Source organism: Symphalangus syndactylus, chromosome 13 (assembly GCF_028878055.3).
Source record: "Symphalangus syndactylus isolate Jambi chromosome 13, NHGRI_mSymSyn1-v2.1_pri, whole genome shotgun sequence".
NCBI lineage: Eukaryota > Metazoa > Chordata > Mammalia > Primates > Hylobatidae > Symphalangus > Symphalangus syndactylus.
The window spans coordinates 13,681,500-14,834,932 of record NC_072435.2 but is presented as its reverse complement, the minus strand read 5'-3'; positions in this window follow the sequence as shown (position 1 = coordinate 14,834,932).

The following is a 1,153,433-nucleotide window of genomic DNA, read 5'->3' as shown; positions in this document are numbered from 1 at the left end:
TGTCTGTAGAAAATGCAACTGGACATTCGTAGCGCTAAGTGGGTAATAGTGGAAAAAATAATATGTTCAAATATAAACTACACAGAAGCATTGTATGAAACTTCTTTCTGTTCTGTGCATTCAACTAACAGAGTTGAACCTTACGTTTGATTGAGCCTTTCTGAAACACTCTTTCTGTAGAAACTGCAATTGGACATTCTGAGCGCTAAGAGGCCTCTATTGGGAAAAATAATATCTTCAAATAAAAACTACACAGAAGCATTGTGTGAAACTTATTTCTGATATGTTCATTAAGCTAACAGAGTTAAACCATACTTTTGATTGCGCAGTTCTGAACACTCTTTCTGTAGAAAATGCAAGTGGACATTTGGAGCGCTAAGAGGGTAATAGTGAAAAAGGAATATATTCAAATATAAACTACACAGTAGCATTCTGTGAAAATTCTTTCTGTTCTGTGCATTCAACTAACAGATTTGAACCTTACTTTTGATTGAGCCGTTCTGAAACTTTCTTTCTGTAGAAACTGCAATTGGACATGCTAAGCGCTAAGAGGCCTACATTGGGTACAAGAATATCTTCAAATAAAAACTACACAGATGCATTCTGTGGAACTTATTTCTGATCTGTAAATTCATTTAACAGAGATAAAACATATTTTTGATTGAGCATTTATGAAACACTCTTTTTGTAGAAAATGCAAGTGGAGATTCGGAGCGCTAAGAGGGTAATAGTGGAAAAAGGAATGTCTTCAAATATAAACTACACAGAATCATTCGGTGAAACTTTTTCTGATCTGTGCATTCAGCTAACAGAGTTAAACCATACTTTTTATTGAGCAGATCTGAACACTCTTTCTTTTGAAAATGCAACTGGACAATTGGAGCGCTAAGAGCGTACTAGTGGAAAAAGGAATATATTCAAATATAAACTACACAGAAGCATTCTGTGAAACTTCTTTCTGATCTGAGCATTCAGCTAACAGAGTTAAACCATACTTTTGATTGAGCAGTTTTGAAACACTCTGTCTGTAGAAAATGCAATTGGACATTCGTAGCGCTAAGTGGGTAATAGTGGAAAAAAGAATATGTTCAAATATAAACTACACAGAAGCATTGTATGAAACTTCTTTCTGTTCTGTGCATTCAACTAACAGAATTGAACCTTACTTTTGATTGAGCCGTTCTGAAACACACTTTCTGTAGAAACTGCAATTGGACATTCTGAGCGCTAAGAGGCCTATTTTGGGAAAAAGAATGTCTACAAATAAAAACTACACAGAAGAATTGTGTGAAACTACTTTCTGTTCTGTTTGTTCAACTAAAAGTGTTGAACCTTAGTTTTGATTGAGCCGTTCTGTAACAGTCTTTCTGTAGAAAATGCAAGTGGAGATTCGGAGCGCTAGGGGGGTAATAGTGGAAAAAGGAATGTCTCCAAATATAAACTACACAGAATCATTCTGTGAAACTTCTTTCTGTTCTGTGCATTCAGCTAACAGAGTTAAACCGTACTTTTGATTGAGCAGATCTGAACACTCTTTCTGTAGAAAATGCAACTGGACATTTGGAGCGCTAAATGCGTAGTAGAGGAAAAAGGAATATATTCAAATATAAACTACACAGAAGCATTCTGTGAAACTTCTTTCTGATCTGAGCATTCAGCTAACAGAGTTAAACCATACTTTTGATTGAGCAGTTTTGAAACACTCTGTCTGTAGAAAATGCAACTGGACATTCGTAGCGCTAAGTGGGTAATAGTGGAAAAAAGAATATGTTCAAATATAAACTACACAGAAGCATTGTATGAAACTTCTTTCTCTTCTGTGCATTCAACTAACAGAGTTGAACCTTACTTTTGATTGAGCCGTTCTGAAACACTCTTTCTGTAGAAACTGCAATTGGACATTCTGAGCGCTAAGAGGCCTATATTGGGAAAAAGAATGTCTACAAATAAAAACTGCACAGAAGAATTGTGTGAAACTTCTTTCTGTTCTGTTTGTTCAACTAAAAGAGTTGAACCTTAGTTTTGATTGAGCTGTTCTGAAACACTCTTTCTGTAGAAAATGCAAGTGGAGATTCGGAGCGCTAAGGGAGTAATAGTGGAAAAAGGAATGTCTCCAAATATGAACTACACAGAATCATTCTGTGAAACTTCTTTCTGATCTGTGCATTCAGCTAACAGAGTTAAACCATACTTTTGATTGAGCAGATCTGAACACTCTCTCTGTAGAAAATGCAACTGGACATTTGGAGCGCTAAGAGAGTAGTAGTGGAAAAAGGAATATATTCAAATATAAACTACACAGAAGCATTCTGTGAAACTTATTTCTGATCTGAGCATTCAGCTAACAGAGTTAGACCATACTTTTGATTGAGCAGTTTTGAAACACTCTGTCTGTAGAAAATGCAACTGGACATTCGTAGCGCTAAGTGGGTAATAGTGGAAAAAAGAATATGTTCAAATATAAACTACACAGAAGCATTGTATGAAACTTCTTTCTGTTCTGTGCATTCAACTAACAGGGTTGACCTTACTTTTGATTGAGCCGTTCTGAAACACTCTTTCTGTAGAAACTGCAATTGGACATTCTGAGCGCTAAGAGGCCTATATTGGGAAAAAGAATGTCTACAAATAAAAACTACACAGAAGAATTGTGTGAAACTTCTTTCTGTTCTGTTTGTTCAACTAAAAGAGTTGAACCTTAGTTTTGATTGAGCCGTTCTGAAACATTCTTTCTGTAGAAATGCAATGGAGATTCGGAGCGCTATGAGGGTAATAGTGGAAAAAGGAATATATTCAAATATAAACTACACAGTAGCATTCTGTGAAAATTCTTTCTGTTCTGTGCATTCAACTAACAGAGTTGAACCTTACTTTTGATTGAGCCTTTCTGAAACACTCTTTCTGTAGAAAATGCAATTGGACATTCTGAGCGCTAAGAGGCCTATATTGGGAAAAATAATATCTTCAAATAAAAACTACACAGAAGCATTGTGTGAAACTTATTTCTGATATGTTCATTAAGCTAACAGAGTTAAACCATACTTTTGATTGCGCAGTTCTGAACACTCTTTCTGTAGAAAATGCAAGTGGACATTCGGAGCGCTAAGAGGGTAATAGTGGAAAAAGGAATGTCTCCAAATATAAACTACACAGAATCATTCGGTGAAACTTCTTTCTGATCTGTGCATTCAGCTAACAGAGTTAAACCATACTTTTGATTGAGCAGATCTGAACTCTCTTTCTGTAGAAAATGCAACTGGACATTTGGAGCGCTAAGAGAGTAGTAGTGGAAAAAGTATATATTCAAATATAAACTACACAGAAGCATTCTGTGAAACTTCTTTCTGATCTGAGCATTCAGCTAACAGAGTTAAACCATACTTTTGATTGAGCAGTTTTGAAACACTCTGTCTGTAGAAAATGCAACTGGACATTCGTAGCGCTAAGTGGGTAATAGTGGAAAAAAGAATATGTTCAAATATAAACTACACAGAAGCATTGTATGAAACTTCTTTCTGTTCTGTGCATTCAACTAACAGAGTTGAACCTTACTTTTGATTGAGCCTTTCTGAAACACTCTTTCTGTAGAAACTGCAATTGGACATTCTGAGCGCTAAGAGGCCTATATTGGGAAAAATAATATCTTCAAATAAAAGCTACACAGAAGCATTGTGTGAAACTTATTTCTGATATGTTCATTAAGCTAACAGAGTTAAACCATACTTTTGATTGCGCAGTTCTGAACACCCTTTCTGTAGAAAATGCAAGTGGACATTCGGAGCGCTAAGAGGGTAATAGTGGAAAAAGGAATATATTCAAATATAAACTACACAGTAGCATTCTGTGAAAATTCTTTCTGTTCTGTGCATTCAACTAACAGAGTTGAACCTTACTTTTGATTGAGCCGTTCTGAAACACTCTTTCTGTAGAAACTGCAATTGGACATGCTAAGCGCTTAGAGGCCTACATTTTGAAAAAGAATATCTTCAAATAAAAACTACACAGATGCATTCTGTGAAACTTATTTCTGATCTGTAAATTCAGTTAACAGAGATAAAACATATTTTTGATAGAGCAGTTATGAAACACTCTTTTTGTAGAAAATGCAAGTGGAGATTCGGAGCGCTAAGAGGGTAAGAGGGGAAAAAGGAATGTCTTCAAATATAAACTACACAGAATAATTCGGTGAAACTTCTTTCTGATCTGTGCATTCAGCTAACAGAGTTAAACCATACTTTTGATTGAGCAGATCTGAACACTCTTTCTGTAGAAAATGCAACTGGACATTTCGAGCGCTAAGAGCGTAGTAGTGGAAAAAGGAATATATTCAAATATAAACTACACAGAAGCATTCTGTGAAACTTCTTTCTGATCTGAGCATTCAGCTAACAGAGTTAAACCATACTTTTGATTGAGCAGTTTTGAAACACTCTGTCTGTAGAAAATGCAACTGGACATTCGTAGCGCTAACTGGGTAATAGTGGAAAAAAGCATATGTTCAAATATAAACTACACAGAAGCATTGTATGAAACTTCTTTCTGTTCTGTGCATTCAACTAACAGAGTTGAACCTTACTTTTGATTGAGCCGTTCTGAAACACTCTTTCTGTAGAAACTGCAATTGGACATTCTGAGCGCTAAGAGGTCTATATTGGGAAAAAGAATGTCTACAAATAAAAACTACACAGAAGAATTGTGTGAAACTTCTTTCTGTTCTGTTTGTTCAACTAAAAGAGTTGAACCTTAGTTTTGATTGAGCCGTTCTGAAACACTCTTTCTGTAGAAAATGCAAGTGGAGATTCGGAGCGCTAAGAGGGTAATAGTGGAAAAAGGAATGTCTCCAAATATAAACTACACAGAATCATTCGGTGAAACTTCTTTCTGATCTGTGCATTCAGCTAACAGAGTTAAACCATACTTTTGATTGAGCAGATCTGAACTCTCTTTCTGTAGAAAATGCAACTGGACATTTGGAGCGCTAAGAGAGTAGTAGTGGAAAAAGGAATATATTCAAATATAAACTACACAGAAGCATTCTGTGAAACTTCTTTCTGATCTGAGCATTCAGCTAACAGAGTTAAACCATACTTTTGATTGAACAGTTTTGAAACACTCTGTCTCTAGAAAATGCAACTGGATATTCGTAGCGCTAAGTGGGTAATAGTGGAAAAAAGAATATGTTCAAATATAAACTACACAGAAGCATTGTATGAAACTTCTTTCTGTTCTGTGCATTCAACTAACAGAGTTGAACCTTACTTTTGATTGAGCCTTTCTGAAACACTCTTTCTGTAGAAACTGCAATTGGACATTCTGAGCGCTAAGAGGCCTATAATGGGAAAAATAATATCTTCAAATAAAAACTACACAGAAGCATTGTGTGAAACTTATTTCTGATATGTTCATTAAGCTAACAGAGTTAAACCATACTTTTGATTGCGCAGTTCTGAACACTCTTTCTGTAGAAAATGCAAGTTTACATTCGGAGCGCTAAGAAGGTAATAGTGGAAAAAGGAATATATTCAAATATAAACTACACAGTAGCATTCTGTGAAAATTCTTTCTGTTCTGTGCATTCAACTAACAGATTTGAACCTTACTTTTGATTGAGCCGTTCTGCAGCACTCTTTCTGTAGAAACTGCAATTGGACATCCTAAGCGCTTAGAGGCCTACATTGGGAAAAAGAATATCTTCAAATTAAAACTACACAGATGCATTCTGTGAAACTTATTTCTGATCTGTAAATTCAGTTAACAGAGATAAAACATATTTTTGATTGAGCAGTTATGAAACACTCTTTTTGTAGAAAATGCAAGTGGAGATTCGGAGCGCTAAGTGGGTAATAGTGGAAAAAGGAATGTCTTCAAATATAAACTACACAGAATCATTCGGTGAAACATCTTTCTGATCTGTGCATTCAGCTAACAGAGTTAAACCATACTTTTGATTGAGCAGATCTGAACACTCTTTCTGTAGAAAAAGCAACTGGACATTTGGAGCGCTAAGAGCGTAGTAGTGGAAAAAGGAATATATTCAAATATAAACTACACAGAAGCATTCTGTGAAACTTCTTTCTGATCTGAGCATTCAGCTAACAGAGTTAAACCATACTTTTGATTGAGCAGTTTTGAAACACTCTGTCTGTAGAAAATGCAACTGGGCATTCGTAGCGCTAAGTGGGTAATAGTGGAAAAAAAAATATGTTCAAATATAAACTACACAGAAGCATTGTATGAAACTTCTTTCTGTTCTGTGCATTCAACTAACAGAGTTGAACCTTACTTTTGATTGAGCCGTTCTGAAACACTCTTTCTGTAGAAACTGCAACTGGACATTCTGAGCGCTAAGAGGCCTATATTGGGAAAAAGAATGTCTACAAATAAAAACTACACAGAAGAATTGTGTGAAACTTCTTTCTGTTCTGTTTGTTCAACTAAAAGAGTTGAACCTTAGTTTTGATTGAGCCGTTCTGAAACATTCTTTCTGTAGAAATGCAATGGAGATTCGGAGCGCTATGAGGGTAATAGTGGAAAAAGGAATATATTCAAATATAAACTACACAGTAGCATTCTGTGAAAATTCTTTCTGTTCTGTGCATTCAACTAACAGAGTTGAACCTTACTTTTGATTGAGCCTTTCTGAAACACTCTTTCTGTAGAAAATGCAATTGGACATTCTGAGCGCTAAGAGGCCTATATTGGGAAAAATAATATCTTCAAATAAAAACTACACAGAAGCATTGTGTGAAACTTATTTCTGATATGTTCATTAAGCTAACAGAGTTAAACCATACTTTTGATTGCGCAGTTCTGAACACTCTTTCTGTAGAAAATGCAAGTGGACATTCGGAGCGCTAAGAGGGTAATAGTGGAAAAAGGAATGTCTCCAAATATAAACTACACAGAATCATTCGGTGAAACTTCTTTCTGATCTGTGCATTCAGCTAACAGAGTTAAACCATACTTTTGATTGAGCAGATCTGAACTCTCTTTCTGTAGAAAATGCAACTGGACATTTGGAGCGCTAAGAGAGTAGTAGTGGAAAAAGTATATATTCAAATATAAACTACACAGAAGCATTCTGTGAAACTTCTTTCTGATCTGAGCATTCAGCTAACAGAGTTAAACCATACTTTTGATTGAGCAGTTTTGAAACACTCTGTCTGTAGAAAATGCAACTGGACATTCGTAGCGCTAAGTGGGTAATAGTGGAAAAAAGAATATGTTCAAATATAAACTACACAGAAGCATTGTATGAAACTTCTTTCTGTTCTGTGCATTCAACTAACAGAGTTGAACCTTACTTTTGATTGAGCCTTTCTGAAACACTCTTTCTGTAGAAACTGCAATTGGACATTCTGAGCGCTAAGAGGCCTATATTGGGAAAAATAATATCTTCAAATAAAAGCTACACAGAAGCATTGTGTGAAACTTATTTCTGATATGTTCATTAAGCAAACAGAGTTAAACCATACTTTTGATTGCGCAGTTCTGAACACCCTTTCTGTAGAAAATGCAAGTGGACATTCGGAGCGCTAAGAGGGTAATAGTGGAAAAAGAAATATATTCAAATATAAACTACACAGTAGCATTCTGTGAAAATTCTTTCTGTTCTGTGCATTCAACTAACAGAGTTGAACCTTACTTTTGATTGAGCCGTTCTGAAACACTCTTTCTGTAGAAACTGCAATTGGACATGCTAAGCGCTTAGAGGCCTACATTTTGAAAAAGAATATCTTCAAATAAAAACTACACAGATGCATTCTGTGAAACTTATTTCTGATCTGTAAATTCAGTTAACAGAGATAAAACATATTTTTGATAGAGCAGTTATGAAACACTCTTTTTGTAGAAAATGCAAGTGGAGATTCGGAGCGCTAAGAGGGTAAGAGGGGAAAAAGGAATGTCTTCAAATATAAACTACACAGAATAATTCGGTGAAACTTCTTTCTGATCTGTGCATTCAGCTAACAGAGTTAAACCATACTTTTGATTGAGCAGATCTGAACACTCTTTCTGTAGAAAATGCAACTGGACATTTCGAGCGCTAAGAGCGTAGTAGTGGAAAAAGGAATATATTCAAATATAAACTACACAGAAGCATTCTGTGAAACTTCTTTCTGATCTGAGCATTCAGCTAACAGAGTTAAACCATACTTTTGATTGAGCAGTTTTGAAACACTCTGTCTGTAGAAAATGCAACTGGACATTCGTAGCGCTAACTGGGTAATAGTGGAAAAAAGCATATGTTCAAATATAAACTACACAGAAGCATTGTATGAAACTTCTTTCTGTTCTGTGCATTCAACTAACAGAGTTGAACCTTACTTTTGATTGAGCCGTTCTGAAACACTCTTTCTGTAGAAACTGCAATTGGACATTCTGAGCGCTAAGAGGTCTATATTGGGAAAAAGAATGTCTACAAATAAAAACTACACAGAAGAATTGTGTGAAACTTCTTTCTGTTCTGTTTGTTCAACTAAAAGAGTTGAACCTTAGTTTTGATTGAGCCGTTCTGAAACACTCTTTCTGTAGAAAATGCAAGTGGAGATTCGGAGCGCTAAGAGGGTAATAGTGGAAAAAGGAATGTCTCCAAATATAAACTACACAGAATCATTCGGTGAAACTTCTTTCTGATCTGTGCATTCAGCTAACAGAGTTAAACCATACTTTTGATTGAGCAGATCTGAACTCTCTTTCTGTAGAAAATGCAACTGGACATTTGGAGCGCTAAGAGAGTAGTAGTGGAAAAAGGAATATATTCAAATATAAACTACACAGAAGCATTCTGTGAAACTTCTTTCTGATCTGAGCATTCAGCTAACAGAGTTAAACCATACTTTTGATTGAACAGTTTTGAAACACTCTGTCTCTAGAAAATGCAACTGGATATTCGTAGCGCTAAGTGGGTAATAGTGGAAAAAAGAATATGTTCAAATATAAACTACACAGAATCATTGTATGAAACTTCTTTCTGTTCTGTGCATTCAACTAACAGAGTTGAACCTTACTTTTGATTGAGCCTTTCTGAAACACTCTTTCTGTAGAAACTGCAATTGGACATTCTGAGCGCTAAGAGGCCTATAATGGGAAAAATAATATCTTCAAATAAAAACTACACAGAAGCATTGTGTGAAACTTATTTCTGATATGTTCATTAAGCTAACAGAGTTAAACCATACTTTTGATTGCGCAGTTCTGAACACTCTTTCTGTAGAAAATGCAAGTTTACATTCGGAGCGCTAAGAAGGTAATAGTGGAAAAAGGAATATATTCAAATATAAACTACACAGTAGCATTCTGTGAAAATTCTTTCTGTTCTGTGCATTCAACTAACAGATTTGAACCTTACTTTTGATTGAGCCGTTCTGCAGCACTCTTTCTGTAGAAACTGCAATTGGACATCCTAAGCGCTTAGAGGCCTACATTGGGAAAAAGAATATCTTCAAATTAAAACTACACAGATGCATTCTGTGAAACTTATTTCTGATCTGTAAATTCAGTTAACAGAGATAAAACATATTTTTGATTGAGCAGTTATGAAACACTCTTTTTGTAGAAAATGCAAGTGGAGATTCGGAGCGCTAAGTGGGTAATAGTGGAAAAAGGAATGTCTTCAAATATAAACTACACAGAATCATTCGGTGAAACATCTTTCTGATCTGTGCATTCAGCTAACAGAGTTAAACCATACTTTTGATTGAGCAGATCTGAACACTCTTTCTGTAGAAAAAGCAACTGGACATTTGGAGCGCTAAGAGCGTAGTAGTGGAAAAAGGAATATATTCAAATATAAACTACACAGAAGCATTCTGTGAAACTTCTTTCTGATCTGAGCATTCAGCTAACAGAGTTAAACCATACTTTTGATTGAGCAGTTTTGAAACACTCTGTCTGTAGAAAATGCAACTGGGCATTCGTAGCGCTAAGTGGGTAATAGTGGAAAAAAAAATATGTTCAAATATAAACTACACAGAAGCATTGTATGAAACTTCTTTCTGTTCTGTGCATTCAACTAACAGAGTTGAACCTTACTTTTGATTGAGCCGTTCTGAAACACTCTTTCTGTAGAAACTGCAACTGGACATTCTGAGCGCTAAGAGGCCTATATTGGGAAAAAGAATGTCTACAAATAAAAACTACACAGAAGAATTGTGTGAAACTTCTTTCTGTTCTGTTTGTTCAACTAAAAGAGTTGAACCTTAGTTTTGATTGAGCCGTTCTGAAACATTCTTTCTGTAGAAATGCAATGGAGATTCGGAGCGCTATGAGGGTAATAGTGGAAAAAGGAATATATTCAAATATAAACTACACAGTAGCATTCTGTGAAAATTCTTTCTGTTCTGTGCATTCAACTAACAGAGTTGAACCTTACTTTTGATTGAGCCTTTCTGAAGCACTCTTTCTGTAGAAAATGCAATTGGACATTCTGAGCGCTAAGAGGCCTATATTGGGAAAAATAATATCTTCAAATAAAAACTACACAGAAGCATTGTGTGAAACTTATTTCTGATATGTTCATTAAGCTAACAGAGTTAAACCATACTTTTGATTGCGCAGTTCTGAACACTCTTTCTGTAGAAAATGCAAGTGGACATTCGGAGCGCTAAGAGGGTAATAGTGGAAAAAGGAATGTCTCCAAATATAAACTACACAGAATCATTCGGTGAAACTTCTTTCTGATCTGTGCATTCAGCTAACAGAGTTAAACCATACTTTTGATTGAGCAGATCTGAACTCTCTTTCTGTAGAAAATGCAACTGGACATTTGGAGCGCTAAGAGAGTAGTAGTGGAAAAAGTATATATTCAAATATAAACTACACAGAAGCATTCTGTGAAACTTCTTTCTGATCTGAGCATTCAGCTAACAGAGTTAAACCATACTTTTGATTGAGCAGTTTTGAAACACTCTGTCTGTAGAAAATGCAACTGGACATTCGTAGCGCTAAGTGGGTAATAGTGGAAAAAAGAATATGTTCAAATATAAACTACACAGAAGCATTGTATGAAACTTCTTTCTGTTCTGTGCATTCAACTAACAGAGTTGAACCTTACTTTTGATTGAGCCTTTCTGAAACACTCTTTCTGTAGAAACTGCAATTGGACATTCTGAGCGCTAAGAGGCCTATATTGGGAAAAATAATATCTTCAAATAAAAGCTACACAGAAGCATTGTGTGAAACTTATTTCTGATATGTTCATTAAGCAAACAGAGTTAAACCATACTTTTGATTGCGCAGTTCTGAACACCCTTTCTGTAGAAAATGCAAGTGGACATTCGGAGCGCTAAGAGGGTAATAGTGGAAAAAGGAATATATTCAAATATAAACTACACAGTAGCATTCTGTGAAAATTCTTTCTGTTCTGTGCATTCAACTAACAGATTTGAACCTTACTTTTGATTGAGCCGTTCTGAAACACTCTTTCTGTAGAAACTGCAATTGGACATGCTAAGCGCTTAGAGGCCTACATTTTGAAAAAGAATATCTTCAAATAAAAACTACACAGATGCATTCTGTGAAACTTATTTCTGATCTGTAAATTCAGTTAACAGAGATAAAACATATTTTTGATAGAGCAGTTATGAAACACTCTTTTTGTAGAAAATGCAAGTGGAGATTCGGAGCGCTAAGAGGGTAAGAGGGGAAAAAGGAATGTCTTCAAATATAAACTACACAGAATAATTCGGTGAAACTTCTTTCTGATCTGTGCATTCAGCTAACAGAGTTAAACCATACTTTTGATTGAGCAGATCTGAACACTCTTTCTGTAGAAAATGCAACTGGACATTTCGAGCGCTAAGAGCGTATTAGTGGAAAAAGGAATATATTCAAATATAAACTACACAGAAGCATTCTGTGAAACTTCTTTCTGATCTGAGCATTCAGCTAACAGAGTTAAACCATACTTTTGATTGAGCAGTTTTGAAACACTCTGTCTGTAGAAAATGCAACTGGACATTCGTAGCCCTAACTGGGTAATAGTGGAAAAAAGCATATGTTCAAATATAAACTACACAGAAGCATTGTATGAAACTTCTTTCTGTTCTGTGCATTCAACTAACAGAGTTGAACCTTACTTTTGATTGAGCCGTTCTGAAACACTCTTTCTGTAGAAACTGCAATTGGACATTCTGAGCGCTAAGAGGTCTATATTGGGAAAAAGAATGTCTACAAATAAAAACTACACAGAAGAATTGTGTGAAACTTCTTTCTGTTCTGTTTGTTCAACTAAAAGAGTTGAACCTTAGTTTTGATTGAGCCGTTCTGAAACACTCTTTCTGTAGAAAATGCAAGTGGAGATTCGGAGCGCTAAGAGGGTAATAGTGGAAAAAGGAATGTCTCCAAATATAAACTACACAGAATCATTCGGTGAAACTTCTTTCTGATCTGTGCATTCAGCTAACAGAGTTAAACCATACTTTTGATTGAGCAGATCTGAACTCTCTTTCTGTAGAAAATGCAACTGGACATTTGGAGCGCTAAGAGAGTAGTAGTGGAAAAAGGAATATATTCAAATATAAACTACACAGAAGCATTCTGTGAAACTTCTTTCTGATCTGAGCATTCAGCTAACAGAGTTAAACCATACTTTTGATTGAGCAGTTTTGAAACACTCTGTCTGTAGAAAATGCAACTGGACATTCGTAGCGCTAAGTGGGTAATAGTGGAAAAAAGAATATGTTCAAACATAAACTACACAGAAGCATTGTATGAAACTTCTTTCTGTTCTGTGCATTCAACTAACAGAGTTGAACCTTACTTTTGATTGAGCCGTTCTGAAACACTCTTTCTGTAGAAACTGCAATTGGACATTCTGAGCGCTAAGAGGCCTATATTGGGAAAAAGTATGTCTACAAATAAAAACTACACAGAAGAATTGTGTGAAACTTCTTTCTGTTCTGTTTGTTCAACTAAAAGTGTTGAACCTTAGTTTTGATTGAGCCGTTCTGAAACACTCTTTCTGTAGAAAATGCAAGTGGAGATTCGGAGCGCTAAGAGGGTAATAGTGGAAAAAGGAATGTCTCCAAATATAAACTACACAGAATCATTCTGTGAAACTTCTTTCTGATCTGTGCATTCAGCTAACAGAGTTAAACCATACTTTTGATTGAGCAGATCTGAACTCTCTTTCTGTAGAAAATGCAACTGGACATTTGGAGCGCTAAGAGAGTAGTAGTGGAAAAAGGAATATATTCAAATATAAACTACACAGCAGCATTCTGTGAAACTTCTTTCTGATCTGAGCATTCAGCTAACAGAGTTAAACCATACTTTTGATTGAGCAGTTTTGAAACACTCTGTCTGTAGAAAATGCAACTGGACATTCGTAGCGCTAAGTGGGTAATAGTGGAAAAAAGAATATGTTCAAATATAAACTACACAGAAGCATTGTATGAAACTTCTTTCTGTTCTGTGCATTCAACTAACAGAGTTGAACGTTACTTTTGATTGAGCATTTCTGAAACACTCTTTCTGTAGAAACTGCAATTGGACATTCTGAGCGCTAAGAGGCCTATATTGGGAAAAATAATATCTTCAAATAAAAACTACACAGAAGCATTGTGTGAAACTTATTTCTGATATGTTCATTAAGCTAACAGAGTTAAACCATACTTTTGATTGCGCAGTTCTGAACACTCTTTCTGTAGAAAATGCAAGTGGACATTCTGAGCGCTAAGAGGATAATAGTGGAAAAAGGAATATATTCAAATATAAACTACACAGTAGCATTCTGTGAAAATTCTTTCTGTTCTGTGCATTCAACTAACAGAGTTGAACCTTACTTTTGATTGAGCCGTTCTGAAACACTCTTTCTGTAGAAACTGCAATTGGACATGCTAAGCGCTAAGAGGCCTACATTGGGAAAAAGAATATCTTCAAATAAAAACTACACAGATGCATTCTGTGAAACTTATTTCTGATCTGTAAATTCAGTTAACAGAGATAAAACATATTTTTGATTGAGCAGTTATGAAACACTCTTTTTGTAGAAAATGCAAGTGGAGATTCGGAGCGCTAAGAGGGTAAGAGGGGAAAAAGGAATGTCTTCAAATATAAACTACACAGAATCATTCGGTGAAACTTCTTTCTGATCTGTGCATTCAGGTAACAGAGTTAAACCATACTTTTGATTGAGCAGATCTGAACACTCTTTCTGTAGAAAATGCAACTGGACATTTTGAGCGCTAAGAGCGTAGTAGTGGAAAAAGGAATATATTCAAATATAAACTACACAGAAGCATTCTGTGAAACTTCTTTCTGATCTGAGCATTCAGCTAACAGAGTTAAACCATACTTTTGATTGAGCAGTTTTGAAACACTCTGTCTGTAGAAAATGCAACTGGACATTCGTAGCGCTAACTGGGTAATAGTGGAAAAAAGAATATGTTCAAATATAAACTACACAGAAGCATTGTATGAAACTTCTTTCTGTTCTGTGCATTCAACTAACAGAGTTGAACCTTACTTTTGATTGAGCCGTTCTGAAACACTCTTTCTGTAGAAACTGCAATTGGACATTCTGAGCGCTAAGAGGTCTATATTGGGAAAAAGAACGTCTACAAATAAAAACTACACAGAAGAATTGTGTGAAACTTCTTTCTGTTCTGTTTGTTCAACTAAAAGAGTTGAACCTTAGTTTTGATTGAGCCGTTCTGAAACACTCTTTCTGTAGAAAATGCAAGTGGAGATTCGGAGCGCTAAGAGGGTAATAGTGGAAAAAGGAATGTCTCCAAATATAAACTACACAGAATCATTCGGTGAAACTTCTTTCTGATCTGTGCATTCAGCTAACAGAGTTAAACCATACTTTTGATTGAGCAGATCTGAACTCTCTTTCTGTAGAAAATGCAACTGGACATTTGGAGCGCTAAGAGAGTAGTAGTGGAAAAAGGAATATATTCAAATATAAACTACACAGAAGCATTCTGTGAAACTTCTTTCTGATCTGAGCATTCAGCTAACAGAGTTAAACCATACTTTTGATTGAGCAGTTTTGAAACACTCTGTCTGTAGAAATATGCAACTGGACATTCGTAGCACTAAGTGGGTAATAGTGGAAAAAAGAATATGTTCAAATATAAACTACACAGAAGCATTGTATGAAACTTCTTTCTGTTCTGTGCATTCAACTAACAGAGTTGAACCTTACTTTTGATTGAGCCTTTCTGAAACACTCTTTCTGTAGAAACTGCAATTGGACATTCTGAGCGCTAAGAGGCCTATATTGGGAAAAATAATATCTTCAAATAAAAGCTACACAGAAGCATTGTGTGAAACTTATTTCTGATATGTTCATTAAGCTAACAGAGTTAAACCATACTTTTGATTGCGCAGTTCTGAACACTCTTTCTGTAGAAAATGCAAGTGGACATTCGGAGCGCTAAGAGGGTAATAGTGGAAAAAGGAATATATTCAAATATAAATTACACAGTAGCATTCTGTGAAAATTCTTTCTGTTCTGTGCATTCAACTAACAGAGTTGAACCTTACTTTTGATTGAGCCGTTCTGAAACACTCTTTCTGTAGAAACTGCAATTGGACATGCTAAGCGCTAAGAGGCCTACATTGAGAAAAAGAATATCTTCAAATAAAAACTACACAGATGCATTCTGTGAAACTTATTTCTGATCTGTAAATTCAGTTAACAGAGATAAAACATATTTTTGATTGATCAGTTATGATACACTCCTTTGTAGAAAATGCAAGTGGAGTTTCGGAGCGCTAAGAGGGTAATAGTGGAAAAAGGAATGTCTTCAAATATAAACTACACAGAATCATTCGGTGAAACTTCTTTCTGATCTGTGCATTCAGCTAACAGAGTTAAACCATACTTTTGATTGAGCAGATCTGAACACTATTTCTGTAGAAAATGCAACTGGATATTTGGAGCGCTAAGAGCGTAGTAGTGGAAAAAGGAATATATTCAAATATAAACTACACAGAAGCATTCTGTGAAACTTATTTCTGATCTGAGCATTCAGCTAACAGAGTTAAACCATACTTTTGATTGAGCAGTTTTGAAACACTCTGTCTGTAGAAAATGCAACTGGACATTCGTAGCGCTAAGTGGGTAATAGTGGAAAAAAGAATATGTTCAAATATAAACTACACAGAAGCATTGTATGAAACTTCTTTCTGTTCTGTGCATTCAACTAACAGAGTTGAACCTTACTTTTGATTGAGCCGTTCTGAAACACTCTTTCTGTAGAAACTGCAATTGGACATTCTGAGCGCTAAGAGGCCTATATTGGGAAAAAGAATGTCTACAAATAAAAACTACACAGAAGAATTGTGTGAAACTTCTTTCTGTTCTGTTTGTTCAACTAAAAGAGTTGAACCTTAGTTTTGATTGAGCCGTTCTGAAACACTCTTTCTGTAGAAAATGCAAGTGGAGATTCGGAGCGCTAAGAGGGTAATAGTGGAAAAAGGAATGTCTCCAAATATAAACTACACAGAATCATTCGGTGAAACTTCTTTCTGATCTGTGCATTCAGCTAACAGAGTTAAACCATACTTTTGATTGAGCAGATCTGAACTCTCTTTCTGTAGAAAATGCAACTGGACATTTGGAGCGCTAAGAGAGTAGTAGTGGAAAAAGGAATATATTCAAATATAAACTACACAGAAGCATTCTGTGAAACTTCTTTCTGATCTGAGCATTCAGCTAACAGAGTTAAACCATACTGTTCATTGAGCAGTTTTGAAACACTCTGTCTGTAGAAAATGCAACTGGACATTCGTAGCGCTAAGTGGGTAATAGTGGAAAAAAGAATATGTTCAAATATAAACTACACAGAAGCATTGTATGAAACTTCTTTCTGTTCTGTGCATTCAACTAACAGAGTTGAACCTTACTTTTGATTGAGCCTTTCTGAAACACTCTTTCTGTAGAAACTGCAATTGGACATTCTGAGCGCTAAGAGGCCTATATTGGGAAAAATAATATCTTCAAATAAAAACTACACAGAAGCATTGGGTGAAACTTATTTCTGATATGTTCATTAAGCTAACAGAGTTAAACCATACTTTTGATTGCACAGTTCTGAACACTCTTTCTGTAGAAAATGCAAGTGGACATTCGGAGCGCTAAGAGGGTAATAGTGGAAAAAGTAATATATTCAAATATAAACTACACAGTAGCATTCTGTGAAAATCCTTTCTGTTCTGTGCATTCAACTAACAGAGTTGAACCTTACTTTTGATTGAGCCGTTCTGAAACACTCTTTCTGTTGAAACTGCAATTGGACATGCTAAGCGCTAAGAGGCCTACATTTTGAAAAAGAATATCTTCAAATAAAAACTACACAGATGCATTCTGTGAAACTTATTTCTGATCTGTAAATTCAGTTAACAGAGATAAAACATATTTTTGATTGAGCAGTTATGAAACACTCTTTTTGTAGAAAATGCAAGTGGAGATTCGGAGCGCTAAGAGGGTAAGAGGGGAAAAAGGAATGTCTTCAAATATAAACTACACAGAATCATTCGGTGAAACTTCTTTCTGATCTGTGCATTCAGGTAACAGAGTTAAACCATACTTTTGATTGAGCAGATCTGAACACTCTTTCTGTAGAAAATGCAACTGGACATTTTGAGCGCTAAGAGCGTAGTAGTGGAAAAAGGAATATATTCAAATATAAACTACACAGAAGCATTCTGTGAAACTTCTTTCTGATCTGAGCATTCAGCTAACAGAGTTAAACCATACTTTTGATTGAGCAGTTTTGAAACACTCTGTCTGTAGAAAATGCAACTGGACATTCGTAGCGCTAACTGGGTAATAGTGGAAAAAAGAATATGTTCAAATATAAACTACACAGAAGCATTGTATGAAACTTCTTTCTGTTCTGTGCATTCAACTAACAGAGTTGAACCTTACTTTTGATTGAGCCGTTCTGAAACACTCTTTCTGTAGAAACTGCAATTGGACATTCTGAGCGCTAAGAGGTCTATATTGGGAAAAAGAACGTCTACAAATAAAAACTACACAGAAGAATTGTGTGAAACTTCTTTCTGTTCTGTTTGTTCAACTAAAAGAGTTGAACCTTAGTTTTGATTGAGCCGTTCTGAAACACTCTTTCTGTAGAAAATGCAAGTGGAGATTCGGAGCGCTAAGAGGGTAATAGTGGAAAAAGGAATGTCTCCAAATATAAACTACACAGAATCATTCGGTGAAACTTCTTTCTGATCTGTGCATTCAGCTAACAGAGTTAAACCATACTTTTGATTGAGCAGATCTGAACTCTCTTTCTGTAGAAAATGCAACTGGACATTTGGAGCGCTAAGAGAGTAGTAGTGGAAAAAGGAATATATTCAAATATAAACTACACAGAAGCATTCTGTGAAACTTCTTTCTGATCTGAGCATTCAGCTAACAGAGTTAAACCATACTTTTGATTGAGCAGTTTTGAAACACTCTGTCTGTAGAAATATGCAACTGGACATTCGTAGCACTAAGTGGGTAATAGTGGAAAAAAGAATATGTTCAAATATAAACTACACAGAAGCATTGTATGAAACTTCTTTCTGTTCTGTGCATTCAACTAACAGAGTTGAACCTTACTTTTGATTGAGCCTTTCTGAAACACTCTTTCTGTAGAAACTGCAATTGGACATTCTGAGCGCTAAGAGGCCTATATTGGGAAAAATAATATCTTCAAATAAAAGCTACACAGAAGCATTGTGTGAAACTTATTTCTGATATGTTCATTAAGCTAACAGAGTTAAACCATACTTTTGATTGCGCAGTTCTGAACACTCTTTCTGTAGAAAATGCAAGTGGACATTCGGAGCGCTAAGAGGGTAATAGTGGAAAAAGGAATATATTCAAATATAAATTACACAGTAGCATTCTGTGAAAATTCTTTCTGTTCTGTGCATTCAACTAACAGAGTTGAACCTTACTTTTGATTGAGCCGTTCTGAAACACTCTTTCTGTAGAAACTGCAATTGGACATGCTAAGCGCTAAGAGGCCTACATTGAGAAAAAGAATATCTTCAAATAAAAACTACACAGATGCATTCTGTGAAACTTATTTCTGATCTGTAAATTCAGTTAACAGAGATAAAACATATTTTTGATTGATCAGTTATGATACACTCCTTTGTAGAAAATGCAAGTGGAGTTTCGGAGCGCTAAGAGGGTAATAGTGGAAAAAGGAATGTCTTCAAATATAAACTACACAGAATCATTCGGTGAAACTTCTTTCTGATCTGTGCATTCAGCTAACAGAGTTAAACCATACTTTTGATTGAGCAGATCTGAACACTATTTCTGTAGAAAATGCAACTGGATATTTGGAGCGCTAAGAGCGTAGTAGTGGAAAAAGGAATATATTCAAATATAAACTACACAGAAGCATTCTGTGAAACTTATTTCTGATCTGAGCATTCAGCTAACAGAGTTAAACCATACTTTTGATTGAGCAGTTTTGAAACACTCTGTCTGTAGAAAATGCAACTGGACATTCGTAGCGCTAAGTGGGTAATAGTGGAAAAAAGAATATGTTCAAATATAAACTACACAGAAGCATTGTATGAAACTTCTTTCTGTTCTGTGCATTCAACTAACAGAGTTGAACCTTACTTTTGATTGAGCCGTTCTGAAACACTCTTTCTGTAGAAACTGCAATTGGACATTCTGAGCGCTAAGAGGCCTATATTGGGAAAAAGAATGTCTACAAATAAAAACTACACAGAAGAATTGTGTGAAACTTCTTTCTGTTCTGTTTGTTCAACTAAAAGAGTTGAACCTTAGTTTTGATTGAGCCGTTCTGAAACACTCTTTCTGTAGAAAATGCAAGTGGAGATTCGGAGCGCTAAGAGGGTAATAGTGGAAAAAGGAATGTCTCCAAATATAAACTACACAGAATCATTCGGTGAAACTTCTTTCTGATCTGTGCATTCAGCTAACAGAGTTAAACCATACTTTTGATTGAGCAGATCTGAACTCTCTTTCTGTAGAAAATGCAACTGGACATTTGGAGCGCTAAGAGAGTAGTAGTGGAAAAAGGAATATATTCAAATATAAACTACACAGAAGCATTCTGTGAAACTTCTTTCTGATCTGAGCATTCAGCTAACAGAGTTAAACCATACTGTTCATTGAGCAGTTTTGAAACACTCTGTCTGTAGAAAATGCAACTGGACATTCGTAGCGCTAAGTGGGTAATAGTGGAAAAAAGAATATGTTCAAATATAAACTACACAGAAGCATTGTATGAAACTTCTTTCTGTTCTGTGCATTCAACTAACAGAGTTGAACCTTACTTTTGATTGAGCCTTTCTGAAACACTCTTTCTGTAGAAACTGCAATTGGACATTCTGAGCGCTAAGAGGCCTATATTGGGAAAAATAATATCTTCAAATAAAAACTACACAGAAGCATTGGGTGAAACTTATTTCTGATATGTTCATTAAGCTAACAGAGTTAATCCATACTTTTGATTGCACAGTTCTGAACACTCTTTCTGTAGAAAATGCAAGTGGACATTCGGAGCGCTAAGAGGGTAATAGTGGAAAAAGGAATATATTCAAATATAAACTACACAGTAGCATTCTGTGAAAATCCTTTCTGTTCTGTGCATTCAACTAACAGAGTTGAACCTTACTTTTGATTGAGCCGTTCTGAAACACTCTTTCTGTTGAAACTGCAATTGGACATGCTAAGCGCTAAGAGGCCTACATTTTGAAAAAGAATATCTTCAAATAAAAACTACACAGATGCATTCTGTGAAACTTATTTCTGATCTGTAAATTCAGTTAACAGAGATAAAACATATTTTTGATTGAGCAGTTATGAAACACTCTTTTTGTAGAAAATGCAAGTGGAGATTCGGAGCGCTAAGAGGGTAATAGTGGAAAAAGGAATGTCTTCAAATATAAACTACACAGAATCATTCGGTGAAACTTCTTTCTGATCTGTGCATTCAGCTAACAGAGTTAAACCATACTTTTTATTGAGCAGATCTGAACACTCTTTCTGTAGAAAATGCAACTGGACATTTGGAGCGCTAAGAGCGTACTAGTGGAAAAAGGAATATATTCAAATATAAACTACACAGAAGCATTTTGTGAAACTTCTTTCTGATCTGAGCATTCAGCTAACAGAGTTAAACCATACTTTTGATTGAGCAGTTTTGAAACACTCTGTCTGTAGAAAATGCAACTGGACATTCGTAGCGCTAAGTGGGTAATAGTGGAAAAAAGAATATGTTCAAATATAAACTACACAGAAGCATTGTATGAAACTTCTTTCTGTTCTGTGCATTCAACTAACAGAGTTGAACCTTACTTTTGATTGAGCCGTTCTGAAACACTCTTTCTGTAGAAACTGCAATTGGACATTCTGAGCGCTAAGAGGCCTATATTGGGAAAAAGAATGTCTACAAATAAAAACTACACAGAAGAATTGTGTGAAACTTCTTTCTGTTATGTTTGTTCAACTAAAAGAGTTGAACCTTAGTTTTGATTGAGCCGTTCTGAAAAACTCTTTCTGTAGAAAATGCAAGTGGAGATTCGGAGCGCTAAGAGGGTAATAGTGGAAAAAGGAATGTCTCCAAATATAAACTACACAGAATCATTCTGTGAAACTTCTTTCTGATCTGTGCATTCAGCTAACAGAGTTAAACCATACTTTTGATTGAGCAGATCTGAACTCTCTTTCTGTAGAAAATGCAACTGGACATTTGGAGCACTAAGAGAGTAGTAGTGGAAAAAGGAATATATTCAAATATAAACTACACAGAAGCATTCTGTGAAACTTCTTTCTGATCTGAGCATTCAGCTAACAGAGTTAAACCATACTTTTGATTGAGCAGTTTTGAAACACTCTGTCTGTAGAAAATGCAACTGGACATTCGTAGCGCTAAGTGGGTAATAGTGGAAAAAAGAATATGTTCAAATATAAACTACACAGAAGCATTGTATGAAACTTCTTTCTGTTCTGTGCATTCAACTAACAGAGTTGAACGTTACTTTTGATTGAGCCTTTCTGAAACACTCTTTCTGTAGAAACTGCAATTGGACATTCTGAGCGCTAAGAGGCCTATATTGGGAAAAATAATATCTTCAAATAAAAACTACACAGAAGCATTGTGTGAAACTTATTTCTGATATGTTCATTAAGCTAACAGAGTTAAACCATACTTTTGATTGCGCAGTTCTGAACACTCTTTCTGTAGAAAATGCAAGTGGACATTCGGAGCGCTAAGAGTGTAATAGTGGAAAAAGGAATATATTCAAATATAAACTACACAGTAGCATTCTGTGAAAATTCTTTCTGTTCTGTGCATTCAACTAACAGAGTTGAACCTTACTTTTGATTGAGGCGTTCTGAAACACTCTTTCTGTAGAAACTGCAATTGGACATGCTAAGCGCTAAGAGGCCTACATTGGGAAAAAGAATATCTTCAAATAAAAACTACACAGATGCATTCTGTGAAACTTATTTCTGATCTGTAAATTCAGTTAACAGAGATAAAACATATTTTTGATTGAGCAGTTATGAAACACTCCTTTGTAGAAAATGCAAGTGGAGATTCGGAGCGCTAAGAGGGTAATAGTGGAAAAAGGAATGTCTTCAAATATAAACTACACAGAATCATTCTGTGAAACTTCTTTCTGATCTGTGCATTCAGCTAACAGAGTTAAACCATACTTTTGATTGAGCAGATCTGAACACTCTTTCTGTAGAAAATGCAACTGGACATTTGGAGCGCTAAGAGCGTAGTAGTGGAAAAAGGAATATATTCAAATATAAACTACACAGAAGCATTCTGTGAAACTTCTTTCTGATCTGAGCATTCAGCTAACAGAGTTAAACCATACTTTTGATTGAGCAGTTTTGAAACACTCTGTCTGTAGAAAATGCAACTGGACATTCGTAGCGCTAAGTGGGTAATAGTGGAAAAAAGAATGTGTTCAAATATAAACTACACAGAAGCATTGTATGAAACTTCTTTCTGTTCTGTGCATTCAACTAACAGAGTTGAACCTTACTTTTGATTGAGCCGTTCTGAAACACTCTTTCTGTAGAAACTGCAATTGGACATTCTGAGCGCTAAGAGGCCTATATTGGGAAAAAGAATGTCTACAAATAAAAACTACACAGAAGAATTGTGTGAAACTTCTTTCTGTTCTGTTTGTTCAACTAAAAGATTTGAACCTTAGTTTTGATTGAGCCGTTCTGAAACACTCTTTCTGTAGAAAATGCAAGTGGAGATTCGGAGCGCTAAGAGGGTAATAGTGGAAAAAGGAATGTCTCCAAATATAAACTACACAGAATCATTCGGTGAAACTTCTTTCTGATCTGTGCATTCAGCTAACAGAGATAAACCATACTTTTGATTGAGCAGATCTGAACTCTCTTTCTGTAGAAAATGCAACTGGACATTTGGAGCGCTAAGAGAGTAGTAGTGGAAAAAGGAATATATTCAAATATAAACTACACAGAAGCATTCTGTGAAACTTCTTTCTGATCTGAGCATTCAGCTAACAGAGTTAAACCATACTTTTGATTGAGCAGTTTTGAAACACTCTGTCTGTAGAAAATGCAACTGGACATTCGTAGCGCTAACTGGGTAATAGTGGAAAAAAGAATATGTTCAAATATAAACTACACAGAAGCATTGTATGAAACTTCTTTCTGTTCTGTGCATTCAACTAACAGAGTTGAACCTTACTTTTGATTGAGCCGTTCTGAAACACTCTTTCTGTAGAAACTGCAATTGGACATTCTGAGCGCTAAGAGGTCTATATTGGGAAAAAGAATGTCTACAAATAAAAACTACACAGAAGAATTGTGTGAAACTTCTTTCTGTTCTGTTTGTTCAACTAAAAGAGTTGAACCTTAGTTTTGATTGAGCCGTTCTGAAACACTCTTTCTGTAGAAAATGCAAGTGGAGATTCGGAGCGCTAAGAGGGTAATAGTGGAAAAAGGAATGTCTCCAAATATAAACTACACAGAATCATTCGGTGAAACTTCTTTCTGATCTGTGCATTCAGCTAACAGAGATAAACCATACTTTTGATTGAGCAGATCTGAACTCTCTTTCTGTAGAAAATGCAACTGGACATTTGGAGCGCTAAGAGAGTAGTAGTGGAAAAAGGAATATATTCAAATATAAACTACACAGAAGCATTCTGTGAAACTTCTTTCTGATCTGAGCATTCAGCTAACAGAGTTAAACCATACTTTTGATTGAGCAGTTTTGAAACACTCTGTCTGTAGAAAATGCAACTGGACATTCGTAGCGCTAACTGGGTAATAGTGGAAAAAAGAATATGTTCAAATATAAACTACACAGAAGCATTGTATGAAACTTCTTTCTGTTCTGTGCATTCAACTAACAGAGTTGAACCTTACTTTTGATTGAGCCGTTCTGAAACACTCTTTCTGTAGAAACTGCAATTGGACATTCTGAGCGCTAAGAGGTCTATATTGGGAAAAAGAATGTCTACAAATAAAAACTACACAGAAGAATTGTGTGAAACTTCTTTCTGTTCTGTTTGTTCAACTAAAAGAGTTGAACCTTAGTTTTGATTGAGCCGTTCTGAAACACTCTTTCTGTAGAAAATGCAAGTGGAGATTCGGAGCGCTAAGAGGGTAATAGTGGAAAAAGGAATGTCTCCAAATATAAACTACACAGAATCATTCGGTGAAACTTCTTTCTGATTTGTGCATTCAGCTAACAGAGTTAAACCATACTTTTGATTGAGCAGATCTGAACTCTCTTTCTGTAGAAAATGCAACTGGACATTTGGAGCGCAAAGAGAGTAGTAGTGGAAAAAGGAATATATTCAAATATAAACTACACAGAAGCATTCTGTGAAACTTCTTTCTGATCTGAGCATTCAGCTAACAGAGTTAAACCATACTTTTGATTGAGCAGTTTGAAACACTCTGTCTGTAGAAAATGCAACTGGACATTCGTAGCACTAAGTGGGTAATAGTGGAAAAAAGAATATGTTCAAATATAAACTACACAGAAGCATTGTATGAAACTTCTTTCTGTTCTGTGCATTCAACTAACAGAGTTGAACGTTACTTTTGATTGAGCCTTTCTGAAACACTCTTTCTGTAGAAACTGCAATTGGACATTCTGAGCGCTAAGAGGCCTATATTGGGAAAAATAATATCTTCAAATAAAAACTACACAGAAGAATTGTGTGAAACTTATTTCTGATATGTTCATTAAGCTAACAGAGTTAAACCATACTTTTGATTGCGCAGTTCTGAATACTCTTTCTGTAGAAAATGCAAGTGGACATTCGGAGCGCTAAGAGGGTAATAGTGGAAAAAGGAATATATTCAAATATAAACTACACAGTAGCATTCTGTGAAAATTCTTTCTGTTCTGTGCATTCAACTAACAGAGTTGAACCTTACTTTTGATTGAGCCGTTCTGAAACACTCTTTCTGTAGAAACTGCAATTGGACATGCTAAGCGCTAAGAGGCCTACATCGGGAAAAAGAATATCTTCAAATAAAAACTACACAGATGCATTCTGTGAAACTTATTTCTGATCTGTAAATTCAGTTAACAGAGATAAAACATATTTTTGATTGAGCAGTTATGAAACACTCCTTTGTAGAAAATGCAAGTGGAGATTCGGAGCGCTAAGAGGGTAATAGTGGAAAAAGGAATGTCTTCAAATATAAACTACACAGAATCATTCGGTGAAACTTCTTTCTGATCTGTGCATTCAGCTAACAGAGTTAAACCATACTTTTGATTGAGCAGATCTGAACACTATTTCTGTAGAAAATGCAACTGGATATTTGGAGCGCTAAGAGCGTAGTAGTGGAAAAAGGAATATATTCAAATATAAACTACACAGAAGCATTCTGTGAAACTTATTTCTGATCTGAGCATTCAGCTAACAGAGTTAAACCATACTTTTGATTGAGCAGTTTTGAAACACTCTGTCTGTAGAAAATGCAACTGGACATTCGTAGCGCTAAGTGGGTAATAGTGGAAAAAAGAATATGTTCAAATATAAACTACACAGAAGCATTGTATGAAACTTCTTTCTGTTCTGTGCATTCAACTAACAGAGTTGAACCTTACTTTTGATTGAGCCGTTCTGAAACACTCTTTCTGTAGAAACTGCAATTGGACATTCTGAGCGCTAAGAGGCCTATATTGGGAAAAAGAATGTCTACAAATAAAAACTACACAGAAGAATTGTGTGAAACTTCTTTCTGTTATGTTTGTTCAACTAAAAGAGTTGAACCTTAGTTTTGATTGAGCCGTTCTGAAAAACTCTTTCTGTAGAAAATGCAAGTGGAGATTCGGAGCGCTAAGAGGGTAATAGTGGAAAAAGGAATGTCTCCAAATATAAACTACACAGAATCATTCTGTGAAACTTCTTTCTGATCTGTGCATTCAGCTAACAGAGTTAAACCATACTTTTGATTGAGCAGATCTGAACTCTCTTTCTGTAGAAAATGCAACTGGACATTTGGAGCACTAAGAGAGTAGTAGTGGAAAAAGGAATATATTCAAATATAAACTACACAGAAGCATTCTGTGAAACTTCTTTCTGATCTGAGCATTCAGCTAACAGAGTTAAACCATACTTTTGATTGAGCAGTTTTGAAACACTCTGTCTGTAGAAAATGCAACTGGACATTCGTAGCGCTAAGTGGGTAATAGTGGAAAAAAGAATATGTTCAAATATAAACTACACAGAAGCATTGTATGAAACTTCTTTCTGTTCTGTGCATTCAACTAACAGAGTTGAACGTTACTTTTGATTGAGCCTTTCTGAAACACTCTTTCTGTAGAAACTGCAATTGGACATTCTGAGCGCTAAGAGGCCTATATTGGGAAAAATAATATCTTCAAATAAAAACTACACAGAAGCATTGTGTGAAACTTATTTCTGATATGTTCATTAAGCTAACAGAGTTAAACCATACTTTTGATTGCGCAGTTCTGAACACTCTTTCTGTAGAAAATGCAAGTGGACATTCGGAGCGCTAAGAGGGTAATAGTGGAAAAAGGAATATATTCAAATATAAACTACACAGTAGCATTCTGTGAAAATTCTTTCTGTTCTGTGCATTCAACTAACAGAGTTGAACCTTACTTTTGATTGAGGCGTTCTGAAACACTCTTTCTGTAGAAACTGCAATTGGACATGCTAAGCGCTAAGAGGCCTACATTGGGAAAAAGAATATCTTCAAATAAAAACTACACAGATGCATTCTGTGAAACTTATTTCTGATCTGTAAATTCAGTTAACAGAGATAAAACATATTTTTGATTGAGCAGTTATGAAACACTCCTTTGTAGAAAATGCAAGTGGAGATTCGGAGCGCTAAGAGGGTAATAGTGGAAAAAGGAATGTCTTCAAATATAAACTACACAGAATCATTCTGTGAAACTTCTTTCTGATCTGTGCATTCAGCTAACAGAGTTAAACCATACTTTTGATTGAGCAGATCTGAACACTCTTTCTGTAGAAAATGCAACTGGACATTTGGAGCGCTAAGAGCGTAGTAGTGGAAAAAGGAATATATTCAAATATAAACTACACAGAAGCATTCTGTGAAACTTCTTTCTGATCTGAGCATTCAGCTAACAGAGTTAAACCATACTTTTGATTGAGCAGTTTTGAAACACTCTGTCTGTAGAAAATGCAACTGGACATTCGTAGCGCTAAGTGGGTAATAGTGGAAAAAAGAATATGTTCAAATATAAACTACACAGAAGCATTGTATGAAACTTCTTTCTGTTCTGTGCATTCAACTAACAGAGTTGAACCTTACTTTTGATTGAGCCGTTCTGAAACACTCTTTCTGTAGAAACTGCAATTGGACATTCTGAGCGCTAAGAGGCCTATATTGGGAAAAAGAATGTCTACAAATAAAAACTACACAGAAGAATTGTGTGAAACTTCTTTCTGTTCTGTTTGTTCAACTAAAAGATTTGAACCTTAGTTTTGATTGAGCCGTTCTGAAACACTCTTTCTGTAGAAAATGCAAGTGGAGATTCGGAGCGCTAAGAGGGTAATAGTGGAAAAAGGAATGTCTCCAAATATAAACTACACAGAATCATTCGGTGAAACTTCTTTCTGATCTGTGCATTCAGCTAACAGAGATAAACCATACTTTTGATTGAGCAGATCTGAACTCTCTTTCTGTAGAAAATGCAACTGGACATTTGGAGCGCTAAGAGAGTAGTAGTGGAAAAAGGAATATATTCAAATATAAACTACACAGAAGCATTCTGTGAAACTTCTTTCTGATCTGAGCATTCAGCTAACAGAGTTAAACCATACTTTTGATTGAGCAGTTTTGAAACACTCTGTCTGTAGAAAATGCAACTGGACATTCGTAGCGCTAACTGGGTAATAGTGGAAAAAAGAATATGTTCAAATATAAACTACACAGAAGCATTGTATGAAACTTCTTTCTGTTCTGTGCATTCAACTAACAGAGTTGAACCTTACTTTTGATTGAGCCGTTCTGAAACACTCTTTCTGTAGAAACTGCAATTGGACATTCTGAGCGCTAAGAGGTCTATATTGGGAAAAAGAATGTCTACAAATAAAAACTACACAGAAGAATTGTGTGAAACTTCTTTCTGTTCTGTTTGTTCAACTAAAAGAGTTGAACCTTAGTTTTGATTGAGCCGTTCTGAAACACTCTTTCTGTAGAAAATGCAAGTGGAGATTCGGAGCGCTAAGAGGGTAATAGTGGAAAAAGGAATGTCTCCAAATATAAACTACACAGAATCATTCGGTGAAACTTCTTTCTGATTTGTGCATTCAGCTAACAGAGTTAAACCATACTTTTGATTGAGCAGATCTGAACTCTCTTTCTGTAGAAAATGCAACTGGACATTTGGAGCGCAAAGAGAGTAGTAGTGGAAAAAGGAATATATTCAAATATAAACTACACAGAAGCATTCTGTGAAACTTCTTTCTGATCTGAGCATTCAGCTAACAGAGTTAAACCATACTTTTGATTGAGCAGTTTGAAACACTCTGTCTGTAGAAAATGCAACTGGACATTCGTAGCACTAAGTGGGTAATAGTGGAAAAAAGAATATGTTCAAATATAAACTACACAGAAGCATTGTATGAAACTTCTTTCTGTTCTGTGCATTCAACTAACAGAGTTGAACCTTACTTTTGATTGAGCCTTTCTGAAACACTCTTTCTGTAGAAACTGCAATTGGACACTCTGAGCGCTAAGAGGCCTATATTGGGAAAAATAATATCTTCAAATAAAAACTACACAGAAGCATTGGGTGAAACTTATTTCTGATATGTTCATTAAGCTAACAGAGTTAAACCATACTTTTGATTGCACAGTTCTGAACACTCTTTCTGTAGAAAATGCAAGTGGACATTCGGAGCGCTAAGAGGGTAATAGTGGAAAAAGGAATATATTCAAATATAAACTACACAGTAGCATTCTGTGAAAATCCTTTCTGTTCTGTGCATTCAACTAACAGAGTTGAACCTTACTTTTGATTGAGCCGTTCTGAAACACTCTTTCTGTAGAAACTGCAATTGGACATGCTAAGCGCTAAGAGGCCTACATTGAGAAAAAGAATATCTTCAAATAAAAACTACACAGATGCATTCTGTGAAACTTATTTCTGATCTGTAAATTCAGTTAAAAGAGATAAAACATATTTTGATTGATCAGTTATGATACACTCCTTTGTAGAAAATGCAAGTGGAGTTTCGGAGCGCTAAGAGGGTAATAGTGGAAAAAGGAATGTCTTCAAATATAAACTACACAGAATCATTCGGTGAAACTTCTTTCTGATCTGTGCATTCAGCTAACAGAGTTAAACCATACTTTTGATTGAGCAGATCTGAACACTATTTCTGTAGAAAATGCAACTGGATATTTGGAGCGCTAAGAGCGTAGTAGTGGAAAAAGGAATATATTCAAATATAAACTACACAGAAGCATTCTGTGAAACTTATTTCTGATCTGAGCATTCAGCTAACAGAGTTAAACCATACTTTTGATTGAGCAGTTTTGAAACACTCTGTCTGTAGAAAATGCAACTGGACATTCGTAGCGCTAAGTGGGTAATAGTGGAAAAAAGAATATGTTCAAATATAAACTACACAGAAGCATTGTATGAAACTTCTTTCTGTTCTGTGCATTCAACTAACAGAGTTGAACCTTACTTTTGATTGAGCCGTTCTGAAACACTCTTTCTGTAGAAACTGCAATTGGATATTCTGAGCGCTAAGAGGCCTATATTGGGAAAAAGAATGTCTACAAATAAAAACTACACAGAAAATTGTGTCAAACTTCTTTCTGTTCTGTTTGTTCAACTAAAAGAGTTGAACCTTAGTTTTGATTGAGCCGTTCTGAAACACTCTTTCTGTAGAAAATGCAAGTGGAGATTCGGAGCGCTAAGAGGGTAATAGTGGAAAAAGGAATGTCTCCAAATATAAACTACACAGAATCATTCGGTGAAACTTCTTTCTGATCTGTGCATTCAGCTAACAGAGTTAAACCATACTTTTGATTGAGCAGATCTGAACTCTCTTTCTGTAGAAAATGCAACTGGACATTTGGAGCGCTAAGAGGGTAGTAGTGGAAAAAGGAATATATTCAAATATAAACTACACAGAAGCATTCTGTGAAACTTCTTTCTGATCTGAGCATTCAGCTAACAGAGTTAAACCATACTGTTCATTGAGCAGTTTTGAAACACTCTGTCTGTAGAAAATGCAACTGGACATTCGTAGCGCTAAGTGGGTAATAGTGGAAAAAAGAATATGTTCAAATATAAACTACACAGAAGCATTGTATGAAACTTCTTTCTGTTCTGTGCATTCAACTAACAGAGTTGAACCTTACTTTTGATTGAGCCTTTCTGAAACACTCTTTCTGTAGAAACTGCAATTGGACATTCTGAGCGCTAAGAGGCCTATATTGGGAAAAATAATATCTTCAAATAAAAACTACACAGAAGCATTGGGTGAAACTTATTTCTGATATGTTCATTAAGCTAACAGAGTTAAACCATACTTTTGATTGCACAGTTCTGAACACTCTTTCTGTAGAAAATGCAAGTGGACATTCGGAGCGCTAAGAGGGTAATAGTGGAAAAAGGAATATATTCAAATATAAACTACACAGTAGCATTCTGTGAAAATCCTTTCTGTTCTGTGCATTCAACTAAGAGAGTTGAACCTTACTTTTGATTGAGCCGTTCTGAAACACTCTTTCTGTAGAAACTGCAATTGGACATGCTAAGCGCTAAGAGGCCTACATTTTGAAAAAGAATATCTTCAAATAAAAACTACACAGATGCATTCTGTGAAACTTATTTCTGATCTGTAAATTCAGTTAACAGAGATAAAACATATTTTTGATTGAGCAGTTATGAAACACTCTTTTTGTAGAAAATGCAAGTGGAGATTCGGAGCGCTAAGAGGGTAATAGTGGAAAAAGGAATGTCTTCAAATATAAACTACACAGAATCATTCGGTGAAACTTCTTTCTGATCTGTGCATTCAGCTAACAGAGTTAAACCATACTTTTGATTGAGCAGATCTGAACACTCTTTCTGTAGAAAATGCAACTGGAGATTTGGAGCGCTAAGAGCGTACTAGTGGAAAAAGGAATATATTCAAATATAAACTACACAGAAGCATTCTGTGAAACTTCTTTCTGATCTGAGCATTCAGCTAACAGAGTTAAACCATACTTTTGATTGAGCAGTTTTGAAACACTCTGTCTGTAGAAAATGCAACTGGACATTCGTAGCGCTAAGTGGGTAATAGTGGAAAAAAGAATATGTTCAAATATAAACTACACAGAAGCATTGTATGAAACTTCTTTCTGTTCTGTGCATTCAACTAACAGAGTTGAACCTTACTTTTGATTGAGCCGTTCTGAAACACTCTTTCTGTAGAAACTGCAATTGGACATTCTGAGCGCTAAGAGGCCTATATTGGGAAAAAGAATGTCTACAAATAAAAACTACACAGAAGAATTGTGTGAAACTTCTTTCTGTTCTGTTTGTTCAACTAAAAGAGTTGAACCTTAGTTTTGATTGAGCCGTTCTGAAACACTCTTTCTGTAGAAAATGCAAGTGGAGATTCGGAGCGCTAAGAGGGTAATAGTGGAAAAAGGAATGTCTCCAAATATAAACTACACAGAATCATTCTGTGAAACTTCTTTCTGATCTGTGCATTCAGCTAACAGAGTTAAAACATACTTTTGATTGAGCAGATCTGAACTCTCTTTCTGTAGAAAATGCAACTGGACATTTGGAGCACTAAGAGAGTAGTAGTGGAAAAAGGAATATATTCAAATATAAACTACACAGAAGCATTCTGTGATACTTCTTTCTGATCTGAGCATTCAGCTAACAGACTTAAACCATACTTTTGATTGAGCAGTTTTGAAACACTCTGTCTGTAGAAAATGCAACTGACATTCGTAGCGCTAAGTGGGTAATAGTGGAAAAAAGAATATGTTCAAATATAAACTACACAGAAGCATTGTATGAAACTTCTTTCTGTTCTGTGCATTCAACTAACAGAGTTGAACGTTACTTTTGATTGAGCCTTTCTGAAACACTCTTTCTGTAGAAACTGCAATTGGACATTCTGAGCGCTAAGAGGCCTATATTGGGAAAAATAATATCTTCAAATAAAAACTACACAGAAGCATTGTGTGAAACTTATTTCTGATATGTTCATTAAGCTAACAGAGTTAAACCATACTTTTGATTGCGCAGTTCTGAACACTCTTTCTGTAGAAAATGCAAGTGGACATTCGGAGCGCTAAGAGGGTAATAGTGGAAAAAGGAATATATTCAAATATAAACTACACAGTAGCATTCTGTGAAAATTCTTTCTGTTCTGTGCATTCAACTAACAGAGTTGAACCTTACTTTTGATTGAGCCGTTCTGAAACACTCTTTCTGTAGAAACTGCAATTGGACATGCTAAGCGCTAAGAGGCCTACATTGGGAAAAAGAATATCTTCAAATAAAAACTACACAGATGCATTCTGTGAAACTTATTTCTGATCTGTAAATTCAGTTAACAGAGATAAAACATATTTTTGATTGAGCAGTTATGAAACACTCCTTTGTAGAAAATGCAAGTGGAGATTCGGAGCGCTAAGAGGGTAATAGTGGAAAAAGGAATGTCTTCAAATATAAACTACACAGAATCATTCGGTGAAACTTCTTTCTGATCTGTGCATTCAGCTAACAGAGTTAAACCATACTTTTGATTGAGCAGATCTGAACACTCTTTCTGTAGAAAATGCAACTGGACATTTGGAGCGCTAAGAGCGTAGTAGTGGAAAAAGGAATATATTCAAATATAAACTACACAGAAGCATTCTGTGAAACTTCTTTCTGATCTGAGCATTCAGCTAACAGAGTTAAACCATACTTTTGATTGAGCAGTTTTGAAACACTCTGTCTGTAGAAAATGCAACTGGACATTCGTAGCGCTAAGTGGGTAATAGTGGAAAAAAGAATATGTTCAAATATAAACTACACAGAAGCATTGTATGAAACTTCTTTCTGTTCTGTGCATTCAACTAACAGAGTTGAACCTTACTTTTCATTGAGCCGTTCTGAAACACTCTTTCTGTAGAAACTGCAATTGGACATTCTGAGCGCTAAGAGGCCTATATTGGGAAAAAGAATGTCTACAAATAAAAACTACACAGAAGAATTGTGTGAAACTTCTTTCTGTTCTGTTTGTTCAACTAAAAGATTTGAACCTTAGTTTTGATTGAGCCGTTCTGAAACACTCTTTCTGTAGAAAATGCAAGTGGAGATTCGGAGCGCTAAGAGGGTAATAGTGGAAAAAGGAATGTCTCCAAATATAAACTACACAGAATCATTCGGTGAAACTTCTTTCTGATCTGTGCATTCAGCTAACAGAGATAAACCATACTTTTGATTGAGCAGATCTGAACTCTCTTTCTGTAGAAAATGCAACTGGACATTTGGAGCGCTAAGAGAGTAGTAGTGGAAAAAGGAATATATTCAAATATAAACTACACAGAAGCATTCTGTGAAACTTCTTTCTGATCTGAGCATTCAGCTAACAGAGTTAAACCATACTTTTGATTGAGCAGTTTTGAAACACTCTGTCTGTAGAAAATGCAACTGGACATTCGTAGCGCTAAGTGGGTAATAGTGGAAAAAAGAATATGTTCAAATATAAACTACACAGAAGCATTGTATGAAACTTCTTTCTGTTCTGTGCATTCAACTAACAGAGTTGAACCTTACTTTTGATTGAGCCTTTCTGAAACACTCTTTCTGTAGAAACTGCAATTGGACATTCTGAGCGCTAAGAGGCCTATATTGGGAAAAATAATATCTTCAAATAAAAACTACACAGAAGCATTGTGTGAAACTTATTTCTGATATGTTCATTAAGCTAACAGAGTTAAACCATACTTTTGATTGCGCAGTTCTGAACACTCTTTCTGTAGAAAATGCAAGTGGACATTCGGAGCGCTAAGAGGGTAATAGTGGAAAAAGGAATATATTCAAATATAAACTACACAGTAGCATTCTGTGAAAATTCTTTCTGTTCTGTGCATTCAACTAACAGAGTTGAACCTTACTTTTGATTGAGCCGTTCTGAAACACTCTTTCTGTAGAAATTGCAATTGGACATGCTAAGCGCTAAGAGGCCTACATTGGGAAAAAGAATATCTTCAAATAAAAACTACACAGATGCATTCTGTGAAACTTATTTCTGATATGTAAATTCAGTTAACAGAGATAAAACATATTTTTGATTGAGCAGTTATGAAACACTCCTTTGTAGAAAATGCAAGTGGACATTCGGAGCGCTAAGAGCGTATTAGTGGAAAAAGGAATATTTTCAAATATAAACTACACAGAAGCATTCTGTGAAACTTCTTTCTGATCTGAGCATTCAACTAACAGAGTTAAACCATACTTTTGATTGAGCAGTTTTGAAACACTCTGTCTGTAGAAAATGCAACTGGACATTCGTAGCACTAAGTGGGTAATAGTGGAAAAAAGAATATGTTCAAATATAAACTACACAGAAGCATTGTATGAAACTTCTTTCTGTTCTGTGCATTCAACTAACAGAGTTGAACCTTACTTTTGATTGAGCCTTTCTGAAACACTCTTTCTGTAGAAACTGCAATTGGACATTCTGAGCGCTAAGAGGCCTATATTGGGAAAAATAATATCTTCAAATAAAAGCTACACAGAAGCATTGTGTGAAACTTATTTCTGATATGTTCATTAAGCTAACAGAGTTAAACCATACTTTTGATTGCGCAGTTCTGAACACTCTTTCTGTAGAAAATGCAAGTGGACATTCGGAGCGCTAAGAGGGTAATAGTGGAAAAAGGAGTATATTCAAATATAAATTACACAGTAGCATTCTGTGAAAATTCTTTCTGTTCTGTGCATTCAACTAACAGAGTTGAACCTTACTTTTGATTGAGCCGTTCTGAAACACTCTTTCTGTAGAAACTGCAATTGGACATGCTAAGCGCTAAGAGGCCTACATTGAGAAAAAGAATATCTTCAAATAAAAACTACACAGATGCATTCTGTGAAACTTATTTCTGATCTGTAAATTCAGTTAACAGAGATAAAACATATTTTTGATTGAGCAGTTATGAAACACTCCTTTGTAGAAAATGCAAGTGGAGATTCGGAGCGCTAAGAGGGTAATAGTGGAAAAAGGAATGTCTTCAAATATAAACTACACAGAATCATTCGGTGAAACTTCTTTCTGATCTGTGCATTCAGCTAACAGAGTTAAACCATACTTTTGATTGAGCAGATCTGAACACTATTTCTGTAGAAAATGCAACTGGATATTTGGAGCGCTAAGAGCGTAGTAGTGGAAAAAGGAATATATTCAAATATAAACTACACAGAAGCATTCTGTGAAACTTATTTCTGATCTGAGCATTCAGCTAACAGAGTTAAACCATACTTTTGATTGAGCAGTTTTGAAACACTCTGTCTGTAGAAAATGCAACTGGACATTCGTAGCGCTAAGTGGGTAATAGTGGAAAAAAGAATATGTTCAAATATAAACTACACAGAAGCATTGTATGAAACTTCTTTCTGTTCTGTGCATTCAACTAACAGAGTTGAACCTTACTTTTGATTGAGCCGTTCTGAAACACTCTTTCTGTAGAAACTGCAATTGGACATTCTGAGCGCTAAGAGGCCTATATTGGGAAAAAGAATGTCTACAAATAAAAACTACACAGAAGGATTGTGTGAAACTTCTTTCTGTTCTGTTTGTTCAACTAAAAGAGTTGAACCTTAGTTTTGATTGAGCCGTTCTGAAACACTCTTTCTGTAGAAAATGCAAGTGGAGATTCGGAGCGCTAAGAGGGTAATAGTGGAAAAAGGAATGTCTCCAAATATAAACTACACAGAATCATTCGGTGAAACTTCTTTCTGATCTGTGCATTCAGCTAACAGAGTTAAACCATACTTTTGATTGAGCAGATCTGAACTCTCTTTCTGTAGAAAATGCAACTGGACATTTGGAGCGCTAAGAGAGTAGTAGTGGAAAAAGGAATATATTCAAATATAAACTACACAGAAGCATTCTGTGAAACTTCTTTCTGATCTGAGCATTCAGCTAACAGAGTTAAATCATACTGTTCATTGAGCAGTTTTGAAACACTCTGTCTGTAGAAAATGCAACTGGACATTCGTAGCGCTAAGTGGGTAATAGTGGAAAAAAGAATATGTTCAAATATAAACTACACAGAAGCATTGTATGAAACTTCTTTCTGTTCTGTGCATTCAACTAACAGAGTTGAACCTTACTTTTGATTGAGCCTTTCTGAAACACTCTTTCTGTAGAAACTGCAATTGGACATTCTGAGCGCTAAGAGGCCTATATTGGGAAAAATAATATCTTCAAATAAAAACTACACAGAAGCATTGGGTGAAACTTATTTCTGATATGTTCATTAAGCTAACAGAGTTAAACCATACTTTTGATTGCACAGTTCTTAACACTCTTTCTGTAGAAAATGCAAGTGGACATTCGGAGCGCTAAGAGGGTAATAGTGGAAAAAGGAATATATTCAAATATAAACTACACAGTAGCATTCTGTGAAAATCCTTTCTGTTCTGTGCATTCAACTAACAGAGTTGAACCTTACTTTTGATTGAGCCGTTCTGAAACACTCTTTCTGTAGAAACTGCAATTGGACATGCTAAGCGCTAAGAGGCCTACATTGAGAAAAAGAATATCTTCAAATAAAAACTACACAGATGCATTCTGTGAAACTTATTTCTGATCTGTAAATTCAGTTAAAAGAGATAAAACATATTTTGATTGATCAGTTATGATACACTCCTTTGTAGAAAATGCAAGTGGAGTTTCGGAGCGCTAAGAGGGTAATAGTGGAAAAAGGAATGTCTTCAAATATAAACTACACAGAATCATTCGGTGAAACTTCTTTCTGATCTGTGCATTCAGCTAACAGAGTTAAACCATACTTTTGATTGAGCAGATCTGAACACTATTTCTGTAGAAAATGCAACTGGATATTTGGAGCGCTAAGAGCGTAGTAGTGGAAAAAGGAATATATTCAAATATAAACTACACAGAAGCATTCTGTGGAACTTATTTCTGATCTGAGCATTCAGCTAACAGAGTTAAACCATACTTTTGATTGAGCAGTTTTGAAACACTCTGTCTGTAGATAATGCAACTGGACATTCGTAGCGCTAAGTGGGTAATAGTGGAAAAAAGAATATGTTCAAATATAAACTACACAGAAGCATTGTATGAAACTTCTTTCTGTTCTGTGCATTCAACTAACAGAGTTGAACCTTACTTTTGATTGAGCCGTTCTGAAACACTCTTTCTGTAGAAACTGCAATTGGACATTCTGAGCGCTAAGAGGCCTATATTGGGAAAAAGAATGTCTACAAATAAAAACTACACAGAAGAATTGTGTGAAACTTCTTTCTGTTCTGTTTGTTCAACTAAAAGAGTTGAACCTTATTTTTGATTGAGCCGTTCTGAAACACTCTTTCTGTAGAAAATGCAAGTGGAGATTCGGAGCGCTAAGAGGGTAATAGTGGAAAAAGGAATGTCTCCAAATATAAACTACACAGAATCATTCTGTGAAACTTCTTTCTGATCTGTGCATTCAGCTAACAGAGTTAAAACATACTTTTGATTGAGCAGATCTGAACTCTCTTTCTGTAGAAAATGCAACTGGACATTTGGAGCACTAAGAGAGTAGTAGTGGAAAAAGGAATATATTCAAATATAAACTACACAGAAGCATTCTGTGATACTTCTTTCTGATCTGAGCATTCAGCTAACAGACTTAAACCATACTTTTGATTGAGCAGTTTTGAAACACTCTGTCTGTAGAAAATGCAACTGGACATTCGTAGCGCTAAGTGGGTAATAGTGGAAAAAAGAATATGTTCAAATATAAACTACACAGAAGCATTGTATGAAACTTCTTTCTGTTCTGTGCATTCAACTAACAGAGTTGAACGTTACTTTTGATTGAGCCTTTCAGAAACACTCTTTCTGTAGAAACTGCAATTGGACATTCTGAGCGCTAAGAGGCCTATATTGGGAAAAATAATATCTTCAAATAAAAACTACACAGAAGCATTGTGTGAAACTTATTTCTGATATGTTCATTAAGCTAACAGAGTTAAACCATACTTTTGATTGCGCAGTTCTGAACACTCTTTCTGTAGAAAATGCAAGTGGACATTCGGAGCGCTAAGAGGGTAATAGTGGAAAAAGGAATATATTTAAATATAAACTACACAGTAGCATTCTGTGAAAATTCTTTCTGTTCTGTGCATTCAACTAACAGAGTTGAACCTTACTTTTGATTGAGCCGTTCTGAAACACTCTTTCTGTAGAAACTGCAATTGGACATGCTAAGCGCTAAGAGGCCTACATTGGGAAAAAGAATATCTTCAAATAAAAACTACACAGATGCATTCTGTGAAACTTATTTCTGATCTGTAAATTCAGTTAACAGAGATAAAACATATTTTTGATTGAGCAGTTATGAAACACTCCTTTGTAGAAAATGCAAGTGGAGATTCGGAGCGCTAAGTGGGTAATAGTGGAAAAAGGAATGTCTTCAAATATAAACTACACAGAATCATTCGGTGAAACTTCTTTCTGATCTGTGCATTCAGCTAACAGAGTTAAACCATACTTTTGATTGAGCAGATCTGAACACTCTTTCTGTAGAAAATGCAACTGGACATTTGGAGCGCTAAGAGCGTAGTAGTGGAAAAAGGAATATATTCAAATATAAACTACACAGAAGCATTCTGTGAAACTTCTTTCTGATCTGAGCATTCAGCTAACAGAGTTAAACCATACTTTTGATTGAGCAGTTTTGAAACACTCTGTCTGTAGAAAATGCAACTGGACATTCGTAGCGCTAAGTGGGTAATAGTGGAAAAAAGAATATGTTCAAATATAAACTACACAGAAGCATTTTATGAAACTTCTTTCTGTTCTGTGCATTCAACTAACAGAGTTGAACCTTACTTTTGATTGAGCCGTTCTGAAACACTCTTTCTGTAGAAACTGCAATTGGACATTCTGAGCGCTAAGAGGCCTATATTGGGAAAAAGAATGTCTACAAATAAAAACTACACAGAAGAATTGTGTGAAACTTCTTTCTGTTCTGTTTGTTCAACTAAAAGATTTGAACCTTAGTTTTGATTGAGCCGTTCTGAAACACTCTTTCTGTAGAAAATGCAAGTGGAGATTCGGAGCGCTAAGAGGGTAATAGTTGAAAAAGGAATGTCTCCAAATATAAACTACACAGAATCATTCGGTGAAACTTCTTTCTGATCTGTGCATTCAGCTAACAGAGATAAACCATACTTTTGATTGAGCAGATCTGAACTCTCTTTCTGTAGAAAATGCAACTGGACATTTGGAGCGCTAAGAGAGTAGTAGTGGAAAAAGGAATATATTCAAATATAAACTACACAGAAGCATTCTGTGAAACTTCTTTCTGATCTGAGCATTCAGCTAACAGAGTTAAACCATACTTTTGATTGAGCAGTTTTGAAACACTCTGTCTGTAGAAAATGCAACTGGACATTCGTAGCGCTAAGTGGGTAATAGTGGAAAAAAGAATATGTTCAAATATAAACTACACAGAAGCATTGTATGAAACTTCTTTCTGTTCTGTGCATTCAACTAACAGAGTTGAACCTTACTTTTGATTGAGCCTTTCTGAAACACTCTTTCTGTAGAAACTGCAATTGGACATTCTGAGCGCTAAGAGGCCTATATTGGGAAAAATAATATCTTCAAATAAAAACTACACAGAAGCATTGTGTGAAACTTATTTCTGATATGTTCATTAAGCTAACAGAGTTAAACCATACTTTTGATTGCGCAGTTCTGAACACTCTTTCTGTAGAAAATGCAAGTGGACATTCGGAGCGCTAAGAGGGTAATAGTGGAAAAAGGAATATATTCAAATATAAACTACACAGTAGCATTCTGTGAAAATTCTTTCTGTTCTGTGCATTCAACTAACAGAGTTGAACCTTACTTTTGATTGAGCCGTTCTGAAACACTCTTTCTGTAGAAACTGCAATTGGACATGCTAAGCGCTAAGAGGCCTACATTGGGAAAAAGAATATCTTCAAATAAAAACTACACAGATGCATTCTGTGAAACTTATTTCTGATATGTAAATTCAGTTAACAGAGATAAAACATATTTTTGATTGAGCAGTTATGAAACACTCCTTTGTAGAAAATGCAAGTGGACATTCGGAGCGCTAAGAGCGTAGTAGTGGAAAAAGGAATATTTTCAAATATAAACTACACAGAAGCATTCTGTGAAACTTCTTTCTGATCTGAGCATTCAGCTAACAGAGTTAAACCATACTTTTGATTGAGCAGTTTTGAAACACTCTGTCTGTAGAAAATGCAACTGGACATTCGTAGCACTAAGTGGGTAATAGTGGAAAAAAGAATATGTTCAAATATAAACTACACAGAAGCATTGTATGAAACTTCTTTCTGTTCTGTGCATTCAACTAACAGAGTTGAACCTTACTTTTGATTGAGCCTTTCTGAAACACTCTTTCTGTAGAAACTGCAATTGGACATTCTGAGCGCTAAGAAGCCTATATTGGGAAAAATAATATCTTCAAATAAAAGCTACACAGAAGCATTGTGTGAAACTTATTTCTGATATGTTCATTAAGCTAACAGAGTTAAACCATACTTTTGATTGCGCAGTTCTGAACACTCTTTCTGTAGAAAATGCAAGTGGACATTCGGAGCGCTAAGAGGGTAATAGTGGAAAAAGTAGTATATTCAAATATAAATTACACAGTAGCATTCTGTGAAAATTCTTTCTGTTCTGTGCATTCAACTAACAGAGTTGAACCTTACTTTTGATTGAGCCGTTCTGAAACACTCTTTCTGTAGAAACTGCAATTGGACATGCTAAGCGCTAAGAGGCCTACATGGAGAAAAAGAATATCTTCAAATAAAAACTACACAGATGCATTCTGTGAAACTTATTTCTGATCTGTAAATTCAGTTAACAGAGATAAAACATATTTTTGATTGATCAGTTATGATACACTCCTTTGTAGAAACTGCAAGTGGAGTTTCGGAGCGCTAAGAGTGTAATAGTGGAAAAAGGAATGTCTTCAAATATAAACTACACAGAATCATTCGGTGAAACTTCTTTCTGATCTGTGCATTCAGCTAACAGAGTTAAACCATACTTTTGATTGAGCAGATCTGAACACTATTTCTGTAGAAAATGCAACTGGATATTTGGAGCGCTAAGAGCGTAGTAGTGGAAAAAGGAATATATTCAAATATAAACTACACAGAAGCATTCTGTGAAACTTATTTCTGATCTGAGCATTCAGCTAACAGAGTTAAACCATACTTTTGATTGAACAGTTTTGAAACACTCTGTCTGTAGAAAATGCAACTGGACATTCGTAGCGCTAAGTGGGTAATAGTGGAAAAAAGAATATGTTCAAATATAAACTACACAGAAGCATTGTATGAAACTTCTTTCTGTTCTGTGCATTCAACTAACAGAGTTGAACCTTACTTTTGATTGAGCCGTTCTGAAACACTCTTTCTGTAGAAACTGCAATTGGACATTCTGAGCGCTAAGAGGCCTATATTGGGAAAAAGAATGTCTACATATAAAAACTACACAGAAGAATTGTGTGAAACTTCTTTCTGTTCTGTTTGTTCAACTAAAAGAGTTGAACCTTAGTTTTGATTGAGCCGTTCTGAAACACTCTTTCTGTAGAAAATGCAAGTGGAGATTCGGAGCGCTAAGAGGGTAATAGTGGAAAAAGGAATGTCTCCAAATATAAACTACACAGAATCATTCGGTGAAACTTCTTTCTGATCTGTGCATTCAGCTAACAGAGTTAAACCATACTTTTGATTGAGCAGATCTGAACTCTCTTTCTGTAGAAAATGCAACTGGACATTTGGAGCGCTAAGAGAGTAGTAGTGGAAAAAGGAATATATTCAAATATAAACTACACAGAAGCATTCTGTGAAACTTCTTTCTGATCTGAGCATTCAGCTAACAGAGTTAAACCATACTGTTCATTGAGCAGTTTTGAAACACTCTGTCTGTAGAAAATGCAACTGGACATTCGTAGCGCTAAGTGGGTAATAGTGGAAAAAAGAATATGTTCAAATATAAACTACACAGAAGCATTGTATGAAACTTCTTTCTGTTCTGTGCATTCAACTAACAGAGTTGAACCTTACTTTTGATTGAGCCTTTCTGAAACACTCTTTCTGTAGAAACTGCAATTGGACATTCTGAGCGCTAAGAGGCCTATATTGGGAAAAATAATATCTTCAAATAAAAACTACACAGAAGCATTGGGTGAAACTTATTTCTGATATGTTCATTAAGCTAACAGAGTTAAACCATACTTTTGATTGCACAGTTCTGAACACTCTTTCTGTAGAAAATGCAAGTGGACATTCGGAGCGCTAAGAGGGTAATAGTGGAAAAAGGAATATATTCAAATATAAACTACACAGTAGCATTCTGTGAAAATCCTTTCTGTTCTGTGCATTCAACTAACAGAGTTGAACCTTACTTTTGATTGAGCCGTTCTGAAACACTCTTTCTGTAGAAACTGCAATTGGACATGCTAAGCGCTAAGAGGCCTACATTTTGAAAAAGAGTATCTTCAAATAAAAACTACACAGATGCATTCTGTGAAACTTATTTCTGATCTGTAAATTCAGTTAACAGAGATAAAACATATTTTTGATTGAGCAGTTATGAAACACTCTTTTTGTAGAAAATGCAAGTGGAGATTCGGAGCGCTAAGAGGGTAATAGTGGAAAAAGGAATGTCTTCAAATATAAACTACACAGAATCATTCGGTGAAACTTCTTTCTGATCTGTGCATTCAGCTAACAGAGTTAAACCATACTTTTGATTGAGCAGATCTGAACACTCTTTCTGTAGAAAATGCAACTGGACATTTGGAGCGCTAAGAGCGTACTAGTGGAAAAAGGAATATATTCAAATATAAACTACACAGAAGCATTCTGTGAAACTTCTTTCTGATCTGAGCATTCAGCTAACAGAGTTAAACCATACTTTTGATTGAGCAGTTTTGAAACACTCTGTCTGTAGAAAATGCAACTGGACATTCGTAGCGCTAAGTGGGTAATAGTGGAAAAAAGAATATGTTCAAATATAAACTACACAGAAGCATTGTATGAAACTTCTTTCTGTTCTGTGCATTCAACTAACAGAGTTGAACCTTACTTTTGATTGAGCCGTTCTGAAACACTCTTTCTGTAGAAACTGCAATTGGACATTCTGAGCGCTAAGAGGCCTATATTGGGAAAAAGAATGTCTACAAATAAAAACTACACAGAAGAATTGTGTGAAACTTCTTTCTGTTCTGTTTGTTCAACTAAAAGAGTTGAACCTTAGTTTTGATTGAGCCGTTCTGAAACACTCTTTCTGTAGAAAATGCAAGTGGAGATTCGGAGCGCTAAGAGGGTAATAGTGGAAAAAGGAATGTCTCCAAATATAAACTACACAGAATCATTCTGTGAAACTTCTTTCTGATCTGTGCATTCAGGTAACAGGGTTAAACCATACTTTTGATTGAGCAGATCTGAACTCTCTTTCTGTAGAAAATGCAACTGGACATTTGGAGCACTAAGAGAGTAGTAGTGGAAAAAGGAATATATTCAAATATAAACTACACAGTAGCATTCTGTGAAAATTCTTTCTGTTCTGTGCATTCAACTAACAGAGTTGAACGTTACTTTTGATTGAGCCTTTCTGAAACACTCTTTCTGTAGAAACTGCAATTGGACATTCTGAGCGCTAAGAGGCCTATATTGGGAAAAATAATATCTTCAAATAAAAACTACACAGAAGCATTGTGTGAAACTTATTTCTGATATGTTCATTAAGCTAACAGAGTTAAACCATACTTTTGATTGCGCAGTTCTGAACACTCTTTCTGTAGAAAATGCAAGTGGACATTCGGAGCGCTAAGAGGTTAATAGTGGAAAAAGGAATATATTCAAATATAAACTACACAGTAGCATTCTGTGAAAATTCTTTCTGTTCTGTGCATTCAACTAACAGAGTTGAACCTTACTTTTGATTGAGCCGTTCTGAAACACTCTTTCTGTAGAAACTGCAATTGGACATGCTAAGCGCTAAGAGGCCTACATCGGGAAAAAGAATATCTTCAAATAAAAACTACACAGATGCATTCTGTGAAACTTATTTCTGATCTGTAAATTCAGTTAACAGAGATAAAACATATTTTTGATTGAGCAGTTATGAAACACTCTTTTTGTAGAAAATGCAAGTGTAGATTCGGAGCGCTAAGAGGGTAATAGTGGAAAAAGGAATGTCTTCAAATATAAACTACACAGAATCATTCGGTGAAACTTCTTTCTGATCTGTGCATTCAGCTAACAGAGTTAAACCATACTTTTGATTGAGCAGATCTGAACACTCTTTCTGTAGAAAATGCAACTGGAGATTTGGAGCGCTAAGAGCGTACTAGTGGAAAAAGGAATATATTCAAATATAAACTACACAGAAGCATTCTGTGAAACTTCTTTCTGATCTGAGCATTCAGCTAACAGAGTTAAACCATACTTTTGATTGAGCAGTTTTGAAACACTCTGTCTGTAGAAAATGCAACTGGACATTCGTAGCGCTAAGTGGGTAATAGTGGAAAAAAGAATATGTTCAAATATAAACTACACAGAAGCATTGTATGAAACTTCTTTCTGTTCTGTGCATTCAACTAACAGAGTTGAACCTTACTTTTGATTGAGCCGTTCTGAAACACTCTTTCTGTAGAAACTGCAATTGGACATTCTGAGCGCTAAGAGGCCTATATTGGGAAAAAGAATGTCTACAAATAAAAACTACACAGAAGAATTGTGTGAAACTTTTTTCTGTTCTGTTTGTTCAACTAAAAGAGTTGAACCTTAGTTTTGATTGAGCCGTTCTGAAACACTCTTTCTGTAGAAAATGCAAGTGGAGATTCGGAGCGCTAAGAGGGTAATAGTGGAAAAAGGAATGTCTCCAAATATAAACTACACAGAATCATTCTGTGAAACTTCTTTCTGATCTGTGCATTCAGCTAACAGAGTTAAAACATACTTTTGATTGAGCAGATCTGAACTCTCTTTCTGTAGAAAATGCAACTGGACATTTGGAGCACTAAGAGAGTAGTAGTGGAAAAAGGAATATATTCAAATATAAACTACACAGAAGCATTCTGTGATACTTCTTTCTGATCTGAGCATTCAGCTAACAGACTTAAACCATACTTTTGATTGAGCAGTTTTGAAACACTCTGTCTGTAGAAAATGCAACTGGACATTCGTAGCGCTAAGTGGGTAATAGTGGAAAAAAGAATATGTTCAAATATAAACTACACAGAAGCATTGTATGAAACTTCTTTCTGTTCTGTGCATTCAACTAACAGAGTTGAACGTTACTTTTGATTGAGCCTTTCTGAAACACTCTTTCTGTAGAAACTGCAATTGGACATTCTGAGCGCTAAGAGGCCTATATTGGGAAAAATAATATCTTCAAATAAAAACTACACAGAAGCATTGTGTGAAACTTATTTCTGATATGTTCATTAAGCTAACAGAGTTAAACCATACTTTTGATTGCGCAGTTCTGAACACTCTTTCTGTAGAAAATGCAAGTGGACATTCGGAGCGCTAAGAGGGTAATAGTGGAAAAAGGAATATATTCAAATATAAACTACACAGTAGCATTCTGTGAAAATTCTTTCTGTTCTGTGCATTCAACTAACAGAGTTGAACCTTACTTTTGATTGAGCCGTTCTGAAACACTCTTTCTGTAGAAACTGCAATTGGACATTCTGAGCGCTAAGAGGCCTATATTGGGAAAAAGAATGTCTACAAATAAAAACTACACAGAAGAATTGTGTGAAACTTTTTTCTGTTCTGTTTGTTCAACTAAAAGAGTTGAACCTTAGTTTTGATTGAGCCGTTCTGAAACACTCTTTCTGTAGAAAATGCAAGTGGAGATTCGGAGCGCTAAGAGGGTAATAGTGGAAAAAGGAATGTCTCCAAATATAAACTACACAGAATCATTCGGTGAAACTTCTTTCTGATCTGTGCATTCAGCTAACAGAGTTAAAACATACTTTTGATTGAGCAGATCTGAACTCTCTTTCTGTAGAAAATGCAACTGGACATTTGGAGCACTAAGAGAGTAGTAGTGGAAAAAGGAATATATTCAAATATAAACTACACAGAAGCATTCTGTGATACTTCTTTCTGATCTGAGCATTCAGCTAACAGACTTAAACCATACTTTTGATTGAGCAGTTTTGAAACACTCTGTCTGTAGAAAATGCAACTGGACATTCGTAGCGCTAAGTGGGTAATAGTGGAAAAAAGAATATGTTCAAATATAAACTACACAGAAGCATTGTATGAAACTTCTTTCTGTTCTGTGCATTCAACTAACAGAGTTGAACGTTACTTTTGATTGAGCCTTTCTGAAACACTCTTTCTGTAGAAACTGCAATTGGACATTCTGAGCGCTAAGAGGCCTATATTGGGAAAAATAATATCTTCAAATAAAAACTACACAGAAGCATTGTGTGAAACTTATTTCTGATATGTTCATTAAGCTAACAGAGTTAAACCATACTTTTGATTGCGCAGTTCTGAACACTCTTTCTGTAGAAAATGCAAGTGGACATTCGGAGCGCTAAGAGGGTAATAGTGGAAAAAGGAATATATTCAAATATAAACTACACAGTAGCATTCTGTGAAAATTCTTTCTGTTCTGTGCATTCAACTAACAGAGTTGAACCTTACTTTTGATTGAGCCGTTCTGAAACACTCTTTCTGTAGAAACTGCAATTGGACATGCTAAGCGCTAAGAGGCCTACATTGGGAAAAAGAATATCTTCAAATAAAAACTACACAGATGCATTCTGTGAAACTTATTTCTGATCTGTAAATTCAGTTAACAGAGATAAAACATATTTTTGATTGAGCAGTTATGAAACACTCCTTTGTAGAAAATGCAAGTGGAGATTCGGAGCGCTAAGAGGGTAATAGTGGAAAAAGGAATGTCTTCAAATATAAACTACACAGAATCATTCGGTGAAACTTCTTTCTGATCTGTGCATTCAGCTAACAGAGTTAAACCATACTTTTGATTGAGCAGATCTGAACACTCTTTCTGTAGAAAATGCAACTGGACATTTGGAGCGCTAAGAGCGTAGTAGTGGAAAAAGGAATATATTCAAATATAAACTACACAGAAGCATTCTGTGAAACTTCGTTCTGATCTGAGCATTCAGCTAACAGAGTTAAACCATACTTTTGATTGAGCAGTTTTGAAACACTCTGTCTGTAGAAAATGCAACTGGACATTCGTAGCGCTAAGTGGGTAATAGTGGAAAAAAGAATATGTTCAAATATAAACTACACAGAAGCATTGTATGAAACTTCTTTCTGTTTTGTGCATTCAACTAACAGAGTTGAACCTTACTTTTGATTGAGCCGTTCTGAAACACTCTTTCTGTAGAAACTGCAATTGGACATTCTGAGCGCTAAGAGGCCTATATTGGGAAAAAGAATGTCTACAAATAAAAACTACACAGAAGAATTGTGTGAAACTTCTTTCTGTTCTGTTTGTTCAACTAAAAGAGTTGAACCTTAGTTTTGAATGAGCCGTTCTGAAACACTCTTTCTGTAGAAAATGCAAGTGGAGATTCGGAGCGCTAAGAGGGTAATAGTGGAAAAAGGAATGTCTCCAAATATAAACTACACAGAATCATTCGGTGAAACTTCTTTCTGATCTGTGCATTCAGCTAACAGAGTTAAACCATACTTTTGATTGAGCAGATCTGAACTCTCTTTCTGTAGAAAATGCAACTGGACATTTGGAGCGCTAAGAGGGTAGTAGTGGAAAAAGGAATATATTCAAATATAAACTACACAGAAGCATTCTGTGAAACTTCTTTCTGATCTGAGCATTCAGCTAACAGAGTTAAACCATACTGTTCATTGAGCAGTTTTGAAACACTCTGTCTGTAGAAAATGCAACTGGACATTCGTAGCGCTAAGTGGGTAATAGTGGAAAAAAGAATATGTTCAAATATAAACTACACAGAAGCATTGTATGAAACTTCTTTCTGTTCTGTGCATTCAACTAACAGAGTTGAACCTTACTTTTGATTGAGCCTTTCTGAAACACTCTTTCTGTAGAAACTGCAATTGGACATTCTGAGCGCTAAGAGGCCTATATTGGGAAAAATAATATCTTCAAATAAAAACTACACAGAAGCATTGGGTGAAACTTATTTCTGATATGTTCATTAAGCTAACAGAGTTAAACCATACTTTTGATTGCACAGTTCTGAACACTCTTTCTGTAGAAAATGCAAGTGGACATTCGGAGCGCTAAGAGGGTAATAGTGGAAAAAGGAATATATTCAAATATAAACTACACAGTAGCATTCTGTGAAAATCCTTTCTGTTCTGTGCATTCAACTAAGAGAGTTGAACCTTACTTTTGATTGAGCCGTTCTGAAACACTCTTTCTGTAGAAACTGCAATTGGACATGCTAAGCGCTAAGAGGCCTACATTTTGAAAAAGAATATCTTCAAATAAAAACTACACAGATGCATTCTGTGAAACTTCTTTCTGATCTGAGCATTCAGCTAACAGAGTTAAACCATACTTTTGATTGAGCAGTTTTGAAACACTCTGTCTGTAGAAAATGCAACTGGACATTCGTAGCACTAAGTGGGTAATAGTGGAAAAAAGAATATGTTCAAATATAAACTACACAGAAGCATTGTATGAAACTTCTTTCTGTTCTGTGCATTCAACTAACAGAGTTGAACCTTACTTTTGATTGAGCCTTTCTGAAACACTCTTTCTGTAGAAACTGCAATTGGACATTCTGAGCGCTAAGAGGCCTATATTGGGAAAAATAATATCTTCAAATAAAAGCTACACAGAAGCATTGTGTGAAACTTATTTCTGATATGTTCATTAAGCTAACAGAGTTAAACCATACTTTTGATTGCGCAGTTCTGAACACTCTTTCTGTAGAAAATGCAAGTGGACATTCGGAGCGCTAAGAGGGTAATAGTGGAAAAAGGAGTATATTCAAATATAAATTACACAGTAGCATTCTGTGAAAATTCTTTCTGTTCTGTGCATTCAACTAACAGAGTTGAACCTTACTTTTGATTGAGCCGTTCTGAAACACTCTTTCTGTAGAAACTGCAATTGGACATGCTAAGCGCTAAGAGGCCTACATTGAGAAAAAGAATATCTTCAAATAAAAACTACACAGATGCATTCTGTGAAACTTATTTCTGATCTGTAAATTCAGTTAACAGAGATAAAACATATTTTTGATTGATCAGTTATGATACACTTCTTTGTAGAAAATGCAAGTGGAGTTTCGGAGCGCTAAGAGGGTAATAGTGGAAAAAGGAATGTCTTCAAATATAAACTACACAGAATCATTCGGTGAAACTTCTTTCTGATCTGTGCATTCAGCTAACAGAGTTAAACCATACTTTTGATTGAGCAGATCTGAACACTATTTCTGTAGAAAATGCAACTGGATATTTGGAGCGCTAAGAGCGTAGTAGTGGAAAAAGGAATATATTCAAATATAAACTACACAGAAGCATTCTGTGAAACTTATTTCTGATCTGAGCATTCAGCTAACAGAGTTAAACCATACTTTTGATTGAGCAGTTTTGAAACACTCTGTCTGTAGAAAATGCAACTGGACATTCGTAGCGCTAAGTGGGTAATAGTGGAAAAAAGAATATGTTCAAATATAAACTACACAGAAGCATTGTATGAAACTTCTTTCTGTTCTGTGCATTCAACTAACAGAGTTGAACCTTACTTTTGATTGAGCCGTTCTGAAACACTCTTTCTGTAGAAACTGCAATTGGACATTCTGAGCGCTAAGAGGCCTATATTGGGAAAAAGAATGTCTACAAATAAAAACTACACAGAAGAATTGTGTGAAACTTCTTTCTGTTCTGTTGGTTCAACTAAAAGAGTTGAACCTTAGTTTTGATTGAGCCGTTCTGAAACACTCTTTCTGTAGAAAATGCAAGTGGAGATTCGGAGCGCTAAGAGGGTAATAGTGGAAAAAGGAATGTCTCCAAATATAAACTACACAGAATCATTCGGTGAAACTTCTTTCTGATCTGTGCATTCAGCTAACAGAGTTAAACCATACTTTTGATTGAGCAGATCTGAACTCTCTTTCTGTAGAAAATGCAACTGGACATTTGGAGCGCTAAGAGAGTAGTAGTGGAAAAAGGAATATATTCAAATATAAACTACACAGAAGCATTCTGTGAAACTTCTTTCTGATCTGAGCATTCAGCTAACAGAGTTAAACCATACTGTTCATTGAGCAGTTTTGAAACACTCTGTCTGTAGAAAATGCAACTGGACATTCGTAGCGCTAAGTGGGTAATAGTGGAAAAAAGAATATGTTCAAATATAAACTACACAGAAGCATTGTATGAAATTTCTTTCTGTTCTGTGCATTCAACTAACAGAGTTGAACCTTACTTTTGATTGAGCCTTTCTGAAACACTCTTTCTGTAGAAACTGCAATTGGACATTCTGAGCGCTAAGAGGCCTATATTGGGAAAAATAATATCTTCAAATAAAAACTACACAGAAGCATTGGGTGAAACTTATTTCTGATATGTTCATTAAGCTAACAGAGTTAAACCATACTTTTGATTGCACAGTTCTGAACACTCTTTCTGTAGAAAATGCAAGTGGACATTCGGAGCGCTAAGAGGGTAATAGTGGAAAAAGGAATATATTCAAATATAAACTACACAGTAGCATTCTGTGAAAATCCTTTCTGTTCTGTGCATTCAACTAACAGAGTTGAACCTTACTTTTGATTGAGCCGTTCTGAAACACTCTTTCTGTAGAAACTGCAATTGGACATGCTAAGCGCTAAGAGGCCTACATTTTGAAAAAGAGTATCTTCAAATAAAAACTACACAGATGCATTCTGTGAAACTTATTTCTGATCTGTAAATTCAGTTAACAGAGATAAAACATATTTTTGATTGAGCAGTTATGAAACACTCTTTTTGTAGAAAATGCAAGTGGAGATTCGGAGCGCTAAGAGGGTAATAGTGGAAAAAGGAATGTCTTCAAATATAAACTACACAGAATCATTCGGTGAAACTTCTTTCTGATCTGTGCATTCAGCTAACAGAGTTAAACCATACTTTTGATTGAGCAGATCTGAACACTCTTTCTGTAGAAAATGCAACTGGACATTTGGAGCGCTAAGAGCGTACTAGTGGAAAAAGGAATATATTCAAATATAAACTACACAGAAGCATTCTGTGAAACTTCTTTCTGATCTGAGCATTCAGCTAACAGAGTTAAACCATACTTTTGATTGAGCAGTTTTGAAACACTCTGTCTGTAGAAAATGCAACTGGACATTCGTAGCGCTAAGTGGGTAATAGTGGAAAAAAGAATATGTTCAAATATAAACTACACAGAAGCATTGTATGAAACTTCTTTCTGTTCTGTGCATTCAACTAACAGAGTTGAACCTTACTTTTGATTGAGCCGTTCTGAAACACTCTTTCTGTAGAAACTGCAATTGGACATTCTGAGCGCTAAGAGGCCTATATTGGGAAAAAGAATGTCTACAAATAAAAACTACACAGAAGAATTGTGTGAAACTTCTTTCTGTTCTGTTTGTTCAACTAAAAGAGTTGAACCTTAGTTTTGATTGAGCCGTTCTGAAACACTCTTTCTGTAGAAAATGCAAGTGGAGATTCGGAGCGCTAAGAGGGTAATAGTGGAAAAAGGAATGTCTCCAAATATAAACTACACAGAATCATTCTGTGAAACTTCTTTCTGATCTGTGCATTCAGGTAACAGAGTTAAACCATACTTTTGATTGAGCAGATCTGAACTCTCTTTCTGTAGAAAATGCAACTGGACATTTGGAGCACTAAGAGAGTAGTAGTGGAAAAAGGAATATATTCAAATATAAACTACACAGAAGCATTCTGTGAAACTTCTTTCTGATCTGAGCATTCAGCTAACAGAGTTAAACCATACTTTTGATTGAGCAGTTTTGAAACACTCTGTCTGTAGAAAATGCAACTGGACATTCGTAGCGCTAAGTGGGTAATAGTGGAAAAAAGAATATGTTCAAATATAAACTACACAGAAGCATTGTATGAAACTTCTTTCTGTTCTGTGCATTCAACTAACAGAGTTGAACGTTACTTTTGATTGAGCCTTTCTGAAACACTCTTTCTGTAGAAACTGCAATTGGACATTCTGAGCGCTAAGAGGCCTATATTGGGAAAAATAATATCTTCAAATAAAAACTACACAGAAGCATTGTGTGAAACTTATTTCTGATATGTTCATTAAGCTAACAGAGTTAAACCATACTTTTGATTGCGCAGTTCTGAACACTCTTTCTGTAGAAAATGCAAGTGGACATTCGGAGCGCTAAGAGGGTAATAGTGGAAAAAGGAATATATTCAAATATAAACTACACAGTAGCATTCTGTGAAAATTCTTTCTGTTCTGTGCATTCAACTAACAGAGTTGAACCTTACTTTTGATTGAGCCCTTCTGAAACACTCTTTCTGTAGAAACTGCAATTGGACATGCTAAGCGCTAAGAGGCCTACATCGGGAAAAAGAATATCTTCAAATAAAAACTACACAGATGCATTCTGTGAAACTTATTTCTGATCTGTAAATTCAGTTAACAGAGATAAAACATATTTTTGATTGAGCAGTTATGAAACACTCCTTTGTAGAAAATGCAAGTGGAGATTCCGAGCGCTAAGAGGGTAATAGTGGAAAAAGGAATGTCTTCAAATATAAACTACACAGAATCATTCGGTGAAACTTCTTTCTGATCTGTGCATTCAGCTAACAGAGTTAAACCATACTTTTGATTGAGCAGATCTGAACACTATTTCTGTAGAAAATGCAACTGGATATTTGGAGCGCTAAGAGCGTAGTAGTGGAAAAAGGAATATATTCAAATATAAACTACACAGAAGCATTCTGTGAAACTTATTTCTGATCTGAGCATTCAGCTAACAGAGTTAAACCATACTTTTGATTGAGCAGTTTTGAAACACTCTGTCTGTAGAAAATGCAACTGGACATTCGTAGCGCTAAGTGGGTAATAGTGGAAAAAAGAATATGTTCAAATATAAACTACACAGAAGCATTGTATGAAACTTCTTTCTGTTCTGTGCATTCAACTAACAGAGTTGAACCTTACTTTTGATTGAGCCGTTCTGAAACACTCTTTCTGTAGAAACTGCAATTGGACATTCTGAGCGCTAAGAGGCCTATATTGGGAAAAAGAATGTCTACAAATAAAAACTACACAGAAGAATTGTGTGAAACTTCTTTCTGTTCTGTTTGTTCAACTAAAAGAGTTGAACCTTAGTTTTGATTGAGCCGTTCTGAAACACTCTTTCTGTAGAAAATGCAAGTGGTGATTCGGAGCGCTAAGAGGGTAATAGTGGAAAAAGGAATGTCTCCAAATATAAACTACACAGAATCATTCGGTGAAACTTCTTTCTGATCTGTGCATTCAGCTAACAGAGTTAAACCATACTTTTGATTGAGCAGATCTGAACTCTCTTTCTGTAGAAAATGCAACTGGACATTTGGAGCGCTAAGAGAGTAGTAGTGGAAAAAGGAATATATTCAAATATAAACTACACAGAAGCATTCTGTGAAACTTCTTTCTGATCTGAGCATTCAGCTAACAGAGTTAAATCATACTGTTCATTGAGCAGTTTTGAAACACTCTGTCTGTAGAAAATGCAACTGGACATTCGTAGCGCTAAGTGGGTAATAGTGGAAAAAAGAATATGTTCAAATATAAACTACACAGAAGCATTGTATGAAACTTCTTTCTGTTCTGTGCATTCAACTAACAGAGTTGAACCTTACTTTTGATTGAGCCTTTCTGAAACACTCTTTCTGTAGAAACTGCAATTGGACATTCTGAGCGCTAAGAGGCCTATATTGGGAAAAATAATATCTTCAAATAAAAACTACACAGAAGCATTGGGTGAAACTTATTTCTGATATGTTCATTAAGCTAACAGAGTTAAACCATACTTTTGATTGCACAGTTCTGAACACTCTTTCTGTAGAAAATGCAAGTGGACATTCGGAGTGCTAAGAGGGTAATAGTGGAAAAAGGAATATATTCAAATATAAACTACACAGTAGCATTCTGTGAAAATCCTTTCTGTTCTGTGCATTCAACTAACAGAGTTGAACCTTACTTTTGATTGAGCCGTTCTGAAACACTCTTTCTGTAGAAACTGCAATTGGACATGCTAAGCGCTAAGAGGCCTACATTTTGAAAAAGAATATCTTCAAATAAAAACTACACAGATGCATTCTGTGAAACTTATTTCTGATCTGTAAATTCAGTTAACAGAGATAAAACATATTTTTGATTGAGCAGTTATGAAAAACTCTTTCTGTAGAAAATGCAAGTGGAGATTCGGAGCGCTAAGAGGGTAATAGTGGAAAATGGAATGTCTCCAAATATAAACTACACAGAATCATTCGGTGAAACTTCTTTCTGATCTGTGCATTCAGCTAACAGAGTTAAACCATACTTTTGATTGAGCAGATCTGAACTCTCTTTCTGTAGAAAATGCAACTGGACATTTGGAGCGCTAAGAGAGTAGTAGTGGAAAAAGGAATATATTCAAATATAAACTTCACAGAAGCATTCTGTGAAACTTCTTTCTGATCTGAGCATTCAGCTAACAGATTTAAACCATACTTTTGATTGAGCAGTTTTGAAACACTCTGTCTGTAGAAAATGCAACTGGACATTCGTAGCGCTAAGTGGGTAATAGTGGAAAAAAGAATACGTTCAAATATAAACTACACAGAAGCATTGTATGAAACTTCTTTCTGTTCTGTGCATTCAACTAACAGAGTTGAACCTTACTTTTGATTGAGCCTTTCTGAAACACTCTTTCTTTAGAAACTGCAATTGGATATTCTGAGCGCTAAGAGGCCTATATTGGGAAAAATAATATCTTCAAATAAAAACTACACAGAAGCATTGTGTGAAACTTATTTCTGATATGTTCATTAAGCTAACAGAGTTAAACCATACTTTTGATTGCGCAGTTCTGAACACTCTTTCTGTAGTAAATGCAAGTGGACATTCGGAGCGCTAAGAGGGTAATAGTGGAAAAAGGAATATATACAAATATAAACTACACAGTAGCATTCTGTGAAAATTCTTTCTGTTCTGTGCATTCAACTAACAGAGTTGAACCTTACTTTTGATTGAGCCGTTCTGAAACACTCTTTCTGTAGAAACTGCAATTGGACATGCTAAGCGCTAAGAGGCCTACATTTTGAAAAATAATATCTTCAAATAAAAACTACACAGATGCATTCTGTGAAACTTATTTCTGATCTGTAAATTCAGTTAACAGAGATAAAACATATTTTTGATTGAGCAGTTATGAAACACTCTTTTTGTAGAAAATGCAAGTGGAGATTCGGAGCGCTAAGAGGGTAATAGTGGAAAAAGGAATGTCTTCAAATATAAACTACACAGAATCATTCGGTGAAACTTCTTTCTGATCTGTGCATTCAGCTAACAGAGTTAAACCATACTTTTGATTGAGCAGATCTGAACACTCTTTCTGTAGAAAATGCAACTGGACATTTGGAGCGCTAAGAGCGTACTAGTGGAAAAAGGAATATATTCAAATATAAACTACACAGAAGCATTCTGTGAAACTTCTTTCTGATCTGAGCATTCAGCTAACAGAGTTAAACCATACTTTTGATTGAGCAGTTTTGAAACACTCTGTCTGTAGAAAATGCAACTGGACATTCGTAGCGCTAAGTGGGTAATAGTGGAAAAAAGAATATGTTCAAATATAAACTACACAGAAGCATTGTATGAAACTTCTTTCTGTTCTGTGCATTCAACTAACAGAGTTGAACCTTACTTTTGATTGAGCCGTTCTGAAACACTCTTTCTGTAGAAACTGCAATTGGACATTCTGAGCGCTAAGAGGCCTATATTGGGAAAAAGAATGTCTACAAATAAAAACTACACAGAAGAATTGTGTGAAACTTCTTTCTGTTCTGTTTGTTCAACTAAAAGAGTTGAACCTTAGTTTTGATTGAGCCGTTCTGAAACACTCTTTCTGTAGAAAATGCAAGTGGAGATTCGGAGCGCTAAGAGGGTAATAGTGGAAAAAGGAATGTCTCCAAATATAAACTACACAGAATCATTCTGTGAAACTTCTTTCTGATCTGTGCATTCAGCTAACAGAGTTAAACCATACTTTTGATTGAGCAGATCTGAACTCTCTTTCTGTAGAAAATGCAACTGGACATTTGGAGCGCTAAGAGAGTAGTAGTGGAAAAAGGAATATATTCAAATATAAACTACACAGAAGCATTCTGTGAAACTTCTTTCTGATCTGAGCATTCAGCTAACAGAGTTAAACCATACTTTTGATTGAGCAGTTTTGAAACACTCTGTCTGTAGAAAATGCAACTGGACATTCGTAGCGCTAAGTGGGTAATAGTGGAAAAAAGAATATGTTCAAATATAAACTACACAGAAGCATTGTATGAAACTTCTTTCTGTTCTGTGCATTCAACTAACAGAGTTGAACGTTACTTTTGATTGAGCCTTTCTGAAACACTCTTTCTGTAGAAACTGCAATTGGACATTCTGAGCGCTAAGAGGCCTATATTGGGAAAAATAATATGTTCAAATAAAAACTACACAGAAGCATTGTGTGAAACTTATTTCTGATATGTTCATTAAGCTAACAGAGTTAAACCATACTTTTGATTGCGCAGTTCTGAACACTCTTTCTGTAGAAAATGCAAGTGGACATTCGGAGCGCTAAGAGGGAAATAGTGGAAAAAGGAATATATTCAAATATAAACTACACAGTAGCATTCTGTGAAAATTCTTTCTGTTCTGTGCATTCAACTAACAGAGTTGAACCTTACTTTTGATTGAGCCGTTCTGAAACACTCTTTCTGTAGAAACTGCAATTGGACATGCTAAGCGCTAAGAGGCCTACATTGGGAAAAAGAATATCTTCAAATAAAAACTACACAGATGCATTCTGTGAAACTTATTTCTGATCTGTAAATTCAGTTAACAGAGATAAAACATATTTTTGATTGAGCAGTTATGAAACACTCCTTTGTAGAAAATGCAAGTGGAGATTCGGAGCGCTAAGAGGGTAATAGTGGAAAAAGGAATGTCTTCAAATATAAACTACACAGAATCATTCGGTGAAACTTCTTTCTGATCTGTGCATTCAGCTAACAGAGTTAAACCGTACTTTTGATTGAGCAGACCTGAACACTCTTTCTGTAGAAAATGCAACTGGACATTTGGAGCGCTAAGAGCGTAGTAGTGGAAAAAGGAATATATTCAAATATAAACTACACAGAAGCATTCTGTGAAACTTCTTTCTGATCTGAGCATTCAGCTAACAGAGTTAAACCATACTTTTGATTGAGCAGTTTTGAAACACTCTGTCTGTAGAAAATGCAACTGGACATTCGTAGCGCTAAGAGGGTAATAGTGGAAAAAAGAATATGTTCAAATATAAACTACACAGAAGCATTGTATGAAACTTCTTTCTGTTCTGTGCATTCAACTAACAGAGTTGAACCTTACTTTTGATTGAGCCGTTCTGAAACACTCTTTCTGTAGAAACTGCAATTGGACATTCTGAGCGCTAAGAGGCCTATATTGGGAAAAAGAATGTCTACAAATAAAAACTACACAGAAGAATTGTGTGAAACTTCTTTCTGTTCTGTTTGTTCAACTAAAAGATTTGAACCTTAGTTTTGATTGAGCCGTTCTGAAACACTCTTTCTGTAGAAAATGCAAGTGGAGATTCGGAGCGCTAAGAGGGTAATAGTGGAAAAAGGAATGTCTCCAAATATAAACTACACAGAATCATTCGGTGAAACTTCTTTCTGATCTGTGCATTCAGCTAACAGAGATAAAACATACTTTTGATTGAGCAGATCTGAACTCTCTTTCTGTAGAAAATGCAACTGGACATTTGGAGCGCTAAGAGAGTAGTAGTGGAAAAAGGAATATATTCAAATATAAACTACACAGAAGCATTCTGTGAAACTTCTTTCTGATCTGAGCATTCAGCTAACAGAGTTAAACCATACTTTTGATTGAGCAGTTTTGAAACACTCTGTCTGTAGAAAATGCAACTGGACATTCGTAGCGCTAAGTGGGTAATAGTGGAAAAAACAATATGTTCAAATATAAACTACACAGAAGCATTGTATGAAACTTCTTTCTGTTCTGTGCATTCAACTAACAGAGTTGAACCTTACTTTTGATTGAGCCTTTCTGAAACACTCTTTCTGTAGAAACTGCAATTGGACATTCTGAGCGCTAAGAGGCCTATATTGGGAAAAATAATATCTTCAAATAAAAACTACACAGAAGCATTGTGTGAAACTTATTTCTGATATGTTCATTAAGCTAACAGAGTTAAACCATACTTTTGATTGCGCGGTTCTGAACACTCTTTCTGTAGAAAATGCAAGTGGACATTCGGAGCGCTAAGAGGGTAATAGTGGAAAAAGGAATATATTCAAATATAAACTACACAGTAGCATTCTGTGAAAATTCTTTCTGTTCTGTGCATTCAACTAACAGAGTTGAACCTTACTTTTGATTGAGCCGTTCTGAAACACTCTTTCTGTAGAAACTGCAATTGGACATGCTAAGCGCTAAGAGGCCTACATTGGGAAAAAGAATATCTTCAAATAAAAACTACACAGATGCATTCTGTGAAACTTATTTCTGATATGTAAATTCAGTTAAGAGAGATAAAACATATTTTTGATTGAGCAGTTATGAAACACTCCTTTGTAGAAAATGCAAGTGGACATTCGGAGCGCTAAGAGCGTAGTAGTGGAAAAAGGAATATTTTCAAATATAAACTACACAGAAGCATTCTGTGAAACTTCTTTCTGATCTGAGCATTCAGCTAACAGAGTTAAACCATACTTTTGATTGAGCAGTTTTGAAACACTCTGTCTGTAGAAAATGCAACTGGACATTCGTAGCGCTAAGTGGGTAATAGTGGAAAAAAAATATGTTCAAATATAAACTACACAGAAGCATTGTATGAAACTTCTTTCTGTTCTGTGCATTCAACTAACAGAGTTGAACCTTACTTTTGATTGAGCCGTTCTGAAACACTCTTTCTGTAGAAACTGCAATTGGACATTCTGAGCGCTAAGAGGCCTATATTTGGAAAAAGAATGTCTACAAATAAAAACTACACAGAAGAATTGTGTGAAACTTCTTTCTGTTCTGTTTTTTCAACTAAAAGAGTTGAACCTTAGTTTTGATTGAGCCGTTCTGAAACACTCTTTCTGTAGAAAATGCAAGTGGAGATTCGGAGCGCTAAGAGGGTAATAGTGGAAAAAGGAATGTCTCCAAATATAAACTTCACAGAATCATTCGGTGAAACTTCTTTCTGATCTGTGCATTCAGTTAACAGAGTTAAACCATACTTTTGATTGAGCAGATCTGAACACTCTTTCTGTAGAAAATGCAACTGGACATTTGGAGCGCTAAGAGAGTAGTAGTGGAAAAAGGAATATATTCAAATATAAACTACACAGAAGCATTCTGTGAAACTTCTTTCTGATCTGAGCATTCAGCTAACAGAGTTTAACCATACTTTTGATTGAGCAGTTTTGAAACACTCTGTCTGTAGAAAATGCAACTGGACATTCGTAGCGCTAAGTGGGTAATAGTGGAAAAAAATATGTTCAAATATAAACTACACAGAAGCATTGTATGAAACTTCTTTCTGTTCTGTGCATTCAACTAACAGAGTTGAACCTTACTTTTGATTGAGCCTTTCTGAAACACTCTTTTTGTAGAAACTGCAATTGGACATTCTGAGCGATAAGAGGCCTCTATTAGGAAAAATAATATCTTCAAATAAAAACTACACCGAAGCATTGTGTGAAACTTATTTCTGATATGTTCATTAAGCTAACAGAGTTAAACCATACTTTTGATTGCGCAGTTCTGAACACCCTTCTGTAGAAAATGCAAGTGGACATTCGCAGCGCTAAGAGGGTAATAGTGGAAAAAGGAATATATTCAAATATAAACTACACAGTAGCATTCTGTGAAAATTCTTTCTGTTCTGTGCATTCAACTAACAGAGTTGAACCTTACTTTTGATTGAGCCATTCTGAAACACTCTTTCTGTAGAAACTGCAATTGGACATGCTAAGCGCTAAGAGGCCTACATTATGAAAAAGAATATCTTCAAATAAAAACTACACAGATGCATTCTGTGAAACTTATTTCTGATCTGTAAATTCAGTTAACAGAGATAAAACATATTTTTGATTGAGCAGTTATGAAACACTCTTTTTGTAGAAAATGCAAGTGTAGATTCGGAGCGCTAAGAGGGTAATAGTGGAAAAAGGAATGTCTTCAAATATAAACTACACAGAATCATTCGGTGAAACTTCTTTCTGATCTGTGCATTCAGCTAACAGAGTTAAACCATACTTTTGATTGAGCAGATCTGAACACTCTTTCTGTAGAAAATGCAACTGGACATTTGGAGCACTAAGAGCGTAGTAGTGGAAAAAGGAATATATTCAAATATAAACTACACAGAAGCATTCTGTGAAACTTCTTTCTGATCTGAGCATTCAGCTAACAGAGTTAAACCATACTTTTGATTGAGCAGTTTTGAAACACTCTGTCTGTAGAAAATGCAACTGGACATTCGTAGCGCTAACTGGGTAATAGTGGAAAAAAGAATATGTTCAAATATAAACTACACAGAATCATTGTATGAAACTTCTTTCTGTTCTGTGCATTCAACTAACAGAGTTGAACCTTACTTTTGATTGAGCCGTTCGGAAACACTCTTTCTGTAGAAACTGCAATTGGACATTCTGAGCGCTAAGAGGCCTATATTGGGAAAAAGAATGTCTACAAATAAAAACTACACAGAAGAATTGTGTGAAACTTCTTTCTGTTCTCTTTGTTCAACTAAAAGAGTTGAACCTTAGTTTTGATTGAGCCGTTCTGAAACACACTTTCTGTAGAAAATGCAAGTGGAGATTCGGAGCGCTAAGAGGGTAATAGTGGAAAAAGGAATGTCTCCAAATATAAACTACACAGAATCATTCTGTGAAACTTCTTTCTGATCTGTGCATTCAGCTAACAGAGTTAAACCATACTTTTGATTGAGCAGATCTGAACACTCTTTCTGTAGAAAATGCAACTGGACATTTGGAGCGCTAAGAGAGTAGTAGTGGAAAAAGGAATATATTCAAATATAAACTACACAGAAGCATTCTGTGAAACTTCTTTCTGATCTGAGCATTCAGCTAACAGAGTTAAACCATACTTTTGATTGAGCAGTTTTGAAACACTCTGTCTGTAGAAAATGCAACTGGACATTCGTAGCGCTAAGTGGGTAATAGTGGAAAAAAGAATATGTTCAAATATAAACTACACAGAAGCATTGTATGAAACTTCTTTCTGTTCTGTGCATTCAACTAACAGAGTTGAACCTTACTTTTGATTGAGCCTTTCTGAAACACTCTTTCTGTAGAAAATGCAATTGGACATTCTGAGCGCTAAGAGGCCTATATTGGGAAAAAGAATATCTTCAAATAAAAACTACACAGAAGCATTGTGTGAAACTTATTTCTGATATGTTCATTAAGCTAACAGAGTTAAACCATACTTTTGATTGCGCAGTTCTGAACACTCTTTCTGTAGAAAATGCAAGTGGACATTCGGAGCGCTAAGAGGGTAATAGTGGAAAAAGGAATATATTCAAATATAAACTACACAGTAGCATTCTGTGAAAATTCTTTCTGTTCTGTGCATTCAACTAACAGAGTTGAACCTTACTTTTGATTGAGCCGTTCTGAAACACTCTTTCTGTAGAAACTGCAATTGGACATGCTAAGCGCTAAGAGGCCTTCATTGAGAAAAAGAATATCTTCAAATAAAAACTACACAGATGCATTCTGTGAAACTTATTTCTGATCTGTAAATTCAGTTAACAGAGATAAAACATATTTTTGATTGAGCAGTTATGAAACACTCTTTTTGTAGAAAATGCAAGTGGAGATTCGGAGCGCTAAGAGGGTAATAGTGGAAAAAGGAATGTCTTCAAATATAAACCACACAGAATCATTCGGTGAAACTTCTTTCTGATCTGTGCATTCAGCTAACAGAGTTAAACCATACTTTTGATTGAGCAGATCTGAACACTCTTTCTGTAGAAAATGCAACTGGACATTTGGAGCGCTAAGAGCGTAGTAGTGGAAAAAGGAATATATTCAAATATAAACTACACAGAAGCATTCTGTGAAACTTCTTTCTGATCTGAGCATTCAGCTAACAGAGTTAAACCATACTTTTGATTGAGCAGTTTTGAAACACTCTGTCTGTAGAAAATGCAACTGGACATTCGTAGCGCTAAGTGGGTAATAGTGGAAAAAAGAATATGTTCAAATATAAACTACACAGAAGAATTGTATGAAACTTCTTTCTGTTCTGTGCATTCAACTAACAGAGTTGTACCTTACTTTTGATTGAGCCTTTCTGAAACACTCTTTCTGTAGAAACTGCAATTGGACATTCTGAGCGCTAAGAGGCCTATATTGGGAAAAATAATATCTTCAAATAAAAACTACACAGAAGCATTGTGTGAAACTTATTTCTGATATGTTCATTAAGCTAACAGAGTTAAACCATACTTTTGATTGCGCAGTTCTGAACACTCTTTCGGTAGAAAATGCAAGTGGACATTCAGAGCGCTAAGAGGGTAATAGTGGAAAAAGGAATATATTCAAATATAAACTACACAGTAGCATTCTGTGAAAATTCTTTCTGTTCTGTGCATTCAACTAACAGAGTTGAACCTTACTTTTGATTGAGCCGTTCTGAAACACTCTTTCTGTAGAAACTGCAATTGGACATGCTAAGCGCTAAAAGGCCTACATTGGGAAAAAGAATATCTTCAAATAAAAACTACACAGATGCATTCTGTGAAACTTATTTCTGATCTGTAAATTCAGTTAACAGAGATAAAACATATTTTTGATTGAGCAGTTATGAAACACTCTTTTTGTAGAAAATGCAAGTGGAGATTCGGAGCGCTAAGAGGGTAATAGTGGAAAAAGGAATGTCTTCAAATATAAACTACACAGAATCATTCGGTGAAACTTCTTTCTGATCTGTGCATTCAGCTAACAGAGTTAAACCATACTTTTGATTGAGCAGATCTGAACACTCTTTCTGTAGAAAATGCAACTGGAGATTTGGAGCGCTAAGAGCGTACTAGTGGAAAAAGGAATATATTCAAATATAAACTACACAGAAGCATTCTGTGAAACTTCTTTCTGATCTGAGCATTCAGCTAACAGAGTTAAACCATACTTTTGATTGAGCAGTTTTGAAACACTCTGTCTGTAGAAAATGCAACTGGACATTCGTAGCGCTAAGTGGGTAATAGTGGAAAAAAGAATATGTTCAAATATAAACTACACAGAAGCATTGTATGAAACTTCTTTCTGTTCTGTGCATTCAACTAACAGAGTTGAACCTTACTTTTGATTGAGCCGTTCTGAAACACTCTTTCTGTAGAAACTGCAATTGGACATTCTGAGCGCTAAGAGGCCTATATTGGGAAAAAGAATGTCTACAAATAAAAACTACACAGAAGAATTGTGTGAAACTTCTTTCTGTTCTGTTTGTTCAACTAAAAGAGTTGAACCTTAGTTTTGATTGAGCCGTTCTGAAACACTCTTTCTGTAGAAAATGCAAGTGGAGATTCGGAGCGCTAAGAGGGTAATAGTGGAAAAAGGAATGTCTCCAAATATAAACTACACAGAATCATTCTGTGAAACTTCTTTCTGATCTGTGCATTCAGCTAACAGAGTTAAAACATACTTTTGATTGAGCAGATCTGAACTCTCTTTCTGTAGAAAATGCAACTGGACATTTGGAGCACTAAGAGAGTAGTAGTGGAAAAAGGAATATATTCAAATATAAACTACACAGAAGCATTCTGTGATACTTCTTTCTGATCTGAGCATTCAGCTAACAGACTTAAACCATACTTTTGATTGAGCAGTTTTGAAACACTCTGTCTGTAGAAAATGCAACTGGACATTCGTAGCGCTAAGTGGGTAATAGTGGAAAAAAGAATATGTTCAAATATAAACTACACAGAAGCATTGTATGAAACTTCTTTCTGTTCTGTGCATTCAACTAACAGAGTTGAACGTTACTTTTGATTGAGCCTTTCTGAAACACTCTTTCTGTAGAAACTGCAATTGGACATTCTGAGCGCTAAGAGGCCTATATTGGGAAAAATAATATCTTCAAATAAAAACTACACAGAAGCATTGTGTGAAACTTATTTCTGATATGTTCATTAAGCTAACAGAGTTAAACCATACTTTTGATTGCGCAGTTCTGAACACTCTTTCTGTAGAAAATGCAAGTGGACATTCGGAGCGCTAAGAGGGTAATAGTGGAAAAAGGAATATATTCAAATATAAACTACACAGTAGCATTCTGTGAAAATTCTTTCTGTTCTGTGCATTCAACTAACAGAGTTGAACCTTACTTTTGATTGAGCCGTTCTGAAACACTCTTTCTGTAGAAACTGCAATTGGACATGCTAAGCGCTAAGAGGCCTACATTGGGAAAAAGAATATCTTCAAATAAAAACTACACAGATGCATTCTGTGAAACTTATTTCTGATCTGTAAATTCAGTTAACAGAGATAAAACATATTTTTGATTGAGCAGTTATGAAACACTCCTTTGTAGAAAATGCAAGTGGAGATTCGGAGCGCTAAGAGGGTAATAGTGGAAAAAGGAATGTCTTCAAATATAAACTACACAGAATCATTCGGTGAAACTTCTTTCTGATCTGTGCATTCAGCTAACAGAGTTAAACCATACTTTTGATTGAGCAGATCTGAACACTCTTTCTGTAGAAAATGCAACTGGACATTTGGAGCGCTAAGAGCGTAGTAGTGGAAAAAGGAATATATTCAAATATAAACTACACAGAAGCATTCTGTGAAACTTCTTTCTGATCTGAGCATTCAGCTAACAGAGTTAAACCATACTTTTGATTGAGCAGTTTTGAAACACTCTGTCTGTAGAAAATGCAACTGGACATTCGTAGCGCTAAGTGGGTAATAGTGGAAAAAAGAATATGTTCAAATATAAACTACACAGAAGCATTGTATGAAACTTCTTTCTGTTCTGTGCATTCAACTAACAGAGTTGAACCTTACTTTTCATTGAGCCGTTCTGAAACACTCTTTCTGTAGAAACTGCAATTGGACATTCTGAGCGCTAAGAGGCCTATATTGGGAAAAAGAATGTCTACAAATAAAAACTACACAGAAGAATGGTGTGAAACTTCTTTCTGTTCTGTTTGTTCAACTAAAAGATTTGAACCTTAGTTTTGATTGAGCCGTTCTGAAACACTCTTTCTGTAGAAAATGCAAGTGGAGATTCGGAGCGCTAAGAGGGTAATAGTGGAAAAAGGAATGTCTCCAAATATAAACTACACAGAATCATTCGGTGAAACTTCTTTCTGATCTGTGCATTCAGCTAACAGAGATAAACCATACTTTTGATTGAGCAGATCTGAACTCTCTTTCTGTAGAAAATGCAACTGGACATTTGGAGCGCTAAGAGAGTAGTAGTGGAAAAAGGAATATATTCAAATATAAACTACACAGAAGCATTCTGTGAAACTTCTTTCTGATCTGAGCATTCAGCTAACAGAGTTAAACCATACTTTTGATTGAGCAGTTTTGAAACACTCTGTCTGTAGAAAATGCAACTGGACATTCGTAGCGCTAAGTGGGTAATAGTGGAAAAAAGAATATGTTCAAATATAAACTACACAGAAGCATTGTATGAAACTTCTTTCTGTTCTGTGCATTCAACTAACAGAGTTGAACCTTACTTTTGATTGAGCCTTTCTGAAACACTCTTTCTGTAGAAACTGCAATTGGACATTCTGAGCGCTAAGAGGCCTATATTGGGAAAAATAATATCTTCAAATAAAAACTACACAGAAGCATTGTGTGAAACTTATTTCTGATATGTTCATTAAGCTAACAGAGTTAAACCATACTTTTGATTGCGCAGTTCTGAACACTCTTTCTGTAGAAAATGCAAGTGGACATTCGGAGCGCTAAGAGGGTAATAGTGGAAAAAGGAATATATTCAAATATAAACTACACAGTAGCATTCTGTGAAAATTCTTTCTGTTCTGTGCATTCAACTAACAGAGTTGAACCTTACTTTTGATTGAGCCGTTCTGAAACACTCTTTCTGTAGAAATTGCAATTGGACATGCTAAGCGCTAAGAGGCCTACATTGGGAAAAAGAATATCTTCAAATAAAAACTACACAGATGCATTCTGTGAAACTTATTTCTGATATGTAAATTCAGTTAACAGAGATAAAACATATTTTTGATTGAGCAGTTATGAAACACTCCTTTGTAGAAAATGCAAGTGGACATTCGGAGCGCTAAGAGCGTAGTAGTGGAAAAAGGAATATTTGCAAATATAAACTACACAGAAGCATTCTGTGAAACTTCTTTCTGATCTGAGCATTCAGCTAACAGAGTTAAACCATACTTTTGATTGAGCAGTTTTGAAACACTCTGTCTGTAGAAAATGCAACTGGACATTCGTAGCACTAAGTGGGTAATAGTGGAAAAAAGAATATGTTCAAATATAAACTACACAGAAGCATTGTATGAAACTTCTTTCTGTTCTGTGCATTCAACTAACAGAGTTGAACCTTACTTTTGATTGAGCCTTTCTGAAACACTCTTTCTGTAGAAACTGCAATTGGACATTCTGAGCGCTAAGAGGCCTATATTGGGAAAAATAATATCTTCAAATAAAAGCTACACAGAAGCATTGTGTGAAACTTATTTCTGATATGTTCATTAAGCTAACAGAGTTAAACCATACTTTTGATTGCGCAGTTCTGAACACTCTTTCTGTAGAAAATGCAAGTGGACATTCGGAGCGCTAAGAGGGTAATAGTGGAAAAAGGAGTATATTCAAATATAAATTACACAGTAGCATTCTGTGAAAATTCTTTCTGTTCTGTGCATTCAACTAACAGAGTTGAACCTTACTTTTGATTGAGCCGTTCTGAAACACTCTTTCTGTAGAAACTGCAATTGGACATGCTAAGCGCTAAGAGGCCTACATTGAGAAAAAGAATATCTTCAAATAAAAACTACACAGATGCATTCTGTGAAACTTATTTCTGATCTGTAAATTCAGTTAACAGAGATAAAACATATTTTTGATTGAGCAGTTATGAAACACTCCTTTGTAGAAAATGCAAGTGGAGATTCGGAGCGCTAAGAGGGTAATAGTGGAAAAAGGAATGTCTTCAAATATAAACTACACAGAATCATTCGGTGAAACTTCTTTCTGATCTGTGCATTCAGCTAACAGAGTTAAACCATACTTTTGATTGAGCAGATCTGAACACTATTTCTGTAGAAAATGCAACTGGATATTTGGAGCGCTAAGAGCGTAGTAGTGGAAAAAGGAATATATTCAAATATAAACTACACAGAAGCATTCTGTGAAACTTATTTCTGATCTGAGCATTCAGCTAACAGAGTTAAACCATACTTTTGATTGAGCAGTTTTGAAACACTCTGTCTGTAGAAAATGCAACTGGACATTCGTAGCGCTAAGTGGGTAATAGTGGAAAAAAGAATATGTTCAAATATAAACTACACAGAAGCATTGTATGAAACTTCTTTCTGTTCTGTGCATTCAACTAACAGAGTTGAACCTTACTTTTGATTGAGCCGTTCTGAAACACTCTTTCTGTAGAAACTGCAATTGGACATTCTGAGCGCTAAGAGGCCTATATTGGGAAAAAGAATGTCTACAAATAAAAACTACACAGAAGAATTGTGTGAAACTTCTTTCTGTTCTGTTTGTTCAACTAAAAGAGTTGAACCTTAGTTTTGATTGAGCCGTTCTGAAACACTCTTTCTGTAGAAAATGCAAGTGGAGATTCGGAGCGCTAAGAGGGTAATAGTGGAAAAAGGAATGTCTCCAAATATAAACTACACAGAATCATTCGGTGAAACTTCTTTCTGATCTGTGCATTCAGCTAACAGAGTTAAACCATACTTTTGATTGAGCAGATCTGAACTCTCTTTCTGTAGAAAATGCAACTGGACATTTGGAGCGCTAAGAGAGTAGTAGTGGAAAAAGGAATATATTCAAATATAAACTACACAGAAGCATTCTGTGAAACTTCTTTCTGATCTGAGCATTCAGCTAACAGAGTTAAATCATACTGTTCATTGAGCAGTTTTGAAACACTCTGTCTGTAGAAAATGCAACTGGACATTCGTAGCGCTAAGTGGGTAATAGTGGAAAAAAGAATATGTTCAAATATAAACTACACAGAAGCATTGTATGAAACTTCTTTCTGTTCTGTGCATTCAACTAACAGAGTTGAACCTTACTTTTGATTGAGCCTTTCTGAAACACTCTTTCTGTAGAAACTGCAATTGGACATTCTGAGCGCTAAGAGGCCTATATTGGGAAAAATAATATCTTCAAATAAAAACTACACAGAAGCATTGGGTGAAACTTATTTCTGATATGTTCATTAAGCTAACAGAGTTAAACCATACTTTTGATTGCACAGTTCTTAACACTCTTTCTGTAGAAAATGCAAGTGGACATTCGGAGCGCTAAGAGGGTAATAGTGGAAAAAGGAATATATTCAAATATAAACTACACAGTAGCATTCTGTGAAAATCCTTTCTGTTCTGTGCATTCAACTAACAGAGTTGAACCTTACTTTTGATTGAGCCGTTCTGAAACACTCTTTCTGTAGAAACTGCAATTGGACATGCTAAGCGCTAAGAGGCCTACATTGAGAAAAAGAATATCTTCAAATAAAAACTACACAGATGCATTCTGTGAAACTTATTTCTGATCTGTAAATTCAGTTAAAAGAGATAAAACATATTTTGATTGATCAGTTATGATACACTCCTTTGTAGAAAATGCAAGTGGAGTTTCGGAGCGCTAAGAGGGTAATAGTGGAAAAAGGAATGTCTTCAAATATAAACTACACAGAATCATTCGGTGAAACTTCTTTCTGATCTGTGCATTCAGCTAACAGAGTTAAACCATACTTTTGATTGAGCAGATCTGAACACTATTTCTGTAGAAAATGCAACTGGATATTTGGAGCGCTAAGAGCGTAGTAGTGGAAAAAGGAATATATTCAAATATAAACTACACAGAAGCATTCTGTGAAACTTATTTCTGATCTGAGCATTCAGCTAACAGAGTTAAACCATACTTTTGATTGAGCAGTTTTGAAACACTCTGTCTGTAGAAAATGCAACTGGACATTCGTAGCGCTAAGTGGGTAATAGTGGAAAAAAGAATATGTTCAAATATAAACTACACAGAAGCATTGTATGAAACTTCTTTCTGTTCTGTGCATTCAACTAACAGAGTTGAACCTTACTTTTGATTGAGCCGTTCTGAAACACTCTTTCTGTAGAAACTGCAATTGGACATTCTGAGCGCTAAGAGGCCTATATTGGGAAAAAGAATGTCTACAAATAAAAACTACACAGAAGAATTGTGTGAAACTTCTTTCTGTTCTGTTTGTTCAACTAAAAGAGTTGAACCTTATTTTTGATTGAGCCGTTCTGAAACACTCTTTCTGTAGAAAATGCAAGTGGAGATTCGGAGCGCTAAGAGGGTAATAGTGGAAAAAGGAATGTCTCCAAATATAAACTACACAGAATCATTCTGTGAAACTTCTTTCTGATCTGTGCATTCAGCTAACAGAGTTAAAACATACTTTTGATTGAGCAGATCTGAACTCTCTTTCTGTAGAAAATGCAACTGGACATTTGGAGCACTAAGAGAGTAGTAGTGGAAAAAGGAATATATTCAAATATAAACTACACAGAAGCATTCTGTGATACTTCTTTCTGATCTGAGCATTCAGCTAACAGACTTAAACCATACTTTTGATTGAGCAGTTTTGAAACACTCTGTCTGTAGAAAATGCAACTGGACATTCGTAGCGCTAAGTGGGTAATAGTGGAAAAAAGAATATGTTCAAATATAAACTACACAGAAGCATTGTATGAAACTTCTTTCTGTTCTGTGCATTCAACTAACAGAGTTGAACGTTACTTTTGATTGAGCCTTTCAGAAACACTCTTTCTGTAGAAACTGCAATTGGACATTCTGAGCGCTAAGAGGCCTATATTGGGAAAAATAATATCTTCAAATAAAAACTACACAGAAGCATTGTGTGAAACTTATTTCTGATATGTTCATTAAGCTAACAGAGTTAAACCATACTTTTGATTGCGCAGTTCTGAACACTCTTTCTGTAGAAAATGCAAGTGGACATTCGGAGCGCTAAGAGGGTAATAGTGGAAAAAGGAATATATTTAAATATAAACTACACAGTAGCATTCTGTGAAAATTCTTTCTGTTCTGTGCATTCAACTAACAGAGTTGAACCTTACTTTTGATTGAGCCGTTCTGAAACACTCTTTCTGTAGAAACTGCAATTGGACATGCTAAGCGCTAAGAGGCCTACATTGGGAAAAAGAATATCTTCAAATAAAAACTACACAGATGCATTCTGTGAAACTTATTTCTGATCTGTAAATTCAGTTAACAGAGATAAAACATATTTTTGATTGAGCAGTTATGAAACACTCCTTTGTAGAAAATGCAAGTGGAGATTCGGAGCGCTAAGTGGGTAATAGTGGAAAAAGGAATGTCTTCAAATATAAACTACACAGAATCATTCGGTGAAACTTCTTTCTGATCTGTGCATTCAGCTAACAGAGTTAAACCATACTTTTGATTGAGCAGATCTGAACACTCTTTCTGTAGAAAATGCAACTGGACATTTGGAGCGCTAAGAGCGTAGTAGTGGAAAAAGGAATATATTCAAATATAAACTACACAGAAGCATTCTGTGAAACTTCTTTCTGATCTGAGCATTCAGCTAACAGAGTTAAACCATACTTTTGATTGAGCAGTTTTGAAACACTCTGTCTGTAGAAAATGCAACTGGACATTCGTAGCGCTAAGTGGGTAATAGTGGAAAAAAGAATATGTTCAAATATAAACTACACAGAAGCATTTTATGAAACTTCTTTCTGTTCTGTGCATTCAACTAACAGAGTTGAACCTTACTTTTGATTGAGCCGTTCTGAAACACTCTTTCTGTAGAAACTGCAATTGGACATTCTGAGCGCTAAGAGGCCTATATTGGGAAAAATAATGTCTACAAATAAAAACTACACAGAAGAATTGTGTGAAACTTCTTTCTGTTCTGTTTGTTCAACTAAAAGATTTGAACCTTAGTTTTGATTGAGCCGTTCTGAAACACTCTTTCTGTAGAAAATGCAAGTGGAGATTCGGAGCGCTAAGAGGGTAATAGTGGAAAAAGGAATGTCTCCAAATATAAACTACACAGAATCATTCGGTGAAACTTCTTTCTGATCTGTGCATTCAGCTAACAGAGATAAACCATACTTTTGATTGAGCAGATCTGAACTCTCTTTCTGTAGAAAATGCAACTGGACATTTGGAGCGCTAAGAGAGTAGTAGTGGAAAAAGGAATATATTCAAATATAAACTACACAGAAGCATTCTGTGAAACTTCTTTCTGATCTGAGCATTCAGCTAACAGAGTTAAACCATACTTTTGATTGAGCAGTTTTGAAACACTCTGTCTGTAGAAAATGCAACTGGACATTCGTAGCGCTAAGTGGGTAATAGTGGAAAAAAGAATATGTTCAAATATAAACTACACAGAAGCATTGTATGAAACTTCTTTCTGTTCTGTGCATTCAACTAACAGAGTTGAACCTTACTTTTGATTGAGCCTTTCTGAAACACTCTTTCTGTAGAAACTGCAATTGGACATTCTGAGCGCTAAGAGGCCTATATTGGGAAAAATAATATCTTCAAATAAAAACTACACAGAAGCATTGTGTGAAACTTATTTCTGATATGTTCATTAAGCTAACAGAGTTAAACCATACTTTTGATTGCGCAGTTCTGAACACTCTTTCTGTAGAAAATGCAAGTGGACATTCGGAGCGCTAAGAGGGTAATAGTGGAAAAAGGAATATATTCAAATATAAACTACACAGTAGCATTCTGTGAAAATTCTTTCTGTTCTGTGCATTCAACTAACAGAGTTGAACCTTACTTTTGATTGAGCCGTTCTGAAACACTCTTTCTGTAGAAACTGCAATTGGACATGCTAAGCGCTAAGAGGCCTACATTGGGAAAAAGAATATCTTCAAATAAAAACTACACAGATGCATTCTGTGAAACTTATTTCTGATATGTAAATTCAGTTAACAGAGATAAAACATATTTTTGATTGAGCAGTTATGAAACACTCCTTTGTAGAAAATGCAAGTGGACATTCGGAGCGCTAAGAGCGTAGTAGTGGAAAAAGGAATATTTTCAAATATAAACTACACAGAAGCATTCTGTGAAACTTCTTTCTGATCTGAGCATTCAGCTAACAGAGTTAAACCATACTTTTGATTGAGCAGTTTTGAAACACTCTGTCTGTAGAAAATGCAACTGGACATTCGTAGCACTAAGTGGGTAATAGTGGAAAAAAGAATATGTTCAAATATAAACTACACAGAAGCATTGTATGAAACTTCTTTCTGTTCTGTGCATTCAACTAACAGAGTTGAACCTTACTTTTGATTGAGCCTTTCTGAAACACTCTTTCTGTAGAAACTGCAATTGGACATTCTGAGCGCTAAGAAGCCTATATTGGGAAAAATAATATCTTCAAATAAAAGCTACACAGAAGCATTGTGTGAAACTTATTTCTGATATGTTCATTAAGCTAACAGAGTTAAACCATACTTTTGATTGCGCAGTTCTGAACACTCTTTCTGTAGAAAACGCAAGTGGACATTCGGAGCGCTAAGAGGGTAATAGTGGAAAAAGTAGTATATTCAAATATAAATTACACAGTAGCATTCTGTGAAAATTCTTTCTGTTCTGTGCATTCAACTAACAGAGTTGAACCTTACTTTTGATTGAGCCGTTCTGAAACACTCTTTCTGTAGAAACTGCAATTGGACATGCTAAGCGCTAAGAGGCCTACATGGAGAAAAAGAATATCTTCAAATAAAAACTACACAGATGCATTCTGTGAAACTTATTTCTGATCTGTAAATTCAGTTAACAGAGATAAAACATATTTTTGATTGATCAGTTATGATACACTCCTTTGTAGAAAATGCAAGTGGAGTTTCGGAGCGCTAAGAGGGTAATAGTGGAAAAAGGAATGTCTTCAAATATAAACTACACAGAATCATTCGGTGAAACTTCTTTCTGATCTGTGCATTCAGCTAACAGAGTTAAACCATACTTTTGATTGAGCAGATCTGAACACTATTTCTGTAGAAAATGCAACTGGATATTTGGAGCGCTAAGAGCGTAGTAGTGGAAAAAGGAATATATTCAAATATAAACTACACAGAAGCATTCTGTGAAACTTATTTCTGATCTGAGCATTCAGCTAACAGAGTTAAACCATACTTTTGATTGAGCAGTTTTGAAACACTCTGTCTGTAGAAAATGCAACTGGACATTCGTAGCGCTAAGTGGGTAATAGTGGAAAAAAGAATATGTTCAAATATAAACTACACAGAAGCATTGTATGAAACTTCTTTCTGTTCTGTGCATTCAACTAACAGAGTTGAACCTTACTTTTGATTGAGCCGTTCTGAAACACTCTTTCTGTAGAAACTGCAATTGGACATTCTGAGCGCTAAGAGGCCTATATTGGGAAAAAGAATGTCTACATATAAAAACTACACAGAAGAATTGTGTGAAACTTCTTTCTGTTCTGTTTGTTCAACTAAAAGAGTTGAACCTTAGTTTTGATTGAGCCGTTCTGAAACACTCTTTCTGTAGAAAATGCAAGTGGAGATTCGGAGCGCTAAGAGGGTAATAGTGGAAAAAGGAATGTCTCCAAATATAAACTACACAGAATCATTCGGTGAAACTTCTTTCTGATCTGTGCATTCAGCTAACAGAGTTAAACCATACTTTTGATTGAGCAGATCTGAACTCTCTTTCTGTAGAAAATGCAACTGGACATTTGGAGCGCTAAGAGAGTAGTAGTGGAAAAAGTAATATATTCAAATATAAACTACACAGAAGCATTCTGTGAAACTTCTTTCTGATCTGAGCATTCAGCTAACAGAGTTAAACCATACTGTTCATTGAGCAGTTTTGAAACACTCTGTCTGTAGAAAATGCAACTGGACATTCGTAGCGCTAAGTGGGTAATAGTGGAAAAAAGAATATGTTCAAATATAAACTACACAGAAGCATTGTATGAAACTTCTTTCTGTTCTGTGCATTCAACTAACAGAGTTGAACCTTACTTTTGATTGAGCCTTTCTGAAACACTCTTTCTGTAGAAACTGCAATTGGACATTCTGAGCGCTAAGAGGCCTATATTGGGAAAAATAATATCTTCAAATAAAAACTACACAGAAGCATTGGGTGAAACTTATTTCTGATATGTTCATTAAGCTAACAGAGTTAAACCATACTTTTGATTGCACAGTTCTGAACACTCTTTCTGTAGAAAATGCAAGTGGACATTCGGAGCGCTAAGAGGGTAATAGTGGAAAAAGGAATATATTCAAATATAAACTACACAGTAGCATTCTGTGAAAATCCTTTCTGTTCTGTGCATTCAACTAACAGAGTTGAACCTTACTTTTGATTGAGCCGTTCTGAAACACTCTTTCTGTAGAAACTGCAATTGGACATGCTAAGCGCTAAGAGGCCTACATTTTGAAAAAGAGTATCTTCAAATAAAAACTACACAGATGCATTCTGTGAAACTTATTTCTGATCTGTAAATTCAGTTAACAGAGATAAAACATATTTTTGATTGAGCAGTTATGAAACACTCTTTTTGTAGAAAATGCAAGTGGAGATTCGGAGCGCTAAGAGGGTAATAGTGGAAAAAGGAATGTCTTCAAATATAAACTACACAGAATCATTCGGTGAAACTTCTTTCTGATCTGTGCATTCAGCTAACAGAGTTAAACCATACTTTTGATTGAGCAGATCTGAACACTCTTTCTGTAGAAAATGCAACTGGACATTTGGAGCGCTAAGAGCGTACTAGTGGAAAAAGGAATATATTCAAATATAAACTACACAGAAGCATTCTGTGAAACTTCTTTCTGATCTGAGCATTCAGCTAACAGAGTTAAACCATACTTTTGATTGAGCAGTTTTGAAACACTCTGTCTGTAGAAAATGCAACTGGACATTCGTAGCGCTAAGTGGGTAATAGTGGAAAAAAGAATATGTTCAAATATAAACTACACAGAAGCATTGTATGAAACTTCTTTCTGTTCTGTGCATTCAACTAACAGAGTTGAACCTTACTTTTGATTGAGCCGTTCTGAAACACTCTTTCTGTAGAAACTGCAATTGGACATTCTGAGCGCTAAGAGGCCTATATTGGGAAAAAGAATGTCTACAAATAAAAACTACACAGAAGAATTGTGTGAAACTTCTTTCTGTTCTGTTTGTTCAACTAAAAGAGTTGAACCTTAGTTTTGATTGAGCCGTTCTGAAACACTCTTTCTGTAGAAAATGCAAGTGGAGATTCGGAGCGCTAAGAGGGTAATAGTGGAAAAAGGAATGTCTCCAAATATAAACTACACAGAATCATTCTGTGAAACTTCTTTCTGATCTGTGCATTCAGGTAACAGGGTTAAACCATACTTTTGATTGAGCAGATCTGAACTCTCTTTCTGTAGAAAATGCAACTGGACATTTGGAGCACTAAGAGAGTAGTAGTGGAAAAAGGAATATATTCAAATATAAACTACACAGTAGCATTCTGTGAAAATTCTTTCTGTTCTGTGCATTCAACTAACAGAGTTGAACGTTACTTTTGATTGAGCCTTTCTGAAACACTCTTTCTGTAGAAACTTCAATTGGACATTCTGAGCGCTAAGAGGCCTATATTGGGAAAAATAATATCTTCAAATAAAAACTACACAGAAGCATTGTGTGAAACTTATTTCTGATATGTTCATTAAGCTAACAGAGTTAAACCATACTTTTGATTGCGCAGTTCTGAACACTCTTTCTGTAGAAAATGCAAGTGGACATTCGGAGCGCTAAGAGGTTAATAGTGGAAAAAGGAATATATTCAAATATAAACTACACAGTAGCATTCTGTGAAAATTCTTTCTGTTCTGTGCATTCAACTAACAGAGTTGAACCTTACTTTTGATTGAGCCGTTCTGAAACACTCTTTCTGTAGAAACTGCAATTGGACATGCTAAGCGCTAAGAGGCCTACATCGGGAAAAAGAATATCTTCAAATAAAAACTACACAGATGCATTCTGTGAAACTTATTTCTGATCTGTAAATTCAGTTAACAGAGATAAAACATATTTTTGATTGAGCAGTTATGAAACACTCCTTTGTAGAAAATGCAAGTGGAGATTCGGAGCGCTAAGAGGGTAATAGTGGAAAAAGGAATGTCTTCAAATATAAACTACACAGAATCATTCGGTGAAACTTCTTTCTGATCTGTGCATTCAGCTAACAGAGTTAAACCATACTTTTGATTGAGCAGATCTGAACACTATTTCTGTAGAAAATGCAACTGGATATTTGGAGCGCTAAGAGCGTAGTAGTGGAAAAAGGAATATATTCAAATATAAACTACACAGAAGCATTCTGTGAAACTTATTTCTGATCTGAGCATTCAGCTAACAGAGTTAAACCATACTTTTGATTGAGCAGTTTTGAAACACTCTGTCTGTAGAAAATGCAACTGGACATTCGTAGCGCTAAGTGGGTAATAGTGGAAAAAAGAATATGTTCAAATATAAACTACACAGAAGCATTGTATGAAACTTCTTTCTGTTCTGTGCATTCAACTAACAGAGTTGAACCTTACTTTTGATTGAGCCGTTCTGAAACACTCTTTCTGTAGAAACTGCAATTGGACATTCTGAGCGCTAAGAGGCCTATATTGGGAAAAAGAATGTCTACAAATAAAAACTACACAGAAGAATTGTGTGAAACTTCTTTCTGTTCTGTTTGTTCAACTAAAAGAGTTGAACCTTAGTTTTGATTGAGCCGTTCTGAAACACTCTTTCTGTAGAAAATGCAAGTGGAGATTCGGAGCGCTAAGAGGGTAATAGTGGAAAAAGGAATGTCTCCAAATATAAACTACACAGAATCATTCGGTGAAACTTCTTTCTGATCTGTGCATTCAGCTAACAGAGTTAAACCATACTTTTGATTGAGCAGATCTGAACTCTCTTTCTGTAGAAAATGCAACTGGACATTTGGAGCGCTAAGAGAGTAGTAGTGGAAAAAGGAATATATTCAAATATAAACTACACAGAAGCATTCTGTGAAACTTCTTTCTGATCTGAGCATTCAGCTAACAGAGTTAAATCATACTGTTCATTGAGCAGTTTTGAAACACTCTGTCTGTAGAAAATGCAACTGGACATTCGTAGCGCTAAGTGGGTAATAGTGGAAAAAAGAATATGTTCAAATATAAACTACACAGAAGCATTGTATGAAACTTCTTTCTGTTCTGTGCATTCAACTAACAGAGTTGAACCTTACTTTTGATTGAGCCTTTCTGAAACACTCTTTCTGTAGAAACTGCAATTGGACATTCTGAGCGCTAAGAGGCCTATATTGGGAAAAATAATATCTTCAAATAAAAACTACACAGAAGCATTGGGTGAAACTTATTTCTGATATGTTCATTAAGCTAACAGAGTTAAACCATACTTTTGATTGCACAGTTCTGAACACTCTTTCTGTAGAAAATGCAAGTGGACATTCGGAGCGCTAAGAGGGTAATAGTGGAAAAAGGAATATATTCAAATATAAACTACACAGTAGCATTCTGTGAAAATCCTTTCTGTTCTGTGCATTCAACTAACAGAGTTGAACCTTACTTTTGATTGAGCCGTTCTGAAACACTCTTTCTGTAGAAACTGCAATTGGACATGCTAAGCGCTAAGAGGCCTACATTGAGAAAAAGAATATCTTCAAATAAAAACTACACAGATGCATTCTGTGAAACTTATTTCTGATCTGTAAATTCAGTTAAAAGAGATAAAACATATTTTGATTGATCAGTTATGATACACTCCTTTGTAGAAAATGCAAGTGGAGTTTCGGAGCGCTAAGAGGGTAATAGTGGAAAAAGGAATGTCTTCAAATATAAACTACACAGAATCATTCGGTGAAACTTCTTTCTGATCTGTGCATTCAGCTAACAGAGTTAAACCATACTTTTGATTGAGCAGATCTGAACACTATTTCTGTAGAAAATGCAACTGGATATTTGGAGCGCTAAGAGCGTAGTAGTGGAAAAAGGAATATATTCAAATATAAACTACACAGAAGCATTCTGTGAAACTTATTTCTGATCTGAGCATTCAGCTAACAGAGTTAAACCATACTTTTGATTGAGCAGTTTTGAAACACTCTGTCTGTAGAAAATGCAACTGGACATTCGTAGCGCTAAGTGGGTAATAGTGGAAAAAAGAATATGTTCAAATATAAACTACACAGAAGCATTGTATGAAACTTCTTTCTGTTCTGTGCATTCAACTAACAGAGTTGAACCTTACTTTTGATTGAGCCGTTCTGAAACACTCTTTCTGTAGAAACTGCAATTGGACATTCTGAGCGCTAAGAGGCCTATATTGGGAAAAAGAATGTCTACAAATAAAAACTACACAGAAGAATTGTGTGAAACTTCTTTCTGTTCTGTTTGTTCAACTAAAAGAGTTGAACCTTAGTTTTGATTGAGCCGTTCTGAAACACTCTTTCTGTAGAAAATGCAAGTGGAGATTCGGAGCGCTAAGAGGGTAATAGTGGAAAAAGGAATGTCTCCAAATATAAACTACACAGAATCATTCGGTGAAACTTCTTTCTGATCTGTGCATTCAGCTAACAGAGTTAAACCATACTTTTGATTGAGCAGATCTGAACTCTCTTTCTGTAGAAAATGCAACTGGACATTTGGAGCGCTAAGAGGGTAGTAGTGGAAAAAGGAATATATTCAAATATAAACTACACAGAAGCATTCTGTGAAACTTCTTTCTGATCTGAGCATTCAGCTAACAGAGTTAAACCATACTGTTCATTGAGCAGTTTTGAAACACTCTGTCTGTAGAAAATGCAACTGGACATTCGTAGCGCTAAGTGGGTAATAGTGGAAAAAAGAATATGTTCAAATATAAACTACACAGAAGCATTGTATGAAACTTCTTTCTGTTCTGTGCATTCAACTAACAGAGTTGAACCTTACTTTTGATTGAGCCTTTCTGAAACACTCTTTCTGTAGAAACTGCAATTGGACATTCTGAGCGCTAAGAGGCCTATATTGGGAAAAATAATATCTTCAAATAAAAACTACACAGAAGCATTGGGTGAAACTTATTTCTGATATGTTCATTAAGCTAACAGAGTTAAACCATACTTTTGATTGCACAGTTCTGAACACTCTTTCTGTAGAAAATGCAAGTGGACATTCGGAGCGCTAAGAGGGTAATAGTGGAAAAAGGAATATATTCAAATATAAACTACACAGTAGCATTCTGTGAAAATCCTTTCTGTTCTGTGCATTCAACTAAGAGAGTTGAAACTTACTTTTGATTGAGCCGTTCTGAAACACTCTTTCTGTAGAAACTGAAATTGGACATGCTAAGCGCTAAGAGGCCTACATTTTGAAAAAGAATATCTTCAAATAAAAACTACACAGATGCATTCTGTGAAACTTATTTCTGATCTGTAAATTCAGTTAACAGAGATAAAACATATTTTTGATTGAGCAGTTATGAAACACTCTTTTTGTAGAAAATGCAAGTGTAGATTCGGAGCGCTAAGAGGGTAATAGTGGAAAAAGGAATGTCTTCAAATATAAACTACACAGAATCATTCGGTGAAACTTCTTTCTGATCTGTGCATTCAGCTAACAGAGTTAAACCATACTTTTGATTGAGCAGATCTGAACACTCTTTCTGTAGAAAATGCAACTGGAGATTTGGAGCGCTAAGAGCGTACTAGTGGAAAAAGGAATATATTCAAATATAAACTACACAGAAGCATTCTGTGAAACTTCTTTCTGATCTGAGCATTCAGCTAACAGAGTTAAACCATACTTTTGATTGAGCAGTTTTGAAACACTCTGTCTGTAGAAAATGCAACTGGACATTCGTAGCGCTAAGTGGGTAATAGTGGAAAAAAGAATATGTTCAAATATAAACTACACAGAAGCATTGTATGAAACTTCTTTCTGTTCTGTGCATTCAACTAACAGAGTTGAACCTTACTTTTGATTGAGCCGTTCTGAAACACTCTTTCTGTAGAAACTGCAATTGGACATTCTGAGCGCTAAGAGGCCTATATTGGGAAAAAGAATGTCTACAAATAAAAACTACACAGAAGAATTGTGTGAAACTTCTTTCTGTTCTGTTTGTTCAACTAAAAGAGTTGAACCTTAGTTTTGATTGAGCCGTTCTGAAACACTCTTTCTGTAGAAAATGCAAGTGGAGATTCGGAGCGCTAAGAGGGTAATAGTGGAAAAAGGAATGTCTCCAAATATAAACTACACAGAATCATTCTGTGAAACTTCTTTCTGATCTGTGCATTCAGCTAACAGAGTTAAAACATACTTTTGATTGAGCAGATCTGAACTCTCTTTCTGTAGAAAATGCAACTGGACATTTGGAGCACTAAGAGAGTAGTAGTGGAAAAAGGAATATATTCAAATATAAACTACACAGAAGCATTCTGTGATACTTCTTTCTGATCTGAGCATTCAGCTAACAGACTTAAACCATACTTTTGATTGAGCAGTTTTGAAACACTCTGTCTGTAGAAAATGCAACTGGACATTCGTAGCGCTAAGTGGGTAATAGTGGAAAAAAGAATATGTTCAAATATAAACTACACAGAAGCATTGTATGAAACTTCTTTCTGTTCTGTGCATTCAACTAACAGAGTTGAACGTTACTTTTGATTGAGCCTTTCTGAAACACTCTTTCTGTAGAAACTGCAATTGGACATTCTGAGCGCTAAGAGGCCTATATTGGGAAAAATAATATCTTCAAATAAAAACTACACAGAAGCATTGGGTGAAACTTATTTCTGATATGTTCATTAAGCTAACAGAGTTAAACCATACTTTTGATTGCACAGTTCTGAACACTCTTTCTGTAGAAAATGCAAGTGGACATTCGGAGCGCTAAGAGGGTAATAGTGGAAAAAGGAATATATTCAAATATAAACTACACAGTAGCATTCTGTGAAAATCCTTTCTGTTCTGTGCATTCAACTAAGAGAGTTGAACCTTACTTTTGATTGAGCCGTTCTGAAACACTCTTTCTGTAGAAACTGAAATTGGACATGCTAAGCGCTAAGAGGCCTACATTTTGAAAAAGAATATCTTCAAATAAAAACTACACAGATGCATTCTGTGAAACTTATTTCTGATCTGTAAATTCAGTTAACAGAGATAAAACATATTTTTGATTGAGCAGTTATGAAACACTCTTTTTGTAGAAAATGCAAGTGTAGATTCGGAGCGCTAAGAGGGTAATAGTGGAAAAAGGAATGTCTTCAAATATAAACTACACAGAATCATTCGGTGAAACTTCTTTCTGATCTGTGCATTCAGCTAACAGAGTTAAACCATACTTTTGATTGAGCAGATCTGAACACTCTTTCTGTAGAAAATGCAACTGGAGATTTGGAGCGCTAAGAGCGTACTAGTGGAAAAAGGAATATATTCAAATATAAACTACACAGAAGCATTCTGTGAAACTTCTTTCTGATCTGAGCATTCAGCTAACAGAGTTAAACCATACTTTTGATTGAGCAGTTTTGAAACACTCTGTCTGTAGAAAATGCAACTGGACATTCGTAGCGCTAAGTGGGTAATAGTGGAAAAAAGAATATGTTCAAATATAAACTACACAGAAGCATTGTATGAAACTTCTTTCTGTTCTGTGCATTCAACTAACAGAGTTGAACCTTACTTTTGATTGAGCCGTTCTGAAACACTCTTTCTGTAGAAACTGCAATTGGACATTCTGAGCGCTAAGAGGCCTATATTGGGAAAAAGAATGTCTACAAATAAAAACTACACAGAAGAATTGTGTGAAACTTCTTTCTGTTCTGTTTGTTCAACTAAAAGAGTTGAACCTTAGTTTTGATTGAGCCGTTCTGAAACACTCTTTCTGTAGAAAATGCAAGTGGAGATTCGGAGCGCTAAGAGGGTAATAGTGGAAAAAGGAATGTCTCCAAATATAAACTACACAGAATCATTCTGTGAAACTTCTTTCTGATCTGTGCATTCAGCTAACAGAGTTAAAACATACTTTTGATTGAGCAGATCTGAACTCTCTTTCTGTAGAAAATGCAACTGGACATTTGGAGCACTAAGAGAGTAGTAGTGGAAAAAGGAATATATTCAAATATAAACTACACAGAAGCATTCTGTGATACTTCTTTCTGATCTGAGCATTCAGCTAACAGACTTAAACCATACTTTTGATTGAGCAGTTTTGAAACACTCTGTCTGTAGAAAATGCAACTGGACATTCGTAGCGCTAAGTGGGTAATAGTGGAAAAAAGAATATGTTCAAATATAAACTACACAGAAGCATTGTATGAAACTCCTTTCTGTTCTGTGCATTCAACTAACAGAGTTGAACGTTACTTTTGATTGAGCCTTTCTGAAACACTCTTTCTGTAGAAACTGCAATTGGACATTCTGAGCGCTAAGAGGCCTATATTGGGAAAAATAATATCTTCAAATAAAAACTACACAGAAGCATTGTGTGAAACTTATTTCTGATATGTTCATTAAGCTAACAGAGTTAAACCATACTTTTGATTGCGCAGTTCTGAACACTCTTTCTGTAGAAAATGCAAGTGGACATTCGGAGCGCTAAGAGGGTAATAGTGGAAAAAGGAATATATTCAAATATAAACTACACAGTAGCATTCTGTGAAAATTCTTTCTGTTCTGTGCATTCAACTAACAGAGTTGAACCTTACTTTTGATTGAGCCGTTCTGAAACACTCTTTCTGTAGAAACTGCAATTGGACATGCTAAGCGCTAAGAGGCCTACATTGGGAAAAAGAATATCTTCAAATAAAAACTACACAGATGCATTCTGTGAAACTTATTTCTGATCTGTAAATTCAGTTAACAGAGATAAAACATATTTTTGATTGAGCAGTTATGAAACACTCCTTTGTAGAAAATGCAAGTGGAGATTCGGAGCGCTAAGAGGGTAATAGTGGAAAAAGGAATGTCTTCAAATATAAACTACACAGAATCATTCGGTGAAACTTCTTTCTGATCTGTGCATTCAGCTAACAGAGTTAAACCATACTTTTGATTGAGCAGATCTGAACACTCTTTCTGTAGAAAATGCAACTGGACATTTGGAGCGCTAAGAGCGTAGTAGTGGAAAAAGGAATATATTCAAATATAAACTACACAGAAGCATTCTGTGAAACTTCTTTCTGATCTGAGCATTCAGCTAACAGAGTTAAACCATACTTTTGATTGAGCAGTTTTGAAACACTCTGTCTGTAGAAAATGCAACTGGACATTCGTAGCGCTAAGTGGGTAATAGTGGAAAAAAGAATATGTTCAAATATAAACTACACAGAAGCATTGTATGAAACTTCTTTCTGTTCTGTGCATTCAACTAACAGAGTTGAACCTTACTTTTCATTGAGCCGTTCTGAAACACTCTTTCTGTAGAAACTGCAATTGGACATTCTGAGCGCTAAGAGGCCTATATTGGGAAAAAGAATGTCTACAAATAAAAACTACACAGAAGAATTGTGTGAAACTTCTTTCTGTTCTGTTTGTTCAACTAAAAGAGTTGAACCTTAGTTTTGATTGAGCCGTTCTGAAACACTCTTTCTGTAGAAAATGCAAGTGGAGATTCGGAGCGCTAAGAGGGTAATAGTGGAAAAAGGAATGTCTCCAAATATAAACTACACAGAATCATTCGGTGAAACTTCTTTCTGATCTGTGCATTCAGCTAACAGAGTTAAACCATACTTTTGATTGAGCAGATCTGAACTCTCTTTCTGTAGAAAATGCAACTGGACATTTGGAGCGCTAAGAGGGTAGTAGTGGAAAAAGGAATATATTCAAATATAAACTACACAGAAGCATTCTGTGAAACTTCTTTCTGATCTGAGCATTCAGCTAACAGAGTTAAACCATACTGTTCATTGAGCAGTTTTGAAACACTCTGTCTGTAGAAAATGCAACTGGACATTCGTAGCGCTAAGTGGGTAATAGTGGAAAAAAGAATATGTTCAAATATAAACTACACAGAAGCATTGTATGAAACTTCTTTCTGTTCTGTGCATTCAACTAACAGAGTTGAACCTTACTTTTGATTGAGCCTTTCTGAAACACTCTTTCTGTAGAAACTGCAATTGGACATTCTGAGCGCTAAGAGGCCTATATTGGGAAAAATAATATCTTCAAATAAAAACTACACAGAAGCATTGGGTGAAACTTATTTCTGATATGTTCATTAAGCTAACAGAGTTAAACCATACTTTTGATTGCACAGTTCTGAACACTCTTTCTGTAGAAAATGCAAGTGGACATTCGGAGCGCTAAGAGGGTAATAGTGGAAAAAGGAATATATTCAAATATAAACTACACAGTAGCATTCTGTGAAAATCCTTTCTGTTCTGTGCATTCAACTAAGAGAGTTGAACCTTACTTTTGATTGAGCCGTTCTGAAACACTCTTTCTGTAGAAACTGAAATTGGACATGCTAAGCGCTAAGAGGCCTACATTTTGAAAAAGAATATCTTCAAATAAAAACTACACAGATGCATTCTGTGAAACTTATTTCTGATCTGTAAATTCAGTTAACAGAGATAAAACATATTTTTGATTGAGCAGTTATGAAACACTCTTTTTGTAGAAAATGCAAGTGGAGATTCGGAGCGCTAAGAGGGTAATAGTGGAAAAAGGAATGTCTTCAAATATAAACTACACAGAATCATTCGGTGAAACTTCTTTCTGATCTGTGCATTCAGCTAACAGAGTTAAACCATACTTTTGATTGAGCAGATCTGAACACTCTTTCTGTAGAAAATGCAACTGGAGATTTGGAGCGCTAAGAGCGTACTAGTGGAAAAAGGAATATATTCAAATATAAACTACACAGAAGCATTCTGTGAAACTTCTTTCTGATCTGAGCATTCAGCTAACAGAGTTAAACCATACTTTTGATTGAGCAGTTTTGAAACACTCTGTCTGTAGAAAATGCAACTGGACATTCGTAGCGCTAAGTGGGTAATAGTGGAAAAAAGAATATGTTCAAATATAAACTACACAGAAGCATTGTATGAAACTTCTTTCTGTTCTGTGCATTCAACTAACAGAGTTGAACCTTACTTTTGATTGAGCCGTTCTGAAACACTCTTTCTGTAGAAACTGCAATTGGACATTCTGAGCGCTAAGAGGCCTATATTGGGAAAAAGAATGTCTACAAATAAAAACTACACAGAAGAATTGTGTGAAACTTTTTTCTGTTCTGTTTGTTCAACTAAAAGAGTTGAACCTTAGTTTTGATTGAGCCGTTCTGAAACACTCTTTCTGTAGAAAATGCAAGTGGAGATTCGGAGCGCTAAGAGGGTAATAGTGGAAAAAGGAATGTCTCCAAATATAAACTACACAGAATCATTCTGTGAAACTTCTTTCTGATCTGTGCATTCAGCTAACAGAGTTAAAACATACTTTTGATTGAGCAGATCTGAACTCTCTTTCTGTAGAAAATGCAACTGGACATTTGGAGCACTAAGAGAGTAGTAGTGGAAAAAGGAATATATTCAAATATAAACTACACAGAAGCATTCTGTGATACTTCTTTCTGATCTGAGCATTCAGCTAACAGACTTAAACCATACTTTTGATTGAGCAGTTTTGAAACACTCTGTCTGTAGAAAATGCAACTGGACATTCGTAGCGCTAAGTGGGTAATAGTGGAAAAAAGAATATGTTCAAATATAAACTACACAGAAGCATTGTATGAAACTTCTTTCTGTTCTGTGCATTCAACTAACAGAGTTGAACGTTACTTTTGATTGAGCCTTTCTGAAACACTCTTTCTGTAGAAACTGCAATTGGACATTCTGAGCGCTAAGAGGCCTATATTGGGAAAAATAATATCTTCAAATAAAAACTACACAGAAGCATTGTGTGAAACTTATTTCTGATATGTTCATTAAGCTAACAGAGTTAAACCATACTTTTGATTGCGCAGTTCTGAACACTCTTTCTGTAGAAAATGCAAGTGGAGATTCGGAGCGCTAAGAGGGTAATAGTGGAAAAAGGAATATATTCAAATATAAACTACACAGTAGCATTCTGTGAAAATTCTTTCTGTTCTGTGCATTCAACTAACAGAGTTGAACCTTACTTTTGATTGAGCCGTTCTGAAACACTCTTTCTGTAGAAACTGCAATTGGACATGCTAAGCGCTAAGAGGCCTACATTGGGAAAAAGAATATCTTCAAATAAAAACTACACAGATGCATTCTGTGAAACTTATTTCTGATCTGTAAATTCAGTTAACAGAGATAAAACATATTTTTGATTGAGCAGTTATGAAACACTCCTTTGTAGAAAATGCAAGTGGAGATTCGGAGCGCTAAGAGGGTAATAGTGGAAAAAGGAATGTCTTCAAATATAAACTACACAGAATCATTCGGTGAAACTTCTTTCTGATCTGTGCATTCAGCTAACAGAGTTAAACCATACTTTTGATTGAGCAGATCTGAACACTCTTTCTGTAGAAAATGCAACTGGACATTTGGAGCGCTAAGAGCGTAGTAGTGGAAAAAGGAATATATTCAAATATAAACTACACAGAAGCATTCTGTGAAACTTCGTTCTGATCTGAGCATTCAGCTAACAGAGTTAAACCATACTTTTGATTGAGCAGTTTTGAAACACTCTGTCTGTAGAAAATGCAACTGGACATTCGTAGCGCTAAGTGGGTAATAGTGGAAAAAAGAATATGTTCAAATATAAACTACACAGAAGCATTGTATGAAACTTCTTTCTGTTCTGTGCATTCAACTAACAGAGTTGAACCTTACTTTTGATTGAGCCGTTCTGAAACACTCTTTCTGTAGAAACTGCAATTGGACATTCTGAGCGCTAAGAGGCCTATATTGGGAAAAAGAATGTCTACAAATAAAAACTACACAGAAGAATTGTGTGAAACTTTTTTCTGTTCTGTTTGTTCAACTAAAAGAGTTGAACCTTAGTTTTGATTGAGCCGTTCTGAAACACTCTTTCTGTAGAAAATGCAAGTGGAGATTCGGAGCGCTAAGAGGGTAATAGTGGAAAAAGGAATGTCTCCAAATATAAACTACACAGAATCATTCTGTGAAACTTCTTTCTGATCTGTGCATTCAGCTAACAGAGTTAAAACATACTTTTGATTGAGCAGATCTGAACTCTCTTTCTGTAGAAAATGCAACTGGACATTTGGAGCACTAAGAGAGTAGTAGTGGAAAAAGGAATATATTCAAATATAAACTACACAGAAGCATTCTGTGATACTTCTTTCTGATCTGAGCATTCAGCTAACAGACTTAAACCATACTTTTGATTGAGCAGTTTTGAAACACTCTGTCTGTAGAAAATGCAACTGGACATTCGTAGCGCTAAGTGGGTAATAGTGGAAAAAAGAATATGTTCAAATATAAACTACACAGAAGCATTGTATGAAACTTCTTTCTGTTCTGTGCATTCAACTAACAGAATTGAACGTTACTTTTGATTGAGCCTTTCTGAAACACTCTTTCTGTAGAAACTGCAATTGGACATTCTGAGCGCTAAGAGGCCTATATTGGGAAAAATAATATCTTCAAATAAAAACTACACAGAAGCATTGTGTGAAACTTATTTCTGATATGTTCATTAAGCTAACAGAGTTAAACCATACTTTTGATTGCGCAGTTCTGAACACTCTTTCTGTAGAAAATGCAAGTGGAGATTCGGAGCGCTAAGAGGGTAATAGTGGAAAAAGGAATATATTCAAATATAAACTACACAGTAGCATTCTGTGAAAATTCTTTCTGTTCTGTGCATTCAACTAACAGAGTTGAACCTTACTTTTGATTGAGCCGTTCTGAAACACTCTTTCTGTAGAAACTGCAATTGGACATGCTAAGCGCTAAGAGGCCTACATTGGGAAAAAGAATATCTTCAAATAAAAACTACACAGATGCATTCTGTGAAACTTATTTCTGATCTGTAAATTCAGTTAACAGAGATAAAACATATTTTTGATTGAGCAGTTATGAAACACTCCTTTGTAGAAAATGCAAGTGGAGATTCGGAGCGCTAAGAGGGTAATAGTGGAAAAAGGAATGTCTTCAAATATAAACTACACAGAATCATTCGGTGAAACTTCTTTCTGATCTGTGCATTCAGCTAACAGAGTTAAACCATACTTTTGATTGAGCAGATCTGAACACTCTTTCTGTAGAAAATGCAACTGGACATTTGGAGCGCTAAGAGCGTAGTAGTGGAAAAAGGAATATATTCAAATATAAACTACACAGAAGCATTCTGTGAAACTTCGTTCTGATCTGAGCATTCAGCTAACAGAGTTAAACCATACTTTTGATTGAGCAGTTTTGAAACACTCTGTCTGTAGAAAATGCAACTGGACATTCGTAGCGCTAAGTGGGTAATAGTGGAAAAAAGAATATGTTCAAATATAAACTACACAGAAGCATTGTATGAAACTTCTTTCTGTTCTGTGCATTCAACTAACAGAGTTGAACCTTACTTTTGATTGAGCCGTTCTGAAACACTCTTTCTGTAGAAACTGCAATTGGACATTCTGAGCGCTAAGAGGCCTATATTGGGAAAAAGAATGTCTACAAATAAAAACTACACAGAAGAATTGTGTGAAACTTCTTTCTGTTCTGTTTGTTCAACTAAAAGAGTTGAACCTTAGTTTTGATTGAGCCGTTCTGAAACACTCTTTCTGTAGAAAATGCAAGTGGAGATTCGGAGCGCTAAGAGGGTAATAGTGGAAAAAGGAATGTCTCCAAATATAAACTACACAGAATCATTCTGTGAAACTTCTTTCTGATCTGTGCATTCAGCTAACAGAGTTAAACCATACTTTTGATTGAGCAGATCTGAACTCTCTTTCTGTAGAAAATGCAACTGGACATTTGGAGCGCTAAGAGGGTAGTAGTGGAAAAAGGAATATATTCAAATATAAACTACACAGAAGCATTCTGTGAAACTTCTTTCTGATCTGAGCATTCAGCTAACAGAGTTAAACCATACTGTTCATTGAGCAGTTTTGAAACACTCTGTCTGTAGAAAATGCAACTGGACATTCGTAGCGCTAAGTGGGTAATAGTGGAAAAAAGAATATGTTCAAATATAAACTACACAGAAGCATTGTATGAAACTTCTTTCTGTTCTGTGCATTCAACTAACAGAGTTGAACCTTACTTTTGATTGAGCCTTTCTGAAACACTCTTTCTGTAGAAACTGCAATTGGACATTCTGAGCGCTAAGAGGCCTATATTGGGAAAAATAATATCTTCAAATAAAAACTACACAGAAGCATTGGGTGAAACTTATTTCTGATATGTTCATTAAGCTAACAGAGTTAAACCATACTTTTGATTGCACAGTTCTGAACACTCTTTCTGTAGAAAATGCAAGTGGACATTCGGAGCGCTAAGAGGGTAATAGTGGAAAAAGGAATATATTCAAATATAAACTACACAGTAGCATTCTGTGAAAATCCTTTCTGTTCTGTGCATTCAACTAAGAGAGTTGAACCTTACTTTTGATTGAGCCGTTCTGAAACACTCTTTCTGTAGAAACTGAAATTGGACATGCTAAGCGCTAAGAGGCCTACATTTTGAAAAAGAATATCTTCAAATAAAAACTACACAGATGCATTCTGTGAAACTTCTTTCTGATCTGAGCATTCAGCTAACAGAGTTAAACCATACTTTTGATTGAGCAGTTTTGAAACACTCTGTCTGTAGAAAATGCAACTGGACATTCGTAGCACTAAGTGGGTAATAGTGGAAAAAAGAATATGTTCAAATATAAACTACACAGAAGCATTGTATGAAACTTCTTTCTGTTCTGTGCATTCAACTAACAGAGTTGAACCTTACTTTTGATTGAGCCTTTCTGAAACACTCTTTCTGTAGAAACTGCAATTGGACATTCTGAGCGCTAAGAGGCCTATATTGGGAAAAATAATATCTTCAAATAAAAGCTACACAGAAGCATTGTGTGAAACTTATTTCTGATATGTTCATTAAGCTAACAGAGTTAAACCATACTTTTGATTGCGCAGTTCTGAACACTCTTTCTGTAGAAAATGCAAGTGGACATTCGGAGCGCTAAGAGGGTAATAGTGGAAAAAGGAGTATATTCAAATATAAATTACACAGTAGCATTCTGTGAAAATTCTTTCTGTTCTGTGCATTCAACTAACAGAGTTGAACCTTACTTTTGATTGAGCCGTTCTGAAACACTCTTTCTGTAGAAACTGCAATTGGACATGCTAAGCGCTAAGAGGCCTACATTGAGAAAAAGAATATCTTCAAATAAAAACTACACAGATGCATTCTGTGAAACTTATTTCTGATCTGTAAATTCAGTTAACAGAGATAAAACATATTTTTGATTGATCAGTTATGATACACTCCTTTGTAGAAAATGCAAGTGGAGTTTCCGAGCGCTAAGAGGGTAATAGTGGAAAAAGGAATGTCTTCAAATATAAACTACACAGAATCATTCGGTGAAACTTCTTTCTGATCTGTGCATTCAGCTAACAGAGTTAAACCATACTTTTGATTGAGCAGATCTGAACACTATTTCTGTAGAAAATGCAACTGGATATTTGGAGCGCTAAGAGCGTATTAGTGGAAAAAGGAATATATTCAAATATAAACTACACAGAAGCATTCTGTGAAACTTATTTCTGATCTGAGCATTCAGCTAACAGAGTTAAACCATACTTTTGATTGAGCAGTTTTGAAACACTCTGTCTGTAGAAAATGCAACTGGACATTCGTAGCGCTAAGTGGGTAATAGTGGAAAAAAGAATATGTTCAAATATAAACTACACAGAAGCATTGTATGAAACTTCTTTCTGTTCTGTGCATTCAACTAACAGAGTTGAACCTTACTTTTGATTGAGCCGTTCTGAAACACTCTTTCTGTAGAAACTGCAATTGGACATTCTGAGCGCTAAGAGGCCTATATTGGGAAAAAGAATGTCTACAAATAAAAACTACACAGAAGAATTGTGTGAAACTTCTTTCTGTTCTGTTGGTTCAACTAAAAGAGTTGAACCTTAGTTTTGATTGAGCCGTTCTGAAACACTCTTTCTGTAGAAAATGCAAGTGGAGATTCGGAGCGCTAAGAGGGTAATAGTGGAAAAAGGAATGTCTCCAAATATAAACTACACAGAATCATTCGGTGAAACTTCTTTCTGATCTGTGCATTCAGCTAACAGAGTTAAACCATACTTTTGATTGAGCAGATCTGAACTCTCTTTCTGTAGAAAATGCAACTGGACATTTGGAGCGCTAAGAGAGTAGTAGTGGAAAAAGGAATATATTCAAATATAAACTACACAGAAGCATTCTGTGAAACTTCTTTCTGATCTGAGCATTCAGCTAACAGAGTTAAACCATACTGTTCATTGAGCAGTTTTGAAACACTCTGTCTGTAGAAAATGCAACTGGACATTCGTAGCGCTAAGTGGGTAATAGTGGAAAAAAGAATATGTTCAAATATAAACTACACAGAAGCATTGTATGAAACTTCTTTCTGTTCTGTGCATTCAACTAACAGAGTTGAACCTTACTTTTGATTGAGCCTTTCTGAAACACTCTTTCTGTAGAAACTGCAATTGGACATTCTGAGCGCTAAGAGGCCTATATTGGGAAAAATAATATCTTCAAATAAAAACTACACAGAAGCATTGGGTGAAACTTATTTCTGATATGTTCATTAAGCTAACAGAGTTAAACCATACTTTTGATTGCACAGTTCTGAACACTCTTTCTGTAGAAAATGCAAGTGGACATTCGGAGCGCTAAGAGGGTAATAGTGGAAAAAGGAATATATTCAAATATAAACTACACAGTAGCATTCTGTGAAAATCCTTTCTGTTCTGTGCATTCAACTAACAGAGTTGAACCTTACTTTTGATTGAGCCGTTCTGAAACACTCTTTCTGTAGAAACTGCAATTGGACATGCTAAGCGCTAAGAGGCCTACATCGGGAAAAAGAATATCTTCAAATAAAAACTACACAGATGCATTCTGTGAAACTTATTTCTGATCTGTAAATTCAGTTAACAGAGATAAAACATATTTTTGATTGAGCAGTTATGAAACACTCCTTTGTAGAAAATGCAAGTGGACATTCCGAGCGCTAAGAGGGTAATAGTGGAAAAAGGAATGTCTTCAAATATAAACTACACAGAATCATTCGGTGAAACTTCTTTCTGATCTGTGCATTCAGCTAACAGAGTTAAACCATACTTTTGATTGAGCAGATCTGAACACTATTTCTGTAGAAAATGCAACTGGATATTTGGAGCGCTAAGAGCGTAGTAGTGGAAAAAGGAATATATTCAAATATAAACTACACAGAAGCATTCTGTGAAACTTATTTCTGATCTGAGCATTCAGCTAACAGAGTTAAACCATACTTTTGATTGAGCAGTTTTGAAACACTCTGTCTGTAGAAAATGCAACTGGACATTCGTAGCGCTAAGTGGGTAATAGTGGAAAAAAGAATATGTTCAAATATAAACTACACAGAAGCATTGTATGAAACTTCTTTCTGTTCTGTGCATTCAACTAACAGAGTTGAACCTTACTTTTGATTGAGCCGTTCTGAAACACTCTTTCTGTAGAAACTGCAATTGGACATTCTGAGCGCTAAGAGGCCTATATTGGGAAAAAGAATGTCTACAAATAAAAACTACACAGAAGAATTGTGTGAAACTTCTTTCTGTTCTGTTTGTTCAACTAAAAGAGTTGAACCTTAGTTTTGATTGAGCCGTTCTGAAACACTCTTTCTGTAGAAAATGCAAGTGGTGATTCGGAGCGCTAAGAGGGTAATAGTGGAAAAAGGAATGTCTCCAAATATAAACTACACAGAATAATTCGGTGAAACTTCTTTCTGATCTGTGCATTCAGCTAACAGAGTTAAACCATACTTTTGATTGAGCAGATCTGAACTCTCTTTCTGTAGAAAATGCAACTGGACATTTGGAGCGCTAAGAGAGTAGTAGTGGAAAAAGGAATATATTCAAATATAAACTACACAGAAGCATTCTGTGAAACTTCTTTCTGATCTGAGCATTCAGCTAACAGAGTTAAATCATACTGTTCATTGAGCAGTTTTGAAACACTCTGTCTGTAGAAAATGCAACTGGACATTCGTAGCGCTAAGTGGGTAATAGTGGAAAAAAGAATATGTTCAAATATAAACTACACAGAAGCATTGTATGAAACTTCTTTCTGTTCTGTGCATTCAACTAACAGAGTTGAACCTTACTTTTGATTGAGCCTTTCTGAAACACTCTTTCTGTAGAAACTGCAATTGGACATTCTGAGCGCTAAGAGGCCTATATTGGGAAAAATAATATCTTCAAATAAAAACTACACAGAAGCATTGGGTGAAACTTATTTCTGATATGTTCATTAAGCTAACAGAGTTAAACCATACTTTTGATTGCACAGTTCTGAACACTCTTTCTGTAGAAAATGCAAGTGGACATTCGGAGTGCTAAGAGGGTAATAGTGGAAAAAGGAATATATTCAAATATAAACTACACAGTAGCATTCTGTGAAAATCCTTTCTGTTCTGTGCATTCAACTAACAGAGTTGAACCTTACTTTTGATTGAGCCGTTCTGAAACACTCTTTCTGTAGAAACTGCAATTGGACATGCTAAGCGCTAAGAGGCCTACATTTTGAAAAAGAATATCTTCAAATAAAAACTACACAGATGCATTCTGTGAAACTTATTTCTGATCTGTAAATTCAGTTAACAGAGATAAAACATATTTTTGATTGAGCAGTTATGAAACACTCTTTCTGTAGAAAATGCAAGTGGAGATTCGGAGCGCTAAGAGGGTAATAGTGGAAAAAGGAATGTCTCCAAATATAAACTACACAGAATCATTCGGTGAAACTTCTTTCTGATCTGTGCATTCAGCTAACAGAGTTAAACCATACTTTTGATTGAGCAGATCTGAACTCTCTTTCTGTAGAAAATGCAACTGGACATTTGGAGCGCTAAGAGAGTAGTAGTGGAAAAAGGAATATATTCAAATATAAACTTCACAGAAGCATTCTGTGAAACTTCTTTCTGATCTGAGCATTCAGCTAACAGATTTAAACCATACTTTTGATTGAGCAGTTTTGAAACACTCTGTCTGTAGAAAATGCAACTGGACATTCGTAGCGCTAAGTGGGTAATAGTGGAAAAAAGAATACGTTCAAATATAAACTACACAGAAGCATTGTATGAAACTTCTTTCTGTTCTGTGCATTCAACTAACAGAGTTGAACCTTACTTTTGATTGAGCCTTTCTGAAACACTCTTTCTTTAGAAACTGCAATTGGATATTCTGAGCGCTAAGAGGCCTATATTGGGAAAAATAATATCTTCAAATAAAAACTACACAGAAGCATTGTGTGAAACTTATTTCTGATATGTTCATTAAGCTAACAGAGTTAAACCATACTTTTGATTGCGCAGTTCTGAACACTCTTTCTGTAGTAAATGCAAGTGGACATTCGGAGCGCTAAGAGGGTAATAGTGGAAAAAGGAATATATACAAATATAAACTACACAGTAGCATTCTGTGAAAATCCTTTCTGTTCTGTGCATTCAACTAACAGAGTTGAACCTTACTTTTGATTGTGCCGTTCTGAAACACTCTTTCTGTAGAAACTGCAATTGGACATGCTAAGCGCTAAGAGGCCTACATTTTGAAAAAGAATATCTTCAAATAAAAACTACACAGATGCATTCTGTGAAACTTATTTCTGATCTGTAAATTCAGTTAACAGAGATAAAACATATTTTTGATTGAGCAGTTATGAAACACTCTTTTTGTAGAAAATGCAAGTGGAGATTCGGAGCGCTAAGAGGGTAATAGTGGAAAAAGGAATGTCTTCAAATATAAACTACACAGAATCATTCGGTGAAACTTCTTTCTGATCTGTGCATTCAGCTAACAGAGTTAAACCATACTTTTGATTGAGCAGATCTGAACACTCTTTCTGTAGAAAATGCAACTGGACATTTGGAGCGCTAAGAGCGTACTAGTGGAAAAAGGAATATATTCAAATATAAACTACACAGAAGCATTCTGTGAAACTTCTTTCTGATCTGAGCATTCAGCTAACAGAGTTAAACCATACTTTTGATTGAGCAGTTTTGAAACACTCTGTCTGTAGAAAATGCAACTGGACATTCGTAGCGCTAAGTGGGTAATAGTGGAAAAAAGAATATGTTCAAATATAAACTACACAGAAGCATTGTATGAAACTTCTTTCTGTTCTGTGCATTCAACTAACAGAGTTGAACCTTACTTTTGATTGAGCCGTTCTGAAACACTCTTTCTGTAGAAACTGCAATTGGACATTCTGAGCGCTAAGAGGCCTATATTGGGAAAAAGAATGTCTACAAATAAAAACTACACAGAAGAATTGTGTGAAACTTCTTTCTGTTCTGTTTGTTCAACTAAAAGAGTTGAACCTTAGTTTTGATTGAGCCGTTCTGAAACACTCTTTCTGTAGAAAATGCAAGTGGAGATTCGGAGCGCTAAGAGGGTAATAGTGGAAAAAGGAATGTCTCCAAATATAAACTACACAGAATCATTCTGTGAAACTTCTTTCTGATCTGTGCATTCAGCTAACAGAGTTAAACCATACTTTTGATTGAGCAGATCTGAACTCTCTTTCTGTAGAAAATGCAACTGGACATTTGGAGCGCTAAGAGAGTAGTAGTGGAAAAAGGAATATATTCAAATATAAACTACACAGAAGCATTCTGTGAAACTTCTTTCTGATCTGAGCATTCAGCTAACAGAGTTAAACCATACTTTTGATTGAGCAGTTTTGAAACACTCTGTCTGTAGAAAATGCAACTGGACATTCGTAGCGCTAAGTGGGTAATAGTGGAAAAAAGAATATGTTCAAATATAAACTACACAGAAGCATTGTATGAAACTTCTTTCTGTTCTGTGCATTCAACTAACAGAGTTGAACGTTACTTTTGATTGAGCCTTTCTGAAACACTCTTTCTGTAGAAACTGCAATTGGACATTCTGAGCGCTAAGAGGCCTATATTGGGAAAAATAATATCTTCAAATAAAAACTACACAGAAGCATTGTGTGAAACTTATTTCTGATATGTTCATTAAGCTAACAGAGTTAAACCATACTTTTGATTGCGCAGTTCTGAACACTCTTTCTGTAGAAAATGCAAGTGGACATTCGGAGCGCTAAGAGGGAAATAGTGGAAAAAGGAATATATTCAAATATAAACTACACAGTAGCATTCTGTGAAAATTCTTTCTGTTCTGTGCATTCAACTAACAGAGTTGAACCTTACTTTTGATTGAGCCGTTCTGAAACACTCTTTCTGTAGAAACTGCAATTGGACATGCTAAGCGCTAAGAGGCCTACATTGGGAAAAAGAATATCTTCAAATAAAAACTACACAGATGCATTCTGTGAAACTTATTTCTGATCTGTAAATTCAGTTAACAGAGATAAAACATATTTTTGATTGAGCAGTTATGAAACACTCCTTTGTAGAAAATGCAAGTGGAGATTCAGAGCGCTAAGAGGGTAATAGTGGAAAAAGGAATGTCTTCAAATATAAACTACACAGAATCATTCGGTGAAACTTCTTTCTGATCTGTGCATTCAGCTAACAGAGTTAAACCGTACTTTTGATTGAGCAGACCTGAACACTCTTTCTGTAGAAAATGCAACTGGACATTTGGAGCGCTAAGAGCGTAGTAGTGGAAAAAGGAATATATTCAAATATAAACTACACAGAAGCATTCTGTGAAACTTCTTTCTGATCTGAGCATTCAGCTAACAGAGTTAAACCATACTTTTGATTGAGCAGTTTTGAAACACTCTGTCTGTAGAAAATGCAACTGGACATTCGTAGCGCTAAGAGGGTAATAGTGGAAAAAAGAATATGTTCAAATATAAACTACACAGAAGCATTGTATGAAACTTCTTTCTGTTCTGTGCATTCAACTAACAGAGTTGAACCTTACTTTTGATTGAGCCGTTCTGAAACACTCTTTCTGTAGAAACTGCAATTGGACATTCTGAGCGCTAAGAGGCCTATATTGGGAAAAAGAATGTCTACAAATAAAAACTACACAGAAGAATTGTGTGAAACTTCTTTCTGTTCTGTTTGTTCAACTAAAAGATTTGAACCTTAGTTTTGATTGAGCCGTTCTGAAACACTCTTTCTGTAGAAAATGCAAGTGGAGATTCGGAGCGCTAAGAGGGTAATAGTGGAAAAAGGAATGTCTCCAAATATAAACTACACAGAATCATTCGGTGAAACTTCTTTCTGATCTGTGCATTCAGCTAACAGAGATAAACCATACTTTTGATTGAGCAGATCTGAACTCTCTTTCTGTAGAAAATGCAACTGGACATTTGGAGCGCTAAGAGAGTAGTAGTGGAAAAAGGAATATATTCAAATATAAACTACACAGAAGCATTCTGTGAAACTTCTTTCTGATCTGAGCATTCAGCTAACAGAGTTAAACCATACTTTTGATTGAGCAGTTTTGAAACACTCTGTCTGTAGAAAATGCAACTGGACATTCGTAGCGCTAAGTGGGTAATAGTGGAAAAAACAATATGTTCAAATATAAACTACACAGAAGCATTGTATGAAACTTCTTTCTGTTCTGTGCATTCAACTAACAGAGTTGAACCTTACTTTTGATTGAGCCTTTCTGAAACACTCTTTCTGTAGAAACTGCAATTGGACATTCTGAGCGCTAAGAGGCCTATATTGGGAAAAATAATATCTTCAAATAAAAACTACACAGAAGCATTGTGTGAAACTTATTTCTGATATGTTCATTAAGCTAACAGAGTTAAACCATACTTTTGATTGCGCGGTTCTGAACACTCTTTCTGTAGAAAATGCAAGTGGACATTCGGAGCGCTAAGAGGGTAATAGTGGAAAAAGGAATATATTCAAATATAAACTACACAGTAGCATTCTGTGAAAATTCTTTCTGTTCTGTGCATTCAACTAACAGAGTTGAACCTTACTTTTGATTGAGCCGTTCTGAAACACTCTTTCTGTAGAAACTGCAATTGGACATGCTAAGCGCTAAGAGGCCTACATTGGGAAAAAGAATATCTTCAAATAAAAACTACACAGATGCATTCTGTGAAACTTATTTCTGATATGTAAATTCAGTTAAGAGAGATAAAACATATTTTTGATTGAGCAGTTATGAAACACTCCTTTGTAGAAAATGCAAGTGGACATTCGGAGCGCTAAGAGCGTAGTAGTGGAAAAAGGAATATTTTCAAATATAAACTACACAGAAGCATTCTGTGAAACTTCTTTCTGATCTGAGCATTCAGCTAACAGAGTTAAACCATACTTTTGATTGAGCAGTTTTGAAACACTCTGTCTGTAGAAAATGCAACTGGACATTCGTAGCGCTAAGTGGGTAATAGTGGAAAAAAGAATATGATCAAATATAAGCTACACAGAAGCATTGTATGAAACTTCTTTCTGTTCTGTGCATTCAACTAACAGAGTTGAACCTTACTTTTGATTGAGCCATTCTGAAACACTCTTTCTGTAGAAACTGCAATTGGACATTCTGAGCGCTAAGAGGCCTATATTGGGAAAAAGAATGTCTACAAATAAAAACTACACAGAAGAATTGTGTGAAACTTCTTTCTGTTCTCTTTGTTCAACTAAAAGAGTTGAACCTTAGTTTTGATTGAGCCGTTCTGAAACACACTTTCTGTAGAAAATGCAAGTGGAGATTCGGAGCGCTAAGAGGGTAATAGTGGAAAAAGGAATGTCTCCAAATATAAACTACACAGAATCATTCTGTGAAACTTCTTTCTGATCTGTGCATTCAGCTAACAGAGTTAAACCATACTTTTGATTGAGCAGATCTGAACACTCTTTCTGTAGAAAATGCAACTGGACATTTGGAGCGCTAAGAGAGTAGTAGTGGAAAAAGGAATATATTCAAATATAAACTACACAGAAGCATTCTGTGAAACTTCTTTCTGATCTGAGCATTCAGCTAACAGAGTTAAACCATACTTTTGATTGAGCAGTTTTGAAACACTCTGTCTGTAGAAAATGCAACTGGACATTCGTAGCGCTAAGTGGGTAATAGTGGAAAAAAGAATATGTTCAAATATAAACTACACAGAAGCATTGTATGAAACTTCTTTCTGTTCTGTGCATTCAACTAACAGAGTTGAACCTTACTTTTGATTGAGCCTTTCTGAAACACTCTTTCTGTAGAAAATGCAATTGGACATTCTGAGCGCTAAGAGGCCTATATTGGGAAAAAGAATATCTTCAAATAAAAACTACACAGAAGCATTGTGTGAAACTTATTTCTGATATGTTCATTAAGCTAACAGAGTTAAACCATACTTTTGATTGCGCAGTTCTGAACACTCTTTCTGTAGAAAATGCAAGTGGACATTCGGAGCGCTAAGAGGGTAATAGTGGAAAAAGGAATATATTCAAATATAAACTACACAGTAGCATTCTGTGAAAATTCTTTCTGTTCTGTGCATTCAACTAACAGAGTTGAACCTTACTTTTGATTGAGCCGTTCTGAAACACTCTTTCTGTAGAAACTGCAATTGGACATGCTAAGCGCTAAGAGGCCTTCATTGAGAAAAAGAATATCTTCAAATAAAAACTACACAGATGCATTCTGTGAAACTTATTTCTGATCTGTAAATTCAGTTAACAGAGATAAAACATATTTTTGATTGAGCAGTTATGAAACACTCTTTTTGTAGAAAATGCAAGTGTAGATTCGGAGCGCTAAGAGGGTAATAGTGGAAAAAGGAATGTCTTCAAATATAAACTACAAAGAATCATTCGGTGAAACTTCTTTCTGATCTGTGCATTCAGCTAACAGAGTTAAACCATACTTTTGATTGAGCAGATCTGAACACTCTTTCTGTAGAAAATGCAACTGGACATTTGGAGCACTAAGAGCGTAGTAGTGGAAAAAGGAATATATTCAAATATAAACTACACAGAAGCATTCTGTGAAACTTCTTTCTGATCTGAGCATTCAGCTAACAGAGTTAAACCATACTTTTGATTGAGCAGTTTTGAAACACTCTGTCTGTAGAAAATGCAACTGGACATTCGTAGCGCTAACTGGGTAATAGTGGAAAAAAGAATATGTTCAAATATAAACTACACAGAATCATTGTATGAAACTTCTTTCTGTTCTGTGCATTCAACTAACAGAGTTGAACCTTACTTTTGATTGAGCCGTTCGGAAACACTCTTTCTGTAGAAACTGCAATTGGACATTCTGAGCGCTAAGAGGCCTATATTGGGAAAAAGAATGTCTACAAATAAAAACTACACAGAAGAATTGTGTGAAACTTCTTTCTGTTCTCTTTGTTCAACTAAAAGAGTTGAACCTTAGTTTTGATTGAGCCGTTCTGAAACACACTTTCTGTAGAAAATGCAAGTGGAGATTCGGAGCGCTAAGAGGGTAATAGTGGAAAAAGGAATGTCTCCAAATATAAACTACACAGAATCATTCTGTGAAACTTCTTTCTGATCTGTGCATTCAGCTAACAGAGTTAAACCATACTTTTGATTGAGCAGATCTGAACACTCTTTCTGTAGAAAATGCAACTGGACATTTGGAGCGCTAAGAGAGTAGTAGTGGAAAAAGGAATATATTCAAATATAAACTACACAGAAGCATTCTGTGAAACTTCTTTCTGATCTGAGCATTCAGCTAACAGAGTTAAACCATACTTTTGATTGAGCAGTTTTGAAACACTCTGTCTGTAGAAAATGCAACTGGACATTCGTAGCGCTAAGTGGGTAATAGTGGAAAAAAGAATATGTTCAAATATAAACTACACAGAAGCATTGTATGAAACTTCTTTCTGTTCTGTGCATTCAACTAACAGAGTTGAACCTTACTTTTGATTGAGCCTTTCTGAAACACTCTTTCTGTAGAAAATGCAATTGGACATTCTGAGCGCTAAGAGGCCTATATTGGGAAAAAGAATATCTTCAAATAAAAACTACACAGAAGCATTGTGTGAAACTTATTTCTGATATGTTCATTAAGCTAACAGAGTTAAACCATACTTTTGATTGCGCAGTTCTGAACACTCTTTCTGTAGAAAATGCAAGTGGACATTCGGAGCGCTAAGAGGGTAATAGTGGAAAAAGGAATATATTCAAATATAAACTACACAGTAGCATTCTGTGAAAATTCTTTCTGTTCTGTGCATTCAACTAACAGAGTTGAACCTTACTTTTGATTGAGCCGTTCTGAAACACTCTTTCTGTAGAAACTGCAATTGGACATGCTAAGCGCTAAGAGGCCTTCATTGAGAAAAAGAATATCTTCAAATAAAAACTACACAGATGCATTCTGTGAAACTTATTTCTGATCTGTAAATTCAGTTAACAGAGATAAAACATATTTTTGATTGAGCAGTTATGAAACACTCTTTTTGTAGAAAATGCAAGTGGAGATTCGGAGCGCTAAGAGGGTAATAGTGGAAAAAGGAATGTCTTCAAATATAAACCACACAGAATCATTCGGTGAAACTTCTTTCTGATCTGTGCATTCAGCTAACAGAGTTAAACCATACTTTTGATTGAGCAGATCTGAACACTCTTTCTGTAGAAAATGCAACTGGACATTTGGAGCGCTAAGAGCGTAGTAGTGGAAAAAGGAATATATTCAAATATAAACTACACAGAAGCATTCTGTGAAACTTCTTTCTGATCTGAGCATTCAGCTAACAGAGTTAAACCATACTTTTGATTGAGCAGTTTTGAAACACTCTGTCTGTAGAAAATGCAACTGGACATTCGTAGCGCTAAGTGGGTAATAGTGGAAAAAAGAATATGTTCAAATATAAACTACACAGAAGAATTGTATGAAACTTCTTTCTGTTCTGTGCATTCAACTAACAGAGTTGTACCTTACTTTTGATTGAGCCTTTCTGAAACACTCTTTCTGTAGAAACTGCAATTGGACATTCTGAGCGCTAAGAGGCCTATATTGGGAAAAATAATATCTTCAAATAAAAACTACACAGAAGCATTGTGTGAAACTTATTTCTGATATGTTCATTAAGCTAACAGAGTTAAACCATACTTTTGATTGCGCGGTTCTGAACACTCTTTCTGTAGAAAATGCAAGTGGACATTCGGAGCGCTAAGAGGGTAATAGTGGAAAAAGGAATATATTCAAATATAAACTACACAGTAGCATTCTGTGAAAATTCTTTCTGTTCTGTGCATTCAACTAACAGAGTTGAACCTTACTTTTGATTGAGCCGTTCTGAAACACTCTTTCTGTAGAAACTGCAATTGGACATGCTAAGCGCTAAGAGGCCTACATTGGGAAAAAGAATATCTTCAAATAAAAACTACACAGATGCATTCTGTGAAACTTATTTCTGATATGTAAATTCAGTTAAGAGAGATAAAACATATTTTTGATTGAGCAGTTATGAAACACTCCTTTGTAGAAAATGCAAGTGGACATTCGGAGCGCTAAGAGCGTAGTAGTGGAAAAAGGAATATTTTCAAATATAAACTACACAGAAGCATTCTGTGAAACTTCTTTCTGATCTGAGCATTCAGCTAACAGAGTTAAACCATACTTTTGATTGAGCAGTTTTGAAACACTCTGTCTGTAGAAAATGCAACTGGACATTCGTAGCGCTAAGTGGGTAATAGTGGAAAAAAGAATATGATCAAATATAAGCTACACAGAAGCATTGTATGAAACTTCTTTCTGTTCTGTGCATTCAACTAACAGAGTTGAACCTTACTTTTGATTGAGCCATTCTGAAACACTCTTTCTGTAGAAACTGCAATTGGACATTCTGAGCGCTAAGAGGCCTATATTGGGAAAAAGAATGTCTACAAATAAAAACTACACAGAAGAATTGTGTGAAACTTCTTTCTGTTCTCTTTGTTCAACTAAAAGAGTTGAACCTTAGTTTTGATTGAGCCGTTCTGAAACACACTTTCTGTAGAAAATGCAAGTGGAGATTCGGAGCGCTAAGAGGGTAATAGTGGAAAAAGGAATGTCTCCAAATATAAACTACACAGAATCATTCTGTGAAACTTCTTTCTGATCTGTGCATTCAGCTAACAGAGTTAAACCATACTTTTGATTGAGCAGATCTGAACACTCTTTCTGTAGAAAATGCAACTGGACATTTGGAGCGCTAAGAGAGTAGTAGTGGAAAAAGGAATATATTCAAATATAAACTACACAGAAGCATTCTGTGAAACTTCTTTCTGATCTGAGCATTCAGCTAACAGAGTTAAACCATACTTTTGATTGAGCAGTTTTGAAACACTCTGTCTGTAGAAAATGCAACTGGACATTCGTAGCGCTAAGTGGGTAATAGTGGAAAAAAGAATATGTTCAAATATAAACTACACAGAAGCATTGTATGAAACTTCTTTCTGTTCTGTGCATTCAACTAACAGAGTTGAACCTTACTTTTGATTGAGCCTTTCTGAAACACTCTTTCTGTAGAAAATGCAATTGGACATTCTGAGCGCTAAGAGGCCTATATTGGGAAAAAGAATATCTTCAAATAAAAACTACACAGAAGCATTGTGTGAAACTTATTTCTGATATGTTCATTAAGCTAACAGAGTTAAACCATACTTTTGATTGCGCAGTTCTGAACACTCTTTCTGTAGAAAATGCAAGTGGACATTCGGAGCGCTAAGAGGGTAATAGTGGAAAAAGGAATATATTCAAATATAAACTACACAGTAGCATTCTGTGAAAATTCTTTCTGTTCTGTGCATTCAACTAACAGAGTTGAACCTTACTTTTGATTGAGCCGTTCTGAAACACTCTTTCTGTAGAAACTGCAATTGGACATGCTAAGCGCTAAGAGGCCTTCATTGAGAAAAAGAATATCTTCAAATAAAAACTACACAGATGCATTCTGTGAAACTTATTTCTGATCTGTAAATTCAGTTAACAGAGATAAAACATATTTTTGATTGAGCAGTTATGAAACACTCTTTTTGTAGAAAATGCAAGTGTAGATTCGGAGCGCTAAGAGGGTAATAGTGGAAAAAGGAATGTCTTCAAATATAAACTACAAAGAATCATTCGGTGAAACTTCTTTCTGATCTGTGCATTCAGCTAACAGAGTTAAACCATACTTTTGATTGAGCAGATCTGAACACTCTTTCTGTAGAAAATGCAACTGGACATTTGGAGCACTAAGAGCGTAGTAGTGGAAAAAGGAATATATTCAAATATAAACTACACAGAAGCATTCTGTGAAACTTCTTTCTGATCTGAGCATTCAGCTAACAGAGTTAAACCATACTTTTGATTGAGCAGTTTTGAAACACTCTGTCTGTAGAAAATGCAACTGGACATTCGTAGCGCTAACTGGGTAATAGTGGAAAAAAGAATATGTTCAAATATAAACTACACAGAATCATTGTATGAAACTTCTTTCTGTTCTGTGCATTCAACTAACAGAGTTGAACCTTACTTTTGATTGAGCCGTTCGGAAACACTCTTTCTGTAGAAACTGCAATTGGACATTCTGAGCGCTAAGAGGCCTATATTGGGAAAAAGAATGTCTACAAATAAAAACTACACAGAAGAATTGTGTGAAACTTCTTTCTGTTCTCTTTGTTCAACTAAAAGAGTTGAACCTTAGTTTTGATTGAGCCGTTCTGAAACACACTTTCTGTAGAAAATGCAAGTGGAGATTCGGAGCGCTAAGAGGGTAATAGTGGAAAAAGGAATGTCTCCAAATATAAACTACACAGAATCATTCTGTGAAACTTCTTTCTGATCTGTGCATTCAGCTAACAGAGTTAAACCATACTTTTGATTGAGCAGATCTGAACACTCTTTCTGTAGAAAATGCAACTGGACATTTGGAGCGCTAAGAGAGTAGTAGTGGAAAAAGGAATATATTCAAATATAAACTACACAGAAGCATTCTGTGAAACTTCTTTCTGATCTGAGCATTCAGCTAACAGAGTTAAACCATACTTTTGATTGAGCAGTTTTGAAACACTCTGTCTGTAGAAAATGCAACTGGACATTCGTAGCGCTAAGTGGGTAATAGTGGAAAAAAGAATATGTTCAAATATAAACTACACAGAAGCATTGTATGAAACTTCTTTCTGTTCTGTGCATTCAACTAACAGAGTTGAACCTTACTTTTGATTGAGCCTTTCTGAAACACTCTTTCTGTAGAAAATGCAATTGGACATTCTGAGCGCTAAGAGGCCTATATTGGGAAAAAGAATATCTTCAAATAAAAACTACACAGAAGCATTGTGTGAAACTTATTTCTGATATGTTCATTAAGCTAACAGAGTTAAACCATACTTTTGATTGCGCAGTTCTGAACACTCTTTCTGTAGAAAATGCAAGTGGACATTCGGAGCGCTAAGAGGGTAATAGTGGAAAAAGGAATATATTCAAATATAAACTACACAGTAGCATTCTGTGAAAATTCTTTCTGTTCTGTGCATTCAACTAACAGAGTTGAACCTTACTTTTGATTGAGCCGTTCTGAAACACTCTTTCTGTAGAAACTGCAATTGGACATGCTAAGCGCTAAGAGGCCTTCATTGAGAAAAAGAATATCTTCAAATAAAAACTACACAGATGCATTCTGTGAAACTTATTTCTGATCTGTAAATTCAGTTAACAGAGATAAAACATATTTTTGATTGAGCAGTTATGAAACACTCTTTTTGTAGAAAATGCAAGTGGAGATTCGGAGCGCTAAGAGGGTAATAGTGGAAAAAGGAATGTCTTCAAATATAAACCACACAGAATCATTCGGTGAAACTTCTTTCTGATCTGTGCATTCAGCTAACAGAGTTAAACCATACTTTTGATTGAGCAGATCTGAACACTCTTTCTGTAGAAAATGCAACTGGACATTTGGAGCGCTAAGAGCGTAGTAGTGGAAAAAGGAATATATTCAAATATAAACTACACAGAAGCATTCTGTGAAACTTCTTTCTGATCTGAGCATTCAGCTAACAGAGTTAAACCATACTTTTGATTGAGCAGTTTTGAAACACTCTGTCTGTAGAAAATGCAACTGGACATTCGTAGCGCTAAGTGGGTAATAGTGGAAAAAAGAATATGTTCAAATATAAACTACACAGAAGAATTGTATGAAACTTCTTTCTGTTCTGTGCATTCAACTAACAGAGTTGTACCTTACTTTTGATTGAGCCTTTCTGAAACACTCTTTCTGTAGAAACTGCAATTGGACATTCTGAGCGCTAAGAGGCCTATATTGGGAAAAATAATATCTTCAAATAAAAACTACACAGAAGCATTGTGTGAAACTTATTTCTGATATGTTCATTAAGCTAACAGAGTTAAACCATACTTTTGATTGCGCAGTTCTGAACACTCTTTCGGTAGAAAATGCAAGTGGACATTCAGAGCGCTAAGAGGGTAATAGTGGAAAAAGGAATATATTCAAATATAAACTACACAGTAGCATTCTGTGAAAATTCTTTCTGTTCTGTGCATTCAACTAACAGAGTTGAACCTTACTTTTGATTGAGCCGTTCTGAAACACTCTTTCTGTAGAAACTGCAATTGGACATGCTAAGCGCTAAGAGGCCTACATTGGGAAAAAGAATATCTTCAAATAAAAACTACACAGATGCATTCTGTGAAACTTATTTCTGATCTGTAAATTCAGTTAACAGAGATAAAACATATTTTTGATTGAGCAGTTATGAAACACTCTTTTTGTAGAAAATGCAAGTGGAGATTCGGAGCGCTAAGAGGGTAATAGTGGAAAAAGGAATGTCTTCAAATATAAACTACACAGAATCATTCGGTGAAACTTCTTTCTGATCTGTGCATTCAGCTAACAGAGTTAAACCATACTTTTGATTGAGCAGATCTGAACACTCTTTCTGTAGAAAATGCAACTGGACATTTGGAGCGCTAAGAGCGTAGTAGTGGAAAAAGGAATATATTCAAATATAAACTACACAGAAGCATTCTGTGAAACTTCTTTCTGATCTGAGCATTCAGCTAACAGAGTTAAACCATACTTTTGATTGAGCAGTTTTGAAACACTCTGTCTGTAGGAAATGCAACTGGACATTCGTAGCGCTAAGTGGGTAATAGTGGAAAAAAGAATATGTTCAAATATAAACTACACAGAAGCATTGTATGAAACTTCTTTCTGTTCTGTGCATTCAACTAACAGAGTTGAACCTTACTTTTGATTGAGCCGTTCTGAAACACTCTTTCTGTAGAAACTGCAATTGGACATTCTGAGCGCTAAGAGGCCTACATTGGGAAAAAGAATGTCTACAAATAAAAACTACACAGAAGAATTGTGTGAAACTTCTTTCTGTTCTGTTTGTTCAACTAAAAGAGTTGAACCTTTGTTTTGATTGAGCCGTTCTGAAACACTCTTTCTGTAGAAAATGCAAGTGGAGATTCGGAGCGCTAAGAGGGTAATAGTGGAAAAAGGAATGTCTCCAAATATAAACTACACAGAATCATTCTGTGAAACTTCTTTCTGATCTGTGCATTCAGCTAACAGAGTTAAACCATACTTTTGATTGAGCAGATCTGAACTCTCTTTCTGTAGAAAATGCAACTGGACATTTGGATCGCTAAGAGAGTAGTAGTGGAAAAAGGAATATATTCAAATATAAACTACACCGAAGCATTCTGTGAAACTACTTTCTGATCTGAGCATTCAGCTAACAGAGTTAAACCATACTTTTGATTGAGCAGTTTTGAAACACTCTGTCTGTAGAAAATGCAACTGGACATTCGTAGCGCTAAGTGGGTAATAGTGGAAAAAAGAATATGTTCAAATATAAACTACACAGAAGCATTGTGTGAAAATTCTTTCTGTTCTGTGCATTCAACTAACAGAGTTGAACCTTACTTTTGATTGAGCCGTACTGAAACACTCTTTCTGTAGAAACTGCAATTGGACATTCTGAGCGCTAAGAGGCCTATATTGGGAAAAAGAATGTCTACAAATAAAAACTACACAGAAGAATTGTGTGAAACTTCTTTCTGTTCTGTTTGTTCAACTAAAAGAGTTGAACCTTAGTTTTGATTGAGCCGTTCTGAAACACACTTTCTGTAGAAAATGCAAGTGGAGATTTGGAGCGCTAAGAGGGTAATAGTGGAAAAAGGAATGTCTCCAAATATAAACTACACAGAATCATTCGGTGAAACTTCTTTCTGTTCTGTGCATTCAGCTAACAGAGTTAAACCATACTTTTGATTGAGCAGATCTGAACTCTCTTTCTGTAGAAAATGCAACTGGACATTTGGAGCGCTAAGACAGTAGTAGTGGAAAAAGGAATATATTCAAATATAAACTACACAGAAGCATTCTGTGAAACTTCTTTCTGATCTGAGCATTCAGCTAACAGAGTTAAACCATACTTTTGATTGAGCAGTTTTGAAACACTCTGTCTGTAGAAAATGCAACTGGACATTCGTAGCGCTAAGTGGGTAATAGTGGAAAAAATAATATGTTCAAATATAAACTACACAGAAGCATTGTATGAAACTTCTTTCTGTTCTGTGCATTCAACTAACAGAGTTGAACCTTACTTTTGATTGAGCCTTTCTGTAACACTCTTTCTGTAGAAACTGCATTTGGACATTCTAAGCGCTAAGAGGCCTATATTGGGAAAAATAATATCTTCAAATAAAAACTACACAGAAGCATTGTGTGAAACTTATTTCTGATATGTTCATTAAGCTAACAGAGTTAAACCATACTTTTGATTGCGCAGTTCTGAACACTCTTTCTGTAGAAAATGTAAGTGGACATTCGGAGCGCTAAGAGGGTAATAGTGGAAAAAGGAATATATTCAAATATAAACTACACAGTAGCATTCTGTGAAAATTCTTTCTGTTCTGTGCATTCAACTAACAGAGTTGAACCTTACTTTTGATTGAGCCGTTCTGAAACACTCTTTCTGTAGAAACTGCAATTGGACATGCTAAGCGCTAAGAGGCCTACATTGGGAAAAAGAATATCTTCAAATAAAAACTACACAGATGCATTCTGTGAAACTTATTTCTGATCTGTAAATTCAGTTAACAGAGATAAAACATATTTTTGATTGAGCAGTTATGAAACACTCTTTTTGTAGAAAATGCAAGTGGAGATTCGGAGCGCTAAGAGGGTAATAGTGGAAAAAGGAATGTCTTCAAATATAAACTACACAGAATCATTCGGTGAAACTTCTTTCTGATCTGTGCATTCAGCTAACAGAGTTAAACCATACTTTTGATTGAGCAGATCTGAACACTCTTTCTGTAGAAAATGCAACTGGACATTTGGAGCGCTAAGAGCGTAGTAGTGGAAAAAGGAATATATTCAAATATAAACTACACAGAAGCATTCTGTGAAACTTCTTTCTGATCTGAGCATTCAGCTAACAGAGTTAAACCATACTTTTGATTGAGCAGTTTTGAAACACTCTGTCTGTAGGAAATGCAACTGGACATTCGTAGCGCTAAGTGGGTAATAGTGGAAAAAAGAATATGTTCAAATATAAACTACACAGAAGCATTGTATGAAACTTCTTTCTGTTCTGTGCATTCAACTAACAGAGTTGAACCTTACTTTTGATTGAGCCGTTCTGAAACACTCTTTCTGTAGAAACTGCAATTGGACATTCTGAGCGCTAAGAGGCCTATATTGGGAAAAAGAATGTCTACAAATAAAAACTACACAGAAGAATTGTGTGAAACTTCTTTCTGTTCTGTTTGTTCAACTAAAAGAGTTGAACCTTTGTTTTGATTGAGCCGTTCTGAAACACTCTTTCTGTAGAAAATGCAAGTGGAGATTCGGAGCGCTAAGAGGGTAATAGTGGAAAAAGGAATGTCTCCAAATATAAACTACACAGAATCATTCTGTGAAACTTCTTTCTGATCTGTGCATTCAGCTAACAGAGTTAAACCATACTTTTGATTGAGCAGATCTGAACTCTCTTTCTGTAGAAAATGCAACTGGACATTTGGAGCGCTAAGAGAGTAGTAGTGGAAAAAGGAATATATTCAAATATAAACTACACCGAAGCATTCTGTGAAACTTCTTTCTGATCTGAGCATTCAGCTAACAGAGTTAAACCATACTTTTGATTGAGCAGTTTTGAAACACTCTGTCTGTAGAAAATGCAACTGGACATTCGTAGCGCTAATTGGGTAATAGTGGAAAAAAGAATATATTCAAATATAAACTACACAGAAGCATTGTATGAAACTTCTTTCTGTTCTGTGCATTCAACTAACAGAGTTGAACCTTACTTTTGATTGAGCCTTTCTGAAACACTCTTTCTGTAGAAACTGCAATTGGACATTCTGAGCGCTAAGAGGCCTATATTGGGAAAAATAATATCTTCAAATAAAAACTACACAGAAGCATTGTGTGAAACTTATTTCTGATATGTTTATTAAGCTAACAGAGTTAAACCATACTTTTGATTGCGCAGTTCTGAACACTCTTTCTGTAGAAAATGCAAGTGGACATTCGGAGCGCTAAGAGGGTAATAGTGGAAAAAGGAATATATTCAAATATAAACTACACAGTAGCATTCTGTGAAAATTATTTCTGTTCTGTGCATTCAACTAACAGAGTTGAACCTTACTTTTGATTGAGCCGTTCTGAAACACTCTTTCTGTAGAAACTGCAATTGGACATGCTAAGCGCTAAGAGGCCTACATTGGGAAAAAGAATATCTTCAAATAAAAAGTACACAGATGCATTCTGTGAAACTTATTTCTGATCTGTAAATTCAGTTAACAGAGATAAAACATATTTTTGATTGAGCAGTTATGAAACACTCTTTTTGTAGAAAATGCAAGTGGAGATTCGGAGCGCTAAGAGGGTAATAGTGGAAAAAGGAATGTCTTCAAATATAAACTACACAGAATCATTCGGTGAAACTTCTTTCTGATCTGTGCATTCAGCTAACAGAGTTAAACCATACTTTTGATTGAGCAGATCTGAACACTCTTTCTGTAGAAAATGCAACTGGACATTTGGAGCGCTAAGAGCGTAGTAGTGGAAAAAGGAATATATTCAAATATAAACTACACAGAAGCATTCTGTGAAACTTCTTTCTGATCTGAGCATTCAGCTAACAGAGTTAAACCATACTTTTGATTGAGCAGTTTTGAAACACTCTGTCTGTAGGAAATGCAACTGGACATTCGTAGCGCTAAGTGGGTAATAGTGGAAAAAAGAATATGTTCAAATATAAACTACACAGAAGCATTGTATGAAACTTCTTTCTGTTCTGTGCATTCAACTAACAGAGTTGAACCTTACTTTTGATTGAGCCGTTCTGAAACACTCTTTCTGTAGAAACTGCAATTGGACATTCTGAGCGCTAAGAGGCCTATATTGGGAAAAAGAATGTCTACAAATAAAAACTACACAGAAGAATTGTGTGAAACTTCTTTCTGTTGTGTTTGTTCAACTAAAAGAGTTGAACCTTAGTTTTGATTGAGCCGTTCTGAAACACTCTTTCTGTAGAAAATGCAAGTGGAGATTCGGAGCGCTAAGAGGGTAATAGTGGAAAAAGGAATGTCTCCAAATATAAACTACACAGAATCATTCTGTGAAACTTCTTTCTGATCTGTGCATTCAGCTAACAGAGTTAAACCATACTTTTGATTGAGCAGATCTGAACTCTCTTTCTGTAGAAAATGCAACTGGACATTTGGAGCGCTAAGAGAGTACTAGTGGAAAAAGGAATATATTCAAATATAAACTACACCGAAGCATTCTGTGAAACTTCTTTCTGATCTGAGCATTCAGCTAACAGAGTTAAACCATACTTTTGATTGAGCAGTTTTGAAACACTCTGTCTGTAGAAAATGCAACTGGATATTCGTAGCGCTAATTGGGTAATAGTGGAAAAAAGAATATATTCAAATATAAACTACACAGAAGCATTGTATGAAACTTCTTTCTGTTCTGTGCATTCAACTAACAGAGTTGAACCTTACTTTTGATTGAGCCTTTCTGAAACACTCTTTCTGTAGAAACTGCAATTGGACATTCTGAGCGCTAAGAGGCCTATATTGGGAAAAATAATATCTTCAAATAAAAACTACACAGAAGCATTGTGTGAAACTTATTTCTGATATGTTCATTAAGCTAACAGAGTTAAACCATACTTTTGATTGCGCAGTTCTGAGCACTCTTTCTGTAGAAAATGCAAGTGGACATTCGGAGCGCTAAGAGGGTAATAGTGGAAAAAGGAATATATTCAAATATAAACTACACAGTAGCATTCTGTGAAAATTCTTTCTGTTCTGTGCATTCAACTAACAGAGTTGAACCTTACTTTTGATTGAGCCGTTCTGAAACACTCTTTCTGTAGAAACAGCAATTGGACATGCTAAGCGCTAAGAGGCCTACATTGGGAGAAAGAATATCTTCAAATAAAAACTACACAGATGCATTCTGTGAAACTTATTTCTGATCTGTAAATTCAGTTAACAGAGATAAAACATATTTTTGATTGAGCAGTTATGAAACACTCTTTTTGTAGAAAATGCAAGTGGAGATTCGGAGCGCTAAGAGGGTAATAGTGGAAAAAGGAATGTCTTCAAATATAAACTACACAGAATCATTCGGTGAAACTTCTTTCTGATCTGTGCATTCAGCTAACAGAGTTAAACCATACTTTTGATTGAGCAGATCTGAACACTCTTTCTGTAGAAAATGCAACTGGACATTTGGAGCGCTAAGAGCGTAGTAGTGGAAAAAGGAATATATTCAAATATAAACTACACAGAAGCATTCTGTGAAACTTCTTTCTGATCTGAGCATTCAGCTAACAGAGTTAAACCATACTTTTGATTGAGCAGTTTTGAAACACTCTGTCTGTAGGAAATGCAACTGGACATTCGTAGCGCTAAGTGGGTAATAGTGGAAAAAAGAATATGTTCAAATATAAACTACACAGAAGCATTGTATGAAACTTCTTTCTGTTCTGTGCATTCAACTAAAAGAGTTGAACCTTACTTTTGATTGAGCCGTTCTGAAACACTCTTTTGTAGAAACTGCAATTGGACATTCTGAGCGCTAAGAGGCCTATATTGGGAAAAAGAATGTCTACAAATAAAAACTACACAGAAGAATTGTGTGAAACTACTTTTTGTTCTGTTTGTTCAACTAAAAGAGTTGAACCTTAGTTTTGATTGAGCCGTTCTGAAACACTCTTTCTGTAGAAAATGCAAGTGGAGATTCGGAGCGCTAAGAGGGTAATAGTGGAAAAAGGAATGTCTCCAAATATAAACTACACAGAATCATTCTGTGAAACTTCTTTCTGATCTGTGCATTCAGCTAACAGAGTTAAACCATACTTTTGATTGAGCAGATCTGAAAACTCTTTCTGTAGAAAATGCAACTGGACATTTGGAGCGCTAAGAGAGTAGTAGTGGAAAAAGGAATATATTCAAATATAAACTACACAGAAGCATTCTGTGAAACTTCTTTCTGATCTGAGCATTCAGCTAACAGAGTTAAACCATACTTTTGATTGAGCAGTTTTGAAACACTCTGTCTGTAGAAAATGCAACTGGACATTCGTAGCGCTAAGTGGGTAATAGTGGAAAAAAGAATATGTTCAAATATAAACTACACAGAAGCATTGTATGAACCTTCTTTCTGTTCTGTGCATTCAACTAACAGAGTTGAACCTTACTTTTGATTGAGCCTTTCAGAAACACTCTTTCTGTAGAAACTGCAATTGGACATTCTGAGCGCTAAGAGGCCTCTATTGGGAAAAATAACATCTTCAAATAAAAACTACACAGAAGCATTGTGTGAAACTTATTTCTGATATGTTCATTAAGCTAACAGAGTTAAACCATACTTTTGATTGCGCAGTTCTGAACACTCTTTCTGTAGAAAATGCAAGTGGACATTCGGAGCGCTAAGAGGGTAATAGTGGAAAAAGGAATATATTCAAATATAAACTACACAGTAGCATTCTGTGAAAATTCTTTCTGTTCTGTGCATTCAACTAACAGAGTTGAACCTTACTTTTGATTGAGCCGTTCTGAAACACTCTTTCTGTAGAAACTGCAATTGGACATGCTAAGCGCTAAGAGGCCTACATTGGGAAAAAGAATATCTTCAAATAAAAACTACACAGATGCATTCTGTGAAACTTATTTCTGATCTGTAAATTCAGTTAACAGAGATAAAACATATTTTTGATTGAGCAGTTATGAAACACTCTTTTTGTAGAAAATGCAAGTGGAGATTCGGAGCGCTAAGAGGGTAATAGTGGAAAAAGGAATGTCTCCAAATATAAACTACACAGAATCATTCTGTGAAACTTCTTTCTGATCTGAGCATTCAGCTAACAGAGTTAAACCATACTTTTGATTGAGCAGTTTTGAAACACTCTGTGTGTAGAAAATGCAACTGGACATTCGTAGCGCTAAGTGGGTAATAGTGGAAAAAAGAATATGTTCAAATATAAACTACACAGAAGCATTGTATGAAACTTCTTTCTGTTCTGTGCATTCAACTAACAGAGTTGAACCTTACTTTTGATTGAGCCGTTCTGAAACACTCTTTTTGTAGAAACTGCAATTGGACATTCTGAGCGCTAAGAGGCCTATATTGGGAAAAAGAATGTCTACAAATAAAAACTACACAGAAGAATTGTGTGAAACTTCTTTCTGTTCTGTTTGTTCAACTAAAAGAGTTGAACCTTAGTTTTGATTGAGCCGTTCTGAAACACTCTTTCTGTAGAAAATGCAAGTGGAGATTCGGAGCGCTAAGAGGGTAATAGTGGAAAAAGGAATGTCTCCAAATATAAACTACACAGAATAATTCGGTGAAACTTCTTTCTGATCTGTGCATTCAGCTAACAGAGTTAAACCATACTTTTGATTGAGCAGATCTGAACTCTCTTTCTGTAGAAAATGCAACTGGACATTTGGAGCGCTAAGAGAGTAGTAGTGGAAAAAGGAATATATTCAAATATAAACTACACAGAAGCATTCTGTGAAACTTCTTTCTGATCTGAGCATTCAGCTAACAGAGTTAAACCATACTTTTGATTGAGCAGTTTTGAAACACTCTGTCTGTAGAAAATGCAACTGGACATTCGTAGCGCTAAGTGGGTAATAGTGGAAAAAAGAATATGTTCAAATATAAACTACACAGAAGCATTCTGTGAAACTTTTTTCTGATCTGAGCATTCAGCTAACAGAGTTAAACCATACTTTTGATTGAGCAGTTTTGAAACACTCTGTCTGTAGGAAATGCAACTGGACATTCGTAGCGCTAAGTGGGTAATAGTGGAAAAAAGAATATGTTCAAATATAAACTACACAGAAGCATTGTATGAAACTTCTTTCTGTTCTGTGCATTCAACTAACAGAGTTGAACCTTACTTTTGATTGAGCCGTTCTGAAACACTCTTTCTGTAGAAACTGCAATTGGACATTCTGAGCGCTAAGAGGCCTATATTGGGAAAAAGAATGTCTACAAATAAAAACTACACAGAAGAATTGTGTGAAACTTCTTTCTGTTCTGTTTGTTCAACTAAAAGAGTTGAACCTTAGTTTTGATTGAGCCGTTCTGAAACACTCTTTCTGTAGAAAATGCAAGTGGAGATTCGGAGCGCTAAGAGGGTAATAGTGGAAAAAGGAATGTCTCCAAATATAAACTACACAGAATCATTCTGTGAAACTTCTTTCTGATCTGTGCATTCAGCTAACAGAGTTAAATCATACTTTTGATTGAGCAGATCTGAACTCTCTTTCTGTAGAAAATGCAACTGGACATTTGGAGCGCTAAGAGAGTAGTAGTGGAAAAAGGAATATATTCAAATATAAACTACACCGAAGCATTCTGTGAAACTTCTTTCTGATCTGAGCATTCAGCTAACAGAGTTAAACCATACTTTTGATTGAGCAGTTTTGAAACACTCTGTCTGTAGAAAATGCAACTGGACATTCGTAGCGCTAATTGGGTAATAGTGGAAAAAAGAATATATTCAAATATAAACTACACAGAAGCATTGTATGAAACTTCTTTCTGTTCTGTGCATTCAACTAACAGAGTTGAACCTTACTTTTGATTGAGCCTTTCTGAAACACTCTTTCTGTAGAAACTGCAATTGGACATTCTGAGCGCTAAGAGGCCTATATTGGGAAAAATAATATCTTCAAATAAAAACTACACAGAAGCATTGTGTGAAACTTATTTCTGATATGTTCATTAAGCTAACAGAGTTAAACCATACTTTTGATTGCGCAGTTCTGAACACTCTTTCTGTAGAAAATGCAAGTGGACATTCGGAGCGCTAAGAGGTTAATAGTGGAAAAAGGAATATATTCAAATATAAACTACACAGTAGCATTCTGTGAAAATTCTTTCTGTTCTGTGCATTCAACTAACAGAGTTGAACCTTACTTTTGATTGAGCCATTCTGAAACACTCTTTCTGTAGAAACTGCAATTGGACATGCTAAGCGCTAAGAGGCCTACATTGGGAGAAAGAATATCTTCAAATAAAAACTACACAGATGCATTCTGTGAAACTTATTTCTGATCTGTAAATTCAGTTAACAGAGATAAAACATATTTTTGATTGAGCAGTTATGAAACACTCTTTTTGTAGAAAATGCAAGTGGAGATTCGGAGCGCTAAGAGGGTAATAGTGGAAAAAGGAATGTCTTCAAATATAAACTACACAGAATCATTCGGTGAAACTTCTTTCTGATCTGTGCATTCAGCTAACAGAGTTAAACCATACTTTTGATTGAGCAGATCTGAACACTCTTTCTGTAGAAAATGCAACTGGACATTTGGAGCGCTAAGAGCGTAGTAGTGGAAAAAGGAATATATTCAAATATAAACTACACAGAAGCATTCTGTGAAACTTCTTTCTGATCTGAGCATTCAGCTAACAGAGTTAAACCATACTTTTGATTGAGCAGTTTTGAAACACTCTGTCTGTAGGAAATGCAACTGGACATTCGTAGCGCTAAGTGGGTAATAGTGGAAAAAAGAATATGTTCAAATATAAACTACACAGAAGCATTGTATGAAACTTCTTTCTGTTCTGTGCATTCAACTAACAGAGTTGAACCTTACTTTTGATTGAGCCGTTCTGAAACACTCTTTCTGTAGAAACTGCAATTGGACATTCTGAGCGCTAAGAGGCCTATATTGGGAAAAAGAATGTCTACAAATAAAAACTACACAGAAGAATTGTGTGAAACTTCTTTCTGTTCTGTTTGTTCAACTAAAAGAGTTGAACCTTTGTTTTGATTGAGCCGTTCTGAAACACTCTTTCTGTAGAAAATGCAAGTGGAGATTCGGAGCGCTAAGAGGGTAATAGTGGAAAAAGGAATGTCTCCAAATATAAACTACACAGAATCATTCTGTGAAACTTCTTTCTGATCTGTGCATTCAGCTAACAGAGTTAAACCATACTTTTGATTGAGCAGATCTGAACTCTCTTTCTGTAGAAAATGCAACTGGACATTTGGAGCGCTAAGAGAGTAGTAGTGGAAAAAGGAATATATTCAAATATAAACTACACCGAAGCATTCTGTGAAACTTCTTTCTGATCTGAGCATTCAGCTAACAGAGTTAAACCATACTTTTGATTGAGCAGTTTTGAAACACTCTGTCTGTAGAAAATGCAACTGGACATTCGTAGCGCTAATTGGGTAATAGTGGAAAAAAGAATATATTCAAATATAAACTACACAGAAGCATTGTATGAAACTTCTTTCTGTTCTGTGCATTCAACTAACAGAGTTGAACCTTACTTTTGATTGAGCCTTTCTGAAACACTCTTTCTGTAGAAACTGCAATTGGACATTCTGAGCGCTAAGAGGCCTATATTGGGAAAAATAATATCTTCAAATAAAAACTACACAGAAGCATTGTGTGAAACTTATTTCTGATATGTTCATTAAGCTAACAGAGTTAAACCATACTTTTGATTGCGCAGTTCTGAACACTCTTTCTGTAGAAAATGCAAGTGGACATTCGGAGCGCTAAGAGGGTAATAGTGGAAAAAGGAATATATTCAAATATAAACTACACAGTAGCATTCTGTGAAAATTCTTTCTGTTCTGTGCATTCAACTAACAGAGTTGAACCTTACTTTTGATTGAGCCGTTCTGAAACACTCTTTCTGTAGAAACTGCAATTGGACATGCTAAGCGCTAAGAGGCCTACATTGGGAGAAAGAATATCTTCAAATAAAAACTACACAGATGCATTCTGTGAAACTTATTTCTGATCTGTAAATTCAGTTAACAGAGATAAAACATATTTTTGATTGAGCAGTTATGAAACACTCTTTTTGTAGAAAATGCAAGTGGAGATTCGGAGCGCTAAGAGGGTAATAGTGGAAAAAGGAATGTCTTCAAATATAAACTACACAGAATCATTCGGTGAAACTTCTTTCTGATCTGTGTATTCAGCTAACAGAGTTAAACCATACTTTTGATTGAGCAGATCTGAAAACTCTTTCTGTAGAAAATGCAACTGGACATTTGGAGCGCTAAGAGAGTAGTAGTGGAAAAAGGAATATATTCAAATATAAACTACACAGAAGCATTCTGTGAAACTTCTTTCTGATCTGAGCATTCAGCTAACAGAGTTAAACCATACTTTTGATTGAGCAGTTTTGAAACACTCTGTCTGTAGGAAATGCAACTGGACATTCGTTTCGCTAAGTGGGTAATAGTGGAAAAAAGAATATGTTCAAATATAAACTACACAGAAGCATTGTATGAACCTTCTTTCTGTTCTGTGCATTCAACTAACAGAGTTGAACCTTACTTTTGATTGAGCCTTTCAGAAACACTCTTTCTGTAGAAACTGCATTTGGACATTCTGAGCGCTAAGAGGCCTCTATTGGGAAAAATAACATCTTCAAATAAAAACTACACAGAAGCATTGTGTGAAACTTATTTCTGATATGTTCATTAAGCTAACAGAGTTAAACCACACTTTTGATTGCGCAGTTCTGAACACTCTTTCTGTAGAAAATGCAAGTGGACATTCGGAGCGCTAAGAGGGTAATAGTGGAAAAAGGAATATATTCAAATATAAACTACACAGTAGCATTCTGTGAAAATTCTTTCTGTTCTGTGCATTCAACTAACAGAGTTGAACCTTACTTTTGATTGAGCCGTTCTGAAACACTCTTTCTGTAGAAACTGCAATTGGACATGCTAAGCGCTAAGAGGCCTACATTGGGAAAAAGAATATCTTCAAATAAAAACTACACAGATGCATTCTGTGAAACTTATTTCTGATCTGTAAATTCAGTTAACAGAGATAAAACATATTTTTGATTGAGCAGTTATGAAACACTCTTTTTGTAGAAAATGCAAGTGGAGATTCGGAGCGCTAAGAGGGTAATAGTGGAAAAAGGAATGTCTCCAAATATAAACTACACAGAATCATTCTGTGAAACTTCTTTCTGATCTGAGCATTCAGCTAACAGAGTTAAACCATACTTTTGATTGAGCAGTTTTGAAACACTCTGTCTGTAGAAAATGCAACTGGACATTCGTAGCGCTAAGTGGGTAATAGTGGAAAAAAGAATATGTTCAAATATAAACTACACAGAAGCATTGTATGAAACTTCTTTCTGTTCTGTGCATTCAACTAACAGAGTTGAACCTTACTTTTGATTGAGCCGTTCTGAAACACTCTTTTTGTAGAAACTGCAATTGGACATTCTGAGCGCTAAGAGGCCTATATTGGGAAAAAGAATGTCTACAAATAAAAACTACACAGAAGAATTGTGTGAAACTTCTTTCTGTTCTGTTTGTTCAACTAAAAGAGTTGAACCTTAGTTTTGATTGAGCCGTTCTGAAACACTCTTTCTGTAGAAAATGCAAGTGGAGATTCGGAGCGCTAAGAGGGTAATAGTGGAAAAAGGAATGTCTCCAAATATAAACTACACAGAATCATTCGGTGAAACTTCTTTCTGATCTGTGCATTCTGCTAACAGAGTTAAACCATACTTTTGATTGAGCAGATCTGAACTCTCTTTCTGTAGAAAATGCAACTGGACATTTGGAGCGCTAAGAGAGTAGTAGTGGAAAAAGGAATATATTCAAATATAAACTACACAGAAGCATTCTGTGAAACTTCTTTCTGATCTGAGCATTCAGCTAACAGAGTTAAACCATACTTTTGATTGAGCAGTTTTGAAACACTCTGTCTGTAGAAAATGCAACTGGACATTCGTAGCGCTAAGTGGGTAATAGTGGAAAAAAGTATATGTTCAAATATAAACTACACCGAAGCATTCTGTGAAACTTCTTTCTGATCTGAGCATTCAGCTAACAGAGTTAAACCATACTTTTGATTGAGCAGTTTTGAAACACTCTGTCTGTAGGAAATGCAACTGGACATTCGTAGCGCTAAGTGGGTAATAGTGGAAAAAAGAATATGTTCAAATATAAACTACACAGAAGCATTGTATGAAACTTCTTTCTGTTCTGTGCATTCAACTAACAGAGTTGAACCTTACTTTTGATTGAGCCGTTCTGAAACACTCTTTCTGTAGAAACTGCAATTGGACATTCTGAGCGCTAAGAGGCCTATATTGGGAAAAAGAATGTCTACAAATAAAAACTACACAGAAGAATTGTGTGAAACTTCTTTCTGTTCTGTTTGTTCAACTAAAAGAGTTGAACCTTTGTTTTGATTGAGCCGTTCTCAAACACTCTTTCTGTAGAAAATGCAAGTGGAGATTCGGAGCGCTAAGAGGGTAATAGTGGAAAAAGGAATGTCTCCAAATATAAACTACACAGAATCATTCTGTGAAACTTCTTTCTGATCTGTGCATTCAGCTAACAGAGTTAAACCATACTTTTGATTGAGCAGATCTGAACTCTCTTTCTGTAGAAAATGCAACTGGACATTTGGAGCGCTAAGAGAGTAGTAGTGGAAAAAGGAATATATTCAAATATAAACTACACCGAAGCATTCTGTGAAACTTCTTTCTGATCTGAGCATTCAGCTAACAGAATTAAACCATACTTTTGATTGAGCAGTTTTGAAACACTCTGTCTGTAGAAAATGCAACTGGACATTCGTAGCGCTAATTGGGTAATAGTGGAAAAAAGAATATATTCAAATATAAACTACACAGAAGCATTGTATGAAACTTCTTTCTGTTCTGTGCATTCAACTAACAGAGTTGAACCTTACTTTTGATTGAGCCTTTCTGAAACACTCTTTCTGTAGAAACTGCAATTGGACATTCTGAGCGCTAAGAGGCCTATATTGGGAAAAATAATATCTTCAAATAAAAACTACACAGAAGCATTGTGTGAAACTTATTTCTGATATGTTTATTAAGCTAACAGAGTTAAACCATACTTTTGATTGCGCAGTTCTGAACACTCTTTCTGTAGAAAATGCAAGTGGACATTCGGAGCGCTAAGAGGGTAATAGTGGAAAAAGGAATATATTCAAATATAAACTACACAGTAGCATTCTGTGAAAATTCTTTCTGTTCTGTGCATTCAACTAACAGAGTTGAACCTTACTTTTGATTGAGCCGTTCTGAAACACTCTTTCTGTAGAAACTGCAATTGGACATGCTAAGCGCTAAGAGGCCTACATTGGGAAAAAGAATATCTTCAAATAAAAAGTACACAGATGCATTCTGTGAAACTTATTTCTGATCTGTAAATTCAGTTAACAGAGATAAAACATATTTTTGATTGAGCAGTTATGAAACACTCTTTTTGTAGAAAATGCAAGTGGAGATTCGGAGCGCTAAGAGGGTAATAGTGGAAAAAGGAATGTCTTCAAATATAAACTACACAGAATCATTCGGTGAAACTTCTTTCTGATCTGTGCATTCAGCTAACAGAGTTAAACCATACTTTTGATTGAGCAGATCTGAACACTCTTTCTGTAGAAAATGCAACTGGACATTTGGAGCGCTAAGAGCGTAGTAGTGGAAAAAGGAATATATTCAAATATAAACTACACAGAAGCATTCTGTGAAACTTCTTTCTGATCTGAGCATTCAGCTAACAGAGTTAAACCATACTTTTGATTGAGCAGTTTTGAAACACTCTGTCTGTAGGAAATGCAACTGGACATTCGTAGCGCTAAGTGGGTAATAGTGGAAAAAAGAATATGTTCAAATATAAACTACACAGAAGCATTGTATGAAACTTCTTTCTGTTCTGTGCATTCAACTAACAGAGTTGAACCTTACTTTTGATTGAGCCGTTCTGAAACACTCTTTCTGTAGAAACTGCAATTGGGCATTCTGAGCGCTAAGAGGCCTATATTGGGAAAAAGAATGTCTACAAATAAAAACTACACAGAAGAATTGTGTGAAACTTCTTTCTGTTCTGTTTGTTCAACTAAAAGAGTTGAACCTTAGTTTTGATTGAGCCGTTCTGAAACACTCTTTCTGTAGAAAATGCAAGTGGAGATTCGGAGCGCTAAGAGGGTAATAGTGGAAAAAGGAATGTCTCCAAATATAAACTACACAGAATCATTCTGTGAAACTTCTTTCTGATCTGTGCATTCAGCTAACAGAGTTAAACCATACTTTTGATTGAGCAGATCTGAACTCTCTTTCTGTAGAAAATGCAACTGGACATTTGGAGCGCTAAGAGGGTACTAGTGGAAAAAGGAATATATTCAAATATAAACTACACCGAAGCATTCTGTGAAACTTCTTTCTGATCTGAGCATTCAGCTAACAGAGTTAAACCATACTTTTGATTGAGCAGTTTTGAAACACTCTGTCTGTAGAAAATGCAACTGGACATTCGTAGCGCTAATTGGGTAATAGTGGAAAAAAGAATATATTCAAATATAAACTACACAGAAGCATTGTATGAAACTTCTTTCTGTTCTGTGCATTCAACTAACAGAGTTGAACCTTACTTTTGATTGAGCCTTTCTGAAACACTCTTTCTGTAGAAACTGCAATTGGACATTCTGAGCGCTAAGAGGCCTATATTGGGAAAAATAATATCTTAAAATAAAAACTACACAGAAGCATTGTGTGAAACTTATTTCTGATATGTTCATTAAGCTAACAGAGTTAAACCATACTTTTGATTGCGCAGTTCTGAACACTCTTTCTGTAGAAAATGCAAGTGGACATTCGGAGCGCTAAGAGGGTAATAGTGGAAAAAGGAATATATTCAAATATAAACTACACAGTAGCATTCTGTGAAAATTCTTTCTGTTCTGTGCATTCAACTAACAGAGTTGAACCTTACTTTTGATTGAGCCGTTCTGAAACACTCTTTCTGTAGAAACTGCAATTGGACATGCTAAGCGCTAAGAGGCCTACATTGGGAGAAAGAATATCTTCAAATAAAAACTACACAGATGCATTCTGTGAAACTTATTTCTGATCTGTAAATTCAGTTAACAGAGATAAAATATATTTTTGATTGAGCAGTTATGAAACACTCTTTTTGTAGAAAATGCAAGTGGAGATTCGGAGCGCTAAGAGGGTAATAGTGGAAAAAGGAATGTCTTCAAATATAAACTACACAGAATCATTCGGTGAAACTTCTTTCTGATCTGTGCATTCAGCTAACAGAGTTAAACCATACTTTTGATTGAGCAGATCTGAACACTCTTTCTGTAGAAAATGCAACTGGACATTTGGAGCGCTAAGAGCGTAGTAGTGGAAAAAGGAATATATTCAAATATAAACTACACAGAAGCATTCTGTGAAACTTCTTTCTGATCTGAGCATTCAGCTAACAGAGTTAAACCATACTTTTGATTGAGCAGTTTTGAAACACTCTGTCTGTAGGAAATGCAACTGGACATTCGTAGCGCTAAGTGGGTAATAGTGGAAAAAAGAATATGTTCAAATATAAACTACACAGAAGCATTGTATGAAACTTCTTTCTGTTCTGTGCATTCAACTAACAGAGTTGAACCTTACTTTTGATTGAGCCGTTCTGAAACACTCTTTTGTAGAAACTGCAATTGGACATTCTGAGCGCTAAGAGGCCTATATTGGGAAAAAGAATGACTACAAATAAAAACTACACAGAAGAATTGTGTGAAACTACTCTTTGTTCTGTTTGTTCAACTAAAAGAGTTGAACCTTAATTTTGATTGATCCGTTCTGAAACACTCTTTCTGTAGAATATGCAAGTGGAGATTCGGAGCGCTAAGAGGGTAATAGTGGAAAAAGGAATGTCTCCAAATATAAACTACACAGAATCATTCTGTGAAACTTCTTTCTGATCTGTGCATTCAGCTAACAGAGTTAAACCATACTTTTGATTGAGCAGATCTGAAAACTCTTTCTGTAGAAAATGCAACTGGACATTTGGAGCGCTAAGAGAGTAGTAGTGGAAAAAGGAATATATTCAAATATAAACTACACAGAAGCATTCTGTGAAACTTCTTTCTGATCTGAGCATTCAGCTAACAGAGTTAAACCATACTTTTGATTGAGCAGTTTTGAAACACTCTGTCTGTAGAAACTGCAACTGGACATTCGTAGCGCTAAGTGGGTAATAGTGGAAAAAAGAATATGTTCAAATATAAACTACACAGAAGCATTGTATGAAACTTCTTTCTGTTCTGTGTATTCAACTAACAGAGTTGAACTTACTTTTGATTGAGCCTTTCTGAAACACTCTTTCTGTAGAAACTGCAATTGGACATTCTGAGCGCTAAGAGGCCTCTATTGGGAAAAATAACATCTTCAAATAAAAACTACACAGAAGCATTGTGTGAAACTTATTTCTGATATGTTCATTAAGCTAACAGAGTTAAACCATACTTTTGATTGCGCAGTTCTGAAAACTCTTTCTGTAGAAAATGCAAGTGGACATTCGGAGCTCCAAGAGGTAATAGTGGAAAAAGGAATATATTCAAATATAAACTACACAGTAGCATTCTGTGAAAATTCTTTCTGTTCTGTGCATTCAACTAACAGAGTTGAACCTTACTTTTGATTGAGCCGTTCTGAAACACTCTTTCTGTAGAAACTGCAATTGGACATGCTAAGCGCTAAGAGGCCTACATTGGGAAAAAGAATATCTTCAAATAAAAACTACACAGATGCATTCTGTGAAACTTATTTCTGATCTGTAAATTCAGTTAACAGAGATAAAACATATTTTTGATTGAGCAGTTATGAAACACTCTTTTTGTAGAAAATGCAAGTGGAGATTCGGAGCGCTAAGAGGGTAATAGTGGAAAAAGGAATGTCTCCAAATATAAACTACACAGAATCATTCTGTGAAACTTCTTTCTGATCTGTGCATTCAGCTAACAGAGTTAAACCATACTTTTGATTGAGCAGATCTGAACACTCTTTCTGTAGAAAATGCAACTGGACATTTGGAGCGCTAAGAGAGTAGTAGTGGAAAAAGGAATATATTCAAATATAAACTACACAGAAGCATTCTGTGAAACTTCTTTCTGATCTGAGCATTCAGCTAACAGAGTTAAACCATACTTTTGATTGAGCAGTTTTGAAACACTCTGTCTGTAGAAAATGCAACTGGACATTCGTAGCGCTAAGTGGGTAATAGTGGAAAAAAGAATATGTTCAAATATAAACTACACAGAAGCATTGTATGAAACTTCTTTCTGTTCTCTGCATTCAACTAACAGAGTTGAACCTTACTTTTGATTGAGCCTTTCTGAAACACTCTTTCTGTAGAAACTGCAATTGGACATTCTGAGTGCTAAGAGGCCTCTATTGGGAAAAATAATATCTTCAAATAAAAACTACACAGAAGCATTGTGTGAAACTTATTTCTGATATGTTCATTAAGCTAACAGAGTTAAACCATACTTTTGATTGCGCAGTTCTGAACACTCTTTCTGTAGAAAATGCAAGTGGACATTCGGAGCGCTAAGAGGGTAATAGTGGAAAAAGGAATATATTCAAATATAAACTACACAGTAGCATTCTGTGAAAATTCTTTCTGTTCTGTGCATTCAACTAACAGAGTTGAACCTTACTTTTGATTGAGCCGTTCTGAAACACTCTTTCTGTAGAAACTGCAATTGGACATGCTAAGCGCTAAGAGGCCTACATTGGGAAAAAGAATATCTTCAAATAAAAACTACACAGATGCATTCTGTGAAACTTATTTCTGATCTGTAAATTCAGTTAACAGAGATAAAACATATTTTTGATTGAGCAGTTATGAAACACTCTTTTTGTAGAAAATGCAAGTGGAGATTCGGAGCGCTAAGAGGGTAATAGTGGAAAAAGGAATGTCTTCAAATATAAACTACACAGAATCATTCGGTGAAACTTCTTTCTGATCTGTGCATTCAGCTAACAGAGTTAAACCATACTTTTGATTGAGCAGATCTGAACACTCTTTCTGTAGAAAATGCAACTGGACATTTGGAGCGCTAAGAGCGTAGTAGTGGAAAAAGGAATATATTCAAATATAAACTACACAGAAGCATTCTGTGAAACTTCTTTCTGATCTGAGCATTCAGCTAACAGAGTTAAACCATACTTTTGATTGAGCAGTTTTGAAACACTCTGTCTGTAGAAAATGCAACTGGACATTCGTAGCGCTAAGTGGGTAATAGTGGAAAAAAGAATATATTCAAATATAAACTACACAGAAGCATTGTATGAAACTTCTTTCTGTTCTGTGCATTCAACTAACAGAGTTGAACCTTACTTTTGATTGAGCCGTTCTGAAACACTCTTTCTGTAGAAACTGCAATTGGACATTCTGAGCGCTAAGAGGCCTATATTGGGAAAAAGTATGTCTACAAATAAAAACTACACAGAAGAATTGTGTGAAACTTCTTTCTGTTATGTTTGTTCAACTAAAAGAGTTGAACCTTAGTTTTGATTGAGCCGTTCTGAAACACACTTTCTGTAGAAAATGAAAGTGGAGATTTGGAGGGCTAAGAGGGTAATAGTGGAAAAAGAATGTCTCCAAATATAAACTACACAGAATCATTCTGTGAAACTTCTTTCTGATCTGTGCATTTAGCTAACAGAGTTAAACCATACTTTTGATTGAGCAGATCTGAACACTCTTTCTGTAGAAAATGCAACTGGACATTTGGAGCGCTAAGAGAGTAGTAGTGGAAAAAGGAATATATTCAAATATAAACTACACAGAAGCATTCTGTGAAACTTCTTTCTGATCTGAGCATTCAGCTAACAGAGTTAAACCATACTTTTGATTGAGCAGTTATGAAACACTCTGTCTGTAGAAAATGCAACTGGACATTCGTAGCGCTAAGTGGGTAATAGTGGAAAAAAGAATATGTTCAAATATAAACTACACAGAAGCATTGTATGTAACTTCTTTCTGTTCTGTGCATTCAACTAACAGAGTTGAACCTTACTTTTGATTGAGCCTTTCTGAAACACTCTTTCTGTAGAAACTGCAATTGGACATTCTGAGCGCTAAGAGGCCTCTATTGGGAAAAATAATATCTTCAAATAAAAACTACACAGAAGCATTGTGTGAAACTTATTTCTGATATGTTCATTAAGCTAACAGAGTTAAACCATACTTTTGATTGCGCAGTTCTGAACACTCTTTCTGTAGAAAATGCAAGTGGACATTCGGAGCGCTAAGAGGGTAATAGTGGAAAAAGGAATATATTCAAATATAAACTACACAGTAGCATTCTGTGAAAATTCTTTCTGTTCTGTGCATTCAACTAACAGAGTTGAACCTTACTTTTGATTGAGCCGTTCTGAAACACTCTTTCTGTAGAAACTGCAATTGGACATGCTAAGCGCTAAGAGGCCTAAATTGGGAAAAAGAATATCTTCAAATAAAAACTACACAGATGCATTCTGTGAAACTTCTTTCTGATCTGTAAATTCAGTTAACAGAGATAAAACATATTTTTGATAGAGCAGTTATGAAACACTCTTTTTGTAGAAAATGCAAGTGGAGATTCGGAGCACTAAGAGGGTAATAGTGGAAAAAGGAATGTCTTCAAATATAAAGTACACAGAATCATTCGGTGAAACTTCTTTCTGATCTGTGCATTCAGCTAACAGAGTTAAACCATACTTTTGATTGCGCAGATCTGAACACTCTTTCTGTAGAAAATGCAAGTGGACATTCGGAGCGCTAAGAGGGTAATAGTGGAAAAAGGAATAAATTCAAATATAAACTACACAGTAGCATTCTGTGAAAATTCTTTCTGTTCTGTGCATTCAACTAACAGAGTTGAACCTTACTTTTGATTGAGCCGTTCTGAAACACTCTTTCTGTAGAAACTGCAATTGGACATGCTAAGCGCTAAGAGGCCTACATTGGGAAAAAGAATATCTTCAAATAAAAACTACACAGATGCATTCTGTGAAACTTATTTCTGATCTGTAAATTCAGTTAACAGAGATAAAACATATTTTTGATTGAGCAGTTATGAAACACTCTTTTTGTAGAAAATGCAAGTGGAGATTCGGAGCGCTAAGAGGGTAATAGTGGAAAAAGGAATGTCTTCAAATATAAACTACACAGAATCATTCGGTGAAACTTCTTTCTGATCTGTGCATTCAGCTAACAGAATTAAATCATACTTTTGATTGAGCAGATCTGAACACTCTTTCTGTAGAAAATGCAACTGGACATTTGGAGCGCTAAGAGCGTAGTAGTGGAAAAAGGAATATATTCAAATATAAACTACACAGAAGCATTCTGTGAAACTTCTTTCTGATCTGAGCATTCAGCTAACAGAGTTAAACCATACTTTTGATTGAGCAGTTTTGAAACACTCTGTCTGTAGAAAATGCAACTGGACATTCGTAGCGCTAAGTGGGTAATAGTGGAAAAAAGAATATGTTCAAATATAAACTACACAGAAGAATTGTATGAAACTTCTTTCTGTTCTGTGCATTCAACTAACGGAGTTGAACCTTACTTTTGATTGAGCCGTTCTGAAACACTCTTTCTGTAGAAACTGCAATTGGACATTCTGAGCGCTAAGAGGCCTATATTGGGAAAAAGAATGTCTACAAATAAAAACTACACAGAAGAATTGTGTGAAACTTCTTTCTGTTCTGTTTGTTCAACTAAAAGAGTTGAACCTTAGTTTTGATTGAGTCGTTGTGAAACACACTTTCTGTAGAAAATGCAAGTGGAGATTCGGAGCGCTAGGAGGGTAATAGTGGAAAAAGGAATGTCTCCAAATATAAACTACACAGAATCATTCTGTGAAAATTCTTTCTGATCTGTGCATTCAGCTAACAGAGTTAAACCATACTTTTGATTGAGCAGATCTGAACACTCTTTCTGTAGAAAATGCAACTGGACATTTGGAGCGCTAAGAGAGTACTAGTGGAAAAAGGAATATATTCAAATATAAACTACACAGAAGCATTCTGTGAAACTTCTTTCTGATCTGAGCATTCAGCTAACAGAGTTAAACCATACTTTTGATTGAGCAGTTATGAAACACTCTGTCTGTAGAAAATGCAACTGGACATTCGTAGCGCTAAGTGGGTAATAGTGGAAAAAAGAATATGTTCAAATATAAACTACACAGAAGCATTGTATGTAACTACTTTCTGTTCTGTGCATTCAACTAACAGAGTTGAACCTTACTTTTGATTGAGCCTTTCTGAAACACTCTTTCTGTAGAAACTGCAATTGGACATTCTGAGCGCTAAGAGGCCTCTATTGGGAAAAATAATATCTTCAAATAAAAACTACACAGAAGCATTGTGTGAAACTTATTTCTGATATGTTCATTAAGCTAACAGAGTTAAACCATACTTTTGATTGCACAGTTCTGAACACTCTTTCTGTAGAAAATGCAAGTGGAGATTCGGAGCGCTAAGAGGGTAATAGTGGAAAAAGGAATATATTCAAATATAAACTACACAGTAGCATTCTGTTAAAATTCTTTCTGTTCTGTGCATTCAACTAACAGAGTTGAACCTTACTTTTGATTGAGCCGTTCTGAAACCCTCTTTCTGTAGAATCTGCAATTGGACATGCTAAGCGCTAAGAGGCCTACATTGGGAAAAAGAATATCTTCAAATAAAAACTACACAGATGCATTCTGTGAAACTTATTTCTGATCTGTAAATTCAGTTAACAGAGATAAATCATATTTTTGATTGAGCAGTTATGAAACACTCTTTTTGTAGAAAATGCAAGTGGAGATTCGGAGCGCTAAGGGGGTAATAGTGGAAAAAGGAATGTCTTCAAATATAAACTACACAGAATCATTCGGTGAAACTTCTTTCTGATCTGTGCATTCAGCTAACAGAGTTAAACCATACTTTTGATTGAGCAGATCTGAACACTCTTTCTGTAGAAAATGCAACTGGACATTTGGAGCGCTAAGAGCGTAGTAGTGGAAAAAGGAATATATTCAAATATAAACTACACAGAAGCATTCTGTGAAACTTCTTTCTGATCTGAGCATTCAGCTAACAGAGTTAAACCATACTTTTGATTGAGCAGTTTTGAAACACTCTGTCTGTAGAAAATGCAACTGGACATTCGTAGCGCTAAGTGGGTAATAGTGGAAAAAAGAATATGTTCAAATATAAACTACACAGAAGCATTGTATGAAACTTCTTTCTGTTCTGTGCATTCAACTAACAGAGTTGAACCTTACTTTTGATTGAGCCGTTCTGAAACACTCTTTCTGTAGAAACTGCAATTGGACATTCTGAGCGCTAAGAGGCCTATATTGGGAAAAAGAATGTCTACAAATAAAAACTACACAGAAGAATTGTGTGAAACTTCTTTCTGTTCTGTTTGTTCAACTAAAAGAGTTGAACCTTAGTTTTGATTGAGCCGTTGTGAAACACACTTTCTGTAGAAAATGCAAGTGGAGATTCGGAGCGCTAGGAGGGTAATAGTGGAAAAAGGAATGTCTCCAAATATAAACTACACAGAATCATTCTGTGAAAATTCTTTCTGATCTGTGCATTCAGCTAACAGAGTTAAACCATACTTTTGATTGAGCAGATCTGAACACTCTTTCTGTAGAAAATGCAACTGGACATTTGTAGCGCTAAGAGAGTAGTAGTGGAAAAAGGAATATATTCAAATATAAACTACACAGAAGCATTCTGTGAAACTTCTTTCTGATCTGAGCATTCAGCTAACAGAGTTAAACCATACTTTTGATTGAGCAGTTATGAAACACTCTGTCTGTAGAAAATGCAACTGGACATTCGTAGCGCTAAGTGGGTAATAGTGGAAAAAAGAATATGTTCAAATATAAACTACACAGAAGCATTGTATGTAACTTCTTTCTGTTCTGTGCATTCAACTAACAGAGTTGAACCTTACTTTTGATTGAGCCTTTCTGAAACACTCTTTCTGTAGAAACTGCAATTGGACATTCTGAGCGCTAAGAGGCCTCTATTGGGAAAAATAATATCTTCAAATAAAAACTACACAGAAGCATTGTGTGAAACTTATTTCTGATATGTTCATTAAGCTAACAGAGTTAAACCATACTTTTGATTGCGCAGTTCTGAACACTCTTTCTGTAGAAAATGCAAGTGGACATTCGGAGCGCTAAGAGGGTAATAGTGGAAAAAGGAATATATTCAAATATAAACTACACAGTAGCATTCTGTGAAAATTCTTTCTGTTCTGTGCATTCAACTAACAGAGTTGAACCTTACTTTGATTGAGCCGTTCTGAAACACTCTTTCTGTAGAAACTGCAATTGGACATGCTAAGCGCTAAGAGGCCTACATTGGGAAAAAGAATATCTTCAAATAAAAACTACACAGATGCATTCTGTGAAACTTATTTCTGATCTGTAAATTCAGTTAACAGAGATAAAACATATTTTTGATTGAGCAGTTATGAAACACTCTTTTTGTAGAAAATGCAAGTGGAGATTCGGAGCGCTAAGAGGGTAATAGTGGAAAAAGTAATGTCTTCAAATATAAACTACACAGAATCATTCGGTGAAACTTCTTTCTGATCTGTGCATTCAGCTAACAGAGTTAAACCATACTTTTGACTGAGCAGATCTGAACACTCTTTCTGTAGAAAATGCAACTGGACATTTGGAGCGCTAAGAGCGTAGTAGTGGAAAAAGGAATATATTCAAATATAAACTACACAGAAGCATTCTGTGAAACTTCTTTCTGATCTGAGCATTCAGCTAACAGAGTTAAACCATACTTTTGATTGAGCAGTTTTGAAACACTCTGTCTGTAGAAAATGCAACTGGACATTCGTAGCGCTAAGTGGGTAATAGTGGAAAAAAGAATATGTTCAAATATAAACTACACAGAAGCATTGTATGAAACTTCTTTCTGTTCTGTGCATTCAACTAACAGAGTTGAACCTTACTTTTGATTGAGCCGTTCTGAAACACTCTTTCTGTAGAAACTGCAATTGGACATTCTGAGCGCTAAGAGGCCTATATTGGGAAAAAGAATGTCTACAAATAAAAACTACACAGAAGAATTGTGTGAAACTTCTTTCTGTTCTGTTTGTTCAACTAAAAGAGTTGAATCTTAGTTTTGATTGAGCCGTTGTGAAACACACTTTCTGTAGAAAATGCAAGTGGAGATTCGGAGCGCTAAGAGGGTAATAGTGGAAAAAGGAATGTCTCCAAATATAAACTACACAGAATCATTCTGTGAAACTTCTTTCTGATCTGTGCATTCAGATAACAGAGTTAAACCATACTTTTGATTGAGCAGATCTGAACACTCTTTCTGTAGAAAATGCAACTGGACATTTGGAGCGCTAAGAGAGTAGTAGTGGAAAAAGGAATATATTCAAATATAAACTACACAGAAGCATTCTGTGAAACTTCTTTCTGATCTGAGCATTCAGCTAACAGAGTTAAACCATACTTTTGATTGAGCAGTTATGAAACACTCTGTCTGTAGAAAATGCAACTGGACATTCGTAGCGCTAAGTGGGTAATAGTGGAAAAAAGAATATGTTCAAATATAAACTACACAGAAGCATTGTATGAAACTTCTTTCTCTTCTGTGCATTCAACTAACAGAGTTGAAACTTACTTTTGATTGAGCCTTTCTGAAACACTCTTTCTGTAGAAACTGCAATTGGACATTCTGAGCGCTAAGAGGCCTCTATTGGGAAAAATAATATCTTCAAATAAAAACTACACAGAAGCATTGTGTGAAACTTATTTCTGATATGTTCATTAAGCTAACAGAGTTAAACCATACTTTTGATTGCGCAGTTCTGAACACTCTTTCTGTAGAAAATGCAAGTGGACATTCGGAGCGCTAAGAGGGTAATAGTGGAAAAAGGAATATATTCAAATATAAACTACACAGTAGCATTCTGTGAAAATTCTTTCTGTTCTGTGCATTCAACTAACAGAGTTGAACCTTACTTTTGATTGAGCCGTTCTGAAACACTCTTTCTGTAGAAACTGCAATTGGACATGCTAAGCGCTAAGAGGCCTACATTGGGAAAAAGAATATCTTCAAATAAAAACTACACAGATGCATTCTGTGAAACTTATTTCTGATCTGTAAATTCAGTTAACAGAGATAAAACATATTTTTGATTGAGCAGTTATGAAACACTCTTTTTGTAGAAAATGCAAGTGGAGATTCGGAGCGCTAAGGGGGTAATAGTGGAAAAAGGAATGTCTCCAAATATAAACTACACAGAATCATTCGGTGAAACTTCTTTCTGATCTGTGCATTCAGCTAACAGAGTTAAACCATACTTTTGATTGAGCAGATCTGAACACTCTTTCTGTAGAAAATGCAACTGGACATTTGGAGCGCTAAGAGCGTACTAGTGGAAAAAGGCATATATTCAAATATAAACTACACAGAAGCATTCTGTGAAACTTCTTTCTGATCTGAGCATTCAGCTAACAGAGTTAAACCATACTTTTGATTGAGCAGTTTTGAAACACTCTGTCTGTAGAAAATGCAACTGGACATTCGTAGCGCTAAGTGGGTAATAGTTGAAAAAAGAATATGTTCAAATATAAACTACACAGAAGCATTGTATGAAACTTCTTTCTGTTCTGTGCATTCAACTAACAGAGTTGAACCTTACTTTTGATTGATCCGTTCTGAAACACTCTTTCTGTAGAAACTGCAATTGGACATTCTGAGCGCTAAGAGGCCTATATTGGGAAAAATAATATCTTCAAATAAAAACTACACAGAAGCATTGTGTGAAACTTATTTCTGATATGTTCATTAAGCTAACAGAGTTAAACCATACTTTTGATTGCGCAGTTCTGAACACTCTTTCTGTAGAAAATGCAAGTGGACATTCGGAGCGCTAAGAGGGTAATAGTGGAAAAAGGAATATATTCAAATATAAACTACACAGTAGCATTCTGTGAAAATTCTTTCTGTTCTGTGCATTCAACTAACAGAGTTGAACCTTACTTTTGATTGAGCCGTTCTGAAACACTCTTTCTGTAGAAACTGCAATTGGACATGCTAAGCGCTAAGAGGCCTACATTGGGAAAAAGAATATCTTCAAATAAAAACTACACAGATGCATTCTGTGAAACTTATTTCTGATCTGTAAATTCAGTTAACAGAGATAAAACATATTTTTGATTGAGCAGTTATGAAACACTCTTTTTGTAGAAAATGCAAGTGGAGATTCGGAGCGCTAAGAGGGTAATAGTGGAAAAAGGAATGTCTTCAAATATAAACTACACAGAATCATTCGGTGAAACTTCTTTCTGATCTGTGCATTCAGCTAACAGAGTTAAACCATACTTTTGACTGAGCAGATCTGAACACTCTTTCTGTAGAAAATGCAACTGGACATTTGGAGCGCTAAGAGCGTAGTAGTGGAAAAAGGAATATATTCAAATATAAACTACACAGAAGCATTCTGTGAAACTTCTTTCTGATCTGAGCATTCAGCTAACAGAGTTAAACCATACTTTTGATTGAGCAGTTTTGAAACACTCTGTCTGTAGAAAATGCAACTGGACATTCGTAGCGCTAAGTGGGTAATAGTGGAAAAAAGAATATGTTCAAATATAAACTACACAGAAGCATTGTATGAAACTTCTTTCTGTTCTGTGCATTCAACTAACAGAGTTGAACCTTACTTTTGATTGAGCCGTTCTGAAACACTCTTTCTGTAGAAACTGCAATTGGACATTCTGAGCGCTAAGAGGCCTATATTGGGAAAAAGAATGTCTACAAATAAAAACTACACAGAATAATTGTGTGAAACTTCTTTCTGTTCTGTTTGTTCAACTAAAAGAGTTGAACCTTAGTTTTGATTGAGCCGTTGTGAAACACACTTTCTGTAGAAAATGCAAGTGGAGATTCGGAGCGCTAAGAGGGTAATAGTGGAAAAAGGAATGTCTCCAAATATAAACTACACAGAATCATTCTGTGAAACTTCTTTCTGATCTGTGCATTCAGATAACAGAGTTAAACCATACTTTTGATTGAGCAGATCTGAACACTCTTTCTGTAGAAAATGCAACTGGACATTTGGAGCGCTAAGAGAGTAGTAGTGGAAAAAGGAATATATTCAAATATAAACTACACAGAAGCATTCTGTGAAACTTCTTTCTGATCTGAGCATTCAGCTAACAGAGTTAAACCATACTTTTGATTGAGCAGTTATGAAACACTCTGTCTGTAGAAAATGCAACTGGACATTCGTAGCGCTAAGTGGGTAATAGTGGAAAAAAGAATATGTTCAAATATAAACTACACAGAAGCATTGTATGAAACTTCTTTCTCTTCTGTGCATTCAACTAACAGAGTTGAACCTTACTTTTGATTGAGCCTTTCTGAAACACTCTTTCTGTAGAAACTGCAATTGGACATTCTGAGCGCTAAGAGGCCTCTATTGGGAAAAATAATATATTCAAATAAAAACTACACAGAAGCATTGTGTGAAACTTATTTCTGATATGTTCATTAAGCTAACAGAGTTAAACCATACTTTTGATTGCGCAGTTCTGAACACTCTTTCTGTAGAAAATGCAAGTGGACATTCGGAGCGCTAAGAGGGTAATAGTGGAAAAAGGAATATATTCAAATATAAACTACACAGTAGCATTCTGTGAAAATTCTTTCTGTTCTGTGCATTCAACTAACAGAGTTGAACCTTACTTTTGATTGAGCCGTTCTGAAACACTCTTTCTGTAGAAACTGCAATTGGACATGCTAAGCGCTAAGAGGCCTACATTGGGAAAAAGAATATCTTCAAATAAAAACTACACAGATGCATTCTGTGAAACTTATTTCTGATCTGTAAATTCAGTTAACAGAGATAAAACATATTTTTGATTGAGCAGTTATGAAACACTCTTTTTGTAGAAAATGCAAGTGGAGATTCGGAGCGCTAAGAGGGTAATAGTGGAAAAAGGAATGTCTTCAAATATAAACTACACAGAATCATTCGGTGAAACTTCTTTCTGATCTGTGCATTCAGCTAACAGAGTTAAACCATACTTTTGACTGAGCAGATCTGAACACTCTTTCTGTAGAAAATGCAACTGGACATTTGGAGCGCTAAGAGCGTACTAGTGGAAAAAGGAATATATTCAAATATAAACTACACAGAAGCATTCTGTGAAACTTCTTTCTGATCTGAGCATTCAGCTAACAGAGTTAAACCATACTTTTGATTGAGCAGTTTTGAAACACTCTGTCTGTAGAAAATGCAACTGGACATTCGTAGCGCTAAGTGGGTAATAGTGGAAAAAAGAATATGTTCAAATATAAACTACACAGAAGCATTGTATGAAACTTCTTTCTGTTCTGTGCATTCAACTAACAGAGTTGAACCTTACTTTTGATTGAGCCGTTCTGAAACACTCTTTCTGTAGAAACTGCAATTGGACATTCTGAGCGCTAAGAGGCCTATATTGGGAAAAAGAATGTCTACAAATAAAAACTACACAGAATAATTGTGTGAAACTTCTTTCTGTTCTGTTTGTTCAACTAAAAGAGTTGAACCTTAGTTTTGATTGAGCCGTTGTGAAACACACTTTCTGTAGAAAATGCAAGTGGAGATTCGGAGCGCTAAGAGGGTAATAGTGGAAAGAGGAATGTCTCCAAATATAAACTACACAGAATCATTCTGTGAAACTTCTTTCTGATCTGTGCATTCAGATAACAGAGTTAAACCATACTTTTGATTGAGCAGATCTGAACACTCTTTCTGTAGAAAATGCAACTGGACATTTGGAGCGCTAAGAGAGTAGTAGTGGAAAAAGGAATATATTCAAATATAAACTACACAGAAGCATTCTGTGAAACTTCTTTCTGATCTGAGCATTCAGCTAACAGAGTTAAACCATACTTTTGATTGAGCAGTTATGAAACACTCTGTCTGTAGAAAATGCAACTGGACATTCGTAGCGCTAAGTGGGTAATAGTGGAAAAAAGAATATGTTCAAATATAAACTACACAGAAGCATTGTATGAAACTTCTTTCTGTTCTGTGCATTCAACTAACAGAGTTGAACCTTACTTTTGATTGAGCCTTTCTGAAACACTCTTTCTGTAGAAACTGCAATTGGACATTCTGAGCGCTAAGAGGCCTATATTGGGAAAAATAATATCTTCAAATAAAAACTACACAGAAGCATTGTGTGAAACTTATTTCTGATATGTTCATTAAGCTAACAGAGTTAAACCATACTTTTGATTGCGCAGTTCTGAACACTCTTTCTGTAGAAAATGCAAGTGGACATTCGGAGCGCTAAGAGGGTAATAGTGGAAAAAGGAATATATTCAAATATAAACTACACAGTAGCATTCTGTGAAAATTCTTTCTGTTCTGTGCATTCAACTAACAGAGTTGAACCTTACTTTTGATTGAGCCGTTCTGAAACACTCTTTCTGTAGAAACTGCAATTGGACATGCTAAGCGCTAAGAGGCCTACATTGGGAAAAAGAATATCTTCAAATAAAAACTACACAGATGCATTCTGTGAAACTTATTTCTGATCTGTAAATTCAGTTAACAGAGATAAAACATATTTTTGATTGAGCAGTTATGAAACACTCTTTTTGTAGAAAATGCAAGTGGAGATTCGGAGCGCTAAGAGGTTAATAGTGGAAAAAGGAATGTCTTCAAATATAAACTACACAGAATCATTCGGTGAAACTTCTTTCTGATCTGTGCATTCAGCTAACAGAGTTAAACCATACTTTTGACTGAGCAGATCTGAACACTCTTTCTGTAGAAAATGCAACTGGACATTTGGAGCGCTAAGAGCGTAGTAGTGGAAAAAGGAATATATTCAAATATAAACTACACAGAAGCATTCTGTGAAACTTCTTTCTGATCTGAGCATTCAGCTAACAGAGTTAAACCATACTTTTGATTGAGCAGTTTTGAAACACTCTGTCTGTAGAAAATGCAACTGGACATTCGTAGCGCTAAGTGGGTAATAGTGGAAAAAAGAATATTTTCAAATATAAACTACACAGAAGCATTGTATGAAACTTCTTTCTGTTCTGTGCATTCAACTAACAGAGTTGAACCTTACTTTTGATTGAGCCGTTCTGAAACACACTTTCTGTAGAAACTGCAATTGGACATTCTGAGCGCTAAGAGGCCTATATTGGGAAAAAGAAAGTCTACAAATAAAAACTACACAGAAGAATTGTGTGAAACTTCTTTCTGTTCTGTTTGTTCAACTAAAAGAGTTGAACCTTAGTTTTGATTGAGCCGTTCTGAAACACTCTTTCTGTAGAAAATGCAAGTGGAGATTCGGAGCGCTAGGAGGGTAATAGTGGAAAAAGGAATGTCTCCAAATATAAACTACACAGAATCATTCTGTGAAACTTCTTTCTGATCTGTGCATTCAGCTAACAGAGTTAAACCATACTTTTGATTGAGCAGATCTGAACTCTCTTTCTGTAGAAAATGCAACTGGACATTTGGAGCGCTAAGAGAGTAGTAGTGGAAAAAGGAATATATTCAAATATAAACTACACAGAAGCATTCTGTGAAACTTCTTTCTGATCTGAGCATTCAGCTAACAGAGTTAAACCATACTTTTGATTGAGCAGTTTTGAAACACTCTGTCTGTAGAAAATGCAACTGGACATTCGTAGCGCTAAGTGGGTAATAGTGGAAAAAAGAATATGTTCAAATATAAACTACACAGAAGCATTGTATGAAACTTCTTTCTGTTCTGTGCATTCAACTAACAGAGTTGAACCTTACTTTTGATTGAGCCTTTCTGAAACACTCTTTCTGTAGAAACTGCAATTGGACATTCTGAGCGCTAAGAGGCCTCTATTAGGAAAAATAATATCTTCAAATAAAAACTACACAGAAGCATTGTGTGAAACTTATTTCTGATATGTTCATTAAGCTAACAGAGTTAAACCATACTTTTGATTGCGCAGTTCTGAACACTCTTTCGGTAGAAAATGCAAGTGGACATTCGGAGCGCTAAGAGGGTAATAGTGGAAAAAGGAATATATTGAAATATAAACTACACAGTAGCATTCTGTGAAAATTCTTTCTGTTCTGTGCATTCAACTAACAGATTTGAACCTTACTTTTGATTGAGCCGTTCTGAAACACTCTTTCTGTAGGAACTGCAATTGGACATGCTAAGCGCTAAGAGGCCTACATTTTGAAAAAGAATATCTTCAAATAAAAACTACACAGATGCATTCTGTGAAACTTATTTCTGATCTGTAAATTCAGTTAACAGAGATAAAACATATTTTTGATTGAGCAGTTATGAAACACTCTTTTTGTAGAAAATGCAAGTGGAGATTCGGAGCGCTAAGAGGGTAATAGTGGAAAAAGGAATGTCTTCAAATATAAACTACACAGAAGCATTGTATGAAACTTCTTTCTGTTCTGTGCATTCAACTAACAGAGTTGAACCTTACTTTTGATTGAGCCGTTCTGAAACACTCTTTCTGTAGAAACTGCAATTGGACATGCTAAGCGCTAAGAGGCCTACATTGGGAAAAAGAATATCTTCAAATAAAAACTACACAGATGCATTCTGTGAAACTTATTTCTGATCTGTAAATTCAGTTAACAGAGATAAAACATATTTTTGATTGAGCAGTTATGAAAAACTCTTTTTGTAGAAAATGCAAGTGGAGATTCGGAGCGCTAAGGGGGTAATAGTGGAAAAAGGAATGTCTTCAAATATAAACTACACAGAATCATTCGGTGAAACTTCTTTCTGATCTGTGCATTCAGCTAACAGAGTTAAACCATACTTTTGATTGAGCAGATCTGAACACTCTTTCTGTAGAAAATGCAACTGGACATTTGGAGCGCTAAGAGAGTAGTAGTGGAAAAAGGAATATATTCAAATATAAACTACACAGAAGCATTCTGTGAAACTTCTTTCTGATCTGAGCATTCAGCTAACAGAGTTAAACGATACTTTTGATTGAGCAGTTATGAAACACTCTGTCTGTAGAAAATGCAACTGGACATTCGTAGCGCTAAGTGGGTAATACTGGAAAAAAGAATATTTTCAAATATAAACTACACAGAAGCATTGTATGAAACTTCTTTCTGTTCTGTGCATTCAACTAACAGAGTTGAACCTTACTTTTGATTGAGCCTTTCTGAAACACTCTTTCTGTAGAAACTGCAATTGGACATTCTGAGCGCTAAGAGGCCTCTATTGGGAAAAATAATATCTTCAAATAAAAACTACACAGAAGCATTGTGTGAAACTTATTTCTGATATGTTCATTAAGCTAACAGAGTTAAACCATACTTTTGATTGCGCAGTTCTGAACACTCTTTCTGTAGAAAATGCAAGTGGACATTCGGAGCGCTAAGAGGGTAATAGTGGAAAAAGCAATATATTCAAATATAAACTACACAGTAGCATTCTGTGAAAATTCTTTCTGTTCTGTGCATTCAACTAACAGAGTTGAACCTTACTTTTGATTGAGCCGTTCTGAAACACTCTTTCTGTAGAAACTGCAATTGGACATGCTAAGCGCTAAGAGGCCTATATTGGGAAAAAGAATGTCTACAAATAAAAACTACACAGAAGAATTGTGTGAAACTTCTTTCTGTTCTGTTTGTTCAACTAAAAGAGTTGAACCTTAGTTTTGATTGAGCCATTCTGAAACACTCTTTCTGTAGAAAATGCAAGTGGAGACTCGGAGCGCTAGGAGGGTAATAGTGGAAAAAGGAATGTCTCCAAATATAAACTACACAGAATCATTCTGTGAAACTTCTTTCTGATCTGTGCATTCAGCTAACAGAGTTAAACCATACTTTTGATTGAGCAGATCTGAACTCTCTTTCTGTAGAAAATGCAACTGGACATTTGGAGCGCTAAGAGAGTAGTAGTGGAAAAAGGAATATATTCAAATATAAACTACACAGAAGCATTCTGTGAAACTTCTTTCTGATCTGTGCATTCAGCTAACAGAGTTAAACCATACTTTTGATTGAGCAGTTTTGAAACACTCTGTCTGTAGAAAATGCAACTGGACATTCGTAGCGCTAAGTGGGTATTAGTGGAAAAAAGAATATGTTCAAATATAAACTACACAGAAGCATTGTATGAAACTTCTTTCTGTTCCGTGCATTCAACTAACAGAGTTGAACCTTACTTTTGATTGAGCCTTTCTGAAACACCCTTTCTGTAGAAACTGCAATTGGACATTCTGAGCGCTAAGAGGCCTCTATTGGGAAAAATAATATCTTCAAATAAAAACTACACAGAAGCATTGTGTGAAACTTATTTCTGATATGTTCATTAAGCTAACAGAGTTAAACCATACTTTTGATTGCGCAGTTCTGAACACTCTTTCTGTAGAAAATGCAAGTGGACATTCGGAGCGCTAAGAGGGTAATAGTGGAAAAAGCAATATATTCAAATATAAACTACACAGTAGCATTCTGTGAAAATTCTTTCTGTTCTGTGCATTCAACTAACAGAGTTGAACCTTACTTTTGATTGAGCCGTTCTGAAACACTCTTTCTGTAGAAACTGCAATTGGACATGCTAAGCGCGAAGAGGCCTACATTGGGAAAAAGTATATCTTCAAATAAAAACTACACAGATGCATTCTGTGAAACTTATTTCTGATCTGTAAATTCAGTTAACAGAGATAAAACATATTTTTGATTGAGCAGTTATGAAACACTCTTTTTGTAGAAAATGCAAGTGGAGATTCGGAGCGCTAAGGGGGTAATAGTGGAAAAAGGAATGTCTTCAAATATAAACTACACAGAATCATTCGGTGAAACTTCTTTCTGATCTGTGCATTCAGCTAACAGAGTTAAACCATACTTTTGATTGAGCAGATCTGAACACTCTTTCTGTGGAAAATGCAACTGGACATTTGGAGCGCTAAGAGCGTACTAGTGGAAAAAGGAATATATTCAAATATAAACTACACAGAAGCATTCTGTGAAACTTCTCTCTGATCTGAGCATTCAGCTAACAGAGTTAAACCATACTTTTGATTGAGCAGTTTTGAAACACTCTGTCTGTAGAAAATGCAACTGGACATTCGTAGCGCTAAGTGGGTAATAGTGGAAAAAAGAATATGTTCAAATATAAACTACACAGAAGCATTGTATGAAACTTCTTTCTGTTCTGTGCATTCAACTAACAGAGTTGAACCTTACTTTTGATTGAGCCGTTCTGAAACACTCTTTCTGTAGAAACTGCAATTGGACATTCTGAGCGCTAAGAGGCCTATATTGGGAAAAAGAATGTCTACAAATAAAAACTACACAGAAGAATTGTGTGAAACTTCTTTCTGTTCTGTTTGTTCAACTAAAAGAGTTGAACCTTAGTTTTGATTGAGCCGTTCTGAAACACTCTTTCTGTAGAAAATGCAAGTGGAGACTCGGAGCGCTAGGAGGGTAATAGTGGAAAAAGGAATGTCTCCAAATATAAACTACACAGAATCATTCTGTGAAACTTCTTTCTGATCTGTGCATTCAGCTAACAGAGTTAAACCATACTTTTGATTGAGCAGATCTGAACTCTCTTTCTGTAGAAAATGCAACTGGACATTTGGAGCGCTAAGAGAGTAGTAGTGGAAAAAGGAATATATTCAAATATAAACTACACAGAATCATTCTGTGAAACTTCTTTCTGATCTGAGCATTCAGCTAACAGAGTTAAACCATACATTTGATTGAGCAGTTTTGAAACACTCTGTCTGTAGAAAATGCAACTGGACATTCGTAGCGCTAAGTGGGTAATAGTGGAAAAAAGAATATGTTCAAATATAAACTACACAGAAGCATTGTATGAAACTTCTTTCTGTTCTGTGCATTCAACTAACAGAGTTGAACCTTACTTTTGATTGAGCGTTTCTGAAACACTCTTTCTGTAGAAACTGCAATTGGACATTCTGAGCGCTAAGAGGCCTCTATTGGGAAAAATAATATCTTCAAATAAAAACTACACAGAAGCATTGTGTGAAACTTATTTCTGATATGTTCATTAAGCTAACAGAGTTAAACCATACTTTTGATTGCGCAGTTCTGAACACTCTTTCTGTAGAAAATGCAAGTGGACATTCGGAGCGCTAAGAGGGTAATAGTGGAAAAAGGAATATATTCAAATATAAACTACACAGTAGCATTCTGTGAAAATTCTTTCTGTTCTGTGCATTCAACTAACAGAGTTGAACCTTACTTTTGATTGAGCCGTTCTGAAACACTCTTTCTGTAGAAACTGCAATTGGACATGCTAAGCGCTAAGAGGCCTACATTGGGAAAAAGAATATCTTCAAATAAAAACTACACAGATGCATTCTGTGAAACTTATTTCTGATCTGTAAATTCAGTTAAGAGAGATAAAACATATTTTTGATTGAGCAGTTATGAAACACTCTTTTTGTAGAAAATGCAAGAGGAGATTCGGAGCGCTAAGGGGGTAATAGTGGAAAAAGGAATGTCTTCAAATATAAACTACACAGAATCATTCGGTGAAACTTCTTTCTGATCTGTGCATTCAGCTAACAGAGTTAATCCATACTTTTGATTGGGCAGATCTGAACTCTCTTTCTGTAGAAAATGCAACTGGACATTTCGAGCGCTAAGAGCGTAGTAGTGGAAAAAGGAATATATTCAAATATAAACTACACAGAAGCATTCTGTGAAACTTCTTTCTAATCTGAGCATTCAGCTAACAGAGTTAAACCATACTTTTGATTGAGCAGTTTTGAAACACTCTGTCTGTAGAAAATGCAACTGGACATTCGTAGCGCTAAGAGGGTAATAGTGGAAAAAAGAATATGTTCAAATATAAACTACACAGAAGCATTGTATGAAACTTCTTTCTGTTCTGTGCATTCAACTAACAGAGTTGAACCTTACTTTTGATTGAGCCTTTCTGAAACACTCTTTCTGTAGAAACTGCAATTGGACATTCTGAGCGCTAAGAGGCCTCTATTGGGAAAAATAAAATCTTCAAATAAAAACTACACAGAAGCATTGTGTGAAACTTATTTCTGATATGTTCATTAAGCTAACAGAGTTAAACCATACTTTGGATTGCGCAGTTCTGAACACTCTTTCTGTAGAAAACGCAAGTGGACATTCGGAGCGCTAAGAGGGTAATAGTGGAAAAAGGAATATATTCAAATATAAACTACACAGTAGCATTCTGTGAAAATACTTTGTGTTCTGTGCATTCAACTAACAGAGTTGAACCTTACTTTTGATTGAGCCGTTCTGAAACACTCTTTCTGTAAAAGTGCAATTGGACATGCTAAGCGCTAAGAGGCCTACATTTTGAAAAAGAATATCTTCAAATAAAAACTACACAGATGCATTCTCTGAAACTTATTTCTGATCTGTAAATTCAGTTAACAGAGATAAAACATATTTTTGATTGAGCAGTTATGAAACACTCTTTTTTTAGAAAATGCAAGTGGAGATTCGGAGCGCTAAGAGGGTAATAGTGGAAAAAGGAATGTCTTCAAATATAAACTACACAGAATCATTCGGTGAAACTACTTTCTGATCTGTGCATTCAGCTAACAGCGTTAAACCATACTTTTGATTGAGCAGATCTGAACACTCTTTCTGTAGAAAATGCAACTGGACATTTGGAGCGCTAAGAGCGTAGTAGTGGAAAAAGGAATATATTCAAATATAAACTACACAGAAGCATTCTGTGAAACTTTTTCTGATCTGAGCATTCAGCTAACAGAGTTAAACCATACTTTTGATTGAGCAGTTTTGAAACACTCTGTCTGTAGAAAATGCAACTGGAGATTCGTAGCGCTAAGTGGGTAATAGTGGAAAAAAGAATATGTTCAAATATAAACTACACAGAAGCATTGTATGAAACTTCTTACTGTTCTGTGCATTCAACTAACAGAGTTGAACCTTACTTTTGATTGAGCCGATCTGAAACACTCTTTCTGTAGAAACTGCAATTGGACATTCTGAGCGCTAAGAGGCCTATATTGGGAAAAAGAATGTCTACAAATAAAAACTACACAGAAGAATTGTGTGAAACTTCTTTCTGTTCTGTTTGTTCAACTAAAAGAGTTGAACCTTAGTTTTGATTGAGCCGTTCTGAAACACGCTTTCTGTAGAAAATGCAAGTGGAGATTCGGAGCGCTAAGAGGGTAATAGTGGAAAAAGGAATGTCTCCAAATATAAACTACACAGAATCATTCTGTGAAACTTCTTTCTGATCTGTGCATTCAGCTAACAGAGTTAAACCATACTTTTGATTGAGCAGATCTGAACACTCTTTCTGTAGAAGATGCAACTGGACATTTGGAGCGCTAAGAGAGTAGTAGTGGAAAAAGGAATATATTCAAATATAAACTACACAGAAGCATTCTGTGAAACTTCTTTCTGATCTGAGCATTCAGCTAACAGAGTTAAACCATACTTTTGATTGAGCAGTTTTGAAACACTCTGTCTGTAGAAAATGCAACTGGACATTCGTAGCGCTAAGTGGGTAAGAGTGGAAAAAAGAATATGTTCAAATATAAACTACACAGAAGCATTGTATGAAACTTCTTTCTCTTCTGTGCATTCAACTAACAGAGTTGAACCTTACTTTTGATTGAGCCTTTCTGAAACACTCTTTCTGTAGAAACTGCAATTGGACATTCTGAGCGCTAAGAGGCCTCTATTGGGAAAAATAATATCTTCAAATAAAAACTACACAGAAGCATTGTGTGAAACTTATTTCTGATATGCTCATTAAGCTAACAGAGTTAAACCATACTTTTGATTGCGCAGTTCTGAACACTCTTTCTGTAGAAAATGCAAGTGGACATTCGGAGCGCTAAGAGGGTAATAGTGGAAAAAGGAATATATTCAAATATAAACTACACAGTAGCATTCTGTGAAAATTCTTTCTGTTCTGTGCATTCAACTAACAGAGTTGAACCTTACTTTTGATTGAGCCGTTCTGAAACACTCTTTCTGTAGAAACTGCAATTGGACATGCTAAGCGCTAAGAGGCCTACATTGGGAAAAAGAATATCTTCAAATAAAAACTACACAGATGCATTCTGTGAAACTTATTTCTGATCTGTAAATTCAGTTAACAGAGATAAAACATATTTTTGATTGAGCAGTTATGAAACACTCTTTTTGTAGAAAATGCAAGTGGAGATTCGGAGCGCTAAGAGGGTAATAGTGGAAAAAGGAATGTCTTCAAATATAAACTACACAGAATCATTCGGTGAAACTTCTTTCTGATCTGTGCATTCAGCTAACAGAGTTAAACCATACTTTTGACTGAGCAGATCTGAACACTCTTTCTGTAGAAAATGCAACTGGACATTTGGAGCGCTAAGAGCGTACTAGTGGAAAAAGGAATATATTCAAATATAAACTACACAGAAGCATTCTGTGAAACTTCTTTCTGATCTGAGCATTCAGCTAACAGAGTTAAACCATACTTTTGATTGAGCAGTTTTGAAACACTCTGTCTGTAGAAAATGCAACTGGACATTCGTAGCGCTAAGTGGGTAATAGTGGAAAAAAGAATATGTTCAAATATAAACTACACAGAAGCATTGTATGAAACTTCTTTCTGTTCTGTGCATTCAACTAACAGAGTTGAACCTTACTTTTGATTGAGCCGTTCTGAAACACTCTTTCTGTAGAAACTGCAATTGGACATTCTGAGCGCTAAGAGGCCTATATTGGGAAAAAGAATGTCTACAAATAAAAACTACACAGAATAATTGTGTGAAACTTCTTTCTGTTCTGTTTGTTCAACTAAAAGAGTTGAACCTTAGTTTTGATTGAGCCGTTGTGAAACACACTTTCTGTAGAAAATGCAAGTGGAGATTCGGAGCGCTAAGAGGGTAATAGTGGAAAGAGGAATGTCTCCAAATATAAACTACACAGAATCATTCTGTGAAACTTCTTTCTGATCTGTGCATTCAGATAACAGAGTTAAACCATACTTTTGATTGAGCAGATCTGAACACTCTTTCTGTAGAAAATGCAACTGGACATTTGGAGCGCTAAGAGAGTAGTAGTGGAAAAAGGAATATATTCAAATATAAACTACACAGAAGCATTCTGTGAAACTTCTTTCTGATCTGAGCATTCAGCTAACAGAGTTAAACCATACTTTTGATTGAGCAGTTATGAAACACTCTGTCTGTAGAAAATGCAACTGGACATTCGTAGCGCTAAGTGGGTAATAGTGGAAAAAAGAATATGTTCAAATATAAACTACACAGAAGCATTGTATGAAACTTCTTTCTGTTCTGTGCATTCAACTAACAGAGTTGAACCTTACTTTTGATTGAGCCTTTCTGAAACACTCTTTCTGTAGAAACTGCAATTGGACATTCTGAGCGCTAAGAGGCCTATATTGGGAAAAATAATATCTTCAAATAAAAACTACACAGAAGCATTGTGTGAAACTTATTTCTGATATGTTCATTAAGCTAACAGAGTTAAACCATACTTTTGATTGCGCAGTTCTGAACACTCTTTCGGTAGAAAATGCAAGTGGACATTCGGAGCGCTAAGAGGGTAATAGTGGAAAAAGGAATATATTGAAATATAAACTACACAGTAGCATTCTGTGAAAATTCTTTCTGTTCTGTGCATTCAACTAACAGATTTGAACCTTCCTTTTGATTGAGCCGTTCTGAAACACTCTTTCTGTAGAAACTGCAATTGGACATGCTAAGCGCTAAGAGGCCTACATTTTGAAAAAGAATATCTTCAAATAAAAACTACACAGATGCATTCTGTGAAACTTATTTCTGATCTGTAAATTCAGTTAACAGAGATAAAACATATTTTTGATTGAGCAGTTATGAAACAATCTTTTTGTAGAAAATGCAAGTGGAGATTCGGAGCGCTAAGAGGGTAATAGTGGAAAAAGGAATGTCTTCAAATATAAACTACACAGAAGCATTGTATGAAACTTCTTTCTGTTCTGTGCATTCAACTAACAGAGTTGAACCTTACTTTTGATTGAGCCGTTCTGAAACACTCTTTCTGTAGAAACTGCAATTGGACATGCTAAGCGCTAAGAGGCCTACATTGGGAAAAAGAATATCTTCAAATAAAAACTACACAGATGCATTCTGTGAAACTTATTTCTGATCTGTAAATTCAGTTAACAGAGATAAAACATATTTTTGATTGAGCAGTTATGAAAAACTCTTTTTGTAGAAAATGCAAGTGGAGATTCGGAGCGCTAAGGGGGTAATAGTGGAAAAAGGAATGTCTTCAAATATAAACTACACAGAATCATTCGGTGAAACTTCTTTCTGATCTGTGCATTCAGCTAACAGAGTTAAACCATACTTTTGATTGAGCAGATCTGAACACTCTTTCTGTAGAAAATGCAACTGGACATTTGGAGCGCTAAGAGAGTAGTAGTGAAAAAAGGAATATATTCAAATATAAACTACACAGAAGCATTCTGTGAAACTTCTTTCTGATCTGAGCATTCAGCTAACAGAGTTAAACGATACTTTTGATTGAGCAGTTATGAAACACTCTGTCTGTAGAAAATGCAACTGGACATTCGTAGCGCTAAGTGGGTAATACTGGAAAAAAGAATATTTTCAAATATAAACTACACAGAAGCATTGTATGAAACTTCTTTCTGTTCTGTGCATTCAACTAACAGAGTTGAACCTTACTTTTGATTGAGCCTTTCTGAAACACTCTTTCTGTAGAAACTGCAATTGGACATTCTGAGCGCTAAGAGGCCTCTATTGGGAAAAATAATATCTTCAAATAAAAACTACACAGAAGCATTGTGTGAAACTTATTTCTGATATGTTCATTAAGCTAACAGAGTTAAACCATACTTTTGATTGCGCAGTTCTGAACACTCTTTCTGTAGAAAATGCAAGTGGACATTCGGAGCGCTAAGAGGGTAATAGTGGAAAAAGCAATATATTCAAATATAAACTACACAGTAGCATTCTGTGAAAATTCTTTCTGTTCTGTGCATTCAACTAACAGAGTTGAACCTTACTTTTGATTGAGCCGTTCTGAAACACTCTTTCTGTAGAAACTGCAATTGGACATGCTAAGCGCTAAGAGGCCTATATTGGGAAAAAGAATGTCTACAAATAAAAACTACACAGAAGAATTGTGTGAAACTTCTTTCTGTTCTGTTTGTTCAACTAAAAGAGTTGAACCTTAGTTTTGATTGAGCCATTCTGAAACACTCTTTCTGTAGAAAATGCAAGTGGAGACTCGGAGCGCTAGGAGGGTAATAGTGGAAAAAGGAATGTCTCCAAATATAAACTACACAGAATCATTCTGTGAAACTTCTTTCTGATCTGTGCATTCAGCTAACAGAGTTAAACCATACTTTTGATTGAGCAGATCTGAACTCTCTTTCTGTAGAAAATGCAACTGGACATTTGGAGCGCTAAGAGAGTAGTAGTGGAAAAAGGAATATATTCAAATATAAACTACACAGAAGCATTCTGTGAAACTTCTTTCTGATCTGTGCATTCAGCTAACAGAGTTAAACCATACTTTTGATTGAGCAGTTTTGAAACACTCTGTCTGTAGAAAATGCAACTGGACATTCGTAGCGCTAAGTGGGTATTAGTGGAAAAAAGAATATGTTCAAATATAAACTACACAGAAGCATTGTATGAAACTTCTTTCTGTTCCGTGCATTCAACTAACAGAGTTGAACCTTACTTTTGATTGAGCCTTTCTGAAACACCCTTTCTGTAGAAACTGCAATTGGACATTCTGAGCGCTAAGAGGCCTCTATTGGGAAAAATAATATCTTCAAATAAAAACTACACAGAAGCATTGTGTGAAACTTATTTCTGATATGTTCATTAAGCTAACAGAGTTAAACCATACTTTTGATTGCGCAGTTCTGAACACTCTTTCTGTAGAAAATGCAAGTGGACATTCGGAGCGCTAAGAGGGTAATAGTGGAAAAAGCAATATATTCAAATATAAACTACACAGTAGCATTCTGTGAAAATTCTTTCTGTTCTGTGCATTCAACTAACAGAGTTGAACCTTACTTTTGATTGAGCCGTTCTGAAACACTCTTTCTGTAGAAACTGCAATTGGACATGCTAAGCGCGAAGAGGCCTACATTGGGAAAAAGTATATCTTCAAATAAAAACTACACAGATGCATTCTGTGAAACTTATTTCTGATCTGTAAATTCAGTTAACAGAGATAAAACATATTTTTGATTGAGCAGTTATGAAACACTCTTTTTGTAGAAAATGCAAGTGGAGATTCGGAGCGCTAAGGGGGTAATAGTGGAAAAAGGAATGTCTTCAAATATAAACTACACAGAATCATTCGGTGAAACTTCTTTCTGATCTGTGCATTCAGCTAACAGAGTTAAACCATACTTTTGATTGAGCAGATCTGAACACTCTTTCTGTGGAAAATGCAACTGGACATTTGGAGCGCTAAGAGCGTACTAGTGGAAAAAGGAATATATTCAAATATAAACTACACAGAAGCATTCTGTGAAACTTCTCTCTGATCTGAGCATTCAGCTAACAGAGTTAAACCATACTTTTGATTGAGCAGTTTTGAAACACTCTGTCTGTAGAAAATGCAACTGGACATTCGTAGCGCTAAGTGGGTAATAGTGGAAAAAAGAATATGTTCAAATATAAACTACACAGAAGCATTGTATGAAACTTCTTTCTGTTCTGTGCATTCAACTAACAGAGTTGAACCTTACTTTTGATTGAGCCGTTCTGAAACACTCTTTCTGTAGAAACTGCAATTGGACATTCTGAGCGCTAAGAGGCCTATATTGGGAAAAAGAATGTCTACAAATAAAAACTACACAGAAGAATTGTGTGAAACTTCTTTCTGTTCTGTTTGTTCAACTAAAAGAGTTGAACCTTAGTTTTGATTGAGCCGTTCTGAAACACTCTTTCTGTAGAAAATGCAAGTGGAGACTCGGAGCGCTAGGAGGGTAATAGTGGAAAAAGGAATGTCTCCAAATATAAACTACACAGAATCATTCTGTGAAACTTCTTTCTGATCTGTGCATTCAGCTAACAGAGTTAAACCATACTTTTGATTGAGCAGATCTGAACTCTCTTTCTGTAGAAAATGCAACTGGACATTTGGAGCGCTAAGAGAGTAGTAGTGGAAAAAGGAATATATTCAAATATAAACTACACAGAATCATTCTGTGAAACTTCTTTCTGATCTGAGCATTCAGCTAACAGAGTTAAACCATACATTTGATTGAGCAGTTTTGAAACACTCTGTCTGTAGAAAATGCAACTGGACATTCGTAGCGCTAAGTGGGTAATAGTGGAAAAAAGAATATGTTCAAATATAAACTACACAGAAGCATTGTATGAAACTTCTTTCTGTTCTGTGCATTCAACTAACAGAGTTGAACCTTACTTTTGATTGAGCGTTTCTGAAACACTCTTTCTGTAGAAACTGCAATTGGACATTCTGAGCGCTAAGAGGCCTCTATTGGGAAAAATAATATCTTCAAATAAAAACTACACAGAAGCATTGTGTGAAACTTATTTCTGATATGTTCATTAAGCTAACAGAGTTAAACCATACTTTTGATTGCGCAGTTCTGAACACTCTTTCTGTAGAAAATGCAAGTGGACATTCGGAGCGCTAAGAGGGTAATAGTGGAAAAAGGAATATATTCAAATATAAACTACACAGTAGCATTCTGTGAAAATTCTTTCTGTTCTGTGCATTCAACTAACAGAGTTGAACCTTACTTTTGATTGAGCCGTTCTGAAACACTCTTTCTGTAGAAACTGCAATTGGACATGCTAAGCGCTAAGAGGCCTACATTGGGAAAAAGAATATCTTCAAATAAAAACTACACAGATGCATTCTGTGAAACTTATTTCTGATCTGTAAATTCAGTTAAGAGAGATAAAACATATTTTTGATTGAGCAGTTATGAAACACTCTTTTTGTAGAAAATGCAAGAGGAGATTCGGAGCGCTAAGGGGGTAATAGTGGAAAAAGGAATGTCTTCAAATATAAACTACACAGAATCATTCGGTGAAACTTCTTTCTGATCTGTGCATTCAGCTAACAGAGTTAATCCATACTTTTGATTGGGCAGATCTGAACTCTCTTTCTGTAGAAAATGCAACTGGACATTTCGAGCGCTAAGAGCGTAGTAGTGGAAAAAGGAATATATTCAAATATAAACTACACAGAAGCATTCTGTGAAACTTCTTTCTAATCTGAGCATTCAGCTAACAGAGTTAAACCATACTTTTGATTGAGCAGTTTTGAAACACTCTGTCTGTAGAAAATGCAACTGGACATTCGTAGCGCTAAGAGGGTAATAGTGGAAAAAAGAATATGTTCAAATATAAACTACACAGAAGCATTGTATGAAACTTCTTTCTGTTCTGTGCATTCAACTAACAGAGTTGAACCTTACTTTTGATTGAGCCTTTCTGAAACACTCTTTCTGTAGAAACTGCAATTGGACATTCTGAGCGCTAAGAGGCCTCTATTGGGAAAAATAAAATCTTCAAATAAAAACTACACAGAAGCATTGTGTGAAACTTATTTCTGATATGTTCATTAAGCTAACAGAGTTAAACCATACTTTGGATTGCGCAGTTCTGAACACTCTTTCTGTAGAAAACGCAAGTGGACATTCGGAGCGCTAAGAGGGTAATAGTGGAAAAAGGAATATATTCAAATATAAACTACACAGTAGCATTCTGTGAAAATACTTTGTGTTCTGTGCATTCAACTAACAGAGTTGAACCTTACTTTTGATTGAGCCGTTCTGAAACACTCTTTCTGTAAAAGTGCAATTGGACATGCTAAGCGCTAAGAGGCCTACATTTTGAAAAAGGATATCTTCAAATAAAAACTACACAGATGCATTCTCTGAAACTTATTTCTGATCTGTAAATTCAGTTAACAGAGATAAAACATATTTTTGATTGAGCAGTTATGAAACACTCTTTTTTTAGAAAATGCAAGTGGAGATTCGGAGCGCTAAGAGGGTAATAGTGGAAAAAGGAATGTCTTCAAATATAAACTACACAGAATCATTCGGTGAAACTACTTTCTGATCTGTGCATTCAGCTAACAGCGTTAAACCATACTTTTGATTGAGCAGATCTGAACACTCTTTCTGTAGAAAATGCAACTGGACATTTGGAGCGCTAAGAGCGTAGTAGTGGAAAAAGGAATATATTCAAATATAAACTACACAGAAGCATTCTGTGAAACTTTTTCTGATCTGAGCATTCAGCTAACAGAGTTAAACCATACTTTTGATTGAGCAGTTTTGAAACACTCTGTCTGTAGAAAATGCAACTGGAGATTCGTAGCGCTAAGTGGGTAATAGTGGAAAAAAGAATATGTTCAAATATAAACTACACAGAAGCATTGTATGAAACTTCTTACTGTTCTGTGCATTCAACTAACAGAGTTGAACCTTACTTTTGATTGAGCCGATCTGAAACACTCTTTCTGTAGAAACTGCAATTGGACATTCTGAGCGCTAAGAGGCCTATATTGGGAAAAAGAATGTCTACAAATAAAAACTACACAGAAGAATTGTGTGAAACTTCTTTCTGTTCTGTTTGTTCAACTAAAAGAGTTGAACCTTAGTTTTGATTGAGCCGTTCTGAAACACGCTTTCTGTAGAAAATGCAAGTGGAGATTCGGAGCGCTAAGAGGGTAATAGTGGAAAAAGGAATGTCTCCAAATATAAACTACACAGAATCATTCTGTGAAACTTCTTTCTGATCTGTGCATTCAGCTAACAGAGTTAAACCATACTTTTGATTGAGCAGATCTGAACACTCTTTCTGTAGAAGATGCAACTGGACATTTGGAGCGCTAAGAGAGTAGTAGTGGAAAAAGGAATATATTCAAATATAAACTACACAGAAGCATTCTGTGAAACTTCTTTCTGATCTGAGCATTCAGCTAACAGAGTTAAACCATACTTTTGATTGAGCAGTTTTGAAACACTCTGTCTGTAGAAAATGCAACTGGACATTCGTAGCGCTAAGTGGGTAAGAGTGGAAAAAAGAATATGTTCAAATATAAACTACACAGAAGCATTGTATGAAACTTCTTTCTCTTCTGTGCATTCAACTAACAGAGTTGAACCTTACTTTTGATTGAGCCTTTCTGAAACACTCTTTCTGTAGAAACTGCAATTGGACATTCTGAGCGCTAAGAGGCCTCTATTGGGAAAAATAATATATTCAAATAAAAACTACACAGAAGCATTGTGTGAAACTTATTTCTGATATGTTCATTAAGCTAACAGAGTTAAACCATACTTTTGATTGCGCAGTTCTGAACACTCTTTCTGTAGAAAATGCAAGTGGACATTCGGAGCGCTAAGAGGGTAATAGTGGAAAAAGGAATATATTCAAATATAAACTACACAGTAGCATTCTGTGAAAATTCTTTCTGTTCTGTGCATTCAACTAACAGAGTTGAACCTTACTTTTGATTGAGCCGTTCTGAAACACTCTTTCTGTAGAAACTGCAATTGGACATGCTAAGCGCTAAGAGTCCTACATTGGGAAAAAGAATATCTTCAAATAAAAACTACACAGATGCATTCTGTGAAACTTATTTCTGATCTGTAAATTCAGTTAACAGAGATAAAACATATTTTTGATTGAGCAGTTATGAAACACTCTTTTTGTAGAAAATGCAAGTGGAGATTCGGAGCGCTAAGAGGGTAATAGTGGAAAAAGGAATGTCTTCAAATATAAACTACACAGAATCATTCGGTGAAACTTCTTTCTGATCTGTGCATTCAGCTAACAGAGTTAAACCATACTTTTGACTGAGCAGATCTGAACACTCTTTCTGTAGAAAATGCAACTGGACATTTGGAGCGCTAAGAGCGTACTAGTGGAAAAAGGAATATATTCAAATATAAACTACACAGAAGCATTCTGTGAAACTTCTTTCTGATCTGAGCATTCAGCTAACAGAGTTAAACCATACTTTTGATTGAGCAGTTTTGAAACACTCTGTCTGTAGAAAATGCAACTGGACATTCGTAGCGCTAAGTGGGTAATAGTGGAAAAAAGAATATGTTCAAATATAAACTACACAGAAGCATTGTATGAAACTTCTTTCTGTTCTGTGCATTCAACTAACAGAGTTGAACCTTACTTTTGATTGAGCCGTTCTGAAACACTCTTTCTGTAGAAACTGCAATTGGACATTCTGAGCGCTAAGAGGCCTATATTGGGAAAAAGAATGTCTACAAATAAAAACTACACAGAATAATTGTGTGAAACTTCTTTCTGTTCTGTTTGTTCAACTAAAAGAGTTGAACCTTAGTTTTGATTGAGCCGTTGTGAAACACACTTTCTGTAGAAAATGCAAGTGGAGATTCGGAGCGCTAAGAGGGTAATAGTGGAAAGAGGAATGTCTCCAAATATAAACTACACAGAATCATTCTGTGAAACTTCTTTCTGATCTGTGCATTCAGATAACAGAGTTAAACCATACTTTTGATTGAGCAGATCTGAACACTCTTTCTGTAGAAAATGCAACTGGACATTTGGAGCGCTAAGAGAGTAGTAGTGGAAAAAGGAATATATTCAAATATAAACTACACAGAAGCATTCTGTGAAACTTCTTTCTGATCTGAGCATTCAGCTAACAGAGTTAAACCATACTTTTGATTGAGCAGTTATGAAACACTCTGTCTGTAGAAAATGCAACTGGACATTCGTAGCGCTAAGTGGGTAATAGTGGAAAAAAGAATATGTTCAAATATAAACTACACAGAAGCATTGTATGAAACTTCTTTCTGTTCTGTGCATTCAACTAACAGAGTTGAACCTTACTTTTGATTGAGCCTTTCTGAAACACTCTTTCTGTAGAAACTGCAATTGGACATTCTGAGCGCTAAGAGGCCTATATTGGGAAAAATAATATCTTCAAATAAAAACTACACAGAAGCATTGTGTGAAACTTATTTCTGATATGTTCATTAAGCTAACAGAGTTAAACCATACTTTTGATTGCGCAGTTCTGAACACTCTTTCTGTAGAAAATGCAAGTGGACATTCGGAGCGCTAAGAGGGTAATAGTGGAAAAAGGAATATATTCAAATATAAACTACACAGTAGCATTCTGTGAAAATTCTTTCTGTTCTGTGCATTCAACTAACAGAGTTGAACCTTACTTTTGATTGAGCCGTTCTGAAACACTCTTTCTGTAGAAACTGCAATTGGACATGCTAAGCGCTAAGAGGCCTACATTGGGAAAAAGAATATCTTCAAATAAAAACTACACAGATGCATTCTGTGAAACTTATTTCTGATCTGTAAATTCAGTTAACAGAGATAAAACATATTTTTGATTGAGCAGTTATGAAACACTCTTTTTGTAGAAAATGCAAGTGGAGATTCGGAGCGCTAAGAGGTTAATAGTGGAAAAAGGAATGTCTTCAAATATAAACTACACAGAATCATTCGGTGAAACTTCTTTCTGATCTGTGCATTCAGCTAACAGAGTTAAACCATACTTTTGACTGAGCAGATCTGAACACTCTTTCTGTAGAAAATGCAACTGGACATTTGGAGCGCTAAGAGCGTAGTAGTGGAAAAAGGAATATATTCAAATATAAACTACACAGAAGCATTCTGTGAAACTTCTTTCTGATCTGAGCATTCAGCTAACAGAGTTAAACCATACTTTTGATTGAGCAGTTTTGAAACACTCTGTCTGTAGAAAATGCAACTGGACATTCGTAGCGCTAAGTGGGTAATAGTGGAAAAAAGAATATTTTCAAATATAAACTACACAGAAGCATTGTATGAAACTTCTTTCTGTTCTGTGCATTCAACTAACAGAGTTGAACCTTACTTTTGATTGAGCCGTTCTGAAACACTCTTTCTGTAGAAACTGCAATTGGACATTCTGAGCGCTAAGAGGCCTATATTGGGAAAAAGAATGTCTACAAATAAAAACTACACAGAAGAATTGTGTGAAACTTCTTTCTGTTCTGTTTGTTCAACTAAAAGAGTTGAACCTTAGTTTTGATTGAGCCGTTCTGAAACACTCTTTCTGTAGAAAATGCAAGTGGAGATTCGGAGCGCTAGGAGGGTAATAGTGGAAAAAGGAATGTCTCCAAATATAAACTACACAGAATCATTCTGTGAAACTTCTTTCTGATCTGTGCATTCAGCTAACAGAGTTAAACCATACTTTTGATTGAGCAGATCTGAACTCTCTTTCTGTAGAAAATGCAACTGGACATTTGGAGCGCTAAGAGAGTAGTAGTGGAAAAAGGAATATATTCAAATATAAACTACACAGAAGCATTCTGTGAAACTTCTTTCTGATCTGAGCATTCAGCTAACAGAGTTAAACCATACTTTTGATTGAGCAGTTTTGAAACACTCTGTCTGTAGAAAATGCAACTGGACATTCGTAGCGCTAAGTGGGTAATAGTGGAAAAAAGAATATGTTCAAATATAAACTACACAGAAGCATTGTATGAAACTTCTTTCTGTTCTGTGCATTCAACTAACAGAGTTGAACCTTACTTTTGATTGAGCCTTTCTGAAACACTCTTTCTGTAGAAACTGCAATTGGACATTCTGAGCGCTAAGAGGCCTCTATTAGGAAAAATAATATCTTCAAATAAAAACTACACAGAAGCATTGTGTGAAACTTATTTCTGATATGTTCATTAAGCTAACAGAGTTAAACCATACTTTTGATTGCGCAGTTCTGAACACTCTTTCGGTAGAAAATGCAAGTGGACATTCGGAGCGCTAAGAGGGTAATAGTGGAAAAAGGAATATATTGAAATATAAACTACACAGTAGCATTCTGTGAAAATTCTTTCTGTTCTGTGCATTCAACTAACAGATTTGAACCTTACTTTTGATTGAGCCGTTCTGAAACACTCTTTCTGTAGAAACTGCAATTGGACATGCTAAGCGCTAAGAGGCCTACATTTTGAAAAAGAATATCTTCAAATAAAAACTACACAGATGCATTCTGTGAAACTTATTTCTGATCTGTAAATTCAGTTAACAGAGATAAAACATATTTTTGATTGAGCAGTTATGAAACACTCTTTTTGTAGAAAATGCAAGTGGAGATTCGGAGCGCTAAGGGGGTAATAGTGGAAAAAGGAATGTCTTCAAATATAAACTACACAGAAGCATTGTATGAAACTTCTTTCTGTTCTGTGCATTCAACTAACAGGGTTGAACCTTACTTTTGATTGAGCCGTTCTGAAACACTCTTTCTGTAGAAACTGCAATTGGACATGCTAAGCGCTAAGAGGCCTACATTGGGAAAAAGAATATCTTCAAATAAAAACTACACAGATGCATTCTGTGAAACTTATTTCTGATCTGTAAATTCAGTTAACAGAGATAAAACATATTTTTGATTGAGCAGTTATGAAAAACTCTTTTTGTAGAAAATGCAAGTGGAGATTCGGAGCGCTAAGGGGGTAATAGTGGAAAAAGGAATGTCTTCAAATATAAACTACACAGAATCATTCGGTGAAACTTCTTTCTGATCTGTGCATTCAGCTAACAGAGTTAAACCATACTTTTGATTGAGCAGATCTGAACACTCTTTCTGTAGAAAATGCAACTGGACATTTGGAGCGCTAAGAGAGTAGTAGTGGAAAAAGGAATATATTCAAATATAAACTACACAGAAGCATTCTGTGAAACTTCTTTCTGATCTGAGCATTCAGCTAACAGAGTTAAACGATACTTTTGATTGAGCAGTTATGAAACACTCTGTCTGTAGAAAATGCAACTGGACATTCGTAGCGCTAAGTGGGTAATACTGGAAAAAAGAATATTTTCAAATATAAACTACACAGAAGCATTGTATGAAACTTCTTTCTGTTCTGTGCATTCAACTAACAGAGTTGAACCTTACTTTTGATTGAGCCTTTCTGAAACACTCTTTCTGTAGAAACTGCAATTGGACATTCTGAGCGCTAAGAGGCCTCTATTGGGAAAAATAATATCTTCAAATAAAAACTACACAGAAGCATTGTGTGAAACTTATTTCTGATATGTTCATTAAGCTAACAGAGTTAAACCATACTTTTGATTGCGAAGTTCTGAACACTCTTTCTGTAGAAAATGCAAGTGGACATTCGGAGCGCTAAGAGGGTAATAGTGGAAAAAGCAATATATTCAAATATAAACTACACAGTAGCATTCTGTGAAAATTCTTTCTGTTCTGTGCATTCAACTAACAGAGTTGAACCTTACTTTTGATTGAGCCGTTCTGAAACACTCTTTCTGTAGAAACTGCAATTGGACATGCTAAGCGCTAAGAGGCCTATATTGGGAAAAAGAATGTCTACAAATAAAAACTACACAGAAGAATTGTGTGAAACTTCTTTCTGTTCTGTTTGTTCAACTAAAAGAGTTGAACCTTAGTTTTGATTGAGCCATTCTGAAACACTCTTTCTGTAGAAAATGCAAGTGGAGACTCGGAGCGCTAGGAGGGTAATAGTGGAAAAAGGAATGTCTCCAAATATAAACTACACAGAATCATTCTGTGAAACTTCTTTCTGATCTGTGCATTCAGCTAACAGAGTTAAACCATACTTTTGATTGAGCAGATCTGAACTCTCTTTCTGTAGAAAATGCAACTGGACATTTGGAGCGCTAAGAGAGTAGTAGTGGAAAAAGGAATATATTCAAATATAAACTACACAGAAGCATTCTGTGAAACTTCTTTCTGATCTGTGCATTCAGCTAACAGAGTTAAACCATACTTTTGATTGAGCAGTTTTGAAACACTCTGTCTGTAGAAAATGCAACTGGACATTCGTAGCGCTAAGTGGGTATTAGTGGAAAAAAGAATATGTTCAAATATAAACTACACAGAAGCATTGTATGAAACTTCTTTCTGTTCCGTGCATTCAACTAACAGAGTTGAACCTTACTTTTGATTGAGCCTTTCTGAAACACCCTTTCTGTAGAAACTGCAATTGGACATTCTGAGCGCTAAGAGGCCTCTATTGGGAAAAATAATATCTTCAAATAAAAACTACACAGAAGCATTGTGTGAAACTTATTTCTGATATGTTCATTAAGCTAACAGAGTTAAACCATACTTTTGATTGCGCAGTTCTGAACACTCTTTCTGTAGAAAATGCAAGTGGACATTCGGAGCGCTAAGAGGGTAATAGTGGAAAAAGCAATATATTCAAATATAAACTACACAGTAGCATTCTGTGAAAATTCTTTCTGTTCTGTGCATTCAACTAACAGAGTTGAACCTTACTTTTGATTGAGCCGTTCTGAAACACTCTTTCTGTAGAAACTGCAATTGGACATGCTAAGCGCGAAGAGGCCTACATTGGGAAAAAGTATATCTTCAAATAAAAACTACACAGATGCATTCTGTGAAACTTATTTCTGATCTGTAAATTCAGTTAACAGAGATAAAACATATTTTTGATTGAGCAGTTATGAAACACTCTTTTTGTAGAAAATGCAAGTGGAGATTCGGAGCGCTAAGGGGGTAATAGTGGAAAAAGGAATGTCTTCAAATATAAACTACACAGAATCATTCGGTGAAACTTCTTTCTGATCTGTGCATTCAGCTAACAGAGTTAAACCATACTTTTGATTGAGCAGATCTGAACACTCTTTCTGTGGAAAATGCAACTGGACATTTGGAGCGCTAAGAGCGTACTAGTGGAAAAAGGAATATATTCAAATATAAACTACACAGAAGCATTCTGTGAAACTTCTCTCTGATCTGAGCATTCAGCTAACAGAGTTAAACCATACTTTTGATTGAGCAGTTTTGAAACACTCTGTCTGTAGAAAATGCAACTGGACATTCGTAGCGCTAAGTGGGTAATAGTGGAAAAAAGAATATGTTCAAATATAAACTACACAGAAGCATTGTATGAAACTTCTTTCTGTTCTGTGCATTCAACTAACAGAGTTGAACCTTACTTTTGATTGAGCCGTTCTGAAACACTCTTTCTGTAGAAACTGCAATTGGACATTCTGAGCGCTAAGAGGCCTATATTGGGAAAAAGAATGTCTACAAATAAAAACTACACAGAAGAATTGTGTGAAACTTCTTTCTGTTCTGTTTGTTCAACTAAAAGAGTTGAACCTTAGTTTTGATTGAGCCGTTCTGAAACACTCTTTCTGTAGAAAATGCAAGTGGAGACTCGGAGCGCTAGGAGGGTAATAGTGGAAAAAGGAATGTCTCCAAATATAAACTACACAGAATCATTCTGTGAAACTTCTTTCTGATCTGTGCATTCAGCTAACAGAGTTAAACCATACTTTTGATTGAGCAGATCTGAACTCTCTTTCTGTAGAAAATGCAACTGGACATTTGGAGCGCTAAGAGAGTAGTAGTGGAAAAAGGAATATATTCAAATATAAACTACACAGAATCATTCTGTGAAACTTCTTTCTGATCTGAGCATTCAGCTAACAGAGTTAAACCATACATTTGATTGAGCAGTTTTGAAACACTCTGTCTGTAGAAAATGCAACTGGACATTCGTAGCGCTAAGTGGGTAATAGTGGAAAAAAGAATATGTTCAAATATAAACTACACAGAAGCATTGTATGAAACTTCTTTCTGTTCTGTGCATTCAACTAACAGAGTTGAACCTTACTTTTGATTGAGCGTTTCTGAAACACTCTTTCTGTAGAAACTGCAATTGGACATTCTGAGCGCTAAGAGGCCTCTATTGGGAAAAATAATATCTTCAAATAAAAACTACACAGAAGCATTGTGTGAAACTTATTTCTGATATGTTCATTAAGCTAACAGAGTTAAACCATACTTTTGATTGCGCAGTTCTGAACACTCTTTCTGTAGAAAATGCAAGTGGACATTCGGAGCGCTAAGAGGGTAATAGTGGAAAAAGGAATATATTCAAATATAAACTACACAGTAGCATTCTGTGAAAATTCTTTCTGTTCTGTGCATTCAACTAACAGAGTTGAACCTTACTTTTGATTGAGCCGTTCTGAAACACTCTTTCTGTAGAAACTGCAATTGGACATGCTAAGCGCTAAGAGGCCTACATTGGGAAAAAGAATATCTTCAAATAAAAACTACACAGATGCATTCTGTGAAACTTATTTCTGATCTGTAAATTCAGTTAAGAGAGATAAAACATATTTTTGATTGAGCAGTTATGAAACACTCTTTTTGTAGAAAATGCAAGAGGAGATTCGGAGCGCTAAGGGGGTAATAGTGGAAAAAGGAATGTCTTCAAATATAAACTACACAGAATCATTCGGTGAAACTTCTTTCTGATCTGTGCATTCAGCTAACAGAGTTAATCCATACTTTTGATTGGGCAGATCTGAACTCTCTTTCTGTAGAAAATGCAACTGGACATTTCGAGCGCTAAGAGCGTAGTAGTGGAAAAAGGAATATATTCAAATATAAACTACACAGAAGCATTCTGTGAAACTTCTTTCTAATCTGAGCATTCAGCTAACAGAGTTAAACCATACTTTTGATTGAGCAGTTTTGAAACACTCTGTCTGTAGAAAATGCAACTGGACATTCGTAGCGCTAAGAGGGTAATAGTGGAAAAAAGAATATGTTCAAATATAAACTACACAGAAGCATTGTATGAAACTTCTTTCTGTTCTGTGCATTCAACTAACAGAGTTGAACCTTACTTTTGATTGAGCCTTTCTGAAACACTCTTTCTGTAGAAACTGCAATTGGACATTCTGAGCGCTAAGAGGCCTCTATTGGGAAAAATAAAATCTTCAAATAAAAACTACACAGAAGCATTGTGTGAAACTTATTTCTGATATGTTCATTAAGCTAACAGAGTTAAACCATACTTTGGATTGCGCAGTTCTGAACACTCTTTCTGTAGAAAACGCAAGTGGACATTCGGAGCGCTAAGAGGGTAATAGTGGAAAAAGGAATATATTCAAATATAAACTACACAGTAGCATTCTGTGAAAATACTTTGTGTTCTGTGCATTCAACTAACAGAGTTGAACCTTACTTTTGATTGAGCCGTTCTGAAACACTCTTTCTGTAAAAGTGCAATTGGACATGCTAAGCGCTAAGAGGCCTACATTTTGAAAAAGAATATCTTCAAATAAAAACTACACAGATGCATTCTCTGAAACTTATTTCTGATCTGTAAATTCAGTTAACAGAGATAAAACATATTTTTGATTGAGCAGTTATGAAACACTCTTTTTTTAGAAAATGCAAGTGGAGATTCGGAGCGCTAAGAGGGTAATAGTGGAAAAAGGAATGTCTTCAAATATAAACTACACAGAATCATTCGGTGAAACTACTTTCTGATCTGTGCATTCAGCTAACAGCGTTAAACCATACTTTTGATTGAGCAGATCTGAACACTCTTTCTGTAGAAAATGCAACTGGACATTTGGAGCGCTAAGAGCGTAGTAGTGGAAAAAGGAATATATTCAAATATAAACTACACAGAAGCATTCTGTGAAACTTTTTCTGATCTGAGCATTCAGCTAACAGAGTTAAACCATACTTTTGATTGAGCAGTTTTGAAACACTCTGTCTGTAGAAAATGCAACTGGAGATTCGTAGCGCTAAGTGGGTAATAGTGGAAAAAAGAATATGTTCAAATATAAACTACACAGAAGCATTGTATGAAACTTCTTACTGTTCTGTGCATTCAACTAACAGAGTTGAACCTTACTTTTGATTGAGCCGATCTGAAACACTCTTTCTGTAGAAACTGCAATTGGACATTCTGAGCGCTAAGAGGCCTATATTGGGAAAAAGAATGTCTACAAATAAAAACTACACAGAAGAATTGTGTGAAACTTCTTTCTGTTCTGTTTGTTCAACTAAAAGAGTTGAACCTTAGTTTTGATTGAGCCGTTCTGAAACACGCTTTCTGTAGAAAATGCAAGTGGAGATTCGGAGCGCTAAGAGGGTAATAGTGGAAAAAGGAATGTCTCCAAATATAAACTACACAGAATCATTCTGTGAAACTTCTTTCTGATCTGTGCATTCAGCTAACAGAGTTAAACCATACTTTTGATTGAGCAGATCTGAACACTCTTTCTGTAGAAGATGCAACTGGACATTTGGAGCGCTAAGAGAGTAGTAGTGGAAAAAGGAATATATTCAAATATAAACTACACAGAAGCATTCTGTGAAACTTCTTTCTGATCTGAGCATTCAGCTAACAGAGTTAAACCATACTTTTGATTGAGCAGTTTTGAAACACTCTGTCTGTAGAAAATGCAACTGGACATTCGTAGCGCTAAGTGGGTAAGAGTGGAAAAAAGAATATGTTCAAATATAAACTACACAGAAGCATTGTATGAAACTTCTTTCTGTTCTGTGCATTCAACTAACAGAGTTGAACCTTACTTTTGATTGAGCCTTTCTGAAACACTCTTTCTGTAGAAACTGCAATTGGACATTCTGAGCGCTAAGAGGCCTCTATTGGGAAAAATAATATCTTCAAATAAAAACTACACAGAAGCATTGTGTGAAACTTATTTCTGATATGTTCATTAAGCTAACAGAGTTAAACCATACTTTGGATTGCGCAGTTCTGAACACTCTTTCTGTAGAAAATGCAAGTGGACATTCGGAGCGCTAAGAGGGTAATAGTGGAAAAAGGAATATATTCAAATATAAACTACACAGTAGCATTCTGTGAAAACTCTTTCTGTTCTGTGCATTCAACTAACAGAGTTGAACCTTACTTTTGATTGAGCCGTTCTGAAACACTCTTTCTGTAGAAACTGCAATTGGACATGCTAAGCGCTAAGAGGCCTACATTGGGAAAAAGAAAATCTTCAAATAAAAACTACACAGATGCATTCTGTGAAACTTATTTCTGATCTGTAAATTCAGTTAACAGAGATAAAACATATTTTTGATTGAGCAGTTATGAAACACTCTTTTTGTAGAAAATGCAAGTGGAGATTCGGAGCGCTAAGAGGGTAATAGTGGAAAAAGGAATGTCTTCAAATATAAACTACACAGAATAATTCGGTGAAACTTCTTTCTGATCTGTGCATTCAGCTAACAGAGTTAAACCATACTTTTGATTGAGCAGATCTGAACACTCTTTCTGTAGAAAATGCAACTGGACATTTGGAGCGCTAAGAGCGTAGTAGTGGAAAAAGGAATATATTCAAATATAAACTACACAGAAGCATTCTGTGAAACTTCTTTCTGATCTGAGCATTCAGCTAACAGAGTTAAACCATACTTTTGATTGAGCAGTTTTGAAACACTCTGTCTGTAGAAAATGCAACTGGACATTCGTAGCGCTAAGTGGGTAATAGTGGAAAAAAGAATATGTTCAAATATAAACTACACAGAAGCATTGTATGAAACTTCTTTCTGTTCTGTGCATTCAACTAACAGAGTTGAACCTTACTTTTGATTGAGCCGTTCTGAAACACTGTTTCTGTAGAAACTGCAATTGGACATTCTGAGCGCTAAGAAGCCTATATTGGGAAAAAGAATGTCTACAAATAAAAACTACACAGAAGAATTGTGTGAAACTCCTTTCTGTTCTGTTTGTTCAACTAAAAGAGTTGAACCTTAGTTTTGATTGAGCCGTTCTGAAACACTCTTTCTGTAGAAAATGCAAGTGGAGATTCGGAGCGCTAAGAGGGTAATAGTGGAAAAAGGAATGTATCCAAATATAAACTACACAGAATCATTCTGTGAAACTTCTTTCTGATCTGTGCATTCAGCTAACAGAGTTAAACCATACTTTTGATTGAGCAGATCTGAACACTCTTTCTGTAGAAAATGCAACTGGACATTTGGAGCGCTAAGAGAGTAGTAGTGGAAAAAGGAATATATTCAAATATAAACTACACAGAAGCATTCTGTGAAACTTCTTTCTGATCTGAGCATTCAGCTAACAGAGTTAAACCATACTTTTGATTGAGCAGTTTTGAAACACTCTGTCTGTAGAAAATGCAACTGGACATTCGTAGCGCTAAGTGGGTAATAGTGGAAAAAAGAATATGTTCAAATATAAACTACACAGAAGCATTGTATGAAACTTCTTTCTGTTCTGTGCATTCAACTAACAGAGTTGAACCTTACTTTTGATTGAGCCTTTCTGAAACACTCTTTCTGTAGAAACTGCAATTGGACATTCTGAGCGCTAAGAGGCCTCTATTGGGAAAAATAATATCTTCAAATAAAAACTACACAGAAGCATTGTGTGAAACTTATTTCTGATATGTTCATTAAGCTAACAGAGTTAAACCATACTTTGGATTGCGCAGTTCTGAACACTCTTTCTGTAGAAAATGCAAGTGGACATTCGGAGCGCTAAGAGGGTAATAGTGGAAAAAGGAATATATTCAAATATAAACTACACAGTAGCATTCTGTGAAAATTCTTTCTGTTCTGTGCATTCAACTAACAGAGTTGAACCTTACTTTTGATTGAGCCGTTCTGAAACGCTCTTTCTGTAGAAACTGCAATTGGACATGCTAAGCGCTAAGAGGCCTACATTGGGAAAAAGAATATCTTCAAATAAAAACTACACAGATGCATTCTGTGAAACATATTTCTGATCTGTAAATTCAGTTAACAGAGATAAAACATATTTTTGATTGAGCAGTTATGAAACACTCTTTTTGTAGAAAATGCAAGTGGAGATTCGGAGCGCTAAGAGGGTAATAGTGGAAAAAGGAATGTCTTCAAATATAAACTACACAGAATCATTCGGTGAAACTTCTTTCTGATCTGTGCATTCAGCTAACAGAGCTAAACCATACTTTTGATTGAGCAGATCTGAACACTCTTTCCGTAGAAAATGCAACTGGACATTTGGAGCGCTAAGAGCGTAGTAGTGGATAAAGGAATATATTCAAATATAAACTACACAGAAGCATTCTGTGAAACTTCTTTCTTATCTGAGCATTCAGCTAACAGAGTTAAACCATACTTTTGATTGAGCAGTTTTGAAACACTCTGTCTGTAGAAAATGCAACTGGACATTCGTAGCGCTAAGTGGGTAATAGTGGAAAAAAGAATATGTTCAAATATAAACTACACAGAAGCATTGTATGAAACTTCTTTCTGTTCTGTGCATTCAACTAACAGAGTTGAACCTTACTTTTGATTGAGCCTTTCTGAAACACTCTTTCTGTAGAAACTGCAATTGGACATTCTGAGCGCTAAGAGGCCTCTATTGGGAAAAAGAATATCTTCAAATAAAAACTACACAGATGCATTCTGTGAAACTTATTTCTGATCTGTAAATTCAGTTAACAGAGATAAAACATATTTTTGATTGAGCAGTTATGAAACACTCTTTTTGTAGAAAATGCAAGTGGAGATTCGGAGCGCTAAGAGGGTAATAGTGGAAAAAGGAATGTCTTCAAATATAAACCACACAGAATCATTCGGTGAAACTTCTTTCTGATCTGTGCATTCAGCTAACAGAGTTAAACCATACTTTTGATTGAGCAGATCTGAACACTCTTTCTGTAGAAAATGCAACTGGACATTTGGAGCGCTAAGAGAGTAGTAGTGGAAAAAGGAATATATTCAAATATAAACTACACAGAAGCATTCTGTGAAACTTCTTTCTGATCTGAGCATTCAGCTAACAGAGTTAAACCATACTTTTGATTGAGCAGTTTTGAAACACTCTGTCTGTAGAAAATGCAACTGGACATTCGTAGCGCTAAGTGGGTAATAGTGGAAAAAAGAATATGTTCAAATATAAACTACACAGAAGCATTGTATGAAACTTCTTTCTGTTCTGTGCATTCAACTAACAGAGTTGAACCTTACTTTTGATTGAGCCGATCTGAAACACTCTTTCTGTAGAAACTGCAATTGGACATTCTGAGCGCTAAGAGGCCTATATTGGGAAAAAGAATGTCTACAAATAAAAACTACACAGAAGAATTGTGTGAAACTTCTTTCTGTTATGTTTGTTCAACTAAAAGAGTTGAACCTTAGTTTTGATTGAGCCGTTCTGAAACACTCTTTCTGTAGAAAATGCAAGTGGAGATTCGGAGCGCTAAGATTGTAATAGTGGAAAAAGGAATGTCTCCAAATATAAACTACACAGAATCATTCTGTGAAACTTCTTTCTGATCTGTGCATTCAGCTAACAGAGTTAAACCATACTTTTTATTGAGCAGATCTGAACTCTCTTTCTGTAGAAAATGCAACTGGACATTTGGAGCGCTAAGAGAGTAGTAGTGGAAAAAGGAATATATTCAAATATAAACTACACAGAAGCATTCTGTGAAACTTCTTTCTGATCTGAGCATTCAGCTAACAGAGTTAAACCATACTTTTGATTGAGCAGTTTTGAAACACTCTGTCTGTAGAAAATGCAACTGGACATTGGTAGCGCTAAGTGGGTAATAGTGGAAAAAAGAATATGTTCAAATATAAACTACACAGAAGCATTGTATGAAACTTCTTTCTGTTCTGTGCATTCAACTAACAGAGTTGAACCTTACTTTTGATTGAGCCTTTCTGAAACACTCTTTCTGTAGAAACTGCAATTGGACATTCTGAGCGCTAAGAGGCCTATATTGGGAAAAATAATATCTTCAAATAAAAACTACACAGAAGCATTGTGTGAAACTTATATCTGATATGTTCATTAAGCTAACAGAGTTAAACCATACTTTTGATTGCGCAGTCCTGAACACTCTTTCTGTAGAAAATGCAAGTGGACATTCGGAGCGCTAAGAGGGTAATAGTGGAAAAAGGAATATATTCAAATATAAACTACACAGTAGCATTCTGTGAAAATTTTTCTGTTCTGTGCATTCAACTAACAGAGTTGAACCTTACTTTTGATTGAGCCGTTCTGAAACACTCTTTCTGTAGAAACTGCAATTGGACATGCTAAGCGCTAAGAGGCCTACATTGGGAAAAAGAATATCTTCAAATAAAAACTACACAGATGCATTCTGTGAAACTTATTTCTGATCTGTAAATTCAGTTAACAGAGATAAAACATATTTTTGATTGAGCAGTTATGAAACACTCTTTTTGTAGAAAATGCAAGTGGAGATTCGGAGCGCTAAGGGGGTAATAGTGGAAAAAGGAATGTCTTCAAATATAAACTACACAGAATCATTCGGTGAAACTTCTTTCTGATCTGTGCATTCAGCTAACAGAGTTAAACCATACTTTTGATTGGGCAGATCTGAACTCTCTTTCTGTAGAAAATGCAACTGGACATTTCGAGCGCTAAGAGCGTAGTAGTGGAAAAAGGAATATATTCAAATATAAACTACACAGAAGCATTCTGTGAAACTTCTTTCTGATCTGAGCATTCAGCTAACAGAGTTAAACCATACTTTTGATTGAGCAGTTTTGAAACACTCTGTCTGTAGAAAATGCAACTGGACATTCGTAGCGCTAAGAGGGTAATAGTGGAAAAAAGAATATGTTCAAATATAAACTACACAGAAGCATTGTATGAAACTTCTTTCTGTTCTGTGCATTCAACTAACAGAGTTGAACCTTATTTTGATTGAGCCTTTCTGAAACACTCTTTCTGTAGAAACTGCAATTGGACATTCTGAGCGCTAAGAGGCCTCTATTGGGAAAAATAAAATCTTCAAATAAAAACTACACAGAAGCATTGTGTGAAACTTATTTCTGATATGTTCATTAAGCTAACAGAGTTAAACCATACTTTTGATTGCGCAGTTCTGAACACTCTTTCTGTAGAAAATGCAAGTGAACATTCGGAGCGCTAAGAGGGTAATAGTGGAAAAAGGAATATATTCAAATATAAACTACACAGTAGCATTCTGTGAAAATTCTTTCTGTTCTGTGCATTCAACTAACAGAGTTGAACCTTACTTTTGATTGAGCCGTTCTGAAACACTCTTTCTGTAGAAACTGCAATTGGACATGCTAAGCGCTAAGAGGCCTACATTGGGAAAAAGAATATCTTCAAATAAAAACTACACAGATGCATTCTGTGAAACATATTTCTGATCTGTAAATTCAGTTAACAGAGATAAAACATATTTTTGATTGAGCAGTTATGAAACACTCTTTTTGTAGAAAATGCAAGTGGAGATTCGGAGCGCTAAGAGGGTAATAGTGGAAAAAGGAATGTCTTCAAATATAAACTACACAGAATCATTCGGTGAAACTTCTTTCTGATCTGTGCATTCAGCTAACAGAGCTAAACCATACTTTTGATTGAGCAGATCTGAACACTCTTTCCGTAGAAAATGCAACTGGACATTTGGAGCGCTAAGAGCGTAGTAGTGGATAAAGGAATATATTCAAATATAAACTACACAGAAGCATTCTGTGAAACTTCTTTCTGATCTCAGCATTCAGCTAACAGAGTTAAACCATACTTTTGATTGAGCAGTTTTGAAACACTCTGTCTGTAGAAAATGCAACTGGACATTCGTAGCGCTAAGTGGGTAATAGTGGAAAAAAGAATATGTTCAAATATAAACTACACAGAAGCATTGTATGAAACTTCTTTCTGTTCTGTGCATTCAACTAACAGAGTTGAACCTTACTTTTGATTGAGCCGTTCTGAAACACTCTTTCTGTAGAAACTGCAATTGGACATTCTGAGCGCTAAGAGGCCTATATTGGGAAAAAGAATGTCTACAAATAAAAACTACACAGAAGAATTGTGTGAAACTTCTTTCTGTTCTGTTTGTTCAACTAAAAGAGTTGAACCTTAGTTTTGATTGAGCCGTTCTGAAACACACTTTCTGTAGAAAATGCAAGTGGAGATTCGGAGCGCTAAGAGGGTAATAGTGGAAAAAGGAATGTCTCCAAATATAAACTACACAGAATCATTCTGTGAAACTTCTTTCTGATCTGTGCATTCAGCTAACAGAGTTAAACCATACTTTTGATTGAGCAGATCTGAACACTCTTTCTGTAGAAAATGCAACTGGACATTTGGAGCGCTAAGAGAGTAGTAGTGGAAAAAGGAATATATTCAAATATAAACTACACAGAAGCATTCTGTGAAACTTCTTTCTGATCTGAGCATTCAGCTAACAGAGTTAAACCATACTTTTGATTGAGCAGTTTTGAAACACTCTGTCTGTAGAAAATGCAACTGGACATTCGTAGCGCTAAGTGGGTAATAGTGGAAAAAAGAATATGTTCAAATATAAACTACACAGAAGCATTGTATGAAACTTCTTTCTGTTCTGTGCATTCAACTAACAGAGTTGAACCTTACTTTTGATTGAGCCGTTCTGAAACACTGTTTCTGTAGAAACTGCAATTGGACATTCTGAGCGCTAAGAAGCCTATATTGGGAAAAAGAATGTCTACAAATAAAAACTACACAGAAGAATTGTGTGAAACTCCTTTCTGTTCTGTTTGTTCAACTAAAAGAGTTGAACCTTAGTTTTGATTGAGCCGTTCTGAAACACTCTTTCTGTAGAAAATGCAAGTGGAGATTCGGAGCGCTAAGAGGGTAATAGTGGAAAAAGGAATGTCTCCAAATATAAACTACACAGAATCATTCTGTGAAACTTCTTTCTGATCTGTGCATTCAGCTAACAGAGTTAAACCATACTTTTGATTGAGCAGATCTGAACACTCTTTCTGTAGAAAATGCAACTGGACATTTGGAGCGCTAAGAGAGTAGTAGTGGAAAAAGGAATATATTCAAATATAAACTACACAGAAGCATTCTGTGAAACTTCTTTCTGATCTGAGCATTCAGCTAACAGAGTTAAACCATACTTTTGATTGAGCAGTTTTGAAACACTCTGTCTGTAGAAAATGCAACTGGACATTCGTAGCGCTAAGTGGGTAATAGTGGCAAAAAGAATATGTTCAAATATAAACTACACAGAAGCATTGTATGAAACTTCTTTCTGTTCTGTGCATTCAACTAACAGAGTTGAACCTTACTTTTGATTGAGCCTTTCTGAAACACTCTTTCTGTAGAAACTGCAATTGGACATTCTGAGCGCTAAGAGGCCTCTATTGGGAAAAATAATATCTTCAAATAAAAACTACACAGAAGCATTGTGTGAAACTTATTTCTGATATGTTCATTAAGCTAACAGAGTTAAACCATACTTTGGATTGCGCAGTTCTGAACACTCTTTCTGTAGAAAATGCAAGTGGACATTCGGAGCGCTAAGAGGGTAATAGTGGAAAAAGGAATATATTCAAATATAAACTACACAGTAGCATTCTGTGAAAATTCTTTCTGTTCTGTGCATTCAACTAACAGATTTGAACCTTATTTTGATTGAGCCGTTCTGAAACACTCTTTCTGTAGAAACTGCAATTGGACATGCTAAGGGCTAAGAGGCCTACATTTTGAAAAAGAATATCTTCAAATAAAAACTACACAGATGCATTCTCTGAAACTTATTTCTGATCTGTAAATTCAGTTAACAGAGATAAAACATATTTTTGATTGAGCAGTTATGAAACACTCTTTTTGTAGAAAATGCAAGTGGAGATTCGGAGCGCTAAGAGGGTAATAGTGGAAAAAGGAATGTCTTCAAATATAAACTACACAGAATCATTCGGTGAAACTTCTTTCTGATCTGTGCATTCAGCTAACAGCGTTAAACCATACTTTTGATTGAGCAGATCTGAACACTCTTTCTGTAGAAAATGCAACTGGACATTTCGAGCGCTAAGAGCGTAGTAGTGGAAAAAGGAATATATTCAAATATAAACTACACAGAAGCATTCTGTGAAACTTCTTTCTGATCTGAGCATTCAGCTAACAGAGTTAAACCATACTTTTGATTGAGCAGTTTTGAAACACTCTGTCTGTAGAAAATGCAACTGGACATTCGTAGCGCTAAGTGGGTAATAGTGGAAAAAAGAATATGTTCAAATATAAACTACACAGAAGCATTGTATGAAACTTCTTTCTGTTCTGTGCATTCAACTAACAGAGTTGAACCTTACTTTTGATTGAGCCGATCTGAAACACTCTTTCTGTAGAAACTGCAATTGGACATTCTGAGCGCTAAGAGGCATATATTGGGAAAAAGAATGTCTACAAATAAAAACTACACAGAAGAATTGTGTGAAACTTCTTTCTGTTATGTTTGTTCAACTAAAAGAGTTGAACCTTAGTTTTGATTGAGCCGTTCTGAAACATTCTTTCTGTAGAAAATGCAAGTGGAGATTCGGAGCGCTAAGAGGGTAATAGTGGAAAAAGGAATGTCTCCAAATATAAACTACACAGAATCATTCTGTGAAACTTCTTTCTGATCTGTGCATTCAGCTAACAGAGTTAAACCATACTTTTTATTGAGCAGATCTGAACTCTCTTTCTGTAGAAAATGCAACTGGACATTTGGAGCGCTAAGAGAGTAGTAGTGGAAAAAGGAATATATTCAAATATAAACTACACAGAAGCATTCTGTGAAACTTCTTTCTGATCTGAGCATTCAGCTAACAGAGTTAAACCATACTTTTGATTGAGCAGTTTTGAAACACTCTGTCTGTAGAAAATGCAACTGGACATTCGTAGCGCTAAGTGGGTAATAGTGGAAAAAAAATATGTTCAAATATAAACTACACAGAAGCATTGTATGAAACTTCTTTCTGTTCTGTGCATTCAACTAACAGAGTTGAACCTTACTTTTGATTGAGCCTTTCTGAAACACTCTTTCTGTAGAAACTGCAATTGGACATTCTGAGCGCTAAGAGGCCTATATTGGGAAAAATAATATCTTCAAATAAAAACTACACAGAAGCATTGTGTGAAACTTATATCTGATATGTTCATTAAGCTAACAGAGTTAAACCATACTTTGGATTGCGCAGTTCTGAACACTCTTTCTGTAGAAAATGCAAGTGGACATTCGGAGCGCTAAGAGGGTAATAGTGGAAAAAGGAATATATTCAAATATAAACTACACAGTAGCATTCTGTGAAAATTCTTTCTGTTCTGTGCATTCAACTAACAGAGTTGAACCTTACTTTTGATTGAGCCGTTCTGAAACACTCTTTCTGTAGAAACTGCAATTGGACATGCTAAGCGCTAAGAGGCCTACATTGGGAAAAAGAATATCTTCAAATAAAAACTACACAGATGCATTCTGTGAAACATATTTCTGATCTGTAAATTCAGTTAACAGAGATAAAACATATTTTTGATTGAGCAGTTATGAAACACTCTTTTTGTAGAAAATGCAAGTGGAGATTCGGAGCGCTAAGAGGGTAATAGTGGAAAAAGGAATGTCTTCAAATATAAACTACACAGAATCATTCGGTGAAACTTCTTTCTGATCTGTGCATTCAGCTAACAAAGCTAAACCATACTTTTGATTGAGCAGATCTGAACACTCTTTCTGTAGAAAATGCAACTGGACATTTGGAGCGCTAAGAGCGTAGTAGTGGATAAAGGAATATATTCAAATATAAACTACACAGAAGCATTCTGTGAAACTTCTTTCTGATCTGAGCATTCAGCTAGCAGAGTTAAACCATACTTTTGATTGAGCAGTTTTGAAACACTCTGTCTGTAGAAAATGCAACTGGACATTCGTAGCGCTAAGTGGGTAATAGTGGAACAAAGAATATGTTCAAATATAAACTACACAGAAGCATTGTATGAAACTTCTTTCTGTTCTGTGCATTCAACTAACAGAGTTGAACCTTACTTTTGATTGAGCCGTTCTGAAACACTCTTTCTGTAGAAACTGCAATTGGACATTCTGAGCGCTAAGAGGCCTATATTGGGAAAAAGAATGTCTACAAATAAAAACTACACAGAAGAATTGTGTGAAACTTCTTTCTGTTCTGTTTGTTCAACTAAAAGAGTTGAACCTTAGTTTTTATTGAGCCGTTCTGAAACACACTTTCTGTAGAAAATGCAAGTGGAGATTCGGAGCGCTAAGAGGGTAATAGTGGAAAAAGGAATGTCTCCAAATATAAACTACACAGAATCATTCTGTGAAACTTCTTTCTGATCTGTGCATTCAGCTAACAGAGTTAAACCATACTTTTGATTGAGCAGATCTGAACACTCTTTCTGTAGAAAATGCAACTGGACATTTGGAGCGCTAAGAGAGTAGTAGTGGAAAAAGGAATATATTCAAATATAAACTACACAGAAGCATTCTGTGAAACTTCTTTCTGATCTGAGCATTCAGCTAACAGAGTTAAACCATAATTTGATTGAGCAGTTTTGAAACACTCTGTCTGTAGAAAATGCAACTGGACATTCGTAGCGCTAAGTGGGTAATAGTGGAAAAAAGAATATGTTCAAATATAAACTACACAGAAGCATTGTATGAAACTTCTTTCTGTTCGGTGCATTCAAATAACAGAGTTGAACCTTACTTTTGATTGAGCCGATCTGAAACACTCTTTCTGTAGAAACTGCAATTGGACATTCTGAGCGCTAAGAGGCCTATATTGGGAAAATGAATGTCTACAAATAAAAACTACACAGAAGAATTGTGTGAAACTTCTTTCTGTTCTGTTTGTTCAACTAAAAGAGTTGAACCTTAGTTTTGATTGAGCCGTTCTGAAACACTCTTTCTGTAGAAAATGCAAGTGGAGATTCGGAGCGCTAAGAGGGTAATAGTGGAAAAAGGAATGTCTCCAAATATAAACTACACAGAATGATTCTGTGAAACTTCTTTCTGATCTGTGCATTCAGCTAACAGAGTTAAACCATACTTTTGAATGAGCAGATCTGAACTCTCTTTCTGTGGAAAATGCAACTGGACATTTGGAGCGCTAAGAGAGTAGTAGTGGAAAAAGGAATATATTCAAATATAAACTACACAGAAGCATTCTGTGAAACTTCTTTCTGATCTGAGCATTCAGCTAACAGAGTTAAACCATACTTTTGATTGAGCAGTTTTGAAACACTCTGTCTGTAGAAAATGCAACTGGACATTCGTAGCGCTAAGTGGGTAAGAGTGGAAAAAAGAATATGTTCAAATATAAACTACACAGAAGCATTGTATGAAACTTCTTTCTGTTCTGTGCATTCAACTAACAGAGTTGAACCTTAATTTTGATTGAGCCTTTCTGAAACACTCTTTCTGTAGAAACTGCAATTGGACATTCTGAGCGCTAAGAGGCCTCTATTGGGAAAAATAATATCTTCAAATAAAAACTACACAGAAGCATTGTGTGAAACTTATTTCTGATATGTTCATTAAGCTAACAGAGTTAAACCATACTTTGGATTGCGCAGTTCTGAACACTCTTTCTGTAGAAAATGCAAGTGGACATTCGGAGCGCTAAGAGGGTAATAGTGGAAAAAGGAATATATTCAAATATAAACTACACAGTAGCATTCTGTGAAAATTCTTTCTGTTCTGTGCATTCAACTAACAGAGTTGAACCTTACTTTTGATTGAGCCGTTCTGAAACACTCTTTCTGTAGAAACTGCAATTGGACATGCTAAGCGCTAAGAGGCCTACATTGGGAAAAAGAATATCTTCAAATAAAAACTACACAGATGCATTCTGTGAAACTTATTTCTGATCTGTAAATTCAGTTAACAGAGATAAAACATATTTTTGATTGAGCAGTTATGAAACACTCTTTTTGTAGAAAATGCAAGTGGAGATTCGGAGCGCTAAGGGGGTAATAGTGGAAAAAGGAATGTCTTCAAATATAAACTACACAGAATCATTCGGTGAAACTACTTTCTGATCTGTGCATTCAGCTAACAGCGTTAAACCATACTTTTGATTGAGCAGATCTGAACACTCTTTCTGTAGAAAATGCAACTGGACATTTGGAGCGCTAAGAGCGTAGTAGTGGAAAAAGGAATATATTCAAATATAAACTACACAGAAGCATTCTGTGATACTTTTTCTGATCTGAGCATTCAGCTAACAGAGTTAAACCATACTTTTGATTGAGCAGTTTTGAAACACTCTGTCTGTAGAAAATGCAACTGGACATTCTTAGCGCTAAGTGGGTAATAGTGGAAAAAAGAATATGTTCAAATATAAACTACACAGAAGCATTGTATGAAACTTCTTTCTGTTCTGTGCATTCAACTAACAGGGTTGAACCTTACTTTGATTGAGCCGATCTGAAACACTCTTTCTGTAGAAACTGCAATTGGACATTCTGAGCGCTAAGAGGCCTATATTGGGAAAAAGAATGTCTACAAATAAAAACTACACAGAAGAATTGTGTGAAACTTCTTTCTGTTCTGTTTGTTCAACTAAAAGAGTTGAACCTTAGTTTTGATTGAGCCGTTCTGAAACACGCTTTCTGTAGAAAATGCAAGTGGAGATTCGGAGCGCTAAGAGGGTAATAGTGGAAAAAGGAATGTCTCCAAATATAAACTACACAGAATCATTCTGTGAAACTTCTTTCTGATCTGTGCATTCACCTAACAGAGTTAAACCATACTTTTTATTGAGCAGATCTGAACTCTCTTTCTGTAGAAAATGCAACTGGACATTTGGAGCGCTAAGAGAGTAGTAGTGGAAAAAGGAATATATTCAAATATAAACTACACAGAAGCATTCTGTGAAACTTCTTTCTGATCTGAGCATTCAGCTAACAGAGTTAAACCATACTTTTGATTGAGCAGTTTTGAAACACTCTGTCTGTAGAAAATGCAACTGGACATTCGTAGCGCTAAGTGGGTAAGAGTGGAAAAAAGAATATGTTCAAATATAAACTACACAGAAGCATTGTATGAAACTTCTTTCTGTTCTGTGCATTCAACTAACAGAGTTGAACCTTACTTTTGATTGAGCCTTTCTGAAACACTCTTTCTGTAGAAACTGCAATTGGACATTCTGAGCGCTAAGAGGCCTATATTGGGAAAAATAATATCTTCAAATAAAAACTACACAGAAGCATTGTGTGAAACTTATTTCTGATATGTTCATTAAGCTAACAGAGTTAAACCATACTTTGGATTGCGCAGTTCTGAACACTCTTTCTGTAGAAAATGCAAGTGGACATTCGGAGCGCTAAGAGGGTAATAGTGGAAAAAGGAATATATTCAAATATAAACTACACAGTAGCATTCTGTGAAAACTCTTTCTGTTCTGTGCATTCAACTAACAGAGTTGAACCTTACTTTTGATTGAGCCGTTCTGAAACACTCTTTCTGTAGAAACTGCAATTGGACATGCTAAGCGCTAAGAGGCCTACATTGGGAAAAAGAATATCTTCAAATAAAAACTACACAGATGCATTCTGTGAAACTTATTTCTGATCTGTAAATTCAGTTAACAGAGATAAAACATATTTTTGATTGAGCAGTTATGAAACACTCTTTTTGTAGAAAATGCAAGTGGAGATTCGGAGCGCTAAGAGGGTAATAGTGGAAAAAGGAATGTCTTCAAATATAAACTACACAGAATCATTCGGTGAAACTTCTTTCTGATCTGTGCATTCAGCTAACAGAGTTAAACCATACTTTTGATTGAGCAGATCTGAACACTCTTTCTGTAGAAAATGCAACTGGACATTTGGAGCGCTAAGAGCGTAGTAGTGGAAAAAGGAATATATTCAAATATAAACTACACAGAAGCATTCTGTGAAACTTCTTTCTGATCTGAGCATTCAGCTAACAGAGTTAAACCATACTTTTGATTGAGCAGTTTTGAAACACTCTGTCTGTAGAAAATGCAACTGGACATTCGTAGCGCTAAGTGGGTAATAGTGGAAAAAAGAATATGTTCAAATATAAACTACACAGAAGCATTGTATGAAACTTCTTTCTGTTCTGTGCATTCAACTAACAGAGTTGAACCTTACTTTTGATTGAGCCGTTCTGAAACACTGTTTCTCTAGAAACTGCAATTGGACATTCTGAGCGCTAAGAAGCCTATATTGGGAAAAAGAATGTCTACAAATAAAAACTACACAGAAGAATTGTGTGAAACTCCTTTCTGTTCTGTTTGTTCAACTAAAAGAGTTGAACCTTAGTTTTGATTGAGCCGTTCTGAAACACTCTTTCTGTAGAAAATGCAAGTGGAGATTCGGAGCGCTAAGAGGGTAATAGTGGAAAAAGGAATGTCTCCAAATATAAACTACACAGAATCATTCTGTGAAACTTCTTTCTGATCTGTGCATTCAGCTAACAGAGTTAAACCATACTTTTGATTGAGAAGATCTGAACACTCTTTCTGTAGAAAATGCAACTGGACATTTGGAGCGCTAAGAGAGTAGTAGTGGAAAAAGGAATATATTCAAATATAAACTACACAGAAGCATTCTGTGAAACTTCTTTCTGATCTGAGCATTCAGCTAACAGAGTTAAACCATACTTTTGATTGAGCAGTTTTGAAACACTCTGTCTGTAGAAAATGCAACTGGACATTCGTAGCGCTAAGTGGGTAATAGTGGAAAAAAGAATATGTTCAAATATAAACTACACAGAAGCATTGTATGAAACTTCTTTCTGTTCGGTGCATTCAAATAACAGAGTTGAACCTTTCTTTTGATTGAGCCGATCTGAAACACTCTTTCTGTAGAAACTGCAATTGGACATTCTGAGCGCTAAGAGGCCTATATTGGGAAAATGAATGTCTACAAATAAAAACTACACAGAAGAATTGTGTGAAACTTCTTTCTGTTCTGTTTGTTCAACTAAAAGAGTTGAACCTTAGTTTTGATTGAGCCGTTCTGAAACACTCTTTCTGTAGAAAATGCAAGTGGAGATTCGGAGCGCTAAGAGGGTAATAGTGGAAAAAGGAATGTCTCCAAATATAAACTACACAGAATGATTCTGTGAAACTTCTTTCTGATCTGTGCATTCAGCTAACAGAGTTAAACCATACTTTTGAATGAGCAGATCTGAACTCTCTTTCTGTGGAAAATGCAACTGGACATTTGGAGCGCTAAGAGAGTAGTAGTGGAAAAAGGAATATATTCAAATGTAAACTACACAGAAGCATTCTGTGAAACTTCTTTCTGATCTGAGCATTCAGCTAACAGAGTTAAACCATACTTTTGAGTGAGCAGTTTTGAAACACTCTGTCTGTAGAAAATGCAACTGGACATTCGTAGCGCTAAGTGGGTAAGAGTGGAAAAAAGAATATGTTCAAATATAAACTACACAGAAGCATTGTATGAAACTTCTTTCTGTTCTGTGCATTCAACTAACAGAGTTGAACCTTACTTTTGATTGAGCCTTTCTGAAACACTCTTTCTGTAGAAACTGCAATTGGACATTCTGAGCGCTAAGAGGCCTCTATTGGGAAAAATAATATCTTCAAATAAAAACTACACAGAAGCATTGTGTGAAACTTATTTCTGATATGTTCATTAAGCTAACAGAGTTAAACCATACTTTGGATTGCGCAGTTCTGAACACTCTTTCTGTAGAAAATGCAAGTGGACATTCGGAGCGCTAAGAGGGTAATAGTGGAAAAAGGAATATATTCAAATATAAACTACACAGTAGCATTCTGTGAAAATTCTTTCTGTTCTGTGCATTCAACTAACAGAGTTGAACCTTACTTTTGATTGAGCCGTTCTGAAACACTCTTTCTGTAGAAACTGCAATTGGACATGCTAAGCGCTAAGAGGCCTACATTGGGAAAAAGAATATCTTCAAATAAAAACTACACAGATGCATTCTGTGAAACTTATTTCTGATCTGTAAATTCAGTTAACAGAGATAAAACATATTTTTGATTGAGCAGTTATGAAACACTCTTTTTGTAGAAAATGCAAGTGGAGATTCGGAGCGCTAAGAGGGTAATAGTGGAAAATGGAATGTCTTCAAATATAAACTACACAGAATCATTCGGTGAAACTTCTTTCTGATCTGTGCATTCAGCTAACAGAGTTAAACCATACTTTTGATTGAGCAGATCTGAACACTCTTTCTGTAGAAAATGCAACTGGACATTTGGAGCGCTAAGAGCGTAGTAGTGGAAAAAGGAATATATTCAAATATAAACTACACAGAAGCATTCTGTGAAACTTCTTTCTGATCTGAGCATTCAGCTAACAGAGTTAAACCATACTTTTGATTGAGCAGTTTTGAAACACTCTGTCTGTAGAAAATGCAACTGGACATTCGTAGCGCTAAGTGGGTAATAGTGGAAAAAAGAATATGTTCAAATATAAACTACACAGAAGCATTGTATGAAACTTCTTTCTGTTCTGTGCATTCAACTAACAGAGTTGAACCTTACTTTTGATTGAGCCGTTCTGAAACACTGTTTCTGTAGAAACTGCAATTGGACATTCTGAGCGCTAAGAAGCCTATATTGGGAAAAAGAATGTCTACAAATAAAAACTACACAGAAGAATTGTGTGAAACTCCTTTCTGTTCTGTTTGTTCAACTAAAAGATATGAACCTTAGTTTTGATTGAGCCGTTCTGAAACACTCTTTCTGTAGAAAATGCAAGTGGAGATTCGGAGCGCTAAGAGGGTAATAGTGGAAAAAGGAATGTCTCCAAATATAAACTACACAGAATCATTCTGTGAAACTTCTTTCTGATCTGTGCATTCAGCTAACAGAGTTAAACCATACTTTTGATTGAGCAGATCTGAACACTCTTTCTGTAGAAAATGCAACTGGACATTTGGAGCGCTAACAGAGTAGTAGTGGAAAAAGGAATATATTCAAATATAAACTACACAGAAGCATTCTGTGAAACTTCTTTCTGATCTGAGCATTCAGCTAACAGAGTTAAACCATACTTTTGATTGAGCAGTTTTGAAACACTCTGTCTGTAGAAAATGCAACTGGACATTCGTAGCGCTAAGTGGGTAATAGTGGAAAAAAGAATATGTTCAAATATAAACTACACAGAAGCATTGTATGAAACTTCTTTCTGTTCTGTGCATTCAACTAACAGAGTTGAACCTTACTTTTGATTGAGCCTTTCTGAAACACTCTTTCTGTAGAAACTGCAATTGGACATTATGAGCGCTAAGAGGCCTCTATTGGGAAAAATAATATCTTCAAATAAAAACTACACAGAAGCATTGTGTGAAACTTATTTCTGATATGTTCATTAAGCTAACAGAGTTAAACCACACTTTGGATTGCGCAGTTCTGAACACTCTTTCTGTAGAAAATGCAAGTGGACATTCGGAGCGCTAAGAGGGTAATAGTGGAAAAATGAATATATTCAAATATAAACTACACAGTAGCATTCTGTGAAAATACTTTCTGTTCTGTGCATTCAACTAACAGAGTTGAACCTTACTTTTGATTGAGCCGTTCTGAAACACTCTTTCTGTAGAAACTGCAATTGGACATGCTAAGCGCTAAGAGGCCTACATTTTGAAAAAGAATATCTTCAAATAAAAACTACACAGATGCATTCTCTGAAACTTATTTCTGATCTGTAAATTCAGTTAACAGAGATAAAACATATTTTTGATTGAGCAGTTATGAAACACTCTTTTTGTAGAAAATGCAAGTGGAGATTCGGAGCGCGAAGAGGGTAATAGTGGAAAAAGGAATGTCTTCAAATATAAACTACACAGAATCATTCGGTGAAACTACTTTCTGATCTGTGCATTCAGCTAACAGCGTTAAACCATACTTTTGATTGAGCAGATCTGAACACTCTTTCTGTAGAAAATGCAACTGGACATTTGGAGCGCTAAGAGCGTAGTAGTGGAAAAAGGAATATATTCAAATATAAACTACACAGAAGCATTCTGTGAAACTTTTTCTGATCTGAGCATTCAGCTAACAGAGTTAAACCATACTTTTGATTGAGCAGTTTTGAAACACTCTGTCTGTAGAAAATGCAACTGGACATTCGTAGCGCTAAGTGGGTAATAGTGGAAAAAAGAATATGTTCAAATATAAACTACACAGAAGCATTGTATGAAACTTCTTTCTGTTCTGTGCATTCAACTAACAGAGTTGAACCTTACTTTTGATTGAGCCGATCTGAAACACTCTTTCTGTAGAAACTGCAATTGGACATTCTGAGCGCTAAGAGGCCTATATTGGGAAAAAGAATGTCTACAAATAAAAACTACACAGAAGAATTGTGTGAAACTTCTTTCTGTTCTGTTTGTTCAACTAAAAGAGTTGAACCTTAGTTTTGATTGAGCCGTTCTGAAACACGCTTTCTGTAGAAAATGCAAGTGGAGATTCGGAGCGCTAAGAGGGTAATAGTGGAAAAAGGAATGTCTCCAAATATAAACTACACAGAATCATTCTGTGAAACTTCTTTCTGATCTGTGCATTCACCTAACAGAGTTAAACCATACTTTTTATTGAGCAGATCTGAACTCTCTTTCTGTAGAAAATGCAACTGGACATTTGGAGCGCTAAGAGAGTAGTAGTGGAAAAAGGAATATATTCAAATATAAACTACACAGAAGCATTCTGTGAAACTTCTTTCTGATCTGAGCATTCAGCTAACAGAGTTAAACCATACTTTTGATTGAGCAGTTTTGAAACACTCTGTCTGTAGAAAATGCAACTGGACATTCGTAGCGCTAAGTGGGTAACAGTGGAAAAAAGAATATGTTCAAATATAAACTACACAGAAGCATTGTATGAAACTTCTTTCTGTTCTGTGCATTCAACTAACAGAGTTGAACCTTACTTTTGATTGAGCCTTTCTGAAACACTCTTTCTGTAGAAACTGCAATTGGACATTCTGAGCGCTAAGAGGCCTCTATTGGGAAAAATAATATCTTCAAATAAAAACTACACAGAAGCATTGTGTGAAACTTATTTCTGATATGTTCATTAAGCTAACAGAATTAAACCATACTTTGGATTGCGCAGTTCTGAACACTCTTTCTGTAGAAAATGCAAGTGGACATTCGGAGCGCTAAGAGGGTAATAGTGGAAAAAGGAATATATTCAAATATAAACTACACAGTAGCATTCTGTGAAAACTCTTTCTGTTCTGTGCATTCAACTAACAGAGTTGAACCTTACTTTTGATTGAGCCGTTCTGAAACACTCTTTCTGTAGAAACTGCAATTGGACATGCTAAGCGCTAAGAGGCCTACATTGGGAAAAAGAATATCTTCAAATAAAAACTACACAGATGCATTCTGTGAAACTTATTTCTGATCTGTAAATTCAGTTAACAGAGATAAAACATATTTTTGATTGAGCAGTTAGGAAACACACTTTTTGTAGAAAATGCAAGTGGAGATTCGGAGCGCTAAGAGGGTAATAGTGGAAAAAGGAATGTCTTCAAATATTAACTACACAGAATCATTCGGTGAAACTTCTTTCTGATCTGTGCATTCAGCTAACAGCGTTAAACCATACTTTTGATTGAGCAGATCTGAACACTCTTTCTGTAGAAAATGCAACTGGACATTTGGAGCGCTAAGAGCGTAGTAGTGGAAAAAGGAATATATTCAAATATAAACTACACAGAAGCATTCTGTGAAACTTCTTTCTGATCTGAGCATTCAGCTAACAGAGTTAAACCATACTTTTGATTGAGCAGTTTTGAAACACTCTGTCTGTAGAAAATGCAACTGGACATTCGTAGCGCTAAGTGGGTAATAGTGGAAAAAAGAATATGTTCAAATATAAACTACACAGAAGCATTGTATGAAACTTCTTTCTGTTCTGTGCATTCAACTAACAGAGTTGAACCTTACTTTTGATTGAGCCGTTCTGAAACACTGTTTCTCTAGAAACTGCAATTGGACATTCTGAGCGCTAAGAAGCCTTTATTGGGAAAAAGAATGTCTACAAATAAAAACTACACAGAAGAATTGTGTGAAACTCCTTTCTGTTCTGTTTGTTCAACTAAAAGAGTTGAACCTTAGTTTTGATTGAGCCGTTCTGAAACACTCTTTCTGTAGAAAATGCAAGTGGAGATTCGGAGCGCTAAGAGGGTAATAGTGGAAAAAGGAATGTCTCCAAATATAAACTACACAGAATCATTCTGTGAAACTTCTTTCTGATCTGTGCATTCAGCTAACAGAGTTAAACCATACTTTTGATTGAGAAGATCTGAACACTCTTTCTGTAGAAAATGCAACTGGACATTTGGAGCGCTAAGAGAGTAGTAGTGGAAAAAGGAATATATTCAAATATAAACTACACAGAAGCATTCTGTGAAACTTCTTTCTGATCTGAGCATTCAGCTAACAGAGTTAAACCATACTTTTGATTGAGCAGTTTTGTAACACTCTGTCTGTAGAAAATGCAACTGGACATTCGTAGCGCTAAGTGGGTAATAGTGGAAAAAAGAATATGTTCAAATATAAACTACACAGAAGCATTGTATGAAACTTCTTTCTGTTCTGTGCATTCAACTAACAGAGTTGAACCTTCCTTTTGATTGAGCCTTTCTGAAACACTCTTTCTGTAGAAACTGCAATTGGACATTCTGAGCGTTAAGAGGCCTCTATTGGGAAAAATAATATCTTCAAATAAAAACTACACAGAAGCATTGTGTGAAACTTATTTCTGATATGTTCATTAAGCTAACAGAGTTAAACCATACTTTGGATTGCGCAGTTCTGAACACTCTTTCTGTAGAAAATGCAAGTGGACATTCGGAGCGCTAAGAGGGTAATAGTGGAAAAAGGAATATATTCAAATATAAACTACACAGTAGCATTCTGTGAAAATTCTTTCTGTTCTGTGCATTCAACTAACAGAGTTGAACCTTACTTTTGATTGAGCCGTTCTGAAACACTCTTTCTGTAGAAACTGCAATTGGACATGCTAAGCGCTAAGAGGCCTACATTTTGAAAAAGAATATCTTCAAATAAAAACTACACAGATGCATTCTCTGAAACTTATTTCTGATCTGTAAATTCAGTTAACAGAGATAAAACATATTTTTGATTGAGCAGTTATGAAACACTCTTTTTGTAGAAAATGCAAGTGGAGATTCGGAGCGCTAAGAGGGTAATAGTGGAAAAAGGAATGTCTTCAAATATAAACTACACAGAATCATTCGGTGAAACTTCTTTCTGATCTGTGCATTCAGCTAACAGCGTTAAACCATACTTTTGATTGAGCAGATCTGAACACTCTTTCTGTAGAAAATGCAACTGGACATTTGGAGCGCTAAGAGCGTAGTAGTGGAAAAAGGAATATATTCAAATATAAACTACACAGAAGCATTCTGTGAAACTTCTTTCTGATCTGAGCATTCAGCTAACAGAGTTAAACCATACTTTTGATTGAGCAGTTTTGAAACACTCTGTCTGTAGAAAATGCAACTGGACATTCGTAGCGCTAAGTGGGTAATAGTGGAAAAAAGAATATGTTCAAATATAAACTACACAGAAGCATTGTATGAAACTTCTTTCTGTTCTGTGCATTCAACTAACAGAGTTGAACCTTACTTTTGATTGAGCCGATCTGAAACACTCTTTCTGTAGAAACTGCAATTGGACATTCTGAGCGCTAAGAGGCCTATATTGGGAAAAAGAATGTCTACAAATAAAAACTACACAGAAGAATTGTGTGAAACTTCTTTCTGTTCTGTTTGTTCAACTAAAAGAGTTGAACCTTAGTTTTGATTGAGCCGTTCTGAAACACTCTTTCTGTAGAAAATGCAAGTGGAGATTCGGAGCGCTAAGAGGGTAATAGTGGAAAAAGGAATGTCTCCAAATATAAACTACACAGAATCATTCTGTGAAACTTCTTTCTGATCTGTGCATTCAGCTAACAGAGTTAAACCATACTTTTGATTGAGCAGATCTGAACACTCTTTCTGTAGAAAATGCAACTGGACATTTGGAGCGCTAAGAGAGTAGTAGTGGAAAAAGGAATATATTCAAATATAAACTACACAGAAGCATTCTGTGAAACTTCTTTCTGATCTGAGCATTCAGCTAACAGAGTTAAACCATACTTTTGATTGAGCAGTTTTGAAACACTCTGTCTGTAGAAAATGCAACTGGACATTCGTAGCGCTAAGTGGGTAATAGTGGAAAAAAGAATATGTTCAAATATAAACTACACAGAAGCATTGTATGAAACTTCTTTCTGTTCTGTGCATTCAACTAACAGAGTTGAACCTTACTTTTGATTGAGCCTTTCTGAAACACTCTTTCTGTAGAAACTGCAATTGGACATTCTGAGCGCTAAGAGGCCTCTATTGGGAAAAATAATATCTTCAAATAAAAACTACACAGAAGCATTGTGTGAAACTTATTTCTGATAAGTTCATTAAGCTAACAGAGTTAAACCATACTTTGGATTGCGCAGTTCTGAACACTCTTTCTGTAGAAAATGCAAGTGGACATTCGGAGCGCTAAGAGGGTAATAGTGGAAAAAGGAATATATTCAAATATAAACTACACAGAAGCATTCTGTGAAAATACTTTCTGTTCTGTGCATTCAACTAACAGAGTTGAACCTTACTTTTGATTGAGCCGATCTGAAACACTCTTTCTGTAGAAACTGCAATTGGACATTCTGAGCGCTAAGAGGCCTATATTGGGAAAAAGAATGTCTACAAATAAAAACTACACAGAAGAATTGTGTGAAACTTCTTTCTGTTCCGTTTGTTCAACTAAAAGAGTTGAACCTTAGTTTTGATTGAGCCGTTCTGAAACACGCTTTCTGTAGAAAATGCAAGTGGAGATTCGGAGCGCTAAGAGGGTAATAGTGGAAAAAGGAATGTCTCCAAATATAAAACACACAGAATCATTCTGTGAAACTTCTTTCTGATCTGTGCATTCAGCTAACAGAGATAAACCATACTTTTTATTGAGCAGATCTGAACTCTCTTTCTGTAGAAAATGCAACTGGACATTTGGAGCGCTAAGAGAGTAGTAGTGGAAAAAGGAATATATTCAAATATAAACTACACAGAAGCATTCTGTGAAACTTCTTTCTGATCTGAGCATTCAGCTAACAGAGTTAAACCATACTTTTGATTGAGCAGTTTTGAAACACTCTGTCTGTAGAAAATGCAACTGGACATTCGTAGCGCTAAGTGGGTAAGAGTGGAAAAAAGAATATGTTCAAATATGAACTACACAGAAGCATTGTATGAAACTTCTTTCTGTTCTGTGCATTCAACTAACAGAGTTGAACCTTACTTTTGATTGAGCCTTTCTGAAACACTCTTTCTGTAGAAACTGCAATTGGACATTCTGAGCGCTAAGAGGCCTCTATTGGGAAAAATAATATCTTCAAATAAAAACTACACAGAAGCATTGTGTGAAACTTATTTCTGATATGTTCATTAAGCTAACAGAGTTAAACCATACTTTGGATTGCGCAGTTCTGAACACTCTTTCTGTAGAAAATGCAAGTGGACATTCGGAGCGCTAAGAGGGTAATAGTGGAAAAAGGAATATATTCAAATATAAACTACACAGTAGCATTCTGTGAAAATCCTTTCTGTTCTGTGCATTCAACTAACAGAGTTGAACCTTACTTTTGATTGAGCCGTTCTGAAACACTCTTTCTGTAGAAACTGCAATTGGACATGCTAAGCGCTAAGAGGCCTACATTGGGAAAAAGAATATCTTCAAATAAAAACTACACAGATGCATTCTGTGAAACTTATTTCTGATCTGTAAATTCAGTTAACAGAGATAAAACATATTTTTGATTGAGCAGTTATGAAACACTCTTTTTGTAGAAAATGCAAGTGGAGATTCGGAGCGCTAAGAGGGTAATAGTGGAAAAAGGAATGTCTTCAAATATAAACTACACAGAATCATTCGGTGAAACTTCTTTCTGATCTGTGCATTCAGCTAACAGAGTTAAACCATACTTTTGATTCAGCAGATCTGAACACTCTTTCTGTAGAAAATGCAACTGGACATTTGGAGCGCTAAGAGCGTAGTAGTGGAAAAAGGAATATATTCAAATATAAACTACACAGAAGCATTCTGTGAAACTTCTTTCTGATCTGAGCATTCAGCTAACAGAGTTAAACCATACTTTTGATTGAGCAGTTTTGAAACACTCTGTCTGTAGAAAATGCAACTGGACATTCGTAGCGCTAAGTGGGTAATAGTGGAAAAAAGAATATGTTCAAATATAAACTACACAGAAGCATTGTATGAAACTTCTTTCTGTTCTGTGCATTCAACTAACAGAGTTGAACCTTACTTTTGATTGATCCGATCTGAAACACTCTTTCTGTAGAAACTGCAATTGGACATTCTGAGCGCTAAGAGGCCTATATTGGGAAAAAGAATGTCTACAAATAAAAACTACACAGAAGAATTGTGTGAAACTTCTTTCTGTTCTGTTTGTTCAACTAAAAGAGTTGAACCTTAGTTTTGATTGAGCCGTTCTGAAACACTCTTTCTGTAGAAAATGCAAGTGGAGATTCGGAGCGCTAAGAGGGTAATAGTGGAAAAAGGAATGTCTCCAAATATAAACTACACAGAATCATTCTGTGAAACTTCTTTCTGATCTGTGCATTCAGCTAACAGAGTTAAACCATACTTTTTATTGAGCAGATCTGAACTCTCTTTCTGTAGAAAATGCAACTGGACATTTGGAGCGCTAAGAGAGTAGTAGTGGAAAAAGGAATATATTCAAATATAAACTACACAGAAGCATTCTGTGAAACTTCTTTCTGATCTGAGCATTCAGCTAACAGAGTTAAACCATACTTTTGATTGAGCAGTTTTGAAACACTCTGTCTGTAGAAAATGCAACTGGACATTCGTAGCGCTAAGTGGGTAATAGGGGAAAAAAGAATATGTTCAAATATAAACTACACAGAAGCATTGTATGAAACTACTTTCTCTTCTGTGCATTCAACTAACAGAGTTGAACCTTACTTTTGATTGAGCCTTTCTGAAACACTCTTTCTGTAGAAACTGCAATTGGACATTCTGAGCGCTAAGAGGCCTATATTGGGAAAAATAATATCTTCAAATAAAAACTACACAGAAGCATTGTGTGAAACTTATATCTGATATGTTCATTAAGCTAACAGAGTTAAACCATACTTTTGATTGCGCAGTTCTGAACACTCTTTCTGTAGAAAATGCAAGTGGACATTCGGAGCGCTAAGAGGGTAATAGTGGAAAAAGGAATATATTCAAATATAAACTACACAGTAGCATTCTGTGAAAATTCTTTCTGTTCTGTGCATTCAACTAACAGAGTTGAACCTTACTTTTGATTGAGCCGTTCTGAAACACTCTTTCTGTAGAAACTGCAATTGGACATGCTAAGCGCTAAGAGGCCTACATTGGGAAAAAGAATATCTTCAAATAAAAACTACACAGATGCATTCTGTGAAACTTATTTCTGATCTGTAAATTCAGTTAACAGAGATAAAACATATTTTTGATTGAGCAGTTATGAAACACTCTTTTTGTAGAAAATGCAAGTGGAGATTCGGAGCGCTAAGAGGGTAATAGTGGAAAAAGGAATGTCTTCAAATATAAACTACACAGAATCATTCGGTGAAACTTCTTTCTGATCTGTGCATTCAGCTAACAGAGTTAAACCATACTTTTGATTGGGCAGATCTGAACACTCTTTCTGTAGAAAATGCAACTGGACATTTCGAGCGCTAAGAGCGTAGTAGTGGAAAAAGGAATATATTCAAATATAAACTACACAGAAGCATTCTGTGAAACTTCTTTCTGATCTGAGCATTCAGCTAACAGAGTTAAACCATACTTTTGATTGAGCAGTTTTGAAACACTCTGTCTGTAGAAAATGCAACTGGACATTCGTAGCGCTAAGTGGGTAATAGTGGAAAAAAGGATATGTTCAAATATAAACTACACAGAAGCATTGTATGAAACTTCTTTCTGTTCTGTGCATTCAACTAACAGAGTTGAACCTTACTTTTGATTGAGCCGTTCTGAAACACTGTTTCTGTAGAAACTGCAATTGGATATTCTGAGTGATAAGAAGCCTATATTGGGAAAAAGAATGTCTACAAATAAAAACTACACAGAAGAATTGTGTGAAACTCCTTTCTGTTCTGTTTGTTCAACTAAAAGAGTTGAACCTTAGTTTTGATTGAGCCGTTCTGAAACACTCTTTCTGTAGAAAATGCAAGTGGAGATTCGGAGCGCTAAGAGGGTAATAGTGGAAAAAGGAATGTCTCCAAATATAAACTACACAGAATCATTCTGTGAAACTTCTTTCTGATCTGTGCATTCAGCTAACAGAGTTAAACCATACTTTTGATTGAGCAGATCTGAACACTCTTTCTGTAGAAAATGCAACTGGACATTTGGAGCGCTAAGAGAGTAGTAGTGGAAAAAGGAATATATTCAAATATAAACTACACAGAAGCATTCTGTGAAACTTCTTTCTGATCTGAGCATTCAGCTAACTGAGTTAAACCATACTTTTGATTGAGCAGTTTTGAAACACTCTGTCTGTAGAAAATGCAACTGGACATTCGTAGCGCTAAGTGGGTAATAGTGGAAAAAAGAATATGTTCAAATATAAACTACACAGAAGCATTGTATGAAACTTCTTTCTGTTCTGTGCATTCAACTAACAGAGTTGAACCTTACTTTTGATTGAGCCTTTCTGAAACACTCTTTCTGTAGAAACTGCAATTGGACATTCTGAGCGCTAAGAGGCCTCTATTGGGAAAAATAATATCTTCAAATAAAAACTACACAGAAGCATTGTGTGAAACTTATTTCTGATATGTTCATTAAGCTAACAGAGTTAAACCATACTTTGGATTGCGAAGTTCTGAACACTCTTTCTGTAGAAAATGCAAGTGGACATTCGGAGCGCTAAGAGGGTAATAGTGGAAAAAGGAATATATTCAAATATAAACTACACAGTAGCATTCTGTGAAAATTCTTTCTGTTCTGTGCATTCAACTAACAGAGTTGAACCTTACTTTTGATTGAGCCGTTCTGAAACACTCTTTCTGTAGAAACTGCAATTGGACATGCTAAGCGCTAAGAGGCCTACATTGGGAAAAAGAATATCTTCAAATAAAAACTACACAGATGCATTCTGTGAAACTTATTTCTGATCTGTAAATTCAGTTAACAGAGATGAAACATATTTTTGATTGAGCAGTTATGAAACACTCTTTTTGTAGAAAATGCAAGTGGAGATTCGGAGCGCTAAGAGGGTAATAGTGGAAAAAGGAATGTCTTCAAATATAAACTACACAGAATCATTCGGTGAAACTTCTTTCTGATCTGTGCATTCAGCTAACAGAGTTAAACCATACTTTTGATTGAGCAGATCTGAACACTCTTTCTGTAGAAAATGCAACTGGACATTTGGAGCGCTAAGAGCGTAGTAGTGGAAAAAGGAATATATTCAAATATAAACTACACAGAAGCATTCTGTGAAACTTCTTTCTGATCTGAGCATTCAGCTAACAGAGTTAAACCATACTTTTGATTGAGCAGTTTTGAAACACTCTGTCTGTAGAAAATGCAACTGGACATTCGTAGCGCTAAGTGGGTAATAGTGGAAAAAAGAATATGTTCAAATATAAACTACACAGAAGCATTGTATGAAACTTCTTTCTGTTCTGTGCATTCAACTAACAGAGTTGAACCTTTCTTTTGATTGAGCCGTTCTGAAACACTGTTTCTGTAGAAACTGCAATTGGACATTCTGAGCGCTAAGAAGCCTATATTGGGAAAACGAATGTCTACAAATAAAAACTACACAGAAGAATTGTGTGAAACTCCTTTCTGTTCTGTTTGTTCAACTAAAAGAGTTGAACCTTAGTTTTGATTGAGCCGTTCTGAAACACTCTTTCTGTAGAAAATGCAAGTGGAGATTCGGAGCGCTAAGAGGGTAATAGTGGAAAAAGGAGTGTCTCCAAATATAAACTACACAGAATCATTCTGTGAAACTTTTTTCTGATCTGTGCATTCAGCTAACAGAGTTAAACCATACTTTTGATTGAGCAGATCTGAACACTCTTTCTGTAGAAAATGCAACTGGACATTTGGAGCGCTAAGAGAGTAGTAGTGGAAAAAGGAATATATTCAAATATAAACTACACAGAAGCATTCTGTGAAACTTCTTTCTGATCTGAGCAGTCAGCTAACAGAGTTAAACCATACTTTTGATTGAGCAGTTTTGAAACACTCTGTCTGTAGAAAATGCAACTGGACATTCGTAGCGCTAAGTGGGTAATAGTGGAAAAAAGAATATGTTCAAATATAAACTACACAGAAGCATTGTATGAAACTTCTTTCTGTTCTGTGCATTCAACTAACAGAGTTGAACCTTACTTTTGATTGAGCCTTTCTGAAACACTCTTTCTGTAGAAACTGCAATTGGACATTCTGAGCGCTAAGAGGCCTCTATTGGGAAAAATAATATCTTCAAATAAAAACTACACAGAAGCATTGTGTGAAACTTATTTCTGATATGTTCATTAAGCTAACAGAGTTAAACCATACTTTGGATTGCGCAGTTCTGAACACTCTTTCTGTAGAAAATGCAAGTGGACATTCGGAGCGCTAAGAGGGTAATAGTGGAAAAAGGAATATATTCAAATATAAACTACACAGAAGCATTCTGTGAAAATTCTTTCTGTTCTGTGCATTCAACTAACAGAGTTGAACCTTACTTTTGATTGAGCCGTTCTGAAACACTCTTTCTGTAGAAACTGCAATTGGACATGCTAAGCGCTAAGAGGCCTACATTTTGAAAAAGAATATCTTCAAATAAAAACTACACAGATGCATTCTGTGAAACTTATTTCTGATATGTAAATTCAGTTAACAGAGATAAAACATATTTTTGATTGAGCAGTTATGAAACACTCTTTTTGTAGAAAATGCAAGTGGAGATTCGGAGCGCTAAGAGGGTAATAGTGGAAAAAGGAATATCTTCAAATATAAACTACACAGAATCATTCGGTGAAACTTCTTTCTGATCTGTGCATTCAGCTAACAGCGTTAAAACATACTTTTGATTGAGCAGATCTGAACACTCTTTCTGTAGAAAATGCAACTGGACATTTGGAGCGCTAAGAGCGTAGTAGTGGAAAAAGGAATATATTCAAATATAAACTACACAGAAGCATTCTGTGAAACTTCTTTCTGATCTGAGCATTCAGCTAACGGAGTTAAACCATACTTTTGATTGAGCAGTTTTGAAACACTCTGTCTGTAGAAAATGCAACTGGACATTCGTAGCGCTAAGTGGGTAATAGTGGAAAAAAGAATATGTTCAAATATAAACTACACAGAAGCATTGTATGAAACTTCTTTCTGTTCTGTGCATTCAACTAACAGAGTTGAACCTTACTTTTGATTGAGCCGATCTGAATCACTCTTTCTGTAGAAACTGCAATTGGACATTCTGAGCGCTAAGAGGCCTATATTGGGAAAAAGAATGTCTACAAATAAAAACTACACAGAAGAATTGTGTGAAACTTCTTTCTGTTCTGTTTGTTCAATTAAAAGAGTTGAACCTTAGTTTTGATTGAGCCGTTCTGAAACACTCTTTCTGTAGAAAATGCAAGTGGAGATTCGGAGCGCTAAGAGGGTAATAGTGGAAAAAGGAATGTCTCCAAATATAAACTACACAGAATCATTCTGTGAAACTTCTTTCTGATCTGTGCATTCAGCTAACAGAGTTAAACCATACTTTTGATTGGGCAGATCTGAACTCTCTTTCTGTAGAAATTGCAACTGGACATTTCGAGCGCTAAGAGCGTAGTAGTGGAAAAAGGAATATATTCAAATATAAACTACACAGAAGCATTCTGTGAAACTTCTTTCTGATCTGAGCATTCAGCTAACAGAGTTAAACCATACTTTTGATTGAGCAGTTTTGAAACACTCTGTCTGTAGAAAATGCAACTGGACATTCGTAGCGCTAAGAGGGTAATAGTGGAAAAAAGAATATGTTCAAATATAAACTACACAGAAGCATTGTATGAAACTTCTTTCTGTTCTGTGCATTCAACTAACAGAGTTGAACCTTACTTTTGATTGAGCCTTTCTGAAACACTCTTTCTGTAGAAACTGCAATTGGACATTCTGAGCGCTAAGAGGCCTCTATTGGGAAAAATAAAATCTTCAAATAAAAACTACACAGAAGCATTGTGTGAAACTTATTTCTGATATGTTCATTAAGCTAACAGAGTTAAACCATACTTTTGATTGCGCAGTTCTGAACACTTTTTCTGTAGAAAATGCAAGTGGACATTCGGAGCGCTAAGAGGGTAATAGTGGAAAAAGGAATATATTCAAATATAAACTACACAGTAGCATTCTGTGAAAATTCTTTCTGTTCTGTGCATTCAACTAACAGAGTTGAACCTTACTTTTGATTGAGCCGTTCTGAAACACTCTTTCTGTAGAAACTGCAATTGGACATGCTAAGCGCAAAGAGGCCTACATTGGGAAAAAGAATATCTTCAAATAAAAACTACACAGATGCATTCTGTGAAACTTATTTCTGATCTGTAAATTCAGTTAACAGAGATAAAACATATTTTTGATTGAGCAGTTATGAAACACTCTTTTTGTAGAAAATGCAAGTGGAGATTCGGAGCGCTAAGAGGGTAATAGTGGAAAAAGGAATGTCTTCAAATATAAACTACACAGAATCATTCGGTGAAACTTCTTTCTGATCTGTGCATTCAGCTAACAGAGTTAAACCACACTTTTGATTGAGCAGATCTGAACACTCTTTCTGTAGAAAATGCAACTGGACATTTCGAGCGCTAAGAGCGTAGTAGTGGAAAAAGTAATATATTCAAATATAAACTACACAGAAGCATTCTGTGAAACTTCTTTCTGATCTGAGCATTCAGCTAACAGAGTTAAACCATACTTTTGATTGAGCAGTTTTGAAACACTCTGTCTGTAGAAAATGCAACTGGACATTCGTAGCGCTAAGTGGGTAATAGTGGAAAAAAGAATATGTTCAAATATGAACTACACAGAAGCATTGTATGAAACTTCTTTGTGTTCTGTGCATTCAACCAACAGAGTTGAACCTTACTTTTGATTGAGCCATTCTGAAACACTCTTTCTGTAGAAACTGCAATTGGACATTCTTAGCGCAAAGAGGCCTATATTGGGAAAAAAAATGTCTACAAATAAAAACTACACAGAAGAATTGTGTGAAACTTCTTTCTGTTCTGTTTGTTCAACTAAAAGAGTTGAACCTTAGTTTTGATTGAGCCGTTTTGAAACACTCTTTCTGTAGAAAATGCAAGTGGAGATTCGGAGCGCTAAGAGGGTAATAGTGGAAAAAGGAATGTCTCCAAATATAAACTACACAGAATCATTCTGTGAAAGTTCTTTCTGATCTGTGAATTCAGCTAACAGAGTTAAACCATACTTTTGATTGAGCAGATCTGAACTCTCTTTCTGTAGAAAATGCAACTGGACATTTGGAGCGCTAAGAGAGTAGTAGTGGAAAAAGGAATATATTCAAATATAAACTACACAGAAGCATTCTGTGAAACTTCTTTCTGATCTGAGCATTCAGCTAACAGAGTTAAACCATACATTTGATTGAGCAGTTTTGAAACACACTGTCTGTAGAAAATGCAACTGGACATTCGTAGCGCTAAGTGGGTTATAGTGGAAAAAAGAATATGTTCAAATATAAACTACACAGAAGCATTGTATGAAACTTCTTTCTGTTCTGTGCATTCAACTAACAGAGTTGAACCTTACTTTTGATTGAGCCTTTCTGAAACACTCTTTCTGTAGAAACTGCAATTGGACATTCTGAGCGCTAAGAGGCCTCTATTGGGAAAAATAAAATCTTCAAATAAAAACTACACAGAAGCATTGTGTGAAACTTATTTCTGATATGTTCATTAAGCTAACAGAGTTAAACCATACTTTTGATTGCGCAGTTCTGAACACTCTTTCTGTAGAAAATGCAAGTGGACATTCGGAGCGCTAAGAGGGTAATAGTGGAAAAAGGAATATATTCAAATATAAACTACACAGTAGCATTCTGTGAAAATTCTTTCTGTTCTGTGCATTCAACTAACAGAGTTGAACCTTACTTTTGATTGAGCCGTTCTGAAACACTCTTTCTGTAGAAACTGCAATTGGACATGCTAAGCGCAAAGAGGCCTACATTGGGAAAAAGAATATCTTCAAATAAAAACTACACAGATGCATTCTGTGAAACTTATTTCTGATCTGTAAATTCAGTTAACAGAGATAAAACATATTTTTGATTGAGCAGTTATGAAACACTCTTTTTGTAGAAAATGCAAGTGGAGATTCGGAGCGCTAAGAGGATAATAGTGGAAAAAGGAATGTCTTCAAATATAAACTACACAGAATCATTCGGTGAAACTTCTTTCTGATCTGTGCATTCAGCTAACAGAGTTAAACCACACTTTTGATTGAGCAGATCTGAACACTCTTTCTGTAGAAAATGCAACTGGACATTTCGAGCGCTAAGAGCGTAGTAGTGGAAAAAGGAATATATTCAAATATAAACTACACAGAAGCATTCTGTGAAACTTCTTTCTGATCTGAGCATTCAGCTAACAGAGTTAAACCATACTTTTGATTGAGCAGTTTTGAAACACTCTGTCTGTACAAAATGCAACTGGACATTCGTAGCGCTAAGTGGGTAATAGTGGAAAAAAGAATATGTTCAAATATGAACTACACAGAAGCATTGTATGAAACTTCTTTGTGTTCTGTGCATTCAACTAACAGAGTTGAACCTTACTTTTGATTGAGCCGTTCTGAAACACTCTTTCTGTAGAAACTGCAATTGGACATTCTGAGCGCAAAGAGGCCTATATTGGGAAAAAAAATGTCTACAAATAAAAACTACACAGAAGAATTGTGTGAAACTTCTTTCTGTTCTGTTTGTTCAACTAAAAGAGTTGAACCTTAGTTTTGATTGAGCCGTTTTTAAACACTCTTTCTGTAGAAAATGCAAGTGGAGATTCGGAGCGCTAAGAGGGTAATAGTGGAAAAAGGAATGTCTCCAAATATAAACTACACAGAATCATTCTGTGAAAGTTCTTTCTGATCTGTGAATTCAGCTAACAGAGTTAAACCATACTTTTGATTGAGCAGATCTGAACTCTCTTTCTGTAGAAAATGCAACTGGACATTTGGAGCGCTAAGAGAGTAGTAGTGGAAAAAGGAATATATTCAAATATAAACTACACAGAAGCATTCTGTGAAACTTCTTTCTGATCTGAGCATTCAGCTAACAGAGTTAAACCATACATTTGATTGAGCAGTTTTGAAACACACTGTCTGTAGAAAATGCAACTGGACATTCGTAGCGCTAAGTGGGTTATAGTGGAAAAAAGAATATGTTCAAATATAAACTACACAGAAGCATTGTATGAAACTTCTTTCTGTTCTGTGCATTCAACTAACAGAGTTGAACCTTACTTTTGATTGTGCCTTTCTGAAACACTCTTTCTGTAGAAACTGCAATTGGACATTCTGAGCGCTAAGAGGCCTCTATTGGGAAAAATAATATCTTCAAATAAAAACTACACAGAAGCATTGTGTGAAACTTATTTCTGATATGTTCATTAAGCTAACAGAGTTAAACCATACTTTTGATTGCGCAGTTCTGAACACTCTTTCTGTAGAAAATGCAAGTGGACATTCGGAGCGCTAGGAGGGTAATAGTGGAAAAAGGAATATATTCAAATATAAACTACACAGTAGCATTCTGTGAAAATTCTTTCTGTTCTGTGCATTCAACTAACAGAGTTGAACCTTACTTTTGATTGAGCCGTTCTGAAACACTCTTTCTGTAGAAACTGCAATTGGACATTCTGAGCGCTAAGAGGCCTATATTGGGAAAAAGAATGTCTACAAATAAAAACTACACAGAAGAATTGTGTGAAACTTCTTTCTGTTCTGTTTGTTCAACTAAAAGAGTTGAACCTTAGTTTTGATTGAGCCGTTCTGAAACACTCTTTCTGTAGAAAATGCAAGTGGAGATTCGGAGCGCTAAGAGGGTAATAGTGGAAAAAGGAATGTCTCCAAATATAAACTACACAGAATCATTCGGTGAAACTTCTTTCTGATCTGTGCATTCAGCTAACAGAGTTAAACCATACTTTTGAATGAGCAGATCTGAACTCTCTTTCTGTGGAAAATGCAACTGGACATTTGGAGCGCTAAGAGAGTAGTAGTGGAAAAAGGATTATATTCAAATATAAACTACACAGAAGCATTCTGTGAAACTTCTTTCTGATCTGAGCATTCAGCTAACAGAGTTAAACCATACTTTTGATTGAGCAGTTTTGAAACACTCTGTCTGTAGAAAATGCAACTGGACATTCGTAGCGCTAAGTGGGTAATAGTGGAAAAAAGAATATGTTCAAATATGAACTACACAGAAGCATTGTATGAAACTTCTTTGTGTTCTGTGCATTCAACTAACAGAGTTGAACCTTACTTTTGATTGAGCCGTTCTGAAACACTCTTTCTGTAGAAACTGCAATTGGACATTCTGAGCGCAAAGAGGCCTATATTGGGAAAAAAAATGTCTACAAATAAAAACTACACAGAAGAATTGTGTGAAACTTCTTTCTGTTCTGTTTGTTCAACTAAAAGAGTTGAACCTTAGTTTTGATTGAGCCGTTTTGAAACACTCTTTCTGTAGAAAATGCAAGTGGAGATTCGGAGCGCTAAGAGGGTAATAGTGGAAAAAGGAATGTCTCCAAATATAAACTACACAGAATCATTCTGTGAAAGTTCTTTCTGATCTGTGAATTCAGCTAACAGAGTTAAACCATACTTTTGATTGAGCAGATCTGAACTCTCTTTCTGTAGAAAATGCAACTGGACATTTGGAGCGCTAAGAGAGTAGTAGTGGAAAAAGGAATATATTCAAATATAAACTACACAGAAGCATTCTGTGAAACTTCTTTCTGATCTGAGCATTCAGCTAACAGAGTTAAACCATACATTTGATTGAGCAGTTTTGAAACACTCTGTCTGTAGAAAATGCAACTGGACATTCGTAGCGCTAAGTGGGTTATAGTGGAAAAAAGAATATGTTCAAATATAAACTACACAGAAGCATTGTATGAAACTTCTTTCTGTTCTGTGCATTCAACTAACAGAGTTGAACCTTACTTTTGATTGAGCCTTTCTGAAACACTCTTTCTGTAGAAACTGCAATTGGACATTCTGAGCGCTAAGAGGACTCTATTGGGAAAAATAATATCTTCAAATAAAAACTACACAGAAGCATTGTGTGAAACTTATTTCTGATATGTTCATTAAGCTAACAGAGTTAAACCATACTTTTGATTGCGCAGTTCTGAACACTCTTTCTGTAGAAAATGCAAGTGGACATTCGGAGCGCTAAGAGGGTAATAGTGGATAAAGGAATATATTCAAATATAAACTACACAGTAGCATTCTGTGAAAATTCTTTCTGTTCTGTGCATTCAACTAACAGAGTTGAACCTTACTTTTGATTGAGCCGTTCTGAAACACTCTTTCTGTGGAAACTGCAATTGGACATGCTAAGCGCTAAGAGGCCTACATTGGGAAAAAGAATATCTTCAAATAAAAACTACACAGATGCATTCTGTGAAACTTATTTCTGATCTGTAAATTCAGTTAACAGAGATAAAACATATTTTTGATTGAGCAGTTATGAAACACTCTTTTTGTAGAAAATGCAAGTGGAGATTCGGAGCGCTAAGAGGGTAATAGTGGAAAAAGGAATGTCTTCAAATATAAACTACACAAAATCATTCGGTGAAACTTCTTTCTGATCTGTGCATTCAGCTAACAGAGTTAAACCATTCTTTTGATTGAGCAGATCTGAACACTCTTTCTGTAGAAAATGCAACTGGACATTTGGAGCGCTAAGAGCGTAGTAGTGGAAAAATTAATATATTCAAATATAAACTACACAGAAGCATTCTGTGAAACTTCTTTCTGATCTGAGCATTCACCTAACAGAGTTAAACCATACTTTTGATTGAGCAGTTTTGAAACACTCTGTCTGTAGAAAATGCACCTGGACATTCGTAGGGCTAAGTGGGTAATAGTGGAAAAAAGAATATGTTCAAATATAAACTACACAGAAGCATTGTATGAAACTTCTTTCTGTTCTGTGCATTCAACTAACAGAGTTGAACCTTACTTTTGATTGAGCCTTTCTGAAACACTCTTTCTGTAGAAACTGCAATTGGACATTCTGAGCGCTAAGAGGCCTATATTGGGAAAAAGAATGTCTACAAATAAAAACTACACAGAAGAATTGTGTGAAACTTCTTTCTGTTCTGTTTGTTCAACTAAAAGAGTTGAACCTTAGTTTTGATTGAGCCGTTCTGAAACACTCTTTCTGTAGAAAATGCAAGTGGAGATTCGGAGCGCTAAGAGGGTAATAGTGGAAAAAGGAATGTCTCCAAATATAAACTACACAGAATCATTCTGTGAAACTTCTTTCTGATCTGTGCATTCAGCTAACAGAGTTAAACCACACTTTTGATTGAGCAGATCTGAACTCTCTTTCTGTAGAAAATGCAACTGGACATTTGGAGCGCTAAGAGCGTAGTAGTGGAAAAAGGAATATATTCAAATAAAAACTACACAGAAGCATTGTGTGAAACTTATTTCTGATATGTTCATTAAGCTAACAGAGTTAAACCATACTTTTGATTGCGCAGTTCTGAACACTCTTTCTGTAGAAAATGCAAGTGGACATTCGGAGCGCTAAGAGGGTAATAGTGGAAAAAGGAATATATTCAAATATAAACTACACAGTAGCATTCTGTGAAAATTCTTTCTGTTCTGTGCATTCAACTAACAGAGTTGAACCTTACTTTTGATTGAGCCGTTCTGAAACACTCTTTCTGTAGAAACTGCAATTGGACATGCTAAGCGCTAAGAGGCCTACATTGGGAAAAAGAATATCTTCAAATAAAAACTACACAGATGCATTCTGTGAAACTTATTTCTGATCTGTAAATTCTGTTAACAGAGATAAAACATATTTTTGATTGAGCAGTTATGAAACACTCCTTTGTAGAAATTGCAAGTGGAGATTCGGAGCGCTAAGAGGGTAATAGTGGAAAAAGGAATGTCTTCAAATATAAACTACACAGAATCATTCGGTGAAACTTCTTTCTGATCTGTGCATTCAGCTAACAGCGTTAAACCATACTTTTGATTGAGCAGATCTGAACACTCTTTCTGTAGAAAATGCAACTGGACATTTGGAGCGCTAAGAGCGTAGTAGTGGAAAAAGGAATATATTCAAATATAAACTACACAGAAGCATTCTGTGAAGCTTCTTTCTGATCTGAGCATTCAGCTAACAGAGTTAAACCATACTTTTGATTGAGCAGTTTTGAAACACTCTGTCTGTAGAAAATGCAACTGGACATTCGTAGCGCTAAGTGGGTAATAGTGGAAAAAAGAATATGTTCAAATATAAACTACACAGAAGCATTGTATGAAACTTCTTTCTGTTCTGTGCATTCAACTAACAGAGTTGAACCTTACTTTTGATTGAGCCGATCTGAAACACTCTTTCTGTAGAAACTGCAATTGGACATTCTGAGCGCTAAGAGGCCTATATTGGGAAAAAGAATGTCTACAAATAAAAACTACACAGAAGAATTGTGTGAAACTTCTTTCTGTTCTGTTTGTTCAATTAAAAGAGTTGAACCTTAGTTTTGATTGAGCCGTTCTGAAACACTCTTTCTGTAGAAAATGCAAGTGGAGATTCGGAGCGCTAAGAGGGTAATAGTGGAAAAAGGAATGTCTCCAAATATAAACTACACAGAATCATTCTGTGAAACTTCTTTCTGATCTGTGCATTCAGCTAACAGAGTTAAACCATACTTTTGATTGGGCAGATCTGAACTCTCTTTCTGTAGAAAATGCAACTGGACATTTCGAGCGCTAAGAGCGTAGTAGTGGAAAAAGGAATATATTCAAATATAAACTACACAGAAGCATTCTGTGAAACTTCTTTCTGATCTGAGCATTCAGCTAACAGAGTTAAACCATACTTTTGATTGAGCAGTTTTGAAACACTCTGTCTGTAGAAAATGCAACTGGACATTCGTAGCGCTAAGAGGGTAATAGTGGAAAAAAGAATATGTTCAAATATAAACTACACAGAAGCATTGTATGAAACTTCTTTCTGTTCTGTGCATTCAACTAACAGAGTTGAACCTTACTTTTGATTGAGCCTTTCTGAAACACTCTTTCTGTAGAAACTGCAATTGGACATTCTGAGCGCTAAGAGGCCTCTATTGGGAAAAATAAAATCTTCAAATAAAAACTACACAGAAGCATTGTGTGAAACTTATTTCTGATATGTTCATTAAGCTAACAGAGTTAAACCATACTTTTGATTGCGCAGTTCTGAACACTCTTTCTGTAGAAAATGCAAGTGGACATTCGGAGCGCTAAGAGGGTAATAGTGGAAAAAGGAATATATTCAAATATAAACTACACAGTAGCATTCTGTGAAAATTCTTTCTGTTCTGTGCATTCAACTAACAGAGTTGAACCTTAATTTTGATTGAGCCGTTCTGAAACACTCTTTCTGTAGAAACTGCAATTGGACATGCTAAGCGCAAAGAGGCCTACATTGGGAAAAAGAATATCTTCAAATAAAAACTACACAGATGCATTCTGTGAAACTTATTTCTGATCTGTAAATTCAGTTAACAGAGATAAAACATATTTTTGATTGAGCAGTTATGAAACACTCTTTTTGTAGAAAATGCAAGTGGAGATTCGGAGCGCTAAGAGGATAATAGTGGAAAAAGGAATGTCTTCAAATATAAACTACACAGAATCATTCGGTGAAACTTCTTTCTGATCTGTGCATTCAGCTAACAGAGTTAAACCACACTTTTGATTGAGCAGATCTGAACACTCTTTCTGTAGAAAATGCAACTGGACATTTCGAGCGCTAAGAGCGTAGTAGTGGAAAAAGGAATATATTCAAATATAAACTACACAGAAGCATTCTGTGAAACTTCTTTCTGATCTGAGCATTCAGCTAACAGAGTTAAACCATACTTTTGATTGAGCAGTTTTGAAACACTCTGTCTGTAGAAAATGCAACTGGACATTCGTAGCGCTAAGTGGGTAATAGTGGAAAAAAGAATATGTTCAAATATAAACTACACAGAAGCATTGTATGAAACTTCTTTCTGTTCTGTGCATTCAACTAACAGAGTTGAACCTTACTTTTGATTGTGCCTTTCTGAAACACTCTTTCTGTAGAAACTGCAATTGGACATTCTGAGCGCTAAGAGGCCTCTATTGGGAAAAATAATATCTTCAAATAAAAACTACACAGAAGCATTGTGTGAAACTTATTTCTGATATGTTCATTAAGCTAACAGAGTTAAACCATACTTTTGATTGCGCAGTTCTGAACACTCTTTCTGTAGAAAATGCAAGTGGACATTCGGAGCGCTAGGAGGGTAATAGTGGAAAAAGGAATATATTCAAATATAAACTACACAGTAGCATTCTGTGAAAATTCTTTCTGTTCTGTGCATTCAACTAACAGAGTTGAACCTTACTTTTGATTGAGCCGTTCTGAAACACTCTTTCTGTAGAAACTGCAATTGGACATTCTGAGCGCTAAGAGGCCTATATTGGGAAAAAGAATGTCTACAAATAAAAACTACACAGAAGAATTGTGTGAAACTTCTTTCTGTTCTGTTTGTTCAACTAAAAGAGTTGAACCTTAGTTTTGATTGAGCCGTTCTGAAACACTCTTTCTGTAGAAAATGCAAGTGGAGATTCGGAGCGCTAAGAGGGTAATAGTGGAAAAAGGAATGTCTCCAAATATAAACTGCACAGAATCATTCGGTGAAACTTCTTTCTGATCTGTGCATTCAGCTAACAGAGTTAAACCATACTTTTGAATGAGCAGATCTGAACTCCCTTTCTGTGGAAAATGCAACTGGACATTTGGAGCGCTAAGAGAGTAGTAGTGGAAAAAGGATTATATTCAAATATAAACTACACAGAAGCATTCTGTGAAACTTCTTTCTGATCTGAGCATTCAGCTAACAGAGTTAAACCATACTTTTGATTGAGCAGTTTTGAAACACTCTGTCTGTAGAAAATGCAACTGGACATTCGTAGCGCTAAGTGGGTAATAGTGGAAAAAAGAATATGTTCAAATATGAACTACACAGAAGCATTGTATGAAACTTCTTTGTGTTCTGTGCATTCAACTAACAGAGTTGAACCTTACTTTTGATTGAGCCGTTCTGAAACACTCTTTCTGTAGAAACTGCAATTGGACATTCTGAGCGCAAAGAGGCCTATATTGGGAAAAAAAATGTCTACAAATAAAAACTACACAGAAGAATTGTGTGAAACTTCTTTCTGTTCTGTTTGTTCAACTAAAAGAGTTGAACCTTAGTTTTGATTGAGCCGTTTTGAAACACTCTTTCTGTAGAAAATGCAAGTGGAGATTCGGAGCGCTAAGAGGGTAATAGTGGAAAAAGGAATGTCTCCAAATATAAACTACACAGAATCATTCTGTGAAAGTTCTTTCTGATCTGTGAATTCAGCTAACAGAGTTAAACCATACTTTTGATTGAGCAGATCTGAACTCTCTTTCTGTAGAAAATGCAACTGGACATTTGGAGCGCTAAGAGAGTAGTAGTGGAAAAAGGAATATATTCAAATATAAACTACACAGTAGCATTCTGTGAAAATTCTTTCTGTTCTGTGCATTCAACTAACAGAGTTGAACCTTACTTTTGATTGAGCCGTTCTGAAACACTCTTTCTGTGGAAACTGCAATTGGACATGCTAAGCGCTAAGAGGCCTACATTGGGAAAAAGAATATCTTCAAATAAAAACTACACAGATGCATTCTGTGAAACTTATTTCTGATCTGTAAATTCAGTTAACAGAGATAAAACATATTTTTGATTGAGCAGTTATGAAACACTCTTTTTGTAGAAAATGCAAGTGGAGATTCGGAGCGCTAAGAGGGTAATAGTGGAAAATGGAATGTCTTCAAATATAAACTACACAAAATCATTCGGTGAAACTTCTTTCTGATCTGTGCATTCAGCTAACAGAGTTAAACCATTCTTTTGATTGAGCAGATCTGAACACTCTTTCTGTAGAAAATGCAACTGGACATTTGGAGCGCTAAGAGCGTAGTAGTGGAAAAATTAATATATTCAAATATAAACTACACAGAAGCATTCTGTGAAACTTCTTTCTGATCTGAGCATTCACCTAACAGAGTTAAACCATACTTTTGATTGAGCAGTTTTGAAACACTCTGTCTGTAGAAAATGCAACTGGACATTCGTAGGGCTAAGTGGGTAATAGTGGAAAAAAGAATATGTTCAAATATAAACTACACAGAAGCATTGTATGAAACTTCTTTCTGCTCTGTGCATTCAACTAACAGAGTTGAACCTTACTTTTGATTGAGCCTTTCTGAAACACTCTTTCTGTAGAAACTGCAATTGGACATTCTGAGCGCTAAGAGGCCTATATTGGGAAAAAGAATGTCTACAAATAAAAACTACACAGAAGAATTGTGTGAAACTTCTTTCTGTTCTGTTTGTTCAACTAAAAGAGTTGAACCTTAGTTTTGATTGAGCCGTTCTGAAACACTCTTTCTGTAGAAAATGCAAGTGGAGATTCGGAGCGCTAAGAGGGTAATAGTGGAAAAAGGAATGTCTCCAAATATAAACTACACAGAATCATTCTGTGAAACTTCTTTCTGATCTGTGCATTCAGCTAACAGAGTTAAACCACACTTTTGATTGAGCAGATCTGAACTCTCTTTCTGTAGAAAATGCAACTGGACATTTGGAGCGCTAAGAGAGTAGTAGTGGAAAAAGGAATATATTCAAATAAAAACTACACAGAAGCATTGTGTGAAACTTATTTCTGATATGTTCATTAAGCTAACAGAGTTAAACCATACTTTTGATTGCGCAGTTCTGAACACTCTTTCTGTAGAAAATGCAAGTGGACATTCGGAGCGCTAAGAGGGTAATAGTGGAAAAAGGAATATATTCAAATATAAACTACACAGTAGCATTCTGTGAAAATTCTTTCTGTTCTGTGCATTCAACTAACAGAGTTGAACCTTACTTTTGATTGAGCCGTTCTGAAACACTCTTTCTGTAGAAACTGCAATTGGACATGCTAAGCGCTAAGAGGCCTACATTGGGAAAAAGAATATCTTCAAATAAAAACTACACAGATGCATTCTGTGAAACTTATTTCTGATCTGTAAATTCAGTTAACAGAGATAAAACATATTTTTGATTGAGCAGTTATGAAACACTCTTTTTGTAGAAAATGCAAGTGGAGATTCGGAGCGCTAAGAGGGTAATAGTGGAAAAAGGAATGTCTTCAAATATAAACTACACAAAATCATTCGGTGAAACTTCTTTCTGATCTGTGCATTCAGCTAACAGAGTTAAACCATTCTTTTGATTGAGCAGATCTGAACACTCTTTCTGTAGAAAATGCAACTGGACATTTGGAGCGCTAAGAGCGTAGTAGTGGAAAAATTAATATATTCAAATATAAACTACACAGAAGCATTCTGTGAAACTTCTTTCTGATCTGAGCATTCACCTAACAGAGTTAAACCATACTTTTGATTGAGCAGTTTTGAAACACTCTGTCTGTAGAAAATGCAACTGGACATTCGTAGGGCTAAGGGGGTAATAGTGGAAAAAAGAATATGTTCAAATATAAACTACACAGAAGCATTGTATGAAACTTCTTTCTGTTCTGTGCATTCAACTAACAGAGTTGAACCTTACTTTTGATTGAGCCTTTCTGAAACACTCTTTCTGTAGAAACTGCAATTGGACATTCTGAGCGCTAAGAGGCCTATATTGGGAAAAAGAATGTCTACAAATAAAAACTACACAGAAGAATTGTGTGAAACTTCTTTCTGTTCTGTTTGTTCAACTAAAAGAGTTGAACCTTAGTTTTGATTGAGCCGTTCTGAAACACTCTTTCTGTAGAAAATGCAAGTGGAGATTCGGAGCGCTAAGAGGGTAATAGTGGAAAAAGGAATGTCTCCAAATATAAACTACACAGAATCATTCTGTGAAACTTCTTTCTGATCTGTGCATTCAGCTAACAGAGTTAAACCACACTTTTGATTGAGCAGATCTGAACTCTCTTTCTGTAGAAAATGCAACTGGACATTTGGAGCGCTAAGAGAGTAGTAGTGGAAAAAAGAATATATTCAAATAAAAACTACACAGAAGCATTGTGTGAAACTTATTTCTGATATGTTCATTAAGCTAACAGAGTTAAACCATACTTTTGATTGCGCAGTTCTGAACACTCTTTCTGTAGAAAATGCAAGTGGACATTCGGAGCGCTAAGAGGGTAATAGTGGAAAAAGGAATATATTCAAATATAAACTACACAGTAGCATTCTGTGAAAATTCTTTCTGTTCTGTGCATTCAACTAACAGAGTTGAACCTTACTTTTGATTGAGCCGGTCTGAAACACTCTTTCTGTAGAAACTGCAATTGGACATGCTAAGCGCTAAGAGGCCTACATTGGGAAAAAGAATATCTTCAAATAAAAACTACACAGATGCATTCTGTGAAACTTATTTCTGATCTGTAAATTCAGTTAACAGAGATAAAACATATTTTTGATTGAGCAGTTATGAAACACTCTTTTTGTAGAAAATGCAAGTGGAGATTCGGAGCGCTAAGAGGGTAATAGTGGAAAAAGGAATGTCTTCAAATATAAACTACACAGAATCATTCGGTGAAACTTCTTTCTGATCTGTGCATTCAGCTAACAGAGTTAAACCATACTTTTGATTGGGCAGGTCTGAACTCTCTTTCTGTAGAAAATGCAACTGGACATTTCGAGCGCTAAGAGCGTAGTAGTGGAAAAAGGAATATATTCAAATATAAACTACACAGAAGCATTCTGTGAAACTTCTTTCTGATCTGAGCATTCAGCTAACAGAGTTAAACCATACTTTTGATTGAGCAGTTTTGAAACACTCTGTCTGTAGAAAATGCAACTGGACATTCGTAGCGCTAAGAGGGTAATAGTGGAAAACAGAATATGTTCAAATATAAACTACACAGAAGCATTGTATGAAACTTCTTTCTGTTCTGTGCATTCAACTAACAGAGTTGAACCTTACTTTTGATTGAGCCTTTCTGAAACACTCTTTCTGTAGAAACTGCAATTGGACATTCTGAGCGCTAAGAGGCCTCTATTGGGAAAAATAAAATCTTCAAATAAAAACTACACAGAAGCATTGTGTGAAACTTATTTCTGATATGTTCATTAAGCTAACAGAGTTAAACCATACTTTTGATTGCGCAGTTCTGAACACTCTTTCTGTAGAAAATGCAAGTGGACATTCGGAGCGCTAAGAGGGTAATAGTGGAAAAAGGAATATATTCAAATATAAACTACACAGTAGCATTCTGTGAAAATTCTTTCTGTTCTGTGCATTCAACTAACAGAGTTGAACCTTACTTTTGATTGAGCCGTTCTGAAACACTCTTTCTGTAGAAACTGCAATTGGACATGCTAAGCGCTAAGAGGCCTACATTGGGAAAAAGAATATCTTCAAATAAAAACTACACAGATGCATTCTGTGAAACTTATTTCTGATCTGTAAATTCAGTTAACAGAGATAAAACATATTTTTGATTGAGCAGTTATGAAACACTCTTTTTGTAGAAAATGCAAGTGGAGATTCGGAGCGCTAAGAGGGTAATAGTGGAAAAAGGAATGTCTTCAAATATAAACTACACAGAATCATTCGGTGAAACTTCTTTCTGATCTGTGCATTCAGCTAACAGAGTTAAACCACACTTTTGATTGAGCAGATCTGAACACTCTTTCTGTAGAAAATGCAACTGGACATTTCGAGCGCTGAGAGCGTAGTAGTGGAAAAAGGAATATATTCAAGTATAAACTACACAGAAGCATTCTGTGAAACTTCTTTCTGATCTGAGCATTCAGCTAACAGAGTTTAACCATACTTTTGATTGAGCAGTTTTGAAACATTCTGTCTGTAGAAAATGCAACTGGACATTCGTAGCGCTAAGTGGGTAATAGTGGAAAAAAGAATATGTTCAAATATGAACTACACAGAAGCATTGTATGAAACTTCTTTGTGTTCTGTGCATTCAACTAACAGAGTTGAACCTTACTTTTGATTGAGCCGTTCTGAAACACTCTTTCTGTAGAAACTGCAATTGGACATTCTGAGCGCAAAGAGGCCTATATTGGGAAAAAAAATGTCTACAAATAAAAACTACACAGAAGAATTGTGTGAAACTTCTTTCTGTTCTGTTTGTTCAACTAAAAGAGTTGAACCTTAGTTTTGATTGAGCCGTTTTGAAACACTCTTTCTGTAGAAAATGCAAGTGGAGATTCGGAGCGCTAAGAGGGTAATAGTGGAAAAAGGAATGTCTCCAAATATAAACTACACAGAATCATTCTGTGAAAGTTCTTTCTGATCTGTGAATTCAGCTAACAGAGTTAAACCATACTTTTGATTGAGCAGATCTGAACTCTCTTTCTGTAGAAAATGCAACTGGACATTTGGAGCGCTAAGAGAGTAGTAGTGGAAAAAGGAATATATTCAAATATAAACTACACAGAAGCATTCTGTGAAACTTCTTTCTGATCTGAGCATTCAGCTAACAGGGTTAAACCATACATTTGATTGAGCAGTTTTGAAACACTCTGTCTGTAGAAAATGCCACTGGACATTCGTAGCGCTAAGTGGGTTATAGTGGAAAAAAGAATATGTTCAAATATAAACTACACAGAAGCATTGTATGAAACTTCTTTCTGTTCTGTGCATTCAACTAACAGAGTTGAACCTTACTTTTGATTGAGCCTTTCTGAAACACTCTTTCTGTAGAAACTGCAATTGGACATTCTGAGCGCTAAGAGGCCTCTATTGGGAAAAATAATATCTTCAAATAAAAACTACACAGAAGCATTGTGTGAAACTTATTTCTGATATGTTCATTAAGCTAACAGAGTTAAACCATACTTTTGATTGCGCAGTTCTGAACACTCTTTCTGTAGAAAATGCAAGTGGACATTCGGAGCGCTAAGAGGGTAATAGTGGAAAAAGGAATATATTCAAATATAAACTACACAGTAGCATTCTGTGAAAATTCTTTCTGTTCTGTGCATTCAACTAACAGAGTTGAACCTTACTTTTGATTGAGCCGTTCTGAAACACTCTTTCTGTAGAAACTGCAATTGGACATGCTAAGCGCTAAGAGGCCTACATTGGGAAAAAGAATATCTTCAAATAAAAACTACACAGATGCATTCTGTGAAACTTATTTCTGATCTGTAAATTCAGTTAACAGAGATAAAACATATTTTTGATTGAGCAGTTATGAAACACTCTTTTTGTAGAAAATGCAAGTGGAGATTCGGAGCGCTAAGAGGGTAATAGTGGAAAAAGGAATGTCTTCAAATATAAACTGCACAAAATCATTCGGTGAAACTTCTTTCTGATCTGTGCATTCAGCTAACAGAGTTAAACCATTCTTTTGATTGAGCAGATCTGAACACTCTTTCTGTAGAAAATGCAACTGGACATTTGGAGCGCTAAGAGCGTAGTAGTGGAAAAATTAATATATTCAAATATAAACTACACAGAAGCATTCTGTGAAACTTCTTTCTGATCTGAGCATTCACCTAACAGAGTTAAACCATACTTTTGATTGAGCAGTTTTGAAACACTCTGTCTGTAGAAAATGCAACTGGACATTCGTAGGGCTAAGTGGGTAATAGTGGAAAAAAGAATATGTTCAAATATAAACTACACAGAAGCATTGTATGAAACTTCTTTCTGTTCTGTGCATTCAACTAACAGAGTTGAACCTTACTTTTGATTGAGCCTTTCTGAAACACTCTTTCTGTAGAAACTGCAATTGGACATTCTGAGCGCTAAGAGGCCTATATTGGGAAAAAGAATGTCTACAAATAAAAACTACACAGAAGAATTGTGTGAAACTTCTTTCTGTTCTGTTTGTTCAACTAAAAGAGTTGAACCTTAGTTTTGATTGAGCCGTTCTGAAACACTCTTTCTGTAGAAAATGCAAGTGGAGATTCGGAGCGCTAAGAGGGTAATAGTGGAAAAAGGAATGTCTCCAAATATAAACTACACAGAATCATTCTGTGAAACTTCTTTCTGATCTGTGCATTCAGCTAACAGAGTTAAACCACACTTTTGATTGAGCAGATCTGAACTCTCTTTCTGTAGAAAATGCAACTGGACATTTGGAGCGCTAAGAGAGTAGTAGTGGAAAAAGGAATATATTCAAATATAAACTACACAGAAGCATTCTGTGAAACTTCTTTCTGATCTGAGCATTCAGCTAACAGAGTTAAACCATAATTTTGATTGAGCAGTTTTGAAAAACTCTGTCTGTAGAAAATGCAACTGGACATTCGTAGCGCTAAGTGGGTAATAGTGGAAAAAAGAATATGTTCAAATATAAACTACACAGAAGCATTGTATGAAACTTCTTTCTGTTCTGTGCATTCAACTAACAGAGTTGAACCTTACTTTTGATTGAGCCTTTCTGAAACACTCTTTCTGTAGAAACTGCAATTGGACATTCTGAGCGCTAAGAGGCCTATATTGGGAAAAATAATATCTTCAAATAAAAACTACACAGAAGCATTGTGTGAAACTTATTTCTGATATGTTCATTAAGCTAACAGAGTTAAACCATACTTTTGATTGCGCAGTTCTGAACACTCTTTCTGTAGAAAATGCAAGTGGACATTCGGAGCAGTAAGAGGGTAATAGTGGAAAAAGGAATATATTCAAATATAAACTACACAGTAGCATTCTGTGAAAATTCTTTCTGTTCTGTGCATTCAACTAACAGAGTTGAACCTTACTTTTGATGGAGCCGTTCTGAAATACTCTTTCTGTAGAAACTGCAATTGGACATGCTAAGCGCTAAGAGGCCTACATTGGGAAAAAGAATATCTTCAAATAAAAACTACACAGATGCATTCTGTGAAACTTTTTTCTGATCTGTAAATTCAGTTAACAGGGATAAAACATATTTTTGATTGAGCAGTTATGAAACACTCTTTTTGTAGAAAATGCAAGTGGAGATTCGGAGCGCTAAGAGGGTAATAGTGGAAAAAGGAATGTCTTCAAATATAAACTACACAGAATCATTCGGTGAAACTTCTTTCTGATCTGTGCATTCAGCTAACAGAGTTAAACCATACTTTTGATTGAGCAGATCTGAACACTCTTTCTGTAGAAAATGCAACTGGACATTTCGAGCGCTAAGAGCGTAGTAGTGGAAAAAGGAATATATTCAAATATAAACTACACAGAAGCATTCTGTGAAACTTCTTTCTGATCTGAGCATTCAGCTAACAGAGTTAAACCATACTTTTGATTGAGCAGTTTTGAAACACTCTGTCTGTAGAAAATGCAACTGGACATTCGTAGCGCTAAGTGGGTAATAGTGGAAAAAAGAATATATTCAAATATAAACTACACAGAAGCATTGTATGAAACTTTTTTGTGTTCTGTGCATTCAACTAACAGAGTTGAACCTTACTTTTGATTGAGCCGTTCTGAAACACTCTTTCTGTAGAAACTGCAATTGGACATTCTGAGCGCTAAGAGGCCTATATTGGGAAAAAGAATGTCTACAAATAAAAACTACACAGAAGAATTGTGTGAAACTTCTTTCTGTTCTGTTTGTTCAACTAAAAGAGTTGAACCTTAGTTTTGGTTGAGCCGTTCTGAAACACACTTTCTGTAGAAAATGCAAGTGGAGTTTCGGAGCGCTAAGAGTGTAATAGTGGAAAAAGGAATGTCTCCAAATATAAACTACACAGAATCATTCTGTGAAACTTCTTTTTGATCTGTGCATTCAGCTAACAGAGTTAAACCATACTTTTGATTGAGCAGATCTGAACTCTCTTTCTGTAGAAAATGCAACTGGACATTTGGAGCGCTAAGAGAGTAGTAGTGGAAAAAGGAATATATTCAAATATAAACTATACAGAAGCATTCTGTGAAACTTCTTTCTGATCTGAGCATTCAGCTAACAGATTTAAACCATACATTTGATTGAGCAGTTTTGAAACACTCTGTCTGTAGAAAATGCAACTGGACATTCGTAGCGCTAAGTGGGTAATAGTGGAAAAAAGAATATGTTCAAATATAAACTACACAGAAGCATTGTATGAAACTTCTTTCTGTTCTGTGCATTCAACCAACAGAGTTGAACCTTACTTTTGATTGAGCCTTTCTGAAACACTCTTTCTGTGGAAACTGCAATTGGACATTCTGAGCGCTAAGAGGCCTATATTGGGAAAAATAATATCTTCAAATAAAAACTACACAGAAGCATTGTGTGAAACTTATTTCTGATATGTTCATTAAGCTAACAGAGTTAAACCATACTTTTGATTGCGCAGTTCTGAACACTCTTTCTGTAGAAAATGCAAGTGGACATTCGGAGCGCTAAGAGGGTAATAGTGGAAAAAGGAATATATTCAAATATAAACTACACAGTAGCATTCTGTGAAAACTCTTTCTGTTCTGTGCATTCAGCTAACAGAGTTGAACCTTACTTTTGATTGAGCCGTTCTGAAACACTCTTTCTGTAGAAACTGCAATTGGACATGCTAAGCGCTAAGAGGCCTACATTGGGAAAAAGAATATCTTCAAATAAAAACTACACAGATGTATTCTGTGAAACTTATTTCTGATCTGTAAATTCAGTTAACAGAGATAAAACATATTTTTGATTGAGCAGTTATGAAACACTCTTTTTGTAGAAAATGCAAGTGGAGATTCGGAGCGCTAAGCGGGTAATAGTGGAAAAAGGAATGTCTTCAAATATAAACTACACAGAATCATTCGGTGAAACTTCTTTCTGATCTGTGCATTCAGCTAACAGAGTTAAACCATAATTTTGATTGAGCAGATCTGAACACTCTTTCTGTAGAAAACGCAACTGGACATTTGGAGCGCTAAGAATGTAGTAGTGGAAAAAGTAATATATTCAAATATAAAATAAACAGAAGCATTCTGTGAAACTTCTTTCTGATCTGAGCATTCAGCTAACAGAGTTAAACCATACTTTTGATTGAGCAGTTTTGAAACACTCTGTCTGTAGAAAATGCAACTGGACATTCGTAGCGCTAAGTGGGTAATAGTGGAAAAAAGAATATGTTCAAATATAAACTACACAGAAGCATTGTATGAAACTTCTTTCTGTTCTGTGCATTCAACTAACAGAGTTGAACCTTACTTTTGATTGAGCCGATCTGAAACACTGTTTTGTAGAAACTGCAATTTGACATTCTGAGCGCTAAGAGGCCTATATTGGGAAAAAGAATGTCTACAAATAAAAACTACACAGAAGAATTGTGTGAAACTTCTTTCTGTTCTGTTTGTTCAACTAAAAGAGTTGAACCTTAGTTTTGATTGAGCCGTTCTGAAACACTCTTTCTGTAGAAAATGCAAGTGGAGATTCGGAGCGCTAAGAGGGTAATAGTGGAAAAAGGAATGTCTCCAAATATAAACTACACAGAATCATTCTGTGAAACTTCTTTCTGATCTGTGCATTCAGCTAACAGAGTTAAACCATACCTTTGATTGAGCAGATCTGAACACTCTTTCTGTAGAAAATGCAACTGGACATTTGGAGCGCTAAGAGAGTAGTAGTGGAAAAAGGAATATATTCAAATATAAACTACACAGAAGCATTCTGTGAAACTTCTTTCTGATCTGAGCATTCAGCTAACAGAGTTAAACCATACTTTTGATTGAGCAGTTTTGAAACACTCTGTCTGTAGAAAATGCAACTGGACATTCGTAGCGCTAAGTGGGTAATAGTGGAAAAAAGAATATGTTCAAATATAAACTACACAGAAGCATTGTATGAAACTTCTTTCTGTTCTGTGCATTCAACTAACAGAGTTGAACCTTACTTTTGATTGAGCCTTTCTGAAACACTCTTTCTGTAGAAACTGCAATTGGACATTCTGAGCGCTAAGAGGCCTCTATTGGGAAAAATAAAATCTTCAAATAAAAACTACACAGAAGCATTGTGTGAAACTTATTTCTGATATGTTCATTAAGCTAACAGAGTTAAACCATACTTTGGATTGCGCAGTTCTGAACACTTTTTCTGTAGAAAATGCAAGTGGACATTCGGAGCGCTAAGAGGGTAATAGTGGAAAAAGGAATATATTCAAATATAAACTACACAGTAGCATTCTGTGAAAATTCTTTCTGTTCTGTGCATTCAACTAACAGAGTTGAACCTTACTTTTGATTGAGCCGTTCTGAAACACTCTTTCTGTAGAAACTGCAATTGGACATGCTAAGCGCTAAGAGGCCTACATTGGGAAAAAGAATATCTTCAAATAAAAACTACACAGATGCATTCTGTGAAACTTATTTCTGATCTGTAAATTCAGTTAACAGAGATAAAACATATTTTTGATTGAGCAGTTATGAAACACTCTTTTTGTAGAAAATGCAAGTGGAGATTCGGAGCGCTAAGAGGGTAATAGTGGAAAAAGGAATGTCTTCAGATATAAACTACACAGAATCATTCGGTGAAACTTCTTTCTGATCTGTGCATTCAGCTAACAGAGTTAAACCATACTTTTGATTGAGCACATCTGAACATTCTTTCTGTTGAAAATGCAACTGGACATTTGGAGCGCTAAGAGCGTAGTAGTGGAAAAAGGAATATATTCAAATATAAACTACACAGAAGCATTCTGTGAAACTTCTTTCTGATCTGAGCATTCAGCTAACAGAGTTAAACCATACTTTTGATTGAGCAGTTTTGAAACACTCTGTCTGTAGAAAATGCAACTGGACATTCGTAGCGCTAAGTGGGTAATAGTGGAAAAAAGAATATGTTCAAATATAAACTACACAGAAGCATTGTATGAAACTTCTTTCTGTTCTGTGCATTCAACTAACAGAGTTGAACCTTACTTTTGATTGAGCCGTTCTGAAACACTCTTTCTGTAGAAACTGCAATTGGACATTCTGAGAGCTAAGAGGCCTATATTGGGAAAAAGAATGTCTACAAATAAAAACTACACAGAACAATTGTGTGAAACTTCTTTCTGTTCTGTTTGTTCAACTAAATGAGTTGAACCGTAGTTTTGATTGAGCCGTTCTGAAACACTCTTTATGTAGAAAATGCAAGTGGAGATTCGGAGCGCTAAGAGGGTAATAGTGGAAAAAGGAACGTCTCCAAATATAAACTACACAGAATCATTCTGTGAAACTACTTTCTGATCTGTGCATTCAGCTAACAGAATTAAACCATACTTTGGATTGAGCAGATCTGAAAACTCTTTCTGTAGAAAATGCAACTGGACCATTGGAGCGCTAAGAGAGTAGTAGTGGAAAAAGGAATATATTCAAATATAAACTACACAGAAGCATTCTGTGAAACTTCTTTCTGATCTGAGCATTCAGCTAACAGAGTTAAACCATACTTTTGATTGAGCAGTTTTGAAACACTCTGTCTGTAGAAAATGCAACTGGACATTCGTAGCGCCAAGTGGGTAATAGTGGAAAAAAGAATATGTTCAAATATAAACTACACAGAAGCATTGCATGAAACTTCTTTCTGTTCTGTGCATTCAACTAACAGAGTTGAACCTTAATTTTGATTGAGCCTTTCTGAAACACTCTTTCTGTAGAAACTGCAATTGGACATTCTGAGCGCTAAGAGGCCTCTATTGGGAAAAATAATATCTTCAAATAAAAACTACACAGAAGCATTGTGTGAAACTTATTTCTGATATGTTCATTAAGCTAACAGAGTTAAACCATACTTTTGATTGCGCAGTTCTGAACACTCTTTCTGTAGAAAATGCAAGTGGACATTCGGAGCGCTAAGAGGGTAATAGTGGAAAAAGGAATATATTCAAATATAAACTACACAGTAGCATTCTGTGAAAATTCTTTCTGTTCTGTGCATTCAACTAACAGAGATGAACGTTACTTTTAATTGAGCCGTTCTGAAACTCTCTTTTTGTAGAAACTGCAATTGGACATGCTAAGCGCTAAGAGGCCTACATTGGGAAAAAGAATATCTTCAAATAAAAACTACACAGATGCATTCTGTGAAACTTATTTCTGATCTGTAAATTCAGTTAACAGAGATAAAACATATTTTTGATTGAGCAGTTATGAAACACTCTTTTTGTAGAAAATGCAAGTGGAGATTCGGAGCGCTAAGCGGGTAATAGTGGAAAAAGGAATGTCTTCAAATATAAACTACACAGAATCATTCGGTGAAACTTCTTTCTGATCTGTGCATTCAGCTAACAGAGTTAAACCATAATTTTGATTGAGCAGATCTGAACACTCTTTCTGTAGAAAACGCAACTGGACATTTGGAGCGCTAAGAATGTAGTAGTGGAAAAAGTAATATATTCAAATATAAACTAAACAGAAGCATTCTGTGAAACTTCTTTCTGATCTGAGCATTCAGCTAACAGAGTTAAACCATACTTTTGATTGAGCAGTTTTGAAACACTCTGTCTGTAGAAAATGCAACTGGACATTCGTAGCGCTAAGTGGGTAATAGTGGAAAAAAGAATATGTTCAAATATAAACTACACAGAAGCATTGTATGAAACTTCTTTCTGTTCTGTGCATTCAACTAACAGAGTTGAACCTTACTTTTGATTGAGCCGATCTGAAACACTGTTTTGTAGAAACTGCAATTTGACATTCTGAGCGCTAAGAGGCCTATATTGGGAAAAAGAATGTCTACAAATAAAAACTACACAGAAGAATTGTGTGAAACTTCTTTCTGTTCTGTTTGTTCAACTAAAAGAGTTGAACCTTAGTTTTGATTGAGCCGTTCTGAAACACTCTTTCTGTAGAAAATGCAAGTGGAGATTCGGAGCGCTAAGAGGGTAATATTGGAAAAAGGAATGTCTCCAAATATAAACTACACAGAATCATTCTGTGAAACTTCTTTCTGATCTGTGCATTCAGCTAACAGAGTTAAACCATACCTTTGATTGAGCAGATCTGAACACTCTTTCTGTAGAAAATGCAACTGGACATTTGGAGCGCTAAGAGAGTAGTAGTGGAAAAAGGAATATATTCAAATATAAACTACACAGAAGCATTCTGTGAAACTTCTTTCTGATCTGAGCATTCAGCTAACAGAGTTAAACCATACTTTTGATTGAGCAGTTTTGAAACACTCTGTCTGTAGAAAATGCAACTGGACATTCGTAGCGCTAAGTGGGTAATAGTGGAAAAAAGAATATGTTCAAATATAAACTACACAGAAGCATTGTATGAAACTTCTTTCTGTTCTGTGCATTCAACTAACAGAGTTGAACCTTACTTTTGATTGAGCCTTTCTGAAACACTCTTTCTGTAGAAACTGCAATTGGACATTCTGAGCGCTAAGAGGCCTCTATTGGGAAAAATAAAATCTTCAAATAAAAACTACACAGAAGCATTGTGTGAAACTTATTTCTGATATGTTCATTAAGCTAACAGAGTTAAACCATACTTTTGATTGCGCAGTTCTGAACACTTTTTCTGTAGAAAATGCAAGTGGACATTCGGAGCGCTAAGAGGGTAATAGTGGAAAAAGGAATATATTCAAATATAAACTACACAGTAGCATTCTGTGAAAATTCTTTCTGTTCTGTGCATTCAACTAACAGAGTTGAACCTTACTTTTGATTGAGCCGTTCTGAAACACTCTTTCTGTAGAAACTGCAATTGGACATTCTGAGCGCTAAGAGGCCTCTATTGGGAAAAATAATATCTTCAAATAAAAACTACACAGAAGCATTGTGTGAAACTTATTTCTGATATGTTCATTAAGCTAACAGAGTTAAACCATACTTTTGATTGCGCAGTTCTGAACACTCTTTCTGTAGAAAATGCAAGTGGACATTCGGAGCGCTAAGAGGGTAATAGTGGAAAAAGGAATATATTCAAATATAAACTACACAGTAGCATTCTGTGAAAATTCTTTCTGTTCTGGGCATTCAACTAACAGAGTTGAACCTTACTTTTGATTGAGCCGTTCTGAAACACTCTCTCTGTAGAAACTGCAATTGGACATGCTAAGCGCTAAGAGGCCTACATTGGGAAAAAGAATATCTTCAAATAAAAACTACACAGATGCATTCTGTGAAACTTATTTCTGATCTGTAAATTCAGTTAACAGAGATAAAACATATTTTTGATTGAGCAGTTATGAAACACTCTTTTTGTAGAAAATGCAAGTGGAGATTCGGAGCGCTAAGAGGGTAATAGTGGAAAAAGGAATGTCTTCAAATATAAACTACACAGAATCATTCGGTGAAACTTCTTTCTGATCTGTGCATTCAGCTAACAGAGTTAAACCATACTTTTGATTGAGCACATCTGAACATTCTTTCTGTTGAAAATGCAACTGGACATTTGGAGCGCTAAGAGCGTAGTAGTGGAAAAAGGAATATATTCAAATATAAACTACACAGAAGCATTCTGTGAAACTTCTTTCTGATCTGAGCATTCAGCTAACAGAGTTAAACCATACTTTTGATTGAGCAGTTTTGAAACACTCTGTCTGTAGAAAATGCAACTGGACATTCGTAGCGCTAAGTGGGTAATAGTGGAAAAAAGAATATGTTCAAATATAAACTACACAGAAGCATTGTATGAAACTTCTTTCTGTTCTGTGCATTCAACTAACAGAGTTGAACCTTACTTTTGATTGAGCCGTTCTGAAACACTCTTTCTGTAGAAACTGCAATTGGACATTCTGAGCGCTAAGAGGCCTATATTGGGAAAAAGAATGTCTACAAATAAAAACTACACAGAACAATTGTGTGAAACTTCTTTCTGTTCTGTTTGTTCAACTAAAAGAGTTGAACCGTAGTTTTGATTGAGCCGTTCTGAAACACACTTTATGTAGAAAATGCAAGTGGAGATTCGGAGCGCTAAGAGGGTAATAGTGGAAAAAGGAACGTCTCCAAATATAAACTACACAGAATCATTCTGTGAAACTTCTTTCTGATCTGTGCATTCAGCTAACAGAGTTAAACCATACTTTTGATTGAGCAGATCTGAACACTCTTTCTGTAGAAAATGCAACTGGACATTTGGAGCGCTAAGAGAGTAGTAGTGGAAAAAGGCATATATTCAAATATAAACTACACAGAAGCATTCTGTGAAACTTCTTTCTGATCTGAGCATTCAGCTAACAGAGTTAAACCATACTTTTGATTGAGCAGTTTTGAAACACTCTGTCTGTAGAAAATGCAACTGGACATTCGTAGCGCTAAGTGGGTAATAGTGGAAAAAAGAATATGTTCAAATATAAATTACACAGAAGCATTGTATGAAACTTCTTTCTGTTCTGTGCATTCAACTAACAGAGTTGAACCTTACTTTTGATTGAGCCTTTCTGAAACACTCTTTCTGTAGAAACTGCAATTGGACATTCTGAGCGCTAAGAGGCCTCTATTGGGAAAAATAATATCTTCAAATAAAAACTACACAGAAGCATTGTGTGAAACTTATTTCTGATATGTTCATTAAGCTAACAGATTTAAACCATACTTTTGATTGCGCAGTTCTGAACACTCTTTCTGTAGAAAATGCAAGTGGACATGCTAAGCGCTAAGAGGCCTACATTGGGAAAAAGAATATCTTCAAATAAAAACTACACAGATGCATTCTGTGAAACTTATTTCTGATCTGTAAATTCAGTTAACAGAGATAAAACATATTTTTGATTGAGCAGTTATGAAACACTCTTTTTGTAGAAAATGCAAGTGGAGATTCGGAGCGCTAAGAGGGTAATAGTGGAAAAAGGAATGTCTTCAGATATAAACTACACAGAATCATTCGGTGAAACTTCTTTCTGATTTGTGCATTCAGCTAACAGAGTTAAACCATACTTTTGATTGAGCACCTCTGAACATTCTTTCTGTTGAAAATGCAACTGGACATTTGGAGCGCTAAGAGCGTAGTAGTGGAAAAAGGAATATATTCAAATATAAACTACACAGAAGCATTCTGTGAAACTTCTTTCTGATCTGAGCATTCAGCTAACAGAGTTAAACCATACTTTTGATTGAGCAGTTTTGAAACACTCTGTCTGTAGAAAATGCAACTGGACATTCGTAGCGCTAAGTGGGTAATAGTGGAAAAAAGAATATGTTCAAATATAAACTACACAGAAGCATTGTATGAAACTTCTTTCTGTTCTGTGCATTCAACTAACAGAGTTGAACCTTACTTTTGATTGAGCCGTTCTGAAACACTCTTTCTGTAGAAACTGCAATTGGACATTCTGAGAGCTAAGAGGCCTATATTGGGAAAAAGAATGTCTACAAATAAAAACTACACAGAACAATTGTGTGAAACTTCTTTCTGTTCTGTTTGTTCAACTAAATGAGTTGAACCGTAGTTTTGATTGAGCCGTTCTGAAACACTCTTTATGTAGAAAATGCAAGTGGAGATTCGGAGCGCTAAGAGGGTAATAGTGGAAAAAGGAACGTCTCCAAATATAAACTACACAGAATCATTCTGTGAAACTTCTTTCTGATCTGTGCATTCAGCTAACAGAATTAAACCATACTTTTGATTGAGCAGATCTGAAAACTCTTTCTGTAGAAAATGCAACTGGACCATTGGAGCGCTAAGAGAGTAGTAGTGGAAAAAGGAATATATTCAAATATAAACTACACAGAAGCATTCTGTGAAACTTCTTTCTGATCTGAGCATTCAGCTAACAGAGTTAAACCATACTTTTGATTGAGCAGTTTTGAAACACTCTGTCTGTAGAAAATGCAACTGGACATTCGTAGCGCCAAGTGGGTAATAGTGGAAAAAAGAATATGTTCAAATATAAACTACACAGAAGCATTGCATGAAACTTCTTTCTGTTCTGTGCATTCAACTAACAGAGTTGAACCTTAATTTTGATTGAGCCTTTCTGAAACACTCTTTCTGTAGAAACTGCAATTGGACATTCTGAGCGCTAAGAGGCCTCTATTGGGAAAAATAATATCTTCAAATAAAAACTACACAGAAGCATTGTGTGAAACTTATTTCTGATATGTTCATTAAGCTAACAGAGTTAAACCATACTTTTGATTGCGCAGTTCTGAACACTCTTTCTGTAGAAAATGCAAGTGGACATTCGGAGCGCTAAGAGGGTAATAGTGGAAAAAGGAATATATTCAAATATAAACTACACAGTAGCATTCTGTGAAAATTCTTTCTGTTCTGTGCATTCAACTAACAGAGTTGAACCTTACTTTTAATTGAGCCGTTCTGAAACTCTCTTTTTGTAGAAACTGCAATTGGACATGCTAAGCGCTAAGAGGCCTACATTGGGAAAAAGAATATCTTCAAATAAAAACTACACAGATGCATTCTGTGAAACTTCTTTCTGTTCTGTTTGTTCAACTAAAAGAGTTGAACCTTATTTTGCTTGAGCCGTTCTGAAACACTCTTTCTGTAGAAAATGCAAGTGGAGATTCGGAGCGCTAAGAGGGTAATAGTGGAAAAAGGAATGTCTCCAAATATAAACTACACAGAATCATTCGGTGAAACTTCTTTCTGATCTGTGCATTCAGCTAACAGAGTTAAACCATACTTTTGATTGAGCAGATCTGAACACTCTTTCTGTAGAAAATGCAACTGGACATTTGGAGCGCTAAGAGCGTAGTAGTGGAAAAAGGAATATATTCAAATATAAACTACACAGAAGCATTCTGTGAAACTTCTTTCTGATCTGAGCATTCAGCTAACAGAGTTAAACCATACTTTTGATTGAGCAGTTTTGAAACACTCTGTCTGTAGAAAATGCAACTGGACATTCGTAGCGCTAAGTGGGTAATAGTGGAAAAAAGAATATGTTCAAATATAAACTACACAGAAGCATTGTATGAAACTTCTTTCCGTTCTGTGCATTCAACTAACAGAGTTGAACCTTACTTTTGATTGAGCCGTTCTGAAACACTCTTTCTGTTGAAACTGCAATTGGACATTCTGAGAGCTAAGAGGCCTATATTGGGAAAAAGAATGTCTACAAATAAAAACTACACAGAAGAATTGTGTGAAACTTCTTTCTGTTCTGTTTGTTCAACTAAAAGAGTTGAACCTTAGTTTTGATTGAGCCGTTCTGAAACACTCTTTATGTAGAAAATGCAAGTGGAGATTCCCAGCGCTAAGAGGGTAATAGTGGAAAAAGGAATGTCTCCAAATAAAAACTACACAGAATCATTCTGTGAAACTTCTTTCTGATCTGTGCATTCAGCTAACAGAGTTAAACCATACTTTTGATTGAGCAGATCTGAACACTCTTTCTGTAGAAAATGCAACTGGACATTTGGAGCGCTAACAGAGTAGTAGTGGAAAAAGGAATATATTCAAATATAAACTACACAGAAGCATTCTGTGAAACTTCTTTCTGATCTGAGCATTCAGCTAACAGAGTTAAACCATACTTTTGATTGAGCAGTTTTGAAACACTCTGTCTGTAGAAAATGCAACTGGACATTCGTAGCGCTAAGTGGGTAATAGTGGAAAAAAGAATATGTTCAAATATAAATTACACAGAAGCATTGTATGAAACTTCTTTCTGTTCTGTGCATTCAACTAACAGAGTTGAACCTTACTTTTGATTGAGCCTTTCGGAAACACTCTTTCTGTAGAAACTGCAATTGGACATTCTGAGCGCTAAGAGGCCTCTATTGGGAAAAATAATATCTTCAAATAAAAACTACACAGAAGCATTGTGTGAAACTTATTTCTGATATGTTCATTAAGCTAACAGAGTTAAACCATACTTTTGATTGCGCAGTTCTGAACACTCTTTCTGTAGAAAATGCAAGTGGACATTCGGAGCGCTAAGAGGGTAATAGTGGAAAAAGGAATATATTCAAATATAAACTACACAGTAGCATTCTGTGAAAATTCTTTCTGTTCTGTGCATTCAACTAACAGAGTTGAACCTTACTTTTGATTGAGCCGTTCTGAAACACTCTTTTTGTAGAAACTGCAATTGGACATGCTAAGCGCTAAGAGGCCTACATTGGGAAAAAGAATATCTTCAAATAAAAACTACACAGATGCATTCTGTGAAACTTATTTCTGATCTGTAAATTCAGTTAACAGAGATAAAACATATTTTTGATTGAGCAGTTATGAAACACTCTTTTTGTAGAAAATGCAAGTGGAGATTCGGAGCGCTAAGAGGGTAATAGTGGAAAAAGGAATGTCTTCAAATATAAACTACACAGAATCATTCGGTGAAACTTCTTTCTGATCTGTGCATTCAGCTAACAGAGTTAAACCATACTTTTGATTGAGCACATCTGAACATTCTTTCTGTTGAAAATGCAACTGGACATTTGGAGCGCTAAGAGCGTAGTAGTGGAAAAAGGAATATATTCAAATATAAACTACACAGAAGCATTCTGTGAAACTTCTTTCTGATCTGAGCATTCAGCTAACAGAGTTAAACCATACTTTTGATTGAGCAGTTTTGAAACACTCTGTCTGTAGAAAATGCAACTGGACATTCGTAGCGCTAAGTGGGTAATAGTGGAAAAAAGAATATGTTCAAATATAAACTACACAGAAGCATTGTATGAAACTTCTTTCTGTTCTGTGCATTCAACTAACAGAGTTGAACCTTACTTTTGATTGAGCCGTTCTGAAACACTCTTTCTGTAGAAACTGCAATTGGACATTCTGAGAGCTAAGAGGCCTATATTGGGAAAAAGAATGTCTACAAATAAAAACTACACAGAACAATTGTGTGAAACTTCTTTCTGTTCTGTTTGTTCAACTAAATGAGTTGAACCGTAGTTTTGATTGAGCCGTTCTGAAACACTCTTTATGTAGAAAATGCAAGTGGAGATTCGGAGCGCTAAGAGGGTAATAGTGGAAAAAGGAACGTCTCCAAATATAAACTACACAGAATCATTCTGTGAAACTACTTTCTGATCTGTGCATTCAGCTAACAGAATTAAACCATACTTTGGATTGAGCAGATCTGAAAACTCTTTCTGTAGAAAATGCAACTGGACCATTGGAGCGCTAAGAGAGTAGTAGTGGAAAAAGGAATATATTCAAATATAAACTACACAGAAGCATTCTGTGAAACTTCTTTCTGATCTGAGCATTCAGCTAACAGAGTTAAACCATACTTTTGATTGAGCAGTTTTGAAACACTCTGTCTGTAGAAAATGCAACTGGACATTCGTAGCGCCAAGTGGGTAATAGTGGAAAAAAGAATATGTTCAAATATAAACTACACAGAAGCATTGCATGAAACTTCTTTCTGTTCTGTGCATTCAACTAACAGAGTTGAACCTTAATTTTGATTGAGCCTTTCTGAAACACTCTTTCTGTAGAAACTGCAATTGGACATTCTGAGCGCTAAGAGGCCTCTATTGGGAAAAATAATATCTTCAAATAAAAACTACACAGAAGCATTGTGTGAAACTTATTTCTGATATGTTCATTAAGCTAACAGAGTTAAACCATACTTTTGATTGCGCAGTTCTGAACACTCTTTCTGTAGAAAATGCAAGTGGACATTCGGAGCGCTAAGAGGGTAATAGTGGAAAAAGGAATATATTCAAATATAAACTACACAGTAGCATTCTGTGAAAATTCTTTCTGTTCTGTGCATTCAACTAACAGAGATGAACGTTACTTTTAATTGAGCCGTTCTGAAACTCTCTTTTTGTAGAAACTGCAATTGGACATGCTAAGCGCTAAGAGGCCTACATTGGGAAAAAGAATATCTTCAAATAAAAACTACACAGATGCATTCTGTGAAACTTATTTCTGATCTGTAAATTCAGTTAACAGAGATAAAACATATTTTTGATTGAGCAGTTATGAAACACTCTTTTTGTAGAAAATGCAAGTGGAGATTCGGAGCGCTAAGCGGGTAATAGTGGAAAAAGGAATGTCTTCAAATATAAACTACACAGAATCATTCGGTGAAACTTCTTTCTGATCTGTGCATTCAGCTAACAGAGTTAAACCATAATTTTGATTGAGCAGATCTGAACACTCTTTCTGTAGAAAACGCAACTGGACATTTGGAGCGCTAAGAATGTAGTAGTGGAAAAAGTAATATATTCAAATATAAACTAAACAGAAGCATTCTGTGAAACTTCTTTCTGATCTGAGCATTCAGCTAACAGAGTTAAACCATACTTTTGATTGAGCAGTTTTGAAACACTCTGTCTGTAGAAAATGCAACTGGACATTCGTAGCGCTAAGTGGGTAATAGTGGAAAAAAGAATATGTTCAAATATAAACTACACAGAAGCATTGTATGAAACTTCTTTCTGTTCTGTGCATTCAACTAACAGAGTTGAACCTTACTTTTGATTGAGCCGATCTGAAACACTGTTTTGTAGAAACTGCAATTTGACATTCTGAGCGCTAAGAGGCCTATATTGGGAAAAAGAATGTCTACAAATAAAAACTACACAGAAGAATTGTGTGAAACTTCTTTCTGTTCTGTTTGTTCAACTAAAAGAGTTGAACCTTAGTTTTGATTGAGCCGTTCTGAAACACTCTTTCTGTAGAAAATGCAAGTGGAGATTCGGAGCGCTAAGAGGGTAATATTGGAAAAAGGAATGTCTCCAAATATAAACTACACAGAATCATTCTGTGAAACTTCTTTCTGATCTGTGCATTCAGCTAACAGAGTTAAACCATACCTTTGATTGAGCAGATCTGAACACTCTTTCTGTAGAAAATGCAACTGGACATTTGGAGCGCTAAGAGAGTAGTAGTGGAAAAAGGAATATATTCAAATATAAACTACACAGAAGCATTCTGTGAAACTTCTTTCTGATCTGAGCATTCAGCTAACAGAGTTAAACCATACTTTTGATTGAGCAGTTTTGAAACACTCTGTCTGTAGAAAATGCAACTGGACATTCGTAGCGCTAAGTGGGTAATAGTGGAAAAAAGAATATGTTCAAATATAAACTACACAGAAGCATTGTATGAAACTTCTTTCTGTTCTGTGCATTCAACTAACAGAGTTGAACCTTACTTTTGATTGAGCCTTTCTGAAACACTCTTTCTGTAGAAACTGCAATTGGACATTCTGAGCGCTAAGAGGCCTCTATTGGGAAAAATAAAATCTTCAAATAAAAACTACACAGAAGCATTGTGTGAAACTTATTTCTGATATGTTCATTAAGCTAACAGAGTTAAACCATACTTTTGATTGCGCAGTTCTGAACACTTTTTCTGTAGAAAATGCAAGTGGACATTCGGAGAGCTAAGAGGGTAATAGTGGAAAAAGGAATATATTCAAATATAAACTACACAGTAGCATTCTGTGAAAATTCTTTCTGTTCTGTGCATTCAACTAACAGAGTTGAACCTTACTTTTGATTGAGCCGTTCTGAAACACTCTTTCTGTAGAAACTGCAATTGGACATTCTGAGCGCTAAGAGGCCTCTATTGGGAAAAATAATATCTTCAAATAAAAACTACACAGAAGCATTGTGTGAAACTTATTTCTGATATGTTCATTAAGCTAACAGAGTTAAACCATACTTTTGATTGCGCAGTTCTGAACACTCTTTCTGTAGAAAATGCAAGTGGACATTCGGAGCGCTAAGAGGGTAATAGTGGAAAAAGGAATATATTCAAATATAAACTACACAGTAGCATTCTGTGAAAATTCTTTCTGTTCTGGGCATTCAACTAACAGAGTTGAACCTTACTTTTGATTGAGCCGTTCTGAAACACTCTCTCTGTAGAAACTGCAATTGGACATGCTAAGCGCTAAGAGGCCTACATTGGGAAAAAGAATATCTTCAAATAAAAACTACACAGATGCATTCTGTGAAACTTATTTCTGATCTGTAAATTCAGTTAACAGAGATAAAACATATTTTTGATTGAGCAGTTATGAAACACTCTTTTTGTAGAAAATGCAAGTGGAGATTCGGAGCGCTAAGAGGGTAATAGTGGAAAAAGGAATGTCTTCAAATATAAACTACACAGAATCATTCGGTGAAACTTCTTTCTGATCTGTGCATTCAGCTAACAGAGTTAAACCATACTTTTGATTGAGCACATCTGAACATTCTTTCTGTTGAAAATGCAACTGGACATTTGGAGCGCTAAGAGCGTAGTAGTGGAAAAAGGAATATATTCAAATATAAACTACACAGAAGCATTCTGTGAAACTTCTTTCTGATCTGAGCATTCAGCTAACAGAGTTAAACCATACTTTTGATTGAGCAGTTTTGAAACACTCTGTCTGTAGAAAATGCAACTGGACATTCGTAGCGCTAAGTGGGTAATAGTGGAAAAAAGAATATGTTCAAATATAAACTACACAGAAGCATTGTATGAAACTTCTTTCTGTTCTGTGCATTCAACTAACAGAGTTGAACCTTACTTTTGATTGAGCCGTTCTGAAACACTCTTTCTGTAGAAACTGCAATTGGACATTCTGAGCGCTAAGAGGCCTATATTGGGAAAAAGAATGTCTACAAATAAAAACTACACAGAACAATTGTGTGAAACTTCTTTCTGTTCTGTTTGTTCAACTAAAAGAGTTGAACCGTAGTTTTGATTGAGCCGTTCTGAAACACACTTTATGTAGAAAATGCAAGTGGAGATTCGGAGCGCTAAGAGGGTAATAGTGGAAAAAGGAACGTCTCCAAATATAAACTACACAGAATCATTCTGTGAAACTTCTTTCTGATCTGTGCATTCAGCTAACAGAGTTAAACCATACTTTTGATTGAGCAGATCTGAACACTCTTTCTGTAGAAAATGCAACTGGACATTTGGAGCGCTAAGAGAGTAGTAGTGGAAAAAGGCATATATTCAAATATAAACTACACAGAAGCATTCTGTGAAACTTCTTTCTGATCTGAGCATTCAGCTAACAGAGTTAAACCATACTTTTGATTGAGCAGTTTTGAAACACTCTGTCTGTAGAAAATGCAACTGGACATTCGTAGCGCTAAGTGGGTAATAGTGGAAAAAAGAATATGTTCAAATATAAATTACACAGAAGCATTGTATGAAACTTCTTTCTGTTCTGTGCATTCAACTAACAGAGTTGAACCTTACTTTTGATTGAGCCTTTCTGAAACACTCTTTCTGTAGAAACTGCAATTGGACATTCTGAGCGCTAAGAGGCCTCTATTGGGAAAAATAATATCTTCAAATAAAAACTACACAGAAGCATTGTGTGAAACTTATTTCTGATATGTTCATTAAGCTAACAGATTTAAACCATACTTTTGATTGCGCAGTTCTGAACACTCTTTCTGTAGAAAATGCAAGTGGACATGCTAAGCGCTAAGAGGCCTACATTGGGAAAAAGAATATCTTCAAATAAAAACTACACAGATGCATTCTGTGAAACTTATTTCTGATCTGTAAATTCAGTTAACAGAGATAAAACATATTTTTGATTGAGCAGTTATGAAACACTCTTTTTGTAGAAAATGCAAGTGGAGATTCGGAGCGCTAAGAGGGTAATAGTGGAAAAAGGAATGTCTTCAGATATAAACTACACAGAATCATTCGGTGAAACTTCTTTCTGATTTGTGCATTCAGCTAACAGAGTTAAACCATACTTTTGATTGAGCACCTCTGAACATTCTTTCTGTTGAAAATGCAACTGGACATTTGGAGCGCTAAGAGCGTAGTAGTGGAAAAAGGAATATATTCAAATATAAACTACACAGAAGCATTCTGTGAAACTTCTTTCTGATCTGAGCATTCAGCTAACAGAGTTAAACCATACTTTTGATTGAGCAGTTTTGAAACACTCTGTCTGTAGAAAATGCAACTGGACATTCGTAGCGCTAAGTGGGTAATAGTGGAAAAAAGAATATGTTCAAATATAAACTACACAGAAGCATTGTATGAAACTTCTTTCTGTTCTGTGCATTCAACTAACAGAGTTGAACCTTACTTTTGATTGAGCCGTTCTGAAACACTCTTTCTGTAGAAACTGCAATTGGACATTCTGAGAGCTAAGAGGCCTATATTGGGAAAAAGAATGTCTACAAATAAAAACTACACAGAACAATTGTGTGAAACTTCTTTCTGTTCTGTTTGTTCAACTAAATGAGTTGAACCGTAGTTTTGATTGAGCCGTTCTGAAACACTCTTTATGTAGAAAATGCAAGTGGAGATTCGGAGCGCTAAGAGGGTAATAGTGGAAAAAGGAACGTCTCCAAATATAAACTACACAGAATCATTCTGTGAAACTTCTTTCTGATCTGTGCATTCAGCTAACAGAATTAAACCATACTTTTGATTGAGCAGATCTGAAAACTCTTTCTGTAGAAAATGCAACTGGACCATTGGAGCGCTAAGAGAGTAGTAGTGGAAAAAGGAATATATTCAAATATAAACTACACAGAAGCATTCTGTGAAACTTCTTTCTGATCTGAGCATTCAGCTAACAGAGTTAAACCATACTTTTGATTGAGCAGTTTTGAAACACTCTGTCTGTAGAAAATGCAACTGGACATTCGTAGCGCCAAGTGGGTAATAGTGGAAAAAAGAATATGTTCAAATATAAACTACACAGAAGCATTGCATGAAACTTCTTTCTGTTCTGTGCATTCAACTAACAGAGTTGAACCTTAATTTTGATTGAGCCTTTCTGAAACACTCTTTCTGTAGAAACTGCAATTGGACATTCTGAGCGCTAAGAGGCCTCTATTGGGAAAAATAATATCTTCAAATAAAAACTACACAGAAGCATTGTGTGAAACTTATTTCTGATATGTTCATTAAGCTAACAGAGTTAAACCATACTTTTGATTGCGCAGTTCTGAACACTCTTTCTGTAGAAAATGCAAGTGGACATTCGGAGCGCTAAGAGGGTAATAGTGGAAAAAGGAATATATTCAAATATAAACTACACAGTAGCATTCTGTGAAAATTCTTTCTGTTCTGTGCATTCAACTAACAGAGTTGAACCTTACTTTTAATTGAGCCGTTCTGAAACTCTCTTTTTGTAGAAACTGCAATTGGACATGCTAAGCGCTAAGAGGCCTACATTGGGAAAAAGAATATCTTCAAATAAAAACTACACAGATGCATTCTGTGAAACTTCTTTCTGTTCTGTTTGTTCAACTAAAAGAGTTGAACCTTATTTTGCTTGAGCCGTTCTGAAACACTCTTTCTGTAGAAAATGCAAGTGGAGATTCGGAGCGCTAAGAGGGTAATAGTGGAAAAAGGAATGTCTCCAAATATAAACTACACAGAATCATTCGGTGAAACTTCTTTCTGATCTGTGCATTCAGCTAACAGAGTTAAACCATACTTTTGATTGAGCAGATCTGAACACTCTTTCTGTAGAAAATGCAACTGGACATTTGGAGCGCTAAGAGCGTAGTAGTGGAAAAAGGAATATATTCAAATATAAACTACACAGAAGCATTCTGTGAAACTTCTTTCTGATCTGAGCATTCAGCTAACAGAGTTAAACCATACTTTTGATTGAGCAGTTTTGAAACACTCTGTCTGTAGAAAATGCAACTGGACATTCGTAGCGCTAAGTGGGTAATAGTGGAAAAAAGAATATGTTCAAATATAAACTACACAGAAGCATTGTATGAAACTTCTTTCCGTTCTGTGCATTCAACTAACAGAGTTGAACCTTACTTTTGATTGAGCCGTTCTGAAACACTCTTTCTGTTGAAACTGCAATTGGACATTCTGAGAGCTAAGAGGCCTATATTGGGAAAAAGAATGTCTACAAATAAAAACTACACAGAAGAATTGTGTGAAACTTCTTTCTGTTCTGTTTGTTCAACTAAAAGAGTTGAACCTTAGTTTTGATTGAGCCGTTCTGAAACACTCTTTATGTAGAAAATGCAAGTGGAGATTCCCAGCGCTAAGAGGGTAATAGTGGAAAAAGGAATGTCTCCAAATAAAAACTACACAGAATCATTCTGTGAAACTTCTTTCTGATCTGTGCATTCAGCTAACAGAGTTAAACCATACTTTTGATTGAGCAGATCTGAACACTCTTTCTGTAGAAAATGCAACTGGACATTTGGAGCGCTAACAGAGTAGTAGTGGAAAAAGGAATATATTCAAATATAAACTACACAGAAGCATTCTGTGAAACTTCTTTCTGATCTGAGCATTCAGCTAACAGAGTTAAACCATACTTTTGATTGAGCAGTTTTGAAACACTCTGTCTGTAGAAAATGCAACTGGACATTCGTAGCGCTAAGTGGGTAATAGTGGAAAAAAGAATATGTTCAAATATAAATTACACAGAAGCATTGTATGAAACTTCTTTCTGTTCTGTGCATTCAACTAACAGAGTTGAACCTTACTTTTGATTGAGCCTTTCGGAAACACTCTTTCTGTAGAAACTGCAATTGGACATTCTGAGCGCTAAGAGGCCTCTATTGGGAAAAATAATATCTTCAAATAAAAACTACACAGAAGCATTGTGTGAAACTTATTTCTGATATGTTCATTAAGCTAACAGAGTTAAACCATACTTTTGATTGCGCAGTTCTGAACACTCTTTCTGTAGAAAATGCAAGTGGACATTCGGAGCGCTAAGAGGGTAATAGTGGAAAAAGGAATATATTCAAATATAAACTACACAGTAGCATTCTGTGAAAATTCTTTCTGTTCTGTGCATTCAACTAACAGAGTTGAACCTTACTTTTGATTGAGCCGTTCTGAAACACTCTTTTTGTAGAAACTGCAATTGGACATGCTAAGCGCTAAGAGGCCTACATTGGGAAAAAGAATATCTTCAAATAAAAACTACACAGATGCATTCTGTGAAACTTATTTCTGATCTGTAAATTCAGTTAACAGAGATAAAACATATTTTTGATTGAGCAGTTATGAAACACTCTTTTTGTAGAAAATGCAAGTGGAGATTCGGAGCGCTAAGAGGGTAATAGTGGAAAAAGGAATGTCTTCAAATATAAACTACACAGAATCATTCGGTGAAACTTCTTTCTGATCTGTGCATTCAGCTAACAGAGTTAAACCATACTTTTGATTGAGCACATCTGAACATTCTTTCTGTTGAAAATGCAACTGGACATTTGGAGCGCTAAGAGCGTAGTAGTGGAAAAAGGAATATATTCAAATATGAACTACACAGAAGCATTCTGTGAAACTTCTTTCTGATCTGAGCATTCAGCTAACAGAGTTAAACCATACTTTTGATTGAGCAGTTTTGAAACACTCTGTCTGTAGAAAATGCAACTGGACATTCGTAGCGCTAAGTGGGTAATAGTGGAAAAAAGAATATGTTCAAATATAAACTACACAGAAGCATTGTATGAAACTTCTTTCTGTTCTGTGCATTCAACTAACAGAGTTGAACCTTACTTTTGATTGAGCCGTTCTGAAACACTCTTTCTGTTGAAACTGCAATTGGACATTCTGAGAGCTAAGAGGCCTATATTGGGAAAAAGAATGTCTACAAATAAAAACTACACAGAACAATTGTGTGAAACTTCTTTCTGTTCTGTTTGTTCAACTAAAAGAGTTGAACCTTAGTTTTGATTGAGCCGTTCTGAAACACTCTTTCTGTAGAAAATGCAAGTGGAGATTCCCAGCGCTAAGAGGGTAATAGTGGAAAAAGGAATGTCTCCAAATAAAAACTACACAGAATCATTCTGTGAAACTTCTTTCTGATCTGTGCATTCAGCTAACAGAGTTAAACCATACTTTTGATTGAGCAGATCTGAACACTCTTTCTGTAGAAAATGCAACTGGACATTTGGAGCGCTAACAGAGTAGTAGTGGAAAAAGGAATATATTCAAATATAAACTACACAGAAGCATTCTGTGAAACTTCTTTCTGATCTGAGCATTCAGCTAACAGAGTTAAACCATACTTTTGATTGAGCAGTTTTGAAACACTCTGTCTGTAGAAAATGCAACTGGACATTCGTAGCGCTAAGTGGGTAATAGTGGAAAAAAGAATATGTTCAAATATAAATTACACAGAAGCATTGTATGAAACTTCTTTCTGTTCTGTGCATTCAACTAACAGAGTTGAACCTTACTTTTGATTGAGCCTTTCGGAAACACTCTTTCTGTAGAAACTGCAATTGGACATTCTGAGCGCTAAGAGGCCTCTATTGGGAAAAATAATATCTTCAAATAAAAACTACACAGAAGCATTGTGTGAAACTTATTTCTGATATGTTCATTAAGCTAACAGAGTTAAACCATACTTTTGATTGCGCAGTTCTGAACACTCTTTCTGTAGAAAATGCAAGTGGACATTCGGAGCGCTAAGAGGGTAATAGTGGAAAAAGGAATATATTCAAATATAAACTACACAGTAGCATTCTGTGAAAATTCTTTCTGTTCTGTGCATTCAACTAACAGAGTTGAACCTTACTTTTGATTGAGCCGTTCTGAAACACTCTTTTTGTAGAAACTGCAATTGGACATGCTAAGCGCTAAGAGGCCTACATTGGGAAAAAGAATATCTTCAAATAAAAACTACACAGATGCATTCTGTGAAACTTATTTCTGATCTGTAAATTCAGTTAACAGAGATAAAACATATTTTTGATTGAGCAGTTATGAAACACTCTTTTTGTAGAAAATGCAAGTGGAGATTCGGAGCGCTAAGAGGGTAATAGTGGAAAAAGGAATGTCTTCAAATATAAACTACACAGAATCATTCGGTGAAACTTCTTTCTGATCTGTGCATTCAGCTAACAGAGTTAAACCATACTTTTGATTGAGCACATCTGAACATTCTTTCTGTTGAAAATGCAACTGGACATTTGGAGCGCTAAGAGCGTAGTAGTGGAAAAAGGAATATATTCAAATATAAACTACACAGAAGCATTCTGTGAAACTTCTTTCTGATCTGAGCATTCAGCTAACAGAGTTAAACCATACTTTTGATTGAGCAGTTTTGAAACACTCTGTCTGTAGAAAATGCAACTGGACATTCGTAGCGCTAAGTGGGTAATAGTGGAAAAAAGAATATGTTCAAATATAAACTACACAGAAGCATTGTATGAAACTTCTTTCTGTTCTGTGCATTCAACTAACAGAGTTGAACCTTACTTTTGATTGAGCCGTTCTGAAACACTCTTTCTGTAGAAACTGCAATTGGACATTCTGAGAGCTAAGAGGCCTATATTGGGAAAAAGAATGTCTACAAATAAAAACTACACAGAACAATTGTGTGAAACTTCTTTCTGTTCTGTTTGTTCAACTAAAAGAGTTGAACCGTAGTTTTGATTGAGCCGTTCTGAAACACACTTTATGTAGAAAATGCAAGTGGAGATTCGGAGCGCTAAGAGGGTAATAGTGGAAAAAGGAACGTCTCCAAATATAAACTACACAGAATCATTCTGTGAAACTTCTTTCTGATCTGTGCATTCAGCTAACAGAGTTAAACCATACTTTTGATTGAGCAGATCTGAACACTCTTTCTGTAGAAAATGCAACTGGACATTTGGAGCGCTAAGAGAGTAGTAGTGGAAAAAGGCATATATTCAAATATAAACTACACAGAAGCATTCTGTGAAACTTCTTTCTGATCTGAGCATTCAGCTAACAGAGTTAAACCATACTTTTGATTGAGCAGTTTTGAAACACTCTGTCTGTAGAAAATGCAACTGGACATTCGTAGCGCTAAGTGGGTAATAGTGGAAAAAAGAATATGTTCAAATATAAATTACACAGAAGCATTGTATGAAACTTCTTTCTGTTCTGTGCATTCAACTAACAGAGTTGAACCTTACTTTTGATTGAGCCTTTCTGAAACACTCTTTCTGTAGAAACTGCAATTGGACATTCTGAGCGCTAAGAGGCCTCTATTGGGAAAAATAATATCTTCAAATAAAAACTACACAGAAGCATTGTGTGAAACTTATTTCTGATATGTTCACTAAGCTAACAGATTTAAACCATACTTTTGATTGCGCAGTTCTGAACACTCTTTCTGTAGAAAATGCAAGTGGACATGCTAAGCGCTAAGAGGCCTACATTGGGAAAAAGAATATCTTCAAATAAAAACTACACAGATGCATTCTGTGAAACTTATTTCTGATCTGTAAATTCAGTTAACAGAGATAAAACATATTTTTGATTGAGCAGTTATGAAACACTCTTTTTGTAGAAAATGCAAGTGGAGATTCGGAGCGCTAAGAGGGTAATAGTGGAAAAAGGAATGTCTTCAGATATAAACTACACAGAATCATTCGGTGAAACTTCTTTCTGATCTGTGCATTCAGCTAACAGAGTTAAACCATACTTTTGATTGAGCACATCTGAACATTCTTTCTGTTGAAAATGCAACTGGACATTTGGAGCGCTAAGAGCGTAGTAGTGGAAAAAGGAATATATTCAAATATAAACTACACAGAAGCATTCTGTGAAACTTCTTTCTGATCTGAGCATTCAGCTAACAGAGTTAAACCATACTTTTGATTGAGCAGTTTTGAAACACTCTGTCTGTAGAAAATGCAACTGGACATTCGTAGCGCTAAGTGGGTAATAGTGGAAAAAAGAATATGTTCAAATATAAACTACACAGAAGCATTGTATGAAACTTCTTTCTGTTCTGTGCATTCAACTAACAGAGTTGAACCTTACTTTTGATTGAGCCGTTCTGAAACACTCTTTCTGTAGAAACTGCAATTGGACATTCTGAGAGCTAAGAGGCCTATATTGGGAAAAAGAATGTCTACAAATAAAAACTACACAGAACAATTTTGTGAAACTTCTTTCTGTTCTGTTTGTTCAACTAAAAGAGTTGAACCGTAGTTTTGATTGAGCCGTTCTGAAACACACTTTATGTAGAAAATGCAAGTGGAGATTCGGAGCGCTAAGAGGGTAATAGTGGAAAAAGGAACGTCTCCAAATATAAACTACACAGAATCATTCTGTGAAACTTCTTTCTGATCTGTGCATTCAGCTAACAGAGTTAAACCATACTTTTGATTGAGCAGATCTGAACACTCTTTCTGTAGAAAATGCAACTGGACATTTGGAGCGCTAAGAGAGTAGTAGTGGAAAAAGGCATATATTCAAATATAAACTACACAGAAGCATTCTGTGAAACTTCTTTCTGATCTGAGCATTCAGCTAACAGAGTTAAACCATACTTTTGATTGAGCAGTTTTGAAACACTCTGTCTGTAGAAAATGCAACTGGACATTCGTAGCGCTAAGTGGGTAATAGTGGAAAAAAGAATATGTTCAAATATAAATTACACAGAAGCATTGTATGAAACTTCTTTCTGTTCTGTGCATTCAACTAACAGAGTTGAACCTTACTTTTGATTGAGCCTTTCTGAAACACTCTTTCTGTAGAAAATGCAATTGGACATTCTGAGCGCTAAGAGGCCTCTATTGGGAAAAATAATATCTTCAAATAAAAACTACACAGAAGCATTGTGTGAAACTTATTTCTGATATGTTCATTAAGCTAACAGATTTAAACCATACTTTTGATTGCGCAGTTCTGAACACTCTTTCTGTAGAAAATGCAAGTGGACATGCTAAGCGCTAAGAGGCCTACATTGGGAAAAAGAATATCTTCAAATAAAAACTACACAGATGCATTCTGTGAAACTTATTTCTGATCTGTAAATTCAGTTAACAGAGATAAAACATATTTTTGATTGAGCAGTTATGAAACACTCTTTTTGTAGAAAATGCAAGTGGAGATTCGGAGCGCTAAGAGGGTAATAGTGGAAAAAGGAATGTCTTCAGATATAAACTACACAGAATCATTCGGTGAAACTTCTTTCTGATCTGTGCATTCAGCTAACAGAGTTAAACCATACTTTTGATTGAGCACATCTGAACATTCTTTCTGTTGAAAATGCAACTGGACATTTGGAGCGCTAAGAGCGTAGTAGTGGAAAAAGGAATATATTCAAATATAAACTACACAGAAGCATTCTGTGAAACTTCTTTCTGATCTGAGCATTCAGCTAACAGAGTTAAACCATACTTTTGATTGAGCAGTTTTGAAACACTCTGTCTGTAGAAAATGCAACTGGACATTCGTAGCGCTAAGTGGGTAATAGTGGAAAAAAGAATATGTTCAAATATAAACTACACAGAAGCATTGTATGAAACTTCTTTCTGTTCTGTGCATTCAACTAACAGAGTTGAACCTTACTTTTGATTGAGCCGTTCTGAAACACTCTTTCTGTAGAAACTGCAATTGGACATTCTGAGAGCTAAGAGGCCTATATTGGGAAAAAGAATGTCTACAAATAAAAACTACACAGAACAATTGTGTGAAACTTCTTTCTGTTCTGTTTGTTCAACTAAATGAGTTGAACCGTAGTTTTGATTGAGCCGTTCTGAAACACTCTTTATGTAGAAAATGCAAGTGGAGATTCGGAGCGCTAAGAGGGTAATAGTGGAAAAAGGAACGTCTCCAAATATAAACTACACAGAATCATTCTGTGAAACTTCTTTCTGATCTGTGCATTGAGCTAACAGAATTAAACCATACTTTTGATTGAGCAGATCTGAAAACTCTTTCTGTAGAAAATGCAACTGGACCATTGGAGCGCTAAGAGAGTAGTAGTGGAAAAAGGAATATATTCAAATATAAACTACACAGAAGCATTCTGTGAAACTTCTTTCTGATCTGAGCATTCAGCTAACAGAGTTAAACCATACTTTTGATTGAGCAGTTTTGAAACACTCTGTCTGTAGAAAATGCAACTGGACATTCGTAGCGCCAAGTGGGTAATAGTGGAAAAAAGAATATGTTCAAATATAAACTACACAGAAGCATTGCATGAAACTTCTTTCTGTTCTGTGCATTCAACTAACAGAGTTGAACCTTAATTTTGATTGAGCCTTTCTGAAACACTCTTTCTGTAGAAACTGCAATTGGACATTCTGAGCGCTAAGAGGCCTCTATTGGGAAAAATAATATCTTCAAATAAAAACTACACAGAAGAATTGTGTGAAACTTATTTCTGATATGTTCATTAAGCTAACAGAGTTAAACCATACTTTTGATTGCGCAGTTCTGAACACTCTTTCTGTAGAAAATGCAAGTGGACATTCGGAGCGCTAAGAGGGTAATAGTGGAAAAAGGAATATATTCAAATATAAACTACACAGTAGCATTCTGTGAAAATTCTTTCTGTTCTGTGCATTCAACTAACAGAGTTGAACCTTACTTTTAATTGAGCCGTTCTGAAACTCTCTTTTTGTAGAAACTGCAATTGGACATGCTAAGCGCTAAGAGGCCTACATTGGGAAAAAGAATATCTTCAAATAAAAACTACACAAATGCATTCTGTGAAACTTCTTTCTGATCTGTAAATTCAGTTAACAGAGATAAAACATATTTTTGATTGAGCAGTTATGAAACACTCTTTTTGTAGAAAATGCAAGTGGAGATTCGGAGCGCTAAGAGGGTTATAGTGGAAAAAGGAATGTCTTCAAATATAAACTACACAGAATCATTCGGTGAAACTTCTTTCTGATCTGTGCATTCAGCTAACAGAGTTAAACCATACTTTTGATTGAGCACATCTGAACATTCTTTCTGTTGAAAATGCAACTGGACATTTGGAGCGCTAAGAGCGTAGTAGTGGAAAAAGGAATATATTCAAATATAAACTACACAGAAGCATTCTGTGAAACTTCTTTCTGATCTGAGCATTCAGCTAACAGAGTTAAACCATACTTTTGATTGAGCAGTTTTGAAACACTCTGTCTGTAGAAAATGCAACTGGACATTCGTAGCGCTAAGTGGGTAATAGTGGAAAAAAGAATATGTTCAAATATAAACTACACAGAAGCATTGTATGAAACTTCTTTCTGTTCTGTGCATTCAACTAACAGAGTTGAACCTTACTTTTGATTGAGCCGTTCTGAAACACTCTTTCTGTAGAAACTGCAATTGGACATTCTGAGAGCTAAGAGGCCTATATTGGGAAAAAGAATGTCTACAAATAAAAACTACACAGAACAATTGTGTGAAACTTCTTTCTGTTCTGTTTGTTCAACTAAAAGGGTTGAACCGTAGTTTTGATTGAGCCGTTCTGAAACACACTTTATGTAGAAAATGCAAGTGGAGATTCGGAGCGCTAAGAGGGTAATAGTGGAAAAAGGAACGTCTCCAAATATAAACTACACAGAATCATTCTGTGAAACTTCTTTCTGATCTGTGCATTCAGCTAACAGAGTTAAAACATACTTTTGATTGAGCAGATCTGAACACTCTTTCTGTAGAAAATGCAACTGGACATTTGGAGCGCTAAGAGAGTAGTAGTGGAAAAAGGCATATATTCAAATATAAACTACACAGAAGCATTCTGTGAAACTTCTTTCTGATCTGAGCATTCAGCTAACAGAGTTAAACCATACTTTTGATTGAGCAGTTTTGAAACACTCTGTCTGTAGAAAATGCAACTGGACTTTCGTAGCGCTAAGTGGGTAATAGTGGAAAAAAGAATATGTTCAAATATAAACTACACAGAAGCATTGTATGAAACTTCTTTCTGTTCTGTGCATTCAACTAACAGAGTTGAACCTTACTTTTGATTGAGCCTTTCGGAAACAGTCTTTCTGTAGAAACTGCAATTGGACATTCTGAGCGCTAAGAGGCCTCTATTGGGAAAAATAATATCTTCAAATAAAAACTACACAGAAGCATTGTGTGAAACTTATTTCTGATATGTTCATTAAGCTAACAGAGTTAAACCATACTTTTGATTGCGCAGTTCTGAACACTCTTTCTGTAGAAAATGCAAGTGGACATTCGGAGCGCTAAGAGGGTAATAGTGGAAAAAGGAATATATTCAAATATAAACTACACAGTAGCATTCTGTGAAAATTCTTTCTGTTCTGTGCATTCAACTAACAGAGTTGAACCTTACTTTTAATTGAGCCGTTCTGAAACACTCTTTTTGTAGAAACTGCAATTGGACATGCTAAGCGCTAAGAGGCCTACATTGGGAAAAAGAATATCTTCAAATAAAATCTACACAGATGCATTCTGTGAAACTTATTTCTGATCTGTAAATTCAGTTAACAGAGATAAAACATATTTTTGATTGAGCAGTTATGAAACACTCTTTTTGTAGAAAATGCAAGTGGAGATTCGGAGCGCTAAGAGGGTAATAGTGGAAAAAGGAATGTCTTCAAATATAAACTACACAGAATCATTCGGTGAAACTTCTTTCTGATCTGTGCATTCAGCTAACAGAGTTAAACCATACTTTTGATTGAGCACATCTGAACATTCTTTCTGTTGAAAATGCAACTGGACATTTGGAGCGCTAAGAGCGTAGTAGTGGAAAAAGGAATATATTCAAATATAAACTACACAGAAGCATTCTGTGAAACTTCTTTCTGATCTGAGCATTCAGCTAACAGAGTTAAACCATACTTTTGATTGAGCAGTTTTGAAACACTCTGTCTGTAGAAAATGCAACTGGACATTCGTAGCGCTAAGTGGGTAATAGTGGAAAAAAGAATATGTTCAAATATAAACTACACAGAAGCATTGTATGAAACTTCTTTCTGTTCTGTGCATTCAACTAACAGAGTTGAACCTTACTTTTGATTGAGCCGTTCTGAAACACTCTTTCTGTAGAAACTGCAATTGGACATTCTGAGCGCTAAGAGGCCTATATTGGGAAAAAGAATGTCTACAAATAAAAACTACACAGAAGAATTGTGTGAAACTTCTTTCTGTTCTGTTTGTTCAACTAAAAGAGTTGAACCTTAGTTTTGATTGAGCCGTTCTGAAACACTCTTTCTGTAGAAAATGCAAGTGGAGATGCCCAGCACTAAGAGGGTAATAGTGGAAAAAGGAATGTCTCCAAATAAAAACTACACAGAATCATTCTGTGAAACTTCTTTCTGATCTGTGCATTCAGCTAACAGAGTTAAACCATACTTTTGATTGAGCAGATCTGAACACTCTTTCTGTATAAAATGCAACTGGACATTTGGAGCGCTAACAGAGTAGTAGTGGAAAAAGGAATATATTCAAATATAAACTACACAGAAGCATTCTGTGAAACTTCTTTCTGATCTGAGCATTCAGCTAACAGAGTTAAACCATACTTTTGATTGAGCAGTTTTGAAACACTCTGTCTGTAGAAAATGCAACTGGACATTCGTAGCGCTAAGTGGGTAATAGTGGAAAAAAGAATATGTTCAAATATAAATTACACAGAAGCATTGTATGAAACTTCTTTCTGTTCTGTGCATTCAACTAACAGAGTTGAACCTTACTTTTGATTGAGCCTTTCGGAAACAGTCTTTCTGTAGAAACTGCAATTGGACATTCTGAGCGCTAAGAGGCCTCTATTGGGAAAAATAATATCTTCAAATAAAAACTACACAGAAGCATTGTGTGAAACTTATTTCTGATATGTTCATTAAGCTAACAGAGTTAAACCATACTTTTGATTGCGCAGTTCTGAACACTCTTTCTGTAGAAAATGCAAGTGGACATTCGGAGCGCTAAGAGGGTAATAGTGGAAAAAGGAATATATTCAAATATAAACTACACAGTAGCATTCTGTGAAAATTCTTTCTGTTCTGTGCATTCAACTAACAGAGTTGAACCTTACTTTTAATTGAGCCGTTCTGAAACACTCTTTTTGTAGAAACTGCAATTGGACATGCTAAGCGCTAAGAGGCCTACATTGGGAAAAAGAATATCTTCAAATAAAAACTACACAGATGCATTCTGTGAAACTTATTTCTGATCTGTAAATTCAGTTAACAGAGATAAAACATATTTTTGATTGAGCAGTTATGAAACACTCTTTTTGTAGAAAATGCAAGTGGAGATTCGGAGCGCTAAGAGGGTAATAGTGGAAAAAGGAATGTCTTCAAATATAAACTACACAGAATCATTCGGTGAAACTTCTTTCTGATCTGTGCATTCAGCTAACAGTGTTAAACCATACTTTTGATTGAGCACATCTGAACATTCTTTCTGTTGAAAATGCAACTGGACATTTGGAGCGCTAAGAGCGTAGTAGTGGAAAAAGGAATATATTCAAATATAAACTACACAGAAGCATTCTGTGAAACTTCTTTCTGATCTGAGCATTCAGCTAACAGAGTTAAACCATACTTTTGATTGAGCAGTTTTGAAACACTCTGTCTGTAGAAAATGCAACTGGACATTCGTAGCGCTAAGTGGGTAATAGTGGAAAAAAGAATATGTTCAAATATAAACTACACAGAAGCATTGTATGAAACTTCTTTCTGTTCTGTGCATTCAACTAACAGAGTTGAACCTTACTTTTGATTGAGCCGTTCTGAAACACTCTTTCTGTAGAAACTGCAATTGGACATTCTGAGAGCTAAGAGGCCTATATTGGGAAAAAGAATGTCTACAAATAAAAACTATACAGAACAATTGTGTGAAACTTCTTTCTGTTCTGTTTGTTCAACTAAATGAGTTGAACCGTAGTTTTGATTGAGCCGTTCTGAAACACTCTTTATGTAGAAAATGCAAGTGGAGATTCGGAGCGCTAAGAGGGTAATAGAGGAAAAAGGAACGTCTCCAAATATAAACTACACAGAATCATTCTGTGAAACTTTTTTCTGATCTGTGCATTCAGCTAACAGAGTTAAACCATACTTTTGATTGAGCAGATCTGAAAACTCTTTCTGTAGAAAATGCAACTGGACCATTGGAGCGCTAAGAGCGTAGTAGTGGAAAAAGGAATATATTCAAATATAAACTACACAGAAGCATTCTGTGAAACTTCTTTCTGATCTGAGCATTCAGCTAACAGAGTTAAACCATACTTTTGATTGAGCAGTTTTGAAACACTCTGTCTGTAGAAAATGCAACTGGACATTCGTAGCGCCAAGTGGGTAATAGTGGAAAAAAGAATATGTTCAAATATAAACTACACAGAATCATTGCATGAAACTTCTTTCTGTTCTGTGCATTCAAATAACAGAGTTGAACCTTAATTTTGATTGAGCCTTTCTGAAACACTCTTTCTGTAGAAACTGCAATTGGACATTCTGAGCGCTAAGAGGCCTCTATTGGGAAAAATAATATCTTCAAATAAAAACTACACAGAAGCATTGTGTGAAACTTATTTCTGATATGTTCATTAAGCTAACAGAGTTAAACCATACTTTTGATTGCGCAGTTCTGAACACTCTTTCTGTAGAAAATGCAAGTGGACATTCGGAGCGCTAAGAGGGTAATAGTGGAAAAAGGAATATATTCAAATATAAACTACACAGTAGCATTCTGTGAAAATTCTTTCTGTTCTGTGCATTCAACTAACAGAGTTGAACCTTACTTTTAATTGAGCCGTTCTGAAACTCTCTTTTTGTAGAAACTGCAATTGGACATGCTAAGCGCTAAGAGGCCTACATTGGGAAAAAGAATATATTCAAATAAAAACTACACAGATGCATTCTGTGAAACTTCTTTCTGTTCTGTTTGTTCAACTAAAAGAGTTGAACCTTATTTTGCTTGAGCCGTTCTGAAACACTCTTTCTGTAGAAAATGCAAGTGGAGATTCGGAGCGCTAAGAGGGTAATAGTGGAAAAAGGAATGTCTCCAAATATAAACTACACAGAATCATTCTGTGAAACTTCTTTCTGATCTGTGCATTCAGCTAACAGAGTTAAACCATACTTTTGATTGAGCAGATCTGAACACTCTTTCTGTAGAAAATGCAACTGGACATTTGGAGCGCTAAGAGCGTAGTAGTGGAAAAAGGAATATATTCAAATATAAACTACACAGAAGCATTCTGTGAAACTTCTTTCTGATCTGAGCATTCAGCTAACAGAGTTAAACCATACTTTTGATTGAGCAGTTTTGAAACACTCTGTCTGTAGAAAATGCAACTGGACATTCGTAGCGCTAAGTGGGTAATAGTGGAAAAAAGAATATGTTCAAATATAAACTACACAGAAGCATTGTATGAAACTTCTTTCTGTTCTGTGCATTCAACTAACAGAGTTGAACCTTACTTTTGATTGAGCCGTTCTGAAACACTCTTTCTGTAGAAACTGCAATTGGACATTCTGAGAGCTAAGAGGCCTATATTGGGAAAAAGAATGTCTACAAATAAAAACTACACAGAACAATTGTGTGAAACTTCTTTCTGTTCTGTTTGTTCAACTAAAAGAGTTGAACCGTAGTTTTGATTGAGCCGTTCTGAAACACTCTTTATGTAGAAAATGCAAGTGGAGATTCGGAGCGCTAAGAGGGTAATAGTGGAAAAAGGAACGTCTCCAAATACAAACTACACAGAATCATTCTGTGAAACTTCTTTCTGATCTGTGCATTCAGCTAACAGAGTTAAACCATACTTTTGATTGAGCAGATCTGAACACTCTTTCTGTAGAAAATGCAACTGGACATTTGGAGCGCTAAGAGAGTAGTAGTGGAAAAAGGCATATATTCAAATATAAACTACACAGAAGCATTCTGTGAAACTTCTTTCTGATCTGAGCATTCAGCTAACAGAGTTAAACCATACTTTTGATTGAGCAGTTTTGAAACACTCTGTCTGTAGAAAATGCAACTGGACTTTCGTAGCGCTAAGTGGGTAATAGTGGAAAAAAGAATATGTTCAAATATAAACTACACAGAAGCATTGTATGAAACTTCTTTCTGTTCTGTGCATTCAACTAACAGAGTTGAACCTTACTTTTGATTGAGCCGTTCTGAAACACTCTTTCTGTAGAAACTGCAATTGGACATTCTGAGCGCTAAGAGGCCTATATTGGGAAAAAGAATGTCTACAAATAAAAACTACACAGAAGAATTGTGTGAAACTTCTTTCTGTTCTGTTTGTTCAACTAAAAGAGTTGAACCTTAGTTTTGATTGAGCCGTTCTGAAACACTCTTTCTGTAGAAAATGCAAGTGGAGATTCCCAGCGCTAAGAGGGTAATAGTGGAAAAAGGAATGTCTCCAAATAAAAACTACACAGAATCATTCTGTGAAACTTCTTTCTGATCTGTGCATTCAGCTAACAGAGTTAAACCATACTTTTGATTGAGCAGATCTGAACACTCTTTCTGTATAAAATGCAACTGGACATTTGGAGCGCTAACAGAGTAGTAGTGGAAAAAGGAATATATTCAAATATAAACTACACAGAAGCATTCTGTGAAACTTCTTTCTGATCTGAGCATTCAGCTAACAGAGTTAAACCATACTTTTGATTGAGCAGTTTTGAAACACTCTGTCTGTAGAAAATGCAACTGGACATTCGTAGCGCTAAGTGGGTAATAGTGGAAAAAAGAATATGTTCAAATATAAATTACACAGAAGCATTGTATGAAACTTCTTTCTGTTCTGTGCATTCAACTAACAGAGTTGAACCTTACTTTTGATTGAGCCTTTCGGAAACAGTCTTTCTGTAGAAACTGCAATTGGACATTCTGAGCGCTAAGAGGCCTCTATTGGGAAAAATAATATCTTCAAATAAAAACTACACAGAAGCATTGTGTGAAACTTATTTCTGATATGTTCATTAAGCTAACAGAGTTAAACCATACTTTTGATTGCGCAGTTCTGAACACTCTTTCTGTAGAAAATGCAAGTGGACATTCGGAGCGCTAAGAGGGTAATAGTGGAAAAAGGAATATATTCAAATATAAACTACACAGTAGCATTCTGTGAAAATTCTTTCTGTTCTGTGCATTCAACTAACAGAGTTGAACCTTACTTTTAATTGAGCCGTTCTGAAACACTCTTTTTGTAGAAACTGCAATTGGACATGCTAAGTGCTAAGAGGCCTACATTGGGAAAAATAATATCTTCAAATAAAAACTACACAGATGCATTCTGTGAAACTTATTTCTGATCTGTAAATTCAGTTAACAGAGATAAAACATATTTTTGATTGAGCAGTTATGAAACACTCTTTTTGTAGAAAATGCAAGTGGAGATTCGGAGCGCTAAGAGGGTAATAGTGGAAAAAGGAATGTCTTCAAATATAAACTACACAGAATCACTCGGTGAAACTTCTTTCTGATCTGTGCATTCAGCTAACAGAGTTAAACCATACTTTTGATTGAGCAGATCTGAACACTCTTTCTGTAGAAAATGCAACTGGACATTTGGAACGCTAAGAGAGTAGTAGTGGAAAAAGGAATATATTCAAATATAAACTACACAGAAGCATTCTGTGAAACTTCTTTCTGATCTGAGCATTCAGCTAACAGAGTTAAACCATACTTTTGATTGAGCAGTTTTGAAACACTCTGTCTGTAGAAAATGCAACTGGACATTCGTAGCGCTAAGTGGGTAATAGTGGAAAAAAGAATATGTTCAAATATAAACTACACAGAAGCATTGTATGAAACTTCTTTCTGTTCTGTGCATTCAACTAACAGAGTTGAACCTTACTATTGATTGAGCCGTTCTGAAACACTCTTTCTGTAGAAACTGCAATTGGACATTCTGAGCGCTAAGAGGCCTATATTGGGAAAAAGAATGTCTACAAATAAAAACTACACAGAAGAATTGTGTGAAACTTCTTTCTGTTCTGTTTGTTCAACTAAAAGAGTTGAACCTTAGTTTTGATTGAGCCGTTCTGAAACACTATTTCTGTAGAAAATGCAAGTGGAGATTCCCAGCGCTAAGAGGGTAATAGTGGAAAAAGGAATGTCTCCAAATAAAAACTACACAGAATCATTCTGTGAAACTTCTTTCTGATCTGTGCATTCAGCTAACAGAGTTAAACCATACTTTTGATTGAGCAGATCTGAACACTCTTTCTGTAGAAAATGCAACTGGACATTTGGAGCGCTAACAGAGTAGTAGTGGAAAAAGGAATATATTCAAATATAAACTACACAGAAGCATTCTGTGAAACTTCTTTCTGATCTGAGCATTCAGCTAACAGAGTTAAACCATACTTTTGATTGAGCAGTTTTGAAACACTCTGTCTGTAGAAAATGCAACTGGACATTCGTAGCGCTAAGTGGGTAATAGTGGAAAAAAGAATATGTTCAAATATAAATTACACAGAAGCATTGTATGAAACTTCTTTCTGTTCTGTGCATTCAACTAACAGAGTTGAACCTTACTTTTGATTGAGCCTTTCTGAAACACTCTTTCTGTAGAAACTGCAATTGGACATTCTGAGCGCTAAGAGGCCTCTATTGGGAAAAATAATATCTTCAAATAAAAACTACACAGAAGCATTGTGTGAAACTTATTTCTGATATGTTCATTAAGCTAACAGAGTTAAACCATACTTTTGATTGCGCAGTTCTGAACACTCTTTCTGTAGAAAATGCAAGTGGACATTCGGAGCGCTAAGAGGGTAATAGTGGAAAAAGGAATATATTCAAATATAAACTACACAGTAGCATTCTGTGAAAATTCTTTCTGTTCTGTGCATTCAACTAACAGAGTTGAACCTTACTTTTGATTGAGCCGTTCTGAAACACTCTCTCTGTAGAAACTGCAATTGGACATGCTAAGCGCTAAGAGGCCTACATTGGGAAAAAGAATATCTTCAAATAAAAACTACACAGATGCATTCTGTGAAACTTATTTCTGATCTGTAAATTCAGTTAACAGAGATAAAACATATTTTTGATTGAGCAGTTATGAAACACTCTTTTTGTAGAAAATGCAAGTGGAGATTCGGAGCGTTAAGAGGGTAATAGTGGAAAAAGGAATGTCTTCAAATATAAACTACACAGAATCATTCGGTGAAACTTCTTTCTGATCTGTGCATTCAGCTAACAGAGTTAAACCATACTTTTGATTGAGCACATCTGAACATTCTTTCTGTTGAAAATGCAACTGGACATTTGGAGCGCTAAGAGCGTAGTAGTGGAAAAAGGAATATATTCAAATATAAACTACACAGAAGCATTCTGTGAAACTTCTTTCTGATCTGAGCATTCAGCTAACAGAGTTAAACCATACTTTTGATTGAGCAGTTTTGAAACACTCTGTCTGTAGAAAATGCAACTGGACATTCGTAGCGCTAAGTGGGTAATAGTGGAAAAAAGAATATGTTCAAATATAAACTACACAGAAGCATTGTATGAAACTACTTTCTGTTCTGTGCATTCAACTAACAGAGTTGAACCTTACTTTTGATTGAGCCGTTCTGAAACACTCTTTCTGTAGAAACTGCAATTGGACATTCTGAGAGCTAAGAGGCCTATATTGGGAAAAAGAATGTCTACAAATAAAAACTACACAGAACAATTGTGTGAAACTTCTTTCTGTTCTGTTTGTTCAACTAAAAGAGTTGAACCGTAGTTTTGATTGAGCCGTTCTGAAACACTCTTTATGTAGAAAATGCAAGTGGAGATTCGGAGCGCTAAGAGGGTAATAGTGGAAAAAGGAACGTCTCCAAATATAAACTACACAGAATCATTCTGTGAAACTTCTTTCTGATCTGTGCATTCAGCTAACAGAGTTAAACCATACTTTTGATTGAGCAGATCTGAAAACTCTTTCTGTAGAAAATGCAACTGGACCATTGGAGCGCTAAGAGAGTAGTAGTGGAAAAAGGAATATATTCAAATATAAACTACACAGAAGCATTCTGTGAAACTTCTTTCTGATCTGAGCATTCAGCTAACAGAGTTAAACCATACTTTTGATTGAGCAGTTTTGAAACACTCTGTCTGTAGAAAATGCAACTGGACATTCGTAGCGCCAAGTGGGTAATAGTGGAAAAAAGAATACGTTCAAATATAAACTACACAGAAGCATTGCATGAAACTTCTTTCTGTTCTGTGCATTCAACTAACAGAGTTGAACCTTAATTTTGATTGAGCCTTTCTGAAACACTCTTTCTGTAGAAACTGCTATTGGACATTCTGAGCGCTAAGAGGCCTCTATTGGGAAAAATAATATCTTCAAATAAAAACTACACAGAAGCATTGTGTGAAACTTATTTCTGATATGTTCATTAAGCTAACAGAGTTAAACCATACTTTTGATTGCGCAGTTCTGAACACTCTTTCTGTAGAAAACGCAAGTGGACATTCGGAGCGCTAAGAGGGTAATAGTGGAAAAAGGAATATATTCAAATATAAACTACACAGTAGCATTCTGTGAAAATTCTTTCTGTTCTGTGCATTCAACTAACAGAGTTGAACCTTACTTTTAATTGAGCCGTTCTGAAACACTCTTTTTGTAGAAACTGCAATTGGACATGCTAAGCGCTAAGAGGCCTACATTGGGAAAAAGAATATCTTCAAATAAAAACTACACAGATGCATTCTGTGAAACTTCTTTCTGTTCTGTTTGTTCAACTAAAAGAGTTGAACCTTATTTTGCTTGAGCCGTTCTGAAACACTCTTTCTGTAGAAAATGCAAGTGGAGATTCGGAGCGCTAAGAGGGTAATAGTGGAAAAAGGAATGTCTCCAAATATAAACTACACAGAATCATTCTGTGAAACTTCTTTCTGATCTGTGCATTCAGCTAACAGAGTTAAACCATACTTTTGATTGAGCAGATCTGAACACTCTTTCTGTAGAAAATGCAACTGGACATTTGGAGCGCTAAGAGCGTAGTAGTGGAAAAAGGAATATATTCAAATATAAACTACACAGAAGCATTCTGTGAAACTTCTTTCTGATCTGAGCATTCAGCTAACAGAGTTAAACCATACTTTTGATTGAGCAGTTTTGAAACACTCTGTCTGTAGAAAATGCAACTGGACATTCGTAGCGCTAAGTGGGTAAGAGTGGAAAAAAGAATATGTTCAAATATAAACTACACAGAAGCATTGTATGAAACTTCTTTCTGTTCTGTGCATTCAACTAACAGAGTTGAACCTTACTTTTGATTGAGCCGTTCTGAAACACTCTTTCTGTAGAAACTGCAATTGGACATTCTGAGAGCTAAGAGGCCTATATTGGGAAAAAGAATGTCTACAAATAAAAACTACACAGAAGAATTGTGTGAAACTTCTTTCTGTTCTGTTTGTTCAACTAAAAGAGTTGAACCGTAGTTTTGATTGAGCCGTTCTGAAACACTCTTTATGTAGAAAATGCAAGTGGAGATTCGGAGCGCTAAGAGGGTAATAGTGGAAAAAGGAACGTCTCCAAATATAAACTACACAGAATCATTCTGTGAAACTTATTTCTGATCTGTGCATTCAGCTAACAGAGTTAAACCATACTTTTGATTGAGCAGATCTGAACACTCTTTCTGTAGAAAATGCAACTGGACATTTGGAGCGCTAACAGAGTAGTAGTGGAAAAAGGAATATATTCAAATATAAACTACACAGAAGCATTCTGTGAAACTTCTTTCTGATCTGAGCATTCAGCTAACAGAGTTAAACCATACTTTTGATTGAGCAGTTTTGAAACACTCTGTCTGTAGAAAATGCAACTGGACATTCGTAGCGCTAAGTGGGTAATAGTGGAAAAAAGAATATGTTCAAATATAAATTACACAGAAGCATTGTATGAAACATCTTTCTGTTCTGTGCATTCAACTAACAGAGTTGAAACTTACTTTTGATTGAGCCTTTCTGAAACACTCTTTCTGTAGAAACTGCAATTGGACATTCTGAGCGCTAAGAGGCCTCTATTGGGAAAAATAATATCTTCAAATAAAAACTACACAGAAGCATTGTGTGAAACTTATTTCTGATATGTTCATTAAGCTAACAGAGTTAAACCATACTTTTGATTGCGCAGTTCTGAACACTCTTTCTGTAGAAAATGCAAGTGGACATTCGGAGCGCTAAGAGGGTAATAGTGGAAAAAGGAATATATTCAAATATAAACTACACAGTAGCATTCTGTGAAAATTCTTTCTGTTCTGTGCATTCAACTAACAGAGTTGAACCTTACTTTTGATTGAGCCGTTCTGAAACACTCTCTCTGTAGAAACTGCAATTGGACATGCTAAGCGCTAAGAGGCCTACATTGGGAAAAAGAATATCTTCAAATAAAAACTACACAGATGCATTCTGTGAAACTTATTTCTGATCTGTAAATTCAGTTAACAGAGATAAAACATATTTTTGATTGAGCAGTTATGAAACACTCTTTTTGTAGAAAATGCAAGTGGAGATTCGGAGCGCTAAGAGGGTAATAGTGGAAAAAGGAATGTCTTCAAATATAAACTACACAGAATCATTCGGTGAAACTTCTTTCTGATCTGTGCATTCAGCTAACAGAGTTAAACCATACTTTTGATTGAGCACATCTGAACATTCTTTCCGTTGAAAATGCAACTGGACATTTGGAGCGCTAAGAGCGTAGTAGTGGAAAAAGGAATATATTCAAATATAAACTACACAGAAGCATTCTGTGAAACTCCTTTCTGATCTGAGCATTCAGCTAACAGAGTTAAACCATACTTTTGATTGAGCAGTTTTGAAACACTCTGTCTGTAGAAAATGCAACTGGACATTCGTAGCGCTAAGTGGGTAATAGTGGAAAAAAGAATATGTTCAAATATAAACTACACAGAAGCATTGTATGAAACTTCTTTCTGTTCTGTGCATTCAACTAACAGAGTTGAACCTTACTTTTGATTGAGCCGTTCTGAAACACTCTTTCTGTAGAAACTGCAATTGGACATTCTGAGCGCTAAGAGGCCTATATTGGGAAAAAGAATGTCTACCAATAAAAACTACACAGAAGAATTGTGTGAAACTTCTTTCTGTTCTGTTTGTTCAACTAAAAGAGTTGAACCTTAGTTTTGATTGAGCCGTTCTGAAACACTCTTTCTGTAGAAAATGCAAGTGGAGATTCCCAGCGCTAAGAGGGTAATAGTGGAAAAAGGAATGTCTCCAAATATAAACTACACAGAATCATTCTGTGAAACTTCTTTCTGATCTGTGCATTCAGATAACAGAGTTAAACCATAATTTTGATTGAGCAGATCTGAACACTCTTTCTGTAGAAAATGCAACTGGACATTTTTAGCGCTAACAGAGTAGTAGTGGAAAAAGGAATATATTCAAATATAAACTACACAGAAGCATTCTGTGAAACTTCTTTCTGATCTGAGCATTCAGCTAACAGAGTTAAACCATACTTTTGATTGAGCAGTTTTGAAACACTCTGTCTGTAGAAAATGCAACTGGACATTCGTAGCGCTAAGTGGGTAATAGTGGAAAAAAGAATATGTTCAAATATAAACTACACAGAAGCATTGTATGAAACTTCTTTCTGTTCTGTGCATTCAACTAACAGAGTTGAACCTTACTTTTGATTGAGCCGTTCTGAAACACTCTTTCTGTAGAAACTGCAATTGGACATTCTGAGCGCTAAGAGGCCTATATTGGGAAAAAGAATGTCTACAAATAAAAACTACACAGAAGAATTGTGTGAAACTTCTTTCTGTTCTGTTTGTTCAACTAAAAGAGTTGAACCTTAGTTTTGATTGAGCCGTTCTGAAACAATCTTTCTGTAGAAAATGCAAGTGGAGATTCCCAGCGCTAAGAGGGTAATAGTGGAAAAAGGAATGTCTCCAAATAAAAACTACACAGAATCATTCTGTGAAACTTCTTTCTGATCTGTGCATTCAGCTAACAGAGTTAAACCATACTTTTGATTGAGCATATCTGAACACTCTATCTGTAGAAAATGCAACTGGACATTTGGAGCGCTAACAGAGTAGTAGTGGAAAAAGGAATATATTCAAATATAAACTACACAGAAGCATTCTGTGAAACTTCTTTCTGATCTGAGCATTCAGCTAACAGAGTTAAACCATACTTTTGATTGAGCAGTTTTGAAACACTCTGTCTGTAGAAAATGCAACTGGACATTCGTAGCGCTAAGTGGGTAATAGTGGAAAAAAGAATATGTTCAAATATAAATTACACAGAAGCATTGTATGAAACTTCTTTCTGTTCTGTGCATTCAACTAACAGAGTTGAACCTTACTTTTGATTGAGCCTTTCTGAAACACTCTTTCTGTAGAAACTGCAATTGGACATTCTGAGCGCTAAGAGGCCTCTATTGGGAAAAATAATATCTTCAAATAAAAATTACACAGAAGCATTGTGTGAAACTTATTTCTGATATGTTCATTAAGCTAACAGAGTTAAACCATACTTTTGATTGCGCAGTTCTGAACACTCTTTCTGTAGAAAATGCAAGTGGACATTCGGAGCGCTAAAAGGGTAATAGTGGAAAAAGGAATATATTCAAATATAAACTATACAGTAGCATTCTGTGAAAATTCTTTCTGTTCTGTGCATTCAACTAACAGAGTTGAACCTTACTTTTGATTGAGCCGTTCTGAAACACTCTTTCTGTAGAAACTGCAATTGGACATTCTGAGAGCTAAGAGGCCTATATTGGGAAAAAGAATGTCTACAAATAAAAACTACACAGAACAATTGTGTGAAACTTCTTTCTGTTCTGTTTGTTCAACTAAAAGAGTTGAACCGTAGTTTTGATTGAGCCGTTCTGAAACACTCTTTATGTAGAAAATGCAAGAGGAGATTCGGAGCGCTAAGAGGGTAATAGTGGAAAAAGGAACGTCTCCAAATATAAACTACACAGAATCATTCTGTGAAACTTCTTTCTGATCTGTGCATTCAGCTAACAGAGTTAAACCATACTTTTGATTGAGCAGATCTGAAAACTCTTTCTGTAGAAAATGCAACTGGACCATTGGAGCGCTAAGAGAGTAGTAGTGGAAAAAGGAATATATTCAAATATAAACTACACAGAAGCATTCTGTGAAACTTCTTTCTGATCTGAGCATTCAGCTAACAGAGTTAAACCATACTTTTGATTGAGCAGTTTTGAAACACTCTGTCTGTAGAAAATGCAACTGGACATTCTTAGCGCCAAGTGGGTAATAGTGGAAAAAAGAATATGTTCAAATATAAACTACACAGAAGCATTGCATGAAACTTCTTTCTGTTCTGTGCATTCAACTAACAGAGTTGAACCTTAATTTTGATTGAGCCTTTCTGAAACACTCTTTCTGTAGAAACTGCAATTGGACATTCTGAGCGCTAAGAGGCCTCTATTGGGAAAAATAATATCTTCAAATAAAAACTACACAGAAGCATTGTGTGAAACTTATTTCTGATATGTTCATTAAGCTAACAGATTTAAACCATACTTTTGATTGCGCAGTTCTGAACACTCTTTCTGTAGAAAATTCAAGTGGACATTCGGAGCGCTAAGAGGGTAATAGTGGAAAAAGGAATATATTCAAATATAAACTACACAGTAGCATTCTGTGAAAATTCTTTCTGTTCTGTGCATTCAACTAACAGAGTTGAACCTTACTTTTAATTGAGCCGTTCTGAAACACTCTTTTTGTAGAAACTGCAATTGGACATGCTAAGCGCTAAGAGGCCTACATTGGGAAAAAGAATATCTTCAAATAAAAACTACACAGATGCATTCTGTGAAACTTCTTTCTGTTCTGTTTGTTCAACTAAAAGAGTTGAACCTTATTTTGCTTGAGCCGTTCTGAAACACTCTTTCTGTAGAAAATGCAAGTGGAGATTCGGAGCGCTAAGAGGGTAATAGTGGAAAAAGGAATGTCTCCAAATATAAACTACACAGAATCATTCTGTGAAACTTCTTTCTGATCTGTGCATTCAGCTAACAGAGTTAAACCATACTTTTGATTGAGCAGATCTGAACACTCTTTCTGTAGAAAATTCAACTGGACATTTGGAGCGCTAAGAGCGTAGTAGTGGAAAAAGGAATATATTCAAATATAAACTACACAGAAGCATTCTGTGAAACTTCTTTCTGATCTGAGCATTCAGCTAACAGAGTTAAACCATACTTTTGATTGAGCAGTTTTGAAACACTCTGTCTGTAGAAAATGCAACTGGACATTCGTAGCGCTAAGTGGGTAATAGTGGAAAAAAGAATATGTTCAAATATAAACTACACAGAAGCATTGTATGAAACTTCTTTCTGTTCTGTGCATTCAACTAACAGAGTTGAACCTTACTTTTGATTGAGCCGTTCTGAAACACTCTTTCTGTAGAAACTGCAATTGGACATTCTGAGAGCTAAGAGGCCTATATTGGGAAAAAGAATGTCTACAAATAAAAACTACACAGAACAATTGTGTGAAACTTCTTTCTGTTCTGTTTGTTCAACTAAAAGAGTTGAAACGTAGTTTTGATTGAGCCGTTCTGAAACACTCTTTATGTAGAAAATGCAAGTGGAGATTCGGAGCGCTAAGAGGGTAATAGTGGAAAAAGGAACGTCTCCAAATATAAACTACACAGAATCATTATGTCAAACTTCTTTCTGATCTGTGCATTCAGCTAACAGAGTTAAACCATACTTTTGATTGAGCAGATCTGAACACTCTTTCTGTAGAAAATGCAACTGGACATTTGGAGCGCTAAGAGAGTAGTAGTGGAAAAAGGCATATATTCAAATATAAACTACACAGAAGCATTCTGTGAAACTTCTTTCTGATCTGAGCATTCAGCTAACAGAGTTAAACCATACTTTTGATTGAGCAGTTTTGAAACACTCTGTCTGTAGTAAATGCAACTGGACTTTCGTAGCGCTAAGTGGGTAATAGTGGAAAAAAGAATATGTTCAAATATAAACTACACAGAAGCATTGTATGAAACTTCTTTCTGTTCTGTGCATTCAACTAACAGAGTTGAACCTTACTTTTGATTGAGCCGTTCTGAAACACTCTTTAAGTAGAAACTGCAATTGGACATTCTGAGCGCTAAGAGGCCTATATTGGGAAAAAGAATGTCTACAAATAAAAACTACACAGAAGAATTGTGTGAAACTTCTTTCTGTTCTGTTTGTTCAACTAAAAGAGTTGAACCTTAGTTTTGATTGAGCCGTTCTGAAACACTCTTTCTGTAGAAAATGCAAGTGGAGATTCCCAGCGCTAAGAGGGTAATAGTGGAAAAAGGAATGTCTCCAAATAAAAACTACACAGAATCATTCTGTGAAACTTCTTTCTGATCTGTGCATTCAGCTAACAGAGTTAAACCATACTTTTGATTGAGCAGATCTGAACACTCTTTCTGTAGAAAATGCAACTGGACATTTGGAGCGCTAACAGAGTAGTAGTGGAAAAAGGAATATATTCAAATATAAACTACACAGAAGCATTCTGTGAAACTTCTTTCTGATCTGAGCATTCAGCTAACAGAGTTAAACCATACATTTGATTGAGCAGTTTTGAAACACTCTGTCTGTAGAAAATGAAACTGGACATTCGTAGCGCTAAGTGGGTAATAGTGGAAAAAAGGATATGTTCAAATATAAACTACACAGAAGCATTGTATGAAACATCTTTCTGTTCTGTGCATTCAACTAACAGAGTTGAACCTTACTTTTGATTGAGCCGTTCTGAAACACTCTTTCTGTAGAAACTGCAATTGGACATTCTGAGCGCTAAGAGGCCTCTATTGGGAAAAATAATATCTTCAAATAAAAACTACACAGAAGCATTGTGTGAAACTTATTTCTGATATGTTCATTAAGCTAACAGATTTAAACCATACTTTTGATTGCGCAGTTCTGAACACTCTTTCTGTAGAAAATGCAAGTGGACATTCGGAGCGCTAAGAGGGTAATAGTGGAAAAAGGAATATATTCAAATATAAACTACACAGTAGCATTCTGTGAAAATTCTTTCTGTTCTGTGCATTCAACTAACAGAGTTGAACCTTACTTTTAATTGAGCCGTTCTGAAACACTCTTTTTGTAGAAACTGCAATTGGACATGCTAAGCGCTAAGAGGCCTACATTGGGAAAAAGAATATCTTCAAATAAAAACTACACAGATGCATTCTGTGAAACTTCTTTCTGTTCTGTTTGTTCAACTAAAAGAGTTGAACCTTATTTTGCTTGAGCCGTTCTGAAACACTCTTTCTGTAGAAAATGCAAGTGGAGATTCGGAGCGCTAAGAGGGTAATAGTGGAAAAAGGAATGTCTCCAAATATAAACTACAGAGAATCATTCTGTGAAACTTCTTTCTGATCTGTGCATTCAGCTAACAGAGTTAAACCATACTTTTGATTGAGCAGATCTGAACACTCTTTCTGTAGAAAATGCAACTGGACATTTGGAGCGCTAACAGAGTAGTAGTTGAAAAAGGAATATATTCAAATATAAACTACACAGAAGCATTCTGTGAAACTTCTTTCTGATCTGAGCATTCAGCTAACAGAGTTAAACCATACTTTTGATTGAGCAGTTTTGAAACACTCTGTCTGTAGAAAATGCAACTGGACTTTCGTAGCGCTAAGTGGGTAATAGTGGAAAAAAGAATATGTTCAAATATAAACTACACAGAAGCATTGTATGAAACTTCTTTCTGTTCTGTGCATTCAACTAACAGAGTTGAACCTTACTTTGATTGAGCCGTTCTGAAACACTCTTTCTGTAGAAACTGCAATTGGACATTCTGAGCGCTAAGAGGCCTATATTGGGAAAAAGAATGTCTACAAATAAAAACTACACAGAAGAATTGTGTGAAACTTCTTTCTGTTCTGTTTGTTCAACTAAAAGAGTTGAACCTTAGTTTTGATTGAGCCGTTCTCAAACACTCTTTCTGTAGAAAATGCAAGTGGAGATTCCCAGCGCTAAGAGGGTAATAGTGGAAAAAGGAATGTCTCCAAATAAAAACTACACAGAATCATTCTGTGAAAATTCTTTCTGATCTGTGCATTCAGCTAACAGAGTTAAACCATACTTTTGATTGAGCAGATCTGAACACTCTTTCTGTAGAAAATGCAACTGGACATTTGGAGCGCTAACAGAGTAGTAGTGGAAAAAGGAATATATTCAAATATAAACTACACAGAAGCATTCTGTGAAACTTCTTTCTGATCTGAGCATTCAGCTAACAGAGTTAAACCATACATTTGATTGAGCAGTTTTGAAACACTCTGTCTGTAGAAAATGCAACTGGACATTCGTAGCGCTAAGTGGGTAATAGTGGAAAAAAGAATATGTTCAAATATAAACTACACAGAAGCATTGTATGAAACTTCTTTCTGTTCTGTGCATTCAACTAACAGAGTTGAACCTTACTTTTGATTGAGCCGTTCTGAAACACTCTTTCTGTAGAAACTGCAATTGGACATTCTGAGCGCTAAGAGGCCTCTATTGGGAAAAATAATATCTTCAAATAAAAACTACACAGAAGCATTGTGTGAAACTTATTTCTGATATGTTCATTAAGCTACCAGAGTTAAACCATACTTTTGATTGCGCAGTTCTGAACACTCTTTCTGTAGAAAATGCAAGTGGACATTCGGAGCGCTAAGAGGGTAATAGTGGAAAAAGGAATATATTCAAATATAAACTACACAGTAGCATTCTGTGAAAATTCTTTCTGTTCTGTGCATTCAACTAACAGATTTGAACCTTACTTTTAATTGAGCCGTTCTGAAACACTCTTTTTGTAGAAACTGCAATTGGACATGCTAAGCGCTAAGAGGCCTACATTGGGAAAAAGAATATCTTCAAATAAAAACTACACAGATGCATTCTGTGAAACTTCTTTCTGTTCTGTTTGTTCAACTAAAAGAGTTGAACCTTATTTTGCTTGAGCCGTTCTGAAACACTCTTTCTGTAGAAAATGCAAGTGGAGATTCGGAGCGCTAAGAGGGTAATAGTGGAAAAAGGAATGTCTCCAAATATAAACTACACAGAATCATTCTGTGAAACTTCTTTCTGATCTGTGCATTCAGCTAACAGAGTTAAACCATACTTTTGATTGAGCAGATCTGAACACTCTTTCTGTAGAAAATGCAACTGGACATTTGGAGCGCTAAGAGCGTAGTACTGGAAAAAGGAATATATTCAAATATAAACTACACAGAAGCATTCTGTGAAACTTCTTTCTGATCTGAGCATTCAGCTAACAGAGTTAAACCATACTTTTGATTGAGCAGTTTTGAAACACTCTGTCTGTAGAAAATGCAACTGGACATTCGTAGCGCTAAGTGGGTAATAGTGGAAAAAAGAATATGTTCAATTATAAACTACACAGAAGCATTGTATGAAACTTCTTTCTGTTCTGTGCATTCAACTAACAGAGTTGAACCTTACTTTTGATTGAGCCGTTCTGAAACACTCTTTCTGTAGAAACTGCAATTGGACATTCTGAGAGCTAAGAGGCCTATATTGGGAAAAAGAATGTCTACAAATAAAAACTACACAGAACAATTGTGTGAAACTTCTTTCTGTTCTGTTTGTTCAACTAAAAGAGTTGAACCGTAGTTTTGATTGAGCCGTTCTGAAACACTCTTTATGTAGAAAATGCAAGTGGAGATTCGGAGCGCTAAGAGGGTAATAGTGGAAAAAGGAACGTCTCCAAATATAAACTACACAGAATCATTCTGTGAAACTTCTTTCTGATCTGTGCATTCAGCTAACAGAGTTAAACCATACTTTTGATTGAGCAGATCTGAACACTCTTTCTGTAGAAAATGCAACTGGACATTTGGAGCGCTAAGAGAGTAGTAGTGGAAAAAGGCATATATTCAAATATAAACTACACAGAAGCATTCTGTGAAACTTCTTTCTGATCTGAGCATTCAGCTAACAGAGTTAAACCATACTTTTGATTGAGCAGTTTTGAAACACTCTGTCTGTAGAAAATGCAACTGGACTTTCGTAGCGCTAAGTGGGTAATAGTGGAAAAAAGAATATGTTCAAAAATAAACTACACAGAAGCATTGTATGAAACTTCTTTCTGTTCTGTGCATTCAACTAACAGAGTTGAACCTTACTTTTGATTGAGCCGTTCTGAAACACTCTTTCTGTAGAAACTGCAATTGGACATTCTGAGCGCTAAGAGGCCTATATTGGGAAAAAGAATGTCTACAAATAAAAACTACACAGAAGAATTGTGTGAAACTTCTTTCTGTTCTGTTTGTTCAACTAAAAGAGTTGAACCTTAGTTTTGATTGAGCCGTTCTGAAACACTCTTTCTGTAGAAAATGCAAGTGGAGATTCCCAGCGCTAAGAGGGTAATAGTGGAAAAAGGAATGTCTCCAAATAAAAACTACACAGAATCATTCTGTGAAACTTCTTTCTGATCTGTGCATTCAGCTAACAGAGTTAAACCATACTTTTGATTGAGCAGATCTGAACACTCTTTCTGTAGAAAATGCAACTGGACATTTGGAGCGCTAACAGAGTAGTAGTGGAAAAAGGAATATATTCAAATATAAACTACACAGAAGCATTGTATGAAACTTCTTTCTGTTCTGTGCATTCAACTAACAGAGTTGAACCTTACTTTTGATTGAGCCTTTCTGAAACACTCTTTTTGTAGAAACTGCAATTGGACATTCTGAGCGCTAAGAGGCCTCTATTGGGAAAAATAATATCTTCAAATAAAAACTACACAGAAGCATTGTGTGAAACTTATTTCTGATATGTTCATTAAGCTAACAGAGTTAAACCATACTTTTGATTGCGCAGTTCTGAACACTCTTTCTGTAGAAAATGCAAGTGGACATTCGGAGCGCTAAGAGGGTAATAGTGGAAAAAGGAATATATTCAAATATAAACTACACAGTAGCATTCTGTGAAAATTCTTTCTGTTCTGTGCATTCAACTAACAGAGTTGAACCTTACTTTTGATTGAGCCGTTCTGAAACACTCTCTCTGTAGAAACTGCAATTGGACATGCTAAGCGCTAAGAGGCCTACATTGGGAAAAAGAATATCTTCAAATAAAAACTACACAGATGCATTCTGTGAAACTTATTTCTGATCTGTAAATTCAGTTAACAGAGATAAAACATATTTTTGATTGAGCAGTTATGAAACACTCTTTTTGTAGAAAATGCAAGTGGAGATTCGGAGCGCTAAGAGGGTAATAGTGGAAAAAGGAATGTCTTCAAATATAAACTACACAGAATCATTCGGTGAAACTTCTTTCTGATCTGTGCATTCAGCTAACAGAGTTAAACCATACTTTTGATTGAGCACATCTGAACATTCTTTCTGTTGAAAATGCAACTGGACATTTGGAGCGCTAAGAGCGTAGTAGTGGAAAAAGGAATATATTCAAATATAAACTACACAGAAGCATTCTGTGAAACTACTTTCTGATCTGAGCATTCAGCTAACAGAGTTAAACCATACTTTTGATTGAGCAGTTTTGAAACACTCTGTCTGTAGAAAATGCAACTGGACATTCGTAGCGCTAAGTGGGTAATAGTGGAAAAAAGAATATGTTCAAATATAAACTACACAGAAGCATTGTATGAAACTTCTTTCTGTTCTGTGCATTCAACTAACAGAGTTGAACCTTACTTTTGATTGAGCCGTTCTGAAACACTCTTTCTGTAGAAACTGCAATTGGACATTCTGAGAGCTAAGAGGCCTATATTGGGAAAAAGAATGTCTACAAATAAAAACTACACAGAACAATTGTGTGAAACTTCTTTCTGTTCTGTTTGTTCAACTAAAAGAGTTGAACCGTAGTTTTGATTGAGCCGTTCTGAAACACTCTTTATGTAGAAAATGCAAGTGGAGATTCGGAGCGCTAAGAGGGTAATAGTGGAAAAAGGAACGTCTCCAAATATAAACTACACAGAATCATTCTGTGAAACTTCTTTCTGATCTGTGCATTCAGCTAACAGAGTTAAACCATACTTTTGATTGAGCAGATCTGAAAACTCTTTCTGTAGAAAATGCAACTGGACCATTGGAGCGCTAAGAGAGTAGTAGTGGAAAAAGGAATATATTCAAATATAAACTACACAGAAGCATTCTGTGAAACTTCTTTCTGATCTGAGCATTCAGCTAACAGAGTTAAACCATACTTTTGATTGAGCAGTTTTGAAACACTCTGTCTGTAGAAAATGCAACTGGACATTCGTAGCGCCAAGTGGGTAATAGTGGAAAAAAGAATATGTTCAAATATAAACTACACAGAAGCATTGCATGAAACTTCTTTCTGTTCTGTGCATTCAACTAACAGTGTTGAACCTTAATTTTGATTGAGCCTTTCTGAAACACTCTTTCTGTAGAAACTGCAATTGGACATTCTGAGCGCTAAGAGGCCTCTATTGGGAAAAATAATATCTTCAAATAAAAACTACACAGAAGCATTGTGTGAAACTTATTTCTGATATGTTCATTAAGCTAACAGAGTTAAACCATACTTTTGATTGCGCAGTTCTGAACACTCTTTCTGTAGAAAATGCAAGTGGACATTCGGAGCGCTAAGAGGGTAATAGTGGAAAAAGGAATATATTCAAATATAAACTACACAGTAGCATTCTGTGAAAATTCTTTCTGTTCTGTGCATTCAACTAACAGAGTTGAACCTTACTTTTAATTGAGCCGTTCTGAAACACTCTTTTTGTAGAAACTGCAATTGGACATGCTAAGCGCTAAGAGGCCTACATTGGGAAAAAGAATATCTTCAAATAAAAACTACACAGATGCATTCTGTGAAACTTCTTTCTGTTCTGTTTGTTCAACTAAAAGAGTTGAACCTTATTTTGCTTGAGCCGTTCTGAAACACTCTTTCTGTAGAAAATGCAAGTGGAGATTCGGAGCGCTAAGAGGGTAATAGTGGAAAAAGGAATGTCTCCAAATATAAACTACACAGAATCATTCTGTGAAACTTCTTTCTGTTCTGTGCATTCAGCTAACAGAGTTAAACCATACTTTTGATTGAGCAGATCTGAACACTCTTTCTGTAGAAAATGCAACTGGACATTTGGAGCGCTAAGAGCGTAGTAGTGGAAAAAGGAATATATTCAAATATAAACTACACAGAAGCATTCTGTGAAACTTCTTTCTGATCTGAGCATTCAGCTAACAGAGTTAAACCATACTTTTGATTGAGCAGTTTTGAAACACTCTGTCTGTAGAAAATGCAACTGGACATTCGTAGCGCTAAGTGGGTAAGAGTGGAAAAAAGAATATGTTCAAATATAAACTACACAGAAGCATTGTATGAAACTTCTTTCTGTTCTGTGCATTCAACTAACAGAGTTGAACCTTACTTTTGATTGAGGCGTTCTGAAACACTCTTTCTGTAGAAACTGCAATTGGACATTCTGAGAGCTAAGAGGCCTATATTGGGAAAAAGAATGTCTACAAATAAAAACTACACAGAACAATTGTGTGAAACTTCTTTCTGTTCTGTTTGTTCAACTAAAAGAGTTGAACCGTAGTTTTGATTGAGCCGTTCTGAAACACTCTTTATGTAGAAAATGCAAGTGGAGATTCCCAGCGCTAAGAGGGTAATAGTGGAAAAAGGAATGTCTCCAAATAAAAACTACACAGAATCATTCTGTGAAACTTCTTTCTGATCTGTGCATTCAGCTAACAGAGTTAAACCATACTTTTGATTGAGCAGATCTGAACACTCTTTCTGTAGAAAATGCAACTGGACATTTGGAGCGCTAAGAGAGTAGTAGTGGAAAAAGGAATATATTCAAATATAAACTACACAGAAGCATTCTGTGAAACTTCTTTCTGATCTGAGCATTCAGCTAACAGAGTTAAACCATACTTTTGATTGAGCAGTTTTGAAACACTCTGTCTGTAGAAAATGCAACTGGACATTCGTAGCGCTAAGTGGGTAATAGTGGAAAAAAGAATATGTTCAAATATAAATTACACAGAAGCATTGTATGAAACTTCTTTCTGTTCTGTGCATTCAACTAACAGAGTTGAACCTTACTTTTGATTGAGCCTTTCTGAAACACTCTTTCTGTAGAAACTGCAATTGGACATTCTGAGCGCTAAGGGGCCTCTATTGGGAAAAATAATATCTTCAAATATAAACTACACAGAAGCATTGTGTGAAACTTATTTCTGATATGTTCATTAAGCTAACAGAGTTAAACCATACTTTTGATTGCGCAGTTCTGAACACTCTTTCTGTAGAAAATGCAAGTGGACATTCTGAGCGCTAAGAGGGTAATAGTGGAAAAGGAATATATTCAAATATAAACTACACAGTAGCATTCTGTGAAAATTCTTTCTATTCTGTGCATTCAACTAACAGAGTTGAACCTTACTTTTGATTGAGCCGTTCTGAAACACTCTCTCTGTAGAAACTGCAATTGGACATGCTAAGCGCTAAGAGGCCTACATTGGGAAAAAGAATATCTTCAAATAAAAACTACACAGATGCATTCTGTGAAACTTATTTCTGATCTGTAAATTCAGTTAACAGAGATAAAACATATTTTTGATTGAGCAGTTATGAAACACTCTTTTTGTAGAAAATGCAAGTGGAGATTCGGAGCGCTAAGAGGGTAATAGTGGAAAAAGGAATGTCTTCAAATATAAACTACACAGAATCATTCGGTGAAACTTCTTTCTGATCTGTGCATTCAGCTAACAGAGTTAAACCATACTTTTGATTGAGCACATCTGAACATTCTTTCTGTTGAAAATGCAACTGGACATTTGGAGCGCTAAGAGCGTAGTAGTGGAAAAAGGAATATATTCAAATATAAACTACACAGAAGCATTCTGTGAAACTTCTTTCTGATCTGAGCATTCAGCTAACAGAGTTAAACCATACTTTTGATTGAGCAGTTTTGAAACACTCTGTCTGTAGAAAATGCAACTGGACATTCGTAGCGCTAAGTGGGTAATAGTGGAAAAAAGAATATGTTCAAATATAAACTACACAGAAGCATTGTATGAAACTTCTTTCTGTTCTGTGCATTCAACTAACAGAGTTGAACCTTACTTTTGATTGAGCCGTTCTGAAACACTCTTTCTGTAGAAACTGCAATTGGACATTCTGAGAGCTAAGAGGCCTATATTGGGAAAAAGAATGTCTACAAATAAAAACTACACAGAACAATTGTGTGAAACTTCTTTCTGTTCTGTTTGTTCCACTAAAAGAGTTGAACCGTAGTTTTGATTGAGCCGTTCTGAAACACTCTTTATGTAGAAAATGCAAGTGGAGATTCCCAGCGCTAAGAGGGTAATAGTGGAAAAAGGAATGTCTCCAAATAAAAACTACACAGAATCATTCTGTGAAACTTCTTTCTGATCTGTGCATTCAGCTAACAGAGTTAAACCATACTTTTGATTGAGCAGATCTGAACACTCTTTCTGTAGAAAATGCAACTGGACATTTGGAGCGCTAACAGAGTAGTAGTGGAAAAAGGAATATATTCAAATATAAACTACACAGAAGCATTCTGTGAAACTTCTTTCTGATCTGAGCATTCAGCTAACAGAGTTAAACCATACTTTTGATTGAGCAGTTTTGAAACACTCTGTCTGTAGAAAATGCAACTGGACATTCGTAGCGCTAAGTGGGTTATAGTGGAAAAAAGAATATGTTCAAATATAAACTACACAGAAGCATTGTATGAAACTTCTTTCTGTTCTGTGCATTCAACTAACAGAGTTGAACCTTACTTTTGATTGAGCCGTTCTGAAACACTCTTTCTGTAGAAACTGCAATTGGACATTCTGAGAGCTAAGAGGCCTATATTGGGAAAAAGAATGTCTACAAATAAAAACTACACAGAACAATTGTGTGAAACTTCTTTCTGTTCTGTTTGTTCAACTAAAAGAGTTGAACCGTAGTTTTGATTGAGCCGTTCTGAAACACTCTTTATGTAGAAAATGCAAGTGGAGATTCGGAGCGCTAAGAGGGTAATAGTGGAAAAAGGAACGTCCCCAAATATAAACTACACAGAATCATTCTGTGAAACTTCTTTCTGATCTGTGCATTCAGCTAACAGAGTTAAACCATACTTTTGATTGAGCAGATCTGAAAACTCTTTCTGTAGAAAATGCAACTGGACCATTGGAGCGCTAAGAGAGTAGTAGTGGAAAAAGGAATATATTCAAATATAAACTACACAGAAGCATTCTGTGAAACTTCTTTCTGATCTGAGCATTCAGCTAACAGAGTTAAACCATACTTTTGATTGAGCAGTTTTGAAACACTCTGTCTGTAGAAAATGCAACTGGACATTCGTAGCGCCAAGTGGGTAATAGTGGAAAAAAGAATATGTTCAAATATAAACTACACAGAAGCATTGCATGAAACTTCTTTCTGTTCTGTGCATTCAACTAACAGAGTTGAACCTTAATTTTGATTGAGCCTTTCTGAAACACTCTTTCTGTAGAAACTGCAATTGGACATTCTGAGCGCTAAGAGGCCTCTATTGGGAAAAATAATATCTTCAAATAAAAACTACACAGAAGCATTGTGTGAAACTTATTTCTGATATGTTCACTAAGCTAACAGAGTTAAACCATACTTTTGATTGCGCAGTTCTGAACACTCTTTCTGTAGAAAATGCAAGTGGACATTCGGAGCGCTAAGAGGGTAATAGTGGAAAAAGTAATATATTCAAATATAAACTACACAGTAGCATTCTGTGAAAATTCTTTCTGTTCTGTGCATTCAACTAACAGAGTTGAACCTTACTTTTAATTGAGCCGTTCTGAAACACTCTTTTTGTAGAAACTGCAATTGGACATGCTAAGCGCTAAGAGGCCTACATTGGGAAAAAGAATATCTTCAAATAAAAACTACACAGATGCATTCTGTGAAACTTCTTTCTGTTCTGTTTGTTCAACTAAAAGAGTTGAACCTTATTTTGCTTGAGCCGTTCTGAAACACTCTTTCTGTAGAAAATGCAAGTGGAGATTCGGAGCGCTAAGAGGGTAATAGTGGAAAAAGGAATGTCTCCAAATATAAACTACACAGAATCATTCTGTGAAACTTCTTTCTGATCTGTGCATTCAGCTAACAGAGTTAAACCATACTTTTGATTGAGCAGATCTGAACACTCTTTCTGTAGAAAATGCAACTGGACATTTGGAGCGCTAAGAGCGTAGTAGTGGAAAAAGGAATATATTCAAATATAAACTACACAGAAGCATTCTGTGAAACTTCTTTCTGATCTGAGCATTCAGCTAACAGAGTTAAACCATACTTTTGATTGAGCAGTTTTGAAACACTCTGTCTGTAGAAAATGCAACTGGACATTCGTAGCGCTAAGTGGGTAATAGTGGAAAAAAGAATATGTTCAAATATAAACTACACAGAAGCATTGTATGAAACTTCTTTCTGTTCTGTGCATTCAACTAACAGAGTTGAACCTTACTTTTGATTGAGCCGTTCTGAAACACTCTTTCTGTAGAAACTGCAATTGGACATTCTGAGAGCTAAGAGGCCTATATTGGGAAAAAGAATGTCTACAAATAAAAACTACACAGAACAATTGTGTGAAACTTCTTTCTGTTCTGTTTGTTCCACTAAAAGAGTTGAACCGTAGTTTTGATTGAGCCGTTCTGAAACACTCTTTATGTAGAAAATGCAAGTGGAGATTCCCAGCGCTAAGAGGGTAATAGTGGAAAAAGGAATGTCTCCAAATAAAAACTACACAGAATCATTCTGTGAAACTTCTTTCTGATCTGTACATTCAGCTAACAGAGTTAAACCATACTTTTGATTGAGCAGATCTGAACACTCTTTCTGTAGAAAATGCAACTGGACATTTGGAGCGCTAAGAGAGTAGTAGTGGAAAAAGGAATATATTCAAATATAAACTACACAGAAACATTCTGTGAAACTTCTTTCTGATCTGAGCATTCAGCTAACAGAGTTAAACCATACTTTTGATTGAGCAGTTTTGAAACACTCTGTCTGTAGAAAATGCAACTGGACATTCGTAGCGCTAAGTGGGTAATAGTGGAAAAAAGAATATGTTCAAATATAAATTACACAGAAGCATTGTATGAAACTTCTTTCTGTTCTGTGCATTCAACTAACAGAGTTGAACCTTACTTTTGATTGAGCCTTTCTGAAACACTCTTTCTGTAGAAACTGCAATTGGACATTCTGAGCGCTAAGAGGCCTCTATTGGGAAAAATAATATCTTCAAATAAAAACTACACAGAAGCATTGTGTGAAACTTATTTCTGATATGTTCATTAAGCTAACAGAGTTAAACCATACTTTTGATTGCGCAGTTCTGAACACTCTTTCTGTAGAAAATGCAAGTGGACATTCGGAGCGCTAAGAGGGTAATAGTGGAAAAAGGAATATATTCAAATATAAACTACACAGTAGCATTCTGTGAAAATTCTTTCTGTTCTGTGCATTCAACTAACAGAGTTGAACCTTACTTTTGATTGAGCCGTTCTGAAACACTCTCTCTGTAGAAACTGCAATTGGACATGCTAAGCGCTAAGAGGCCTACATTGGGAAAAAGAATATCTTCAAATAAAAACTACACAGATGCATTCTGTGAAACTTATTTCTGATCTGTAAATTCAGTTAACAGAGATAAAACATATTTTTGATTGAGCAGTTATGAAACACTCTTTTTGTAGAAAATGCAAGTGGAGATTCGGAGCGCTAAGAGGATAATAGTGGAAAAAGGAATGTCTTCAAATATAAACTACACAGAATCATTCGGTGAAACTTCTTTCTGATCTGTGCATTCAGCTAACAGAGTTAAACCATACTTTTGATTGAACACATCTGAACATTCTTTCTGTTGAAAATGCAACTGGACATTTGGAGCGCTAAGAGCGTAGTAGTGGAAAAAGGAATATATTCAAATATAAACTACACAGAAGCATTCTGTGAAACTTCTTTCTGATCTGAGCATTCAGCTAACAGAGTTAAACCATACTTTTGATTGAGCAGTTTTGAAACACTCTGTCTGTAGAAAATGCAACTGGACATTCGTAGCGCTAAGTGGGTTATAGTGGAAAAAAGAATATGTTCAAATATAAACTACACAGAAGCATTGTATGAAACTTCTTTCTGTTCTGTGCATTCAACTAACAGAGTTGAACCTTACTTTTGATTGAGCCGTTCTGAAACACTCTTTCTGTAGAAACTGCAATTGGACATTCTGAGAGCTAAGAGGCCTATATTGGGAAAAAGAATGTCTAGAAATAAAAACTACACAGAACAATTGTGTGAAACTTCTTTCTGTTCTGTTTGTTCAACTAAAAGAGTTGAACCGTAGTTTTGATTGAGCCGTTCTGAAACACTCTTTATGTAGAAAATGCAAGTGGAGATTCGGAGCGCTAAGAGGGTAATAGTGGAAAAAGGAACGTCTCCAAATATAAACTACACAGAATCATTCTGTGAAACTTCTTTCTGATCTGTGCATTCAGCTAACAGAGTTAAACCATACTTTTGATTGAGCAGATCTGAAAACTCTTTCTGTAGAAAATGCAACTGGACCATTGGAGCGCTAAGAGAGTAGTAGTGGAAAAAGGAATATATTCAAATATAAACTACACAGAAGCATTCTGTGAAACTTCTTTCTGATCTGAGCATTCAGCTAACAGAGTTAAACCATACTTTTGATTGAGCAGTTTTGAAACACTCTGTCTGTAGAAAATGCAACTGGACATTCGTAGCGCCAAGTGGGTAATAGTGGAAAAAAGAATATGTTCAAATATAAACTACACAGAAGCATTGCATGAAACTTCTTTCTGTTCTGTGCATTCAACTAACAGAGTTGAACCTTAATTTTGATTGAGCCTTTCTGAAACACTCTTTCTGTAGAAACTGCAATTGGACATTCTGAGCGCTAAGAGGCCTCTATTGGGAAAAATAATATCTTCAAATAAAAACTACACAGAAGCATTGTGTGAAACTTATTTCTGATATGTTCACTAAGCTAACAGAGTTAAACCATACATTTGATTGCGCAGTTCTGAACACTCTTTCTGTAGAAAATGCAAGTGGACATTCGGAGCGCTAAGAGGGTAATAGTGGAAAAAGTAATATATTCAAATATAAACTACACAGTAGCATTCTGTGAATATTCTTTCTGTTCTGTGCATTCAACTAACAGAGTTGAACCTTACTTTTAATTGAGCCGTTCTGAAACACTCTTTTTGTAGAAACTGCAATTGGACATGCTAAGCGCTAAGAGGCCTACATTGGGAAAAAGAATATCTTCAAATAAAAACTACACAGATGCATTCTGTGAAACATCTTTCTGTTTTGTTTGTTCAACTAAAAGAGTTGAACCTTATTTTGCTTGAGCCGTTCTGAAACACTCTTTCTGTAGAAAATGCAAGTGGAGATTCGGAGCGCTAAGAGGGTAATAGTGGAAAAAGGAATGTCTCCAAATATAAACTACACAGAATCATTCTGTGAAACTTCTTTCTGATCTGTGCATTCAGCTAACAGAGTTAAACCATACTTTTGATTGAGCAGATCTGAACACTCTTTCTGTAGAAAATGCAACTGGACATTTGGAGCGCTAAGAGCGTAGTAGTGGAAAAAGGAATATATTCAAATATAAACTACACAGAAGCATTCTGTGAAACTTCTTTCTGATCTGAGCATTCAGCTAACAGAGTTAAACCATACTTTTGATTGAGCAGTTTTGAAACACTCTGTCTGTAGAAAATGCAACTGGACATTCGTAGCGCTAAGTGGGTAATAGTGGAAAAAAGAATATGTTCAAATATAAACTACACAGAAGCATTGTATGAAACTTCTTTCTGTTCTGTGCATTCAACTAACAGAGTTGAACCTTACTTTTGATTGAGCCGTTCTGAAACACTCTTTCTGTAGAAACTGCAATTGGACATTCTGAGAGCTAAGAGGCCTCTATTGGGAAAAATAATATCTTCAAATATAAACTACACAGAAGCATTGTGTGAAACTTATTTCTGATATGTTCATTAAGCTAACAGAGTTAAACCATACTTTTGATTGCGCAGTTCTGAACACTCTTTCTGTAGAAAATGCAAGTGGACATTCGGAGCGCTAAGAGGGTAATAGTGGAAAAAGGAATATATTCAAATATAAACTACACAGTAGCATTCTGTGAAAATTCTTTCTGTTCTGTGCATTCAACTAACAGAGTTGAACCTTACTTTTGATTGAGCCGTTCTGAAACACTCTCTCTGTAGAAACTGCAATTGGACATGCTAAGCGCTAAGAGGCCTACATTGGGAAAAAGAATATCTTCAAATAAAAACTACACAGATGCATTCTGTGAAACTTATTTCTGATCTGTAAATTCAGTTAACAGAGATAAAACATATTTTTGATTGAGCAGTTATGAAACACTCTTTTTGTAGAAAATGCAAGTGGAGATTCGGAGCGCTAAGAGGATAATAGTGGAAAAAGGAATGTCTTCAAATATAAACTACACAGAATCATTCGGTGAAACTTCTTTCTGATCTGTGCATTCAGCTAACAGAGTTAAACCATACTTTTGATTGAACACATCTGAACATTCTTTCTGTTGAAAATGCAACTGGACATTTGGAGCGCTAAGAGCGTAGTAGTGGAAAAAGGAATATATTCAAATATAAACTACACAGAAGCATTCTGTGAAACTTCTTTCTGATCTGAGCATTCAGCTAACAGAGTTAAACCATACTTTTGATTGAGCAGTTTTGAAACACTCTGTCTGTAGAAAATGCAACTGGACATTCGTAGCGCTAAGTGGGTTATAGTGGAAAAAAGAATATGTTCAAATATAAACTACACAGAAGCATTGTATGAAACTTCTTTCTGTTCTGTGCATTCAACTAACAGAGTTGAACCTTACTTTTGATTGAGCCGTTCTGAAACACTCTTTCTGTAGAAACTGCAATTGGACATTCTGAGAGCTAAGAGGCCTATATTGGGAAAAAGAATGTCTAGAAATAAAAACTACACAGAACAATTGTGTGAAACTTCTTTCTGTTCTGTTTGTTCAACTAAAAGAGTTGAACCGTAGTTTTGATTGAGCCGTTCTGAAACACTCTTTATGTAGAAAATGCAAGTGGAGATTCGGAGCGCTAAGAGGGTAATAGTGGAAAAAGGAACGTCTCCAAATATAAACTACACAGAATCATTCTGTGAAACTTCTTTCTGATCTGTGCATTCAGCTAACAGAGTTAAACCATACTTTTGATTGAGCAGATCTGAAAACTCTTTCTGTAGAAAATGCAACTGGACCATTGGAGCGCTAAGAGAGTAGTAGTGGAAAAAGGAATATATTCAAATATAAACTACACAGAAGCATTCTGTGAAACTTCTTTCTGATCTGAGCATTCAGCTAACAGAGTTAAACCATACTTTTGATTGAGCAGTTTTGAAACACTCTGTCTGTAGAAAATGCAACTGGACATTCGTAGCGCCAAGTGGGTAATAGTGGAAAAAAGAATATGTTCAAATATAAACTACACAGAAGCATTGCATGAAACTTCTTTCTGTTCTGTGCATTCAACTAACAGAGTTGAACCTTAATTTTGATTGAGCCTTTCTGAAACACTCTTTCTGTAGAAACTGCAATTGGACATTCTGAGCGCTAAGAGGCCTCTATTGGGAAAAATAATATCTTCAAATAAAAACTACACAGAAGCATTGTGTGAAACTTATTTCTGATATGTTCACTAAGCTAACAGAGTTAAACCATACATTTGATTGCGCAGTTCTGAACACTCTTTCTGTAGAAAATGCAAGTGGACATTCGGAGCGCTAAGAGGGTAATAGTGGAAAAAGTAATATATTCAAATATAAACTACACAGTAGCATTCTGTGAATATTCTTTCTGTTCTGTGCATTCAACTAACAGAGTTGAACCTTACTTTTAATTGAGCCGTTCTGAAACACTCTTTTTGTAGAAACTGCAATTGGACATGCTAAGCGCTAAGAGGCCTACATTGGGAAAAAGAATATCTTCAAATAAAAACTACACAGATGCATTCTGTGAAACATCTTTCTGTTTTGTTTGTTCAACTAAAAGAGTTGAACCTTATTTTGCTTGAGCCGTTCTGAAACACTCTTTCTGTAGAAAATGCAAGTGGAGATTCGGAGCGCTAAGAGGGTAATAGTGGAAAAAGGAATGTCTCCAAATATAAACTACACAGAATCATTCTGTGAAACTTCTTTCTGATCTGTGCATTCAGCTAACAGAGTTAAACCATACTTTTGATTGAGCAGATCTGAACACTCTTTCTGTAGAAAATGCAACTGGACATTTGGAGCGCTAAGAGCGTAGTAGTGGAAAAAGGAATATATTCAAATATAAACTACACAGAAGCATTCTGTGAAACTTCTTTCTGATCTGAGCATTCAGCTAACAGAGTTAAACCATACTTTTGATTGAGCAGTTTTGAAACACTCTGTCTGTAGAAAATGCAACTGGACATTCGTAGCGCTAAGTGGGTAATAGTGGAAAAAAGAATATGTTCAAATATAAACTACACAGAAGCATTGTATGAAACTTCTTTCTGTTCTGTGCATTCAACTAACAGAGTTGAACCTTACTTTTGATTGAGCCGTTCTGAAACACTCTTTCTGTAGAAACTGCAATTGGACATTCTGAGAGCTAAGAGGCCTCTATTGGGAAAAATAATATCTTCAAATATAAACTACACAGAAGCATTGTGTGAAACTTATTTCTGATATGTTCATTAAGCTAACAGAGTTAAACCATACTTTTGATTGCGCAGTTCTGAACACTCTTTCTGTAGAAAATGCAAGTGGACATTCTGAGCGCTAAGAGGGTAATAGTGGAAAAGGAATATATTCAAATATAAACTACACAGTAGCATTCTGTGAAAATTCTTTCTGTTCTGTGCATTCAACTAACAGAGTTGAACCTTACTTTTGATTGAGCCGTTCTGAAACACTCTCTCTGTAGAAACTGCAATTGGACATGCTAAGCGCTAAGAGGCCTACATTGGGAAAAAGAATATCTTCAAATAAAAACTACACAGATGCATTCTGTGAAACTTATTTCTGATCTGTAAATTCAGTTAACAGAGATAAAACATATTTTTGATTGAGCAGTTATGAAACACTCTTTTTGTAGAAAATGCAAGTGGAGATTCGGAGCGGTAAGAGGGTAATAGTGGAAAAAGGAATGTCTTCAAATATAAACTACACAGAATCATTCGGTGAAACTTCTTTCTGATCTGTGCATTCAGCTAACAGAGTTAAACCATACTTTTGATTGAGCACATCTGAACATTCTTTCTGTTGAAAATGCAACTGGACATTTGGAGCGCTAAGAGCGTAGTAGTGGAAAAAGGAATATATTCAAATATAAACTACACAGAAGCATTCTGTGAAACTTCTTTCTGATCTGAGCATTCAGCTAACAGAGTTAAACCATACTTTTGATTGAGCAGTTTTGAAACACTCTGTCTGTAGAAAATGCAACTGGACATTCGTAGCGCTAAGTGGGTAATAGTGGAAAAAAGAATATGTTCAAATATAAACTACACAGAAGCATTGTATGAAACTTCTTTCTGTTCTGTGCATTCAACTAACAGAGTTGAACCTTACTTTTGATTGAGCCGTTCTGAAACACTCTTTCTGTAGAAACTGCAATTGGACATTCTGAGAGCTAAGAGGCCTATATTGGGAAAAAGAATGTCTACAAATAAAAACTACACAGAACAATTGTGTGAAACTTCTTTCTGTTCTGTTTGTTCCACTAAAAGAGTTGAACCGTAGTTTTGATTGAGCCGTTCTGAAACACTCTTTATGTAGAAAATGCAAGTGGAGATTCGGAGCGCTAAGAGGGTAATAGTGGAAAAAGGAACGTCTCCAAATATAAACTACACAGAATCATTCTGTGAAACTTCTTTCTGATCTGTGCATTCAGCTAACAGAGTTAAACCATACTTTTGATTGAGCAGATCTGAACACTCTTTCTGTAGAAAATGCAACTGGACATTTGGAGCGCTAAGAGAGTAGTAGTGGAAAAAGGCATATATTCAAATATAAACTACACAGAAGCATTCTGTGAAACTTCTTTCTGATCTGAGCATTCAGCTAACAGAGTTAAACCATACTTTTGATTGAGCAGTTTTGAAACACTCTGTCTGTAGAAAATGCAACTGGACTTTCGTAGCGCTAAGTGGGTAATAGTGGAAAAAAGAATATGTTCAAATATAAACTACACAGAAGCATTGTATGAAACTTCTTTCTGTTCTGTGCATTCAACTAACAGAGTTGAACCTTACTTTTGATTGAGCCGTTCTGAAACACTCTTTCTGTAGAAACTGCAATTGGACATTCTGAGAGCTAAGAGGCCTATATTGGGAAAAAGAATGTCTACAAATAAAAACTACACAGAACAATTGTGTGAAACTTCTTTCTGTTCTGTTTGTTCAACTAAAAGAGTTGAACCGTAGTTTTGATTGAGCCGTTCTGAAACACTCTTTATGTAGAAAATGCAAGTGGAGATTCGGAGCGCTAAGAGGGTAATAGTGGAAAAAGGAACGTCTCCAAATATAAACTACACAGAATCATTCTGTGAAACTTCTTTCTGATCTGTGCATTCAGCTAACAGAGTTAAACCATACTTTTGATTGAGCAGATCTGAACACTCTTTCTGTAGAAAATGCAACTGGACATTTGGAGCGCTAAGAGAGTAGTAGTGGAAAAAGGCATATATTCAAATATAAACTACACAGAAGCATTCTGTGAAACTTCTTTCTGATCTGAGCATTCAGCTAACAGAGTTAAACCATACTTTTGATTGAGCAGTTTTGAAACACTCTGTCTGTAGAAAATGCAACTGGACTTTCGTAGCGCTAAGTGGGTAATAGTGGAAAAAAGAATATGTTCAAATATAAACTACACAGAAGCATTGTATGAAACTTCTTTCTGTTCTGTGCATTCAACTAACAGAGTTGAACCTTACTTTTGATTGAGCCGTTCTGAAACACTCTTTCTGTAGAAACTGCAATTGGACATTCTGAGCGCTAAGAGGCCTATATTGGGAAAAAGAATGTCTACAAATAAAAACTACACAGAAGAATTGTGTGAAACTTCTTTCTGTTCTGTTTGTTCAACTAAAAGAGTTGAACCTTAGTTTTGATTGAGCCGTTCTGAAACACTCTTTCTGTAGAAAATGCAAGTGGAGATTCCCAGCGCTAAGAGGGTAATAGTGGAAAAAGGAATGTCTCCAAATAAAAACTACACAGAAGCATTGTGTGAAACTTATTTCTGATATGTTCATTAAGCTAACAGAGTTAAACCATACTTTTGATTGCGCAGTTCTGAACACTCTTTCTGTAGAAAATGCAAGTGGACATTCGGAGCGCTAAGAGGGTAATAGTGGAAAAAGGAATATATTCAAATATAAACTACACAGTAGCATTCTGTGAAAATTCTTTCTGTTCTGTGCATTCAACTAACAGAGTTGAACCTTACTTTTGATTGAGCCGTTCTGAAACACTCTCTCTGTAGAAACTGCAATTGGACATGCTAAGCGCTAAGAGGCCTACATTGGGAAAAAGAATATCTTCAAATAAAAACTACACAGATGCATTCTGTGAAACTTATTTCTGATCTGTAAATTCAGTTAACAGAGATAAAACATATTTTTGATTGAGCAGTTATGAAACACTCTTTTTGTAGAAAATGCAAGTGGAGATTCGGAGCGCTAAGAGGGTAATAGTGGAAAAAGGAATGTCTTCAAATATAAACTACACAGAATCATTCGGTGAAACTTCTTTCTGATCTGTGCATTCAGCTAACAGAGTTAAACCATACTTTTGATTGAGCACATCTGAACATTCTTTCTGTTGAAAATGCAACTGGACATTTGGAGCGCTAAGAGCGTAGTAGTGGAAAAAGAAATATATTCAAATATAAACTACACAGAAGCATTCTGTGAAACTTCTTTCTGATCTGAGCATTCAGCTAACAGAGTTAAACCATACTTTTGATTGAGCAGTTTTGAAACACTCTGTCTGTAGAAAATGCAACTGGACATTCGTAGCGCTAAGTGGGTAATAGTGGAAAAAAGAATATGTTCAAATATAAACTACACAGAAGCATTGTATGAAACTTCTTTCTGTTCTGTGCATTCAACTAACAGAGTTGAACCTTACTTTTGATTGAGCCGTTCTGAAACACTCTTTCTGTAGAAACTGCAATTGGACATTCTGAGAGCTAAGAGGCCTATATTGGGAAAAAGAATGTCTACAAATAAAAACTACACAGAACAATTGTGTGAAACTTCTTTCTGTTCTGTTTGTTCAACTAAAAGAGTTGAACCGTAGTTTTGATTGAGCCGTTCTGAAACACTCTTTATGTAGAAAATGCAAGTGGAGATTCGGAGCGCTAAGAGGGTAATAGTGGAAAAAGGAACGTCTCCAAATATAAACTACACAGAATCATTCTGTGAAACTTCTTTCTGATCTGTGCATTCAGCTAACAGAGTTAAACCATACTTTTGATTGAGCAGATCTGAACACTCTTTCTGTAGAAAATGCAACTGGACATTTGGAGCGCTAAGAGAGTAGTAGTGGAAAAAGGCATATATTCAAATATAAACTACACAGAAGCATTCTGTGAAACTTCTTTCTGATCTGAGCATTCAGCTAACAGAGTTAAACCATACTTTTGATTGAGCAGTTTTGAAACACTCTGTCTGTAGAAAATGCAACTGGACTTTCGTAGCGCTAAGTGGGTAATAGTGGAAAAAAGAATATGTTCAAATATAAACTACACAGAAGCATTGTATGAAACTTCTTTCTGTTCTGTGCATTCAACTAACAGAGTTGAACCTTACTTTTGATTGAGCCGTTCTGAAACACTCTTTCTGTAGAAACTGCAATTGGACATTCTGAGCGCTAAGAGGCCTATATTGGGAAAAAGAATGTCTACAAATAAAAACTACACAGAAGAATTGTGTGAAACTTCTTTCTGTTCTGTTTGTTCAACTAAAAGAGTTGAACCTTAGTTTTGATTGAGCCGTTCTGAAACACTCTTTCTGTAGAAAATGCAAGTGGAGATTCCCAGCGCTAAGAGGGTAATAGGGGAAAAAGGAATGTCTCCAAATAAAAACTACACAGAATCATTCTGTGTAACTTCTTTCTGATCTGTGCATTCAGCTAACAGAGTTAAACCATACTTTTGATTGAGCAGATCTGAACACTCTTTCTGTAGAAAATGCAACTGGACATTTGGAGCGCTAACAGAGTAGTAGTGGAAAAAGGAATATATTCAAATATAAACTACACAGAAGCATTCTGTGAAACTTCTTTCTGATCTGAGCATTCAGCTAACAGAGTTAAACCATACTTTTGATTGAGCAGTTTTGAAACACTCTGTCTGTAGAAAATGCAACTGGACATTCGTAGCGCTAAGTGGGTAATAGTGGAAAAAAGAATATGTTCAAATATAAATTACACAGAAGCATTGTATGAAACTTCTTTCTGTTCTGTGCATTCAACTAACAGAGTTGAACCTTACTTTTGATTGAGCCTTTCTGAAACACTCTTTCTGTAGAAACTGCAATTGGACATTCTGAGCGCTAAGAGGCCTCTATTGGGAAAAATAATATCTTCAAATAAAAACTACACAGAAGCATTGTGTGAAACTTATTTCTGATATGTTCATTAAGCTAACAGAGTTAAACCATACTTTTGATTGCGCAGTTCTGAACACTCTTTCTGTAGAAAATGCAAGTGGACATTCGGAGCGCTAAGAGGGTAATAGTGGAAAAAGGAATATATTCAAATATAAACTACACAGTAGCATTCTGTGAAAATTCTTTCTGTTCTGTGCATTCAACTAACAGAGTTGAACCTTACTTTTGATTTAGCCGTTCTGAAACACTCTCTCTGTAGAAACTGCAATTGGACATGCTAAGCGCTAAGAGGCCTACATTGGGAAAAAGAATATCTTCAAATAAAAACTACACAGATGCATTCTGTGAAACTTATTTCTGATCTGTAAATTCAGTTAACAGAGATAAAACATATTTTTGATTGAGCAGTTATGAAACACTCTTTTTGTAGAAAATGCAAGTGGAGATTCGGAGCGCTAAGAGGGTAATAGTGGAAAAAGGAATGTCTTCAAATATAAACTACACAGAATCATTCGGTGAAACTTCTTTCTGATCTGTGCATTCAGCTAACAGAGTTAAACCATACTTTTGATTGAGCACATCTGAACATTCTTTCTGTTGAAAATGCAACTGGACATTTGGAGCGCTAAGAGCGTACTAGTGGAAAAAGGAATATATTCAAATATAAACTACACAGAAGCATTCTGTGAAACTTCTTTCTGATCTGAGCATTCAGCTAACAGAGTTAAACCATACTTTTGATTGAGCAGTTTTGAAACACTCTGTCTGTAGAAAATGCAACTGGACATTCGTAGCGCTAAGTGGGTAATAGTGGAAAAAAGAATATGTTCAAATATAAACTACACAGAAGCATTGTATGAAACTTCTTTCTGTTCTGTGCATTCAACTAACAGAGTTGAACCTTACTTTTGATTGAGCCGTTCTGAAACACTCTTTCTGTAGAAACTGCAATTGGACATTCTGAGAGCTAAGAGGCCTATATTGGGAAAAAGAATGTCTACAAATAAAAACTACACAGAACAATTGTGTGAAACTTCTTTCTGTTCTGTTTGTTCAACTAAAAGAGTTGAACCGTAGTTTTGATTGAGCCGTTCTGAAACACTCTTTATGTAGAAAATGCAAGTGGAGATTCGGAGCGCTAAGAGGGTAATAGTGGAAAAAGGAACGTCTCCAAATATAAACTACACAGAATCATTCTGTGAAACTTCTTTCTGATCTGTGCATTCAGCTAACAGAGTTAAACCATACTTTTGATTGAGCAGATCTGAACACTCTTTCTGTAGAAAATGCAACTGGACATTTGGAGCGCTAAGAGAGTAGTAGTGGAAAAAGGCATATATTCAAATATAAACTACACAGAAGCATTCTGTGAAACTTCTTTCTGATCTGAGCATTCAGCTAACAGAGTTAAACCATACTTTTGATTGAGCAGTTTTGAAACACTCTGTCTGTAGAAAATGCAACTGGACTTTCGTAGCGCTAAGTGGGTAATAGTGGAAAAAAGAATATGTTCAAATATAAACTACACAGAAGCATTGTATGAAACTTCTTTCTGTTCTGTGCATTCAACTAACAGAGTTGAACCTTACTTTTGATTGAGCCGTTCTGAAACACTCTTTCTGTAGAACCTGCAATTGGACATTCTGAGCGCTAAGAGGCCTATATTGGGAAAAAGAATGTCTACAAATAAAAACTACACAGAAGAATTGTGTGAAACTTCTTTCTGTTCTGTTTGTTCAACTAAAAGAGTTGAACCTTAGTTTTGATTGAGCCGTTCTGAAACACTCTTTCTGTAGGAAATGCAAGTGGAGATTCCCAGTGCTAAGAGGGTAATAGTGGAAAAAGGAATGTCTCCAAATAAAAACTACACAGAATCATTCTGTGAAACTTCTTTCTGATCTGTGCATTCAGCTAACAGAGTTAAACCATACTTTTGATTGAGCAGATCTGAACACTCTTTCTGTAGAAAATGCAACTGGACCTTTGGAGCGCTAACAGAGTAGTAGTGGAAAAAGGAATATATTCAAATATAAACTACACAGAAGCATTCTGTGAAACTTCTTTCTGATCTGAGCATTCAGCTAACAGAGTTAAACCATACTTTTGATTGAGCAGTTTTGAAACACTCTGTCTGTAGAAAATGCAACTGGACATTCGTAGCGCTAAGTGGGTAATAGTGGAAAAAAGAATATGTTCAAATATAAACTACACAGAAGCATTGTATGAAACTTCTTTCTGTTCTGTGCATTCAACTAACAGAGTTGAACCTTACTTTTGATTGAGCCGTTCTGAAACACTCTTTCTGTAGAAACTGCAATTGGACATTCTGAGCGCTAAGAGGCCTCTATTGGGAAAAATAATATCTTCAAATAAAAACTACACAGAAGCATTGTGTGAAACTTATTTCTGATATGTTCATTAAGCTAACAGAGTTAAACCATACTTTTGATTGCGCAGTTCTGAACACTCTTTCTGTAGAAAATGCAAGTGGACATTCGGAGCGCTAAGAGGGTAATAGTGGAAAAAGGAATATATTCAAATATAAACTACACAGTAGCATTCTGTGAAAATTCTTTCTGTTCTGTGCATTCAACTAACAGAGTTGAACCTTACTTTTGATTGAGCCGTTCTGAAACACTCTCTCTGTAGAAACTGCAATTGGACATGCTAAGCGCTAAGAGGCCTACATTGGGAAAAAGAATATCTTCAAATAAAAACTACACAGATGCATTCTGTGAAACTTATTTCTGATCTGTAAATTCAGTTAACAGAGATAAAACATATTTTTGATTGAGCAGTTATGAAACACTCTTTTTGTAGAAAATGCAAGTGGAGATTCGGAGCGCTAAGAGGGTAATAGTGGAAAAAGGAATGTCTTCAAATATAAACTACACAGAATCATTCGGTGAAACTTCTTTCTGATCTGTGCATTCAGCTAACAGAGTTAAACCATACTTTTGATTGAGCACATCTGAACATTCTTTCTGTTGAAAATGCAACTGGACATTTGGAGCGCTAAGAGCGTAGTAGTGGAAAAAGGAATATATTCAAATATAAACTACACAGAAGCATTCTGTGAAACTTCTTTCTGATCTGAGCATTCAGCTAACAGAGTTAAACCATACTTTTGATTGAGCAGTTTTGAAACACTCTGTCTGTAGAAAATGCAACTGGACATTCGTAGCGCTAAGTGGGTAATAGTGGAAAAAAGAATATGTTCAAATATAAACTACACAGAAGCATTGTATGAAACTTCTTTCTGTTCTGTGCATTCAACTAACAGAGTTGAACCTTACTTTTGATTGAGCCGTTCTGAAACACTCTTTCTGTAGAAACTGCAATTGGACATTCTGAGAGCTAAGAGGCCTATATTGGGAAAAAGAATGTCTACAAATAAAAACTACACAGAACAATTGTGTGAAACTTCTTTCTGTTCTGTTTGTTCAACTAAAAGAGTTGAACCGTAGTTTTGATTGAGCCGTTCTGAAACACTCTTTATGTAGAAAATGCAAGTGGAGATTCGGAGCGCTAAGAGGGTAATAGTGGAAAAAGGAACGTCTCCAAATATAAACTACACAGAATCATTCTGTGAAACTTCTTTCTGATCTGTGCATTCAGCTAACAGAGTTAAACCATGCTTTTGATTGAGCAGATCTGAAAACTCTTTCTGTAGAAAATGCAACTGTACCATTGGAGCGCTAAGAGAGTAGTAGTGGAAAAAGGAATATATTCAAATATAAACTACACAGAAGCATTCTGTGAAACTTCTTTCTGATCTGAGCATTCAGCTAACAGAGTTAAACCATACTTTTGATTGAGCAGTTTTGAAACACTCTGTCTGTAGAAAATGCTACTGGACATTCGTAGCGCCAAGTGGGTAATAGTGGAAAAAAGAATATGTTCAAATATAAACTACACAGAAGCATTGCATGAAACTTCTTTCTGTTCTGTGCATTCAACTAACAGAGTTGAACCTTAATTTTGATTGAGCCTTTCTGAAACACTCTTTCTGTAGAAACTGCAATTGGACATTCTGAGCGCTAAGAGGCCTCTATTGGGAAAAATAATATCTTCAAATAAAAACTACACAGAAGCATTGTGTGAAACTTATTTCTGATATGTTCATTAAGCTAACAGAGTTAAACCATACTTTTGATTGCGCAGTTCTGAACACTCTTTCTGTAGAAAATGCAAGTGGACATTCGGAGCGCTAAGAGGGTAATAGTGGAAAAAGGAATATATTCAAATATAAACTACACAGTAGCATTCTGTGAAAATTCTTTCTGTTCTGTGCATTCAACTAAAAGAGTTGAACCTTACTTTTAATTGAGCCGTTCTGAAACACTCTTTTTGTAGAAACTGCAATTGGACATTCTGAGAGCTAAGAGGCCTATATTGGGAAAAAGAATGTCTACAAATAAAAACTACACAGAACAATTGTGTGAAACTTCTTTCTGTTCTGTTTGTTCAACTAAAAGAGTTGAACCGTAGTTTTGATTGAGCCGTTCTGAAACACTCTTTATGTAGAAAATGCAAGTGGAGATTCGGAGCGCTAAGAGGGTAATAGTGGAAAAAGGAACGTCTCCAAATATAAACTACACAGAATCATTCTGTGAAACTTCTTTCTGATCTGTGCATTCAGCTAACAGAGTTAAACCATACTTTTGATTGAGCAGATCTGAACACTCTTTCTGTAGAAAATGCAACTGGACATTTGGAGCGCTAAGAGAGTAGTAGTGGAAAAAGGCATATATTCAAATATAAACTACACAGAAGCATTCTGTGAAACTTCTTTCTGATCTGAGCATTCAGCTAACAGAGTTAAACCATACTTTTGATTGAGCAGTTTTGAAACACTCTGTCTGTAGAAAATGCAACTGGACTTTCGTAGCGCTAAGTGGGTAATAGTGGAAAAAAGAATATGTTCAAATATAAACTACACAGAAGCATTGTATGAAACTTCTTTCTGTTCTGTGCATTCAACTAACAGAGTTGAACCTTACTTTTGATTGAGCCGTTCTGAAACACTCTTTCTGTAGAACCTGCAATTGGACATTCTGAGCGCTAAGAGGCCTATATTGGGAAAAAGAATGTCTACAAATAAAAACTACACAGAAGAATTGTGTGAAACTTCTTTCTGTTCTGTTTGTTCAACTAAAAGAGTTGAACCTTAGTTTTGATTGAGCCGTTCTGAAACACTCTTTCTGTAGGAAATGCAAGTGGAGATTCCCAGCGCTAAGAGGGTAATAGTGGAAAAAGGAATGTCTCCAAATAAAAACTACACAGAATCATTCTGTGAAACTTCTTTCTGATCTGTGCATTCAGCTAACAGAGTTAAACCATACTTTTGATTGAGCAGATCTGAACACTCTTTCTGTAGAAAATGCAACTGGACATTTGGAGCGCTAACAGAGTAGTAGTGGAAAAAGGAATATATTCAAATATAAACTACACAGAAGCATTCTGTGAAACTTCTTTCTGATCTGAGCATTCAGCTAACAGAGTTAAACCATACTTTTGATTGAGCAGTTTTGAAACACTCTGTCTGTAGAAAATGCAACTGGACATTCGTAGCGCTAAGTGGGTAATAGTGGAAAAAAGAATATGTTCAAATATAAACTACACAGAAGCATTGTATGAAACTTCTTTCTGTTCTGTGCATTCAACTAACAGAGTTGAACCTTACTTTTGATTGAGCCGTTCTGAAACACTCTTTCTGTAGAAACTGCAATTGGACATTCTGAGCGCTAAGAGGCCTCTATTGGGAAAAATAATATCTTCAAATAAAAACTACACAGAAGCATTGTGTGAAACTTATTTCTGATATGTTCATTAAGCTAACAGAGTTAAACCATACTTTTGATTGCGCAGTTCTGAACACTCTTTCTGTAGAAAATGCAAGTGGACATTCGGAGCGCTAAGAGGGTAATAGTGGAAAAAGGAATATATTCAAATATAAACTACACAGTAGCATTCTGTGAAAATTCTTTCTGTTCTGTGCATTCAACTAACAGAGTTGAACCTTACTTTTGATTGAGCCGTTCTGAAACACTCTCTCTGTAGAAACTGCAATTGGACATGCTAAGCGCTAAGAGGCCTACATTGGGAAAAAGAATATCTTCAAATAAAAACTACACAGATGCATTCTGTGAAACTTATTTCTGATCTGTAAATTCAGTTAACAGAGATAAAACATATTTTTGATTGAGCAGTTATGAAACACTCTTTTTGTAGAAAATGCAAGTGGAGATTCGGAGCGCTAAGAGGGTAATAGTGGAAAAAGGAATGTCTTCAAATATAAACTACACAGAATCATTCGGTGAAACTTCTTTCTGATCTGTGCATTCAGCTAACAGAGTTAAACCATACTTTTGATTGAGCACATCTGAACATTCTTTCTGTTGAAAATGCAACTGGACATTTGGAGCGCTAAGAGCGTAGTAGTGGAAAAAGGAATATATTCAAATATAAACTACACAGAAGCATTCTGTGAAACTTCTTTCTGATCTGAGCATTCAGCTAACAGAGTTAAACCATACTTTTGATTGAGCAGTTTTGAAACACTCTGTCTGTAGAAAATGCAACTGGACTTTCGTAGCGCTAAGTGGGTAATAGTGGAAAAAAGAATATGTTCAAATATAAACTACACAGAAGCATTGTATGAAACTTCTTTCTGTTCTGTGCATTCAACTAACAGAGTTGAACCTTACTTTTGATTGAGCCGTTCTGAAACACTCTTTCTGTAGAAACTGCAATTGGACATTCTGAGCGCTAAGAGGCCTATATTGGGAAAAAGAATGTCTACAAATAAAAACTACACAGAAGAATTGTGTGAAACTTCTTTCTGTTCTGTTTGTTCAACTAAAAGAGTTGAACCTTAGTTTTGATTGAGCCGTTCTGAAACACTCTTTCTGTAGAAAATGCAAGTGGAGATTCCCAGCGCTAAGAGGGTAATAGTGGAAAAAGGAATGTCTCCAAATAAAAACTACACAGAATCATTCTGTGAAACTTCTTTCTGATCTGTGCATTCAGCTAACAGAGTTAAACCATACTTTTGATTGCGCAGTTCTGAACACTCTTTCTGTAGAAAATGCAAGTGGACATTCGGAGCGCTAAGAGGGTAATAGTGGAAAAAGGAATATATTCAAATATAAACTACACAGTAGCATTCTGTGAAAATTCTTTCTGTTCTGTGCATTCAACTAACAGAGTTGAACCTTACTTTTAATTGAGCCGTTCTGAAACACTCTTTTTGTAGAAACTGCAATTGGACATGCTAAGCGCTAAGAGGCCTACATTGGGAAAAAGAATATCTTCAAATAAAAACTACACAGATGCATTCTGTGAAACTTCTTTCTGTTCTGTTTGTTCAACTAAAAGAGTTGAACCTTATTTTGCTTGAGCCGTTCTGAAACACTCTTTCTGTAGAAAATGCAAGTGGAGATTCGGAGCGCTAAGAGGGTAATAGTGGAAAAAGGAATGTCTCCAAATATAAACTACACAGAATCATTCTGTGAAACTTCTTTCTGATCTGTGCATTCAGCTAACAGAGTTAAACCATACTTTTGATTGAGCAGATCTGAACACTCTTTCTGTAGAAAATGCAACTGGACATTTGGAGCGCTAAGAGCGTAGTAGTGGAAAAAGGAATATATTCAAATATAAACTACACAGAAGCATTCTGTGAAACTTCTTTCTGATCTGAGCATTCAGCTAACAGAGTTAAACCATACTTTTGATTGAGCAGTTTTGAAACACTCTGTCTGTAGAAAATGCAACTGGACATTCGTAGCGCTAAGTGGGTAATAGTGGAAAAAAGAATATGTTCAAATATAAACTACACAGAAGCATTGTATGAAACTTCTTTCTGTTCTGTGCATTCAACTAACAGAGTTGAACCTTACTTTTGATTGAGCCGTTCTGAAACACTCTTTCTGTAGAAACTGCAATTGGACATTCTGAGAGCTAAGAGGCCTATATTGGGAAAAAGAATGTCTACAAATAAAAACTACACAGAACAATTGTGTGAAACTTCTTTCTGTTCTGTTTGTTCAACTAAAAGAGTTGAACCGTAGTTTTGATTGAGCCGTTCTGAAACACTCTTTATGTAGAAAATGCAAGTGGAGATTCGGAGCGCTAAGAGGGTAATAGTGGAAAAAGGAACGTCTCCAAATATAAACTACACAGAATCATTCGGTGAAACTTCTTTCTTATCTGTGCATTCAGCTAACAGAGTTAAACCATACTTTTGATTGAGCAGATCTGAACACTCTTTCTGTAGAAAATGCAACTGGACATTTGGAGCGCTAAGAGAGTAGTAGTGGAAAAAGGCATATATTCAAATATAAACTACACAGAAGCATTCTGTGAAACTTCTTTCTGATCTGAGCATTCAGCTAACAGAGTTAAACCATACTTTTGATTGAGCAGTTTTGAAACACTCTGTCTGTAGAAAATGCAACTGGACTTTCGTAGCGCTAAGTGGGTAATAGTGGAAAAAAGAATATGTTCAAATATAAACTACACAGAAGCATTGTATGAAACTTCTTTCTGTTCTGTGCATTCAACTAACAGAGTTGAACCTTACTTTTGATTGAGCCGTTCTGAAACACTCTTTCTGTAGAAACTGCAATTGGACATTCTGAGCGCTAAGAGGCCTATATTGGGAAAAAGAATGTCTACAAATAAAAACTACACAGAAGAATTGTGTGAAACTTCTTTCTGTTCTGTTTGTTCAACTAAAAGAGTTGAACCTTAGTTTTGATTGAGCCGTTCTGAAACACTCTTTCTGTAGAAAATGCAAGTGGAGATTCCCAGCGCTAAGAGGGTAATAGTGGAAAAAGGAATGTCTCCAAATAAAAACTACACAGAATCATTCTGTGAAACTTCTTTCTGATCTGTGCATTCAGCTAACAGAGTTAAACCATACTTTTGATTGCGCAGTTCTGAACACTCTTTCTGTAGAAAATGCAAGTGGACATTCGGAGCGCTAAGAGGGTAATAGTGGAAAAAGGAATATATTCAAATATAAACTACACAGTAGCATTCTGTGAAAATTCTTTCTGTTCTGTGCATTCAACTAACAGAGTTGAACCTTACTTTTAATTGAGCCGTTCTGAAACACTCTTTTTGTAGAAACTGCAATTGGACATGCTAAGCGCTAAGAGGCCTACATTGGGAAAAAGAATATCTTCAAATAAAAACTACACAGATGCATTCTGTGAAACTTCTTTCTGTTCTGTTTGTTCAACTAAAAGAGTTGAACCTTATTTTGCTTGAGCCGTTCTGAAACACTCTTTCTGTAGAAAATGCAAGTGGAGATTCGGAGCGCTAAGAGGGTAATAGTGGAAAAAGGAATGTCTCCAAATATAAACTACACAGAATCATTCTGTGAAACTTCTTTCTGATCTGTGCATTCAGCTAACAGAGTTAAACCATACTTTTGATTGAGCAGATCTGAACACTCTTTCTGTAGAAAATGCAACTGGACATTTGGAGCGCTAAGAGCGTAGTAGTGGAAAAAGGAATATATTCAAATATAAACTACACAGAAGCATTCTGTGAAACTTCTTTCTGATCTGAGCATTCAGCTAACAGAGTTAAACCATACTTTTGATTGAGCAGTTTTGAAACACTCTGTCTGTAGAAAATGCAACTGGACATTCGTAGCGCTAAGTGGGTAATAGTGGAAAAAAGAATATGTTCAAATATAAACTACACAGAAGCATTGTATGAAACTTCTTTCTGTTCTGTGCATTCAACTAACAGAGTTGAACCTTACTTTTGATTGAGCCGTTCTGAAACACTCTTTCTGTAGAAACTGCAATTGGACATTCTGAGAGCTAAGAGGCCTATATTGGGAAAAAGAATGTCTACAAATAAAAACTACACAGAACAATTGTGTGAAACTAATTTCTGTTCTGTTTGTTCAACTGAAAGAGTTGAACCGTAGTTTTGATTGAGCCGTTCTGAAACACTCTTTATGTAGAAAATGCAAGTGGAGATTCGGAGCGCTAAGAGGGTAATAGTGGAAAAAGGAACGTCTCCAAATATAAACTACACAGAATCATTCTGTGAAACTTCTTTCTTATCTGTGCATTCAGCTAACAGAGTTAAACCATACTTTTGATTGAGCAGATCTGAACACTCTTTCTGTAGAAAATGCAACTGGACATTTGGAGCGCTAAGAGAGTAGTAGTGGAAAAAGGCATATATTCAAATATAAACTACACAGAAGCATTCTGTGAAACTTCTTTCTGATCTGAGCATTCAGCTAACAGAGTTAAACCATACTTTTGATTGAGCAGTTTTGAAACACTCTGTCTGTAGAAAATGCAACTGGACTTTCGTAGCGCTAAGTGGGTAATAGTGGAAAAAAGAATATGTTCAAATATAAACTACACAGAAGCATTGTATGAAACTTCTTTCTGTTCTGTGCATTCAACTAACAGAGTTGAACCTTACTTTTGATTGAGCCGTTCTGAAACACTCTTTCTGTAGAAACTGCAATTGGACATTCTGAGCGCTAAGAGGCCTATATTGGGAAAAAGAATGTCTACAAATAAAAACTACACAGAAGAATTGTGTGAAACTTCTTTCTGTTCTGTTTGTTCAACTAAAAGAGTTGAACCTTAGTTTTGATTGAGCCGTTCTGAAACACTCTTTCTGTAGAAAATGCAAGTGGAGATTCCCAGCGCTAAGAGGGTAATAGTGGAAAAAGGAATGTCTCCAAATAAAAACTACACAGAATCATTCTGTGAAACTTCTTTCTGATCTGTGCATTCAGCTAACAGAGTTAAACCATACTTTTGATTGCGCAGTTCTGAACACTCTTTCTGTAGAAAATGCAAGTGGACATTCGGAGCGCTAAGAGGGTAATAGTGGAAAAAGGAATATATTCAAATATAAACTACACAGTAGCATTCTGTGAAAATTCTTTCTGTTCTGTGCATTCAACTAACAGAGTTGAACCTTACTTTTAATTGAGCCGTTCTGAAACACTCTTTTTGTAGAAACTGCAATTGGACATGCTAAGCGCTAAGAGGCCTACATTGGGAAAAAGAATATCTTCAAATAAAAACAACACAGATGCATTCTGTGAAACTTCTTTCTGTTCTGTTTGTTCAACTAAAAGAGTTGAACCTTATTTTGCTTGAGCCGTTCTGAAACACTCTGTCTGTAGAAAATGCAAGTGGAGATTCGGAGCGCTAAGAGGGTAATAGTGGAAAAAGGAATGTCTCCAAATATAAACTACACAGAATCATTCTGTGAAACTTCTTTCTGATCTGTGCATTCAGCTAACAGAGTTAAACCATACTTTTGATTGAGCAGATCTGAACACTCTTTCTGTAGAAAATGCAACTGGACATTTGGAGCGCTAAGAGCGTAGTAGTGGAAAAAGGAATATATTCAAATATAAACTACACAGAAGCATTCTGTGAAACTTCTTTCTGATCTGAGCATTCAGCTAACAGAGTTAAACCATACTTTTGATTGAGCAGTTTTGAAACACTCTGTCTGTAGAAAATGCAACTGGACATTCGTAGCGCTAAGTGGGTAATAGTGGAAAAAAGAATATGTTCAAATATAAACTACACAGAAGCATTGTATGAAACTTCTTTCTGTTCTGTGCATTCAACTAACAGAGTTGAACCTTACTTTTGATTGAGCCGTTCTGAAACACTCTTTCTGTAGAAACTGCAATTGGACATTCTGAGAGCTAAGAGGCCTATATTGGGAAAAAGAATGTCTACAAATAAAAACTACACAGAACAATTGTGTGAAACTTCTTTCTGTTCTGTTTGTTCAACTGAAAGAGTTGAACCGTAGTTTTGATTGAGCCGTTCTGAAACACTCTTTATGTAGAAAATGCAAGTGGAGATTCGGAGCGCTAAGAGGGTAATAGTGGAAAAAGGAACGTCTCCAAATATAAACTACACAGAATCATTCTGTGAAACTTCTTTCTTATCTGTGCATTCAGCTAACAGAGTTAAACCATACTTTTGATTGAGCAGATCTGAACACTCTTTCTGTAGAAAATGCAACTGGACATTTGGAGCGCTAAGAGAGTAGTAGTGGAAAAAGGCATATATTCAAATATAAACTACACAGAAGCATTCTGTGAAACTTCTTTCTGATCTGAGCATTCAGCTAACAGAGTTAAACCATACTTTTGATTGAGCAGTTTTGAAACACTCTGTCTGTAGAAAATGCAACTGGACTTTCGTAGCGCTAAGTGGGTAATAGTGGAAAAAAGAATATGTTCAAATATAAACTACACAGAAGCATTGTATGAAACTTCTTTCTGTTCTGTGCATTCAACTAACAGAGTTGAACCTTACTTTTGATTGAGCCGTTCTGAAACACTCTTTCTGTAGAAACTGCAATTGGACATTCTGAGCGCTAAGAGGCCTATATTGGGAAAAAGAATGTCTACAAATAAAAACTACACAGAAGAATTGTGTGAAACTTCTTTCTGTTCTGTTTGTTCAACTAAAAGAGTTGAACCTTAGTTTTGATTGAGCCGTTCTGAAACACTCTTTCTGTAGAAAATGCAAGTGGAGATTCCCAGCGCTAAGAGGGTAATAGTGGAAAAAGGAATGTCTCCAAATAAAAACTACACAGAATCATTCTGTGAAACTTCTTTCTGATCTGTGCATTCAGCTAACAGAGTTAAACCATACTTTTGATTGCGCAGTTCTGAACACTCTTTCTGTAGAAAATGCAAGTGGACATTCGGAGCGCTAAGAGGGTAATAGTGGAAAAAGGAATATATTCAAATATAAACTACACAGTAGCATTCTGTGAAAATTCTTTCTGTTCTGTGCATTCAACTAACAGAGTTGAACCTTACTTTTAATTGAGCCGTTCTGAAACACTCTTTTTGTAGAAACTGCAATTGGACATGCTAAGCGCTAAGAGGCCTACATTGGGAAAAAGAATATCTTCAAATAAAAACTACACAGATGCATTCTGTGAAACTTCTTTCTGTTCTGTTTGTTCAACTAAAAGAGTTGAACCTTATTTTGCTTGAGCCGTTCTGAAACACTCTTTCTGTAGAAAATGCAAGTGGAGATTCGGAGCGCTAAGAGGGTAATAGTGGAAAAAGGAATGTCTCCAAATATAAACTACACAGAATCATTCTGTGAAACTTCTTTCTGATCTGTGCATTCAGCTAACAGAGTTAAACCATACTTTTGATTGAGCAGATCTGAACACTCTTTCTGTAGAAAATGCAACTGGACATTTGGAGCGCTAAGAGCGTAGTAGTGGAAAAAGGAATATATTCAAATATAAACTACACAGAAGCATTCTGTGAAACTTCTTTCTGATCTGAGCATTCAGCTAACAGAGTTAAACCATACTTTTGATTGAGCAGTTTTGAAACACTCTGTCTGTAGAAAATGCAACTGGACATTCGTAGCGCTAAGTGGGTAATAGTGGAAAAAAGAATATGTTCAAATATAAACTACACGGAAGCATTGTATGAAACTTCTTTCTGTTCTGTGCATTCAACTAACAGAGTTGAACCTTACTTTTGATTGAGCCGTTCTGAAACACTCTTTCTGTAGAAACTGCAATTGGACATTCTGAGAGCTAAGAGGCCTATATTGGGAAAAAGAATGTCTACAAATAAAAACTACACAGAACAATTGTGTGAAACTTCTTTCTGTTCTGTTTGTTCAACTGAAAGAGTTGAACCGTAGTTTTGATTGAGCCGTTCTGAAACACTCTTTATGTAGAAAATGCAAGTGGAGATTCGGAGCGCTAAGAGGGTAATAGTGGAAAAAGGAACGTCTCCAAATATAAACTACACAGAATCATTCTGTGAAACTTCTTTCTTATCTGTGCATTCAGCTAACAGAGTTAAACCATACTTTTGATTGAGCAGATCTGAACACTCTTTCTGTAGAAAATGCAACTGGACATTTGGAGCGCTAAGAGAGTAGTAGTGGAAAAAGGCATATATTCAAATATAAACTACACAGAAGCATTCTGTGAAACTTCTTTCTGATCTGAGCATTCAGCTAACAGAGTTAAACCATACTTTTGATTGAGCAGTTTTGAAACACTCTGTCTGTAGAAAATGCAACTGGACTTTCGTAGCGCTAAGTGGGTAATAGTGGAAAAAAGAATATGTTCAAATATAAACTACACAGAAGCATTGTATGAAACTTCTTTCTGTTCTGTGCATTCAACTAACAGAGTTGAACCTTACTTTTGATTGAGCCGTTCTGAAACACTCTTTCTGTAGAAACTGCAATTGGACATTCTGAGCGCTAAGAGGCCTATATTGGGAAAAAGAATGTCTACAAATAAAAACTACACAGAAGAATTGTGTGAAACTTCTTTCTGTTCTGTTTGTTCAACTAAAAGAGTTGAACCTTAGTTTTGATTGAGCCGTTCTGAAACACTCTTTCTGTAGAAAATGCAAGTGGAGATTCCCAGCGCTAAGAGGGTAATAGTGGAAAAAGGAATGTCTCCAAATAAAAACTACACAGAATCATTCTGTGAAACTTCTTTCTGATCTGTGCATTCAGCTAACAGAGTTAAACCATACTTTTGATTGCGCAGTTCTGAACACTCTTTCTGTAGAAAATGCAAGTGGACATTCGGAGCGCTAAGAGGGTAATAGTGGAAAAAGGAATATATTCAAATATAAACTACACAGTAGCATTCTGTGAAAATTCTTTCTGTTCTGTGCATTCAACTAACAGAGTTGAACCTTACTTTTAATTGAGCCGTTCTGAAACACTCTTTTTGTAGAAACTGCAATTGGACATGCTAAGCGCTAAGAGGCCTACATTGGGAAAAAGAATATCTTCAAATAAAAACTACACAGATGCATTCTGTGAAACTTCTTTCTGTTCTGTTTGTTCAACTAAAAGAGTTGAACCTTATTTTGCTTGAGCCGTTCTGAAACACTCTTTCTGTAGAAAATGCAAGTGGAGATTCGGAGCGCTAAGAGGGTAATAGTGGAAAAAGGAATGTCTCCAAATATAAACTACACAGAATCATTCTGTGAAACTTCTTTCTGATCTGTGCATTCAGCTAACAGAGTTAAACCATACTTTTGATTGAGCAGATCTGAACACTCTTTCTGTAGAAAATGCAACTGGACATTTGGAGCGCTAAGAGCGTAGTAGTGGAAAAAGGAATATATTCAAATATAAACTACACAGAAGCATTCTGTGAAACTTCTTTCTGATCTGAGCATTCAGCTAACAGAGTTAAACCATACTTTTGATTGAGCAGTTTTGAAACACTCTGTCTGTAGAAAATGCAACTGGACATTCGTAGCGCTAAGTGGGTAATAGTGGAAAAAAGAATATGTTCAAATATAAACTACACAGAAGCATTGTATGAAACTTCTTTCTGTTCTGTGCATTCAACTAACAGAGTTGAACCTTACTTTTGATTGAGCCGTTCTGAAACACTCTTTCTGTAGAAACTGCAATTGGACATTCTGAGAGCTAAGAGGCCTATATTGGGAAAAAGAATGTCTACAAATAAAAACTACACAGAACAATTGTGTGAAACTTCTTTCTGTTCTGTTTGTTCAACTGAAAGAGTTGAACCGTAGTTTTGATTGAGCCGTTCTGAAACACTCTTTATGTAGAAAATGCAAGTGGAGATTCGGAGCGCTAAGAGGGTAATAGTGGAAAAAGGAACGTCTCCAAATATAAACTACACAGAATCATTCTGTGAAACTTCTTTCTTATCTGTGCATTCAGCTAACAGAGTTAAACCATACTTTTGATTGAGCAGATCTGAACACTCTTTCTGTAGAAAATGCAACTGGACATTTGGAGCGCTAAGAGAGTAGTAGTGGAAAAAGGCATATATTCAAATATAAACTACACAGAAGCATTCTGTGAAACTTCTTTCTGATCTGAGCATTCAGCTAACAGAGTTAAACCATACTTTTGATTGAGCAGTTTTGAAACACTCTGTCTGTAGAAAATGCAACTGGACTTTCGTAGCGCTAAGTGGGTAATAGTGGAAAAAAGAATATGTTCAAATATAAACTACACAGAAGCATTGTATGAAACTTCTTTCTGTTCTGTGCATTCAACTAACAGAGTTGAACCTTACTTTTGATTGAGCCGTTCTGAAACACTCTTTCTGTAGAAACTGCAATTGGACATTCTGAGCGCTAAGAGGCCTATATTGGGAAAAAGAATGTCTACAAATAAAAACTACACAGAAGAATTGTGTGAAACTTCTTTCTGTTCTGTTTGTTCAACTAAAAGAGTTGAACCTTAGTTTTGATTGAGCCGTTCTGAAACACTCTTTCTGTAGAAAATGCAAGTGGAGATTCCCAGCGCTAAGAGGGTAATAGTGGAAAAAGGAATGTCTCCAAATAAAAACTACACAGAATCATTCTGTGAAACTTCTTTCTGATCTGTGCATTCAGCTAACAGAGTTAAACCATACTTTTGATTGCGCAGTTCTGAACACTCTTTCTGTAGAAAATGCAAGTGGACATTCGGAGCGCTAAGAGGGTAATAGTGGAAAAAGGAATATATTCAAATATAAACTACACAGTAGCATTCTGTGAAAATTCTTTCTGTTCTGTGCATTCAACTAACAGAGTTGAACCTTACTTTTAATTGAGCCGTTCTGAAACACTCTTTTTGTAGAAACTGCAATTGGACATGCTAAGCGCTAAGAGGCCTACATTGGGAAAAAGAATATCTTCAAATAAAAACTACACAGATGCATTCTGTGAAACTTCTTTCTGTTCTGTTTGTTCAACTAAAAGAGTTGAACCTTATTTTGCTTGAGCCGTTCTGAAACACTCTTTCTGTAGAAAATGCAAGTGGAGATTCGGAGCGCTAAGAGGGTAATAGTGGAAAAAGGAATGTCTCCAAATATAAACTACACAGAATCATTCTGTGAAACTTCTTTCTGATCTGTGCATTCAGCTAACAGAGTTAAACCATACTTTTGATTGAGCAGATCTGAACACTCTTTCTGTAGAAAATGCAACTGGACATTTGGAGCGCTAAGAGCGTAGTAGTGGAAAAAGGAATATATTCAAATATAAACTACACAGAAGCATTCTGTGAAACTTCTTTCTGATCTGAGCATTCAGCTAACAGAGTTAAACCATACTTTTGATTGAGCAGTTTTGAAACACTCTGTCTGTAGAAAATGCAACTGGACATTCGTAGCGCTAAGTGGGTAATAGTGGAAAAAAGAATATGTTCAAATATAAACTACACAGAAGCATTGTATGAAACTTCTTTCTGTTCTGTGCATTCAACTAACAGAGTTGAACCTTACTTTTGATTGAGCCGTTCTGAAACACTCTTTCTGTAGAAACTGCAATTGGACATTCTGAGAGCTAAGAGGCCTATATTGGGAAAAAGAATGTCTACAAATAAAAACTACACAGAACAATTGTGTGAAACTTCTTTCTGTTCTGTTTGTTCAACTAAAAGAGTTGAACCGTAGTTTTGATTGAGCCGTTCTGAAACACTCTTTATGTAGAAAATGCAAGTGGAGATTCGGAGCGCTAAGAGGGTAATAGTGGAAAAAGGAACGTCTCCAAATATAAACTACACAGAATCATTCTGTGAAACTTCTTTCTTATCTGTGCATTCAGCTAACAGAGTTAAACCATACTTTTGATTGAGCAGATCTGAACACTCTTTCTGTAGAAAATGCAACTGGACATTTGGAGCGCTAAGAGAGTAGTAGTGGAAAAAGGCATATATTCAAATATAAACTACACAGAAGCATTCTGTGAAACTTCTTTCTGATCTGAGCATTCAGCTAACAGAGTTAAACCATACTTTTGATTGAGCAGTTTTGAAACACTCTGTCTGTAGAAAATGCAACTGGACTTTCGTAGCGCTAAGTGGGTAATAGTGGAAAAAAGAATATGTTCAAATATAAACTACACAGAAGCATTGTATGAAACTTCTTTCTGTTCTGTGCATTCAACTAACAGAGTTGAACCTTACTTTTGATTGAGCCGTTCTGAAACACTCTTTCTGTAGAAACTGCAATTGGACATTCTGAGCGCTAAGAGGCCTATATTGGGAAAAAGAATGTCTACAAATAAAAACTACACAGAAGAATTGTGTGAAACTTCTTTCTGTTCTGTTTGTTCAACTAAAAGAGTTGAACCTTAGTTTTGATTGAGCCGTTCTGAAACACTCTTTCTGTAGAAAATGCAAGTGGAGATTCCCAGCGCTAAGAGGGTAATAGTGGAAAAAGGAATGTCTCCAAATAAAAACTACACAGAATCATTCTGTGAAACTTCTTTCTGATCTGTGCATTCAGCTAACAGAGTTAAACCATACTTTTGATTGCGCAGTTCTGAACACTCTTTCTGTAGAAAATGCAAGTGGACATTCGGAGCGCTAAGAGGGTAATAGTGGAAAAAGGAATATATTCAAATATAAACTACACAGTAGCATTCTGTGAAAATTCTTTCTGTTCTGTGCATTCAACTAACAGAGTTGAACCTTACTTTTAATTGAGCCGTTCTGAAACACTCTTTTTGTAGAAACTGCAATTGGACATGCTAAGCGCTAAGAGGCCTACATTGGGAAAAAGAATATCTTCAAATAAAAACTACACAGATGCATTCTGTGAAACTTCTTTCTGTTCTGTTTGTTCAACTAAAAGAGTTGAACCTTATTTTGCTTGAGCCGTTCTGAAACACTCTTTCTGTAGAAAATGCAAGTGGAGATTCGGAGCGCTAAGAGGGTAATAGTGGAAAAAGGAATGTCTCCAAATATAAACTACACAGAATCATTCTGTGAAACTTCTTTCTGATCTGTGCATTCAGCTAACAGAGTTAAACCATACTTTTGATTGAGCAGATCTGAACACTCTTTCTGTAGAAAATGCAACTGGACATTTGGAGCGCTAAGAGCGTAGTAGTGGAAAAAGGAATATATTCAAATATAAACTACACAGAAGCATTCTGTGAAACTTCTTTCTGATCTGAGCATTCAGCTAACAGAGTTAAACCATACTTTTGATTGAGCAGTTTTGAAACACTCTGTCTGTAGAAAATGCAACTGGACATTCGTAGCGCTAAGTGGGTAATAGTGGAAAAAAGAATATGTTCAAATATAAACTACACAGAAGCATTGTATGAAACTTCTTTCTGTTCTGTGCATTCAACTAACAGAGTTGAACCTTACTTTTGATTGAGCCGTTCTGAAACACTCTTTCTGTAGAAACTGCAATTGGACATTCTGAGAGCTAAGAGGCCTATATTGGGAAAAAGAATGTCTACAAATAAAAACTACACAGAACAATTGTGTGAAACTTCTTTCTGTTCTGTTTGTTCAACTAAAAGAGTTGAACCGTAGTTTTGATTGAGCCGTTCTGAAACACTCTTTATGTAGAAAATGCAAGTGGAGATTCGGAGCGCTAAGAGGGTAATAGTGGAAAAAGGAACGTCTCCAAATATAAACTACACAGAATCATTCTGTGAAACTTCTTTCTTATCTGTGCATTCAGCTAACAGAGTTAAACCATACTTTTGATTGAGCAGATCTGAACACTCTTTCTGTAGAAAATGCAACTGGACATTTGGAGCGCTAAGAGAGTAGTAGTGGAAAAAGGCATATATTCAAATATAAACTACACAGAAGCATTCTGTGAAACTTCTTTCTGATCTGAGCATTCAGCTAACAGAGTTAAACCATACTTTTGATTGAGCAGTTTTGAAACACTCTGTCTGTAGAAAATGCAACTGGACTTTCGTAGCGCTAAGTGGGTAATAGTGGAAAAAAGAATATGTTCAAATATAAACTACACAGAAGCATTGTATGAAACTTCTTTCTGTTCTGTGCATTCAACTAACAGAGTTGAACCTTACTTTTGATTGAGCCGTTCTGAAACACTCTTTCTGTAGAAACTGCAATTGGACATTCTGAGCGCTAAGAGGCCTATATTGGGAAAAAGAATGTCTACAAATAAAAACTACACAGAAGAATTGTGTGAAACTTCTTTCTGTTCTGTTTGTTCAACTAAAAGAGTTGAACCTTAGTTTTGATTGAGCCGTTCTGAAACACTCTTTCTGTAGAAAATGCAAGTGGAGATTCCCAGCGCTAAGAGGGTAATAGTGGAAAAAGGAATGTCTCCAAATAAAAACTACACAGAATCATTCTGTGAAACTTCTTTCTGATCTGTGCATTCAGCTAACAGAGTTAAACCATACTTTTGATTGCGCAGTTCTGAACACTCTTTCTGTAGAAAATGCAAGTGGACATTCGGAGCGCTAAGAGGGTAATAGTGGAAAAAGGAATATATTCAAATATAAACTACACAGTAGCATTCTGTGAAAATTCTTTCTGTTCTGTGCATTCAACTAACAGAGTTGAACCTTACTTTTAATTGAGCCGTTCTGAAACACTCTTTTTGTAGAAACTGCAATTGGACATGCTAAGCGCTAAGAGGCCTACATTGGGAAAAAGAATATCTTCAAATAAAAACTACACAGATGCATTCTGTGAAACTTCTTTCTGTTCTGTTTGTTCAACTAAAAGAGTTGAACCTTATTTTGCTTGAGCCGTTCTGAAACACTCTTTCTGTAGAAAATGCAAGTGGAGATTCGGAGCGCTAAGAGGGTAATAGTGGAAAAAGGAATGTCTCCAAATATAAACTACACAGAATCATTCTGTGAAACTTCTTTCTGATCTGTGCATTCAGCTAACAGAGTTAAACCATACTTTTGATTGAGCAGATCTGAACACTCTTTCTGTAGAAAATGCAACTGGACATTTGGAGCGCTAAGAGCGTAGTAGTGGAAAAAGGAATATATTCAAATATAAACTACACAGAAGCATTCTGTGAAACTTCTTTCTGATCTGAGCATTCAGCTAACAGAGTTAAACCATACTTTTGATTGAGCAGTTTTGAAACACTCTGTCTGTAGAAAATGCAACTGGACATTCGTAGCGCTAAGTGGGTAATAGTGGAAAAAAGAATATGTTCAAATATAAACTACACAGAAGCATTGTATGAAACTTCTTTCTGTTCTGTGCATTCAACTAACAGAGTTGAACCTTACTTTTGATTGAGCCGTTCTGAAACACTCTTTCTGTAGAAACTGCAATTGGACATTCTGAGAGCTAAGAGGCCTATATTGGGAAAAAGAATGTCTACAAATAAAAACTACACAGAACAATTGTGTGAAACTTCTTTCTGTTCTGTTTGTTCAACTAAAAGAGTTGAACCGTAGTTTTGATTGAGCCGTTCTGAAACACTCTTTATGTAGAAAATGCAAGTGGAGATTCGGAGCGCTAAGAGGGTAATAGTGGAAAAAGGAACGTCTCCAAATATAAACTACACAGAATCATTCTGTGAAACTTCTTTCTTATCTGTGCATTCAGCTAACAGAGTTAAACCATACTTTTGATTGAGCAGATCTGAACACTCTTTCTGTAGAAAATGCAACTGGACATTTGGAGCGCTAAGAGAGTAGTAGTGGAAAAAGGCATATATTCAAATATAAACTACACAGAAGCATTCTGTGAAACTTCTTTCTGATCTGAGCATTCAGCTAACAGAGTTAAACCATACTTTTGATTGAGCAGTTTTGAAACACTCTGTCTGTAGAAAATGCAACTGGACTTTCGTAGCGCTAAGTGGGTAATAGTGGAAAAAAGAATATGTTCAAATATAAACTACACAGAAGCATTGTATGAAACTTCTTTCTGTTCTGTGCATTCAACTAACAGAGTTGAACCTTACTTTTGATTGAGCCGTTCTGAAACACTCTTTCTGTAGAAACTGCAATTGGACATTCTGAGCGCTAAGAGGCCTATATTGGGAAAAAGAATGTCTACAAATAAAAACTACACAGAAGAATTGTGTGAAACTTCTTTCTGTTCTGTTTGTTCAACTAAAAGAGTTGAACCTTAGTTTTGATTGAGCCGTTCTGAAACACTCTTTCTGTAGAAAATGCAAGTGGAGATTCCCAGCGCTAAGAGGGTAATAGTGGAAAAAGGAATGTCTCCAAATAAAAACTACACAGAATCATTCTGTGAAACTTCTTTCTGATCTGTGCATTCAGCTAACAGAGTTAAACCATACTTTTGATTGCGCAGTTCTGAACACTCTTTCTGTAGAAAATGCAAGTGGACATTCGGAGCGCTAAGAGGGTAATAGTGGAAAAAGGAATATATTCAAATATAAACTACACAGTAGCATTCTGTGAAAATTCTTTCTGTTCTGTGCATTCAACTAACAGAGTTGAACCTTACTTTTAATTGAGCCGTTCTGAAACACTCTTTTTGTAGAAACTGCAATTGGACATGCTAAGCGCTAAGAGGCCTACATTGGGAAAAAGAATATCTTCAAATAAAAACTACACAGATGCATTCTGTGAAACTTCTTTCTGTTCTGTTTGTTCAACTAAAAGAGTTGAACCTTATTTTGCTTGAGCCGTTCTGAAACACTCTTTCTGTAGAAAATGCAAGTGGAGATTCGGAGCGCTAAGAGGGTAATAGTGGAAAAAGGAATGTCTCCAAATATAAACTACACAGAATCATTCTGTGAAACTTCTTTCTGATCTGTGCATTCAGCTAACAGAGTTAAACCATACTTTTGATTGAGCAGATCTGAACACTCTTTCTGTAGAAAATGCAACTGGACATTTGGAGCGCTAAGAGCGTAGTAGTGGAAAAAGGAATATATTCAAATATAAACTACACAGAAGCATTCTGTGAAACTTCTTTCTGATCTGAGCATTCAGCTAACAGAGTTAAACCATACTTTTGATTGAGCAGTTTTGAAACACTCTGTCTGTAGAAAATGCAACTGGACATTCGTAGCGCTAAGTGGGTAATAGTGGAAAAAAGAATATGTTCAAATATAAACTACACAGAAGCATTGTATGAAACTTCTTTCTGTTCTGTGCATTCAACTAACAGAGTTGAACCTTACTTTTGATTGAGCCGTTCTGAAACACTCTTTCTGTAGAAACTGCAATTGGACATTCTGAGAGCTAAGAGGCCTATATTGGGAAAAAGAATGTCTACAAATAAAAACTACACAGAACAATTGTGTGAAACTTCTTTCTGTTCTGTTTGTTCAACTAAAAGAGTTGAACCGTAGTTTTGATTGAGCCGTTCTGAAACACTCTTTATGTAGAAAATGCAAGTGGAGATTCGGAGCGCTAAGAGGGTAATAGTGGAAAAAGGAACGTCTCCAAATATAAACTACACAGAATCATTCTGTGAAACTTCTTTCTTATCTGTGCATTCAGCTAACAGAGTTAAACCATACTTTTGATTGAGCAGATCTGAACACTCTTTCTGTAGAAAATGCAACTGGACATTTGGAGCGCTAAGAGAGTAGTAGTGGAAAAAGGCATATATTCAAATATAAACTACACAGAAGCATTCTGTGAAACTTCTTTCTGATCTGAGCATTCAGCTAACAGAGTTAAACCATACTTTTGATTGAGCAGTTTTGAAACACTCTGTCTGTAGAAAATGCAACTGGACTTTCGTAGCGCTAAGTGGGTAATAGTGGAAAAAAGAATATGTTCAAATATAAACTACACAGAAGCATTGTATGAAACTTCTTTCTGTTCTGTGCATTCAACTAACAGAGTTGAACCTTACTTTTGATTGAGCCGTTCTGAAACACTCTTTCTGTAGAAACTGCAATTGGACATTCTGAGCGCTAAGAGGCCTATATTGGGAAAAAGAATGTCTACAAATAAAAACTACACAGAAGAATTGTGTGAAACTTCTTTCTGTTCTGTTTGTTCAACTAAAAGAGTTGAACCTTAGTTTTGATTGAGCCGTTCTGAAACACTCTTTCTGTAGAAAATGCAAGTGGAGATTCCCAGCGCTAAGAGGGTAATAGTGGAAAAAGGAATGTCTCCAAATAAAAACTACACAGAATCATTCTGTGAAACTTCTTTCTGATCTGTGCATTCAGCTAACAGAGTTAAACCATACTTTTGATTGCGCAGTTCTGAACACTCTTTCTGTAGAAAATGCAAGTGGACATTCGGAGCGCTAAGAGGGTAATAGTGGAAAAAGGAATATATTCAAATATAAACTACACAGTAGCATTCTGTGAAAATTCTTTCTGTTCTGTGCATTCAACTAACAGAGTTGAACCTTACTTTTAATTGAGCCGTTCTGAAACACTCTTTTTGTAGAAACTGCAATTGGACATGCTAAGCGCTAAGAGGCCTACATTGGGAAAAAGAATATCTTCAAATAAAAACTACACAGATGCATTCTGTGAAACTTCTTTCTGTTCTGTTTGTTCAACTAAAAGAGTTGAACCTTATTTTGCTTGAGCCGTTCTGAAACACTCTTTCTGTAGAAAATGCAAGTGGAGATTCGGAGCGCTAAGAGGGTAATAGTGGAAAAAGGAATGTCTCCAAATATAAACTACACAGAATCATTCTGTGAAACTTCTTTCTGATCTGTGCATTCAGCTAACAGAGTTAAACCATACTTTTGATTGAGCAGATCTGAACACTCTTTCTGTAGAAAATGCAACTGGACATTTGGAGCGCTAAGAGCGTAGTAGTGGAAAAAGGAATATATTCAAATATAAACTACACAGAAGCATTCTGTGAAACTTCTTTCTGATCTGAGAATTCAGCTAACAGAGTTAAACCATACTTTTGATTGAGCAGTTTTGAAACACTCTGTCTGTAGAAAATGCAACTGGACATTCGTAGCGCTAAGTGGGTAATAGTGGAAAAAAGAATATGTTCAAATATAAACTACACAGAAGCATTGTATGAAACTTCTTTCTGTTCTGTGCATTCAACTAACAGAGTTGAACCTTACTTTTGATTGAGCCGTTCTGAAACACTCTTTCTGTAGAAACTGCAATTGGACATTCTGAGAGCTAAGAGGCCTATATTGGGAAAAAGAATGTCTACAAATAAAAACTACACAGAACAATTGTGTGAAACTTCTTTCTGTTCTGTTTGTTCAACTAAAAGAGTTGAACCGTAGTTTTGATTGAGCCGTTCTGAAACACTCTTTATGTAGAAAATGCAAGTGGAGATTCGGAGCGCTAAGAGGGTAATAGTGGAAAAAGGAACGTCTCCAAATATAAACTACACAGAATCATTCTGTGAAACTTCTTTCTTATCTGTGCATTCAGCTAACAGAGTTAAACCATACTTTTGATTGAGCAGATCTGAACACTCTTTCTGTAGAAAATGCAACTGGACATTTGGAGCGCTAAGAGAGTAGTAGTGGAAAAAGGCATATATTCAAATATAAACTACACAGAAGCATTCTGTGAAACTTCTTTCTGATCTGAGCATTCAGCTAACAGAGTTAAACCATACTTTTGATTGAGCAGTTTTGAAACACTCTGTCTGTAGAAAATGCAACTGGACTTTCGTAGCGCTAAGTGGGTAATAGTGGAAAAAAGAATATGTTCAAATATAAACTACACAGAAGCATTGTATGAAACTTCTTTCTGTTCTGTGCATTCAACTAACAGAGTTGAACCTTACTTTTGATTGAGCCGTTCTGAAACACTCTTTCTGTAGAAACTGCAATTGGACATTCTGAGCGCTAAGAGGCCTATATTGGGAAAAAGAATGTCTACAAATAAAAACTACACAGAAGAATTGTGTGAAACTTCTTTCTGTTCTGTTTGTTCAACTAAAAGAGTTGAACCTTAGTTTTGATTGAGCCGTTCTGAAACACTCTTTCTGTAGAAAATGCAAGTGGAGATTCCCAGCGCTAAGAGGGTAATAGTGGAGAAAGGAATGTCTCCAAATAAAAACTACACAGAATCATTCTGTGAAACTTCTTTCTGATCTGTGCATTCAGCTAACAGAGTTAAACCATACTTTTGATTGCGCAGTTCTGAACACTCTTTCTGTAGAAAATGCAAGTGGACATTCGGAGCGCTAAGAGGGTAATAGTGGAAAAAGGAATATATTCAAATATAAACTACACAGTAGCATTCTGTGAAAATTCTTTCTGTTCTGTGCATTCAACTAACAGAGTTGAACCTTACTTTTAATTGAGCCGTTCTGAAACACTCTTTTTGTAGAAACTGCAATTGGACATGCTAAGCGCTAAGAGGCCTACATTGGGAAAAAGAATATCTTCAAATAAAAACTACACAGATGCATTCTGTGAAACTTCTTTCTGTTCTGTTTGTTCAACTAAAAGAGTTGAACCTTATTTTGCTTGAGCCGTTCTGAAACACTCTTTCTGTAGAAAATGCAAGTGGAGATTCGGAGCGCTAAGAGGGTAATAGTGGAAAAAGGAATGTCTCCAAATATAAACTACACAGAATCATTCTGTGAAACTTCTTTCTGATCTGTGCATTCAGCTAACAGAGTTAAACCATACTTTTGATTGAGCAGATCTGAACACTCTTTCTGTAGAAAATGCAACTGGACATTTGGAGCGCTAAGAGCGTAGTAGTGGAAAAAGGAATATATTCAAATATAAACTACACAGAAGCATTCTGTGAAACTTCTTTCTGATCTGAGCATTCAGCTAACAGAGTTAAACCATACTTTTGATTGAGCAGTTTTGAAACACTCTGTCTGTAGAAAATGCAACTGGACATTCGTAGCGCTAAGTGGGTAATAGTGGAAAAAAGAATATGTTCAAATATAAACTACACAGAAGCATTGTATGAAACTTCTTTCTGTTCTGTGCATTCAACTAACAGAGTTGAACCTTACTTTTGATTGAGCCGTTCTGAAACACTCTTTCTGTAGAAACTGCAATTGGACATTCTGAGAGCTAAGAGGCCTATATTGGGAAAAAGAATGTCTACAAATAAAAACTACACAGAACAATTGTGTGAAACTTCTTTCTGTTCTGTTTGTTCAACTAAAAGAGTTGAACCGTAGTTTTGATTGAGCCGTTCTGAAACACTCTTTATGTAGAAAATGCAAGTGGAGATTCGGAGCGCTAAGAGGGTAATAGTGGAAAAAGGAACGTCTCCAAATATAAACTACACAGAATCATTCTGTGAAACTTCTTTCTTATCTGTGCATTCAGCTAACAGAGTTAAACCATACTTTTGATTGAGCAGATCTGAACACTCTTTCTGTAGAAAATGCAACTGGACATTTGGAGCGCTAAGAGAGTAGTAGTGGAAAAAGGCATATATTCAAATATAAACTACACAGAAGCATTCTGTGAAACTTCTTTCTGATCTGAGCATTCAGCTAACAGAGTTAAACCATACTTTTGATTGAGCAGTTTTGAAACACTCTGTCTGTAGAAAATGCAACTGGACTTTCGTAGCGCTAAGTGGGTAATAGTGGAAAAAAGAATATGTTCAAATATAAACTACACAGAAGCATTGTATGAAACTTCTTTCTGTTCTGTGCATTCAACTAACAGAGTTGAACCTTACTTTTGATTGAGCCGTTCTGAAACACTCTTTCTGTAGAAACTGCAATTGGACATTCTGAGCGCTAAGAGGCCTATATTGGGAAAAAGAATGTCTACAATAAAAACTACACAGAAGAATTGTGTGAAACTTCTTTCTGTTCTGTTTGTTCAACTAAAAGAGTTGAACCTTAGTTTTGATTGAGCCGTTCTGAAACACTCTTTCTGTAGAAAATGCAAGTGGAGATTCACAGCGCTAAGAGGGTAATAGTGGAAAAAGGAATGTCTCCAAATAAAAACTACACAGAATCATTCTGTGAAACTTCTTTCTGATCTGTGCATTCAGCTAACAGAGTTAAACCATACTTTTGATTGCGCAGTTCTGAACACTCTTTCTGTAGAAAATGCAAGTGGACATTCGGAGCGCTAAGAGGGTAATAGTGGAAAAAGGAATATATTCAAATATAAACTACACAGTAGCATTCTGTGAAAATTCTTTCTGTTCTGTGCATTCAACTAACAGAGTTGAACCTTACTTTTAATTGAGCCGTTCTGAAACACTCTTTTTGTAGAAACTGCAATTGGACATGCTAAGCGCTAAGAGGCCTACATTGGGAAAAAGAATATCTTCAAATAAAAACTACACAGATGCATTCTGTGAAACTTCTTTCTGTTCTGTTTGTTCAACTAAAAGAGTTGAACCTTATTTTGCTTGAGCCGTTCTGAAACACTCTTTCTGTAGAAAATGCAAGTGGAGATTCGGAGCGCTAAGAGGGTAATAGTGGAAAAAGGAATGTCTCCAAATATAAACTACACAGAATCATTCTGTGAAACTTCTTTCTGATCTGTGCATTCAGCTAACAGAGTTAAACCATACTTTTGATTGAGCAGATCTGAACACTCTTTCTGTAGAAAATGCAACTGGACATTTGGAGCGCTAAGAGCGTAGTAGTGGAAAAAGGAATATATTCAAATATAAACTACACAGAAGCATTCTGTGAAACTTCTTTCTGATCTGAGCATTCAGCTAACAGAGTTAAACCATACTTTTGATTGAGCAGTTTTGAAACACTCTGTCTGTAGAAAATGCAACTGGACATTCGTAGCGCTAAGTGGGTAATAGTGGAAAAAAGAATATGTTCAAATATAAACTACACAGAAGCATTGTATGAAACTTCTTTCTGTTCTGTGCATTCAACTAACAGAGTTGAACCTTACTTTTGATTGAGCCGTTCTGAAACACTCTTTCTGTAGAAACTGCAATTGGACATTCTGAGAGCTAAGAGGCCTATATTGGGAAAAAGAATGTCTACAAATAAAAACTACACAGAACAATTGTGTGAAACTTCTTTCTGTTCTGTTTGTTCAACTAAAAGAGTTGAACCGTAGTTTTGATTGAGCCGTTCTGAAACACTCTTTATGTAGAAAATGCAAGTGGAGATTCGGAGCGCTAAGAGGGTAATAGTGGAAAAAGGAACGTCTCCAAATATAAACTACACAGAATCATTCTGTGAAACTTCTTTCTTATCTGTGCATTCAGCTAACAGAGTTAAACCATACTTTTGATTGAGCAGATCTGAACACTCTTTCTGTAGAAAATGCAACTGGACATTTGGAGCGCTAAGAGAGTAGTAGTGGAAAAAGGCATATATTCAAATATAAACTACACAGAAGCATTCTGTGAAACTTCTTTCTGATCTGAGCATTCAGCTAACAGAGTTAAACCATACTTTTGATTGAGCAGTTTTGAAACACTCTGTCTGTAGAAAATGCAACTGGACTTTCGTAGCGCTAAGTGGGTAATAGTGGAAAAAAGAATATGTTCAAATATAAACTACACAGAAGCATTGTATGAAACTTCTTTCTGTTCTGTGCATTCAACTAACAGAGTTGAACCTTACTTTTGATTGAGCCGTTCTGAAACACTCTTTCTGTAGAAACTGCAATTGGACATTCTGAGCGCTAAGAGGCCTATATTGGGAAAAAGAATGTCTACAAATAAAAACTACACAGAAGAATTGTGTGAAACTTCTTTCTGTTCTGTTTGTTCAACTAAAAGAGTTGAACCTTAGTTTTGATTGAGCCGTTCTGAAACATTCTTTCTGTAGAAAATGCAAGTGGAGATTCCCAGCGCTAAGAGGGTAATAGTGGAAAAAGGAATGTCTCCAAATAAAAACTACACAGAATCATTCTGTGAAACTTCTTTCTGATCTGTGCATTCAGCTAACAGAGTTAAACCATACTTTTGATTGCGCAGTTCTGAACACTCTTTCTGTAGAAAATGCAAGTGGACATTCGGAGCGCTAAGAGGGTAATAGTGGAAAAAGGAATATATTCAAATATAAACTACACAGTAGCATTCTGTGAAAATTCTTTCTGTTCTGTGCATTCAACTAACAGAGTTGAACCTTACTTTTAATTGAGCCGTTCTGAAACACTCTTTTTGTAGAAACTGCAATTGGACATGCTAAGCGCTAAGAGGCCTACATTGGGAAAAAGAATATCTTCAAATAAAAACTACACAGATGCATTCTGTGAAACTTCTTTCTGTTCTGTTTGTTCAACTAAAAGAGTTGAACCTTATTTTGCTTGAGCCGTTCTGAAACACTCTTTCTGTAGAAAATGCAAGTGGAGATTCGGAGCGCTAAGAGGGTAATAGTGGAAAAAGGAATGTCTCCAAATATAAACTACACAGAATCATTCTGTGAAACTTCTTTCTGATCTGTGCATTCAGCTAACAGAGTTAAACCATACTTTTGATTGAGCAGATCTGAACACTCTTTCTGTAGAAAATGCAACTGGACATTTGGAGCGCTAAGAGCGTAGTAGTGGAAAAAGGAATATATTCAAATATAAACTACACAGAAGCATTCTGTGAAACTTCTTTCTGATCTGAGCATTCAGCTAACAGAGTTAAACCATACTTTTGATTGAGCAGTTTTGAAACACTCTGTCTGTAGAAAATGCAACTGGACATTCGTAGCGCTAAGTGGGTAATAGTGGAAAAAAGAATATGTTCAAATATAAACTACACAGAAGCATTGTATGAAACTTCTTTCTGTTCTGTGCATTCAACTAACAGAGTTGAACCTTACTTTTGATTGAGCCGTTCTGAAACACTCTTTCTGTAGAAACTGCAATTGGACATTCTGAGAGCTAAGAGGCCTATATTGGGAAAAAGAATGTCTACAAATAAAAACTACACAGAACAATTGTGTGAAACTTCTTTCTGTTCTGTTTGTTCAACTAAAAGAGTTGAACCGTAGTTTTGATTGAGCCGTTCTGAAACACTCTTTATGTAGAAAATGCAAGTGGAGATTCGGAGCGCTAAGAGGGTAATAGTGGAAAAAGGAACGTCTCCAAATATAAACTACACAGAATCATTCTGTGAAACTTCTTTCTTATCTGTGCATTCAGCTAACAGAGTTAAACCATACTTTTGATTGAGCAGATCTGAACACTCTTTCTGTAGAAAATGCAACTGGACATTTGGAGCGCTAAGAGAGTAGTAGTGGAAAAAGGCATATATTCAAATATAAACTACACAGAAGCATTCTGTGAAACTTCTTTCTGATCTGAGCATTCAGCTAACAGAGTTAAACCATACTTTTGATTGAGCAGTTTTGAAACACTCTGTCTGTAGAAAATGCAACTGGACTTTCGTAGCGCTAAGTGGGTAATAGTGGAAAAAAGAATATGTTCAAATATAAACTACACAGAAGCATTGTATGAAACTTCTTTCTGTTCTGTGCATTCAACTAACAGAGTTGAACCTTACTTTTGATTGAGCCGTTCTGAAACACTCTTTCTGTAGAAACTGCAATTGGACATTCTGAGCGCTAAGAGGCCTATATTGGGAAAAAGAATGTCTACAAATAAAAACTACACAGAAGAATTGTGTGAAACTTCTTTCTGTTCTGTTTGTTCAACTAAAAGAGTTGAACCTTAGTTTTGATTGAGCCGTTCTGAAACACTCTTTCTGTAGAAAATGCAAGTGGAGATTCCCAGCGCTAAGAGGGTAATAGTGGAAAAAGGAATGTCTCCAAATAAAAACTACACAGAATCATTCTGTGAAACTTCTTTCTGATCTGTGCATTCAGCTAACAGAGTTAAACCATACTTTTGATTGCGCAGTTCTGAACACTCTTTCTGTAGAAAATGCAAGTGGACATTCGGAGCGCTAAGAGGGTAATAGTGGAAAAAGGAATATATTCAAATATAAACTACACAGTAGCATTCTGTGAAAATTCTTTCTGTTCTGTGCATTCAACTAACAGAGTTGAACCTTACTTTTAATTGAGCCGTTCTGAAACACTCTTTTTGTAGAAACTGCAATTGGACATGCTAAGCGCTAAGAGGCCTACATTGGGAAAAAGAATATATTCAAATAAAAACTACACAGATGCATTCTGTGAAACTTCTTTCTGTTCTGTTTGTTCAACTAAAAGAGTTGAACCTTATTTTGCTTGAGCCGTTCTGAAACACTCTTTCTGTAGAAAATGCAAGTGGAGATTCGGAGCGCTAAGAGGGTAATAGTGGAAAAAGGAATGTCTCCAAATATAAACTACACAGAATCATTCTGTGAAACTTCTTTCTGATCTGTGCATTCAGCTAACAGAGTTAAACCATACTTTTGATTGAGCAGATCTGAACACTCTTTCTGTAGAAAATGCAACTGGACATTTGGAGCGCTAAGAGCGTAGTAGTGGAAAAAGGAATATATTCAAATATAAACTACACAGAAGCATTCTGTGAAACTTCTTTCTGATCTGAGCATTCAGCTAACAGAGTTAAACCATACTTTTGATTGAGCAGTTTTGAAACACTCTGTCTGTAGAAAATGCAACTGGACATTCGTAGCGCTAAGTGGGTAATAGTGGAAAAAAGAATATGTTCAAATATAAACTACACAGAAGCATTGTATGAAACTTCTTTCTGTTCTGTGCATTCAACTAACAGAGTTGAACCTTACTTTTGATTGAGCCGTTCTGAAACACTCTTTCTGTAGAAACTGCAATTGGACATTCTGAGAGCTAAGAGGCCTATATTGGGAAAAAGAATGTCTACAAATAAAAACTACACAGAACAATTGTGTGAAACTTCTTTCTGTTCTGTTTGTTCAACTAAAAGAGTTGAACCGTAGTTTTGATTGAGCCGTTCTGAAACACTCTTTATGTAGAAAATGCAAGTGGAGATTCGGAGCGCTAAGAGGGTAATAGTGGAAAAAGGAACGTCTCCAAATATAAACTACACAGAATCATTCTGTGAAACTTCTTTCTTATCTGTGCATTCAGCTAACAGAGTTAAACCATACTTTTGATTGAGCAGATCTGAACACTCTTTCTGTAGAAAATGCAACTGGACATTTGGAGCGCTAAGAGAGTAGTAGTGGAAAAAGGCATATATTCAAATATAAACTACACAGAAGCATTCTGTGAAACTTCTTTCTGATCTGAGCATTCAGCTAACAGAGTTAAACCATACTTTTGATTGAGCAGTTTTGAAACACTCTGTCTGTAGAAAATGCAACTGGACTTTCGTAGCGCTAAGTGGGTAATAGTGGAAAAAAGAATATGTTCAAATATAAACTACACAGAAGCATTGTATGAAACTTCTTTCTGTTCTGTGCATTCAACTAACAGAGTTGAACCTTACTTTTGATTGAGCCGTTCTGAAACACTCTTTCTGTAGAAACTGCAATTGGACATTCTGAGCGCTAAGAGGCCTATATTGGGAAAAAGAATGTCTACAAATAAAAACTACACAGAAGAATTGTGTGAAACTTCTTTCTGTTCTGTTTGTTCAACTAAAAGAGTTGAACCTTAGTTTTGATTGAGCCGTTCTGAAACACTCTTTCTGTAGAAAATGCAAGTGGAGATTCCCAGCGCTAAGAGGGTAATAGTGGAAAAAGGAATGTCTCCAAATAAAAACTACACAGAATCATTCTGTGAAACTTCTTTCTGATCTGTGCATTCAGCTAACAGAGTTAAACCATACTTTTGATTGCGCAGTTCTGAACACTCTTTCTGTAGAAAATGCAAGTGGACATTCGGAGCGCTAAGAGGGTAATAGTGGAAAAAGGAATATATTCAAATATAAACTACACAGTAGCATTCTGTGAAAATTCTTTCTGTTCTGTGCATTCAACTAACAGAGTTGAACCTTACTTTTAATTGAGCCGTTCTGAAACACTCTTTTTGTAGAAACTGCAATTGGACATGCTAAGCGCTAAGAGGCCTACATTGGGAAAAAGAATATCTTCAAATAAAAACTACACAGATGCATTCTGTGAAACTTCTTTGTGTTCTGTTTGTTCAACTAAAAGAGTTGAACCTTATTTTGCTTGAGCCGTTCTGAAACACTCTTTCTGTAGAAAATGCAGGTGGAGATTCGGAGCGCTAAGAGGGTAATAGTGGAAAAAGGAATGTCTCCAAATATAAACTACACAGAATCATTCTGTGAAACTTCTTTCTGATCTGTGCATTCAGCTAACAGAGTTAAACCATACTTTTGATTGAGCAGATCTGAACACTCTTTCTGTAGAAAATGCAACTGGACATTTGGAGCGCTAAGAGCGTAGTAGTGGAAAAAGGAATATATTCAAATATAAACTACACAGAAGCATTCTGTGAAACTTCTTTCTGATCTGAGCATTCAGCTAACAGAGTTAAACCATACTTTTGATTGAGCAGTTTTGAAACACTCTGTCTGTAGAAAATGCAACTGGACATTCGTAGCGCTAAGTGGGTAATAGTGGAAAAAAGAATATGTTCAAATATAAACTACACAGAAGCATTGTATGAAACTTCTTTCTGTTCTGTGCATTCAACTAACAGAGTTGAACCTTACTTTTGATTGAGCCGTTCTGAAACACTCTTTCTGTAGAAACTGCAATTGGACATTCTGAGAGCTAAGAGGCCTATATTGGGAAAAAGAATGTCTACAAATAAAAACTACACAGAACAATTGTGTGAAACTTCTTTCTGTTCTGTTTGTTCAACTAAAAGAGTTGAACCGTAGTTTTGATTGAGCCGTTCTGAAACACTCTTTATGTAGAAAATGCAAGTGGAGATTCGGAGCGCTAAGAGGGTAATAGTGGAAAAAGGAACGTCTCCAAATATAAACTACACAGAATCATTCTGTGAAACTTCTTTCTTATCTGTGCATTCAGCTAACAGAGTTAAACCATACTTTTGATTGAGCAGATCTGAACACTCTTTCTGTAGAAAATGCAACTGGACATTTGGAGCGCTAAGAGAGTAGTAGTGGAAAAAGGCATATATTCAAATATAAACTACACAGAAGCATTCTGTGAAACTTCTTTCTGATCTGAGCATTCAGCTAACAGAGTTAAACCATACTTTTGATTGAGCAGTTTTGAAACACTCTGTCTGTAGAAAATGCAACTGGACTTTCGTAGCGCTAAGTGGGTAATAGTGGAAAAAAGAATATGTTCAAATATAAACTACACAGAAGCATTGTATGAAACTTCTTTCTGTTCTGTGCATTCAACTAACAGAGTTGAACCTTACTTTTGATTGAGCCGTTCTGAAACACTCTTTCTGTAGAAACTGCAATTGGACATTCTGAGCGCTAAGAGGCCTATATTGGGAAAAAGAATGTCTACAAATAAAAACTACACAGAAGAATTGTGTGAAACTTCTTTCTGTTCTGTTTGTTCAACTAAAAGAGTTGAACCTTAGTTTTGATTGAGCCGTTCTGAAACACTCTTTCTGTAGAAAATGCAAGTGGAGATTCCCAGCGCTAAGAGGGTAATAGTGGAAAAAGGAATGTCTCCAAATAAAAACTACACAGAATCATTCTGTGAAACTTCTTTCTGATCTGTGCATTCAGCTAACAGAGTTAAACCATACTTTTGATTGCGCAGTTCTGAACACTCTTTCTGTAGAAAATGCAAGTGGACATTCGGAGCGCTAAGAGGGTAATAGTGGAAAAAGGAATATATTCAAATATAAACTACACAGTAGCATTCTGTGAAAATTCTTTCTGTTCTGTGCATTCAACTAACAGAGTTGAACCTTACTTTTAATTGAGCCGTTCTGAAACACTCTTTTTGTAGAAACTGCAATTGGACATGCTAAGCGCTAAGAGGCCTACATTGGGAAAAAGAATATATTCAAATAAAAACTACACAGATGCATTCTGTGAAACTTCTTTCTGTTCTGTTTGTTCAACTAAAAGAGTTGAACCTTATTTTGCTTGAGCCGTTCTGAAACACTCTTTCTGTAGAAAATGCAAGTGGAGATTCGGAGCGCTAAGAGGGTAATAGTGGAAAAAGGAATGTCTCCAAATATAAACTACACAGAATCATTCTGTGAAACTTCTTTCTGATCTGTGCATTCAGCTAACAGAGTTAAACCATACTTTTGATTGAGCAGATCTGAACACTCTTTCTGTAGAAAATGCAACTGGACATTTGGAGCGCTAAGAGCGTAGTAGTGGAAAAAGGAATATATTCAAATATAAACTACACAGAAGCATTCTGTGAAACTTCTTTCTGATCTGAGCATTCAGCTAACAGAGTTAAACCATACTTTTGATTGAGCAGTTTTGAAACACTCTGTCTGTAGAAAATGCAACTGGACATTCGTAGCGCTAAGTGGGTAATAGTGGAAAAAAGAATATGTTCAAATATAAACTACACAGAAGCATTGTATGAAACTTCTTTCTGTTCTGTGCATTCAACTAACAGAGTTGAACCTTACTTTTGATTGAGCCGTTCTGAAACACTCTTTCTGTAGAAACTGCAATTGGACATTCTGAGAGCTAAGAGGCCTATATTGGGAAAAAGAATGTCTACAAATAAAAACTACACAGAACAATTGTGTGAAACTTCTTTCTGTTCTGTTTGTTCAACTAAAAGAGTTGAACCGTAGTTTTGATTGAGCCGTTCTGAAACACTCTTTATGTAGAAAATGCAAGTGGAGATTCGGAGCGCTAAGAGGGTAATAGTGGAAAAAGGAACGTCTCCAAATATAAACTACACAGAATCATTCTGTGAAACTTCTTTCTTATCTGTGCATTCAGCTAACAGAGTTAAACCATACTTTTGATTGAGCAGATCTGAACACTCTTTCTGTAGAAAATGCAACTGGACATTTGGAGCGCTAAGAGAGTAGTAGTGGAAAAAGGCATATATTCAAATATAAACTACACAGAAGCATTCTGTGAAACTTCTTTCTGATCTGAGCATTCAGCTAACAGAGTTAAACCATACTTTTGATTGAGCAGTTTTGAAACACTCTGTCTGTAGAAAATGCAACTGGACATTCGTAGCGCTAAGTGGGTAATAGTGGAAAAAAGAATATGTTCAAATATAAACTACACAGAAGCATTGTATGAAACTTCTTTCTGTTCTGTGCATTCAACTAACAGAGTTGAACCTTACTTTTGATTGAGCCGTTCTGAAACACTCTTTCTGTAGAAACTGCAATTGGACATTCTGAGAGCTAAGAGGCCTATATTGGGAAAAAGAATGTCTACAAATAAAAACTACACAGAACAATTGTGTGAAACTTCTTTCTGTTCTGTTTGTTCAACTAAAAGAGTTGAACCGTAGTTTTGATTGAGCCGTTCTGAAACACTCTTTATGTAGAAAATGCAAGTGGAGATTCGGAGCGCTAAGAGGGTAATAGTGGAAAAAGGAACGTCTCCAAATATAAACTACACAGAATCATTCTGTGAAACTTCTTTCTTATCTGTGCATTCAGCTAACAGAGTTAAACCATACTTTTGATTGAGCAGATCTGAACACTCTTTCTGTAGAAAATGCAACTGGACATTTGGAGCGCTAAGAGAGTAGTAGTGGAAAAAGGCATATATTCAAATATAAACTACACAGAAGCATTCTGTGAAACTTCTTTCTGATCTGAGCATTCAGCTAACAGAGTTAAACCATACTTTTGATTGAGCAGTTTTGAAACACTCTGTCTGTAGAAAATGCAACTGGACTTTCGTAGCGCTAAGTGGGTAATAGTGGAAAAAAGAATATGTTCAAATATAAACTACACAGAAGCATTGTATGAAACTTCTTTCTGTTCTGTGCATTCAACTAACAGAGTTGAACCTTACTTTTGATTGAGCCGTTCTGAAACACTCTTTCTGTAGAAACTGCAATTGGACATTCTGAGCGCTAAGAGGCCTATATTGGGAAAAAGAATGTCTACAAATAAAAACTACACAGAAGAATTGTGTGAAACTTCTTTCTGTTCTGTTTGTTCAACTAAAAGAGTTGAACCTTAGTTTTGATTGAGCCGTTCTGAAACACTCTTTCTGTAGAAAATGCAAGTGGAGATTCCCAGCGCTAAGAGGGTAATAGTGGAAAAAGGAATGTCTCCAAATAAAAACTACACAGAATCATTCTGTGAAACTTCTTTCTGATCTGTGCATTCAGCTAACAGAGTTAAACCATACTTTTGATTGCGCAGTTCTGAACACTCTTTCTGTAGAAAATGCAAGTGGACATTCGGAGCGCTAAGAGGGTAATAGTGGAAAAAGGAATATATTCAAATATAAACTACACAGTAGCATTCTGTGAAAATTCTTTCTGTTCTGTGCATTCAACTAACAGAGTTGAACCTTACTTTTAATTGAGCCGTTCTGAAACACTCTTTTTGTAGAAACTGCAATTGGACATGCTAAGCGCTAAGAGGCCTACATTGGGAAAAAGAATATCTTCAAATAAAAACTACACAGATGCATTCTGTGAAACTTCTTTGTGTTCTGTTTGTTCAACTAAAAGAGTTGAACCTTATTTTGCTTGAGCCGTTCTGAAACACTCTTTCTGTAGAAAATGCAGGTGGAGATTCGGAGCGCTAAGAGGGTAATAGTGGAAAAAGGAATGTCTCCAAATATAAACTACACAGAATCATTCTGTGAAACTTCTTTCTGATCTGTGCATTCAGCTAACAGAGTTAAACCATACTTTTGATTGAGCAGATCTGAACACTCTTTCTGTAGAAAATGCAACTGGACATTTGGAGCGCTAAGAGCGTAGTAGTGGAAAAAGTAATATATTCAAATATAAACTACACAGAAGCATTCTGTGAAACTTCTTTCTGATCTGAGCATTCAGCTAACAGAGTTAAACCATACTTTTGATTGAGCAGTTTTGAAACACTCTGTCTGTAGAAAATGCAACTGGACATTCGTAGCGCTAAGTGGGTAATAGTGGAAAAAAGAATATGTTCAAATATAAACTACACAGAAGCATTGTATGAAACTTCTTTCTGTTCTGTGCATTCAACTAACAGAGTTGAACCTTACTTTTGATTGAGCCGTTCTGAAACACTCTTTCTGTAGAAACTGCAATTGGACATTCTGAGAGCTAAGAGGCCTATATTGGGAAAAAGAATGTCTACAAATAAAAACTACACAGAACAATTGTGTGAAACTTCTTTCTGTTCTGTTTGTTCAACTAAAAGAGTTGAACCGTAGTTTTGATTGAGCCGTTCTGAAACACTCTTTATGTAGAAAATGCAAGTGGAGATTCGGAGCGCTAAGAGGGTAATAGTGGAAAAAGGAACGTCTCCAAATATAAACTACACAGAATCATTCTGTGAAACTTCTTTCTTATCTGTGCATTCAGCTAACAGAGTTAAACCATACTTTTGATTGAGCAGATCTGAACACTCTTTCTGTAGAAAATGCAACTGGACATTTGGAGCGCTAAGAGAGTAGTAGTGGAAAAAGGCATATATTCAAATATAAACTACACAGAAGCATTCTGTGAAACTTCTTTCTGATCTGAGCATTCAGCTAACAGAGTTAAACCATACTTTTGATTGAGCAGTTTTGAAACACTCTGTCTGTAGAAAATGCAACTGGACTTTCGTAGCGCTAAGTGGGTAATAGTGGAAAAAAGAATATGTTCAAATATAAACTACACAGAAGCATTGTATGAAACTTCTTTCTGTTCTGTGCATTCAACTAACAGAGTTGAACCTTACTTTTGATTGAGCCGTTCTGAAACACTCTTTCTGTAGAAACTGCAATTGGACATTCTGAGCGCTAAGAGGCCTATATTGGGAAAAAGAATGTCTACAAATAAAAACTACACAGAAGAATTGTGTGAAACTTCTTTCTGTTCTGTTTGTTCAACTAAAAGAGTTGAACCTTAGTTTTGATTGAGCCGTTCTGAAACACTCTTTCTGTAGAAAATGCAAGTGGAGATTCCCAGCGCTAAGAGGGTAATAGTGGAAAAAGGAATGTCTCCAAATAAAAAGTACACAGAATCATTCTGTGAAACTTCTTTCTGATCTGTGCATTCAGCTAACAGAGTTAAACCATACTTTTGATTGCGCAGTTCTGAACACTCTTTCTGTAGAAAATGCAAGTGGACATTCGGAGCGCTAAGAGGGTAATAGTGGAAAAAGGAATATATTCAAATATAAACTACACAGTAGCATTCTGTGAAAATTCTTTCTGTTCTGTGCATTCAACTAACAGAGTTGAACCTTACTTTTAATTGAGCCGTTCTGAAACACTCTTTTTGTAGAAACTGCAATTGGACATGCTAAGCGCTAAGAGGCCTACATTGGGAAAAAGAATATCTTCAAATAAAAACTACACAGATGCATTCTGTGAAACTTATTTCTGATCTGTAAATTCAGTTAACAGAGATAAAACATATTTTTGATTGAGCAGTTATGAAACACTCTTTTTGTAGAAAATGCAAGTGGAGATTCGGAGCGCTAAGAGGGTAATAGTGGAAAAAGGAATGTCTTCAAATATAAACTACACAGAATCATTCGGTGAAACTTCTTTCTGATCTGTGCATTCAGCTAACAGAGTTAAACCATACTTTTGATTGAGCACATCTGAACATTCTTTCTGTTGAAAATGCAACTGGACATTTGGAGCGCTAAGAGCGTAGTAGTGGAAAAAGAAATATATTCAAATATGAACTACACAGAAGCATTCTGTGAAACTTCTTTCTGATCTGAGCATTCAGCTAACAGAGTTAAACCATACTTTTGATTGAGCAGTTTTGAAACACTCTGTCTGTAGAAAATGCAACTGGACATTCGTAGCGCTAAGTGGGTAATAGTGGAAAAAAGAATATGTTCAAATATAAACTACACAGAAGCATTGTATTAAACTTCTTTCTGTTCCGTGCATTCAAATAACAGAGTTGAACCTTACTTTTGATTGAGCCGTTCTGAAACACTCTTTCTGTAGAAACTGCAATTGGACATTCTGAGAGCTAAGAGGCCTATATTGGGAAAAAGAATGTCTAAAAATAAAAACTACACAGAACAATTGTGTGAAACTTCTTTCTGTTCTGTTTGTTCAACTAAAAGAGTTGAACCGTAGTTTTGATTGAGCCGTTCTGAAACACTCTTTATGTAGAAAATGCAAGTGGAGATTCGGAGCGCTAAGAGTGTAATAGTGGAAAAAGGAACGTCTCCAAATATAAACTACACAGAATCATTCTGTGAAACTTCTTTCTGATCTGTGCATTCAGCTAACAGAGTTAAACCATACTTTTGATTGAGCAGATCTGAACACTCTTTCTGTAGAAAATGCAACTGGACATTTGGAGCGCTAAGAGCGTAGTAGTGGAAAAAGGCATATATTCAAATATAAACTACACAGAAGCATTCTGTGAAACTTCTTTCTGATCTGAGCATTCAGCTAACAGAGTTAAACCATACTTTGATTGAGCAGTTTTGAAACACTCTGTCTGTAGAAAATGCAACTGGACTTTCGTAGCGCTAAGTGGGTAATAGTGGAAAAAAGAATATGTTCAAATATAAACTACACAGAAGCATTGTATGAAACTTCTTTCTGTTCTGTGCATTCAACTAACAGAGTTGAACCTTACTTTTGATTGAGCCGTTCTGAAACACTCTTTCTGTAGAAACTGCAATTGGACATTCTGAGCGCTAAGAGGCCTATATTGGGAAAAAGAATGTCTACAAATAAAAACTACACAGAAGATTTGTGTGAAACTTCTTTCTGTTCTGTTTGTTCAACTAAAAGAGTTGAACCTTAGTTTTGATTGAGCCGTTCTGAAACACTCTTTCTGTAGAAAATGCAAGTGGAGATTCCCAGCGCTAAGAGGGTAATAGTGGAAAAAGGAATGTCTCCAAATAAAAACTACACAGAATCATTCTGTGAAACTTCTTTCTGATCTGTGCATTCAGCTAACAGAGTTAAACCATACTTTTGATTGAGCAGATCTGAACACTCTTTCTGTAGAAAATGCAACTGGACATTTGGAGCGCTAACAGAGTAGTAGTGGAAAAAGGAATATATTCAAATATAAACTACACAGAAGCATTCTGTGAAACTTCTTTCTGATCTGAGCATTCAGCTAACAGAGTTAAACCATACTTTTGATTGAGCAGTTTTGAAACACTCTGTCTGTAGAAAATGCAACTGGACTTTCGTAGCGCTAAGTGGGTAATAGTGGAAAAAAGAATATGTTCAAATATAAACTACACAGAAGCATTGTATGAAACTTCTTTCTGTTCTGTGCATTCAACTAACAGAGTTAAACCTTACTTTTGATTGAGCCGTTCTGAAACACTCTTTCTGTAGAAACTGCAATTGGACATTCTGAGAGCTAAGAGGCCTATATTGGGAAAAAGAATGTCTACAAATAAAAACTACACAGAACAATTGTGTGAAACTTCTTTCTGTTCTGTTTGTTCAACTAAAAGAGTTGAACCGTAGTTTTGATTGAGCCGTTCTGAAACACTCTTTATGTAGAAAATGCAAGTGGAGATTCGGAGCGCTAAGAGGGTAATAGTGGAAAAAGGAACGTCTCCAAATATAAACTACACAGAATCATTCTGTGAAACTTCTTTCTGATCTGTGCATTCAGCTAACAGAGTTAAACCATACTTTTGATTGAGCAGATCTGAAAACTCTTTCTGTAGAAAATGCAACTGGACCATTGGAGCGCTAAGAGAGTAGTAGTGGAAAAAGGAATATATTCAAATATAAACTACACAGAAGCATTCTGTGAAACTTCTTTCTGATCTGAGCATTCAGCTAACAGAGTTAAACCATACTTTTGATTGAGCAGTTTTGAAACACTCTGTCTGTAGAAAATGCAACTGGACATTCGTAGCGCCAAGTGGGTAATAGTGGAAAAAAGAATATGTTCAAATATAAACTACACAGAAGCATTGCATGAAACTTCTTTCTGTTCTGTGCATTCAACTAACAGAGTTGAACCTTAATTTTGATTGAGCCTTTCTGAAACACTCTTTCTGTAGAAACTGCAATTGGACATTCTGAGCGCTAAGAGGCCTCTATTGGGAAAAATAATATCTTCAAATAAAAACTACACAGAAGCATTGTGTGAAACTTATTTCTGATATGTTCATTAAGCTAACAGAGTTAAACCATACTTTTGATTGCGCAGTTCTGAACACTCTTTCTGTAGAAAATGCAAGTGGACATTCGGAGCGCTAAGAGGGTAATAGTGGAAAAAGGAATATATTCAAATATAAACTACACAGTAGCATTCTGTGAAAATTCTTTCTGTTCTGTGCATTCAACTAACAGAGTTGAACCTTACTTTTAATTGAGCCGTTCTGAAACACTCTTTTTGTAGAAACTGCAATTGGACATGCTAAGCGCTAAGAGGCCTACATTGGGAAAAAGAATATCTTCAAATAAAAACTACACAGATGCATTCTGTGAAACTTCTTTCTGTTCTGTTTGTTCAACTAAAAGAGTTGAACCTTATTTTGCTTGAGCCGTTCTGAAACACACTTTCTGTAGAAAATGCAAGTGGAGATTCGGAGCGCTAAGAGGGTAATAGTGGAAAAAGGAATGTCTCCAAATATAAACTACACAGAATCATTCTGTGAAACTTCTTTCTGATCTGTGCATTCAGCTAACAGAGTTAAACCATACTTTTGATTGAGCAGATCTGAACACTCTTTCTGTAGAAAATGCAACTGGACATTTGGAGCGCTAAGAGCGTAGTAGTGGAAAAAGGAATATATTCAAATATAAACTACACAGAAGCATTCTGTGAAACTTCTTTCTGATCTGAGCATTCAGCTAACAGAGTTAAACCATACTTTTGATTGAGCAGTTTTGAAACACTCTGTCTGTAGAAAATGCAACTGGACATTCGTAGCGCTAAGTGGGTAATAGTGGAAAAAAGAATATGTTCAAATATAAACTACACAGAAGCATTGTATGAAACTTCTTTCTGTTCTGTGCATTCAACTAACAGAGTTGAACCTTACTTTTGTTTGAGCCGTTCTGAAACACTCTTTCTGTAGAAACTGCAATTGGACATTCTGAGAGCTAAGAGGCCTATATTGGGAAAAAGAATGTCTACAAATAAAAACTACACAGAACAATTGTGTGAAACTTCTTTCTGTTCTGTTTGTTCAACTAAAAGAGTTGAACCTTAGTTTTGATTGAGCCGTTCTGAAACACTCTTTCTGTAGAAAATGCAAGTGGAGATTCCCAGCGCTAAGAGGGTAATAGTGGAAAAAGGAATGTCTCCAAATAAAAACTACACAGAATCATTCTGTGAAACTTCTTTCTGATCTGTGCATTCAGCTAACAGAGTTAAACCATACTTTTGATTGAGCAGATCTGAACACTCTTTCTGTAGAAAATGCAACTGGACATTTGGAGCGCTAACAGAGTAGTAGTGGAAAAAGGAATATATTCAAATATAAACTACACAGAAGCATTCTGTGAAACTTCTTTCTGATCTGAGCATTCAGCTAACAGAGTTAAACCATACTTTTGATTGAGCAGTTTTGAAACACTCTGTCTGTAGAAAATGCAACTGGACTTTCGTAGCGCTAAGTGGGTAATAGTGGAAAAAAGAATATGTTCAAATATAAACTACAGAGAAGCATTGTATGAAACTTCTTTCTGTTCTGTGCATTCAACTAACAGAGTTAAACCTTACTTTTGATTGAGCCGTTCTGAAACACTCTTTCTGTAGAAACTGCAATTGGACATTCTGAGAGCTAAGAGGCCTATATTGGGAAAAAGAATGTCTACAAATAAAAACTACACAGAACAATTGTGTGAAACTTCTTTCTGTTCTGTTTGTTCAACTAAAAGAGTTGAACCGTAGTTTTGATTGAGCCGTTCTGAAACACTCTTTATGTAGAAAATGCAAGTGGAGATTCGGAGCGCTAAGAGGGTAATAGTGGAAAAAGGAACGTCTCCAAATATAAACTACACAGAATCATTCTGTGAAACTTCTTTCTGATCTGTGCATTCAGCTAACAGAGTTAAACCATACTTTTGATTGAGCAGATCTGAAAACTCTTTCTGTAGAAAATGCAACTGGACCATTGGAGCGCTAAGAGAGTAGTAGTGGAAAAAGGAATATATTCAAATATAAACTACACAGAAGCATTCTGTGAAACTTCTTTCTGATCTGAGCATTCAGCTAACAGAGTTAAACCATACTTTTGATTGAGCAGTTTTGAAACACTCTGTCTGTAGAAAATGCAACTCGACATTCGTAGCGCCAAGTGGGTAATAGTGGAAAAAAGAATATGTTCAAATATAAACTACACAGAAGCATTGCATGAAACTTCTTTCTGTTCTGTGCATTCAACTAACAGAGTTGAACCTTAATTTTGATTGAGCCTTTCTGAAACACTCTTTCTGTAGAAACTGCAATTGGACATTCTGAGCGCTAAGAGGCCTCTATTGGGAAAAATAATATCTTCAAATAAAAACTACACAGAAGCATTGTGTGAAACTTATTTCTGATATGTTCATTAAGCTAACAGAGTTAAACCATACTTTTGATTGCGCAGTTCTGAACACTCTTTCTGTAGAAAATGCAAGTGGACATTCGGAGCGCTAAGAGGGTAATAGTGGAAAAAGGAATATATTCAAATATAAACTACACAGTAGCATTCTGTGAAAATTCTTTCTGTTCTGTGCATTCAACTAACAGAGTTGAACCTTACTTTTAATTGAGCCGTTCTGAAACACTCTTTTTGTAGAAACTGCAATTGGACATGCTAAGCGCTAAGAGGCCTACATTGGGAAAAACAATATCTTCAAATAAAAACTACACAGATGCATTCTGTGAAACTTCTTTCTGTTCTGTTTGTTCAACTAAAAGAGTTGAACCTTATTTTGCTTGAGCCGTTCTGAAACACACTTTCTGTAGAAAATGCAAGTGGAGATTCGGAGCGCTAAGAGGGTAATAGTGGAAAAAGGAATGTCTCCAAATATAAACTACACAGAATCATTCTGTGAAACTTCTTTCTGATCTGTGCATTCAGCTAACAGAGTTAAACCATACTTTTGATTGAGCAGATCTGAACAATCTTTCTGTAGAAAATGCAACTGGACATTTGGAGCGCTAAGAGCGTAGTAGTGGAAAAAGGAATATATTCAAATATAAACTACACAGAAGCATTCTGTGAAACTTCTTTCTGATCTGAGCATTCAGCTAACAGAGTTAAACCATACTTTTGATTGAGCAGTTTTGAAACACTCTGTCTGTAGAAAATGCAACTGGACATTCGTAGCGCTAAGTGGGTAATAGTGGAAAAAAGAATATGTTCAAATATAAACTACACAGAAGCATTGTATGAAACTTCTTTCTGTTCTGTGCATTCAACTAACAGAGTTGAACCTTACTTTTGTTTGAGCCGTTCTGAAACACTCTTTCTGTAGAAACTGCAATTGGACATTCTGAGAGCTAAGAGGCCTATATTGGGAAAAAGAATGTCTACAAATAAAAACTACACAGAACAATTGTGTGAAACTTCTTTCTGTTCTGTTTGTTCAACTAAAAGAGTTGAACCTTAGTTTTGATTGAGCCGTTCTGAAACACTCTTTCTGTAGAAAATGCAAGTGGAGATTCCCAGCGCTAAGAGGGTAATAGTGGAAAAAGGAATGTCTCCAAATAAAAACTACACAGAATCATTCTGTGAAACTTCTTTCTGATCTGTGCATTCAGCTAACAGAGTTAAACCATACTTTTGATTGAGCAGATCTGAACACTCTTTCTGTAGAAAATGCAACTGGACATTTGGAGCGCTAACAGAGTAGTAGTGGAAAAAGGAATATATTCAAATATAAACTACACAGAAGCATTCTGTGAAACTTCTTTCTGATCTGAGCATTCAGCTAACAGAGTTAAACCATACTTTTGATTGAGCAGTTTTGAAACACTCTGTCTGTAGAAAATGCAACTGGACTTTCGTAGCGCTAAGTGGGTAATAGTGGAAAAAAGAATATGTTCAAATATAAACTACACAGAAGCATTGTATGAAACTTCTTTCTGTTCTGTGCATTCAACTAACAGAGTTAAACCTTACTTTTGATTGAGCCGTTCTGAAACACTCTTTCTGTAGAAACTGCAATTGGACATTCTGAGAGCAAAGAGGCCTATATTGGGAAAAAGAATGTCTACAAATAAAAACTACACAGAACAATTGTGTGAAACTTCTTTCTGTTCTGTTTGTTCAACTAAAAGAGTTGAACCGTAGTTTTGATTGAGCCGTTCTGAAACACTCTTTATGTAGAAAATGCAAGTGGAGATTCGGAGCGCTAAGAGGGTAATAGTGGAAAAAGGAACGTCTCCAAATATAAACTACACAGAATCATTCTGTGAAACTTCTTTCTGATCTGTGCATTCAGCTAACAGAGTTAAACCATACTTTTGATTGAGCAGATCTGAAAACTCTTTCTGTAGAAAATGCAACTGGACCATTGGAGCGCTAAGAGAGTAGTAGTGGAAAAAGGAATATATTCAAATATAAACTACACAGAAGCATTCTGTGAAACTTCTTTCTGATCTGAGCATTCAGCTAACAGAGTTAAACCATACTTTTGATTGAGCAGTTTTGAAACACTCTGTCTGTAGAAAATGCAACTCGACATTCGTAGCGCCAAGTGGGTAATAGTGGAAAAAAGAATATGTTCAAATATAAACTACACAGAAGCATTGCATGAAACTTCTTTCTGTTCTGTGCATTCAACTAACAGAGTTGAACCTTAATTTTGATTGAGCCTTTCTGAAACACTCTTTCTGTAGAAACTGCAATTGGACATTCTGAGCGCTAAGAGGCCTCTATTGGGAAAAATAATATCTTCAAATAAAAACTACACAGAAGCATTGTGTGAAACTTATTTCTGATATGTTCATTAAGCTAACAGAGTTAAACCATACTTTTGATTGCGCAGTTCTGAACACTCTTTCTGTAGAAAATGCAAGTGGACATTCGGAGCGCTAAGAGGGTAATAGTGGAAAAAGGAATATATTCAAATATAAACTACACAGTAGCATTCTGTGAAAATTCTTTCTGTTCTGTGCATTCAACTAACAGAGTTGAACCTTACTTTTAATTGAGCCGTTCTGAAACACTCTTTTTGTAGAAACTGCAATTGGACATGCTAAGCGCTAAGAGGCCTACATTGGGAAAAAGAATATCTTCAAATAAAAACTACACAGATGCATTCTGTGAAACTTCTTTCTGTTCTGTTTGTTCAACTAAAAGAGTTGAACCTTATTTTGCTTGAGCCGTTCTGAAACACACTTTCTGCAGAAAATGCAAGTGGAGATTCGGAGCGCTAAGAGGGTAATAGTGGAAAAAGGAATGTCTCCAAATATAAACTACACAGAATCATTCTGTGAAACTTCTTTCTGATCTGTGCATTCAGCTAACAGAGTTAAACCATACTTTTGATTGAGCAGATCTGAACACTCTTTCTGTAGAAAATGCAACTGGACATTTGGAGCGCTAAGAGCGTAGTAGTGGAAAAAGGAATATATTCAAATATAAACTACACAGAAGCATTCTGTGAAACTTCTTTCTGATCTGAGCATTCAGCTAACAGAGTTAAACCATACTTTTGATTGAGCAGTTTTGAAACACTCTGTCTGTAGAAAATGCAACTGGACATTCGTAGCGCTAAGTGGGTAATAGTGGAAAAAAGAATATGTTCAAATATAAACTACACAGAAGCATTGTATGAAACTTCTTTCTGTTCTGTGCATTCAACTAACAGAGTTGAACCTTACTTTTGATTGAGCCGTTCTGAAACACTCTTTCTGTAGAAACTGCAATTGGACATTCTGAGAGCTAAGAGGCCTATATTGGGAAAAAGAATGTCTACAAATAAAAACTACACAGAACAATTGTGTGAAACTTCTTTCTGTTCTGTTTGTTCAACTAAAAGATTTGAACCGTAGTTTTGATTGAGCCGTTCTGAAACACTCTTTATGTAGAAAATGCAAGTGGAGATTCGGAGCGCTAAGAGGGTAATAGTGGAAAAAGGAACGTCTCCAAATATAAACTACACAGAATCATTCTGTGAAACTTCTTTCTGATCTATGCATTCAGCTAACAGAGTTAAACCATACTTTTGATTGAGCAGATCTGAACACTCTTTCTGTAGAAAATGCAACTGGACATTTGGAGCGCTAAGATAGTAGTAGTGGAAAAAGGCATATATTCAAATATAAACTACACAGAAGCCTTCTGTGAAACTTCTTTCTAATCTGAGCATTCAGCTAACAGAGTTAAACCATACTTTTGATTGAGCAGTTTTGAAACACTCTGTCTGTAGAAAATGCAACTGGACTTTCGTAGCGCTAAGTGGGTAATAGTGGAAAAAAGAATATGTTCAAATATAAACTACACAGAAGCATTGTATGAAACTTCTTTCTGTTCTGTGCATTCAACTAACAGAGTTGAACCTTACTTTTGATTGAGCCGTTCTGAAACACTCTTTCTGTAGAAACTGCAATTGGACATTCTGAGCGCTAAGAGGCCTATATTGGGAAAAAGAATGTCTACAAATAAAAACTACACAGAAGAATTGTGTGAAACTTCTTTCTGTTCTGTTTGTTCAACTAAAAGAGTTGAAGCTTAGTTTTGATTGAGCCGTTCTGAAACACTCTTTCTGTAGAAAATGCAAGTGGAGATTCCCAGCGCTAAGAGGGTAATAGTGGAAAAAGGAATGTCTCCAAATAAAAACTACACAGAATCATTCTGTGAAACTTATTTCTGATCTGTGCATTCAGCTAACAGAGTTAAACCATACTTTTGATTGAGCAGATCTGAACACTCTTTCTGTAGAAAATGCAACTGGACATTCGTAGCGCTAAGTGGGTAATAGTGGAAAAAAGAATATGTTCAAATATAAATTAAACAGAAGCATTGTATGAAACTTCTTTCTGTTCTGTGCATTCAACTAACAGAGTTGAACCTTACTTTTGATTGAGCCTTTCTGAAACACTCTTTCTGTAGAAACTGCAATTGGACATTCTGAGCGCTAAGAGGCATCTATTGGGAAAAATAATATCTTCAAATAAAAACTACACAGAAGCATTGTGTGAAACTTATTTCTGATATGTTCATTAAGCTAACAGAGTTAAACCATACTTTTGATTGCGCAGTTCTGAACACTCTTTCTGTAGAAAATGCAAGTGGACATTCGGAGCGCTAAGAGGGTAATAGTGGAAAACGGAATATATTCAAATATAAACTACACAGTAGCATTCTGTGAAAATTCTTTCTGTTCTGTGCATTCAACTAACAGAGTTGAACCTTACATTTGATTGAGCCGTTCTGAAACACTCTCTGTAGAAACTGCAATTGGACATGCTAAGCGCTAAGAGGCCTACATTGGGAAAAAGAATATCTTCAAATAAAAACTACACAGATGCATTCTGTGAAACTTATTTCTGATCTCTAAATTCAGTTAACAGAGATAAAACATATTTTTGATTGAGCAGTTATGAAACACTCTTTTTGTAGAAAATGCAAGTGGAGATTCGGAGCGCTAAGAGGGTAATAGTGGAAAAAGGAATGTCTTCAAATATAAACTACACAGAATCATTCGGTGAAACTTCTTTCTGATCTGTGCATTCAGCTAACAGAGTTAAACCATACTTTTGATTGAGCACATCTGAACATTCTTTCTGTTGAAAATGCAACTGGACATTTGGAGCGCTAAGAGCGTAGTAGTGGAAAAAGAAATATATTCAAATATAAACTACACAGAAGCATTCTGTGAAACTTCTTTCTGATCTGAACATTCAGCTAACAGAGTTAAACCATACTTTTGATTGAGCAGTTTTGAAACACTCTGTCTGTAGAAAATGCAACTGGACATTCGTAGCGCTAAGTGGGTAATAGTGGAAAAAAGAATATGTTCAAATATAAACTACACAGAAGCATTGTATGAAACTTCTTTCTGTTCTGTGCATTCAACTAACAGAGTTGAACCTTACTTTTGATTGAGCCGTTCTGAAACACTCTTTCTGTAGAAACTGCAATTGGACATTCTGAGAGCTAAGAGGCCTATATTGGGAAAAAGAATGTCTACAAATAAAAACTACACAGAACAATTGTGTGAAACTTCTTTCTGTTCTGTTTGTTCAACTAAAAGAGTTGAACCGTAGTTTTGATTGAGCCGTTCTGAAACACTCTTTATGTAGAAAATGCAAGTGGAGATTCGGAGCGCTAAGAGGGTAATAGTGGAAAAAGGAACGTCTCCAAATATAAACTACACAGAATCATTCTGTGAAACTTCTTTCTGATCTGTGCATTCAGCTAACAGAGTTAAACCATACTTTTGATTGAGCAGATCTGAACACTCTTTCTGTAGAAAATGCAACTGGACATTTGGAGCGCTAAGAGAGTAGTAGTGGAAAAAGGCATATATTCAAATATAAACTACACAGAAGCATTCTGTGAAACTTCTTTCTGATCTGAGCATTCAGCTAACAGAGTTAAACCATACTTTTGATTGAGCAGTTTTGAAACACTCTGTCTGTAGAAAATGCAACTGGACTTTCGTAGCGCTAAGTGGGTAATAGTGGAAAAAAGAATATGTTCAAATATAAACTACACAGAAGCATTGTATGAAACTTCTTTCTGTTCTGTGCATTCAACTAACGGAGTTGAACCTTACTTTTGATTGAGCCGTTCTGAAACACTCTTTCTGTAGAAACTGCAATTGGACATTCTGAGCGCTAAGAGGCCTATATTGGGAAAAAGAATGTCTACAAATAAAAACTACACAGAAGAATTGTGTGAAACTTCTTTCTGTTCTGTTTGTTCAACTAAAAGAGTTGAACCTTAGTTTTGATTGAGCCGTTCTGAAACATTCTTTCTGTAGAAAATGCAAGTGGAGATTCCCAGCGCTAAGAGGGTAATAGTGGAAAAAGGAATGTCTCCAAATAAAAACTACACAGAATCATTCTGTGTAACTTCTTTCTGATCTGTGCATTCAGCTAACAGAGTTAAACCATACTTTTGATTGAGCAGATCTGAACACTCTTTCTGTAGAAAATGCAACTGGACATTTGGAGCGCTAACAGAGTAGTAGTGGAAAAAGGAATATATTCAAATATAAACTACACAGAAGCATTCTGTGAAACTTCTTTCTGATCTGAGCATTCAGCTAACAGAGTTAAACCATACTTTTGATTGAGCAGTTTTGAAACACTCTGTCTGTAGAAAATGCAACTGGACATTCGTAGCGCTAAGTGGGTAATAGTGGAAAAAAGAATATGTTCAAATATAAATTACACAGAAGCATTGTATGAAACTTCTTTCTGTTCTGTGCATTCAACTAACAGAGTTGAACCTTACTTTTGATTGAGCCTTTCTGAAACACTCTTTCTGTAGAAACTGCAATTGGACATTCTGAGCGCTAAGAGGCCTCTATTGGGAAAAATAATATCTTCAAATAAAAACTACACAGAAGCATTGTGTGAAACTTATTTCTGATATGTTCATTAAGCTAACAGAGTTAAACCATACTTTTGATTGCGCAGTTCTGAACACTCTTTATGTAGAAAATGCAAGTGGACATTCGGAGCGCTAAGAGGGTAATAGTGGAAAAAGGAATATATTCAAATATAAACTACACAGTAGCATTCTGTGAAAATTCTTTCTGTTCTGTGCATTCAACTAACAGAGTTGAACCTTACTTTTGATTGAGCCGTTCTGAAACACTCTCTCTGTAGAAACTGCAATTGGACATGCTAAGCGCTAAGAGGCCTACATTGGGAAAAAGAATATCTTCAAATAAAAACTACACAGATGCATTCTGTGAAACTTATTTCTGATCTGTAAATTCAGTTAACAGAGATAAAACATATTTTTGATTGAGCAGTTATGAAACACTCTTTTTGTAGAAAATGCAAGTGGAGATTCGGAGCGCTAAGAGGGTAATAGTGGAAAAAGGAATGTCTTCAAATATAAACTACACAGAATCATTCGGTGAAACTTCTTTCTGATCTGTGCATTCAGCTAACAGAGTTAAACCATACTTTTGATTGAGCACATCTGAACATTCTTTCTGTTGAAAATGCAACTGGACATTTGGAGCGCTAAGAGCGTAGTAGTGGAAAAAGAAATATATTCAAATATAAACTACACAGAAGCATTCTGTGAAACTTCTTTCTGATCGGAGCATTCAGCTAACAGAGTTAAACCATACTTTTGATTGAGCAGTTTTGAAACACTCTGTCTGTAGAAAATGCAACTGGACATTCGTAGCGCTAAGTGGGTAATAGTGGAAAAAAGAATATGTTCAAATATAAACTACACAGAAGCATTGTATGAAACTTCTTTCTGTTCTGTGCATTCAACTAACAGAGTTGAACCTTACTTTTGATTGAGCCGTTCTGAAACACTCTTTCTGTAGAAACTGCAATTGGACATTCTGGGAGCTAAGAGGCCTATATTGGGAAAAAGAATGTCTACAAATAAAAACTACACAGAACAATTGTGTGAAACTTCTTTCTGTTCTGTTTGTTCAACTAAAAGAGTTGAACCGTAGTTTTGATTGAGCCGTTCTGAAACACACTTTATGTAGAAAATGCAAGTGGAGATTCAGAGCGCTAAGAGGGTAATAGTGGAAAAAGGAACGTCTCCAAATATAAACTACACAGAATCATTCTGTGAAACTTCTTTCTGATCTGTGCATTCAGCTAACAGAGTTAAACCATACTTTTGATTGAGCAGATCTGAACACTCTTTCTGTAGAAAATGCAACTGGACATTTGGAGCGCTAAGAGAGTAGTAGTGGAAAAAGGCATATATTCAAATATAAACTACACAGAAGCATTCTGTGAAACTTCTTTCTGATCTGAGCATTCAGCTAACAGAGTTAAACCATACTTTTGATTGAGCAGTTTTGAAACACTCTGTCTGTAGAAAATGCAACTGGACTTTCGTAGCGCTAAGTGGGTAATAGTGGAAAAAAGAATATGTTCAAATATAAACTACACAGAAGCATTGTATGAAACTTCTTTCTGTTCTGTGCATTCAACTAACAGAGTTGAACCTTACTTTTGATTGAGCCGTTCTGAAACACTCTTTCTGTAGAAACTGCAATTGGACATTCTGAGCGCTAAGAGGCCTATATTGGGAAAAAGAATGTCTACAAATAAAAACTACACAGAAGAATTGTGTGAAACTTCTTTCTGTTCTGTTTGTTCAACTAAAAGAGTTGAACCTTAGTTTTGATTGAGCCGTTCTGAAACACTCTTTCTGTAGAAAATGCAAGTGGAGATTCCCAGCGCTAAGAGGGTAATAGTGGAAAAAGGAATGTCTCCAAATAAAAACTACACAGAATCATTCTGTGTAACTTCTTTCTGATCTGTGCATTCAGCTAACAGAGTTAAACCATACTTTTGATTGAGCAGATCTGAACACTCTTTCTGTAGAAAATGCAACTGGACATTTGGAGCGCTAACAGAGTAGTAGTGGAAAAAGGAATATATTCAAATATAAACTACACAGAAGCATTCTGTGAAACTTCTTTCTGATCTGAGCATTCAGCTAACAGATTTAAACCATACTTTTGATTGAGCAGTTTTGAAACACTCTGTCTGTAGAAAATGCAACTGGACATTCGTAGCGCTAAGTGGGTAATAGTGGAAAAAAGAATATGTTCAAATATAAACTACACAGAAGCATTCTGTGAAACTTCTTTCTGTTCTGTGCATTCAACTAACAGAGTTGAACCTTACTTTTGATTGAGCCGTTCTGAAACACTCTTTCTGTAGAAACTGCAATTGGACATTCTGAGCGCTAAGAGGCCTCTATTGGGAAAAATAATATCTTCAAATAAAAACTACACAGAAGCATTGTGTGAAACTTATTTCTGATATGTTCATTAAGCTAACAGAGTTAAACCATACTTTTGATTGCGCAGTTCTGAACACTCTTTCTGTAGAAAATGCAAGTGGACATTCGGAGCGCTAAGAGGGTAATAGTGGAAAAAGGAATATATTCAAATATAAACTACACAGTAGCATTCTGTGAAAATTCTTTCTGTTCTGTGCATTCAACTAACAGAGTTGAACCTTACTTTTGATTGAGCCGTTCTGAAACACTCTCTCTGTAGAAACTGCAATTGGACATGCTAAGCGCTAAGAGGCCTACATTGGGAAAAAGAATATCTTCAAATAAAAACTACACAGATGCATTCTGTGAAACTTATTTCTGATCTGTAAATTCAGTTAACAGAGATAAAACATATTTTTGATTGAGCAGTTATGAAACACTCTTTTTGTAGAAAATGCAAGTGGAGATTCGGAGCGCTAAGAGGGTAATAGTGGAAAAAGGAGTGTCTTCAAATATAAACTACACAGAATCATTCGGTGAAACTTCTTTCTGATCTGTGCATTCAGCTAACAGAGTTAAACCATACTTTTGATTGAGCACATCTGAACATTCTTTCTGTTGAAAATGCAACTGGACATTTGGAGCGCTAAGAGCGTAGTAGTGGAAAAAGAAATATATTCAAATATAAACTACACAGAAGCATTCTGTGAAACTTCTTTCTGATCTGAGCATTCAGCTAACAGAGTTAAACCATACTTTTGATTGAGCAGTTTTGAAACACTCTGTCTGTAGAAAATGCAACTGGACATTCGTAGCGCTAAGTGGGTAATAGTGGAAAAAAGAATATGTTCAAATATAAACTACACAGAAGCATTGTATGAAACTTCTTTCTGTTCTGTGCATTCAACTAACAGAGTTGAACCTTACTTTTGATTGAGCCGTTCTGAAACACTCTTTCTGTAGAAACTGCAATTGGACATTCTGAGAGCTAAGAGGCCTATATTGGGAAAAAGAATGTCTACAAATAAAAACTACACAGAACAATTGTGTGAAACTTCTTTCTGTTCTGTTTGTTCAACTAAAAGAGTTGAACCGTAGTTTTGATTGAGCCGTTCTGAAACACTCTTTATGTAGAAAATGCAAGTGGAGATTCGGAGCGCTAAGAGGGTAATAGTGGAAAAAGGAACGTCTCCAAATATAAACTACACAGAATCATTCTGTGAAACTTCTTTCTGATCTGTGCATTCAGCTAACAGAGTTAAACCATACTTTTGATTGAGCAGATCTGAACACTCTTTCTGTAGAAAATGCAACTGGACATTTGGAGCGCTAAGAGAGTAGTAGTGGAAAAAGGCATATATTCAAATATAAACTACACAGAAGCATTCTGTGAAACTTCTTTCTGATCTGAGCATTCAGCTAACAGAGTTAAACCATACTTTTGATTGAGCAGTTTTGAAACACTCTGTCTGTAGAAAATGCAACTGGACTTTCGTAGCGCTAAGTGGGTAATAGTGGAAAAAAGAATATGTTCAAATATAAACTACACAGAAGCATTGTATGAAACTTCTTTCTGTTCTGTGCATTCAACTAACAGAGTTGAACCTTACTTTTGATTGAGCCGTTCTGAAACACTCTTTCTGTAGAAACTGCAATTGGACATTCTGAGCGCTAAGAGGCCTATATTGGGAAAAAGAATGTCTACAAATAAAAACTACACAGAAGAATTGTGTGAAACTTCTTTCTGTTCTGTTTGTTCAACTAAAAGAGTTGAACCTTAGTTTTGATTGAGCCGTTCTGAAACACTCTTTCTGTAGAAAATGCAAGTGGAGATTCCCAGCGCTAAGAGGGTAATAGTGGAAAAAGGAATGTCTCCAAATAAAAACTACACAGAATCATTCTGTGTAACTTCTTTCTGATCTGTGCATTCAGCTAACAGAGTTAAACCATACTTTTGATTGAGCAGATCTGAACACTCTTTCTGTAGAAAATGCAACTGGACATTTGGAGCGCTAACAGAGTAGTAGTGGAAAAAGGAATATATTCAAATATAAACTACACAGAAGCATTCTGTGAAACTTCTTTCTGATCTGAGCATTCAGCTAACAGAGTTAAACCATACTTTTGATTGAGCAGTTTTGAAACACTCCGTCTGTAGAAAATGCAACTGGACATTCGTAGCGCTAAGTGGGTAATAGTGGAAAAAAGAATATGTTCAAATATAAATTACACAGAAGCATTGTATGAAACTTCTTTCTGTTCTGTGCATTCAACTAACAGAGTTGAACCTTACTTTTGATTGAGCCTTTCTGAAACACTCTTTCTGTAGAAACTGCAATTGGACATTCTGAGCGCTAAGAGGCCTCTATTGGGAAAAATAATATCTTCAAATAAAAACTACACAGAAGCATTGTGTGAAACTTATTTCTGATATGTTCATTAAGCTAACAGAGTTAAACCATACTTTTGATTGCGCAGTTCTGAACACTCTTTCTGTAGAAAATGCAAGTGGACATTCGGAGCACTAAGAGGGTAATAGTGGAAAAAGGAATATATTCAAATATAAACTACACAGTAGCATTCTGTGAAAATTCTTTCTGTTCTGTGCATTCAACTAACAGAGTTGAACCTTACTTTTGATTGAGCCGTTCTGAAACACTCTCTCTGTAGAAACTGCAATTGGACATGCTAAGCGCTAAGAGGCCTACATTGGGAAAAAGAATATCTTCAAATAAAAACTACACAGATGCATTCTGTGAAACTTATTTCTGATCTGTAAATTCAGTTAACAGAGATAAAACATATTTTTGATTGAGCAGTTATGAAACACTCTTTTTGTAGAAAATGCAAGTGGAGATTCGGAGCGCTAAGAGGGTAATAGTGGAAAAAGGAATGTCTTCAAATATAAACTACACAGAATCATTCGGTGAAACTTCTTTCTGATCTGTGCATTCAGCTAACAGAGTTAAACCATACTTTTGATTGAGCACATCTGAACATTCTTTCTGTTGAAAATGCAACTGGACATTTGGAGCGCTAAGAGCGTAGTAGTGGAAAAAGGAATATATTCAAATATAAACTACACAGAAGCATTCTGTGAAACTTCTTTCTGATCTGAGCATTCAGCTAACAGAGTTAAACCATACTTTTGATTGAGCAGTTTTGAAACACTCTGTCTGTAGAAAATGCAACTGGACATTCGTAGCGCTATGTGGGTAATAGTGGAAAAAAGAATATGTTCAAATATAAACTACACAGAAGCATTGTATGAAACTTCTTTCTGTTCTGTGCATTCAACTAACAGAGTTGAACCTTACTTTTGATTGAGCCGTTCTGAAACACTCTTTCTGTAGAAACTGCAATTGGACATTCTGAGAGCTAAGAGGCCTATATTGGGAAAAAGAATGTCTACAAATAAAAACTACACAGAACAATTGTGTGAAACTTCTTTCTGTTCTGTTTGTTCAACTAAAAGAGTTGAACCGTAGTTTTGATTGAGCCGTTCTGAAACACTCTTTCTGTAGAAAATGCAAGTGGAGATTCCCAGCGCTAAGAGGGTAATAGTGGAAAAAGGAACGTCTCCAAATATAAACTACACAGAATCATTCTGTGAAACTTCTTTCTGATCTGTGCATTCAGCTAACAGAGTTAAACCATACTTTTGATTGAGCAGATCTGAACACTCTTTCTGTAGAAAATGCAACTGGACATTTGGAGCGCTAACAGAGTAGTAGTGGAAAAAGGAATATATTCAAATATAAACTACACAGAAGCATTCTGTGAAACTTCTTTCTGATCTGAGCATTCAGCTAACAGAGTTAAACCATACTTTTGATTGAGCAGTTTTGAAACACTCTGTCTGTAGAAAATGCAACTGGACATTCGTAGCGCTAAGTGGGTAATAGTGGAAAAAAGAATATGTTCAAATATAAATTACACAGAAGCATTGTATGAAACTTCTTTCTGTTCTGTGCATTCAACTAACAGAGTTGAACCTTACTTTTGATTGAGCCTTTCTGAAACACTCTTTCTGTAGAAACTGCAATTGGACATTCTGAGCGCTAAGAGGCCTCTATTGGGAAAAATAATATCTTCAAATAAAAACTACACAGAAGCATTGTGTGAAACTTATTTCTGATATGTTCATTAAGCTAACAGAGTTAAACCATACTTTTGATTGCGCAGTTCTGAACACTCTTTCTGTAGAAAATGCAAGTGGACATTCGGAGCGCTAAGAGGGTAATAGTGGAAAAAGGAATATATTCAAATATAAACTACACAGTAGCATTCTGTGAAAATTCTTTCTGTTCTGTGCATTCAACTAACAGAGTTGAACCTTACTTTTGATTGAGCCGTTCTGAAACACTCTCTCTGTAGAAACTGCAATTGGACATGCTAAGCGCTAAGAGGCCTACATTGGGAAAAAGAATATCTTCAAATAAAAACTACACAGATGCATTCTGTGAAACTTATTTCTGATCTGTAAATTCAGTTAACAGAGATAAAACATATTTTTGATTGAGCAGTTATGAAACACTCTTTTTGTAGAAAATGCAAGTGGAGATTCGGAGCGCTAAGAGGGTAATAGTGGAAAAAGGAATGTCTTCAAATATAAACTACACAGAATCATTCGGTGAAACTTCTTTCTGATCTGTGCATTCAGCTAACAGAGTTAAACCATACTTTTGATTGAGCACATCTGAACATTCTTTCTGTTGAAAATGCAACTGGACATTTGGAGCGCTAAGAGCGTAGTAGTGGAAAAAGGAATATATTCAAATATAAACTACACAGAAGCATTCTGTGAAACTTCTTTCTGATCTGAGCATTCAGCTAACAGAGTTAAACCATACTTTTGATTGAGCAGTTTTGAAACACTCTGTCTGTAGAAAATGCAACTGGACATTCGTAGCGCTAAGTGGGTAATAGTGGAAAAAAGAATATGTTCAAATATAAACTACACAGAAGCATTGTATGAAACTTCTTTCTGTTCTGTGCATTCAAATAACAGAGTTGAACCTTACTTTTGATTGAGCCGTTCTGAAACACTCTTTCTGTAGAAACTGCAATTGGACATTCTGAGAGCTAAGAGGCCTATATTGGGAAAAAGAATGTCTACAAATAAAAACTACACAGAACAATTGTGTGAAACTTCTTTCTGTTCTGTTTGTTCAACTAAAAGAGTTGAACCGTAGTTTTGATTGAGCCGTTCTGAAACACTCTTTATGTAGAAAATGCAAGTGGAGATTCGGAGCGCTAAGAGGGTAATAGTGGAAAAAGGAAGGTCTCCAAATATAAACTACACAGAATCATTCTGTGAAACTTCTTTCTGATCTGTGCATTCAGCTAACAGAGTTAAACCATACTTTTGATTGAGCAGATCTGAACACTCTTTCTGTAGAAAATGCAACTGGACATTTGGAGCGCTAAGAGAGTAGTAGTGGAAAAAGGCATATATTCAAATATAAACTACACAGAAGCATTCTGTGAAACTTCTTTCTGATCTGAGCATTCAGCTAACAGAGTTAAACCATACTTTTGATTGACCAGTTTTGAAACACTCTGTCTGTAGAAAATGCAACAGGACTTTCGTAGCGCTAAGTGGGTAATAGTGGAAAAAAGAACATGTTCAAATATAAACTACACAGAAGCATTGTATGAAACTTCTTTCTGTTCTGTGCATTCAACTAACAGAGTTGAACCTTACTTTTGATTGAGCCGTTCTGAAACACTCTTTCTGTAGAAACTGCAATTGGACATTCTGAGCGCTAAGAGGCCTATATTGGGAAAAAGAATGTCTACAAATAAAAACTACACAGAAGAATTGTGTGAAACTTCTTTCTGTTCTGTTTGTTCAACTAAAAGAGTTGAACCTTAGTTTTGATTGAGCCGTTCTGAAACACTCTTTCTGTAGAAAATGCAAGTGGAGATTCCCAGCGCTAAGAGGGTAATAGTGGAAAAAGGAATGTCTCCAAATAAAAACTACACAGAATCATTCTGTGAAACTTCTTTCTGATCTGTGCATTCAGCTAACAGAGTTAAACCATACTTTTGATTGAGCAGATCTGAACACTCTTTCTGTAGAAAATGCAACTGGACATTTGGAGCGCTAACAGAGTAGTAGTGGAAAAAGGAATATATTCAAATATAAACTACACAGAAGCATTCTGTGAAACTTCTTTCTGATCTGAGCATTCAGCTAACAGAGTTAAACCATACTTTTGATTGAGCAGTTTTGAAACACTCTGTCTGTAGAAAATGCAACTGGACATTCGTAGCGCTAAGTGGGTAATAGTGGAAAAAAGAATATGTTCAAATATAAACTACACAGAAGCATTGTATGAAACTTCTTTCTGTTCTGTGCATTCAACTAACAGAGTTGAACCTTACTTTTGATTGAGCCGTTCTGAAACACTCTTTCTGTAGAAACTGCAATTGGACATTCTGAGCGCTAAGAGGCCTATATTGGGAAAAAGAATGTCTACAAATAAAAACTACACAGAAGAATTGTGTGAAACTTCTTTCTGTTCTGTTTGTTCAACTAAAAGAGTTGAACCTTAGTTTTGATTGAGCCGTTCTGAAACACTCTTTCTGTAGAAAATGCAAGTGGAGATTCCCAGCGCTAAGAGGGTAATAGTGGAAAAAGGAATGTCTCCAAATAAAAACTACACAGAATCATTCTGTGAAACTTCTTTCTGATCTGTGCATTCAGCTAACAGAGTTAAACCATACTTTTGATTGAGCAGATCTGAACACTCTTTCTGTAGAAAATGCAACTGGACATTTGGAGCGCTAACAGAGTAGTAGTGGAAAAAGGAATATATTCAAATATAAACTACACAGAAGCATTCTGTGAAACTTCTTTCTGATCTGAGCATTCAGCTAACAGAGTTAAACCATACTTTTGATTGAGCAGTTTTGAAACACTCTGTAGAAAATGCAACTGGACATTCGTAGCGCTAAGTGGGTAATAGTGGAAAAAAGAATATGTTCAAATATAAACTACACAGAAGCATTGTATGAAACTACTTTCTGTTCTGTGCATTCAACTAACAGAGTTGAACCTTACTTTTGATTGAGCCTTTCTGAAACACTCTTTCTGTAGAAACTGCAATTGGACATTCTGAGCGCTAAGAGGCCTCTGTTGGGAAAAATAATATCTTCAAATAAAAACTACACAGAAGCATTGTGTGAAACTTATTTCTGATATGTTCATTAAGCTAACAGAGTTAAACCATACTTTGGATTGCGCAGTTCTGAACACTCTTTCTGTAGAAAATGCAAGTGGACATTCGGAGCGCTAAGAGGGTAATAGTGGAAAAAGGAATATATTCAAATATAAACTACACAGTAGCATTCTGTGAAAATTCTTTCTGTTCTGTGCATTCAACTAACAGAGTTGAACCTTACTTTTGATTGAGCCGTTCTGAAACACTCTCTCTGTAGAAACTGCAATTGGACATGCTAAGCGCTAAGAGGCCTACATTGGGAAAAAGAATATCTTCAAATAAAAACTACACAGATGCATTCTGTGAAACTTATTTCTGATCTGTAAATTCAGTTAACAGAGATAAAACATATTTTTGATTGAGCAGTTATGAAACACTCTTTTTGTAGAAAATGCAAGTGGAGATTCGGAGCGCTAAGAGGGTAATAGTGGAAAAAGGAATGTCTTCAAATATAAACTACACAGAATCATTCGGTGAAACTTCTTTCTGATCTGTGCATTCAGCTAACAGAGTTAAACCATACTTTTGATTGAGCACATCTGAACATTCTTTCTGTTGAAAATGCAACTGGACATTTGGAGCGCTAAGAGCGTAGTAGTGGAAAAAGGAATATATTCAAATATAAACTACACAGAAGCATTCTGTGAAACTTCTTTCTGATCTGAGCATTCAGCTAACAGAGTTAAACCATACTTTTGATTGAGCAGTTTTGAAACACTCTGTCTGTAGAAAATGCAACTGGACATTCGTAGCGCTAAGTGGGTAATAGTGGAAAAAAGAATATGTTCAAATATAAACTACACAGAAGCATTGTATGAAACTTCTTTCTGTTCTGTGCATTCAACTAACAGAGTTGAACCTTACTTATGATTGAGCCGTTCTGAAACACTCTTTCTGTAGAAACTGCAATTGGACATTCTGAGAGCTAAGAGGCCTATATTGGGAAAAAGAATGTCTACAAATAAAAACTAAACAGAACAATTGTGTGAAACTTCTTTCTGTTCTGTTTGTTCAACTAAAAGAGTTGAACCGTAGTTTTGATTGAGCCGTTCTGAAACACTCTTTATGTAGAAAATGCAAGTGGAGATTCGGAGTGCTAAGAGGGTAATAGTGGAAAAATGAACGTCTCCAAATATAAACTACACAGAATCATTCTGTGAAACGTCTTTCTGATCTGTGCATTCAGCTAACAGAGTTAAACCATACTTTTGATTGAGCAGATCTGAACACTCTTTCTGTAGAAAATGCAACTGGACATTTGGAGCGCTAAGAGAGTAGTAGTGGAAAAAGGCATATATTCAAATATAAACTACACAGAAGCATTCTGTGAAACTTCTTTCTGATCTGAGCATTCAGCTAACAGAGTTAAACCATACTTTTGATTGAGCAGTTTTGAAACACTCTGTCTGTAGAAAATTCAACTGGACTTTCGTAGTGCTAAGTGGGTAATAGTGGAAAAAAGAATATGTTCAAATATAAACTACACAGAAGCATTGTATGAAACTTCTTTCTGTTCTGTGCATTCAACTAACAGAGTTGAACCTTACTTTTGATTGAGCCGTTCTGAAACACTCTTTCTGTAGAAACTGCAATTGGACATTCTGAGCGCTAAGAGGCCTATATTGGGAAAAAGAATGTCTACAAATAAAAACTACACAGAACAATTGTGTGAAACTTCTTTCTGTTCTGTTTGTTCAACAAAAAGGGTTGAACCTTAGTTTTGATTGAGCCGTTCTGAAACACACTTTCTGTAGAAAATGCAAGTGGAGATTCCCAGCGCTAAGAGGGTAATAGTGGAAAAAGGAATGTCTCCAAATAAAAACTACACAGAATCATTCTGTGAAACTTCTTTCTGATCTGTGCATTCAGCTAACAGATTTAAACCATACTTTTGATTGAGCAGATCTGAACACTCTTTCTGTAGAAAATGCAACTGGACATTTGGAGCGCTAACAGAGTAGTAGTGGAAAAAGGAATATATTCAAATATAAACTACACAGAAGCATTCTGTGAAACTTCTTTCTGATCTGAGCATTCAGCTAACAGAGTTAAACCATACTTTTGATTGAGCAGTTTTGAAACACTCTGTCTGTAGAAAATGCAACTGGACATTCGTAGCGCTAAGTGGGTAATAGTGGAAAAAAGAATATGTTCAAATATAAACTACACAGAAGCATTGTATGAAACTTCTTTCTGTTCTGTGCATTCAACTAACAGAGTTGAACCTTACTTTTGATTGAGCCGTTCTGAAACACTCTTTCTGTAGAAACTGCAATTGGACATTCTGAGCGCTAAGAGGCCTCTATTGGGAAAAAGAATGTCTACAAATAAAAACTACACAGAAGAATTGTGTGAAACTTCTTTCTGTTCTGTTTGTTCAACTAAAAGAGTTGAACCTTAGTTTTTATTGAGCCGTTCTGAAACACTCTTTCTGTAGAAAATGCAAGTGGAGATTCACAGCGCTAAGAGGGTAATAGTGGAAAAAGGAATGTCTCCAAATAAAAACTACACAGAATCATTCTGTGAAACTTCTTTCTGATCTGTGCATTCAGCTAACAGAGTTAAACCATACTTTTGATTGAGCAGATCTGAACACTCTTTCTGTAGAAAATGCAACTGGACATTTGGAGCGCTAACAGAGTAGTAGTGGAAAAAGGAATATATTCAAATATAAACTACACAGAAGCATTCTGTGAAACTTCTTTCTGATCTGAGCATTCAGCTAACAGAGTTAAACCATACTTTTGATTGAGCAGTTTTGAAACACTCTGTAGAAAATGCAACTGGACATTCGTAGCGCTAAGTGGGTAATAGTGGAAAAAAGAATATGTTCAAATATAAATTACACAGAAGCATTGTATGAAACTTCTTTCTGTTCTGTGCATTCAACTAACAGAGTTGAACCTTACTTTTGATTGAGCCTTTCTGAAACACTCTTTCTGTAGAAACTGCAATTGGACATTCTGAGCGCTAAGAGGCCTCTATTGGGAAAAATAATATCTTCAAATAAAAACTACACAGAAGCATTGTGTGAAACTTATTTCTGATATGTTCATTAAGCTAACAGAGTTAAACCATACTTTTGATTGCGCAGTTCTGAACACTCTTTCTGTAGAAAATGCAAGTGGACATTCGGAGCGCTAAGAGGGTAATAGTGGAAAAAGGAATATATTCAAATATAAACTACACAGTAGCATTCTGTGAAAATTCTTTCTGTTCTGTGCATTCAACTAACAGAGTTGAACCTTACTTTTGATTGAGCCATTCTGAAACACTCTCTCTGTAGAAACTGCAATTGGACATGCTAAGCGCTAAGAGGCCTACATTGGGAAAAAGAATATCTTCAAATAAAAACTACACAGATGCATTCTGTGAAACTTATTTCTGATCTGTAAATTCAGTTAACAGAGATAAAACATATTTTTGATTGAGCAGTTATGAAACACTCTTTTTGTAGAAAATGCAAGTGGAGATTCGGAGCGCTAAGAGGGTAATAGTGGAAAAAGGAATGTCTTCAAATATAAACTACACAGAATCATTCGGTGAAACTTCTTTCTGATCTGTGCATTCAGCTAACAGAGTTAAACCATACTTTTGATTGAGCACATCTGAACATTCTTTCTGTTGAAAATGCAACTGGACATTTGGAGCGCTAAGAGCGTAGTAGTGGAAAAAGGAATATATTCAAATATAAACTACACAGAAGCATTCTGTGAAACTTCTTTCTGATCTGAGCATTCAGCTAACAGAGTTAAACCATACTTTTGATTGAGCAGTTTTGAAACACTCTGTCTGTAGAAAATGCAACTGGACATTCGTAGCGCTAAGTGGGTAATAGTGGAAAAAAGAATATGTTCAAATATAAACTACACAGAAGCATTGTATGAAACTTCTTTCTGTTCTGTGCATTCAACTAACAGAGTTGAACCTTACTTTTGATTGAGCCGTTCTGAAACACTCTTTCTGTAGAAACTGCAATTGGACATTCTGAGCGCTAAGAGGCCTCTATTGGGAAAAAGAAAGTCTACAAATAAAAACTACACAGAAGAATTGTGTGAAACTTCTTTCTGTTCTGTTTGTTCAACTAAAAGAGTTGAACCTTAGTTTTGATTGAGCCGTTCTGAAACACTCTTTCTGTAGAAAATGCAAGTGGAGATTCCCAGCGCTAAGAGGGTAATAGTGGAAAAAGGAATGTCTCCAAATAAAAACTACACAGAATCATTCTGTGAAACTTCTTTCTGATCTGTGCATTCAGCTAACAGAGTTAAACCATACTTTTGATTGAGCAGATCTGAACACTCTTTCTGTAGAAAATGCAACTGGACATTTGGAGCGCTAACAGAGTAGTAGTGGAAAAAGGAATATATTCAAATATAAACTACACAGAAGCATTCTGTGAAACTTCTTTCTGATCTGAGCATTCAGCTAACAGAGTTAAACCATACTTTTGATTGAGCAGTTTTGAAACACTCTGTAGAAAATGCAACTGGACATTCGTAGCGCTAAGTGGGTAATAGTGGAAAAAAGAATATGTTCAAATATAAATTACACAGAAGCATTGTATGAAACTTCTTTCTGTTCTGTGCATTCAACTAACAGAGTTGAACCTTACTTTTGATTGAGCCTTTCTGAAACACTCTTTCTGTAGAAACTGCAATTGGACATTCTGAGCGCTAAGAGGCCTCTATTGGGAAAAATAATATCTTCAAATAAAAACTACACAGAAGCATTGTGTGAAACTTATTTCTGATATGTTCATTAAGCTAACAGAGTTAAACCATACTTTTGATTGCGCAGTTCTGAACACTCTTTCTGTAGAAAATGCAAGTGGACATTCGGAGCGCTAAGAGGGTAATAGTGGAAAAAGGAATATATTCAAATATAAACTACACAGTAGCATTCTGTGAAAATTCTTTCTGTTCTGTGCATTCAACTAACAGAGCTGAACCTTACTTTTGATTGAGCCGTTCTGAAACACTCTCTCTGTAGAAACTGCAATTGGACATGCTAAGCGCTAAGAGGCCTACATTGGGAAAAAGAATATCTTCAAATAAAAACTACACAGATGCATTCTGTGAAACTTATTTCTGATCTGTAAATTCAGTTAACAGAGATAAAACATATTTTTGATTGAGCAGTTATGAAACACTCTTTTTGTAGAAAATGCAAGTGGAGATTCGGAGCGCTAAGTGGGTAATAGTGGAAAAAGGAATGTCTTCAAATATAAACTACACAGAATCATTCGGTGAAACTTCTTTCTGATCTGTGCATTCAGCTAACAGAGTTAAACCATACTTTTGATTGAGCACATCTGAACATTCTTTCTGTTGAAAATGCAACTGGACATTTGGAGCGCTAAGAGCGTAGTAGTGGAAAAAGAAATATATTCAAATATAAACTACACAGAAGCATTCTGTGAAACTTCTTTCTGATCTGAGCATTCAGCTAACAGAGTTAAACCATACTTTTGATTGAGCAGTTTTGAAACACTCTGTCTGTAGAAAATGCAACTGGACATTCGTAGCGCTAAGTGGGTAATAGTGGAAAAAAGAATATGTTCAAATATAAACTACACAGAAGCATTGTATGAAACTTCTTTCTGTTCTGTGCATTCAACTAACAGAGTTGAACCTTACTTTTGATTGAGCCGTTCTGAAACACTCTTTCTGTAGAAACTGCAATTGGACATTCTGAGAGCTAAGAGGCCTATATTGGGAAAAAGAATGTCTACAAATAAAAACTACACAGAACAATTGTGTGAAACTTCTTTCTGTTCTGTTTGTTCAACTAAAAGAGTTGAACCGTAGTTTTGATTGAGCCGTTCTGAAACACTCTTTATGTAGAAAATGCAAGTGGAGATTCGGAGCGCTAAGAGGGTAATAGTGGAAAAAGGAAGGTCTCCAAATATAAACTACACAGAATCATTCTGTGAAACTTCTTTCTGATCTGTGCATTCAGCTAACAGAGTTAAACCATACTTTTGATTGAGCAGATCTGAACACTCTTTCTGTAGAAAATGCAACTGGACATTTGGAGCGCTAAGAGAGTAGTAGTGGAAAAAGGCATATATTCAAATATAAACTACACAGAAGCATTCTGTGAAACTTCTTTCTGATCTGAGCATTCAGCTAACAGAGTTAAACCATACTTTTGATTGACCAGTTTTGAAACACTCTGTCTGTAGAAAATGCAACAGGACTTTCGTAGCGCTAAGTGGGTAATAGTGGAAAAAAGAACATGTTCAAATATAAACTACACAGAAGCATTGTATGAAACTTCTTTCTGTTCTGTGCATTCAACTAACAGAGTTGAACCTTACTTTTGATTGAGCCGTTCTGAAACACTCTTTCTGTAGAAACTGCAATTGGACATTCTGAGCGCTAAGAGGCCTATATTGGGAAAAAGAATGTCTACAAATAAAAACTACACAGAAGAATTGTGTGAAACTTCTTTCTGTTCTGTTTGTTCAACTAAAAGAGTTGAACCTTAGTTTTGATTGAGCCGTTCTGAAACACTCTTTCTGTAGAAAATGCAAGTGGAGATTCCCAGCGCTAAGAGGGTAATAGTGGAAAAAGGAATGTCTCCAAATAAAAACTACACAGAATCATTCTGTGAAACTTCTTTCTGATCTGTGCATTCAGCTAACAGAGTTAAACCATACTTTTGATTGAGCAGATCTGAACACTCTTTCTGTAGAAAAATGCAACTGGACATTTGGAGCGCTAACAGAGTAGTAGTGGAAAAAGGAATATATTCAAATATAAACTACACAGAAGCATTCTGTGAAACTTCTTTCTGATCTGAGCATTCAGCTAACAGAGTTAAACCATACTTTTGATTGAGCAGTTTTGAAACACTCTGTCTGTAGAAAATGCAACTGGACATTCGTAGCGCTAAGTGGGTAATAGTGGAAAAAAGAATATGTTCAAATATAAACTACACAGAAGCATTGTATGAAACTTCTTTCTGTTCTGTGCATTCAACTAACACAGTTGAACCTTACTTTTGATTGAGCCGTTCTGAAACACTCTTTCTGTAGAAACTGCAATTGGACATTCTGAGCGCTAAGAGGCCTCTATTGGGAAAAAGAATGTCTACAAATAAAAACTACACAGAAGAATTGTGTGAAACTTCTTTCTGTTCTGTTTGTTCAACTAAAAGAGTTGAACCTTAGTTTTGATTGAGCCGTTCTGAAACACTCTTTCTGTAGAAAATGCAAGTGGAGATTCCCAGCGCTAAGAGGGTAATAGTGGAAAAAGGAATGTCTCCAAATAAAAACTACACAGAATCATTCTGTGAAACTTCTTTCTGATCTGTGCATTCAGCTAACAGAGTTAAACCATACTTTTGATTGAGCAGATCTGAACACTCTTTCTGTAGAAAATGCAACTGAACATTTGGAGCGCTAACAGAGTAGTAGTGGAAAAAGGAATATATTCAAATATAAACTACACAGAAGCATTCTGTGAAACTTCTTTCTGATCTGAGCATTCAGCTAACAGAGTTAAACCATACTTTTGATTGAGCAGCTTTGAAACACTCTGTCTGTAGAAAATGCAACTGGACATTCGTAGCGCTAAGTGGGTAATAGTGGAAAAAAGAATATGTTCAAATATAAATTACACAGAAGCATTGTATGAAACTTCTTTCTGTTCTGTGCATTCAACTAACAGAGTTGAACCTTACTTTTGATTGAGCCTTTCTGAAACACTCTTTCTGTAGAAACTGCAATTGGACATTCTGAGCGCTAAGAGGCCTCTATTGGGAAAAATAATATCTTCAAATAAAAACTACACAGAAGCATTGTGTGAAACTTATTTCTGATATGTTCATTAAGCTAACAGAGTTAAACCATACTTTTGATTGCGCAGTTCTGAACACTCTTTCTGTAGAAAATGCAAGTGGACATTCGGAGCGCTAAGAGGGTAATAGTGGAAAAAGGAATATATCCAAATATAAACTACACAGTAGCATTCTGTGAAAATTCTTTCTGTTCTGTGCATTCGACTAACAGAGTTGAACCTTACTTTTGATTGAGCCGTTCTGAAACACTCTCTCTGTAGAAACTGCAATTGGACATGCTAAGCGCTAAGAGGCCTACATTGGGAAAAAGAATATCTTCAAATAAAAACTACACAGATGCATTCTGTGAAACTTATTTCTGATCTGTAAATTCAGTTAACAGAGATAAAACATATTTTTGATTGAGCAGTTATGAAACACTCTTTTTGTAGAAAATGCAAGTGGAGATTCGGAGCGCTAAGAGGGTAATAGTGGAAAAAGGAATGTCTTCAAATATAAACTACACAGAATCATTCGGTGAAACTTCTTTCTGATCTGTGCATTCAGCTAACAGAGTTAAACCATACTTTTGATTGAGCACATCTGAACATTCTTTCTGTTGAAAATGCAACTGGACATTTGGAGCGCTAAGAGCGTAGTAGTGGAAAAAGCAATATATTCAAATATAAACTACACAGAAGCATTCTGTGAAACTTCTTTCTGATCTGAGCATTCAGCTAACAGAGTTAAACCATACTTTTGATTGAGCAGTTTTGAAACACTCTGTCTGTAGAAAATGCAACTGGACATTCGTAGCGCTAAGTGGGTAATAGTGGAAAAAAGAATATGTTCAAATATAAACTACACAGAAGCATTGTATGAAACTTCTTTCTGTTCTGTGCATTCAACTAACAGAGTTGAACCTTACTTTTGATTGAGCCGTTCTGAAACACTCTTTCTGTAGAAACTGCAATTGGACATTCTGAGAGCTAAGAGGCCTATATTGGGAAAAAGAATGTCTACAAATAAAAACTACACAGAACAATTGTGTGAAACTTCTTTCTGTTCTGTTTGTTCAACTAAAAGAGTTGAACCGTAGTTTTGATTGAGCCGTTCTGAAACACTCTTTATGTAGAAAATGCAAGTGGAGATTCGGAGCGCTAAGAGGGTAATAGTGGAAAAAGGAACGTCTCCAAATATAAACTACACAGAATCATTCTGTGAAACTTCTTTCTGATCTGTGCATTCAGCTAACAGAGTTAAACCATACTTTTGATTGAGCAGATCTGAACACTCTTTCTGTAGAAAATGCAACTGGACATTTGGAGCGCTAAGAGAGTAGTAGTGGAAAAAGGCATATATTCAAATATAAACTACACAGAAGCATTCTGTGAAACTTCTTTCTGATCTGAGCATTCAGCTAACAGAGTTAAACCATACTTTTGATTGAGCAGTTTTGAAACACTCTGTCTGTAGAAAATGCAACTGGACTTTCGTAGCGCTAAGTGGGTAATAGTGGAAAAAAGAATATGTTCAAATATAAACTACACAGAAGCATTGTATGAAACTTCTTTCTGTTCTGTGCATTCAACTAACAGAGTTGAACCTTACTTTTGATTGAGCCGTTCTGAAACACTCTTTCTGTAGAAACTGCAATTGGACATTCTGAGCGCTAAGAGGCCTATATTGGGAAAAAGAATGTCTACAAATAAAAACTACACAGAACAATTGTGTGAAACTTCTTTCTGTTCTGTTTGTTCAACTAAAAGGGTTGAACCTTAGTTTTGATTGAGCCGTTCTGAAACACACTTTCTGTAGAAAATTCAAGTGGAGATTCCCAGCGCTAAGAGGGTAATAGTGGAAAAAGGAATGTCTCCAAATAAAAACTACACAGAATCATTCTGTGAAACTTCTTTCTGATCTGTGCATTCAGCTAACAGAGTTAAACCATACTTTTGATTGAGCAGATCTGAACACTCTTTCTGTAGAAAATGCAACTGGACATTTGGAGCGCTAACAGAGTAGTAGTGGAAAAAGGAATATATTCAAATATAAACTACACAGAAGCATTCTGTGAAACTTCTTTCTGATCTGAGCATTCAGCTAACAGAGTTAAACCATACTTTTGATTGAGCAGTTTTGAAACACTCTGTCTGTAGAAAATGCAACTGGACATTCGTAGCGCTAAGTGGGTAATAGTGGAAAAAAGAATATGTTCAAATATAAACTACACAGAAGCATTGTATGAAACTTCTTTCTGTTCTGTGCATTCAACTAACAGAGTTGAACCTTACTTTTGATTGAGCCGTTCTGAAACACTCTTTCTGTAGAAACTGCAATTGGACATTCTGAGCGCTAAGAGGCCTATATTGGGAAAAAGAATGTCTACAAATAAAAACTACACAGAAGAATTGTGTGAAACTTCTTTCTGTTCTGTTTGTTCAACTAAAAGAGTTGAACCTTAGTTTTGATTGAGCCGTTCTGAAACACTCTTTCTGTAGAAAATGCAAGTGGAGATTCCCAGCGCTAAGAGGGTAATAGTGGAAAAAGGAATGTCTCCAAATAAAAACTACACAGAATCATTCTGTGAAACTTCTTTCTGATCTGTGCATTCAGCTAACAGAGTTAAACCATACTTTTGATTGAGCAGATCTGAACACTCTTTCTGTAGAAAATGCAACTGGACATTTGGAGCGCTAACAGAGTAGTAGTGGAAAAAGGAATATATTCAAATATAAACTACACAGAAGCATTCTGTGAAACTTCTTTCTGATCTGAGCATTCAGCTAACAGAGTTAAACCATACTTTTGATTGAGCAGTTTTGAAACACTCTGTAGAAAATGCAACTGGACATTCGTAGCGCTAAGTGGGTAATAGTGGAAAAAAGAATATGTTCAAATACAAATTACACAGAAGCATTGTATGAAACTTCTTTCTGTTCTGTGCATTCAACTAACAGAGTTGAACCTTACTTTTGATTGAGCCTTTCTGAAACACTCTTTCTGTAGAAACTGCAATTGGACATTCTGAGCGCTAAGAGGCCTCTGTTGGGAAAAATAATATCTTCAAATAAAAACTACACAGAAGCATTGTGTGAAACTTATTTCTGATATGTTCATTAAGCTAACAGAGTTAAACCATACTTTGGATTGCGCAGTTCTGAACACTCTTTCTGTAGAAAATGCAAGTGGACATTCGGAGCGCTAAGAGGGTAATAGTGGAAAAAGGAATATATTCAAATATAAACTACACAGTAGCATTCTGTGAAAATTCTTTCTGTTCTGTGCATTCAACTAACAGAGTTGAACCTTACTTTTGATTGAGCCGTTCTGAAACACTCTCTCTGTAGAAACTGCAATTGGACATGCTAAGCGCTAAGAGGCCTACATTGGGAAAAAGAATATCTTCAAATAAAAACTACACAGATGCATTCTGTGAAACTTATTTCTGATCTGTAAATTCAGTTAACAGAGATAAAACATATTTTTGATTGAGCAGTTATGAAACACTCTTTTTGTAGAAAATGCAAGTGGAGATTCGGAGCGCTAAGAGGGTAATAGTGGAAAAAGGAATGTCTTCAAATATAAACTACACAGAATCATTCGGTGAAACTTCTTTCTGATCTGTGCATTCAGCTAACAGAGTTAAACCATACTTTTGATTGAGCAGATCTGAACACTCTTTCTGTAGAAAATGCAACTGGACATTTGGAGCGCTAACAGAGTAGTAGTGGAAAAAGGAATATATTCAAATATAAACTACACAGAAGCATTCTGTGAAACTTCTTTCTGATCTGAGCATTCAGCTAACAGAGTTAAACCATACTTTTGATTGAGCAGTTTTGAAACACTCTGTCTGTAGAAAATGCAACTGGACATTCGTAGCGCTAAGTGGGTAATAGTGGAAAAAAGAATATGTTCAAATATAAACTACACAGAAGCATTGTATGAAACTTCTTTCTGTTCTGTGCATTCAACTAACAGAGTTGAACCTTACTTATGATTGAGCCGTTCTGAAACACTCTTTCTGTAGAAACTGCAATTGGACATTCTGAGAGCTAAGAGGCCTATATTGGGAAAAAGAATGTCTACAAATAAAAACTAAACAGAACAATTGTGTGAAACTTCTTTCTGTTCTGTTTGTTCAACTAAAAGAGTTGAACCGTAGTTTTGATTGAGCCGTTCTGAAACACTCTTTATGTAGAAAATGCAAGTGGAGATTCGGAGCGCTAAGAGGGTAATAGTGGAAAAATGAACGTCTCCAAATATAAACTACACAGAATCATTCTGTGAAACGTCTTTCTGATCTGTGCATTCAGCTAACAGAGTTAAACCATACTTTTGATTGAGCAGATCTGAACACTCTTTCTGTAGAAAATGCAACTGGACATTTGGAGCGCTAAGAGAGTAGTAGTGGAAAAAGGCATATATTCAAATATAAACTACACAGAAGCATTCTGTGAAACTTCTTTCTGATCTGAGCATTCAGCTAACAGAGTTAAACCATACTTTTGATTGAGCAGTTTTGAAACACTCTGTCTGTAGAAAATGCAACTGGACTTTCGTAGCGCTAAGTGGGTAATAGTGGAAAAAAGAATATGTTCAAATATAAACTACACAGAAGCATTGTATGAAACTTCTTTCTGTTCTGTGCATTCAACTAACAGAGTTGAACCTTACTTTTGATTGAGCCGTTCTGAAACACTCTTTCTGTAGAAACTGCAATTGGACATTCTGAGCGCTAAGAGGCCTATATTGGGAAAAAGAATGTCTACAAATAAAAACTACACAGAACAATTGTGTGAAACTTCTTTCTGTTCTGTTTGTTCAACTAAAAGGGTTGAACCTTAGTTTTGATTGAGCCGTTCTGAAACACACTTTCTGTAGAAAATGCAAGTGGAGATTCCCAGCGCTAAGAGGGTAATAGTGGAAAAAGGAATGTCTCCAAATAAAAACTACACAGAATCATTCTGTGAAACTTCTTTCTGATCTGTGCATTCAGCTAACAGAGTTAAACCATACTTTTGATTGAGCAGATCTGAACACTCTTTCTGTAGAAAATGCAACTGGACATTTGGAGCGCTAACAGTGTAGTAGTGGAAAAAGGAATATATTCAAATATAAACTACACAGAAGCATTCTGTGAAACTTCTTTCTGATCTGAGCATTCAGCTAACAGAGTTAAACCATACTTTTGATTGAGCAGTTTTGAAACACTCTGTCTGTAGAAAATGCAACTGGACATTCGTAGCGCTAAGTGGGTAATAGTGGAAAAAAGAATATGTTCAAATATAAACTACACAGAAGCATTGTATGAAACTTCTTTCTGTTCTGTGCATTCAACTAACAGAGTTGAACCTTACTTTTGATTGAGCCGTTCTGAAACACTCTTTCTGTAGAAACTGCAATTGGACATTCTGAGCGCTAAGAGGCCTCTATTGGGAAAAAGAATGTCTACAAATAAAAACTACACAGAAGAATTGTGTGAAACTTCTTTCTGTTCTGTTTGTTCAACTAAAAGAGTTGAACCTTAGTTTTGATTGAGCCGTTCTGAAACACTCTTTCTGTAGAAAATGCAAGTGGAGATTCCCAGCGCTAAGAGGGTAATAGTGGAAAAAGGAATGTCTCCAAATCAAAACTACACAGAATCATTCTGTGAAACTTCTTTCTGATCTGTGCATTCAGCTAACAGAGTTAAACCATACTTTTGATTGAGCAGATCTGAACACTCTTTCTGTAGAAAATGCAACTGGACATTTGGAGCGCTAACAGAGTAGTAGTGGAAAAAGGAATATATTCAAATATAAACTACACAGAAGCATTCTGTGAAACTTCTTTCTGATCTGAGCATTCAGCTAACAGAGTTAAACCATATTTTTGATTGAGCAGTTTTGAAACACTCTGTAGAAAATGCAACTGGACATTCGTAGCGCTAAGTGGGTAATAGTGGAAAAAAGAATATGTTCAAATATAAATTACACAGAAGCATTGTATGAAACTTCTTTCTGTTCTGTGCGTTCAACTAACAGAGTTGAACCTTACTTTTGATTGAGCCTTTCTGAAACACTCTTTCTGTAGAAACTGCAATTGGACATTCGGAGCGCTAAGAGGCCTCTATTGGGAAAAATAATATCTTCAAATAAAAACTACACAGAAGCATTGTGTGAAACTTATTTCTGATATGTTCATTAAGCTAACAGAGTTAAACCATACTTTTGATTGCGCAGTTCTGAACACTCTTTCTGTAGAAAATGCAAGTGGACATTCGGAGCGCTAAGAGGGTAATAGTGGAAAAAGGAATATATTCAAATATAAACTACACAGTAGCATTCTGTGAAAATTCTTTCTGTTCTGTGCATTCAACTAACAGAGTTGAACCTTACTTTTGATTGAGCCGTTCTGAAACACTCTCTCTGTAGAAACTGCAATTGGACATGCTAAGCGCTAAGAGGCCTACATTGGGAAAAAGAATATCTTCAAATAAAAACTACACAGATGCATTCTGTGAAACTTATTTCTGATCTGTAAATTCAGTTAACAGAGATAAAACATATTTTTGATTGAGCAGTTATGAAACACTCTTTTTGTAGAAAATGCAAGTGGAGATTCGGAGCGCTAAGAGGGTAATAGTGGAAAAAGGAATGTCTTCAAATATAAACTACACAGAATCATTCGGTGAAACTTCTTTCTGATCTGTGCATTCAGCTAACAGAGTTAAACCATACTTTTGATTGAGCACATCTGAACATTCTTTCTGTTGAAAATGCAACTGGACATTTGGAGCGCTAAGAGCGTAGTAGTGGAAAAAGGAATATATTCAAATATAAACTACACAGAAGCATTCTGTGAAACTTCTTTCTGATCTGAGCATTCAGCTAACAGAGTTAAACCATACTTTTGATTGAGCAGTTTTGAAACACTCTGTCTGTAGAAAATGCAACTGGACATTCGTAGCGCTAAGTGGGTAATAGTGGAAAAAAGAATATGTTCAAATATAAACTACACAGAAGCATTGTATGAAACTTCTTTCTGTTCTGTGCATTCAACTAACAGAGTTGAACCTTACTTTTGATTGAGCCGTTCTGAAACACTCTTTCTGTAGAAACTGCAATTGGACATTCTGAGCGCTAAGAGGCCTATATTTGGAAAAAGAATGTCTACAAATAAAAACTACACAGAAGAATTGTGTGAAACTTCTTTCTGTTCTGTTTGTTCAACTAAAAGAGTTGAACCTTAGTTTTGATTGAGCCGTTCTGAAACACTCTTTCTGTAGAAAATGCAAGTGGAGATTCCCAGTGCTAAGAGGGTAATAGTTGAAAAAGGAATGTCTCCAAATAAAAACTACACAGAATCATTCTGTGAAACTTCTTTCTGATCTGTGCATTCAGCTAACAGAGTTAAACCATACTTTTGATTGAGCAGATCTGAACACTCTTTCTGTAGAAAATGCAACTGGACATTTGGAGCGCTAACAGAGTAGTAGTGGAAAAAGGAATATATTCAAATATAAACTACACAGAAGCATTCTGTGAAACTTCTTTCTGATCTGAGCATTCAGCTAACAGAGTTAAACCATACTTTTGATTGAGCAGTTTTGAAACACTCTGTCTGTAGTAAATGCAACTGGACATTCGTAGCGCTAAGTGGGTAATAGTGGAAAAAAGAATATGTTCAAATATAAATTACACAGAAGCATTGTATGAAACTTCTTTCTGTTCTGTGCATTCAACTAACAGAGTTGAACCTTACTTTTGATTGAGCCTTTCTGAAACACTCTTTCTGTAGAAACTGCAATTGGACATTCTGAGCGCTAAGAGGCCTCTATTGGGAAAAATAATATCTTCAAATAAAAACTACACAGAAGCATTGTGTGAAACTTATTTCTGATATGTTCATTAAGCTAACAGAGTTAAACCATACTTTTGATTGCGCAGTTCTGAACACACTTTCTGTAGAAAATGCAAGTGGACATTCGGAGCGCTAAGAGGGTAATAGTGGAAAAAGGAATATATTCAAATATAAACTACACAGTAGCATTCTGTGAAAATTCTTTCTGTTCTGTGCATTCAACTAACAGAGTTGAACCTTACTTTTGATTGATCCGTTCTGAAACACTCTCTCTGTAGAAACTGCAATTGGACATGCTAAGCGCTAAGAGGCCTACATTGGGAAAAAGAATATCTTCAAATAAAAACTACACAGATGCATTCTGTGAAACTTATTTCTGATCTGTAAATTCAGTTAACAGAGATAAAACATATTTTTGATTGAGCAGTTATGAAACACTCTTTTGGTAGAAAATGCAAGTGGAGATTCGGAGCGCTAAGAGGGTAATAGTGGAAAAAGGAATGTCTTCAAATATAAACTACACAGAATCATTCGGTGAAACTTCTTTCTGATCTGTGCATTCAGCTAACAGAGTTAAACCATACTTTTGATTGAGCAGATCTGAACACTCTTTCTGTTGAAAATGCAACTGGACAATTGGAGCGCTAAGAGCGTAGTAGTGGAAAAAGGAATATATTCAAATATAAACTACACAGAAGCATTCTGTGAAACTTCTTTCTGATCTGAGCATTCAGCTAACAGAGTTAAACCATACTTTGATTGAGCAGTTTTGAAACACTCTGTCTGTAGAAAATGCAACTGGACATTGGTAGCGCTAAGTGGGTAATAGTGGAAAAAAGAATATGTTCAAATATAAACTACACAGAAGCATTGTATGAAACTTCTTTCTGTTCTGTGCATTCAACTAACAGAGTTGAACCTAACTTTTGATTGAGCCCTTCTGAAACACTCTTTCTGTAGAAACTGCAATTGGACATTCTGAGAGCTAAGAGGCCTCTATTGGGAAAAATAATATCTTCAAATAAAAACTACACAGAAGCATTGTGTGAAACTTATTTCTGATATGTTCATTAAGCTAACAGAGTTAAAACATACTTTTGATTGCGCAGTTCTGAACACTCTTTCTGTAGAAAATGCAAGTGGACATTCGGAGCGCTAAGAGGGTAATAGTGGAAAAAGGAATATATTCAAATATAAACTACACAGTAGCATTCTGTGAAAATTCTTTCTGTTCTGTGCATTCAACTAACATAGTTGAACCTTACTTTTAATTGAGCCGTTCTGAAACACTCTTTTTGTAGAAACTGCAATTGGACATGCTAAGCGCTCAGAGGCCTACATTGGGAAAAAGAATATCTTCAAATAAAAACTACACAGATGCATTCTGTGAAACTTCTTTCTGTTCTGTTTGTTCAACTAAAAGAGTTGAACCTTATTTTGCTTGAGCCGTTCTGAAACACTCTTTCTGTAGAAAATGCAAGTGGAGATTCGGAGCGCTAAGAGGGTAATAGTGGAAAAAGGAATGTCTCCAAATATAAACTACACAGAATCATTCTGTGAAACTTCCTTCTGATCTGTGCATTCAGCTAACAGAGTTAAACCATACTTTTGATTGAGCAGATCTGAACACTCTTTCTGTAGAAAATGCAACTGCACATTTGGAGCGCTAAGAGCGTAGTAGTGGAAAAAGGAATATATTCAAATATAAACTACACAGAAGCATTCTGTGAAACTTCTCTCTGATCTGAGCATTCAGCTAACAGAGTTAAACCATACTTTTGATTGAGCAGTTTTGAAACACTCTGTCTGTAGAAAATGCAACTGGACATTCTTAGCGCTAAGTGGGTAATAGTGGAAAAAAGAATATGTTCAAATATAAACTACACAGAAGCATTGTATGAAACTTCTTTCTGTTCTGTGCATTCAACTAACAGAGTTGAACCTTACTTTTGATTGAGCCGTTCTGAAACACTCTTTCTGTAGAAACTGCAATTGGACATTCTGAGAGCTAAGAGGCCTATATTGGGAAAAAGAATGTCTACAAATAAAAACTACACAGAACAATTGTGTGAAACATCTTTCTGTTCTGTTTGTTCAACTAAAAGAGTTGAACCGTAGTTTTGATTGAGCCGTTCTGAAACACTCTTTATGTAGAAAATGCAAGTGGAGATTCGGAGCGCTAAGAGGGTAATAGTGGAAAAAGGAACGTCTCCAAATATAAACTACACAGAATCATTCTGTGAAACTTCTTTCTGATCTGTGCATTCAGCTAACAGAGTTAAACCATACTTTTGATTGAGCAGATCTGAACACTCTTTCTGTAGAAAATGCAACTGGACATTTGGAGCGCTAAGAGAGTAGTAGTGGAAAAAGGCATATATTCAAATATAAACTACACAGAAGCATTCTGTGAAACTTCTTTCTGATCTGAGCATTCAGCTAACAGAGTTAAACCATACTTTTGATTGAGCAGTTTTGAAACACTCTGTCTGTAGAAAATGCAACTGGACTTTCGTAGCGCTAAGTGGGTAATAGTGGAAAAAAGAATATGTTCAAATATAAACTACACAGAAGCATTGTATGAAACTTCTTTCTGTTCTGTGCATTCAACTAACAGAGTTGAACCTTACTTTTGATTGAGCCGTTCTGAAACACTCTTTCTGTAGAAACTGCAATTGGACATTCTGAGCGCTAAGAGGCCTATATTGGGAAAAAGAATGTCTACAAATAAAAACTACACTGAAGAATTGTGTGAAACTTCTTTCTGTTCTGTTTGTTCAACTAAAAGAGTTGAACCTTAGATTTGATTGAGCCGTTCTGAAACACTCTTTCTGTAGAAAATGCAAGTGGAGATTCCCAGCGCTAAGAGGGTAATAGTGGAAAAAGGAATGTCTCCAAATAAAAACTACACAGAATCATTCTGTGAAACTTCTTTCTGATCTGTGCATTCAGCTAACAGAGTTAAACCATACTTTTGATTGAGCAGATCTGAACACTCTTTCTGTAGAAAATGCAACTGGACATTTGGAGCGCTAACAGAGTAGTAGTGGAAAAAGGAATATATTCAAATATAAACTACACAGAAGCATTCTGTGAAACATCTTTCTGATCTGAGCATTCAGCTAACAGAGTTAAACCATACTTTTGATTGAGCAGTTTTGAAACACTCTGTCTGTAGAAAATGCAACTGGACATTCGTAGCGCTAAGTGGGTAATAGTGGAAAAAAGAATATGTTCAAATATAAACTACACAGAAGCATTGTATGAAACTTCTTTCTGTTCTGTGCATTCAACTAACAGAGTTGAACCTTACTTTTGATTGAGCCGTTCTGAAACACTCTTTCTGTAGAAACTGCAATTGGACATTCTGAGCGCTAAGAGGCCTATATTGGGAAAAAGAATGTCTACAAATAAAAACTACACAGAAGAATTGTGTGAAACTTCTTTCTGTTCTGTTTGTTCAACTAAAAGAGTTGAACCTTAGTTTTGATTGAGCCGTTCTGAAACACTCTTTCCGTAGAAAATGCAAGTGGAGATTCCCAGCGCTAAGAGGGTAATAGTGGAAAAAGGAATGTCTCCAAATAGAAACTACACAGAATCATTCTGTGAAACTTCTTTCTGATCTGTGCATTCAGCTAACAGAGTTAAACCATACTTTTGATTGAGCAGATCTGAACACTCTTTCTGTAGAAAATGCAACTGGACATTTGGAGCGCTAACAGAGTAGTAGTGGAAAAAGGAATATATTCAAATATAAACTACACAGAAGCATTCTGTGAAACTTCTTTCTGATCTGAGCATTCAGCTAACAGAGTTAAACCATACTTTTGATTGAGCAGATTTGAAACACTCTGTCTGTAGAAAATGCAACTGGACATTCGTAGCGCTAATTGGTTAATAGTGGAAAAAAGAATATGTTCAAATATAAATTACACAGAAGCATTGTATGAAACTTCTTTCTGTTCTGTGCATTCAACTAACAGAGTTGAACCTTACTTTTGATTGAGCCTTTCTGAAACACTCTTTCTGTAGAAACTGCAATTGGACATTCTGAGCGCTAAGAGGCCTCTATTGGGAAAAATAATATCTTCAAATAAAAACTACACAGAAGCATTGTGTGAAACTTATTTCTGATATGTTCATTAAGCTAACAGAGTTAAACCATACTTTTGATTGCGCAGTTCTGAACACTCTTTCTGTAGAAAATGCAAGTGGACATTCGGAGCGCTAAGAGGGTAATAGTGGAAAAAGGAATATATTCAAATATAAACTACACAGTAGCATTCTGTGAAAATTCTTTCTGTTCTGTGCATTCAACTAACAGAGTTGAACCTTACTTTTGATTGAGCCGTTCTGAAACACTCTCTCTGTAGAAACTGCAATTGGACATGCTAAGCGCTAAGAGGCCTACATTGGGAAAAAGAATATCTTCAAATAAAAACTACACAGATGCATTCTGTGAAACTTATTTCTGATCTGTAAATTCAGTTAACAGAGATAAAACATATTTTTGATTGAGCAGTTATGAAACACTCTTTTTGTAGAAAATGCAAGTGGAGATTCGGAGCGCTAAGAGGGTAATAGTGGAAAAAGGAATGTCTTCAAATATAAACTACACAGAATCATTCGGTGAAACTTCTTTCTGATCTGTGCATTCAGCTAACAGAGTTAAACCATACTTTTGATTGAGCACATCTTAACATTCTTTCTGTTGAAAATGCAACTGGACATTTGGAGCGCTAAGAGCGTAGTAGTGGAAAAAGGAATATATTCAAATATAAACTACACAGAAGCATTCTGTGAAACTTCTTTCTGATCTGAGCATTCAGCTAACAGAGTTAAACCATACTTTTGATTGAGCAGTTTTGAAACACTCTGTCTGTAGAAAATGCAACTGGACATTCGTAGCGCTAAGTGGGTAATAGTGGAAAAAAGAATATGTTCATATATAAACTACACAGAAGCATTGTATGAAACTTCTTTCTGTTCTGTGCATTCAACTAACAGAGTTGAACCTAACTTTTGATTGAGCCCTTCTGAAACTCTCTTTCTGTAGAAACTGCAATTGGACATTCTGAGAGCTAAGAGGCCTATATTGGGAAAAAGAATGTCTACAAATAAAAACTACACAGAACAATTGTGTGAAACTTCTTTCTGTTCTGTTTGTTCAACTAAAAGAGTTGAACCGTAGTTTTGATTGAGCCGTTCTGAAACACTCTTTATGTAGAAAATGCAAGTGGAGATTCTTAGCGCTAAGAGGGTAATAGTGGAAAAAGGAACGTCTCCAAATATAAACTACACAGAATCATTCTGTGAAACTTTTTCTGATCTGTGCATTCAGCTAACAGAGTTAAACCATACTTTTGATTGAGCAGAACTGAAAACTCTTTCTGTAGAAAATGCAACTGGACCATTGGAGCGCTAAGAGAGTAGTAGTGGAAAAAGGAATATATTCAAATATAAACTACACAGAAGCATTCTGTGAAACTTCTTTCTGATCTGAGCATTCAGCTAACAGAGTTAAACCATACTTTTGATTGAGCAGTTTTGAAACACTCTGTCTGTAGAAAATGCAACTGGACATTCGTAGCGCCAAGTGGGTAATAGTGGAAAAAAGAATATGTTCAAATATAAACTACACAGAAGCATTGCATGAAACTTCTTTCTGTTCTGTGCATTCAACTAACAGAGTTGAACCTTAATTTTGATTGAGCCTTTCTGAAACACTCTTTCTGTAGAAAATGCAATTGGACATTCTGAGCGCTAAGAGGCCTCTATTGGGAAAAATAATATCTTCAAATAAAAACTACACAGAAGCATTGTGTGAAACTTATTTCTGATATGTTCATTAAGCTAACAGAGTTAAAACATACTTTTGATTGCGCAGTTCTGAACACTCTTTCTGTAGAAAATGCAAGTGGACATTCGGAGCGCTAAGAGGGTAATAGTGGAAAAAGGAATATATTCAAATATAAACTACACAGTAGCATTCTGTGAAAATTCTTTCTGTTCTGTGCATTCAACTAACATAGTTGAACCTTACTTTTAATTGAGCCGTTCTGAAACACTCTTTTTGTAGAAACTGCAATTGGACATGCTAAGCGCTAAGAGGCCTACATTGGGAAAAAGAATATCTTCAAATAAAAACTACACAGATGCATTCTGTGAAACTTCTTTCTGTTCTCTTTGTTCAACTAAAAGAGTTGAACCTTATTTTGCTTGAGCCGTTCTGAAACACTCTTTCTGTAGAAAATGCAAGTGGAGATTCGGAGCGCTAAGAGGGTAATAGTGGAAAAAGGAATGTCTCCAAATATAAACTACACAGAATCATTCTGTGAAACTTCCTTCTGATCTGTGCATTCAGCTAACAGAGTTAAACCATACTTTTGATTGAGCAGATCTGAACACTCTTTCTGTAGAAAATGCAACTGGACATTTGGAGCGCTAAGAGCGTAGTAGTTGAAAAAGGAATATATTCAAATATAAACTACACAGAAGCATTCTGTGAAACTTCTTTCTGATCTGAGCATTCAGCTAACAGAGTTAAACCATACTTTTGATTGAGCAGTTTTGAAACACTCTGTCTGTAGAAAATGCAACTGGACATTCGTAGCGCTAAGTGGGTAATAGTGGAAAAAAGAATATGTTCAAATATAAACTACACAGAAGCATTGTATGAAACTTCTTTCTGTTCTGTGCATTCAACTAACAGAGTTGAACCTTACTTTTGATTGAGCCGTTCTGAAACACTCTTTCTGTAGAAACTGCAATTGGACATTCTGAGAGCTAAGAGGCCTATATTGGGAAAAAGAATGTCTACAAATAAAAACTACACAGAACAATTGTGTGAAACTTCTTTCTGTTCTGTTTGTTCAACTAAAAGAGTTGAACCGTAGTTTTGATTGAGCCGTTCTGAAACACTCTTTATGTAGAAAATGCAAGTGGAGATTCGGAGCGCTAAGAGGGTAATAGTGGAAAAAGGAACGTCTCCAAATATAAACTACACAGAATCATTCTGTGAAACATCTTTCTGATCTGTGCATTCAGCTAACAGAGTTAAACCATACTTTTGATTGAGCAGATCTGAACACTCTTTCTGTAGAAAATGCAACTGGACATTTGGAGCGCTAACAGAGTAGTAGTGGAAAAAGGCATATATTCAAATATAAACTACACGGAAGCATTCTGTGAAACTTCTTTCTGATCTGAGCATTCAGCTAACAGAGTTAAACCATTCTTTTGATTGAGCAGTTTTGAAACACTCTGTCTGTAGAAAATGCAACTGGACTTTCGTAGCGCTAAGTGGGTAATAGTGGAAAAAAGAATATGTTCAAATATAAACTACACAGAAGCATTGTATGAAACTTCTTTCTGTTCTGTGCATTCAACTAACAGAGTTGAACCTTACTTTTGATTGAGCCGTTCTGAAACACTCTTTCTGTAGAAACTGCAATTGGACATTCTGAGCGCTAAGAGGCCTATATTGGGAAAAAGAATGTCTACAAACAAAAACTACACAGAAGAATTGTGTGAAACTTCTTTCTGTTCTGTTTGTTCAACTAAAAGAGTTGAACCTTAGTTTTGATTGAGCCGTTCTGAAACACTCTTTATGTAGAAAATGCAAGTGGAGATTCTTAGCGCTAAGAGGGTAATAGTGGAAAAAGGAACGTCTCCAAATATAAACTACACAGAATCATTCTGTGAAACTTTTTCTGATCTGTGCATTCAGCTAACAGAGTTAAACCATACTTTTGATTGAGCAGAACTGAAAACTCTTTCTGTAGAAAATGCAACTGGACCATTGGAGCGCTAAGAGAGTAGTAGTGGAAAAAGGAATATATTCAAATATAAACTACACAGAAGCATTCTGTGAAACTTCTTTCTGATCTGAGCATTCAGCTAACAGAGTTAAACCATACTTTTGATTGAGCAGTTTTGAAACACTCTGTCTGTAGAAAATGCAACTGGACATTCGTAGCGCCAAGTGGGTAATAGTGGAAAAAAGAATATGTTCAAATATAAACTACACAGAAGCATTGCATGAAACTTCTTTCTGTTCTGTGCATTCAACTAACAGAGTTGAACCTTAATTTTGATTGAGCCTTTCTGAAACACTCTTTCTGTAGAAAATGCAATTGGACATTCTGAGCGCTAAGAGGCCTCTATTGGGAAAAATAATATCTTCAAATAAAAACTACACAGAAGCATTGTGTGAAACTTATTTCTGATATGTTCATTAAGCTAACAGAGTTAAAACATACTTTTGATTGCGCAGTTCTGAACACTCTTTCTGTAGAAAATGCAAGTGGACATTCGGAGCGCTAAGAGGGTAATAGTGGAAAAAGGAATATATTCAAATATAAACTACACAGTAGCATTTTGTGAAAATTCTTTCTGTTCTGTGCATTCAACTAACATAGTTGAACCTTACTTTTAATTGAGCCGTTCTGAAACACTCTTTTTGTAGAAACTGCAATTGGACATGCTAAGCGCTAAGAGGCCTACATTGGGAAAAAGAATATCTTCAAATAAAAACTACACAGATGCATTCTGTGAAACTTCTTTCTGTTCTCTTTGTTCAACTAAAAGAGTTGAACCTTATTTTGCTTGAGCCGTTCTGAAACACTCTTTCTGTAGAAAATGCAAGTGGAGATTCGGAGCGCTAAGAGGGTAATAGTGGAAAAAAGAATGTCTCCAAATATAAACTACACAGAATCATTCTGTGAAACTTCCTTCTGATCTGTGCATTCAGCTAACAGAGTTAAACCATACTTTTGATTGAGCAGATCTGAACACTCTTTCTGTAGAAAATGCAACTGGACATTTGGAGCGCTAAGAGCGTAGTAGTGGAAAAAGGAATATATTCAAATATAAACTACACAGAAGCATTCTGTGAAACTTCTTTCTGATCTGAGCATTCAGCTAACAGAGTTAAACCATACTTTTGATTGAGCAGTTTTGAAACACTCTGTCTGTAGAAAATGCAACTGGACATTCGTAGCGCTAAGTGGGTAATAGTGGAAAAAAGAATATGTTCAAATATAAACTACACAGAAGCATTGTATGAAACTTCTTTCTGTTCTGTGCATTCAACTAACAGAGTTGAACCTTACTTTTGATTGAGCCGTTCTGAAACACTCTTTCTGTAGAAACTGCAATTGGACATTCTGAGAGCTAAGAGGCCTATATTGGGAAAAAGAATGTCTACAAATAAAAACTACACAGAACAATTGTGTGAAACTTCTTTCTGTTCTGTTTGTTCAACTAAAAGAGTTGAACCGTAGTTTTGATTGAGCCGTTCTGAAACACTCTTTATGTAGAAAATGCAAGTGGAGATTCGGAGCGCTAAGAGGGTAATAGTGGAAAAAGGAACGTCTCCAAATATAAACTACACAGAATCATTCTGTGAAACTTCTTTCTGATCTGTGCATTCAGCTAACAGAGTTAAACCATACTTTTGATTGAGCAGATCTGAACACTCTTTCTGTAGAAAATGCAACTGGACATTTGGAGCGCTAACAGAGTAGTAGTGGAAAAAGGCATATATTCAAATATAAACTACACGGAAGCATTCTGTGAAACTTCTTTCTGATCTGAGCATTCAGCTAACAGAGTTAAACCATTCTTTTGATTGAGCAGTTTTGAAACACTCTGTCTGTAGAAAATGCAACTGGACTTTCGTAGCGCTAAGTGGGTAATAGTGGAAAAAAGAATATGTTCAAATATAAACTACACAGAAGCATTGTATGAAACTTCTTTCTGTTCTGTGCATTCAACTAACAGAGTTGAACCTTACTTTTGATTGAGCCGTTCTGAAACACTCTTTCTGTAGAAACTGCAATTGGACATTCTGAGCGCTAAGAGGCCTATATTGGGAAAAAGAATGTCTACAAACAAAAACTACACAGAAGAATTGTGTGAAACTTCTTTCTGTTCTGTTTGTTCAACTAAAAGAGTTGAACCTTAGTTTTGATTGAGCCGTTCTGAAACACTCTTTCTGTAGAAAATGCAAGTGGAGATTCCCAGCGCTAAGAGGGTAATAGTGGAAAAAGGAATGTCTCAAAATAAAAACTACACAGAATCATTCTGTGAAACTTCTTTCTGATCTGTGCATTCAGCTAACAGAGTTAAACCATACTTTTGATTGAGCAGATCTGAACACTCTTTCTGTAGAAAATGCAACTGGACATTTGGAGCGCTAACAGAGTAGTAGTGGAAAAAGGAATATATTCAAATATAAACTACACAGAAGCATTCTGTGAAACTTCTTTCTGATCTGAGCATTCAGCTAACAGAGTTAAACCATACTTTTGATTGAGCAGTTTTGAAACACTCTGTCTGTAGAAAATGCAACTGGACATTCGTAGCGCTAAGTGGGTAATAGTGGAAAAAAGAATATGTTCAAATATAAACTACACAGAAGCATTGTATGAAACTTCTTTCTGTTCTGTGCATTCAACTAACAGAGTTGAACCTTAGTTTTGATTGAGCCGTTCTGAAACACTCTTTCTGTAGAAACTGCAATTGGACATTCTGAGCGCTAAGAGGCCTATATTGGGAAAAAGAATGTCTACAAATAAAAACTACACAGAAGAATTGTGTGAAACTTCTTTCTGCTCTGTTTGTTCAACTAAAAGAGTTGAACCTTAGTTTTGATTGAGCCGTTCTGAAACACTCTTTCCGTAGAAAATGCAAGTGGAGATTCCCAGCGCTAAGAGGGTAATAGTGGAAAAAGGAATGTCTCCAAATAAAAACTACACAGAATCATTCTGTGAAACTTCTTTCTGATCTGTGCATTCAGCTAACAGAGTTAAACCATACTTTTGATTGAGCAGATCTGAACACTCTTTCTGTAGAAAATGCAACTGGACATTTGGAGCGCTAAGAGAGTAGTAGTGGAAAAAGGCATATATTCAAATATAAACTACACAGAAGCATTCTGTGAAACTTCTTTCTGATCTGAGCATTCAGCTAACAGAGTTAAACCATACTTTTGATTGAGCAGTTTTGAAACACTCTGTCTGTAGAAAATGCAACTGGACTTTCGTAGCGCTAAGTGGGTAATAGTGGAAAAAAGAATATGTTCAAATATAAACTACACAGAAGCATTGTATGAAACTTCTTTCTGTTCTGTGCATTCAACTAACAGAGTTGAACCTTACTTTTGATTGAGCCGTTCTGAAACACTCTTTCTGTAGAAACTGCAATTGGACATTCTGAGCGCTAAGAGGCCTATATTGGGAAAAAGAATGTCTACAAATAAAAACTACACAGAAGAATTGTGTGAAACTTCTTTCTGTTCTGTTTGTTCAACTAAAAGAGTTGAACCTTAGATTTGATTGAGCCGTTCTGAAACACTCTTTCTGTAGAAAATTCAAGTGGAGATTCCCAGCGCTAAGAGGGTAATAGTGGAAAAAGGAATGTCTCCAAATAAAAACTACACAGAATCATTCTGTGAAACTTCTTTCTGATCTGTGCATTCAGCTAACAGAGTTAAACCATACTTTTGATTGAGCAGATCTGAACACTCTTTCTGTAGAAAATGCAACTGGACATTTGGAGCGCTAACAGAGTAGTAGTGGAAAAAGGAATATATTCAAATATAAACTACACAGAAGCATTCTGTGAAACTTCTTTCTGATCTGAGCATTCAGCTAACAGAGTTAAACCATACTTTTGATTGAGCAGTTTTGAAACACTCTGTCTGTAGAAAATGCAACTGGACATTCGTAGCGCTAAGTGGGTAATAGTGGAAAAAAGAATATGTTCAAATATAAACTACACAGAAGCATTGTATGAAACTTCTTTCTGTTCTGTGCATTCAACTAACAGAGTTGAACCTTACTTTTGATTGAGCCGTTCTGAAACACTCTTTCTGTAGAAACTGCAATTGGACATTCTGAGCGCTATGAGGCCTATATTGGGAAAAAGAATGTCTACAAATAAAAACTACACAGAAGAATTGTGTGAAACTTCTTTCTGTTCTGTTTGTTCAACTAAAAGAGTTGAACCTTAGTTTTGATTGAGCCGTTCTGAAACACTCTTTCCGTAGAAAATGCAAGTGGAGATTCCCAGCGCTAAGAGGGTAATAGTGGAAAAAGGAATGTCTCCAAATAGAAACTACACAGAATCATTCTGTGAAACTTCTTTCTGATCTGTGCATTCAGCTAACAGAGTTAAACCATACTTTTGATTGAGCAGATCTGAACACTCTTTCTGTAGAAAATGCAACTGGACATTTGGAGCGCTAACAGAGTAGTAGTGGAAAAAGGAATATATTCAAATATAAACTACACAGAAGCATTCTGTGAAACTTCTTTCTGATCTGAGCATTCAGCTAACAGAGTTAAACCATACTTTTGATTGAGCAGATTTGAAACACTCTGTCTGTAGAAAATGCAACTGGACATTCGTAGCGCTAATTGGTTAATAGTGGAAAAAAGAATATGTTCAAATATAAATTACACAGAAGCATTGTATGAAACTTCTTTCTGTTCTGTGCATTCAAATAACAGAGTTGAACCTTACTTTTGATTGAGCCTTTCTGAAACACTCTTTCTGTAGAAACTGCAATTGGACATTCTGAGCGCTAAGAGGCCTCTATTGGGAAAAATAATATCTTCAAATAAAAACTACACAGAAGCATTGTGTGAAACTTATTTCTGATATGTTCATTAAGCTAACAGAGTTAAACCATACTTTTGATTGCGCAGTTCTGAACACTCTTTCTGTAGAAAATGCAAGTGGACATTCGGAGCGCTAAGAGGGTAATAGTGGAAAAAGGAATATATTCAAATATAAACTACACAGTAGCATTCTGTGAAAATTCTTTCTGTTCTGTGCATTCAACAAACAGAGTTGAACCTTACTTTTGATTGAGCCGTTCTGAAACACTCTCTCTGTAGAAACTGCAATTGGACATGCTAAGCGCTAAGAGGCCTACATTGGGAAAAAGAATATCTTCAAATAAAAACTACACAGATGCATTCTGTGAAACTTATTTCTGATCTGTAAATTCAGTTAACAGAGATAAAACATATTTTTGATTGAGCAGTTATGAAACACTCTTTTTGTAGAAAATGCAAGTGGAGATTCGGAGCGCTAAGAGGGTAATAGTGGAAAAAGGAATGTCTTCAAATATAAACTACACAGAATCATTCGGTGAAACTTCTTTCTGATCTGTGCATTCAGCTAACAGAGTTAAACCATACTTTTGATTGAGCACATCTTAACATTCTTTCTGTTGAAAATGCAACTGGACATTTGGAGCGCTAAGAGCGTAGTAGTGGAAAAAGGAATATATTCAAATATAAACTACACAGAAGCATTCTGTGAAACTTCTTTCTGATCTGAGCATTCAGCTAACAGAGTTAAACCATACTTTTGATTGAGCAGTTTTGAAACACTCTGTCTGTAGAAAATGCAACTGGACATTCGTAGCGCTAAGTGGGTAATAGTGGAAAAAAGAATATGTTCATATATAAACTACACAGAAGCATTGTATGAAACTTCTTTCTGTTCTGTGCATTCAACTAACAGAGTTGAACCTAACTTTTGATTGAGCCCTTCTGAAACTCTCTTTCTGTAGAAACTGCAATTGGACATTCTGAGAGCTAAGAGGCCTATATTGGGAAAAAGAATGTCTACAAATAAAAACTACACAGAAGAATTGTGTGAAACTTCTTTCTGTTCTGTTTGTTCAACTAAAAGAGATGAACCGTAGTTTTGATTGAGCCGTTCTGAAACACTCTTTATGTAGAAAATGCAAGTGGAGATTCGGAGCGCTAAGAGGGTAATAGTGGAAAAAGGAACGTCTCCAAATATAAACTACACAGAATCATTCTGTGAAACTTTTTCTGATCTGTGCATTCAGCTAACAGAGTTAAACCATACTTTTGATTGAGCAGAACTGAAAACTCTTTCTGTAGAAAATGCAACTGGACCATTGGAGCGCTAAGAGAGTAGTAGTGGAAAAAGGAATATATTCAAATATAAACTACACAGAAGCATTCTGTGAAACTTCTTTCTGATCTGAGCATTCAGCTAACAGAGTTAAACCATACTTTTGATTGAGCAGTTTTGAAACACTCTGTCTGTAGAAAATGCAACTGGACATTCGTAGCGCCAAGTGGGTAATAGTGGAAAAAAGAATATGTTCAAATATAAACTACACAGAAGCATTGCATGAAACTTCTTTCTGTTCTGTGCATTCAACTAACAGAGTTGAACCTTAATTTTGATTGAGCCTTTCTGAAACACTCTTTCTGTAGAAAATGCAATTGGACATTCTGAGCGCTAAGAGGCCTCTATTGGGAAAAATAATATCTTCAAATAAAAACTACACAGAAGCATTGTGTGAAACTTATTTCTGATATGTTCATTAAGCTAACAGAGTTAAACCATACTTTTGATTGCGCAGTTCTGAACACTCTTTCTGTAGAAAATGCAAGTGGACATTCGGAGCGCTAAGAGGGTAATAGTGGAAAAAGGAATATATTCAAATATAAACTACACAGTAGCATTCTGTGAAAATTCTTTCTGTTCTGTGCATTCAACTAACAGAGTTGAACCTTACTTTTGATTGAGCCGTTCTGAAACACTCTCTCTGTAGAAACTGCAATTGGACATGCTAAGCGCTAAGAGGCCTACATTGGGAAATAGAATATCTTCAAATAAAAACTACACAGATGCATTCTGTGAAACTTATTTCTGATCTGTAAATTCAGTTAACAGAGATAAAACATATTTTTGATTGGGCAGTTATGAAACACTCTTTTTGTAGAAAATGCAAGTGGAGATTCGGAGCGCTAAGAGGGTAATAGTGGAAAAAGGAATGTCTTCAAATATAAACTACACAGAATCATTCGGTGAAACTTCTTTCTGATCCGTGCATTCAGCTAACAGAGTTAAACCATACTTTTGATTGAGCACATCTGAACATTCTTTCTGTTGAAAATGCAACTGGACATTTGGAGCGCTAAGAGCGTAGTAGTGGAAAAAGGAATATATTCAAATATAAACTACACAGAAGCATTCTGTGAAATTTCTTTCTGATCTGAGCATTCAGCTAACAGAGTTAAACCATACTTTTGATTGAGCAGTTTTGAAACACTCTGTCTGTAGAAAATGCAACTGGACATTCGTAGCGCTAAGTGGGTAATAGTGGAAAAAAGAATATGTTCAAATATAAACTACACAGAAGCATTGTATGAAACTTCTTACTGTTCTGTGCATTCAACTAACAGAGTTGAACCTTACTTTTGATTGAGCCGTTCTGAAACACTCTTTCTGTAGAAACTGCAATTGGACATTCTGAGAGCTAAGAGGCCTATATTGGGAAAAAGAATGTCTACAAATAAAAACTACACAGAACAATTGTGTGAAACTTCTTTCTGTTCTGTTTGTTCAACTAAAAGAGTTGAACCGTAGTTTTGATTGAGCCGTTCTGAAACACTCTTTATGTAGAAAATGCAAGTGGAGATTCGGAGCGCTTAGAGGGTAATAGTGGAAAAAGGAACATCTCCAAATATAAACTACACAGAATCATTCTGTGAAACTTCTTTCTGATCTGTGCATTCAGCTAACAGAGTTAAACCTTACTTTTGATTGAGCAGATCTGAAATCTCTTTCTGTAGAAAATGCAACTGGACATTTGGAGCGCTAAGAGCGTAGTAGGGGAAAAAGGAATATATTCAAATATAAACTACACAGAAGCATTCTGTGAAACTTCTTTCTGATCTGAGCATTCAGCTAACAGAGTTAAACCATACTTTTGATTGAGCAGTTTTGAAACACTCTGTCTGTAGAAAATGCAACTGGACATTCGTAGCGCTAAGTGGGTAATAGTGGAAAAAAGAATATGTTCAAATATAAACTACACAGAAGCATTGTATGAAACTTCTTTCTGTTCTGTGCATTCAACTAACAGAGTTGAACCTTACTTTCGATTGAGCCGTTCTGAAACACTCTTTCTGTAGAAACTGCAATTGGACATTCTGAGCGCTAAGAGGCCTATATTGGGAAAAAGAATGTCTACAAATAAAAACTACACAGAAGAATTGTGTGAAACTTCTTTCTGTTCTGTTTGTTCAACTAAAAGAGTTGAACCTTAGTTTTGATTGAGCCGTTCTGAAACACTCTTTCTGTAGATAATGCAAGTGGAGATTCGGAGCGCTAAGGGGGTAATAGTGGAAAAAGGAATGTCTCCAAATATGAACTACACAGAATCATTCTGTGAAAATTTTTTCTGATCTGTGCATTCAGCTAACAGAGTTAAACCATACTTTTGATTGAGCAGATCTGAACACTCTTTCTGTAGATAATGCAACTGGACATTTGGAGGGCTAAGAGAGTAGTAGTGGAAAAAGGAATATATTCAAATATAAACTACACAGAAGCATTCTGTGAAACTTCTTTCTGATCTGAGCATTCAGCTAACAGAGTTAAACCATCCTTTTGATTGAGCAGTTTTGAAACACTCTGTCTGTAGAAAATGCAACTGGACATTCGTAGCGCTAAGTGGGTAATAGTGGAAAAAAGAATATGTTCAAATATAAACTACACAGAAGCATCGTATGAAACTTCTTTCTGTTCTGTGCATTCAACTAACAGAGTTGAACCTTACTTTTGATTGAGCCTTTCTGAAACACACTTTCTGTAGAAACTGCAATTGGACATTCTGAGCGATAAGAGGCCTCTATTGGGAAAAATAATATCTTCAAATAAAAACTACACAGAAGCATTGTGTGAAACTTATTTCTGATATGTTCATTAAGCTAACAGAGTTAAACCATACTTTTGATTGCGCAGTTCTGAACACTCTTTCTGTAGAAAATGCAAGTGGACATTCGGAGCGCTAAGAGGGTAATAGTGGAAAAAGGAATATATTCAAATATAAACTACACAGTAGCATTCTGTGAAAATTCTTTCTGTTCTGTGCATTCAACTAACAGAGTTGAACCTTACTTTTGATTGAGCCGTTCTGAAACACTCTTTCTGTAGAAACTGCAATTGGACATGCTAAGCGCTAAGAGGCCTACCTTGGGTAAAAGAATATCTTCAAATAAAAACTACACAGATGCATTCTGTGGAACTTATTTCTGATCTGTAAATTCATTTAACAGAGATAAAACATATTTTTGATTGAGCAGTTATGAAACACTCTTTTTGTAGAAAATGCAAGTGGAGATTCGGAGCGCTAAGAGGGTAATAGTGGATAAAGGAATGTCTTCAAATATAAACTACACAGAATCATTCGGTGAAACTTCTTTCTGATCTGTGCATTCAGCTAACAGAGTTAAACCATAGTTTTGATTGAGCAGATCTGAACACTCTTTCTGTAGAAAATGCAACTGGACATTTGGAGCGCTAAGAGCGTAGTAGTGGAAAAAGGAATATATTCAAATATAAACTACACAGAAGCATTCTGTGAAACTTCTTTCTGATCTGAGCATTCAGCTAACAGAGTTAAACCATACTTTTGATTGAGCAATTTTGAAACACTCTGTCTGTAGAAAATGCAACTGGACATTCGTAGCGCTAAGTGGGTAATAGTGGAAAAAAGAATATGTTCAAATATAAACTACACAGAAGCATTGTATGAAAATTCTTTCTGTTCTGTGCATTCAACTAACAGAGTTGAACCTTACTTTTGATTGAGCCGTTCTGAAACACTCTTTCTGTAGAAACTGCAATTGGACATTCTGAGCGCTAAGAGGCCTATATTGGGAAAAAGAATGTCTACAAATAAAAACTACACAGAAGAATTGTGTGAAACTTCTTTCTGTTCTGTTTGTTCAACTAAAAGATTTGAACCTTAGTTTTGATTGAGCCGTTCTGAAACACTCTTTCTGTAGAAAATGCAAGTCGACATTCGGAGCGCTAAGAGGGTAATAGTGGAAAAAGGAATGTCTCCAAATATAAACTACACAGAATCATTCTGTGAAACTTCTTTCTGATCTGTGCATTCAGCTAACAGAGTTAAACCATACTTTTGATTGAGCAGATCTGAAATCTCTTTCTGTAGAAAATGCAACTGGACATTTGGAGCGCTAAGAGAGTAGTAGTGGAAAAAGGAATATATTCAAATATAAACTACACAGAAGCATTCTGTGAAACTTCTTTCTGATCTGAGCATTCAGCTAACAGAGTTAAACCATAATTTTGATTGAGCAGTTTTGAAACACGCTGTCTGTAGAAAATGCAACTGGACATTCGTAGCGCTAAGTGGGTAATAGTGGAAAAAAGAATATGTTCAAATATAAACTACACAGAAGCATTGTATGAAACTTCTTTCTCTTCTGTGCATTCAACTAACAGAGTTGAACCTTACTTTTGATTGAGCCTTTCTGAAACACTCTTTCTGTAGAAACTGCAATTGGACATTCTGAGCGCTAAGAGGCCTCTATTGGGAAAAATAATATCTTCAAATAAAAACTACACAGAAGCATTGTGTGAAACTTATTTCTGATATGTTCATTAAGCTAACAGAGTTAAACCATACTTTTGATTGCGCAGTTCTGAACACTCTTTCTGTAGAAAATGCAAGTGGACATTCGGAGCTCTAAGAGGGTAATAGTGGAAAAAGGAATATATTCAAATATAAACTACACAGTAGCATTCTGTGAAAATTCTTTCTGTTCTGTGCATTCAACTAACAGATTTGAACCTTACTTTTGATTGAGCCGTTCTGAAACTTTCTTTCTGTAGAAACTGCAATTGGACATGCTAAGCGCTAAGAGGCCTACATTGGGTACAAGAATATCTTCAAATAAAAACTACACAAATGCATTCTGTGGAACTTATTTCTGATCTGTAAATTCATTTAACAGAGATAAAACATATTTTTGATTGAGCATTTATGAAACACTCTTTTTGTAGAAAATGCAAGTGGAGATTCGGAGGGCTAAGAGGGTAATAGTGGAAAAAGGAATGTCTTCAAATATAAACTACACAGAATCATTCGGTGAAACTTCTTTCTGATCTGTGCATTCAGCTAACAGAGTTAAACCATACTTTTGATTGAGCAGATCTGAACACTCTTTCTGTTGAAAATGCAACTGGACAATTGGAGCGCTAAGAGCGTAGTAGTGGAAAAAGGAATATATTCAAATATAAACTACACAGAAGCATTCTGTGAAACTTCTTTCTGATCTGAGCATTCAGCTAACAGAGTTAAACCATACTTTTGATTGAGCAGTTTTGAAACACTCTGTCTGTAGAAAATGCAACTGGACATTCGTAGCGCTAAGTGGGTAATAGTGGAAAAAAGAATATGTTCAAATATAAACTACACAGAAGCATTGTATGAAACTTCTTTCTGTTCTGTGCATTCAACTAACAGAATTGAACCTTACTTTTGATTGAGCCGTTCTGAAACACACTTTCTGTAGAAACTGCAATTGGACATTCTGAGCGCTAAGAGGCCTATATTGGGAAAAAGAATGTCTACAAATAAAAACTACACAGAAGAATTGTGTGAAACTTCTTTCTGTTCTGTTTGTTCAACTAAAAGTGTTGAACCTTAGTTTTGATTGAGCCGTTCTGTAACAGTCTTTCTGTAGAAAATGCAAGTGGAGATTCGGAGCGCTAAGGGGGTAATAGTGGAAAAAGGAATGTCTCCAAATATAAACTACACAGAATCATTCTGTGAAACTTCTTTCTGTTCTGTGCATTCAGCTAACAGAGTTAAACCATACTTTTGATTGAGCAGATCTGAACACTCTTTCTGTAGAAAATGCAACTGGACATTTGGAGCGCTAAATGCGTAGTAGTGGAAAAAGGAATATATTCAAATATAAACTACACAGAAGCATTCTGTGAAACTTCTTTCTGATCTGAGCATTCAGCTAACAGAGTTAAACCATACTTTTGATTGAGCAGTTTTGAAACACTCTGTCTGTAGAAAATGCAACTGGACATTCGTAGCGCTAAGTGGGTAATAGTGGAAAAAAGAATATGTTCAAATATAAACTACACAGAAGCATTGTATGAAACTTCTTTCTCTTCTGTGCATTCAACTAACAGAGTTGAACCTTACTTTTGATTGAGCCGTTCTGAAACACTCTTTCTGTAGAAACTGCAATTGGACATTCTGAGCGCTAAGAGGCCTATATTGGGAAAAAGAATGTCTACAAATAAAAACTACACAGAAGAATTGTGTGAAACTTCTTTCTGTTCTGTTTGTTCAACTAAAAGAGTTGAACCTTAGTTTTGATTGAGCTGTTCTGAAACACTCTTTCTGTAGAAAATGCAAGTGGAGATTCGGAGCGCTAAGGGAGTAATAGTGGAAAAAGGAATGTCTCCAAATATGAACTACACAGAATCATTCTGTGAAACTTCTTTCTGATCTGTGCATTCAGCTAACAGAGTTAAACCATACTTTTGATTGAGCAGATCTGAACACTCTTTCTGTAGAAAATGCAACTGGACATTTGGAGCGCTAAGAGAGTAGTAGTGGAAAAAGGAATATATTCAAATATAAACTACACAGAAGCATTCTGTGAAACTTATTTCTGATCTGAGCATTCAGCTAACAGAGTTAAACCATACTTTTGATTGAGCAGTTTTGAAACACTCTGTCTGTAGAAAATGCAACTGGACATTCGTAGCGCTAAGTGGGTAATAGTGGAAAAAAGAATATGTTCAAATATAAACTACACAGAAGCATCGTATGAAACTTCTTTCTGTTCTGTGCATTCAACTAACAGAGTTGAACCTTACTTTTGATTGAGCCTTTCTGAAACACTCTTTCTGTAGAAACTGGAATTGGACATTCTGAGCGCTAAGAGGCCTCTATTGGGAAAAATAATATCTTCAAATAAAAACTACACAGAAGCATTGTGTGAAACTTATTTCTGATATGTTCATTAAGCTAACAGAGTTAAACCATAATTTTGATTGCGCAGTTCTGAACACTCTTTCTGTAGAAAATGCAAGTGGACATTCGGAGCGCTAAGAGGGTAATAGTGGAAAAAGGAATATATTCAAATATAAACAACACAGTAGCATTCTGTGAAAATTCTTTCTGTTCTGTGCATTCAACTAACAGAGTTGAACCTTACTTTTGATTGAGCCGTTCTGAAACACTCTTTCTGTAGAAACTGCAATTGGACATGCTAAGCGCTAAGAGGCCTACATTGGGTAAAAGAATATCTTCAAATAAAAACTACACAGATGCATTCTGTGGAACTTATTTCTGATCTGTAAATTCATTTAACAGAGATAAAACAGATTTTTGATTGAGCAGTTATGAAACACTCTTTTTGTAGAAAATGCAAGTGGAGATTCGGAGCGCTAAGAGGGTAATAGTGGATAAAGGAATGTCTTCAAATATAAACTACACAGAATCATTCGGTGAAACTTCTTTCTGATCTGTGCATTCAGCTAACAGAGTTAAACCATAGTTTTGATTGAGCAGATCTGAACACTCTTTCTGTAGAAAATGCAACTGGACATTTGGAGCGCTAAGAGCGTAGTAGTGGAAAAAGGAATATATTCAAATATAAACTACACAGAAGCATTCTGTGAAACTTCTTTCTGATCTGAGCATTCAGCTAACAGAGTGAAACCATACTTTTGATTGAGCAGTTTTGAAACACTCTGTCTGTAGAAAATGCAACTGGACATTCGTAGCGCTAAGTGGGTAATAGTGGAAAAAAGAATATGTTCAAATATAAACTACACAGAAGCATTGTATGAAACTTCTTTCTGTTCTGTGCATTCAACTAACAGAGTTGAACCTTACTTTTGATTGAGCCGTTCTGAAACACTCTTTCTGTAGAAACTGCAATTGGACATTCTGAGCGCTAAGAGGCCTATATAGGGAAAAAGAATGTCTACAAATAAAAACTACACAGAAGAATTGTGTGAAACTTCTTTCTGTTCTGTTTGTTCAACTAAAAGAGTTGAACCTTAGTTTTGATTGAGCCGTTCTGAAACACTCTTTCTGTAGAAAATGCAAGTGGAGATTCGGAGCGCTAAGAGGGTAATAGTGGAAAAAGGAATGTCTCCAAATATAAACTACACAGAATCATTCTGTGAAACTTCTTTCTGATCTGTGCATTCAGCTAACAGTGTTAAACCATACTTTTGATTGAGCAGATCTGAACACTCTTTCTGTAGAAAATGCAACTGGACATTTGGAGCGCTAAGAGAGTAGTAGTGGAAAAAGGAATATATTCAAATATAAACTACACAGAAGCATTCTGTGAAACTTCTTTCTGATCTGAGCATTCAGCTAACAGAGTTAAACCATACTTTTGATTGAGCAGTTTTGAAACACTCTGTCTGTAGAAAATGCTACTGGACATTCGTAGCGCTAAGTGGGTAATAGTGGAAAAAAGAATATGTTCAAATATAAACTACACAGAAGCATTGTATGAAACAGCTTTCTGTTCTGTGCATTCAACTAACAGAGTTGAACCTTACTTTTGATTGAGCCTTTCTGAAACACTCTTTCTGTAGAAACTGCAATTGGACATTCTGAGCGCTAAGAGGCCTCTATTGGGAAAAATAATATCTTCAAATAAAAACTACACAGAAGCATTGTGTGAAACTTATTTCTGATATGTTCATTAAGCTAACAGAGTTAAACCATACTTTTGATTGCGCAGATCTGAACACTCTTTCTGTAGAAAATGCAAGTGGACATTCGTAGCGCTAAGAGGGTAATAGTGGAAAAAGGAATATATTCAAATATAAACTACACAGTAGCATTCTGTGAAAATCCTTTCTGTTCTGTGCATTCAACTAACAGAGTTGAACCTTACTTTTGATTGAGCCGTTCTGAAACACTCTTTCTGTAGAAACTGCAATTGGACATGCTAAGCGCTAGGAGGCCTACATTGGGTAAAAGAATATCTTCAAATAAAAACTACACAGATGCATTCTGTGGAACTTATTTCTGATCTGTAAATTCATTTAACAGAGATAAAACATATTTTTGATTGAGCATTTATGAAACACACTTTTTGTAGAAAATGCAAGTGGAGATTCGGAGCGCTAAGGGGGTAATAGTGGAAAAAGGAATGTCTTCAAATATAAACTACAAAGAATCATTCGGTGAAACTTCTTTCTGATCTGTGCATTAAGCTAACAGAGTTAAACCATACTTTTGATTGAGCAGTTTTGAAACACTCTGTCTGTAGAAAATGCAACTGGACATTCGTAGCCCTAAGTGGGTAATAGTGGAAAAAAGAATATGTTCAAATATAAACTAAACAGAATCATTGTATGAAACTTCTTTCTGTTCTGTGCATTCAACTAACAGAGTTGAACCTTACTTTTGATTGAGCCTTTCTGAAACACTCTTTCTGTAGAAACAGCAATTGGACCTTCTGAGCTCTAAGAGGCCTCTATTGGGAAAAATAATATCTTCAAATAAAAACTACACAGAAGAATTGTGTGAAACTTATTTCTGATATGTTCATTAAGCTAACAGAGATAAACCATACTTTTGATTGCGCAGTTCTGAACACTCTTTCTGTAGAAAATGCAAGTGGACATTCGGAGCGCTAAGAGGGTAATAGTGGAAAAAGGAATATATTCAAATATAAACTACACAGTAGCATTCTGTGAAAATTCTTTCTGTTCTGTGCATTCAACTAACAGAGTTGAACCTTACTTTTGATTGAGCCGTTCTGAAACACTCTTTCTGCAGAAACTGCAATTGGACATGCTAAGCGCTAAGAGGCCTACATTGGGAAAAAGAATATCTTCAAATAAAAACTACACAGATGCATTCTGTGAAACTTATTTCTGATCTGTAAATTCAGTTAACAGAGATAAAACATATTTTTGATTGAGCAGTTATGAAACACACTTTTTGTAGAAAATGCAAGTGGAGATTCGGAGCGCTAAGAGGGTAATAGTGGAAAAAGGAATGTCTTCAAATATAAACTACACAGAATCATTCGGTGAAACTTCTTTCTGATCTGTGCATTCAGCTAACAGAGTTAAACCATACTTTTGATTGAGCAGATCTGAACACTCTTTCTGTAGAAAATGCAACTGGACATTCGCAGCGCTAAGTGGGTAATAGTGGAAAAAAGAATATGTTCAAATATAAACTACACAGAAGCATTGTATGAAACTTCTTTCTGTTCCGTGCATTCAACTAACAGAGTTGAACCTTACTTTTGATTGAGCCGTTCTGAAACACTCTTTCTGTAGAAACTGCAATTGGACATTCTGAGCGCTAAGAGGCCTATATTGGGAAAAAGAATGTCTACAAATAAAAACTACACAGAAGAATTGTGTGAAACTTCTTTCTGTTCTGTTTGTTCAACTAAAAGAGTTGAAACTTAGTTTTGATTGAGCCATTCTTAAACACACTTTCTGTTGAAAATGCAAGTGGAGATTCGGAGTGCTAAGAGGGTAATAGTGGAAAAAGGAATGTCTCCAAATATAAACTACACAGAATCATTCTGTGAAACTTCTTTCTGATCTGTGCATTCAGCTAACAGAGTTAAACCATACTTTTGATTGAGCAGATCTGAACACTCTTTCTGTAGAAAATGCAACTGGACATTTGGAGCGCTAAGAGAGTAGTAGTGGAAAAAGGAATATATTCAAATATAAACTACACAGAAGCATTCTGTGAAACTTCTTTCTGATCTGAGCATTCAGCTAACAGAGTTAAACCATACTTTTGATTGAGCAGTTTTGAAACACTCTTTCTGTAGAAACTGCAATTGGACATTCTGAGCGCTAAGAGGCCTCTATTGGGAAAAATAATATCTTCAAATAAAAACTACACAGAAGCATTGTGTGAAACTTATTTCTGATATGTTCATTAAGCTAACAGAGTTAAACCATACTTTTGATTGCGCAGTTCTGAACACTCTTTCTGTAGAAAATGCAAGTGGACATTCGGAGCGCTAAGAGGGTAATAGTGGAAAAAGGAATATATTCAAATATAAACTACACAGTAGCATTCTGTGAAAATTCTTTCTGTTCTGTGCGTTCAACTAACAGAGTTGAACCTTACTTTTGATTGAGCCGTTCTGAAACACTCTTTCTGTAGAAACTGCAATTGGACATGCTAAGCGCTAAGAGGCCTACATTGGGAAAAAGAATATCTTCAAATAAAAACTACACAGATGCATTCTGTGAAACTTATTTCTGATCTGTAAATTCAGTTAACAGAGATAAAACATATTTTTGATTGAGCAGTTATGAAACACTCTTTTTGTAGAAAATGCAAGTGGAGATTCGGAGCGCTAAGAGGGTAATAGTGGAAAACGGAATGTCTTCAAATATAAACTACACAGAATCATTCGGTGAAACTTCTTTCTGATCTGTGCATTCAGCTAACAGAGTTAAACCATACTTTTGATTGAGCAGATCTGAACACTCTTTCTCTAGAAAATGCAACTGGACATTTGGAGCGCTAAGAGCGTAGTAATGGAAAAAGGAATATATTCAAATATAAACTACACAGAAGCATTCTGTGAAACTTCTTTCTGATCTGAGCATTCAGCTAACAGAGTTAAACCATACTTTTGATTGAGCAGTTTTGAAACACTCTGTCTGTAGAAAATGCAACTGGACATTCGTAGCGCTAAGTGGGTAATAGTGGAAAAAAGAATATGTTCAAATATAAACTACACAGAAGCATTGTATGAAACTTCTTTCTGTTCTGCGCATTCAACTAACAGAGTTGAACCTTACTTTTGATTGAGCCGTTCTGAAACACTCTTTCTCTAGAAACTGCAATAGGACATTCTGCGCGCTAAGAGGCCTATATTGGGAAAAAGAATGTCTACAAATAAAAACTACACAGAAGAATTGTGTGAAACTTCTTTCTGTTCTGTTTGTTCAACTAAAAGAGTTGAACCTTAGTTTTGATTGAGCCGTTCTGAAACACTCTTTCTGTAGAAAATGCAAGTGGAGATTCGGAGCGCTAAGAGGGTAATAGTGGAAAAAGGAATGTCTTCAAATATAAACTACACAGAATCATCCGGTGAAACTTCTTTCTGATCTGTGCATTCAGCTAACAGAGTTAAACCATACTTTTGATTGAGCAGTTTTGAAACACTCTGTCTGTAGAAAATGCAACTGGACATTCGTAGCCCTAAGTGGGTAATAGTGGAAAAAAGAATATGTTCACATAAAAACTACACAGAAGCATTGTATGAAACTTCTTTCTGTTCTGTGCATTCAACTAACAGAGTTGAACCTTACTTTTGATTGAGCCTTTCTGAAACACTCTTTCTGTAGAAACTGCAATTGGACATTCTGAGCTCTAAGAGGCCTCTATTGGGAAAAATAATATCTTCAAATAAAAACTACACAGAAGCATTGTGTGAAACTTATTTCTGATATGTTCATTAAGCTAACAGAGTTAAACCATACTTTTGATTGCGCAGTTCTGAACACTCTTTCTGTAGAAAATGCAAGTGGACATTCGGAGCGCTAAGAGGGTAATAGTGGAAAAAGGAATATATTCAAATATAAACTACACAGTAGCATTCTGTGAAAATTCTTTCTGTTCTGTGCATTCAACTAACAGAGTTGAACCTTACTTTTGATTGAGCCGTTCTGAAACACTCTTTCTGTAGAAACTGCAATTGGACATGGTAAGCGCTAAGAGGCCTACATTGGGAAAAAGAATATCTTCAAATAAAAACTACACAGATGCATTCTGTGAAACTTATTTCTGATCTGTAAATTCAGTTAACAGAGATAAAACATATTTTTGATTGAGCAGTTATGAAACACTCTTTTTGTAGAAAATGCAAGTGGAGATTCGGAGCGCTAAGAGGGTAAGAGGGGAAAAAGGAATGTCTTCAAATATAAACTACACAGAATCATTCGGTGAAACTTCTTTCTGATCTCTGCATTCAGCTAACAGAGTTAAACCATACTTTTGATTGAGCAGATCTGAACACTCTTTCTGTAGAAAATGCAACTGGACATTTGGAGCGCTAAGAGCATAGTAGTGGAAAAAGGAATATATTCAAATATAAACTACACAGAAGCATTCTGTGAAACTTCTTTCTGATCTGAGCATTCAGCTAACAGAGTTAAACCATACTTTTGATTGAGCAGTTTTGAAACACTCTGTCTGTAGAAAATGCAACTGGACATTCGTAGCGCTAACTGGGTAATAGTGGAAAAAAAATATGTTCAAATATAAACTACACAGAAGCATTGTATGAAACTTCTTTCTGTTCTGTGCATTCAACTAACAGAGTTGAACCTTACTTTTGATTGAGCCTTTCTGAAACACTCTTTCTGTAGAAACTGCAATTGGACATTCTGAGCGCTAAGAGGCCTATATTGGGAAAAATAATATCTTCAAATAAAAGCTACACAGAAGCATTGTGTGAAACTTATTTCTGATATGTTCATTAAGCTAACAGAGTTAAACCATACTTTTGATTGCGCAGTTCTGAACACTCTTTCTGTAGAAAATGCAAGTGGACATTCGGAGCGCTAAGAGGGTAATAGTGGAAAAAGGAATATATTCAAATATAAATTACACAGTAGCATTCTGTGAAAATTCTTTCTGTTCTGTGCATTCAACTAACAGAGTTGAACCTTACTTTTGATTGAGCCGTTCTGAAACACTCTTTCTGTAGAAACTGCAATTGGACATGCTAAGCGCTAAGAGGCCTACATTGAGAAAAAGAATATCTTCAAATAAAAACTACACAGATGCATTCTGTGAAACTTATTTCTGATCTGTAAATTCAGTTAACAGAGATAAAACATATTTTTGATTGATCAGTTATGATACACTCCTTTGTAGAAAATGCAAGTGGAGTTTCGGAGCGCTAAGAGGGTAATAGTGGAAAAAGGAATGTCTTCAAATATAAACTACACAGAATCATTCGGTGAAACTTCTTTCTGATCTGTGCATTCAGCTAACAGAGTTAAACCATACTTTTGATTGAGCGGATCTGAACACTAATTCTGTAGAAAATGCAACTGGATATTTGGAGCGCTAAGAGCGTAGTAGTGGAAAAAGGAATATATTCAAATATAAACTACACAGAAGCATTCTGTGAAACTTCTTTCTGATCTGAGCATTCAGCTAACAGAGTTAAACCATACTTTTGATTGAGCAGTTTAGAAACACTCTGTCTGTAGAAAATGCAACTGGACATTCGTAGCGCTAAGTGGGTAATAGTGGAAAAAAGAATATGTTCAAATATAAACTACACAGAAGCATTGTATGAAACTTCTTTCTGTTCTGTGCATTCAACTAACACAGTTGAACCTTACTTTTGATTGAGCCGTTCTGAAACACTCTTTCTGTAGAAACTGCAATTGGACATTCTGAGCGCTAAGAGGCCTATGTTGGGAAAAAGAATGTCTACAAATAAAAACTACACAGAAGAATTGTGTGAAACTTCTTTCTGTTCTGTTTGTTCAACTAAAAGAGTTGAACCTTAGTTTTGATTGAGCCGTTCTGAAACACTCTTTCTGTAGAAAATGCAAGTGGAGATTCGGAGCGCTAAGAGGGTAATAGTGGAAAAAGGAATGTCTCCAAATATAAACTACACAGAATCATTCGGTGAAACTTCTTTCTGATCTGTGCATTCAGCTAACAGAGTTAAACCATACTTTTGATTGAGCAGATCTGAACTCTCTTTCTGTAGAAAATGCAACTGGACATTTGGAGCGCTAAGAGAGTAGTAGTGGAAAAAGGAATATATTCAAATATAAACTACACAGAAGCATTCTGTGAAACTTCTTTCTGATCTGAGCATTCAGCTAACAGAGTTAAACCATAGTGTTGATTGAGCAGTTTTGAAACACTCTGTCTGTAGAAAATGCAACTGGACATTCGTAGCGCTAAGTGGGTAATAGTGGAAAAAAGAATATGTTCAAATATAAACTACACAGAAGCATTGTATGAAACTTCTTTCTGTTCTGTGCATTCAACTAACAGAGTTGAACCTTACTTTTGATTGAGCCGTTCTGAAACACTCTTTCTGTAGAAACTGCAATTGGACATTCTGAGCGCTAAGAGGCCTATATTGGGAAAAAGAATGTCTACAAATAAAAACTACACAGAAGAATTGTGTGAAACTTCTTTCTGTTCTGTTTGTTCAACTAAAAGAGTTGAACCTTAGTTTTGATTGAGCCGTTCTGAAACATTCTTTCTGTAGAAATGCAATGGAGATTCGGAGCGCTAAGAGGTTAATAGTGGAAAAAGGAATATATTCAAATATAAACTACACAGTAGCATTCTGTGAAAATTCTTTCTGTTCTGTGCATTCAACTAACAGAGTTGAACCTTACTTTTGATTGAGCCGTTCTGAAACACTCTTTCTGTAGAAACTGCAATTGGACATGCTAAGCGCTAAGAGGCCTACATTGGGAAAAAGAATATCTTCAAATAAAAACCACACAGATGGATTCTGTGAAACTTATTTCTGATCTGTAAATTCAGTTAACAGAGATAAAACATATTTTTGATTGAGCAGTTATGAAACACTCTTTTTGTAGAAAATGCAAGTGGAGATTCGGAGCGCTAAGAGGGTAATAGTGGAAAAAGGAATGACTTCAAATATAAACTACACAGAATCATTCGGTGAAACTTCTTTCTGATCTGTGCATTCAGCTAACAGAGTTAAACCATACTTTTGATTGAGCAGATCTGAACACTCTTTCTGTAGAAAATGCCACTGGACATTTTGAGCGCTAAGAGCGTAGTAGTGGAAAAAGGAATATATTCAAATATAAACTACACAGAAGCATTCTGTGAAACTTCTTTCTGATCTGTGCATTCAGCTAACAGAGTTAAACCACACTTTTGATTGAGCAGATCTGAACTCTCTTTCTGTAGAAAATGCAACTGGACATTTGGAGCGCTAAGAGAGTAGTAGTGGAAAAAGGAATATATTCAAATATAAACTACACAGAAGCATTCTGTGAAACTTCTTTCTGATCTGAGCATTCAGCTAACAGAGTTAAACCATACTTTTGATTGAGCAGTTTTGAAACACTCTGTCTGTAGAAAATGCAACTGGACATTCGTAGCGCTAAGTGGGTAATAGTGGAAAAAAGAATATGTTCAAATATAAACTGCACAGAAGCATTGTATGAAACTTCTATCTGTTCTGTGCATTCAACTAACAGAGTTGAACGTTACTTTGATTGAGCCTTTCTGAAACACTCTTTCTGTAGAAACTGCAATTGGACATTCTGAGCGCTAAGAGGCCTATATTGGGAAAAATAATATCTTCAAATAAAAACTACACAGAAGCATTGTGTGAAACTTATTTCTGATATGTTCATTAAGCTAACAGAGTTAAACCATACTTTTGATTGCGCAGTTCTGAACACTCTTTCTGTAGAAAATGCAAGTGGACATTCGGAGCGCTAAGAGGGTAATAGTGGAAAAAGGAATATATTCAAATATAAACTACACAGTAGCATTCTGTGAAAATTCTTTCTGTTGTGTGCATTCAACTAACAGAGTTGAACCTTACTTTTGATTGAGCCGTTCTGAAACACTCTTTCTGTAGAAACTGCAATTGGACATGCTAAGCGCTAAGAGGCCTACATTGGGAAAAAGAATATCTTCAAATAAAAACTACACAGATGCATTCTGTGAAACTTATTTCTGATCTGTAAATTCAGTTAACAGAGATAAAACATATTTTTGATTGAGCAGTTATGAAACACTCTTTTTGTAGAAAATGCAAGTGGAGATTCGGAGCGCTAAGAGGGTAAGAGGGGAAAAAGGAATGTCTTCAAATATAAACTACACAGAATCATTCGGTGAAACTTCTTTCTGATCTCTGCATTCAGCTAACAGAGTTAAACCATACTTTTGATTGAGCAGATCTGAACACTCTTTCTGTAGAAAATGCAACTGGACATTTGGAGCGCTAAGAGCGTAGTAGTGGAAAAAGGAATATATTCAAATATAAACTACACAGAAGCATTCTGTGAAACTTCTTTCTGATCTGAGCATTCAGCTAACAGAGTTAAACCATACTTTTGATTGAGCAGTTTTGAAACACTCTGTCTGTAGAAAATGCAACTGGACATTCGTAGCGCTAAGTGGGTAATAGTGGAAAAAAGAATATGTTCAAATATAAACTACACAGAAGCATTGTATGAAACTTCTTTCTGTTCTGTGCATTCAACTAACACAGTTGAACCTTACTTTTGATTGAGCCGTTCTGAAACACTCTTTCTGTAGAAACTGCAATTGGACATTCTGAGCGCTAAGAGGCCTATGTTGGGAAAAAGAATGTCTACAAATAAAAACTACACAGAAGAATTGTGTGAAACTTCTTTCTGTTCTGTTTGTTCAACTAAAAGAGTTGAACCTTAGTTTTGATTGAGCCGTTCTGAAACACTCTTTCTGTAGAAAATGCAAGTGGAGATTCGGAGCGCTAAGAGGGTAATAGTGGAAAAAGGAATGTCTCCAAATATAAACTACACAGAATCATTCGGTGAAACTTCTTTCTGATCTGTGCATTCAGCTAACAGAGTTAAACCATACTTTTGATTGAGCAGATCTGAACACTCTTTCTGTTGAAAATGCAACTGGACATTTGGAGCGCTAAGAGAGTAGTAGTGGAAAAAGGAATATATTCAAATATAAACTACACAGAAGCATTCTGTGAAACTTCTTTCTGATCTGAGCATTCAGCTAACAGAGTTAAACCATAGTGTTGATTGAGCAGTTTTGAAACACTCTGTCTGTAGAAAATGCAACTGGACATTCGTAGCGCTAAGTGGGTAATAGTGGAAAAAAGAATATGTTCAAATATAAACTACACAGAAGCATTGTATGAAACTTCTTTCTGTTCTGTGCATTCAACTAACAGAGTTGAACCTTACTTTTGATTGAGCCGTTCTGAAACACTCTTTCTGTAGAAACTGCAATTGGACATTCTGAGCGCTAAGAGGCCTATATTGGGAAAAAGAATGTCTACAAATAAAAACTACACAGAAGAATTGTGTGAAACTTCTTTCTGTTCTGTTTGTTCAACTAAAAGAGTTGAACCTTAGTTTTGATTGAGCCGTTCTGAAACATTCTTTCTGTAGAAATGCAATGGAGATTCGGAGCGCTAAGAGGGTAATAGTGGAAAAAGGAATATATTCAAATATAAACTACACAGTAGCATTCTGTGAAAATTCTTTCTGTTCTGTGCATTCAACTAACAGAGTTGAACCTTACTTTTGATTGAGCCGTTCTGAAACACTCTTTCTGTAGAAACTGCAATTGGACATGCTAAGCGCTAAGAGGCCTACATTGGGAAAAAGAATATCTTCAAATAAAAACCACACAGATGGATTCTGTGAAACTTATTTCTGATCTGTAAATTCAGTTAACAGAGATAAAACATATTTTTGATTGAGCAGTTATGAAACACTCTTTTTGTAGAAAATGCAAGTGGAGATTCGGAGCGCTAAGAGGGTAATAGTGGAAAAAGGAATGACTTCAAATATAAACTACACAGAATCATTCGGTGAAACTTCTTTCTGATCTGTGCATTCAGCTAACAGAGTTAAACCATACTTTTGATTGAGCAGATCTGAACACTCTTTCTGTAGAAAATGCCACTGGACATTTTGAGCGCTAAGAGCGTAGTAGTGGAAAAAGGAATATATTCAAATATAAACTACACAGAAGCATTCTGTGAAACTTCTTTCTGATCTGTGCATTCAGCTAACAGAGTTAAACCATACTTTTGATTGAGCAGATCTGAACTCTCTTTCTGTAGAAAATGCAACTGGACATTTGGAGCGCTAAGAGAGTAGTAGTGGAAAAAGGAATATATTCAAATATAAACTACACAGAAGCATTCTGTGAAACTTCTTTCTGATCTGAGCATTCAGCTAACAGAGTTAAACCATACTTTTGATTGAGCAGTTTTGAAACACTCTGTCTGTAGAAAATGCAACTGGACATTCGTAGCGCTAAGTGGGTAATAGTGGAAAAAAGAATATGTTCAAATATAAACTGCACAGAAGCATTGTATGAAACTTCTTTCTGTTCTGTGCATTCAACTAACAGAGTTGAACGTTACTTTGATTGAGCCTTTCTGAAACACTCTTTCTGTAGAAACTGCAATTGGACATTCTGAGCGCTAAGAGGCCTATATTGGGAAAAATAATATCTTCAAATAAAAACTACACAGAAGCATTGTGTGAAACTTATTTCTGATATGTTCATTAAGCTAACAGAGTTAAACCATACTTTTGATTGCGCAGTTCTGAACACTCTTTCTGTAGAAAATGCAAGTGGACATTCGGAGCGCTAAGAGGGTAATAGTGGAAAAAGGAATATATTCAAATATAAACTACACAGTAGCATTCTGTGAAAATTCTTTCTGTTCTGTGCATTCAACTAACAGAGTTGAACCTTACTTTTGATTGAGCCGTTCTGAAACACTCTTTCTGTAGAAACTGCAATTGGACATGCTAAGCGCTAAGAGGCCTACATTGGGAAAAAGAATATCTTCAAATAAAAACTACACAGATGCATTCTGTGAAACTTATTTCTGATCTGTAAATTCAGTTAACAGAGATAAAACATATTTTTGATTGAGCAGTTATGAAACACTCTTTTTGTAGAAAATGCAAGTGGAGATTCGGAACGCTAAGAGGGTAAGAGGGGAAAAAGGAATGTCTTCAAATATAAACTACACAGAATCATTCGGTGAAACTTCTTTCTGATCTCTGCATTCAGCTAACAGAGTTAAACCATACTTTTGATTGAGCAGATCTGAACACTCTTTCTGTAGAAAATGCAACTGGACATTTGGAGCGCTAAGAGCGTAGTAGTGGAAAAAGGAATATATTCAAATATAAACTACACAGAAGCATTCTGTGAAACTTCTTTCTGATCTGAGCATTCAGCTAACAGAGTTAAACCATACTTTTGATTGAGCAGTTTTGAAACACTCTGTCTGTAGAAAATGCAACTGGACATTCGTAGCGCTAACTGGGTAATAGTGGAAAAAAAATATGTTCAAATATAAACTACACAGAAGCATTGTATGAAACTTCTTTCTGTTCTGTGCATTCAACTAACAGAGTTGAACCTTACTTTTGATTGAGCCTTTCTGAAACACTCTTTCTGTAGAAACTGCAATTGGACATTCTGAGCGCTAAGAGGCCTATATTGGGAAAAATAATATCTTCAAATAAAAGCTACACAGAAGCATTGTGTGAAACTTATTTCTGATATGTTCATTAAGCTAACAGAGTTAAACCATACTTTTGATTGCGCAGTTCTGAACACTCTTTCTGTAGAAAATGCAAGTGGACATTCGGAGCGCTAAGAGGGTAATAGTGGAAAAAGGAATATATTCAAATATAAATTACACAGTAGCATTCTGTGAAAATTCTTTCTGTTCTGTGCATTCAACTAACAGAGTTGAACCTTACTTTTGATTGAGCCGTTCTGAAACACTCTTTCTGTAGAAACTGCAATTGGACATGCTAAGCGCTAAGAGGCCTACATTGAGAAAAAGAATATCTTCAAATAAAAACTACACAGATGCATTCTGTGAAACTTATTTCTGATCTGTAAATTCAGTTAACAGAGATAAAACATATTTTAGATTGATCAGTTATGATACACTCCTTTGTAGAAAATGCAAGTGGAGTTTCGGAGCGCTAAGAGGGTAATAGTGGAAAAAGGAATGTCTTCAAATATAAACTACACAGAATCATTCGGTGAAACTTCTTTCTGATCTGTGCATTCAGCTAACAGAGTTAAACCATACTTTTGATTGAGCGGATCTGAACACTATTTCTGTAGAAAATGCAACTGGATATTTGGAGCGCTAAGAGCGTAGTAGTGGAAAAAGGAATATATTCAAATATAAACTACACAGAAGCATTCTGTGAAACTTATTTCTGATCTGAGCATTCAGCTAACAGAGTTAAACCATACTTTTGATTGAGCAGTTTTGAAACACTCTGTCTGTAGAAAATGCAACTGGACATTCGTAGCGCTAAGTGGGTAATAGTGGAAAAAAGAATATGTTCAAATATAAACTACACAGAAGCATTGTATGAAACTTCTTTCTGTTCTGTGCATTCAACTAACACAGTTGAACCTTACTTTTGATTGAGCCGTTCTGAAACACTCTTTCTGTAGAAACTGCAATTGGACATTCTGAGCGCTAAGAGGCCTATGTTGGGAAAAAGAATGTCTACAAATAAAAACTACACAGAAGAATTGTGTGAAACTTCTTTCTGTTCTGTTTGTTCAACTAAAAGAGTTGAACCTTAGTTTTGATTGAGCCGTTCTGAAACACTCTTTCTGTAGAAAATGCAAGTGGAGATTCGGAGCGCTAAGAGGGTAATAGTGGAAAAAGGAATGTCTCCAAATATAAACTACACAGAATCATTCGGTGAAACTTCTTTCTGATCTGTGCATTCAGCTAACAGATTTAAACCATACTTTTGATTGAGCAGATCTGAACTCTCTTTCTGTAGAAAATGCAACTGGACATTTGGAGCGCTAAGAGAGTAGTAGTGGAAAAAGGAATATATTCAAATATAAACTACACAGAAGCATTCTGTGAAACTTCTTTCTGATCTGAGCATTCAGCTAACAGAGTTAAACCATAGTGTTGATTGAGCAGTTTTGAAACACTCTGTCTGTAGAAAATGCAACTGGACATTCGTAGCGCTAAGTGGGTAATAGTGGAAAAAAGAATATGTTCAAATATAAACTACACAGAAGCATTGTATGAAACTTCTTTCTGTTCTGTGCATTCAACTAACAGAGTTGAACCTTACTTTTGATTGAGCCGTTCTGAAACACTCTTTCTGTAGAAACTGCAATTGGACATTCTGAGCGCTAAGAGGCCTATATTGGGAAAAAGTATGTCTACAAATAAAAACTACACAGAAGAATTGTGTGAAACTTCTTTCTGTTCTGTTTGTTCAACTAAAAGAGTTGAACCTTAGTTTTGATTGAGCCGTTCTGAAACATTCTTTCTGTAGAAATGCAATGGAGATTCGGAGCGCTAAGAGGGTAATAGTGGAAAAAGGAATATATTCAAATATAAACTACACAGTAGCATTCTGTGAAAATTCTTTCTGTTCTGTGCATTCAACTAACAGAGTTGAACCTTAATTTTGATTGAGCCGTTCTGAAACACTCTTTCTGTAGAAACTGCAATTGGACATGCTAAGCGCTAAGAGGCCTACATTGGGAAAAAGAATATCTTCAAATAAAAACCACACAGATGGATTCTGTGAAACTTATTTCTGATCTGTAAATTCAGTTAACAGAGATAAAACATATTTTTGATTGAGCAGTTATGAAACACTCTTTTTGTAGAAAATGCAAGTGGAGATTCGGAGCGCTAAGAGGGTAATAGTGGAAAAAGGAATGACTTCAAATATAAACTACACAGAATCATTCGGTGAAACTTCTTTCTGATCTGTGCATTCAGCTAACAGAGTTAAACCATACTTTTGATTGAGCAGATCTGAACACTCTTTCTGTAGAAAATGCCACTGGACATTTTGAGCGCTAAGAGCGTAGTAGTGGAAAAAGGAATATATTCAAATATAAACTACACAGAAGCATTCTGTGAAACTTCTTTCTGATCTGTGCATTCAGCTAACAGAGTTAAACCATACTTTTGATTGAGCAGATCTGAACTCTCTTTCTGTAGAAAATGCAACTGGACATTTGGAGCGCTAAGAGAGTAGTAGTGGAAAAAGGAATATATTCAAATATAAACTACACAGAAGCATTCTGTGAAACTTCTTTCTGATCTGAGCATTCAGCTAACAGAGTTAAACCATACTTTTGATTGAGCAGTTTTGAAACACTCTGTCTGTAGAAAATGCAACTGGACATTCGTAGCGCTAAGTGGGTAATAGTGGAAAAAAGAATATGTTCAAATATAAACTGCACAGAAGCATTGTATGAAACTTCTTTCTGTTCTGTGCATTCAACTAACAGAGTTGAACGTTACTTTGATTGAGCCTTTCTGAAACACTCTTTCTGTAGAAACTGCAATTGGACATTCTGAGCGCTAAGAGGCCTATATTGGGAAAAATAATATCTTCAAATAAAAACTACACAGAAGCATTGTGTGAAACTTATTTCTGATATGTTCATTAAGCTAACAGAGTTAAACCATACTTTTGATTGCGCAGTTCTGAACACTCTTTCTGTAGAAAATGCAAGTGGACATTCGGAGCGCTAAGAGGGTAATAGTGGAAAAAGGAATATATTCAAATATAAACTACACAGTAGCATTCTGTGAAAATTCTTTCTGTTGTGTGCATTCAACTAACAGAGTTGAACCTTACTTTTGATTGAGCCGTTCTGAAACACTCTTTCTGTAGAAACTGCAATTGGACATGCTAAGCGCTAAGAGGCCTACATTGGGAAAAAGAATATCTTCAAATAAAAACTACACAGATGCATTCTGTGAAACTTATTTCTGATCTGTAAATTCAGTTAACAGAGATAAAACATATTTTTGATTGAGCAGTTATGAAACACTCTTTTTGTAGAAAATGCAAGTGGAGATTCGGAGCGCTAAGAGGGTAAGAGGGGAAAAAGGAATGTCTTCAAATATAAACTACACAGAATCATTCGGTGAAACTTCTTTCTGATCTCTGCATTCAGCTAACAGAGTTAAACCATACTTTTGATTGAGCAGATCTGAACACTCTTTCTGTAGAAAATGCAACTGGACATTTGGAGCGCTAAGAGCGTAGTAGTGGAAAAAGGAATATATTCAAATATAAACTACACAGAAGCATTCTGTGAAACTTCTTTCTGATCTGAGCATTCAGCTAACAGAGTTAAACCATACTTTTGATTGAGCAGTTTTGAAACACTCTGTCTGTAGAAAATGCAACTGGACATTCGTAGCGCTAAGTGGGTAATAGTGGAAAAAAGAATATGTTCAAATATAAACTACACAGAAGCATTGTATGAAACTTCTTTCTGTTCTGTGCATTCAACTAACACAGTTGAACCTTACTTTTGATTGAGCCGTTCTGAAACACTCTTTGTGTAGAAACTGCAATTGGACATTCTGAGCGCTAAGAGGCCTATGTTGGGAAAAAGAATGTCTACAAATAAAAACTACACAGAAGAATTGTGTGAAACTTCTTTCCGTTCTGTTTGTTCAACTAAAAGAGTTGAACCTTAGTTTTGATTGAGCCGTTCTGAAACACTCTTTCTGTAGAAAATGCAAGTGGAGATTCGGAGCGCTAAGAGGGTAATAGTGGAAAAAGGAATGACTTCAAATATAAACTACACAGAATCATTCGGTGAAACTTCTTTCTGATCTGTGCATTCAGCTAACAGAGTTAAACCATACTTTTGATTGAGCAGATCTGAACACTCTTTCTGTAGAAAATGCCACTGGACATTTTGAGCGCTAAGAGCGTAGTAGTGGAAAAAGGAATATATTCAAATATAAACTACACAGAAGCATTCTGTGAAACTTCTTTCTGATCTGTGCATTCAGCTAACAGAGTTAAACCATACTTTTGATTGAGCAGATCTGAACTCTCTTTCTGTAGAAAATGCAACTGGACATTTGGAGCGCTAAGAGAGTAGTAGTGGAAAAAGGAATATATTCAAATATAAACTACACAGAAGCATTCTGTGAAACTTCTTTCTGATCTGAGCATTCAGCTAACAGAGTTAAACCATACTTTTGATTGAGCAGTTTTGAAACACTCTGTCTGTAGAAAATGCAACTGGACATTCGTAGCGCTAAGTGGGTAATAGTGGAAAAAAGAATATGTTCAAATATAAACTGCACAGAAGCATTGTATGAAACTTCTTTCTGTTCTGTGCATTCAACTAACAGAGTTGAACGTTACTTTGATTGAGCCTTTCTGAAACACTCTTTCTGTAGAAACTGCAATTGGACATTCTGAGCGCTAAGAGGCCTATATTGGGAAAAATAATATCTTCAAATAAAAACTACTCAGAAGCATTGTGTGAAACTTATTTCTGATATGTTCATTAAGCTAACAGAGTTAAACCATACTTTTGATTGCGCAGTTCTGAACACTCTTTCTGTAGAAAATGCAAGTGGACATTCGGAGCGCTAAGAGGGTAATAGTGGAAAAAGGAATATATTCAAATATAAACTACACAGTAGCATTCTGTGAAAATTCTTTCTGTTCTGTGCATTCAACTAACAGAGTTGAACCTTACTTTTGATTGAGCCGTTCTGAAACACTCTTTCTGTAGAAACTGCAATTGGACATGCTAAGCGCTAAGAGGCCTACATTGGGAAAAAGAATATCTTCAAATAAAAACTACACAGATGCATTCTGTGAAACTTATTTCTGATCTGTAAATTCAGTTAACAGAGATAAAACATATTTTTGATTGAGCAGTTATGAAACACTCTTTTTGTAGAAAATGCAAGTGGAGATTCGGAGCGCTAAGAGGGTAAGAGGGGAAAAAGGAATGTCTTCAAATATAAACTACACAGAATCATTCGGTGAAACTTCTTTCTGATCTCTGCATTCAGCTAACAGAGTTAAACCATACTTTTGATTGAGCAGATCTGAACACTCTTTCTGTAGAAAATGCAACTGGACATTTGGAGCGCTAAGAGCGTAGTAGTGGAAAAAGGAATATATTCAAATATAAACTACACAGAAGCATTCTGTGAAACTTCTTTCTGATCTGAGCATTCAGCTAACAGAGTTAAACCATACTTTTGATTGAGCAGTTTTGAAACACTCTGTCTGTAGAAAATGCAACTGGACATTCGTAGCGCTAACTGGGTAATAGTGGAAAAAAAATATGTTCAAATATAAACTACACAGAAGCATTGTATGAAACTTCTTTCTGTTCTGTGCATTCAACTAACAGAGTTGAACCTTACTTTTGATTGAGCCTTTCTGAAACACTCTTTCTGTAGAAACTGCAATTGGACATTCTGAGCGCTAAGAGGCCTATATTGGGAAAAATAATATCTTCAAATAAAAGCTACACAGAAGCATTGTGTGAAACTTATTTCTGATATGTTCATTAAGCTAACAGAGTTAAACCATACTTTTGATTGCGCAGTTCTGAACACTCTTTCTGTAGAAAATGCAAGTGGACATTCGGAGCGCTAAGAGGGTAATAGTGGAAAAAGGAATATATTCAAATATAAATTACACAGTAGCATTCTGTGAAAATTCTTTCTGTTCTGTGCATTCAACTAACAGAGTTGGACCTTACTTTTGATTGAGCCGTTCTGAAACACTCTTTCTGTAGAAACTGCAATTGGACATGCTAAGCGCTAAGAGGCCTACATTGAGAAAAAGAATATCTTCAAATAAAAACTACACAGATGCATTCTGTGAAACTTATTTCTGATCTGTAAATTCAGTTAACAGAGATAAAACATATTTTTGATTGATCAGTTATGATACACTCCTTTGTAGAAAATGCAAGTGGAGTTTCGGAGCGCTAAGAGGGTAATAGTGGAAAAAGGAATGTCTTCAAATATAAACTACACAGAATCATTCGGTGAAACTTCTTTCTGATCTCTGCATTCAGCTAACAGAGTTAAACCATACTTTTGATTGAGCGGATCTGAACACTATTTCTGTAGAAAATGCAACTGGATATTTGGAGCGCTAAGAGCGTAGTAGTGGAAAAAGGAATATATTCAAATATAAACTACACAGAAGCATTCTGTGAAACTTATTTCTGATCTGAGCATTCAGCTAACAGAGTTAAACCATACTTTTGATTGAGCAGTTTTGAAACACTCTGTCTGTAGAAAATGCAACTGGACATTCGTAGCGCTAAGTGGGTAATAGTGGAAAAAAGAATATGTTCAAATATAAACTACACAGAAGCATTGTATGAAACTTCTTTCTGTTCTGTGCATTCAACTAACACAGTTGAACCTTACTTTTGATTGAGCCGTTCTGAAACACTCTTTCTGTAGAAACTGCAATTGGACATTCTGAGCGCTAAGAGGCCTATGTTGGGAAAAAGAATGTCTACAAATAAAAACTACACAGAAGAATTGTGTGAAACTTCTTTCTGTTCTGTTTGTTCAACTAAAAGAGTTGAACCTTAGTTTTGATTGAGCCGTTCTGAAACACTCTTTCCGTAGAAAATGCAAGTGGAGATTCGGAGGGCTAAGAGGGTAATAGTGGAAAAAGGAATGTCTCCAAATATAAACTACACAGAATCATTCGGTGAAACTTCTTTCTGATCTGTGCATTCAGCTAACAGAGTTAAACCATACTTTTGATTGAGCAGATCTGAACTCTCTTTCTGTAGAAAATGCAACTGGACATTTGGAGCGCTAAGAGAGTAGTAGTGGAAAAAGGAATATATTCAAATATAAACTACACAGAAGCATTCTGTGAAACTTCTTTCTGATCTGAGCATTCAGCTAACAGAGTTAAACCATAGTGTTGATTGAGCAGTTTTGAAACACTCTGTCTGTAGAAAATGCAACTGGACATTCGTAGCGCTAAGTGGGTAATAGTGGAAAAAAGAATATGTTCAAATATAAACTACACAGAAGCATTGTATGAAACTTCTTTCTGTTCTGTGCATTCAACTAACAGAGTTGAACCTTACTTTTGATTGAGCCGTTCTGAAACACTCTTTCTGTAGAAACTGCAATTGGACATTCTGAGCGCTAAGAGGCCTATATTGGGAAAAAGAATGTCTACAAATAAAAACTACACAGAAGAATTGTGTGAAACTTCTTTCTGTTCTGTTTGTTCAACTAAAAGAGTTGAACCTTAGTTTTGATTGAGCCGTTCTGAAACATTCTTTCTGTAGAAATTCAATGGAGATTCGGAGCGCTAAGAGGGTAATAGTGGAAAAAGGAATATATTCAAATATAAACTACACAGTAGCATTCTGTGAAAATTCTTTCTGTTCTGTGCATTCAACTAACAGAGTTGAACCTTACTTTTGATTGAGCCGTTCTGAAACACTCTTTCTGTAGAAACTGCAATTGGACATGCTAAGCGCTAAGAGGCCTACATTGGGAAAAAGAATATCTTCAAATAAAAACCACACAGATGGATTCTGTGAAACTTATTTCTGATCTGTAAATTCAGTTAACAGAGATAAAACATATTTTTGATTGAGCAGTTATGAAACACTCTTTTTGTAGAAAATGCAAGTGGAGATTCGGAGCGCTAAGAGGGTAATAGTGGAAAAAGGAATGACTTCAAATATAAACTACACAGAATCATTCGGTGAAACTTCTTTCTGATCTGTGCATTCAGCTAACAGAGTTAAACCATACTTTTGATTGAGCAGATCTGAACACTCTTTCTGTAGAAAATGCCACTGGACATTTTGAGCGCTAAGAGCGTAGTAGTGGAAAAAGGAATATATTCAAATATAAACTACACAGAAGCATTCTGTGAAACTTCTTTCTGATCTGTGCATTCAGCTAACAGAGTTAAACCATACTTTTGATTGAGCAGATCTGAACTCTCTTTCTGTAGAAAATGCAACTGGACATTTGGAGCGCTAAGAGAGTAGTAGTGGAAAAAGGAATATATTCAAATATAAACTACACAGAAGCATTCTGTGAAACTTCTTTCTGATCTGAGCATTCAGCTAACGGAGTTAAACCATACTTTTGATTGAGCAGTTTTGAAACACTCTGTCTGTAGAAAATGCAACTGGACATTCGTAGCGCTAAGTGGGTAATAGTGGAAAAAAGAATATGTTCAAATATAAACTGCACAGAAGCATTGTATGAAACTTCTTTCTGTTCTGTGCATTCAACTAACAGAGTTGAACGTTACTTTGATTGAGCCTTTCTGAAACACTCTTTCTGTAGAAACTGCAATTGGACATTCTGAGCGCTAAGAGGCCTATATTGGGAAAAATAATATCTTCAAATAAAAACTACACAGAAGCATTGTGTGAAACTTATTTCTGATATGTTCATTAAGCTAACAGAGTTAAACCATACTTTTGATTGCGCAGTTCTGAACACTCTTTCTGTAGAAAATGCAAGTGGACATTCGGAGCGCTAAGAGGGTAATAGTGGAAAAAGGAATATATTCAAATATAAACTACACAGTAGCATTCTGTGAAAATTCTTTCTGTTCTGTGCATTCAACTAACAGAGTTGAACCTTACTTTTGATTGAGCCGTTCTGAAACACTCTTTCTGTAGAAACTGCAATTGGACATGCTAAGCGCTAAGAGGCCTACATTGGGAAAAAGAATATCTTCAAATAAAAACTACACAGATGCATTCTGTGAAACTTATTTCTGATCTGTAAATTCAGTTAACAGAGATAAAACATATTTTTGATTGAGCAGTTATGAAACACTCTTTTTGTAGAAAATGCAAGTGGAGATTCGGAGCGCTAAGAGGGTAAGAGGGGAAAAAGGAATGTCTTCAAATATAAACTACACAGAATCATTCGGTGAAACTTCTTTCTGATCTCTGCATTCAGCTAACAGAGTTAAACCATACTTTTGATTGAGCAGATCTGAACACTCTTTCTGTAGAAAATGCAACTGGACATTTGGAGCGCTAAGAGCGTAGTAGTGGAAAAAGGAATATATTCAAATATAAACTACACAGAAGCATTCTGTGAAACTTCTTTCTGATCTGAGCATTCAGCTAACAGAGTTAAACCATAGTGTTGATTGAGCAGTTTTGAAACACTCTGTCTGTAGAAAATGCAACTGGACATTCGTAGCGCTAAGTGGGTAATAGTGGAAAAAAGAATATGTTCAAATATAAACTACACAGAAGCATTGTATGAAACTTCTTTCTGTTCTGTGCATTCAACTAACAGAGTTGAACCTTACTTTTGATTGAGCCGTTCTGAAACACTCTTTCTGTAGAAACTGCAATTGGACATTCTGAGCGCTAAGAGGCCTATATTGGGAAAAAGAATGTCTACAAATAAAAACTACACAGAAGAATTGTGTGAAACTTCTTTCTGTTCTGTTTGTTCAACTAAAAGAGTTGAACCTTAGTTTTGATTGAGCCGTTCTGAAACATTCTTTCTGTAGAAATTCAATGGAGATTCGGAGCGCTAAGAGGGTAATAGTGGAAAAAGGAATATATTCAAATATAAACTACACAGTAGCATTCTGTGAAAATTCTTTCTGTTCTGTGCATTCAACTAACAGAGTTGAACCTTACTTTTGATTGAGCCGTTCTGAAACACTCTTTCTGTAGAAACTGCAATTGGACATGCTAAGCGCTAAGAGGCCTACATTGGGAAAAAGAATATCTTCAAATAAAAACCACACAGATGGATTCTGTGAAACTTATTTCTGATCTGTAAATTCAGTTAACAGAGATAAAACATATTTTTGATTGAGCAGTTATGAAACACTCTTTTTGTAGAAAATGCAAGTGGAGATTCGGAGCGCTAAGAGGGTAATAGTGGAAAAAGGAATGACTTCAAATATAAACTACACAGAATCATTCGGTGAAACTTCTTTCTGATCTGTGCATTCAGCTAACAGAGTTAAACCTTACTTTTGATTGAGCAGATCTGAACACTCTTTCTGTAGAAAATGCCACTGGACATTTTGAGCGCTAAGAGCGTAGTAGTGGAAAAAGGAATATATTCAAATATAAACTACACAGAAGCATTCTGTGAAACTTCTTTCTGATCTGTGCATTCAGCTAACAGAGTTAAACCATACTTTTGATTGAGCAGATCTGAACTCTCTTTCTGTAGAAAATGCAACTGGACATTTGGAGCGCTAAGAGAGTAGTAGTGGAAAAAGGAATATATTCAAATATAAACTACACAGAAGCATTCTGTGAAACTTCTTTCTGATCTGAGCATTCAGCTAACGGAGTTAAACCATACTTTTGATTGAGCAGTTTTGAAACACTCTGTCTGTAGAAAATGCAACTGGACATTCGTAGCGCTAAGTGGGTAATAGTGGAAAAAAGAATATGTTCAAATATAAACTGCACAGAAGCATTGTATGAAACTTCTTTCTGTTCTGTGCATTCAACTAACAGAGTTGAACGTTACTTTGATTGAGCCTTTCTGAAACACTCTTTCTGTAGAAACTGCAATTGGACATTCTGAGCGCTAAGAGGCCTATATTGGGAAAAATAATATCTTCAAATAAAAACTACACAGAAGCATTGTGTGAAACTTTTTTCTGATATGTTCATTAAGCTAACAGAGTTAAACCATACTTTTGATTGCGCAGTTCTGAACACTCTTTCTGTAGAAAATGCAAGTGGACATTCGGAGCGCTAAGAGGGTAATAGTGGAAAAAGGAATATATTCAAATATAAACTACACAGTAGCATTCTGTGAAAATTCTTTCTGTTCTGTGCATTCAACTAACAGAGTTGAACCTTACTTTTGATTGAGCCGTTCTGAAACACTCTTTCTGTAGAAACTGCAATTGGACATGCTAAGCGCTAAGAGGCCTACATTGGGAAAAAGAATATCTTCAAATAAAAACTACACAGATGCATTCTGTGAAACTTATTTCTGATCTGTAAATTCAGTTAACAGAGATAAAACATATTTTTGATTGAGCAGTTATGAAACACTCTTTTTGTAGAAAATGCAAGTGGAGATTCGGAGCGCTAAGAGGGTAAGAGGGGAAAAAGGAATGTCTTCAAATATAAACTACACAGAATCATTCGGTGAAACTTCTTTCTGATCTCTGCATTCAGCTAACAGAGTTAAACCATACTTTTGATTGAGCAGATCTGAACACTCTTTCTGTAGAAAATGCAACTGGACATTTGGAGCGCTAAGAGCGTAGTAGTGGAAAAAGGAATATATTCAAATATAAACTACACAGAAGCATTCTGTGAAACTTCTTTCTGATCTGAGCATTCAGCTAACAGAGTTAAACCATACTTTTGATTGAGCAGTTTTGAAACACTCTGTCTGTAGAAAATGCAACTGTACATTCGTAGCGCTAAGTGGGTAATAGTGGAAAAAAGAATATGTTCAAATATAAACTACACAGAAGCATTGTATGAAACTTCTTTCTGTTCTGTGCATTCAACTAACACAGTTGAACCTTACTTTTGATTGAGCCGTTCTGAAACACTCTTTCTGTAGAAACTGCAATTGGACATTCTGAGCGCTAAGAGGCCTATGTTGGGAAAAAGAATGTCTACAAATAAAAACTACACAGAAGAATTGTGTGAAACTCCTTTCTGTTCTGTTTGTTCAACTAAAAGAGTTGAACCTTAGTTTTGATTGAGCCGTTCTGAAACACTCTTTCTGTAGAAAATGCAAGTGGAGATTCGGAGCGCTAAGAGGGTAATAGTGGAAAAAGGAATGTCTCCAAATATAAACTACACAGAATCATTCGGTGAAACTTCTTTCTGATCTGTGCATTCAGCTAACAGAGTTAAACCATACTTTTGATTGAGCAGATCTGAACTCTCTTTCTGTAGAAAATGCAACTGGACATTTGGAGCGCTAAGAGAGTAGTAGTGGAAAAAGGAATATATTCAAATATAAACTACACAGAAGCATTCTGTGAAACTTCTTTCTGATCTGAGCATTCAGCTAACAGAGTTAAACCATAGTGTTGATTGAGCAGTTTTGAAACACTCTGTCTGTAGAAAATGCAACTGGACATTCGTAGCGCTAAGTGGGTAATAGTGGAAAAAATAATATGTTCAAATATAAACTACACAGAAGCATTGTATGAAACTTCTTTCTGTTCTGTGCATTCAACTAACAGAGTTGAACCTTACTTTTGATTGAGCCGTTCTGAAACACTCTTTCTGTAGAAACTGCAATTGGACATTCTGAGCGCTAAGAGGCCTATATTGGGAAAAAGAATGTCTACAAATAAAAACTACACAGAAGAATTGTGTGAAACTTCTTTCTGTTCTGTTTGTTCAACTAAAAGAGTTGAACCTTAGTTTTGATTGAGCCGTTCTGAAACATTCTTTCTGTAGAAATGCAATGGAGATTCGGAGCGCTAAGAGGGTAATAGTGGAAAAAGGAATATATTCAAATATAAACTACACAGTAGCATTCTGTGAAAATTCTTTCTGTTCTGTGCATTCAACTAACAGAGTTGAACCTTACTTTTGATTGAGCCGTTCTGAAACACTCTTTCTGTAGAAACTGCAATTGGACATGCTAAGCGCTAAGAGGCCTACATTGGGAAAAAGAATATCTTCAAATAAAAACCACACAGATGGATTCTGTGAAACTTATTTCTGATCTGTAAATTCAGTTAACAGAGATAAAACATATTTTTGATTGAGCAGTTATGAAACACTCTTTTTGTAGAAAATGCAAGTGGAGATTCGGAGCGCTAAGAGGGTAATAGTGGAAAAAGGAATGACTTCAAATATAAACTACACAGAATCATTCGGTGAAACTTCTTTCTGATCTGTGCATTCAGCTAACAGAGTTAAACCATACTTTTGATTGAGCAGATCTGAACACTCTTTCTGTAGAAAATGCCACTGGACATTTTGAGCGCTAAGAGCATAGTAGTGGAAAAAGGAATATATTCAAATATAAACTACACAGAAGCATTCTGTGAAACTTCTTTCTGATCTGTGCATTCAGCTAACAGAGTTAAACCATACTTTTGATTGAGCAGATCTGAACTCTCTTTCTGTAGAAAATGCAACTGGACATTTGGAGCGCTAAGAGAGTAGTAGTGGAAAAAGGAATATATTCAAATATAAACTACACAGAAGCATTCTGTGAAACTTCTTTCTGATCTGAGCATTCAGCTAACAGAGTTAAACCATACTTTTGATTGAGCAGTTTTGAAACACTCTGTCTGTAGAAAATGCAACTGGACATTCGTAGCGCTAAGTGGGTAATAGTGGAAAAAAGAATATGTTCAAATATAAACTGCACAGAAGCATTGTATGAAACTTCTTTCTGTTCTGTGCATTCAACTAACAGAGTTGAACGTTACTTTGATTGAGCCTTTCTGAAACACTCTTTCTGTAGAAACTGCAATTGGACATTCTGAGCGCTAAGAGGCCTATATTGGGAAAAATAATATCTTCAAATAAAAACTACACAGAAGCATTGTGTGAAACTTATTTCTGATATGTTCATTAAGCTAACAGAGTTAAACCATACTTTTGATTGCGCAGTTCTGAACACTCTTTCTGTAGAAAATGCAAGTGGACATTCGGAGCGCTAAGAGGGTAATAGTGGAAAAAGGAATATATTCAAATATAAACTACACAGTAGCATTCTGTGAAAATTCTTTCTGTTCTGTGCATTCAACTAACAGAGTTGAACCTTACTTTTGATTGAGCCGTTCTGAAACACTCTTTCTGTAGAAACTGCAATTGGACATGCTAAGCGCTAAGAGGCCTACATTGGGAAAAAGAATATCTTCAAATAAAAACTACACAGATGCATTCTGTGAAACTTATTTCTGATCTGTAAATTCAGTTAACAGAGATAAAACATATTTTTGATTGAGCAGTTATGAAACACTCTTTTTGTAGAAAATGCAAGTGGAGATTCGGAGCGCTAAGAGGGTAAGAGGGGAAAAAGGAATGTCTTCAAATATAAACTACACAGAATCATTCGGTGAAACTTCTTTCTGATCTCTGCATTCAGCTAACAGAGTTAAACCATACTTTTGATTGAGCAGATCTGAACACTCTTTCTGTAGAAAATGCAACTGGACATTTGGAGCGCTAAGAGCGTAGTAGTGGAAAAAGGAATATATTCAAATATAAACTACACAGAAGCATTCTGTGAAACTTCTTTCTGATCTGAGCATTCAGCTAACAGAGTTAAACCATACTTTTGATTGAGCAGTTTTGAAACACTCTGTCTGTAGAAAATGCAACTGGACATTCGTAGCGCTAACTGGGTAATAGTGGAAAAAAAATATGTTCAAATATAAACTACACAGAAGCATTGTATGAAACTTCTTTCTGTTCTGTGCATTCAACTAACAGAGTTGAACCTTACTTTTGATTGAGCCTTTCTGAAACACTCTTTCTGTAGAAACTGCAATTGGACATTCTGAGCGCTAAGAGGCCTATATTGGGAAAAATAATATCTTCAAATAAAAGCTACACAGAAGCATTGTGTGAAACTTATTTCTGATATGTTCATTAAGCTAACAGAGTTAAACCATACTTTTGATTGCGCAGTTCTGAACACTCTTTCTGTAGAAAATGCAAGTGGACATTCGGAGCGCTAAGAGGGTAATAGTGGAAAAAGGAATATATTCAAATATAAATTACACAGTAGCATTCTGTGAAAATTCTTTCTGTTCTGTGCATTCAACTAACAGAGTTGAACCTTACTTTTGATTGAGCCGTTCTGAAACACTCTTTCTGTAGAAACTGCAATTGGACATGCTAAGCGCTAAGAGGCCTACATTGAGAAAAAGAATATCTTCAAATAAAAACTACACAGATGCATTCTGTGAAACTTATTTCTGATCTGTAAATTCAGTTAACAGAGATAAAACATATTTTTGATTGATCAGTTATGATACACTCCTTTGTAGAAAATGCAAGTGGAGTTTCGGAGCGCTAAGAGGGTAATAGTGGAAAAAGGAATGTCTTCAAATATAAACTACACAGAATCATTCGGTGAAACTTCTTTCTGATCTGTGCATTCAGCTAACAGAGTTAAACCATACTTTTGATTGAGCGGATCTGAACACTATTTCTGTAGAAAATGCAACTGGATATTTGGAGCGCTAAGAGCGTAGTAGTGGAAAAAGGAATATATTCAAATATAAACTACACAGAAGCATTCTGTGAAACTTATTTCTGATCTGAGCATTCAGCTAACAGAGTTAAACCATACTTTTGATTGAGCAGTTTTGAAACACTCTGTCTGTAGAAAATGCAACTGGACATTCGTAGCGCTAAGTGGGTAATAGTGGAAAAAATAATATGTTCAAATATAAACTACACAGAAGCATTGTATGAAACTTCTTTCTGTTCTGTGCATTCAACTAACAGAGTTGAACCTTACTTTTGATTGAGCCGTTCTGAAACACTCTTTCTGTAGAAACTGCAATTGGACATTCTGAGCGCTAAGAGGCCTATATTGGGAAAAAGAATGTCTACAAATAAAAACTACACAGAAGAATTGTGTGAAACTTCTTTCTGTTCTGTTTGTTCAACTAAAAGAGTTGAACCTTAGTTTTGATTGAGCCGTTCTGAAACATTCTTTCTGTAGAAATGCAATGGAGATTCGGAGCGCTAAGAGGGTAATAGTGGAAAAAGGAATATATTCAAATATAAACTACACAGTAGCATTCTGTGAAAATTCTTTCTGTTCTGTGCATTCAACTAACAGAGTTGAACCTTACTTTTGATTGAGCCGTTCTGAAACACTCTTTCTGTAGAAACTGCAATTGGACATGCTAAGCGCTAAGAGGCCTACATTGGGAAAAAGAATATCTTCAAATAAAAACCACACAGATGGATTCTGTGAAACTTATTTCTGATCTGTAAATTCAGTTAACAGAGATAAAACATATTTTTGATTGAGCAGTTATGAAATACTCTTTTTGTAGAAAATGCAAGTGGAGATTCGGAGCGCTAAGAGGGTAATAGTGGAAAAAGGAATGACTTCAAATATAAACTACACAGAATCATTCGGTGAAACTTCTTTCTGATCTGTGCATTCAGCTAACAGAGTTAAACCATACTTTTGATTGAGCAGATCTGAACACTCTTTCTGTAGAAAATGCCACTGGACATTTTGAGCGCTAAGAGCGTATTAGTGGAAAAAGGAATATATTCAAATATAAACTACACAGAAGCATTCTGTGAAACTTCTTTCTGATCTGTGCATTCAGCTAACAGAGTTAAACCATACTTTTGATTGAGCAGATCTGAACTCTCTTTCTGTAGAAAATGCAACTGGACATTTGGAGCGCTAAGAGAGTAGTAGTGGAAAAAGGAATATATTCAAATATAAACTACACAGAAGCATTCTGTGAAACTTCTTTCTGATCTGAGCATTCAGCTAACAGAGTTAAACCATACTTTTGATTGAGCAGTTTTGAAACACTCTGTCTGTAGAAAATGCAACTGGACATTCGTAGCGCTAAGTGGGTAATAGTGGAAAAAAGAATATGTTCAAATATAAACTGCACAGAAGCATTGTATGAAACTTCTTTCTGTTCTGTGCATTCAACTAACAGAGTTGAACGTTACTTTGATGGAGCCTTTCTGAAACACTCTTTCTGTAGAAACTGCAATTGGACATTCTGAGCGCTAAGAGGCCTATATTGGGAAAAATAATATCTTCAAATAAAAACTACACAGAAGCATTGTGTGAAACTTATTTCTGATATGTTCATTAAGCTAACAGAGTTAAACCATCTTTTGATTGCGCAGTTCTGAACACTCTTTCTGTAGAAAATGCAAGTGGACATTCGGAGCGCTAAGAGGGTAATAGTGGAAAAAGGAATATATTCAAATATAAACTACACAGTAGCATTCTGTGAAAATTCTTTCTGTTCTGTGCATTCAACTAACAGAGTTGAACCTTACTTTTGATTGAGCCGTTCTGAAACACTCTTTCTGTAGAAACTGCAATTGGACATGCTAAGCGCTAAGAGGCCTACATTGGGAAAAAGAATATCTTCAAATAAAAACTACACAGATGCATTCTGTGAAACTTATTTCTGATCTGTAAATTCAGTTAACAGAGATAAAACATATTTTTGATTGAGCAGTTATGAAACACTCTTTTTGTAGAAAATGCAAGTGGAGATTCGGAGCGCTAAGAGGGTAAGAGGGGAAAAAGGAATGTCTTCAAATATAAACTACACAGAATCATTCGGTGAAACTTCTTTCTGATCTCTGCATTCAGCTAACAGAGTTAAACCATACTTTTGATTGAGCAGATCTGAACACTCTTTCTGTAGAAAATGCAACTGGACATTTGGAGCGCTAAGAGCGTAGTAGTGGAAAAAGGAATATATTCAAATATAAACTACACAGAAGCATTCTGTGAAACTTCTTTCTGATCTGAGCATTCAGCTAACAGAGTTAAACCATACTTTTGATTGAGCAGTTTTGAAACACTCTGTCTGTAGAAAATGCAACTGGACATTCGTAGCGCTAACTGGGTAATAGTGGAAAAAAAATATGTTCAAATATAAACTACACAGAAGCATTGTATGAAACTTCTTTCTGTTCTGTGCATTCAACTAACAGAGTTGAACCTTACTTTTGATTGAGCCTTTCTGAAACACTCTTTCTGTAGAAACTGCAATTGGACATTCTGAGCGCTAAGAGGCCTATATTGGGAAAAATAATATCTTCAAATAAAAGCTACACAGAAGCATTGTGTGAAACTTATTTCTGATATGTTCATTAATCTAACAGAGTTAAACCATACTTTTGATTGCGCAGTTCTGAACACTCTTTCTGTAGAAAATGCAAGTGGACATTCGGAGCGCTAAGAGGGTAATAGTGGAAAAAGGAATATATTCAAATATAAATTACACAGTAGCATTCTGTGAAAATTCTTTCTGTTCTGTGCATTCAACTAACAGAGTTGAACCTTACTTTTGATTGAGCCGTTCTGAAACACTCTTTCTGTAGAAACTGCAATTGGACATGCTAAGCGCTAAGAGGCCTACATTGAGAAAAAGAATATCTTCAAATAAAAACTACACAGATGCATTCTGTGAAACTTATTTCTGATCTGTAAATTCAGTTAACAGAGATAAAACATATTTTTGATTGATCAGTTATGATACACTCCTTTGTAGAAAATGCAAGTGGAGTTTCGGAGCGCTAAGAGGGTAATAGTGGAAAAAGGAATGTCTTCAAATATAAACTACACAGAATCATTCGGTGAAACTTCTTTCTGATCTGTGCATTCAGCTAACAGAGTTAAACCATACTTTTGATTGAGCGGATCTGAACACTATTTCTGTAGAAAATGCAACTGGATATTTGGAGCGCTAAGAGCGTAGTAGTGGAAAAAGGAATATATTCAAATATAAACTACACAGAAGCATTCTGTGAAACTTATTTCTGATCTGAGCATTCAGCTAACAGAGTTAAACCATACTTTTGATTGAGCAGTTTTGAAACACTCTGTCTGTAGAAAATGCAACTGGACATTCGTAGCGCTAAGTGGGTAATAGTGGAAAAAAGAATATGTTCAAATATAAACTACACAGAAGCATTGTATGAAACTTCTTTCTGTTCTGTGCATTCAACTAACACAGTTGAACCTTACTTTTGATTGAGCCGTTCTGAAACACTCTTTCTGTAGAAACTGCAATTGGACATTCTGAGCGCTAAGAGGCCTATGTTGGGAAAAAGAATGTCTACAAATAAAAACTACACAGAAGAATTGTGTGAAACTTCTTTCTGTTCTGTTTGTTCAACTAAAAGAGTTGAACCTTAGTTTTGATTGAGCCGTTCTGAAACACTCTTTCTGTAGAAAATGCAAGTGGAGATTCGGAGCGCTAAGAGGGTAATAGTGGAAAAAGGAATGTCTCCAAATATAAACTACACAGAATCATTCGGTGAAACTTCTTTCTGATCTGTGCATTCAGCTAACAGAGTTAAACCATACTTTTGATTGAGCAGATCTGAACTCTCTTTCTGTAGAAAATGCAACTGGACATTTGGAGCGCTAAGAGAGTAGTAGTGGAAAAAGGAATATATTCAAATATAAACTACACAGAAGCATTCTGTGAAACTTCTTTCTGATCTGAGCATTCAGCTAACAGAGTTAAACCATAGTGTTGATTGAGCAGTTTTGAAACACTCTGTCTGTAGAAAATGCAACTGGACATTCGTAGCGCTAAGTGGGTAATAGTGGAAAAAAGAATATGTTCAAATATAAACTACACAGAAGCATTGTATGAAACTTCTTTCTGTTCTGTGCATTCAACTAACAGAGTTGAACCTTACTTTTGATTGAGCCGTTCTGAAACACTCTTTCTGTAGAAACTGCAATTGGACATTCTGAGCGCTAAGAGGCCTATATTGGGAAAAAGAATGTCTACAAATAAAAACTACACAGAAGAATTGTGTGAAACTTCTTTCTGTTCTGTTTGTTCAACTAAAAGAGTTGAACCTTAGTTTTGATTGAGCCGTTCTGAAACATTCTTTCTGTAGAAATGCAATGGAGATTCGGAGCGCTAAGAGGGTAATAGTGGAAAAAGGAATATATTCAAATATAAACTACACAGTAGCATTCTGTGAAAATTCTTTCTGTTCTGTGCATTCAACTAACAGAGTTGAACCTTACTTTTGATTGAGCCGTTCTGAAACACTCTTTCTGTAGAAACTGCAATTGGACATGCTAAGCGCTAAGAGGCCTACATTGGGAAAAAGAATATCTTCAAATAAAAACCACACAGATGGATTCTGTGAAACTTATTTCTGATCTGTAAATTCAGTTAACAGAGATAAAACATATTTTTGATTGAGCAGTTATGAAACACTCTTTTTGTAGAAAATGCAAGTGGAGATTCGGAGCGCTAAGAGGGTAATAGTGGAAAAAGGAATGACTTCAAATATAAACTACACAGAATCATTCGGTGAAACTTCTTTCTGATCTGTGCATTCAGCTAACAGAGTTAAACCATACTTTTGATTGAGCAGATCTGAACACTCTTTCTGTAGAAAATGCCACTGGACATTTTGAGCGCTAAGAGCGTAGTAGTGGAAAAAGGAATATATTCAAATATAAACTACACAGAAGCATTCTGTGAAACTTCTTTCTGATCTGTGCATTCAGCTAACAGAGTTAAACCATACTTTTGATTGAGCAGATCTGAACTCTCTTTCTGTAGAAAATGCAACTGGACATTTGGAGCGCTAAGAGAGTAGTAGTGGAAAAAGGAATATATTCAAATATAAACTACACAGAAGCATTCTGTGAAACTTCTTTCTGATCTGAGCATTCAGCTAACAGAGTTAAACCATACTTTTGATTGAGCAGTTTTGAAACACTCTGTCTGTAGAAAATGCAACTGGACATTCGTAGCGCTAAGTGGGTAATAGTGGAAAAAAGAATATGTTCAAATATAAACTGCACAGAAGCATTGTATGAAACTTCTTTCTGTTCTGTGCATTCAACTAACAGAGTTGAACGTTACTTTGATTGAGCCTTTCTGAAACACTCTTTCTGTAGAAACTGCAATTGGACATTCTGAGCGCTAAGAGGCCTATATTGGGAAAAATAATATCTTCAAATAAAAACTACACAGAAGCATTGTGTGAAACTTATTTCTGATATGTTCATTAAGCTAACAGAGTTAAACCATACTTTTGATTGCGCAGTTCTGAACACTCTTTCTGTAGAAAATGCAAGTGGACATTCGGAGCGCTAAGAGGGTAATAGTGGAAAAAGGAATATATTCAAATATAAACTACACAGTAGCATTCTGTGAAAATTCTTTCTGTTCTGTGCATTCAACTAACAGAGTTGAACCTTACTTTTGATTGAGCCGTTCTGAAACACTCTTTCTGTAGAAACTGCAATTGGACATGCTAAGCGCTAAGAGGCCTACATTGGGAAAAAGAATATCTTCAAATAAAAACTACACAGATGCATTCTGTGAAACTTATTTCTGATCTGTAAATTCAGTTAACAGAGATAAAACATATTTTTGATTGAGCAGTTATGAAACACTCTTTTTGTAGAAAATGCAAGTGGAGATTCGGAGCGCTAAGAGGGTAAGAGGGGAAAAAGGAATGTCTTCAAATATAAACTACACAGAATCATTCGGTGAAACTTCTTTCTGATCTCTGCATTCAGCTAACAGAGTTAAACCATACTTTTGATTGAGCAGATCTGAACACTCTTTCTGTAGAAAATGCAACTGGACATTTGGAGCGCTAAGAGCGTAGTAGTGGAAAAAGGAATATATTCAAATATAAACTACACAGAAGCATTCTGTGAAACTTCTTTCTGATCTGAGCATTCAGCTAACAGAGTTAAACCATACTTTTGATTGAGCAGTTTTGAAACACTCTGTCTGTAGAAAATGCAACTGGACATTCGTAGCGCTAAGTGGGTAATAGTGGAAAAAAGAATATGTTCAAATATAAACTACACAGAAGCATTGTATGAAACTTCTTTCTGTTCTGTGCATTCAACTAACACAGTTGAACCTTACTTTTGATTGAGCCGTTCTGAAACACTCTTTCTGTAGAAACTGCAATTGGACATTCTGAGCGCTAAGAGGCCTATGTTGGGAAAAAGAATGTCTACAAATAAAAACTACACAGAAGAATTGTGTGAAACTTCTTTCTGTTCTGTTTGTTCAACTAAAAGAGTTGAACCTTAGTTTTGATTGAGCCGTTCTGAAACACTCTTTCTGTAGAAAATGCAAGTGGAGATTCGGAGCGCTAAGAGGGTAATAGTGGAAAAAGGAATGTCTCCAAATATAAACTACACAGAATCATTCGGTGAAACTTCTTTCTGATCTGTGCATTCAGCTAACAGAGTTAAACCATACTTTTGATTGAGCAGATCTGAACTCTCTTTCTGTAGAAAATGCAACTGGACATTTGGAGCGCTAAGAGAGTAGTAGTGGAAAAAGGAATATATTCAAATATAAACTACACAGAAGCATTCTGTGAAACTTCTTTCTGATCTGAGCATTCAGCTAACAGAGTTAAACCATAGTGTTGATTGAGCAGTTTTGAAACACTCTGTCTGTAGAAAATGCAACTGGACATTCGTAGCGCTAAGTGGGTAATAGTGGAAAAAAGAATATGTTCAAATATAAACTACACAGAAGCATTGTATGAAACTTCTTTCTGTTCTGTGCATTCAACTATCAGAGTTGAACCTTACTTTTGATTGAGCCGTTCTGAAACACTCTTTCTGTAGAAACTGCAATTGGACATTCTGAGCGCTAAGAGGCCTATATTGGGAAAAAGAATGTCTACAAATAAAAACTACACAGAAGAATTGTGTGAAACTTCTTTCTGTTCTGTTTGTTCAACTAAAAGAGTTGAACCTTAGTTTTGATTGAGCCGTTCTGAAACATTCTTTCTGTAGAAATGCAATGGAGATTCGGAGCGCTAAGAGGGTAATAGTGGAAAAAGGAATATATTCAAATATAAACTACACAGTAGCATTCTGTGAAAATTCTTTCTGTTCTGTGCATTCAACTAACAGAGTTGAACCTTACTTTTGATTGAGCCGTTCTGAAACACTCTTTCTGTAGAAACTGCAATTGGACATGCTAAGCGCTAAGAGGCCTACATTGGGAAAAAGAATATCATCAAATAAAAACCACACAGATGGATTCTGTGAAACTTATTTCTGATCTGTAAATTCAGTTAACACAGATAAAACATATTTTTGATTGAGCAGTTATGAAACACTCTTTTTGTAGAAAATGCAAGTGGAGATTCGGAGCGCTAAGAGGGTAATAGTGGAAAAAGGAATGACTTCAAATATAAACTACACAGAATCATTCGGTGAAACTTCTTTCTGATCTGTGCATTCAGCTAACAGAGTTAAACCATACTTTTGATTGAGCAGATCTGAACACTCTTTCTGTAGAAAATGCCACTGGACATTTTGAGCGCTAAGAGCGTAGTAGTGGAAAAAGGAATATATTCAAATATAAACTACACAGAAGCATTCTGTGAAACTTCTTTCTGATCTGTGCATTCAGCTAACAGAGTTAAACCATACTTTTGATTGAGCAGATCTGAACTCTCTTTCTGTAGAAAATGCAACTGGACATTTGGAGCGCTAAGAGAGTAGTAGTGGAAAAAGGAATATATTCAAATATAAACTACACAGAAGCATTCTGTGAAACTTCTTTCTGATCTGAGCATTCAGCTAACAGAGTTAAACCATACTTTTGATTGAGCAGTTTTGAAACACTCTGTCTGTAGAAAATGCAACTGGACATTCGTAGCGCTAAGTGGGTAATAGTGGAAAAAAGAATATGTTCAAATATAAACTGCACAGAAGCATTGTATGAAACTTCTTTCTGTTCTGTGCATTCAACTAACAGAGTTGAACGTTACTTTGATTGAGCCTTTCTGAAACACTCTTTCTGTAGAAACTGCAATTGGACATTCTGAGCGCTAAGAGGCCTATATTGGGAAAAATAATATCTTCAAATAAAAACTACACAGAAGCATTGTGTGAAACTTATTTCTGATATGTTCATTAAGCTAACAGAGTTAAACCATACTTTTGATTGCGCAGTTCTGAACACTCTTTCTGTAGAAAATGCAAGTGGACATTCGGAGCGCTAAGAGGGTAATAGTGGAAAAAGGAATATATTCAAATATAAACTACACAGTAGCATTCTGTGAAAATTATTTCTGTTCTGTGCATTCAACTAACAGAGTTGAACCTTACTTTTGATTGAGCCGTTCTGAAACACTCTTTCTGTAGAAACTGCAATTGGACATGCTAAGCGCTAAGAGGCCTACATTGGGAAAAAGAATATCTTCAAATAAAAACTACACAGATGCATTCTGTGAAACTTATTTCTGATCTGTAAATTCAGTTAACAGAGATAAAACATATTTTTGATTGAGCAGTTATGAAACACTCTTTTTGTAGAAAATGCAAGTGGAGATTCGGAGCGCTAAGAGGGTAAGAGGGGAAAAAGGAATGTCTTCAAATATAAACTACACAGAATCATTCGGTGAAACTTCTTTCTGATCTCTGCATTCAGCTAACAGAGTTAAACCATACTTTTGATTGAGCAGATCTGAACACTCTTTCTGTAGAAAATGCAACTGGACATTTGGAGCGCTAAGAGCGTAGTAGTGGAAAAAGGAATATATTCAAATATAAACTACACAGAAGCATTCTGTGAAACTTCTTTCTGATCTGAGCATTCAGCTAACAGAGTTAAACCATACTTTTGATTGAGCAGTTTTGAAACATTCTGTCTGTAGAAAATGCAACTGGACATTCGTAGCGCTAACTGGGTAATAGTGGAAAAAAAATATGTTCAAATATAAACTACACAGAAGCATTTTATGAAACTTCTTTCTGTTCTGTGCATTCAACTAACAGAGTTGAACCTTACTTTTGATTGAGCCTTTCTGAAACACTCTTTCTGTAGAAACTGCAATTGGACATTCTGAGCGCTAAGAGGCCTATATTGGGAAAAATAATATCTTCAAATAAAAGCTACACAGAAGCATTGTGTGAAACTTATTTCTGATATGTTCATTAAGCTAACAGAGTTAAACCATACTTTTGATTGCGCAGTTCTGAACACTCTTTCTGTAGAAAATGCAAGTGGACATTCGGAGCGCTAAGAGGGTAATAGTGGAAAAAGGAATATATTCAAATATAAATTACACAGTAGCATTCTGTGAAAATTCTTTCTGTTCTGTGCATTCAACTAACAGAGTTGAACCTTACTTTTGATTGAGCCGTTCTGAAACACTCTTTCTGTAGAAACTGCAATTGGACATGCTAAGCGCTAAGAGGCCTACATTGAGAAAAAGAATATCTTCAAATAAAAACTACACAGATGCATTCTGTGAAACTTATTTCTGATCTGTAAATTCAGTTAACAGAGATAAAACATATTTTTGATTGATCAGTTATGATACACTCCTTTGTAGAAAATGCAAGTGGAGTTTCGGAGCGCTAAGAGGGTAATAGTGGAAAAAGGAATGTCTTCAAATATAAACTACACAGAATCATTCGGTGAAACTTCTTTCTGATCTGTGCATTCAGCTAACAGAGTTAAACCATACTTTTGATTGAGCGGATCTGAACACTATTTCTGTAGAAAATGCAACTGGATATTTGGAGCGCTAAGAGCGTAGTAGTGGAAAAAGGAATATATTCAAATATAAACTACACAGAAGCATTCTGTGAAACTTATTTCTGATCTGAGCATTCAGCTAACAGAGTTAAACCATACTTTTGATTGAGCAGTTTTGAAACACTCTGTCTGTAGAAAATGCAACTGGACATTCGTAGCGCTAAGTGGGTAATAGTGGAAAAAAGAATATGTTCAAATATAAACTACACAGAAGCATTGTATGAAACTTCTTTCTGTTCTGTGCATTCAACTAACACAGTTGAACCTTACTTTTGATTGAGCCGTTCTGAAACACTCTTTCTGTAGAAACTGCAATTGGACATTCTGAGCGCTAAGAGGCCTATGTTGGGAAAAAGAATGTCTACAAATAAAAACTACACAGAAGAATTGTGTGAAACTTCTTTCTGTTCTGTTTGTTCAACTAAAAGAGTTGAACCTTAGTTTTGATTGAGCCGTTCTGAAACACTCTTTCTGTAGAAAATGCAAGTGGAGATTCGGAGCGCTAAGAGGGTAATAGTGGAAAAAGGAATGTCTCCAAATATAAACTACACAGAATCATTCGGTGAAACTTCTTTCTGATCTGTGCATTCAGCTAACAGAGTTAAAACATACTTTTGATTGAGCAGATCTGAACTCTCTTTCTGTAGAAAATGCAACTGGACATTTGGAGCGCTAAGAGAGTAGTAGTGGAAAAAGGAATATATTCAAATATAAACTACACAGAAGCATTCTGTGAAACTTCTTTCTGATCTGAGCATTCAGCTAACAGAGTTAAACCATAGTGTTGATTGAGCAGTTTTGAAACACTCTGTCTGTAGAAAATGCAACTGGACATTCGTAGCGCTAAGTGGGTAATAGTGGAAAAAAGAATATGTTCAAATATAAACTACACAGAAGCATTGTATGAAACTTCTTTCTGTTCTGTGCATTCAACTAACAGAGTTGAACCTTACTTTTGATTGAGCCGTTCTGAAACACTCTTTCTGTAGAAACTGCAATTGGACATTCTGAGCGCTAAGAGGCCTATATTGGGAAAAAGAATGTCTACAAATAAAAACTACACAGAAGAATTGTGTGAAACTTCTTTCTGTTCTGTTTGTTCAACTAAAAGAGTTGAACCTTAGTTTTGATTGAGCCGTTCTGAAACAGTCTTTCTGTAGAAATGCAATGGAGATTCGGAGCGCTAAGAGGGTAATAGTGGAAAAAGGAATATATTCAAATATAAACTACACAGTAGCATTCTGTGAAAATTCTTTCTGTTCTGTGCATTCAACTAACAGAGTTGAACCTTACTTTTGATTGAGCCGTTCTGAAACACTCTTTCTGTAGAAACTGCAATTGGACATGCTAAGCGCTAAGAGGCCTACATTGGGAAAAAGAATATCTTCAAATAAAAACTACACAGATGCATTCTGTGAAACTTATTTCTGATCTGTAAATTCAGTTAACAGAGATAAAACATATTTTTGATTGAGCAGTTATGAAACACTCTTTTTGTAGAAAATGCAAGTGGAGATTCGGAGCGCTAAGAGGGTAAGAGGGGAAAAAGGAATGTCTTCAAATATAAACTACACAGAATCATTCGGTGAAACTTCTTTCTGATCTCTGCATTCAGCTAACAGAGTTAAACCATACTTTTGATTGAGCAGATCTGAACACTCTTTCTGTAGAAAATGCAACTGGACATTTGGAGCGCTAAGAGCGTAGTAGTGGAAAAAGGAATATATTCAAATATAAACTACACAGAAGCATTCTGTGAAACTTCTTTCTGATCTGAGCATTCAGCTAACAGAGTTAAACCATACTTTTGATTGAGCAGTTTTGAAACACTCTGTCTGTAGAAAATGCAACTGGACATTCGTAGCGCTAAGTGGGTAATAGTGGAAAAAAGAATATGTTCAAATATAAACTACACAGAAGCATTGTATGAAACTTCTTTCTGTTCTGTGCATTCAACTAACAGAGTTGAACCTTACTTTTGATTGAGCCGTTCTGAAACACTCTTTCTGTAGAAACTGCAATTGGACATTCTGAGCGCTAAGAGGCCTATATTGGGAAAAAGAATGTCTACAAATAAAAACTACACAGAAGAATTGTGTGAAACTTCTTTCTGTTCTGTTTGTTCAACTAAAAGAGTTGAACCTTAGTTTTGATTGAGCCGTTCTGAAACATTCTTTCTGTAGAAATGCAATGGAGATTCAGAGCGCTAAGTGGGTAATAGTGGAAAAAGGAATATATTCAAATATAAACTACACAGTAGCATTCTGTGAAAATTCTTTCTGTTCTGTGCATTCAACTAACAGAGTTGAACCTTACTTTTGATTGAGCCGTTCTGAAACACTCTTTCTGTAGAAACTGCAATTGGACATGCTACGCGCTAAGAGGCCTACATTGGGAAAAAGAATATCTTCAAATAAAAACCACACAGATGGATTCTGTGAAACTTATTTCTGATCTGTAAATTCAGTTAACAGAGATAAAACATATTTTTGATTGAGCAGTTATGAAACACTCTTTTTGTAGAAAATGCAAGTGGAGATTCGGAGCGCTAAGAGGGTAATAGTGGAAAAAGGAATGACTTCAAATATAAACTACACAGAATCATTCGGTGAAACTTCTTTCTGATCTGTGCATTCAGCTAACAGAGTTAAACCATACTTTTGATTGAGCAGATCTGAACACTCTTTCTGTAGAAAATGCCACTGGACATTTTGAGCGCTAAGAGCGTAGTAGTGGAAAAAGGAATATATTCAAATATAAACTACACAGAAGCATTCTGTGAAACTTCTTTCTGATCTGTGCATTCAGCTAACAGAGTTAAACCATACTTTTGATTGAGCAGATCTGAACTCTCTTTCTGTAGAAAATGCAACTGGACATTTGGAGCGCTAAGAGAGTAGTAGTGGAAAAAGGAATATATTCAAATATAAACTACACAGAAGCATTCTGTGAAACTTCTTTCTGATCTGAGCATTCAGCTAACAGAGTTAAACCATACTTTTGATTGAGCAGTTTTGAAACACTCTGTCTGTAGAAAATGCAACTGGACATTCGTAGCGCTAAGTGGGTAATAGTGGAAAAAAGAATATGTTCAAATATAAACTGCACAGAAGCATTGTATGAAACTTCTTTCTGTTCTGTGCATTCAACTAACAGAGTTGAACGTTACTTTGATTGAGCCTTTCTGAAACACTCTTTCTGTAGAAACTGCAATTGGACATTCTGAGCGCTAAGAGGCCTATATTGGGAAAAATAATATCTTCAAATAAAAACTACACAGAAGCATTGTGTGAAACTTATTTCTGATATGTTCATTAAGCTAACAGAGTTAAACCATACTTTTGATTGCGCAGTTCTGAACACTCTTTCTGTAGAAAATGCAAGTGGACATTCGGAGCGCTAAGAGGGTAATAGTGGAAAAAGGAATATATTCAAATATAAACTACACAGTAGCATTCTGTGAAAATTCTTTCTGTTCTGTGCATTCAACTAACAGAGTTGAACCTTACTTTTGATTGAGCCGTTCTGAAACACTCTTTCTGTAGAAACTGCAATTGGACATGCTAAGCGCTAAGAGGCCTACATTGGGAAAAAGAATATCTTCAAATAAAAACTACACAGATGCATTCTGTGAAACTTATTTCTGATCTGTAAATTCAGTTAACAGAGATAAAACATATTTTTGATTGAGCAGTTATGAAACACTCTTTTTGTAGAAAATGCAAGTGGAGATTCGGAGCGCTAAGAGGGTAAGAGGGGAAAAAGGAATGTCTTCAAATATAAACTACACAGAATCATTCGGTGAAACTTCTTTCTGATCTCTGCATTCAGCTAACAGTGTTAAACCATACTTTTGATTGAGCAGATCTGAACACTCTTTCTGTAGAAAATGCAACTGGACATTTGGAGCGCTAAGAGCGTAGTAGTGGAAAAAGGAATATATTCAAATATAAACTACACAGAAGCATTCTGTGAAACTTCTTTCTGATCTGAGCATTCAGCTAACAGAGTTAAACCATACTTTTGATTGAGCAGTTTTGAAACACTCTGTCTGTAGAAAATGCAACTGGACATTCGTAGCGCTAACTGGGTAATAGTGGAAAAAAAATATGTTCAAATATAAACTACACAGAAGCATTGTATGAAACTTCTTTCTGTTCTGTGCATTCAACTAACAGAGTTGAACCTTACTTTTGATTGAGCCGTTCTGAAACACTCTTTCTGTAGAAACTGCAATTGGACATTCTGAGCGCTAAGAGGCCTATATTGGAAAAAAGAATGTCTACAAATAAAAACTACACAGAAGAATTGTGTGAAACTTCTTTCTGTTCTGTTTGTTCAACTAAAAGAGTTGAACCTTAGTTTTGATTGAGCCGTTCTGAAACATTCTTTCTGTAGAAATGCAATGGAGATTCGGAGCGCTAAGAGGGTAATAGTGGAAAAAGGAATATATTCAAATATAAACTACACAGTAGCATTCTGTGAAAATTCTTTCTGTTCTGTGCATTCAACTAACAGAGTTGAACCTTACTTTTGATTGAGCCGTTCTGAAACACTCTTTCTGTAGAAACTGCAATTGGACATGCTAAGCGCTAAGAGGCCTACATTGGGAAAAAGAATATCTTCAAATAAAAACCACACAGATGGATTCTGTGAAACTTATTTCTGATCTGTAAATTCAGTTAACAGAGATAAAACATATTTTTGATTGAGCAGTTATGAAACACTCTTTTTGTAGAAAATGCAAGTGGAGATTCGGAGCGCTAAGAGGGTAATAGTGGAAAAAGGAATGACTTCAAATATAAACTACACAGAATCATTCGGTGAAACTTCTTTCTGATCTGTGCATTCAGCTAACAGAGTTAAACCATACTTTTGATTGAGCAGATCTGAACACTCTTTCTGTAGAAAATGCCACTGGACATTTTGAGCGCTAAGAGCGTAGTAGTGGAAAAAGGAATATATTCAAATATAAACTACACAGAAGCATTCTGTGAAACTTCTTTCTGATCTGTGCATTCAGCTAACAGAGTTAAACCATACTTTTGATTGAGCAGATCTGAACTCTCTTTCTGTAGAAAATGCAACTGGACATTTGGAGCGCTAAGAGAGTAGTAGTGGAAAAAGGAATATATTCAAATATAAACTACACAGAAGCATTCTGTGAAACTTCTTTCTGATCTGAGCATTCAGCTAACAGAGTTAAACCATACTTTTGATTGAGCAGTTTTGAAACACTCTGTCTGTAGAAAATGCAACTGGACATTCGTAGCGCTAAGTGGGTAATAGTGGAAAAAAGAATATGTTCAAATATAAACTGCACAGAAGCATTGTATGAAACTTCTTTCTGTTCTGTGCATTCAACTAACAGAGTTGAACGTTACTTTGATTGAGCCTTTCTGAAACACTCTTTCTGTAGAAACTGCAATTGGACATTCTGAGCGCTAAGAGGCCTATATTGGGAAAAATAATATCTTCAAATAAAAACTACACAGAAGCATTGTGTGAAACTTATTTCTGATATGTTCATTAAGCTAACAGAGTTAAACCATACTTTTGATTGCGCAGTTCTGAACACTCTTTCTGTAGAAAATGCAAGTGGACATTCGGAGCGCTAAGAGGGTAATAGTGGAAAAAGGAATATATTCAAATATAAACTACACAGTAGCATTCTGTGAAAATTCTTTCTGTTCTGTGCATTCAACTAACAGAGTTGAACCTTACTTTTGATTGAGCCGTTCTGAAACACTCTTTCTGTAGAAACTGCAATTGGACATGCTAAGCGCTAAGAGGCCTACATTGGGAAAAAGAATATCTTCAAATAAAAACTACACAGATGCATTCTGTGAAACTTATTTCTGATCTGTAAATTCAGTTAACAGAGATAAAACATATTTTTGATTGAGCAGTTATGAAACACTCTTTTTGTAGAAAATGCAAGTGGAGATTCGGAGCGCTAAGAGGGTAAGAGGGGAAAAAGTAATGTCTTCAAATATAAACTACACAGAATCATTCGGTGAAACTTCTTTCTGATCTCTGCATTCAGCTAACAGAGTTAAACCATACTTTTGATTGAGCAGATCTGAACACTCTTTCTGTAGAAAATGCAACTGGACATTTGGAGCGCTAAGAGCGTAGTAGTGGAAAAAGGAATATATTCAAATATAAACTACACAGAAGCATTCTGTGAAACTTCTTTCTGATCTGAGCATTCAGCTAACAGAGTTAAACCATAGTGTTGATTGAGCAGTTTTGAAACACTCTGTCTGTAGAAAATGCAACTGGACATTCGTAGCGCTAAGTGGGTAATAGTGGAAAAAAGAATATGTTCAAATATAAACTACACAGAAGCATTGTATGAAACTTCTTTCTGTTCTGTGCATTCAACTAACAGAGTTGAACCTTACTTTTGATTGAGCCGTTCTGAAACACTCTTTCTGTAGAAACTGCAATTGGACATTCTGAGCGCTAAGAGGCCTATATTGGGAAAAAGAATGTCTACAAATAAAAACTACACAGAAGAATTGTGTGAAACTTCTTTCTGTTCTGTTTGTTCAACTAAAAGAGTTGAACCTTAGTTTTGATTGAGCCGTTCTGAAACATTCTTTCTGTAGAAATGCAATGGAGATTCGGAGCGCTAACAGGGTAATAGTGGAAAAAGGAATATATTCAAATATAAACTACACAGTAGCATTCTGTGAAAATTCTTTCTGTTCTGTGCATTCAACTAACAGAGTTGAACCTTACTTTTGATTGAGCCATTCTGAAACACTCTTTCTGTAGAAACTGCAATTGGACATGCTATGCGCTAAGAGGAATACATTGGGAAAAAGAATATCTTCAAATAAAAACCACACAGATGGATTCTGTGAAACTTATTTCTGATCTGTAAATTCAGTTAACAGAGATAAAACATATTTTTGATTGAGCAGTTATGAAACACTCTTTTTGTAGAAAATGCAAGTGGAGATTCGGAGCGCTAAGAGGGTAATAGTGGAAAAAGGAATGACTTCAAATATAAACTACACAGAATCATTCGGTGAAACTTCTTTCTGATCTGTGCATTCAGCTAACAGAGTTAAACCATACTTTTGATTGAGCAGATCTGAACACTCTTTCTGTAGAAAATGCCACTGGACATTTTGAGCGCTAAGAGCGTAGTAGTGGAAAAAGGAATATATTCAAATATAAACTACACAGAAGCATTCTGTGAAACTTCTTTCTGATCTGTGCATTCAGCTAACAGAGTTAAACCATACTTTTGATTGAGCAGATCTGAACTCTCTTTCTGTAGAAAATGCAACTGGACATTTGGAGCGCTAAGAGAGTAGTAGTGGAAAAAGGAATATATTCAAATATAAACTACACAGAAGCATTCTGTGAAACTTCTTTCTGATCTGAGCATTCAGCTAACAGAGTTAAACCATACTTTTGATTGAGCAGTTTTGAAACACTCTGTCTGTAGAAAATGCAACTGGACATTCGTAGCGCTAAGTGGGTAATAGTGGAAAAAAGAATATGTTCAAATATAAACTGCACAGAAGCATTGTATGAAACATCTTTCTGTTCTGTGCATTCAACTAACAGAGTTGAACGTTACTTTGATTGAGCCTTTCTGAAACACTCTTTCTGTAGAAACTGCAATTGGACATTCTGAGCGCTAAGAGGCCTATATTGGGAAAAATAATATCTTCAAATAAAAACTACACAGAAGCATTGTGTGAAACTTATTTCTGATATGTTCATTAAGCTAACAGAGTTAAACCATACTTTTGATTGCGCAGTTCTGAACACTCTTTCTGTAGAAAATGCAAGTGGACATTCGGAGCTCTAAGAGGGTAATAGTGGAAAAAGGAATATATTCAAATATAAACTACACAGTAGCATTCTGTGAAAATTCTTTCTGTTCTGTGCATTCAACTAACAGAGTTGAACCTTACTTTTGATTGAGCCGTTCTGAAACACTCTTTCTGTAGAAACTGCAATTGGACATGCTAAGCGCTAAGAGGCCTACATTGGGAAAAAGAATATCTTCAAATAAAAACTACACAGATGCATTCTGTGAAACTTATTTCTGATCTGTAAATTCAGTTAACAGAGATAAAACATATTTTTGATTGAGCAGTTATGAAACACTCTTTTTGTAGAAAATGCAAGTGGAGATTCGGAGCGCTAAGAGGGTAAGAGGGGAAAAAGGAATGTCTTCAAATATAAACTACACAGAATCATTCGGTGAAACTTCTTTCTGATCTCTGCATTCAGCTAACAGAGTTAAACCATACTTTTGATTGAGCAGATCTGAACACTCTTTCTGTAGAAAATGCAACTGGACATTTGGAGCGCTAAGAGCGTAGTAGTGGAAAAAGGAATATATTCAAATATAAACTACACAGAAGCATTCTGTGAAACTTCTTTCTGATCTGAGCATTCAGCTAACAGAGTTAAACCATACTTTTGATTGAGCAGTTTTGAAACACTCTGTCTGTAGAAAATGCAACTGGACATTCGTAGCGCTAACTGGGTAATAGTGGAAAAAAAATATGTTCAAATATAAACTACACAGAAGCATTGTATGAAACTTCTTTCTGTTCTGTGCATTCAACTAACAGAGTTGAACCTTACTTTTGATTGAGCCTTTCTGAAACACTCTTTCTGTAGAAACTGCAATTGGACATTCTGAGCGCTAAGAGGCCTATATTGGGAAAAATAATATCTTCAAATAAAAGCTACACAGAAGCATTGTGTGAAACTTATTTCTGATATGTTCATTAAGCTAACAGAGTTAAACCATACTTTTGATTGCGCAGTTCTGAACACTCTTTCTGTAGAAAATGCAAGTGGACATTCGGAGCGCTAAGAGGGTAATAGTGGAAAAAGGAATATATTCAAATATAAATTACACAGTAGCATTCTGTGAAAATTCTTTCTGTTCTGTGCATTCAACTAACAGAGTTGAACCTTACTTTTGATTGAGCCGTTCTGAAACACTCTTTCTGTAGAAACTGCAATTGGACATGCTAAGCGCTAAGAGGCCTACATTGAGAAAAAGAATATCTTCAAATAAAAACTACACAGATGCATTCTGTGAAACTTATTTCTGATCTGTAAATTCAGTTAACAGAGATAAAACATATTTTTGATTGATCAGTTATGATACACTCCTTTGTAGAAAATGCAAGTGGAGTTTCGGAGCGCTAAGAGGGTAATAGTGGAAAAAGGAATGTCTTCAAATATAAACTACACAGAATCATTCGGTGAAACTTCTTTCTGATCTGTGCATTCAGCTAACAGAGTTAAACCATACTTTTGATTGAGCGGATCTGAACACTATTTCTGTAGAAAATGCAACTGGATATTTGGAGCGCTAAGAGCGTAGTAGTGGAAAAAGGAATATATTCAAATATAAACTACACAGAAGCATTCTGTGAAACTTATTTCTGATCTGAGCATTCAGCTAACAGAGTTAAACCATACTTTTGATTGAGCAGTTTTGAAACACTCTGTCTGTAGAAAATGCAACTGGACATTCGTAGCGCTAAGTGGGTAATAGTGGAAAAAAGAATATGTTCAAATATAAACTACACAGAAGCATTGTATGAAACTTCTTTCTGTTCTGTGCATTCAACTAACACAGTTGAACCTTACTTTTGATTGAGCCGTTCTGAAACACTCTTTCTGTAGAAACTGCAATTGGACATTCTGAGCGCTAAGAGGCCTATGTTGGGAAAAAGAATGTCTACAAATAAAAACTACACAGAAGAATTGTGTGAAACTTCTTTCTGTTCTGTTTGTTCAACTAAAAGAGTTGAACCTTAGTTTTGATTGAGCCGTTCTGAAACACTCTTTCTGTAGAAAATGCAAGTGGAGATTCGGAGCGCTAAGAGGGTAATAGTGGAAAAAGGAATGTCTCCAAATATAAACTACACAGAATCATTCGGTGAAACTTCTTTCTGATCTGTGCATTCAGCTAACAGAGTTAAACCATACTTTTGATTGAGCAGATCTGAACTCTCTTTCTGTAGAAAATGCAACTGGACATTTGGAGCGCTAAGAGAGTAGTAGTGGAAAAAGGAATATATTCAAATATAAACTACACAGAAGCATTCTGTGAAACTTCTTTCTGATCTGAGCATTCAGCTAACAGAGTTAAACCATAGTGTTGATTGAGCAGTTTTGAAACACTCTGTCTGTAGAAAATGCAACTGGACATTCGTAGCGCTAAGTGGGTAATAGTGGAAAAAAGAATATGTTCAAATATAAACTACACAGAAGCATTGTATGAAACTTCTTTCTGTTCTGTGCATTCAACTAACAAGAGTTGAACCTTACTTTTGATTGAGCCGTTCTGAAACACTCTTTCTGTAGAAACTGCAATTGGACATTCTGAGCGCTAAGAGGCCTATATTGGGAAAAAGAATGTCTACAAATAAAAACTACACAGAAGAATTGTGTGAAACTTCTTTCTGTTCTGTTTGTTCAACTAAAAGAGTTGAACCTTAGTTTTGATTGAGCCGTTCTGAAACATTCTTTCTGTAGAAATGCAATGGAGATTCGGAGCGCTAAGAGGGTAATAGTGGAAAAAGGAATATATTCAAATATAAACTACACAGTAGCATTCTGTGAAAATTCTTTCTGTTCTGTGCATTCAACTAACAGAGTTGAACCTTACTTTTGATTGAGCCGTTCTGAAACACTCTTTCTGTAGAAACTGCAATTGGACATGCTAAGCGCTAAGAGGCCTACATTGGGAAAAAGAATATCTTCAAATAAAAACCACACAGATGGATTCTGTGAAACTTATTTCTGATCTGTAAATTCAGTTAACAGAGATAAAACATATTTTTGATTGAGCAGTTATGAAACACTCATTTTGTAGAAAATGCAAGTGGAGATTCGGAGCGCTAAGAGGGTAATAGTGGAAAAAGGAATGACTTCAAATATAAACTACACAGAATCATTCGGTGAAACTTCTTTCTGATCTGTGCATTCAGCTAACAGAGTTAAACCATACTTTTGATTGAGCAGATCTGAACACTCTTTCTGTAGAAAATGCCACTGGACATTTTGAGCGCTAAGAGCGTAGTAGTGGAAAAAGGAATATATTCAAATATAAACTACACAGAAGCATTCTGTGAAACTTCTTTCTGATCTGTGCATTCAGCTAACAGAGTTAAACCATACTTTTGATTGAGCAGATCTGAACTCTCTTTCTGTAGAAAATGCAACTGGACATTTGGAGCGCTAAGAGAGTAGTAGTGGAAAAAGGAATATATTCAAATATAAACTACACAGAAGCATTCTGTGAAACTTCTTTCTGATCTGAGCATTCAGCTAACAGAGTTAAACCATACTTTTGATTGAGCAGTTTTGAAACACTCTGTCTGTAGAAAATGCAACTGGACATTCGTAGCGCTAAGTGGGTAATAGAGGAAAAAAGAATATGTTCAAATATAAACTGCACAGAAGCATTGTATGAAACTTCTTTCTGTTCTGTGCATTCAACTAACAGAGTTGAACGTTACTTTGATTGAGCCTTTCTGAAACACTCTTTCTGTAGAAACTGCAATTGGACATTCTGAGCGCTAAGAGGCCTATATTGGGAAAAATAATATCTTCAAATAAAAACTACACAGAAGCATTGTGTGAAACTTATTTCTGATATGTGCATTAAGCTAACAGAGTTAAACCATACTTTTGATTGCGCAGTTCTGAACACTCTTTCTGTAGAAAATGCAAGTGGACATTCGGAGCGCTAAGAGGGTAATAGTGGAAAAAGGAATATATTCAAATATAAACTACACAGTAGCATTCTGTGAAAATTCTTTCTGTTCTGTGCATTCAACTAACAGAGTTGAACCTTACTTTTGATTGAGCCGTTCTGAAACACTCTTTCTGTAGAAACTGCAATTGGACATGCTAAGCGCTAAGAGGCCTACATTGGGAAAAAGAATATCTTCAAATAAAAACTACACAGATGCATTCTGTGAAACTTATTTCTGATCTGTAAATTCAGTTAACAGAGATAAAACATATTTTTGATTGAGCAGTTATGAAACACTCTTTTTGTAGAAAATGCAAGTGGAGATTCGGAGCGCTAAGAGGGTAAGAGGGGAAAAAGGAATGTCTTCAAATATAAACTACACAGAATCATTCGGTGAAACTTCTTTCTGATCTCTGCATTCAGCTAACAGAGTTAAACCATACTTTTGATTGAGCAGATCTGAACACTCTTTCTGTAGAAAATGCAACTGGACATTTGGAGCGCTAAGAGCGTAGTAGTGGAAAAAGGAATATATTCAAATATAAACTACACAGAAGCATTCTGTGAAACTTCTTTCTGATCTGAGCATTCAGCTAACAGAGTTAAACCATACTTTTGATTGAGCAGTTTTGAAACACTCTGTCTGTAGAAAATGCAACTGGACATTCGTAGCGCTAAGTGGGTAATAGTGGAAAAAAGAATATGTTCAAATATAAACTACACAGAAGCATTGTATGAAACTTCTTTCTGTTCTGTGCATTCAACTAACACAGTTGAACCTCACTTTTGATTGAGCCGTTCTGAAACACTCTTTCCGTAGAAACTGCAATTGGACATTCTGAGCGCTAAGAGGCCTATGTTGGGAAAAAGAATGTCTACAAATAAAAACTACACAGAAGAATTGTGTGAAACTTCTTTCTGATCTGAGCATTCAGCTAACAGAGTTAAACCATACTTTTGATTGAGCAGTTTTGAAACACTCTGTCTGTAGAAAATGCAACTGGACATTCGTAGCGCTAACTGGGTAATAGTGGAAAAAAAATATGTTCAAATATAAACTACACAGAAGCATTGTATGAAACTTCTTTCTGTTCTGTGCATTCAACTAACAGAGTTGAACCTTACTTTTGATTGAGCCTTTCTGAAACACTCTTTCTGTAGAAACTGCAATTGGACATTCTGAGCGCTAAGAGGCCTATATTGGGAAAAATAATATCTTCAAATAAAAGCTACACAGAAGCATTGTGTGAAACTTATTTCTGATATGTTCATTAAGCTAACAGAGTTAAACCATACTTTTGATTGCGCAGTTCTGAACACTCTTTCTGTAGAAAATGCAAGTGGACATTCGGAGCGCTAAGAGGGTAATAGTGGAAAAAGGAATATATTCAAATATAAATTACACAGTAGCATTCTGTGAAAATTCTTTCTGTTCTGTGCATTCAACTAACAGAGTTGAACCTTACTTTTGATTGAGCCGTTCTGAAACACTCTTTCTGTAGAAACTGCAATTGGACATGCTAAGCGCTAAGAGGCCTACATTGAGAAAAAGAATATCTTCAAATAAAAACTACACAGATGCATTCTGTGAAACTTATTTCTGATCTGTAAATTCAGTTAACAGAGATAAAACATATTTTTGATTGATCAGTTATGATACACTCCTTTGTAGAAAATGCAAGTGGAGTTTCGGAGCGCTAAGAGGGTAATAGTGGAAAAAGGAATGTCTTCAAATATAAACTACACAGAATCATTCGGTGAAACTTCTTTCTGATCTGTGCATTCAGCTAACAGAGTTAAACCATACTTTTGATTGAGCGGATCTGAACACTATTTCTGTAGAAAATGCAACTGGATATTTGGAGCGCTAAGAGCGTAGTAGTGGAAAAAGGAATATATTCAAATATAAACTACACAGAAGCATTCTGTGAAACTTATTTCTGATCTGAGCATTCAGCTAACAGAGTTAAACCATACTTTTGATTGAGCAGTTTTGAAACACTCTGTCTGTAGAAAATGCAACTGGACATTCGTAGCGCTAAGTGGGTAATAGTGGAAAAAAGAATATGTTCAAATATAAACTACACAGAAGCATTGTATGAAACGTCTTTCTGTTCTGTGCATTAAACTAACACAGTTGAACCTTACTTTTGATTGAGCCGTTCTGAAACACTCTTTCTGTAGAAACTGCAATTGGACATTCTGAGCGCTAAGAGGCCTATGTTGGGAAAAAGAATGTCTACAAATAAAAACTACACAGAAGAATTGTGTGAAACTTCTTTCTGTTCTGTTTGTTCAACTAAAAGAGTTGAACCTTAGTTTTGATTGAGCCGTTCTGAAACACTCTTTCTGTAGAAAATGCAAGTGGAGATTCGGAGCGCTAAGAGGGTAATAGTGGAAAAAGGAATGTCTCCAAATATAAACTACACAGAATCATTCGGTGAAACTTCTTTCTGATCTGTGCATTCAGCTAAAAGAGTTAAACCATACTTTTGATTGAGCAGATCTGAACTCTCTTTCTGTAGAAAATGCAACTGGACATTTGGAGCGCTAAGAGAGTAGTAGTGGAAAAAGGAATATATTCAAATATAAACTACACAGAAGCATTCTGTGAAACTTCTTTCTGATCTGAGCATTCAGCTAACAGAGTTAAACCATAGTGTTGATTGAGCAGTTTTGAAACACTCTGTCTGTAGAAAATGCAACTGGACATTCGTAGCGCTAAGTGGGTAATAGTGGAAAAAAGAATATGTTCAAATATAAACTACACAGAAGCATTGTATGAAACTTCTTTCTGTTCTGTGCATTCAACTAACAGAGTTGAACCTTACTTTTGATTGAGCCGTTCTGAAACACTCTTTCTGTAGAAACTGCAATTGGACATTCTGAGCGCTAAGAGGCCTATATTGGGAAAAAGAATGTCTACAAATAAAAACTACACAGAAGAATTGTGTGAAACTTCTTTCTGTTCTGTTTGTTCAACTAAAAGAGTTGAACCTTAGTTTTGATTGAGCCGTTCTGAAACATTCTTTCTGTAGAAATGCAATGGAGATTCGGAGCGCTAAGAGGGTAATAGTGGAAAAAGGAATATATTCAAATATAAACTACACAGTAGCATTCTGTGAAAATTCTTTCTGTTCTGTGCATTCAACTAACAGAGTTGAACCTTACTTTTGATTGAGCCGTTCTGAAACACTCTTTCTGTAGAAACTGCAATTGGACATGCTAAGCGCTAAGAGGCCTACATTGGGAAAAAGAATATCTTCAAATAAAAACCACACAGATGGATTCTGTGAAACTTATTTCTGATCTGTAAATTCAGTTAACAGAGATAAAACATATTTTTGATTGAGCAGTTATGAAACACTCTTTTTGTAGAAAATGCAAGTGGAGATTCGGAGCGCTAAGAGGGTAATAGTGGAAAAAGGAATGACTTCAAATATAAACTACACAGAATCATTCGGTGAAACTTCTTTCTGATCTGTGCATTCAGCTAACAGAGTTAAACCATACTTTTGATTGAGCAGATCTGAACACTCTTTCTGTAGAAAATGCCACTGGACATTTTGAGCGCTAAGAGCGTAGTAGTGGAAAAAGGAATATATTCAAATATAAACTACACAGAAGCATTCTGTGAAACTTCTTTCTGATCTGTGCATTCAGCTAACAGAGTTAAACCATACTTTTGATTGAGCAGATCTGAACTCTCTTTCTGTAGAAAATGCAACTGGACATTTGGAGCGCTAAGAGAGTAGTAGTGGAAAAAGGAATATATTCAAATATAAACTACACAGAAGCATTCTGTGAAACTTCTTTCTGATCTGAGCATTCAGCTAACAGAGTTAAACCATACTTTTGATTGAGCAGTTTTGAAACACTCTGTCTGTAGAAAATGCAACTGGACATTCGTAGCGCTAAGTGGGTAATAGTGGAAAAAAGAATATGTTCAAATATAAACTGCACAGAAGCATTGTATGAAACTTCTTTCTGTTCTGTGCATTCAACTAACAGAGTTGAACGTTACTTTGATTGAGCCTTTCTGAAACACTCTTTCTGTAGAAACTGCAATTGGACATTCTGAGCGCTAAGAGGCCTATATTGGGAAAAATAATATCTTCAAATAAAAACTACACAGAAGCATTGTGTGAAACTTATTTCTGATATGTTCATTAAGCTAACAGAGTTAAACCATACTTTTGATTGCGCAGTTCTGAACACTCTTTCTGTAGAAAATGCAAGTGGACATTCGGAGCGCTAAGAGGGTAATAGTGGAAAAAGGAATATATTCAAATATAAACTACACAGTAGCATTCTGTGAAAATTCTTTCTGTTCTGTGCATTCAACTAACAGAGTTGAACCTTACTTTTGATTGAGCCGTTCTGAAACACTCTTTCTGTAGAAACTGCAATTGGACATGCTAAGCGCTAAGAGGCCTACATTGGGAAAAAGAATATCTTCAAATAAAAACTACACAGATGCATTCTGTGAAACTTATTTCTGATCTGTAAATTCAGTTAACAGAGATAAAACATATTTTTGATTGAGCAGTTATGAAACACTCTTTTTGTAGAAAATGGAACTGGACATTTGGAGCGCTAAGAGCGTAGTAGTGGAAAAAGGAATATATTCAAATATAAACTACACAGAAGCATTCTGTGAAACTTCTTTCTGATCTGAGCATTCAGCTAACAGAGTTAAACCATACTTTTGATTGAGCAGTTTTGAAACACTCTGTCTGTAGAAAATGCAACTGGACATTCGTAGCGCTAAGTGGGTAATAGTGGAAAAAAGAATATGTTCAAATATAAACTACACAGAAGCATTGTATGAAACTTCTTTCTGTTCTGTGCATTCAACTAACACAGTTGAACCTTACTTTTGATTGAGCCGTTCTGAAACACTCTTTCTGTAGAAACTGCAATTGGACATTCTGAGCGCTAAGAGGCCTATGTTGGGAAAAAGAATGTCTACAAATAAAAACTACACAGAAGAATTGTGTGAAACTTCTTTCTGTTCTGTTTGTTCAACTAAAAGAGTTGAACCTTAGTTTTGATTGAGCCGTTCTGAAACACTCTTTCTGTAGAAAATGCAAGTGGAGATTCGGAGCGCTAAGAGGGTAATAGTGGAAAAAGGAATGTCTCCAAATATAAACTACACAGAATCATTCGGTGAAACATCTTTCTGATCTGTGAATTCAGCTAACAGAGTTAAACCATACTTTTGATTGAGCAGATCTGAACTCTCTTTCTGTAGAAAATGCAACTGGACATTTGGAGCGCTAAGAGAGTAGTAGTGGAAAAAGGAATATATTCAAATATAAACTACACAGAAGCATTCTGTGAAACTTCTTTCTGATCTGAGCATTCAGCTAACAGAGTTAAACCATAGTGTTGATTGAGCAGTTTTGAAACACTCTGTCTGTAGAAAATGCAACTGGACATTCGTAGCGCTAAGTGGGTAATAGTGGAAAAAAGAATATGTTCAAATATAAACTACACAGAAGCATTGTATGAAACTTCTTTCTGTTCTGTGCATTCAACTAACAGAGTTGAACCTTACTTTTGATTGAGCCGTTCTGAAACACTCTTTCTGTAGAAACTGCAATTGGACATTCTGAGCGCTAAGAGGCCTATATTGGGAAAAAGAATGTCTACAAATAAAAACTACACAGAAGAATTGTGTGAAACTTCTTTCTGTTCTGTTTGTTCAACTAAAAGAGTTGAACCTTAGTTTTGATTGAGCCGTTCTGAAACATTCTTTCTGTAGAAATGCAATGGAGATTCGGAGCGCTAAGAGGGTAATAGTGGAAAAAGGAATATATTCAAATATAAACTACACAGTAGCATTCTGTGAAAATTCTTTCTGTTCTGTGCATTCAACTAACAGAGTTGAACCTTACTTTTGATTGAGCCGTTCTGAAACACTCTTTCTGTAGAAACTGCAATTGGACATGCTAAGCGCTAAGAGGCCTACATTGGGAAAAAGAATATCTTCAAATAAAAACCACACAGATGGATTCTGTGAAACTTATTTCTGATCTGTAAATTCAGTTAACAGAGATAAAACATATTTTTGATTGAGCAGTTATGAAACACTCTTTTTGTAGAAAATGCAAGTGGAGATTCGGAGCGCTAAGAGGGTAATAGTGGAAAAAGGAATGACTTCAAATATAAACTACACAGAATCATTCGGTGAAACTTCTTTCTGATCTGTGCATTCAGCTAACAGAGTTAAACCATACTTTTGATTGAGCAGATCTGAACACTCTTTCTGTAGAAAATGCCACTGGACATTTTGAGCGCTAAGAGCGTAGTAGTGGAAAAAGGAATATATTCAAATATAAACTACACAGAAGCATTCTGTGAAACTTCTTTCTGATCTGTGCATTCAGCTAACAGAGTTAAACCATACTTTTGATTGAGCAGATCTGAACTCTCTTTCTGTAGAAAATGCAACTGGACATTTGGAGCGCTAAGAGAGTAGTAGTGGAAAAAGGAATATATTCAAATATAAACTACACAGAAGCATTCTGTGAAACTTCTTTCTGATCTGAGCATTCAGCTAACAGAGTTAAACCATACTTTTGATTGAGCAGTTTTGAAACACTCTGTCTGTAGAAAATGCAACTGGACATTCGTAGCGCTAAGTGGGTAATAGTGGAAAAAAGAATATGTTCAAATATAAACTGCACAGAAGCATTGTATGAAACTTCTTTCTGTTCTGTGCATTCAACTAACAGAGTTGAACGTTACTTTGATTGAGCCTTTCTGAAACACTCTTTCTGTAGAAACTGCAATTGGACATTCTGAGCGCTAAGAGGCCTATATTGGGAAAAATAATATCTTCAAATAAAAACTACACAGAAGTATTGTGTGAAACTTATTTCTGATATGTTCATTAAGCTAACAGAGTTAAACCATACTTTTGATTGCGCAGTTCTGAACACTCTTTCTGTAGAAAATGCAAGTGGACATTCGGAGCGCTAAGAGGGTAATAGTGGAAAAAGGAATATATTCAAATATAAACTACACAGTAGCATTCTGTGAAAATTCTTTCTGTTCTGTGCATTCAACTAACAGAGTTGAACCTTACTTTTGATTGAGCCGTTCTGAAACACTCTTTCTGTAGAAACTGCAATTGGACATGCTAAGCGCTAAGAGGCCTACATTGGGAAAAAGAATATCTTCAAATAAAAACTACACAGATGCATTCTGTGAAACTTATTTCTGATCTGTAAATTCAGTTAACAGAGATAAAACATATTTTTGATTGAGCAGTTATGAAACACTCTTTTTGTAGAAAATGGAACTGGACATTTGGAGCGCTAAGAGCGTAGTAGTGGAAAAAGGAATATATTCAAATATAAACTACACAGAAGCATTCTGTGAAACTTCTTTCTGATCTGAGCATTCAGCTAACAGAGTTAAACCATACTTTTGATTGAGCAGTTTTGAAACACTCTGTCTGTAGAAAATGCAACTGGACATTCGTAGCGCTAAGTGGGTAATAGTGGAAAAAAGAATATGTTCAAATATAAACTACACAGAAGCATTGTATGAAACTTCTTTCTGTTCTGTGCATTCAACTAACACAGTTGAACCTTACTTTTGATTGAGCCGTTCTGAAACACTCTTTCTGTAGAAACTGCAATTGGACATTCTGAGCGCTAAGAGGCCTATGTTGGGAAAAAGAATGTCTACAAATAAAAACTACACAGAAGAATTGTGTGAAACTTCTTTCTGTTCTGTTTGTTCAACTAAAAGAGTTGAACCTTAGTTTTGATTGAGCCGTTCTGAAACACTCTTTCTGTAGAAAATGCAAGTGGAGATTCGGAGCGCTAAGAGGGTAATAGTGGAAAAAGGAATGTCTCCAAATATAAACTACACAGAATCATTCGGTGAAACATCTTTCTGATCTGTGAATTCAGCTAACAGAGTTAAACCATACTTTTGATTGAGCAGATCTGAACTCTCTTTCTGTAGAAAATGCAACTGGACATTTGGAGCGCTAAGAGAGTAGTAGTGGAAAAAGGAATATATTCAAATATAAACTACACAGAAGCATTCTGTGAAACTTCTTTCTGATCTGAGCATTCAGCTAACAGAGTTAAACCATAGTGTTGATTGAGCAGTTTTGAAACACTCTGTCTGTAGAAAATGCAACTGGACATTCGTAGCGCTAAGTGGGTAATAGTGGAAAAAAGAATATGTTCAAATATAAACTACACAGAAGCATTGTATGAAACTTCTTTCTGTTCTGTGCATTCAACTAACAGAGTTGAACCTTACTTTTGATTGAGCCGTTCTGAAACACTCTTTCTGTAGAAACTGCAATTGGACATTCTGAGCGCTAAGAGGCCTATATTGGGAAAAAGAATGTCTACAAATAAAAACTACACAGAAGAATTGTGTGAAACTTCTTTCTGTTCTGTTTGTTCAACTAAAAGAGTTGAACCTTAGTTTTGATTGAGCCGTTCTGAAACATTCTTTCTGTAGAAATGCAATGGAGATTCGGAGCGCTAAGAGGGTAATAGTGGAAAAAGGAATATATTCAAATATAAACTACACAGTAGCATTCTGTGAAAATTCTTTCTGTTCTGTGCATTCAACTAACAGAGTTGAACCTTACTTTTGATTGAGCCGTTCTGAAACACTCTTTCTGTAGAAACTGCAATTGGACATGCTAAGCGCTAAGAGGCCTACATTGGGAAAAAGAATATCTTCAAATAAAAACCACACAGATGGATTCTGTGAAACTTATTTCTGATCTGTAAATTCAGTTAACAGAGATAAAACATATTTTTGATTGAGCAGTTATGAAACACTCTTTTTGTAGAAAATGCAAGTGGAGATTCGGAGCGCTAAGAGGGTAATAGTGGAAAAAGGAATGACTTCAAATATAAACTACACAGAATCATTCGGTGAAACTTCTTTCTGATCTGTGCATTCAGCTAACAGAGTTAAACCATACTTTTGATTGAGCAGATCTGAACACTCTTTCTGTAGAAAATGCCACTGGACATTTTGAGCGCTAAGAGCGTAGTAGTGGAAAAAGGAATATATTCAAATATAAACTACACAGAAGCATTCTGTGAAACTTCTTTCTGATCTGTGCATTCAGCTAACAGAGTTAAACCATACTTTTGATTGAGCAGATCTGAACTCTCTTTCTGTAGAAAATGCAACTGGACATTTGGAGCGCTAAGAGAGTAGTAGTGGAAAAAGGAATATATTCAAATATAAACTACACAGAAGCATTCTGTGAAACTTCTTTCTGATCTGAGCATTCAGCTAACAGAGTTAAACCATACTTTTGATTGAGCAGTTTTGAAACACTCTGTCTGTAGAAAATGCAACTGGACATTCGTAGCGCTAAGTGGGTAATAGTGGAAAAAAGAATATGTTCAAATATAAACTGCACAGAAGCATTGTATGAAACTTCTTTCTGTTCTGTGCATTCAACTAACAGAGTTGAACGTTACTTTGATTGAGCCTTTCTGAAACACTCTTTCTGTAGAAACTGCAATTGGACATTCTGAGCGCTAAGAGGCCTATATTGGGAAAAATAATATCTTCAAATAAAAACTACACAGAAGCATTGTGTGAAACTTATTTCTGATATGTTCATTAAGCTAACAGAGTTAAACCATACTTTTGATTGCGCAGTTCTGAACACTCTTTCTGTAGAAAATGCAAGTGGACATTCGGAGCGCTAAGAGGGTAATAGTGGAAAAAGGAATATATTCAAATATAAACTACACAGTAGCATTCTGTGAAAATTCTTTCTGTTCTGTGCATTCAACTAACAGAGTTGAACCTTACTTTTGATTGAGCCGTTCTGAAACACTCTTTCTGTAGAAACTGCAATTGGACATGCTAAGCGCTAAGAGGCCTACATTGGGAAAAAGAATATCTTCAAATAAAAACTACACAGATGCATTCTGTGAAACTTATTTCTGATCTGTAAATTCAGTTAACAGAGATAAAACATATTTTTGATTGAGCAGTTATGAAACACTCTTTTTGTAGAAAATGCAAGTGGAGATTCGGAGCGCTAAGAGGGTAAGAGGGGAAAAAGGAATGTCTTCAAATATAAACTACACAGAATCATTCGGTGAAACTTCTTTCTGATCTCTGCATTCAGCTAACAGAGTTAAACCATACTTTTGATTGAGCAGATCTGAACACTCTTTCTGTAGAAAATGCAACTGGACATTTGGAGCGCTAAGAGCGTAGTAGTGGAAAAAGGAATATATTCAAATATAAACTACACAGAAGCATTCTGTGAAACTTCTTTCTGATCTGAGCATTCAGCTAACAGAGTTAAACCATACTTTTGATTGAGCAGTTTTGAAACACTCTGTCTGTAGAAAATGCAACTGGACATTCGTAGCGCTAATTGGGTAATAGTGGAAAAAAGAATATGTTCAAATATAAACTACACAGAAGCATTGTATGAAACTTCTTTCTGTTCTGTGCATTCAACTAACACAGTTGAACCTTACTTTTGATTGAGCCGTTCTGAAACACTCTTTCTGTAGAAACTGCAATTGGACATTCTGAGCGCTAAGAGGCCTATGTTGGGAAAAAGAATGTCTACAAATAAAAACTACACAGAAGAATTGTGTGAAACTTCTTTCTGTTCTGTTTGTTCAACTAAAAGAGTTGAACCTTAGTTTTGATTGAGCCGTTCTGAAACACTCTTTCTGTAGAAAATGCAAGTGGAGATTCGGAGCGCTAAGAGGGTAATAGTGGAAAAAGGAATGTCTCCAAATATAAACTACACAGAATCATTCGGTGAAACATCTTTCTGATCTGTGAATTCAGCTAACAGAGTTAAACCATACTTTTGATTGAGCAGATCTGAACTCTCTTTCTGTAGAAAATGCAACTGGACATTTGGAGCGCTAAGAGAGTAGTAGTGGAAAAAGGAATATATTCAAATATAAACTACACAGAAGCATTCTGTGAAACTTCTTTCTGATCTGAGCATTCAGCTAACAGAGTTAAACCATAGTGTTGATTGAGCAGTTTTGAAACACTCTGTCTGTAGAAAATGCAACTGGACATTCGTAGCGCTAAGTGGGTAATAGTGGAAAAAAGAATATGTTCAAATATAAACTACACAGAAGCATTGTATGAAACTTCTTTCTGTTCTGTGCATTCAACTAACAGAGTTGAACCTTACTTTTGATTGAGCCGTTCTGAAACACTCTTTCTGTAGAAACTGCAATTGGACATTCTGAGCGCTAAGAGGCCTATATTGGGAAAAAGAATGTCTACAAATAAAAACTACACAGAAGAATTGTGTGAAACTTCTTTCTGTTCTGTTTGTTCAACTAAAAGAGTTGAACCTTAGTTTTGATTGAGCCGTTCTGAAACATTCTTTCTGTAGAAATGCAATGGAGATTCGGAGCACTAAGAGGGTAATAGTGGAAAAAGGAATATATTCAAATATAAACTACACAGTAGCATTCTGTGAAAATTCTTTCTGTTCTGTGCATTCAACTAACAGAGTTGAACCTTACTTTTGATTGAGCCGTTCTGAAACACTCTTTCTGTAGAAACTGCAATTGGACATGCTAAGCGCTAAGAGGCCTACATTGGGAAAAAGAATATCTTCAAATAAAAACCACACAGATGGATTCTGTGAAACTTATTTCTGATCTGTAAATTCAGTTAACAGAGATAAAACATATTTTTGATTGAGCAGTTATGAAACACTCTTTTTGTAGAAAATGCAAGTGGAGATTCGGAGCGCTAAGAGGGTAATAGTGGAAAAAGGAATGACTTCAAATATAAACTACACAGAATCATTCGGTGAAACTTCTTTCTGATCTGTGCATTCAGCTAACAGAGTTAAACCATACTTTTGATTGAGCAGATCTGAACACTCTTTCTGTAGAAAATGCCACTGGACATTTTGAGCGCTAAGAGCGTAGTAGTGGAAAAAGGAATATATTCAAATATAAACTACACAGAAGCATTCTGTGAAACTTCTTTCTGATCTGTGCATTCAGCTAACAGAGTTAAACCATACTTTTGATTGAGCAGATCTGAACTCTCTTTCTGTAGAAAATGCAACTGGACATTTGGAGCGCTAAGAGAGTAGTAGTGGAAAAAGGAATATATTCAAATATAAACTACACAGAAGCATTCTGTGAAACTTCTTTCTGATCTGAGCATTCAGCTAACAGAGTTAAACCATACTTTTGATTGAGCAGTTTTGAAACACTCTGTCTGTAGAAAATGCAACTGGACATTCGTAGCGCTAAGTGGGTAATAGTGGAAAAAAGAATATGTTCAAATATAAACTGCACAGAAGCATTGTATGAAACTTCTTTCTGTTCTGTGCATTCAACTAACAGAGTTGAACGTTACTTTGATTGAGCCTTTCTGAAACACTCTTTCTGTAGAAACTGCAATTGGACATTCTGAGCGCTAAGAGGCCTATATTGGGAAAAATAATATCTTCAAATAAAAACTACACAGAAGCATTGTGTGAAACTTATTTCTGATATGTTCATTAAGCTAACAGAGTTAAACCATACTTTTGATTGCGCAGTTCTGAACACTCTTTCTGTAGAAAATGCAAGTGGACATTCGGAGCGCTAAGAGGGTAATAGTGGAAAAAGGAATATATTCAAATATAAACTACACAGTAGCATTCTGTGAAAATTCTTTCTGTTCTGTGCATTCAACTAACAGAGTTGAACCTTACTTTTGATTGAGCCGTTCTGAAACACTCTTTCTGTAGAAACTGCAATTGGACATGCTAAGCGCTAAGAGGCCTACATTGGGAAAAAGAATATCTTCAAATAAAAACTACACAGATGCATTCTGTGAAACTTATTTCTGATCTGTAAATTCAGTTAACAGAGATAAAACATATTTTTGATTGAGCAGTTATGAAACACTCTTTTTGTAGAAAATGCAAGTGGAGATTCGGAGCGCTAAGAGGGTAAGAGGGGAAAAAGGAATGTCTTCAAATATAAACTACACAGAATCATTCGGTGAAACTTCTTTCTGATCTCTGCATTCAGCTAACAGAGTTAAACCATACTTTTGATTGAGCAGATCTGAACACTCTTTCTGTAGAAAATGCAACTGGACATTTGGAGCGCTAAGAGCGTAGTAGTGGAAAAAGGAATATATTCAAATATAAACTACACAGAAGCATTCTGTGAAACTTCTTTCTGATCTGAGCATTCAGCTAACAGAGTTAAACCATACTTTTGATTGAGCAGTTTTGAAACACTCTGTCTGTAGAAAATGCAACTGGACATTCGTAGCGCTAAGTGGGTAATAGTGGAAAAAAGAATATGTTCAAATATAAACTACACAGAAGCATTGTATGAAACTTCTTTCTGTTCTGTGCATTCAACTAACACAGTTGAACCTTACTTTTGATTGAGCCGTTCTGAAACACTCTTTCTGTAGAAACTGCAATTGGACATTCTGAGCGCTAAGAGGCCTATGTTGGGAAAAAGAATGTCTACAAATAAAAACTACACAGAAGAATTGTGTGAAACTTCTTTCTGTTCTGTTTGTTCAACTAAAAGAGTTGAACCTTAGTTTTGATTGAGCCGTTCTGAAACACTCTTTCTGTAGAAAATGCAAGTGGAGATTCGGAGCGCTAAGAGGGTAATAGTGGAAAAAGGAATGTCTCCAAATATAAACTACACAGAATCATTCGGTGAAACATCTTTCTGATCTGTGAATTCAGCTAACAGAGTTAAACCATACTTTTGATTGAGCAGATCTGAACTCTCTTTCTGTAGAAAATGCAACTGGACATTTGGAGCGCTAAGAGAGTAGTAGTGGAAAAAGGAATATATTCAAATATAAACTACACAGAAGCATTCTGTGAAACTTCTTTCTGATCTGAGCATTCAGCTAACAGAGTTAAACCATAGTGTTGATTGAGCAGTTTTGAAACACTCTGTCTGTAGAAAATGCAACTGGACATTCGTAGCGCTAAGTGGGTAATAGTGGAAAAAAGAATATGTTCAAATATAAACTACACAGAAGCATTGTATGAAACTTCTTTCTGTTCTGTGCATTCAACTAACAGAGTTGAACCTTACTTTTGATTGAGCCGTTCTGAAACACTCTTTCTGTAGAAACTGCAATTGGACATTCTGAGCGCTAAGAGGCCTATATTGGGAAAAAGAATGTCTACAAATAAAAACTACACAGAAGAATTGTGTGAAACTTCTTTCTGTTCTGTTTGTTCAACTAAAAGATTTGAACCTTAGTTTTGATTGAGCCGTTCTGAAACATTCTTTCTGTAGAAATGCAATGGAGATTCGGAGCGCTAAGAGGGTAATAGTGGAAAAAGGAATATATTCAAATATAAACTACACAGTAGCATTCTGTGAAAATTCTTTCTGTTCTGTGCATTCAACTAACAGAGTTGAACCTTACTTTTGATTGAGCCGTTCTGAAACACTCTTTCTGTAGAAACTGCAATTGGACATGCTAAGCGCTAAGAGGCCTACATTGGGAAAAAGAATATCTTCAAATAAAAACCACACAGATGGATTCTGTGAAACTTATTTCTGATCTGTAAATTCAGTTAACAGAGATAAAACATATTTTTGATTGAGCAGTTATGAAACACTCTTTTTGTAGAAAATGCAAGTGGAGATTCGGAGCGCTAAGAGGGTAATAGTGGAAAAAGGAATGACTTCAAATATAAACTACACAGAATCATTCGGTGAAACTTCTTTCTGATCTGTGCATTCAGCTAACAGAGTTAAACCATACTTTTGATTGAGCAGATCTGAACACTCTTTCTGTAGAAAATGCCACTGGACATTTTGAGCGCTAAGAGCGTAGTAGTGGAAAAAGGAATATATTCAAATATAAACTACACAGAAGCATTCTGTGAAACTTCTTTCTGATCTGTGCATTCAGCTAACAGAGTTAAACCATACTTTTGATTGAGCAGATCTGAACTCTCTTTCTGTAGAAAATGCAACTGGACATTTGGAGCGCTAAGAGAGTAGTAGTGGAAAAAGGAATATATTCAAATATAAACTACAGAGAAGCATTCTGTGAAACTTCTTTCTGATCTGAGCATTCAGCTAACAGAGTTAAACCATACTTTTGATTGAGCAGTTTTGAAACACTCTGTCTGTAGAAAATGCAACTGGACATTCGTAGCGCTAAGTGGGTAATAGTGGAAAAAAGAATATGTTCAAATATAAACTGCACAGAAGCATTGTATGAAACTTCTTTCTGTTCTGTGCATTCAACTAACAGAGTTGAACGTTACTTTGATTGAGCCTTTCTGAAACACTCTTTCTGTAGAAACTGCAATTGGACATTCTGAGCGCTAAGAGGCCTATATTGGGAAAAATAATATCTTCAAATAAAAACTACACAGAAGCATTGTGTGAAACTTATTTCTGATATGTTCATTAAGCTAACAGAGTTAAACCATACTTTTGATTGCGCAGTTCTGAACACTCTTTCTGTAGAAAATGCAAGTGGACATTCGGAGCGCTAAGAGGGTAATAGTGGAAAAAGGAATATATTCAAATATAAACTACACAGTAGCATTCTGTGAAAATTCTTTCTGTTCTGTGCATTCAACTAACAGAGTTGAACCTTACTTTTGATTGAGCCGTTCTGAAACACTCTTTCTGTAGAAACTGCAATTGGACATGCTAAGCGCTAAGAGGCCTACATTGGGAAAAAGAATATCTTCAAATAAAAACTACACAGATGCATTCTGTGAAACTTATTTCTGATCTGTAAATTCAGTTAACAGAGATAAAACATATTTTTGATTGAGCAGTTATGAAACACTCTTTTTGTAGAAAATGCAAGTGGAGATTCGGAGCGCTAAGAGGGTAAGAGGGGAAAAAGGAATGTCTTCAAATATAAACTACACAGAATCATTCGGTGAAACTTCTTTCTGATCTCTGCATTCAGCTAACAGAGTTAAACCATACTTTTGATTGAGCAGATCTGAACACTCTTTCTGTAGAAAATGCAACTGGACATTTGGAGCGCTAAGAGCGTAGTAGTGGAAAAAGGAATATATTCAAATATAAACTACACAGAAGCATTCTGTGAAACTTCTTTCTGATCTGAGCATTCAGCTAACAGAGTTAAACCATACTTTTGATTGAGCAGTTTTGAAACACTCTGTCTGTAGAAAATGCAACTGGACATTCGTAGCGCTAAGTGGGTAATAGTGGAAAAAAGAATATGTTCAAATATAAACTACACAGAAGCATTGTATGAAACTTCTTTCTGTTCTGTGCATTCAACTAACACAGTTGAACCTTACTTTTGATTGAGCCGTTCTGAAACACTCTTTCTGTAGAAACTGCAATTGGACATTCTGAGCGCTAAGAGGCCTATGTTGGGAAAAAGAATGTCTACAAATAAAAACTACACAGAAGAATTGTGTGAAACTTCTTTCTGTTCTGTTTGTTCAACTAAAAGAGTTGAACCTTAGTTTTGATTGAGCCGTTCTGAAACACTCTTTCTGTAGAAAATGCAAGTGGAGATTCGGAGCGCTAAGAGGGTAATAGTGGAAAAAGGAATGTCTCCAAATATAAACTACACAGAATCATTCGGTGAAACATCTTTCTGATCTGTGAATTCAGCTAACAGAGTTAAACCATACTTTTGATTGAGCAGATCTGAACTCTCTTTCTGTAGAAAATGCAACTGGACATTTGGAGCGCTAAGAGAGTAGTAGTGGAAAAAGGAATATATTCAAATATAAACTACACAGAAGCATTCTGTGAAACTTCTTTCTGATCTGAGCATTCAGCTAACAGAGTTAAACCATAGTGTTGATTGAGCAGTTTTGAAACACTCTGTCTGTAGAAAATGCAACTGGACATTCGTAGCGCTAAGTGGGTAATAGTGGAAAAAAGAATATGTTCAAATATAAACTACACAGAAGCATTGTATGAAACTTCTTTCTGTTCTGTGCATTCAACTAACAGAGTTGAACCTTACTTTTGATTGAGCCGTTCTGAAACACTCTTTCTGTAGAAACTGCAATTGGACATTCTGAGCGCTAAGAGGCCTATATTGGGAAAAAGAATGTCTACAAATAAAAACTACACAGAAGAATTGTGTGAAACTTCTTTCTGTTCTGTTTGTTCAACTAAAAGATTTGAACCTTAGTTTTGATTGAGCCGTTCTGAAACATTCTTTCTGTAGAAATGCAATGGAGATTCGGAGCGCTAAGAGGGTAATAGTGGAAAAAGGAATATATTCAAATATAAACTACACAGTAGCATTCTGTGAAAATTCTTTCTGTTCTGTGCATTCAACTAACAGAGTTGAACCTTACTTTTGATTGAGCCGTTCTGAAACACTCTTTCTGTAGAAACTGCAATTGGACATGCTAAGCGCTAAGAGGCCTACATTGGGAAAAAGAATATCTTCAAATAAAAACCACACAGATGGATTCTGTGAAACTTATTTCTGATCTGTAAATTCAGTTAACAGAGATAAAACATATTTTTGATTGAGCAGTTATGAAACACTCTTTTTGTAGAAAATGCAAGTGGAGATTCGGAGCGCTAAGAGGGTAATAGTGGAAAAAGGAATGACTTCAAATATAAACTACACAGAATCATTCGGTGAAACTTCTTTCTGATCTGTGCATTCAGCTAACAGAGTTAAACCATACTTTTGATTGAGCAGATCTGAACACTCTTTCTGTAGAAAATGCCACTGGACATTTTGAGCGCTAAGAGCGTAGTAGTGGAAAAAGGAATATATTCAAATATAAACTACACAGAAGCATTCTGTGAAACTTCTTTCTGATCTGTGCATTCAGCTAACAGAGTTAAACCATACTTTTGATTGAGCAGATCTGAACTCTCTTTCTGTAGAAAATGCAACTGGACATTTGGAGCGCTAAGAGAGTAGTAGTGGAAAAAGGAATATATTCAAATATAAACTACAGAGAAGCATTCTGTGAAACTTCTTTCTGATCTGAGCATTCAGCTAACAGAGTTAAACCATACTTTTGATTGAGCAGTTTTGAAACACTCTGTCTGTAGAAAATGCAACTGGACATTCGTAGCGCTAAGTGGGTAATAGTGGAAAAAAGAATATGTTCAAATATAAACTGCACAGAAGCATTGTATGAAACTTCTTTCTGTTCTGTGCATTCAACTAACAGAGTTGAACGTTACTTTGATTGAGCCTTTCTGAAACACTCTTTCTGTAGAAACTTCAATTGGACATTCTGAGCGCTAAGAGGCCTATATTGGGAAAAATAATATCTTCAAATAAAAACTACACAGAAGCATTGTGTGAAACTTATTTCTGATATGTTCATTAAGCTAACAGAGTTAAACCATACTTTTGATTGCGCAGTTCTGAACACTCTTTCTGTAGAAAATGCAAGTGGACATTCGGAGCGCTAAGAGGGTAATAGTGGAAAAAGGAATATATTCAAATATAAACTACACAGTAGCATTCTGTGAAAATTCTTTCTGTTCTGTGCATTCAACTAACAGAGTTGAACCTTACTTTTGATTGAGCCGTTCTGAAACACTCTTTCTGTAGAAACTGCAATTGGACATGCTAAGCGCTAAGAGGCCTACATTGGGAAAAAGAATATCTTCAAATAAAAACTACACAGATGCATTCTGTGAAACTTATTTCTGATCTGTAAATTCAGTTAACAGAGATAAAACATATTTTTGATTGAGCAGTTATGAAACACTCTTTTTGTAGAAAATGCAAGTGGAGATTCGGAGCGCTAAGAGGGTAAGAGGGGAAAAAGGAATGTCTTCAAATATAAACTACACAGAATCATTCGGTGAAACTTCTTTCTGATCTCTGCATTCAGCTAACAGAGTTAAACCATACTTTTGATTGAGCAGATCTGAACACTCTTTCTGTAGAAAATGCAACTGGACATTTGGAGCGCTAAGAGCGTAGTAGTGGAAAAAGGAATATATTCAAATATAAACTACACAGAAGCATTCTGTGAAACTTCTTTCTGATCTGAGCATTCAGCTAACAGAGTTAAACAATACTTTTGATTGAGCAGTTTTGAAACACTCTGTCTGTAGAAAATGCAACTGGACATTCGTAGCGCTAAGTGGGTAATAGTGGAAAAAAGAATATGTTCAAATATAAACTACACAGAAGCATTGTATGAAACTTCTTTCTGTTCTGTGCATTCAACTAACACAGTTGAACCTTACTTTTGATTGAGCCGTTCTGAAACACTCTTTCTGTAGAAACTGCAATTGGACATTCTGAGCGCTAAGAGGCCTATGTTGGGAAAAAGAATGTCTACAAATAAAAACTACACAGAAGAATTGTGTGAAACTTCTTTCTGTTCTGTTTGTTCAACTAAAAGAGTTGAACTTTAGTTTTGATTGAGCCGTTCTGAAACACTCTTTCTGTAGAAAATGCAAGTGGAGATTCGGAGCGCTAAGAGGGTAATAGTGGAAAAAGGAATGTCTCCAAATATAAACTACACAGAATCATTCGGTGAAACATCTTTCTGATCTGTGAATTCAGCTAACAGAGTTAAACCATACTTTTGATTGAGCAGATCTGAACTCTCTTTCTGTAGAAAATGCAACTGGACATTTGGAGCGCTAAGAGAGTAGTAGTGGAAAAAGGAATATATTCAAATATAAACTACACAGAAGCATTCTGTGAAACTTCTTTCTGATCTGAGCATTCAGCTAACAGAGTTAAACCATAGTGTTGATTGAGCAGTTTTGAAACACTCTGTCTGTAGAAAATGCAACTGGACATTCGTAGCGCTAAGTGGGTAATAGTGGAAAAAAGAATATGTTCAAATATAAACTACACAGAAGCATTGTATGAAACTTCTTTCTGTTCTGTGCATTCAACTAACAGAGTTGAACCTTACTTTTGATTGAGCCGTTCTGAAACACTCTTTCTGTAGAAACTGCAATTGGACATTCTGAGCGCTAAGAGGCCTATATTGGGAAAAAGAATGTCTACAAATAAAAACTACACAGAAGAATTGTGTGAAACTTCTTTCTGTTCTGTTTGTTCAACTAAAAGAGTTGAACCTTAGTTTTGATTGAGCCGTTCTGAAACATTCTTTCTGTAGAAATGCAATGGAGATTCGGAGCGCTAAGAGGGTAATAGTGGAAAAAGGAATATATTCAAATATAAACTACACAGTAGCATTCTGTGAAAATTCTTTCTGTTCTGTGCATTCAACTAACAGAGTTGAACCTTACTTTTGATTGAGCCGTTCTGAAACACTCTTTCTGTAGAAACTGCAATTGGACATGCTAAGCGCTAAGAGGCCTACATTGGGAAAAAGAATATCTTCAAATAAAAACCACACAGATGGATTCTGTGAAACTTATTTCTGATCTGTAAATTCAGTTAACAGAGATAAAACATATTTTTGATTGAGCAGTTATGAAACACTCTTTTTGTAGAAAATGCAAGTGGAGATTCGGAGCGCTAAGAGGGTAATAGTGGAAAAAGGAATGACTTCAAATATAAACTACACAGAATCATTCGGTGAAACTTCTTTCTGATCTGTGCATTCAGCTAACAGAGTTAAACCATACTTTTGATTGAGCAGATCTGAACACTCTTTCTGTAGAAAATGCCACTGGACATTTTGAGCGCTAAGAGCGTAGTAGTGGAAAAAGGAATATATTCAAATATAAACTACACAGAAGCATTCTGTGAAACTTCTTTCTGATCTGTGCATTCAGCTAACAGAGTTAAACCATACTTTTGATTGAGCAGATCTGAACTCTCTTTCTGTAGAAAATGCAACTGGACATTTGGAGCGCTAAGAGAGTAGTAGTGGAAAAAGGAATATATTCAAATATAAACTACACAGAAGCATTCTGTGAAACTTCTTTCTGATCTGAGCATTCAGCTAACAGAGTTAAACCATACTTTTGATTGAGCAGTTTTGAAACACTCTGTCTGTAGAAAATGCAACTGGACATTCGTAGCGCTAAGTGGGTAATAGTGGAAAAAAGAATATGTTCAAATATAAACTGCACAGAAGCATTGTATGAAACTTCTTTCTGTTCTGTGCATTCAACTAACAGAGTTGAACGTTAATTTGATTGAGCCTTTCTGAAACACTCTTTCTGTAGAAACTTCAATTGGACATTCTGAGCGCTAAGAGGCCTATATTGGGAAAAATAATATCTTCAAATAAAAACTACACAGAAGCATTGTGTGAAACTTATTTCTGATATGTTCATTAAGCTAACAGAGTTAAACCATACTTTTGATTGCGCAGTTCTGAACACTCTTTCTGTAGAAAATGCAAGTGGACATTCGGAGCGCTAAGAGGGTAATAGTGGAAAAAGGAATATATTCAAATATAAACTACACAGTAGCATTCTGTGAAAATTCTTTCTGTTCTGTGCATTCAACTAACAGAGTTGAACCTTACTTTTGATTGAGCCGTTCTGAAACACTCTTTCTGTAGAAACTGCAATTGGACATGCTAAGCGCTAAGAGGCCTACATTGGGAAAAAGAATATCTTCAAATAAAAACTACACAGATGCATTCTGTGAAACTTATTTCTGATCTGTAAATTCAGTTAACAGAGATAAAACATATTTTTGATTGAGCAGTTATGAAACACTCTTTTTGTAGAAAATGCAAGTGGAGATTCGGAGCGCTAAGAGGGTAAGAGGGGAAAAAGGAATGTCTTCAAATATAAACTACACAGAATCATTCGGTGAAACTTCTTTCTGATCTCTGCATTCAGCTAACAGAGTTAAACCATACTTTTGATTGAGCAGATCTGAACACTCTTTCTGTAGAAAATGCAACTGGACATTTGGAGCGCTAAGAGCGTAGTAGTGGAAAAAGGAATATATTCAAATATAAACTACACAGAAGCATTCTGTGAAACTTCTTTCTGATCTGAGCATTCAGCTAACAGAGTTAAACCATACTTTTGATTGAGCAGTTTTGAAACACTCTGTCTGTAGAAAATGCAACTGGACATTCGTAGCGCTAAGTGGGTAATAGTGGAAAAAAGAATATGTTCAAATATAAACTACACAGAAGCATTGTATGAAACTTCTTTCTGTTCTGTGCATTCAACTAACACAGTTGAACCTTACTTTTGATTGAGCCGTTCTGAAACACTCTTTCTGTAGAAACTGCAATTGGACATTCTGAGCGCTAAGAGGCCTATGTTGGGAAAAAGAATGTCTACAAATAAAAACTACACAGAAGAATTGTGTGAAACTTCTTTCTGTTCTGTTTGTTCAACTAAAAGAGTTGAACCTTAGTTTTGATTGAGCCGTTCTGAAACACTCTTTCTGTAGAAAATGCAAGTGGAGATTCGGAGCGCTAAGAGGGTAATAGTGGAAAAAGGAATGTCTCCAAATATAAACTACACAGAATCATTCGGTGAAACATCTTTCTGATCTGTGAATTCAGCTAACAGAGTTAAACCATACTTTTGATTGAGCAGATCTGAACTCTCTTTCTGTAGAAAATGCAACTGGACATTTGGAGCGCTAAGAGAGTAGTAGTGGAAAAAGGAATATATTCAAATATAAACTACACAGAAGCATTCTGTGAAACTTCTTTCTGATCTGAGCATTCAGCTAACAGAGTTAAACCATAGTGTTGATTGAGCAGTTTTGAAACACTCTGTCTGTAGAAAATGCAACTGGACATTCGTAGCGCTAAGTGGGTAATAGTGGAAAAAAGAATATGTTCAAATATAAACTACACAGAAGCATTGTATGAAACTTCTTTCTGTTCTGTGCATTCAACTAACAGAGTTGAACCTTACTTTTGATTGAGCCGTTCTGAAACACTCTTTCTGTAGAAACTGCAATTGGACATTCTGAGCGCTAAGAGGCCTATATTGGGAAAAAGAATGTCTACAAATAAAAACTACACAGAACAATTGTGTGAAACTTCTTTCTGTTCTGTTTGTTCAACTAAAAGAGTTGAACCTTAGTTTTGATTGAGCCGTTCTGAAACATTCTTTCTGTAGAAATGCAATGGAGATTCGGAGCGCTAAGAGGGTAATAGTGGAAAAAGGAATATATTCAAATATAAACTACACAGTAGCATTCTGTGAAAATTCTTTCTGTTCTGTGCATTCAACTAACAGAGTTGAACCTTACTTTTGATTGAGCCGTTCTGAAACACTCTTTCTGTAGAAACTGCAATTGGACATGCTAAGCGCTAAGAGGCCTACATTGGGAAAAAGAATATCTTCAAATAAAAACCACACAGATGGATTCTGTGAAACTTATTTCTGATCTGTAAATTCAGTTAACAGAGATAAAACATATTTTTGATTGAGCAGTTATGAAACACTCTTTTTGTAGAAAATGCAAGTGGAGATTCGGAGCGCTAAGAGGGTAATAGTGGAAAAAGGAATGACTTCAAATATAAACTACACAGAATCATTCGGTGAAACTTCTTTCTGATCTGTGCATTCAGCTAACAGAGTTAAACCATACTTTTGATTGAGCAGATCTGAACACTCTTTCTGTAGAAAATGCCACTGGACATTTTGAGCGCTAAGAGCGTAGTAGTGGAAAAAGGAATATATTCAAATATAAACTACACAGAAGCATTCTGTGAAACTTCTTTCTGATCTGTGCATTCAGCTAACAGAGTTAAACCATACTTTTGATTGAGCAGATCTGAACTCTCTTTCTGTAGAAAATGCAACTGGACATTTGGAGCGCTAAGAGAGTAGTAGTGGAAAAAGGAATATATTCAAATATAAACTACACAGAAGCATTCTGTGAAACTTCTTTCTGATCTGAGCATTCAGCTAACAGAGTTAAACCATACTTTTGATTGAGCAGTTTTGAAACACTCTGTCTGTAGAAAATGCAACTGGACATTCGTAGCGCTAAGTGGGTAATAGTGGAAAAAAGAATATGTTCAAATATAAACTGCACAGAAGCATTGTATGAAACATCTTTCTGTTCTGTGCATTCAACTAACAGAGTTGAACGTTACTTTGATTGAGCCTTTCTGAAACACTCTTTCTGTAGAAACTGCAATTGGACATTCTGAGCGCTAAGAGGCCTATATTGGGAAAAATAATATCTTCAAATAAAAACTACACAGAAGCATTGTGTGAAACTTATTTCTGATATGTTCATTAAGCTAACAGAGTTAAACCATACTTTTGATTGCGCAGTTCTGAACACTCTTTCTGTAGAAAATGCAAGTGGACATTCGGAGCGCTAAGAGGGTAATAGTGGAAAAAGGAATATATTCAAATATAAACTACACAGTAGCATTCTGTGAAAATTCTTTCTGTTCTGTGCATTCAACTAACAGAGTTGAACCTTACTTTTGATTGAGCCGTTCTGAAACACTCTTTCTGTAGAAACTGCAATTGGACATGCTAAGCGCTAAGAGGCCTACATTGGGAAAAAGAATATCTTCAAATAAAAACTACACAGATGCATTCTGTGAAACTTATTTCTGATCTGTAAATTCAGTTAACAGAGATAAAACATATTTTTGATTGAGCAGTTATGAAACACTCTTTTTGTAGAAAATGCAAGTGGAGATACGGAGCGCTAAGAGGGTAAGAGGGGAAAAAGGAATGTCTTCAAATATAAACTACACAGAATCATTCGGTGAAACTTCTTTCTGATCTCTGCATTCAGCTAACAGAGTTAAACCATACTTTTGATTGAGCAGATCTGAACACTCTTTCTGTAGAAAATGCAACTGGACATTTGGAGCGCTAAGAGCGTAGTAGTGGAAAAAGGAATATATTCAAATATAAACTACACAGAAGCATTCTGTGAAACTTCTTTCTGATCTGAGCATTCAGCTAACAGAGTTAAACCATACTTTTGATTGAGCAGTTTTGAAACACTCTCTCTGTAGAAAATGCAACTGGACATTCGTAGCGCTAAGTGGGTAATAGTGGAAAAAAGAATATGTTCAAATATAAACTACACAGAAGCATTGTATGAAACTTCTTTCTGTTCTGTGCATTCAACTAACACAGTTGAACCTTACTTTTGATTGAGCCGTTCTGAAACACTCTTTCTGTAGAAACTGCAATTGGACATTCTGAGCGCTAAGAGGCCTATGTTGGGAAAAAGAATGTCTACAAATAAAAACTACACAGAAGAATTGTGTGAAACTTCTTTCTGTTCTGTTTGTTCAACTAAAAGAGTTGAACCTTAGTTTTGATTGAGCCGTTCTGAAACACTCTTTCTGTAGAAAATGCAAGTGGAGATTCGGAGCGCTAAGAGGGTAATAGTGGAAAAAGGAATGTCTCCAAATATAAACTACACAGAATCATTCGGTGAAACATCTTTCTGATCTGTGAATTCAGCTAACAGAGTTAAACCATACTTTTGATTGAGCAGATCTGAACTCTCTTTCTGTAGAAAATGCAACTGGACATTTGGAGCGCTAAGAGAGTAGTAGTGGAAAAAGGAATATATTCAAATATAAACTACACAGAAGCATTCTGTGAAACTTCTTTCTGATCTGAGCATTCAGCTAACAGAGTTAAACCATAGTGTTGATTGAGCAGTTTTGAAACACTCTGTCTGTAGAAAATGCAACTGGACATTCGTAGCGCTAAGTGGGTAATAGTGGAAAAAAGAATATGTTCAAATATAAACTACACAGAAGCATTGTATGAAACTTCTTTCTGTTCTGTGCATTCAACTAACAGAGTTGAACCTTACTTTTGATTGAGCCGTTCTGAAACACTCTTTCTGTAGAAACTGCAATTGGACATTCTGAGCGCTAAGAGGCCTATATTGGGAAAAAGAATGTCTACAAATAAAAACTACACAGAAGAATTGTGTGAAACTTCTTTCTGTTCTGTTTGTTCAACTAAAAGAGTTGAACCTTAGTTTTGATTGAGCCGTTCTGAAACATTCTTTCTGTAGAAATGCAATGGAGATTCGGAGCGCTAAGAGGGTAATAGTGGAAAAAGGAATGTATTCAAATATAAACTACACAGTAGCATTCTGTGAAAATTCTTTCTGTTCTGTGCATTCAACTAACAGAGTTGAACCTTACTTTTGATTGAGCCGTTCTGAAACACTCTTTCTGTAGAAACTGCAATTGGACATGCTAAGCGCTAAGAGGCCTACATTGGGAAAAAGAATATCTTCAAATAAAAACCACACAGATGGATTCTGTGAAACTTATTTCTGATCTGTAAATTCAGTTAACAGAGATAAAACATATTTTTGATTGAGCAGTTATGAAACACTCTTTTTGTAGAAAATGCAAGTGGAGATTCGGAGCGCTAAGAGGGTAATAGTGGAAAAAGGAATGACTTCAAATATAAACTACACAGAATCATTCGGTGAAACTTCTTTCTGATCTGTGCATTCAGCTAACAGAGTTAAACCATACTTTTGATTGAGCAGATCTGAACACTCTTTCTGTAGAAAATGCCACTGGACATTTTGAGCGCTAAGAGCGTAGTAGTGGAAAAAGGAATATATTCAAATATAAACTACACAGAAGCATTCTGTGAAACTTCTTTCTGATCTGTGCATTCAGCTAACAGAGTTAAACCATACTTTTGATTGAGCAGATCTGAACTCTCTTTCTGTAGAAAATGCAACTGGACATTTGGAGCGCTAAGAGAGTAGTAGTGGAAAAAGGAATATATTCAAATATAAACTACACAGAAGCATTCTGTGAAACTTCTTTCTGATCTGAGCATTCAGCTAACAGAGTTAAACCATACTTTTGATTGAGCAGTTTTGAAACACTCTGTCTGTAGAAAATGCAACTGGACATTCGTAGCGCTAAGTGGGTAATAGTGGAAAAAAGAATATGTTCAAATATAAACTGCACAGAAGCATTGTATGAAACTTCTTTCTGTTCTGTGCATTCAACTAACAGAGTTGAACGTTACTTTGATTGAGCCTTTCTGAAACACTCTTTCTGTAGAAACTGCAATTGGACATTCTGAGCGCTAAGAGGCCTATATTGGGAAAAATAATATCTTCAAATAAAAACTACACAGAAGCATTGTGTGAAACTTATTTCTGATATGTTCATTAAGCTAACAGAGTTAAACCATACTTTTGATTGCGCAGTTCTGAACACTCTTTCTGTAGAAAATGCAAGTGGACATTCGGAGCGCTAAGAGGGTAATAGTGGAAAAAGGAATATATTCAAATATAAACTACACAGTAGCATTCTGTGAAAATTCTTTCTGTTCTGTGCATTCAACTAACAGAGTTGAACCTTACTTTTGATTGAGCCGTTCTGAAACACTCTTTCTGTAGAAACTGCAATTGGACATGCTAAGCGCTAAGAGGCCTACATTGGGAAAAAGAATATCTTCAAATAAAAACTACACAGATGCATTCTGTGAAACTTATTTCTGATCTGTAAATTCAGTTAACAGAGATAAAACATATTTTTGATTGAGCAGTTATGAAACACTCTTTTTGTAGAAAATGCAAGTGGAGATTCGGAGCGCTAGAGGGTAAGAGGGGAAAAAGGAATGTCTTCAAATATAAACTACACAGAATCATTCGGTGAAACTTCTTTCTGATCTCTGCATTCAGCTAACAGAGTTAAACCATACTTTTGATTGAGCAGATCTGAACACTCTTTCTGTAGAAAATGCAACTGGACATTTGGAGCGCTAAGAGCATAGTAGTGGAAAAAGGAATATATTCAAATATAAACTACACAGAAGCATTCTGTGAAACTTCTTTCTGATCTGAGCATTCAGCTAACAGAGTTAAACCATACTTTTGATTGAGCAGTTTTGAAACACTCTGTCTGTAGAAAATGCAACTGGACATTCGTAGCGCTAAGTGGGTAATAGTGGAAAAAAGAATATGTTCAAATATAAACTACACAGAAGCATTGTATGAAACTTCTTTCTGTTCTGTGCATTCAACTAACACAGTTGAACCTTACTTTTGATTGAGCCGTTCTGAAACACTCTTTCTGTAGAAACTGCAATTGGACATTCTGAGCGCTAAGAGGCCTATGTTGGGAAAAAGAATGTCTACAAATAAAAACTACACAGAAGAATTGTGTGAAACTTCTTTCTGTTCTGTTTGTTCAACTAAAAGAGTTGAACCTTAGTTTTGATTGAGCCGTTCTGAAACACTCTTTCTGTAGAAAATGCAAGTGGAGATTCGGAGCGCTAAGAGGGTAATAGTGGAAAAAGGAATGTCTCCAAATATAAACTACACAGAATCATTCGGTGAAACATCTTTCTGATCTGTGAATTCAGCTAACAGAGTTAAACCATACTTTTGATTGAGCAGATCTGAACTCTCTTTCTGTAGAAAATGCAACTGGACATTTGGAGCGCTAAGAGAGTAGTAGTGGAAAAAGGAATATATTCAAATATAAACTACACAGAAGCATTCTGTGAAACTTCTTTCTGATCTGAGCATTCAGCTAACAGAGTTAAACCATAGTGTTGATTGAGCAGTTTTGAAACACTCTGTCTGTAGAAAATGCAACTGGACATTCGTAGCGCTAAGTGGGTAATAGTGGAAAAAAGAATATGTTCAAATATAAACTACACAGAAGCATTGTATGAAACTTCTTTCTGTTCTGTGCATTCAACTAACAGAGTTGAACCTTACTTTTGATTGAGCCGTTCTGAAACACTCTTTCTGTAGAAACTGCAATTGGACATTCTGAGCGCTAAGAGGCCTATATTGGGAAAAAGAATGTCTACAAATAAAAACTACACAGAAGAATTGTGTGAAACTTCTTTCTGTTCTGTTTGTTCAACTAAAAGAGTTGAACCTTAGTTTTGATTGAGCCGTTCTGAAACATTCTTTCTGTAGAAATGCAATGGAGATTCGGAGCGCTAAGAGGGTAATAGTGGAAAAAGGAATATATTCAAATATAAACTACACAGTAGCATTCTGTGAAAATTCTTTCTGTTCTGTGCATTCAACTAACAGAGTTGAACCTTACTTTTGATTGAGCCGTTCTGAAACACTCTTTCTGTAGAAACTGCAATTGGACATGCTAAGCGCTAAGAGGCCTACATTGGGAAAAAGAATATCTTCAAATAAAAACCACACAGATGGATTCTGTGAAACTTATTTCTGATCTGTAAATTCAGTTAACAGAGATAAAACATATTTTTGATTGAGCAGTTATGAAACACTCTTTTTGTAGAAAATGCAAGTGGAGATTCGGAGCGCTAAGAGGGTAATAGTGGAAAAAGGAATGACTTCAAATATAAACTACACAGAATCATTCGGTGAAACTTCTTTCTGATCTGTGCATTCAGCTAACAGAGTTAAACCATACTTTTGATTGAGCAGATCTGAACACTCTTTCTGTAGAAAATGCCACTGGACATTTTGAGCGCTAAGAGCGTAGTAGTGGAAAAAGGAATATATTCAAATATAAACTACACAGAAGCATTCTGTGAAACTTCTTTCTGATCTGTGCATTCAGCTAACAGAGTTAAACCATACTTTTGATTGAGCAGATCTGAACTCTCTTTCTGTAGAAAATGCAACTGGACATTTGGAGCGCTAAGAGAGTAGTAGTGGAAAAAGGAATATATTCAAATATAAACTACACAGAAGCATTCTGTGAAACTTCTTTCTGATCTGAGCATTCAGCTAACAGAGTTAAACCATACTTTTGATTGAGCAGTTTTGAAACACTCTGTCTGTAGAAAATGCAACTGGACATTCGTAGCGCTAAGTGGGTAATAGTGGAAAAAAGAATATGTTCAAATATAAACTGCACAGAAGCATTGTATGAAACTTCTTTCTGTTCTGTGCATTCAACTAACAGAGTTGAACGTTACTTTGATTGAGCCTTTCTGAAACACTCTTTCTGTAGAAACTGCAATTGGACATTCTGAGCGCTAAGAGGCCTATATTGGGAAAAATAATATCTTCAAATAAAAACTACACAGAAGCATTGTGTGAAACTTATTTCTGATATGTTCATTAAGCTAACAGAGTTAAACCATACTTTTGATTGCGCAGTTCTGAACACTCTTTCTGTAGAAAATGCAAGTGGACATTCGGAGCGCTAAGAGGGTAATAGTGGAAAAAGGAATATATTCAAATATAAACTACACAGTAGCATTCTGTGAAAATTCTTTCTGTTCTGTGCATTCAACTAACAGAGTTGAACCTTACTTTTGATTGAGCCGTTCTGAAACACTCTTTCTGTAGAAACTGCAATTGGACATGCTAAGCGCTAAGAGGCCTACATTGGGAAAAAGAATATCTTCAAATAAAAACTACACAGATGCATTCTGTGAAACTTATTTCTGATCTGTAAATTCAGTTAACAGAGATAAAACATATTTTTGATTGAGCAGTTATGAAACACTCTTTTTGTAGAAAATGCAAGTGGAGATTCGGAGCGCTAAGAGGGTAAGAGGGGAAAAAGGAATGTCTTCAAATATAAACTACACAGAATCATTCGGTGAAACTTCTTTCTGATCTCTGCATTCAGCTAACAGAGTTAAACCATACTTTTGATTGAGCAGATCTGAACACTCTTTCTGTAGAAAATGCAACTGGACATTTGGAGCGCTAAGAGCGTAGTAGTGGAAAAAGGAATATATTCAAATATAAACTACACAGAAGCATTCTGTGAAACTTCTTTCTGATCTGAGCATTCAGCTAACAGAGTTAAACCATACTTTTGATTGAGCAGTTTTGAAACACTCTGTCTGTAGAAAATGCAACTGGACATTCGTAGCGCTAAGTGGGTAATAGTGGAAAAAAGAATATGTTCAAATATAAACTACACAGAAGCATTGTATGAAACTTCTTTCTGTTCTGTGCATTCAACTAACACAGTTGAACCTTACTTTTGATTGAGCCGTTCTGAAACACTCTTTCTGTAGAAACTGCAATTGGACATTCTGAGCGCTAAGAGGCCTATGTTGGGAAAAAGAATGTCTACAAATAAAAACTACACAGAAGAATTGTGTGAAACTTCTTTCTGTTCTGTTTGTTCAACTAAAAGAGTTGAACCTTAGTTTTGATTGAGCCGTTCTGAAACACTCTTTCTGTAGAAAATGCAAGTGGAGATTCGGAGCGCTAAGAGGGTAATAGTGGAAAAAGGAATGTCTCCAAATATAAACTACACAGAATCATTCGGTGAAACATCTTTCTGATCTGTGAATTCAGCTAACAGAGTTAAACCATACTTTTGATTGAGCAGATCTGAACTCTCTTTCTGTAGAAAATGCAACTGGACATTTGGAGCGCTAAGAGAGTAGTAGTGGAAAAAGGAATATATTCAAATATAAACTACACAGAAGCATTCTGTGAAACTTCTTTCTGATCTGAGCATTCAGCTAACAGAGTTAAACCATAGTGTTGATTGAGCAGTTTTGAAACACTCTGTCTGTAGAAAATGCAACTGGACATTCGTAGCGCTAAGTGGGTAATAGTGGAAAAAAGAATATGTTCAAATATAAACTACACAGAAGCATTGTATGAAACTTCTTTCTGTTCTGTGCATTCAACTAACAGAGTTGAACCTTACTTTTGATTGAGCCGTTCTGAAACACTCTTTCTGTAGAAACTGCAATTGGACATTCTGAGCGCTAAGAGGCCTATATTGGGAAAAAGAATGTCTACAAATAAAAACTACACAGAAGAATTGTGTGAAACTTCTTTCTGTTCTGTTTGTTCAACTAAAAGAGTTGAACCTTAGTTTTGATTGAGCCGTTCTGAAACATTCTTTCTGTAGAAATGCAATGGAGATTCGGAGCGCTAAGAGGGTAATAGTGGAAAAAGGAATATATTCAAATATAAACTACACAGTAGCATTCTGTGAAAATTCTTTCTGTTCTGTGCATTCAACTAACAGAGTTGAACCTTACTTTTGATTGAGCCGTTCTGAAACACTCTTTCTGTAGAAACTGCAATTGGACATGCTAAGCGCTAAGAGGCCTACATTGGGAAAAAGAATATCTTCAAATAAAAACCACACAGATGGATTCTGTGAAACTTATTTCTGATCTGTAAATTCAGTTAACAGAGATAAAACATATTTTTGATTGAGCAGTTATGAAACACTCTTTTTGTAGAAAATGCAAGTGGAGATTCGGAGCGCTAAGAGGGTAATAGTGGAAAAAGGAATGACTTCAAATATAAACTACACAGAATCATTCGGTGAAACTTCTTTCTGATCTGTGCATTCAGCTAACAGAGTTAAACCATACTTTTGATTGAGCAGATCTGAACACTCTTTCTGTAGAAAATGCCACTGGACATTTTGAGCGCTAAGAGCGTAGTAGTGGAAAAAGGAATATATTCAAATATAAACTACACAGAAGCATTCTGTGAAACTTCTTTCTGATCTGTGCATTCAGCTAACAGAGTTAAACCATACTTTTGATTGAGCAGATCTGAACTCTCTTTCTGTAGAAAATGCAACTGGACATTTGGAGCGCTAAGAGAGTAGTAGTGGAAAAAGGAATATATTCAAATATAAACTACACAGAAGCATTCTGTGAAACTTCTTTCTGATCTGAGCATTCAGCTAACAGAGTTAAACCATACTTTTGATTGAGCAGTTTTGAAACACTCTGTCTGTAGAAAATGCAACTGGACATTCGTAGCGCTAAGTGGGTAATAGTGGAAAAAAGAATATGTTCAAATATAAACTGCACAGAAGCATTGTATGAAACTTCTTTCTGTTCTGTGCATTCAACTAACAGAGTTGAACGTTACTTTGATTGAGCCTTTCTGAAACACTCTTTCTGTAGAAACTGCAATTGGACATTCTGAGCGCTAAGAGGCCTATATTGGGAAAAATAATATCTTCAAATAAAAACTACACAGAAGCATTGTGTGAAACTTATTTCTGATATGTTCATTAAGCTAACAGAGTTAAACCATACTTTTGATTGCGCAGTTCTGAACACTCTTTCTGTAGAAAATGCAAGTGGACATTCGGAGCGCTAAGAGGGTAATAGTGGAAAAAGGAATATATTCAAATATAAACTACACAGTAGCATTCTGTGAAAATTCTTTCTGTTCTGTGCATTCAACTAACAGAGTTGAACCTTACTTTTGATTGAGCCGTTCTGAAACACTCTTTCTGTAGAAACTGCAATTGGACATGCTAAGCGCTAAGAGGACTACATTGGGAAAAAGAATATCTTCAAATAAAAACTACACAGATGCATTCTGTGAAACTTATTTCTGATCTGTAAATTCAGTTAACAGAGATAAAACATATTTTTGATTGAGCAGTTATGAAACACTCTTTTTGTAGAAAATGCAAGTGGAGATTCGGAGCGCTAAGAGGGTAAGAGGGGAAAAAGGAATGTCTTCAAATATAAACTACACAGAATCATTCGGTGAAACTTCTTTCTGATCTCTGCATTCAGCTAACAGAGTTAAACCATACTTTTGATTGAGCAGATCTGAACACTCTTTCTGTAGAAAATGCAACTGGACATTTGGAGCGCTAAGAGCGTAGTAGTGGAAAAAGGAATATATTCAAATATAAACTACACAGAAGCATTCTGTGAAACTTCTTTCTGATCTGAGCATTCAGCTAACAGAGTTAAACCATACTTTTGATTGAGCAGTTTTGAAACACTCTGTCTGTAGAAAATGCAACTGGACATTCGTAGCGCTAAGTGGGTAATAGTGGAAAAAAGAATATGTTCAAATATAAACTACACAGAAGCATTGTATGAAACTTCTTTCTGTTCTGTGCATTCAACTAACACAGTTGAACCTTACTTTTGATTGAGCCGTTCTGAAACACTCTTTCTGTAGAAACTGCAATTGGACATTCTGAGCGCTAAGAGGCCTATGTTGGGAAAAAGAATGTCTACAAATAAAAACTACACAGAAGAATTGTGTGAAACTTCTTTCTGTTCTGTTTGTTCAACTAAAAGAGTTGAACCTTAGTTTTGATTGAGCCGTTCTGAAACACTCTTTCTGTAGAAAATGCAAGTGGAGATTCGGAGCGCTAAGAGGGTAATAGTGGAAAAAGGAATGTCTCCAAATATAAACTACACAGAATCATTCGGTGAAACATCTTTCTGATCTGTGAATTCAGCTAACAGAGTTAAACCATACTTTTGATTGAGCAGATCTGAACTCTCTTTCTGTAGAAAATGCAACTGGACATTTGGAGCGCTAAGAGAGTAGTAGTGGAAAAAGGAATATATTCAAATATAAACTACACAGAAGCATTCTGTGAAACTTCTTTCTGATCTGAGCATTCAGCTAACAGAGTTAAACCATAGTGTTGATTGAGCAGTTTTGAAACACTCTGTCTGTAGAAAATGCAACTGGACATTCGTAGCGCTAAGTGGGTAATAGTGGAAAAAAGAATATGTTCAAATATAAACTACACAGAAGCATTGTATGAAACTTCTTTCTGTTCTGTGCATTCAACTAACAGAGTTGAACCTTACTTTTGATTGAGCCGTTCTGAAACACTCTTTCTGTAGAAACTGCAATTGGACATTCTGAGCGCTAAGAGGCCTATATTGGGAAAAAGAATGTCTACAAATAAAAACTACACAGAAGAATTGTGTGAAACTTCTTTCTGTTCTGTTTGTTCAACTAAAAGAGTTGAACCTTAGTTTTGATTGAGCCGTTCTGAAACATTCTTTCTGTAGAAATGCAATGGAGATTCGGAGCGCTAAGAGGGTAATAGTGGAAAAAGGAATATATTCAAATATAAACTACACAGTAGCATTCTGTGAAAATTCTTTCTGTTCTGTGCATTCAACTAACAGAGTTGAACCTTACTTTTGATTGAGCCGTTCTGAAACACTCTTTCTGTAGAAACTGCAATTGGACATGCTAAGCGCTAAGAGGCCTACATTGGGAAAAAGAATATCTTCAAATAAAAACCACACAGATGGATTCTGTGAAACTTATTTCTGATCTGTAAATTCAGTTAACAGAGATAAAACATATTTTTGATTGAGCAGTTATGAAACACTCTTTTTGTAGAAAATGCAAGTGGAGATTCGGAGCGCTAAGAGGGTAATAGTGGAAAAAGGAATGACTTCAAATATAAACTACACAGAATCATTCGGTGAAACTTCTTTCTGATCTGTGCATTCAGCTAACAGAGTTAAACCATACTTTTGATTGAGCAGATCTGAACACTCTTTCTGTAGAAAATGCCACTGGACATTTTGAGCGCTAAGAGCGTAGTAGTGGAAAAAGGAATATATTCAAATATAAACTACACAGAAGCATTCTGTGAAACTTCTTTCTGATCTGTGCATTCAGCTAACAGAGTTAAACCATACTTTTGATTGAGCAGATCTGAACTCTCTTTCTGTAGAAAATGCAACTGGACATTTGGAGCGCTAAGAGAGTAGTAGTGGAAAAAGGAATATATTCAAATATAAACTACACAGAAGCATTCTGTGAAACTTCTTTCTGATCTGAGCATTCAGCTAACAGAGTTAAACCATACTTTTGATTGAGCAGTTTTGAAACACTCTGTCTGTAGAAAATGCAACTGGACATTCGTAGCGCTAAGTGGGTAATAGTGGAAAAAAGAATATGTTCAAATATAAACTGCACAGAAGCATTGTATGAAACTTCTTTCTGTTCTGTGCATTCAACTAACAGAGTTGAACGTTACTTTGATTGAGCCTTTCTGAAACACTCTTTCTGTAGAAACTGCAATTGGACATTCTGAGCGCTAAGAGGCCTATATTGGGAAAAATAATATCTTCAAATAAAAACTACACAGAAGCATTGTGTGAAACTTATTTCTGATATGTTCATTAAGCTAACAGAGTTAAACCATACTTTTGATTGCGCAGTTCTGAACACTCTTTCTGTAGAAAATGCAAGTGGACATTCGGAGCGCTAAGAGGGTAATAGTGGAAAAAGGAATATATTCAAATATAAACTACACAGTAGCATTCTGTGAAAATTCTTTCTGTTCTGTGCATTCAACTAACAGAGTTGAACCTTACTTTTGATTGAGCCGTTCTGAAACACTCTTTCTGTAGAAACTGCAATTGGACATGCTAAGCGCTAAGAGGCCTACATTGGGAAAAAGAATATCTTCAAATAAAAACTACACAGATGCATTCTGTGAAACTTATTTCTGATCTGTAAATTCAGTTAACAGAGATAAAACATATTTTTGATTGAGCAGTTATGAAACACTCTTTTTGTAGAAAATGCAAGTGGAGATTCGGAGCGCTAAGAGGGTAAGAGGGGAAAAAGGAATGTCTTCAAATATAAACTACACAGAATCATTCGGTGAAACTTCTTTCTGATCTCTGCATTCAGCTAACAGAGTTAAACCATACTTTTGATTGAGCAGATCTGAACACTCTTTCTGTAGAAAATGCAACTGGACATTTGGAGCGCTAAGAGCGTAGTAGTGGAAAAAGGAATATATTCAAATATAAACTACACAGAAGCATTCTGTGAAACTTCTTTCTGATCTGAGCATTCAGCTAACAGAGTTAAACCATACTTTTGATTGAGCAGTTTTGAAACACTCTGTCTGTAGAAAATGCAACTGTACATTCGTAGCGCTAAGTGGGTAATAGTGGAAAAAAGAATATGTTCAAATATAAACTACACAGAAGCATTGTATGAAACTTCTTTCTGTTCTGTGCATTCAACTAACACAGTTGAACCTTACTTTTGATTGAGCCGTTCTGAAACACTCTTTCTGTAGAAACTGCAATTGGACATTCTGAGCGCTAAGAGGCCTATGTTGGGAAAAAGAATGTCTACAAATAAAAACTACACAGAAGAATTGTGTGAAACTTCTTTCTGTTCTGTTTGTTCAACTAAAAGAGTTGAACCTTAGTTTTGATTGAGCCGTTCTGAAACACTCTTTCTGTAGAAAATGCAAGTGGAGATTCGGAGCGCTAAGAGGGTAATAGTGGAAAAAGGAATGTCTCCAAATATAAACTACACAGAATCATTCGGTGAAACATCTTTCTGATCTGTGAATTCAGCTAACAGAGTTAAACCATACTTTTGATTGAGCAGATCTGAACTCTCTTTCTGTAGAAAATGCAACTGGACATTTGGAGCGCTAAGAGAGTAGTAGTGGAAAAAGGAATATATTCAAATATAAACTACACAGAAGCATTCTGTGAAACTTCTTTCTGATCTGAGCATTCAGCTAACAGAGTTAAACCATAGTGTTGATTGAGCAGTTTTGAAACACTCTGTCTGTAGAAAATGCAACTGGACATTCGTAGCGCTAAGTGGGTAATAGTGGAAAAAAGAATATGTTCAAATATAAACTACACAGAAGCATTGTATGAAACTTCTTTCTGTTCTGTGCATTCAACTAACAGAGTTGAACCTTACTTTTGATTGAGCCGTTCTGAAACACTCTTTCTGTAGAAACTGCAATTGGACATTCTGAGCGCTAAGAGGCCTATATTGGGAAAAAGAATGTCTACAAATAAAAACTACACAGAAGAATTGTGTGAAACTTCTTCCTGTTCTGTTTGTTCAACTAAAAGAGTTGAACCTTAGTTTTGATTGAGCCGTTCTGAAACATTCTTTCTGTAGAAATGCAATGGAGATTCGGAGCGCTAAGAGGGTAATAGTGGAAAAAGGAATATATTCAAATATAAACTACACAGTAGCATTCTGTGAAAATTCTTTCTGTTCTGTGCATTCAACTAACAGAGTTGAACCTTACTTTTGATTGAGCCGTTCTGAAACACTCTTTCTGTAGAAACTGCAATTGGACATGCTAAGCGCTAAGAGGCCTACATTGGGAAAAAGAATATCTTCAAATAAAAACCACACAGATGGATTCTGTGAAACTTATTTCTGATCTGTAAATTCAGTTAACAGAGATAAAACATATTTTTGATTGAGCAGTTATGAAACACTCTTTTTGTAGAAAATGCAAGTGGAGATTCGGAGCGCTAAGAGGGTAATAGTGGAAAAAGGAATGACTTCAAATATAAACTACACAGAATCATTCGGTGAAACTTCTTTCTGATCTGTGCATTCAGCTAACAGAGTTAAACCATACTTTTGATTGAGCAGATCTGAACACTCTTTCTGTAGAAAATGCCACTGGACATTTTGAGCGCTAAGAGCGTAGTAGTGGAAAAAGGAATATATTCAAATATAAACTACACAGAAGCATTCTGTGAAACTTCTTTCTGATCTGTGCATTCAGCTAACAGAGTTAAACCATACTTTTGATTGAGCAGATCTGAACTCTCTTTCTGTAGAAAATGCAACTGGACATTTGGAGCGCTAAGAGAGTAGTAGTGGAAAAAGGAATATATTCAAATATAAACTACACAGAAGCATTCTGTGAAACTTCTTTCTGATCTGAGCATTCAGCTAACAGAGTTAAACCATACTTTTGATTGAGCTGTTTTGAAACACTCTGTCTGTAGAAAATGCAACTGGACATTCGTAGCGCTAAGTGGGTAATAGTGGAAAAAAGAATATGTTCAAATATAAACTGCACAGAAGCATTGTATGAAACTTCTTTCTGTTCTGTGCATTCAACTAACAGAGTTGAACGTTACTTTGATTGAGCCTTTCTGAAACACTCTTTCTGTAGAAACTGCAATTGGACATTCTGAGCGCTAAGAGGCCTATATTGGGAAAAATAATATCTTCAAATAAAAACTACACAGAAGCATTGTGTGAAACTTATTTCTGATATGTTCATTAAGCTAACAGAGTTAAACCATACTTTTGATTGCGCAGTTCTGAACACTCTTTCTGTAGAAAATGCAAGTGGACATTCGGAGCGCTAAGAGGGTAATAGTGGAAAAAGGAATATATTCAAATATAAACTACACAGTAGCATTCTGTGAAAATTCTTTCTGTTCTGTGCATTCAACTAACAGAGTTGAACCTTACTTTTGATTGAGCCGTTCTGAAACACTCTTTCTGTAGAAACTGCAATTGGACATGCTAAGCGCTAAGAGGCCTACATTGGGAAAAAGAATATCTTCAAATAAAAACTACACAGATGCATTCTGTGAAACTTATTTCTGATCTGTAAATTCAGTTAACAGAGATAAAACATATTTTTGATTGAGCAGTTATGAAACACTCTTTTTGTAGAAAATGCAAGTGGAGATTCGGAGCGCTAAGAGGGTAAGAGGGGAAAAAGGAATGTCTTCAAATATAAACTACACAGAATCATTCGGTGAAACTTCTTTCTGATCTCTGCATTCAGCTAACAGAGTTAAACCATACTTTTGATTGAGCAGATCTGAACACTCTTTCTGTAGAAAATGCAACTGGACATTTGGAGCGCTAAGAGCGTAGTAGTGGAAAAAGGAATATATTCAAATATAAACTACACAGAAGCATTCTGTGAAACTTCTTTCTGATCTGAGCATTCAGCTAACAGAGTTAAACCATACTTTTGATTGAGCAGTTTTGAAACACTCTGTCTGTAGAAAATGCAACTGGACATTCGTAGCGCTAACTGGGTAATAGTGGAAAAAAAATATGTTCAAATATAAACTACACAGAAGCATTGTATGAAACTTCTTTCTGTTCTGTGCATTCAACTAACAGAGTTGAACCTTACTTTTGATTGAGCCTTTCTGAAACACTCTTTCTGTAGAAACTGCAATTGGACATTCTGAGCGCTAAGAGGCCTATATTGGGAAAAATAATATCTTCAAATAAAAGCTACACAGAAGCATTGTGTGAAACTTATTTCTGATATGTTCATTAAGCTAACAGAGTTAAACCATACTTTTGATTGCGCAGTTCTGAACACTCTTTCTGTAGAAAATGCAAGTGGACATTCGGAGCGCTAAGAGGGTAATAGTGGAAAAAGGAATATATTCAAATATAAATTACACAGTAGCATTCTGTGAAAATTCTTTCTGTTCTGTGCATTCAACTAACAGAGTTGAACCTTACTTTTGATTGAGCCGTTCTGAAACACTCTTTCTGTAGAAACTGCAATTGGACATGCTAAGCGCTAAGAGGCCTACATTGGGAAAAAGAATATCTTCAAATAAAAACTACACAGATGCATTCTGTGAAACTTATTTCTGATCTGTAAATTCAGTTAACAGAGATAAAACATATTTTTGATTGAGCAGTTATGAAACACTCTTTTTGTAGAAAATGCAAGTGGAGATTCGGAGCGCTAAGAGGGTAAGAGGGGAAAAAGGAATGTCTTCAAATATAAACTACACAGAATCATTCGGTGAAACTTCTTTCTGATCTCTGCATTCAGCTAACAGAGTTAAACCATACTTTTGATTGAGCAGATCTGAACACTCTTTCTGTAGAAAATGCAACTGGACATTTGGAGCGCTAAGAGCGTAGTAGTGGAAAAAGGAATATATTCAAATATAAACTACACAGAAGCATTCTGTGAAACTTATTTCTGATCTGAGCATTCAGCTAACAGAGTTAAACCATACTTTTGATTGAGCAGTTTTGAAACACTCTGTCTGTAGAAAATGCAACTGGACATTCGTAGCGCTAAGTGGGTAATAGTGGAAAAAAGAATATGTTCAAATATAAACTACACAGAAGCATTGTATGAAACTTCTTTCTGTTCTGTGCATTCAACTAACACAGTTGAACCTTACTTTTGATTGAGCCGTTCTGAAACACTCTTTCTGTAGAAACTGCAATTGGACATTCTGAGCGCTAAGAGGCCTATGTTGGGAAAAAGAATGTCTACAAATAAAAACTACACAGAAGAATTGTGTGAAACTTCTTTCTGTTCTGTTTGTTCAACTAAAAGAGTTGAACCTTAGTTTTGATTGAGCCGTTCTGAAACACTCTTTCTGTAGAAAATGCAAGTGGAGATTCGGAGCGCTAAGAGGGTAATAGTGGAAAAAGGAATGTCTCCAAATATAAACTACACAGAATCATTCGGTGAAACATCTTTCTGATCTGTGAATTCAGCTAACAGAGTTAAACCATACTTTTGATTGAGCAGATCTGAACTCTCTTTCTGTAGAAAATGCAACTGGACTTTTGGAGCGCTAAGAGAGTAGTAGTGGAAAAAGGAATATATTCAAATATAAACTACACAGAAGCATTCTGTGAAACTTCTTTCTGATCTGAGCATTCAGCTAACAGAGTTAAACCATAGTGTTGATTGAGCAGTTTTGAAACACTCTGTCTGTAGAAAATGCAACTGGACATTCGTAGCGCTAAGTGGGTAATAGTGGAAAAAAGAATATGTTCAAATATAAACTACACAGAAGCATTGTATGAAACTTCTTTCTGTTCTGTGCATTCAACTAACAGAGTTGAACCTTACTTTTGATTGAGCCTTTCTGAAACACTCTTTCTGTAGAAACTGCAATTGGACATTCTGAGCGCTAAGAGGCCTATATTGGGAAAAAGAATGTCTACAAATAAAAACTACACAGAAGAATTGTGTGAAACTTCTTTCTGTTCTGTTTGTTCAACTAAAAGAGTTGAACCTTAGTTTTGATTGAGCCGTTCTGAAACATTCTTTCTGTAGAAATGCAATGGAGATTCGGAGCGCTAAGAGGGTAATAGTGGAAAAAGGAATATATTCAAATATAAACTACACAGTAGCATTCTGTGAAAATTCTTTCTGTTCTGTGCATTCAACTAACAGAGTTGAACCTTACTTTTGATTGAGCCGTTCTGAAACACTCTTTCTGTAGAAACTGCAATTGGACATGCTAAGCGCTAAGAGGCCTACATTGGGAAAAAGAATATCTTCAAATAAAAACCACACAGATGGATTCTGTGAAACTTATTTCTGATCTGTAAATTCAGTTAACAGAGATAAAACATATTTTTGATTGAGCAGTTATGAAACACTCTTTTTGTAGAAAATGCAAGTGGAGATTCGGAGCGCTAAGAGGGTAATAGTGGAAAAAGGAATGACTTCAAATATAAACTACACAGAATCATTCGGTGAAACTTCTTTCTGATCTGTGCATTCAGCTAACAGAGTTAAACCATACTTTTGATTGAGCAGATCTGAACACTCTTTCTGTAGAAAATGCCACTGGACATTTTGAGCGCTAAGAGCGTAGTAGTGGAAAAAGGAATATATTCAAATATAAACTACACAGAAGCATTCTGTGAAACTTCTTTCTGATCTGTGCATTCAGCTAACAGAGTTAAACCATACTTTTGATTGAGCAGATCTGAACTCTCTTTCTGTAGAAAATGCAACTGGACATTTGGAGCGCTAAGAGAGTAGTAGTGGAAAAAGGAATATATTCAAATATAAACTACACAGAAGCATTCTGTGAAACTTCTTTCTGATCTGAGCATTCAGCTAACAGAGTTAAACCATACTTTTGATTGAGCTGTTTTGAAACACTCTGTCTGTAGAAAATGCAACTGGACATTCGTAGCGCTAAGTGGGTAATAGTGGAAAAAAGAATATGTTCAAATATAAACTGCACAGAAGCATTGTATGAAACTTCTTTCTGTTCTGTGCATTCAACTAACAGAGTTGAACGTTACTTTGATTGAGCCTTTCTGAAACACTCTTTCTGTAGAAACTGCAATTGGACATTCTGAGCGCTAAGAGGCCTATATTGGGAAAAATAATATCTTCAAATAAAAACTACACAGAAGCATTGTGTGAAACTTATTTCTGATATGTTCATTAAGCTAACAGAGTTAAACCATACTTTTGATTGCGCAGTTCTGAACACTCTTTCTGTAGAAAATGCAAGTGGACATTCGGAGCGCTAAGAGGGTAATAGTGGAAAAAGGAATATATTCAAATATAAACTACACAGTAGTATTCTGTGAAAATACTTTCTGTTCTGTGCATTCAACTAACAGAGTTGAACCTTACTTTTGATTGAGCCGTTCTGAAACACTCTTTCTGTAGAAACTGCAATTGGACATGCTAAGCGCTAAGAGGCCTACATTGGGAAAAAGAATATCTTCAAATAAAAACTACACAGATGCATTCTGTGAAACTTATTTCTGATCTGTAAATTCAGTTAACAGAGATAAAACATATTTTTGATTTAGCAGTTATGAAACACTCTTTTTGTAGAAAATGCAAGTGGAGATTCGGAGCGCTAAGAGGGTAAGAGGGGAAAAAGGAATGTCTTCAAATATAAACTACACAGAATCATTCGGTGAAACTTCTTTCTGATCTCTGCATTCAGCTAACAGAGTTAAACCATACTTTTGATTGAGCAGATCTGAACACTCTTTCTGTAGAAAATGCAACTGGACATTTGGAGCGCTAAGAGCGTAGTAGTGGAAAAAGGAATATATTCAAATATAAACTACACAGAAGCATTCTGTGAAACTTCTTTCTGATCTGAGCATTCAGCTAACAGAGTTAAACCATACTTTTGATTGAGCAGTTTTGAAACACTCTGTCTGTAGAAAATGCAACTGGACATTCGTAGCGCTAACTGGGTAATAGTGGAAAAAAAATATGTTCAAATATAAACTACACAGAAGCATTGTATGAAACTTCTTTCTGTTCTGTGCATTCAACTAACAGAGTTGAACCTTACTTTTGATTGAGCCTTTCTGAAACACTCTTTCTGTAGAAACTGCAATTGGACATTCTGAGCGCTAAGAGGCCTATATTGGGAAAAATAATATCTTCAAATAAAAGCTACACAGAAGCATTGTGTGAAACTTATTTCTGATATGTTCATTAAGCTAACAGAGTTAAACCATACTTTTGATTGCGCAGTTCTGAACACTCTTTCTGTAGAAAATGCAAGTGGACATTCGGAGCGCTAAGAGGGTAATAGTGGAAAAAGGAATATATTCAAATATAAATTACACAGTAGCATTCTGTGAAAATTCTTTCTGTTCTGTGCATTCAACTAACAGAGTTGAACCTTACTTTTGATTGAGCCGTTCTGAAACACTCTTTCTGTAGAAACTGCAATTGGACATGCTAAGCGCTAAGAGGCCTACATTGGGAAAAAGAATATCTTCAAATAAAAACTACACAGATGCATTCTGTGAAACTTATTTCTGATCTGTAAATTCAGTTAACAGAGATAAAACATATTTTTGATTGAGCAGTTATGAAACACTCTTTTTGTAGAAAATGCAAGTGGAGATTCGGAGCGCTAAGAGGGTAAGAGGGGAAAAAGGAATGTCTTCAAATATAAACTACACAGAATCATTCGGTGAAACTTCTTTCTGATCTCTGCATTCAGCTAACAGAGTTAAACCATACTTTTGATTGAGCAGATCTGAACACTCTTTCTGTAGAAAATGCAACTGGACATTTGGAGCGCTAAGAGCGTAGTAGTGGAAAAAGGAATATATTCAAATATAAACTACACAGAAGCATTCTGTGAAACTTCTTTCTGATCTGAGCATTCAGCTAACAGAGTTAAACCATACTTTTGATTGAGCAGTTTTGAAACACTCTGTCTGTAGAAAATGCAACTGGACATTCGTAGCGCTAAGTGGGTAATAGTGGAAAAAAGAATATGTTCAAATATAAACTACACAGAAGCATTGTATGAAACTTCTTTCTGTTCTGTGCATTCAACTAACACAGTTGAACCTTACTTTTGATTGAGCCGTTCTGAAACACTCTTTCTGTAGAAACTGCAATTGGACATTCTGAGCGCTAAGAGGCCTATGTTGGGAAAAAGAATGTCTACAAATAAAAACTACACAGAAGAATTGTGTGAAACTTCTTTCTGTTCTGTTTGTTCAACTAAAAGAGTTGAACCTTAGTTTTGATTGAGCCGTTCTGAAACACTCTTTCTGTAGAAAATGCAAGTGGAGATTCGGAGCGCTAAGAGGGTAATAGTGGAAAAAGGAATGTCTCCAAATATAAACTACACAGAATCATTCGGTGAAACATCTTTCTGATCTGTGAATTCAGCTAACAGAGTTAAACCATACTTTTGATTGAGCAGATCTGAACTCTCTTTCTGTAGAAAATGCAACTGGACATTTGGAGCGCTAAGAGAGTAGTAGTGGAAAAAGGAATATATTCAAATATAAACTACACAGAAGCATTCTGTGAAACTTCTTTCTGATCTGAGCATTCAGCTAACAGAGTTAAACCATAGTGTTGATTGAGCAGTTTTGAAACACTCTGTCTGTAGAAAATGCAACTGGACATTCGTAGCGCTAAGTGGGTAATAGTGGAAAAAAGAATATGTTCAAATATAAACTACACAGAAGCATTGTATGAAACTTCTTTCTGTTCTGTGCATTCAACTAACAGAGTTGAACCTTACTTTTGATTGAGCCGTTCTGAAACACTCTTTCTGTAGAAACTGCAATTGGACATTCTGAGCGCTAAGAGGCCTATATTGGGAAAAAGAATGTCTACAAATAAAAACTACACAGAAGAATTGTGTGAAACTTCTTTCTGTTCTGTTTGTTCAACTAAAAGAGTTGAACCTTAGTTTTGATTGAGCCGTTCTGAAACATTCTTTCTGTAGAAATGCAATGGAGATTCGGAGCGCTAAGAGGGTAATAGTGGAAAAAGGAATATATTCAAATATAAACTACACAGTAGCATTCTGTGAAAATTCTTTCTGTTCTGTGCATTCAACTAACAGAGTTGAACCTTACTTTTGATTGAGCCGTTCTGAAACACTCTTTCTGTAGAAACTGCAATTGGACATGCTAAGCGCTAAGAGGCCTACATTGGGAAAAAGAATATCTTCAAATAAAAACCACACAGATGGATTCTGTGAAACTTATTTCTGATCTGTAAATTCAGTTAACAGAGATAAAACATATTTTTGATTGAGCAGTTATGAAACACTCTTTTTGTAGAAAATGCAAGTGGAGATTCGGAGCGCTAAGAGGGTAATAGTGGAAAAAGGAATGACTTCAAATATAAACTACACAGAATCATTCGGTGAAACTTCTTTCTGATCTGTGCATTCAGCTAACAGAGTTAAACCATACTTTTGATTGAGCAGATCTGAACACTCTTTCTGTAGAAAATGCCACTGGACATTTTGAGCGCTAAGAGCGTAGTAGTGGAAAAAGGAATATATTCAAATATAAACTACACAGAAGCATTCTGTGAAACTTCTTTCTGATCTGTGCATTCAGCTAACAGAGTTAAACCATACTTTTGATTGAGCAGATCTGAACTCTCTTTCTGTAGAAAATGCAACTGGACATTTGGAGCGCTAAGAGAGTAGTAGTGGAAAAAGGAATATATTCAAATATAAACTACACAGAAGCATTCTGTGAAACTTCTTTCTGATCTGAGCATTCAGCTAACAGAGTTAAACCATACTTTTGATTGAGCTGTTTTGAAACACTCTGTCTGTAGAAAATGCAACTGGACATTCGTAGCGCTAAGTGGGTAATAGTGGAAAAAAGAATATGTTCAAATATAAACTGCACAGAAGCATTGTATGAAACTTCTTTCTGTTCTGTGCATTCAACTAACAGAGTTGAACGTTACTTTGATTGAGCCTTTCTGAAACACTCTTTCTGTAGAAACTGCAATTGGACATTCTGAGCGCTAAGAGGCCTATATTGGGAAAAATAATATCTTCAAATAAAAACTACACAGAAGCATTGTGTGAAACTTATTTCTGATATGTTCATTAAGCTAACAGAGTTAAACCATACTTTTGATTGCGCAGTTCTGAACACTCTTTCTGTAGAAAATGCAAGTGGACATTCGGAGCGCTAAGAGGGTAATAGTGGAAAAAGGAATATATTCAAATATAAACTACACAGTAGCATTCTGTGAAAATACTTTCTGTTCTGTGCATTCAACTAACAGAGTTGAACCTTACTTTTGATTGAGCCGTTCTGAAACACTCTTTCTGTAGAAACTGCAATTGGACATGCTAAGCGCTAAGAGGCCTACATTGGGAAAAAGAATATCTTCAAATAAAAACTACACAGATGCATTCTGTGAAACTTATTTCTGATCTGTAAATTCAGTTAACAGAGATAAAACATATTTTTGATTTAGCAGTTATGAAACACTCTTTTTGTAGAAAATGCAAGTGGAGATTCGGAGCGCTAAGAGGGTAAGAGGGGAAAAAGGAATGTCTTCAAATATAAACTACACAGAATCATTCGGTGAAACTTCTTTCTGATCTCTGCATTCAGCTAACAGAGTTAAACCATACTTTTGATTGAGCAGATCTGAACACTCTTTCTGTAGAAAATGCAACTGGACATTTGGAGCGCTAAGAGCGTAGTAGTGGAAAAAGGAATATATTCAAATATAAACTACACAGAAGCATTCTGTGAAACTTCTTTCTGATCTGAGCATTCAGCTAACAGAGTTAAACCATACTTTTGATTGAGCAGTTTTGAAACACTCTGTCTGTAGAAAATGCAACTGGACATTCGTAGCGCTAACTGGGTAATAGTGGAAAAAAAATATGTTCAAATATAAACTACACAGAAGCATTGTATGAAACTTCTTTCTGTTCTGTGCATTCAACTAACAGAGTTGAACCTTACTTTTGATTGAGCCTTTCTGAAACACTCTTTCTGTAGAAACTGCAATTGGACATTCTGAGCGCTAAGAGGCCTATATTGGGAAAAATAATATCTTCAAATAAAAGCTACACAGAAGCATTGTGTGAAACTTATTTCTGATATGTTCATTAAGCTAACAGAGTTAAACCATACTTTTGATTGCGCAGTTCTGAACACTCTTTCTGTAGAAAATGCAAGTGGACATTCGGAGCGCTAAGAGGGTAATAGTGGAAAAAGGAATATATTCAAATATAAATTACACAGTAGCATTCTGTGAAAATTCTTTCTGTTCTGTGCATTCAACTAACAGAGTTGAACCTTACTTTTGATTGAGCCGTTCTGAAACACTCTTTCTGTAGAAACTGCAATTGGACATGCTAAGCGCTAAGAGGCCTACATTGGGAAAAAGAATATCTTCAAATAAAAACTACACAGATGCATTCTGTGAAACTTATTTCTGATCTGTAAATTCAGTTAACAGAGATAAAACATATTTTTGATTGAGCAGTTATGAAACACTCTTTTTGTAGAAAATGCAAGTGGAGATTCGGAGCGCTAAGAGGGTAAGAGGGGAAAAAGGAATGTCTTCAAATATAAACTACACAGAATCATTCGGTGAAACTTCTTTCTGATCTCTGCATTCAGCTAACAGAGTTAAACCATACTTTTGATTGAGCAGATCTGAACACTCTTTCTGTAGAAAATGCAACTGGACATTTGGAGCGCTAAGAGCGTAGTAGTGGAAAAAGGAATATATTCAAATATAAACTACACAGAAGCATTCTGTGAAACTTCTTTCTGATCTGAGCATTCAGCTAACAGAGTTAAACCATACTTTTGATTGAGCAGTTTTGAAACACTCTGTCTGTAGAAAATGCAACTGGACATTCGTAGCGCTAAGTGGGTAATAGTGGAAAAAAGAATATGTTCAAATATAAACTACACAGAAGCATTGTATGAAACTTCTTTCTGTTCTGTGCATTCAACTAACACAGTTGAACCTTACTTTTGATTGAGCCGTTCTGAAACACTCTTTCTGTAGAAACTGCAATTGGACATTCTGAGCGCTAAGAGGCCTATGTTGGGAAAAAGAATGTCTACAAATAAAAACTACACAGAAGAATTGTGTGAAACTTCTTTCTGTTCTGTTTGTTCAACTAAAAGAGTTGAACCTTAGTTTTGATTGAGCCGTTCTGAAACACTCTTTCTGTAGAAAATGCAAGTGGAGATTCGGAGCGCTAAGAGGGTAATAGTGGAAAAAGGAATGTCTCCAAATATAAACTACACAGAATCATTCGGTGAAACATCTTTCTGATCTGTGAATTCAGCTAACAGAGTTAAACCATACTTTTGATTGAGCAGATCTGAACTCTCTTTCTGTAGAAAATGCAACTGGACATTTGGAGCGCTAAGAGAGTAGTAGTGGAAAAAGGAATATATTCAAATATAAACTACACAGAAGCATTCTGTGAAACTTCTTTCTGATCTGAGCATTCAGCTAACAGAGTTAAACCATAGTGTTGATTGAGCAGTTTTGAAACACTCTGTCTGTAGAAAATGCAACTGGACATTCGTAGCGCTAAGTGGGTAATAGTGGAAAAAAGAATATGTTCAAATATAAACTACACAGAAGCATTGTATGAAACTTCTTTCTGTTCTGTGCATTCAACTAACAGAGTTGAACCTTACTTTTGATTGAGCCGTTCTGAAACACTCTTTCTGTAGAAACTGCAATTGGACATTCTGAGCGCTAAGAGGCCTATATTGGGAAAAAGAATGTCTACAAATAAAAACTACACAGAAGAATTGTGTGAAACTTCTTTCTGTTCTGTTTGTTCAACTAAAAGAGTTGAACCTTAGTTTTGATTGAGCCGTTCTGAAACATTCTTTCTGTAGAAATGCAATGGAGATTCGGAGCGCTAAGAGGGTAATAGTGGAAAAAGGAATATATTCAAATATAAACTACACAGTAGCATTCTGTGAAAATTCTTTCTGTTCTGTGCATTCAACTAACAGAGTTGAACCTTACTTTTGATTGAGCCGTTCTGAAACACTCTTTCTGTAGAAACTGCAATTGGACATGCTAAGCGCTAAGAGGCCTACATTGGGAAAAAGAATATCTTCAAATAAAAACCACACAGATGGATTCTGTGAAACTTATTTCTGATCTGTAAATTCAGTTAACAGAGATAAAACATATTTTTGATTGAGCAGTTATGAAACACTCTTTTTGTAGAAAATGCAAGTGGAGATTCGGAGCGCTAAGAGGGTAATAGTGGAAAAAGGAATGACTTCAAATATAAACTACACAGAATCATTCGGTGAAACTTCTTTCTGATCTGTGCATTCAGCTAACAGAGTTAAACCATACTTTTGATTGAGCAGATCTGAACACTCTTTCTGTAGAAAATGCCACTGGACATTTTGAGCGCTAAGAGCGTAGTAGTGGAAAAAGGAATATATTCAAATATAAACTACACAGAAGCATTCTGTGAAACTTCTTTCTGATCTGTGCATTCAGCTAACAGAGTTAAACCATACTTTTGATTGAGCAGATCTGAACTCTCTTTCTGTAGAAAATGCAACTGGACATTTGGAGCGCTAAGAGAGTAGTAGTGGAAAAAGGAATATATTCAAATATAAACTACACAGAAGCATTCTGTGAAACTTCTTTCTGATCTGAGCATTCAGCTAACAGAGTTAAACCATACTTTTGATTGAGCTGTTTTGAAACACTCTGTCTGTAGAAAATGCAACTGGACATTCGTAGCGCTAAGTGGGTAATAGTGGAAAAAAGAATATGTTCAAATATAAACTGCACAGAAGCATTGTATGAAACTTCTTTCTGTTCTGTGCATTCAACTAACAGAGTTGAACGTTACTTTGATTGAGCCTTTCTGAAACACTCTTTCTGTAGAAACTGCAATTGGACATTCTGAGCGCTAAGAGGCCTATATTGGGAAAAATAATATCTTCAAATAAAAACTACACAGAAGCATTGTGTGAAACTTATTTCTGATATGTTCATTAAGCTAACAGAGTTAAACCATACTTTTGATTGCGCAGTTCTGAACACTCTTTCTGTAGAAAATGCAAGTGGACATTCGGAGCGCTAAGAGGGTAATAGTGGAAAAAGGAATATATTCAAATATAAACTACACAGTAGCATTCTGTGAAAATACTTTCTGTTCTGTGCATTCAACTAACAGAGTTGAACCTTACTTTTGATTGAGCCGTTCTGAAACACTCTTTCTGTAGAAACTGCAATTGGACATGCTAAGCGCTAAGAGGCCTACATTGGGAAAAAGAATATCTTCAAATAAAAACTACACAGATGCATTCTGTGAAACTTATTTCTGATCTGTAAATTCAGTTAACAGAGATAAAACATATTTTTGATTGAGCAGTTATGAAACACTCTTTTTGTAGAAAATGCAAGTGGAGATTCGGAGCGCTAAGAGGGTAAGAGGGGAAAAAGGAATGTCTTCAAATATAAACTACACAGAATCATTCGGTGAAACTTCTTTCTGATCTCTGCATTCAGCTAACAGATTTAAACCATACTTTTGATTGAGCAGATCTGAACACTCTTTCTGTAGAAAATGCAACTGGACATTTGGAGCGCTAAGAGCGTAGTAGTGGAAAAAGGAATATATTCAAATATAAACTACACAGAAGCATTCTGTGAAACTTCTTTCTGATCTGAGCATTCAGCTAACAGAGTTAAACCATACTTTTGATTGAGCAGTTTTGAAACACTCTGTCTGTAGAAAATGCAACTGGACATTCCTAGCGCTAACTGGGTAATAGTGGAAAAAAAATATGTTCAAATATAAACTACACAGAAGCATTGTATGAAACTTCTTTCTGTTCTGTGCATTCAACTAACAGAGTTGAACCTTACTTTTGATTGAGCCTTTCTGAAACACTCTTTCTGTAGAAACTGCAATTGGACATTCTGAGCGCTAAGAGGCCTATATTGGGAAAAATAATATCTTCAAATAAAAGCTACACAGAAGCATTGTGTGAAACTTATTTCTGATATGTTCATTAAGCTAACAGAGTTAAACCATACTTTTGATTGCGCAGTTCTGAACACTCTTTCTGTAGAAAATGCAAGTGGACATTCGGAGCGCTAAGAGGGTAATAGTGGAAAAAGGAATATATTCAAATATAAATTACACAGTAGCATTCTGTGAAAATTCTTTCTGTTCTGTGCATTCAACTAACAGAGTTGAACCTTACTTTTGATTGAGCCGTTCTGAAACACTCTTTCTGTAGAAACTGCAATTGGACATGCTAAGCGCTAAGAGGCCTACATTGGGAAAAAGAATATCTTCAAATAAAAACTACACAGATGCATTCTGTGAAACTTATTTCTGATCTGTAAATTCAGTTAACAGAGATAAAACATATTTTTGATTGAGCAGTTATGAAACACTCTTTTTGTAGAAAATGCAAGTGGAGTTTCGGAGCGCTAAGAGGGTAATAGTGGAAAAAGGAATGTCTTCAAATATAAACTACACAGAATCATTCGGTGAAACTTCTTTCTGATCTGTGCATTCAGCTAACAGAGTTAAACCATACTTTTGATTGAGCAGATCTGAACACTATTTCTGTAGAAAATGCAACTGGATATTTGGAGCGCTAAGAGCGTAGTAGTGGAAAAAGGAATATATTCAAATATAAACTACACAGAAGCATTCTGTGAAACTTATTTCTGATCTGAGCATTCAGCTAACAGAGTTAAACCATACTTTTGATTGAGCAGTTTTGAAACACTCTGTCTGTAGAAAATGCAACTGGACATTCGTAGCGCTAAGTGGGTAATAGTGGAAAAAAGAATATGTTCAAATATAAACTACACAGAAGCATTGTATGAAACTTCTTTCTGTTCTGTGCATTCAACTAACACAGTTGAACCTTACTTTTGATTGAGCCGTTCTGAAACACTCTTTCTGTAGAAACTGCAATTGGACATTCTGAGCGCTAAGAGGCCTATGTTGGGAAAAAGAATGTCTACAAATAAAAACTACACAGAAGAATTGTGTGAAACTTCTTTCTGTTCTGTTTGTTCAACTAAAAGAGTTGAACCTTAGTTTTGATTGAGCCGTTCTGAAACACTCTTTCTGTAGAAAATGCAAGTGGAGATTCGGAGCGCTAAGAGGGTAATAGTGGAAAAAGGAATGTCTCCAAATATAAACTACACAGAATCATTCGGTGAAACTTCTTTCTGATCTGTGCATTCAGCTAACAGAGTTAAACAATACTTTTGATTGAGCAGATCTGAACTCTCTTTCTGTAGAAAATGCAACTGGACATTTGGAGCGCTAAGAGAGTAGTAGTGGAAAAAGGAATATATTCAAATATAAACTACACAGAAGCATTCTGTGAAACTTCTTTCTGATCTGAGCATTCAGCTAACAGAGTTAAACCATAGTGTTGATTGAGCAGTTTTGAAACACTCTGTCTGTAGAAAATGCAACTGGACATTCGTAGCGCTAAGTGGGTAATAGTGGAAAAAAGAATATGTTCAAATATAAACTACACAGAAGCATTGTATGAAACTTCTTTCTGTTCTGTGCATTCAACTAACAGAGTTGAACCTTACTTTTGATTGAGCCGTTCTGAAACACTCTTTCTGTAGAAACTGCAATTGGACATTCTGAGCGCTAAGAGGCCTATATTGGGAAAAAGAATGTCTACAAATAAAAACTACACAGAAGAATTGTGTGAAACTTCTTTCTGTTCTGTTTGTTCAACTAAAAGAGTTGAACCTTAGTTTTGATTGAGACGTTCTGAAACACTCTTTCTGTAGAAAATGCAAGTGGAGATTCGGAGCGCTAAGAGGGTAATAGTGGAAAAAGGAATGTCTCCAAATATAAACTTCACAGAATCATTCGGTGAAACTTCTTTCTGATCTGTGCATTCAGCTAACAGAGTTAAACCATACTTTTGATTGAGCAGATCTGAACACTCTTTCTGTAGAAAATGCAACTGGACATTTGGAGCGCTAAGAGAGTAGTAGTGGAAAAAGGAATATATTCAAATATAAACTACACAGAAGCATTCTGTGAAACTTCTTTCTGATCTGAGCATTCAGCTAACAGAGTTTAACCATACTTTTGATTGAGCAGTTTTGAAACACTCTGTCTGTAGAAAATGCAACTGGACATTCGTAGCGCTAAGTGGGTAATAGTGGAAAAAAGAATATGTTCAAATATAAACTACACAGAAGCATTGTATGAAACTTCTTTCTGTTCTGTGCATTCAACTAACAGAGTTGAACCTTAATTTTGATTGAGCCTTTCTGAAACACTCTTTCTGTAGAAACTGCAATTGGACATTCTGAGCGCTAAGAGGCCTATATTGGGAAAAATAATATCTTCAAATAAAAACTACACAGAAGCATTGTGTGAAACTTATTTCTGATATGTTCATTAAGCTAACAGAGTTAAACCATACTTTTGATTGCGCAGTTCTGAACACTCTTTCTGTAGAAAATGCAAGTGGACATTCGGAGCGCTAAGAGGGTAATAGTGGAAAAAGGAATATATTCAAATATAAACTACACAGTAGCATTCTGTGAAAATTCTTTCTGTTCTGTGCATTCAACTAACAGAGTTGAACCTTACTTTTGATTGAGCCGTTCTGAAACACTCTTTCTGTAGAAACTGCAATTGGACATGCTAAGCGCTAAGAGGCCTACATTGGGAAAAAGAATATCTTCAAATAAAAACTACACAGATGCATTCTGTGAAACTTATTTCTGATATGTAAATTCAGTTAACAGAGATAAAACATATTTTTGATTGAGCAGTTATGAAACACTCCTTTGTAGAAAATGCAAGTGGACATTCGGAGCGCTACGAGCGTAGTAGTGGAAAAAGGAATATTTTCAAATATAAACTACACAGAAGCATTCTGTGAAACTTCTTTCTGATCTGAGCATTCAGCTAACAGAGTTAAACCATACTTTTGATTGAGCAGTTTTGAAACACTCTGTCTGTAGAAAATGCAACTGGACATTCGTAGCGCTAAGTGGGTAATAGTGGAAAAAAGAATATGTTCAAATATAAACTACACAGAAGCATTGTATGAAACATCTTTCTGTTCTGTGCATTCAACTAACAGAGTTGAACCTTACTTTTGATTGAGCCGTTCTGAAACACTCTTTCTGTAGAAACTGCAATTGGACATTCTGAGCGCTACGAGGCCTATATTGGGAAAAAGAATGTCTACAAATAAAAACTACACAGAAGAATTGTGTGAAACTTCTTTCTGTTCTGTTTGTTCAACTAAAAGAGTTGAACCGTAGTTTTGATTGAGCCGTTCTGAAACACTCTTTCTGTAGAAAATGCAAGTGGAGATTCGGAGCGCTAAGAGGGTAATAGTGGAAAAAGGAATGTCTCCAAATATAAACTTCACAGAATCATTCGGTGAAACTTCTTTCTGATCTGTGCATTCAGCTAACAGAGTTAAACCATACTTTTGATTGAGCAGATCTGAACACTCTTTCTGTAGAAAATGCAACTGGACATTTGGAGCGCTAAGAGAGTAGTAGTGGAAAAAGGAATATATTCAAATATAAACTACACAGAAGCATTCTGTGAAACTTCTTTCTGATCTGAGCATTCAGCTAACAGAGTTTAACCATACTTTTGATTGAGCAGTTTTGAAACACTCTGTCTGTAGAAAATGCAACTGGACATTCGTAGCGCTAAGTGGGTAATAGTGGAAAAAAGAATATGTTCAAATATAAACTACACAGAAGCATTGTATGAAACTTCTTTCTGTTCTGTGCATTCAACTAACAGAGTTGAACCTTACTTTTGATTGAGCCTTTCTGAAACACTCTTTTTGTAGAAACTGCAATTGGACATTCTGAGCGATAAGAGGCTTCTATTGGGAAAAATAATATCTTCAAATAAAAACTACACCGAAGCATTGTGTGAAACTTATTTCTGATATGTTCATTAAGCTAACAGAGTTAAACCATACTTTTGATTGCGCAGTTCTGAACACTCTTTCTGTAGAAAATGCAAGTGGACATTCGGAGCGCTAAGAGGGTAATAGTGGAAAAAGGAATATATTCAAATATAAACTACACAGTAGCATTCTGTGAAAATTCTTTCTGTTCTGTGCATTCAACTAACAGAGTTGAACCTTACTTTTCATTGAGCCATTCTGAAACACTCTTTCTGTAGAAACTGCAATTGGACATGCTAAGCGCTAAGAGGCCTACATTTTGAAAAAGAATATCTTCAAATAAAAACTACACAGATGCATTCTGTGAAACTTATTTCTGATCTGTAAATTCAGTTAACAGAGATAAAACATATTTTTGATTGAGCAGTTATGAAACACTCTTTTTGTAGAAAATGCAAGTGGAGATTCGGAGCGCTAAGTGGGTAATAGTGGAAAAAGGAATGTCTTCAAATATAAACTACAAAGAATCATTCGGTGAAACTTCTTTCTGATCTGTGCATTCAGCTAACAGAGTTAAACCATACTTTTGATTGAGCAGATCTGAACACTCTTTCTGTAGAAAATGCAACTGGACATTTGGAGCGCTAAGAGCGTAGTAGTAGAAAAAGGAATATATTCAAATATAAACTACACAGAAGCATTCTGTGAAACTTCTTTCTGATCTGAGCATTCAGCTAACAGAGTTAAACCATACTTTTGATTGAGCAGTTTTGAAACACTCTGTCTGTAGAAAATGCAACTGGACATTCGTAGCGCTAAGTGGGTAATAGTGGAAAAAAGAATATGTTCAAATATAAACTACACAGAAGCATTGTATGAAACTTCTTTCTGTTCTGTGCATTCAACTAACAGAGTTGAACCTTACTTTTGATTGAGCCGTTCTGAAACACTCTTTCTGTAGAAACTGCAATTGGACATTCTGAGCGCTAAGAGGCCGATATTGGGAAAAAGAATGTCTACAAATAAAAACTACACAGAAGAATTGTGTGAAACTCCTTTCTGTTCTGTTTGTTCAACTAAAAGAGTTGAACCTTAGTTTTGATTGAGCCGTTCTGAAACACTCTTTCTGTAGAAAACGCAAGTGTAGATTCGGAGCGCTAAGAGGGTAATAGTGGAAAAAGGAATGTCTCCAAATATAAACTACACAGAAACATTCGGTGAAACTTCTTTCTGATCTGTGCATTCAGCTAACAGAGTTAAACCATACTTTTGATTGAGCAGATCTGAACTCTCTTTCTGTAGAAAATGCAACTGGACATTTGGAGCGCTAAGAGAGTAGTAGTGGAAAAAGGAATATATTCAAATATAAACTACACAGAAGCATTCTGTGAAACTTCTTTCTGATCTGAGCATTCAGCTAACAGAGTTAAACCATACTTTTGATTGAGCAGTTTTAAAACACTCTGTCTGTAGAAAATGCAACTGGACATTCGTAGCGCTAAGTGGGTAATAGTGGAAAAAAGAATATGTTCAAATATAAACTACACAGAAGCATTGTATGAAACTTCTTTCTGTTCTGTGCATTCAACTAACAGAGTTGAACCTTACTTTTGATTGAGCCTTTCTGAAACACTCTTTCTGTAGAAACTGCAATTGGACATTCTGAGCGCTAAGAGGCCTATATTGGGAAATATAATATCTTCAAATAAAAACTACACAGAAGCATTGTGTGAAACTTATTTCTGATATGTTCATTAAGCTAACAGAGTTAAACCATACTTTTGATTGCGCAGTTCTGAACACTCTTTCTGTAGAAAATGCAAGTGGACATTCGGAGCGCTAAGAGGGTAATAGTGGAAAAAGGAATATATTCAAATATAAACTACACAGTAGCATTCTGTGAAAATTCTTTCTGTTCTGTGCATTCAACTAACAGAGTTGAACCTTACTTTTGATTGAGCCGTTCTGAAACACTCTTTCTGTAGAAACTGCAATTGGACATGCTAAGCGCTAAGAGGCCTACATTGGGAAAAAGAATATCTTCAAATAAAAACTACACAGATGCATTCTGTGAAACTTATTTCTGATATGTAAATTCAGTTAACAGAGATAAAACATATTTTTGATTGAGCAGTTATGAAACACTCCTTTGTAGAAAATGCAAGTGGACATTCGGAGCGCTAAGAGCGTAGTAGTGGAAAAAGGAATATTTTCAAATATAAACTACACAGAAGCATTCTGGGAAACTTCTTTCTGATCTGAGCATTCAGCTAACAGAGTTAAACCATACTTTTGATTGAGCAGTTTTGAAACACTCTGTCTGTAGAAAATGCAACTGGACATTCGTAGCGCTAAGTGGGTAATAGTGGAAAAAAGAATATGTTCAAATATAAACTACACAGAAGCATTGTATGAAACATCTTTCTGTTCTGTGCATTCAACTAACAGAGTTGAACCTTACTTTTGATTGAGCCGTTCTGAAACACTCTTTCTGTAGAAACTGCAATTGGACATTCTGAGCGCTAAGAGGCCTATATTGGGAAAAAGAATGTCTACAAATAAAAACTACACAGAAGAATTGTGTGAAACTTCTTTCTGTTCTGTTTGTTCAACTAAAAGAGTTGAACCTTAGTTTTGATTGAGCCGTTCTGAAACACTCTTTCTGTAGAAAATGCAAGTGGAGATTCGGAGCGCTAAGAGGGTAATAGTGGAAAAAGGAATGTCTCCAAATATAAACTTCACAGAATCATTCGGTGAAACTTCTTTCTGATCTGTGCATTCAGCTAACAGAGTTAAACCATACTTTTGATTGAGCAGATCTGAACACTCTTTCTGTAGAAAATGCAACTGGACATTTGGAGCGCTAAGAGAGTAGTAGTGGAAAAAGGAATATATTCAAATATAAACTACACAGAAGCATTCTGTGAAACTTCTTTCTGATCTGAGCATTCAGCTAACAGAGTTTAACCATACTTTTGATTGAGCAGTTTTGAAACACTCTGTCTGTAGAAAATGCAACTGGACATTCGTAGCGCTAAGTGGGTAATAGTGGAAAAAAGAATATGTTCAAATATAAACTACACAGAAGCATTGTATGAAACTCCTTTCTGTTCTGTGCATTCAACTAACAGAGTTGAACCTTACTTTTGATTGAGCCTTTCTGAAACACTCTTTTTGTAGAAACTGCAATTGGACATTCTGAGCGATAAGAGGCTTCTATTGGGAAAAATAATATCTTCAAATAAAAACTACACCGAAGCATTGTGTGAAACTTATTTCTGATATGTTCATTAAGCTAACAGAGTTAAACCATACTTTTGATTGCGCAGTTCTGAACACTCTTTCTGTAGAAAATGCAAGTGGACATTCGGAGCGCTAAGAGGGTAATAGTGGAAAAAGGAATATATTCAAATATAAACTACACAGTAGCATTCTGTGAAAATTCTTTCTGTTCTGTGCATTCAACTAACAGAGTTGAACCTTACTTTTGATTGAGCCATTCTGAAACACTCTTTCTGTAGAAACTGCAATTGGACATGCTAAGCGCTAAGAGGCCTACATTTTGAAAAAGAATATCTTCAAATAAAAACTACACAGATGCATTCTGTGAAACTTATTTCTGATCTGTAAATTCAGTTAACAGAGATAAAACATATTTTTGATTGAGCAGTTATGAAACACTCTTTTTGTAGAAAATGCAAGTGGAGATTCGGAGCGCTAAGTGGGTAATAGTGGAAAAAGGAATGTCTTCAAATATAAACTACACAGAATCGTTCGGTGAAACTTCTTTCTGATCTGTGCATTCAGCTAACAGAGTTAAACCATACTTTTGATTGAGCAGATCTGAACACTCTTTCTGTGGAAAATGCAACTGGACATTTGGAGCGCTAAGAGCGTAGTAGTGGAAAAAGGAATATATTCAAATATAAACTACACAGAAGCATTCTGTGAAACTTCTTTCTGATCTGAGCATTCAGCTAACAGAGTTAAACCATACTTTTGATTGAGCAGTTTTGAAACACTCTGTCTGTAGAAAATGCAACTGGACATTCGTAGCGCTAACTGGGTAATAGTGGAAAAAAGAATATGTTCAAATATAAACTACACAGAAGCATTGTATGAAACTTCTTTCTGTTCTGTGCATTCAACTAACAGAGTTGAACCTTACTTTTGATTGAGCCGTTCGGAAACACTCTTTCTGTAGAAACTGCAATTGGACATTCTGAGCGCTAAGAGGCCTATATTGGGAAAAAGAATGTCTACAAATAAAAACTACACAGAAGAATTGTGTGAAACTTCTTTCTGTTCTGTTTGTTCAACTAAAAGAGTTGAACCTTAGTTTTGATTGAGCCGTTCTGAAACACACTTTCTGTAGAAAATGCAAGTGGAGATTCGGAGCGCTAAGAGGGTAATAGTGGAAAAAGGAATGTCTCCAAATATAAACTACACAGAATCATTCTGTGAAACTTCTTTCTGATCTGTGCATTCAGCTAACAGAGTTAAACCATACTTTTGATTGAGCAGATCTGAACACTCTTTCTGTAGAAAATGCAACTGGACATTTGGAGCGCTAAGAGAGTAGTAGTGGAAAAAGGAATATATTCAAATATAAACTACACAGAAGCATTCTGTGAAACTTCTTTCTGATCTGAGCATTCAGCTAACAGAGTTAAACCATACTTTTGATTGAGCAGTTTTGAAACACTCTGTCTGTAGAAAATGCAACTGGACATTCGTAGCGCTAAGTGGGTAATAGTGGAAAAAAGAATATGTTCAAATATAAACTACACAGAAGCATTGTATGAAACTTCTTTCTGTTCTGTGCATTCAACTAACAGAGTTGAACCTTACTTTTGATTGAGCCTTTCTGAAACACTCTTTCTGTAGAAAATGCAATTGGACATTCTGAGCGCTAAGAGGCCTATATTGGGAAAAATAATATCTTCAAATAAAAACTACACAGAAGCATTGTGTGAAACTTATTTCTGATATGTTCATTAAGCTAACAGAGGTAAACCATACTTTTGATTGCGCAGTTCTGAACACTCTTTCGGTAGAAAATGCAAGTGGACATTCTGAGCGCTAAGAGGGTAATAGTGGAAAAAGGAATATATTCAAATATAAACTACACAGTAGCATTCTGTGAAAATTCTTTCTGTTCTGTGCATTCAACTAACAGAGTTGAACCTTACTTTTGATTGAGCCATTCTGAAACACTCTTTCTGTAGAAACTGCAATTGGACATGCTAAGCGCTAAGAGGCCTACATTTTGAAAAAGAATATCTTCAAATAAAAACTACACAGATGCATTCTGTGAAACTTATTTCTGATCTGTAAATTCAGTTAACAGAGATAAAACATATTTTTGATTGAGCAGTTATGAAACACTCTTTTTGTAGAAAATGCAAGTGGAGATTCGGAGCGCTAAGTGGGTAATAGTGGAAAAAGGAATGTCTTCAAATATAAACTACACAGAATCGTTCGGTGAAACTTCTTTCTGATCTGTGCATTCAGCTAACAGAGTTAAACCATACTTTTGATTGAGCAGATCTGAACACTCTTTCTGTAGAAAATGCAACTGGACATTTGGAGCGCTAAGAGCGTAGTAGTGGAAAAAGGAATATATTCAAATATAAACTACACAGAAGCATTCTGTGAAACTTCTTTCTGATCTGAGCATTCAGCTAACAGAGTTAAACCATACTTTTGATTGAGCAGTTTTGAAACACTCTGTCTGTAGAAAATGCAACTGGACATTCGTAGCGCTAAGTGGGTAATAGTGGAAAAAAGAATATGTTCAAATATAAACTACACAGAAGCATTGTATGAAACTTCTTTCTGTTCTGTGCATTCAACTAACAGAGTTGAACCTTACTTTTGATTGAGCCGTTCTGAAACACTCTTTCTGTAGAAACTGCAATTGGACATTCTGAGCGCTAAGAGGCCTATATTGGGAAAAAGAATGTCTACAAATAAAAACTACACAGAAGAATTGTGTGAAACTCCTTTCTGTTCTGTTTGTTCAACTAAAAGAGTTGAACCTTAGTTTTGATTGAGCCGTTCTGAAACACTCTTTCTGTAGAAAATGCAAGTGTAGATTCGGAGCGCTAAGAGGGTAATAGTGGAAAAAGGAATGTCTCCAAATATAAACTACACAGAAACATTCGGTGAAACTTCTTTCTGATCTGTGCATTCAGCTAACAGAGTTAAACCATACTTTTGATTGAGCAGATCTGAACTCTCTTTCTGTAGAAAATGCAACTGGACATTTGGAGCGCTAAGAGAGTAGTAGTGGAAAAAGGAATATATTCAAATATAAACTACACAGAAGCATTCTGTGAAACTTCTTTCTGATCTGAGCATTCAGCTAACAGAGTTAAACCATACTTTTGATTGAGCAGTTTTGAAACACTCTGTCTGTAGAAAATGCAACTGGACATTCGTAGCGCTAAGTGGGTAATAGTGGAAAAAAGAATATGTTCAAATATAAACTACACAGAAGCATTGTATGAAGCTTCTTTCTGTTCTGTGCATTCAACTAACAGAGTTGAACCTTACTTTTGATTGAGCATTTCTGAAACACTCTTTCTGTAGAAACTGCAATTGGACATTCTGAGCGCTAAGAGGCCTATATTGGGAAAAATAATATCTTCAAATAAAAACTACACAGAAGCATTGTGTGAAACTTATTTCTGATATGTTCATTAAGCTAACAGAGTTAAACCATACTTTTGATTGCGCAGTTCTGAACACTCTTTCTGTAGAAAATGCAAGTGGACATTCGGAGCGCTAAGAGGGTAAAAGTGGAAAAAGGAATATATTCAAATATAAACTACACAGTAGCATTCTGTGAAAATTCTTGCTGTTCTGTGCATTCAACTAACAGAGTTGAACCTTACTTTTGATTGAGCCGTTCTGAAACACTCTTTCTGTAGAAACTGCAATTGGACATGCTAAGCGCTAAGAGGCCTACATTTTGAAAAAGAATATCTTCAAATAAAAACTACACAGATGCATTCTGTGAAACTTATTTCTGATCTGTAAATTCAGTTAACAGAGATAAAACATATTTTTGATTGAGCAGTTATGAAACACTCTTTTTGTAGAAAATGCAAGTGGAGATTCGGAGCGCTAAGACGGTAATAGTGGAAAAAGGAATGTCTTCAAATATAAACTACACAGAATCATTCGGTGAAACTTCTTTCTGATCTGTGCATTCAGCTAACAGAGTTAAACCATACTTTTGATTGAGCAGATCTGAACACTCTTTCTGTAGAAAATGCAACTGGACATTTGGAGCGCAAAGAGCGTACTAGTGGAAAAACGAATATATTCAAATATAAACTACACAGAAGCATTCTGTGAAACTTCTTTCTGATCTAAGCATTCAGCTAACAGAGTTAAACCATACTTTTGATTGAGCAGTTTTGAAACACTCTGTCTGTAGAAAATGCAACTGGACATTCCTAGCGCTAAGTGGGTAATAGTGGAAAAAAGAATATGTTCAAATATAAACTACACAGAAGCATTGTATGAAACTTCTTTCTGTTCTGTGCATTCAACTAACAGAGTTGAACCTTACTTTTGATTGAGCCGTTCTGAAACACTCTTTCTGTAGAAACTGCAATTGGACATTCTGAGCGCTAAGAGGCCTATATTGGGAAAAAGAATGTCTACAAATAAAAACTACACAGAAGAATTGTGTGAAACTTCTTTCTGTTCTGTTTGTTCAACTAAAAGATTTGAACCTTAGTTTTGATTGAGCCGTTCTGAAACACTCTTTCTGTAGAAAATGCAAGTGGAGATTCGGAGCGCTAAGAGGGTAATAGTGGAAAAAGGAATGTCTCCAAATATAAACTACACAGAATCATTCGGTGAAACTTCTTTCTGATCTGTGCATTCAGCTAACAGAGATAAACCATACTTTTGATTGAGCAGATCTGAACTCTCTTTCTGTAGAAAATTCAACTGGACATTTGGAGCGCTAAGAGAGTAGTAGTGGAAAAAGGAATATATTCAAATATAAACTACACAGAAGCATTCTGTGAAACTTCTTTCTGATCTGAGCATTCAGCTAACAGAGTTAAACCATACTTTTGATTGAGCAGTTTTGAAACACTCTGTCTGTAGAAAATGCAACTGGACATTCGTAGCGCTAAGTGGGTAATAGTGGAAAAAACAATATGTTCAAATATAAACTACACAGAAGCATTGTATGAAACTTCTTTCTGTTCTGTGCATTCAACTAACAGAGTTGAACCTTACTTTTCATTGAGCCTTTCTGAAACACTCTTTCTGTAGAAACTGCAATTGGACATTCTGAGCGCTAAGAGGCCTATATTGGGAAAAATAATATCTTCAAATAAAAACTACACAGAAGCATTGTGTGAAACTTATTTCTGATATGTTCATTAAGCTAACAGAGTTAAACCATACTTTTGATTGCGCAGTTCTGAACACTCTTTCTGTAGAAAATGCAAGTGGACATTCGGAGCGCTAAGAGGGTAATAGTTTAAAAAGGAATATATTCAAATATAAACTACACAGTAGCATTCTGTGAAAATTCTTTCTGTTCTGTGCATTCAACTAACAGAGTTGAACCTTACTTTTGATTGAGCCGTTCTGAAACACTCTTTCTGTAGAAACTGCAATTGGACATGCTAAGCGCTAAGAGGCCTACATTGGGAAAAAGAATATCTTCAAATTAAAACTACACAGATGCATTCTGTGAAACTTATTTCTGATATGTAAATTCAGTTAACAGAGATAAAACATATTTTTGATTGAGCAGTTATGAAACACTCCTTTGTAGGAAATGCAAGTGGACATTCGGAGCGCTAAGAGCGTAGTAGTGGAAAAAGTAATATTTTCAAATATAAACTACACAGAAGCATTCTGTGAAACTTCTTTCTGATCTGAGCATTCAGCTAACAGAGTTAAACCATACTTTTGATTAAGCAGTTTTGAAACACTCTGTCTGTAGAAAATGCAACTGGACATTCGAAGCGCTAAGTGGGTAATAGTGGAAAAAAGAATATGTTCAAATATAAACTACACAGAAGCATTGTATGAAGCTTCTTTCTGTTCTGTGCATTCAACTAACAGAGTTGAACCTTACTTTTGATTGAGCCGTTCTGAAACACTCTTTCTGTAGAAACTGCAATTGGACATTCTGAGCGCTAAGAGGCCTATATTGGGAAAAAGAATGTCTACAAATAAAAACTACACAGAAGAATTGTGTGAAACTTCTTTCTGTTCTGTTTGTTCAACTAAAAGAGTTGAACCTTAGTTTTGATTGAGCCGTTCTGAAACACTCTTTCTGTAGAAAATGCAAGTGTAGATTCGGAGCGCTAAGAGGGTAATAGTGGAAAAAGGAATGTCTCCAAATATAAACTACACAGAAACATTCGGTGAAACTTCTTTCTGATCTGTGCATTCAGCTAACAGAGTTAAACCATACTTTTGATTGAGCAGATCTGAACTCTCTTTCTGTAGAAAATGCAACTGGACATTTGGAGCGCTAAGAGAGTAGTAGTGGAAAAAGGAATATATTCAAATATAAACTACACAGAAGCATTCTGTGAAACTTCTTTCTGATCTGAGCATTCAGCTAACAGAGTTAAACCATACTTTTGATTGAGCAGTTTTGAAACACTCTGTCTGTAGAAAATGCAACTGGACATTCGTAGCGCTAAGTGGGTAATAGTGGAAAAAAGAATATGTTCAAATATAAACTACACAGAAGCATTGTATGAAGCTTCTTTCTGTTCTGTGCATTCAACTAACAGAGTTGAACCTTAGTTTTGATTGAGCCTTTCTGAAACACTCTTTCTGTAGAAACTGCAATTGGACATTCTGAGCGCTAAGAGGCCTATATTGGGAAAAATAATATCTTCAAATAAAAACTACACAGAAGCATTGTGTGAAACTTATTTCTGATATGTTCATTAAGCTAACAGAGTTAAACCATACTTTTGATTGCGCAGTTCTGAACACTCTTTCTGTAGTAAATGCAAGTGGACATTCGGAGCGCTAAGAGGGTAATAGTGGAAAAAGGAATATATACAAATATAAACTACACAGTAGCATTCTGTGAAAATTCTTTCTGTTCTGTGCATTCAACTAACAGAGTTGAACCTTACTTTTGATTGAGCCGTTCTGAAACACTCTTTCTGTAGAAACTGCAATTGGACATGCTAAGCGCTAAGAGGCCTACATTGGGAAAAATAATATCTTCAAATAAAAACTACACAGATGCATTCTGTGAAACTTATTTCTGATCTGTAAATTCAGTTAACAGAGATAAAACATATTTTTGATTGAGCAGTTATGAAACACTCTTTTTGTAGAAAATGCAAGTGGAGATTCGGAGCGCTAAGAGGGTAATAGTGGAAAAAGGAATGTCTTCAAATATAAACTACACAGAATCATTCGGTGAAACTTCTTTCTGATCTGTGCATTCAGCTAACAGAGTTAAACCATACTTTTGATTGAGCAGATCTGAACACTCTTTCTGTAGAAAATGCAACTGGACATTTGGAGCGCTAAGAGCGTAGTAGTGGAAAAAGGAATATATTCAAATATAAACTACACAGAAGCATTCTGTGAAACTTCTTTCTGATCTGAGCATTCAGCTAACAGAGTTAAACCATACTTTTGATTGAGCAGTTTTGAAACACTCTGTCTGTAGAAAATGCAACTGGACATTCGTAGCGCTAACTGGGTAATAGTGGAAAAAAGAATATGTTCAAATATAAACTACACAGAAGCATTGTATGAAACTTCTTTCTGTTCTGTGCATTCAACTAACAGAGTTGAACCTTACTTTTGATTGAGCCGTTCGGAAACACTCTTTCTGTAGAAACTGCAATTGGACATTCTGAGCGCTAAGAGGCCTATATTGGGAAAAAGAATGTCTACAAATAAAAACTACACAGAAGAATTGTGTGAAACTTCTTTCTGTTCTGTTTGTTCAACTAAAAGAGTTGAACCTTAGTTTTGATTGAGCCGTTCTGAAACACACTTTCTGTAGAAAATGCAAGTGGATATTCGGAGCGCTAAGAGGGTAATAGTGGAAAAAGGAATGTCTCCAAATATAAACTACACAGAATCATTCTGTGAAACTTCTTTCTGATCTGTGCATTCAGCTAACAGAGTTAAACCATACTTTTGATTGAGCAGATCTGAACACTCTTTCTGTAGAAAATGCAACTGGACATTTGGAGCGCTAAGAGAGTAGTAGTGGAAAAAGGAATATATTCAAATATAAACTACACAGAAGCATTCTGTGAAACTTCTTTCTGATCTGAGCATTCAGCTAACAGAGTTAAACCATACTTTTGATTGAGCAGTTTTGAAACACTCTGTCTGTAGAAAATGCAACTGGACATTCGTAGCGCTAAGTGGGTAATAGTGGAAAAAAGAATATGTTCAAATATAAACTACACAGAAGCATTGTATGAAACTTCTTTCTGTTCTGTGCATTCAACTAACAGAGTTGAACCTTACTTTTGATTGAGCCTTTCTGAAACACTCTTTCTGTAGAAAATGCAATTGGACATTCTGAGCGCTAAGAGGCCTATATTGGGAAAAATAATATCTTCAAATAAAAACTACACAGAAGCATTGTGTGAAACTTATTTCTGATATGTTCATTAAGCTAACAGAGTTAAACCATACTTTTGATTGCACAGTTCTGAACACTCTTTCTGTAGAAAATGCAAGTGGACATTCGGAGCGCTAAGAGGGTAATAGTGGAAAAAGGAATATATTCAAATATAAACTACACAGTAGCATTCTGTGAAAATTCTTTCTGTTCTGTGCATTCAACTAACAGAGTTGAACCTTACTTTTGATTGAGCCGTTCTGAAACACTCTTTCTGTAGAAACTGCAATTGGACATGCTAAGCGCTAAGAGGCCTACATTGAGAAAAAGAATATCTTCAAATAAAAACTACACAGATGCATTCTGTGAAACTTATTTCTGATCTGTAAATTCAGTTAACAGAGATAAAACATATTTTTGATTGAGCAGTTATGAAACACTCTTTTTGTAGGAAATGCAAGTGGAGATTCGGAGCGCTAAGAGGGTAATAGTGGAAAAAGGAATGTCTTCAAATATAAACCACACAGAATCATTCGGTGAAACTTCTTTCTGATCTGTGCATTCAGCTAACAGAGTTAAACCATACTTTTGATTGAGCAGATCTGAACACTCTTTCTGTAGAAAATGCAACTGGACATTTGGAGCGCTAAGAGCGTAGTAGTGGAAAAAGGAATATATTCAAATATAAACTACACAGAAGCATTCTGTGAAACTTCTTTCTGATCTGAGCATTCAACTAACAGAGTTAAACCATACTTTTGATTGAGCAGTTTTGAAACACTCTGTCTGTAGAAAATGCAACTGGACATTCGTAGCGCTAAGTGGGTAATAGTGGAAAAAAGAATATGTTCAAATATAAACTACACAGAAGCATTGTATGAAACTTCTTTCTGTTCTGTGCATTCAACTAACAGAGTTGAACCTTACTTTTGATTGAGCCGTTCTGAAACACTCTTTCTGTAGAAACTGCAATTGGACATTCTGAGCGCTAAGAGGCCTATATTGGGAAAAAGAATGTCTACAAATAAAAACTACACAGAAGAATTGTGTGAAACTTCTTTCTGTTCTGTTTGTTCAACTAAAAGAGTTGAACCTTAGTTTTGATTGAGCCGTTCTGAAACACTCATTCTGTAGAAAATGCAAGTGGAGATTCGGAGCGCTAAGAGGGTAATAGTGGAAAAAGGAATGTCTCCAAATATAAACTACACAGAATCATTCGGTGAAATTTCTTTCTGATCTGTGCATTCAGCTAACAGAGTTAAACCATACTTTTGATTGAGCAGATCTGAACACTCTTTCTGTAGAAAATGCAACTGGACATTTGGAGCGCTAAGAGAGTAGTAGTGGAAAAAGTAATATATTCAAATATAAACTACACAGAAGCATTCTGTGAAACTTCTTTCTGATCTGAGTATTCAGCTAACAGAGTTTAACCATACTTTTGATTGAGCAGTTTTGAAACACTCTGTCTGTAGAAAATGCAACTGGACATTCGTAGCGCTAAGTGGGTAATAGTGGAAAAAAGAATATATTCAAATATAAACTACACAGAAGCATTGTATGAAACTTCTTTCTGTTCTGTGCATTCAACTAACAGAGTTGAACCTTACTTTTGATTGAGCCTTTCTGAAACACTCTTTCTGTAGAAACTGCAATTGGACATTCTGAGCGCTAAGAGGCCTATATTAGGAAAAATAATATCTTCAAATAAAAACTACACAGAAGCATTGTGTGAAACTTATTTCTGATATGTTCATTAAGCTAACAGAGGTAAACCATACTTTTGATTGCGCAGTTCTGAACACTCTTTCGGTAGAAAATGCAAGTGGACATTCTGAGCGCTAAGAGGGTAATAGTGGAAAAAGGAATATATTCAAATATAAACTACACAGTAGCATTCTGTGAAAATTCTTTCTGTTCTGTGCATTCAACTAACAGAGTTGAACCTTACTTTTGATTGAGCCATTCTGAAACACTCTTTCTGTAGAAACTGCAATTGGACATGCTAAGCGCTAAGAGGCCTACATTTTGAAAAAGAATATCTTCAAATTAAAACTACACAGATGCATTCTGTGAAACTTATTTCTGATATGTAAATTCAGTTAACAGAGATAAAACATATTTTTGATTGAGCAGTTATGAAACACTCCTTTGTAGAAAATGCAAGTGGACATTCGGAGCGCTAAGAGCGTAGTAGTGGAAAAAGTAATATTTTCAAATATAAACTACACAGAAGCATTCTGTGAAACTTCTTTCTGATCTGAGCATTCAGCTAACAGAGTTAAACCATACTTTTGATTAAGCAGTTTTGAAACACTCTGTCTGTAGAAAATGCAACTGGACATTCGAAGCGCTAAGTGGGTAATAGTGGAAAAAAGAATATGTTCAAATATAAACTACACAGAAGCATTGTATGAAACTTCTTTCTGTTCTGTGCATTCAACTAACAGAGTTGAACCTTACTTTTGATTGAGCCTTTCTGAAACACTCTTTCTGTAGAAACTGCATTTGGACATTCTAAGCGCTAAGAGGCCTATATTGGGAAAAATAATATCTTCAAATAAAAACTACACAGAAGCATTGTGTGAAACTTATTTCTGACATGTTCATTAAGCTAACAGAGTTAAACCATACTTTTGATTGCGCAGTTCTGAACACTCTTTCTGTAGAAAATGCAAGTGGACATTCGGAGCGCTAAGAGGGTAATAGTGGAAAAAGGAATATATTCAAATATAAACTACACAGTAGCATTCTGTGAAATTTCTTTCTGTTCTGTGCATTCAACTAACAGAGTTGAACCTTACTTTTGATTGAGCCGTTCTGAAACACTCTTTCTGTAGAAACTGCAATTGGACATGCTAAGCGCTAAGAGGCCTACATTTTGAAAAAGAATATCTTCAAATAAAAACTACACAGATGCATTCTGTGAAACTTATTTCTGATCTGTAAATTCAGTTAACAGAGATAAAACATATTTTTGATTGAGCAGTTATGAAACACTCTTTTTGTAGAAAATGCAAGTGGGGATTCGGAGCGCTAAGAGGGTAATAGTGGAAAAAGGAATGTCTTCAAATATAAACTACACAGAATCATTCGGTGAAACTTCTTTCTGATCTGTGCATTCAGCTAACAGAGTTAAACCATACTTTTGATTGAGCAGATCTGAACACTCTTTCTGTAGAAAATGCAACTGGACATTTGGAGCGCTAAGAGCGTAGTAGTGGAAAAAGGAATATATTCAAATATAAACTACACAGAAGCATTCTGTGAAACTTCTTTCTGATCTGAGCATTCAGCTAACAGAGTTAAACCATACTTTTGATTGAGCAGTTTTGAAACACTCTGTCTGTAGAAAATGCAACTGGACATTCGTAGCGCTAAGTGGGTAATAGTGGAAAAAAGAATATGTTCAAATATAAACTACACAGAAGCATTGTATGAAACTTCTTTCTGTTCTGTGCATTCAACTAACAGAGTTGAACCTTACTTTTGATTGAACCGTTCTGAAACACTCTTTCTGTAGAAACTGCAATTGGACATTCTGAGCGCTAAGAGGCCTATATTGGGAAAAAGAATGTCTACAAATAAAAACTACACAGAAGAATTGTGTGAAACTTCTTTCTGTTCTGTTTGTTCAACTAAAAGTGTTGAACCTTAGTTTTGATTGAGCCGTTCTGAAACACTCTTTCTGTAGAAAATGCAAGTGGAGATTCGGAGCGCTAAGAGGGTAATAGTGGAAAAAGGAATGTCTCCAAATATAAACTACACAGAATCATTCTGTGAAACTTCTTTCTGATCTGTGCATTCAGCTAACAGAGTTAAACCATACTTTTGATTGAGCAGATCTGAACACTCTTTCTGTAGAAAATGCAACTGGACATTTGGAGCGCTAAGAGACTAGTAGTGGAAAAAGGAATATATTCAAATATAAACTACACAGAAGCATTCTGTGAAACTTCTTTCTGATCTGAGCATTCAGCTAACAGAGTTAAACCATACTTTTGATTGAGCAGTTTTGAAACACTCTGTCTGTAGAAAATGCAACTGGACATTCGTAGCGCTAAGTGGGTAATAGTGGAAAAAAGAATATATTCAAATATAAACTACACAGAAGCATTGTATGAAACTTCTTTCTGTTCTGTGCATTCAACTAACAGAGTTGAACCTTACTTTTGATTGAGCCTTTCTGAAACACTCTTTCTGTAGAAACTGCAATTGGACATTCTGAGCGCTAAGAGGCCTATATTGGGAAAAATAATATCTTCAAATAAAAACTACACAGAAGCATTTGGTGAAACTTATTTCTGATATGTTCATTAAGCTAACAGAGTTAAACCATACTTTTGATTGCGCAGTTCTGAACACTCTTTCTGTAGAAAATGCAAGTGGACATTCGGAGCGCTAAGAGGGTAATAGTGGAAAAAGGAATATATTCAAATATAAACTACACAGTAGCATTCTGTGAAAATTCTTTCTGTTCTGTGCATTCAACTAACAGAGTTGAACCTTACTTTTGATTGAGCCGTTCTGAAACACTCTTTCTGTAGAAACTGCAATTGGACATGCTAAGCGCTAAGAGGCCTACATTGGGAAAAAGAATATCTTCAAATAAAAACTACACAGATGCATTCTGTGAAACTTATTTCTGATCTGTAAATTCAGTTAACAGAGATAAAACATATTTTTGATTGAGCAGTTATGAAACACTCTTTTTGTAGAAAATGCAAGTGGGGATTCGGAGCGCTAAGAGAGTAATAGTGGAAAAAGGAATGTCTTCAAATATAAACTACACAGAATCATTCGGTGAAACTTCTTTCTGATCTGTGCATTCAGCTAACAGAGTTAAACCATACTTTTGATTGAGCAGATCTGAACACTCTTTCTGTAGAATATGCAACTGGACATTTGGAGCGCTAAGAGCGTAGTAGTGGAAAAAGGAATATATTCAAATATAAACTACACAGAAGCATTCTGTGAAACTTCTTTCTGATCTGAGCATTCAGCTAACAGAGTTAAACCATACTTTTGATTGAGCAGTTTTGAAACACTCTGTCTGTAGAAAATGCAACTGGACATTCGTAGCGCTAAGTGGGTAATAGTGGAAAAAAGAATATGTTCAAATATAAACTACACAGAAGCATTGTATGAAACTTCTTTCTGTTCTGTGCATTCAACTAACAGAGTTGAACCTTACTTTTGATTGAGCCGTTCTGAAACACTCTTTCTGTAGAAACTGCAATTGGACATTCTGAGCGCTAAGAGGCCTATATTGGGAAAAAGAATGTCTACAAATAAAAACTACACAGAAGAATTGTGTGAAACTTCTTTCTTTTCTGTTTGTTCAACTAAAAGTGTTGAACCTTAGTTTTGATTGAGCCGTTCTGAAACACTCTTTCTGTAGAAAATGCAAGTGGAGATTCGGAGCGCTAAGAGGGTAATAGTGGAAAAAGGAATGTCTCCAAATATAAACTACACAGAATCATTCTGTGAAACTTCTTTCTGATCTGTGCATTCAGCTAACAGAGTTAAACCATACTTTTGATTGAGCAGATCTGAACACTCTTTCTGTAGAAAATGCAACTGGACATTTGGAGCGCTAAGAGACTAGTAGTGGAAAAAGGAATATATTCAAATATAAACTACACAGAAGCATTCTGTGAAACTTCTTTCTGATCTGAGCATTCAGCTAACAGAGTTAAACCATACTTTTGATTGAGCAGTTTTGAAACACTCTGTCTGTAGAAAATGCAAATGGACATTCGTAGCGCTAAGTGGGTAATAGTGGAAAAAAGAATATATTCAAATATAAACTACACAGAAGCATTGTATGAAACTTCTTTCTGTTCTGTGCATTCAACTAACAGAGTTGAACCTTACTTTTGATTGAGCCTTTCTGAAACACTCTTTCTGTAGAAACTGCAATTGGACATTCTGAGCGCTAAGAGGCCTATATTGGGAAAAATAATATCTTCAAATAAAAACTACACAGAAGCATTGTGTGAAACTTATTTCTGATATGTTCATTAAGCTAACAGAGTTAAACCATACTTTTGATTGCGCAGTTCTGAACACTCTTTCTGTAGAAAATGCAAGTGGACATTCGGAGCGCTAAGAGGGTAATAGTGGAAAAAGGAATATATTCAAATATAAACTACACAGTAGCATTCTGTGAAAATTCTTTCTGTTCTGTGCATTCAACTAACAGAGTTGAACCTTACTTTTGATTGAGCCGTTCTGAAACACTCTTTCTGTAGAAACTGCAATTGGACATGCTAAGCGCTAAGAGGCCTACATTGGGAAAAAGAATATCTTCAAATAAAAACTACACAGATGCATTCTGTGAAACTTATTTCTGATCTGTAAATTCAGTTAACAGAGATAAAACATATTTTTGATTGAGCAGTTATGAAACACTCTTTTTGTAGAAAATGCAAGTGGAGATTCGGAGCGCTAAGAGGGTAATAGTGGAAAAAGGAATGTCTTCAAATATAAACTACACAGAATCATTCGGTGAAACTTCTTTCTGATCTGTGCATTCAGCTAACAGAGTTAAACCATACTTTTGATTGAGCAGATCTGAACACTCTTTCTGTAGAAAATGCAACTGGACATTTGGAGCGCTAAGAGCGTAGTAGTGGAAAAAGGAATATATTCAAATATAAACTACACAGAAGCATTCTGTGAAACTTCTTTCTGATCTGAGAATTCAGCTAACAGAGTTAAACCATACTTTTGATTGAGCAGTTTTGAAACACTCTGTCTGTAGGAAATGCAACTGGACATTCGTAGCGCTAAGTGGGTAATAGTGGAAAAAAGAATATGTTCAAATATAAACTACACAGAAGCATTGTATGAAACTTCTTTCTGTTCTGTGCATTCAACTAACAGAGTTGAACCTTACTTTTGATTGAGCCGTTCTGAAACACTCTTTCTGTAGAAACTGCAATTGGACATTCTGAGCGCTAAGAGGCCTATATTGGGAAAAAGAATGTCTACAAATAAAAACTACACAGAAGAATTGTGTGAAACTTCTTTCTGTTCTGTTTGTTCAACTAAAAGAGTTGAACCTTAGTTTTGATTGAGCCGTTCTGAAACACTCTTTCTGTAGAAAATGCAAGTGGAGATTCGGAGCGCTAAGAGGGTAATAGTGGAAAAAGGAATGTCTCCAAATATAAACTACACAGAATCATTCTGTGAAACTTCTTTCTGATCTGTGCATTCTGCTAACAGAGTTAAACCATACTTTTGATTGAGCAGATCTGAACTCTCTTTCTGTAGAAAATGCAACTGGACATTTGGAGCGCTAAGAGAGTAGTAGTGGAAAAAGGAATATATTCAAATATAAACTACACAGAAGCATTCTGTGAAACTTCTTTCTGATCTGAGCATTCAGCTAACAGAGTTAAACCATACTTTTGATTGAGCAGTTTTGAAACACTCTGTCTGTAGAAAATGCAACTGGACATTCGTAGCGCTAATTGGGTAATAGTGGAAAAAAGAATATATTCAAATATAAACTACACAGAAGCATTGTATGAAACTTCTTTCTGTTCTGTGCATTCAACTAACAGAGTTGAACCTTACTTTTGATTGAGCCTTTCTGAAACACTCTTTCTGTAGAAACTGCAATTGGACATTCTGAGCGCTAAGAGGCCTCTATTGGGAAAAATAATATCCTCAAATAAAAACTACACAGAAGCATTGTGTGAAACTTATTTCTGATATGTTCATTAAGCTAACAGAGTTAAACCATACTTTTGATTGCGCAGTTGTGAACACTCTTTCTGTAGAAATTGCAAGTGGACATTCGGAGCGCTAAGAGGGTAATAGTGGAAAAAGGAATATATTCAAATATAAACTACACAGTAGCATTCTGTGAAAATTCTTTCTGTTCTGTGCATTCAACTAACAGAGTTGAACCTTACTTTTGATTGAGCCGTTCTGAAACACTCTTTCTGTAGAAACTGCAATTGGACATGCTAAGCGCTAAGAGGCCTACATTGGGAAAAAGAATATCTTCAAATAAAAACTACACAGATGCATTCTGTGAAACTTATTTCTGATCTGTAAATTCAGTTAACAGAGATAAAACATATTTTTGATTGAGCAGTTATGAAACACTCTTTTTGTAGAAAATGCAAGTGGAGATTCGGAGCGCTAAGAGGGTAATAGTGGAAAAAGGAATGTCTTCAAATATAAACTACACAGAATCATTCGGTGAAACTTCTTTCTGATCTGTGCATTCAGCTAACAGAGTTAAACCATACTTTTGATTGAGCAGATCTGAACACTCTTTCTGTAGAAAATGCAACTGGACATTTGGAGCGCTAAGAGCGTAGTAGTGGAAAAAGGAATATATTCAAATATAAACTACACAGAAGCATTCTGTGAAACTTCTTTCTGATCTGAGCATTCAGCTAACAGGGATAAACCATACTTTTGATTGAGCAGTTTTGAAACACTCTGTCTGTAGAAAATGCAACTGGACATTCGTAGCGCTAAGTGGGTAATAGTGGAAAAAAGAATATATTCAAATATAAACTACACAGAAGCATTGTATGAAACTTCTTTCTGTTCTGTGCATTCAACTAACAGAGTTGAACCTTACTTTTGATTGAGCCGTTCTGAAACACTCTTTCTGTAGAAACTGCAATTGGACATTCTGAGCGCTAAGAGGCCTATATTGGGAAAAAGAATGTCTACAAATAAAAACTACACAGAAGAATTGTGTGAAACTTCTTTCTGTTCTGTTTGTTCAACTAAAAGTGTTGAACCTTAGTTTTGATTGAGCCGTTCTGAAACACTCTTTCTGTAGAAAATGCAAGTGGAGATTCGGAGCGCTAAGAGGGTAATAGTGGAAAAAGGAATGTCTCCAAATATAAACTACACAGAATCATTCTGTGAAACTTCTTTCTGATCTGTGCATTCAGCTAACAGAGTTAAACCATACTTTTGATTGAGCAGATCTGAACACTCTTTCTGTAGAAAATGCAACTGGACATTTGGAGCGCTAAGAGACTAGTAGTGGAAAAAGGAATATATTCAAATATAAACTACACAGAAGCATTCTGTGAAACTTCTTTCTGATCTGAGCATTCAGCTAACAGAGTTAAACCATACTTTTGATTGAGCAGTTTTGAAACACTCTGTCTGTAGAAAATGCAACTGGACATTCGTAGCGCTAAGTGGGTAATAGTGGAAAAAAGAATATATTCAAATATAAACTACACAGAAGCATTGTATGAAACTTCTTTCTGTTCTGTGCATTCAACTAACAGAGTTGAACCTTACTTTTGATTGAGCCTTTCTGAAACACTCTTTCTGTAGAAACTGCAATTGGACATTCTGAGCGCTAAGAGGCCTATATTGGGAAAAATAATATCTTCAAATAAAAACTACACAGAAGCATTTTGTGAAACTTATTTCTGATATGTTCATTAAGCTAACAGAGTTAAACCATACTTTTGATTGCGCAGTTCTGAACACTCTTTCTGTAGAAAATGCAAGTGGACATTCGGAGCGCTAAGAGGGTAATAGTGGAAAAAGGAATATATTCAAATATAAACTACACAGTAGCATTCTGTGAAAATTCTTTCTGTTCTGTGCATTCAACTAACAGAGTTGAACCTTACTTTTGATTGAGCCGTTCTGAAACACTCTTTCTGTAGAAACTGCAATTGGACATGCTAAGCGCTAAGAGGCCTACATTGGGAAAAAGAATATCTTCAAATAAAAACTACACAGATGCATTCTGTGAAACTTATTTCTGATCTGTAAATTCAGTTAACAGAGATAAAACATATTTTTGATTGAGCAGTTATGAAACACTCTTTTTGTAGAAAATGCAAGTGGAGATTCGGAGCGCTAAGAGGGTAATAGTGGAAAAAGGAATGTCTTCAAATATAAACTACACAGAATCATTCGGTGAAACTGCTTTCTGATCTGTGCATTCAGCTAACAGAGTTAAACCATACTTTTGATTGAGCAGATCTGAACACTCTTTCTGTAGAAAATGCAACTGGACATTTGGAGCGCTAAGAGCGTAGTAGTGGAAAAAGGAATATATTCAAATATAAACTACACAGAAGCATTCTGTGAAACTTCTTTCTGATCTGAGCATTCAGCTAACAGAGTTAAACCATACTTTTGATTGAGCAGTTTTGAAACACTCTGTCTGTAGGAAATGCAACTGGACATTCATAGCGCTAAGTGGGTAATAGTGGAAAAAAGAATATGTTCAAATATAAACTACACAGAAGCATTGTATGAAACTTCTTTCTGTTCTGTGCATTCAACTAACAGAGTTGAACCTTACTTTTGATTGAGCCGTTCTGAAACACTCTTTCTGTAGAAACTGCAATTGGACATTCTGAGCGCTAAGAGGCCTATATTGGGAAAAAGAATGTCTACAAATAAAAACTACACAGAAGAATTGTGTGAAACTTCTTTCTGTTCTGTTTGTTCAACTAAAAGAGTTGAACCTTAGTTTTGATTGAGCCGTTCTGAAACACTCTTTCTGTAGAAAATGCAAGTGGAGATTCGGAGCGCTAAGAGGGTAATAGTGGAAAAAGGAATGTCTCCAAATATAAACTACACAGAATCATTCTGTGAAACTTCTTTCTGATCTGTGCATTCAGCTAACAGAGTTAAACCATACTTTTGATTGCGCAGATCTGAACTCTCTTTCTGTAGAAAATGCAACTGGACATTTGGAGCGCTAAGAGAGTAGTAGTGGAAAAAGGAATATATTCAAATATAAACTACACAGAAGCATTCTGTGAAACTTCTTTCTGATCTGAGCATTCAGCTAACAGAGTTAAACCATACTTTTGATTGAGCAGTTTTGAAACACTCTGTCTGTAGAAAATGCAACTGGACATTCGTAGCGCTAATTGGGTAATAGTGGAAAAAAGAATATATTCAAATATAAACTACACAGAAGCATTGTATGAAACTTCTTTCTGTTCTGTGCATTCAACTAACAGAGTTGAACCTTACTTTTGATTGAGCCTTTCTGAAACACTCTTTCTGTAGAAACTGCAATTGGACATTCTGAGCGCTAAGAGGCCTCTATTGGGAAAAATAATATCTTCAAATAAAAACTACACAGAAGCATTGTGTGAAACTTATTTCTGATATGTTCATTAAGCTAACAGAGTTAAACCATACTTTTGATTGCGCAGTTCTGAACACTCTTTCTGTATAAAATGCAAGTGGACATTCGGAGCGCTAAGAGGGTAATAGTGGAAAAAGGAATATATTCAAATATAAACTACACAGTAGCATTCTGTGAAAATTCTTTCTGTTCTGTGCATTCAACTAACAGAGTTGAACCTTACTTTTGATTGAGCCGTTCTGAAACACTCTTTCTGTAGAAACTGCAATTGGACATGCTAAGCGCTAAGAGGCCTACATTGGGAAAAAGAATATCTTCAAATAAAAACTACACAGATGCATTCTGTGAAACTTATTTCTGATCTGTAAATTCAGTTAACAGAGATAAAACATATTTTTGATTGAGCAGTTATGAAACACTCTTTTTGTAGAAAATGCAAGTGGAGATTCGGAGCGCTAAGAGGGTAATAGTGGAAAAAGGAATGTCTTCAAATATAAACTACACAGAATCATTCGGTGAAACTTCTTTCTGATCTGTGCATTCAGCTAACAGAGTTAAACCATACTTTTGATTGAGCAGATCTGAACACTCTTTCTGTAGAATATGCAACTGGACATTTGGAGCGCTAAGAGCGTAGTAGTGGAAAAAGGAATATATTCAAATATAAACTACACAGAAGCATTCTGTGAAACTTCTTTCTGATCTGAGCATTCAGCTAACAGAGTTAAACCATACTTTTGATTGAGCAGTTTTGAAACACTCTGTCTTTAGGAAATGCAACTGGACATTCGTAGCGCTAAGTGGGTAAGAGTGGAAAAAAGAATATGTTCAAATATAAACTACACAGAAGCATTGTATGAAACTTCTTTCTGTTCTGTGCATTCAACTAACAGAGTTGAACCTTACTTTTGATTGTGTCGTTCTGAAACACTCTTTTGTAGAAACTGCAATTGGACATTCTGAGCGCTAAGAGGCCTATATTGGGAAAAAGAATGTCTACAAATAAAAACTACACAGAAGAATTTTGTGAAACTACTCTTTGTTCTGTTTGTTCAACTAAAAGAGTTGAACCTTAGTTTTGATTGAGCCGTTCTGAAACACTCTTTCTGTAGAATATGCAAGTGGAGATTCGGAGCGCTAAGAGGGTAATAGTGGAAAAAGGAATGTCTCCAAATATAAACTACACAGAATCATTCTGTGAAACTTCTTTCTGATCTGTGCATTCAGCTAACAGAGTTAAACCATACTTTTGATTGAGCAGATCTGAAAACTCTTTCTGTAGAAAATGCAACTGGACATTTGGAGCGCTAAGAGAGTAGTAGTGGAAAAAGGAATATATTCAAATATAAACTACACAGAAGCATTCTGTGAAACTTCTTTCTGATCTGAGCATTCAGATAACAGAGATAACCATACTTTTGATTGAGCAGTTTTGAAACACTCTGTCTGTAGAAAATGCAACTGGACATTCGTAGCGCTAAGTGGGTAATAGTGGAAAAAAGAATATGTTCAAATATAAACTACACAGAAGCATTGTATGAAACTTCTTTCTGTTCTGTGCATTCAACTAACAGAGTTGAACTTACTTTTGATTGAGCCTTTCTGAAACACTCTTTCTGTAGAAACTGCAATTGGACATTCTGAGCGCTAAGAGGCCTCTATTGGGAAAAATAATATCTTCAAATAAAAACTACACAGAAGCATTGTGTGAAACTTATTTCTGATATGTTCATTAAGCTAACAGAGTTAAACCATACTTTTGATTGCGCAGTTCTGAAAACTCTTTCTGTAGAAAATGCAAGTGGACATTCGGAGCTCTAAGAGGGTAATAGTGGAAAAAGGAATATATTCAAATATAAACTACACAGTAGCATTCTGTGAAAATTCTTTCTGTTCTGTGCATTCAACTAACAGAGTTGAACCTTACTTTTGATTGAGCCGTTCTGAAACACTCTTTCTGTAGAAACTGCAATTGGACATGCTAAGCGCTAAGAGGCCTACATTGGGAAAAAGAATATCTTCAAATAAAAACTACACAGATGCATTCTGTGAAACTTATTTCTGATCTGTAAATTCAGTTAACAGAGATAAAACATATTTTTGATTGAGCAGTTATGAAACACTCTTTTTGTAGAAAATGCAAGTGGAGATTCGGAGCGCTAAGAGGGTAATAGTGGAAAAAGGAATGTCTCCAAATATAAACTACACAGAATCATTCTGTGAAACTTCTTTCTGATCTGTGCATTCAGCTAACAGAGTTAAACCATACTTTTGATTGAGCAGATCTGAACACTCTTTCTGTAGAAAATGCAACTGGACATTTGGAGCGCTAAGAGAGTAGTAGTGGAAAAAGGAATATATTCAAATATAAACTACACAGAAGCATTCTGTGAAACTTCTTTCTGATCTGAGCATTCAGCTAACAGAGTTAAACCATACTTTTGATTGAGCAGTTTTGAAACACTCTGTCTGTAGAAAATGCAACTGGACATTCGTAGCGCTAAGTGGGTAATAGTGGAAAAAAGAATATGTTCAAATATAAACTACACAGAAGCATTGTATGAAACTTCTTTCTGTTCTGTGCATTCAACTAACAGAGTTGAACCTTACTTTTGATTGAGCCTTTCTGAAACACTCTTTCTGTAGAAACTGCAATTGGACATTCTGAGCGCTAAGAGGCCTATATTGGGAAAAATAATATCTTCAAATAAAAACTACACAGAAGCATTGTGTGAAACTTATTTCTGATATGTTCATTAAGCTAACAGAGTTAAACCATACTTTTGATTGCGCAGTTCTGAACACTCTTTCTGTAGAAAATGCAAGTGGACATTCGGAGCGCTAAGAGGGTAATAGTGGAAAAAGGAATATATTCAAATATAAACTACACAGTAGCATTCTGTGAAAATTCTTTCTGTTCTGTGCATTCAACTAACAGAGTTGAACCTTACTTTTGATTGAGCCGTTCTGAAACACTCTTTCTGTAGAAACTGCAATTGGACATGCTAAGCGCTAAGAGGCCTACATTGGGAAAAAGAATATCTTCAAATAAAAACTACACAGATGCATTCTGTGAAACTTATTTCTGATCTGTAAATTCAGTTAACAGAGATAAAACATATTTTTGATTGAGCAGTTATGAAACACTCTTTTTGTAGAAAATGCAAGTGGAGATTCGGAGCGCTAAGAGGGTAATAGTGGAAAAAGGAATGTCTTCAAATATAAACTACACAGAATCATTCGGTGAAACTTCTTTCTGATCTGTGCATTCAGCTAACAGAGTTAAACCATACTTTTGATTGAGCAGATCTGAACACTCTTTCTGTAGAAAATGCAACTGGACATTTGGAGCGCTAAGAGCGTAGTAGTGGAAAAAGGAATATATTCAAATATAAACTACACAGAAGCATTCTGTGAAACTTCTTTCTGATCTGAGCATTCAGCTAACAGGGTTAAACCATACTTTTGATTGAGCAGTTTTGAAACACTCTGTCTGTAGAAAATGCAACTGGACATTCGTAGCACTAAGTGGGTAATAGTGGAAAAAAGAATATATTCAAATATAAACTACACAGAAGCATTGTATGAAACTTCTTTCTGTTCTGTGCATTCAACTAACAGAGTTGAACCTTACTTTTGATTGAGCCGTTCTGAAACACTCTTTCTGTAGAAACTGCAATTGGACATTCTGAGCGCTAAGAGGCCTATATTGGGAAAAAGAATGTCTACAAATAAAAACTACACAGAAGAATTGTGTGAAACTTCTTTCTGTTCTGTTTGTTCAACTAAAAGGGTTGAACCTTAGTTTTGATTGAGCCGTTCTGAAACACACTTTCTGTAGAAAATGAAAGTGGAGATTTGGAGGGCTAAGAGGGTAATAGTGGAAAAAGAATGTCTCCAAATATAAACTACACAGAATCATTCTGTGAAACTTCTTTCTGATCTGTGCATTCAGCTAACAGATTTAAACCATACTTTTGATTGAGCAGATCTGAACACTCTTTCTGTAGAAAATGCAACTGGACATTTGGAGCGCTAAGAGAGTAGTAGTGGAAATAGGAATATATTCAAATATAAACTACACAGAAGCATTCTGTGAAACTTCTTTCTGATCTGAGCATTCAGCTAACAGAGTTAAACCATACTTTTGATTGAGCAGTTTTGAAACACTCTGTCTGTAGAAAATGCAACTGGACATTCGTAGCGCTAAGTGGGTAATAGTGGAAAAAAGAATATGTTCAAATATAAACTACACAGAAGCATTGTATGTAACTTCTTTCTGTTCTGTGCATTCAACTAACAGAGTTGAACCATACTTTTGATTGAGCCTTTCTGAAACACTCTTTCTGTAGAAACTGTAATTGGACATTCTGAGCGCTAAGAGGCCTCTATTGGGAAAAATAATATCTTCAAATAAAAACTACACAGAAGCATTGTGTGAAACTTATTTCTGATATGTTCATTAAGCTAACAGAGTTAAACCATACTTTTGATTGCGCAGTTCTGAACACTCTTTCTGTAGAAAATGCAAGTGGAGATTCGGAGCGCTAAGAGGGTAATAGTGGAAAAAGGAATATATTCAAATATAAACTACACAGTAGCATTCTGTGAAAATTCTTTCTGTTCTGTGCATTCAACTAACAGAGTTGAACCTTACTTTTGATTGAGCCGTTCTGAAACACTCTTTCTGTAGAATCTGCAATTGGACATGCTAAGCGCTAAGAGGCCTACATTGGGAAAAAGAATATCTTCAAATAAAAACTACACAGATGCATTCTGTGAAACTTATTTCTTATCTGTAAATTCAGTTAACAGAGATAAAACATATTTTTGATTGAGCAGTTATGAAACACTCTTTTTGTAGAAAATGCAAGTGGAGATTCGGAGCGCTAAGAGGGTAATAGTGGAAAAAGGAATGTCTTCAAATATAAACTACACAGAATCATTCGGTGAAACTTCTTTCTGATCTGTGCATTCAGCTAACAGAGTTAAACCATACTTTTGATTGAGCAGATCTGAACACTCTTTCTGTAGAAAATGCAACTGGACATTTGGAGCGCTAAGAGCGTAGTAGTGGAAAAAGGAATATATTCAAATATAAACTACACAGAAGCATTCTGTGAAACATCTTTCTGATCTGAGCATTCAGCTAACAGAGTTAAACCATACTTTTGATTGAGCAGTTTTGAAACACTCTGTCTGTAGAAAATGCAACTGGACATTCGTAGCGCTAAGTGGGTAATAGTGGAAAAAAGAATATGTTCAAATATAAACTACACAGAAGCATTGTATGAAACTTCTTTCTGTTCTGTGCATTCAACTAACAGAGTTGAACCTTACTTTTGATTGAGCCGTTCTGAAACACTCTTTCTGTAGAAACTGCAATTGGACATTCTGAGCGCTAAGAGGCCTATATTGGGAAAAAGAATGTCTACAAATAAAAACTACACAGAAGAATTGTGTGAAACTTCTTTCTGTTCTGTTTGTTCAACTAAAAGTGTTGAACCTTAGTTTTGATTGAGCCGTTCTGAAACACTCTTTCTGTAGAAAATGCAAGTGGAGATTCGGAGCGCTAAGAGGGTAATAGTGGAAAAAGGAATGTCTCCAAATATAAACTACACAGAATCATTCTGTGAAACTTCTTTCTGATCTGTGCATTCAGCTAACAGAGTTAAACCATACTTTTGATTGAGCAGATCTGAACACTCTTTCTGTAGAAAATGCAACTGGACATTTGGAGCGCTAAGAGACTAGTAGTGGAAAAAGGAATATATTCAAATATAAACTACACAGAAGCATTCTGTGAAACTTCTTTCTGATCTGAGCATTCAGCTAACAGAGTTAAACCATACTTTTGATTGAGCAGTTTTGAAACACTCTGTCTGTAGAAAATGCAACTGGACATTCGTAGCGCTAAGTGGGTAATAGTGGAAAAAAGAATATATTCAAATATAAACTACACAGAAGCATTGTATGAAACTTCTTTCTGTTCTGTGCATTCAACTAACAGAGTTGAACCTTACTTTTGATTGAGCCTTTCTGAAACACTCTTTCTGTAGAAACTGCAATTGGACATTCTGAGCGCTAAGAGGCCTATATTGGGAAAAATAATATCTTCAAATAAAAACTACACAGAAGCATTTTGTGAAACTTATTTCTGATATGTTCATTAAGCTAACAGAGTTAAACCATACTTTTGATTGCGCAGTTCTGAACACTCTTTCTGTAGAAAATGCAAGTGGACATTCGGAGCGCTAAGAGGGTAATAGTGGAAAAAGGAATATATTCAAATATAAACTACACAGTAGCATTCTGTGAAAATTCTTTCTGTTCTGTGCATTCAACTAACAGAGTTGAACCTTACTTTTGATTGAGCCGTTCTGAAACACTCTTTCTGTAGAAACTGCAATTGGACATGCTAAGCGCTAAGAGGCCTACATTGGGAAAAAGAATATCTTCAAATAAAAACTACACAGATGCATTCTGTGAAACTTATTTCTGATCTGTAAATTCAGTTAACAGAGATAAAACATATTTTTGATTGAGCAGTTATGAAACACTCTTTTTGTAGAAAATGCAAGTGGAGATTCGGAGCGCTAAGAGGGTAATAGTGGAAAAAGGAATGTCTTCAAATATAAACTACACAGAATCATTCGGTGAAAATGCTTTCTGATCTGTGCATTCAGCTAACAGAGTTAAACCATACTTTTGATTGAGCAGATCTGAACACTCTTTCTGTAGAAAATGCAACTGGACATTTGGAGCGCTAAGAGCGTAGTAGTGGAAAAAGGAATATATTCAAATATAAACTACACAGAAGCATTCTGTGAAACTTCTTTCTGATCTGAGCATTCAGCTAACAGAGTTAAACCATACTTTTGATTGAGCAGTTTTGAAACACTCTGTCTGTAGGAAATGCAACTGGACATTCGTAGCGCTAAGTGGGTAATAGTGGAAAAAAGAATATGTTCAAATATAAACTACACAGAAGCATTGTATGAAACTTCTTTCTGTTCTGTGCATTCAACTAACAGAGTTGAACCTTACTTTTGATTGAGCCGTTCTGAAACACTCTTTCTGTAGAAACTGCAATTGGACATTCTGAGCGCTAAGAGGCCTATATTGGGAAAAAGAATGTCTACAAATAAAAACTACACAGAAGAATTGTGTGAAACTTCTTTCTGTTCTGTTTGTTCAACTAAAAGAGTTGAACCTTAGTTTTGATTGAGCCGTTCTGAAACACTCTTTCTGTAGAAAATGCAAGTGGAGATTCGGAGCGCTAAGAGGGTAATAGTGGAAAAAGGAATGTCTCCAAATATAAACTACACAGAATCATTCTGTGAAACTTCTTTCTGATCTGTGCATTCAGCTAACAGAGTTAAACCATACTTTTGATTGAGCAGATCTGAACTCTCTTTCTGTAGAAAATGCAACTGGACATTTGGAGCGCTAAGAGAGTAGTAGTGGAAAAAGGAATATATTCAAATATAAACTACACAGAAGCATTCTGTGAAACTTCTTTCTGATCTGAGCATTCAGCTAACAGAGTTAAACCATACTTTTGATTGAGCAGTTTTGAAACACTCTGTCTGTAGAAAATGCAACTGGACATTCGTAGCGCTAATTGGGTAATAGTGGAAAAAAGAATATATTCAAATATAAACTACACAGAAGCATTGTATGAAACTTCTTTCTGTTCTGTGCATTCAACTAACAGAGTTGAACCTTACTTTTGATTGAGCCTTTCTGAAACACTCTTTCTGTAGAAACTGCAATTGGACATTCTGAGCGCTAAGAGGCCTCTATTGGGAAAAATAATATCTTCAAATAAAAACTACACAGAAGCATTGTGTGAAACTTATTTCTGATATGTTCATTAAGCTAACAGAGTTAAACCATACTTTTGATTGCGCAGTTCTGAACACTCTTTCTGTATAAAATGCAAGTGGACATTCGGAGCGCTAAGAGGGTAATAGTGGAAAAAGGAATATATTCAAATATAAACTACACAGTAGCATTCTGTGAAAATTCTTTCTGTTCTGTGCATTCAACTAACAGAGTTGAACCTTACTTTTGATTGAGCCGTTCTGAAACACTCTTTCTGTAGAAACTGCAATTGGACATGTTAAGCGCTAAGAGGCCTACATTGGGAAAAAGAATATCTTCAAATAAAAACTACACAGATGCATTCTGTGAAACTTATTTCTGATCTGTAAATTCAGTTAACAGAGATAAAACATATTTTTGATTGAGCAGTTATGAAACACTCTTTTTGTAGAAAATGCAAGTGGAGATTCGGAGCGCTAAGAGGGTAATAGTGGAAAAAGGAATGTCTTCAAATATAAACTACACAGAATCATTCGGTGAAACTTCTTTCTGATCTGTGCATTCAGCTAACAGAGTTAAACCATACTTTTGATTGAGCAGATCTGAACACTCTTTCTGTAGAATATGCAACTGGACATTTGGAGCGCTAAGAGCGTAGTAGTGGAAAAAGGAATATATTCAAATATAAACTACACAGAAGCATTCTGTGAAACTTCTTTCTGATCTGAGCATTCAGCTAACAGAGTTAAACCATACTTTTGATTGAGCAGTTTTGAAACACTCTGTCTTTAGGAAATGCAACTGGACATTCGTAGCGCTAAGTGGGTAAGAGTGGAAAAAAGAATATGTTCAAATATAAACTACACAGAAGCATTGTATGAAACTTCTTTCTGTTCTGTGCATTCAACTAACAGAGTTGAACCTTACTTTTGATTGTGTCGTTCTGAAACACTCTTTTGCAGAAACTGCAATTGGACATTCTGAGCGCTAAGAGGCCTATAGTGGGAAAAAGAATGTCTACAAATAAAAACTACACAGAAGAATTTTGTGAAACTACTCTTTGTTCTGTTTGTTCAACTAAAAGAGTTGAACCTTAGTTTTGATTGAGCCGTTCTGAAACACACTTTCTGTAGAATATGCAAGTGGAGATTCGGAGCGCTAAGAGGGTAATAGTGGAAAAAGGAATGTCTCCAAATATAAACTACACAGAATCATTCTGTGAAACTTCTTTCTGATCTGTGCATTCAGCTAACAGAGTTAAACCATACTTTTGATTGAGCAGATCTGAAAACTCTTTCTGTAGAAAATGCAACTGGACATTTGGAGCGCTAAGAGAGTAGTAGTGGAAAAAGGAATATATTCAAATATAAACTACACAGAAGCATTCTGTGAAACTTCTTTCTGATCTGAGCATTCAGCTAACAGAGTTAAACCATACTTTTGATTGAGCAGTTTTGAAACACTCTGTCTGTAGAAAATGCAACTGGACATTCGTAGCGCTAAGTGGGTAATAGTGGAAAAAAGAATATGTTCAAATATAAACTACACAGAAGCATTGTATGAAACTTCTTTCTGTTCTGTGCATTCAACTAACAGAGTTGAACTTACTTTTGATTGAGCCTTTCTGAAACACTCTTTCTGTAGAAACTGCAATTGGACATTCTGAGCGCTAAGAGGCCTCTATTGGGAAAAATAACATCTTCAAATAAAAACTACACAGAAGCATTGTGTGAAACTTATTTCTGATATGTTCATTAAGCTAACAGAGTTAAACCATACTTTTGATTGCGCAGTTCTGAAAACTCTTTCTGTAGAAAATGCAAGTGGACATTCGGAGCTCTAAGAGGGTAATAGTGGAAAAAGGAATATATTCAAATATAAACTACACAGTAGCATTCTGTGAAAATACTTTCTGTTCTGTGCATTCAACTAACAGAGTTGAACCTTACTTTTGATTGAGCCGTTCTGAAACACTCTTTCTGTAGAAACTGCAATTGGACATGCTAAGCGCTAAGAGGCCTACATTGGGAAAAAGAATATCTTCAAATAAAAACTACACAGATGCATTCTGTGAAACTTATTTCTGATCTGTAAATTCAGTTAACAGAGATAAAACATATTTTTGATTGAGCAGTTATGAAACACTCTTTTTGTAGAAAATGCAAGTGGAGATTCGGAGCGCTAAGAGGGTAATAGTGGAAAAAGGAATGTCTCCAAATATAAACTACACAGAATCATTCTGTGAAACTTCTTTCTGATCTGTGCATTCAGCTAACAGAGTTAAACCATACTTTTGATTGAGCAGATCTGAACACTCTTTCTGTAGAAAATGCAACTGGACATTTGGATCGCTAAGAGAGTAGTAGTGGAAAAAGGAATATATTCAAATATAAACTACACAGAAGCATTCTGTGAAACTTCTTTCTGATCTGAGCATTCAGCTAACAGAGTTAAACCATACTTTTGATTGAGCAGTTTTGAAACACTCTGTCTGTAGAAAATGCAACTGGACATTCGTAGCGCTAAGTGGGTAATAGTGGAAAAAAGAATATGTTCAAATATAAACTACACAGAAGCATTGTATGAAACTTCTTTCTGTTCTGTGCATTCAACTAACAGAGTTGAACCTTACTTTTGATTGAGCCTTTCTGAAACACTCTTTCTGTAGAAACTGCAATTGGACATTCTGAGCGCTAAGAGGCCTATATTGGGAAAAATAATATCTTCAAATAAAAACTACACAGAAGCATTGTGTGAAACTTATTTCTGATATGTTCATTAAGCTAACAGAGTTAAACCATACTTTTGATTGCGCAGTTCTGAACACTCTTTCTGTAGAAAATGCAAGTGGACATTCGGAGCGCTAAGAGGGTAATAGTGGAAAAAGGAATATATTCAAATACAAACTACACAGTAGCATTCTGTGAAAATTCTTTCTGTTCTGTGCATTCAACTAACAGAGTTGAACCTTACTTTTGATTGAGCCGTTCTGAAACACTCTTTCTGTAGAAACTGCAATTGGACATGCTAAGCGCTAAGAGGCCTACATTGGGAAAAAGAATATCTTCAAATAAAAACTACACAGATGCATTCTGTGAAACTTATTTCTGATCTGTAAATTCAGTTAACAGAGGTAAAACATATTTTTGATTGAGCAGTTATGAAACACTCTTTTTGTAGAAAATGCAAGTGGAGATTCGGAGCGCTAAGAGGGTAATAGTGGAAAAAGGAATGTCTTCAAATATAAACTACACAGAATCATTCGGTGAAACTTCTTTCTGATCTGTGCATTCAGCTAACAGAGTTAAACCATACTTTTGATTGAGCAGATCTGAACACTCTTTCTGTAGAAAATGCAACTGGACATTTGGAGCGCTAAGAGCGTAGTAGTGGAAAAAGGAATATATTCAAATATAAACTACACAGAAGCATTCTGTGAAACTTCTTTCTGATCTGAGCATTCAGCTAACAGGGTTAAACCATACTTTTGATTGAGCAGTTTTGAAACACTCTGTCTGTAGAAAATGTAACTGGACATTCGTAGCGCTAAGTGGGTAATAGTGGAAAAAAGAATATATTCAAATATAAACTACACAGAAGCATTGTATGAAACTTCTTTCTGTTCTGTGCATTCAACTAACAGAGTTGAACCTTACTTTTGATTGAGCCGTTCTGAAACACTCTTTCTGTAGAAACTGCAATTGGACATTCTGAGCGCTAAGAGGCCTATATTGGGAAAAAGAATGTCTACAAATAAAAACTACACAGAAGAATTGTGTGAAACTTCTTTCTGTTCTGTTTGTTCAACTAAAAGAGTTGAACCTTAGTTTTGATTGAGCCGTTCTGAAACACACTTTCTGTAGAAAATGAAAGTGGAGATTTGGAGGGCTAAGAGGGTAATAGTGGAAAAAGAATGTCTCCAAATATAAACTACACAGAATCATTCTGTGAAACTTCTTTCTGATCTGTGCATTCAGCTAACAGATTTAAACCATACTTTTGATTGAGCAGATCTGAACACTCTTTCTGTAGAAAATGCAACTGGACATTTGGAGCGCTAAGAGAGTAGTAGTGGAAATAGGAATATATTCAAATATAAACTACACAGAAGCATTCTGTGAAACTTCTTTCTGATCTGAGCATTCAGCTAACAGAGTTAAACCATACTTTTGATTGAGCAGTTTTGAAACACTCTGTCTGTAGAAAATGCAACTGGACATTCGTAGCGCTAAGTGGGTAATAGTGGAAAAAAGAATATGTTCAAATATAAACTACACAGAAGCATTGTATGTAACTTCTTTCTGTTCTGTGCATTCAACTAACAGAGTTGAACCTTACTTTTGATTGAGCCTTTCTGAAACACTCTTTCTGTAGAAACTGCAATTGGACATTCTGAGCGCTAAGAGGCCTCTATTGGGAAAAATAATATCTTCAAATAAAAACTACACAGAAGCATTGTGTGAAACTTATTTCTGATATGTTCATTAAGCTAACAGAGTTAAACCATACTTTTGATTGCGCAGTTCTGAACACTCTTTCTGTAGAAAATGCAAGTGGAGATTCGGAGCGCTAAGAGGGTAATAGTGGAAAAAGGAATATATTCAAATATAAACTACACAGTAGCATTCTGTGAAAATTCTTTCTGTTCTGTGCATTCAACTAACAGAGTTGAACCTTACTTTTGATTGAGCCGTTCTGAAACACTCTTTCTGTAGAATCTGCAATTGGACATGCTAAGCGCTAAGAGGCCTACATTGGGAAAAAGAATATCTTCAAATAAAAACTACACAGATGCATTCTGTGAAACTTATTTCTGATCTGTAAATTCAGTTAACAGAGATAAAACATATTTTTGATTGAGCAGTTATGAAACACCCTTTTTGTAGAAAATGCAAGTGGAGATTCGGAGCGCTAAGAGGGTAATAGTGGAAAAAGGAATGTCTTCAAATATAAACTACACAGAATCATTCGGTGCAACTTCTTTCTGATCTGTGCATTCAGCTAACAGAGTTAAACCATACTTTTGATTGAGCAGATCTGAACACTCTTTCTGTAGAACATGCAACTGGACATTTGGAGCGCTAAGAGCGTAGTAGTGGAAAAAGGAATATATTCAAATATAAACTACACAGAAGCATTCTGTGAAACTTCTTTCTGATCTGAGCATTCAGCTAACAGAGTTAAACCATACTTTTGATTGAGCAGTTTTGAAACACTCTGTCTGTAGAAAATGCAACTGGACATTCGTAGCGCTAAGTGGGTAATAGTGGAAAAAAGAATATGTTCAAATATAAACTACACAGAAGCATTGTATGTAACTTCTTTCTGTTCTGTGCATTCAACTAACAGAGTTGAACCTTACTTTTGATTGAGCCTTTCTGAAACACTCTTTCTGTAGAAACTGCAATTGGACATTCTGAGCGCTAAGAGGCCTCAATTGGGAAAAATAATATCTTCAAATAAAAACTACACAGAAGCATTGTGTGAAACTTATTTCTGATATGTTCATTAAGCTAACAGAGTTAAACCATACTTTTGATTGCGCAGTTCTGAACACTCTTTCTGTAGAAAATGCAAGTGGAGATTCGGAGCGCTAAGAGGGTAATAGTGGAAAAAGGAATATATTCAAATATAAACTACACAGTAGCATTCTGTGAAAATTCTTTCTGTTCTGTGCATTCAACTAACAGAGTTGAACCTTACTTTTGATTGAGCCGTTCTGAAACACTCTTTCTGTAGAATCTGCAATTGGACATGCTAAGCGCTAAGAGGCCTACATTGGGAAAAAGAATATCTTCAAATAAAAACTACACAGATGCATTCTGTGAAACTTATTTCTGATCTGTAAATTCAGTTAACAGAGATAAAACATATTTTTGATGGAGCAGTTATGAAACACTCTTTTTGTAGAAAATGCAAGTGGAGATTCGGAGCGCTAAGAGGGTAATAGTGGAAAAATGAATGTCTTCAAATATAAACTACACAGAATCATTCGGTGAAACTTCTTTCTGATCTGTGCATTCAGCTAACAGAGTTAAACCATACTTTTGATTGAGCAGATCTGAACACTCTTTCTGTAGAAAATGCAACTGGGCATTTGGAGCGCTAAGAGCGTAGTAGTGGAAAAAGGAATATATTCAAATATAAACTACACAGAAGCATTCTGTTAAACTTCTTTCTGATCTGAGCATTCAGCTAACAGAGTTAAACAATACTTTTGATTGAGCAGTTTTGAAACACTCTGTCTGTAGAAAATGCAACTGGACATTCGTAGCGCTAAGTGGGTAATAGTGGAAAAAAAATATGTTCAAATATAAACTACACAGAAGCATTGTATGAAACTTCTTTCTGTTCTGTGCATTCAACTAACAGAGTTGAACCTTACTTTTGATTGAGCCGTTCTGAAACACTCTTTCTGTAGAAACTGCAATTGGACATTCTGAGCGCTAAGAGGCCTATATTGGGAAAAAGAATGTCTACAAATAAAAACTACACAGAAGAATTGTGTGAAACTTCTTTCTGTTCTGTTTGTTCAACTAAAAGAGTTGAACCTTAGTTTTGATTGAGCCGATCTGAAACACTCTTTCTGTAGAAAATGCAAGTGGAGATTCGGAGCGCTAGGAGGGTAATAGTGGAAAAAGGAATGTCTCCAAATATAAACTACACAGAATCATTCTGTGAAACTTCTTTCTGATCTGTGCATTCAGCTAACAGAGTTAAACCATACTTTTGATTGAGCAGATCTGAAGTCTCATTCTGTAGAAAATGCAACTGGACATTTGGAGCGCTAAGAGAGTAGTAGTGGAAAAAGGAATATATTCAAATATAAACTACACAGAAGCATTCTGTGAAACTTCTTTCTGATCTGAGCATTCAGCTAACAGAGTTAAACCATACTTTTGATTGAGCAGTTTTGAAACACTCTGTCTGTAGAAAATGCAACTGGACATTCGTAGCGCTAAGTGGGTAATAGTGGAAAAAAGAATATGTTCAAATATAAACTACACAGAAGCATTGTATGAAACTTCTTTCTGTTCTGTGCATTCAACTAACAGAGTTGAACCTTACTTTTGATTGAGCCTTTCTGAAACACTCTTTCTGTAGAAACTGCAATTGGACATTCTGAGCGCTAAGAGGCCTCTATTGGGAAAAATAATATCTTCAAATAAAAACTACACAGAAGCATTGTGTGAAACTTATTTCTGATATGTTCATTAAGCTAACAGAGTTAAACCATACTTTTGATTGCGCAGTTCTGAACACTCTTTCTGTAGAAAATGCAAGTGGACATTCGGAGCGCTAAGAGGGTAATAGTGGAAAAAGGAATATATTCAAATATAAACTACACAGTAGCATTCTGTGAAAATTCTTTCTGTTCTGTGCATTCAACTAACAGAGTTGAACCTTACTTTTGATTGAGCCGTTCTGAAACACTCTTTCTGTAGAAACTGCAATTGGACATGCTAAGCGCTAAGAGGCCTACATTGGGAAAAAGAATATCTTCAAATAAAAAGTACACAGATGCATTCTGTGAAACTTATTTCTGATCTGTAAATTCAGTTAACAGAGATAAAACATATTTTTGATTGAGCAGTTATGAAACACTCTTTTTGTAGAAAATGCAAGTGGAGATTCGGAGCGCTAAGGGGGTAATAGTGGAAAAAGGAATGTCTTCAAATATAAACTACACAGAATCATTCGGTGAAACTTCTTTCTGATCTGTGCATTCAGCTAACAGAGTTAAACCATACTTTTGATTGAGCAGATCTGAACACTCTTTCTGTGGAAATGCAACTGGACATTTGGAGCGCTAAGAGCGTACTAGTGGAAAAAGTAATATATTCAAATATAAACTACACAGAAGCATTCTGTGAAACTTCTCTCTGATCTGAGCATTCAGCTAACAGAGTTAAACCATACTTTTGATTGAGCAGTTTTGAAACACTCTGTCTGTAGAAAATGCAACTGGACATTCGTAGCGCTAAGTGGGTAATAGTGGAAAAAAGAATATGTTCAAATATAAACTACACAGAAGCATTGTATGAAACTTCTTTCTGTTCTGTGCATTCAACTAACAGATTTGAACCTTACTTTTGATTGAGCCGTTCTGAAACACTCTTTCTGTAGAAACTGCAATTGGACATTCTGAGCGCTAAGAGGCCTATATTGGGAAAAAGAATGTCTACAAATAAAAACTACACAGAAGAATTGTGTGAAACTTCTTTCTGTTCTGTTTGTTCAACTAAAAGAGTTGAACCTTAGTTTTGATTGAGCCGTTCTGAAACACTCTTTCTGTAGAAAATGCAAGTGGAGACTCGGAGCGCTAGGAGGGTAATAGTGGAAAAAGGAATGTCTCCAAATATAAACTACACAGAATCATTCTGTGAAACTTCTTTCTGATCTGTGCATTCAGCTAACAGAGTTAAACCATACTTTTGATTGAGCAGATCTGAACTCTCTTTCTGTAGAAAATGCAACTGGACATTTGGAGCGCTAAGAGAGTAGTAGTGGAAAAAGGAATATATTCAAATATAAACTACACAGAAGCATTCTGTGAAACTTCTTTCTGATCTGAGCATTCAGCTAACAGAGTTAAACCATACTTTTGATTGAGCAGTTTTGAAACACTCTGTCTGTAGAAAATGCAACTGGACATTCGTAGCGCTAAGTGGGTATTAGTGGAAAAAAGAATATGTTCAAATATAAACTACACAGAAGCATTGTATGAAACTTCTTTCTGTTCTGTGCATTCAACTAACAGAGTTGAACCTTACTTTTGATTGAGCCTTTCTGAAACACTCTTTCTGTAGAAACTGCAATTGGACATTCTGAGCGCTAAGAGGCCTCTATTGGGAAAAATAATATCTTCAAATAAAAACTACACAGAAGCATTGTGTGAAACTTATTTCTGATATGTTCATTAAGCTAACAGAGTTAAACCATACTTTTGATTGCGCAGTTCTGAACACTCTTTCTGTAGAAAATGCAAGTGGACATTCGGAGCGCTAAGAGGGTAATAGTGGAAAAAGGAATATATTCAAATACAAACTACACAGTAGCATTCTGTGAAAATTCTTTCTGTTCTGTGCATTCAACTAACAGAGTTGAACCTTACTTTTGATTGAGCCGTTCTGAAACACTCTTTCTGTAGAAACTGCAATTGGACATGCTAAGCGCTAAGAGGCCTACATTGGGAAAAAGAATATCTTCAAATAAAAACTACACAGATGCATTCTGTGAAACTTATTTCTGATCTGTAAATTCAGTTAACAGAGATAAAACATATTTTTGATTGAGCAGTTATGAAACACTCTTTTTGTAGAAAATGCAAGTGGAGATTCGGAGCGCTAAGAGGGTAATAGTGGAAAAAGGAATGTCTTCAAATATAAACTACACAGAATCATTCGGTGAAACTTCTTTCTGATCTGTGCATTCAGCTAACAGAGTTAAACCATACTTTTGATTGAGCAGATCTGAACACTCTTTCTGTAGAAAATGCAACTGGACATTTGGAGCGCTAAGAGCGTAGTAGTGGAAAAAGGAATATATTCAAATATAAACTACACAGAAGCATTCTGTGAAACTTCTCTCTGATCTGAGCATTCAGCTAACAGAGTTAAACCATACTTTTGATTGAGCAGTTTTGAAACACTCTGTCTGTAGAAAATGCAACTGGACATTCGTAGCGCTAAGTGGGTAATAGTGGAAAAAAGAATATGTTCAAATATAAACTACACAGAAGCATTGTATGAAACTTCTTTCTGTTCTGTGCATTCAACTAACAGAGTTGAACCTTACTTTTGATTGAGCCGTTCTGAAACACTCTTTCTGTAGAAACTGCAATTGGACATTCTGAGCGCTAAGAGGCCTATATTGGGAAAATGAATGTCTACAAATAAAAACTAAACAGAAGAATTGTGTGAAACTTCTTTCTGTTCTGTTTGTTCAACTAAAAGAGTTGAACCTTAGTTTTGATTGAGCCGTTCTGAAACACTCTTTCTGTAGAAAATGCAAGTGGAGATTCGGAGCGCTAGGAGGGTAATAGTGGAAAAAGGAATGTCTCCAAATATAAACTACACAGAATCATTCTGTGAAACTTCTTTCTGATCTGTGCATTCAGCTAACAGAGTTAAACCATACTTTTGATTGAGCAGATCTGAACTCTCTTTCTGTAGAAAATGCAACTGGACATTTGGAGCGCTAAGAGAGTAGTAGTGGAAAAAGGAATATATTCAAATATAAACTACACAGAAGCATTCTGTGAAACTTCTTTCTGATCTGAGCATTCAGCTAACAGAGTTAAACCATACTTTTGATTGAGCAGTTTTGAAACACTCTGTCTGTAGAAAATGCAACTGGACATTCGTAGCGCTAAGTGGGTAATAGTGGAAAAAAGAATATGTTCAAATATAAACTACACAGAAGCATTGTATGAAACTTCTTTCTGTTCTGTGCATTCAACTAACAGAGTTGAACCTTACTTTTGATTGAGCCTTTCTGAAACACTCTTTCTGTAGAAACTGCAATTGGACATTCTGAGCGCTAAGAGGCCTATATTGGGAAAAATAATATCTTCAAATAAAAACTACACAGAAGCATTGTGTGAAACTTATTTCTGATATGTTCATTAAGCTAACAGAGTTAAACCATACTTTTGATTGCGCAGTTCTGAACACTCTTTCTGTAGAAAATGCAAGTGGACATTCGGAGCGCTAAGAGGGTAATAGTGGAAAAAGGAATATATTCAAATATAAACTACACAGTAGCATTCTGTGAAAATTCTTTCTGTTCTGTGCATTCAACTAACAGAGTTGAACCTTACTTTTGATTGAACCGTTCTGAAACACTCTTTCTGTAGAAACTGCAATTGGACATGCTAAGCGCTAAGAGGCCTACATTGGGAAAAAGAATATCTTCAAATAAAAACTACACAGATGCATTCTGTGAAACTTATTTCTGATCTGTAAATTCAGTTAACAGAGATAAAACATATTTTTGATTGAGCAGTTATGAAACACTCTTTTTGTAGAAAATGCAAGTGGAGATTCGGAGCGCTAAGAGGGTAATAGTGGAAAAAGGAATGTCTTCAAATATAAACTACACAGAATCATTCGGTGAAACTTCTTTCTGATCTGTGCATTCAGCTAACAGAGTTAAACCATACTTTTGATTGAGCAGATCTGAACACTCTTTCTGTAGAAAATGCAACTGGACATTTGGAGCGCTAAGAGCGTAGTAGTGGAAAAAGGAATATATTCAAATATAAACTACACAGAAGCATTCTGTGAAACTTCTTTCTGATCTGAGCATTCAGCTAACAGAGTTAAACCATACTTTTGATTGAGCAGTTTTGAAACACTCTGTCTGTAGGAAATGCAACTGGACATTCGTAGCGCTAAGTGGGTAATAGTGGAAAAAAGAATATGTTCAAATATAAACTACACAGAAGCATTGTATGAAACTTCTTTCTGTTCTGTGCATTCAACTAACAGAGTTGAACCTTACTTTTGATTGAGCCGTTCTGAAACACTCTTTTGTAGAAACTGCAATTGGACATTCTGAGCGCTAAGAGGCCTATATTGGGAAAAAGAATGTCTACAAATAAAAACTACACAGAAGAATTGTGTGAAACTTCTTTCTGTTCTGTTTGTTCAACTAAAAGAGTTGAACCTTAGTTTTGATTGAGCCGTTCTGAAACACTCTTTCTGTAGAAAATGCAAGTGGAGATTCGGAGCGCTAAGAGGGTAATAGTGGAAAAAGGAATGTCTCCAAATATAAACTACACAGAATCATTCTGTGAAACTTCTTTCTGATCTGTGCATTCAGCTAACAGGGTTAAACCATACTTTTGATTGAGCAGATCTGAACACTCTTTCTGTAGAAAATGCAACTGGACATTTGGAGCGCTAAGAGAGTAGTAGTGGAAAAAGGAATATATTCAAATATAAACTACACAGAAGCATTCTGTGAAACTTCTTTCTGATCTGAGCATTCAGCTAACAGAGTTAAACCATACTTTTGATTGAGCAGTTTTGAAACACTCTGTCTGTAGAAAATGCAACTGGACATTCGTAGCGCTAAGTGGGTAATAGTGGAAAAAAGAATATGTTCAAATATAAACTACACAGAAGCATTGTATGAAACTTCTTTCTGTTCTGTGCATTCAACTAACAGAGTTGAACCTTACTTTTGATTGAGCCTTTCTGAAACACTCTTTCTGTAGAAACTGCAATTGGACATTCTGAGCGCTAAGAGGCCTATATTGGGAAAAATAATATCTTCAAATAAAAACTACACAGAAGCATTGTGTGAAACTTATTTCTGATATGTTCATTAAGCTAACAGAGTTAAACCATACTTTTGATTGCGCAGTTCTGAACACTCTTTCTGTAGAAAATTCAAGTGGACATTCGGAGCGCTAAGAGGGTAATAGTGGAAAAAGGAATATATTCAAATATAAACTACACAGTAGCATTCTGTGAAAATTCTTTCTGTTCTGTGCATTCAACTAACAGAGTTGAACCTTACTTTTGATTGAGCCGTTCTGAAACACTCCTTCTGTAGAAACTGCAATTGGACATGCTAAGCGCTAAGAGGCCTACATTGGGAAAAAGAATATCTTCAAATAAAAACTACACAGATGCATTCTGTGAAACTTATTTCTGATCTGTAAATTCAGTTAACAGAGATAAAATATATTTTTGATTGAGCAGTTATGAAACACTCTTTTTGTAGAAAATGCAAGTGGAGTTTCGGAGCGCTAAGAGGGTAATAGTGGAAAAAGGAATGTCTCCAAATATAAACTACACAGAATCATTCGGTGAAACATCTTTCTGATCTGTGCATTCAGCTAACAGAGATAAACCATACTTCTGATTGAGCAGATCTGAACTCTCTTTCTCTAGAAAATGCAACTGGACATTTGGAGCGCTAAGAGAGTAGTAGTGGAAAAAGGAATATATTCAAATATAAACTACACAGAAGCATTCTGTGAAACTTCTTTCTGATCTGAGCATTCAGCTAACAGAGTTAAACCATACTTTTGATTGAGCAGTTTTGAAACACTCTGTCTGTAGAAAATGCAACTGGACATTTGTAGAGCTAAGTGGGTAATAGTGGAAAAAAGAATATGTTCAAATATAAACTACACAGAAGCATTGTATGAAACTTCTTTCTGTTCTGTGCATTCAACTAACAGAGTTGAACCTTACTTTTGATTGAGCCTTTCTGAAACACTCTTTCTGTAGAAACTGCAATTGGACATTCTGAGCGCTAAGAGGCCTATATTGGGAAAAATAATATCTTCAAATAAAAACTACACAGAAGCATTGTGTGAAACTTATTTCTGATATGTTCATTAAGCTAACAGAGTTAAACCATACTTTTGATTGCGCAGTTCTGAACACTCTTTCTGTAGAAAATGCAAGTGGACATTCGGAGCGCTAAGAGGGTAATAGTGGAAAAAGGAATATATTCAAATATAAACTACACAGTAGCATTCTGTGAAAATTCTTTCTGTTCTGTGCATTCAACTAACAGAGTTGAACCTTACTTTTGATTGAGCCGTTCTGAAACACTCTTTCTGTAGAAACTGCAATTGGACATGCTAAGCGCTAAGAGGCCTACATTGGGAAAAAGAATATCTTCAAATAAAAACTACACAGATGCATTCTGTGAAACTTATTTCTGATCTGTAAATTCAGTTAACAGAGTTAAAACATATTTTTGATTGAGCAGTTATGAAACACTCTTTTTGTAGAAAATGCAAGTGGAGATTCGGAGCGCTAAGAGGGTAATAGTGGAAAAAGGAATGTCTTCAAATATAAACTACACAGAATCATTCGGTGAAACTTCTTTCTGATCTGTGCATTCAGCTAACAGAGTTAAACCATTCTTTTGATTGAGCAGATCTGAACACTCTTTCTGTAGAAAATGCAACTGGACATTTGGAGCGCTAAGAGCGTAGTAGTGGAAAAAGAAATATATTCAAATATAAACTACACAGAAGCATTCTGTGAAACTTCTTTCTGATCTGAGCATTCAGCTAACAGAGTTAAACCATACTTTTGATTGAGCAGTTTTGAAACACTCTGTCTGAAGGAAATGCAACTGGACATTCGTAGCGCTAAGTGGGTAATAGTGGAAAAAAAATATGTTCAAATATAAACTACACAGAAGCATTGTATGAAACTTCTTTCTGTTCTATGCATTCAACTAACAGAGTTGAACCTTACTTTTGATTGAGCCGTTCTGAAACACTCTTTTGTAGAAACTGCAATTGGACATTCTGAGCGCTAAGAGGCCTATATTGGGAAAAAGAATGTCTACAAATAAAAACTACACAGAAGAATTGTGTGAAACTACTTTTTGTTCTGTTTGTTCAACTAAAAGAGTTGAACCTTAGTTTTGATTGAGCCGTTCTGAAACACTCTTTCTGTAGAAAATGCAAGTGGAGATTCGGAGCGCTAAGAGGGTAATAGTGGAAAAAGGAATGTCTCCAAATATAAACTACACAGAATCATTCTGTGAAACTTCTTTCTGATCTGTGCATTCAGCTAACAGAGTTAAACCATACTTTTGATTGAGCAGATCTGAACAATCTTTCTGTAGAAAATGCAACTGGACATTTGGAGCGCTAAGAGAGTAGTAGTGGAAAAAGGAATATATTCAAATATAAACTACACAGAAGCATTCTGTGAAACTTCTTTCTGATCTGAGCATTCAGCTAACAGAGTTAAACCATACTTTTGATTGAGCAGTTTTGAAACACTCTGTCTGTAGAAAATGCAACTGGACATTCGTAGCGCTAAGTGGGTAATAGTGGAAAAAAGAATATGTTCAAATATAAACTACACAGAAGCATTGTATGAAACTTCTTTCTGTTCTGTGCATTCAACTAACAGAGTTGAACCTTACTTTTGATTGAGCCTTTCTGAAACACTCTTTCTGTAGAAACTGCAATTGGACATTCTGAGCGCTAAGAGGCCTATATGGGGAAAAATAATATCTTCAAATAAAAACTACACAGAAGCATTGTGTGAAACTTATTTCTGATATGTTCATTAAGCTAACAGAGTTAAACCATACTTTTGATTGCGCAGTTCTGAACACTCGTTCTGTAGAAAATTCAAGTGGACATTCGGAGCGCTAAGAGGGTAATAGTGGAAAAAGGAATATATTCAAATATAAACTACACAGTAGCATTCTGTGAAAATTCTTTCTGTTCTGTGCATTCAACTAACAGAGTTGAACCTTACTTTTGATTGAGCCGTTCTGAAACACTCTTTCTGTAGAAACTGCAATTGGACATGCTAAGCGCTAAGAGGCCTACATTGGGAAAAAGAATATCTTCAAATAAAAACTACACAGATGCATTCTGTGAAACTTATTTCTGATCTGTAAATTCAGTTAACAGAGATAAAATATATTTTTGATTGAGCAGTTATGAAACACTCTTTTTGTAGAAAATGCAAGTGGAGATTCGGAGCGCTAAGTGGGTAATAGTGGAAAAAGTAATGTCTTCAAATATAAACTACACAGAATCATTCGGTGAAACTTCTTTCTGATCTGTGCATTCAGCTAACAGAGTTAAACCATACTTTTGATTGAGCAGATCTGAACACTCTTTCTGTAGAAAATGCAACTGGACATTTGGAGCGCTAAGAGCGTAGTAGTGGAAAAAGGAATATATTCAAATATAAACTACACAGAAGCATTCTGTGAAACTTCTTTCTGATCTGAGCATTCAGCTAACAGAGTTAAACCATACTTTTGATTGAGCAGTTTTGAAACACTCTGTCTGTAGAAAATGCAACTGGACATTCGTAGCGCTAAGTGGGTAATAGTGGAAAAAGAATATGTTCAAATATAAACTACACAGAAGCATTGTATGAAACTTCTTTCTGTTCTGTGCATTCAACTAACAGAGTTGAACCTTACTTTTGATTGAGCCGTTCTGAAACACTCTTTCTGTAGAAACTGCAATTGGACATTCTGAGCGCTAAGAGGCCTATATTGGGAAAAAGAATGTCTACAAATAAAAACTACACAGAAGAATTGTGTGAAACTTCTTTCTGTTCTGTTTGTTCAACTAAAAGAGTTGAACCTTAGTTTTGATTGAGCCGTTCTGAAACACACTTTCTGTAGAAAATGAAAGTGGAGATTTGGAGGGATAAGAGGGTAATAGTGGAAAAAGGAATGTCTCCAAATATAAACTACACAGAATCATTCTGTGAAACTTCTTTCTGATCTGTGCATTCAGCTAACAGAGTTAAACCATACTTTTGATTGAGCAGATCTGAACTCTCTTTCTGTAGAAAATGCAACTGGACATTTGGAGCGCTAAGAGAGTAGTAGTGGAAAAAGGAATATATTCAAATATAAACTACAAAGAAGCATTCTGTGAAACTTCTTTCTGATCTGAGCATTCAGCTAACAGAGTTAAACCATACTTTTGATTGAGCAGTTTTGAAACACTCTGTCTGTAGAAAATGCAACTGGACATTCGTAGCGCTAAGTGGGTAATAGTGGAAAAAAGAATATGTTCAAATATAAACTACACAGAAGCATTGTATGAAACTTCTTTCTGTTCTGTGCATTCAACTAACAGAGTTGAACCTTACTTTTGATTGAGCCTTTCTGAAACACTCTTTCTGTAGAAACTGCAATTGGACATTCTGAGCGCTAAGAGGCCTATATTGGGAAAAATAATATCATCAAATAAAAACTACACAGAAGCATTGTGTGAAACTTATTTCTGATATGTTCATTAAGCTAACAGAGTTAAACCATACTTTTGATTGCGCAGTTCTGAACACTCTTTCGGTAGAAAATGCAAGTGGACATTCGGAGCGCTAAGAGGGTAATAGTGGAAAAAGGAATATATTGAAATATAAACTACACAGTAGCATTCTGTGAAAATTCTTTCTGTTCTGTGCATTCAACTAACAGATTTGAACCTTACTTTTGATTGAGCCGTTCTGAAACACTCTTTCTGTAGAAACTGCAATTGGACATGCTAAGCGCTAAGAGGCCTACATTTTGAAAAAGAATATCTTCAAATAAAAACTACACAGATGCATTCTGTGAAACTTATTTCTGATCTGTAAATTCAGTTAACAGAGATAAAACATATTTTTGATTGAGCAGTTATGAAACACTCTTTTTGTAGAAAATGCAAGTGGAGATTCGGAGCGCTAAGGGGGTAATAGTGGAAAAAGGAATGTCTTCAAATATAAACTACACAGAAGCATTGTATGAAACTTCTTTCTGTTCTGTGCATTCAACTAACAGAGTTGAACCTTACTTTTGATTGAGCCTTTCTGAAACACTCTTTCTGTAGAAACTGCAATTGGACATTCTGAGCGCTAAGAGGCCTCTATTGGGAAAAATAATATCTTCAAAAAAAACTACACAGAAGCATTGTGTGAAACTTATTTCTGATATGTTCATTAAGCTAACAGAGTTAAACCATACTTTTGATTGCGCAGTTCTGAACACTCTTTCTGTAGAAAATGCAAGTGGACATTCGGAGCGCTAAGAGGGTAATAGTGGAAAAAGGAATATATTCAAATATAAACTACACAGTAGCATTCTGTGAAAATTCTTTCTGTTCCGTGCATTCAACTAACAGAGTTGAACCTTACTTTTGATTGAGCCGTTCTGAAACACTCTTTCTGTAGAAACTGCAATTGGACATGCTAGGCGCTAAGAGGCCTACATTGGGAAAAAGAATATCTTCAAATAAAAACTACACAGATGCATTCTGTGAAACTTATTTCTGATCTGTAAATTCAGTTAACAGAGATAAAACATATTTTTGATTGAGCAGTTATGAAACACTCTTTTTGTAGAAAATGCAAGTGGAGATTCGGAGCGCTAAGGGGGTAATAGTGGAAAAAGAAATGTCTTCAAATATAAACTACACAGAATCATTCGGTGAAACTTCTTTCTGATCTGTGCATTCAGCTAACAGAGTTAAAACATACTTTTGATTGAGCAGATCTGAACACTCTTTCTGTAGAAAATGCAACTGGACATTTGGAGCGCTAAGAGCGTACTAGTGGAAAAAGGAATATATTCAAATATAAACTACACAGAAGCATTCTGTGAAACTTATTTCTGATCTGAGCATTCAGCTAACAGAGTTAAACCATACTTTTGATTGAGCAGTTTTGAAACACTCTGTCTGTAGAAAATGCAACTGGACATTCGTAGCGCTAAGTGGGTAATAGTGGAAAAAAGAATATGTTCAAATATAAACTACACAGAAGCATTGTATGAAACTTCTTTCTGTTCTGTGCATTCAACTAACAGAGTTGAACCTTACTTTTGATTGAGCCGTTCTGAAACACTCTTTCTGTAGAAACTGCAATTGGACATTCTGAGCGCTAAGAGGCCTATATTGGGAAAAAGAATGTCTACAAATAAAAACTACACAGAAGAATTGTGTGAAACTTCTTTCTGTTCTGTTTGTTCAACTAAAAGAGTTGAACCTTAGTTTTTATTGAGCCGTTCTGAAACACTCTTTCTGTAGAAAATGCAAGTGGAGATTCGGAGCGCTAGGAGGGTAATAGTGGAAAAAGGAATGTCTCCAAATATAAACTACAAGAATCATTCTGTGAAACTTCTCTCTGATCTGTGCATTCAGCTAACAGAGTTAAACCATACTTTTGATTGAGCAGATCTGAACTCTCTTTCTGTAGAAAATGCAACTGGACATTTGGAGCGCTAAGAGAGTAGTAGTGGAAAAAGGAATATATTCAAATATAAACTACACAGAAGCATTCTGTGAAACTTCTTTCTGATCTGAGCATTCAGCTAACAGAGTTAAACCATACTTTTGATTGAGCAGTTTTGAAACACTCTGTCTGTAGAAAATGCAACTGGACATTCGTAGCGCTAAGTGGGTAATAGTGGAAAAAAGAATATGTTCAAATATAAACTACACAGAAGCATTGTATGAAACTTCTTTCTGTTCTGTGCATTCAACTAACAGAGTTGAACCTTACTTTTGATTGAGCCTTTCTGAAACACTCTTTCTGTAGAAACTGCAATTGGACATTCTGAGCGCTAAGAGGCCTATATTGGGAAAAATAATATCTTCAAATAAAAACTACACAGAAGCATTGTGTGAAACTTATTTCTGATATGTTCATTAAGCTAACAGAGTTAAACCATACTTTTGATTGCGCAGTTCTGAACACTCTTTCTGTAGAAAATGCAAGTGGACATTCGGAGCGCTAAGAGGGTAATAGTGGAAAAAGGAATATATTCAAATATAAACTACACAGTAGCATTCTGTGAAAATTCTTTCTGTTCTGTGCATTCAACTAACAGAGTTGAACCTTACTTTTGATTGAGCCGTTCTGAAACACTCTTTCTGTAGAAACTGCAATTGGACATGCTAAGCGCTAAGAGGCCTACATTGGGAAAAAGAATATCTTCAAATAAAAACTACACAGATGCATTCTGTGAAACTTATTTCTGATCTGTAAATTCAGTTAACAGAGATAAAACATATTTTTGATTGAGCAGTTATGAAACACACTTTTTGTAGAAAATGCAAGTGGAGATTCGGAGCGCTAAGAGGGTAATAGTGGAAAAAGGAATGTCTTCAAATATAAACTACACAGAATCATTCGGTGAAACTTCTTGCTGATCTGTGCATTCAGCTAACAGAGTTAAACCATACTTTTGATTGAGCAGATCTGAACACTCTTTCTGTAGAAAATGCAACTGGACATTTGGAGCGCTAAGAGCGTAGTAGTGGAAAAAGAAATATATTCAAATATAAACTACACAGAAGCATTCTGTGAAACTTCTTTCTGATCTGAGCATTCAGCTAACAGAGTTAAACCATACTTTTGATTGAGCAGTTTTGAAACACTCTGTCTGAAGGAAATGCAACTGGACATTCGTAGCGCTAAGTGGGTAATAGTGGAAAAAAAATATGTTCAAATATAAACTACACAGAAGCATTGTATGAAACTTCTTTCTGTTCTATGCATTCAACTAACAGAGTTGAACCTTACTTTTGATTGAGCCGTTCTGAAACACTCTTTTGTAGAAACTGCAATTGGACATTCTGAGCGCTAAGAGGCCTATATTGGGAAAAAGAATGTCTACAAATAAAAACTACACAGAAGAATTGTGTGAAACTACTTTTTGTTCTGTTTGTTCAACTAAAAGAGTTGAACCTTAGTTTTGATTGAGCCGTTCTGAAACACTCTTTCTGTAGAAAATGCAAGTGGAGATTCGGAGCGCTAAGAGGGTAATAGTGGAAAAAGGAATGTCTCCAAATATAAACTACACAGAATCATTCTGTGAAACTTCTTTCTGATCTGTGCATTCAGCTAACAGAGTTAAACCATACTTTTGATTGAGCAGATCTGAACAATCTTTCTGTAGAAAATGCAACTGGACATTTGGAGCGCTAAGAGAGTAGTAGTGGAAAAAGGAATATATTCAAATATAAACTACACAGAAGCATTCTGTGAAACTTCTTTCTGATCTGAGCATTCAGCTAACAGAGTTAAACCATACTTTTGATTGAGCAGTTTTGAAACACTCTGTCTGTAGAAAATGCAACTGGACATTCGTAGCGCTAAGTGGGTAATAGTGGAAAAAAGAATATGTTCAAATATAAACTACACAGAAGCATTGTATGAAACTTCTTTCTGTTCTGTGCATTCAACTAACAGAGTTGAACCTTACTTTTGATTGAGCCTTTCTGAAACACTCTTTCTGTAGAAACTGCAATTGGACATTCTGAGCGCTAAGAGGCCTATATTGGGAAAAATAATATCTTCAAATAAAAACTACACAGAAGCATTGTGTGAAACTTATTTCTGATATGTTCATTAAGCTAACAGAGTTAAACCATACTTTTGATTGCGCAGTTCTGAACACTCGTTCTGTAGAAAATTCAAGTGGACATTCGGAGCGCTAAGAGGGTAATAGTGGAAAAAGGAATATATTCAAATATAAACTACACAGTAGCATTCTGTGAAAATTCTTTCTGTTCTGTGCATTCAACTAACAGAGTTGAACCTTACTTTTGATTGAGCCGTTCTGAAACACTCTTTCTGTAGAAACTGCAATTGGACATGCTAAGCGCTAAGAGGCCTACATTGGGAAAAAGAATATCTTCAAATAAAAACTACACAGATGCATTCTGTGAAACTTATTTCTGATCTGTAAATTCAGTTAACAGAGATAAAATATATTTTTGATTGAGCAGTTATGAAACACTCTTTTTGTAGAAAATGCAAGTGGAGATTCGGAGCGCTAAGAGGGTAATAGTGGAAAAAGTAATGTCTTCAAATATAAACTACACAGAATCATTCGGTGAAACTTCTTTCTGATCTGTGCATTCAGCTAACAGAGTTAAACCATACTTTTGATTGAGCAGATCTGAACACTCTTTCTGTAGAAAATGCAACTGGACATTTGGAGCGCTAAGAGCGTAGTAGTGGAAAAAGGAATATATTCAAATATAAACTACACAGAAGCATTCTGTGAAACTTCTTTCTGATCTGAGCATTCAGCTAACAGAGTTAAACCATACTTTTGATTGAGCAGTTTTGAAACACTCTGTCTGTAGAAAATGCAACTGGACATTCGTAGCGCTAAGTGGGTAATAGTGGAAAAAGAATATGTTCAAATATAAACTACACAGAAGCATTGTATGAAACTTCTTTCTGTTCTGTGCATTCAACTAACAGAGTTGAACCTTACTTTTGATTGAGCCGTTCTGAAACACTCTTTCTGTAGAAACTGCAATTGGACATTCTGAGCGCTAAGAGGCCTATATTGGGAAAAAGAATGTCTACAAATAAAAACTACACAGAAGAATTGTGTGAAACTTCTTTCTGTTCTGTTTGTTCAACTAAAAGAGTTGAACCTTAGTTTTGATTGAGCCGTTCTGAAACACACTTTCTGTAGAAAATGAAAGTGGAGATTTGGAGGGATAAGGGGGTAATAGTGGAAAAAGGAATGTCTCCAAATATAAACTACACAGAATCATTCTGTGAAACTTCTTTCTGATCTGTGCATTCAGCTAACAGAGTTAAACCATACTTTTGATTGAGCAGATCTGAACTCTCTTTCTGTAGAAAATGCAACTGGACATTTGGAGCGCTAAGAGAGTAGTAGTGGAAAAAGGAATATATTCAAATATAAACTACACAGAAGCATTCTGTGAAACTTCTTTCTGATCTGAGCATTCAGCTAACAGAGTTAAACCATACTTTTGATTGAGCAGTTTTGAAACACTCTGTCTGTAGAAAATGCAACTGGACATTCGTAGCGCTAAGTGGGTAATAGTGGAAAAAAGAATATGTTCAAATATAAACTACACAGAAGCATTGTATGAAACTTCTTTCTGTTCTGTGCATTCAACTAACAGAGTTGAACCTTACTTTTGATTGAGCCTTTCTGAAACACTCTTTCTGTAGAAACTGCAATTGGACATTCTGAGCGCTAAGAGGCCTATATTGGGAAAAATAATATCATCAAATAAAAACTACACAGAAGCATTGTGTGAAACTTATTTCTGATATGTTCATTAAGCTAACAGAGTTAAACCATACTTTTGATTGCGCAGTTCTGAACACTCTTTCGGTAGAAAATGCAAGTGGACATTCGGAGCGCTAAGAGGGTAATAGTGGAAAAAGGAATATATTGAAATATAAACTACACAGTAGCATTCTGTGAAAATTCTTTCTGTTCTGTGCATTCAACTAACAGATTTGAACCTTACTTTTGATTGAGCCGTTCTGAAACACTCTTTCTGTAGAAACTGCAATTGGACATGCTAAGCGCTAAGAGGCCTACATTTTGAAAAAGAATATCTTCAAATAAAAACTACACAGATGCATTCTGTGAAACTTATTTCTGATCTGTAAATTCAGTTAACAGAGATAAAACATATTTTTGATTGAGCAGTTATGAAACACTCTTTTTGTAGAAAATGCAAGTGGAGATTCGGAGCGCTAAGAGGGTAATAGTGGAAAAAGGAATGTCTTCAAATATAAACTACACAGAAGCATTGTATGAAACTTCTTTCTGTTCTGTGCATTCAACTAACAGAGTTGAACCTTACTTTTGATTGAGCCTTTCTGAAACACTCTTTCTGTAGAAACTGCAATTGGACATTCTGAGCGCTAAGAGGCCTCTATTGGGAAAAATAATATCTTCAAAAAAAACTACACAGAAGCATTGTGTGAAACTTATTTCTGATATGTTCATTAAGCTAACAGAGTTAAACCATACTTTTGATTGCGCAGTTCTGAACACTCTTTCTGTAGAAAATGCAAGTGGACATTCGGAGCGCTAAGAGGGTAATAGTGGAAAAAGGAATATATTCAAATATAAACTACACAGTAGCATTCTGTGAAAATTCTTTCTGTTCCGTGCATTCAACTAACAGAGTTGAACCTTACTTTTGATTGAGCCGTTCTGAAACACTCTTTCTGTAGAAACTGCAATTGGACATGCTAGGCGCTAAGAGGCCTACATTGGGAAAAAGAATATCTTCAAATAAAAACTACACAGATGCATTCTGTGAAACTTATTTCTGATCTGTAAATTCAGTTAACAGAGATAAAACATATTTTTGATTGAGCAGTTATGAAACACTCTTTTTGTAGAAAATGCAAGTGGAGATTCGGAGCGCTAAGGGGGTAATAGTGGAAAAAGGAATGTCTTCAAATATAAACTACACAGAATCATTCGGTGAAACTTCTTTCTGATCTGTGCATTCAGCTAACAGAGTTAAACCATACTTTTGATTGAGCAGATCTGAACACTCTTTCTGTAGAAAATGCAACTGGACATTTGGAGCGCTAAGAGCGTACTAGTGGAAAAAGGAATATATTCAAATATAAACTACACAGAAGCATTCTGTGAAACTTATTTCTGATCTGAGCATTCAGCTAACAGAGTTAAACCATACTTTTGATTGAGCAGTTTTGAAACACTCTGTCTGTAGAAAATGCAACTGGACATTCGTAGCGCTAAGTGGGTAATAGTGGAAAAAAGAATATGTTCAAATATAAACTACACAGAAGCATTGTATGAAACTTCTTTCTGTTCTGTGCATTCAACTAACAGAGTTGAACCTTACTTTTGATTGAGCCGTTCTGAAACACTCTTTCTGTAGAAACTGCAATTGGACATTCTGAGCGCTAAGAGGCCTATATTGGGAAAAAGAATGTCTACAAATAAAAACTACACAGAAGAATTGTGTGAAACTTCTTTCTGTTCTGTTTGTTCAACTAAAATAGTTGAACCTTAGTTTTTATTGAGCCGTTCTGAAACACTCTTTCTGTAGAAAATGCAAGTGGAGATTCGGAGCGCTAGGAGGGTAATAGTGGAAAAAGGAATGTCTCCAAATATAAACTACAAGAATCATTCTGTGAAACTTCTCTCTGATCTGTGCATTCAGCTAACAGAGTTAAACCATACTTTTGATTGAGCAGATCTGAACTCTCTTTCTGTAGAAAATGCAACTGGACATTTGGAGCGCTAAGAGAGTAGTAGTGGAAAAAGGAATATATTCAAATATAAACTACACAGAAGCATTCTGTGAAACTTCTTTCTGATCTGAGCATTCAGCTAACAGAGTTAAACCATACTTTTGATTGAGCAGTTTTGAAACACTCTGTCTGTAGAAAATGCAACTGGACATTCGTAGCGCTAAGTGGGTAATAGTGGAAAAAAGAATATGTTCAAATATAAACTACACAGAAGCATTGTATGAAACTTCTTTCTGTTCTGTGCATTCAACTAACAGAGTTGAACCTTACTTTTGATTGAGCCTTTCTGAAACACTCTTTCTGTAGAAACTGCAATTGGACATTCTGAGCGCTAAGAGGCCTATATTGGGAAAAATAATATCTTCAAATAAAAACTACACAGAAGCATTGTGTGAAACTTATTTCTGATATGTTCATTAAGCTAACAGAGTTAAACCATACTTTTGATTGCGCAGTTCTGAACACTCTTTCTGTAGAAAATGCAAGTGGACATTCGGAGCGCTAAGAGGGTAATAGTGGAAAAAGGAATATATTCAAATATAAACTACACAGTAGCATTCTGTGAAAATTCTTTCTGTTCTGTGCATTCAACTAACAGAGTTGAACCTTACTTTTGATTGAGCCGTTCTGAAACACTCTTTCTGTAGAAACTGCAATTGGACATGCTAAGCGCTAAGAGGCCTACATTGGGAAAAAGAATATCTTCAAATAAAAACTACACAGATGCATTCTGTGAAACTTATTTCTGATCTGTAAATTCAGTTAACAGAGATAAAACATATTTTTGATTGAGCAGTTATGAAACACTCTTTTTGTAGAAAATGCAAGTGGAGATTCGGAGCGCTAAGAGGGTAATAGTGGAAAAAGGAATGTCTTCAAATATAAACTACACAGAATCATTCGGTGAAACTTCTTGCTGATCTGTGCATTCAGCTAACAGAGTTAAACCATACTTTTGATTGAGCAGATCTGAACACTCTTTCTGTAGAAAATGCAACTGGACATTTGGAGCGCTAAGAGCGTAGTAGTGGAAAAAGGAATATATTCAAATATAAACTACACAGAAGCATTCTGTGAAACTTCTTTCTGATCTGAGCATTCAGCTAACAGAGTTAAACCATACTTTTGATTGAGCAGTTTTGAAACACTCTGTCTGTAGAAAATGCAACTGGACATTCGTAGCGCTAAGTGGGTAATAGTGGAAAAAAGAATATGTTCAAATATAAACTACACAGAAGCATTGTATGAAACTTCTTTCTGTTCTTTGCATTCAACTAACAGAGTTGAACCTTACTTTTGATTGAGCCGTTCTGAAACACTCTTTCTGTAGAAACTGCAATTGGACATTCTGAGCGCTAAGAGGCCTATATTGGGAAAAAGAATGTCTACAAATAAAAACTACACAGAAGAATTGTGTGAAACTTCTTTCTGTTCTGTTTGTTCAACTAAAAGAGTTGAACCTTAGTTTTGATTGAGCCATTGTGAAACACACTTTCTGTATAAAATGCAAGTGGAGATTCGGAGCGCTAAGAGGGTAATAGTGGAAAAAGGAATGTCTCCAAATATAAACTACACAGAATCATTCTGTGAAACTACTTTCTGATCTGTGCATTCAGCTAACAGAGTTAAACCATACTTTTGATTGAGCAGATCTGAACACTCTTTCTGTAGAAAATGCAACTGGACATTTGGAGCGCTAAGAGAGTAGTAGTGGAAAAAGGAATATATTCAAATATAAACTACACAGAAGCATTCTGTGAAACTTCTTTCTGATCTGAGCATTCAGCTAACAGAGTTAAACGATACTTTTGATTGAGCAGTTATGAAACACTCTGTCTGTAGAAAATGCAACTGGACATTCGTAGCGCTAAGTGGGTAATACTGGAAAAAAGAATATGTTCAAAAATAAACTACACAGAAGCATTGTATGAAACTTCTTTCTGTTCTGTGCATTCAACTAACAGAGTTGAACCTTACTTTTGATTGAGCCTTTCTGAAACACTCTTTCTGTAGAAACTGCAATTGGACATTCTGAGCGCTAAGAGGCCTCTATTGGGAAAAATAATATCTTCAAATAAACACTACACAGAAGCATTGTGTGAAACTTATTTCTGATATGTTCATTAAGCTAACAGAGTTAAACCATACTTTTGATTGCGCAGTTCTGAACACTCTTTCTGTAGAAAATGCAAGTGGACATTCGGAGCGCTAAGAGGGTAATAGTGGAAAAAGTAATATATTCAAATATAAACTACACAGCAGCATTCTGTGAAAATTCTTTCTGTTCTGTGCATTCAACTAACAGAGTTGAACCTTACTTTTGATTGAGCCGTTCTGAAACACTCTTTCTGTAGAAACTGCAATTGGACATGCTAAGCGCTAAGAGGCCTACATTGGGAAAAAGAATATCTTCAAATAAAAACTACACAGATGCATTCTGTGAAACTTATTTCTGATCTGTAAATTCAGTTAACAGAGATAAAACATATTTTTGATTGAGCAGTTATGAAACACTCTTTTTGTAGAAAATGCAAGTGGAGATTCGGAGCGCTAAGTGGGTAATAGTGGAAAAAGGAATGTCTTCAAATATAAACTACACAGAATCATTCGGTGAAACTTCTTTCTGATCTGTGCATTCAGCTAACAGAGTTAAACCATACTTTTGATTGAGCAGATCTGAACACTCTTTCTGTGGAAAATGCAACTGGACATTTGGAGCGCTAAGAGCGTACTAGTGGAAAAAGTAATATATTCAAATATAAACTACACAGAAGCATTCTGTGAAACTTCTCTCTGATCTGAGCATTCAGCTAACAGAGTTAAACCATACTTTTGATTGAGCAGTTTTGAAACACTCTGTCTGTAGAAAATGCAACTGGACATTCGTAGCGCTAAGTGGGTAAAAGTGGAAAAAAGAATATGTTCAAATATAAACTACACAGAAGCATTGTATGAAACTTCTTTCTGTTCTGTGCATTCAACTAACAGAGTTGAACCTTACTTTTGATTGAGCCGTTCTGAAACACTCTTTCTGTAGAAACTGCAATTGGACATTCTGAGCGCTAAGAGGCCTATATTGGGAAAAAGAATGTCTACAAATAAAAACTACACAGAAGAATTGTGTGAAACTTCTTTCTGTTCTGTTTGTTCAACTAAAAGAGTTGAACCTTAGTTTTGATTGAGCCGTTCTGAAACACTCTTTCTGTAGAAAATGCAAGTGGAGACTCGGAGCGCTAGGAGGGTAATAGTGGAAAAAGGAATGTCTCCAAATATAAACTACACAGAATCATTCTGTGAAACTTCTTTCTGATCTGTGCATTCAGCTAACAGAGTTAAACCATACTTTTGATTGAGCAGATCTGAACTCTCTTTCTGTAGAAAATGCAACTGGACATTTGGAGCGCTAAGAGAGTAGTAGTGGAAAAAGGAATATATTCAAATATAAACTACACAGAAGCATTCTGTGAAACTTCTTTCTGATCTGAGCATTCAGCTAACAGAGTTAAACCATACTTTTGATTGAGCAGTTTTGAAACACTCTGTCTGTAGAAAATGCAACTGGACATTCGTAGCGCTAAGTGGGTATTAGTGGAAAAAAGAATATGTTCAAATATAAACTACACAGAAGCATTGTATGAAACTTCTTTCTGTTCTGTGCATTCAACTAACAGAGTTGAACCTTACTTTGATTGAGCCTTTCTGAAACACTCTTTCTGTAGAAACTGCAATTGGACATTCTGAGCGCTAAGAGGCCTATATTGGGAAAAATAATATCTTCAAATAAAAACTACACAGAAGCATTGTGTGAAACTTATTTCTGATATGTTCATTAAGCTAACAGAGTTAAACCATACTTTTGATTGCGCAGTTCTGAACACTCTTTCGGTAGAAAATGCAAGTGGACATTCGGAGCGCTAAGAGGGTAATAGTGGAAAAAGGAATATATTGAAATATAAACTACACAGTAGCATTCTGTGAAAATTCTTTCTGTTCTGTGCATTCAACTAACAGATTTGAACCTTACTTTTGATTGAGCCGTTCTGAAACACTCTTTCTGTAGAAACTGCAGTTGTACATGCTAAGCGCTAAGAGGCCTACATTTTGAAAAAGAATATCTTCAAATAAAAACTACACAGATGCATTCTGTGAAACTTATTTCTGATCTGTAAATTCAGTTAACAGAGATAAAACATATTTTTGATTGAGCAGTTATGAAACACTCTTTTTGTAGAAAATGCAAGTGGAGATTCGGAGCGCTAAGAGGGTAATAGTGGAAAAAGGAATGTCTTCAAATATAAACTACACAGAAGCATTGTATGAAACTTCTTTCTGTTCTGTGCATTCAACTAACAGAGTTGAACCTTACTTTTGATTGAGCCTTTCTGAAACACTCTTTCTGTAGAAACTGCAATTGGACATTCTGAGCGCTAAGAGGCCTCTATTGGGAAAAATAATATCTTCAAAAAAAACTACACAGAAGCATTGTGTGAAACTTATTTCTGATATGTTCATTAAGCTAACAGAGTTAAACCATACTTTTGATTGCGCAGTTCTGAACACTATTTCTGTAGAAAATGCAAGTGGACATTCGGAGCGCTAAGAGGGTAATAGTGGAAAAAGGAATATATTCAAATATAAACTACACAGTAGCATTCTGTGAAAATTCTTTCTGTTCTGTGCATTCAACTAACAGAGTTGAACCTTACTTTTGATTGAGCCGTTCTGAAACACTCTTTCTGTAGAAACTGCAATTGGACATGCTAGGCGCTAAGTGGCCTACATTGGGAAAAAGAATATCTTCAAATAAAAACTACACAGATGCATTCTGTGAAACTTATTTCTGATCTGTAAATTCAGTTAACAGAGATAAAACATATTTTTGATTGAGCAGTTATGAAACACTCTTTTTGTAGAAAATGCAAGTGGAGATTCGGACCGCTAAGGGGGTAATAGTGGAAAAAGGAATGTCTTCAAATATAAACTACACAGAATCATTCGGTGAAACTTCTTTCTGATCTGTGCATTCAGCTAACAGAGTTAAACCATACTTTTGATTGAGCAGATCTGAACACTCTTTCTGTAGAAAATGCAACTGGACATTTGGAGCGCTAAGAGCGTACTAGTGGAAAAAGGAATATATTCAAATATAAACTACACAGAAGCATTCTGTGAAACTTCTCTCTGATCTGAGCATTCAGCTAACAGAGTTAAACCATACTTTTGATTGAGCAGTTTTGAAACACTCTGTCTGTAGAAAATGCAACTGGACATTCGTAGCGCTAAGTGGGTAATAGTGGAAAAAAGAATATGTTCAAATATAAACTACACAGAAGCATTGTATGAAACTTCTTTCTGTTCTGTGCATTCAACTAACAGAGTTGAACCTTACTTTTGATTGAGCCGTTCTGAAACACTCTTTCTGTAGAAACTGCAATTGGACATTCTGAGCGCTAAGAGGCCTATATTGGGAAAAAGAATGTCTACAAATAAAAACTACACAGAAGAATTGTGTGAAACTTCTTTCTGTTCTGTTTGTTCAACTAAAAGAGTTGAACCTTAGTTTTTATTGAGCCGTTCTGAAACACTCTTTCTGTAGAAAATGCAAGTGGAGATTCGGAGCGCTAGGAGGGTAATAGTGGAAAAAGGAATGTCTCCAAATATAAACTACAAGAATCATTCTGTGAAACTTCTCTCTGATCTGTGCATTCAGCTAACAGAGTTAAACCATACTTTTGATTGAGCAGATCTGAACTCTCTTTCTGTAGAAAATGCAACTGGACATTTGGAGCGCTAAGAGAGTAGTAGTGGAAAAAGGAATATATTCAAATATAAACTACACAGAAGCATTCTGTGAAACTTCTTTCTGATCTGAGCATTCAGCTAACAGAGTTAAACCATACTTTTGATTGAGCAGTTTTGAAACACTCTGTCTGTAGAAAATGCAACTGGACATTCGTAGCGCTAAGTGGGTAATAGTGGAAAAAAGAATATGTTCAAATATAAACTACACAGAAGCATTGTATGAAACTTCTTTCTGTTCTGTGCATTCAACTAACAGAGTTGAACCTTACTTTTGATTGAGCCTTTCTGAAACACTCTTTCTGTAGAAACTGCAATTGGACATTCTGAGCGCTAAGAGGCCTATATTGGGAAAAATAATATCTTCAAATAAAAACTACACAGAAGCATTGTGTGAAACTTATTTCTGATATGTTCATTAAGCTAACAGAGTTAAACCATACTTTTGATTGCGCAGTTCTGAACACTCTTTCGGTAGAAAATGCAAGTGGACATTCGGAGCGCTAAGAGGGTAATAGTGGAAAAAGGAATATATTGAAATATAAACTACACAGTAGCATTCTGTGAAAATTCTTTCTGTTCTGTGCATTCAACTAACAGATTTGAACCTTACTTTTGATTGAGCCGTTCTGAAACACTCTTTCTGTAGAAACTGCAATTGGACATGCTAAGCGCTAAGAGGCCTACACTTTGAAAAAGAATATCTTCAAATAAAAACTACACAGATGCATTCTGTGAAACTTATTTCTGATCTGTAAATTCAGTTAACAGAGATAAAACATATTTTTGATTGAGCAGTTATGAAACACTCTTTTTGTAGAAAATGCAAGTGGAGATTCGGAGCGCTAAGAGGGTAATAGTGGAAAAAGGAATGTCTTCAAATATAAACTACACAGAAGCATTGTATGAAACTTCTTTCTGTTCTGTGCATTCAACTAACAGAGTTGAACCTTACTTTTGATTGAGCCTTTCTGAAACACTCTTTCTGTAGAAACTGCAATTGAACATTCTGAGCGCTAAGAGGCCTCTATTGGGAAAAATAATATCTTCAAAAAAAACTACACAGAAGCATTGTGTGAAACTTATTTCTGATATGTTCATTAAGCTAACAGAGTTAAACCATACTTTTGATTGCGCAGTTCTGAACACTCTTTCTGTAGAAAATGCAAGTGGACATTCGGAGCGCTAAGAGGGTAATAGTGGAAAAAGGAATATATTCAAATATAAACTACACAGTAGCATTCTGTGAAAATTCTTTCTGTTCTGTGCATTCAACTAACAGAGTTGAACCTTACTTTTGATTGAGCCGTTCTGAAACACTCTTTCTGTAGAAACTGCAATTGGACATGCTAGGCGCTAAGAGGCCTACATTGGGAAAAAGAATATCTTCAAATAAAAACTACACAGATGCATTCTGTGAAACTTATTTCTGATCTGTAAATTCAGTTAACAGAGATAAAACATATTTTTGATTGAGCAGTTATGAAACACTCTTTTTGTAGAAAATGCAAGTGGAGATTCGGAGCGCTAAGGGGGTAATAGTGGAAAAAGGAATGTCTTCAAATATAAACTACACAGAATCATTCGGTGAAACTTCTTTCTGATCTGTGCATTCAGCTAACAGAGTTAAACCATACTTTTGATTGAGCAGATCTGAACACTCTTTCTGTAGAAAATGCAACTGGACATTTGGAGCGCTAAGAGCGTACTAGTGGAAAAAGGAATATATTCAAATATAAACTACACAGAAGCATTCTGTGAAACTTCTCTCTGATCTGAGCATTCAGCTAACAGAGTTAAACCATACTTTTGATTGAGCAGTTTTGAAACACTCTGTCTGTAGAAAATGCAACTGGACATTCGTAGCGCTAAGTGGGTAATAGTGGAAAAAAGAATATGTTCAAATATAAACTACACAGAAGCATTGTATGAAACTTCTTTCTGTTCTGTGCATTCAACTAACAGAGTTGAACCTTACTTTTGATTGAGCCGTTCTGAAACACTCTTTCTGTAGAAACTGCAATTGGACATTCTGAGCGCTAAGAGGCCTATATTGGGAAAAAGAATGTCTACAAATAAAAACTACACAGAAGAATTGTGTGAAACTTCTTTCTGTTCTGTTTGTTCAACTAAAAGAGTTGAACCTTAGTTTTTATTGAGCCGTTCTGAAACACTCTTTCTGTAGAAAATGCAAGTGGAGATTCGGAGCGCTAGGAGGGTAATAGTGGAAAAAGGAATGTCTCCAAATATAAACTACAAGAATCATTCTGTGAAACTTCTCTCTGATCTGTGCATTCAGCTAACAGAGTTAAACCATACTTTTGATTGAGCAGATCTGAACTCTCTTTCTGTAGAAAATGCAACTGGACATTTGGAGCGCTAAGAGAGTAGTAGTGGAAAAAGGAATATATTCAAATATAAACTACACAGAAGCATTCTGTGAAACTTCTTTCTGATCTGAGCATTCAGCTAACAGAGTTAAACCATACTTTTGATTGAGCAGTTTTGAAACACTCTGTCTGTAGAAAATGCAACTGGACATTCGTAGCGCTAAGTGGGTAATAGTGGAAAAAAGAATATGTTCAAATATAAACTACACAGAAGCATTGTATGAAACTTCTTTCTGTTCTGTGCATTCAACTAACAGAGTTGAACCTTACTTTTGATTGAGCCTTTCTGAAACACTCTTTCTGTAGAAACTGCAATTGGACATTCTGAGCGCTAAGAGGCCTATATTGGGAAAAATAATATCTTCAAATAAAAACTACACAGAAGCATTGTGTGAAACTTATTTCTGATATGTTCATTAAGCTAACAGAGTTAAACCATACTTTTGATTGCGCAGTTCTGAACACTCTTTCTGTAGAAAATGCAAGTGGACATTCGGAGCGCTAAGAGGGTAATAGTGGAAAAAGGAATATATTCAAATATAAACTACACAGTAGCATTCTGTGAAAATTCTTTCTGTTCTGTGCATTCAACTAACAGAGTTGAACCTTACTTTTGATTGAGCCGTTCTGAAACACTCTTTCTGAAGAAACTGCAATTGGACATGCTAAGCGCTAAGAGGCCTACATTGGGAAAAAGAATATCTTCAAATAAAAACTACACAGATGCATTCTGTGAAACTTATTTCTGATCTGTAAATTCAGTTAACAGAGATAAAACATATTTTTGATTGAGCAGTTATGAAACACTCTTTTTGTAGAAAATGCAAGTGGAGATTCGGACCGCTAAGAGGGTAATAGTGGAAAAAGGAATGTCTTCAAATATAAACTACACAGAATCATTCGGTGAAACTTCTTGCTGATCTGTGCATTCAGCTAACAGAGTTAAACCATACTTTTGATTGAGCAGATCTGAACACTCTTTCTGTAGAAAATGCAACTGGACATTTGGAGCGCTAAGAGCGTAGTAGTGGAAAAAGTAATATATTCAAATATAAACTACACAGAAGCATTCTGTGAAACTTCTTTCTGATCTGAGCATTCAGCTAACAGAGTTAAACCATACTTTTGATTGAGCAGTTTTGAAACACTCTGTCTGTAGAAAATGCAACTGGACATTCGTAGCGCTAAGTGGGTAATAGTGGAAAAAAGAATATGTTCAAATATAAACTACACAGAAGCATTGTATGAAACTTCTTTCTGTTCTGTGCATTCAACTAACAGAGTTGAACCTTACTTTTGATTGAGCCGTTCTGAAACACTCTTTCTGTAGAAACTGCAATTGGACATTCTGAGCGCTAAGAGGCCTATATTGGGAAAAAGAATGTCTACAAATAAAAACTACACAGAAGAATTGTGTGAAACTTCTTTCTGTTCTGTTTGTTCAACTAAAAGAGTTGAACCTTAGTTTTGATTGAGCCATTGTGAAACACACTTTCTGTATAAAATGCAAGTGGAGATTCGGAGCGCTAAGAGGGTAATAGTGGAAAAAGAATGTCTCCAAATATAAACTACACAGAATCATTCTGTGAAACTACTTTCTGATCTGTGCATTCAGCTAACAGAGTTAAACCATACTTTTGATTGAGCAGATCTGAACACTCTTTCTGTAGAAAATGCAACTGGACATTTGGAGCGCTAAGAGAGTAGTAGTGGAAAAAGGAATATATTCAAATATAAACTACACAGAAGCATTCTGTGAAACTTCTTTCTGATCTGAGCATTCAGCTAACAGAGTTAAACGATACTTTTGATTGAGCAGTTATGAAACACTCTGTCTGTAGAAAATGCAACTGGACATTCGTAGCGCTAAGTGGGTAATACTGGAAAAAAGAATATTTTCAAATATAAACTACACAGAAGCATTGTATGAAACTTCTTTCTGTTCTGTGCATTCAACTAACAGAGTTGAACCTTACTTTTGATTGAGCCTTTCTGAAACACTCTTTCTGTAGAAACTGCAATTGGACATTCTGAGCGCTAAGAGGCCTCTATTGGGAAAAATAATATCTTCAAATAAAAACTACACAGAAGCATTGTGTGAAACTTATTTCTGATATGTTCATTAAGCTAACAGAGTTAAACCATACTTTTGATTGCGCAGTTCTGAACACTCTTTCTGTAGAAAATGCAAGTGGACATTCGGAGCGCTAAGAGGGTAATAGTGGAAAAAGGAATATATTCAAATATAAACTACACAGCAGCATTCTGTGAAAATTCTTTCTGTTCTGTGCATTCAACTAACAGAGTTGAACCTTACTTTTGATTGAGCCGTTCTGAAACACTCTTTCTGTAGAAACTGCAATTGGACATGCTAAGCGCTAAGAGGCCTACATTGGGAAAAAGAATATCTTCAAATAAAAACTACACAGATGCATTCTGTGAAACTTATTTCTGATCTGTAAATTCAGTTAACAGAGATAAAACATATTTTTGATTGAGCAGTTATGAAACACTCTTTTTGTAGAAAATGCAAGTGGAGATTCGGAGCGCTAAGGGGGTAATAGTGGAAAAAGGAATGTCTTCAAATATAAACTACACAGAATCATTCGGTGAAACTTCTTTCTGATCTGTGCATTCAGCTAACAGAGTTAAACCATACTTTTGATTGAGCAGATCTGAACACTCTTTCTGTGGAAAATGCAACTGGACATTTGGAGCGCTAAGAGCGTACTAGTGGAAAAAGTAATATATTCAAATATAAACTACACAGAAGCATTCTGTGAAACTTCTCTCTGATCTGAGCATTCAGCTAACAGAGTTAAACCATACTTTTGATTGAGCAGTTTTGAAACACTCTGTCTGTAGAAAATGCAACTGGACATTCGTAGCGCTAAGTGGGTAAAAGTGGAAAAAAGAATATGTTCAAATATAAACTACACAGAAGCATTGTATGAAACTTCTTTCTGTTCTGTGCATTCAACTAACAGAGTTGAACCTTACTTTTGATTGAGCCGTTCTGAAACACTCTTTCTGTAGAAACTGCAATTGGACATTCTGAGCGCTAAGAGGCCTATATTGGGAAAAAGAATGTCTACAAATAAAAACTACACAGAAGAATTGTGTGAAACTTCTTTCTGTTCTGTTTGTTCAACTAAAAGAGTTGAACCTTAGTTTTGATTGAGCCGTTCTGAAACACTCTTTCTGTAGAAAATGCAAGTGGAGACTCGGAGCGCTAGGAGGGTAATAGTGGAAAAAGGAATGTCTCCAAATATAAACTACACAGAATCATTCTGTGAAACTTCTTTCTGATCTGTGCATTCAGCTAACAGAGTTAAACCATACATTTGATTGAGCAGATCTGAACTCTCTTTCTGTAGAAAATGCAACTGGACATTTGGAGCGCTAAGAGAGTAGTAGTGGAAAAAGGAATATATTCAAATATAAACTACACAGAAGCATTCTGTGAAACTTCTTTCTGATCTGAGCATTCAGCTAACAGAGTTAAACCATACTTTTGATTGAGCAGTTTTGAAACACTCTGTCTGTAGAAAATGCAACTGGACATTCGTAGCGCTAAGTGGGTAATAGTGGAAAAAAGAATATGTTCAAATATAAACTACACAGAAGCATTGTATGAAACTTCTTTCTGTTCTGTGCATTCAACTAACAGAGTTGAACCTTACTTTTGATTGAGACTTTCTGAAACACTCTTTCTGTAGAAACTGCAATTGGACATTCTGAGCGCTAAGAGGCCTATATTGGGAAAAATAATATCTTCAAATAAAAACTACACAGAAGCATTGTGTGAAACTTATTTCTGATATGTTCATTAAGCTAACAGAGTTAAACCATACTTTTGATTGCGCAGTTCTGAACACTCTTTCGGTAGAAAATGCAAGTGGACATTCGGAGCGCTAAGAGGGTAATAGTGGAAAAAGGAATATATTGAAATATAAACTACACAGTAGCATTCTGTGAAAATTCTTTCTGTTCTGTGCATTCAACTAACAGATTTGAACCTTACTTTTGATTGAGCCGTTCTGAAACACTCTTTCTGTAGAAACTGCAATTGGACATGCTAAGCGCTAAGAGGCCTACACTTTGAAAAAGAATATCTTCAAATAAAAACTACACAGATGCATTCTGTGAAACTTATTTCTGATCTGTAAATTCAGTTAACAGAGATAAAACATATTTTTGATTGAGCAGTTATGAAACACTCTTTTTGTAGAAAATGCAAGTGGAGATTCAGAGCGCTAAGAGGGTAATAGTGGAAAAAGGAATGTCTTCAAATATAAACTACACAGAAGCATTGTATGAAACTTCTTTCTGTTCTGTGCATTCAACTAACAGAGTTGAACCTTACTTTTGATTGAGCCTTTCTGAAACACTCTTTCTGTAGAAACTGCAATTGGACATTCTGAGCGCTAAGAGGCCTCTATTGGGAAAAATAATATCTTCAAAAAAAACTACACAGAAGCATTGTGTGAAACTTATTTCTGATATGTTCATTAAGCTAACAGAGTTAAACCATACTTTTGATTGCGCAGTTCTGAACACTCTTTCTGTAGAAAATGCAAGTGGACATTCGGAGCGCTAAGAGGGTAATAGTGGAAAAAGGAATATATTCAAATATAAACTACACAGTAGCATTCTGTGAAAATTCTTTCTGTTCTGTGCATTCAACTAACAGAGTTGAACCTTACTTTTGATTGAGCCGTTCTGAAACACTCTTTCTGTAGAAACTGCAATTGGACATGCTAGGCGCTAAGAGTCCTACATTGGGAAAAAGAATATCTTCAAATAAAAACTACACAGATGCATTCTGTGAAACTTATTTCTGATCTGTAAATTCAGTTAACAGAGATAAAACATATTTTTGATTGAGCAGTTATGAAACACTCTTTTTGTAGAAAATGCAAGTGGAGATTCGGAGCGCTAAGGGGGTAATAGTGGAAAAAGGAATGTCTTCAAATATAAACTACACAGAATCATTCGGTGAAACTTCTTTCTGATCTGTGCATTCAGCTAACAGAGTTAAACCATACTTTTGATTGAGCAGATCTGAACACTCTTTCTGTAGAAAATGCAACTGGACATTTGGAGCGCTAAGAGCGTACTAGTGGAAAAAGGAATATATTCAAATATAAACTACACAGAAGCATTCTGTGAAACTTCTCTCTGATCTGAGCATTCAGCTAACAGAGTTAAACCATACTTTTGATTGAGCAGTTTTGAAACACTCTGTCTGTAGAAAATGCAACTGGACATTCGTAGCGCTAAGTGGGTAATAGTGGAAAAAAGAATATGTTCAAATATAAACTACACAGAAGCATTGTATGAAACTTCTTTCTGTTCTGTGCATTCAACTAACAGAGTTGAACCTTACTTTTGATTGAGCCGTTCTGAAACACTCTTTCTGTAGAAACTGCAATTGGACATTCTGAGCGCTAAGAGGCCTATATTGGGAAAAAGAATGTCTACAAATAAAAACTACACAGAAGAATTGTGTGAAACTTCTTTCTGTTCTGTTTGTTCAACTAAAAGAGTTGAACCTTAGTTTTTATTGAGCCGTTCTGAAACACTCTTTCTGTAGAAAATGCAAGTGGAGATTCGGAGCGCTAGGAGGGTAATAGTGGAAAAAGGAATGTCTCCAAATATAAACTACAAGAATCATTCTGTGAAACTTCTCTCTGATCTGTGCATTCAGCTAACAGAGTTAAACCATACTTTTGATTGAGCAGATCTGAACTCTCTTTCTGTAGAAAATGCAACTGGACATTTGGAGCGCTAAGAGAGTAGTAGTGGAAAAAGGAATATATTCAAATATAAACTACACAGAAGCATTCTGTGAAACTTCTTTCTGATCTGAGCATTCAGCTAACAGAGTTAAACCATACTTTTGATTGAGCAGTTTTGAAACACTCTGTCTGTAGAAAATGCAACTGGACATTCGTAGCGCTAAGTGGGTAATAGTGGAAAAAAGAATATGTTCAAATATAAACTACACAGAAGCATTGTATGAAACTTCTTTCTGTTCTGTGCATTCAACTAACAGAGTTGAACCTTACTTTTGATTGAGCCTTTCTGAAACACTCTTTCTGTAGAAACTGCAATTGGACATTCTGAGCGCTAAGAGGCCTATATTGGGAAAAATAATATCTTCAAATAAAAACTACACAGAAGCATTGTGTGAAACTTATTTCTGATATGTTCATTAAGCTAACAGAGTTAAACCATACTTTTGATTGCGCAGTTCTGAACACTCTTTCTGTAGAAAATGCAAGTGGACATTCGGAGCGCTAAGAGGGTAATAGTGGAAAAAGGAATATATTCAAATATAAACTACACAGTAGCATTCTGTGAAAATTCTTTCTGTTCTGTGCATTCAACTAACAGAGTTGAACCTTACTTTTGATTGAGCCGTTCTGAAACACTCTTTCTGTAGAAACTGCAATTGGACATGCTAAGCGCTAAGAGGCCTACATTGGGAAAAAGAATATCTTCAAATAAAAACTACACAGATGCATTCTGTGAAACTTATTTCTGATCTGTAAATTCAGTTAACAGAGATAAAACATATTTTTGATTGAGCAGTTATGAAACACTCTTTTTGTAGAAAATGCAAGTGGAGATTCGGAGCGCTAAGAGGGTAATAGTGGAAAAAGGAATGTCTTCAAATATAAACTACACAGAATCATTCGGTGAAACTTCTTGCTGATCTGTGCATTCAGCTAACAGAGTTAAACCATACTTTTGATTGAGCAGATCTGAACACTCTTTCTGTAGAAAATGCAACTGGACATTTGGAGCGCTAAGAGCGTAGTAGTGGAAAAAGGAATATATTCAAATATAAACTACACAGAAGCATTCTGTGAAACTTCTTTCTGATCTGAGCATTCAGCTAACAGAGTTAAACCATACTTTTGATTGAGCAGTTTTGAAACACTCTGTCTGTAGAAAATGCAACTGGACATTCGTAGCGCTAAGTGGGTAATAGTGGAAAAAAGAATATGTTCAAATATAAACTACACAGAAGCATTGTATGAAACTTCTTTCTGTTCTGTGCATTCAACTAACAGAGTTGAACCTTACTTTTGATTGAGCCGTTCTGAAACACTCTTTCTGTAGAAACTGCAATTGGACATTCTGAGCGCTAAGAGGCCTATATTGGGAAAAAGAATGTCTACAAATAAAAACTACACAGAAGAATTGTGTGAAACTTCTTTCTGTTCTGTTTGTTCAACTAAAAGAGTTGAACCTTAGTTTTGATTGAGCCATTGTGAAACACACTTTCTGTATAAAATGCAAGTGGAGATTCGGAGCGCTAAGAGGGTAATAGTGGAAAAAGAATGTCTCCAAATATAAACTACACAGAATCATTCTGTGAAACTACTTTCTGATCTGTGCATTCAGCTAACAGAGTTAAACCATACTTTTGATTGAGCAGATCTGAACACTCTTTCTGTAGAAAATGCAACTGGACATTTGGAGCGCTAAGAGAGTAGTAGTGGAAAAAGGAATATATTCAAATATAAACTACACAGAAGCATTCTGTGAAACTTCTTTCTGATCTGAGCATTCAGCTAACAGAGTTAAACCATACTTTTGATTGAGCAGTTTTGAAACACTCTGTCTGTAGAAAATGCAACTGGACATTCGTAGCGCTAAGTGGGTAATAGTGGAAAAAAGAATATGTTCAAATATAAACTACACAGAAGCATTGTATGAAACTTCTTTCTGTTCTGTGCATTCAACTAACAGAGTTGAACCTTACTTTTGATTGAGCCTTTCTGAAACACTCTTTCTGTAGAAACTGCAATTGGACATTCTGAGCGCTAAGAGGCCTATATTGGGAAAAATAATATCTTCAAATAAAAACTACACAGAAGCATTGTGTGAAACTTATTTCTGATATGTTCATTAAGCTAACAGAGTTAAACCATACTTTTGATTGCGCAGTTCTGAACACTCTTTCTGTAGAAAATGCAAGTGGACATTCGGAGCGCTAAGAGGGTAATAGTGGAAAAAGGAATATATTCAAATATAAACTACACAGTAGCATTCTGTGAAAATTCTTTCTGTTCTGTGCATTCAACTAACAGAGTTGAACCTTACTTTTGATTGAGCCGTTCTGAAACACTCTTTCTGTAGAAACTGCAATTGGACATGCTAAGCGCTAAGAGGCCTACATTGGGAAAAAGAATATCTTCAAATAAAAACTACACAGATGCATTCTGTGAAACTTATTTCTGATCTGTAAATTCAGTTAACAGAGATAAAACATATTTTTGATTGAGCAGTTATGAAACACTCTTTTTGTAGAAAATGCAAGTGGAGATTCGGAGCGCTAAGAGGGTAATAGTGGAAAAAGGAATGTCTTCAAATATAAACTACACAGAATCATTCGGTGAAACTTCTTGCTGATCTGTGCATTCAGCTAACAGAGTTAAACCATACTTTTGATTGAGCAGATCTGAACACTCTTTCTGTAGAAAATGCAACTGGACATTTGGAGCGCTAAGAGCGTAGTAGTGGAAAAAGGAATATATTCAAATATAAACTACACAGAAGCATTCTGTGAAACTTCTTTCTGATCTGAGCATTCAGCTAACAGAGTTAAACCATACTTTTGATTGAGCAGTTTTGAAACACTCTGTCTGTAGAAAATGCAACTGGACATTCGTAGCGCTAAGTGGGTAATAGTGGAAAAAAGAATATGTTCATATATAAACTACACAGAAGCATTGTATGAAACTTCTTTCTGTTCTGTGCATTCAACTAACAGAGTTGAACCTTACTTTTGATTGAGCCGTTCTGAAACACTCTTTCTGTAGAAACTGCAATTGGACATTCTGAGCGCTAAGAGGCCTATATTGGGAAAAAGAATGTCTACAAATAAAAACTACACAGAAGAATTGTGTGAAACTTCTTTCTGTTCTGTTTGTTCAACTAAAAGAGTTGAACCTTAGTTTTGATTGAGCCATTGTGAAACACACTTTCTGTATAAAATGCAAGTGGAGATTCGGAGCGCTAAGAGGGTAATAGTGGAAAAAGAATGTCTCCAAATATAAACTACACAGAATCATTCTGTGAAACTACTTTCTGATCTGTGCATTCAGCTAACAGAGTTAAACCATACTTTTGATTGAGCAGATCTGAACACTCTTTCTGTAGAAAATGCAACTGGACATTTGGAGCGCTAAGAGAGTAGTAGTGGAAAAAGGAATATATTCAAATATAAACTACACAGAAGCATTCTGTGAAACTTCTTTCTGATCTGAGCATTCAGCTAACAGAGTTAAACCATACTTTTGATTGAGCAGTTTTGAAACACTCTGTCTGTAGAAAATGCAACTGGACATTCGTAGCGCTAAGTGGGTAATAGTGGAAAAAAGAATATGTTCAAATATAAACTACACAGAAGCATTGTATGAAACTTCTTTCTGTTCTGTGCATTCAACTAACAGAGTTGAACCTTACTTTTGATTGAGCCTTTCTGAAACACTCTTTCTGTAGAAACTGCAATTGGACATTCTGAGCGCTAAGAGGCCTATATTGGGAAAAATAATATCTTCAAATAAAAACTACACAGAAGCATTGTGTGAAACTTATTTCTGATATGTTCATTAAGCTAACAGAGTTAAACCATACTTTTGATTGCGCAGTTCTGAACACTCTTTCTGTAGAAAATGCAAGTGGACATTCGGAGCGCTAAGAGGGTAATAGTGGAAAAAGGAATATATTCAAATATAAACTACACAGTAGCATTCTGTGAAAATTCTTTCTGTTCTGTGCATTCAACTAACAGAGTTGAACCTTACTTTTGATTGAGCCGTTCTGAAACACTCTTTCTGTAGAAACTGCAATTGGACATGCTAAGCGCTAAGAGGCCTACATTGGGAAAAAGAATATCTTCAAATAAAAACTACACAGATGCATTCTGTGAAACTTATTTCTGATCTGTAAATTCAGTTAACAGAGATAAAACATATTTTTGATTGAGCAGTTATGAAACACTCTTTTTGTAGAAAATGCAAGTGGAGATTCGGAGCGCTAAGAGGGTAATAGTGGAAAAAGGAATGTCTTCAAATATAAACTACACAGAATCATTCGGTGAAACTTCTTGCTGATCTGTGCATTCAGCTAACAGAGTTAAACCATACTTTTGATTGAGCAGATCTGAACACTCTTTCTGTAGAAAATGCAACTGGACATTTGGAGCGCTAAGAGCGTAGTAGTGGAAAAAGGAATATATTCAAATATAAACTACACAGAAGCATTCTGTGAAACTTCTTTCTGATCTGAGCATTCAGCTAACAGAGTTAAACCATACTTTTGATTGAGCAGTTTTGAAACACTCTGTCTGTAGAAAATGCAACTGGACATTCGTAGCGCTAAGTGGGTAATAGTGGAAAAAAGAATATGTTCAAATATAAACTACACAGAAGCATTGTATGAAACTTCTTTCTGTTCTGTGCATTCAACTAACAGAGTTGAACCTTACTTTTGATTGAGCCGTTCTGAAACACTCTTTCTGTAGAAACTGCAATTGGACATTCTGAGCGCTAAGAGGCCTATATTGGGAAAAAGAATGTCTACAAATAAAAACTACACAGAAGAATTGTGTGAAACTTCTTTCTGTTCTGTTTGTTCAACTAAAAGAGTTGAACCTTAGTTTTGATTGAGCCATTGTGAAACACACTTTCTGTATAAAATGCAAGTGGAGATTCGGAGCGCTAAGAGGGTAATAGTGGAAAAAGAATGTCTCCAAATATAAACTACACAGAATCATTCTGTGAAACTACTTTCTGATCTGTGCATTCAGCTAACAGAGTTAAACCATACTTTTGATTGAGCAGATCTGAACACTCTTTCTGTAGAAAATGCAACTGGACATTTGGAGCGCTAAGAGAGTAGTAGTGGAAAAAGGAATATATTCAAATATAAACTACACAGAAGCATTCTGTGAAACTTCTTTCTGATCTGAGCATTCAGCTAACAGAGTTAAACCATACTTTTGATTGAGCAGTTTTGAAACACTCTGTCTGTAGAAAATGCAACTGGACATTCGTAGCGCTAAGTGGGTAATAGTGGAAAAAAGAATATGTTCAAATATAAACTACACAGAAGCATTGTATGAAACTTCTTTCTGTTCTGTGCATTCAACTAACAGAGTTGAACCTTACTTTTGATTGAGCCTTTCTGAAACACTCTTTCTGTAGAAACTGCAATTGGACATTCTGAGCGCTAAGAGGCCTATATTGGGAAAAATAATATCTTCAAATAAAAACTACACAGAAGCATTGTGTGAAACTTATTTCTGATATGTTCATTAAGCTAACAGAGTTAAACCATACTTTTGATTGCGCAGTTCTGAACACTCTTTCTGTAGAAAATGCAAGTGGACATTCGGAGCGCTAAGAGGGTAATAGTGGAAAAAGGAATATATTCAAATATAAACTACACAGTAGCATTCTGTGAAAATTCTTTCTGTTCTGTGCATTCAACTAACAGAGTTGAACCTTACTTTTGATTGAGCCGTTCTGAAACACTCTTTCTGTAGAAACTGCAATTGGACATGCTAAGCGCTAAGAGGCCTACATTGGGAAAAAGAATATCTTCAAATAAAAACTACACAGATGCATTCTGTGAAACTTATTTCTGATCTGTAAATTCAGTTAACAGAGATAAAACATATTTTTGATTGAGCAGTTATGAAACACTCTTTTTGTAGAAAATGCAAGTGGAGATTCGGAGCGCTAAGAGGGTAATAGTGGAAAAAGGAATGTCTTCAAATATAAACTACACAGAATCATTCGGTGAAACTTCTTGCTGATCTGTGCATTCAGCTAACAGAGTTAAACCATACTTTTGATTGAGCAGATCTGAACACTCTTTCTGTAGAAAATGCAACTGGACATTTGGAGCGCTAAGAGCGTAGTAGTGGAAAAAGGAATATATTCAAATATAAACTACACAGAAGCATTCTGTGAAACTTCTTTCTGATCTGAGCATTCAGCTAACAGAGTTAAACCATACTTTTGATTGAGCAGTTTTGAAACACTCTGTCTGTAGAAAATGCAACTGGACATTCGTAGCGCTAAGTGGGTAATAGTGGAAAAAAGAATATGTTCAAATATAAACTACACAGAAGCATTGTATGAAACTTCTTTCTGTTCTGTGCATTCAACTAACAGAGTTGAACCTTACTTTTGATTGAGCCGTTCTGAAACACTCTTTCTGTAGAAACTGCAATTGGACATTCTGAGCGCTAAGAGGCCTATATTGGGAAAAAGAATGTCTACAAATAAAAACTACACAGAAGAATTGTGTGAAACTTCTTTCTGTTCTGTTTGTTCAACTAAAAGAGTTGAACCTTAGTTTTGATTGAGCCATTGTGAAACACACTTTCTGTATAAAATGCAAGTGGAGATTCGGAGCGCTAAGAGGGTAATAGTGGAAAAAGAATGTCTCCAAATATAAACTACACAGAATCATTCTGTGAAACTACTTTCTGATCTGTGCATTCAGCTAACAGAGTTAAACCATACTTTTGATTGAGCAGATCTGAACACTCTTTCTGTAGAAAATGCAACTGGACATTTGGAGCGCTAAGAGAGTAGTAGTGGAAAAAGGAATATATTCAAATATAAACTACACAGAAGCATTCTGTGAAACTTCTTTCTGATCTGAGCATTCAGCTAACAGAGTTAAACCATACTTTTGATTGAGCAGTTTTGAAACACTCTGTCTGTAGAAAATGCAACTGGACATTCGTAGCGCTAAGTGGGTAATAGTGGAAAAAAGAATATGTTCAAATATAAACTACACAGAAGCATTGTATGAAACTTCTTTCTGTTCTGTGCATTCAACTAACAGAGTTGAACCTTACTTTTGATTGAGCCTTTCTGAAACACTCTTTCTGTAGAAACTGCAATTGGACATTCTGAGCGCTAAGAGGCCTATATTGGGAAAAATAATATCTTCAAATAAAAACTACACAGAAGCATTGTTTGAAACTTATTTCTGATATGTTCATTAAGCTAACAGAGTTAAACCATACTTTTGATTGCGCAGTTCTGAACACTCTTTCTGTAGAAAATGCAAGTGGACATTCGGAGCGCTAAGAGGGTAATAGTGGAAAAAGGAATATATTCAAATATAAACTACACAGTAGCATTCTGTGAAAATTCTTTCTGTTCTGTGCATTCAACTAACAGAGTTGAACCTTACTTTTGATTGAGCCGTTCTGAAACACTCTTTCTGTAGAAACTGCAATTGGACATGCTAAGCGCTAAGAGGCCTACATTGGGAAAAAGAATATCTTCAAATAAAAACTACACAGATGCATTCTGTGAAACTTATTTCTGATCTGTAAATTCAGTTAACAGAGATAAAACATATTTTTGATTGAGCAGTTATGAAACACTCTTTTTGTAGAAAATGCAAGTGGAGATTCGGAGCGCTAAGAGGGTAATAGTGGAAAAAGGAATGTCTTCAAATATAAACTACACAGAATCATTCGGTGAAACTTCTTGCTGATCTGTGCATTCAGCTAACAGAGTTAAACCATACTTTTGATTGAGCAGATCTGAACACTCTTTCTGTAGAAAATGCAACTGGACATTTGGAGCGCTAAGAGCGTAGTAGTGGAAAAAGGAATATATTCAAATATAAACTACACAGAAGCATTCTGTGAAACTTCTTTCTGATCTGAGCATTCAGCTAACAGAGTTAAACCATACTTTTGATTGAGCAGTTTTGAAACACTCTGTCTGTAGAAAATGCAACTGGACATTCGTAGCGCTAAGTGGGTAATAGTGGAAAAAAGAATATGTTCAAATATAAACTACACAGAAGCATTGTATGAAACTTCTTTCTGTTCTGTGCATTCAACTAACAGAGTTGAACCTTACTTTTGATTGAGCCGTTCTGAAACACTCTTTCTGTAGAAACTGCAATTGGACATTCTGAGCGCTAAGAGGCCTATATTGGGAAAAAGAATGTCTACAAATAAAAACTACACAGAAGAATTGTGTGAAACTTCTTTCTGTTCTGTTTGTTCAACTAAAAGATTTGAACCTTAGTTTTGATTGAGCCATTGTGAAACACACTTTCTGTATAAAATGCAAGTGGAGATTCGGAGCGCTAAGAGGGTAATAGTGGAAAAAGAATGTCTCCAAATATAAACTACACAGAATCATTCTGTGAAACTACTTTCTGATCTGTGCATTCAGCTAACAGAGTTAAACCATACTTTTGATTGAGCAGATCTGAACACTCTTTCTGTAGAAAATGCAACTGGACATTTGGAGCGCTAAGAGAGTAGTAGTGGAAAAAGGAATATATTCAAATATAAACTACACAGAAGCATTCTGTGAAACTTCTTTCTGATCTGAGCATTCAGCTAACAGAGTTAAACGATACTTTTGATTGAGCAGTTATGAAACACTCTGTCTGTAGAAAATGCAACTGGACATTCGTAGCGCTAAGTGGGTAATACTGGAAAAAAGAATATTTTCAAATATAAACTACACAGAAGCATTGTATGAAACTTCTTTCTGTTCTGTGCATTCAACTAACAGAGTTGAACCTTACTTTTGATTGAGCCTTTCTGAAACACTCTTTCTGTAGAAACTGCAATTGGACATTCTGAGCGCTAAGAGGCCTCTATTGGGAAAAATAATATCTTCAAATAAAAACTACACAGAAGCATTGTGTGAAACTTATTTCTGATATGTTCATTAAGCTAACAGAGTTAAACCATACTTTTGATTGCGCAGTTCTGAACACTCTTTCTGTAGAAAATGCAAGTGGACATTCGGAGCGCTAAGAGGGTAATAGTGGAAAAAGGAATATATTCAAATATAAACTACACAGCAGCATTCTGTGAAAATTCTTTCTGTTCTGTGCATTCAACTAACAGAGTTGAACCTTACTTTTGATTGAGCCGTTCTGAAACACTCTTTCTGTAGAAACTGCAATTGGACATGCTAAGCGCTAAGAGGCCTACATTGGGAAAAAGAATATCTTCAAATAAAAACTACACAGATGCATTCTGTGAAACTTATTTCTGATCTGTAAATTCAGTTAACAGAGATAAAACATATTTTTGATTGAGCAGTTATGAAACACTCTTTTTGTAGAAAATGCAAGTGGAGATTCGGAGCGCTAAGGGGGTAATAGTGGAAAAAGGAATGTCTTCAAATATAAACTACACAGAATCATTCGGTGAAACTTCTTTCTGATCTGTGCATTCAGCTAACAGAGTTAAACCATACTTTTGATTGAGCAGATCTGAACACTCTTTCTGTGGAAAATGCAACTGGACATTTGGAGCGCTAAGAGCGTACTAGTGGAAAAAGTAATATATTCAAATATAAACTACACAGAAGCATTCTGTGAAACTTCTCTCTGATCTGAGCATTCAGCTAACAGAGTTAAACCATACTTTTGATTGAGCAGTTTTGAAACACTCTGTCTGTAGAAAATGCAACTGGACATTCGTAGCGCTAAGTGGGTAAAAGTGGAAAAAAGAATATGTTCAAATATAAACTACACAGAAGCATTGTATGAAACTTCTTTCTGTTCTGTGCATTCAACTAACAGAGTTGAACCTTACTTTTGATTGAGCCGTTCTGAAACACTCTTTCTGTAGAAACTGCAATTGGACATTCTGAGCGCTAAGAGGCCTATATTGGGAAAAAGAATGTCTACAAATAAAAACTACACAGAAGAATTGTGTGAAACTTCTTTCTGTTCTGTTTGTTCAACTAAAAGAGTTGAACCTTAGTTTTGATTGAGCCGTTCTGAAACACTCTTTCTGTAGAAAATGCAAGTGGAGACTCGGAGCGCTAGGAGGGTAATAGTGGAAAAAGGAATGTCTCCAAATATAAACTACACAGAATCATTCTGTGAAACTTCTTTCTGATCTGTGCATTCAGCTAACAGAGTTAAACCATACTTTTGATTGAGCAGATCTGAACTCTCTTTCTGTAGAAAATGCAACTGGACATTTGGAGCGCTAAGAGAGTAGTAGTGGAAAAAGGAATATATTCAAATATAAACTACACAGAAGCATTCTGTGAAACTTCTTTCTGATCTGAGCATTCAGCTAACAGAGTTAAACCATACTTTTGATTGAGCAGTTTTGAAACACTCTGTCTGTAGAAAATGCAACTGGACATTCGTAGCGCTAAGTGGGTATTAGTGGAAAAAAGAATATGTTCAAATATAAACTACACAGAAGCATTGTATGAAACTTCTTTCTGTTCTGTGCATTCAACTAACAGAGTTGAACCTTACTTTTGATTGAGCCTTTCTGAAACACTCTTTCTGTAGAAACTGCAATTGGACATTCTGAGCGCTAAGAGGCCTCTATTGGGAAAAATAATATCTTCAAATAAAAACTACACAGAAGCATTGTGTGAAACTTATTTCTGATATGTTCATTAAGCTAACAGAGTTAAACCATACTTTTGATTGCGCAGTTCTGAACACTCTTTCTGTAGAAAATGCAAGTGGACATTCGGAGCGCTAAGAGGGTAATAGTGGAAAAAGGAATATATTCAAATATAAACTACACAGTAGCATTCTGTGAAAATTCTTTCTGTTCTGTGCATTCAACTAACAGAGTTGAACCTTACTTTTGATTGAGCCGTTCTGAAACACTCTTTCTGTAGAAACTGCAATTGGACATGCTAAGCGCTAAGAGGCCTACATTGGGAAAAAGAATATCTTCAAATAAAAACTACACAGATGCATTCTGTGAAACTTATTTCTGATCTGTAAATTCAGTTAACAGAGATAAAACATATTTTTGATTGAGCAGTTATGAAACACTCTTTTTGTAGAAAATGCAAGTGGAGATTCGGAGCGCTAAGGGGGTAATAGTGGAAAAAGGAATGTCTTCAAATATAAACTACACAGAATCATTCGGTGAAACTTCTTTCTGATCTGTGCATTCAGCTAACAGAGTTAATCCATACTTTTGATTGAGCAGATCTGAACACTCTTTCTGTAGAAAATGCAACTGGACATTTGGAGCGCTAAGAGCGTAGTAGTGGAAAAAGGAATATATTCAAATATAAACTACACAGAAGCATTCTGTGAAACTTCTCTCTGATCTGAGCATTCAGCTAACAGAGTTAAACCATACTTTTGATTGAGCAGTTTTGAAACACTCTGTCTGTAGAAAATGCAACTGGACATTCGTAGCGCTAAGTGGGTAATAGTGGAAAAAAGAATATGTTCAAATATAAACTACACAGAAGCATTGTATGAAACTTCTTTCTGTTCTGTGCATTCAACTAACAGAGTTGAACCTTACTTTTGATTGAGCCGTTCTGAAACACTCTTTCTGTAGAAACTGCAATTGGACATTCTGAGCGCTAAGAGGCCTATATTGGGAAAATGAATGTCTACAAATAAAAACTAAACAGGAGAATTGTGTGAAACTCCTTTCTGTTCTGTTTGTTCAACTAAAAGAGTTGAACCTTAGTTTTGATTGAGCCGTTCTGAAACACTCTTTCTGTAGAAAATGCAAGTGGAGATTCGGAGCGCTAGGAGGGTAATAGTGGAAAAAGGAATGTCTCCAAATATAAACTACACAGAATCATTCTGTGAAACTTCTTTCTGATCTGTGCATTCAGCTAACATAGTTAAACCATACTTTTGATTGAGCAGATCTGAACTCTCTTTCTGTAGAAAATGCAACTGGACATTTGGAGCGCTAAGAGAGTAGTAGTGGAAAAAGGAATATATTCAAATATAAACTACACAGAAGCATTCTGTGAAACTTCTTTCTGATCTGAGCATTCAGCTAACAGAGTTAAACCATACTTTTGATTGAGCAGTTTTGAAACACTCTGTCTGTAGAAAATGCAACTGGACATTCGTAGCGCTAAGTGGGTAATAGTGGAAAAAAGAATATGTTCAAATATAAACTACACAGAAGCATTGTATGAAACTTCTTTCTGTTCTGTGCATTCAACTAACAGAGTTGAACCTTACTTTTGATTGAGCCGTTCTGAAACACTCTTTCTGTAGAAACTGCAATTGGACATTCTGAGCGCTAAGAGGCCTATATTGGGAAAAAGAATGTCTACAAATAAAAACTACACAGAAGAATTGTGTGAAACTTCTTTCTGTTCTGTTTGTTCAACTAAAAGAGTTGAACCTTAGTTTTGATTGAGCCGTTCTGAAACACTCTTTCTGTAGAAAATGCAAGTGGAGACTCGGAGCGCTAGGAGGGTAATAGTGGAAAAAGGAATGTCTCCAAATATAAACTACACAGAATCATTCTGTGAAACTTCTTTCTGATCTGTGCATTCAGCTAACAGAGTTAAACCATACTTTTGATTGAGCAGATCTGAACTCTCTTTCTGTAGAAAATGCAACTGGACATTTGGAGCGCTAAGAGAGTAGTAGTGGAAAAAGGAATATATTCAAATATAAACTACACAGAAGCATTCTGTGAAACTTCTTTCTGATCTGAGCATTCAGCTAACAGAGTTAAACCATACTTTTGATTGAGCAGTTTTGAAACACTCTGTCTGTAGAAAATGCAACTGGACATTCGTAGCGCTAAGTGGGTATTAGTGGAAAAAAGAATATGTTCAAATATAAACTACACAGAAGCATTGTATGAAACTTCTTTCTGTTCTGTGCATTCAACTAACAGAGTTGAACCTTACTTTTGATTGAGCCTTTCTGAAACACTCTTTCTGTAGAAACTGCAATTGGACATTCTGAGCGCTAAGAGGCCTCTATTGGGAAAAATAATATCTTCAAATAAAAACTACACAGAAGCATTGTGTGAAACTTATTTCTGATATGTTCATTAAGCTAACAGAGTTAAACCATACTTTTGATTGCGCAGTTCTGAACACTCTTTCTGTAGAAAATGCAAGTGGACATTCGGAGCGCTAAGAGGGTAATAGTGGAAAAAGGAATATATTCAAATATAAACTACACAGTAGCATTCTGTGAAAATTCTTTCTGTTCTGTGCATTCAACTAACAGAGTTGAACCTTACATTTGATTGAGCCGTTCTGAAACACTCTTTCTGTAGAAACTGCAATTGGACATGCTAAGCGCTAAGAGGCCTACATTGGGAAAAAGAATATCTTCAAATAAAAACTACACAGATGCATTCTGTGAAACTTATTTCTGATCTGTAAATTCAGTTAACAGAGATAAAACATATTTTTGATTGAGCAGTTATGAAACACTCTTTTTGTAGAAAATGCAAGTGGAGATTCGGAGCGCTAAGGGGGTAATAGTGGAAAAAGGAATGTCTTCAAATATAAACTACACAGAATCATTCGGTGAAACTTCTTTCTGATCTGTGCATTCAGCTAACAGAGTTAATCCATACTTTTGATTGAGCAGATCTGAACACTCTTTCTGTAGAAAATGCAACTGGACATTTGGAGCGCTAGGAGCGTAGTAGTGGAAAAAGGAATATATTCAAATATAAACTACACAGAAGCATTCTGTGAAACTTCTCTCTGATCTGAGCATTCAGCTAACAGAGTTAAACCATACTTTTGATTGAGCAGTTTTGAAACACTCTGTCTGTAGAAAATGCAACTGGACATTCGTAGCGCTAAGTGGGTAATAGTGGAAAAAAGAATATGTTCAAATATAAACTACACAGAAGCATTGTATGAAACTTCTTTCTGTTCTGTGCATTCAACTAACAGAGTTGAACCTTACTTTTGATTGAGCCGTTCTGAAACACTCTTTCTGTAGAAACTGCAATTGGACATTCTGAGCGCTAAGAGGCCTATATTGGGAAAATGAATGTCTACAAATAAAAACTAAACAGGAGAATTGTGTGAAACTCCTTTCTGTTCTGTTTGTTCAACTAAAAGAGTTGAACCTTAGTTTTGATTGAGCCGTTCTGAAACACTCTTTCTGTAGAAAATGCAAGTGGAGATTCGGAGCGCTAGGAGGGTAATAGTGGAAAAAGGAATGTCTCCAAATATAAACTACACAGAATCATTCTGTGAAACTTCTTTCTGATCTGTGCATTCAGCTAACAGAGTTAAACCATACTTTTGATTGAGCAGATCTGAACTCTCTTTCTGTAGAAAATGCAACTGGACATTTGGAGCGCTAAGAGAGTAGTAGTGGAAAAAGGAATATATTCAAATATAAACTACACAGAAGCATTCTGTGAAACTTCTTTCTGATCTGAGCATTCAGCTAACAGAGTTAAACCATACTTTTGATTGAGCAGTTTTGAAACACTCTGTCTGTAGAAAATGCAACTGGACATTCGTAGCGCTAAGTGGGTAATAGTGGAAAAAAGAATATGTTCAAATATAAACTACACAGAAGCATTGTATGAAACTTCTTTCTGTTCTGTGCATTCAACTAACAGAGTTGAACCTTACTTTTGATTGAGCCTTTCTGAAACACTCTTTCTGTAGAAACTGCAATTGGACATTCTGAGCGCTAAGAGGCCTATATTGGGAAAAATAATATCTTCAAATAAAAACTACACAGAAGAATTGTGTGAAACTTATTTCTGATATGTTCATTAAGCTAACAGAGTTAAACCATACTTTTGATTGCGCAGTTCTGAACACTCTTTCTGTAGAAAATGCAAGTGGACATTCGGAGCGCTAAGAGGGTAATAGTGGAAAAAGGAATATATTCAAATATAAACTACACAGTAGCATTCTGTGAAAATTCTTTCTGTTCTGTGCATTCAACTAACAGAGTTGAACCTTACTTTTGATTGAGCCGTTCTGAAACACTCTTTCTGTAGAAACTGCAATTGGACATGCTAAGCGCTAAGAGGCCTACATTGGGAAAAAGAATATCTTCAAATAAAAACTACACAGATGCATTCTGTGAAACTTATTTCTGATCTGTAAATTCAGTTAACAGAGATAAAACATATTTTTGATTGAGCAGTTATGAAACACTCTTTTTGTAGAAAATGCAAGTGGAGATTCGGAGCGCTAAGAGGTTAATAGTGGAAAAAGGAATGTCTTCAAATATAAACTACACAGAATCATTCGGTGAAACTTCTTTCTGATCTGTGCATTCAGCTAACAGAGTTAAACCATACTTTTGATTGAGCAGATCTGAACACTCTTTCTGTAGAAAATGCAACTGGACATTTGGAGCGCTAAGAGCGTAGTAGTGGAAAAAGGAATATATTCAAATATAAACTACACAGAAGCATTCTGTGAAACTTCTTTCTGATCTGAGCATTCAGCTAACAGAGTTAAACCATACTTTTGATTGAGCAGTTTTGAAACACTCTGTCTGTAGGAAATGCAACTGGACATTCGTAGCGCTAAGTGGGTAATAGTGGAAAAAAGAATATGTTCAAATATAAACTACACAGAAGCATTGTATGAAACTTCTTTCTGTTCTGTGCATTCAACTAACAGAGTTGAACCTTACTTTTGATTGAGCCGTTCTGAAACACTCTTTTGTAGAAACTGCAATTGGACATTCTGAGCGCTAAGAGGCCTATATTGGGAAAAAGAATGTCTACAAATAAAAACTACACAGAAGAATTGTGTGAAACTACTTTTTGTTCTGTTTGTTCAACTAAAAGAGTTGAACCTTAGTTTTGATTGAGCCGTTCTGAAACACTCTTTCTGTAGAAAATGCAAGTGGAGATTCGGAGCGCTAAGAGGGTAATAGTGGAAAAAGGAATGTCTCCAAATATAAACTACACAGAATCATTCTGTGAAACTTCTTTCTGATCTGTGCATTCAGCTAACAGAGTTAAACCATACTTTTGATTGAGCAGATCTGAACACTCTTTCTGTAGAAAATGCAACTGGACATTTGGAGCGCTAAGAGAGTAGTAGTGGAAAAAGGAATATATTCAAATATAAACTACACAGAAGCATTCTGTGAAACTTCTTTCTGATCTGAGCATTCAGCTAACAGAGTTAAACCATACTTTTGATTGAGCAGTTTTGAAACACTCTGTCTGTAGAAAATGCAACTGGACATTCGTAGCGCTAAGTGGGTAATAGTGGAAAAAAGAATATGTTCAAATATAAACTACACAGAAGCATTGTATGAAACTTCTTTCTGTTCTGTGCATTCAACTAACAGAGTTGAACCTTACTTTTGATTGAGCCGTTCTGAAACACTCTTTCTGTAGAAACTGCAATTGGACATTCTGAGCGCTAAGAGGCCTATATTGGGAAAATGAATGTCTACAAATAAAAACTAAACAGGAGAATTGTGTGAAACTCCTTTCTGTTCTGTTTGTTCAACTAAAAGAGTTGAACCTTAGTTTTGATTGAGCCGTTCTGAAACACTCTTTCTGTAGAAAATGCAAGTGGAGATTCGGAGCGCTAGGAGGGTAATAGTGGAAAAAGGAATGTCTCCAAATATAAACTACACAGAATCATTCTGTGAAACTTCTTTCTGATCTGTGCATTCAGCTAACATAGTTAAACCATACTTTTGATTGAGCAGATCTGAACTCTCTTTCTGTAGAAAATGCAACTGGACATTTGGAGCGCTAAGAGAGTAGTAGTGGAAAAAGGAATATATTCAAATATAAACTACACAGAAGCATTCTGTGAAACTTCTTTCTGATCTGAGCATTCAGCTAACAGAGTTAAACCATACTTTTGATTGAGCAGTTTTGAAACACTCTGTCTGTAGAAAATGCAACTGGACATTCGTAGCGCTAAGTGGGTAATAGTGGAAAAAAGAATATGTTCAAATATAAACTACACAGAAGCATTGTATGAAACTTCTTTCTGTTCTGTGCATTCAACTAACAGAGTTGAACCTTACTTTTGATTGAGCCGTTCTGAAACACTCTTTCTGTAGAAACTGCAATTGGACATTCTGAGCGCTAAGAGGCCTATATTGGGAAAAAGAATGTCTACAAATAAAAACTACACAGAAGAATTGTGTGAAACTTCTTTCTGTTCTGTTTGTTCAACTAAAAGAGTTGAACCTTAGTTTTGATTGAGCCGTTCTGAAACACTCTTTCTGTAGAAAATGCAAGTGGAGACTCGGAGCGCTAGGAGGGTAATAGTGGAAAAAGGAATGTCTCCAAATATAAACTACACAGAATCATTCTGTGAAACTTCTTTCTGATCTGTGCATTCAGCTAACAGAGTTAAACCATACTTTTGATTGAGCAGATCTGAACTCTCTTTCTGTAGAAAATGCAACTGGACATTTGGAGCGCTAAGAGAGTAGTAGTGGAAAAAGGAATATATTCAAATATAAACTACACAGAAGCATTCTGTGAAACTTCTTTCTGATCTGAGCATTCAGCTAACAGAGTTAAACCATACTTTTGATTGAGCAGTTTTGAAACACTCTGTCTGTAGAAAATGCAACTGGACATTCGTAGCGCTAAGTGGGTATTAGTGGAAAAAAGAATATGTTCAAATATAAACTACACAGAAGCATTGTATGAAACTTCTTTCTGTTCTGTGCATTCAACTAACAGAGTTGAACCTTACTTTTGATTGAGCCTTTCTGAAACACTCTTTCTGTAGAAACTGCAATTGGACATTCTGAGCGCTAAGAGGCCTCTATTGGGAAAAATAATATCTTCAAATAAAAACTACACAGAAGCATTGTGTGAAACTTATTTCTGATATGTTCATTAAGCTAACAGAGTTAAACCATACTTTTGATTGCGCAGTTCTGAACACTCTTTCTGTAGAAAATGCAAGTGGACATTCGGAGCGCTAAGAGGGTAATAGTGGAAAAAGGAATATATTCAAATATAAACTACACAGTAGCATTCTGTGAAAATTCTTTCTGTTCTGTGCATTCAACTAACAGAGTTGAACCTTACATTTGATTGAGCCGTTCTGAAACACTCTTTCTGTAGAAACTGCAATTGGACATGCTAAGCGCTAAGAGGCCTACATTGGGAAAAAGAATATCTTCAAATAAAAACTACACAGATGCATTCTGTGAAACTTATTTCTGATCTGTAAATTCAGTTAACAGAGATAAAACATATTTTTGATTGAGCAGTTATGAAACACTCTTTTTGTAGAAAATGCAAGTGGAGATTCGGAGCGCTAAGGGGGTAATAGTGGAAAAAGGAATGTCTTCAAATATAAACTACACAGAATCATTCGGTGAAACTTCTTTCTGATCTGTGCATTCAGCTAACAGAGTTAATCCATACTTTTGATTGAGCAGATCTGAACACTCTTTCTGTAGAAAATGCAACTGGACATTTGGAGCGCTAGGAGCGTAGTAGTGGAAAAAGGAATATATTCAAATATAAACTACACAGAAGCATTCTGTGAAACTTCTCTCTGATCTGAGCATTCAGCTAACAGAGTTAAACCATACTTTTGATTGAGCAGTTTTGAAACACTCTGTCTGTAGAAAATGCAACTGGACATTCGTAGCGCTAAGTGGGTAATAGTGGAAAAAAGAATATGTTCAAATATAAACTACACAGAAGCATTGTATGAAACTTCTTTCTGTTCTGTGCATTCAACTAACAGAGTTGAACCTTACTTTTGATTGAGCCGTTCTGAAACACTCTTTCTGTAGAAACTGCAATTGGACATTCTGAGCGCTAAGAGGCCTATATTGGGAAAATGAATGTCTACAAATAAAAACTAAACAGGAGAATTGTGTGAAACTCCTTTCTGTTCTGTTTGTTCAACTAAAAGAGTTGAACCTTAGTTTTGATTGAGCCGTTCTGAAACACTCTTTCTGTAGAAAATGCAAGTGGAGATTCGGAGCGCTAGGAGGGTAATAGTGGAAAAAGGAATGTCTCCAAATATAAACTACACAGAATCATTCTGTGAAACTTCTTTCTGATCTGTGCATTCAGCTAACAGAGTTAAACCATACTTTTGATTGAGCAGATCTGAACTCTCTTTCTGTAGAAAATGCAACTGGACATTTGGAGCGCTAAGAGAGTAGTAGTGGAAAAAGGAATATATTCAAATATAAACTACACAGAAGCATTCTGTGAAACTTCTTTCTGATCTGAGCATTCAGCTAACAGAGTTAAACCATACTTTTGATTGAGCAGTTTTGAAACACTCTGTCTGTAGAAAATGCAACTGGACATTCGTAGCGCTAAGTGGGTAATAGTGGAAAAAAGAATATGTTCAAATATAAACTACACAGAAGCATTGTATGAAACTTCTTTCTGTTCTGTGCATTCAACTAACAGAGTTGAACCTTACTTTTGATTGAGCCTTTCTGAAACACTCTTTCTGTAGAAACTGCAATTGGACATTCTGAGCGCTAAGAGGCCTATATTGGGAAAAATAATATCTTCAAATAAAAACTACACAGAAGAATTGTGTGAAACTTATTTCTGATATGTTCATTAAGCTAACAGAGTTAAACCATACTTTTGATTGCGCAGTTCTGAACACTCTTTCTGTAGAAAATGCAAGTGGACATTCGGAGCGCTAAGAGGGTAATAGTGGAAAAAGGAATATATTCAAATATAAACTACACAGTAGCATTCTGTGAAAATTCTTTCTGTTCTGTGCATTCAACTAACAGAGTTGAACCTTACTTTTGATTGAGCCGTTCTGAAACACTCTTTCTGTAGAAACTGCAATTGGACATGCTAAGCGCTAAGAGGCCTACATTGGGAAAAAGAATATCTTCAAATAAAAACTACACAGATGCATTCTGTGAAACTTATTTCTGATCTGTAAATTCAGTTAACAGAGATAAAACATATTTTTGATTGAGCAGTTATGAAACACTCTTTTTGTAGAAAATGCAAGTGGAGATTCGGAGCGCTAAGAGGTTAATAGTGGAAAAAGGAATGTCTTCAAATATAAACTACACAGAATCATTCGGTGAAACTTCTTTCTGATCTGTGCATTCAGCTAACAGAGTTAAACCATACTTTTGATTGAGCAGATCTGAACACTCTTTCTGTAGAAAATGCAACTGGACATTTGGAGCGCTAAGAGCGTAGTAGTGGAAAAAGGAATATATTCAAATATAAACTACACAGAAGCATTCTGTGAAACTTCTTTCTGATCTGAGCATTCAGCTAACAGAGTTAAACCATACTTTTGATTGAGCAGTTTTGAAACACTCTGTCTGTAGGAAATGCAACTGGACATTCGTAGCGCTAAGTGGGTAATAGTGGAAAAAAGAATATGTTCAAATATAAACTACACAGAAGCATTGTATGAAACTTCTTTCTGTTCTGTGCATTCAACTAACAGAGTTGAACCTTACTTTTGATTGAGCCGTTCTGAAACACTCTTTTGTAGAAACTGCAATTGGACATTCTGAGCGCTAAGAGGCCTATATTGGGAAAAAGAATGTCTACAAATAAAAACTACACAGAAGAATTGTGTGAAACTACTTTTTGTTCTGTTTGTTCAACTAAAAGAGTTGAACCTTAGTTTTGATTGAGCCGTTCTGAAACACTCTTTCTGTAGAAAATGCAAGTGGAGATTCGGAGCGCTAAGAGGGTAATAGTGGAAAAAGGAATGTCTCCAAATATAAACTACACAGAATCATTCTGTGAAACTTCTTTCTGATCTGTGCATTCAGCTAACAGAGTTAAACCATACTTTTGATTGAGCAGATCTGAACACTCTTTCTGTAGAAAATGCAACTGGACATTTGGAGCGCTAAGAGAGTAGTAGTGGAAAAAGGAATATATTCAAATATAAACTACACAGAAGCATTCTGTGAAACTTCTTTCTGATCTGAGCATTCAGCTAACAGAGTTAAACCATACTTTTGATTGAGCAGTTTTGAAACACTCTGTCTGTAGAAAATGCAACTGGACATTCGTAGCGCTAAGTGGGTAATAGTGGAAAAAAGAATATGTTCAAATATAAACTACACAGAAGCATTGTATGAAACTTCTTTCTGTTCTGTGCATTCAACTAACAGAGTTGAACCTTACTTTTGATTGAGCCTTTCTGAAACACTCTTTCTGTAGAAACTGCAATTGGACATTCTGAGCGCTAAGAGGCCTATATTGGGAAAAATAATATCTTCAAATAAAAAGTACACAGAAGCATTGTGTGAAACTTATTTCTGATATGTTCATTAAGCTAACAGAGTTAAACCATACTTTTGATTGCGCAGTTCTGAACACTCTTTCTGTAGAAAATTCAAGTGGACATTCGGAGCGCTAAGAGGGTAATAGTGGAAAAAGGAATATATTCAAATATAAACTACACAGTAGCATTCTGTGAAAATTCTTTCTGTTCTGTGCATTCAACTAACAGAGTTGAACCTTACTTTTGATTGAGCCGTTCTGAAACACTCTTTCTGTAGAAACTGCAATTGGACATGCTAAGCGCTAAGAGGCCTACATTGGGAAAAAGAATATCTTCAAATAAAAACTACACAGATGCATTCTGTGAAACTTATTTCTGATCTGTAAATTCAGTTAACAGAGATAAAATATATTTTTGATTGAGCAGTTATGAAACACTCTTTTTGTAGAAAATGCAAGTGGAGATTCGGAGCGCTAAGAGGGTAATAGTGGAAAAAGGAATGTCTTCAAATATAAACTACACAGAATCATTCGGTGAAACTTCTTTCTGATCTGTGCATTCAGCTAACAGAGTTAAACCATACTTTTGATTGGGCAGATCTGAACACTCTTTCTGTAGAAAATGCAACTGGACATTTGGAGCGCTAAGAGCGTAGTAGTGGAAAAAGGAATATATTCAAATATAAACTACACAGAAGCATTCTGTGAAACTTCTTTCTGATCTGAGCATTCAGCTAACAGAGTTAAACCATACTTTTGATTGAGCAGTTTTGAAACACTCTGTCTGTAGAAAATGCAACTGGACATTCGTAGCGCTAAGTGGGTAATAGTGGAAAAAGAATATGTTCAAATATAAACTACACAGAAGCATTGTATGAAACTTCTTTCTGTTCTGTGCATTCAACTAACAGAGTTGAACCTTACTTTTGATTGAGCCGTTCTGAAACACTCTTTCTGTAGAAACTGCAATTGGACATTCTGAGCGCTAAGAGGCCTATATTGGGAAAAAGAATGTCTACAAATAAAAACTACACAGAAGAATTGTGTGAAACTTCTTTCTGTTCTGTTTGTTCAACTAAAAGAGTTGAACCTTAGTTTTGATTGAGCCGTTCTGAAACACACTTTCTGTAGAAAATGAAAGTGGAAATTTGGAGGGATAAGAGGGTAATAGTGGAAAAAGGAATGTCTCCAAATATAAACTACACAGAATCATTCTGTGAAACTTCTTTCTGATCTGTGCATTCAGCTAACAGAGTTAAACCATACTTTTGATTGAGCAGATCTGAACACTCTTTCTGTAGAAAATGCAACTGGACATTTGGAGCGCTAAGAGAGTAGTAGTGGAAAAAGGAATATATTCAAATATAAACTACACAGAAGCATTCTGTGAAACTTCTTTCTGATCTGAGCATTCAGCTAACCGAATTAAACCATACTTTTGATTGAGCAGTTTTGAAACACTCTGTCTGTAGAAAATGCAACTGGACATTCGTAGCGCTAAGTGGGTAATAGTGGAAAAAAGAATATGTTCAAATATAAACTACACAGAAGCATTGTATGAAACTTCTTTCTGTTCTGTGCATTCAACTAACAGAGTTGAACCTTACTTTTGATTGAGCCTTTCTGAAACACTCTTTCTGTAGAAACTGCAATTGGACATTCTGAGCGCTAAGAGGCCTATATTGGGAAAAATAATATCTTCAAATAAAAACTACACAGAAGCATTGTGTGAAACTTATTTCTGATATGTTCATTAAGCTAACAGAGTTAAACCATACTTTTGATTGCGCAGTTCTGAACACTCTTTCTGTAGAAAATGCAAGTGGACATTCGGAGCGCTAAGAGGGTAATAGTGGAAAAAGGAATATATTCAAATATAAACTACACAGTAGCATTCTGTGAAAATTCTTTCTGTTCTGTGCATTCAACTAACAGAGTTGAACCTTACTTTTGATTGAGCCGTTCTGAAACACTCTTTCGGTAGAAACTGCAATTGGACATGCTAAGCGCTAAGAGGCCTACATTGGGAAAAAGAATATCTTCAAATAAAAACTACACAGATGCATTCTGTGAAACTTATTTCTGATCTGTAAATTCAGTTAACAGAGATAAAACATATTTTTGATTGAGCAGTTATGAAACACTCTTTTTGTAGAAAATGCAAGTGGAGATTCGGAGCGCTAAGAGGGTAATAGTGGAAAAAGGAATGTCTTCAAATATAAACTACACAGAACCATTCGGTGAAACTTCTTTCTGATCTGTGCATTCAGCAAACAGAGTTAAACCATACTTTTGATTGAGCACATCTGAACACTCTTTCTGTAGAAAATGCAACTGGACATTTGGAGCGCTAAGAGCGTAGTAATGGAAAAAGAAATATATTCAAATATAAACTACACAGAAGCATTCTGTGAAACTTCTTTCTGATCTGAGCATTCAGCTAACAGAGTTAAACCATACTTTTGATTGAGCAGTTTTGAAACACTCTGTCTGAAGGAAATGCAACTGGACATTCGTAGCGCTAAGTGGGTAATAGTGGAAAAAAGAATATGTTCAAATATAAACTACACAGAAGCATTGTATGAAACTTCTTTCTGTTCTATGCATTCAACTAACAGAGTTGAACCTTACTTTTGATTGAGCCGTTCTGAAACACTCTTTTGTAGAAACTGCAATTGGACATTCTGAGCGCTAAGAGGCCTATATTGGGAAAAAGAATGTCTACAAATAAAAACTACACAGAAGAATTGTGTGAAACTACTTTTTGTTCTGTTTGTTCAACTAAAAGAGTTGAACCTTAGTTTTGATTGAGCCGTTCTGAAACACTCTTTCTGTAGAAAATGCAAGTGGAGATTCGGAGCGCTAAGAGGGTAATAGTGGAAAAAGGAATGTCTCCAAATATAATCTACACAGAATCATTCTGTGAAACTTCTTTCTGATCTGTGCATTCAGCTAACAGAGTTAAACCATACTTTTGATTGAGCAGATCTGAACACTCTTTCTGTAGAAAATGCAACTGGACATTTGGAGCGCTAAGAGAGTAGTAGTGGAAAAAGGAATATATTCAAATATAAACTACACAGAAGCATTCTGTGAAACTTCTTTCTGATCTGAGCATTCAGCTAACAGAGTTAAACCATACTTTTGATTGAGCAGTTTTGAAACACTCTGTCTGTAGAAAATGCAACTGGACATTCGTAGCGCTAAGTGGGTAATAGTGGAAAAAAGAATATGTTCAAATATAAACTACACAGAATCATTGTATGAAACTACATTGTGTTCTGTGCATTCAACTAACAGAGTTTAACCTTACTTTTGATTGAGCCGTTCTGAAACACTCTTTCTGTAGAAACTGCAATTGGACATTCTGAGCGCTAAGAGGCCTATATTGGGAAAAAGAATGTCTACAAATAAAAACTACACAGAAGAATTGTGTGAAACTTCTTTCTGTTCTGTTTGTTCAACTAAAAGAGTTGAACCTTAGTTTTGATTGAGCCGTTCTGAAACACTCTTTCTGTAGAAAATGCAAGTGGAGATTCGGAGCGCTAAGAGGGTAATAGTGGAAAAAGGAATGTCTCCAAATATAAACTACACAGAATCATTCTGTGAAACTTCTTTCTGATCTGTGCATTCAGCTAACAGAGTTAAACCATACTTTTGATTGAGCAGATCTGAACTCTCTTTCTGTAGAAAATGCAACTGGACATTTGGAGCGCTAAGAGAGTAGTAGTGGAAAAAGGAATATATTCAAATATAAACTACGCAGAAGCATTCTGTGAAACTTCTTTCTGATCTGAGCATTCAGCTAACAGAGTTAAACCATACTTTTGATTGAGCAGTTTTGAAACACTCTGTCTGTAGAAAATGCAACTGGACATTCGTAGCGCTAAGTGGGTAATAGTGGAAAAAAGAATATGTTCAAATATAAACTACACAGAAGCATTGTATGAAACTTCTTTCTGTTCTGTGCATTCAACTAACAGAGTTGAACCTTACATTTGATTGAGCCTTTCTGAAACACTCTTTCTGTAGAAACTGCAATTGGACATTCTGAGCGCTAAGAGGCCTCTATTGGGAAAAATAATATCTTCAAATAAAAACTACACAGAAGCATTGTGTGAAACTTATTTCTGATATGTTCATTAAGCTAACAGAGTTAAACCATACTTTGGATTGCGCAGTTCTGAACACTCTTTCTGTAGAAAATGCAAGTGGACATTCGGAGCGCTAAGAGGGTAATAGTGGAAAAAGGAATATATTCAAATATAAACTACACAGTAGCATTCTGTGAAAATTCTTTCTGTTCTGTGCATTCAACTAACAGAGTTGAACCTTACTTTTGATTGAGCCGTTCTGAAACACTCTTTCTGTAGAAACTGCAATTGGACATTCTGAGCGCTAAGAGGCCTACATTGGGAAAAAGAATATATTCAAATAAAAACTACACAGATGCATTCTGTGAAACTTATTTCTGATATGTAAATTCAGTTAACAGAGATAAAATATATTTTTGATTGAGCAGTTATGAAACACTCTTTTTGTAGAAAATGCAAGTGGAGATTCGGAGCGCTAAGAGGGTAATAGTGGAAAAAAGAATATGTTCAAATATAAACTACAGAGAAGCATTGTATGAAACTTCTTTCTGTTCTGTGCATTCAACTAACAGAGTTGAACCTTACTTTTGATTGAGCCGTTCTGAAACACTGTTTCTGTAGTAACTGCAATTGGACATTCTGAGCGCTAAGAGGCCTATATTGGGAAAAAGAATGTCTACAAATAAAAACTACACAGAAGAATTGTGTGAAACTTCTTTCTGTTCTGTTTGTTCAACTAAAAGAGTTGAACCTTAGTTTTTATTGAGCCGTTCTGAAACACACTTTCTGTAGAAAATGCAAGTGGAGATTCGGAGCGCTAAGAGGGTAATAGTGGAAAAAGGAATGTCTCCAAATATAAACTACACAGAATCATTCTGTGAAACTTCTTTCTGATCTGTGCATTCAGCTAACAGAGTTAAACCATACTTTTGATTGAGCAGATCTGAACACTCTTTCTGTAGAAAATGCAACTGGACATTTGGAGCGCTAAGAGAGTAGTAGTGGAAAAAGGAATATATTCAAATATAAACTACACAGAAGCATTCTGTGAAACTTCTTTCTGATCTGAGCATTCAGCTAACAGAGTTAAACCATAATTTGATTGAGCAGTTTTGAAACACTCTGTCTGTAGAAAATGCAACTGGACATTCGTAGCGCTAATTGGGTAATAGTGGAAAAAAGAATATGTTCAAATATAAACTACACAGAAGCATTGTATGAAACTTCTTTCTGTTCTGTGCATTCAACTAACAGAGTTGAACCTTACTTTTGATTGAGCCGATCTGAAACACTCTTTCTGTAGAAACTGCAATTGGACATTCTGAGCGCTAAGAGGCCTATATTGGGAAAAAGAATGTCTACAAATAAAAACTACACAGAAGAATTGTGTGAAACTTCTTTCTGTTCTGTTTGTTCAACTAAAGGAGTTGAACTTTAGTTTTGATTGAGCCGTTCTGAAACACTCTTTCTGTAGAAAATGCAAGTGGAGATTCGGAGCGCTAAGAGGGTAATAGTGGAAAAAGGAATGTCTCCAAATATAAACTACACAGAATCATTCTGTGAAACTTCTTTCTGATCTGTGCATTCAGCTAACAGAGTTAAACCATACTTTTGAATGAGCAGATCTGAACTCTCTTTCTGTGGAAAATGCAACTGGACATTTGGAGCGCTAAGAGAGTAGTAGTGGAAAAAGGAATATATTCAAATATAAACTACACAGAAGCATTCTGTGAAACTTCTTTCTGATCTGAGCATTCAGCTAACAGAGTTAAACCATACTTTTGATTGAGCAGTTTTGAAACACTCTGTCTGTAGAAAATGCAACTGGACATTCGTAGCGCTAAGTGGGTAAGAGTGGAAAAAAGAATATGTTCAAATATAAACTACACAGAAGCATTGTATGAAACTTCTTTCTGTTCTGTGCATTCAACTAACAGAGTTGAACCTTACTTTTGATTGAGCCTTTCTGAAACACTCTTTCTGTAGAAACTGCAATTGGACATTCTGAGCGCTAAGAGGCCTCTATTGGGAAAAATAATATCTTCAAATAAAAACTACACAGAAGCATTGTGTGAAACTTATTTCTGATATGTTCATTAAGCTAACAGAGTTAAACCATACTTTGGATTGCGCAGTTCTGAACACTCTTTCTGTAGAAAATGCAAGTGGACATTCGGAGCGCTAAGAGGGTAATAGTGGAAAAAGGAATATATTCAAATATAAACTACACAGTAGCATTCTGTGAAAATTCTTTCTGTTCTGTGCATTCAACTAACAGAGTTGAACCTTACTTTTGATTGAGCCGTTCTGAAACACTCTTTCTGTAGAAACTGCAATTGGACATGCTAAGCGCTAAGAGGCCTACATTTTGAAAAAGAATATCTTCAAATAAAAACTACACAGATGCATTCTCTGAAACTTATTTCTGATCTGTAAATTCAGTTAACAGAGATAAAACATATTTTTGATTGAGCAGTTATGAAACACTCTTTTTGTAGAAAATGCAAGTGGAGATTCGGAGCGCTAAGAGGGTAATAGTGGAAAAAGGAATGTCTTCAAATATAAACTACACAGAATCATTCGGTGAAACTTCTTTCTGATCTGTGCATTCAGCTAACAGCGTTAAACCATACTTTTCATTGAGCAGATCTGAACACTCTTTCTGTAGAAAATGCAACTGGACATTTGGAGCGCTAAGAGCGTAGTAGTGGAAAAAGGAATATATTCAAATATAAACTACACAGAAGCATTCTGTGAAACTTTTTCTGATCTGAGCATTCAGCTAACAGAGTTAAACCATACTTTTGATTGAGCAGTTTTGAAACACTCTGTCTGTAGAAAATGCAACTGGACATTCGTAGCGCTAAGTGGGTAATAGTGGAAAAAAGAATATGTTCAAATATAAACTACACAGAAGCATTGTATGAAACTTCTTTCTGTTCTGTGCATTCAACTAACAGAGTTGAACCTTACTTTTGATTGAGCCGATCTGAAACACTCTTTCTGTAGAAACTGCAATAGGACATTCTGAGCGCTAAGAGGCCTATATTGGGAAAAAGAATGTCTACAAAAAAAAACTACACAGAAGAATTGTGTGAAACTTCTTTCTGTTCTGTTTGTTCAACTAAAAGAGTTGAACCTTAGTTTTGATTGAGCCGTTCTGAAACACTCTTTCTGTAGAAAATGCAAGTGGAGATTCGGAGCGCTAAGAGGGTAATAGTGGAAAAAGGAATGTCTCCAAATATAAACTACACAGAATCATTCTGTGAAACTTCTTTCTGATCTGTGCATTCAGCTAACAGAGTTAAACCATACTTTTTATTGAGCAGATCTGAACTCTCTTTCTGTAGAAAATGCAACTGGACATTTGGAGCGCTAAGAGAGTAGTAGTGGAAAAAGGAATATATTCAAATATAAACTACACAGAAGCATTCTGTGAAACTTCTTTCTGATCTGAGCATTCAGCTAACAGAGTTAAACCATACTTTTGATTGAGCAGTTTTGAAACACTCTGTCTGTAGAAAATGCAACTGGACATTCGTAGCGCTAAGTGGGTAAGAGTGGAAAAAAGAATATGTTCAAATATAAACTACACAGAATCATTGTATGAAACTTCTTTCTGTTCTGTGCATTCAACTAACAGAGTTGAACCTTACTTTTGATTGAGCCTTTCTGAAACACTCTTTCTGTAGAAACTGCAATTGGACATTCTGAGCGCTAAGAGGCCTCTATTGGGAAAAATAATATCTTCAAATAAAAACTACACAGAAGCATTGTGTGAAACTTATTTCTGATATGTTCATTAAGCTAACAGAGTTAAACCATACTTTGGATTGCGCAGTTCTGAACACTCTTTCTGTAGAAAATGCAAGTGGACATTCGGAGCGCTAAGAGGGTAATAGTGGAAAAAGGAATATATTCAAATATAAACTACACAGTAGCATTCTGTGAAAACTCTTTCTGTTCTGTGCATTCAACTAACAGAGTTGAACCTTACTTTTGATTGAGCCGTTCTGAAACACTCTTTCTGTAGAAACTGCAATTGGACATGCTAAGCGCTAAGAGGCCTACATTGGGAAAAAGAATATCTTCAAATAAAAACTACACAGATGCATTCTGTGAAACTTATTTCTGATCTGTAAATTCAGTTAACAGAGATAAAACATATTTTTGATTGAGCAGTTATGAAACACTCTTTTTGTAGAAAATGCAAGTGGAGATTCGGAGCGCTAAGAGGGTAATAGTGGAAAAAGGAATGTCTTCAAATATAAACTACACAGAATCATTCGGTGAATCTTCTTTCTGATCTGTGCATTCAGCTAACAGCGTTAAACCATACTTTTGATTGAGCAGATCTGAACACTCTTTCTGTAGAAAATGCAACTGGACATTTGGAGCGCTAAGAGCGTAGTAGTGGAAAAAGGAATATATTCAAATATAAACTACACAGAAGCATTTTGTGAAACTTTTTCTGATCTGAGCATTCAGCTAACAGAGTTAAACCATACTTTTGATTGAGCAGTTTTGAAACACTCTGTCTGTAGAAAATGCAACTGGACATTCGTAGCGCTAAGTGGGTAATAGTGGAAAAAAGAATATGTTCAAATATAAACTACACAGAAGCATTGTATGAAACTTCTTTCTGTTCTGTGCATTCAACTAACAGAGTTGAACCTTACTTTTGATTGAGCCGATCTGAAACACTCTTTCTGTAGAAACTGCAATTGGACATTCTGAGCGCTAAGAGGCCTATATTGGGAAAAAGAATGTCTACAAATAAAAACTACACAGAAGAATTGTGTGAAACTTCTTTCTGTTCTGTTTGTTCAACTAAAAGAGTGGAACCTTAGTTTTGATTGAGCCGTTCTGAAACACTCTTTCTGTAGAAAATGCAAGTGGAGATTCGGAGCGCTAAGAGGGTAATAGTGGAAAAAGGAATGTCTCCAAATATAAACTACACAGAATCATTCTGTGAAACTTCTTCCTGATCTGTGCATTCAGCTAACAGAGTTAAACCATACTTTTTATTGAGCAGATCTGAACTCTCTTTCTGTAGAAAATGCAACTGGACATTTGGAGCGCTAAGAGAGTAGTAGTGGAAAAAGGAATATATTCAAATATAAACTACACAGAAGCATTCTGTGAAACTTCTTTCTGATCTGAGCATTCAGCTAACAGAGTTAAACCATACTTTTGATTGAGCAGTTTTGAAACACTCTGTCTGTAGAAAATGCAACTGGACATTCGTAGCGCTAAGTGGGTAAGAGTGGAAAAAAGAATATATTCAAATATAAACTACACAGAAGCATTGTATGAAACTTCTTTCTGTTCTGTGCATTCAACTAACAGAGTTGAACCTTACTTTTGATTGAGCCTTTCTGAAACACTCTTTCTGTAGAAACTGCAATTGGACATTCTGAGCGCTAAGAGGCCTCTATTGGGAAAAATAATATCTTCAAATAAAAACTACACAGAAGCATTGTGTGAAACTTATTTCTGATATGTTCATTAAGCTAACAGAGTTAAACCATACTTTGGATTGCGCAGTTCTGAACACTCTTTCTGTAGAAAATTCAAGTGGACATTCGGAGCGCTAAGAGGGTAATAGTGGAAAAAGGAATATATTCAAATATAAACTACACAGTAGCATTCTGTGAAAACTCTTTCTGTTCTGTGCATTCAACTAACAGAGTTGAACCTTACTTTTCATTGAGCCGTTCTGAAACACTCTTTCTGTAGAAACTGCAATTGGACATGCTAAGCGCTAAGAGGCCTACATTGGGAAAAAGAATATCTTCAAATAAAAACTACACAGATGCATTCTGTGAAACTTATTTCTGATCTGTAAATTCAGTAAACAGAGATAAAACATATTTTTGATTGAGCAGTTATGAAACACTCTTTTTGTAGAAAATGCAAGTGGAGATTCGGAGCGCTAAGAGGGTAAAGGTGGAAAAAGGAATGTCTTCAAATATAAACTACACAGAATCATTCGGTGAAACTTCTTTCTGATCTGTGCATTCAGCTAACAGAGTTAAACCATGCTTTTGATTGAGCAGATCTGAACACTCTTTCTGTAGAAAATGCAACTGGACATTTGGAGCGCTAAGAGCGTAGTAGTGGAAAAAGGAATATATTCAAATATAAACTACACAGAAGCATTCTGTGAAACTTCTTTCTGATCTGAGCATTCAGCTAACAGAGTTAAACCATACTTTTGATTGAGCAGTTTTGAAACACTCTGTAGAAAATGCAACTGGACATTCGTAGCGCTAAGTGGGTAATAGTGGAAAAAAGAATATGTTCAAATATAAACTACACAGAAGCATTGTATGAAACTTCTTTCTGTTCTGTGCATTCAACTAACAGAGTTGAACCTTACTTTTGATTGAGCCGTTCTGAAACACTGTTTCTGTAGAAACTGCAATTGGACATTCTGAGCGCTAAGAAGCCTATATTGGGAAAAAGAATGTCTACAAATAAAAACTACACAGAAGAATTGTGTGAAACTCCTTTCTGTTCTGTTTGTTCAACTAAAAGAGTTGAACCTTAGTTTTGATTGAGCCGTTCTGAAACACTCTTTCTGTAGAAAATGCAAGTGGAGATTCGGAGCGCTAAGAGGGTAATAGTGGAAAAAGGAATGTCTCCAAATATAAACTACACAGAATCATTCTGTGAAACTTCTTTCTGATCTGTGCATTCAGCTAACAGAGTTAAACCATACTTTTTATTGAGCAGATCTGAACACTCTTTCTGTAGAAAATGCAACTGGACATTTGGAGCGCTAAGAGAGTAGTAGTGGAAAAAGGAATATATTCAAATATAAACTACACAGAAGCATTCTGTGAAACTTCTTTCTGATCTGAGCATTCAGCTAACAGAGTTAAACCATACTTTTGATTGAGCAGTTTTGAAACACTCTGTCTGTAGAAAATGCAACTGGACATTCGTAGCGCTAAGTGGGTAATAGTGGAAAAAAGAATATGTTCAAATATAAACTACACAGAAGCATTGTATGAAACTTCTTTCTGTTCTGTGCATTCAACTAACAGAGTTGAACCTTACTTTTGATTGAGCCTTTCTGAAACACTCTTTCTGTAGAAACTGCAATTGGACATTCTGAGCGCTAAGAGGCCTCTATTGGGAAAAATAATATCTTCAAATAAAAACTACACAGAAGCATTGTGTGAAACTTATTTCTGATATGTTCATTAAGCTAACAGAGTTAAACCATACTTTGGATTGCGCAGTTCTGAACACTCTTTCTGTAGAAAATGCAAGTGGACATTCGGAGCGCTAAGAGGGTAATAGTGGAAAAAGGAATATATTCAAATATAAACTACACAGTAGCATTCTGTGAAAACTCTTTCTGTTCTGTGCATTCAACTAACAGAGTTGAACCTTACTTTTGATTGAGCCGTTCTGAAACACTCTTTCTGTAGAAACTGCAATTGGACATGCTAAGCGCTAAGAGGCCTACATTGGGAAAAAGAATATCTTCAAATAAAAACTACACAGATGCATTCTGTGAAACTTATTTCTGATCTGTAAATTCAGTTAACAGAGATAAAACATATTTTTGATTGAGCAGTTATGAAACACTCTTTTTGTAGAAAATGCAAGTGGAGATTCGGAGCGCTAAGAGGGTAATAGTGGAAAAAGGAATGTCTTCAAATATAAACTACACAGAATCATTCGGTGAATCTTCTTTCTGATCTGTGCATTCAGCTAACAGCGTTAAACCATACTTTTGATTGAGCAGATCTGAACACTCTTTCTGTAGAAAATGCAACTGGACATTTGGAGCGCTAAGAGCGTAGTAGTGGAAAAAGGAATATATTCAAATATAAACTACACAGAAGCATTTTGTGAAACTTTTTCTGATCTGAGCATTCAGCTAACAGAGTTAAACCATACTTTTGATTGAGCAGTTTTGAAACACTCTGTCTGTAGAAAATGCAACTGGACATTCGTAGCGCTAAGTGGGTAATAGTGGAAAAAAGAATATGTTCAAATATAAACTACACAGAAGCATTGTATGAAACTTCTTTCTGTTCTGTGCATTCAACTAACAGAGTTGAACCTTACTTTTGATTGAGCCGATCTGAAACACTCTTTCTGTAGAAACTGCAATTGGACATTCTGAGCGCTAAGAGGCCTATATTGGGAAAAAGAATGTCTACAAATAAAAACTACACAGAAGAATTGTGTGAAACTTCTTTCTGTTCTGTTTGTTCAACTAAAAGAGTGGAACCTTAGTTTTGATTGAGCCGTTCTGAAACACTCTTTCTGTAGAAAATGCAAGTGGAGATTCGGAGCGCTAAGAGGGTAATAGTGGAAAAAGGAATGTCTCCAAATATAAACTACACAGAATCATTCTGTGAAACTTCTTTCTGATCTGTGCATTCAGCTAACAGAGTTAAACCATACTTTTTATTGAGCAGATCTGAACTCTCTTTCTGTAGAAAATGCAACTGGACATTTGGAGCGCTAAGAGATTAGTAGTGGAAAAAGGAATATATTCAAATATAAACTACACAGAAGCATTCTGTGAAACTTCTTTCTGATCTGAGCATTCAGCTAACAGAGTTAAACCATACTTTTGATTGAGCAGTTTTGAAACACTCTGTCTGTAGAAAATGCAACTGGACATTCGTAGCGCTAAGTGGGTAAGAGTGGAAAAAAGAATATATTCAAATATAAACTACACAGAAGCATTGTATGAAACTTCTTTCTGTTCTGTGCATTCAACTAACAGAGTTGAACCTTACTTTTGATTGAGCCTTTCTGAAACACTCTTTCTGTAGAAACTGCAATTGGACATTCTGAGCGCTAAGAGGCCTCTATTGGGAAAAATAATATCTTCAAATAAAAACTACACAGAAGCATTGTGTGAAACTTATTTCTGATATGTTCATTAAGCTAACAGAGTTAAACCATACTTTGGATTGCGCAGTTCTGAACACTCTTTCTGTAGAAAATTCAAGTGGACATTCGGAGCGCTAAGAGGGTAATAGTGGAAAAAGGAATATATTCAAATATAAACTACACAGTAGCATTCTGTGAAAACTCTTTCTGTTCTGTGCATTCAACTAACAGAGTTGAACCTTACTTTTCATTGAGCCGTTCTGAAACACTCTTTCTGTAGAAACTGCAATTGGACATGCTAAGCGCTAAGAGGCCTACATTGGGAAAAAGAATATCTTCAAATAAAAACTACACAGATGCATTCTGTGAAACTTATTTCTGATCTGTAAATTCAGTAAACAGAGATAAAACATATTTTTGATTGAGCAGTTATGAAACACTCTTTTTGTAGAAAATGCAAGTGGAGATTCGGAGCGCTAAGAGGGTAAAGGTGGAAAAAGGAATGTCTTCAAATATAAACTACACAGAATCATTCGGTGAAACTTCTTTCTGATCTGTGCATTCAGCTAACAGAGTTAAACCATGCTTTTGATTGAGCAGATCTGAACACTCTTTCTGTAGAAAATGCAACTGGACATTTGGAGCGCTAAGAGCGTAGTAGTGGAAAAAGGAATATATTCAAATATAAACTACACAGAAGCATTCTGTGAAACTTCTTTCTGATCTGAGCATTCAGCTAACAGAGTTAAACCATACTTTTGATTGAGCAGTTTTGAAACACTCTGTAGAAAATGCAACTGGACATTCGTAGCGCTAAGTGGGTAATAGTGGAAAAAAGAATATGTTCAAATATAAACTACACAGAAGCATTGTATGAAACTTCTTTCTGTTCTGTGCATTCAACTAACAGAGTTGAACCTTACTTTTGATTGAGCCGTTCTGAAACACTGTTTCTGTAGAAACTGCAATTGGACATTCTGAGCGCTAAGAAGCCTATATTGGGAAAAAGAATGTCTACAAATAAAAACTACACAGAAGAATTGTGTGAAACTCCTTTCTGTTCTGTTTGTTCAACTAAAAGAGTTGAACCTTAGTTTTGATTGAGCCGTTCTGAAACACTCTTTCTGTAGAAAATGCAAGTGGAGATTCGGAGCGCTAAGAGGGTAATAGTGGAAAAAGGAATGTCTCCAAATATAAACTACACAGAATCATTCTGTGAAACTTCTTTCTGATCTGTGCATTCAGCTAACAGAGTTAAACCATACTTTTTATTGAGCAGATCTGAACACTCTTTCTGTAGAAAATGCAACTGGACATTTGGAGCGCTAAGAGAGTAGTAGTGGAAAAAGGAATATATTCAAATATAAACTACACAGAAGCATTCTGTGAAACTTCTTTCTGATCTGAGCATTCAGCTAACAGAGTTAAACCATACTTTTGATTGAGCAGTTTTGAAACACTCTGTCTGTAGAAAATGCAACTGGACATTCGTAGCGCTAAGTGGGTAATAGTGGAAAAAAGAATATGTTCAAATATAAACTACACAGAAGCATTGTATGAAACTTCTTTCTGTTCTGTGCATTCAACTAACAGAGTTGAACCTTACTTTTGATTGAGCCTTTCTGAAACACTCTTTCTGTAGAAACTGCAATTGGACATTCTGAGCGCTAAGAGGCCTCTATTGGGAAAAATAATATCTTCAAATAAAAACTACACAGAAGCATTGTGTGAAACTTATTTCTGATATGTTCATTAAGCTAACAGAGTTAAACCATACTTTGGATTGCGCAGTTCTGAACACTCTTTCTGTAGAAAATACAAGTGAACATTCGGAGCGCTAAGAGGGTAATAGTGGAAAAAGGAATATATTCAAATATAAACTACACAGTAGCATTCTGTGAAAATTCTTTCTGTTCTGTGCATTCAACTAACAGAGTTGAACCTTACTTTTGATTGAGCCGTTCTGAAACACTCTTTCTGTAGAAACTGCAATTGGACATGCTAAGCGCTAAGAGGCCTACATTTTGAAAAAGAATATCTTCAAATAAAAACTACACAGATGCATTCTCTGAAACTTATTTCTGATCTGTAAATTCAGTTAACAGAGATAAAACATATTTTTGATTGAGCAGTTATGAAACACTCTTTTTGTAGAAAATGCAAGTGGAGATTCGGAGCGCTAAGAGGGTAATAGTGGAAAAAGGAATGTCTTCAAATATAAACTAAACAGAATCATTCGGTGAAACTTCTTTCTGATCTGTGCATTCAGCTAACAGCGTTAAACCATACTTTTGATTGAGCAGATCTGAACACTCTTTCTGTAGAAAATGCAACTGTACATTTGGAGCGCTAAGAGCGTAGTAGTGGAAAAAGGAATATATTCAAATATAAACTACACAGAAGCATTCTGTGAAACTTTTTCTGATCTGAGCATTCAGCTAACGGAGTTAAACCATACTTTTGATTGAGCAGTTTTGAAACACTCTGTCTGTAGAAAATGCAACTAGACATTCGTAGCGCTAAGTGGGTAATAGTGGAAAAAAGAATATGTTCAAATATAAACTACACAGAAGCATTGTATGAAACTTCTTTCTGTTCTGTGCATTCAACTAACAGAGTTGAACCTTACTTTTGATTGAGCCGATCTGAAACACTCTTTCTGTAGAAACTGCAATTGGACATTCTGAGCGCTAAGAGGCCTATATTGGGAAAAAGAATGTCTACAAATAAAAACTACACAGAAGAATTGTGTGAAACTTCTTTCTGTTCTGTTTGTTCAACTAAAAGAGTTGAACCTTAGTTTTGATTGAGCCGTTCTGAGACACTCTTTCTGTAGAAAATGCAAGTGGAGATTCGGAGCGCTAAGAGGGTAATAGTGGAAAAAGGAATGTCTCCAAATATAAACTACACAGAATCATTCTGTGAAACTTCTTTCTGATCTGTGCATTCAGCTAACAGAGTTAAACCATACTTTTTATTGAGCAGATCTGAACTCTCTTTCTGTAGAAAATGCAACTGGACATTTGGAGCGCTAAGAGAGTAGTAGTGGAAAAAGGAATATATTCAAATATAAACTACACAGAAGCATTCTGTGAAACTTCTTTCTGATCTGAGCATTCAGCTAACAGAGTTAAACCATACTTTTGATTGAGCAGTTTTGAAACACTCTGTCTGTAGAAAATGCAACTGGACATTCGTAGCGCTAAGTGGGTAATAGTGGAAAAAAGAATATGTTCAAATATAAACTACACAGAAGCATTGTATGAAACTTCTTTCTGTTCTGTGCATTCAACTAACAGAGTTGAACCTTACTTTTGATTGAGCCTTTCTGAAACACTCTTTCTGTAGAAACTGCAATTGGACATTCTGAGCGCTAAGAGGCCTATATTGGGAAAAATAATATCTTCAAATAAAAACTACACAGAAGCATTGTGTGAAACTTATATCTGATATGTTCATTAAGCTAACAGAGTTAAACCATACTTTTGATTGCGCAGTTCTGAACACTCTTTCTGTAGAAAATGCAAGTGGACATTCGGAGCGCTAAGAGGGTAATAGTGGAAAAAGGAATATATTCAAATATAAACTACACAGTAGCATTCTGTGAAAATTCTTTCTGTTCTGTGCATTCAACTAACAGAGTTGAACCTTACTTTTGATTGAGCCGTTCTGAAACACTCTTTCTGTAGAAACTGCAATTGGACATGCTAAGCGCTAAGAGGCCTACATTGGGAAAAAGAATATCTTCAAATAAAAACTACACAGATGCATTCTGTGAAACTTATTTCTGATCTGTAAATTCAGTTAACAGAGATAAAACATATTTTTGATTGAGCAGTTATGAAACACTCTTTTTGTAGAAAATGCAAGTGGAGATTCGGAGCGCTAAGAGGGTAATAGTGGAAAAAGGAATGTCTTCAAATATAAACTACACAGAATCATTCGGTGAAACTTCTTTCTGATCTGTGCATTCAGCTAACAGAGTTAAACCATACTTTTGATTGGGCAGATCTGAACACTCTTTCTGTAGAAAATGCAACTGGACATTTCGAGCGCTAAGAGCGTAGTAGTGGAAAAAGGAATATATTCAAATATAAACTACACAGAAGCATTCTGTGAAACTTCTTTCTGATCTGAGCATTCAGCTAACAGAGTTAAACCATACTTTTGATTGAGCAGTTTTGAAACACTCTGTCTGTAGAAAATGCAACTGGACATTCGTAGCGCTAAGTGGGTAATAGTGGAAAAAAGAATATGTTCAAATATAAACTACACAGAAGCATTGTATGAAACTTCTTTCTGTTCTGTGCATTCAACTAACAGAGTTGAACCTTACTTTTGATTGAGCCGTTCTGAAACACTGTTTCTGTAGAAACTGCAATTGGACATTCTGAGCGCTAAGAGGCCTATATTGGGAAAAAGAATGTCTACAAATAAAAACTACACAGAAGAATTGTGTGAAACTCCTTTCTGTTCTGTTTGTTCAACTAAAAGAGTTGAACCTTAGTTTTGATTGAGCCGTTCTGAAACACTCTTTCTGTAGAAAATGCAAGTGGAGATTCGGAGCGCTAAGGGGGTAATAGTGGAAAAAGGAATGTCTTCAAATATAAACTACACAGAATCATTCTGTGAAACTTCTTTCTGATCTGTGCATTCAGCTAACAGAGTTAAACCATACTTTTGATTGAGCAGATCTGAACACTCTTTCTGTAGAAAATGCAACTGGACATTTGGAGCGCTAAGAGAGTAGTAGTGGAAAAAGGAATATAGTCAAATATAAACTACACAGAAGCATTCTGTGAAACTTCTTTCTGATCTGAGCATTCAGCTAACAGAGTTAAACCATACTTTGGATTGAGCAGTTTTGAAACACTCTGTCTGTAGAAAATGCAACTGGACATTCGTAGCGCTAAGTGGGTAATAGTGGAAAAAAGAATATGTTCAAATATAAACTACACAGAAGCATTGTATGAAACTTCTTTCTGTTCTGTGCATTCAACTAACAGAGTTGAACCTTACTTTTGATTGAGCCTTTCTGAAACACTCTTTCTGTAGAAACTGCAATTGGACATTCTGAGCGCTAAGAGGCCTCTATTGGGAAAAATAATATCTTCAAATAAAAACTACACAGAAGCATTGTGTGAAACTTATTTCTGATATGTTCATTAAGCTAACAGAGTTAAACCATACTTTGGATTGCGCAGTTCTGAACACTCTTTCTGTAGAAAATGCAAGTGGACATTCGGAGCGCTAAGAGGGTAATAGTGGAAAAAGGAATATATTCAAATATAAACTACACAGTAGCATTCTGTGAAAATTCTTTCTGTTCTGTGCATTCAACTAACAGAGTTGAACCTTACTTTTGATTGAGCCGTTCTGAAACACTCTTTCTGTAGAAAGTGCAATTGGACATGCTAAGCGCTAAGAGGCCTACATTTTGAAAAAGAATATCTTCAAATAAAAACTACACAGATGCATTCTCTGAAACTTATTTCTGATCTGTAAATTCAGTTAACAGAGATAAAACATATTTTTGATTGAGCAGTTATGAAACACTCTTTTTGTAGAAAATGCAAGTGGAGATTCGGAGCGCTAAGAGGGTAATAGTGGAAAAAGGAATGTCTTCAAATATAAACTACACAGAATCATTCGGTGAAACTTCTTTCTGATCTGTGCATTCAGCTAACAGAGTTAAACCATACTTTTGATTGGGCAGATCTGAACACTCTTTCTGTAGAAAATGCAACTGGACATTTCGAGCGCTAAGAGCGTAGTAGTGGAAAAAGGAATATATTCAAATATAAACTACACAGAAGCATTCTGTGAAACTTCTTTCTGATCTGAGCATTCAGCTAACAGAGTTAAACCATACTTTTGATTGAGCAGTTTTGAAACACTCTGTCTGTAGAAAATGCAACTGGACATTCGTAGCGCTAAGTGGGTAATAGTGGAAAAAAGAATATGTTCAAATATAAACTACACAGAAGCATTGTATGAAACTTCTTCCTGTTCTGTGCATTCAACTAACAGAGTTGAACCTTACTTTTGATTGAGCCGTTCTGAAACACTGTTTCTGTAGAAACTGCAATTGGACATTCTGAGCGCTAAGAGGCCTATATTGGGAAAAAGAATGTCTACAAATAAAAACTACACAGAAGAATTGTGTGAAACTCCTTTCTGTTCTGTTTGTTCAACTAAAAGAGTTGAACCTTAGTTTTGATTGAGCCGTTCTGAAACACTCTTTCTGTAGAAAATGCAAGTGGAGATTCGGAGCGCTAAGAGGGTAATAGTGGAAAAAGGAATGTCTTCAAATATAAACTACACAGAATCATTCTGTGAAACTTCTTTCTGATCTGTGCATTCAGCTAACAGAGTTAAACCATACTTTTGATTGAGCAGATCTGAACACTCTTTCTGTAGAAAATGCAACTGGACATTTGGAGCGCTAAGAGAGTAGTAGTGGAAAAAGGAATATATTCAAATATAAACTACACAGAAGCATTCTGTGAAACTTCTTTCTGATCTGAGCATTCAGCTAACAGAGTTAAACCATACTTTGGATTGAGCAGTTTTGAAACACTCTGTCTGTAGAAAATGCAACTGGACATTCGTAGCGCTAAGTGGGTAATAGTGGAAAAAAGAATATGTTCAAATATAAACTACACAGAAGCATTGTATGAAACTTCTTTCTGTTCTGTGCATTCAACTAACAGAGTTGAACCTTACTTTTGATTGAGCCGTTCTGAAACACTCTTTCTGTAGAAACTGCAATTGGACATTCTGAGCGCTAAGAGGCCTACATTGGGAAAAAGAATATATTCAAATAAAAACTACACAGATGCATTCTGTGAAACTTATTTCTGATATGTAAATTCAGTTAACAGAGATAAAATATATTTTTGATTGAGCAGTTATGAAACACTCTTTTTGTAGAAAATGCAAGTGGAGATTCGGAGCGCTAAGAGGGTAATAGTGGAAAAAAGAATATGTTCAAATATAAACTACACAGAAGCATTGTATGAAACTTCTTTCTGTTCTGTGCATTCAACTAACAGAGTTGAACCTTACTTTTGATTGAGCCGTTCTGAAACACTCTTTCTGTAGTAACTGCAATTGGACATTCTGAGCGCTAAGAGGCCTATATTGGGAAAAAGAATGTCTACAAATAAAAACTACACAGAAGAATTGTGTGAAACTTCTTTCTGTTCTGTTTGTTCAACTAAAAGAGTTGAACCTTAGTTTTTATTGAGGCGTTCTGAAACACACTTTCTGTAGAAAATGCAAGTGGAGATTCGGAGCGCTAAGAGGGTAATAGTGGAAAAAGGAATGTCTCCAAATATAAACTACACAGAATCATTCTGTGAAACTTCTTTCTGATCTGTGCATTCAGCTAACAGAGTTAAACCATACTTTTGATTGAGCAGATCTGAACACTCTTTCTGTAGAAAATGCAACTGGACATTTGGAGCGCTAAGAGAGTAGTAGTGGAAAAAGGAATATATTCAAATATAAACTACACAGAAGCATTCTGTGAAACTTCTTTCTGATCTGAGCATTCAGCTAACAGAGTTAAACCATAATTTGATTGAGCAGTTTTGAAACACTCTGTCTGTAGAAAATGCAACTGGACATTCGTAGCGCTAATTGGGTAATAGTGGAAAAAAGAATATGTTCAAATATAAACTACACAGAAGCATTGTATGAAACTTCTTTCTGTTCTGTGCATTCAACTAACAGAGTTGAACCTTACTTTTGATTGAGCCGATCTGAAACACTCTTTCTGTAGAAACTGCAATTGGACATTCTGAGCGCTAAGAGGCCTATATTGGGAAAAAGAATGTCTACAAATAAAAACTACACAGAAGAATTGTGTGAAACTTCTTTCTGTTCTGTTTGTTCAACTAAAAGAGTTGAACCTTAGTTTTGATTGAGCCGTTCTGAAACACTCTTTCTGTAGAAAATGCAAGTGGAGATTCGGAGCGCTAAGAGGGTAATAGTGGAAAAAGGAATGTCTCCAAATATAAACTACACAGAATCATTCTGTGAAACTTCTTTCTGATCTGTGCATTCAGCTAACAGAGTTAAACCATACTTTTGAATGAGCAGATCTGAACTCTCTTTCTGTGGAAAATGCAACTGGACATTTGGAGCGCTAAGAGAGTAGTAGTGGAAAAAGGAATATATTCAAATATAAACTACACAGAAGCATTCTGTGAAACTTCTTTCTGATCTGAGCATTCAGCTAACAGAGTTAAACCATACTTTTGATTGAGCAGTTTTGAAACACTCTGTCTGTAGAAAATGCAACTGGACATTCGTAGCGCTAAGTGGGTAAGAGTGGAAAAAAGAATATGTTCAAATATAAACTACACAGAAGCATTGTATGAAACTTCTTTCTGTTCTGTGCATTCAACTAACAGAGTTGAACCTTACTTTTGATTGAGCCTTTCTGAAACACTCTTTCTGTAGAAACTGCAATTGGACATTCTGAGCGCTAAGAGGCCTCTATTGGGAAAAATAATATCTTCAAATAAAAACTACACAGAAGCATTGTGTGAAACTTATTTCTGATATGTTCATTAAGCTAACAGAGTTAAACCATACTTTGGATTGCGCAGTTCTGAACACTCTTTCTGTAGAAAATGCAAGTGGACATTCGGAGCGCTAAGAGGGTAATAGTGGAAAAAGGAATATATTCAAATATAAACTACACAGTAGCATTCTGTGAAAATTCTTTCTGTTCTGTGCATTCAACTAACAGAGTTGAACCTTACTTTTGATTGAGCCGTTCTGAAACACTCTTTCTGTAGAAACTGCAATTGGACATGCTAAGCGCTAAGAGGCCTACATTTTGAAAAAGAATATCTTCAAATAAAAACTACACAGATGCATTCTCTGAAACTTATTTCTGATCTGTAAATTCAGTTAACAGAGATAAAACATATTTTTGATTGAGCAGTTATGAAACACTCTTTTTGTAGAAAATGCAAGTGGAGATTCGGAGCGCTAAGAGGGTAATAGTGGAAAAAGGAATGTCTTCAAATATAAACTAAACAGAATCATTCGGTGAAACTTCTTTCTGATCTGTGCATTCAGCTAACAGCGTTAAACCATACTTTTGATTGAGCAGATCTGAACACTCTTTCTGTAGAAAATGCAACTGTACATTTGGAGCGCTAAGAGCGTAGTAGTGGAAAAAGGAATATATTCAAATATAAACTACACAGAAGCATTCTGTGAAACTTTTTCTGATCTGAGCATTCAGCTAACGGAGTTAAACCATACTTTTGATTGAGCAGTTTTGAAACACTCTGTCTGTAGAAAATGCAACTAGACATTCGTAGCGCTAAGTGGGTAATAGTGGAAAAAAGAATATGTTCAAATATAAACTACACAGAAGCATTGTATGAAACTTCTTTCTGTTCTGTGCATTCAACTAACAGAGTTGAACCTTACTTTTGATTGAGCCGATCTGAAACACTCTTTCTGTAGAAACTGCAATTGGACATTCTGAGCGCTAAGAGGCCTATATTGGGAAAAAGAATGTCTACAAATAAAAACTACACAGAAGAATTGTGTGAAACTTCTTTCTGTTCTGTTTGTTCAACTAAAAGAGTTGAACCTTAGTTTTGATTGAGCCGTTCTGAGACACTCTTTCTGTAGAAAATGCAAGTGGAGATTCGGAGCGCTAAGAGGGTAATAGTGGAAAAAGGAATGTCTCCAAATATAAACTACACAGAATCATTCTGTGAAACTTCTTTCTGATCTGTGCATTCAGCTAACAGAGTTAAACCATACTTTTTATTGAGCAGATCTGAACTCTCTTTCTGTAGAAAATGCAACTGGACATTTGGAGCGCTAAGAGAGTAGTAGTGGAAAAAGGAATATATTCAAATATAAACTACACAGAAGCATTCTGTGAAACTTCTTTCTGATCTGAGCATTCAGCTAACAGAGTTAAACCATACTTTTGATTGAGCAGTTTTGAAACACTCTGTCTGTAGAAAATGCAACTGGACATTCGTAGCGCTAAGTGGGTAATAGTGGAAAAAAGAATATGTTCAAATATAAACTACACAGAAGCATTGTATGAAACTTCTTTCTGTTCTGTGCATTCAACTAACAGAGTTGAACCTTACTTTTGATTGAGCCTTTCTGAAACACTCTTTCTGTAGAAACTGCAATTGGACATTCTGAGCGCTAAGAGGCCTATATTGGGAAAAATAATATCTTCAAATAAAAACTACACAGAAGCATTGTGTGAAACTTATATCTGATATGTTCATTAAGCTAACAGAGTTAAACCATACTTTTGATTGCGCAGTTCTGAACACTCTTTCTGTAGAAAATGCAAGTGGACATTCGGAGCGCTAAGAGGGTAATAGTGGAAAAAGGAATATATTCAAATATAAACTACACAGTAGCATTCTGTGAAAATTCTTTCTGTTCTGTGCATTCAACTAACAGAGTTGAACCTTACTTTTGATTGAGCCGTTCTGAAACACTCTTTCTGTAGAAACTGCAATTGGACATGCTAAGCGCTAAGAGGCCTACATTGGGAAAAAGAATATCTTCAAATAAAAACTACACAGATGCATTCTGTGAAACTTATTTCTGATCTGTAAATTCAGTTAACAGAGATAAAACATATTTTTGATTGAGCAGTTATGAAACACTCTTTTTGTAGAAAATGCAAGTGGAGATTCGGAGCGCTAAGAGGGTAATAGTGGAAAAAGGAATGTCTTCAAATATAAACTACACAGAATCATTCGGTGAAACTTCTTTCTGATCTGTGCATTCAGCTAACAGAGTTAAACCATACTTTTGATTGGGCAGATCTGAACACTCTTTCTGTAGAAAATGCAACTGGACATTTCGAGCGCTAAGAGCGTAGTAGTGGAAAAAGGAATATATTCAAATATAAACTACACAGAAGCATTCTGTGAAACTTCTTTCTGATCTGAGCATTCAGCTAACAGAGTTAAACCATACTTTTGATTGAGCAGTTTTGAAACACTCTGTCTGTAGAAAATGCAACTGGACATTCGTAGCGCTAAGTGGGTAATAGTGGAAAAAAGAATATGTTCAAATATAAACTACACAGAAGCATTGTATGAAACTTCTTTCTGTTCTGTGCATTCAACTAACAGAGTTGAACCTTACTTTTGATTGAGCCGTTCTGAAACACTGTTTCTGTAGAAACTGCAATTGGACATTCTGAGCGCTAAGAGGCCTATATTGGGAAAAAGAATGTCTACAAATAAAAACTACACAGAAGAATTGTGTGAAACTCCTTTCTGTTCTGTTTGTTCAACTAAAAGAGTTGAACCTTAGTTTTGATTGAGCCGTTCTGAAACACTCTTTCTGTAGAAAATGCAAGTGGAGATTCGGAGCGCTAAGGGGGTAATAGTGGAAAAAGGAATGTCTTCAAATATAAACTACACAGAATCATTCTGTGAAACTTCTTTCTGATCTGTGCATTCAGCTAACAGAGTTAAACCATACTTTTGATTGAGCAGATCTGAACACTCTTTCTGTAGAAAATGCAACTGGACATTTGGAGCGCTAAGAGAGTAGTAGTGGAAAAAGGAATATAGTCAAATATAAACTACACAGAAGCATTCTGTGAAACTTCTTTCTGATCTGAGCATTCAGCTAACAGAGTTAAACCATACTTTGGATTGAGCAGTTTTGAAACACTCTGTCTGTAGAAAATGCAACTGGACATTCGTAGCGCTAAGTGGGTAATAGTGGAAAAAAGAATATGTTCAAATATAAACTACACAGAAGCATTGTATGAAACTTCTTTCTGTTCTGTGCATTCAACTAACAGAGTTGAACCTTACTTTTGATTGAGCCTTTCTGAAACACTCTTTCTGTAGAAACTGCAATTGGACATTCTGAGCGCTAAGAGGCCTCTATTGGGAAAAATAATATCTTCAAATAAAAACTACACAGAAGCATTGTGTGAAACTTATTTCTGATATGTTCATTAAGCTAACAGAGTTAAACCATACTTTGGATTGCGCAGTTCTGAACACTCTTTCTGTAGAAAATGCAAGTGGACATTCGGAGCGCTAAGAGGGTAATAGTGGAAAAAGGAATATATTCAAATATAAACTACACAGTAGCATTCTGTGAAAATTCTTTCTGTTCTGTGCATTCAACTAACAGAGTTGAACCTTACTTTTGATTGAGCCGTTCTGAAACACTCTTTCTGTAGAAAGTGCAATTGGACATGCTAAGCGCTAAGAGGCCTACATTTTGAAAAAGAATATCTTCAAATAAAAACTACACAGATGCATTCTCTGAAACTTATTTCTGATCTGTAAATTCAGTTAACAGAGATAAAACATATTTTTGATTGAGCAGTTATGAAACACTCTTTTTGTAGAAAATGCAAGTGGAGATTCGGAGCGCTAAGAGGGTAATAGTGGAAAAAGGAATGTCTTCAAATATAAACTACACAGAATCATTCGGTGAAACTTCTTTCTGATCTGTGCATTCAGCTAACAGAGTTAAACCATACTTTTTATTGGGCAGATCTGAACACTCTTTCTGTAGAAAATGCAACTGGACATTTCGAGCGCTAAGAGCGTAGTAGTGGAAAAAGGAATATATTCAAATATAAACTACACAGAAGCATTCTGTGAAACTTCTTTCTGATCTGAGCATTCAGCTAACAGAGTTAAACCATACTTTTGATTGAGCAGTTTTGAAACACTCTGTCTGTAGAAAATGCAACTGGACATTCGTAGCGCTAAGTGGGTAATAGTGGAAAAAAGAATATGTTCAAATATAAACTACACAGAAGCATTGTATGAAACTTCTTCCTGTTCTGTGCATTCAACTAACAGAGTTGAACCTTACTTTTGATTGAGCCGTTCTGAAACACTGTTTCTGTAGAAACTGCAATTGGACATTCTGAGCGCTAAGAGGCCTATATTGGGAAAAAGAATGTCTACAAATAAAAACTACACAGAAGAATTGTGTGAAACTCCTTTCTGTTCTGTTTGTTCAACTAAAAGAGTTGAACCTTAGTTTTGATTGAGCCGTTCTGAAACACTCTTTCTGTAGAAAATGCAAGTGGAGATTCGGAGCGCTAAGAGGGTAATAGTGGAAAAAGGAATGTCTTCAAATATAAACTACACAGAATCATTCTGTGAAACTTCTTTCTGATCTGTGCATTCAGCTAACAGAGTTAAACCATACTTTTGATTGAGCAGATCTGAACACTCTTTCTGTAGAAAATGCAACTGGACATTTGGAGCGCTAAGAGAGTAGTAGTGGAAAAAGGAATATATTCAAATATAAACTACACAGAAGCATTCTGTGAAACTTCTTTCTGATCTGAGCATTCAGCTAACAGAGTTAAACCATACTTTGGATTGAGCAGTTTTGAAACACTCTGTCTGTAGAAAATGCAACTGGACATTCGTAGCGCTAAGTGGGTAATAGTGGAAAAAAGAATATGTTCAAATATAAACTACACAGAAGCATTGTATGAAACTTCTTTCTGTTCTGTGCATTCAACTAACAGAGTTGAACCTTACTTTTGATTGAGCCGTTCTGAAACACTCTTTCTGTAGAAACTGCAATTGGACATTCTGAGCGCTAAGAGGCCTACATTGGGAAAAAGAATATATTCAAATAAAAACTACACAGATGCATTCTGTGAAACTTATTTCTGATATGTAAATTCAGTTAACAGAGATAAAATATATTTTTGATTGAGCAGTTATGAAACACTCTTTTTGTAGAAAATGCAAGTGGAGATTCGGAGCGCTAAGAGGGTAATAGTGGAAAAAAGAATATGTTCAAATATAAACTACACAGAAGCATTGTATGAAACTTCTTTCTGTTCTGTGCATTCAACTAACAGAGTTGAACCTTACTTTTGATTGAGCCGTTCTGAAACACTCTTTCTGTAGTAACTGCAATTGGACATTCTGAGCGCTAAGAGGCCTATATTGGGAAAAAGAATGTCTACAAATAAAAACTACACAGAAGAATTGTGTGAAACTTCTTTCTGTTCTGTTTGTTCAACTAAAAGAGTTGAACCTTAGTTTTTATTGAGGCGTTCTGAAACACACTTTCTGTAGAAAATGCAAGTGGAGATTCGGAGCGCTAAGAGGGTAATAGTGGAAAAAGGAATGTCTCCAAATATAAACTACACAGAATCATTCTGTGAAACTTCTTTCTGATCTGTGCATTCAGCTAACAGAGTTAAACCATACTTTTGATTGAGCAGATCTGAACACTCTTTCTGTAGAAAATGCAACTGGACATTTGGAGCGCTAAGAGAGTAGTAGTGGAAAAAGGAATATATTCAAATATAAACTACACAGAAGCATTCTGTGAAACTTCTTTCTGATCTGAGCATTCAGCTAACAGAGTTAAACCATAATTTGATTGAGCAGTTTTGAAACACTCTGTCTGTAGAAAATGCAACTGGACATTCGTAGCGCTAATTGGGTAATAGTGGAAAAAAGAATATGTTCAAATATAAACTACACAGAAGCATTGTATGAAACTTCTTTCTGTTCTGTGCATTCAACTAACAGAGTTGAACCTTACTTTTGATTGAGCCGATCTGAAACACTCTTTCTGTAGAAACTGCAATTGGACATTCTGAGCGCTAAGAGGCCTATATTGGGAAAAAGAATGTCTACAAATAAAAACTACACAGAAGAATTGTGTGAAACTTCTTTCTGTTCTGTTTGTTCAACTAAAAGAGTTGAACCTTAGTTTTGATTGAGCCGTTCTGAAACACTCTTTCTGTAGAAAATGCAAGTGGAGATTCGGAGCGCTAAGAGGGTAATAGTGGAAAAAGGAATGTCTCCAAATATAAAGTACACAGAATCATTCTGTGAAACTTCTTTCTGATCTGTGCATTCAGCTAACAGAGTTAAACCATACTTTTGAATGAGCAGATCTGAACTCTCTTTCTGTGGAAAATGCAACTGGACATTTGGAGCGCTAAGAGAGTAGTAGTGGAAAAAGGAATATATTCAAATATAAACTACACAGAAGCATTCTGTGAAACTTCTTTCTGATCTGAGCATTCAGCTAACAGAGTTAAACCATACTTTTGATTGAGCAGTTTTGAAACACTCTGTCTGTAGAAAATGCAACTGGACATTCGTAGCGCTAAGTGGGTAAGAGTGGAAAAAAGAATATGTTCAAATATAAACTACACAGAAGCATTGTATGAAACTTCTTTCTGTTCTGTGCATTCAACTAACAGAGTTGAACCTTACTTTTGATTGAGCCTTTCTGAAACACTCTTTCTGTAGAAACTGCAATTGGACATTCTGAGCGCTAAGAGGCCTCTATTGGGAAAAATAATATCTTCAAATAAAAACTACACAGAAGCATTGTGTGAAACTTATTTCTGATATGTTCATTAAGCTAACAGAGTTAAACCATACTTTGGATTGCGCAGTTCTGAACACTCTTTCTGTAGAAAATGCAAGTGGACATTCGGAGCGCTAAGAGGGTAATAGTGGAAAAAGGAATATATTCAAATATAAACTACACAGTAGCATTCTGTGAAAATTCTTTCTGTTCTGTGCATTCAACTAACAGAGTTGAACCTTACTTTTGATTGAGCCGTTCTGAAACACTCTTTCTGTAGAAACTGCAATTGGACATGCTAAGCGCTAAGAGGCCTACATTTTGAAAAAGAATATCTTCAAATAAAAACTACACAGATGCATTCTCTGAAACTTATTTCTGATCTGTAAATTCAGTTAACAGAGATAAAACATATTTTTGATTGAGCAGTTATGAAACACTCTTTTTGTAGAAAATGCAAGTGGAGATTCGGAGCGCTAAGAGGGTAATAGTGGAAAAAGGAATGTCTTCAAATATAAACTACACAGAATCATTCGGTGAAACTTCTTTCTGATCTGTGCATTCAGCTAACAGCGTTAAACCATACTTTTCATTGAGCAGATCTGAACACTCTTTCTGTAGAAAATGCAACTGGACATTTGGAGCGCTAAGAGCGTAGTAGTGGAAAAAGGAATATATTCAAATATAAACTACACAGAAGCATTCTGTGAAACTTTTTCTGATCTGAGCATTCAGCTAACAGAGTTAAACCATACTTTTGATTGAGCAGTTTTGAAACACTCTGTCTGTAGAAAATGCAACTGGACATTCGTAGCGCTAAGTGGGTAATAGTGGAAAAAAGAATATGTTCAAATATAAACTACACAGAAGCATTGTATGAAACTTCTTTCTGTTCTGTGCATTCAACTAACAGAGTTGAACCTTACTTTTGATTGAGCCGATCTGAAACACTCTTTCTGTAGAAACTGCAATAGGACATTCTGAGCGCTAAGAGGCCTATATTGGGAAAAAGAATGTCTACAAATAAAAACTACACAGAAGAATTGTGTGAAACTTCTTTCTGTTCTGTTTGTTCAACTAAAAGAGTTGAACCTTAGTTTTGATTGAGCCGTTCTGAAACACTCTTTCTGTAGAAAATGCAAGTGGAGATTCGGAGCGCTAAGAGGGTAATAGTGGAAAAAGGAATGTCTCCAAATATAAACTACACAGAATCATTCTGTGAAACTTCTTTCTGATCTGTGCATTCAGCTAACAGAGTTAAACCATACTTTTTATTGAGCAGATCTGAACTCTCTTTCTGTAGAAAATGCAACTGGACATTTGGAGCGCTAAGAGAGTAGTAGTGGAAAAAGGAATATATTCAAATATAAACTACACAGAAGCATTCTGTGAAACTTCTTTCTGATCTGAGCATTCAGCTAACAGAGTTAAACCATACTTTTGATTGAGCAGTTTTGAAACACTCTGTCTGTAGAAAATGCAACTGGACATTCGTAGCGCTAAGTGGGTAAGAGTGGAAAAAAGAATATGTTCAAATATAAACTACACAGAATCATTGTATGAAACTTCTTTCTGTTCTGTGCATTCAACTAACAGAGTTGAACCTTACTTTTGATTGAGCCTTTCTGAAACACTCTTTCTGTAGAAACTGCAATTGGACATTCTGAGCGCTAAGAGGCCTCTATTGGGAAAAATAATATCTTCAAATAAAAACTACACAGAAGCATTGTGTGAAACTTATTTCTGATATGTTCATTAAGCTAACAGAGTTAAACCATACTTTGGATTGCGCAGTTCTGAACACTCTTTCTGTAGAAAATGCAAGTGGACATTCGGAGCGCTAAGAGGGTAATAGTGGAAAAAGGAATATATTCAAATATAAACTACACAGTAGCATTCTGTGAAAACTCTTTCTGTTCTGTGCATTCAACTAACAGAGTTGAACCTTACTTTTGATTGAGCCGTTCTGAAACACTCTTTCTGTAGAAACTGCAATTGGACATGCTAAGCGCTAAGAGGCCTACATTGGGAAAAAGAATATCTTCAAATAAAAACTACACAGATGCATTCTGTGAAACTTATTTCTGATCTGTAAATTCAGTTAACAGAGATAAAACATATTTTTGATTGAGCAGTTATGAAACACTCTTTTTGTAGAAAATGCAAGTGGAGATTCGGAGCGCTAAGAGGGTAATAGTGGAAAAAGGAATGTCTTCAAATATAAACTACACAGAATCATTCGGTGAATCTTCTTTCTGATCTGTGCATTCAGCTAACAGCGTTAAACCATACTTTTGATTGAGCAGATCTGAACACTCTTTCTGTAGAAAATGCAACTGGACATTTGGAGCGCTAAGAGCGTAGTAGTGGAAAAAGGAATATATTCAAATATAAACTACACAGAAGCATTTTGTGAAACTTTTTCTGATCTGAGCATTCAGCTAACAGAGTTAAACCATACTTTTGATTGAGCAGTTTTGAAACACTCTGTCTGTAGAAAATGCAACTGGACATTCGTAGCGCTAAGTGGGTAATAGTGGAAAAAAGAATATGTTCAAATATAAACTACACAGAAGCATTGTATGAAACTTCTTTCTGTTCTGTGCATTCAACTAACAGAGTTGAACCTTACTTTTGATTGAGCCGATCTGAAACACTCTTTCTGTAGAAACTGCAATTGGACATTCTGAGCGCTAAGAGGCCTATATTGGGAAAAAGAATGTCTACAAATAAAAACTACACAGAAGAATTGTGTGAAACTTCTTTCTGTTCTGTTTGTTCAACTAAAAGAGTGGAACCTTAGTTTTGATTGAGCCGTTCTGAAACACTCTTTCTGTAGAAAATGCAAGTGGAGATTCGGAGCGCTAAGAGGGTAATAGTGGAAAAAGGAATGTCTCCAAATATAAACTACACAGAATCATTCTGTGAAACTTCTTTCTGATCTGTGCATTCAGCTAACAGAGTTAAACCATACTTTTTATTGAGCAGATCTGAACTCTCTTTCTGTAGAAAATGCAACTGGACATTTGGAGCGCTAAGAGAGTAGTAGTGGAAAAAGGAATATATTCAAATATAAACTACACAGAAGCATTCTGTGAAACTTCTTTCTGATCTGAGCATTCAGCTAACAGAGTTAAACCATACTTTTGATTGAGCAGTTTTGAAACACTCTGTCTGTAGAAAATGCAACTGGACATTCGTAGCGCTAAGTGGGTAAGAGTGGAAAAAAGAATATATTCAAATATAAACTACACAGAAGCATTGTATGAAACTTCTTTCTGTTCTGTGCATTCAACTAACAGAGTTGAACCTTACTTTTGATTGAGCCTTTCTGAAACACTCTTTCTGTAGAAACTGCAATTGGACATTCTGAGCGCTAAGAGGCCTCTATTGGGAAAAATAATATCTTCAAATAAAAACTACACAGAAGCATTGTGTGAAACTTATTTCTGATATGTTCATTAAGCTAACAGAGTTAAACCATACTTTGGATTGCGCAGTTCTGAACACTCTTTCTGTAGAAAATTCAAGTGGACATTCGGAGCGCTAAGAGGGTAATAGTGGAAAAAGGAATATATTCAAATATAAACTACACAGTAGCATTCTGTGAAAACTCTTTCTGTTCTGTGCATTCAACTAACAGAGTTGAACCTTACTTTTCATTGAGCCGTTCTGAAACACTCTTTCTGTAGAAACTGCAATTGGACATGCTAAGCGCTAAGAGGCCTACATTGGGAAAAAGAATATCTTCAAATAAAAACTACACAGATGCATTCTGTGAAACTTATTTCTGATCTGTAAATTCAGTAAACAGAGATAAAACATATTTTTGATTGAGCAGTTATGAAACACTCTTTTTGTAGAAAATGCAAGTGGAGATTCGGAGCGCTAAGAGGGTAAAGGTGGAAAAAGGAATGTCTTCAAATATAAACTACACAGAATCATTCGGTGAAACTTCTTTCTGATCTGTGCATTCAGCTAACAGAGTTAAACCATGCTTTTGATTGAGCAGATCTGAACACTCTTTCTGTAGAAAATGCAACTGGACATTTGGAGCGCTAAGAGCGTAGTAGTGGAAAAAGGAATATATTCAAATATAAACTACACAGAAGCATTCTGTGAAACTTCTTTCTGATCTGAGCATTCAGCTAACAGAGTTAAACCATACTTTTGATTGAGCAGTTTTGAAACACTCTGTAGAAAATGCAACTGGACATTCGTAGCGCTAAGTGGGTAATAGTGGAAAAAAGAATATGTTCAAATATAAACTACACAGAAGCATTGTATGAAACTTCTTTCTGTTCTGTGCATTCAACTAACAGAGTTGAACCTTACTTTTGATTGAGCCGTTCTGAAACACTGTTTCTGTAGAAACTGCAATTGGACATTCTGAGCGCTAAGAAGCCTATATTGGGAAAAAGAATGTCTACAAATAAAAACTACACAGAAGAATTGTGTGAAACTCCTTTCTGTTCTGTTTGTTCAACTAAAAGAGTTGAACCTTAGTTTTGATTGAGCCGTTCTGAAACACTCTTTCTGTAGAAAATGCAAGTGGAGATTCGGAGCGCTAAGAGGGTAATAGTGGAAAAAGGAATGTCTCCAAATATAAACTACACAGAATCATTCTGTGAAACTTCTTTCTGATCTGTGCATTCAGCTAACAGAGTTAAACCATACTTTTTATTGAGCAGATCTGAACACTCTTTCTGTAGAAAATGCAACTGGACATTTGGAGCGCTAAGAGAGTAGTAGTGGAAAAGGGAATATATTCAAATATAAACTACACAGAAGCATTCTGTGAAACTTCTTTCTGGTCTGAGCATTCAGCTAACAGAGTTAAACCATACTTTTGATTGAGCAGTTTTGAAACACTCTGTCTGTAGAAAATGCAACTGGACATTCGTAGCGCTAAGTGGGTAATAGTGGAAAAAAGAATATGTTCAAATATAAACTACACAGAAGCATTGTATGAAACTTCTTTCTGTTCTGTGCATTCAACTAACAGAGTTGAACCTTACTTTTGATTGAGCCTTTCTGAAACACTCTTTCTGTAGAAACTGCAATTGGACATTCTGAGCGCTAAGAGGCCTCTATTGGGAAAAATAATATCTTCAAATAAAAACTACACAGAAGCATTGTGTGAAACTTATTTCTGATATGTTCATTAAGCTAACAGAGTTAAACCATACTTTGGATTGCGCAGTTCTGAACACTCTTTCTGTAGAAAATGCAAGTGAACATTCGGAGCGCTAAGAGGGTAATAGTGGAAAAAGGAATATATTCAAATATAAACTACACAGTAGCATTCTGTGAAAATTCTTTCTGTTCTGTGCATTCAACTAACAGAGTTGAACCTTACTTTTGATTGAGCCGTTCTGAAACACTCTTTCTGTAGAAACTGCAATTGGACATGCTAAGCGCTAAGAGGCCTACATTTTGAAAAAGAATATCTTCAAATAAAAACTACACAGATGCATTCTCTGAAACTTATTTCTGATCTGTAAATTCAGTTAACAGAGATAAAACATATTTTTGATTGAGCAGTTATGAAACACTCTTTTTGTAGAAAATGCAAGTGGAGATTCGGAGCGCTAAGAGGGTAATAGTGGAAAAAGGAATGTCTTCAAATATCAACTAAACAGAATCATTCGGTGAAACTTCTTTCTGATCTGTGCATTCAGCTAACAGCGTTAAACCATACTTTTGATTGAGCAGATCTGAACACTCTTTCTGTAGAAAATGCAACTGGACATTTGGAGCGCTAAGAGCGTAGTAGTGGAAAAAGGAATATATTCAAATATAAACTACACAGAAGCATTCTGTGAAACTTTTTCTGATCTGAGCATTCAGCTAACGGAGTTAAACCATACTTTTGATTGAGCAGTTTTGAAACACTCTGTCTGTAGAAAATGCAACTAGACATTCGTAGCGCTAAGTGGGTAATAGTGGAAAAAAGAATATGTTCAAATATAAACTACACAGAAGCATTGTATGAAACTTCTTTCTGTTCTGTGCATTCAACTAACAGAGTTGAACCTTACTTTTGATTGAGCCGATCTGAAACACTCTTTCTGTAGAAACTGCAATTGGACATTCTGAGCGCTAAGAGGCCTATATTGGGAAAAAGAATGTCTACAAATAAAAACTACACAGAAGAATTGTGTGAAACTTCTTTCTGTTCTGTTTGTTCAACTAAAAGAGTTGAACCTTAGTTTTGATTGAGCCGTTCTGAAACACTCTTTCTGTAGAAAATGCAAGTGGAGATTCGGAGCGCTAAGAGGGTAATAGTGGAAAAAGGAATGTCTCCAAATATAAACTACACAGAATCATTCTGTGAAACTTCTTTCTGATCTGTGCATTCAGCCAACAGAGTTAAACCATACTTTTTATTGAGCAGATCTGAACTCTCTTTCTGTAGAAAATGCAACTGGACATTTGGAGCGCTAAGAGAGTAGTAGTGGAAAAAGGAATATATTCAAATATAAACTACACAGAAGCATTCTGTGAAACTTCTTTCTGATCTGAGCATTCAGCTAACAGAGTTAAACCATACTTTTGATTGAGCAGTTTTGAAACACTCTGTCTGTAGAAAATGCAACTGGACATTCGTAGCGCTAAGTGGGTAATAGTGGAAAAAAGAATATGTTCAAATATAAACTACACAGAAGCATTGTATGAAACTTCTTTCTGTTCTGTGCATTCAACTAACAGAGTTGAACCTTACTTTTGATTGAGCCTTTCTGAAACACTCTTTCTGTAGAAACTGCAATTGGACATTCTGAGCGCTAAGAGGCCTATATTGGGAAAAATAATATCTTCAAATAAAAACTACACAGAAGCATTGTGTGAAACTTATATCTGATATGTTCATTAAGCTAACAGAGTTAAACCATACTTTTGATTGCGCAGTTCTGAACACTCTTTCTGTAGAAAATGCAAGTGGACATTCGGAGCGCTAAGAGGGTAATAGTGGAAAAAGGAATATATTCAAATATAAACTACACAGTAGCATTCTGTGAAAATTCTTTCTGTTCTGTGCATTCAACTAACAGAGTTGAACCTTACTTTTGATTGAGCCGTTCTGAAACACTCTTTCTGTAGAAACTGCAATTGGACATGCTAAGCGCTAAGAGGCCTACATTGGGAAAAAGAATATCTTCAAATAAAAACTACACAGATGCATTCTGTGAAACTTATTTCTGATCTGTAAATTCAGTTAACAGAGATAAAACATATTTTTGATTGAGCAGTTATGAAACACTCTTTTTGTAGAAAATGCAAGTGGAGATTCGGAGCGCTAAGAGGGTAATAGTGGAAAAAGGAATGTCTTCAAATATAAACTACACAGAATCATTCGGTGAAACTTCTTTCTGATCTGTGCATTCAGCTAACAGAGTTAAACCATACTTTTGATTGGGCAGATCTGAACACTCTTTCTGTAGAAAATGCAACTGGACATTTCGAGCGCTAAGAGCGTAGTAGTGGAAAAAGGAATATATTCAAATATAAACTACACAGAAGCATTCTGTGAAACTTCTTTCTGATCTGAGCATTCAGCTAACAGAGTTAAACCATACTTTTGATTGAGCAGTTTTGAAACACTCTGTCTGTAGAAAATGCAACTGGACATTCGTAGCGCTAAGTGGGTAATAGTGGAAAAAAGAATATGTTCAAATATAAACTACACAGAAGCATTGTATGAAACTTCTTTCTGTTCTGTGCATTCAACTAACAGAGTTGAACCTTACTTTTGATTGAGCCGTTCTGAAACACTGTTTCTGTAGAAACTGCAATTGGACATTCTGAGCGCTAAGAGGCCTATATTGGGAAAAAGAATGTCTACAAATAAAAACTACACAGAAGAATTGTGTGAAACTCCTTTCTGTTCTGTTTGTTCAACTAAAAGAGTTGAACCTTAGTTTTGATTGAGCCGTTCTGAAACACTCTTTCTGTAGAAAATGCAAGTGGAGATTCGGAGCGCTAAGGGGGTAATAGTGGAAAAAGGAATGTCTTCAAATATAAACTACACAGAATCATTCTGTGAAACTTCTTTCTGATCTGTGCATTCAGCTAACAGAGTTAAACCATACTTTTGATTGAGCAGATCTGAACACTCTTTCTGTAGAAAATGCAACTGGACATTTGGAGCGCTAAGAGAGTAGTAGTGGAAAAAGGAATATAGTCAAATATAAACTACACAGAAGCATTCTGTGAAACTTCTTTCTGATCTGAGCATTCAGCTAACAGAGTTAAACCATACTTTGGATTGAGCAGTTTTGAAACACTCTGTCTGTAGAAAATGCAACTGGACATTCGTAGCGCTAAGTGGGTAATAGTGGAAAAAAGAATATGTTCAAATATAAACTACACAGAAGCATTGTATGAAACTTCTTTCTGTTCTGTGCATTCAACTAACAGAGTTGAACCTTACTTTTGATTGAGCCTTTCTGAAACACTCTTTCTGTAGAAACTGCAATTGGACATTCTGAGCGCTAAGAGGCCTCTATTGGGAAAAATAATATCTTCAAATAAAAACTACACAGAAGCATTGTGTGAAACTTATTTCTGATATGTTCATTAAGCTAACAGAGTTAAACCATACTTTGGATTGCGCAGTTCTGAACACTCTTTCTGTAGAAAATGCAAGTGGACATTCAGAGCGCTAAGAGGGTAATAGTGGAAAAAGGAATATATTCAAATATAAACTACACAGTAGCATTCTGTGAAAATTCTTTCTGTTCTGTGCATTCAACTAACAGAGTTGAACCTTACTTTTGATTGAGCCGTTCTGAAACACTCTTTCTGTAGAAACTGCAATTGGACATGCTAAGCGCTAAGAGGCCTACATTTTGAAAAAGAATATCTTCAAATAAAAACTACACAGATGCATTCTCTGAAACTTATTTCTGATCTGTAAATTCAGTTAACAGAGATAAAACATATTTTTGATTGAGCAGTTATGAAACACTCTTTTTGTAGAAAATGCAAGTGGAGATTCGGAGCGCTAAGAGGGTAATAGTGGAAAAAGGAATGTCTTCAAATATAAACTACACAGAATCATTCGGTGAAACTTCTTTCTGATCTGTGCATTCAGCTAACAGAGTTAAACCATACTTTTGATTGGGCAGATCTGAACACTCTTTCTGTAGAAAATGCAACTGGACATTTCGAGCGCTAAGAGCGTAGTAGTGGAAAAAGGAATATATTCAAATATAAACTACACAGAAGCATTCTGTGAAACTTCTTTCTGATCTGAGCATTCAGCTAACAGAGTTAAACCATACTTTTGATTGAGCAGTTTTGAAACACTCTGTCTGTAGAAAATGCAACTGGACATTCGTAGCGCTAAGTGGGTAATAGTGGAAAAAAGAATATGTTCAAATATAAACTACACAGAAGCATTGTATGAAACTTCTTCCTGTTCTGTGCATTCAACTAACAGAGTTGAACCTTACTTTTGATTGAGCCGTTCTGAAACACTGTTTCTGTAGAAACTGCAATTGGACATTCTGAGCGCTAAGAGGCCTATATTGGGAAAAAGAATGTCTACAAATAAAAACTACACAGAAGAATTGTGTGAAACTCCTTTCTGTTCTGTTTGTTCAACTAAAAGAGTTGAACCTTAGTTTTGATTGAGCCGTTCTGAAACACTCTTTCTGTAGAAAATGCAAGTGGAGATTCGGAGCGCTAAGAGGGTAATAGTGGAAAAAGGAATGTCTTCAAATATAAACTACACAGAATCATTCTGTGAAACTTCTTTCTGATCTGTGCATTCAGCTAACAGAGTTAAACCATACTTTTGATTGAGCAGATCTGAACACTCTTTCTGTAGAAAATGCAACTGGACATTTGGAGCGCTAAGAGAGTAGTAGTGGAAAAAGGAATATATTCAAATATAAACTACACAGAAGCATTCTGTGAAACTTCTTTCTGATCTGAGCATTCAGCTAACAGAGTTAAACCATACTTTGGATTGAGCAGTTTTGAAACACTCTGTCTGTAGAAAATGCAACTGGACATTCGTAGCGCTAAGTGGGTAATAGTGGAAAAAAGAATATGTTCAAATATAAACTACACAGAAGCATTGTATGAAACTTCTTTCTGTTCTGTGCATTCAACTAACAGAGTTGAACCTTACTTTTGATTGAGCCTTTCTGAAACACTCTTTCTGTAGAAACTGCAATTGGACATTCTGAGCGCTAAGAGGCCTCTATTGGGAAAAATAATATCTTCAAATAAAAACTACACAGAAGCATTGTGTGAAACTTATTTCTGATATGTTCATTAAGCTAACAGAGTTAAACCATACTTTGGATTGCGCAGTTCTGAACACTCTTTCTGTAGAAAATGCAAGTGGACATTCGGAGCGCTAAGAGGGTAATAGTGGAAAAAGGAATATATTCAAATATAAACTACACAGAATCATTCTGTGAAACTTCTTTCTGATCTGTGCATTCAGCTAACAGAGTTAAACCATACTTTTGATTGAGCAGATCTGAACACTCTTTCTGTAGAAAATGCAACTGGACATTTGGAGCGCTAAGAGAGTAGTAGTGGAAAAAGGAATATATTCAAATATAAACTACACAGAAGCATTCTGTGAAACTTCTTTCTGATCTGAGCATTCAGCTAACAGAGTTAAACCATACTTTGGATTGAGCAGTTTTGAAACACTCTGTCTGTAGAAAATGCAACTGGACATTCGTAGCGCTAAGTGGGTAATAGTGGAAAAAAGAATATGTTCAAATATAAACTACACAGAAGCATTGTATGAAACTTCTTTCTGTTCTGTGCATTCAACTAACAGAGTTGAACCTTACTTTTGATTGAGCCTTTCTGAAACACTCTTTCTGTAGAAACTGCAATTGGACATTCTGAGCACTAAGAGGCCTCTATTGGGAAAAATAATATCTTCAAATAAAAACTACACAGAAGCATTGTGTGAAACTTATTTCTGATATGTTCATTAAGCTAACAGAGTTAAACCATACTTTGGATTGCGCAGTTCTGAACACTCTTTCTGTAGAAAATGCAAGTGGACATTCGGAGCGCTAAGAGGGTAATAGTGGAAAAAGGAATATATTCAAATATAAACTACACAGTAGCATTCTGTGAAAATTCTTTCTGTTCTGTGCATTCAACTAACAGAGTTGAACCTTACTTTTGATTGAGCCGTTCTGAAACACTCTTTCTGTAGAAACTGCCATTGGACATGCTAAGCGCTAAGAGGCCTACATTGGGAAAAAGAATATCTTCAAATAAAAACTACACAGATGCATTCTGTGAAACTTATTTCTGATCTGTAAATTCAGTTAACAGAGATAAAACATATTTTTGATTGAGCAGTTATGAAACACTCTTTTTGTAGAAAATGCAAGTGGAGATTCGGAGCGCTAAGAGGGTAATAGTGGAAAAAGGAATGTCTTCAAATATAAACTACACAGAATCATTCGGTGAAACTTCTTTCTGATCTGTGCATTCAGCTAACAGAGTTAAACCATACTTTTGATTGGGCAGATCTGAACACTCTTTCTGTAGAAAATGCAACTGGACATTTCGAGCGCTAAGAGCATAGTAGTGGAAAAAGGAATATATTCAAATATAAACTACACAGAAGCATTCTGTGAAACTTCTTTCTGATCTGAGCATTCAGCTAACAGAGTTAAACCATACTTTTGATTGAGCAGTTTTGAAACACTCTGTCTGTAGAAAATGCAACTGGACATTCGTAGCGCTAAGTGGGTAATAGTGGAAAAAAGAATATGTTAAAATATAAACTACACAGAAGCATTGTATGAAACTTCTTTCTGTTCTGTGCATTCAACTAACAGAGTTGAACCTTACTTTTGATTGAGCCTTTCTGAAACACTCTTTCTGTAGAAACTGCAATTGGACATTCTGAGCGCTAAGAGGCCTCTATTGGGAAAAATAATATCTTCAAATAAAAACTACACAGAAGCATTGTGTGAAACTTATTTCTGATATGTTCATTAAGCTAACAGAGTTAAACCATACTTTGGATTGCGCAGTTCTGAACACTCTTTCTGTAGAAAATGCAAGTGGACATTCGGAGCGCTAAGAGGGTAATAGTGGAAAAAGGAATATATTCAAATATAAACTACACAGTAGCATTCTGTGAAAATTCTTTCTGTTCTGTGCATTCAACTAACAGAGTTGAACCTTACTTTTGATTGAGCCGTTCTGAAACACTCTTTCTGTAGAAACTGCAATTGGACATGCTAAGCGCTAAGAGGCCTACATTTTGAAAAAGAATATCTTCAAATAAAAACTACACAGATGCATTCTCTGAAACTTATTTCTGATCTGTAAATTCAGTTAACAGAGATAAAACATATTTTTGATTGAGCAGTTATGAAACACTCTTTTTGTAGAAAATGCAAGTGGAGATTCGGAGCGCTAAGAGGGTAATAGTGGAAAAAGGAATGTCTTCAAATATAAACTAAACAGAATCATTCGGTGAAACTTCTTTCTGATCTGTGCATTCAGCTAACAGCGTTAAACCATACTTTTGATTGAGCAGATCTGAACACTCTTTCTGTAGAAAATGCAACTGGACATTTGGAGCGCTAAGAGCGTAGTAGTGGAAAAAGGAATATATTCAAATATAAACTACACAGAAGCATTCTGTGAAACTTTTTCTGATCTGAGCATTCAGCTAACGGAGTTAAACCATACTTTTGATTGAGCAGTTTTGAAACACTCTGTCTGTAGAAAATGCAACTAGACATTCGTAGCGCTAAGTGGGTAATAGTGGAAAAAAGAATATGTTCAAATATAAACTACACAGAAGCATTGTATGAAACTTCTTTCTGTTCTGTGCATTCAACTAACAGAGTTGAACCTTACTTTTGATTGAGCCGATCTGAAACACTCTTTCTGTAGAAACTGCAATTGGACATTCTGAGCGCTAAGAGGCCTATATTGGGAAAAAGAATGTCTACAAATAAAAACTACACAGAAGAATTGTGTGAAACTTCTTTCTGTTCTGTTTGTTCAACTAAAAGAGTTGAACCTTAGTTTTGATTGAGCCGTTCTGAAACACTCTTTCTGTAGAAAATGCAAGTGGAGATTCGGAGCGCTAAGAGGGTAATAGTGGAAAAAGGAATGTCTCCAAATATAAACTACACAGAATAATTCTGTGAAACTTCTTTCTGATCTGTGCATTCAGCTAACAGAGTTAAACCATACTTTTTATTGAGCAGATCTGAACTCTCTTTCTGTAGAAAATGCAACTGGACATTTGGAGCGCTAAGAGAGTAGTAGTGGAAAAAGGAATATATTCAAATATAAACTACACAGAAGCATTCTGTGAAACTTCTTTCTGATCTGAGCATTCAGCTAACAGAGTTAAACCATACTTTTGATTGAGCAGTTTTGAAACACTCTGTCTGTAGAAAATGCAACTGGACATTCGTAGCGCTAAGTGGGTAATAGTGGAAAAAAGAATATGTTCAAATATAAACTACACAGAAGCATTGTATGAAACTTCTTTCTGTTCTGTGCATTCAACTAACAGAGTTGAACCTTACTTTTGATTGAGCCTTTCTGAAACACTCTTTCTGTAGAAACTGCAATTGGACATTCTGAGCGCTAAGAGGCCTATATTGGGAAAAATAATATCTTCAAATAAAAACTACACAGAAGCATTGTGTGAAACTTATATCTGATATGTTCATTAAGCTAACAGAGTTAAACCATACTTTTGATTGCGCAGTTCTGAACACTCTTTCTGTAGAAAATGCAAGTGGACATTCGGAGCGCTAAGAGGGTAATAGTGGAAAAAGGAATATATTCAAATATAAACTACACAGTAGCATTCTGTGAAAATTCTTTCTGTTCTGTGCATTCAACTAACAGAGTTGAACCTTACTTTTGATTGAGCCGTTCTGAAACACTCTTTCTGTAGAAACTGCAATTGGACATGCTAAGCGCTAAGAGGCCTACATTGGGAAAAAGAATATCTTCAAATAAAAACTACACAGATGCATTCTGTGAAACTTATTTCTGATCTGTAAATTCAGTTAACAGAGATAAAACATATTTTTGATTGAGCAGTTATGAAACACTCTTTTTGTAGAAAATGCAAGTGGAGATTCGGAGCGCTAAGAGGGTAATAGTGGAAAAAGGAATGTCTTCAAATATAAACTACACAGAATCATTCGGTGAAACTTCTTTCTGATCTGTGCATTCAGCTAACAGAGTTAAACCATACTTTTGATTGGGCAGATCTGAACACTCTTTCTGTAGAAAATGCAACTGGACATTTCGAGCGCTAAGAGCGTAGTAGTGGAAAAAGGAATATATTCAAATATAAACTACACAGAAGCATTCTGTGAAACTTCTTTCTGATCTGAGCATTCAGCTAACAGAGTTAAACCATACTTTTGATTGAGCAGTTTTGAAACACTCTGTCTGTAGAAAATGCAACTGGACATTCGTAGCGCTAAGTGGGTAATAGTGGAAAAAAGAATATGTTCAAATATAAACTACACAGAAGCATTGTATGAAACTTCTTTCTGTTCTGTGCATTCAACTAACAGAGTTGAACCTTACTTTTGATTGAGCCGTTCTGAAACACTGTTTCTGTAGAAACTGCAATTGGACATTCTGAGCGCTAAGAGGCCTATATTGGGAAAAAGAATGTCTACAAATAAAAACTACACAGAAGAATTGTGTGAAACTCCTTTCTGTTCTGTTTGTTCAACTAAAAGAGTTGAACCTTAGTTTTGATTGAGCCGTTCTGAAACACTCTTTCTGTAGAAAATGCAAGTGGAGATTCGGAGCGCTAAGGGGGTAATAGTGGAAAAAGGAATGTCTTCAAATATAAACTACACAGAATCATTCTGTGAAACTTCTTTCTGATCTGTGCATTCAGCTAACAGAGTTAAACCATACTTTTGATTGAGCAGATCTGAACACTCTTTCTGTAGAAAATGCAACTGGACATTTGGAGCGCTAAGAGAGTAGTAGTGGAAAAAGGAATATAGTCAAATATAAACTACACAGAAGCATTCTGTGAAACTTCTTTCTGATCTGAGCATTCAGCTAACAGAGTTAAACCATACTTTGGATTGAGCAGTTTTGAAACACTCTGTCTGTAGAAAATGCAACTGGACATTCGTAGCGCTAAGTGGGTAATAGTGGAAAAAAGAATATGTTCAAATATAAACTACACAGAAGCATTGTATGAAACTTCTTTCTGTTCTGTGCATTCAACTAACAGAGTTGAACCTTACTTTTGATTGAGCCTTTCTGAAACACTCTTTCTGTAGAAACTGCAATTGGACATTCTGAGCGCTAAGAGGCCTCTATTGGGAAAAATAATATCTTCAAATAAAAACTACACAGAAGCATTGTGTGAAACTTATTTCTGATATGTTCATTAAGCTAACAGAGTTAAACCATACTTTGGATTGCGCAGTTCTGAACACTCTTTCTGTAGAAAATGCAAGTGGACATTCGGAGCGCTAAGAGGGTAATAGTGGAAAAAGGAATATATTCAAATATAAACTACACAGTAGCATTCTGTGAAAATTCTTTCTGTTCTGTGCATTCAACTAACAGAGTTGAACCTTACTTTTGATTGAGCCGTTCTGAAACACTCTTTCTGTAGAAAGTGCAATTGGACATGCTAAGCGCTAAGAGGCCTACATTTTGAAAAAGAATATCTTCAAATAAAAACTACACAGATGCATTCCCTGAAACTTATTTCTGATCTGTAAATTCAGTTAACAGAGATAAAACATATTTTTGATTGAGCAGTTATGAAACACTCTTTTTGTAGAAAATGCAAGTGGAGATTCGGAGCGCTAAGAGGGTAATAGTGGAAAAAGGAATGTCTTCAAATATAAACTACACAGAATCATTCGGTGAAACTTCTTTCTGATCTGTGCATTCAGCTAACAGAGTTAAACCATACTTTTGATTGGGCAGATCTGAACACTCTTTCTGTAGAAAATGCAACTGGACATTTCGAGCGCTAAGAGCGTAGTAGTGGAAAAAGGAATATATTCAAATATAAACTACACAGAAGCATTCTGTGAAACTTCTTTCTGATCTGAGCATTCAGCTAACAGAGTTAAACCATACTTTTGATTGAGCAGTTTTGAAACACTCTGTCTGTAGAAAATGCAACTGGACATTCGTAGCGCTAAGTGGGTAATAGTGGAAAAAAGAATATGTTCAAATATAAACTACACAGAAGCATTGTATGAAACTTCTTCCTGTTCTGTGCATTCAACTAACAGAGTTGAACCTTACTTTTGATTGAGCCGTTCTGAAACACTGTTTCTGTAGAAACTGCAATTGGACATTCTGAGCGCTAAGAGGCCTATATTGGGAAAAAGAATGTCTACAAATAAAAACTACACAGAAGAATTGTGTGAAACTACTTTCTGTTCTGTTTGTTCAACTAAAAGAGTTTAACCTTAGTTTTGATTGAGCCGTTCTGAAACACTCTTTCTGTAGAAAATGCAAGTGGAGATTCGGAGCGCTAAGAGGGTAATAGTGGAAAAAGGAATGTCTTCAAATATAAACTACACAGAATCATTCTGTGAAACTTCTTTCTGATCTGTGCATTCAGCTAACAGAGTTAAACCATACTTTTGATTGAGCAGATCTGAACACTCTTTCTGTAGAAAATGCAACTGGACATTTGGAGCGCTAAGAGAGTAGTAGTGGAAAAAGGAATATATTCAAATATAAACTACACAGAAGCATTCTGTGAAACTTCTTTCTGATCTGAGCATTCAGCTAACAGAGTTAAACCATACTTTGGATTGAGCAGTTTTGAAACACTCTGTCTGTAGAAAATGCAACTGGACATTCGTAGCGCTAAGTGGGTAATAGTGGAAAAAAGAATATGTTCAAATATAAACTACACAGAAGCATTGTATGAAACTTCTTTCTGTTCTGTGCATTCAACTAACAGAGTTGAACCTTACTTTTGATTGAGCCTTTCTGAAACACTCTTTCTGTAGAAACTGCAATTGGACATTCTGAGCGCTAAGAGGCCTCTATTGGGAAAAATAATATCTTCAAATAAAAACTACACAGAAGCATTGTGTGAAACTTATTTCTGATATGTTCATTAAGCTAACAGAGTTAAACCATACTTTGGATTGCGCAGTTCTGAACACTCTTTCTGTAGAAAATGCAAGTGGACATTCGGAGCGCTAAGAGGGTAATAGTGGAAAAAGGAATATATTCAAATATAAACTACACAGAATCATTCTGTGAAACTTCTTTCTGATCTGTGCATTCAGCTAACAGAGTTAAACCATACTTTTGATTGAGCAGATCTGAACACTCTTTCTGTAGAAAATGCAACTGGACATTTGGAGCGCTAAGAGAGTAGTAGTGGAAAAAGGAATATATTCAAATATAAACTACACAGAAGCATTCTGTGAAACTTCTTTCTGATCTGAGCATTCAGCTAACAGAGTTAAACCATACTTTGGATTGAGCAGTTTTGAAACACTCTGTCTGTAGAAAATGCAACTGGACATTCGTAGCGCTAAGTGGGTAATAGTGGAAAAAAGAATATGTTCAAATATAAACTACACAGAAGCATTGTATGAAACTTCTTTCTGTTCTGTGCATTCAACTAACAGAGTTGAACCTTACTTTTGATTGAGCCTTTCTGAAACACTCTTTCTGTAGAAACTGCAATTGGACATTCTGAGCGCTAAGAGGCCTCTATTGGGAAAAATAATATCTTCAAATAAAAACTACACAGAAGCATTGTGTGAAACTTATTTCTGATATGTTCATTAAGCTAACAGAGTTAAACCATACTTTGGATTGCGCAGTTCTGAACACTCTTTCTGTAGAAAATGCAAGTGGACATTCGGAGCGCTAAGAGGGTAATAGTGGAAAAAGGAATATATTCAAATATAAACTACACAGTAGCATTCTGTGAAAATTCTTTCTGTTCTGTGCATTCAACTAACAGAGTTGAACCTTACTTTTGATTGAGCCGTTCTGAAACACTCTTTCTGTAGAAACTGCAATTGGACATGCTAAGCGCTAAGAGGCCTACATTTTGAAAAAGAATATCTTCAAATAAAAACTACACAGATGCATTCTCTGAAACTTATTTCTGATCTGTAAATTCAGTTAACAGAGATAAAACATATTTTTGATTGAGCAGTTATGAAACACTCTTTTTGTAGAAAATGCAAGTGGAGATTCGGAGCGCTAAGAGGGTAATAGTGGAAAAAGGAATGTCTTCAAATATAAACTACACAGAATCATTCGGTGAAACTTCTTTCTGATCTGTGCATTCAGCTAACAGCGTTAAACCATACTTTTGATTGAGCAGATCTGAACACTCTTTCTGTAGAAAATGCAACTGGACATTTGGAGCGCTAAGAGCGTAGTAGTGGAAAAAGGAATATATTCAAATATAAACTACACAGAAGCATTCTGTGAAACTTTTTCTGATCTGAGCATTCAGCTAACAGAGTTAAACCATACTTTTGATTGAGCAGTTTTGAAACACTCTGTCTGTAGAAAATGCAACTGGACATTCGTAGCGCTAAGTGGGTAATAGTGGAAAAAAGAATATGTTCAAATATAAACTACACAGAAGCATTGTATGAAACTTCTTTCTGTTCTGTGCATTCAACTAACAGAGTTGAACCTTACTTTTGATTGAGCCGTTCTGAAACACTCTTTCTGTAGAAACTGCAATTGGACATTCTGAGCGCTAAGAGGCCTATATTGGGAAAAAGAATGTCTACAAATAAAAACTACACAGAAGAATTGTGTGAAACTTCTTTCTGTTCTGTTTGTTCAACTAAAAGAGTTGAACCTTAGTTTTGATTGAGCCGTTCTGAAACACTCTTTCTGTAGAAAATGCAAGTGGAGATTCGGAGCGCTAAGAGGGTAATAGTGGAAAAAGGAATGTCTCCAAATATAAACTACACAGAATCATTCTGTGAAACTTCTTTCTGATCTGTGCATTCAGCTAACAGAGTTAAACCATACTTTTTATTGTGCAGATCTGAACTCTCTTTCTGTAGAAAATGCAACTGGACATTTGGAGCGCTAAGAGAGTAGTAGTGGAAAAAGGAATATATTCAAATATAAACTACACAGAAGCATTCTGTGAAACTTCTTTCTGATCTGAGCATTCAGCTAACAGAGTTAAACCATACTTTTGATTGAGCAGTTTTGAAACACTCTGTCTGTAGAAAATGCAACTGGACATTCGTAGCGCTAAGTGGGTAATAGTGGAAAAAAGAATATGTTCAAATATAAACTACACAGAAGCATTGTATGAAACTTCTTTCTGTTCTGTGCATTCAACTAACAGAGTTGAACCTTACTTTTGATTGAGCCTTTCTGAAACACTCTTTCTGTAGAAACTGCAATTGGACATTCTGAGCGCTAAGAGGCCTCTATTGGGAAAAATAATATCTTCAAATAAAAACTACACAGAAGCATTGTGTGAAACTTATTTCTGATATGTTCATTAAGCTAACAGAGTTAAAGCATACTTTTGATTGCGCAGTTCTGAACACTCTTTCTGTAGAAAATGCAAGTGGACATTCGGAGCGCTAAGAGGGTAATAGTGGAAAAAGGAATATATTCAAATATAAACTACACAGTAGCATTCTGTGAAAATTCTTTCTGTTCTGTGCATTCAACTAACAGAGTTGAACCTTACTTTTGATTGAGCCGTTCTGAAACACTCTTTCTGTAGAAACTGCCATTGGACATGCTAAGCGCTAAGAGGCCTACATTGGGAAAAAGAATATCTTCAAATAAAAACTACACAGATGCATTCTGTGAAACTTATTTCTGATCTGTAAATTCAGTTAACAGAGATAAAACATATTTTTGATTGAGCAGTTATGAAACACTCTTTTTGTAGAAAATGCAAGTGGAGATTCGGAGCGCTAAGAGGGTAATAGTGGAAAAAGGAATGTCTTCAAATATAAACTACACAGAATCATTCGGTGAAACTTCTTTCTGATCTGTGCATTCAGCTAACAGAGTTAAACCATACTTTTGATTGGGCAGATCTGAACACTCTTTCTGTAGAAAATGCAACTGGACATTTCGAGCGCTAAGAGCATAGTAGTGGAAAAAGGAATATATTCAAATATAAACTACACAGAAGCATTCTGTGAAACTTCTTTCTGATCTGAGCATTCAGCTAACAGAGTTAAACCATACTTTTGATTGAGCAGTTTTGAAACACTCTGTCTGTAGAAAATGCAACTGGACATTCGTAGCGCTAAGTGGGTAATAGTGGAAAAAAGAATATGTTAAAATATAAACTACACAGAAGCATTGTATGAAACTTCTTTCTGTTCTGTGCATTCAACTAACAGAGTTGAACCTTACTTTTGATTGAGCCTTTCTGAAACACTCTTTCTGTAGAAACTGCAATTGGACATTCTGAGCGCTAAGAGGCCTCTATTGGGAAAAATAATATCTTCAAATAAAAACTACACAGAAGCATTGTGTGAAACTTATTTCTGATATGTTCATTAAGCTAACAGAGTTAAACCATACTTTGGATTGCGCAGTTCTGAACACTCTTTCTGTAGAAAATGCAAGTGGACATTCGGAGCGCTAAGAGGGTAATAGTGGAAAAAGGAATATATTCAAATATAAACTACACAGTAGCATTCTGTGAAAATTCTTTCTGTTCTGTGCATTCAACTAACAGAGTTGAACCTTACTTTTGATTGAGCCGTTCTGAAACACTCTTTCTGTAGAAACTGCAATTGGACATGCTAAGCGCTAAGAGGCCTACATTTTGAAAAAGAATATCTTCAAATAAAAACTACACAGATGCATTCTCTGAAACTTATTTCTGATCTGTAAATTCAGTTAACAGAGATAAAACATATTTTTGATTGAGCAGTTATGAAACACTCTTTTTGTAGAAAATGCAAGTGGAGATTCGGAGCGCTAAGAGGGTAATAGTGGAAAAAGGAATGTCTCCAAATATAAACTACACAGAATCATTCTGTGAAACTTCTTTCTGATCTGTGCATTCAGCTAACAGAGTTAAACCATACTTTTGATTGAGCAGATCTGAACACTCTTTCTGTAGAAAATGCAACTGGACATTTGGAGCGCTAAGAGAGTAGTAGTGGAAAAAGGAATATATTCAAATATAAACTACACAGAAGCATTCTGTGAAACTTCTTTCTGATCTGAGCATTCAGCTAACAGAGTTAAACCATACTTTGGATTGAGCAGTTTTGAAACACTCTGTCTGTAGAAAATGCAACTGGACATTCGTAGCGCTAAGTGGGTAATAGTGGAAAAAAGAATATGTTCAAATATAAACTACACAGAAGCATTGTATGAAACTTCTTTCTGTTCTGTGCATTCAACTAACAGAGTTGAACCTTACTTTTGATTGAGCCTTTCTGAAACACTCTTTCTGTAGAAACTGCAATTGGACATTCTGAGCGCTAAGAGGCCTCTATTGGGAAAAATAATATCTTCAAATAAAAACTACACAGAAGCATTGTGTGAAACTTATTTCTGATATGTTCATTAAGCTAACAGAGTTAAACCATACTTTGGATTGCGCAGTTCTGAACACTCTTTCTGTAGAAAATGCAAGTGGACATTCGGAGCGCTAAGAGGGTAATAGTGGAAAAAGGAATATATTCAAATATAAACTACACAGTAGCATTCTGTGAAAATTCTTTCTGTTCTGTGCATTCAACTAACAGAGTTGAACCTTACTTTTGATTGAGCCGTTCTGAAACACTCTTTCTGTAGAAACTGCAATTGGACATGCTAAGCGCTAAGAGGCCTACATTTTGAAAAAGAATATCTTCAAATAAAAACTACACAGATGCATTCTCTGAAACTTATTTCTGATCTGTAAATTCAGTTAACAGAGATAAAACATATTTTTGATTGAGCAGTTATGAAACACTCTTTTTGTAGAAAATGCAAGTGGAGATTCGGAGCGCTAAGAGGGTAATAGTGGAAAAAGGAATGTCTTCAAATATAAACTACACAGAATCATTCGGTGAAACTTCTTTCTGATCTGTGCATTCAGCTAACAGCGTTAAACCATACTTTTGATTGAGCAGATCTGAACACTCTTTCTGTAGAAAATGCAACTGGACATTTGGAGCGCTAAGAGCGTAGTAGTGGAAAAAGGAATATATTCAAATATAAACTACACAGAAGCATTCTGTGAAACTTCTTTCTGATCTGAGCATTCAGCTAACAGAGTTAAACCATACTTTTGATTGAGCAGTTTTGAAACACTCTGTCTGTAGAAAATGCAACTGGACATTCGTAGCGCTAAGTGGGTAATAGTGGAAAAAAGAATATGTTCAAATATAAACTACACAGAAGCATTGTATGAAACTTCTTTCTGTTCTGTGCATTCAACTAACAGAGTTGAACCTTACTTTTGATTGAGCCGATCTGAAACACTCTTTCTGTAGAAACTGCAATTGGACATTCTGAGCGCTAAGAGGCCTATATTGGGAAAAAGAATGTCTACAAATAAAAACTACACAGAAGAATTGTGTGAAACTTCTTTCTGTTCTGTTTGTTCAACTAAAAGAGTTGAACCTTAGTTTTGATTGAGCCGTTCTGAAACACTCTTTCTGTAGAAAATGCAAGTGGAGATTCGGAGCGCTAAGAGGGTAATAGTGGAAAAAGGAATGTCTCCAAATATAAACTACACAGAATCATTCTGTGAAACTTCTTTCTGATCTGTGCATTCAGCTAACAGAGTTAAACCATACTTTTTATTGAGCAGATCTGAACTCTCTTTCTGTAGAAAATGCAACTGGACATTTGGAGCGCTAAGAGAGTAGTAGTGGAAAAAGGAATATATTCAAATATAAACTACACAGAAGCATTCTGTGAAACTTCTTTCTGATCTGAGCATTCAGCTAACAGAGTTAAACCATACTTTTGATTGAGCAGTTTTGAAACACTCTGTCTGTAGAAAATGCAACTGGACATTCGTAGCGCTAAGTGGGTAATAGTGGAAAAAAGAATATGTTCAAATATAAACTACACAGAAGCATTGTATGAAACTTCTTTCTGTTCTGTGCATTCAACTAACAGAGTTGAACCTTACTTTTGATTGAGCCTTTCTGAAACACTCTTTCTGTAGAAACTGCAATTGGACATTCTGAGCGCTAAGAGGCCTCTATTGGGAAAAATAATATCTTCAAATAAAAACTACACAGAAGCATTGTGTGAAACTTATTTCTGATATGTTCATTAAGCTAACAGAGTTAAAGCATACTTTTGATTGCGCAGTTCTGAACACTCTTTCTGTAGAAAATGCAAGTGGACATTCGGAGCGCTAAGAGGGTAATAGTGGAAAAAGGAATATATTCAAATATAAACTACACAGTAGCATTCTGTGAAAATTCTTTCTGTTCTGTGCATTCAACTAACAGAGTTGAACCTTACTTTTGATTGAGCCGTTCTGAAACACTCTTTCTGTAGAAACTGCCATTGGACATGCTAAGCGCTAAGAGGCCTACATTGGGAAAAAGAATATCTTCAAATAAAAACTACACAGATGCATTCTGTGAAACTTATTTCTGATCTGTAAATTCAGTTAACAGAGATAAAACATATTTTTGATTGAGCAGTTATGAAACACTCTTTTTGTAGAAAATGCAAGTGGAGATTCGGAGCGCTAAGAGGGTAATAGTGGAAAAAGGAATGTCTTCAAATATAAACTACACAGAATCATTCGGTGAAACTTCTTTCTGATCTGTGCATTCAGCTAACAGAGTTAAACCATACTTTTGATTGGGCAGATCTGAACACTCTTTCTGTAGAAAATGCAACTGGACATTTCGAGCGCTAAGAGCGTAGTAGTGTAAAAAGGAATATATTCAAATATAAACTACACAGAAGCATTCTGTGAAACTTCTTTCTGATCTGAGCATTCAGCTAACAGAGTTAAACCATACTTTTGATTGAGCAGTTTTGAAACACTCTGTCTGTAGAAAATGCAACTGGACATTCGTAGCGCTAAGTGGGTAATAGTGGAAAAAAGAATATGTTAAAATATAAACTACACAGAAGCATTGTATGAAACTTCTTTCTGTTCTGTGCATTCAACTAACAGAGTTGAACCTTACTTTTGATTGAGCCTTTCTGAAACACTCTTTCTGTAGAAACTGCAATTGGACATTCTGAGCGCTAAGAGGCCTCTATTGGGAAAAATAATATCTTCAAATAAAAACTACACAGAAGCATTGTGTGAAACTTATTTCTGATATGTTCATTAAGCTAACAGAGTTAAACCATACTTTGGATTGCGCAGTTCTGAACACTCTTTCTGTAGAAAATGCAAGTGGACATTCGGAGCGCTAAGAGGGTAATAGTGGAAAAAGGAATATATTCAAATATAAACTACACAGTAGCATTCTGTGAAAATTCTTTCTGTTCTGTGCATTCAACTAACAGAGTTGAACCTTACTTTTGATTGAGCCGTTCTGAAACACTCTTTCTGTAGAAACTGCAATTGGACATGCTAAGCGCTAAGAGGCCTACATTTTGAAAAAGAATGTCTTCAAATAAAAACTACACAGATGCATTCTCTGAAACTTATTTCTGATCTGTAAATTCAGTTAACAGAGATAAAACATATTTTTGATTGAGCAGTTATGAAACACTCTTTTTGTAGAAAATGCAAGTGGAGATTCGGGGCGCTAAGAGGGTAATAGTGGAAAAAGGAATGTCTCCAAATATAAACTACACAGAATCATTCTGTGAAACTTCTTTCTGATCTGTGCATTCAGCTAACAGAGTTAAACCATACTTTTGATTGAGCAGATCTGAACACTCTTTCTGTAGAAAATGCAACTGGACATTTGGAGCGCTAAGAGAGTAGTAGTGGAAAAAGGAATATATTCAAATATAAACTACACAGAAGCATTCTGTGAAACTTCTTTCTGATCTGAGCATTCAGCTAACAGAGTTAAACCATACTTTGGATTGAGCAGTTTTGAAACACTCTGTCTGTAGAAAATGCAACTGGACATTCGTAGCGCTAAGTGGGTAATAGTGGAAAAAAGAATATGTTCAAATATAAACTACACAGAAGCATTGTATGAAACTTCTTTCTGTTCTGTGCATTCAACTAACAGAGTTGAACCTTACTTTTGATTGATCCTTTCTGAAACACTCTTTCTGTAGAAACTGCAATTGGACATTCTGAGCGCTAAGAGGCCTCTATTGGGAAAAATAATATCTTCAAATAAAAACTACACAGAAGCATTGTGTGAAACTTATTTCTGATATGTTCATTAAGCTAACAGAGTTAAACCATACTTTGGATTGCGCAGTTCTGAACACTCTTTCTGTAGAAAATGCAAGTGGACATTCGGAGCGCTAAGAGGGTAATAGTGGAAAAAGGAATATATTCAAATATAAACTACACAGTAGCATTCTGTGAAAATTCTTTCTGTTCTGTGCATTCAACTAACAGAGTTGAACCTTACTTTTGATTGAGCCGTTCTGAAACACTCTTTCTGTAGAAACTGCAATTGGACATGCTAAGCGCTAAGAGGCCTACATTTTGAAAAAGAATATCTTCAAATAAAAACTACACAGATGCATTCTCTGAAACTTATTTCTGATCTGTAAATTCAGTTAACAGAGATAAAACATATTTTTGATTGAGCAGTTATGAAACACTCTTTTTGTAGAAAATGCAAGTGGAGATTCGGAGCGCTAAGAGGGTAATAGTGGAAAAAGGAATGTCTTCAAATATAAACTACACAGAATCATTCGGTGAAACTTCTTTCTGATCTGTGCATTCAGCTAACAGCGTTAAACCATACTTTTGATTGAGCAGATCTGAACACTCTTTCTGTAGAAAATGCAACTGGACATTTGGAGCGCTAAGAGCGTAGTAGTGGAAAAAGGAATATATTCAAATATAAACTACACAGAAGCATTCTGTGAAACTTCTTTCTGATCTGAGCATTCAGCTAACAGAGATAAACCATACTTTTGATTGAGCAGTTTTGAAACACTCTGTCTGTAGAAAATGCAACTGGACATTCGTAGCGCTAAGTGGGTAATAGTGGAAAAAAGAATATGTTCAAATATAAACTACACAGAAGCATTGTATGAAACTTCTTTCTGTTCTGTGCATTCAACTAACAGAGTTGAACCTTACTTTTGATTGAGCCGATCTGAAACACTCTTTCTGTAGAAACTGCAATTGGACATTCTGAGCGCTAAGAGGCCTATATTGGGAAAAAGAATGTCTACAAATAAAAACTACACAGAAGAATTGTGTGAAACTTCTTTCTGTTCTGTTTGTTCAACTAAAAGAGTTGAACCTTATTTTTGATTGAGCCGTTCTGAAACACTCTTTCTGTAGAAAATGCAAGTGGAGATTCGGAGCGCTAAGAGGGTAATAGTGGAAAAAGGAATGTCTCCAAATATAAACTACACAGAATCATTCTGTGAAACTTCTTTCTGATCTGTGCATTCAGCTAACAGAGTTAAACCATACTTTTTATTGAGCAGATCTGAACTCTCTTTCTGTAGAAAATGCAACTGGACATTTGGAGCGCTAAGAGAGTAGTAGTGGAAAAAGGAATATATTCAAATATAAACTACACAGAAGCATTCTGTGAAACTTCTTTCTGATCTGAGCATTCAGCTAACAGAGTTAAACCATACTTTTGATTGAGCAGTTTTGAAACACTCTGTCTGTAGAAAATGCAACTGGACATTCGTAGCGCTAAGTGGGTAATAGTGGAAAAAAGAATATGTTCAAATATAAACTACACAGAAGCATTGTATGAAACTTCTTTCTGTTCTGTGCATTCAACTAACAGAGTTGAACCTTACTTTTGATTGAGCCTTTCTGAAACACTCTTTCTGTAGAAACTGCAATTGGACATTCTGAGCGCTAAGAGGCCTCTATTGGGAAAAATAATATCTTCAAATAAAAACTACACAGAAGCATTGTGTGAAACTTATTTCTGATATGTTCATTAAGCTAACAGAGTTAAACCATACTTTGGATTGCGCAGTTCTGAACACTCTTTCTGTAGAAAATGCAAGTGGACATTCGGAGCGCTAAGAGGGTAATAGTGGAAAAAGGAATATATTCAAATATAAACTACACAGTAGCATTCTGTGAAAATTCTTTCTGTTCTGTGCATTCAACTAACAGAGTTGAACCTTACTTTTGATTGAGCCGTTCTGAAACACTCTTTCTGTAGAAACTGCAATTGGACATGCTAAGCGCTAAGAGGCCTACATTTTGAAAAAGAATATCTTCAAATAAAAACTACACAGATGCATTCTCTGAAACTTATTTCTGATCTGTAAATTCAGTTAACAGAGATAAAACATATTTTTGATTGAGCAGTTATGAAACACTCTTTTTGTAGAAAATGCAAGTGGAGATTCGGAGCGCTAAGAGGGTAATAGTGGAAAAAGGAATGTCTTCAAATATAAACTACACAGAATCATTCGGTGAAACTTCTTTCTGATCTGTGCATTCAGCTAACAGCGTTAAACCATACTTTTGATTGAGCAGATCTGAACACTCTTTCTGTAGAAAATGCAACTGGACATTTGGAGCGCTAAGAGCGTAGTAGTGGAAAAAGGAATATATTCAAATATAAACTACACAGAAGCATTCTGTGAAACTTTTTCTGATCTGAGCATTCAGCTAACAGAGTTAAACCATACTTTTGATTGAGCAGTTTTGAAACACTCTGTCTGTAGAAAATGCAACTGGACATTCGTAGCGCTAAGTGGGTAATAGTGGAAAAAAGAATATGTTCAAATATAAACTACACAGAAGCATTGTATGAAACTTCTTTCTGTTCTGTGCATTCAACTAACAGAGTTGAACCTTACTTTTGATTGAGCCGATCTGAAACACTCTTTCTGTAGAAACTGCAATTGGACATTCTGAGCGCTAAGAGGCCTATATTGGGAAAAAGAATGTCTACAAATAAAAACTACACAGAAGAATTGTGTGAAACTTCTTTCTGTTCTGTTTGTTCAACTAAAAGAGTTGAACCTTAGTTTTGATTGAGCCGTTCTGAAACACTCTTTCTGTAGAAAATGCAAGTGGAGATTCGGAGCGCTAAGAGGGTAATAGTGGAAAAAGGAATGTCTCCAAATATAAACTACACAGAATCATTCTGTGAAACTTCTTTCTGATCTGTGCATTCAGCTAACAGAGTTAAACCATACTTTTTATTGAGCAGATCTGAACTCTCTTTCTGTAGAAAATGCAACTGGACATTTGGAGCGCTAAGAGAGTAGTAGTGGAAAAAGGAATATATTCAAATATAAACTACACAGAAGCATTCTGTGAAACTTCTTTCTGATCTGAGCATTCAGCTAACAGAGTTAAACCATACTTTTGATTGAGCAGTTTTGAAACACTCTGTCTGTAGAAAATGCAACTGGACATTCGTAGCGCTAAGTGGGTAATAGTGGAAAAAAGAATATGTTCAAATATAAACTACACAGAAGCATTGTATGAAACTTCTTTCTGTTCTGTGCATTCAACTAACAGAGTTGAACCTTACTTTTGATTGAGCCTTTCTGAAACACTCTTTCTGTAGAAACTGCAATTGGACATTCTGAGCGCTAAGAGGCCTATATTGGGAAAAATAATATCTTCAAATAAAAACTACACAGAAGCATTGTGTGAAACTTATATCTGATATGTTCACTAAGCTAACAGAGTTAAACCATACTTTTGATTGCGCAGTTCTGAACACTCTTTCTGTAGAAAATGCAAGTGGACATTCGGAGCGCTAAGAGGGTAATAGTGGAAAAAGGAATATATTCAAATATAAACTACACAGTAGCATTCTGTGAAAATTCTTTCTGTTCTGTGCATTCAACTAACAGAGTTGAACCTTACTTTTGATTGAGCCGTTCTGAAACACTCTTTCTGTAGAAACTGCAATTGGACATGCTAAGCGCTAAGAGGCCTACATTTTGAAAAAGAATATCTTCAAATAAAAACTACACAGATGCATTCTCTGAAACTTATTTCTGATCTGTAAATTCAGTTAACAGAGATAAAACATATTTTTGATTGAGCAGTTATGAAACACTCTTTTTGTAGAAAATGCAAGTGGAGATTCGGAGCGCTAAGAGGGTAATAGTGGAAAAAGGAATGTCTTCAAATATAAACTACACAGAATCATTCGGTGAAACTTCTTTCTGATCTGTGCATTCAGCTAACAGCGTTAAACCATACTTTTGATTGAGCAGATCTGAACACTCTTTCTGTAGAAAATGCAACTGGACATTTGGAGCGCTAAGAGCGTAGTAGTGGAAAAAGGAATATATTCAAATATAAACTACACAGAAGCATTCTGTGAAACTTTTTCTGATCTGAGCATTCAGCTAACTGAGTTAAACCATACTTTTGATTGAGCAGTTTTGAAACACTCTGTCTGTAGAAAATGCAACTGGACATTCGTAGCGCTAAGTGGGTAATAGTGGAAAAAAGAATATGTTCAAATATAAACTACACAGAAGCATTGTATGAAACTTCTTTCTGTTCTGTGCATTCAACTAACAGAGTTGAACCTTACTTTTGATTGAGCCGATCTGAAACACTCTTTCTGTAGAAACTGCAATTGGACATTCTGAGCGCTAAGAGGCCTATATTGGGAAAAAGAATGTCTACAAATAAAAACTACACAGAAGAATTGTGTGAAACTTCTTTCTGTTCTGTTTGTTCAACTAAAAGAGTTGAACCTTAGTTTTGATTGAGCCGTTCTGAAACACTCTTTCTGTAGAAAATGCAAGTGGAGATTCGGAGCGCTAAGAGGGTAATAGTGGAAAAAGGAATGTCTCCAAATATAAACTACACAGAATCATTCTGTGAAACTTCTTTCTGATCTGTGCAGTCAGCTAACAGAGTTAAACCATACTTTTTATTGAGCAGATCTGAACTCTCTTTCTGTAGAAAATGCAACTGGACATTTGGAGCGCTAAGAGAGTAGTAGTGGAAAAAGGAATATATTCAAATATAAACTACACAGAAGCATTCTGTGAAACTTCTTTCTGATCTGAGCATTCAGCTAACAGAGTTAAACCATACTTTTGATTGAGCAGTTTTGAAACACTCTGTCTGTAGAAAATGCAACTGGACATTCGTAGCGCTAAGTGGGTAATAGTGGAAAAAAGAATATGTTCAAATATAAACTACACAGAAGCATTGTATGAAACTTCTTTCTGTTCTGTGCATTCAACTAACAGAGTTGAACCTTACTTTTGATTGAGCCTTTCTGAAACACTCTTACTGTAGAAACTGCAATTGGACATTCTGAGCGCTAAGAGGCCTCTATTGGGAAAAATAATATCTTCAAATAAAATCTACACAGAAGCATTGTGTGAAACTTATATCTGATATGTTCACTAAGCTAACAGAGTTAAACCATACTTTTGATTGCGCAGTTCTGAACACTCTTTCTGTAGAAAATGCAAGTGGACATTCGGAGCGCTAAGAGGGTAATAGTGGAAAAAGGAATATATTCAAATATAAACTACACAGTAGCATTCTGTGAAAATTCTTTCTGTTCTGTGCATTCAACTAACAGAGTTGAACCTTACTTTTGATTGAGCCGTTCTGAAACACTCTTTCTGTAGAAACTGCAATTGGACATGCTAAGCGCTAAGAGGCCTACATTGGGAAAAAGAATATCTTCAAATAAAAACTACACAGATGCATTCTGTGAAACTTATTTCTGATCTGTAAATTCAGTTAACAGAGATAAAACATATTTTTGATTGAGCAGTTATGAAACACTCTTTTTGTAGAAAATGCAAGTGGAGATTCGGAGCGCTAAGAGGGTAATAGTGGAAAAAGGAATGTCTTCAAATATAAACTACACAGAATCATTCGGTGAAACTTCTTTCTGATCTGTGCATTCAGCTAACAGAGTTAAACCATACTTTTGATTGGGCAGATCTGAACACTCTTTCTGTAGAAAATGCAACTGGACATTTCGAGCGCTAAGAGCGTAATAGTGGAAAAAGGAATATATTCAAATATAAACTACACAGAAGCATTCTGTGAAACTTCTTTCTGATCTGAGCATTCAGCTAACAGAGTTAAACCATACTTTTGATTGAGCAGTTTTGAAACACTCTGTCTGTAGAAAATGCAACTGGACATTCGTAGCGCTAAGTGGGTAATAGTGGAAAAAAGAATATGTTCAAATATAAACTACACAGAAGCATTGTATGAAACTTCTTTCTGTTCTGTGCATTCAACTAACAGAGTTGAACCTTACTTTTGATTGAGCCTTTCTGAAACACTCTTTCTGTAGAAACTGCAATTGGACATTCTGAGCGCTAAGAGGCCTCTATTGGGAAAAATAATATCTTCAAATAAAAACTACACAGAAGCATTGTGTGAAACTTATTTCTGATATGTTCATTAAGCTAACAGAGTTAAACCATACTTTGGATTGCGCAGTTCTGAACACTCTTTCTGTAGAAAATGCAAGTGGACATTCGGAGCGCTAAGAGGGTAATAGTGGAAAAAGGAATATATTCAAATATAAACTACACAGTAGCATTCTGTGAAAATTCTTTCTGTTCTGTGCATTCAACTAACAGAGTTGAACCTTACTGTTGATTGAGCCGTTCTGAAACACTCTTTCTGTAGAAACTGCAATTGGACATGCTAAGCGCTAAGAGGCCTATATTTTGAAAAAGAATATCTTCAAATAAAAAATACACAGATGCATTCTCTGAAACTTATTTCTGATCTGTAAATTCAGTTAACAGAGATAAAACATATTTTTGATTGAGCAGTTATGAAACACTCTTTTTGTAGAAAATGCAAGTGGAGATTCGGAGCGCTAAGAGGGTAATAGTGGAAAAAGGAATGTCTTCAAATATAAACTACACAGAATCATTCGGTGAAACTTCTTTCTGATCTGTGCATTCAGCTAACAGCGTTAAACCATACTTTTGATTGAGCAGATCTGAACACTCTTTCTGTAGAAAATGCAACTGGACATTTGGAGCGCTAAGAGCGTAGTAGTGGAAAAAGGAATATATTCAAATATAAACTACACAGAAGCATTCTGTGAAACTTTTTCTGATCTGAGCATTCAGCTAACAGAGTTAAACCATACTTTTGATTGAGCAGTTTTGAAACACTCTGTCTGTAGAAAATGCAACTGGACATTCGTAGCGCTAAGTGGGTAATAGTGGAAAAAAGAATATGTTCAAATATAAACTACACAGAAGCATTGTATGAAACTTCTTTCTGTTCTGTGCATTCAACTAACAGAGTTGAACCTTACTTTTGATTGAGCCTTTCTGAAACACTCTTTCTGTAGAAACTGCAATTGGACATTCTGAGCGCTAAGAGGCCTATATTGGGAAAAATAATATCTTCAAATAAAAACTACACAGAAGCATTGTGTGAAACTTATATCTGATATGTTCACTAAGCTAACAGAGTTAAACCATACTTTTGATTGCGCAGTTCTGAACACTCTTTCTGTAGAAAATGCAAGTGGACATTCGGAGCGCTAAGAGGGTAATAGTGGAAAAAGGAATATATTCAAATATAAACTACACAGTAGCATTCTGTGAAAATTCTTTCTGTTCTGTGCATTCAACTAACAGAGTTGAACCTTACTTTTGATTGAGCCGTTCTGAAACACTCTTTCTGTAGAAACTGCAATTGGACATTCTGAGCGCTAAGAGGCCTATATTGGGAAAAAGAATGTCTACAAATAAAAACTACACAGAAGAATTGTGTGAAACTTCTTTCTGTTCTGTTTGTTCAACTAAAAGAGTTGAACCTTAGTTTTGATTGAGCCGTTCTGAAACACTCTTTCTGTAGAAAATGCAAGTGGAGATTCGGAGCGCTAAGAGGGTAATAGTGGAAAAAGGAATGTCTCCAAATATAAACTACACAGAATCATTCGGTGAAACTTCTTTCTGATCTGTGCATTCAGCTAACAGAGTTAAACCATACTTTTGAATGAGCAGATCTGAACTCTCTTTCTGTGGAAAATGCAACTGGACATTTGGAGCGCTAAGAGAGTAGTAGTGGAAAAAGGAATATATTCAAATATAAACTACACAGAAGCATTCTGTGAAACTTCTTTCTGATCTGAGCATTCAGCTAACAGAGTTAAACCATACTTTTGATTGAGCAGTTTTGAAACACTCTGTCTGTAGAAAATGCAACTGGACATTCGTAGCGCTAAGTGGGTAACAGTGGAAAAAAGAATATGTTCAAATATAAACTACACAGAAGCATTGTATGAAACTTCTTTCTGTTCTGTGCATTCAACTAACAGAGTTGAACCTTACTTTTGATTGAGCCTTTCTGAAACACTCTTTCTGTAGAAACTGCAATTGGACATTCTGAGCGCTAAGAGGCCTCTATTGGGAAAAATAATATCTTCAAATAAAAACTACACAGAAGCATTGTGTGAAACTTATTTCTGATATGTTCATTAAGCTAACAGAGTTAAACCATACTTTGGATTGCGCAGTTCTGAACACTCTTTCTGTAGAAAATGCAAGTGGACATTCGGAGCGCTAAGAGGGTAATAGTGGAAAAAGGAATATATTCAAATATAAACTACACAGTAGCATTCTGTGAAAATTCTTTCTGTTCTGTGCATTCAACTAACAGAGTGGAACCTTACTTTTGATTGAGCCGTTCTGAAACACTCTTTCTGTAGAAACTGCAATTGGACATGCTAAGCGCTAAGAGGCCTACATTGGGAAAAAGAATATCTTCAAATAAAAACTACACAGATGCATTCTGTGAAACTTATTTCTGATCTGTAAATTCAGTTAACAGAGATAAAACATATTTTTGATTGAGCAGTTATGAAACACTCTTTTTGTAGAAAATGCAAGTGGAGATTCGGAGCGCTAAGAGGGTAATAGTGGAAAAAGGAATGTCTTCAAATATAAACTACACAGAATCATTCGGTGAAACATCTTTCTGATCTGTGCATTCAGCTAACAGAGTAAAACCATACTTTTGATTGGGCAGATCTGAACACTCTTTCTGTAGAAAATGCAACTGGACATTTCGAGCGCTAAGAGCGTAGTAGTGGAAAAAGGAATATATTCAAATATAAACTACACAGAAGCATTCTGTGAAACTTCTTTCTGATCTGAGCATTCAGCTAACAGAGTTAAACCATACTTTTGATTGAGCAGTTTTGAAACACTCTGTCTGTAGAAAATGCAACTGGACATTCGTAGCGCTAAGTGGGTAATAGTGGAAAAAAGAATATGTTCAAATATAAACTACACAGAAGCATTGTATGAAACTTCTTTCTGTTCTGTGCATTCAACTAACAGAGTTGAACCTTACTTTTGATTGAGCCGTTCTGAAACACTGTTTCTGTAGAAACTGCAATTGGACATTCTGAGCGCTAAGAAGCCTATATTGGGAAAAAGAATGTCTACAAATAAAAACTACACAGAAGAATTGTGTGAAACTCCTTTCTGTTCTGTTTGTTCAACTAAAAGAGTTGAACCTTAGTTTTGATTGAGCCGTTCTGAAACACTCTTTCTGTAGAAAATGCAAGTGGAGATTCGGAGCGCTAAGAGGGTAATAGTGGAAAAAGGAATGTCTCCAAATATAAACTACACAGAATCATTCTGTGAAACTTCTTTCTGATCTGTGCATTCAGCTAACAGAGTTAAACCATACTTTTGATTGAGCAGATCTGAACACTCTTTCTGTAGAAAATGCAACTGGACATTTGGAGCGCTAAGAGAGTAGTAGTGGAAAAAGGAATATATTCAAATATAAACTACACAGAAGCATTCTGTGAAACTTCTTTCTGATCTGAGCATTCAGCTAAGAGAGTTAAACCATACTTTTGATTGAGCAGTTTTGAAACACTCTGTCTGTAGAAAATGCAACTGGACATTCGTAGCGCTAAGTGGGTAATAGTGGAAAAAAGCATATGTTCAAATATAAACTACACAGAAGCATTGTATGAAACTTCTTTCTGTTCTGTGCATTCAACTAACAGAGTTGAAACTTACTTTTGATTGAGCCTTTCTGAAACACTCTTTCTGTAGAAACTGCAATTGGACATTCTGAGCGCTAAGAGGCCTCTATTGGGAAAAATAATATCTTCAAATAAAAACTACACAGAAGCATTGTGTGAAACTTATTTCTGATATGTTCATTAAGCTAACAGAGTTAAACCATAGTTTGGATTGCGCAGTTCTGAACACTCTTTCTGTAGAAAATGCAAGTGGACATTCGGAGCGCTAAGAGGGTAATAGTGGAAAAAGGAATATATTCAAATATAAACTACACAGTAGCATTCTGTGAAAATTCTTTCTGTTCTGTGCATTCAACTAACAGAGTTGAACCTTACTTTTGATTGAGCCGTTCTGAAACACTCTTTCTGTAGAAACTGCAATTGGACATGCTAAGCGCTAAGAGGCCTACATTTTGAAAAAGAATATATTCAAATAAAAACTACACAGATGCATTCTGTGAAACTTATTTCTGATCTGTAAATTCAGTTAACAGAGATAAAACATATTTTTGATTGAGCAGTTATGAAACACTCTTTTTGTAGAAAATGCAAGTGGAGATTCGGAGCGCTAAGAGGGTAATAGTGGAAAAAGGAATGTCTTCAAATATAAACTACACAGAATCATTCGGTGAAACTTCTTTCTGATCTGTGCATTCAGCTAACAGAGTTAAACCATACTTTTGATTGAGCAGATCTGAACACTCTTTCTGTAGAAAATGCAACTGGACATTTGGAGCGCTAAGAGCGTAGTAGTGGAAAAAGGAATATATTCAAATATAAACTACACAGAAGCATTCTGTGAAACTTCTTTCTGATCTGAGCATTCAGCTAACAGAGTTAAACCATACTTTGGATTGAGCAGTTTTGAAACACTCTGTCTGTAGAAAATGCAACTGGACATTCGTAGCGCTAAGTGGGTAATAGTGGAAAAAAGAATATGTTCAAATATAAACTACACAGAAGCATTGTATGAAACTTCTTTCTGTTCTGTGCATTCAACTAACAGAGTTGAACCTTACTTTTGATTGAGCCGATCTGAAACACTCTTTCTGTGGAAACTGCAATTGGACATTCTGAGCGCTAAGAGGCCTATATTGGGAAAAAGAATGTCTACAAATAAAAACTACACAGAAGAATTGTGTGAAACTTCTTTCTGTTCTGTTTGTTCAACTAAAAGAGTTGAACCTTAGTTTTGATTGAGCCGTTCTGAAACACTCTTTCTGTAGAAAATGCAAGTGGAGATTCGGAGCGCTAAGAGGGTAATAGTGGAAAAAGGAATGTCTCCAAATATAAACTACACAGAATCATTCGGTGAAACTTCTTTCTGATCTGTGCATTCAGCTAACAGAGTTAAACCATACTTTTGAATGAGCAGATCTGAACTCTCTTTCTGTGGAAAATGCAACTGGACATTTGGAGCGCTAAGAGAGTAGTAGTGGAAAAAGGAATATATTCAAATATAAACTACACAGAAGCATTCTGTGAAACTTCTTTCTGATCTGAGCATTCAGCTAACAGAGTTAAACCATACTTTTGATTGAGCAGTTTTGAAACACTCTGTCTGTAGAAAATGCAACTGGACATTCGTAGCGCTAAGTGGGTAACAGTGGAAAAAAGAATATGTTCAAATATAAACTACACAGAAGCATTGTATGAAACTTCTTTCTGTTCTGTGCATTCAACTAACAGAGTTGAACCTTACTTTTGATTGAGCCTTTCTGAAACACTCTTTCTGTAGAAACTGCAATTGGACATTCTGAGCGCTAAGAGGCCTCTATTGGGAAAAATAATATCTTCAAATAAAAACTACACAGAAGCATTGTGTGAAACTTATTTCTGATATGTTCATTAAGCTAACAGAGTTAAACCATACTTTGGATTGCGCAGTTCTGAACACTCTTTCTGTAGAAAATGCAAGTGGACATTCGGAGCGCTAAGAGGGTAATAGTGGAAAAAGGAATATATTCAAATATAAACTACACAGTAGCATTCTGTGAAAATTCTTTCTGTTCTGTGCATTCAACTAACAGAGTGGAACCTTACTTTTGATTGAGCCGTTCTGAAACACTCTTTCTGTAGAAACTGCAATTGGACATGCTAAGCGCTAAGAGGCCTACATTGGGAAAAAGAATATCTTCAAATAAAAACTACACAGATGCATTCTGTGAAACTTATTTCTGATCTGTAAATTCAGTTAACAGAGATAAAACATATTTTTGATTGAGCAGTTATGAAACACTCTTTTTGTAGAAAATGCAAGTGGAGATTCGGAGCGCTAAGAGGGTAATAGTGGAAAAAGGAATGTCTTCAAATATAAACTACACAGAATCATTCGGTGAAACATCTTTCTGATCTGTGCATTCAGCTAACAGAGTAAAACCATACTTTTGATTGGGCAGATCTGAACACTCTTTCTGTAGAAAATGCAACTGGACATTTCGAGCGCTAAGAGCGTAGTAGTGGAAAAAGGAATATATTCAAATATAAAGTACACAGAAGCATTCTGTGAAACTTCTTTCTGATCTGAGCATTCAGCTAACAGAGTTAAACCATACTTTTGATTGAGCAGTTTTGAAACACTCTGTCTGTAGAAAATGCAACTGGACATTCGTAGCGCTAAGTGGGTAATAGTGGAAAAAAGAATATGTTCAAATATAAACTACACAGAAGCATTGTATGAAACTTCTTTCTGTTCTGTGCATTCAACTAACAGAGTTGAACCTTACTTTTGATTGAGCCGTTCTGAAACACTGTTTCTGTAGAAACTGCAATTGGACATTCTGAGCGCTAAGAAGCCTATATTGGGAAAAAGAATGTCTACAAATAAAAACTACACAGAAGAATTGTGTGAAACTCCTTTCTGTTCTGTTTGTTCAACTAAAAGAGTTGAACCGTAGTTTTGATTGAGCCGTTCTGAAACACTCTTTCTGTAGAAAATGCAAGTGGAGATTCGGAGCGCTAAGAGGGTAATAGTGGAAAAAGGAATGTCTCCAAATATAAACTACACAGAATCATTCTGTGAAACTTCTTTCTGATCTGTGCATTCAGCTAACAGAGTTAAACCATACTTTTGATTGAGCAGATCTGAACACTCTTTCTGTAGAAAATGCAACTGGACATTTGGAGCGCTAAGAGAGTAGTAGTGGAAAAAGGAATATATTCAAATATAAACTACACAGAAGCATTCTGTGAAACTTCTTTCTGATCTGAGCATTCAGCTAAGAGAGTTAAACCATACTTTTGATTGAGCAGTTTTGAAACACTCTGTCTGTAGAAAATGCAACTGGACATTCGTAGCGCTAAGTGGGTAATAGTGGAAAAAAGCATATGTTCAAATATAAACTACACAGAAGCATTGTATGAAACTTCTTTCTGTTCTGTGCATTCAACTAACAGAGTTGAAACTTACTTTTGATTGAGCCTTTCTGAAACACTCTTTCTGTAGAAACTGCAATTGGACATTCTGAGCGCTAAGAGGCCTCTATTGGGAAAAATAATATCTTCAAATAAAAACTACACAGAAGCATTGTGTGAAACTTATTTCTGATATGTTCATTAAGCTAACAGAGTTAAACCATAGTTTGGATTGCGCAGTTCTGAACACTCTTTCTGTAGAAAATGCAAGTGGACATTCGGAGCGCTAAGAGGGTAATAGTGGAAAAAGGAATATATTCAAATATAAACTACACAGTAGCATTCTGTGAAAATTCTTTCTGTTCTGTGCATTCAACTAACAGAGTTGAACCTTACTTTTGATTGAGCCGTTCTGAAACACTCTTTCTGTAGAAACTGCAATTGGACATGCTAAGCGCTAAGAGGCCTACATTTTGAAAAAAATATATTCAAATAAAAACTACACAGATGCATTCTGTGAAACTTATTTCTGATCTGTAAATTCAGTTAACAGAGATAAAACATATTTTTGATTGAGCAGTTATGAAACACTCTTTTTGTAGAAAATGCAAGTGGAGATTCGGAGCGCTAAGAGGGTAATAGTGGAAAAAGGAATGTCTTCAAATATAAACTACACAGAATCATTCGGTGAAACTTCTTTCTGATCTGTGCATTCAGCTAACAGAGTTAAACCATACTTTTGATTGAGCAGATCTGAACACTCTTTCTGTAGAAAATGCAACTGGACATTTGGAGCGCTAAGAGCGTAGTAGTGGAAAAAGGAATATATTCAAATATAAACTACACAGAAGCATTCTGTGAAACTTCTTTCTGATCTGAGCATTCAGCTAACAGAGTTAAACCATACTTTGGATTGAGCAGTTTTGAAACACTCTGTCTGTAGAAAATGCAACTGGACATTCGTAGCGCTAAGTGGGTAATAGTGGAAAAAAGAATATGTTCAAATATAAACTACACAGAAGCATTGTATGAAACTTCTTTCTGTTCTGTGCATTCAACTAACAGAGTTGAACCTTACTTTTGATTGAGCCGATCTGAAACACTCTTTCTGTGGAAACTGCAATTGGACATTCTGAGCGCTAAGAGGCCTATATTGGGAAAAAGAATGTCTACAAATAAAAACTACACAGAAGAATTGTGTGAAACTTCTTTCTGTTCTGTTTGTTCAACTAAAAGAGTTGAACCTTAGTTTTGATTGAGCCGTTCTGAAACACTCTTTCTGTAGAAAATGCAAGTGGAGATTCGGAGCGCTAAGAGGGTAATAGTGGAAAAAGGAATGTCTCCAAATATAAACTACACAGAATCATTCTGTGAAACTTCTTTCTGATCTGTGCATTCAGCTAACAGAGTTAAACCATACTTTTTATTGAGCAGATCTGAACTCTCTTTCTGTAGAAAATGCAACTGGACATTTGGAGCGCTAAGAGAGTAGTAGTGGAAAAAGGAATATATTCAAATATAAACTACACAGAAGCATTCTGTGAAACTTCTTTCTGATCTGAGCATTCAGCTAACAGAGTTAAACCATACTTTTGATTGAGCAGTTTTGAAACACTCTGTCTGTAGAAAATGCAACTGGACATTCGTAGCGCTAAGTGGGTAATAGTGGAAAAAAGAATATGTTCAAATATAAACTACACAGAAGCATTGTATGAAACTACTTTCTGTTCTGTGCATTCAACTAACAGAGTTGAACCTTACTTTTGATTGAGCCTTTCTGAAACACTCTTTCTGTAGAAACTGCAATTGGACATTCTGAGCGCTAAGAGGCCTATATTGGGAAAAATAATATCTTCAAATAAAAACTACACAGAAGCATTGTGTGAAACTTATATCTGATATGTTCATTAAGCTAACAGAGTTAAACCATACTTTTGATTGCGCAGTTCTGAACACTCTTTCTGTAGAAAATGCAAGTGGACATTCGGAGCGCTAAGAGGGTAATAGTGGAAAAAGGAATATATTCAAATATAAACTACACAGTAGCATTCTGTGAAAATTCTTTCTGTTCTGTGCATTCAACTAACAGAGTTGAACCTTTCTTTTGATTGAGCCGTTCTGAAACACTCTTTCTGTAGAAACTGCAATTGGACATGCTAAGCGCTAAGAGGCCTACATTGGGAAAAAGAATATCTTCAAATAAAAACTACACAGATGCATTCTGTGAAACTTATTTCTGATCTGTAAATTCAGTTAACAGAGATAAAACATATTTTTGATTGAGCAGTTATGAAACACTCTTTTTGTAGAAAATGCAAGTGGAGATTCGGAGCGCTAAGTGGGTAATAGTGGAAAAAGGAATGTCTTCAAATATAAACTACACAGAATCATTCGGTGAAACTTCTTTCTGATCTGTGCATTCAGCTAACAGAGTTAAACCATACTTTTGATTGGGCAGATCTGAACTCTCTTTCTGTAGAAAATGCAACTGGACATTTCGAGCGCTAAGAGCGTAGTAGTGGAAAAAGGAATATATTCAAATATAAACTACACAGAAGCATTCTGTGAAACTTCTTTCTGATCTGAGCATTCAGCTAACAGAGTTAAACCATACTTTTGATTGAGCAGTTTTGAAACACTCTGTCTGTAGAAAATGCAACTGGACATTCGTAGCGCTAAGAGGGTAATAGTGGAAAAAAGAATATGTTCAAATATAAACTACACAGAAGCATTGTATGAAACTTCTTTCTGTTCTGTGCATTCAACTAACAGAGTTGAACCTTACTTTTGATTGAGCCTTTCTGAAACACTCTTTCTGTAGAAACTGCAATTGGACATTCTGAGCGCTAAGAGGCCTCTATTGGGAAAAATAAAATCTTCAAATAAAAATTACACAGAAGCATTGTGTGAAACTTATTTCTGATATGTTCATTAAGCTAACAGAGTTAAACCATACTTTTGATTGCGCAGTTCTGAACACTCTTTCTGTAGAAAATGCAAGTGGACATTCGGAGCGCTAAGAGGGTAATAGTGGAAAAAGGAATATATTCAAATATAAACTACACAGTAGCATTCTGTGAAAATTCTTTCTGTTCTGTGCATTCAACTAACAGAGTTGAACCTTACTTTTGATTGAGCCGTTCTGAAACACTCTTTCTGTAGAAACTGCAATTGGACATGCTAAGCGCTAAGAGGCCTACATTGGGAAAAAGAATATCTTCAAATAAAAACTACACAGATGCATTCTGTGAAAATTATTTCTGATCTGTAAATTCAGTTAACAGAGATAAAACATATTTTTGATTGAGCAGTTATGAAACACTCTTTTTGTAGAAAATGCAAGTGGAGATTCGGAGCGCTAAGAGGGTAATAGTGGAAAAAGGAATGTCTTCAAATATAAACTACACAGAATCATTCGGTGAAACTTCTTTCTGATCTGTGCATTCAGCTAACAGAGTTAAACCACACTTTTGATTGAGCAGATCTGAACACTCTTTCTGTAGAAAATGCAACTGGACATTTGGAGCGCTAAGAGCGTAGTAGTGGAAAAAGGAATATATTCAAATATAAACTACACAGAAGCATTCTGTGAAACTTCTTTCTGATCTGAGCATTCAGCTAACAGAGTTAAACCATACTTTTGATTGAGCAGTTTTGAAACACTCTGTCTGTAGAAAATGCAACTGGACATTCGTAGCGCTAAGTGGGTAATAGTGGAAAAAAGAATATGTTCAAATATGAACTACACAGAAGCATTGTATGAAACTTCTTTGTGTTCTGTGCATTCAACTAACAGAGTTGAACCTTACTTTTGATTGAGCCGTTCTGAAACACTCTTTCTGTAGAAACTGCAATTGGACATTCTGAGCGCAAAGAGGCCTATATTGGGAAAAAAAATGTCTACAAATAAAAACTACACAGAAGAATTGTGTGAAACTTCTTTCTGTTCTGTTTGTTCAACTAAAAGAGTTGAACCTTAGTTTTGATTCAGCCGTTTTGAAACACTCTTTCTGTAGAAAATGCAAGTGGAGATTCGGAGCGCTAAGAGGGTAATAGTGGAAAAAGGAATGTCTCCAAATAAAACTACACAGAATCATTCTGTGAAAGTTCTTTCTGATCTGTGAATTCAGCTAACAGAGTTAAACCATACTTTTGATTGAGCAGATCTGAACTCTCTTTCTGTAGAAAATGCAACTGGACATTTGGAGCGCTAAGAGAGTAGTAGTGGAAAAAGGAATATATTCAAATATAAACTACACAGAAGCATTCTGTGAAACTTCTTTCTGATCTGAGCATTCAGCTAACAGATTTAAACCATACATTTGATTGAGCAGTTTTGAAACACTCTGTCTGTAGGAAATGCACCTGGACATTCGTAGCGCTAAGTGGGTTATAGTGGAAAAAAGAATATGTTCAAATATAAACTACACAGAAGCATTGTATGAAACTTCTTTCTGTTCTGTGCATTCAACTAACAGAGTTGAACCTTACTTTTGATTGAGCCTTTCTGAAACACTCTTTCTGTAGAAACTGCAATTGGACATTCTGAGCGCTAAGAGGCCTCTATTGGGAAAAATAATATCTTCAAATAAAAACTACACAGAAGCATTGTGTGAAACTTATTTCTGATATGTTCATTAAGCTAACAGAGTTAAACCATACTTTTGATTGCGCAGTTCTGAACACTCTTTCTGTAGAAAATGCAAGTGGACATTCGGAGCGCTAAGAGGGTAATAGTGGAAAAAGGAATATATTCAAATATAAACTACACAGTAGCATTCTGTGAAAATTCTTTCTGTTCTGTGCATTCAACTAACAGAGTTGAACCTTACTTTTGATTGAGCCGTTCTGAAACACTCTTTCTATAGAAACTGCAATTGGACATGCTAAGCGCTAAGAGGCCTACATTGGGAAAAAGAATATCTTCAAATAAAAACTACACAGATGCATTCTGTGAAACTTATTTCTGATCTGTAAATTCAGTTAACAGAGATAAAACATATTTTTGATTCAGCAGTTATGAAACACTCTTTTTGTAGAAAATGCAAGTGGAGATTCGGAGCGCTAAGAGGGTAATAGTGGAAAAAGGAATGTCTTCAAATATAAACTACACAAAATCATTCGGTGAAACTTCTTTCTGATCTGTGCATTAAGCTAACAGAGTTAAACCATTCTTTTGATTGAGCAGATCTGAACACTCTTTCTGTAGAAAATGCAACTGGACATTTGGAGCGCTAAGAGCGTAGTAGTGGAAAAAGGAATATATTCAAATATAAACTACACAGAAGCATTCTGTGAAACTTCTTTCTGATCTGAGCATTCACCTAACAGAGTTAAACCATACTTTTGATTGAGCAGTTTTGAAACACTCTGTCTGTAGAAAATGCAACTGGACATTCGTAGGGCTAAGTGGGTAATAGTGGAAAAAAGAATATGTTCAAATATAAACTACACAGAAGCATTGTATGAAACTTCTTTCTGTTCTGTGCATTCAACTAACAGAGTTGAACCTTACTTTTGATTGAGCCTTTCTGAAACACTCTTTCTGTAGAAACTGCAATTGGACATTCTGAGCGCTAAGAGGCCTATATTGGGAAAAAGAATGTCTACAAATAAAAACTACACAGAAGAATTGTGTGAAACTTCTTTCTGTTCTGTTTGTTCAACTAAAAGAGTTGAACCTTAGTTTTGATTGAGCCGTTCTGAAACACTCTTTCTGTAGAAAATGCAAGTGGAGATTCGGAGCGCTAAGAGGGTAATAGTGGAAAAAGGAATGTCTCCAAATATAAAGTACACAGAATCATTCTGTGAAACTTCTTTCTGATCTGAGCATTCAGCTAACAGAGTTAAACCATACATTTGATTGAGCAGTTTTGAAACACTCTGTCTGTAGAAAATGCAACTGGACATTCGTAGCGCTAAGTGGGTAATAGTGGAAAAAAGAATATGTTCAAATATAAACTACACAGAAGCATTGTATGAAACTTCTTTCTGTTCTGTGCATTCAACTAACAGAGTTGAACCTTACTTTTGATTGAGCCTTTCTGAAACACTCTTTCTGTAGAAACTGCAATTGGACATTCTGAGGGCTAAGAGGCCTATATTGGGAAAAATAATATCTTCAAATAAAAACTACACAGAAGCATTGTGTGAAACTTATTTCTGATATGTTCATTAAGCTAACAGAGTTAAACCATACTTTTGATTGCGCAGTTCTGAACACTCTTTCTGTAGAAAATGCAAGTGGACATTCGGAGCGCTAAGAGGGTAATAGTGGAAAAAGGAATATATTCAAATATAAACTACACAGTAGCATTCTGTGAAAATTCTTTCTGTTCTGTGCATTCAACTAACAGAGTTGAACCTTACTTTTGATTGAGCCGTTCTGAAACACTCTTTCTGTAGAAACTGCAATTGGACATGCTAAGCGCTAAGAGGCCTACATTGGGAAAAAGAATATCTTCAAATAAAAACTACACAGATGCATTCTGTGAAACTTTTTTCTGATCTGTAAATTCAGTTAACAGAGATAAAACATATTTTTGATTGAGCAGTTATGAAACACTCTTTTTGTAGAAAATGCAAGTGGAGATTCGGAGCGCTAAGAGGGTAATAGTGGAAAAAGGAATGTCTTCAAATATAAACTACACAGAAGCATTCTGTGAAACTTCTTTCTGATCTGAGCATTCAGCTAACAGAGTTAAACCATACTTTTGATTGAGCAGTTTTGAAACACTCTGTCTGTAGAAAATGCAACTGGACATTCGTAGCGCTAAGTGGGTAATAGTGGAAAAAAGAATATATTCAAATATAAACTACACAGAAGCATTGTATGAAACTTTTTTGTGTTCTGTGCATTCAACTAACAGAGTTGAACCTTACTTTTGATTGAACCGCTCTGAAACACTCTTTCTGTAGAAACTGCAATTGGACATTCTGAGCGCTAAGAGGCCTATATTGGGAAAAAGAATGTCTACAAATAAAAACTACACAGAAGAATTGTGTGAAACATCTTTCTGTTCTGTTTGTTCAACTAAAAGATTTGAACCTTAGTTTTGGTTGAGCCGTTCTGAAACACTCTTTCTGTAGAAAATGCAAGTGGAGATTCGGAGCACTAAGAGTGTAATAGTGGAAAAAGGAATGTCTCCAAATATAAACTACACAGAATCATTCTGTGAAACTTCTTTTTGATCTGTGCATTCAGCTAACAGAGTTAAACCATACTTTTGATTGAGCAGATCTGAACTCTCTTTCTGTAGAAAATGCAACTGGACATTTGGAGCGCTAAGAGAGTAGTAGTGGAAAAAGGAATATATTCAAATATAATCTATACAGAAGCATTCTGTGAAACTTCTTTCTGATCTGAGCATTCAGCTAACAGAGTTAAACCATACATTTGATTGAGCAGTTTTGAAACACTCTGTCTGTAGAAAATGCAACTGGACATTCGTAGCGCTAAGTGGGTAATAGTGGAAAAAAGAATATGTTCAAATATAAACTACACAGAAGCATTGTATGAAACTTCTTTCTGTTCTGTGCATTCAACCAACAGAGTTGAACCTTACTTTTGATTGAGCCTTTCTGAAACACTCTTTCTGTGGAAACTGCAATTGGACATTCTGAGCGCTAAGAGGCCTATATTGGGAAAAATAATATCTTCAAATAAAAACTACACAGAAGCATTGTGTGAAACTTATTTCTGATGTGTTCATTAAGCTAACAGAGTTAAACCATACTTTTGATTGCGCAGTTCTGAACACTCTTTCTGTAGAAAATGCAAGTGGACATTCGGAGCGCTAAGAGGGTAATAGTGGAAAAAGGAATATATTCAAATATAAACTACACAGTAGCATTCTGTGAAAACTCTTTCTGTTCTGTGCATTCAGCTAACAGAGTTGAACCTTACTTTTGATTGAGCCGTTCTGAAACACTCTTTCTGTAGAAACTGCAATTGGACATGCTAAGCGCTAAGAGGCCTACATTGGGAAAAAGAATATCTTCAAATAAAAACTACACAGATGTTTTCTGTGAAACTTATTTCTGATCTGTAAATTCAGTTAACAGAGATAAAACATATTTTTGATTGAGCAGTTATGAAACACTCTTTTTGTAGAAAATGCAAGTGGAGATTCGGAGCGCTAAGAGGGTAATAGTGGAAAAAGGAATGTCTTCAAATATAAACTACACAGAATCATTCGGTGAAACTTCTTTCTGATCTGTGCATTCAGCTAACAGAGTTAAACCATACTTTTGATTGAGCAGTTTTGAAACACTCTGTCTGTAGAAAATGCAACTGGACATTCGTAGCGCTAAGTGGGTAATAGTGGAAAAAAGAATATGTTCAAATATAAACTACACAGAAGCATTGTATGAAACTTCTTTCTGTTCTGTGCATTCAACTAACAGAGTTGAACCTTACTTTTGATTGAGCCTTTCTGAAACACTCTTTCTGTAGAAACTGCAATTGGACATTCTGAGCGCTAAGAGGCCTCTATTGGGAAAAATAAAATCTTCAAATAAAAACTACACAGAAGCATTGTGTGAAACTTATTTCTGATATGTTCATTAAGCTAACAGAGTTAAACAATACATTTGATTGCGCAGTTCTTAACACTCTTTCTGTAGAAAATGCAAGTGGACATTCGGAGCGCTAAGAGGGTAATAGTGGAAAAAGGAATATATTCAAATATAAACTACACAGTAGCATTCTGTGAAAATTCTTTCTGTTCTGTGCATTCAACTAACGGAGTTGAACCTTACTTTTGATTGAGCCGTTCTGAAACACTCTTTCTGTAGAAACTGCAATTGGACATGCTAAGCGCTAAGAGGCCTACATTGGGAAAAAGAATATCTTCAAATAAAAACTACACAGATGCATTCTGTGAAACTTTTTTCTGATCTGTAAATTCAGTTAACAGAGATAAAACAAATTTTTGATTGAGCAGTTATGAAACACTCTTTTTGTAGAAAATGCAAGTGGAGATTCGGAGCGCTAAGAGGGTAATAGTGGAAAAAGGAATGTCTTCAAATATAAACTACACAGAATCATTCGGTGAAACTTCTTTCTGATCTGTGCATTCAGCTAACAGAGTTAAACCATACTTTTGATTGAGCAGATCTGAACACTCTTTCTGTAGAAAATGCAACTGGACATTTCGAGCGCTAAGAGCGTAGTAGTGGAAAAAGGAATATATTCAAATATAAACTACACAGAAGCATTCTGTGAAACTTCTTTCTGATCTGAGCATTCAGCTAACAGAGTTAAACCATACTTTTGATTGAGCAGTTTTGAAACACTCTGTCTGTAGAAAATGCAACTGGACATTCGTAGCGCTAAGTGGGTAATAGTGGAAAAAAGAATATATTCAAATATAAACTACACAGAAGCATTGAATGAAACTTTTTTGTGTTCTGTGCATTCAACTAACAGAGTTGAACCTTACTTTTGATTGAGCCGTTCTGAAACACTCTTTCTGTAGAAACTGCAATTGGATATTCTGAGCGCTAAGAGGCCTATCTTGGGAAAAAGAATGTCTACAAATAAAAACTACACAGAAGAATTGTGTGAAACTTCTTTCTGTTCTGTTTGTTCAACTAAAAGAGTTGAACCTTAGTTTTGGTTGAGCCGTTCTGAAACACTCTTTCTGTAGAAAATGCAAGTGGAGATTCGGAGCGCTAAGAGTGTAATAGTGGAAAAAGGAATGTCTCCAAATATAAACTACACAGAATCATTCTGTGAAACTTCTTTTTGATCTGTGCATTCAGCTAACAGAGTTAAACCATACTTTTGATTGAGCAGATCTGAACTCTCTTTCTGTAGAAAATGCAACTGGACATTTTGAGCGCTAAGAGAGTAGTAGTGGAAAAAGGAATATATTCAAATATAAACTATACAGAAGCATTCTGTGAAACTTCTTTCTGATCTGAGCATTCAGCTAACAGAGTTAAACCATACATTTGATTGAGCAGTTTTGAAACACTCTGTCTGTAAAAAATGCAACTGGACATTCGTAGCGCTAAGTGGGTAATAGAGGAAAAAAGAATATGTTCAAATATAAACTACACAGAAGCATTGTATGAAACTTCTTTCTGTTCTGTGCATTCAGCTAACAGAGTTGAACCTTACTTTTGATTGAGCCGTTCTGAAACACTCTTTCTGTAGAAACTGCAATTGGACATGCTAAGCGCTAAGAGGCCTACATTGGGAAAAAGAATATCTTCAAATAAAAACTACACAGATGTTTTCTGTGAAACTTATTTCTGATCTGTAAATTCAGTTAACAGAGATAAAACATATTTTTGATTGAGCAGTTATGAAACACTCTTTTTGTAGAAAATGCAAGTGGAGATTCGGAGCGCTAAGCGGGTAATAGTGGAAAAAGGAATGTCTTCAAATATAAACTACACAGAATCATTCGGTGAAACTTCTTTCTGATCTGTGCATTCAGCTAACAGAGTTAAACCATACTTTTGATTGAGCAGATCTGAACACTCTTTCTGTAGAAAACGCAACTGGACATTTGGAGCGCTAAGAGCGTAGTAGTGGAAAAAGGAATATATTCAAATATAAACTACACAGAAGCATTCTGTGAAACTTCTTTCTGATCTGTGCATTCAGCTAACAGATTTAAACCATACTTTTGATTGAGCAGTTTTGAAACACTCTGTCTGTAGAAAATGCAACTGGACATTCGTAGCGCTAAGTGGGTAATAGTGGAAAAAAGAATATGTTCAAATATAAACTACACAGAAGCATTGTATGAAACTTCTTTCTGTTCTGTGCATTCAACTAACAGAGTTGAACCTTACTTTTGATTGAGCCGATCTGAAACACTCTTTTGTAGAAACTGCAATTGGACATTCTGAGCGCTAAGAGGCCTATATTGGGAAAAAGAATGTCTACAAATAAAAACTACACAGAAGAATTGTGTGAAACTTCTTTCTGTTCTGTTTGTTCAACTAAAAGAGTTGAACCTTAGTTTTGATTGAGCCGTTCTGAAACACTCTTTCTGTAGAAAATGCAAGTGGAGATTCGGAGCGCTAAGAGGGTAATAGTGGAAAAAGGAATGTCTCCAAATATAAACTACACAGAATCATTCTGTGAAACTTCTTTCTGATCTGTGCATTCAGCTAACAGAGTTAAACCATACCTTTGATTGAGCAGATCTGAACACTCTTTCTGTAGAAAATGCAACTGGACATTTGGAGCGCTAAGAGAGTAGTAGTGGAAAAAGGAATATATTCAAATATAAACTACACAGAAGCATTCTGTGAAACTTCTTTCTGATCTGAGCATTCAGCTAACAGAGTTAAACCATACTTTTGATTGAGCAGTTTTGAAACACTCTGTCTGTAGAAAATGCAACTGGACATTCGTAGCGCTAAGTGGGTAATAGTGGAAAAAAGAATATGTTCAAATATAAACTACACAGAAGCATTGTATGAAACTTCTTTCTGTTCTGTGCATTCAACTAACAGAGTTGAACCTTACTTTTGATTGAGCCTTTCTTAAACTCTCTTTCTGTAGAAACTGCAATTGGACATTCTGAGCGCTAAGAGGCCTCTATTGGGAAAAATAATATCTTCAAATAAAAACTACACAGAAGCATTGTGTGAAACTTATTTCTGATATGTTCATTAAGCTAACAGAGTTAAACCATACTTTTGATTGCGCAGTTCTGAAAACTCTTTCTGTAGAATATGCAAGTGTACATTCGGAGCGCTAAGAGGGTAAGAGTGGAAAAAGGAATATATTCAAATATAAACTACACAGTAGCATTCTGTGAAAATTCTTTCTGTTCTGTGCATTCAACTAACAGAGTTGAACCTTACTTTTGATTGAGCCGTTCTGAAACACTCTTTCTGTAGAAACTGCAATTGGACATGCTAAGCGCTAAGAGGCCTACATTGGGAAAAAGAATATCTTCAAATAAAAACTACACAGATGCATTCTGTGAAACTTATTTCTGATCTGTAAATTCAGTTAACAGAGATAAAACTTATTTTTGATTGAGCAGTTATGAAACACTCTTTTTGTAGAAAATGCAAGTGGAGATTCGGAGCGCTAAGAGGGTAATAGTGGAAAAAGGAATGTCTTCAAATATAAACTACACAGAATCATTCGGTGAAACTTCTTTCTGATCTGTGCATTCAGCTAACAGAGTTAAACCATACTTTTGATTGAGCAGATCTGAACACTCTTTCTGTAGAAAATGCAACTGGACATTTGGAGCGCTAAGAGCGTAGTAGTGGAAAAAGGAATATATTCAAATATAAACTACACAGAAGCATTCTGTGAAACTTCTTTCTGATCTGAGCATTCAGCTAACAGAGTTAAACCATACTTTTGATTGAGCAGTTTTGAAACACTCTGTCTGTAGAAAATGCAACTGGACATTCGTAGCGCTAAGTGGGTAATAGTGGAAAAAAGAATATGTTCAAATATAAACTACACAGAAGCATTGTATGAAACTTCTTTCTGTTCTGTGCATTCAACTAACAGAGTTGAACCTTACTTTTGATTGAGCCGTTCTGAAACACTCTTTCTGTAGAAACTGCAATTGGACATTCTGAGCGCTAAGAGGCCTATATTGGGAAAAAGAATGTCTACAAATAAAAACTACACAGAAGAATTGTGTGAAACTTCTTTCTGTTCTGTTTGTTCAACTAAAAGAGTTGAACCTTAGTTTTGATTGAGCCGTTCTGAAACACACTTTCTGTAGAAAATGCAAGTGGAGATTCGGAGCGCTAAGGGGGTAATAGTGGAAAAAGGAATGTCTCCAAATATAAACTACACAAAAGTGTCAATCTACTAATTTATCTTCTAATAACTTTCCACCCAGGAGCATTCGTCCCTCTCATTAGACAGTTGTTCTATGCTTCTTTTTTTCACATTCTAATTGCCTCACCTGAACCAAAAAAAGAATATGGATCTAGGATCAATACCTTTTGAAAAGTCATTTATTTCATTATATTATTTTTTCATATATCTGCATTATTGCATAGAATACCTGATTGGTCTTATGCTAAGTTTTTCATGTAACATTACCTCTGCAAGATGTTAATAAGTATCCTTCCAAAAATGTTTGAAAAATCTTGGGTAAAACATATTACGTAAGTTCCTGTTTTATAGTTTTCCAAGAGTTTTACTATCCTTGGCCAATGACAAAATTCAAAGCAGAGATACAGTACACAACTTTTGTAAAACTTACCTATTTTTCTTATAAGACTGTGGCTTTGTTTTGTTTTGTTTTGAACTTCTTTTCTGTGATGTGACATGAGACTGTGTGTTGAGTTAGGGGTGGGGACATACATTAACAGAGGTTTAGGAACTGCTTTGCTAAAGCAAGTTTGAGGAGAAAATGGGGAGACTAATACAAGATTTCTCTTTAAGCAGTGGGAGTTGAAGGGGTAGGTGGTTTTTGGAGAAAGAAGAGACCCATTCATGGCACAGGCTTCTTTATGTTTCTGCTCTGTGTGATACTTAATGAGGATACAGACATTCACTTCCTCTATTTCCCACCCCTGGCCGGGGGTAACCCAAAGGTACCTGATAAAGACACAGCCTTATAGCTGTATCAAGTATCCCTGAGTGTGTTAGGACTGGAGAGGCCTAAGGAATAAAAAACATACATGCATTAAATGGAACAAATACAGAGAAGAAGAAAACTCAGACATGGTACATTAATTGTGTACCTTTCCTTACAACCCAGCACATCACAGGGTACATGACCTGCTTCCTTTTGACCTGCTTCCTTTATGTTCACTGCATGAACAGGGAAGGGGGTTGGGGTACACGTGGGAGATAATTGTGTTTACTATGTACCTGGTATTAATACATCTATAGAGACAATTGGAATGACTATACTGGAGAAACAGCAAGAGAAGAACTGAAAAGGCTAAAACAAATACTTGGTTCTCTAAAAAATACTCCAAAGGATTTCTCATGTCTGACAAATTACATTTTAGTCTAATAGTAATAAGTGACCAAAACTAAGGTGATTTGATAAATATCATAAGGTATTTTATTGTGAAATTGATATCTATACGTATTGCTTATAAAGCTCAGTAATCTGTTCTTGAATTGAGAAATTACTGAGACAACATCAAAAGCTGTCATTTTTGTTTCTATGTTGTCGTTGTTATTGTTTGTGAGGTCAGAGCTTCTAAACTTTATGACTGTTTGAAAGGGGCCTATATAGACCTTGCCTGAATATTAAGTCATGTGAAATGATAAAAAGCTTTCTGATTTATTGGGTTAGACAAAGAAAAAATTGAGAAATTGAGCATCATTAAAGTTAAAGACTTTTGTTATTAAAACTGTGCTTAGAATGAAAACAAAAGCCACAGGTTGGGAGAAAATTTTTTCAAAACACATTCAAAACATTTTCAAAACATATCAGATAAATTACTGGTATTTAAAGTATACAGAGAACTCGAAAATAAGAAAGAAAACAACTCATTTAAAAAATAGTCCAAAGGTCTAAATACAGCTGTCAAATGGGGATTTTGAAGTTACTAGTCATGTATCATTAGGGAACTGCAAGTCACAGCAACCGTGAGATATTATTACATGACTATTAAAATGACCAATATCCAAAAGTCTGATGATACCAAAAGCTGGCAAATGTGAGGAGAAACAGGAACTTTTATTCATTGCTTGTGAGAATGCAGAATAGTACAGCTACTTTGGCAGTCAGTTTGGCAGTTTCTTATAAAACTAAACATACTCCTACCACACAACCCAGCAATTACATTCCCGGTATTTACTTAAAGGATTTGAAAACTTACATGCACACAAAAGCCTTCTTCCCATGAATGTTACAGGAGCCTTATTCATGATCACTAAAATCGAAATGTCCTTCAGGAAGTGAATGGAAAAATAAACTGTGGTATATCCAGGCAATGGAATAGTATTCTGTCAAGCTACAGAAGACACACAGGAACCTTTAAATGCATATTGCCAAGTGAAAGAAGCCAGTCTGAAAAGTCTACATACCGTATGATTCAACTACATGACCTTCTGGAGAAAGCAAAACTATGGAGACAGTAAAGAGATCAGTGACTATTAGGGATTTGGAGGAGATTTGTGCAGTCTAAACATGTCATGTGCCAACAATGACGTAAAGATATGTGAGATAAAGTATGACGAATTCTATTGACAAACACACGCAATGGCTTCCATTTAACTGAGAAGAAACCATATACCTAGCACAAGTCTTTTTCTGTGCATTAACTTTTTGTAATACAACTATATGAAGTTATAGCCTATTTTATATATGAATAAAAGCATTTCCAAAGGTTAAGAAAGGGCACAGTGAGAGTGAGAAGCACAGTCTGGGTAGGCAGGTCAATCTAGTTTTCTATCTGTGCTTTAAACTGCTATAACCATCAACTCAATCTACTAATTTATCTTCTACATAAATTAGTAGAGGAAACGATGAACGGATGGAGCAAGGAAGAATTTTAGGAGAGTGAATCCATTATTCTGTATGACACTGTAATGAGGATTATTTGTCATTACACATTTGACAAAACCTACAGAATTCATAAGACAAGGAGTAAACTCTAATACAAACTACATACTTTAGTCAATAGTAATGTACCAATATTGACTCATCAACTATAACAAATGTACCACACTATTGCAAGATGTTAAAAATCGGGGAAATTGGGGTAGAGGCTGAGGATGACGTGTGAATGCTTATTCACTTCTTTCTACAAACCTAAAATTGCTTTTAAAGAGTCAATAAAAATTAAAACAAGGCAGGGTTTTCATGCAATGGAAAAAAACACACAACTTTAGTAAGTGACTCATAATTATGCTTATGCCACTTTGCTAGATTACACTTCATTAATAAATATAGTTCCATTCTTTATGTTATAAAGCAGAATAAAGTCAGATATCTAGAGAAATTGATTTTAATGATTAGAGTAAAAGCATTTTCACCTCCAACGTCAGAATGAGTTCTTCAGAATCAGTCCATTTTATAGTTAAATCAATCATTGATTTTAAAAAAATATTGAGAAAAACTTTAACTTCACTTTTTCCATCAAACTCAATGTCATGACAGCATTGTCATTTCAATCTAGGATTAAAACCTATTTCTGGACCCAGTGGACTTACTGTGATAGATTCTGAAAATGTCAGACGTTAAAGTCCAGTCTTTGATCTGCTGTCCTCTGCAGTTATCAAAAGGTCAGTTTATCCTGCTTCTTTTCTCTCTTTTTCATATATCTTGCACTTCAACTTAATATTAGTATTAAGCTAAATTTCTTATTTTATTTTGATTGATAAAGGAAAACAGATTGTTTCAATACAGTTACTGAGAATAAGCAGCAAAACGTACTTATAAAGTACACAAGAGAGCTATAAGATAAAAAATTTGTTCAAAAAAAGATTTGGAAATTTTTATTGCATGAATGTTCAAATGGAAAGGAAAACTTTCTGGATTCTTTTTCCACCACACAGGAGTAGCAGCACTAAAGTAGTGAATAATGTCCGTTCAATTGGTAGTTTTCATGTATTTCTGATATCAGAAATGGACTGTTAGTAACTAGTTTTAAAAGCAGAGCATTTTTGTGCATGGCATTCCCCTGAATTCCAAAGCCCAAACTTAACTTAGGCTAATTTCTCTCTGCTGGGAGCCCCATTAATTTCTCATAGATAACATTTCATATATATGCGGCATTCTGATGATGTAAAGGAATTCACACCTTATGGGCCTACAAGCCAAATTTAATCAATGGCTTGCTTCATATGGCTGAGAGCTAAAAATTGTTTTGGCATTTTGGAAGTGTTTAAAGAAGGAGAAGGAAGGGGAGAAGAAGAATGAGTAGATGAAGGAGAGACAGAGACTACATATGGCCAGCAAAGCCTATAATATTTACTGTCTAGTTCTTTACACAAAGAACTTTTCCAATCTTGAACAAAACACACACATTTTCGTTATGCCAAAAAAGGACTACAATAAGTCTTCACTTAACATCATTGACAGGTGCTTGAAAACTGGTCATAGGTATATATATTTATGGTCACGTGATGTTTTGATACACGCATACGGAGGGATAAATTGGGGATGGTTAATTGGTACAAAAATACAGTCAGCGAAACCCATTTTACCATAGGTTGACATCAAAAGAGTTCAGCTTCTATGGCTTTTGGTAACTAAAACGTCAACAAACTTGTAAATAAAGATCAAAACACTTCTAATATTAAATGCTGAAATAAATTTCAGCTATTCATACGTTTAAGATTAATAAAAGCTAGTAAAATCATTATTTACCTACTTATTTCAGTTTAGGGTTGCAGTTGACCGCAGCCTATCCTGTCAGCTCAGGACGCAATGTGGGAACCAGCCCTGGACAGGGTGCCGTCGCATTGCAGGTGCACTCACACATACCCACAGTTACTCAGACTGGGACCACATAGACACGTCAATCAACCTCACATGCACAGCCTTGGGAAGTGAGAGGAAACTGGAGCATCCAGAGAATATCAATGCAGACATGGGGAGAATACATAAGCTCTACACAGACAGTGAACCCCAATTGGAATCAATTTGTTTTTTCTCATCAACATCATAATGAAATGACATTGAATGAAACGTCGTTATTCAAAGACCTGTTGTACTCAGTTCTAAACATTTCAGAATTAAGAGATCTACACACATCCTCTTCTATATAATGGAGTGGGTCTCTTAAAATTTCCTGGCAACATACTCTTAGCCTGCCTAGGAAACACTTTAGAATACAACTGCATTATAATAAATTTTCATATTCTATTCATATCTTCATATTTCTCCCTCTACTTATTAAGGTATAGTCTTGTATATGTAATCCTTCAGTTCCTGAACAAGGTGAACATATGATCTCATGATGTGTGTTTTAATTTCTTAACTTTGTTGAGATTTGGGAATGTGAGGATGATGGAAAGGAAAGAAAGGAATTCAGCAGCTATAAAAGAAATCTGACCTTTAATTTTTTTATTGAATTTGTTTCTTGTTTTATTTTTCCTTCCTTTGCACAAATGAGAACTTCTAGTTTTACAAAGGGTACCATCAACTTTAGGACAAAAATTTGTATTTGTGGCATAACACAAGTTGGAGACACAATGATTTAGAGATTGCATATCAATTTTATCAAATAAATGTGATAAAGTAGGTGATATGCACACACACACACATTTGTAGTGACAAAACCATTGACACAGATACCCAGATGGCACTTAATGTACTTTCAGCCTTAAATTCTTTCTCAAGGACAAGCCATTTGTTTGCAAATGATTTAGCATTCAAAAATGATTAAACACGGGAAAAAATGCATTGCACATAAAGTTCAGATTACAAGTGAATTAAAGTCACACTAATATAACTATAATTTATAATGAATTCAAATGGCTTTCAGAAGGGTCATCTGTGGAAGGTGAAGAGCAATCTGAATTTATTTTTCTGGTAACTGGTCACAGCAATGTTTTCTAGACTAGTGAGTGAGTGCTCATACAGCACCATGTGTGTTCAACAACACATAAAGTTGGATGACAAAATCTACTTTAGTGAGAAGGTAGCTATTTCCAGGGGCACCAATAGTAATGTCAGTTTTGAGTCTTGGGTTTGCTTTTGTTTGTTTACAAGGCGATGAAATGTTTAAGGAAAAAATAAATTCTACCAATCCATGTTGAGTGAACATTTCAATCCTTGTAAAGACCAAAGTCAGCTGCCACCATGCCATGCAAACCTTATAGTACATGACATGTTAAATCGGTAACCTCGAAAGGGACTTCTGAGAAGCTATGAGTAAAAGGCACACACAAAATGCCTCTGAGATGAATTCACAAATGAAATGGAAAAGGATAACTGTGTACATCCAAGAAGAATAGTAATTAACAGAAAACAAGAACACTTCTAAATTGAAAGAATCCCTAAAGTAAAAGAAGACCAAAGAAAAAGAAATAAAGATGAGAAGTGAAATGAGGCAGAAATGGTGAGCGACAAGGAGATACACTGAGAAAAAAAGTAGCTAAAGTTAGTGTGTTATTATTTCAGCAAAATTAAGTATATCAATACTGAGAAATATGACTTGAAATAGATTCAGTACCTCAAGCAGAAACATAAACAAATAACATCTGGGTTTTTCTTTTGATAACCAGTATTTTAAATACAAAAATCTAAAAATTTTGTCTTTGTGTAAGAGTTACACATTTATCATACCAATCAATAACAAAAAGGCGCTATAAATACTGTATGGAAATAAATGTCCTAACAGATGTTAACCAGACATCAGTCTTCACCGGTAAGGATTAGATTTGAAGGTGTTTGCAGATAATTAAAACTTGTTTTTATAACATAACTTAGCAGCTAAGTAGTATAATGAAAATGGGATATTCAAATTATAAGATATAAAATATTAAAGATAGAAGAACATGTTTATTTTTTCAATATAAATATTGTTACAGCTCAGAGAAACAGTATGAAATCTCAGGGCTCATGAAAGGCCACATTCTAGAGATAGTGATTGACAGGTATGGTAATTCCCCTACAGCGTGGTGCCTGTTGTCATGGAGTAGCATGTCTCCTACAGGGTACTACCAGCAGGTTCATGTAGGAAGAGCCAATAGTCCATGTGAGAAACCCCGGAAGGCTAAAGATAGAAGGAAATATTTGTGCCACGTTGAAGAGCAAGTTCACCAGGTGAATTGGCATGTGGCTAGGGTACAACTTCCCATACATATATAAATAATGAAACACACAAAAAATTATCAGAAAGGTATTTTATTATTATTAGAGTCACGATTAGCACTCTCCTCATCAGGAGAGTTTTAGGTTTTTTTCTTGCCCTACTCTATACTTTTTAAACACAGTCTCCAAGTTTCAAAATAAAAGTTTCTTATTTTTAATTCAAATCTCAATTAAAATAAAACAAAAACCGAAAATGTAGAAGTTCCTTATTTTGACCATCTATATATCATACACAACAAAAAGACTGATAAAATTCCACTAAACACAACAGCTAGATCCGTATTCCCGTTACTGCTTAAGCCCATTCCAATAAGGATTTTATACCAAATCTGCCCTTGCCAAGGCTACCTGGGGCCTTCATTTTATTATTTGCAATGGACAATTTTAACTTCACATCCATGTTGGCTTCCTTACATCCTAGATGCACATACAGCCAGATTTTTTCCATCAGATGTGATTTGATCCTCCAAATTCGGAATGCCTTGATGACCTCCTCTTTATCTAAAGATCACTTTAAAAAGCCTGAAGTATTTGGCTCTTCCCTAAATCTTTGGCCAGATGTAATGTCATCCTCCCATTGGCTTTCTTTGTCCAAACTACATTAGCCTTATCTCAGATCTTCAAACAAGTTATATTTCCTGCCTAAGATCTTTCTATGAGTGAGTGAAAGGTGTGACGAAGATAGTTCCTCTTTGCCCCCAAAGGTTTCATTGATCACGCTGATAATGAATTTACTGTTATTTTAATCTCTTACTGTTATACTCAGGCTTAAATTCTCTACCCTACACACTTCAGTTGACATAATTTTAATTTCCACTGTGATGCTTCTCTCTCTTCTGTCAACACTCTCTCCTCACAGGGTTTCATCCAGATCAGGAGTCAGTAACATTTTTGACAAAGAGCCAGATAGTAAATATTGCAGGCTTTGTGTTGCCAAGAGGCAAATTTATGGAACTTTCCCTGCTGAAAAATTTCCCTGTATTTTACATTTTAGACTTATAAATGCCACACGTACTTATAACTCATGAGCCATACAAAAATAGGTGGCAGACCAGATCTGGCTCATGGGCTATAATAGTTTTCCAACCCCTCACCTAGATTCATGACTTTAGGCATGCTCTATAGGCTACGATGATCTAACTCACATCTCTAGCCAAGTCAACTTGTCAGTGCCTACTTGATGTCTCCACTTGGATTCTAACTAGCGTCTTAATTTAAGATTAAAAAATGTAAAATCAATCACACATACGCACCTACCCACACCTCTGTCACTTGCAAACTGCCTCATGTCATCAAGACTTTGCCATATCACTAAAAGTGACCATAATCCCCCATGTCCCTACATCCAAATACCTTGATATAATTCTTGCTCAGTAAATTCAATCATCTTCAAATCAACTTCCAATCTCAACTGATTTTCTCCAACTTTATTGCTACACTCATAATCCCAACTACCATCATCCTTCAACTGGACAGGTGCAATAGTCAGCTAAATGAACCCCCTTCCTTCACTAGTGTACCCTTCCACAATAGTACACCCTCCTAAGAGCTAACCTCATCGTATCACACATCCATCATACACTTTTCAATGTAGTTAATTTATATTCACATTTTGATATAAGATCTAGATTTGGTCCCTGAGAACACTCATGTAATCTCTCTCCATGCTCTTCCTTCATGGACATTCCAGCCAAACCGGCCTTCTTTTCTTTGTAAGAAACTATCAAGCTCTCTTTTTAAATTACAGAATCTTTATATCTGCCCTTCTTTCTGCTCAGAGCACCCCAGATCTTCAAAGTACCTTCCTCTTTGTCTTCACTCAACTCTCAAATGAAATATTACCTCCTCAGAGAGAAAAATGCTCTGAAATACCTACAGCCAGATCAGTGCCTTCCTCCTTGACAGTTTTACTCAGCCATGTTATCACATGTAATCTTCTTCGTAGTAGTGTACTTTATAGCCCTTCACACCATTGCTTTTTTTAGGTATTTGTATGTCTTCCTCCTCTTTCCCTCCTCACTACAGTATAGCCAATTGTGTCTTTGCCTTCTTCACTGCTATATCCCCTAGTGCCTGGTAGGCTTTCTATAAACAGCCATTTATTGACTTATTGACTACATGTATATGCTAATCCTTTTTACTAATTGTTGTTACACTATAAATTTCTCTTCTCCCTCTCTTCGCTTCCCTCTTCTCATGTCCCTTGATGCTTCCTACTCAATATTAACATGGACATCATTTTGTGTCTTCAGCATTTCTCTTTTCATTATATTATGATAGGTTAATTTTCCTAAGAAAACACTATTTTGACAAAAGCAAAGCATTAAAGTAAAGCAGCATAGGATCAATTTTTTCCTATTGAAAAGGAAACACCATCTTTCCGAGAAGACAATTCCACCAGGAAACAAAAAAAACACACACATTTCCGGTAAGTCCTAGTTCCCAAGACTTGAAGCCAGTATGTTTTTCCACTTTCAAGTATCCTTGACTGTAGAGATAAAAGGTATCCACTTAGAGATATTAACTCATTACCACTGCCTAAATTTGGTTTCCAGAAACACAACTTAATATGACATCAATGGATGTGATAATCATTTGAAAGTAGCTTTATCAAAATCATCCAACAGAACAAGTTACTTTCCTAATTAGCATCCTCGGTTAAATACCTAAATCTGATGAATAATAAGTTATGCATTATGCTAAATTGCATTGGCTCACTATCTTAGAATGCTTTCAAACTAATTAAAAATGAGATATTCAGTGATGAGAAACATAAAAAGATAAAAACCTATTTCAATCAGTTTAAATTAGAATTTAACATTTCTTCAATACGCTCTTTTGTAGTCAATTGCAAGAGTAATAAAGCAAAATTATTGAGTCTATAATAGTGACCGTTCAAAATTCATAGTGAATTATTAAAAAGAAAACTAAGGTCCCTGCCAACTTTCCACCTCACTTCAAAGCATAGCCAAGGTCATTACAACAGCAAGTAAAAGACTCCACACAATTCCCACTTCTTCGCCTCTATACTGTTACTTCTGGAATCTTCTACTGCTCCAAATTTTGTGTTTGCTCCAGACTCAGCAGTTCTCACCACCTTGTTCTTCCAATTGCCATCTTCTCTGTGCGGCCTTTCTTGACTACCCAGTTAAAAATTATCCTATCAAAATTATCTGATCCCCATCCAGGATTACTTTTCACCATCTAACTTACGATACTTTGCATATTTATGTGGCTCATTGTCTGTTATCTGTCTCCCTAAGTTAGAATGCGAGCTTCATGATGGCAGAGTTTTGGTCAATTTCCTTCACTCAATAATTCCTGACCCAAAGTAAACACTTCATAAGTATTTTTTGAATATACTAATATATAGTCCGAATTATCAAGGAACTTATAAATAAATAAAGACACAACCCAGCATATAGTGCAGCTTGAGAAATGTTGATAGTGTGGTACAGGAGGAGGTATGTAAACTATGAGAAGCAACAGTTAAATAAGAAGCAATCCAGAAAGACACACAGTGTGGGTGACATCTGAGTTAAAGGACAGAAGGTAAGAAGATAACCAGATGGAGAAAAGAGAGGAAGATCTTACAAACAAGCATCAGAAGTTACCATAAGAAAAGCAAGTACAAAATCATCAGAAGAAAAACAATTGCATCCCAGTTATTACCACAAACATAATTAACTATGAAAACCCAGAACAGTTCATGCTTTGATAATGCTAAAGTTGATACGTAGATTAAGATGTGATATAACAATCTGCAAATCTTAGTTTTCAGAAAACCTTTTTAGGCAAGATATGATGATTTAAGGAAGAAAAGTTGCTGATGGATGAGGCATGTTGTCCCTTAAAGACAAACACTATGAAGACTGCGTACAGCCTTTATAATGGAAAGGTGCCACGTTTTTTCTTTTCTAAGTCCTTGGAATCTCAGTTGGCAACTTTGAAATTCATGTGTAATTCATGAGCTTTTTAAAAGAAATGTAATAAGTAACACAAGTGATTCTAGAGCTTGTCTTTAGGCTGAGGTAGATATTGGCATTATAAATTGAAGTGCTAGAAAGGAACAATAAGAATTAAGAATAAGCAGTAATTTCTGCCAAGATCTGTGGCACCCAGTCTCACACATAAGGCTTTTTGGAATCTCTTGGTTTCCAAGGTTCAGGCTCTCATACTTTAGTTTGTACATAAAGGACTTAAGTTATTCTTAAAGCACAGTTTTAGCACTTCACACCAGGAGATGGTTATGAGACTGATCACAGGATAAAGTGAAATAGGATGTGTGCCTACTTGTAGAAGGAACCTCGTTCCTTTTGCCATTCTATTCCTACTTTTCTGGCAGGAAAGTCCTAGAAAAAATTTCATATACAGATTAATTTTAAACAATTTACATTATATTTTACTATTAATAGCTTCTAGAATATCTTAGCTTAGGCTGGCCCTGGTGGCTCACACTTGAAATCCCAGAATTTTGGGAGGCTGAAGTGGGCGAATCAACTGAAGTCAGGAGTTTGAGACTAGCCTAGCCAACATGGTCAAACCTAGTCTCTACTAAAAATCCAAAAATTAGCCGGGTGTGGTGATGCGTACCTGTAATCCCAGCTACACAGGAGGCTGAGGCAGGAGAACCATTGAGCCTGGGAGGTGGAGGCCGCAGTGAGCCAAGATTGTGTCACTGCACTCCAGCCTGGGCAACAGAGCAAGACTCTGTCTCACAAAAACAAAAAACAAACAAACAAAAAAAGAGTATCTTAGCTTATATATTTCTCACATCTGATCCTACCACTTTACTTCTTTTTTCCTGTTTATACCAATTATTTCTATTCCTATTTACATATAGGCAGAAAGATAAGACTAAAATGTGTCATAGACAATGACATCTAGTAAATTGACGTATTCTTCATGTTTAATTCCACAACAGATTTCAAATACAACCAAAATCTCCAAATAAAATCTTAATTCTAAATTGAGTGCTTGTACAGTCTTCAAATATGTTCAAATAGAACATCAAAGCTCAATAAAAATAGTTATATCACTTGGGATGGTGTTTAAAATATTTTTTCCTAAATAAATTCAGCTTCAGAGGATGAGAAAACCTTCGTTAGGAGATGTTTTAAAGAACAAATTAAGTTAAATGTGAAGGAAATCATACTTTATTTTGTTGAATAGTAAGATTTTTTTGTTGCTATTGTGAATTAATGCCATCCAAATATTGAGTGATGTAATTCAATTTAGTAAAAGAAAAAAGTCTAAATTATCAACTTCTTTCCTTATAAAAATGAAATATGCTATAACTTGCATTTTTTCCATGGCAATGACCCTGATGATCAGAGAGGTTAAAACCTAAAAACATTTAAAATCATCTAATCTAAATTATAAAAAAGAAATCCCTTTCTTCAGAAAAAATAATTTTTTAAGGAAGCACTCATAAACAAATCTCTACTAGTAGATATACAGCATACACATCTCTTACTATCTCCCATGCAGACTGCATAAAAAGGCGTGCTGGCTACTTTTAAGAAAACAACATTCAGATGTCTGGAAAGTATCTGAAATGCATGATTAATCTACACAGATAATTTTCTCAAGAAACCAAATTTTGAAGACAAGTAATTCAAAAGTCTATTGTCTATAAAGTAAATCCGCTGGTATACTTAAACTGCTGTAATCCTTTCTCTGTTTACCTTATAGTGTGCACCTCTCAAGCTATGGGAATGCATGTCTTCTCTAAGAAGAGCTGACTTCTTTTGTAGGAAAAAGCTGTTGGAAATGACTGTTAGGATTTCAAATGTTTGGGAGTGTGTATTCATGTGGGTTTTACGTGTTGAATATTTGCATTTGTAATTTTAAGATGCTTAAATCAAAAACTAAAATGACCTATGCAACATAATTCTGCCATAGGATAAATTAAATTCAATTAAATGTTCCCATACAAATTATTATCTACCACAATGTAAAAATATTTATATATCACAAAGATGTAAGAAACACTGACTTCTATTATACAGCAGAGTTCAATTTCACTACTACTTAGCTTGATGATATTTTAAGGTCATGTCTCTTGGAATACACATTCAATATTCATTGCCAAACGTCTGAGCTCACCTCTCTTGAAGCAATATTCAATTATCAAAGGAAAATAATTTACCAAGCAACCTCACAAAACACAAACTCTAGGTAGCATCAAGGTTTTTCAAAGTGATTATTCCTTACTGGTCGAGATCCTAAGATATTAAAACTCATAGATCACATGATCTGAGATTTTCTAATTGAAAAGCTGTAGCTGTAAACCTTTCATTCAAAGTCGGATACTACTTTCAGCTGTCAAAAGAATTATGCAATCACTTAAACTTCTGGAATGAAAGAGAAAATGAAGGGAACAATAAAAGTAACTGAAATGCACTGAGAAATGAACATAAGGAACCAAATGGAGGCAAAGACAGAGAGAGAGAGAGAGAGGGCTGTTTATCTAACCTTCCCTTCTTGAGTGGGTTTTCTCTGATATCTCTAGAGAACAATTGGATGTGTAACAATGAAATACAAAACACAAGATACTGTCTTCGTATAATTACTTGTAATGATTCCAAGATGGCATAATTTGAGAACTTGCTAAATAGGACAACAAAGTGATCTGCTTTTCCAAAATTTTGCCCCTTACCTTATATATTATTTCATGGTGAAGATCAATAAAACTGAAAATTGGAATTGCCAGATATTATCAGATTTTATTTTTTGAATGCTTAACAGCTGACCCAAAATCTGGTCATAAAAATGGAAGTTAAATTAAATTGTCCTCAAAATTTAAGTTTGCTACATTTGTAAGAACCACTTGCTTCTTCAAAATCTCAAACTTTCTCATATCTAGCAGCAAATTGAAATTAGGAATTTAAGCATGTAAATTCATCATGGAAACCAAATTGATTAAAATTTTCTGTGTATTCATGATAATGTTTAAAATTTTTGCTACATTTAAACCCTAAGTTAGTTACAAAAACCCTAAAATTATGCTTGTTTAAAAACTTGGGCTAACTTGCTTTTGAAAACATACTGACATATTCGTTCCATTCTTCTTATAATTATTTTTTTGTCACTCCCAAGCAGCACACCATTGTATATATCCCCAAAACGGCACTTCTTTGTTAAAGCCATTAGGACAGAAATATTTTTGAGCCAGATGCAATGGCTCATGCCTGTAATGTCAGTACTTTGGGAGGCCTAGGTTAGAGGACTGCTTGAGGATAGGAGTTTGTGACCTGCCTGGGCAACATAGCAAGACCCAGTCTTTACAAAAGAAATGAAAATAAAATATAAAATAAACTGGCTGGACAAAGTAGTGCACACCTGTGGTCATAGCTACCAGGAGGCTGAGATGAGAGGACCATATGAACCCAGGAGTTTGGGGCTGAGAATGAGCTATGACTGCACCACTGCACTTCAGCCAGAACTATGGGTTGGTGAGTTAGAAATAAGTTCTCAGTTCTGAATATAATAACTGCTCCTGGCACTCCCCAGAATGAGCTGGGTTTTCTTTTGCCTCTCTATAGTCCCTCTTCCTCAGGAAATACCCCCATGGTTCTGCCCGCTGTGCTATTAATTACACCAATGCTTATTATATGTCAGTTCAGTTTTATCTAGATTCTCCCAAAGTCAGTGCTGAACTTAGTTGTTTGAAAATGTATATATTGTAATAGTTACCAAAAAGACCAAATACAGCTAGATATTTATGCTATTTGTTTTATTTCCATCGTAGGTATATTTCCTTTTAAAATTCATATATATCTTTCTCTAAGGATTGTCTCCGTTTTCAGATGTTAAGCACTTTCTCATGCACACACCACCTAAGCAGCAAAGACAGAGTCCACGTCAGGGAATGTCACATTCAGGATAAGTACCTATTATTCTGTAACTCAGAAGTAGGAAAATGGATGTCCTCAAGCAGATGCTTTTCTTGACAGATACAAAAATTTGACAAGGATCACTGACTGACTTCCAACCCACCATTCATCACTTTTATCTTATTTTGACCCTAAGGGTCCCAGAGGGATAATGGCACTACATTCCTATTTAGAATTCAGATTTCAGATTGCATTTCTTATATCATTGTTTATAAGTAGTGGTTGCACACAGTCGCGATAATACTATGACATTAATCTACATTCCTCGTTAAATCGATTTTTGTCTTCCGTTTTTGAGCTTAGCTACAATTTCTCACACGGTTTCTCTAGGAAGATTCCTCAATGACTGAAACATTTAGAACATGGTCGATTCATAAATACGACACTGGGATTCCCCAGTGACTGAAACATTTTGAACATGGTCCATTCATAAATACGACACTGGGATTCCCCAATGACTGAAACATTTAGAACATGGTCCACTCATAAATACGACACTGGGATTCCCCAATGACTGAAACATTTAGAACATGGTCCATTCATAAATACGACACTGGGATTCCCCAATGACTGAAACTTTTAGAACATGGTCCATTCATAAATATGACATTGGGATTCCCCAATGACTGAAACATTTAGAACATGGTCCATTCATAAATATGACATTGGGATTCCCCAATGATTGAAAAATTTAGAACATGGTCTATTCATAAATATGAAGAGCTTGTGTAGAAAGTATAATTTACTTATCCTATTATGCTTAAGAAATTATGTGAAATAATGTGAAAATAATCTTAAAACATTTGCATGCATATTTGCTGCAAGAGTCATCTTTCATTGATACTTAATCATAATCATGGACATGGTGGGTCCCAATAACCAATATTTAATGCAAGACTGTAAATTTAATAGAGAGAAAACCTTATTTATAAATTTTCATGTGTTCTTTTCTTGACAATAAGGAGCTGTGAGATTTGTATTTTAAAAGATACTTAGTAATAAAAACTTTAATTTTTAAAACTTTTATTTTTAAATTCTGCTTAATTGCATAAAAGTTAAAAGGTAATATTTAATATTTAATGAGGCTTATTGAGCTAAATGATGATATGCAGCTTGGGTTATACTTGCAATTATAAGATTTGCTCATTATACCTAAGCAATCTCCTTCACTCAATCTAGCTACCACTAAGGAAGCAAAATTCCCTGAATCATAGTATCAAAGCATTCCATTATGTTTTCTATTAAGTTGTTTTGTTCTTTGAATCATTGTCTATTTTAATTTATCCTTTTAGAAAGAAAACAAATTACTTAATTTGCATTTCCCACTAGAAGCTTCACTACAGCTAGACTTGGAATTGATTTCAGGCCATTTTTTAATAAATGATGGTCCCTAGTGAAAGATAGAATACTTGAGCCATCAATATTGAGTAAATAAAAGGGTTTGGGTAAATAAGAGAGAAGATACCTATTTTTCTCAAATATTTTAAATATCTAATAACCTATTCCTCATCTAAAACAAGCCACAATTACTGGAAATGATGGTCAGAGGAAGGTATTAGCAACCCTGTGTAATACTACATGTCATGTTGGATCACTATTACAGAGAAACAGTTGTCATGCTGCATTTTAGTAATTCTACACATCACCAGAGAAATAGACAACTCTTATAGCCAAAGAAATCCAACGTAGCTACTGTCTACATATTCTTGTTTTAGACCTTTGGTGAAAAAAACTACTATGTGTATTGAATATATTTTACATTAGTTTTATGACAAAAAAGAAAAATGAGAATTCTATTAGATGCAAATACAAATTCTGAATGACAGGAAAGAAAAATTAAAATCAAAGCTGATCTTAATTAACAAAATGTATTATCTGCTTACATGTATATACAACTGTTCATATAAAGGCACAGATGCATTTGTGGTTTTGAAAAATATCTATTTCATTTCAAAACTTCATTGAACAATATTACATATGGCAAGAAAACTGCTTTTTTTGAAGGATCTTTTAAAAAGTGTTAAACTTTATTAGATACTTCAAACTAGCAAAGCTCAACTTCATCACAATTATATAATAACACTGCACACTTTCAATTTTATCTGGAGAAATATACCTATCCCTTGAAATAACTCTGTAAACTTCCTGCTCACAGATTTCATTTCAAGCCTTGAAAATGCAGGAAATCAATGCCGAATATACTTGCCCGGAAAGGAAAAGAAAATTTCAGCGATGTCAGGATGTTTTATCACATAAAATACAGAATTGCAATTTGTATCTGAGCAGGCAACACACCTCCAAAAATAATACAATACTTATCACAAAATACATTCACAGATACTAGATTTGGCACAAACCACTCCATACAGCTATTGATGAAATCAGTATTGAAAGCCTTATTACAAAATCTATGGCCTTTTTCTACGCTCCAACAGACATTTCAGGATGCCACAACCTTGCAGCTCCACTCTCTCATTAATTTCCCCTAAATACACTTGGCAGAAGAATGAGAAACGTCACATTTTTCGTTTAATTTCTAAAGAACATCGCATCCTTTAAGAATAGGTTCTTGAAATTTTAAAATGTAAAACATAAAAACCCTAAAGAGACAAACATCCAAAAACATAAAAACCCTAAACAGACAAACGTCCAAAAACTTTTCTTCAAAATCACGACAACTTTATATGCTACGTGTTCTTGTAAAATACCACACACACAAACTCACAGGCACACCCACCCACCCAAAACCCACACACACGCATATTTATGGCCTCGTAACACCTCACATATATATACATACCACCAACTACAACAGAGACACACGCATATATATGGCTTCATAAAACCTCACATATATATACATATCATCAATTACAACAGAGAAAAGCCAATTTCAGAAAGATGGCTTCAATTTTGATGCATTTACTCACACCTAATTCTATTTCAATTTAACTGGTGCAGAGATATTACAATACCCTGTAACAAAAACCTGACGGAAGATTGTAAAAAATTGCTTAAACATCAAACCAAAGACTCAACATAATTTCATCACAAAGTGAAATTCGCATCCAACTCGCAAAGAATTAGAAAATCCTTGCACTTACCTTGGCCTTGTCCATTCCCCAGATGACCCCAAAAGACCACCGTCATCATCAACAGCCCCGGAGCCCACGTCCACATCCTTCTAGTGACACGCTCATGTCTTCTGGCCATTGCATCTTAAACTCTGCATATTCAGTGGGGTGGATGTGAAAGTACAATAAATTACATTCTTAGAGAAATACACTATGACTCAAATCCCATATCTAATATGCACTGTGCATTTCTGAATTATCCTGCCTACAAGGAGGTATATTTGAAAATCATGCTTCCCTTTAGGGTTGTCATATTGATGATTAATACGAAAGCTCATTCATTTTTAATCTTTAAGCATTCATCTGAATTACATTTTTAATATCATTTTCCAAAACAGGCCACTTAACCTATGAATGTTAAAAAGTACTCCGGATATACATATTGGAGTTCAGTCAAGCAAAAGCATGGTGTATGGACACTACTTAAGTATAACTTGATATTTAGGCAAATTGATGAATTTAACATACCATGTAATCTCTACATATATACAAAAGGACTTTTCAACACATTTATGTAAGTTTTGCATAAATACCCTTGAAAATATTCTCAAGTTTTAAGTGGTATTCTAATTATGTCAGTAATTTTAACTGAATAAAGAGATGCATCATGTGCAAAAACTAATCTTGTTTACTTAAAATTGAGAGTAAAATTAATTATAGAAGGTACAAAACACTTGTAATTTTGATTTCAGATATATGACCCACAGGAACCTTCATATATACAAATATTATACACATATATGCAATGTATATTTGAATGTTCATTTTGAAACTGTTTTTCATACTGATACATGAAAATACTTAAATGTCCACCAAAGCAAGGTTATTTATTCATACATTTGAATGATATACAGTAGCTCAAAAGAATAAACTTGAGTTGCATGTACTAATATGGATAAGTGTCCAAAATGAATAGTGAAGCAAAATTAGCAAATTTAATAATGATAAGTTCAAAACTACACCTTTCATATGTAAACATGTGCAATAGTTAAAACTATACATTTTATGTTGCATAAATATATAATACAGTATGATAACGCATAAGAATGATAAACACCTTCAAGACCAAAGTTAGGAAATTACAAGACTACAATTTAGATGGTTACTAGGTGGAATTTTAAATCAGAGGTTACTCCTAAATCCCAATTTTTCCACAGTTGACAAAATACGGAGTTAAGAAAAATAAACTTAATGATTTCCAGAATGAACGCTTTATTCAAAATGCTACGTAATTACAATTCTAATAAACTTGCAAGGGAATCCAGTCACCCAGAAATTTTTTATGCCTTTCTCCTACATCACGAAAGGGGAAGATTTAATTACCAACTTTGCATTACTTAACGTCAGACACATAGTATCAGAGCTAAAGAGAAATTTAAGAAACACCTAACTCAACCTCTCTATTTTAAATGACCAAATGAGTTGAGAAGGTTACAATGGCATTTCTAAGTTCATATGTAAAAACAGAATTTTGATGACAATGGCAGTTTAAGTACTAATAAACACTCCTTGAAAAGTTACTGTAATCCAGGTTATTTTACTGTGCTAAATGCCTTACATTCTTTACCCAATTCAGTTTCCACAGAAATCCTATGAACAAAGCACTTCCAAAATTTACCACTTCACAGCTAAGAAAACAAGGCTTAGAGAAATGCTACACGATCCCCTAGTCATGAGGTTAGTAGGTACCACTGTGGAGACTGAGGCAAAACAGGACGATTTCAAAGCCTATGCTCTGAACAAGTAAACACTAAGCAGGAATTTAGTTCTAGATCTCCCAGTTGTAGTCCAATAATCAGCCAAAAAATGGTGCTGAGAAGAGGGGAAAGAAAGATGTCTTGTATATGGAGCCTCATATATTTGATCCCAAATAAATCTTCAAATTGAAAATCATTAGAGCACAAGGCAATAGAATTATTAGTTTCTAAAATCATCAACCTTTCCCAAGTTGAACATACAAGTATATTTTATCATACATATACTATATGTGTGTATAACGTGTGTTTATCTAAGTATTCCTGTGGTTTATATATCTGGATTTGGAATTACAAGTGTTTTGTGGTTTATTATTTATTTATTATTATACTTTGAGTTTTGGGGTACATGTGCACAACGTGCAGGATTCTTACATATGTATCCATGTGCCATGTTGGTGTGATGCACCCATTAACTCGTCATTTAGCATTAGGTGTATCTCCTAATGCTGTCCCTGCCCCCTCCCCCCACCCCACAACAGTCCCCAGAGTGTGATGTTCCCCTTCCTGTGTCCACGTGTTCTCATTGTCTCCCTCTGTTGCTCTGGCTGGAGTCAGTGGTGTGATCATAGCTCACTGCAGACTCCAAGTCCTAGGCTCAAGCGATACTTTTGCCTCAGCCTCTCAAGTAGCTCGGACTACAGGCACGCACCACCATCCCCGGCTAATTGTTTTACAGAGATGGGGTCCCACCGTGTTGCTTGACTGGTCTCAGCCTCCTTAAGTCAAGGGATCCTCCCACCTAGACTTCCGAAAGCACTGAGATTACAGGTGTCAGCCACCTTGCGTTTTTTGATTTCTTCAATTAATTTTACTTATACACTTGATTACACAAGATTAATTTTGTGTACATAATGAATCTCTTTTGAGGTTTAAGTTACTGATTAATTAGAGTACCACTTAACAAGCGTGTCATCCCAGCACTTTGGGAGGCTGAGGTGGGCGGCTCACCTGAGGTCAGGCATGAGCCACCGTGCCCGGCTTACACACATTCTTTTCACTCCTGCTTTCAGATCTCTATTCCCTTCTAATTCCAGTGGAACCACTTTCACTTAGTATCAAAATATCCAGATCCACTCATCAAAGTGTAAATAATCCTTCAGCAAATTACCTTTGCAAATCTACTTTTATGTAATATTTCCTTAACTTCTTCTTACCTACATCCAGTAGTCATTTTACAAGGCAGAATATTTTCTATTTTATATAGAACTGAGGCAGTATTTGAAAAAAATCTCAAAACACTCTTCAGGAAGGACTGGCATCTAAAACACCAGTTCCAATATATATTTTAGTAACATTTTAAAGGACAGATGGTTTTCAAAATGTTATTATAATTTAAAAAAATGTAACCTTCCTCTCTGAGTTCATGTTTGTGGAAAACTAATATTTCATAAATGCCAAGTTACTATGATGTATTGTCTAAATGCTGCCCCTGACATTCTATAAATGTAAAAATCATAACCTTCTAACTAACTTTGGTATTAGTCAACAACTGTGCTGATGAAAAGCAAAATCAATTCATTTAAAAAAAATTTTCCATGAAAAAAAAAACAAGTAACTTGTAAGTAGTAGCGTAGATGAACCAAAAAATAAAGTAACATTAACCAGAAAGACATGCCATGGATTTCTCTAATCTTTTTTTGGAACACACTTTTCATGCATATGAAAATAAAAATTAAATATAAAATGCCTACTTTATGTATGTACTTTTACTTGTGTCTATTGTTCTTTAAAGGTTAAAATAACTCCTAAAGCCTGCATAGCTGAGCCCATTGTGCTCTTCTGTCCATAAAATAGATTGGATGTGCAGTGAAAGAGGTATAACTTAGGCTTTCAGATTAGTTATGACGATGGAAACACAATTCTATTCAATAGTGTTCATGTTGGTCTTTGAAATGTTTAAGGTCACAAGGCAAAAGAGAACAGACTTTAAGAATGTTCGTGTATTACTTCTCGTCTTACCCAATAGCTAGATTAGTTCAATAAGGCCAGTGTTTTGGAGTAAACAGCATTGTGAAATGTGTCGCGGAGTCCGGAGGCTCCACCACCTACCTCCAGGTAGTTGTTCTGTCCGGTGGAGCCTAGACTAATACCTTAGGAGATGCATTACATCTACAGGTACCAACTAGGAAGGGTAGTCTTGAATTAAATGGCTTTAGACACGTTATAAGAGCAAATCGAAGCTTCCAGGTATTAGAACTACTTCAATCACAGAGCGTCTCTGGGTTCTATCTGTGGCCAGCATCATGTCTCTGTCTGCCCTCCCCGAATGCTTTCTCTCATCATGTGGATCTTCTAGATGGTTTTACTCTTCCCCAGCCAGCCAACTTGATCAACAAGCCTAGGTATATTAGGTATGTATAAAGTTGGTTCTTAAATAAAGTCCATTACTGTATCTAGGTAAGTAATGTCTTCAGACTTACAATTTCATTGATATCTATAAAGAGTGACTCTAGTTAGCTTCTAGTGTCAGTTTTCCTAGCAGCTTCTTTAAAAAAAAAAATCCTCTCTGGAACAAAGCTTCCTTGCAAGTATTGCTGTTGGCAATAGTCCTCTTTACTGAAATGCTTATCCGGTGAAACTTGCGCTGTGCCAGTGAGCCTGCAGGTTGATGGTCCTTTTGTTCAACTTCTCCATTATAAAGCAACCTCTCTGATCACCCTTTTAAAACTAAAGACCAAAGAGTCAAATGAGATCAGGAAGTGACCAGAGCTCACAGGTCATCAACTCCTCTTCTTAGCATATTATAGCACACAGTCTAAGCCCGAAAAACACAGCAGAACCCATTACAGCTCTCGAGTTCCAGTTATTAACATTGATTTTTTTCAATGGAAAATTTTCATTAGAAGCTATCACAGGACTCACATTCAGTAATAACTTAGATTAGGATACATACTGGAGCCTTTGTCCTTAGAGTAGGTACCACTGAGTCACTATTAAAAGGAGTCTTTTTGACCTTAGTAAATTCTCACAGGGCTTATCTCAGTCTAAACTGTAACTGGCCTTTACTAGTGATGTCATGTGTAATTCAAATTAATATTGTAATGTATATAAATTGTATATATAGTATAATACATGCATGTATTTACATTTATTTTATTTTATTTTTTAATAAGATGAAACTTAGAGGTTAAAATATGACTCTAGGCCATTGTGCTTTAGAATGAAGAGCACAGACATGGGTTGCAAATGTAAATTTTGGCCCAATTTAATTTCTGTGACAAATTCATTAATGTCTTCAAGGTTCAGGCTGTATGTGTGAGACAAATGAAAACAGCTCTAAGATTCCTGAAAACCCTAAAGTATTAAAATTCCACTCTGCCATTAGTTCAGATAAATCATTTGCCAATTTGCCCCACAAGAACCAGGCATCTTTAAATGGTAACATAACATGCACTTCTCTCTCCCAAAGTGTAGTGCATAAACGTTCTGCTTCTGAATAACACAGGATGCCTGCTAAAATGTGCTGTCAGGGGTATTAGTAAGGAAATGTTGTATCAAAACTTCTGCAGATGTGGCCCTGAAATACACATTGTAATAAATCCTCCAGGCCTCTCAAGTTAGGAATAACTGGTTTATAAAATTGTACTTACTTAAAAATTATAGATAAACAGATTTTACCAAAACCCAGTTTTTCTGATCTGAATGAAATAAGGCTCTATATTCAGACTGACTTTTCAGTGAAAAACAACTTAAAATAGTGACAAATCATGTATAAGTTTAAATGAATATAACTAGGAGACCTGAAAACTCAGGTTTAGCAATCATCTTCCAACAGTTTGAGAGCCCACAGGAGCCACAGAGCCCTCATGTCTCCCCAGAGAAGCGGGGTGATTCTTCCCCCTAAACACCATGCAATTCTTCTTCTTTTTTTTTTTTTTGAGACGGAGTCTCGCTCTGTCACCCAGGCTGGAGTGCAGTGGTGCAATCTCGGCTCACTGCAAGCTCCGCCTCCTGTGTTCACGCCGTTCTCCTGCCTCAGCCTCTCGAAGTAGCTGGGACTACAGGCGCCCGACACCACGACTGGCTAATTTTTTTTGTATTTTTAGTGGAGACGGGGTTTCACCGTGGTCTCGATCTTCTGCCCTCGTGATCCGCCCGCCTCGGCCTCCCAAAGTGCTGGGATTACAAGCGAGAGCCACCGCGCCCGGCCAACACCATGCAATTCTTGAAGTGAGTGAAAGCATTCCTGCTCACACTGATACCCTCTCAAGTGAACTCAAAGTTAAGCCATCTCCAGCCAGACCAGATACCCTGGCCCATATCTCATTCATTAATATATGTTGAGAAGCATTTGTTTCTTGGAAACTACATGAAGTGAATAGGCTGTGGACTCCACTGGACCTAGTGGTCTATATTTAACCAATTCCCTTCACACATATGTATCAGATGCTCTCTTAGTTACGGAGCTGCAGTGGTGAATAAGAAAGCCACAGTCCTGTACTCCTAGGGTTTCAATTCTGAAGACGAAGACAGGCACAGAAATCCAACTGAGCAAAGTGAAGAGATTATTACAAAATGTGTTCACATGCAAAGTGAAGCAAGGGACTGAATATCCAACAAGGGTGTTGGGGCGAACATTAGATATAATCTTAATTCACATTATATAAGATTCATACATATAATTTTTATATATAGATATATTAATTTGGGCCGGGCGTGGTGGCTTATGCCTGTAATGCCAGCATTTTGGGAGGCCAAGGCGGATGGATCACTTGAGTCCAGGAGTTTGAGACCAGTCTGATCAACATGGCAAAACCCCATCTCTACTAAAAATAAAAAAGTTAGCCGGGTGTAGTGGTGTGCGCTTGTAGTCCCAGCTACTCAGGAGGCTGAGAAAGGAAAACTGCTTGAACCCAGGAGGCAGAGGTTTCCGTGAGCCAAGATTGTGGCACTGCACTCCAGCCTGGGTGACACAGCAAGACCCTGTCTCAAAAGAAAAAGAAAAAAAGAAATATTAATTTGGATTATACAGACTCTAACCACTTCTTTCAAGTGAGAATATTTAAGCTAAGACCTGAGAATAAAAAGAGTTAGCTTTTCATACAATACAGAAAGATTCGTCTTATAGGAAAAACCCCCAGTGTTCAAGGACCCTAATATATGAGCAAGATCTTGGCATGTAGAAGAAACCTGTGAATTGGATGAAATGAAAAACTGAAAAGTAGGAATCTGGATGAAGTACAGAAGGGAGAAAGAGTAATGTGAGACGTGGCTGAAAGAGAAGGATATGTGAAACAGTACAGGTCTTCATTAGTAATGATGAGGAACATAAATCTTAGTCCAAGTACACCAGAAAAGTGGGAGAGTTGGAAACTGAAAGACATGTTAAGAGATCACTTTGGTTTCTCTGTAGCTAACAGGGTGTCGGAGATAAGAATTAAAGTAAGTTGACTAAGGATGACCTAAGAAAATAAGCGTAGGTAAGAAAATATGTGGCTCTGGCTAGGCTGGGGACATTGGAAATCAAAATAGGTGGAGGAAATTACAGATGTATTTGGAACCAAAATATTCTTTAAATGAATGTTGAATTGGATATTGTCAGAATATTGAGGAAGGGCCAAAAATGACTTATAAGCATCTAGCATGGCTGGCAGTGCCACTTACTATCATGTGGGAAACCAGGACATGTTACCTCTGAATTATTCGAGTGCTATTGTCACGTAAATCATCAACTCCCAGAATAAAGGTCTGGACCAAACTCTAAGACTGGAAATTATGAGCTGTTTAGTAGTGTTTAGAGCTTAGAGAGAGTATGTGTGTGGAGAGAAAAGAAGAGCAATTAGGACAGAACCCTTAGAAACATCAACATTTAAAATTTGGGAAGAGAAAGAGAAACAAATAAATTGTGGGAAAATGAAGCTCAGGGTAGTTGCAAGGGAATGCTAAAAATGAACTATGGCATTTGAGGAGGAAAACGTGGAAACTGAAAGCAAGAGAGTACGGATGGATCGTGAGGGAGCAGCAGCATCTGTGTCCTAAGGAGAGTCTCAGTGAAAATGAAGGGTTGTAGGAATGAGGACATCTGGGCCAACGAGCTGGCAAGGAGTGATGTCCAGGAGGCAGAATATTTGCATCTAGATCCTGGTGGTACATACCCTTATAGAAAATGTTTCAGATTTGATGACAATAAAGTGGAGGAAAGAAAAAAAGTAATGGAAATAAAGATGTCAAAAAACGGGGAACCGAGGTTTGTACTGGTCCTTTCACGTGAAAGCTGAGCCACTAAAATGATGGCTGAACTTGCCTGAAGATGATATTGAGCAAAAGATCTAAAGCCTTAAATAAATGGCAAGAGGCCAGGTGCAGTGGATCATGCCTGTAATCCCAGCACTTTGGGGGGCTGAGGCAGGCATATCACCTGAGGTCAGGAGTTCGAGACCAGCCTGGCCAACATGGCGAAACCCCGTCTCTACCAAAAATACAAAAATTAGCTGGGTGTGGTGGTATGCACCTGTAATCCCAGTTACTCAGGAACCTGAGGCAGGAGAATCACTTGAAACCGGGAGGAGGAGTTTGCAGTGAGCCGAGATCACACCATTACACTCCAGCATGGGTGACAGAGCAAGACTCCATCTCAAAAAAAAAAAAAATAAGACCAGAGTGCCCAGGAGGGAGGTCTGTTGATGATGGTAATACCAAAGGGGCATGGCTGATATTTCCAAGGGGTTTGAGTTTCAAAGGAACAGTCTAATTTGCAAGGAGCGGAGAAATTAACAGTCTAGAAGTTGTAACGGGAACCAAGAACAACCACCTCGGCTTCCAGCCATAGGTATGTGGAGGGTGAGAAAAAGACCTGTCTCAATTTATGAAAGCTAGAGGAAAAACTGCACTTTAGTATCAACCAACTTTTGTTTTAAGATAATTACAAACCAATATGGAACTTAGCAAGAGTCAATTTTGACAGTTTCCTGCAGCTTAGTAAATTCTGCACAAAATTAAGATTTAACACAAAAGTAGAGAAAAATTTTAATGGCATAGCACATTTCTTCACAATTCCTTAAACCAAATAATTCCCTGTTCTTCTAACTCTCACCTTACACTATCAACTAGGCTTCTTATTCAATGAAAGGTTTAAGTCTACTAAGACACACACACACACACACACACACGTCTTATCCAGCTGCAGATCTCATTTTTGAAGGTACATTGAAAGTACATAGATCATTCTATAATCATCAACTATGAAGATTGTGAGCAACTGGAACAAGTATTCTTGGAAAAGAAGTTTCCTGTGTATAAGAAAAAAAAGAGTCCAACTCTGGGAACTGACTTGGCTGAGTCATCATTATATGCCACTGGCAAGAAATCAAGAAGTAACTCAGGACTGATAAACTTTGTTAAAGGAAATGGAAACAGCCTATCTGTGAGGCTTAATTCTTGATAATCTGGCCAAGATATAGCATCTGGATAAGAGTTCACTGACTCAACTAAATTTTGTGAAGGTGAAGTACTTGTTAAAATGAAAGATCTATTTAGAGAGAAATAAGTAGACATAATGTCTGCACTATGGATAGGTGTATACCTGTTTTTTGCAAAAACAGTTTGTATCTTTGAAATGCTGGTTTGCCCTGGACAGAGCTAACTTAAATAGAGACCAGGCGCGGTGGTTCATGCCTGTAATCCCAGCACTTTGGGAGGCCGAGGAGGGTGGATCATGAGGTCAGGAGATCGAGACCATCCTGGCTAACACGGTGAAACCCCGTCTGTAGTAAAAATGCAAAAAATTAGCCGGGCATGGTGGCGGGCACCTGTAGTCCCACCTACTCTGGAGGCTGAGGCAGGAGAATGGTGTGAACCCGGGAGGCGGAGCTTGCAGTGAGCCGAGATCGCGCCACTGCACTCCAGCTGGGTGACAGAGCGAAACTCCGTCCCCAAAATATATATATATAGTTTTTTTATATATATATGTATATATACCCAAAGGATTATAAGTCATGCTGCTATAAAGACACATGCACACGTATGTTTATTGTGGCACTATTCACAATAGCAAAGACTTGGAACCAACCCAAACGTCCAACGATGATAGACTGGATTAAGAAAATGTGGCTGGATACATATGTAACAAACCTGCACATTGTGCATATGTACCCTAAAACCTAAAGTATAATAAAAAAAAGAAAAAAAAAAGAAAATGTGGCACATATACACCATGGAATACTATGCAGCCATAAAAAAGGATGAGTTCATGTCCTTTGTAGACACATGGATGAAGCTGGAAACCATAATTCTCAGCAAACTATCACAAGGACAAAAAAAACCAAACGCTGCATGTTCTCACTCATAGGTGTGAATTGAACAATGAGAACACATGGACCCAGGAAGGGGAACATCACACTCCGGGGCCTGTCATGGGGTGGGGTGAGGGGGAGGGACAGCATTTGGAGATATACCTAATGTAAATGATGAGTTACTGGGTGCAGCACACCAACATGGCACATGTATACATATGTAACAAACCTGCACGTTGTGCACATGTGTCCTAGAACTTAAAGTATATATATATATAAAGAGAAAACCATTAAAGAAAGGCTATAATACACAGGAACACACAGACATACATACACCTGTGTGTCTATATCTTCAGTTATCACACTTTTTCTATACAGACTCCACACAAGACAAACATGTTACATTTTATGAGAAACTATAAGTGGAAAGAGGAGAATTTGTGAAATCAATATAGAATGTTCCTTGTTTAGCATAATTCTAACTGTTTCTCATTAGAGGTCTGAGTATCAATCTGTATTATATGTGGCCATGCTGGCATTTGGGAAATTCCACAAGAAACTTTTTAAATATGAATTTGGAAAAGGGAAAAGGATTTTTAAAGTGTCTTTTTTTGTTCTGCATTCTATGTGGAACATCTATTTTGTGCTAACTGCTCGTGTTAGCTTGTGATTGCCTGTGACTATGTGGAAGATATACTTTACGTGACTATGTGAGCAATAGTCTTAAAGTTAAGAAATCTAAAATTTGGTTGGTTTAGTTGCTAATTAGGTAAATTACCTTGTAATGGTTACTTAACCTCTCAAAGATTAATTATCTTCAGTGGTACATTGAAGGTTCCATTCATATTGATTTTAGTAGACTTATCCTACTAAAAAGTAAATTTAACAGAAATTATTCTAGACCTCATTATTTCAGGAGACCCCACCCCAGCTTTTATTCCTAACTTCAAGAAATGCAGAGAAATTTAAAAATTCGATGTTCTCCCAATTCAACAGAATATAACTGAACTAAATCGATTTATGTATAATTCATTATTTCAACCTTTAACGCTATATCCGAGCGGTTTGTTTTCACCATAAAGTTATAGCTGTTTAGGCCAATAATTAAAGAGGACCTTGATAGAGAATGACAAGAGAGGATGATCACCCTATTGTCTATCTTCCAGCTGTTTTCAATGCCCTGAAGTTTTATTCACACCCAAATATTAGAATCTTATCTGAGAGAGCGTACTCAAATGATGAATCATGCTAATTTCTCAAGAAAAGTGTTACAGAATAATAAATGCCTTTCTGGTCAAAGCACTGATGCTCTGGAAATAATCTTTATCCAAATGAGGTACAGGAATTGTTAGGACTATTAAAAGTTTGTATATGATATCTGCCAGGTTCGACTGAGCTTCACTTAAAATCTACCATATTAGGGCCAAGTGTAATGACTCAAATTAGTGAACTTAAAAATTGTTTTAAAATGTTTCCTGGAGACATTTCAAATATTGCTCTCTGATTTATCACTGTTACTTTTGCTGAATTCAATTTGATGCCAAGATTTATTCAGATTAATCAAATGCCATAAACTCTGATACCTAATGTTCCTTAACACCTTAAGAACTTTTAAACAGATCAAATGTTGAAGATACGCTTTTAGTGAAACTGTACCTAAGCACATGAATTCTATTGAATATAGCTTTTTAGAAGACTAACAAAGAAAGAAGACTTAGGAAATTCGGAAACATTTTTTAAACCTTCTAGAGGGAATTAAACTACTGAAAAATAATTTCAATTGGTGAATCTAATGGCATTAATCAGAAGATAAGAAAAAAGTAACCATAAAACTTTATGGGGGTAATATTTGCTATGAGGATCAGGAAAAACAACTAATGGATATTAGGCTTAATATCTGGGTGATGAAATAAACTGTACAACCAATCCCATGGCATAAGCTTACCTCTGTAACAAACCTACACTTGTACCCCTGAACTTAAAAGTTAAAATTTAAATAAATAACGTTGTGCTATTAATTTCAACCAGAGCCTTTCCAAGGTGCAGGGAACTTTTGAGAATTTTATTTCTTGCAAAAGGAAACTTGATTCCTTGCTTAGGGCCTTCCTAGGAAAACCTCTATTCTTTGGAGAAGCATCATACTCCTACAAGATTTAAGGACCATCATATTTGTCAGACTTTTTTTCTGTTTTACTGTGAGCAGTTTACAGAACATAAAGAAAAATCAAATCCGAAGGTGCACTACACGTGTTTTATCAAAAGGAACATTTTTGTGTACTTTTAAGAAAATACGACAAATTGAGTTTTCTGACCTATTACCAAGTTAGACATCTCGAGTGAATTGAATCTGTTGTAATCCGGTTTGGTTTTCATCCCATGGCTCCGGAAAACTGACATTTATCTCCAATTTTTCAAATCTGCTTCTTTCCAGTACCTCATCTATACGACTATTATAGTACTTTTCATCTGCTTTTACCACTACACTATGGCTGCATTACTTTTAACACAGTGTCCCACATGTTACCCATTTCTACCTTATATAAAGAGTAGAAATTGAATTGTAATTGAGTATGCAGTTGCCTCATATTCAGGTCTTCAACTGAAATAACTCCAGCTATCTCAAAACTTCAACCCTCTCTGGAAGTATTGGACCAAATTATCCCAGATTATAGCACTCTCAGGCTAAAATTACTAATGCTTCTATAGTTTCAGAGACTGTATCAGGTTATTCAACACAACATTCCATGCACCATTCCAGCCTCATATAATCAGAGGACACTTAGACGACTTTAATAGCCTTCAAAAGACACCCTCCTCTTTTACTTATATATATATTTATTTATCTATTTATTTAATGGAGACAGGGTCTTACTCTGTCACCCAGACTGGAGCGCAGTGGCATAATCACGGTCCACCGCAGCCTGCACCTGCCGGGCTCCGATCCTTCCACCGCAGCCTCCTGAGTGGCTGGGACCACAGGCGCCGCCACCACGTCTGCCTGGTTTTTGTATTTTTGTGGAGATGGGGTTTCACATGTTGCCCAGGTTGATCTGAGACTCCTGGGCTCAAGAGATCCACCTGCCCCGGCCTCCCAAAGTGCTGGGATTACATGAACGAGCCATTGTGCCCAGCTGGTCCCGCCCGGTTTTTAACCTTCGTACTGTTTATATAATCATCCTTCACAAAATAGAACACTTCATTACTCGATGGTTCTCATTATTCCAATATGAAGAACTATATTAAGAAAATAAATTCCTGGCCGGGCGCGGTGGCTCACACTTGTAATCCCAGCACTTTGGGAGGCCGAGGCGGGCGGATCACAAGGTCAGGAGATCGAGACCACGGTGAAACCCCGTCTCTACTAAAAATATAGAAAATTAGCCGGCGTGGTGGCGGCGCCTGTAGTCCCAGCTACTCGGGAGGCTGAGGCAGGAGAATGGCGGGAACCCGGGAGGCAGAGCATGCAGTGAGCCGAGATCGCGCCACTGCACTCCAGCCTGGGCGACAGAGCCAGACTCCAGCTCAGACAAAAAAATAAATCAATAAATTTCCAATATTTCCTAGCATATCCAATTTAATTCTATACATCACATAAAAATAAAAGCCGTCTTACTGTGTTAGTTTCTTACTGCTGTTACAGTAAATTAACATAAACTCAGAGGCTTAAAACAACACATTTTTTTTCTTTATACTTCTGGGGGTCAGAAGTCCAAAATGGGTCTTAGTGTGCTAAAATCAAGGTATCATCAAGTGTATATTTTGTCTAGAGATTCCAGGAGAGAATTCACCAGGTTTGAGGGGTCACATGTATCCCTGAGCTCTTGGCCTCTGCACATCTTGGACACAGCACATCACTTCAGCCTCGGCTCCAGTTTCCCCAAGCTCTTCTGCTCACTCTGGTCTCTCCGCCTTCCTGTCTGAAGGTTCTTTGTGACTACAGTGGGCCCACCTAGATAATTCAGGATAATCGCTCCAGTTTAAGGTGAGGTGATTAGCAATCTTAATTCCACCTCTAACCATAATGCTTCCATGCTGCCTAACAACACATTCAAAAGGTCATCCTGCTAAGGGTCATTATTCTACCTACACACTAAGTGACTGAGAAAAAGTAAAGTTATCTATCATGCCTTACCTATGGCGAGGAAATAATAACTTATAATGATTTATCTACGAAAACCTGTTTTTAAAAGCTTTGGTCCTAGTCTATTGATTAAAGTTTTGGTATATTCCAGATAAATTTCATGTCCTTGATGCTAACACATTGTGCACAGTAGATGGCCTTTTTAAAATAGTACTGCATAAAGGAATATTTAAGGTTGTCTGGACAATAGAAAAGGAACTTTAGTTGCTATGCCACAAAAGGCCGGATTTCTGCACATTACACCTCCTACCAGTGCACACATGTGCCAAACTCCTTCCTGAAAGCCTGGTTTATGTTTCCTATGTGCTTAGCAATAGTTTTACTCTCACGACTGTTTATATTAAGTCCTATTTTTTAAAGCATATCCTCATTTGTTTGTTTTCCTGAGCCTCTGAACTGGATTTCATCTGGTATGTATTGCACAGGTTTGCACACTTGATTGTACGCTACCTTAAAGCATCCTCTTGTGTTCTGGACACGGTTATTTTTCTCCATGGTAAGGTGATAAGTTACTTCTCTGAGGACTTGCCACCTTAGAATGCAGTGGTGACATCACCTGCTCAGGCTCTGTCTGCAATGTGGAATTTAGTATTTTCCAACTTCTGGTCTAACTTGAACTTCATAATTAAGCAGAGCCGCCTTTTGAGGGAACAGTAGGGTGTCTGCCCCTAAACGTCTGTGTAAATGCAGAGACACATTTGGGAACATAACTGACTTTTATGTACAGAAGCCAGATGCATTTCATGCCCATGCATGCTTAGGGAAGCAAGTTCATCTCATCTATCACAATAAGCATCTGTGCCACTGAATTCCACTGCAGGATACTTTTCACACTTAGACAACAAAACATTTAAGGAAATAAAAGCTCTTTCCAATAAAAATGTGCATCAAATACTGTGTGTATGTTTAAAAAAAAACCTTCCTCTATAAGATAAGGCCACAGGAACTACTAAAAAAGCATTCTTGAAATACATTTTCTGATAGGAATCTAGGCCCTTGCCTTATATAAGATTTAAGGAAAGTGATGTGTGTGTCTTTATACTTGAAAGGCTGTTTTCAACAGCAAAGGGTATGCTTTGAGGTATCAATATAGTTTTGAGAATGCAAAAGTTTAAAAGAAATGGAATGCATATTCTCCAGGTATGAACATGCAATTGTCATTATTTTCCTACCATCTACTAGATTAGAAACAGAAGAAAAATTATGGAAATGTCTGTTTTCCCTCAATAGGAGTACCTATTTATTAAAGTTAATTAATTACTATTCTTTAAACATTTTCAAAATAGACTCATAAGTGACAACTTTCAGAGAAAACAAGGGTTTTTGGATGTAAATATTTACTTATAACATGGATAAAATAATTTTGTTAAATATTAACTCCATATTCATAATGTTCTCTATTGTTTTTGCATTTTGTTTAACAATAGAGAATCTAAGACATTTAGTGTTCATGAGTTTCATACAGTTTCCTGTCAATGTACTTTGTCTTTTTTTTATTGGACTACTAATCATTTATTTATGATTTGTTGGAACTACTCATATTTTAAATATGTCAAGTGAATTGCAAGCACTTGTTGCTGATTTGATATTTGCTTTTTACACATATTCATTGTATCCTCTGAAAAAGAAAAGTTTTATATTTTAACAAATTCCAATCCATAATTTTTTTTTTAAATTTTCTGTTATTGGTTAGGGCTATGTTTGGATATTTAATTTTAACCGTAATGTTGCAAGTGATATTTGTCTATGGTATTTTTTCTTTATATTTTGAAAAAGTGTATTTGACATCCACTATGGAATTAATATTTATTAATGACATATTATACCTTTGTGCAACTATAAAATACATATAGCCAATTATCTGAACACCATTTTATGAACTGTTTATCACTTATCCACTGATTTGAAACACTATCTTTATCATATATTGGATTTTAGGTTTATCGAGATTATGTAACATGAAATTATTTAATTATGAAATTATGTGAATTCAAGCATGACAGTCAGCTCTTCTTCCCCACCACTACCCTGTAAAAGGATGGATGGAATAATTGCTTCCCTATGGCTTAAGTGTATGAGAGGTATACAACATGGTCTTGATGAAGTGGGAACTACACAGAAACTGTTTTTGGTCCTGAAATGTACTCCAGCTTTACCAATTTGTTCTACACATATACCATTGAGGGTAGAAGCTGAATTTTGCTAATGATTATATTTACACTACTTAACATTGTGCCAGATACTGAGTAGATGCTTAGAAACATGTTTAATGACTTGTTTTATTGCTAGAGACCTAATTATCTGCTGTAGTGGTGCTATCTCATTCAGAATCATTTTGACCAGCCTTTCTCCATCATGAATAAAACACTTATTTACACACTTGTGTACATGCACATGTGCATAGAAACACACACACCCTTTGCAGAGACAAACTGCATCGAAAGCATGTACAAACATTATAGTATTTTTGTTGATTCTGACCTGATTCTGATTCTATTGTATACATTTTCATTCTGATCACAATAACAATAAAAATAGAAAACTATAAGTTGTGAAGCTGGAAGATGCAGAACATGAAAGATCGAATTACCAATTTTTTTTTCTATTTTCTTTAGTTGGCTGCTGATAAAATCAGAAAAGTAATGGACACAAAAATGAAAGTATGCAATGTGTGTGCGTGTGTGTGTGTGTGTATCACATGCACTCGTTTCCATGATGTACATATGGAATTTCATAACCAGCCAAACTAAGCTTCATAAGTGAATGAGAAATAAAATCCTTTACAGACAAGCAGATGCTGACAGATTTAGTCACCATCAGACCTGCCTTCCAAGAGCTCCTAAAGGAAGCACTAAACATGGAAAGGAAAAACCAGTACCAGCCACTGCAAAAACACACCAAAATATATAAACCAATGAAACTAGGAAGAAACTGCTTCAACTAATGTGCAGAATAACCAGCTAACATCATGATGACAGGACCAAATTCACACATAACAATATTAACGGTAAATATAAATGAGCTAAATGCCCCAATTAAAAGACATACACTGGCAAATTGGATAAAGAGTCAATACCCACAGGTGTGCTGTATTCAGGAGACACATCTCACTTGCAAGGACACACATAGGCTCAAAATAAAGGGATGGAGGAATATTTACCAAGCAAATGGAAAGAAAGAAAAAAAAAGCAGGAGTTGCAATCCTAGTCTCTAATAAAACAGACTTTAAACCAACAAGGATAAAAAAGGACAAAGAAGGGCATTACATAGTAGTAAAGGGATCAATGCAACAAGAAGAGCTGAGTATCCTAAATATATATATATGCCAAATACAGGAGCACCAGGATTCATAAAACGAGTTCCTAGAGACCTACAAGGAGACTTAGACTCCCACACAATAATAGTGGGAAACTTTAACAACCCACTATCAATATTAGACAGATCAACAAGAAAGGAAATTAACAAGGATATTCAGACTTGAACTCAGCTCTGGTCCAAGTGGACCTAATAGATACCTACAGAACCCTCCACCCCAAATCAACAGAATATACATTCTTCTCAGGACCACATAGCACTTATTCTGAAATCAACCACATAATTGGAAGTAAAACACTCCTCAGCAAATGCAAAAGAATGAAAATCATAACAAACAATCTCTCACACCACAGTGTAATCAAATTAGAACTCAGAATTAAGAAGCTCACTCAAAACTGCACAACTACATGGAAACTGAACAACCTGCTTATGAATGACTACTGGGTAAATAGCAAAATTAAGGCAGAAATAAATAAGTTCTTTGAAACCAATGAGAACAAAGACACAACATATCAGAATTTCTGGGATACAGTTAAAACAGTGTTTAGAGGGAAATTTACAGCATTAAATGTCCACATTAGAAAGTGGGAAAGATCTAAAATAGACACCCTAACATCACAATCAAAAGAAGCAATGGAAAACACATTAAAAACCTAGTATAAAACAAGAAATAACTAAGATCACAGCAGAACCGAATGGGAGAGAAACACAAAAAAACCTTCAAAAAAAAATCAATGAATCTAGGAGTGGGTTTTTTGAAAAGATTAACAAAATAGATAGACCGGTAGCCAGACTAACAAGGAAGAAAAGAGAGAAAGATCAAATAGACACATTAAAAAACGATAAAGGGTATATCACCACTGATCCCACAGAAATACAAACTATTATTAGAGAATACTGTAAACACCTCTACACAAATAAACTAGAAAATCTAGAAGAAATGGATAAAGTCCTGGACACATACACCCTCCCAAGACTAAAGCAGGAAGAAGTCAAATCCCTGAATAGACCAATAACAAGTTCTGAAATTGACTCAGTAATTACTAGCCTACCAACCAAAAAAAGCCCAGGACCAGATGTCTTCACAGCCGAGTTCTACCAGAGGTACAAAGAGGAGCTGGTACCATTCCTTCTGAAACTATTCTGAACAATAGAAAAAGAAAGACTCCTCCCTAAATCATTTTATGAGGCCAGCATCACTCTGATTCCAAAACCTGGCAGAGACCCAATAGAAAAAGAAAATTTCAGGCCAATATCACTGATGAACATCGATGCGAAAATCCTGAATAAAATACCGGCAAGAGAATCCAGCAGCACATCAAAAACTTATCCACCACGATCAAGTTGGCTTCATGCCTGGCATGCAAGGCTGGTTCAACATATGCAAATCAATAAACATAATCCATCACATAAACAGAACCAATGACAAAAACCACATGATTATCTCAATAGATGCAGAAAAGGCCTTCAATAAAATTCAACACCCCTCATACTAAAAACTCTCAATAAACTAGGTATTGATGGAACATATCTCACAAAAATAAGAGCTATTTATGACAAATGCATAGCTAATATCATGCTAAATGGCCAAAAGCTGGAAGCATTACCTTTGAAAACTGGCCCAAGAGTAGGATGCCCTCTCTCCCCACTCTTATCAAGATAGTATTGGAAGTTCTGGCCAGGGCAATCGAGTAAGAGAAAGAAATAAAAGCATGCAAATAGGAAGAGAGGAAATCAAATTGTCTCTGTCTGCAGATGACATGATTGTATATTTACAAAACGCCACCACCTCAGCCCAAAAATTCCTTAACCTGATAAGCAACTTTGGCAAAGTCTCAGGATATAAAATTAATGTGCAAAAATCACAATCATTCTTATATACCAATAACAGACAAGCAGAGAGCCAAATCATTAGTAAACTCCCATTCACAATTGCTAAAAAGAAAACAAAATACCTAGGAATACAACCTACAAGGGATGTGAAGGACCTCTTCAAAGAAAACTACAAACCAGAGCTCAAGGAAATGACAGGACACAAACATATAGAGAAACACTCCATCCTTATGGATAGGAAGACTCAATATCATGAAAATGGCCATATTGCCCAAAGTAATTTATAGATTCAATGCTATTCCCATCAAGCTACCATTGACTTTCTTCACAGAACTAGAAAAAAACTATGTTAAATTTCATATGGAAGCAAAAAAGAGCCTGTGGAGCCAAGGCTAACCTAAGCAAAAAGAACAAAGCTGGAGGCATGACGCTGCCTGACTTCAAACTATATTACAAAGCTAAAGTAACCAAAACAGCATGGTGCTAATACCAAAACAGATATATAGACCAATGAAACAGAATAGAGGCCTCAGAAATAACACCACACATCTACAACAATCTGATCTTCAACAAACCTGACAAAAGCAAGCAATGGGGAAAGGATTCCCTATGTAATAAATGGCACTGGGAAAACTGGGTAGCCATATGCAGAAAAGAGAAACTAGACCCCTTCATTATACCTCATAAAAGAATTAACTCAAGGTGGATTAAAAACATAAATGTAAAACCTAAAACTATAAAAACCCTAGAAGAAAACCTAGGCAATATGATTCAGGACATAGGTGTGGGCAAAGACTTCATGACTAAATCACCAACAGCACTTGAAACAACAGCCAAAATTGACAGATGGAATCTAATCAAACTAAAGAGCTTCTGCTCAGTAAAATAAACTATCACAAGAGTGAACAGGCAACCTACAAAATATGAGAAAATTTTTGCAATCTATCCATCTGACAAAGGTCTAATATCCAGAATCTAGAAGGAACTTAAACAAATTTACAAGAAAAAAAAAACAAACAACCCCATCAAAAAGTGGGCAAAGGATATGAACAGACACTCCTCAAAAGAAGATATGTATGTGGCCAATAAACATATGAAAAAAGCTCATTATCACTGTTCATTAGAGAAATGCAAATCAAAACCACAATGACATACCATCTCACACCAGTTAGAATGGTGATCATTAAAAATTCTGGAAACAGATGCTGGAGAAGATGCAGAGAAATAGGAACACTTTTACACTGTTGGTGGGCTTGTAAAATAGTTCAACCATTGTGGAATACAATGTGGTGATTCCTCAAGGATATAAAACCAGAAATACCATTTGACCCAGCAATCCCATTACTGGGTATATACCAAAGGATTATACATCATTCTACTCTAAAGACACATGTACATATATGTTTATCATGGGACTATTTACAATAGCAAAGACTTGGAACCAACATAATGCCCATCAATGATAGACTGGATGAAGAAAATGTGGCACATATTCACCATGGAATACTACACAGCCATAAAAAAGGATGAGTTCACGTCCTTTGCGGGGATATGGATGAAGCTGGAAACCATCATCCTCAGCAAACTAACACAGGAACAGAAAACCAAACACTGCATGTTCTCACTCATAAGTGGGTGCTGAACAATGAGAACATGTTGACACAGGGAGAGGAACATCACACACTGGGGTCTGTAGGTGGGTGTGGGGAAAGGGGAGGGAGAGCATTAGGACAAATAGCTAATGCATGTGGAGCTTAAAACCTAGATGACGGGTTGATGGGTGCAGCAAATTACCATGGCACAAGTATACCTATGTAACAAACCTGCATGTTCAGCACATGTATCCCAGAACTTAAAGTAAAATTTTAAAAAATGAAAGTATGCAATATGTGTATGTGTGTGTATACATACATATAAAACAAGCACTCATTTTCATTATGTACATATATGCACATTATGAGTGTGAATATATGTTAAATAATATCCTATCAGTTTTGTATTTGTAACACATATATGTACATGCATATACAACAAATAGAGGTGTTTTGCATAATAATTTCATTTATATTCATTTCATCAGCTAAGAACTAAAAAGAATTTAAATCAAAATCAATTATTCATTTACAGGTGTTTTTAACCATCATCTCCCCCTTTATCTTCACTTTTATGCCTCCTTGTATTGCCATTTTGTGACTTTTTTGCCATAAATTATACATATTTGGAACAGTCACTTTAAGAAATTCAATCTTTGGATAAGATCTCTAAGATTGATTTAGTATGAATACGTGTGTGGGCACACACTTGACAAAGAAAGGTCAGTTATAAATATATGTGTACACTTATCAAAATAATTCACATAAAATCTCTGAATAAAATTATCTGTATGCTTTTTCTGTCAATAAAAGCAATATAGTATAATTCTTGGTAGTAAACCTGTTTGTTTTCATTCTGTTGCCTACCATGTGAGCTGCCATGTTGGTATAAAACATCGATCATTTGATATTTTACTACAGCAAATAATAGTGATCCCCACGAAATAATAAATAAATCAGTGAGTTTCACGGAAATAAGTTTTTGGATGGATCAGATAATTTGAAGTTGTTAGTTTATTCTCCAGCAAGGTGAAAGAAAAAAGCTGTTAGTTTGTTCTCTATCAGGTGATCGAAGATGAAAACTAAAGTTCTCAAGGCCAGTGCATAATAACGGTGCCGTATTCTGTGCATCAATCACCATTACCAAATACCTATATTGCCAAATATTTCATGTACCGCTTTAGTGGTGATTAATCAATGTGCCATGGCACTGAAACTGAAACGAGACTTTGTAGTACAAGTGATATTCAAAGGGTTTTGAAAATTTATCAGCTCTATAGATATAGATGAAAATTTATCATCATCTATCTAGAAATCCTGTTTTTATAAATGTTACCTAGCCAAATATTGGTTTTATTTACTTAATATTTAGAAAACATGAGTTTAGTAAAAATTGTTCAGATTTTCTTAATGTAGTGTGTGAAATTACTATGTAATTATACAAGAAATATGCTACACAGCTGAATACACAAACAGGTCAGCAGAGGGAGCAAAAGGTGCCTTTCCACTATAATCCACAGCAACATCACCCGCTCTTCTCTCTACATCATCGATGTATGTTATCTAAAGTCCTGTGCAAATGCCACCTCAACACGAGTCCTCTAGCCTTGCCTTCTTATCAGAAGCAGCTCGAAAGCCCCGATAATTCTAGAACCACTGAAAAATACACACTTGTTGCAAGGATTGAAAAGCCTCATATTGCAAATTCAGAATTCACAGTACTGAAAAAATTCATAATTTTTTTAAAGCTACAATACTGTGAACTATACAAAATGAATTATGTTGGGATCCGATGACTCTCTTCATTCCAGCCTATCTTATATTTTCTCATTCATTTCTCCACATAGTCACAACAACAGACTCACTATTACATTTCATTAATGGCTATTTTATAATAAATGATCTCAATAGCATTTCTGAAACCTCTGCTGTTCTGGTTTTACAGAACTCTTGAATTTTTGAATGAGTTAGTTTTTGATTGAAAAAGACCTGACTCTTATGCTTAGAAAAGCCATCATTTCTTTCTGTAAGCTTTCCGTCTTCTATAAGCTTTACATGTTCCATAAGCAAACATTCGCTGGTTTTGTGATCAAACTAGAGAGGCAAATTCAGTTAATAATAACAACGTCATTTATCATCCTCAAATCTAGTGTTATGGATAATACGATCTCCACAAGGAGACGGTTGCACGAGCGACAAGAGAAAGACAATCAACAGTCTTTTACTCATACCAAGATATGTCCACACACACTTGTTTCAACAGTCAAAGTAACGCCATATGTCCCCAGTGATGTGGGTGGGCAAAAGGAACAGTTGGCCTGCTAATGAGGGCCATATGTACACGCAGCCTATCGTACCATCCTTCTTACTTATGGTTGCTGAAAACTCAGTGGAAGAGCTTGCTCTGAGGAATGGCATGGCTGGAGGAGGAGAGGCTTCCTTAAGAGCAGGAAAGGACCATTTGTTGTACAACTACTGTATCTCTGAAACTGGGAGCTAAAGATACGCATGTACGTTACTCATTCTTATTAAGAGTTACTTACGCATCCGTAGAGTTCTTTACTCCAGTTTCACCTTCTTTCACTAAATTCTTTTGCATTTATGTGCAAAGGGATTTTGGGCCCTTTTCAAAAATTACTTTTCCTAATCAATCTTGTTAATTTGATGTTCATTTACATCGGCTTCTCTTTATTTTTAGCTTGATTTCCAGAAAAATTATACTTTCTTTGACATTGTTAAATGTTACAATATTAAAAGAAATGAAAAAGACTTAAAAACTTAGAATATTTGAATGAGGGTTTCTGGAAGGCAGAGAGAACAATAAGGCAAAAGTACTTACTGCACTACTGTTCCAAAGTAAAAGAAAAACAAAGATTTTAAAAATGATTATAGCAGCTTTGTATCTCAACCAGGGTTTCCTTTGAAATTTCTACAACTGCAAACACTATTCAGCAATTTGCACTGATTATAAAATTTATTGTTTTAAGGTCAATTGTGATACTATGATCAGATAATATAATTTACTTTACTCTTAATGGCTTCATTTTGACAACGGAGGGAGCTTTCAGGAAGGACAACGCTTCCTGCACAACAACCAGTAAAGCAGGTCACATCCATTTTCAATATAATTTTAAGAAAAATGAAGGACAAACTACTTGTGAGGCAGCAAGAATTCATTTGCATTAAATTAATTTGAACAGGGCATTTCAAGTTCTCTCTGGCAACAATGGAATAAAGGGGAAAATGAATCTATCTTATGCAATGATCCTCTTCTAGGTTACAGAAAGATTTGAAAGGCTGACATGACCATTGCTAAATTTCTTCTAGAAGTCTATGATTAGTGTCATAGATATAACTCATGAGATAAAATATTCACAAAGAATGTCTGTGAACTGCATCAATTGTGATGGAACTACTGTCTAACATCCCTTTGAAAAGTTATATTCTGCAAAGGTTAAAAAAACACCAACCTTTCGATGCTTTCTTATATGGATGAGCTTTTGTCAACAAGAACTAAGCTTCACAATTAAGCACTATGGAAGATAATGTTCTAGGTTAATTTAAACCTAACTAATCCAGGACTTGGCCTTGATAAATAATGGGTTTAATTAATATTTTTGACCCTAGCAGTGCAAATACTTTTACTTATATTTTACTAAAGCTAGTTTTGACAAATCTAAGGGTATTTAATTTATCAGTATCTGTTGTCAGATGAAAACTTCCCCATCAATACCTTCTAATGGTTCAAAAATAAACTGTTACCCCCACAGATACATTGTTTTTCCATGCGTAAGCAAGTACATTAATTTCAGGGTCTCAAGGCATAAAAGTGATATTACCACTTGTGATAGGCTGCATAATAGTCCCAAAAGATGTTCTTCACCTAATCTCCCGGCCCTGGGAATGTGCTGCCTTACACAGCCAAAGGACTTGTAGATACGATTCATTTAAGGATCTGGAGACAAGGTGATTATCCCAGATCATCCACGTGAGTCCAAAGTAATCACAGGAGTCCTTAGATGAAGTGGAGAGAAGGACTCAAAGTTAAAGGAGGAGACAGCGCGGAGACAGAAACAGAAATAAAAGCAACGCACCTTGAAAATGGAGGAATGGGGAAAAGACAATGAAGATAGGTGCCACCAGAAGCAGAAAATGCAAGAGAATGGATTCTCCCCTCAGCACCTCGAGAAGGAACCCACACTGCAGACACATTGACTTAGCCTAATTAAAGTGATTTTGGACTTCTGACCTTTGAAACTGCAAGACAATAAATATGTGTTAAGTTATGTAAATGTGTCGTAATTTGTTATAGCAGCAGTAATACAACTAATACACCACTACAATAAGCAAAGGAAATAAAGTGCAATAGTGACAAACTTAAGGGTTTCCAGGAAAGAGAAACGAAGTGGTAAACTCAATCACAGGATTATATTAGTAACTGTAGTATATGTTACTTGCTTACCCTTTCAATCACATTATTGCTGTAATTATCATTATCATCCAATCAATATGATTACACCAGTATGTATAACTTAGACATGAAAATTTTTTTCTATTTCACTCTTCCCATAATTCCATGCAGCTACCCCTAAGCAACTATGTATCTGATGAAGCTAATATTTTCAGGGAAAATCTTCCATGTTAAGCAGAAAATTTACATCTAAAATTAAATTCTTTTAAGGCAGTCTGGGGACAATACCTAGAAAATTCAAACATTACTTCTCAAGAATACCACTAGCAGTGAGTTTGTGACGCTATCTTCCACCAACTGAATCAAAATTAATTTTAAATATTTTCAAAGCAATATTTTAAAAAATCGTGTACACATTTTTTCCTCTTGGTAAAAATAAACCACTTCTCAACCATCCATTATATTTATGTTAGTTACATGAAGTCCATACATGAATTATCATACCACAAATAGAAAACTATTTAAATAGAAAAATCTCACTTGGTGCTGACAGAATGACAGCATAAAACTGTTAAGCATGAGGAGAAAGTTGTTTGCAGTGTAAATATTTCCCTTTTCCTATCAAAGTGTGTCCTGTGATCTAGCGCTCTTCTCTCCACATGCTTAAGTACAGCAAAAGTTATAAAAACACTCATTCTAGTTTTCTATACTTTAATGGTTGTAGAACATCAGAAGAGAATTGGGAGATGGGAATGTTTTGTGCTTGACATTGCATTTGAGGGGAAAATAAAAACTTGGACATAATATGTGGGATGTCTTCACAGTAATACATGGGAGGGCAAGCAAAAAATGCTATCAAATTTCTACCATGCGCTGAGCCCCTTATATAAACAAATATCCAGCCTTTCTAATGTACTAACAACCACTCTTCATAGCAGGTATTCTATTCCCAGCTTGTAGGTAAGAAACAAAGCTTCAGAAAGGGATCTTCACCAATGTCACACAGTCAATAAAAGGCAGAACTAGGGCAAATATCAATAATAAAAATAGCAATCTAATCCTAATTGGACCTGGCATTGTTCTAAGAAGAAAATCATTAACAAAGGATTTTGAGTTACCACACTCTTAGTCTCCCCGTTTTACAAAAGAAGCAACTGGGGTAAAGTGAAGCTATGCCGTTTCTTTTCAAGCTCATATACCTAACAAGATACCACTTTAATCATGGGTCTCTGATAGATCGTGTACCTCATTTCTAGCGTTTGCTGAGATTTTTCTTATTAACCCTAAGCAAGTATTTGATCCCTGGTAAGTATGCTGTAATTTTTTCACCGCTCATTCTTATCACGGTTCTTCAAGAAAAGTACAGTTCAACACATTTGTCCTATTTGGTTACAAATTTTGAAATTCAAAATATGTATCACACTAAGCTGTTAGCTCCATTTGGAATTTTAAAAAACTAAATTTTTCACTCAGTTAAAAAAAATTGCATTGTTTACTCCCATATCTACAATATAGCTTATAAGTGTATATTTGTATTGAAAACATAATTTTCTACAACTTTTATAATATTTAAATATTATTTAAGGTTTTAATAATATTTAAATATTTAAATAATACATTTAAAAACATAGTTCAACAAGTCCGAATAATCCATCACTTACTTATGACAGAATATTTGTTCAGTATCTTCTGTTTGTTCACTCTTGTGTAATATATCCTATTTTAAGAATCAAAAACTTCTCTTAATGTCAACACTACAGCCTCTTCACAATTCCTACTTATTCCTAATTACCCTTCAGGAGCAAATAAAATGAATTTATCCCAAATTTCTTTGCTTTGAAACAACTTCAGTGAAAATGGTGGTTGTCAACCATATCTACCATTCATATATCCCATTGTTTTCTGCATTAAATTTCATCTAATACTCCTTATGCCATCAGTGTCACTACAAAGGGGGACAGGGGATGAATCTCATCATGAACAAAGGTATATACACTAGATCTTAGGATGTTCAATCATTTCCTTACTCTATTATGTCCCATCTGAACTACTCATATTAAAATGAGCAACTATATGAACATGGTACTTTTAAGAAAGGATGTTCAAAAATTAATTCATATCTTGTACAAATTGGTATCCAAGAAATCATGACCTAATAGGCATCACATATGTGAATGAAAAAATTCACTTTCAGCAATGAATGTTGATGACACTCCTTTAGCAAGAGTTGTACCGAGCTACCCACAACTCCTCAGCACTCACTATTCTCATACATGCGGTCGGACAATGTCCAAGGGTGCAGTGATTCTGTCCAGAGGCTTTTCTGGGCCGTTAGAGCTGTCTCAGCCTGTGTACAGGGTTATACAGACACTCTAGGGCATTCATGACTCTGATCACTGGAGCAGCCCTGTACTAACTGCAAATTTATGGAGGAAACTTTCAAGTCCTCTTGCCCCCCAGTTGGGGTAACTCTGTTACCTATTTCATGTGGTCTCAGTTCTCCAACAAAAATGATCTCGGCCTGCTCATCTTACTTCCATTTCACTACATGGCATAACTAGAAGTTGACTAGGTATTCTGCTTTAATGTATATGCAAAGCCCTCTTGTTCAGGAATGTTTGTAGAATAATATTTCTAAATTAGGAATACAATTGGTCTTGTTCTTTCCTGAGGGATAAAATGTCATCTCTCTTCTTCTCTCCCTCTCTCCTTTCTTCCTAACTCAGCTAACCCTCTATCTGAAAGAATTACAAAGGAAGAAATCTAGGGCATTGTTTAGCATTCTCAGGAGGATTGGAAATGTTGGAATGACAGCGAGTATCACACATACACTGCTTGAAGTATTTTGTAGGATCCAAGGGAAGAGAAAATTTTGACATTCCAGAAAATTTAAGTCATCCTTTTAATATCAGGACCAGAAAGAAACAGGTCACACGGGCAAGAGCCATAAAACTAATTATCTTGACTCTTTCCAGAATACCTGAGCTATAAATGTACAGGGAATCCTGTAATCAGATGCAAAGTTGTGTATAATATACTTAGTTCCCAAATGTAACTAGGAATTTTATGTATATAATGTGAAAAATCGTTCCAAAGTATTTGAGACTCCAAAAACTTTCCTAGCTAGCATTCAATATTCTTGCTTAACTTCTCCTTATACCCCTAACTGTATTGAGCATGCATAGACACACAAAAGCTAGGATCAACTATTACCGCTTAAGAAAGAAAAGGAGGAAAAAGGCTGTATTATAGGGATTTAGTTTTCTTCCTCAACTCTTGAAGAAGCCTATTTGTATCAGCCCGTGTCAGACAACAAAGTACTTATCAATAAAGTTTTATGAATGTGGTCACATATGAAATCTAAGAGCATTCAGTTTCTACCTCTCCTTTTCTCATAAATCCTACATCAGATAGACATTAGCTATATCTGCCAATGTTTCCACGGAATCTTAAAGACTATTCACTGCAAAGCTGGCAGTGTAGCCTGAAAGCAAGTTATGTCTGCGTTGCAACTTCACACTAAGTGGTTTAAAAATACAACTAAATGTGGCCTGTCTTTATCTTGATTATAAGACATAAATTATCCCAAGAATATTCTTAGTAAAAATTGGGTCTCCCGGTCAAGCCACTTCTATTAAGAAGGACACAGGTCAGTTTTTAGGAGTTTAGGTGTTATTTGGAAGTTAGGAGCATCTAAATATGGAATATAACTCCATTAAATTATAGTATATTTTATATCAAAGAGAAACGACAAAAATAAGAAATGTTTTAAGTATTTTTTCGTATAGCGTGTTCATATATAATTACTTCAGTAGTCTCAATGTAGTCATGCAATTGTTTGGGTAAAGAACTAAACTTGAAGTTAAATAGCATAGGTCTGAATTCTTATGGTTTATAACATTCATATATTTTATATGTTCCAGAATAATATGTAATTTCTAAGTTTATAACATAATAATTACAGAAATCTAGGTAAAGTAATACTTCTGTGACACAGTCTCTTCATCTACAAAATGGAATATTGCTTTTCTCCTTAAATTTATATTAAAAATTGGAGAAGTAATATATGTGAAAGAACCTTACATTAAATATGCAAGTTTTATTTGTTGAATTCAAACAGTCATTAAAGAACAAAATAAAACATTAAATTTGGATTAACAAAGTAGATACATATATCTCAATCTGAGAAACCTTTAAGCTCTCTTGACCATAAAATGACATTGGATCCTATAAGAGAGTTTGGTAAATATTTGAAAGATATTTCAATTTCACACCTAAATGTTGATTCTGACATTTATTTCCTAAACTTATCATTTGTATACTTACCTGCTATTAAATCCACAGGGGTCATGTCACTAACTGTATGCCCACCGATTTTATTGAGAGGTATTCAGCAAGGCCCACAAAGTAAGTATTGAATTTTTTTAAAAAACAGACCCAAAACACCTAAAAGCAAAACACTTAGTAAATTCTTATAATCATGAAGATCACAAATTAGTGCTATTAGTAAGAAAGAAACTTCTAAACCAAATAAAGTCCTAATACCTCCAACGAATTTTGTCTCTCTGATACACACACACACGATTAAAAAAAAAAATGAAGGAAATGTAAAAAAATAAATAAATGAAGGAAGTTCTGTGGGAAATGTCCATAATTTCATGCCCAGAATTTCCCTATCAATCTCTTTCCCCAAAGTTCTTCCGAGAAAATAAAGTTGCCTTTCTCTCAACGTTAACTCATCACTTTTCTCATAGCATTTTCAAAAGAAATATTTCCTGTCAGCCGGCCACTTAAACTTTGTGCTGTTAAAGAAATCCAAAAAGGTATCAATTTTGCAACAAAGGATAAAGAGGAGACGAAGTGAACCAACATGGCTTTTAAGCTAAATTGCCGTCACCTGTCACAGGTTGTCTAGCGAGCCTCAAGTTCCCTCTAATAAGCTTATGGAGGGTGCGGAGCAAAGGCACCTCAAGGTGCTCTGCGGGTTTTCCCCTGGTAAATTAGGCTGAAAGGAAAAGAGTCCCACCGCCCACCCCCAAACTTGGAGACCAGGGCTGCCCTGCCGAATGCTGTGCCCAGACCTCCTACTTCCACGCCCTTCCAGTCCTTTCCTCGGCTTGGAAAATTGGGCATGAGGCAAGCAAAAGGAAGGACAGAAGGCCAAAACGGGCATCCGGGAAGCCAAATTTCTGTCTCAAAAGCTCGTCTAGAAACGCGTACATAGCGCGTGCCTTGCGGACATCTCCTAAAACCCCGTTCACTGAAGCTAATTCCTCCCGAACGCCCCCACGCCGGCTGAGGATCGCAACCGCCCATCCGCCCCTCCAGCCTGTGCAGCCGCCCCCAAAACCTCCCGTGAATCGGGAAATGTCAAGGCAGCGGCGCTTGGGGAGCCGAGCAGCCTCGCCAGTTCCAAGTCTCTGGTTCGAGACCCCTCGCTTCGCCTCTTTGGGGAACTCACCTGGAGTCAGGTTTAGATGGCAGCCTCCACCCAGGGGACCGGGAAGCGGCCCCGGGAAGCGCCGCCGCGTCCTGTGAATAACGAGCGCAGCGCAGCGGAGCAGCTCCCCCTGGACTGGCCGCTCCCCGATTCCTCCCGCTCTGTCCGGGAACCGTCCCTCCGTTCTTTCCTCTCCCTCCCCTGCCTGCAGCCGCCGCGCTCCCTCCTCCTGCTGGCGGCTCAGGGCTGTGCTTCCGCCTCCCTCCTGCGGGCGCACGAGCTGCCCGCGCTGCTAATGAGCAGGCTCCAGGCTCCGCCCGGCCAGGGGTGCGCACACGCCCCACGCCGGAGACGAGCTCCCGGGAGCGGAGCTATGGATACGCCTGGTGCGGCCGCTGGAGAAATGAACTGGAGGAGGCATCCAGCATCTCACACTTTCTGGCCACTCAGCTTAACTAAGCCATAACCCCAGACTTCTTCCTAAATCTCCAGTAATTTACAGGTGCTGAAAAGTCAATGAGGGGTTTGAGCACAATCTGTGTTAACAGTATTGCCAGTATAGAGATGCTAATCTGGCTAGATTCTAGGGATGAAATGTTCAAGGGACGGTATATGATTCTTTCTGGTGGTTATTTTGACATATTTTGGCTATACTTACAGATCTGTAAAATAAACCAGCAATCTTCTAATCATGACAACACAGATTCCTAATTGAAGGCAGCTGATACTTATTAAATACCAGGCTCTGTTTAATAGGCTCTTCTTTCCCAGCTGATCTTTACTACAATTCTGTGAGCACTACTAGCACCCCTATTCTATATTTTAAGAATTTGGGTTTAACTTTTAAAACAAGACGGTCTTAAAACAAGACTAAGGATCATGTCCAACCTTGCAGAGATTCTAAGTTTCTGAGCCTAAATAATAACTGATATCTGTAGCTCCCACAACCCATACCCTGTGTATAATGTGTTGCAGCATCTTGGATGGTACTGTGTAACTGAACCAACAAAGATAATAGGACCATCAGCAAATACACACCACGAGACTAATGAATACCTAGAATCCTAGTGAGACTTGTAAATAGTCAAGCACCCTAAGTAACAATAGTTCAAGTGCATGCTAAACATGGTGATTACTTATAAAAGAACAGCAACCAGTATGAGTGAAGACAGGCAAATAATGTTCAAAATGTTCAGAATCAATGTCCAGCCACTTATGAGTTGAATTCCCCACTCTAAAAAGGAGGCCAGATGTGATGTATTCTAAGAAGTCTACAATGGGCGTGGTCTTTTCGCAACCAAAAAGGGCTTTTTAAACACTTATATCCCATTAAGAATATGCAATAGCTAATTAATATTAAATCTGAAAATCAGTGATAATTTATTTCAACTAACCTTACATGAAAAAATCATTACTCATTCAAGCTTTTAGAATTAGATTAAATAGCATTGAGTATCAAATTTACTTCAACCCATAGAAATAATAGACAGTTAATTAATAAAGTAAGTAATTTAATTAACTTTACTTTTGTGTCATGATGTATTTTTCCTTAGGAAAAGGATAAGACATTTTTTCCATGGTATAAAACACTAGAATATGACTTTTATATTTTTCTTCATGAAGATTAAAGAATTAATAAAATAAGTACAGACATATTGTCAACAAATCTATCCAGATCATTCATTCTCCACTCAAGAAATTATGCTAGGCAAGCTTTATTTCTCCATATGTACAAGGCAATTCAGAGGTCAAAAATTTGAAAACACTTCAATGAACATCAACCATTAATTAACTAAGAGTAGATTTTATTTATAAACAACTTTAAAAGACTATAAAAAAGGTATAACAAACTTCTACTTTATCAGTACTGCTACTCCTGTTGAACACAAAGATATATAATTATAGTTTTCTCCCTATTTAAAATATTTATTGATTCTGGCATAATAATGTCATACTCATCCCTCAATAATCAGTGTACATGGAACCAGAAATCTTTTCTTTCACCTAGTCAATTGAAGTATTTCTGTGTTTTGCATGTTAACACTCTATTTATTCTGTGTTTCTAGTGCTTATCCTCAAAATTTTTATAGTTCCGTTCACATATGAATTCTACCAATCAGCACTATATATAAATAATGCAACGTATAAAATGTGTTAAATAAATGGATGTAAGATTTATGCTAAATTTTTCACATAGTAAGTACTTCAAAACCCTTATTATTTTTCCTTAAGCTTTTATGTGCATATATTTTATCTCTCCAATTAAAGAATAAACTTCTAAATAAGAAGAGTTTTGTCTATAAATTTTACGCATTTTAATACATTATTAATCTAAAACCTTGGACTAGAGTTTGGAATTCTTTTATGTATTCATTTATTGATTCAAAAAATAGGTGTCCATGCCATTTTTTCTAAACCTTGTGCAAGATGTAGGGTATACAATGATGTCCAGACTTTAGAGTCCTTGACCTCATGGCGTTTAAAGTGCAGTAATGTACAGTAATTTTAAAATCTATTTATTATTATTTAAAACAATAAATGAATACATTCTTGTCGAAAATAACTGAAAAGTCTGTCTGAATTCCCTGGCCAAGGCCAAAACATGAAAGCAAAAGAGCTGCCTGAAAACAGTGCAAGCCACTCTCCAGAGGGTTTCTCTGTTGAAACAGCACATCGCATTATGGAAATAATGAGAAAAATTAGTAACTGTGCAAACGACAACACATATGCATCTTTGTGGTTTCTGACCTTTTAGCATCGTCGAAGCAAGACCACAAACCTTTCAACACCAGGCGTGGTATTAATCTTGCACAGAATATAATGTTTTCACATATTTTATTCTGATTTCCTACAAAGTAATTTCAATTTCTAGCTAAAGCTAATGGATTTTTCTAGTGAAAACATTGTGTACAGAATGACTTTCCAGTGAGATCCGCGTACCATGCGCCATTTTCATGTTCGTGCTCATTTCTCTGAAGTCTGTTTGCCTTTAATTCACCATAATAAAATTCCTTGTGTACTTTTATTGGCAACCATTGCATAGTGACACTTGCATCCAAATGTAATTCCATTTGAGCTTGGCAGTGTTTGCTTTTTTATCAGAAGAGGAAAGTTAGAGGGAACAAGGGGCAAAGATGTGTGTAAGAATATCTGAGGGACCATCACAGCATCATCACAAATTCAAGATTTTTTTGAAACATTAGACAAGGGACTGACAGCCATGCCCTGGGATGGCTGAAACACTTCACAACCTGCTCATGTTTATGACCAAAATCATCACCTAAAATGAATTCAATGTGTCAATATCATAATATTGTTTGTGTATAAGTAATCATGAAGCAGTTAGGGAAGGGAGTATAATCTAGTAAGAAATTGGAACAAAAAGTGTTAGACAAAATTCAAGAAGATTTAAAAGAAGAAAATTAACCTGTCTGATCTGAACAGAATTGGAAAAGCACATCAATCATAGCTCTATACATTGACCATAGACTTAAAGCATAACATAAAAATAAAGAAGGCAGATAACTCAGGAAAACATTTCTATTAAATCTACTCCGTAAAGTTTTCCCATACTTTTATTTTACTAACAGGAGCATACATTTAAATCTGACAAAATCATATATATTTTGTTGATTCAATTTGTAGCAGATAGAGGAGCATGTCCCAGTGCTATGACAGTGAGTTGTCACTATAACATACCACTGCTTTACATCTTACCCACAGGCTAAAATGTTTACCCCTAGAGTCGTGACTTTGTATATGACAGGAGATTGCTACTAAAAGTAAATATATTTGGCTGAAGGGTAGATACAACTTTAGGCCATTATATCATTCACTAAAATTTAGCTGGCATTTACATATTTACCTGCTTAGTTCATATGACAAATATGTTTGAGAGACTGCCATATACAAAAAAAAAAGATGGAACCATCTTACAAATTTAGAGATTACTTAAAGAAATGGAACTGAAGGGTTAACTGTGATGGCAAGAATGAAGAGAGCAAAACCAGAGGGTACTTCAAGGAGAACAGGCATGAGAGAGGCATTATAATTTGGAGGGTGCTATGATTTGAACCTATGTGCCCATCCAAAGTTTGTATGTTGAAACTAAAATCCCAGGACAATGACATCAAGAGATGGGGCTTTTGGTTAAGTGATTAAGTGAAGAAGGATCCACCCTCATGAATGAGATAAACGTCCTCGTAAAAGATGCTTTAGAGGAATGCCGGGCTCCTCAGTCTCTTCTGCCATGTCGTCACATTGTCCGTTTTTGCCCACTTTTGTCACGTGAAGACGAAGCAAGAAGGTGCCACCTCGGGACCAACTGCCAAATCTCCGCTGCCTTGATTTCGGACTTCTCAGCCCCAGAACTGTGAGAAATACATTTCTGTTTTTTATGAATTACTCAATCTGTGGCATTTTGTTATAGCAGCATACAGACAAAAACAGGGTAAACAGCCTGGTGAGAGTGGATATTTTAGAAACTTGAGATGATTCAATGTCGCTGATTCTCCATTTTCTCATATGTAAAATGAAGGAAATAATGCTGATTACTTCATAGTTCATTGTACAAATTAAATTAACTATGTAAATAAAGCAAGCAATATAGTTCCTTTTATCTGGTATACATTGTTTAAGTGTTGTTGTCATTACATGAGGAAAACAAGAACTTCCCCAAACAGAAGGATGTGGGAACCAAAACTAAGATATAAGAAAGGACCAAAGTTCACTGTGACAATCTGGTCAAGCGCTGGTTAGGGAAGATAGCATAATGTTACGCATAGATATTATTTGAGGATAATTTTCCTCCACCCCGAACTCCTCTAGCACTTTCCCTACGTCTTTCATTGCACTTCTTCATTTGTCTCTTTAATTACGGTTATTTATATAAATCTTTTAGCTTCCTACAAAAATAAGCTTGTAGTGGGACAGATTCTTGAGGATCTATGTCAAAGCAATTTTTCTATTTCCTACAGCAAGTAACCCAGTAGTAATCACACAGAATTTGTTAAAAGAATAAACATAGGAAGATTAATTTCCATTTTTTTCTTTGCTAATTTTTAATCAGAATTATACCATTGTTAGGGAGGGAGAAATTATAAATTGAGGACATGAGTATTAACATTTAAATCTGTTATTCTGCTTTATTTTAGAGCTTGCCATGTTTTGTGATTAAAAAAAGAAACAGGACATTCTATATAGCTGTTGCAAAACGTGTGGTCTGTTGGTGAACTAGCAGCACCAGCATTACCAAGATTTCCTTAGTTTGCAGGGCTACTGAGTCAGAATTCGCATTTTGACAAAACTCCAGGTGATTCATGCTCTGCATTTAAGTTGGAGAAGCACTGTTCTATAGTTCTCCTTATGTCCTAAATGCATTGTCAGTGAAAGAAAATACTATACGTATGATAATAATAACGGTAATATTAACAAAAATGTAACTATTAGTAATTTTCTATGCTCTCCCAGATACTAAGTCCTTTATTTAATACTTGTGATATTTCTGCGAAGTTGCAATTGATATCACCTACTAAACTGATACTCAGAAATCTGAGGTAATTCTCCAAGGTCACAAAGCTAGTGAATCACAAACCAGATTTTTAAACTCTTGCTGCTTCATTCCAAAGACTAAACCGTTTCTAACTCACGGTTAATACATTTGCTTCTGCCTTCCATTTCCTAAATATGGTTTCCTTTCTATTTCATTAGCTTTACTTATACATGACTGATTTTTAACCCTCTCTAACATTTGCAGAATATGGTGTACTATGGTTAATAAGGACAATACCAAGTAATATCATGTTGAGAAAGCGTGCAGAAGTAGCATCAAAAAACAGACTTTTTCCAAAATGTTTACTAAAAACTTTCAATAAAAACAAGATTTTCTACTTAGAATTTCTACCTTGCATAACTCAAATGGAGCATGACTATTAAAATGACAAATAGATTCCGTAGTTGCCTAAGAGCTAAGAATAAGAATTGCTATATAAAAAAGCATAAATATGCCACATGTATAAGAATCATGGGAGTGCTATTTGGTATTTAGTATTTAGTTCCATTCTGCAGCATGATCAAAAAGAAGCATCTGTATAGTTCACTGTGCATTATAGCACAATAAATCACCTCATTAGGCTCAGATATATGTAAAGATTTACAGTCTGGGAAAGTCCACTAGATATTCTTAATCACTTCTTAGACTGTACTGTCCCCCATATTTCTCTTTTTCTATAGAAAGGTTGCACATGGAAAGGCTTTATTTGAAATCCAGCAATGAATGGAATGTCTGTGAAGCAAGAAATAGATGGAAATTGACATTTTAAAAGAAAGTTTGGCTTCTGAAGAGATACAGCTGTGACCTTGGTCTTTTTGTTGGAGAGAAGTATTCCCTAGCCTTACTGTACTATTTTTCCCAAAGCACCCTCTCTATTGTTCTCCCTTCATCTCTGGCTCGTATCATATGGCCCCTCCCTCATTCTATCTGGTGAGTTCTGAGAAAAATGCTTAAATTCTGCAGAGAAGATTGAGAACAATGCTAAATATTCCTCAGAGAAGCAAAATATTATGTTAACAGTTTATATTTTCACATGAAATTGTCTATCTCTTCTCTCTGTCTCATGTGTGTATGTGTGTATGTGTGTATGTGTATATATATATATATATAATATACAGTAGATATGTATATATAGAGTATAATATTCAGTATATATGTATATATAGTATAATATACCGTATATATGTATATATATACAGTGTGTGTGTGTGTATATATATATACATATATATATGTATATATATACTACCATTTACCTCCCAGGCTATACGTCCTGACATCTTAAAAGTAGAAAGCCCTCACAGGCCGCGGTTGCTCATGACTGTAATCCCAGCACTTTGAGAGGCCGAGGCGTGCAGATCACCTGAGGTCGGGAGTTCAAGACCAGCCTGACCAACATGGTGAAACCCCATCTCTACTAAAAATACAAAAAATTAGCTGGGCGTTGTGTTGCGCACCTGTAATCCCAGCTACTCAGGAGGTGGAGGCAGGAGAATCACATGAACCCGGGAGTCGGAGGTTGTGTGAGCCGAGACCATGACATTGCACTGCAGCCTGGGCAATGAGAGCAAAACTCCATCAGAAAAAGAAAGGTGGATAGGCCTTAAAAGACTTTTGAAAATGAGATTTGTCGAATATTTATTAGAGATGAAGAAAATAAGTGCGGACCCACACGTAACTTGTCTGAGGTCACAGAAGTAGGGACCCACACGTAACTTGTCTGAGGTCACAGAGGTAGTCATGCTGCAGCAGCCTTATTGGTTTTCCTCTGTGACATGCATTATTATTGTTTTTGATCATTTCAAGAGGTTTCTAGTCGATAGTGGGACAAAATTTCTAATTTGGGAACCTAATTTTCTCTGCAAATCTTCTTTACATCTCTAGCTTATTAATACACCTCAGAAGTGTTACAGGAATTAATTCGCAGGATTTTGAAGAATATTTTGAGGTATGCTGGGAAAAATCATGTCAAGTATCAATGATTAGAAACTAAACAATCAATATTAGATATTGTAAAATTATATTTAATCTTCCATATGGCATAAATAAGTTATTTTAATGTACAGTCGTTGTACTTTGTAAACTTGCATATAAAATATTTGAAAAAATAACTTTCAATATGTAAAATGTAAATATACAAAGGAAAGCATCGGAAAAAATAGATAAAAATAATCAGGCTAAGAAAACACTACAGTGTCACCCTCAGAAGACTATAGAAGGATTCTCACCCTCGAGAAACAGAGGAACTTGAACATGGAAATGACCCTCTGCTGGCCATACTGATTATGGTACATAATTTTAAAAGGCTTTTAGAGAGAAGGGAAATGTTTTATTATGCATTCAGCACAGTGTTATGGTGATGTTTCTTAACTATCAGCTATTTTTAAAATTACTATAATCTTTCTATAGATGACAAAGTTACATAAATATGAAGGATAAGAAGGGCCCCTGCAAACCTGATAATACAATTCTCTTTTCAATGATAACGTATATCTAAGCGCGCATCTCCTAATCATATTGATGTGCATTAAGTGTTCTTTTACCTACACCTGTCAAAGTGGCTAAAGTAATCCTTCATGAGGAGATAATTTTTTTCTTTAGGTGATTTTTTCCGCATAATACCCTAACATTTCCAATTCCATCATTCTCGAAAAAGTTTACATGATATACATATACAATTACTAAAATTTTGGCGGCATAAATAATTTAAATGGACTTTACTTCAAAGATAATATTTACTTTTAAAGTTGTAAACCTTTGAATCATCAATAATTAGAATTATCTTTTTCTTTATAAATAAAGTTTTTTGTCCCTACATATTTATGATTTGGAAATTTTCACCTGGAAAATTTCATTTTCAGTTGGATGCCTAGTCTTTAGTATAAAATTCAGTATTTCAATTTCAATATAATTTTTTGATTGATTTTAATGCAGAGAACAGAAAGGAATATCTTCAAATATAAACTACACAGAATCATTCTGTGAAACTTCTTTCTGATCTGTGCATTCAGCTAACAGAGTTAAACCGTACATTTGATTGAGCAGTTCTGAACACTCTTTCTGTAGAAAATGCAACTGGACATTTGGAGCGCTAAGAGGGTAGTAGTGGAAAAAGGAATATATTCAAATATAAAGTACACAGAAGCATTCTGTGAAATTTCTTTCTGTTCTCTGCAACTTCTTTCTGTTCTCTGCATTCAACTAACAGAGTTGAGCCTTACTTTTGAAGGAGCAGTTCTGAAACACTCTTTGTGTAGAAACTGAAATTGGACATTCGGAGAGCTAAGAGGATAATAGTCGAAAAAGGAATATCTTCAGCTAAATACTACACAGAAGCATTCTGTGAAACTTATTTCTGATATGTGAATTCAACTAACAGAGTAAAACCATACTTTTGATTGAGCCGTTATGAACACTCTTTCTGAAGAAAATGCAAGTGGACATTCGGAGCACTAAGAAGGTAATACTGGAAAAAGGAATATATTCAAATATAAACTACACAGAAGAATTCTGTGAAACTTCTTTCTGTTCTGTGCATTCAACTAACAGAGTTGAACCTTACATTTGATTGAGCCGTCCTGAAACACTCATTCTGTAGAAACTGCAATTGGACATTCTGAGCGCTAAGTGGCCTATATTGGGAAAAAGAATATCTCCAAATAAAAACTACTCAGAAGAATTCTGTGAAACTTATTTCTGACCTGTGCATTCAGCTAACAGAGTTAAACCACACTTTTGATTGAGCAGTTATTAAACACTGTTTCTGTAGGAAATGCAAGTGGACATTAGGAGCGCTAAGATTGTAATAGTGGAAAAAGGAATATCCCCAAATAAAAACTACACAGAAGCATTCTCTGAAACTCCTTTCTGTTCTCTGCATTAAACTAACAGAGTTGAGCCTTACTTTTGAAGGTGCTGTTCTGAAACACTCTTTGTGTAGAAACTGCCAGTGGATATGCGGAACGCTAAGAGGGTAATAGTCGAAAAAGGAATATCTTCAACTAAATACTAAACAGAAGCATTCTGTGAAACTTCTTTCTGTTCTGTGCATTCAACTAAAAGAGTTGAACCTTACTTTTGATTGAGCCATTCTGAAACACACTTTCTGTAGAAAATGCAAGTGGTGATTCGGAGCGCTAAGAGGGTAATAGTGGAAAAAGGAGTATCTTCAAATATAAACTACACAGAAGCATTCTGTAAAACTTCTTTCTGTTCCTTGCATTCAACTAACAATATTGAACCTTACTTTTGATTGACCAGTTCTGAAACTCTCTTTCTGTAGATACTGCAATTGGAAATTCTGAGCGCTAAGAGTCCTATATTGGAAAAAGGAATATGTTCAAATAAAAACTACACAGAAGAATTCTGTGAAACTTCTTTCTGATCTGTGCATTCAACTAACAGAGTTAAACCATACTTTTGATTGAGCAGTTCTGAACACTCTTTCTGTAGAAAATGCAAGTGGACATTCGGAGCTCTAAGAGGGTAATAGTGAAAAAGTAATATCGTCAAATAAGAACTACAGACAGGCATTCTGTGAAACTACTTTCTGTTCTGTGCATTCAACTAACAGAGTTGAACCTTACTTTTGATTGAGCCGTCCTGAAACACTCATTCTGTAGAAACTGCAATTGGACATTCTGAGCGCTAAGTGGCCTATATTGGGAAAAAGAATATCTCCAAATAAAACTACTCAGAAGAATTCTGTGAAACTTATTTCTGATCTGTGCATTCAGCTAACAGAGTTAAACCACACTTTTGATTGAGCAGTTATTAAACACTATTTCTGTAGGAAATGCAAGAGGACATTAGGAGCGCTAAGATTGTAATAGTGGAAAAAGGAATATCCCCAAATAAAAACTACACAGAAGCATTCTCTGAAACTCCTTTCTGTTCTCTGCATTAAACTAACAGAGTTGAGCCTTACTTTTGAAGGTGCTGTTCTGAAACACTCTTTGTGTAGAAACTGCCAGTGGATATGCGGAACGCTAAGAGGGTAATAGTCGAAAAAGGAATATCTTCAACTAAATACTAAACAGAAGCATTCTGTGAAACTTCTTTCTGTTCTGTGCATTCAACTAAAAGAGTTGAACCTTACTTTTGATTGAGCCGTTCTGAAACACTCTTTCTGTAGAAAATGCAAGTGGTGATTCGGAGCGCTAAGAGGGTAATAGTGGAAAAAGGAGTATCTTCAAATATAAACTACACAGAAGCATTCTGTAAAACTTCTTTCTGTTCCTTGCATTCAACTAACAATATTGAACCTTACTTTTGATTGACCAGTTCTGAAACTCTCTTTCTGTAGATACTGCAATTGGAAATTCTGAGCGCTAAGAGTCCTATATTGGAAAAAGGAATATGTTCAAATAAAAACTACACAGAAGAATTCTGTGAAACTTCATTCTGATCTGTGCATTCAACTAACAGAGTTAAACCATACTTTTGATTGAGCAGTTCTGAACACTCTTTCTGTAGAAAATGCAAGTGGACATTCGGAGCTCTAAGAGGGTAATAGTGGAAAAAGTAATATCGTCAAATAAGAACTACAGACAGGCATTCTGTGAAACTACTTTCTGTTCTGTGCATTCAAATAACAGAGTTGAACCTTACTTTTGTTTGAGCCATTCTGAAACACTCTTTCTGTAGAAAATTCAATTGGACAATCTGAGCGATAAGAGGCCTATATTAGGAAAAAGAATATCTTCAAATAAAAACTACACAGAAGCATTCTGTGAAACTTTTTCTGATCTGTGCATTCAGCTAACAGAGTTAAATCATACATTTGATTGATCAGTTCTGAACACTCTTTCTGTAGAAAATGCAACTGGACATTTTGAGCGCTAAGAGGGTAGTAGTGCAAAAAGGAATATATTCCAATATAAACTACACAGAAGCATTCTGTGAAACTTCTTTCTGTTCTGTGCATTCAACTAACATAGTTGAAACTTACTTTTGATTGAGCCTTTCTGAAACACTCTTTCTGTAGAAACTGCAATTGGACATTCTGAGCGCTAAGAGGCCTATATTGGTAAAAAGAATATCTTCATATAAACACTACACAGCAGCATTCTGTGAAACTTCTTTCTGATCTGTGCATTCAGCTAACAGAGTTAAACCATACTTTTGATTGAGCAGTTCTGAAACACTCTTTCTGTAGAAAATGCAACTGGACATTCAGAGCGCTAAGTGGGTAATAGTGGAAAATGGAATATCTTCAAATATAAACTACACAGAAGAATTCTGTGAAACTTATTTCTGATCTGTGCATTCACCTAACAGAGTTAAACCATACTTTTGATAGAGCAGTTCTGAACACACTTTCTGTAGAAAATGCAAGTGGACATTCGGAGATCTAAGAGGGTAACAGTGGAAAAAGGAATATCTTCAAATATAAACTACACAGAAGCAATCTGTGAAACTACATTCTGTTCTGTGCATTCAACTAACAGAGTTGAACCTTAATTTTGATTGAGCAGTTCTGAAACACTCTTTCTGTAGAAACTGTAATTGGATTTCTGAACGCAAAGAGGCCTATATTGAGAAAAATAATATCTTCAAATAAAAACTACAGAGATGCATTCTCTGAAACTTCTTTCTGTTCTGTGCATTCAGCTAACAGAATTAAACGATACATTTGATTAAGCAGTTCTGAAACACTCTTTCTGTAGAAAATGCAAGTGGACATTCGGTGTGCTAAGTTGGTAATTGTGGAAAAAGGAATATCTTCAAATAAAAACTACACAGAGGCATTCTCTGAAACTTCTTTCTGTTCTCTGCATTCAACTAACAGAGTTGAGCCTTATTTTTGAAGGAGCAGCCCTGAAACACACTTTCTGTAGAAACTGCAAGTGGACATTCCGAGCGCTACTAGGGTAATAGTGGAAAAAGGAATACCTTCAAATAAATACTACACAGAAGCAATCTGTGAAACTACTTTCTGTTCTGTGAATTCAACTAAAAGTGTTGAACCCTACTTTTCATTTTGCCATTCTGAAACACTCTTTCTGTAGAAACTGCAATTGGATATTTGGAGCGCTAAGAGGCCTATATTTGAAAAAGGACTATCTTCAAATAAAAACTACACAGAAGCATTCTGTGAAACTTCGTACTGATATGTGCATTCAGCTAACAGAGATACACAAACTTTTGATTGAGCAGTTCTGAACACTCTTTTTGTAGAAAATGCAGGTGGACATTCGGAGCGCTAAGAGGGTAATACTGAAAAAAGGAATATATTCAAATATAAACTACACAGAAGCATTCTGTGAAGCTTCTTTCTGTTCTTTTCATTCAACTTACAGTGTTGAGCATTACTTTTGAAGGAGCAGTTCTGAAAAACACTTTGTGTAGAAACTGCCAGTGGACATTCGGAGCGCTAAGAGGGTAATATTCGAAAAAGGAATATCTTCAACTAAATACTACACAGAAGCCTTCTCTGAAACTTATTTCTGATATGTGCATATAACTAACAGAGTGAAACCATATTTTTGATTGAGCCGTTCTGAACACTCTTTATGTAGAAAATGCAAGTGGACATTCGGAGCGCTAAGAGGGTAATAGTGCAAAAAGGAATATATTCAAATATAAACTACTCAGAAGCATTCTGTGAAACTTCTTTTTGTTCTGTGCATTCAACTAACAGAGTTGAACCTTACTTTTGATTCAGCCGTTCTGAAACACTCTTTCTGTAGAAACTGCAATTTAACATACTGAGCGCTATGATGCCTATATTGGGATAAAGAATATCTTCAAATAAAAACTACACAGATGCATTCTGTGAAACTTCTTTCTTATCTGTGCATTCAGCTAACAGAGTTAAACGATACTTTTGATTTAGCAGTTCTGAAACACTCTTTCTGTAGAAAATGCAAGTGGTCATTCGGTGCACTAAGATGGTAATTGTGGAAAAAGGAATATCTTCAAATAAAAACTACAAAGAGGCATTCTCTGAAACTTGTTTCTGTTCTCTGCTTTCAACTAACAGGGTTGAGCCTTATTTTTGAAGGAGCAGTCCTGAAACACTCTTTCTGTAGAAACTGCAAGTGGACATTCGGAGCGCTAAGAGGGTAATAGTGGAAAAAGGAATATCTTCAAATAAATACTACACAGAAGCATTCTGTGAAACTACTCTCTGTTCTGTGCATTCAACTAAATGAGTTGAACCCTACTTTTGATTGAGCCATTCTGAAACACTCTTTCTGTAGAAACTGCAATTGGATATTCGGAGCGCTAAGAGGCCTATATTGGAAAAAGGACTATCTTCAAATAAAAACTACACAGAAGCATTCCGTGAAACTTCGTACTGATCTGTGCATTCAGCTAACAGAATTAAACCATACTTTTGATTGAGCAGTTCGGAAACACTCATTCTGTAGAAAATGCAAGTGGACATTCGGAGCGCTTAGAAGGTAATAGTGGAAAAAGGAACATCTTCAAATATAAACTACACAGAAGCATTCTATGAAACTTCTTTCTGTTCCGTTCATTCAACTAACAGATTTGAACCTTACATTTGATTAAGCAGTTCAGAAACACTCTTTCTGTAGATACTGCAATTGGACATTCTGAGCGCTAAGACTCCTATTTTGGAGAAAGGAATATCTTCAAATAAAAAGTACACAGAAGCATTCTGTGAAAATTCTTTCTGATCTGTGCATTCAGCTAACAGAGTTAAACCATACTTTGGATTGAGCAGTTCTGAACACTCTTTCTGTAGAAAATGCAAGTGGACATTCGGAGCGCTGAGGGTAATACTGAAAAAGGGAATATATTCAAATATAAACTACACAGAGGCATTCTGTGAAACACCTTTCTGTTCTCTGCATTCAACTAACAGAGTTGAGCCCTACTTTTGAAGGAGCAGTTCTGAAACACTCTTTGTTTAGAAACTGAAATTGGACATTCGGAGAGCTAAGAGGATAATAGTCGAAAAAGGAATATCTTCAACAAAATACTACACGGAAGGATTCTGTGAAACTTATTTCTGATATGTGCATTCAAATAACAGAGTAAAACCATACTTTTGATTGAGCCGTTCAGAACACACTTTCTGTAGAAAATGCAAGTGGACATTCGGAGCACTAAGAGGGTAATACTGGAAAAAGGAATATATTCAAATATAAACTACACAGAAGCATTCTGTGAAACTTCTTGCTGTTCTGTGCATTCAAGTAACAGAGTTGAACCTTACTTTTGATTGAGCCTTTCTGAAACTCTCTTTCTGTAGAAATTGCAAGTGGACATTCGGAGCGCTAAGATGGTAATAGTGGAAAAAGGAATACATTCAAATATAAACTACACAGAAGCATTCTGTGAAACTTCTTTCTGTTCTGTGCATTCAACTAACAGAGTTGAACCTTACTTTTGATTGAGCCTTCTGAAACACTCATTTTGTAGAAACGGCAATTGGACATTCTGAGCGCTAAGTGGCCTATATTGGGAAAAAGAATATCTCCAAATAAAAACTACTCAGAAGCATTCTGTGAAACTTATTTCTGATCTGTGCATTCAGCTAATAGAGTTAAACCATACTTTTGATTGAGAAGTTATGAGACACTCTTTCTGTAGAAAACGCAAGTGGACATTCGGCGCGCTAAAATTGTATTAGTGGAAAAAGGAATATCCCCAAATTAAAACTACACAGAAGCATTCTCTGAAACTCCTTTCTGTTCTCTGCATTCAACTAACAGATTTGAGCCTTACTTTGAAGGAGCTGTTTTGAAACACTCTTTGTGTAGAAACTGCCAGTGGACATTCGGAACGCTAAGAGGGTAATAGTCGAAAAAGGAATATCTATAACTAAATACTACACAGAAGCATTCTGTGAAACTTCTTTCTGTTCTGTGCATTCAACTAAACGAGTTCAACCTTACTTTTGATTGAGCCGTTCTGAAACACTCTTTCTGTAGAAAATGCAAGTGGTGATTCGGAGCGCTAAGAGGGTAATAGTGGAAAAAGGAATATCTTCAAATATAAACTACACAGAAGCATTCTCTGAAACTTCTTTCTGTTCCGTGCATTCAACTAACAGTATTGAACCTTACTTTTGATTGAGCAGTTCTGAAACTCTCTTTCTGTAGATACTGCAATTGGACATTCTGAGCGCTAAGAGACCTATATTGGAAAAAGGAATATCTTCAAATAAAAACTACACAGAAGAATTCTGTGAAACTTCTTTCTGATCTGTGCATTCAACTAACAGAGTTAAACCATACTTTTGATGGAGCAGTTCTGAACACTCTTTCTGTAGAAAATGCAAGTGGACATTCCGAGCTCTAAGAGGGTAATAGTGGAAAAAGTAATATCGTCAAATATGAACTACAGAGAAGCATTCTGTGAAACTACTTTCTGTTCTGTGCATTGAAATAGCAGAGTTGAACCTTACTATTGAAAGAGCCATTCTGAAACACTCTTTCTGTAGAAACTGCAATTGGACAATCTGAGCACTAAGAGGCCTATATTGGGAAAAAGTATATCTTCAAATAAAAACTACACAGAAGCATTCTGTGCAACTTCTTTCTAATCTGTGCATTCAGCTAAGAGAGTTAAATCATACATTTGATTGAGCAGTTCTGAACACTCTTTCTGTAGAAAATGCAACTGGACATTTGGAGCGCTAAGAGGGTAGTAGTGGAAAAAGTAATATATTCAAATATAAACTACACAGAAGCATTCTGTGAAACTACTTTCTGTTCTGTGCATTCAACTAACAGGGTTGAACCTTACTTTTGATTGAGCCTTTCTGAAACTCTCTTTCTGTAGAAATTGCAATTGGATATTCTGAGCGTTAAGAGGCCTATATTGGTAAAAAGAATATCTTCATATAAACATTACACCGCAGCATTCTGTGAAACTTCTTTCTGTTCTGTGCATTCAGCTAACAGAGTTAAACCATTCTTTTGACTGAGCAGTTCTGAAACACCCTTTCTGTAGAAAATGCAACTGGAGATTCAGAGCGCTAAGTGGGTAATAGTGGAAAATGGAATATCTTCAAATATAAACTACACTGAAGAATTCTGTGAAACTTCTTTCTGATCTGTGCATTCACCTAACAGGGTTAAACCACACTTATGATTGAGCAGTTCTGAACACTACTTCTGTAGAAAATGCAACTGGACATTTGGAGCGCTAAGAGGTTACTGGTGGAAAAAGGAATACCTTCAAATAAATACTACACAGAAGCATTCTGTGAAACTTCTTTCCGTTCTGTGAATTCAACTAAAAGAGTTGAACCCTACTTTCATTGAGGCGTTCTGAAACACTTTTTCTGTAGAAACTGAAATTGGATATTCGGAGCGCTAAGAGGCCTATATTTGGGAAAGGACTATCTTCAAATAAAAACTACACAGAAACATTCTGTGAAACTTCGTACTGATCTGTGCATTCAGCTAACAGAGTTAAACCATACTTTTGATTGAGCAGTTCGGAAACACACTTTCTGTAGAAAATGCAAGTGGACATTCGGAGAGCTTAGAAGGTAATAGTGGAAAAAGGAATATCTTCAAATATAAACTACACAGAATCATTCTCTGAAACTTCTTTCTGTTCTGTTCATTCAACTAAAAGAGTTGAACCTTACTTTTGATTGAGCCTTTCTGAAACACTCTCTCTGTAGAAACTGCAATTGGACATTCTGTGCGCTAAGAGGCCTATATTGGTAAAAAGAATAACTTCATATAAACACTACACAGCAGCATTCTGTGAAACTTCTTTCTGATCTGTGCATTCAGCTAACAGAGTTAAACCATACTTTTGATTGAGCAGTTCTGAAACACTCTTTCTGTAGAAAATGCAACTGGACATTCAGAGCGCTAAGTGGGTAATCGTGGAGAATGGAATATCTTCAAATATAAACTACACAGAAAAATTCTGTGAAACTTATTTCTGATCTGTGCATTCACCTAAAGAGTTAAAACATACTTTTGATAGAGCAGTTCTGAACACAATTTCTGTAGAAAATGCAAGTGGACATTCTGAGCTCTAAGAGGGTAACAGTGGAAAAAGGAATATCTTCAAATACAAACTACACAGAAGCAATCTGTGAAACTACATTCTGTTCTGTGCATTCAACTAAGAGATTTGAACCTTAGTATTGATTGAGACGTTCTGAAACACTCTTTCTGTAGAAAATGCAAGTGGAGATTTGGAGCGCTAAGAGGGTAATAGTGAAAAAAGGAATGTCTTCAAATATAAACTACACTGAATCATTCTGTGAAACTTCTTTCTGATCTGTGCATTCAGCTAACAGAGTTAAACCATACTTTTGATTGAGCAGATCTGAACACTCTTTCTGTAGAAAATGCAACTGGACATTTGGAGCGCTAAGAGGGTAGTAGTGGAAAAAGGAATATATTCAAATATAAACTACACCGAAGCATTCTGTGAAACTTCTTTCTGATCTGAGCATTCAGCTAACAGAGTTAAACCATACTTTTGATTGAGCAGTTTTGAAACACTCTGTCTGTAGAAAATGCAACTGGACATTCGTAGCGCTAAGTGGGTAATAGTGGAAAAAAGAATATGTTCAAATATAAACTACACAGAAGCATTGTATGAAACTTCTTTCTGTTCTGTGCATTCAACTAAGAGAGTTGAACCTTACTTTTGATTGAGCCGTTCTGAAACACTCTTTCTGTAGAAACTGCAATTGGACATTCTGAGTGCTAAGAGGCATATATTGGGAAAAATAATATCTTCAAATAAAAACTACACAGAAGCATTGTGTGAAACTTATTTCTGATATGTGCATTCAGATAACAGAGTTAAACCATACTTTTGATTGCGCAGTGCCGAACACTCTTTCTGTAGAAAATGCAAGTGGACATTCGGAGCACTAAGAGGGTAATAGTGGAAAAAGGAATATATTCAAATATAAACTACACAGTAGCATTCTGTGAAACTTCTTTCTGTTCTGTGCATTCAGCTAACAGAGTTGAACCTTACTTTTGATTGAGCCGTTCTGAAACACTCTTTCTGTAGAAAATGCAATTGGACATTCTGAGCGCTAAGAGGCCTATATTGGGAAAAAGAATATCTACAAATAAAAACTACACAGAAGCATTCTCTGAAACCACTTTCTGTTCTCCACATTCAACTAACAGACTTGAGCCTTACATTTGAAGGAGCAGTTCTGAAACACTCTTTGTGTAGAAACTGCCAGTGGATATTTGGAGCGTGAAGTGGGTAATAGTCCAAAAAGGAGTATCTTCAACTAAATACTACACAGAAGCATTCTGTGAAACTTCTTTCTGTTCTGTGCATTCAACTAAGAGAGTTGAACCTTACATTTGATTGAGCCGTTCTGAAACACTCTTTCTGTAGAAACTGCAATTGGACATTCTGAGCGCTAAGAGGCTTATATTGGGAAAAATAATATCTTCAAATAAAAACTACACAGAAGCATTGTTTGAAACTTATTTCTGATATGTGCATTCAGCTAACAGAGTTAAACCATACTTTGGATTGAGCAGTTCTGAACACTCTTTCAGTAGAAAATGCAAGTGGACATTCGGAGCGCTAAGAGGGTAATACTGAAAAAGGGAATATATTCAAATATAAACTACACAGAGGCATTCTGTGAAACTCCTTTCTGTTCTCTGCATTCAACTAACAGAGTTGAGCCCTACTTTTGAAGGAGCAGTTCTGAAACACTCTTTGTTTAGAAACTGAAATTGGACATTCGGAGAGCTAAGAGGATAATAGTCGAAAAAGGAATATCTTCAACAAAATACTACACGGAAGGATTCTGTGGAACTTATTTCTGATATGTGCATTCAAATAACAGAATAAAACCATACTTTTGATTGAGCCGTTCAGAACACTCTTTCTGTAGAAAATGCAAGTGGACATTCGGAGCACTAAGAGGGTAATACTGGAAAAAGGAATATATTCAAATATAAACTACACAGAAGCATTCTGTGAAACTTCTTGCTGTTCTGTGCATTCAAGTAACAGAGTTGAACCTTACTTTTGATTGAGCCTTTCTGAAACTCTCTTTCTGTAGAAAATGCAAGAGGACATTCGGAGCGCTAAGATGGTAATAGTGGAAAAAGGAATACATTGAAATATAAACTACAGAGAAGCATTCTGTGAAACTTCTGTCTGTTCGGTGCATTCAAGTAACAGAGTTGAACCTTACTTTTGATTGAGCCTTCTGAAACACTCATTCTGTAGAAACGGCAATTGGACATTCTGAGTGCTAAGTGGCCTATATTGGGAAAAAGAATATCTCCAAATAAAAACTACTCAGAAGCATTCTGTGAAACTTATTTCTGATCTGTGCATTCAGCTAACAGAGTTAAACCATACTTTTGATTGGGAAGTTATGAGACACTCTTTCTGTAGAAAACGCAAGTGGACATTCGGAGCGCTAAAATTGTATTAGTGGAAAAAGGAATATCCCCAAATTAAAACTACACAGAAGCATTCTCTGAAACTCCTTTCTGTTCTCTGCATTCAACTAACTGATTTGAGCCTTACTTTGAAGGAGCTGTTCTCAAACAATCTTTGTGTAGAAACTGCCAGTGGACATTCGGAATGCTAAGAGGGTAATAGTCGAAAAAGGAATATCTATAACTAAATACTACACAGAAGCATTCTGTGAAACTTCTTTCTGTTCTGTGCATTCAACTAAAAGAGTTCAACCTTACTTTTGATTGAGCCGTTCTGAAACACTCTTTCTGTAGAAAATGCAAGTGGTGATTCGGAGCGCTAAGAGGGTAATAGTGGAAAAAGGAATATCTTCAAATATAAACTACACAGAAGCATTCTCTGAAACTTCTTTCTGTTCCGTGCATTCAACTAACAGTATTGAACCTTACTTTTGATTGAGCAGTTCTGAAACTCTCTTTCTGTAGATACTGCAATTGGACATTCTGAGCGCTAAGAGACCTATATTGGAAAAAGGAATATCTTCAAATAAAAACTACACAGAAGAATTCTGTGAAACTTCTTTCTGATCTGTGCATTCAACTAACAGAGTTAAACCATACTTTTGATGGAGCAGTTCTGAACACTCTTTCTGTAGAAAATGCAAGTGGACATTCCGAGCTCTAAGAGGGTAATAGTGGAAAAAGTAATACCGTCAAATATGAACTACAGAGAAGCATTCTGTGAAACTACATTCTGTTCTGTGCATTGAAATAGCAGAGTTGAACCTTACTTTTGAAAGAGCCATTCTGAAACACTCTTTCTGTAGAAACTGCAATTGGACAATCTGAGCACTAAGAGGCCTATATTGGGAAAAAGTATATCTTCAAATAAAAACTACACAGAAGCATTCTGTGCAACTTCTTTCTAATCTGTGCATTCAGCTAAGAGAGTTAAATCATACATTTGATTGAGCAGTTCTGAACACTCTTTCTGTAGAAAATGCAACTGGACATTTGGAGCGCTAAGAGGGTAGTAGTGGAAAAAGTAATATATTCAAATATAAACTACACAGAAGCATTCTGTGAAACTACTTTCTGTTCTGTGCATTCAACTAACAGAGTTGAACCTTACTTTTGATTGAGCCTTTCTGAAACACTCTTTCTGTAGAAACTGCAATTGGACATTCTGAGCGCTAAGACTCCTATATTGGAGAAAGGAATATCTTCAAATAAAAAGTACACAGAAGCATTCTGTGAAAATTCTTTCTGATCTGTGCATTCAGCTAACAGAGTTAAACCATACTTTGGATTGAGCAGTTCTGAACACTCTTTCTGTAGAAAATGCAAGTGGACATTCGGAGCGCTAAGAGGGTAATACTGAAAAAGGGAATATATTCAAATATAAACTACACAGGGGCATTCTGTGAAACTCCTTTCTGTTCTCTGCATTCAACTAACAGAGTTGAGCCCTACTTTTGAAGGAGCAGTTCTGAAACACTCTTTGTTTAGAAACTGAAATTGGACATTCGGAGAGCTAAGAGGATAATAGTCGAAAAAGGAATATCTTCAACAAAATACTACACGGAAGGATTCTGTGAAACTTATTTCTGATATGTGCATTCAAATAACAGAGTAAAACCATACTTTTGATTGAGCCGTTCAGAACACTCTTTCTGTAGAAAATGCAACTGGACATTCAGAGCGCTAAGTGGGTAATAGTGGAAAATGGAATATCTTCAAATATAAACTACACAGAAAAATTCTGTGAAACTTATTTCTGATCTGTGCATTCACCTAAAGAGTTAAAACATACTTTTGATAGAGCAGTTCTGAACACACTTTCTGTAGAAAATGCAAGTGGACATTCTGAGCTCTAAAAAGGGTAACAGTGGAAAAAGGAATATCTTCAAATACAAACTACACAGAAGCAATCTGTGAAACTACATTCTGTTCTGTGCATTCAACTAACAGAGTTGAACCTTACTTTTGATTGAGCCGTTCTGAAACACTCTTTCTGTAGAAACTGCAAATGGACATTCTGAGTGCTAAGAGACCTATATTGGGAAAAATAATATCTTCAAATAAAAACTACACAGAAGCATTGTGTGAAACTTATTTCTGATATGTGCATTCAGCTAACAGAGTTAAACCATACTTTTGATTGCGCATTTCCGAACACTCTTTCTGTAGAAAATGCAAGTGGACATTCGGAGCGCTAAGAGGGTAATAGTGGAAAAAGGAATATATTCAAATATAAACTACACAGTAGCATTCTGTGAAACTTCTTTCTGTTCTGTGCATTCAGCTAACAGAGTTGAACCTTACTTTTGATTGAGCCGTTCTGAAACACTCTTTCTGTAGAAACTGCAATTGGACATTCTAAGCGCTAAGAGGCCTACATTGGGAAAAAGAATATCTTCAAATATAAACTACACAGATGCAATCTGTGAAACTTATTTCTGATCTGTAAATTCAGTTAACAGAGCTAAACCATATTTTTGATTGAGCAGTTATGAAACACTCTTTTTGTAGAAAATGCAAGTGGACATTCGGAGCGCTAAGATTGTAATAGAGGAAAAAGGAATATCTCCAATTAAAAACTACACAGAAGCATTCTCTGAAACCCCTTTCTGTTCTCCGCATGCAACGAACAGAGTTGAGCCTTACTTTTGAAGGAGCAGTTCTGAAACACTCTTTGTGTAGAAACTGCCAGTGGATATTCTGAGCGCTACGTGGGTAATAGTCCAAAAAGGAGTATCTTCAACTAAATACTGCACAGAAGCATTCTGTGAAACTACTTTCTGTTCTGTGTATTCAACTAAGAAAGTTGAACCTTACATTTGATTGAGCCGTTCTGAAACACTCTTTCTGTAGAAACTGCAATTGGACATTCTGAGCGCTAAGAGGCCTATATTGGGAAAAATAATATCTTCAAATAAAAACTACACAGAAGCATTGTTTGAAACTTTTGTCTGATATATGCATTCAGCTAACAGAGTTAAACCATAATTTGATTGCGCAGTTCAGAACACTCTTTCTGTAGAAAGTGCAAATGGACATTCGGAGCGCTAAGAGGGTAATAGTGGAAAAAGTAATATATTCAAATATAAACTACACAGAAGCATTCTGTGAAACTTCTTTCTGATTTGCATTCAACTACCAGGGTTGAACCTTACTTTAGATTGAGCCGTTCTGAAACACTCTTTCTGTAGAAACTGCAATTGGACATTCTGAGCGCTAAGAGGCCTATATTGGGAAAAAGAATATCTACAAATAAAAACTACACAGAAGCATTCTGTGAAACTTCTTTCTGTTCTGTTCATTCAACTAACAGAGTTGAACCTTACTTTTGATTGAGCCGTTCTGAAACACTCTTTCTGTAGAAACTGCAATTGGACATTCTGAGTGCTAGGAGGCCTATATTGGGAAAAAGAATGTCTACAAATAAAAACTACACAGAAGAATTGTGTGAAACTTCTTTCTGTTCTGTTTGTTCAACTAAAAGAGTTGAACCTTAGTTTTGATTGAGCCGTTCTGAGAAACTCTTTCTGTAGAAAATGCAAGTGGAGATTCGGAGCGCTAAGAGGGTAATAGTGGAAAAAGGAATATCTCCAAATATAAACTACACAGAATTATTCTGTGAAACTTCTTTCTGATCTGTGCATTCAGCTAACAGAGTTAAACCATACTTTTGATTGAGCAGATCTGAACACTCTTTCTGTAGAAAATGCAACTGGACATTTGGAGCGCTAAGAGAGTACTAGTGGAAAAAGGAATATATTCAAATATAAACTACACAGAAGCATTCTGTGAAACTTCTTTCTGATCTCAGCATTCAGCTAACAGATTTAAAACATACTTTTGATTGAGCAGTTTTGAAACACTCTGTCTATAGAAAATGCAACTGGACATTCGTAGCGCTAAGTGGGTAATAGTGGAAAATAGAATATGTTCAAATATAAACTACACAGAAGCATTGTATGAAACTTCTTTCTGTTCTGTGCATTCAACTAACAGAGTTGAACCTTACTTTTGATTGAGCCTTTCTGAAACACTCTTTCTGTAGAAACTGCAATTGGACATTCTGAGCGCTAAGAGGCCTCTATTGGGAAAAATAATATCTTCAAATAAAAACTACACAGAAGCATTGTGTGAAACTTATTTCTGATATGTTCATTAAGCTAACAGAGTTAAACCATACTTTTGATTGCGCAGTTCTGAACACTCTTTCTGTAGAAAATGCAAGTGGACATTCGGAGCGCTAAGAGGGTAATAGTGGAAAAAGGAATATATTCAAATATAAACTACACAGTAGCATTCTGTGAAAACACTTACTGTTCTGTGCATTCAGCTAACAGAGTTGAACCTTACTTTTGATTGAGCCGTTCTGAAACACTCTTTCTGTAGAAACTGCAATTGGACATGCTAAGCGCTAAGAGGCCTACATTGGGAAAAAGAATATCTTCAAATAAAAACTACACAGATGCATTCTGTGAAACTTATTTCTGATCTGTAAATTCAGTTAACAGAGATAAAACATATTTTTGATTGAGCAGTTATGAAACACTCTTTTTGTAGAAAATGCAAGTGGAGATTCGGAGCGCTAAGAGGGTAATAGTGGAAAAAGGAATGTCTTCAAATATAAACTACACAGAATCATTCGGTGAAACTTCTTTCTGATCTGTGCATTCAGCTAACAGAGTTAAACCATACTTTTGATTGAGCAGATCTGAACACTCTTTCTGTAGAAAATGCAACTGGACATTTGGAGCGCTAAGAGCGTAGTAGTGGAAAAAGGAATATATTCAAATATAAACTACACAGAAGCATTCTGTGAAACTTCTTTCTGATCTGAGCATTCAGCTAACAGAGTTAAACCATACTTTTGATTGAGCAGATCTGAACACTCTTTCTGTAGAAAATGCAACTGGATATTTGGAGCGCTAAGAGCGTAGTAGTGGAAAAAGGAATATATTCAAATATAAACTACACAGAAGCATTCAGTGAAACTTCTTTCTGATCTGAGCATTCAGCTAACAGAGTTAAACCATACTTTTGATTGAGCAGTTTTGAAACACTCTGTCTGTAGAAAATGCAACTGGACATTCGTAGCGCTAAGTGGGTAATAGTGGAAAAAAGAATATGTTCAAATATTAACTACACAGAAGCATTGTATGAAACTTCTTTCTGTTCTATGCATTCAACTAACAGAGTTGAACCTTACTTTTGATTGAGCCGTTCTGAAACACTCTTTCTGTAGAAACTGCAATTGGACATTCTGAGCGCTAGGAGGCCTATATTGGGAAAAAGAATGTCTACAAATAAAAACTACACAGAAGAATTGTGTGAAACTACTTTCTGTTCTGTTTGTTCAACTAAAAGAGTTGAACCTTAGTTTTGATTGAGCCGTTCTGAAACACTCTTTCTGTAGAAAATGCAAGTGGAGATTCGGAGCGCTAAGAGGGTAATAGTGGAAAAAGGAATGTCTCCAAATATAAACTACACAGAATCATTCTGTGAAACTTCTTTCTGATCTGTGCATTTAGCTAACAGAGTTAAAACATACTTTTGATTGAGCAGATCTGAACACTCTTTCTGTAGAAAATGCAACTGGACATTTGGAGCGCTAAGAGAGTACTAGTGGAAAAAGGAATATATTCAAATATAAACTACACAGAAGCATTCTGTGAAACTTCTTTCTGATCTCAGCATTCAGCTAACAGAGTTAAACCATACTTTTGATTGAGCAGTTTTGAAACACTCTGTCTGTAGAAAATGCAACTGGACATTCGTAGCGCTAAGTGGGTAATAGTGGAAAAAAGAATATGTTCATATATAAACTACACAGAAGCATTGTATGAAACTTCTTTCTGTTCTGTGCATTCAATTAACAGAGTTGAACTTTACTTTTGATTGAGCGTTTCTGAAACACTCTTTCTGTAGAAACTGCAATTGGACATTCTGAGCGCTAAGAGGCCTATATTGGGAAAAATAATATCTTCAAATAAAAACTACACAGAAGCATTGTGTGAAACTTATTTCTGATATGTTCATTAAGCTAACAGAGTTAAACCATACTTTTGATTGCGAAGTTCTGAACACTCTGTAGAAAATGCAAGTGGACATTCGGAGCGCTAAGAGGGTAATAGTGGAAAAAGGAATATATTCAAATATAAACTACACAGTAGCATTCTGTGTAAATTCTTTCTGTTCTGTGCATTCAACTAACAGAGTTGAACCTTACTTTTGATTCAGCCGTTCTGAAACACTCTTTCTGTAGAAACTGCAATTGGACATGCTAAGCGCTAAGAGGCCTTCATTGGGAAAAAGAATATCTTCAAATAAAAACTACACCGATGCATTCTGTGAAACTTATTTCTGATCTGTAAATTCAGTTAACAGAGATAAAACATATTTTTGATTGAGCAGTTATGAAACACTCTTTTTGTAGAAAATGCAAGTGGAGATTCGGAGCGCTAAGAGGGTAATAGTGGAAAAAGGAATGTCTTCAAATATAAACTACACGGAATCATTCGGTGAAACTACTTTCTGATCTGTGCATTCAGCTAACAGAGTTAAACCATACTTTTGATTGAGCAGATCTGAACACTCTTTCTGTAGAAAATGCAACTGGATATTTGGAGCGCTAAGAGCGTAGTAGTGGAAAAAGGAATATATTCAAATATAAACTACACAGAAGCATTCTGTGAAACTTCTTTCTGATCTGAGCATTCAGCTAACAGAGTTAAACCATACTTTTGATTGAGCAGTTTTGAAACACTCTGTCTGTAGAAAATGCAACTGGACATTCGTAGCGCTAAGTGGGTAATAGTGGAAAAAAGAATATGTTCAAATATTAACTACACAGAAGCATTGTATGAAACTTCTTTCTGTTCTGTGCATTCAACTAACAGAGTTGAACCTTACTTTTGATTGAGCCGTTCTGAAACACTCTTTCTGTAGAAACTGCAATTGGACATTCTGAGCGCTAGGAGGCCTATATTGGGAAAAAGAATGTCTACAAATAAAAACTACACAGAAGAATTGTGTGATACTACTTTCTGTTCTGTTTGTTCAACTAAAAGAGTTGAACCTTAGTTTTGATTGAGCCGTTCTGAAACACTCTTTCTGTAGAAAATGCAAGTGGAGATTCGGAGCGCTAAGAGGGTAATAGTGGAAAAAGGAATGTCTCCAAATATAAACTACACAGAATCATTCTGTGAAACTTCTTTCTGATCTGTGCATTCAGCTAACAGAGTTAAAACATACTTTTGATTGAGCAGATCTGAATACTCTTTCTGTAGAAAATGCAACTGGACATTTGGAGCGCTAAGAGAGTACTAGTGGAAAAAGGAATATATTCAAATATAAACTACACAGAAGCATTCTGTGAAACTTCTTTCTGATCTCAGCATTCAGCTAACAGAGTTAAACCATACTTTTGATTGAGCAGTTTTGAAACACTCTGTCTGTAGAAAATGCAACTGGACATTCGTAGCGCTAAGTGGGTAATAGTGGAAAAAAGAATATGTTCAAATATAAACTACACAGAAGCATTGTATGAAACTTCTTTCTGTTCTGTGCATTCAATTAACAGAGTTGAACTTTACTTTTGATTGAGCCTTTCTGAAACACTCTTTCTGTAGAAACTGCAATTGGACATTCTGAGCGCTAAGAGGCCTATATTGGGAAAAATAATATCTTCAAATAAAAACTACACAGAAGCATTGTGTGAAACTTATTTCTGATATGTTCATTAAGCTAACAGAGTTAAACCATACTTTTGATTGCGCAGTTCCGAACACTCTTTCTGTAGAAAATGCAAGTGGACATTCGGAGCGCTAAGAAGGTAATAGTGGAAAAAGGAATATATTCAAATATAAACTACACAGTAGCATTCTGTGAAAATTCTTTCTGTTCTGTGCATTCAACTAACAGAGTTGAACCTTACTTTTGATTCAGCCGTTCTGAAACACTCTTTCTGTGGAAACTGTAATTGGACATGCTAAGCGCTAAGAGGCCTACATTGGGAAAAAGAATATCTTCAAACAAAAACTACACCGATGCATTCTGTGAAACATTTCTGATCTGTAAATTCAGTTAACAGAGATAAAACATATTTTTGATTGAGCAGTTATGAAACACTCTTTTTGTAGAAAATGCAAGTGGAGATTCGGAGCGCTAAGAGGGTAATAGTGGAAAAAGGAATGTCTTCAAATATAAACTACACGGAATCATTCTGTGAAACTACTTTCTGATCTGTGCATTCAGCTAACAGAGTTAAACCATACTTTTGATTGAGCAGATCTGAACACTCTTTCTGTAGAAAATGCAACTGGACATTTGGAGCGCTAAGAGCGTAGTAGTGGAAAAAGAATATATTCAAATATAAACTACACAGAAGCATTCTGTGAAACTTCTTTCTGATCTGAGCATTCAGCTAACAGAGTTAAACCATACTTTTGATTGAGCAGTTTTGAAACACTCTGTCTGTAGAAAATGCAACTGGACATTCGTAGCGCTAAGTGGGTAATAGTGGAAAAAAGAATATGTTCAAATATAAACTACACAGAAGCATTGTATGAAACTTCTTTCTGTTCTGTGCATTCAACTAACAGAGTTGAACCTTACTTTTGATTGAGCCGTTCTGAAACACTCTTTCTGTAGAAACTGCAATTGGACATTCTGAGCGCTAGGAGGCCTATATTGGGAAAAAGAATGTCTACAAATAAAAACTACACAGAAGAATTGTGTGAAACTACTTTCTGTTCTGTTTGTTCAACTAAAAGAGTTGAACCTTAGTTTTGATTGAGCCGTTCTGAAACACTCTTTCTGTAGAAAATGCAAGTGGAGATTCGGAGCGCTAAGAGGGTAATAGTGGAAAAAGGAATGTCTCCAAATATAAACTACACAGAATCATTCTGTGAAACTTCTTTCTGATCTGTGCATTCAGCTAACAGAGTTAAAACATACTTTTGATTGAGCAGATCTGAACACTCTTTCTGTAGAAAATGCAACTGGACATTTGGAGCGCTAAGAGAGTACTAGTGGAAAAAGGAATATATTCAAATATAAACTACACAGAAGCATTCTGTGAAACTTCTTTCTGATCTGAGCATTCAGCTAACAGAGTTAAACCATACTTTTGATTGAGCAGTTTTGAAACACTCTGTCTGTAGAAAATGCAACTGGACATTCGTAGCGCTAAGTGGGTAATAGTGGAAAAAAGAATATGTTCAAATATAAACTACACAGAAGCATTGTATGAAACTACTTTCTGTTCTGTGCATTCAATTAACAGAGTTGAACTTTACTTTTGATTGAGCCTTTCTGAAACACTCTTTCTGTAGAAACTGCAATTGGACATTCTGAGCGCTAAGAGGCCTATATTGGGAAAAATAATATCTTCAAATAAAAACTACACAGAAGCATTGTGTGAAACTTATTTCTGATATGTTCATTAAGCTAACAGAGTTAAACCATACTTTTGATTGCGAAGTTCTGAACACTCTTTCTGTAGAAAATGCAAGTGGACATTCGGAGCGCTAAGAGGGTAATAGTGGAAAAAGGAATATATTCAAATATAAACTACACAGTAGCATTCTGTGAAAATTCTTTCTGTTCTGTGCATTCAACTAACAGAGTTGAACCTTACTTTTGATTCAGCCGTTCTGAAACACTCTTTCTGTAGAAACTGCAATTGGACATGCTAAGCGCTAAGAGGCCTTCATTGGGAAAAAGAATATCTTCAAATAAAAACTACACAGATGCATTCTGTGAAACTTATTTCTGATCTGTAAATTCAGTTAACAGAGATAAAACATATTTTTGATTGAGCAGTTATGAAACACTCTTTTTGTAGAAAATGCAACTGGAGATTCGGAGCGCTAAGAGGGTAATAGTGGAAAAAGGAATGTCTTCAAATATAAACTACACGGAATCATTCGGTGAAACTACTTTCTGATCTGTGCATTCAGCTAACAGAGTTAAACCATACTTTTGATTGAGCAGATCTGAACACTCTTTCTGTAGAAAATGCAACTGGACATTTGGAGCGCTAAGAGAGTACTAGTGGAAAAAGGAATATATTCAAATATAAACTACACAGAAGCATTCTGTGAAACTTCTTTCTGATCTGAGCATTCAGCTAACAGAGTTAAACCATAATTTGATTGAGCAGTTTTGAAACACTCTGTCTGTAGAAAATGCAACTGGACATTCGTAGCGCTAAGTGGGTAATAGTGGAAAAAAGAATATGTTCAAATATAAACTACACAGAAGCATTGTATGAAACTACTTTCTGTTCTGTGCATTCAATTAACAGAGTTGAACTTTACTTTTGATTGAGCCTTTCTGAAACACTCTTTCTGTAGAAACTGCAATTGGACATTCTGAGCGCTAAGAGGCCTATATTGGGAAAAATAATATCTTCAAATAAAAACTACACAGAAGCATTGTGTGAAACTTATTTCTGATATGTTCATTAAGCTAACAGAGTTAAACCATACTTTTGATTGCGAAGTTCTGAACACTCTTTCTGTAGAAAATGCAAGTGGACATTCGGAGCGCTAAGAGGGTAATAGTGGAAAAAGGAATATATTCAAATATAAACTACACAGTAGCATTCTGTGAAAATTCTTTCTGTTCTGTGCATTCAACTAACAGAGTTGAACCTTACTTTTGATTCAGCCGTTCTGAAACACTCTTTCTGTAGAAACTGCAATTGGACATGCTAAGCGCTAAGAGGCCTTCATTGGGAAAAAGAATATCTTCAAATAAAAACTACACAGATGCATTCTGTGAAACTTATTTCTGATCTGTAAATTCAGTTAACAGAGATAAAACATATTTTTGATTGAGCAGTTATGAAACACTCTTTTTGTAGAAAATGCAAGTGGAGATTCGGAGCGCTAAGAGGGTAATAGTGGAAAAAGGAATGTCTTCAAATATAAACTACACGGAATCATTCGGTGAAACTACTTTCTGATCTGTGCATTCAGCTAACAGAGTTAAACCATACTTTTGATTGAGCAGATCTGAACACTCTTTCTGTAGAAAATGCAACTGGATATTTGGAGCGCTAAGAGCGTAGTAGTGGAAAAAGGAATATATTCAAATATAAACTACACAGAAGCATTCTGTGAAACTTCTTTCTGATCTGAGCATTCAGCTAACAGAGTTAAACCATACTTTTGATTGAGCAGTTTTGAAACACTCTGTCTGTAGAAAATGCAACTGGACATTCGTAGCGCTAAGTGGGTAATAGTGGAAAAAAGAATATGTTCAAATATTAACTACACAGAAGCATTGTATGAAACTTCTTTCTGTTCTGTGCATTCAACTAACAGAGTTGAACCTTACTTTTGATTGAGACGTTCTGAAACACTCTTTCTGTAGAAACTGCAATTGGACATTCTGAGCGCTAGGAGGCCTATATTGGGAAAAAGAATGTCTACAAATAAAAACTACACAGAAGAATTGTGTGAAACTACTTTCTGTTCTGTTTGTTCAACTAAAAGAGTTGAACCTTAGTTTTGATTGAGCCGTTCTGAAACACTCTTTCTGTAGAAAATGCAAGTGGAGATTCGGAGCGCTAAGAGGGTAATAGTGGAAAAAGGAATGTCTCCAAATATAAACTACACCGAATCATTCTGTGAAACTTCTTTCTGATCTGTGCATTCAGCTAACAGAGTTAAAACATACTTTTGATTGAGCAGATCTGAATACTCTTTCTGTAGAAAATGCAACTGGACATTTGGAGCGCTAAGAGAGTACTAGTGGAAAAAGGAATATATTCAAATATAAACTACACAGAAGCATTCTGTGAAACTTCTTTCTGATCTCAGCATTCAGCTAACAGAGTTAAACCATACTTTTGATTGAGCAGTTTTGAAACACTCTGTCTGTAGAAAATGCAACTGGACATTCGTAGCGCTAAGTGGGTAATAGTGGAAAAAAGAATATGTTCAAATATAAACTACACAGAAGCATTGTATGAAACTTCTTTCTGTTCTGTGCATTCAATTAACAGAGTTGAACTTTACTTTTGATTGAGCCTTTCTGAAACACTCTTTCTGTAGAAACTGCAATTGGACATTCTGAGCGCTAAGAGGCCTATATTGGGAAAAATAATATCTTCAAATAAAAACTACACAGAAGCATTGTGTGAAACTTATTTCTGATATGTTCATTAAGCTAACAGAGTTAAACCATACTTTTGATTGCGCAGTTCCGAACACTCTTTCTGTAGAAAATGCAAGTGGACATTCGGAGCGCTAAGAAGGTAATAGTGGAAAAAGGAATATATTCAAATATAAACTACACAGTAGCATTCTGTGAAAATTCTTTCTGTTCTGTGCATTCAACTAACAGAGTTGAACCTTACTTTTGATTCAGCCGTTCTGAAACACTCTTTCTGTGGAAACTGTAATTGGACATGCTAAGCGCTAAGAGGCCTACATTGGGAAAAAGAATATCTTCAAACAAAAACTACACCGATGCATTCTGTGAAACATTTCTGATCTGTAAATTCAGTTAACAGAGATAAAACATATTTTTGATTGAGCAGTTATGAAACACTCTTTTTGTAGAAAATGCAAGTGGAGATTCGGAGCGCTAAGAGGGTAATAGTGGAAAAAGGAATGTCTTCAAATATAAACTACACGGAATCATTCTGTGAAACTACTTTCTGATCTGTGCATTCAGCTAACAGAGTTAAACCATACTTTTGATTGAGCAGATCTGAACACTCTTTCTGTAGAAAATGCAACTGGACATTTGGAGCGCTAAGAGCGTAGTAGTGGAAAAAGGAATATATTCAAATATAAACTACACAGAAGCATTCTGTGAAACTTCTTTCTGATCTGAGCATTCAGCTAACAGAGTTAAACCATACTTTTGATTGAGCAGTTTTGAAACACTCTGTCTGTAGAAAATGCAACTGGACATTCGTAGCGCTAAGTGGGTAATAGTGGAAAAAAGAATATGTTCAAATATAAACTACACAGAAGCATTGTATGAAACTTCTTTCTGTTCTGTGCATTCAACTAACAGAGTTGAACCTTACTTTTGATTGAGCCGTTCTGAAACACTCTTTCTGTAGAAACTGCAATTGGACATTCTGAGCGCTAGGAGGCCTATATTGGGAAAAAGAATGTCTACAAATAAAAACTACACAGAAGAATTGTGTGAAACTACTTTCTGTTATGTTTGTTCAACTAAAAGAGTTGAACCTTAGTTTTGATTGAGCCGTTCTGAAACACTCTTTCTGTAGAAAATGCAAGTGGAGATTCGGAGCGCTAAGAGGGTAATAGTGGAAAAAGGAATGTCTCCAAATATAAACTACACAGAATCATTCTGTGAAACTTCTTTCTGATCTGTGCATTCAGCTAACAGAGTTAAAACATACTTTTGATTGAGCAGATCTGAACACTCTTTCTGTAGAAAATGCAACTGGACATTTGGAGCGCTAAGAGAGTACTAGTGGAAAAAGGAATATATTCAAATATAAACTACACAGAAGCATTCTGTGAAACTTCTTTCTGATCTCAGCATTCAGCTAACAGAGTTAAACCATACTTTTGATTGAGCAGTTTTGAAACACTCTGTCTGTAGAAAATGCAACTGGACATTCGTAGCGCTAAGTGGGTAATAGTGGAAAAAAGAATATGTTCAAATATAAACTACACAGAAGCATTGTATGAAACTACATTCTGTTCTGTGCATTCAATTAACAGAGTTGAACTTTACTTTTGATTGAGCCTTTCTGAAACACTCTTTCTGTAGAAACTGCAATTGGACATTCTGAGCGCTAAGAGGCCTATATTGGGAAAAATAATATCTTCAAATAAAAACTACACAGAAGCATTGTGTGAAACTTATTTCTGATATGTTCATTAAGCTAACAGAGTTAAACCATACTTTTGATTGCGAAGTTCTGAACACTCTTTCTGTAGAAAATGCAAGTGGACATTCGGAGCGCTAGGAGGGTAATAGTGGAAAAAGGAATATATTCAAATATAAACTACACAGTAGCATTCTGTGAAAATTCTTTCTGTTCTGTGCATTCAACTAACAGAGTTGAACCTTACTTTTGATTCAGCCGTTCTGAAACACTCTTTCTGTAGAAACTGCAATTGGACATGCTAAGCGCTAAGAGGCCTTCATTGGGAAAAAGAATATCTTCAAATAAAAACTACACAGATGCATTCTGTGAAACTTATTTCTGATCTGTAAATTCAGTTATCAGAGATAAAACATATTTTTGATTGAGCAGTTATGAAACACTCTTTTTGTAGAAAATGCAACTGGAGATTCGGAGCGCTAAGAGGGTAATAGTGGAAAAAGGAATGTCTTCAAATATAAACTACACGGAATCATTCGGTGAAACTACTTTCTGATCTGTGCATTCAGCTAACAGAGTTAAACCATACTTTTGATTGAGCAGATCTGAACACTCTTTCTGTAGAAAATGCAACTGGACATTTGGAGCGCTAAGAGAGTACTAGTGGAAAAAGGAATATATTCAAATATAAACTACACAGAAGCATTCTGTGAAACTTCTTTCTGATCTGAGCATTCAGCTAACAGAGTTAAACCATAATTTGATTGAGCAGTTTTGAAACACTCTGTCTGTAGAAAATGCAACTGGACATTCGTAGCGCTAAGTGGGTAATAGTGGAAAAAAGAATATGTTCAAATATAAACTACACAGAAGCATTGTATGAAACTACTTTCTGTTCTGTGCATTCAATTAACAGAGTTGAAATTTACTTTTGATTGAGCCTTTCTGAAACACTCTTTCTGTAGAAACTGCAATTGGACATTCTGAGCGCTAAGAGGCCTATATTGGGAAAAATAATATCTTCAAATAAAAACTACACAGAAGCATTGTGTGAAACTTATTTCTGATATGTTCATTAAGCTAACAGAGTTAAACCATACTTTTGATTGCGAAGTTCTGAACACTCTTTCTGTAGAAAATGCAAGTGGACATTCGGAGCGCTAAGAGGGTAATAGTGGAAAAAGGAATATATTCAAATATAAACTACACAGTAGCATTCTGTGAAAATTCTTTCTGTTCTGTGCATTCAACTAACAGAGTTGAACCTTACTTTTGATTGAGCCGTTCTGAAACACTCTTTCTGTAGAAACTGCAATTGGACATGCTAAGCGCTAAGAGGCCTACATTGGGAAAAAGAATATCTTCAAATAAAAACTACACAGATGCATTCTGTGAAACATATTTCTGATCTGTAAATTCAGTTAACAGAGATAAAACATATTTTTGATTGAGCAGTTATGAAACACTCTTTTTGTAGAAAATGCAAGTGGAGATTCGGAGCGCTAAGAGGGTAATAGTGGAAAAAGGAATGTCTTCAAATATAAACTACACAGAATCATTCGGTGAAACTTCTTTCTGATCTGTGCATTCAGCTAACAGAGTTAAACCATACTTTTGATTGAGCAGATCTGAACACTCTTTCTGTAGAAACTGCAATTGGACATTCTGAGCGCTAAGAGGCCTATATTGGGAAAAAGAATGTCTACAAATAAAAACTACACAGAAGAATTGTGTGAAACTTCTTTCTGTTCTGTTTGTTCAACTAAAAGAGTTGAACCTTAGTTTTGATTGAGCCGTTCTGAAACACTCTTTCTGTAGAAAACGCAAGTGGAGATTCGGAGCGCTAAGAGGGTAATAGTCGAAAAAGGAATGTCTCCAAATATAAACTACACAGAATAATTCGGTGAAACTTCTTTCTGATCTGTGAATTCAGCTAACAGAGTTAAACCATACTTTAGATTGAGCAGATCTGAACACTCTTTCTGTAGAAAATGCAACTGGACATTTGGAGCGCTAAGAGCGTAGTAGTGGAAAAAGGAATATATTCAAATATAAACTACACAGAAGCATTCTGTGAAACTTCTTTCTGATCTGAGCATTCAGCTAACAGAGTTAAACCATACTTTTCACTGAGCACTTTTGAAACACTCTGTCTGTAGAAAATGCAACTGGACATTCGTAGCGCTAAGTGGGTAATAGTGGAAAAAGAATATGTTCAAATATAAACTACACAGAAGCATTGTATGAAACTTCTTTCTGTTCTGTGCATTCAACTAACAGAGTTGAACCTTACTTTTGATTGAGCCGTTCTGAAACACTCTTTCTGTATAAACTGCAATTGGACATTCTGAGCGCTAAGAGGCCTATATTGGGAAAAAGAATGTCTACAAATAAAAACTACACAGAAGAATTGTGTGAAACTTCTTTCTGTTTTGTTTGTTCAACTAACAGAGTTGAACCTTAGTTTTGATTGAGCCGTTCTGAAACACTCTTTCTGTAGAAAATGCAAGTGGAGATTCCGAGCACTAGGAGGGTAATAGTGGAAAAAGGAATGTCTCCAAATATAAACTACACAGAATCATTCTGTGAAACTTCTTTCTGATCTGTGCATTCAGCTAACAGAGTTAAACCATACTTTTGATTGAGCAGATCTGAACACTCTTTCTGTAGAAAATGCAACTGGACATTTGGAGCGCTAAGAGAGTAGTAGTGGAAAAAGGAATATATTCAAATATAAACTACACAGAAGCATTCTGTGAAACTACTTTCTGATCTGAGCATTCAGCTAACAGAGTTAAACCATACTTTTGATTGAGCAGTTTTGAAACACTCTGTCTGTAGAAAATGCAACTGGACATTCGTAGCGCTAAGTGGGTAATAGTGGAAAAAAGAGTATGTTCAAATATGAACTACACAGAAGCATGGTATGAAACTTCTTTCTGTTCGGTGCATTCAACTAACAGAGTTGAACCTTAGTTTTGATTGAGCCTTTCTGAAACACACTTTCTGTAGAAACTGAAATTGGACATTCTGAGCGCTAAGAGTCCTCTATTGGGAAAAATAATATCTTCAAATAAAAACTACACAGAAGCATTGTGTGAAACTTATTTCTGATATGTTCATTAAGCTAACAGAGTTAAACCATACTTTTGATTGCGCAGTTCTGAACACTCTTTCTGTAGAAAATGCAAGTGGACATTCGGAGCGCTAAGAGGGTAATAGTGGAAAAAGGAATATATTCAAATATAAACTACACAGTAGCATTCTGTGAAAATTCTTTCTGTTCTGTGCATTCAACTAACAGAGTTGAACCTTACTTTTGATTGAGCCGTTCTGAAACACTCTTTCTGTAGAAACTGCAATTGGACATGCTAAGCGCTAAGAGGCCTACATTGGGAAAAAGAATATCTTCAAATAAAAACTACACAGATGCATTCTGTGAAACTTATTTCTGATCTGTAAATTCAGTTAACCGAGATAAAACATATTTTTGATTGAGCAGTTATGAAACACTCTTTTTGTAGAAAATGCAAGTGGAGATACGGAGCGCTAAGAGGGTAATAGTGGAAAAAGGAATGTCTTCAAATATAAACTACACAGAATCATTCTGTGAAACTTCTTTCTGATCTGTGCATTCAGCTAACAGTGTTAAACCATACTTTTGATTGAGCAGATCTGAACACTCTTTCTGTAGAAAATGCAACTGGACATTTGGAGCGCTAAGAGCGTAGTAGTGGAAAAAGGAATATATTCAAATATAAACTACACAGAAGCATTCTGTGAAACTTCTTTCTGATCTGAGTATTCAGCTAACAGAGTTAAACCATACTTTTCACTGAGCAGTTTTGAAACACTCTGTCTGTAGAAAATGCAACTGGACATTCGTAGCGCTAAGTGGGTAATAGTGGAAAAAAGAATATGTTCAAATATAAACTACACAGAAGCATTGTATGAAACTTCTTTCTGTTCTGTGCATTCAACTAACAGAGTTGAACCTTACTTTTGATTGAGCCGTTCTGAAACACTCTTTCTGTAGAAACTGCAATTGGACATTCTGAGCGCTAAGAGGCCTATATTGGGAAAAAGAATGTCTACAAATAAAAACTACACAGAATAATTGTGTGAAAATTCTTTCTGTTCTGTTTGTTCAACTAAAAGAGTTGAACCTTTGTTTTGATTGAGCCGTTCTGAAACACTCTTTCTGTAGAAAATGCAAGTGGAGATTCGGAGCGCTAAGAGGGTAATAGTGGAAAAAGGAATGTCTCCAAATATAAACTACACAGAATCATTATGTGAAACTTATTTCTGATCTGTGCATTCAGCTAACAGAGTTAAACCATACTTTTGATTGAGCAGATCTGAACACTCTTTCTGTAGAAAATGCAACTGGACATTTGGAGCGCTAAGAAAGCAGTAGTGGAAAAAGGAATATATTCAAATATAAACTACACAGAAGCATTCTGTGAAACTTCTTTCTGATCTGAGCATTCAGCTAACAGAGTTAAACCATACTTTTGATTGAGCAGTTTTGACACACTCTGTCTGTAGAAAATGCAACTGGATATTCGTAGCGCTAAGTGGGTAATAGTGGAAAAAAGAGTATGTTCAAATATAAACTACACAGAAGCATTGTATGAAACTTCTTTCTGTTCTGTGCATTCAACTAACAGAGTTGAACCTTAGTTTTGATTGAGCCTTTCTGAAATACTCTTTCTGTAGAAACTGCAATTGGACATTCTGAGCGCTAAGAGGCCTCTATTGGGAAAAATAATATCTTCAAATAAAAACTACACAGAAGCATTGTGTGAAACTTATTTCTGATATGTTCATTAAGCTAACAGAGTTAAACCATACTTTTGATTGCGCAGTTCTGAACACTCTTTCTGTAGAAAATGCAAGTGGACATTCGGAGCGCTAAGAGGGTAATAGTGGAAAAAGGAATATATTCAAATATAAACTACACAGTAGCATTCTGTGAAAATTCTTTCTGTTCTGTGCATTCAACTAACAGAGTTGAACCTTACTTTTGATTGAGCCGTTCTGAAACACTCTTTCTGTAGAAACTGCAATTGGACATGCTAAGCGCTAAGAGGACTACATTGGGAAAAAGAATATCTTCAAATAAAAACTACACAGATGCATTCTGTGAAACTTATTTCTGATCTGTAAATTCAGTTAACAGAGATAAAACATATTTTTGATTGAGCAGTTATGAAACACTCTTTTTGTAGAAAATGCAAGTGGAGATTCGGAGCGCTAAGAGGGTAATAGTGGAAAAAGGAATGTCTTCAAATATAAACTACACAGAATCATTCGGTGAAACTTCTTTCTGATCTGTGCATTCAGCTAACAGAGTTAAACCATACTTTTGATTGAGCAGATCTGAACACTCTTTCTGTAGAAAATGCAACTGGACATTTGGAACGCTAAGAGCGTAGTAGTGGAAAAAGGAATATATTCAAATATAAACTACACAGAAGCATTCTGTGAAACTTCTTTCTGATCTGAGCATTCAGCTAACAGAGTTAAACCATACTTTTGATTGAGCAGTTTTGAAACACTCTGTCTGTAGAAAATGCAACTGGACATTCGTAGCGCTAAGTGGGTAATTGTGGAAAAAAGAATATGTTCAAATATAAACTACACAGAAGCATTCTGTGAAACTTCTTTCTGTTCTGTGCATTCAACTAACAGAGTTGAACCTTACTTTTGATTGAGCCGTTCTGAAACACTCTTTCTGTAGAAACTGCAATTGGACATTCTGAGCGCTAAGAGGCCTATATTGGGAAAAAGAATGTCTACAAATAAAAACTACACAGAATAATTGTGTGAAACTTCTTTCTGTTCTGTTTGTTCAACTAAAAGAGTTGAACCTTTGTTTTGATTGAGCCGTTCTGAAACACTCTTTCTGTAGAAAATGCAAGTGGAGATTCGGAGCGCTAAGAGGGTAATAGTGGAATAAGGAATGTCTCCAAATATAAACTACACAGAATCATTCTGTGAAACTTCTTTCTGATCTGTGCATTCAGCTAACAGAGTTAAACCATACTTTTGATTGAGCAGATCTGAACACTCTTTCTGTAGAAAATGCAACTGGACATTTGGAGCGCTAAGAAAGCAGTAGTGGAAAAAGGAATATATTCAAATATAAACTACACAGAAGCATTCTGTGAAACTTCTTTCTGATCTGAGCATTCAGCTAACAGAGTTAAACCATACTTTTGATTGAGCAGTTTTGACACACTCTGTCTGTAGAAAATGCAACTGGACATTCGTAGCGCTAAGTGGGTAATAGTGGAGAAAAGAATATGTTCAAATATAAACTACACAGAAGCATTGTATGAAACTTCTTTCTGTTCTGTGCATTCAACTAACAGAGTTGAACCTTACTTTTGATTCAGCCGTTCTGAAACACTCTTTCTGTAGAAACTGCAATTGGACATTCTGAGCGCTAAGAGGCCTCTATTGGGAAAAATAATATCTTCAAATAAAAACTACACAGAAGCTTTGTGTGAAACTTATTTCTGATATGTTCATTAAGCTAACAGAGTTAAACCATACTTTTGATTGCGCAGTTCTGAACACTCTTTCTGTAGAAAATGCAAGTGGACATTCGGAGCGCTAAGAGGGTAATAGTGGAAAAAGGAATATATTCAAATATAAACTACACAGTAGCATTCTGTGAAAACTCTTACGGTTCTGTGCATTCAGATAACGGAGTTGAACCTTACTTTTGATTGAGCCGTTCTGAAACACTCTCTCTGTAGAAACTGCAATTGGACATGCTAAGCGCTAAGAGGCCTACATTGGGAAAAAGAATATCTTCAAATAAAAACTACACAGATGCATACTGTGAAAGTTATTTCTGATCTGTAAATTCAGTTAACAGAGATAAAACATATTTTTGATTGAGCAGTTATGAAACACTCTTTTTGTAGAAAATGCAAGTGGAGATTCGGAGCGCTAAGAGGGTAATAGTGGAAAAAGGAATGTCTTCAAATATAAACTACACAGAATAATTCGGTGAAACTTCTTTCTGATCTGTGAATTCAGCTAACAGAGTTAAACCATACTTTTGATTGAGCAGATCTGAACACTCTTTCTGTAGAAAATGCAACTGGACATTTGGAGCGCTAAGAGCGTAGTAGTGGAAAAAGGAATATATTCAAATATAAACTACACAGAAGCATTCTGTGAAACTTCTTTCTGATCTGAGCATTCAGCTAACAGAGTTAAACCATAGTTTTCACTGAGCACTTTTGAAACACTCTGTCTGTAGAAAATGCAACTGGACATTCGTAGCGCTAAGTGGGTAATAGTGGAAAAAGAATATGTTCAAATATAAACTACACAGAAGCATTGTATGAAACTTCTTTCTGTTCTGTGCATTCAACTAACAGAGTTGAACCTTACTTTTGATTGAGCCGTTCTGAAACACTCTTTCTGTAGAAACTGCAATTGGACATTCTGAGCGCTAAGAGGCCTATATTGGGAAAAAGAATGTCTACAAATAAAAACTACACAGAAGAATTGTGTGAAACTACTTTCTGTTTTGTTTGTTCAACTAAGAGAGTTGAACCTTAGTTTTGATTGAGCCGTTCTGAAACACTCTTTCTGTAGAAAATGCAAGTGGAGATTCGGAGCACTAGGAGGGTAATAGTGGAAAAAGGAATGTCTCCAAATATAAACTACACAGAATCATTCTGTGAAACTTCTTTCTGATCTGTGCATTCAGCTAACAGAGTTAAACCATACTTTTGATTGAGCAGATCTGAACACTCTTTCTGTAGAAAATGCAACTGGACATTTGGAGCGCTAAGAGAATAGTAGTGGAAAAAGGAATATATTCAAATATAAACTACACAGAAGCATTCTGTGAAACTACTTTCTGATCTGAGCATTCAGCTAACAGAGTTAAACCATACTTTTGATTGAGCAGTTTTGAAACACTCTGTCTGTAGAAAATGCAACTGGACATTCGTAGCGCTAAGTGGGTAATAGTGGAAAAAAGAGTATGTTCAAATATGAACTACACAGAAGCATGGTATGAAACTTCTTTCTGTTCTGTGCATTCAACTAACAGAGTTGAACCTTAGTTTTGATTGAGCCTTTCTGAAACACTCTTTCTGTAGAAACTGCAATTGGACATTCTGAGCGCTAAGAGTCCTCTATTGGGAAAAATAATATCTTCAAATAAAAACTACACAGAAGCATTGTGTGAAACTTATTTCTGATATGTTCATTAAGCTAACAGAGTTAAACCATACTTTTGATTGCGCAGTTCTGAACACTCTTTCTGTAGAAAATGCAAGTGGACATTCGGAGCGCTAAGAGGGTAATAGTGGAAAAAGGAATATATTCAAATATAAACTACACAGTAGCATTCTGTGAAAATTCTTTCTGTTCTGTGCATTCAACTAACAGAGTTGAACCTTACTTTTGATTGAGCCGTTCTGAAACACTCTTTCTGTAGAAACTGCAATTGGACATGCTAAGCGCTAAGAGGCCTACATTGGGAAAAAGAATATCTTCAAATGAAAACTACACAGATGCATTCTGTGAAACTTATTTCTGATCTGTAAATTCAGTTAACCGAGATAAAACATATTTTTGATTGAGCAGTTATGAAACACTCTTTTTGTAGAAAATGCAAGTGGAGATACGGAGCGCTAAGAGGGTAATAGTGGAAAAAGGAATGTCTTCAAATATAAACTACACAGAATCATTCTGTGAAACTTCTTTCTGATCTGTGCATTCAGCTAACAGTGTTAAACCATACTTTTGATTGAGCAGATCTGAACACTCTTTCTGTAGAAAATGCAACTGGACATTTGGAGCGCTAAGAGCGTAGTAGTGGAAAAAGGAATATATTCAAATATAAACTACACAGAAGCATTCTGTGAAACTTCTTTCTGATCTGAGTATTCAGCTAACAGAGTTAAACCATACTTTTCACTGAGCAGTTTTGAAACACTCTGTCTGTAGAAAATGCAACTGGACATTCGTAGCGCTAAGTGGGTAATAGTGGAAAAAAGAATATGTTCAAATATAAACTACACAGAAGCATTGTATGAAACTTCTTTCTGTTCTGTGCATTCAACTAACAGAGTTGAACCTTACTTTTGATTGAGCCGTTCTGAAACACTCTTTCTGTAGAAACTGCAATTGGACATTCTGAGCGCTAAGAGGCCTATATTGGGAAAAAGAATGTCTACAAATAAAAACTACACAGAATAATTGTGTGAAACTTCTTTCTGTTCTGTTTGTTCAACTAAAAGAGTTGAACCATTGTTTTGATTGAGCCGTTCTGAAACACTCTTTCTGTAGAAAATGCAAGTGGAGATTCGGAGCGCTAAGAGGGTAATAGTGGAAAAAGGAATGTCTCCAAATATAAACTACACAGAATCATTCTGTGAAACTTATTTCTGATCTGTGCATTCAGCTAACAGAGTTAAACCATACTTTTGATTGAGCAGATCTGAACACTCTTTCTGTAGAAAATGCAACTGGACATTTGGAGCGCTAAGAAAGCAGTAGTGGAAAAAGGAATATATTCAAATATAAACTACACAGAAGCATTCTGTGAAACTTCTTTCTGATCTGAGCATTCAGCTAACAGAGTTAAACCATACTTTTGATTGAGCAGTTTTGACACACTCTGTCTGTAGAAAATGCAACTGGACATTCGTAGCGCTATGTGGGTAATAGTGGAAAAAAGAGTATGTTCAAATATAAACTACACAGAAGCATTGTATGAAACTTCTTTCTGTTCTGTGCATTCAACTAACAGAGTTGAACCTTAGTTTTGATTGAGCCTTTCTGAAACACTCTTTCTGTAGAAACTGCAATTGGACATTCTGAGCGCTAAGAGGCCTCTATTGGGAAAAATAATATCTTCAAATAAAAACTACACAGAAGCATTGTGTGAAACTTATTTCTGATATGTTCATTAAGCTAACAGAGTTAAACCATACTTTTGATTGCGCAGTTCTGAACACTCTTTCTGTAGAAAATGCAAGTGGACATTCGGAGCGCTAAGAGGGTAATAGTGGAAAAAGGAATATATTCAAATATAAACTACACAGTAGCATTCTGTGAAAATTCTTTCTGTTGTGTGCATTCAACTAACAGAGCTGAACCTTACTTTTGATTGAGCCGTTCTGAAACACTCTTTCTGTAGAAACTGCAATTGGACATGCTAAGCGCTAAGAGGCCTACATTGGGAAAAAGAATATCTTCAAATAAAAACTACACAGATGCATTCTGTGAAACTTATTTCTGATCTGTAAATTCAGTTAACAGAGATAAAACATATTTTTGATTGAGCAGTTATGAAACACTCTTTTTGTAGAAAATGCAAGTGGAGATTCGGAGCGCTAAGGGGGTAATAGTGGAAAAAGGAATGTCTTCAAATATAAACTACACAGAATCATTCGGTGAAACTTCTTTCTGATCTGTGCATTCAGCTAACAGAGTTAAACCATACTTTTGATTGAGCAGATCTGAACACTCTTTCTGTAGAAAATGCAACTGGACATTTGGAGCGCTAAGAGCGTAGTAGTGGAAAAAGGAATATATTCAAATATAAACTACACAGAAGCATTCTGTGAAACTTCTTTCTGATCTGAGCATTCAGCTAACAGAGTTAAACCATACTTTTGATTGAGCAGTTTTGAAACACTCTGTCTGTAGAAAATGCAACTGGACATTCGTAGCGCTAAGTGGGTAATTGTGGAAAAAATAATATGTTCAAATATAAACTACACAGAAGCATTCTGTGAAACTTCTTTCTGTTCTGTGCATTCAACTAACAGAGTTGAACCTTACTTTTGATTGAGCCGTTCTGAAACACTCTTTCTGTAGAAACTGCAATTGGACATTCTGAGCGCTAAGAGGCCTATATTGGGAAAAAGAATGTCTACAAATAAAAACTACACAGAATAATTGTGTGAAACTTCTTTCTGTTCTGTTTGTTCAACTAAAAGAGTTGAACCTTTGTTTTGATTGAGCCATTCTGAAACACTCTTTCTGTAGAAAATGCAAGTGGAGATTCGGAGAGCTAAGAGGGTAATAGTGGAAAAAGGAATGTCTCCAAATATAAACTACACAGAATCATTCTGTGAAACTTCTTTCTGATCTGTGCATTCAGCTAACAGAGTTAAACCATACTTTTGATTGAGCAGATCTGAACACTCTTTCTGTAGAAAATGCAACTGGACATTTGGAGCGCTAAGAAAGCAGTAGTGGAAAAAGGAATATATTCAAATATAAACTACACAGAAGCATTCTGTGAAACTTCTTTCTGATCTGAGCATTCAGCTAACAGAGTTAAACCATACTTTTGATTGAGCAGTTTTGACACACTCTGTCTGTAGAAAATGCAACTGGACATTCGTAGCGCTAAGTGGGTAATAGTGGAGAAAATAATATGTTCAAATATAAACTACACAGAAGCATTCTGTGAAACTTCTTTCTGTTCTGTGCATTCAACTAACAGAGTTGAACCTTACTTTTGATTGAGCCTTTCTGAAACACTCTTTCTGTAGAAACTGCAATTGGACATTCTGAGCGCTAAGAGGCCTATATTGGGAAAAAGAATGTCTACAAATAAAAACTACACAGAATAATTGTGTGAAACTTCTTTCTGTTCTGTTTGTTCAACTAAAAGAGTTGAACCTTTGTTTTGATTGAGCCGTTCTGAAACACTCTTTCTGTAGAAAATGCAAGTGGAGATTCGGAGCGCTAAGAGGGTAATAGTGGAATAAGGAATGTCTCCAAATATAAACTACACAGAATCATTCTGTGAAACTTCTTTCTGATCTGTGCATTCAGCTAACAGAGTTAAACCATACTTTTGATTGAGCAGATCTGAACACTCTTTCTGTAGAAAATGCAACTGGACATTTGGAGCGCTAAGAAAGCAGTAGTGTAAAAAGGAATATATTCAAATATAAACTACACAGAAGCATTCTGTGAAACTTCTTTCTGATCTGAGCATTCAGCTAACAGAGTTAAACCATACTTTTGATTGAGCAGTTTTGACACACTCTGTCTGTAGAAAATGCAACTGGACATTCGTAGCGCTAAGTGGGTAATAGTGGAGAAAAGAATATGTTCAAATATAAACTACACAGAAGCATTGTATGAAACACCTTTCTGTTCTGTGCATTCAACTAACAGAGTTGAACCTTACTTTTGATTGAGCCGTTCTGAAACACTCTTTCTGTAGAAACTGCAATTGGACATTCTGAGCGCTAAGAGGCTTCTATTGGGAAAAATAATATCTTCAAATAAAAACTACACAGAAGCTTTGTGTGAAACTTATTTCTGATATGTTCATTAAGCTAACAGAGTTAAACCATACTTTTGATTGCGCAGTTCTGAACACTCTTTCTGTAGAAAATGCAAGTGGACATTCGGAGCGCTAAGAGGGTAATAGTGGAAAAAGGAATATATTCAAATATAAACTACACAGTAGCATTCTGTGAAAACTCTTACGGTTCTGTGCATTCAGATAACGGAGTTGAACCTTACTTTTGATTGAGCCGTTCTGAAACACTCTTTCTGTAGAAACTGCATTGGACATGCTAAGCGCTAAGAGGCCTACATTGGGAAAAAGAATATCTTCAAATAAAAACTACACAGATGCATACTGTGAAACTTATTTCTGATCTGTAAATTCAGTTAACAGAGATAAAACATATTTTTGATTGAGCAGTTATGAAACACTCTTTTTGTAGAAAATGCAAGTGGAGATTCGGAGCGCTAAGAGGGTAATAGTGGAAAAAGGAATGTCTTCAAATATAAACTACACAGAATAATTCGGTGAAACTTCTTTCTGATCTGTGAATTCAGCTAACAGAATTAAACCATACTTTTGATTGAGCAGATCTGAACACTCTTTCTGTAGAAAATGCAACTGGACATTTGGAGCGCTAAGAGCGTAGTAGTGGAAAAAGGAATATATTCAAATATAAACTACACAGAAGCATTCTGTGAAACTTCTTTCTGATCTGAGCATTCAGCTAACAGAGTTAAACCATACTTTTCACTGAGCACTTTTGAAACACTCTGTCTGTAGAAAATGCAACTGGACATTCGTAGCGCTAAGTGGGTAATAGTGGAAAAAGAATATGTTCAAATATAAACTACACAGAAGCATTGTATGAAACTTCTTTCTGTTCTGTGCATTCAACTAACAGAGTTGAACCTTACTTTTGATTGAGCCGTTCTGAAACACTCTTTCTGTAGAAACTGCAATTGGACATTCTGAGCGCTAAGAGGCCTATATAGGGAAAAAGAATGTCTACAAATAAAAACTACACAGAAGAATTGTGTGAAACTTCTTTCTGTTTTGTTTGTTCAACTAAAAGAGTTGAACCTTAGTTTTGATTGAGCCGTTCTGAAACACTCTTTCTGTAGAAAATGCAAGTGGAGATTCCGAGCACTAGGAGGGTAATAGTGGAAAAAGAATGTCTCCAAATATAAACTACACAGAATCATTCTGTGAAACTTCTTTCTGATCTGTGCATTCAGCTAACAGTGTTAAACCATACTTTTGATTGAGCAGATCTGAACACTCTTTCTGTAGAAAATGCAACTGGACATTTGGAGCGCTAAGAGAGTAGTAGTGGAAAAAGGAATATATTCAAATATAAACTACACAGAAGCATTCTGTGAAACTACTTTCTGATCTGAGCATTCAGCTAACAGAGTTAAACCATACTTTTGATTGAGCAGTTTTGAAACACTCTGTCTGTAGAAAATGCAACTGGACATTCGTAGCGCTAAGTGGGTAATAGTGGAAAAAAGAGTATGTTCAAATATGAACTACACAGAAGCATGGTATGAAACTTCTTTCTGTTCTGTGCATTCAACTAACAGAGTTGAACCTTAGTTTTGATTGAGCCTTTCTGAAACACTCTTTCTGTAGAAACTGCAATTGGACATTCTGAGCGCTAAGAGTCCTCTATTGGGAAAAATAATATCTTCAAATAAAAACTACACAGAAGCATTGTGTGAAACTTATTTCTGATATGTTCATTAAGCTAACAGAGTTAAACCATACTTTTGATTGCGCAGTTCTGAACACTCTTTCTGTAGAAAATGCAAGTGGACATTCGGAGCGCTAAGAGGGTAATAGTGGAAAAAGGAATATATTCAAATATAAACTACAGAGTAGCATTCTGTGAAAATTCTTTCTGTTCTGTGCATTCAACTAACAGAGTTGAACCTTACTTTTGATTCAGCCGTTCTGAAACACTCTTTCTGTAGAAACTGCAATTGGACATGCTAAGCGCTAAGAGGCCTACATTGGGAAAAAGAATATCTTCAAATGAAAACTACACAGATGCATTCTGTGAAACTTATTTCTGATCTGTAAATTCAGTTAACCGAGATAAAACATATTTTTGATTGAGCAGTTATGAAACACTCTTTTTGTAGAAAATGCAAGTGGAGATACGGAGCGCTAAGAGGGTAATAGTGGAAAAAGGAATGTCTTCAAATATAAACTACACAGAATCATTCTGTGAAACTTCTTTCTGATCTGTGCATTCAGCTAACAGTGTTAAACCATACTTTTGATTGAGCAGATCTGAACACTCTTTCTGTAGAAAATGCAACTGGACAATTGGAGCGCTAAGAGCGTAGTAGTGGAAAAAGGAATATATTCAAATATAAACTACACAGAAGCATTCTGTGAAACTTCTTTCTGATCTGAGTATTCAGCTAACAGAGTTAAACCATACTTTTCACTGAGCAGTTTTGAAACACTCTGTCTGTAGAAAATGCAACTGGACATTCGTAGCGCTAAGTGGGTAATAGTGGAAAAAAGAATATGTTCAAATATAAACTACACAGAAGCACTGTATGAAACTTCTTTCTGTTCTGTGCATTCAACTAACAGAGTTGAACCTTACTTTTGATTGAGCCTTTCTGAAACACTCTTTCTGTAGGAACTGCAATTGGACATTCTGAGCGCTAAGAGGCCTATATTGGGAAAAAGAATGTCTACAAATAAAAACTACACAGAATAATTGTGTGAAACTTCTTTCTGTTCTGTTTGTTCAACTAAAAGAGTTGAACCACTGTTTTGATTGAGCCGTTCTGATACACTCTTTCTGTAGAAAATGCAAGTGGAGATTCGGAGCGCTAAGAGGGTAATAGTGGAAAAAGGAATGTCTCCAAATATAAACTACACAGAATCATTCTGTGAAACTTATTTCTGATCTGTGCATTCAGCTAACAGAGTTAAACCATACTTTTGATTGAGCAGATCTGAACACTCTTTCTGTAGAAAATGCAACTGGACATTTGGAGCGCTAAGAAAGCAGTAGTGGAAAAAGGAATATATTCAAATATAAACTACACAGAAGCATTCTGTGAAACTTCTTTCTGATCTGAGCATTCAGCTAACAGAGTTAAACCATACTTTTGATTGAGCAGTTTTGACACACTCTGTCTGTAGAAAATGCAACTGGACATTCGTAGCGCTAAGTGGGTAATAGTGGAAAAAAGAGTATGTTCAAATATAAACTACACAGAAGCATTGTATGAAACTTCTTTCTGTTCTGTGCATTCAACTAAAAGAGTTGAAACTTAGTTTTGATTGAGCCTTTCTGAAACACTCTTTCTGTAGAAACTGCAATTGGACATTCTGAGCGCTAAGAGGCCTCTATTGGGAAAAATAATATCTTCAAATAAAAACTACACAGAAGCATTGTGTGAAACTTATTTCTGATATGTTCATTAAGCTAACAGAGTTAAACCATACTTTTGATTGCGCAGTTCTGAACACTCTTTCTGTAGAAAATGCAAGTGGACATTCGGAGCGCTAAGAGGGTAATAGTGGAAAAAGGAATATATTCAAATATAAACTACACAGTAGCATTCTGTGAAAATTCTTTCTGTTCTGTGCATTCAACTAACAGAGTTGAACCTTACTTTTGATTGAGCCGTTCTGAAACACTCTTTCTGTAGAAACTGCAATTGGACATGCTAAGCGCTAAGAGGCCTACATTGGGAAAAAGAATATCTTCAAATAAAAACTACACAGATGCATTCTGTGAAACTTATTTCTGATCTGTAAATTCAGTTAACAGAGATAAAACATATTTTTGATTGAGCAGTTATGAAACACTCTTTTTGTAGAAAATGCAAGTGGAGATTCGGAGCGCTAAGGGGGTAATAGTGGAAAAAGGAATGTCTTCAAATATAAACTACACAGAATCATTCGGTGAAACTTCTTTCTGATCTGTGCATTCAGCTAACAGAGTTAAACCATACTTTTGATTGAGCAGATCTGAACACTCTTTCTGTAGAAAATGCAACTGGACATTTGGAGCGCTAAGAGCGTAGTAGTGGAAAAAGGAATATATTCAAATATAAACTACACAGAAGCATTCTGTGAAACTTCTTTCTGATCTGAGCATTCAGCTAACAGAGTTAAACCATACTTTTGATTGAGCAGTTTTGAAACACTCTGTCTGTAGAAAATGCAACTGGACATTCGTAGCGCTAAGTGGGTAATTGTGGAAAAAAGAATATGTTCAAATATAAACTACACAGAAGCATTCTGTGAAACTTCTTTCTGTTCTGTGCATTCAACTAACAGAGTTGAACCTTACTTTTGATTGAGCCGTTCTGAAACACTCTTTCTGTAGAAACTGCAATTGGACATTCTGAGCGCTAAGAGGCCTATATTGGGAAAAAGAATGTCTACAAATAAAAACTACACAGAATAATTGTGTGAAACTTCTTTCTGTTCTGTTTGTTCAACTAAAAGAGTTGAACCTTTGTTTTGATTGAGCCGTTCTGAAACACTCTTTCTGTAGAAAATGCAAGTGGAGATTCGGAGCGCTAAGAGGGTAATAGTGGAAAAAGGAATGTCTCCAAATATAAACTACACAGAATCATTCTGTGAAACTTCTTTCTGATCTGTGCATTCAGCTAACAGAGTTAAACCATACTTTTGATTGAGCAGATCTGAACACTCTTTCTGTAGAAAATGCAACTGGACATTTGGAGCGCTAAGAAAGCAGTAGTGGAAAAAGGAATATATTCAAATATAAACTACACAGAAGCATTCTGTGAAACTTCTTTCTGATCTGAGCATTCAGCTAACAGAGTTAAACCATACTTTTGATTGAGCAGTTTTGACACACTCTGTCTGTAGAAAATGCAACTGGACATTCGTAGCGCTAAGTGGGTAATAGTGGAGAAAAGAATATGTTCAAATATAAACTACACAGAAGCATTGTATGAAACTTCTTTCTGTTCTGTGCATTCAAATAACAGAGTTGAACCTTACTTTTGTTTGAGCCGTTCTGAAACACTCTTTCTGTAGAAACTGCAATTGGACATTCTGAGCGCTAAGAGGCCTCTATTGGGAAAAATAATATCTTCAAATAAAAACTACACAGAAGCTTTGTGTGAAACTTATTTCTGATATGTTCATTAAGCTAACAGAGTTAAACCATACTTTTGATTGCGCAGTTCTGAACACTCTTTCTGTAGAAAATGCAAGTGGACATTCGGAGCGCTAAGAGGGTAATAGTGGAAAAAGGAATATATTCAAATATAAACTACACAGTAGCATTCTGTGAAAACTCTTACTGTTCTGTGCATTCAGATAACGGAGTTGAACCTTACTTTTGATTGAGCCGTTCTGAAACACTCTTTCTGTAGAAACTGCAATTGGACATGCTAAGCGCTAAGAGGCCTACATTGGGAAAAAGAATATCTTCAAATAAAAACTACACAGATGCATACTGTGAAACTTATTTCTGATCTGTAAATTCAGTTAACAGAGATAAAACATATTTTTGATTGAGCAGTTATGAAACACTCTTTTTGTAGAAAATGCAAGTGGAGATTCGGAGCGCTAAGAGGGTAATAGTGGAAAAAGGAATGTCTTCAAATATAAACTACACAGAATCATTCGGTGAAACTTCTTTCTGATCTGTGAATTCAGCTAACAGAGTTAAACCATAATTTTGATTGAGCAGATCTGAACACTCTTTCTGTAGAAAATGCAACTGGACATTTGGAGCGCTAAGAGCGTAGTAGTGGAAAAAGGAATATATTCAAATATAAACTACACAGAAGCATTCTGTGAAACTTCTTTCTGATCTGAGCATTCAGCTAACAGAGTTAAACCATACTTTTCACTGAGCACTTTTGAAACACTCTGTCTGTAGAAAATGCAACTGGACATTCGTAGCGCTAAGTGGGTAATAGTGGAAAAAGAATATGTTCAAATATAAACTACACAGAAGCATTGTATGAAACTTCTTTCTGTTCTGTGCATTCAACTAACAGAGTTGAACCTTACTTTTGATTGAGCCGTTCTGAAACACTCTTTCTGTAGAAACTGCAATTGGACATTCTGAGCGCTAAGAGGCCTATATAGGGAAAAAGAATGTCTACAAATAAAAACTACACAGAAGAATTGTGTGAAACTTCTTTCTGTTTTGTTTGTTCAACTAAAAGAGTTGAACCTTAGTTTTGATTGAGCCGTTCTGAAACACTCTTTCTGTAGAAAATGCAAGTGGAGATTCGGAGCACTAGGAGGGTAATAGTGGAAAAAGGAATGTCTCCAAATATAAACTACACAGAATCATTCTGTGAAACTTCTTTCTGATCTGTGCATTCAGCTAACAGAGTTAAACCATACTTTTGATTGAGCAGATCTGAACACTCTTTCTGTAGAAAATGCAACTGGACATTTGGAGCGCTAAGAGAGTAGTAGTGGAAAAAGGAATATATTCAAATATAAACTACACAGAAGCATTCTGTGAAACTACTTTCTGATCTGAGCATTCAGCTAACAGAGTTAAACCATACTTTTGATTGAGCAGTTTTGAAACACTCTGTCTGTAGAAAATGCAACTGGACATTCGTAGCGCTAAGTGGGTAATAGTGGAAAAAAGAGTATGTTCAAATATGAACTACACAGAAGCATGGTATGAAACTTCTTTCTGTTCTGTGCATTCAACTAACAGAGTTGAACCTTAGTTTTGATTGAGCCTTTCTGAAACACTCTTTCTGTAGAAACTGCAATTGGACATTCTGAGCGCTAAGAGTCCTCTATTGGGAAAAATAATATCTTCAAATAAAAACTACACAGAAGCATTGTGTGAAACTTATTTCTGATATGTTCATTAAGCTAACAGAGTTAAACCATACTTTTGATTGCGCAGTTCTGAACACTCTTTCTGTAGAAAATGCAAGTGGACATTCGGAGCGCTAAGAGGGTAATAGTGGAAAAAGGAATATATTCAAATATAAACTACAGAGTAGCATTCTGTGAAAATTCTTTCTGTTCTGTGCATTCAACTAACAGAGTTGAACCTTACTTTTGATTCAGCCGTTCTGAAACACTCTTTCTGTAGAAACTGCAATTGGACATGCTAAGCGCTAAGAGGCCTACATTGGGAAAAAGAATATCTTCAAATGAAAACTACACAGATGCATTCTGTGAAACTTATTTCTGATCTGTAAATTCAGTTAACCGAGATAAAACATATTTTTGATTGAGCAGTTATGAAACACTCTTTTTGTAGAAAATGCAAGTGGAGATACGGAGCGCTAAGAGGGTAATAGTGGAAAAAGGAATGTCTTCAAATATAAACTACACAGAATCATTCTGTGAAACTTCTTTCTGATCTGTGCATTCAGCTAACAGTGTTAAACCATACTTTTGATTGAGCAGATCTGAACACTCTTTCTGTAGAAAATGCAACTGGACATTTGGAGCGCTAAGAGCGTAGTAGTGGAAAAAGGAATATATTCAAATATAAACTACACAGAAGCATTCTGTGAAACTTCTTTCTGATCTGAGTATTCAGCTAACAGAGTTAAACCATACTTTTCACTGAGCAGTTTTGAAACACTCTGTCTGTAGAAAATGCAACTGGACATTCGTAGCGCTAAGTGGGTAATAGTGGAAAAAAGAATATGTTCAAATATAAACTACACAGAAGCACTGTATGAAACTTCTTTCTGTTCTGTGCATTCAACTAACAGAGTTGAACCTTACTTTTGATTGAGCCTTTCTGAAACACTCTTTCTGTAGGAACTGCAATTGGACATTCTGAGCGCTAAGAGGCCTATATTGGGAAAAAGAATGTCTACAAATAAAAACTACACAGAATAATTGTGTGAAACTTCTTTCTGTTCTGTTTGTTCAACTAAAAGAGTTGAACCACTGTTTTGATTGAGCCGTTCTGATACACTCTTTCTGTAGAAAATGCAAGTGGAGATTCGGAGCGCTAAGAGGGTAATAGTGGAAAAAGGAATGTCTCCAAATATAAACTACACAGAATCATTCTGTGAAACTTATTTCTGATCTGTGCACTCAGCTAACAGAGTTAAACCATACTTTTGATTGAGCAGATCTGAACACTCTTTCTGTAGAAAATGCAACTGGACATTTGGAGCGCTAAGAAAGCAGTAGTGGAAAAAGGAATATATTCAAATATAAACTACACAGAAGCATTCTGTGAAACTTCTTTCTGATCTGAGCATTCAGCTAACAGAGTTAAACCATACTTTTGATTGAGCAGTTTTGACACACTCTGTCTGTAGAAAATGCAACTGGACATTCGTAGCGCTAAGTGGGTAATAGTGGAAAAAAGAGTATGTTCAAATATAAACTACACAGAAGCATTGTATGAAACTTCTTTCTGTTCTGTGCATTCAACTAAAAGAGTTGAAACTTAGTTTTGATTGAGCCTTTCTGAAACACTCTTTCTGTAGAAACTGCAATTGGACATTCTGAGCGCTAAGAGGCCTCTATTGGGAAAAATAATATCTTCAAATAAAAACTACACAGAAGCATTGTGTGAAACTTATTTCTGATATGTTCATTAAGCTAACAGAGTTAAACCATACTTTTGATTGCGCAGTTCTGAACACTCTTTCTGTAGAAAATGCAAGTGGACATTCGGAGCGCTAAGAGGGTAATAGTGGAAAAAGGAATATATTCAAATATAAACTACACAGTAGCATTCTGTGAAAATTCTTTCTGTTCTGTGCATTCAACTAACAGAGTTGAACCTTACTTTTGATTGAGCCGTTCTGAAACACTCTTTCTGTAGAAACTGCAATTGGACATGCTAAGCGCTAAGAGGCCTACATTGGGAAAAAGAATATCTTCAAATAAAAACTACACAGATGCATTCTGTGAAACTTATTTCTGATCTGTAAATTCAGTTAACAGAGATAAAACATATTTTTGATTGAGCAGTTATGAAACACTCTTTTTGTAGAAAATGCAAGTGGAGATTCGGAGCGCTAAGGGGGTAATAGTGGAAAAAGGAATGTCTTCAAATATAAACTACACAGAATCATTCGGTGAAACTTCTTTCTGATCTGTGCATTCAGCTAACAGAGTTAAACCATACTTTTGATTGAGCAGATCTGAACACTCTTTCTGTAGAAAATGCAACTGGACATTTGGAGCGCTAAGAGCGTAGTAGTGGAAAAAGGAATATATTCATATATAAACTACACAGAAGCATTCTGTGAAACTTCTTTCTGATCTGAGCATTCAGCTAACAGAGTTAAACCATACTTTTGATTGAGCAGTTTTGAAACACTCTGTCTGTAGAAAATGCAACTGGACATTCGTAGCGCTAAGTGGGTAATTGTGGAAAAAAGAATATGTTCAAATATAAACTACACAGAAGCATTCTGTGAAACTTCTTTCTGTTCTGTGCATTCAACTAACAGAGTTGAACCTTACTTTTGATTGAGCCGTTCTGAAACACTCTTTCTGTAGAAACTGCAATTGGACATTCTGAGCGCTAAGAGGCCTATATTGGGAAAAAGAATGTCTACAAATAAAAACTACACAGAATAATTGTGTGAAACTTCTTTCTGTTCTGTTTGTTCAACTAAAAGAGTTGAACCTTTGTTTTGATTGAGCCGTTCTGAAACACTCTTTCTGTAGAAAATGCAAGTGGAGATTCGGAGCGCTAAGAGGGTAATAGTGGAAAAAGGAATGTCTCCAAATATAAACTACACAGAATCATTCTGTGAAACTTCTTTCTGATCTGTGCATTCAGCTAACAGAGTTAAACCATACTTTTGATTGAGCAGATCTGAACACTCTTTCTGTAGAAAATGCAACTGGACATTTGGAGCGCTAAGAAAGCAGTAGTGGAAAAAGGAATATATTCAAATATAAACTACACAGAAGCATTCTGTGAAACTTCTTTCTGATCTGAGCATTCAGCTAACAGAGTTAAACCATACTTTTGATTGAGCAGTTTTGACACACTCTGTCTGTAGAAAATGCAACTGGACATTCGTAGCGCTAAGTGGGTAATAGTGGAGAAAAGAATATGTTCAAATATAAACTACACAGAAGCATTGTATGAAACTTCTTTCTGTTCTGTGCATTCAAATAACAGAGTTGAACCTTACTTTTGTTTGAGCCGTTCTGAAACACTCTTTCTGTAGAAACTGCAATTGGACATTCTGAGCGCTAAGAGGCCTCTATTGGGAAAAATAATATCTTCAAATAAAAACTACACAGAAGCTTTGTGTGAAACTTATTTCTGATATGTTCATTAAGCTAACAGAGTTAAACCATACTTTTGATTGCGCAGTTCTGAACACTCTTTCTGTAGAAAATGCAAGTGGACATTCGGAGCGCTAAGAGGGTAATAGTGGAAAAAGGAATATATTCAAATATAAACTACACAGTAGCATTCTGTGAAAACTCTTACTGTTCTGTGCATTCAGATAACGGAGTTGAACCTTACTTTTGATTGAGCCGTTCTGAAACACTCTTTCTGTAGAAACTGCAATTGGACATGCTAAGCGCTAAGAGGCCTACATTGGGAAAAAGAATATCTTCAAATAAAAACTACACAGATGCATACTGTGAAACTTATTTCTGATCTGTAAATTCAGTTAACAGAGATAAAACATATTTTTGATTGAGCAGTTATGAAACACTCTTTTTGTAGAAAATGCAAGTGGAGATTCGGAGCGCTAAGAGGGTAATAGTGGAAAAAGGAATGTCTTCAAATATAAACTACACAGAATCATTCGGTGAAACTTCTTTCTGATCTGTGAATTCAGCTAACAGAGTTAAACCATAATTTTGATTGAGCAGATCTGAACACTCTTTCTGTAGAAAATGCAACTGGACATTTGGAGCGCTAAGAGCGTAGTAGTGGAAAAAGGAATATATTCAAATATAAACTACACAGAAGCATTCTGTGAAACTTCTTTCTGATCTGAGCATTCAGCTAACAGAGTTAAACCATACTTTTCACTGAGCACTTTTGAAACACTCTGTCTGTAGAAAATGCAACTGGACATTCGTAGCGCTAAGTGGGTAATAGTGGAAAAAGAATATGTTCAAATATAAACTACACAGAAGCATTGTATGAAACTTCTTTCTGTTCTGTGCATTCAACTAACAGAGTTGAACCTTACTTTTGATTGAGCCGTTCTGAAACACTCTTTCTGTAGAAACTGCAATTGGACATTCTGAGCGCTAAGAGGCCTATATAGGGAAAAAGAATGTCTACAAATAAAAACTACACAGAAGAATTGTGTGAAACTTCTTTCTGTTATGTTTGTTCAACTAAAAGAGTTGAACCTTAGTTTTGATTGAGCCGTTCTGAAACACTCTTTCTGTAGAAAATGCAAGTGGAGATTCGGAGCACTAGGAGGGTAATAGTGGAAAAAGGAATGTCTCCAAATATAAACTACACAGAATCATTCTGTGAAACTTCTTTCTGATCTGTGCATTCAGCTAACAGAGTTAAACCATACTTTTGATTGAGCAGATCTGAACACTCTTTCTGTAGAAAATGCAACTGGACATTTGGAGCGCTAAGAGAGTAGTAGTGGAAAAAGGAATATATTCAAATATAAACTACACAGAAGCATTCTGTGAAACTACTTTCTGATCTGAGCATTCAGCTAACAGAGTTAAACCATACTTTTGATTGAGCAGTTTTGAAACACTCTGTCTGTAGAAAATGCAACTGGACATTCGTAGCGCTAAGTGGGTAATAGTGGAAAAAAGAGTATGTTCAAATATGAACTACACAGAAGCATGGTATGAAACTTCTTTCTGTTCTGTGCATTCAACTAACAGAGTTGAACCTTAGTTTTGATTGAGCCTTTCTGAAACACTCTTTCTGTAGAAACTGCAATTGGACATTCTGAGCGCTAAGAGTCCTCTATTGGGAAAAATAATATCTTCAAATAAAAACTACACAGAAGCATTGTGTGAAACTTATTTCTGATATGTTCATTAAGCTAACAGAGTTAAACCATACTTTTGATTGCGCAGTTCTGAACACTCTTTCTGTAGAAAATGCAAGTGGACATTCGGAGCGCTAAGAGGGTAATAGTGGAAAAAGGAATATATTCAAATATAAACTACACAGTAGCATTCTGTGAAAATTCTTTCTGTTCTGTGCATTCAACTAACAGAGTTGAACCTTACTTTTGATTGAGCCGTTCTGAAACACTCTTTCTGTAGAAACTGCAATTGGACATGCTAAGCGCTAAGAGGCCTACATTGGGAAAAAGAATATCTTCAAATAAAAACTACACAGATGCATTCTGTGAAACTTATTTCTGATCTGTAAATTCAGTTAACAGAGATAAAACATATTTTTGATTGAGCAGTTATGAAACACTCTTTTTGTAGAAAATGCAAGTGGAGATACGGAGCGCTAAGAGGGTAATAGTGGAAAAAGGAATGTCTTCAAATATAAACTACACAGAATCATTCTGTGAAACTTCTTTCTGATCTGTGCATTCAGCTAACAGTGTTAAACCATACTTTTGATTGAGCAGATCTGAACACTCTTTCTGTAGAAAATGCAACTGGACATTTGGAGCGCTAAGAGCGTAGTAGTGGAAAAAGGAATATATTCAAATATAAACTACACAGAAGCATTCTGTGAAACTTCTTTCTGATCTGAGTATTCAGCTAACAGAGTTAAACCATACTTTTCACTGAGCAGTTTTGAAACACTCTGTCTGTAGAAAATGCAACTGGACATTCGTAGCGCTAAGTGGGTAATAGTGGAAAAAAGAATATGTTCAAATATAAACTACACAGAAGCACTGTATGAAACTTCTTTCTGTTCTGTGCATTCAACTAACAGAGTTGAACCTTACTTTTGATTGAGCCTTTCTGAAACACTCTTTCTGTAGGAACTGCAATTGGACATTCTGAGCGCTAAGAGGCCTATATTGGGAAAAAGAATGTCTACAAATAAAAACTACACAGAATAATTGTGTGAAACTTCTTTCTGTTCTGTTTGTTCAACTAAAAGAGTTGAACCACTGTTTTGATTGAGCCGTTCTGATACACTCTTTCTGTAGAAAATGCAAGTGGAGATTCGGAGCGCTAAGAGGGTAATAGTGGAAAAAGGAATGTCTCCAAATATAAACTACACAGAATCATTCTGTGAAACTTATTTCTGATCTGTGCATTCAGCTAACAGAGTTAAACCATACTTTTGATTGAGCAGATCTGAACACTCTTTCTGTAGAAAATGCAACTGGACATTTGGAGCGCTAAGAAAGCAGTAGTGGAAAAAGGAATATATTCAAATATAAACTACACAGAAGCATTCTGTGAAACTTCTTTCTGATCTGAGCATTCAGCTAACAGAGTTAAACCATACTTTTGATTGAGCAGTTTTGACACACTCTGTCTGTAGAAAATGCAACTGGACATTCGTAGCGCTAAGTGGGTAATAGTGGAAAAAAGAGTATGTTCAAATATAAACTACACAGAAGCATTGTATGAAACTTCTTTCTGTTCTGTGCATTCAACTAAAAGAGTTGAAACTTAGTTTTGATTGAGCCTTTCTGAAACACTCTTTCTGTAGAAACTGCAATTGGACATTCTGAGCGCTAAGAGGCCTCTATTGGGAAAAATAATATCTTCAAATAAAAACTACACAGAAGCATTGTGTGAAACTTATTTCTGATATGTTCATTAAGCTAACAGAGTTAAACCATACTTTTGATTGCGCAGTTCTGAACACTCTTTCTGTAGAAAATGCAAGTGGACATTCGGAGCGCTAAGAGGGTAATAGTGGAAAAAGGAATATATTCAAATATAAACTACACAGTAGCATTCTGTGAAAATTCTTTCTGTTCTGTGCATTCAACTAACAGAGTTGAACCTTACTTTTGATTGAGCCGTTCTGAAACACTCTTTCTGTAGAAACTGCAATTGGACATGCTAAGCGCTAAGAGGCATACATTGGGAAAAAGAATATCTTCAAATAAAAACTACACAGATGCATTCTGTGAAACTTATTTCTGATCTGTAAATTCAGTTAACAGAGATAAAACATATTTTTGATTGAGCAGTTATGAAACACTCTTTTTGTAGAAAATGCAAGTGGAGATTCGGAGCGCTAAGGGGGTAATAGTGGAAAAAGGAATGTCTTCAAATATAAACTACACAGAATCATTCGGTGAAACTTCTTTCTGATCTGTGCATTCAGCTAACAGAGTTAAACCATACTTTTGATTGAGCAGATCTGAACACTCTTTCTGTAGAAAATGCAACTGGACATTTGGAGCGCTAAGAGCGTAGTAGTGGAAAAAGGAATATATTCAAATATAAACTACACAGAAGCATTCTGTGAAACTTCTTTCTGATCTGAGCATTCAGCTAACAGAGTTAAACCATACTTTTGATTGAGCAGTTTTGAAACACTCTGTCTGTAGAAAATGCAACTGTACATTCGTAGCGCTAAGTGGGTAATTGTGGAAAAAAGAATATGTTCAAATATAAACTACACAGAAGCATTCTGTGAAACTTCTTTCTGTTCTGTGCATTCAACTAACAGAGTTGAACCTTACTTTTGATTGAGCCGTTCTGAAACACTCTTTCTGTAGAAACTGCAATTGGACATTCTGAGCGCTAAGAGGCCTATATTGGGAAAAAGAATGTCTACAAATAAAAACTACACAGAATAATTGTGTGAAACTTCTTTCTGTTCTGTTTGTTCAACTAAAAGAGTTGAACCTTTGTTTTGATTGAGCCGTTCTGAAACACTCTTTCTGTAGAAAATGCAAGTGGAGATTCGGAGCGCTAAGAGGGTAATAGTGGAAAAAGGAATGTCTCCAAATATAAACTACACAGAATCATTCTGTGAAACTTCTTTCTGATCTGTGCATTCAGCTAACAGAGTTAAACCATACTTTTGATTGAGCAGATCTGAACACTCTTTCTGTAGAAAATGCAACTGGACATTTGGAGCGCTAAGAAAGCAGTAGTGGAAAAAGGAATATATTCAAATATAAACTACACAGAAGCATTCTGTGAAACTTCTTTCTGATCTGAGCATTCAGCTAACAGAGTTAAACCATACTTTTGATTGAGCAGTTTTGACACACTCTGTCTGTAGAAAATGCAACTGGACATTCGTAGCGCTAAGTGGGTAATAGTGGAGAAAAGAATATGTTCAAATATAAACTACACAGAAGCATGGTATGAAACTTCTTTCTGTTCTGTGCATTCAACTAACAGAGTTGAACCTTAGTTTTGATTGAGCCTTTCTGAAACACTCTTTCTGTAGAAATTGCAATTGGACATTCTGAGCGCTAAGAGTCCTCTATTGGGAAAAATAATATCTTCAAATAAAAACTACACAGAAGCATTGTGTGAAACTTATTTCTGATATGTTCATTAAGCTAACAGAGTTAAACCATACTTTTGATTGCGCAGTTCTGAACACTCTTTCTGTAGAAAATGCAAGTGGACATTCGGAGCGCTAAGAGGGTAATAGTGGAAAAAGGAATATATTCAAATATAAACTACACAGTAGCATTCTGTGAAAATTCTTTCTGTTCTGTGCATTCAACTAACAGAGTTGAACCTTACTTTTGATTGAGCCGTTCTGAAACACTCTTTCTGTAGAAACTGCAATTGGACATGCTAAGCGCTAAGAGGCCTACATTGGGAAAAAGAATATCTTCAAATAAAAACTACACAGATGCATTCTGTGAAACTTATTTCTGATCTGTAAATTCAGTTAACCGAGATAAAACATATTTTTGATTGAGCAGTTATGAAACACTCTTTTTGTAGAAAATGCAAGTGGAGATACGGAGCGCTAAGAGGGTAATAGTGGAAAAAGGAATGTCTTCAAATATAAACTACACAGAATCATTCTGTGAAACTTCTTTCTGATCTGTGCATTCAGCTAACAGTGTTAAAGCATACTTTTGATTGAGCAGATCTGAACACTCTTTCTGTAGAAAATGCAACTGGACATTTGGAGCGCTAAGAGCGTAGTAGTGGAAAAAGGAATATATTCAAATATAAACTACACAGAAGCATTCTGTGAAACTTCTTTCTGATCTGGGTATTCAGCTAACAGAGTTAAACCATACTTTTCACTGAGCAGTTTTGAAACACTCTGTCTGTAGAAAATGCAACTGGACATTCGTAGCGCTAAGTGGGTAATAGTGGAAAAAAGAATATGTTCAAATATAAACTACACAGAAGCATTGTATGAAACTTCTTTCTGTTCTGTGCATTCAACTAACAGAGTTGAACCTTACTTTTGATTGAGCCGTTCTGAAACACTATTTCTGTAGAAACTGCAATTGGACATTCTGAGCGCTAAGAGGCCTATGTTGGGAAAAAGAATGTCTACAAATAAAAACTACACAGAATAATTGTGTGAAACTTCTTTCTGTTCTGTTTGTTCAACTAAAAGAGTTGAACCTTTGTTTTGATTGAGCCGTTCTGAAACACTCTTTCTGTAGAACATGCAAGTGGAGATTCGGAGCGCTAAGAGGGTAATAGTGGAAAAAGGAATGTCTCCAAATATAAACTACACAGAATCATTCTGTGAAACTTATTTCTGATCTGTGCATTCAGCTAACAGAGTTAAACCATACTTTTGATTGAGCAGATCTGAACACTCTTTCTGTAGAAAATGCAACTGGACATTTGGAGCGCTAAGAAAGCAGTAGTGGAAAAAGGAATATATTCAAATATAAACTACACAGAAGCATTCTGTGAAACTTCTTTCTGATCTGAGCATTCAGCTAACAGAGTTAAACCATACTTTTGATTGAGCAGTTTTGACACACTCTGTCTGTAGAAAATGCAACTGGACATTCGTAGCGCTAAGTGGGTAATAGTGGAAAAAAGAGTATGTTCAAATATAAACTACACAGAAGCATTGTATGAAACTTCTTTCTGTTCTGTGCATTCAACTAACAGAGTTGAACCTTAGTTTTGATTGAGCCTTTCTGAAACACTCTTTCTGTAGAAACTGCAATTGGACATTCTGAGCGCTAAGAGGCCTCTATTGGGAAAAATAATATCTTCAAATAAAAACTACACAGAAGCATTGTGTGAAACTTATTTCTGATATGTTCATTAAGCTAACAGAGTTAAACCATACTTTTGATTGCGCAGTTCTGAACACTCTTTCTGTAGAAAATGCAAGTGGACATTCGGAGCGCTAAGAGGGTAATAGTGGAAAAAGGAATATATTCAAATATAAACTACACAGTAGCATTCTGTGAAAATTCTTTCTGTTCTGTGCATTCAACTAACAGAGTTGAACCTTACTTTTGATTGAGCCGTTCTGAAACACTCTTTCTGTAGAAACTGCAATTGGACATGCTAAGCGCTAAGAGGCCTACATTGGGAAAAAGAATATCTTCAAATAAAAACTACACAGATGCATTCTGTGAAACTTATTTCTGATCTGTAAATTCAGTTAACAGAGATAAAACATATTTTTGATTGAGCAGTTATGAAACACTCTTTTTGTAGAAAATGCAAGTGGAGATTCGGAGCGCTAAGAGGGTAATAGTGGAAAAAGGAATGTCTTCAAATATAAACTACACAGAATCATTCGGTGAAACTTCTTTCTGATCTGTGCATTCAGCTAACAGAGTTAAACCATACTTTTGATTGAGCAGATCTGAACACTCTTTCTGTAGAAAATGCAACTGGACATTTGGAGCGCTAAGAGCGTAGTAGTGGAAAAAGGAATATATTCAAATATAAACTACACAGAAGCATTCTGTGAAACTTCCTTCTGATCTGAGCATTCAGCTAACAGAGTTAAACCATACTTTTGATTGAGCAGTTTTGAAACACTCTGTCTGTAGAAAATGCAACTGGACATTTGTAGCGCTAAGTGGGTAATTGTGGAAAAAAGAATATGTTCAAATATAAACTACACAGAAGCATTCTGTGAAACTTCTTTCTGTTCTGTGCATTCAACTAACAGAGTTGAACCTTACTTTTGATTGAGCCGTTCTGAAACACTCTTTCTGTAGAAACTGCAATTGGACATTCTGAGCGCTAAGAGGCCTATATTGGGAAAAAGAATGTCTACAAATAAAAACTACACAGAATAATTGTGTGAAACTTCTTTCTGTTCTGTTTGTTCAACTAAAAGACTTGAACCTTTGTTTTGATTGAGCCGTTCTGAAACACTCTTTCTGTAGAAAATGCAAGTGGAGATTCGGAGCGCTAAGAGGGTAATAGTGGAAAAAGGAATGTCTCCAAATATAAACTACACAGAATCATTCTGTGAAACTTCTTTCTGATCTGCGCATTCAGCTAACAGAGTTAAACCATACTTTTGATTGAGCAGATCTGAACACTCTTTCTGTAGAAAATGCAACTGGACATTTGGAGCGCTAAGAAAGCAGTAGTGGAAAAAGGAATATATTCAAATATAAACTACACAGAAGCATTCTGTGAAACTTCTTTCTGATCTGAGCATTCAGCTAACAGAGTTAAACCATACTTTTGATTGAGCAGTTTTGACACACTCTGTCTGTAGAAAATGCAACTGGACATTCGTAGCGCTAAGTGGGTAATAGTGGAAAAAAGAGTATGTTCAAATATAAACTACACAGAAGCATTGTATGAAACTTCTTTCTGTTCTGTGCATTCAACTAACAGAGTTGTACCTTAGTTTTGATTGAGCCTTTCTGAAACACTCTTTCTGTAGAAACTGCAATTGGACATTCTGAGCGCTAAGAGGCCTCTATTGGGAAAAATAATATCTTCAAATAAAAACTACACAGAAGCATTGTGTGAAACTTATTTCTGATATGTTCATTAAGCTAACAGAGTTAAACCATACTTTTGATTGCGCAGTTCTGAACACTCTTTCTGTAGAAAATGCAAGTGGACATTCGGAGCGCTAAGAGGGTAATAGTGGAAAAAAAAATATATTCAAATATAAACTACACGGTAGCATTCTGTGAAAATTCTTTCTGTTCTGTGCATTCAACTAACAGAGTTGAACCTTACTTTTGATTGAGCCGTTCTGAAACACTCTTTCTGTAGAAACTGCAATTGGACATGCTAAGCGCTAAGAGGCCTACATTGGGAAAAAGAATATCTTCAAATAAAAACTACACAGATGCATTCTGTGAAACTTATTTCTGATCTGTAAATTCAGTTAACAGAGATAAAACATATTTTTGATTGAGCAGTTATGAAACACTCTTTTTGTAGAAAATGCAAGTGGAGATTCGGAGCGCTAAGAGGGTATTAGTGGAAAAAGGAATGTCTTCAAATATAAACTACACAGAATCATTCAGTGAAACTTCTTTCTGATCTGTGCATTCAGTTAACAGAGTTAAACCATACTTTTGATTGAGCAGATCTGAACACTCTTTCTGTAGAAAATGCAACTGGACATTTGGAGCGCTAAGAGCGTAGTAGTGGAAAAAGGAATATATTCAAATATAAACTACACAGAAGCATTCTGTGAAACTTCTTTCTGATCTGAGCATTCAGCTAACAGAGTTAAACCATACTTTTGATTGAGCAGTTTTGAAACACTCTGTCTGTAGAAAATGCAACTGGACATTCGTAGCGCTAAGTGGGTAATTGTGGAAAAAAGAATATGTTCAATTATAAACTACACAGAAGCATTCTGTGAAACTTCTTTCTCTTCTGTGCATTCAACTAACAGAGTTGAACCTTACTTTTGATTGAGCCGTTCTGAAACACTCTTTCTGTAGAAACTGCAATTGGACATTCTGAGCGCTAAGAGGCCTATATTGGGAAAAAGAATGTCTACAAATAAAAACTACACAGAAGAATTGTGTGAAACTTCTTTCTGTTCTGTTTGTTCAACTAAAAGAGTTGAACCTTTGTTTTGATTGAGCCGTTCTGAAACACTCTTTCTGTAGAAAATGCAAGTGGAGATTCGGAGCGCTAAGAGGTTAATAGTGGAAAAAGGAATGTCTCCAAATATAAACTGCACAGAATCATTCTGTGAAACTTCTTTCTGATCTGTGCATTCAGCTAACAGAGTTAAACCATACTTTTGATTGAGCAGATCTGAACACTCTTTCTGTAGAAAATGCAACTGGACATTTGGAGCGCTAAGAGAGTAGTAGTGGAAAATTGAATATATTAAATATAAACTACACAGAAGCATTCGGTGAAACTTCTTTCTGATCTGAGCATTCAGCTAACAGAGTTAAACCATACTTTTGATTGAGCACTTTTGAAACACTCTTTCTGTAGAAAATGCAACTGGACATTCGTAGCGCTAAGTGGGTAATAGTGGAAAAAAGACTATGTTCAAATATAAACTACACAGAAGCATTGTATGAAACTTCTTTCTGTTCTGTGCATTCAACTAACAGAGTTGAACCTTAGTTTTGATTGAGCCTTTCTGAAACACTCTTTCTGTAGAAACTGCAATTGGACATTCTGAGCGCTAAGAGGCCTCTATTGGGAAAAATAATATCTTCAAATAAAAACTACACAGAAGCATTGCGTGAAACTTATTTCTGATATGTTCATTAAGCTAACAGAGTTAAACCATACTTTTGATTGCGCAGTTCTGAACACTCTTTCTGTAGAAAATGCAAGTGGACATTCGGAGCGCTAAGAGGGTAATAGTGGAAAAAGGAATATATTCAAATATAAACTACACAGTATCATTCTGTGAAAATTCTTTCTGTTCTGTGCATTCAACTAACAGAGTTGAACCTTACTTTTGATTGAGCCGTTCTGAAACACTCTTTCTGTAGAAACTGCAATTGGACATGCTAAGCGCTAAGAGGCCTACATTGGGAAAAAGAATATCTTCAAATAAAAACTACACAGATGCATTCTGTGAAACTTATTTCTGATCTGTAAATTCAGTTAACAGAGATAAAACATATTTTTGATTGAGCAGTTATGAAACACTCTTTTTGTAGAAAATGCAAGTGGAGATTCGGTGCGCTAAGAGGGTAATAGTGGAAAAAGGAATGTCTTCAAATATAAACTACACAGAATCATTCGGTGAAACTTCTTTCTGATCTGTGCATTCAGCTAACAGAGTTAAACCATACTTTTGATTGAGCAGATCTGAACACTCTTTCTGTAGAAAATGCAACTGGACATTTGGAGCGCTAAGAGCGTAGTAGTGGAAAAAGGAATATATTCAAATATAAACTACACAGAAGCATTCTGTGAAACTACTTTCTGATCTGAGCATTCAGCTAACAGAGTTAAACCATACTTTTCACTGAGCAGTTTTGAAACACTCTGTCTGTAGAAAATGCAACTGGACATTAGTAGCGCAAAGTGGGTAATAGTGGAAAAAAGAATATGTTCAAATATAAACTACACAGAAGCATTGTATGAAACTTCTTTCTGTTCTGTGCATTCAACTAACAGAGTTGAACCTTACTTTTGATTGAGCCGTTCTGAAACACTCTTTCTGTAGAAACTGCAATTGGACATTCTGAGCGCTAAGAGGCCTCTATTGGGAAAAATAATATCTTCAAATAAAAACTACACAGAAGCATTGTGTGAAACTTATTTCTGATATGTTCATTAAGCTAACAGAGTTAAACCATACTTTTGATTGCGCAGTTCTGAACACTCTTTCTGTAGAAAATGCAAGTGGACATTCGGAGCGCTAAGAGGGTAATAGTGGAAAAAGGAATATATTCAAATATAAACTACACAGTAGCATTCTGTGAAAATTCTTTCCGTTCTGTGCATTCAACTAACAGAGTTGAACCTTACTTTTGATTGAGCCGTTCTGAAACACTCTTTCTGTAGAAACTGCAATTGGACATGCTAAGCGCTAAGAGGCCTACATTGTGAAAAAGAATATCTTCAAATAAAAACTACACAGATGCATTCTGTGAAACTTATTTCTGATCTGTAAATTCAGTTAACAGAGATAAAACATATTTTTGATTGAGCAGTTATGAAACACTCTTTTTGTAGAAAATGCAAGTGGAGATTCGGAGCGCTAAGAGGGTAATAGTGGAAAAAGGAATGTCTTCAAATATAAACTACACAGAATCATTCGGTGAAACTTCTTTCTGATCTGTGCATTCAGCTAACAGAGTTAAACCATACTTTTGATTGAGCAGATCTGAACACTCTTTCTGTAGAAAATGCAACTGGACATTTGGAGCGCTAAGAGCGTAGTAGTGGAAAAAGGAATATATTCAAATATAAACTACACAGAAGCATTCTGTGAAACTTCTTTCTGATCTGAGCATTCAGCTAACAGAGTTAAACCATACTTTTGATTGAGCAGTTTTGAAACACTCTGTCTGTAGAAAATGCAACTGGACATTCGTAGCGCTAAGTGGGTAATTGTGGAAAAAAGAATATGTTCAAATATAAACTACACAGAGGCATTCTGTGAAACTTCTTTCTGTTCTGTGCATTCAACTAACAGAGTTGAACCTTACTTTTGATTGAGCCGTTCTGAAACACTCTTTCTGAAGAAACTGCAATTGGACATTCTGAGCGCTAAGAGGCCTATATTGGGAAAAAGAATGTCTACAAATAAAAACTACACAGAAGAATTGTGTGAAACTTCTTTCTGTTCTGTTTGTTCAACTAAAAGAGTTGAACCTTTGTTTTGATTGAGCCGTTCTGAAACACTCTTTCTGTAGAAAATGCAAGTGGAGATTCGGAGCGCTAAGAGGGTAATAGTGGAAAAAGTAATGTTTCCAAATATAAACTACACAGAATCATTCTGTGAAACTTCTTTCTGATCTGTGCATTCAGCTAACAGAGTTAAACCATACTTTTGATTGAGCAGATCTGAACACTCTTTCTGTAGAAAATGCAACTGGACATTTGGAGCGCTAAGAAAGTAGTAGTGGAAAAAGGAAAATATTCAAATATAAACTACACAGAAGCATTCTGTGAAACTTCTTTCTGATCTGAGCATTCAGCTAACAGAGTTAAACCATACTTTTGATTGAGCAGTTTTGAAACACTCTTTCTGTAGAAAATCCAACAGGACATTCGTAGCGCTAAGTGGGTAATAGTGGAAAAAAGAGTATGTTCAAATATAAACTACACAGAAGCATTGTATGAAACTTCTTTCTGTTCTGTGCATTCAACTAACAGAGTTGAGCCTTAGTTTTGATTAAGCCTTTCTGAAACACTCTTTCTGTAGAAACTGCAATTGGACATTCTGAGCGCTAAGAGGCCTCTATTGGGAAAAATAATATCTTCAAATAAAAACTACACAGAAGCATTGTGTGAAACTTATTTCTGATATGTTCATTAAGCTAACAGAGTTAAACCATACTTTTGATTGCGCAGTTCTGAACACTCTTTCTGTAGAAAATGCAAGTGGACATTCGGAGCGCTAAGAGGGTAATAGTGGAAAAAGGAATATATTCAAATATAAACTACACAGTAGCATTCTGTGAAAATTCTTTCTGTTCTGTGCATTCAACTAACAGAGTTGAACCTTACTTTTGATTGAGCCGTTCTGAAACACTCTTTTTGTAGAAACTGCAATTGGACATTCTGAGCGCTAAGAGGCCTACATTGGGAAAAAGAATATCTTCAAATAAAAACTACACAGATGCATTCTGTGAAACTTATTTCGGATCTGTAAATTCAGTTAACAGAGATAAAACATATTTTTGATTGAGCAGTTATGAAACACTCTTTTTGTAGAAAATGCAAGTGGAGATTCGGAGCGCTAAGAGGGTAATAGTGGAAAAAGGAATGTCCTCAAATATAAACTACACAGAATCATTCGGTGAAACTTCTTTCTGATCTGTGCATTCAGCTAACAGAGTTAAACCATACTTTTGATTGAGCAGATCTGAACACTCTTTCTGTAGAAAATGCAACTGGACATTTGGAGCGCTAAGAGCGTAGTAGTGGAAAAAGGAATATATTCAAATATAAACTACACAGAAGCATTCTGTGAAACTTCTTTCTGATCTGAGCATTCAGCTAACAGAGTTAAACCATACTTTTGATTGAGCAGTTTTGAAACACTCTGTCTGTAGAAAATGCAACTGGACATTCGTAGCGCTAAGTGGGTAATAGTGGAAAAAAGAATATGTTCAAATATAAACTACACAGAAGCATTCTGTGAAACTTCTTTCTGTTCTGTGCATTCAACTAACAGAGTTGAACCTTACTTTTGATTGAGCCGTTCTGAAACACTCTTTCTGTAGAAACTGCAATTGGAAATTCTGAGCGCTAAGAGGCCTATATTGGGAAAAAGAATGTCTACAAATAAAAACTACACAGAATAATTGTGTGAAACTTCTTTCTGTTCTGTTTGTTCAACTAAAAGAGTTGAACATTTGTTTTGATTGAGCCGTTCTGAAACACTCTTTCTGTAGAAAATGCAAGTGGAGATTCGGAGCGCTAAGAGGGTAATAGTGGAAAAAGGAATGTCTCCAAATATAAACTACACAGAATCATTCTGTGAAAATTCTTTCTGATCTGTGCATTCAGCTAACAGAGTTAAACCATACTTTTGATTGAGCAGATCTGAACACTCTTTCTGTAGAAAATGCAACTGGACATTTGGAGCGCTAAGAAAGTAGTAGTGGAAAAAGGAATATATTCAAATATAAACTACACAGAAGCATTCTGTGAAACTTCTTTCTGATCTGAGCATTCAGCTAACAGAGTTAAACCATACTTTTGATTGAGCAGTTTTGACACACTCTGTCTGTAGAAAATGCAACTGGACATTCGTAGCGCTAAGTGGGTAATAGTGGAAAAAAGAGTATGTTCAAATATAAACTACACAGAAGCATTGTATGAAACTTCTTTCTGTTCTGTGCATTCAACTAACAGAGTTGAACCTTAGTTTTGATTGAGCCTTTCTGAAACACTCTTTCTGTAGAAACTGCAATTGGACATTCTGAGCGCTAAGAGGCCTCTATTGGGAAAAATAATATCTTCAAATAAAAACTACACAGAAGCATTGTGTGAAACTTATTTCTGATATGTTCATTAAGCTAACAGAGTTAAACCATACTTTTGATTGCGCAGTTCTGAACACTCTTTCTGTAGAAAATGCAAGTGGACATTCGGAGCGCTAAGAGGGTAATAGTGGAAAAAGGAATATATTCAAATATAAACTACACAGTAGCATTCTGTGAAAATTCTTTCCGTTCTGTGCATTCAACTAACAGAGTTGAACCTTACTTTTGATTGAGCCGTTCTGAAACACTCTTTCTGTAGAAACTGCAATTGGACATGCTAAGCGCTAAGAGGCCTACATTGGGAAAAAGAATATCTTCAAATAAAAACTACACAGATGCATTCTGTGAAACTTATTTCTGATCTGTAAATTCAGTTAACAGAGATAAAACATATTTTTGATTGAGCAGTTATGAAACACTCTTTTTGTAGAAAATGCAAGTGGAGATTCGGAGCGCTAAGAGGGTAATAGTGGAAAAAGGAATGTCTTCAAATATAAACTACACAGAATCATTCGGTGAAACTTCTTTCTGATCTGTGCATTCAGCTAACAGAGTTAAACCATACTTTTGATTGAGCAGATCTGAACACTCTTTCTGTAGAAAATGCAACTGGACATTTGGAGCGCTAAGAGCGTAGTAGTGGAAAAAGGAATATATTCAAATATAAACTACACAGAAGCATTCTGTGAAACTACTTTCTGATCTGAGCATTCAGCTAACAGAGTTAAACCATACTTTTCACTGAGCAGTTTTGAAACACTCTGTCTGTAGAAAATGCAACTGGACATTAGTAGCGCAAAGTGGGTAATAGTGGAAAAAAGAATATGTTCAAATATAAACTACACAGAAGCATTGTATGAAACTTCTTTCTGTTCTGTGCATTCAACTAACAGAGTTGAACCTTACTTTTGATTGAGCCGTTCTGAAACACTCTTTCTGTAGAAACTGCAATTGGACATTCTGAGCGCTAAGAGGCCTATATTGGGAAAAAGAATGTCTACAAATAAAAACTACACAGAAGCATTGTGTGAAACTTCTTTCTGTTCTGTTTGTTCAACTAAAAGAGTTGAACCTTTGTTTTGATTGAGCCGTTCTGAAACACTCTTTCTGTAGAAAATGCAAGTGGAGATTCGGAGCGCTAAGAGGGTAATAGTGGAAAAAGGAATGTCTCCAAATATAAACTACACAGAATCATTCTGTGAAAATTCTTTCTGATCTCTGCATTCAGCTAACAGAGTTAAACCATACTTTTGATTGAGCAGATCTGAACACTCTTTCTGTAGAAAATGCAACTGGACATTTGGAGCGCTAAGAAAGTAGTAGTGAAAAAAGGAATATATTCAAATATAAACTACACAGAAGCATTCTGTGAAACTTCTTTCTGATCTGAGCATTCAGCTAACAGAGTTAAACCATACTTTTGATTGAGCAGTTTTGAAACACTCTGTCTGTAGAAAATGCAACTGGACATTCGTAGCGCTAAGTTTGTAATAGTGGAAAAAAGAGTATGTTCAAATATAAACTACACAGAAGCATTGTATGAAACTTCTTTCTGTTCTGTGCATTCAACTAACAGAGTTGAACCTTAGTTTTGATTGAGCCTTTCTGAAACACTCTTTCTGTAGAAACTGCAATTGGACATTCTGAGCGCCATGAGGCCTCTATTGGGAAAAATAATATCTTCAAATAAAAACTACACAGAAGCATTGTGTGAAACTTATTTCTGATATGTTCATTAAGCTAACAGAGTTAAACCATACTTTTGATTGCGCAGTTCTGAACACTCTTTCTGTAGAAAATGCAAGTGGACATTCGGAGCGCTAAGAGGGTAATAGTGGAAAAAGGAATATATTCAAATATAAACTACACAGTAGCATTCTGTGAAAATTCTTTCCGTTCTGTGCATTCAACTAACAGAGTTGAACCTTACTTTTGATTGAGCCGTTCTGAAACACTCTTTCTGTAGAAACTGCAATTGGACATGCTAAGCGCTAAGAGGCCTACATTGGGAAAAAGAATATCTTCAAATAAAAACTACACAGATGCATTCTGTGAAACTTATTTCTGATCTGTAAATTCAGTTAACAGAGATAAAACATATTTTTGATTGAGCAGTTATGAAACACTCTTTTTGTAGAAAATGCAAGTGGAGATTCGGAGCGCTAAGAGGGTAATAGTGGAAAAAGGAATGTCTTCAAATATAAACTACACAGAATCATTCGGTGAAACTTCTTTCTGATCTGTGCATTCAGCTAACAGAGTTAAACCATACTTTTGATTGAGCAGATCTGAACACTCTTTCTGTAGAAAATGCAACTGGACATTTGGAGCGCTAAGAGCGTAGTAGTGGAAAAAGGAATATATTCAAATATAAACTACACAGAAGCATTTTGTGAAACTTCTTTCTGATCTGAGCATTCAGCTAACAGAGTTAAACCATACTTTTGATTGAGCAGTTTTGAAACACTCTGTCTGTAGAAAATGCAACTGGACATTCGTAGCGCTAAGTGGGTAATTGTGGAAAAAAGAATATGTTCAAATATAAACTACACAGAAGCATTCTGTGAAACTTCTTTCTGTTCTGTGCATTCAACTAACAGAGTTGAACCTTACTTTTGATTGAGCCGTTCTGAAACACTCTTTCTGAAGAAACTGCAATTGGACATTCTGAGCGCTAAGAGGCCTATATTGGGAAAAAGAATGTCTACAAATAAAAACTACACAGAAGAATTGTGTGAAACTTCTTTCTGTTCTGTTTGTTCAACTAAAAGAGTTGAACCTTTGTTTTGATTGAGCCGTTCTGAAACACTCTTTCTGTAGAAAATGCAAGTGGAGATTCGGAGCGCTAAGAGGGTAATAGTGGAAAAAGGAATGTTTCCAAATATAAACTACACAGAATCATTCTGTGAAACTTCTTTCTGATCTGTGCATTCAGCTAACAGAGTTAAACAATACTTTTGATTGAGCAGATCTGAACACTCTTTCTGTAGAAAATGCAACTGGACATTTGGAGCGCTAAGAAAGTAGTAGTGGAAAAAGGAAAATATTCAAATATAAACTACACAGAAACATTCTGTGAAACTTCTTTCTGATCTGAGCATTCAGCCAACAGAGTTAAACCATACTTTTGATTGAGCAGTTTTGAAACACTCTTTCTGTAGAAAATCCAACTGGACATTCGTAGCGCTAAGTGGGTAATAGTGGAAAAAAGAGTATGTTCAAATATAAACTACACAGAAGCATTGTATGAAACTTCTTTCTGTTCTGTGCATTCAACTAACAGAGTTGAGCCTTAGTTTTGATTGAGCCTTTCTGAAACACTCTTTCTGTAGAAACTGCAATTGGACATTCTGAGCGCTAAGAGGCCTCTATTGGGAAAAATAATATCTTCAAATAAAAACTACACAGAAGCATTGTGTGAAACTTATTTCTGATATGTTCATTAAGCTAACAGAGTTAAACCATACTTTTGATTGCGCAGTTCTGAACACTCTTTCTGTAGAAAATGCAAGTGGACATTCGGAGCGCTAAGAGGGTAATAGTGGAAAAAGGAATATATTCAAATATAAACTACACAGTAGCATTCTGTGAAAATTCTTTCTGTTCTGTGCATTCAACTAACAGAGTTGAACCTTACTTTTGATTGAGCCGTTCTGAAACACTCTTTTTGTGGAAACTGCAATTGGACATGCTAAGCGCTAAGAGGCCTACATTGGGAAAAAGAATATCTTCAAATAAAAACTACACAGATGCATTCTGTGAAACTTATTTCTGATCTGTAAATTCAGTTAACAGAGATAAAACATATTTTTGATTGAGCAGTTATGAAACACTCTTTTTTAGAAAATGCAAGTGGAGATTCGGAGCGCTAAGAGGGTAATAGTGGAAAAAGGAATGTCCTCAAATATAAACTACACAGAATCATTCGGTGAAACTTCTTTCTGATCTGTGCATTCAGCTAACAGAGTTAAACCATACTTTTGATTGAGCAGATCTGAACACTCTTTCTGTAGAAAATGCAACTGGACATTTGGAGCGCTAAGAGCGTAGTAGTGGAAAAAGGAATATATTCAAATATAAACTACACAGAAGCATTCTGTGAAACTTCTTTCTGATCTGAGCATTCAGCTAACAGAGTTAAACCATACTTTTGATTGAGCAGTTTTGACACACTCTGTCTGTAGAAAATGCAACTGGACATTCGTAGCGCTAAGTGGGTAATAGTGGAAAAAAGAGTATGTTCAAATATAAACTACACAGAAGCATTCTGTGAAACTTCTTTCTGATCTGAGCATTCAGCTAACAGAGTTAAACCATACTTTTGATTGAGCAGTTTTGAAACACTCTGTCTGTAGAAAATGCAACTGGACATTCGTAGCGCTAAGTGGGTAATAGTGGAAAAAAGAATATGTTCAAATATAAACTACACAGAAGCATTCTGTGAAACTTCTTTCTGTTCTGTGCATTCAACTAACAGAGTTGAACCTTACTTTTGATTGAGCCGTTCTGAAACACTCTTTCTGTAGAAACTGCAATTGGAAATTCTGAGCGCTAAGAGGCCTATATTGGGAAAAAGAATGTCTACAAATAAAAACTACACAGAATAATTGTGTGAAACTTCTTTCTGTTCTGTTTGTTCAACTAAAAGAGTTGAACATTTGTTTTGATTGAGCCGTTCTGAAACACTCTTTCTGTAGAAAATGCAAGTGGAGATTCGGAGCGCTAAGAGGGTAATAGTGGAAAAAGGAATGTCTCCAAATATAAACTACACAGAATCATTCTGTGAAAATTCTTTCTGATCTGTGCATTCAGCTAACAGAGTTAAACCATACTTTTGATTGAGCAGATCTGAACACTCTTTCTGTAGAAAATGCAACTGGACATTTGGAGCGCTAAGAAAGTAGTAGTGGAAAAAGGAATATATTCAAATATAAACTACACAGAAGCATTCTGTGAAACTTCTTTCTGATCTGAGCATTCAGCTAACAGAGTTAAACCATACTTTTGATTGAGCAGTTTTGACACACTCTGTCTGTAGAAAATGCAACTGGACATTCGTAGCGCTAAGTGGGTAATAGTGGAAAAAAGAGTATGTTCAAATATAAACTACACAGAAGCATTGTATGAAACTTCTTTCTGTTCTGTGCATTCAACTAACAGAGTTGAACCTTAGTTTTGATTGAGCCTTTCTGAAACACTCTTTCTGTAGAAACTGCAATTGGACATTCTGAGCGCTAAGAGGCCTCTATTGGGAAACATAATATCTTCAAATAAAAACTACACAGAAGCATTGTGTGAAACTTATTTCTGATATGTTCATTAAGCTAACAGAGTTAAACCATACTTTTGATTGCGCAGTTCTGAACACTCTTTCTGTAGAAAATGCAAGTGGACATTCGGAGCGCTAAGAGGGTAATAGTGGAAAAAGGAATATATTCAAATATAAACTACACAGTAGCATTCTGTGAAAATTCTTTCCGTTCTGTGCATTCAACTAACAGAGTTGAACCTTACTTTTGATTGAGCCGTTCTGAAACACTCTTTCTGTAGAAACTGAAATTGGACATGCTAAGCGCTAAGAGGCCTACATTGGGAAAAAGAATATCTTCAAATAAAAACTACACAGATGCATTCTGTGAAACTTATTTCTGATCTGTAAATTCAGTTAACAGAGATAAAACATATTTTTGATTGAGCAGTTATGAAACACTCTTTTTGAAGAAAATGCAAGTGGAGATTCGGAGCGCTAAGAGGGTAATAGTGGAAAAAGGAATGTCTTCAAATATAAACTACACAGAATCATTCGGTGAAACTTCTTTCTGATCTGTGCATTCAGCTAACAGAGTTAAACCATACTTTTGATTGAGCAGATCTGAACACTCTTTCTGTAGAAAATGCAACTGGACATTTGGAGCGCTAAGAGCGTAGTAGTGGAAAAAGGAATATATTCAAATATAAACTACACAGAAGCATTCTGTGAAACTTCTTTCTGATCTGAGCATTCAGCTAACAGAGTTAAACCATACTTTTGATTGAGCAGTTTTGAAACACTCTGTCTGTAGAAAATGCAACTGGACATTCGTAGCGCTAAGTGGGTAATTGTGGAAAAAAGAATATGTTCAAATATAAACTACACAGAAGCATTCTGTGAAACTTCTTTCTGTACTGTGCATTCAACTAACAGAGTTGAACCTTACTTTTGATTGAGCCGTTCTGAAACACTCTTTCTGTAGAAACTGCAATTGGACATTCTGAGCGCTAAGAGGCCTATATTGGGAAAAAGAATGTCTACAAATAAAAACTACACAGAAGAATTGTGTGAAACTTCTTTCTGTTCTGTTTGTTCAACTAAAAGAGTTGAACCTTTGTTTTGATTGAGCCGTTCTGAAACACTCTTTCTGTAGAAAATGCAAGTGGAGATTCGGAGCGCTAAGAGGGTAATAGTGGAAAAAGGAATGTCTCCAAATATAAACTACACAGAATCATTCTGTGAAACTTCTTTCTGATCTGTGCATTCAGCTAACAGAGTTAAACCATACTTTTGATTCAGCAGATCTGAACACTCTTTCTGTAGAAAATGCAACTGGACATTTGGAGCGCTAAGAAAGCAGTAGTGGAAAAAGGAATATATTCAAATATAAACTACACAGAAGCATTCTGTGAAACTTCTTTCTGATCTGAGCATTCAGCTAACAGAGTTAAACCATACTTTTGATTGAGCAGTTTTGACACACTCTGTCTGTAGAAAATGCAACTGGACATTCGTAGCGCTAAGTGGGTAATAGTGGAAAAAAGAGTATGTTCAAATATAAACTACACAGAAGCATTGTATGAAACTTCTTTCTGTTCTGTGCATTCAACTAACAGAGTTGAACCTTAGTTTTGATTGAGCCTTTCTGAAACACTCTTTCTGTAGAAACTGCAATTGGACATTCTGAGCGCTAAGAGGCCTCTATTGGGAAAAATAATATCTTCAAATAAAAACTACACAGAAGCATTGTGTGAAACTTATTTCTGATATGTTCATTAAGCTAACAGAGTTAAACCATACTTTTGATTGCGCAGTTCTGAACACTCTTTCTGTAGAAAATGCAAGTGGACATTCGGAGCGCTAAGAGGGTAATAGTGGAAAAATGAATATATTCAAATATAAACTACACAGTAGCATTCTGTGAAAATTCTTTCTGTTCTGTGCATTCAACTAACAGAGTTGAACCTTACTTTTGATTGAGCCGTTCTGAAACACTCTTTCTGTAGAAACTGCAATTGGACATGCTAAGCGCTAAGAGGCCTACATTGGGAAAAAGAATATCTTCAAATAAAAACTACACAGATGCATTCTGTGAAACTTATTTCTGATCTGTAAATTCAGTTAACAGAGATAAAACATATTTTTGATTGAGCAGTTATGAAACACTCTTTTTGTAGAAAATGCAAGTGGAGATTCGGAGCGCTAAGAGGGTAATAGTGGAAAAAGGAATGTCTTCAAATATAAACTACACAGAATCATTCGGTGAAACTTCTTTCTGATCTGTGCATTCAGCTAACAGAGTTAAACCATACTTTTGATTGAGCAGATCTGAACACTCTTTCTGTAGAAAATGCAACTGGACATTTGGAGCGCTAAGAGCGTAGTAGTGGAAAAAGGAATATATTCAAATATAAACTACACAGAAGCATTCTGTGAAACTTCTTTCTGATCTGAGCATTCAGCTAACAGAGTTAAACCATACTTTTGATTGAGCAGTTTTGAAACACTCTGTCTGTAGAAAATGCAACTGGACATTCGTAGCGCTAAGTGGGTAATTGTGGAAAAAAGAATATGTTCAAATATAAACTACACAGAAGCATTCTGTGAAACTTCTTTCTGTACTGTGCATTCAACTAACAGAGTTGAACCTTACTTTTGATTGAGCCGTTCTGAAACACTCTTTCTGTAGAAACTGCAATTGGACATTCTGAGCGCTAAGAGGCCTATATTGGGAAAAAGAATGTCTACAAATAAAAACTACACAGAATAATTGTGTGAAACTTCTTTCTGTTCTGTTTGTTCAACTAAAAGAGTTGAACCTTTGTTTTGATTGAGCCGTTCTGAAACACTCTTTCTGTAGAAAATGCAAGTGGAGATTCGGAGCGCTAAGAGTGTAATAGTGGAAAAAGGAATGTCTCCAAATATAAACTACACAGAATCATTCTGTGAAACTTCTTTCTGATCTGTGCATTCAGCTAACAGAGTTAAACCATACTTTTGATTCAGCAGATCTGAACACTCTTTCTGTAGAAAATGCAACTGGACATTTGGAGCGCTAAGAAAGCAGTAGTGGAAAAAGGAATATATTCAAATATAAACTACACAGAAGCATTCTGTGAAACTTCTTTCTGATCTGAGCATTCAGCTAACAGAGTTAAACCATACTTTTGATTGAGCAGTTTTGACACACTCTGTCTGTAGAAAATGCAACTGGACATTCGTAGCGCTAAGTGGGTAATAGTGGAAAAAAGAGTATGTTCAAATATGAACTACACAGAAGCATTGTATGAAACTTCTTTCTGTTCTGTGCATTCAACTAACAGAGTTGAACCTTAGTTTTGATTGAGCCTTTCTGAAACACTCTTTCTGTAGAAACTGCAATTGGACATTCTGAGCGCTAAGAGGCCTCTATTGCGAAAAATAATATCTTCAAATAAAAACTACACAGAAGCATTGTGTGAAACTTATTTCTGATATGTTCATTAAGCTAACAGAGTTAAACCATACTTTTGATTGCGCAGTTCTGAACACTCTTTCTGTAGAAAATGCAAGTGGACATTCGGAGCGCTAAGAGGGTAATAGTGGAAAAAGGAATATATTCAAATATAAACTACACAGTAGCATTCTGTGAAAATTCTTTCTGTTCTGTGCATTCAACTAACAGAGTTGAACCTTACTTTTGATTGAGCCGTTCTGAAACACTCTTTCTGTAGAAACTGCAATTGGACATGCTAAGCGCTAAGAGGCCTACATTGGGAAAAAGAATATCTTCAAATAAAAACTACACAGATGCATTCTGTGAAACTTATTTCTGATCTGTAAATTCAGTTAACAGAGATAAAACATATTTTTGATTGAGCAGTTATGAAACACTCTTTTTGTAGAAAATGCAAGTGGAGATTCGGAGCGCTAAGATGGTAATAGTGGAAAAAGGAATGTCTTCAAATATAAACTACACAGAATCATTCGGTGAAACTTCTTTCTGATCTGTGCATTCAGCTAACAGAGTTAAACCATACTTTTGATTGAGCAGATCTGAACACTCTTTCTGTAGAAAATGCAACTGGACATTTGGAGCGCTAAGAGCGTAGTAGTGGAAAAAGGAATATATTCAAATATAAACTACACAGAATCATTCTGTGAAACTTCTTTCTGATCTGAGCATTCAGCTAACAGAGTTAAACCATACTTTTGATTGAGCAGTTTTGAAACACTCTGTCTGTAGAAAATGCAACTGGACATTCGTAGCGCTAAGTGGGTAATTTTGGAAAAAAGAATATGTTCAAATATAAACTACACAGAAGCATTCTGTGAAACTTCTTTCTGTTCTGTGCATTCAACTAACAGAGTTGAACCTTACTTTTGATTGAGCCGTTCTGAAACACTCTTTCTGTAGAAACTGGAATTGGACATTCTGAGCGCTAAGAGGCCTATATTGGGAAAAAGAATGTCTACAAATAAAAACTACACAGAAGAATTGTGTGAAACTTCTTTCTGTTCTGTTTGTTCAACTAAAAGAGTTGAACCTTAGTTTTGATTGAGCCGTTCTGAAACACTCTTTCTGTAGAAAATGCAAGTGGAGATTCGGAGCACTAGGAGGGTAATAGTGGAAAAAGGAATGTCTCCAAATATAAACTACACAGAATCATTCGGTGAAACTTCTTTCTGATCTGTGCATTCAGCTAACAGAGTTAAACCATACTTTTGATTGAGCAGATCTGAACACTCTTTCTGTAGAAAATGCAACTGGACATTTGGAGCGCTAAGAGCGTAGTAGTGGAAAAAGGAATATATTCAAATATAAACTACACAGAAGCATTCTGTGAAACTACTTTCTGATCTGAGCATTCAGCTAACAGAGTTAAACCATACTTTTCACTGAGCAGTTTTGAAACACTCTGTCTGTAGAAAATGCAACTGGACATTAGTAGCGCAAAGTGGGTAATAGTGGAAAAAAGAATATGTTCAAATATAAACTACACAGAAGCATTGTATGAAACTTCTTTCTGTTCTGTGCATTCAACTAACAGAGTTGAACCTTACTTTTGATTGAGCCGTTCTGAAACACTCTTTCTGTAGAAACTGCAATTGGACATTCTGAGCGCTAAGAGGCCTATATTGGGAAAAAGAATGTCTACAAATAAAAACTACACAGAAGCATTGTGTGAAACTTCTTTCTGTTCTGTTTGTTCAACTAAAAGAGTTGAACCTTTGTTTTGATTGAGCCGTTCTGAAACACTCTTTCTGTAGAAAATGCAAGTGGAGATTCGGAGCGCTAAGAGGGTAATAGTGGAAAAAGGAATGTCTCCAAATATAAACTACACAGAATCATTCTGTGAAAATTCTTTCTGATCTGTGCATTCAGCTAACAGAGTTAAACCATACTTTTGATTGAGCAGATCTGAACACTCTTTCTGTAGAAAATGCAACTGGACATTTGGAGCGCTAAGAAAGTAGTAGTGGAAAAAGGAATATATTCAAATATAAACTACACAGAAGCATTCTGTGAAACTTCTTTCTGATCTGAGCATTCAGCTAACAGATTTAAACCATACTTTTGATTGAGCAGTTTTGACACACTCTGTCTGTAGAAAATGCAACTGGACATTCGTAGCGCTAAGTGGGTAATAGTGGAAAAAAGAGTATGTTCAAATATAAACTACACAGAAGCATTGTATGAAACTTCTTTCTGTTCTGTGCATTCAACTAACAGAGTTGAACCTTAGTTTTGATTGAGCCTTTCTGAAACACTCTTTCTGTAGAAACTGCAATTGGACATTCTGAGCGCTAAGAGGCCTCTATTGGGAAAAATAATATCTTCAAATAAAAACTACACAGAAGCATTGTGTGAAACTTATTTCTGATATGTTCATTAAGCTAACAGAGTTAAACCATACTTTTGATTGCGCAGTTCTGAACACTCTTTCTGTAGAAAATGCAAGTGGACATTCGGAGCGCTAAGAGGGTAATAGTGGAAAAAGGAATATATTCAAATATAAACTACACAGTAGCATTCTGTGAAAATTCTTTCCGTTCTGTGCATTCAACTAACAGAGTTGAACCTTACTTTTGATTGAGCCGTTCTGAAACACTCTTTCTGTAGAAACTGCAATTGGACATGCTAAGCGCTAAGAGGCCTACATTGGGAAAAAGAATATCTTCAAATAAAAACTACACAGATGCATTCTGTGAAACTTATTTCTGATCTGTAAATTCAGTTAACAGAGATAAAACATATTTTTGATTGAGCAGTTATGAAACACTCTTTTTGTAGAAAATGCAAGTGGAGATTCGGAGCGCTAAGAGGGTAATAGTGGAAAAAGGAATGTCTTCAAATATAAACTACACAGAATCATTCGGTGAAACTTCTTTCTGATCTGTGCATTCAGCTAACAGAGTTAAACCATACTTTTGATTGAGCAGATCTGAACACTCTTTCTGTAGAAAATGCAACTGGACATTTGGAGCGCTAAGAGCGTAGTAGTGGAAAAAGGAATATATTCAAATATAAACTACACAGAAGCATTCTCTGAAACTTCTTTCTGATCTGAGCATTCAGCTAACAGAGTTAAACCATACTTTTGATTGAGCAGTTTTGAAACACTCTGTCTGTAGAAAATGCAACTGGACATTCGTAGCGCTAAGTGGGTAATTGTGGAAAAAAGAATATGTTCAAATATAAACTACACAGAAGCATTCTGTGAAACTTCTTTCTGTTCTGTGCATTCAACTAACAGAGTTGAACCTTACTTTTGATTGAGCCGTTCTGAAACACTCTTTCTGTAGAAACTGCAATTGGACATTCTGAGCGCTAAGAGGCCTATATTGGGAAAAAGAATGTCTACAAATAAAAACTACACAGAAGAATTGTGTGAAACTTCTTTCTGTTCTGTTTGTTCAACTAAGAGAGTTGAACCTTTGTTTTGATTGAGCCGTTCTGAAACACTCTTTCTGTAGAAAATGCAAGTGGAGATTCGGAGCGCTAAGAGGGTAATAGTGGAAAAAGGAATGTCTCCAAATATAAACTACACAGAATCATTCTGTGAAACTTCTTTCTGATCTTTGCATTCAGCTAACAGAGTTAAACCATACTTTTGATTGAGCAGATCTGAACACTCTTTCTGTAGAAAATGCAACTGGACATTTGGAGCGCTAAGAGAGTAGTAGTGGAAAAAGGAATATATTAAATATAAACTACACAGAAGCATTCTGTGAAACTACTTTCTGATCTGAGCATTCAGCTAACAGAGTTAAACCATACTTTTGATTGAGCAGTTTTGAAACACTCTTTCTGTAGAAAATCCAACTGGACATTCGTAGCGCTATGTGGGTAATAGTGGAAAAAAGAGTATGTTCAAATATAAACTACACAGAAGCATTGTATGAAACTTCTTTCTGTTCTGTGCATTCAACTAACAGAGTTGAGCCTTAGTTTTGATTGAGCCTTTCTGAAACACTCTTTCTGTAGGAACTGCAATTGGACATTCTGAGCGCTAAGAGGCCTCTATTGGGAAAAATAATATCTTCAAATAAAAACTACACAGAAGCATTGTGTGAAACTTATTTCTGATATGTTCATTAAGCTAACAGAGTTAAACCATACTTTTGATTGCGCAGTTCTGAACACTCTTTCTGTAGAAAATGCAAGTGGACATTCGGAGCGCTAAGAGGGTAATAGTGGAAAAAGCAATATATTCAAATATAAACTACACAGTAGCATTCTGTGAAAATTCTTTCTGTTCTGTGCATTCAACTAACAGAGTTGAACCTTACTTTTGATTGAGCTGTTCTGAAACACTCTTTTTGTAGAAACTGCAATTGGACATGCTAAGCGCTAAGAGGCCTACATTGGGAAAAATAATATCTTCAAATAAAAACTACACAGATGCATTCTGTGAAACTTATTTCTGATCTGTAAATTCAGTTAACAGGGATAAAACATATTTTTGATTGAGCAGTTATGAAACATTCTTTTTGTAGAAAATGCAAGTGGAGATTCGGAGCGCTAAGAGGGTAATAGTGGAAAAAGGAATGTCTTCAAATATAAACTACACAGAATCATTCGGTGAAACTTCTTTCTGATCTGTGCATTCAGCTAACAGAGTTAAACCATACTTTTGATTGAGCAGATCTGAACACTCTTTCTGTAGAAAATGCAACTGGACATTTGGAGCGCTAAGAGCGTAGTAGTGGAAAAAGGAATATATTCAAATATAAACTACACAGAAGCATTCTGTGAAACTTCTTTCTGATCTGAGCATTCAGCTAACAGAGTTAAACCATACTTTTCACTGAGCAGTTTTGAAACACTCTGTCTGTAGAAAATGCAACTGGACATTCGTAGCGCTAAGTGGGTAATAGTGGAAAAAAGAATATGTTCAAATATAAACTACACAGAAGCATTGTATGAAACTTCTTTCTGTTCTGTGCATTCAACTAACAGAGTTGAACCTTACTTTTGATTGAGCCGTTCTGAAACACTCTTTCTGTAGAAACTGCAATTGGACATTCTGAGCGCTAAGAGGCCTATATAGGGAAAAAGAATGTCTACAAATAAAAACTACAAAGAAGCATTGTGTGAAATTTCTTTCTGTTCTGTTTGTTCAACTAAAAGAGTTGAACCTTTGTTTTGATTGAGCCGTTCTGAAACACTCTTTCTGTAGAAAATGCAAGTGGAGATTCGGAGCGCTAAGAGGGTAATAGTGGAAAAAGGAATGTCTCCAAATATAAACTACACAGAATCATTCTGTGAAACTTCTTTCTGATCTGTGCATTCAGCTAACAGAGTTAAACCATACTTTTGATTGAGCAGATCTGAACACTCTTTCTGTAGAAAATGCAACTGGACATTTGGAGCGCTAAGAAAGTAGTAGTGGAAAAAGGAATATATTCAAATATAAACTACACAGAAGCATTCTGTGAAACTTCTTTCTGATCTGAGCATTCAGCTAACAGAGTTAAACCATACTTTTGATTGAGCAGTTTTGACACACTCTGTCTGTAGAAAATGCAACTGGACATTCGTAGCGCTAAGTGGGTAATAGTGGAAAATAGAGTATGTTCAAATATAAACTACACAGAAGCATTGTATGAAACTTCTTTCTGTTCTGTGCATTCAACTAACAGAGTTGAATCTTAGTTTTGATTGAGCCTTTCTGAAACACTCTTTCTGTAGAAACTGCAATTGGACATTCTGAGCGCTAAGAGGCCTCTATTGGGAAAAATAATATCTTCAAATTAAAACTACACAGAAGCATTGTGTGAAACTTATTTCTGATATGTTCATTAAGCTAACAGAGTTAAACCATACTTTTGATTGCGCAGTTCTGAACACTCTTTCTGTAGAAAATGCAAGTGGACATTCGGAGCGCTAAGAGGGTAATAGTGGAAAAAGGAATATATTCAAATATAAACTACACAGTAGCATTCTGTGAAAATTCTTTCTGTTCTGTGCATTCAACTAACAGAGTTGAACCTTACTTTTGATTGAGCCGTTCTGAAACACTCTTTCTGTAGAAACTGCAATTGGACATGCTAAGCGCTAAGAGGCCTACATTGGGAAAAAGAATATCTTCAAATAAAAACTACACAGATGCATTCTGTGAAACTTATTTCTGATCTGTAAATTCAGTTAACAGAGATAAAACATATTTTTGATTGAGCAGTTATGAAACACTCTTTTTGTAGAAAATGCAAGTGGAGATTCGGAGCGCTAAGAGGGTAATAGTGGAAAAAGGAATGTCTTCAAATATAAACTACACAGAATCCTTCGGTGAAACTTCTTTCTGATCTGTGCATTCAGCTACCAGAGTTAAACCATACTTTTGATTGAGCAGATCTGAACACTCTTTCTGTAGAAAATGCAACTGGACATTTGGAGCGCTAAGAGCGTAGTAGTGGTAAAAGGAATATATTCAAATATAAACTACACAGAAGCATTCTGTGAAACTTCTTTCTGATCTGAGCATTCAGCTAACAGAGTTAAACCATACTTTTCACTGAGCAGTTTTGAAACACTCTGTCTGTAGAAAATGCAACTGGACATTCGTAGCGCTAAGTGGGTAGTAGTGGAAAAAAGAATATGTTCAAATATAAACTACACAGAAGCATTGTATGAAACTTCTTTCTGTTCTTTGCATTCAACTAACACAGTTGAACCTTACTTTTGATTGAGCCGTTCTGAAACACTCTTTCTGTAGAAACTGCAATTGGACATTCTGAGCGCTAAGAGGCCTATATAGGGAAAAAGAATGTCTACAAATAAAAACTACAAAGAGGCATTGTGTGAAACTTCTTTCTGTTCTGTTTGTTCAACTAAAAGAGTTGAACCTTTGTTTTGATTGAGCCGTTCTGAAACACTCTTTCTGTAGAAAATGCAAGTGGAGATTCGGAGCGCTAAGAGGGTAATAGTGGAAAAAGGAATGTCTCCAAATATAAACTACACAGAATCATTCTGTGAAACTTCTTTCTGATCTGTGCATTCAGCTAACAGAGTTAAACCATACTTTTGATTGAGCAGATCTGAACACTCTTTCTGTAGAAAATGCAACTGGACATTTGGAGCGCTAAGAAAGTAGTAGTGGAAAAAGGAATATATTCAAATATAAACTACACAGAAGCATTCTGTGAAACTTCTTTCTGATCTGAGCATTCAGCTAACAGAGTTAAACCATACTTTTGATTGAGCAGTTTTGACACACTCTGTCTGTAGAAAATGCAACTGGACATTCGTAGCGCTAAGTGGGTAATAGTGGAAAAAAGAGTATGTTCAAATATAAACTACACAGAAGCATTGTATGAAACTTCTTTCTCTTCTGTGCATTCAACTAACAGAGTTGAACCTTAGTTTTGATTGAGCCTTTCTGAAACACTCTTTGTGTAGAAACTGCAATTGGACATTCTGAGCGCTAAGAGGCCTCTATTGGGAAAAATAATATCTTCAAATAAAAACTACACAGAAGCATTGTGTGAAACTTATTTCTGATATGTTCATTAAGCTAACAGAGTTAAACCATACTTTTGATTGCGCAGTTCTGAACACTCTTTCTGTAGAAAATGCAAGTGGACATTCGGAGCGCTAAGAGGGTAATAGTGGAAAAAGGAATATATTCAAATATAAACTACACAGTAGCATTCTGTGAAAATTCTTTCTGTTCTGTGCATTCAACTAACAGAGTTGAACCTTACTTTTGATTGAGCCGTTCTGAAACACTCTTTCTGTAGAAACTGCAATTGGACATGCTAAGCGCTAAGAGGCCTACATTGGGAAAAAGAATATCTTCAAATAAAAACTACACAGATGCATTCTGTGAAACTTATTTCTGATCTGTAAATTCAGTTAACAGAGATAAAACATATTTTTGATTGAGCAGTTATGAAACACTCTTTTTGTAGAAAATGCAAGTGGAGATTCGGAGCGCTAAGAGGGTAATAGTGGAAAAAGGAATGTCTTCAAATACAAACTACACAGAATCATTCGGTGAAACTTCTTTCTGTTCTGTGCATTCAGCTAACAGAGTTAAACCATACTTTTGATTGAGCAGATCTGAACACTCTTTCTGTAGAAAATGCAACTGGACATTTGGAGCGCTAAGAGCGTAGTAGTGGAAAAAGGAATATATTCAAATATAAACTACACAGAATCATTCTGTGAAACTTCTTTCTGATCTGAGCATTCAGCTAACAGAGTTAAACCATACTTTTGATTGAGCAGTTTTGAAACACTCTGTCTGTAGAAAATGCAACTGGACATTCGTAGCGCTAAGTGGGTAATTTTGGAAAAAAGAATATGTTCAAATATAAACTACACAGAAGCATTCTGTGAAACTTCTTTCTGTTCTGTGCATTCAACTAACAGAGTTGAACCTTACTTTTGATTGAGCCGTTCTGAAACACTCTTTCTGTAGAAACTGGAATTGGACATTCTGAGCGCTAAGAGGCCTATATTGGGAAAAAGAATGTCTACAAATAAAAACTACACAGAAGAATTGTGTGAAACTTCTTTCTGTTCTGTTTGTTCAACTAAAAGAGTTGAACCTTAGTTTTGATTGAGCCGTTCTGAAACACTCTTTCTGTAGAAAATGCAAGTGGAGATTCGGAGCACTAGGAGGGTAATAGTGGAAAAAGGAATGTCTCCAAATATAAACTACACAGAATCATTCGGTGAAACTTCTTTCTGATCTGTGCATTCAGCTAACAGAGTTAAACCATACTTTTGATTGAGCAGATCTGAACACTCTTTCTGTAGAAAATGCAACTGGACATTTGGAGCGCTAAGAGCGTAGTAGTGGAAAAAGGAATATATTCAAATATAAACTACACAGAAGCATTCTGTGAAACTTCTTTCTGATCTGAGCATTCAGCTAACAGAGTTAAACCATACTTTTCACTGAGCAGTTTTGAAAAACTCTGTCTGTAGAAAATGCAACTGGACATTCGTAGCGCTAAGTGGGTAATAGTGGAAAAAAGAATATGTTCAAATATAAACTACACAGAAGCATTGTATGAAACTTCTTTCTGTTCTGTGCATTCAACTAACAGAGTTGAACCTTACTTTTGATTGAGCCGTTCTGAAACACTCTTTCTGTAGAAACTGCAATTGGACATTCTGAGCGCTAAGAGGCCTATATAGGGAAAAAGAATGTCTACAAATAAAAACTACAAAGAGGCATTGTGTGAAACTTCTTTCTGTTCTGTTTGTTCAACTAAAAGAGTTGAACCTTTGTTTTGATTGAGCCGTTCTGAAACACTCTTTCTGTAGAAAATGCAAGTGGAGATTCGGAGCGCTAAGAGGGTAATAGTGGAAAAAGGAATGTCTCCAAATATAAACTACACAGAATCATTCTGTGAAACTTCTTTCTGATCTGTGCATTCAGCTAACAGAGTTAAACCATACTTTTGATTGAGCAGATCTGAACACTCTTTCTGTAGAAAATGCAACTGGACATTTGGAGCGCTAAGAAAGTAGTAGTGGAAAAAGGAATATATTCAAATATAAACTACACAGAAGCATTCTGTGAAACTTCTTTCTGATCTGAGCATTCACCTAACAGAGTTAAACCATACTTTTGATTGAGCAGTTTTGACACACTCTGTCTGTAGAAAATGCAACTGGACATTCGTAGCGCTAAGTGGGTAATAGTGGAAAAAAGAGTATGTTCAAATATAAACTACACAGAAGCATTGTATGAAACTTCTTTCTCTTCTGTGCATTCAACGAACAGAGTTGAACCTTAGTTTTGATTGAGCCTTTCTGAAACACTCTTTGTGTAGAAACTGCAATTGGACATTCTGAGCGCTAAGAGGCCTCTATTGGGAAAAATAATATCTTCAAATAAAAACTACACAGAAGCATTGTGTGAAACTTATTTCTGATATGTTCATTAAGCTAACAGAGTTAAACCATACTTTTGATTGCGCAGTTCTGAACACTCTTTCTGTAGAAAATGCAAGTGGACATTCGGAGCGCTAAGAGGGTAATAGTGGAAAAAGGAATATATTCAAATATAAACTACACAGTAGCATTCTGTGAAAATTCTTTCTGTTCTGTGCATTCAACTAACAGAGTTGAACCTTACTTTTGATTGAGCCGTTCTGAAACACTCTTTCTGTAGAAACTGCAATTGGACATGCTAAGCGCTAAGAGGCCTACATTGGGAAAAAGAATATCTTCAAATAAAAACTACACAGATGCATTCTGTGAAACTTATTTCTGATCTGTAAATTCAGTTAACAGAGATAAAACATATTTTTGATTGAGCAGTTATGAAACACTCTTTTTGTAGAAAATGCAAGTGGAGATTCGGAGCGCTAAGAGGGTAATAGTGGAAAAAGGAATGTCTTCAAATATAAACTACACAGAATCATTCGGTGAAACTTCTTTCTGATCTGTGCATTCAGCTAACAGAGTTAAACCATACTTTTGATTGAGCAGATCTGAACACTCTTTCTGTAGAAAATGCAACTGGACATTTGGAGCGCTAAGAGCGTAGTAGTGGAAAAAGGAATATATTCAAATATAAACTACACAGAATCATTCTGTGAAACTTCTTTCTGATCTGAGCATTCAGCTAACAGAGTTAAACCATACTTTTGATTGAGCAGTTTTGAAACACTCTGTCTGTAGAAAATGCAACTGGACATTCGTAGCGCTAAGTGGGTAATTTTGGAAAAAAGAATATGTTCAAATATAAACTACACAGAAGCATTCTGTGAAACTTCTTTCTGTTCTGTGCATTCAACTAACAGAGTTGAACCTTACTTTTGATTGAGCCGTTCTGAAACACTCTTTCTGTAGAAACTGGAATTGGACATTCTGAGCGCTAAGAGGCCTATATTGGGAAAAAGAATGTCTACAAATAAAAACTACACAGAAGAATTGTGTGAAACTTCTTTCTGTTCTGTTTGTTCAACTAAAAGAATTGAACCTTAGTTTTGATTGAGCCGTTCTGAAACACTCTTTCTGTAGAAAATGCAAGTGGAGATTCGGAGCACTAGGAGGGTAATAGTGGAAAAAGGAATGTCTCCAAATATAAACTACACAGAATCATTCGGTGAAACTTCTTTCTGATCTGTGCATTCAGCTAACAGAGTTAAACCATACTTTTGATTGAGCAGATCTGAACACTCTTTCTGTAGAAAATGCAACTGGACATTTGGAGCGCTAAGAAAGTAGTAGTGGAAAAAGGAATATATTCAAATATAAACTACACAGAAGCATTCTGTGAAACTTCTTTCTGATCTGAGCATTCAGCTAACAGAGTTAAACCATACTTTTGATTGAGCAGTTTTGACACACTCTGTCTGTAGAAAATGCAACTGGACATTCGTAGCGCTAAGTGGGTAATAGTGGAAAAAAGAGTATGTTCAAATATAAACTACACAGAAGCATTGTATGAAACTTCTTTCTCTTCTGTGCATTCAACGAACAGAGTTGAACCTTAGTTTTGATTGAGCCTTTCTGAAACACTCTTTGTGTAGAAACTGCAATTGGACATTCTGAGCGCTAAGAGGCCTCTATTGGGAAAAATAATATCTTCAAATAAAAACTACACAGAAGCATTGTGTGAAACTTATTTCTGATATGTTCATTAAGCTAACAGAGTTAAACCATACTTTTGATTGCGCAGTTCTGAACACTCTTTCTGTAGAAAATGCAAGTGGACATTCGGAGCGCTAAGAGGGTAATAGTGGAAAAAGGAATATATTCAAATATAAACTACACAGTAGCATTCTGTGAAAATTCTTTCTGTTCTGTGCATTCAACTAACAGAGTTGAACCTTACTTTTGATTGAGCCGTTCTGAAACACTCTTTCTGTAGAAACTGCAATTGGACATGCTAAGCGCTAAGAGGCCTACATTGGGAAAAAGAATATCTTCAAATAAAAACTACACAGATGCATTCTGTGAAACTTATTTCTGATCTGTAAATTCAGTTAACAGAGATAAAACATATTTTTGATTGAGCAGTTATGAAACACTCTTTTTGTAGAAAATGCAAGTGGAGATTCGGAGCGCTAAGAGGGTAATAGTGGAAAAAGGAATGTCTTCAAATATAAACTACACAGAATCATTCGGTGAAACTTCTTTCTGATCTGTGCATTCAGCTAACAGAGTTAAACCATACTTTTGATTGAGCAGATCTGAACACTCTTTCTGTAGAAAATGCAACTGGACATTTGGAGCGCTAAGAGCGTAGTAGTGGAAAAAGGAATATATTCAAATATAAACTACACAGAATCATTCTGTGAAACTTCTTTCTGATCTGAGCATTCAGCTAACAGAGTTAAACCATACTTTTGATTGAGCAGTTTTGAAACACTCTGTCTGTAGTAAATGCAACTGGACATTCGTAGCGCTAAGTGGGTAATTTTGGAAAAAAGAATATGTTCAAATATAAACTACACAGAAGCATTCTGTGAAACTTCTTTCTGTTCTGTGCATTCAACTAACAGAGTTGAACCTTACTTTTGATTGAGCCGTTCTGAAACACTCTTTCTGTAGAAACTGGAATTGGACATTCTGAGCGCTAAGAGGCCTATATTGGGAAAAAGAATGTCTACAAATAAAAACTACACAGAAGAATTGTGTGAAACTTCTTTCTGTTCTGTTTGTTCAACTAAAAGATTTGAACCTTAGTTTTGATTGAGCCGTTCTGAAACACTCTTTCTGTAGAAAATGCAAGTGGAGATTCGGAGCACTAGGAGGGTAATAGTGGAAAAAGGAATGTCTCCAAATATAAACTACACAGAATCATTCGGTGAAACTTCTTTCTCATCTGTGCATTCAGCTAACAGAGTTAAACCATACTTTTGATTGAGCAGATCTGAACACTCTTTCTGTAGAAAATGCAACTGGACATTTGGAGCGCTAAGAGCGTAGTAGTGGAAAAAGGAATATATTCAAATATAAACTACACAGAAGCATTCTGTGAAACTTCTTTCTGATCTGAGCATTCAGCTAACAGAGTTAAACCATACTTTTCACTGAGCAGTTTTGAAACACTCTGTCTGTAGAAAATGCAACTGGACATTAGTAGCGCAAAGTGGGTAATAGTGGAAAAAAGAATATGTTCAAATATAAACTACACAGAAGCATTGTATGAAACTTCTTTCTGTTCTGTGCATTCAACTAACAGAGTTGAACCTTACTTTTGATTGAGCCGTTCTGAAACACTCTTTCTGTAGAAACTGCAATTGGACATTCTGAGCGCTAAGAGGCCTATATTGGGAAAAAGAATGTCTACAAATAAAAACTACAAAGAAGCATTGTGTGAAACTTCTTTCTGTTCTGTTTGTTCAACTAAAAGAGTTGAAACTTTGTTTTGATTGAGCCGTTCTGAAACACTCTTTCTGTAGAAAATGCAAGTGGAGATTCGGAGCGCTAAGAGGGTAATAGTGGAAAAAGGAATGTCTCCAAATATAAACTACACAGAATCATTCTGTGAAACTTCTTTCTGATCTGTGCATTCAGCTAACAGAGTTAAACCATACTTTTGATTGAGCAGATCTGAACACTCTTTCTGTAGAAAATGCAACTGGACATTTGGAGCGCTAAGAAAGTAGTAGTGGAAAAAGGAATATATTCAAATATAAACTACACAGAAGCATTCTGTGAAACTTCTTTCTGATCTGAGCATTCAGCTAACAGAGTTAAACCATACTTTTGATTGAGCAGTTTTGACACACTCTGTCTGTAGAAAATGCAACTGGACATTCGTAGCGCTAAGTGGGTAATAGTGGAAAATAGAGTATGTTCAAATATAAACTACACAGAAGCATTGTATGAAACTTCTTTCTGTTCGGTGCATTCAACTAACAGAGTTGAACCTTAGTTTTGATTGAGCCTTTCTGAAACACTCTTTCTGTAGAAACTGCAATTGGACATTCTGAGCGCTAAGAGGCCTCTATTGGGAAAAATAATATCTTCAAATAAAAACTACACAGAAGCATTGTGTGAAACTTATTTCTGATATGTTCATTAAGCTAACAGAGTTAAACCATACTTTTGATTGCGCAGTTCTGAACACTCTTTCTGTAGAAAATGCAAGTGGACATTCGGAGCGCTAAGAGGGTAATAGTGGAAAAAGGAATATATTCAAATATAAACTACACAGTAGCATTCTGTGAAAATTCTTTCCGTTCTGTGCATTCAACTAACAGAGTTGAACCTTACTTTTGATTGAGCCGTTCTGAAACACTCTTTCTGTAGAAACTGCAATTGGACATGCTAAGCGCTAAGAGGCCTACATTGGGAAAAAGAATATCTTCAAATAAAAACTACACAGATGCATTCTGTGAAACTTATTTCTGATCTGTAAATTCAGTTAACAGAGATAAAACATATTTTTGATTGAGCAGTTATGAAACACTCTTTTTGTAGAAAATGCAAGTGGAGATTCGGAGCGCTAAGAGGGTAATAGTGGAAAAAGGAATGTCTTCAAATATAAACTACACAGAATCATTCGGTGAAACTTCTTTCTGATCTGTGCATTCAGCTAACAGAGTTAAACCATACTTTTGATTGAGCAGATCTGAACACTCTTTCTGTAGAAAATGCAACTGGACATTTGGAGCGCTAAGAGCGTAGTAGTGGAAAAAGGAATATATTCAAATATAAACTACACAGAAGCATTCTGTGAAACTTCTTTCTGATCTGAGCATTCAGCTAACAGAGTTAAACCATACTTTTGATTGAGCAGTTTTGAAACACTCTGTCTGTAGAAAATGCAACTGGACATTCGTAGCGCTAAGTGGGTAATAGTGGAAAAAAGAATATGTTCCAATATAAACTACACAGAAGCATTCTGTGAAACTTCTTTCTGTTCTGTGCATTCAACTAACAGAGTTGAACCTTACTTTTGATTGAGCCGTTCTGAAACACTCTTTCTGTAGAAACTGCAATTGGACATTCTGAGCGCTAAGAGGCCTATATTGGGAAAAAGAATGTCTACAAATAAAAACTACACAGAAGAATTGTGTGAAACTTCTTTCTGTTCTGTTTGTTCAACTAAAAGAGTTGAACCTTTGTTTTGATTGAGCCGTTCTGAAACACTCTTTCTGTAGAAAATGCAAGTGGAGATTCGGAGCGCTAAGAGGGTAATAGTGGAAAAAGGAATGTCTCCAAATATAAACTACACAGAATCATTCTGTGAAAATTCTTTCTGATCTGTGCATTCAGCTAACAGAGTTAAACCATACTTTTGATTGAGCAGATCTGAACACTCTTTCTGTAGAAAATGCAACTGGACATTTGGAGCGCTAAGAAAGTAGTAGTGGAAAAAGGAATATATTCAAATATAAACTACACAGAAGCATTCTGTGAAACTTCTTTCTTATCTGAGCATTCAGCTAACAGAGTTAAACCATACTTTTGATTGAGCAGTTTTGACACACTCTGTCTGTAGAAAATGCAACTGGACATTCGTAGCGCTAAGTGGGTAATAGTGGAAAAAAGAGTATGTTCAAATATAAACTACACAGAAGCATTGTATGAAACTTCTTTCTGTTCTGTGCATTCAACTAACAGAGTTGAACCTTAGTTTTGATTGAGCCTTTCTGAAACACTCTTTCTGTAGAAACTGCAATTGGACATTCTGAGCGCTAAGAGGCCTCTATTGGGAAAAATAATATCTTCAAATAAAAACTACACAGAAGCATTGTGTGAAACTTATTTCTGATATGTTCATTAAGCTAACAGAGTTAAACCATACTTTTGATTGCGCAGTTCTGAACACTCTTTCTGTAGAAAATGCAAGTGGACATTCGGAGCGCTAAGAGGGTAATAGTGGAAAAAGGAATATATTCAAATATAAACTACACAGTAGCATTCTGTGAAAATTCTTTCCGTTCTGTGCATTCAACTAACAGAGTTGAACCTTACTTTTGATTGAGCCGTTCTGAAACACTCTTTCTGTAGAAACTGCAATTGGACATGCTAAGCACTAAGAGGCCTACATTGGGAAAAAGAATATCTTCAAATAAAAACTACACAGATGCATTCTGTGAAACTTATTTCTGATCTGTAAATTCAGTTAACAGAGATAAAACATATTTTTGATTGAGCAGTTATGAAACACTCTTTTTGTAGAAAATGCAAGTGGAGATTCGGAGCGCTAAGAGGGTAATAGTGGAAAAAGGAATGTCTTCAAATATAAACTACACAGAATCATTCGGTGAAACTTCTTTCTGATCTGTGCATTCAGCTAACAGAGTTAAACCATACTTTTGATTGAGCAGATCTGAACACTCTTTCTGTAGAAAATGCAACTGGACATTTGGAGCGCTAAGAGCGTAGTAGTGGAAAAAGGAATATATTCAAATATAAACTACACAGAAGCATTCTGTGAAACTTCTTTCTGATCTGAGCATTCAGCTAACAGAGTTAAACCATACTTTTGATTGAGCAGTTTTGAAACACTCTGTCTGTAGAAAATGCAACTGGACATTCGTAGCGCTAAGTGGGTAATTGTGGAAAAAAGAATATGTTCAAATATAAACTACACAGAAGCATTCTGTGAAACTTCTTTCTGTTCTGTGCATTCAACTAACAGAGTTGAACCTTACTTTTGATTGAGCCGTTCTGAAACACTCTTTCTGTAGAAACTGCAATTGGACATTCTGAGCGCTAAGAGGCCTATATTGGGAAAAAGAATGTCTACAAATAAAAACTACACAGAAGAATTGTGTGAAACTTCTTTCTGTTCTGTTTGTTCAACTAAAAGAGTTGAACCTTTGTTTTGATTGAGCCATTCTGAAACACTCTTTCTGTAGAAAATGCAAGTGGAGATTCGGAGCGCTAAGAGGGTAATAGTGGAAAAAGGAATGTCTCCAAATATAAACTACACAGAATCATTCTGTGAAACTTCTTTCTGATCTTTGCATTCAGCTAACAGAGTTAAACCATACTTTTGATTGAGCAGATCTGAACACTCTTTCTGTAGAAAATGCAACTGGACATTTGGAGCGCTAAGAGAGTAGTAATGGAAAAAGGAATATATTAAATATAAACTACACAGAAGCATTCTGTGAAACTTCTTTCTGATCTGAGCATTCAGCTAACAGAGTTAAACCATACTTTTGATTGAGCAGTTTTGAAACACTCTTTCTGTAGAAAATCCAACTGGACATTCGTAGCGCTAAGTGGGTAATAGTGGAAAAAAGAGTATGTTCAAATATAAACTACACAGAAGCATTGTATGAAACTTATTTCTGTTCTGTGCATTCAACTAACAGAGTTGAGCCTTAGTTTTGATTGAGCCTTTCTGAAACACTCTTTCTGTAGGAACTGCAATTGGACATTCTGAGCGCTAAGAGGACTCTATTGGGAAAAATAATATCTTCAAATAAAAACTACACAGAAGCATTGTGTGAAACTTATTTCTGATATGTTCATTAAGCTAACAGAGTTAAACCATACTTTTGATTGCGCAGTTCTGAACACTCTTTCTGTAGAAAATGCAAGTGGACATTCGGAGCGCTAAGAGGGTAATAGTGGAAAAAGGAATATATTCAAATATAAACTACACAGTAGCATTCTGTGAAAATTCTTTCCGTTCTGTGCATTCAACTAACAGAGTTGAACCTTACTTTTGATTGAGCCGTTCTGAAACACTCTTTTTGTAGAAACTGCAATTGGACATGCTAAGAGCTAAGAGGCCTACATTGGGAAAAATAATATCTTCAAATAAAAACTACACAGATGCATTCTGTGAAACTTATTTCTGATCTGTAAATTCAGTTAACAGAGATAAAACATATTTTTGATTGAGCAGTTATGAAACACTCTTTTTGTAGAAAATGCAAGTGGAGATTCGGAGCGCTAAGAGGGTAATAGTGGAAAAAGGAATGTCTTCAAATATAAACTACACAGAATCATTCGGTGAAACTTCTTTCTGATCTGTGCATTCAGCTAACAGAGTTAAACCATACTTTTGATTGAGCAGATCTGAACACTCTTTCTGTAGAAAATGCAACTGGACATTTGGAGCGCTAAGAGCGTAGTAGTGGAAAAAGGAATATATTCAAATATAAACTACACAGAAGCATTCTGTGAAACTTCTTTCTGATCTGAGCATTCAGCTAACAGAGTTAAACCATACTTTTCACTGAGCAGTTTTGAAACACTCTGTCTGTAGAAAATGCAACTGGACATTCGTAGCGCTAAGTGGGTAATAGTGGAAAAAAGAATATGTTCAAATATAAACTACACAGAAGCATTGTATGAAACTTCTTTCTGTTCTGTGCATTCAACTAACAGAGTTGAACCTTACTTTTGATTGAGCCGTTCTGAAACACTCTTTCTGTAGAAACTGCAATTGGACATTCTGAGCGCTAAGAGGCCTATATAGGGAAAAAGAATGTCTACAAATAAAAACTACAAAGAAGCATTGTGTGAAACTTCTTTCTGTTCTGTTTGTTCAACTAAAAGAGTTGAACCTTTGTTTTGATTGAGCCGTTCTGAAACACTCTTTCTGTAGAAAATGCAAGTGGAGATTCGGAGCGCTAAGAGGGTAATAGTGGAAAAAGGAATGTCTCCAAATATAAACTACACAGAATCATTCTGTGAAACTTCTTTCTGATCTGTGCATTCAGCTAACAGAGTTAAACCATACTTTTGATTGATCAGATCTGAACACTCTTTCTGTAGAAAATGCAACTGGACATTTGGAGCGCTAAGAAAGTAGTAGTGGAAAAAGGAATATATTCAAATATAAACTACACAGAAGCATTCTGTGAAACTTCTTTCTGATCTGAGCATTCAGCTAACAGAGTTAAACCATACTTTTGATTGAGCAGTTTTGACACACTCTGTCTGTAGAAAATGCAACTGGACATTCGTAGCGCTAAGTGGGTAATAGTGGAAAATAGAGTATGTTCAAATATAAACTACACAGAAGCATTGTATGAAACTTCTTTCTGTTCTGTGCATTCAACTAACAGAGTTGAACCTTAGTTTTGATTGAGCCTTTCTGAAACACTCTTTCTGTAGAAACTGCAATTGGACATTCTGAGCGCTAAGAGGCCTCTATTGGGAAAAATAATATCTTCAAATAAAAACTACACAGAAGCATTGTGTGAAACTTATTTCTGATATGTTCATTAAGCTAACAGAGTTAAACCATACTTTTGATTGCGCAGTTCTGAACACTCTTTCTGTAGAAAATGCAAGTGGACATTCGGAGCGCTAAGAGGGTAATAGTGGAAAAAGGAATATATTCAAATATAAACTACACAGTAGCATTCTGTGAAAATTCTTTCTGTTCTGTGCATTCAACTAACAGAGTTGAACCTTACTTTTGATTGAGCCGTTCTGAAACACTCTTTCTGTAGAAACTGCAATTGGACATGCTAAGCGCTAAGAGGCCTACATTGGGAAAAAGAATATCTTCAAATAAAAACTACACAGATGCATTCTGTGAAACTTATTTCTGATCTGTAAATTCAGTTAACAGAGATAAAACATATTTTTGATTGAGCAGTTATGAAACACTCTTTTTGTAGAAAATGCAAGTGGAGATTCGGAGCGCTAAGAGGGTAATAGTGGAAAAAGGAATGTCTTCAAATATAAACTACACAGAATCATTCGGTGAAACTTCTTTCTGATCTGTGCATTCAGCTAACAGAGTTAAACCATACTTTTGATTGAGCAGATCTGAACACTCTTTCTGTAGAAAATGCAACTGGACATTTGGAGCGCTAAGAGCGTAGTAGTGGAAAAAGGAATATATTCAAATATAAACTACACAGAAGCATTCTGTGAAACTTCTTTCTGATCTGAGCATTCAGCTAACAGAGTTAAACCATACTTTTGATTGAGCAGTTTTGAAACACTCTGTCTGTAGAAAATGCAACTGGACATTCGTAGCGCTAAGTGGGTAATAGTGGAAAAAATAATATGTTCAAATATAAACTACACAGAAGCATTCTGTGAAACTTCTTTCTGTTCTGTGCATTCAACTAACAGAGTTGAACCTTACTTTTGATTGAGCCGTTCTGAAACACTCTTTCTGTAGAAACTGCAATTGGAAATTCTGAGCGCTAAGAGGCCTATATTGGGAAAAAGAATGTCTACAAATAAAAACTACACAGAATAATTGTGTGAAACTTCTTTCTGTTCTGTTTGTTCAACTAAAAGAGTTGAACCTTTGTTTTGATTGAGCCGTTCTGAAACACTCTTTCTGTAGAAAATGCAAGTGGAGATTCGGAGCGCTAAGAGGGTAATAGTGGAAAAAGGAATGTCTCCAAATATAAACTACACAGAATCATTCTGTGAAACTTCTTTCTGATCTGTGCATTCAGCTAACAGAGTTAAACCATACTTTTGATTGAGCAGATCTGAACACTCTTTCTGTAGAAAATGCAACTGGACATTTGGAGCGCTAAGAGAGTAGTAGTGGAAAAAGGAATATATTAAATATAAACTACACAGAAGCATTCTGTGAAACTTCTTTCTGTTCTGAGCATTCAGCTAACAGAGTTAAACCATACTTTTGATTGAGCAGTTTTGAAACACTCTTTCTGTAGAAAATGCAACTGGACATTCGTAGCGCTAAGTGGGTAATAGTGGAAAAAAGAGTATGTTCAAATATAAACTACACAGAAGCATTGTATGAAACTTCTTTCTGTTCTGTGCATTCAACTAACAGAGTTGAACCTTAGTTTTGATTGAGCCTTTCTGAAACACTCTTTCTGTAGAAACTGCAATTGGACATTCTGAGCGCTAAGAGGCCTCTATTGGGAAAAATAATATCTTCAAATAAAAACTACACAGAAGCATTGTGTGAAACTTATTTCTCATATGTTCATTAAGCTAACAGAGTTAAACCATACTTTTGATTGCGCAGTTCTGAACACTCTTTCTGTAGAAAATGCAAGTGTACATTCGGAGCGCTAAGAGGGTAATAGTGGAAAAAGGAATATATTCAAATATAAACTACACAGTAGCATTCTGTGAAAATTCTTTCTGTTCTGTGCATTCAACTAACAGATTTGAACCTTACTTTTGATTGAGCCGTTCTGAAACACTCTTTCTGTAGAAACTGCAATTGGACATGCTAAGCGCTAAGAGGCCTACATTGGGAAAAAGAATATCTTCAAATAAAAACTACACAGATGCATTCTGTGAAACTTATTTCTGATCTGTAAATTCAGTTAACAGAGATAAAACATATTTTTGATTGAGCAGTTATGAAACACTCTTTTTGTAGAAAATGCAAGTGGAGATTCGGAGCGCTAAGAGGGTAATAGTGGAAAAAGGAATGTCTTCAAATATAAACTACACAGAATCATTCGGTGAAACTTCTTTCTGATCTGTGCATTCAGCTAACAGAGTTAAACCATACTTTTGATTGAGCAGATCTGAACACTCTTTCTGTAGAAAATGCAACTGGACATTTGGAGCGCTAAGAGCGTAGTAGTGGAAAAAGGAATATATTCAAATATAAACTACACAGAAGCATTCTGTGAAACTTCTTTCTGATCTGAGCATTCAGCTAACAGAGTTAAACCATACTTTTGATTGAGCAGTTTTGAAACACTCTGTCTGTAGAAAATGCAACTGGACATTCGTAGCGCTAAGTGGGTAATAGTGGAAAAAAGAATATGTTCAAATATAAACTACACAGAAGCATTCTGTGAAACTTCTTTCTGTTCTGTGCATTCAACTAACGGAGTTGAACCTTACTTTTGATTGAGCCGTTCTGAAACACTCTTTCTGTAGAAACTGCAATTGGACATTCTGAGCGCTAAGAGGCCTATATTGGGAAAAAGAATGTCTACAAATAAAAACTACACAGAAGAATTGTGTGAAACTTCTTTCTGTTCTGTTTGTTCAACTAAAAGAGTTGAACCTTAGTTTTGATTGAGCCGTTCTGAAACACTCTTTCTGTAGAAAATGCAAGTGGAGATTCGGAGCGCTAAGAGGGTAATAGTGGAAAAAGGAATGTCTCCAAATATAAACTACACAGAATCATTCTGTGAAACTTCTTTCTGATCTGTGCATTCAGCTAACAGAGTTAAACCATACTTTTGATTGAGCAGATCTGAACACTCTCTCTGTAGAAAATGCAACTGGACATTTGTAGCGCTAAGAGAGTAGTAGTGGAAAAAGGATTATATTAAATATAAACTACACAGAAGCATTCTGTGAAACTTCTTTCTGATCTGAGCATTCAGCTAACAGAGTTAAACCATACTTTTGATTGAGCAGTTTTGAAACACTCTTTCTGTAGAAAATGCAACTGGACATTCGTAGCGATAAGTGGGTAATAGTGGAAAAAAGAGTATGTTCAAATATAAACTACACAGAAGCATTGTATGAAACTTCTTTCTGTTCTGTGCATTCAACTAACAGAGTTGAACCTTACTTTTGATTGAGCCGTTCTGAAACACTCTTTCTGTAGAAACTGCAATTGGACATTCTGAGCGCTAAGAGGCCTATATAGGGAAAAAGAATGTCTACAAATAAAAACTACAAAGAAGCATTGTGTGAAACTTCTTTCTGTTCTGTTTGTTCAACTAAAAGAGTTGAACCTTTTTTTGATTGAGCCGTTCTGAAACACTCTTTCTGTAGAAAATGCAAGTGGAGATTAGGAGCGCTAAGAGGGTAATAGTGGAAAAAGGAATGTCTCCAAATATAAACTACACAGAAACATTCTGTGAAACTTCTTTCTGATCTGTGCATTCAGCTAACAGGGTTAAACCATACTTTTGATTGAGCAGATCTGAACACTCTTTCTGTAGAAAATGCAACTGGACATTTGGAGCGCTAAGAAAGTAGTAGTGGAAAAAGGAATATATTCAAATATAAACTACACAGAAGCATTCTGTGAAACTTCTTTCTGATCTGAGCATTCAGCTAACAGAGTTAAACCATACTTTTGATTGAGCAGTTTTGACACACTCTGACTGTAGAAAATGCAACTGGACATTCGTAGGGCTAAGTGGGTAATAGTGGAAAAAAGAGTATGTTCAAATATAAACTACACAGAAGCATTGTATGAAACTTCTTTCTGTTCTGTGCATTCAACTAACAGAGTTGAACCTTAGTTTTGATTGAGCCTTTCTGAAACACTCTTTCTGTAGAAACTGCAATTGGACATTCTGAGCGCTAAGAGGCCTCTATTGGGAAAAATAATATCTTCAAATAAAAACTACACAGAAGCATTGTGTGAAACTTATTTCTGATATGTTCATTAAGCTAACAGAGTTAAACCATACTTTTGATTGCGCAGTTCTGAACACTCTTTCTGTAGAAAATGCAAGTGGACATTCGGAGCGCTAAGAGGGTAATAGTGGAAAAAGGAATATATTCAAATATAAACTACACAGTAGCATTCTGTGAAAATTCTTTCTGTTCTGTGCATTCAACTAACAGAGTTGAACCTTACTTTTGATTGAGCCGTTCTGAAACACTCTTTCTGTAGAAACTGCAATTGGACATGCTAAGCGCTAAGAGGCCTACATTGGGAAAAAGAATATCTTCAAATAAAAACTACACAGATGCATTCTGTGAAACTTATTTCTGATCTGTAAATTCAGTTAACAGAGATAAAACATATTTTTGATTGAGCAGTTATGAAACACTCTTTTTGTAGAAAATGCAAGTGGAGTTTCGGAGCGCTAAGAGGGTATTAGTGGAAAAAGGAATGTCTTCAAATATAAACTACACAGAATCATTCGGTGAAACTTCTTTCTGATCTGTGCATTCAGCTAACAGAGTTAAACCATACTTTTGATTGAGCAGATCTGAACACTCTTTCTGTAGAAAATGCAACTGGACATTTGGAGCGCTAAGAGAGTAGTAGTGGAAAAAGGAATATATTCAAATATAAACTACACAGAAGCATTCTGTGAAACTTCTTTCTGATCTGAGCATTCAGCTAACAGAGTTAAAGCATACTTTTGATTGAGCAGTTTTGAAACACTCTGTCTGTAGAAAATGCAACTGGACATTCGTAGCGCTAAGTGGGTAATAGTGGAAAAAATAATATGTTCAAATATAAACTACACAGAAGCATTCTGTGAAACTTCTTTCTGTTCTGTGCATTCAACTAACAGAGTTGAACCTTACTTTTGATTGAGCCGTTCTGAAACACTCTTTCTGTAGAAACTGCAATTGGAAATTCTGAGCGCTAAGAGGCCTATATTGGGAAAAAGAATGTCTACAAATAAAAACTACACAGAATAATTGTGTGAAACTTCTTTCTGTTCTGTTTGTTCAACTAAAAGAGTTGAACCTTTGTTTTGATTGAGCCGTTCTGAAACACTCTTTCTGTAGAAAATGCAAGTGGAGATTCGGAGCGCTAAGAGGGTAATAGTGGAAAAAGGAATGTCTCCAAATATAAACTACACAGAATCATTCTGTGAAACTTCTTTCTGATCTGTGCATTCAGCTAACAGAGTTAAACCATACTTTTGATTGAGCAGATCTGAACACTCTTTCTGTAGAAAATGCAACTGGACATTTGGAGCGCTAAGAAAGTAGTAGTTGAAAAAGGAATATATTCAAATATAAACTACACAGAAGCATTCTGTGAAACTCCTTTCTGATCTGAGCATTCAGCTAACAGATTTAAACCATACTTTTGATTGAGCAGTTTTGACACACTCTGTCTGGAGAAAATGCAACTGGACATTCGTAGCGCTAAGTGGGTAATAGTGGAAAAAAGAGTATGTTCAAATATAAACTACACAGAAGCATTGTATGAAACTTCTTTCTGTTCTTTGCATTCAACTAACAGAGTTGAACCTTAGTTTTGATTGAGCCTTTCTGAAACACTCTTTCTGTAGAAACTGCAATTGGACATTCTGAGCGCTAAGAGGCCTCTATTGGGAAAAATAATATCTTCAAATAAAAACTACACAGAAGCATTGTGTGAAACTTATTTCTGATATGTTCATTAAGCTAACAGAGTTAAACCATACTTTTGATTGCGCAGTTCTGAACACTCTTTCTGTAGAAAATGCAAGTGGACATTCGGAGCGCTAAGAGGGTAATAGTGGAAAAAGGAATATATTCAAATATAAACTACACAGTAGCATTCTGTGAAAATTCTTTCTGTTCTGTGCATTCAACTAACAGAGTTGAACCTTACTTTTGATTGAGCCGTTCTGAAACACTCTTTCTGTAGAAACTGCAATTGGACATGCTAAGCACTAAGAGGCCTACATTGGGAAAAAGAATATCTTCAAATAAAAACTACACAGATGCATTCTGTGAAACTTATTTCTGATCTGTAAATTCAGTTAACAGAGATAAAACATATTTTTGATTGAGCAGTTATGAAACACTCTTTTTGTAGAAAATGCAAGTGGAGATTCGGAGCGCTAAGAGGGTAATAGTGGAAAAAGGAATGTCTTCAAATATAAACTACACAGAATCATTCGGTGAAACTTCTTTCTGATCTGTGCATTCAGCTAACAGAGTTAAACCATACTTTTGATTGAGCAGATCTGAACACTCTTTCTGTAGAAAATGCAACTGGACATTTGGAGCGCTAAGAGCATAGTAGTGGAAAAAGGAATATATTCAAATATAAACTACACAGAAGCATTCTGTGAAACTTCTTTCTGATCTGAGCATTCAGCTAACAGAGTTAAACCATACTTTTGATTGAGCAGTTTTGAAACACTCTGTCTGTAGAAAATGCAACTGGACATTCGTAGCGCTAAGTGGGTAATAGTGGAAAAAAGAATATGTTCAAATATAAACTACACAGAAGCATTCTGTGAAACTTCTTTCTGTTCTGTGCATTCAACTAACAGAGTTGAACCTTACTTTTGATTGAGCCGTTCTGAAACACTCTTTCTGTAGAAACTGCAATTGGACATTCTGAGCGCTAAGAGGCCTCTATTGGGAAAAATAATATCTTCAAATAAAAACTACACAGAAGCATTGTGTGAAACTTATTTCTGATATGTTCATTAAGCTAACAGAGTTAAACCATACTTTTGATTGCGCAGTTCTGAACACTCTTTCTGTAGAAAATGCAAGTGGACATTCGGAGCGCTAAGAGGGTAATAGTGGAAAAAGGAATATATTCAAATATAAACTACACAGTAGCATTCTGTGAAAATTCTTTCCGTTCTGTGCATTCAACTAACAGAGTTGAACCTTACTTTTGATTGAGCCGTTCTGAAACACTCTTTCTGTAGAAACTGCAATTGGACATGCTAAGCGCTAAGAGGCCTACATTGGGAAAAAGAATATCTTCAAATAAAAACTACAAAGATGCATTCTGTGAAACTTATTTCTGATCTGTAAATTCAGTTAACAGAGATAAAACATATTTTTGATTGAGCAGTTATGAAACACTCTTTTTGTAGAAAATGCAAGTGGAGATTCGGAGCGCTAAGAGGGTAATAGTGGAAAAAGGAATGTCTTCAAATATAAACTACACAGAATCATTCGGTGAAACTTCTTTCTGATCTGTGCATTCAGCTAACAGAGTTAAACCATACTTTTGATTGAGCAGATCTGAACACTCTTTCTGTAGAAAATGCAACTGGACATTTGGAGCGCTAAGAGCGTAGTAGTGGAAAAAGGAATATATTCAAATATAAACTACACAGAAGCATTCTGTGAAACTTCTTTCAGATCTGAGCATTCAGCTAACAGAGTTAAACCATACTTTTGATTGAGCAGTTTTGAAACACTCTGTCTGTAGAAAATGCAACTGGACATTCGTAGCGCTAAGTGGGTAATTGTGGAAAAAAGAATATGTTCAAATATAAACTACACAGAAGCATTCTGTGAAACTTCTTTCTGTTCTGTGCATTCAACTAACAGAGTTGAACCTTACTTTTGATTGAGCCGTTCTGAAACACTCTTTCTGTAGAAACTGCAATTGGACATTCTGAGCGCTAAGAGGCCTATATTGGGAAAAAGAATGTCTACAAATAAAAACTACACAGAAGAATTGTGTGAAACTTCTTTCTGTTCTGTTTGTTCAACTAAAAGAGTTGAACCTTTGTTTTGATTGAGCCGTTCTGAAACACTCTTTCTGTAGAAAATGCAAGTGGAGATTCGGAGCGCTAAGAGGGTAATAGTGGAAAAAGGAATGTCTCCAAATATAAACTACACAGAATCATTCTGTGAAACTTCTTTCTGATCTGTGCATTCAGCTAACAGAGTTAAACCATACTTTTGATTGAGCAGATCTGAACTCTCTTTCTGTAGAAAATGCAACTGGACATTTGGAGCGCTAAGAGAGTAGTAGTGGAAAAAGGAATATATTAAATATAAACTACACAGAAGCATTCTGTGAAACTTCTTTCTGATCTGAGCATTCAGCTAACAGAGTTAAACCATACTTTTGATTGAGCAGTTTTGAAACACTCTTTCTGTAGAAAATCCAACTGGACATTCGTAGCGCTAAGTGGGTAATAGTGGAAAAAAGAGTATGTTCAAATATAAACTACACAGAAGCATTGTATGAAACTGCTTTCTGTTCTGTGCATTCAACTAACAGAGTTGAGCCTTAGTTTTGATTGAGCCTTTCTGAAACACTCTTTCTGTAGAAACTGCAATTGGACATTCTGAGCGCTAGGAGGCCTCTATTGGGAAAAATAATATCTTCAAATAAAAACTACACAGAAGCATTGTGTGAAACTTATTTCTGATATGTTCATTAAGCTAACAGAGTTAAACCATACTTTTGATTGCGCAGTTCTCAACACTCTTTCTGTAGAAAATGCAAGTGGACATTCGGAGCGCTAAGAGGGTAATAGTGGAAAAAGGAATATATTCAAATATAAACTACACAGTAGCATTCTGTGAAAATTCTTTCTGTTCTGTGCATTCAACTAACAGAGTTGAACCTTACTTTTGATTGAGCCGTTCTGAAACACTCTTTTTGTAGAAACTGCAATTGGACATGCTAAGCGCTAAGAGGCCTACATTGGGAAAAAGAATATCTTCAAATAAAAACTACACAGATGCATTCTGTGAAACTTATTTCTGATCTGTAAATTCAGTTAACAGAGATAAAACATATTTTTGATTGAGCAGTTATGAAACACTCTTTTTCTAGAAAATGCAAGTGGAGATTCGGAGCGCTAAGAGGGTAATAGTGGAGAAAGGAATGTCTTCAAATATAAACTACACAGAATCATTCGGTGAAACTTCTTTCTGATCTGTGCATTCAGCTAACAGAGTTAAACCATACTTTTGATTGAGCAGATCTGAACACTCTTTCTGTAGAAAATGCAACTGGACATTTGGAGCGCTAAGAGCGTAGTAGTGGAAAAAGGAATATATTCAAATATAAACTACACAGAAGCATTCTGTGAAACTTCTTTCTGATCTGAGCATTCAGCTAACAGAGTTAAACCATACTTTTCACTGAGCAGTTTTGAAACACTCTGTCTGTAGAAAATGCAACTGGACATTCGTAGCGCTAAGTGGGTAATAGTGGAAAAAAGAATATGTTCAAATATAAACTACACAGAAGCATTGTATGAAACTTCTTTCTGTTCTGTGCATTCAACTAACAGAGTTGAACCTTACATTTGATTGAGCCGTTCTGAAACACTCTTTCTGTAGAAACTGCAATTGGACATTCTGAGCGCTAAGAGGCCTATATAGGGAAAAAGAATGTCTACAAATAAAAACTACAAAGAAGCATTGTGTGAAACTTCTTTCTGTTCTGTTTGTTCAACTAAAAGAGTTGAACCTTTGTTTTGATTGAGCCGTTCTGAAACACTCTTTCTGTAGAAAATGCAAGTGGAGATTCGGAGCGCTAAGAGGGTAATAGTGGAAAAAGGAATGTCTCCAAATATAAACTACACAGAATCATTCTGTGAAACTTCTTTCTGATCTGTGCATTCAGCTAACAGAGTTAAACCATACTTTTGATTGAGCAGATCTGAACACTCTTTGTGTAGAAAATGCAACTGGACATTTGGAGCGCTAAGAAAGTAGTAGTGGAAAAAGGAATATATTCAAATATAAACTACACAGAAGCATTCTGTGAAACTCCTTTCTGATCTGAGCATTCAGCTAACAGAGTTAAACCATACTTTTGATTGAGCAGTTTTGACACACTCTGTCTGTAGAAAATGCAACTGGACATTCGTAGCGCTAAGTGGGTAATAGTGGAAAAAAGAGTATGTTCAAATATAAACTACACAGAAGCATTGTATGAAACTTCTTTCTGTTCTGTGCATTCAACTAGCAGAGTTGAACCTTAGTTTTGATTGAGCCTTTCTGAAACACTCTTTCTGTAGAAACTGCAATTGGACATTCTGAGCGCTAAGAGGCCTCTATTGGGAAAAATAATATCTTCAAATAAAAACTACACAGAAGCATTGTGTGAAACTTATTTCTGATATGTTCATTAAGCTAACAGAGTTAAACCATACTTTTGATTGCGCAGTTCTGAACACTCTTTCTGTAGAAAATGCAAGTGGACATTCGGAGCGCTAAGAGGGTAATAGTGGAAAAAGGAATATATTCAAATATAAACTACACAGTAGCATTCTGTGAAAATTATTTCTGTTCTGTGCATTCAACTAACAGAGTTGAACCTTACTTTTGATTGAGCCGTTCTGAAACACTCTTTCTGTAGAAACTGCAATTGGACATGCTAAGCGCTAAGAGGCCTACATTGGGAAAAAGAATATCTTCAAATAAAAACTACACAGATGCATTCTGTGAAACTTATTTCTGATCTGTAAATTCAGTTAACAGAGATAAAACATATTTTTGATTGAGCAGTTATGAAACACTCTTTTTGTAGAAAATGCAAGTGGAGATTCGGAGCGCTAAGAGGGTAATAGTGGAAAAAGGAATGTCTTCAAATATAAACTACACAGAATCATTCGGTGAAACTTCTTTCTGATCTGTGCATTCAGCTAACAGAGTTAAACCATACTTTTGATTGAGCAGATCTGAACACTCTTTCTGTAGAAAATGCAACTGGACATTTGGAGCGCTAAGAGCGTAGTAGTGGAAAAAGGAATATATTCAAATATAAACTACACAGAAGCATTCTGTGAAACTTCATTCTGATCTGAGCATTCAGCTAACAGAGTTAAACCATACTTTTGATTGAGCAGTTTTGAAACACTCTGTCTGTAGAAAATGCAACTGGACATTCGTAGCGCTAAGTGGGTAATAGTGGAAAAAAGAATATGTTCAAATATAAACTACACAGAATCATTCTGTGAAACTTCTTTCTGTTCTGTGCATTCAACTAACAGAGTTGAACCTTACTTTTGATTGAGCCGTTCTGAATCACTCTTTCTGTAGAAACTGCAATTGGAAATTCTGAGCGCTAAGAGGCCTATATTGGGAAAAAGAATGTCTACAAATAAAAACTACACAGAATAATTGTGTGAAACTTCTTTCTGTTCTGTTTGTTCAACTAAAAGAGTTGAACCTTTGTTTTGATTGAGCCGTTCTGAAACACTCTTTCTGTAGAAAATGCAAGTGGAGATTCGGAGCGCTAAGAGGGTAATAGTGGAAAAAGGAATGTCTCCAAATATAAACTACACAGAATCATTCTGTGAAACTTCTTTCTGATCTGTGCATTCAGCTAACAGAGTTAAACCATACTTTTGATTGAGCAGATCTGAACACTCTTTCTGTAGAAAATGCAACTGGACATTTGGAGCGCTAAGAAAGCAGTAGTGGAAAAAGGAATATATTCAAATATAAACTACACAGAAGCATTCTGTGAAACTTCTTTCTGATCTGAGCATTCAGCTAACAGAGTTAAAGCATACTTTTGATTGAGCAGTTTTGACACACTCTGTCTGTAGAAAATGCAACTGGACATTCGTAGCGCTAAGTGGGTAATAGTGGAAAAAAGAGTATGTTCAAATATAAACTACACAGAAGCATTGTATGAAACTTCTTTCTGTTCTGTGCATTCAACTAACATAGTTGAACCTTAGTTTGATTGAGCCTTTCTGAAACACTCTTTCTGTAGAAACTGCAATTGGACATTCTGAGCGCTAAGAGGCCTCTATTGGGAAAAATAATATCTTCAAATAAAAACTACACAGAAGCATTGTGTGAAACTTATTTCTCATATGTTCATTAAGCTAACAGAGTTAAACCATACTTTTGATTGCGCAGTTCTGAACACTCTTTCTGTAGAAAATGCAAGTGGACATTCGGAGCGCTAAGAGGGTAATAGTGGAAAAAGGAATATATTCAAATATAAACTACACAGTAGCATTCTGTGAAAATTCTTTCCGTTCTGTGCATTCAACTAACAGAGTTGAACCTTACTTTTGATTGAGCCGTTCTGAAACACTCTTTCTGTAGAAACTGCAATTGGACATGCTAAGCGCTAAGAGGCCTACATTGGGAAAAAGAATATCTTCAAATAAAAACTACACAGATGCATTCTGTGAAACTTATTTCTGATCTGTAAATTCAGTTAACAGAGATAAAACATATTTTTGATTGAGCAGTTATGAAACACTCTTTTTGTAGAAAATGCAAGTGGAGATTCGGAGCGCTAAGAGGGTAATAGTGGAAAAAGGAATGTCTTCAAATATAAACTACACAGAATCATTCGGTGAAACTTCTTTCTGATCTGTGCATTCAGCTAACAGAGTTAAACCATACTTTTGATTGAGCAGATCTGAACACTCTTTCTGTAGAAAATGCAACTGGACATTTGGAGCGCTAAGAGCGTAGTAGTGGAAAAAGGAATATATTCAAATATAAACTACACAGAAGCATTCTGTGAAACTTCTTTCTGATCTGAGCATTCAGCTAACAGAGTTAAACCATACTTTTGATTGAGCAGTTTTGAAACACTCTGTCTGTAGAAAATGCAACTGGACATTCGTAGCGCTAAGTGGGTAATTGTGGAAAAAAGAATATGTTCAAATATAAACTACACAGAAGCATTCTGTGAAACTTCTTTCTGTTCTGTGCATTCAACTAACAGAGTTGAACCTTACTTTTGATTGAGCCGTTCTGAAACACTCTTTCTGTAGAAACTGCAATTGGACATTCTGAGCGCTAAGAGGCCTATATTGGGAAAAAGAATGTCTACAAATAAAAACTACACAGAAGAATTGTGTGAAACTTCTTTCTGTTCTGTTTGTTCAACTAAAAGAGTTGAACCTTTGTTTTGATTGAGCCGTTCTGAAACACTCTTTCTGTAGAAAATGCAAGTGGAGATTCGGAGCGCTAAGAGGGTAATAGTGGAAAAAGGAATGTCTCCAAATATAAACTACACAGAATCATTCTGTGAAACTTCTTTCTGATCTGTGCATTCAGCTAACAGAGTTAAACCATACTTTTGATTGAGCAGATCTGAACACTCTTTCTGTAGAAAATGCAACTGGACATTTGGAGCGCTAAGAGAGTAGTAGTGGAAAAAGGAATATATTAAATATAAACTACACAGAAGCATTCTGTGAAACTTCTTTCTGATCTGAGCATTCAGCTAACAGAGTTAAACCATACTTTTGATTGAGCAGTTTTGAAACACTCTTTCTGTAGAAAATCCAACTGGACATTCGTAGCGCTAAGTGGGTAATAGTGGAAAAAAGAGTATGTTCAAATATAAACTACACAGAAGCATTGTATGAAACTTCTTTCTGTTCTGTGCATTCAACTAACAGAGTTGAGCCTTAGTTTTGATTGAGCCTTTCTGAAACACTCTTTCTGTAGAAACTGCAATTGGACATTCTGAGCGCTAAGAGGCCTCTATTGGGAAAAATAATATCTTCAAATAAAAACTACACAGAAGCATTGTGTGAAACTTATTTCTGATATGTTCATTAAGCTAACAGAGTTAAACCATACTTTTGATTGCGCAGTTCTGAACACTCTTTCTGTAGAAAATGCAAGTGGACATTCGGAGCGCTAAGAGGGTAATAGTGGAAAAAGGAATATATTCAAATATAAACTACACAGTAGCATTCTGTGAAAATTCTTTCTGTTCTGTGCATTCAACTAACAGAGTTGAACCTTACTTTTGATTGAGCCGTTCTGAAACACTCTTTCTGTAGAAACTGCAATTGGACATGCTAAGCGCTAAGAGGCCTACATTGGGAAAAAGAATATCTTCAAATAAAAACTACACAGATGCATTCTGTGAAACTTATTTCTGATCTGTAAATTCAGTTAACAGAGATAAAACATATTTTTGATTGAGCAGTTATGAAACACTCTTTTTGTAGAAAATGCAAGTGGAGATTCGGAGCGCTAAGAGGGTAATAGTGGAAAAAGGAATGTCTTCAAATATAAACTACACAGAATCATTCGGTGAAACTTCTTTCTGATCTGTGCATTCAGCTAACAGAGTTAAACCATACTTTTGATTGAGCAGATCTGAACACTCTTTCTGTAGAAAATGCAACTGGACATTTGGAGCGCTAAGAGCGTAGTAGTGGAAAAAGGAATATATTCAAATATAAACTACACAGAAGCATTCTGTGAAACTTCATTCTGATCTGAGCATTCAGCTAACAGAGTTAAACCATACTTTTGATTGAGCAGTTTTGAAACACTCTGTCTGTAGAAAATGCAACTGGACATTCGTAGCGCTAAGTGGGTAATAGTGGAAAAAAGAATATGTTCAAATATAAACTACACAGAATCATTCTGTGAAACTTCTTTCTGTTCTGTGCATTCAACTAACAGAGTTGAACCTTACTTTTGATTGAGCCGTTCTGAATCACTCTTTCTGTAGAAACTGCAATTGGAAATTCTGAGCGCTAAGAGGCCTATATTGGGAAAAAGAATGTCTACAAATAAAAACTACACAGAATAATTGTGTGAAACTTCTTTCTGTTCTGTTTGTTCAACTAAAAGAGTTGAACCTTTGTTTTGATTGAGCCGTTCTGAAACACTCTTTCTGTAGAAAATGCAAGTGGAGATTCGGAGCGCTAAGAGGGTAATAGTGGAAAAAGGAATGTCTCCAAATATAAACTACACAGAATCATTCTGTGAAACTTCTTTCTGATCTGTGCATTCAGCTAACAGAGTTAAACCATACTTTTGATTGAGCAGATCTGAACACTCTTTCTGTAGAAAATGCAACTGGACATTTGGAGCGCTAAGAAAGCAGTAGTGGAAAAAGGAATATATTCAAATATAAACTACACAGAAGCATTCTGTGAAACTTCTTTCTGATCTGAGCATTCAGCTAACAGAGTTAAACCATACTTTTGATTGAGCAGTTTTGACACACTCTGTCTGTAGAAAATGCAACTGGACATTCGTAGCGCTAAGTGGGTAATAGTGGAAAAAAGAGTATGTTCAAATATAAACTACACAGAAGCATTGTATGAAACTTCTTTCTGTTCTGTGCATTCAACTAACATAGTTGAACCTTAGTTTGATTGAGCCTTTCTGAAACACTCTTTCTGTAGAAACTGCAATTGGACATTCTGAGCGCTAAGAGGCCTCTATTGGGAAAAATAATATCTTCAAATAAAAACTACACAGAAGCATTGTGTGAAACTTATTTCTCATATGTTCATTAAGCTAACAGAGTTAAACCATACTTTTGATTGCGCAGTTCTGAACACTCTTTCTGTAGAAAATGCAAGTGGACATTCGGAGCGCTAAGAGGGTAATAGTGGAAAAAGGAATATATTCAAATATAAACTACACAGTAGCATTCTGTGAAAATTCTTTCCGTTCTGTGCATTCAACTAACAGAGTTGAACCTTACTTTTGATTGAGCCGTTCTGAAACACTCTTTCTGTAGAAACTGCAATTGGACATGCTAAGCGCTAAGAGGCCTACATTGGGAAAAAGAATATCTTCAAATAAAAACTACACAGATGCATTCTGTGAAACTTATTTCTGATCTGTAAATTCAGTTAACAGAGATAAAACATATTTTTGATTGAGCAGTTATGAAACACTCTTTTTGTAGAAAATGCAAGTGGAGATTCGGAGCGCTAAGAGGGTAATAGTGGAAAAAGGAATGTCTTCAAATATAAACTACACAGAATCATTCGGTGAAACTTCTTTCTGATCTGTGCATTCAGCTAACAGAGTTAAACCATACTTTTGATTGAGCAGATCTGAACACTCTTTCTGTAGAAAATGCAACTGGACATTTGGAGCGCTAAGAGCGTAGTAGTGGAAAAAGGAATATATTCAAATATAAACTACACAGAAGCATTCTGTGAAACTTCTTTCTGATCTGAGCATTCAGCTAACAGAGTTAAACCATACTTTTGATTGAGCAGTTTTGAAACACTCTGTCTGTAGAAAATGCAACTGGACATTCGTAGCGCTAAGTGGGTAATTGTGGAAAAAAGAATATGTTCAAATATAAACTACACAGAAGCATTCTGTGAAACTTCTTTCTGTTCTGTGCATTCAACTAACAGAGTTGAACCTTACTTTTGATTGAGCCGTTCTGAAACACTCTTTCTGTAGAAACTGCAATTGGACATTCTGAGCGCTAAGAGGCCTATATTGGGAAAAAGAATGTCTACAAATAAAAACTACACAGAAGAATTGTGTGAAACTTCTTTCTGTTCTGTTTGTTCAACTAAAAGAGTTGAACCTTTGTTTTGATTGAGCCGTTCTGAAACACTCTTTCTGTAGAAAATGCAAGTGGAGATTCGGAGCGCTAAGAGGGTAATAGTGGAAAAAGGAATGTCTCCAAATATAAACTACACAGAATCATTCTGTGAAACTTCTTTCTGATCTGTGCATTCAGCTAACAGAGTTAAACCATACTTTTGATTGAGCAGATCTGAACACTCTTTCTGTAGAAAATGCAACTGGACATTTGGAGCGCTAAGAGAGTAGTAGTGGAAAAAGGAATATATTAAATATAAACTACACAGAAGCATTCTGTGAAACTTCTTTCTGATCTGAGCATTCAGCTAACAGAGTTAAACCATACTTTTGATTGAGCAGTTTTGAAACACTCTTTCTGTAGAAAATCCAACTGGACATTCGTAGCGCTAAGTGGGTAATAGTGGAAAAAAGAGTATGTTCAAATATAAACTACACAGAAGCATTGTATGAAACTTCTTTCTGTTCTGTGCATTCAACTAACAGAGTTGAGCCTTAGTTTTGATTGAGCCTTTCTGAAACACTCTTTCTGTAGAAACTGCAATTGGACATTCTGAGCGCTAAGAGGCCTCTATTGGGAAAAATAATATCTTCAAATAAAAACTACACAGAAGCATTGTGTGAAACTTATTTCTGATATGTTCATTAAGCTAACAGAGTTAAACCATACTTTTGATTGCGCAGTTCTGAACACTCTTTCTGTAGAAAATGCAAGTGGACATTCGGAGCGCTAAGAGGGTAATAGTGGAAAAAGGAATATATTCAAATATAAACTACACAGTAGCATTCTGTGAAAATTCTTTCTGTTCTGTGCATTCAACTAACAGAGTTGAACCTTACTTTTGATTGAGCCGTTCTGAAACACTCTTTCTGTAGAAACTGCAATTGGACATGCTAAGCGCTAAGAGGCCTACATTGGGAAAAAGAATATCTTCAAATAAAAACTACACAGATGCATTCTGTGAAACTTATTTCTGATCTGTAAATTCAGTTAACAGAGATAAAACATATTTTTGATTGAGCAGTTATGAAACACTCTTTTTGTAGAAAATGCAAGTGGAGATTCGGAGCGCTAAGAGGGTAATAGTGGAAAAAGGAATGTCTTCAAATATAAACTACACAGAATCATTCGGTGAAACTTCTTTCTGATCTGTGCATTCAGCTAACAGAGTTAAACCATACTTTTGATTGAGCAGATCTGAACACTCTTTCTGTAGAAAATGCAACTGGACATTTGGAGCGCTAAGAGCGTAGTAGTGGAAAAAGGAATATATTCAAATATAAACTACACAGAAGCATTCTGTGAAACTTCTTTCAGATCTGAGCATTCAGCTAACAGAGTTAAACCATACTTTTGATTGAGCAGTTTTGAAACACTCTGTCTGTAGAAAATGCAACTGGACATTCGTAGCGCTAAGTGGGTAATTGTGGAAAAAAGAATATGTTCAAATATAAACTACACAGAAGCATTCTGTGAAACTTCTTTCTGTTCTGTGCATTCAACTAACAGAGTTGAACCTTACTTTTGATTGAGCCGTTCTGAAACACTCTTTCTGTAGAAACTGCAATTGGACATTCTGAGCGCTAAGAGGCCTATATTGGGAAAAAGAATGTCTACAAATAAAAACTACACAGAAGAATTGTGTGAAACTTCTTTCTGTTCTGTTTGTTCAACTAAAAGAGTTGAACCTTTGTTTTGATTGAGCCGTTCTGAAACACTCTTTCTGTAGAAAATGCAAGTGGAGATTCGGAGCGCTAAGAGGGTAATAGTGGAAAAAGGAATGTCTCCAAATATAAACTACACAGAATCATTCTGTGAAACTTCTTTCTGATCTGTGCATTCAGCTAACAGAGTTAAACCATACTTTTGATTGAGCAGATCTGAACTCTCTTTCTGTAGAAAATGCAACTGGACATTTGGAGCGCTAAGAGAGTAGTAGTGGAAAAAGGAATATATTAAATATAAACTACACAGAAGCATTCTGTGAAACTTCTTTCTGATCTGAGCATTCAGCTAACAGAGTTAAACCATACTTTTGATTGAGCAGTTTTGAAACACTCTTTCTGTAGAAAATCCAACTGGACATTCGTAGCGCTAAGTGGGTAATAGTGGAAAAAAGAGTATGTTCAAATATAAACTACACAGAAGCATTGTATGAAACTGCTTTCTGTTCTGTGCATTCAACTAACAGAGTTGAGCCTTAGTTTTGATTGAGCCTTTCTGAAACACTCTTTCTGTAGAAACTGCAATTGGACATTCTGAGCGCTAGGAGGCCTCTATTGGGAAAAATAATATCTTCAAATAAAAACTACACAGAAGCATTGTGTGAAACTTATTTCTGATATGTTCATTAAGCTAACAGAGTTAAACCATACTTTTGATTGCGCAGTTCTCAACACTCTTTCTGTAGAAAATGCAAGTGGACATTCGGAGCGCTAAGAGGGTAATAGTGGAAAAAGGAATATATTCAAATATAAACTACACAGTAGCATTCTGTGAAAATTCTTTCTGTTCTGTGCATTCAACTAACAGAGTTGAACCTTACTTTTGATTGAGCCGTTCTGAAACACTCTTTTTGTAGAAACTGCAATTGGACATGCTAAGCGCTAAGAGGCCTACATTGGGAAAAAGAATATCTTCAAATAAAAACTACACAGATGCATTCTGTGAAACTTATTTCTGATCTGTAAATTCAGTTAACAGAGATAAAACATATTTTTGATTGAGCAGTTATGAAACACTCTTTTTGTAGAAAATGCAAGTGGAGATTCGGAGCGCTAAGAGGGTAATAGTGGAAAAAGGAATGTCTTCAAATATAAACTACACAGAATCATTCGGTGAAACTTCTTTCTGATCTGTGCATTCAGCTAACAGAGTTAAACCATACTTTTGATTGAGCAGATCTGAATACTCTTTCTGTAGAAAATGCAACTGGACATTTGGAGCGCTAAGAGCGTAGTAGTGGAAAAAGGAATATATTCAAATATAAACTACACAGAAGCATTCTGTGAAACTTCTTTCTGATCTGAGCATTCAGCTAACAGAGTTAAACCATACTTTTCACTGAGCAGTTTTGAAACACTCTGTCTGTAGAAAATGCAACTGGACATTCGTAGCGCTAAGTGGGTAATAGTGGAAAAAAGAATATGTTCAAATATAAACTACACAGAAGCATTGTATGAAACTTCTTTCTGTTCTGTGCATTCAACTAACAGAGTTGAACCTTACTTTTGATTGAGCCATTCTGAAACACTCTTTCTGTAGAAACTGCAATTGGTCATTCTGAGCGCTAAGAGGCCTATATAGGGAAAAAGAATGTCTACAAATAAAAACTACAAAGAAGCATTGTGTGAAACTTCTTTCTGTTCTGTTTGTTCAACTAAAAGAGTTGAACCTTTGTTTTGACTGAGCCGTTCTGAAACACTCTTTCTGTAGAAAATGCAAGTGGAGATTCGGAGCGCTAAGAGGGTAATAGTGGAAAAAGGAATGTCTCCAAATATAAACTACACAGAATCATTCTGTGAAACTTCTTTCTGATCTGTGCATTCAGCTAACAGAGTTAAACCATACTTTTGATTGAGCAGATCTGAACACTCTTTGTGTAGAAAATGCAACTGGACATTTGGAGCGCTAAGAAAGTAGTAGTGGAAAAAGGAATATATTCAAATATAAACTACACAGAAGCATTCTGTGAAACTCCTTTCTGATCTGAGCATTGAGCTAACAGAGTTAAACCATACTTTTGATTGAGCAGTTTTGACACACTCTGTCTGTAGAAAATGCAACTGGACATTCGTAGCGCTAAGTGGGTAATAGTGGAAAAAAGAGAATGTTCAAATATAAACTACACAGAAGCATTGTATGAAACTTCTTTCTGTTCTGTGCATTCAACTAACAGAGTTGAACCTTAGTTTTGATTGAGCCTTTCTGAAACACTCTTTCTGTAGAAACTGCAATTGGACATTCTGAGCGCTAAGAGGCCTCTATTGGGAAAAATAATATCTTCAAATAAAAACTACACAGAAGCATTGTGTGAAACTTATTTCTGATATGTTCATTAAGCTAACAGAGTTAAACCATACTTTTGATTGCGCAGTTCTGAACACTCTTTCTGTAGTAAATGCAAGTGGACATTCGGAGCGCTAAGAGGGTAATAGTGGAAAAAGGAATATATTCAAATATAAACTACACAGTAGCATTCTGTGAAAATTATTTCTGTTCTGTGCATTCAACTAACAGAGTTGAACCTTACTTTTGATTGAGCCGTTCTGAAACACTCTTTCTGTAGAAACTGCAATTGGACATGCTAAGCGCTAAGAGGCCTACATTGGGAAAAAGAATATCTTCAAATAAAAACTACACAGATGCATTCTGTGAAACTTATTTCTGATCTGTAAATTCAGTTAACAGAGATAAAACATATTTTTGATTGAGCAGTTATGAAACACTCTTTTTGTAGAAAATGCAAGTGGAGATTCGGAGCGCTAAGAGGGTAATAGTGGAAAAAGGAATGTCTTCAAATATAAACTACACAGAATCATTCGGTGAAACTTCTTTCTGATCTGTGCATTCAGCTAACAGAGTTAAACCATACTTTTGATTGAGCAGATCTGAACACTCTTTCTGTAGAAAATGCAACTGGACATTTGGAGCGCTAAGAGCGTAGTAGTGGAAAAAGGAATATATTCAAATATAAACTACACAGAAGCATTCTGTGAAACTTCATTCTGATCTGAGCATTCAGCTAACAGAGTTAAACCATACTTTTGATTGAGCAGTTTTGAAACACTCTGTCTGTAGAAAATGCAACTGGACATTCGTAGCGCTAAGTGGGTAATAGTGGAAAAAAGAATATGTTCAAATATAAACTACACAGAATCATTCTGTGAAACTTCTTTCTGTTCTGTGCATTCAACTAACAGAGTTGAACCTTACTTTTGATTGAGCCGTTCTGAATCACTCTTTCTGTAGAAACTGCAATTGGAAATTCTGAGCGCTAAGAGGCCTATATTGGGAAAAAGAATGTCTACAAATAAAAACTACACAGAATAATTGTGTGAAACTTCTTTCTGTTCTGTTTGTTCAACTAAAAGAGTTGAACCTTTGTTTTGATTGAGCCGTTCTGAAACACTCTTTCTGTAGAAAATGCAAGTGGAGATTCGGAGCGCTAAGAGGGTAATAGTGGAAAAAGGAATGTCTCCAAATATAAACTACACAGAATCATTCTGTGAAACTTCTTTCTGATCTGTGCATTCAGCTAACAGAGTTAAACCATACTTTTGATTGAGCAGATCTGAACACTCTTTCTGTAGAAAATGCAACTGGACATTTGGAGCGCTAAGAAAGCAGTAGTGGAAAAAGGAATATATTCAAATATAAACTACACAGAAGCATTCTGTGAAACTTCTTTCTGATCTGAGCATTCAGCTAACAGAGTTAAACCATACTTTTGATTGAGCAGTTTTGACACACTCTGTCTGTAGAAAATGCAACTGGACATTCGTAGCGCTAAGTGGGTAATAGTGGAAAAAAGAGTATGTTCAAATATAAACTACACAGAAGCATTGTATGAAACTTCTTTCTGTTCTGTGCATTCAACTAACAGAGTTGAGCCTTAGTTTTGATTGAGCCTTTCTGAAACACTCTTTCTGTAGAAACTGCAATTGGACATTCTGAGCGCTAAGAGGCCTCTATTGGGAAAAATAATATCTTCAAATAAAAACTACACAGAAGCATTGTGTGAAACTTATTTCTGATATGTTCATTAAGCTAACAGAGTTAAACCATACTTTTGATTGCGCAGTTCTGAACACTCTTTCTGTAGAAAATGCAAGTGGACATTCGGAGCGCTAAGAGGGTAATAGTGGAAAAAGGAATATATTCAAATATAAACTACACAGTAGCATTCTGTGAAAATTCTTTCTGTTCTGTGCATTCAACTAACAGAGTTGAACCTTACTTTTGATTGAGCCGTTCTGAAACACTCTTTCTGTAGAAACTGCAATTGGACATGCTAAGCGCTAAGAGGCCTACATTGGGAAAAAGAATATCTTCAAATAAAAACTACACAGATGCATTCTGTGAAACTTATTTCTGATCTGTAAATTCAGTTAACAGAGATAAAACATATTTTTGATTGAGCAGTTATGAAACACTCTTTTTGTAGAAAATGCAAGTGGAGATTCGGAGCGCTAAGAGGGTAATAGTGGAAAAAGGAATGTCTTCAAATATAAACTACACAGAATCATTCGGTGAAACTTCTTTCTGATCTGTGCATTCAGCTAACAGAGTTAAACCATACTTTTGATTGAGCAGATCTGAACACTCTTTCTGTAGAAAATGCAACTGGACATTTGGAGCGCTAAGAGCGTAGTAGTGGAAAAAGGAATATATTCAAATATAAACTACACAGAAGCATTCTGTGAAACTTCTTTCTGATCTGAGCATTCAGCTAACAGAGTTAAACCATACTTTTCACTGAGCAGTTTTGAAACACTCTGTCTGTAGAAAATGCAACTGGACATTCGTAGCGCTAAGTGGGTAATAGTGGAAAAAAGAATATGTTCAAATATAAACTACACAGAAGCATTGTATGAAACTTCTTTCTGTTCTGTGCATTCAACTAACAGAGTTGAACCTTACTTTGATTGAGCCGTTCTGAAACACTCTTTCTGTAGAAACTGCAATTGGACATTCTGAGCGCTAAGAGGCCTATATAGGGAAAAAGAATGTCTACAAATAAAAACTACAAGAAGCATTGTGTGAAACTTCTTTCTGTTCTGTTTGTTCAATTAAAAGAGTTGAACCTTTGTTTTGATTGAGCCGTTCTGAAACACTCTTTCTGTAGAAAATGCAAGTGGAGATTCGGAGCGCTAAGAGGGTAATAGTGGAAAAAGGAATGTCTCCAAATATAAACTACACAGAATCATTCTGTGAAACTTCTTTCTGATCTGTGCATTCAGTTAACAGAGTTAAACCATACTTTTGATTGAGCAGATCTGAACACTCTTTCTGTAGAAAATGCAACTGGACATTTGGAGCGCTAAGAAAGTAGTAGTGGAAAAAGGAATATATTCAAATATAAACTACACAGAAGCATTCTGTGAAACTCCTTTCTGATCTGAGCATTCAGCTAACAGAGTTAAACCATACTTTTGATTGAGCAGTTTTGACACACTCTGTCTGTAGAAAATGCAACTGGACATTCGTAGCGCTAAGTGGGTAATAGTGGAAAAAAGAGTATGTTCAAATATAAACTACACAGAAGCATTGTATGAAACTTCTTTCTGTTCTGTGCATTCAACTAACAGAGTTGAACCTTAGTTTTGATTGAGCCTTTCTGAAACACTCTCTCTGTAGAAACTGCAATTGGACATTCTGAGCGCTAAGAGGCCTCTATTGGGAAAAATAATATCTTCAAATAAAAACTACACAGAAGCATTGTGTGAAACTTATTTCTGATATGTTCATTAGGCTAACAGAGTTAAACCATACTTTTGATTGCGCAGTTCTGAACACTCTTTCTGTAGAAAATGCAAGTGGACATTCGGAGCGCTAAGAGGGTAATAGTGGAAAAAGGAATATATTCAAATATAAACTACACAGTAGCATTCTGTGAAAATTCTTTCTGTTCTGTGCATTCAACTAACAGAGTTGAACCTTACTTTTGATTGAGCCGTTCTGAAACACTCTTTCTGTAGAAACTGCAATTGGACATGCTAAGCGCTAAGAGGCCTACATTGGGAAAAAGAATATCTTCAAATAAAAACTACACAGATGCATTCTGTGAAACTTATTTCTGATCTGTAAATTCAGTTAACAGAGATAAAACATATTTTTGATTGAGCAGTTATGAAACACTCTTTTTGTAGAAAATGCAAGTGGAGATTCGGAGCGCTAAGAGGGTAATAGTGGAAAAAGGAATGTCTTCAAATATAAACTACACAGAATCATTCGGTGAAACTTCTTTCTGATCTGTGCATTCAGCTAACAGAGTTAAACCATACTTTTGATTGAGCAGATCTGAACACTCTTTCTGTAGAAAATGCAACTGGACATTTGGAGCGCTAAGAGCGTAGTAGTGGAAAAAGGAATATATTCAAATATAAACTACACAGAAGCATTCTGTGAAACATCTTTCTGATCTGAGCATTCAGCAAACAGAGTTAAACCATACTTTTGATTGAGCAGTTTTGAAACACTCTGTCTGTAGAAAATGCAACTGGACATTCGTAGCGCTAAGTGGGTAATAGTGGAAAAAAGAATATGTTCAAATATAAACTACACAGAAGCATTCTGTGAAACTTCTTTCTGTTCTGTGCATTCAACTAACAGAGTTGAACCTTACTTTTGATTGAGCCGTTCTGAAACACTCTTTCTGTAGAAACTGCAATTGGAAATTCTGAGCGCTAAGAGGCCTATATTGGGAAAAAGAATGTCTACAAATAAAAACTACACAGAATAATTGTGTGAAACTTCTTTCTGTTCTGTTTGTTCAACTAAAAGAGTTGAACCTTTGTTTTGATTGAGCCGTTCTGAAACACTCTTTCTGTAGAAAATGCAAGTGGAGATTCGGAGCGCTAAGAGGGTAATAGTGGAAAAAGGAATGTCTCCAAATATAAACTACACAGAATCATTCTGTGAAACTTCTTTCTGATCTGTGCATTCAGCTAACAGAGTTAAAACATACTTTTGATTGAGCAGATCTGAACACTCTTTCTGTAGAAAATGCAACTGGACATTTGGAGCGCTAAGAAAGCAGTAGTGGAAAAAGGAATATATTCAAATATAAACTACACAGAAGCATTCTGTGAAACTTCTTTCTGATCTGAGCATTCAGCTAACAGAGTTAAACCATACTTTTGATTGAGCAGTTTTGACACACTCTGTCTGTAGAAAATGCAACTGGACATTCGTAGCGCTAAGTGGGTAATAGTGGAAAAAAGAGTATGTTCAAATATAAACTACACAGAAGCATTGTATGAAACTTCTTTCTGTTCTGTGCATTCAACTAACAGAGTTGAACCTTAGTTTTGATTGAGCCTTTCTGAAACACTCTTTCTGTAGAAACTGCAATTGGACATTCTGAGCGCTAAGAGGCCTCTATTGGGAAAAATAATATCTTCAAATAAAAACTACACAGAAGCATTGTGTGAAACTTATTTCTGATATGTTCATTAAGCTAACAGAGTTAAACCATACTTTTGATTGCGCAGTTCTGAACACTCTTTCTGTAGAAAATGCAAGTGGACATTCGGAGCGCTAAGAGGGTAATAGTGGAAAAAGGAATATATTCAAATATAAACTACACAGTAGCATTCTGTGAAAATTATTTCTGTTCTGTGCATTCAACTAACAGAGTTGAACCTTACTTTTGATTGAGCCGTTCTGAAACACTCTTTCTGTAGAAACTGCAATTGGACATGCTAAGCGCTAAGAGGCCTACATTGGGAAAAAGAATATCTTCAAATAAAAACTACACAGATGCATTCTGTGAAACTTATTTCTGATCTGTAAATTCAGTTAACAGAGATAAAACATATTTTTGATTGAGCAGTTATGAAACACTCTTTTTGTAGAAAATGCAAGTGGAGATTCGGAGCGCTAAGAGGGTAATAGTGGAAAAAGGAATGTCTTCAAATATAAACTACACAGAATCATTCGGTGAAACTTCTTTCTGATCTGTGCATTCAGCTAACAGAGTTAAACCATACTTTTGATTGAGCAGATCTGAACACTCTTTCTGTAGAAAATGCAACTGGACATTTGGAGCGCTAAGAGCGTAGTAGTGGAAAAAGGAATATATTCAAATATAAACTACACAGAAGCATTCTGTGAAACTTCATTCTGATCTGAGCATTCAGCTAACAGAGTTAAACCATACTTTTGATTGAGCAGTTTTGAAACACTCTGTCTGTAGAAAATGCAACTGGACATTCGTAGCGCTAAGTGGGTAATAGTGGAAAAAAGAATATGTTCAAATATAAACTACACAGAATCATTCTGTGAAACTTCTTTCTGTTCTGTGCATTCAACTAACAGAGTTGAACCTTACTTTTGATTGAGCCGTTCTGAATCACTCTTTCTGTAGAAACTGCAATTGGAAATTCTGAGCGCTAAGAGGCCTATATTGGGAAAAAGAATGTCTACAAATAAAAACTACACAGAATAATTGTGTGAAACTTCTTTCTGTTCTGTTTGTTCAACTAAAAGAGTTGAACCTTTGTTTTGATTGAGCCGTTCTGAAACACTCTTTCTGTAGAAAATGCAAGTGGAGATTCGGAGCGCTAAGAGGGTAATAGTGGAAAAAGGAATGTCTCCAAATATAAACTACACAGAATCATTCTGTGAAACTTCTTTCTGATCTGTGCATTCAGCTAACAGAGTTAAACCATACTTTTGATTGAGCAGATCTGAACACTCTTTCTGTAGAAAATGCAACTGGACATTTGGAACGCTAAGAAAGCAGTAGTGGAAAAAGGAATATATTCAAATATAAACTACACAGAAGCATTCTGTGAAACTTCTTTCTGATCTGAGCATTCAGCTAACAGAGTTAAACCATACTTTTGATTGAGCAGTTTTGACACACTCTGTCTGTAGAAAATGCAACTGGACATTCGTAGCGCTAAGTGGGTAATAGTGGAAAAAAGAGTATGTTCAAATATAAACTACACAGAAGCATTGTATGAAACTTCTTTCTGTTCTGTGCATTCAACTAACATAGTTGAACCTTAGTTTGATTGAGCCTTTCTGAAACACTCTTTCTGTAGAAACTGCAATTGGACATTCTGAGCGCTAAGAGGCCTCTATTGGGAAAAATAATATCTTCAAATAAAAACTACACAGAAGCATTGTGTGAAACTTATTTCTCATATGTTCATTAAGCTAACAGAGTTAAACCATACTTTTGATTGCGCAGTTCTGAACACTCTTTCTGTAGAAAATGCAAGTGGACATTCGGAGCGCTAAGAGGGTAATAGTGGAAAAAGGAATATATTCAAATATAAACTACACAGTAGCATTCTGTGAAAATTCTTTCCGTTCTGTGCATTCAACTAACAGAGTTGAACCTTACTTTTGATTGAGCCGTTCTGAAACACTCTTTCTGTAGAAACTGCAATTGGACATGCTAAGCGCTAAGGGGCCTACATTGGGAAAAAGAATATCTTCAAATAAAAACTACACAGATGCATTCTGTGAAACTTATTTCTGATCTGTAAATTCAGTTAACAGAGATAAAACATATTTTTGATTGAGCAGTTATGAAACACTCTTTTTGTAGAAAATGCAAGTGGAGATTCGGAGCGCTAAGAGGGTAATAGTGGAAAAAGGAATGTCTTCAAATATAAACTACACAGAATCATTCGGTGAAACTTCTTTCTGATCTGTGCATTCAGCTAACAGAGTTAAACCATACTTTTGATTGAGCAGATCTGAACACTCTTTCTGTAGAAAATGCAACTGGACATTTGGAGCGCTAAGAGCGTAGTAGTGGAAAAAGGAATATATTCAAATATAAACTACACAGAAGCATTCTGTGAAACTTCTTTCTGATCTGAGCATTCAGCTAACAGAGTTAAACCATACTTTTCACTGAGCAGTTTTGAAACACTCTGTCTGTAGAAAATGCAACTGGACATTCGTAGCGCTAAGTGGGTAATAGTGGAAAAAAGAATATGTTCAAATATAAACTACACAGAAGCATTGTGTGAAACTTCTTTCTGTTCTGTGCATTCAACTAACAGAGTTGAACCTTACTTTGATTGAGCCGTTCTGAAACACTCTTTCTGTAGAAACTGCAATTGGACATTCTGAGCGCTAAGAGGCCTATATAGGGAAAAAGAATGTCTACAAATAAAAACTACAAGAAGCATTGTGTGAAACTTCTTTCTGTTCTGTTTGTTCAATTAAAAGAGTTGAACCTTTGTTTTGATTGAGCCGTTCTGAAACACTCTTTCTGTAGAAAATGCAAGTGGAGATTCGGAGCGCTAAGAGGGTAATAGTGGAAAAAGGAATGTCTCCAAATATAAACTACACAGAATCATTCTGTGAAACTTCTTTCTGATCTGTGCATTCAGCTAACAGAGTTAAACCATACTTTTGATTGAGCAGATCTGAACACTCTTTCTGTAGAAAATGCAACTGGACATTTGGAGCGCTAAGAAAGTAGTAGTGGAAAAAGGAATATATTCAAATATAAACTACACAGAAGCATTCTGTGAAACTCCTTTCTGATCTGAGCATTCAGCTAACAGAGTTAAACCATACTTTTGATTGAGCAGTTTTGACACACTCTGTCTGTAGAAAATGCAACTGGACATTCGTAGCGCTAAGTGGGTAATAGTGGAAAAAAGAGTATGTTCAAATATAAACTACACAGAAGCATTGTATGAAACTTCTTTCTGTTCTGTGCATTCAACTAACAGAGTTGAACCTTAGTTTTGATTGAGCCTTTCTGAAACACTCTTTCTGTAGAAACTGCAATTGGACATTCTGAGCGCTAAGAGGCCTCTATTGGGAAAAATAATATCTTCAAATAAAAACTACACAGAAGCATTGTGTGAAACTTATTTCTGATATGTTCATTAGGCTAACAGAGTTAAACCATACTTTTGATTGCGCAGTTCTGAACACTCTTTCTGTAGAAAATGCAAGTGGACATTCGGAGCGCTAAGAGGGTAATAGTGGAAAAAGGAATATATTCAAATATAAACTACACAGTAGCATTCTGTGAAAATTCTTTCTGTTCTGTGCATTCAACTAACAGAGTTGAAACTTACTTTTTATTGAGCCGTTCTGAAACACTCTTTCTGTAGAAACTGCAATTGGACATGCTAAGCGCTAAGAGGCCTACATTGGGAAAAAGAATATCTTCAAATAAAAACTACACAGATGCATTCTGTGAAACTTATTTCTGATCTGTAAATTCAGTTAACAGAGATAAAACATATTTTTGATTGAGCAGTTATGAAACACTCTTTTTGTAGAAAATGCAAGTGGAGATTCGGAGCGCTAAGAGGGTAATAGTGGAAAAAGGAATGTCTTCAAATATAAACTACACAGAATCATTCGGTGAAACTTCTTTCTGATCTGTGCATTCAGCTAACAGAGTTAAACCATACTTTTGATTGAGCAGATCTGAACACTCTTTCTGTAGAAAATGCAACTGGACATTTGGAGCGCTAAGAGCGTAGTAGTGGAAAAAGGAATATATTCAAATATAAACTACACAGAAGCATTCTGTGAAACATCTTTCTGATCTGAGCATTCAGCAAACAGAGTTAAACCATACTTTTGATTGAGCAGTTTTGAAACACTCTGTCTGTAGAAAATGCAACTGGACATTCGTAGCGCTAAGTGGGTAATAGTGGAAAAAAGAATATGTTCAAATATAAACTACACAGAAGCATTCTGTGAAACTTCTTTCTGTTCTGTGCATTCAACTAACAGAGTTGAACCTTACTTTTGATTGAGCCGTTCTGAAACACTCTTTCTGTAGAAACTGCAATTGGAAATTCTGAGCGCTAAGAGGCCTATATTGGGAAAAAGAATGTCTACAAATAAAAACTACACAGAATAATTGTGTGAAACTTCTTTCTGTTCTGTTTGTTCAACTAAAAGAGTTGAACCTTTGTTTTGATTGAGCCGTTCTGAAACACTCTTTCTGTAGAAAATGCAAGTGGAGATTCGGAGCGCTAAGAGGGTAATAGTGGAAAAAGGAATGTCTCCAAATATAAACTACACAGAATCATTCTGTGAAACTTCTTTCTGATCTGTGCATTCAGCTAACAGAGTTAAAACATACTTTTGATTGAGCAGATCTGAACACTCTTTCTGTAGAAAATGCAACTGGACATTTGGAGCGCTAAGAAAGCAGTAGTGGAAAAAGGAATATATTCAAATATAAACTACACAGAAGCATTCTGTGAAACTTCTTTCTGATCTGAGCATTCAGCTAACAGAGTTAAACCATACTTTTGATTGAGCAGTTTTGACACACTCTGTCTGTAGAAAATGCAACTGGACATTCGTAGCGCTAAGTGGGTAATAGTGGAAAAAAGAGTATGTTCAAATATAAACTACACAGAAGCATTGTATGAAACTTCTTTCTGTTCTGTGCATTCAACTAACAGAGTTGAACCTTAGTTTTGATTGAGCCTTTCTGAAACACTCTTTCTGTAGAAACTGCAATTGGACATTCTGAGCGCTAAGAGGCCTCTATTGGGAAAAATAATATCTTCAAATAAAAACTACACAGAAGCATTGTGTGAAACTTATTTCTGATATGTTCATTAAGCTAACAGAGTTAAACCATACTTTTGATTGCGCAGTTCTGAACACTCTTTCTGTAGAAAATGCAAGTGGACATTCGGAGCGCTAAGAGGGTAATAGTGGAAAAAGGAATATATTCAAATATAAACTACACAGTAGCATTCTGTGAAAATTATTTCTGTTCTGTGCATTCAACTAACAGAGTTGAACCTTACTTTTGATTGAGCCGTTCTGAAACACTCTTTCTGTAGAAACTGCAATTGGACATGCTAAGCGCTAAGAGGCCTACATTGGGAAAAAGAATATCTTCAAATAAAAACTACACAGATGCATTCTGTGAAACTTATTTCTGATCTGTAAATTCAGTTAACAGAGATAAAACATATTTTTGATTGAGCAGTTATGAAACACTCTTTTTGTAGAAAATGCAAGTGGAGATTCGGAGCGCTAAGAGGGTAATAGTGGAAAAAGGAATGTCTTCAAATATAAACTACACAGAATCATTCGGTGAAACTTCTTTCTGATCTGTGCATTCAGCTAACAGAGTTAAACCATACTTTTGATTGAGCAGATCTGAACACTCTTTCTGTAGAAAATGCAACTGGACATTTGGAGCGCTAAGAGCGTAGTAGTGGAAAAAGGAATATATTCAAATATAAACTACACAGAAGCATTCTGTGAAACTTCATTCTGATCTGAGCATTCAGCTAACAGAGTTAAACCATACTTTTGATTGAGCAGTTTTGAAACACTCTGTCTGTAGAAAATGCAACTGGACATTCGTAGCGCTAAGTGGGTAATAGTGGAAAAAAGAATATGTTCAAATATAAACTACACAGAATCATTCTGTGAAACTTCTTTCTGTTCTGTGCATTCAACTAACAGAGTTGAACCTTACTTTTGATTGAGCCGTTCTGAATCACTCTTTCTGTAGAAACTGCAATTGGAAATTCTGAGCGCTAAGAGGCCTATATTGGGAAAAAGAATGTCTACAAATAAAAACTACACAGAATAATTGTGTGAAACTTCTTTCTGTTCTGTTTGTTCAACTAAAAGAGTTGAACCTTTGTTTTGATTGAGCCGTTCTGAAACACTCTTTCTGTAGAAAATGCAAGTGGAGATTCGGAGCGCTAAGAGGGTAATAGTGGAAAAAGGAATGTCTCCAAATATAAACTACACAGAATCATTCTGTGAAACTTCTTTCTGATCTGTGCATTCAGCTAACAGAGTTAAACCATACTTTTGATTGAGCAGATCTGAACACTCTTTCTGTAGAAAATGCAACTGGACATTTGGAGCGCTAAGAAAGCAGTAGTGGAAAAAGGAATATATTCAAATATAAACTACACAGAAGCATTCTGTGAAACTTCTTTCTGATCTGAGCATTCAGCTAACAGAGTTAAACCATACTTTTGATTGAGCAGTTTTGACACACTCTGTCTGTAGAAAATGCAACTGGACATTCGTAGCGCTAAGTGGGTAATAGTGGAAAAAAGAGTATGTTCAAATATAAACTACACAGAAGCATTGTATGAAACTTCTTTCTGTTCTGTGCATTCAACTAACATAGTTGAACCTTAGTTTGATTGAGCCTTTCTGAAACACTCTTTCTGTAGAAACTGCAATTGGACATTCTGAGCGCTAAGAGGCCTCTATTGGGAAAAATAATATCTTCAAATAAAAACTACACAGAAGCATTGTGTGAAACTTATTTCTCATATGTTCATTAAGCTAACAGAGTTAAACCATACTTTTGATTGCGCAGTTCTGAACACTCTTTCTGTAGAAAATGCAAGTGGACATTCGGAGCGCTAAGAGGGTAATAGTGGAAAAAGGAATATATTCAAATATAAACTACACAGTAGCATTCTGTGAAAATTCTTTCCGTTCTGTGCATTCAACTAACAGAGTTGAACCTTACTTTTGATTGAGCCGTTCTGAAACACTCTTTCTGTAGAAACTGCAATTGGACATGCTAAGCGCTAAGAGGCCTACATTGGGAAAAAGAATATCTTCAAATAAAAACTACACAGATGCATTCTGTGAAACTTATTTCTGATCTGTAAATTCAGTTAACAGAGATAAAACATATTTTTGATTGAGCAGTTATGAAACACTCTTTTTGTAGAAAATGCAAGTGGAGATTCGGAGCGCTAAGAGGGTAATAGTGGAAAAAGGAATGTCTTCAAATATAAACTACACAGAATCATTCGGTGAAACTTCTTTCTGATCTGTGCATTCAGCTAACAGAGTTAAACCATACTTTTGATTGAGCAGATCTGAACACTCTTTCTGTAGAAAATGCAACTGGACATTTGGAGCGCTAAGAGCGTAGTAGTGGAAAAAGGAATATATTCAAATATAAACTACACAGAAGCATTCTGTGAAACTTCTTTCTGATCTGAGCATTCAGCTAACAGAGTTAAACCATACTTTTGATTGAGCAGTTTTGAAACACTCTGTCTGTAGAAAATGCAACTGGACATTCGTAGCGCTAAGTGGGTAATTGTGGAAAAAAGAATATGTTCAAATATAAACTACACAGAAGCATTCTGTGAAACTTCTTTCTGTTCTGTGCATTCAACTAACAGAGTTGAACCTTACTTTTGATTGAGCCGTTCTGAAACACTCTTTCTGTAGAAACTGCAATTGGACATTCTGAGCGCTAAGAGGCCTATATTGGGAAAAAGAATGTCTACAAATAAAAACTACACAGAAGAATTGTGTGAAACTTCTTTCTGTTCTGTTTGTTCAACTAAAAGAGTTGAACCTTTGTTTTGATTGAGCCGTTCTGAAACACTCTTTCTGTAGAAAATGCAAGTGGAGATTCGGAGCGCTAAGAGGGTAATAGTGGAAAAAGGAATGTCTCCAAATATAAACTACACAGAATCATTCTGTGAAACTTCTTTCTGATCTGTGCATTCAGCTAACAGAGTTAAACCATACTTTTGATTGAGCAGATCTGAACACTCTTTCTGTAGAAAATGCAACTGGACATTTGGAGCGCTAAGAGAGTAGTAGTGGAAAAAGGAATATATTAAATATAAACTACACAGAAGCATTCTGTGAAACTTCTTTCTGATCTGAGCATTCAGCTAACAGAGTTAAACCATACTTTTGATTGAGCAGTTTTGAAACACTCTTTCTGTAGAAAATCCAACTGGACATTCGTAGCGCTAAGTGGGTAATAGTGGAAAAAAGAGTATGTTCAAATATAAACTACACAGAAGCATTGTATGAAACTTCTTTCTGTTCTGTGCATTCAACTAACAGAGTTGAGCCTTAGTTTTGATTGAGCCTTTCTGAAACACTCTTTCTGTAGAAACTGCAATTGGACATTCTGAGCGCTAAGAGGCCTCTATTGGGAAAAATAATATCTTCAAATAAAAACTACACAGAAGCATTGTGTGAAACTTATTTCTGATATGTTCATTAAGCTAACAGAGTTAAACCATACTTTTGATTGCGCAGTTCTGAACACTCTTTCTGTAGAAAATGCAAGTGGACATTCGGAGCGCTAAGAGGGTAATAGTGGAAAAAGGAATATATTCAAATATAAACTACACAGTAGCATTCTGTGAAAATTCTTTCTGTTCTGTGCATTCAACTAACAGAGTTGAACCTTACTTTTGATTGAGCCGTTCTGAAACACTCTTTCTGTAGAAACTGCAATTGGACATGCTAAGCGCTAAGAGGCCTACATTGGGAAAAAGAATATCTTCAAATAAAAACTACACAGATGCATTCTGTGAAACTTATTTCTGATCTGTAAATTCAGTTAACAGAGATAAAACATATTTTTGATTGAGCAGTTATGAAACACTCTTTTTGTAGAAAATGCAAGTGGAGATTCGGAGCGCTAAGAGGGTAATAGTGGAAAAAGGAATGTCTTCAAATATAAACTACACAGAATCATTCGGTGAAACTTCTTTCTGATCTGTGCATTCAGCTAACAGAGTTAAACCATACTTTTGATTGAGCAGATCTGAACACTCTTTCTGTAGAAAATGCAACTGGACATTTGGAGCGCTAAGAGCGCAGTAGTGGAAAAAGGAATATATTCAAATATAAACTACACAGAAGCATTCTGTGAAACTTCTTTCTGATCTGAGCATTCAGCTAACAGAGTTAAACCATACTTTTCACTGAGCAGTTTTGAAACACTCTGTCTGTAGAAAATGCAACTGGACATTCGTAGCGCTAAGTGGGTAATAGTGGAAAAAAGAATATGTTCAAATATAAACTACACAGAAGCATTGTATGAAACTTCTTTCTGTTCTGTGCATTCAACTAACAGAGTTGAACCTTACTTTGAATGAGCCGTTCTGAAACACTCTTTCTGTAGAAACTGCAATTGGACATTCTGAGCGCTAAGAGGCCTATATAGGGAAAAAGAATGTCTACAAATAAAAACTACAAAGAAGCATTGTGTGAAACTTCTTTCTGTTCTGTTTGTTCAATTAAAAGAGTTGAACCTTTGTTTTGATTGAGCCGTTCTGAAACACTCTTTCTGTAGAAAATGCAAGTGGAGATTCGGAGCGCTAAGAGGGTAATAGTGGAAAAAGGAATGTCTCCAAATATAAACTACACAGAATCATTCTGTGAAACTTCTTTCTGATCTGTGCATTCAGCTAACAGAGTTAAACCATACTTTTGATTGAGCAGATCTGAACACTCTTTCTGTAGAAAATGCAACTGGACATTTGGAGCGCTAAGAAAGTAGTAGTGGAAAAAGGAATATATTCAAATATAAACTACACAGAAGCATTCTGTGAAACTCCTTTCTGATCTGAGCATTCAGCTAACAGAGTTAAACCATACTTTTGATTGAGCAGTTTTGACACACTCTGTCTGTAGAAAATGCAACTGGACATTCGTAGCGCTAAGTGGGTAATAGTGGAAAAAAGAGTATGTTCAAATATAAACTACACAGAAGCATTGTATGAAACTTCTTTCTGTTCTGTGCATTCAACTAACAGAGTTGAACCTTAGTTTTGATTGAGCCTTTCTGAAACACTCTTTCGGTAGAAACTGCAATTGGACATTCTGAGCGCTAAGAGGCCTCTATTGGGAAAAATAATATCTTCAAATAAAAACTACACAGAAGCATTGTGTGAAACTTATTTCTGATATGTTCATTAGGCTAACAGAGTTAAACCATACTTTTGATTGCGCAGTTCTGAACACTCTTTCTGTAGAAAATGCAAGTGGACATTCGGAGCGCTAAGAGGGTAATAGTGGAAAAAGGAATATATTCAAATATAAACTACACAGTAGCATTCTGTGAAAATTCTTTCTGTTCTGTGCATTCAACTAACAGAGTTGAACCTTACTTTTGATTGAGCCGTTCTGAAACACTCTTTCTGTAGAAACTGCAATTGGACATGCTAAGCGCTAAGAGGCCTACATTGGGAAAAAGAATATCTTCAAATAAAAACTACACAGATGCATTCTGTGAAACTTATTTCTGATCTGTAAATTCAGTTAACAGAGATAAAACATATTTTTGATTGAGCAGTTATGAAACACTCTTTTTGTAGAAAATGCAAGTGGAGATTCGGAGCGCTAAGAGGGTAATAGTGGAAAAAGGAATGTCTTCAAATATAAACTACACAGAATCATTCGGTGAAACTTCTTTCTGATCTGTGCATTCAGCTAACAGAGTTAAACCATACTTTTGATTGAGCAGATCTGAACACTCTTTCTGTAGAAAATGCAACTGGACATTTGGAGCGCTAAGAGCGTAGTAGTGGAAAAAGGAATATATTCAAATATAAACTACACAGAAGCATTCTGTGAAACATCTTTCTGATCTGAGCATTCAGCAAACAGAGTTAAACCATACTTTTGATTGAGCAGTTTTGAAACACTCTGTCTGTAGAAAATGCAACTGGACATTCGTAGCGCTAAGTGGGTAATAGTGGAAAAAAGAATATGTTCAAATATAAACTACACAGAAGCATTCTGTGAAACTTCTTTCTGTTCTGTGCATTCAACTAACAGAGTTGAACCTTACTTTTGATTGAGCCGTTCTGAAACACTCTGTCTGTAGAAACTGCAATTGGAAATTCTGAGCGCTAAGAGGCCTATATTGGGAAAAAGAATGTCTACAAATAAAAACTACACAGAATAATTGTGTGAAACTTCTTTCTGTTCTGTTTGTTCAACTAAAAGAGTTGAACCTTTGTTTTGATTGAGCCGTTCTGAAACACTCTTTCTGTAGAAAATGCAAGTGGAGATTCGGAGCGCTAAGAGGGTAATAGTGGAAAAAGGAATGTCTCCAAATATAAACTACACAGAATCATTCTGTGAAACTTCTTTCTGATCTGTGCATTCAGCTAACAGAGTTAAAACATACTTTTGATTGAGCAGATCTGAACACTCTTTCTGTAGAAAATGCAACTGGACATTTGGAGCGCTAAGAAAGCAGTAGTGGAAAAAGGAATATATTCAAATATAAACTACACAGAAGCATTCTGTGAAACTTCTTTCTGATCTGAGCATTCAGCCAACAGAGTTAAACCATACTTTTGATTGAGCAGTTTTGACACACTCTGTCTGTAGAAAATGCAACTGGACATTCGTAGCGCTAAGTGGGTAATAGTGGAAAAAAGAGTATGTTCAAATATAAACTACACAGAAGCATTGTATGAAACTTCTTTCTGTTCTGTGCATTCAACTAACAGAGTTGAACCTTAGTTTTGATTGAGCCTTTCTGAAACACTCTTTCTGTAGAAACTGCAATTGGACATTGTGAGCGCTAAGAGGCCTCTATTGGGAAAAATAATATCTTCAAATAAAAACTACACAGAAGCATTGTGTGAAACTTATTTCTGATATGTTCATTAAGCTAACAGAGTTAAACCATACTTTTGATTGCGCAGTTCTGAACACTCTTTCTGTAGAAAATGCAAGTGGACATTCGGAGCGCTAAGAGGGTAATAGTGGAAAAAGGAATATATTCAAATATAAACTACACAGTAGCATTCTGTGAAAATTCTTTCCGTTCTGTGCATTCAACTAACAGAGTTGAACCTTACTTTTGATTGAGCCGTTCTGAAACACTCTTTCTGTAGAAACTGCAATTGGACATGCTAAGCGCTAAGAGGCCTACATTGGGAAAAAGAATATCTTCAAATAAAAACTACACAGATGCATTCTGTGAAACTTATTTCTGATCTGTAAATTCAGTTAACAGAGATAAAACATATTTTTGATTGAGCAGTTATGAAACACTCTTTTTGTATAAAATGCAAGTGGAGATTCGGAGCGCTAAGAGGGTAATAGTGGAAAAAGGAATGTCTTCAAATATAAACTACAGAGAATCATTCGGTGAAACTTCTTTCTGATCTGTGCATTCAGCTAACAGAGTTAAACCATACTTTTGATTGAGCAGATCTGAACACTCTTTCTGTAGAAAATGCAACTGGACATTTGGAGCGCTAAGAGCGTAGTAGTGGAAAAAGGAATATATTCAAATATAAACTACACAGAAGCATTCTGTGAAACATCTTTCTGATCTGAGCATTCAGCTAACAGAGTTAAACCATACTTTTGATTGAGCAGTTTTGAAACACTCTGTCTGTAGAAAATGCAACTGGACATTCGTAGCGCTAAGTGGGTAATAGTGGAAAAAAGAATATGTTCAAATATAAACTACACAGAAGCATTCTGTGAAACTTCTTGCTGTTCTGTGCATTCAACTAACAGAGTTGAACCTTACTTTTGATTGAGCCGTTCTGAAACACTCTTTCTGTAGAAACTGCAATTGGAAATTCTGAGCGCTAAGAGGCCTATATTGGGAAAAAGAATGTCTACAAATAAAAACTACACAGAATAATTGTGTGAAACTTCTTTCTGTTCTGTTTGTTCAACTAAAAGAGTTGAACCTTTGTTTTGATTGAGCCGTTCTGAAACACTCTTTCTGTAGAAAATGCAAGTGGAGATTCGGAGCGCTAAGAGGGTAATAGTGGAAAAAGGAATGTCTCCAAATATAAACTACACAGAATCATTCTGTGAAACTTCTTTCTGATCTGTGCATTCAGCTAACAGAGTTAAAACATACTTTTGATTGAGCAGATCTGAACACTCTTTCTGTAGAAAATGCAACTGGACATTTGGAGCGCTAAGAAAGCAGTAGTGGAAAAAGGAATATATTCAAATATAAACTACACAGAAGCATTCTGTGAAACTTCTTTCTGATCTGAGCATTCAGCTAACAGAGTTAAACCATACTTATGATTGAGCAGTTTTGACACACTCTGTCTGTAGAAAATGCAACTGGACATTCGTAGCGCTAAGTGGGTAATAGTGGAAAAAAGAGTATGTTCAAATATAAACTACACAGAAGCATTGTATGAAACTTCTTTCTGTTCTGTGCATTCAACTAACAGAGTTGAACCTTAGTTTTGATTGAGCCTTTCTGAAACACTCTTTCTGTAGAAACTGCAATTGGACATTCTGAGCGCTAAGAGGCCTCTATTGGGAAAAATAATATCTTCAAATAAAAACTACACAGAAGCATTGTGTGAAACTTATTTCTGATATGTTCATTAAGCTAACAGAGTTAAACCATACTTTTGATTGCGCAGTTCTGAACACTCTTTCTGTAGAAAATGCAAGTGGACATTCGGAGCGCTAAGAGGGTAATAGTGGAAAAAGGAATATATTCAAATATAAACTACACAGTAGCATTCTGTGAAAATTCTTTCCGTTCTGTGCATTCAACTAACAGAGTTGAACCTTACTTTTGATTGAGCCGTTCTGAAACACTCTTTCTGTAGAAACTGCAATTGGTCATGCTAAGCGCTAAGAGGCCTACATTGGGAAAAAGAATATCTTCAAATAAAAACTACACAGATGCATTCTGTGAAACTTATTTCTGATCTGTAAATTCAGTTAACAGAGATAAAACATATTTTTGATTGAGCAGTTATGAAACACTCTTTTTGTAGAAAATGCAAGTGGAGATTCGGAGCGCTAAGAGGGTAATAGTGGAAAAAGGAATGTCTTCAAATATAAACTACACAGAATCATTCGGTGAAACTTCTTTCTGATCTGTGCATTCAGCTAACAGAGTTAAACCATACTTTTGATTGAGCAGATCTGAACACTCTTTCTGTAGAAAATGCAACTGGACATTTGGAGCGCTAAGAGCGTAGTAGTGGAAAAAGGAATATATTCAAATATAAACTACACAGAAGCATTCTGTGAAACATCTTTCTGATCTGAGCATTCAGCTAACAGAGTTAAACCATACTTTTGATTGAGCAGTTTTGAAACACTCTGTCTGTAGAAAATGCAACTGGACATTCGTAGCGCTAAGTGGGTAATTGTTGAAAAAAGTATATGTTCAAATATAAACTACACAGAAGCATTCTGTGAAACTTCTTTCTGTTCTGTGCATTCAACTAACAGAGTTGAACCTTACTTTTGATTGAGCCGTTCTGAAACACTCTTTCTGTAGAAACAGCAATTGGACATTCTGAGCGCGAAGAGGCCTATATTGGGAAAAAGAATGTCTACAAATAAAAACTACACAGAAGAATTTTGTGAAACTTCTTTCTGTTCTGTTTGTTCAACTAAAAGAGTTGAACCTTTGTTTTGATTGAGCCGTTCTGAAACACTCTTTCTGTAGAAAATGCAAGTGGAGATTCGGAGCGCTAAGAGGGTAATAGTGGAAAAAGGAATGTCTCCAAATATAAACTACACAGAATCATTCTGTGAAACTTCTTTCTGATCTGTGCATTCAGCTAACAGAGTTAAACCATACTTTTGATTGAGCAGATCTGAACACTCTTTCTGTAGAAAATGCAACTGGACATTTGGAGCGCTAAGAGAGTAGTAGTGGAAAAAGGAATATATTAAATATAAACTACACAGAAGCATTCTGTGAAACTTCTTTCTGATCTCAGCTTTCAGCTAACAGAGTTAAACCATACTTTTGATTGAGCAGTTTTGAAACACTCTTTCTGTAGAAAATCCAACTGGACATTCGTAGCGCTAAGTGGGTAATAGTGGAAAAAAGAGTATGTTCAAATATAAACTACACAGAAGCATTGTATGAAACTTCTTTCTGTTCTGTGCATTCAACTAACAGAGTTGAGCCTTAGTTTTGATTGAGCCTTTCTGAAACACTCTTTCTGTAGAAACTGCAATTGGACATTCTGAGCGCTAAGAGGCCTCTGTTGGGAAAAATAATATCTTCAAATAAAAACTACACAGAAGCATTGTGTGAAACTTATTTCTGATATGTTCATTAAGCTAACAGAGTTAAACCATACTTTTGATTGCGCAGTTCTGAACACTCTTTCTGTAGAAAATGCAAGTGGACATTCGGAGCGCTAAGAGGGTAATAGTGGAAAAAGGAATATATTCAAATATAAACTACACAGTAGCATTCTGTGAAAATTCTTTCTGTTCTGTGCATTCAACTAACAGAGTTGAACCTTACTTTTGATTGAGCCGTTCTGAAACACTCTTTTTGTAGAAACTGCAATTGGACATGCTAAGCGCTAAGAGGCCTACATTGGGAAAAAGAATATCTTCAAATAAAAACTACACAGATGCATTCTGTGAAACTTATTTCTGATCTGTAAATTCAGTTAACAGAGATAAAACATATTTTTGATTGAGCAGTTATGAAACACTCTTTTTGTAGAAAATGCAAGTGGAGATTCGGAGCGCTAAGAGGGTAATAGTGGAAAAAGGAATGTCTTCAAATATAAACTACACAGAATCATTCGGTGAAACTTCTTCCTGATCTGTGCATTCAGCTAACAGAGTAAAACCATACTTTTGATTGAGCAGATCTGAACACTCTTTCTGTAGAAAATGCAACTGGACATTTGGAGCGCTAAGAGCGTAGTAGTGGAAAAAGGAATATATTCAAATATAAACTACACAGAAGCATTCTGTGAAACTTCTTTCTGATCTGAGCATTCAGCTAACAGAGTTAAACCATACTTTTCATTGAGCAGTTTTGAAACACTCTGTCTGTAGAAAATGCAACTGGACATTCGTAGCGCTAAGTGGGTAATAGTGGAAAAAAGAATATGTTCAAATATAAACTACACAGAAGCATTCTGTGAAACTTCTTTCTGTTCTGTGCATTCAACTAACAGAGTTGAACCTTACTTTTGATTGAGCCGTTCTGAAACACTCTTTCTGTAGAAACTGCAATTGGAAATTCTGAGCGCTAAGAGGCCTATATTGGGAAAAAGAATGTCTACAAATAAAAACTACACAGAATAATTGTGTGAAACTTCTTTCTGTTCTGTTTGTTCAACTAAAAGAGTTGAACCTTTGTTTTGATTGAGCCGTTCTGAAACACTCTTTCTGTAGAAAATGCAAGTGGAGATTCGGAGCGCTAAGAGGGTAATAGTGGAAAAAGGAATGTCTCCAAATATAAACTACACAGAATCATTCTGTGAAACTTCTTTCTGATCTGTGCATTCAGCTAACAGAGTTAAACCATACTTTTGATTGAGCAGATCTGAACACTCTTTCTGTAGAAAATGCAACTGGACATTTGGAGCGCTAAGAAAGCAGTAGTGGAAAAGGGAATATATTCAAATATAAACTACACAGAAGCATTCTGTGAAACTTCTTTCTGATCTGAGCATTCAGCTAACAGAGTTAAACCATACTTTTGATTGAGCAGTTTTGACACACTCTGTCTGTAGAAAATGCAACTGGACATTCGTAGCGCTAAGTGGGTAATAGTGGAAAAAAGAGTATGTTCAAATATAAACTACACAGAAGCATTGTATGAAACTTCTTTCTGTTCTGTGCATTCAACTAACAGAGTTGAACCTTAGTTTTGATTGAGCCTTTCTGAAACACTCTTTCTGTAGAAACTGCAATTGGACATTCTGAGCGCTAAGAGGCCTCTATTGGGAAAAATAATATCTTCAAATAAAAACTACACAGAAGCATTGTGTGAAACTTATTTCTGATATGTTCATTAAGCTAACAGAGTTAAACCATACTTTTGATTGCGCAGTTCTGAACACTCTTTCTGTAGAAAATGCAAGTGGACATTCGGAGCGCTAAGAGGGAAATAGTGGAAAAAGGAATATATTCAAATATAAACTACACAGTAGCATTCTGTGAAAATTCTTTCCGTTCTGTGCATTCAACTAACAGAGTTGAACCTTACTTTTGATTGAGCCGTTCTGAAACACTCTTTCTGTAGAAACTGCAATTTTACATGCTAAGCGCTAAGAGGCCTACATTGGGAAAAAGAATATCTTCAAATAAAAACTACACAGATGCATTCTGTGAAACTTATTTCTGATCTGTAAATTCAGTTAACGGAGATAAAACATATTTTTGATTGAGCAGTTATGAAACACTCTTTTTGTAGAAAATGCAAGTGGAGATTCGGAGCGCTAAGAGGGTAATAGTGGAAAAAGGAATGTCTTCAAATATAAACTACACAGAATCATTCGGTGAAACTTCTTTCTGATCTGTGCATTCAGCTAACAGAGTTAAACCATACTTTTGATTGAGCAGATCTGAACACTCTTTCTGTAGAAAATGCAACTGGACATTTGGAGCGCTAAGAGCGTAGTAGTGGAAAAAGGAATATATTCAAATATAAACTACACAGAAGCATTCTGTGAAACTTCTTTCTGATCTGAGCATTCAGCTAACAGAGTTAAACCATACTTTTGATTGAGCAGTTTTGAAACACTCTGTCTGTAGAAAATGCAACTGGACATTCGTAGCGCTAAGTGGGTAATAGTGGAAAAAAGAATATGTTCAAATATAAACTACACAGAAGCATTGTATGAAACTTCTTTCTGTTCTGTGCATTCAACCAACAGAGTTGAACCTTACTTTTGATTGATCCTTTCTGAAACACTCTTTCTGTGGAAACTGCAATTGGACATTCTGAGCGCTAAGAGGCCTATATTGGGAAAAAGAATGTCTACAAATAAAAACTACACAGAAGAATTGTGTGAAACTTCTTTCTGTTCTGTTTGTTCAACTAAAAGAGTTGAACCTTTGTTTTGATTGAGCCGTTCTGAAACACTCTTTCTGTAGAAAATGCAAGTGGAGATTCGGAGCGCTAAGAGGGTAATAGTGGAAAAAGGAATGTCTCCAAATATAAACTACACAGAATCATTCTGTGAAACTTCTTTCTGATCTGTGCATTCAGCTAACAGAGTTAAAACATACTTTTGATTGAGCAGATCTGAACACTCTTTCTGTAGAAAATGCAACTGGACATTTGGAGCGCTAAGAGAGTAGTAGTGGAAAAAGGAATATATTAAATATAAACTACAAAGAAGCATTCTGTGAAACTTCTTTCTGATCTGAGCATTCAGCTAACAGAGTTAAACCATACTTTTGATTGAGCAGTTTTGACACACTCTGTCTGTAGAAAATGCAACTGGACATTCGTAGCGCTAAGTGGGTAATAGTGGAAAAAAGAGTATGTTCAAATATAAACTACACAGAAGCATTGTATGAAACTTCTTTCTGTTCTGTGCATTCAACTAACAGAGTTGAGCCTTAGTTTTGATTGAGCCTTTCTGAAACACTCTTTCTGTAGAAACTGCAATTGGACATTCTGAGCGCTAAGAGGCCTCTATTGGGAAAAATAATATCTTCAAATAAAAACTACACAGAAGCATTGTGTGAAAATTATTTCTGATATGTTCATTAAGCTAACAGAGTTAAACCATACTTTTGATTGCGCAGTTCTGAACACTCTTTCTGTAGAAAATGCAAGTGGACATTCGGAGCGCTAAGAGGGTAATAGTGGAAAAAGGAATATATTCAAATATAAACTACACAGTAGCATTCTGTGAAAACTCTTACTGTTCTGTGCATTCAGATAACGGAGTTGAACCTTACTTTTGATTGAGCCGTTCTGAAACACTCTTTCTGTAGAAACTGCAATTGGACATGCTAAGCGCTAAGAGGCCTACATTGGGAAAAAGAATATCTTCAAATAAAAACTACACAGATGCATTCTGTGAAACTTATTTCTGATCTGAAAATTCAGTTAACAGAGATAAAACATATTTTTGATTGAGCAGTTATGAAACACTCTTTTTGTAGAAAATGCAAGTGGAGATTCGGAGTGCTAAGAGGGTAATAGTGGAGAAAGGAATGTCTTCAAATATAAACTACACAGAATCATTCAGTGAAACTCCTTTCTGATCTGTGCATTCAGCTAACAGAGTTAAACCATACTTTTGATTGAGCAGATCTGAACACTCTTTCTGTAGAAAATGCAACTGGACATTTGGAGCGCTAAGAGAGTAGTAGTGGAAAAAGAAATATATTCAAATATAAACTACACAGAAGCATTCTGTGAAACTTCTTTCTGATCTGAGCATTCAGCTAATAGAGTTAAACCATACATTTGATTGAGCAGTTTTGAAACACTCTGTCTGTAGAAAATGCAACTGGACATTCGTAGCGCTAAGTGGGTAATAGTGGAAAAAAGAATATGTTCAAATATAAACTACACAGAAGCATTGTATGAAACTCCTTTCTGTTCTGTGCATTCAACTAACAGAGTTGAACCTTACTTTTGATTGAGCCGTTCTGAAACACTCTTTCTGTAGAAACTGCAATTGGACATTCTGAGCGCTAAGAGGATTCTATTGGGAAAAATAATATCTTCAAATAAAAACTACACAGAAGCATTGTGTGAAACTTATTTCTGATATGTTCATTAAGCTAACAGAGTTAAACCATACTTTTGATTGCGCAGTTCTGAACACTCTTTCTGTAGAAAATGCAAGTGGACATTCGGAGCGCTAAGAGGGTAATAGTGGAAAAAGGAATATATTCAAATATAAACTACACAGTAGCATTCTGTGAAAATTCTTTCTGTTCTGTGCATTCAACTAACAGAGTTGAACCTTACTTTTGATTGAGCCGTTCTGAAACACTCTTTCTGTAGAAACTGCAATTGGACATGCTAAGCGCTAAGAGGCCTACATTGGGAAAAAGAATATCTTCAAATAAAAACTACACAGATGCATTCTGTGAAACTTATTTCTGATCTGTAAATTCAGTTAACAGAGATAAAACATATTTTTGATTGAGCAGTTATGAAACACTCTTTTTGTAGAAAATGCAAGTGGAGATTCGGAGCGCTAAGAGGGTAATAGTGGAAAAAGGAATGTCTTCAAATATAAATTACACAGAATCATTCGGTGAAACTTCTTTCTGATCTGTGCATTCAGCTAACAGAGTTAAACCATACTTTTGATTGAGCAGATCTGAACACTCTTTCTGTAGAAAATGCAACTGGACATTTGGAGCGCTAAGAGCGTAGTAGTGGAAAAAGGAATATATTCAAATATAAACTACACAGAAGCATTCTGTGAAACTTCTTTCTGATCTGAGCATTCAGCTAACAGAGTTAAACCATACTTTTCACTGAGCAGTTTTGAAACACTCTGTCTGTAGAAAATGCAACTGGACATTCGTAGCGCTAAGTGGGTAATAGTGGAAAAAAAATATGTTCAAATATAAACTACACAGAAGCATTGTATGAAACTTCTTTCTGTTCTGTGCATTCAACTAACAGAGTTGAACATTAGTTTTGATTGAGCCTTTCTGGAACACTCTTTCTGTAGAAACTGCAATTGGACATTCTGAGCGCTAAGAGGCCTCTATTGGGAAAAATAATATCTTCAAATAATAACTACACCGAAGCATTGTGTGAAACTTATTTCTCATATGTTCATTAAGCTAACAGAGTTAAACCATACTTTTGATTGCGCAGTTCTGAACACTCTTTCTGTAGAAAATGCAAGTGGACATTCGGAGCGCTAAGAGGGTAATAGTGGAAAAAGGAATATATTCAAATATAAACTACACAGTAGCATTCTGTGAAAATTCTCTCTGTTCTGTGCATTCAACTAACAGAGTTGAACCTTACTTTTGATTGAGCCGTTCTGAAACACTCTTTCTGTAGAAACTGCAATTGGACATGCTAAGCGCTAAGAGGCCTACATTGGGAAAAAGAATATCTTCAAATAAAAACTACACAGATGCATTCTGTGAAACTTATTTCTGATCTGTAAATTCAGTTAACAGAGATAAAACATATTTTTGATTGAGCAGTTATGAAACACTCTTTTTGTAGAAAATGCAAGTGGAGATTCGGAGCGCTAAGAGGGTAACAGTGGAAAAAGGAATGTCTTCAAATATAAACTACACAGAATCATTCGGTGAAACTTCTTTCTGATCTGTGCATTCAGCTAACAGAGTTAAACCATACTTTTGATTGAGCAGATCTGAACACTCTTTCTGTAGAAAATGCAACTGGACATTTGGAGCGCTAAGAGCGTAGTAGTGGAAAAAGTAATATATTCAAATATAAACTACACAGAAGCATTGTGTGAAACTTATTTCTGATCTGAGCATTCAGCTAACAGAGTTAAACCATACTTTTGATTGAGCAGTTTTGAAACACTCTGTCTGTAGAAAATGCAACTGGACATTCGTAGCGCTAAGTGGGTAATAGTGGAAAAAAGAATATGTTCAAATATAAAATACACAGAAGCATTCTGTGAAACTTCTCTCTGTTCTGTGCATTCAACTAACAGAGTTGAACCTTACTTTTGATTGAGCCGTTCTGAAACACTCTTTCTGTAGAAACTGCAATTGGACATTCTGAGCGCTAAGAGGCCTATATTGGGAAAAAGAATGTCTACAAATAAAAACTACACAGAAGAATTGTGTGAAACTTCTTTCTGTTCTGTTTGTTCAACTAAAAGAGTTGAACCTTTGTTTTGATTGAGCCGTTCTGAAACACTCTTTCTGTAGAAAATGCAAGTGGAGATTCGGAGCGCTAAGAGGGTAATAGTGGAAAAAGGAATGTCTCCAAATATAAACTACACAGAATCATTCTGTGAAACTTCTTTCTGATCTGTGCATTCAGCTAACAGAGTTAAACCATACTTTTGATTGAGCAGATCTGAACACTCTTTCTGTAGAAAATGCAACTGGACATTTGGAGCGCTAAGAGAGTAGTAGTGGAAAAAGGAATATATTCAAATATAAACTACCCAGAAGCATTCTGTGAAACTTCTTTCTGATCTGAGCATTCAGCCAACAGAGTTAAACCATAATTTTCACTGAGCAGTTTTGAAACACTCTCTCTGTAGAAAATGCAACTGGACATTCGTAGCGCTAAGTGGGTAATAGTGGAAAAAAGTATATGTTCAAATATAAACTACACAGAAGCATTGTATGAAACTTCTTTCTGTTCTGTGCATTCAACTAACAGAGTTGAACCTTACTTTTGATTGAGCCTTTCTGAAACACTCTTTCTGTAGAAACTGCAATTGGACATTCTGAGCGCTAAGAGGCCTCTATTGGGAAAAATAATATCTTCAGATAAAAACTACACAGAAGCATTGTGTGAAACTTATTTCTGATATGTTCATTAAGCTAACAGAGTTAAACCATACTTTTGATTGCGCAGTACTGAACACTCTTTCTGTAGAAAATTCAAGTGGACATTCGGAGCGCTAAGAGGGTAATAGTGGAAAAAGGAATATATTCAAATATAAACTACACAGTAGCATTCTGTGAAAATTCTTTCTGTTCTGTGCATTCAACTAACAGAGTTGAACCTTACTTTTGATTGAGCCGTTCTGAAACACTCTTTCTGTAGAAACTGCAATTGGACATGCTAAGCGCTAAGAGGCCTACATTGGGAAAAAGAATATCTTCAAATAAAAACTACACAGATGCATTCTGTGAAACTTATTTCTGATCTGTAAATTCAGTTAACAGAGATAAATCATATTTTTGATTGAGCAGTTAAGAAACACTCTTTTTGTAGAAAATGCAAGTGGAGATTCGGAGCGCTAAGAGGGTAATAGTGGAAAAAGGAATGTCTTCAAATATAAACTACACAGAATCATTCGGTGAAACTTCTTTCTGATCTGTGCATTCAGCTAACAGAGTTAAACCATACTTTTGATTGAGCAGATCTGAACACACTTTCTGTAGAAAATGCAACTGGACATTTGGAGCGCTAAGAGCGTAGTAGTGGAAAAAGGAATATATTCAAATATAAACTACACCGAAGCATTCTGTGAAACTTCTTTCTGATCTGAGCATTCAGCTAACAGAGTTAAACCATACTTTTCACTGAGCAGTTTTGAAACACTCTGTCTGTAGAAAATGCAACTGGACATTCGTAGCGCTAAGTGGGTAATAGTGGAAAAAAGAATATGTTCAAATATAAACTACACAGAAGCATTGTATGAAACTTCTTTCTGTTCTGTGCATTCAACTAACAGAGTTGAACCTTACTTTTGATTGAGCCGTTCTGAAACACTCTTTCTGTAGAAACTGCAATTGGACATTCTGAGCGCTAAGAGGCCTATATTGGGAAAAAGAATGTCTACAAATAAAAACTACACAGAAGAATTGTGTGAAACTTCTTTCTGTTCTGTTTGTTCAACTAAAAGAGTTGAACCTTTGTTTTGATTGAGCCGTTCTGAAACACTCTTTCTGTAGAAAATGCAATTGGAGATTCGGAGCGCTAAGAGGGTAATAGTGGAAAAAGGAATGTCTCCAAATATAAACTACACAGAATCATTCTGTGAAACTTCTTTCTGATCTGTACATTCAGCTAACAGATTTAAACCATACTTTTGATTGAGCAGATCTGAACACTCTTTCTGTAGAAAATGCAACTGGACATTTGGAGCGCTAAGAGAGTAGTAGTGGAAAAAGGAATATATTCAAATATAAACTACACAGAAGCATTCTGTGAAACTTCTTTCTGATATGAGCATTCAGCTAACAGAGTTAAACCATACTTTTGATTGAGCAGTTTTGAAACACTCTGTCTGTAGAAAATGCAACTGGACATTCGTAGCGCTAGGTGGGTAATAGTGGAAAAAAGAGTATGTTCAAATATAAACTACACAGAAGCATTGTATGAAACTTCTTTCTGTTCTGTGCATTCAACTAACAGAGTTGAACCTTAGTTTTGATTGACCCTTTCTGAAACACTCTTTCTGTAGAAACTGCAATTGGACATTCTGAGCGCTAAGAGGCCTCTATTGGGAAAAATAATATCTTCAAATAAAAACTACACAGAAGCATTGTGTGAAACTTATTTCTGATATGTTCATTAAGCTAACAGAGTTAAACCATACTTTTGATTGCGCAGTTCTGAACACTCTTTCTGTAGAAAATGCAAGTGGACATTCGGAGCGCTAAGAAGGTAATAGTGGAAAAAGGAATATATTCAAATATAAACTACACAGTAGCATTCTGTGAAAATTCTTTCTGTTCTGTGCATTCAACTAACAGAGTTGAACCTTACTTTTGATTGAGCCGTTCTGAAACGCTCTTTCTGTAGAAACTGCAATTGGACATGCTAAGCGCTAAGAGGCCTACATTGGGATAAAGAATATCTTCAAATAAAAACTACACAGATGCATTCTGTGAAACTTATTTCTGATCTGTAAATTCAGTTAACAGAGATAAAACATATTTTTGATTGAGCAGTTATGAAACACTCTTTTTGTAGAAAATGCAAGTGGAGATTCGGAGCGCTAAGAGGGTAATAGTGGAAAAAGGAATGTCTTCAAATATAAACTACACAGAATCATTCGGTGAAACTTCTTTCTGATCTGTGCATTCAGCTAACAGAGTTAAACCATACTTTTGATTGAGCAGATCTGAACACTCTTTCTGTAGAAAATGCAACTGGACATTTGGAGCGCTAAGAGCGTAGTAGTGGAAAAAGGAATATATTCAAATATAAACTACACAGAAGCATTCTGTGAAACTTCTTTCTGATCTGAGCATTCAGCTAACAGAGTTAAACCATACTTTTGATTGAGCAGTTTTGAAACACTCTGTCTGTAGAAAATGCAACTGGATATTCGTAGCGCTAAGTGGGTAATAGTGGAAAAAAGAATATGTTCAAATATGAACTACACAGAAGCATTGTATGAAACTTCTTTCTGTTCTGTGCATTCAACTAACAGAGTTGAACCTTACTTTTGATTGAGCCTTTCTGAAACACTCTTTCTGTAGAAACTGCAATTGGACATTCTGAGCGCTAAGAGGCCTCTATTGGGAAAAATAATATCTTCAGATAAAAACTACACAGAAGCATTGTGTGAAACTTATTTCTGATATGTTCATTAAGCTAACAGAGTTAAACCATACTTTTGATTGCGCAGTACTGAACACTCTTTCTGTAGAAAATTCAAGTGGACATTCGGAGCGCTAAGAGGGTAATAGTGGAAAAAGGAATATATTCAAATATAAACTACACAGTAGCATTCTGTGAAAATTCTTTCTGTTCTGTGCATTCAACTAACAGAGTTGAACCTTACTTTTGATTGAGCCGTTCTGAAACACTCTTTCTGTAGAAACTGCAATTGGACATGCTAAGCGCTAAGAGGCCTACATTGGGAAAAAGAATATCTTCAAATAAAAACTACACAGATGCATTCTGTGAAACTTATTTCTGATCTGTAAATTCAGTTAACAGAGATAAATCATATTTTTGATTGAGCAGTTAAGAAACACTCTTTTTGTAGAAAATGCAAGTGGAGATTCGGAGCGCTAAGAGGGTAATAGTGGAAAAAGGAATGTCTTCAAATATAAACTACACAGAATCATTCGGTGAAACTTCTTTCTGATCTGTGCATTCAGCTAACAGAGTTAAACCATACTTTTGATTGAGCAGATCTGAACACACTTTCTGTAGAAAATGCAACTGGACATTTGGAGCGCTAAGAGCGTAGTAGTGGAAAAAGGAATATATTCAAATATAAACTACACCGAAGCATTCTGTGAAACTTCTTTCTGATCTGAGCATTCAGCTAACAGAGTTAAACCATACTTTTGATTGAGCAGTTTTGAAACACTCTGTCTGTAGAAAATGCAACTGGACATTCGTAGCGCTAAGTGGGTAATAGTGGAAAAAAGAATATGTTCAAATATGAACTACACAGAAGCATTGTATGAAACTTCTTTCTGTTCTGTGCATTCAACTAACAGAGTTGAACCTTACTTTTGATTGAGCCTTTCTGAAACACTCTTTCTGTAGAAACTGCAATTGGACATTCTGAGCGCTAAGAGGCCTCTATTGGGAAAAATAATATCTTCAGATAAAAACTACACAGAAGCATTGTGTGAAACTTATTTCTGATATGTTCATTAAGCTAACAGAGTTAAACCATACTTTTGATTGCGCAGTACTGAACACTCTTTCTGTAGAAAATTCAAGTGGACATTCGGAGCGCTAAGAGGGTAATAGTGGAAAAAGGAATATATTCAAATATAAACTACACAGTAGCATTCTGTGAAAATTCTTTCTGTTCTGTGCATTCAACTAACAGAGTTGAACCTTACTTTTGATTGAGCCGTTCTGAAACACTCTTTCTGTAGAAACTGCAATTGGACATGCTAAGCGCTAAGAGGCCTACATTGGGAAAAAGAATATCTTCAAATAAAAACTACACAGATGCATTCTGTGAAACTTATTTCTGATCTGTAAATTCAGTTAACAGAGATAAATCATATTTTTGATTGAGCAGTTAAGAAACACTCTTTTTGTAGAAAATGCAAGTGGAGATTCGGAGCGCTAAGAGGGTAATAGTGGAAAAAGGAATGTCTTCAAATATAAACTACACAGAATCATTCGGTGAAACTTCTTTCTGATCTGTGCATTCAGCTAACAGAGTTAAACCATACTTTTGATTGAGCAGATCTGAACACACTTTCTGTAGAAAATGCAACTGGACATTTGGAGCGCTAAGAGCGTAGTAGTGGAAAAAGGAATATATTCAAATATAAACTACACCGAAGCATTCTGTGAAACTTCTTTCTGATCTGAGCATTCAGCTAACAGAGTTAAACCATACTTTTGATTGAGCAGTTTTGAAACACTCTGTCTGTAGAAAATGCAACTGGACATTCGTAGCGCTAAGTGGGTAATAGTGGAAAAAAGAATATGTTCAAATATAAACTACACAGAAGCATTGTATGAAACTTCTTTCTGTTCTGTGCATTCAACTAACAGAGTTGAACCTTACTTTTGATTGAGCCGTTCTGAAACACTCTTTCTGTAGAAACTGCAATTGGACATTCTGAGCGCTAAGAGGCCTATATTGGGAAAAAGAATGTCTACAAATAAAAACTACACAGAAGAATTGTGTGAAACTTCTTTCTGTTCTGTTTGTTCAACTAAAAGAGTTGAACCTTTGTTTTGATTGAGCCGTTCTGAAACACTCTTTCTGTAGAAAATGCAATTGGAGATTCGGAGCGCTAAGAGGGTAATAGTGGAAAAAGGAATGTCTCCAAATATAAACTACACAGAATCATTCTGTGAAACTTCTTTCTGATCTGTACATTCAGCTAACAGATTTAAACCATACTTTTGATTGAGCAGATCTGAACACTCTTTCTGTAGAAAATGCAACTGGACATTTGGAGCGCTAAGAGAGTAGTAGTGGAAAAAGGAATATATTCAAATATAAACTACACAGAAGCATTCTGTGAAACTTCTTTCTGATATGAGCATTCAGCTAACAGAGTTAAACCATACTTTTGATTGAGCAGTTTTGAAACACTCTGTCTGTAGAAAATGCAACTGGACATTCGTAGCGCTAGGTGGGTAATAGTGGAAAAAAGAGTATGTTCAAATATAAACTACACAGAAGCATTGTATGAAACTTCTTTCTGTTCTGTGCATTCAACTAACAGAGTTGAACCTTAGTTTTGATTGACCCTTTCTGAAACACTCTTTCTGTAGAAACTGCAATTGGACATTCTGAGCGCTAAGAGGCCTCTATTGGGAAAAATAATATCTTCAAATAAAAACTACACAGAAGCATTGTGTGAAACTTATTTCTGATATGTTCATTAAGCTAACAGAGTTAAACCATACTTTTGATTGCGCAGTTCTGAACACTCTTTCTGTAGAAAATGCAAGTGGACATTCGGAGCGCTAAGAGGGTAATAGTGGAAAAAGGAATATATTCAAATATAAACTACACAGTAGCATTCTGTGAAAATTCTTTCTGTTCTGTGCATTCAACTAACAGAGTTGAACCTTACTTTTGATTGAGCCGTTCTGAAACGCTCTTTCTGTAGAAACTGCAATTGGACATGCTAAGCGCTAAGAGGCCTACATTGGGATAAAGAATATCTTCAAATAAAAACTACACAGATGCATTCTGTGAAACTTATTTCTGATCTGTAAATTCAGTTAACAGAGATAAAACATATTTTTGATTGAGCAGTTATGAAACACTCTTTTTGTAGAAAATGCAAGTGGAGATTCGGAGCGCTAAGAGGGTAATAGTGGAAAAAGGAATGTCTTCAAATATAAACTACACAGAATCATTCGGTGAAACTTCTTTCTGATCTGTGCATTCAGCTAACAGAGTTAAACCATACTTTTGATTGAGCAGATCTGAACACTCTTTCTGTAGAAAATGCAACTGGACATTTGGAGCGCTAAGAGCGTAGTAGTGGAAAAAGGAATATATTCAAATATAAACTACACAGAAGCATTCTGTGAAACTTCTTTCTGATCTGAGCATTCAGCTAACAGAGTTAAACCATACTTTTGATTGAGCAGTTTTGAAACACTCTGTCTGTAGAAAATGCAACTGGATATTCGTAGCGCTAAGTGGGTAATAGTGGAAAAAAGAATATGTTCAAATATGAACTACACAGAAGCATTGTATGAAACTTCTTTCTGTTCTGTGCATTCAACTAACAGAGTTGAACCTTACTTTTGATTGAGCCGTTCTGAAACACTCTTTCTGTAGAAACTGCAATTGGACATTCTGAGCGCTAAGAGGCCTATATTGGGAAAAAGAATGTCTACAAATAAAAACTACACAGAAGAATTGTGTGAAACTACTTTCTGTTCTGTTTGTTCAACTAAAAGAGTTGAACCTTAGTTTTGATTGAGCCGTTCTGAAACACTCTTTCTGTAGAAAATGCAAGTGGAGATTCGGAGCGCTAAGAGGGTAATAGTGGAAAAAGGAATGTCTCCAAATATAAACTACACAGAATCATTCGGTGAAACTTCTTTCTGATCTGTGCATTCAGCTAACAGAGTTAAACCATACTTTTGATTGAGCAGATCTGAACACTCTTTCTGTAGAAAATGCAACTGGACATTTGGAGCGCTAAGAGAGTTGTAGTGGAAAAAGGAATATATTCAAATATAAACTACACAGAAGCATTCTGTGAAACTTCTTTCTGATCTGAGCATTCAGCTAACAGAGTTAAACCATACTTTTCACTGAGCAGTTTTGAAACACTCTGTCTGTAGAAAATGCAACTGGACATTCGTAGCGCTAAGTGGGTAATAGTGGAAAAAAGAATATGTTCAAATATAAACTACACAGAAGCATTGTATGAAACTTCTTTCTGTTCTGTGCATTCAACTAACAGAGTTGAACCTTACTTTTGATTGAGCCTTTCTGAAACACTCTTTCTGTAGAAACTGCAATTGGACATTCTGAGCGCTATGAGGCCTCTATTGGGAAAAATAATATCTTCAGATAAAAACTACACAGAAACATTGTGTGAAACTTATTTCTGATATGTTCATTAAGCTAACAGAGTTAAACCATACTTTTGATTGCGCAGTTCTGAACACTCTTTCTGTAGAAAATGCAAGTGGACATTCGGAGCGCTAAGAGGGTAATAGTGGAAAAAGGAATATATTCAAATATAAACTACACAGTAGCATTCTGTGAAAACACTTACTGTTCTGTGCATTCAGCTAACAGAGTTGAACCTTACTTTTGATTGAGCCGTTCTGAAACACTCTTTCTGTAGAAACTGCAATTGGACATTCTGAGCGCTAAGAGGCCTATATTGGGAAAAAAAATATCTTCAAATAAAAACTACACAGAAGCATTGTTTGAAACTTTTGTCTGATATATGCATTCAGCTAACAGAGTTAAACCATAATTTGATTGCGCAGTTCAGAACACTCTTTCTGTAGAAAGTGCAAATGGACATTCGGAGCGCTAAGAGGGTAATAGTGGAAAAAGTAATATATTCAAATATAAACTACACAGAAGCATTCTGTGAAACTTCTTTCTGATTTGCATTCAACTACCAGGGTTGAACCTTACTTTAGATTGAGCCGTTCTGAAACACTCTTTCTGTAGAAACTGCAATTGGACATTCTGAGCGCTAAGAGGCCTATATTGGGAAAAAGAATATCTACAAATAAAAACTACACAGAAGCATTCTGTGAAACTTCTTTCTGTTCTGTTCATTCAACTAACAGAGTTGAACCTTACTTTTGATTGAGCCGTTCTGAAACACTCTTTCTGTAGAAACTGCAATTGGACATTCTGAGCGCTAGGAGGCCTATATTGGGAAAAAGAATGTCTACAAATAAAAACTACACAGAAGAATTGTGTGAAACTTCTTTCTGTTCTGTTTGTTCAACTAAAAGAGTTGAACCTTAGTTTTGATTGAGCCGTTCTGAGAAACTCTTTCTGTAGAAAATGCAAGTGGAGATTCGGAGCGCTAAGAGGGTAATAGTGGAAAAAGGAATATCTCCAAATATAAACTACACAGAATCATTCTGTGAAACTTCTTTCTGATCTGTGCATTCAGCTAACAGAGTTAAACCATACTTTTGATTGAGCAGATCTGAACACTCTTTCTGTAGAAAATGCAACTGGACATTTGGAGCGCTAAGAGCGTAGTAGTGGAAAAAGTAATATATTCAAATATAAACTACACAGAAGCATTGTGTGAAACTTATTTCTGATCTGAGCATTCAGCTAACAGAGTTAAACCATACTTTTGATTGAGCAGTTTTGAAACACTCTGTCTGTAGAAAATGCAACTGGACATTCGTAGCGCTAAGTGGGTAATAGTGGAAAAAAGAATATGTTCAAATATAAAATACACAGAAGCATTCTGTGAAACTTCTCTCTGTTCTGTGCATTCAACTAACAGAGTTGAACCTTACTTTTGATTGAGCCGTTCTGAAACACTCTTTCTGTAGAAACTGCAATTGGACATTCTGAGCGCTAAGAGGCCTATATTGGGAAAAAGAATGTCTACAAATAAAAACTACACAGAAGAATTGTGTGAAACTTCTTTCTGTTCTGTTTGTTCAACTAAAAGAGTTGAACCTTTGTTTTGATTGAGCCGTTCTGAAACACTCTTTCTGTAGAAAATGCAAGTGGAGATTCGGAGCGCTAAGAGGGTAATAGTGGAAAAAGGAATGTCTCCAAATATAAACTACACAGAATCATTCTGTGAAACTTCTTTCTGATCTGTGCATTCAGCTAACAGAGTTAAACCATACTTTTGATTGAGCAGATCTGAACACTCTTTCTGTAGAAAATGCAACTGGACATTTGGAGCGCTAAGAGAGTAGTAGTGGAAAAAGGAATATATTCAAATATAAACTACCCAGAAGCATTCTGTGAAACTTCTTTCTGATCTGAGCATTCAGCCAACAGAGTTAAACCATAATTTTCACTGAGCAGTTTTGAAACACTCTCTCTGTAGAAAATGCAACTGGACATTCGTAGCGCTAAGTGGGTAATAGTGGAAAAAAGTATATGTTCAAATATAAACTACACAGAAGCATTGTATGAAACTTCTTTCTGTTCTGTGCATTCAACTAACAGAGTTGAACCTTACTTTTGATTGAGCCTTTCTGAAACACTCTTTCTGTAGAAACTGCAATTGGACATTCTGAGCGCTAAGAGGCCTCTATTGGGAAAAATAATATCTTCAGATAAAAACTACACAGAAGCATTGTGTGAAACTTATTTCTGATATGTTCATTAAGCTAACAGAGTTAAACCATACTTTTGATTGCGCAGTACTGAACACTCTTTCTGTAGAAAATTCAAGTGGACATTCGGAGCGCTAAGAGGGTAATAGTGGAAAAAGGAATATATTCAAATATAAACTACACAGTAGCATTCTGTGAAAATTCTTTCTGTTCTGTGCATTCAACTAACAGAGTTGAACCTTACTTTTGATTGAGCCGTTCTGAAACACTCTTTCTGTAGAAACTGCAATTGGACATGCTAAGCGCTAAGAGGCCTACATTGGGAAAAAGAATATCTTCAAATAAAAACTACACAGATGCATTCTGTGAAACTTATTTCTGATCTGTAAATTCAGTTAACAGAGATAAATCATATTTTTGATTGAGCAGTTAAGAAACACTCTTTTTGTAGAAAATGCAAGTGGAGATTCGGAGCGCTAAGAGGGTAATAGTGGAAAAAGGAATGTCTTCAAATATAAACTACACAGAATCATTCGGTGAAACTTCTTTCTGATCTGTGCATTCAGCTAACAGAGTTAAACCATACTTTTGATTGAGCAGATCTGAACACACTTTCTGTAGAAAATGCAACTGGACATTTGGAGCGCTAAGAGCGTAGTAGTGGAAAAAGGAATATATTCAAATATAAACTACACCGAAGCATTCTGTGAAACTTCTTTCTGATCTGAGCATTCAGCTAACAGAGTTAAACCATACTTTTCACTGAGCAGTTTTGAAACACTCTGTCTGTAGAAAATGCAACTGGACATTCGTAGCGCTAAGTGGGTAATAGTGGAAAAAAGAATTTGTTCAAATATAAACTACACAGAAGCATTGTATGAAACTTCTTTCTGTTCTGTGCATTCAACTAACAGAGTTGAACCTTACTTTTGATTGAGCCGTTCTGAAACACTCTTTCTGTAGAAACTGCAATTGGACATTCTGAGCGCTAAGAGGCCTATATTGGGAAAAAGAATGTCTACAAATAAAAACTACACAGAAGAATTGTGTGAAACTTCTTTCTGTTCTGTTTGTTCAACTAAAAGAGTTGAACCTTTGTTTTGATTGAGCCGTTCTGAAACACTCTTTCTGTAGAAAATGCAATTGGAGATTCGGAGCGCTAAGAGGGTAATAGTGGAAAAAGGAATGTCTCCAAATATAAACTACACAGAATCATTCTGTGAAACCTCTTTCTGATCTGTACATTCAGCTAACAGATTTAAACCATACTTTTGATTGAGCAGATCTGAACACTCTTTCTGTAGAAAATGCAACTGGACATTTGGAGCGCTAAGAGAGTAGTAGTGGAAAAAGGAATATATTCAAATATAAACTACACAGAAGCATTCTGTGAAACTTCTTTCTGATATGAGCATTCAGCTAACAGAGTTAAACCATACTTTTGATTGAGCAGTTTTGAAACACTCTGTCTGTAGAAAATGCAACTGGACATTCGTAGCGCTAGGTGGGTAATAGTGGAAAAAAGAGTATGTTCAAATATAAACTACACAGAAGCATTGTATGAAACTTCTTTCTGTTCTGTGCATTCAACTAACAGAGTTGAACCTTAGTTTTGATTGACCCTTTCTGAAACACTCTTTCTGTAGAAACTGCAATTGGACATTCTGAGCGCTAAGAGGCCTCTATTGGGAAAAATAATATCTTCAAATAAAAACTACACAGAAGCATTGTGTGAAACTTATTTCTGATATGTTCATTAAGCTAACAGAGTTAAACCATACTTTTGATTGCGCAGTTCTGAACACTCTTTCTGTAGAAAATGCAAGTGGACATTCGGAGCGCTAAGAGGGTAATAGTGGAAAAAGGAATATATTCAAATATAAACTACACAGTAGCATTCTGTGAAAATTCTTTCTGTTCTGTGCATTCAACTAACAGAGTTGAACCTTACTTTTGATTGAGCCGTTCTGAAACTCTCTTTCTGTAGAAACTGCAATTGGACATGCTAAGCGCTAAGAGGCCTACATTGGGATAAAGAATATCTTCAAATAAAAACTACACAGATGCATTCTGTGAAACTTATTTCTGATCTGTAAATTCAGTTAACAGAGATAAAACATATTTTTGATTGAGCAGTTATGAAACACTCTTTTTGTAGAAAATGCAAGTGGAGATTCGGAGCGCTAAGAGGGTAATAGTGGAAAAAGGAATGTCTTCAAATATAAACTACACAGAATCATTCGGTGAAACTTCTTTCTGATCTGTGCATTCAGCTAACAGAGTTAAACCATACTTTTGATTGAGCAGATCTGAACACTCTTTCTGTAGAAAATGCAACTGGACATTTGGAGCGCTAAGAGCGTAGTAGTGGAAAAAGGAATATATTCAAATATAAACTACACAGAAGCATTCTGTGAAACTTCTTTCTGATCTGAGCATTCAGCTAACAGAGTTAAACCATACTTTTGATTGAGCAGTTTTGAAACACTCTGTCTGTAGAAAATGCAACTGGATATTCGTAGCGCTAAGTGGGTAATAGTGGAAAAAAGAATATGTTCAAATATGAACTACACAGAAGCATTGTATGAAACTTCTTTCTGTTCTGTGCATTCAACTAACAGAGTTGAACCTTACTTTTGATTGAGCCGTTCTGAAACACTCTTTCTGTAGAAACTGCAATTGGACATTCTGAGCGCTAAGAGGCCTATATTGGGAAAAAGAATGTCTACAAATAAAAACTACACAGAAGAATTGTGTGAAACTACTTTCTGTTCTGTTTGTTCAACTAAAAGAGTTGAACCTTAGTTTTGATTGAGCCGTTCTGAAACACTCTTTCTGTAGAAAATGCAAGTGGAGATTCGGAGCGCTAAGAGGGTAATAGTGGAAAAAGGAATGTCTCCAAATATAAACTACACAGAATCATTCGGTGAAACTTCTTTCTGATCTGTGCATTCAGCTAACAGAGTTAAACCATACTTTTGATTGAGCAGATCTGAACACTCTTTCTGTAGAAAATGCAACTGGACATTTGGAGCGCTAAGAGAGTTGTAGTGGAAAAAGGAATATATTCAAATATAAACTACACAGAAGCATTCTGTGAAACTTCTTTCTGATCTGAGCATTCAGCTAACAGAGTTAAACCATACTTTTCACTGAGCAGTTTTGAAACACTCTGTCTGTAGAAAATGCAACTGGACATTCGTAGCGCTAAGTGGGTAATAGTGGAAAAAAGAATATGTTCAAATATAAACTACACAGAAGCATTGTATGAAACTTCTTTCTGTTCTGTGCATTCAACTAACAGAGTTGAACCTTACTTTTGATTGAGCCTTTCTGAAACACTCTTTCTGTAGAAACTGCAATTGGACATTCTGAGCGCTATGAGGCCTCTATTGGGAAAAATAATATCTTCAGATAAAAACTACACAGAAACATTGTGTGAAACTTATTTCTGATATGTTCATTAAGCTAACAGAGTTAAACCATACTTTTGATTGCGCAGTTCTGAACACTCTTTCTGTAGAAAATGCAAGTGGACATTCGGAGCGCTAAGAGGGTAATAGTGGAAAAAGGAATATATTCAAATATAAACTACACAGTAGCATTCTGTGAAAACACTTACTGTTCTGTGCATTCAGCTAACAGAGTTGAACCTTACTTTTGATTGAGCCGTTCTGAAACACTCTTTCTGTAGAAACTGCAATTGGACATTCTGAGCGCTAAGAGGCCTATATTGGGAAAAAAAATATCTTCAAATAAAAACTACACAGAAGCATTGTTTGAAACTTTTGTCTGATATATGCATTCAGCTAACAGAGTTAAACCATAATTTGATTGCGCAGTTCAGAACACTCTTTCTGTAGAAAGTGCAAATGGACATTCGGAGCGCTAAGAGGGTAATAGTGGAAAAAGTAATATATTCAAATATAAACTACACAGAAGCATTCTGTGAAACTTCTTTCTGATTTGCATTCAACTACCAGGGTTGAACCTTACTTTAGATTGAGCCGTTCTGAAACACTCTTTCTGTAGAAACTGCAATTGGACATTCTGAGCGCTAAGAGGCCTATATTGGGAAAAAGAATATCTACAAATAAAAACTACACAGAAGCATTCTGTGAAACTTCTTTCTGTTCTGTTCATTCAACTAACAGAGTTGAACCTTACTTTTGATTGAGCCGTTCTGAAACACTCTTTCTGTAGAAACTGCAATTGGACATTCTGAGCGCTAGGAGGCCTATATTGGGAAAAAGAATGTCTACAAATAAAAACTACACAGAAGAATTGTGTGAAACTTCTTTCTGTTCTGTTTGTTCAACTAAAAGAGTTGAACCTTAGTTTTGATTGAGCCGTTCTGAGAAACTCTTTCTGTAGAAAATGCAAGTGGAGATTCGGAGCGCTAAGAGGGTAATAGTGGAAAAAGGAATATCTCCAAATATAAACTACACAGAATCATTCTGTGAAACTTCTTTCTGATCTGTGCATTCAGCTAACAGAGTTAAACCATACTTTTGATTGAGCAGATCTGAACACTCTTTCTGTAGAAAATGCAACTGGACATTTGGAGCGCTAAGAGAGTAGTAGTGGAAAAAGGAATATATTCAAATATAAACTACACAGAAGCATTCTGTGAAACTTCTTTCTGATCTGAGCATTCAGCTAACAGAGTTAAACCATACTTTTCACTGAGCAGTTTTGAAACACTCTGTCTGTAGAAAATGCAACTGGACATTCGTAGCGCTAAGTGGGTAATAGTGGAAAAAAGAATATGTTCAAATATAAACTACACAGAAGCATTGTATGAAACTTCTTTCTGTTCTGTGCATTCAACTAACAGAGTTGAACCTTACTTTTGATTGAGCCTTTCTGAAACACTCTTTCTGTAGAAACTGCAATTGGACATTCTGAGCGCTATGAGGCCTCTATTGGGAAAAATAATATCTTCAGATAAAAACTACACAGAAGCATTGTGTGAAACTTATTTCTGATATGTTCATTAAGCTAACAGAGTTAAACCATACTTTTGATTGCGCAGTTCTGAACACTCTTTCTGTAGAAAATGCAAGTGGACATTCGGAGCGCTAAGAGGGTAATAGTGGAAAAAGGAATATATTCAAATATAAACTACACAGTAGCATTCTGTGAAAACACTTACTGTTCTGTGCATTCAGCTAACAGAGTTGAACCTTACTTTTGATTGAGCCGTTGTGAAACACTCTTTCTGTAGAAACTGCAATTGGACATTCTGAGCGCTAAGAGGCCTATATTGGGAAAAAAAATATCTTCAAATAAAAACTACACAGAAGCATTGTTTGAAACTTTTGTCTGATATATGCATTCAGCTAACAGAGTTAAACCATAATTTGATTGCGCAGTTCAGAACACTCTTTCTGTAGAAAGTGCAAATGGACATTCGGAGCGCTAAGAGGGTAATAGTGGAAAAAGTAATATATTCAAATATAAACTACACAGAAGCATTCTGTGAAACTTCTTTCTGATTTGCATTCAACTACCAGGGTTGAACCTTACTTTAGATTGAGCCGTTCTGAAACACTCTTTCTGTAGAAACTGCAATTGGACATTCTGAGCGCTAAGAGGCCTATATTGGGAAAAAGAATATCTACAAATAAAAACTACACAGAAGCATTCTGTGAAACTTCTTTCTGTTCTGTTCATTCAACTAACAGAGTTGAACCTTACTTTTGATTGAGCCGTTCTGAAACACTCTTTCTGTAGAAACTGCAATTGGACATTCTGAGCGCTAGGAGGCCTATATTGGGAAAAAGAATGTCTACAAATAAAAACTACACAGAAGAATTGTGTGAAACTTCTTTCTGTTCTGTTTGTTCAACTAAAAGAGTTGAACCTTAGTTTTGATTGAGCCGTTCTGAGAAACTCTTTCTGTAGAAAATGCAAGTGGAGATTCGGAGCGCTAAGAGGGTAATAGTGGAAAAAGGAATATCTCCAAATATAAACTACACAGAATTATTCTGTGAAACTTCTTTCTGATCTGTGCATTCAGCTAACTGAGTTAAACCATACTTTTGATTGAGCAGATCTGAACACTCTTTCTGTAGAAAATGCAACTGGACATTTGGAGCGCTAAGAGAGTACTAGTGGAAAAAGGAATATATTCAAATATAAACTACACAGAAGCATTCTGTGAAACTTCTTTCTGATCTGAGCATTCAGCTAACAGATTTAAAACATACTTTTGATTGAGCAGTTTTGAAACACTCTGTCTGTAGAAAATGCAACTGGACATTCGTAGCGCTAAGTGGGTAATAGTGGAAAAAAGAATATGTTCAAATATAAACTACACAGAAGCATTGTATGAAACTTCTTTCTGTTCTGTGCATTCAACTAACAGAGTTGAACCTTACTTTTGATTGATCGTTTCTGAAACACTCTTTCTGTAGAAACTGCAATTGGACATTCTGAGCGCTAAGAGGCCTATATTGAAAAAAATAATATCTTCAAATAATAACTACACAGAAGCATTGTGTGAAACTTATTTCTGATATGTTCATTAAGCTAACAGAGTTAAACCATACTTTTGATTGTGCAGTTCTGAACACTCTTTCTCTAGAAAATGCAAGTGGACATTCGGAGCAATAAGAGGGTAATAGTGGAAAAAGGAATATATTCAAATATAAACTACACAGTAGCATTCTGTGAAAACTCTTTCTGTGCTGTGCATTCAGCTAACAGAGTTGAACCTTACTTTTGATTGAGCCGTTCTGAAACACTCTTTCTGTAGAAACTGCAATTGGACATGCTAAGCGCTAAGAGGCCTACATTGGGAAAAAGAATATCTTCAAATAAAAACTACACAGATGCATTCTGTGAAACATATTTCTGATCTGTAAATTCAGTTAACAGAGATAAAACATATTTTTGATTGAGCAGTTATGAAACACTCTTTTTGTAGGAAATGCAAGTGGAGATTCGGAGCGCTAAGAGGGTAATAGTGGAAAAAGGAATGTCTTCAAATATAAACTACACAGAATCATTCGGTGAAACATCTTTCTGATCTGTGCATTCAGCTAACAGAGTTAAACCATACTTTTGATTGAGCAGATCTGAACACTCTTTCTGTAGAAACTGCAATTGGACATTCTGAGCGCTAAGAGGCCTATATTGGGAAAAAGAATGTCTACAAATAAAAACTACACAGAAGAACTGTGTGAAACTTCTTTCTGTTCTGTTTGTTCAACTAAAAGAGTTGAACCTTAGTTTTGATTGAGCCGTTCTGAAACACTCTTTCTGTAGAAAACGCAAGTGGAGATTCGGAGCGCTAAGAGGGTAATAGTGGAAAAAGGAATGTCTCCAAATATAAACTACACAGAATCATTCTGTGAAACTTGTTTGTTATCTGTGCATTCAGCTAACAGAGTTAAACCATACTTTTGATTCAGCAGATCTGAACACTCTTTCTGTAGAAAATGCAACTGGACATTTGGAGCGCTAAGAGAGTAGTAGTGGAAAAAGTAATATATTCAAATATAAACTACACAGAAGCATTCTGTGAAACTTCTTTCTGATCTGAGCATTCAGCTAACAGAGTTAAACCATACTTTTGATTGAGCAGTTTTGAAACACTCTGTCTGTAGAAAATGCAACTGGACATTCGTAGCGCTAAGTGGGTAATAGTGGAGAAAAGAATATGTTCAAATATAAACTACACAGAAGCATTGTATGAAAATTCTTTCTGTTCTGTGCATTCAACTAACAGAGTTGAACCTTACTTTTGATTGAGCCGTTCTGAAACACTCTTTCTGTAGAAACTGCAATTGGACATTCTGAGCGCTAAGAGGACTCTATTGGGAAAAATAATATCTTCAAATAAAAACTACACAGAAGCATTGTGTGAAACTTATTTCTGATATGTTCATTAAGCTAACAGAGTTAAACCATACTTTTGATTGCGCAGTTCTGAACACTCTTTCTGTAGAAAATGCAAGTGGACATTCGGAGCGCTAAGAGGGTAATAGTGGAAAAAGGAATATATTCAAATATAAACTACACAGTAGCATTCTGTGAAAACTCTTACTGTTCTGTGCATTCAGATAACGGAGTTGAACCTTACTTTTGATTGAGCCGTTCTGAAACACTCTTTCTGTAGAAACTGCAATTGGACATGCTAAGCGCTAAGAGGCCTACATTGGGAAAAAGAATATCTTCAAATAAAAACTACACAGATGCATACTGTGAAACTTATTTCTGATCTGTAAATTCAGTTAACAGAGATAAAATATATTTTTGATTGAGCAGTTATGAAACACTCTTTTTGTAGAAAATGCAAGTGGAGATTCGGAGCGCTAAGAGGGTAATAGTGGAAAAAGGAATGTCTTCAAATATAAACTACACAGAATAATTCGGTGAAACTTCTTTCTGATCTGTGCATTCAGCTAACAGAGTTAAACCATACTTTTGATTGAGCAGATCTGAACACTCTTTCTGTAGAAAATGCAACTGGACATTTGGAGCGCTAAGAGCGTAGTAGTGGAAAAAGGAATATATTCAAATATAAACTACACAGAAGCATTCTGTGAAACTTCTTTCTGATCTGAGCATTCAGCTAACAGAGTTAAACCATACTTTTCACTGAGCAGTTTTGAAACACTCTGTCTGTAGAAAATGCAACTGGACATTCGTAGCGCTAAGTGGGTAATAGTGGAAAAAGAATATGTTCAAATATAAACTACACAGAAGCATTGTATGAAACTTCTTTCTGTTCTGTGCATTCAACTAACAGAGTTGAACCTTACTTTTGATTGAGCCGTTCTGAAACACTCTTTCTGTAGAAACTGCAATTTTACATTCTGAGCGCTAAGAGGCCTATATTGGGAAAAAGAATGTCTACAAATAAAAACTACACAGAAGAATTGTGTGAAACTTCTTTCTGTTTTGTTTGTTCAACTAAAAGAGTTGAACCTTAGTTTTGATTGAGCCGTTCTGAAACACTCTTTCTGTAGAAAATGCAAGTGGAGATTCGGAGCACTAGGAGGGTAATAGTGGAAAAAGGAATGTCTCCAAATATAAACTACACAGAATCATTCTGTGAAACTTCTTTCTGATCTGTGCATTCAGCTAACAGAGTTAAACCATACTTTTGATTGAGCAGATCTGAACACTCTTTCTGTAGAAAATGCAACTGGACATTTGGAGGGCTAAGAGAGTAGTAGTGGAAAAAGGAATATATTCAAATATAAACTACACAGAAGCATTCTGTGAAACTACTTTCTGATCTGAGCATTCAGCTAACAGAGTTAAACCATACTTTTGATTGAGCAGTTTTGAAACACTCTGTCTGTAGAAAATGCAACTGGACATTCGTAGCGCTAAGTGGGTAATAGTGGAAAAAAGAGTATGTTCAAATATGAACTACACAGAAGCATGGTATGAAACATCTTTCTGTTCTGTGCATTCAACTAACAGAGTTGAACCTTAGTTTTGATTGAGCCTTTCTGAAACACTCTTTCTGTAGAAACTGCAATTGGACATTCTGAGCGCTAAGAGTCCTCTATTGGGAAAAATAATATCTTCAAATAAAAACTACACAGAAGCACTGTGTGAAACTTATTTCTGATATGTTCATTAAGCTAACAGAGTTAAACCATACTTTTGATTGCGCAGTTCTGAACTCTCTTTCTGTAGAAAATGCAAGTGGACATTCGGAGCGCTAAGAGGGTAATAGTGGAAAAAGGAATATATTCAAATATAAACTACACAGTAGCATTCTGTGAAAATTCTTTCTGTTCTGTGCATTCAACTAACAGAGTTTAACCTTACTTTTGATTGAGCCGTTCTGAAACACTCTTTCTGTAGAAACTGCAATTGGACATGCTAAGCGCTAAGAGGCCTACATTGGGAAAAAGAATATCTTCAAATAAAAACTACACAGATGCATTCTGTGAAACTTATTTCTGATCTGTAAATTCAGTTAACCGAGATAAAACATATTTTTGATTGAGCAGTTATGAAACACTCTTTTTGTAGAAAATGCAAGTGGAGATACGGAGCGCTAAGAGGGTAATAGTGGAAAAAGGAATGTCTTCAAATATAAACTACACAGAATCATTCTGTGAAACTTCTTTCTGATCTGTGCATTCAGCTAACAGTGTTAAACCATACTTTTGATTGACCAGATCTGAACACTCTTTCTGTAGAAAATGCAACTGTACATTTGGAGCGCTAAGAGCGTAGTAGTGGAAAAAGGAATATATTCAAATATAAACTACACAGAAGCATTCTGTGAAACTTCTTTCTGATCTGAGCATTCAGCTAACAGAGTTAAACCATACTTTTCACTGAGCAGTTTTGAAACACTCTGTCTGTAGAAAATGCAACTGGACATTCGTAGCGCTAAGTGGGTAATAGTGGAAAAAAGAATATGTTCAAATATAAACTACACAGAAGCATTGCATGAAACTTCTTTCTGTTCTGTGCATTCAACTAACAGAGTTGAACCTTACTTTTGATTGAGCCGTTCTGAAACACTGTTTCTGTAGAAACTGCAATTGGACATTCTGAGCGCTAAGAGGCCTATATTGGGAAAAAGAATGTCTACAAATAAAAACTACACAGAATAATTGTGTGAAACTTCTTTCTGTTCTGTTTGTTCAACTAAAAGAGTTGAACCTTTGTTTTGATTGAGCCGTTCTGAAACACTCTTTCTGTAGAAAATGCAAGTGGAGATTCGGAGCGCTAAGAGGGTAATAGTGGAAAAAGGAATGTCTCCAAATATAAACTACACAGAATCATTCTGTGAAACTTATTCCTGATCTGTGCATTCAGCTAACAGAGTTAAACCATACTTTTGATTGAGCAGATCTGAACACTCTTTCTGTAGAAAATGCAACTGGACATTTGGAGCGCTAAGAAAGCAGTAGTGGAAAAAGGAATATATTCAAATATAAACTACACAGAAGCATTCTGTGAAACTTCTTTCTGATCTGAGCATTCAGCTAACAGAGTTAAACCATACTTTTGATTGAGCAGTTTTGACACACTCTGTCTGTAGAAAATGCAACTGGACATTCGTAGCGCTAAGTGGGTAATAGTGGAAAAAAGAGTATGTTCAAATATAAACTACACAGAAGCATTGTATGAAACTTCTTTCTGTTCTGTGCATTCAACTAACAGAGTTGAACCTTAGTTTTGATTGAGCCTTTCTGAAACACTCTTTCTGTAGAAACTGCAATTGGACATTCTGAGCGCTAAGAGGCCTCTATTGGGAAAAATAATATCTTCAAATAAAAACTACACAGAAGCATTGTGTGAAACTTATTTCTGATATGTTCATTAAGCTAACAGAGTTAAACCATACTTTTGATTGCGCAGTTCTGAACACTCTTTCTGTAGAAAATGCAAGTGGACATTCGGAGCGCTAAGAGGGTAATAGTGGAAAAAGGAATATATTCAAATATAAACTACACAGTAGCATTCTGTGAAAATTCCTTCTGTTCTGTGCATTCAACTAACAGAGTTGAACCTTACTTTTGATTGAGCCGTTCTGAAACACTCTTTCTGTAGAAACTGCAATTGGACATGCTAAGCGCTAAGAGGCCTACATTGGGAAAAAGAATATCTTCAAATAAAAACTACACAGATGCATTCTGTGAAACTTATTTCTGATCTGTAAATTCAGTTAACAGAGATAAAACATATTTTTGATTGAGCAGTTATGAAACACTCTTTTTGTAGAAAATGCAAGTGGAGATTCGGAGCGCTAAGAGGGTAATAGTGGAAAAAGGAAGGTCTTCAAATATAAACTACACAGAATCATTCGGTGAAACTTCTTTCTGATCTGTGCATTCAGCTAACAGAGTTAAACCATACTTTTGATTGAGCAGATCTGAACACTCTTTCTGTAGAAAATGCAACTGGACATTTGGAGCGCTAAGAGCGTAGTAGTGGAAAAAGGAATATATTCAAATATAAACTACACAGAAGCATTCTGTGAAACTTCTTTCTGATCTGAGCATTCAGCTAACAGAGTTAAACCATACTTTTGATTGAGCAGTTTTGAAACACTCTGTCTGTAGAAAATGCAACTGGACATTCGTAGCGCTAAGTGGGTAATTGTGGAAAAAAGAATATGTTCAAATATAAACTACACAGAAGCATTCTGTGAAACTTCTTTCTGTTCTGTGCATTCAACTCACAGCGTTGAACCTTACTTTTGATTGAGCCGTTCTGAAACACTCTTTCTGTAGAAACTGCAATTGGACATTCTGAGCGCTAAGAGGCCTATATTGGGAAAAAGAATGTCTACAAATAAAAACTACACAGAATAATTGTGTGAAACTTCTTTCTGTTCTGTTTGTTCAACTAAAAGAGTTGAACCTTTGTTTTGATTGAGCCGTTCTGAAACACTCTTTCTGTAGAAAATGCAAGTGGAGATTCGGAGCGCTAAGAGGGTAATAGTGGAAAAAGGAATGTCTCCAAATATAAACTACACAGAATAATTCTGTGAAACTTCTTTCTGATCTGTGCATTCAGCTAACAGAGTTAAACCATACTTTTGATTGAGCAGATCTGAACACTCTTTCTGTAGAAAATGCAACTGGACATTTGGAGCGCTAAGAAAGCAGTAGTGGAAAAAGGAATATATTCAAATATAAACTACACAGAAGCATTCTGTGAAACTTCTTTCTGATCTGAGCATTCAGCTAACAGAGTTAAACCATACTTTTGATTGAGCAGTTTTGACACACTCTGTCTGTAGAAAATGCAACTGGACATTCGTAGCGCTAAGTGGGTAATAGTGGAAAAAAGAGTATGTTCAAATATAAACTACACAGAAGCATTGTATGAAACTTCTTTCTGTTCTGTGCATTCAACTAACAGAGTTGAACCTTAGTTTTGATTGAGCCTTTCTGAAACACTCTTTCTGTAGAAACTGCAATTGGACATTCTGAGCGCTAAGAGGCCTCTATTGGGAAAAATAATATCTTCAAATAAAAACTACACAGAAGCATTGTGTGAAACTTATTTCTGATATGTTCATTAAGCTAACAGAGTTAAACCATACTTTTGATTGCGCAGTTCTGAACACTCTTTCTGTAGAAAATGCAAGTGGACATTCGGAGCGCTAAGAGGTTAATAGTGGAAAAAGGAATATATTCAAATATAAACTACACAGTAGCATTCTGTGAAAATTCTTTCCGTTCTGTGCATTCAACTAACAGAGTTGAACCTTACTTTTGATTGAGCCGTTCTGAAACACTCTTTCTGTAGAAACTGCAATTGGACATGCTAAGCGCTAAGAGGCCTACATTGGGAAAAAGAATATCTTCAAATAAAAACTGCACAGATGCATTCTGTGAAACTTATTTCTGATCTGTAAATTCAGTTAACAGAGATAAAACATATTTTTGATTGAGCAGTTATGAAACACTCTTTTTGTAGAAAATGCAAGTGGAGATTCGGAGCGCTAAGAGGGTAATAGTGGAAAAAGGAATGTCTTCAAATATAAACTACACAGAATCATTCGGTGAAACTTCTTTCTGATCTGTGCATTCAGCTAACAGAGTTAAACCATACATTTGATTGAGCAGATCTGAACACTCTTTCTGTAGAAAATGCAACTGGACATTTGGAGCGCTAAGAGCGTAGTAGTGGAAAAAGGAATATATTCAAATATAAACTACACAGAAGCATTCTGTGAAACTTCTTTCTGATCTGAGCATTCAGCTAACAGAGTTAAACCATACTTTTGATTGAGCAGTTTTGAAACACTCTGTCTGTAGAAAATGCAACTGGACATTCGTAGCGCAAAGTGGGTAATTGTGGAAAAAAGAATATGTTCAAATATAAACTACACAGAAGCATTCTGTGAAACTTCTTTCTGTTCTGTGCATTCAACTAACAGAGTTGAACCTTACTTTTGATTGAGCCGTTCTGAAACACTCTTTCTGTAGAAACTGCAATTGGACATTCTGAGCGCTAAGAGGCCTATATTGGGAAAAAGAATGTCTACAAATAAAAACTACACAGAATAATTGTGTGAAACTTCTTTCTGTTCTGTTTGTTCAACTAAAAGAGTTGAACCTTTGTTTTGATTGAGCCGTTCTGAAACACTCTTTCTGTAGAAAATGCAAGTGGAGATTCGGAGCGCTAAGAGGGTAATAGTGGAAAAAGGAATGTCTCCAAATATAAACTACACAGAATCATTCTGTGAAACTTCTTTCTGATCCGTGCATTCAGCTAACAGAGTTAAACCATACTTTTGATTGAGCAGATCTGAACACTCTTTCTGTAGAAAATGCAACTGGACATTTGGAGCGCTAAGAGAGTAGTAGTGGAAAAAGGAATATATTAAATATAAACTACACAGAAGCATTCTGTGAAACTTCTTTCTGATCTGAGCATTCAGCTAACAGAGTTAAACCATACTTTTGATTGAGCAGTTTTGAAACACTCTTTCTGTAGAAAATGCAACTGGACATTCGTAGCGCTAAGTGGGTAATAGTGGAAAAAAGAGTATGTTCAAATATAAACTACACAGAAGCATTGTATGAAACTACTTTCTGTTCTGTGCATTCAACTAACAGAGTTGAACCTTAGTTTTGATTGAGCCTTTCTGAAACACTCTTTCTGTAGAAACTGCAATTGGACATTCTGAGCGCTAAGAGGCCTCTATTGGGAAAAATAATATCTTCAAATAAAAACTACACAGAAGCATTGTGTGAAACTTATTTCTGATATGTTCATTAAGCTAACAGAGTTAAACCATACTTTTGATTGCGCAGTTCTGAACACTCTTTCTGTAGAAAATGCAAGTGGACATTCGGAGCGCTAAGAGGGTAATAGTGGAAAAAGGAATATATTCAAATATAAACTACACAGCAGCATTCTGTGAAAATTCTTTCTGTTCTGTGCATTCAACTAACAGAGTTGAACCTTACTTTTGATTGAGCCGTTCTGAAACACTCTTTCTGTAGAAACTGCAATTGGACATGCTAAGCGCTAAGAGGCCTACATTGGGAAAAAGAATATCTTCAAATAAAAACTACACAGATGCATTCTGTGAAACTTATTTCTGATCTGTAAATTCAGTTAACAGAGATAAAACATATTTTTGATTGAGCAGTTATGAAACACTCTTTTTGTAGAAAATGCAAGTGGAGATTCGGAGCGCTAAGAGGGTAATAGTGGAAAAAGGAATGTCTTCAAATATAAACTACACAGAATCATTCGGTGAAACTTCTTTCTGATCTGTGCATTCAGCTAACAGAGTTAAACCATACTTTTGATTGAGCAGATCTGAACACTCTTTCTGTAGAAAATGCAACTGGACATTTGGAGCGCTAAGAGCGTAGTAGTGGAAAAAGGAATATATTCAAATATAAACTACACAGAAGCATTCTGTGAAAGTACTTTCTGATCTGAGCATTCAGCTAACAGAGTTAAACCATACCTTTCACTGAGCAGTTTTGAAACACTCTGTCTGTAGAAAATGCAACTGGACATTAGTAGCGCAAAGTGGGTAATAGTGGAAAAAAGAATATGTTCAAATATAAACTACACAGAAGCATTGTATGAAACTTCTTTCTGTTCTGTGCATTCAACTAACAGAGTTGAACCTTACTTTTGATTGAGCCGTTCTGAAACACTCTTTCTGTAGAAACTGCAATTGGACATTCTGAGCGCTAAGAGGCCTATATTGCGAAAAAGAATGTCTACAAATAAAAACTACACAGAAGCATTGTGTGAAACTTCTTTCTGTTCTGTTTGTTCAACTAAAAGAGTTGAACCTTTGTTTTGATTGAGCCGTTCTGAAACACTCTTTCTGTAGAAAATGCAAGTGGAGATTCGGAGCGCTAAGAGGGTAATAGTGGAAAAAGGAATGTCTCCAAATATAAACTACACAGAATCATTCTGTGAAAATTCTTTCTGATCTGTGCATTCAGCTAACAGAGTTAAACCATACTTTTGATTGAGCAGATCTGAACACTCTTTCTGTAGAAAATGCAACTGGACATTTGGAGCGCTAAGAAAGTAGTAGTGGAAAAAGGAATATATTCAAATATAAACTACACAGAAGCATTCTGTGAAACTTCTTTCTGATCTGAGCATTCAGCTAACAGAGTTAAACCATACTTTTGATTGAGCAGTTTTGACACACTCTGTCTGTAGAAAATGCAACTGGACATTCGTAGCGCTAAGTGGGTAATAGTGGAAAAAAGAGTATGTTCAAATATAAACTACACAGAAGCATTGTATGAAACTTCTTTCTGTTCTGTGCATTCAACTAACAGAGTTGAACCTTAGTTTTGATTGAGCCTTTCTGAAACACTCTTTCTGTAGAAACTGCAATTGGACATTCTGAGCGCTAAGAGGCCTCTATTGGGAAAAATAATATCTTCAAATAAAAACTACACAGAAGCATTGTGTGAAACTTATTTCTGATATGTTCATTAAGCTAACAGAGTTAAACCATACTTTTGATTGCGCAGTTCTGAACACTCTTTCTGTAGAAAATGCAAGTGGACATTCGGAGCGCTAAGAGGGTAATAGTGGAAAAAGGAATATATTCAAATATAAACTACACAGTAGCATTTTGTGAAAATTCTTTCTGTTCTGTGCATTCAACTAACAGAGTTGAACCTTACTTTTGATTGAGCCGTTCTGAAACACTCTTTTTGTAGAAACTGCAATTGGACATGCTAAGCGCTAAGAGGCCTACATTGGGAAAAAGAATATCTTCAAATAAAAACTACACAGATGCATTCTGTGAAACTTATTTCTGATCTGTAAATTCAGTTAACAGAGATAAAACATATTTTTGATTGAGCAGTTATGAAACACTCTTTTTGTAGAAAATGCAAGTGCAGATTCGGAGCGCTAAGAGGGTAATAGTGGAAAAAGGAATGTCTTCAAATATAAACTACACAGAATCATTCGGTGAAACTTCTTTCTGATCTGTGCATTCAGCTAACAGAGTTAAACCATACTTTTGATTGAGCAGATCTGAACACTCTTTCTGTAGAAAATGCAACTGGACATTTGGAGCGCTAAGAGCGTAGTAGTGGAAAAAGGAATATATTCAAATATAAACTACACAGAAGCATACTGTGAAACTACTTTCTGATCTGAGCATTCAGCTAACAGAGTTAAACCATACTTTTCACTGAGCAGTTTTGAAACACTCTGTCTGTAGAAAATGCAACTGGACATTAGTAGCGCAAAGTGGGTAATAGTGGAAAAAAGAATATGTTCAAATATAAACTACACAGAAGCATTGTATGAAACTTCTTTCTGTTCTGTGCATTCAACTAACAGAGTTGAACCTTACTTTTGATTGAGCCGTTCTGAAACACTCTTTCTGTAGAAACTGCAATTGGACATTCTGAGCGCTAAGAGGCCTATATTGGGAAAAATAATGTCTACAAATAAAAACTACACAGAAGCATTGTGTGAAACTTCTTTCTGTTCTGTTTGTTCAACTAAAAGAGTTGAACCTTTGTTTTGATTGAGCCGTTCTGAAACACTCTTTCTGTAGAAAATGCAAGTGGAGATTCGGAGCGCTAAGAGGGTAATAGTGGAAAAAGGAATGTCTCCAAATATAAACTACACAGAATCATTCTGTGAAAATTCTTTCTGATCTGTGCATTCAGCTAACAGAGTTAAACCATAATTTTGATTGAGCAGATCTGAACACTCTTTCTGTAGAAAATGCAACTGGACATTTGGAGCGCTAAGAAAGTAGTAGTGGAAAAAGGAATATATTCAAATATAAACTACACAGAAGCATTCTGTGAAACTTCTTTCTGATCAGAGCATTCAGCTAACAGAGTTAAACCATACTTTTGATTGAGCAGTTTTGAAACACTCTGTCTGTAGAAAATGCAACTGGACATTCGTAGCGCAAAGTGGGTAATTGTGGAAAAAAGAATATGTTCAAATATAAACTACACAGAAGCATTCTGTGAAACTTCTTTCTGTTCTGTGCATTCAACTAACAGAGTTGAACCTTACTTTTGATTGAGCCGTTCTGAAACACTCTTTCTGTAGAAACTGCAATTGGACATTCTGAGCGCTAAGAGGCCAATATTGGGAAAAAGAATGTCTACAAATAAAAACTACACAGAATAATTGTGTGAAACTTCTTTCTGTTCTGTTTGTTCAACTAAAAGAGTTGAACCTTTGTTTTGATTGAGCCGTTCTGAAACACTCTTTCTGTAGAAAATGCAAGTGGAGATTCGGAGCGCTAAGAGGGTAATAGTGGAAAAAGGAATGTCTCCAAATATAAACTACACAGAATCATTCTGTGAAACTTCTTTCTGATCCGTGCATTCAGCTAACAGAGTTAAACCATACTTTTGATTGAGCAGATCTGAACACTCTTTCTGTAGAAAATGCAACTGGACATTTGGAGCGCTAAGAGAGTAGTAGTGGAAAAAGGAATATATTAAATATAAACTACACAGAAGCATTCTGTGAAACTTCTTTCTGATCTGAGCATTCAGCTAACAGAGTTAAACCATACTTTTGATTGAGCAGTTTTGAAACACTCTTTCTGTAGAAAATGCAACTGGACATTCGTAGCGCTAAGTGGGTAATAGTGGAAAAAAGAGTATGTTCAAATATAAACTACACAGAAGCATTGTATGAAACTACTTTCTGTTCTGTGCATTCAACTAACAGAGTTGAACCTTAGTTTTGATTGAGCCTTTCTGAAACACTCTTTCTGTAGAAACTGCAATTGGACATTCTGAGCGCTAAGAGGCCTCTATTGGGAAAAATAATATCTTCAAATAAAAACTACACAGAAGCATTGTGTGAAACTTATTTCTGATATGTTCATTAAGCTAACAGAGTTAAACCATACTTTTGATTGCGCAGTTCTGAACACTCTTTCTGTAGAAAATGCAAGTGGACATTCGGAGCGCTAAGAGGGTAATAGTGGAAAAAGGAATATATTCAAATATAAACTACACAGCAGCATTCTGTGAAAATTCTTTCTGTTCTGTGCATTCAACTAACAGAGTTGAACCTTACTTTTGATTGAGCCGTTCTGAAACACTCTTTCTGTAGAAACTGCAATTGGACATGCTAAGGGCTAAGAGGCCTACATTGGGAAAAAGAATATCTTCAAATAAAAACTACACAGATGCATTCTGTGAAACTTATTTCTGATCTGTAAATTCAGTTAACAGAGATAAAACATATTTTTGATTGAGCAGTTATGAAACACTCTTTTTGTAGAAAATGCAAGTGGAGATTCGGAGCGCTAAGAGGGTAATAGTGGAAAAAGGAATGTCTTCAAATATAAACTACACAGAATCATTCGGTGAAACTTCTTTCTGATCTGTGCATTCAGCTAACAGAGTTAAACCATACTTTTGATTGAGCAGATCTGAACACTCTTTCTGTAGAAAATGCAACTGGACATTTGGAGCGCTAAGAGCGTAGTAGTGGAAAAAGGAATATATTCAAATATAAACTACACAGAAGCATTCTGTGAAAGTACTTTCTGATCTGAGCATTCAGCTAACAGAGTTAAACCATACTTTTCACTGAGCAGTTTTGAAACACTCTGTCTGTAGAAAATGCAACTGGACATTAGTAGCGCAAAGTGGGTAATAGTGGAAAAAAGAATATGTTCAAATATAAACTACACAGAAGCATTGTATGAAACTTCTTTCTGTTCTGTGCATTCAACTAACAGAGTTGAACCTTACTTTTGATTGAGCCGTTCTGAAACACTCTTTCTGTAGAAACTGCAATTGGACATTCTGAGCGCTAAGAGGCCTATATTGCGAAAAAGAATGTCTACAAATAAAAACTACACAGAAGCATTGTGTGAAACTTCTTTCTGTTCTGTTTGTTCAACTAAAGGAGTTGAACCTTTGTTTTGATTGAGCCGTTCTGAAACACTCTTTCTGTAGAAAATGCAAGTGGAGATTCGGAGCGCTAAGAGGGTAATAGTGGAAAAAGGAATGTCTCCAAATATAAACTACACCGAATCATTCTGTGAAAATTCTTTCTGATCTGTGCATTCAGCTAACAGAGTTAAACCATACTTTTGATTGAGCAGATCTGAACACTCTTTCTGTAGAAAATGCAACTGGACATTTGGAGCGCTAAGAAAGTAGTAGTGGAAAAAGGAATATATTCAAATATAAACTACACAGAAGCATTCTGTGAAACTTCTTTCTGATCTGAGCATTCAGCTAACAGAGTTAAACCATACTTTTGATTGAGCAGTTTTGACACACTCTGTCTGTAGAAAATGCAACTGGACATTCGTAGCGCTAAGTGGGTAATAGTGGAAAAAAGAGTATGTTCAAATATAAACTACACAGAAGCATTGTATGAAACTTCTTTCTGTTCTGTGCATTCAACTAACAGAGTTGAACCTTAGTTTTGATTGAGCCTTTCTGAAACACTCTTTCTGTAGAAACTTCAATTGGACATTCTGAGCGCTAAGAGGCCTCTATTGGGAAAAATAATATCTTCAAATAAAAACTACACAGAAGCATTGTGTGAAACTTATTTCTGATATGTTCATTAAGCTAACAGAGTTAAACCATACTTTTGATTGCGCAGTTCTGAACACTCTTTCTGTAGAAAATGCAAGTGGACATTCGGAGCGCTAAGAGGGTAATAGTGGAAAAAGGAATATATTCAAATATAAACTACACAGTAGCATTCTGTGAAAATTCTTTACGTTCTGTGCATTCAACTAACAGAGTTGAACCTTACTTTTGATTGAGCCGTTCTGAAACACTCTTTCTGTAGAAACTGCAATTGGACATGCTAAGCGCTAAGAGGCCTACATTGGGAAAAAGAATATCTTCAAATAAAAACTACACAGATGCATTCTGTGAAACTTATTTCTGATCTGTAAATTCAGTTAACAGAGATAAAACATATTTTTGATTGAGCAGTTATGAAACACTCTTTTTGTAGAAAATGCAAGTGGAGATTCGGAGCGCTAAGAGGGTAATAGTGGAAAAAGGAATGTCTTCAAATATAAACTACACAGAATCATTCGGTGAAACTTCTTTCTGATCTGTGCATTCAGCTAACAGAGTTAAACCATACTTTTGATTGAGCAGTTTTGAAACACTCTTTCTGTAGAAAATCCAACTGGACATTCGTAGCGCTAAGTGTGTAATAGTGGAAAAAAGAGTATGTTCAAATATAAACTACACAGAAGCATTGTATGAAACTTCTTCCTGTTCTGTGCATTCAACTAACAGAGTTGAGCCTTAGTTTTGATTGAGCCTTTCTGAAACACTCTTTCTGTAGAAACTGCAATTGGACATTCTGAGCGCTAAGAGGCCTCTATTGGGAAAAATAATATCTTCAAATAAAAACTACACAGAAGCATTGTGTGAAACTTATTTCTGATATGTTCATTAAGCTAACAGAGTTAAACCATACTTTTGATTGCGCAGTTCTGAACACTCTTTCTGTAGAAAATGCAAGTGGACATTCGGAGCGCTAAGAGGGTAATAGTGGAAAAAGGAATATATTCAAATATAAACTACACAGTAGCATTCTGTGAAAATTCTTTCCGTTCTGTGCATTCAACTAACAGAGTTGAACCTTACTTTTGATTGAGCCGTTCTGAAACGCTCTTTCTGTAGAAACTGCAATTGGACATGCTAAGCGCTAAGAGGCCTACATTGGGAAAAAGAATATCTTCAAATAAAAACTACACAGATGCATTCTGTGAAACTTATTTCTGATCTGTAAATTCAGTTAACAGAGATAAAACATATTTTTGATTGAGCAGTTATGAAACACTCTTTTTGTAGAAAATGCAAGTGGAGATTCAGAGCGCTAAGAAGGTAATAGTGGAAAAAGGAATGTCTTCAAAGGTAAACTACACAGAATCATTCGGTGAAACTTCTTTCTGATCTGTGCATTCAGCTAACAGATTTAAACCATACTTTTGATTGAGCAGATCTGAACACTCTTTCTGTAGAAAATGCAACTGGACATTTGGAGCGCTAAGAGCGTAGTAGTGGAAAAAGGAATATATTCAAATATAAACTACACAGAAGCATTCTGTGAAAGTACTTTCTGATCTGAGCATTCAGCTAACAGAGTTAAACCATACTTTTCACTGAGCAGTTTTGAAACACTCTGTCTGTAGAAAATGCAACTGGACATTAGTAGCGCAAAGTGGGTAATAGTGGAAAAAAGAATATGTTCAAATATAAACTACACAGAAGCATTGTATGAAACTTCTTTCTGTTCTGTGCATTCAACTAACAGAGTTGAACCTTACTTTTGATTGAGCCGTTCTGAAACACTCTTTCTGTAGAAACTGCAATTGGACATTCTGAGCGCTAAGAGGCCTATATTGGGAAAAAGAATGTCTACAAATAAAAACTACACAGAAGCATTGTGTGAAACTTCTTTCTGTTCTGTTTGTTCAACTAAAAGAGTTGAACCTTTGTTTTGATTGAGCCGTTCTGAAACACTCTTTCTGTAGAAAATGCAAGTGGAGATTCGGAGCGCTAAGAGGGTAATAGTGGAAAAAGGAATGTCTCCAAATATAAACTACACAGAATCATTCTGTGAAAATTCTTTCTGATCTGTGCATTCTGCTAACAGAGTTAAACCATACTTTTGATTGAGCAGATCTGAACACTCTTTCTGTAGAAGATGCAACTGGACATTTGGAGCGCTAAGAAAGTAGTAGTGGAAAAAGGAATATATTCAAATATAAACTACACAGAAGCATTCTGTGAAACTTCTTTCTGATCTGAGCATTCAGCTAACAGAGTTAAACCATACTTTTGATTGAGCAGTTTTGACACACTCTGTCTGTAGAAAATGCAACTGGACATTCGTAGCGCTAAGTGGGTAATAGTGGAAAAAAGAGTATGTTCAAATATAAACTACACAGAAGCATTGTATGAAACTTCTTTCTGTTGTGTGCATTCAACTAACAGAGTTGAACCTTAGTTTTGATTGAGCCTTTCTGAAACACTCTTTCTGTAGAAACTGCAATTGGACATTCTGAGCGCTAAGAGGCCTCTATTGGGAAAAATAATATCTTCAAATAAAAACTACACAGAAGCATTGTGTGAAACTTATTTCTGATATGTTCATTAAGCTAACAGAGTTAAACCATACTTTTGATTGCGCAGTTCTGAACACTCTTTCTGTAGAAAATGCAAGTGGACATTCGGAGCGCTAAGAGGGTAATAGTGGAAAAAGGAATATATTCAAATATAAACTACACAGTAGCATTCTGTGAAAATTCTTTCCGTTCTGTGCATTCAACTAACAGAGTTGAACCTTACTTTTCATTGAGCCGTTCTGAAACACTCTTTCTGTAGAAACTGCAATTGGACATGCTAAGCGCTAAGAGGCCTACATTGGGAAAAAGAATATCTTCAAATAAAAACTACACAGATGCATTCTGTGAAACTTATTTCTGATCTGTAAATTCAGTTAACAGAGATAAAACATATTTTTGATTGAGCAGTTATGAAACACTCTTTTTGTAGAAAATGCAAGTGGAGATTCGGAGCGCTAAGAGGGTAATAGTGGAAAATGGAATGTCTTCAAATATAAACTACGCAGAATCATTCGGTGAAACTTCTTTCTGATCTGTGCATTCAGCTAACAGAGTTAAACCATACTTTTGATTGAGCAGATCTGAACACTCTTTCTGTAGAAAATGCAACTGGACATTTGGAGCGCTAAGAGCGTAGTAGTGGAAAAAGGAATATATTCAAATATAAACTACACAGAAGCATTCTGTGAAACTTCTTTCTGATCTGAGCATTCAGCTAACAGAATTAAACCATACTTTTGATTGAGCAGTTTTGAAACACTCTGTCTGTAGAAAATGCAACTGGACATTCGTAGCGCTAAGTGGGTAATTGTGGAAAAAAGAATATGTTCAAATATAAACTACACAGAAGCATTCTGTGAAACTTCTTTCTGTTCTGTGCATTCAACTAACAGAGTTGAACCTTACTTTTGATTGAGCCGTTCTGAAACACTCTTTCTGTAGAAACTGCAATTGGACATTCTGAGCGCTAAGAGGCCTATATTGGGAAAAAGAATGTCTACAAATAAAAACTACACAGAAGAATTTTGTGAAACTTCTTTCTGTTCTGTTTGTTCAACTAAAAGAGTTGAACCTTTGTTTTGATTGAGCCGTTCTGAAACACTCTTTCTGTAGAAAATGCAAGTGGAGATTCGGAGCGCTAAGAGGGTAATAGTGGAAAAAGGAATGTCTTCAAATATAAACTACACAGAATCATTCGGTGAAACTTCTTTCTGATCTGTGCATTCAGCTAACAGAGTTAAACCATACTTTTGATTGAGCAGATCTGAACACTCTTTCTGTAGAAAATGCAACTGGACATTTGGAGCGCTAAGAGCGTAGTAGTGGAAAAAGGAATATATTCAAATATAAACTACACAGAAGCATTCTGTGAAACTACTTTCTGATCTGAGCATTCAGCTAACAGAGTTAAAGCATAATTTTCACTGAGCAGTTTTGAAACACTCTGTCTGTAGAAAATGCAACTGGACATTAGTAGCGCAAAGTGGGTAATAGTGGAAAAAAGAATATGTTCAAATATAAACTACACAGAAGCATTGTATGAAACTTCTTTCTGTTCTGTTCATTCAACTAACAGAGTTGAACCTTACATTTGACTGAGCCGTTCTGAAACACTCTTTCTGTAGAAACTGCAATTGGACATTCTGAGCGCTAAGAGGCCTATATTGCGAAAAAGAATGTCTACAAATAAAAACTACACAGAAGCATTGTGTGAAACTTCTTTCTGTTCTGTTTGTTCAACTAAAGGAGTTGAACCTTTGTTTTGATTGAGCCGTTCTGAAACACTCTTTCTGTAGAAAATGCAAGTGGAGATTCGGAGCGCTAAGAGGGTAATAGTGGAAAAAGGAATGTCTCCAAATATAAACTACACCGAATCATTCTGTGAAAATTCTTTCTGATCTGTGCATTCAGCTAACAGAGTTAAACCATACTTTTGATTGAGCAGATCTGAACACTCTTTCTGTAGAAAATGCAACTGGACATTTGGAGCGCTAAGAAAGTAGTAGTGGAAAAAGGAATATATTCAAATATAAACTACACAGAAGCATTCTGTGAAACTTCTTTCTGATCTGAGCATTCAGCTAACAGAGTTAAACCATACTTTTGATTGAGCAGTTTTGACACACTCTGTCTGTAGAAAATGCAACTGGACATTCGTAGCGCTAAGTGGGTAATAGTGGAAAAAAGAGTATGTTCAAATATAAACTACACAGAAGCATTGTATGAAACTTCTTTCTGTTCTGTGCATTCAACTAACAGAGTTGAACCTTAGTTTTGATTGAGCCTTTCTGAAACACTCTTTCTGTAGAAACTTCAATTGGACATTCTGAGCGCTAAGAGGCCTCTATTGGGAAAAATAATATCTTCAAATAAAAACTACACAGAAGCATTGTGTGAAACTTATTTCTGATATGTTCATTAAGCTAACAGAGTTAAACCATACTTTTGATTGCGCAGTTCTGAACACTCTTTCTGTAGAAAATGCAAGTGGACATTCGGAGCGCTAAGAGGGTAATAGTGGAAAAAGGAATATATTCAAATATAAACTACACAGTAGCATTCTGTGAAAATTCTTTACGTTCTGTGCATTCAACTAACAGAGTTGAACCTTACTTTTGATTGAGCCGTTCTGAAACACTCTTTCTGTAGAAACTGCAATTGGACATGCTAAGCGCTAAGAGGCCTACATTGGGAAAAAGAATATCTTCAAATAAAAACTACACAGATGCATTCTGTGAAACTTATTTCTGATCTGTAAATTCAGTTAACAGAGATAAAACATATTTTTGATTGAGCAGTTATGAAACACTCTTTTTGTAGAAAATGCAAGTGGAGATTCGGAGCGCTAAGAGGGTAATAGTGGAAAAAGGAATGTCTTCAAATATAAACTACACAGAATCATTCGGTGAAACTTCTTTCTGATCTGTGCATTCAGCTAACAGAGTTAAACCATACTTTTGATTGAGCAGTTTTGAAACACTCTTTCTGTAGAAAATCCAACTGGACATTCGTAGCGCTAAGTGTGTAATAGTGGAAAAAAGAGTATGTTCAAATATAAACTACACAGAAGCATTGTATGAAACTTCTTCCTGTTCTGTGCATTCAACTAACAGAGTTGAGCCTTAGTTTTGATTGAGCCTTTCTGAAACACTCTTTCTGTAGAAACTGCAATTGGACATTCTGAGCGCTAAGAGGCCTCTATTGGGAAAAATAATATCTTCAAATAAAAACTACACAGAAGCATTGTGTGAAACTTATTTCTGATATGTTCATTAAGCTAACAGAGTTAAACCATACTTTTGATTGCGCAGTTCTGAACACTCTTTCTGTAGAAAATGCAAGTGGACATTCGGAGCGCTAAGAGGGTAATAGTGGAAAAAGGAATATATTCAAATATAAACTACACAGTAGCATTCTGTGAAAATTCTTTCCGTTCTGTGCATTCAACTAACAGAGTTGAACCTTACTTTTGATTGAGCCGTTCTGAAACGCTCTTTCTGTAGAAACTGCAATTGGACATGCTAAGCGCTAAGAGGCCTACATTGGGAAAAAGAATATCTTCAAATAAAAACTACACAGATGCATTCTGTGAAACTTATTTCTGATCTGTAAATTCAGTTAACAGAGATAAAACATATTTTTGATTGAGCAGTTATGAAACACTCTTTTTGTAGAAAATGCAAGTGGAGATTCAGAGCGCTAAGAAGGTAATAGTGGAAAAAGGAATGTCTTCAAAGGTAAACTACACAGAATCATTCGGTGAAACTTCTTTCTGATCTGTGCATTCAGCTAACAGAGTTAAACCATACTTTTGATTGAGCAGATCTGAACACTCTTTCTGTAGAAAATGCAACTGGACATTTGGAGCGCTAAGAGCGTAGTAGTGGAAAAAGGAATATATTCAAATATAAACTACACAGAAGCATTCTGTGAAAGTACTTTCTGATCTGAGCATTCAGCTAACAGAGTTAAACCATACTTTTCACTGAGCAGTTTTGAAACACTCTGTCTGTAGAAAATGCAACTGGACATTAGTAGCGCAAAGTGGGTAATAGTGGAAAAAAGAATATGTTCAAATATAAACTACACAGAAGCATTGTATGAAACTTCTTTCTGTTCTGTGCATTCAACTAACAGAGTTGAACCTTACTTTTGATTGAGCCGTTCTGAAACACTCTTTCTGTAGAAACTGCAATTGGACATTCTGAGCGCTAAGAGGCCTATATTGGGAAAAAGAATGTCTACAAATAAAAACTACACAGAAGCATTGTGTGAAACTTCTTTCTGTTCTGTTTGTTCAACTAAAAGAGTTGAACCTTTGTTTTGATTGAGCCGTTCTGAAACACTCTTTCTGTAGAAAATGCAAGTGGAGATTCGGAGCGCTAAGAGGGTAATAGTGGAAAAAGGAATGTCTCCAAATATAAACTACACAGAATCATTCTGTGAAAATTCTTTCTGATCTGTGCATTCTGCTAACAGAGTTAAACCATACTTTTGATTGAGCAGATCTGAACACTCTTTCTGTAGAAGATGCAACTGGACATTTGGAGCGCTAAGAAAGTAGTAGTGGAAAAAGGAATATATTCAAATATAAACTACACAGAAGCATTCTGTGAAACTTCTTTCTGATCTGAGCATTCAGCTAACAGAGTTAAACCATACTTTTGATTGAGCAGTTTTGACACACTCTGTCTGTAGAAAATGCAACTGGACATTCGTAGCGCTAAGTGGGTAATAGTGGAAAAAAGAGTATGTTCAAATATAAACTACACAGAATCATTGTATGAAACTTCTTTCTGTTGTGTGCATTCAACTAACAGAGTTGAACCTTAGTTTTGATTGAGCCTTTCTGAAACACTCTTTCTGTAGAAACTGCAATTGGACATTCTGAGCGCTAAGAGGCCTCTATTGGGAAAAATAATATCTTCAAATAAAAACTACACAGAAGCATTGTGTGAAACTTATTTCTGATATGTTCATTAAGCTAACAGAGTTAAACCATACTTTTGATTGCGCAGTTCTGAACACTCTTTCTGTAGAAAATGCAAGTGGACATTCGGAGCGCTAAGAGGGTAATAGTGGAAAAAGGAATATATTCAAATATAAACTACACAGTAGCATTCTGTGAAAATTCTTTCCGTTCTGTGCATTCAACTAACAGAGTTGAACCTTACTTTTCATTGAGCCGTTCTGAAACACTCTTTCTGTAGAAACTGCAATTGGACATGCTAAGCGCTAAGAGGCCTACATTGGGAAAAAGAATATCTTCAAATAAAAACTACACAGATGCATTCTGTGAAACTTATTTCTGATCTGTAAATTCAGTTAACAGAGATAAAACATATTTTTGATTGAGCAGTTATGAAACACTCTTTTTGTAGAAAATGCAAGTGGAGATTCGGAGCGCTAAGAGGGTAATAGTGGAAAATGGAATGTCTTCAAATATAAACTACGCAGAATCATTCGGTGAAACTTCTTTCTGATCTGTGCATTCAGCTAACAGAGTTAAACCATACTTTTGATTGAGCAGATCTGAACACTCTTTCTGTAGAAAATGCAACTGGACATTTGGTGCGCTAAGAGCGTAGTAGTGGAAAAAGGAATATATTCAAATATAAACTACACAGAAGCATTCTGTGAAACTTCTTTCTGATCTGAGCATTCAGCTAACAGAATTAAACCATACTTTTGATTGAGCAGTTTTGAAACACTCTGTCTGTAGAAAATGCAACTGGACATTCGTAGCGCTAAGTGGGTAATTGTGGAAAAAAGAATATGTTCAAATATAAACTACACAGAAGCATTCTGTGAAACTTCTTTCTGTTCTGTGCATTCAACTAACAGAGTTGAACCTTACTTTTGATTGAGCCGTTCTGAAACACTCTTTCTGTAGAAACTGCAATTGGACATTCTGAGCGCTAAGAGGCCTATATTGGGAAAAAGAATGTCTACAAATAAAAACTACACAGAAGAATTTTGTGAAACTTCTTTCTGTTCTGTTTGTTCAACTAAAAGAGTTGAACCTTTGTTTTGATTGAGCCGTTCTGAAACACTCTTTCTGTAGAAAATGCAAGTGGAGATTCGGAGCGCTAAGAGGGTAATAGTGGAAAAAGGAATGTCTTCAAATATAAACTACACAGAATCATTCGGTGAAACTTCTTTCTGATCTGTGCATTCAGCTAACAGAGTTAAACCATACTTTTGATTGAGCAGATCTGAACACTCTTTCTGTAGAAAATGCAACTGGACATTTGGAGCGCTAAGAGCGTAGTAGTGGAAAAAGGAATATATTCAAATATAAACTACACAGAAGCATTCTGTGAAACTACTTTCTGATCTGAGCATTCAGCTAACAGAGTTAAAGCATACTTTTCACTGAGCAGTTTTGAAACACTCTGTCTGTAGAAAATGCAACTGGACATTAGTAGCGCAAAGTGGGTAATAGTGGAAAAAAGAATATGTTCAAATATAAACTACACAGAAGCATTGTATGAAACTTCTTTCTGTTCTGTGCATTCAACTAACAGAGTTGAACCTTACATTTGACTGAGCCGTTCTGAAACACTCTTTCTGTAGAAACTGCAATTGGACATTCTGAGCGCTAAGAGGCCTATATTGGGAAAAAGAATGTCTACAAATAAAAACTACACAGAAGCATTGTGTGAAACTTCTTTCTGTTCTGTTTTTTCAACTAAAAGTGTTGAACCTTTGTTTTGATTGAGCCGTTCTGAAACACTCTTTCTGTAGAAAATGCAAGTGGAGATTCGGAGCGCTAAGAGGGTAATAGTGGAAAAATAAATGTCTCCAAATATAAACTACACAGAATCATTCTGTGAAAATTCTTTCTGATCTGTGCATTCAGCTAACAGAGTTAAACCATAATTTTGATTGAGCAGATCTGAACACTCTTTCTGTAGAAAATGCAACTGGACATTTGGAGCGCTAAGAAAGTAGTAGTGGAAAAAGGAATATATTCAAATATAAACTACACAGAAGCATTCTGTGAAACTTCTTTCTGATCTGAGCATTCAGCTAACAGAGTTAAACCATACTTTTGATTGAGCAGTTTTGACACACTCTGTCTGTAGAAAATGCAACTGGACATTCGTAGCGCTAAGTGGGTAATAGTGGAAAAAAGAGTATGTTCAAATATAAACTACACAGAAGCATTGTATGGAACTTCTTTCTGTTCTGTGCATTCAACTAACAGAGTTGAACTTTAGTTTTGATTGAGCCTTTCTGAAACACTCTTTCTGTAGAAACTGCAATTGGACATTCTGAGCGCTAAGAGGCCTCTATTGGGAAAAATAATATCTTCAAATAAAAACTACACAGAAGCATTGTGTGAAACTTATTTCTGATATGTTCATTAAGCTAACAGAGTTAAACCATACTTTTGATTGCGCAGTTCTGAACACTCTTTCTGTAGAAAATGCAAGTGGACATTCGGAGCGCTAAGAGGGTAATATTGGAAAAAGGAATATATTCAAATATAAACTACACAGTAGCATTCTGTGAAAATTCTTTACGTTCTGTGCATTCAACTAACAGAGTTGAACCTTACTTTTGATTGAGCCGTTCTGAAACACTCTTTCTGTAGAAACTGCAATTGGACATGCTAAGCGCTAAGAGGCCTACATTGGGAAAAAGAATATCTTCAAATAAAAACTACACAGATGCATTCTGTGAAACTTATTTCTGATCTGTAAATTCAGTTAACAGAGATAAAACATATTTTTGATTGAGCAGTTATGAAACACCCTTTTTGTAGAAAATGCAAGTGGAGATTCGGAGCGCTAAGAGGGTAATAGTGGAAAAAGGAATGTCTTCAAATATAAACTACACAGAATCATTCGGTGAAACTTCTTTCTGATCTGTGCATTCAGCTAACAGAGTTAAACCATACTTTTGATTGAGCAGATCTGAACACTCTTTCTGTAGAAAATGCAACTGGACATTTGGAGCGCTAAGAGCGTAGTAGTGGAAAAAGGAATATATTCAAATATAAACTACACAGAAGCATTCTGTGAAACTTCTTTCTGATCTGAGCATTCAGCTAACAGAGTTAAACCATACTTTTGATTGAGCAGTTTTGAAACACTCTGTCTGTAGAAAATGCAACTGGACATTCGTAGCGCTAAGTGGGTAATTGTGGAAAAAAGAATATGTTCAAATATAAACTACACAGAAGCATTCTGTGAAACTTCTTTCTGTTCTGTGCATTCAACTAACAGAGTTGAACCTTACTTTTGATTGAGCCGTTCTGAAACACTCTTTCTGTAGAAACTGCAATTGGACATTCTGAGCGCTAAGAGGCCTATATTGGCAAAAAGAATGTCTACAAATAAAAACTACACAGAAGAATTGTGTGAAACTTTTTTCTGTTCTGTTTGTTCAACTAAAAGAGTTGAACCTTTGTTTTGATTGAGCCGTTCTGAAACACTCTTTCTGTAGAAAATGCAAGTGGAGATTCGGAGCGCTAAGAGGGTAATAGTGGAAAAAGGAATGTCTCCAAATATAAACTACACAGAATCATTCTGTGAAACTTCTTTCTGATCTGTGCATTCAGCTAACAGAGTTAAACCATACTTTTGATTGAGCAGATCTGAACACTCTTTCTGTAGAAAATGCAACTGGACATTTGGAGCGCTAAGAGAGTAGTAGTGGAAAAAGGAATATATTAAATATAAACTACACAGAAGCATTCTGTGAAACTTCTTTCTGATCTGAGCATTCAGCTAACAGAGTTAAACCATACTTTTGATTGAGCAGTTTTGAAACACTCTTTCTGTAGAAAATCCAACTGGACATTCGTAGCGCTAAGTGGGTAATAGTGGAAAAAAGAGTATGTTCAAATATAAACTACACAGAAGCATTGTATGAAACTTCTTTCTGTTCTGTGCATTCAACTAACAGAGTTGAGCCTTAGTTTTGATTGAGCCTTTCTGAAACACTCTTTCTGTAGAAACTGCAATTGGACATTCTGAGCGCTAAGAGGCCTCTATTGGGAAAAATAATATCTTCAAATAAAAACTACACAGAAGCATTGTGTGAAACTTATTTCTGATATGTTCATTAAGCTAACAGAGTTAAACCATACTTTTGATTGCGCAGTTCTGAACACTCTTTCTGTAGAAAATGCAAGTGGACATTCGGAGCGCTAAGAGGGTAATAGTGGAAAAAGGAATATATTCAAATATAAACTACACAGCAGCATTCTGTGAAAATTCTTTCTGTTCTGTGCATTCAACTAACAGAGTTGAACCTTACTTTTGATTGAGCCGTTCTGAAACACTCTTTCTGTAGAAACTGCAATTGGACATGCTAAGGGCTAAGAGGCCTACATTGGGAAAAAGAATATCTTCAAATAAAAACTACACAGATGCATTCTGTGAAACTTATTTCTGATCTGTAAATTCAGTTAACAGAGATAAAACATATTTTTGATTGAGCAGTTATGAAACACTCTTTTTGTAGAAAATGCAAGTGGAGATTCGGAGCGCTAAGAGGGTAATAGTGGAAAAAGGAATGTCTTCAAATATAAACTACACAGAATCATTCGGTGAAACTTCTTTCTGATCTGTGCATTCAGCTAACAGAGTTAAACCATACTTTTGATTGAGCAGATCTGAACACTCTTTCTGTAGAAAATGCAACTGGACATTTGGAGCGCTAAGAGCGTAGTAGTGGAAAAAGGAATATATTCAAATATAAACTACACAGAAGCATTCTGTGAAAGTACTTTCTGATCTGAGCATTCAGCTAACAGAGTTAAACCATACTTTTCACTGAGCAGTTCTGAAACACTCTGTCTGTAGAAAATGCAACTGGACATTAGTAGCGCAAAGTGGGTAATAGTGGAAAAAAGAATATGTTCAAATATAAACTACACAGAAGCATTGTATGAAACTTCTTTCTGTTCTGTGCATTCAACTAACAGAGTTGAACCTTACTTTTGATTGAGCCGTTCTGAAACACTCTTTCTGTAGAAACTGCAATTGGACATTCTGAGCGCTAAGAGGCCTATATTGCGAAAAAGAATGTCTACAAATAAAAACTACACAGAAGCATTGTGTGAAACTTCTTTCTGTTCTGTTTGTTCAACTAAAGGAGTTGAACCTTTGTTTTGATTGAGCCGTTCTGAAACACTCTTTCTGTAGAAAATGCAAGTGGAGATTCGGAGCGCTAAGAGGGTAATAGTGGAAAAAGGAATGTCTCCAAATATAAACTACACAGAATCATTCTGTGAAAATTCTTTCTGATCTGTGCATTCAGCTAACAGAGTTAAACCATACTTTTGATTGAGCAGATCTGAACACTCTTTCTGTAGAAAATGCAACTGGACATTTGGAGCGCTAAGAAAGTAGTAGTGGAAAAAGGAATATATTCAAATATAAACTACACAGAAGCATTCTGTGAAACTTCTTTCTGATCTGAGCATTCAGCTAACAGAGTTAAACCATACTTTTGATTGAGCAGTTTTGACACCCTCTGTCTGTAGAAAATGCAACTGGACATTCGTAGCGCTAAGTGGGTAATAGTGGAAAAAAGAGTATGTTCAAATATAAACTACACAGAAGCATTGTATGAAACTTCTTTCTGTTCTGTGCATTCAACTAACAGAGTTGAACCTTAGTTTTGATTGAGCCTTTCTGAAACACTCTTTCTGTAGAAACTTCAATTGGACATTCTGAGCGCTAAGAGGCCTCTATTGGGAAAAATAATATCTTCAAATAAAAACTACACAGAAGCATTGTGTGAAACTTATTTCTGATATGTTCATTAAGCTAACAGAGTTAAACCATACTTTTGATTGCGCAGTTCTGAACACTCTTTCTGTAGAAAATGCAAGTGGACATTCGGAGCGCTAAGAGGGTAATAGTGGAAAAAGGAATATATTCAAATATAAACTACACAGTAGCATTCTGTGAAAATTCTTTACGTTCTGTGCATTCAACTAACAGAGTTGAACCTTACTTTTGATTGAGCCGTTCTGAAACACTCTTTCTGTAGAAACTGCAATTGGACATGCTAAGCGCTAAGAGGCCTACATTGGGAAAAAGAATATCTTCAAATAAAAACTACACAGATGCATTCTGTGAAACTTATTTCTGATCTGTAAATTCAGTTAACAGAGATAAAACATATTTTTGATTGAGCAGTTATGAAACACTCTTTTTGTAGAAAATGCAAGTGGAGATTCGGAGCGCTAAGAGGGTAATAGTGGAAAAAGGAATGTCTTCAAATATAAACTACACAGAATCATTCGGTGAAACTTCTTTCTGATCTGTGCATTCAGCTAACAGAGTTAAACCATACTTTTGATTGAGCAGTTTTGAAACACTCTTTCTGTAGAAAATCCAACTGGACATTCGTAGCGCTAAGTGGGTAATAGTGGAAAAAAGAGTATGTTCAAATATAAACTACACAGAAGCATTGTATGAAACTTCTTCCTGTTCTGTGCATTCAACTAACAGAGTTGAGCCTTAGTTTTGATTGAGCCTTTCTGAAACACTCTTTCTGTAGAAACTGCAATTGGACATTCTGAGCGCTAAGAGGCCTCTATTGGGAAAAATAATATCTTCAAATAAAAACTACACAGAAGCATTGTGTGAAACTTATTTCTGATATGTTCATTAAGCTAACAGAGTTAAACCATACTTTTGATTGCGCAGTTCTGAACACTCTTTCTGTAGAAAATGCAAGTGGACATTCGGAGCGCTAAGAGGGTAATAGTGGAAAAAGGAATATATTCAAATATAAACTACACAGTAGCATTCTGTGAAAATTCTTTCCGTTCTGTGCATTCAACTAACAGAGTTGAACCTTACTTTTGATTGAGCCGTTCTGAAACGCTCTTTCTGTAGAAACTGCAATTGGACATGCTAAGCGCTAAGAGGCCTACATTGGGAAAAAGAATATCTTCAAATAAAAACTACACAGATGCATTCTGTGAAACTTATTTCTGATCTGTAAATTCAGTTAACAGAGATAAAACATATTTTTGATTGAGCAGTTATGAAACACTCTTTTTGTAGAAAATGCAAGTGGAGATTCAGAGCGCTAAGAAGGTAATAGTGGAAAAAGGAATGTCTTCAAAGGTAAACTACACAGAATCATTCGGTGAAACTTCTTTCTGATCTGTGCATTCAGCTAACAGAGTTAAACCATACTTTTGATTGAGCAGATCTGAACACTCTTTCTGTAGAAAATGCAACTGGACATTTGGAGCGCTAAGAGCGTAGTAGTGGAAAAAGGAATATATTCAAATATAAACTACACAGAAGCATTCTGTGAAAGTACTTTCTGATCTGAGCATTCAGCTAACAGAGTTAAACCATACTTTTCACTGAGCAGTTTTGAAACACTCTGTCTGTAGAAAATGCAACTGGACATTAGTAGCGCAAAGTGGGTAAGAGTGGAAAAAAGAATATGTTCAAATATAAACTACACAGAAGCATTGTATGAAACTTCTTTCTGTTCTGTGCATTCAACTAACAGAGTTGAACCTTACTTTTGATTGAGCCGTTCTGAAACACTCTTTCTGTAGAAACTGCAATTGGACATTCTGAGCGCTAAGAGGCCTATATTGGGAAAAAGAATGTCTACAAATAAAAACTACACAGAAGCATTGTGTGAAACTTCTTTCTGTTCTGTTTGTTCAACTAAAAGAGTTGAACCTTTGTTTTGATTGAGCCGTTCTGAAACACTCTTTCTGTAGAAAATGCAAGTGGAGATTCGGAGCGCTAAGAGGGTAATAGTGGAAAAAGGAATGTCTCCAAATATAAACTACACAGAATCATTCTGTGAAAATTCTTTCTGATCTGTGCATTCTGCTAACAGAGTTAAACCATACTTTTGATTGAGCAGATCTGAACACTCTTTCTGTAGAAGATGCAACTGGACATTTGGAGCGCTAAGAAAGTAGTAGTGGAAAAAGGAATATATTCAAATATAAACTACACAGAAGCATTCTGTGAAACTTCTTTCTGATCTGAGCATTCAGCTAACAGAGTTAAACCATACTTTTGATTGAGCAGTTTTGACACACTCTGTCTGTAGAAAATGCAACTGGACATTCGTAGCGCTAAGTGGGTAATAGTGGAAAAAAGAGTATGTTCAAATATAAACTACACAGAAGCATTGTATGAAACTTCTTTCTGTTGTGTGCATTCAACTAACAGAGTTGAACCTTAGTTTTGATTGAGCCTTTCTGAAACACTCTTTCTGTAGAAACTGCAATTGGACATTCTGAGCGCTAAGAGGCCTCTATTGGGAAAAATAATATCTTCAAATAAAAACTACACAGAAGCATTGTGTGAAACTTATTTCTGATATGTTCATTAAGCTAACAGAGTTAAACCATACTTTTGATTGCGCAGTTCTGAACACTCTTTCTGTAGAAAATGCAAGTGGACATTCGGAGCGCTAAGAGGGTAATAGTGGAAAAAGGAATATATACAAATATAAACTACACAGTAGCATTCTGTGAAAATTCTTTCCGTTCTGTGCATTCAACTAACAGAGTTGAACCTTACTTTTCATTGAGCCGTTCTGAAACACTCTTTCTGTAGAAACTGCAATTGGACATGCTAAGCGCTAAGAGGCCTACATTGGGAAAAAGAATATCTTCAAATAAAAACTACACAGATGCATTCTGTGAAACTTATTTCTGATCTGTAAATTCAGTTAACAGAGATAAAACATATTTTTGATTGAGCAGTTATGAAACACTCTTTTTGTAGAAAATGCAAGTGGAGATTCGGAGCGCTAAGAGGGTAATAGTGGAAAATGGAATGTCTTCAAATATAAACTACGCAGAATCATTCGGTGAAACTTCTTTCTGATCTGTGCATTCAGCTAACAGAGTTAAACCATACTTTTGATTGAGCAGATCTGAACACTCTTTCTGTAGAAAATGCAACTGGACATTTGGAGCGCTAAGAGCGTAGTAGTGGAAAAAGGAATATATTCAAATATAAACTACACAGAAGCATTCTGTGAAACTTCTTTCTGATCTGAGCATTCAGCTAACAGAATTAAACCATACTTTTGATTGAGCAGTTTTGAAACACTCTGTCTGTAGAAAATGCAACTGGACATTCGTAGCGCTAAGTGGGTAATTGTGGAAAAAAGAATATGTTCAAATATAAACTACACAGAAGCATTCTGTGAAACTTCTTTCTGTTCTGTGCATTCAACTAACAGAGTTGAACCTTACTTTTGATTGAGCCGTTCTGAAACACTCTTTCTGTAGAAACTGCAATTGGACATTCTGAGCGCTAAGAGGCCTATATTGGGAAAAAGAATGTCTACAAATAAAAACTACACAGAAGAATTTTGTGAAACTTCTTTCTGTTCTGTTTGTTCAACTAAAAGAGTTGAACCTTTGTTTTGATTGAGCCGTTCTGAAACACTCTTTCTGTAGAAAATGCAAGTGGAGATTCGGAGCGCTAAGAGGGTAATAGTGGAAAAAGGAATGTCTTCAAATATAAACTACACAGAATCATTCGGTGAAACTTCTTTCTGATCTGTGCATTCAGCTAACAGAGTTAAACCATACTTTTGATTGAGCAGATCTGAACACTCTTTCTGTAGAAAATGCAACTGGACATTTGGAGCGCTAAGAGCGTAGTAGTGGAAAAAGGAATATATTCAAATATAAACTACACAGAAGCATTCTGTGAAACTACTTTCTGATCTGAGCATTCAGCTAACAGAGTTAAAGCATACTTTTCACTGAGCAGTTTTGAAACACTCTGTCTGTAGAAAATGCAACTGGACATTAGTAGCGCAAAGTGGGTAATAGTGGAAAAAAGAATATGTTCAAATATAAACTACACAGAAGCATTGTATGAAACTTCTTTCTGTTCTGTGCATTCAACTAACAGAGTTGAACCTTACTTTTGACTGAGCCGTTCTGAAACACTCTTTTTGTAGAAACTGCAATTGGACATTCTGAGCGCTAAGAGGCCTATATTGGGAAAAAGAATGTCTACAAATAAAAACTACACAGAAGCATTGTGTGAAACTTCTTTCTGTTCTGTTTTTTCAACTAAAAGTGTTGAACCTTTGTTTTGATTGAGCCGTTCTGAAACACTCTTTCTGTAGAAAATGCAAGTGGAGATTCGGAGCGCTAAGAGGGTAATAGTGGAAAAATAAATGTCTCCAAATATAAACTACACAGAATCATTCTGTGAAAATTCTTTCTGATCTGTGCATTCAGCTAACAGAGTTAAACCATAATTTTGATTGAGCAGATCTGAACACTCTTTCTGTAGAAAATGCAACTGGACATTTGGAGCGCTAAGAAAGTAGTAGTGGAAAAAGGAATATATTCAAATATAAACTACACAGAAGCATTCTGTGAAACTTCTTTCTGATCTGAGCATTCAGCTAACAGAGTTAAACCATACTTTTGATTGAGCAGTTTTGACACACTCTGTCTGTAGAAAATGCAACTGGACATTCGTAGCGCTAAGTGGGTAATAGTGGAAAAAAGAGTATGTTCAAATATAAACTACACAGAAGCATTGTATGGAACTTCTTTCTGTTCTGTGCATTCAACTAACAGAGTTGAACTTTAGTTTTGATTGAGCCTTTCTGAAACACTCTTTCTGTAGAAACTGCAATTGGACATTCTGAGCGCTAAGAGGCCTCTATTGGGAAAAATAATATCTTCAAATAAAAACTACACAGAAGCATTGTGTGAAACTTATTTCTGATATGTTCATTAAGCTAACAGAGTTAAACCATACTTTTGATTGCGCAGTTCTGAACACTCTTTCTGTAGAAAATGCAAGTGGACATTCGGAGCGCTAAGAGGGTAATATTGGAAAAAGGAATATATTCAAATATAAACTACACAGTAGCATTCTGTGAAAATTCTTTACGTTCTGTGCATTCAACTAACAGAGTTGAACCTTACTTTTGATTGAGCCGTTCTGAAACACTCTTTCTGTAGAAACTGCAATTGGACATGCTAAGCGCTAAGAGGCCTACATTGGGAAAAAGAATATCTTCAAATAAAAACTACACAGATGCATTCTGTGAAACTTATTTCTGATCTGTAAATTCAGTTAACAGAGATAAAACATATTTTTGATTGAGCAGTTATGAAACACCCTTTTTGTAGAAAATGCAAGTGGAGATTCGGAGCGCTAAGAGGGTAATAGTGGAAAAAGGAATGTCTTCAAATATAAACTACACAGAATCATTCGGTGAAACTTCTTTCTGATCTGTGCATTCAGCTAACAGAGTTAAACCATACTTTTGATTGAGCAGATCTGAACACTCTTTCTGTAGAAAATGCAACTGGACATTTGGAGCGCTAAGAGCGTAGTAGTGGAAAAAGGAATATATTCAAATATAAACTACACAGAAGCATTCTGTGAAACTTCTTTCTGATCTGAGCATTCAGCTAACAGAGTTAAACCATACTTTTGATTGAGCAGTTTTGAAACACTCTGTCTGTAGAAAATGCAACTGGACATTCGTAGCGCTAAGTGGGTAATTGTGGAAAAAAGAATATGTTCAAATATAAACTACACAGAAGCATTCTGTGAAACTTCTTTCTGTTCTGTGCATTCAACTAACAGAGTTGAACCTTACTTTTGATTGAGCCGTTCTGAAACACTCTTTCTGTAGAAACTGCAATTGGACATTCTGAGCGCTAAGAGGCCTATATTGGCAAAAAGAATGTCTACAAATAAAAACTACACAGAAGAATTGTGTGAAACTTTTTTCTGTTCTGTTTGTTCAACTAAAAGAGTTGAACCTTTGTTTTGATTGAGCCGTTCTGAAACACTCTTTCTGTAGAAAATGCAAGTGGAGATTCGGAGCGCTAAGAGGGTAATAGTGGAAAAAGGAATGTCTCCAAATATAAACTACACAGAATCATTCTGTGAAAATTCTTTCTGATCTGTGCATTCAGCTAACAGAGTTAAACCATACTTTTGATTGAGCAGATCTGAACACTCTTTCTGTAGAAAATGCAACTGGACATTTGTAGCGCTAAGAGAGTAGTAGTGGAAAAAGGAATATATTAAATATAAACTACACAGAAGCATTCTGTGAAACTTCTTTCTGATCTGAGCATTCAGCTAACAGAGTTAAACCATACTTTTGATTGAGCAGTTTTGAAACACTCTTTCTGTAGAAAATCCAACTGGACATTCGTAGCGCTAAGTGGGTAATAGTGGAAAAAAGAGTATGTTCAAATATAAACTACACAGAAGCATTGTATGAAACTTCTTTCTGTTCTGTGCATTCAACTAACAGAGTTGAGCCTTAGTTTTGATTGAGCCTTTCTGAAACACTCTTTCTGTAGAAACTGCAATTGGACATTCTGAGCGCTAAGAGGCCTCTATTGGGAAAAATAATATCTTCAAATAAAAACTACACAGAAGCATTGTGTGAAACTTATTTCTGATATGTTCATTAAGCTAACAGAGTTAAACCATACTTTTGATTGCGCAGTTCTGAACACTCTTTCTGTAGAAAATGCAAGTGGACATTCGGAGCGCTAAGAGGGTAATAGTGGAAAAAGGAATATATTCAAATATAAACTACACAGTAGCATTCTGTGAAAATTCTTTCTGTTCTGTGCATTCAACTAACAGAGTTGAACCTTACTTTTGATTGAGCCGTTCTGAAACACTCTTTTTGTAGAAACTGCAATTGGACATGCTAAGCGCTAAGAGGCCTACATTGGGAAAAAGAATATCTTCAAATAAAAACTACAAAGATGCATTCTGTGAAACTTATTTCTGATCTGCAAATTCAGTTAACAGAGATAAAACATATTTTTGATTGAGCAGTTATGAAACACTCTTTTTGTTGAAAATGCAAGTGGAGATTCGGAGCGCTAAGAGGGTAATAGTGGAAAAAGGAATGTCTTCAAATATAAACTACACAGAATCATTCGGTGAAACTTCTTTCTGATCTGTGCATTCAGCTAACAGAGTTAAACCATACTTTTGATTGAGCAGATCTGAACACTCTTTCTGTAGAAAATGCAACTGGACATTTGGAGCGCTAAGAGCGTAGTAGTGGAAAAAGGAATATATTCAAATATAAACTACACAGAAGCATTCTGTGAAACTTCTTTCTGATCTGAGCATTCAGCTAACAGAGTTAAACCATACTTTTCACTGAGCAGTTTTGAAACACTCTGTCTGTAGAAAATGCAACTGAACATTCGTAGCGCTAAGTGGGTAATAGTGGAAAAAAGAATATGTTCAAATATAAACTACACAGAAGCATTGTATGAAACTTCTTTCTGTTCTGTGCATTCAACTAACAGAGTTGAACCTTACATTTGATTGAGCCGTTCTGAAACACTCTTTCTGTAGAAACTGCAATTGGACATTCTGAGCGCTAAGAGGCCTATATAGGGAAAAAGAATGTCTACAAATAAAAACTACAAAGAAGCATTGTGTGAAACTTCTTTCTGTTCTGTTTGTTCAACTAAAAGAGTTGAACCTTTGTTTTGATTGAGCCGTTCTGAAACACTCTTTCTGTAGAAAATGCAAGTGGAGATTCGGAGCGCTAAGAGGGTAATAGTGGAAAAAGGAATGTCTCCAAATATAAACTACACAGAATCATTCTGTGAAACTTCTTTCTGATCTGTGCATTCAGCTAACAGAGTTAAACCATACTTTTGATTGAGCAGATCTGAACACTCTTTCTGTAGAAAATGCAACTGGACATTTGGAGCGCTAAGAAAGTAGTAGTGGAAAAAGGAATATATTCAAATATAAACTACACAGAAGCATACTGTGAAACTTCTTTCTGATCTGAGCATTCAGCTAACAGAGTTAAATCATACTTTTGATTGAGCAGTTTTGACACACTCTGTCTGTAGAAAATGCAACTGGACATTCGTAGCGCTAAGTGGGTAATAGTGGAAAAAAGAGTATGTTCAAATATAAACTACACAGAAGCATTGTATGAAACTTCTTTCTGTTCTGTGCATTCAACTAACAGAGTTGAACCTTAGTTTTGATTGAGCCTTTCTGAAACACTCTTTCTGTAGAAACTGCAATTGGACATTGTGAGCGCTAAGAGGCCTCTATTGGGAAAAATAATATCTTCAAATAAAAACTACACAGAAGCATTGTGTGAAACTTATTTCTGATATGTTCATTAAGATAACAGAGTTAAAACATACTTTTGATTGCGCAGTTCTGAACACTCTTTCTGTAGAAAATGCAAGTGGACATTCGGAGCGCTAAGAGGGTAATAGTGGAAAAAGGAATATATTCAAATATAAACTACACAGTAGCATTCTGTGAAAATTCTTTCTGTTCTGTGCATTCAACTAACAGAGTTGAACCTTACTTTTGATTGAGCCGTTCTGAAACACTCTTTCTGTAGAAACTGCAATTGGACATGCTAAGCGCTAAGAGGCCTACATTGGGAAAAAGAATATCTTCAAATAAAAACTACACAGATGCATTCTGTGAAACTTATTTCTGATCTGTAAATTCAGTTAACAGAGATAAAACATATTTTTGATTGAGCAGTTATGAAACACTCTTTTTGTAGAAAATGCAAGTGGAGATTCGGAGCGCTAAGAGGGTAATAGTGGAAAAAGGAATGTCTTCAAATATAAACTACACAGAATCATTCGGTGAAACTTCTTTCTCATCTGTGCATTCAGCTAACAGAGTTAAACCATACTTTTGATTGAGCAGATCTGAACACTCTTTCTGTAGAAAATGCAACTGGACATTTGGAGCGCTAAGAGCGTAGTAGTGGAAAAAGGAATATATTCAAATATAAACTACACAGAAGCATTCTGTGAAACTTCTTTCTGATCAGAGCATTCAGCTAACAGAGTTAAACCATACTTTTGATTGAGCAGTTTTGAAACACTCTGTCTGTAGAAAATGCAACTGGACATTCGTAGCGCTAAGTGGGTAATAGTGGAAAAAAGAATATGTTCAAATATAAACTACACAGAAGCATTCTGTGAAACTTCTTTCTGTTCTGTGCATTCAACTAACAGAGTTGAACCTTACTTTTGATTGAGCCGTTCTGAAACACTCTTTCTGTAGAAACTGCAATTGGAAATTCTGAGCGCTAAGAGGTCTATATTGGGAAAAAAAATGTCTACAAATAAAAACTACACAGAATAATTGTGTGAAACTTCTTTCTGTTCTGTTTGTTCAACTAAAAGTGTTGAACCTTTGTTTTGATTGAGCCGTTCTGAAACACACTTTCTGTAGAAAATGCAAGTGGAGATTCGGAGCGCTAAGAGGCCTATATTGGGAAAAAGAATGTCTACAAATAAAAACTACACAGAAGAATTGTGTGAAACTTCTTTCTGTTCTCTTTGTTCAACTAAAAGAGTTGAACCTTAGTTTTGATTGAGCCGTTCTGAAACACTCTTTCTGTAGAAAATGCAAGTGGAGTTTCGGAGCGCTAAGAGGGTAATAGTGGAAAAAGGAATGTCTCCAAATATAAACTACACAGAATCATTCTGTGAAACTTCTTTCTGATCTGTGCATTCAGCTAACAGAGTTAAACCATACTTTTGATTGAGCAGATCTGAACACCCTCTCTGTAGAAAATGCAACTGGACATTTGGAGCGCTAAGAGAGTAGTAGTGGAAAAACGATTATATTAAATATAAACTACACAGAAGCATTCTGTGAAACTTCTTTCTGATCTGAGCATTCAGCTAACAGAGTTAAACCATACTTTTGATTGAGCAGTTTTGAAACACTCTTTCTGTAGAAAATGCAACTGCACATTCGTAGCGCTAAGTGGGTAATAGTGGAAAAAAGAGTATGTTCAAATATAAACTACACAGAAGCATTGTATGAAACTTCTTTCTGTTCTGTGCATTCAACTAACAGAGTTGAACCTTACTTTTGATTGAGCCGTTCTGAAACACTCTTTCTGTAGAAACTGCAATTGGACATTCTGAGCGCTAAGAGGCCTCTATTGGGAAAAATAATATCTTCAAATAAAAACTACACAGAAGCATTGTGTGAAAATAATTTCTGATATGTTCATTAAGCTAACAGAGTTAAACTATACTTTTGATTGCGCAGTTCTGAACACTCTTTCTGTAGAAAATGAAAGTGGACATTCGGAGCGCTAAGAGGGTAATAGTGGAAAAAGGAATATATTCAAATATAAACTACACAGTAGCATTCTGTGAAAACTCTTACTGTTCTGTGCATTCAGATAACGGAGTTGAACCTTACTTTTGATTGAGCCGTTCTGAAACACTCTTTCTGTAGAAACTGCAATTGGACATGCTAAGCGCTAAGAGGCCTACATTGGGAAAAAGAATATCTTCAAATAAAAACTACACAGATGCATTCTGTGAAACTTATTTCTGATCTGAAAATTCAGTTAACAGAGGTAAAACATATTTTTGATTGAGCAGTTATGAAACACTCTTTTTGTAGAAAATGCAAGTGGAGATTCGGAGTGCTAAGAGGGTAATAGTGGAGAAAGGAATGTCTTCAAATATAAACTACACAGAATCATTCGGTGAAACTTCTTTCTGATCTGTGCATTCAGCTAACAGAGTTAAACCATACTTTTGATTGAGCAGATCTGAACACTCTTTCTGTAGAAAATGCAACTGGACATTTGGAGCGCTAAGAGCGTAGTAGTGGAAAAAGGAATATATTCATATATAAACTACACAGAAGCATTTTGTGAAACTTCTTTCTGATCTGAGCATTCAGCTAACAGAGTTAAACCATAGTTTTCACTGAGCAGTTTTGAAACACTCTGTCTGTAGAAAATGCAACTGGACATTCGTAGCGCTAAGTGGGTAATAGTGGAAAAAAGAATATGTTCAAATATAAACTACACAGAAGCATTCTGTGAAACTTCTTTCTGTTCTGTGCATTCAACTAACAGAGTTGAACCTTACTTTTGATTGAGCCGTTCTGAAACACTCTTTCTGTAGAAACTGCAATTGGACATTCTGAGCGCTAAGAGGCCTATATTGCGAAAAAGAATGTCTACAAATAAAAACTACACAGAAGAATTGTGTGAAACTTCTTTCTGTTCTGTTTGTTCAACTAAAAGAGTTGAACCTTAGTTTTGATTGAGCCGTTCTGAAACACACTTTCTGTAGAAAATGCAAGTGGAGATTCGGAGCGCTAAGAGGGTAATAGTGGAAAAAGGAATGTCTCCAAATATAAACTACACAGAATCATTCTGTGAAACTTCTTTCTGATCTGTGCATTCAGCTAACAGTGTTAAACCATACTTTTGATTGAGCAGATCTGAACACTCTTTCTGTAGAAAATGCAAGTGGACATTCGGAGCGCTAAGAGGGTAATAGTGGAAAAAGGAATATATTCAAATATAAACTACACAGTAGCATTCTGTGAAAATTCTTTCTGTTCTGTGCATTCAACTAACAGAGTTGAACCTTACTTTTGATTGAGCCGTTCTGAAACACTCTTTCTGTAGAAACTGCAATTGGACATGCTAAGCGCTAAGAGGCCTACATTGGGAAAAAGAATATCTTCAAATAAAAACTACACAGATGCATTCTGTGAAACTTATTTCTGATCTGTAAATTCAGTTAACAGAGATAAAACATATTTTTGATTGAGCAGTTATGAAACACTCTTTTTGTAGAAAATGCAAGTGGAGATTCGGAGCGATAAGAGGGTAATAGTGGAAAAAGGAATGTCTTCAAATATAAACTACACAGAATCATTCGGTGAAACTTCTTTTTGATCTGTGCATTCAGCTAACAGAGTTAAAACATACTTTTGATTGAGCAGATCTGAACACTCTTTCTGTAGAAAATGCAACTGGACATTTGGAGCGCTAAGAGCGTAGTAGTGGAAAAAGGAATATATTCAAATATAAACTACACAGAAGCATTCTGTGAAACTTCTTTCTGATCTGAGCATTCAGCTAACAGAGTTAAACCATACTTTTCACTGAGCAGTTTTGAAACACTCTGTCTGTAGAAAATGCAACTGAACATTCGTAGCGCTAAGTGGGTAATAGTGGAAAAAAGAATATGTTCAAATATAAACTACACAGTAGCATTGTATGAAACTTCTTTCTTTTCTGTGCATTCAACTAACAGAGTTGAACCTTACTTTTGATTGAGCCGTTCTGAAACACTCTTTCTGTAGAAACTGCAATTGGACATTCTGAGCGCTAAGAGGCCTATATAGGGAAAAAGAATGTCTACAAATAAAAACTACAAAGAAGCATTGTGTGAAACTTCTTTCTGTTCTGTTTGTTCAAATAAAAGAGTTGAACCTTTGTTTTGATTGAGCCGTTCTGAAACACTCTTTCTGTAGAAAATGCAAGTGGAGATTCGGAGCGCTAAGAGGGTAATAGTGGAAATAGGAATGTCTCCAAATATAAACTACACAGAATCATTCTGTGAAACTTCTTTCTGATCTGTGCATTCAGCTAACAGAGTTAAACCATACTTTTGATTGAGCAGATCTGAACACTCTTTCTGTAGAAAATGCAACTGGACATTTGGAGCGCTAAGAAAGTAGTAGTGGAAAAAGGAATATATTCAAATATAAACTACACAGAAGCATTCTGTGAAACTTCTTTCTGATCTGAGCATTCAGCTAACAGAGTTAAACCATACTTTTGATTGAGCAGTTTTGACACACTCTGTCTGTAGAAAATGCAACTGGACATTCGTAGCGCTAAGTGGGTAATAGTGGAAAAAAGAGTATGTTCAAATATAAACTACACAGAAGCATTGTATGAAACTTCTTTCTGTTCTGTGCATTCAACTAACAGAGTTGAACCTTAGTTTTGATTGAGCCTTTCTGAAACACTCTTTCTGTAGAAACTGCAATTGGACATTCTGAGCGCTAAGAGGCCTCTATTGGGAAAAATAATATCTTCAAATAAAAACTACACAGAAGCATTGTGTGAAACTTATTTCTGATATGTTCATTAAGCTAACAGAGTTAAAACATACTTTTGATTGCGCAGTTCTGAACACTCTTTCTGTAGAAAATGCAAGTGGACATTCGGAGCGCTAAGAGGGTAATAGTGGAAAAAGGAATATATTCAAATATAAACTACACAGTAGCATTCTGTGAAAATTCTTTCTGTTCTGTGCATTCAACTAACAGAGTTGAACCTTACTTTTGATTGAGCCGTTCTGAAACACTCTTTCTGTAGAAACTGCAATTGGACATGCTAAGCGCAAAGAGGCCTACATTGGGAAAAAGAATATCTTCAAATAAAAACTACACAGATGCATTCTGTGAAACTTATTTCTGATCTGTAAATTCAGTTAACAGAGATAAAACATATTTTTGATTGAGCAGTTATGAAACACTCTTTTTGTAGAAAATGCAAGTGGAGATTCGGAGCGCTAAGAGGGTAATAGTGTAAAAAGGAATGTCTTCAAATATAAACTACACAGAATCATTCGGTGAAACTTCTTTCTGATCTGTGCATTCAGCTAACAGAGTTAAACCATACTTTTGATTGAGCAGATCTGACCATCTTTCTGTAGAACATGCAACTGGACATTTGGAGCGCTAAGAGCGTAGTAGTGGAAAAAGGAATATATTCAAATATAAACTACACAGAAGCATTCTGTGAAACTTCTTTCTGATCAGAGCATTCAGCTAACAGAGTTAAACCATACTTTTGATTGAGCAGTTTTGAAACACTCTGTCTGTAGAAAATGCAACTGGACATTCGTAGCGCTAAGTGGGTAATAGTGGAAAAAAGAATATGTTCAAATATAAACTACACAGAAGCATTCTGTGAAACTTCTTTCTGTTCTGTGCATTCAACTAACAGAGTTGAACCTTACTTTTGATTGAGCCGTTCTGAAACACTCTTTCTGTAAAAACTGCAATTGGAAATTCTGAGCGCTAAGAGGTCTATATTGGGAAAAAAAATGTCTACAAATAAAAACTACACAGAATAATTGTGTGAAACTTCTTTCTGTTCTGTTTGTTCAACTAAAAGAGTTGAACCTTTGTTTTGATTGAGCCGTTCTGAAACACTCTTTCTGTAGAAAATGCAAGTGGAGATTCGGAGCGCTAAGAGGCCTATATTGGGAAAAAGAATGTCTACAAATAAAAACTACACAGAAGAATTGTGTGAAACTTCTTTCTGTTCTGTTTGTTCAACTAAAAGAGTTTAACCTTAATTTTGATTGAGCCGTTCTGAAACACTCTTTCTGTAGAAAATGCAAGTGGAGATTCGGAGCGCTAAGAGGGTAATAGTGGAAAAAGGAATGTCTCCAAATATAAACTACACAGAATCATTCTGTGAAACTTCTTTCTGATCTGTGCATTCAGCTAACAGAGTTAAACCATACTTTTGATTGAGCAGATCTGAACACCCTCTCTGTAGAAAATGCAACTGGACATTTGGAGCGCTAAGAGAGTAGTAGTGGAAAAAGTATTATATTAAATATAAACTACACAGAAGCATTCTGTGAAACTTCTTTCTGATCTGAGCATTCAGCTAACAGAGTTAAACCATACTTTTGATTGAGCAGTTTTGAAACACTCTGTCTGTAGAAAATGCAACTGGACATTCGTAGCGCTAAGTGGGTAATAGTGGAAAAAAGAATATGTTCAAATATAAACTACACAGAAGCATTCTGTGAAACTTCTTTCTGTTCTGTGCATTCAACTAACAGAGTTGAACCTTACTTTTGATTGAGCCGTTCTGAAACACTCTTTCTGTAGAAACTGCAATTGGACATTCTGAGCGCTATGAGGCCTATATTGGGAAAAAGAATGTCTACAAATAAAAACTACACAGAAGAATTGTGTGAAACTTCTTTCTGTTCTGTTTGTTCAACTAAAAGAGTTGAACCTTTGTTTTGATTGAGCCATTCTGAAACACTCTTTCTGTAGAAAATGCAAGTGGAGATTCGGAGCGCTAAGAGGGTAATAGTGGAAAAAGGAATGTCTACAAATATAAACTACACAGAATCATTCTGTGAAACTTCTTTCTGATCTGTGCATTCAGCTAACAGAGTTAAACCATACTTTTGATTGAGCAGATCTGAACACTCTTTCTGTAGAAAATGCAACTGGACATTTGGAGCGCTAAGAGAGTAGTAGTGGAAAAAGGAATATATTCAAATATAAACTACACAGAAGCATTCTGTGAAACTTCTTTCTGATCTGAGCATTCAGCTAACAGAGTTAAACCATACTTTTCACTGAGCAGTTTTGAAACGCTCTGTCTGTAGAAAATGCAACTGGACATTCGTAGCGCTAAGTGGGTAATAGTGGAAAAAAGAATATGTTCAAATATAAACTACACAGAAGCATTGTATGAAACTTCTTTCTCTTCTGTGCATTCAACTAACAGAGTTGAACGTTACTTTTGATTGAGCCTTTCTGAAACACTCTTTCTGTAGAAACTGCAATTGGACATTCTGAGCGCTAAGAGGCCTCTATTGGGAAAAATAATATCTTCAGATAAAAACTACACAGAAGCATTGTGTGAAACTTATTTCTGATATGTTCATTAAGCTAACAGAGTTAAACCATACTTTTGATTGCGCAGTTCTGAACACTCTTTCTGTAGAAAATGCAAGTGGACATTCGGAGCGCTAAGAGGGTAATAGTGGAAAAAGGAATATATTCAAATATAAACTACACAGTAGCATTCTGTGAAAATTCTTTCTGTTCTGTGCATTCAACTAACAGAGTTGAACCTTACTTTTGATTGAGCCGTTCTGAAACACTCTTTCTGTAGAAACTGCAATTGGACATGCTAAGCGCTAAGAGGCCTACATTGGGAAAAAGAATATCTTCAAATAAAAACTACACAGATGCATTCTGTGAAACTTATTTCTGATCTGTAAATTCAGTTAACAGAGATAAAACATATTTTTGATTGAGCAGTTATGAAACACTCTTTTTGTAGAAAATGCAAGTGGAGATTCGGAGCGCTAAGAGGGTAATAGTGGAAAAAGGAATGTCTTCAAATATAAACTACACAGAATCATTCGGTGAAACTTCTTTCTGATCTGTGCATTCAGCTAACAGAGTTAAAACATACTTTTGATTGAGCAGATCTGAACACTCTTTCTGTAGAAAATGCAACTGGACATTTGGAGCGCTAAGAGCGTAGTAGTGGAAAAAGGAATATATTCAAATATAAACTACACAGAAGCATTCTGTGAAACTTCATTCTGATCTGAGCATTCAGCTAACAGAGTTAAACCATACTTTTGATTGAGCAGTTTTGAAACACTCTGTCTGTAGAAAATGCAACTGGACATTCGTAGCGCTAAGTGGGTAATAGTGGAAAAAAGAATATGTTCAAATATAAACTACACAGAAGCATTCTGTGAAACTTCTTTCTGTTCTGTGCATTCAACTAACAGAGTTGAACCTTACTTTTGATTGAGCCGTACTGAAACACTCTTTCTGTAGAAACTGCAATTGGACATTCTGAGCGCTATGAGGCCTATATTGGGAAAAAGAATGTCTACAAATAAAAACTACACAGAAGAATTGTGTGAAACTTCTTTCTGTTCTGTTTGTTCAACTAAAAGAGTTGAACCTTTGTTTTGATTGAGCCATTCTGAAACACTCTTTCTGTAGAAAATGCAAGTGGAGATTCGGAGCGCTAAGAGGGTAATAGTGGAAAAAGGAATGTCTACAAATATAAACTACACAGAATCATTCTGTGAAACTTCTTTCTGATCTGTGCATTCAGCTAACAGAGTTAAACCATACTTTTGATTGAGCAGATCTGAACACTCTTTCTGTAGAAAATGCAACTGGACATTTGGAGCGCTAAGAGAGTAGTAGTGGAAAAAGGAATATATTCAAATATAAACTACACAGAAGCATTCTGTGAAACTTCTTTCTGATCTGAGCATTCAGCTAACAGAGTTAAACCATACTTTTCACTGAGCAGTTTTGAAACGCTCTGTCTGTAGAAAATGCAACTGGACATTCGTAGCGCTAAGTGGGTAATAGTGGAAAAAAGAATATGTTCAAATATGAACTACACAGAAGCATTGTATGAAACTTCTTTCTGTTCTGTGCATTCAACTAACAGAGTTGAACGTTACTTTTGATTGAGCCTTTCTGAAACACTCTTTCTGTAGAAACTGCAATTGGACATTCTGAGCGGTAAGAGGCCTCTATTGGGAAAAATAATATCTTCAGATAAAAACTACACAGAAGCATTGTGTGAAACTTATTTCTGATATGTTCATTAAGCTAACAGAGTTAAACCATACTTTTGATTGCGCAGTTCTGAACACTCTTTCTGTAGAAAATGCAAGTGGACATTCGGAGCGCTAAGAGGGTAATAGTGGAAAAAGGAATATATTCAAATATAAACTACACAGTAGCATTCTGTGAAAATTCTTTCTGTTCTGTGCATTCAACTAACAGAGTTGAACCTTACTTTTGATTGAGCCGTTCTGAAACACTCTTTCTGTAGAAACTGCAATTGGACATGCTAAGCGCTAAGAGGCCTACATTGGGAAAAAGAATATCTTCAAATAAAAACTACACAGATGCATTCTGTGAAACTTATTTCTGATCTGTAAATTCAGTTAACAGAGATAAAACATATTTTTGATTGAGCAGTTATGAAACACTCTTTTTGTAGAAAATGCAAGTGGAGATTCGGAGCGCTAAGAGGGTAATAGTGGAAAAAGGAATGTCTTCAAATATAAACTACACAGAATCATTCGGTGAAACTTCTTTCTGATCTGTGCATTCAGCTAACAGAGTTAAAACATACTTTTGATTGAGCAGATCTGAACACTCTTTCTGTAGAAAATGCAACTGGACATTTGGAGCGCTAAGAGCGTAGTAGTGGAAAAAGGAATATATTCAAATATAAACTACACAGAAGCATTGTGTGAAACTTATTTCTGATATATTCATTAAGCTAACAGAGTTATACCATACTTTGGATTGCGCAGTTCTGAAAACTCTTTCTGTAGAAAATGCAAGTGGACATTCGGAGCGCTAAGAGGGTAATAGTGGAAAAAGGAATATATTCAAATATAAACTACACAGTAGCATTCTGTGAAAATTCTTTCTGTTCTGTGCATTCAACTAACAGAGTTGAACCTTACTTTTGATTGAGCCGTTCTGAAACACTCTTTCTGTAGAAACTGCAATTGGACATGCTAAGCGCTAAGAGGCCTACATTGGGAAAAAGAATATCTTCAAATAAAAACTACACAGATGCATTCTGTGAAACTTATTTCTGATCTGTAAATTCAGTTAACAGAGATAAAACATATTTTTGATTGAGCAGTTATGAAACACTCTTTTTGTAGGAAATGCAAGTGGAGATTCGGAGTGCTAAGAGGGTAAGAGTGGAGAAAGGAATGTCTTCAAATATAAACTACACAGAATCATTCGGTGAAACTTCTTTCTGATCTGTGCATTCAGCTAACAGAGTTAAACCATAATTTTGATTGAGCAGATCTGAACACTCTTTCTGTAGAAAATGCAACTGGACATTTGGAGCGCTAAGAGCGTAGTAGTGGAAAAAGAAATATATTCAAATATAAACTACACAGAAGCATTTTGGGAAACTTCTTTCTGATCTGAGCATTCAGCTAACAGAGTTAAACCATACTTTTCACTGAGCAGTTTTGAAACACTCTGTCTGTAGAAAATGCAACTGGACATTCATAGCGCTAAGTGGGTAATAGTGGAAAAAAGAATATGTTCAAATATAAACTTCACAGAAGCATTCTGTGAAACTTCTTTCTGTTCTGTGCATTCAACTAACAGAGTTGAACCTTACTTTTGATTGAGCCGTTCTGAAACACTCTTTCTGTAGAAACTGCAATTGGACATTCTGAGCGCTAAGAGGCCTATATTGCGAAAAAGAATGTCTACAAATAAAAACTACAGAGAAGAATTGTGTGAAACTTCTTTCTGTTCTGTTTGTTCAACTAAAAGAGTTGAACCTTAGTTTTGATTGAGCCGTTCTGAAACACTCTTTCTGTAGAAAATGCAAGTGGAGATTCGGAGCGCTAAGAGGGTAATAGTGGAAAAAGGAATGTCTCCAAATATAAACTACACAGAATCATTCTGTGAAACTTCTTTCTGATCTGTGCATTCAGCTAACAGTGTTAAACCATACTTTTGATTGAGCAGATCTGAACACTCTTTCTGTAGAAAATGCAACTGGACATTTGGAGCGCTAAGAGAGTAGTAGTGGAAAAAGGAATATATTCAAATATAATCTACACAGAAGCATTCTGTGAAACTTCTTTCTGATCTGAGCATTCAGCTAATAGATATAACCATATATTTGATTGAGCAGTTTTGAAACACTCTGTCTGTAGAAAATGCAACTGGACATTCGTAGCGCTAAGTTGGTAATAGTGGAGAAAAGAATATGTTCAAATATAAGCTACACAGAAGCATTATATGAAACTTCTTTCTGTTCTGTGCATTCAACTAACAGAGTTGAACCTTACTTTTGATTGAGCCGTTCTGAAACACTCTTTCTGTAGAAACTGCAATTGGACATTCTGAGCGCTAAGAGGCTTCTATTGGGAAAAATAATATCTTCAAATAAAAACTACACAGAAGCATTGTGTGAAACTTATTTCTGATATGTTCATTAAGCTAACAGAGTTAAACCATACTTTTGATTGCGCAGTTCTGAACACTCTTTCTGTAGAAAATGCAAGTGGACATTCGGAGCGCTAAGAGGGTAATAGTGGAAAAAGGAATATATTCAAATATAAACTACACAGTAGCATTCTGTGAAAATTCTTTCTGTTCTGTGCATTCAACTAACAGAGTTGAACCTTACTTTTGATTGAGCCGTTCTGAAACACTCTTTCTGTAGAAACTGCAATTGGACATGCTAAGCGCTAAGAGGCCTACATTGGGAAAAAGAATATCTTCAAATAAAAACTACACAGATGCATTCTGTGAAACTTATTTCTGATCTGTAAATTCAGTTAACAGAGATAAAACATATTTTTGATTGAGCAGTTATGAAACACTCTTTTTGTAGAAAATGCAAGTGGAGATTCGGAGCGCTAAGAGGGTAATAGTGGAAAAAGGAATGTCTTCAAATATAAACTACACAGAATCATTCGGTGAAACTTCTTTCTGATCTGTGCATTCAGCTAACAGAGTTAAAACATACTTTTGATTGAGCAGATCTGAACACTCTTTCTGTAGAAAATGCAACTGGACATTTGGAGCGCTAAGAGCGTAGTAGTGGAAAAAGGAATATATTCAAATATAAACTACACAGAAGCATTCTGTGAAACTTCTTTCTGATCTGAGCATTCAGCTAACAGAGTTAAACCATACTTTTGATTGAGCAGTTTTGAAACACTCTGTCTGTAGAAAATGCAACTGGACATTCGTAGCGCTAAGTGGGTAATAGTGGAAAAAAGAATATGTTCAAATATAAACTACACAGAAGCATTCTGTGAAACTTCTTTCTGTTCTGTGCATTCAACTAACAGAGTTGAACCTTACTTTTGATTGAGCCGTACTGAAACACTCTTTCTGTAGAAACTGCAATTGGACATTCTGAGCGCTATGAGGCCTATATTGGGAAAAAGAATGTCTACAAATAAAAACTACACAGAAGAATTGTGTGAAACTTCTTTCTGTTCTGTTTGTTCAACTAAAAGAGTTGAACCTTTGTTTTGATTGAGCCATTCTGAAACACTCTTTCTGTAGAAAATGCAAGTGGAGATTCGGAGCGCTAAGAGGGTAATAGTGGAAAAAGGAATGTCTACAAATATAAACTACACAGAATCATTCTGTGAAACTTCTTTCTGATCTGTGCATTCAGCTAACAGAGTTAAACCATACTTTTGATTGAGCAGATCTGAACACTCTTTCTGTAGAAAATGCAACTGGACATTTGGAGCGCTAAGAGAGTAGTAGTGGAAAAAGGAATATATTCAAATATAAACTACACAGAAGCATTCTGTGAAACTTCTTTCTGATCTGAGCATTCAGCTAACAGAGTTAAACCATACTTTTCACTGAGCAGTTTTGAAACGCTCTGTCTGTAGAAAATGCAACTGGACATTCGTAGCGCTAAGTGGGTAATAGTGGAAAAAAGAATATGTTCAAATATGAACTACACAGAAGCATTGTATGAAACTTCTTTCTGTTCTGTGCATTCAACTAACAGAGTTGAACGTTACTTTTGATTGAGCCTTTCTGAAACACTCTTTCTGTAGAAACTGCAATTGGACATTCTGAGCGCTAAGAGGCCTCTATTGGGAAAAATAATATCTTCAGATAAAAACTACACAGAAGCATTGTGTGAAACTTATTTCTGATATGTTCATTAAGCTAACAGAGTTAAACCATACTTTTGATTGCGCAGTTCTGAACACTCTTTCTGTAGAAAATGCAAGTGGACATTCGGAGCGCTAAGAGGGTAATAGTGGAAAAAGGAATATATTCAAATATAAACTACACAGTAGCATTCTGTGAAAATTCTTTCTGTTCTGTGCATTCAACTAACAGAGTTGAACCTTACTTTTGATTGAGCCGTTCTGAAACACTCTTTCTGTAGAAACTGCAATTGGACATGCTAAGCGCTAAGAGGCCTACATTGGGAAAAAGAATATCTTCAAATAAAAACTACACAGATGCATTCTGTGAAACTTATTTCTGATCTGTAAATTCAGTTAACAGAGATAAAACATATTTTTGATTGAGCAGTTATGAAACACTCTTTTTGTAGAAAATGCAAGTGGAGATTCGGAGCGCTAAGAGGGTAATAGTGGAAAAAGGAATGTCTTCAAATATAAACTACACAGAATCATTCGGTGAAACTTCTTTCTGATCTGTGCATTCAGCTAACAGAGTTAAAACATACTTTTGATTGAGCAGATCTGAACACTCTTTCTGTAGAAAATGCAACTGGACATTTGGAGCGCTAAGAGCGTAGTAGTGGAAAAAGGAATATATTCAAATATAAACTACACAGAAGCATTGTGTGAAACATATTTCTGATATATTCATTAAGCTAACAGAGTTATACCATACTTTGGATTGCGCAGTTCTGAAAACTCTTTCTGTAGAAAATGCAAGTGGACATTCGGAGCGCTAAGAGGGTAATAGTGGAAAAAGGAATATATTCAAATATAAACTACACAGTAGCATTCTGTGAAAATTCTTTCTGTTCTGTGCATTCAACTAACAGAGTTGAACCTTACTTTTGATTGAGCCGTTCTGAAACACTCTTTCTGTAGAAACTGCAATTGGACATGCTAAGCGCTAAGAGGCCTACATTGGGAAAAAGAATATCTTCAAATAAAAACTACACAGATGCATTCTGTGAAACTTATTTCTGATCTGTAAATTCAGTTAACAGAGATAAAACATATTTTTGATTGAGCAGTTATGAAACACTCTTTTTGTAGGAAATGCAAGTGGAGATTCGGAGTGCTAAGAGGGTAAGAGTGGAGAAAGGAATGTCTTCAAATATAAACTACACAGAATCATTCGGTGAAACTTCTTTCTGATCTGTGCATTCAGCTAACAGAGTTAAACCATAATTTTGATTGAGCAGATCTGAACACTCTTTCTGTAGAAAATGCAACTGGACATTTGGAGCGCTAAGAGCGTAGTAGTGGAAAAAGAAATATATTCAAATATAAACTACACAGAAGCATTTTGGGAAACTTCTTTCTGATCTGAGCATTCAGCTAACAGAGTTAAACCATACTTTTCACTGAGCAGTTTTGAAACACTCTGTCTGTAGAAAATGCAACTGGACATTCATAGCGCTAAGTGGGTAATAGTGGAAAAAAGAATATGTTCAAATATAAACTTCACAGAAGCATTCTGTGAAACTTCTTTCTGTTCTGTGCATTCAACTAACAGAGTTGAACCTTACTTTTGATTGAGCCGTTCTGAAACACTCTTTCTGTAGAAACTGCAATTGGACATTCTGAGCGCTAAGAGGCCTATATTGCGAAAAAGAATGTCTACAAATAAAAACTACAGAGAAGAATTGTGTGAAACTTCTTTCTGTTCTGTTTGTTCAACTAAAAGAGTTGAACCTTAGTTTTGATTGAGCCGTTCTGAAACACTCTTTCTGTAGAAAATGCAAGTGGAGATTCGGAGCGCTAAGAGGGTAATAGTGGAAAAAGGAATGTCTCCAAATATAAACTACACAGAATCATTCTGTGAAACTTCTTTCTGATCTGTGCATTCAGCTAACAGTGTTAAACCATACTTTTGATTGAGCAGATCTGAACACTCTTTCTGTAGAAAATGCAACTGGACATTTGGAGCGCTAAGAGAGTAGTAGTGGAAAAAGGAATATATTCAAATATAATCTACACAGAAGCATTCTGTGAAACTTCTTTCTGATCTGAGCATTCAGCTAATAGATATAACCATATATTTGATTGAGCAGTTTTGAAACACTCTGTCTGTAGAAAATGCAACTGGACATTCGTAGCGCTAAGTTGGTAATAGTGGAGAAAAGAATATGTTCAAATATAAGCTACACAGAAGCATTATATGAAACTTCTTTCTGTTCTGTGCATTCAACTAACAGAGTTGAACCTTACTTTTGATTGAGCCGTTCTGAAACACTCTTTCTGTAGAAACTGCAATTGGACATTCTGAGCGCTAAGAGGCTTCTATTGGGAAAAATAATATCTTCAAATAAAAACTACACAGAAGCATTGTGTGAAACTTATTTCTGATATGTTCATTAAGCTAACAGAGTTAAACCATACTTTTGATTGCGCAGTTCTGAACACTCTTTCTGTAGAAAATGCAAGTGGACATTCGGAGCGCTAAGAGGGTAATAGTGGAAAAAGGAATATATTCAAATATAAACTACACAGTAGCATTCTGTGAAAATTCTTTCTGTTCTGTGCATTCAACTAACAGAGTTGAACCTTACTTTTGATTGAGCCGTTCTGAAACACTCTTTCTGTAGAAACTGCAATTGGACATGCTAAGCGCTAAGAGGCCTACTTTGGGAAAAAGAATATCTTCAAATAAAAACTACACAGATGCATTCTGTGAAACTTATTTCTGATCTGTAAATTCAGTTAACAGAGATAAAACATATTTTTGATTGAGCAGTTATGAAACACTCTTTTTGTAGAAAATGCAAGTGGAGATTCGGAGCGCTAAGAGGGTAATAGTGGAAAAAGGAATGTCTTCAAATATAAACTACACAGAATCATTCGGTGAAACTTCTTTCTGATCTGTGCATTCAGCTAACAGGGTTAAACCATACTTTTGATTGAGCAGATCTGAACACTCTTTCTGTAGAAAATGCAACTGGACATTTGGAGCGCTAAGAGCGTAGTAGTGGAAAAAGTAATATATTCAAATATAAACTACACAGAAGCATTCTGTGAAACTTCTTTCTGATCTGAGCATTCAGCTAACAGAGTTAAACCATACTTTTCACTGAGCAGTTTTGAAACACTCTGTCTGTAGAAAATGCAACTGGACATTCGTAGCGCTAAGTGGGTAATAGTGGAAAAAAGAATATGTTCAAATATAAACTACACAGAAGCATTGTATGAAACTTCTTTCTGTTCTGTGCATTCAACTAACAGAGTTGAACCTTAGATTTGATTGAGCCTTTCTGAAACACTCTTTCTGTAGAAACTGCAATTGGACATTCTGAGCGCTAAGAGGCCTCTATTGGGAAAAATAATATCTTCAAATAATAACTACACCGAAGCATTGTGTGAAACTTATTTCTCATATGTTCATTAAGCTAACAGAGTTAAACCATACTTTTGATTGCGCAGTTCTGAACACTCTTTCTGTAGAAAATGCAAGTGGACATTCGGAGCGCTAAGAGGGTAATAGTGGAAAAAGGAATATATTCAAATATAAACTACACAGTAGCATTCTGTGAAAATTCTCTCTGTTCTGTGCATTCAACTAACAGAGTTGAACCTTACTTTTGATTGAGCCGTTCTGAAACACTCTTTCTGTAGAAACTGCAATTGGACATGCTAAGCGCTAAGAGGCCTACATTGGGAAAAAGAATATCTTCAAATAAAAACTACACAGATGCATTCTGTGAAACTTATTTCTGATCTGTAAATTCAGTTAACAGAGATAAAACATATTTTTGATTGAGCAGTTATGAAACACTCTTTTTGTAGAAAATGCAAGTGGAGATTCGGAGCGCTAAGAGGGTAATAGTGGAAAAAGGAATGTCTTCAAATATAAACTACACAGAATCATTCGGTGAAACTTCTTTCTGATCTGTGCATTCAGCTAACAGAGTTAAAACATACTTTTGATTGAGCAGATCTGAACACTCTTTCTGTAGAAAATGCAACTGGACATTTGGAGCGCTAAGAGCGTAGTAGTGGAAAAAGGAATATATTCAAATATAAACTACACAGAAGCATTGTGTGAAACTTATTTCTGATATATTCATTAAGCTAACAGAGTTATACCATACTTTGGATTGCGCAGTTCTGAAAACTCTTTCTGTAGAAAATGCAAGTGGACATTCGGAGCGCTAAGAGGGTAATAGTGGAAAAAGGAATATATTCAAATATAAACTACACAGTAGCATTCTGTGAAAATTCTTTCTGTTCTGTGCATTCAACTAACAGAGTTGAACCTTACTTTTGATTGAGCGGTTCTGAAACACTCTTTCTGTAGAAACTGCAATTGGACATGCTAAGCGCTAAGAGGCCTACATTGGGAAAAAGAATATCTTCAAATAAAAACTACACAGATGCATTCTGTGAAACTTATTTCTGATCTGTAAATTCAGTTAACAGAGATAAAACATATTTTTGATTGAGCAGTTATGAAACACTCTTTTTGTAGGAAATGCAAGTGGAGATTCGGAGTGCTAAGAGGGTAAGAGTGGAGAAAGGAATGTCTTCAAATATAAACTACACAGAATCATTCGGTGAAACTTCTTTCTGATCTGTGCATTCAGCTAACAGAGTTAAACCATAATTTTGATTGAGCAGATCTGAACACTCTTTCTGTAGAAAATGCAACTGGACATTTGGAGCGCTAAGAGCGTAGTAGTGGAAAAAGAAATATATTCAAATATAAACTACACAGAAGCATTTTGGGAAACTTCTTTCTGATCTGAGCATTCAGCTAACAGAGTTAAACCATACTTTTCACTGAGCAGATTTGAAACACTCTGTCTGTAGAAAATGCAACTGGACATTCGTAGCGCTAAGTGGGTAATAGTGGAAAAAAGAATATGTTCAAATATAAACTTCACAGAAGCATTCTGTGAAACTTCTTTCTGTTCTGTGCATTCAACTAACAGAGTTGAACCTTACTTTTGATTGAGCCGTTCTGAAACACTCTTTCTGTAGAAACTGCAATTGGACATTCTGAGCGCTAAGAGGCCTATATTGCGAAAAAGAATGTCTACAAATAAAAACTACAGAGAAGAATTGTGTGAAACTTCTTTCTGTTCTGTTTGTTCAACTAAAAGATTTTAACCTTAGTTTTGATTGAGCCGTTCTGAAACACTCTTTCTGTAGAAAATGCAAGTGGAGATTCGGAGCGCTAAGAGGGTAATAGTGGAAAAAGGAATGTCTCCAAATATAAACTACACAGAATCATTCTGTGAAACTTCTTTCTGATCTGTGCATTCAGCTAACAGTGTTAAACCATACTTTTGATTGAGCAGATCTGAACACTCTTTCTGTAGAAAATGCAACTGGACATTTGGAGCGCTAAGAGAGTAGTAGTGGAAAAAGGAATATATTCAAATATAATCTCCACAGAAGCATTCTGTGAAACTTCTTTCTGATCTGAGCATTCAGCTAATAGATATAACCATACATTTGATTGAGCAGTTTTGAAACACTCTGTCTGTAGAAAATGCAACTGGACATTCGTAGCGCTAAGTTGGTAATAGTGGAGAAAAGAATATGTTCAAATATAAACTACACAGAAGCATTATATGAAACTTCTTTCTGTTCTGTGCATTCAACTAACAGAGTTGAACCTTACTTTTGATTGAGCCGTTCTGAAACACTCTTTCTGTAGAAACTGCAATTGGACATTCTGAGCGCTAAGAGGCTTCTATTGGGAAAAATAATATCTTCAAATAAAAACTACACAGAAGCATTGTGTGAAACTTATTTCTGATATGTTCATTAAGCTAACAGAGTTAAACCATACTTTTGATTGCGCAGTTCTGAACACTCTTTCTGTAGAAAATGCAAGTGGACATTCGGAGCGCTAAGAGGGTAATAGTGGAAAAAGGAATATATTCAAATATAAACTACACAGTAGCATTCTGTGAAAATTCTTTCTGTTCTGTGCATTCAACTAACAGAGTTGAACCTTACTTTTGATTGAGCCGTTCTGAAACACTCTTTCTGTAGAAACTGCAATTGGACATGCTAAGCGCTAAGAGGCCTACATTGGGAAAAAGAATATCTTCAAATAAAAACTACACAGATGCATTCTGTGAAACTTATTTCTGATCTGTAAATTCAGTTAACAGAGATAAAACATATTTTTGATTGAGCAGTTATGAAACACTCTTTTTGTAGGAAATGCAAGTGGAGATTCGGAGTGCTAAGAGGGTAAGAGTGGAGAAAGGAATGTCTTCAAATATAAACTACACAGAATCATTCGGTGAAACTTCTTTCTGATCTGTGCATTCAGCTAACAGAGTTAAACCATAATTTTGATTGAGCAGATCTGAACACTCTTTCTGTAGAAAATGCAACTGGACATTTGGAGCGCTAAGAGCGTAGTAGTGGAAAAAGAAATATATTCAAATATAAACTACACAGAAGCATTTTGGGAAACTTCTTTCTGATCTGAGCATTCAGCTAACAGAGTTAAACCATACTTTTCACTGAGCAGTTTTGAAACACTCTGTCTGTAGAAAATGCAACTGGACATTCATAGCGCTAAGTGGGTAATAGTGGAAAAAAGAATATGTTCAAATATAAACTTCACAGAAGCATTCTGTGAAACTTCTTTCTGTTCTGTGCATTCAACTAACAGAGTTGAACCTTACTTTTGATTGAGCCGTTCTGAAACACTCTTTCTGTAGAAACTGCAATTGGACATTCTGAGCGCTAAGAGGCCTATATTGCGAAAAAGAATGTCTACAAATAAAAACTACAGAGAAGAATTGTGTGAAACTTCTTTCTGTTCTGTTTGTTCAACTAAAAGAGTTGAACCTTAGTTTTGATTGAGCCGTTCTGAAACACTCTTTCTGTAGAAAATGCAAGTGGAGATTCGGAGCGCTAAGAGGGTAATAGTGGAAAAAGGAATGTCTCCAAATATAAACTACACAGAATCATTCTGTGAAACTTCTTTCTGATCTGTGCATTCAGCTAACAGTGTTAAACCATACTTTTGATTGAGCAGATCTGAACACTCTTTCTGTAGAAAATGCAACTGGACATTTGGAGCGCTAAGAGAGTAGTAGTGGAAAAAGGAATATATTCAAATATAATCTACACAGAAGCATTCTGTGAAACTTCTTTCTGATCTGAGCATTCAGCTAATAGATATAACCATATATTTGATTGAGCAGTTTTGAAACACTCTGTCTGTAGAAAATGCAACTGGACATTCGTAGCGCTAAGTTGGTAATAGTGGAGAAAAGAATATGTTCAAATATAAGCTACACAGAAGCATTATATGAAACTTCTTTCTGTTCTGTGCATTCAACTAACAGAGTTGAACCTTACTTTTGATTGAGCCGTTCTGAAACACTCTTTCTGTAGAAACTGCAATTGGACATTCTGAGCGCTAAGAGGCTTCTATTGGGAAAAATAATATCTTCAAATAAAAACTACACAGAAGCATTGTGTGAAACTTATTTCTGATATGTTCATTAAGCTAACAGAGTTAAACCATACTTTTGATTGCGCAGTTCTGAACACTCTTTCTGTAGAAAATGCAAGTGGACATTCGGAGCGCTAAGAGGGTAATAGTGGAAAAAGGAATATATTCAAATATAAACTACACAGTAGCATTCTGTGAAAATTCTTTCTGTTCTGTGCATTCAACTAACAGAGTTGAACCTTACTTTTGATTGAGCCGTTCTGAAACACTCTTTCTGTAGAAACTGCAATTGGACATGCTAAGCGCTAAGAGGCCTACTTTGGGAAAAAGAATATCTTCAAATAAAAACTACACAGATGCATTCTGTGAAACTTATTTCTGATCTGTAAATTCAGTTAACAGAGATAAAACATATTTTTGATTGAGCAGTTATGAAACACTCTTTTTGTAGAAAATGCAAGTGGAGATTCGGAGCGCTAAGAGGGTAATAGTGGAAAAAGGAATGTCTTCAAATATAAACTACACAGAATCATTCGGTGAAACTTCTTTCTGATCTGTGCATTCAGCTAACAGGGTTAAACCATACTTTTGATTGAGCAGATCTGAACACTCTTTCTGTAGAAAATGCAACTGGACATTTGGAGCGCTAAGAGCGTAGTAGTGGAAAAAGTAATATATTCAAATATAAACTACACAGAAGCATTCTGTGAAACTTCTTTCTGATCTGAGCATTCAGCTAACAGAGTTAAACCATACTTTTCACTGAGCAGTTTTGAAACACTCTGTCTGTAGAAAATGCAACTGGACATTCGTTGCGCTAAGTGGGTAATAGTGGAAAAAAGAATATGTTCAAATATAAACTACACAGAAGCATTGTATGAAACTTCTTTCTGTTCTGTGCATTCAACTAACAGAGTTGAACCTTAGATTTGATTGAGCCTTTCTGAAACACTCTTTCTGTAGAAACTGCAATTGGACATTCTGAGCGCTAAGAGGCCTCTATTGGGAAAAATAATATCTTCAAATAATAACTACACCGAAGCATTGTGTGAAACTTATTTCTCATATGTTCATTAAGCTAACAGAGTTAAACCATACTTTTGATTGCGCAGTTCTGAACACTCTTTCTGTAGAAAATGCAAGTGGACATTCGGAGCGCTAAGAGGGTAATAGTGGAAAAAGGAATATATTCAAATATAAACTACACAGTAGCATTCTGTGAAAATTCTCTCTGTTCTGTGCATTCAACTAACAGAGTTGAACCTTACTTTTGATTGAGCCGTTCTGAAACACTCTTTCTGTAGAAACTGCAATTGGACATGCTAAGCGCTAAGAGGCCTACATTGGGAAAAAGAATATCTTCAAATAAAAACTACACAGATGCATTCTGTGAAACTTATTTCTGATCTGTAAATTCAGTTAACAGAGATAAAACATATTTTTGATTGAGCAGTTATGAAACACTCTTTTTGTAGAAAATGCAAGTGGAGATTCGGAGCGCTAAGAGGGTAATAGTGGAAAAAGGAATGTCTTCAAATATAAACTACACAGAATCATTCGGTGAAACTTCTTTCTGATCTGTGCATTCAGCTAACAGAGTTAAAACATACTTTTGATTGAGCAGATCTGAACACTCTTTCTGTAGAAAATGCAACTGGACATTTGGAGCGCTAAGAGCGTAGTAGTGGAAAAAGGAATATATTCAAATATAAACTACACAGAAGCATTGTGTGAAACTTATTTCTGATATATTCATTAAGCTAACAGAGTTATACCATACTTTGGATTGCGCAGTTCTGAAAACTCTTTCTGTAGAAAATGCAAGTGGACATTCGGAGCGCTAAGAGGGTAATAGTGGAAAAAGGAATATATTCAAATATAAACTACACAGTAGCATTCTGTGAAAATTCTTTCTGTTCTGTGCATTCAACTAACAGAGTTGAACCTTACTTTTGATTGAGCGGTTCTGAAACACTCTTTCTGTAGAAACTGCAATTGGACATGCTAAGCGCTAAGAGGCCTACATTGGGAAAAAGAATATCTTCAAATAAAAACTACACAGATGCATTCTGTGAAACTTATTTCTGATCTGTAAATTCAGTTAACAGAGATAAAACATATTTTTGATTGAGCAGTTATGAAACACTCTTTTTGTAGGAAATGCAAGTGGAGATTCGGAGTGCTAAGAGGGTAAGAGTGGAGAAAGGAATGTCTTCAAATATAAACTACACAGAATCATTCGGTGAAACTTCTTTCTGATCTGTGCATTCAGCTAACAGAGTTAAACCATAATTTTGATTGAGCAGATCTGAACACTCTTTCTGTAGAAAATGCAACTGGACATTTGGAGCGCTAAGAGCGTAGTAGTGGAAAAAGAAATATATTCAAATATAAACTACACAGAAGCATTTTGGGAAACTTCTTTCTGATCTGAGCATTCAGCTAACAGAGTTAAACCATACTTTTCACTGAGCAGTTTTGAAACACTCTGTCTGTAGAAAATGCAACTGGACATTCGTAGCGCTAAGTGGGTAATAGTGGAAAAAAGAATATGTTCAAATATAAACTTCACAGAAGCATTCTGTGAAACTTCTTTCTGTTCTGTGCATTCAACTAACAGAGTTGAACCTTACTTTTGATTGAGCCGTTCTGAAACACTCTTTCTGTAGAAACTGCAATTGGACATTCTGAGCGCTAAGAGGCCTATATTGCGAAAAAGAATGTCTACAAATAAAAACTACAGAGAAGAATTGTGTGAAACTTCTTTCTGTTCTGTTTGTTCAACTAAAAGATTTTAACCTTAGTTTTGATTGAGCCGTTCTGAAACACTCTTTCTGTAGAAAATGCAAGTGGAGATTCGGAGCGCTAAGAGGGTAATAGTGGAAAAAGGAATGTCTCCAAATATAAACTACACAGAATCATTCTGTGAAACTTCTTTCTGATCTGTGCATTCAGCTAACAGTGTTAAACCATACTTTTGATTGAGCAGATCTGAACACTCTTTCTGTAGAAAATGCAACTGGACATTTGGAGCGCTAAGAGAGTAGTAGTGGAAAAAGGAATATATTCAAATATAATCTCCACAGAAGCATTCTGTGAAACTTCTTTCTGATCTGAGCATTCAGCTAATAGATATAACCATACATTTGATTGAGCAGTTTTGAAACACTCTGTCTGTAGAAAATGCAACTGGACATTCGTAGCGCTAAGTTGGTAATAGTGGAGAAAAGAATATGTTCAAATATAAACTACACAGAAGCATTATATGAAACTTCTTTCTGTTCTGTGCATTCAACTAACAGAGTTGAACCTTACTTTTGATTGAGCCGTTCTGAAACACTCTTTCTGTAGAAACTGCAATTGGACATTCTGAGCGCTAAGAGGCTTCTATTGGGAAAAATAATATCTTCAAATAAAAACTACACAGAAGCATTGTGTGAAACTTATTTCTGATATGTTCATTAAGCTAACAGAGTTAAACCATACTTTTGATTGCGCAGTTCTGAACACTCTTTCTGTAGAAAATGCAAGTGGACATACGGAGCGCTAAGAGGGTAATAGTGGAAAAAGGAATATATTCAAATATAAACTACACAGTAGCATTCTGTGAAAATTCTTTCTGTTCTGTGCATTCAACAAACAGAGTTGAACCTTACTTTTGATTGAGCCGTTCTGAAACACTCTTTCTGTAGAAACTGCAATTGGACATGCTAAGCGCTAAGAGGCCTACTTTGGGAAAAAGAATATCTTCAAATAAAAACTACACAGATGCATTCTGTGAAACTTATTTCTGATCTGTAAATTCAGTTAACAGAGATAAAACATATTTTTGATTGAGCAGTTATGAAACACTCTTTTTGTAGAAAATGCAAGTGGAGATTCGGAGCGCTAAGAGGGTAATAGTGGAAAAAGGAATGTCTTCAAATATAAACTACACAGAATCATTCGGTGAAACTTCTTTCTGATCTGTGCATTCAGCTAACAGAGTTAAACCATACTTTTGATTGAGCAGATCTGAACACTCTTTCTGTAGAAAATGCAACTGGACATTTGGAGCGCTAAGAGCGTAGTAGTGGAAAAAGTAATATATTCAAATATAAACTACACAGAAGCATTCTGTGAAACTTCTTTCTGATCTGAGCATTCAGCTAACAGAGTTAAACCATACTTTTGATTGAGCAGTTTTGAAACACTCTGTCTGTAGAAAATGCAACTGGACATTCGTAGCGCTAAGTGGGTAATAGTGGAAAAAAGAGTATGTTCAAATATAAACTACACAGAAGCATTGTATGAAACTTCTTTCTGTTCTGTGCATTCAACTAACAGAGTTGAACCTTAGTTTTGATTGAGCCTTTCTGAAACACTCTTTCTGTAGAAACTGCAATTGGACATTCTGAGCGCTAAGAGGCCTCTATTGGGAAAAATAATATCTTCAAATAAAAACTACACAGAAGCATTGTGTGAAACTTATTTCTGATATGTTCATTAAGCTAACAGAGTTAAACCATACTTTTGATTGCGCAGTTCTGAACACTCTTTCTGTAGAAAATGCAAGTGGACATTCGGAGCGCTAAGAGGGTAATAGTGGAAAAAGGAATATATTCAAATATAAACTACACAGTAGCATTCTGTGAAAATTCTTTCTGTTCTGTGCATTCAACTAACAGAGTTGAACCTTACTTTTGATTGAGCCGTTCTGAAACGCTCTTTCTGTAGAAACTGCAATTGGACATGCTAAGTGCTAAGAGGCCTACATTGGGTAAAAGAATATCTTCAAATAAAAACTACACAGATGCATTCTGTGAAACTTATTTCTGATCTGTAAATTCAGTTAACAGAGATAAAACATATTTTTGATTGAGCAGTTATGAAACACTCTTTTTGTAGAAAATGCAAGTGGAGATTCGGAGCGCTAAGAGGGTAATAGTGGAAAAAGGAATGTCTTCAAATATAAACTACACAGAATCATTCGGTGAAACTTCTTTCTGATCTGTGGATTCAGCTAACAGAGTTAAACCATACTTTTGATTGAGCAGATCTGAACACTCTTTCTGTAGAGAATGCAACTGGACATATGGAGCGCTAAGAGCGTAGTAGTGGAAAAAGGAATATATTCAAATATAAACTACACAGAAGCATTCTGTGAAACTTCTTTCTTATCTGAGCATTCAGCTAACAGAGTTAAACCATACTTTTGATTGAGCAGTTTTGAAACACTCTGTCTGTAGAAAATGCAACTGGACATTCGTAGCGCTAAGTGGGTAATAGTGGAAAAAAGAATATGTTCAAATATAAACAACACAGAAGCATTCTGTGAAACTTCTTTCTGTTCTGTGCATTCAACTAACAGAGTTGAACCTTACTTTTGATTGAGCCGTTCTGAAACACTCTTTCTGTAGAAACTGCAATTGGACATTCTGAGCGCTAAGAGGCCTATATTGGGAAAAAGAATGTCTACAAATAAAAACTACACAGAAGAATTGTGTGAAACTTCTTTCTGTTCTGTTTGTTCAACTAAAAGAGTTGAACCTTTGTTTTGATTGAGCCATTCTGAAACACTCTTTCTGTAGAAAATGCAAGTGGAGATTCGGAGCGCTAAGAGGGTAATAGTGGAAAAAGGAATGTCTCCAAATATAAACTACACAGAATCATTCTGTGAAACTTCTTTCTGATCTGTGCATTCAGCTAACAGAGTTAAACCATACTTTTGATTGAGCAGATCTGAACACTCTTTCTGTAGAAAATGCAACTGGACATTTGGAGCGCTAAGAGAGTAGTAGTGGAAAAAGGAATATATTCAAATATAAACTACACAGAAGCATTCTGTGAAACTTCTTTCTGATCTGAGCATTCAGCTAACAGAGTTAAACCATACTTTTGATTGAGCAGTTTTGAAACACTCTGTCTGTAGAAAATGCAACTGGACATTCGTAGCGCTAAGTGGGTAATAGTGGAAAAAAGAGTATGTTCAAATATAAACTACACAGAAGCATTGCATGAAACTTCTTTCTGTTCTGTGCATTCAACTAACAGAGTTGAACCTTACATTTGATTGAGCCTTTCTGAAACACTCTTTCTGTAGAAACTGCAATTGGACATTCTGAGCGCTAAGAGGCCTCTATTGGGAAAAATAATATCTTCAAATAAAAACTACACAGAAGCATTGTGTGAAACTTATTTCTGATATGTTCATTAAGCTAACAGAGTTATACCATACTTTGGATTGCGCAGTTCTGAAAACTCTTTCTGTAGAAAATGCAAGTGGACATTCGGAGCGCTAAGAGGGTAATAGTGGAAAAAGGAATATATAGAAATATAAACTACACAGTAGCATTCTGTGAAAATTCTTTCTGTTCTGTGCATTCAACTAACGGAGTTGAACCTTACTTTTGATTGAGCCGTTCTGAAACACTCTTTCTGTAGAAACTGCAATTGGACATGCTAAGCGCTAAGAGGCCTACATTGGGAAAAAGAATATCTTCAAATAAAAACTACACAGATGCATTCTGTGAAACTTATTTCTGATCTGTAAATTCAGTTAACAGAGATAAAACATATTTTTGATTGAGCAGTTATGAAACACTCTTTTTGTAGGAAATGCAAGTGGAGATTCGGAGTGCTAAGAGGGTAAGAGTGGAGAAAGGAATGTCTTCAAATATAAACTACACAGAATCATTCGGTGAAACTTCTTTCTGATCTGTGCATTCAGCTAACAGAGTTAAACCATAATTTTGATTGAGCAGATCTGAACACTCTTTCTGTAGAAAATGCAACTGGACATTTGGAGCGCTAAGAGCGTAGTAGTGGAAAAAGAAATATATTCAAATATAAACTACACAGAAGCATTTTGGGAAACTTCTTTCTGATCTGAGCATTCAGCTAACAGAGTTAAACCATACTTTTCACTGAGCAGTTTTGAAACACTCTGTCTGTAGTAAATGCAACTGGACATTCGTAGCGCTAAGTGGGTAATAGTGGAAAAAAGAATATGTTCAAATATAAACTTCACAGAAGCATTCTGTGAAACTTCTTTCTGTTCTGTGCATTCAACTAACAGAGTTGAACCTTACTTTTGATTGAGCCGTTCTGAAACACTCTTTCTGTAGAAACTGCAATTGGACATTCTGAGCGCTAAGAGGCCTATATTGCGAAAAAGAATGTCTACAAATAAAAACTACAGAGAAGAATTGTGTGAAACTTCTTTCTGTTCTGTTTGTTCAACTAAAAGATTTTAACCTTAGTTTTGATTGAGCCGTTCTGAAACACTCTTTCTGTAGAAAATGCAAGTGGAGATTCGGAGCGCTAAGAGGGTAATAGTGGAAAAAGGAATGTCTCCAAATATAAACTACACAGAATCATTCTGTGAAACTTCTTTCTGATCTGTGCATTCAGCTAACAGTGTTAAACCATACTTTTGATTGAGCAGATCTGAACACTCTTTCTGTAGAAAATGCAACTGGACATTTGGAGCGCTAAGAGAGTAGTAGTGGAAAAAGGAATATATTCAAATATAATCTCCACAGAAGCATTCTGTGAAACTTCTTTCTGATCTGAGCATTCAGCTAATAGATATAACCATACATTTGATTGAGCAGTTTTGAAACACTCTGTCTGTAGAAAATGCAACTGGACATTCGTAGCGCTAAGTTGGTAATAGTGGAGAAAAGAATATGTTCAAATATAAACTACACAGAAGCATTATATGAAACTTCTTTCTGTTCTGTGCATTCAACTAACAGAGTTGAACCTTACTTTTGGTTGAGCCGTTCTGAAACACTCTTTCTGTAGAAACTGCAATTGGACATTCTGAGCGCTAAGAGGCTTCTATTGGGAAAAATAATATCTTCAAATAAAAACTACACAGAAGCATTGTGTGAAACTTATTTCTGATATGTTCATTAAGCTAACAGAGTTAAACCATACTTTTGATTGCGCAGTTCTGAACACTCTTTCTGTAGAAAATGCAAGTGGACATTCGGAGCGCTAAGAGGGTAATAGTGGAAAAAGGAATATATTCAAATATAAACTACACAGTAGCATTCTGTGAAAATTCTTTCTGTTCTGTGCATTCAACAAACAGAGTTGAACCTTACTTTTGATTGAGCCGTTCTGAAACACTCTTTCTGTAGAAACTGCAATTGGACATGCTAAGCGCTAAGAGGCCTACTTTGGGAAAAAGAATATCTTCAAATAAAAACTACACAGATGCATTCTGTGAAACTTATTTCTGATCTGTAAATTCAGTTAACAGAGATAAAACATATTTTTGATTGAGCAGTTATGAAACACTCTTTTTGTAGAAAATGCAAGTGGAGATTCGGAGCGCTAAGAGGGTAATAGTGGAAAAAGGAATGTCTTCAAATATAAACTACACAGAATCATTCGGTGAAACTTCTTTCTGATCTGTGCATTCAGCTAACAGAGTTAAACCATACTTTTGATTGAGCAGATCTGAACACTCTTTCTGTAGAAAATGCAACTGGACATTTGGAGCGCTAAGAGCGTAGTAGTGGAAAAAGTAATATATTCAAATATAAACTACACAGAAGCATTCTGTGAAACTTCTTTCTGATCTGAGCATTCAGCTAACAGAGTTAAACCATACTTTTGATTGAGCAGTTTTGAAACACTCTGTCTGTAGAAAATGCAACTGGACATTCGTAGCGCTAAGTGGGTAATAGTGGAAAAAAGAGTATGTTCAAATATAAACTACACAGAAGCATTGTATGAAACTTCTTTCTGTTCTGTGCATTCAACTAACAGAGTTGAACCTTAGTTTTGATTGAGCCTTTCTGAAACACTCTTTCTGTAGAAACTGCAATTGGACATTCTGAGCGCTAAGAGGCCTCTATTGGGAAAAATAATATCTTCAAATAAAAACTACACAGAAGCATTGTGTGAAACTTATTTCTGATATGTTCATTAAGCTAACAGAGTTAAACCATACTTTTGATTGCGCAGTTCTGAACACTCTTTCTGTAGAAAATGCAAGTGGACATTCGGAGCGCTAAGAGGGTAATAGTGGAAAAAGGAATATATTCAAATATAAAGTACACAGTAGCATTCTGTGAAAATTCTTTCTGTTCTGTGCATTCAACTAACAGAGTTGAACCTTACTTTTGATTGAGCCGTTCTGAAACGCTCTTTCTGTAGAAACTGCAATTGGACATGCTAAGTGCTAAGAGGCCTACATTGGGAAAAAGAATATCTTCAAATAAAAACTACACAGATGCATTCTGTGAAACTTATTTCTGATCTGTAAATTCAGTTAACAGAGATAAAACATATTTTTGATTGAGCAGTTATGAAACACTCTTTTTGTAGAAAATGCAAGTGGAGATTCGGAGCGCTAAGAGGGTAATAGTGGAAAAAGGAATGTCTTCAAATATAAACTACACAGAATCATTCGGTGAAACTTCTTTCTGATCTGTGGATTCAGCTAACAGAGTTAAACCATACTTTTGATTGAGCAGATCTGAACACTCTTTCTGTAGAGAATGCAACTGGACATATGGAGCGCTAAGAGCGTAGTAGTGGAAAAAGGAATATATTCAAATATAAACTACACAGAAGCATTCTGTGAAACTTCTTTCTTATCTGAGCATTCAGCTAACAGAGTTAAACCATACTTTTGATTGAGCAGTTTTGAAACACTCTGTCTGTAGAAAATGCAACTGGACATTCGTAGCGCTAAGTGGGTAATAGTGGAAAAAAGAATATGTTCAAATATAAACAACACAGAAGCATTCTGTGAAACTTCTTTCTGTTCTGTGCATTCAACTAACAGAGTTGAACCTTACTTTTGATTGAGCCGTTCTGAAACACTCTTTCTGTAGAAACTGCAATTGGACATTCTGAGCGCTAAGAGGCCTATATTGGGAAAAAGAATGTCTACAAATAAAAACTACACAGAAGAATTGTGTGAAACTTCTTTCTGTTCTGTTTGTTCAACTAAAAGAGTTGAACCTTTGTTTTGATTGAGCCATTCTGAAACACTCTTTCTGTAGAAAATGCAAGTGGAGATTCGGAGCGCTAAGAGGGTAATAGTGGAAAAAGGAATGTCTCCAAATATAAACTACACAGAATCATTCTGTGAAACTTCTTTCTGATCTGTGCATTCAGCTAACAGAGTTAAACCATACTTTTGATTGAGCAGATCTGAACACTCTTTCTGTAGAAAATGCAACTGGACATTTGGAGCGCTAAGAGAGTAGTAGTGGAAAAAGGAATATATTCAAATATAAACTACACAGAAGCATTCTGTGAAACTTCTTTCTGATCTGAGCATTCAGCTAACAGAGTTAAACCATACTTTTGATTGAGCAGTTTTGAAACACTCTGTCTGTAGAAAATGCAACTGGACATTCGTAGCGCTAAGTGGGTAATAGTGGAAAAAAGAGTATGTTCAAATATAAACTACACAGAAGCATTGCATGAAACTTCTTTCTGTTCTGTGCATTCAACTAACAGAGTTGAACCTTACTTTTGATTGAGCCTTTCTGAAACACTCTTTCTGTAGAAACTGCAATTGGACATTCTGAGCGCTAAGAGGCCTCTATTGGGAAAAATAATATCTTCAAATAAAAACTACACAGAAGCATTGTGTGAAACTTATTTCTGATATGTTCATTAAGCTAACAGAGTTATACCATACTTTGGATTGCGCAGTTCTGAAAACTCTTTCTGTAGAAAATGCAAGTGGACATTCGGAGCGCTAAGAGGGTAATAGTGGAAAAAGGAATATATAGAAATATAAACTACACAGTAGCATTCTGTGAAAATTCTTTCTGTTCTGTGCATTCAACTAACGGAGTTGAACCTTACTTTTGATTGAGCCGTTCTGAAACACTCTTTCTGTAGAAACTGCAATTGGACATGCTAAGCGCTAAGAGGCCTACATTGGGAAAAAGAATATCTTCAAATAAAAACTACACAGATGCATTCTGTGAAACTTATTTCTGATCTGTAAATTCAGTTAACAGAGATAAAACATATTTTTGATTGAGCAGTTATGAAACACTCTTTTTGTAGGAAATGCAAGTGGAGATTCGGAGTGCTAAGAGGGTAAGAGTGGAGAAAGGAATGTCTTCAAATATAAACTACACAGAATCATTCGGTGAAACTTCTTTCTGATCTGTGCATTCAGCTAACAGAGTTAAACCATAATTTTGATTGAGCAGATCTGAACACTCTTTCTGTAGAAAATGCAACTGGACATTTGGAGCGCTAAGAGCGTAGTAGTGGAAAAAGAAATATATTCAAATATAAACTACACAGAAGCATTTTGGGAAACTTCTTTCTGATCTGAGCATTCAGCTAACAGAGTTAAACCATACTTTTCACTGAGCAGTTTTGAAACACTCTGTCTGTAGAAAATGCAACTGGACATTCGTAGCGCTAAGTGGGTAATAGTGGAAAAAAGAATATGTTCAAATATAAACTTCACAGAAGCATTCTGTGAAACTTCTTTCTGTTCTGTGCATTCAACTAACAGAGTTGAACCTTACTTTTGATTGAGCCGTTCTGAAACACTCTTTCTGTAGAAACTGCAATTGGACATTCTGAGCGCTAAGAGGCCTATATTGCGAAAAAGAATGTCTACAAATAAAAACTACAGAGAAGAATTGTGTGAAACTTCTTTCTGTTCTGTTTGTTCAACTAAAAGATTTTAACCTTAGTTTTGATTGAGCCGTTCTGAAACACTCTTTCTGTAGAAAATGCAAGTGGAGATTCGGAGCGCTAAGAGGGTAATAGTGGAAAAAGGAATGTCTCCAAATATAAACTACACAGAATCATTCTGTGAAACTTCTTTCTGATCTGTGCATTCAGCTAACAGTGTTAAACCATACTTTTGATTGAGCAGATCTGAACACTCTTTCTGTAGAAAATGCAACTGGACATTTGGAGCGCTAAGAGAGTAGTAGTGGAAAAAGGAATATATTCAAATATAATCTCCACAGAAGCATTCTGTGAAACTTCTTTCTGATCTGAGCATTCAGCTAATAGATATAACCATACATTTGATTGAGCAGTTTTGAAACACTCTGTCTGTAGAAAATGCAACTGGACATTCGTAGCGCTAAGTTGGTAATAGTGGAGAAAAGAATATGTTCAAATATAAACTACACAGAAGCATTATATGAAACTTCTTTCTGTTCTGTGCATTCAACTAACAGAGTTGAACCTTACTTTTGATTGAGCCGTTCTGAAACACTCTTTCTGTAGAAACTGCAATTGGACATTCTGAGCGCTAAGAGGCTTCTATTGGGAAAAATAATATCTTCAAATAAAAACTACACAGAAGCATTGTGTGAAACTTATTTCTGATATGTTCATTAAGCTAACAGAGTTAAACCATACTTTTGATTGCGCAGTTCTGAACACTCTTTCTGTAGAAAATGCAAGTGGACATTCGGAGCGCTAAGAGGGTAATAGTGGAAAAAGGAATATATTCAAATATAAACTACACAGTAGCATTCTGTGAAAATTCTTTCTGTTCTGTGCATTCAACAAACAGAGTTGAACCTTACTTTTGATTGAGCCGTTCTGAAACACTCTTTCTGTAGAAACTGCAATTGGACATGCTAAGCGCTAAGAGGCCTACTTTGGGAAAAAGAATATCTTCAAATAAAAACTACACAGATGCATTCTGTGAAACTTATTTCTGATCTGTAAATTCAGTTAACAGAGATAAAACATATTTTTGATTGAGCAGTTATGAAACACTCTTTTTGTAGAAAATGCAAGTGGAGATTCGGAGCGCTAAGAGGGTAATAGTGGAAAAAGGAATGTCTTCAAATATAAACTACACAGAATCATTCGGTGAAACTTCTTTCTGATCTGTGCATTCAGCTAACAGAGTTAAACCATACTTTTGATTGAGCAGATCTGAACACTCTTTCTGTAGAAAATGCAACTGGACATTTGGAGCGCTAAGAGCGTAGTAGTGGAAAAAGTAATATATTCAAATATAAACTACACAGAAGCATTCTGTGAAACTTCTTTCTGATCTGAGCATTCAGCTAACAGAGTTAAACCATACTTTTGATTGAGCAGTTTTGAAACACTCTGTCTGTAGAAAATGCAACTGGACATTCGTAGCGCTAAGTGGGTAATAGTGGAAAAAAGAGTATGTTCAAATATAAACTACACAGAAGCATTGTATGAAACTTCTTTCTGTTCTGTGCATTCAACTAACAGAGTTGAACCTTAGTTTTGATTGAGCCTTTCTGAAACACTCTTTCTGTAGAAACTGCAATTGGACATTCTGAGCGCTAAGAGGCCTCTATTGGGAAAAATAATATCTTCAAATAAAAACTACACAGAAGCATTGTGTGAAACTTATTTCTGATATGTTCATTAAGCTAACAGAGTTAAACCATACTTTTGATTGCGCAGTTCTGAACACTCTTTCTGTAGAAAATGCAAGTGGACATTCGGAGCGCTAAGAGGGTAATAGTGGAAAAAGGAATGTCTACAAATATAAACTACACAGAATCATTCTGTGAAACTTCTTTCTGATCTGTGCATTCAGCTAACAGAGTTAAACCATACTTTTGATTGAGCAGATCTGAACACTCTTTCTGTAGAAAATGCAACTGGACATTTGGAGCGCTAAGAGAGTAGTAGTGGAAAAAGGAATATATTCAAATATAAACTACACAGAAGCATTCTGTGAAACTTCTTTCTGATCTGAGCATTCAGCTAACAGAGTTAAACCATACTTTTCACTGAGCAGTTTTGAAACGCTCTGTCTGTAGAAAATGCAACTGGACATTCGTAGCGCTAAGTGGGTAATAGTGGAAAAAAGAATATGTTCAAATATGAACTACACAGAAGCATTGTATGAAACTTCTTTCTGTTCTGTGCATTCAACTAACAGAGTTGAACGTTACTTTTGATTGAGCCTTTCTGAAACACTCTTTCTGTAGAAACTGCAATTGGACATTCTGAGCGCTAAGAGGCCTCTATTGGGAAAAATAATATCTTCAGATAAAAACTACACAGAAGCATTGTGTGAAACTTATTTCTGATATGTTCATTAAGCTAACAGAGTTAAACCATACTTTTGATTGCGCAGTTCTGAACACTCTTTCTGTAGAAAATGCAAGTGGACATTCGGAGCGCTAAGAGGGTAATAGTGGAAAAAGGAATATATTCAAATATAAACTACACAGTAGCATTCTGTGAAAATTCTTTCTGTTCTGTGCATTCAACTAACAGAGTTGAACCTTACTTTTGATTGAGCCGTTCTGAAACACTCTTTCTGTAGAAACTGCAATTGGACATGCTAAGCGCTAAGAGGCCTACATTGGGAAAAAGAATATCTTCAAATAAAAACTACACAGATGCATTCTGTGAAACTTATTTCTGATCTGTAAATTCAGTTAACAGAGATAAAACATATTTTTGATTGAGCAGTTATGAAACACTCTTTTTGTAGAAAATGCAAGTGGAGATTCGGAGCGCTAAGAGGGTAATAGTGGAAAAAGGAATGTCTTCAAATATAAACTACACAGAATCATTCGGTGAAACTTCTTTCTGATCTGTGCATTCAGCTAACAGAGTTAAAACATACTTTTGATTGAGCAGATCTGAACACTCTTTCTGTAGAAAATGCAACTGGACATTTGGAGCGCTAAGAGCGTAGTAGTGGAAAAAGGAATATATTCAAATATAAACTACACAGAAGCATTGTGTGAAACTTATTTCTGATATATTCATTAAGCTAACAGAGTTATACCATACTTTGGATTGCGCAGTTCTGAAAACTCTTTCTGTAGAAAATGCAAGTGGACATTCGGAGCGCTAAGAGGGTAATAGTGGAAAAAGGAATATATTCAAATATAAACTACACAGTAGCATTCTGTGAAAATTCTTTCTGTTCTGTGCATTCAACTAACAGAGTTGAACCTTACTTTTGATTGAGCCGTTCTGAAACACTCTTTCTGTAGAAACTGCAATTGGACATGCTAAGCGCTAAGAGGCCTACATTGGGAAAAAGAATATCTTCAAATAAAAACTACACAGATGCATTCTGTGAAACTTATTTCTGATCTGTAAATTCAGTTAACAGAGATAAAACATATTTTTGATTGAGCAGTTATGAAACACTCTTTTTGTAGGAAATGCAAGTGGAGATTCGGAGTGCTAAGAGGGTAAGAGTGGAGAAAGGAATGTCTTCAAATATAAACTACACAGAATCATTCGGTGAAACTTCTTTCTGATCTGTGCATTCAGCTAACAGAGTTAAACCATAATTTTGATTGAGCAGATCTGAACACTCTTTCTGTAGAAAATGCAACTGGACATTTGGAGCGCTAAGAGCGTAGTAGTGGAAAAAGAAATATATTCAAATATAAACTACACAGAAGCATTTTGGGAAACTTCTTTCTGATCTGAGCATTCAGCTAACAGAGTTAAACCATACTTTTCACTGAGCAGTTTTGAAACACTCTGTCTGTAGAAAATGCAACTGGACATTCGTAGCGCTAAGTGGGTAATAGTGGAAAAAAGAATATGTTCAAATATAAACTTCACAGAAGCATTCTGTGAAACTTCTTTCTGTTCTGTGTATTCAACTAACAGAGTTGAACCTTACTTTTGATTGAGCCGTTCTGAAACACTCTTTCTGTAGAAACTGCAATTGGACATTCTGAGCGCTAAGAGGCCTATATTGCGAAAAAGAATGTCTACAAATAAAAACTACAGAGAAGAATTGTGTGAAACTTCTTTCTGTTCTGTTTGTTCAACTAAAAGAGTTGAACCTTAGTTTTGATTGAGCCGTTCTGAAACACTCTTTCTGTAGAAAATGCAAGTGGAGATTCGGAGCGCTAAGAGGGTAATAGTGGAAAAAGGAATGTCTCCAAATATAAACTACACAGAATCATTCTGTGAAACTTCTTTCTGATCTGTGCATTCAGCTAACAGTGTTAAACCATACTTTTGATTGAGCAGATCTGAACACTCTTTCTGTAGAAAATGCAACTGGACATTTGGAGCGCTAAGAGAGTAGTAGTGGAAAAAGGAATATATTCAAATATAATCTACACAGAAGCATTCTGTGAAACTTCTTTCTGATCTGAGCATTCAGCTAATAGATATAACCATATATTTGATTGAGCAGTTTTGAAACACTCTGTCTGTAGAAAATGCAACTGGACATTCGTAGCGCTAAGTTGGTAATAGTGGAGAAAAGAATATGTTCAAATATAAGCTACACAGAAGCATTATATGAAACTTCTTTCTGTTCTGTGCATTCAACTAACAGAGTTGAACCTTACTTTTGATTGAGCCGTTCTGAAACACTCTTTCTGTAGAAACTGCAATTGGACATTCTGAGCGCTAAGAGGCTTCTATTGGGAAAAATAATATCTTCAAATAAAAACTACACAGAAGCATTGTGTGAAACTTATTTCTGATATGTTCATTAAGCTAACAGAGTTAAACCATACTTTTGATTGCGCAGTTCTGAACACTCTTTCTGTAGAAAATGCAAGTGGACATTCGGAGCGCTAAGAGGGTAATAGTGGAAAAAGGAATATATTCAAATATAAACTACACAGTAGCATTCTGTGAAAATTCTTTCTGTTCTGTGCATTCAACTAACAGAGTTGAACCTTACTTTTGATTGAGCCGTTCTGAAACACTCTTTCTGTAGAAACTGCAATTGGACATGCTAAGCGCTAAGAGGCCTACTTTGGGAAAAAGAATATCTTCAAATAAAAACTACACAGATGCATTCTGTGAAACTTATTTCTGATCTGTAAATTCAGTTAACAGAGATAAAACATATTTTTGATTGAGCAGTTATGAAACACTCTTTTTGTAGAAAATGCAAGTGGAGATTCGGAGCGCTAAGAGGGTAATAGTGGAAAAAGGAATGTCTTCAAATATAAACTACACAGAATCATTCGGTGAAACTTCTTTCTGATCTGTGCATTCAGCTAACAGGGTTAAACCATACTTTTGATTGAGCAGATCTGAACACTCTTTCTGTAGAAAATGCAACTGGACATTTGGAGCGCTAAGAGCGTAGTAGTGGAAAAAGTAATATATTCAAATATAAACTACACAGAAGCATTCTGTGAAACTTCTTTCTGATCTGAGCATTCAGCTAACAGAGTTAAACCATACTTTTCACTGAGCAGTTTTGAAACACTCTGTCTGTAGAAAATGCAACTGGACATTCGTAGCGCTAAGTGGGTAATAGTGGAAAAAAGAATATGTTCAAATATAAACTACACAGAAGCATTGTATGAAACTTCTTTCTGTTCTGTGCATTCAACTAACAGAGTTGAACCTTAGATTTGATTGAGCCTTTCTGAAACACTCTTTCTGTAGAAACTGCAATTGGACATTCTGAGCGCTAAGAGGCCTCTATTGGGAAAAATAATATCTTCAAATAATAACTACACCGAAGCATTGTGTGAAACTTATTTCTCATATGTTCATTAAGCTAACAGAGTTAAACCATACTTTTGATTGCGCAGTTCTGAACACTCTTTCTGTAGAAAATGCAAGTGGACATTCGGAGCGCTAAGAGGGTAATAGTGGAAAAAGGAATATATTCAAATATAAACTACACAGTAGCATTCTGTGAAAATTCTCTCTGTTCTGTGCATTCAACTAACAGAGTTGAACCTTACTTTTGATTGAGCCGTTCTGAAACACTCTTTCTGTAGAAACTGCAATTGGACATGCTAAGCGCTAAGAGGCCTACATTGGGAAAAAGAATATCTTCAAATAAAAACTACACAGATGCATTCTGTGAAACTTATTTCTGATCTGTAAATTCAGTTAACAGAGATAAAACATATTTTTGATTGAGCAGTTATGAAACACTCTTTTTGTAGAAAATGCAAGTGGAGATTCGGAGCGCTAAGAGGGTAATAGTGGAAAAAGGAATGTCTTCAAATATAAACTACACAGAATCATTCGGTGAAACTTCTTTCTGATCTGTGCATTCAGCTAACAGAGTTAAAACATACTTTTGATTGAGCAGATCTGAACACTCTTTCTGTAGAAAATGCAACTGGACATTTGGAGCGCTAAGAGCGTAGTAGTGGAAAAAGGAATATATTCAAATATAAACTACACAGAAGCATTGTGTGAAACTTATTTCTGATATATTCATTAAGCTAACAGAGTTATACCATACTTTGGATTGCGCAGTTCTGAAAACTCTTTCTGTAGAAAATGCAAGTGGACATTCGGAGCGCTAAGAGGGTAATAGTGGAAAAAGGAATATATTCAAATATAAACTACACAGTAGCATTCTGTGAAAATTCTTTCTGTTCTGTGCATTCAACTAACAGAGTTGAACCTTACTTTTGATTGAGCGGTTCTGAAACACTCTTTCTGTAGAAACTGCAATTGGACATGCTAAGCGCTAAGAGGCCTACATTGGGAAAAAGAATATCTTCAAATAAAAACTACACAGATGCATTCTGTGAAACTTATTTCTGATCTGTAAATTCAGTTAACAGAGATAAAACATATTTTTGATTGAGCAGTTATGAAACACTCTTTTTGTAGGAAATGCAAGTGGAGATTCGGAGTGCTAAGAGGGTAAGAGTGGAGAAAGGAATGTCTTCAAATATAAACTACACAGAATCATTCGGTGAAACTTCTTTCTGTTCTGTGCATTCAGCTAACAGAGTTAAACCATAATTTTGATTGAGCAGATCTGAACACTCTTTCTGTAGAAAATGCAACTGGACATTTGGAGCGCTAAGAGCGTAGTAGTGGAAAAAGAAATATATTCAAATATAAACTACACAGAAGCATTTTGGGAAACTTCTTTCTGATCTGAGCATTCAGCTAACAGAGTTAAACCATACTTTTCACTGAGCAGTTTTGAAACACTCTGTCTGTAGAAAATGCAACTGGACATTCGTAGCGCTAAGTGGGTAATAGTGGAAAAAAGAATATGTTCAAATATAAACTTCACAGAAGCATTCTGTGAAACTTCTTTCTGTTCTGTGCATTCAACTAACAGAGTTGAACCTTACTTTTGATTGAGCCGTTCTGAAACACTCTTTCTGTAGAAACTGCAATTGGACATTCTGAGCGCTAAGAGGCCTATATTGCGAAAAAGAATGTCTACAAATAAAAACTACAGAGAAGAATTGTGTGAAACTTCTTTCTGTTCTGTTTGTTCAACTAAAAGATTTTAACCTTAGTTTTGATTGAGCCGTTCTGAAACACTCTTTCTGTAGAAAATGCAAGTGGAGATTCGGAGCGCTAAGAGGGTAATAGTGGAAAAAGGAATGTCTCCAAATATAAACTACACAGAATCATTCTGTGAAACTTCTTTCTGATCTGTGCATTCAGCTAACAGTGTTAAACCATACTTTTGATTGAGCAGATCTGAACACTCTTTCTGTAGAAAATGCAACTGGACATTTGGAGCGCTAAGAGAGTAGTAGTGGAAAAAGGAATATATTCAAATATAATCTCCACAGAAGCATTCTGTGAAACTTCTTTCTGATCTGAGCATTCAGCTAATAGATATAACCATACATTTGATTGAGCAGTTTTGAAACACTCTGTCTGTAGAAAATGCAACTGGACATTCGTAGCGCTAAGTTGGTAATAGTGGAGAAAAGAATATGTTCAAATATAAACTACACAGAAGCATTATATGAAACTTCTTTCTGTTCTGTGCATTCAACTAACAGAGTTGAACCTTACTTTTGATTGAGCCGTTCTGAAACACTCTTTCTGTAGAAACTGCAATTGGACATTCTGAGCGCTAAGAGGCTTCTATTGGGAAAAATAATATCTTCAAATAAAAACTACACAGAAGCATTGTGTGAAACTTATTTCTGATATGTTCATTAAGCTAACAGAGTTAAACCATACTTTTGATTGCGCAGTTCTGAACACTCTTTCTGTAGAAAATGCAAGTGGACATTCGGAGCGCTAAGAGGGTAATAGTGGAAAAAGGAATATATTCAAATATAAACTACACAGTAGCATTCTGTGAAAATTCTTTCTGTTCTGTGCATTCAACAAACAGAGTTGAACCTTACTTTTGATTGAGCCGTTCTGAAACACTCTTTCTGTAGAAACTGCAATTGGACATGCTAAGCGCTAAGAGGCCTACTTTGGGAAAAAGAATATCTTCAAATAAAAACTACACAGATGCATTCTGTGAAACTTATTTCTGATCTGTAAATTCAGTTAACAGAGATAAAACATATTTTTGATTGAGCAGTTATGAAACACTCTTTTTGTAGAAAATGCTAGTGGAGATTCGGAGCGCTAAGAGGGTAATAGTGGAAAAAGGAATGTCTTCAAATATAAACTACACAGAATCATTCGGTGAAACTTCTTTCTGATCTGTGCATTCAGCTAACAGAGTTAAACCATACTTTTGATTGAGCAGATCTGAACACTCTTTCTGTAGAAAATGCAACTGGACATTTGGAGCGCTAAGAGCGTAGTAGTGGAAAAAGTAATATATTCAAATATAAACTACACAGAAGCATTCTGGGAAACTTCTTTCTGATCTGAGCATTCAGCTAACAGAGTTAAACCATACTTTTGATTGAGCAGTTTTGAAACACTCTGTCTGTAGAAAATGCAACTGGACATTCGTAGCGCTAAGTGGGTAATAGTGGAAAAAAGAGTATGTTCAAATATAAACTACACAGAAGCATTGTATGAAACTTCTTTCTGTTCTGTGCATTCAACTAACAGAGTTGAACCTTAGTTTTGATTGAGCCTTTCTGAAACACTCTTTCTGTAGAAACTGCAATTGGACATTCTGAGCGCTAAGAGGCCTCTATTGGGAAAAATAATATCTTCAAATAAAAACTACACAGAAGCATTGTGTGAAACTTATTTCTGATATGTTCATTAAGCTAACAGAGTTAAACCATACTTTTGATTGCGCAGTTCTGAACACTCTTTCTGTAGAAAATGCAAGTGGACATTCGGAGCGCTAAGAGGGTAATAGTGGAAAAAGGAATATATTCAAATATAAACTACACAGTAGCATTCTGTGAAAATTCTTTCTGTTCTGTGCATTCAACTAACAGAGTTGAACCTTACTTTTGATTGAGCCGTTCTGAAACGCTCTTTCTGTAGAAACTGCAATTGGACATGCTAAGTGCTAAGAGGCCTACATTGGGAAAAAGAATATCTTCAAATAAAAACTACACAGATGCATTCTGTGAAACTTATTTCTGATCTGTAAATTCAGTTAACAGAGATAAAACATATTTTTGATTGAGCAGTTATGAAACACTCTTTTTGTAGAAAATGCAAGTGGAGATTCGGAGCGCTAAGAGGGTAATAGTGGAAAAAGGAATGTCTTCAAATATAAACTACACAGAATCATTCGGTGAAACTTCTTTCTGATCTGTGGATTCAGCTAACAGAGTTAAACCATACTTTTGATTGAGCAGATCTGAACACTCTTTCTGTAGAGAATGCAACTGGACATATGGAGCGCTAAGAGCGTAGTAGTGGAAAAAGGAATATATTCAAATATAAACTACACAGAAGCATTCTGTGAAACTTCTTTCTGATCTGAGCATTCAGCTAACAGAGTTAAACCATACTTTTGATTGAGCAGTTTTGAAACACTCTGTCTGTAGAAAATGCAACTGGACATTCGTAGCGCTAAGTGGGTAATAGTGGAAAAAAGAATATGTTCAAATATAAACAACACAGAAGCATTCTGTGAAACTTCTTTCTGTTCTGTGCATTCAACTAACAGAGTTGAACCTTACTTTTGATTGAGCCGTTCTGAAACACTCTTTCTGTAGAAACTGCAATTGGACATTCTGAGCGCTAAGAGGCCTATATTGGGAAAAAGAATGTCTACAAATAAAAACTACACAGAAGAATTGTGTGAAACTTCTTTCTGTTCTGTTTGTTCAACTAAAAGAGTTGAACCTTTGTTTTGATTGAGCCATTCTGAAACACTCTTTCTGTAGAAAATGCAAGTGGAGATTCGGAGCGCTAAGAGGGTAATAGTGGAAAAAGGAATGTCTCCAAATATAAACTACACAGAATCATTCTGTGAAACTTCTTTCTGATCTGTGCATTCAGCTAACAGAGTTAAACCATACTTTTGATTGAGCAGATCTGAACACTCTTTCTGTAGAAAATGCAACTGGACATTTGGAGCGCTAAGAGAGTAGTAGTGGAAAAAGGAATATATTCAAATATAAACTACACAGAAGCATTCTGTGAAACTTCTTTCTGATCTGAGCATTCAGCTAACAGAGTTAAACCATACTTTTGATTGAGCAGTTTTGAAACACTCTGTCTGTAGAAAATGCAACTGGACATTCGTAGCGCTAAGTGGGTAATAGTGGAAAAAAGAGTATGTTCAAATATAAACTACACAGAAGCATTGCATGAAACTTCTTTCTGTTCTGTGCATTCAACTAACAGAGTTGAACCTTACTTTTGATTGAGCCTTTCTGAAACACTCTTTCTGTAGAAACTGCAATTGGACATTCTGAGCGCTAAGAGGCCTCTATTGGGAAAAATAATATCTTCAAATAAAAACTACACAGAAGCATTGTGTGAAACTTATTTCTGATATGTTCATTAAGCTAACAGAGTTATACCATACTTTGGATTGCGCAGTTCTGAAAACTCTTTCTGTAGAAAATGCAAGTGGACATTCGGAGCGCTAAGAGGGTAATAGTGGAAAAAGGAATATATAGAAATATAAACTACACAGTAGCATTCTGTGAAAATTCTTTCTGTTCTGTGCATTCAACTAACAGAGTTGAACCTTACTTTTGATTGAGCCGTTCTGAAACACTCTTTCTGTAGAAACTGCAATTGGACATGCTAAGCGCTAAGAGGCCTACATTGGGAAAAAGAATATCTTCAAATAAAAACTACACAGATGCATTCTGTGAAACTTATTTCTGATCTGTAAATTCAGTTAACAGAGATAAAACTTATTTTTGATTGAGCAGTTATGAAACACTCTTTTTGTAGAAAATGCAAGTGGAGATTCGGAGCGCTAAGAGGGTAATAGCGGAGAAAGGAATGTCTTCAAATATAAACTACACAGAATCATTCGGTGAAACTTCTTTCTGATCTGTGCATTCAGCTAACAGAGTTAAACCATACTTTTGATTGAGCAGATCTGAACACTCTATCTGTAGAAAATGCAACTGGACATTTGGAGCGCTAAGAGCGTAGTAGTGGAAAAATTAATATATTCAAATATAAACTACACAGAAGCATTCTGTGAAACTTCTTTCTGATCTGAGCATTCAGCTAACAGAGTTAAACCATACTTTTCACTGAGCAGTTTTGAAACACTCTGTCTGTAGAAAATGCAACTGGACATTCGTAGCGCTAAGTGGGTAATAGTGGAAAAAAGAATATGTTCAAATATAAACTACACAGAAGCATTGTATGAAACTTCTTTCTGTTCTGTGCATTCAACTAACAGAGTTGAACCTTACTTTTGATTGAGCCGTTCTGAAACACTCTTTCTGTAGAAACTGCAATTGGACATTCTGAGCGCTAAGAGGCCTATATTGGGAAAAAGAATGTCTACAAATAAAAACTACACAGAAGAATTGTGTGAAACTTCTTTCTGTTCTGTTTGTTCAACTAAAAGGGTTGAACCTTTGTTTTGATTGAGCCGTTCTGAAACACTCTTTCTGTAGAAAATGCAAGTGGAGATTCGGAGCGCTAAGAGGGTAATAGTGGAAAAAGGAATGTCTCCAAATATAAACTACACAGAATAATTCTGTGAAACTTCTTTCTGATCTGTGCATTCAGCTAACAGAGTTAAACCATACTTTTGATTGAGCAGATCTGAACACTCTTTCTGTAGAAAATGCAACTGGACATTTGGAGCGCTAAGAGAGTAGTAGTGGAAAAAGGAATATATTCAAATATAAACTACACAGAAGCATTCTGTGAAACTTCTTTCTGATCTGAGCATTCAGCTAACAGAGTTAAACCATACTTTTGATTGAGCAGTTTTGAAACACTCTGTCTGTAGAAAATGCAACTGGACATTCGTAGCGCTAAGTGGGTAATAGTGGAAAAAAGAGTATGTTCAAATATAAACTACACAGAAGCATTGTATGAAACTTCTTTCTGTTCTGTGCATTCAACTAACAGAGTTGAACCTTAGTTTTGATTGAGCCTTTCTGAAACACTCTTTCTGTAGAAACTGCAATTGGACATTCTGAGCGCTAAGAGGCCTCTATTGGGAAAAATAATATCTTCAAATAAAAACTACACAGAAGCATTGTGTGAAACTTATTTCTGATATGTTCATTAAGCTAACAGAGTTAAACCATACTTTTGATTGCGCAGTTCTGAACACTCTTTCTGTAGAAAATGCAAGTGGACATTCGGAGCGCTAAGAGGGTAAGAGTGGAAAAAGGAATATATTCAAATATAAACTACACAGTAGCATTCTGTGAAAATTCTTTCTGTTCTGTGCATTCAACTAACAGAGTTGAACCTTACTTTTGATTGAGCCGTTCTGAAACACTCTTTCTGTAGAAACTGCAATTGGACATGCTAAGCGCTAAGAGGCCTACATTGGGAAAAAGAATATCTTCAAATAAAAACTACACAGATGCATTCTGTGAAACTTATTTCTGATCTGTAAATTCAGTTAACAGAGATAAAACATATTTTTGATTGAGCAGTTATGAAACACTCTTTTTGTAGAAAATGCAAGTGGAGATTCGGAACGCTAAGAGGGTAATAGTGGAAAAAGGAATGTCTTCAAATATAAACTACACAGAATCATTCGGTGAAACTTCTTTCTGATCTGTGCATTCAGCTAACAGAGTTAAACCATACTTTTGATTGAGCAGATCTGAACACTCTTTCTGTAGAAAATGCAACTGGACATTTGGAGCGCTAAGAGCGTAGTAGTGGAAAAAGGAATATATTCAAATATAAACTACACAGAAGCATTCTGTGAAACTTCTTTCTGATCTGAGCATTCAGCTAACAGAGTTAAAGCATACTATTGATTGAGCAGTTTTGAAACACTCTGTCTGTAGAAAATGCAACTGGACATTCGTAGCGCTAAGTGGGTAATAGTGGAAAAAAGAATATGTTCAAATATAAACTACACAGAAGCATTCTGTGAAACTTCTTTCTGTTCTGTGCATTCAACTAACAGAGTTGAACCTTACTTTTGATTGAGCCGTTCTGAAACACTCGTTCTGTAGAAACTGCAATTGGACATTCTGAGCGCTAAGAGGCCTATATTGGGAAAAAGAATGTCTACAAATAAAAACTACACAGAAGAATTGTGTGAAACTTCTTTCTGTTCTGTTTGTTCAACTAAAAGAGATGAACCATTGTTTTGATTGAGCCGTTCTGAAACACTCTTTCTGTAGAAAATGCAAGTGGACGTTCGGAGCGCTAAGAGGGTAATACTGGAAAAAGGAATATATTCAAATATAAACTACACAGTAGCATTCTGTGAAAATTCTTTCTGTTCTGTGCATTCAACTAACAGAGTTGAATCTTACTTTTGATTGAGCCGTTCTGAAACACTGTTTCTGTAGAAAATGCAATTGGACATGCTAAGCGCTAAGAGGCCTACATTGGGAAAAAGAATATCTTCAAATAAAAACTACACAGATGCATTCTGTGAAACTTATTTCTGATCTGTAAATTCAGTTAACAGAGATAAAACATATTTTTGATTGAGCAGTTATGAAACACTCTTTTTGTAGAAAATGCAAGTGGAGATTCGGAGCGCTAAGAGGGTAATAGTGGAAAAAGGAATGTCTTCAAATATAAACTACACAGAATAATTCGGTGAAACTTCTTTCTGATCTGTGCATTCAGCTAACAGAGTTAAACCATACTTTTGATTGAGCAGATCTGAACACTCTTTCTGTAGAAAATGCAACTGGACATTTGGAGCGCTAAGAGCGTAGTAGTGGAAAAAGGAATATATTCAAATATAAACTACACAGAAGCATTCTGTGAAACTTCTTTCTGATCTGAGCATTCAGCTAACAGAGTTAAACCATACTTTTGATTGAGCAGTTTTGAAACACTCTGTCTGTAGAAAATGCAACTGGACATTCGTAGCGCTAAGTGGGTAATAGTGGAAAAAAGAATATGTTCAAATATGAACTACACAGAAGCATTATATGAAACTTCTTTCTGTTCTGTGCATTCAACTAACAGAGTTGAACCTTACTTTTGATTGAGCCGTTCTGAAACATTATTTCTGTAGAAACTGCAATTGGACATTCTGAGCGCTAAGAGGCCTATATTGGGAAGAAGAATGTCTACAAATAAAAACTACACAGAAGAATTGTGTGAAACTTCTTTCTGTTCTGTTTGTTCAACTAAAAGATTTGAACCTTAGTTTTGATTGAGCCGTTCTGAAACACTCTTTCTGTAGAAAATGCAAGTGGAGATTCGGAGCGCTAAGAGGGTAATAGTGGAAAAAGGAATGTCTCCAAATATAAACTACACAGAATCATTCTGTGAAACTTCTTTCTGATCTGTGCATTCAGCTAACAGAGTTAAACCATACTTTTGATTGAGCAGATCTGAACACTCTTTCTGTAGAAAATGCAACTGGACATTTGGAGCGCTAAGAGAGTAGTAGTGGAAAAAGGAATATATTCAAATATAAACTACACAGAAGCATTCTGTGAAACTTCTTTCTGATCTGAGCATTCAGCTAACAGAGTTAAACCATACTTTTGATTGAGCAGTTTTAAAACACTCTGTCTGTAGAAAATGCAACTGGACATTCGTAGCGCTAAGTGGGTAATAGTGGAAAAAAGAATATGTTCAAATATAAACTACACAGAAGCATTGTATGAAACTTCTTTCTGTTCTGTGCATTCAACTAACAGAGTTGAACCTTACTTTTGATTGAGCCTTTCTGAAACACTCTTTCTATAGAAACTGCAATTGGACATTCTGAGCGCTAAGAGGCCTATATTGGGAAAAATAATATCTTCAAATAAAAACTACACAGAAGCATTGTGTGAAACTTATTTCTGATATGTTCATTAAGCTAACAGAGTTAAACCATACTTTTGATTGCGCAGTTCTGAACACTCTTTCTGTAGAAAATGCAAGTGGACATTCGGAGCGCTAAGAGGTTAATAGTGGAAAAAGGAATATATTCAAATATAAACTACACAGTAGCATTCTGTGAAAATTCTTTCTGTTCTGTGCATTCAACTAACAGAGTTGAACCTTACTTTTGATTGAGCCGTTCTGAAACACTCTTTCTGTAGAAACTGCAATTGGACATGCTAAGCGCTAAGAGGCCTACATTGGGAAAAAGAATATCTTCAAATAAAAACTACACAGATGCATTCTGTGAAACTTATTTCTGATCTGTAAATTCAGTTAACAGAGATAAAACATATTTTTGATTGAGCAGTTATGAAACACTCTTTTTGTAGAAAATGCAAGTGGAGATTCGGAGCGCTAAGAGGGTAATAGTGGAAAAAGGAATGTTTTCAAATATAAACTACACAGAATCATTCGGTGAAACATCTTTCTGATCTGTGCATTCAGCTAACAGAGTTAAACCATACTTTTTATTGAGCAGATCTGAACACTCTTTCTGTAGAAAATGCAACTGGACATTTGTAGCGCTAAGAGCGTAGTAGTGGAAAAAGGAATATATTCAAATATAAACTACACAGAAGCATTCTGTGAAACTTCTTTCTGATCTGAGCATTCAGCTAACAGAGTTAAACCATACTTTTGATTGAGCAGTTTTGAAACACTCTGTCTGTAGAAAATGCAACTGGACATTCGTAGCGCTAAGAGGGGAATACTGGGAAAAAGAATATGTTCAAATATAAACTACACAGAAGCATTGTATGAAACTACTTTCTGTTCTGTGCATTCAACTAACAGAGTTGAACCTTACTTTTGATTGAGCCTTTCTGAAACACTCTTTCTGTAGAAACTGCAATTGGACATTCTGAGCGCTAAGAGGCCTCTATTGGGAAAAATAATATCTTCAAATAAAAACTACACAGAAGCATTGTGTGAAACTTATTTCTGATATGTTCATTAAGCTAACAGAGTTAAACCATACTTTTGATTGCGCAGTTCTGAACACTCTTTCTGTAGAAAATGCAAGTGGACATTCAGAGCGCTAAGAGGGTAATAGTGGAAAAAGGAATATATTCAAATATAAACTACACAGTAGCATTCTGTGAAAATTCTTTCTGTTCTGTGCATTCAACTAACAGAGTTGAACCTTACTTTTGATTGAGCCTTTCTGAAACACTCTTTCTGTAGAAACTGCAATTGGACATGCTAAGCGCTAAGAGGCCTACATTGGGAAAAAGAATATCTTCAAATAAAAACTACACAGATGCATTCTGTGAAACTTATTTCTGATCTGTAAATTCAGTTAACAGAGATAAAACATATTTTTGATTGAGCAGTTATGAAACACTCTTTTTGTAGAAAATGCAAGTGGAGATTCGGAGCGCTAAGAGGGTAATAGTGGAAAAAGGAATGTCTTCAAATATAAACTACCCAGAATCATTCGGTGAAACTTCTTTCTGATCTGTGCATTCAACTAACAGAGTTAAACCATACTTTCGATTGAGCAGATCTGAACACTCTTTCTGTAGAAAATGCAACTGGACATTTTGAGCGCTAAGAGCGTAGTAGTGGAAAAAGGAATATATTCAAATATAAACTACACAGAAGCATTCTGTGAAACTTCTTTCTGATCTGAGCATTCAGCTAACAGAGTTAAAACATACTTTTGATTGAGCAGTTTTGAAACACTCTGTCTGTAGAAAATGCAACTGGACATTCATAGCGCTAAGTGGGTAATAGTGGAAAAAAGAATATGTTCAAATATGAACTACACAGAAGCATTCTATGAAACTTCTTTCTGTTCTGTGCATTCAACTAACAGAGTTGAACCTTACTTTTGATTGAGCCGTTCTGAAACACTCTTTCTGTAGAAACTGCAATTGGACATTCTGAGCGCTAAGAGGCCTATATTGGGAAAAAGAATGTCTACAAATAAAAACTACACAGAACAATTGTGTGAAACTTCTTTCTGTTCTGTTTGTTCAACTAAAAGAGTTGAACCTTAGTTTTGATTGAGCGGTTCTGAAACACTCTTTCTGTAGAAAATGCAAGTGGAGATTCGGAGCGCTAAGAGGGTAATAGTGGAAAAAGGAATGTCTCCAAATATAAACTACACAGAATCATTCTGTGAAACTTCTTTCTGATCTGTGCATTCAGCTAACAGAGTTAAACCATACTTTTGATTGAGCAGATCTGAACACTCTTTCTGTAGAAAATGCAACTGGACATTTGGAGCGCTAAGAGAGTAGTAGTGGAAAAAGGAATATATTCAAATGTAAACTACACAGAAGCATTCTGTGAAACTTGTTTCTGATCTGAGCATTCAGCTAACAGAGTTAAACCATACTTTTGATTGAGCAGTTTTGAAACACTCTGTCTGTAGAAAATGCAACTGGACATTCGTAGCGCTAAGTGGGTAATAGTGGAAAAAAGAATATGTTCAAATATAAACTACACAGAAGCATTGTATGAAACTTCTTTCTGTTCTGTGCATTCAACTAACAGAGTTGAACCTTACTTTTGATTGAGCCTTTCTGAAACACTCTTTCTGTAGAAACTGCAATTGGACATTCTGAGCGCTAAGAGGCCTCTATTGGGAAAAATAATATCTTCAAATAAAAACTACACAGAAGCATTGTGTGAAACTTATTTCTCATATGTTCATTAAGCTAACAAAGTTAAACCATACTTTGGTTTGCGCAGTTCTGAACACTCTTTCTGTAGAAAATGCAAGTGTACATTCGGAGCGCTAAGAGGGTAATAGTGGAAAAAGGAATATATTCAAATATAAACTACACAGTAGCATTCTGTGAAAATTCTTTCTGTTCTGTGCATTCAACTAACAGAGTTGAATCTTACTTTTGATTGAGCCGTTCTGAAACACTGTTTCTGTAGAAAATGCAATTGGACATGCTAAGCGCTAAGAGGCCTACATTGGGAAAAAGAATATCTTCAAATAAAAACTACACAGATGCATTCTGTGAAACTTATTTCTGATCTGTAAATTCAGTTAACAGAGATAAAACATATTTTTGATTGAGCAGTTATGAAACACTCTTTTTGTAGAAAATGCAAGTGGAGATTCGGAGCGCTAAGAGGGTAATAGTGGAAAAAGGAATGTCTCCAAATATAAACTACACAGAATCATTCTGTGAAACTTCTCTCTGATCTGTGCATGCAGCTAACAGAGTTAAACCGTACTTTTGATTGAGCAGATCTGAACACTCTTTCTGTAGAAAATGCAACTGGACATTTGGAGCGCTAAGAGAGTAGTAGTGGAAAAAGGAATATATTCAAATATAAACTACACAGAAGCATTCTGTGAAACTTCTTTCTGATCTGAGCATTCAGCTAACAGAGTTAAACCATACTTTTGATTGAGCAGTTTTGAAACACTCTGTCTGTAGAAAATGCAACTGGACATTCGTAGCGCTAAGTGGGTAATAGTGGAAAAAAGAATATATTCAAATATAAACTACACAGAAGCATTGTATGAAACTTCTTTCTGTTCTGTGCATTCAACTAAAAGAGTTGAACCTTACTTTTGATTGAGCCTTTCTGAAACACTCTTTCTGTAGAAACTGCAATTGGACATTCTGAGCGCTACGAGGCGTATATTGGGAAAAATAATATCTTCAAATAAAAACTACACAGAAGCATTGTGTGAAACTTATTTCTGATATGTTCATTAAGCTAACAGAGTTAAACCATACTTTTGATTGCGCAGTTCTGAACACTCTTTCTGTAGAAAATGCAAGTGGACATTCGGAGCGCTAAGAGGGTAATAGTGGAAAAAGGAATATATTCAAATATAAACTACACAGTAGCATTCTGTGAAAATTCTTTCTGTTCTGTGCATTCAACTAACAGAGTTGAACCTTACTTTTGATTGAGCCGTTCTGAAACACTCTTTCTGTAGAAACTGCAATTGGACATGCTAAGCGCTAAGAGGACTACATTGGGAAAAAGAATATCTTCAAATAAAAACTACACAGATGCATTCTGTGAAACTTATTTCTGATCTATAAATTCAGTTAACAGAGATAAAACATATTTTTGATTGAGCAGTTATGAAACACTCTTTATGTAGAAAATGCAACTGGACATTCGTAGCGCTAAGTGGGTAATAGTGGAAAAAAGAATATGTTCAAATATAAACTACACAGAAGCATTGTATGAAACTTCTTTCTGTTCTGTGCATTCAACTAACAGAGTTGAACCTTACTTTTGATTGAGCCTTTCTGAAACACTCTTTCTGTAGAAACTGCAATTGGACATGCTAAGCGCTAAGAGGCCTACATTGGGAAAAAGAATATCTTCAAATAAAAACTACACAGATGCATTCTGTGAAACTTATTTCTGATCTGTAAATTCAGTTAACAGAGATAAAACATGTTTTTGATTGAGCAGTTATGAAACACTCTTTTTGTAGAAAATGCAAGTGGAGATTCGGAGCGCTAAGAGGGTAATAGTGGAAAAAGGAATGTCTTCAAATATAAACTACACAGAATAATTCGGTGAAACTTCTTTCTGATCAGTGCATTCAGCTAACAGAGTTAAACCATACTTTTGATTGAGCAGATCTGAACACTCTTTCTGTAGAAAATGCAACTGGACATTTGGAGCGCTAAGAGCGTAGTAGTGGAAAAAGGAATATATTCAAATATAAACTACACAGAAGCATTCTGTGAAACTTCTTTCTGATCTGAGCATTCAGCTAACAGAGTTAAACCATACTTTTGATTGAGCAGTTTTGAAACACTCTGTCTGTAGAAAATGCAACTGGACATTCGTAGCGCTAAGTGGGTAATAGTGGAAAAAAGAATATGTTCAAATATGAACTACACAGAAGCATTATATGAAACTTCTTTCTGTTCTGTGCATTCAACTAACAGAGTTGAACCTTACTTTTGATTGAGCCGTTCTGAAACATTATTTCTGTAGAAACTGCAATTGGACATTCTGAGCGCTAAGAGGCCTATATTGGGAAAAAGAATGTCTACAAATAAAAACTACACAGAAGAATTGTGTGAAACTTCTTTCTGTTCTGTTTGTTCAACTAAAAGATTTGAACCTTAGTTTTGATTGAGCCGTTCTGAAACACTCTTTCTGTAGAAAATGCAAGTGGAGATTCGGAGCGCTAAGAGGGTAATAGTGGAAAAAGGAATGTCTCCAAATATAAACTACACAGAATCATTCTGTGAAACTTCTTTCTGATCTGTGCATTCAGCTAACAGAGTTAAACCATACTTTTGATTGAGCAGATCTGAACACTCTTTCTGTAGAAAATGCAACTGGACATTTGGAGCGCTAAGAGAGTAGTAGTGGAAAAAGGAATATATTCAAATATAAACTACACAGAAGCATTCTGTGAAACTTCTTTCTGATCTGAGCATTCAGCTAACAGAGTTAAACCATACTTTTGATTGAGCAGTTTTGAAACATTCTGTCTGTAGAAAATGCAACTGGACATTCGTAGCGCTAAGAGGGGAATACTGGGAAAAAGAATATGTTCAAATATAAACTACACAGAAGCATTGTATGAAACTACTTTCTGTTCTGTGCATTCAACTAACAGAGTTGAACCTTACTTTTGATTGAGCCTTTCTGAAACACTCTTTCTGTAGAAACTGCAATTGGACATTCTGAGCGCTAAGAGGCCTCTATTGGGAAAAATAATATCTTCAAATAAAAACTACACAGAAGCATTGTGTGAAACTTATTTCTGATATGTTCATTAAGCTAACAGAGTTAAACCATACTTTTGATTGCGCAGTTCTGAACACTCTTTCTGTAGAAAATGCAAGTGGACATTCGGAGCGCTAATAGGGTAATAGTGGAAAAAGGAATATATTCAAATATAAACTACACAGTAGCATTCTGTGAAAATTCTTTCTGTTCTGTGCATTCAACTAACAGAGTTGAACCTTACTTTTGATTGAGCCGTTCTGAAACACTCTTTCTGTAGAAACTGCAATTGGACATGCTAAGCGCTAAGAGGCCTACATTGGGAAAAAGAATATCTTCAAATAAAAACTACACAGATGCATTCTGTGAAACTTATTTCTGATCTGTAAATTCAGTTAACAGAGATAAAACATATTTTTGATTGAGCAGTTATGAAACACTCTTTTTGTAGAAAATGCAAGTGGAGATTCGGAGCGCTAAGAGGGTAATAGTGGAAAAAGGAATGTCTTCAAATATAAACTACACAGAATCATTCGGTGAAACTTCTTTCTGATCTGTGCATTCAGCTAACAGAGTTAAACCATACTTTTGATTGAGCAGATCTGAATACTCTTTCTGTTGAAAATGCAACTGGACATTTGGAGCGCTAAGAGCGTAGTAGTGGAAAAAGGAATATATTCAAATATAAACTACACAGAAGCATTCTGTGAAACTTCTTTCTGATCTGATCATACAGCTAACAGAGTTAAACCATACTTTTGATTGAGCAGTTTTGAAACACTCTGTCTGTAGAAAATGCAACTGGACATTCGTAGCGCTAAGTGGGTAATAGGGGAAAAGAGAATATGTTCAAATATAAACTACACAGAAGCATTGTATGAAACTTCTTTCTGTTCTGTGCATTCAACTAACAGAGTTGAACCTTACTTTTGATTGAGCCGTTCTGAAACACTCTTTCTGTAGAAACTGCAATTGGACATTCTGAGCGCTAAGAGGCCTATATTGGGAAAAAGAATGTCTACAAATAAAAACTACACAGAAGAATTGTGTGAAACTTCTTTCTGTTCTGTTTGTTCAACTAAAAGAGTTGAACCTTAGTTTTGATTGAGCCGTTCTGAAACACTCTTTCTGTAGAAAATGCAAGTGGAGATTCGGAGCGCTAAGAGGGTAATAGTGGAAAAAGGAATGTCTCCAAATATACACTACACAGAATCATTCTGTGAAACTTCTTTCTGATCTGTGCATTCAGCTAACAGAGTTAAACCATACTTTTGATTGAGCAGATCTGAACACTCTTTCTGTAGAAAATGCAACTGGACATTTGGAGCGCTAAGAGAGTAGTAGTGGAAAAAGGAATATATTCAAATATAAACTACACAGAAGCATTCTGTTGAACTTCTTTCTGATCAGAGCATTCAGCTAACAGAGTTAAACCATACTTTTGATTGAGCAGTTTTGAAACACTCTGTCTGTAGAAAATGCAACTGGACATTCGTAGCGCTAAGTGGGTAATAGTGGAAAAAAGAATATGTTCAAATATAAACTACACAGAAGCATTCTATGAAACTTCTTTCTGTTCTGTGCATTCAACTAACAGAGTTGAACCTTACTTTTGATTGAGCCTTTCTGAAACACTCTTTCTGTAGAAACTGCAATTGGACATTCTGAGCGCTAAGAGGCCTATATTGGGAAAAATAATATCTGCAAATAAAAACTACACAGAAGCATTGTGTGAAACTTATTTCTGATATGTTCATTAAGCTAACAGAGTTAAACCATACTTTTGATTGCGCAGTTCTGAACACTCTTTCTGTAGAAAATGCAAGTGGACATTCGGAGCGCTAAGAGGGTAATAGTGGAAAAAGGAATATATTCAAATATAAACTACACAGTAGCATTCTGTGAAAATTCTTTCTGTTCTGTGCATTCAACTAACAGAGTTGAACCTTACTTTTGATTGAGCCGTTCTGAAACACTCTTTCTGTAGAAACTGCAATTGGACATGCTAAGCGCTAAGAGGCCTACATTGGGAAAAAGAATATCTTCAAATAAAAACTACACAGATGCATTCTGTGAAACTTATTTCTGATCTGTAAATTCAGTTAACAGAGATAAAACATATTTTTGATTGAGCAGTTATGAAACACTCTTTTTGTAGAAAATGCAAGTGGAGATTCGGAGCGCTAAGCGGGTAACAGTGGAAAAAGGAATGTCTTCAAATATAAACTACACAGAATCATTCGGTGAAACTTCTTTCTGATCTGTGCATTCAGCTAACAGAGTTAAACCATACTTTTGATTGAGCAGATCTGAACACTCTTTCTGTAGAAAATGCAACTGGACAATTGGAGCGCTAAGAGCGTAGTAGTGGAAAAAGGAATATATTCAAATATAAACTACACAGAAGCATTCTGTGAAACTTCTTTCTGATCTGGGCATTCAGCTAACAGAGTTAAACCATACTTTTGATTGAGCAGTTTTGAAACACTCTGTCTGTAGAAAATGCAACTGGACATTCGTAGCGCTAAGTGGGTAATAGTGGAAAAAACAATATGTCCAAATATAAACTACACAGAAGCATTGTATGAAACTTCTTTCTGTTCTGTGCATTCAACTAACAGAGTTGAACCTTACTTTTGATTGAGCCATTCTGAAACACTCTTTCTGTAGAAACTGCAATTGGACATTCTGAGCGCTAAGAGGCCTATATTGGGAAAAAGAATGTCTACAAATAAAAACTACACAGAAGAATTGTGTGAAACTTCTTTCTGTTCTGTTTGTACAACTAAAAGAGTTGAACCTTAATTTTGATTGAGCCGTTCTGAAACACTCTTTCTGTAGAAAATGCAAGTGGAGATTCGGAGCGCTAAGAGGGTAATAGTGGAAAAAGGAATGTCTCCAAATATAAACTACACAGAATCATTCTGTGAAACTTCTTTCTGATCTGTGCATTCAGCTAACAGAGTTAAACCATTCTTTTGATTGAGCAGATCTGAACACTCTTTCTGTAGAAAAATGCAACTGGACATTTGGAGCGCTAAGAGAGTATAAGTGGAAAAAGGAATATATTCAAATATAAACTACACAGAAGCATTCTGTGAAACTTCTTTCTGATCTGAGCATTCAACTAACAGAGTTAAACCATACTTTTGATTGAGCAGTTTTGAAACACTCTGTCTGTAGAAAATGCAACTGGACATTCGTAGCGCTAAGTGGGTAATAGTGGAAAAAAGAATATGTTCAAATATAAACTACACAGAAGCATTGTATGAAACTTCTTTCTGTTCTGTGCATTCAACTAACAGAGTTGAACCTTACTTTTGATTGAGCCGTTCTGAAACACTCTTTCTGTAGAAACAGCAATTGGACATTCTGAGCGCTAAGAGGCCTCTATTGGGAAAAATAATATCTTCAAATAAAAACTACACAGAAGCATTGTGTGAAACTTATTTCTGATATGTTCATTAAGCTAACAGAGTTAAACCATACTTTTGATTGCGCAGTTCTGAACACTCTTTCTGTAGAAAATGCAAGTGGACATTCGGAGCGCTAAGAGGGTAATACTGGAAAAAGGAATATATTCAAATATAAACTACACAGTAGCATTCTGTGAAAATTCTTTCTGTTCTGTGCATTCAACTAACAGAGTTGAACCTTACTTTTGATTGAGCCGTTCTGAAACACTCTTTCTGTAGAAACTGCAATTGGACATGCTAAGCGCTAAGAGGCCTACATTGGGAAAAAGAATATCTTCAAATAAAAACTTCACAGATGCATTCTGTGAAACTTACTTCTGATCTGTAAATTCAGTTAACAGAGATAAAACATATTTTTGATTGAGCAGTTATGAAACACTCTTTTTGTAGAAAATGCAAGTGGAGATTCGGAGCGCTAAGAGGGTAATAGTGGAAAAAGGAATGTCTTCAAATATAAACTACACAGAATCATTCGGTGAAACTTCTTTCTGATCTGTGCATTCAGCTAACAGAGCTAAACGATACTTTTGATTGAGCAGATCTGAACACTCTTTCTGTAGAAAATGCAACTGGACATTTGGAGCGCTAAGAGCGTAGTAGTGGAAAAAGTAATATATTCAAATATAAACTACACAGAAGCATTCTGTGAAACTTCTTTCTGATCTGAGCATTCAGCTAACAGAGTTAAACCATACTTTTGATTGAGCAGTTTTGAAACACTCTGTCTGTAGAAAATGCAACTGGACATTCGTAGCGCTAAGTGGGTAATAGTGGAAAAAAGAATATGTTCAAATATAAACTACACAGAAGCATTGTATGAAACTTCTTTCTGTTCTGTGCATTCAACTAACAGAGTTGAACCTTACTTTTGATTGAGCCGTTCTGAAACACTCTTTCTGTAGAAACTGCAATTGGACATTCTGAGCGCTAAGAGGACTATATTGGGAAAAAGAATGTCTACAAATAAAAACTACACAGAAGAATTGTGTGAAACTTCTTTCTGTTCTGTTTGTTCAACTAAAAGAGTTGAACCTTAGTTTTGATTGAGCCGTTCTGTAACAGTCTTTCGGTAGAAAATGCAAGTGGAGATTCGGAGCGCTAAGAGGGTAATAGTGGAAAAAGGAATGTCTCCAAATATAAACTACACAGAATCATTCTGTGAAACTTCTTTCTGATCTGTGCATTCAGCTAACAGAGTTAAACCATACTTTTGATTGAGCAGATCTGAACACTCTTTCTGTAGAAAATGCAACTGGACATTTGGAGCGCTAAGAGAGTAGTAGTGGAAAAAGGAATATATTCAAATATAAACTACACAGAATCATTCTGTGAAACTTCTTTCTGATCTGAGCATTCAGCTAACAGATTTAAACCATACTTTTCACTGAGCAGTTTTGAAACACTCTGTCTGTAGAAAATGCAACTGGACATTCGTAGCGCTAAGTGGGTAATAGTGGAAAAAAGAATATGTTCAAATATAAACTACACAGAAGCATTGTATGAAACTTCTTTCTGTTCTGTGCATTCAACTAACAGAGTTGAACCTTACTTTTGATTGAGCCTTTCTGAAACACTCTTTCTGTAGAAACTGCAATTGGACATTCTGAGCGCTAAGAGGACTCTATTGGGAAAAATAATATCTTCAAATAAAAACTACACAGAAGCATTGTGTGAAACTTATTTCTGATATGTTCATTAAGCTAACAGAGTTAAACCATACTTTTGATTGCGCAGTTCTGAACACTCTTTCTGTAGAAAATGCAAGTGGACATTCGGAGCGCTAAGAGGGTAATAGTGGAAAAAGGAATATATTCAAATATAAACTACACAGTAGCATTCTGTGAAAATTCTTTCTGTTCTGTGCATTCAACTAACAGAGTTGAACCTTACTTTTGATTGAGCCGTTCTGAAACACTCTTTCTGTAGAAACTGCAATTGGACATGCTAAGCGCTAAGAGGCCTACATTGGGAAAAAGAATATCTTCAAATAAAAACTACACAGATGCATTCTGTGAAACTTATTTCTGATCTGTAAATTCAGTTAACAGAGATAAAACATATTTTTGATTGAGCAGTTATGAAACACTCTTTTTGTAGAAAATGCAAGTGGAGATTCGGAGTGCTAAGAGGGTAATAGTGGAAAAAGGAATGTCTTCAAATATAAACTACACAGAATCATTCGGTGAAACTTCTTCCTGATCTGTGCATTCAGCTAACAGAGCTAAACCATACTTTTGATTGAGCAGATCTGAACACTCTTTCTGTAGAAAATGCAACTGGACATATGGAGCGCTAAGAGCGTAGTAGTGGAAAAAGGAATATATTCAAATATAAACTACACAGAAGCATTCTGTGAAACTTCTTTCTGATCTGAGCATTCAGCTAACAGAGTTAAACCATACTTTTGATTGAGCAGTTTTGAAACACTCTGTCTGTAGAAAATGCAACTGGACATTCGTAGCGCTAAGTGGGTAATAGTGGAAAAGAGAATATGTTCAAATATAAACTACACAGAAGCATTGTATGAAACTTCTTTCTGTTCTGTGCATTCAACTAACAGAGTTGAACCTTACTTTTGATTGAGCCGTTCTGAAACACTCTTTCTGTAGAAACTGCAATTGGACATTCTGAGCGCTAAGAGGTCTATATTGGGAAAAAGAATGTCTACAAATAAAAACTACAGAGAAGAATTGTGTGAAACTTCTCTCTGTTCTGTTTGTTCAACTAAAAGATTTGAACCTTAGTTTTGATTGAGCCGTTCTGAAACACTCTTTCTGTAGAAAATGCAAGTGGAGATTCGGATCGCTAAGAGGGTAATAGTGGAAAAAGGAATGTCTCCAAATATAAACTACACAGAATCATTCTGTGAAACTTCTTTCTGATCTGTGCATTCAGCTAACAGAGTTAAACCATACTTTTGATTGAGCAGATCTGAACACTCTTTCTGTAGAAAATGCAACTGGACATTTGGAGCGCTAAGAGAGTAGTAGTGGAAAAAGGAATATATTCAAATATAAACTACACAGAAGCATTCTGTGAAACTTCTTTCTGATCTGAGCATTCAGCTAACAGAGTTAAACCATACTTTTGATTGAGCAGTTTTGAAACACTCTGTCTGTAGAAAATGCAACTGGACATTCGTAGCGCTAAGTGGGTAATAGTGGAAAAAAGAATATGTTCAAATATAAACTACACAGAAGCATTGTATGAAACTTCTTTCTGTTCTGTGCATTCAACTAACAGAGTTGAACCTTACTTTTGATTGAGCCGTTCTGAAACACTCTTTCTCTAGAAACTGCAATTGGACATTCTGAGCGCTAAGATGCCTCTATTGGGAAAAATAATATCTTCAAATAAATACTACACAGAAGCATTGTGTGAAACTTATTTCTGATATGTTCATTAAGCTAACAGAGTTAAACCATACTTTTGATTGCGCAGTTCTGAACACTCTTTCTGTAGAAAATGCAAGTGGACATTCGGAGCGCTAAGAGGGTAATAGTGGAAAAAGGAATATATTCAAATATAAACTACACAGTAGCATTCTGTGAAAATTCTTTCTGTTCTGTGCATTCAACTAACAGAGTTGAACCTTACTTTTGATTGAGCCGTTCTGAAACACTCTTTCTGTAGAAACTGCAATTGGACATGCTAAGCGCTAAGAGGCCTACATTGGGAAAAAGAATATCTTCAAATAAAAACTACACAGATGCATTCTGTGAAACTTATTTCTGATCTGTAAATTCAGTTAACAGAGATAAAACATATTTTTGATTGAGCAGTTATGAAACACTCTTTTTGTAGAAAATGCCAGTGGAGATTCGGAGCGCTAAGAGGGTATTAGTGGAAAAAGGAATGTCTTCAAATATAAACTACACAGAATCATTCGGTGAAACTTCTTTCTGATCTGTGCATTCAGCTAACGGAACTAAACCATACTTTTGATTGAGCAGATCTGAACACTCTTTCTGTAGAAAATGCAACTGGACATTTGGAGCGCTAAGAGCGTAGTAGTGGAAAAAGGAATATATTCAAATATAAACTACACAGAAGCATTCTGTGAAACTTTTTTCTGATCTGAGCATTCAGCTAACAGAGTTAAACCATACTTTTGATTGAGCTGTTTTGAAACACTCTGTCTGTAGAAAATGCAACTGGACATTCGTAGCGCTAAGTGGGTAATAGTGGAAAAAAGAATATGTTCAAATATAAACTACACAGAAGCATTGTATGAAACTTCTTTCTGTTCTGTGCATTCAACTAACAGAGTTGAACCTTACTTTTGATTGAGCCGTTCTGAAACACTCTTTCTGTAGAAACTGCAATTGGACATTCTGAGCGGTAAGAGGCCTATATTGGGAAAAAGAATGTCTACAAATAAAAACTACACAGAAGAATTGTGTGAAACTTCTTTCTGTTCTGTTTGTTCAACTAAAAGAGTTGAACCTTAGTTTTGATTGAGCCGTTCTGAAACACTCTTTCTGTAGAAAATGCAAGTGGAGATTCGGAGCGCTAAGAGGGTAATAGTGGAAAAAGGAATGTCTCCAAATATAAACTACACAGAATCATTCTGTGAAACTTCTTTCTGATCTGTGCATTCAGCTAACAGAGTTAAACCATACTTTTGATTGAGCAGATCTGAACACTCTTTCTGTAGAAAATGCAACTGGACATTTGGAGCGCTAAGAGAGCAGTAGTGGAAAAAGGAATATATTCAAATATAAACTACACAGAAGCATTCTGTGAAACTTCTTTCTGATCTGAGCATTCAGCTAACAGTGTTAAACCATACTTTTGATTGAGCAGTTTTGAAACACTCTGTCTGTAGAAAATGCAACTGGACATTCGTAGCGCTAAGTGGGTAATAGTGGAAAAAAGAATATGTTCAAATATAAACTACACAGAAGCATTGTATGAAACTTCTTTCTGTTCTGTGCATTCAACTAACAGAGTTGAACCTTACTTTTGATTGAGCCGTTCTGAAACACTCTTTCTGTAGAAACTGCAATTGGACATTCTGAGCGCTAAGAGGCCTATATTGGGAAAAAGAATGTCTACAAATAAAAACTACACAGAAGAATTGTGTGAAACTTCTTTCTGTTCTGTTTGTTCAACTAAAAGAGTTGAACCTTAGTTTTGATTGAGCCGTTCTGTAACAGTCTTTCTGTAGAAAATGCAAGTGGAGATTCGGAGCGCTAAGAGGGTAATAGTGGAAAAAGGAATGTCTCCAAATATAAACTACACAGAATCATTCTGTGAAACTTCTTTCTGATCTGTGCATTCAGCGAACAGTGTTAAACCATACTTTTGATTGAGCAGATCTGAACACTCTTTCTGTAGAAAATGCAACTGGACATTTGGAGCGCTAAGAGAGTAGTAGTGGAAAAAGGAATATATGCAAATATAAACTACACAGAAGCATTCTGTGAAACTTCTTTCTGATCTGAGCATTCAGCTAACAGAGTTAAACCATACTTTTGATTGAGCAGTTTTGAAACACTCTGTCTGTAGAAAATGCAACTGGACATTCGTAGCGCTAAGTGGGTAATAGTGGAAAAAAGAATATGTTCAAATATAAACTACACAGAAGCATTGTATGAAACTTCTTTCTGTTCTGTGCATTCAACTAACAGAGTTGAACCTTACTTTTGATTGAGCCTTTCTGAAACACTCTTTCTGTAGAAACTGCAATTGGACATTCTGAGCGCTAAGACACCTCTATTGGGAAAAATAATATCTTCAAATAAAAACTACACAGAAGCATTGTGTGAAACTTATTTCTGATATGTTCATTAAGCTAACAGAGTTAAACCATACTTTTGATTGCGCAGTTCTGAACACTCTTTCTGTAGAAAATGCAAGTGGACATTCGGAGCGCTAAGAGGGTAATAGTGGAAAAAGGAATATATTCAAATATAAACTACACAGTAGCATTCTGTGAAAATTCTTTCTGTTCTGTGCATTCAACTAACAGAGTTGAACCTTACTTTTGATTGAGCCGTTCTGAAACACTCTTTCTGTAGAAACTGCAATTGGACATGCTAAGCGCTAAGAGGCCTACATTGGGAAAAAGAATTTCTTCAAATAAAAACTACACAGATGCATTCTGTGAAACTTATTTCTGATCTGTAAATTCAGTTAACAGATATAAAACATATTTTTGATTGAGCAGTTATGAAACACTCTTTTTGTAGAAAATGCAAGTGGAGATTCGGAGCGCTAAGAGGGTAACAGTGGAAAAAAGAATGTCTTCAAATATAAACTACACAGAATCATTCGTTGAAACGTCTTTCTGATCTGTGCATTCAGCTAACAGAGTTAAACCATACTTTTGATTGAGCAGATCTGAACAATCTTTCTGTAGAAAATGCAACTGGACATTTGGAGCGCTAAGAGCGTAGTAGTGGAAAAAGGAATATACTCAAATATAAACTACACAGAATCATTCTGTGAAACTTCTTTCTGATCTGGGCATTCAGCTAACAGAGTTAAACCATACTTTTGAGTGAGCAGTTTTGAAACACTCTGTCTGTATAAAATGCAACTGGACATTCGTAGCGCTAAGTGGGTAATAGTGGAAAAAAGAATATGTCCAAATATAAACTACACAGAAGCATTGTATGAAACTTCTTTTTGTTCTGTGCATTCAACTAACAGAGTTGAACCTTACTTTTGATTGAGCCGTTCTGAAACACTCTTTCTGTAGAAACTGCAATTGGACATTCTGAGCGCTAAGAGGCCTATATTGGGAAAAAGAATGTCTACAAATAAAAACTACACAGAAGAATTGTGTGAAACTTCTTTCTGTTCTGTTTGTTCAACTAAAAGAGTTGAACCTTAGTTTTGATTGAGCCGTTCTGAAACACTCTTTCTGTAGAAAATGCAAGGGGAGATTCGGAGCGCTAAGAGGGTAATAGTGGAAAAAGGAATGTCTCCAAATATAAACTACACAGAATCATTCTGTGAAACTTCTTTCTGATCTGTGCATTCAGCTAACAGAGTTAAACCATACTTTTGATTGAGCAGATCTGAACACTCTTTCTGTAGAAAATGCAACTGGACATTAGGAGCGCTAAGAGAGTAGTAGTGGAAAAAGGAATATATTCAAATATAAACTACACAGAAGCATTCTGTGAAACTTCTTTCTGATCTGAGCATTCAGCTAACAGAGTTAAACCATACTTTTGATTGAGCAGTTTTGAAACACTCTGTCTGTAGAAAATGCAACTGGACATTCGTAGCGCTAAGTAGGTAATAGTGGAAAAAAGAATATGTTCAAATATAAACTACACAGAAGCATTGTATGAAACTTCTTTCTTTTCTGTGCATTCAACTAACAGAGTTGAACCTTACTTTTGATTGAGCCGTTCTGAAACACTCTTTCTGTAGAAACTGCAATTGGACATTCTGAGCGCTAAGAGGCCTCTATTGGGAAAAATAATATCGTCAAATAAAAACTACACAGAAGCATTGTGTGAAACTTATTTCTGATATGTTCATTAAGCTAACAGAGTCAAACCATACTTTTGATTGCGCAGTTCTGAACACTCTTTCTGTAGAAAATGCAAGTGGACATTCGGAGCGCTAAGAGGGTAATAGTGGAAAAAGGAATATATTCAAATATAAACTACACAGTAGCATTCTGTGAAAATTCTTTCTGTTCTGTGCATTCAACTAACAGAGTTGAACGTTACTTTTGATTGAGCCGTTCTGAAACACTCTTTCTGTAGAAACTGCAATTGGACATGCTAAGCGCTAAGAGGCCTACATTGGGAAAAAGAATATCTTCAAATAAAAACTACACAGATGCATTCTGTGAAACTTATTTCTGATCTGTAAATTCAGTTAACAGAGATAAAACATATTTTTGATTGAGCAGTTATGAAACACTCTTTTTGTAGAAAATGCAAGTGGAGATTCGGAGCGCTAAGTGGGTAACAGTGGAAAAAGGAATGTCTTCAAATATAAACTACATAGAATCATTCGGTGAAACTTCTTTCTGATCTGTGCATTCAGCTAACAGAGTTAAACCATACTTTTGATTGAGCAGATCTGAACACTCTTTCTGTAGAAAATGCAACTGGACAATTGGAGCGCTAAGAGCGTAGTAGTGGAAAAAGGAATATATTCAAATATAAACTACACAGAAGCATTCTGTGAAACTTCTTTCTGATCTGGGCATTCAGCTAACAGAGTTAAACCATACTTTTGATTGAGCAGTTTTGAACCACTCTGTCTGTAGAAAATGCAACTGGACATTCGTAGCGCTAAGTGGGTAATAGTGGAAAAAACAATATGTCCAAATATAAACTACACAGAAGCATTGTATGAAACTTCTTTCTGTTCTGTGCATTCAACTAACAGAGTTGAACCTTACTTTTGATTGAGCCGTTCTGAAACACTCTTTCTGTAGAAACTGCAATTGGACATTCTGAGCGCTAAGAGGCCTATATTGGGAAAAAGAATGTCTACAAATAAAAACTACACAGAAGAATTGTGTGAAACTTCTTTGTGTTCTGTTTGTACAACTAAAAGAGTTGAACCTTAATTTTGATTGAGCCGTTCTGAAACACTCTTTCTGTAGAAAATGCAAGTGGAGATTCGGAGCGCTAAGAGGGTAATAGTGGAAAAAGGAATGTCTCCAAATATAAACTACACAGAATCATTCTGTGAAACTTCTTTCTGATCTGTGCATTCAGCTAACAGAGTTAAACCATACTTTTGATTGAGCAGATCTGAACACTCTTTCTGTAAAAAAATGCAACTGGACATTTGGAGCGCTAAGAGCGTAGTAGTGGAAAAAGGAATATATTCAAATATAAACTACACAGAAGCATTCTGTGAAACTTCTTTCTGACCTGAGCATTCAGCTAACAGAGTTAAACCATACTTTTGATTGAGCAGTTTTGAAACACTCTGTCTGTAGAAAATGCAACTGGACATTCGTAGCGCTAAGTGGGTAATAGTGGAAAAAAGAATATGTTCAAATATAAACAACACAGAAGCATTGTATGAAACTTCTTTCTGTTCTGTGCATTCAACTAACAGAGTTGAACCTTACTTTTGATTGAGCCGTTCTGAAACACTCTTTCTGTAGAAACTGCAATTGGACATTCTGAGCGCTAAGAGGTCTATATTGGGAAAAAGAATGTCTACAAATAAAAACTTCACAGAAGAATTGTGTGAAACTTCTTTCTGTTCTGTTTGTTCAACTAAAAGAGTTGAACCTTAGTTTTGATTGAGCCGTTCTGAAACACTCTTTCTGTAGAAAATGCAAGTGGAGATTGGGAGCGCTAAGAGGGTAATAGTGGAAAAAGGAATGTCTCCAAATATAAACTACACAGAATCATTCTGTGAAACTTCTTTCTGATCTGTGCGTTCAGCTAACAGAGTTAAACCATACTTTTGATTGAGCAGATCTGAACACTCTTTCTGTAGAAAATGCAACTGGACATTTGGAGCGCTAAGAGAGTAGTAGTGGAAAAAGGAATATATTCAAATATAAACTACACAGAAGCATTCTGTGAAACTTCTTTCTGATCTGAGCATTCAGCTAACAGAGTTAAACCATACTTTTGATTGAGCAGTTTTGAAACACTCTGTCTGTAGAAAATGCAACTGGACATTTGTAGCGCTAAGTGGGTAATAGTGGAAAAAAGAATATGTTCAAATATAAACTACACAGAAGCATTGTATGAAACTTCTTTCTGTTCTGTGCATTCAACTAACAGAGTTGAACCTTACTTTTGATTGAGCCTTTCTGAAACACTCTTTCTGTAGAAACTGCAATTGGACATTCTGAGCGCTAAGAGGCCTCTATTGGGAAAAATAATATCTTCAAATAAAAACTACACAGAAGCATTGTGAGAAACTTATTCCTGATATGTTCATTAAGCTAACAGAGTTAAACCATACTTTTGATTGCGCAGTTCTGAACACTCTTTCTGTAGAAAATGCAGGTGGACATTCGGAGCGCTAAGAGGGTAATAGTGGAAAAAGGAATATATTCAAATATAAACTACACAGTAGCATTCTGTGAAAATTTTTTTTGTTCTGTGCATTCAACTAACAGAGTTGAACCTTACTTTTGGTTGAGCCGTTCTGAAAAACTCTTTCTGTAGAAACTGCAATTGGACATTCTGAGCGCTAAGAGGCCTATATTGGGAAAAAGATTGTCTACAAATAAAAACTACACAGAAGAATTGTGTGAAACTGCTTTCTGTTCTGTTTGATCAACTAAAAGAGTTGAACCTTAGTTTTGATTGAGCCGTTCTCTAACAGTCTTTCTGTAGAAAATGCAAGTGGAGATTCGGAGCGCTAAGAGGGTAATAGTGGAAAAGGAATGTCTCCAAATATAAACTACACAGAATCATTCTGTGAAACTTCTTTCTGATCTGTGCATTCTGCTAACAGAGTTAAACCATACTTTTGATTGAGCAGATCTGAACACTCTTTCTGTAGAAAATGCAACTGGACATTTGGAGCGCTAAGAGAGTAGTAGTGGAAAAAGGAATATATTCAAATATAAACTACACAGAAGCATTCTGTGAAACTTCTTTCTGATCTGAGCATTCAGCTAACAGAGTTAAACCATACTTTTGATTGAGCAGTTTTGAAACACTCTGTCTGTAGAAAATGCAACTGGACATTCATAGCGCTAAGAGGGTGATAGTGGAAAAAAGAATATGTTCAAATATAAACTACACAGAAGCATTGTATGAAACTTCTTTCTGTTCTGTGCATACAACTAACAGAGTTGAACCTTACTTTTGATTGAGCCTTTCTGAAACACTCTTTCTGTAGAAACTGCAATTGGACATTCTGAGCGCTAAGAGGCCTCTATTGGGAAAAATAATATCTTCAAATAAAAACTACACAGAAGCATTGTGTGAAACTTATTTCTGATATGTTCATTAAGCTAACAGAGTTAAACCATACTTTTGATTGCGCAGTTCTGAACACTCTTTCTGTAGAAAATGCAAGTGGACATTCGGAGCGCTAAGAGGGTAATAGTGGAAAAAGGAATATATTCAAATATAAACTACACAGTAGCATTCTGTGAAAATTCTTTCTGTTCTGTGCATTCAACTAACAGAGTTGAACCTTACTTTTGATTGAGCCGTTCTGAAACACTCTTTCTGTAGAAACTGCAATTGGACATGCTAAGCGCTAAGAGGCCTACATTGGGAAAAAGAATATCTTCAAATAAAAACTACACAGATGCATTCTGTGAAACTTATTTCTGATCTGTAAATTCAGTTAACAGAGATAAAACATATTTTTGATTGAGCAGTTATGAAACACTCTTTTTGTAGAAAATGCAAGTGGAGATTCAGAGCGCTAAGAGGGTAACAGTGGAAAAGGGAATGTCTTCAAATATAAACTACACAGAATCATTCGGTGAAACTTCTTTCTGATCTGTGCATTCAGCTAATAGAGTTAAACCATACTTTTGATTGAGCAGATCTGAACACTCTTTCTGTAGAAAATGCAACTGGACAATTGGAGCGCTAAGAGCGTAGTAGTGGAAAAAGGAATATATTCAAATATAAACTACACAGAAGCATTCTGTGAAACTTCTTTCTGATCTGGGCATTCAGCTAACAGAGTTAAACCATACTTTTGAGTGAGCAGATTTGAAACACTCTGTCTGTATAAAATGCAACTGGACATTCGTAGCGCTAAGTGGGTAATAGTGGAAAAAAGAATATGTCCAAATATAAACTACACAGAAGCATTGTATGAAACTTCTTTCTGTTCTGTGCATTCAACTAACAGAGTTGAACCTTACTTTTGATTGAGCCGTTCTGAAACACTCTTTCTGTAGAAACTGCAATTGGACATTCTGAGCGCTAAGAGGCCTATATTGGGAAAAAGAATGTCTACAAATAAAAACTACACAGAAGAATTGTGTGAAACTTCTTTCTGTTCTGTTTGTTCAACTAAAAGAGTTGAACCTTAGTTTTGATTGAGCCGTTCTGAAACACTCTTTCTGTAGAAAATGCAAGTGGAGATTCGGAGCGCTAAGAGGGTAATAGTGGAAAAAGGAATGTCTCCAAATATAAACTACACAGAATCATTCTGTGAAACTTCTTTCTGATCTGTGCATTCAGCTAACAGAGTTAAACCATACTTTTGATTGAGCAGATCTGAACACTCTTTCTGTAGAAAATGCAACTGGACATTTGGAGCGCTAAGAGAGTAGTAGTGGAAAAAGGAATATATTCAAATATAAACTACACAGAAGCATTCTGTGAAACTTCTTTCTGATCTGAGCATTCAGCTAACAGAGTTAAACCATACTTTTGATTGAGCAGTTTTGAAACACTCTGTCTGTAGAAAATGCAACTGGACATTCGTAGCGCTAAGAGGGTAATAGTGGAAAAAAGAATATGTTCAAATATAAACTACACAGAAGCATTGTATGAAACTTCTTTCTTTTCTGTGCATTCAACTAACAGAGTTGAACCTTACTTTTGATTGAGCCGTTCTGAAACACTCTTTCTGTAGAAACTGCAATTGGACATTCTGAGCGCTAAGAGGCCTCTATTGGGAAAAATAATATCTTCAAATAAAAACTACACAGAAGCATTGTGTGAAACTTATTTCTGATATGTTCATTAAGCTAACAGAGTTAAACCATACTTTTGATTGCGCAGTTCTGAACACTCTTTCTGTAGAAAATGCAAGTGGACATTCGGAGCGCTAAGAGGGTAATAGTGGAAAAAGGAATATATTCAAATATAAACTACACAGTAGCATTCTGTGAAAATTCTTTCTGTTCTGTGCATTCAACTAACAGAGTTGAACCTTACTTTTGATTGAGCCGTTCTGAAACACTCTTTCTGTAGAAACTGCAATTGGACATGCTAAGCGCTAAGAGGCCTACATTGGGAAAAAGAATATCTTCAAATAAAAACTACACAGATGCATTCTGTGAAACTTATTTCTGATCTGTAAATTCAGTTAACAGAGATAAAACATATTTTTGATTGAGCAGTTATGAAACACTCTTTTTGTAGAAAATGCAAGTGGAGATTCGGAGCGCTAAGAGGGTAATAGTGGAAAAAGGAATGTCTTCAAATATAAACTACACAGAATCATTCGGTGAAACTTCTTTCTGATCTGTGCATTCAGCTAACAGAGCTAAACCATACTTTTGATTGAGCAGATCTGAACAATCTTTCTGTAGAAAATGCAACTGGACATTTGGAGCGCTAAGAGCGTAGTAGTGGAAAAAGGAATATATTCAAATATAAACTACACAGAAGCATTCTGTGAAACTTCTTTCTGATCTGAGCATTCAGCTAACAGAGTTAAACCATACTTTTGATTGAGCAGTTTTGAAACACTCTGTCTGTAGAAAATGCAACTGGACATTCGTAGCGCTAAGTGGGTAATAGTGGAAAAAAGAATATGTTCAAATATAAACTACACAGAAGCATTGTATGAAACTTCTTTCTGTTCTGTGCATTCAACTAACAGAGTTGAACCTTACTTTTGATTGAGCCGTTCTGAAACACTCTTTCTGTAGAAACTGCAATTGGACATTCTGAGCGCTAAGAGGCCTATATTGGGAAAAAGAATGTCTACAAATAAAAACTACACAGAAGAATTGTGTGAAACTTCTTTCTGTTCTGTTTGTTCAACTAAAAGAGTTGAACCTTAGTTTTGATTGAGCCGTTCTGAAACACTCTTTCTGTAGAAAATGCAAGTGGAGATTCGGAGCGCTAAGAGGGTAATAGTGGAAAAAGGAATGTCTCCAAATATAAACTACACAGAATCATTCTGTGAAACTTCTTTCTGATCTGTGCATTCAGCTAACAGAGTTAAACCATACTTTTGATTGAGCAGATCTGAACACTCTTTCTGTAGAAAATGCAACTGGAAATTTGGAGCGCTAAGAGAGCAGTAGTGGAAAAAGGAATATATTCAAATATAAACTACACAGAAGCATTCTGTGAAACTTCTTTCTGATCTGAGCATTCAGCTAACAGTGTTAAACCATACTTTTGATTGAGCAGTTTTGAAACACTCTGTCTGTAGAAAATGCAACTGGACATTCGTAGCGCTAAGTGGGTAATAGTGGAAAAAAGAATATGTTCAAATATAAACTACACAGAAGCATTGTATGAAACTTCTTTCTGTTCTGTGCATTCAACTAACAGAGTTGAACCTTACTTTTGATTGAGCCGTTCTGAAACACTCTTTCTGTAGAAACTGCAATTGGACATTCTGAGCGCTAAGAGGCCTATATTGGGAAAAAGAATGTCTACAAATAAAAACTACACAGAAGAATTGTGTGAAACTTCTTTCTGTTCTGTTTGTTCAACTAAAAGTGTTGAACCTTAGTTTTGATTGAGCCGTTCTGTAACAGTCTTTCTGTAGAAAATGCAAGTGGAGATTCGGAGCGCTAAGACGGTAATAGTGGAAAAAGGAATGTCTCCAAATATAAACTACACAGAATCATTCTGTGAAACTTCTTTCTGATCTGTGCATTCAGCGAACAGAGTTAAACCATACTTTTGATTGAGCAGATCTGAACACTCTTTCTGTAGAAAATGCAACTGGACATTTGGAGCGCTAAGAGAGTAGTAGTGGAAAAAGGAATATATTCAAATATAAACTACACAGAAGCATTCTGTGAAACTTCTTTCTGATCTGAGCATTCAGCTAACAGAGTTAAACCATACTATTGATTGAGCAGTTTTGAAACACTCTGTCTGTAGAAAATGCAACTGGACATTCGTAGCGCTAAGTGGGTAATAGTGGAAAAAAGAATATGTTCAAATATAAACTACACAGAAGCATTGTATGAAACTTCTTTCTGTTCTGTGCATTCAACTAACAGAGTTGAACCTTACTTTTGATTGAGCCTTTCTGAAACACTCTTTCTGCAGAAACTGCAATTGGACATTCTGAGCGCTAAGAGGCCTCTATTGGGAAAAATAATATCTTCAAATAAAAACTACACAGAAGCATTGTGTGAAACTTATTTCTGATATGTTCATTAAGCTAACAGAGTTAAACCATACTTTTGATTGCGCAGTTCTGAACACTCTTTCTGTAGAAAATGCAAGTGGACATTCGGAGCGCTAAGAGGGTAATAGTGGAAAAAGGAATATATTCAAATATAAACTACACAGTAGCATTCTGTGAAAATTCTTTCTGTTCTGTGCATTCAACTAACAGAGTTGAACCTTACTTTTGATTGAGCCGTTCTGAAACACTCTTTCTGTAGAAACTGCAATTGGACATGCTAAGCGCTAAGAGGCCTACATTGGGAAAAAGAATATCTTCAAATAAAAACTACACAGATGCATTCTGTGAAACTTATTTCTGATCTGTAAATTCAGTTAACAGAGATAAAACATATTTTTGATTGAGCAGTTATGAAACACTCTTTTTGTAGAAAATGCAAGTGGAGATTCGGAGCGCTAAGAGGGTAATAGTGGAAAAAGGAATGTCTTCAAATATAAACTACACAGAATCATTCGGTGAAACTTCTTTCTGATCTGTGCATTCAGCTAACAGAGCTAAACCATACTTTTGATTGAGCAGATCTGAACAATCTTTCTGTAGAAAATGCAACTGGACATTTGGAGCGCTAAGAGCGTAGTAGTGGAAAAAGGAATATATTCAAATATAAACTACACAGAAGCATTCTGTGAAACTTCTTTCTGATCTGAGCATTCAGCTAACAGAGTTAAACCATACTTTTGATTGAGCAGTTTTGAAACACTCTGTCTGTAGAAAATGCAACTGGACATTCGTAGCGCTAAGTGGGTAATAGTGGAAAAAAGAATATGTTCAAATATAAACTACACAGAAGCATTGTATGAAACTTCTTTCTGTTCTGTGCATTCAACTAACAGAGTTGAACCTTACTTTTGATTGAGCCGTTCTGAAACACTCTTTCTGTAGAAACTGCAATTGGACATTCTGAGCGCTAAGAGGCCTATATTGGGAAAAAGAATGTCTACAAATAAAAACTACACAGAAGAATTGTGTGAAACTTCTTTCTGTTCTGTTTGTTCAACTAAAAGAGTTGAACCTTAGTTTTGATTGAGCCGTTCTGAAACACTCTTTCTGTAGAAAATGCAAGTGGAGATTCGGAGCGCTAAGAGGGTAATAGTGGAAAAAGGAATGTCTCCAAATATAAACTACACAGAATCATTCTGTGAAACTTCTTTCTGATCTGTGCATTCAGCTAACAGAGTTAAACCATACTTTTGATTGAGCAGATCTGAACACTCTTTCTGTAGAAAATGCAACTGGACATTTGGAGCGCTAAGAGAGCAGTAGTGGAAAAAGGAATATATTCAAATATAAACTACACAGAAGCATTCTGTGAAACTTCTTTCTGATCTGAGCATTCAGCTAACAGTGTTAAACCATACTTTTGATTGAGCAGTTTTGAAACACTCTGTCTGTAGAAAATGCAACTGGACATTCGTAGCGCTAAGTGGGTAATAGTGGAAAAAAGAATATGTTCAAATATAAACTACACAGAAGCATTGTATGAAACTTCTTTCTGTTCTGTGCATTCAACTAACAGAGTTGAACCTTACTTTTGATTGAGCCGTTCTGAAACACTCTTTCTGTAGAAACTGCAATTGGACATTCTGAGCGCTAAGAGGCCTATATTGGGAAAAAGAATGTCTACAAATAAAAACTACACAGAAGAATTGTGTGAAACTTCTTTCTGTTCTGTTTGTTCAACTAAAAGTGTTGAACCTTAGTTTTGATTGAGCCGTTCTGTAACAGTCTTTCTGTAGAAAATGCAAGTGGAGATTCGGAGCGCTAAGACGGTAATAGTGGAAAAAGGAATGTCTCCAAATATAAACTACACAGAATCATTCTGTGAAACTTGTTTCTGATCTGTGCATTCAGCGAACAGAGTTAAACCATACTTTTGATTGAGCAGATCTGAACACTCTTTCTGTAGAAAATGCAACTGGACATTTGGAGCGCTAAGAGAGTAGTAGTGGAAAAAGGAATATATTCAAATATAAACTACACAGAAGCATTCTGTGAAACTTCTTTCTGATCTGAGCATTCAGCTAACAGAGTTAAACCATACTATTGATTGAGCAGTTTTGAAACACTCTGTCTGTAGAAAATGCAACTGGACATTCGTAGCGCTAAGTGGGTAATAGTGGAAAAAAGAATATGTTCAAATATAAACTACACAGAAGCATTGTATGAAACTTCTTTCTGTTCTGTGCATTCAACTAACAGAGTTGAACCTTACTTTTGATTGAGCCTTTCTGAAACACTCTTTCTGTAGAAACTGCAATTGGACATTCTGAGCGCTAAGAGGCCTCTATTGGGAAAAATAATATCTTCAAATAAAAACTACACAGAAGCATTGTGTGAAACTTATTTCTGATATGTTCATTAAGCTAACAGAGTTAAACCATACTTTTGATTGCGCAGTTCTGAACACTCTTCCTGTAGAAAATGCAAGTGGACATTCGGAGCGCTAAGAGGGTAATAGTGGAAAAAGGAATATATTCAAATATAAACTACACAGTAGCATTCTGTGAAAATTCTTTCTGTTCTGTGCATTCAACTAACAGAGTTGAACCTTACTTTTGATTGAGCCGTTCTGAAACACTCTTTCTGTAGAAACAGCAATTGGACATGCTAAGCGCTAAGAGGCCTACATTGGGAAAAAGAATTTCTTCAAATAAAAACTACACAGATGCATTCTGTGAAACTTATTTCTGATCTGTAAATTCAGTTAACAGATATAAAACATATTTTTGATTGAGCAGTTATGAAACACTCTTTTTGTAGAAAATGCAAGTGGAGATTCGGAGCGCTAAGAGGGTAACAGTGGAAAAAGGAATGTCTTCAAATATAAACTACACAGAATCATTCGGTGAAACTTCTTTCTGATCTGTGCATTCAGCTAACAGAGTTAAACCATACTTTTGATTGAGCAGATCTGAACACTCTTTCTGTAGAAAATGCAACTGGACATTTGGAGCGCTAAGAGCGTAGTAGTGGAAAAAGGAATATATTCAAATATAAACTACACAGAATCATTCTGTGAAACTTCTTTCTGATCTGGGCATTCAGCTAACAGAGTTAAACCATACTTTTGAGTGAGCAGATTTGAAACACTCTGTCTGTATAAAATGCAACTGGACATTCGTAGCGCTAAGTGGGTACTAGTGGAAAAAAGAATATGTCCAAATATAAACTACACAGAAGCATTGTATGAAACTTCTTTCTGTTCTGTGCATTCAACTAACAGAGTTGAACCTTACTTTTGATTGAGCCGTTCTGAAACACTCTTTCTGTAGAAACTGCAATTGGACATTCTGAGCGCTAAGAGGCGTATATTGGGAAAAAGAATGTCTACAAATAAAAACTACACAGAAGAATTGTGTGAAACTTCTTTCTCTTCTGTTTCTTCAACTAAAAGAGTTGAACCTTAGTTTTGATTGAGCCGTTCTGAAACACTCTTTCTGTAGAAAATGCAAGTGGAGATTCGGAGCGCTAAGAGGGTAATAGTGGAAAAAGGAATGTCTCCAAATATAAACTACACAGAATCATTCTGTGAAACTTCTTTCTGATCTGGGCATTCAGCTAACAGAGTTAAACCATACTTTTGATTGAGCAGATCTGAACACTCTTTCTGTAGAAAATGCAACTGGACATTTGGAGCGCTAAGAGAGTAGTAGTGGAAAAAGGAATATATTCAAATATAAACTACACAGAAGCATTCTGTGAAACTTCTTTCTGATCTGAGCATTCAGCTAACAGAGTTAAACCATACTTTTGATTGAGCAGTTTTGAAACACTCTGTCTGTAGAAAATGCAACTGGACATTCGTAGCGCTAAGTGGGTAATAGTGGAAAAAAGAATATGTTCAAATATAAACTACACAGAAGCATTGTATGAAACTTCTTTCTTTTCTGTGCATTCAACTAACAGAGTTGAAACTTACTTTTGATTGAGCCGTTCTGAAACACTCTTTCTGTAGAAACTGCAATTGGACATTCTGAGCGCTAAGAGGCCTCTATTGGGAAAAATAATATCTTCAAATAAAAACTACACAGAAGCATTGTGTGAAACTTATTTCTGATATGTTCATTAAGCTAACAGAGTTAAACCATACTTTTGATTGCGCAGTTCTGAACACTCTTTCTGTAGAAAATGCAAGTGGACATTCGGAGCGCTAAGAGGGTAATAGTGGAAAAAGGAATATATTCAAATATAAACTACACAGTAGCATTCTGTGAAAATTCTTTCTGTTCTGTGCATTCAACTAACAGAGTTGAACCTTACTTTTGATTGAGCCGTTCTGAAACACTCTTTCTGTAGAAACAGCAATTGGACATGCTAAGCGCTAAGAGGGCTACATTGGGAAAAAGAATTTCTTCAAATAAAAACTACACAGATGCATTCTGTGAAACTTATTTCTGATCTGTAAATTCAGTTAACAGATATAAAACATATTTTTGATTGAGCAGTTATGAAACACTCTTTTTGTAGAAAATGCAAGTGGAGATTCGGAGCGCTAAGAGGGTAACAGTGGAAAAAGGAATGTCTTCAAATATAAACTACACAGAATCATTCGGTGAAACTTCTTTCTGATCTGTGCATTCAGCTAACAGAGTTAAACCATACTTTTGATTGAGCAGATCTGAACACTCTTTCTGTAGAAAATGCAACTGGACATTTGGAGCGCTAAGAGCGTAGTAGTGGAAAAAGGAATATATTCAAATATAAACTACACAGAATCATTCTGTGAAACTTCTTTCTGATCTGGGCATTCAGCTAACAGAGTTAAACCATACTTTTGAGTGAGCAGATTTGAAACACTCTGTCTGTATAAAATGCAACTGGACATTCGTAGCGCTAAGTTGGTAATAGTGGAAAAAAGAATATGTCCAAATATAAACTACACAGAAGCATTGTATGAAACTTCTTTCTGTTCTGTGCATTCAACTAACAGAGTTGAACCTTACTTTTGATTGAGCCGTTCTGAAACACTCTTTCTGTAGAAACTGCAATTGGACATTCTGAGCGCTAAGAGGCCTCTATTGGGAAAAATAATATCTTCAAATAAAAACTACACAGAAGCATTGTGTGAAACTTATTTCTGATATGTTCATTAAGCTAACAGAGTTACACCATACTTTTGATTGCGCAGTTCTGAACACTCTTTCTGTAGAAAATGCAAGTGGACATTCGGAGCGCTAAGAGGGTAATAGTGGAAAAAGGAATATATTCAAATATAAACTACACAGTAGCATTCTGTGAAAATTCTTTCTGTTCTGTGCATTCAACTAACAGAGTTGAACCTTACTTTTGATTGAGCCGTTCTGAAACACTCTTTCTGTAGAAACTGCAATTGGACATGCTAAGCGCTAAGAGGCCTACATTGGGAAAAAGAATATCTTCAAATAAAAACTACACAGATGCATTCTGTGAAACTTATTTCTGATCTGTAAATTCAGTTAACAGAGATAAAACATATTTTTGATTGAGCAGTTATGAAACACTCTTTTTGTAGAAAATGCAAGTGGAGATTCGGAGCGCTAAGAGGGTAATAGTGGAAAAAGGAATGTCTTCAAATATAAACTACACAGAATCATTCGGTGAAACTTCTTTCTGATCTGTGCATTCAGCTAACAGAGCTAAACCATACTTTTGATTGAGCAGATCTGAACACTCTTTCTGTAGAAAATGCAACTGGACATTTGGAGCGCTAAGAGCGTAGTAGTGGAAAAAGGAATATATTCAAATATAAACTACACAGAAGCATTCTGTGAAACTTCTTTCTGATCTGAGCATTCAGCTAACAGAGTTAAACCATATTTTTGATTGAGCAGTTTTGAAACACTCTGTCTGTAGAAAATGCAACTGGACATTCGTAGCGCTAAGTGGGTAATAGTGGTAAAAAGAATATGTTCAAATATAAACTACACAGAAGCATTGTATGAAACTTCTTTCTGTTCTGTGCATTCAACTAACAGAGTTGAACCTTACTTTTGATTGAGCCGTTCTGAAACACTCTTTCTGTAGAAACTGCAATTGGACATTCTGAGCGCTAAGAGGCCTATATTGGGAAAAAGAATGTCTACAAATAAAAACTACACAGAAGAATTGTGTGAAACTTCTTTCTGTTCTGTTTGTTCAACTAAAAGAGTTGAACCTTAGTTTTGATTGAGCCGTTCTGAAACACTCTTTCTGTAGAAAATGCAAGTGGAGATTCGGAGCGCTAAGAGGGTAATAGTGGAAAAAGGAATGTCTCCAAATATAAACTACACAGAATCATTCTGTGAAACTTCTTTCTGATCTGTGCATTCAGCTAACAGAGTTAAACCATACTTTTGATTGAGCAGATCTGAACACTCTTTCTGTAGAAAATGCAACTGGACATTTGGAGCGCTAAGAGAGCAGTAGTGGAAAAAGGAATATATTCAAATATAAACTACACAGAAGCATTCTGTGAAACTTCTTTCTGATCTGAGCATTCAGCTAACAGTGTTAAACCATACTTTTGATTGAGCAGTTTTGAAACACTCTGTCTGTAGAAAATGCAACTGGACATTCGTAGCGCTAAGTGGGTAATAGTGGAAAAAAGAATATGTTCAAATATAAACTACACAGAAGCATTGTATGAAACTTCTTTCTGTTCTGTGCATTCAACTAACAGAGTTGAACCTTACTTTTGATTGAGCCGTTCTGAAACACTCTTTCTGTAGAAACTGCAATTGGACATTCTGAGCGCTAAGAGGCCTATATTGGGGAAAAGAATGTCTACAAATAAAAACTACACAGAAGAATTGTGTGAAACTTCTTTCTGTTCTGTTTGTTCAACTAAAAGAGTTGAACCTTAGTTTTGATTGAGCCGTTCTGTAACAGTCTTTCTGTAGAAAATGCAAGTGGAGATTCGGAGCGCTAAGACGGTAATAGTGGAAAAAGGAATGTCTCCAAATATAAACTACACAGAATCATTCTGTGAAACTTCTTTCTGATCTGTGCATTCAGCGAACAGAGTTAAACCATACTTTTGATTGAGCAGATCTGAACACTCTTTCTGTAGAAAATGCAACTGGACATTTGGAGGGCTAAGAGAGTAGTAGTGGAAAAAGGAATATATTCAAATATAAACTACACAGAAGCATTCTGTGAAACTTCTTTCTGATCTGAGCATTCAGCTAACAGAGTTAAACCATACTTTTGATTGAGCAGTTTTGAAACACTCTGTCTGTAGAAAATGAAACTGGACATTCGTAGCGCTAAGTGGGTAATAGTGGAAAAAAGAATATGTTCAAATATAAACTACACAGAAGCATTGTATGAAACTTCTTTCTGTTCTGTGCATTCAACTAACAGAGTTGAACCTTACTTTTGATTGAGCCTTTCTGAAACACTCTTTCTGTAGAAACTGCAATTGGACATTCTGAGCGCTAAGAGGCCTCTATTGGGAAAAATAATATCTTCAAATAAAAACTACACAGAAGCATTGTGTGAAACTTATTTCTGATATGTTCATTAAGCTAACAGAGTTAAACCATACTTTTGATTGCGCAGTTCTGAACACTCTTTCTGTAGAAAATGCAAGTGGACATTCGGAGCGCTAAGAGGGTAATAGTGGAAAAAGGAATATATTCAAATATAAACTACACAGTAGCATTCTGTGAAAATTCTTTCTGTTCTGTGCATTCAACTAACAGAGTTGAACCTTACTTTTGATTGAGCCGTTCTGAAACACTCTTTCTGTAGAAACTGCAATTGGACATGCTAAGCGCTAAGAGGCCTACATTGGGAAAAAGAATTTCTTCAAATAAAAACTACACAGATGCATTCTGTGAAACTTATTTCTGATCTGTAAATTCAGTTAACAGATATAAAACATATTTTTGATTGAGCAGTTATGAAACACTCTTTTTGTAGAAAATGCAAGTGGAGATTCGGAGCGCTAAGAGGGTAACAGTGGAAAAAGGAATGTCTTCAAATATAAACTACACAGAATCATTCGGTGAAACTTCTTTCTGATCTGTGCATTCAGCTAACAGAGTTAAACCATACTTTTGATTGAGCAGATCTGAACACTCTTTCTGTAGAAAATGCAACTGGACATTTGGAGCGCTAAGAGCGTAGTAGTGGAAAAAGGAATATATTCAAATATAAACTACACAGAATCATTCTGTGAAACTTCTTTCTGATCTGGGCATTCAGCTAACAGAGTTAAACCATACTTTTGAGTGAGCAGATTTGAAACACTCTGTCTGTATAAAATGCAACTGGACATTCGTAGCGCTAAGTGGGTAATAGTGGAAAAAAGAATATGTCCAAATATAAACTACACAAAAGCATTGTATGAAACTTCTTTCTGTTCTGTGCATTCAACTAACAGAGTTGAACCTTACTTTTGATTGAGCCGTTCTGAAACACTCTTTCTGTAGAAACTGCAATTGGACATGCTAAGCGCTAAGAGGCCTACATTGGGAAAAAGAATATCTTCAAATAAAAACTACACAGATGCATTCTGTGAAACTTATTTCTGATCTGTAAATTCAGTTAACAGAGATAAAATATATTTTTGATTGAGCAGTTATGAAACACTCTTTTTGTAGAAAATGCAAGTGGAGATTCGGAGCGCTAAGAGTGTAATAGTGGAAAAAGGAATGTCTTCAAATATAAACTACACAGAATCATTCGGTGAAACTTCTTTCTGATCTGTGCATTCAGCTAACAGAGCTAAACCATACTTTTGATTGAGCAGATCTGAACACTCTTTCTGTAGAAAATGCAACTGGACATTTGGAGCGCTAAGAGCGTAGTAGTGGAAAAAGGAATATATTCAAATATAAACTACACAGAAGCATTCTGTGAAACTTCTTTCTGATCTGAGCATTCAGCTAACAGAGTTAAACCATATTTTTGATTGAGCAGTTTTGAAACACTCTGTCTGTAGAAATGCAACTGGACATTCGTAGCGCTAAGTGGGTAATAGTGGAAAAAAGAATATGTTCAAATATAAACTACACAGAAGCATTGTATGAAACTTCTTTCTGTTCTGTGCATTCAACTAATAGAGTTGAACCTTACTTTTGATTGAGCCTTTCTGAAACACTCTTTCTGTAGAAACTGCAATTGGACATTCTGAGCGCTAAGAGGCCTCTATTGGGAAAAATAATATCTTCAAATAAAAACTACACAGAAGCATTGTGTGAAACTTATTTCTGATATGTTCATTAAGCTAACAGAGTTAAACCATACTTTTGATTGCGCAGTTCTGAACACTCTTTCTGTAGAAAATGCAAGTGGACATTCGGAGCGCTAAGAGGGTAATAGTGGAAAAAGGAATATATTCAAATATAAACTACACAGTAGCATTCTGTGAAAATTCTTTCTGTTCTGTGCATTCAACTAACAGAGTTGAACCTTACTTTTGATTGAGCCGTTCTGAAACACGCTTTCTGTAGAAACTGCAATTGGACATGCTAAGCGCTAAGAGGACTACATTGGGAAAAAGAATTTCTTCAAATAAAAACTACACAGATGCATTCTGTGAAACTTATTTCTGATCTGTAAATTCAGTTAACAGATATAAAACATATTTTTGATTGAGCAGTTATGAAACACTCTTTTTGTAGAAAATGCAAGTGGAGATTCGGAGCGCTAAGAGGGTAACAGTGGAAAAAGGAATGTCTTCAAATATAAACTACACAGAATCATTCGGTGAAACTTCTTTCTGATCTGTGCATTCAGCTAACAGAGTTAAACCATACTTTTGATTGAGCAGATCTGAACACTCTTTCTGTAGAAAATGCAACTGGACATTTGGAGCGCTAAGAGCGTAGTAGTGGAAAAAGGAATATATTCAAATATAAACTACACAGAATCATTCTGTGAAACTTCTTTCTGATCTGGGCATTCAGCTAACAGAGTTAAACCATACTTTTGAGTGAGCAGATTTGAAACACTCTGTCTGTATAAAATGCAACTGGACATTCGTAGCGCTAAGTGGGTTATAGTGGAAAAAAGAATATGTCCAAATATAAACTACACAGAAGCATTGTATGAAACTTCTTTCTGTTCTGTGCATTCAACTAACAGAGTTGAACCTTACTTTTGATTGAGCCGTTCTGAAACACTCTTTCTGTAGAAACTGCAATTGGACATTCTGAGCGCTAAGAGGCCTATATTGGGAAAAAGAATGTCTACAAATAAAAACTACACAGAAGAATTGTGTGAAACTTCTTTCTGTTCTGTTTGTTCAACTAAAAGAGTTGAACCTTAGTTTTGATTGAGCCGTTCTGAAACACTCTTTCTGTAGAAAATGCAAGTGGAGATTCGGAGCGCTAAGAGGGTAATAGTGGAAAAAGGAATGTCTCCAAATATAAACTACACAGAATCATTCTGTGAAACTTCTTTCTGATCTGTGCATTCAGCTAACAGTGTTAAACCATACTTTTGATTGAGCAGATCTGAACACTCTTTCTGTAGAAAATGCAACTGGACATTTGGAGCGCTAAGAGAGTAGTAGTGGAAAAAGGAATATATTCAAATATAAACTACACAGAAGCATTCTGTGAAACTTCTTTCTGATCTGAGCATTCAGCTAACAGAGTTAAACCATACTTTTGATTGAGCAGTTTTGACACACTCTGTCTGTAGAAAATGCAACTGGACATTCGTAGCGCTAAGTGGGTAATAGTGGAAAAAAGAATATGTTCAAATATAAACTACACAGAAGCATTGTATGAAACTTCTTTCTTTTCTGTGCATTCAACTAACAGAGTTTAACCTTACTTTTGATTGAGCCGTTCTGAAACACTCTTTCTGTAGAAACTGCAATTGGACATTCTGAGCGCTAAGAGGCCTCTATTGGGAAAAATAATATCTTCAAATAAAAACTACACAGAAGCATTGTGTGAAACTTATTTCTGATATGTTCATTAAGCTAACAGAGTTAAACCATACTTTTGATTGCGCAGTTCTGAACACTCTTTCTGTAGAAAATGCAAGTGGACATTCGGAGCGCTAAGAGGGTAATAGTGGAAAAAGGAATATATTCAAATATAAACTACACAGTAGCATTCTGTGAAAATTCTTTCTGTTCTGTGCATTCAACTAACAGAGTTGAACCTTACTTTTGATTGAGCCGTTCTGAAACACTCTTTCTGTAGAAACTGCAATTGGACATGCTAAGCGCTAAGAGGCCTACATTGGGAAAAAGAATATCTTCAAATAAAAACTACACAGATGCATTCTGTGAAACTTATTTCTGATCTGTAAATTCAGTTAACAGAGATAAAACATATTTTTGATTGAGCAGTTATGAAACACTCTTTTTGTAGAAAATGCAAGTGGAGATTCGTAGCGCTAAGAGGGTAATAGTGGAAAAAGGAATGTCTTCAAATATAAACTACACAGAATCATTCGGTGAAACTTCTTTCTGATCTGTGCATTCAGCTAACAGAGCTAAACCATACTTTTGATTGAGCAGATCTGAACACTCTTTCTGTAGAAAATGCAACTGGACATTTGGAGCGCTAAGAGCGTAGTAGTGGAAAAAGGAATATATTCAAATATAAACTACACAGAATCATTCTGTGAAACTTCTTTCTGATCTGGGCATTCAGCTAACAGAGTTAAACCATACTTTTGAGTGAGCAGATTTGAAACACTCTGTCTGTATAAAATGCAACTGGACATTCGTAGCGCTAAGTGGGTAATAGTGGAAAAAAGAATATGTCCAAATATAAACTACACAAAAGCATTGTATGAAACTTCTTTCTGTTCTGTGCATTCAACTAACAGAGTTGAACCTTACTTTTGATTGAGCCGTTCTGAAACACTCTTTCTGTAGAAACTGCAATTGGACATGCTAAGCGCTAAGAGGCCTACATTGGGAAAAAGAATATCTTCAAATAAAAACTACACAGATGCATTCTGTGAAACTTATTTCTGATCTGTAAATTCAGTTAACAGAGATAAAATATATTTTTGATTGAGCAGTTATGAAACACTCTTTTTGTAGAAAATGCAAGTGGAGATTCGGAGCGCTAAGAGTGTAATAGTGGAAAAAGGAATGTCTTCAAATATAAACTACACAGAATCATTCGGTGAAACTTCTTTCTGATCTGTGCATTCAGCTAACAGAGCTAAACCATACTTTTGATTGAGCAGATCTGAACACTCTTTCTGTAGAAAATGCAACTGGACATTTGGAGCGCTAAGAGCGTAGTAGTGGAAAAAGGAATATATTCAAATATAAACTACACAGAATCATTCTGTGAAACTTCTTTCTGATCTGGGCATTCAGCTAACAGAGTTAAACCATACTTTTGAGTGAGCAGATTTGAAACACTCTGTCTGTATAAAATGCAACTGGACATTCGTAGCGCTAAGTGGGTAATAGTGGAAAAAAGAATATGTCCAAATATAAACTACACAGAAGCATTGTATGAAACTTCTTTCTGTTCTGTGCATTCAACTAACAGAGTTGAACCTTACTTTTGATTGAGCCGTTCTGAAACACTCTTTCTGTAGAAAGTGCAATTGGACATTCTGAGCGCTAAGAGGCCTATATTGGGAAAAAGAATGTCTACAAATAAAAACTACACAGAAGAATTGTGTGAAACTTCTTTCTGTTCTGTTTGTTCAACTAAAAGAGTTGAACCTTAGTTTTGATTGAGCCGTTCTGAAACACTCTTTCTGTAGAAAATGCAAGTGGAGATTCGGAGCGCTAAGAGGGTAATAGTGGAAAAAGGAATGTCTCCAAATATAAACTACACAGAATCATTCTGTGAAACTTCTTTCTGATCTGTGCATTCAGCTAACAGAGTTAAACCATACTTTTGATTGAGCAGATCTGAACACTCTTTCTGTAGAAAATGCAACTGGACATTTGGAGCGCTAAGAGAGCAGTAGTGGAAAAAGGAATATATTCAAATATAAACTACACAGAAGCATTCTGTGAAACTTCTTTCTGATCTGAGCATTCAGCTAACAGTGTTAAACCATACTTTTGATTGAGCAGTTTTGAAACACTCTGTCTGTAGAAAATGCAACTGGACATTCGTAGCGCTAAGTGGGTAATAGTGGAAAAAAGAATATGTTCAAATATAAACTACACAGAAGCATTGTATGAAACTTCTTTCTGTTCTGTGCATTCAACTAACAGAGTTGAACCTTACTTTTGATTGAGCCGTTCTGAAACACTCTTTCTGTAGAAACTGCAATTGGACATTCTGAGCGCTAAGAGGCCTATATTGGGGAAAAGAATGTCTACAAATAAAAACTACACAGAAGAATTGTGTGAAACTTCTTTCTGTTCTGTTTGTTCAACTAAAAGAGTTGAACCTTAGTTTTGATTGAGCCGTTCTGTAACAGTCTTTCTGTAGAAAATGCAAGTGGAGATTCGGAGCGCTAAGACGGTAATAGTGGAAAAAGGAATGTCTCCAAATATAAACTACACAGAATCATTCTGTGAAACTTCTTTCTGATCTGTGCATTCAGCGAACAGAGTTAAACCATACTTTTGATTGAGCAGATCTGAACACTCTTTCTGTAGAAAATGCAACTGGACATTTGGAGGGCTAAGAGAGTAGTAGTGGAAAAAGGAATATATTCAAATATAAACTACACAGAAGCATTCTGTGAAACTTCTTTCTGATCTGAGCATTCAGCTAACAGAGTTAAACCATACTTTTGATTGAGCAGTTTTGAAACACTCTGTCTGTAGAAAATGAAACTGGACATTCGTAGCGCTAAGTGGGTAATAGTGGAAAAAAGAATATGTTCAAATATAAACTACACAGAAGCATTGTATGAAACTTCTTTCTGTTCTGTGCATTCAACTAACAGAGTTGAACCTTACTTTTGATTGAGCCTTTCTGAAACACTCTTTCTGTAGAAACTGCAATTGGACATTCTGAGCGCTAAGAGGCCTCTATTGGGAAAAATAATATCTTCAAATAAAAACTACACAGAAGCATTGTGTGAAACTTATTTCTGATATGTTCATTAAGCTAACAGAGTTAAACCATACTTTTGATTGCGCAGTTCTGAACACTCTTTCTGTAGAAAATGCAAGTGGACATTCGGAGCGCTAAGAGGGTAATAGTGGAAAAAGGAATATATTCAAATATAAACTACACAGTAGCATTCTGTGAAAATTCTTTCTGTTCTGTGCATTCAACTAACAGAGTTGAACCTTACTTTTGATTGAGCCGTTCTGAAACACTCTTTCTGTAGAAACTGCAATTGGACATGCTAAGCGCTAAGAGGCCTACATTGGGAAAAAGAATTTCTTCAAATAAAAACTACACAGATGCATTCTGTGAAACTTATTTCTGATCTGTAAATTCAGTTAACAGATATAAAACATATTTTTGATTGAGCAGTTATGAAACACTCTTTTTGTAGAAAATGCAAGTGGAGATTCGGAGCGCTAAGAGGGTAACAGTGGAAAAAGGAATGTCTTCAAATATAAACTACACAGAATCATTCGGTGAAACTTCTTTCTGATCTGTGCATTCAGCTAACAGAGTTAAACCATACTTTTGATTGAGCAGATCTGAACACTCTTTCTGTAGAAAATGCAACTGGACATTTGGAGCGCTAAGAGCGTAGTAGTGGAAAAAGGAATATATTCAAATATAAACTACACAGAAGCATTCTGTGAAACTTCTTTCTGATCTGGGCATTCAGCTAACAGAGTTAAACCATACTTTTGAGTGAGCAGATTTGAAACACTCTGTCTGTATAAAATGCAACTGGACATTCGTAGCGCTAAGTGGGTAATAGTGGAAAAAAGAATATGTCCAAATATAAACTACACAAAAGCATTGTATGAAACTTCTTTCTGTTCTGTGCATTCAACTAACAGAGTTGAACCTTACTTTTGATTGAGCCGTTCTGAAACACTCTTTCTGTAGAAACTGCAATTGGACATGCTAAGCGCTAAGAGGCCTACATTGGGAAAAAGAATATCTTCAAATAAATACTACACAGATGCATTCTGTGAAACTTATTTCTGATCTGTAAATTCAGTTAACAGAGATAAAATATATTTTTGATTGAGCAGTTATGAAACACTCTTTTTGTAGAAAATGCAAGTGGAGATTCGGAGCGCTAAGAGGGTAATAGTGGAAAAAGGAATGTCTTCAAATATAAACTACACAGAATCATTCGGTGAAACTTCTTTCTGATCTGTGCATTCAGCTAACAGAGCTAAACCATACTTTTGATTGAGCAGATCTGAACACTCTTTCTGTAGAAAATGCAACTGGACATTTGGAGCGCTAAGAGCGTAGTAGTGGAAAAAGGAATATATTCAAATATAAACTACACAGAAGCATTCTGTGAAACTTCTTTCTGATCTGAGCATTCAGCTAACAGAGTTAAACCATATTTTTGATTGAGCAGTTTTGAAACACTCTGTCTGTAGAAAATGCAACTGGACATTCGTAGCGCTAAGTGGGTAATAGTGGAAAAAAGAATATGTTCAAATATAAACTACACAGAAGCATTGTATGAAACTTCTTTCTGTTCTGTGCATTCAACTAATAGAGTTGAACCTTACTTTTGATTGAGCCTTTCTGAAACACTCTTTCTGTAGAAACTGCAATTGGACATTCTGAGCGCTAAGAGGCCTCTATTGGGAAAAATAATATCTTCAAATAAAAACTACACAGAAGCATTGTGTGAAACTTATTTCTGATATGTTCATTAAGCTAACAGAGTTAAACCATACTTTTGATTGCGCAGTTCTGAACACTCTTTCTGTAGAAAATGCAAGTGGACATTCGGAGCGCTAAGAGGGTAATAGTGGAAAAAGGAATATATTCAAATATAAACTACACAGTAGCATTCTGTGAAAATTCTTTCTGTTCTGTGCATTCAACTAACAGAGTTGAACCTTACTTTTGATTGAGCCGTTCTGAAACACTCTTTCTGTAGAAACTGCAATTGGACATGCTAAGCGCTAAGAGGACTACATTGGGAAAAAGAATTTCTTCAAATAAAAACTACACAGATGCATTCTGTGAAACTTATTTCTGATCTGTAAATTCAGTTAACAGATATAAAACATATTTTTGATTGAGCAGTTATGAAACACTCTTTTTGTAGAAAATGCAAGTGGAGATTCGGAGCGCTAAGAGGGTAACAGTGGAAAAAGGAATGTCTTCAAATATAAACTACACAGAATCATTCGGTGAAACTTCTTTCTGATCTGTGCATTCAGCTAACAGAGTTAAACCATACTTTTGATTGAGCAGATCTGAACACTCTTTCTGTAGAAAATGCAACTGGACATTTGGAGCGCTAAGAGCGTAGTAGTGGAAAAAGGAATATATTCAAATATAAACTACACAGAATCATTCTGTGAAACTTCTTTCTGATCTGGGCATTCAGCTAACAGAGTTAAACCATACTTTTGAGTGAGCAGATTTGAAACACTCTGTCTGTATAAAATGCAACTGGACATTCGTAGCGCTAAGTGGGTTATAGTGGAAAAAAGAATATGTCCAAATATAAACTACACAGAAGCATTGTATGAAACTTCTTTCTGTTCTGTGCATTCAACTAACAGAGTTGAACCTTACTTTTGATTGAGCCGTTCTGAAACACTCTTTCTGTAGAAACTGCAATTGGACATTCTGAGCGCTAAGAGGCCTATATTGGGAAAAAGAATGTCTACAAATAAAAACTACACAGAAGAATTGTGTGAAACTTCTTTCTGTTCTGTTTGTTCAACTAAAAGAGTTGAACCTTAGTTTTGATTGAGCCGTTCTGAAACACTCTTTCTGTAGAAAATGCAAGTGGAGATTCGGAGCGCTAAGAGGGTAATAGTGGAAAAAGGAATGTCTCCAAATATAAACTACACAGAATCATTCTGTGAAACTTCTTTCTGATCTGTGCATTCAGCTAACAGTGTTAAACCATACTTTTGATTGAGCAGATCTGAACACTCTTTCTGTAGAAAATGCAACTGGACATTTGGAGCGCTAAGAGAGTAGTAGTGGAAAAAGGAATATATTCAAATATAAACTACACAGAAGCATTCTGTGAAACTTCTTTCTGATCTGAGCATTCAGCTAACAGAGTTAAACCATACTTTTGATTGAGCAGTTTTGAAACACTCTGTCTGTAGAAAATGCAACTGGACATTCGTAGCGCTAAGTGGGTAATAGTGGAAAAAAGAATATGTTCAAATATAAACTACACAGAAGCATTGTATGAAACTTCTTTCTTTTCTGTGCATTCAACTAACAGAGTTTAACCTTACTTTTGATTGAGCCGTTCTGAAACACTCTTTCTGTAGAAACTGCAATTGGACATTCTGAGCGCTAAGAGGCCTCTATTGGGAAAAATAATATCTTCAAATAAAAACTACACAGAAGCATTGTGTGAAACTTATTTCTGATATGTTCATTAAGCTAACAGAGTTAAACCATACTTTTGATTGCGCAGTTCTGAACACTCTTTCTGTAGAAAATGCAAGTGGACATTCGGAGCGCTAAGAGGGTAATAGTGGAAAAAGGAATATATTCAAATATAAACTACACAGTAGCATTCTGTGAAAATTCTTTCTGTTCTGTGCATTCAACTAACAGAGTTGAACCTTACTTTTGATTGAGCCGTTCTGAAACACTCTTTCTGTAGAAACTGCAATTGGACATGCTAAGCGCTAAGAGGCCTACATTGGGAAAAAGAATATCTTCAAATAAAAACTACACAGATGCATTCTGTGAAACTTATTTCTGATCTGTAAATTCAGTTAACAGAGATAAAACATATTTTTGATTGAGCAGTTATGAAACACTCTTTTTGTAGAAAATGCAAGTGGAGATTCGTAGCGCTAAGAGGGTAATAGTGGAAAAAGGAATGTCTTCAAATATAAACTACACAGAATCATTCGGTGAAACTTCTTTCTGATCTGTGCATTCAGCTAACAGAGCTAAACCATACTTTTGATTGAGCAGATCTGAACACTCTTTCTGTAGAAAATGCAACTGGACATTTGGAGCGCTAAGAGCGTAGTAGTGGAAAAAGGAATATATTCAAATATAAACTACACAGAATCATTCTGTGAAACTTCTTTCTGATCTGGGCATTCAGCTAACAGAGTTAAACCATACTTTTGAGTGAGCAGATTTGAAACACTCTGTCTGTATAAAATGCAACTGGACATTCGTAGCGCTAAGTGGGTAATAGTGGAAAAAAGAATATGTCCAAATATAAACTACACAAAAGCATTGTATGAAACTTCTTTCTGTTCTGTGCATTCAACTAACAGAGTTGAACCTTACTTTTGATTGAGCCGTTCTGAAACACTCTTTCTGTAGAAACTGCAATTGGACATGCTAAGCGCTAAGAGGCCTACATTGGGAAAAAGAATATCTTCAAATAAAAACTACACAGATGCATTCTGTGAAACTTATTTCTGATCTGTAAATTCAGTTAACAGAGATAAAATATATTTTTGATTGAGCAGTTATGAAACACTCTTTTTGTAGAAAATGCAAGTGGAGATTCGGAGCGCTAAGAGTGTAATAGTGGAAAAAGGAATGTCTTCAAATATAAACTACACAGAATCATTCGGTGAAACTTCTTTCTGATCTGTGCATTCAGCTAACAGAGCTAAACCATACTTTTGATTGAGCAGATCTGAACACTCTTTCTGTAGAAAATGCAACTGGACATTTGGAGCGCTAAGAGCGTAGTAGTGGAAAAAGGAATATATTCAAATATAAACTACACAGAATCATTCTGTGAAACTTCTTTCTGATCTGGGCATTCAGCTAACAGAGTTAAACCATACTTTTGAGTGAGCAGATTTGAAACACTCTGTCTGTATAAAATGCAACTGGACATTCGTAGCGCTAAGTGGGTAATAGTGGAAAAAAGAATATGTCCAAATATAAACTACACAGAAGCATTGTATGAAACTTCTTTCTGTTCTGTGCATTCAACTAACAGAGTTGAACCTTACTTTTGATTGAGCCGTTCTGAAACACTCTTTCTGTAGAAACTGCAATTGGACATTCTGAGCGCTAAGAGGCCTATATTGGGAAAAAGAATGTCTACAAATAAAAACTACACAGAAGAATTGTGTGAAACTTCTTTCTGTTCTGTTTGTTCAACTAAAAGAGTTGAACCTTAGTTTTGATTGAGCCGTTCTGAAACACTCTTTCTGTAGAAAATGCAAGTGGAGATTCGGAGCGCTAAGAGGGTAATAGTGGAAAAAGGAATGTCTCCAAATATAAACTACACAGAATCATTCTGTGAAACTTCTTTCTGATCTGTGCATTCAGCTAACAGTGTTAAACCATACTTTTGATTGAGCAGATCTGAACACTCTTTCTGTAGAAAATGCAACTGGACATTTGGAGCGCTAAGAGAGTAGTAGTGGAAAAAGGAATATATTCAAATATAAACTACACAGAAGCATTCTGTGAAACTTCTTTCTGATCTGAGCATTCAGCTAACAGAGTTAAACCATACTTTTGATTGAGCAGTTTTGAAACACTCTGTCTGTAGAAAATGCAACTGGACATTCGTAGCGCTAAGTGGGTAATAGTGGAAAAAAGAATATGTTCAAATATAAACTACACAGAAGCATTGTATGAAACTTCTTTCTTTTCTGTGCATTCAACTAACAGAGTTTAACCTTACTTTTGATTGAGCCGTTCTGAAACACTCTTTCTGTAGAAACTGCAATTGGACATTCTGAGCGCTAAGAGGCCTCTATTGGGAAAAATAATATCTTCAAATAAAAACTACACAGAAGCATTGTGTGAAACTTATTTCTGATATGTTCATTAAGCTAACAGAGTTAAACCATACTTTTGATTGCGCAGTTCTGAACACTCTTTCTGTAGAAAATGCAAGTGGACATTCGGAGCGCTAAGAGGGTAATAGTGGAAAAAGGAATATATTCAAATATAAACTACACAGTAGCATTCTGTGAAAATTCTTTCTGTTCTGTGCATTCAACTAACAGAGTTGAACCTTACTTTTGATTGAGCCGTTCTGAAACACTCTTTCTGTAGAAACTGCAATTGGACATGCTAAGCGCTAAGAGGCCTACATTGGGAAAAAGAATATCTTCAAATAAAAACTACACAGATGCATTCTGTGAAACTTATTTCTGATCTGTAAATTCAGTTAACAGAGATAAAACATATTTTTGATTGAGCAGTTATGAAACACTCTTTTTGTAGAAAATGCAAGTGGAGATTCGTAGCGCTAAGAGGGTAATAGTGGAAAAAGGAATGTCTTCAAATATAAACTACACAGAATCATTCGGTGAAACTTCTTTCTGATCTGTGCATTCAGCTAACAGAGCTAAACCATACTTTTGATTGAGCATATCTGAACACTCTTTCTGTAGAAAATGCAACTGGACATTTGGAGCGCTAAGAGCGTAGTAGTGGAAAAAGGAATATATTCAAATATAAACTACACAGAAGCATTCTGTGAAACTTCTTTCTGATCTGAGCATTCAGCTAACAGAGTTAAACCATATTTTTGATTGAGCAGTTTTGAAACACTCTGTCTGTAGAAAATGCAACTGGACATTCGTAGTGCTAAGTGGGTAATAGTGGAAAAAAGAATATGTTCAAATATAAACTACACAGAAGCATTGTATGAAACTTCTTTCTGTTCTGTGCATTCAACTAACAGAGTTGAACCTTACTTTTGATTGAGCCTTTCTGAAACACTCTTTCTGTAGAAACTGCAATTGGACATTCTGAGCGCTAAGAGGCCTCTATTGGGAAAAATAATATCTTCAAATAAAAACTACACAGAAGCATTGTGTGAAACTTATTTCTGATATGTTCATTAAGCTAACAGAGTTAAACCATACTTTTGATTGCGCAGTTCTGAACACTCTTTCTGTAGAAAATGCAAGTGGACATTCGGAGCGCTAAGAGGGTAATAGTGGAAAAAGGAATATATTCAAATATAAACTACACAGTAGCATTCTGTGAAAATTCTTTCTGTTCTGTGCATTCAACTAACAGAGTTGAACCTTACTTTTGATTGAGCCGTTCTGAAACACTCTTTCTGTAGAAACTGCAATTGGACATGCTAAGCGCTAAGAGGCCTACATTGGGAAAAAGAATTTCTTCAAATAAAAACTACACAGATGCATTCTGTGAAACTTATTTCTGATCTGTAAATTCAGTTAACAGATATAAAACATATTTTTGATTGAGCAGTTATGAAACACTCTTTTTGTAGAAAATGCAAGTGGAGATTCGGAGCGCTAAGAGGGTAACAGTGGAAAAAGGAATGTCTTCAAATATAAACTACACAGAATCATTCGGTGAAACTTCTTTCTGATCTGTGCATTCAGCTAACAGAGTTAAACCATACTTTTGATTGAGCAGATCTGAACACTCTTTCTGTAGAAAATGCAACTGGACATTTGGAGCGCTAAGAGCGTAGTAGTGGAAAAAGGAATATATTCAAATATAAACTACACAGAATCATTCTGTGAAACTTCTTTCTGATCTGGGCATTCAGCTAACAGAGTTAAACCATACTTTTGAGTGAGCAGATTTGAAACACTCTGTCTGTATAAAATGCAACTGGACATTCGTAGCGCTAAGTGGGTAATAGTGGAAAAAAGAATATGTCCAAATATAAACTACACAGAAGCATTGTATGAAACTTCTTTCTGTTCTGTGCATTCAACTAACAGAGTTGAACCTTACTTTTGATTGAGCCGTTCTGAAACACTCTTTCTGTAGAAACTGCAATTGGACATTCTGAGTGCTAAGAGGCCTATATTGGGAAAAAGAATGTCTACAAATAAAAACTACACAGAAGAATTGTGTGAAACTACTTTCTGTTCTGTTTGTTCAACTAAAAGAGTTGAACCTTAGTTTTGATTGAGCCGTTCTGAAACACTCTTTCTGTAGAAAATGCAAGTGGAGATTCGGAGCGCTAAGAGGGTAATAGTGGAAAAAGGAATGTCTCCAAATATAAACTACACAGAATCATTCTGTGAAACTTCTTTCTGATCTGTGCATTCAGCTAACAGAGTTAAACCATACTTTTGATTGAGCAGATCTGAACACTCTTTCTGTAGAAAATGCAACTGAACATTTGGAGCGCTAAGAGAGTAGTAGTGGAAAAAGGAATATATTCAAATATAAACTACACAGAAGCATTCTGTGAAACTTCTTTCTGATCTGAGCATTCAGCTAACAGAATTAAACCATACTTTTGATTGAGCAGTTTTGAAACACTCTGTCTGTAGAAAATGCAACTGGACATTCGTAGCGCTAAGTGGGTAATAGTGGAAAAAAGAATATGTTCAAATATAAACTACACAGAAGCATTGTATGAAACTTCTTTCTTTTCTGTGCATTCAACTAACAGAGTTGAACCTTACTTTTGATTGAGCCGTTCTGAAACACTCTTTCTGTAGAAACTGCAATTGGACATTCTGAGCGCTAAGAGGCCTCTATTGGGAAAAATAATATCTTCAAATAAAAACTACACAGAAGCATTGTGTGAAACTTATTTCTGATATGTTCATTAAGCTAACAGAGTTACACCATACTTTTGATTGCGCAGTTCTGAACACTCTTTCTGTAGAAAATGCAAGTGGACATTCGGAGCGCTAAGAGGGTAATAGTGGAAAAAGGAATATATTCAAATATAAACTACACAGTAGCATTCTGTGAAAATTCTTTCTGTTCTGTGCATTCAACTAACAGAGTTGAACCTTACTTTTGATTGAGCCGTTCTGAAACACTCTTTCTGTAGAAACTGCAATTGGACATGCTAAGCGCTAAGAGGCCTACATTGGGAAAAAGAATATCTTCAAATAAAAACTACACAGATGCATTCTGTGAAACTTATTTCTGATCTGTAAATTCAGTTAACAGAGATAAAACATATTTTTGATTGAGCAGTTATGAAACACTCTTTTTGTAGAAAATGCAAGTGGAGATTCGGAGCGCTAAGAGGGTAATAGTGGAAAAAGGAATGTCTTCAAATATAAACTACACAGAATCATTCGGTGAAACTTCTTTCTGATCTGTGCATTCAGCTAACAGAGCTAAACCATACTTTTGATTGAGCAGATCTGAACACTCTTTCTGTAGAAAATGCAACTGGACATTTGGAGCGCTAAGAGCGTAGTAGTGGAAAAAGGAATATATTCAAATATAAACTACACAGAAGCATTCTGTGAAACTTCTTTCTGATCTGAGCATTCAGCTAACAGAGTTAAACCATATTTTTGATGGAGCAGTTTTGAAACACTCTGTCTGTAGAAAATGCAACTGGACATTCGTAGCGCTAAGTGGGTAATAGTGGAAAAAAGAATATGTTCAAATATAAACTACACAGAAGCATTGTATGAAACTTCTTTCTGTTCTGTGCATTCAACTAACAGAGTTGAACCTTACTTTTGATTGAGCCGTTCTGAAACACTCTTTCTGTAGAAACTGCAATTGGACATTCTGAGCGCTAAGAGGCCTATATTGGGAAAAAGAATGTCTACAAATAAAAACTACACAGAAGAATTGTGTGAAACTTCTTTCTGTTCTGTTTGTTCAACTAAAAGAGTTGAACCTTAGTTTTGATTGAGCCGTTCTGAAACACTCTTTCTGTAGAAAATGCAAGTGGAGATTCGGAGCGCTAAGAGGGTAATAGTGGAAAAAGTAATGTCTCCAAATATAAACTACACAGAATCATTCTGTGAAACTTCTTTCTGATCTGTGCATTCAGCTAACAGAGTTAAACCATACTTTTGATTGAGCAGATCTGAACACTCTTTCTGTAGAAAATGCAACTGGACATTTGGAGCGCTAAGAGAGCAGTAGTGGAAAAAGGAATATATTCAAATATAAACTACACAGAAGCATTCTGTGAAACTTCTTTCTGATCTGAGCATTCAGCTAACAGTGTTAAACCATACTTTTGATTGAGTAGTTTTGAAACACTCTGTCTGTAGAAAATGCAACTGGACATTCGTAGCGCTAAGTGGGTAATAGTGGAAAAAAGAATATGTTCAAATATAAACTACACAGAAGCATTGTATGAAACTTCTTTCTGTTCTGTGCATTCAACTAACAGAGTTGAACCTTACTTTTGATTGAGCCGTTCTGAAACACTCTTTCTGTAGAAACTGCAATTGGACATTCTGAGCGCTAAGAGGCCTATATTGGGGAAAAGAATGTCTACAAATAAAAACTACACAGAACAATTGTGTGAAACTTCTTTCTGTTCTGTTTGTTCAACTAAAAGAGTTGAACCTTAGTTTTGATTGAGCCGTTCTGTAACAGTCTTTCTGTAGAAAATGCAAGTGGAGATTCGGAGCGCTAAGACGGTAATAGTGGAAAAAGGAATGTCTCCAAATATAAACTACACAGAATCATTCTGTGAAACTTCTTTCTGATCTGTGCATTCAGCGAACAGAGTTAAACCATACTTTTGATTGAGCAGATCTGAACACTCTTTCTGTAGAAAATGCAACTGGACATTTGGAGGGCTAAGAGAGTAGTAGTGGAAAAAGGAATATATTCAAATATAAACTACACAGAAGCATTCTGTGAAACTTCTTTCTGATCTGAGCATTCAGCTAACAGAGTTAAACCATACTTTTGATTGAGCAGTTTTGAAACACTCTGTCTGTAGAAAATGAAACTGGACATTCGTAGCGCTAAGTGGGTAATAGTGGAAAAAAGAATATGTTCAAATATAAACTACACAGAAGCATTGTATGAAACTTCTTTCTGTTCTGTGCATTCAACTAACAGAGTTGAACCTTACTTTTGATTGAGCCTTTCTCAAACACTCTTTCTGTAGAAACTGCAATTGGACATTCTGAGCGCTAAGAGGCCTCTATTGGGAAAAATAATATCTTCAAATAAAAACTACACAGAAGCATTGTGTGAAACTTATTTCTGATATGTTCATTAAGCTAACAGAGTTAAACCATACTTTTGATTGCGCAGTTCTGAACACTCTTTCTGTAGAAAATGCAAGTGGACATTCGGAGCGCTAAGAGGGTAATAGTGGAAAAAGAATATATTCAAATATAAACTACACAGTAGCATTCTGTGAAAATTCTTTCTGTTCTGTGCATTCAACTAACAGAGTTGAACCTTACTTTTGATTGAGCCGTTCTGAAACACTCTTTCTGTAGAAACTGCAATTGGACATGCTAAGCGCTAAGAGGCCTACATTGGGAAAAAGAATATCTTCAAATAAAAACTACACAGATGCATTCTGTGAAACTTATTTCTGATCTGTAAATTCAGTTAACAGATATAAAACATATTTTTGATTGAGCAGTTATGAAACACTCTTTTTGTAGAAAATGCAAGTGGAGATTCGGAGCGCTAAGAGGGTAACAGTGGAAAAAGGAATGTCTTCAAATATAAACTACACAGAATCATTCGGTGAAACTTCTTTCTGATCTGTGCATTCAGCTAACAGAGTTAAACCATACTTTTGATTGAGCAGATCTGAACACTCTTTCTGTAGAAAATGCAACTGGACATTTGGAGCGCTAAGAGCGTAGTAGTGGAAAAAGGAATATATTCAAATATAAACTACACAGAATCATTCTGTGAAACTTCTTTCTGATCTGGGCATTCAGCTAACAGAGTTAAACCATACTTTTGAGTGAGCAGATTTGAAACACTCTGTCTGTATAAAATGCAACTGGACATTCGTAGCGCTAAGTGGGTAATAGTGGAAAAAAGAATATGTCCAAATATAAACTACACAAAAGCATTGTATGAAACTTCTTTCTGTTCTGTGCATTCAACTAACAGAGTTGAACCTTACTTTTGATTGAGCCGTTCTGAAACACTCTTTCTGTAGAAACTGCAATTGGACATTCTGAGCGCTAAGAGGCCTATATTGGGAAAAAGAATGTCTACAAATAAAAACTACACAGAAGAATTGTGTGAAACTTCTTTCTGTTCTGTTTGTTCAACTAAAAGAGTTGAACCTTAGTTTTGATTGAGCCGTTCTGAAACACTCTTTCTGTAGAAAATGCAAGTGGAGATTCGGAGCGCTAAGAGGGTAATAGTGGAAAAAGGAATGTCTCCAAATATAAACTACACAGAATCATTCTGTGAAACTTCTTTCTGATCTGTGCATTCAGCTAACAGAATTAAACCATACTTTTGATTGAGCAGATCTGAACACTCTTTCTGTAGAAAATGCAACTGGACATTTGGAGCGCTAAGAGAGTAGTAGTGGAAAAAGGAATATATTCAAATATAAACTACACAGAAGCATTCTGTGAAACTTCTTTCTGATCTGAGCATTCAGCTAACAGAGTTAAACCATACTTTTGATTGAGCAGTTTTGAAACACTCTGTCTGTAGAAAATGCAACTGGACATTCGTAGCGCTAAGTGGGTAATAGTGGAAAAAAGAATATGTTCAAATATAAACTACACAGAAGCATTGTATGAAACTTCTTTCTTTTCTGTGCATTCAACTAACAGAGTTGAACCTTACATTTGATTGAGCCGTTCTGAAACACTCTTTCTCTAGAAACTGCAATTGGACATTCTGAGCGCTAAGAGGCCTCTATTGGGAAAAATAATATCTTCAAATAAAAACTACACAGAAGCATTGTGTGAAACTTATTTCTGATATGTTCATTAAGCTAACAGAGTTAAACCATACTTTTGATTGCGCAGTTCTGAACACTCTTTCTGTAGAAAATGCAAGTGGACATTCGGAGCGCTAAGAGGGTAATAGTGGAAAAAGGAATATATTCAAATATAAACTACACAGTAGCCTTCTGTGAAAATTCTTTCTGTTCTCTGCATTCAACTAACAGAGTTGAACCTTACTTTTGATTGAGCCGTTCTGAAACACTCTTTCTGTAGAAACTGCAATTGGACATGCTAAGCGCTAAGAGGCCTACATTGGGAAAAAGAATTTCTTCAAATAAAAACTACACAGATGCATTCTGTGAAACTTATTTCTGATCTGTAAATTCAGTTAACAGATATAAAACATATTTTTGATTGAGCAGTTATGAAACACTCTTTTTGTAGAAAATGCAAGTGGAGATTCGGAGCGCTAAGAGGGTAACAGTGGAAAAAGGAATGTCTTCAAATATAAACTACACAGAATCATTCGGTGAAACTTCTTTCTGATCTGTGCATTCAGCTAACAGAGTTAAACCATACTTTTGATTGAGCAGATCTGAAAACTCTTTCTGTAGAAAATGCAACTGGACATTTGGAGCGCTAAGAGCGTAGTAGTGGAAAAAGGAATATATTCAAATATAAACTACACAGAATCATTCTGTGAAACTTCTTTCTGATCTGGGCATTCAGCTAACAGAGTTAAACCATACTTTTGAGTGAGCAGATTTGAAACACTCTCTCTGTATAAAATGCAACTGGACATTCGTAGCGCTAAGTGGGTAATAGTGGAAAAAAGAATATGTCCAAATATAAACTACACAGAAGCATTGTATGAAACTTCTTTCTGTTCTGTGCATTCAACTAACAGAGTTGAACCTTACTTTTGATTGAGCCGTTCTGAAACACTCTTTCTGTAGAAACTGCAATTGGACATTCTGAGTGCTAAGAGGCCTATATTGGGAAAAAGAATGTCTACAAATAAAAACTACACAGAAGAATTGTGTGAAACTTCTTTCTGTTCTGTTTGTTCAACTAAAAGAGTTGAACCTTAGTTTTGATTGAGCCGTTCTGAAACACTCTTTCTGTAGAAAATGCATGTGGAGATTCGGAGCGCTAAGAGGGTAATAGTGGAAAAAGGAATGTCTCCAAATATAAACTACACAGAATCATTCTGTGAAACTTCTTTCTGATCTGTGCATTCAGCTAACAGAGTTAAACCATACTTTTGATTGAGCAGATCTGAACACTCTTTCTGTAGAAAATGCAACTGAACATTTGGAGCGCTAAGAGAGTAGTAGTGGAAAAAGGAATATATTCAAATATAAACTACACAGAAGCATTCTGTGAAACTTCTTTCTGATCTGAGCATTCAGCTAACAGAATTAAACCATACTTTTGATTGAGCAGTTTTGAAACACTCTGTCTGTAGAAAATGCAACTGGACATTCGTAGCGCTAAGTGGGTAATAGTGGAAAAAAGAATATGTTCAAATATAAACTACACAGAAGCATTGTATGAAACTTCTTTCTTTTCTGTGCATTCAACTAACAGAGTTGAACCTTACTTTTGATTGAGCCGTTCTGAAACACTCTTTCTGTAGAAACTGCAATTGGACATTCTGAGCGCTAAGAGGCCTCTATTGGGAAAAATAATATCTTCAAATAAAAACTACACAGAAGCATTGTGTGAAACTTATTTCTGATATGTTCATTAAGCTAACAGAGTTACACCATACTTTTGATTGCGCAGTTCTGAACACTTTTTCTGTAGAAAATGCAAGTGGACATTCGGAGCGCTAAGAGGGTAATAGTGGAAAAAGGAATATATTCAAATATAAACTACACAGTAGCATTCTGTGAAAATTCTTTCTGTTCTGTGCATTCAACTAACAGAGGTGAACCTTACTTTTGATTGAGCCGTTCTGAAACACTCTTTCTGTAGAAACTGCAATTGGACATGCTAAGCGCTAAGAGGCCTACATTGGGAAAAAGAATATCTTCAAATAAAAACTACACAGATGCATTCTGTGAAACTTATTTCTGATCTGTAAATTCAGTTAACAGAGATAAAACATATTTTTGATTGAGCAGTTATGAAACACTCTTTTTGTAGAAAATGCAAGTGGAGATTCGGAGCGCTAAGAGGGTAATAGTGGAAAAAGGAATGTCTTCAAATATAAACTACACAGAATCATTCGGTGAAACTTCTTTCTGATCTGTGCATTCAGCTAACAGAGCTAAACCATACTTTTGATTGAGCAGATCTGAACACTCTTTCTGTAGAAAATGCAACTGGACATTTGGAGCGCTAAGAGCGTAGTAGTGGAAAAAGGAATATATTCAAATATAAACTACAGAGAAGCATTCTGTGAAACTTCTTTCTGATCTGAGCATTCAGCTAACAGAGTTAAACCATATTTTTGATGGAGCAGTTTGAAACACTCTGTCTGTAGAAAATGCAACTGGACATTCGTAGCGCTAAGTGGGTAATAGTGGAAAAAAGAATATGTTCAAATATAAACTACACAGAAGCATTGTATGAAACTTCTTTCTGTTCTGTGCATTCAACTAACAGAGTTGAACCTTACTTTTGATTGAGCCGTTCTGAAACACTCTTTCTGTAGAAACTGCAATTGGACATTCTGAGCGCTAAGAGGCCTATATTGGGAAAAAGAATGTCTACAAATAAAAACTACACAGAAGAATTGTGTGAAACTTCTTTCTGTTCTGTTTGTTCAACTAAAAGAGTTGAACCTTAGTTTTGATTGAGCCGTTCTGAAACACTCTTTCTGTAGAAAATGCAAGTGGAGATTCGGAGCGCTAAGAGGGTAATAGTGGAAAAAGGAATGTCTCCAAATATAAACTACACAGAATCATTCTGTGAAACTTCTTTCTGATCTGTGCATTCAGCTAACAGAGTTAAACCATACTTTTGATTGAGCAGATCTGAACACTCTTTCTGTAGAAAATGCAACTGGACATTTGGAGCGCTAAGAGAGCAGTAGTGGAAAAAGGAATATATTCAAATATAAACTACACAGAAGCATTCTGTGAAACTTCTTTCTGATCTGAGCATTCAGCTAACAGTGTTAAACCATACTTTTGATTGAGTAGTTTTGAAACACTCTGTCTGTAGAAAATGCAACTGGACATTCGTAGCGCTAAGTGGGTAATAGTGGAAAAAAGAATATGTTCAAATATAAACTACACAGAAGCATTGTATGAAACTTCTTTCTTTTCTGTGCATTCAACTAACAGAGTTGAACCTTACATTTGATTGAGCCGTTCTGAAACACTCTTTCTCTAGAAACTGCAATTGGACATTCTGAGCGCTAAGAGGCCTCTATTGGGAAAAATAATATCTTCAAATAAAAACTACACAGAAGCATTGTGTGAAACTTATTTCTGATATGTTCATTAAGCTAACAGAGTTAAACCATACTTTTGATTGCGCAGTTCTGAACACTCTTTCTGTAGAAAATGCAAGTGGACATTCGGAGCGCTAAGAGGGTAATAGTGGAAAAAGGAATATATTCAAATATAAACTACACAGTAGCATTCTGTGAAAATTCTTTCTGTTCTGTGCATTCAACTAACAGAGTTGAACCTTACTTTTGATTGAGCCGTTCTGAAACACTCTTTCTGTAGAAACTGCAATTGGACATTCTGAGCGCTAAGAGGCCTATATTGGGAAAAAGAATGTCTACAAATAAAAACTACACAGAAGAATTGTGTGAAACTTCTTTCTGTTCTGTTTGTTCAACTAAAAGAGTTGAACCTTAGTTTTGATTGAGCCGTTCTGTAACAGTCTTTCTGTAGAAAATGCAAGTGGAGATTCGGAGCGCTAAGACGGTAATAGTGGAAAAAGGAATGTCTCCAAATATAAACTACACAGAATCATTCTGTGAAACTTCTTTCTGATCTGTGCATTCAGCGAACAGAGTTAAACCATACTTTTGATTGAGCAGATCTGAACACTCTTTCTGTAGAAAATGCAACTGGACATTTGGAGCGCTAAGAGAGCAGTAGTGGAAAAAGGAATATATTCAAATATAAACTACACAGAAGCATTCTGTGAAACTTCTTTCTGATCTGAGCATTCAGCTAACAGTGTTAAACCATACTTTTGATTGAGTAGTTTTGAAACACTCTGTCTGTAGAAAATGCAACTGGACATTCGTAGCGCTAAGTGGGTAATAGTGGAAAAAAGAATATGTTCAAATATAAACTACACAGAAGCATTGTATGAAACTTCTTTCTGTTCTGTGCATTCAACTAACAGAGTTGAACCTTACTTTTGATTGAGCCGTTCTGAAACACTCTTTCTGTAGAAACTGCAATTGGACATTCTGAGCGCTAAGAGGCCTATATTGGGGAAAAGAATGTCTACAAATAAAAACTACACAGAAGAATTGTGTGAAACTTCTTTCTGTTCTGTTTGTTCAACTAAAAGAGTTGAACCTTAGTTTTGATTGAGCCGTTCTGTAACAGTCTTTCTGTAGAAAATGCAAGTGGAGATTCGGAGCGCTAAGACGGTAATAGTGGAAAAAGGAATGTCTCCAAATATAAACTACACAGAATCATTCTGTGAAACTTCTTTCTGATCTGTGCATTCAGCGAACAGAGTTAAACCATACTTTTGATTGAGCAGATCTGAACACTCTTTCTGTAGAAAATGCAACTGGACATTTGGAGGGCTAAGAGAGTAGTAGTGGAAAAAGGAATATATTCAAATATAAACTACACAGAAGCATTCTGTGAAACTTCTTTCTGATCTGAGCATTCAGCTAACAGAGTTAAACCATACTTTTGATTGAGCAGTTTTGAAACACTCTGTCTGTAGAAAATGAAACTGGACATTCGTAGCGCTAAGTGGGTAATAGTGGAAAAAAGAATATGTTCAAATATAAACTACACAGAAGCATTGTATGAAACTTCTTTCTGTTCTGTGCATTCAACTAACAGAGTTGAACCTTACTTTTGATTGAGCCTTTCTCAAACACTCTTTCTGTAGAAACTGCAATTGGACATTCTGAGCGCTAAGAGGCCTCTATTGGGAAAAATAATATCTTCAAATAAAAACTACACAGAAGCATTGTGTGAAATTTATTTCTGATATGTTCATTAAGCTAACAGAGTTAAACCATACTTTTGATTGCGCAGTTCTGAACACTCTTTCTGTAGAAAATGCAAGTGGACATTCGGAGCGCTAAGAGGGTAATAGTGGAAAAAGGAATATATTCAAATATAAACTACACAGTAGCATTCTGTGAAAATTCTTTCTGTTCTGTGCATTCAACTAACAGAGTTGAACCTTACTTTTGATTGAGCCGTTCTGAAACACTTTTTCTGTAGAAACTGCAATTGGACATGCTAAGCGCTAAGAGGCCTACATTGGGAAAAAGAATTTCTTCAAATAAAAACTACACAGATGCATTCTGTGAAACTTGTTTCTGATCTGTAAATTCAGTTAACAGATATAAAACATATTTTTGATTGAGCAGTTATGAAACACTCTTTTTGTAGAAAATGCAAGTGGAGATTCGGAGCGCTAAGAGGGTAACAGTGGAAAAAGGAATGTCTTCAAATATAAACTACACAGAATCATTCGGTGAAACTTCTTTCTGATCTGTGCATTCAGCTAACAGAGTTAAACCATACTTTTGATTGAGCAGATCTGAACACTCTTTCTGTAGAAAATGCAACTGGACATTTGGAGCGCTAAGAGCGTAGTAGTGGAAAAAGGAATATATTCAAATATAAACTACACAGAATCATTCTGTGAAACTTCTTTCTGATCTGGGCATTCAGCTAACAGAGTTAAACCATACTTTTGAGTGAGCAGATTTGAAACACTCTGTCTGTATAAAATGCAACTGGACATTCGTAGCGCTAAGTGGGTAATAGTGGAAAAAAGAATATGTCCAAATATAAACTACACAAAAGCATTGTATGAAACTTCTTTCTGTTCTGTGCATTCAACTAACAGAGTTGAACCTTACTTTTGATTGAGCCGTTCTGAAACACTCTTTCTGTAGAAACTGCAATTGGACATTCTGAGCGCTAAGAGGCCTATATTGGGAAAAAGAATGTCTACAAATAAAAACTACACAGAAGAATTGTGTGAAACTTCTTTCTGTTCTGTTTGTTCAACTAAAAGAGTTGAACCTTAGTTTTGATTGAGCCGTTCTGAAACACTCTTTCTGTAGAAAATGCAAGTGGAGATTCGGAGCGCTAAGAGGGTAATAGTGGAAAAAGGAATGTCTCCAAATATAAACTACACAGAATCATTCTGTGAAACTTCTTTCTGATCTGTGCATTCAGCTAACAGAATTAAACCATACTTTTGATTGAGCAGATCTGAACACTCTTTCTGTAGAAAATGCAACTGGACATTTGGAGCGCTAAGAGAGTAGTAGTGGAAAAAGGAATATATTCAAATATAAACTACACAGAAGCATTCTGTGAAACTTCTTTCTGATCTGAGCATTCAGCTAACAGAGTTAAACCATACTTTTGATTAAGCAGTTTTGAAACACTCTGTCTGTAGAAAATGCAACTGGACATTCGTAGCGCTAAGTGGGTAATAGTGGAAAAAAGAATATGTTCAAATATAAACTACACAGAAGCATTGTATGAAACTTCTTTCTTTTCTGTGCATTCAACTAACAGAGTTGAACCTTACTTTTGATTGAGCCGTTCTGAAACACTCTTTCTCTAGAAACTGCAATTGGACATTCTGAGCGCTAAGAGGCCTCTATTGGGAAAAATAATATCTTCAAATAAAAACTACACAGAAGCATTGTGTGAAACTTATTTCTGATATGTTCATTAAGCTAACAGAGTTAAACCATACTTTTGATTGCGCAGTTCTGAACACTCTTTCTGTAGAAAATGCAAGTGGACATTCGGAGCGCTAAGAGGGTAATAGTGGAAAAAGGAATATATTCAAATATAAACTACACAGTAGCATTCTGTGAAAATTCTTTCTGTTCTGTGCATTCAACTAACAGAGTTGAACCTTACTTTTGATTGAGCCGTTCTGAAACACTCTTTCTGTAGAAACTGCAATTGGACATGCTAAGCGCTAAGAGGCCTACATTGGGAAAAAGAATTTCTTCAAATAAAAACTACACAGATGCATTCTGTGAAACTTATTTCTGATCTGTAAATTCAGTTAACAGAGATAAAACATATTTTTGATTGAGCAGTTATGAAACACTCTTTTTGTAGAAAATGCAAGTGGAGATTCGGAGCGCTAAGAGGGTAATAGTGGAAAAAGGAATGTCTTCAAATATAAACTACACAGAATCATTCGGTGAAACTTCTTTCTGATCTGTGCATTCAGCTAACAGAGCTAAACCATACTTTTGATTGAGCAGATCTGAACACTCTTTCTGTAGAAAATGCAACTGGACATTTGGAGCGCTAAGAGCGTAGTAGTGGAAAAAGGAATATATTCAAATATAAACTACACAGAAGCATTCTGTGAAACTTCTTTCTGATCTGAGCATTCAGCTAACAGAGTTAAACCATATTTTTGATGGAGCAGTTTTGAAACACTCTGTCTGTAGAAAATGCAACTGGACATTCGTAGCGCTAAGTGGGTAATAGTGGAAAAAAGAATATGTTCAAATATAAACTACACAGAAGCATTGTATGAAACTTCTTTCTGTTCTGTGCATTCAACTAACAGAGTTGAACCTTACTTTTGATTGAGCCGTTCTGAAACACTCTTTCTGTAGAAACTGCAATTGGACATTCTGAGCGCTAAGAGGCCTATATTGGGAAAAAGAATGTCTACAAATAAAAACTACACAGAAGAATTGTGTGAAACTTCTTTCTGTTCTGTTTGTTCAACTAAAAGAGTTGAACCTTAGTTTTGATTGAGCCGTTCTGAAACACTCTTTCTGTAGAAAATGCAAGTGGAGATTCGGAGCGCTAAGAGGGTAATAGTGGAAAAAGGTATGTCTCCAAATATAAACTACACAGAATCATTCTGTGAAACTTCTTTCTGATCTGTGCATTCAGCTAACAGAGTTAAACCATACTTTTGATTGAGCAGATCTGAACACTCTTTCTGTAGAAAATGCAACTGGACATTTGGAGCGCTAAGAGAGCAGTAGTGGAAAAAGGAATATATTCAAATATAAACTACACAGAAGCATTCTGTGAAACTTCTTTCTGATCTGAGCATTCAGCTAACAGTGTTAAACCATACTTTTGATTGAGTAGTTTTGAAACACTCTGTCTGTAGAAAATGCAACTGGACATTCGTAGCGCTAAGTGGGTAATAGTGGAAAAAAGAATATGTTCAAATATAAACTACACAGAAGCATTGTATGAAACTTCTTTCTTTTCTGTGCATTCAACTAACAGAGTTGAACCTTACATTTGATTGAGCCGTTCTGAAACACTCTTTCTCTAGAAACTGCAATTGGACATTCTGAGCGCTAAGAGGCCTCTATTGGGAAAAATAATATCTTCAAATAAAAACTACACAGAAGCATTGTGTGAAACTTATTTCTGATATGTTCATTAAGCTAACAGAGTTAAACCATACTTTTGATTGCGCAGTTCTGAACACTCTTTCTGTAGAAAATGCAAGTGGACATTCGGAGCGCTAAGAGGGTAATAGTGGAAAAAGGAATATATTCAAATATAAACTACACAGTAGCATTCTGTGAAAATTCTTTCTGTTCTGTGCATTCAACTAACAGAGTTGAACCTTACTTTTGATTGAGCCGTTCTGAAACACTCTTTCTGTAGAAACTGCAATTGGACATTCTGAGCGCTAAGAGGCCTATATTGGGAAAAAGAATGTCTACAAATAAAAACTACACAGAAGAATTGTGTGAAACTTCTTTCTGTTCTGTTTGTTCAACTAAAAGAGTTGAACCTTAGTTTTGATTGAGCCGTTCTGTAACAGTCTTTCTGTAGAAAATGCAAGTGGAGATTCGGAGCGCTAAGACGGTAATAGTGGAAAAAGGAATGTCTCCAAATATAAACTACACAGAATCATTCTGTGAAACTTCTTTCTGATCTGTGCATTCAGCGAACAGAGTTAAACCATACTTTTGATTGAGCAGATCTGAACACTCTTTCTGTAGAAAATGCAACTGGACATTTGGAGCGCTAAGAGGGTAGTAGTGGAAAAAGGAATATATTCAAATATAAACTACACAGAAGCATTCTGTGAAACTTCTTTCTGATCTGAGCATTCAGCTAACAGAGTTAAACCATACTTTTGATTGAGCAGTTTTGAAACACTCTGTCTGTAGAAAATGAAACTGGACATTCGTAGCGCTAAGTGGGTAATAGTGGAAAAAAGAATATGTTCAAATATAAACTACACAGAAGCATTGTATGAAACTTCTTTCTGTTCTGTGCATTCAACTAACAGAGTTGAACCTTACATTTGATTGAGCCTTTCTCAAACACTCTTTCTGTAGAAACTGCAATTGGACATTCTGAGCGCTAAGAGGCCTCTATTGGGAAAAATAATATCTTCAAATAAAAACTACACAGAAGCATTGTGTGAAATTTATTTCTGATATGTTCATTAAGCTAACAGAGTTAAACCATACTTTTGATTGCGCAGTTCTGAACACTCTTTCTGTAGAAAATGCAAGTGGACATTCGGAGCGCTAAGAGGGTAATAGTGGAAAAAGGAATATATTCAAATATAAACTACACAGTAGCATTCTGTGAAAATTCTTTCTGTTCTGTGCATTCAACTAACAGAGTTGAACCTTACTTTTGATTGAGCCGTTCTGAAACACTTTTTCTGTAGAAACTGCAATTGGACATGCTAAGCGCTAAGAGGCCTACATTGGGAAAAAGAATTTCTTCAAATAAAAACTACACAGATGCATTCTGTGAAACTTGTTTCTGATCTGTAAATTCAGTTAACAGATATAAAACATATTTTTGATTGAGCAGTTATGAAACACTCTTTTTGTAGAAAATGCAAGTGGAGATTCGGAGCGCTAAGAGGGTAACAGTGGAAAAAGGAATGTCTTCAAATATAAACTACACAGAATCATTCGGTGAAACTTCTTTCTGATCTGTGCATTCAGCTAACAGAGTTAAACCATACTTTTGATTGAGCAGATCTGAACACTCTTTCTGTAGAAAATGCAACTGGACATTTGGAGCGCTAAGAGCGTAGTAGTGGAAAAAGGAATATATTCAAATATAAACTACACAGAATCATTCTGTGAAACTTCTTTCTGATCTGGGCATTCAGCTAACAGAGTTAAACCATACTTTTGAGTGAGCAGATTTGAAACACTCTGTCTGTATAAAATGCAACTGGACATTCGTAGCGCTAAGTGGGTAATAGTGGAAAAAAGAATATGTCCAAATATAAACTACACAAAAGCATTGTATGAAACTTCTTTCTGTTCTGTGCATTCAACTAACAGAGTTGAACCTTACTTTTGATTGAGCCGTTCTGAAACACTCTTTCTGTAGAAACTGCAATTGGACATTCTGAGCGCTAAGAGGCCTATATTGGGAAAAAGAATGTCTACAAATAAAAACTACACAGAAGAATTGTGTGAAACTTCTTTCTGTTCTGTTTGTTCAACTAAAAGAGTTGAACCTTAGTTTTGATTGAGCCGTTCTGAAACACTCTTTCTGTAGAAAATGCAAGTGGAGATTCGGAGCGCTAAGAGGGTAATAGTGGAAAAAGGAATGTCTCCAAATATAAACTACACAGAATCATTCTGTGAAACTTCTTTCTGATCTGTGCATTCAGCTAACAGAATTAAACCATACTTTTGATTGAGCAGATCTGAACACTCTTTCTGTAGAAAATGCAACTGGACATTTGGAGCGCTAAGAGAGTAGTAGTGGAAAAAGGAATATATTCAAATATAAACTACACAGAAGCATTCTGTGAAACTTCTTTCTGATCTGAGCATTCAGCTAACAGAGTTAAACCATACTTTTGATTGAGCAGTTTTGAAACACTCTGTCTGTAGAAAATGCAACTGGACATTCGTAGCGCTAAGTGGGTAATAGTGGAAAAAAGAATATGTTCAAATATAAACTACACAGAAGCATTGTATGAAACTTCTTTCTTTTCTGTGCATTCAACTAACAGAGTTGAACCTTACTTTTGATTGAGCCGTTCTGAAACACTCTTTCTCTAGAAACTGCAATTGGACATTCTGAGCGCTAAGAGGCCTCTATTGGGAAAAATAATATCTTCAAATAAAAACTACACAGAAGCATTGTGTGAAACTTATTTCTGATATGTTCATTAAGCTAACAGAGTTAAACCATACTTTTGATTGCGCAGTTCTGAACACTCTTTCTGTAGAAAATGCAAGTGGACATTCGGAGCGCTAAGAGGGTAATAGTGGAAAAAGGAATATATTCAAATATAAACTACACAGTAGCATTCTGTGAAAATTCTTTCTGTTCTGTGCATTCAACTAACAGAGTTGAACCTTACTTTTGATTGAGCCGTTCTGAAACACTCTTTCTGTAGAAACTGCAATTGGACATGCTAAGCGCTAAGAGGCCTACATTGGGAAAAAGAATTTCTTCAAATAAAAACTACACAGATGCATTCTGTGAAACTTATTTCTGATCTGTAAATTCAGTTAACAGAGATAAAACATATTTTTGATTGAGCAGTTATGAAACACTCTTTTTGTAGAAAATGCAAGTGGAGATTCGGAGCGCTAAGAGGGTAATAGTGGAAAAAGGAATGTCTTCAAATATAAACTACACAGAATCATTCGGTGAAACTTCTTTCTGATCTGTGCATTCAGCTAACAGAGCTAAACCATACTTTTGATTGAGCAGATCTGAACACTCTTTCTGTAGAAAATGCAACTGGACATTTGGAGCGCTAAGAGCGTAGTAGTGGAAAAAGGAATATATTCAAATATAAACTACACAGAAGCATTCTGTGAAACTTCTTTCTGATCTGAGCATTCAACTAACAGAGTTGAACCTTACTTTTGATTGAGCCGTTCTGAAACACTCTTTCTGTAGAAACTGCAATTGGACATTCTGAGCGCTAAGAGGCCTATATTGGGAAAAAGAATGTCTACAAATAAAAACTACACAGAAGAATTGTGTGAAACTTCTTTCTGTTCTGTTTGTTCAACTAAAAGAGTTGAACCTTAGTTTTGATTGAGCCGTTCTGAAACACTCTTTCTGTAGAAAATGCAAGTGGAGATTCGGAGCGCTAAGAGGGTAATAGTGGAAAAAGGTATGTCTCCAAATATAAACTACACAGAATCATTCTGTGAAACTTCTTTCTGATCTGTGCATTCAGCTAACAGAGTTAAACCATACTTTTGATTGAGCAGATCTGAACACTCTTTCTGTAGAAAATGCAACTGGACATTTGGAGCGCTAAGAGAGCAGTAGTGGAAAAAGGAATATATTCAAATATAAACTACACAGAAGCATTCTGTGAAACTTCTTTCTGATCTGAGCATTCAGCTAAGAGTGTTAAACCATACTTTTGATTGAGTAGTTTTGAAACACTCTGTCTGTAGAAAATGCAACTGGACATTCGTAGCGCTAAGTGGGTAATAGTGGAAAAAAGAATATGTTCAAATATAAACTACACAGAAGCATTGTATGAAACTTCTTTCTTTTCTGTGCATTCAACTAACAGAGTTGAACCTTACATTTGATTGAGCCGTTCTGAAACACTCTTTCTCTAGAAACTGCAATTGGACATTCTGAGCGCTAAGAGGCCTCTATTGGGAAAAATAATATCTTCAAATAAAAACTACACAGAAGCATTGTGTGAAACTTATTTCTGATATGTTCATTAAGCTAACAGAGTTAAACCATACTTTTGATTGCGCAGTTCTGAACACTCTTTCTGTAGAAAATGCAAGTGGACATTCGGAGCGCTAAGAGGGTAATAGTGGAAAAAGGAATATATTCAAATATAAACTACACAGTAGCATTCTGTGAAAATTCTTTCTGTTCTGTGCATTCAACTAACAGAGTTGAACCTTACTTTTGATTGAGCCGTTCTGAAACACTCTTTCTGTAGAAACTGCAATTGGACATTCTGAGCGCTAAGAGGCCTATATTGGGAAAAAGAATGTCTACAAATAAAAACTACACAGAAGAATTGTGTGAAACTTCTTTCTGTTCTGTTTGTTCAACTAAAAGAGTTGAACCTTAGTTTTGATTGAGCCGTTCTGTAACAGTCTTTCTGTAGAAAATGCAAGTGGAGATTCGGAGCGCTAAGACGGTAATAGTGGAAAAAGGAATGTCTACAAATATAAACTACACAGAATCATTCTGTGAAACTTCTTTCTGATCTGTGCATTCAGCGAACAGAGTTAAACCATACTTTTGATTGAGCAGATCTGAACACTCTTTCTGTAGAAAATGCAACTGGACATTTGGAGCGCTAAGAGAGCAGTAGTGGAAAAAGGAATATATTCAAATATAAACTACACAGAAGCATTCTGTGAAACTTCTTTCTGATCTGAGCATTCAGCTAACAGAGTTAAACCATATTTTTGATGGAGCAGTTTTGAAACACTCTGTCTGTAGAAAATGCAACTGGACATTCGTAGCGCTAAGTGGGTAATAGTGGAAAAAAGAATATGTTCAAATATAAACTACACAGAAGCATTGTATGAAACTTCTTTCTGTTCTGTGCATTCAACTAACAGAGTTGAACCTTACTTTTGATTGAGCCGTTCTGAAACACTCTTTCTGTAGAAACTGCAATTGGACATTCTGAGCGCTAAGAGGCCTATATTGGGAAAAAGAATGTCTACAAATAAAAACTACACAGAAGAATTGTGTGAAACTTCTTTCTGTTCTGTTTGTTCAACTAAAAGAGTTGAACCTTAGTTTTGATTGAGCCGTTCTGAAACACTCTTTCTGTAGAAAATGCAAGTGGAGATTCGGAGCGCTAAGAGGGTAATAGTGGAAAAAGGTATGTCTCCAAATATAAACTACACAGAATCATTCTGTGAAACTTCTTTCTGATCTGTGCATTCAGCTAACAGAGTTAAACCATACTTTTGATTGAGCAGATCTGAACACTCTTTCTGTAGAAAATGCAACTGGACATTTGGAGCGCTAAGAGAGCAGTAGTGGAAAAAGGAATATATTCAAATATAAACTACACAGAAGCATTCTGTGAAACTTCTTTCTGATCTGAGCATTCAGCTAACAGTGTTAAACCATACTTTTGATTGAGTAGTTTTGAAACACTCTGTCTGTAGAAAATGCAACTGGACATTCGTAGCGCTATGTGGGTAATAGTGGAAAAAAGAATATGTTCAAATATAAACTACACAGAAGCATTGTATGAAACTTCTTTCTTTTCTGTGCATTCAACTAACAGAGTTGAACCTTACATTTGATTGAGCCGTTCTGAAACACTCTTTCTCTAGAAACTGCAATTGGACATTCTGAGCGCTAAGAGGCCTCTATTGGGAAAAATAATATCTTCAAATAAAAACTACACAGAAGCATTGTGTGAAACTTATTTCTGATATGTTCATTAAGCTAACAGAGTTAAACCATACTTTTGATTGCGCAGTTCTGAACACTCTTTCTGTAGAAAATGCAAGTGGACATTCGGAGCGCTAAGAGGGTAATAGTGGAAAAAGGAATATATTCAAATATAAACTACACAGTAGCATTCTGTGAAAATTCTTTCTGTTCTGTGCATTCAACTAACAGAGTTGAACCTTACTTTTGATTGAGCCGTTCTGAAACACTCTTTCTGTAGAAACTGCAATTGGACATTCTGAGCGCTAAGAGGCCTATATTGGGAAAAAGAATGTCTACAAATAAAAACTACACAGAAGAATTGTGTGAAACTTCTTTCTGTTCTGTTTGTTCAACTAAAAGAGTTGAACCTTAGTTTTGATTGAGCCGTTCTGTAACAGTCTTTCTGTAGAAAATGCAAGTGGAGATTCGGAGCGCTAAGACGGTAATAGTGGAAAAAGGAATGTCTCCAAATATAAACTACACAGAATCATTCTGTGAAACTTCTTTCTGATCTGTGCATTCAGCGAACAGAGTTAAACCATACTTTTGATTGAGCAGATCTGAACACTCTTTCTGTAGAAAATGCAACTGGACATTTGGAGCGCTAAGAGGGTAGTAGTGGAAAAAGGAATATATTCAAATATAAACTACACAGAAGCATTCTGTGAAACTTCTTTCTGATCTGAGCATTCAGCTAACAGAGTTAAACCATACTTTTGATTGAGCAGTTTTGAAACACTCTGTCTGTAGAAAATGAAACTGGACATTCGTAGCGCTAAGTGGGTAATAGTGGAAAAAAGAATATGTTCAAATATAAACTACACAGAAGCATTGTATGAAACTTCTTTCTGTTCTGTGCATTCAACTAACAGAGTTGAACCTTACTTTTGATTGAGCCGTTCTGAAACACTCTTTCTGTAGAAACTGCAATTGGACATTCTGAGCGCTAAGAGGCCTATATTGGGGCAAAGAATGTCTACAAATAAAAACTACACAGAAGAATTGTGTGAAACTTCTTTCTGTTCTGTTTGTTCAACTAAAAGAGTTGAACCTTAGTTTTGATTGAGCCGTTCTGTAACAGTCTTTCTGTAGAAAATGCAAGTGGAGATTCGGAGCGCTAAGACGGTAATAGTGGAAAAAGGAATGTCTCCAAATATAAACTACACAGAATCATTCTGTGAAACTTCTTTCTGATCTGTGCATTCAGCGAACAGAGTTAAACCATACTTTTGATTGAGCAGATCTGAACACTCTTTCTGTAGAAAATGCAACTGGACATTTGGAGGGCTAAGAGAGTAGTAGTGGAAAAAGGAATATATTCAAATATAAACTACACAGAAGCATTCTGTGAAACTTCTTTCTGATCTGAGCATTCAGCTAACAGAGTTAAACCATACTTTTGATTGAGCAGTTTTGAAACACTCTGTCTGTAGAAAATGAAACTGGACATTCGTAGCGCTAAGTGGGTAATAGTGGAAAAAAGAATATGTTCAAATATAAACTACACAGAAGCATTGTATGAAACTTCTTTCTGTTCTGTGCATTCAACTAACAGAGTTGAACCTTACTTTTGATTGAGCCTTTCTCAAACACTCTTTCTGTAGAAACTGCAATTGGACATTCTGAGCGCTAAGAGGCCTCTATTGGGAAAAATAATATCTTCAAATAAAAACTACACAGAAGCATTGTGTGAAACTTATTTCTGATATGTTCATTAAGCTAACAGAGTTAAACCATACTTTTGATTGCGCAGTTCTGAACACTCTTTCTGTAGAAAATGCAAGTGGACATTCGGAGCGCTAAGAGGGTAATAGTGGAAAAAGGAATATATTCAAATATAAACTACACAGTAGCATTCTGTGAAAATTCTTTCTGTTCTGTGCATTCAACTAACAGAGTTGAACCTTACTTTTGATTGAGCCGTTCTGAAACACTCTTTCTGTAGAAACTGCAATTGGACATGCTAAGCGCTAAGAGGCCTACATTGGGAAAAAGAATATCTTCAAATAAAAACTACACAGATGCATTCTGTGAAACTTATTTCTGATCTGTAAATTCAGTTAACAGATATAAAACATATTTTTGATTGAGCAGTTATGAAACACTCTTTTTGTAGAAAATGCAAGTGGAGATTCGGAGCGCTAAGAGGGTAACAGTGGAAAAAGGAATGTCTTCAAATATAAACTACACAGAATCATTCGGTGAAACTTCTTTCTGATCTGTGCATTCAGCTAACAGAGTTAAACCATACTTTTGAGTGAGCAGATTTGAAACACTCTGTCTGTATAAAATGCAACTGGACATTCGTAGCGCTAAGTGGGTAATAGTGGAAAAAAGAATATGTCCAAATATAAACTACACAAAAGCATTGTATGAAACTTCTTTCTGTTCTGTGCATTCAACTAACAGAGTTGAACCTTACTTTTGATTGAGCCGTTCTGAAACACTCTTTCTGTAGAAACTGCAATTGGACATTCTGAGAGCTAAGAGGCCTATATTGGGAAAAAGAATTTCTACAAACTACACAGAACAATTGTGTGAAACTTCTTTCTGTTCTGTTTGTTCAACTAAAAGAGTTGAACCTTAGTTTTGATTGAGCCGTTCTGAAACACTCTTTCTGTAGAAAATGCAAGTGGAGATTCGGAGCGCTAAGAGGGTAATAGTGGAAAAAGGAATGTCTCCAAATATAAACTACACAGAATCATTCTGTGAAACTTCTTTCTGATCTGTGCATTCAGCTAACAGAGTTAAACCATACTTTTGATTGAGCAGATCTGAACACTCTTTCTGTAGAAAATGCAACTGAACATTTGGAGCGCTAAGAGAGTAGTAGTGGAAAAAGGAATATATTCAAATATAAACTACACAGAAGCATTCTGTGAAACTTCTTTCTGATCTGAGCATTCAGCTAACAGAATTAAACCATACTTTTGATTGAGCAGTTTTGAAACACTCTGTCTGTAGAAAATGCAACTGGACATTCGTAGCGCTAAGTGGGTAATAGTGGAAAAAAGAATATGTTCAAATATAAACTACACAGAAGCATTGTATGAAACTTCTTTCTTTTCTGTGCATTCAACTAACAGAGTTGAACCTTACTTTTGATTGAGCCGTTCTGAAACACTCTTTCTGTAGAAACTGCAATTGGACATTCTGAGCGCTAAGAGGCCTCTATTGGGAAAAATAATATCTTCAAATAAAAACTACACAGAAGCATTGTGTGAAACTTATTTCTGATATGTTCATTAAGCTAACAGAGTTACACCATACTTTTGATTGCGCAGTTCTGAACACTCTTTCTGTAGAAAATGCAAGTGGACATTCGGAGCGCTAAGAGGGTAATAGTGGAAAAAGGAATATATTCAAATATAAACTACACAGTAGCATTCTGTGAAAATTCTTTCTGTTCTGTGCATTCAACTAACAGAGTTGAACCTTACTTTTGATTGAGCCGTTCTGAAACACTCTTTCTGTAGAAACTGCAATTGGACATGCTAAGCGCTAAGAGGCCTACATTGGGAAAAAGAATATCTTCAAATAAAAACTACACAGATGCATTCTGTGAAACTTATTTCTGATCTGTAAATTCAGTTAACAGAGATAAAACATATTTTTGATTGAGCAGTTATGAAACACTCTTTTTGTAGAAAATGCAAGTGGAGATTCGGAGCGCTAAGAGGGTAATAGTGGAAAAAGGAATGTCTTCAAATATAAACTACACAGAATCATTCGGTGAAACATCTTTCTGATCTGTGCATTCAGCTAACAGAGCTAAACCATACTTTTGATTGAGCAGATCTGAACACTCTTTCTGTAGAAAATGCAACTGGACATTTGGAGCGCTAAGAGCGTAGTAGTGGAAAAAGGAATATATTCAAATATAAACTACACAGAAGCATTCTGTGAAACTTCTTTCTGATCTGAGCATTCAGCTAACAGAGTTAAACCATATTTTTGATGGAGCAGTTTTGAAACACTCTGTCTGTAGAAAATGCAACTGGACATTCGTAGCGCTAAGTGGGTAATAGTGGAAAAAAGAATATGTTCAAATATAAACTACACAGAAGCATTGTATGAAACTTCTTTCTGTTCTGTGCATTCAACTAACAGAGTTGAACCTTACTTTTGATTGAGCCGTTCTGAAACACTCTTTCTGTAGAAACTGCAATTGGACATTCTGAGCGCTAAGAGGCCTATATTGGGAAAAAGAATGTCTACAAATAAAAACTACACAGAAGAATTGTGTGAAACTTCTTTCTGTTCTGTTTGTTCAACTAAAAGAGTTGAACCTTAGTTTTGATTGAGCCGTTCTGAAACACTCTTTCTGTAGAAAATGCAAGTGGAGATTCGGAGCGCTAAGTGGGTAATAGTGGAAAAAGGAATGTCTCCAAATATAAACTACACAGAATCATTCTGTGAAACTTCTTTCTGATCTGTGCATTCAGCTAACAGAGTTAAACCATACTTTTGATTGAGCAGATCTGAACACTCTTTCTGTAGAAAATGCAACTGGACATTTGGAGCGCTAAGAGAGCAGTAGTGGAAAAAGGAATATATTCAAATATAAACTACACAGAAGCATTCTGTGAAACTTCTTTCTGATCTGAGCATTCAGCTAACAGTGTTAAACCATACTTTTGATTGAGTAGTTTTGAAACACTCTGTCTGTAGAAAATGCAACTGGACATTCGTAGCGCTAAGTGGGTAATAGTGGAAAAAAGAATATGTTCAAATATAAACTACACAGAAGCATTGTATGAAACTTCTTTCTTTTCTGTGCATTCAACTAACAGAGTTGAACCTTACATTTGATTGAGCCGTTCTGAAACACTCTTTCTCTAGAAACTGCAATTGGACATTCTGAGCGCTAAGAGGCCTCTATTGGGAAAAATAATATCTTCAAATAAAAACTACACAGAAGCATTGTGTGAAACTTATTTCTGATATGTTCATTAAGCTAACAGAGTTAAACCATACTTTTGATTGCGCAGTTCTGAACACTCTTTCTGTAGAAAATGCAAGTGGACATTCGGAGCGCTAAGAGGGTAATAGTGGAAAAAGGAATATATTCAAATATAAACTACACAGTAGCATTCTGTGAAAATTCTTTCTGTTCTGTGCATTCAACTAACAGAGTTGAACCTTACTTTTGATTGAGCCGTTCTGAAACACTCTTTCTGTAGAAACTGCAATTGGACATTCTGAGCGCTAAGAGGCCTATATTGGGAAAAAGAATGTCTACAAATAAAAACTACACAGAAGAATTGTGTGAAACTTCTTTCTGTTCTGTTTGTTCAACTAAAAGAGTTGAACCTTAGTTTTGATTGAGCCGTTCTGTAACAGTCTTTCTGTAGAAAATGCAAGTGGAGATTCGGAGCGCTAAGACGGTAATAGTGGAAAAAGGAATGTCTCCAAATATAAACTACACAGAATCATTCTGTGAAACTTCTTTCTGATCTGTGCATTCAGCGAACAGAGTTAAACCATACTTTTGATTGAGCAGATCTGAACACTCTTTCTGTAGAAAATGCAACTGGACATTTGGAGCGCTAAGAGAGCAGTAGTGGAAAAAGGAATATATTCAAATATAAACTACACAGAAGCATTCTGTGAAACTTCTTTCTGATCTGAGCATTCAGCTAACAGTGTTAAACCATACTTTTGATTGAGTAGTTTTGAAACACTCTGTCTGTAGAAAATGCAACTGGACATTCGTAGCGCTAAGTGGGTAATAGTGGAAAAAAGAATATGTTCAAATATAAACTACACAGAAGCATTGTATGAAACTTCTTTCTGTTCTGTGCATTCAACTAACAGAGTTGAACCTTACTTTTGATTGAGCCGTTCTGAAACACTCTTTCTGTAGAAACTGCAATTGGACATTCTGAGCGCTAAGAGGCCTATATTGGGGCAAAGAATGTCTACAAATAAAAACTACACAGAAGAATTGTGTGAAACTTCTTTCTGTTCTGTTTGTTCAACTAAAAGAGTTGAACCTTAGTTTTGATTGAGCCGTTCTGTAACAGTCTTTCTGTAGAAAATGCAAGTGGAGATTCGGAGCGCTAAGACGGTAATAGTGGAAAAAGGAATGTCTCCAAATATAAACTACACAGAATCATTCTGTGAAACTTCTTTCTGATCTGTGCATTCAGCGAACAGAGTTAAACCATACTTTTGATTGAGCAGATCTGAACACTCTTTCTGTAGAAAATGCAACTGGACATTTGGAGGGCTAAGAGAGTAGTAGTGGAAAAAGGAATATATTCAAATATAAACTACACAGAAGCATTCTGTGAAACTTCTTTCTGATCTGAGCATTCAGCTAACAGAGTTAAACCATACTTTTGATTGAGCAGTTTTGAAACACTCTGTCTGTAGAAAATGAAACTGGACATTCGTAGCGCTAAGTGGGTAATAGTGGAAAAAAGAATATGTTCAAATATAAACTACACAGAAGCATTGTATGAAACTTCTTTCTGTTCTGTGCATTCAACTAACAGAGTTGAACCTTACTTTTGATTGAGCCTTTCTCAAACACTCTTTCTGTAGAAACTGCAATTGGACATTCTGAGCGCTAAGAGGCCTCTATTGGGAAAAATAATATCTTCAAATAAAAACTACACAGAAGCATTGTGTGAAACTTATTTCTGATATGTTCATTAAGCTAACAGAGTTAAACCATACTTTTGATTGCGCAGTTCTGAACACTCTTTCTGTAGAAAATGCAAGTGGACATTCGGAGCGCTAAGAGGGTAATAGTGGAAAAAGGAATATATTCAAATATAAACTACACAGTAGCATTCTGTGAAAATTCTTTCTGTTCTGTGCATTCAACTAACAGAGTTGAACCTTACTTTTGATTGAGCCGTTCTGAAACACTCTTTCTGTAGAAACTGCAATTGGACATGCTAAGCGCTAAGAGGCCTACATTGGGAAAAAGAATATCTTCAAATAAAAACTACACAGATGCATTCTGTGAAACTTATTTCTGATCTGTAAATTCAGTTAACAGATATAAAACATATTTTTGATTGAGCAGTTATGAAACACTCTTTTTGTAGAAAATGCAAGTGGAGATTCGGAGCGCTAAGAGGGTAACAGTGGAAAAAGGAATGTCTTCAAATATAAACTACACAGAATCATTCGGTGAAACTTCTTTCTGATCTGTGCATTCAGCTAACAGAGTTAAACCATACTTTTGAGTGAGCAGATTTGAAACACTCTGTCTGTATAAAATGCAACTGGACATTCGTAGCGCTAAGTGGGTAATAGTGGAAAAAAGAATATGTCCAAATATAAACTACACAAAAGCATTGTATGAAACTTCTTTCTGTTCTGTGCATTCAACTAACAGAGTTGAACCTTACTTTTGATTGAGCCGTTCTGAAACACTCTTTCTGTAGAAACTGCAATTGGACATTCTGAGCGCTAAGAGGCCTATATTGGGAAAAAGAATGTCTACAAATAAAAACTACACAGAAGAATTGTGTGAAACTTCTTTCTGTTCTGTTTGTTCAACTAAAAGAGTTGAACCTTAGTTTTGATTGAGCCGTTCTGAAACACTCTTTCTGTAGAAAATGCAAGTGGAGATTCGGAGCGCTAAGAGGGTAATAGTGGAAAAAGGAATGTCTCCAAATATAAACTACACAGAATCATTCTGTGAAACTTCTTTCTGATCTGTGCATTCAGCTAACAGAATTAAACCATACTTTTGATTGAGCAGATCTGAACACTCTTTCTGTAGAAAATGCAACTGGACATTTGGAGCGCTAAGAGAGTAGTAGTGGAAAAAGGAATATATTCAAATATAAACTACACAGAAGCATTCTGTGAAACTTCTTTCTGATCTGAGCATTCAGCTAACAGAGTTAAACCATACTTTTGATTGAGCAGTTTTGAAACACTCTGTCTGTAGAAAATGCAACTGGACATTCGTAGCGCTAAGTGGGTAATAGTGGAAAAAAGAATATGTTCAAATATAAACTACACAGAAGCATTGTATGAAACTTCTTTCTTTTCTGTGCATTCAACTAACAGAGTTGAACCTTACATTTGATTGAGCCGTTCTGAAACACTCTTTCTCTAGAAACTGCAATTGGACATTCTGAGCGCTAAGAGGCCTCTATTGGGAAAAATAATATCTTCAAATAAAAACTACACAGAAGCATTGTGTGAAACTTATTTCTGATATGTTCATTAAGCTAACAGAGTTAAACCATACTTTTGATTGCGCAGTTCTGAACACTCTTTCTGTAGAAAATGCAAGTGGACATTCGGAGCGCTAAGAGGGTAATAGTGGAAAAAGGAATATATTCAAATATAAACTACACAGTAGCATTCTGTGAAAATTCTTTCTGTTCTGTGCATTCAACTAACAGAGTTGAACCTTACTTTTGATTGAGCCGTTCTGAAACACTCTTTCTGTAGAAACTGCAATTGGACATGCTAAGCGCTAAGAGGCCTACATTGGGAAAAAGAATTTCTTCAAATAAAAACTACACAGATGCATTCTGTGAAACTTATTTCTGATCTGTAAATTCAGTTAACAGATATAAAACATATTTTTGATTGAGCAGTTATGAAACACTCTTTTTGTAGAAAATGCAAGTGGAGATTCGGAGCGCTAAGAGGGTAACAGTGGAAAAAGGAATGTCTTCAAATATAAACTACACAGAATCATTCGGTGAAACTTCTTTCTGATCTGTGCATTCAGCTAACAGAGTTAAACCATACTTTTGATTGAGCAGATCTGAACACTCTTTCTGTAGAAAATGCAACTGGACATTTGGAGCGCTAAGAGCGTAGTAGTGGAAAAAGGAATATATTCAAATATAAACTACACAGAATCATTCTGTGAAACTTCTTTCTGATCTGGGCATTCAGCTAACAGAGTTAAACCATACTTTTGAGTGAGCAGATTTGAAACACTCTGTCTGTATAAAATGCAACTGGACATTCGTAGCGCTAAGTGGGTAATAGTGGAAAAAAGAATATGTCCAAATATAAACTACACAGAAGCATTGTATGAAACTTCTTTCTGTTCTGTGCATTCAACTAACAGAGTTGAACCTTACTTTTGATTGAGCCGTTCTGAAACACTCTTTCTGTAGAAACTGCAATTGGACATTCTGAGTGCTAAGAGGCCTATATTGGGAAAAAGAATGTCTACAAATAAAAACTACACAGAAGAATTGTGTGAAACTTCTTTCTGTTCTGTTTGTTCAACTAAAAGAGTTGAACCTTAGTTTTGATTGAGCCGTTCTGAAACACTCTTTCTGTAGAAAATGCAAGTGGAGATTCGGAGCGCTAAGAGGGTAATAGTGGAAAAAGGAATGTCTCCAAATATAAACTACACAGAATCATTCTGTGAAACTTCTTTCTGATCTGTGCATTCAGCTAACAGAGTTAAACCATACTTTTGATTGAGCAGATCTGAACACTCTTTCTGTAGAAAATGCAACTGAACATTTGGAGCGCTAAGAGAGTAGTAGTGGAAAAAGGAATATATTCAAATATAAACTACACAGAAGCATTCTGTGAAACTTCTTTCTGATCTGAGCATTCAGCTAACAGAATTAAACCATACATTTGATTGAGCAGTTTTGAAACACTCTGTCTGTAGAAAATGCAACTGGACATTCGTAGCGCTAAGTGGGTAATAGTGGAAAAAAGAATATGTTCAAATATAAACTACACAGAAGCATTGTATGAAACTTCTTTCTTTTCTGTGCATTCAACTAACAGAGTTGAACCTTACTTTTGATTGAGCCGTTCTGAAACACTCTTTCTGTAGAAACTGCAATTGGACATTCTGAGCGCTAAGAGGCCTCTATTGGGAAAAATAATATCTTCAAATAAAAACTACACAGAAGCATTGTGTGAAACTTATTTCTGATATATTCATTAAGCTAACAGAGTTACACCATACTTTTGATTGCGCAGTTCTGAACACTCTTTCTGTAGAAAATGCAAGTGGACATTCGGAGCGCTAAGAGGGTAATAGTGGAAAAAGGAATATATTCAAATATAAACTACACAGTAGCATTCTGTGAAAATTCTTTCTGTTCTGTGCATTCAACTAACAGAGTTGAACCTTACTTTTGATTGAGCCGTTCTGAAACACTCTTTCTGTAGAAACTGCAATTGGACATGCTAAGCGCTAAGAGGCCTACATTGGGAAAAAGAATATCTTCAAATAAAAACTACACAGATGCATTCTGTGAAACTTATTTCTGATCTGTAAATTCAGTTAACAGAGATAAAACATATTTTTGATTGAGCAGTTATGAAACACTCTTTTTGTAGAAAATGCAAGTGGAGATTCGGAGCGCTAAGAGGGTAATAGTGGAAAAAGGAATGTCTTCAAATATAAACTACACAGAATCATTCGGTGAAACTTCTTTCTGATCTGTGCATTCAGCTAACAGAGCTAAACCATACTTTTGATTGAGCAGATCTGAACACTCTTTCTGTAGAAAATGCAACTGGACATTTGGAGCGCTAAGAGCGTAGTAGTGGAAAAAGGAATATATTCAAATATAAACTACACAGAAGCATTCTGTGAAACTTCTTTCTGATCTGAGCATTCAGCTAACAGAGTTAAACCATATTTTTGATGGAGCAGTTTTGAAACACTCTGTCTGTAGAAAATGCAACTGGACATTCGTAGCGCTAAGTGGGTAATAGTGGAAAAAAGAATATGTTCAAATATAAACTACACAGAAGCATTGTATGAAACTTCTTTCTGTTCTGTGCATTCAACTAACAGAGTTGAACCTTACTTTTGATTGAGCCGTTCTGAAACACTCTTTCTGTAGAAACTGCAATTGGACATTCTGAGCGCTAAGAGGCCTATATTGGGAAAAAGAATGTCTACAAATAAAAACTACACAGAAGAATTGTGTGAAACTTCTTTCTGTTCTGTTTGTTCAACTAAAAGAGTTGAACCTTAGTTTTGATTGAGCCGTTCTGAAACACTCTTTCTGTAGAAAATGCAAGTGGAGATTCGGAGCGCTAAGAGGGTAATAGTGGAAAAAGGAATGTCTCCAAATATAAACTACACAGAATCATTCTGTGAAACTTCTTTCTGATCTGTGCATTCAGCTAACAGAGTTAAACCATACTTTTGATTGAGCAGATCTGAACACTCTTTCTGTAGAAAATGCAACTGGACATTTGGAGCGCTAAGAGAGCAGTAGTGGAAAAAGTAATATATTCAAATATAAACTACACAGAAGCATTCTGTGAAACTTCTTTCTGATCTGAGCATTCAGCTAACAGTGTTAAACCATACTTTTGATTGAGTAGTTTTGAAACACTCTGTCTGTAGAAAATGCAACTGGACATTCGTAGCGCTAAGTGGGTAATAGTGGAAAAAAGAATATGTTCAAATATAAACTACACAGAAGCATTGTATGAAACTTCTTTCTTTTCTGTGCATTCAACTAACAGAGTTGAACCTTACATTTGATTGAGCCGTTCTGAAACACTCTTTCTCTAGAAACTGCAATTGGACATTCTGAGCGCTAAGAGGCCTCTATTGGGAAAAATAATATCTTCAAATAAAAACTACACAGAAGCATTGTGTGAAACTTATTTCTGATATGTTCATTAAGCTAACAGAGTTAAACCATACTTTTGATTGCGCAGTTCTGAACACTCTTTCTGTAGAAAATGCAAGTGGACATTCGGAGCGCTAAGAGGGTAATAGTGGAAAAAGGAATATATTCAAATATAAACTACACAGTAGCATTCTGTGAAAATTCTTTCTGTTCTGTGCATTCAACTAACAGAGTTGAACCTTACTTTTGATTGAGCCGTTCTGAAACACTCTTTCTGTAGAAACTGCAATTGGACATTCTGAGCGCTAAGAGGCCTATATTGGGAAAAAGAATGTCTACAAATAAAAACTACACAGAAGAATTGTGTGAAACTTCTTTCTGTTCTGTTTGTTCAACTAAAAGAGTTGAACCTTAGTTTTGATTGAGCCGTTCTGTAACAGTCTTTCTGTAGAAAATGCAAGTGGAGATTCGGAGCGCTAAGACGGTAATAGTGGAAAAAGGAATGTCTCCAAATATAAACTACACAGAATCATTCTGTGAAACTTCTTTCTGATCTGTGCATTCAGCGAACAGAGTTAAACCATACTTTTGATTGAGCAGATCTGAACACTCTTTCTGTAGAAAATGCAACTGGACATTTGGAGCGCTAAGAGAGTAGTAGTGGAAAAAGGAATATATTCAAATATAAACTACACAGAAGCATTCTGTGAAACTTCTTTCTGATCTGAGCATTCAGCTAACAGAGTTAAACCATACTTTTGATTGAGCAGTTTTGAAACACTCTGTCTGTAGAAAATGCAACTGGACATTCGTAGCGCTAAGTGGGTAATAGTGGAAAAAAGAATATGTTCAAATATAAACTACACAGAAGCATTGTATGAAACTTCTTTCTGTTCTGTGCATTCAACTAACAGAGTTGAACCTTACTTTTGATTGAGCCTTTCTCAAACACTCTCTCTGTATAAACTGCAATTGGACATTCTGAGCGCTAAGAGGCCTCTATTGGGAAAAATAATATCTTCAAATAAAAACTACACAGAAGCATTGTGTGAAACTTATTTCTGATATGTTCATTAAGCTAACAGAGTTAAACCATACTTTTGATTGCGCAGTTCTGAACACTCTTTCTGTAGAAAATGCAAGTGGACATTCGGAGCGCTAAGAGGGTAATAGTGGAAAAAGGAATATATTCAAATATAAACTACACAGTAGCATTCTGTGAAAATTCTTTCTGTTCTGTGCATTCAACTAACAGAGTTGAACCTTACTTTTGATTGAGCCGTTCTGAAACACTCTTTCTGTAGAAACTGCAATTGGACATGCTAAGCGCTAAGAGGCCTACATTGGGAAAAAGAATATCTTCAAATAAAAACTACACAGATGCATTCTGTGAAACTTATTTCTGATCTGTAAATACAGTTAACAGATATAAAACATATTTTTGATTGAGCAGTTATGAAACACTCTTTTTGTAGAAAATGCAAGTGGAGATTCGGAGCGCTAAGAGGGTAACAGTGGAAAAAGGAATGTCTTCAAATATAAACTACACCGAATCATTCGGTGAAACTTCTTTCTGATCTGTGCATTCAGCTAACAGAGTTAAAGCATACTTTTGATTGAGCAGATCTGAACACTCTTTCTGTAGAAAATGCAACTGGACATTTGGAGCGCTAAGAGCGTAGTAGTGGAAAAAGGAATATATTCAAATATAAACTACACAGAATCATTCTGTGAAACTTCTTTCTGATCTGGGCATTCAGCTAACAGAGTTAAACCATACTTTTGAGTGAGCAGATTTGAAACACTCTGTCTGTATAAAATGCAACTGGACATTCGTAGCGCTAAGTGGGTAATAGTGGAAAAAAGAATATGTCCAAATATAAACTACACAAAAGCATTGTATGAAACTTCTTTCTGTTCTGTGCATTCAACTAACAGAGTTGAACCTTACTTTTGATTGAGCCGTTCTGAAACACTCTTTCTGTAGAAACTGCAATTGGACATTCTGAGCGCTAAGAGGCCTATATTGGGAAAAAGAATGTCTACAAATAAAAACTACACAGAAGAATTGTGTGAAACTTCTTTCTGTTCTGTTTGTTCAACTAAAAGAGTTGAACCTTAGTTTTGATTGAGCCGTTCTGAAACACTCTTTCTGTAGAAAATGCAAGTGGAGATTCGGAGCGCTAAGAGGGTAATAGTGGAAAAAGGAATGTCTCCAAATATAAACTACACAGAATCATTCTGTGAAACTTCTTTCTGATCTGTGCATTCAGCTAACAGAGTTAAACCATACTTTTGATTGAGCAGATCTGAACACTCTTTCTGTAGAAAATGCAACTGGACATTTGGAGCGCTAAGAGAGTAGTAGTGGAAAAAGGAATATATTCAAATATAAACTACACAGAAGCATTCTGTGAAACTTCTTTCTGATCTGAGCATTCAGCTAACAGAGTTAAACCATACTTTTGATTGAGCAGTTTTGAAACACTCTGTCTGTAGAAAATGCAACTGGACATTCGTAGCGCTAAGTGGGTAATAGTGGAAAAAAGAATATGTTCAAATATAAACTACACAGAAGCATTGTATGAAACTTCTTTCTTTTCTGTGCATTCAACTAACAGAGTTGAACCTTACTTTTGATTGAGCCGTTCTGAAACACTCTTTCTGTAGAAACTGCAATTGGACATTCTGAGCGCTAAGAGGCCTCTGTTGGGAAAAATAATATCTTCAAATAAAAACTACACAGAAGCATTGTGTGAAACTTATTTCTGATATGTTCATTAAGCTAACAGAGTTAAACCATACTTTTGATTGCGCAGTTCTGAACACTCTTTCTGTAGAAAATGCAAGTGGACATTCGGAGCGCTAAGAGGGTAATAGTGGAAAAAGGAATATATTCAAATATAAACTACACAGTAGCATTCTGTGAAAATTCTTTCTGTTCTGTGCATTCAACTAACAGAGTTGAACCTTACTTTTGATTGAGCCGTTCTGAAACACTCTTTCTGTAGAAACTGCAATTGGACATGCTAAGCGCTAAGAGGCCTACATTGGGAAAAAGAATATCTTCAAATAAAAATTACACAGATGCATTCTGTGAAACTTATTTCTGATCTGTAAATTCAGTTAACAGAGATAAAACATATTTTTGATTGAGCAGTTATGAAACACTCTTTTTGTAGAAAATGCAAGTGGAGATTCGGAGCGCTAAGAGGGTAATAGTGGAAAAAGGAATGTCTTCAAATATAAACTACACAGAATCATTCGGTGAAACTTCTTTCTGATCTGTGCATTCAGCTAACAGAGCTAAACCATACTTTTGATTGAGCAGATCTGAACACTCTTTCTGTAGAAAATGCAACTGGACATTTGGAGCGCTAAGAGCGTAGTAGTGGAAAAAGGAATATATTCAACTATAAACTACACAGAAGCATTCTGTGAAACTTCTTTCTGATCTGAGCATTCAGCTAACAGAGTTAAACCATATTTTTGATTGAGCAGTTTTGAAACACTCTTTCTGTAGAAAATGCAAGTGGACATTCGGAGCGCTAAGAGGGTAATAGTGGAAAAAGGAATATATTCAAATATAAACTACACAGTAGCATTCTGTGAAAATTCTTTCTGTTCTGTGCATTCAACTAACAGAGTTGAACCTTACTTTTGATTGAGCCGTTCTGAAACACTCTTTCTGTAGAAACTGCAATTGGACATGCTAAGCGCTAAGAGGCCTACATTGGGAAAAAGAATATCTTCAAATAAAAACTACACAGATGCATTCTGTGAAACTTATTTCTGATCTGTAAATTCAGTTAACAGATATAAAACATATTTTTGATTGAGCAGTTATGAAACACTCTTTCTGTAGAAAATGCAAGTGGAGATTCGGAGCGCTAAGACGGTAATAGTGGAAAAAGGAATGTCTCCAAATATAAACTACACAGAATCATTCTGTGAAACTTCTTTCTGATCTGTGCATTCAGCTAACAGAGTTAAACCATACTTTTGATTGAGCAGATCTGAACACTCTTTCTGTAGAAAATGCAACTGGACATTTGGAGCGCTAAGAGAGTAGTAGTGGAAAAAGGAATATATTCAAATATAAACTACACAGAAGCATTCTGTGAAACTTCTTTCTGATCTGAGCATTCAGCTAACAGAGTTAAACCATACTTTTGATTGAGCAGTTTTGAAACACTCTGTCTGTAGAAAATGCAACTGGACATTCGTAGCGCTAAGTGGGTAATAGTGGAAAAAAGAATATGTTCAAATATAAACTACACAGAAGCATTGTATGAAACTTCTTTCTGTTCTGTGCATTCAACTAACAGAGTTGAACCTTACTTTTGATTGAGCCTTTCTGAAACACTCTTTCTGTAGAAACTGCAATTGGACATTCTGAGCGCTAAGAGGCCTCTATTGGGAAAAATAATATCTTCAAATAAAAACTACACAGAAGCATTGTGTGAAACTTATTTCTGATATGTTCATTAAGCTAACAGAGTTAAACCATACTTTTGATTGCGCAGTTCTGAACACTCTTTCTGTAGAAAATGCAAGTGGACATTCGGAGCGCTAAGAGGGTAATAGTGGAAAAAGGAATATATTCAAATATAAACTACACAGTAGCATTCTGTGAAAATTCTTTCTGTTCTGTGCATTCAACTAACAGAGTTGAACCTTACTTTTGATTGAGCCGTTCTGAAACACTCTTTCTGTAGAAACTGCAATTGGACATGCTAAGCGCTAAGAGGCCTACATTGGGAAAAAGAATTTCTTCAAATAAAAACTACACAGATGCATTCTGTGAAACTTATTTCTGATCTGTAAATTCAGTTAACAGATATAAAACATATTTTTGATTGAGCAGTTATGAAACACTCTTTTTGTAGAAAATGCAAGTGGAGATTCGGAGCGCTAAGAGGGTAACAGTGGAAAAAGGAATGTCTTCAAATATAAACTACACAGAATCATTCGGTGAAACTTCTTTCTGATCTGTGCATTCAGCTAACAGAGTTAAAGCATACTTTTGATTGAGCAGATCTGAACACTCTTTCTGTAGAAAATGCAACTGGACATTTGGAGCGCTAAGAGCGTAGTAGTGGAAAAAGGAATATATTCAAATATAAACTACACAGTAGCATTCTGTGAAAATTCTTTCTGTTCTGTGCATTCAACTAACAGAGTTGAACCTTACTTTTGATTGAGCCGTTCTGAAACACTCTTTCTGTAGAAACTGCAATTGGACATGCTAAGCGCTAAGAGGCCTACATTGGGAAAAAGAATTTCTTCAAATAAAAACTACACAGATGCATTCTGTGAAACTTATTTCTGATCTGTAAATTCAGTTAACAGATATAAAACATATTTTTGATTGAGCAGTTATGAAACACTCTTTTTGTAGAAAATGCAAGTGGAGATTCGGAGCGCTAAGAGGGTAACAGTGGAAAAAGGAATGTCTTCAAATATAAACTACACAGAATCATTCGGTGAAACTTCTTTCTGATCTGTGCATTCAGCTAACAGAGTTAAAGCATACTTTTGATTGAGCAGATCTGAACACTCTTTCTGTAGAAAATGCAACTGGACATTTGGAGCGCTAAGAGCGTAGTAGTGGAAAAAGGAATATATTCAAATATAAACTACACAGAATCATTCTGTGAAACTTCTTTCTGATCTGGGCATTCAGCTAACAGAGTTAAACCATACTTTTGAGTGAGCAGATTTGAAACACTCTGTCTGTATAAAATGCAACTGGACATTCGTAGCGCTAAGTGGGTAATAGTGGAAAAAAGAATATGTCCAAATATAAACTACACAAAAGCATTGTATGAAACTTCTTTCTGTTCTGTGCATTCAACTAACAGAGTTGAACCTTACTTTTGATTGAGCCGTTCTGAAACACTCTTTCTGTAGAAACTGCAATTGGACATTCTGAGCGCTAAGAGGCCTATATTGGGAAAAAGAATGTCTACAAATAAAAACTACACAGAAGAATTGTGTGAAACTTCTTTCTGTTCTGTTTGTTCAACTAAAAGAGTTGAACCTTAGTTTTGATTGAGCCGTTCTGAAACACTCTTTCTGTAGAAAATGCAAGTGGAGATTCGGAGCGCTAAGAGGGTAATAGTGGAAAAAGGAATGTCTCCAAATATAAACTACACAGAATCATTCTGTGAAACTTCTTTCTGATCTGTGCATTCAGCTAACAGAGTTAAACCATACTTTTGATTGAGCAGATCTGAACACTCTTTCTGTAGAAAATGCAACTGGACATTTGGAGCGCTAAGAGAGTAGTAGTGGAAAAAGGAATATATTCAAATATAAACTACACAGAAGCATTCTGTGAAACTTCTTTCTGATCTGAGCATTCAGCTAACAGAGTTAAACCATACTTTTGATTGAGCAGTTTTGAAACACTCTGTCTGTAGAAAATGCAACTGGACATTCGTAGCGCTAAGTGGGTAATAGTGGAAAAAAGAATATGTTCAAATATAAACTACACAGAAGCATTGTATGAAACTTCTTTCTTTTCTGTGCATTCAACTAACAGAGTTGAACCTTACTTTTGATTGAGCCGTTCTGAAACACTCTTTCTGTAGAAACTGCAATTGGACATTCTGAGCGCTAAGAGGACTCTATTGGGAAAAATAATATCTTCAAATAAAAACTACACAGAAGCATTGTGTGAAACTTATTTCTGATATGTTCATTAAGCTAACAGAGTTAAACCATACTTTTGATTGCGCAGTTCTGAACACTCTTTCTGTAGAAAATGCAAGTGGACATTCGGAGCGCTAAGAGGGTAATAGTGGAAAAAGGAATATATTCAAATATAAACTACACAGTAGCATTCTGTGAAAATTCTTTCTGTTCTGTGCATTCAACTAACAGAGTTGAACCTTACTTTTGATTGAGCCGTTCTGAAACACTCTTTCTGTAGAAACTGCAATTGGACATGCTAAGCGCTAAGAGGCCTACATTGGGAAAAAGAATTTCTTCAAATAAAAACTACACAGATGCATTCTGTGAAACTTATTTCTGATCTGTAAATTCAGTTAACAGATATAAAACATATTTTTGATTGAGCAGTTATGAAACACTCTTTTTGTAGAAAATGCAAGTGGAGATTCGGAGCGCTAAGAGGGTAACAGTGGAAAAAGGAATGTCTTCAAATATAAACTACACAGAATCATTCGGTGAAACTTCTTTCTGATCTGTGCATTCAGCTAACAGAGTTAAACCATACTTTTGATTGAGCAGATCTGAACACTCTTTCTGTAGAAAATGCAACTGGACATTTGGAGCGCTAAGAGCGTAGTAGTGGAAAAAGGAATATATTCAAATATAAACTACACAGAATCATTCTGTGAAACTTCTTTCTGATCTGGGCATTCAGCTAACAGAGTTAAACCATACTTTTGAGTGAGCAGATTTGAAACACTCTGTCTGTATAAAATGCAACTGGACATTCGTAGCGCTAAGTGGGTAATAGTGGAAAAAAGAATATGTCCAAATATAAACTACACAGAAGCATTGTATGAAACTTCTTTCTGTTCTGTGCATTCAACTAACAGAGTTGAACCTTACTTTTGATTGAGCCGTTCTGAAACACTCTTTCTGTAGAAACTGCAATTGGACATTCTGAGCGCTAAGAGGCCTATATTGGGAAAAAGAATGTCTACAAATAAAAACTACACAGAAGAATTGTGTGAAACTTCTTTCTGTTCTGTTTGTTCAACTAAAAGAGTTGAACCTTAGTTTTGATTGAGCCGTTCTGTAACAGTCTTTCTGTAGAAAATGCAAGTGGAGATTCGGAGCGCTAAGAGGGTAATAGTGGAAAAAGGAATGTCTCCAAATATAAACTACACAGAATCATTCTGTGAAACTTCTTTCTGATCTGTGCATTCAGCGAACAGAGTTAAACCATACTTTTGATTGAGCAGATCTGAACACTCTTTCTGTAGAAAATGCAACTGGACATTTGGAGCGCTAAGAGAGTAGTAGTGGAAAAAGGAATATATTCAAATATAAACTACACAGAAGCATTCTGTAAAACTTCTTTCTGATCTGAGCATTCAGCTAACAGAGTTAAACCATACTTTTGATTGAGCAGTTTTGAAACACTCTGTCTGTAGAAAATGCAACTGGACATTCGTAGCGCTAAGTGGGTAATAGTGGAAAAAAGAATATGTTCAAATATAAACTACACAGAAGCATTGTATGAAACTACTTTCTGTTCTGTGCATTCAACTAACAGAGTTGAACCTTACTTTTGATTGAGCCGTTCTGAAACACTCTTTCTGTAGAAACTGCAATTGGACATTCTGAGCGCTAAGCGGCCTCTATTGGGAAAAATAATATCTTCAAATAAAAACTACACAGAAGCATTGTGTGAAACTTATTTCTGATATGTTCATTAAGCTAACAGAGTTAAACCATACTTTTGATTGCGCAGTTCTGAACACTCTTTCTGTAGAAAATGCAAGTGGACATTCGGAGCGCTAAGAGGGTAATAGTGGAAAAAGGAATATATTCAAATATAAACTACACAGTAGCATTCTGTGAAAATTCTTTCTGTTCTGTGCATTCAACTAACAGAGTTGAACCTTACTTTTGATTGAGCCGTTCTGAAACACTCTTTCTGTAGAAACTGCAATTGGACATGCTAAGCGCTAAGAGGCCTACATTGGGAAAAAGAATTTCTTCAAATAAAAACTACACAGATGCATTCTGTGAAACTTATTTCTGATCTGTAAATTCAGTTAACAGATATAAAACATATTTTTGATTGAGCAGTTATGAAACACTCTTTTTGTAGAAAATGCAAGTGCAGATTCGGAGCGCTAAGAGGGTAACAGTGGAAAAAGGAATGTCTTCAAATATAAACTACACAGAATCATTCGGTGAAACTTCTTTCTGATCTGTGCATTCAGCTAACAGAGTTAAACCATACTTTTGATTGAGCAGATCTGAACACTCTTTCTGTAGAAAATGCAACTGGACATTTGGAGCGCTAAGAGCGTAGTAGTGGAAAAAGGAATATATTCAAATATAAACTACACAGAATCATTCTGTGAAACTTCTTTCTGATCTGGGCATTCAGCTAACAGAGTTAAACCATACTTTTGAGTGAGCAGATTTGAAACACTCTGTCTGTATAAAATGCAACTGGACATTCGTAGCGCTAAGTGGGTAATAGTGGAAAAAAGAATATGTCCAAATATAAACTACACAGAAGCATTGTATGAAACTTCTTTCTGTTCTGTGCATTCAACTAACAGAGTTGAACCTTACTTTTGATTGAGCCGTTCTGAAACACTCTTTCTGTAGAAACTGCAATTGGACATTCTGAGCGCTAAGAGGCCTATATTGGGAAAAAGAATGTCTACAAATAAAAACTACACAGAAGAATTGTGTGAAACTTCTTTCTGTTCTGTTTGTTCAACTAAAAGAGTTGAACCTTAGTTTTGATTGAGCCGTTCTGAAACACTCTTTCTGTAGAAAATGCAAGTGGAGATTCGGAGCGCTAAGAGGGTAATAGTGGAAAAAGGAATGTCTCCAAATATAAACTACACAGAATCATTCTGTGAAACTTCTTTCTGATCTGTGCATTCAGCTAACAGAGTTAAACCATACTTTTGATTGAGCAGATCTGAACACTCTTTCTGTAGAAAATGCAACTGGACATTTGGAGCGCTAAGAGAGTAGTAGTGGAAAAAGGAATATATTCAAATATAAACTACACAGAAGCATTCTGTGAAACTTCTTTCTGATCTGAGCATTCAGCTAACAGAGTTAAACCATACTTTTGATTGAGCAGTTTTGAAACACTCTGTCTGTAGAAAATGCAACTGGACATTCGTAGCGCTAAGTGGGTAATAGTGGAAAAAAGAATATGTTCAAATATAAACTACACAGAAGCATTGTATGAAACTTCTTTCTTTTCTGTGCATTCAACTAACAGAGTTGAACCTTACTTTTGATTGAGCCGTTCTGAAACACTCTTTCTGTAGAAACTGCAATTGGACATTCTGAGCGCTAAGAGGACTCTATTGGGAAAAATAATATCTTCAAATAAAAACTACACAGAAGCATTGTGTGAAACTTATTTCTGATATGTTCATTAAGCTAACAGAGTTAAACCATACTTTTGATTGCGCAGTTCTGAACACTCTTTCTGTAGAAAATGCAAGTGGACATTCGGAGCGCTAAGAGGGTAATAGTGGAAAAAGGAATATATTCAAATATAAACTACACAGTAGCATTCTGTGAAAATTCTTTCTGTTCTGTGCATTCAACTAACAGAGTTGAACCTTACTTTTGATTGAGCCGTTCTGAAACACTCTTTCTGTAGAAACTGCAATTGGACATGCTAAGCGCTAAGAGGCCTACATTGGGAAAAAGAATTTCTTCAAATAAAAACTACACAGATGCATTCTGTGAAACTTATTTCTGATCTGTAAATTCAGTTAACAGATATAAAACATATTTTTGATTGAGCAGTTATGAAACACTCTTTTTGTAGAAAATGCAAGTGGAGATTCGGAGCGCTAAGAGGGTAACAGTGGAAAAAGGAATGTCTTCAAATATAAACTACACAGAATCATTCGGTGAAACTTCTTTCTGATCTGTGCATTCAGCTAACAGAGTTAAACCATACTTTTGATTGAGCAGATCTGAACACTCTTTCTGTAGAAAATGCAACTGGACATTTGGAGCGCTAAGAGCGTAGTAGTGGAAAAAGGAATATATTCAAATATAAACTACACAGAATCATTCTGTGAAACTTCTTTCTGATCTGGGCATTCAGCTAACAGAGTTAAACCATACTTTTGAGTGAGCAGATTTGAAACACTCTGTCTGTATAAAATGCAACTGGACATTCGTAGCGCTAAGTGGGTAATAGTGGAAAAAAGAATATGTCCAAATATAAACTACACAGAAGCATTGTATGAAACTTCTTTCTGTTCTGTGCATTCAACTAACAGAGTTGAACCTTACTTTTGATTGAGCCGTTCTGAAACACTCTTTCTGTAGAAACTGCAATTGGACATTCTGAGCGCTAAGAGGCCTATATTGGGAAAAAGAATGTCTACAAATAAAAACTACACAGAAGAATTGTGTGAAACTTCTTTCTGTTCTGTTTGTTCAACTAAAAGAGTTGAACCTTAGTTTTGATTGAGCCGTTCTGTAACAGTCTTTCTGTAGAAAATGCAAGTGGAGATTCGGAGCGCTAAGAGGGTAATAGTGGAAAAAGGAATGTCTCCAAATATAAACTACACAGAATCATTCTGTGAAACTTCTTTCTGATCTGTGCATTCAGCGAACAGAGTTAAACCATACTTTTGATTGAGCAGATCTGAACACTCTTTCTGTAGAAAATGCAACTGGACATTTGGAGCGCTAAGAGAGTAGTAGTGGAAAAAGGAATATATTCAAATATAAACTACACAGAAGCATTCTGTAAAACTTCTTTCTGATCTGAGCATTCAGCTAACAGAGTTAAACCATACTTTTGATTGAGCAGTTTTGAAACACTCTGTCTGTAGAAAATGCAACTGGACATTCGTAGCGCTAAGTGGGTAATAGTGGAAAAAAGAATATGTTCAAATATAAACTACACAGAAGCATTGTATGAAACTACTTTCTGTTCTGTGCATTCAACTAACAGAGTTGAACCTTACTTTTGATTGAGCCGTTCTGAAACACTCTTTCTGTAGAAACTGCAATTGGACATTCTGAGCGCTAAGCGGCCTCTATTGGGAAAAATAATATCTTCAAATAAAAACTACACAGAAGCATTGTGTGAAACTTATTTCTGATATGTTCATTAAGCTAACAGAGTTAAACCATACTTTTGATTGCGCAGTTCTGAACACTCTTTCTGTAGAAAATGCAAGTGGACATTCGGAGCGCTAAGAGGGTAATAGTGGAAAAAGGAATATATTCAAATATAAACTACACAGTAGCATTCTGTGAAAATTCTTTCTGTTCTGTGCATTCAACTAACAGAGTTGAACCTTACTTTTGATTGAGCCGTTCTGAAACACTCTTTCTGTAGAAACTGCAATTGGACATGCTAAGCGCTAAGAGGCCTACATTGGGAAAAAGAATTTCTTCAAATAAAAACTACACAGATGCATTCTGTGAAACTTATTTCTGATCTGTAAATTCAGTTAACAGATATAAAACATATTTTTGATTGAGCAGTTATGAAACACTCTTTTTGTAGAAAATGCAAGTGCAGATTCGGAGCGCTAAGAGGGTAACAGTGGAAAAAGGAATGTCTTCAAATATAAACTACACAGAATCATTCGGTGAAACTTCTTTCTGATCTGTGCATTCAGCTAACAGAGTTAAACCATACTTTTGATTGAGCAGATCTGAACACTCTTTCTGTAGAAAATGCAACTGGACATTTGGAGCGCTAAGAGCGTAGTAGTGGAAAAAGGAATATATTCAAATATAAACTACACAGAATCATTCTGTGAAACTTCTTTCTGATCTGGGCATTCAGCTAACAGAGTTAAACCATACTTTTGAGTGAGCAGATTTGAAACACTCTGTCTGTATAAAATGCAACTGGACATTCGTAGCGCTAAGTGGGTAATAGTGGAAAAAAGAATATGTCCAAATATAAACTACACAGAAGCATTGTATGAAACTTCTTTCTGTTCTGTGCATTCAACTAACAGAGTTGAACCTTACTTTTGATTGAGCCGTTCTGAAACACTCTTTCTGTAGAAACTGCAATTGGACATTCTGAGCGCTAAGAGGCCTATATTGGGAAAAAGAATGTCTACAAATAAAAACTACACAGAAGAATTGTGTGAAACTTCTTTCTGTTCTGTTTGTTCAACTAAAAGAGTTGAACCTTAGTTTTGATTGAGCCGTTCTGAAACACTCTTTCTGTAGAAAATGCAAGTGGAGATTCGGAGCGCTAAGAGGGTAATAGTGGAAAAAGGAATGTCTCCAAATATAAACTACACAGAATCATTCTGTGAAACTTCTTTCTGATCTGTGCATTCAACTAACAGAGTTAAACCATACTTTTGATTGAGCAGATTTGAACACTCTTTCTGTAGAAAATGCAACTGGACATTTGGAGCGCTAAGAGTGTAGTAGTGGAAAAAGGAATATATTCAAATATAAACTACACAGAAGCATTCTGTGAAACTTCTTTCTGATCTGAGCATTCAGCTAACAGAGATAAACCATACTTTTGATTGAGCAGTTTTGAAACACTCTGTCTGTAGAAAATGCAACTGGACATTCGTAGCGCTAAGTGGGTAATAGTGGAAAAAAGAATATGTTCAAATATAAACTACACAGAAGCATTGTATGAAACTTCCTTCTTTTCTGTGCATTCAACTAACAGAGTTGAACCTTACTTTTGATTGAGCCGTTCTGAAACACTCTTTCTGTAGAAACTGCAATTGGACATTCTGAGCGCTAAGAGGCCTCTATTGGGAAAAATAATGTCTTCAAATAAAAACTACACAGAAGCATTGTGTGAAACTTATTTCTGATATGTTCATTAAGCTAACAGAGTTAAACCATACTTTTGATTGCGCAGTTCTGAACACTCTTTCTGTAGAAAATGCAAGTGGACTTTCGGAGCGCTAAGAGGGTAATAGTGGAAAAAGGAATATATTCAAATATAAACTACACAGTAGCATTCTGTGAAAATTCTTTCTGTTCTGTGCATTCAACTAACAGAGTTGAACCTTACTTTTGATTGAGCCGTTCTGAAACACTCTTTCTGTAGAAACTGCAATTGGAGATGCTAAGCGCTAAGAGGCCTACATTGGGAAAAAGAATATCTTCAAATAAAAACTACACAGATGCATTCTGTGAAACTTATTTCTGATCTGTAAATTCAGTTAACAGAGATAAAACATATTTTTGATTGAGCAGTTATGAAACACTCTTTTTGTAGAAAATGCAATTGGAGATTCGGAGCGCTAAGAGGGTAATAGTGGAAAAAGGAATGTCTTCAAATATAAACTACACAGAATCATTCGGTGAAACTTCTTTCTGATCTGTGCATTCAGGTAACAGAGCTAAACCATACTTTTGATTGAGCAGATCTGAACACTCTTTCTTTAGAAAATGCAACTGGACATTTGGAGCGCTAAGAGCGTAGTAGTGGAAAAAGGAATATATTCAAATATAAACTACACAGAAGCATTCTGTGAAACTTCTTTCTGATCTGAGCATTCAGCTAACAGAGTTAAACCATATTTTTGATTGAGCAGTTTTGAAACACTCTGTCTGTAGAAAATGCAACTGGACATTCGTAGCGCTAAGTGGGTAATAGTGGAAAAAAGAATATGTTCAAATATAAACTACACAGAAGCATTGTATGAAACTTCTTTCTGTTCTGTGCATTCAACTAACAGAGTTGAACCTTACTTTTGATTGAGCCGTTCTGAAACACTCTTTCTGTAGAAACTGCAATTGGACATTCTGAGCGCTAAGAGGCCTATATTGGGAAAAAGAATGTCTACAAATAAAAACTACACAGAAGAATTGTGTGAAACTTCTTTCTGTTCTGTTTGTTCAACTAAAAGAGTTGAACCTTAGTTTTGATTGAGCCGTTCTGAAACACTCTTTCTGTAGAAAATGCAAGTGGAGAATCGGAGCGCTAAGAGGGTAATAGTGGAAAAAGGAATGTCTCCAAATATAAACTACACAGAATCATTCTGTGAAACTTCTTTCTGATCTGTGCATTCAGCTAACAGTGTTAAACCATACTTTTGATTGAGCAGATCTGAACACTCTTTCTGTAGAAAATGCAACTGGACATTTGGAGCGCTAAGAGAGTAGTAGTGGAAAAAGGAATATATTCAAATATAAACTACACAGAAGCATTCTGTGAAACTTCTTTCTGATCTGAGCATTCAGCTAACAGAGTTAAACCATACTTTTGATTGAGCAGTTTTGAAACACTCTGTCTGTAGAAAATGCAACTGGACATTCGTAGCGATAAGTGGGTAATAGTGGAAAAAAGAATATGTTCAAATATAAACTACACAGAAGCATTGTATGAAACTTCTTTCTGTTCTGTGCATTCAACTAACAGAGTTGAACCTTACTTTTGATTGAGCCTTTCTCAAACACTCTTTCTGTAGAAACTGCAATTGGACATTCTGAGCGCTAAGAGGCCTCTATTGGGAAAAATAATATCTTCAAATAAAAACTACACAGAAGCATTGTGTGAAACTTATTTCTGATATGTTCATTAAGCTAACAGAGTTAAACCATACTTTTGATTGCGCAGTTCTGAACACTCTTTCTGTAGAAAATGCAAGTGGACATTCGGAGCGCTAAGAGGGTAATAGTGGAAAAAGGAATATATTCAAATATAAACTACACAGTAGCATTCTGTGAAAATTCTTTCTGTTCTGTGCATTCAACTAACAGAGTTGAACCTTACTTTTGATTGAGCCGTTCTGAAACACTCTTTCTGTAGAAACTGCAATTGGACATGCTAAGCGCTAAGAGGCCTACATTGGGAAAAAGAATTTCTTCAAATAAAAACTACACAGATGCATTCTGTGAAACTTATTTCTGATCTGTAAATTCAGTTAACAGATATAAAACATATTTTTGATTGAGGAGTTATGAAACACTCTTTTTGTAGAAAATGCAAGTGGAGATTCGGAGCGCTAAGAGGGTAACAGTGGAAAAAGGAATGTCTTCAAATATAAACTACACAGAATCATTCGGTGAAACTTCTTTCTGATCTGTGCATTCAGCTAACAGAGTTAAACCATACTTTTGATTGAGCAGATCTGAACACTCTTTCTGTAGAAAATGCAACTGGACATTTGGAGCGCTAAGAGCGTAGTAGTGGAAAAAGGAATATATTCAAATATAAACTACACAGAATCATTCTGTGAAACTTCTTTCTGATCTGGGCATTCAGCTAACAGAGTTAAACCATACTTTTGAGTGAGCAGATTTGAAACACTCTGTCTGTATAAAATGCAACTGGACATTCGTAGCGCTAAGTGGGTAATAGTGGAAAAAAGAATATGTCCAAATATAAACTACACAGAAGCATTGTATGAAACTTCTTTCTGTTCTGTGCATTCAACTAACAGAGTTGAACCTTACTTTTGATTGAGCCGTTCTGAAACACTCTTTCTGTAGAAACTGCAATTGGACATTCTGAGCGCTAAGAGGCCTATATTGGGAAAAAGAATGTCTACAAATAAAAACTACACAGAAGAATTGTGTGAAACTTCTTTCTGTTCTGTTTGTTCAACTAAAAGAGTTGAACCTTAGTTTTGATTGAGCCGTTCTGTAACAGTCTTTCTGTAGAAAATGCAAGTGGAGATTCGGAGCGCTAAGACGGTAATAGTGGAAAAAGGAATGTCTCCAAATATAAACTACACAGAATCATTCTGTGAAACTTCTTTCTGATCTGTGCATTCAGCGAACAGGGTTAAACCATACTTTTGATTGAGCAGATCTGAACACTCTTTCTGTAGAAAATGCAACTGGACATTTGGAGCGCTAAGAGAGTAGTAGTGGAAAAAGGAATATATTCAAATATAAACTACACAGAAGCATTCTGTGAAACTTCTTTCTGATCTGAGCATTCAGCTAACAGAGTTAAACCATACTTTTGATTGAGCAGTTTTGAAACACTCTGTCTGTAGAAAATGCAACTGGACATTCGTAGCGCTAAGTGGGTAATAGTGGAAAAAAGAATATGTTCAAATATAAACTACACAGAAGCATTGTATGAAACTTCTTTCTTTTCTGTGCATTCAACTAACAGAGTTGAACCTTACTTTTGATTGAGCCGTTCTGAAACACTCTTTCTGTAGAAACTGCAATTGGACATTCTGAGCGCTAAGAGGCCTCTATTGGGAAAAATAATATCTTCAAATAAAAACTACACAGAAGCATTGTGTGAAACTTATTTCTGATATGTTCATTAAGCTAACAGAGTTAAACCATACTTTTGATTGCGCAGTTCTGAACACTCTTTCTGTAGAAAATGCAAGTGGACATTCGGAGCGCTAAGAGGGTAATAGTGGAAAAAGGAATATATTCAAATATAAACTACACAGTAGCATTCTGTGAAAATTCTTTCTGTTCTGTGCATTCAACTAACAGAGTTGAACCTTACTTTTGATTGAGCCGTTCTGAAACACTCTTTCTGTAGAAACTGCAATTGGACATGCTAAGCGCTAAGAGGCCTACATTGGGAAAAAGAATATCTTCAAATAAAAACTACACAGATGCATTCTGTGAAACTTATTTCTGATCTGTAAATTCAGTTAACAGAGATAAAACATATTTTTGATTGAGCAGTTATGAAACACTCTTTTTGTAGAAAATGCAAGTGGAGATTCGGAGCGCTAAGAGGGTAATAGTGGAAAAAGGAATGTCTTCAAATATAAACTACACAGAATCATTCGGTGAAACTTCTTTCTGATCTGTGCATTCAGCTAACACAGCTAAACCATACTTTTGATTGAGCAGATCTGAACACTCTTTCTGTAGAAAATGCAACTGGACATTTGGAGCGCTAAGAGCGTAGTAGTGGAAAAAGGAATATATTCAAATATAAACTACACAGAAGTATTCTGTGAAACTTCTTTCTGATCTGAGCATTCAGCTAACAGAGTTAAACCATATTTTTGATTGAGCAGTTTTGAAACACTCTGTCTGTAGAAAATGCAACTGGACATTCGTAGCGCTAAGTGGGTAATAGTGGAAAAAAGAATATGTTCAAATATAAACTACACAGAAGCATTGTATGAAACTTCTTTCTGTTCTGTGCATTCAACTAACAGAGTTGAACCTTACTTTTGATTGAGCCGTTCTGAAACACTCTTTCTGTAGAAACTGCAATTGGACATTCTGAGCGCTAAGAGGCCTATATTGGGAAAAAGAATGTCTACAAATAAAAACTACACAGAAGAATTGTGTGAAACTACTTTCTGTTCTGTTTGTTCAACTAAAAGAGTTGAACCTTAGTTTTGATTGAGCCGTTCTGAAACACTCTTTCTGTAGAAAATGCAAGTGGAGATTCGGAGCGCTAAGAGGGTAATAGTGGAAAAAGGAATGTCTCCAAATATAAACTACACAGAATCATTCTGTGAAACTTCTTTCTGATCTGTGCATTCAGCTAACAGAGTTAAACCATACTTTTGATTGAGCAGATCTGAACACTCTTTCTGTAGAAAATGCAACTGGACATTTGGAGCGCTAAGAGAGCAGTAGTGGGAAAAGGAATATATTCAAATATAAACTACACAGAAGCATTCTGTGAAACTTCTTTCTGATCTGAGCATTCAGCTAACAGTGTTAAACCATACTTTTGATTGAGCAGGTTTGAAACACTCTGTCTGTAGAAAATGCAACTGGACATTCGTAGCGCTAACTGGGTAATAGTGGAAAAAAGAATATGTTCAAATATAAACTACACAGAAGCATTGTATGAAACTTCTTTCTGTTCTGTGCATTCAACTAACAGAGTTGAACCTTACTTTTGATTGAGCCGTTCTGAAACACTCTTTCTGTAGAAACTGCAATTGGACATTCTGAGCGCTAAGAGGCCTATATTGGGAAAAAGAATGTCTACAAATAAAAACTACAAAGAAGAATTGTGTGAAACTTCTTTCTGTTCTGTTTGTTCAACTAAAAGAGTTGAACCTTAGTTTTGATTGAGCCGTTCTGTAACAGTCTTTCTGTAGAAAATGCAAGTGGAGATTCGGAGCGCTAAGACGGTAATAGTGGAAAAAGGAATGTCTCCAAATATAAACTACACAGAATCATTCTGTGAAACTTCTTTCTGATCTGTGCATTCAGCGAACAGGGTTAAACCATACTTTTGATTGAGCAGATCTGAACACTCTTTCTGTAGAAAATGCAACTGGACATTTGGAGCGCTAAGAGAGTAGTAGTGGAAAAAGGAATATATTCAAATATAAACTACACAGAAGCATTCTGTGAAACTTCTTTCTGATCTGAGCATTCAGCTAACAGAGTTAAACCATACTTTTGATTGAGCAGTTTTGAAACACTCTGTCTGTAGAAAATGCAACTGGACATTCGTAGCGATAAGTGGGTAATAGTGGAAAAAAGAATATGTTCAAATATAAACTACACAGAAGCATTGTATGAAACTTCTTTCTGTTCTGTGCATTCAACTAACAGAGTTGAACCTTACTTTTGATTGAGCCTTTCTGAAACACTCTTTCTGTAGAAACTGCAATTGGACATTCTGAGCGCTAAGAGGCCTATATTGGGAAAAAGAATGTCTACAAATAAAAACTACACAGAAGAATTGTGTGAAACTTCTTTCTGTTCTGTTTGTTCAACTAAAAGAGTTGAACCTTAGTTTTGATTGAGCCGTTCTGTAACAGTCTTTCTGTAGAAAATGCAAGTGGAGATTCGGAGCGCTAAGAGCGTAGTAGTGGAAAAAGGAATATATTCAAATATAAACTACACAGAATCATTCTGTGAAACTTCTTTCTGATCTGTGCATTCAGCGAACAGGGTTAAAACATACTTTTGATTGAGCAGATCTGAACACTCTTTCTGTAGAAAATGCAACTGGACATTTGGAGCGCTAAGAGAGTAGTAGTGGAAAAAGGAATATATTCAAATATAAACTACACAGAAGCATTCTGTGAAACTTCTTTCTGATCTGAGCATTCAGCTAACAGAGTTAAACCATACTTTTGATTGAGCAGTTTTGAAACACTCTGTCTGTAGAAAATGCAACTGGACATTCGTAGCGCTAAGTGGGTAATAGTGGAAAAAAGAATATGTTCAAATATAAACTACACAGAAGCATTGTATGAAACTTCTTTCTTTTCTGTGCATTCAACTAACAGAGTTGAACCTTACTTTTGATTGAGCCGTTCTGAAACACTCTTTCTGTAGAAACTGCAATTGGACATTCTGAGCGCTAAGAGGCCTATATTGGGAAAAAGAATGTCTACAAATAAAAACTACACAGAAGAATTGTGTGAAACTTCTTTCTGTTCTGTTTGTTCAACTAAAAGAGTTGAACCTTAGTTTTGATTGAGCCGTTCTGTAACAGTCTTTCTGTAGAAAATGCAAGTGGAGATTCGGAGCGCTAAGAGCGTAGTAGTGGAAAAAGGAATATATTCAAATATAAACTACACAGAATCATTCTGTGAAACTTCTTTCTGATCTGTGCATTCAGCGAACAGGGTTAAACCATACTTTTGATTGAGCAGATCTGAACACTCTTTCTGTAGAAAATGCAACTGGACATTTGGAGCGCTAAGAGAGTAGTAGTGGAAAAAGGAATATATTCAAATATAAACTACACAGAAGCATTCTGTGAAACTTCTTTCTGATCTGAGCATTCAGCTAACAGAGTTAAACCATACTTTTGATTGAGCAGTTTTGAAACACTCTGTCTGTAGAAAATGCAACTGGACATTCGTAGCGCTAAGTGGGTAATAGTGGAAAAAAGAATATGTTCAAATATAAACTACACAGAAGCATTGTATGAAACTTCTTTCTTTTCTGTGCATTCAACTAACAGAGTTGAACCTTACTTTTGATTGAGCCGTTCTGAAACACTCTTTCTGTAGAAACTGCAATTGGACATTCTGAGCGCTAAGAGGCCTCTATTGGGAAAAATAATATCTTCAAATAAAAACTACACAGAAGCATTGTGTGAAACTTATTTCTGATATGTTCATTAAGCTAACAGAGTTAAACCATACTTTTGATTGCGCAGTTCTGAACACTCTTTCTGTAGAAAATGCAAGTGGACATTCGGAGCGCTAAGAGGGTAATAGTGGAAAAAGGAATATATTCAAATATAAACTACACAGTAGCATTCTGTGAAAATTCTTTCTGTTCTGTGCATTCAACTAACAGAGTTGAACCTTACTTTTGATTGAGCCGTTCTGAAACACTCTTTCTGTAGAAACTGCAATTGGACATGCTAAGCGCTAAGAGGCCTACATTGGGAAAAAGAATATCTTCAAATAAAAACTACACAGATGCATTCTGTGAAACTTATTTCTGATCGGTAAATTCAGTTAACAGAGATAAAACATATTTTTGATTGAGCAGTTATGAAACACTCTTTTTGTAGAAAATGCAAGTGGAGATTCGGAGCGCTAAGAGGGTAATAGTGGAAAAAGGAATGTCTTCAAATATAAACTACACAGAATCATTCGGTGAAACTTCTTTCTGATCTGTGCATTCAGCTAACAGAGCTAAACCATACTTTTGATTGAGCAGATCTGAACACTCTTTCTGTAGAAAATGCAACTGGACATTTGGAGCGCTAAGAGCGTAGTAGTGGAAAAAGGAATATATTCAAATATAAACTACACAGAAGCATTCTGTGAAACTTCTTTCTGATCTGAGCATTCAGCTAACAGAGTTAAACCATATTTTTGATTGAGCAGTTTTGAAACACTCTGTCTGTAGAAAATGCAACTGGACATTCGTAGCGCTAAGTGGGTAATAGTGGAAAAAAGAATATGTTCAAATATAAACTACACAGAAGCATTGTATGAAACTTCTTTCTGTTCTGTGCATTCAACTAACAGAGTTGAACCTTACTTTTGATTGAGCCGTTCTGAAACACTCTTTCTGTAGAAACTGCAATTGGACATTCTGAGCGCTAAGAGGCCTATATTGGGAAAAAGAATGTCTACAAATAAAAACTACACAGAAGAATTGTGTGAAACTACTTTCTGTTCTGTTTGTTCAACTAAAAGAGTTGAACCTTAGTTTTGATTGAGCCGTTCTGAAACACTCTTTCTGTAGAAAATGCAAGTGGAGATTCGGAGCGCTAAGAGGGTAATAGTGGAAAAAGGAATGTCTCCAAATATAAACTACACAGAATCATTCTGTGAAACTTCTTTCTGATCTGTGCATTCAGCTAACAGAGTTAAACCATACTTTTGATTGAGCAGATCTGAACACTCTTTCTGTAGAAAATGCAACTGGACATTTGAAGCGCTAAGAGAGCAGTAGTGGAAAAAGGAATATATTCAAATATAAACTACACAGAAGCATTCTGTGAAACTTCTTTCTGATCTGAGCATTCAGCTAACAGTGTTAAACCATACTTTTGATTGAGCAGGTTTGAAACACTCTGTCTGTAGAAAATGCAACTGGACATTCGTAGCGCTAACTGGGTAATAGTGGAAAAAAGAATATGTTCAAATATAAACTACACAGAAGCATTGTATGAAACTTCTTTCTGTTCTGTGCATTCAACTAACAGAGTTGAACCTTACTTTTGATTGAGCCGTTCTGAAACACTCTTTCTGTAGAAACTGCAATTGGACATTCTGAGCGCTAAGAGGCCTATATTGGGAAAAAGAATGTCTACAAATAAAAACTACAAAGAAGAATTGTGTGAAACTTCTTTCTGTTCTGTTTGTTCAACTAAAAGAGTTGAACCTTAGTTTTGATTGAGCCGTTCTGTAACAGTCTTTCTGTAGAAAATGCAAGTGGAGATTCGGAGCGCTAAGACGGTAATAGTGGAAAAAGGAATGTCTCCAAATATAAACTACACAGAATCATTCTGTGAAACTTCTTTCTGATCTGTGCATTCAGCGAACAGGGTTAAACCATACTTTTGATTGAGCAGATCTGAACACTCTTTCTGTAGAAAATGCAACTGGACATTTGGAGCGCTAAGAGAGTAGTAGTGGAAAAAGGAATATATTCAAATATAAACTACACAGAAGCATTCTGTGAAACTTCTTTCTGATCTGAGCATTCAGCTAACAGAGTTAAACCATACTTTTGATTGAGCAGTTTTGAAACACTCTGTCTGTAGAAAATGCAACTGGACATTCGTAGCGATAAGTGGGTAATAGTGGAAAAAAGAATATGTTCAAATATAAACTACACAGAAGCATTTTATGAAACTTCTTTCTGTTCTGTGCATTCAACTAACAGAGTTGAACCTTACTTTTGATTGAGCCTTTCTGAAACACTCTTTCTGTAGAAACTGCAATTGGACATTCTGAGCGCTAAGAGGCCTATATTGGGAAAAAGAATGTCTACAAATAAAAACTACACAGAAGAATTGTGTGAAACTTCTTTCTGTTCTGTTTGTTCAACTAAAAGAGTTGAACCTTAGTTTTGATTGAGCCGTTCTGTAACAGTCTTTCTGTAGAAAATGCAAGTGGAGATTCGGAGCGCTAAGAGCGTAGTAGTGGAAAAAGGAATATATTCAAATATAAACTACACAGAATCATTCTGTGAAACTTCTTTCTGATCTGTGCATTCAGCGAACAGGGTTAAACCATACTTTTGATTGAGCAGATCTGAACACTCTTTCTGTAGAAAATGCAACTGGACATTTGGAGCGCTAAGAGAGTAGTAGTGGAAAAAGGAATATATTCAAATATAAACTACACAGAAGCATTCTGTGAAACTTCTTTCTGATCTGAGCATTCAGCTAACAGAGTTAAACCATACTTTTGATTGAGCAGTTTTGAAACACTCTGTCTGTAGAAAATGCAACTGGACATTCGTAGCGCTAAGTGGGTAATAGTGGAAAAAAGAATATGTTCAAATATAAACTACACAGAAGCATTGTATGAAACTTCTTTCTTTTCTGTGCATTCAACTAACAGAGTTGAACCTTACTTTTGATTGAGCCGTTCTGAAACACTCTTTCTGTAGAAACTGCAATTGGACATTCTGAGCGCTAAGAGGCCTCTATTGGGAAAAATAATATCTTCAAATAAAAACTACACAGAAGCATTGTGTGAAACTTATTTCTGATATGTTCATTAAGCTAACAGAGTTAAACCATACTTTTGATTGCGCAGTTCTGAACACTCTTTCTGTAGAAAATGCAAGTGGACATTCGGAGCGCTAAGAGGGTAATAGTGGAAAAAGGAATATATTCAAATATAAACTACACAGTAGCATTCTGTGAAAATTCTTTCTGTTCTGTGCATTCAACTAACAGAGTTGAACCTTACTTTTGATTGAGCCGTTCTGAAACACTCTTTCTGTAGAAACTGCAATTGGACATGCTAAGCGCTAAGAGGCCTACATTGGGAAAAAGAATATCTTCAAATAAAAACTACACAGATGCATTCTGTGAAACTTATTTCTGATCTGTAAATTCAGTTAACAGAGATAAAACATATTTTTGATTGAGCAGTTATGAAACACTCTTTTTGTAGAAAATGCAAGTGGAGATTCGGAGCGCTAAGAGGGTAATAGTGGAAAAAGGAATGTCTTCAAATATAAACTACACAGAATCATTCGGTGAAACTTCTTTCTGATCTGTGCATTCAGCTAACAGAGCTAAACCATACTTTTGATTGAGCAGATCTGAACACTCTTTCTGTAGAAAATGCAACTGGACATTTGGAGCGCTAAGAGCGTAGTAGTGGAAAAAGGAATATATTCAAATATAAACTACACAGAAGCATTCTGTGAAACTTCTTTCTGATCTGAGCATTCAGCTAACAGAGTTAAACCATATTTTTGATTGAGCAGTTTTGAAACACTCTGTCTGTAGAAAATGCAACTGGACATTCGTAGCGCTAAGTGGGTAATAGTGGAAAAAAGAATATGTTCAAATATAAACTACACAGAAGCATTGTATGAAACTTCTTTCTGTTCTGTGCATTCAACTAACAGAGTTGAACCTTACTTTTGATTGAGCCGTTCTGAAACACTCTTTCTGTAGAAACTGCAATTGGACATTCTGAGCGCTAAGAGGCCTATATTGGGAAAAAGAATGTCTACAAATAAAAACTACACAGAAGAATTGTGTGAAACTACTTTCTGTTCTGTTTGTTCAACTAAAAGAGTTGAACCTTAGTTTTGATTGAGCCGTTCTGAAACACTCTTTCTGTAGAAAATGCAAGTGGAGATTCGGAGCGCTAAGAGGGTAATAGTGGAAAAAGGAATGTCTCCAAATATAAACTACACAGAATCATTCTGTGAAACTTCTTTCTGATCTGTGCATTCAGCTAACAGAGTTAAACCATACTTTTGATTGAGCAGATCTGAACACTCTTTCTGTAGAAAATGCAACTGGACATTTGAAGCGCTAAGAGAGCAGTAGTGGAAAAAGGAATATATTCAAATATAAACTACACAGAAGCATTCTGTGAAACTTCTTTCTGATCTGAGCATTCAGCTAACAGTGTTAAACCATACTTTTGATTGAGCAGGTTTGAAACACTCTGTCTGTAGAAAATGCAACTGGACATTCGTAGCGCTAAGTGGGTAATAGTGGAAAAAAGAATATGTTCAAATATAAACTACACAGAAGCATTGTATGAAACTTCTTTCTGTTCTGTGCATTCAACTAACAGAGTTGAACCTTACTTTTGATTGAGCCGTTCTGAAACACTCTTTCTGTAGAAACTGCAATTGGACATTCTGAGCGCTAAGAGGCCTATATTGGGAAAAAGAATGTCTACAAATAAAAACTACACAGAAGAATTGTGTGAAACTTCTTTCTGTTCTGTTTGTTCAACTAAAAGAGTTGAACCTTAGTTTTGATTGAGCCGTTCTGTAACAGTCTTTCTGTAGAAAATGCAAGTGGAGATTCGGAGCGCTAAGAGGGTAATAGTGGAAAAAGGAATGTCTCCAAATATAAACTACACAGAATCATTCTGTGAAACTTCTTTCTGATCTGTGCATTCAGCGAACAGGGTTAAACCATACTTTTGATTGAGCAGATCTGAACACTCTTTCTGTAGAAAATGCAACTGGACATTTGGAGCGCTAAGAGAGTAGTAGTGGAAAAAGGAATATATTCAAATATAAACTACACAGAAGCATTCTGTGAAACTTCTTTCTGATCTGAGCATTCAGCTAACAGAGTTAAACCATACTTTTGATTGAGCAGTTTTGAAACACTCTGTCTGTAGAAAATGCAACTGGACATTCGTAGCGATAAGTGGGTAATAGTGGAAAAAAGAATATGTTCAAATATAAACTACACAGAAGCATTGTATGAAACTTCTTTCTGTTCTGTGCATTCAACTAACAGAGTTGAACCTTACTTTTGATTGAGCCTTTCTGAAACACTCTTTCTGTAGAAACTGCAATTGGACATTCTGAGCGCTAAGAGGCCTATATTGGGAAAAAGAATGTCTACAAATAAAAACTACACAGAAGAATTGTGTGAAACTTCTTTCTGTTCTGTTTGTTCAACTAAAAGAGTTGAACCTTAGTTTTGATTGAGCCGTTCTGTAACAGTCTTTCTGTAGAAAATGCAAGTGGAGATTCGGAGCGCTAAGAGGGTAATAGTGGAAAAAGGAATGTCTCCAAATATAAACTACACAGAATCATTCTGTGAAACTTCTTTCTGATCTGTGCATTCAGCGAACAGGGTTAAACCATACTTTTGATTGAGCAGATCTGAACACTCTTTCTGTAGAAAATGCAACTGGACATTTGGAGCGCTAAGAGAGTAGTAGTGGAAAAAGGAATATATTCAAATATAAACTACACAGAAGCATTCTGTGAAACTTCTTTCTGATCTGAGCATTCAGCTAACAGAGTTAAACCATACTTTTGATTGAGCAGTTTTGAAACACTCTGTCTGTAGAAAATGCAACTGGACATTCGTAGGGATAAGTGGGTAATAGTGGAAAAAAGAATATGTTCAAATATAAACTACACAGAAGCATTGTATGAAACTTCTTTCTGTTCTGTGCATTCAACTAACAGAGTTGAACCTTACTTTTGATTGAGCCTTTCTGAAACACTCTTTCTGTAGAAACTGCAATTGGACATTCTGAGCGCTAAGAGGCCTCTATTGGGAAAAATAATATCTTCAAATAAAAACTACACAGAAGCATTGTGTGAAACTTATTTCTGATATGTTCATTAAGCTAACAGAGTTAAACCATACTTTTGATTGCGCAGTTCTGAACACTCTTTCTGTAGAAAATGCAAGTGGACATTCGGAGCGCTAAGAGGGTAATAGTGGAAAAAGGAATATATTCAAATATAAACTACATAGTAGCATTCTGTGAAAATTCTTTCTGTTCTGTGCATTCAACTAACAGAGTTGAACCTTACTTTTGATTGAGCCGTTCTGAAACACTCTTTCTGTAGAAACTGCAATTGGACATGCTAAGCGCTAAGAGGCCTACATTGGGAAAAAGAATTTCTTCAAATAAAAACTACACAGATGCATTCTGTGAAACTTATTTCTGATCTGTAAATTCAGTTAACAGATATAAAACATATTTTTGTTTGAGCAGTTATGAAACACTCTTTTTGTAGAAAATGCAAGTGGAGATTCGGAGCGCTAAGAGGGTAACAGTGGAAAAAGGAATGTCTTCAAATATAAACTACACAGAATCATTCGGTGAAACTTCTTTCTGATCTGTGCATTCAGCTAACAGAGTTAAACCATACTTTTGATTGAGCAGATCTGAACACTCTTTCTGTAGAAAATGCAACTGGACATTTGGAGCGCTAAGAGCGTAGTAGTGGAAAAAGGAATATATTCAAATATAAACTACACAGAATCATTCTGTGAAACTTCTTTCTGATCTGGGAATTCAGCTAACAGAGTTAAACCATACTTTGAGTGAGCAGATTTGAAACACTCTGTCTGTATAAAATGCAACTGGACATTCGTAGCGCTAAGTGGGTAATAGTGGAAAAAAGAATATGTCCAAATATAAACTACACAGAAGCATTGTATGAAACTTCTTTCTGTTCTGTGCATTCAACTAACAGAGTTGAACCTTACTTTTGATTGAGCCGTTCTGAAACACTCTTTCTGTAGAAACTGCAATTGGACATTCTGAGCGCTAAGAGGCCTATATTGGGAAAAAGAATGTCTACAAATAAAAACTACACAGAAGAATTGTGTGAAACTTCTTTCTGTTCTGTTTGTTCAACTAAAAGAGTTGAACCTTAGTTTTGATTGAGCCGTTCTGTAACAGTCTTTCTGTAGAAAATGCAAGTGGAGATTCGGAGCGCTAAGACGGTAATAGTGGAAAAAGGAATGTCTCCAAATATAAACTACACAGAATCATTCTGTGAAACTTCTTTCTGATCTGTGCATTCAGCGAACAGGGTTAAACCATACTTTTGATTGAGCAGATCTGAACACTCTTTCTGTAGAAAATGCAACTGGACATTTGGAGCGCTAAGAGAGTAGTAGTGGAAAAAGGAATATATTCAAATATAAACTACACAGAAGAATTCTGTGAAACTTCTTTCTGATCTGAGCATTCAGCTAACAGAGTTAAACCATACTTTCGATTGAGCAGTTTTGAAACACTCTGTCTGTAGAAAATGCAACTGGACATTCGTAGCGCTAAGTGGGTAATAGTGGAAAAAAGAATATGTTCAAATATAAACTACACAGAAGCATTGTATGAAACTTCTTTCTGTTCTGTGCATTAAACTAACAGAGTTGAACCTTACTTTTGATTGAGCCTTTCTGAAACACTCTTTCTGTAGAAACTGCAATTGGACATTCTGAGCGCTAAGAGGACTCTATTGGGAAAAATAATATCTTCAAATAAAAACTACACAGAAGCATTGTGTGAAACTTATTTCTGATATGTTCATTAAGCTAACAGAGTTAAACCATACTTTTGATTGCGCAGTTCTGAACACTCTTTCTGTAGAAAATGCAAGTGGACATTCGGAGCGCTAAGAGGGTAATAGTGGAAAAAGGAATATATTCAAATATAAACTACACAGTAGCATTCTGTGAAAATTCTTTCTGTTCTGTGCATTCAACTAACAGAGTTGAACCTTACTTTTGATTGAGCCGTTCTGAAACACTCTTTCTGTAAAAAATGCAATTGGACATGCTAAGCGCTAAGAGGCCTACATTGGGAAAAAGAATTTCTTCAAATAAAAACTACACAGATGCATTCTGTGAAACTTATTTCTGATCTGTAAATTCAGTTAACAGATATAAAACATATTTTTGATTGAGCAGTTATGAAACACTCTTTTTGTAGAAAATGCAAGTGGAGATTCGGAGCACTAAGAGGGTAACAGTGGAAAAAGGAATGTCTTCAAATATAAACTACACAGAATCATTCGGTGAAACTTCTTTCTGATCTGTGCATTCAGCTAACAGAGTTAAACCATACTTTTGATTGAGCAGATCTGAACACTCTTTCTGTAGAAAATGCAACTGGACATTTGGAGCGCTAAGAGCGTAGTAGTGGAAAAAGGAATATATTCAAATATAAACTACACAGAATCATTCTGTGAAACTTCTTTCTGATCTGGGCATTCAGCTAACAGAGTTAAACCATACTTTTGAGTGAGCAGATTTGAAACACTCTGTCTGTATAAAATGCAACTGGACATTCGTAGTGCTAAGTGGGTAAGAGTGGAAAAAAGAATATGTCCAAATATAAACTACACAGAAGCATTGTATGAAACTTCTTTCTGTTCTGTGCATTCAACTAACAGAGTTGAACCTTACTTTTGATTGAGCCGTTCTGAAACACTCTTTCTGTAGAAACTGCAATTGGACATTCTGAGCGCTAAGAGGCCTATATTGGGAAAAAGAATGTCTACAAATAAAAACTACACAGAAGAATTGTGTGAAACTTCTTTCTGTTCTGTTTGTTCAACTAAAAGAGTTGAACCTTAGTTTTGATTGAGCCGTTCTGAAACACTCTTTCTGTAGAAAATGCAAGTGGAGATTCGGAGCGCTAAGAGGGTATTAGTGGAAAAAGGAATGTCTCCAAATATAAACTACACAGAATCATTCTGTGAAACTTCTTTCTGATCTGTGCATTCAGCTAACAGAGTTAAACCATACTTTTGATTGAGCAGATCTGAACACTCTTTCTGTAGAAAATGCAACTGGACATTTGGAGCGCTAAGAGAGTAGTAGTGGAAAAAGGAATATATTCAAATATAAACTACACAGAAGAATTCTGTGAAACTTCTTTCTGATCTGAGCATTCAGCTAACAGAGTTAAACCATACTTTTGATTGAGCAGTTTTGAAACACTCTGTCTGTAGAAAATGCAACTGGACATTCGTAGCGCTAAGTGGGTAATAGTGGAAAAAAGAATATGTTCAAATATAAACTACACAGAAGCATTGTATGAAACTTCTTTCTGTTCTGTGCATTCAACTAACAGAGTTGAACCTTACTTTTGATTGAGCCTTTCTGAAACACTCTTTCTGTAGAAACTGCAATTGGACATTCTGAGCGCTAAGAGGACTCTATTGGGAAAAATAATATCTTCAAATAAAAACTACACAGAAGCATTGTGTGAAACTTATTTCTGATATGTTCATTAAGCTAACAGAGTTAAACCATACTTTTGATTGCGCAGTTCTGAACACTCTTTCTGTAGAAAATGCAAGTGGACATTCGGAGCGCTAAGAGGGTAATAGTGGAAAAAGGAATATATTCAAATATAAACTACACAGTAGCATTCTGTGAAAATTCTTTCTGTTCTGTGCATTCAACTAACAGAGTTGAACCTTACTTTTGATTGAGCCGTTCTGAAACACTCTTTCTGTAGAAACTGCAATTGGACATGCTAAGCGCTAAGAGGCCTACATTGGGAAAAAGAATTTCTTCAAATAAAAACTACACAGATGCATTCTGTGAAACTTATTTCTGATCTGTAAATTCAGTTAACAGATATAAAACATATTTTTGATTGAGCAGTTATGAAACACTCTTTTTGTAGAAAATGCAAGTGGAGATTCGGAGCACTAAGAGGGTAACAGTGGAAAAAGGAATGTCTTCAAATATAAACTACACAGAATCATTCGGTGAAACTTCTTTCTGATCTGTGCATTCAGCTAACAGAGTTAAACCATACTTTTGATTGAGCAGATCTGAACACTCTTTCTGTAGAAAATGCAACTGGACATTTGGAGCGCTAAGAGCGTAGTAGTGGAAAAAGGAATATATTCAAATATAAACTACACAGAATCATTCTGTGAAACTTCTTTCTGATCTGGGCATTCAGCTAACAGAGTTAAACCATACTTTTGAGTGAGCAGATTTGAAACACTCTGTCTGTATAAAATGCAACTGGACATTCGTAGTGCTAAGTGGGTAATAGTGGAAAAAAGAATATGTCCAAATATAAACTACACAGAAGCATTGTATGAAACTTCTTTCTGTTCTGTGCATTCAACTAACAGAGTTGAACCTTACTTTTGATTGAGCCGTTCTGAAACACTCTTTCTGTAGAAACTGCAATTGGACATTCTGAGCGCTAAGAGGCCTATATTGGGAAAAAGAATGTCTACAAATAAAAACTACACAGAAGAATTGTGTGAAACTTCTTTCTGTTCTGTTTGTTCAACTAAAAGAGTTGAACCTTAGTTTTGATTGAGCCGTTCTGAAACACTCTTTCTGTAGAAAATGCAAGTGGAGATTCGGAGCGCTAAGAGGGTATTAGTGGAAAAAGGAATGTCTCCAAATATAAACTACACAGAATCATTCTGTGAAACTTCTTTCTGATCTGTGCATTCAGCTAACAGAGTTAAACCATACTTTTGATTGAGCAGATCTGAACACTCTTTCTGTAGAAAATGCAACTGGACATTTGGAGCGCTAAGAGAGTAGTAGTGGAAAAAGGAATATATTCAAATATAAACTACACAGAAGCATTCTGTGAAACTTCTTTCTGATCTGAGCATTCAGCTAACAGAGTTAAACCATACTTTTGATTGAGCAGTTTTGAAACACTCTGTCTGTAGAAAATGCAACTGGACATTCGTAGCGCTAAGTGGGTAATAGTGGAAAAAAGAATATGTTCAAATATAAACTACACAGAAGCATTGTATGAAACTTCTTTCTTTTCTGTGCATTCAACTAACAGAGTTGAACCTTACTTTTGATTGAGCCGTTCTGAAACACTCTTTCTGTAGGAACTGCAATTGGACATTCTGAGCGCTAAGAGGCCTCTATTGGGAAAAATAATATCTTCAAATAAAAACTACACAGAAGCATTGTGTGAAACTTATTTCTGATATGTTCATTAAGCTAACAGAGTTAAACCATACTTTTGATTGCGCAGTTCTGAACACTCTTTCTGTAGAAAATGCAAGTGGACATTCGGAGCGCTAAGAGGGTAATAGTGGAAAAAGGAATATATTCAAATATAAACTACACAGTAGCATTCTGTGAAAATTCTTTCTGTTCTGTGCATTCAACTAACAGAGTTGAACCTTACTTTTGATTGAGCCGTTCTGAAACACTCTTTCTGTAGAAACTGCAATTGGACATGCTAAGCGCTAAGAGGCCTACATTGGGAAAAAGAATATCTTCAAATAAAAACTACACAGATGCATTCTGTGAAACTTATTTCTGATCTGTAAATTCAGTTAACAGAGATAAAACATATTTTTGATTGAGCAGTTATGAAACACTCTTTTTGTAGAAAATGCAAGTGGAGATTCGGAGCGCTAAGAGGGTAAGAGGGGAAAAAGGAATGTCTTCAAATATAAACTACACAGAATCATTCGGTGAAACTTCTTTCTGATCTGTGCATTCAGCTAACAGAGTTAAACCATACTTTTGATTGAGCAGATCTGAACACTCTTTCTGTAGAAAATGCAACTGGACATTTGGAGCGCTAAGAGCGTAGTAGTGGAAAAAGGAATATATTCAAATATAAACTACACAGAATCATTCTGTGAAACTTCTTTCTGATCTGGGCATTCAGCTAACAGAGTTAAACCATACTTTGAGTGAGCAGATTTGAAACACTCTGTCTGTATAAAATGCAACTGGACATTCGTAGCGCTAAGTGGGTAATAGTGGAAAAAAGAATATGTCCAAATATAAACTACACAGAAGCATTGTATGAAACTTCTTTCTGTTCTGTGCATTCAACTAACAGAGTTGAACCTTACTTTTGATTGAGCCGTTCTGAAACACTCTTTCTGTAGAAACTGCAATTGGACATTCTGAGCGCTAAGAGGCCTATATTGGGAAAAAGAATGTCTACAAATAAAAACTACACAGAAGAATTGTGTGAAACTTCTTTCTGTTCTGTTTGTTCAACTAAAAGAGTTGAACCTTAGTTTTGATTGAGCCGTTCTGTAACAGTCTTTCTGTAGAAAATGCAAGTGGAGATTCGGAGCGCTAAGACGGTAATAGTGGAAAAAGGAATGTCTCCAAATATAAACTACACAGAATCATTCTGTGAAACTTCTTTCTGATCTGTGCATTCAGCGAACAGGGTTAAACCATACTTTTGATTGAGCAGATCTGAACACTCTTTCTGTAGAAAATGCAACTGGACATTTGGAGCGCTAAGAGAGTAGTAGTGGAAAAAGGAATATATTCAAATATAAACTACACAGAAGAATTCTGTGAAACTTCTTTCTGATCTGAGCATTCAGCTAACAGAGTTAAACCATACTTTCGATTGAGCAGTTTTGAAACACTCTGTCTGTAGAAAATGCAACTGGACATTCGTAGCGCTAAGTGGGTAATAGTGGAAAAAAGAATATGTTCAAATATAAACTACACAGAAGCATTGTATGAAACTTCTTTCTGTTCTGTGCATTAAACTAACAGAGTTGAACCTTACTTTTGATTGAGCCTTTCTGAAACACTCTTTCTGTAGAAACTGCAATTGGACATTCTGAGCGCTAAGAGGACTCTATTGGGAAAAATAATATCTTCAAATAAAAACTACACAGAAGCATTGTGTGAAACTTATTTCTGATATGTTCATTAAGCTAACAGAGTTAAACCATACTTTTGATTGCGCAGTTCTGAACACTCTTTCTGTAGAAAATGCAAGTGGACATTCGGAGCGCTAAGAGGGTAATAGTGGAAAAAGGAATATATTCAAATATAAACTACACAGTAGCATTCTGTGAAAATTCTTTCTGTTCTGTGCATTCAACTAACAGAGTTGAACCTTACTTTTGATTGAGCCGTTCTGAAACACTCTTTCTGTAGAAACTGCAATTGGACATGCTAAGCGCTAAGAGGCCTACATTGGGAAAAAGAATTTCTTCAAATAAAAACTACACAGATGCATTCTGTGAAACTTATTTCTGATCTGTAAATTCAGTTAACAGATATAAAACATATTTTTGATTGAGCAGTTATGAAACACTCTTTTTGTAGAAAATGCAAGTGGAGATTCGGAGCACTAAGAGGGTAACAGTGGAAAAAGGAATGTCTTCAAATATAAACTACACAGAATCATTCGGTGAAACTTCTTTCTGATCTGTGCATTCAGCTAACAGAGTTAAACCATACTTTTGATTGAGCAGATCTGAACACTCTTTCTGTAGAAAATGCAACTGGACATTTGGAGCGCTAAGAGCGTAGTAGTGGAAAAAGGAATATATTCAAATATAAACTACACAGAATCATTCTGTGAAACTTCTTTCTGATCTGGGCATTCAGCTAACAGAGTTAAACCATACTTTTGAGTGAGCAGATTTGAAACACTCTGTCTGTATAAAATGCAACTGGACATTCGTAGTGCTAAGTGGGTAAGAGTGGAAAAAAGAATATGTCCAAATATAAACTACACAGAAGCATTGTATGAAACTTCTTTCTGTTCTGTGCATTCAACTAACAGAGTTGAACCTTACTTTTGATTGAGCCGTTCTGAAACACTCTTTCTGTAGAAACTGCAATTGGACATTCTGAGCGCTAAGAGGCCTATATTGGGAAAAAGAATGTCTACAAATAAAAACTACACAGAAGAATTGTGTGAAACTTCTTTCTGTTCTGTTTGTTCAACTAAAAGAGTTGAACCTTAGTTTTGATTGAGCCGTTCTGAAACACTCTTTCTGTAGAAAATGCAAGTGGAGATTCGGAGCGCTAAGAGGGTATTAGTGGAAAAAGGAATGTCTCCAAATATAAACTACACAGAATCATTCTGTGAAACTTCTTTCTGATCTGTGCATTCAGCTAACAGAGTTAAACCATACTTTTGATTGAGCAGATCTGAACACTCTTTCTGTAGAAAATGCAACTGGACATTTGGAGCGCTAAGAGAGTAGTAGTGGAAAAAGGAATATATTCAAATATAAACTACACAGAAGAATTCTGTGAAACTTCTTTCTGATCTGAGCATTCAGCTAACAGAGTTAAACCATACTTTTGATTGAGCAGTTTTGAAACACTCTGTCTGTAGAAAATGCAACTGGACATTCGTAGCGCTAAGTGGGTAATAGTGGAAAAAAGAATATGTTCAAATATAAACTACACAGAAGCATTGTATGAAACTTCTTTCTGTTCTGTGCATTCAACTAACAGAGTTGAACCTTACTTTTGATTGAGCCTTTCTGAAACACTCTTTCTGTAGAAACTGCAATTGGACATTCTGAGCGCTAAGAGGACTCTATTGGGAAAAATAATATCTTCAAATAAAAACTACACAGAAGCATTGTGTGAAACTTATTTCTGATATGTTCATTAAGCTAACAGAGTTAAACCATACTTTTGATTGCGCAGTTCTGAACACTCTTTCTGTAGAAAATGCAAGTGGACATTCGGAGCGCTAAGAGGGTAATAGTGGAAAAAGGAATATATTCAAATATAAACTACACAGTAGCATTCTGTGAAAATTCTTTCTGTTCTGTGCATTCAACTAACAGAGTTGAACCTTACTTTTGATTGAGCCGTTCTGAAACACTCTTTCTGTAGAAACTGCAATTGGACATGCTAAGCGCTAAGAGGCCTACATTGGGAAAAAGAATTTCTTCAAATAAAAACTACACAGATGCATTCTGTGAAACTTATTTCTGATCTGTAAATTCAGTTAACAGATATAAAACATATTTTTGATTGAGCAGTTATGAAACACTCTTTTTGTAGAAAATGCAAGTGGAGATTCGGAGCACTAAGAGGGTAACAGTGGAAAAAGGAATGTCTTCAAATATAAACTACACAGAATCATTTGGTGAAACTTCTTTCTGATCTGTGCATTCAGCTAACAGAGTTAAACCATACTTTTGATTGAGCAGATCTGAACACTCTTTCTGTAGAAAATGCAACTGGACCTTTGGAGCGCTAAGAGCGTAGTAGTGGAAAAAGGAATATATTCAAATATAAACTACACAGAATCATTCTGTGAAACTTCTTTCTGATCTGGGCATTCAGCTAACAGAGTTAAACCATACTTTTGAGTGAGCAGATTTGAAACACTCTGTCTGTATAAAATGCAATTGGACATTCGTAGTGCTAAGTGGGTAATAGTGGAAAAAAGAATATGTCCAAATATAAACTACACAGAAGCATTGTATGAAACTTCTTTCTGTTCTGTGCATTCAACTAACAGAGTTGAACCTTACTTTTGATTGAGCCGTTCTGAAACACTCTTTCTGTAGAAACTGCAATTGGACATTCTGAGCGCTAAGAGGCCTATATTGGGAAAAAGAATGTCTACAAATAAAAACTACACAGAAGAATTGTGTGAAACTTCTTTCTGTTCTGTTTGTTCAACTAAAAGAGTTGAACCTTAGTTTTGATTGAGCCGTTCTGAAACACTCTTTCTGTAGAAAATGCAAGTGGAGATTCGGAGCGCTAAGAGGGTATTAGTGGAAAAAGGAATGTCTCCAAATATAAACTACACAGAATCATTCTGTGAAACTTCTTTCTGATCTGTGCATTCAGCTAACAGAGTTAAACCATACTTTTGATTGAGCAGATCTGAACACTCTTTCTGTAGAAAATGCAACTGGACATTTGGAGCGCTAAGAGAGTAGTAGTGGAAAAAGGAATATATTCAAATATAAACTACACAGAAGCATTCTGTGAAACTTCTTTCTGATCTGAGCATTCAGCTAACAGAGTTAAACCATACTTTTGATTGAGCAGTTTTGAAACACTCTGTCTGTAGAAAATGCAACTGGACATTCGTAGCGCTAAGTGGGTAATAGTGGAAAAAAGAATATGTTCAAATATAAACTACACAGAAGCATTGTATGAAACTTCTTTCTTTTCTGTGCATTCAACTAACAGAGTTGAACCTTACTTTTGATTGAGCCGTTCTGAAACACTCTTTCTGTAGGAACTGCAATTGGACATTCTGAGCGCTAAGAGGCCTCTATTGGGAAAAATAATATCTTCAAATAAAAACTACACAGAAGCATTGTGTGAAACTTATTTCTGATATGTTCATTAAGCTAACAGAGTTAAACCATACTTTTGATTGCGCAGTTCTGAACACTCTTTCTGTAGAAAATGCAAGTGGACATTCGGAGCGCTAAGAGGGTAATAGTGGAAAAAGGAATATATTCAAATATAAACTACACAGTAGCATTCTGTGAAAATTCTTTCTGTTCTGTGCATTCAACTAACAGAGTTGAACCTTACTTTTGATTGAGCCGTTCTGAAACACTCTTTCTGTAGAAACTGCAATTGGACATGCTAAGCGCTAAGAGGCCTACATTGGGAAAAATAATATCTTCAAATAAAAACTACACAGATGCATTCTGTGAAACTTATTTCTGATCTGTAAATTCAGTTAACAGAGATAAAACATATTTTTGATTGAGCAGTTATGAAACACTCTATTTGTAGAAAATGCAAGTGGAGATTCGGAGCGCTAAGAGGGTAATAGTGGAAAAAGGAATGTCTTCAAATATAAACTACACAGAATCATTCGGTGAAACTTCTTTCTGATCTGTGCATTCAGCTAACAGAGCTAAACCATACTTTTGATTGAGCAGATCTGAACACTCTTTCTGTAGAAAATGCAACTGGACATTTGGAGCGCTAAGAGCGTACTAGTGGAAAAAGGAATATATTCAAATATAAACTACACAGAAGCATTCTGTGAAACTTCTTTCTGATCTGAGCATTCAGCTAACAGAGTTAAACCATACTTTTGATTGAGCAGTTTTGAAACACTCTGTCTGTAGAAAATGCAACTGGACATTCGTAGCGCTAAGTGGGTAATAGTGGAAAAAAGAATATGTTCAAATATAAACTACACAGAAGCATTGTATGAAACTTCTTTCTGTTCTGTGCATTCAACTAACAGAGTTGAACCTTACTTTTGATTGAGCCGTTCTGAAACACTCTTTCTGTAGAAACTGCAATTGGACATTCTGAGCGCTAAGAGGCCTATATTGGGAAAAAGAATGTCTACAAATAAAAACTACACAGAAGAATTGTGTGAAACTTCTTTCTGTTCTGTTTGTTCAACTAAAAGAGTTGAACCTTAGTTTTGATTGAGCCGTTCTGAAACAATCTTTCTGTAGAAAATGCAAGTGGAGATTCGGAGCGCTATGAGGGTAATAGTGGAAAAAGGAATGTCTCCAAATATAAACTACACAGAATAATTCTGTGAAACTTCTTTCTGATCTGTGCATTCAGCTAACAGAGTTAAACCATACTTTTGATTGAGCAGATCTGAACACTCTTTCTGTAGAAAATGCAACTGGACATTTGGAGCGCTAAGAGAGCAGTAGTGGAAAAAGGAATATATTCAAATATAAACTACACAGAAGCATTCTGTGAAACTTCTTTCTGATCTGAGCATTCAGCTAACAGTGTTAAACCATACTTTTGATTGAGCAGTTTTGAAACACTCTGTCTGTAGAAAATGCAACTGGACATTCGTAGCGCTAAGTGGGTAATAGTGGAAAAAAAAATATGTTCAAATATAAACTACACAGAAGCATTGTATGAAACTTCTTTCTGTTCTGTGCATTCAACTAACAGAGTTGAACCTTACTTTTGATTGAGCCGTTCTGAAACACTCTTTCTGTAGAAACTGCAATTGGACATTCTGAGCGCTAAGAGGCCTATATTGGGAAAAAGAATGTCTACAAATAAAAACTACACAGAAGAATTGTGTGAAACTTCTTTCTGTTCTGTTTGTTCAACTAAAAGAGTTGAACCTTAGTTTTGATTGAGCCGTTCTGTAACAGTCTTTCTGTAGAAAATGCAAGTGGAGATTCGGAGCGCTAAGACGGTAATAGTGGAAAAAGGAATGTCTCCAAATATAAACTACACAGAATCATTCTGTGAAACTTCTTTCTGATCTGTGCATTCAGCGAACAGAGTTAAACCATACTTTTGATTGAGCAGATCTGAACACTCTTTCTGTAGAAAATGCAACTGGACATTTGGAGCGCTAAGAGAGTAGTAGTGGATAAAGGAATATATTCAAATATAAACTACACAGAAGCATTCTGTGAAACTTCTTTCTGATCTGAGCATTCAGCTAACAGAGTTAAACCATACTTTTGATTGAGCAGTTTTGAAACACTCTGTCTGTAGAAAATGCAACTGGACATTCGTAGCGCTAAGTGGGTAATAGTGGAAAAAAGAATATGTTCAAATATAAACTACACAGAAGCATTGTATGAAACTTCTTTCTGTTCTGTGCATTCAACTAACAGAGTTGAACCTTACTTTTGATTGAGCCTTTCTGAAACACTTTTTCTGTAGAAACTGCAATTGGACATTCTGAGCGCTAAGAGGCCTCTATTGGGAAAAATAATATCTTCAAATAAAAACTACACAGAAGCATTGTGTGAAACTTATTTCTGATATGTTCATTAAGCTAACAGAGTTAAACCATACTTTTGATTGCGCAGTTCTGAACACTCTTTCTGTAGAAAATGCAAGTGGACATTCGGAGCGCTAAGAGGGTAATAGTGGAAAAAGGAATATATTCAAATATAAACTACACAGTAGCATTCTGTGAAAATTCTTTCTGTTCTGTGCATTCAACTAACAGAGTTGAACCTTACTTTTGATTGAGCCGTTCTGAAACACTCTTTCTGTAGAAACTGCAATTGGACATGCTAAGCGCTAAGAGGCCTACATTGGGAAAAAGAATTTCTTCAAATAAAAACTACACAGATGCATTCTGTGAAACTTATTTCTGATCTGTAAATTCAGTTAACAGATATAAAACATATTTTTGATTGAGCAGTTATGAAACACTCTTTTTGTAGAAAATGCAAGTGGAGATTCGGAGCGCTAAGAGGGTAACAGTGGAAAAAGGAATGTCTTCAAATATAAACTACACAGAATCATTCGGTGAAACTTCTTTCTGATCTGTGCATTCAGCTAACAGAGTTAAACCATACTTTTGATTGAGCAGATCTGAACACTCTTTCTGCAGAAAATGAAACTGGACATTTGGAGCGCTAAGAGCGTAGTAGTGGAAAAACGAATATATTCAAATATAAACTACACAGAATCATTCTGTGAAACTTCTTTCTGATCTGGGCATTCAGCTAACAGAGTTAAACCATACTTTTGAGTGAGCAGATTTGAAACACTCTGTCTGTATAAAATGCAACTGGACATTCGTAGCGCTAAGTGGGTAATAGTGGAAAAAAGTATATGTCCAAATATAAACTACACAGAAGCATTGTATGAAACTTCTTTCTGTTCTGTGCATTCAACTAACAGAGTTGAACCTTACTTTTGATTGAGCCGTTCTGAAACACTCTTTCTGTAGAAACTGCAATTGGTCATTCTGAGCGCTAAGAGGCCTATATTGGGAAAAAGAATGTCTACAAATAAAAACTACACAGAAGAATTGTGTGAAACTTCTTTCTGTTCTGTTTGTTCAACTAAAAGAGTTGAACCTTAGTTTTGATTGAGCCGTTCTGAAACACTCTTTCTGTAGAAAATGCAAGTGGAGATTCGGAGCGCTAAGAGGGTAATAGTGGAAAAAGGAATGTCTCCAAATATAAACTACACAGAATCATTCTGTGAAACTTCTTTCTGATCTGTGCATTCAGCTAACAGAGTTAAACCATACTTTTGATTGAGCAGATCTGAACACTCTTTCTGTAGAAAATGCAACTGGACATTTGGAGCGCTAAGAGAGTAGTAGTGGAAAAAGGAATATATTCAAATATAAACTACACAGAAGCATTCTGTGAAACTTCTTTCTGATCTGAGCATTCAGCTAACAGAGTTAAACCATACTTTTGATTGAGCAGTTTTGAAACACTCTGTCTGTAGAAAATGCAACTGGACATTCGTAGCGCTAAGTGGGTAATAGTGGAAAAAAGAATATGTTCAAATATAAACTACACAGAAGCATTGTATGAAACTTCTTTCTTTTCTGTGCATTCAACTAACAGAGTTGAACCTTACTTTTGATTGAGCCGTTCTGAAACACTCTTTCTGTAGAAACTGCAATTGGACATTCTGAGCGCTAAGAGGCCTCTATTGGGAAAAATAATATCTTCAAATAAAAACTACACAGAAGCATTGTGTGAAACTTATTTCTGATATGTTCATTAAGCTAACAGAGTTAAACCATACTTTTGATTGCGCAGTTCTGAACACTCTTTCTGTAGAAAATGCAAGTGGACATTCGGAGCGCTAAGAGGGTAATAGTGGAAAAAGGAATATATTCAAATATAAACTACACAGTAGCATTCTGTGAAAATACTTTCTGTTCTGTGCATTCAACTAACAGAGTTGAACCTTACTTTTGATTGAGCCGTTCTGAAACACTCTTTCTGTAGAAACTGCAATTGGACATGCTAAGCGCTAAGAGGCCTACATAGGGAAAAAGAATATCTTCAAATAAAAACTACACAGATGCATTCTGTGAAACTTATTTCTGATCTGTAAATTCAGTTAACGGAGATAAAACATATTTTTGATTGAGCAGTTATGAAACACTCTTTTTGTAGAAAATGCAAGTGGAGATTCGGAGCGCTAAGAGGGTAATAGTGGAAAAAGGAATGTCTTCAAATATAAACTACACAGAATCATTCGGTGAAACTTCTTTCTGATCTGTGCATTCAGCTAACAGAGCTAAACCATACTTTTGATTGAGCAGATCTGAACACTCTTTCTGTAGAAAATGCAACTGGACATTTGGAGCGCTAAGAGCGTAGTAGTGGAAAAAGGAATATATTCAAATATAAACTACACAGAAGTATTCTGTGAAACTTCTTTCTGATCTGAGCATTCAGCTAACAGAGTTAAACCATATTTTTGATTGAGCAGTTTTGAAACACTCTGTCTGTAGAAAATGCAACTGGACATTCGTAGCGCTAAGTGGGTAATAGTGGAAAAAAGAATATGTTCAAATATAAACTACACAGAAGCATTGTATGAAACTTCTTTCTGTTCTGTGCATTCAACTAACAGAGTTGAACCTTACTTTTGATTGAGCCGTTCTGAAACACTCTTTCTGTAGAAACTGCAATTGGACATTCTGAGCGCTAAGAGGCCTATATTGGGAAAAAGAATGTCTACAAATAAAAACTACACAGAAGAATTGTGTGAAACTACTTTCTGTTCTGTTTGTTCAACTAAAAGAGTTGAACCTTAGTTTTGATTGAGCCGTTCTGAAACACTCTTTCTGTAGAAAATGCAAGTGGAGATTCGGAGCGCTAAGAGGGTAATAGTGGAAAAAGGAATGTCTCCAAATATAAACTACACAGAATCATTCTGTGAAACTTCTTTCTGATCTGTGCATTCAGCTAACAGAGTTAAACCATACTTTTGATTGAGCAGATCTGAACACTCTTTCTGTAGAAAATGCAACTGGACATTTGGAGCGCTAAGAGAGCAGTAGTGGAAAAAGGAATATATTCAAATATAAACTACACAGAAGCATTCTGTGAAACTTCTTTCTGATCTGAGCATTCAGCTAACAGTGTTAAACCATACTTTTGATTGAGCAGGTTTGAAACACTCTGTCTGTAGAAAATGCAACTGGACATTCGTAGCGCTAACTGGGTAATAGTGGAAAAAAGAATATGTTCAAATATAAACTACACAGAAGCATTGTATGAAACTTCTTTCTGTTCTGTGCATTCAACTAACAGAGTTGAACCTTACTTTTGATTGAGCCGTTCTGAAACACTCTTTCTGTAGAAACTGCAATTGGACATTCTGAGCGCTAAGAGGCCTATATTGGGAAAAAGAATGTCTACAAATAAAAACTACACAGAAGAATTGTGTGAAACTTCTTTCTGTTCTGTTTGTTCAACTAAAAGAGTTGAACCTTAGTTTTGATTGAGCCGTTCTGTAACAGTCTTTCTGTAGAAAATGCAAGTGGAGATTCGGAGCGCTAAGACGGTAATAGTGGAAAAAGGAATGTCTCCAAATATAAACTACACAGAATCATTCTGTGAAACTTCTTTCTGATCTGTGCATTCAGCGAACAGGGTTAAACCATACTTTTGATTGAGCAGATCTGAACACTCTTTCTGTAGAAAATGCAACTGGACATTTGGAGCGCTAAGAGAGTAGTAGTGGAAAAAGGAATATATTCAAATATAAACTACACAGAAGCATTCTGTGAAACTTCTTTCTGATCTGAGCATTCAGCTAACAGAGTTAAACCATACTTTTGATTGAGCAGTTTTGAAACACTCTGTCTGTAGAAAATGCAACTGGACATTCGTAGCGATAAGTGGGTAATAGTGGAAAAAAGAATATGTTCAAATATAAACTACACAGAAGCATTGTATGAAACTTCTTTCTGTTCTGTGCATTCAACTAACAGAGTTGAACCTTACTTTTGATTGAGCCTTTCTGAAACACTCTTTCTGTAGAAACTTCAATTGGACATTCTGAGCGCTAAGAGGCCTATATTGGGAAAAAGAATGTCTACAAATAAAAACTACACAGAAGAATTGTGTGAAACTTCTTTCTGTTCTGTTTGTTCAACTAAAAGAGTTGAACCTTAGTTTTGATTGAGCCGTTCTGTAACAGTCTTTCTGTAGAAAATGCAAGTGGAGATTCGGAGCGCTAAGACGGTAATAGTGGAAAAAGGAATGTCTCCAATTATAAACTACACAGAATCATTCTGTGAAACTTCTTTCTGATCTGTGCATTCAGCGAACAGGGTTAAACCATACTTTTGATTGAGCAGATCTGAACACTCTTTCTGTAGAAAATGCAACTGGACATTTGGAGCGCTAAGAGAGTAGTAGTGGAAAAAGGAATATATTCAAATATAAACTACACAGAAGCATTCTGTGAAACTTCTTTCTGATCTGAGCATTCAGCTAACAGAGTTAAACCATACTTTTGATTGAGCAGTTTTGAAACACTCTGTCTGTAGAAAATGCAACTGGACATTCGTAGCGCTAAGTGGGTAATAGTGGAAAAAAGAATATGTTCAAATATAAACTACACAGAAGCATTGTATGAAACTTCTTTCTTTTCTGTGCATTCAACTAACAGAGTTGAACCTTACTTTTGATTGAGCCGTTCTGAAACACTCTTTCTGTAGAAACTGCAATTGGACATTCTGAGCGCTAAGAGGCCTATATTGGGAAAAAGAATGTCTACAAATAAAAACTACACAGAAGAATTGTGTGAAACTTCTTTCTGTTCTGTTTGTTCAACTAAAAGAGTTGAACCGTAGTTTTGATTGAGCCGTTCTGTAACAGTCTTTCTGTAGAAAATGCAAGTGGAGATTCGGAGCGCTAAGAGCGTAGTAGTGGAAAAAGGAATATATTCAAATATAAACTACACAGAATCATTCTGTGAAACTTCTTTCTGATCTGTGCATTCAGCGAACAGGGTTAAACCATACTTTTGATTGAGCAGATCTGAACACTCTTTCTGTAGAAAATGCAACTGGACATTTGGAGCGCTAAGAGAGTAGTAGTGGAAAAAGGAATATATTCAAATATAAACTACACAGAAGCATTCTGTGAAACTTCTTTCTGATCTGAGCATTCAGCTAACAGAGTTAAACCATACTTTTGATTGAGCAGTTTTGAAACACTCTGTCTGTAGAAAATGCAACTGGACATTCGTAGCGCTAAGTGGGTAATAGTGGAAAAAAGAATATGTTCAAATATAAACTACACAGAAGCATTGTATGAAACTTCTTTCTTTTCTGTGCATTCAACTAACAGAGTTGAACCTTACTTTTGATTGAGCCGTTCTGAAACACTCTTTCTGTAGAAACTGCAATTGGACATTCTGAGCGCTAAGAGGCCTCTATTGGGAAAAATAATATCTTCAAATAAAAACTACACAGAAGCATTGTGTGAAACTTATTTCTGATATGTTCATTAAGCTAACAGAGTTAAACCATACTTTTGATTGCGCAGTTCTGAACACTCTTTCTGTAGAAAATGCAAGTGGACATTCGGAGCGCTAAGAGGGTAATAGTGGAAAAAGGAATATATTCAAATATAAACTACACAGTAGCATTCTGTGAAAATTCTTTCTGTTCTGTGCATTCAACTAACAGAGTTGAACCTTACTTTTGATTGAGCCGTTCTGAAACACTCTTTCTGTAGAAACTGCAATTGGACATGCTAAGCGCTAAGAGGCCTACATTGGGAAAAAGAATATCTTCAAATAAAAACTACACAGATGCATTCTGTGAAACTTATTTCTGATCTGTAAATTCAGTTAACAGAGATAAAACATATTTTTGATTGAGCAGTTATGAAACACTCTTTTTGTAGAAAATGAAAGTGGAGATTCGGAGCGCTAAGAGGGTAATAGTGGAAAAAGGAATGTCTTCAAATATAAACTACACAGAATCATTCGGTGAAACTTCTTTCTGATCTGTGCATTCAGCTAACAGAGCTAAACCATACTTTTGATTGAGCAGATCTGAACACTCTTTCTGTAGAAAATGCAACTGGACATTTGGAGCGCTAAGAGCGTAGTAGTGGAAAAAGGAATATATTCAAATATAAACTACACAGAAGCATTCTGTGAAACTTCTTTCTGATCTGAGCATTCAGCTAACAGAGTTAAACCATATTTTTGATTGAGCAGTTTTGAAACACTCTGTCTGTAGAAAATGCAACTGGACATTCGTAGCGCTAAGTGGGTAATAGTGGAAAAAAGAATATGTTCAAATATAAACTACACAGAAGCATTGTATGAAACTTCTTTCTGTTCTGTGCATTCAACTAACAGAGTTGAACCTTACTTTTGATTGAGCCGTTCTGAAACACTCTTTCTGTAGAAACTGCAATTGGACATTCTGAGCGCTAAGAGGCCTATATTGGGAAAAAGAATGTCTACAAATAAAAACTACACAGAAGAATTGTGTGAAACTACTTTCTGTTCTGTTTGTTCAACTAAAAGAGTTGAACCTTAGTTTTGATTGAGCCGTTCTGAAACACTCTTTCTGTAGAAAATGCAAGTGGAGATTCGGAGCGCTAAGAGGGTAATAGTGGAAAAAGGAATGTCTCCAAATATAAACTACACAGAATCATTCTGTGAAACTTCTTTCTGATCTGTGCATTCAGCTAACAGAGTTAAACCATACTTTTGATTGAGCAGATCTGAACACTCTTTCTGTAGAAAATGCAACTGGACATTTGGAGCGCTAAGAGAGCAGTAGTGGAAAAAGGAATATATTCAAATATAAACTACACAGAAGCATTCTGTGAAACTTCTTTCTGATCTGAGCATTCAGCTAACAGTGTTAAACCATACTTTTGATTGAGCAGGTTTGAAACACTCTGTCTGTAGAAAATGCAACTGGACATTCGTAGCGCTAAGTGGGTAATAGTGGAAAAAAGAATATGTTCAAATATAAACTACACAGAAGCATTGTATGAAACTTCTTTCTGTTCTGTGCATTCAACTAACAGAGTTGAACCTTACTTTTGATTGAGCCGTTCTGAAACACTCTTTCTGTAGAAACTGCAATTGGACATTCTGAGCGCTAAGAGGGCTATATTGGGAAAAAGAATGTCTACAAATAAAAACTACACAGAAGAATTGTGTGAAACTTCTTTCTGTTCTGTTTGTTCAACTAAAAGAGTTGAACCTTAGTTTTGATTGAGCCGTTCTGTAACAGTCTTTCTGTAGAAAATGCAAGTGGAGATTCGGAGCGCTAAGAGGGTAATAGTGGAAAAAGGAATGTCTCCAAATATAAACTACACAGAATCATTCTGTGAAACTTCTTTCTGATCTGTGCATTCAGCGAACAGGGTTAAACCATACTTTTGATTGAGCAGATCTGAACACTCTTTCTGTAGAAAATGCAACTGGACATTTGGAGCGCTAAGAGAGTAGTAGTGGAAAAAGGAATATATTCAAATATAAACTACACAGAAGCATTCTGTGAAACTTCTTTCTGATCTGAGCATTCAGCTAACAGAGTTAAACCATACTTTTGATTGAGCAGTTTTGAAACACTCTGTCTGTAGAAAATGCAACTGGACATTCGTAGCGATAAGTGGGTAATAGTGGAAAAAAGAATATGTTCAAATATAAACTACACAGAAGCATTGTATGAAACTTCTTTCTGTTCTGTGCATTCAACTAACAGAGTTGAACCTTACTTTTGATTGAGCCTTTCTGAAACACTCTTTCTGTAGAAACTGCAATTGGACATTCTGAGCGCTAAGAGGCCTCTATTGGGAAAAATAATATCTTCAAATAAAAACTACACAGAAGCATTGTGTGAAACTTATTTCTGATATGTTCATTAAGCTAACAGAGTTAAACCATACTTTTGATTGCGCAGTTCTGAACACTCTTTCTGTAGAAAATGCAAGTGGACATTCGGAGCGCTAAGAGGGTAATAGTGGAAAAAGGAATATATTCAAATATAAACTACATAGTAGCATTCTGTGAAAATTCTTTCTGTTCTGTGCATTCAACTAACAGAGTTGAACCTTACTTTTGATTGAGCCGTTCTGAAACACTCTTTCTGTAGAAACTGCAATTGGACATGCTAAGCGCTAAGAGGCCTACATTGGGAAAAAGAATTTCTTCAAATAAAAACTACACAGATGCATTCTGTGAAACTTATTTCTGATCTGTAAATTCAGTTAACAGAGATAAAACATATTTTTGATTGAGCAGTTATGAAACACTCTTTTTGTAGAAAATGCAAGTGGAGATTCGGAGCGCTAAGAGGGTAACAGTGGAAAAAGGAATGTCTTCAAATATAAACTACACAGAATCATTCGGTGAAACTTCTTTCTGATCTGTGCATTCAGCTAACAGAGTTAAACCATACTTTTGATTGAGCAGATCTGAACACTCTTTCTGTAGAAAATGCAACTGGACATTTGGAGCGCTAAGAGCGTAGTAGTGGAAAAAGGAATATATTCAAATATAAACTACACAGAATCATTCTGTGAAACTTCTTTCTGATCTGGGCATTCAGCTAACAGAGTTAAACCATACTTTGAGTGAGCAGATTTGAAACACTCTGTCTGTATAAAATGCAACTGGACATTCGTAGCGCTAAGTGGGTAATAGTGGAAAAAAGAATATGTCCAAATATAAACTACACAGAAGCATTGTATGAAACTTCTTTCTGTTCTGTGCATTCAACTAACAGATTTGAACCTTACTTTTGATTGAGCCGTTCTGAAACACTCTTTCTGTAGAAACTGCAATTGGACATTCTGAGCGCTAAGAGGCCTATATTGGGAAAAAGAATGTCTACAAATAAAAACTACACAGAAGAATTGTGTGAAACTTCTTTCTGTTCTGTTTGTTCAACTAAAAGAGTTGAACCTTAGTTTTGATTGAGCCGTTCTGTAACAGTCTTTCTGTAGAAAATGCAAGTGGAGATTCGGAGCGCTAAGACGGTAATAGTGGAAAAAGGAATGTCTCCAAATATAAACTACACAGAATCATTCTGTGAAACTTCTTTCTGATCTGTGCATTCAGCGAACAGGGTTAAACCATACTTTTGATTGAGCAGATCTGAACACTCTTTCTGTAGAAAATGCAACTGGACATTTGGAGCGCTAAGAGAGTAGTAGTGGAAAAAGGAATATATTCAAATATAAACTACACAGAAGAATTCTGTGAAACTTCTTTCTGATCTGAGCATTCAGCTAACAGAGTTAAACCATACTTTTGATTGAGCAGTTTTGAAACACTCTGTCTGTAGAAAATGCAACTGGACATTCGTAGCGCTAAGTGGGTAATAGTGGAAAAAAGAATATGTTCAAATATAAACTACACAGAAGCATTGTATGAAACTTCTTTCTGTTCTGTGCATTCAACTAACAGAGTTGAACCTTACTTTTGATTGAGCCTTTCTGAAACACTCTTTCTGTAGAAACTGCAATTGGACATTCTGAGCGCTAAGAGGACTCTATTGGGAAAAATAATATCTTCAAATAAAAACTACACAGAAGCATTGTGTGAAACTTATTTCTGATATGTTCATTAAGCTAACAGAGTTAAACCATACTTTTGATTGCGCAGTTCTGAACACTCTTTCTGTAGAAAATGCAAGTGGACATTCGGAGCGCTAAGAGGGTAATATTGGAAAAAGGAATATATTCAAATATAAACTACACAGTAGCATTCTGTGAAAATTCTTTCTGTTCTGTGCATTCAACTAACAGAGTTGAACCTTACTTTTGATTGAGCCGTTCTGAAACACTCTTTCTGTAGAAACTGCAATTGGACATGCTAAGCGCTAAGAGGCCTACATTGGGAAAAAGAATTTCTTCAAATAAAAACTACACAGATGCATTCTGTGAAACTTATTTCTGATCTGTAAATTCAGTTAACAGATATAAAACATATTTTTGATTGAGCAGTTATGAAACACTCTTTTTGTAGAAAATGCAAGTGGAGATTCGGAGCGCTAAGAGGGTAACAGTGGAAAAAGGAATGTCTTCAAATATAAACTACACAGAATCATTCGGTGAAACTTCTTTCTGATCTGTGCATTCAGCTAACAGAGTTAAACCATACTTTTGATTGAGCAGATCTGAACACTCTTTCTGTAGAAAATGCAACTGGACATTTGGAGCGCTAAGAGCGTAGTAGTGGAAAAAGGAATATATTCAAATATAAACTACACAGAATCATTCTGTGAAACTTCTTTCTGATCTGGGCATTCAGCTAACAGAGTTAAACCATACTTTTGAGTGAGCAGATTTGAAACACTCTGTCTGTATAAAATGCAACTGGACATTCGTAGTGCTAAGTGGGTAATAGTGGAAAAAAGAATATGTCCAAATATAAACTACACAGAAGCATTGTATGAAACTTCTTTCTGTTCTGTGCATTCAACTAACAGAGTTGAACCTTACTTTTGATTGAGCCGTTCTGAAACACTCTTTCTGTAGAAACTGCAATTGGACATTCTGAGCGCTAAGAGGCCTATATTGGGAAAAAGAATGTCTACAAATAAAAACTACACAGAAGAATTGTGTGAAACTTCTTTCTGTTCTGTTTGTTCAACTAAAAGAGTTGAACCTTAGTTTTGATTGAGCCGTTCTGAAACACTCTTTCTGTAGAAAATGCAAGTGGAGATTCGGAGCGCTAAGAGGGCATTAGTGGAAAAAGGAATGTCTCCAAATATAAACTACACAGAATCATTCTGTGAAACTTCTTTCTGATCTGTGCATTCAGCTAACAGAGTTAAACCATACTTTTGATTGAGCAGATCTGAACACTCTTTCTGTAGAAAATGCAACTGGACATTTGGAGCGCTAAGAGAGTAGTAGTGGAAAAAGGAATATATTCAAATATAAACTACACAGAAGCATTCTGTGAAACTTCTTTCTGATCTGAGCATTCAGCTAACAGAGTTAAACCATATTTTGATTGAGCAGTTTTGAAACACTCTGTCTGTAGAAAATGCAACTGGACATTCGTAGCGCTAAGTGGGTAATAGTGGAAAAAAGAATATGTTCAAATATAAACTACACAGAAGCATTGTATGAAACTTCTTTCTTTTCTGTGCATTCAACTAACAGAGTTGAACCTTACTTTTGATTGAGCCGTTCTGAAACACTCTTTCTGTAGGAACTGCAATTGGACATTCTGAGCGCTAAGAGGCCTCTATTGGGAAAAATAATATCTTCAAATAAAAACTACACAGAAGCATTGTGTGAAACTTATTTCTGATATGTTCATTAAGCTAACAGAGTTAAACCATACTTTTGATTGCGCTGTTCTGAACACTCTTTCTGTAGAAAATGCAAGTGGACATTCGGAGCGCTAAGAGGGTAATAGTGGAAAAAGGAATATATTCAAATATAAACTACACAGTAGCATTCTGTGAAAATTCTTTCTGTTCTGTGCATTCAACTAACAGAGTTGAACCTTACTTTTGATTGAGCCGTTCTGAAACACTCTTTCTGTAGAAACTGCAATTGGACATGCTAAGCGCTAAGAGGCCTACATTGGGAAAAAGAATATCTTCAAATAAAAACTACACAGATGCATTCTGTGAAACTTATTTCTGATCTGTAAATTCAGTTAACAGAGATAAAACATATTTTTGATTGAGCAGTTATGAAACACTCTATTTGTAGAAAATGCAAGTGGAGATTCGGAGCGCTAAGAGGGTAATAGTGGAAAAAGGAATGTCTTCAAATATAAACTACACAGAATCATTCGGTGAAACTTCTTTCTGATCTGTGCATTCAGCTAACAGAGCTAAACCATACTTTTGATTGAGCAGATCTGAACACTCTTTCTGTAGAAAATGCAACTGGACATTTGGAGCGCTAAGAGCGTAGTAGTGGAAAAAGAAATATATTCAAATATAAACTACACAGAAGCATTCTGTGAAACTTCTTTCTGATCTGAGCATTCAGCTAACAGAGTTAAACCATATTTTTGATTGAGCAGTTTTGAAACACTCTGTCTGTAGAAAATGCAACTGGACATTCGTAGCGCTAAGTGGGTAATAGTGGAAAAAAGAATATGTTCAAATATAAACTACACAGAAGCATTGTATGAAACTTCTTTCTGTTCTGTGCATTCAACTAACAGAGTTGAACCTTACTTTTGATTGAGCCGTTCTGAAACACTCTTTCTGTAGAAACTGCAATTGGACATTCTGAGCGCTAAGAGGCCTATATTGGGAAAAAGAATGTCTACAAATAAAAACTACACAGAAGAATTGTGTGAAACTTCTTTCTGTTCTGTTTGTTCAACTAAAAGAGTTGAACCTTAGTTTTGATTGAGCCGTTCTGAAACACTCTTTCTGTAGAAAATGCAAGTGGAGATTCGGAGCGCTATGAGGGTAATAGTGGAAAAAGGAATGTCTCCAAATATGAACTACACAGAATAATTCTGTGAAACTTCTTTCTGATCTGTGCATTCAGCTAACAGAGTTAAACCATACTTTTGATTGAGCAGATCTGAACACTCTTTCTGTAGAAAATGCAACTGGACATTTGGAGCGCTAAGAGAGCAGTAGTGGAAAAAGGAATATATTCAAATATAAACTACACAGAAGCATTCTGTGAAACTTCTTTCTGATCTGAGCATTCAGCTAACAGTGTTAAACCATACTTTTGATTGAGCAGTTTTGAAACACTCTGTCTGTAGAAAATGCAACTGGACATTCGTAGCGCTAAGTGGGTAATAGTGGAAAAAAAAATATGTTCAAATATAAACTACACAGAAGCATTGTATGAAACTTCTTTCTGTTCTGTGCATTCAACTAACAGAGTTGAACCTTACTTTTGATTGAGCCGTTCTGAAACACTCTTTCTGTAGAAACTGCAATTGGACATTCTGAGCGCTAAGAGGCCTATATTGGGAAAAAGAATGTCTACAAATAAAAACTACACAGAAGAATTGTGTGAAACTTCTTTCTGTTCTGTTTGTTCAACTAAAAGAGTTGAACCTTAGTTTTGATTGAGCCGTTCTGTAACAGTCTTTCTGTAGAAAATGCAAGTGGAGATTCGGAGCACTAAGACGGTAATAGTGGAAAAAGGAATGTCTCCAAATATAAACTACACAGAATCATTCTGTGAAACTTCTTTCTGATCTGTGCATTCAGCGAACAGAGTTAAACCATACTTTTGATTGAGCAGATCTGAACACTCTTTCTGTAGAAAATGCAACTGGACATTTGGAGCGCTAAGAGAGTAGTAGTGGATAAAGGAATATATTCAAATATAAACTACACAGAAGCATTCTGTGAAACTTCTTTCTGATCTGAGCATTCAGCTAACAGAGTTAAACCATACTTTTGATTGAGCAGTTTTGAAACACTCTGTCTGTAGAAAATGCAACTGGACATTCGTAGCGCTAAGTGGGTAATAGTGGAAAAAAGAATATGTTCAAATATAAACTACACAGAAGCATTGTATGAAACTTCTTTCTGTTCTGTGCATTCAACTAACAGAGTTGAACCTTACTTTTGATTGAGCCTTTCTGAAACACTTTTTCTGTAGAAACTGCAATTGGACATTCTGAGCGCTAAGAGGCCTCTATTGGGAAAAATAATATCTTCAAATAAAAACTACACAGAAGCATTGTGTGAAACTTATTTCTGATATGTTCATTAAGCTAACAGAGTTAAACCATACTTTTGATTGCGCAGTTCTGAACACTCTTTCTGTAGAAAATGCAAGTGGACATTCGGAGCGCTAAGAGGGTAATAGTGGAAAAAGGAATATATTCAAATATAAACTACACAGTAGCATTCTGTGAAAATTCTTTCTGTTCTGTGCATTCAACTAACAGAGTTGAACCTTACTTTTGATTGAGCCGTTCTGAAACACTCTTTCTGTAGAAACTGCAATTGGACATGCTAAGCGCTAAGAGGCCTACATTGGGAAAAAGAATTTCTTCAAATAAAAACTACACAGATGCATTCTGTGAAACTTATTTCTGATCTGTAAATTCAGTTAACAGATATAAAACATATTTTTGATTGAGCAGTTATGAAACACTCTTTTTGTAGAAAATGCAAGTGGAGATTCGGAGCGCTAAGAGGGTAACAGTGGAAAAAGGAATGTCTTCAAATATAAACTACACAGAATCATTCGGTGAAACTTCTTTCTGATCTGTGCATTCAGCTAACAGAGTTAAACCATACTTTTGATTGAGCAGATCTGAACACTCTTTCTGCAGAAAATGCAACTGGACATTTGGAGCGCTAAGAGCGTAGTAGTGGAAAAAGGAATATATTCAAATATAAACTACACAGAATCATTCTGTGAAACTTCTTTCTGATCTGGGCATTCAGCTAACAGAGTTAAACCATACTTTTGAGTGAGCAGATTTGAAACACTCTGTCTGTATAAAATGCAACTGGACATTCGTAGCGCTAAGTGGGTAATAGTGGAAAAAAGTATATGTCCAAATATAAACTACACAGAAGCATTGTATGAAACTTCTTTCTGTTCTGTGCATTCAACTAACAGAGTTGAACCTTACTTTTGATTGAGCCGTTCTGAAACACTCTTTCTGTAGAAACTGCAATTGGACATTCTGAGCGCTAAGAGGCCTATATTGCGAAAAAGAATGTCTACAAATAAAAACTACACAGAAGAATTGTGTGAAACTTCTTTCTGTTCTGTTTGTTCAACTAAAAGAGTTGAACCTTAGTTTTGATTGAGCCGTTCTGAAACACTCTTTCTGTAGAAAATGCAAGTGGAGATTCGGAGCGCTAAGAGGGTAATAGTGGAAAAAGGAATGTCTCCAAATATAAACTACACAGAATCATTCTGTGAAACTTCTTTCTGATCTGTGCATTCAGCTAACAGAGTTAAACCATACTTTTGATTGAGCAGATCTGAACACTCTTTCTGTAGAAAATGCAACTGGACATTTGGAGCGCTAAGAGAGTAGTAGTGGAAAAAGGAATATATTCAAATATAAACTACACAGAAGCATTCTGTGAAACTTCTTTCTGATCTGAGCATTCAGCTAACAGAGTTAAACCATACTTTTGATTGAGCAGTTTTGAAACACTCTGTCTGTAGAAAATGCAACTGGACATTCGTAGCGCTAAGTGGGTAATAGTGGAAAAAAGAATATGTTCAAATATAAACTACACAGAAGCATTGTATGAAACTTCTTTCTTTTCTGTGCATTCAACTAACAGAGTTGAACCTTACTTTTGATTGAGCCGTTCTGAAACACTCTTTCTGTAGAAACTGCAATTGGACATTCTGAGCGCTAAGAGGCCTCTATTGGGAAAAATAATATCTTCAAATAAAAACTACACAGAAGCATTGTGTGAAACTTATTTCTGATATGTTCATTAAGCTAACAGAGTTAAACCATACTTTTGATTGCGCAGTTCTGAACACTCTTTCTGTAGAAAATGCAAGTGCACATTCGGAGCGCTAAGAGGGTAATAGTGGAAAAAGGAATATATTCAAATATAAACTACACAGTAGCATTCTGTGAAAATTCTTTCTGTTCTGTGCATTCAACTAACAGAGTTGAACCTTACTTTTGATTGAGCCGTTCTGAAACACTCTTTTTGTAGAAACTGCAATTGGACATGCTAAGCGCTAAGAGGCCTACATAGGGAAAAAGAATATCTTCAAATAAAAACTACACAGATGCATTCTGTGAAACTTATTTCTGATCTGTAAATTCAGTTAACAGAGATAAAACATATTTTTGATTGAGCAGTTATGAAACACTCTTTTTGTAGAAAATGCAAGTGGAGATTCGGAGCGCTAAGAGGGTAATAGTGGAAAAAGGAATGTCTTCAAATATAAACTACACAGAAGCATTCTGTGAAACTTCTTTCTGATCTGAGCATTCAGCTAACAGAGTTAAACCATACTTTTGATTGAGCAGTTTTGAAACACTCTGTCTGTAGAAAATGCTACTGGACATTCGTAGCGCTAAGTGGGTAATAGTTTAAAAAAGAATATGTTCAAATATAAACTACACAGAAGCATTGTATGAAACATCTTTCTGTTCTGTGCATTCAACTAACAGAGTTGAACCTTACATTTGATTGAGCCTTTCTGAAACACTCTTTCTGTAGAAACTGCAACTGGACATTCTGAGCGCTAAGAGGCCTCTATTGGGAAAAATAATATCTTCAAATAAAAACTACACAGAAGCATTGTGTGAAACTTATTTCTGATATGTTCATTAAGCTAACAGAGTTAAACCATACTTTTGATTGCGCAGTTCTGAACACTCTTTCTGTAGAAAATGCAAGTGGACATTCGGAGCGCTAAGAGGGTAATAGTCTAAAAAAGAATATGTTCAAATATAAACTACACAGTAGCATTCTGTAAAAATACTTTCTGTTCTGTGCATTCAACTAACAGAGTTGAACCTTACTTTTGATTGAGCCGTTCTGAAACACTCTTTCTGTAGAAAGTGCAATTGGACATGCTAAGCGCTAAGAGGCCTACATTGGGAAAAAAATATCTTCAAATAAAAATTACACAGATGCATTCTGTGAAACTTATTTCTGATCTGTAAATTCAGTTAACAGAGATAAAACATATTTTTGATTGAGCAGTTATGAAACACTCTTTTTGTAGAAAATGCAAGTGGAGATTCGGATCGCTAAGAGGGTAATAGTGGAAAAAGGAATGTCTTCAAATATAAACTACACAGAATCATTCGGTGAAACTTCTTTCTGATCTGTGCATTCAGCTAACAGAGTTAAACCATACTTTTGATTGAGCAGATCTGAACACTCTTTCTGTTGAAAATGCAACTGGACATTTGGAGCGCTAAGAGCGTAGTAGTGGATAAAGGAATATATTCAAATATAAACTACACAGAAGCATTCTGTGAAACTTTTTTCTGATCTGAGCATTCAGCTAACAGAGTTAAACCATACTTTTGATTGAGCAGTTTTGACACACTCTGTCTGTAGAAAATGCAACTGGACATTCGTAGCGCTAAGTGGGTAATAGTGGAAAAAAGAATATGTTCAAATATAAACTACACAGAAGCATTGTATGAAACTTCTTTCTGTTCTGTGCATTCAACTAACAGAGTTGAACCTTACTTTTGATTGAGCCGTTCTGAAACACTCTTTCTGTAGAAACTGCAATTGGACATTCTGAGCGCTAAGAGGCCTATATTGTTAAAAAGAATGTCTACAAATAAAAACTACACAGAAGAATTGTGTGAAACTTCTTTCTGTTCTGTTTGTTCAACTAAAAGAGTTGAACCTTAGTTTTGATTGAGCCGTTCTGAAACACTCTTTCTGTAGAAAATGCAAGTGGAGATTCGGAGCGCTAACAGGGTAATAATGGAAAAAGGAATGTCTCCAAATATAAACTACACAGAATCATTCTGTGAAACTTCTTTCTGATCTGTGCATTCAGCTAACAGAGTTAAACCATACTTTTGATTGAGCAGATCTGAACACTCTTTCTGTAGAAAATGCAACTGGACATTTGGAGCGCTAAGAGAGTAGTAGTGGAAAAAGGAATATATTCAAATATAAACTACACAGAAGCATTCTGTGAAACTTCTTTCTGATCTGAGCATTCAGCTAACAGAGTTAAACCATATTTTGATTGAGGAGTTTTGAAACACTCTGTCTGTAGCAAATGCAACTGGACATTCGTAGCGCTAAGTGGGTAAGAGTGGAAAAAAGAATATGTTCAAATATAAACTACACAGAAGCATTGTATGAAACTTCTTTCTGTTCTGTGCATTCAACTAACAGAGTTGAACCTTAATTTTGATTGAGCCTTTCTGAAACACTCTTTCTGTAGAAACTGCAATTGGACATTCTGAGCGCTAAGAGGCCTCTATTGGGAAAAATAATATCTTCAAATAAAAACTACACAGAAGCATTGTGTGAAACTTATTTCTGATATGTTCATTAAGCTAACAGAGTTAAACCATACTTTTGATTGCGCAGTTCTGAACACTCTTTCTGTAGAAAATGCAAGTGGACATTCGGAGCGCTAAGAGGGTAATAGTGGAAAAAGGAATATATTCAAATATAAACTACACAGTAGCATTCTGTGAAAATTCTTTCTGTTCTGTGCATTCAACTAACAGAGTTGAACCTTACTTTTGATTGAGCCGTTCTGAAACACTCTTTCTGTAGAAACTGCAATTGGACATGCTAAGCGCTAAGAGGCCTACATTGGGAAAAAGAATATCTTCAAATAAAAACTACACAGATGCATTCTGTGAAAGTTATTTCTGATCTGTAAATTCAGTTAACAGAGATAAAACATATTTTTGATTGAGCAGTTATGAAACTCTCTTTTTGTAGAAAATGCACGTGGAGATTCGGAGCGCTAAGAGGGTAATAGTGGAAAAAGGAATGTCTTCAAATATAAACTACACAGAATCATTCGGTGAAACTTCTTTCTGATCTGTGCATTCAGCTAACAGTGTTAAACCATACTTTTGATTGAGCAGATCTGAACACTCTTTCTGTTGAAAATGCAACTGGACATTTGGAGCGCTAAGAGCGTAGTAGTGGAAAAAGGAATATATTCAAATATAAACTACACAGAATCATTCTGTGAAACTGCTTTCGCATCTGAGCATTCAGCTAACAGAGTTAAACCATACTTTTGATTGAGCAGTTTTGAAACACTCTGTCTGTAGAAAATGCAACTGGACATTCGTAGCGCTAAGTGGGTAATAGTGGAAAAAAGAATATGTTCAAATATAAACTACACAGAAGCATTGTATGAAACTTCTTTCTGTTCTGTGCATTCAACTTACAGAGTTGAACCTTACTTTTGATTGAGCAGTTCTGAAACACTCTTTCTGTAGAAACTGCAATTGGACATTCTGAGCGCTAAGAGGCCTATATTGGGAAAAAGAATGTCTACAAATAAAACTACACAGAAGAATTGTGTGAAACTTCTTTCTGTTCTGTTTGTTCAACTAAAAGAGTTGAACCTTAGTTTTGATTGAGCCGTTCTGAAACACTCTTTCTGTAGAAAATGCAAGTGGAGATTCGGAGCGCTAAGAGGGTAATAGTGGAAAAAGGAATGTCTCCAATTATAAACTACACAGAATCATTCTGTGAAACTTCTTTCTGATCTGTGCATTCAGCTAACAGAGTTAAAACATACTTTTGATTGAGCCGATCTGAACACTCTTTCTGTAGAAAATGCAACTGGACATTTGGAGCGCTAAGAGAGTAGTAGTGGAAAAAGGAATATATTCAAATATAAACTACACAGAAGCATTCTGTGAAACTTCTTTCTGATCTGAGCATTCAGCTAACAGAGTTAAACCATACTTTTGATTGAGCAGTTTTGAAACACTCTGTCTGTAGAAAATGCAACTGGACATTCGTAGCGCTAAGTGGGTAATAGTGGAAAAAAGAATATGTTCAAATATAAACTACACAGAAGCATTGTATGAAACTTCTTTCTGTTCTGTGCATTCAACTAACAGAGTTGAACCTTACTTTTGATTGAGCCTTTCTGAAACACTCTTTCTGTAGAAACTGCAATTGGACATTCTGAGCGCTAAGAGGCCTCTATTGGGAAAAATAATATCTTCAAATAAAAACTACACAGAAGCATTGTGTGAAACTTATTTCTGATATGTTCATTAAGCTAACAGAGTTAAACCATACTTTTGATTGCGCAGTTCTGAACACTCTTTCTGTAGAAAATGCAATTGGACATTCGGAGCGCTAAGAGGGTAATAGTGGAAAAAGGAATATATTCAAATATAAACTACACAGTAGCATTCTGTGAAAATTCTTTCTGTTCTGTGCATTCAACTAACAGAGTTGAACCTTTCTTTTGATTGAGCCGTTCTGAAACACTCTTTCTGTAGAAACTGCAATTGGACATGCTAAGCGCTAAGAGGCCTACATTGGGAAAAAGAATATCTTCAAATAAAAACTACACAGATGCATTCTGTGGAACTTATTTCTGATCTGTAAATTCAGTTAACAGAGATAAAACATATTTTTGATTGAGCAGTTATGTAACACTCTTTTTGTAGAAAATGCAAGTGGAGATTCGGAGCGCTAAGGGGGTAATAGTGGAAAAAGGAATGTCTTCAAATATAAACTACACAGAATCATTCGGTGAAAATTCTTTCTGATCTGTGCATTCAGCTAACAGAGTTAAACCATAGTTTTGATTGAGCAGATCTGAACACTCTTTCTGTAGAAAATGCAACTGGACATTTGGAGCGCTAAGAGCGTATTAGAGGAAAAAGGAATATATTCAAATATAAACTACACAGAAGCATTCTGTGAAACTTCTTTCTGATCTGAGCATTCAGCTAACAGAGTTAAACCATACATTTGATTGAGCAGTTTTGAAACACTCTGTCTGTAGAAAATGCAACTGGACATTCGTAGCGCTAAGTGGGTAATAGTGGAAAAAAGAATATGTTCAAATATAAACTACACAGAAGCATTGTATGAAACTTCTTTCTGTTCTGTGCATTTAACTAACAGAGTTGAACCTTACTTTTGATTGAGCCGTTCTGAAACACTGTTTCTGTAGAAACTGCAATTGGACATTTTGAGCGCTAAGAGGCCTATATTGGGAAAAAGTATGTCTACAAATAAAAACTACACAGAAGAATTGTGTGAAACTTCTTTCTGTTCTGTTTGTTCAACTAAAAGAGTTGAACCTTAGTTTTGATTGAGCCGTTCTGAAACACTCTTTCTGTAGAAAATGCAAGTGGAGATTCGGAGCGCTAAGAGGGTAATAGTGGAAAAAAGGAATGTCTCCTAATATAAACTACACAGAATCATTCGGTGAAACTTCTTTCTGATCTGTGCATTCAGCTAACAGAGTTAAACCATACTTTTGATTGAGCAGATCTGAACACTCTGTAGAAAATGCAACTGGACATTTGGAGCGCTAAGAGAGTAGTAGTGGAAAAAGGAATATATTCAAATATAAACTACACAGAAGCATTCTGTGAAACTTCTTTCTGATCTGAGCATTCAGCTAACAGAGTTAAACCATACTTTTGATTGAGCAGTTTTGAAACACTCTGTCTGTAGAAAATGCAACTGGACATTCGTAGCGCTAAGTGGGTAATAGTGGAAAAAAGTATATGTTCAAATATAAACTACACAGAAGCATTGTATGAAACTTCTTTCTGTTCTGTGCATTCAACTAACAGAGTTGAACCTTACTTTTGATTGAGCCTTTCTGAAACACTCTTTCTGTAGAAACTGCAATTGGACATTCTGAGCGCTAAGAGGCCTCTATTGGGAAAAATAATATCTTCAAATAAAAACTACACAGAAGCATTGTGTGAAACTTATTTCTGATATGTTCATTAAGCTAACAGAGTTAAACCATACTTTTGATTGCGCAGTTCTGAACACTCTTTCTGTAGAAAATGCAAGTGGACATTCGGAGCGCTAAGAGGGTAATAGTGGAAAAAGGAATATATTCAAATATAAACTACACAGTAGCATTCTGTGAAAATTCTTTCTGTTCTGTGCATTCAACTAACAGAGTTGAACCTTACTTTTGATTGAGCCGTTCTGAAACACTCTTTCTGTAGAAACTGCAATTGGACATGCTAAGCGCTAAGAGGCCTACATTGGGAAAAAGAATATCTTCAAATAAAAACTACACAGATGCATTCTGTGAAACTTATTTCTGATCTGTAAATTCAGTTAACAGAGATAAAACATATTTTTGATTGAGCAGTTATGAAACACTCTATTTGTAGAAAATGCAAGTGGAGATTCGGAGCGCTAAGAGGGTAATAGTGGAAAAAGGAATGTCTTCAAATATAAACTACACAGAATCATTCGGTGAAACTTCTTTCTGATCTGTGCATTCAGCTAACAGAGTTAAACCATACTTTTGATTGAGCAGATCTGAACACTCTTTCTGTTGAAAATGCAACTGGACATTTGGAGCGCTAAGAGCGTAGTAGTGGAAAAAGGAATATATTCAAATATAAACTACACAGAATCATTCTGTGAAACTGCTTTCTCATCTGAGCATTCAGCTAACAGAGTTAAACCATACTTTTGATTGAGCAGTTTTGAAACACTCTGTCTGTAGAAAATGCAACTGGACATTCGTAGCGCTAAGTGGGTAATAGTGGAAAAAAGAATATGTTCAAATATAAACTACACAGAAGCATTGTATGAAACTTCTTTCTGTTCTGTGCATTCAACTAAAAGAGTTGAACCTTAATTTGATTGAGCCGTTCTGAAACACTCTTTCTGTAGAAACTGCAATTGGACATTCTGAGCGCTAAGAGGCCTATATTGGGAAAAAGAATGTCTACAAATAAAAACTACACAGAAGAATTGTGTGAAACTTCTTTCTGTTCTGTTTGTTCAACTAAAAGAGATGAACCTTAGTTTTGATTGAGCCGTTCTGAAACACTCTTTCTGTAGAAAATGCAAGTGGAGATTCGGAGCGCTAAGGGGGTAATAGTGGAAAAAGAAATATCTCCAAATATAAACTACACAGTATCATTCTGTGAAACTTCTTTCTGATCTGTGCATTCAGATAACAGAGTTAAACCATACTTTTGATTGAGCAGATCTGAACACTTTTTCTGTAGAAAATGCAACTGGACATTTGGAGCGCTAAGAGAGTCGTAGTGGAAAAAGGAATATAATCAAATATAAACTACACAGAAGCATTCTGTGAAACTTCTTTCTGATCTGAGCATTCAGCTAACAGAGTTAAACCATACTTTTGATTGAGCAGTTTTGAAACACTCTGTCTGTAGAAAATGCAACTGGACATTCGTAGCGCTAAGTGGGTAATAGTGGAAAAAAGAATATGTTCAAATATAAACTACACAGAAGCATTGTATGAAACTTCTTTCTGTTCTGTGCATTCAACTAACAGAGTTGAACCTTACTTTTGATTGAGCCTTTCTGAAACACTCTTCCTGTAGAAACTGCAATTGGACATTCTGAGCGCTAAGAGGCCTCTATTGGGAAAAATAATATCTTCAAATAAAAACTACACAGAAGCATTGTGTGAAACTTATTTCTGATATGTTCATTAAGCTAACAGAGTTAAACCATACTTTTGATTGCGCAGTTCTGAACACTCTTTCTGTAGAAAATGCAAGTGGACATTCGGAGCGCTAAGAGGGTAATAGTGGAAAAAGGAATATATTCAAATATAAACTACACAGTAGCATTCTGTGAAAATTCTTTCTGTTCTGTGCATTCAACTAACAGAGTTGAACCTTACTTTTGATTGAGCCGTTCTGAAACACTCTTTCTGTAGAAACTGCAATTGGACATGCTAAGCGCTAAGAGGCCTACATTGGGAAAAAGAATATCTTCAAATAAAAACTACACAGATGCATTCTGTGGAACTTATTTCTGATCTGTAAATTCAGTTAACAGAGATAAAACATATTTTTGATTGAGCAGTTATGTAACACTCTTTTTGTAGAAAATGCAAGTGGAGATTCGGAGCGCTAAGGGGGTAATAGTGGAAAAAGGAATGTCTTCAAATATAAACTACACAGAATCATTCGGTGAAACTTCTTTCTGATCTGTGCATTCAGCTAACAGAGTTAAACCATACTTTTGATTGAGCAGATCTGAACACTCTTTCTGTAGAAAATGCAACTGGACATTTGGAGCGCTAAGGGCGTAGTAGAGGAAAAAGGAATATATTCAAATATGAACTACACAGAAGCATTCTGTGAAACATCTTTATGATCTGAGCACTCAGCTAACAGAGTTAAACCATACTTTTGATTGAGCAGTTTTGAAACACTCTGTCTGTAGAAAATGCAACTGGACATTCGTAGCGCTAAGTGGGTAATAGTGGAAAAAAGAATATGTTCAAATATAAACTACACAGAAGCATTGTATGAAACTTCTTTCTGTTCTGTGCATTCAACTAAAAGAGTTGAACCTTAATTTGATTGAGCCGTTCTGAAACACTCTTTCTGTAGAAACTGCAATTGGACATTCTGAGCGCTAAGAGGCCTATATTGGGAAAAAGAATGTCTACAAATAAAAACTACACAGAAGAATTGTGTGAAACTTCTTTCTGTTCTGTTTGTTCAACTAAAAGAGATGAACCTTAGTTTTGATTGAGCCGTTCTGAAACACTCTTTCTGTAGAAAATGCAAGTGGAGATTCGGAGCGCTAAGGGGGTAATAGTGGAAAAAGAAATATCTCCAAATATAAACTACACAGTATCATTCTGTGAAACTTCTTTCTAATCTGTGCATTCAGCTAACAGAGTTAAACCATACTTTTGATTGAGCAGATCTGAACACTTTTTCTGTAGAAAATGCAACTGGACATTTGGAGCGCTAAGAGAGTAGTAGTGGAAAAAGGAATATATTCAAATATAAACTACACAGAAGCATTCTGTGAAACTTCTTTCTGATCTGAGCATTCAGCTAACAGAGTTAAACCATACTTTTGATTGAGCAGTTTTGAAACACTCTGTCTGTAGAAAATGCAACTGGACATTCGTAGCGCTAAGTGGGTAATAGTGGAAAAAAGAATATGTTCAAATATAAACTACACAGAAGCATTGTATGAAACTTCTTTCTGTTCTGTGCATTCAACTAACAGAGTTGAACCTTACTTTTGATTGAGCCTTTCTGAAACACTCTTTCTGTAGAAACTGCAATTGGACATTCTGAGCGCTAAGAGGCCTCTATTGGGAAAAATAATATCTTCAAATAAAAACTACACAGAAGCATTGTGTGAAACTTATTTCTGATATGTTCATTAAGCTAACAGAGATAAACCATACTTTTGATTGCGCAGTTCTGAACACTCTTTCTGTAGAAAATGCAAGTGGACATTCGGAGCGCTAAGAGGGTAATAGTGGAAAAAGGAATATATTCAAATATAAACTACACAGTAGCATTGTGTGAAAATTCTTTCTGTTCTGTGCATTCAACTAACAGAGTTGAACCTTACTTTTGATTGAGCCGTTCTGAAACACTCTTTCTGTAGAAACTGCAATTGGACATGCTAAGCGCTAAGAGGCCTACATTGGGAAAAAGAATATCTTCAAATAAAAACTACACAGATGCATTCTGTGGAACTTATTTCTGATCTGTAAATTCAGTTAACAGAGATAAAACATATTTTTGATTGAGCAGTTATGTAACACTCTTTTTGTAGAAAATGCAAGTGGAGATTCGGAGCGCTAAGGGGGTAATAGTGGAAAAAGGAATGTCTTCAAATATAAACTACACAGAATCATTCGGTGAAACTTCTTTCTGATCTGTGCATTCAGCTAACAGAGTTAAACCATACTTTTGATTGAGCAGATCTGAACACTCTTTCTGTAGAAAATGCAACTGGACATTTGGAGCGCTAAGGGCGTAGTAGAGGAAAAAGGAATATATTCAAATATAAACTACACAGAAGCATTCTGTGAAACTTCTTTATGATCTGAGCACTCAGCTAACAGAGTTAAACCATACTTTTGATTGAGCAGTTTTGAAACACTCTGTCTGTAGAAAATGCAACTGGACATTCGTAGCGCTAAGTGGGTAATAGTGGAAAAAAGAATATGTTCAAATATAAACTACACAGAAGCATTGTATGAAACTTCTTTCTGTTCTTTGCATTCAACTAAAAGAGTTGAACCTTAATTTGATTGAGCCGTTCTGAAACACTCTTTCTGTAGAAACTGCAATTGGACATTCTGAGCGCTAAGAGGCCTATATTGGGAAAAAGAATGTCTACAAATAAAAACTACACAGAAGAATTGTGTGAAACTTCTTTCTGTTCTGTTTGTTCAACTAAAAGAGATGAACCTTAGTTTTGATTGAGCCGTTCTGAAACACTCTTTCTGTAGAAAATGCAAGTGGAGATTCGGAGCGCTAAGGGGGTAATAGTGGAAAAAGAAATATCTCCAAATATAAACTACACAGTATCATTCTGTGAAACTTCTTTCTGATCTGTGCATTCAGCTAACAGAGTTAAACCATACTTTTGATTGAGCAGATCTGAACACTTTTTCTGTAGAAAATGCAACTGGACATTTGGAGCGCTAAGAGAGTAGTAGTGGAAAAAGGAATATATTCAAATATAAACTACACAGAAGCATTCTGTGAAACTTCTTTCTGATCTGAGCATTCAGCTAACAGAGTTAAACCATACTTTTGATTGAGCAGTTTTGAAACACTCTGTCTGTAGAAAATGCAACTGGACATTCGTAGCGCTAAGTGGGTAATAGTGGAAAAAAGAATATGTTCAAATATAAACTACACAGAAGCATTGTATGAAACTTCTTTCTGTTCTGTGCATTCAACTAACAGAGTTGAACCTTACTTTTGATTGAGCCTTTCTGAAACACTCTTTCTGTAGAAACTGCAATTGGACATTCTGAGCGCTAAGAGGCCTCTATTGGGAAAAATAATATCTTCAAATAAAAACTACACAGAAGCATTGTGTGAAACTTATTTCTGATATGTTCATTAAGCTAACAGAGTTAAACCATACTTTTGATTGCGCAGTTCTGAACACTCTTTCTGTAGAAAATGCAAGTGGACATTCGGAGCGCTAAGAGGGTAATAGTGGAAAAAGGAATATATTCAAATATAAACTACACAGTAGCATTCTGTGAAAATTCTTTCTGTTCTGTGCATTCAACTAACAGAGTTGAACCTTACTTTTGATTGAGCCGTTCTGAAACACTCTTTCTGTAGAAACTGCAATTGGACATGCTAAGCGCTAAGAGGCCTACATTGGGAAAAAGAATATCTTCAAATAAAAACTACACAGATGCATTCTGTGGAACTTATTTCTGATCTGTAAATTCAGTTAACAGAGATAAAACATATTTTTGATTGAGCAGTTATGTAACACTCTTTTTGTAGAAAATGCAAGTGGAGATTCGGAGCGCTAAGGGGGTAATAGTGGAAAAAGGAATGTCTTCAAATATAAACTACACAGAATCATTCGGTGAAACTACTTTCTGATCTGTGCATTCAGCTAACAGAGTTAAACCATACTTTTGATTGAGCAGATCTGAACACTCTTTCTGTAGAAAATGCAACTGGACATTTGGAGCGCTAAGGGCGTAGTAGAGGAAAAAGGAATATATTCAAATATAAACTACACAGAAGCATTCTGTGAAACATCTTTATGATCTGAGCACTCAGCTAACAGAGTTAAACCATACTTTTGATTGAGCAGTTTTGAAACACTCTGTCTGTAGAAAATGCAACTGGACATTCGTAGCGCTAAGTGGGTAATAGTGGAAAAAAGAATATGTTCAAATATAAACTACACAGAAGCATTGTATGAAACTTCTTTCTGTTCTGTGCATTCAACTAAAAGAGTTGAACCTTAATTTGATTGAGCCGTTCTGAAACACTCTTTCTGTAGAAACTGCAATTGGACATTCTGAGCGCTAAGAGGCCTATATTGGGAAAAAGAATGTCTACAAATAAAAACTACACAGATGAATTGTGTGAAACTTCTTTCTGTTCTGTTTGTTCAACTAAAAGAGATGAACCTTAGTTTTGATTGAGCCGTTCTGAAACACTCTTTCTGTAGAAAATGCAAGTGGAGATTCATAGCGCTAAGGGGGTAATAGTGGAAAAAGAAATATCTCCAAATATAAACTACACAGTATCATTCTGTGAAACTTCTTTCTAATCTGTGCATTCAGCTAACAGAGTTAAACCATACTTTTGATTGAGCAGATCTGAACACTTTTTCTGTAGAAAATGCAACTGGACATTTGGAGCGCTAAGAGAGTAGTAGTGGAAAAAGGAATATATTCAAATATAAACTACACAGAAGCATTCTGTGAAACTTCTTTCTGATCTGAGCATTCAGCTAACAGAGTTAAACCATACTTTTGATTGAGCAGTTTTGAAACACTCTGTCTGTAGAAAATGCAACTGGACATTCGTAGCGCTAAGTGGGTAATAGTGGAAAAAAGTATATGTTCAAATATAAACTACACAGAAGCATTGTATGAATCTTCTTTCTGTTCTGTGCATTCAACTAACAGAGTTGAACCTTACTTTTGATTGAGTCTTTCTGAAACACTCTTTCTGTAGAAACTGCAATTGGACATTCTGAGCGCGAAGAGGCCTATATTGGGAAAAATAATATCTTCAAATAAAAACTACACAGAAGCATTGTGTGAAACTTATTTCTGATATGTTCATTAAGCTAACATAGTTAAACCATACTTTTGATTGCGCAGTTCTGAACACTCTTTCTGTAGAAAATGCAAGTGGACATTCGGAGCGCTAAGAGGGTAATAGTGGAAAAAGGAATATATTCAAATATAAACTACACAGTAGCATTCTGTGAAAATTCTTTCTGTTCTGTGCATTCAAATAACAGAGTTGAACCTTACTTTTGATTGAGCCGTTCTGAAACACTCTTTCTGTAGAAACTGCAATTGGACATGCTAAGCGCTAAGAGGCCTACATTGGGAAGAAGAATATCTTCAAATAAAAACTACACAGATGCATTCTGTGAAACTTATTTCTGATCTGTAAATTCAGTTAACAGAGTTAAAACATATTTTTGATTGAGCAGTTATGAAACACTCTTTTTGTAGAAAATGCAAGTGGAGATTCGGAGCGCTAAGAGGGTAATAGTGGAAAAAGGAATGTCTTCAAATATAAACTACACAGAATCATTCGGTGAAACTTCTTTCTGATCTGTGCATTCAGCTAACAGATTTAAACCATACTTTGGATTGAGCAGATCTGAACACTCTTTTTGTTGAAAATGCAACTGGACATTTGGAGCGCTAAGAGCGTAGTAGTGGAAAAAGGAATATATTCAAATATAAACTACACAGAAGCATTCTGTGAAACTTCTTTCTGATCTGATCATTCAGCTAACAGAGTTAAACCATACTTTTGATTGAGCAGTTTTGAAACACTCTGTCTGTAGAAAATGCAACTGGACATTCGTAGCGCTAAGTGGGTAATAGTGGAAAAAAGAATATGTTCAAATATAAACTACACAGAAGCATTGTATGAAACTTCTTTCTGTTCTGTGCATTCAACTAACAGAGTTGAACCTTACTTTTGATTGAGCCGTTCTGAAACACACTTTCTGTAGAAACTGCAATTGGACATTCTGAGCGCTAAGAGGCCTATATTGGGAAAAAGAATGTCTACAAATAAAAACTACACAGAAGAATTGTGTGAAACTTCTTTCTGTTCTGTTTGTTCAACTAAAAGAGTTGAACCTTAGTTTTGATTGAGCCGTTCTGTAACAGTCTTTCTGTAGAAAATGCAAGTGGAGATTCGGAGCGCTAAGAGGGTTATAGTGGAAAAAGGAATGTCTGCAAATATAAACTACACAGAATCATTCTGTGAAACTTCTTTCTGATCTGTGCATTCAGCTAACAGAGTTAAACCATACTTTTGATTGCGCAGTTCTGAACACTCTTTCTGTAGAAAATGCAAGTGGACATTCGGAGCGCTAAGAGGGTAATAGTGGAAAAAGGAATATATTCAAATATAAACTACACAGTAGCATTCTGTGAAAATTCTTTCTGTTCTGTGCATTCAACTAACAGAGTTGAACCTTACTTTTGATTGAGCCGTTCTGAAACACTCTTTCTGTAGAAACTGCAATTGGACATGCTAAGCGCTAAGAGGCCTACATTGGGAAGAAGAATATCTTCAAATAAAAACTACACAGATGCATTCTGTGCAACTTATTTCTGATCTGTAAATTCAGTTAACAGAGATAAAACATATTTTTGATTGAGCAGTTATGAAACACTCCTTTTGTAGAAAATGCAAGTGGAGATTCGGAGCGCTAAGAGGGTAATAGTGGAAAAAGGAATGTCTTCAAATATAAACTACACAAAATCATTCGGTGAAACTTCTTTCTGATCAGTGCATTCAGCTAACAGAGTTAAACCATACTTTTGATTGAGCAGATCTGAACACTGTTTCTGTAGAAAATGCAACTGGACATTTGGAGCGCTAAGAGAGTAGTAGTGGAAAAAGGAATATATTCAAATATAAACTACACAGAAGCATTCTGTGAAACTTCTTTCTGATCTGAGCATTCAGCTAACAGAGTTAAACCATACTTTTGATTGAGCAGTTTTGAAACACTCTGTCTGTAGAAAATGCAACTGGACATTCGTAGCGCTAAGTGGGTAATAGTGGAAAAAAGAATATGTCCAAATATAAACTACACAGAAGCATTGTATGAAACTTCTTTCTGTTCTGTGCATTCAACTAACAGAGTTGAACCTTACTTTTGATTGAGCCGTTCGGAAACACTCTTTCTGTAGAAACTGCAATTGGAAATTCTGAGCGCTAAGAGGCCTATATTGGGAAAAAGAATGTCTACAAATAAAAACTACACAGAAGAATTGTGTGAAACTTCTTTCTGTTCTGTTTGTTCAACTAAAAGAGTTGAACCTTAGTTTTGATTGAGCCGTTCTGTAACAGTCTTTCTGTAGAAAATGCAAGTGGAGATTCGGAGCGCTAAGAGGGTAATAGTGGAAAAAGGAATGTCTCCAAATATAAACTACACAGAATCATTCTGTGAAACTTCTTTCAGATCTGTGCATTCAGCTAACAGTGTTAAATCATACTTTTGATTGAGCAGATCTGAACACTCTTTCTGTAGAAAATGCAACTGGACATTTGGAGCGCTAAGAGTGTAGTAGTGGTAAAAGGAATATATTCAAATATAAACTACACAGAAGCATTCTGTGAAACTTCTTTCTGATCTGAGCATTCAGCTAACAGAGTTAAACCATACTTTTGATTGAGCAGTTTTGAAACACTCTGTCTGTAGAAAATGCAACTGGACATTCGTAGCGCTAAGTGGGTAATAGTGGAAAAAAGTATATGTTCAAATATAAACTACGCAGAAACATTGTATGAAACTTCTTTCTGTTCTGTGCATTCAACTAACAGAGTTGAACCTTACTTTTGATTGAGCCTTTCTGAAACACTCTTTCTGTAGAAACTGTAATTGGACATTCTGAGCGCGAAGAGGCCTATATTGGGAAAAATAATATCTTCAAATAAAAACTACACAGAAGCATTGTGTGAAACTTATTTCTGATATGTTCATTAAGCTAACAGAGTTAAACCATACTTTTGATTGCGCAGTTCTGAACACTCTTTCTGTAGAAAATGCAAGTGGACATTCGGAGCGCTAAGAGGGTAATAGTGGAGAAAGTAATATATACAAATATAAACTACACAGTAGCATTCTGTGAAAATTCTTTCTGTTCTGTGAATTCAACTAACAGAGTTGAACCTTACTTTTGATTGAGCCGTTCTGAAACACTCTTTCTGTAGAAACTGCAATTGGACATGCTAAGCGCTAAGAGGCCTACATTGGGAAAAAGAATATCTTCAAATAAAAACTACACAGATGCATTCTGTGAAACTTATTTCTGATCTGTAAATTCAGTTAACAGAGATAAAACATATTTTTGATTCAGCAGTTATGAAACACTCTTTTTGTAGAAAATGCAAGTGGAGATTCGGAGCGCTAAGAGGGTAATAGTGGAAAAAGTAATGTCTTCAAATATAAACTACACAGAATCATTCGGTGAAACTTCTTTCTGATCTGTGCATTCAGCTAACAGATTTAAACCATATTTTTGATTGAGCAGATCTGAACACTGTTTTTGTTGAAAATGCAACTGGATATTTGGAGCGCTAAGAGCGTAGTAGTGGAAAAAGGAATATATTGAAATATAAACTACACAAAAGCATTCTGTGAAACTTCTTTCTGATCTGATCATTCAGCTAACAGAGTTAAACCATACTTTTGATTGAGCAGTTTTGAAACACTCTGTCTGTAGAAAATGCAACTGGACATTCGTAGCGCTAAGTGGGTAATAGTGGAAAAAAGAATATGTTCAAATATAAACTACACAGAAGCATTGTATGAAACTTCTTTCTGTTCTGTGCATTCAACTAACAGAGTTGAACCTTACTTTTGATTGAGCCGTTCTGAAACACACTTTCTGTAGAAACTGCAATTGGACATTCTGAGCGCTAAGAGGCCTATATTGGGAAAAAGAATGTCTACAAATAAAAACTACACAGAAGAATTGTGTGAAACTTCTTTCTGTTCTGTTTGTTCAAATAAAAGAGTTGAACCTTAGTTTTGCTTGAGCCGTTCTGTAACAGTCTTTCTGTAGAAAATGCAAGTGGAGATTCGGAGCGCTAAGAGGGTAATAGTGGAAAAAGGAATGTCTCCAAATATAAACTACACAGAATAATTCTGTGAAACTTCTTTCTGATCTGTGCATTCAGCTAACAGAGTTAAACCATACTTTTGATTGAGCAGATCTGAACACTCTTTCTGTAGAAAATGCAACTGGACATTTGGATCGCTAAGAGAGTAGTAGTGGAAAAAGGAATATATTCAAATATAAACTACACAGAAGCATTCTGTGAAACTTCTTTCTGATCTGAGCATTCAGCTAACAGAGTTAAACCATACTTTTGATTGAGCAGTTTTGAAACACTCTGTCTGTAGAAAATGCAACTGGACATTCGTAGCGCTAAGTGGGTAATAGTGGAAAAAAGAATATGTTCAAATATAAACTACACAGAAGCATTGTATGAAACTTCTTTCTGTTCTGTGCATTCAACTAACAGAGTTGAACCTTACATTTGATTGAGCCGTTCTGAAACACTCTTTCTGTAGAAACTGCAATTGGATATTCTGAGCGCTAAGAGGCCTATATTGGGAAAAAGAATGTCTACAAATAAAAACTACACAGAAGAATTGTGTGAAACTTCTTTCTGTTCTGTTTTTTCAACTAAAAGAGTTGAACCTTAGTTTTGATTGAGCCGTTCTTAAACACTCTTTCTGTAGAAAATGCAAGTGGAGATTCGGAGTGCTAAGAGGGTAATAGTGGAAAAAGGAATGTCTCCAAATATAAACTACACAGAATCATTCTGTGAAACTTCTTTCTGATCTGTGCATTCAGCTAACAGAGTTAAACCATACTTTTGATTGAGCAGATCTGAACACTCTTTCTGTAGAAAATGCAACCGGACATTTGGAGCGCTAAGAGAGTAGTAATGGAAAAAGGAATATATTCAAATATAAACTACACAGAAGCATTCTGTGAAACTTCTTTCTGATCTGAGCATTCAGCTAACAGAGTTAAACCATACTTTTGATTGAGCAGTTTTGAAACACTCTGTCTGTAGAAAATGCAACTGGACATTCGTAGCGCTAAGTGGGTAATAGTGGAAAAAAGAGTATGTTCAGATATAAACTACACAGAAGCATTGTATGAAACTTCTTTCTGTTCGGTGCATTCAACTAACAGAGTTGAACCTTACTTTTGATTGAGCCTTTCTGAAACACTCTTTCTGTAGAAACTGCAATTGGACATTCTGAGCGCTAAGAGGCCTATATTGGGAAAAAGAATGTCTACAAATAAAAACTACACAGAAGCATTGTGTGAAACTTGTTTCTGTTCTGTTTGTTCAACTAAAAGAGTTGAACCTTAGTTTTGATTGAGCCGTTCTGAAACACTCTTTCTGTAGAAAATGCAAGTGGAGATTCGGAGCGCTAAGAGGGTAATAGTGGAAAAAGGAATGTCTCCAAATATAAACTACACAGAATCATTCTGTGAAACTTCTTTCTGATCTGTGCATTCAGCTAACAGAGTTAAACCATACTTTTGATTGAGCAGATCTGAACACTCTTTCTGTAGAAAATGCAACTGGACATTTGGAGCGCTAAGAGAGTAGTAGTGGAAAAAGGAATATATTCAAATATAAACTACACAGAAGCATTCTGTGAAACTTCTTTCTGATCTGAGCATTCAGCTAACAGAGTTAAACCATACTTTTGATTGAGCAGTTTTGAAACACTCTGTCTGTAGAAAATGCAACTGGACATTCGTAGCGCTAAGTGGGTAATAGTGGAAAAAAGAGTATGTTCAAATATAAACTACACAGAAGCATTGTATGAAATTTCTTTCTGTTCTGTGCATTCAACTAACAGAGTTGAACCTTACTTTTGATTGAGCCTTTCTGAAACACTCTTTCTGTAGAAACTGCAATTGGACATTCTGAGTGCTCAGAGGCATCTATTGGGAAATATAATATCTTCAAATAAAACTACACAGAAGCATTGTGTGAAACTTATTTCTGATATGTTCATTAAGCTAACAGAGTTAAACCATACTTTTGATTGCGCAGTTCTGAACACCCTTTCTGTAGAAAATGCAAGTGGACATTTGGAGCGCTAAGAGGGTAATAGTGGAAAAAGGAATATATTCAAATATAAACTACACAGTAGCATTCTGTGAAAATTCTTTCTGTTCTGTGCATTCAACTAACAGAGTTGAACCTTACTTTTGATTGAGCCGTTCTGAAACACTCTTTCTGTAGAAACTGCAATTGGACATGCTAAGCGCTAAGAGGCCTACATTGGGAAAAAGAATATCTTCAAATAAAAACTACACAGATGCATTCTGTGAAACTTATTTCTGATCTGTAAATTCAGTTAACAGAGATAAATCATATTTTTGATTGAGCAGTTATGAAACACTCTTTTTGTAGAAAATGCAAGTGGAGATTCGGAGCGCTAAGAGGGTAATAGTGGAAAAAGGAATGTCTTCAAATATAAACTACACAGAATCATTCGGTGAAACTTCTTTCTGATCTGTGCATTCAGCTAACAGAGTTAAACCATACTTTTGATTGAGCAGATCTGAACACTCTTTCTGTAGAAAATGCAACTGGACATTTGGAGCGCTAAGAGCGTAGTAGTGGAAAAAGGAATATATTCAAATATAACCTACACAGAAGCCTTCTGTGAAACTTCTTTCTGATCTGAGCATTCAGCTAACAGAGTTAAACCATACTTTTAATTGAGCAGTTTTGAAACACTCTGTCTGTAGTAAATGCAATTGGACATTCGTAGCGCTAAGTGGGTAATAGTGGAAAAAAGAATATGTTCAAATATAAACTACACAGAAGCATTGTATGTAACTTCTTTCTGTTCTGTGCATTCAACTAACAGAGTTGAACCTTACTTTTGATTGAGCCGTTCTGAAACACTCTTTCTGTAGAAACTGCAATTGGACATTCTGAGCGCTAAGAGGCCTATATTGGGAAAAAGAATGTCTACAAATAAAAACTACACAGAAGAATTGTGTGAAACTTCTTTCTGTTCTGTTTGTTCAACTAAAAGAGTTGAACCTTAGTTTTGATTGAGCCGTTCTTAAACACTCTTTCTGTAGAAATTGCAAGTGGAGATTCGGAGTGTTAAGAGGATAATAGTGGAAAAAGGAATGTCTCCAAATATAAACTACACAGAATCATTCTGTGAAACTTCTTTCTGATCTGTGCATTCAGCTAACAGAGTTAAACCATACTTTTGATTGAGCAGATCTGAACACTCTTTCTGTAGAAAATGCAACCGGACATTTGGAGCGCTAAGAGAGTAGTAGTGGAAAAAGGAATATATTCAAATATAAACTACACAGAAGCATTCTGTGAAACTTCTTTCTGATCTGAGCATTCAGCTAACAGAGTTAAAACATACCTTTGATTGAGCAGTTTTGAAACACTCTGTCTGTAGAAAATGCAACTGCACATTCGTAGCGCTAAGTGGGTAATAGTGGAAAAAAGAGTATGTTCAGATATAAACTATACAGAAGCATTGTATGAAACTTCTTTCTGTTCTGTGCATTCAACTAACAGAGTTGAACCTTACATTTGATTGAGCCTTTCTGAAACACTCTTTCTGTAGAAATTGCAATTGGACATTCTGAGCGCTAAGAGGCCTCTATTGGGAAAAATAATATATTCAAATAAAAACTACACAGAAGCATTGTGTGAAACTTACTTCTGATATGTTCATTAAGCTAACAGAGTTAAACCATACTTTTGATTGCGCATTTCTGAACACTCTTTCTGTAGAAAATGCAAGTGGACATTCGCAGCGCTAAGAGGGTAATAGTGGAAAAAGGAATATATTCAAATATAAACTACACAGTAGCAGTCTGTGAAAATTCTTTCTGTTCTGTGCATTCAACTAACAGAGTTGAACCTTACTTTTGATTGAGCCGTTCTGAAACACTCTTTCTGTAGAAACTGCAATTGGACATGCTAAGCGCTAAGAGGCCTACATTGGGAAAAAGAATTTCTTCAAATAAAAACTACACAGATGCATTCTGTGAAACTTATTTCTGATCTGTAAATTCAGTTAACAGAGATAAAACATATTTTTGATTTAGCAGTTATGAAACACTCTTTTTGTAGAAAATGCAAGTGGAGATTCGGAGCGCTAAGAGGGTAATAGTGGAAAAAGGAATGTCTTCAAATATAAACTACACAGAATCATTCGGTGAAATTTCTTTCTGATCTGTGCATTCAGCTAACAGAGTTAAACCATACTTTTGATTGAGCAGATCTGAACACTCTTTCTGTAGAAAATGCAACTGGACATTTGGAGCGCTAAGAGCGTAATAGTGGAAAAAGGAATATATTCAAATATAAACTACACAGAACCATTCTGTGAAACTTCTTTCTGATCTGAGCATTCAGCTAACAGAGTTAAACCATACTTTTGATTGAGCAGTTTTGAAACACTCTGTCTGTAGAAAATGCAACTGGACATTCGTAGCGCTAAGTGGGTAATAGTGGAAAAAAGAATATGTTCAAATATAAACTACACAGAAGCATTGTATGAAACTTCTTTCTGTTCTGCGCATTCAACTAACAGAGTTGAACCTTACTTTTGATTGAGCCGTTCTGAAACACTCTTTCTGTAGAAACTGCAATTGGACATTCTGAGCACTAAGAGGCCTATATTGGGAAAAAGAATGTCTACAAATAAAAACTACCCAGAAGAATTGTGTGAAACTTCTTTCTGTTCTGTTTGTTCAACTAAAAGAGTTGAACCTTAGTTTTGATTGAGCCGTTCTGAAACACTCTTTCTGTAGAAAATGCAAGTGGAGATTCGGAGCGCTAAGAGGGTAATAGTGGAAAAAGTAATGTCTCCAAATATAAACTACACAGAATCATTCTGTGAAACTTCTTTCTGATCTGTGCATTCAGCTAACAGAGTTAAACCATACTTTTGATTGAGCAGATCTGAACTCTCTTTCTGTAGAAAATGCAACTGGACATTTGGAGCGCTAAGAGAGTAGTAGTGGAAAAAGGAATATATTCAAATATAAACTACACAGAAGCATTCTGTGAAACTTCTTTCTGATCTGAGCATTCAGCTAACAGTGTTAAACCATACTTCTGATTGAGCAGTTTTGAAACACTCTGTCTGTAGAAAATGCAACTGGACATTCGCAGCGCTAAGTGGGTAATAGTGGAAAAAAGAATATGTTCAAATATAAACTACACAGAAGCATTGTATGAAACTTCTTTCTGTTCTGTGCATTCAACTAACAGAGTTGAACCTTACTTTTGATTGAGCCGTTCTGAAACACTCTTTCTGTAGAAACTGCAATTGGACATTCTGAGCGCTAAGAGGCCTATATTGGGAAAAAGAATGTCTACAAATAAAAACTACACAGAAGAATTGTGTGAAACTTCTTTCTGTTCTGTTTGTTCAACTAAAAGAGTTGAACCTTAGTTTTGATTGTGCCGTTCTGAAACACTCTTTCTGTAGAAAATGCAAGTGGAGATTCGGAGCGCTAACAGGGTAATAGTGGAAAAAGGCATGTCTCCAAATATAAACTACACAGAATCATTCTGTGAAACTTCTTTCTGATCTGTGCATTCAGCTAACAGAGTTAAACCATACTTTTGATTGAGCAGATCTGAACACTCTTTCTGTAGAAAATGCAACTGTACATTTGGAGCGCTAAGAGAGTAGTAGTGGAAAAAGGAATATATTCAAATATAAACTACACCGAAGCATTCTGTGAAACTTCTTTCTGATCTGAGCATTCAGCTAACAGAGTTAAACCATACTTTTGATTGAGGAGTTTTGAAACACTCTGTCTGTAGAAAATGCAACTGGACATTCGTAGTGCTAAGTGGGTAATAGTGGAAAAAAGAATATGTTCAAATATAAACTACACAGAAGCATTGTATGAAACTTCTTTCTGTTCTGTGCATTCAACTAACAGAGTTGAACCTTACTTTTGATTGAGCCTTTCTGAAACACTCTTTCTGTAGAAAATGCAATTGGACATTCTGAGCGCTAAGAGGCCTCTATTGGGAAAAATAATATCTTCAAATAAAAACTACACAGAAGCATTGTGTGAAACTTATTTCTGATATGTTCATTAAGCTAACAGAATTAAACCATACTTTTGATTGCGCAGTTCTGAACACTCTTTCTGTAGAAAATGCAATTGGACATTCGGAGCGCTAAGAGGGTAATAGTGGAAAAAGGAATATATTCAAATATAAACTACACAGTAGCATTCTGTGAAAATTCTTTCTGTTCTGTGCATTCAACTAACAGAGTTGAACCTTAATTTTGATTGAGCCGTTCTGAAACACTCTTTCTGTAGAAACTGCAATTGGACATGCTAAGCGCTAAGAGGCCTACATTGGGAAAAAGAATATCTTCAAATAAAAACTACACAGATGCATTCTGTGGAACTTATTTCTGATCTGTAAATTCAGTTAACAGAGATAAAACATATTTTTGATTGAGCAGTTATGTAACACTCTTTTTGTAGAAAATGCAAGTGGAGATTCGGAGCGCTAAGGGGGTAATAGTGGAAAAAGGAATGTCTTCAAATATAAACTACACAGAATCATTCGGTGAAAATTCTTTGTTATCTGTGCATTCAGCTAACAGAGTTAAACCATAGTTTTGATTGAGCAGATCTGAACACTCTTTCTGTAGAAAATGCAACTGGACATTTGGAGCGCTAAGAGCGTAGTAGATTAAAAAGGAATATATTCAAATATAAACTACACAGAAGCATTCTGTGAAACTTCTTTCTGATCTGAGCATTCAGCTAACAGAGTTAAACCATACTTTTGATTGAGCAGTTTTGAAACACTCTGTCTGTAGAAAATGCAACTGGACATTCTTAGCGCTAAGTGGGTAATAGTGGAAAAAAGAATATGTTCAAATATAAACTACACAGAAGCATTGTATGAAACTTCTTTCTGTTCTGTGCATTCAACTAACAGAGTTGAACCTTACTTTTCATTGAGCCGTTCTGAAACACTCTTTCTGTAGAAACTGCAATTGGACATTCTGAGCGCTAAGAGGCCTATATTGGGAAAAAGTATGTCTACAAATAAAAACTACACAGAAGAATTGTGTGAAACTTCTTTCTGTTCTGTTTGTTCAACTAAAAGAGTTGAACTTTGTTTTGATTGAGCCGTTCTGAAACACTCTTTCTGTAGAAAATGCAAGTGGAGATTCGGAGCGCTAAGAGGGTAATAGTGGAAAAAAGGAATGTCTCCAAATATAAACGACACAGAATCATTCTGTGAAACTTCTTTCTGATCTGTGCATTCAGCTAACAGAGTTAAACCATACTTTTGATTGAGCAGATCTGGACACTCTTTCTGTAGAAAATGCAACTGGACATTCGTAGCGCTAAGTGGGTAATAGTGGAAAAAAGAATATGTTCAAATATAAACTACACAGAAGCATTGTATGAAACTTCTTTCTGTTCTGTGCATTCATCTAACAGAGTTGAACCTTACTTTTGATTGAGCCTTTCTGAAACACTCTTTCTGTAGAAACTGCAATTGGACATTCTGAGCGCTAAGAGGCCTCTATTGGGAAAAATAATATCTTCAAATAAAAACTACACAGAAGCATTGTGTGAAACTTATTTCTGATATGTTCATTAAGCTAACAGAGTTAAACCATACTTTTGATTGCGCAGTTCTGAACACTCTTTCTGTAGAAAATGCAAGTGGACATTAGGAGCGCTAAGAGGGTAATAGTGGAAAGAGGAATATATTCAAATATAAACTACACAGTAGCATTCTGTGAAAATTCTTTCTGTTCTGTGCATTCAACTAACAGAGTTGAACCTTACTTTTGATTGAGCCGTTCTGAAACACTCTTTCTGTAGAAACTGCAATTGGACATGCTAAGCGCTAAGAGGCCTACATTGGGAAAAAGAATATCTTCAAATAAAAACTACACAGATGCATTCTGTGAAACTTATTTCTGATCTGTAAATTCAGTTAACAGAGATAAAACATATTTTTGATTGAGCAGTTATGAAACACTCTTTTTGTAGAAAATGCAAGTGGAGATTCGGAGCGCTAAGAGGGTAATAGTGGAAAAAGGAATGTCTTCAAATATAAACTACACAGAATCATTCGGTGAAACTTCTTTCTGATCTGTGCATTCAGCTAACAGAGTTAAACCATACTTTTGATTGAGCAGATCTGAACACTCTTTCTGTTGAAAATGCAACTGGACATTTTGAGCGCTAAGAGAGTAGTAGTGGAAAAAGGAATATATTCAAATATAAACTACACAGAAGCATTCTGTGAAACTTCTTTCTGATCTGAGCATTCAGCTAACAGAGTTAAACCATACTTTTGATTGAGCAGTTTTGAAACACTCTGTCTGTAGAAAATGCAACTGGACATTCGTAGCGCTAAGTGGGTAATAGTGGAAAAAAGAATATGTTCAAATATAAACTACACAGAAGCATTGTATGAAACTTCTTTCTGTTCTGTGCATTCAACTAACAGAGTTGAACCTTACATTTGATTGAGCCTTTCTGAAACACTCTTTCTGTAGAAACTGCAATTGGACATTCTGAGCGCTAAGAGGCCTCTATTGGGAAAAATAATATCTTCAAATAAAAACTACACAGAAGCATTGGGTGAAACTTATTTCTGATATGTTCATTAAGCTAACAGAGTTAAACCATACTTTTGATTGCGCAGTTCTGAACACTCTTTCTGTAGAAAATGCAAGTGGACATTCGGAGCGCTAAGAGGGGAATAGTGGAAAAAGGAATATATTCAAATATAAACTACACAGTAGCATTCTGTGAAAATTCTTTCTGTTCTGTGCATTCAACTAACAGAGTTGAACCTTACTTTTGATTGAGCCGTTCTGAAACACTCTTTCTGTAGAAACTGCAATTGGACATGCTAAGCGCTAAGAGGCCTACATTGGGAAAAAGAATATCTTCAAATAAAAACTACACAGATGCATTCTGTGAAACTTATTTCTGATCTGTAAATTCAGTTAACAGAGATAAAACATATTTTTGATTGAGCAGTTATGAAACACTCTTTTTGTAGAAAATGCAAGTGGAGATTCGGAGCGCTAAGAGGGTAACAGTGGAAAAAGGAATGTCTTCAAATATAAACTACACAGAATCATTCGGTGAAACTTCTTTCTGATCTGTGCATTCAGCTAATAGAGTTAAACCATACTTTTGATTGAGCAGATCTGAACACTCTTTCTGTTGAAAATGCAACTGGACATTTGGAGCGCTAAGAGCGTAGTAGTGGAAAAAGGAATATATTCAAATATAAACTACACAGAAGCATTCTGTGAAACTGCTTACTCATCTGAGCATTCAGCTAACAGAGTTAAACCATACTTTTGATTGAGCAGTTTTGAAACACTCTGTCTGTAGAAAATGCAACTGGACATTCGTAGCGCTAAGTGGGTAATAGTGGAAAAAAGAAGATGTTCAAATATAAACTACACAGAAGCATTGTATGAAACTTCTTTCTGTTCTGTGCATTCAACTAACAGAGTTGAACCTTACTTTTGATTGAGCCTTTCTGAAACACTCTTTCTGTAGAAACTGCAATTGGACATTCTGAGCGCTAAGAGGCCTCTATTGGGAAAAATAATATCTTCAAATAAAAACTACACAGAAGCATTGTGTGAACTTATTTCTGATATGTTCATTAAGCTAACAGAGTTAAACCATACTTTTGATTGCGCAGTTCTGAACACTCTTTCTGTAGAAAATGCAATTGGACATTCGGAGCGCTAAGAGGGTAATAGTGGAAAAAGGAATATATTCAAATATAAACTACACAGTAGTATTCTGTGAAAATTCTTTCTGTTCTGTGCATTCAACTAACAGAGTTGAACCTTACTTTTGATTGAGCCGTTCTGAAACACTCTTTCTGTAGAAACTGCAATTGGACATGCTACGCGCTAAGAGGCCTACATTGGGAAAAAGAATATCTTCAAATAAAAACTACACAGATGCATTCTGTGGAACTTATTTCTGATCTGTAAATTCAGTTAACAGAGATAAAACATATTTTTGATTGAGCAGTTATGTAACACTCTTTTTGTAGAAAATGCAAGTGGAGATTCGGAGCGCTAAGGGGGTAATAGTGGAAAAAGGAATGTCTTCAAATACAAACTACACAGAATCATTCGGTGAAAATTCTTTCTGATCTGTGCATTCAGCTAACAGAGTTAAACCATAGATTTGATTGAGCAGATATGAACACTCTTTCTGTAGAAAATGCAACTGGACATTTGGAGCGCTAAGAGCGTAGTAGAGGAAAAAGGAATATATTCAAATATAAACTACACAGAAGCATTCTGTGAAACTTCTTTCTGATGTGAGCATTCATCTAACAGAGTTAAACCATACTTTTGATTGAGCAGTTTTGAAACACTCTGTCTGTAGAAAATGCAACTGGACATTCGTAGCGCTAAGTGGGTAATAGTGGAAAAAACAATATGTTCAAATATAAACTACACAGAAGCATTGTATGAAACTTCTTTCTGTTCTGTGCATTCAACTAACAGAGTTGAACCTTAATTTGATTGAGCCGTTCTGAAACACTCTGTAGAAACTGCAATTGGACATTCTGAGCGCTAAGAGGCCTATATTGGGAAAAAGAATGTCTACAAATAAAAACTACACAGAAGAATTGTGTGAAACTTCTTTCTGTTCTGTTTGTTCAACTAAAAGAGATGAACCTTAGTTTTGATTGAGCCGTTCTGAAACACTCTTTCTGTAGAAACTGCAATTGGACATGCTAAGCGCTAAGAGGCCTACATTGGGAAGAAGAATATCTTCAAATAAAAACTACACAGATGCATTCTGTGAAACTTATTTCTGATCTGTAAATTCAGTTAACAGAGATAAAACATATTTTTGATTGAGCAGTTATGAAACACTCTTTTTGTAGAAAATGCAAGTGGAGATTCGGAGCGCTAAGAGGGTAATAGTGGAAAAAGTAATGTCTTCAAATATAAACTACACAGAATCATGCGGTGAAACTTCTTTCTGATCTGTGCATTCAGCTAACAGAGTTAAACCATACTTTTGATTGAGCAGATCTGAACACTCTTTCTGTTGAAAATGCAACTGGACATTTGGAGCGCTAAGAGCGTAGTAGTGGAAAAAGGAATATATTCAAATATAAACTACACAGAAGCATTCTGTGAAACTTCTTTCTGATCTGATCATTCAGCTAACAGAGTTAAACCATACTTTTGATTGAGCAGTTTTGAAACACTCTGTCTGTAGAAAATGCAACTGGACATTCGTAGCGCTAAGTGGGTAATAGTGGAAAAAATAATATGTTCAAATATAAACTACACAGAAACATTGTATGAAACTTCTTTCTGTTCTGTACATTCAACTAACAGAGTAGAACCTTACTTTTGATTGAGCCGTTCTGAAACACACTTTCTGTAGAAACTGCAATTGGACATTCTGAGCGCTAAGAGGCCTATATTGGGAAAATGAATGTCTACAAATAAAAACTACACAGAAGAATTGTGTGAAACTTCTTTCTGTTCTGTTTGTTCAACTAAAAGAGTTGAACCTTAGTTTTGATTGAGCCGTTCTGTAACAGTCTTTCTGTAGAAAATGCAAGTGGAGATTCGGAGCGCTAAGAGGGTAATAGTGGAAAAAGGAATGTCTCCAAATATAAACTACACAGAATCATTCTGTGAAATTTCTTTCAGATCTGTGCATTCAGCTAACAGAGTTAAACCATACTTTTGATTGAGCAGATCTGAACACTCTTTCTGTAGAAAATGCAACTGGACATTTGGAGCGCTAAGAGAGTAGTAGTGGAAAAAGGAATATATTCAAATATAAACTACACAGAAGCATTCTGTGAAACTTCTTTCTGATCTGAGCATTCAGCTAACAGAGTTAAACCATACTTTTGATTGAGCAGTTTTGAAACACTCTGTCTGTAGAAAATGCAACTGGACATTCGTAGCGCTAAGTGGGTAATAGTGGAAAAAAGTATATGTTCAAATATAAACTACACAGAAGCATTGTATGAAACTTCTTTCTGTTCTGTGCATTCAACTAACAGAGTTGAACCTTACTTTTGATTGAGCCTTTCTGAAACACTCTTTCTGTAGAAACTGCAATTGGACATTCTGAGCGCGAAGAGGCCTATATTGGGAAAAATAATATCTTCAAATAAAAACTACACAGAAGCATTGTGTGAAACTTATTTCTGATATGTTCATTAAGCTAACAGAGTTAAACCATACTTTTGATTGCGCAGTTCTGAACACTCTTTCTGTAGAAAATGCAAGTGGACATTCGGAGCGCTAAGAGGGTAATAGTGGAAAAAGGAATATATTCAAATATAAACTACACAGTAGCATTCTGTGAAAATTCTTTCTGTTCTGTGCATTCAACTAACAGAGTTGAACCTTACTTTTGATTGAGCCGTTCTGAAACACTCTTTCTGTAGAAACTGCAATTGGACATGCTAAGCGCTAAGAGGCCTACATTGGGAAGAAGAATATCTTCAAATAAAAACTACACAGATGCATTCTGTGAAACTTATTTCTGATCTGTAAATTCAGTTAACAGAGATAAAACATATTTTTGATTGAGCAGTTATGAAACACTCTTTTTGTAGAAAATGCAAGTGGAGATTCGGAGCGCTAAGAGGGTAATAGTGGAAAAAGGAATGTCTTCAAATATAAACTACACAGAATCATTCGGTGAAATTTCTTTCTGATCTGTGCATTCAGCTAACAGATTTAAACCATACTTTTGATTGAGCAGATCTGAACACTCTTTTTGTTGAAAATGCAACTGGACATTTGGAGCGCTAAGAGCGTAGTAGTGGAAAAAGGAATATATTCAAATATAAACTACACAGAAGCATTCTGTGAAACTTATTTCTGATCTGATCATTCAGCTAACAGAGTTAAACCATACTTTTGATTGAGCAGTTTTGAAACACTCTGTCTGTAGAAAATGCAAGTGGACATTCGTAGCGCTAAGTGGGTAATAGTGGAAAAAAGAATATGTTCAAATATAAACTACACAGAAGCATTGTATGAAACTTCTTTCTGTTCTGTGCATTCAACTAACAGAGTTGAACCTTACTTTTGATTGAGCCGTTCTGAAACACACTTTCTGTAGAAACTGCAATTGGACATTCTGAGCGCTAAGAGGCCTATATTGGGAAAAAGAATGTCTACAAATAAAAACTACACAGAAGAATTGTGTGAAACTTCTTTCTGTTCTGTTTGTTCAACTAAAAGAGTTGAACCTTAGTTTTGATTGAGCCGTTCTGTAACAGTCTTTCTGTAGAAAATGCAAGTGGAGATTCGGAGCGCTAAGAGGGTAATAGTGGAAAAAGGAATGTCTGCAAATATAAACTACACAGAATCATTCTGTGAAACTTCTTTCTGATCTGTGCATTCAGCTAACAGAGTTAAACCATACTTTTGATTGAGCAGATCTGAACACTCTTTCTGTAGAAAATGCAACTGGACATTTGGAGCGCTAAGAGAGTAGTAGTGGAAAAAGGAATATATTCAAATATAAACTACACAGAAGCATTCTGTGAAACTTCTTTCTGATCTGAGCATTCAGCTAACAGAGTTAAACCATACTTTTGATTGAGCAGTTTTGAAACACTCTGTCTGTAGAAAATGCAACTGGACATTCGTAGCGCTAAGTGGGTAATAGTGGAAAAAAGAGTATGTTCAGATATAAACTACACAGAAGCATTGTATGAAACTTCTTTCTGTTCTGTGCATTCAACTAACAGAGTTGAACCTTACTTTTGATTGAGCCTTTCTGAAACACTCTTTCTGTAGAAACTGCAATTGGACATTCTGAGCGCTAAAAGGCCTCTATTGGGAAAAATAATATCTTCAAATAAAAACTACACAGAAGCATTGTGTGAAACTTACTTCTGATATGTTCATTAAGCTAACAGAGTTAAACCATACTTTTGATTGCGCAGTTCTGAACACTCTTTCTGTAGAAAATGCAAGTGGACATTCGGAGCGCTAAGAGGGTAATAGTGGAAAAAGGAATATATTCAAATATAAACTACACAGTAGCATTCTGTGAAAATTCTTTCTGTTCTCTGCATTCAAGTAACAGAGTTGAACCTTACTTTTGATTGAGCCGTTCTGAAACACTCTTTCTGTAGAAACTGCAATTGGACATGCTAAGCGCTAAGAGGCCTACATTGGGAAAAAGAATATCTTCAAATAAAAACTACACAGATGCATTCTGTGAAACTTATTTCTGATCTGTAAATTCAGTTAACAGAGATAAAACATATTTTTGATTGAGTAGTTATGAAACACTCTTTTTGTAGAAAATGCAAGTGGAAATTCGGAGCGCTAAGAGGGTAATAGTGGAAAAAGGAATGTCTTCAAATATAAACTACACAGAATCATTCGGTGAAACTTCTTTCTGATCTGTGCATTCAGCTAACAGATTTAAACCATAATTTTGATTGAGCAGATCTGAACACTCTTTTTGTTGAAAATGCAACTGGACATTTGGAGCGCTAAGAGCGTAGTAGTGGAAAAAGGAATATATTCAAATATAAACTACACAGAAGCATTCTGTGAAACTTCTTTCTGATCTGATCATTCAGCTAACAGAGTTAAACCATACTTTTGATTGAGCAGTTTTGAAACACTCTGTCTGTAGAAAATGCAACTGGACATTCGTAGCGCTAAGTGGGTAATAGTGGAAAAAAGAATATCTTCAAATATAAACTACACAGAAGCATTGTATGAAATTTCTTTCTGTTCTGTGCATTCAACTAACAGAGTTGAACCTTACTTTTGATTGAGCCGTTCTGAAACACACTTTCTGTAGAAACTGCAATTGGACATTCTGAGCGCTAAGAGGCTTATATTGGGAAAAAGAATGTCTACAAATAAAAACTACACAGAAGAATTGTGTGAAACTTCTTTCTGTTCTGTTTGTTCAACTAAAAGAGTTGAACCTTAGTTTTGATTGAGCCGTTCTGTAACAGTCTTTCTGTAGAAAATGCAAGTGGAGATTCGGAGCGCTAAGAGGGTAATAGTGGAAAAAGGAATGTCTCCAAATATAAACTACACAGAATCATTCTGTGAAACTTCTTTCTTATCTGTGCATTCAGCTAACAGATTTAAACCATACTTTTGATTGAGCAGATCTGAACACTCTTTCTGTAGAAAATGCAACTGGACATTTTTAGCGCTAAGAGAGTAGTAGTGGAAAAAGGAATATATTCAAATATAAACTACACAGAAGCATTGTGTGAAACTTATTTCTGATATGTTCATTAAGCTAACAGAGTTAAACCATACTTTTGATTGCGCAGTTCTGAACACTCTTTCTGTAGAAAATGCAAGTGGACATTCGGAGCGCTAAGAGGGTAATAGTGGAAAAAGGAATATATTCAAATATAAACTACACAGTAGCATTCTGTGAAAATTCTTTCTGTTCTGTGCATTCAACTAACAGAGTTGAACCTTACTTTTGATTGAGCCGTTCTGAAACACTCTTTCTGTAGAAACTGCAATTGGACATGCTAAGCGCTAAGAGGCCTACATTGGGAAGAAGAATATCTTCAAATAAAAACTACACAGACGCATTCTGTGAAACTTATTTCTGATCTGTAAATTCAGTTAACAGAGATAAAACATATTTTTGATTGAGCAGTTATGAAACACTCTTTTTGTAGAAAATGCAAGTGGAGATTCGGAGCGCTAAGAGGGTAATAGTGGAAAAAGGAATGTCTTCAAATATAAACTACACAGAATCATTCGGTGAAATTTCTTTCTGATCTGTGCATTCAGCTAACAGATTTAAACCATACTTTTGATTGAGCAGATCTGAACACTCTTTTTGTTGAAAATGCAACTGGACATTTGGAGCGCTAAGAGCGTAGTAGTGGAAAAAGGAATATATTCAAATATAAACTACACAGAAGCATTCTGTGAAACTTATTTCTGATCTGATCATTCAGCTAACAGAGTTAAACCATACTTTTGATTGAGCAGTTTTGAAACACTCTGTCTGTAGAAAATGCAAGTGGACATTCGTAGCGCTAAGTGGGTAATAGTGGAAAAAAGAATATGTTCAAATATAAACTACACAGAAGCATTGTATGAAACTTCTTTCTGTTCTGTGCATTCAACTAACAGAGATGAACCTTACTTTTGATTGAGCCGTTCTGAAACACACTTTCTGTAGAAACTGCAATTGGACATTCTGAGCGCTAAGAGGCCTATATTGGGAAAAAGAATGTCTACAAATAAAAACTACACAGAAGAATTGTGTGAAACTTCTTTCTGTTCTGTTTGTTCAACTAAAAGAGTTGAACCTTAGTTTTGATTGAGCCGTTCTGTAACAGTCTTTCTGTAGAAAATGCAAGTGGAGATTCGGAGCGCTAAGAGGGTAATAGTGGAAAAAGGAATGTCTGCAAATATAAACTACACAGAATCATTCTGTGAAACTTCTTTCTGATCTGTGCATTCAGCTAACAGAGTTAAACCATACTTTTGATTGAGCAGATCTGAACACTCTTTCTGTAGAAAATGCAACTGGACATTTGGAGCGCTAAGAGAGTAGTAGTGGAAAAAGGAATATATTCAAATATAAACTACACAGAAGCATTCTGTGAAACTTCTTTCTGATCTGAGCATTCAGCTAACAGAGTTAAACCATACTTTTGATTGAGCAGTTTTGAAACACTCTGTCTGTAGAAAATGCAACTGGACATTCGTAGCGCTAAGTGGGTAATAGTGGAAAAAAGAGTATGTTCAGATATAAACTACACAGAAGCATTGTATGAAACTTCTTTCTGTTCTGTGCATTCAACTAACAGAGTTGAACCTTACTTTTGATTGAGCCTTTCTGAAACACTCTTTCTGTAGAAACTGCAATTGGACATTCTGAGCGCTAAAAGGCCTCTATTGGGAAAAATAATATCTTCAAATAAAAACTACACAGAAGCATTGTGTGAAACTTACTTCTGATATGTTCATTAAGCTAACAGAGTTAAACCATACTTTTGATTGCGCAGTTCTGAACACTCTTTCTGTAGAAAATGCAAGTGGACATTCGGAGCGCTAAGAGGGTAATAGTGGAAAAAGGAATATATTCAAATATAAACTACACAGTAGCATTCTGTGAAAATTCTTTCTGTTCTCTGCATTCAAGTAACAGAGTTGAACCTTACTTTTGATTGAGCCGTTCTGAAACACTCTTTCTGTAGAATCTGCAATTGGACATGCTAAGCGCTAAGAGGCCTACATTGGGAAAAAGAATATCTTCAAATAAAAACTACACAGATGCATTCTGTGAAACTTATTTCTGATCTGTAAATTCAGTTAACAGAGATAAAACATATTTTTGATTGAGTAGTTATGAAACACTCTTTTTGTAGAAAATGCAAGTGGAAATTCGGAGCGCTAAGAGGGTAATAGTGGAAAAAGGAATGTCTTCAAATATAAACTACACAGAATCATTCGGTGAAACTTCTTTCTGATCTGTGCATTCAGCTAACAGATTTAAACCATAATTTTGATTGAGCAGATCTGAACACTCTTTTTGTTGAAAATGCAACTGGACATTTGGAGCGCTAAGAGCGTAGTAGTGGAAAAAGGAATATATTCAAATATAAACTACACAGAAGCATTCTGTGAAACTTCTTTCTGATCTGATCATTCAGCTAACAGAGTTAAACCATACTTTTGATTGAGCAGTTTTGAAACACTCTGTCTGTAGAAAATGCAACTGGACATTCGTAGCGCTAAGTGGGTAATAGTGGAAAAAAGAATATCTTCAAATATAAACTACACAGAAGCATTGTATGAAATTTCTTTCTGTTCTGTGCATTCAACTAACAGAGTTGAACCTTACTTTTGATTGAGCCGTTCTGAAACACACTTTCTGTAGAAACTGCATTTGGACATTCTGAGCGCTAAGAGGCTTATATTGGGAAAAAGAATGTCTACAAATAAAAACTACACAGAAGAATTGTGTGAAACTTCTTTCTGTTCTGTTTGTTCAACTAAAAGAGTTGAACCTTAGTTTTGATTGAGCCGTTCTGTAACAGTCTTTCTGTAGAAAATGCAAGTGGAGATTCGGAGCGCTAAGAGGGTAATAGTGGAAAAAGGAATGTCTCCAAATATAAACTACACAGAATCATTCTGTGAAACTTCTTTCTGATCTGTGCATTCAGCTAACAGATTTAAACCATACTTTTGATTGAGCAGATCTGAACACTCTTTCTGTAGAAAATGCAACTGGACATTTTTAGCGCTAAGAGAGTAGTAGTGGAAAAAGGAATATATTCAAATATAAACTACACAGAAGCATTCTGTGAAACTTCTTTCTGATCTGAGCATTCAGCTAACAGAGTTAAACCATACTTTTGATTGAGCAGTTTTGAAACCCTCTGTCTGTAGAAAATGCAACTGGACATTCGTAGCGCTAAGTGGGTAATAGTGGAAAAAAGAATATGTTCAAATATAAACTACACAGAAGCATTGTATGAAACTTCTTTGTGTTCTGTGCATTCAACTAACAGAGTTGAACCTTACTTTTGATTGAGCCTTTCTGAAACACTCTTTGTGTAGAAACTGCAATTGGACATTCTGAGCGCTAAGAGGCCTGTAATGGGAAAAATAATATCTTCAAATAAAAACTACACAGAAGCATTGAGTGAAACATATTTCTGATATGTTCATTAAGCTAACAGAGTTAAACCATACTTTTGATTGCGCAGTTCTGAACACTCTTTCTGTAGAAAATGCAAGTGGACATTCGGAGCGCTAAGATGGTAATAGTGGAAAAAGGAATATATTCAAATATAAAATACACAGTAGCATTCTGTGAAAATTCTTTCTGTTCTGTGCATTCAACTAACATAGTTGAACCTTACTTTTGATTGAGCCGTTCTGAAACACTCTTTCTGTAGAAACTGCAATTGGACATGCTAAGCGCTAAGAGGCCTACATTGGGAAAAAGAATATCCTCAAATAAAAAATACACAGATGCATTCTGTGAAACTTATTTCTGATCTGTTAATTCAGTTAACAGAGATAAAGCATATTTTTGATTGAGCAGTCATGAAACACTCTTTTTGTAGAAAATGCAAGTGGAGATTCGGAGCGCTAAGTGGGTAATAGTGGAAAAAGGAATGTCTTCAAATATAAACTACACAGAATCATTCGGTGAAACTTCTTTCTGATCTGTGCATTCAGCTAACAGAGTTAAACCATACTTTTGATTGAGCAGATCTGAACACTCTTTCTGTAGAAAATGCAACTGGACATTTGGAGCGCTAAGAGCGTAGTAGTGGAAAAAGGAATATATTCAAATATAAACTACACAGAAGCATTCTGTGAAACTACTTTCTGATCTGAGCATTCAGCTAACAGAGTTAAACCATACTTTTGATTGAGCAGTTTTGAAACACTCTGTCTGTAGAAAATGCAACTGTACATTCGTAGCGCTAAGTGGGTAATAGTGGAAAAAAAAATATGTTTAAATATAAACTACACAGAAGCATTGTATGAAACTTCTTTCTGTTCTGTTCATTCAAATAACAGAGTTGAACCTTACTTTTGATTGAGCCGTTCTGAAACACTCTTTCTGTAGAAACTGCAATTGGACATTCTGAGCGCTAAGATGCCTATATTGGGAAAAAGAATGTCTACAAATAAAAACTACACAGAAGAATTGTGTGAAACTCCTTTCTGTTCTGTTTGTTCAACTAAAAGAGTTAAAAGTTAGTTTTGATTGAGCCGTTCTGAAACACTCTTTCTGTAGAAAATGCAAGTGGAGATTCGGAGCGCTAAGAGGGTAATAGTGGAAAAAGGAATGTCTCCCAATATAAACTACACAGAATCATTCTGTGAAACTTCTTTCTGTTCTGTGCATTCAGCTGACAGAGTTAAACCATACTTTTGATTCAGCAGATCTGAACACTCTTTCTGTAGAAAATGCAACTGGACATTTGGAGAACTAAGAGAGTAGTAGTGGAAAAAGGAATATATTCAAATATAAACTACACAGAAGCATTCTGTGAAACTTCTTTCTGATCTGAGCATTCAGCTAACAGAGTTAAACCATACTTTTGATTGAGCAGTTTTGAAACACTCTGTCTGTAGAAAATGCAACTGGACATTCGTAGCGCTAAGTGGGTAATAGTGGAAAAAAGAATATGTTCAAATATAAACTACACAGAAGCATTGTATGAAACTTCTTTCTGTTCTGTGCATTCAACTAACAGAGTTGAACCTTACTTTTGATTGAGCCTTTCTGAAACACTCTTTCTGTAGAAACTGCAATAGGACATTCTGAGAGCTAAGAGGCCTCTATTGGGAAAAATAATATCTTCAAATAAAAACTACACAGAAGCATTGTGTGAAACTTATTTCTGATATGTTCATTAAGCTAACAGAGTTAAACCATACTTTTGATTGCGCAGTTCTGAACACTCTTTCTGTAGAAAATGCAAGTGGACATTTGGAGCGCTAAGAGGGTAATAGTGGAAAAAGGAATATATTCAAATATAAACTACACAGTAGCATTCTGTGAAAATTCTTTCTGTTCTGTGCATTCAACTAACAGAGTTGAACCTTACTATTGATTGAGCCATTCTGAAACACTCTTTCTGTAGAAACTGCAATTGGACATGCTAAGCGCTAAGAGGCCTACATTGGGAAAAAGAATATCTTCAAATATAAACTACACAGATGCATTCTGTGAAACCAATTTCTGATCTGTTAATTCAGTTAACAGAGATAAAACATATTTTTGATTGAGCAGTCATGAAACACTCTTTTTGTAGAAAATGCAAGTGGAGATTCGGAGCGCTAAGAGGGTAATAGTGGAAAAAGGAATGTCTTCAAATATAAACTACACAGAATCATTCGGTGAAACTTCTTTCTGATCTGTGCATTCAGCTAACAGAGTTAAACCATACTTTTGATTGAGCAGATCTGAACACTCTTTCTGTAGAAAATGCAACTGGACATTTGGAGCGCTAAGAGCGTAGTAGTGGAAAAAGGAATATATTCAAATATAAACTACACAGAAGCATTCTGTGAAACTTCTTTCTGATCTGAGCATTCAGCTAACAGAGTTAAACCATACTTTTGATTGAGCAGTTTTGAAACACTCTGTCTGTAGAAAATGCAACTGGACATTCGTAGCGCTAAGTGGGTAATAGTGGAAAAAAGAATATGTTCAAATATAAACTACACAGAAGCATTGTATGAAACTTCTTTCTGTTCTGTGCATTCAACTAACAGAGTTGAACCTTACTTTTGATTGAGCCGTTCTGAAACACTCTTTCTGTAGAAACTGCAATTGGACATTCTGAGCGCTAAGAGGCCTATATTGGGAAAAAGAATGTCTACAAATAAAAACTACACAGAAGAATTGTGTGAAACTTCTTTCTGTTCTGTTTGTTCAACTAAAAGAGTTGAACCTTAGTTTTGATTGAGCCGTTCTGAAACACTCTTTCTGTAGAAAATGCAAGTGGAGATTCGGAGCGCTAAGAGGGTAATAGTGGAAAAAGGAATGTCTCCAAATATAAACTACACAGAATCATTCTGTGAAACTTCTTTCTGATCTGTGCATTCAGCTAACAGAGTTAAACCATACTTTTGATTCAGCAGATCTGAACACTCTTTCTGTAGAAAATGCAACTGGACATTTGGAGCACTAAGAGAGTAGTAGTGGAAAAAGGAATATATTCAAATATAAACTACACAGAAGCATTCTGTGAAACTTCTTTCTGATCTGAGCATTCAGCTAACAGAGTTAAACCATACTTTTGATTGAGCAGTTTTGAAAACTCTGTCTGTAGAAAATGCAACTGGACATTCGTAGCGCAAAGTGGGTAATAGTGGAAAAAAGAATATGTTCAAATATAAACTACACAGAACCATTGTATGAAACTACTTTCTGTTCTGTGCATTCAACTAACAGAGTTGAACCTTACTTTTGATTGAGCCTTTCTGAAACACTCTTTCTGTAGAAACTGCAATTGGACATTCTGAGAGCTAAGAGGCCTCTATTGGGAAAAATAATATCTTCAAATAAAAACTACACAGAAGCATTGTGTGAAACTTATTTCTGATATGTTCATTAAGCTAACAGAGTTAAACCATACTTTTCATTGCGCAGTTCTGAACACTCTTTCTGTAGAAAATGCAAGTGCACATTCGGAGCGCTAAGAGGGTAATAGTGGAAAAAGGAATATATTCAAATATAAACTACACAGTAGCATTCTGTGAAAATTCTTTCTGTTCTGTGCATTCAACTAACAGAGTTGAACCTTACTTTTGATTGAGCCGTTCTGAAACACTCTTTCTGTAGAAACTGCAATTGGACATGCTAAGCGCTAAGAGGCCTACATTGGGAAAAAGAATATCTTCAAATAAAAACTACACAGATGCATTCTGTGAAACTTATTTCTGATCTGTAAATTCAGTTAACAGAGATAAAACATATTTTTGATTGAGCAGTTATGAAACACTCTTTTTGTAGAAAACGCAAGTGGAGATTCGGAGCGCTAAGAGGGTAATAGTGGAAAAAGGAATGTCTTCAAATATAAACTACACAGAATCATTCGGTGAAACTCCTTTCTGATCTGTGCATTCAGCTAACAGAGTTAAACCATACTTTTGATTGAGCAGATCTGAACACTCTTTCTGTAGAAAATGCAACTGGACATTTGGAGCGCTAAGAGCGTAGTAGTGGAAAAAGGAATATATTCAAATATAAACTACACAGAAGCATTCTGTGAAACTTCTTTCTGATCTGAGCATTCAGCTAACAGAGTTAAACCATACTTTTGATTGAGCAGTTTTGAAACACTCTGTCTGTAGAAAATGCAACTGGACATTCGTAGCGCTAAGTGGGTAATAGTGGAAAAAAGAATATGTTCAAATATAAACTACACAGAAGCATTGTATGAAACTTCTTTCTGTTCTGTGCATTCAACTAACAGAGTTGAACCTTACTTTTGATTGAGCCGTTCTGAAACGCTCTTTCTGTAGAAACTGCAATTGGACATTCTGAGCGCTAAGAGGCCTATATTGGGAAAAAGAATGTCTACAAATAAAAACTACACAGAAGAATTGTGTGAAACTTCTTTCTGTTCTGTTTGTTCAACTAAAAGAGTTGAACCTTAGTTTTGATTGAGCCGTTCTGAAACACTCTTTCTGTAGAAAATGCAAGTGGAGATTCGGAGCGCTAAGAGGGTAATAGTGGAAAAAGGAATGTCTTCAAATATAAACTACACAGAATCATTCGGTGAAACTTCTTTCTGAACTGTGCATTCAGCTAACAGAGTTAAACCATACTTTTGATTGAGCAGATCTGAACACTCTTTCTGTAGAAAATGCAACTGGACATTTCGAGCGCTAAGAGCGTAGTAGTGGAAAAAGGAATATATTCAAATATAAACTACACAGAAGCATTCAGTGAAATTTCTTTGTGATCTGAGCATTCAGCTAACAGAGTTAAACCATACTTTTGATTGAGCAGTTTTGAAACACTCTGTCTGTAGAAAATGCAACTGGACATTCGTAGCGCTAAGTGGGTAATAGTGGAAAAAAGAGTATGTTCAAATATAAACTACACAGGAGCATTGTATGAAACTTCTTTCTGTTCTGTGCATTCAACTAACAGAGTTGAACCTTACTTTTGATTGAGCCTTTCTGAAACACACTTTCTGTAGAAACTGCAATTGGACATTCTGAGCGCTAAGAGGCCTCTATTGGGAAAAATAATATCTTCAAATAAAAACTACACAGAAGCATTGTGTGAAACTTATTTCTGATATGTTCATTAAGCTAACAGAGTTAAACCATACTTTTGATTGCGCAGTTCTGAACACTCTTTCTGTAGAAAATGCAAGTGGACATTCGGAGCGCTAAGAGGGTAATAGTGGAAAAAGGAATATATTCAAATATAAACTACACAGTAGCATTCTGTGAAAATTCTTTCTGTTCTGTGCATTCAACTAACAGAGTTGAACCTTACTTTTGATTGAGCCGTTCTGAAACACTCTTTCTGTAGAAACTGCAATTGGACATGCTAAGCGCTAAGAGGCCTACATTGGGAAAAAGAATATCTTCAAATAAAAACTACACAGATGCATTCTGTGAAACTTATTTCTGATCTGTTAATTCAGTTAACAGAGATAAAACATATTTTTGATTGAGCAGTCATGAAACACTCTTTTTGTAGAAAATGCAAGTGGAGATTCGGAGCGCTAAGAGGGTAATAGTGGAAAAAGGAATGTCTTCAAATATAAACTACACAGAATCATTCGGTGAAACTTCTTTCTGATCTGTGCATTCAGCTAACAGAGTTAAACCATACTTTTGATTGAGCAGATCTGAACACTCTTTCTATAGAAAATGCAACTGGACATTTGGAGTGCTAAGAGCGTAGTAGTGGAAAAAGGAATATATTCAAATATAAACTACACAGAAGCATTCTGTGAAACTTCTTTCTGATCTGAGCATTCAGCTAACAGAGTTAAACCATACTTTTGATTGAGCAGTTTTGAAACACTCTGTCTGTAGAAAATGCAACTGGACATTCGTAGCGCTAAGTGGGTAATAGTGGAAAAAAGAATATGTTCAAATATAAACTACACAGAAGCATTGTATGAAACTTCTTTCTGTTCTGTGCATTCAACTAACAGAGTTGAACCTTACTTTTGATTGAGCCGTTCTGAAACACTCTTTCTGTAGAAACTGCAATTGGACATTCTGAGCGCTAAGAGGCCTATATTGGGAAAAAGAATGTCTACAAATAAAAACTACACAGAAGAATTGTGTGAAACTTCTTTCTGTTCTGTTTGTTCAACTAAAAGAGTTGAACCTTAGTTTTGATTGAGCCGTTCTGAAACACTCTTTCTGTAGAAAATGCAAGTGGAGATTCGGAGCGCTAAGAGGGTAATAGTGGAAAAAGGAATGTCTTCAAATATAAACTACACAGAATCATTCGGTGAAACTTCTTTCTGATCTGTGCATTCAGCTAACAGAGTTAAACCATACTTTTGTTTGAGCAGATCTGAACACTCTTTCTGTAGAAAATGCAACTGGACATTTCGAGCGCTAAGAGCGTAGTAGAGGAAAAAGGAATATATTCAAATATAAACTACACAGAAGCATTCTGTGAAATTTCTTTGTGATCTGAGCATTCAGCTAACAGAGTTAAACCATACTTTTGATTGAGCAGTTTTGAAACACTCTGTCTGTAGAAAATGCAACTGGACATTCGTAGCGCTAAGTGGGTAATAGTGGAAAAAAGAGTATGTTCAAATATAAACTACACAGGAGCATTGTATGAAACTTCTTTCTGTTCTGTGCATTCAACTAACAGAGTTGAACCTTACTTTTGATTGAGCCTTTCTGAAACACACTTTCTGTAGAAACTGCAATTGGACATTCTGAGCGCTAAGAGGCCTCTATTGGGAAAAATAATATCTTCAAATAAAAACTACACAGAAGCATTGTGTGAAACTTATTTCTGATATGTTCATTAAGCTAACAGAGTTAAACCATAATTTGATTGCGCAGTTCTGAACACTCTTTCTGTAGAAAATGCAAGTGGACATTCGGAGCGCTAAGAGGGTAATAGTGGAAAAAGGAATATATTCAAATATAAACTACACAGTAGCATTCTGTGAAAATTCTTTCTGTTCTGTACATTCAACTAACAGAGTTGAACCTTACTTTTGATTGAGCCGTTCTGAAACACTCTTTCTGTAGAAACTGCAATTGGACATGCTAAGCGCTAAGAGGCCTACATTGGGAAAAAGAATATCTTCAAATAAAAACTACACAGATGCATTCTGTGAAACTTATTTCTGATCTGTTAATTCAGTTAACAGAGATAAAACATATTTTTGATTGAGCAGTCATGAAACACTCTTTTTGTAGAAAATGCAAGTGGAGATTCGGAGCGCTCAGAGGGTAATAGTGGAAAAAGGAATGTCTTCAAATATAAACTACACAGAATCATTCGGTGAAACTTCTTTCTGATCTGTGCATTCAGCTACCAGAGTTAAACCATACTTTTGATTGAGCAGATCTGAACACTCTTTCTGTAGAAAATGCAACTGGACATTTGGAGCGCTAAGAGCGTAGTAGTGGAAAAAGGAATATATTCAAATATAAACTACACAGAAGCATTCTGTGAAACTTCTTTCTGATCTGAGCATTCAGCTAACAGAGTTAAACCATACTTTTGATTGAGCAGTTTTGAAACACTCTGTCTGTAGAAAATGCAACTGGACATTCGTAGCGCTAATTGTTTAATAGTGGAAAAAAGAATATGTTCAAATATAAACTACACAGAAGCATTGTATGAAACTTCTTTCTGTTCTGTGCATTCAACTAACAGAGTTGAACCTTACTTTTGATTGAGCCGTTCTGAAACACTCTTTCTGTAGAAACTGCAATTGGACATTCTGAGCGCTAAGAGGCCTATATTGGGAAAAAGAATGTCTACAAATAAAAACTACACAGAAGAATTGTGTGAAACTTCTTTCTGTTCTGTTTGTTCAACTAAAAGAGTTGAACCTTAGTTTTGATTGAGCCGTTCTGAAACACTCTTTCTGTAGAAAATGCAAGTGGAGATTCGGAGCGCTAAGAGGGTAATAGTGGAAAAAGGAATGTCTCCAAATATAAACTACACAGAATCATTCTGTGAAACTTCTTTCTGATCTGTGCATTCAGCTAACAGAGTTAAACCATACTTTTGATTCAGCAGATCTGAACACTCTTTCTGTAGAAAATGCAACTGGACATTGGGAGCACTAAGAGAGTAGTAGTGGAAAAAGGAATATATTCAAATATAAACTACACAGAAGCATTCTGTGAAACTTCTTTCTGATCTGAGCATTCAGCTAACAGAGTTAAACCATACTTTTGATTGAGCAGTTTTGAAACACTCTGTCTGTAGAAAGTGCAATTGGACATTCGTAGCGCTAAGTGGGTAATAGTGGAAAAAAGAATATGTTCAAATATAAACTACACAGAAGCATTGTATGAAACTTCTTTCTGTTCTGTGCATTCAACTAACAGAGTTGAACCTTACTTTTGATTGAGCCTTTCTGAAACACTCTTTCTGTAGAAACTGCAATTGGACATTCTGAGCGCTAAGAGGCTTCTATTGGGAAAAATAATATCTTCAAATAAAAACTACACAGAAGCATTTTGTGAAACTTATTTCTGATATGTTCATTAAGCTAACAGAGTTAAACCATACTTTGGATTGCGCAGTTCTGAACACTCTTTCTGTAGAAAATGCAAGTGGACATTCGGAACGCTAAGATGGTAATAGTGGAAAAAGGAATATATTCAAATATAAACTACACAGTAGCATTCTGTGAAAATTCTTTCTGTTCTGTGCATTCAACTAACAGAGTTGAACCTTACTTTTGATTCAGCCGTTCTGAAACACTCTTACTGTAGAAACTGCAATTGGACATGCTAAGCGCTAAGAGGCCTACATTGGGAAAAAGAATATATTCAAATAAAAACTATACAGATGCATTCTGTGAAACTTATTTCTGATCTGTAAATTCAGTTAACAGAGATAAAACTTATTTTTGATTGAGCAGTTATGAAACACTCTTTTTGTAGAAAATGCAAGTGGAGATTCGGAGCGCTAAGAGGGTAATAGTGGAAAAAGGAATGTCTTCAAATATAAACTACACGGAATCATTCGGTGAAACTTCTTTCTGATCTGTGCATTCAGCTAACAGAGTTAAACCATACTTTTGATTGAGCAGATCTGAACACTCTTTCTGTTGAAAATGCAACTGGACATTTGGAGCGCTCAGAGCGTAGTAGTGGAAAAAGGAATATATTCAAATATAAACTACACAGAAGCATTCTGTGAAACTTCTTTCTGATCTGAGCATTCAGCTAACAGAGTTAAACCATACTTTTGATTGAGCAGTTTTGAAACACTCTGTCTGTAGAAAATGCAACTGGACATTCGTATCGCTAAGTGGGTAATAGTGGAAAAAAGAATATGTTCAAATATAAACTACACAGAAGCATTGTATGAAACTTCTTTCTGTTCTGTGCATTCAACTAACAGAGTTGAACCTTACTTTTGATTGAGCCGTTCTGAAACACTCTTTCTGTAGAAACTGCAATTGGACATTCTGAGCGCTAAGAGGCCTATATTGGGAAAAAGAATGTCTACAAATAAAAACTACACAGAAGAATTGTGTGAAACTTCTTTCTGTTCTGTTTGTTCAACTAAAAGAGTTGAACCTTAGTTTTGATTGAGTCGTTCTGAAACACTCTCTCTGTAGAAAATGCAAGTGGAGATTCGGAGCGCTAAGAGGGTACTAGTGGAAAAAGGAATGTCTCCAAATATAAACTACACAGAATCATTCTGTGAAACTTTTTTCTGATCTGTGCATTCAGCTAACAGAGTTAAACCATACTTTTGATTGAGCAGATCTGAACACTCTTTCTGTAGAAAATGCAACTGGACATTTGGAGCGCTAAGAAAGCAGTAGTGGAAAAAGGAATATATTCAAATATAAACTACACAGAAGCATTCTGTGAAACTTCTTTCTGATCTGAGCATTCAGCTAACAGAGTTAAACCATACTTTTGATTGAGCAGTTTTGAAACACTCTGTCTGTAGAAAATGCAACTGGACATTCGTAGCGCTAAGTGGGTAATAGTGGAAAAAAGAATATGTTCAAATATAAACTACACAGAAGCATTGTATGAAACTTCTTTCTGTTCTGTGCATTCAACTAACAGAGTTGAACCTTACTTTTGATTGAGCCGTTCTGAAACACTCTTTCTGTAGAAACTGCAATTGGACATTCTGAGAGCTAAGAGGCCTATATTGGGAAAAAGAATTTCTACAAACTACACAGAACAATTGTGTGAAACTTCTTTCTGTTCTGTTTGTTCAACTAAAAGAGTTGAACCGTAGTTTTGATTGAGCCGTTCTGAAACACTCTTTATGTAGAAAATGCAAGTGGAGATTCGGAGCGCTAAGAGGGTAATAGTGGAAAAAGGAACGTCTCCAAATATAAACTACACAGAATCATTCTGTGAAACTTCTTTCTGATCTGTGCATTCAGCTAACAGAGTTAAACCATACTTTTGATTGAGCCGATCTGAACACTCTTTCTGTAGAAAATGCAACTGGACATTTGGAGCGCTAAGAGATTAGTAGTGGAAAAAGGCATATATTCAAATATAAACTACACAGAAGCATTCTGTGAAACTTCTTTCTGATCTGAGCATTCAGCTAACAGAGTTAAACCATACTTTTGATTGAGCAGTTTTGAAACACTCTGTCTGTAGAAAATGCAACTGGACGTTCGTAGCGCTAAGTGGGTAATAGTGGAAAAAAGAATATGTTCAAATATAAACTACACAGAAGCATTGTATGAAACTTCTTTCTGTTCTGTGTATTCAACTAACAGAGTTGAACCTTACTTTTGATTGAGCCGTTCTGAAACACTCTTTCTGTAGAAACTGCAATTGGACATTCTGAGCGCTAAGAGGCCTATATTGGGAAAAAGAATGTCTACAAATAAAAACTACACAGAAGAATTGTGTGAAACTTCTTTCTGTTCTGTTTGTTCAACTAAAAGAGTTGAACCTTAGTTTTGATTGAGCCGTTCTGAAACACTCTTTCTGTAGAAAATGCAAGTGGAGATTCCCAGCGCTAAGAGGGTAATAGTGGAAAAAGGAATGTCTCCAAATAAAAACTACACAGAATCATTCTGTGAAACTTCTTTCTGATCTGTGCATTCAGCTAACCGAGTTAAACCATACTTTTGATTGAGCACATCTGAACACTCTTTCTGTAGAAAATGCAACTGGACATTTGGAGCGCTAGCAGAGTAGTAGTGGAAAAAGGAATATATTCAAATATAAACTACACAGAAGCATTCTGTGAAACTTCTTTCTGATCTGAGCCTTCAGCTAACAGAGTTAAACCATACTTTTGATTGAGCAGTTTTGAAACACTCTGTCTGTAGAAAATGCAACTGGACATTCGTAGCGCTAAGTGGGTAATAGTGGAAAAAAGAATATGTTCAAATATAAATTACACAGAAGCATTGTATGAAACTTCTTTCTGTTCTGTGCATTCAACTAACAGAGTTGAACCTTACTTTTGATTGAGCCTTTCTGAAACACTCTTTCTGTAGAAACTGCAATTGGACATTCTGAGCGCTAAGAGGCCTCTATTGGGAAAAATAATATTTTCAAATAAAAACTACACAGAAGCATTGTGTGAAACTTATTTCTGATATGTTCATTAAGCTAACAGAGTTAAACCATACTTTTGATTGCGCAGTTCTGAACACTCTTTCTGTAGAAAATGCAAGTGGACATTCGGAGCGCTAAGAGGGTAATAGTGGAAAAAGGAATATATTCAAATATAAACTACACAGTAGCATTCTGTGAAAATTCTTTCTGTTCTGTGCATTCAACTAACAGAGTTGAACCTTACTTTTAATTGAGCCGTTCTGAAACACTCTCTCTGTAGAAACTGCAATTGGACGTGCTAAGCGCTAAGAGGCCTACATTGGGAAAAAGAATATCTTCAAATAAAAACTACACAGATGCATTCTGTGAAACTTATTTCTGATCTGTAAATTCAGTTAACAGAGATAAAACATATTTTTGATTGAGCAGTTATGAAACACTCTTTTTGTAGAAAATGCAAGTGGAGATTCGGAGCGCTAAGAGGGTAATAGTGGAAAAAGGAATGTCTTCAAATATAAACTACACAGAATCATTCGGTGAAACTTCTTTCTGATCTGTGCATTCAGCTAACAGAGTTAAACCATAATTTTGATTGAGCACATCTGAACATTCTTTCTGTTGAAAATGCAACTGGACATTTGGAGCGCTAAGAGCGTAGTAGTGGAAAAAGGAATATATTCAAATATAAACTACACAGAAGCATTCTGTGAAACTTCATTCTGATCTGAGCATTCAGCTAACAGAGTTAAACCATACATTTGATTGAGCAGTTTTGAAACACTCTGTCTGTAGAAAATGCAACTGGACATTCGTAGCGCTAAGTGGGTAATAGTGGAAAAAAGAATATGTTCAAATATAAACTACACAGAAGCATTGTATGAAACTTCTTTCTGTTCTGTGCATTCAACTAACAGAGTTGAACCTTACTTTTGATTGAGCCGTTCTGAAACACTCTTTCTGTAGAAACTGCAATTGGACATTCTGAGCACTAAGAGGCCTATATTGGGAAAAAGAATGTCTACAAATAAAAACTACACAGAAGAATTGTGTGAAAATTCTTTCTGTTCTGTTTGTTCAACTAAAAGAGTTGAACCTTAGTTTTGATTGAGCCGTTCTGAAACACTCTTTCTGTAGAAAATGCAAGTGGAGATTCGGAGCGCTAAGAGGGTAATAGTGGAAAAAGGAACGTCTCCAAATATAAACTACACAGAATCATTCTGTGAAACTTCTTTCTGATCTGTGCATTCAGCTAAAAGAGTTAAACCATACTTTTGATTGAGCAGATCTGAACACTCTTTCTGTAGAAAATGCAACTGGACATTTGGAGCGCTAAGAGAGTAGTAGTGGAAAAAGGCATATATTCAAATATAAACTACACAGAAGCATTCTGTGAAACTTCTTTCTGATCTGAGCATTCAGCTAACAGAGTTAAACCATACTTTTGATTGAGCAGTTTTGAAACACTCTGTCTGTAGAAAATGCAACTGGACATTCGTAGCGCTAAGTGGGTAATAGTGGAAAAAAGAATATGTTCAAATATAAACTACACAGAAGCATTGTATGAAACTTCTTTCTGTTCTGTGCATTCAACTAACAGAGTTGAACCTTACTTTTGATTGAGCCGTTCTGAAACACTCTTTCTGTAGAAACTGCAATTGGACATTCTGAGCGCTAAGAGGCCTATATTGGGAAAAAGAATGTCTACAAATAAAAACTACACAGAAGAATTGTGTGAAACTTCTTTCTGTTCTGTTTGTTCAACTAAAAGAGTTGAACCTTAGTTTTGATTGAGCCGTTCTGAAACACTCTTTCTGTAGAAACTGCAATTGGACATTCTGAGAGCTAAGAGGCCTATATTGGGAAAAAGAATGTCTACAAATAAAAACTACACAGAACAATTGTGTGAAACTTCTTTCTGTTCTGTTCGTTCAACTAAAGAGTTGAACCGTAGTTTTGATTGAGCCGTTCTGAAACACTCTTTATGTAGAAAATGCAAGTGGAGATTCGGAGCGCTAAGAGGGTAATAGTGGAAAAAGGAACGTCTCCAAATATAAACTACACAGAATCATTCTGTGAAACTTCTTTCTGATCTGTGCATTCAGCTAACAGAGTTAAACCATACTTTTGATTGAGCAGATCTGAAAACTCTTTCTGTAGAAAATACAACTGGACCATTGGAGCGCTAAGAGAGTAGTAGTGGAAAAAGGAATATATTCAAATATAAACTACACAGAAGCATTCTGTGAAACTTCTTTCTGATCTGAGCATTCAGCTAACAGATTTAAACCATACTTTTGATTGAGCAGTTTTGAAACACTCTGTCTGTAGAAAATGCAACTGGACATTCGTAGCGCTAAGTGGGTAATAGTGGAAAAAAGAATATGTTCAAATATAAACTACACAGAAGCATTGCATGAAACTTCTTTCTGTTCTGTGCATTCAACTAACAGAGTTGAACCTTACTTTTGATTGAGCCTTTCTGAAACACTCTTTCTGTAGAAACTGCAATTGGACATTCTGAGCGCTAAGAGGCCTCTATTGGGAAAAATAATATCTTCAAATAAAAACTACACAGAAGCATTGTGTGAAACTTATTTCTGATATGTTCATTAAGCTAACAGAGTTAAACCATACTTTTGATTGCGCAGTTCTGAACACTCTTTCTGTAGAAAATGCAAGTGGACATTCGGAGCGCTAAGAGGGTAATAGTGGAAAAAGGAATATATTCAAATATAAACTACACAGTAGCATTCTGTGAAAATTCTTTCTGTTCTGTGCATTCAACTAACAGAGTTGAACCTTACTTTTAATTGAGCCGTTCTGAAACACTCTTTTTGTAGAAACTGCAATTGGACATGCTAAGCGCTAAGAGGCCTACATTGGGAAAAAGAATATCTTCAAATAAAAACTACACAGATGCATTCTGTGAAACTTCTTTCTGTTCTGTTTGTTCAACTAAAAGAGTTGAACCTTATTTTGCTTGAGCCGTTCTGAAACACTCTTTCTGTAGAAAATGCAAGTGGAGATTCGGAGCGCTAAGAGGGTAATAGTGGAAAAAGGAATGTCTCCAAATATAAACTACACAGAATCATTCTGTGAAACTTCTTTCTGATCTGTGCATTCAGCTAACAGAGTTAAACCATACTTTTGATTGAGCAGATCTGAACACTCTTTCTGTAGAAAATGCAACTGGACATTTGGAGCGCTAAGAGCGTAGTAGTGGAAAAAGGAATATATTCAAATATAAACTACACAGAAGCATTCTGTGAAACTTCTTTCTGATCTGAGCATTCAGCTAACAGAGTTAAACCATACTTTTGATTGAGCAGTTTTGAAACACTCTGTCTGTAGAAAATGCAACTGGACATTCGTAGCGCTAAGTGGGTAATAGTGGAAAAAAGAATATGTTCAAATATAAACTACACAGAAGCATTGTATGAAACTTCTTTCTGTTCTGTGCATTCAACTAACAGAGTTGAACCTTACTTTTGATTGAGCCGTTCTGAAACACTCTTTCTGTAGAAACTGCAATTGGACATTCTGAGAGCTAAGAGGCCTATATTGGGAAAAAGAATGTCTACAAATAAAAACTACACAGAACAATTGCGTGAAACTTCTTTCTGTTCTGTTTGTTCAACTAAAAGAGTTGAACCGTAGTTTTGATTGAGCCGTTCTGAAACACTCTTTATGTAGAAAATGCAAGTGGAGATTCGGGGCGCTAAGAGGGTAATAGTGGAAAAAGGAACGTCTCCAAATATAAACTACACAGAATCATTCTGTGAAACTTCTTTCTGATCTGTGCATTCAGCTAACAGAGTTAAACCATACTTTTGATTGAGCAGATCTGAACACTCTTTCTGTAGAAAATGCAACTGGACATTTGGAGCGCTAAGAGAGTAGTAGTGGAAAAAGGCATATATTCAAATATAAACTACACAGAAGCATTCTGTGAAACTTCTTTCTGATCTGAGCATTCAGCTAACAGAGTTAAACCATACTTTTGATTGAGCAGTTTTGAAACACTCTGTCTGTAGAAAATGCAACTGGACTTTCGTATCGCTAAGTGGGTAATAGTGGAAAAAAGAATATGTTCAAATATAAACTACACAGAAGCATTGTATGAAACTTCTTTCTGTTCTGTGCATTCAACTAACAGAGTTGAACCTTACTTTTGATTGAGCCGTTCTGAAACACTCTTTCTGTAGAAACTGCAATTGGACATTCTGAGTGCTAAGAGGCCTATATTGGGAAAAAGAATGTCTACAAATAAAAACTACACAGAAGAATTGTGTGAAACTTCTTTCTGTTCTGTTTGTTCAACTAAAAGAGTTGAACCTTAGTTTTGATTGAGCCGTTCTGAAACACTCTTTCTGTAGAAAATGCAAGTGGAGATTCCCAGCGCTAAGAGGGTAATAGTGGAAAAAGGAATGTCTCCAAATAAAAACTACACAGAATCATTCTGTGAAACTTCTTTCTGATCTGTGCATTCAGCTAACAGAGTTAAACCATACTTTTGATTGAGCACATCTGAACACTCTTTCTGTAGAAAATGCAACTGGACATTTGGAGCGCTAACAGAGTAGTAGTGGAAAAAGGAATATATTCAAATATAAACTACACAGAAGCATTCTGTGAAACTTCTTTCTGATCTGAGCATTCAGCTAACAGAGTTAAACCATACTTTTGATTGAGCAGTTTTGAAACACTCTGTCTGTAGAAAATGCAACTGGACATTCGTAGCGCTAAGTGGGTAATAGTGGAAAAAAGAATATGTTCAAATATAAACTACACAGAAGCATTGTATGAAACTTCTTTCTGTTCTGTGCATTCAACTAACAGAGTTGAACCTTACTTTTGATTGAGCCTTTCTGAAACACTCTTTCTGTAGAAACTGCAATAGGACATTCTGAGAGCTAAGAGGCCTCTATTGGGAAAAATAATATCTTCAAATAAAAACTACACAGAAGCATTGTGTGAAACTTATTTCTGATATGTTCATTAAGCTAACAGAGTTAAACCATACTTTTGATTGCGCAGTTCTGAACACTCTTTCTGTAGAAAATGCAAGTGGACATTTGGAGCGCTAAGAGGGTAATAGTGGAAAAAGGAATATATTCAAATATAAACTACACAGTAGCATTCTGTGAAAATTCTTTCTGTTCTGTGCATTCAACTAACAGAGTTGAACCTTACTATTGATTGAGCCATTCTGAAACACTCTTTCTGTAGAAACTGCAATTGGACATGCTAAGCGCTAAGAGGCCTACATTGGGAAAAAGAATATCTTCAAATATAAACTACACAGATGCATTCTGTGAAACCAATTTCTGATCTGTTAATTCAGTTAACAGAGATAAAACATATTTTTGATTGAGCAGTCATGAAACACTCTTTTTGTAGAAAATGCAAGTGGAGATTCGGAGCGCTAAGAGGGTAATAGTGGAAAAAGGAATGTCTTCAAATATAAACTACACAGAATCATTCGGTGAAACTTCTTTCTGATCTGTGCATTCAGCTAACAGAGTTAAACCATACTTTTGATTGAGCAGATCTGAACACTCTTTCTGTAGAAAATGCAACTGGACATTTGGAGCGCTAAGAGCGTAGTAGTGGAAAAAGGAATATATTCAAATATAAACTACACAGAAGCATTCTGTGAAACTTCTTTCTGATCTGAGCATTCAGCTAACAGAGTTAAACCATACTTTTGATTGAGCAGTTTTGAAACACTCTGTCTGTAGAAAATGCAACTGGACATTCGTAGCGCTAAGTGGGTAATAGTGGAAAAAAGAATATGTTCAAATATAAACTACACAGAAGCATTGTATGAAACTTCTTTCTGTTCTGTGCATTCAACTAACAGAGTTGAACCTTACTTTTGATTGAGCCGTTCTGAAACACTCTTTCTGTAGAAACTGCAATTGGACATTCTGAGCGCTAAGAGGCCTATATTGGGAAAAAGAATGTCTACAAATAAAAACTACACAGAAGAATTGTGTGAAACTTCTTTCTGTTCTGTTTGTTCAACTAAAAGAGTTGAACCTTAGTTTTGATTGAGCCGTTCTGAAACACTCTTTCTGTAGAAAATGCAAGTGGAGATTCGGAGCGCTAAGAGGGTAATAGTGGAAAAAGGAATGTCTCCAAATATAAACTACACAGAATCATTCTGTGAAACTTCTTTCTGATCTGTGCATTCAGCTAACAGAGTTAAACCATACTTTTGATTCAGCAGATCTGAACACTCTTTCTGTAGAAAATGCAACTGGACATTTGGAGCACTAAGAGAGTAGTAGTGGAAAAAGGAATATATTCAAATATAAACTACACAGAAGCATTCTGTGAAACTTCTTTCTGATCTGAGCATTCAGCTAACAGAGTTAAACCATACTTTTGATTGAGCAGTTTTGAAAACTCTGTCTGTAGAAAATGCAACTGGACATTCGTAGCGCAAAGTGGGTAATAGTGGAAAAAAGAATATGTTCAAATATAAACTACACAGAACCATTGTATGAAACTACTTTCTGTTCTGTGCATTCAACTAACAGAGTTGAACCTTACTTTTGATTGAGCCTTTCTGAAACACTCTTTCTGTAGAAACTGCAATTGGACATTCTGAGAGCTAAGAGGCCTCTATTGGGAAAAATAATATCTTCAAATAAAAACTACACAGAAGCATTGTGTGAAACTTATTTCTGATATGTTCATTAAGCTAACAGAGTTAAACCATACTTTTCATTGCGCAGTTCTGAACACTCTTTCTGTAGAAAATGCAAGTGCACATTCGGAGCGCTAAGAGGGTAATAGTGGAAAAAGGAATATATTCAAATATAAACTACACAGTAGCATTCTGTGAAAATTCTTTCTGTTCTGTGCATTCAACTAACAGAGTTGAACCTTACTTTTGATTGAGCCGTTCTGAAACACTCTTTCTGTAGAAACTGCAATTGGACATGCTAAGCGCTAAGAGGCCTACATTGGGAAAAAGAATATCTTCAAATAAAAACTACACAGATGCATTCTGTGAAACTTATTTCTGATCTGTAAATTCAGTTAACAGAGATAAAACATATTTTTGATTGAGCAGTTATGAAACACTCTTTTTGTAGAAAACGCAAGTGGAGATTCGGAGCGCTAAGAGGGTAATAGTGGAAAAAGGAATGTCTTCAAATATAAACTACACAGAATCATTCGGTGAAACTCCTTTCTGATCTGTGCATTCAGCTAACAGAGTTAAACCATACTTTTGATTGAGCAGATCTGAACACTCTTTCTGTAGAAAATGCAACTGGACATTTGGAGCGCTAAGAGCGTAGTAGTGGAAAAAGGAATATATTCAAATATAAACTACACAGAAGCATTCTGTGAAACTTCTTTCTGATCTGAGCATTCAGCTAACAGAGTTAAACCATACTTTTGATTGAGCAGTTTTGAAACACTCTGTCTGTAGAAAATGCAACTGGACATTCGTAGCGCTAAGTGGGTAATAGTGGAAAAAAGAATATGTTCAAATATAAACTACACAGAAGCATTGTATGAAACTTCTTTCTGTTCTGTGCATTCAACTAACAGAGTTGAACCTTACTTTTGATTGAGCCGTTCTGAAACGCTCTTTCTGTAGAAACTGCAATTGGACATTCTGAGCGCTAAGAGGCCTATATTGGGAAAAAGAATGTCTACAAATAAAAACTACACAGAAGAATTGTGTGAAACTTCTTTCTGTTCTGTTTGTTCAACTAAAAGAGTTGAACCTTAGTTTTGATTGAGCCGTTCTGAAACACTCTTTCTGTAGAAAATGCAAGTGGAGATTCGGAGCGCTAAGAGGGTAATAGTGGAAAAAGGAATGTCTTCAAATATAAACTACACAGAATCATTCGGTGAAACTTCTTTCTGAACTCTGCATTCAGCTAACAGAGTTAAACCATACTTTTGATTGAGCAGATCTGAACACTCTTTCTGTAGAAAATGCAACTGGACATTTCGAGCGCTAAGAGCGTAGTAGTGGAAAAAGGAATATATTCAAATATAAACTACACAGAAGCATTCAGTGAAATTTCTTTGTGATCTGAGCATTCAGCTAACAGAGTTAAACCATACTTTTGATTGAGCAGTTTTGAAACACTCTGTCTGTAGAAAATGCAACTGGACATTCGTAGCGCTAAGTGGGTAATAGTGGAAAAAAGAGTATGTTCAAATATAAACTACACAGGAGCATTGTATGAAACTTCTTTCTGTTCTGTGCATTCAACTAACAGAGTTGAACCTTACTTTTGATTGAGCCTTTCTGAAACACACTTTCTGTAGAAACTGCAATTGGACATTCTGAGCGCTAAGAGGCCTCTATTGGGAAAAATAATATCTTCAAATAAAAACTACACAGAAGCATTGTGTGAAACTTATTTCTGATATGTTCATTAAGCTAACAGAGTTAAACCATACTTTTGATTGCGCAGTTCTGAACACTCTTTCTGTAGAAAATGCAAGTGGACATTCGGAGCGCTAAGAGGGTAATAGTGGAAAAAGGAATATATTCAAATATAAACTACACAGTAGCATTCTGTGAAAATTCTTTCTGTTCTGTGCATTCAACTAACAGAGTTGAACCTTACTTTTGATTGAGCCGTTCTGAAACACTCTTTCTGTAGAAACTGCAATTGGACATGCTAAGCGCTAAGAGGCCTACATTGGGAAAAAGAATATCTTCAAATAAAAACTACACAGATGCATTCTGTGAAACTTATTTCTGATCTGTTAATTCAGTTAACAGAGATAAAACATATTTTTGATTGAGCAGTCATGAAACACTCTTTTTGTAGAAAATGCAAGTGGAGATTCGGAGCGCTAAGAGGGTAATAGTGGAAAAAGGAATGTCTTCAAATATAAACTACACAGAATCATTCGGTGAAACTTCTTTCTGATCTGTGCATTCAGCTAACAGAGTTAAACCATACTTTTGATTGAGCAGATCTGAACACTCTTTCTATAGAAAATGCAACTGGACATTTGGAGTGCTAAGAGCGTAGTAGTGGAAAAAGGAATATATTCAAATATAAACTACACAGAAGCATTCTGTGAAACTTCTTTCTGATCTGAGCATTCAGCTAACAGAGTTAAACCATACTTTTGATTGAGCAGTTTTGAAACACTCTGTCTGTAGAAAATGCAACTGGACATTCGTAGCGCTAAGTGGGTAATAGTGGAAAAAAGAATATGTTCAAATATAAACTACACAGAAGCATTGTATGAAACTTCTTTCTGTTCTGTGCATTCAACTAACAGAGTTGAACCTTACTTTTGATTGAGCCGTTCTGAAACACTCTTTCTGTAGAAACTGCAATTGGACATTCTGAGCGCTAAGAGGCCTATATTGGGAAAAAGAATGTCTACAAATAAAAACTACACAGAAGAATTGTGTGAAACTTCTTTCTGTTCTGTTTGTTCAACTAAAAGAGTTGAACCTTAGTTTTGATTGAGCCGTTCTGAAACACTCTTTCTGTAGAAAATGCAAGTGGAGATTCGGAGCGCTAAGAGGGTAATAGTGGAAAAAGGAATGTCTTCAAATATAAACTACACAGAATCATTCGGTGAAACTTCTTTCTGATCTGTGCATTCAGCTAACAGAGTTAAACCATACTTTTGTTTGAGCAGATCTGAACACTCTTTCTGTAGAAAATGCAACTGGACATTTCGAGCGCTAAGAGCGTAGTAGAGGAAAAAGGAATATATTCAAATATAAACTACACAGAAGCATTCTGTGAAATTTCTTTGTGATCTGAGCATTCAGCTAACAGAGTTAAACCATACTTTTGATTGAGCAGTTTTGAAACACTCTGTCTGTAGAAAATGCAACTGGACATTCGTAGCGCTAAGTGGGTAATAGTGGAAAAAAGAGTATGTTCAAATATAAACTACACAGGAGCATTGTATGAAACTTCTTTCTGTTCTGTGCATTCAACTAACAGAGTTGAACCTTACTTTTGATTGAGCCTTTCTGAAACACACTTTCTGTAGAAACTGCAATTGGACATTCTGAGCGCTAAGAGGCCTCTATTGGGAAAAATAATATCTTCAAATAAAAACTACACAGAAGCATTGTGTGAAACTTATTTCTGATATGTTCATTAAGCTAACAGAGTTAAACCATAATTTGATTGCGCAGTTCTGAACACTCTTTCTGTAGAAAATGCAAGTGGACATTCGGAGCGCTAAGAGGGTAATAGTGGAAAAAGGAATATATTCAAATATAAACTACACAGTAGCATTCTGTGAAAATTCTTTCTGTTCTGTACATTCAACTAACAGAGTTGAACCTTACTTTTGATTGAGCCGTTCTGAAACACTCTTTCTGTAGAAACTGCAATTGGACATGCTAAGCGCTAAGAGGCCTACATTGGGAAAAAGAATATCTTCAAATAAAAACTACACAGATGCATTCTGTGAAACTTATTTCTGATCTGTTAATTCAGTTAACAGAGATAAAACATATTTTTGATTGAGCAGTCATGAAACACTCTTTTTGTAGAAAATGCAAGTGGAGATTCGGAGCGCTCAGAGGGTAATAGTGGAAAAAGGAATGTCTTCAAATATAAACTACACAGAATCATTCGGTGAAACTTCTTTCTGATCTGTGCATTCAGCTACCAGAGTTAAACCATACTTTTGATTGAGCAGATCTGAACACTCTTTCTGTAGAAAATGCAACTGGACATTTGGAGCGCTAAGAGCGTAGTAGTGGAAAAAGGAATATATTCAAATATAAACTACACAGAAGCATTCTGTGAAACTTCTTTCTGATCTGAGCATTCAGCTAACAGAGTTAAACCATACTTTTGATTGAGCAGTTTTGAAACACTCTGTCTGTAGAAAATGCAACTGGACATTCGTAGCGCTAATTGTTTAATAGTGGAAAAAAGAATATGTTCAAATATAAACTACACAGAAGCATTGTATGAAACTTCTTTCTGTTCTGTGCATTCAACTAACAGAGTTGAACCTTACTTTTGATTGAGCCGTTCTGAAACACTCTTTCTGTAGAAACTGCAATTGGACATTCTGAGCGCTAAGAGGCCTATATTGGGAAAAAGAATGTCTACAAATAAAAACTACACAGAAGAATTGTGTGAAACTTCTTTCTGTTCTGTTTGTTCAACTAAAAGAGTTGAACCTTAGTTTTGATTGAGCCGTTCTGAAACACTCTTTCTGTAGAAAATGCAAGTGGAGATTCGGAGCGCTAAGAGGGTAATAGTGGAAAAAGGAATGTCTCCAAATATAAACTACACAGAATCATTCTGTGAAACTTCTTTCTGATCTGTGCATTCAGCTAACAGAGTTAAACCATACTTTTGATTCAGCAGATCTGAACACTCTTTCTGTAGAAAATGCAACTGGACATTGGGAGCACTAAGAGAGTAGTAGTGGAAAAAGGAATATATTCAAATATAAACTACACAGAAGCATTCTGTGAAACTTCTTTCTGATCTGAGCATTCAGCTAACAGAGTTAAACCATACTTTTGATTGAGCAGTTTTGAAACACTCTGTCTGTAGAAAGTGCAATTGGACATTCGTAGCGCTAAGTGGGTAATAGTGGAAAAAAGAATATGTTCAAATATAAACTACACAGAAGCATTGTATGAAACTTCTTTCTGTTCTGTGCATTCAACTAACAGAGTTGAACCTTACTTTTGATTGAGCCTTTCTGAAACACTCTTTCTGTAGAAACTGCAATTGGACATTCTGAGCGCTAAGAGGCTTCTATTGGGAAAAATAATATCTTCAAATAAAAACTACACAGAAGCATTTTGTGAAACTTATTTCTGATATGTTCATTAAGCTAACAGAGTTAAACCATACTTTGGATTGCGCAGTTCTGAACACTCTTTCTGTAGAAAATGCAAGTGGACATTCGGAACGCTAAGATGGTAATAGTGGAAAAAGGAATATATTCAAATATAAACTACACAGTAGCATTCTGTGAAAATTCTTTCTGTTCTGTGCATTCAACTAACAGAGTTGAACCTTACTTTTGATTCAGCCGTTCTGAAACACTCTTACTGTAGAAACTGCAATTGGACATGCTAAGCGCTAAGAGGCCTACATTGGGAAAAAGAATATATTCAAATAAAAACTATACAGATGCATTCTGTGAAACTTATTTCTGATCTGTAAATTCAGTTAACAGAGATAAAACTTATTTTTGATTGAGCAGTTATGAAACACTCTTTTTGTAGAAAATGCAAGTGGAGATTCGGAGCGCTAAGAGGGTAATAGTGGAAAAAGGAATGTCTTCAAATATAAACTACACGGAATCATTCGGTGAAACTTCTTTCTGATCTGTGCATTCAGCTAACAGAGTTAAACCATACTTTTGATTGAGCAGATCTGAACACTCTTTCTGTTGAAAATGCAACTGGACATTTGGAGCGCTCAGAGCGTAGTAGTGGAAAAAGGAATATATTCAAATATAAACTACACAGAAGCATTCTGTGAAACTTCTTTCTGATCTGAGCATTCAGCTAACAGAGTTAAACCATACTTTTGATTGAGCAGTTTTGAAACACTCTGTCTGTAGAAAATGCAACTGGACATTCGTATCGCTAAGTGGGTAATAGTGGAAAAAAGAATATGTTCAAATATAAACTACACAGAAGCATTGTATGAAACTTCTTTCTGTTCTGTGCATTCAACTAACAGAGTTGAACCTTACTTTTGATTGAGCCGTTCTGAAACACTCTTTCTGTAGAAACTGCAATTGGACATTCTGAGCGCTAAGAGGCCTATATTGGGAAAAAGAATGTCTACAAATAAAAACTACACAGAAGAATTGTGTGAAACTTCTTTCTGTTCTGTTTGTTCAACTAAAAGAGTTGAACCTTAGTTTTGATTGAGTCGTTCTGAAACACTCTCTCTGTAGAAAATGCAAGTGGAGATTCGGAGCGCTAAGAGGGTACTAGTGGAAAAAGGAATGTCTCCAAATATAAACTACACAGAATCATTCTGTGAAACTTTTTTCTGATCTGTGCATTCAGCTAACAGAGTTAAACCATACTTTTGATTGAGCAGATCTGAACACTCTTTCTGTAGAAAATGCAACTGGACATTTGGAGCGCTAAGAAAGCAGTAGTGGAAAAAGGAATATATTCAAATATAAACTACACAGAAGCATTCTGTGAAACTTCTTTCTGATCTGAGCATTCAGCTAACAGAGTTAAACCATACTTTTGATTGAGCAGTTTTGAAACACTCTGTCTGTAGAAAATGCAACTGGACATTCGTAGCGCTAAGTGGGTAATAGTGGAAAAAAGAATATGTTCAAATATAAACTACACAGAAGCATTGTATGAAACTTCTTTCTGTTCTGTGCATTCAACTAACAGAGTTGAACCTTACTTTTGATTGAGCCGTTCTGAAACACTCTTTCTGTAGAAACTGCAATTGGACATTCTGAGAGCTAAGAGGCCTATATTGGGAAAAAGAATTTCTACAAACTACACAGAACAATTGTGTGAAACTTCTTTCTGTTCTGTTTGTTCAACTAAAAGAGTTGAACCGTAGTTTTGATTGAGCCGTTCTGAAACACTCTTTATGTAGAAAATGCAAGTGGAGATTCGGAGCGCTAAGAGGGTAATAGTGGAAAAAGGAACGTCTCCAAATATAAACTACACAGAATCATTCTGTGAAACTTCTTTCTGATCTGTGCATTCAGCTAACAGAGTTAAACCATACTTTTGATTGAGCCGATCTGAACACTCTTTCTGTAGAAAATGCAACTGGACATTTGGAGCGCTAAGAGATTAGTAGTGGAAAAAGGCATATATTCAAATATAAACTACACAGAAGCATTCTGTGAAACTTCTTTCTGATCTGAGCATTCAGCTAACAGAGTTAAACCATACTTTTGATTGAGCAGTTTTGAAACACTCTGTCTGTAGAAAATGCAACTGGACGTTCGTAGCGCTAAGTGGGTAATAGTGGAAAAAAGAATATGTTCAAATATAAACTACACAGAAGCATTGTATGAAACTTCTTTCTGTTCTGTGTATTCAACTAACAGAGTTGAACCTTACTTTTGATTGAGCCGTTCTGAAACACTCTTTCTGTAGAAACTGCAATTGGACATTCTGAGCGCTAAGAGGCCTATATTGGGAAAAAGAATGTCTACAAATAAAAACTACACAGAAGAATTGTGTGAAACTTCTTTCTGTTCTGTTTGTTCAACTAAAAGAGTTGAACCTTAGTTTTGATTGAGCCGTTCTGAAACACTCTTTCTGTAGAAAATGCAAGTGGAGATTCCCAGCGCTAAGAGGGTAATAGTGGAAAAAGGAATGTCTCCAAATAAAAACTACACAGAATCATTCTGTGAAACTTCTTTCTGATCTGTGCATTCAGCTAACCGAGTTAAACCATACTTTTGATTGAGCACATCTGAACACTCTTTCTGTAGAAAATGCAACTGGACATTTGGAGCGCTAGCAGAGTAGTAGTGGAAAAAGGAATATATTCAAATATAAACTACACAGAAGCATTCTGTGAAACTTCTTTCTGATCTGAGCCTTCAGCTAACAGAGTTAAACCATACTTTTGATTGAGCAGTTTTGAAACACTCTGTCTGTAGAAAATGCAACTGGACATTCGTAGCGCTAAGTGGGTAATAGTGGAAAAAAGAATATGTTCAAATATAAATTACACAGAAGCATTGTATGAAACTTCTTTCTGTTCTGTGCATTCAACTAACAGAGTTGAACCTTACTTTTGATTGAGCCTTTCTGAAACACTCTTTCTGTAGAAACTGCAATTGGACATTCTGAGCGCTAAGAGGCCTCTATTGGGAAAAATAATATTTTCAAATAAAAACTACACAGAAGCATTGTGTGAAACTTATTTCTGATATGTTCATTAAGCTAACAGAGTTAAACCATACTTTTGATTGCGCAGTTCTGAACACTCTTTCTGTAGAAAATGCAAGTGGACATTCGGAGCGCTAAGAGGGTAATAGTGGAAAAAGGAATATATTCAAATATAAACTACACAGTAGCATTCTGTGAAAATTCTTTCTGTTCTGTGCATTCAACTAACAGAGTTGAACCTTACTTTTAATTGAGCCGTTCTGAAACACTCTCTCTGTAGAAACTGCAATTGGACGTGCTAAGCGCTAAGAGGCCTACATTGGGAAAAAGAATATCTTCAAATAAAAACTACACAGATGCATTCTGTGAAACTTATTTCTGATCTGTAAATTCAGTTAACAGAGATAAAACATATTTTTGATTGAGCAGTTATGAAACACTCTTTTTGTAGAAAATGCAAGTGGAGATTCGGAGCGCTAAGAGGGTAATAGTGGAAAAAGGAATGTCTTCAAATATAAACTACACAGAATCATTCGGTGAAACTTCTTTCTGATCTGTGCATTCAGCTAACAGAGTTAAACCATACTTTTGATTGAGCACATCTGAACATTCTTTCTGTTGAAAATGCAACTGGACATTTGGAGCGCTAAGAGCGTAGTAGTGGAAAAAGGAATATATTCAAATATAAACTACACAGAAGCATTCTGTGAAACTTCTTTCTGATCTGAGCATTCAGCTAACAGAGTTAAACCATACATTTGATTGAGCAGTTTTGAAACACTCTGTCTGTAGAAAATGCAACTGGACATTCGTAGCGCTAAGTGGGTAATAGTGGAAAAAAGAATATGTTCAAATATAAACTACACAGAAGCATTGTATGAAACTTCTTTCTGTTCTGTGCATTCAACTAACAGAGTTGAACCTTACTTTTGATTGAGCCGTTCTGAAACACTCTTTCTGTAGAAACTGCAATTGGACATTCTGAGCACTAAGAGGCCTATATTGGGAAAAAGAATGTCTACAAATAAAAACTACACAGAAGAATTGTGTGAAAATTCTTTCTGTTCTGTTTGTTCAACTAAAAGAGTTGAACCTTAGTTTTGATTGAGCCGTTCTGAAACACTCTTTCTGTAGAAAATGCAAGTGGAGATTCGGAGCGCTAAGAGGGTAATAGTGGAAAAAGGAACGTCTCCAAATATAAACTACACAGAATCATTCTGTGAAACTTCTTTCTGATCTGTGCATTCAGCTAAAAGAGTTAAACCATACTTTTGATTGAGCAGATCTGAACACTCTTTCTGTAGAAAATGCAACTGGACATTTGGAGCGCTAAGAGAGTAGTAGTGGAAAAAGGCATATATTCAAATATAAACTACACAGAAGCATTCTGTGAAACTTCTTTCTGATCTGAGCATTCAGCTAACAGAGTTAAACCATACTTTTGATTGAGCAGTTTTGAAACACTCTGTCTGTAGAAAATGCAACTGGACATTCGTAGCGCTAAGTGGGTAATAGTGGAAAAAAGAATATGTTCAAATATAAACTACACAGAAGCATTGTATGAAACTTCTTTCTGTTCTGTGCATTCAACTAACAGAGTTGAACCTTACTTTTGATTGAGCCGTTCTGAAACACTCTTTCTGTAGAAACTGCAATTGGACATTCTGAGCGCTAAGAGGCCTATATTGGGAAAAAGAATGTCTACAAATAAAAACTACACAGAAGAATTGTGTGAAACTTCTTTCTGTTCTGTTTGTTCAACTAAAAGAGTTGAACCTTAGTTTTGATTGAGCCGTTCTGAAACACTCTTTCTGTAGAAACTGCAATTGGACATTCTGAGAGCTAAGAGGCCTATATTGGGAAAAAGAATGTCTACAAATAAAAACTACACAGAACAATTGTGTGAAACTTCTTTCTGTTCTGTTCGTTCAACTAAAGAGTTGAACCGTAGTTTTGATTGAGCCGTTCTGAAACACTCTTTATGTAGAAAATGCAAGTGGAGATTCGGAGCGCTAAGAGGGTAATAGTGGAAAAAGGAACGTCTCCAAATATAAACTACACAGAATCATTCTGTGAAACTTCTTTCTGATCTGTGCATTCAGCTAACAGAGTTAAACCATACTTTTGATTGAGCAGATCTGAAAACTCTTTCTGTAGAAAATACAACTGGACCATTGGAGCGCTAAGAGAGTAGTAGTGGAAAAAGGAATATATTCAAATATAAACTACACAGAAGCATTCTGTGAAACTTCTTTCTGATCTGAGCATTCAGCTAACAGATTTAAACCATACTTTTGATTGAGCAGTTTTGAAACACTCTGTCTGTAGAAAATGCAACTGGACATTCGTAGCGCTAAGTGGGTAATAGTGGAAAAAAGAATATGTTCAAATATAAACTACACAGAAGCATTGCATGAAACTTCTTTCTGTTCTGTGCATTCAACTAACAGAGTTGAACCTTACTTTTGATTGAGCCTTTCTGAAACACTCTTTCTGTAGAAACTGCAATTGGACATTCTGAGCGCTAAGAGGCCTCTATTGGGAAAAATAATATCTTCAAATAAAAACTACACAGAAGCATTGTGTGAAACTTATTTCTGATATGTTCATTAAGCTAACAGAGTTAAACCATACTTTTGATTGCGCAGTTCTGAACACTCTTTCTGTAGAAAATGCAAGTGGACATTCGGAGCGCTAAGAGGGTAATAGTGGAAAAAGGAATATATTCAAATATAAACTACACAGTAGCATTCTGTGAAAATTCTTTCTGTTCTGTGCATTCAACTAACAGAGTTGAACCTTACTTTTAATTGAGCCGTTCTGAAACACTCTTTTTGTAGAAACTGCAATTGGACATGCTAAGCGCTAAGAGGCCTACATTGGGAAAAAGAATATCTTCAAATAAAAACTACACAGATGCATTCTGTGAAACTTCTTTCTGTTCTGTTTGTTCAACTAAAAGAGTTGAACCTTATTTTGCTTGAGCCGTTCTGAAACACTCTTTCTGTAGAAAATGCAAGTGGAGATTCGGAGCGCTAAGAGGGTAATAGTGGAAAAAGGAATGTCTCCAAATATAAACTACACAGAATCATTCTGTGAAACTTCTTTCTGATCTGTGCATTCAGCTAACAGAGTTAAACCATACTTTTGATTGAGCAGATCTGAACACTCTTTCTGTAGAAAATGCAACTGGACATTTGGAGCGCTAAGAGCGTAGTAGTGGAAAAAGGAATATATTCAAATATAAACTACACAGAAGCATTCTGTGAAACTTCTTTCTGATCTGAGCATTCAGCTAACAGAGTTAAACCATACTTTTGATTGAGCAGTTTTGAAACACTCTGTCTGTAGAAAATGCAACTGGACATTCGTAGCGCTAAGTGGGTAATAGTGGAAAAAAGAATATGTTCAAATATAAACTACACAGAAGCATTGTATGAAACTTCTTTCTGTTCTGTGCATTCAACTAACAGAGTTGAACCTTACTTTTGATTGAGCCGTTCTGAAACACTCTTTCTGTAGAAACTGCAATTGGACATTCTGAGAGCTAAGAGGCCTATATTGGGAAAAAGAATGTCTACAAATAAAAACTACACAGAACAATTGCGTGAAACTTCTTTCTGTTCTGTTTGTTCAACTAAAAGAGTTGAACCGTAGTTTTGATTGAGCCGTTCTGAAACACTCTTTATGTAGAAAATGCAAGTGGAGATTCGGGGCGCTAAGAGGGTAATAGTGGAAAAAGGAACGTCTCCAAATATAAACTACACAGAATCATTCTGTGAAACTTCTTTCTGATCTGTGCATTCAGCTAACAGAGTTAAACCATACTTTTGATTGAGCAGATCTGAACACTCTTTCTGTAGAAAATGCAACTGGACATTTGGAGCGCTAAGAGAGTAGTAGTGGAAAAAGGCATATATTCAAATATAAACTACACAGAAGCATTCTGTGAAACTTCTTTCTGATCTGAGCATTCAGCTAACAGAGTTAAACCATACTTTTGATTGAGCAGTTTTGAAACACTCTGTCTGTAGAAAATGCAACTGGACTTTCGTATCGCTAAGTGGGTAATAGTGGAAAAAAGAATATGTTCAAATATAAACTACACAGAAGCATTGTATGAAACTTCTTTCTGTTCTGTGCATTCAACTAACAGAGTTGAACCTTACTTTTGATTGAGCCGTTCTGAAACACTCTTTCTGTAGAAACTGCAATTGGACATTCTGAGTGCTAAGAGGCCTATATTGGGAAAAAGAATGTCTACAAATAAAAACTACACAGAAGAATTGTGTGAAACTTCTTTCTGTTCTGTTTGTTCAACTAAAAGAGTTGAACCTTAGTTTTGATTGAGCCGTTCTGAAACACTCTTTCTGTAGAAAATGCAAGTGGAGATTCCCAGCGCTAAGAGGGTAATAGTGGAAAAAGGAATGTCTCCAAATAAAAACTACACAGAATCATTCTGTGAAACTTCTTTCTGATCTGTGCATTCAGCTAACAGAGTTAAACCATACTTTTGATTGAGCACATCTGAACACTCTTTCTGTAGAAAATGCAACTGGACATTTGGAGCGCTAACAGAGTAGTAGTGGAAAAAGGAATATATTCAAATATAAACTACACAGAAGCATTCTGTGAAACTTCTTTCTGATCTGAGCATTCAGCTAACAGAGTTAAACCATACTTTTGATTGAGCAGTTTTGAAACACTCTGTCTGTAGAAAATGCAACTGGACATTCGTAGCGCTAAGTGGGTAATAGTGGAAAAAAGAATATGTTCAAATATGAACTACACAGAAGCATTATATGAAACTTCTTTCTGTTCTGTGCATTCAACTAACAGAGTTGAACCTTACTTTTGATTGAGCCGTTCTGAAACATTATTTCTGTAGAAACTGCAATTGGACATTCTGAGCGCTAAGAGGCCTATATTGGGAAAAAGAATGTCTACAAATAAAAACTACACAGAAGAATTGTGTGAAACTTCTTTCTGTTCTGTTTGTTCAACTAAAAGATTTGAACCTTAGTTTTGATTGAGCCGTTCTGAAACTCTCTTTCTGTAGAAAATGCAAGTGGAGATTCGGAGCGCTAAGATGGTAATAGTGGAAAAAGGAATGTCTTCAAATATAAACTACACAGAATCATTCTGTGAACCTTCTTTCTGATCTGTGCATTCAGCTAACAGAGTTAAACCATACTTTTGATTGAGCAGATCTGAACACTCTTTCTGTAGAACATGCAACTGGACATTTGGAGCGCTAAGAGAGTAGTAGTGGAAAAAGGAATATATTCAAATATAAACTACACAGAAGCATTCTGTGAAACTTCTTTCTGATCTGAGCATTCAGCTAACAGAGTTAAACCATACTTTTGATTGAGCAGTTTTAAAACACTCTGTCTGTAGAAAATGCAACTGGACATTCGTAGCGCTAAGTGGGTAATAGTGGAAAAAAGAATATGTTCAAATATAAACTACACAGAAGCATTGTATGAAACTTCTTTCTGTTCTGTGCATTCAACTAACAGAGTTGAACCTTACTTTTGATTGAGCCTTTCTGAAACACTCTTTCTATAGAAACTGCAATTGGACATTCTGAGCGCTAAGAGGCCTATATTGGGAAAAATAATATCTTCAAATAAAAACTACACAGAAGCATTGTGTGAAACTTATTTCTGATATGTTCATTAAGCTAACAGAGTTAAACCATACTTTTGATTGCGCAGTTCTGAACACTCTTTCTGTAGAAAATGCAAGTGGACATTCGGAGCGCTAAGAGGGTAATAGTGGAAAAAGGAATATATTCAAATATAAACTACACAGTAGCATTCTGTGAAAATTCTTTCTGTTCTGTGCATTCAACTAACAGAGTTGAACCTTACTTTTGATTGAGCCGTTCTGAAACACACTTTCTGTAGAAACTGCAATTGGACATGCTAAGCGCTAAGAGGCCTACATTGGGAAAAAGAATATCTTCAAATAAAAACTACACAGATGCATTCTGTGAAACTTATTTCTGATCTGTAAATTCAGTTAACAGAGATAAAACATATTTTTGATTGAGCAGTTATGAAACACTCTTTTTGTAGAAAATGCAAGTTGAGATTCGGAGCGCTAACAGGGTAATAGTGGAAAAAGGAATGTTTTCAAATATAAACTACACAGAATCATTCGGTGAAACATCTTTCTGATCTGTGCATTCAGCTAACAGAGTTAAACCATACTTTTGATTGAGCAGATCTGAACACTCTTTCTGTAGAAAATGCAACTGGACATTTGGAGCGCTAAGAGCGTAGTAGTGGAAAAAGGAATATATTCAAATATAAACTACACAGAAGCATTCTGTGAAACTTCTTTCTGATCTGAGCATTCAGCTAACACAGTTAAACCATACTTTTGATTGAGCAGTTTTGAAACACTCTTTCTGTAGAAAATGCAACTGGACATTCGTAGCGCTAAGTGGGTAATACTGGGAAAAAGAATATGTTCAAATATAAACTACACAGAAGCATTGTATGAAACTACTTTCTGTTCTGTGCATTCAACTAACAGAGTTGAACCTTACTTTTGATTGAGCCTTTCTGAAACACTCTTTCTGTAGAAACTGCAATTGGACATTCTGAGCGCTAAGAGGCCTATATTGGGAAAAATAATATCTTCAAATAAAAACTACACAGAAGCATTGTGTGAATCTTATTTCTGATATGTTCATTAAGCTAACAGAGTTAAACCATACTTTTGATTGCGCAGTTCTGAACACTCTTTCTGTAGAAAATGCAAGTGGACATTCGGAGCGCTAAGAGGGTAATAGTGGAAAAAGGAATATATTCAAATATAAACTACACAGTAGCATTCTGTGAAAATCCTTTCTGTTCTGTGCATTCAACTAACAGAGTTGAACCTTACTTTTGATTGAGCCTTTCTGAAACACTCTTTCTGTAGAAACTGCAATTGGACATGCTAAGCGCTAAGAGGCCTACATTGGGAAAAAGAATATCTTCAAATAAAAACTACACAGATGCATTCTGTGAAACTTATTTCTGATCTGTAAATTCAGTTAACAGAGATAAAACATATTTTTGATTGAGCAGTTATGAAACACTCTTTTTGTAGAAAATGCAAGTGGAGATTCGGAGCGCTAAGAGGGTAATAGTGGAAAAAGGAATGTCTTCAAATATAAACTACACAGAATCATTCGGTGAAACTTCTTTCTGATCTGTGCATTCAGCTAACAGAGTTAAACCATACTTTTGATTGAGCAGATCTGAACACTCTTTCTGTAGAAAATGCAACTGGACATTTGGAGCGCTAAGAGCGTAGTAGTGGAAAAAGGAATATATTCAAATATAAACTACACAGAAGCATTCTGTGAAACTTCTTTCTGATCTGAGCATTCAGCTAACAGAGTTAAACCATACTTTTGATTGAGCAGTTTTGAAACACTCTGTCTGTAGAAAATGCAACTGGACATTCGTAGCGCTAAGTGGGTAATAGTGGAAAAAAGAATATGTTCAAATATGAACTACACAGAAGCATTATATGAAACTTCTTTCTGTTCTGTGCATTCAACTAACAGAGTTGAACCTTACTTTTGATTGAGCCGTTCTGAAACATTATTTCTGTAGAAACTGCAATTGGACATTCTGAGCGCTAAGAGGCCTATATTGGGAAAAAGAATGTCTACAAATAAAAACTACACAGAAGAATTGTGTGAAACTTCTTTCTGTTCTGTTTGTTCAACTAAAAGATTTGAACCTTAGTTTTGATTGAGCCGTTCTGAAACTCTCTTTCTGTAGAAAATGCAAGTGGAGATTCGGAGCGCTAAGAGGGTAATAGTGGAAAAAGGAATGTCTCCAAATATAAACTACACAGAATCATTCTGTGAAACTTCTTTCTGATCTGTGCATTCAGCTAACAGAGTTAAACCATACTTTTGATTGAGCAGATCTGAACACTCTTTCTGTAGAAAATGCAACTGGACATTTGGAGCGCTAAGAGAGTAGTAGTGGAAAAAGGAATATATTCAAATATAAACTACACAGAAGCATTCTGTGAAACTTCTTTCTGATCTGAGCATTCAGCTAACAGAGTTAAACCATACTTTTGATTGAGCAGTTTTAAAACACTCTTTCTGTAGAAAATGCAAGTGGACATTCGGAGCGCTAAGAGGGTAATAGTGGAAAAAGGAATATATTCAAATATAAACTACACAGTAGCATTCTGTGAAAATTCTTTCTGTTCTGTGCATTCAACTAACAGAGTTGAACCTTACTTTTGATTGAGCCTTTCTGAAACACTCTTTCTGTAGAAACTGCAATTGGACATGCTAAGCGCTAAGAGGCCTACATTGGGAAAAAGAATGTCTTCAAATAAAAACTACACAGATGCATTCTGTGAAACTTATTTCTGATCTGTAAATTCAGTTAACAGAGATAAAACATATTTTTGATTGAGCAGTTATGAAACACTCTTTTTGTAGAAAATGCAAGTGGAGATTCGGAGCGCTAAGAGGGTAATAGTGGAAAAAGGAATGTCTTCAAATATAAACTACACAGAATCATTCGGTGAAACTTCTTTCTGATCTGTGCATTCAGCTAACAGAGTTAAACCATACTTTCGATTGAGCAGATCTGAACACTCTTTCTGTAGAAAATGCAACTGGACATTTGGAGCGCTAAGAGCGTAGTAGTGGAAAAAGGAATATATTCAAATATAAACTACACAGAAGCATTCTGTGAAACTTCTTTCTGATCTGAGCATTCAGCTAACAGAGTTAAACCATACTTTGATTGAGCAGTTTTGAAACACTCTGTCTGTAGAAAATGCAACTGGACATTCATAGCGCTAAGTGGGTAATAGTGGAAAAAAGAATATGTTCAAATATGAACTACACAGAAGCATTCTATGAAACTTCTTTCTGTTCTGTGCATTCAACTAACAGAGTTGAACCTTACTTTTGATTGAGCCGTTCTGAAACTCTCTTTCTGTAGAAACTGCAATTGGACATTCTGAGCGCTAAGAGGCCTATATTGGGAAAAAGAATGTCTACAAATAAAAACTACACAGAACAATTGTGTGAAACTTCTTTCTGTTCTGTTTGTTCAACTAAAAGAGTTGAACATTAGTTTTGATTGAGCGGTTCTGAAACACTCTTTCTGTAGAAAATGCAAGTGGAGATTCGGAGCGCTAAGAGGGTAATAGTGGAAAAAGGAATGTCTCCAAATATAAACTACACAGAATCATTCTGTGAAACTTCTTTCTGATCTGTGCATTCAGCTAACAGAGTTAAACCATACTTTTGATTGAGCAGATCTGAACACTCTTTCTGTAGAAAATGCAACTGGACATTTGGAGCGCTAAGAGAGTAGTAGTGGAAAAAGGAATATATTCAAATATAAACTACACAGAAGCATTCTGTGAAACTTCTTTCTGATCTGAGCATTCAGCTAACAGAGTTAAACCATACTTTTGATTGAGCAGTTTTGAAACACTCTGTCTGTAGAAAATGCAACTGGACATTCGTAGCGCTAAGTGGGTAATAGTGGAAAAAAGAATA